Consider the following 1,144,791-nt stretch of genomic DNA (forward strand, 5'->3'; position numbering starts at 1 on the left):
GGGGGTGAGATGTCTCTCCCACGACGCTAGTAGCACCCCCGTTGGAAACACCGCTTTGGTGTGGGTGGATTGTTTTGAGAAACTTAAAGACATTCTGAGTTTTGCACCCAGGTTGATGTTGGGCAAAAAACAGAGCACGGGAGCCAGAGGACAAAAGAACAGCTGACACCTGGGTCCCACCTGTCCTTAAGACTTTGATTATATTGTAGCCACATCACTTAATAAGTCTTTTTATATCTTCCTTCATTACCACCCTAGGCTTATTTCCTCATGTGTCATGTGCTTCATAATAAGCTGTCCTTTTAACTTTCTACATTTTACATTTCTTCTTTATTAGTTCTAATCTGCATATAAAACAGAGGTATTTTGCACTCGGTTTGTATTCACTTGTCCACAGACCAGGACTCATCTTCTTTTTTGTCAGCACTATATTTTTGGATCTATTTGTCATCTTTTATTATTCTCCCCATTTTCACTTGCCATTAAAAAAAGTAATTATTGTTCAGGGGGCTGTCCCCGTGGCCGAGTGGTTAAGTCCATGCACTCTACTTCGGCAGCTTGGGGTTCACTGGTTTGGATCCTGGGCAGGGACCTACACACCACTCATCAAGCCAGGCTGTGGTGGCATCCCACATAGAAGAAGTAGAATGACCCACAACTAGGATATACAACTATGTACTGGGGCTTTCTGGAGGAAGAAAAAAAAAAGGAGGAAGATTGGCAATAGATGTTAATTCAGGGCCAATCTTCCTCACCAAAAAGCATATTTAAAAAAAAAAAGTAACTATTTTTCAGTAACACACTGGATTTCCTAAATTTAGATGTCATTTGAGAAATAATTTAGATAGAAATAATTATTACACACACTGTTCAGAACTAAGGTTTTGCCACTTCACAGACTTTTTTCTATTAATAATACATATGCCCTGATTTATCACTTCATAATTTCTTCCAAAGTTTGCCACACAACAGAAATCCATTTCAGCTAACAGTGAAGGAGGGAGGTTGGGCTTGAGCTGGAGGGTCTCTAATTTGAAGGCTCATTGGGCTCACTGAAGCTGGGAGACGTGGGTATGTCTTGGGGTTGGATGGGGAGTGGTCTCACATACTGTGAGCCTCAGACACTTCCTCTCTTTTAAGGACGCCATCAACAGATGATGGGCCAGGTGTCAATGTCAGTTGGTTGCCCTGTGGTTGATTTGGATTAGGGACAACTGAGTTTTCATAGTCCTACCAGAAAGGAGATGTGATGGCTCCTTATTAGTTTCCTTAAAGGACAGACCCTTACTATAATATTCTGGTATTGTATTGTTGAATGACAAACCACCCCAAAATGCAATGACTTAACACAGTAACTTCTTATTATCTCTCACAGTTCTGCAGATTGACTGGGCCTAGCCTGGTGGTTGTCATTTGGGGTCTTTCATGGGGTTGCAGTCTTGCAGTCAGAGAGGTGCTGGGGCTGGAGTCTTTGCAAGTTTTAACTGGGCTCAACCGTCCAAGATGGCCTCTTCACTCACATGGCTGGGGCCTCAGCTGGGCTAGCTGTGATGGAAGCTGGTCAGGCAACACTCCCTTTCCTCACATGGTCTTTCCATGTGGCTGGCTAGAACTTCCTCACAGCATAGCATTCTCAGGCAATCGGAGTTCTTACATGGTGACTGGCTTGCCACACAGGGAATATTCCCAAAAACCCAGGCAAGAACTGTAAAGATTTTTAAGATCTAACTTTGGAATGCTCCCTTCCATTCCATTTTGTTGGTCAGAAGTGAATTCACAGGGCCAGCCCAGATTCAAGTGCAGAGGACTACACAAGGCTATGGATAATAACAGACATGATTCAGAGGGGGCCCATCTTTGTTGACTAGCTACCACATATGGCCGTGTATACCAGTCAGGATAGGCCAGGTTATGCTGCAGCAACAAACTACCCCCAAATCCTAGTGCCTCAAAACAAAAAAGTTTATTTATTCCTCTTTCTGCCGGTGTGGTGTGGGTCAGGGCAGGGTTCTGTCCCACAAAGTCACTTCATCTCATGATGCCACCATTTCAACATGATGTCTTGGGGTTCTCTATGGCAGGAGAGAACAGAATCGGAGGGACTTGCACAGGCAAGGAAATGCTCTGGCCCAGAAGCAATATGGGTCACTTCCACCCAGTTGGTATCACCCTGCCCAGTTGCAAGGAATAGGGAAGTGCAACTCTCCTTTGAATTTGGAACAGAGAAGGGGCAGATATGGGAGAGCATTAGAGGTTGCTCCCCCATCATGTAATGCAATGACTTAATTACTCATGGATAATGCCTCTTGTTTATTTCTGGTGGATGTCACAACTAAGTAAGTCTTCAGGGAAAATTTCTCCATAAGCATATTAATGTGTTTGTAAACAGCCATTTATTCCAGATGAGGAGGTCTCTCAGTAAGAGACATTTGAGTTGGGTCTTCAGGATAAGTACGAATTTGAAAGGAAGGGAAAGAACTGAGGAAAAGGACATTCCAAATGGTGTAACCACATACGCATAGGCTCAGAGACATGAAAGAGCCTGCTGTTTTCCAGAAGCCATGAGGTGGGCCTGTAGAGGGAGAGGAGATGGAAAGGTGGGCTGGAGCTATGATAGTAATTAATAATTAATAACTTAAATTTATTGAAAATCTTTTTAATGTGCCAGACACAGTTCTAAACACTTCACATGCTTTCCCACAGTAGTGGTACTCTGCTGGATCTCTTCCATTTGTACCCCTGGCATCACATTCCCCCTTCTCTAGCCAGCCCTGTACCCAGGAGGTTGGCCTCTATGAACTGCATCACCAGGCTCCCTTGCTCTCTGGCTTCCAGTTGGATTTGTCCAATGGGGAGCCCCAGTAGGAGACAGAGGGAGGGAAGAAAGTGGGGTCAGGGTATTTATTCCACTGGCTTCCCCCTGCAGGATGACCTTGGCTGGCTGCTTCCCTCAGCTACTCTTACACCATTCTGCCTTATCACATTTTGGTAACCATTCCTTTTCTTGCCCCGTCAGGCCTAGGGGTACTAATAGTCTTCTTACTAGACCTGGTGTACTGTCTTGTCCTTTGTAGGGTTTCTTTACACTCTACCTTTTTAAAATAGCCCCCTTGTCAATTCTTCAAATTCTGACTAGAGTTTCCTGATAGAACTTGACTGATACAGGTAGTACCTGACCAGGTAGGTACTAGCATTGTTCCAATTTAATGGATGAAGAAACCGAGGTACAGGGAGTTTAAGTGACTTACTCAACGCCATACAGCTACGTAAGAGGCAGAGTAAAGACTCAATCCAGAGAGTGTGGTTACAGAATTTCAAAGGCCTTCAAAAGCCTTGAATGCCAAGTTAAAGAGAGTAAGTCCCTATCACCTATAGAGGGTGCCAGATGCTCACTCTTTCTTCCTTCTTTCATTAAATCCATATTGAGTGATACTGTTACTTCTATGCCTGTTGAGAAACCAACATGTTTCCTCATCTGCAAAAGGGGGTAATTCTCCAGGCTCTGATAGCCTTGTAGAGCTGTGGGGGAGCTCTGAGAGATGCTGGGCATTGCAAGAATGATTCTTGAGCTTGGAGTGGAGCATGTGACCAAGGTCCAGCCAATCAGAGCATCACATTCCCTCTGGTTACGGTGATTGGTTCAGGAGTGATCCAATCAAAGCCAATGGGCTTACTTTCCTGGACTATTTGTAGAAAAGGCATGCTCTCTTCTCTACCAGGGAGAAGATAAAGCCTGGATATGCCAGGGGCAACCATGTGGATAAAAGACCCCCAATCAAGAAAACAGAACCCAAAAATGGAGAGAAACTGAGTTCTGTGATATCATCTCAGACCCTGAATCCAGCCATGTCTGAAATCCATGAAACCCTTTGGAGGATTCTCTTACACGAGACACTATAGTTTCTTTTTTCATTATGATAGCTAGAGTCCTAACTCTAGAGTCCCAACCTTATCACTTGCAATGGAAAGAGTCTTGTCACAGTAGAGTGGGAAGAGGAGTGGGGGTTCTGCAGAGGTCAGACGAACTTCTATTCATCCATCTAGACTCAACTGAAATGTTACCATCTTTGTTCAGCCTTCCAACTACCTCCCCTCCACAGCTAGTTGCTCCCTCTTCACTTCCTTCTGTGTTGAGAAGATTTGTACACTCCTCTATTACAGCATCTCTCACACTGTGCTATAGTTGTTTGGGTGACTGTTTCTGCCATGAGGTGGTGAACAATTTGCCTGACTCTTATTCATTTTGGAATTCTTAGTTTTTAGCAAAAGGCTGGTATAAAGTTGATACTAATTCACTGAATGTTTGTTGAACGAATAACTAAATGAACGAGACCAAGACAGTAGCAAGAGGAATGGGTAGGAGAAGATGGATGGGGCCATTCCTACAGTGCCAACAAAAAGTAATAGCAGCCTTAAATCTTTTTTTGGACTAGACAGGCTTGAGATTAATATTAATAACAAAATGTTATTTAGTTGACTTGGACGAAAATCCCTGGAGTAAAATTAATAATAGCTGTGATTTATTGCATGCTTTATGTGCCAGGTGTTTCATGTACATTAAATTTAATCTTCATTTCAGCCTGGCAATGGAAGTATGGTAGATATGCGGTGACTCCACCACATCCACTTTATTCTAGGAATTGAAATCAGCTCCAGGGTAGGATTCTCTAAGCCAGTCACAGCAATTCCATCCTCCTCCACAATGGCAAGTTTAGAGATGGGCAGGCCTAGGTCAATCAGGACCAGTAGGATAAAGCTTATTGCCCTGAGATAGGATGTGAGAAAAGGTGTTCTTTTTTTTTTTTTTTTATTTTAAAGATTGGCACCTGAGCTAACAACTGTTGCCAATCTTTTTTTTTTTTTTTTTTTCCTGCTTTATCTTCCCAAACCACCCGTACATAGTTGTGTATCTTAGTTGCAGGTCCTTCTAGTTGTGGGATGTGGGACGCTGCCTCAACGTGGCCTGATGAGCGGTGCCATGTCTGCGCCCAGGATCTGAACCCTGGGCCACTGCAGCGGACTGTGCGAACTTAACCACTCGGCCAGGGAGCCGGCCCCAAAGGTGCTCTCTCTTGCTCAATGTGAACAGGGAAGTTTGCTGCTCTGGCTGTTCCCGGCAGCCATCTTGAGGACCTGGAGGAGAGCAGGGCCAAGATAATCTGGAGGAATAGATCCAGGGCTCCTCTCACTCCCAGTCTGAAGCTGACCTATCTCTGAGTGTCCAGTTATGGGAGTTATACGAGCCAAAGGCATACCTTTAGTGGCATGTGAGTAGAGTTTCTGTTATTTCATTGTTACACAGTGAGGAAACCAAGACTTCAACAGTCACTTGCTCAACACACCTCAGCTAGTGGTAAGAGCTGGGACCCTGCTCCAAATCTGTCTCATCCCCAAGCCTTTGCTCATCCCACTGAACTGAAACAAGAAGGGACAAGTCACTTGGCCTCAGTCCTGATTCATCTGTTTGGCTTCTGAGATGGCTTCTCTTGTACATGCAGCTCCTACTGCCTGGAATATTCTATGCCTCCTCTCTTTGCCTAGCAAACTACAATATGTCTTTCAGGCCACAACTTAAATACGTGTTACTTCCTGACCTCTTCCCCATCCTGATCCTAATCCCTTGGCTATTATCTCTCATGATGGTCTGTATTTTTCTTTCATGCTCTTATCACCATTATAACCAATTACTTATGGTACAATACTTTTAAAATAATTTATCTATTTCATAAGGGCACAAGTGTGTCTGTTTTGCTCAGCACTGACTCCTTGGAACAGTGGTTGTCACTGAGTGGGCAACAATAAATATTTGATGAAAGAATAAATGAAAACTGTTGCTTCCTGTGGTCATGAGTTGTATCAGCGGTTCTCCAAGTGTGGTCCCTAGACCAGCGGTATTAGCATCACATGAAACTTGTTAGAAATGTAAATTATTAGACCCCACCCTAGATTTACTGAATTAGCAACTCTAGGAGTGTTTTGCAAACCGTGTTTTAACAAGCCCTCCAGGTGATTCTGGTTCACGTTAGAGTTTGAAAGCCACTAGGTTACACAGATTTGCTCCAGTCTATGCAGTAGGCACGCCCTAGAAGCACCTCTGCTGCTTGGGATTGTTTCCTGCTTCTATTTCTTAAAATTAGCATTTTCACAAGTAAAGAGGGTTCAACCCCGCATCAGTCCTAGCAAATACACCAGCGACTGGGCCACAGCAGGGCTAAAATGTGCGCGGACCGAACGAATGTAAGCTCCAGGAGGGCAAGGGCTGCGTGCCGCTGACTTCTAGGCCCGGGCTTGGCGCGTAGACCGCGCTCCCGAAACATCCGCGGAATGAATGAGCGAACGAAGCGAAAGAGAAACCCCGCCTTTACTAAGATGGCGGGCCAGGCGCCCTTTACCAACATGGCCGCCGGCCCTCGTGGACGGGCGGCGGGCGCGGGGCGGGGCCAGGCGTCGCCGTCAGGTGCGGCCCCGCCCCGCGCCCCCTCCCCCGCCCGCTCGATTCCGGATTGGTCCGGATCCAGCGCCGCAGCCCGGCGGCCGCGCCGTGGGGCCGCGCCGGGCGCTCGCCACTTCCGGCGCGTTGGGGCTGTTGGTCGGGGGGTGGCCGCGCGGCGCGAGCGAGTGGCGGCTCCGGGGCGGGCTCGCGCAGGGATGCTCTGGGGGGCGGCGGCCGTGCGGGCCGAGGCGGCGACGACAGCGCGGGTGCCCGGGCCTCTCGCCTGAGCCCGCCGCCCGGGCTGCGCCGCCGGGGCCCCGTCAGCCTCCGCCCCTTCAGCCTCGGGGCCAGGCCCGCCGCCGCTTCTGAGCGCGGAGGCCGGGGAGCCCCTGCCTGGGCCCGGAGCCTCCCCTCGGGGGTCGGGCCCGGGCGGGGGGCCCCGAGCCGCTGCCCGCCTCGCCGGCCTCCGAGCCCCATTTCCTGCTTCTGCAGTTTCCTTGGGGAGGGGCGGGTGGGTCTGGATGAATTGTGCCGGGGGTCCCCGATGAGGCCGGCCGGGGGGCCGCGCTCCTTTTAGAGGGACCCCGCGGGCCCGGGTGGGGAAGTGGTCGTCTTTGCATGGGCGGGGAACTTCCCGAGCCTGCCGGGACCATGACCTGAACTGTGCGAACGGGACGTGTCCGAAGCCCGAGAGCCAGCTCACCTGAGCCGCCCCCGCCCCGGCCAGCATGGTAAGTGGGGTCCGAGCCCCTTCCCTCCGGGTGCCGGGCCCGAGGGCTGGGAGCGGGCCCGGGACTGCTGAGCCATCGCTTCTCCCGGGGCGGGGAGAGGCGCGTGCCGAGCCGGCAGTGACACATGCGTGCAGGGCTTGCAGCCCCGGCGCTGAGCTCCCATCCCCCCAGGGACGGCGCAGGGCTGGGAGGGACCTGGAAGCGCCGCAGGCACGACCCTTGGGTCTGGTGTTTGCCTCGCCCACGTTGCAGCTCGGCGTGACAGTAGCAATCGTTTATTTATTGAGGGCTGACTGTGTGCCTGGCCCGTGTTAAGTGACTGACATGTATTATTTGATTAGCACGCCAGCCTTCTGGTCTGAAGTGGGGAAGCTGAGGCACAAAGCGAGTGAGTACTCAGCTCAAGGTGACTCTTAAGTGACAGCGGCAAGATTTGAACCCAGACAGTCTCACTTCAGAGCTCCTATTAGATGTAACGCACCGAGCGCGACGGGGGTCTTGCTGTAGATTTATATATGGGGGAACAGAGAGGGTTTGTGATTCGCAGAGCTCGCTTAGCTCAGTAACAGCAAAATCGGGATCAGTCGTGTTCTTTTGACACCTGGTCAGCTTCTCTCTCTGCCACATCCTCTGGCCTTTGCCCTGGTAGTGCCTGGAAGACTTCATCCTTCCACATCTGGCTCAGAAGCTGCGTCTTCTGAGGATACTTCCCACATTTTCCAGGCCCATAGACGCTCTCAGTATTCCTGTAGGTTTGTGTACTCACATCTCTTTGTTAAGCATTTGTCCTTTTGTTGTTGTAATTGTTTCTGAGCCTTAGCTGTCTACCGCGGTAGACCGAGTTCCCTCGAAGATGAAATCGTCTGAACCTTTGTGTGCCCCAGCTCTTGGCACCTAGTAAGCCCGCAGGGAGTGGTCGATTGCCCAGCCTGTGTTCTTAAGGCTGCCCGTTTTACCCCTGCCGAGTTAGGGGTTTAGTAGAGAGAGGGATGCAGTGACATCTTCAGTTATATGGATGTTTGGGCCGGTGGCATTTTCAAAACTTTCAGGAGGCCTGTGGGTGGTGCGTTAGGTTCTGGGCCTAGAAAGAAGACTTAAGCATAACCTTGGATTTCATGGGGCTTACCAGCAGTCGGATAGAACACACTAGCAATGCCTAGCAGCACTGGATAGTAGATACTATATGTAGAATAGTCGCAGACCAGTTAAGCTCTCTGAGTCCCAATTTCCTCGTCTGTAAGACGTGGAGATAGGAATTCTCTAATGAATAATGCAAAGGTATGAGATATAACATCATTTAGTGAGTGATGGAAATAGTACTCCTTCCTTCATACTTTTTTTTTTTTAAGAAGAAGACTGGCCCTGAGCTAACATTGATGCCCATCTTCTTCTACTGTATATGTGGGACACCTACTACAGCATGGCTTGCCAAGCGGTGCCCCGTCCGCACCTGGGATCTGAGCCAGTGAACCCTGGGCCGTCGAAGTGGAACGTGCGCACTTAACTGCTGCGCCACTGGGCGGGCCCCTTCATTTATTCTTTTCATGAAATTTTTTTCATTTTATTTATTTATTTATTTATTTTTGAGGAAGATTAGCCCTGAGCTAACTACTGCCAATCCTCCTCTTTTTGCTGAGGGAGACTGGCCCTGAGCTAACATCCATGCCCACCTTCCTCTACTTTATATGTGGGACGCCTACCACAGCATGGCTTTTGCCAAGCGGTGCCATGTCCGCACCCAGGATCCCAACTGGCGAACCCCGGGCTGCCGAGAAGCAGAACGTGCGAACTGAACCGCTGCGTCGTGGGGCTGGCCCCTCATTTTATTTTTAAATCCTGGTAAAATATACATAACATTAAATTTACCATTTTAACCATTTTTAAGCGTGCAGTTCAGTAGCCTTAAGTAACCTTCACACTGTTGTGCATCCATCCCCAGAACTTTTTTTTATCTGCAAAACTGAAACTACCCATTAAACAATAACACTATACCCTTCTCCCCCTATCTCTCGACAACCGCTGTTCTGCTTGTCTGTCTCTGAATTTGCCTACTCTAGGTACCTCATATAAATGGGATCATACACTATTTTTCTTTTTGTGACTGGCTTATTTCACTTAGCATAATGTCCTTGAGGTTTACCTGTGTTGCAGCTTGTGTCAGAATTTTCTTTTTTTAAGACTGAATAATATTCCATCGTGTGCCTATACCTGTTGGTGGACACCTGGGTTACTTCTGTGTATTGGCTGCTGTGAGTAATGCTGCTGTGAACATGGGTGTGCAAATCTTTCAATGAATTTTGAGTAGCCACCATATGCCAGGCTCTAGGGAATGTCAGATGAACAAGCCAGACGTGTACCTCCCCTCAGGGAGCTTACGACGTTGCTTTAGAACCGCTGGACAGAATTTTATTGGTTATTGACTAAGCCAGGCACCCTGTATTCAGGTTTCATTTTAATTGGCAATCAGGAGAGCATTATGAAAGTGACCACCTTTGAGCAATTAATTATAGAGTGGGTTGACTTCATGTACACCATGTGCATTTTTTTCTGAGAAGTTTTGAGTCAAGGTCTCTGTAACCTAGACCTCGCTTGTTTGAGCATATAGAGGTGGCCACAGTGGATGTGAGGTGAATAGGTGAATCATATCCTTTCTGCATTATGACACCAGGAATTCATCTGTAGGTGTTCCAGGGTCATGGGTGTGGGCGGTGCAGGCATTGTCCCCAAAATGCAAGGAAGCCATTGCCTCGTTTGTGTCTTTCAGGAGGAGGGTCTTTTCTGGGGATCACAGTTCTTTTTTTATTCCAGGAACTTTTTCCTCTCCATTTCTTACTGATGTGACATTTTTACTTTGAAGAGTATTAGTTGGCATATAACTTTGGGCCTTTTTAATATCTTCTTTTTAACACTTCAACTCTCATAAGATGAAACTGGTGTAATATGATAAAAAGTACCATTTATTAAGTATCTGCTATAAGCTACCTCTTTTTCATTTATTCATTTTTCTTTCAGTTGTTCAGTATCAGGTAAGCACACCAACCCTGCTAGATTACGTTATTGCCATTACTCCCAGAGGGGGAGGTCAGTGGACCTGCTGTAGGATGCCTGTTGAATAAGCTGTGGAGCCGGCGTTTGGACCCAAGGTGCTCTGCTCCAAAGCCTGTGGTCTTTGCAGTACATGTGCCACCTCACGTGGAAGATGATCGGGAATGTCATCTGACTGTATTTTGTTTGGTTCTGAGATGCATAGTGATGGGGGCTGGGGAGTATGGGAATTTCTTTTAAACTGTCTCTCTAGGAAGGGGGATCTTGACCTGCAGATTTAGAACTAGTTAAAAAAGTTTTGTAGTTGCAGTACAGAATTACTAGAATAGCTGTGCTGAAACTGCATTTGGTTAAATCATTTTGTGTTTAATTCCCAGGAGTTCTTAAGTGATGTAGCATCTTAGAGGTTCCCACTATTTCTGTGAAAAGTTGTTACTTGATATTGAACAAACTGTTGCTTATTGTGGAAATTTTGTGCAAAATTGAGTCCTTGCTTAAATCAGTGTTTTTTTAGTTGCTTAGGTTACAAACTTCTCGCTTTTGAATGTCACCTTCCCTGACTGGTTCCTGTAATAGAGGCAAAATCAGACCTGAGTTTGGCCCCTCAGATAGTGTGTCGTTCACTTGTTGGTCAACAGTGTTGCATCGTGCACCATGTGGTGGGGGTATGCAGAAGCCGTGGTGGTGTGGGGAGACGGCAGGGAAAGGTTCAGCAGGACTCAGAAGTCCTGTATGTCAGTCACGTAAGTTAGAGGTAGTCTGGGAGACAGGTTAAATATTGAGAAATGACTGAAAAACAGCTTTTGGAAAAATTAGTACATGGCATGGTCAAATGAAATTACCTGGTAAACAAAAACAAAAACTCTATTAATGTGGCATAGAGAAGTAATTCTCTACAGTAGGCCAGAGTTTTTTAGTGCCTCAGTTTGTTCATTTGTGAAATAATTTACTGACTTCCTGCATCAAGTTTAAACTCCTAGGTACTGTGATTACAATATAATAATAGAATAGTTAATATTTATAGGACTTAGCATATGCTAGGCACGTTACATATATTAACTCATTTACTCTTCCAAACAGTGCCAGGAGGCAGAGGCTATTTTTATTGCCCCCCCCCTTCTTTTTTTGGTGAGGAAGATTAGCCCTGAGCTAAGACCTGTGCCATTCTTACTCTATTTTTTGTATGTAGGATGCCTCCACAACATGGGCCTGCCCCCTATTTCCTGTTTTAAGGGATGAGAACATTCAAGGCCCAGAATGGTTAGGCAACTTCCCAAGGTCAAACTGCAACCAAGTGGTGGAACAGGGATTTTAACCCAGGCAGTCTGGCTCAAGAGTCAGGGTTCTTAACTATTATATTTTCACCCTAAGAGGGGTAATATTGCCCCTGCCCTCTAGGAGTCAGTTTAGTGGGGAAGAAGGGACATATATTCTGATAATTACAAGAGACTGTGATAAGGGCGTTAGGACAAGCATGCACTGGTACAAAGGTAGCGTATCTGAGGGAGATTAACTGAGGAGGGAAGCCAGGGAAGGTTTCCCAGGAGGAATAGTTGTCATGAATGATTAGGAAGAGTTGGACAGTTGGACAAGGCAAAAAAGGGCCTTCCAAGTAAAAGTTGTTTGCAAATAGTTAGGAAGATCAGGTATATATCAGTAAAGATAATAGAAAATAATTGGTGTCAAGGGAGAGTGAAGGAAGGAATTAACATTTGAGTGGGTAGGACTTTTTAGAGCTTCGTGTGCATACATGCATGCGGCTCAAACGTGTTATTTTTTCTTGTGGTAAATACCTTTACTCCTACTTTCCTGGCCAGCTGCTGCCCCATTTCTTTGTTCCCCTTGGCGAAACTCCAGGTAAGAGTGTTCTCTGGTTCGTTACCTTCCATTCTTTCTTAAGCTCACTTGTCAAGACCCCTCCCCACATCGTTCTTAAATGGAATGGTTAGTTCTTTTTTTTTATTTTTAAAAGATTGGCACCTGAGCTAACAGCTGTTGCGAATCTTCTTTTTTTATATTTCTTCTCCCCAAAGGCCCCCAGTACATAGTCGTATATTCTAGTTGTGAGTGCCTCTGGTTGTGCTGTGTGGGACCCCATGAGCAGTGCCATGTCTGCACCCAGGATCCGAACCGGCCAGACTCTGGGCCGCCAAAGCGCAGCACACGAACTTAACCACTCGGCCATGGGGTGGCCCTGGAATGGTTAGTTCTCAGTTTTTGCCTTACTTGATCTATCAGTAGCATTGGACAAGTTGAAGACTCCCTCTTGTGTTAAGTCTTTCTTCACTTGGCCTCCAGGACGCTAAGATGTGCTTTCAGTTTTCCCCCTATCTCACTGGTTTCTTCCTCGTCTCACTGATCTTTGAGGAGTTGGCGTGCCCTAGGCCTCAGAGCTAGTGAGCTCCCGTTCCAGACCTCTTTCCTCAGCTGCAGTTCTCATGTATCTAACTGCCTCCTTGACCTGCAGGCTTATTTGTCAGGCATGTCAAGTGTAGCATCTAAAACTCAACTTCTGAGCTTCCCCTCTAAGTCTTCTCCATCTCATTTGAGGGCAGCTCCATCCTTCCAGTTGCTTGTGCCCGAAACTTGGGAGCCATCCTTGACCTTTCTTTCTCTCATTCCCCCATCTGGTCCTTATCATGAAAGCTGATTGTTTTCTACCTTTGAAATGTAGCCAGGATTTTATCACTTCTTATTCCCTCTACTGCTCCCACTCTAGTTCAGGCCTTCGTCATCTCTTGCCTGGATTACTGCAGTCACCTCCTAACCTTCTCCTAGTTTCTGACCATGCCCCTTTATAGACTCTTTTTAACACCCTAGCCTTGGTGATCCTTGGAAAAATCTAAAGCAGGTCATGTCTTTGCTCTGTTCCTGTGGCTCCTCATCTCACCTACACTGACGCTAATAGCGGCCCACACGCTCCTCCATGACCCACTGTACCCTCCGTGTTCTGGCCCATGGTTACACTCTGAACCCGTCTCCTCTTACTCTCCCCTTGGCTCATGCTGCTGAGCTACCCTGGCCTCCTTGCTGTTCTTCAGACTCTCCAGGTGCGTTCCTGCCCCATGGCTTTGGCCTGGCTGCTGCCTCTGCTGGGCGTGCACTTGCCCCTAGATAGTTGCATGACTAATGACCTTCTTGAAGCCTGCTCAAGAATCATCTTCCCAATGAGGCCTGTCCTTACCATCCTATTTAAAATTGTAATCCCTTAGCTCCACAACTCCCGGTCCTTTATATCCTGCTTTATTTCTTTTTGTAGCGTTTACAATTTTGAAACATTTTATATACTTAACATTATTTATGAGGTCTACTTTTTGTTACCTTCTGCTAAAATATTAACTCTCTAGAGCTAGAGATTTTGCTTTGTTCACTGATGTATCCCAATTCCTGGCATAGTAGATGGTTAAATTGTGGTAGGAATGCAGTAGAGGTCTTGGGTGTTCAAAGGTGGCTTTAAAGAGAGGGAGTAAGTTATGTTCCCTACCATGAGTAAAACTTGCGGAGAGAGGCTATTTCAGAAGAGAAGGGTGTAACTAAATGTGTAATGTTAAGAAAAGCATCAAATAAGAGGAAGAGGGGCACAGATGTTAGCTCAGGGCCAGTCTTCCTCAGCAAAAAGAGGAGGATTGGCAGCAGATGTTAGCTCAGGGCTAATCTTCCTCAAAAAAAAAAAAAAAAGAAAAGCATCAAATAGACTGGTTTTGCCCATGGTGGAGGTTTTTTGTGAAGTAGTAGTTGGAGAGAAAGCTGTAAAGGTAGTTTTTGATTAGATTACAGAGGGCCTCCATTACCACTCTAGGGAGTTTGGCTTTGTTTTTTGGCTGTTTGTTTTCCTTAAAGGAACATTAATCTACTTGCTGTGTGTAGGTTAGATTGGTATGGGAAAGCAGATATGACACTGTGCCTGTATGGATGTGACAGAGATCTGTTCTTGGATATGGAATTAGGAGTGGAGAGGAAAACTTGAGCTAGAAGTTGTCACTTAAAACTCTGACTTACTCCAGATTCAAGGAAGGAAAAAAAAGGAAAAGCTCAAGTTGATTTTGGAGGCCTAGGGGCAGTCCCACCTGGTGATTGGGAACAGTGGGAAATTTTAATGGTGATTTGGATTTGGTGGGAATGGAAGAGATGACAGGAGATGGGCCACAGGCTGATAAAAGAAGGGATTCAGCTGTGTCTGTAGGTAGGTGGGCAGTTGCTGCTGTCTTGAGATGAAGATAATTGGCACTGGGCAGGACAAGGATGTTGACAGTTTCAAGTCGTTGGATTGTTGACATACATGTCTAAATCAAGGAAGATGTGACAGCACAGGTGGCTGGAGTGAAGAGGAAGGGAATTGCTGACTCTGTAGCTGCTACCCTCTGCCTCTATTTTTTCACATACTCCTCCCCCCAATCGCAGACTGACTTTTTGTCTTCACTCTTTAAGATCACCTCTAACTTTTTGGTGCTGAATCCAATATAAATAGCCTCTTTTCAGTCCTTACGCCTTTCTTTCTTGGCTCCCTTGGCTTCTATGATATTACTTTCTTGGTGCAGCCTCCCTTAGTCTTCTTTCTCCTGGCTTCAGCTGTGACCTGTATACCACTGAGAACTCAGCTCTCCTCTCCACCTTGGACATCCACCTGAGTGTTCTGTAGATATCAAGTTAAGCATGTCTAAACAAATCCATCGTCCCCATGCCCTAGTTCTGTTAATGACCTTATTCACTTGATACTCAGATGATAAACCTGAGTCATCTTTCACTTCCTCTTTGCCTTGTAGGCCTGGTGATGCTGCTGCTAACTTATTTGTGTCCTGACTTTGGCCTTCCTCTCCATTCCCTCCACGTAGGTCAGGCTGTCCTTCCTTGTCCCTTGCTTTCACTGTTGGTGTCTTGACAGCTTCTAGGTTTTTCCTCCAACAGTCTGTCTTCTGTATTCTGCCACAGCTACCTCATGGAACTCAGATGTGATCATGTCACTTGACCCCAAATCAGAGTCCCATTGTTATCAGACTAAGTTTTTATCATGGCAGAGGAGTGGAAAGCACATAGGCCCTGGATTTTCACAATTTCACTTACTTTTAGTCCTCTGATGGTGAAGACGATTTATTAAATGCTTAAAGTGACTTATTTGGAATATCTTTTAAAGAATTCTCAAATTATACCTTGTTCTTTGGCCACAAGAAACTGCTTGTCATTGCTAGAACACTGAGTAGGCTTTCGAACGTCTCTGCCTTTGCTCAGTGCTGTTCCCTCTGCTTAAATGTCCTTTTCTTCATTTTTGCAGGTGAGACATTACCTCCCATTTCAAGGGCACTGTAAACATAACCTCTTTGGGGCTTTCCAGCCTCTAGTTTAACATTTATCATCTTTGATTATAGTTAGCGTTTTTTTGGCTTTTAAAATTTTGATTTGTTTTTATTATATAAGAATTACAAGTCTACACTCTTGTGGTAAGTGTCAAACAATTTAGAAGTTTAAAGAGCAAAATGTGAACCTCTTCCATTCTTTCCCTTGCTCCTTCCCCCTTACTCCCTCTCCAAGCCTAGGGGTGGGGAGGATTAATTCTTGCTTTGTGAGTCCATATCAGGATAAGTCTTACTCCTCTTTGCATTTCAAGCGTCCACCAAGCATTCAACAGATGTTTAGGTAATTGAAATAGTCAGGTGTCGAAATCTAAGGTGAAGGTGGGCCCTTGAGATTAGTAAATGATGATAGCAGTGTTTGGAGAGTGTGGTAAGGTAAGATTGAAATAGAGTATAAATATAGTAAACACCCTGTTTCCAAACCCATGCAGCCAGCAAGCTCAGGTAACAGTATCTTTCCCCTGGACAGGTGGTGGTGGCGAGCAGGTGAGCAAAGGTGGTTGTTAGAACAAATACTGTGTAGAACTTCCTGGGAGGTTCCACAAGGTAATTGCTACTGGGAGAGCTGCTGGGGAACACTTGGGAGTAGGGGTGGGGTGAAGTGAGGGAGTTCTAGATACTAACTAGGGAAACCCACGAAGCAGAAAGAAGTGAGGGACGTGAAAGAGGCCGATGGGAAGGGAAGGAAGCTGGAGTTTAGGGGGAGAAGAAAGGGCTGTGCGTGTTTCATAATTTCCTTCAGTGCTAGCCATTCTTTTGGGGACTTCGTGTATGCTGTATACAGTAGCTCATTTAATCTCTTGCAGCCACCCTGCAAGGTAAGTATTATTATCTCTTCCTATTTTACAGTTGAGGAAGAGGAGGACACTGAGGTTCTGGGAGGGTAATGTAAGTAGCTTGTCCAAAATTACATAGCAAGTTGATAATGAGATTCAGACCCAAGGTTCCAACTCCACAGACCATGTTTCTTCTATGTCACTAGGTTTCTTCTTAAGCCGGTGCACATTGGCATAGGCGTATTTACTTGAAATGTAGCCCAAGTGGGTATATTGTCCCAGGAAAAACAGTACATCTAGTCATCTAACCTTAAAACTTGCAGAATTTGCCTCGTAATAGAAAGGGCAAGATGGTAAAAGTTTGCTGAGAAAAGAGAAAATAGACATCGCTGCATATCCTCTAATGTGGTAGACTAGAAAAAGTATGTCTATTGAGGGCACAGTGGTAGCTGGACAACATTACAGCACCCCAGCAGAAAGGAAAGTTGCTTGGTTTCTTGATGCCTTTCACTTCAGTGAAGCCCATTAGGCTTAGCAGATGCAGTAGTTCATTTACATTAGAGCAGCCTGCTGCTGTTTTTTGTGAAGGTTCTAATGAAAATAGTCTCTGGTCTTAGACTCCCTGAAAAGGTGAAGGTATTTTATGAGCTAAATGCAGTTAGGAAAAAAAGCCCCAGCATTTGTTTCTAAATTGGCTAATAATCAGACCAGGGAAGATTGTCTTTTTAAGAGTAACGCCTGGATAGTTTTTATAAAAATGACGTGCTCATTAAAAATCAGGCAGTATCAAATGCTACAAAGAACATGACAAAATCACCTCGAGTTCCACTACCCTCAACTATGATTAACATTATATAAACATTTCATTTATTTTTGTATCTGTCTCTCTGTCTACCTATCTATCTATCTGAATAAGGGAGATGGATACCTAAAATAAGTACTTTTATTAAAAAAGTGATCGTGCTGATTTTTTGGATCATACTAGTTTTAAAATAAAAGAAAATCAATTTACTATTCTTCCATGTTTTAAAAAACTATACTTTTTGAAATAATTATATACTGACAAGGAAGTTGCAAAACAAGTACAGAGTCCCATGTACCCTTCACCCAGATTCCCCCAATGGTGACATCTTATGTAGCTGTGTGATATCAAACCAGAAATTGACATTGGTACATGCCAGTTATTGACTAGACTACAGTTATTGACTAGACTACAGACCTTACTCAGTTTTCACCACTTTTTAATCTGCATTTATTTGTGTGTGTATAGTTCTGTGCAGTTTATTCTGTGTATTGATTCATGTAACGACCACCACAGTCAAGGCACAGAGCTGTCCCATCACCACAAAAGGACACCCTTATGCTCTTTGTATTTGTAGCCCCCCTCCCTGTCTCCTGGCAACCACTAATCCATTCTCCATCTATGTACTTTTGTCATTTTGAGATTGGTATGTGAATGTAATTTGCAATATGTAACCTTTTGAGACTGACTTTTTTCATTAAGCATATTGCCTTTGACGTCTATCCATCTCACTTGAATTTAACAGCAGAAAAAGAAACAAGGGAAACTGAAAAGGGAATTGTCAAATTTTAAATAAATCTTTGCTTCAATAATTATTAGCTCTTTTTAAAAAAATTTTATCTTTTTTTTTTTTCGAGGAAGACTGGCCCTGAGCTAACATCGTGCCCATCTTCCTCTACTTTATCTGTGGGACGCCTACCACAGCATGGCCTGACAAGTGGTGCTAGGTCTGCACCTGAGATCCAGACTGGCGAACCCCAGGCCACCGAAGTGGAACATGGGAACCTAACCACTGCACCACTGGGCTGGCCCTGATAATCATTAGCTCTTGATAAATCCCTGTAGGTTAAAGAAAAAGATTATGAGAAACATTAGGAAGTTGGCATTTTTTAATAAATGTATATATTCCATATTTTAGTTCTAGGCAGAATCAGTGAACTTTATAATAAGAAAAATAAAATTTGCACTCCTTCCACTTCCCTCTCCTCACTCTTAATTGTTATTTTACTTTCTCAGTGTGTTTAGAGCATTTATAGGCTGTTATATAACCATAATTCCCTCAGTATTTAGTCTTAGTTTTTATATTTAAAGGATTCGGTGCTTTTCATGTGTTCTTTCAATTAGGGTCTTTCCATATCTGAATTCTTTGATTCATCTCCCTCTTAGCTTGGTTTTATTGTCATTTTATAAAAAGGTTGCCTTATTTGGTGAATTAAGAATGTCTGTTTGCGGGGCTGACCCAGTGGCTCAGCAGTTAAGTTTGCACATTCTGCTTCTCGGTGGCCTGGGGTTCGCCTGTTCAGATCCTGGGTGAGGACATGGCACTGCTTGGCAAAAGCCATGCTGTGGTAGGCGTCCCACATATAAAGTAGAGGAAGGTGGGCACGGATGTTAGCTCAGGGCCAGGCTTCCTCAGCAAAAAGAGGAGGACTGGCAGTAGTTAGCTCAGGGCTAATCGTCCTCAAAGAAAAAAAAAGTTTTCTTTTATATTTGAAGGACATCTTGGCTAGGTATAAAATTCTTGGGTTGCACTCTTTCCCTCAGATCTTGTAGACATTGTTCCACCATCTGGGATTGAGTGTTTTCTTAACACTTTTAGTGCATTTAATATTGATTAGCTGATAGTTTTTTTCCAAAAGAATTCATGGTTTCTATATTCCTTGAATTATTTCATGTTTGAAAATGTCTGTCTGCTGTCCTTATCTGTAAATGGCAACCTCTTTGAGTGTAATGCTCATGGATTATACATTCTTTTCCTACGAATTCTCTAGACGTTTCTCCGTTGTATGATGTTGTGTGGAAAAGCCAGGTTAGCCTAATTCATCCAATGCTCTCCCTTTACCTCTGTTAGAGATAACTTGTCTTTTTTGCATGGTTGCTGGAAGAAATCTATATTGCTGAAGTTCAGTAACTCAATTGGGATATCTATTAGTGTGGATTATTCTTTTATTGTTTTGCCCTGGAACATGGTCTGCCTGCCTGTATGTATTTACCTAGTTTCCTAATGTTGGTTATTTTAGATTTCCAGTGTTTGCTGCTAATACATCAGTACTACAATAAACACATTGAATCTATCTTTGCCCACTTCGTGAGATGTAGGATAAATTTCTAGAAGTGGAATTGTGGGGCAAAGAATGCATTTAAAAATTCTAGTAGATAGTGCTATTCCTACAAATAGATTGTATCAGTCTATACTCTCACTGATGGGATAGTTCTGTTTCCCCACCTTCTGGCTAACGCCATTTAAACTTTTTAATGTGAAGAGTGAAAATGGCCCCTTAGGAATTACATGTGCAGTCCCCTAAAATTATGAGTGAAGTGGAACATCTTTTGATATTTTATTGTCATATGTGTTTCCTATGCCAGCTGACCATTCCTGGTCTCCTGATCTTCCTACATTTTTTTCATTGGGTCAGCCAGCAATTAAAAAAAAAAGGTAATTTCTTTGAATAATTTTAGAATGTTGATAAAATTAGTCAGGTTTGGAATAGCTTGCATATTTGGTTGATTTTAGTCAGAATAAGAACACTAACATTTCATATGTACTAATATTGAGAACTTGAATGAAATGATTGCCTGAGTGATGGGACCATAATCTGATAGTTTTCCAAACCATCATACATTTACCCTTGTCTGTGATCCATGTAGTTAAGACATATATTCCTCCCCACTTGGCTTCATATTTGTTTGTCATAACATAATGTAAGAACAGGTTTAATTGTAGGAAAGCAATGCCATTGCCTGAAAGTTGCAGAGCTCACCTTGGTGAAGTGATTTTTCTGGTAATCATTTGTTGGTGGTTCTGTTAATTGGGTTTATGAAGCAGAAGATAAGTTTAGGATGTTAAAGATATATGAAGTAGCTTCAGAGGAGAGTTTACCGATTACGCTTAGGGTTTCTCTGATTTTCTGAAATTCCCCTGGTGGCAGAGAGTCTACAGCTGGTTAAAGGAAGTCACCTGTCCTGGGACTGTAGGTCATAGCACCTCTCTGTACACCTGAAATTTCTTGAAAACCTGACATTTATTGTTTGAAAATCAGTATATATTCTTCCTTCCTCCCCTCCATCCTCTCTTATCTCTTCTTTCACAAGCAGATTAAAGATCCAGGCACATACCTTATCTTTAAGGAGCACCATGTGGCCTTCATCTCATTTTACTGTGGGGGTGACTGGTCTGTGTCTCCAGAGCTCTGAGGACAGGCATACCTTACTGAGAAGGGCTGAAAAGTCACATCCTGCTGTTTCTGTAAAGGAGACTTCTTATGAAGAGAAAAAACTGGAAGGCTTTTGAAAAGACCTCAAAGAAATAAAACATTTTGAGAAAAAGAATCTGCTTTTACATCTTAATAGTGAACAGTCTGAAAGAGCTTTGAGTTGACAGTTATTTTATTTTTTTAAATTTTTCCTTTTTCTCCCCAAAGCCCCCTGGTACATAGTTGTGTATTTTTAGTTGTGGGTCCTTCTAGTTGTGGCGTGTGGGACACCGCCTCAGTATGGCCTGATGAGTGGCACCATGTCCGCGCCCAGGATCCGAACCTGCGAAACCCTGGGCGGCTGAAGCAGAGCTTGCGAGCTTAACCACTCAGCCGCAGGGCTGGCCCTGAGATGACAGTTTTTATTGGCATACTCAGTAGAGTCTTGATATTTAACACTTGTGTTTTTGATTATTTGTCAGTAACCTTCCAAGCCTTTGATAAATCATGTGCTGTTTTAAAAAGGTATGACTTGCAATGCCTTCAGGTGTCACTTAGCTGGCTAGTGAGTGGGCCCACCTCATCGCTCAGTGCAGCCTGGGGTTCTTTACTCTTCAGGATTATGACTTGGGTGTTATAAAAGTCTTCATTACTTTATGGAAGATAATCCCCCAAAGAAATTCGACTAATAGAACTGGTGATGCAAATGAAAAGATACGAGGAAGTTAAAGTTCTTAGTTGGCAAATAGAAGTTATAGATAAAGAGTAGAATGTTAAAATTTGGTGTCACCATACTCTAGGTGTAGAAAGAAAGCAATTCCTAATACTGGGCGAATCTTGGGCCTTTGCAAACATTGCCGATTTAGAGAAAGTTGGAAAGATACTTAACTAGTGGTGTGAGTCCATGCCCTGAAATGTGTGTAATTTGTAGTTCTTTACTGAAATGGAAAGTCAGGAGCTGGAGGAAGCCTTGTTGGTGAATTTGGGGCCTTGCTTGCAACTGAGTTGTAAAATAATTGGAAATTAATCTGGTCTACAGCTATTGATTGTAAGCATGGGAAGGGGTGAATAGAATTTCCAGAAGTTTATAACCCTGGATGAGGAGGTGTGCATGTCATCAAGTGATTGTAGTGCTGGAGGTGCTGGAGGATACGTACAGAAATAGAACCTTGTAAGAGGTACAACTGTACTTAAAGAAAAGCCTGGCCAAATTAGGGATGGGAGGGTTGTATCAGGGGAGGCTTTCCAAAGGAGGTGACAACTGAGCTAGGTTTCAGAGTAGAAGGAGGAAGTCACCAGGCAAAGAATTTGGGGAATGAGTCATGGTGGGGAAGCAGAAGGGCCATTTTGGGCAGATGGAGCCACAGATATACATAGAATGAAAAAGCTCAGTGTGTTTAGGTCAGATCTTGAAGATGAAAGCTTTGAAATGTTGAAGAACAAGGCGTCTACTAAGCAGCCCAGGTGATTTCTGTGAAGGCAACTACTACAGGAAAGACTTATTTGATTCATGAGGAAAGGAGCCACGTGCTTTATTATTGCCCAGGAAATTATTCATCTGCATTCTGCATTCTGTTTTTAGAGAAAGACAAATTAAGTGATCTATCAAGGATTTATTTGTATAATTTAAACATCTTATTTTGAGATAATTTTAGACTTGCAGAAGAGTTGCAAAAATAGTACGGGGAGTTCCTGTATACTCTTCTCCCATAGGGATTTATTAAACAAACAAACAAACACCCTCGTCTGCAAACTGCGGTATCCACGCCTTCCAAGATTTGTGGCCAGTAATTTAGCTCAATTTCTGCACCTTCTGGGTTCTAGTACTGTTTGGCAATTAAAGTAGGTGCTGATGCTATCGTAAAGTCTTCTCAGCCACCTCTTGATTTTGCTTAATTATTGTTTTCCTGACTGTAAAAAGTATTGTGAACTCTGTAGAATATCGATAAGTAAAAAAAAGGCAAGAAATCACCACTGTCTGATTCATCCTCTGATAACATTTTAATTTGTTTCCTTCTAGTCTTTTTTTTCTATTTACTTTTTAAATATGGTTGAGGTCACACTGTAAATGCACTTTCTTCTTCTGCCTTTTCCTCTTAACGTTATGTAAATGGTTTTCCAAATGATTAAATACTCTATAAATATTTACAATGGCTGTATAATACTGCATTGCGTGGATTCTTGGGTAGTAAGATTGTTCCATTTTTTTGCCATTGTAAATAATATGTGATTAATGTTTTTGCAAAAAGCTTTTTCTGTATTTTGGAAGTTTGCCTCAGGCTAGGTTCCCAGAAGGGCCCAAGGGTATGAAGTTTTTTGTTTTTTTTTTAATAAAGCTTTTATTTTAGAATAGTTCCAGATTCAGTATGAACATTTTTAAGGTTCATCATCAGGTGTTTTCCAGACAGGTTATACCAGTTTATTCTTAGTACCAGCTGTAGATAAATACACTCATCAACATTAGGTTGTCTTAAGAAAATTGTAGCAAATTTAATAGGTTAAAAATATGGCTTTTCATTGTTACTTGGTATATTTTATTTTGGTAGGAAAAGTTATCACCAAGTTAGATTTTATTTTTATCTGTTTATAGGAGACAGATCCCTTATGCTTACTTTACTTAAGTATCCTTTATACTTTAATGTATTGGAAATGGTGCCTTAACATATTTTTTTTCACAGTCTTAAGTTGGTTACTTTTTTTATTGCAGTAAAATACACATCATATAAAATTTACTATTTTAAAGTGTACAATTCAGTGACATTAAAGTACATTCACTATGTTGTGCAACCATTTCTGCTCTAGTTCCAGAGCTTTTCATCATTGCAAAAGAAACTCTATACACTGTATCAGCAGTCACTCCCCATTTCCCTCTCCCCTTAGGCCCTGGAAACCACAAATCTACTTTCTGTCTCTATGGATCTACTTATTCTGGATATTTCATATAAATGGAATCATACAATATATGGCCTCTCAATATCTTTTAAAGCAGAAAAAAAAAGATGAATTAGATGAAGTAAAGTTTGAATCTGTGTATTATAGTTTGAAAATGACGATCCATCTATGGCAACAATCTTGAATTCAGCATATTTAGTTGGTCAAGATGCTCTGTTCCTGGTTTACAGTTGTTGTCAGTGGACAGAGGGCAACAGGCCTTGGGATGGGATGGAAACTAAAATAAAGATAGCATGGTGTTGGAGAGTGAAAGCAAATGAAATGACAGCACAGTCCATGGCTGAGAATATACAGGAAATTTCGAGAAGTTAACCTTTACAGCAGCGTGATTTGGAGAACTTTTAGGTAAGGTTCTTCCCTTTATGTCATCAAAAAATGGCAGCAACAGCAAAAACAACAACAAAGTAGCTTAAAAACTAATGAATAAATTTGTGAGAGTATCTAATACCTAATACCTCAGGAGATGTATGAATTTTTGTTTAACAGTAAAAGTAGTGTTGAGGACAACCAGGACAAACAGAGGGTTCAGGGGCGTCTATTTGTCAGTGTTTGACATCTCCACTGGAGTCCTGGGAAAGTAGGAAAGTGTTATGTTTCTAGGTGAGTGGTTTTAATTTTTCAGGTAGAATTCCAAATGCGAATTCCCATTATTCCAAAATGGCAATGAGGCCTTCAGAGTTTGATCAGGCATCCACAGAGGTGGAATGCTAGGTGTAGATGGAGGATTGATTTATTGAACCAAAAATATCTTCCATGGTAAATTCATAAGTGGGCAACTCATGTCTTGTTTTGATTGGTCTGTTAATCATTTCCCCAGAGCCTGATCCTTTTGTGGGTGGGCTGGAGTGGGGTGGAGGTAAATCAGCAAAGCCAAGATCAGAGCTTGGATCAAGGATCCGTCAGTCCCCAAGTAGGCGGTGGCCTAACTTTTATTTCAGCATTATTTATGGTTAAGCAGTTAAGGACAGGAGATTTTTGCAGCAAGTATTTAGGAAGGAGTACACTTTAGTGTTGAGTGATTTCACTATTTTCCTAGGTATCTGAACAACGCTGTAACCCCATGTTTTAAGAGTATGGGTTTGGGGCCTGGGTTTGAATCCTGACTGTGCCACTTACATGAGTGTTATGACCTGGGACAAGTTACTTACTCTCTCCCGGCCTCAATTTCCTCATCTATGCAATGGGATTGCTTTGAGGATTAGAGGAGTTGATGATGTCAAGTCCTTAGGGCAGTGCCTTGTATGTACTAAGTAAATGTTAGCTTTTTAAGTTATCGCCATTGAGTAATTAGTTTACAGCCTCACTTAATATAAGACAGAGTTAAAATAATTTCTACAACAAATGTTTATTAAGTGCTTACTGTGTGCTAGACTCTGGGAGCATAGAGCTGAATAGGAAGTAGTCTCTGCCCCTGTACTCCTAGGCTGCTGGAAAGACCTGTACGTTAGTAGGTAATTTCTTTTTTCTTTAATTGTTTTTTTTTTAAACAAATGAACATTGTACAAAACTTAAATGATAACAAGAGAGTGTATGGAGAAAAGTAAGCCTCTTTCCTTTCCCCTGGCCCCGGAACCCTATTCCCTTCTCTGGAGGCAACCACCATTACCAGTTAAAAAAAAAAGTGTGTGTACATGTATATATATTTTTTCATATTCCCCACTCTGCCGTCACTCATGAGTAGCGTATTATACACACTGTTACACCGTTGTGTGCCTTTTAAAAAAATTTAATGTATATTGGACATAGTTATCTTATTTAACCAATCTTGCTTTGATGGAAATTTAGGTTCCCAATCTTTTATTTGACAAGGCATGTGGACTTGAAGATCCTTTTACACAGAAACTTTTGGAGGAAAAAATCGCTAAAAGTGTACTTGCTGGGTGAAGTTGTCTATGCATTTAAAATTTTATAGATACTGCTAAATCGTCTTCCATTGAGGTGCCACTAGTTCATGCACTTGCCAGCATTGTGTGAGAGTGAAAGAGGTAGTTTCAGTTCACTGTATTCACTTTAGTGTTGGGAAGCCCTGAAAGAATGACCGGCACTGTTAAGGGGAACTGCAGTACGCTTCACAGAGGTGGTGACATTTTCAAGGAAGCTCAACGCATTGGTAGGAGTTTTCTAGGTGGAGGAAAATGGCATATGTGAAGACATGGAATTGTTACGTGGAGTGAAAATGAGAAGTTGGGTCTGACAGGCACAGGATGCATAAGGAGACTGAGTGAGGGGGTACGGGCACAGTGAAGCTCAAGGGGCAGGTTAGGGCTAGCTGATGCAGTGATCACCCTTACTGGTCAGGTGGCGAAGACCCTGGGTGATGGTGAGGGGTTTGCAGTTGGAAGATACTTGAGAGAGAATTTACAAACCAGTCTTTTAGCAGCCATTCATTACTTGAAGAAGACCTTGTAGACTTGGTGGAACCTGAATTATTAAGCTGGAAGGGGTTTAATGCAGAGGAATTTTAGTGTGGGATTTCCTGTGCTCTGTAGGCCCATAGGGATTCTTGGAGGCGTCTGAAGTGCTGGATTTGGGAGTATATAGTTGTTTGGGTTCCTCTCCCCCACCCCCATGAATTAAGCAGTCTCTGATTGAGTCTGTGTTTTATATTGGGATTCTGTGCAATATTTCTTTCTTAAAAAAAACAGAGGCCGGCCCCGTGGCCGAGTGGTTAAGTTTGTGTGCTCCGCTTCAGCGGCCTGGGGTTCTCTGGTCCAGATCCTGGGCATGGACCTAGCACCCCTCATCAAGCCGTGCTGAGGCGGCGTCCCACACAGCAGAACTAGAAGGACCTACGACTAGAATATACAACAATGTACTGGGGCTTTTGGCGGGGGAGGGGAGAGGAGAGGAAGATTGGCAACAGATGTTAGCTCGGGGCCAATCTTAAAAAAAAAAAAGAAAAAAAAAGATACTAGGGAGCCTGCTCTTAAATAAAATAAAATTAAACTAAAAAAAACCTACCCCCACAACTTTTGCTGCGAGAATCATGGATCTAATCCCAAACCCATGTTGTCCCAAATACAAGTAGAAGCCTGGAGGACATGTGGTGCCATTCTTATATTCCTTGTTTGCAGCACTGGTAGGTGATCTGTATAAAAATGAAAGTGAAGGCAGTTGGCATACTTGGGATTTTTTGGGAGCATTTAGTTGTTATGTGGGATTTTTGTTTATTTGGTTTCTTCCTATTTTTAAAGCTTGTTGACTCACTAGTGAAATATATAGTGAAATAATTTGGCTCATTTATGGTTAAGGGTGCCAAGGGATTTACGTACATTATGTCATCTACTTCTCACAACTCTGGTGAGGAGTATTGTTGTAAGTCCGTTTTGCGAGTGAAGAGCCTGAGGCTCAGAGAGGTTAAGTCATTTGCTCAAGATCATACATGAAGTGGCGAAGTTAGAAATCATATGCAGATGTGGGGCTGACTCCAGAGCCCGTGCCCTTCACAGGTGTGGAGGGAACAGTGAACAAACAGTGAATTTTATGTCATTCCCAGGATAGGGAGTACCCAGCCACCTGTGTACAGGGAAGGGCACAGGTGGAATGGTGTGGAATTTCTAGCCCTTGGCTTTGCACTGTCGCCCGTAGTGAATGAGCGGAGCTGGGGTGGGAGTGAGTCAAAAGCAGCACTTTATCTTTACCTCCCTTCGCTCCTTGTCCCAGTCTTGTAGCAGGGTCGGTTGAGAACTGTGGGAAAGGTGATACATGCTCCCCTCCAGCTAATTGTGCTTGTTGTGTGGGGATTGGACACTGCTGGAGAACTGCATGTAGAGTCGCCTCTTCACTATCCAGGGATGTGAGCCAGGCCAAGTTTCCTGGCAGGGTTGGGTAATTGGACAGGAGCTAAGGACCCATTTCCTTTCTCCTGTGCACCTCCCACCCCCTGATCACCCCCCACCCCCAAAACCTGCCGCCATTTTGCCTCTCTAACGCAGTATATCTCCAATGGAGTGGAGGAGGGAATCATGTATTATTCCACTATTAGGGTATAATTTTCCATATTGTAAAATTTATGGCTTTTTAAAATGATAATTCTGATTACCAAGCATACTACTGAAAGTAAAACTTAACAAAACTGCATCGACTAGTAGTGCTGTGCAGACCAGGAGAGTCCCTGGCTGGGGAGAGCTGCTCTCACCAGAGCCTGTGGTGTCTTCTCCCTGTGTGGCTAGTGGTCATCTATGGTAAGGGGAGGAGCAGTTAGAACCCCCCATGCAGGAAGAGTCACTTCCTACTGAACACAGATCTCTGCTTTTGCAGCACCATCACACTTCCTGCGTAATGTGACACTGCCAGAGGTCCCCCAGCTGCAGCTCTCTTGGGCATCGTTGTTTCTATTGAGTGGGATTCATAAGCACCCTTTGGCAATTGATAATGATACTTGGAGAGCCTTCCAGTGATGTGACTGACCGTGAACTAAGAATTAAGGTATTAAGGTGATGCTGGATATCATGAGAGGGACAAGCTGGTGATAACTTAGGGGACTTTGCCTTTATAAAAGCAAATTCCAACATGGAGTTTGTGTAAGAGAAAGTTGTAGTGAGGGAGGGATGACTATATTAGCCAACATTTGCCTAGTGCTTTGTAACCAATATGCAGTGTACACACCTGTTTGCATTTAATACCAGGGACGCTCCAAGAGCTTGCAGGATTTGCCCGAAGTTACACAGGCTGTATTCTGGAGCTGGGACTAGCCCTAACCTGGTATTTTCTCTTCCTGCCATGCTGTGATTCCCATGAAACCTGTTGGTTCTCTAATTACTCTTGTAGAAGGCACCTTTTCTGTGTCCCCTTATTCCTATCTTGGTGCCCATTCAGGGGGTTGTCGTCTGTACCTCAGGCGGGAGCTGTATTGGAGCACATTCTTCTGGGCTCTGTCTCCCTCCTTTCATTTCTTCCTTCCCATGGGAGTGATTTCTCTCCTGACTTTTTATGATGGGTATACTAGGGAGAGCCTAACACCATTGGCCCGTATCTACCAGGTGTGAGGTCACTGCATTGGAACACTTCCAGTTTTGCCTTTTACTCTCTCACCTGCTTACCTTCATGAGAAGCCTGTCTTCCCCTGTGTCCTGCCTTCGTGGTGTGGCTGGGCTTGGGTGGGAAAGGTCAATTCAGGATGGGAAGGGGGAGGTATTGCAGCTTGCCTAGCCGTGAAGAGGACATTAGATTTTGATCTGCGCTTGGTTTCTTGATACTCTGTAGCAACTTGGTAGAACCTGGAGGGGCGAAAGGAAGTGGTTATACCCCCAAATCCCAACAGTGTGTAATACAATCTGGAGCTTTTTGCCAAAATTTCAAACAAATGTTATTTTAACTGTTATTTGAAATTTCAGTTCTTTCTGGGAATAATTTAGGATGAAGGTGGAATGGGTTTTACAAGAGACTTGCTCTTAAACTGTGCCGAAATGAAATTATTTACATATGATCTGTAGTGTTAATTGTGCTTTCACATTTGCAGCATATTTTTATAGTGGTCCAGCAACTTCACACACTTTCATTACCTGGTTTCATCTGATGCAATGTAATGCTAGCTTTTCATCATCCTTAACAGCACTCAGAGCAGAACTCCTCCATGCTTCCTTAAGGGGTAGAGGAGCTGTCGCTGGGAAAGGGCTTTGGTGGCCCTCCTCCGTGACTTGACTGATAACTGACCGACTTTGGGCAAGATGCTCTCTCTGAGCTTTGTTTTCCTCATCTGTAAGACGAGATTGGACTTGCTGTTCACTAGGGTTTGTTTATTTTTCTCTTAAGAGTCTGTGATCCTGTTTTAGGATTTCTTGGTAGCATGCCTTTTGTTAATGTGCTCAGTCAGTCTCTTTTGAGCTTAATTGACTAGGCATACAGGCATAAACATTCATCCTCCTGGGATGTGTACCTGGGAAAGAGAAACAGATGGGATTGTGAAGAGAGAGCCTATTCTTGGCTATATTACTCATTTATTTTAGGCTGTTTCTTGCAGAATAACTATTTTTATCATTTGCTTTTTTGGCTGTCTAATTAAAGCCTTCTGACTGGAATCAAAATAAATAAGTATATAAAAATCTGTATTTTAGTTCCTAGTGGGATATGGTTGTTGCCCACCCAGCAGATGCACAATTTTAATGTCTAGGTTATGTAATACCTTTTTTCAGAAACTGTGTGTGATGATAAACCTGGTGTCTGAGAGAATAAGGTGCTTTCCTCCTTCCTGTTGTGCCCCTTTCTCACTTTCTCTTCCCTCTGCCCAGCTAGCTTAGAGCAGTGAGCAGCAAGGTAGAGGGGACCAATCCAACAGATGAGATTTTAAAAAACTTTTGATTTGGAAATAATTTCAAACTGACAGAAAGATTGCCAGGAAAGAGTAGTACAAAGAACACTCATATACCCTTTACCCACACTCACCTGTTGTTAACATTTTGCCCTGCTTGCTTTATTATTTGCACTTTATGTATATATATGCACATACATACATATATATACACACATCCCCACACAGCATTTTTTCTGAACTGTTTGAGGATAAGTTGCCTACATCATGGCCCATTTCCACCATATAGTGTATTTCCTAATAGGGGTGTTCTCTTATGTAACCACAGTGCAGTTGGCAACTTAATTAATTTAACATTGATTTGGCACTTTTATCTGATCTACTATCTATATTCCATTTTTGTCATTTGGCCCAATTATGCCCTTTATACCATTTTTCCCTCCAGTAAAAGATCTAGTTTAGCATCAGGTGTAGCATTGACGTGTCTTGACTCTTTAGTCTTCTTTAGATTTGTTGTTGTAAATTTTTGAAACCAGTATACCTGTTCACTGGTGGCTAATTGGTGCCTCTTGTTTTTATGCATTGTCCAGTAGTACAGCAATAGTTTCCCAGAATAAAACGTACTGTCCTCTGTGTACTAGATATTTCCTCTAATTGGGCCCCATGGGGACAGAATATGCCACCTCGACCGTATCACTACCACAGTGGGACTGGTTGGGCTTTCTGACCCAGACAACCTGGCAGTCGTCCTGCTCCTAACTCATGATCCTCAACAGTACACAGATCCCTTTTGTTCATGGAGGACACAGAAAATCTGGGCTCTTTGTGCAAACCTAAGAAATACTAGGGGGAGTGTCTTGCCATTGGTCAACTTTGTGGTGGTTTTAGATTATAGCAGAAAAGTGCCTTTTAATGACTAGAGTTATGTTTAGATGCAGCCAAAGTGTATGTTTTAATCAAATACTGAGTATCTGCATGGTCATATTGTACAAAGTTATATCTGTAGTTTTTCCTGAAGGGCGCACCGGAACGTGGTGTGCTCTTTGTTTCTTCCTTTCAGTAGAAGACATTTTTTTCCTGCAACTTTTGTACATAATTTTCTGAGTTAATTGCTTTAATGTATATCTGTACCCCTAGAATCCCCTCCGTTTAGCCTTGCCTCTGTCTCTCTATCGCAAACAGGTGAAGGGAAACCACCTCCACATGAGTGAGGATGGCACTGAGAGCCAGGAGACCTGGCTTGCCACTCACTAGCTGTGCACCTTTGAGCAGGGCGTTAGGTGCCCCAGGGCTTCCCCTCCTGCACTTCTGAGTCCTAGACTTTGGAGGTTCAACTGGTTTCACCAATTGGTTTTTAGAGAAATAAAGTGAGATTTCTATTTCATCACGTTGTGTTTAGTTTGTTTTCTTAAAAGAACAGTATCTGCAGGTTGAGGCACAAAAGAGCAGTGACAGGAAAGATGGGAAGAAGACTTATTCTGAATACCGTTCTCCTGATTTCTAGTGTTTTGAGCTGACTTTGGGAGGGGATAGAGAGATGTCACATTGATTCCTCTCAGGTGGTATTTTAAGCCCAGTGTTTCATCTCATTCTTGTATGCAGGCCTGAAGGCCAAAGAGATTTTTTTCCTCATCTGTTTTCTTTGCGGTGATGAAGAGTATAGGGAAGGAGAGTGTTTCTCTGTTTTTTTTTAGTTGTGGGTCCTTCTAGTTGTGGCATGTGGGACGCCGCCTCAGCATGGCTTGATGAGTGCTGCCATGTCCGCACCCAGGATTCGAACCTGCGAAACCCTGGGCCACCGAAGCAGAGCGCGCGAACTTAATCACTCAGCCATGGGGCCAGCCCCAGGAGAGTGTTTTTTTGAGAGTTTAGACATCTCTGGTAATCCTGTTAGCTTCTGGAGAAAGTTTATATGAGATTGGATTTCTTTCCTATGGCATCTATTGTAACATATCAGGTATGTTTTGCATACTTTCTAACCTTGGTCAGCAGCTAGTATAGAATCTCTTTTCTCAGAAACCTTCTTTATATGCAAGCAAATAGAGTAATAACGTTGCTCTAGGTATGCCACAGGAATGTTTGAGTGGAACTCTGGGATGCTAGCCCTCATTTAGGTTTGGTATCAAGGAGACCATGAACCTGAATATAGGAGGCCTATGTGATTCACCTCCTTGTAGAATACACAAAATGTGCCTCCTGGAAAAGGTGGCAAAAAGCTTGATAAAAGTTTCCTTAAAAAAGAGTCATTTTTTTCCTAATACCAATTTTGTAAAAAGGTTATCCTTTAGAGGGGGGTGTTTTCGAGGCAGTTAGGTAAAACATAACAGATTTAGTCAGGGTTTGAGAAAAGTGTCATATAGGTGCCTTATCTTAAGGGACAGAGCACTGTATTATCCACTTTCAGTCTGAGTGTTTTTACGATAAATTATTAGCAGTCTCCTGTTTTTCAAAACATATTCATTGAGTGCTTGTGAGCAAAGGTCATTATGATCAGAGCCCTTAAAGGGGGAATTTAAATAGAGTCATATATATCTTGAATTTGGAGGAATTACCAGTATTCCTGAGAAATTAAAGGTGAAATTAACAGTGTACTTGTTCCTTTTGCTCTCCTGAATTTGATCTGTATAATATTTGAGCACCAAACCGTGCTTCACGTGATAGAAAATACAAACGTATTAGGCAGTCTCTTTCCAGACTGTTTATGTTCTGGTTAGGGAGAGAGGCCTAGTATCTGTGAAGTATCGACAGTTTCAGATAGGATTTCCAGGCCCTACCTTGTTCCTGGCATTATGTTTACTATGTGCTTTACACAGATTATTTTTTTTAATCCTTAGAACAATCCTCTGTGTTAGGTTCTCTTATCATCCCCAGTTGTGCACAAGAGGACAAAGAATGACAGATTAAATAACTAGGCCAGGGTTGAGTTGTGTTCTGATCTGAACCCAAGGAACCCAACACCAGGGTCTGTGCTCTTTAATTTTGCCATTCTGAAATGACCGGAGAACAGTGCCATGGGCAGAACTCTATGGTGCTGATTACAAGACAAAGATAAAAGACGAAAACAACGAAGGGATCTTGTACTGTCAACTTTGTAAGAAATTTCATGAAGGTTGAACTATGAATCGCAGACCCAGGAATATTGGTTGACTCAGTAGTCCCTTAATAAAGGAGGCAGCAGTCTAGGTCTCTGGACCCCTGAACCATAAGCAGTGCGATAAAAGGAGCGGATCAAGTCAAGGCAGGCACGGTTGAAAGCTCCTCCACTTTGCAGATTTTTGCTCTTTCTGGAACAGAAAACTTTGGCTTATTTTAGATATAGACGTAGCTCTCGAAGGGTATATATTCTGAGCCCAGTTTAATTCATCCTGCCTAAGGATTTTAATATGCTAATAAGGTAAACTGAGTCACTCTTGGGGAAGCATAGGCTCATGGGATTATAATACTTTCTGTTGCCGCCTGGGCAGCTCTGAAGACAAATAGGTGATGGTTCCCAGGGATCAGGAGTCTCATGCTCAGACTTCACCTGTGGGCCAGCTACTAGCCCTCAAATTGCTCTTAATAGTTGTGATAATAGAGGAAAAACATAATTTCTAAATTCAGAGTCTGAAAATACCAAGCTGAATTTTAAAAACAAGTATAACATTAAGATTTTAAAATTGAGTATGTATAATTACAGAAAAGTGAACAAATCATAATGCAAAGAGGCCATCCTTGTGTAACTAGCACTCAGATCAACAAAACAGAATATTACCAGCATCCCAGAATCCCTCCTTTGCAAAAGTAACCACTATTCTGGTGATAACACCATAGATTTGTTTTGCTTGTTTTTAAAGACTAACGTAGAAGGAATAATGAAGGATGTGCTTTGGCTTCTTTCAGTTAGCATTGTGTTTGTGAAATTCATCCATGTTGTTGCATGTAGCAGTATTCGTTCATTCTTGTTGTCTTATTATAGTCTTCTGATGAATAAACCACAGTTTATTCCATTCCACTGATTTTGGACATTTGGGTTCTTTCGACATTTTTGGATATTATGAATAATGGTACTGTGAACATTTTTTTGGTATACATTTACAAATTTCTGTTGGATATATTATCAAAGAATAGAACTGCAGGGTCATAAAGTATGCATATGTTCAGCTGCCAAATGATTTTCCAAAGTGGTTATGTCAGTATACACTCCCATCAGCAGCAGTATATGCATGTTCTAGTTGCTCAGCATCCTCACTAACACTTGTTACTGTCTTTTTAACTGTAGCCATTCTGGTGGATTTGTAGCAGCATCTTGTTTTTAATTTGCCTTATTTACCCTGATTACTAATGAGGTTGCACACTTATTTTATGTATAGACTTTTTGAATACCCTCTTTTATTACTAACTGTTTGCCTGTCAAAAAAATTAAGTCATTTGTCTTTTCTTTATTGATTTGTAGAGGTTATTTTATACTCTAATATGAGTTCTCTGTTATCTATATTGGAAATAGCTTCTCTAATTTTGTAGCTTTCTTTTACACTCTTCATTGTGCCGTCTGATGAACATTTCGGTTTGTCAGTTTTTTCTTTATGTTTAGTCCTTTTATGTGACCTGTTCAAGAAATTTTTCCTTTCCCCAAGGTCTTGAAGGTGTTCTTAGTATTTTCTAGAAGGTTTATTGTTTTAACTCTCACATTTTATAGCTACAATCCAATTAGAATTTTTTTGTGTTAATAGATCTCACTTGGTTTTAAGCTAATATCTTTCGTTAGTTCTTCGAGATTTGGGTCCTAAATCCCAACCAAGCACAAGATGGGAAGCAGTCAGCTGTACCTGAATACTAAGTGCTCTCCGTCCATCAGTCGGTGCAGTGCTTGAATAGCCTTTGGGAATTGAAGCTTTCTCTCCATACTGCACCGTGGCACTTGTTTTTTCGTTAAGGTTCTTTGTCCCTTTATTACTTGAAAGTGTAGTCTGCACGGAATTTTACCATGTCCTTAGTTGCCATTAATTCCTTAACCCACTACAATCTGGATTCTGACTTCTCCACCTGTTTGAAATAGCTTCCACTGGTTCCAGTGCCTTCTTGCCAAATGGGAATTCTCCAGTATCCTTCAACCATTTGCAGGTCTTGGACTTATCCTTTATGTCTTTACAACTCTGTTCTGATTGTATGACTTTGGCAGAGTGTCAGCCTCCTCTCCCTCTCCTGCACACTTACATAGTTTCATTTTGCAATCCAGTTGGAAAAGCCCCACTAGACATGTTTGAGACAAAGCCCTTAAGTCTGAGGGCATGAATCTCCAGTTTCAAAGTAGGCCTGTCCACTTTTATTGTTTTGCTTTGGTATTTAAGACCAATTAAAAAAGATAGCAGCCAGGACTACGATTAGGTAATTCCTTAGAGTTTACATAGCAGCTTTACCTGGATCACTTTATTTGACCCTCAGAACACCCTGTGAGGGAAGTATTAGTATTGCAGTTATGGAAGTGATTGAAAATGCAGACAGCACGTTATTTGTTATTGTTGAGAAATACCTGGTGATACCACCAGATTAGGTTTTGGAGTTTGCTTTTTCGTGTAACCATCATTTAGTGAGAACGTCCATCCCGTGGTTTTTGTGGATGCTTGCGTCTTTCCACTTTCTGTGGACATGTTAGCTTCTTGGGTTGGAGCTGGAGGGTGGGGTGGATGGGACTGGGAGTGGAGAGTTGGATTCTTTGGGGAGATTGTCAGGAACTTGCCCCAGCAGCCTTTAATGCATGGCTGATAATTGTCAAGTTCACAAACCTTTGCCTCAGGAACCAGTATGAAATAAACGTTGGTGGTTGATTTCCTGAATGTGATGAGCTCAGGTTTTTTCCCAGGATCTACTCTAACGTGACTACTACAAGAAAAAGTTGTGGAGTAGGTATCACTTGAAGGTGTGTCCTTCATTTTCAGGAACCCATTTTGGCTCCAGAAGAACTACTGATTTATCTTAACTAAATAGGTAACTTTAATTCAACAAATATCTCTTGATTTCTGTTTATTTTTACTTTTTCCCAGTAAGTTACTTTAACATGAGATTTTCCTTTGATTCTTTTAAATCTTCCCACAAGTCTTTTTTTTTTTTAAACAGCACATCCTCTTTTCAGATGAAATGGTATACCAAGTCAGTTTATGAAACAGACCAAGGCATTCTTTTATTGATATAAATTCATTTTAGAAATTTTAATGTATAGCAGTTAGAAATTCTGTCAGAACGGTGAGGCTGTTTTGCAACACAAGAACTTGCAACAGGTTAAAAAAGATTGCAGTCTTATTTTAGTCTCATATTCCAGTTATTTCTGCATTTGAAAAAATTGTTGTTTTTAATAACAGCTTAACTTGCAATCCAAGGATATTTTTCTCTTGAACTGGTATATTGGTTTGAAAAAGGAGTAGAGGGCTAGCCTTTGTCATAAATATAAAATTCAGGAAAGAAAGAACCTCAAACTCATAATTGCTAAAACTCTCGTACAATAATTCATCATTCAACATATCAGAGTTCACTTGTCGCTCAGCCGTCATACCATGACTGCAGTGTGGGAGGGACAGCCATGCCTGGCACTCCTTCAGTGTGGCCCCTGTGTGCTGTGTAGTGTGCTTGCATTTGCTAGTTCTGTAGATGGGCTGATTCAGCCTCTATAATTAGTACTAGCCCTAAGAAGTGCTGGTTTATCTATAGAGGTGGCCCAAGTTCCTCAGGCTCCTCAAAAGTTAGTTACCAAATGGAGGCCTCTGGTAATATTACAGTTTGATACATAACACTCTTGAGTGTGGATTTGTTTTAAAATGCAGTTTTTAATAGTTGGCTCTCACTCTGGGGGCATTGGAGAGGATATGGGAAATGGAAGGAGGGAAGGTGGGTGGGAAGAAAGGAATTGAGAGATAATTAAGAAATCAGAACTGCTGTTGAGTTTCGGTTATCTTTGGGTAGATTAATGCCAGTGAGGATTCAGAAATGGTCTGAGAATGCTCACCTTTTTGCAGACGGGTTGTGTGAAGGAGTGTTTACTCAAACTCATTGGCTACAGCTGATGTCCCTTACTTCAGTGAGAGAAGAGGAAGTAGGTTTGGGGCTCCATATGGAAGAGGGAGAGGATGAGCACTGGGGGCCTTGGGCCCCTCTCCTCTCATTCTCCCTGAGCTCTTCTGCTGAGAGTCTGCTTCTCTGTGGGTCTGTGGTTGGAGGTGCTGTCTGCTTTTGAGTCCCTGCTCAGCTTGGCTCTTAGGTGGGCCTTGATCTTTGTTGGCTGCTCATGCGAGGTTGAGAGTGTGACACCTGAAGCGCCTTCAAGATACCCCAAGAATTCATCCAGCACTTTGACTACAGTTGCTCTGAATCAAAATATGGATAATTATTCAGACATGGGGTAAATGTATTGTTGATGGATAGTCTAGAGGGAACCCTAACTTTCTTCCTGAATCTCTTCACTCTACCTATTCAGTTAGGGCCAGGGGCTGTTAATTTGCTCTCAGTGTTTCCGGAATTAAATTTTGGATTATTTGCTCCTTTTTCCTTAGCATAAATAATTGAAAATCGATTGCACAGTAGCGTGAATTTATAGAGTATGCTAAAGCTTTTGAGTTTTAAGTCACCTTGGACATTCTCTTCAGTTTTTCTTGCTTATACTGTGTATTTGAAGAATGTTGAACCAGGGTGTTTTGAGGAAGTAAGTGACGATTGCTGTTGAATGTGACCTGGAAGGAACTGAGGAACAATAGAACTGGAGGTACAGTGTATTGATTTTTTTTCAAATTCCTTTGATAGGCATCTGAAGAGGCCTCCCTCAGGGCATTGGAAAGTCTGATGACAGAGTTTTTCCATGACTGTACAACCAATGAAAGGAAACGTGAGATCGGTAAGTGAAGTGTTGAGTGTTAAGAGTCGTTTGTAATAAAAAGCCCCAGTGGGGAGGAAGGAGTTGGTAGCCTGGGCTGGTCAAGCCTGCAGGGTTGCTCTGGTTCTGCTGGTTGGTGGCTGGTGAGGTCTGCAAATCCAACTGCGAGGGCTGTAGTCCATGGAGCCCGCTATAATCCATAGTGATGGATTGTCTTTCCTTTGGCCAAGTGTAGAAAACCCCTCCCTCTGCTTTGTTCTTAATTTTAGCAATATTGAACTTTCTAAGAAGTCTGTGACTATTAATTTAAAAAAAGTTTTGATGAATAAAGCCTTCAAACAACAGAGAGACATAGGTCTAATCACTTCCTGTCTTCTAGGAATCTCAGCATCTTCTAGAATGTCTTTTTGAATTTTATATTCATTGATATGAACAATATTCATTAAAGCATACTATAAACTAGGAATTGTATTCAAGGGTTAGATCTCTGCTTCGGGGACATGCTGCAGTGTGGTCCTTGAGTAATCTTTTTTTCCTCTGAGTCCTCATTTAACCCTTGGACTTGAACATGAAAAATGTTTTTCTCTATCCAAACCTAAAGGTTTTTCTCTTGGATGTCTGTACTGATCTTACATTTGTTGCTTTCACCTCCTTGGAGGCCTTTTTCAGTGTCTTTGGGGCTCTGAAGGCCCATTTCCCTGCCCCATTTGGCTTCTCTAAGTGTTGGCCAGTTAAGTGTTGTGGCCAATTTCCACCTTTGGCCCAAAACTCAATTGGGGTTAGGATTTCCAGGTGGCCGGTAGACCTTTTTGGCTGCAGCCCATTTTCCCTTGCATCCTCTGAACATCACCTCAGCTTCTTGTAGGTGCTAACTTCTTATTTCCTTTAATTTTAAATTTGGTGGTCTCTTTTGGGGCTGCCCTGAACATGCCTTTCTTTTCCAAGGGAGTGCTCTGTAGAGGACCAGAGCATTTATAAACAAAGGTTTGCTGACAGAAGCTGGACTCAGTAGATGATCAGGCAGCTGGCTTAGAGAATCCGCTCTGCTTGCTTCCCCACGTTCTCTCTTACTGCTCAGTTGGGCTGACCCTCCTCCTGCCCCCAGAGTGATCCCCTTGTTAGTTTTATGCTACCAAAGTACCTTATAGTGAAAGTATCACTGGTGATTCTTACCAAAGGAGGTGAAAAACCTTTCCCTTACATCAATCTGCTATATTCCAACACTCATTTCCCTGAGTCCTTTTTGTAGCTTATGATTGAAATGCTTTTGGTTTTTCTCTTAATTTTTGGTTTGCAAAGCAAATATTGCTCACCTTCAACATTCATAAATTAAAAATGGAACCTTCTGAACATGCTTTATTCTAATCTGATTTTAAAATAGCTTTAAATAACCAGATGCTACAAATGTCTAATTTAAATGCAGGCTAAGGGGAATCTGGGTGTTTGGTTCTGGACAGTGGGCATGTCTTAGTTCAGTTCGCTTTGTACCTAGTCTTCATAGCTTTATTCGAGTGTGTGGGCTGCAACCACTTTTTGCTTCTTTTTTGACGTCTTAGGATAAACTAAAGACTTTCCTAGCTAGGTGGCGGAGAGGAGGGAGGCCTTTTATTGTAGTGGCTCCACCCACCCTCCACCAAAGGTGTATTATTCGTGCTCTAGAGATAGAGCTGTTAGCAGGGAATCTCAAGAGACAGTCTGGTCATTTTAATGGTGGAGGAAGCTGAAGCATCAGAGAGGAGCAAAGATTCGCTCGGGATCAGACTCAGTGAATTAGTGGCAAACTCTAGAACAGACCCCAAAATTCCTCATTTCCAGCCAGAGCTCGTTCTCTCTGGTTTGACTTCACCTCTAGGATTCATAGAAACTTGCACTTAGTTCTCAGAACAGGCCATCAGCTTCATTTTAGGGAATTTTTAATGAAAGTGCCCTGGTGCATTTAGCCTAAGTTGTAGGGCGCTCGCAGAGCAGTGACGTTAGGATTAGAATGGGCTGCTGGGATTCCTCCTTTTCCAAGGTCTTCCTAGAATCCATCAGGGTTGTTGCCTTTGTATTTTTGCCCGTTTTGTGTCAGGTTTCATGAGCAGTGCAACAGGTCAAGCAAAGTGACTAAGGGACATCATGTCCAGAACCATGGTGACAGACTCTTAGTGCTTGCTGTCTGTGGTTCTGGCTGTTGCTACCAGCAGCCTGAGGAGGAAGAAAAGCATTTCTGGCTGATTTGATATGGACAGGGCTGCTCCTGGCAACTCGCATGATTGCTACTCTTACTTACGGACTTTTTTGGGTGGTATTTTGAAATGAAACCAACCCAAATGAAGAGAATTAGCCATCTCAAATCCTCTGGCATTTTTCCTATCCTGTATTTATAAGGTTAGTCTTAATCTTTTCTTTTCCTACTTCTCTAGCCATCATTTTGTGTGTGTGTGTGTGAACAATGTGAGTGAGTGCTGAGGAGGTCTATAAAGCTGGTACCCAGAGGAAACAAATTAACAATTAGCCATCATTTATAAGGGGAAATGATACTTTTATCGCTGTCTGTCCACACATTAGGTTAGGTAAGAACTTCAGCAGTGAAAGTTTCTCTGCCTCAAAGAGCGTCCACACTGGCTTTTAGATGACTGAATACACTGCCAGTGTTCACGGCCACCTCAGAGTCAGAAAAATGTTGTGTGGTCTGTCCTGTCTATCTTGAAAAATCAGCTGGATTTTCTAGTTGTTTTTGACGTCATTTACATTACATGGAGAGAGGCATGTTTAAAAAATAATGACAGCTCAGCCTTGTATTGATTTCATGTATTTTCATAGCCACCTTTTGTCACTATTTAACTTTTCCAGAGGAACTTCTTAATAACTTTGCCCAGCAAATAGGAGCCTGGAGATTCTGCCTGTATTTTCTCTCCAGCACTAGGAATGACTATGTAATGATGTACAGTTTAACGGTTTTTGAGGTAAGTTGTCAGGTAATTTTATACTGTTTTGAAGAGTATTTTGTAGTTACATTACCATGTCGTTGGTGCGAGACTGTAGCTTTGATGTATGGATGCTTGGAAGTGGTGGTAACTCAGCTCAGGGACTTCGGCCCACATACTGCCTTTACCAGGATGTCTGAGGTTCTGGGGCACCTCTCCATCTTCCAACACCAGAAAGGTAAGATGGGGTTAGGTAGATAGGTCAGTCGTTTGTGATAACATGTAACTTTTCCTTCCATGTTACTTTTAAAACAGAAAGATGATTAAAGAAAAATAGTTTGGGAGGAGGGATGATACTCATAATACCATCATCCCAACCACAAAATTTTCATTTATATCAGCCCTCTTCCAATCTTTGCCTTCCTATGCACACTTTTTTTTAACCTAGTTATAATCACATTGCTTATGCCCTTTTGTATTCTGCTTTTTTCCCCATTTGCCTTTCTGTTATATTCCCGTGAGTGGTTTTACCACTTTTGACCAAGCCATTCTACTATTTTTGAACATTAAAGTTGTTTGTCGTTATTTTTTGATGGCCATTAGACAATGTTTTTGCACATAAAGCTTTTTGTTTCTCTTAAATTATTTAGCAGATCTTCCTAAGAATGAGATTGTTGTATCAAAGGATTTGAATATTTTTACAATTCTTATTGCCAAATTGCCCCAAACCTTTGTTTAAAAGCATGGTTTCTTGTTTATTGAGGTGATGTTGCTAAGCATTGGATGAAAACTAGTGATTTTTGTGTATAGATTGTTAACCTAAAAGATGTGTATTTGTTTTTCAGAATCTGATCAATAAAATGTGGCTTGGGGTCCCATCTCAGGATAAGATGGAAATCCGTAGCTGCCTGCCCAAACTCCTTTTGGCTCACCACAAAACCTTACCTTACTTTATCCGGAACAAGCTTTGCAAAGTTATTGTTGATATTGGCCGTCAAGATTGGCCCATGTTCTACCATGACTTTTTTACTAACATTTTACAGGTAAGGATATACTTAAGGAAACTTTATCTTGTAAATAGTTTGTTTGTAGAAGTGATTATTTTCTTGTCTTAAAGAGGAGTTGTAAGATTAGCGTTTTGGAACTGTAGTAGTGAGGTCAGTGTAGGATAGATGATCTCATTCACTTAACTTTGTGTTCTTGAGACATGTACCTTTGTGCAATGGAGAAACAGGGGGAAACCCAATCGCTTTTTGACCTCTAGTGAAATTTTGTTCAGCAAATATTTGAAAGCCTGTCAGATACTGCGCCAGGTGTTGGGGTGCAAGGATGAGGCCTTCAATAGTTATAATTTAGTGGCGAGATAGCTATGTAAGCAGTCGTTCTCTGACAATGTAGTAGTTATAGTAGTGGAAGTGTGTGCAGAGTGCAGTGGTGACAGAGCAGTTAGACTCAAGGAGCTGAGGTGTTTTCAGTGTTGATGGTGATGAGACGTGAGGTAGTGGAGTGATGGAGTAAGAGGCTAGATTGTTGAGCAGAGGCCAGACCAGGAGGGGCCTTGCTCTTGCAGCAGGGCTTCAGTGTTGAGTTTATAGTCCTTCCTCAGGAGCTAATGGAAAGTTTGGAGAAGAGAGAAAACATGGCTACATTTTTATGTTGGAATGACAACTCTAGCAACAGTGGAGTCTGGATTGCACAGGGGTCAGGCCAGGGTGAAGAAGGCCAGCAAGGCTGCTGTTGGAGAAGTCTGAGCAAGATGAGGAGGACCTGAGCCCAGCAGAGGCCTGCCTGGTGGGTGGAGGCTAGGCACTTAGGAGGCAGAGTCAAGAGGCTTTGGTCACTGACTGGGTGGAAAGGCTGAGGGAAGGGAGGAATCAGGCCAGGAATGAAAGGAGAGGGAATGAATTTGGGTAGAAGGTGGTGAATTCAGTTTGGCAGAAAGTGCATTTAAGATTATATGTTCCTTCTGTGTGTCTCCAGTGAGACATTAGTAAATGTGGATCTCCGGTTCCAGGATTTTGGGTTTGGCATCAGGGAATAGGTGGGACCTGAAAGCCAAGGGGGAGATGCTGTTGTTCCTTGGAATCCTGTGATAAAGTTGGAAACGTTTTCATGTTGTTGAGCTAGTCTTGGGTATGCAGGAGATAAGTATTATGTATAGTTTAGAGAAGTAAAATTCTTTGAAAATTGGTTATCATCTCAGTGACTATAGGTTCAGGATTTTCCAGAACAATACCATTTTCTAACGTTCTGCCTGCTCTCCCTATAAACCTTTTGAATGATGCAATAATTAAAAACAATTCAGTACCCATATTACTTCTCTCAGATTGCCTCTCAAAGTGGCACAGAAATTCTCCATTCAGTTTTGTTTTGTATAGTGATTCATTTATCTAGAGATTTATTGGATTGATGTTGTAAAGGAGATTCATGCATTTATTCAGTAAACTGTTTGTTGAATACCAGCTGTATGCTAATGAGCATGAACAATACAACATCCCTGCCTTCACAGAGCTTGTATACTCAAGGGGAGGCATCAGTCAATAATAAGCAAATAAATACTTTCAGGTAGTTAGAAGTTTTATGAAGAAAACTAAATCTAGGGTAAGGAGGAGAAGACTCTGTCAAGGGGTATTATTTAGATGGGATGATCATGGAAGGCTTCTTTGAGGAGCAGCCATTTGGCAGAAACCTGAGCAGAAGTGACAGAATGAGGCAGGTGGGTATCTAGGGTAACAGTGTTTTAGGCAGAGGGAATAGCAAGTGCAAGAACCTGAGGAATGAGGAGGAGGCCAGTGAGCCTGGAGTTGTAGGAAATGAGGTAAGAGGTTTTCCTGGCTCTCTCTGATATGCTTGCCTTCACTCGAAGTTGAGGACAGTTGTGGTTACTACCCATGGCTCTCTAAGAGGGAGAAAGGAAGTCCATTGGAGATGGAAAAGACCAAGAAGTTTGGAGGTCTAAGTGAATTCGTTCCTGGGTTGGTTAGTGGCATGTGCTGTGGGAGGAAGCAGAGGAATGTGAGCCAGAGAGCCACAGTCCTGCCGGTAGCAGGTGAGGAGGAGCCATGTTTTCACCCAGCTGGGATCAGTTCCTGTGATGAAGATGACATTTCCTGTCTACCCTTGAAGTATAATTAATGATAACAAATGAGAATATAGAAGAGCGTTTTTAGGAGAAATGCTCATGGGGATTTAAAAAGGCTAGTTGTCTTCCTCTGTTCTCTACTACTTCCCTCTTTCCACTCCTTTAAAAATGACTCCTTTATCCTCGTGCAGTCTTCGTGACTTTGAAACACCCCATAGTGGAAAGAGCACTGGACAGGGAGGCAGTGGGTTTGGAGTCTGCATCCATTTTTCTCACAGATCATCTTTGATTTTAGCAACTGCTGTCTCTTGTCTGAGCCTCCATTTCCTTCTTTGTAAAACGAGAGGACTGGGCTAAGAGATCTTTAAGATCCTTTCCAATTGTATTATTCTCTGCTGCTTATTTATCTATGAGAACCAGTCACTGGCATGAAAGCCATGTCAAGAATGATTGGTGCTCAATTGTTGACATTTCTGATAATGATAAAGTAATAATCCTTTTCTTTAGGTATTGGGAAGCAAGACCAGACCGATTCTAGAATCAACTTCACCATCATATAAGCCTTTGATTAAATGATCTAAAAGGGTTTTTTTGGCTCCCTTCCATCATGGTCTGCTTGCAGTCTGAAGAGCATAGTTTTTTTGTTTTTTTTAAAAATTTTCTGACAGTTGGCTGGGGCGTTTATGCAGTTTATACCATAATTGTGGCAACTACCATACCAGGCAGAGAGGATTTGATTCAGGGGTTATGTGTGTTGCTTATACCCTTACTGGGCAACTAGAGAAGGAAGTAGTTGAAGTCGAGAATGACCCCTCTTCTCCCTGCCTCCTCCTGCACATGCACTAGCACACACATCACACCTTTCTGGAGTCCGTTCTTCAGATTCCTGATACCTGCCGAGCTGGACCTGTGGTCAGATTGTGCCTGGGGCCAGATAGTTAAGGGGCAAGCAGCGTAGGAAAGAATTGCTGTTTCTTCTCTGATTGGGTGGTGTAAGAACCTGAACTTGATCTTCAACCTAAAGGTGCTTATGCTGTTAAAATAAATTGCAGAGATTACCTAGATTATGAGCTTAGATTATATATGTGAAGATGGCTAAGAGAAACACTTTTAATAAAAAAGCTTTCTGGACACAAAGCTAGTGAGAAGAAAAATTATACATGTTATCAGGCTGTCCTTTCAAGTAAAGAATTGATTTTCACTTGGCTTCTGGCCCAACCTTCTCCCCTTCCTCCAAATGATGAGAGAAAGAAGGGGTTTAAGATATGTTTTCTGTGTTGTAGGAATTTTTATTTCCGGGGAGCACAGAAGCATTTCATATCTACAGGAAAGTGTATTGCCAAATGGAATATTTGGTAATATGAGTCCTTCCTAGCTGAGAGAGTAAGAATGAAGGCTTTGGGGGGAAATAGCGACAAAAGAGGTAGAAGAGAAAGACGTGAAGGGGGATTAGTGGATAATGTAAAAATACAGATTGATAACCCAAAGGTCTCCAAGTGGAAAGAGATGCTTATGAAGGGTCAGTTCTACTGTATTATGTAAAGAAAAATTGTTAGAGGAGGGGTTTCCTGTTTTTCCCCTACTGGATTATCAGAATTTAAGTTGTTCTTAGAAATAGTCCATACTTATCGAAAATGAAGAGAAAAGTTTGTGGAGGATGTACTTGAAGTTTTAGCATTCAAGAGAACTGATTTAGTAGCATTTTTAACACGCCGTTAATGACTACTGGTTTTCCATATGCTGCTTCTGAGGGCGGGGGAATTTATTTTAAGTCTCCATGATCGAGTACTCTTCTCCTCTTTGGGGATGAGCCTTTCCTTGGTCTGCAATGGGAAAGTGCCCTGTACTTCTTGAAGTAGAGAATACATATTCTATGTGGGTGCGTTTCCTGGTGTCCTCCTCTTCCTGAAGGCTTATATTGTATAGATTGCGCAAATAAAAAGCTTATTTGTATCAGGGAATGAACTGCGTTTAAAGTTAATAATGATTAAAGAAAATGGTCAAGTGTTCCTTAAATTGCTTGCTCTTTTATAGATTGTAGCATATAACTCAAGAGGGAATTTTAGTGATAACTCGCTTACTTTTAACCATTTCTGGAAACTAAAAAATAAGTGTAATGGTAATGCTTCGAATTTTGAGAAATTGATTAGAAAGATATAAGTAGTGTTATGCTGTTGAAAGTGTACCTTTTTTTCTGTCTCTTGTTTAAGGAAACTTTCCTGTGGTATAGTGGATATTGTAGGTGATAGAAAAGTGACTTAATTTGCTACATAGGTATTTGCAAAATCATAACTCTGGTCATAGTTTGATGATGTGTATGCATGTTTCTGCTCTGCCACATGTTTACTCTTGGATTTTTATGAAGCATGCAAAGCTTAGAACTGTAAAGGTGATTTAACACCTGAGTGTTGAAAAGATACCACAAATTAGTTTACACGTATCTTAATCACTAGTATAGTAACCTGGGCAGAGTAGCCAGAGCTCTGTTGGGAATCTGGACATGTATAAAAATTGTCATGTTAGGTGTCAAAGAGCATTGTTTTCTTCTTGTTTTTAAGTTCATGGTATTAGAGTTTGTCTTTAAAATAAGATGAGGGCCAGCCACAGTGGCCTGGTGGTTAAGTGCAGTGTGCTCTGCTTCGGCATCCTGGGTTCGGTTCCTGGACGCGGACCTACACCACTCATCTTTCAGTGGCCATGCTGTGGTGGCAGCTCAAATACAAAAGAAGAAGATTGGGGGCTGGCCTGGTGGCCTACTGGTGAAGTCTGCACACTCCGCTTCAGCAGCCGGGGGTTCGTGGGTTTGGATCCTGGGTGCGGACCTACACACCACTCACTAAACCATGTTGTGGTGGTGACCCACATACAAAATAGAGGAAGATCAGCACAGATGTTAGTTCAATGGCAATCTTCCTCAAGTAGAAAGAAGACGACTGGCAACAGATGGTTGCTCAGGGCTAATCTTCCTCTCCTAAAAAAACAAAGGAAGATTGGCAACAGACATTAGCTCAGAGCAAATCTTCCTCAGCAAAAAGAAGAGATGAGAACGTTTTGAATTGTTAAAAAAGGTACATAAATGTACTGTCATTTTTCTAAAGCATTGTTTTATGTAGCCTGTTCATGTAAGATTAAACACCAGAGGTATTTTGCAGTCCCTTTGTACCTTAATTAGCCAGACACTCTGCTCAGAACTTACTTTTTTCTGGCAGTTGATCCAGTCGCCTGTGACAACCCCCCTCGGGCTGATCATGTTGAAGACAACTTCAGAAGAACTGGCTTGTCCCCGAGAGGACCTCAGTGTGGCTCGGAAGGAGGAGCTGCGGAAGCTGCTGCTGGACCAGGTGCAGACAGTGCTTGGGCTGCTGACAGGTGAGCAGTTTGGTGGTGCCGAAAGACAGAGGCTGCCTGCCGACGCCAGGGCTCGGGCCCTGCATTCAGGAGTTTTGAGCAGTTGTTGTAGCTATTACTGAGACTGAGCATAACAACAGAAGAATGTGTGCTGTATTCCCAGCACCTAACCCATTGTCTAGCACATGATTCCACTTCAAAAAATATTTGTAACTTATTTTCCTTATCGTATTTCATTAATTGGTCCTGACTGCAACTGTGATTATAATGAGGTATAGACCAGATCATAGGAATGTGATTGAAATGCTGATTACTGCACTCTAAGTAAGATGGGTGGTAATTAGTTAAAATAATTTGAATTTAAGATCAGGAGGAGTTGGAGGAGTAGGAAGATGTGAAAATTTCAAATTCTGTGCAGGGAAGTGAGACAAGGTGTGGGATCAACGCCCTATGCACTAGGTTGTAGTTTATATGTAGCATTTTCTTCGTCATCTTGTCTGTTTTATTAGAGCCTCATGACAAGGTAAAGAGTAAGAATAAGCAGAAAGCGAGCAGCAGAACAGGACAGGAAAGTAGGAAGAGAGTGGAGCACCATGAGTCCTGAGGGCCATGACGGCTGCTGCGCGGGAGCCTGCTTGTTACAAGGCGCAGGTGCAGCGCCTGGCCACAAGGCCCTGGAGGACTGGGAGCTTGGGCCTGCTGCTTGAAGGAATGTTGTAGTGGAAAGAAGTGTTTTTATCTCTAGCTCCTCTACTCAGGTTTCTTCTTGGATGTCTAGGAACTTTTTTTCTTTTGTAAGTGTTACAGAAGTGTTTGGCACATAAAATTGGTTGTAAGAAAGCTTCATCAAAAGTAAGCTTGTCATTTGCCTCCCACCCTTCTCCACATTCCCAGGGGGAAACTCAAACCTCGGAGTATTTATTCATTCAAAGCATATTTATTGACACTCCCAACTAGATGTTAAATTTCTAGAGTTAGGGGTTGTGTCTGATACCTCTATGTCGTACTGTGTGGACATTAAAATTTTTTAAATTGATATGTAATTCATGTATTATAAGATCCACCGTTTTAAAGTGTAACAACTCAGTCATTTTTAATGTGTCACAAGGTTGTGCAACTGTCACACTATCTAATTCCAGAACATATTCATGAACCCCTGGCAACCACTAGAGTATTTTTTGTCTCCGTGGATTTTCCTCTTTGTACTCTTCATAAAAATGGAATGCTATTTTCCGGGTTTATCCATGTTGTAATATTAAAGATTTTGAGAACAAAATATTTTCAGAAGCTTTTACGATCATCTTATATACTAGTTTCTGTAAGGAGATACAAAGGAATAAAATACAGTCCCTGTTCTCTAGTAATGTATACTCTAGTAGGGGAGAGAGACAAACAGACACTTAAAAGGCAGAGTGTTAAGAGTTACAGTAGAGGTATGTTTTATGTGCAGGCAAAACTGAGCAGGCAAGAAGACTTCCTGGAGGAGGCGATAGCTGAGTGAAATTCTGAGGGACGGACAGGTAGCAGTTAGTCTGGTGGAAAGGTCGAGTTGGGATTGAGGGGAGGAGAGCACATCAGAGGTTGAGAAAGAAAAGGACATGTGGAAGGACCTGCAAACAGTTCAGCGTGGTGAAGCCTTGTGTGTGGGGTGGGGATGAGGCCAGATGGGGAGAGCAGAGGCCAGATGCTGAGATTCTGTGGGATGGTGCTGTTTCCTGGGTGGGGAATAAGAGGATCAGTGGCAGGAAAGGACAAGTTGAGTTTGGAATATTCCAGTGGTGTTGTCCAGGAAGCAGTTGGACATATAGTTGAGAGAGGGATGTTTAAATAGTGATGTTTGATCACAGATATCAATAAATCATTTTTCTAAATCTGATTTTCATATATTGGACTTTATTTCTCTATTAAACTCAGTTTCTCCTTTCTCGATAGGTATCTTGGAGACTGTCTGGGACAAGCACAGTGTTACTGCTGCCACCCCACCACCATCCCCAACCTCAGGAGAAAGTGGTATGGTCTGCCCACCACATATGGTGTTCCTCTTTTTAAATGCAGTTTTGGGGGTCTCTGCAGGGTAGCAATTGCTTATCTGTGCCAGACACAGATACTGATTCTTCCTTAATCTATTTTTGGCCTCTCTGGGTTACTAGCTTTCTTACTTAGTTCCTCGTAAGTACTTGCACTTTCTAATATAATATTTTGAACAGTGTATTTTGTTTCTTTCTTGCCCATCAGGAAGATGGCACCTTTGATCTTCTGTCATCTACTTCCATCCCCTTCAGCTTATAACTGCTGTCCCTCCTGGTTTGTTTTCCCCTTTTTCTCAAATTTCGTGGCTATATTGCTCATGCTGAGATTGGTATGAGCCTGTGGGCTTGACAGGTCTGCTCTGCAGTTATGCAGGGGTTGGGGTTGCAGGGTTGCAGGAGGTGGGTGGCAGCCTGAAGGAGGGGACATGGGAATGTAGAGTGCTTTCTTCTCCACTGGGCTCAGGGAAAGGTCATGTTGGCCTGGACAGATCGGGGATCAGTGTGCCGTTGACTTACATCAGTTCAGAATAATTTGATAAAACATGGGCATATTTATAGTGGTTATTAAATGGTTTACTGGTGGCTAGTTATTGTCCATAGTTATATTAATATTAACAGGTATTAATATTATCTGTTTCAAAAGTGCAGACATCTAAAAATGGCGTCTTTCAAGGATGAATGGAAAGAGGAAATTGTGTCTGAGCAGGAACTTTTAGTTTCTAAATGCTTCTGTTTACACTAAATGATCACAAATGCTTTTCAAGTAGAGTGCATCCTGTGAATTGGCACGTATTTCTTACCCTCTGTAAAGGTTGATAGGGCTGGTGAGAGCTATTTCCACATCTTCTCCTTACGCAAGGAAATGAGCTGTTGAAATCAGACGTCGCTAAGCCCTAGCTATTTCATGCAGCCTGTCAATATGTGGAAGTTGAAATTCTTGCAGAGTTACTGTAGAAGTGAAAATATATCATGAAGTTTTGAGGACTGCTCATAGTATACTAATTTATTCCAAATTCCGTTTATCATACTTGGATTAAAAACCGTTAGAGAGTCATTTGTCATACTTCTTAGATTAAAACTATTACAGAATTCTAGAGTATATTAAAAGCACACAGGAAATTGAGCTTGATTTGTGCTTGGTGGCAAACTGTCATTTTCCAGGTGGCTATTTGAGGTGACTTAGCAAATTTGCATTTTGCAATATTTGAAAGAAGAAAGAAGAAATTACAAAGGATGCAGAGATTTGATTTTACGAGTGTATACCTTGGAATCTCCTGCAGTTTCACAGATCTTAAAGTTTGTCATTTTATTTAAATAATAGTTTGCAAAGATTAGTTCTTTTGAATTAGTTTTGTTTTTAGATAGTTGGATACTAGCTTGCATCCAGTTTAGGTTAGCAGCAGCCGTTTACTCCAGTAAAACTTGTTTTTCTGAGATCATTTTCCAGTACCAAAAGTTGTGTGTTTTAGTTGGCTTTGCTCAGGTACATGTTCTGAGCTAACTCAATTTGTGCTTTAATAGACTTATTTTTCTGGAGGCCCGGTTGTGGAATATCAGATAATACAGATCAAAAATATATGCTTGCCTCTTTCCTGTGTTGCTTAGGTTTTGTTTATGAGGTTAGGTGAAATAAAATATGAATTAACTTGACATTTCCATATAAACAAAACCTAAAAATATGGTGTGTACTTCTTGAGAATTACATCTTAGACACTATTAAAAATTTTCAGTCTTGAATTTTACTATTTGAGAAAAAGCAAAATAAATTGAGACTGTGGGGTCCTTGGGAGTTAAGTAAGCTTTTAAGCTGTTATACTTCCCCTTAAAAGAAAAACAGAATTGCGTGTTCATTTGTTACGCTTTTTTTCCTTATGACGATTGCAGGTGAAGTCATCAGATCTTGCTCCATTAGTCGGTCAGCGCCAATGATTCAATCAACATCTATTTTGATGCTTTTGCTCAACTGCCTCTGTGCACTTAAGATACCAAGTTAAGCAGTAAAACTTCTAAAAAGTTGTTTAGCTTTCTTGACCATAAGCTCAGTTTTGTGTAGGAAATTCATTCTGAGAAACCTTAGGGCCTAGCGAGTAAACCTCCTAATTCCTGAACACAGCCCATCAATAGTCCCACCAGGCTTGCCCTGCCCTGCGCAGGTCCCTGTGCAGCTCCCTGTTGGACATAGCCCCGTGGGCTTTTGGTCTCTTTTCTCACACTCTTTCTTGTAACCTCATGTTCTGTCTGATCACTTTCAAATAGCAAAGCCCAGGGCCTAGTCCCTGCAACAACGGCTCTTAACAGTCTGGGTAGAGAAGGAGGTTTGAAGGGTGTATGTGGTTTATTTCTCAGAATACTTCCCCAGATTGTTGCCTTAGCTCCTAAACTCACCTCACTAGACCAGAATCCTGTGAAGTACGTGATAGTTTTCTCTCTCGTTTACAAACAAGGAAATAGGTTCATGGGGACTTGCCAGAGGTCACACTGTCAGTTAGTGGTGGAACAGGGATGTGAACCCATCATTGCCAAGTCCAAGTGCCCTGTCTTTGTCCTAAGTTTGCTTTCTTGGTCACTCTCACCACTTCTGCCTGCCTCGTCCTTCCCTTGGTTTAGAGTTCTGGCTCTGCCATGTGCTCTATTCCTTCTCCTCTTGTCCTTGGCTGTAAAAGGAGAATAGCTGTCCTCTGAGGATCGAATGAGGGAAGATGTGGATGTGCCCTCCGCCGCCTGTGGCTGTTGCTTCCTTCTGCACTTGTGCAGCCTCAGCCCTCTTCCTGAGTTAGTATCCTCTTATCCTCAGTTTTTGCATGGACAAATGGGAACAGAAAGTGAACAAAATTGAATTATGTAAATATTGCAATTCTGAGTTAGCTTTGATTGTTCTGCAGCAAAAATTAAGGGGCTGTATTGTCCACGTGGTATGTAGTTTCAAATATAGATCTCTGCATTTACTGGTGATGGAAAGCTTTTCAGAGTGAAGATATATTAGAGAACTCAAATGATTGAGACCAATTTATACCTTCCTATTTTCCAGACTTTGCAAATTGCATTATCTTTGTGCACTTGAAAATCTTTTCATGTATTCCCTTATAAGCTACTTACAGAAAGGTTGGACTTGGAAGGGTCACTCACAGCTGCTGTGATCTTGTTAAAGCCTCCTTGAATAGAGTTTCTCCCTGTTTTACTGGACTAAGGCTACGGTTAGATCAGTGGTTCTCAATTGGGGCAGTTTTGCCCGCAGGGGACATTTGACAATATGAAGAAATCTTTTGGTTAACATAACTGGAGGAGAAGTTAATACTGGCATCCAGTGAGTAGAAGTCAGGGATGCTGCGGAATGTCCTACAATGCACAGAACAACAGAGAATTTTCCAGCCCAAAGTGTCAGTAGTGTTGAGGTTGAGAAACTGAGGTAGTACCTGTAGAACTCAGTACAAAACATGAAATGTCAGTAATTAAAGAAATAAAAAACTCAAGGGAATCTTTGCTGAAAGCCTATTGAAGTCATCTGGCCAAGTCTGGAGTGCTTTCGAGTCAGTGGATGTCCCAGAGTCTTCACACACCTCTTGGGGTGTGGGTGCATACTGCTACCAGGGCCTGGCCCAGCTCCAGGAAGATGGAGTTGCCCACAGGCCTTCTAATCAAGGTGCCCTCTCACATAGGTCGCTTGTTACAGCTCTCTCAAGTTCGCGTTGGAAATGCAGCACCGAACAGTCTGTTCTGCGGTGATTCCTTCCACTTTGATTAAAATACAATTTTTGAAAAAACTTCTGTAATCTACTAAAATAACTCAAAACATTTAAAGTTGAGTAAAATCATTTTTATTGAGAAAGAACATTCAGAGATTCTTGTTTTGAGGGAAGAAAAATTATGGATCACCCTATCCACCTAAACAGTTTTTACCTTTGTCTAATCCTGTTCGGCCTTTGTCCTTGTGCTTGTGTCTTTCTATAGTTGTGGTCATGGTGTACACATGCTGTTTTTCAGAGGACTTTACATCATGCATACTCTTCTATATTTGAATATTAGCTTTCTTGAAAGCTGATCATTTTTTCTGCTGCGTAATCTTTCCAGTTGGCCTGCCTTCTGGGAAGGAGCATAGGCCTTGGGGCCAGACCTGGGTTTCTGTTTCAGCTCTCTCTCTTACTAGCTGAGGAGCATGGGGAAATGCCTAATCTATCTGTGTCTTAGTTATTCTAATAGTCTGTAAATGTGGATAATAATAATACCTACCTTAGAACTGTGCGCGTTAAATGAGAATATGTATGTAAAGTGCTTAGTGCCGTGCCGAGCAAATAATAGCACATCAAATGGTAGCTGTTCTTAACATCACTATTATCATTGAGGATTTGCTTTTTTCCCCCCCTTAACAATCTCGTTCTGGAAAAATTCTTCTGAGCTAAAGAATAGGGACAACTTTTTAAATTTTGTTTTGCTTTTGTTTTTAAAGCCATAATTTATTTCTATTTAAAAATGTTCAAGCGGGAGCTGGCCCACGGCCAGTATAAGACAGCAGTTCTCAATAGGTCTGAGGACCCCTGGAAGTCTCCCAAACTCTTTCAGGGGTCCCAGAGGTCAAATATATGATCATAAAAATACTAAGACATTATTTGTCATTTTAATTCTCATTCTCTCATGAGTATACCGAATAAAAAACCTCATTCAGATTCCTCATTGCAGTTAACCTTTAAGAAATCAGTGTTTGTCAAATTTTAATATTGAATTAAAGAATAGCTACAGTTATCTGAAAATACCACTAAAACTTCTTTTTAATTGCATATGCATGTGAAGCTGAGTTTTCTTCATACACTTCAATGAAAACCTACTGCAACAGATTGAATGCAGAAGCAGATGAAAGAATCTAGCTATTTTCTTTTAAGGCAGACATTAAAAAGATTTCCAAAAATGTAAAAACAGTACTGCTCTTTTCTCTAATGTTTGGGGGGCAAAATATAGTTTTTTAATTAAAAAAATGTTATTTATGCCAACATGTAATTGGTTTATTATTATTATTATTTTTTTTTTAAGATTGGCACCTGAGCTAACAACTGTTGCCAGTCTTTTTTCTTCTTCTTCTTCTCTCCAAAGCCCCCCATTACATAGTTGTACATTCTAGTTGTAGGTCCTTCTAGTTGTGGCATGTGGGACGCCACCTCAGCGTGGCCTGATGATCGGGGCCATGTCTGCACCCAGGATCCGAACCCGCAAACCCCAGGCTGCCAAAGTGGAGCATGCAGAACTTTAACCACTCGGCCAGGTGGCCGGCCCCTATTATTATTTTTAATTCAATTAAATATTTGAAAACTTCTCAGTATTAATTTTTTTTTTTTTTAAAGATTTTATTTTTTTCCTTTTTCTCCCCAAAGCCCCCTGGTACATAGTTGTGTATTCTTTGTTGTGGGTTCTTCTAGTTGTGGCATGTGGGACGCTGCCTCAGCGTGGTCTTATGAGCAGTGCCATGTCCGCACCCAGGATTCGAACTAACGAAACACTGGGCCGCCTGCAGCGGAGCGTGCGAACTTAACCACTCGGCCACGGGGCCAGCCCTTCAGTATTAATTTTTAATATGACAAATATCTATAGAAATAAATTGCATAAACAAAAGCTCTTTGGCACCCTCAATACAGGCATACCTTGTTTTATTGTGCTTCATTTTATTACGTGTCACAGATATGGGGTTTTTTACAAGACCCTCCACCAGCAAAAAGAGGTTGACTTGCTAAAGGCTCAGATGATGGTTAGCATTTTTAGCAATAAAGTATTTTTTAATTAAGGTATGTACATTGTTTTTTAGACATAATCCTGTTGCACACTCAGTAGACTACAGTATAATGTAAACATAACTCTTATATGCACTGGGAAACCAAAAGATTTGTGTGACTCACTTTATGGTAGTGGTCTGGGACTGAGTTCGCAGTATCTCTGAGGTATTCCTGTAAAAGGGTTGAGTCCAAAACTTTTGAGAACTGCTGCTATAGGGTACAAAATAAAATGTAAAGTTGACCCAGTACTCCACTACAGAAATAGCATCCTTCCAGACATCTCTTCATACATAAAGATAAGATAGATTTAACTGAGTAAAAAGACAAAATGGCATTGTATGGTGTATATATATATATATTTTGTGTGTGTGAGGAAGGTTAGCCCTGAGCTAATATCTGTTTCCAATCTTCATCTTTTTTGCTTGAGGAATATTGTCACTGAGCTAACATCTGTGCCAATTTTCCCCTATTTTGTGTGGGATGCTGCCACAACGTGGCTTGACGACTGGTGCCAGGTCTGTACCCAGGATCTGAACCCACGAACCCCAGGCTGCTGAAGCAGAGTGTGCAAACTTAACCACTATGCTACTGGGGTGGCCCCTGTATATTTTTATTTTTAATAAAACAGTTAAATTTATTTTTACTTGAATTTAACAGAAGGTGTTAAATGGAAGGAATTGCTGACTTTGAGATGCTTTTTCTACAAGGAATATTAGTTTGTAAAAGATACCTCTAAGCTTAAGAAAAAGAGATTATGGGGGGCTGGCCCCGTGGCCAAGTGGTTAAAGTTCTGCATGCTCCACTTCGGCAGCCTGGGGTTCGCGGGTTTGGATCCTGGGTGTGGACCTATGCTCCTCACCAGCCTTGCTGTGGAGGCATCCCACATACAAAGTAGAGGAAGATGGGCACAGATGTTAGCTCAGGGCCACTCTTCCTCAAGCAAAAAAAGAGGAGGATTGGCAACAGATGTTAGCTCAGGGGGAATCTTCCTCACACATACACACACACATACACACACACACAAATTTTAAAAAAAAAGATTATGAAAACCAATTTCTTACTACGTTTTAATTTTAGACCATGTATTTTGAGACTTCTTGCTTGTGAAAGATGAGAAAGTTGGCTAGCACATCGTTCTATAATTCCTACATTTGTTTAGTCTTGATTCTATATTTAATTCAATACTCACATTAGTCCCTTTGCCACTGCTTCTCCATTCCTTAATTCTTCATTTTTATTTATCACTTTATTTGAGTGGTTTCATTTATTTTGTATCCTCTTTTAAGAAGATTTTGTGGGCAGTATATTATCTGAATTTTTCCATGTTTGAGAAAATGTCGCAATCTTTTATACTCAGAGGAGAGCTTTGGGTTAAGTTATTCTTTGCCCCAAAACTTGTAGCCACTGCACCACTGTTTTCTGGCTTTGAATGTTACTGTGGAGAAGTCCGAATTTGATGTCTTCTCGTTTGTGTATGTGCTTTTTCTGCCTACATTCCTTCCTTATTCCCAAAGTTTTTACTGTTGATTACTCTTTATCATTTTTTCTTGGAGCAGAATAAGCCCTTTTATTTTGTATAGTCACATCTTTATTTCAGGAAAGTTTTCTTCTTGCTAAGTTTTGAATATTTTTCTTCTTTTGTCTCTCCAAAATCATAGCCCCCCCATTTCATTTTGTGTGATTTTTTTTAGTCCATTGCTTCTCAAAAATTAAGCAAGCATAAGAATCACTTGGAGAGCTTATAAAAACAGATTCCTGGGCCGCACCCCTCCAGCTTCTACTTCAGTCAGTGTCGGTGGGGCCTGATAATTTGTATTTCTGATAAGCTACCAGATTATGCTGATGGTGCAGTCCACAGACCTCTCCTTGACTAGCCCAGCAGTTATCAAATTTTTGCTCTCTGGACCCCTTTACTCTTTCTTTTTAAGTTGAGATACAATTGACATATAACACTGTATTCGTTTTAGGTGTACGACATAATGATTTCACCTATATATATATTGCAAAATGATCACCACAATAAGTTTAGTTAACATCCATCACCACACAGTTGCAACTTTTTTTCTTGTGATGAGAACTTTTAAGATTTACTCTCAGCAATGTTAAAATATGTAACACGATATTGTTAACTTTTGTCACCATGCTGTATGTTACACCCTCAGGACTTACTTTTCTTGTAACTGGAAGTTTGTAACTTTTGACCACCTTCACACATTTCATCCCCCCCACCTTAAAAATTATTGAGGTCCTCAAAGAGGTTTGTGGGTAATATCAATATTAAAACTGAGAAAATGTACAAATATTTATTCGTTTAAAAATAACATGACTTCATTACATATAAATAAGATGTGTTAATGAAAAACAAGTATATTTCCCAAAGCAAGCAAAATTTACTGAAGAGTGGCATTATTTTACATTTTTCAAATCTCTTTAATATGTAGCTTAATGGAAGATAGCTTTGGCTTTCTCTCTGTTGCATATTATATGTAATGTAGCCTCTAGAAAGCTCTGTTGTACATTTGTGAAATAATGAAAGTGAGAAAAGAAAATAACATCTTAGTATTCTTTTAAAAATAGTTTTGAATTTGTGAATCCCTGAAAGGGTCTTGAGGACCAAACTTTGAGAACTGTTGCTTTATAGTAATGCTTGGAATTTTTTATTTTATTTTTCTTAAGGAGAATGACTTAAGTTGCTTTGTAAGAGATTTTACTGTACATCTTAAAAGCCCTATATATTTTCAGGTGACTTACTGAGTAACCTGTTGCAGAGTCCTAGTTCAGCCAAACTGTTGAATCAGCCAATCCCCATTCTTGATGCGGAGAGTGAGTATATCTGTTCCCTGGCCTTGGAGTGTCTGGCCCATCTCTTCAGTTGGATTCCTCTGTCTGCCAGCATCACCCCGTCCCTCCTTACCACCATCTTCCACTTTGCACGCTTTGGCTGTGACATCCGGGCCAGAAAGATGGCATCAGTTAACGGCAGCAGCCAGAACTGTGTGTTGGGTCAGGAGCGCGGCCGGCTTGGGGTCCTGGCCATGTCCTGCATCAATGAACTCATGTCCAAGAACTGTGTGCCTATGGAATTTGAGGAGTATTTACTGCGTATGTTCCAGCAGACTTTCTACCTCCTGCAGAAAATTACCAAGGATAACAATGCCCACACGGTGAAGAGCAGGCTAGAAGAACTCGATGAGAGGTAATGAAAACAGGTGTGGAGTCGGCTGTGCCCTGAGAAAGGGTCTTAACTATTGATGACATTGTGCTGCATAGTGTCTGTAATCCTCTTTGGTTTCAGAATTTGGGGCTCCTGGTGAGGAATGGAAAGGTAGGTGTGTACTAGTAAGTCAGCTTAGCTGGAAGGGCTAGGGTGGTTAAGGGAAATGAGTTGAACTTGAAAAGTGATTGTGAATTGTGTAGGTTTGTTGTCTTTTTCCCCATCCATCTCCTGTCCTCCCTTCTGCCCCTTTCCCCGCCTCTTCCTTACTATTTGCCTGCAGGTCTGAGGTGGTGCAGGAACTGACACTGCTGCTCATGCGTAGCCAAGAACAGGAGAGGAGGTCCGTGGAGGTACAGGAGTTATAATCACCCTTTCTCACTCCATGTTGCTTGTCAGTTTTTACTATTTGACTTTTCCCCAGTGAACGTCATGCAGTTTATAGGAATGTTGTTGTTCTTTTGAGTTTTACGTAGATGGCAAATTTTCATCAAAAGAAAGGGAGATGTTAATGTGGCAACACATCTGTGTTTCTTTGTTATTGTCCTCTTAAAGGGAGCCTAAAATTACCTAGCTGTTCTTTCTTAAGTACCCTAAAAGATGGCTCCATCACAGTACTCTGAGGCTTGGTCTCATTATTTATTTCTCTTGCAGAGGATGTCATTTATCTGTCTTACAACTTTCATTAGTATAATGCTACTGCTGTGTAAAAACAAGAGGGAAAGTCGAAAACTTCTATTAAGAACATCATGTTGACTGTTCATCATCATGAAGCTTCTGGGCAGATAAATTGTATTAAACTAGTAAATATTTATAAATTGCCTGGCAGCAAAAGTTGTTAATATTTTAATCAGTTTTCCTTGGCTTGTGTTTTGTTATTAAGCTGTATAGGATTAAGCCATTTCCTTTCCGTTAGAGTAAGTAGCAGAATATAAAGTCAAGTGCCTAAAGTTAAGACAGTTTTATGCTTTTAAAAATTTAGCAATTTTAACAGGTTTTTCTAAAGTTAAAAAAAATTTGTATGTAAGATTATTTTGGTTTATTGTAAACAAACTTTGTGTGAAATTTTCTATGTATAATCACAGAAGAACTCATAATCTGGTATGGTAATATGTTCTGTTTTTCGTTATTTGGTAATAGCTTTCTATGTGAATTCGAAGGCATCAGTATTCAAACACAGCTTTATATTCTTTCTAGCTTTGGTTAAGAAAGACTTGTGTTTTCATATGTTAAAAAAATATAGCTGCTTGTATTGACTATCAAATACCAGTTGTTTTGACTTGTAGCATAATGTTTGTTATGGCTTACCTTTGGATGGTATAGAAATGTCATCGTAGATTACCTGTGTACTGATTTTGTTACTTGTAACTTTTGTGCTTTTGGTTTTATATTTTAATCCTATGCTTCCTATTGCCCTGTGAAAGCTGAGAGGTGCCTGGAAGCAGAAAGGTGACATCAACAATACTGTGTGCTTGCTTCCTGGCTCTTGGGTCCCTTAGCACTAATTCTAAACAGCTAAGTCCATTCTCAGTTGTTTAGGAGCTACTTAACCAGGTCCTTTGCCTCTCTTCTCCTCTACTGCCCCTTTTCTAACTTTCTACTGCTCATTAGCACCTGTACCAGAAGGTGAGCAAGGGACAGAAAATGAGGTGAAATAAAATCTGTAGTTAGTGACTGAGCAGCCTTGTTTGGGTTCTTTAAAAAATTGGGATGAGGATTAAAGTAAAATTTGAGATTGTGTGATATTTTACCCATGAGTTCTCCTTTTTTTATGTGTGGTAGGGAATCGAGTGCATCTTCCTAAAGAGCAGTGAACTGTTGATGGCTTTGAACATCCTTATAAAAATATAATGTAATAAGCTGAGTGTGGAATGAGGAATTCCTGTTCTTGAGTATTAGTGATTGAAGGTGTCAGAGAGAAGTCTCTTTGTACTTTCCCATCTCTAAAAACAGTTGACTTTCGTGCCTTACTGTTTTTCGAGTATTTGGCCCCATGATCCTTATCCAACACAAATTAATATATATATATTTGTTTAACATATATATGTTTTTTTAAAGCTGCAAATAAGTTTGCCCATGTGTGGAGGTCAGACAGACAGGCTGGCCGCTCTCAGGGTGACAGGTCCCAGGAACAAGATGGGACGTTTTCTTTATAGGCCAATTTTACTCTTCTGAGTAGTAGTCGTCTTCTCCCCCTTTATTATTTCACATATCTTTGCTTTAAAAAATAGCCTTTTGCAGTTTTGAGTTTCAGAATTGCTTTGAGCCATTTAATTTTTGGCTAAGGCCTAGTATGTCTTTTTTTTTATCAGTCTCTGAAATGTGACTTATGGAGATATGTCCGTCTCATTTTCTAATCACCTTTTGGTATCGAGGGGCTTAAAATGACAGTTTCTGAAATGTGAGAGTGATGATGTGCTGTGTATTTAATAACAAAAATCTCTTATCCTTGCAGCTGTGACCCACACTCTTCTGTGAAATGATTTTGTGAATACAAATGAATTGGGGATTCACTGTGATGTGAAAAGAAAGAGCACGGGATTGGGAGTGGATGGTAGTCCCATTCTGCTAGGAGCTGGCTGAGTGACCTTGGGCCAGTCACTTTCTCTCTCTGGGCCTCATCTGTAAAATGAAGCATCAGACTAAGTTGTCCCTGAGGCTTGTCCAGCTCTAAGAGCCTTTCTCCCTTATGTTTGAATCACTTTTAGCATGGATTGGGATGGGCTATGTTTAATTAGCACCAGGAGCCAGAGGGCGGGGTGGGGGGAGGAATGAATACTAGGTTGCAAGCCAGAATCTCTCTCTCACCTGGATGCCATGCCTTTTGTATAGCCTTGTTTTGTTTTTGTGTTTTTAGCATGTTCATCTTAATATTTTGGCCTCCCAGCAAAGAAAACCAGTCTTCTAGACTTGCCACGTTAAAATGACACACTTGATCTGCCCGTTGACTTTTTAGTACCGTTTCCTTTCTCTTTAATTGGGTCATAACACTAATGAATTAGAAAATATGAGAGCACTAGCTTATAAGATGCCTTGGGAGGTAGTGTCTGAGGATTAAAGTTGCTTTTCTGCTATGTTTCAGGTGGTAATGGAATGAAGGGTTGCCTGACCTGTAGGTAATTGTTGCAGGCCTTTATATTTTTAACTGAAAATATATTATAAATCTGTCTAGTTTTGTCCTGAAAGAAATTTGGATTGCATTTGAGTTCTCTTCTAAGGAGGTGGCCGGGTTTCTTATTGTCACCTCTTGTCTTCTTGTCGTCTTTAGCTACATCGAGAAGTTTACTGACTTTCTGCGGCTTTTTGTGAGTGTTCACCTAAGAAGAATCGAGTCCTACTCCCAGTTCCCTGTGGTGGAGTTTCTGACACTTCTGTTCAAGTACACATTTCATCAGGTAAAGTCCCAGAACTGCCCCATCCCTTTCCCCCCAGGAAGTCTACTTTGTTATTTTTAGGAGAAAGAACTTTATTTTATTTCCCAAATGTTTATATAGTGCTTATTAGTATGTGAAGATTAAAACGTTTATCCTTCATAACAACCCTATGAGGTAGATATTCTTCTTATCATCATCTCCGTTTAATAGATAAAGAAACTGAGGCACAAAGTAACTTGCTCAGGGTCATACAGTTGGTGAGCAGTGGAGCCAGGATTTGAACCCATAGAGTCTATGCTCTTAACCACTATTATGTTGGAGAAGCAAAATACATAAAAAGTCTGAAATTAGGGCCTTTACTTTAGTTCTCTTCTATAAATCTCACCAGAACTTCCCACAAGGAGATTATAAAGAATGACACTCTCAAGAGTAAAGTTTTGGTGGATCCAATTTTTTCCCCCATTCAACAAATATTTTTTGAGCTCCTGTTGTATTTCAGGACTTAGGCATGTAACCCTCACAAGCGAAGTCCTTCCCTTGATTGAGTTTACATTCTAGTGACCCAATACCTTTTATTTATATATGTATTTTAACAGCTTTATTGAGTTAAAATTTGCATGTTATGAGATTCACCCATTGTAATTGTACAGTTCAGTGATGTTCAGTAAATTTATAGGCTTGTGCAGCCATCATCACAGTCCAGTTTTAAACTGGATTTGTTTCATACCCTATCCCTTGTTCCCATTTGTGTGTGTTTTTAAGATAAGCTTTTTATTGAAGAATCACACACATAAAGAAAAGTGCATAAATCATACATGCACAGCTTGGTGAGTTTCCCCAAATGAGCAACCATGTAACCACCAGGTAAGTCAAGAAGCAGAACGTTACCAGCAGCCCCCAGATCCCCTTGTATCCCTTCCCGACCACTTCCCTTCCCTTCTCACCAGAAGTGACCCCAGTCTTGACTTTAACATCCTAGATTGATTTTACCTGTTTTAGAACTTCTCTAAATGGAGGCATACATTGTGTATTTGTTTTTCTGGCTTTTTTCATTCACCATTGTTTGTGAGATTCATCTATGTTGTATGTGGCAGTAGTTTGTTCTTTTTCATTGCTTTATAGTAAATCATTATCTGAAAATCATTCCATTGCTGACTGGGGCTGCTTCCAGTTCTTGGTAATCGTGAATCATGTTGCAGTGAACATTCTTTTTTGGTGTACATGTGTAGCTCTTCCTGTTGGAATATATGAGGGATGAAACTGCTGGGTCAGTGAGGGCATCTGATTTTCTAAGTTGACTTTTTTGGTTGTTTAAACCACTAATATTGTAGCTTAATGAGGCTAGTGGAGAGGCAAGGGTCTAGGCTGGGAGGAGTGTGTGTGGGGGATAGGGTATTTGGTGTGAGAGCCAGCCTTTCTCAAAGAGGTACTTGGCACATAAAAGTGGGAGTACCCAGTGGTAAGGGTGAACCATTCCTGGGAGCAGGAGGGAGGGTGCAGGTGGAGGAGGAGGACTAAAAGGTTGAAGAAGTGTCAAGACGTCTGATAGAGGGGCCAGTGAGTGCAGAGTAAGAAGGAAAACACGCTGAGCTCACCAGGCCTAAGATGGAATAGAAGAGGTGAGGAGATGTGGGAGGGTGAGGATATAGGCGAGAAGCACCAGAGGTGGGGGAGTTTTGAGATGGATCCAGAGATGTCTTAAAGGGGACCAGAAAAAAAGAAGGATTTGATAGATACCTTGGAATAAATGTAGCAGAAACTAAGGAGAGAAAAGGAGCTGGTGCTGAGGTCAGAAAGAAGGGGTTTATTTGGGAAATGGAATGAAAATGTCTTGCAACTTTGCTCCTTATGTAAAATGGGATCTTTTAGTGTACGTGGTATAGAAGAAAGCTAAAAAAAGGTTTTAAAGTATGCATGTCCTATGCCTACTTCTGTGGACTTAGACCCAAAAGTTCTTTGTTTGAGCTCTGGTTATTTCTATTAGGTCTGTGTCCTTGGACAAGTCTTTTAAGTTTCTTTAGATTTCAGTAAGGAGATAGACTGCAGTGGGCATCTTCAGGGTCCTTCCCAGTGTTCATGTTCTGTGATTTCTTTCAGTAGCATCTTATGTTGTAGTTTTCCGTTAAACTGAAAGTGGTGGTTTTATATATTTTCTATTTATATGCTGGGAAAATAAATGGATATGGTCATGAAGCAAACAACAAGCTTCTTTCTTCCTCTTCTACCTGCAGGTCTCTGTCAGCTGAGCTCCCTTGTGCTCTCTTGGCCTCCAGTTTGAGGACCTTCCTTTCTGGGCGCAGGCTCTCGAACTGTGGGAGGTGGTGTCCTTGAGGTCCAGCAGGAGCAGGTTCTGAGCATTGAGCAGAGGGGCAGGGACCTGGAAGGTGCTCCTTGCAGTTTACTGTAGGATAGACGGTCCTTTGCTGGAGAGGCAGAGCAGAAAAAAGATGGCAAGGCACACTCTAGGATCAGGAGCTGGTAATAGAGGAGTTCTTTGGATAAGATTTAAGAACAAGAAATTAAATGCCCTCAAGAGAGAGCTTTAAGTTCTCATATACTCATCAACAGTGTGATCTTACTTTATCATAGTTTAATTATCTGTAAAGTGGGAAGATGTGTCTTTCCTCTTGTCTAGAGAGTTACTATGAGTGTACTCCATATTTTTGCCTTTTATTTCTAAAATTCATACAAATTTTAGTACTGGTCAACATACTTTGAAGAAATAGTAATAGGACAAAGATGGTGTTAGTATCTTTCTTTAACCATTTCCTCTCTTCTGTTTGCTTTTTCTACATTTTTTCTTTCACCCAAGTGTTCTGCTGCAGTCCCTCCAGCCGCTAGTGCTCACCAGGTGTTTGCCTCTGCCGTTACTTTCCTGGCTTGCTGAGCCCCGGAGGTGTCTGTATAAGCCTATGATTTGTGTCTGCCTGCTCCTTTTAGTGTATCGTCATCAGTTCCTTCTTGGTCTTGCAGTTTCCATTTTGCCCCTTCTTCCTAGAACAGTGCCTGAGGCAGGGTATCAAAGGGGAAAGGGCTCTAGACCTGGCTTCTTAAGATCCCCATTCTAGTTCTACTTCTGTTCCTTATCTTGTCACCTTGGGCAGGTAACTTTACTTCTGAGCCTTGGTTTCTTTATCTGTAAATTGAGAGGAAGAAAGATATCTGTCCTCTTTCAGGGCCATCTTGAAGATCAGATAGACCAATGCGAATGAAAACTAACCACTGTAAATCTCTTGGAGATAAGAGTGGTATCATTAGTTTCTTAGAGAAACTTGTCAGGATTTTCAGTGATTAATCAGCCCTGGAATCTGAAAAGTGAATCTGAGTACAGGTACATTTCAAAAATGCCTCTGTGAGGGTTCTGAAAAGTTGGATGACTCCAAAAGTACAGTCAGCCTATCATCTTATGACCTTCACAATCTGTGCCCATGGCAGTTGTCAAAGGCCGGGGCCGGGTCATGGGCAGCCTGTGGGCAGCACACACGGCCTCACAGTGGGGCCTGCAGAAATGGATGTTCATGGTGATGTTTCAGGTCCTACAGAGGGTGTATTTGCTCACCTTTTTTTCTTGCCTGGAACCACATAGAAAATCCTTAGTTCAAAGGCACGGGGAAGACATAAAGTACTTTGACATAGTCATAAATACTGGATTTTTGTGGTGGCTTTTCTCTAAAGCACTTCCACATGCATCTGATCAGTTGTGTTCTTTGGAGGGGGCTGGTGGGTATTTTCAAACCAAGAAAGGACAACTGGTGACTGAATTAAGGGAAGCTCAGCAAGCTGAAGCCAGGACAAGGCCACATCTCCTGGCTGTGCACGTCGAGCGCCTGTCCACCAGCTACCTGTATTATTTCCACATGGCTTGTTGATTGTTTTTCCTGCTTACTCTTCTGGTTCATTTCACTTCATGGACACCCTGAGTTTTGTGAAGTATGAAGTGGGGACAGGGAGTGGTCATTTGGTTTGCCGAGGACAGCCCTGGCAGTGGTCCTGACTGGGCTGGAGCAGTCTAGTTCCAGGGCCACCCTGTGGGTTGTGAGGTTGGAGTCTGTCCTCTTTTTTAAGTTACAGTTTTTCTTTCTTGGACTCACCATGGGTGTAGAACTCCCGCTGCAGGCTCCCACCCAGTGTTCATTGTTCCTTGGGCAAATTCCATATATGTCCTTGTAAACTGGACTTCCTGTGGGTCAGAAATGGAAGGAAACTGATCCAAGAAGATGATAGTAGTATTTCTCTCCTTATGTGATCTTGCCACCAGTTATGTGGTTCAGTGAAGCAATCACAAATAAAAGCAAAGAGCTCTTATAGGTAGCAAGAATTCGAGTGGATATATGAGGGCCAGAAGTTGAAGCTGAATGTGTATCAGGAGGACTATATGTTGGAGAGTGCACGAGGCACTGAGGGAGAATCTCAAGGCTCTTGAGAAAGTTAGTCAGTGCAGTGGTCCAGGCACTAAGACCCACAAAGACTTGCCCCTTCTCTCCTCGCTTTGTCCTTATCAACACCTGGTTAGAGGTTGTTGTTATCCTGTTTGACACACCTGCTTCTGCAGACGAGATAATGCCCAAGGGTCAGACTTAACAAGCTTATTTTCAATTTGTTATTTAAGAAGTCTGCAAATGTTATTTTCCTAATGTTCAAATGTGTAACCGTGTCACCTTTGGAGCCACGGAAACTTACTTTTGGTTTTGTAATGATATGTAGTGGCTGAGGGTCAAGGGACCTGCTCCTGCCGTTGACCTTAAACAGATCATATATCTATCTGGATCTCAATTTCTTTCTAAAACAGGTTTGAATTGGGTGATCTGTAAGAGCCCTCCCCACCACAGTCTCAGATTTTAAGATAAGTGTTCACTTGGTTTATTTTGTAACTCAGTTTGTCCTGCATAGTAAGTATCTCCCTGATGATGTGTTCATGGTACTCTTGTCTTGTTAGGTTCTAGAGGGCCCAATTGTGAAGACTAACTAAAAGACATCACTTATGGTTACCAGGAAGCTGAGGGAATCTAGGCTTGTGATTGTACCATTTTGGCAGAAGTAAACACTGGTGGGTGTACTTCTAAAGAGTAGTTGCATTAAGTAATTTTATTGTCTGGATTTCTTTTGTACCATAGCCTACTCATGAAGGTTACTTCTCTTGTTTGGATATCTGGACGCTCTTTTTGGACTATCTGACAAGTAAAATTAAAAGTCGTCTGGGAGACAAGGAAGCAGTTCTCAACAGGTAAACCCCAGAAACATTGATAACTGGAAATAGACATTTTTGCCAGTTTTTCTTGTGGTCTAAGGGGGCAACTGTGCACCCACAGCTCTTCAGTGAAACTGAGTCATTTAAGCTGTTTAGGTAGTAATGCCATTGAGCATTTTCTTTTCTTCCCCTTCAATATCCTGTTTTCTTAAAACATTTTTTTCTGATTAAAAAAGTAATATGTATTGTTAATTTTTTAGGTGTGATAGTGCTTTTGTGGTCTGTGTCTGTTTTTTTAATTTTTATTTTTTTAAAATTATTTTATTTAATTTTTTTGAGGAAGATAGCCCTGAGCTAACATCTGCTGCCAATCCTCCTCTTTTTGCTGAGGAAGACTGGCCCTGAGCTAACATCCATACCCATCTTCCTCTACGTTATATGTGGGATTCCTACCACAGCATGGCTTGACAAGCAGTGCCATGTCCACACCCGGGATCCGAATGGGTGAACCCTGGGCCGCCGAAGTGGCACGTGTGCACTTAACCACTGTGCCACCAGGCCGGCCTCTATTTTTAAATTTTTTTTAAAGATTTTTACTTTTCCTTTTTCTCCCCAAAGCCCCCCAGTACATACTTGTGTATTCTTAGTTGTGGGTCCTTCCAGTTGTGGCACATGGGACGCAGCCTCAGCACAATTATTTTTGTGATGGCAAAAGAGCTTCCAAGTTGCTATGGTGTCAGGTCACATGTGGTTATGGGTAGTATATTCATGTATCAGAAACCTTATTACACAACAGTAGATCCTGTTTTTGGTAAATTTGCAAACTTAACTGTTTTTGAATGAGATTCTTCAAAAAAAAGGTACTTCCACCAAATTCTTTTTCTTATATGCCAAACCCTCTCATCCTTTGGTTCTAGGACTGTGCCTGATTTTGCTATATTTCATGGTGGCTATTTCTTCACACCTCTCAGGCTATTTGGAAGAATACGCTGACGAAATGATTAATATGAAAATGCTTTTTTTTTTTTTACTTAAAGATTGGCACCTGAGCTAACAACTGTTGCCAATCTTCTTCTTCTTTTTCTTTTTCTGCTTTTTCTCCCCAAATGCCCCCAGTACATAGTTGTATAGTTTTTAGTTGTGGGTCCTTCTAGTTGTGCCATGTGGGATGCCACCTCACAATGGCCTAGTGAGTGGTGCCATGTCCGCGCCTAGGATCCGAACCGGCGAAACCCTGGCCTGCCAAAGCGGAGTGTGCGAACTTAACCACTCGTCCACGGGGCTGGCCTCGAAAGTGCTTTTTAAAGCACAGTACAAATGTGCTTTAGGTGTGGAGAATATGGTTCCACTGAGAAAATATACACTAGCCGATTATTAAGTATTAAATATACACTTGTGCTGATTATTGTACCAATAAAAGGAATAGTGGTGTAGAGAGTTTAAATTCCTTTTCTGCTTTGTCGTAGCAGTGTTTCTTTTGGTCAAGTTACATGTTGATCACATTTCCTCTTGCAAAATGAGCATACTAATAACCTTTCTTATAGGATGGTTAGAATTCAAGGAAATCATGTATATGAAATACCTGACACAGCATCTAGCGTGTATTATTAGGCACTCAATAAATGGTCACAGTGAGAACAACAGTGACAATAAGTAATAGAAGATGTTCCTGTCATTTGACTGTGGGGGTGACCATGGAGTCGGGTGATAGGGCCCCTGGACAGCCTAAAGGTCTTTAGCCCACCTGCCAACGTTGGCCTGCCTGATCGGTTGTCTTGATATCACAGTTGTCAGTGTGGCTGACCACCTCAAACAGTGGGATTTTTCTCCTTGGTCATTTGATTATCATCCTAAATGAAGCTTTCTAATTTTTCATGACTTTAAAAAAAAAAAATACACAATAACACTTTTAGGCCTTTAAAAAACAAAACCCCCAAACCTTCAAAGCCAGTCTGTGGTATATGCCATTAAATAGTAACTGTCATCTGGGGGAACCCCTTGTCTATCAGCCACCCCCTGGTGGTCTAGAATGGTAGACTGCACAGAGGGGTGTATAAGGTAGTCCCCTGAGGGGAGCAAAGAAAAGAGTTGAACTTTCATGTGTCTATTTTTCATGTCATCTCTTATACTATACGTTTATACAAGTGTGTGCTCAAAAGTTTTTAAATGAAAGTTTTGAAAGTTTGGCAACCACTGCCTTAGGTTATGAGAGACCCCAATATATCAGAGATGTACTGTTTTGAGGAAGCAGCTGATAAAAGAGCACTGGCTACTGGTAGTTACCACATTCATCCTGACCAAGAGCATGTAAATGTGATCAGATGTTTTTCAACTGATAAAATATATCTGAAAGAAGTTGGGGTGCTTTTGGAATCAATTTGTGGTTTGAGCCAGAATTTCAGAAGCAACTCATCTTGCAGGAAGTAGTCAAAAATGTTTTCTTGGTGTCTGTAATAGGAAACATAGGTGTGGTTAAGTCACAGAGGCAGCACTCAGTTCCTGTCCGTTGTGGTTTAAGGTTTTGCATCATTTGTTACAGCAAAGTGGTAGGCATTGTAGGCTACAAATTTAGAAGCACAAATGTACGTGGATTTATTTTTGGTCCTAGGAGCTTGGAAATTGGAGCTCTGTTCCTTGCTCAGTAAGGATGCTCGAGTGTCTTTTCTTTTCTTTTCCGTTTTTGAGTTTCTTGATCAGAGCTGGTGGGGACTTTAGAGAACTTGAGTCCTAGTGTTAATAGAATAAATGTTCTGTGACATACCCTGCTGAACGAAATTGCTGAGGAGGTTCTTAGTGGAGATTTTCCATTTTGAAGTGGTGGTGTGGAAAGACCTAAATTTCAGTCGTCTTCTCCTGTTTTGTACTTTGGGGATGGTTGTGCCTACCTTACTAGTTGTTAAGAAAATTAAACGAACCAATGTGTGTAAGCTATGTTGGCTGACAGTAGCTGCTCAATAAATATTGGTTCTCTTCCCTTTTCTCTCACTTCCTTCTCTTTGTGCTTGTCAAAGTGAAGAGAGCCACCTGTGTAGAAACTTATTTTCAGAGGAAGATGAGGAAACCTGAAGTGAGTTAAGCAACCTAAAGTTATTGAGTCATATCCTGTGAAACCCTTTGTCTTGAGAATATGGGCAGTGCTAGTCACAGGCCAGCTAGGGATTCTGGGTGACACTATATTGGACTGTAAACAAATGTGGGTGAGTGTGAGAAAAATTTGCTGCCCTTTTTTTCCGAAAGGGTTATTCTGCTTGATGAAGAGGAAGTGCCATTATGATGCATGACATTTTGATATAATTAATAAAAGATGTTAACTAGGTTTGTATCAGGGTTCCAGTAGCTTTCCAGGTCCTCCTAAGAGAAATTTATGCTGTTGACTGCCCCAGGGAGCAAGCGAATGGGGTCTTAGTTGTTTCATTGAGTTGAAAAAGCTATCTAGAATTATTCTTCAGTTCTTTGTGGTTATCTGACTTGAAATTTTGTCTCTTTATTGCCTGCATGTTTATTCATTTCTTTGTTCATTTGTTCTTTCGTTAATCATATATTTATTGAGCACCTCCCATGGAGTTACCTTAGCATGTATAATTTTATGTAACTCTCAGAACTTTAGGTCTATAGATTTATCTCCATTGTATATATAAGCATTTAGTGCTATAAATTTCCCTCTAAGTACTGCTTAGCTTTACCCATCAAATTTTAGTATGTTGTACTTTCCTTTTCATTCAGTTTAAAATATTTTCTAATTTCTCTTGAGATTTCTTCTTTGTTGTTCAATTTCCAAATATTTGGAGACTTTTCACATATCTTGTTAATGTTTTCTAGTTTTGTTTTGTTTTGGTTTTTTTTTTTGAGGAAGATTAGTCCTAAGCTAACATCTGCTGCCAATCCTCCTCTTTGTTGCTGAGGAAGACTGGCCCTGAGCTAATATACATGCCCATCTTCCTCCACTTTATATGTGGGATGCCTGCCACAGCATGGCCTGACAGGTGGTGTCTATGTCTGCACCCAGGATCCAAACCAGTGAACACCAGGCTGCCGAAGCAGAATGTGCAAACTTAACTGCTGTGCAACCAGGCTGGCCCCAACATTTTCTGGTTTTTTATGATTGGCAAATGTAGTTTGTGTGATTTCACTTCTTCTCAATTTGTTAAGGTTTGTGTTATGGCCTAGTCTTCTTGGTGATTGTTGTGCACTTGAAAAGAGTGTGTATTCTCCTTTTGTTGAGTGGAATGTTCTATAAATGCCAGTTAGGTTAGGCTGGTTGATAGTATCCTACCCATCATCTTTATCCTGCTTATTCTGTCAGTTACCAGGGAAGAGAACTCTTGGTATAACTGTGGATTTGTCTGTGTCTCCTTTCAGTTCTCTCAGTGTTTGCTTCATTTATTTTGAGACTTGCAGACAAATTTACTTTTCCTTTTCAATGTATCTATCTATTGAGTGTTTGGCTATATCTCTTTATATGAGTTTTTTAAGTGGTTGCTCTGAGTATTACAATATATAGAGTTAGATAAAGAAATACCCCTGCTACTGTTCCACTCACACACCCTCTCTCCCTCCCTCTTTCGCACATGCTGTCTCTCTCTCTCTCACACACACATATACACACACACAGTTGCCAACCCATAAACTTTAGTTTGATGCTTCTTGTGTATGGTAATCCAACATGGACACTATTTCCTTCATGGTGCAGGAGGCCTTTTCAAAATCCTAGGCTAAAAGTCTGCTTTCACCTGATGTTGAATTTCTCCCTTCCACATAGGTACGAAGATGCCCTAGTCCTTTTGCTCACGGAGGTGTTGAATCGAATCCAGTTCAGATACAACCAGGCCCAGTTGGAGGAGTTGGATGACGAGACTCTGGATGACGATGTAAGGAGCACACTCTAGTTGACCTTTAGTCATTGTCGTGTTGTGGTATGAGTCAAGATGGAGACTTGGAACCTGTAAACCTTCTGCTCCAGAGACCATCTATTTTTAAGCCAGAGTAGTCTTTCAGTTTGAATTGTGCTTTTGAAATTTATATCCTACTGGTCTCTGGGTTCATGAACTGTAAAAAAAAGTTTTATAGGCATTTTTACCTATATGGGCTAGAGATGTAAGCAGAGAAGCCATATGCACAGTGAAAAGTAGTAAGAACTGTGTATCTTGCCTATTTCCCCTGCCTTGTACTCATACCTCTCCTCCCCACTCTGGGCAACAAATAAAAGCTAGCTGGATGCTGGTGGAAATAGTTAAAGAGATACTTAAATGATAAGGCTGGAATGAAAGGAAATTTCTTTTCGGTTTATTTTGTAAGCTGATATCTCTTAAAATCAGTCTTGAATTTGTTGATGTTGGTGTGCCCAATATTGATAAAGAAAATGTCTTTAAGGACACAACTCCAGTGTTCTTTTTCTTAACCACCATGCACTTTAAAATTTTCAAGTCATTGGCTCTCAAAATAACAGTGACTGTGGCCTGCTCAAGACCCTGAGGGTGGCTGTGTTTGGGCCAGAAAGAGCCCTGTACTTGGAATTAGGTGGCCTGGATTTGAATCACTGCAACCTTGGGACCTTGCTAGAGGTCTGGTCACTGAATTTCTCTGAACCTTAATTTCCTCATCTCCCAAAAAGGGAATGATAAGTCTGGCTGACCTTTGTTGACAGTTACATGAGGGTCACCCATGTGGAAGGCCTAGCTGCGTGCTTGGTGCATAGTAAGTGCTTGGGAAATTTTAGCTTCACTTCTTACCTTTGTGATTTAGGGCAGTGCCTCTCATACTTTAGCATGGATAGGAATTACTGGGACAGCTTGTTAAACAGATTTTGATTCAGGAGGTCTGGGGTCGGGGTGCTTCCACAGAATTTGCCTGTCGAACAAGCCCCCGGGAAATGCTGATGCTTCCTGTCTGTAGACCGTACTTTGAGTGGCACTGATGTAGTCAGTTATGCTTACAGGAACATGGTAATGGACCATCTCAGAAGGCAATGAGTGACCAATTCCTGTAGCTGGGATGACTTAGAGAGGACTTGAGCGTTTCATAAGTGACTTGTTTCTCTCTGTATTCCTAGGACTGAAAAAGTAGGTCATTCTTCATGGATCCATTTGCTTTCTGAGGAAATAGCTTTTTATGAAATTAATTTATTGGAATTAAAAAATATATATTTTAGCTTGGCCTTTTTAAAGGATGAAATGATCTTGTTCCGTCATTTGCCTTTTCTCCAGAAGTTTATATATGAGGGTGGACTTGAGGTTGAGGAAAGATTGGCAGGGAGAATGACAAGACTGCCCGTCTGGGAGAGCTGATCCTTCTGTGTTCCCCCCACAGCAGCAGACAGAGTGGCAGCGGTACTTACGCCAGAGCTTGGAGGTAGTGGCCAAAGTGATGGAGCTCCTGCCCACACATGCCTTCTCAACACTGGTAACTCACCATTTGGAGGGGAGTGAAGAGCCTAATTATTTCCCTGCACATATAGCATGAGTAGTAAGGCTTTTTCGCTCACTGGTATTATAAAATATATATACGTTAAACAGAGATTAATAATTACCATAATGACCAATTTTAACAAATGTTAATATTTTCCCAAAATATGTTAAATCAGCTTTTAGAAGCCCTGTCTTTCTTTCCTAAACTCTTGGATAGAATATGAATTTTACTAATGCCTTTGAGCCTTCATCAGTAGCTCAAAAGTGCCTGGTTCAAGTAGAGAATTTATTTATAAAAATTACATTGCTGAAAAGCTAGCCTTTGTAAAGCTTACCCTTGGTAAATTGCTGGCACTCTCTGTCTATATTTATGTGCTAGAATCTTCAGTCACAAGGACTGACTTCGTTCACTTAGTGGTGCTTCTTATTTGAGGAGATTTCCTAAGTCCAGCTCTTCTTGCAAAGCAAGATAATTTTTTGGGGTCCGCTTTGCATTGTACAACCCAGCTGTATCTTTTCTTCTCTTATGGAAAGTGCCATTTTATTTTGCCATTTGCCTTTCTTAGGAATCTGTAACGTTAAAGTTTTATCTTTATCTTAATGGTATGTTGGCAGCTTTAGAAAAAAAAGATACAGCCTTGGTTTTGAAGGTCCTGTCTGCAAAATGAGTAAGGGAAACTGACTTCCACATAATTTGGCCAGTCTTTTCACTTTAATACAGATGTATCTATATTTTTCTCAAGGGTAAGATGTCCCTTGGAGTTGAAGGGAGATAGGCCCTGTCTCAGAGCTCTAGGAGGTCATTTTGGGGCTTGATGTCCTCTTTGGGGAACATAATAGTCATACCCCAGCATTCATTGCTTTGTTTTGAAAAAAAAAGTATCAAACTGGTGTTGTTTTCTTTCTTATTCCAAATCTTAATTGGTGGTTTCAATTATAGAAATTGTTGGTGGCAGGGGGCACTGAAGGGAGCCAGCGCTTCTTAGCTGCATGTCAAGGTTCCCAGAGAAAAGTTTTTTATCTGGCCCCTCTCCCCACAGGGACTTGTACTGTTTTAATGTTAAAATGCTGTTAAAACTTGCATTTATGGTTTTTGTTTTGTTTTAAATCTTTGTTTCTTTGTTTTCAGTTCCCAGTTCTTCAGGACAATTTAGAAGTTTATCTGGGGTTACAGCAGTTTATAGTTACTTCAGGGTCAGGTAAACTGGTTTTTCTTTTCTAATTTAACCAACTCTTCAAAAAAAAATTGGACTAATACTTAATTACTGCCTTCTTTGCTGTCAGAACACAATTTCTCCACTGCCTTCCTTGTTGCTCCATCTCTCTCTACTTCTAAACATGGAAAACTAAAAAAGGGAAAATCATGATGAAAAGTAGCTATAGGAGTGGTAAAAGGTGAGGCCATGATACGATCCTCCGAAGAGCTGCTTGAGAGAGAAAGAAGATAATTTGGAGCAAAGAAGTAGGGCTTTTAAAAAAAACCCTAGCAATTAGAATATTTCTTGATGTCCTTTAAACCAGCAAGTGCGCTGGAAAAAAAAAATGACCTTGGACTTTCCTGCACTGTGCTCTTGTCTTCTTCTCTGGTGTTTAAAATCAGGAGGGCACAGGAGCAGCTCTGCAGCAGGCAGACTCCTGGCGGAGCACGCTGAGAGCTAACAGTGGTTAGCTCTCCTGTTGCAAATGGCCCCTGGGCGGTGCTGACTACAGCTAGTGAGAAAGGCTTTGGGCTCCCATTTACAGCTTTCACCTGCTTGGGGTTAAGGCTTAGCATTTTTTGGTTATTTTCTTAATAATAATAATAATAGTAACCTCCATTTGTAGAACACTTGTTACATACCAGGCAGTGTATTATTTGCTTATGTTATCTTATTTAATTCTCTCAACTGTTGTGTGAGGTATAAGTACTAACGATTTTACCCTTGTTTTACAGAGGAAATTGATGTTAATTTACCCAAAGTCACATAGGTCTTTAGTGCTAGTCCCAAGATGCTGTAATGGGGAATGATAAAAAGTTGAGTTAACTAAAATCTGACATTCATTTTGCCAGCTGAAAGCACCACAGACTTAATATTGTGCTTGTAAAAACAGCTGTGCAGCACATCTCTTGCCGTCGTTTTGCACTGCTCTTCTTCAGTGTTTTCCTTACAGGAATGATGCCTGGCCCTGGCCTCTAGGCCCTCTGTTGTGTAACTGTGTTTAAGCTGGCGCAGAGCTGCCCAGGGTGCAGCCCATCTCCTGGATGAGCTTATTCTTCATGGCAGAGCCTCCACGGGAGGCTCTTTCTGAGGCTGCCTTTCTTGGTGGCCAGTGATGTCTTGTTTCCATGACTGTATTAGCTTCTAAATAGTCCACTGGGCCCCAGGAGGTTGATGGGACTTGGCATGTCCCAAGTAAAGGCCCTGGTTTTGTAGATAGGTTAAGAATAGCTTATACAGAACTTTAAAGATGACTTTTCAAAGCAAACATGCCTGTAAAATATGTTCTCAACATTAATGAAAATCTTCTGACTGTATACAAATGCTCCAGATGTTTCCAGAATCCATTCTTGGAAAATATTGTGCCCTGGTGGTCTCTCCCTCAGGGCCACTATTCAAATTAGAATGTACTCAGCACCCTAAAGACATTATTCTTTTTTTTTTTTTCAGGAAGATTAGCCCTGAGCTAACATCTGCTATCAATCTTCCTCTTTTTGCTGAGGAAAATTGGCCCCGAGCCGAAATCTGTGCCCATCTTCCTCTACTTTATATGTGGCGTGCCTGCCACATCATGGCTTGATAAGCAGTGCTTAGGTACGCACCTGGGATCTGAACTGGTGAATGCCAGGCCACCAAAGTGGAGCACGTGAACTCAACCGCTGCGCCACTGGGGAGGCCTGTAAAGACGTTATTCTTGACCTTAAAAAAAAAAAATCAGGGGCCAGCCCCATGGCCGAGTGGTTAAGTTCACACGCTCTGCGTCAGTGGCCCAGGGTTTCACCGGTTCGGATCCTGGCTGTGGACCTAGCACCACTCATCAAGCCATGCTGAGGCAGTGTCCCACATGCCACAACTAGAAGGACCCACAACTAAAAATATACAACTGTGTACTGGGGGGCTTTGAGGAGAAGAAGGAAAAATAAAAATAATTTTTAAAAAGCAAAATTAAAAAAAAAAATCGAGCTTGTACTCCTTCCCCAACAAATTGACCCCTAAGTTTCCTTTTCAGTGTTATAGCTGACTTTTTTACATTATGTTGGGTCTATCTTCAGGAAAAAATCTACAGTGGTTCTTAAATCCTTTTTCTGAGGCATAATTGATAACCTAGAGCTTCTCATCCAAGAAGGGTGCTCTGATTTATTTTTCTCTAAATGGAATATCGTCTGTGTGCTCTCACTGAAGCCCGTTTATTGGCAGTTTCGCAGTGTGCTTGGCTCTTTCAGGTCGTTTATAAATCTCATCCCTACTATTCCTTGGTGTGTGCTCCAGTGGCAGACTTCTCAGGCCAGAGAAATACTTATTTCCAGTTTTAAAAAGAGCTCTCTTATCCTTGGCGAAGCATTCTCCCATCCCTTCGTAGCTCAAAAGCCAAGTTTCCAATGCAAAAGCAATTAAAAATTGGAAACTGAGTACATTTTGTTCCCTGGTTCCCATGGGCATTTGCCCCCGCAAGTAACCTCCATGCTACGTTAGTCAGCCTTATTACCCTTAACAGGAAGCATGGTATCTTTTCCCCTGATACGTTATAGCCCACTTCTTTCATTTTCATTTACCTTATGGCCAGCCTTTAATTCTTGGGCCTCTGGAGCGTCAGTGGATGAGAGTCTTACTGTTTACTACTGCTGATCTTCCAGCTTCTACTTCCTCAGTAATATCTAAGGCAAAGCACGTTGTCACCATGGCACATCAGTTGCTGTGTGCCTTTTACCCATGGGAGGCCATCCTTTGTTCTCTCTCTCTGTCTTTCTCACCGTTTGTGGTTTGAGAAACCCTCTCATTGGTTGGCATGCCCCTTGTACTGCATTTGTGTCCTCACATGGCTTAAAGTGTCCATTTTGTGTGTATCTGCCCCTCCTCATTGAGATCTTCCCTCATTGGGGCAGTATTTCTGCTCTGAGTGACCCTATTCACTTTTCTGTTTAGCCATGCACACTTTCCTGCCCAAGAGATTACTTCATCTACAGTATATAAGACTTTGGACTTAACATTTTTCTGCTCAGGTTCATTTATGACTTGTTTGTTCTCTGAGTAGACTACTTCTAATGCTAATATTCACACCTCCACAGTCCCCCCAAAAATAGAAAGTTCAGTTGTATTTAACACTAAGATGTTTTTTCCAGGGCAGTGACTTGCCAGGGAGCTGTTCTTTGGGTGTGGCTTAGAGCACATCTAGCCAGCTTCAATATGACTTGGATTATGGAATATAGGACTTTGGTGTAGCTGTGATGTTTTATTTCTCTAAAACCTATATTGTAGCAGTATTCTCATGTGAAGGTTCCACTTTGCAAATGTTCTGTGCCATTGAGGGGAATTCTGAGCCTTAGGCAAACAGAAGAAAATGTGGGTGAATCTGAACAGCTTTTCACAGTGAGAACTCTAGCCCACCCCCTCCAGTTGAGGCAGTCCCTACCTGTTTGTAGTGGTGGTGATAGGACGTTTCTGGGCTGGGGGGTGGGGACAGAGACTTTGATTTGGAGTATGTACTGCCTGAGTGACTGTCTGCCTTGCAGAAAGCGCAGGGAAGAACCAGCTGCAGTCTTGATTAACATGAACCTTAGATGGCACATATGTATTAAGTTGAATTATATGGAATGGCAGTTTTATTAGGTCAGAAATAGTCAAATATCAGCAATTTCATGTGGTCTAAACTTAATTTAAAATATACAGCAGTTGCAAGCTCTTTCGTTCTAGGTACTGCTCTTTATTAGACAAGTTAGGGCAGGTTTAGAGGGGAGTGATCAGGAAGGCAAGGTTCTCAGAAGGTGGGTGATGTGGTAAATGGAAGGGACCCAGGGAGGGGTGTATTTAAGCCAAGAGGAGATTTGCAGGAACGTTAACTGTCTTCACACCTCCCCAAGACTGTCGTGTGTCAGCAGGCTTAGGTTTGTTTTGTGTTCTACATTCAAGGGAGGGGACCAGGAATCATGAGGAGGAATTATAGAGAGGCAGATTTTTCCTGTGCTTTTGAGCAAGCTCTCCAGAGATGGAAGACTCGCTCAAGAGGCATTGGGTTCCTTGGCATTCATTTGAGGTGTCCAGGAAGAGGCTGAAGAGCAGGGAGAAGGGGCAATGCTGGGGAAAGGGTCATGCATCAGATGCCTTTGTGTAGATGTAGGGGCCAAAGAGGAAGAGGGAAGGCCTGGTCAGGATGACTTTGAAGCTGTCTAGTGGCTACCTATTAGCACCTGTACTCAAGTGGAAACTTGATTTAGGAGGTATTTTTCTTTGGTTTTTAAGAGAAACACAGAATGTTTCCCTTTATGCTTAAAATATTTAAGAACTTAGTTCTTAGGTATACCTAAGGGTACCTAGTTCTAGGTATTAAGTACAACAAATAAGTTGAAAACTAGTGATCAGGGTAGAGCTTGGTGGAAGATGAAGATGGGTTCTTACAGGGAGGGTGAGGGGCTATTGATGCTGATTCAAAACCTATCCATATTGCTCTTTGAAAGAAAAGCTGGCCTCATCTCTTTTGGGGCCTATGGTACAGCCCCATCCAATTTTTAGGGTGTATTTTTCATAAGAATTTCTTTCCCACAGAGCTTTAAGGCTTGTTTATGTGCAAAGGAACAATAGGTCTTAGAAGTTTACCCTGGGAGTCAATTACATAGTTACAACCCTGAAAATCCTTGACATTCAGATGATGTATAATAGTGGCCCTTTTGTTAACTAGGGGATGAGGAGAGAGGCATTGTTCCCTCTAACGTGACCAGGCATGACCAGAAATACTTTCTGGTTCTCTCTGTTCTGTGGGGTCATCTGGCTGGTGGTGTGGAGTGGTCATCCTCTGGCTCTGACTAGAGGAGCTGGCTTATGCCCTCCATTGGCCTCTGCAGGGCTGTCTGCAGGCTGAGAGTCCTGTTTTTTGCACTGAGGCACTGCTCTCTGTGTGGTTTGTAGGAGGGAGGAACCAGGTGATTGGGGGCAGGTCAAAGCTGGCCTTTGTCTCTAGGTCTCCCCTTGTAAGGTCCTTCCTTGATTTGCTCCTTCCTTTTGTTCTCCTGCTTCTTGGGATGTGATCCACTATAACAATGCCCTGGCCAAAGTGACCCCTTTTCCAGGTTCCTGTCCTCCCTTGGGGCCTGTCACAGGCTCTGTTCCAGCCTTGTCACTTGGAAGTCGGTGTAGGATTTGAGGCATCAGATTTGCTACTTTATCCACCACTTTCTTAGATGTTTGGCCTTGCTGTGTTCCTCTCTATGGGTGTTGCTTATCCATATTCACCTTTAAATAATAAAGTGAACATTCCCAAGGGCAGTATGAGGAAATTAAGCACTTGAGACTCCCTCTTCTGCTCTGTTTGGTTTGCTCTCTGTTCTGTTGTTTTGTGGTCACTCATTCTATCCCATGTGCTGTGCGATCCTGGGCATAGCCCCTCACCATGAAGGAGTTCATAGTAGTGAGGAGACAGACTTGTAAATATTAGTTTATCTCCATATGTGCATGAGGTGCCCTGGAGGAATGCAGGAGGGGAGGGAAGCACGTTCCCTCTGTTGGGAGATGGGAGAGGGGAGACCTCCCAGAAGAGATGATGCTTATGTCAGTCTGGTGGTTATGTAAGAGCATGCAAGGCATGGATGGGCTGAGGATGAAATGGGCAGTCCAGGCAGAGACACCAGTTTAGCAGAGGTGCAGAGACACGAAGCGCCAGGGAGTCAATCAGTGGGTCCAGATGATAGTAGAGTGGAAGAGGAGGAGGAGATAAGGTCACAAGAGACCTAGAGTTGATGCTGGGAGTTTGGGCTCTCCTTTAGCTGGAGAGAGCCCCAGGAGGGTTTGGCACTTTGCTTAAGGGGAGCTGTGTGCTTAGATCTGGGTTCTAGGAAGATGCTCGTGGAGTGCTGTGGGAGGGTGCTGGTGATAACCAGTTTGCCGCTTTTGCCTCCAACAGAGAATAAAAACTTGAAGTGCCGGCAGGAGGGAGCAGGTGTGAAAAGTATGTAGGGAGTGGTGAGATTGTAGGTCCCCAATGGGCAGTGATCTCACTGTTTGAGTGAGGAGGGCTTTAGCAGACTTAGAGCGCTCTCTTCTGGCTTGGCAATTCTTACTGTCTTTTGTGGACCTTTGTGGGGAGAAGGGTCCAGAGGGCAAGGAGGTGGCTGAGTTAAGGATGTTTTTGTGCTTCATCTTTGCTTCCTCCTCACTCAGCTTGAAGAATTTATGTTGAAAAGTAAAAGTTTCAGGCCTTAGAAATCACTAGCTCTTTGTTATTCATAATTATTACAAATATTGAAGAGTATTTTATAGTTTACAGAGTTTTCTTATGCATTCTGACTTTGCTCTTAAAATAGTGAATTAGATAGTAGCATTTTTTTCCATTTTAAAGATGGAAACTGAAGTTAGAAGGGTTCACTGGCACAGAACCAGCAAGTGGCAGGGAATCTGTGTGTTCTCAATCCAAGTGCTGTGCCTGGGTTCCAGACTGTGCTACCTACAAACCTCTGGGATGGAATGCGGAGTGCACCGTATTCTTTGAACAGGAGTGAGTCCCACCTGTCAGCCTATGGAGATTTCATTCTGCAGCAGGGCCATGTGCAGAAGGCAAGCAGGTTTGAGTCACGTGGACTTAGCTTAGGAGACCAGCTCTGCCCCTCCTTCTCTAGGACTCATTGGGAAAGTTACCGGGCCCCTCTGGGTGTCTTAGATGTGAAATTGGTGGTATCAGTACTTCACAGCGTCAAGAAGAATCAGCTGAGGTGCTCAGTCCATGTTAGCACATCCCAGGCTCTCTGTCCCTCTTCGTCTGCTCTGTCTGTCATCCCTCTGGCCCTGGAGTGCATGTGGATATGGGTTTAGGTGAAGACTGCCCCATTTCCTGGCTCAGTACTGGGAAGCAGCTTGTGGGTTGCTGTGTTTCAGGAACTGGTTTTGCTAAATGTAGCTTTCCTGGATGAGCTGTTAAGTGTGGTGGTAACTAAAACATGTTCTTCCTGTAAAAAACTGTCTGAGGGGTTATGTTCCAGGACACAGACTGAACATCACAGCAGAGAACGACTGCCGACGACTGCACTGTTCCCTGAGGGACTTGAGCTCCCTGCTGCAGGCTGTGGGCCGGTTAGCCGAGTACTTTATTGGAGACGTGTTTGCTGCGCGCTTCAACGACGCCCTCACGGTCGTGGAGAGGTAGGCCGGCACTTACATTATGGAGCCATTCCAACTCAGAGCTCAGTTGTACTTTCTTGTGTGAGGGGCAGCATCTTGCCGGATAGCTTCTGCTCTGGTGCAGAATCAAGGTCAGTCAAGGCTCTGCCACGTACAAGGTGAATATGGAGCAATTACTTTACCTCTCTGAACTTCAGGTCTCTCATAGGTAAAATGGAGTGGACATAGATCTTAGAGGTTTATTGTGAGAATTAAATGAGATAAGGCACTTGCACAGTGCCTAGCATGTAGTAAATACTCAATAAATATAAGCTGTTCTTTCACTGAAGATCTTGTATATAAAGGCAGGATTAGCCTCACAACAAACCAGGTGAGGTCAGTCTTGATGTCTTTCCTCGTAGGATAGAGAGGCATTAAGAAAGCCCTGCTAAAAGGACAAATAGGTAGGCACTATCCAGGTAGCCAGATGCCAGAGGTGGCCTTTTTCCAGTCCTATTATAGTAGGACTGGTTTTTCCAGTCCTGTTAGGCTCCTAAGGAGTTAAAGCTGGCAGCTTCCAAGCCTGACCTGAGAGGTGGTTCCCAACCTCAGCCACCAAGCTCCTTTTATTACTCCCCTGTCTCGGGTCCCTCATAGGGTTCACATCTACATTTGTTGAGGATCATTTCCTACCAGCCAGTCCTCCCCTCTTCTGAACTCACACACTTAAAAAGTCATATGCTTAAAATGTGCGTGATAGGTTCAGGTCATTTTGTGGTAGCCAGCAAGTTGATCAAATCAGAACTGGGTGGATCTGGGTCCAGCCCGAAGTCAAGATGGCTGAGGCTTTCACTGGCCGAGTAGCTGTATCGTTGGTAACACACCGAGGGGAAATAAGCCCTAAGCTCAATTACTTGCATACCATATTTTTTTTAACTATTACCCTTAGCTTAAAAGCAGAGATAGCTAAGAATTTTAAGTAAGTCTTTATAAGCCAGAGTAATATTAACTGTAAAAGCAGCATACAGTAGTAGGAAATTTTTCAAAGTGGTTTTGTCCATTTTATTTCATTCTATACCTTGAGGGGCAGGTATTGTCATTTTGTCTGTGGATAAACTCTGGCCCAGAGCTGATGAGCAGCTTGCCTTAGGTCACACAGTTCACGAGGGGAACGTGTGGACTTTAACCAGTTTCCTGAGTCCAAGTGCTGTGCTCTTTCCAAACCACAGGGCTTCAACTTCCAGAGTCCTTTTTCCTCTTCTTCTGGCACTAGGCCTATTTCCACTGAGAGCAGCGATAGAACATATCGTTCTGTCTGGAATCCATATTTTTTGAATTTATACTTCAGCAATGTATATATCAGTCATCACAACTTCATAGTGAAATGACCCATATACCCATCTCCTAGATTCTGCAGTGAACATTTTCATATATTTTCTTTATTATATATCTATCCATCTGAAACACTTTTTTCCAATTTTTTTCTGTAGTAAAGTATACAGAACATAAAATTTCCCATCTTAACCATTTTTTATTGTATATATTACATATTATATTCCCTGTGTTGAATACTTATATAGTTTTCAAAATTTTTGATACTGTAAGTAATGCTTTAGTTGGTGTCTTTGTATGTAAATCTTTATGCACATCTCAGATTATATCTGTGGGATAAATTGAAAGCCTGGTTTTGATTCTTTTTTGTATGAAAAGTCCGTCCTCGGGCTCTTTGTTAGTACCTTGTCCATTTTGTCTCTTTTAGTCCGTAAGCTGAATGTTTTTCCTTCCCTCTTCTTTGCCAACAGGTTGGTCAAAGTCACTCTGTATGGATCTCAGATAAAATTGTACAACATTGAAACTGCCGTGCCATCAGTATTGAAACCTGATCTCATTGATGTGTAAGTATAGCGTTAGATGTTTGTGCAGTCTCAGGAAAGACCTTGTCCTCCAGCCCCAAAGACTTATAGGTACAAAGGGACAGTAGTGGCTGCGTGAAGAGGAGAACAACTCCCACCTCCAGACCTAGAAAGAGAGAAGGATTGTTTGATTGTATGTCTGAGAGCAGGGAGGGTTGGAGTAAGTGGAATTCATCAGGCAAATGGGAGCCGGGAGTGGAGGGTATATGGAATAGGCACTTCAGGAGGACAGAACAGTACAAGCTGAGACACAGAAGGATTGCCGAGTCACACAGGGACGGAGGTGGTGAGCAGTTTGTGTGGTGGGAGATGAGGCTGGATGCCATGAATCTTATAGCCCAGTGACTGGAACTGTAGGGTGCAGAAGAATTACTTGGGAAATACATTCTCTTAGAGATCCTGATTACAGCACAATGGCATAAGACTCAGTATTTGCATATTAAATAAGAACCTCAGGTGATTTTGAAGCAGGACATCCAGGAACCACTCTTTGAGAAACTTTATAGACAGTGTGAAGCCATTTGGAAAGTGCCATATGGAAGGCATAGAGAATGGGGACTGGAGATGGGGCCATATCCCAGAGATCATCACACTGCCCAGAAGGCTTGATAGACTATAGCAGGGATTGGCAAACTATGGCCTCTGCCAAATCCAGCCCACTGCCAGCTTTTGTAAACAAAAGTTTTATTGGAACACAGCCATGCTCATTCATTTACATACAGTCTCTGGCTGCTTTTGACTGCAGTAGCAGAGTTGAATAGTTGTGACAGAGAGCATATGGCGTGCAAAGCCTAAAATGTTTACACTCTGGTTTTTGCAGAAAAAGTCTGCTGACCCTGTTCTAGAGCACTCTTAAGCTGCAAATTAGATAAATGATATATCCATCTTATTTACTATGGTGGTTTAAGTTTTTTTTTTTAATTTAGAGAAAGCTGTGAAGCTCCTCCCGAGAAAGATGCCAATTTGCTCATAAATCCATCTTGCACACAATTTCAGGGAGTTTTAGAGCCCCCCCCTTCAGCCTTAAGGAGCTCTATAAATTTGATAGATCCACTGAAATTCTTAGACCCCAGCAGCAGATTCTGATGTCCTTCCTCCTTACTTTTGTTACTCAGAACTTAAAGGCTAGAATGATCCATGGGTTCTAAATATAAAATATGAAATAACTGCTTTGTCGCTATGAATTTCAAACTCCCAACATCTGTATTTTCTTACTTTAAGGTACTTAGTATCTTTTCTTACCTATAGAAAAGGGGAAGGATAGAATGAACACCCTTATACTCTCAAGCTAGAGTCATCAATTATATTTTGCTGTGTTTTTCTTTCTTGTGTTTTCTTTCTTTCTGTGTACACACGCACTTTTTTTTTTGGTAAACTATTTGAAAATAAATTGTGGACAACATGTCACTTCACCTATAAATCCTTTAACATGTATCTCCTAGAGACAAGGTCATTCTCTTATATAACGATAATACCATTATCAACACTCACAAACTTTCATGGATACAGTAATATCATCTGATATTTTAAGAGTACTTGTGTGTGTGTGTGTGTGTATGTATTCGTTCCATATTCAGATTTCTTCAGTGGTCCCAGGAATGTCCTTTAATATCTTTTTTTCTTTTTGGATCCAAGGTCTAACTAATGATGAGCCAGACATTACATTTGTTTCCTGTAATTTAGACCAGTTCCCGAAATTATGTGTTGGGGGAGAGGGAGAATGAGAATAGTGTGAGGGAGGAAGGGAAAGAGAGACTGGCTTTTTGGGGATCCAGACCTTAAAGTTTTTTTCAAAGAAAATTTAAAAATCTGGATTTGTCTAGCTGTTTTTCTACTGTATCAGATTGAGGTTAAACATTTTTTAGCAAGAATAACTACATGGGTGGTTGTACGTCCTTCCTCTTGCATCGTATCTAGAGGCACTTAAGGTCGATTTGCTCTATAATTGTTGATGCTAAGTGTGATTTTAAAGTGGTGTCTGTGTGTATCCTAGCTCTCTCCGCTGAAAGATTCTAGAAGCAGTGACACAAAATAGGTTCTCCACTGAAAGGGACCAGAGCTCCTTGGAGAAATGTTCCAAATCAGGGCAGGGTGATCCTGGAGAATCTTGCTGAGTCAGTAAGGAAGGAAGTGCTCAAATGCACTTCCAGTAAGGCGGTAAATGTTGGGGATATATGAAAAGGACACAGGATCTTGCTTGAATGGGTTTTTCCTGGTCAGACTTGACAGTTTGATCATCAAGAAAAAATAAGGATGATAATGGATTATAACATTAAATATAAAGAATCGGTACATCCATATAATTTAAAAAAAAAAAAGATGAAAGAGGGAAAGCTCTTTTTTACAGAAGAATGCCAGCTAATGAACAGAAAAGTAAAGACAGAATTAAAAAAATCACCAGTTTGTATCACTGATGTAATAGTGATTTCGGCAGGAATCCTCAATGGGTGCCCAAACCATTCGTGTTTATTGAGGAGCAGTATATTTACATAGTCTCAGTATCACCCCACAGGGTACTTCATTCTTACAGAAAAGGGAGAAATTACGTTTAAGTTTATTAGAAGATCTGGTGTTTTTAAGGTCTGAGACACTGCCTCACTTTAAGATTTATTATGTCTTGTCTTTGATGAAGTGTGAGCTCTTATGGTATATATTTTGTTGCATGTATGATGCAGTCCCAAATTGGCAGAAACCAAATACAGTCTTTACCATTTCAGGAGGCATCCTCTAGCCACGTATAATGCATGGTGTGATGGAAGCTTAAATTTGAGAATCTTACATCAAAACTTATTTATAAAGCTGTAATACCTAGTAGCTCTCCACACCTTGGTCTGCAGCTGTGGATATAAAATCTTTACTAGTCTGCAGTCAACACAGTATCACTTAAGTTCTTTGATTCTGTTTTTATTATTTACCATTCTCTCAGGTGAACTCGTGTGTCAGAGAAAGATTGGATAAGGTCCAATAAACATTTACTAACAGCCTTCTGTGTTCCAGGCAGTGGTGGCAATATTTAGGTGATGAGTTTTAATTTTTAGGTCCTACATGAGCAAGTACATGATTTCCATTCTGTCATACATATCCTAGAACAGTAAATGCAGTAGCTGGAATTCTTACCTCCCGTGGAAACAAGTTTATGTGAATATATTTTGACCGTAACCTTTCAAATTGCATCTCCTCTCCTTTTCACAGGCATGCTCAGGCGCTGGCTGCTCTGCAGGCTTACTCTCACTGGTTAGCACAGTACTGCAGCGAAGCTCATCGGCAGAGCACACAGCAGTTTGTTACGCTCATCTCCACTACCATGGATGCAGTCACACCTCTTATCAGCACCAAGGTCTTGGAACAGTGGCGGCTACACCTTTTATCCACTTCTCTGTCTGTCTGTCCATATACCCATTCATTATAAAATCAAAACATTACAAAGCATTAGACGCATAATTCTTACCACTGGGATAGAACTGTCATTTCCTGTTCCTTTTTAGTTGTAGTCTGCATAAATTCAAATATAACTTTATTTTTTTAGTTCTCCAAGTCCCACATGAATACGTGCTCATTGCGAAAGAGTAAAATCTTGTTCAAATTTACAGACTAAAAAGTTATGATACTCTTTAATGCCTTCCTCCCAAACCTTTTCCTTTCCAAGGTAAGCACTGTCAGCAGTTTGTTGTATACCCTTCAGACTTCTTTTTCTCTTTTAGATACGTAAGTAAAAGTTTGTAGATAGCTGGAGATGTATCTTCTTTTACTTAATGATATGCCTTGGAGACCTTTACATGTGTAGAGCAACTTTAGTTTTTCAAAACGCCGAATGCTGTTCTGTAGTGGGGATGTGGTGTTATTTCCCTATTGTTGGAAATTAGATCCTTGTATGTACATGCTTGTTGGATGGATTCTGGGAAGTGGAATTATTGGGTTGAGGTTATATCCATGTGGAATTCGATAGCTTCCAAGTTGTCCTCCAAGAAGACCACCAATTCGTATTACTAGAGCATTTAAGTGCTTGTTTTTCTTTGTCTTTTTTTGTGGTTTTAATCATACGTAACATTCAGTACCACTATTAACAGGAACAATGCATTATTTTCCATAAATTTTTGTTGTGTTAATAATTATAATTTGTAAATGAGTTGTGATATCCCATGAGGGGGTTGTTTCATTATTTACCTAGCCTTTGCTGGACTTCTAAGTTGCCTCCCTTTGAAAAAAAAGTCATTATAGATAATTTTGAAATGCATGTACTCATGAATGTAGCTTTGTCCTTTTAGGTACTTTTCATGGAGTAAGTGGGATTCTAGTGTTAAAGGTAGGGGTATTTTCTAGTTCTAGGAAATTATAGTAATGTTTCTTCCCTAAATAATTCTGTGTGCCCCTAACTCTGTGGTGTGCTGTTTTCACTACAGTCTTTCTGGCATTAAGTCCTGTCTATAAAGAGTTTTCTCTTTTGCTAATTTGAAAAGGACAGAATGCTACTTGAAGAAGGTTTTTGACTGGCATGTTGAGGTGAAGGAAGAGGGAGAGGCTGGCGTAACTGATGGAGTGCATAAAGGCGGGGGTGGAGAGAGATCTTGGCTTGATTGGAGCAAGAGGAGTGAGTGTGAATGATATGCCAGGGAGTTTTCCATGTGATTTAAGAGCTGGTAGGGAGTTGCTATAGATTGTTGAGCTGAGAAGTAACTGAGTTCAAAGATTCCTGTAACTAGGAACAGAAGGAACTGGAGGTGGTGATCCTGGCTCAGGGGTAGGAGCTGTGGACAGGCAAAGAAGAGGATGCTTTGTTGCTGGGCGTCAGCTTAGGAAAACTTCTTTGAGATAGAGCTTAGGTGGTGTAATTTGGCATCCAAGAGCTGTATTTACCTTGTGGCCGCCTCATCAAACTTTTTCTAATACCAGTCTTGCAGGGAATGTAGTGAGCTGACATGTCCTCTTCCCTCTCCAGGTCCAAGACAAGTTGCTGCTATCTGCGTGCCACTTACTGGTCTCACTGGCCACAACTGTGCGGCCTGTCTTTCTGGTCAGCATCCCTGCAGTGCAGAAAGTGTTCAACAGAATCACCGATGCCTCTGCCCAGCGACTTGTCAATAAGGTGAGGCCCCAGGGCTACCCTGGGGTTCCCAGAGCTGTGTGCTCAGACTCGGGGAAGCTGAGGAAGAAGAATCTGGCCTTTGGGTTTGCACTCATAGCTTATAGGCCATGCCAGCAGATGGATTCCTTACTCAGTGGCACTGACACAGCCTCAGTGCTCTCTTGTTGTGCCCTTCCCAATAGAGTCAATGTGCTGATTCAGATATAAAATTTCCTCCCAACAGGCAAAGAGGTGGTGCTGCTTTGAGAGCTGGTAATTTGGTTGGTGTTGTGAGAGTCCTCTTTGCATTCTTTTTGGTTTAAAACAGTCTATTTTTGTTGTTGTATATTTGTTTTCTTAGGGTTGAGATACTCCAGGTCAAGTATATTCTCTTAAAATCTTCCAGGAGGCTCGAGCTAGAAGCTTGAAAACAAACAGAACAGGGATGGTGTCAGAGGGGAGTCAGCAGTTACTTAAGAGCACCTGGGATGTGAATGTGTTGCTTTTGACCTGGCGCCAGGGGCACATTGATTGTATAAGATTCTCTTCCCAGCCCTGTTCTGAGTAGTTCCTCAGGGTGTCAGAAGCCATCAGCCGAGGGACCAGTTAGATTCAGTGTCTGTGATTTCTCCCCCTGTAATGCTTCAAGTACCAGATTGGAGGGGAAGTGACAGCACCAGGAATGATATTGAGACCCTGGGGTGTACTAGACTCACACTTGGTGTTATTGCCTCCATTTCTCTTTGCTCCCTGGGTTGCCTTAGAGTTGGACCGAAGTCCCAGGCCCAGGTTATAAGAAAGCAGCCTAGAGGCCTGAGCTCAGCGTGTGTGGTGGGTGCCAAAGGCTGTGTCAGGCAGAGCCACTCTGCTGTCTGTTGCTCTTAAACCTCTGATGGATGCCTTTGGGGTTTCTTCCAGGCTCAGGTGTTGGTGTGCCGAGCCCTCTCTAACATCCTGCTGCTTCCATGGCCAAACCTCCCAGAGAATGAACAGCAGTGGCCTGTGCGCTCCATAAACCATTCCAGCCTCATCTCTGCGCTCTCTCGAGACTATCGCAACCTGAAACCCAATGCTGTCGGCCCACAGAGAAAGATGCCACTGGATAACAGTAAGTGGCCCCTAGGCAGGGACAGCCCAGGGAACTAGGTAGGGCAGACATTGTTCTTCCTTCGTGGCAGATGAGATTGGCATCTGAGGCTCATGGGGTGAATTCATCTGTCCATAGTCACATAGTTGCTAAGTGGAAGAGTCAGACTTGGGTGGTAGAATCCTGCTTATCTGTGGAATTCATTAGCTAGGTCCACATCAGCTGGACCTATTTCCTGAATGCAGGATGCCCCTTCTCTTATTTAAAATGTCAAAAATGAGAAAAACGTCCATTGAAGGCACTATTGATGGTGCCTTCCATGGATAAAAAATACTGCAGTGATTATTGATCCATTTCGGATACTTGAATATGCAATCAAAGCACTTCACCTCTACACACTGGGAAAAATGCATTTAAAAAGTATCTTTTGGAACTGTTTTTAACCTTTCTCCAAATATAAATTCAGAGGCTTTGAAAGCTTGTTATATTCACAAATGGCCCTTGAAGTTTGATTGTTTATGTTAAAGAGGTAGAAAAAACTGAATCAAGAGAACTCAGTAGTTTAAGTAGAAGGCATTAGATTTCTCTGAAAAATCTTCCTGAAATAACAAATCTATAGAAATATTTTAAAAATGTAATCTATTTTCACAGTAAGAAAATAATGGAACATTATTGGATGATGTCATTTATAGAATGTCAACAGAAATGCTTTGTGAAATGTTAGAAAAAGTAATAAATCCTCCACATTCTAAAAACATTACTTTTATAATCAGGAACATTAACATATGCTCGTTGTATAAAAATATTAGAATAGTATAAAGAAGGACAAAGAAACTCTTAAATCTCACAAGTTTTAGTATTTTAGAAAGTGACCATTTTAACTAGTTTTTATCATCTTTTCCTATTTTTAAATATATTTTATAGTTACATAGTTGCACAAGAATGGCTGACTGTGTGCTAGGTTGTTGACTTGGCAATCTTTATCCATCATCGAATCTCTGGCTATGCCAGTGTTAACCTTCAAAGTCTGGTATAAGTCTGATCCTGGTTCTAAGTGTTTTACATTCAGTAATTCGTTTAATTCTCGCATCAATCTTAGGAGTTATGTACGGTTAATCACCCTGACTTTGTACATGGGGAAACGCAGGTATGGGAGGGTTAAGTAACTTGCCCAAGGGTTACATACAGCTGTTGTGGAATCATGTTTTATGAAGTTTAATAGTCTTCTTTTCTCACTTTATCTTACATGTACTAGTATCCGTCAGCATAGGCTAGGTTGTGTTATGTTTAACAATCTATCTCAAAAACTTAGTGGCTTAATACAGAAAAAAATTTATTTTTTGCTCATACTACCTGTCCAGCTTGGGTCGGGGGGGTTGGGGAGGTCGTCTTTATTCTAGTCACTCAAGGATCCAGGCTGATGAAGGCTTCGTTGAATGTGTGCTTACACTGGAAAGGAACATGGTGAATTTTGCAGTGATTCTTAGAGCTCTTGCCTGGCAGTGACACTTGTCATTTCCACTCATTTCGTCAGCCAAAGTGTATGGTTATATGCCATGGCTTAACTTCAAGGTGGTGGGAGGTGTGACGCCACCATGTGCTGGAAATACTCTCTGAATAGCATTACCGATGTCCACAATGAACATAATTAAACATGTTAACATTACTGTGTGCTGAGAACTTTATAGACATTATTTCATTTAGTCTTCGCTATAGCCCTGTGAGATGTGTCTTCTTATCCTCATTCTATAAGTGATGAAATGAAGGCCTGGAAAGTTTTTCTTATCCCAACTTCATACTTTGAAAAAATTTCAAACCTACACAATAGTTGAAAGGTTAAGAAAATTGAACAACTGTATATCTTTCACAAGGATTCACCAGTTGTTAGTATTTTGCCACACTTGTGTTCTCCCTGACCCTACACACTTTTTAACTAAACCGTTTAAAGTAAGTTGCAGACATTGACATTCTATCCCTGAATACTTAACCTTTGTCTTTGAGAACAAGATATTCTCTTACACAGCCCAAACACCTTTAACACAGCCAAGCTTTGTAACATTGTTATAACAATGTCATTTAATATATAGACAACATTCCAATTTTTCCCAGTTATTACCGAAATGACCTTTTTTGCTTTTTAAAAATCCAGGATACAATCAAGGGTCATGTGTTGTATTTGGTTGTCACATCTCTTTAGTCTCTTTTAATATAGAAAAACATCCCTGTTTTTTGTTTTTCGTGACATTGAGATTTTTAAAGAGTCCAGGCCCATTTTTTGATAGAATGTCCCATAATCTTGTTCTGTCTGATTGTTTCCAGCAGTTTTTGGCAGGAACACCTCCTAGGTAGCTATGTTTACTTACCGTAGCATCACTTCTGTTTGTCCCGTTGTTGGTAATGCTCAGTGTGATGACCTGCCTCGGGCAGTGTCTGCCAGTCTCTCCATTGAAAAGACCCCCTTCCCCCGCAAGGCCTGGCAATTGTAAGTTGCTCAGGGTCATAGAGAAAGTGGAGAGTGGCAGGAGTCAGACTTGGGTCTGAATGGCTTTAGATCCTGTGCTCTTCACCACATGGCCCCTTACTTTTTGAAAGCATTGTTTTTAATGGTTTTATAACCTTCTGTTCTGTGGAAGTACCACCCTTTACGTATTCATTCTTCTATTATTACGTATATAATGGTGCTTTCAATTTTTCACTTAGACATTTTTGTGAATAAATCTCAGTTCTTGTTTCAATTTCCCTACATGTCAGATGTCAGATTTTGGTTTCTTGACTCTCGGCTTTTCCCCCAAACTGTTTTCCCTGAGCCTTGTTTTGGGGAACTGTGTGCCCCTGGTATAGTTTGCTGGCTCAGTAAAGTCCTTGTGCTTGTAGTGGTTGTGAGTGAGTGGCTCCTTCAGTAGTGTGGGTGTGCCTTTCGTTCACTTTCCAGTGCCCCTGTGACCAGCCTTTAGTGGACCAGTCCTGTTGTGAGCCATTGTGTTCTTTCATCCTCAGTCCTGTGAGTGAAGTGGTGTTATCTGTCCACATCTTCAGATGAGGAAACTGAGGCTCAGAATCTAGCAGAGTCAGGAGTCAAACCTGATTCCCTCCACCTCCAGAGCATGGATTCTTTCTGCTCTACCCTTCCCCAGCAGCTGCTTCAGGCCCCACAGAGGCTGGTGAGCTTGAGGGGTCAGGGCGATCCAGAGAGTGCTGCCAGGTGGAGGCCGGCTCTCAGCCTTGCTCCAGTTCTGCCTCTGGAGCTCTGCCAGGATTGAGTCTGCCAAAGGCTGGCTGAGCTGTGGGGGGCTTCTTGGGGCAGCTGGTGGGAAGCTCCGTGTCAAAGGGGAAGAGCAGCACCACTGGTGCTGGGGAATGATGGTGTTCCCTGTGCTGGACCTTCTGATATGCCAGGCACTTTGCTAGTCGTTCTGAACCTTGTCTCTAATCTTCACAGCAGCCCTGCAGAGGTGGGGCTGTTGGCTGTCCCCTGGTTACTGACAAGGCTCCTGGCCCAGGTGTATAGCCATCTAGTGGCCATCTGTGGTTCGTATCCAGTCTCCTCTAATCCAAGGATATTCTGTGTCCTCTGAACTCCTGCCTGTTTGCTGGCCACTGCCTCCATTTTCCCTCTGTGCTGTATGTAGTCATCAAGTGAGCTGTTACATCAGGGTCTTGTTAGATGTATATATTGTCAATAACTACAATATGTTACAGTATAATAACAGTAATTATATATATCATTGGGCCACAGGTCCGCTGGGCCAAGCACTGATAAGGCGGTATATCCCTGCACATAGCAGCAGTGGATGTGCACGGAGGTACGCGTGTGAGTGACCAGGCTGAGGTCCTGTCTGGAGGGAAGGAGAGTGTTTGAGCTGCATGTATCCATTCTTGCTGGTGGTAACTACCATGTGACACTTTCTCACCAGTCTGTTCACCATCTTAGTCTTGATTAGATCCAAGATACCTCACCTGAGGGTACATTTCATCTTTTCTTCTCTGTGGACTTGTTTCTGGTAGACAGGCAGAAGACTGAGTAGGCGGGCAGGCAACTGGAGTCCTGACAGTGAAAAGGGAAAAAAGAAGAAAGAAGAGGATGTAGAAAGAGATAAGAGAGAGAATGACAACTTAGTCAAAAGACAGTTTGTATTCCTTTAGCAGGACTTATGTATGATTGTCCTCTGAACACTTGCAAATTTCTTCCCCTTCACTAGTGTTCCCGCTTACTCTGCTTTATCCTCAGACAAGGGATAATATGCACCTTAATCTTGATTTGCAGCCAAAGTGATTATCCACCAGACACTTAGTGTCTTAGAAGATATCGTGGAGAACATCTCTGGGGAATCCACCAAGTCCCGGCAGATCTGCTACCAGTCGCTGCAGGAATCCGTTCAGGTCTCCTTGGCCCTCTTTCCAGCTTTTATCCATCAGTCAGGTAGGAGCTGGCCGCAGGCCTCACTGGTGGATGGTGCTGACAAGGACTAGAGTAACTGCTTAGCTCTGTAGAGGACACCGAGCCGACAGTGCAGGCCTTGACATTGAAGGCAGAAGGCAGTGATTGTTGATTTAGGAGTCTGGGGCCGAGGCTCCACGGAGCCCTTGTAGGGGCCTTGCATCTGGGTCGTGTGGCACTGAGTCGCTTGGGGCCTGCTGCCTAGTTTTTGCTTTTAAGGCTTTGCTTTCTCCCAATCTGGAACATGAGTGGCTAGGAGTCAGAGGGGCATGATACAGGAGAGGGAAGAGAGCTTTTCCTGGTAAGTGCTCCTTTCTTCTTGGCAAGGTGGGTTTTGCTGAGATGGTTCCCCTCACCCCACTCTGTCACTGTCACTGTTAGAGGCTCTCTAGCTCTCTGGATGTACTTGCCTGGTTCTCACGAGAGCATTTACAGTAGCCTTGTCAGCTTTATGAGAGAAAGGTCAGAGGCTTCTCAGGCAGCAAATATTCACTGATTGCCTCTTATAAGCAGAGTATGTGTGGTTAGAGCCAAAACACGATCATATAAGGTGATTGTTTAGATCTAAAAGTGGAACCACACTAAATGTAACCAGTATTTTCTGCAATTAATCCATTTAATGGACCAGGACCATGCAATCTGAGTACACCTTCATTATCCACTTTTAGCCACTTAACCCCTGACCCAACTGCAGGGATTACGTCATAGAGGGAAATGGCTAAAGCACTCAGGTGGTGACCCAGTTGAATAGTTCCATCAATGTGAGCACAAAATGATCTGTCCATAGTGAGAACTTGAACTCTGCTGGATGCTGGGCAGTGAGGGAGGCTTCAAGATGACCTTCATTTCCTATAGGGACCCCATCAGGCAGAGGTTCACTGTACCGGAGCAGTTTTCTCAGCATGTCTTTAATGATTTTCCGCTTGCCATCGTTGGCTCTGATGGTGGTGGGGGAATTTCTTCCAGCAGGAAACCTTAGAGAAGGATGATAGTGCAGATTGCAAAAGGACGTCCATCAAGCCAAGGGCTTCGGTTTACCCCTATGTGCATGCCTCTGATCGCTTGCTTTGTCCCTTTATTTAGATGTGACTGATGAGATGCTGAGCTTCTTCCTCACTCTATTTCGAGGCCTTAGAGTACAGATGGGCGTGCCTTTCACTGAACAGATCATACAGACTTTCCTCAATATGTTTACCAGGTAACCACAGACCTGCTGTCCATGGTTTTCAAGCTCCAAATGAGAAGTAGTGGGACCTCGCTACAAAGTATGGGCGTTTCTGCTCCTTTCCTTCACTTGCCACAAGCATTGGTTTTCATGCTGTCCCCAGAGAAACATTTCCTTGGCTACTACGCGCTTTCTCTTCTCTGCAGAGAACAGCTGGCTGAGAGCATCCTCCATGAAGGCAGCACTGGCTGCCGGGTGGTCGAGAAGTTCCTAAAGATCCTGCAGGTGGTGGTTCAGGAGCCTGGCCAGGCGTTCAAGCCCTTCCTCCCCAGTATCATCGCCCTGTGTATGGAGCAGGTGTATCCCATCATCGCTGAGGTGCGAGGGTCTGGGGTGGTCGCCTGTGCTGTATTCTGTCCGCGATTGGGGAGGGAATGAAATGAGGAAAATGCATTGTGTTTTAAAGCTAATTTGTTAGTTATTTCACTTTTCTGGTAAAATAATCTTTCCAAGACAGAATGACTTTAGCTTGGTACAGTCTTTTTATATTGGTTGAGTTAATTAGAACTAGTCTAGTGTAAGCATAGCAGGTTAGTTGTCACAAGGTTGGTTAGTAAGTAGGATCAGTTTCCCATGGCAAAATTTATAACTTTCGGTGCATATATAGTTTTCTCCAGCAAACATTATAACACATGTACTTTTCTATTAAGAACATTCATGATCTCACGGATACAAGGCAAGATCTCAGAACCATTCAAAACTTTGATGTTAAAGGAAAGCTCTTTGTCCTTAGAAAACAGACAGACACTCAGCATGACAAGATCCAGACTCTAAGTATATAGCTTTAACTAAATTTTGTCTAATAGTTACACAAATAAAAGCTAACCTTTTTAACTGCCCAAACTGAGACTTAAGTAAGTCCTCTTGCTTTGCGTCATTAAACACACTTGGGCCCTGTAGGGATTCCTGCCATGGAAGCTTGTGCTCTCTGGGCTCGATTTAATTTTAATTAAGGCTGAATTAAGTATTTCTGGGCCTTATAATTTTGAATTCTACAGAGACGTCTGGAATAATGTGACCTGTCATGCTCCCCAGTGACTTGGAGATTTTTGGTTAAATTAGAAAATATTGCTGAGCCTGCCTCCCTCTCCTCCCAGAATCCCAGCTGCCAGTGAAGGAGACAGGCCCAGAGAGCAGTTAGCGCTGCACGCTGCCTCCACCCGGACGGCCTCTAATGCTTCTGTGGCTCCCAAGTGCTCTTTCAATTCCTTTTCTACAGAGGACAGAACCGCTTTTAAGCCTTCTTCTTTGTCTTTATGCTCAGAGGTTGCCTAAGATCAACAGGTTAGCTGGCGTTTTTATGCTAGGAAGAGGAACAACACAACCAAGGAGATGTGACAGATCATATCACCTGCTTTCTAAACAGGAAATCCATAGTCCTAATTGTTTTTCCATTTAGTAGCTTTTTTCCTAGCTTAAAAAGCTAAGTGCTTCCATCAGAAAAAGGGCCCCTTGGCGCTGACCCAGGCATTCTGTCTCAGATGTGGCCCTCTTTCTACTGAAGTACTCCTGGTGTCAACTGCTGGCCCAAGGAGGGCTTGATGGGACAAGAGTGTGGATGGGAAGCTGATGCTCTGCTTGTGTTACCAGGCATCTCTTAGGCCTCTTAGTTACTCTGGGCCCAGGCTGGGAGTGGCTCCCTGAGCCTCAGGAAGGGAAGGTTTGAGGGTCTGTGTGTGTCCCTACAGCGCCCCTCCCCTGATGTGAAGGCTGAGCTGTTTGAGCTCCTTTTCCGGACACTCCATCACAACTGGAGGTACTTCTTCAAGTCCACTGTCCTGGCCAGTGTCCAGAGGGGGATTGCCGAGGAGCAGATGGAGAATGAGCCTCAGTTCAGTGCCATCATGCAGGTAACATAGAAGAGCCGGTGAGGCTGCCATGTGATCCAAGAACAGACAGGCCTCATTCTGGACACCACCTGTGTCCATTGGCTGTCTGTTCCTTAGTTTGCTTCTCTGGCACATGGCCCAACTTCCTCTCACTTAGGACAAGTACCATCTTTGAAGCTGGACGGTTTTGGGTCTGAAGCTCAGCTCTACCTCTTAGTACCCATGAAATTAACTTCTTGGAGCCTCAGTCTCCTCATCTATAAAGGGGGGGATAGTACTGCCTATTTCAGGGGTTTGTTGTCGGGTTGAATGGGCTAGTATACACAAAGTACCTGGCATATGTAGATGCTGGATGAATGGCAGTTCCCTTTGCATTATAGTGGTGTCCTCAAGTGTAAGGAGACTGCCTGCATCACAGTCACTGGGGCCTCCTTAAGCGGAGGCTAACTGAACGGAGTCCTTGCAGAGGGGCTCAGTGAGCTGCATTTTTTAAAGATAGTTCTCGTACCATATTGAGAGAAGAACTGCCCTGTGAGTCGGTGCTCCCTTTCAAATCTGGTGTGACTGTTACACCCTGGAGAGCAAGCTGTCGGGGGTGCTGACCACTCTCTGCTGTGGAAGCCTGGGGCGGCTCCCCTTGCCAGGATGGGCCGGGCTGGTCAGTGGCTGCTTTCAGGCGCTCTCCTTGTTCTGCACTCAGTTGTATAACGGTTTGATTCTAAGCCAAGGTCAAAGTAGAGGGCTCTTTTTTTGTTTTTCCAGTGCAAGTTTTTCCTTATAGGGAAGCCAGAGGGATTCTTCCCCACCCTCCCTTCAGCTCCTTGCCCCCATTCACACACACGTGTACACACACAAGCACACGCACTCCCTGTGTGGAGACTCCTCTCTGGAAAAGCGCATGCCCTGCCCCCTCTTTCTGCAGTCACTTCACTGCGTTCTGTCTCCAGTACCCCTCGTGGACTGGGGTCTGGAGTGTTCAGGTGTTTGCTCCCCTCCTACCTCCCTCTCAAACTCTGTTGTTTCTTTTAAGACTTCTTGGGGAGACTGATGTGTCGTCCTCCACTCAGGACTGGTGAAAGCCACTTTGGAAAAACAGTTTCACAGTTTGGCAGTTTCTTGTAAAGTTAAACATGGTTATACATGACCTGGCAATCTCACTTCTAAGAATTTTACCTAAGATAAATGAAAACATATATTCACACAACCCATACACAGATGTTTATAGTGGCTTTTTTCATAATTGCCAAAAACTGGAAACAATCCAGATATGCATCAGCTGGTGAGTGGATAAACAAACCATGATACATGTATGTAATGACTTCTACTTAACAATAAAAAGGAACATAGTCTTATACAGACAGCAACATGGATGACTTCCAGATACATTATGCTAGGTGAAAGAAGCCAGATCCAAAAGACTACATACTGTATGATTCCATTCCATTATATGACATTCTGGAAAAGGCACAACTAGAGGATCAGAATGAGCAGTGGTTGCCTAGGGGTTGTGACGGGGGTGGGGGTGGGGGGCACTGACTTCAAAGGGAGCATGAGGGAACTTTCTGGGGAGGTGGAAGTGTTCTGTGTCTCAATTATCTTGGTGGTTAGATGATTCTATGTGTTGATCTGAATTACAGAATGGCAAACCTCCAAAGGGTGAATTTTACTCTGTTATACTTCAATAAACCTGACTTTGAAAAATAAATAAAACTATTGAGCATCATGGAGCAGGGATTACAAGACCCCTTTCTCTTAGCTTAGGAGCCTGGGGACAGAATGACAAAGCAGTCCCCAGCTTACTCTAGGGAAGTGTTCCGCACACCTCTGGTTTGCGTTTCATTGGCCCACCACACTCCTCCCACAGCCATGTTCTACGGGAGCAGGACTCTCTGTGTTTGGGCGGGGGGAGTGTTTCTTATTGCCCTTGAACTAGTAACTTTGATAGCCCAGAAATTGCAAAGCAGTTTAAAAATGTGCTGTTGCTTAAGGCAGAGGCAGCCAGTTGTGAAGGAGCCTCTAAGGATTTCCGGTTTATAAGACCTGAGGTGCCAAGGAGAGAGCAGCTTACGGAGTGCTAGTGGGTGGCGTGAGGGGAGGCAGGCAGCTTTCACTGTCTGCTCAGCTTGCTGAGGTATTTGACTGGAGTTGTTAGCTCCTTGCTTCAAAGATAGATCCCGTGAAGGAGTCTAGAGGTGTTTTACAAAAGGGGTAAGGTGAGACCAAAATAAGAAGTGAGGCCCAGTAGGGAGGACTTAGGAGCTGAGACTACACAGGAGCATTCCAAAAATCTGATGACAGGCCAGAAAAATCAAGGGAGTGGATACCCATACGCTCACCTGCCATTGGCTTAAGGAGCCACTCGTGGAGTGTCGGTTCTTTTGTTATGGGATAGGTGCCCTAGAAGGGCTGCGTCTGAGGGTGTTTAAATGCTGCTTGTAAAATGATGATCTTATTTCCTAGGCTTTTGGACAGTCCTTTCTCCAGCCTGACATCCACCTATTTAAACAAAATCTCTTCTACTTGGAGACTCTCAACACCAAGCAGAAGCTATACCACAAGGTAAGTGCCCTACCTCTCGGAAAGATTCCTTCATCAGAGGTGTCATGGGTCTGGGCTGATGACAGGAAGTAGGCTGGTACCTGGACAGGCCCCAGGGGGCTTGAGTGAGCCCACACAGCGATCACTCATCCTGGTCTCTCTCTGTCTGCAGAAGATCTTCCGGACCACCATGCTGTTTCAATTTGTGAATGTGCTGCTCCAGGTCCTGGTTCACAAGTCCCACGACCTTCTGCAAGAGGAGATTGGCATCGCCATTTACAACATGGCCTCTGTGGACTTTGATGGCTTCTTTGTAGCCTTCCTCCCAGAGTTTCTGACCAGCTGTGATGGCATGGATGCCAACCAGAAAAATGTGCTGGGGCGGAATTTCAAGATGGATCGGGTGAGGAGAGAGAGAGCCCAGGCTAAAGGGAGGGCAAGTGTGGGCTCTCAAGCCTGGCACCTGTTCAGTGAGGAGGGAGGGGGCAGGTTGCCTCCGTGCGTGGTTTGTACCCCCTAGTGGCTCCCCAGGAGCTCATGCAATTCCTACATGACTGGGTGCTGTAGCTGGATTGAGGGGCACACGCTTTCCCCTAGTTTTGGCTTCTGCAGCACATATGGTGTTTGTCTCAGCCATTGGGCCCCAGTTCCAGCCCCAGCAGTCCATCTGATTGTTTTGGCTTGTTTGTGCTTACTGCACCCCATCGAGCACATCTCTGACTGGGGCTCAGCAGTCATTTCCTCATGGGTCATGAGCCACTACAGCCCAAACTTGCGGACTTCCACATAGGCCGAGAAGATTGGTGCTCGGGAGCTGCATCTCTGGGTCTCCAGGGTTAGAGGTGACTCCCTGGGCTCTTCCCAGACCATATGGGCTGACCTGCTGCCAGGTCCTGGAGGAGCCCTGCCCATACTCATGCTCTTGCCCCCACTGCTGTCTGCCTGGGGGAGGTCACATAGGCTGTCCGCAGGTCCTTGGGTGGGAGCTGGGGTGGTGACGGCCCTGGATGCACATGAAGCGTTGGTGTTGGTGTGTCTGGGTCCTCCATTCCAGGCACTCACCTTCCCTCCTTCCTGTTTTAGCTGTTGTGTCTCTACTGCTTGCCCAGTAGGTCTTCCTGGAGCTTTTCCTATGGAATAAGTAATTTTCGTCTTTCTCCACCTCACACTTGATAAAGTGACATCTTTCCTTTCTCCCACGTCCTTATGGTGTTCCTGCCTTGGCTCCTGCACTTGTGCAGCGTGTCCCCGGTTCCCCCTCAGTGTTCAGACCTACATAGTGCTCCTACTGGAGCACACTCGTCTTACTCCCTGCTAGTCTCATCTGTGATATGTGTCAGGATAGTTTCTTCTAGACTCGGCTCCTGTTTTCCTTTGTCTTAGAACCTTTCTTTCCCTGGGATCTATCTTGTTTTCTCCTAAGCTTCTTCAAGTTCACTTCAGCCACGTGGGTATTTTTTCTTCTTTTCCTAAAGGCCAAATCCTAATATTTAACGATCAGTTTCTAATGGTGTCATTATCAGTCAACTTCTTGATTTAAAGCAGTGGTTTCCAAATCTAGTTATGCATCAAAGCACCTGGGATGCTTTCTGAGAATAGGGAAACTTACTCCTATGTTCTCCCCAGGAAATTCGAATTTGGCATTTGGGAGTCACAGATTTAAAAGACATCCCTTGGTTTGTTTTCTTGAGGATGAAGTAAATAAAGAAGTCAGCACCTTCATTCAGTCCTTCACTGTGTATTTGGAGCTCCTGCCTCTCAGGCCCTGTTCCAGGTGTTGAGGCACCAGTCCCTCCTTGCCTTCAGGGAGTCTTGCTGGGAAGACAAGCAACAGCGCCCTCTCTTGCAGCACACTGGGCCAAGCACTTTATGTGCTTCGCTGTTTCATGCCTTCCAGCAACCTTCTGGAGTCTAGGTCCTGTTAACCCCATTTCACAGATGAACCCGGGCTCAGAAAGGTCAGCAATTAGTTGGCAGTCACAGAACTTGGGAATAGTAGAGCCAAGGAAGCAGGCTTCAGAGCTGGGTGTTCTGACTCCAGAGCCCTCATGCAGTGTCCACAAGCAGTGGGAGCCCACGGTACTTTGAGAGCTTGGAGCAGACCTAGCCTGCTGGGGCCAGGAAATAGAGGCAGGCTTTGAGCTGAAGTTTGAAGAGGAGTAGAGGTTAGTAAAGTGTTGGTGGAGTGGAGAAGAGCTGGAAGTGCCTTCAGCTGTTTTCTGAGCCTCACCTGTCAGCCAAGGTTTCAGAAGGGATCGCCTTGGCACCACCAGCCAGGCAGGGGGCTGACTGCTCTGTGATGGGCACCATTGAGGTTACTCCCCATTTGGACCTACAGTCCAGCATTCACTAATCCCGATCTAAAGATGAGGAAGTGAACCTCAGGCAGTCTTGGAGTGGCATATGGTAGAGTATGGGGTTCCAGCTGCGAGCGGCCTTCTCCATGCATAGTCCGTGGCCTAGCGGGCTAGGTGTCAGGTGGCCTGTGGGCTACTGTTGGTGTGTCACTCTTGACTGGTAGGGCCTGCCTGGAGCCCTGGGTGGAGGAGGATTCTGCGTACGTGGCTCAGCTGGCCGCGGTGAGGGAGAGTTGTGCATTGGTAGCCATACCAGTGTTCATGAGCAATTCCAACCTGGACCCCCTTCCCTTCCTATCTGTGTAATCTGAGGCGAGTTTTTTAATCTCTCTGTGCTTCGTTTTCTTCGTCCTTAAAATGGTGGCACTAAGAGAACCTGGGTTGCAGGCGTGTGGTGAGGATTGAGTGAGTGTGTGTCTGAATTTCTTGGGACAGGGCCTGGCATTTGGTGAGCACTAGGGAAGTCTTAGATGTGGTCCTTTTTCTCCTGCAGTCCCTTTGCTGACACACAGTGCAAGAAAGAGTGGGAGTTTTGAGTTCTGTAAAATGTTCCTGTAGTTCCGAGGCACACTGGGATGGAAGTGGCTGGTAGGGTGGCTGGGTGATTTGGGGTGCTCGGGGGTTGGGCTGCAGCTGTGCCCCTGCCTTCCAGGACCTGCCCTCGTTCACCCAGAATGTGCACAGGCTGGTCAACGACCTGCGTTACTACAGACTCTGCAACGACAGCCTGCCCCCTGGCACTGTGAAGCTCTAGGCATGGCCTGCTTACCGCCCGAGGGACACAGACGCCTGCCGTTGCCACCTGCACCACCTCCACCTCCCACCCCAGATACCTCCCAGACGAGTCTCGGCCACTCCTCGGATTCTCGCACCCTGAGCAGCGTTGCTGGCCCCCTGCCCTCTCCACACTCCTCTCCTGCTGCCCACCCAGCAGAACTGGCTTCAGGGTGTTATCTCAGCACTGGTTGGAGTGCCCAGGGCATTTGGAGCAGGCAGAGGGTTGTGTGCCCAGCTACCATGGAGGCACTGGGAAATCCTGTGGGATGGGCCGTGCAGATCATGCATTTATCAGTCATGAGGCAGAAACACCAAGGACAGCTTATGACAGTGCCACCTTCTCACCATTCCACCTCCCCCGCTCCCCGGCCCAGCCGGCTAAGGAGAGACCTGATGTTGGAACTATGTTGGCACTTCTGTCAAGCCTCTCCTTCCCGCCCCCACAATTGCCTTGAAGTCTCTGCTCTTTGTCAGAGATTTGCAGACTCATGGTTTTTTTGTTCTTGTTTTCTCATCATTCCATTGTGATACTAAGAAACTAAGAAGCTTAATGAAAAAATAAAATGCTTATGTTGTTGTTATATAAATGCTGGGTAGGGAGCTTCTCTCCACTCAGAACCTCCTCAGGACCAGCATCCCAGTGAAGGGGCCATCCTGGTGGGGAGCAGGGCAGTGAGGGATGAGGCAGGTTTGTGCTCTTGGAGAGCACGTCAGAGGGAGACTAACTTGTGTAGGGCCTGGCTGCATCCCACCATCTTCTAGATAACATCTCCTTAAGCTGTGTGAAGATCCAGGGTCCCGCGGTCTTGTATTCGAAGATAGCAGGGGACTTGGTCTCACTGACAACCTGGTGTGGAGCCGCCACCACCCCTTCAAGTGTGGGCTCCCACTCCTCCACCTCCCAGAGACTGGATCCCATCCCAAGGCACCCGGCCGGGAATTGTCCCTTAGTGAACTGAAGTCTCACTTGAGGACAGCAGGGACGTGGAAGCCTCTTGATGGATCGTCTCAGAACAGTGGGAGGGGAGGAGAGAGGGTATAGCTGTGTGTGAGGGGTGGAGAGTTGGTGGGACTCAGGGCTTGTGGGTGTGTCTGAGAGCTGAGGCCTTGTCCAGCCATTCATGTGTGGGAATGGCACTTGTCCTCGAAGTTTCTGGGATAACGGATCAGCAACTCCTGCTTTAGGTGTCACAATGACTGGACAGACAGGACTAGGGTAGGTTTTAATGTGGAATACCACAGCTGGCGGGAAGAGGTTGCTCACCTGAAAGTGAGGGTGGTGGTGGTCCATGAAGGGGGAGGGTGGCCGTTGGCTTGTTGATAGAACTGGGGAAGAAGAGAATTGAGGGCTGATGGCTTCTGAGGCCTTTATAAAGATCACTGAGGCCAGGGGGAGCTGGTTTTGATGGGGGCTGTGTGTGTGTGTGTGAGAGTCAGCTCCTCATTCCCTGTCAGTCACAGATTCCCAGCTGCAGCTAGCTCCACTTCAGAATTCGGAGAGGAGGGAACTGAAACGCCAATCGCTCTTCTGCAGAAAGGAATTAACATCCAATTATTCCTGGGCTATAAATACCGCCTCACCTGCCTGCTAGGGAAGGCCTGGAGCGCTGTCTATGCCTGAGATTATGAAAGAGCTTTTTGAATGCCTAGAGATGGAGAGGGTGAGGGGATGGTTTTGTCTCCTGGGAGCCTCACCCTTGGACAGAACCCAAGGCAGGACTTGGGATAGCAGAGGAAAGGGTGTGGGGAGTAGGGTAGGCTGGGAGGGATTTTGTTACAAGACTGATGGGCATGGCACCAACTGTGTGGGTTCTGGTGAGCTCTCAGTCCTTGGAGGTGTGCAAGTAGAGGCTAGGAGGGAGGTCGGTCAGATTTCTGACCTGATTCCTCTTGTCCACAGTGCCCCACATAAGGCTCGGCACAGAGTGGGCCTTGAGTGTGGGTGGAATTGGATGAATTTACAGGCCCTTGATAAATCCAGAAATTGTCTTTGCGTTCTGAGGAAGGGGAGTGGGAAAGGTTAGAGATGGATGGTAGGGAGCCTTTAGGTCAGTCTCAGCCGGGCACAGATGATGGCAGGGGGTTTTCAGTGAGGTGGGCTGCTTCCCCTGGTGCCTTAGCATGTCAGGAGGCTGTCCTGGCTCCATTCTGGGGCCCATGTCCTGCTTTCCCTCTGTTTTGTGTCATTTCTGTTTGCTAAAGGTACAGCACTGGCTTTGGGAAGGGGTCTGATAAAACATTTATCTTCACAATTTCTGGCATTTTCCTACTGCCTACCATTGGCCTTGCACAATGGGGGGGTCAACTTTTTTTTAACAGCCTATTTTTTCTCCTGACTATAAAATGTTGTAGAAGAATATGTGAAAAATGCAAAAAACTAAAAAAGTGATCTAATCGCACTGCCCAGAGAAGACCACTGTTAATATTTTGGTGAATTTTCTCTACACATTTCCCTACATGTGTATAAATATGTGTGTTTTTGCTTTTCCTTTTGTTTTTTTTTTTTGTAAAATTGAGCTTCTGTTGTTTTGTAGTCTCCTTTTTATTTACCTAACATCTTATGACCATTTTCTCAGGCTATTAAATATTTTAAGACTTTTTTTTTTTTTTTTTGGTGAGGAGGATTAGCCTTGAGCTAACATCTGTGCCAGTCTCCCTCTATTTAGTATGTGGGACGCTGCCACAGGATGCCTTGACGAGTGGTGTGTAGGTCCACGCCCAGGATCTGAACCCACAAATCCCAGGCCACCAAAGTGGAGCAGGCGAACTTAACCGCTACACCACTGGGCCAGCCCCTAATACATGATTTTTAATGGCAGATGCTATTCCATCATGTGGATGTACCATGATTTGTTTATAGTTTTTCTTGTTACAAGTGGTGCTGCAAGTGCACATCATTGTACGTAAATCTTGGTGCTTGTCTGATTGTTTCCGTAGGTTCAGTTCCTACACATGAAATTGCTGGGTCGATTCTTTTGTCTTGTGATAGATATTGCTGGGGCCTAATTTCTATTCTGAAGAAGGATAAGTGTTACAGACTTCAGAGTTGCAAAATGTCTGAGCTATAAGGCTCCGCTGAGGTCATTTGACCAAATCAGCCCCTGGTTTTGTGGATCTTGGGGACTGGGGCCCAGGGCCCCCTGGCTGGTTAGTGGTGAGACCTAACCAGGCCTGCTGCCCACTTCTGAGCAACAACATTGTCCTAGAGTGACATCTGTGCAGGGCAGCTGGGACCAGGGAGAGGAAAGAGCTGATAGTTCCAGCTGATTCCTTGAGCCTTGACAGGAACCATGATCGATGGTGGTTCATTAATTTAACAAACATTATTTATCGAATGCCTCGATAAGCCAAGTGTTGGCTGCAAGTGAAGAACTTAGAGATTAATAAGACACAGCCCATGCCTGCAAGGAATTCCCAGACCAGTGAGGAGACAGACAGGCAAACGGATGTTGCAGAATGGTGTGCTAAGTACTGTGATGGGGGTTGGGAGTCCAGAAAATGGACGGAGGGTTGTAGAGGGAACTGGAGGAGGGCTGAGGACCAGGGGAGGCTTCGTTGCAGGTGACGATCATCTGAGCAGGCTCCTGGAGAGTGTGAAGAAACTCACCAGTGGGCAGGTGAGTGGAAAAAGGGTCATGGCACAGGTGTGATGGTGTCGAGGCCGGCAAGCAGGCTGGGGCCAATGGGAGACATTTGGAGATTGCCATGAAGCTTTGATGGGGAAATGGATTTTTTTTTTTTTCCAAACCAGGACGTGTTGAGTAAAAAGAGACATTATCAGCCATAATTTTGGGACAAGTATAAACTGGGACTTCTGGTCTCTCTAGTCTTGGAGGAGAAAGTCTCTGCCTCTGTGAGGCTTGTCGTGTCATCCAAGATGGGAGAAGACGAAGTCCCACCAGCATTCTTCCTTTAACTTCGGCTGCAGCAACCAGGTTCATCAGGAGGGATCAACTCTGACCTGGGCCCAAGCACCAAGACAAACAGATGCAGAGCAGTGTTGCATTCTAGGCAGCGAGCATTTTGGTGAATGTGGTATGCCCGCTGGGTCACCTCCAGGACCAGCTCTTGGGGAAAGCTGGGGTCTTCCCCTGATCCTCTCAGACTAAGTTGGCTGCCCCCCGCCCCCCGGCTTCCTCCTCCTCCTCAGCTCTCCTGAACTCCCTTGACAGGGGCTTCCTCACTGTCCCCACGGCACCTGTGTCCCCAGCGCTCAGCTTGGTGTCTGCTTGAACACCTGGCCTTACCTTTCAGGGCTCCTTAGGGAAAATCACTGGCGTGAACGGCTCTTCTGTGAAGGATTTCTTTAGCTCAAGGACTCCGTTTTCCACTCTTGCCTGTCTGCATCCTTTGGAAATTTCTTTAAAGAGCCATGTTAATTAATTGGCTCAGACTGTTGGAGTTGGTGGGGTGGTGGGTTTCATAGCAGACAAACAGCCTCCCAGCCTTGGGTAGTGCCGACCAGAAGCTGGCTCTGGGCCCCCAGGGACCCGGAAGGGCTTAGGTGCCAGCCAGGGTGGGGCTGGGGGATGGAAAATTAATTACTTAAATGAAACATCCAGCAGCTCCACAGCTCTGACATGTAGGTGGGCATTTTGGCAACAGGTATATTTTATTTATAAAAATAAGCTTAGTTTTAGTTTTTTTCCTCCTTCTCTTTATTGTAGAAATAATACATGTTCCTTGCAGATAAACAAAAAGAAGAAAATAAAAATCCAAGTCATTTAAAAACTTCTCCATGAGTGGCCTTCCAGACCCCCCGCCCTTGCATTTATGTATGTGTACCCATCCACACACCTCTTTCTCTGAGCGGGAATGACATGCTACATGCATGGCAGGGTTCTGTGCACTTGGGCTTCTCTGTGCATGCACGTTTGTTGATGGGTCACACGAGCCCTAGAGGCCCCAGCTGTCTATGGCTGTTTTCACCTAAGCCATGACTTGGGCCAGGGAGGTGGACAAAGCCTCTAGAACATTGTGGGAAGTAATCTCTGGGACCGCATCCCTCATACCCACGTTGGTGTCTGGAGCTGGCTTAGGGGGCTGAGGCCAGGGACACGTCCAGAGGTGTGGCTCCTCCCTGAAAAGCCAAGACGGATACCGCTGTCTTTCTTGGAGCCCCATGGAAGGCATAGTCCCTGTTTTGCAGAGGGGGAGCCTGTGGCCCAGAGGCTGCAACCTGCCCCTGCCCGCCTCTCCCCTGCCAAGTCCCCATGGCCACCTTGAAGTCGATGATTCCTGAGCTCCCTGGGAGTCAGCGACCTTGCTTCCAGCCTCTGAAGGGCACTCGAGTAGAAGTGACTCGGACACTGGAGGAGGATGTGCACAGCATCTCAATCTTCCCCTCATTGAGCCTGCCCGGGGAGGGGCCCAGAGCCACAGAAAGCTCTGGGGGCTTTTACTACGCGAATGACCTGTATCATGGCATTTCTGAAATTGGTTCCTGCTTCCCCCACTGCAGGAGGAGGCAGCCTGGCGCTGCCTCCCAGATGCAGCCCGGGTTTGCCTTCTGCAGGCACCCACCCCACCCCCTTAGGATTCCTGTGCTTTCAGAGCAAATGCTCTCAGATGAGATTGAGGCTCAGAGAGGGAAAGTGACTTGCCCAAGGCCACAAAGCAAGTCGCTGGCAAAACTGAGTTCTAATTTTATGTCTACATGGCTCCAGAGTCTGTCTTCTTTCTGCTGTGCGAGTGCACATGGAGGAGTCAGCCTCCTCTGAGCCAAACTGGAGAAACCTCAGCACCCTAAGGACCTGGGAAGTCCCTTCTGTGCTCATGTCAGTCATTTCGAAGCTCATGTTCTGATTGGTCAAGGAGACAGGACATTTATCTCTGTTTCCAGTTGAACTGGAAGGACGTTGAGGCCCAGAGGGGTTACATGGCTTGCCCAAGGTCACACAGCTGGAAAGTGGCAGAGTGAGAATTCAAATCAGGTGCGTAGACTTCCAAATTCTTTTCGGTTCCCTGCTGGAGGCGCTGTGGCTGCTGTGCTCCCTGTTCTGCTTCCTGACAGGCCTGAGTGGAGGTGCTTTGAGAGTGGAGCTGCCGGAGGAGTCCCGGAGCCTGAGCTGGCTGTGGGGCGGGCGGGAAGCCGAGAGCTAGGCATCTGAGTCCCTGTGGGCCCGGATCCCCCATGTCTGCTGGGTCCCATCCCTTTCCCTCTCTGGGCCCTCTCTCTTCTCACGGCCTGGCAGGGACCCCAGCCAGTGCATGTGAGGAGCGGGCCTGCTTCCTGGCACACAGTAGGGCTTCGTACCTAGTTGGTCCACTGGTGGCTTGAGAGCTGTGTGCAGAACCTAGTGGGGCTGCACTTCTGGGAGGCCCCGGGCACTCTGGCCTGTCCCTGAGTGCAAGGCTTCTTGGGGTTCTCTATGGACAGGGTTGTGGAATTCAAGGCCAGCTGTAGGTTTCCCTTAGTATGACGATGCATGTCTGACCCACCCTCAGCTCAAAGACACACGTCATTTATGCATCACTCACCTAGTCAGTCTGTCCGTCACCAGACACTTGCCGAGGGTCTGCTCTGTGACAGGTACTGGATCGAGGACAGGAAGCACGGATAACACGTGGGTCCTGTCCTCAAGGGAGGGGAGGATCCTGCCATGTGCTTTTCATGATAATAGTTACATGTGTGCGTATGTGTGCACGTGTGCATGCCCATGTGTAGGGCGGTGGACAAAACGTACTCTGTAGTCTTACCTGACTCAGATGTGCGCAAAATGTACCTGTTGCTATAACTGATCTCCTTTTATTCTGGAAAACTATATTTTTAAAAAATGTACTCATTAGAAATAATTCCAGATTTAAAACAGACTTTTCTGGATAAAATATTCAGTAAAAGTTCAAACTTTAGACAGGCTTTGTGAGAATTTCAGAAGGCACCTCTTCCTCCAAGCAGGTGCAGCTCTGCACCAGGAAAATGGAGGGTGGGCAAGATTTCAATAAGCACTCACTTCCTCAGCCAGGCCTTCTTGGACAGTGAACAACCTGCACAGCTGTCCATGGTGAATTGGTCAAATTCCCCATCAAAACTTGTCTCAAGAAGTCTCCTTTTCTCCTCATCCCTCCTCTTTCTAAGATGGCTTCAGGAGAGGCAGCTTATGTCTTTGTGGGGTTGGAGAAGGGACATCTGGCCCTTGTTTTGGATTTTGGGTTATGAGAACAAAAGACCACTATTAGATGGGCATGGTCCCCTCAGGACTGAATACCCAAAATGGACTCAGTCCTGTATCGGAGGCTAAGTGCGTCTGCAGGCCACACCTCCAGCGTGTACATCTGGCCTTTGCCAGTCCCCATGAAGGGTGTAGTAGTCATTAAAATTGTCATTGGCGTCTGAAGCCTCCACCTTCCTGTGAGCAGAGCAGAAAATCAGAGCGAGTGGACGTGAGGTCTCGGTGCTGTTCGCTGCCACAGCAGATGAGTGGGTGCTAGAGCAGCCCCTGCCTCCCAGCCGCCAGCCTGGGGGTGGCTGCTGCAGTCACTCCCCTCCCTCCATGTGGCCTATTGCCCTGGGCAGCCTGGGGTCCTCTGCTCTTGAGCCTCAGTCTCCCCCTACACGGGAACCGGGCTTTTCCTCCTTCCCTGGCTTAGGTAACTCTCGGCGGCCTCCTTCCAGGCCACCAGGCCCTTCTACCCTCAGCCACCCCCAGGGCTCCAGCTCCACTGCTCTTCCAGATAACTCTGGAGAGGCCATGGCCATTGAAAGGGGAGTTGGTAATGAGAAGTGACATCAGAGGGGGCAGAGCCAGAGCTCGGACACAGATGGGCATCAGTCCTGTTGGTCAGTCCTTGGGCAACATTCAGGCTGCTGCCCCTGGGAAGGCCTCAGTGGACACCAACAAGAAGCTTGGCCGGTGTGGCTCCCGGGGGGTCTGGTGATCACTGGCCAGTCTTTGATCCAGCAGCTTGGACATGGTGACAGGTGACAGTCCTCTTCTTGCTCCTCATGCTCTGTCTTCCCTCTACACCTTGTGCCCCTCCCACCCACCAACTCCCTCCAGCCCCCCAGGGGCAGAGTTTTGGGGTTAGTCCTGGACTTGCATCCTCAAGGGGACAGGAGCCTTGTGCCGGCTGCCTGAATCAGGGAGAATCAGGAATCCACTTCCCCAGGGAGGGGGCGCTTCTTTACTGGACCCAAATAGTCTCTCACCTTTCAGTGCTGACCCACGGGCCTCGGTAGAACAGTAGGCTGCTCAGGGAATCCCTGATCGGGTTCGAAGCTCTCCCTTAAGGAGCTAAACCCCAACCATTGGTCAGTCTTACCACCTGCCTCTAAAATTTACATGTCCTCCACCACACTCTGCCTCCCGCTCCAGGAAGCAGCTTGACTCTCTCCCAAGTTGGAATCCTATGTGGGCGCTTCTGATGGTGAAAGGGAGGCTGAGACATGAGTATTGCCTTCTGCACTGGGGAGAGCGACTCAAAATGCGAGAATTTCCCCCAGACACCAAGGCTAGTTAAAAGATGGTGGGCAGCTGCATGTGTGACCTACACCCACTAGATGGCCACACAAGGATTTCTGGATCCCTAGGTCTCCTACAACTGGACCCACCCCAGAGACCGTCCCCTCTGGTTAGGGTGGGCAACAGTGTGAGAGGGCTGGCCTGGGCCTTCCTGGGGATCCCACCCTCTGTCTTCTCTCTCCCAGTCCCAGGTCCCTCCCGAGGTGCTGAGGCAGCCAGAGAGGTGGGTGTCTGGGAGCTTAGAGGAAGTCAGAGTGCATCTGACCTTGCCCAGAAGGCCTGGGTCTCGGGAGTCAGACTGGCACAGATCTGGGTTCAAGTTCACACGCTACTGCTTACTAATAGCAGGGCCAGACGCTAAACACTGGAAAAAGTGTAGCGCCAACACCTTCCCCCCAAAGTAATTTAAAATAAAAACAATACTAAGTCCATTACACCTCAATAAAACTAGAAAACAACCCGAAACTAAGCCATAGATTCACTATTTCAAAGTGCTGCTACACTCGTATGTAGGCTGGTTTCTCTCTCTCGTGCTTCTAAGCCTAGGCCAGTCAGCCTAGCCATGTGACCTTGGGTAAGTCACTTAGCCTCTCTGGTCCTCAGTCCTCATCTAGAACATGGAGTTAGTGTGAGTGCTCCCAGGGTTGTTGGAGGAGCACGTGAGATGATGGATGCAGAGTATTCATCTTCAAGCCGGAGTCACGTAAACAGTGGTCCTTCAGGTGGTTATTGACACGGGCCTCCTCTGAGCTGTCGGGGTGTGCGGACCACAGCACTGGAGGCCTGGTTTCCACTGGTCAGCAGCAGTCAGGGGTGAATGGGGGTTCAGCTGATACTTGATCTGGAAAGGATAGAGAAAGCCCGAGCAAAGACTACACACGGGCCAGGTGTAGACATGAGGCAGGTGTGAGGAGAGGGGGAGGCTGTCCCAGGCTGGGCCTCCAGTGCCTGTCTCTTGGCAGCTTTAAGTCCCTCATGCACTCCTCAGACACTGGGCCCCAGGAGAGGGGGATAGTTACCCCGCTTTCAGGGGCAGAAACTCAGAGATGCTCAGAGAGGACCTGAGACTTGTCCAGCATCACAGCAAAGCAGGAACTTGAACCCAGGTCTGGTGGTGGCCTGCTGGCCAGTGCTCTCCTGCTGCATCTGACACAGACGGGGCTCTTCCTGAGCACCCCTGCCTCGCAGTGCTGGCCTTGGGGTCTTGAGGTGGTCTGGGCAGGTCTAGGAGGGCTGGTAGACAGTGAGGCTTCCTGGGCTGTCCCTCCTGCCGCCAGATCTTCTGCCCTACTCTACACGGCTGCCACCCTCGGGACACAGTCTGTGACTTTGACACCTGCACACTCATATACACACATGCATACACGCACATGTGCACATGCACACAGACACACACCTGTCTGGGAGAGCAGGAACTGTTTGAGGAGGTAGACAATGCATGACCTCCCCAGGAGGTATTGACACAGCCTCTCTGATCACAGCCAAGTCCAATGCCTTTGTGTTACAGCTCGGGAGGCTGAGGCCGGGGTTGGGGACCGGTCAGATGTGAGAGCCAGGGTCAGAGCAGCGTTAGAACCCAGTGTCCCAGCTCGCAGCTCAGCCCTCTCCGCTGTGCCTCTGCACACACCTGGGAGAGGTCACCATGGCAATGGGGCGGCCCTGGTGGCCCAGGTGAGTGGGAAGAAAAGGCCAGAGAGCTAACATTTCTTGAGCACCTGCTAAGTGACTGGTTTACTGGGGCATTTAACTCACTGGAGTCTAAACATGAGATGGTTTCGTTTCTCAAAAAAAGGAGAGAGCATAGCTATAGACTCAGAGTTCCGACAGCCTGGGATCAAATCCTGGCTCCCCGCCTCATGCTTTGTGACCTGGGGCTAGTTTCTGAACCTCTCTGCCTTGGTTTCTCGTCTTTAAAATGGAGATAATATAATAATTAATAATAATGATACTATAGCGTTGTCATGAAGATGAAAAGAATGACAATCGAAAGCACCAGAGCTGTGCCTGGCACACAGGAAGCAGTGTCTTTGTTAGCTGCTGTCATTGTTACTATTTTATTTTTATTAGTCACCTAATTTCCTTCAACCTCACTCCATCCCTCATTGCCAGGTTGGCCAGATTCCACAGCTTCTGGTCCTTTCTTTTGTTGGAATGGTCTCATTTCAGTAGTAGGCTCAGGCCCACTTGCTTTCAAACCTCTGTCTTCAATTCAATTTGGAATGCCTCTCCTCCGCTCGTCCTCGCTGCTCCAGTGTGCACAGCTGTGGGGGTAGCAACAGGCTCCTCATAAGCCTGTATCAGGCTCTTCCACACCTTCCTTCTCCTTCTCCCACTTACTGGCTCCTTTGGGGTTGGAGGTATGGAAGTCCCTGCAGAGGGGGTCCCATATCAGTCCTGGAGCAGAGGCCAGCCTCGTCCTGGATCCCTGTGGCACTGAGCTGGCCCCCAGCGTGGTTCAGTCCTCAGTACTTTCTCCAGGTTGGGAGTCTGCACCATCTTTCACTTCTGTGGTTCCCAGAGCAGTCCTGTGACCCCCTCTCCTCCTCTAACTTCTGGGGACAAAGGGAGTCCTTATCTACTCTTCTGAGGACCACAGAGAAGAAATGTGACTTTCCCTAGGTCTCCCCAGGTGCATGCCACCACAGGCCCTCCAAATCAAGATCAGCTGTGGGCCTGGGTCCCTGCAATGGACCCCCACTTTCAGAAGTCTCTGGGCCAGAAATGCCACTGGTGGCCAGGTTCCCAGGTGTACCCCCAGCCTCCAGGGGCCAAGCAGCAGGCAGTAGAGCACTCTCGGCCCTGGTTCTTCCACCCCCCGTGCTGGCCCTTTACTGGCGCCTTGCAGCTCCTTTCACTAAGGAGCAGAAGGTTACTTCCAACCCCTTGACTTTGGGTTTGGCCACGTGACTTTGGCTAGTGGGTTCAGGTAAAAGTGACAGCGTGTCAGCTCTAGGCCTAGACCGACAGAGGCCTCATGCTTGTCTCCTTGCACCTCTGCCATTGTCTTGAAAAGAGTCGGCCTGGACTGCCCCCCTGGGCCCAGGAGGAGGAGGAGGGACACGTGGAAAGGAGCCGAGGCAGCCTAGATCAGCCAGCACTAGCCAGCTGCAGACCCGAGCCAGCCGGCCGAGCCAGCCTACGCCCCCAGACAGGCGAGCAGGCCGAGCCGAGACCAGCAGACCCCAGCCAACCCTCTGACAGGAGGGTGAGCCCAGCTGACCCCAGCCACCCCCTGGACATGTGCGTGGGCCCAGTGGGCTCAGCAGAGCTGTCCTGGCCAGCTTGTCCTAGACCATCCAAACCCAGCAGGCTGCAGATTCCTGAGCTAAATAAATGTGTGTGTTGTATGCCGTGGAGATTTGGTGGCTCTTTGTCACGCGGTCTTCTCAGGGCCCTAGTTAACTGGCACACACCCCCATCTTCTACCCCACAATAGGGGGAGGGACTGAGAATAAAAATGCCTTACTCACCTCCGCAGCCTCCCAGGAAGCCGTCTGCCCATACTTGTCTCTTGCAGGGGCACCAGTGAGGGTCTGTGGTGTCTCTGGCTCAGCCAACATCCAGCTGGCAAACAAGGTGCCAGCTTCTTCTTCTTGCAGGCACCCCAGTCTGTCTGTACAGCTCTCACAGAAGCTCCCTCTCTTTCGGATGTGGGATACTTGACAGCTTTTGTCCTCAGCTTTGACCTGAGCTGCCAAGTGGGGACAAAACAGGAGAAGAACTCCCAGTGGGTGGCCTGTTATCTGAATATTGTCTTAATTCACCGCCACTGCATCAGTGGGACTACCTCCATTTTATAGGAGGAGACTGAGGGTCAGTGATGGTAAATGACCTGCCCAAGGTCATAAGGATGGATCCAGGATCCAAACAGAGATGTGTCTGACATCAGAGCCCAGGCCTTGGTCCCCATGTTCTGCCGCATCCTGAGGAAAAGAATTCCTACCAGCTGGGCCGGGGGAGCGAGAGCCTTCTGGCCACCTCATGGAGAGCGGGCTGAGCTGGGCCTGGGCTTCTGGAGGGAGCTCCTCAGGGCTCCTCTCCTGCCTGCCTCCCCTGGGCCCCAGAAGAGCAGCTGCTATACTTGGGTCAGGTTCGTGGGTGAGGATGGGGCTCCTTCTGCCAGAGGCAGGGGAAGAAAAAGATGAGCAAGGGTCGCTGTGGCTGCCTGTCTGTCCCTCCCTTCCTTCCCGCCCTTCCTTCTCCATTTCTCTCTGTGATAAACGTTCAGTGAGAGGCTACGGCATCCCAGGCTGTGCTCTAGGCACACTGGACTCCACAGTGAGGAGAACGGGCCTGGTCCTGCCCTCGTGCAGCTGGCACTCTAGAGGAGGTGACAGAACAGATAGGACGTGAACAACTGAATGACCAAACATGGCCACTTTGCATCGTGCTTAAGTGCTGGCAACCATGTTGGTGATGGGACACATACATAGTCACAGGAGTGAGCACTTTTGGGTGAATGGTCTGGGGAGCCGGGGGCCTCTCTGAGGAGGTGACCTGAAGCTGAGACTGGATGAGACAACAGGAGAGCTCTTCAGGCAGGAGGAACAGCAGTGCAAAGGCCCCGAGGCAGGAATCAGCTGAACGTGTTAGAGAACAAGAGGAAGGCCAGTGTGGCTAGAATTTAGAGGGTGAAGGAAGAGTATTGTGAGATATTATTTGATTATTTAAATATGTATGTGTGCTATTTGATATGAATTTTAAACAACTGAAAATTGACAATAGTACAAAGCATACTCCCCAACCCCCAACATTGCCCAGGTTGGGCTGATGTCCTGCCCCAGCTGCCTTATTTGGAAGGGGTCTCAGCCCTTCCCTTCAGCAGCCCTTGCTGAGGCCTCTGTGCCCCACACCCCAACTCGGGCAGCCTGAAGACTCTCCAGCCCCCTGGCCTCACGCAGGGAATAGCAGACAAGGAGGCAGCTCAGGGCCTGCCGACGCTGGCCCGCCCTGGCTCGGACCGCACACGACGGCTTTACTGATTGCCCACTGGAGGTCCAGCTGCAAAGACTGTTTTCTGCGATGACTTACCTCCTTGAAAGTTGAAGCAGGACAACCCGCCGGCCCGGCCCAAGTGCCTCTGGAGCCGCCTGCCACGGGAGGAGGTGCCTTTGTTCTGCAGTCCGGGTGAGGCTTGGTTCTGTTAACATAACGTCCTGCCTTTCCTTCTGTCTTCAGAAAGCCCCTGCAGAAGCACTGTGAGGAACGGCGGGGCTCGGCCTGGAAGCAATTGTGAGGTCGCAGCTCTGCCCATACACGACCTCGAAAAAGTGGCCTCAGTTTACTTATCAAAGTAATGGGGACAGAGCTCCAAGGTCGGGCCGCGTGGGTGTTCACTGAGCGTGCTGCATCAGGCACAAGTACAAAGGAGAACTGCAGAAGGAGGAGGGAGGCAGTGGTCCTCCTGATGACGTGGTGGAGGCCCCTTAGCTGATGGCACCTGAGATCATCACTCCTCTCTCCCCGGCCCGCACACTCCCCTGCAGCCACACAGTCTCCTTGCTGCTCCTCCCACGCCCGCAGTCCTCTTCTCAGGGCCTCTGCACCTGCTGTCCCCTCTGCGGCATCCGTGCCACTCACCACCTCACTGCCCATGCGTCTTGCTCAAAGGTTTGGAAACAGCCTTCTTGCCACTCTCCGGCCCCTCACCTGCCGTAGTTTTCTTCACAACTCTTATCAACACCTCACCTGTTATGGTTTTTAAAAATTATGAGTGAGGGAGTTGTCATTAGTCTCCCTTCAAAAGAATGGAAGCTTCTAGAAGGCATGAAGCCACTTGTAGTGGGTTGAATGGTGACCCCCCACCCCAAAAGATATGTCCACGTCCCAGAACCTGGGGCCTTATTTGGAAAATATGCAACCTTATTTGGAAAAAGATAAAATTTTTTGTTTGCAGATATAATTAAATTAAGGATTTTGAGATGAGATTATTCTGGATTATCTGGTGGGTCCTAAATCCAATGACAAGCGTCCTTATGAGAAACTTGCAGAGAAGACAGGAGCAGAGATTGGAGCAATGCAGCTGCAGGAATGCTGCCAGCCGCCAGAAGCTGGAAGAGACAAGGCAGCACCCTTCCCTGGAGCCTCTGGAGGAGCCACCCTGCCCTCGCCTCCCTGCAGACATGCAGACATGCGGCCTCCAGCACTGTGAGCGTGCCTTCTGTGGTTTTAAGCCCCTGGTCTTTGGTGATTCGGTACAGCAGCCCTGGGAAGCTGAAGCACCTGTGTGTGGCCCGAACCCAGACCAGGGCCCGGAACACAGCAGAGCAGGGCCAGCGGGCTTCTCTGGAAAGGGCCAGGTAGCAAACATTTGAGGCTCTGTTGCAACAACCCAGCTCTGCCTCGGGACCCACAGACAATATGTAAATGAATGGGTGTGGCTGTGTTCCAATAAAGCTTTATTTATGATCACCGAAATTTCAATTTCATGTGTCACAAAATATGATTCTTATTTTGAGTTTTCCCCAACTGTTTAAATGTATAAAAGTCATTCTTAGCTCATGGGTTGAACACCTAAGGTAGAGGGCTGGATCTGGCCCAGGGGCCGAAGTTTGCTGCTTCCTATAGTAGATGCTCAATGAGTATTTGTTGAAGGATTGAAGGAATGTTAGAAGTGGCAGCTGGGACTAGTCCTGTTGGCATAGTGGTTGAGTTTGGTGCACTCTGCTTCAGCAGCCGGGGTTCAGTTCCTGGGTACAGACCTACACCACTCGTCTGTCACTGGCCATGCTGTTGCAACAGCTCACATACCAAAAAAGAGGAAGATTAGCTCGTGGTGAATCTTCCTCAGCAAAAAAAAAAAAAAAAAGAAAAGAAAAGAAAAAAGTGGCAGCTGGATGCTCCATTCAAGTAGCCTAGAGACCAAGATGAAGCCATTTGCAAACTAAACTCCCTGAGAATTAAAATAGATTTGGATTCTGGGCCCCTGCAAACTGCTTAAGGCAGATGTCCCACCCTAGGGCCATCAGCCACAGAGAAGAGTGAGTACATCTTGGGGCTGAGAGGTAGTTCAGGTGCCTGGCTGGGGAGGTTGTTCCTAGGTCCTCAGTGCTAGTCAGTGCCGTGGTGGCTAAGGCAATGAAGGAGACGGAGGCTATGACCGCTCCCTACATGGAATCGGATGTTAGGCTGTGAGGGTGGATCCTAGGATAAAGATCTGAGTGAAGCTCTGACGACAGTGGAGCTGAAACGGTAACCCAGTGGTGGCAAAGTCCAAAGCCTGCTGGGATTAGGCCAGGAATATAAATGAAAAAGTAGATCTGATGTAAGACAACTGGGAGTGGTGGGGACTGTGGCAAAGCAGTGAGACAATCTCCTATCTTAAAGAAATTACTCAGCTCCAGCCAATCTGCCAGCTGGGAATGCAGGCCCAGTGCTGGCAGATTTTTAGATTGTTCCTGAGGGGCTGGAGAGTTTACTTGTATGAAATCTCCTGATTTAAAATCTTGGCTTGGAGAAAATATTTGCACATCATATATCTGACAAGGGGTTAATCTCCATAATGTATAAGGAACTCACACAACTGAACAATAAGAAAGCAAACAACTCAATCAAAAAGTGGGCAGAGGATGTAAACAGACATTTTTCCAAAGAAGATATACAGATGACCAATAAGCACATGAAAAGATGTTCAACATCACTAATCATCAGGGAAATGCAAATCAAAACTACACTAAGATATCACCTTACACCTGTTAAAATGGCTATAATCACTAAGACTAAAAATAACAAATGTTGGAGAGGGTGTGGAGAAAAGGGAACCCTCATACACTGCTGGTGGGAATGCAAACTGCTGCAGCCACTATGGAAAACAGTATGGAGATTCCTCAAAAAACTAAAAATAGACCCACCATATGACCCAGCTATCCCACTACTGGGTATCTACCCAAACAACTTGAAATCAACAATCCAAAGTAACATAACGTACCCCTGCGTTCACTGCATCACTATTCACAATAGCCAAGACATGGAGGCAACCCAAGTGCCCATCGACCAATGATGGGATATGATGTGGTATATCTATAGAATGGAATACTACTCAGCCAGAAAAAAGACAAATTCATCCCATTTGCAACAACATGGAAGGATCTAGAGGGAATTATGCTAAGTGAAATAAGCCAGACTGAGAAAGACAAACACTAGATGATTTCACTCATATGTGGAATATAAACAAGTACTGGGACAAAGAAAACAGTTCAGTGGTTACCAGGGGAAGGGGGTGGGAGCAGGCACTGGGGGTGAAGGGGAGCATCTATGTGGTGACAGTCAAGAAATAATGTACAACTGAGATCTCACATTGATGTAAACTATTATGAACTCAATAAAAAATAAATAATTGAAAAAAAATCTTGGCTCAAATTTAAAAAACTCATGCCAAGATTTTCCACAGATTAAGCAGTTATTGTTGCACCTGTCTTACAGATGCTTTAGAGGGCTAAGTTGCTTGACCAAGAGCACACAGCTGTGAGATGGCCAATCTAGGTGTGGGTGATCTCACAGTCTTCAAGTGGGGGCCTGTGTGGCCCATTCACTGGGTGGAGGGGGAGGGGCTCAGAGGGTCTCTCTCCAGCTGGGAGGGCTGGGTGTCTGTCACCTTAGGTCAGAGAGGGCAGGAGGGTGATACTCAGGTTCCTGGGGGGACAAAACCACATGTGACCTTCCTCCATGGTTGATGGAGAGGCGGCTGGGCACACGTCCCTGTGTCTGATGGAAGCAGTCCCACTCATGTTTGCGAAGGAGGCAGCCCTTCTGCAAAGAAACTTTGGGGAAACGCGTGCGGCTGCTGTGCCTGTGTTCTTAGGGGCCTGGGAAAGCACTTTGCGTGTGTTTAGAGGACTAAACCGCTCCTTCTGCAAATCCTGCTCCTTTCTTCACCCCCTTCTTTCGCGGTCCCACAAAGACTGGCGACTGTGCTGGTGGAGAAGGATTTGCTCCTAATGAGTCTGCCCAGAATTGCCTTGTTTCCTTGGCATTGACAAACTATATACCTTAATAAAAGTTTCATGCCTCAATTTAGTGAGGGAGACATGTAATCCCAGCCCCTCCTGCCCTGACCTCAAAGATTATCTCCGAGTGTTGGTCTCAGGAACAATCCTGGGTTCGACACAAGCGCTGTCTTCAGGGGCATCACCCGCCAAGATGGCCAGGGCCCCTGTGGCAGAGGGATAAGCCACTCTGGGAAGTTCTCCCTGCCGTTACCTTCTTCTACCCTCTTGTGGTGGTCACTGGTCCTTTAGGCTGTCCAGAGTCTGTTCTCTGCCCTAATCACTTGTGCCAAATTGTGCAGACCTACCAGCCCTTTGCAATATGCCCCTCCCATCCAGAGGGAGGGTCTGTTTCCCCTCCCCCTAGGTCTGGGCTGCAGTGTTTTGACCCACAGATTGCACGGAAGTGACTCCCATTGCATGGGAGTGTCCAGAACAGAGCTTGAGAGGCCTTGCAGCTTCCAGCTTTGCCTCCTCAGGCCTGAGACTGCAGTGCAGGCAGAAGCACCGTTTAGCTGCCGGGAGGGGAGGGTTTGCGTGGAGGAGAACTGAGGCACCCCAGCCAGCACTGCACCAACTTCCAGATGTGCGAGTGAGGTCACCACTGACCTCCACGCCCAGTTGGGCCATCAGAAGACTGCAGCCCCTGAATGATGCCAGGAGAGAGGAACATAGCTGCCCATATTCCAACCCTTGGCATCATGAGAAATAATAATTGCCGCTTTGAGCTACTGAGTTTTGCAAGTTTGTTACGAAGCAAAACACAACTGCTGTAGACACCTCTCTTCGTCTCAGCCATGGTGATGGGGGGAACTGCCCCCGACACAGTTCAGGGGTGGGTCCTGACTGGCTCAAGCCGGTCAGAGCATCCCATTCTCCCTGTCCACAGTGAGACGTCAGGAACCGTTGGCTGTGGCTTCCCCAAAAGAGAAACTTCCCCCTGCCTGAGAAAGAGCTGGTGTGGCATGAGAATGTGGGATCAGGAATCCAGGTAGCCATTTGTTGCCTGAGGAGAGCCTGGAGCTTCGGGGGACTTCCAGGTAGAGCCCGAGGGCAGAATGATGAAGCTAATGCCACAGAAGGTGAACTGCAGAAGGCTCAAGAGGACCCAAGTCTTTTACATCATTGAGCTACTGGATCAAGCCACACCTAAAGCCAGACCTCCCCTGGGCTTTTCAATTATACAAGTCAATGATGCCCTGTGAATGGGTTATGCCAGCCCTAAATGACACACTTGCCTCCAAGCTATGGCACAAGTTCACCCAGGGGATGTATTTATAGATTTATTTTAAGAAGTTGGGGCCTGTGTCGACAAACGAGTATGTTAACAGATGTACATTAGAGCATTGTTTGTATTGAAAAACCGGAAATAACCTGACAACAGGAGCTTCCTTCAGTGAATTGTGGGGCATCCGTCCAGTGAAAGAGTGCAGCCGTTAGGGTACAGTGGAGGCCACCAGATCCGAATGGAAGCCTTCGCTGTGTCATTCATTTCCTGTGCGACCTGAGGAGAGTTATATAACTTCTCTGAGCCTCAGTTTCTTCTGTAAAATCGGTGTGGTAATAGTCTACCCATAGGATTTTTGTGAAAATTAAGTGAAATATCTGAAGAGCTCAGTACAGTGCCTGGAACATTCCTAAATGCTTAAGTGATTATTATTATTATTAACATCTAATGGCATCGAGTAGTGATCATGATATGATTTCAAGTGTAAAAAGCAGATTCAAAACTGAACACGCAGTGTAATTAAAATTTTATAAAATGTACATCAAAATCTTGTAGTAACATACTGAATTATCCATCAAAATGAATATCAGATAATTGTGGAATTACAGGCAGCTTTAAAATTCTTTATTCTTTTTTGTATTCTTTAAATTTTCTATTTTTATAATCAGAACACATTTTTATAATCAGAAGAAAAAGCTATTAAAAAAGGAAGGAAGGAAGGAAATAGGGAAGGAAAGAAGAGATGGCTCTCTGGTGGTAAAGCAATTCCAAGATAAAGCGGTATGTCTTCTAGGGCCTGGTGGTGGACAGTGGGGCAGGTGGCAGGCAGCCTCTAGGTGGCCCCTGACAGTCCCAGCCAGCCTTCTATTCTTCACGTCTCTGAGTAGTCCTCTCCCATACTGGACAGTCCTGACCTGTGTAGCCCATTGAATATTATGGAGATGACAATGTGTGACATCAAGGGCTAGATCGTGAAAGACATCACAGCTTTCCCCTTGCCTTCTCTAAGATCACTCACCCTGGAGGAAGGCAGCTGCCATGTTGTGAGGTTGCTCAAGAGCCCTAGGGAGCAGTCGGCATGGCAGGGATCTGATCCCTTCTGCAGGAGCTTGCTGGCCAGCCGTCTTGGCAGTGGGTCCTTCAGCCCCAGTCCAGGTTTCAGAGGCCGCATCCCTGGCCGGCATCTTGACTGCAACCTCAGAGAGACCCTGAGCCAGAACTGCCCAGCTAAGCCAATCCTAAATTCCTGACTCAGAGAAACTCAGTGAGATAGTAAGTTTCTTGCTGTTTTAAGCTACTATGTTTGGAGAAATTTGTCACACAGCAGTAGATGACTAGTACAGCAAGAGAGAGGAGCCTGTATTTATCGAACATGTGCGTTGCCCCAGGAGTCCCCATACCTTTTCTCATGTCATCATCTCAGCATGAGCCCCTCGACAAACAGTCATATCACACTTACGGTGAGTCACGTATGGTTTCATGTGTTTCATATATTCAAGCATTTCATATATTACTCATCTAATTCTTACAATGACTCTATGAGATAGAGGCGATTATAATCCTCATTTTGCAGATGAAGAAACTGAGCATAGAAAGATTAAATGGCCAAGGTTACATAGCAATGGGTGGGTGAACCAGGATTTGAGCTCAGATGGTCTGGCTCCAGGGTCTACACTCCTGCCCATCGTGCTATTTCCTGAGAAGACCCAAGGCCCATCCTTATGAATTCCCTTTCTGTCTTCCTCCTTCCGCATTGCAAAGGAATGTTTTTATAAGGATGTATTTGTTAACATCTAGGACGTAGGTTGGCCGTTTCTGCCCTCGACACCCTTTTTCATTCTCTCCATCCTACATACTTTATTTTCAGAGAAGCTTTGCAGGTTCCTGTGGGGAGATGCCTCCAGCTCACCTCTTTCCATCTTCCTGGTAACCTGGCCTTGCTGAAGTGACGCCTGGGGCTACCAGTAATTCCTATGTGGTTCTTTCCTCTTTGAGGACATGCCATTCACAGGTCAGCAGGGAGAGGACTTGGGGCTGGAGATGTGAAAGAAATACCTAGAACACAAATGTCCACTGCATCAGTTAGCTTTTCCTCCAGAAATGCTACATAACAAATGACCCCCAAGTCAGTGCCTTGAAGCAACATTCATTTCTTCACACAGATCGTGAACTCACATTCACATTGAGTGATATAGGCTGGACTTGGCAAGGGAGCCCTGCTGGTCTTGGCTGGGCTTGGTCACATGTCTGGGAGTCAGTTGGAGCTGTCAGTCAAGGTCCTCCTACTGGGGCCAGCAGCTTAGCTCAGGTGTGTTCTCTATCACGGTGACGAAAAAAGTGCAAGTGGGAACAGGCAAGGTCTCTTGAGACCTAGACTGTGAACTGACCCGTCAACATCTCTGCCTTATTCTATTGGCACAGCAAGTCACATGGCAAAGTCCAAAGGCGAGAGGCAGGGAAGTAGGCCCTGCTCACGGTGGAAGGGCACTCCAAAGTTACATGATAAAGAGTGTGGCGCAGATACAGAAATAAACACCAGAGCCAGAACCAGCAGTCCGGGCAGAAAGGCCACGATAGCATCCAAATCCCACTGTCCTTCTCCAAACCTACCAAGAGGACTGGCCCCACCTTAGCCCAGGGTCGAGGTACCCCCACCCCATGGCCAAGCTACCAGGTGGACAGGAGCAGCCACATTGAGTCACAACCACCTCTCGTCCCCCTGCCCCATTGGTTATGACCACTTTGCAGTGAGATACAACAGACCCACAGCTCCGACATCCCTGAGCATGAAAACGTACTATAATCCCTTTCATTTGCAGCCCAAATCCACCACCTGTGGGCCCTTCCTCGGTTCACTGCGTGATCCCCTCGAGGGGGCTGCGCGGGCAGTAGATTTTCTCTTAACAATGTCCTTAACCCAAGGAAGGCCCCATTGCTTCCGCTGGGTTGACCCGGAGCTTGCCTTGCCTCACTCTCTGGGAGGCAGGAGCGGAATCTCACTCCTCCTGGTCCTGTTTCTCTGCGCTTCACCCACTTCACCTATTGTAATGAAATCCTCTTTTAATTCCACATATTTCTCTTCTGGTAAAAAACTCCCAGCACATAGAATGGTGCTGACCACTCAGTTCAAAGGGTTCCTGGGGAGGCCCATTCCAGAGGAAGGCTGCCGAGCCAAGTCATCCTGGCCATGCAACTGGAGTGCCACGCCCGGGCCGAGCCCCAGCCACGCCGCCTGCCTCGGGCAGGGCACTTCTCTTTCAGCCTCAGTTTTCTCATCTGTAAAACTGGCAATATGAGGGCACCTGCCTTATAGGGCTGTTGCAGGGAATAAAGGAGGCCATGTGTGTCGAGCTCTGGGCACTCCATATGGCACTTAGTGGGTGTTCTTTCTCTTTGCTTTACTTGGGAGACGGAGCCAAGAAAGGAAGGTCAGGCAGGTGTGGGATGGATGTGTGTGAACACCTACACTCGCTAACAGACTGTGCGGTCAAGGTAAGGGCTCCAGAAGATGTGCCTTGGTCATAAACCTGAGGAAGGGAGATGAGGAGAGCTCAGCACAGGAAAGATTCACGCTTTTCCGCTGAGCTCTGGGCCCCTCACCTTGCAGCGGAGCTTGTGTCAGCCTTGCAGCCTCTGCCCAAACCACGGGCCTGGGCTCAAGTCTGCTGGAAGCTTGCGTGTCTCCCGGGGGGTGGAGGAAGCTCTGGCTGAGTCCCCATGTTCTCACCCTGGGGATCCCTCCTTTGCCAGTGTCATCTGTCACAGTCACAACAGCAATGTTCTAAGAATGCTCTCCAGTTGACCTCTCCCGTTCTCCCACCTCTGTGCCTCAATTTCCTCATCTCCAAAGAGGACTAGAATCGTACCTGCCTCCTAGGGTTGTCTGTGGGCGGAAGGAGTTAATACATGTGAGCCTGCTTACACGGCTCCTGACAGAAGCAATATTTTCTCTTATTGTATTTGTTATTTATGCTATCACTACTTCAAACAAGACTTACGTAGAAGACACTTTGTTATGAGATGTGCGTGACCCTGATGTGACTAAAATAGCTGCTGAGCCTGAAGGTGAGTCTCATGTTTTTCTTTTGTGAAAAAGACAAGTGCACATTCAATGACCTCTTCTGAGGTGACATGTGACTGTCAGCTGTTTGTCCCCCTAAAATAAAGCACCTAATCTGCTCCTTCATGAGGAAGGTGACTTGTAAACAATGTGTGAGCCTGAGATTGCTTTTTGAGAGAAACCTGCTCGTTGGGAAGAAGTTTTTAAAAGTAGATGTTTGAAAATGTTTCCATTGTTATGAGCTTTCACTGGAAAAAAGCAATGAAAGTATGTTTCCCTTAAGAACTCTCCAAGTCTGCACACTTTAAGAACTTGAAAATAGAAAATTCCAACCAATTTCAAAATCTTCCAAAAGTAAACTTTTAGGGGGTTTTGGATCCATTTTTAAAAAATACACAAAGAGGGGCCGGCCCTGTGGCTGAGTGGTTAAGTTTGCGCGCTCTGCTTCGGCGGCCCAGGGTTTCACTGGTTTGGCTCCTGGGTGCGGACATGGCACCGCTCATCAAGCCATGCTGAGGTGGCGTCCCACATGCCACAACCCGAAGGACCCACAACTAAAAATATACAACTATGTACTGGGGAGCTTTGGGGAGAAAAAGGAAAAATAAAATCTAAAAAAAAAAAAATACACAGGGGCTGCCCAATGGTGCAGCGGTTAAGTGCGCACATTCTGCTTCAGTGGCCTGGGGTTCACTGGTTCAGATCCCGGGTGCGGACATGGCACCACTTGGCAAGCCATGCTTTGGTAGGCATCCCACATATAAAGTAGAGGAGGATGGGCACGGATGTTAGCTCAGGGCCAGTCTTCCTCAGCAAAAAGACAAGGATTGGTGGCAGATGTTAGCTCAGGGCTAATCTTCCTCAAAAAAAACCCTCCCAAAACACAAATACCAATCTTCTGATTTGTTTGCTAGACTAAGTGATGGACATCAAGGAAGATGGACGATATTAGTCAAATTTCACCAAAAACGGTTTCCTATTTTCTGAATGGAACTAAAATATGAGTACTGCTATTTAGAAAGAACAGCCCATGAGGCTCTTCTTCCATTTGGGTTTATAGATCTTTGTACAAATCCAGATTTTAGTGTTGTTTTCAGCCCTCACAGCAATCAAGTATGGAAATAAGCCTAGACAGAACCAGGCTCTCGAGTCGCCACAGCACAGAGCATTATCCATACTTTTCAACAAACAGAGAAAGAGCATGTGCCGTTGCATTGCTAGCAGCAAAAAAATATCATTAAGAATGTTTAGATGAAAGCCAAAAGGTCTGTTATACTATTAGTAAACAAAATGAAAGCATTTAAAGTAGTGTTTATTTAATCTTTATGTCCTCCTCTAAAAATCTCCAGTTTTTGTGTATGCTTTATACTGTTCTTAAGGTATTTGTGCATCACTATGGAATTTATAAATATTATTCCCCAGTTGGAGACTCTGCTCTTAATCACTCAATGGAGACCCGGGTCCCTCTGCCCTAGGGCCCTCTCTTCCGGGTCCCTCTCCCCCGGGTCTCTCTCCTGGCAGGTTTAGCTTCTGGGCGGCAGGTGGGTGGGGTGACCGGCCTTCTCCCAGGGGCCCGGAAGCAAGGCCGGCCTCTCGCTCTCGGCCCCTAGAGGGCAGCAGAGGCAAGCAGACCACAGCTTGGAATGCTCCACTCAGAAAAACAGGCCCAGAAGGGCTGTTTCAGGAGACACCTTAAAATGTTTGTTTGCTCTCCAACTTTCCTGTCCACCCTCCTCAGGACTGGAGCAAAAGAAACCAGCTACAGGCCCTGGGGACTGAGAAGCCCCCCTGAGTGTGGGGAACCAGGAGGGGAATCATTCTGAGCTGTCGGCTTTCACCTGGATGCTTGAATCGTCGGAAGGAAGATGGCAGAGCCAGCCTGGACTCTGACCCCGGCCCGACTGCTTCTTGAGCCTCCATTTCCCCAGGTGATCTAGTAAGAATTCATACAGGTTTTCTTTCCTTTATGGAAAGAAATTATACCCCTTTGGCCAAAGTACCTGACACGCAGTTGCTGCCAAATCCACGTTCACGGCTCAGACTCGAGCAGTGGGTCTTCTCGTCCTGATCCCTCAGTGCTCCCCCTCCCACTGAGATCTCCCCTGGCCTGTCGCCCGAGGACGCTGCAGCTGATGGGGGCCAGCACGAGGCCCGAGGGCCACGGGAAGCCTCTTGTCCTCCCACTTCTCTCTGGCCGGCTCCTTGCCCTTCTGCCCTGCTGTCAGGCCTGAGGCTGATTTGCTGGTTTCTGAGAACTCTTTTGAGCGGGGGTCCTAGAGTGCTTGCGTGCAGGGGGCCTTGTTCTCGGTGAACTCAGTGGGGTGACAAGTTCGAGGCTCCTTCCCATCGCTCAGAGAGGCTTCGTGCTTGGCATGGACCACGGCACAAGCCTCCCGCCACAGCTCCAAGCCGCCTCACCTCCCGCCCACCCTGCTGGGCCCCTGGGCAGCCTTCCAGAAACACAGCCCTGGGGGTGTCACGCTCATGCTCCACAGTCATCGCTGGCTCCCCCTTGCTGACCCAGTGAGATCAAAGCTCCTGGGCCCGCGTTTGAGGCTGCAGGATAGGAGGTCTCCCTACTCCCCAGCACTCCCAGCCGCTTCTCTCTACGTGCCCTCTGCTCCACCACACTTGGTGCTGGGCTGTTGATGGAACCTCTCCCAGAAGCCTCAGTTTCCTCGCCTGTAAGATGGAGGCCACTAACCGCTTGAGGGTTGAGAGTGACAGGGCATGGAGGACGATGTGTGGAAAACTCCTCCCGTGGTGAGGACGCTCAGCATGCGTTGATGTCCCCCCCACCCCATATTTACAGATGAGAACACTGAGGCTCTGAGTGACGGGTGTGGCCCAGAGGTGGCAGAGCCAGAATTCAACTTCAGACCTTCTACCATCCAACCAGAGCAACTTCTGATACTTCCCAGCTCAAATATCCGTCCTGTGCAAGGGCCCTGTTGCCTGCTCTCGCATCCTGTCTCCTTTCCTTCACTGCATATCCCACCGTCTGCAGTTATCCAAAGTCTTAGCCATCTCCTTGTTCATTGTTGTCTCTTCCTCCAGAACAGGAGCCCCCGGGAGGCCTGGACCTGGTTTGTCTGGCTAACAGAATGGCTGGCACAGAGCGGGGTCCACTGAATGCTTCTTGAATAGTGGGAAGAGCTACGGCAATGTCAAGAACATCGACGAGGAGCTCCAGCTGATCACTTCCCGAGGAAGTGGGCTCCTTTCTCCTCCCGAGAACTCACCCCCTGGGACTCCTTTGATTGCACAGAGCTGCGGGGTCCTTTTCTCCCCTGGGAACACTGACCCTGGGCAGCAAGCAGCTTTGTAAACTGACCAGCACTGCGAGGCCGGCTTGCACGGGAGCCCTGGAGTGGTGTCTTAACCAGGGGGCTGAAGTGGGTACCAGCCTCGGACACATGGGGAGTCAGTGTTTAAAAACCTCACTGATAACTGGAACTTGGCTAATTCCCAGCTATAATTAGGAGGGCCCGGAGGCCGAGGATGCTTTGGTTTCCTAAGTTCTATTTTGACGGTTTAGGAAACAGGAAGTGACTTAGGAGGCCCAGGAGCTAACGAATGTCTTTGTAGCAGCTGATTCCAGGGAAAAGTCAAAGGTGAAGTGCATTTGGGTCATGTCCCTTCAAAGCATGTTCCTATTTCCTGAAAAGTATGAATCTCACTATCAATAGCAACAATTTTTCTGGTAAATTTGGTTGAATATAAAAAGGTGCATGATTGCCAACTGCACAGCTTGATGAGCTTTCACAAACTGAACATGCCCATGTGACCAGCCCCCAGACCTCCCCCGGGGCCCCTCCCAGCCACCTCTCCACCTCCCAAATATCACCATAATCCTGACTTAACACCGCAGATGGGTTTTATCAAAAATGTCTTGGGCCTTGATTCCAGATTCTCAAATCTGAATGCCCCCAGGACCCCCCACAAGCATCCCTAACAGCTGAAGGGCCCAGCAGGACCGTGGCCCCTGGTGCCGCTGTGCAGGGACATTTGCCAGTGCTGGCCAGGCAAAATCGCAGGCCCAGGGTTGGCAAGTAATTTGATTTCGCAAGAGAAGCTGGAAGTCTAGATTTTTATGTGAAATCTCATGATTATTGAATGTTGGCGACTCATGAAAATTTAGCACGCTGTGGAGGCCAACTTGGTCCAGGCCAAAGAAAACAAGCTTCTGGGCCAACTTGGCCTGCGGGCTGCCAGTGGGGGTGACCTGGCAGGGCCCCCAGGGAGGAGACAGGTGTGAACACAGATGTCACGGCTCAGGAGGGGTGGCAGACGCCTGGGTGTGGGGGCGGGGCAGGGCAGGACCACCGACCGAGGAGTGGTGTTTAAACAGCGCTTTGAAGGACGCAAGGACAAGCAGAGCAAACTCCTCAGGCAGAGGGAGGGTGGCCGGCCGGGCCTGGAGACCCCTCTGAGCCCGGGGTGGTCAGGAAATGCAAAGCGATTGGTGTGGCTGTGGCACTGGGAGGGGCGGGCACAGGGGCTGGAGATGTGGGCAGCAGCCCCTCTCGAAGGACCTGGAATGGCCTCTGGACTTTGTCCTGGGGCAACGGGGAGCGCTTTAGGTTAGGCAGAGGCGGCCTCTGTGCAGCGAGGGCAGGGAGGGGAGCTGGGGGCTGGGCCGGGGCAGCAGGGAGCCAGGACGCCTTGGTCCACGGCAGCGGCTAAAGAGAAGGGAACCAGGGGCTTGGGCCACATTTCTGGCCTCCTGAACAAAATCTCCGCTCCCCCCAACCCCCCATACAGAGACTCTCCTTGACCAAACCTGGGTCAGGGGTCTGAGCCCTCTCCTCAACCCACCCTGCCCTTGGGCTTAGGCCAGCTTAGCTAGGCTCAGATTCCTCATTCCTCACTCTCCATGACGGCTTATCCCCCTGGGCTGCCGAAGGCAAGAGTCCTTCCTGTCAAGGCGGTGCAGCCTGAGTCCTGAGCCCTGATGTCTCCTCTGAGTCATTTTCCATCTGTGACCCCCGGCCCGCTCCTCGGCTGGGAATCCCACTTGTCCTCGTTGTATCTGGAGTTGAGCCCCTCTCTCTCCCCCACGGCAGAGGCCCCACTGCAGCAGCCCCCTGGGTAAGGCCCCCCTTGCCGTCTCTAACAAGCATCCGGAATAATTTTTCTGTAATACCTGTCCACACCGAAGGGAATTCCAACTGTATCACGGTTTGAAGATAAAATACCCATCGTAACCAAGGGGCTGGCTAATGACCTGCTTTCATTTCAGGAAGGCTGTGGGGACAGAAGGCGTGGCTCCCTCCAGTGGCATCATCTCCGCTCCTTGTCCTTACCTTCAGTGTGAGTACAAGGCCCAGTGTGAAATCCGTCAGAATTTCTGATCTTCCCTGTATCCCCAAGATATGCTCCTCCCAAGGCCTTCCATCTCAGCAAATGGCAGCTCCGTCCTTGCCAGACATCTCAAAGCCGTCTTTCACATCCCACATTCGATCCTTGAGCAAATCCTGCTGGGTCTGCCTTTAAAATCAACCCAGAACACCACTGCCATTGCCACCACCCTGGTTTGAGCCGCTAGCATTACTTGCCTGGGTTTACTCACTAGCCCCTAGCTGGTCCCTATGTTTCTTAACCCAGCAGCCTATTATAGTCAGATCCTGACTCTCCTCTGTTCAAAACCTCCCGAGGCTTCCACCCCACTCAGAGTAAATGTCAGAGTTCCTGTAATGGCCTACACAGACCATGATCTGTCCCCTCCCCTATCATGTCTCCTACCTTGTTTTCTTCTACGCTTCCCCTGCCCACTCAGCTCCAGCTGCACTACTCTCTCATTATCCCCCTACCCCAGGGCCTTTGCACTGGCTGCTCCCTTGTCTTGGAACCTCCTTTCCTAGGATATCTCCATGGTTTGCTCCCACTCTCCTTCAAGTCTTTGCTCCAATGTCCCCTTCGCAGGAAGGTCTTCTTGCAGACCTGATTTAATCTCACATCTGCTACCCTCACTTCTACCCACTCCCTGCTCTATCCTTCTCCCTGGCTCTTAACACCCGTGCACCCTACAATGCACTTAGTAATGTTGTTTGTGCTGTCTCTTCTCCCCAGTGCCGAGTGTCCAGTCGGTGTTCAACGAGTGGAAAAATGTCTTAGATGGAAATTTCAAAACCCTCTGTGCTTCCTCTGTGTATTTCTTAAGATAGTATGGTCCCTGAGACACATTTCCCTTGGGCTGTCCTGGCTTTGAACTCCTGGGACACGGCAGCCAGCCTGCAGGTCACCTAGTCCTGCCCACGCACACACCAACCGCTGTCTCGAGCCCACACCTGAGGGACTGGTTTCCAAACAGATGCGTGTGCAGATACTCATATGATGCCTATTGCGTGCCCGTTTAAAAGCCATACTGAACTCCTTTTGGCTGTCTGCTGTGATATATTTTCTCTGTCAGCCAACACCCTCAACACCACCTTTATTGCATGGAGCTCCTCCTTCTCATGATAGTTGGGAACGCCTTGCCTAGGGCCAGAAAAGGGATCTAATAAACAACTCTGGAGACCCTTGGCCATCCTTCATATGGGTTTCTGCCAGGGACACTGCCTGCAATTACTCTCCCCTACCCCCAGGCAGAGTAGCAGCAGCTGACAGTGAACACAGGCTTGCCCACCAGAGTAAGGCAATTCATAATCCGTTAACCTTGAATTCTGCAAGCCCTGCCATTCCACAAGCTGTTGGAGCAGTTCTCAGTTTGGGCAGAATTCAAATGAGCTCTTGCAATCAGAGTGCAATTAATTGTTGCACACCCTGGGCATCTGGGCACCATGTGCTGTGCAGGGTGAAGGCAGTTCAGGGAACATGGTCATCTTAGAGCAGAGGCGGGGATGGGGATGCTCACAGGTGGGCAATCCCACTTTGCACAAGAGAGCCCAGAAAGGTTTGTGAGAATTTGGTCAGCTGCTCTTGGTTCAGACGTTAATAATAATGGCTAGCATTTATTGAGCAACTACTGTGTGCCAAATACTTTTTACAGGCACGACCTCCTTACAACAGCAAAACGTTCCTCCCCTTTTTATAAACGTGGAACTGAGGTTCAGAGAGGTTAAATGCCTTGTCCAAGGCCCTCAGCTGGTCAAGCCTCAGATTTGCCTGACCTCAAACTCAGTTTTCTTGACCATTCTGCTCCCACCCCAACCTTAAAGATTCTGGGTTGGCAGCCTCTGTGGGGCACCCCTGCCTGCTAACTACAACTTTGTGTCCGATATGGGACCTTCTTGGTCATGCTGTGCAGAATCTCATCGGGGATGGCCTGAGTGGGGAAGCCCCATTGGTCATATCCAATGCTGGCATCCTGTGTGGGGCACTTTGCCATCCTTCCTTCTGTCCCATACCATGATAGGGAGCCCAGGGGACTGCAGCCTCATCTTGCCAGGGGAGCTCTTCCTGTTGGTTCATACAGCCCAAGTCCCCCTGGGCGACGCCCCCGGGGAAGCACAAGCCCTCAGACTCTGCACCCCGCATTCCTGATGGGGCACCCCTCCTGACTGGTCCTGCAACTCCACGTTCAGCATGAGACATCCCTTCCAGCGGGTCCTGCAGCTCCTGGGCTGTGGGAAGCCCAGCAAACTCTGCAGCCCAGGCTAGCCCCTTTGGGGCTCCCTCTTGGGGCTCCCTCCTGGAGGGGGGTCCCCTGCTGGTCCATGTCCCTCATGGGGAGCCCCAGCAGGCTCTGCCCTCGTCTCCCGGGGGCAGGGTCTCTCTGGATCTTGAGTGGGATGCCCCCTCCCGGCCGGTTTTCTCGCCCCACGTGCTCGGTGGGAAGGCTCTTTCTCCGAGAGCGCCTTTCCGGCGCTCTCCTTGCTTCTCAGACCCTCCACGCGGGTGCCGCTCTCTTTCGGGGGCGTCCTTTCTCTCCGGGTCTCCCGCCCGCGCCCGGCGTGGGGCGCCCCCTCTCCCGGCGAGGGCGGGCGCCGGAGCACTGTCGCCGGCGGCCTGCAGGTGTCTCCCCACGGAGGGGCGCGCATCTCTGTGCCGTGGCCGCCGCCAAGCGCCAGCGGCTCCTCGCCGAGGTGCACTCGCGCTCCGGGCTCCGGGCGCGCCGGAGCCGCTCCGCCGCCTGCCCCCCGCGGCCCCGCGCCCCCGCGCCGCGCCCCCAGCCCGGGGCGGGCCATGGGTCCGCGCCGCCGCCGATCGCAGGCGCCCGAGGCCCGGGGCGCGGCGGGCAGCGGCCGCTGACGCGGGGCGCCGGCCGCCAACTTCGCGCGCGGAGCTCCCCGGCGGCGCGGTCCCGGCGGCGCGGGCGGCATGAAGACGAGCCGCCGCGGCCGAGCGCTCCTGGCCGTGGCCCTGAACCTGCTGGCGCTGCTCTTCGCCACCACCGCCTTCCTCACCACGCACTGGTGCCAGGGCACGCAGCGGGTGCCCAAGCCCGGCTGCGGCCAGGGCGGGCGCGCCAACTGCCCCAACTCGGGCGCCAACGCCACGGCCAACGGCACCGCCGCCGCCGCCGCCGCCGCCGCCGCCGCCGCCGCCGCCGCGGGGAACGGCCCCCCTGGCGGCGCGCTCTACAGCTGGGAGACGGGCGACGACCGCTTCCTCCTCAGGAATTTCCACACCGGCATCTGGTACTCGTGCGAGGAGGAGCTCGGCGGGCTCGGTGAGTGCGCGGCGGCGCCGGCGGGCTCGGCTCCCGGCTCCCCGGGGCTGCGCGGCCGCGGCGGCCCGGGCCCCAGACCCGCGCGCCCCCCGCGGGCCGGCCGGCGTTCGCGGGCGGGGAGGGCGCGCCGGGCCAGTCCGGGGGCAGCGCTGGGTGCGCGGGACGCCCCCCGAGCGCCAGGCGCCTTCGGGGACCTCGCCGCGCCCTGGGGGCTGCGTCTGCGGGGCGCCCACCCCAGCTGCCGGGCGGAGGGCGCGCGTCCCTCTCCGCGCCGGGACTCGTCTCCGTGCTCGCCCCCACCCCCTCTGTCCTCCGCGCGGCGCCGGGTGCCTCCCGCCCACCCCGTCCCGGTCGGGGGCGGGGGCGGGGGCTGGTGCTGCGGGCCGCCCCTCGCCCCGCGGACCCCCAGGACCTGCAGCCGCGGGGGCCTTCTCCCCCATCCCTCACCCGCGCTCGACCGCTCCCGGCCGGGGCTGGGGCAGCGCGGAAGTGGGAGTGGGGGCATCCGGCGGGGAGCCCCTCGTCTCCTGGCCCCCGCCCCGGAGAGGACGCTGCGGGAGGGAAAGGAGGCAGGCGGGAACGCGGGACCGCGCGGCGAGGCTCCCATCCGAATTGGGGGTGACTTTTCTAAGGCGGATCAAACTGCCCCCCCGCCTGTCCTCCGTGTGCCCGCCAGGGGCAGCCGGGGCTGGGCGAGCGCCCGCGGGCGCAGCGAGGCTACAGCGGGGCCGAGGACAGCGGCCTCACAGCGCGTGTGCCACATGCCCGGGGTGCTGGTCCACGCCGCCCGGTCCCTCCGAGTCCGTGTTGCTCCAAGTCCAGGTGTGGGGACCCTCCTGAGTGAACTGACCTCTTTCCCCAAGGTTAAACCTCCTCCCTCTTTGATGTCAACCTGTGTACTCAGTGTCGGGGCAGTGGGCAGACCCCTGGTTTGCCCTGAATGAGCCATTGGCCTAACCGGTTTGAAGGACAGAGGGAACAAGGTGTAAAATAAACCCAAGGAGGCTGCTCCCCCCGCCTGGAATTCCCCTCCCCACGTCTTCCCTGGCTGGCTCCTCCTCGGCTCCAGGTGGGGCTTCCTGACCCGCCTTCTGCGGCCGGGCCCCCTGGAGAGAGCCATCCCCCTTGGGAGGCAGGGTCTCCATGGCTTCCTATCTCATGATTGCCTTTATCTCCCTCATCACACTTGGTGCAAGCTGAGATTTTCTGGGACCTACCTTTGGTCACTAGCTTGTTGTCTTCTGTCCCCACAGGATGTCACTGTGAGGGCAGGGCTGGAGCCCTCTTGCTCATTGCCATCCTAGCCTCTGGGCAGTGTCTGGAGCACAGTAGGTGTTTGGCACATATTTGCAGGATAAATGTTGGATGGGCTTTAGGACAACAAACCAGAGGTTTCCTGGGGTGCTGCCTGCTCTGTCTTGTCTCTGGAGGTGCCCGACTGAACTTTTCTGTGACCATTTGCACGATGCTGGCTGTTTGCTCTGACACTCGGTGTCTGAACAGGGACCCGCCCCGGACCAGTTTCACCCCATTAGACTCACTTCTGGTGTGCACTCAGGAGTCGAATTTTTACTCTGGGATGTAATAAAAAATTAACCTCAAAAGGCATCTTGGGCTAAAATTCCCTGCTTTCCACTCAACCCAAGCCTAGCCTCTCCCCAGGAGGCCTCGTCACGCCATGCCCTCTGGTAGAGGGCCCCACGTCAGCCTCGCCTCTCACCACGTTTCCTTTTTGTGCAGAACCGCAGCCTCCTGGTGCCTCCCTTTGAGCACACACTCGAGAATTCGAGGCTGCGCTCTGGTGGGTGACCCTGTCCCTGCCTTCATGGCCCGGCCCTGCTGACCAGCTCAGCCTCTTAATTGTTTGTGGCCCCTCTTGCCTCTCCCTGAAGGTCATGGCCCCGATTCTTGCAATAGCTCGTCTAAGGGGTTGACACAGGATGTTTAAGCCTAAGCACTTTTAAAAATTATTAATTGGAAAACATTTAAAAACAGTGTTAGCTTACATTTACTGAGCCCTTAATGTGCGCCAGGCGCTGTTAAAACCACTTGCCTGCAGGGTCATTGAGTCCTTGCCAACACCCTTGAGGCAGCGACTTCTGGGGTGCCTAATTCTCAGGTGAGGCTCAGAATTTGAGGCTCAGAGAGGTTTCCGTCTGGGCTCCACAGCTGGTGAGGGGCCTGAATTGTCTTCTGGAGCAGAAAGGAATCTGGTGAAGTGATAAGGGGAGAGAGCTGTGCAGCTGGGCGTCGCAGGAGGGGGCGCTTTGGGGGGCTCAGCACAAGCCCCTCACCCCCAGTCCTCTGTTAGTAAAAACCTGGACGGTTAGTTGGGTCAATAAAACAAAGCCGCAGTTTTCTCCTTTCTCTTGACCACTGTTGGCTGGGGGTGGCCCTTCCCTGAGAACCACAGTTTCCTCCCTGGGAGCTGGGAAGATAGCGGCCAGCCTGTCCGTACTGGTGAGAAGCTGGGGAGGTCTGAGCCAGCTTGGACGGTTCCCGGGCTGATCCCAGTGTCCAAATCCTGCCCCTCCACCGCCGGGGCTCTGAAAGGGTGTCAGGAGGCACCTGGACGCAAACTTTTGTTGCTGTGACTACCTTTCTTCTGGATACTGTGACCATTTTAAAATTTATTTTGTAGTTGAAGAGGAAAAAAACACCCCAACAAGCCCCCAGTAAAACCCTGCCCTCCTGTCTGCCCACCCCCGAGCCCGTCCAGGAAACTACAGGGAAGGCTGCCTCTCTCTGCGTTTTGTGTTCCTCCCGGTGGAGACACCAGCCAGGAAAGCTGAAGCTCGCCTTGAGAAGCAGCTGCTGAATGTCCCTGCCTCTCGAACGCCTGTTCCGTCACTCTGTCTGTGCTCCGAAAAAGCTCTCCCCACTCTGGGCAGCCACAGGGAAATCGAATAAGCCCTTTTCCCCACACTAAAAATCTACAGCGTTCAAAAGGAAAACTGCAGCCTGTCCTAAACAGACACAATTTCGCCAGACCCAGCACAAAGGAACCTTTTCTCCTCCTCCAAGAAGGAGCATCAGCCTCCTTCAGCAAACAGAAAGGCAAGCACGGCCTGACACAGTCACCCTGAGCCCTTCGCGCAAATTGGATCTCTCGACTGGATTGGAGGCTCCAAGGGGCGGGTGGGTGCGGACGCAGGCATTCCAGGGGGCGAAGGGCAACAGAGGAAAGGCCTGGAGGAGGCACGGGTGAAGGTGTGGAGGTGGGGGAGACGGGCGCCAGGGGCATGGCTGTCTGACTGGGAACACAGGTGGTGTCGGACTTCATCCTGTGTGTATCTGAGCCTGAGGCGGTGGGCGGGCGGGCGGCTGGGGAAGACCAACAGGGCTGCAGGATGTGGCAGGGCTCTCGAGGATTGCTGGAGGGGGTGGGCCTGGGGTGCTGGAGAGAAGGGAGGACAAGCCACGGGGAGCAGGAGCAGGATCTTTGGTGCTCCTGTAACGGAGGGCACAGTGCCCATTCTCTCTCGTGGAGGATGGAGGCTTCTGGAGGCTAACTCTGGGCACTGCCTCTTTTTTAGCCGTGTGGTTTGGGCAAGAGCCTCAGTTTGCTGCCCTGTAGAATGGTGATCAGAGCGGCCAGCACCTATCCGAGGTGCAAGGATTCATGAAATAGTGCAGGAAAAGTGCAGGGTCACCTGCTGGCTGTGTGACAGCACCCACCACCTCCGTGCTGCTTCCCTCTCTGCGCCACCCACATCTCTCCTGTGGACTTCCCGCAGTGGCCTCCCTGCTTCCGCCATTGCCCCCCTCAGTCCACTCTCCACCCAGCATCAGATAATCATCAGATCCTGGCCCTCCTTTGTGCAGCCCCCTCCGAGGGCCACCCTCAGAGTCAAAGCCACATCCTTCCCAGGTCTAAGGTGGCCCTCAGGCCTCCCTCTCTACACCCCCTCTCTGAGCTCCTCTCCTCTCCTCCCCTGTGGTCACCAACTCCTGCCACACTGGCCCCCAACACCAGCTCATTCTGCCTTAGGGCCTTTGCACTGGCCCTTCCCTCTGCCTGGAATGTTTTTCCCCAGATCACCACGAGACGATTTCTGGAAACCTTTTTTTAAAAAATTGAGGTCATTAATGGCTTATAACATTGTGAAATTTCAGGTGTACATTATCATTCATCAGTTTCTATGTAGATTGTATTGTGCTCACCGTGCTCATTGTGCTAATTTTTATCCATCAACATGTAAATGTGCCTGTTTACCCCTTTTGCCCTCTCCGAACCCCCTTCCCCTCTGGTAACCGTCTTTATCCGTGTGTTCATTTATCTTCCACATATGAGTGAAATCATGCAGTGTTTGTCTTTCTCTGTCTGGCTTATTTCGCTTAACATCATGCCCTCAAGGTCCATCCATGTTGTTGCAAATGGGGACAATTTTGTCTTTTCTTATGGCTGAGTAGCATTCCATTGTATGTATATCTATATATACCACATCTTCTTTATCCAGTCATCATTCGATGGGCACTTGGGTTGCTTCCACATCTTGGCTACTGTGAATAATGCTGCAGCAAACATAGGGGTGCATGAGTCTCTTTGAATTGTTGATTCCAAGTTCTTTGGATAAATACCCAGTGGTGGAGTAGCTGGGTCGTATGGTATTTCTATTTTTATTTTTTGAGGAATCTCCATACTGTTTTCTATAGTGGCTGCACCAGTTTGCATTCCTACCAGCAGTGTATGAGGGTTCCCTTTTCTCCACACCCTCTCAAACATTTGTTATATTTTGTCTTGTTAATTATAGCCATTCTAACAGGTGTGAGGTGATCTCTCATTGTAGTTTTGATTTGCATTTCCCTGATGATTAGTGATGTTGAGCATCTTTTCATGTGCCTGTTGGCCATCTGTATATCTTCTTTGGAGAAATGTCTGTTCATAGTCTCTGCCCATTTTTTGATCAAGTTGGTTTTTGTTATATCAGTTCTTTATATATCCTGGAGGTTAAGCCCTTGTGGATATATGATTTGCAGATATTTTCTCCCCCTTGGTGGGTTGTCTTTTCGTTTTGTTGATGGTTTCCTTTGCCTTGCAGAGCTCTTTAGTTTGATATAGTCCCATTTGTTAATTTTTCTTTTGTTTCCCTTGCCTGAGTAGACATGGTATCCGAAAAGAAGCTGCTACGACCGATGTCAAAGAGTGTACTGCCTATGTTTTCTTCTAGGAGTTTTATGGTTTCAAGTCTTACAGTCAAGTCTTTAATCTATCTTGAGTTAATAGTTGTGTGTGGAGTAAGATAACGGTCTACTTTGATTCTTTGGCGTGTGGCTTTCCAGTTTTCCCAGCACCAGATGTCTTCTCTGGAAACTTCTTTAAGTTGGTGCTGAGCTCTCTCTGAGCACCTGATTCAAAATTGACCCTCCCCACGTTTCCTGCCTGAGTTTTCTTCTGGCACTCGCCACCATTGACGGTCCCTTGGTGTCACTTGTTGGCTTGAGTCTTGTCCACGAGCCGTGTGAAGGTGGGGTTGGTTTGTGTGCAGAGCTCATGACTGGCTCCTGGTGCTCAGGACCTGGTGCGTGGTGGGTGCTCAGCCAGCATCTGCGGGATGAATGTTGTATTCTTACGACTGTGTTTGTATCCAGCTCTCTCCTGGGCTCTGAGGGTCTTCTTACAAAGCAGTGAGGGGGACAGCCGACTGGGGACCCCTGCCCTTCCACGGAGGCACCCACTCCACACTGCCCTGCTTCACACGCTCCCGTGGATGTGGGGCAGCCGCTCCTGCTCAGGAGTGGGAACTCCAGCTGCCCCCATGCCTTTCTTGCTTCCCCTTCTTTTCTACAGAAACTCCTAGCTCTTCTGCTCCTTAAATCAGGAGGCTACATTTTCATGAGTATGAGGACACACGGTGTCCTCAACGAGGAGGCTCCCAGTGCATGGGAGTGTATCGGTGTAATATTAAATGGGCTTCGTCTCAGGAGCATCTGAGGGGCAAAGATTCGGATTATGACAGACGTGGCTCTCACCCTGGACCAGTGTTCCTTCCTTTCATTCGTGTAAAAGCCCTATGAGGTGGGTGTCATGGTTATGCCCATTTTCCAGATGAGGAAACTGAGGCACAGAGAGGTGAAATGACATCCTCAAGGTCACACAGCTTCCAAGTTGCAGAGTTGGGATGTGCACCCAAGCAGAAGGCTCCAGAGCCCAGCTCTTGCCTGCTGTGTGGCGCCCTCCACCCCCAACCCACATCATCCAGGCTCCCTGGGCCCCTCCAGCAGGACTTGGTGGAAGGAGCACTGCACCAGGAGTCACGAGCCCTGGCTCTAAGTCCAGCCTCCAGTGCCAACTTGCTAAGTGACTTTGGGTAACTCACACTCCCTCTGTCTGGCCTTTTCTGTCCTCACGTGTAAAATGAGGGTTTCGTTTTTTATCTGGATGGTGGAGGTGGCAGAGCACACCACGGCCACAGGCTTCAGGCTCAGACAGTCCAGACTCCTGCCCCCAGGCCGCCACTCACCTACTGTGTGGCCTCTGGCAGGGGCTTGCCCTCTCTGGGCCTCTGTTTCCTTGGCTGGGACATGAGGATGATGATATCTGCCTCACGAGAGCATCCTTGGGGTCGAAGCAGAGAACGTGGTGCTTGGCTGGCGCCCGGCAAGTGCTCGATAAACGGCGCTTGCTGAGCTCTGACCCTGTGTCGGAGGCTGCAGACCCAGGGCCCGCGCGCTCGATCCAAAGTGTCCATCTGTTAAGTTTGGCCCTGCAGTGTTTACAGTGTCTTTGAATAAGTTGCCAACATTTGAAAATTGAGACACTTCGCAGAAACATCTGGATTTATGGCTTTTCTCAAAAACCTGGCAGATCTGTGAGCACTGGGCCCAGGTTCTGATGGGAGTGGCCCCTGCCCCTTCAGGGAGTTCACAGCCCCAATCCATCCTGCCTCCTCACCAGTGACGTGACTTGCCACCTTCCAGATGCCAGGCCCCAGGACTCGCAGTCCTCCTCATGCCTCCTGCTCTCACACGCCACAGCTCACCCATTGGCGAATCCTGCCGGCTCTTCATTTGGAGTCCAGCCCCAGCTGACCACGTCCTCGCAGCTCTGCCATAGCCTGTGCCCCGCACCTCTCCCCTGGACTAGGGCAGTAGCCCCTCACTGGGCTCCCTGCTCTTGCCTTGGGCCCCCATGGTCTGTTTTCCACCCAGCTGCCAGGGGGATCTTCTTAAATCTGAGTCAGATCCCTTCCCTCCCCTGCTCAGGACACTCTGGTGCCTTCCATCTCACTCAGTCACAGCCAAACATCTTCCAAAGCCTGTGGTCCATTGTGATTTGCCCGCATTGCCTCTCTGACCTCCTCTCCCCACCAGTCACTCTGCCCTAGCCACCCCAGCCTCCTCATTGGTCCTTGAACAGGCCAAAACCCTCCTGCCTCAGGGCCTTTGCACTTGCTATTTCTTCTATCTGGAAACCCTTCTCCCAGATATCTGCAAGCCTCCCACCCTTCTCAGGCAGGTCTCGGCTCAAAGGTGCTCTTCTCAGTGAGGAGCGTGCTGTCAAAATGAGCGGCCTCTCCACCCCCAGCACTTCCCTTCCACCTTATTGCCCCATCGCTCTAATTGTTGTCTTACCCACTATATGCCACACTCATTTATATTCTTTATTCTCTCTTCCCCTGCTCAGATGCTGGCTCCATGGGGGCAGGCCTTGGTCTGTTTCACAGAATGCCACATGCCCAAACTCAGACGAGTAGGCGCTCAGTGAGGGTTCAGTGAGTGTGTGCTGAATGCATTTAGAGTTCCAAGAACTGCTCAGGCCTCCTGTGCGGCAAGAGGCCCGGGCTCTGTGCTCTGTGGCCATCATTCCCCTGGGCTTGCCAGACGTTCTTACTTCCCTCCTCCTGCTCCTGAGCAGAGGTGTTCAGTGGGACTCTGTGAGGAGCTGAAGGGGTCCCCTGTGGTTGTCCCCCCATTTAAATTATGGAGTGTCGGACCCAGAACCATCTTTCAGGGATGCCGTGACCTTGGGCCTCTGTGCTGCCTGCAAGACTGTGGTGGTTAAGCTCCTCTGGTCCCAAAGGACAGAAGCAGTCTTGAGCCCAAATAAGAATAAAGGGGAGTTTATCAGAAGGATGCTGCTGCCACAGAGTCCAGGCCTTGCAGGTCGGGCCTGGGGCCACCTGGAGGCCGGAATTGTTGGGACCTCACTCAGGTCCAGGGCCACCCATGACAGTCCTCCAGGGGCCAGCCCAGGACCCTCAGAGAGTGCCCTAAAGAGGGGTGGTGGGGAGCCGGCAGCCTTGCCTCCTCTGAAGGAGCTGCTCCTCAGGCCCAGACCACCGTGTTCAGGTCAGGGCAGGAGCTCATGTGGGGCCATGCTGTTCATTTTGTCAAAACTCTAGGTTTTTGTATGAAATCTCTTGATGGTTGAAATTTGGCAACTAATTCAATTAAAAATAAGCCTGCTCTGCAGACCAAAAGCAAACACGAGGGTGAGCAGACGCTTCTCCTGCCTGTTTGCAACCTCTAGGTCAGAGGTCTGCTGGTCCCGCGATTGGATTGCCACCCCTTAGTCTCCATGTCTGTGCTTCATGGTCCTGAGGGAGAGTCTGGTTGGCTGGCGTGGTGCAGGTGGCCATGGGGGGGCCCAGTCTGCTCTCTTCTGGCAGTGGGGTGTGGGGTTATACAACCCACCCTGTGCGTACAGGGAGCGGAGCTTCAAGCCAGGGGAATGGATTGGGGCTTGGGCAGACATCCCAAAAGGAGTCAGCCCTGTTCTCCAGGACTCCAGGACTCAATGCAAGTGAGAGAAACTCACTCGAAATGGGCTTGAGTGAAAAAGGGACGTTATGGTCTCTCCTGATAGAAAGTCCTGGAGGAGAAGTCCAAGGTCGTGGTGTGGCCGGATCAAGCAGTGCTGCGGGAATCTGTCTCTTTCCAGCGTGTGGCTCTGCCTTCATGGGTGAGCCGCATCCTCAGATGGACTCTCCCGCTGTGATCATCTCTCAAAGCTCTGAGCTTACCTACTGTCCTTCCAGTAATCGCAGTGGACAAGAGAGATCCTCCTCAACATTTGAGCAGAAGTCCCAGAACCGGGTCTCATTGGACCACCTTGGACTGTCCCCACGCCTGAACCAATAGTGTGGCCAAAGGGGATGGATCTTGTTGAGTGGCCAGCATTGGTCACAAGGCCACCCCGGGACAGGAGATGAGGACAGCTTCCCTAAACCATGTGGCCTGAGAGTGGAAGAGGGGTGTGTCAGTCAGCTCTTGCCACAGTGATGCTTCATAACAACCCCCCCAAAACCTCAGTGGCATGCAATGCAAAAATCTACTCAGCTCAAGAGTCTGTGGGGTTAACGGTTTGGGTTGGGCTGAGCTGGGCTCGCTCACATGTGTGGTGTCCCTGGCTTTGGCTGGAGTGATGGAGGCAGCCGGGCTATACGCCTCTTATCCTCAACAGGCTAGCCCAGGAGTGTTCTCTTGAAATGTCAAAGATTGAAAGCCAGAGCAAGCCAAATTGTGCAAGCACTTTTCAAGCTTCTGCGTACATCACATTTGCTCAGAGCCCATTGGCCAAAGCAAGTCATGTGGCTGAACCCAGAGTCAGTGTTGGGGGGCGCTGCAGATTTATAATGGCCAAGGGCATGGGTACGGGGAGGGCTAAAGAACTGGGGCCATTAAAGCAGTCAGTGTCACAGGTGGCTCCTCAAAGTCGGGGGCTGGTCCCCGTAGGAGGGGCCATAGGTGCTGGTCAGGTAAGACCAACAGATGCCCCTACTTACACAACAGAGACATCTGGGAACTGAAGGGGTTTGTGGCCGTGCCCTCCATCCCTGGCCTAGTTCCTTTGAGCCAAGATGCTGCAGCTGTGCATGAGTTCAGAGGTTCTTAACTGTTCGATGCTCTGGGGCTCTGTGGTGCTCGGGTGACGCCACAGGCCTCCATCCCAGAGAAATGCGTCCCCTGAAACATACAATTTGTTCTATAGTTTCCTGAGGCCCATCCTTGGAGGCTACACCAGGTGGAGAATCTGATCCATCTGCTGTTTCCCAAACTTGACTGAGTCCCAGAATCATCTAGAGACCTTGTTCAAATGCAGATTCCCAGGGCCTTGCTCTTGGACCTTCTGCGTAGTGTGCGTAGGGTGAGAACCAGGAGTCTGTATCTCTGTCCAGCTCCCCAGGGGTTTCTGAAGCACAGCAGGCCTGGGCACCAGTGCTCTGACCCAGCCCTCTCATTTTGCATCTGGGAGTGAGGCAGTGGGCAGGGCTGGCGCTGGCTGCTGCAGAGTGTGGGGCAGAGTGGCCCCCGGCCAGGGCCTCTGACTGCCAGCCCGTCTCTGCCTCCTGCTCCCACCTCTCCCGGGACCACCTCCCACGCTGCTCTGCCTCACTGGCTGCCCTGCAGTCCCAGCCACACCAAGCTGTTTTCCCACCTCGGTGCATTTGATCTTGAGGGTCCCTCGCCGGGAATTTCCTTCCTCTAAATATAAAGAACTGACCTTTTAGGTCTCAGCTCAGCTGTCACGTCTGCAGACCCTCCTCAACCCTCCCCCCCTCACCCCCACCCTTGCTGTTCTCTCCTCCCAGGGTTTCTTTTTCTTTTTTTCCTTCCTGAGGAAGATTAGCCCTGAGCTAACAGCCTTTGCCAATCCTCCTCTTTTTTCGCTTGAGGAAGATTAGCCCTGAGCTAACATCTGTGCCAATCTTCCTCTACTTTTTGTATGTGGGATGCCTCCACAGCATGGCTGATGAGTGGAGTAGGTCCACACCTCGGATCTGAACCCGCGAACCTCGGGTCACTGAAGCAGAGCATGTGAACTTTAACTATTTGGCCATGGGGCCGGCTCCCACCAGGGTTTCTTTTCTTTACTGCATGGACCGCTTGCTGAAATGACCTTGTTTATTTATTTCCATGCTTGTTTATGATTTGTGTCTGTCATTCTAAAGTGAGCACCTCAGAGCAGACCAGAGTCTGTGTTCAACTTGTCACCAGAGTGTCCCAGGACCAGAAGGCAGTGGTTCTTAGTGGCAGAATCCCTTTGGATTGGAGAGCTGATAGCCAGGGTCTCACTGTCCTGGGATGTCTGGTCATTCCATGGAATGTGCTTGGAAATGCTCAAAACAAAATTAACCATTGAGGACTGCCAGGAGGGCCGGATTGTGTGGGAGGTAGAAAGTGACCTGGTCGGTGGGGAGCGCCCTGTGGCTCCCAAGCCTGTTCCAGAGGGTGGAGCCCGGGCCCCACAGCTCCCCAGGTCCTGGCCAGCGGGGAGGGCCCTGAGCAAGTGAATGCAGGCCCGAGCGTGCTCTCACGGATCCCGGGGAAGATGGGGGCTGGGTGAGGACACTGGTGGAGACTGGTTTAGAACAGAGCAAGCAGGAGTTTTTCCTCTTCTGAGTTTTCAGAGGAAACATGGTTCTCAGTTTCCTCATCTGAAAAGTGGGGTAGTAGCAGCACCGAGCTCTTGGAATGGCTCCTTCCTGGGACCCCTGGTTGCTTTATGTCCATGCCGCCGGGGAGGCCGGGGTCTCTGTCCACAAGTGAATATGGCAGGATTGAACTCCGTCCTTGGATTCTAGCTGGGTGGTGCTGTCGGCCACATGGAAGGGGGCCTGGCTCCAAGCCGCAGGAGCTGTGGCTGCCTCCTCCTTGCTTTTGGAGAGCTTGGCTGTAGGGTACAGGGTCCTCTCCCAGGGGCTGCCCCTTCCCTTCCAGGAGAGACCAGAGGTGGGTGTCTGTGCTCCAGCTTCCGGAAGCTGAAGCCTCGGGGAGAGGCAGTGGCTGTGGGGCCTTAACCTGTGTCCTAGCCTCTCAGAGATGGCAGAGATAAACCCAGGACCTGAGGGGGACCTGGGGAAAGGCTGAGATCACAAAGGAGCCAGGAAGGCAGGCAGTGAGAGGGGGGAGAGAGACAGAGATAAAGGGAGACACTACAGAGGGGAAGAGAGACGGAGAGAGACACAGAGATATGGAGAGAGACAAAGGGACACAGAGGGGAAGAGACCCAAACACAGGGACACACACACAGGTAGACATGCACAGAGAGAAACCCGGGGACAGAAGCCGAGAGAAACAGAGAAATTGAAAAGGAGAGATACAGAGGGAGAGACAGAGAGAAACAGACTCGTGAGCGCGTGTACATGAGTACGTGTCCACACAGACACGCACACACACACAGACGTGCAGGGAGAGAGCAGGCCTGAGGAGCTGGAGGGGAGAGGCAAGTGAGGGAGCCTGAAATAGCCGGGGAGGCGCTCAGGAGCACATATGGCCCTTTCTCACTGCTCTTTTCTGGGAGGGACTGAGTCCACGGCAAGAGGAGGGCTCTGCCAGGGGCGGGCTCTCCGGGGCCTCGGCCCTTGGTGAGGGGCGGGTGGGAAGGCAGGGTGGCCAGGCCAGAGCCCCCTGCTCTCTGCCCCTCCTCGCCTCCTCTCTCTGCTGTTGGGGACAGTGGGGCGGGCTTGGTGTGTTGACTCTGGGGAGCTTCAGCCCATCACGGTCCACTAGCCCCTCTCCAAACTGTCCCACGTCAATAAAAATAATAATAATAATGATGTCTCATGTGAAGTATGAAGAGAATAATAAAAACGTCTCAGGAAAACTGTGCTATTTTTATTACTCATTCACAACCTAAGTAAACTCAGAATGTGGGAGGCAGCTTCTCGCCCAGCCAACTGGCTCTGAGCCTGTCCCTCTGGGGCACACTTGCGGAGCTCCGCTCCCCTCTCTGTGTCCATTTGTCCTCCCTTTCCTCTGGGCCTCTCTCCACCTTGCTTGCTCTATCTGGGGGTCCTGTTCTGGAGGAGGGGAGAGACAGGCTTCAATCTCCGCTCCTGTCTGTCCCCCACACTCTTGGCTGCCCCACGGTGCCTGAACCCGCCTTGGGAGAGATCCTCCAGGGGGCCCTGGGCACGTTGGGCGGGGTGGACAGAAGTCTCAGGGTCTCCACTTGGTTGATAGGTCCACCGGGAGGTCTACGTGGCACCTCAGATGAACAGATTTCCAGCTGACCACCTGCTCTCTGCCCTCACCTGCCAGGATAGGCCGGAGCATGCTGCAAATCCGGGAGGGTTCAGACAACCCTGGGGCTTTGTCCCATGCTGTCGTCATTAGGGACCCATCTCCAAGGGTTCATCTCCAGGCTTCCATGGCGTTGGGGCAGGAACGGGGGATGAGTTTCTGTCTAGAAGTGGCACATGCCATTTGGCTTCCATTTCATGGGCCAAAGCAAATCCCATGGTCACAGCTCATCTCCTCGGGGCTGGAGAGGTGCAGTCCTGCCGCGTGTCTAGAGTGCAGAGCTGGGAAGATTGGCGACAGCACGAAGGACCGCCACACCCTCACCCTGCCCCTCTCAGCCCCGTTTCCACCACCACAAAGGACAACACTGTCTTTCCAATTTCTCAGGCAAACCTTGGAATCATCTTTAACTCCTCTCTCTCTCTTTCACACGCAAACACACACACACAGACACACACATCCAACATTCAACCCGTCAGCGAATCCTTTTGGCTCTTTAAAATACCTCCAGAGTCCAACCATTTCTCACCTTCTCCTCTGCCACCCTGGGCTGAGCTAGCACCATCTCTTGCCCGGATCACCTCAACACCCTCCTCACTGGTCTTCTTGCCTCCATTTGTCCCCCATAGTCTGCTGAAGGATCCTACTGCACATCGGATGGCGTCCCTCTGCTCAAATCCTCCAGTGGTTCTCATCTCAGTTGGGTAAAGCCAAAGTCTTTCCAGTGCCTGCAGACCCTACATAACTTGTTCCTGTTGCCCCTCTGCCTCATCTCCCACTACACTCTTCCTTGCTCCCTCTACTCTAGCTCCACTATCCTCTTGGCTTTTGCACAAACACCCCCAGACATGTTCCTGCCTCAGGGCCTTTGCACATACGGTTCCCTCAGCCTGGACACTCTTCCCCCAGGTTTCCATTCTCTCACTTGAATAAAATGCCCCCTTTTGTGTGAGGTCTTCCCTCATCACTCTATTTAAAATTGTGGCCCCCACCTCAGCACACCCTCTTCCACCACTCAGCTGAATTTTTTTTTCATAACACTTCTCCCCTGGGACATTCTGTCAGTCACTGGATCTACCTCAATGCTCTGGTGAGATGCAGCTGCCCTTTGAGAATCGCTATCCGCGTTAACTCTTTGTCTTATGGACAAGGACACTCAAGTGTCTGCAGGTGAAAGGACCTCCTCAAAACTAGGTCCTGGTCCCTTGTAAATGCAGCCTGGAGCCTGGGCTGCCCACTGAGCCTTGGCTTCTTGTTGCTGGTCCTTGATTATCCCTGAATGATGCACAAACCTTCACCTTTAGTTTTATGACCTATGCTCTATTTGTCAGAAGAACTGTTATTTTAAAAATGCCCCTCCCTGCCCCCAAAAAAGTCACCTTTCCTGGGACTGGTAGGAAGTTGAACAGTTGGAATTACCATGAAGGGAAAGCTTCAAATTCTCACTAATTCTTCCCTTCATTTTCGTGAACACCTCCTATGTGCCAGGTTTTGTCTCCGTGCAGGGATTCTGGCAGGAAACAAGGCGGATGAAGTTTCAGTCTCCTGGAGCTTGCGTTCTGGAGCAGGAGACAGCCAGCCAGAGGGGGGTTATTCACTTGTGCATTTACTCGGCTTGTTGAACTCCTACGAAGGCCGCCATGGATTCAGTGGGGGTCAAAACCCACAAAGGCCTTGTCTCCCTGGAGCTTACGTTCTAGAGGGGACAGGCAATGAGAGTGGGTTTCTTGCTCATTGTGGCTCATGTGGTGCCAGATTCCGGCCACCATGACCCTGGGACTCAGGGGTCAGAGAAACAGTCGGGTCCCCTGCGGGGTGAGGGTTAACAGGCCATGCACTGCTTCCACATGTGTTCTTGAGTGCGTAAGCCAGTCACGTCTCTGCGGCTCTGCAAGCCTGCACCGCGTTCTCCCTCTGATGGTGACGGAGTAGAATTTTGAGACTCATGGTCCTCTTTCTGTATGTGAACTCTCACCTGCCGGCCAACTTGTTCTGGCCCTTATTTTCCAGCACAGTTATTTCCATCTTGAAAGATTTCTCCTCCTTTGCAATAAGAGGTTATTTGGAAGGATTTTCTGGAAGCTGTCTTCTTGTCTTCCTTGGTTTTCGTTCGTTCATTCATTCCACACATTTATCAAACACCCGCTCTGTGCCAGACCCTCTCCTGCCACCAGGAACGCTCGATGCACTTGGGGACTAAGGTCCCTGCTTGCAAGGAGCTGGCATTCCCGTGAAGAATAAGAAAGTAAGTTAAACAGTAGGTAACTCAATGATTTCATGCGCTGTGAGTGCTGGGACGAGGGTCATGAGGCAGCACTCGGGGCTGGGGCTTTTGATAGAGTGTCAGGGGAACTTCCTTGAAGGGGGGACATCTGAACTGAGACCTGAGTGCCCAGGAGGAGACAGCCACGTAGAGTTCTGGGGGAGTCGGGGAGCATCCTAGGGGGAACAAGTTCGTCCTTGGTGATTGGTCACTTCAGTTTTCTGCTTCTCGAGACATTTTTTAGTGAGTTGTGTTTTCTCCCAAGGTAAGTTATTCATCAAGAGTTTCAAACGTATTTGCATAAAATTTAACAAAGTATTTTCTTGATTAAAATATTATAGAAAATAAGATATTTTCTTGATTAAAATGATTAAAATAACAAGTTTCTCTTTGATCAGTTTCCTTTTTGCACTCCTAATCTTAGGTGTTGGTGTTTTTCTCTCTTCCTCTTGATTTATCTTGCTGCTCAAGTCTACTGAGGGTGCTATGGGCCCTGGTGAAAACTGCTCTCCAGACCCTCCAGGGAGAGCAGACCGGCGTGGAATCTTTCCATGGGCTCTGTACTAAGATGTTGCATCCTCAGGTTGACGGCCCTTGTAATTTGTTCTAGCTCTCCCCCCTTTTTTTTGGTCCAGGTCTTGCCAGCTTGGCTGTTTCATTGCTCCTCTTCCCCCCTTTCTTTCTTTCTTTCTTTTTCTTTTTATTTTAAAGATCAGTACTCTTGTATTTATCAATGCGTCATTTTTCTAATGCGTTATTTTCTTTCAGCTTACTTTTCTGAGGTTTCTTTTGTTGGCATTTTCAGGTATTTGAGTTGAAACTTTGTTTCCATAGTTCAGAAAATAAAAAGAATGCATCTAATGCTATGAGTTTGCCTCTGAGCACCACTTTGGTCGTATCTTGTGACTTTTAAAATGCAGTGCTTTCTTCAAAATGATATTCTAAAAATTCTGAAATTATAATTTTGTTTCGAACAGTTCTGACCTTTCAATCTGTTTCTTCATTGACTCAAAAATAACTTACTAGAGCATTAAAAAGTTTCCTAGTGCTTTGCCTTCTTTACTTAAATTTTTGTCATTAATTTCTAGTTTTACTGAATGCTACAGGAGGTGGCCTGTGAAATTTCTGCTTTGTCCTTTTTTTGGTAAATGTTTTATTTGAAAAAGCAGCTATATTCCCTGTGTGTAGGGTAAAACAGCTTTATGGATAGTATTATTCAAAGACCATCTTGTTTTTATTTCTCTTTGCTTTCTTGATCTGCCAAAAGCTGGAGGAGGTAGGTCAAAGTTTTCCTCTTCAATAGAATTCTTTCCATTTTCACTTGTGTTTCTGATAGTTTTTGTTGTTATAAAGTTTGATTCTATGTTATTCATCGCAAAAAGATTCGTGACAGTTATATTTTCATTGTGGGACTGTGGATTTTATCTTTTGTCAAGCTAAAATGACTATTTTTCCCTAGTGAATGCTTTTGGCTTTGAATTCTGTTTTTTCATATTTAATAATGCTATCCCAGCTTTCTTTTGTTTGTGTCCCCTTGATGTATCTCTTTCTAGCCTTTTTCTTTGAACTTTTTCCTGTCTTTCTGTTAGGTGCACATCTGGTAAGAACAGTCTGGTTAGAGTCTGTCTTTTGGTGCGTCCTGAGGGTCTTAGCCAAGAAACATTTATTTCTATAATGAATACATTTGATCTCATGTCTCTCTTTTTGTTGAATGCTTTCAATTCTTTATTTCTTTTTTCTTTAGACATTTTCTTTGTTTTTATCTTTTACCATATGGATTAGGTTTTATTTCTTTTTTCTTAACTACTGATTTAAAAAGTATACACACTGCTGATAATTCTGTTTTTCGTACTTGGACTTCTGTTTCTCTAATGACAGTGAAGAGCGATGCGGTGTCCAGTGCATCTTCCCTGGTAGGAGGAGGAGATTAGCTGCAGGTGAATTCTGTTTTTAACGCATATTTGTAACAATAATTGCTGCTCGATCCCTTGCTTAGTTGGTTTCGGTACTAATTGCAAGTCCCTTTAGTCCACTTTCCCCCCATTTTTATCCATATCTTGGCTGGCTTTGAACACGGGAAACAGTGGCATATGTGCTGGCCACTAGCTGTGCGTCAGATCTCGTGCAAGATGCTGGCATGCAGTGTAAAGAGGGTGACTAGGCAGGCTCCTGCTCTTGTGGAACTTCTGGTTGTGTGTATGTTTGTGCACAATGTGTGAACTCCTGTGTGAGTGTGTGTGTGAACCAAACACAAGGAAGCTAACCCATCCCCCTTTGAGGAGGGACATCTGAGGGGACTTGAAGAGTGAGAGGAACCAGGCAACGGGCAGGCAGAGGAAACGGCACATGCAAAGGCTCTGCATAGGGACAGAGCTTGGCGAGTGGAAGGATTGAAGAGAAGGTGCATGTGGCTGGCGTGTAGTGAGCCAGGGAGAGAGGTGTGGGGTGACGAGGGAGAGAGAGCAGAGACAAGATCAGGGCTTTGTAGAAGCGGAGGTCGCCTTTATCCTCAGTGCACACGCTCTACTTCTTAGCTCTTGTTTACCTAACAGTAGCTTTCCGTGGCCTTTGGATACTAATGACAGTGTGGCTGGTACAGAATCTGCAGGTTTCGGCCTTCCTTCTCAACATCCTGCGGGCATCACTCCATGTTTTCTGGCATCTGGTATTGAGGAAGAAATGTTTGAAGTCATCCCGATTTTTTATTTGTGGGCAACTTTTTTCCCCCCTGAATTCTGGTATGATTTTTCCCCCATTCATTCTCAAAGTAGAGAATTTCATCACAAAATATATAAATGCTGGTTTTTAATTGGCTGGGTACTGTTTTGTTCAGCTTAGGGAGACTTGATTGTATTATGTTTTCAGTTATTTCTACCATTCCGTTTGTCCCAGGCTCTTCTTCAGGAACACCACTTATTTGTAGGATTGCTTTCTCTTCTCTGACCTCTATGTCTATTGTTTTCTCTCTCATAATCTTAATGCTCTTTTTGTCTCATTCTTTTGGAATTTATCCTGCTTGGTGTTCTCTGAGCTTCCTGGATCTGTGGTTTGGTGTCTGGTGTTACTTTAGGAAATTCTCAGTCATTATTGTTTCAACTATTTCTTCTGTTCCCTTCTCTCTTTCTTCTCCTTCTGGTATTCCCATTACACACATGTTACACCTTTTGTAGTTGTCCCACAGTCCTTGGATATTCTGTTCTGGGTTTTTTTTTTTTGTCTTTTTTTCTCCTTGCTTTTCAGTTTTGGAGGTTTCTATTGAGATATCTCAAGGTCAGAGATTCTCTCCTTAGCCGTGTCTGGTCTCCCAACCAGCCCATCAAAGGCATCCTTCCTGTCCGTTGCAGTGTTTTTGATTTTTCGCATTTCTTTTCAGTTCTCTCTTAGCATTTCCCTCTCTCTGCTTACATTGCCCATCTGTTCTTGCACGCTGTCTGCTTTATCCATTAGGGCCCTTAGCATATGGATCATAGTTATTTTCAATTCCTGGTCTGAGAATTCCAACATCCCTGCCATTTCTGAGTCTGGTTCTGATGCTTGTTTGTCTCTTCAGACTGTTTTTGCCTTTTAGTGTGCCTTGTAATTTTTTCTTGATAGCCAGACACGATGTACTGGGTAGAGGCGGCTGCTGTGAAAGCCTTTGTAACGTGGTGGTGTGGTGTGGGGAGGGCCTGTGATGGGTCTCAGTCTTTGCGGGACCTGCGCCCCTGGGCCGTGGATGGCCCGCGTGCTTCTCAGTGCCCTCCCTGTCAGGTGGCACAGGATGACTGGAGGGGCTGGGGTTGGGCATTGTCTTTCCCCCAGGTCAGTTAGGCTCTGATAAAACCACAGCAGGTTAGGCTGTGATTAACTGGCTTCTCCTGAGGGCAGGCTTGGTTAAGAAGAAGAGAATGCTCTAGCGAATTTCAAAATGGTTCCTTTTCCCCTCTCTGTCCTGAAACATGAGAGGCTTTTTCTCTGATATTCACTGTGAGGACCTGGGAGAGTTTCTGGAGGTCAAATTCGTGGTAAAAGTGTGGGGACCCTGATGATTGGATCCCCCTGGATTTTTCATCTCTTGGACTTGTCCGCTCTGAGCCTCCAGCAACTTGGCAGTTTCAGCCCGGGGCTCCTTGACCTGGCGCTGGCTCACGTGGTGCCATCTGCTCCATGTCTGTGCTCAGGGAAACTGTGATTCTTTGTGTCCCTCGTTTCCCCAGTTTTGGAGGCAGCAGTTTGCCCTGTGACCTCACTTCTCTTAGGGATCTAAGACGAGTTGTTGACTTTTCAGTTTGCTCAGCTTTTTACGTGTTGTTAGCACGGGCTGGTGACTTCCAAGCTTCTTACATGCCAGGCTGAAAACCAGGAGGCCTGTCTCATTCTTTTGCATTCTAAAATAGTTTAGAAAGTTTGTTCTCCAGCTTTTGGTATCTCTGAACATTCAAGAGAGAGACCTCCAAGCCCCAAATCCTTTTTTTTTTCTTGAGGAAGATTAGCCCTGAGCTAACATCTTTGCCAATCTTCCTCTATTTTGTATGCGGGATGCCTCCACAGCATGGCTGACAGGTGGTGTAAGTCCATACCCGGGATCCAAACCTGTGAACCTGGACCACCAAAGCAGAGCACGTGGAACTTCAACCACTCGGCCATGGGGACGACCCCCCATCCTTTTCTACTCTAGTGGGAGAGGCAAGACTATGCTAGACCAGCTCTGAGGGCGCCTTGGCCTAGCCTGGGAGGTCTCCTTGCTCGCTCCCCTGCGCCCCTCCCTGTTCTGTTTGGCCTCTAAGGGGGGAAATGTGGTGGTCCCACTAAAGCAAGAGGAGGCGCGAAGCCCGAGTGTCAGTTCCAGCTCAGAGGAACAGAGACACAAGAGAGAGCAAAACCCTCTCTGCCCCTTGAGCCCTGCTTTGCCGCTTCCCTGACTGGCATCAAAGTGCGTCCTCTTGGCGGTGGTTTCAGTTTCTGGAGCTGAGTGTCACTCACACTCTGCATTGCGTTGTTGATCCAGTTTCCTGTGGTGTCGAGTCTGCTCTTTGCTGCTTCAGGTGTGTATTGGGCGCTGCTTTTGCATTTTATGTTCCTTGATGGGCCTTTCTCTCCTTCCTTGGCTCCCGTTTCACCTGGACGAGCTTTCTGGCAGCCCCCCTTGATGAAATCCGTGGTCTTCTCCTCCAATGGCCGAGGCTTTGTTACAGAGTTTGTATTTCCTTAGGGACACAAACAAATGCTTTCATGAATTATCTTGGGCTTCCTGTAATAAGTACATTTCAAAGACACGCTTCTGTTCTCTACCTGGAGTGTGTCACTCGTCTGCTTAGGCTGTAACGTTGTCCCCAGTGCCTTATTTGTGACTACTTCTCTGTGTTTCCTCATCCTTGGCTGTGGAAGGTCTCTCCGGGCCTACTTCTCACGCGTAAATGGGGGGGCGGGGCCGAGTTCTCTCGAACTCTTCTCGCTTTTCACCTGGCTGCTCTTAGATTCCTGCTCACGCATCTTAAGTGGTCCTGATGGTTGGCATTTCTATCACTAAGCCGATTTCTATTTTTTTCAGGATTTATTTACATTTTGTGACTTTGCTAGCTGGAGGTGGGATCTCCTTTGATCACCTGCTGGCAGTTTGAGTATGGAAAAGAGGATTTACCTCCCTGTTATATGAAGTACTCTCTAGTTCCTTTCTTAGCAGAGATGGTTAATGTGAACTCCAGTTCTCACGGCGCACCATGCCTGCTTGCTGCTTGTCTTTGCCCAGTTTTACTTCAACTCAAGATGCAACGCACTGTTGCCCATCCGCTTAGGCTGTCATCCGTGTGCCCTCGCTGGCATTGCGGAGGCTGGATGGATGGCAGCCAGGGGGTGAACAGTCCTGGTCTCCACAGAAAGTGGCTCATGTGTTACAGAGGGTGGGCGCCATCTCCACCAGACCCAGTGATGCTGCTGACCTAGGGTGGTAGAACCCCTTGGGTCTTCTTCTTGGTGCAAAGATAAGTTGATTGGGGGGCCAGGCCCGTGGCCCAGTGGTTAAGTTCGTGCACTCTGCTTCGGCGGCCCAGGGTTTAGCTGATTCGGATCCCGGGTGTGGACATGGCACCGCTCATCAGGCCATGCTGAGGTGGCGTCCCACATAGCACACTCAGAGGCACCTGCAACTGGAATATACAACTATGTACTGGGGGGAGTTTTGGGGAGAAGAAGAAGAAGAAGGGAAAAGATAAGTTGATTAGGAAATTCCTTTCGGTCCGGCAGAAATCATTGACAATGGCCCAGTTTCTAGTCCCCTTGTAACATTTCACCGCTTTGTGTGTCTCCTTGACATTTCAATTGAAAGATGGATAAGGGGAACAAATCGCACATCCCTGGTCCGCCACCAGTCTTAACCCAGAGGCCCCCATCCTCTGTTGAGCGTGGGTTTTGATATAGAGGAGGGAAAGTGTGTAGACATTAGACATTGCCACTGGATTTAGAATCAAGAAGATATGAGTTGGAATTTTGGCCCATTTACTGATTTGTTTACTCACTCATTCACTCATTCATTCCAGGACCATTTATTAAGCTCTGAATATACACTAATATCAGATGCTTTGTCCTGATAGGTAGGTACTGGAGATAAAAGAGAGATAGCATTGAGTCTCTGTCCTGCGAGGAATTCTTCCACTGTGGCGTCTCGTATTACCCATCAATACAATGAGGATGAAAATACAAAGGTCTAAAGGGCTGTTGTGAGGTGGGAGGCTGCCACACAGGCAGGGGCACCGCAGCCCCTGGCGCCGGGTGCATGTGCTCGCTTGTTGCTTTCAGGTCCCAATCAGGCACTTGGAATTCAGAGGGAGGGTCTGGGATGGGGACACAGTTGGGAAAAGAGAGATTGGTTAGATCTTCACTGGTTCCAAGAAACACCCAGGCAGCACCGCCCTGCTGGTGTGTGGTGGGGGGCCGGGGGCTGCCTGTGGGTCCCCGCTCCTGCCTGTGCAGGGGGCCGGCGCTCAGCGGAGGGAAGGCTCCTTCTGGCACTGTGCGACTGCCTGTGTCTCTTCTTAGGTTGCTGGAAAGCCATCTGTTATTGAAATGTTATTCATTCCTTTGTTAGAAACTTTTTTGAGTGCATACGGTATGCATTTTGGTAGTGATGAAAATGACAGGGTCTCTACTCTTACGAACTTTCAATTCTTTTTTGGAGGGGAGTGGTGAGGCAGCAAACAAACAAATAAATAAGATGGTTTTAGAGAGTGAGAATTACAGTGAAAGAAGGAAAACATCGTGTTGGGATGGAGGCGAGCGCGAGGCTGCATTGGTTTGGGTGGTCAGGGCAGGGAGGCCTCTCTGGGGAGGCCTGAATGTCGAAAGGGAGCCTCCCAGTGAGGATCTGCAGAAAGAGTATCGGGAAGAAGGAGCAGCAGTGCAAAGGCCCTGAGGTGGAGCAGGGAATTGAAAAGAGGGAGGTATGACTGGGGGTCAAGTTAGGAGGCAATTGTAGTGGTCCACACAAGATGGTAGATTAGCTGGGGGGGTGGGCAAGGAGGAGGGGGTGGGCATGGAGGAGGGGGTGGGCATGGAGGAAGTGGGCATGGGGGGCGTGTGTGGAGGAGGGGGTGGGTGTGGAGGAGGGGGGCGTGTGTGGAGGAGGGGGTGGGCGTGGAGGAGGGGGGCGTGTGTGGAGGAGGGGGTGGGCGTGGAGGAGGGGGGCGTGTGTGGAGGAGGGGGTGGGCGTGGACTAGGGGGGCGTGTGTGGAGGAGGGGGTGGGCGTGGAGGAGGGGGGCGTGTGTGGAGGAGGGGGTGGGCGTGGACTAGGGGTGTGTGTGTGGAGGAGGGGGTGGGCGTGGAGGAGGGGGGCGTGTGTGGAGGAGGGGGTGGGCATGGACTAGGGGGGTGTGTGTGGAGGAGGGGGTGGGCGTGGAGGAGGGGGGCGTGTGTGGAGGAGGGGGGGCGTGTGTGGAGGAGGGGGTGGGCGTGGAGGAGGGGGGCGTGTGTGGAGGAGGGGGTGGGCATGGACTAGGGGGGCGTGTGTGGAGGAGGGGGTGGGTGTGGAGGAGGGGGGCGTGTGTGGAGGAGAGGGTGGGCATGGACTAGGGGGGCGTGTGTGGAGGAGGGGGTGGGCATGGACTAGGGGGGTGTGTGTGGAGGAGAGGGTGGGTGTGGAGGAGGGGGGCGTGTGTGGAGGAGGGGGTGGGTGTGGAGGAGGGGGGCGTGTGTGGAGGAGGGGGTGGGCGTGGACTAGGGGGGTGTGTGTGGAGGAGAGGGTGGGTGTGGAGGAGGGGGGCGTGTGTGGAGGAGAGGGTGGGTGTGGAGGAGGGGGTGTGTTTGGCGGAGGGGTGGGCGTGGACTAGGGGGGTGTGTGTGGAGGAGGGGGTGGGCGTGGACTAGGGGGGTGTGTGTGGAGGAGGGGGTGGGCATGGACTAGGGGGGTGTGTGTGGAGGAGGGGGTGTGTGTGGAGGAGGGGGTGGGCGTGGAGGAGGGGGGCGTGTGTGGAGGAGGGGGGGCATGTGTGGAGGAGGGGGTGGGCGTGGAGGAGGGGGGCGTGTGTGGAGGAGGGGGGGCGTGTGTGGAGGAGGGGGTGGGCGTGGAGGAGGGGGGGTGTGTGTGGAGGAGGGGGTGGGCGTGGAGGAGGGGGGCGTGTGTGGAGGAGGGGGTGGGCGTGGAGGAGGGGGGCGTGTGTGGAGGAGGGGGTGGGCGTGGACTAGGGGGGTGTGTGTGGAGGAGGGGGTGGGCGTGGACTAGGGGGGTGTGTGTGGAGGAGGGGGTGGGCGTGGACTAGGGGGGCGTGTGTGGAGGAGGGGGTGGGCGTGGACTAGGGGGGTGTGTGTGGAGGAGAGGGTGGGTGTGGAGGAGGGGGGCGTGTGTGGAGGAGAGGGTGGGTGTGGAGGAGGGGGGTGTGTGTGGAGGAGGGGGTGGGCATGGACTAGGGGGGCGTGTGTGGAGGAGGGGGTGGGTGTGGAGGAGGGGGGCGTGTGTGGAGGAGGGGGTGGGCGTGGACTAGGGGGGTGTGTGTGGAGGAGAGGGTGGGTGTGGAGGAGGGGGGCGTGTGTAGAGGAGGGGGTGGGCGTGGAGGAGGGGGGCGTGTGTGGAGGAGGGGGTGGGTGTGGAGGAGGGGGGCGTGTGTGGAGGAGGGGGTGGGTGTGGAGGAGGGGGTGTGTTTGGCGGAGGGGTGGGCGTGGGCAGTGTTTTGCAGGAAGGCCGGGCAGGACTTGGTGAGGCCAGCAAAGGAAGGAGAGGAGTCAGAGGTGATCCCTGGGATTTGGCCTGAGAAACTGGTGGGAGATGAGCAACAACATGAAGGAACAGGTTCACGGAGAAAAGCCAGATTTTGGTTTGGGGTATATTAAGGGATAGATCCTCATCTTTGCTTCTGAACTGCTGAGGACCGAGATCGGCAGTCCCCGCTGTTGCGTGTGTGAGAATGTGTGTGTGGGCGTGTCCTGCTGAGGGTTTCTCAAGCTTGGCGCTGTGGACATTTTGGATGGGGTCGGTCTTTGTTGTGGGGGGCCTTCCTGTGCGCTGAGGTGTTTAGAAGCCTCTGTGGCCTCTACCAATTAGATGCCAGTAGCACTCACCCTTTGGGTGACAAAATGACAATCAGAATGTCTCTGGGCATTGCCAAATGTCTCCCGGGGGACAAAATCGCTCCTGGTTGAGAACCAACATGAAGTCTTCCCATGGACATTTACTGTTGTCATAGGAAGAAGTGGAAAACACATAGCACACGTGCCAGCACCCCCACAACAATGGCCGACATCCGTAGTTGGTCACATTACTTTTTCCCACAAATCTCAAATACCGCCTCAGAATCCTTCTTAACACAGCTAACCAGTAGCCATTATCAATGACTGGGATTGATAATGAGATGAAACCCACTTATTCTCCCTGTTCTAGGGTTAAAAGAAAAAGAACCTAGAATGCTCTCTGTGGCCCACACATTGATTTGCAGTAAAATCCTAGACAGCAGTCTTTATCCATCTGTGCCTCAGTGTCCCTGCATGTCAGATGAAAGCAATTCTAACTGCTTTCTATGGACCCGACTGAGCCTTAAGTGGGAGGATCAATGAGATCATCTTGGTAACTCAATTTGAGTTTTGGAGGCGGGTAGAATATTACAGAAATGCGCAGCGGGATCATTATCTCATGGGGTTTTGTGAAGGTGAACCTGTAAATAATTAGAAAACATTTAGCTGTTATAAAGTGCCAGGTTTAATAATGGAATAATGAAAAAGGAAGGCTCTCAGAAGCGGGCGGGCAGGTTGGAGGCCTGGCAGCCGGCCTCTCAGGCTATCACCGGGAGGATGGAGTGGTGGTGCTCAAGGCCACGGGGATCTGTGCATAATGTTTTGTTCAGGTTTCGTGTAACCATGGAGACAGACTTTTCCCGGACTTCTTTCCGTGGCGTTGATTCCACACTCCTGCACATATGTGACACCGCACGCACGTCCCCTCTTCCCTCTACCCAGTTCCTTCCGACTTGGACAGAAGCGAGGAGTCAGAGGAGACCCTAGAGAGGGACAGCATCGTGGAACCTGTCTGCCGGGGTTGTGGGTTCAGGTCCTGCCTCTGCCCCCTTCTGAGTGTTTGATGGCGAGTGGCTCGGCCTCTCGGAGCCTCCATGTTCTCATCTGTAAGTTGAAGACAAAGTACTTATCGCTTGCAAGGTTCTCGGGGGTCCACCTCCGTTTGCAGTGGGGGAGAGCTCTGAACTCTCAAGAACTCAGAGAATGTGGCCTCACTTGCTACATTGTTATGTGGACCTCAGGAAGCCAGAATTACAGTAATCAGAATGCTGGATTAGAAACAAACAAAACAACGCAACTAAACAAAACCCTTTTGGGGTCCGTGCTGTCCTCTCCCAGTAGGTCTATGCATGGCCTCCCTGTGTGTTACACATGTATTTAGTAAGAGCCCTTGAGAGCTGGACCACCCAAGAACCAGAGCCTGGCTCTGGCAGCCTGCAGCTTGGAGCGCCTGCCTGGGCACGCGCCTCAGCTCTAGCCCTCCCGGGTGTGGAACCCCACGACACTGAACTTCTCTGCGCCTCAGCTCCTGTCTGTAAAGTGGGATCATAGTAGTTCCTACCACAGGGTTGTTGTTATGAAGATTAAATGGATTGATATTTGAAGCTTTTAGTTAGGACCGTGTCTGGCTGTGTAAGTGTTTATTAGTCAATTAGTCAGTGATATCCAGTTTCTGGAAAGGTTGTTACAAAGCCGTGGGCAGGATGGGGAGAAGGGGCCCTAATGTGGGTGCGGGTGGCTGGGCACAAGGGGCGGGGCTGGAGGTGGTGGGAGGAGCTGTCCTTGGTGCTGACGCGGACACATTTAATCCATGACTTGCAAGAGGGAGTCGGGGCACTTTGATCAAAACATGTAGCTATCAGGCGGCCGGGGGAGGGCTCGGGGTGCAGTGAGGTGGGGAGAAGTTGGCAGTGGCTGCATCTCACTAAGGGAAATGTTAGATGGAAAAACGTAATGTGTGGCACTCAGCTCCAAAGAGTAAAGTCCAGCAACATGTCACAGACTTGGCAAGGCTTTGGTTAAATGTGAATTTGATATGAGAACAGAGCCTGGCACATAAAGAGTTTTTATATTATTATTGTTATTGTTGCTGCCGCTGCTGTTGTTGCTACTGTTATTTTTTTCCAACAGTAAAAAATGGCTTCCCAAAACCAGAATGTGACCTTGGGTTACATCAATAGAAACATTATCTATAACGTGAGGGAGGTGTGGTCCCTCTGTTCTTTGCCACAGCAGAGGCACACCTGAAGCATTTGGGTTCAGTTCTGGGTGGCCTGAATGGGGGACTTGAATGAACTGTCGTGGATCTTCTGGGGAGGAACCAGGTGGGTAACTTATTCATAGGGAAATGTGGCTGTATCTTATTCATCCATTAATGGCTTGCAATTTTAAGAGTTAAGAAATGTACAAAGAGAAATTCTGCTCTCGTGGAGTGCACAGTCTTCTAGGGAGTGTAAGCCAGGCGTGTGACTCTCATAGACAGTGGGAAATGCATCTCACAGTGTGTGTGGGACTCAGCTGTGGGGAGAAGCATTTCAAGCCCAGGAAAGAGAAGAATAGGAGGGGGAGTGGTCTTGGGGCATCTGGGAGCTGTCTTGAAATGTTTTAAGGGCTTCTTTGGGGGGAAAAGTGTCCTGGCTTGTCCCTAGAGACCCCAGAGCCACTGTCAGAGGGAGACAGTGCTGGTGAGACCTAGTAGAGGGAAGCCCAGCTCCAACCAGCCTGGGCTGCCGGGTTCCTGCCTTAGTGGGTCTCCCAGAAGCTGACTTGAAATGAGGATTCGCGTGCCGGCAGCTTAATTGGGAGGGGATGCCAGAAGTCCCGGTGAAGAAGGGGCGCCGTGAGACAGCACAGGCAGGGCGACTGGTGCAGTGTGTGTTCCCGAGCAGGTCAGCTGTGGGCAACGTGGAGCCCCACGGAGGACTCTGGGAGATGCCCCTGAGACTTGAGGGAGTCGGGCATTTACCCGCCAACCGCCGCTGGCCATCATCTGAGAGCGGCGCTCACTTCCTTCCCGCTTGTTCTGGGTGCTGGCTGAGCCCGCACTGGGGCTGGAGGACGCGCTGGGGAGTGGCGAGTGCCAGGAGCACGTGGGTGGCGTTGGCAGCTGGCAGTGAGTTTCCAGAATGGGGTTAGGTAGGTAGTGTGGGAGCTGGGCGGTCTGCCCTGGGCGATGCGGGGTCTTCAGGGCATTTTGAAGGTGTTGCCCACTTGAGAGGTGCTGTAATCTCAGACTTTGCAACCCTGTGGCTGATCGGGGGAGTGTGGAGGTGGGTGGACTTGGAGGAAGGATAACTTTTCAAGTGGTTTTTGTTTTTTCTAAACCACCCACTCCAGCCTCACTCTCAGGCTAATTCCACACATGGGGGCCCACTCAGATGCTGTTGGTCAAAAGTGCCCGGTTTGCCGACCCAAACGAATCCTCCAGTGATTGACAGTGTTTTCCCAAGAGGGTGTGGCCTCTTGGTGAGGAAGTGGCCCAGTGAACCAGGAGAGCCCAGCTCTTGTCCCAGCTTTCTCCTTTGTGGGCTGGGAGACTCCAGACAGGTCACTTTCGCTGGGGCGGAGGGAGCGCAGATTCCCCGTCTGTAAAATGAGGGGTTGCCTCGAGCTCTAATTCTAGAGCTGACATTTTCAGTCTCTGGAAAAGCTTGAATAAGACCTTAAAGTAATTTATTATTTGAGCTGCCTTTAAACTACAAAGACCCTGTGTGGAAATCGGGGCTGTTATCGTGGCGTGCCAAGCGCTCCCTGATACGTTATGAATGAGTTGTGGCCCCATTAAAGCCCCTTGTGAGGGAGCACGCGTGAGCTGTAACCACCGGGATGCGGGAGGGGGTGAGCCGATGAGAATAACGACTGTCACTGGGATGTGCCACTGAAGAGCTAGCAACTGGCATTCCCATGAGAGCAGGATCCTCACCTGCTTTATTTTACTTTAAAAGGCACCATAAAAAACCATTTAATATACATACTCTTTAAAAAAATACAGCTGTAATTAGCATGTATGGAGGAGGGGGAGAGAATGTATCTATGTGCTGGGCACTCTCCCCTTTTGCAGCTGGGGAAACTGGCCATCAGAGAAGGTCGGTCATTTGCCTAGGACAGGGATTCTCAGCTGGGGTGAGTCTGCCCCCAGGGGACATTTGGCAATGTCTGGAGATGTTTTTGGTTGTCACGCCTGGGGGTGGCAACCAGTGGGTAGGGGTCAGGGACACTGCTAAACACCTGATGGTGCACGGATCGTCCAGACAGAGTGACCCAGCCCCAAAGGTCACGAGTGCCAAGGCTGAGAAACCTGGAGTCACCTGCCGGCATCCCCCGAGTCCTCACCCTGGCCTCTCGGCTGCCTTTGACACCACCCAGTCCTGCCTGGGCCCCTGTGGGCTCCGTCTCTGATCTCGAAGGTGGGCTGATGCTTCGAGCTGAGCTATTACTGACGACTTTTTGTTTTAGATCCCCTGAGAAGGTGATAAAGGCTGTGGGCCTTCTCTCTTCAACAATTCCCACTTTCCACTGCACTATTTTCTCTTCTTAATATACTCTTTTATAGTCTGCTTTTCCATTAATTATTGTCATAAACATTTCTCCACATTTCTGCACTCTTAATAATGATCATTATTAAAGGTTTCATACTACTTCGTCCTATTCACAAAGCGCTGTTTCCTGAGTTGCTGGACATTTATTTTATTTCTTTGGTTCCTAACAGTTTAATACCACAATGATTATTTTCTTGAAGAGGAATTATTTCCTTAAGACAATTGTCCCGGGGTTATTTGTCTTTCTCTTTCTCCTTCTCCCTCCCTCAGTTTTCCATCTCTCTCTGTCTCTCTCCCTCCTTCTCCCTCCCTTTCTCTCTCTCCCTCTTTCTCTCTCTCCTCCCTTCCTCCCTCCATTCATTCCTTCCTTACTTTATTTGATTTAATTAAAAATTTTGGGGATAATAATATATGCACATGATTTAAAATCCAAAGGTATAAAACAATGCACAGTGAAAGGTCCCCCTGTTCCCAGCCACCCACTTCCTCTCCCAGGGGCAACTACTGGCAGCATTTTTCAAGTATTTGTCTATACTCGTTTTTATAAATGATGTCACACTCTGCCCCCTGTTTTGCCTGTGGGTGCACGTGGGAGCAGACTTCCTTTAGATGGGGGTGGTAGTGGAGAAGGCCTCTTTGAGGAGGTGACATTTGAGTGGAAACCTAGAGGATGGTAAGAGTGGAAGGAAGAGTGGTACAGGATGAAGACAAACAAGTGCAAAGGCCCTGGGGTGGGAATCAATTGGCAGATTTGAAGAACCCTAAGGAGGTCAATGGGGCAGTTGCAGAATGAGAGGTCAAATTGCTTGGGAAGGACCTGGACATGCAGAGCCTTATTGGCTGTGGCATAAAATTTGGACTTTATCCTAAATATGCTGGAATGCTTTTGAGGGCTTTTAAGCAGGGAGGTGAAAGGATATGATTTGCATTTAACAAAAGAGCCTTCTGACGGATGAGTGGAGAATATTGGATAGAAGCAGAAACAGGAGGGTTAACAGACGATGGTCCAGGTGAGAGAGGCTGGTGGCTTGGCCTCAGGGGAGATGGAGACAGCTGCACAGATCCCAGGTGGAGCGTGAAGGTGGAGCCGATAGGATCTGCTGGCAGCTTGGATGTGGTGTGAGGGAAAAGAGGCTGAAGGCAGCTCCTAGATTTTTATGCTGAACAAATGATTGTGTCCGTTGCTGAGATGGGGAAGATTGAAGTGGAAACAGATTTTGTTTTTGTTTACTTATTGTTTAGTGGAAGGGGAGGGATCTTGAGTTCAGACCTGGCCGTGTTCATTTGTTATGTCTGTGCAACAGCCCAGAGGCGATGTCAACTGGATTGGGTGGAGGAGAGGGGGGAGGAAGGTGGGAGGGATAACAAAGTGTGTCCCAGGGGTCAGAGGAGTGAGCCAGGCTGGAGGTACATGCAGAGGCCGCCGGCCCCAGGACGGGCTGCGGTTACCTGGGGAGCTCTTAGTGTGAACATCAGGACAGGAATCTGTTAGTCTCACCCTAACTGCACCAGCTCTGCACATTATCATTTATTTTTGTTATTTATTTTGTAACTTTCTAATTTTCAAAGCAAACATGGCCTGCAGTGAATTTAAAGGCCTTGTGTGGCTGCCTGTGGGATCTGGGTTCTAGGAGCTTCCTTTCTTGTTTGAGTGGCCCTGCCTAATTTGGGGTGGGAATCCAAGTCTGCCCGATGCCTGAATTAAGGAAAAAAGCCTTTCTGGTTTTCCCGTCACATCCAGTGTGAGCGGCCGTTTCTCCTGCGAGTCAGGGTGCTCACTGGAGGGGAAGTTTCGGGAAAGAGGCAGTGCCGCCTCTCCTCTTCCAGGTGCCTCCTGAGCCTGAGTGCCCAAGAGACGCAGCTCCCCCGATCCTGCCACAGTGAGTTCCAGGTGCTTTTTCATTATACATCGTCATTTTTTCTACTTCCAGCTTATTTTCCCTTCCAGTGGGGTTATAATTCTTGTCAAAGCTCAAGAAGCCCCAGGACCCCAGGACCCATTTGTTCCACTCTGATTTCGGGCGTGGAGTGGAGAATTGCATGCTCTCCTGGAGTGGCTGCTTTTTGGAGATCGGCACGGAGTTCTGTGGGGAACGGCGCTCTGCACATCCAGAAAGCGTGTCTCGTTCTTGCATTAGCATTTACATGAGGTGGCGCTAACTATTCATGGCTCACTGTCTGCCTGCTGGGCCAGAACCGGGCTTGTCTCTCAGGCCGCGTCAGCTGGCTCCAGAGAATCTGGAATCTTCAGGTAGGTGAGAAGTTACGGTCACCTCTCTGGTCAAGCCTCTCATTAATGGACACGTGGACACATCCATTTATAACCTAGAGGGGCCCCTTCCCTGTGTCCTGAGTTCCTGGTATGGGCACTGGGACACAAACGTGAATAAAGCAACTTGTTTGGTTGCAAGTGACAGAATCCAACTCAAACTGGCTTAAGCAAAAAGACGAATTTTTATTGTGAGTGAAGAGGTAGGATGGCTTCAGGTTCAGTTAGATCCAGGCGCTCATATGATGTCGACAGGATTCAGTGTCTCTCTCTGTTTCTCTGTACCTCCTTTTGTCTCTCCTTGTGTTTCTGGTTTTATTTTTTTCCTCTCTATCTCCCAGAGTTCTCCTTCCTTAGTTGGCTTCACTCCAGGCAGCCCTCTTCATGTGGTAGCCCCCAACAGCTCCATGTTTTTATCCCCCCACTTTAGCACCAGTAAACCTCCCAGCGAGGGCTCATTAGCCAGGTTTGGGTCACTTGCCACCTCTAAGCCTGCCATCGTGAGGGATGTGGCTCCGCCAGGCTGGGCATGGGTCATCCACTCATCTCTGGAGCTGGGGGTGGGGTCAGCCTCAACAGAACCTCATGGACCTCATGAACCTTTTGTGGTCCCCAAAGGAAAGTCAAGATGCTGCTACCGGAGCGGGGAGTGTGGATGCTGGCAGGCAGAACCACAGACGAACACCTCACTACCCTCCTCTAAGAGCTTCTTCATGCCTCTGTGCCTTTTACACACAGTTCCCTTCTGAAATGGCCCCCACCTGGTCCTCCTGGAAAATTCCTTCTTCCTCTTCCTTCAGGGCCGTGAGGCTCCCTCCAGCTGTGACCTGGTGTACCTGACCATGCCCTGCTCTGTCTCCGCAGCTCACAGACAGTGTGAAGTCCTCTGTCCACTCATACTTGGTCGTAACCGCCTGCTTCCCAGTGGATGTGCAGTATGCAAGAGGGCAGTAAGGCCTCGGTATTGTGTGCTAGGCAGGCCACCTGGAGACTTCTAGGGGTCTCCTACATGTCCTTCAAGCCTTACCTCAAGGTCAATAATGCCTCCTTGATAAAGCTTCCTTGTCCCTCACAGAGGTGGTTAGCCACTCCTCCTGTGTGCTCCTTTTAGTACGGTGAGAGAAAGGGGCTGTAAATTAGACTACGCCAGGCTACTCCCTGTTGATGGAGAAATTCGTACCCTGTCCCCACCTCCGGTGCAAGGAGGCCTGGAGAGTCTTACGGTGAGGCGGACAAACTCTGAGAGCAACCCATCGTAAGTAAGCTTTCTGGAGGATGGGCCACTCCAGGTACCTGAAAATTCCAGTGACAGGCTTAGCTGGAGCCCTCTGGTTCCCAACCCTTCTTAAAATCCATCTGAGATAAATCAGAGCCCCTTAGGGCCGTAATGTGCTGAATGGCACAATGGATGCATTCTTGGGATCTTTGACCTTGACCGGCCTCACCAGCAGCCTCCTGAATGCAAGCCTTCCTTGCATGGGTCTGGGAGTGTAGCTGGTATAGGAGATTGAGGAGAATGCCGACTTGCAGGGGGCGTACCCCAGAAGTTGTTTGCAAAGTACATTTTTAGTTGAACTTTTTTTCACAGCTCACATTCTCTGCCAAATTCTCCTTCAGGACAGCACAACCAATCACACAACACACACACACACACACACACAATCTCATCCCTGTCGTTTGAGAGTTTGGAGTATTTGGGATCCAGTACTAGAGTCAGATTCTGACCTAGTCAAGAGTTGCATCTTAAACTTCATTTGGCTTTCACCTCCCAGCCATTCTCCATCCGTTTATTCATCCATTACACATCCATCACCCATCAATCCATCACTCACTCATCCGTCATCCATCCATTTATCCATCTGTCTTTTATCCATCCACTGTACACCCATCACCCGTTAATCTTTCCTCTTTCATCCCTCCATCTCTCCATCACCACCCATCCATTCATCCGTCCACAGTCCATGTCCATCATCCATCCATCCATCCATCCATGCACCCATCTATGCACCCATCCAGCAATCCACTTACCTATCATCTATAAAACATCCGTGTAACAGATGTTCACTGATGCCTCTGCTGTGCCAGGCACGGCTTTAGGCAGTGGCCTCCTCAGGTGGATAAGAAGATTGCTGCCCTGGAAGAGCAGAATATAGGGAGAGAGACAGATACCAAAACAAAGATAATTCAGAAAGATACGGGTGGCCCCATCTCCCCCTGGTGTCGGCCATTTACTTTGTGCTGACGATTCCCACTCACACAGAATACACTTATGTGCAAACAGTGAAAATGGCAGCAGTTCACATTTGTTTGGTCCTTCATACACTGCTTTCTCAAGACTCTTTTGCATCTGAGGACAATTCTTTGGAGGTAGGTATTTTTATCTCTCTTTCTCAGATGAGGAGCCTGAGGCCCAGAAAGGACAGGGCCCGCCGAAGGCCCCTGGGTGGGGCGTGTTGCAGAGGGAGCTCAGATGGGGCTTTGGCTCCTGACCCCATGCTGCGAGGCAAGGCGCTCTCTGCAGCTCCCCTCCCGGGATCGAGAGTGTGTCCCTCAGCTGATGCAGGCTGTGTGACAGCTGGTGGTGTCACAGAAGGCTGCTGGCCCCCGGGTGCCTGCCGTCCATCACCCTCTGAAACTTACCTGGGCCTGCATGAGAGCCTGGCTCACTGTTGGTCGCCTCTGTAAGCTCCCTGAAGCTGAGGCCTCCCCTCTCTAACCACTGACTTTTTGGCCATAGGGAGCCATAGCAGCTGTATGGAGAGGGAATTCCTGCATATGCCTGGGGCATATAGCACAGAGGTTAAACAGAGGGCCTATTAAATCTCCTCCAGGTAGTATGGACTGCTCTGAGCCTGAGGCTGCTCTCTCCTTGAGCAAGTGCCAGAGAGGCACTGAAGACCCAGCAGTGCTGAGCAGAGACTTCCTCCTTGGTGCTGATAGAAGGACAGGAGGAGCATTAAAAAGGGGACAGTTTGTTGTCTCTGAGAGTTAAAAGCTTAGGCTCTGAAACAAAACTGTCCAGGATTTAAATTCTTGGGCACGAATGGGTGCTAACTCTTATTAATATGACTCTTATCACGACCATGGACAGGTTGAAAAGCCACCAACAGAATAATGTGGTGAAGAGTTCACACTCTGGAATCATAGAGGCCCATGTTCCAGTCCCGGCTTTGTCCCCTGTGACCTCTGCACTTTGAAAGTGACTTACCCTCTGCGCGCCTCAGTTTACCCACCTGCAAGATCAGGATGAAAAGAATAAAAATGTACTCAATGCTAGGGAGCCTTTGCCATATGACTGGCACTGTCGTAGGCAGTCGCCATTAATAACTCACTCGGCCTTCACAGCCCCGTGAGCTGGGGCCTGCGGTCACCCCGCGGGGCAGATAAGGAGACTGGGACAGCACGAGGGGCAGGGTTCTGCCCAGAGCCCCACAGCCAGTGACTAGCAAAGGTGGGATTCGAACCCAGGCTGCCTGGCTCCCGAGCTGCTCACAGACTTATTTGGAAAGATGCATGAGATGAGACATGTACTTAGCTGAATGCCTGGACTTAGTGGCACAAAATAAACAGAGCTGATACTGCCGCTGATGGCATTAGTTGAGGCTCCTTCTGCTTCTAATGGTGGAAACCCTACTAGCTTAAGTCAAGCAATGGATTTGCTCTTATAAATGACAAAGTCTAGGTGGCATCAGGTTCAACTGGACATAGGGGCCCAAAAATGTCACAGAAGGCTCTTTCTTATCCTGGATTGACTCTCTCTGTATTACATCCAATACGTTACCCACCAGCTATACAGAGCTATTAGATTACAAGTAGAAATGAGTGAAAATAAGGTTTAAATTAAACCAAAAATAAAATTTAAATTTCAGTTCCTCATTTGCACCAGCCACATTTCACATACGTGTTAGTGGCCACTGTCCTGGGCAGTGCAGAACGCTTCCATCATTGCTACTGTATGGGACTGTGCTGTTCCCTGGGAAGGCTGGTGTGGCCACTTGTAAGTCCTGTGCTCACACCCCACCTGCTTTGCAACCCTGGAGGGCAGAGCGTGTCTTTCTACAGAAAAGCTCTGGTAGAAAAGTCTCAGAGAAGGCTCTCATTGGCCTGTTTGTGTCACATGTCCATTCCTGAGCCAATCGCCATGGCCTGGGGGAGTAGAGTACTCTAACTGGCTGGCGTAAATCATGTGCCTACCCTGTGGTGGGGTGGGCAGGCCTGCTTAAACCACGTGGAATGTGTTCTGGAATGGAGGAGAGGGGAGGCTTGGGAGTGAAAAATAATGTACTGTGATGGATGGTATTATTTATCCACAATTATTCATTTCCTCCCACCCCTGCCACGTGTCTCTGGATGCTGTGTGTACTTCCCCACCCCCAGGGACTTTGGATTTGGTCACGCTGCTGGCGGTGACCATTGAAATGTGAGCGGATGGGACGTCTGCCATATCTAAGCTTGGTAAACCTCTGCTCTCCTTTAGCTTCTGCCCTCTGCCATGAGAACACAATGCCCCCGATAGTGCCTGCTTCTTCTGCCTGGTCCCAGAGGGAGAAGACACGGGGAGTCCAGTGCGGCCAAGCCCCACTGAGCCCTGGTGAGCTGAGCCGCCCTGCTGCCCTCACGTAACAAGAACAAGAAATAAACGTTTGGTCCTGAAAGCCACTGAGATGCCAGGACTCTGTCGCTGTGGCAAAGGCAGCCTCGTACAGACCCTGGTCCTCTTCCCCCGGCCTCGTCCTGCTTCCTGCTCTGCCCAGCTCTTCGGGCTTCTGCCGAGTAGCATGTGGCAGATCCACACACCAGTGAAGAGCCACCTTGGGCCAGAGTCGAAGAGCTCCTCTCCTGATTTCTCTCAAGCTCCCTGCCGTTCATTCAGTAGAAATGGTTTCTGAGCTCCTGCGATGTGCTGGGGCGGAACTGCAATATCTCAGGAGACCCGGTCCGTGCCCTTGCCGTGCTCACGGCCGGAGGGGGAGCGACTGGCGAGTAGGGCAGGACAGCCGTGGGATGGGGCTCTGGCAGACTCAGGCCCAGGACGGCCTGGGAGCTCAGTCGGTGGAGCCCGGGCTGGCCTGGGGCCCAGGGCACTGTGCTGTCTGATGAGTTCCTTTAGAAAGGACCCCAGATAGAAGTGAGTTCTCCAGTGCAGGTCATCCAGTGAGACTGAAGGACTCGAGAGAGTCTCCTTTCTGTAGCAAGGAGCTTTCTTCCCTGAGCTCATTATCCTCCAGGCACTGCCTGTCATGGCATTCCTCTGCCGGGGCTGTGGGTCACATTCTACTGCTGATGCAGTCCCTGGGGCCATGAGAATGGTGGGTGCGTCACACCCAACTGTCAGCCCTCTCCTGTCCTAACACACTGTTCTCTGACTTCAGACCTTGGTGGTCCTAATTATAAAAGGATGACTGGGGATGCGGGTCCCGGCTCTTTCGTAGGGTCCTGGGCAGAGGCCCAGCTCTCTCTCTCACTCATTTATTCATTAATTTATCAGACAAATAGAAAGCCAGTTGTGTCCAGTTTTGGGGATGGGGCTCCAGGGATGGTTAAGATACAGTCAGCCCTTCCAGCCTGGACTGGGTGTGGGCCCAGGGGAACCAGGGAGGGTTTTCTCCAGCAGGTGGCACTTGAGCTGGGCCTGGGAGGATGGGTGACAAAGCAGACAAAGCAGAGAGGACGCACAAGCAGAGACGTGGAGGTTGTCAGGGGACTGCCTGTGGAGGGGGCTGCTGTCCATGCCTGCCCCTCTTTGGGGTAAACACGGCAAACATGGACCGTCAAGAGTTCCTGTACGGGGGGTGTCAGGCTCTCCCACCACCCTGAGCCCTGCTGTGCTCTGGCGGGCACTCCAGCCCCTCACCTCCTTTCTCCTGATGCACTTACCATGCCACAGGCACAAGGCAGCTCCGAGCAGGCACAGGACAGGTGACTCCTGGTTCCCTTGCTCTTGCGGGAGCCCTAGCCTTCCCCATGCGGACTGCCGTGGGACCATGACTCTTTCTGCTCAGTCCTGCAAGGTTTGTTTTCAGGCCCCTCGTGTGGGGCTTTCTCTTGATTCTGGAGAGGAGCACTTGTCACAGCCACAGTCATAACGGCCTGAGCCCCCAGGGGGAAGCCAGGCTGCTGTGATCACAACACTCTGGTTTCTCAAACACCTACTATGTGCCGGTCCCTTTCAAGGTCATGCCTTTGGTAAATTTGAGAACCCCCGACTCTGGGCATAGAGGGTGGGTTCGACTGCAGCCCACTCACAGCCTCAGGTAAGGGTCCTTGCTTATGCACAACCTGAACTTCTGTGCTTGGCGGCCCTGAGCCCTGTCCAGTCGATATCTCATTTAATCCTCATAACAGTGGTAGGAGGTAGGTATGTTCCTTTTTCACTCCTGTTTTACAGTCAAGGAAACTGAGTCTTTGAGAGCTTCAGGAACTTGTTAAGGTCATCTAGCCAGCAGGTGTAGGAGCCACTTCACACCAGGCATCTCTGACTTCAGATCCTGCCCACTTTTTGCCACATGTCACCACCTCCTGCCGCCAGCCACTCAGGCCTCCCTTCTGATGGGCTCTTAGCTGATTTTCCAGTAATTCTCCCCTGCTGTTCTGGGGCCTGTTATCATTCATTATTGCGTTTTGTAGCTTCATAGATTGTTTTATTTTTCACTCCCAGTGGGTTGTTGCTGGGGAGCAGCTGAGAACCCGGCGTGCCCTGCTCTAAATGCATCGTGTCAGATGCAAGTTTATCTAATTTGCTGTCAGAGTCAGCGGCAGCACCTTGTCGATTCCATTTCAAGCTCCTTTCCTCCCTGATGATTTCCATACAGATGGTGGTCTGCCTGCCAGCCCCGGGGCCAGGCTCCACATGCGTCTCGCCTGGTTGTGACCCCGGGGGCATCAAGTTGCCTTCACCCCTTGCATGGGGAGTGTCTGTGGCAAATCTCAGGAGCACCTGTTCTTTAAGGAGCAAAGACCCCATTGTGGGCAAGAGCTTGAGTCTGGAGGCAAAAGATCTGAATTCAGGTCCTCTTGCTGCTACTTCCTTGCTGTGTGGTCTCAGGCAAACCGCTTAAGCTCTCTGAGCCTTTGTTTCTTCATCTGTGAAATGGACAGTAAGGGGGCACTGGCTTCCTTCCCTGAAATGGCCCCAAAATTGAACACTTTGATGATGTCATGAGTCGGTAAGGATGTAAGAACATGGAGATCTTCACATAATGCTGGTGGGACAGGAGCGGCACAACCACAAGGGACAACATCTTGGCGACGTTTGTTAAAACCACAGACATTCATGCTCTTTGCCGCAGGAGTTCCAGCTGCTGGGGACATGCCTGCAGAGATGCACATGCACGCACCGATGTTCGTTCTTGTTCAGAGAGAGAAGTTAGAAGCAGTGGAAGTGTCCAGCACTCAAGAGAAGGCCAAGAGCCTGTGGACTCTTCCCTCGGCCAGATATCCTGCTGCTGGTGAAAGAATGGGGGACATCTACGGGTGACCAGGGGCAATGTTTAGAAAGATAGAATGATAAATTTGATACAACACAAAAATAGAGAGCTCTTTGCTTAAACAAAGCCTTTGAAAATTCTGAATTACACTTGCAAGAATGTCACAAAATGAAATACCCTGCTTAGCGCCCCATCACAGAGCTGACTTCACGCAGCCAGCTCTGAGGTCAGAATAGGGCGTTGCCCCCCGCCCCCCGCCGGAAGCTCCCCTCCTGCCTCTGCAGTGACCCCTCACCTTTCCCCTGAGAGAGGCTATCCTGGCGTTTACGGGGTCGCTGCCTTGACAAGTATGCCCCTAGGCCTACAACCCTGAACACTGGAGTATGATTTTGCCTGTGTTTTGTCTTTCCGTTGAAGGAGTTGCACAACGTATTCTGTTGTGACTGGTGTCCTGCTCAACATTATTTTGTGAGACTTAACTCTGTAGTTGCTCTCATATGTGGTTTTTTGGGGGACATAAATGTGAATGAAATGACTACCAAAAACGTCTGGAAAGGTACCCACCAAACTGCCGTTGTCGGTTTGGGAGAGAGGCCTGGACCCGGGGAGGGAGAGCTCTAAGGAGGTTTAGAGATCTCACCTACTACTGGGAGTTTCCTAAGGGAGAAATGTGTTCATGCATTACTTGGCTAATTACATTTTAATAGAAGAATAAACCGGACAGAATAATACGTGTTTGCCGAGTTGCTGGACGAGTGAAATGAGTTACCGTAGGTGAGGTCTGGCGTAAAGGGGGATGGATACAGGTAAACACTAACTGACTCTCTTGCGGAAGCGGCCAGAGCAGGGAGCATAGTGGAGTGGTCAGAGGCACGGGCTCCGGAGCAGATGGGCTGGGTTCAAATCCTCGCTCCGCTACTTGCCAGTTGTGTGACACTGGATGAATTATTTAACTCTGTCCCCCTCTGTGAGTTTTACCATCCGTGTTAGTTATCTGTTGCTGCCTAACAAATCACCCCAAAGCTTAGTGGCTTAAAACAGCAGTAATTGATTATGTCTCACGGTTTCTGTGGGTCAGGAATTTGCGAGTAGTCTGGGTGGAATTTGGGAGTGGTCAAGTGCTTCTGGGATGGAGTCTCTCATGAGGCTGCAGAGGCGGGGCTGGGGCTGCCGTCCTCTGAAGGCTCACCTGGGGCTGGAGAGCTGGCCTCCACGGTGGCTCCCTCACATGGCCGCCGAGTTGGGACTGGCCAGTGCCTTCCTCTCCACGTGCACGTCGCCATGGGGCTGCTTGGGAGTCCTCACAGCGTGGCGCCTGGCTTCCCCCAAGCGAGCAGTCCCAAAGACCCAGCCTGAAGTTGCGATGCCCTTTGTGAGCTGGCCTTGGAAGGCACGCTGCCTCCTCTGCAGTATTCTACTGGTTACACAGGTCGTCCCTGATTCAATGTGGGGAGGTGGCAGGAGGTGAGGCTCACATGTAGGGGCTGACTACCCCATCGCATCTGACCCAGGGATACTCAGCTCCTAGGGCTTTTGTGGAGATTAAGTGAATTAGTCTGTGTAAAAGCACTTAGAAGAGTGGCTGGCTTCATATGAGCACTAGTTATTATTATTTCAGAAATGCTACCAAATGAGTCACCTTCATGCATCCTCCTGGCTTTTATTTTACTGCCTAATTTTGTCATCGTCGCTCAGTTCTCAGGTTTCCTGGAATGACACACCGTGTGACAATCATGAATATCCAGGCTTTAGAGTAACCGCCAGAGCAGTGTTTGAGCCACTGCAGAAAGATGGCACCCCACATAGCATTTTGCCTGTCAGCTTCCTGTGTGGACCCAGTCACCAGTGCCCAGCCAGCCAGCGGGGCTGGTTTTCATCTCTTTGGGAACAGGCATTGAGTCTTTGACTTCAGTCGCTCCCCTCAATGCCCCAGAGTGAACGGAGGCATTGATGTGAGAGTAGACTTGTTATTTTCACCAGAGAACAAGAAAGTTGACCATCTTCAGTGCTTTAGTTCAAGGATCCAGAACTCAAGTGCCTACAGGGCCAGGAGGGAAAGCCAAATTTGGGAATTGGCCAAGGGTAAGAACAGCCATGAGAGTGTGAGGGTAAACAGCAGCCCACCCTTGGCCTCAGCATTGGGGGAACAGGTGGGGACCGTGGCAAACAGGACAGCACATGCCCTGTCTCCAGGGCCACTGTCTTTTAAGTGCCGGGCAGTCATTGTCTGCAGGACTGTAGCCGGCACTGCCTGGCTTTCTGCTCCTTCCTGTTGGAGCTTTGCTGCTGTGGCCTGCCACCCAAGCAAACCTTTGGGCCCTTGATGCTCCAGTTTTCCAGTTGGTTTGCAGCCAGTGTGTAAAGTGCCTAGTGCCTCCTCCACTAGCTTCTCCCTTGGCTGTGGGCCGCTAGCGTTGGGGTCCCATCGTACACTAGAGCTCAGCCTGGCCAGATCATGTTAGCAGCGGGGATTTGCTGACTTCCTTCATCAGATAGTGTCCATTGACTGACAGAGTGAGGGTTATCACTCTGCCAGGTCATGAATTGGGGGCTGGAGGGCAAAGGCAATTTAGAGCACCCTCAAACATCTCGTGGAGGAGACAGATCCATCTCAGCAGCGTGTTTTGGGGCTGGGAGGTATGGACTCCAGTTTCCACATGAAGTGGGACCTGGGTTATTTGACAGATCTGAGGGCACCAATGGTGGGACAGACAGACTTAATTTGCCTAGAGATGGAGGTGGGTTAGGATAAACATTGTGGTTTCTTGCCCTCTCTTTCCTTGTCATCCTTCCTTGTCCATCTCACAAGGAGGCTGAAAAGGGCAGATACTTTCCCAGCCTCCCTTGTGGCTAGCAGTGTTAAATGACCCAGTTCTGGCCAGTGAGATGTAAGTGAGACTCTGCTGGGGACTTTTTAGGAAATATTTTCCCCTTGATGAAAGGATATGGGCATATGAGTAAAGTTTTTCTCATCATCCTGGAGGATTCTCTACTTCCTATATTTAGAAGTGGTTGGGTGAAGATGTGCTGTCTGGAGCTCCAGCAGCCATGTTGTGCCTCTAGGAGAATGTCAGAGAAGTGCATCACTGAGCCATTGGATCAACCCTTAATCAGCTACTTTCAGCCCTTCTTGTTATGAGAGATAATTGAATGCCCTTATTATTTAAGTCACTGCTAGTCGAGTTTTTTCTCGCACCCAAAAGCTTCATTCCTAACGTTATAGGGAGTGTTTGAGCATGTTATCTGAGGGTATGGAGAATTGAGTGCCCCTTAAACACTCATGGGGGCTTGAATTTGCTCTATCCTGCCCCTAGGCCATTTTCTATTTTTTAGTCTATAAATTTAAAAAATTAAAATGTGAAGTATATCACCTATGGAAAAAAGAAGAGTTTTTAAAACACATGTGTATAGTCTAAAGAATAATAGCAAAATACCCATGTACTCAACACCTAAATTAATGACTGGAACATTACCAAGCTGTAGAAACCCCTGTGTGCCCCTTCCCAAAGCTAACTACTATCCCTAAGTTTGTACTAATCATTTTCTGCTTTTCTTTTTAGTTTTACCACTCACGTATCCCCAAACAATAGGATGTTTATTTTTGCCTGTCCTTGAATTGTGTATAAATGGAAGCATGCTGTACACATTGTTTTGTACACATTGTACATTATGGTTTTGAGTTTTGTGCATGGCGATGCGTGCAGTAGTGGTTCTGTCCTTTTCACTGCTGGGTAGTTTTTCATTGTAAGATTGGCTTGCAGGTTATGTATTTATTCTATGGGTGACAGGCATTTGGGGTGGTTGCCATTGTCAGCAAGGCTGCTGTGGATGTTCTTGTCCACGTCTCAGGGTTTGAGTGGAGCTGGGTCATAGGATTGCACGCGTTACCTCCATTAGGTAATGCCAAACTGTTTTCTAAAGTGGTTGCACTAATTTGTACTCCCACAGCAGTGGCCCAATGCTTGTGTTGGTTGCATCCTCACCAACGTTTGGTCCTGGGCATGTTGTGTTCTGAATGGCCTTGAGGCCAAGCCAAGTTGACTTCTGACCTTTGAAGATGCCCTGCCCCATCTGCCTTTAAATATCAGCATCCATACTTCTTTACATGGTCACCCCAAAGTGATGTTGGGGTCCTAAAGTGAGGCCATTGCCTCACCCATGGCCTTATCTCTGGGTTTTACTAGTTGTGGAGTTCCCACTAAGGGAAAACCCTATTTGAATAGAATTTCTAACATTCCTGTCCTCTGAATTCAGAAGGAGAGGAGAAAGAGGGTCGCTCTGAAAGAGCGCTCCGGGCAACAATGGCTGGAAACTTCCTAGATTTGCCAAAAGACCTAAACCCTCAGATACAGGAACCTGAGAGAACCCCAAACAGGAGAAACTAAATGATCCAGAGTAAGACATATCCTATTTAAGATTCTGGACATTAAAGACAAAGTCTTGAAAGCAGCCAGACGAGGGAAAAAAACACCTTCCGAGAAGATGAAAAATAATTTGAATGACAGAGAATTTCTCCTCAGTAATCTTTGGAGAGCAGAAGGAGATGGCGCGATATTTTCAAGTGCAGAGTGTAAAGAACAGTCAACCCCCTGTCGTATACCAGAGAAAGTGAAAGTATCCTTCAGAAATTAAGGGGAAATACGTTCTCAGATGAACAAAAACTCAGAGAATTTGTTGCTAGCAGACCTATCCTAAAAGAATGACTACAGAAAGTTCTCTCAACAGCAAAGAAATGATAAAAGAAATAACCCTGGAACATCAAGAAAGCAGAAAAAACATAGCGAGTAAAAATATGGGTAAATGCACTATGCTTTCTTTCCACTCTTGAGTTTTCTGAACCATGTTTGGTGGCTGAAGCAACGTTTCAGTATTCCCTGATGTACTTCTAAATGCACGTGGAGAAATTATTAAAGAAAATTAAGTTATAAATTGGGGAGGGTAAAAAGCTGTAAAGGGAGGTCAGATTTGTGTACTTCACTCAAAATGGTGAAATGACAACAATAGTGGGCTAGGTAAGTCACGTGTAATACACATCATACGTATGTTCTAGTATATGCACGCTCTAATCCCAAAAGCAACCTCTTGAATAATCTATACAAAAATATATACTCAGAAATACTGAGATAAAGCCAAATGGCATTCTAAAACATGTTTAAATAGCCCCTGGGAAGCAGAAAAAAGCAAACAGAGAAGGAAAACAAAATGAACAGGAGACACTAAAATGGCAGATGAGTGTTAACATATCGATCACTGTATTAAAGGAAGATAGTCTAAAAGATAGAGGGAAAAAAACGATTTGACGTTCTCAGTCATCAGAACTGCACCTGCGGGCTGGCCCGGGGCCGAGTGGTTAAGTTCGTGCGCTCTGCTTCCGCGGCCCAGGGTCTCACCGGTTCGGATCCTGGGCGCAGACATGGCACCGCTCATCAGGCCACGCTGAGGCAGCATCCCACATGCCACAACTAGAAGGACCCACAACTAAAAATATACAACTATGTACTGGGGGGCTTTGGGGAGAAAAAGGAAAAATAAAATCTTTAAAAAAAGAAAAAGAAAAAAAAACCCTGCACCTGCTATGATTTGCCCGCGTGTCAGGGGCGCTTTTCTGGAAGGCCGGCGTCGGTGTCCCCCCCCCCCCCCCCCCGCCCCGTTCTCTGCGTATTTGAACAGTCAGCTGAAGGGGGCGTCGGGTTCCGGGGCTCTCAGGTGCCCACTGCAGGGAGGGGAGGGTGCTGGGGCTGGCATGGGGCCAGCAAGAAGATCTGAAAGGAGGGCAGCGGGCCCTCTCCTGGCTCTAGTCACTGCCTAGGACAGGTCCCTAACCTCTCTGAGCCTCAGTGTCCCCTTCTATAAGATTGGGGATGATAATATAGGGTTATTTCTGGGAGGCGGGGTATGTCAGTCATTCAGTGCAGCACTGGCATGCAGTAAGCGCTCTGTAAATGTCGGTATTAGTTCTCTGGGGAGCGGTGGGTGGGGTTCCAGGGGTCCCGCTGTCATGCCTCGTGCGCACGCTATAAAACCTTGTGACCTGTACAATGGTGCACTAAAAGAACAGATGAGAAAAACAGAGTTGGAGTCGATGGCTCAAAACCTTGAGAGGCTTACAATCAGAGCACCCACAAAATCGGTAACAATCCTACTAAGCACTGGAGCCTGCGCCGCTGGAAACCGGAGGCTGGGGCTGCCTTTGCGCACTGGCTTCTAATTGGCACTGGTTTCATCGACATTAAAATTAGGCTCAGGAGTGTAGCCTCATGAATCCGTTGTTTGAGGAGAGGTGGGAGTGACTTTATAGCTTCTTCATCTCAACTTGCCGTGTCCCCAGATTGCTTCATCACGTGACAGCGCAGAGGTCCTTGAACCGAGAATCCAGCTCCTGCTTGTAACAGGGGACGGCGCTTCCACAGACTTCCAGCTGTCTTCTTAAGTCCTTCACATCCTGCTAAGGATATTTTTTAAATTGTTCCTGTTCCTGACTATTTAAAAATATTATCATGCTGGGGAAAATCAGGTCTGGACACAACTTGCCTGTTATTGCAGCATCCTTCCCCTATTTACCAATCACGGATGAGGTAACCTGTGTCAAAGGGTGCTTCCTTGGAGCAGCACAGACGCTGCTGCCCTCTGAGGGTCTTTTCAGCCCCGGTGCTCTGGAGCTGGGCTTTGCAAATCATAACCTGGGGGCCAAATCCAGCCCACTGCCTGTTTTATTTTTTTAATTTAAATTTAAATTTTTAGTTGTAACAAAAGCACATAACATAAATTTTCCCACCTCAACCATTTTTAAGTGGGTTAAGCATATTCACGTTATTGTGCCCACTGCCTGTTTCTGTAAATAAAGTTTTACTGACACACAGCCATACCCGTTTGTTTATGTATTCTCTATGGCTGCTTTTCTGGTGTCACGTCGGAGCTGGGTAATTGTGACAGGAACCGTATGGCCCACTAAAATATTTACTATCTATCTTTAAAGAAGACCCCTGTTCTGGAATTATGAAATTTATCAATTTCCTGTGTCCATGGCCTCTTCCTGTGTGTTCCCGGAGCCCCATCCCTTTCCCAGAGTCCAGTGTCGGTCATGATAAAGTTCCTCTGCTGTGGCAAAGAGGCTCCACAATGCGAGTGGGTACAAGGCAGCCATTGCCAGGTGAGCTGCCTCAGTTTCTCCTCTGTGACTGAGGACAAATCAAATCTGAGTCGTCTCTATCGGAAGCAGCTGTGATTTATCTGGCCACATTTTGTATGGGTGAGCTTCTCTTTCTGAGTTGCCATCCATCCCTGCTGCCCCCTGGAGACAAAGGACACCCCGTGTCAGAGAGGATGTGGCCCAGGCCTTCACTGGTTAGCGTGTCCTGGCCCCGTGAAGTCACATGTCCTTGCTCCTGGCCCAGGCAGAGAGAGCAGACTCCCTGCCTCTGAGACTTTTGTCTCTGGGAGACCCCTGAGCTCAGACCTGACTGATCGGAAGTTGATTCCTGAGCCCCCGCCCCGCAGTGGTCTCTGTGCCTGCAGTGCCCGCGTCCCACACTCTGAGGACTGGCCGGGGCACCGAGGCCTCCCCTCAGAGCTCACGGCCCGGCCGGCAGGGCCATGTCCAGGGCTGTGCCGAGAGTGGCTCCTTTCCTGAGAGAGCAGGACCAGCACATTTCTGATGTGCTTTAGAAATACAGAAAAGCTTTATTGTAACGTAGTAGGTATTCATTGTCGAAAGGTAAAGTAGCCCAGTAGGACAAAAAAGTGAAAACTGAGAAAATCCCTCCTCTTCCCTTGTGCTTTGGCCCCACCGCTCCCGTTGTTTTCTTTCTCTATACACCCGCGTTCTCATGTAAAGCAGCGGAAGCGTGGATGTCGACTGCACTTTGCACTCTTCCCATGACCATTGAACTCAGGCATTTTCCCGTGTCTGTAATATGGATCTGTCTCATTCTCTTTTAATCCTCTGGTGGGTACACCTTTATTTATTCAGAATATAGACTTCTTTCAGCCTAGTGCAAATGCCGTCTTCCTCCAGGAAGTCTTCCTTGATTCCTGGAGCACAGAGTGGACACTTCCTGCTCCAAACTCCTAGGTCCCTGTCCCTTTCTCAGATGCTGTATTAGTCAGGGTAAGGCTATGTTGCTGTAAGAAAGAGACCCCACAGTACAGAGGCTCAAAGAACAGAGAAGCTATTTCTCTCTTAGGTAGTGGTCCTGCTTGGTGGGGTGCCTCTGCTCCTGCCACTCCTTTCAGGACATTGGTTCCTTCCAAGTCATTGCTCTGCCATCCCCTCAGGTACCCTGTTATCTGCATGGTTGAAACTGGGCTGCTCAGGAAGCTGGGAGAGAGTGTGGAGGAGGCCTCCCTGATGTTTGCAGCCCTCACCTGGGGTGTCCACTCCCACGCCATTGGCAAGAGCTTTGCATGATCATGCCTACTGCCCAGGAGGCCTGGGAGCTTCACTGTCATGGAAGAAGGGAAACAGGGTGTGGTGGACAAGCCTTGACACCTTACCCTCGTGTTTGGGGCCCACATGCTGGGGTTTCCTGGCTTTGGCAGTGGAAAGTCTGAGAGAGCAGGATCTAGGACTGGTCCATCTTTGCATCTTCCTTCAGTCCTGCGCAGCACCTAGTGTCTGGTCCATGCTTGGCAAGTGCCTGGCCGGCATGTGGTGATGGCTTTAGTCATTCAGAGGGCGGTGGACTCTGCACAGAGTCACTCACTCATTTGGCAGGTATCTATTAATGTTTACGACGTGCCAGGCACTGATCTGGGCCCTGGAGACCCAAAGACACGGTTGCTTTGCCTTCAAACATCGTTATCATTATCCTATCAGGTTCCTGGAAAACGAAATTCTCTTCCGGCCTCAGGGCCTTTGTATATGCTGTTTCTTCTTCCTGAAATCCCCCTCCCTACAGCTCTCCCAGCCATGTGTCACCTCCTCAAGGAAACTTGCTCTGATCCCTCTCCCAGACGAGGTTGGATCTCCCTATTATCCACACATTATTCTTTTCCATTGTAAATTTTATCACAATGGCATCAAAGTGACCTTTTTTGTATAAGATTTTATTTCAAACCAATTGTTCCCATAGGTTTGTAAGCTCCACGATGACAGGCACAGTTATGTATGCTCAGCACCTAGCAGGACAGCTGGCACAATAGGCGTTCTGTCTATACTTGTTAAATGTTTAATCAGTATTATCACCAGTTTACGGATGAGGAAATTGAGGCCCAGAGAGGTTGAATAACTGGGCTGAGATCACAGAGCTAGTGAGTCTGGGCACTGAGATTCAGTCTGTCTGCCTCCAGAGCCCTTGCTTTCACAGCTTAATGCAATTAGAATACCACATGATGTGTGCTATAATAGGGTATTAATGGGGTATGTTTAAGGGGTGGTAGGAGGGCAGAGGAGGGCGTGACTGACTCAGCCTGGGGGAGTGGATGGCTGCCTGGAGGAGGCGTTGACCTTGAAGACTGAAACCGTGGGTGGTTTGGAGTAGCTATAGCGACTGCGTGGGAGCGTGAAAGATGGGACCAGATGCTGGGCTGGTGACGAAGGCCGTAGCCAGCTTTGGGCTGTCAGGGGTTTGGACTCGGCTGAGCTGCTGGGAACTCTCAGAGGTTTGTAAGCAGGGGTGCAACACCATCCAGTAGGTCATCGCCTTAGGTCAGGGCTGCAAATTGGCGGTTGCTGGCTATAGACTTGGCTGGGCTCAATGAGTGTCCTACAGTGGGATTTGTGGCTGATGGTAGTAGTCAGGATTCTAAGTCCACTCGCTGAGCCGAACACCTCAAAACAACAGCAACTTCAGCAATATAGAAGGTTTTCTCTCACATAAAAGTCTCGACTAGTCAGGCATCTCAACTCCACATTGGGGAACCAGGATTCTTCTAGATAGTTGCTCTGCCATCTGGAAGGCACTATCCTTGTCCATATGGTCCAAAATGGACCACAGCCATGGCCATATTCCAGCCACCAAAAGAGGGGAGGTGGATACGGGCCAAAGAGCAGTCTCGCTCACTTCACACTGGAAAGATGAGATTTCACGTAACAGTCAGGGCTCAGTTCCCTGGACAATGGGAAGAATCTGGCAGTACGGGTCACACATGGCCACAGCAGACTCGGGGTGAGTAGCATCTGCCCCTTTTGGATGGGGCAGTTCTCCACGGTCCCCATCACTCCCTTTTGTACCGCTGAGCACCTTGGCATCAGTCATCTTACACCAGCGCCTCCACTCATCTGTGTCACCCTCCTGGCCCCTGATACCTGTGAGTTCACAGCCCCGCCTCCCGCGAGGTCCCACAGGCCACTGAGCCAAAGGCCCAGTTCAGGCGGGGCAGCTGGCAGGCAGCTGCAGTGGCTTTGGACAGACCCCCTCCAAGCTTTGTGCTGACAAACTGCACTTCCCTCCTCCGTGCTGGTGGATGCCGGTCCAGCTGGTCCCTCTGCATTCAGAACCCTTAGCTTGTCAGGAAACCTCCTTGGCAATCAGGCTGGGGGGCTTTTCCACACGGCCCCTTTGGCCTTTGGGCGGGGCTGCCATTCGTTGTCCTGGGAGCCCCTCGAACCAACCGGGAGTCCGCCTCAGCTCCCACCTCAGCCCTGCCTGCAGAGGGTCCCGGACTGGCTTTGCCATCCCAGAAAGAGCTGAGCCTGGCCCAGCGGGAGCCATTGGAACCGGGATGCTCTTCAGACTTCCCGTCAGAGGCAATCGTGGGTCGTTAGGCTGCGTATGGATTTTGCAGTCAAGGCCCCGTGGAAGCTCAAGATTGCATTCTTGCCACTCCTGCTGGGGACCAGTTGCCGAGGAATGATTTCCTGGGTGGGGGTGCTTGCCGCCATCCTTATCCATCATTCCTGACACCAGACCTCTGTGGCTGAGACTCTGTCAGGCAGGTGGGGCATGGATGGCTCTCCCTTCAGGGACAAAGATTGATGAATATGCTGGAGCTGGAGAACAGAGCAGCTTGCTTCCCAGTTGGGGCGGGGCTCCTGGAGGCTGAAGGCCCCTGTGGGCAGGAAACGCGTCACATCGGGATGGCAGCACCTTTAGGTCACGTAGCACTTTACCCTGTGCAAAGGGCTCTCTGTCCAAGTGCGAGTCTGGCCTAGTTTGTTCTTCCTGAGCGTCAGCTAGCGGCTGCGGCCTCTGTACCCCTTGAGAACCAGGTGCATTTGGCACACTTTCTCACAGAGCAAGTGGTCTCTGGGCTCCAAGCCCTCGCTACTATTTCCAAGTTCCCTAGAGGCCCCTTTGCATTCGGGGTCAGGGTTTCTCACAGCGAACCCCCCTCCTGAACGGGGTTAGCTCCCAGGTGAGATGCTATCCCTTCTTTGGTTTCCATAGTGACAAGGGACATTTAGCTGGCTTTACTGGAAATCCATGGGACCCTACATGGCACCATGTGGAGCTTGTGGCATCTGTCCGGCCCTTCTCCTTCCACCTGAGTTTCCCAAGAAGTGCCCACTGCCTGTCCCTGTGTCGAGCAGAACCCTTCCCTCTCGCCCGAGGCCTTCCCTGTTCGAGCCCCAACCTGCAGCCTCATGTGCGCAGGTGTGACGGGGCGCTCACCTTTTACTCAAATGCTCGTCAAGACTTTTTTCTCTACACAGTCATTTCTGTCCCCCAGAGGAATTCGGGTGCTGGCCGCTGGGATAAGACAGTGCCTTCACCTGGTCATGCTGCTCACAGCTGTGAAGGGGCTGAAGTGGGTCATCACCCCCATTTTACAGATGAGGACACTAAGACTCAGAGAGGTTCAGTGACTCGCTCAGGGTCACCCAGCTGGATGAGCTGTCCCCTGGGACTCAATCCTAGGCCTGCTGACTCCAAATCCACTGCCCTTTCTGCGGGACTTCTGCCTTTTCAAAGCCTCTGTTGGAGCGCGCTGCTGAGTTTGCTTCCATCATGCGCCTTCCTGGTGTGACCAGAGACGAAGGGTACCAGCAGAGCATTTGTCTACTGATTCAGCTACGTAATGAGGCTGTGCTCTGTGCCGGGCACTGTACTGGGGCATCAGTGGTGAATAAGGCAGAGGGAGACCCTGCCCTCATGGAGCTGGGAGTCTAGTGGAGACAGACGAGGAACACGCACACAGATGCATCTGCTCCCACAGTCAGGAGTGCTGCCGTCGCACGTAGGGCAGGGGCAGGGGCGGGCCCGGGGCGGGTGCTGTCTTACAGTGTGCGTCAGGAAGGCCTCTCTGAGGGTGCGAGCCCTGCGGATATCTAGGGACAGGGGCAGGCCAGTGCAAAGGTCTGAGCCCGGCCAGTGCTTGGGGGTGTGGGGAGCAGCAGAAGCCCCCTGGGTGTGGGGGGAGGGATGGGGCGGGGAGAGAAGGGGAAGGGGTGCCTCCTCTGGGGCCCCTGTGCTCCATCCAGGCTGCACATTGGAACCACCTGGGGATGAAACGCACTGACACCCAGGTGCACCTCCTGGGCATCCAGCTGACTCAAATGTGCAGCAAAGGTTGAAAGCCACTGGTCTGAAGCCCTGCGGGCCACCGTGAGCACTTGGGTTTTACTCTGAGTGTGACGAGCAGTCCTTGGAGGGCAGGCAGGGAAGAACACGATCTAAAAGATCTTCCTGATGGCCAGATTGGAACAGATGGAAGGGGTTGAGAGAGGAGATAGGGAGGCCATGAGGAGGCTGAAGCGGTGGTCCAGGCAAGGGCAGGGATGGCTGGTAATGAACATCAGTCTTCGCCAGGGTCCTCAAATGACCACAAGCTTAGTGGCTTCAAACAACACAGATGTCTCCTCTTACAGTTCTGGAGGTCAGAAGTGTAAAATCAAGGTGTCTGCAGGGCTGCGCTCCTTCTGGAGTTTTCAGGGGAGGATCTCTTTCCTTGCCTCTTCCAGCTTCTAGAGGCTGTCTGCATTCCTTGGCTCCTGGCCCTTGCTCCCTCTTCAAAGCCAGCGCTGGTGGGTTGAGTCCTTTTCATGCCTTATCTCTCTGATCCTTCTTCTGTTGTTGCATCGGCCTCTCTGACCACAACAGGGAAAGGGTTTTCTGCTTTTAAGGACTCACGTGATTAGACTGGATCCATTTGGAAATCCTGGATAATTTCCCCCTCTCAAGATCTGCAACCTTAATTACCTCTGTGAAGTCCCTTTTGTCATGGAAAGTAACATATTTACAAGTACCGGGGCTTAAGGTGTCGACATCTTTGGGGGCCGTTATTCTGCCTACCACGCCAACTAATGATAATAAAGATTGTAACGTAACTCACACTTATTAGGCATTTACTGTGTGCCAGGCTTCATGTTAGTAACTCACGGGGTCCTCAGAATGGTCCTCTGAGGAAGGTACTATTATCATGCCCATTTTATAAATGAGGAAACTGAGGCACAGAGAGGATAAGAAATGTTATGGCTGAATTGTGACCCTCAGAATTCATATGTTGACATCCTAACCCTTGGTACCTGAATGTGACCTTATTTGGACATAGCGCCGTTACAGAGGTAATCAAGGTAAAATGAGATCAGGAGGGTGGCCCTAATCCAGTATGACTGGTGTCCTTATAAAATGGGGAGGTTTAGACATACACAGGCACACAGGAAGAATGCCACATGAACACAAAGGTGGTCATCTATGAGCCCAGGAGAGAGGCCTGGAACAGAGTCTGCGCTCAGCCCTCAGACGGACCGTCCCTGCCAACACCTTGATCTTGGACTTCTAGCCTCCAGAACATGGGACTTGTCATTAGTTGTTTCGTCTGGATTCAAAGCTGGGCAGTTCTCTCTTGGGCTCTCCAACTGTTTCTCTCCGTGCTTCTGTCTCCATCTCTCTCTCTTTTCGTCTCTTTATCTCTGCCTTACTCCGTCCTGACTTTTCTCTTTTCCTCTTTTTCTTGCTCAGTTTCTGCCTGTCCTCCCGTTGCCCTTCGCTCCCCCTTAACAGTCTCTGTCTCCCTCCTTCTCTTCTTCCCTCCTCCTGACCCTGCAGACTGAGAGAGGACCCTTCCCCTGCTCCTGCCTCCCAGCTCCCGCTTCAGCCCTCGTTCTCCCAGAGCACTGCTGTAACTGTGCCGCGGATGGATGGGGCCCAGACACACCCGAGGCCCAGGGTGCCGGCACTGACTCCTCCTGGGACCTCGGCAGCTGCAGGGCTGAGCTAACATTTGGCTGGCACTGAGGGGGATGGGTGCAGAGGCTTCCCTGTCTGGGGGAGGAGGCCCCCAAGCTGTAAGAGGAGCCGAGCTGAGGCCCCCACCTCATCCTCACTGTGCCCCATGGGCTGTCTCCTTCCCTCTCGCCCTGCTGTGCGTGCAGGAGCCTCTGGCTAAGTGGTCGTCAGCCCGGCTGCCCCACCAGACCTGGCTGGCATTGACACCGGCCATGGGTACCAGCAGCTGCTCTGGCGATCAACCTGACTCGGCCACATTGCCTCTTGGTCGTCTGCCCCAGGTTCTTGGTTTCAGGGTCTTTAGAGCAGTTTTCCTGCCTGCCAGACCCCAGCCTCAGTCTTTAGGATTTGAACGGTCTGCCCTGTTGCTCCTGCTTTTACGGTCCCTGTTGCTCTGAGTGGGAAGTTCCCCACTTCCTAAGCTCCAGGGAACTCTGGGGGTCTGGCCAGCCCATTTTCTCCTGCAGAGTTGGGGATGGGGACTGAGATGGAGACAGGAATGTAGGAAGTCACGAAGCCTTGTTGTTGTCAGTGCCATTGAGTTGATTCCAGCTCCTCTGGCCCCTGTGCACAGCAGAGGGAACCCTGTCCGTCCTTCTGCGCCATCCTCTCCCCTTCCCCTGCTTTATCAGACAATGCTCCTCTGCTATTCATAGGGTTTTCATGGCCAATTTTTTTGGAAGTGGGTGGCCAGGTCCTTGTTCCTAGTCTGGCTTAGTCTGGAAGCTCTGCTGAAATCCACTGGTATTTGAAATACCAGTGGCAGAGCTTTCAGCATCACAGCTACACACAGCGCCATAGTATGACAACCGACGGATGGGTGGTGTGGTTCCCTGACTGGGAAACAAACCCAGGCCGCAGGGGTGAGAGCGCTGAATCTTAACCACTAGACACCACTAGACCCCCTCTGGCCTGCTGAGAGGGAATTCTGGGGAACAGTGACAGTGGCACTTGGGGGTGTCTGCCTAGTCCAGTCCTCCTTCTCTGGGAGGTTCCCCACCTATGGTCGGGGCCACCAGCAGCAGCCATCTTCTTCTGGGTGGACTTGCCCTTCCCTGGCCATGCTGCCTGGTCCTTAGGGCTGACGCTTGGCCTGCGCCGGGCCAGTCAGCTTCTCTCTGGGGAATTTGGAGGACATGGAAAGACAGGTCAGGCTTTGTACGGCTGAATACAGGGCAAGGGCTGAAGTACTTGAGTTGGGCCTGGGTTCAGAGGAGCAATGAGGGGCTGAGAAGAGAGGCCTCAGAGCAGAGACAACCGGAGAGAGGCTGCCCTGGCTCCGATGGCCACCTGGTGCCTGCAGTCCCTGCATCTGGGTTTAGCGAGACGCTCTTGGTCTCTTTCTGTTAACAAGCTTCCGTGCTCAAGCTAGTGAGTGGGTTGTGCCTTTTGCAATCACACAGCCTCTAGACAGAGCTTTTAAAAATGCAAGTCAGATCACAGCACTCTTCTGCTTGGACCCTCCCGTGACTTCCCAGAGTACTGGCACAGCTCCTTCTGCCTGCCGGGACGGAGGCCGGCAGGGCCCTGCCCTGCCCTCTCCTTCAGCACCACCTCCTGCTGTTCACCCCGGACCCACTCGCCCCAGCCCTCTGGCTTCTTGCTGCTCCGCCAGTGCTCTGAGCGCATTCCTGCCCCAGAGCCTTTGCACTTGCTGTGCTTGTCCCTGGGGTACTCTCCCTCCGGATCCTTGCATAGCTGGCTCGTCCTCACCAGGCTGCAGCTGGAATGCTCTCTTATCAGAGAGAAGGCACTGGGCACCCTGCCCCCGAAGCCTCGCCCCCCCCTCCCCAGTCACTCCCTGCAAGCACCCTGTTATGTTTTATTCAGAGTGCACATCACCATCTCTCGTTTACTTATTTGTTTACTTGTGTACAGTCTGTCTCCTCTGCTGGAACCTCTTCTCTTATTCACCACTGAATTTTCAGTGCTTTGAACAGTGCCTGACATGTAGTAGGTGTTGAATGAAGATCTGTTAATTGACTCCAAAAAATGGTGAAAGGACCACGAGTTGGCTCTCCTGGAGCTTGGCTGGGTTTGCTTGGAGAGTTAAAGGACCCATCTCATCCCTCACAGGACCCTCCTCTTGCCCATCAGCTGCTCTGACCCAGTAGGTGACAGTTCTAAAGGTTCCCAAGCGGCGGGTGGAGACCAGGCTCCCGGCTGCATGGAGGTGGGGAGTGCTGCGGCGGAGGGGGCTCAGCTCCTCCTGGATGCACCCTGGGGTCCCTTCTGGGCTGATGTGCACTCTGTCCACTGGACTGGTGTCTGTTTTCTCTTGTGGGCCCTGGGGATGATCTCCCCAGCAGGGTCCCCTATTTTTTCTACAGTCCCTCAGTAAGGGACCATGGTTTACATTCTCCAGACTAGGGGCTTTGGCCTGGGGAAGGGCCTTGTGTCTGAAAACAAGCCCCTTTTCCAGTCAGCTGTTGAAGGAGACCATTTGATGTGAGGGTGAGTTGCCTTCTGTCTGTCTCCCTCTGCTTCATTTTCTAGAATTCACTGTATTTATTAGACATGCCATCACACAGGGATCTCTGGACATATTTCATGCTGTACAGAGACAGCCTCTGCCATCAAGCTACACGCCGTAGCTGACAACGTTGGCGCCTCATGCACACACTCACTGCTCCCACAGGCACGTACCCTGTTGTCAAGCGTGCAGATGCCACGGGCTGGTGGGAGCAGCCCTGAGGCTGGAAGAGCCAGGCTGGTGCTGGCGTGGCTCCCCTCTCCTTTCTGGAACAGTGATTGTAAACTCTGAATTATCTGTGTGAGTGGGGAGGAGGCAGCAGGAGCAGATGAGGCTGGAGTCCCAGCTGCCTCCCCGCCAAATGGAAATGGCTGACCGGCAGCTGGTCTTGACAGGTGGGAGTTTAGTGAACTTTCTTTTCCTTTCTCGCCTGCTGATGGAGGTGCTCATGAGTGATGCCAGGCCCACAGGGGTGTGGGGGGTGGGGAGCAAGAAGCCCGAATAATCCGCTCCCCGGATAATTGAGAATTGACTAGTAATGGCAGATGTCTCAGCCCAGAGATGCTGACGCTGGAAGACAAGGAACAGGTGGCTAAGAATGATGGGGTGTGGAGGGAGGGCTCAGGAGCTGGCATTGATGGGAGGCAAAGCAGCTCAGGGGGTTGGGGAAATTTTTTTATTACAATTTTAAACTACAAGGGCAAAGGGCGAACACGGTGGGGGAAGGTTGCAGGGAGGAGGAGAGGAGAAACATATACAGGAAGGAGCAATATTTCTTTCCAGACAGTAAACAACTGCCAAATAGACCCCAGAAATGACACTCTGAGAGCGTCTGTGGGAAGCTTAGAGAGCTGCTCGTCGTGAAAGAGTTATTGGTTTTGTTCAAGCTTCATCTGATGCTCGCTTAAAAAATAGATTTTGTTTCCCCTCTTGCAATAGTCTGGAGGGGAAATCAAGCACATAACCTCTGCCTCGTGTCATCACTTAGACGCTTACGGATAAACTGACAGTAGCAGGGTGAGTGAATAGATGGTAGAACTCGACCTGGCTAGCTTCCGGTTATCTCATTGTGGGTTATCCTCTGTGGGGGTGGTCCAGAGGAAATGTCCCATCCCAGGGCGGGGTCCTCCCTGCCACTCAGCAAGGTCCAAGGCGAAGGCTGAGTGTGCAAATGTGAGCAAGCAGTGGGTAAGGGTGTGGTCTGTGCAGGCAGACAATTCAATGTGTCTCCTACACGCGCTAGCTGCAAGATCTTGGGCGATGTCTCTGTTCCTATGAACCTCCACTTCTTCAACTGTAAGATGAGGAAGATAATAATTGTGGTAGGGACCACTATGCTTGTCAGTATCCCTGTGCTCCTCCGCATCTCCCAGCCTCCTTTGCAGTTGGATTGGTCATGTGACTAGCGTGGCCAATAGGGTATGAGTGGAAGTGATGTCGTCCCTTCTGGACTGGGGTGTGTAAGTAGACAGCGTGACCTCCCCATACTTGCTCTCCCTTGTCAGTGGCGCAGCTACACCATGGGAGGAGCCTGGGTCCCTGAGTCACCACATGGGTAGGGTCATGCAGGAGAGGCAGCTGAGAAATGAGCCTGTTTGTGAGAAATAAGGGGTTTGTAACAGTAGCTAGTATTAGCCACCTGAACGAGTAGTCCTCCTTTGAGTTACTATGAACAGTTAACAGAGGGAGGCAGAGCTTATAAAGAGCAAAGTGCCTGGCATACAGAAAATGCTCAGTAAATGTTAGGTATGCGTATTGATTTATTTACTCAGCAAATATTTATTGAGTTCCTATCACATGCCAGGCGTGTGGAATAATAGCAACAGCAACAGATACGTAAAATCATATTTTGGATTACAAATTATATAGTGTACTCCACAGTGAAATAGAAGACATTCAACCATTCATTCCTTCACTGTTTGCTGACCCTGCTGTGTGCCAGACATCGTGCTGAATGGTGGGGATGTGTGGGTGAATGGCAGCTTACAGGCTGCTGAGAGATGCACGTGAAGGCAAAGAATTCAAATGCCAAGTGACAAGTGTTATAAGAGGGGTTTTTTCCTAGTGGTAACAGTGTCCTTAATTCTGCTTGGGGGAACCAGGGAGGGCTTCACAGAGGAGGGGACTTTGGAGTTCATCCTTAAAGGTTTGTGTAGGAATTGGGCATGCAAGGAAGAGCATCTCAGGCAGAGGGATGGGGACAGAGTCGTGAGGTCTTGTGTTTGATGAGATGTGATGAGTGCTCGTGGCTGGATTCCAAGGTGTCCTCCCCAAGATGTCCACGTCATAGTCCCCAGAACCTGTGAATATACTCCCGTAAGTTGTGAAAGGGACTTTTTCAGATGTGATTAAATCGAAGATTTTGAGTTGGAGAGATTATCTTAGATTTTCCGGCTGGGCCCAGCCTAATGACGTGAGTCCTTAAGGGTAGAGATCCTTTCCCAGTTGTGGTTGGAGAGGGCTGTGTCTGTGGAGGGAGAGAGGTTCAACAGGGCTGACTTTGAAGATGGAGGAAGGGACAGGAACGTGGCAGCCACGAGAGGCTAGAAAAGGCAAGGAAGCGGAATCTTTTCCAGATCCTCCGCAAAGGAAAGCAGCCCTGACAACGCCTTGACTTTCGCCCAGGGGGACCCTGTTGGAATTGTGACCTGTTGTTAGAAGATGAAAAGTGCGTGTTGTGTAAGCCGTTGAGTTTGTGATAGTTTGTTACAGCAGCAATTGGAACCTAACACAGTGTCTGACGGAGAATGTCAGGAGACCACCCTGGGCGGGGGAGGCGGCAGTGGAGTTGTTCAGATTTATTCTGTACGAGCAGTGGGTCTCAAACTGCCGTGGGGTACGTACTTTATGTAATATTGATAGTCTGTATTCGATATTAATTAATATTAATATTCTGTGTTAATATTCTGATAGAGAGAGCTGCCTTGTTTGTTTTAATGGCTGGGAGTTTCCCATAAATTGAAAGTCCTTTGCTGTTAAAATAATGCTACAATGACTTAGCTTGACCTCGTGTTATTGTGCACACATGTAAGTATGTCTGTAAGGTGAATTCTAAGAAATGAAGTTATCGGGTCACAGAGAATATACATCTTTAGGAGTCTGAATTTTTAATAAATGTCTGAGGGTCTAATGACTTTGAAGTTAGGTGGAGGTTCCTGAGCAGAATTCAAACCTGGGCTCTACAGACATCCCTGTGGCTGACAGTGCGGAGATGAGGAGGCCAGGAGAGAGCCTGGGGCAATGGATCTTGAGAGGGATGAGAGAGAGAGAGAGAAAATGTGTGTGTGTGTGTGTGTGTGTGTGTGCGTCTGCGCACACGCACGCACGAAACACAGCGAGCGAGCGAGCGAGTGAGAGATGTGTTCAGCACTGGCCTGGCATGGGTGAGTGTAAATTGATGTTTTTATCAGCTTGGGAAATTCCTAGGATGTGAGAGGCCCTTTCTCAATGGCCCTGGGTGAGAGAGCCATGTTGGCACTTGGGTCCCTGAGGACAAGTGAGGCCCATGTGTTCGCATGTCAGGCCTGAATCCTAATCTCTCTTCTTTTCTGCTGGTCATTTTGACCCCGGGTGGATAATGACCTTTGTGATTTGGGGGGAGGGGAAGAGAAGCACATCCCTGCAGCCTTTAGACGAGGTGTTCCAGCATCTGAATCCTTCCGGGGAAGACAGAGGACTAGAGCTCACAGCGCCTCTCACCTCTGGGTTTTTGATGTTTGCGTGAGTTTTGTAATGTCAGAGTGTTGCAACCACCTCTCCAATTGTTTTGTGTTGGGTATGTGTTTACATGGATTCCGTACTCCCCTTGTTTTTTTTTACTATGAATTCTCCATTCTTGAGTTTATTTTGGTTCTTCCCAGGGTGAACTGGATGTCAGTGTCAGCTAGTTTTTTCAAGAACAGCCAGTGGATGCCATCTTCTCCACGTGCTTTCATGTCTAAGAACGTCTGCCTGCTGCCTTAACAGCTGAATGCACAGCTCCCTTGCCATTTCCTTTCCTGCAGCCTCCCCCGAGAAGAACGCTAGGCCTGTGCCTCTTCCATTTTTCCTCCTGAGGATGGGGTGCATGCCAGCTCTGCTTGGGCAGCCGGATGTGGCCCCCTGATCATGGGGACACTGTGTGAGGATCAGAGACTGCCAGAAGTTGGAGTGAGGAATGTTGGCTGCCAGCTTCAGGGCAGCTGAATAGAAGATTATCCCTCTTCCCTCCCATGTTTGGGATATTTGTTACTCTAAAAATACCCATGGCTGCTGTGTATAGCCATGCAGGCTGTGCACTACACGACTCCTGGGAATGTTGTTAGGCTAAGCCACGTTGTGCACGGGGCCCCCCATGTCGCACAGGGTGGCGGCCTGCGGCTCTGGCCTGGAGGGGCCCTAGAAGTGTAGGCTTCTTTAGCCCAGGGTTTGCCAGACTTTAGTCATTCTCATGTCACCTTGATGCATTTGTTCTTAGCCAGATGCCCCTATTCTACTACAATTTTTTTCTCTATATTGGCTCGTATTTTCCTTCCATAAATGAATTTAAAAGGGAAGCTTTATATTGCAACTGGAAATAGGAAAGCAGCACAGCTTGCCAAAAATAGAAGAAATATATGTGTGTGTGCTCCTAAAACAAAACAATGCTATGAATTCTATTCTTTCTAAAATAGAAGATTAGCAAGTCTTAGAGCAGTTTTAAGGATAAGCTAGCACAAAACTGAAAATTTTTCCTGGAAGTATCTGAAGGGTAGGAAGGGAACCGCTGCGATTCAGCGTAATTTACACCGTGTCCCCCCATTGGGAACTGCCCGGGGGCCACGCAAGGAGACGCTGGCCCCGTCTGATACTCCACTCGCTGCAGGCTGCTTCACTCCCTTGGCAACATCCCCACGTGGTGGTCCAAGCCCTTCTTATATTCTTTCACCAGTGGGAAGTTTAATGCCACCTTGAGGGGCCTTTTCTATGGCTAGACTCTTCTTTGGTTGTATCGGACAGAGTCCTGCTCCCTGGGCCCAGTGGGTTTTGTTCTGCTCCTGGAGTCAAGCAGAAAAGATCAAATCCTTCCTCTAAGTTCCATCCCTCCAAACGTGATTAAAAGTGGGGCCTCTGGAGTTCAAGCCTCCTGGGTGGAATTCTGGATCCACCACTTACTGTCTCTGTGCCTTTGGGTAAAGTACTTAACTTCACTGGGCCTTAGTTTCTTCATCTGATAAGTGGGGACAATAATAGTACCTCCTTCATATGATTGTTACGAGAACTAGACAAGTTAGTGGATATGGAGATTTAGAACAGTGCCTGGTATGCAGTAAGTGCTCAATAAGTGTTGGCTATTGTTGTTTTCTGTAATCAGGGACTGTGGGGCCCTTGTCCTTCCATACCTCCCTCTCAACTGGAAGGCAGAGGACTCGGGTTCCAGCTTCATCTCAGTATCTGACTGATGGCGAGAGCTTGAGCAACTCACGAACCTCCCTGGACCTTGGTTCCTATCTGGACGCTGAGGGTGGTGGGCTCCATGGCCCCTCCTGCCATCGCGAGCTGACATGGATAATTCTGTACTGAGTGGGTAGAGAGGGAGCCTGGACACAGATGATTGTGGGCCATAGTGTGCCACAGAAAATGACCTGGACTCCCTCTCTCGTCTCTAATTTCTCTTTCAGCACATGATTCTGGGGAGTGAGACAGGACAACTCATGAAAGATTCCTGATAGTATCAAAAAAGGGGCAGAAATAAGACTGCGGTGTTGGGGAAACAGACGTGCCTCACTTTAACCAAAGCCGACATGTGGGGATGACATAAAAAAAGTCACGATATCCTTCATTTATTAAGCTTCCTTGAAAGATCATGATAATAGTAATGTCAACACTTAGTGAGTCCTTGTCAAGCACCAGCTGTCTCGTATGTATGGTCTCATTTGATCCCCCACTAGCCTGCGTACAAGGCAACACCATCTGCTGTAGCCAATAAACCTGGCATGTCAGGGGATTAGCACAGCAGCAGTGTACTTGCTGCGCATGTGACACTTTGGTACAGGTGATGCTGGTGGGTGGCAGCCCTCCTCCACACAGTGATTTGGGGACCAGGCAACTTCCATATGGGGTCTCCACCACTTCCTGGGGCCCGTGAGCCCTCTGCGTCGAGGCGGAAGTAGAAAGAGAAGGCACACTCACTTCATAAAAGCCCTTGCCAGCCAGTGCCACACATCACTCACACTCACATTTTATAGGCAAGAACCAGTCACGTGAGCCCACCAGGATGCAGGGAATGCTGGGAAACATTCTACCTGGCTGGGCAGCCACTTCCCGGCAATGACTCTATTGCAGAAGGAGTGGCACTTTTTTTGTTGGATAGCGAGCTGTTTCCTTCACGCCTTATGTGGTCGCGATGTTAATTATATCCCAGTTTACCGATGAGGAAACTAAGACCCAGAGAGTCTGGCCCTGGTCACAGAGCTTGTAAGTGGCGGAGCTTGGAGTTGAACTCAAGACTCTGTGAGTTCAAAGCTCTTACATTTAAACACTATGGTGTTAATTTTAAATAAGCGTTGAGGTTCTTCCAGCTGTAAAATTCTTCTGAACAAATTCTTCCCTCCAGTTTACCCACAATGCCAGAAACGCCTGAGTGAGGTACGTGTCGGGGCTGCGGTGACCAGTTGTGATGGCAGGCAGGGTTTCAGCCTTTAGTGTTTCGTCCACTTGGAGAAACGATTATCCCGGGAAAGTTGACCCACATTTTGGACTCCTGCCAAAAATCAAGGCATGGCCATCTGTACGAGGCAAATAAATCAAAACACCAGCAGCAGCTAAGTGTGTGCCATCTGCTGCCCTGTCAGTTGAACTGGCGGAGGCCTCCGGAGGGTTCCAGGGAAGCGCTTGCCCGGGCTCCGCCGCCAGCCTGGATAGTGAGAGGAGAAGCTTCACGCAAGATCTGCTGGCATTTTTCTTCACTCCCTGTTCCCGGTGCTGAATTCCTTGAATCCAGCCAGCGAAGGTGTGCAAACTTTTGCCCTTGCCAAGCAGTGAAATTGTTTCTCATCAGCCACCTTTGTTGGGGGCCAGGACTGGTTCTTCTCTGCCTCCCAGCAAGTCGAAAGCGCCTACGATAGAGAAAACTGGTCCTGCGCCTGCCAAGAGGTTGGGCTCCGTGGAATCTGGGTCTCAGAACGAGAGTCAGACTCAGAACAAGCTGTATCTGGGTCCCATTGGCTGGGCATCTTGAAATGCAGCCACCTCCTGATGGCTGCTGATTTCTCCTGCCACATGCAGAATCTCTTTGGAGGGCATCCGGCACTTCCCTTAGAAAGAATGGATTTTCCTAGAACCTGCGTACTCTACTAAGAGGCAGTACAGTGTAGTGGCCAAATGCAAAAGTTCTGTGCTGGGCTGTCTCAGTTTGAATCCTGGCTCCACCACTGGCTGTGCGACCTTAGATAAGTTACTCAGTCTCCCCATGCCTCAGTTTCTTCATCTGTAAAAGGGGGTGGTAGTTTGTAAGGCCCTTTGGGCTTGGCACCAAGTACGTGCACTGTACATGCTAGCAAACGTTATTTGCTGGCTGGCTTTGTGATACCAGTGCTGCTGCCTCTCTCTGTTGCCCCATCTTTCCCTGGCTCCTCACCGTGGGGCCCCTAATGCCCTCTCCCCACCCCACACTCCACAGAAACCTCAACTACACCAGCTGGTGGGTTAGGGAATTAAGTCACGATCCTCAGACCCAGGATCTGGGGACCCAGCCAAGGCTGCTGGGCTCGCCAGTGCCCCTCCCTCTTGCTGCTCAGCTTCCTGCTGCCAACCAGACCTGGGCTCCTGCGTGTTCATGCCAAGGGCACCTTGGCCGACCCTCAACGTCCACACACCTTTTGCCAGCCTTGGGCATCTGCCTGGCTCCCTCTCTGGCTTCTGCCTGTGGTCCTGCCAGGTTCCCTGCACCTGTGCAGGCTGAGGTTGCACAGTCACAGCCTCCTGCTTCTGGCTTGGAAAGACTTTATTTTCTCCTTAGGAGGAGTGCAATGTGTCTCTAACCTAGGATCCAGGGAAGGAATCAAAAATAGCTGTTATTCACAGAACCAAGCAGGAGACAGGCATTTCCACATACTCTCTTCTGTTTCATCCTTTTTACAAGCCTGGGAGGCAGGTACTCGATGACTGCCATTTGACAGGTGAGGCAAAGGCTCAGGGAGGTGAAGGCACTTTCTGGGGTCATGTAGCTGGGAGGAGGCAGAGGAAGAATTTGAACTCATGTCCTGTGGCTTCTGAGCCCAGACACCTCCGTTTGCCTTAAGCTCCCCCATTTCAGGGAGGGAGCCTGAGAGCTGTGATGAATGACTGGGGGTGTGGGTGTCAGCACGTCAAGCTGATCCCTTGCAGATGCTGCAGATTTAAATCCTGACTGAAGACATCTTGTTTTATACCCATCACCTCATTTAGCCCTCAGGCAACCCCACGAGGCTGGAATGATCATCCTTTACTGGCCAAAAAAACCAACCCAACAAATAGAAACCATTGTTCCCCTACAGTCCCACCGCTGGCAGATGGCAGAGCTGGGATTTGAATTCAGGTGTGGGTGAAGCCAGAGCCCAGGCTTTCTGCCAGGGAGACACCCTGCCTGGCCTCCACTGACTCTGGGGCGTCCGCCTCCCCTTGCCACCTGCACACACGAGCTTCCTTCTCAAGTAGGTGGGACCTGGAGGAGGGACCTTGGGGTAAGATTCCTGGAATCAGGTGCCAGTGGTGAGCTAGAGCGATGGCAGCTGCAACCTGCTGCCAGATACATGGTTGTATCTGGGGTGGATTCCTGGAAGCCTTGTTTCTGCACAGGGCCTGTGCCAGGTGCCCCACTTTGTGGCCAGATCACTGTGCCCACGGACAAGCTCAAGCCTCTGCCTTGAGGGCAATTTCTGAGGTCCCCTTTCCCCCTCGCCCTTAGCTCAGCTGGGCCCCCACAGACAGTGGTTTAGAAGGGGTCGGTGGAGTGGGCAGGTCAGGGCCTCTTGGGTTGTGTGTTTTATTCCTACGCTGCAAAAAGCCAACAGCCCCATAAGGTGACACCGCAGGGTCTAGGAAGAAATGATCTTCCATTCGTCTTTTCTGGGCAAGGGAGCAAACCCTTCCAAAAGGCATTTAGATACAATTTCTGGGATTTGTCTCGATATAACCCCATGGTGAGGGGGTAGCGGGTGTAGACAAGACTGGCTGTAGGGTGACAGTTATGGAAGCTGGGGGTGGGGACATGGGGCTCTTTAGACTAGTCTCTCTGCTTTTGCAAAAGAAGGAAATTTCCCATAATAAAATGTTTAAAAAAGATATTTCAGAGACACTATTGATTTACCTGAGTCCAAACAAGCTGATCTGGCTGTGGCATATCCTGGGTCTCTGCCCCAATTCTGGAGAAGTCAGTCCGTTGTATGATGGAAAGGGCTTTGGAAAGACAGAGCCCTGGGTCCAGATCCTGATTCTGCCACTCTCTGGCTGTGGAAGCTTTCCCTGTGTGAGCCTCAGTTTCGTCATCTGTATTGTGTGGATGGACAGTGACCTATACGATTGTGATGTGTGCAAAGTTCTTAGCATGGTGCTTGCCCTGGTCTCTCCTTGGGTCGTTGGATCCTAGATCCTAGGCACCATGACAAGCTCTAGCTTGCACCTGCTGGTGGGGAGATCTGTCATTTACAGCCTCACAGGTGCTAAGCCAGAGGGACCAAGCTACGCCCAAGGTAGAATGTGACAATACAGAAAGGTGTGTCAATAAAGCACTAGAAATTCAGAGTGAAGAGACCTCCCTTCAGGGTGGGGCAGGTGGCTGGTGAACAAGGCAGCTTCATGGCCGGGGAGTGGCGTGGGCATTTGAACTGGACCTCGAAGGCTGGGCACCGTTCAGACAGGGAAAAATGCAGGGAGGGAAGATGTTGAGATTGAGGGTGGGGAAGTGAAGGGGTGTAAACCTGAGCCAGTGGGCGTGAAGTGGCAGAAAAGGAGGGCTAGGTGTGGAGGGCCACGTCCAGGATGTCTTGTCCAGGGTGGTCTCCAGGTCTCAAGGCCTCTGCACGGTGGCAGGCATGAGGCTGGGTACCGCTGCCCTTGGGGTCACTTCCTCTTCCCTGGGTGGTGAGGCTCGCCCTTTCTGTTTGCCTCTTCCTCTTAAATGGGCCCCAGGATACTCTAAGCTCAACTTCCAGCCTACTTTTGCTTCCAGGTGTGGTGGCCACACCTTTAGGATTCTGCAGAATAGCCCCCCTTTGGTGTAATTCTTGATAAAGGCACTTTATGAAATGCTCTTCATTTATTCATTCTGCAATCATGCCTGGAGCTTTGTCCCTGGCTTTGAGGAGACAGCAGCGAAGGAGACATGGTCACAGAGTTTCCATTTGTTGCAGAGATGCTGTCTGGGTGCTATTCGGAAGAGCCAGGGAACACTGTCCTCTGGTGCAAAGATTCCGAGCGGCTGATACATACACTTTAACATTAGAACAGAAGCTCCGTGAGGGCAGGGACTTGTCCCCGGTTCACTCTGTATCCCTAGCACCTAGGACAGCGCCTGGCAGGTAGTAGGTGCTCAACAGATGCTGGTGGAATACAGTTGCATGAATACAAAGCACCAATATTGGGAACCTAAGAGAAGCATATTTTAGGGATCAAAATGAATTCAAACACACCCCAAAATCACTACTTGATGTTGTAATGTGGATTCCTAAGACAAAGAGAGAGAGAGAGAGAGAGAGAAAATTCTGCATTGTTGCATTATTTCAGGGCATGCATCCTCCAGCCTGGTCCAGAATGTGGTCAAGCTCATTGTCCACACATATCTGCATGTAAACAGAAACCACACAGAGGAAAAGTCCATTACACATTCCACAGAGGACACAGCGAGTAAACAAGTAAACAAATGCATACACAAGATCATTCCAGACAGCAATCGTGGTAAATACTATGAGAGAGACAAGAATGTGGGTGAGGGGATGAGATCAGTGGGTGATGAGGGGTGAGAGCCACCTTGGGTAGGGCCATGTGCTGGTTGTTCCCTGTTTACACCTCCATGTCTGTCCTCTGATCGTCTCTGTGGAGGACTGTGGGAGACTGCCCTGCGCACGTGGAATGGCTTGGACTCCTGCACTCGCATTGGTTCTGGCCAGTGGGAGGCACCAGCAGGAAATCGAAGGGCAGAGAGAGAGGTCGAGGTATTTCCTTCCTCCCCTGCCTTATTCTCTCCCTATTGAGGTTTTGACTGTGACTGCATTCCTCTAAGGCGTGGTTCTCAAAGTGTGGTCCCCAGACCAGCAGCATCAGCAGCATCAGCAGCCCCTGGGAACTTGTTAGAAAAGCAGATTCTTCGGCCACACTGCAGAATTTCTGGTTCTGATGCTTGCTTCACCATGACTAAGCTTTGGGCAGCAGCTCCTCCTCTGCGGCTTCACCTCTCTTAAGCTCCTTTCTCTCCCCTTCCCCTTTGGGTTGAAGGAGGTGAGGGCTCCCTGCTGTCGCCGACCCCTCACCCCATCCACACTTCTATAAATGGTCCCTTCACTCAGCAGGCTTCAGTGAGCCCCTTCCAGGGTGCCATCTGTTTCCTGCCAGGACCTTGACTGGTCCAGATGGCCAGGATGTCAACTGATCTTCCTTTAGACAGGGCACACCCTCTCAGGTTACCCCCTCCCCTCAGGCTTGCCTGTCATCGTCGGCCATTGAGCTCTCATGAGTTGGCCACCCTTGCACTGGGGCTGGGTGCCAAGTCCCATCTGTTGGCCACTGGCTTCAGGGTGATGTGCGGTGATGAGGACCCATGTGCATGTTTCCCTTCGACGCTGTGGTGTGGATAAATATGCCTCTTACTTCTGACGGGCAGGAATGCCCCATTATATTAGTCCTCTAGTCTCGTGGGCCTGAGCTTCCACTCTCCAGGGTGGTGAGAAATTCAGGGTAGTAAGAATTTGAGGTGCCCTCCCAGCCCCTGGGCTGTGTGAATTTTTCAGAACTTTTGGGAGAGCCCTCTGGTCTTCTCCTGCCCCTCTTCTTCCCACCGCTGATGGTTTCCCCCTGGGGTGCAGAATGTTTGCTCAGCCTGTGACCTCTGACCCCAAAGTCCAGCTTTCTCATCCCATTTTCCTGGAAGGTCTTGACATCTCCTTATGGGGCGGTGGAGGTCCTGCAGCTCATGGATCCCCAAAACACATCTCCCCTGGGGTTCTGCTGGCGCCTCCCTCCTCCACAAATTCTGTCCTCTGTCTCCTCAATGAAATGGGGCAGCATTACCTTGCTGTGGGCCTCTGTGAACACAGTGGCTCTTTAGGGAGCTCTCCTTCCTGGGGAGGAGACGCTCTCATTTGCCTTCTGGGTCTTAGAGGCTCACCGTGGGTCAAAGGGAACGAGAGCAGGAGGGAGTGATGGGAGAAAGGGCATCTTCCAGGGGCAAAAGCAAGGCAGTTACAAGGCAGCGTCCATGGGTTTGGGGGAGATGATGGAAGGCGCAGGACCACGCCCCAGGCATGGGCCCATAGGGGAACATCCCTGCAGCTGCCACTTGGCAGTCTGGACTCCTGCCCACTGAGCTGTCCTAGCTGTACCACCTGGTGGCTGACACCAACCCCTCCTGATCCACCCTGTAATCAGCACCCTAGAAACACTAGCGTTGGTGATTTTCACTTTTTATAGGTAGGGAAAGTGAGGCACCATAAGGTGAATGTTGATGTCACACATCTAGTAAGTGATGGGGCCAGGCTGAGCCCAGGCAGGTCTGGCTCTTGGAGCCCCTGCTCTGAACCCTGCACGACACCATCACCCCCATATGGTGGTCTGTGAGTCAGTCTTGTCTCTCCTCCATCGGACTGCAGAGGACTGTGTCCCGTGCTTCCTCTGACCCGTGTGTGGGAGATGATGATGGTGATGATGATGGAATCACCACGTCCTATGCACCTACTCTGTTCCAGGCATCGTGTCTAAGCTCTTTGCTCATGTTGAGTTTTTACAACACCCCTACAGGCGCCGTGCCCATTTTACAGTCAAGGAAATCAAGGCACAGAAAGACTGGGGACTCACATGGCAGGAAGCGACAGAGCCGGATTTGAAGCCAGATTCCAGGTAGCTTAGGCCCTTGGCGACTCTGCTGTCCTGCCCCACAAACACTGTTGCTTGAAGGAGTGCCCAGTGCAATAGCATGAGCCGTCACTAAAATGACTTACTATTGCTTTTCTAATGTTGAAAATAGATTTTTTAAAAAAAATATTGGCACCTAAGATAACATCTGTTGCCAGTCTTCTTTTTTTTTTCTTTCCTCTCTCCAAAGCCCCCCAGTACATAGTTGTATATTCTAGCTGTAGGCCCTTCTGGTTGTGGTATGTGGGATGCCATCTGAGTGTGGCCCGATGAGCGGTGCTGTGTCTGTGCCCAGGATCCGAACTGGCAAAGCCCTGGGCCGCCAAAGCAGAGTGTGTGAACTTAACCACTCGGCAAGGGGCTGGCCTCGAAAATAGATTCTTTTACAAGTCGGATTGGAGTGAATTTCACCCTAGCTGCACGTTGGGATCACCTGGGGAGCTTTTAAAATCCCACTGAGGTTTAGGCCTCACACTGACCAATTAAATCAGGGTCTCTAGGGTGGGGCCTGGGTTTTCAAGGGCTGAGAACCACTTAAATTAGATGACCTTTAGGATCCTTCCCAGCTTTTGAGTTCACGGTTCATGGAAGGTATGCTGCCATCAGGTGGCGGTAACACGCCACAGCTCCATGATCTCACCAACAAGCCTCCGTCTCAAGAGAGAAGTGCACTTCCCTTCAGTTTTATACCCAAACGAAATCCCTTAGTTAAACAAGAAAGCTTGATAAAATAATTGACAAAGATGTTGATGTTTTAAGGGCCACTTCTAAAAGTCATAAGCCAACATGGTACAGTTTGATATCTTATGCACAAATGGTTAGCTAATCTTTATCATGAGACTAAAGGTTTGGAGACAAGAATCGCGTCTGTGTTCGGATTTCAGCTATTAGACATGTTGACCATTGAAGTACGCAGTCTTCCTTAGGTCATCACTATGATTTTTCCTTAAACCTCAGCTTTGCCCTGCATAGGCAGCATGGGCTAAGTTTGACCATCTCTGCTCAAACATCTTCTGTTCAGTCTTGTCCACGTAGCAGAAATAGAAGCCTGAGAGCCATTTTACTTGGCCCCGGTGGGTTTTCACTCTCTGCATGGAGGTATACTCTCAGGAGATTCCTTTCAGGACCCAGCAGCTCTACACAGTGGAAATGGCTGGCTGCAGTAGGAAATTCCAACATGGCAAATGGGAATAGATATCTGGAAAAAGTTTAGGGCATAGAGGGTGGAGTCTGTGGACTTGGGTTGAGTCCTGCTCCATCACTTACTGGCTGTGTGGTCTTGGGCAAGTCACTGAAAGCTCAGAGCCTCAGATTGAGTCTCTAAAATGGGAATTCTGAGAGCTATATTGTAGGTTATCATGGGGTTAAGGAGAGCAAACACACTTTTACAATAAAACTGCTCAACAAACTAGGAATAGAAGGGAACTTCCTCAACCTGATACAGAGCATCTGTGAAAAGCCCACAGTTGACATCATCCTTAGTGGTACAAGAACGAGTGCTTTCCCCCTAGGATCAGGAACAAGACAAGGATGTCTATTCTTGCCACTTCTAGTCAACATTATACTGGAGGTTTTAGCCAGTGCAATTAGACAAGAAAGAGGAATAAAAGACATTGAGGTTGGAAAGGAAAGAGTAAAACTATCTCTATTTGTAGAAGACATGATCTTGTATATAGTAAGTCCTAAGAATCCACTAAAAACTTTAGAGCTAATGAAAGGATTCAGCAAGATTGCAGGGAACAAGGTGGATATACAAAAATTAGTCATATTTCTATACACTGGCCATGAACAATCTGAAAATGAAATTAAGAAAATTCCATTTACAATAGCATGAAAAAGACTAAAATACTTAGGAATAAATCTAACAAAAGAAGTGCAAAACTTACATTCTCCAAACTACAAAACATTATTGAAAGAAATTAAGGAAGATCTAACAAAATGGAAAGACACCCCATATTTATGGATTGGAAAATTTAATATTGTTAAGATGGCAGTACTCCCCAAATTGATCTGCAGATTCAATGCAACCACTATCAAAATTCCAACTGGATTTTCTGCAGAAATTGACAAGTTGATCCTAAAATTCCTGTGGAAATGCAAGGGACCCAGAAAAGCCAAAACCATCTTAAAAATGAAAAGCAAAGCTTGAGAACTCACACTTCCCAATTTTAAAACTTACTATAAAGCTACAGTAATCAAAATGATGTGGTACTGATGTAAGGATGGATATACAGATCAATGGAATAGAGTAGAGAGTCCAGAAATAAACTCTCACATTTACAGTTAATTAATTTTTGACAAGGGTGCCAAGACAATTCAATGGGGAAAGAGTAGTCTTTCAAGAAATGGAGCTGGGACAACTGGATATGCTCATGCAGAAGAATGAAGACAGACCCCTTTTATACACCATACACAGAAATCACCTCTAACTGGATAAAATAGACCTAAAAGTAAGAGTTAAACTCATGAAACTCTTAGAAGAAAGAATAAGAGTAAATCTTCATGATCTTGGGTTAGGCAAAGCTTTCTTAGATACAACACAAAAACACAAGCAACAAAAGAGATGTGAGATAAAGTGGACATCATTAAAATTTAAAACTCTCGCACTTCAAAGGACACCATCAAGAAAGTGGAAAGCCTATCCACAGAAAATATTTGCAAATCAGGTATCTGATAAGATACTTGTATGCAGAATATATAAAGAACCCTTACAACTCAATAATCAAAAGACAAACAATCCAACTGAAAATGGGCAAAGGATCTGAACAGACATTTCTCCAAAGATGATATGCAAATGGCCAATAAGCACATGAAAACATGTTCAGCATCATTAGTCGTTAGGGAAATGCAAATCAAAACCACAATGAGATACTACTTCCCACCTGCAAGGATGCCTATAATAAAAAACAGACAGACAGTAACAAGTGTTGACAAAGATGTGGAGAAATTGGAACCCTCAAACATTGCTGGTAGGAATGTAAAATGGTGCAGCTCCTTCGGAAATCAGTCTAGCTGTTCCCAAAAGGTTAAACATAGTGTTATCATACAACCCAGCGTTTCCACTGCTAGATATATACCCAAGAGAAATGAAAACTTGTTTACACAAAAACTTGTACATGAATGTTCGTAAATAGTCAAAGTGGAAACAAACCCAAATGTCCATCAACTGCTGAATGGATAAATAAAATGTGGCATATCCATACAATGGAATATTCTTCTGCAATAAAAAGAAACGAAGTGCCGATCAAGCTACAACATAGATGAACCCTGAAAACATTATGCTAAGTGAAAGAAGCTGCTCACAAAGGACCACACGTTCTGTGACTCCATTTATAAGAAATGTCCAGAATAGGCAAATCTGTAGAGAAGGAAAATAGACGAGTGGTTGCCCAGTGCTGGGAGGATTGGGGGAAATGGGGATTGACTGCTAATAGGTATGGGGTTTCTTTTTGGGGTGATGAAAATGTTCTAAAATTGATTGTGGTGATGGTCACACAACCTTGAGAATATGCTAAGAATATACTAAAAACCTTTGAATTGTACGCTTTGAATGGATGAATTGTATGGTATGTGAATTATGTCTCAATAAAACTGTTAACGAAAAGGCAAATGCCTAGCACACAGATCTTAAGTGTTCTTGAGGAGCCCAGTTGGTGGTGGGAGGACACTGACGGGAGAGCCAGGAGACCTGGCGCTGCTGAGCTGACTCTCAGGCCCAGGGGGCACAGAGCCCAGCACCCACCGTGCTTTCACGGGCCCACAAAAGTGTTTTAATTCCTTTTAAAATCAGAAGAAAAAAAATAAACATTTAGGTAAAGAAAAATTTTAATATATAATAATATATTTTATCTTTTACTAATGCAGTTGTAAAATAGAACTTTTAACTTTTTTATTTAGGAAGGTATCCAAAAGGCAAAAGTGCCTACGGCCCACCAAAGTCTTAGTGTGGCCCTGGGTGCTGGTCTGAATTTGGCCATTAAAATTTTCCCTCTCCAGCTTTGAGAAAACAATACAACACTGAAGAAAGTTTAAAATAATTCATTCAAAATCCATCCATTTTAGCACACCACCTGTTCTCATTCTTTTAAATTCTCCCTTTTAGTGCTTGGCTGTCAACAAATATCTCTTTCAGCAGGTTATAATCTCAGTACCGTTACCTTGCTGTGTGGCTCTGGCTGGTCACTCAACAGTGCTGAGCCTTATTTTCTTCATCTGTAAAGGGAGGCAAGGGTCCTGCATCTCAGTGTGGAGGCTGGGGAGGAAGCAAGCATGATGGAACCACAGGAGTAGCATCCGTCCACCCCTGGCCTTGTGATTCTTTGGACGGGCTGGCGTTAATAAGAGAGGAGTCCACTCCTTTTTTTGCGGGGGAGAGGGGAATTTAAAAGAATTTATTTGTTTAATTTATTTTTTTATTGCGGTAACATTGGTTTAGAACATTCTATAAATTTCAGGTGTACATCATTATATTTCTATTTCTGTGCACAGTAAGGAGTCTGCTCCTTAGCTTAGCACTCAAGACCCTTCGGGATCCCGCCCTCGCCTTCCTTCTCAGCCTCATCTCCCACCACACCCCATGTCTGCCTGTGCGTTTACAGGGGGCCAGAGGGAAGTTCAGGAGCCCAAAGGGGCTTCAAGCGACCTTCTTAGAGAAGAAATTAGGAAGCTCCAAGAAGACACAAGAGTTGACAATGCTGGAAGCTTCCAGATCTTTTTCACTCCCCAGCCCACATTGGTTCCATTTTAACCCAAAATCTGTCTCCTTGCTGGGATCAGCAGTAAAATCCTTAAATGAAGGATTGCAAGCTCACCCTAAATGTCATCGAGTCTAGTGTCTCGGGGACCAGCTGGGTGGTTTAAGTGAGGCTAGGAGTAAAGCAGCGGGCAGTGGTGGAGGCTGTGGTAAACTAGAGATCAATGTCCCATCTGAAGGGGGCAGCGCCTCCCTGGCCCCATCTGATTGTTGCTGTTTGAGGTTGTGGGCCCAGCCTGGCCAGATCTTCTGATTCTTCAGGAGAAAGCCAGAGTCTGGATTTGTCGGCAATATTTTCCCTATTTTTAGGATCCCATGTGGGCCAAACATAACGTGTTTGTGAGCGGGGGTCCAGTGTGTGCTCCCTTCATGAGAAACGCCTGGATGCTGGGCCGGGTCTTGATCATCACTGCGTCTTGGGTGGCCGGCACAGTGCCCAGTATCAGGGAGACCCAGAGGAAAGACTGAAGAGCTCAAGTTTCTTATAGGCATAAGGATTGGGTGAAAGGCATTCGTTTGTTCATTCATCCATATACTCCTTCAAAAAATATTTATCGAGCACTTGGTATGTACCAGGCACTGTCCTAGGTGCTAGGGGTCCAGTGGGAAGAGAGATGGGGAGTGTTGGGGGGCGTTTTAAATATTAAATAGATTAGTTAGGAAAGGTTCCCTGAGACGTTAACATTTGAGGAAAATGATCAAGGAGAGGAAGGGTAACCTGTTCAGCTATCTGAGGGAAGAATTCTCTAGGCGTAAGAAGTAGCATGTGCAAAGGCCCTGAAGCAGGAGTGTGTCCGGCATATTTAAGGATCAGCAAGGAGGCCAACGTGGCTGGAGTGGAGTGGGAGAGGGGGAAGCTAGTAGGAGATGAGGTCAGCGAGGTGATAGGGGGCAGATCACACAGGGCCTTGTAGGCCACAGTGAGGGCTTAGGTGCTCACTCTTGGTGAATTGGGAACCATGGGAGGTTCTGAGCAGAGAAGGGGCATAATCTGCCTTAGGTTATAAGAGGATCTTTCTGGCCACTGTGGAGACAGGGGCAGAAACAGGGAGACCCAAGCAGAGGCTACTGCAGCAATCCAGGTGGGAGATGGTGGTGGCTGGGACCGCTGGAGGCGGTCAGATTCTAGACAGGCTGCGAAGCTGGAGCCACAGACCAGACGTGGAGGTGTGAGAGAAAGAAATCAAGGATGGCGACAGATTTTGGAGCTGCCATTTACTAAGCTGCAGATGCATTGAGGACGTGCCCCTGCCCTCATGGGGCTCACAGCTTGTGGGCCATCTATCCAAGAATCACACACACAAAGGCAGAGTTATAAGGTGACTGGGCACCTCATAGGAGGAGGCCAAGGGGCCACGAAAGCTTATAATAGGGGGAAGTGTGTTCCCGGAAGGGGAACAGCACGTGTGAAGTCCTTGTGGTGAGAAGGAACACGAGGAGTACAGGAGGGAAAGGGGGAGAAGGTGAGAGGAGGTGGAAGGTGAGAGGAGGGGGGAAGTCGGTGCAGGCAGGGGGTGTGCGTGGAGAGGCCGGCGGAGGCCAGTCCTGGGTTCACGTGAAGGGATTTGGACGTTATCCTTTGGGAGGGCATCAGAGGGATTTGAGCAGGAGTGCGCGTACTTGTGCGCGCGCGCGTTTGACGTGACAGAGCTGTGTTTTCCAAGTGTCCCTCCGGCTGCAGTGTGGAGCATGGGTTGGACAGAGGCCCGAGTGGAGGCCCGCGAGCCCGGGAGGGCTGTTGCCCTGGTCCTGGCCTGGTCCTGGCCTGGGCCGGGTGGAGGCCCTGCGGAGCCTCAGGACCGGGCGGGTCGGACCGGGCGGTGAGAGCGGAGGCGGCCCCCGGGCTGCTGTTGAGTCGCATCCGCAGGCTCGCCCTGCGCGCTCCTGGGGACGCTGCTGTCCGGGGAGGGTGGAGCGACGCCGCTGGGGTTAGAGACGCCGGGTCGCGCCACGGGCCTCAAGGGAGGGGCAGAGGCGAAAGGCTAGGGCTCTCATTTCCTCTCACATTCTGAAACCCTTCTTTTCTTTTCAAAGGTGAAACATGTCGCAGCTTCATTGACCTGGCCCCGGCATCAGAGAAAGGTCAGTGTGGTCCCCGCTCGCCCTCTCCAGAGACACTTCCCCGCCCAGGTGGCATCCCGCGGCCCTGAGAGCGTCTGCTGCAGCGCCCTGGGAGCAGGCAGCCGGCAGCCTGGGCGCAGCTCCGAGTTTCCCCGCGTCCGCGAAGCGGGAGGGGCGGGTGGAAGAAGATGGGCTCGCCTTCCCCGCCCAGGGGACCGGGCCTGGGAGTCATCACCCTCCCGTTGCTTCCACTGCACGCTGGGACTCTGCTGGAGGGAGGATGCGTGTGTGGGAGTTGGGCTCAGGCAGGACTAGCGTTGGGGGGATTGCCTCCAGCTGTAGGATTTGACCTGGCGGGCGGAAAGCCAGGGGTCACGCCTCTGTCGTCTCACAGGCGTGGGGTGGTCCAGCCTGACTGCACGCTGCTGTGCACATCTCACTGGTATGCAGGGCCCAACGGCAGAGATTCGGAGCCGCCGGTGGTGCTCAGAGCTGGACAAGGCAGGAGCAGGATGATTCAGAGCAGGCCGCAGCTTGTGTAGGGGGCACTGCAGTCAGGATTAGGTTTAGCTGCAAGTAATAGTGACCCCAGATAACTGGCTTCAGCGGAGAAATTTACTTCTCTCCCTTATAAAAGTTTGAAAGTAGGCATCCAGAGTGGCTGTGCTCCATGAAGTCCTCAGGATCCAGGCCCCTGCTGTCCCTTTTCTATCATCCTTCTGACCTTCGTCCTCATGGTTTAAGAGCGCCAGCTGTCACGTCTGCATTCTAGGTAGCAGGATAGATGAAGGGCAAAGAAGAAAGGGGAAAGCTTGTATGTCACTTCTAAGCTTCTCAGAAATTTCCCCACCAACACCTGTTCATATCTCCTTGGCCAGAGCTTGGTCACAGGGCCACACTCGGCTGCAAGGGAGGCTGGCAAAGGTGTCTTTATCCTGGCACCTCTGTGCTCAGCTAAAAGTCAGGGGTTTTATTATCATGGAAGAACAGGAGAATGCCTACTGGAGGACGTGCTGCCATAGGGGCATGGCTGCTCCCCACCCGCCTCCCCGCTGCCACCAAGAACCACTGCCGAGAGAGAGCAGGTGGGCAGGTCTCTTCAGACAGCCTGGAAATGAGAGGAAGGCTATGCTCCTGAGAGTTGGGGTGGGGAAACTGAGGCAGAGGTCCACTCAATCTGTCCCACTATGGGGAGCCTTGGCATGGCTCATGGGAAATTCTTGGTTCCAGGATGTGTAGCCACCCACGCCCCCTGCTGGTGGGGCCAAGTTGTGCAGCATCGGGAAGTTCAGGGACCTCCAGGGCCACCTCTCTGAGCCCTCCCAGGTGTTGGTGAGGGGAGGCGGGGAGCATGGACCATGTGTCATGGAGGCTGGTGATGTTCCTGTCTCGCAGACACCGTCTCCTTGGAGAGCTCCAGCCAAGTGGCAGTTGGTGAGACCGAGGGGCACATGAAAGGAACCCACAGGGCCCAGGCCCAGGCAGAGGCCAGGCCCTTGCTGAGCAAGCTTTCAGGAGTGGGGCTGCCTCCTCTGTTTCCTCAGCGTCCCCATGGCTGGGTCCCTGGGGCCATGTGGCCATCCCTGAAGTCTTGGGCTGAGCAGCTCGGGTCACGGCTTCCAAACTGGGGTCTCAGGAGACACTAGGAATATCCCTGTGGAGAAATGGCTGCCCTGCATTGAGCGGCTGCTGTGTGCCAGGCACTGTGGCAAGCATTGTGCATGTATTAACCGAGAAACTTCCCCACAACCTCGTGAGGGAGGGGCTGTCATTCTCACCTGACTTGGCGGATGAAGAAACTGAGGCTTAGAGACATTAAGCCACTGAAGTCTCACATGTCCTAAGGGGCGGAGCCATGCTCCTCTGTGCCCTGTGTTGTGCTGCATCTTAGAAGCCAGCACCTGGGGCAGCCCTCTGGGATGCACATCCCAGGATCCCCAAGGCCGTGCAGTTCCTGGGTCGACTCTGCTCCAAATCTGGCTTCCAGGAAGCAAGGGCCCATGTGTGTGCATGTGTGTGTGTGTGTGTGAGTCTGGTTGAGGGTGAGTGTGTGCATGCATGAGCAGGCACTCCTGTGAGAGAGTGTGCATGTGTCTCGTGTGTACATGTGTGCATGCTGATGGGCGAGCATGTGTGAGCGTGGAGAAGGGTACACTTGTGCACAAGTGTGTATGCCTGTGTGCCCATGTGAGCAGATGTGTGTGTCCAAGTGTGAGCACACATGGATGTGTGTGTGCAGTGTGCATGTGGACTTGTGTACACGTGTGTGTGTCCGTGTACAGTGCAGGTACGTTGTTCGTCCATCCTTCCAGGGGGCATCAGACCTTTACTCCTGCTGCTTTTCGTGACCGAGGGCCCAGAGAGTTCGCATCTTAGTTTTACTTGCCTCGTGCTCTTACTTTCAGGGCTTGGCGGCCACACCGAGGGCCTTCTGGCAGTGTGTATGAAACTGTTTATGCGGAGGCTGAGTTGGGGCTCTGCCGCCGAGTGGCAGAACGATTTGCCTGGCTTGCTGCCTCTCACATACTTGAGCACTCCCACTGGGCGGTGAAGTTTGGCTGTGGCAGCCCCCGTGGCCTCTCCCCGGACTTCTGGGCCTGGCCCTCCCAGGGTCACCTGCAGGGTGTGGTGCTCACGGATCCATCCATTTGCTCACTGGGGCCTCACACACTGACTGTCTGTTTCACAGATGAGGAGCCCGAGCTGCAGAGAAGAGTGACTTCTTCAGGGCCCCACAGGAGTCTGGGGCCGATGTTAGGGCCAAGGTGCGCTCTCCCCCAAAGAACACGCTTCTCCTTGATTCTCACCTTTGCCTTGGCTCTCTGTGTGACTTCCCTCCTGGTCTGCAAAATATGATAGTAATCATGACACTGACACTAAGTGGCCTTCATGCAGTGCTTACCATGTGCCAGGCGCTGTTCTGAGAACTTTACACACACATTGGCTCATTTAATCCCCACTTTACAGATGAGGAAACTGAGGCACAGAGAGTTAATTGATTTGCCCAAGCTCACACAGTTAGGACACTGGGATTTGAACCTGAGCAGTTTGACTCTTAAATACCTGGTTCTTCTGCTGAAAAGCTAGGTCTCTGAGATGCTGTGTGTGTGTGGGGTTGAGGGTCAGTGTGTGTATGCGTGAGCAAGTGCTGCTGTGAGAGTGTATTCATGTGTGCTTCATGCTTACACGCCGATGGGGCAAGCCCATGTGAGTGTGGGGCGTGTCCACGTGTGCACATGTGAGGGTGTGTGTGCAGGGCCTAGATGTGTGTCTGAGTGTGAGCATGCATGGCTGTGTGTGCAAGTGTGAGCATGCGTGTGGGCTGGGTGATAGCCCTTCCCCCTTTGCCGAGACAGCTGAGCTGAGTTCAGGCTTCCTTAGGCTGGTGCTTCCTTTCATAACCTCCTTCCACCCGGCAAACCGCAGACACGCTTTCAAGGTCCTTCTCAAATGGCACCCCCTCTTTGCCATTTTTTCCAATACCCTCCTGCCCCGTGCTCCCCGACCCTCTCCCTGGAAAAATATTTGTCTGTCATCAGTGTTCTTACCACGGCAGGCATTTTTCTTCATTTGCCTGACCATTCTAGTTCTGTGTTCCACATGGGAAATAGCTCTTCATTTTACGCTAGCCTAAGCCACATCCATTTTTCATCAGGATTCCTGCCACAATCTTTTAACTGGTTACCTCCTTCCATTTTTGTGCCCTGATTCACTTGTAGTCAGAATGATCTTTTTAAAGCAGAAAACATCTCATGTGACTCCCTGTTTAAAACCTGCCCTTGGCTCCCAGTACACTCAGAGTAAAAGTCAGTGTCCTCATTGCGGTCTGCAAGGTCTGTGGGGTCTGGCCCTGCACCTCCAGGATCTCATCTCCTGCAGCCTCCCCTCCCTCGCCACACTCCAGCTCTCCAAATTTTGTACTGTTCCTCGAGTCAGCCAAGCTAGTGTGGGCCCCAGGGCCTTTGCACTTGCTGCTCCCTGCTCCTGGGACACTGTTCTCTCAGCTCTCTGTGCAGCTGGTCGCTTCTCATCTTTCAGGTTTCAGTTCAAGTGTCACATCTTCACAGGGAAGACTTCCCTGAACATCCCCTGTAGCACATCTCTTCCTCCTGCCAAGTCCCTCTCCCCTTTCATTGTTTACTTGTCTTCAGATCACTTATTACCACCTGAAATGTAGTCCGTGCCTTTTTGACTAATAGCGGACTCCCCCAACAGACTGTCGGCTCTATGGGGGCAGGAGTCTGGTCTTGTTTGTGACTCACAGTATGCCTAGTACCCAGAGCAGTGCCTGGCACCGATGGCTGCTCCATGAGACCTGTCGAATGAAGGAAGAATTGCAGTGATTTTTAATAGTGTACATGTTGTTACAAGAAGGGTAATAATGCCTAAATGTATAAATAGAAATGAAAGTCTCTTATAAGCCCACCCTTAGCTATTCACTAGTAATGGTTTGGTTTATCAGTCCTTGAAGATAGATAGATAGATAGATAGATAGATAGACAGACAGATACACACATACATATATACTTATATATATAATCACAGATTGCTTTTCACGTCAGTATGTAGAGCTCACCCTCATCTTTTGAAACAACTGTATAATATTCCATCACAAAGAGACAATTTATTTAGCCAAGCCCTACAGCTGGACATTCCGATTATGCCCCACTGTACTTTGAGCATCCTGAATGATAGTGAATAAAAGTCACCTGTACACATATCTTTCTCCCTCACAAGACTGAGGCCCTCTGAGGGTAGCAGTGCTTTCTTATTTGCCCCTGGGCCTCCAGGGCCCAGACCCGCACTGGAGCACCAGTGGCAGAGCAGAGTAACAAAGGTCTGCACGGCAGGCCGTGGGAGGCAGAGGAGGGGGAATGAATTAAAGATGCCTGAGCAATTTATGGAGATGAAATGTGCAAATGCAGATAAACAGCAATGTCTACATGTTGTGAACTTGACACCGAAAATGCAGAGGAAAAGCTTCTCCTCAAGGCTTTCCTTGTCTCTCAAAATCTCGGTCTCCTATTCACTGGGGCAAAATTTTCCTCCCAAATAATCGTGACCAACTGGAGAATCTTCAAGCCTGCTGTATTGGTCAGCAGTAGCCACCAAATGCTATGTAACCGGCCATCCCAAAACTCAGTGGCGTTCAGTGTTTATTTTTTGCTTGCATCCAAGAGTGGTCTGGTTATTTCTCTATAAGTGACCAAAATATCTGGGTGAGGTAACAAACATTCATTCCCTCGGCAGACGCTGATGGAGCAGCCTGTGTGTGCCAACACTTCCCACGGGCCTGCCAATCCCACAGTCAGCTCCTGAGCGGCAGCTCTGTGCCACGCTCTGGACAGGCCCGGGTGGGGCAGAGAGGAATGAGGCGAAAGGCTCTGCCCCGCAGGAGAGAGAGAGCTCAGTAAACAGCCGTCAGATGTCGTGCAAGGACTCCAGCCAAGAAATAAAGATCCAGCCTCTGCTGGAAAAGGCTGGAGGACATGGTGGCTCCAGCCTAGGTCGCTGCAGAGAGCCTTGAGGATGCTCTGGTGTTCCTCCCTTTGTTATAGTCACAGGACTCCCCAGTAAAGATCTGTCCCGTCGTTTGTCAAGGTGTGACATGGTGAGATGTTCCTAAACCCCAGGTTGTGTTCGTTCTGGGGGCCAGGTTGAGGGGACAGAGACGCAAGACGGCTAACTGCACAAGCACATTTAAAACCTTTGCTTGCATCACTTGCACTAACATTTCATTGGCCAAAGCCAATGGGAGCTGACCCTCCCAGGTAGACGGGTTCTTACTGTGAATGAATGAAGAATGAATGAATGAATGAATGAGTTGAGCCTCTCATGATGCACATTTGCCATCAAGGCTGCACCAGTAACCTCCTAACTGCCCTTCTCAAAGCCCATCCACACACACAGTGGAATACTATACAGCAACGAGAACGGACAGATGCCAGCTGCTCGCAGCAACGTGGATGTTAAGCAAAATAAGCCAGATCCAAAAGGATATGTACCCTATGATTCCATTTATGGAAAACAGGCAGAACGAATCTTTCCTGTTAGAAGCCAGGGCAGTGGCGGCCTTGAAGAACAGGCGTGACTGAGAGGGCGCGTGCCGAGGGCTCTGGCAGCTGGCGATGTTCCGTCTCTTAATCTGGGCTGTTACACGGATGTGTTCCGTTTGTGAAAGTTCATCAGGCCTCACAGTTGTGATCCGTGCACTTCTCTGTATGTATGTGACCCTCCAATAAAAAGTAAAACAAAAACTCCCCACACTGAATTCTAAGTTATCTTTCTAAAATGAAAATCCAGCGAGATCAGGCTCCTGCTTAAAACCCTTTCCTGGCTCCCAAACGTACAGAGGACATTTTGACATGGCGTTCATGGCCCTCAGTGATCTAGTGCTTGTCTGCCTTTTTCATTCTACCTCCTACAGTCCCTGACATGGAACTTGTGCTCCAGCCCTGCCTCCCTCCCTGCATACATTTCCCCCAAACTCACCTTCATCTTTCGTGCCTCTGTGCCTTTGCATATACTGTTCTCTCTGCCTGACTTGCCTTTACCACCTCTTGTTTGCCTTGAAAACTTCTATGCATCCTTCAAAACTCAGCTGGGACATGACCTCTTCTGGAAAGCCACCCCTGAACCCCAGAGGTACCCACAGTGACTGGTCCTCTTAGCACCCATCGCACTGCAGGGAGGTCATCTCCTCCACCAACTGGACAGTCCCCGAGGACAGGAACTGGATCCTGTCCTTCCTGTGGCTCCCGTGCCCCAGATGGGGTTGGCACACCGCAAGAATTTAGTAAAGGTTTGTTGAATGAAGGAAGGAAGGAAGGAACAGGGGCCATGCTATAGACACTGGGTGGCCCGTTTGGGTTTGGAAATCTGGATCCTGACTCCGGAAGCCAAAGTCTCATCTGACCCACCGGGCTGAGCCATGTTTTAAGTCATCCCTGCTCCCTGGCCCCGTTTCCCAGCCAGCTGGATTTCCGGCAGCCGCTAGTGGGCAATTTTTGTGAGACAATCTCCAGAGCTCATAGGTTTCATTTGTTGAATATTTCAGGGATGTGTAGCACTGTGGCAGCTGCACGGCCACAATCCTGAGCCTTTGTGAGTCATGTCTCACTTCAGCTCCTATAATAGTCTCTTGTTGGCTTCCTCAACCTCTCTGTTCTCCGTCTGAAATCGATTGACAATTCTGCTGCTCACTTAATTTATTTAGTGAATTTTATTGATTTATGTCATAGAACTGAAACGTGCATAGATCAGAACAGGCTGAGCGGGGAAGGGAGAGGGGACCCAGCTTCCACAGCTGCCCAAACTCTGACATCGGAGCTGCAAACGGGTCAGCCTGCTGGCTGCGCCCCGAACGTGCAGGGTGGCCGGCGCCTCCTTGTGCCTGCGCGTCAATCCCGGGCGATCTGTTCACCCCTGGCTGCCTAGGGAACTCTCCAGCAACCCTCATGAGCCAACCCGAAGGTCCTGCCTCTGCAAAGTCCTCCCTCAGCCCCAGACTGCCAGTCGCTCCTGCTCCATCCTCCCAAGTCAGCAAGTACACGCCTGCGGTCCAGGGCTGACAAGGTAGAGTCTGATTCTTTCATCCCAGTGCGACAGACACTTCAGGACTGAGAGAGGCAGGAGCCTGGCCACAGTGGTTCATGCGTCCATTGTTCCCCTCACCTGCCATTCCCAGACAACAGCATGATAATTCTTGCAGCCCTCTGGCCGAGCGTGGGAATCATCAATCGTCTGAATGGCCCTGGTCCATCTGCGGAGGCCAGACATGGGGGAAGAGTCAATCTGTGAATCAGGGGCCCAGACTGGGTGGACAGAGGGCTGTGGAGGAATGATGACAGTCTGGTAAGGCTGCGTGGAGGGGGGCCATGTGGGGAGGTTCGTGAAGGATGAGTGGCATTCCTTCTAGTGTTTAATGGGCACCAGGGGAGGTCATTTCTGGTAGAAAGGATGGCATGTGCAAAAGAGTGAGACCAGTGTCCTCAGTGCTGGGCACATGGCAAGTGTGTGGCAGATGTTTGCTGAATGACTGAAGAGTGGAAGGAAGGTAGAGCCCAGAGAGGTGAAGTACCTTGCTCAAAGTCACACAGCAAGTTTAGGTTAGAGTCAGGCTCACTCTCCAGGCTCCTGAGGTCTTTTAAGCAGCACCCTGCCCACCTTGCTATCTCCACTCAACCTTTCTTGTCCCATTCTTCCTTCCCACCCAGCCCTCCAGCCTCATTTTCCCCAGCATCATACACCGTCCTCCACTGCCCTCCTTCTAAAGTGCTGGTTCTGCCGCTTTCTGCTCTGAAATTCTGGATTCCTCTCATTACGAGCTCCTTTTAAAGGTGACTGAATCCCTCCGCCTGGTGGAGGACTGCTCCTGGAGATCACAGCATCTAGTAATTGCTTGAGTTGCTCTAATTCCAATTATTCACGATTATCTTTCCAGGTAATTGGGTGTGGGTAGTCGCCTTCTCTCTCTCTCAGAGAGCGGCATATTGACCCCGAATGGTGGCCAGCTTTCATGTTTCATAATTGGAAACAGTCTCTCCATGGTGAGAAGACTCTGTTAAGTGTGAACAGTGGTAATTTAAATTTCTAAATGACTCTGTGCTCTTATCATACTTTGGTGTGAAAATTACCTCGGATGCTTAAATCTAGCCCTTCGCCCGTCTGAACAGAGGTTTCAGCGGTGTTGGGGAAGTAGGGCTTGCTGAGCTGCATAGGGCCTGAGGAATTTGAAGGATGGCTCCTTTCCACATCTCAGGACAGTCTTTCCATGGGCTGGTTCCTCCTGGACCTCTCCCTGGAGTGGGATTTGCCTTGAAGACCCTTCCATTTGGCCCAGGCCCTGCGTTCACAAAGAGCCTTCCCTTTAGACCTATGATGATTCCTTCAAATGAAGTTAGACATAGAGTTACAAATCAGGGTCACCACGTACAGTTGTGCAGGTTACTCACTGTGCAACTCTGGGGGTCATAATTCATACTGTGGTCTATGTGAATAGCATAGGGTTGGGCAGTACAGATCCGGTACAACTGTATGTGGGGACCAGGGATACATAGACAGGGTTAAAAGAAGACAACATTCATCATACAAGTCTATACCGGCACCTCATTGCTGAACCACACTGCCTGCGATGAGCTGGGAATTCGTAACCCTATTTGTCATGTTTCCTTCTTTTAATCGATATGATTTCATTGGTATAACTTACAAACAGTGAAATGCACAGGTTTTAAATGTCTAGTTCAATGAGTTTTGAGAAATGCATACGTCCATGTAACCCATACCTCTGTCAAGATATAGAAGCAGGGCCAGTTTCCTGGCCATGTGCCCTGCATGGTCACCTAGGGTCCCGTGCATGGAAGGGTCCTACATCTTGTTTAACCCTCTGTCACTGTCTTGAAATTCTTAATACTTTTTTATAAGGGGCCCTGCATTTTTATTTTGCACTGCCTTCCCATCTGGGCTGTGTCCTGCACCCCTCCCCATAACATTATTCACTTACTATTTCTCTTTACATTTGATTCACTTAGAAAGTCTCATTATTTTAGCCTCACCCTGAGCGATGATATGTGTCAATTCGTGGTTTTAGTATGCTGGGTTATTTTATCCAAGATGCTTTAAAACAAGTGATAATAATACTAATACCAAAAACTTACTTCTGTTTTGCCAACATGCCAGACCCAGCCGACCCCCTAACAACCTGATGAGGTTTGTGCCGTTGTTCCACTGTGTCAGAGATGGGGAGACTGAGGCCCAGAGGGGTTAAGTCATCTTGCCCAAGACCACAGGGGTGGTGAGTGGCGGAACTGGTTGGAACGCGGGCAGGTGGGTTGCAGAATCCTTGTGCTTCATCATTCCACTGATTGCCTTGAAACGAGCTGCTGGAATAGCAAAGAGGCCAACAGCACCGCGGCTGGGGACGGGCTGAAATCTAGCGAAGGAGAGGACATAGTGGGCATTAGCCAGGCGGGCTGGGAGGAAGGGCCGTCATCCATGTGGGATGACACTTGTGACTCTCCACGGCCCTCGTGCCTCACGTACCTTCCTCTGCTTCCCTCTTGTTCCACTTCCAGTTCCAAGATCGGAGTCCAACCCTCACGCACAGACCGTCAGGCTGGAAGGGCTCAGAGATAAGAAAACTGCTCCATTTTGCAGATAAGAAAACTGAGGCCCCAAGAAAAATCTCTTGGTGGCTGCCATGGACTGAGTAGAGTGACTGTGCCTACTGCATACCAGTCCCTAAGGAATGGGGTCCCTGCCCTGGGCAGCCTCCCCCAGCCCAGCCCTGGCAGTATTGAGCACCTGCTGCATACTAGTTCCTGCATACTAGGCACCTTATCCCATTGAATCCTCTCAACAGCCCCCAAGGAGGTAGGATCATCATCCCCTTTTCCAAGTCGGGAAGCTGAGGCTCCGGCAGGTTAAGAAACTTGCTGCGGGTCCAGGCTATGGCAGAGCTGGGGTCCCACACAGAACTCTGAGTGCTGTGTTAAGGCAGAGCATGGGCTCTGGATTCCCGTCCCGACTCTGCCTTGCTGGCTGTGGGACCTCAGGCACGCCACTCATCCTCCTCACGACGCACTGTCTTCATCCGTGAAATGGGGACAACAGCATCCACTTCGTGAGATTCTTCTAGCTCCAATGAAGTAACCCGCGTGAGGGGCTGGCACAGGGTCTGGCTCACTCACCACCAGCTTGAATATTCCGTTTGATCCCCCATCCCCTCAGGATGGCCCCGCCAGCGAGAAAGGCAATTTGGAGAGTGACTCACTTTGTATGTGTGTACTCGAGTACATTCAACGAGCCTTCATGGAATAGCGCACAGCATCCCATTCACTGCTGGGCGCTTCCACGCGCCTTTTTCATTTAATTCTTTTGACAGCTCTCTGGAGTAGGTGCTATTATCTCTGGTTTACACCCAAGGAAACAGACTCAGCAGTTGAGCTGCTTGCCTGGGGTCACACAGCAAAATGACATACCCCACCATTCCCGCTCTCTCTGCCCCACCGCGCGGGTCTTTCCCCCCTGCCTGCTGCCTCCTGGCCTCTCCCGCTTCTCAGGCCCGGGGAGCTCTGTGGTCGGTGCTGCTGCGCGTTCTGACCCGGTCAGGCGGCCCCAGCGGCTCCCAGCTGTCGGGGGCTTCCTAGAGCAGAGGGGGCGGCAGCTGAGGGGCCCCAGCCCCTCTGCTCCTCACGGCCCATCTGCTGGCTCCTGCAGCCTCATCCTTTGCAGCCATCTGCCGGGCTCCCTGGCACCGTCTGGGATGTAACACAGAATCCCCAGGCAGGCCGCCTTTAGCCTGTGCGAGGAGCAGAGGGGCTCACGCCCTGAGGCCGCCCGTGCCTCGGAGCCGCCAGGAACTGCGAACTCCAGCGAGGCCCTTTCAGAAGGCACGTTCCCAGGGCGGGAGCCCCGTCCCGTCCCGCGTGCTGCCCAGGAGCGGCCCCGCAGGCCTGGCGCGGGCCCGGGAGCCTGCCCGCCCGCCTCCCCGCCTTCCTTCGCTTCGCTTCGATAACCCCCGAAATTTCCCTTTGAGTCTACGAAGTCCTGCGTTTCTCGGCCCCTGCTGGTCTGCAGAAGCCCCGGCCTCTCGGGCCTCTGACTCCCAGCACGCGTTTGGCTCGCTGCCCAGCGGCCGCCGCGGACCGGCGGGCGGGGGCTAGGGGGGCCGGGGGCCGGGGGGGGGGGGGGGGGGGCGGGGCGCTGCTCTGGGCGGATGGGGGGCAGGGTGGGCCCTGCGGGGGCGCAGCGCCGGTGTGCCTGCCCCGCTCCGGTGGCGAGGGCGGAGGCCGCTGATTTACTAGTTTTTAAATGTTTCGATCTTTTTGGTAACAGCCTTATTGAGATGTAATTACTTAGCATACAATTTGCCCACTTTAGGTGTGCAGTTGTTAGTATATTCACAGAGTTGTGCAACCATCACCACTATCAGTTGTACAACATTTTCGTCGCCCTGAAGAGAAACCCTATTTCCTTTAGCCTTCAACCCTCAATCCTCCATCCCCCACAGACCTAGGCAACCACCAATCTCCTTTCTCTCTCTGTATGTAGATTTACCAATTCTGGACACGTGTAAACGGAATCATGTAATATGAGACTTGTGACTGGCTTCTTTCACTTAGCATAATGTTTGCAAGGTTCATCCACATTGTAGCATTTATCAGTACTTCATTTCTTTTTATTGCCAAATAATATTTCATTGTACGGATATACCACATTGTGTTAATCTACTCATTATTTTTTATCTATTAATTCTTTTTTTGTTTTTAACCCAGGGCAAGCCACTCCATATTCCTTCCTTCCTTTGTAAATTGACACCTGAGCTAACATCTGTTGCCAATCTTCTTTTTTTTTTCCTTTTTCTTCTTCTCCCCAAAGCCCCCCATTACGTAGTTGTATATTCTGATTGTATATTCTTTTTAAAATTGGGAAATGTAGTACAATTCAGAAAAGTACATTAAATATATAGCTTAACAAATTATGGTAAAGCAAAAACTTTATTACCACTGAGATCAAGAAAGAGGTCATTGACAGCCCCCTGTGTGCCCCTTCCTGAGCACTGAGAACTCCAGTCCCCAAAGCAGAGTAATCACTGCCTTGCTCAAGTGGACAGCAGGGGCTGGCAAAACAGGGCCCACCACCTGTCTTTGTGAATAAAGTTTTATTGGAACACGGACACACCCATTCCCTTATGTATGTCCACGGCTGCTTTCATGCTCCAACAGCAGAGTCAGCACTTGTGACAGAGACGGTATGGCCCACAAAATGTAAGATATTTCCTCCCTGGCTCTTTACAGAAAGGGTTAGCTGATTCTGCTTCATAGTTTACCAAGTATGCAAACCTAAATATGATAGATACGGTTGTTTTTGAAGCTTCTCCATAAATGTGATCATTTGGTGTCCTTTTCTGTGTCTGGCTTTGTTCAACATTGTGTTGCACACTGTCTTAGTCTGTTTGGACTGTTCTAACAGAATACCACAGAGTGGGTGGCTTGTAAACAACAGAAATATATTTCTTACAGTTCCAGAAGTCAAGGTGCTGCAGATTTGGTGTCTGGCGAGAGCCCGCTTCCTGGTTTATAGGCAGCCATCTTCCTGCTGTGTCCTCACAGGGCAAAAGGGATGAGGGAGCTCTCTGGGGTCTCCTCTATAAGGGCACTAATCCCACTCATGAGGGCTCCATCTTCATGACCTGATCACCTCCCAAGTGCCCCCCGCCCAATACCTTCATAGTGGGAGTTAGAATTTCAACGTATGAATTTGGGGGTGGGGGGGGAGACACAAACATTCCGTTTATAACAATCCTGTAGCCGTAGTTTGTTTATTTTCATTGCTGTGTAATATCTCGTTGTATGACTATACCACTTTCTATTTGTTCATTCTACTTTAAGTGAATATTTGGGTCATTTTCAGTTTTTATTATGAAAAATTCTGCTGGTTCTTTTTTTTTTTTTAAAGATTTTATTTTTCCTTTTTCCCCCAAAAGCCCCCCAGTACATAGTTGTATATTCTGGTTGTGGCATGTGGGATGCCGCCTCAGTATGGCTTGATGAGTGGTGCCATGTCCGTGCCCAGGATCCGAACCGGCGAAACCCTCTGCTGGTTCTTCAAGTGTGGTCCCCAGACCAGCAGCATCTGCATCACCTGGGAGCTTGTTGGAAATGTGAATTCTCAGGCCCACCCTAGACCTCCTGGACAAGAAACTCTGGGTCTGGGGCCTGCAGTCTGTGGGTGACAGGCCCTCCGGGTGAGCCTCCAGTTTGAGCCACTGCCCTCATGTTCACCTACATGTGGAATTGCTGGGTCACCTTTGTGTATCTTCAGTTTTACCAAGTAAAGCCATCTCATTTTCCCAAGTGGGGTGTCAGTTTACACCCCTACTAATGGGGTATGAGCATTCCCCTTGCTCCAATCTTGACAATACTTAGTGTTATCAGGTTTAAACATTTAGCCAAACTGATGGATGAGAAATGGTATCTCGTGATGGCTTTCAGTCTGCGTTTCCCTGATTACTAATGGGGTTGAGTATTTTCTCATGTTTATGGCTGTTTGGATTTTCTCTTGCATGAAGTGCCTGTTCATGCCCTTTGCCTGTGTTTCTATTAGATTGTCGGTCTTTTTCTTATGGATTTATAAGAGGGTTTTTCGGGAAAATATTAAAGATTGGCACCTGAGCTAACAACTGTTGCCAATGTTCTTTTTTTTTTCCTGCTTTTTTTCTCCCCAAATCCTCCCAATACATAGTTGTATATTTTAGTTGTGGGTCCTTCTAGTGGTGGCGTGTGGGACGCCGCTTCAGTGTGGCCTGATGAGCGGTGCCATGTCCGCACCCAGGATCCGAACCAGCGAAACTCCGGGCTGCCGAAGTGGAGCTCGCGAACTTAACCACTCGGCCACGGGGCCAACCCCTTTTGAAAATATTATAATCCTCTGTTGCTTATAGGTATTGCAAATTCCTTTTCTGACTCTGTGGCTTGCCTTTTCACAGACGTCTTTTGATGAACAGATGTTCTTGATTTTTTAAATTGTGGAAAAATATACATAATGTAAAATTTACCATTTTAACTATTTTTAAGTGTACAGGTCAGTGGCATTAAGTACAGTCACATTATTGTGCAACCATCACCACCATCCATCTCCATAATTTTTCATCTTCCCAAAGTGAACCTCTGTGCCCGTTAAACACTAATTCCGCATTCCCTCTGCCCCTGGCTCCTGGAAGCCACCATTTTTCCTTCTCTATGAATTTGTCTACTCTAGGTACCTCATTTAAGTGAGATCATGCAATATTTGCCCTATGTGTCTGCCTTATTTCACTTAGCTTAATGTCTTCAAGGTTCATCCATGTTGTCGCATGTGTCAGAAACAAAATGTTTTGGTATGGTCTGGTATATATATCACAATTTGTTTATCCATCTGGCGATGGACATTTGGGTTGTTTCTGACTTTTGGCTATCGTGAATAATACTGCTATGAACATTGGTATACAAATATCCATTCAAGTCCTTGCTTTCCTTTCTTTTGGGTATATACCCAGAAATGGAATTGCTGGATCAGGTGGTAATTCTATGTTTAATTTCTTGAGGAACCACCATGCCGTTTTCCATAGCAGGTGCACCGTTTTACATTCACAATGCACAAGGGTTCCAATTTCTCTACACCCCCACCACTTGTTATTTTCTTTTTTGTGGTGAGGAAGATTGGCCCTGAGCTAACATCTGTGCCAATCTTCCTCTATTTTGTATGTGCAACACTGCCACAGCATGGCTTGATGAGTGGTGCATAGGTCTGCACCTGGGATCCAAACCTTTGAAACCTGGGTCACCGAAGTGGAGCACACAAACTCAAGCACTATACCACTGGGCCGGCCCCAACACTTGTTATTTTCTGTTTTGATAATAGCCATCCTAATGGGTGTGAGGTGGTATCTCACTTTGGTTTTGATTTGTATTTCCCTAATGACTGGTGATGTTGAGCATCTTCCTGTGCTTTTAGGCCATTTGTATATCTTCTCTGGAGAAATATCTATTCAAATCCTTTGCCCATTTTTGAATTGGGTTGTTTGTGTTTTGTTGTTGAGTTATAGGAGTTCTTTATATATTCTGGATATCATACTTTATCAGATATATGATATGCAAACTATCAGATATACGATATGCAAACATTTTCTCCCATTTCGTGGTGGGCTTTTCTCTCTGTTGATAGTATCCTTTAATGCACAAAAACTTTCAGGTGAAGTCCAATTTATTTGTCTTTTCTTTTGTTGTCTGTGCTTTTGGTGTCATATCTAAGAGATCACTGCCAAATCCAGTGTTGTGAAGTTTCCCCTTATGCTTTCTTCTAAGAGCGTGAGCACACCCAGAACTTACTCACCTGTCCATCCATCCATCCATCCATCCATCCACCCACCCATCTAATCAACACTTGTTGAGCTCCTATTATGTGTCAGACACTGGGGATACGTGTGTTGATCTGTGCAGGTGCTACTGGGTCCTTCTTGATGTGACCTCAAAGCCTCATGAGCTCTGCTGACTCTCCAGCAGTAACCACACCACTTTTGCCCTCATGAAAAACACTCCAGGGCTGTTCCAGGCCCATTTCTCTGGAAACCCCTTGCCAACATTCATTTGTTCCTGCACTGTGCTGAGTGGAGGACAACCTTGGAGTCTCATTACTCTCCTTGTCTCTCCTTAAGATCGGATGATTGTCTCTGCTTCAAGATTTCTGAAAGTCTGTTATTCTCTCCATTACAGGACGGCTCATGGGGAGGTGGGGGAGGGAGAGGGTGCAGGGGCCCGCTTCAGTGATCCACTCAGCATCTCTGCTTTCTTTACTTCCCCCACGTTAGTAAGACTAGCTGCTGAAACAAAGACCCTTGTAAATCTTAGTCACTTTCCATGAGGAAACTTGGTTTTCTGCCACATGAAGTCCAGAGCAGGTGTCCCTGCAGCACGCCCCCTTCCACATGTTCATCCAGAGATCCAACTCCTTCCCTTGCCAGGCTCTGGAGTCTTCTCCATGTCGCCGGGTCGGGAAGGAGAGAGAGTAGAGGATGATGTGGGAGGTCCTAGGGGCCGGGCTTGGAAGCAGCTCACTTCATTTCCACCCACAGTCCTTTGGCTGGACCTGTCACTCGGCTGCATTCAACTACAAGGGAAATGTAGTTTAACCGTGTGCCCGCAAGGAAAAAGAAATGGGCCTTAAAGACACCTGAAAGTCTCTCTCATAGGCTCTGACTTCCCTTTCCCCCGTCCCCCAGCCCGGGGAGCTTTATGACGCCCGGAGTGCGGGGGAGAGGAGAGGTAGCCAGGGGGTCCTCTCTTTTAAATATATTATTTACAGTAAAAACTGTGGCTTTTGAACTTAAAAGTCCAGACCTTTGCAACTCAAAGCCTGTTCTCGCGGCCTGAGAGTAGCCGCTCTTTGCACCGCACCACCCCTCCCCTGCGGCAACGAAAGAGGGTGGGCAGGGCGGGGAAGGGCAGGGGTTCCGGAAGGCTGCAGGAAGCTCAGCTTACCTCTCCCAATACTAACCCCCACCGTTAGCCCAAGAATCCGCCGGTGCCTGCGCCCTTCTTCACAGTTTCCGGTTTCTTGCTCTTTTTGAAACCGGATCGCCCCGACCTGCTTTCAGGTGCTGGCTCCTCCCTGGTCCCCAGGGTTCCCCGGTGCTCACCAACAAAGGGCGCGCCGGCCCACGTGGAGGGCCCGGCTCGCTGTGGCCGTTCCCCGGGAGGGAGCGGGTTCAGAAAGGCAGAGCCTCGCCTCCATTTGGACAGGGGGTCTGCCTCGCCGTGCGCACGCTGCCCTTTTCGCTTTAAAGGATCCTCTTTCTTGCCACAGAAGTCGGAATCACAGCAGAATTTGGGGGGTTCTTCTCACTCCCTGTCACGCTTTTGACATCGCACCGCTGGCTCCGAGCAGCCCACTGGTCCCTGCGTTGTTAATCTTGTTTGAATAGAACTTGGGGGCCCTGGTGGCGGCGCTCTCCCATCCCGACACGACCCTGAGCCGTTGCCGCTCACGACGCCCATCCTGAGTCCAGCCTGCACAGCCGCGGAGGTCTCCTTCTCCACTCGGACGTCTGCCTGGTCCCTGCCAAGACTCCAGCAGGTGCTGAAGCACGCTGGCCTCAGGGAGGCCTTTGGGGAGCTTAGCATTTTGGACTCCTGGGAAGTCAATGGTCATCCTGTGTGAGCCTCTGCCCTCTCGTGAGACCATCTTCCTTGTTGACCGGAGGTCTGCAAAAGGGCACTGGTTCACCCCTACATCCTTCCCCTAGTGAGGCAGACCAGGCATGGACTAGGAGAGCGCTGCCTAAGGCCTTGGCACCATGGCTGGACTGGGGACTGGTGGGGATTTTTAGAGAAGAAGAAAGATGGACTACAAGGGCCAGAAGTCCGCTCAGGCTAGCTTGGGGGGACAGCCCCACTGGGCCAGGTGAGAAGTATCGGAAGACCAGAACTTAGAAAGGAGAAGGGGACTGACCAGGAGTCTTACCTCTATTCCTCTGCACATCTGCTTCTTCTTTGCTTGTGGTGATCCCTACAGTGACCGTAGCTCCGTTGTAGTCTACCCACCCTCCCGCTAAATCTCTAGGTCCCACTCGCAAAACCCCGACGAGAGAGAATCTGATTGGTTCAGCTTGGAGCTGGAAACAAGTCAGGTCCAATGAGCTGGGGCAGGGGGCGGGATCACACAGTACAGCCCCAGCGCTGTGGTCTCTTTAGAAGGGGGTGGGGTAAGGGAGGCAATGATTGGCAGAGCTACTGTGGCTGGGGGATGGGAAGTGAACCATTGTTTCTTAAGAGAAAGGAGGACTTTGAGCCAGAGGAACCCATAATCTGGGTTTAAATCCTGGCTCTGATTTGCAAGCCAGGTGACCTTACTGGCTCTGAGCCTCAGTTCTCTCGTTTATAAAGTGGGCCAGATCATCCCTCAGGAAGGGTTCCGTGAAATTAGCACCTCCTCTTCCTTCGAGGGGGTGGGGTTGATCCCCTGGGTCCTGGAATCGAGAGGTCTTAGATTACAATGCAGTGTGGCTCTCAGAGCCAGACCTAACCGTGCATGGGGTAGGGGTCAGGTTATCAAGCAGGGGTCATGAACAGTATCATCTCAATGCATCTTGCAGGCTGAGTGATCAAGGTAGGGAAAGACATTCCAAGTGGAAGGAACAGCATGTACAAATTTGAGGAGAATGGATACCCGTGGCCTGTTCTGTCTGCAGCAGCTAATGGCTCTAGCTGAGCTGGGAGGAGCCAGGCTGGAGGAGTCAGCAAGGCTAGGTCGCAACAAGCCTCAAATGTAAAGTCAAAAACCTTGGTCTGTATCCTGGATGGACACGGGGATAAGCCACAGGATGGGCGGTGGTATGGTCTGATCTGAACTCTGAAAACTGGTTAATGGCTACCTCCAAGCAGAGGAGTGGCAGCGGTTGGAAGCAGCAGCCACCAGAACCCTGGGAGAGCTTGCAGACGGCCCTAGAGGCAGGACTGCTTCATATCTGTCTCCCGGGTGCGGCTGAGAGCCTGGCACTGAGTTAGTGCTCAGCTGAGATTTTGACCACGTGTCCTACAAACTCAGAGTGGGAAGAGCCTGAAGACAGAACCCGTATTGTAGACTCCAGTTGGCACTGGAAATAAAAAGCCAGTAGAGCCCCCGATGCTGACTCTGAGGGTGTCCTCTCCCCCATCAGTGTGTGATGAGCTGGGGTGGGTGGGACCAGGCTGCTTTCAGGGCCTGGGGACCTGTGGGCAGGACCTTTCCCAGCAGCCTTCAGGCTGCCCCTCCCAGGCCAGGGGGGTGTTGTTTGCTGATGGGAATGGGGTGTCTTCCTGTGCTCTGTTTGCATCAACGCTTCCCAGAATGGGCGTCTTCCCAGCTTCAGATCTCACCTCGATGTCCTCTTCTCAGAGAAGCCTTCCCCTGCCATCCTGTCTAAAACAGACTCCCCTCTCTGATCACGTTGCGCTGCCACTTGTGCAAACCCCTGAAATGATCTCGTTGTGTGCATTTACTTGTTTTCTGTCTTGTTTTCCTAAGACCCTGAGCTCCACACGGGCACCGCCTTGCCTGCCTCATTTGGTGCCAAGTCTTAGCACAAGGCTGGCTCCGGCTGGTGCTCAGCAGACATCTGGGCTCCAATACGGAGCCTCTGCCTGAGCCGGGCGCTGTGCGTAGACCATCTCACTGAATTCTCTCAACAGCCCCAGGATGTAGGGACTCTTTTTGTCCCCATTATACACGCGGAAAACTGAGGCTCAGAGAGGCTAGGCACATTACTCACACTCCCACACCAATGAAATAACAGCATTGGGCTTCAACCCAGTGCTGGCTGGACTCCAGACCAGGGCTCTCTGGTGGTGCTGGTGCCATTTGCTCTGGGTTTTCTCCACTTCTGGTTTTCTTCCACTTCCTAGTTTCCTTGGAAATGAAATTCATGGCTCACTTCTTAACCCTTCCTTCCCTTTCTGCAGGGCTTTTCTCCCCGGGACGTTTATTTAGAACTACATGAGCTGGAGGGTAGCGAGAGGTGGAGTGGCTCTTGAAAATGTAACAGTGATCTGGAAGCTTGTCCTGCCTCCTGGGCTGGGAGCTCCTTCTGCTCTGCTGTCTCCTTATTCCCCGTGGAGGTCTCATCCAAGTCCCTTTAGGCCTGAAGTTGACAAGTAATCAGGCTGAGATGGTGAGGAAGATTTAATTCCCTTCATCCCACCCTTCCTCCTCCCTGCGCTTAGCCCAGTGGAAGTAGTCCGGGGCCAGGGTCAAGACGGGCTTCGCCTCCTGCGATCGGGCCAGTGGCCAGCACCGAGGGCACCTTGGACCTGTTTATGAAGCTCCTGAGACCTGTGAGTTCAGGGTGGCAAAGACCCCGCCCAGGCACTTGAGTTTTGCATTCCAACAAAGTAGTGTGAAATTTCCTGCCAGAAGGGAGGTTCTAGGGGTCCCAGGGTCAAAGAGGTCTTCAGAATTTTGATCTTAGTCCTTGGTTCAACTAGTATTTATTGAGTACCAACTGTGGCCCTCCCCAGGACTATTCTAGGTCCTTGCCTTCATGGGCTTATTTTTGGTGAAGCAGAAACTTAGAGGAAGAGAGTGAGCTGATCTTACTGCTCAGATCGAGGCAGTGACCATCAGTTGTCCATGCAGGTCTCCGACTGATTGATTAATTAATTTCTCTTTATCCCCCACTCCCCTCTCTCCTTTACTGGCAACCCTCAATTCTGTTTAAAGTATTTACATTTATACATGTTCTTACAAATTTGTCACTTTTTGCATACTTCAAATGTGTATAAATACACTGACTGTGTATCAGTCAGCTATTTCTGCAGTAGGCTATATGACAACACCCCCAAACTCGGTGGCTTACAAAAACAAGCCTTATTTTTCTTGCTTGTGAGTGTGCGGATTGGGTGGGGTGATTGCTGTGGGCTGTGGGCTGACTGGGCTTGGTTCTGGGCTGTGGGTTGGGTTCAGGTCTGCCCTGTGTGTGTCCTGTCATTCTGGGGCCAGTGTCTACCCAGGGCACGTTTTCGTGGCAACGGCAGAAATGCAAGCGGGGTGGGAGAAATCTGTGATGCCTCTTAAGCCTCAGTGGGGGGAATGGTACACAGTCGTTTCAGCCCATATTCCAGTGGACAAAGCAAGTGGCAGCCAGGCCCAGAGTGAGTAGGGTGGGGAAGTGTTTTTGCTGCAAGAGACAGGGGTGTGAATGTCTGCTGAGCGGCGACCCAGGCAATCGCGGTGTGTGTCACAGATCTCACCCTGAGTTTCCATTAAGCACTACAAGTTTAAGATCCATCCATGTGGCTGGGTGCTCACCTCATCCAACACCTGCCTGAGGCTCTGTGCTGAGTGTCCCCCCATATGGTACTTATTCTCCTGGAGATGGATACCCAGATTGCTCCCCACTCCCTGTCACCCCAAACGATGCTATAAAGAACGTCCTCAGGCTTGTCCTCCTGAGTACCTGGGTGAGAATATCCTTGGGCTGTACACCCTGGAGCAGAATTGAGGGGTCATAGGGAAGGATGTCCTAATTTCCCAAGTTAACACTAGCCCCACAGGAGGGTCCCACAGCCCGCCTCCGGACAGCACTGGGCGTCACCCAGCTCCCTAGTGTTTGCCTGTCTAATCAATAGAAAGCAGAAAGTCTTGTCTCATTGCTGTAATTTGCATTTCTCTGATTAGGAGTGTGTCTGAGTGTCTCTTCGAGTGCTCCTCAGGTTTGGGTTTCTGCTTCTGGAAACTGCCTCTTGACATCCTTCCTGCTGTGTGCTTTTTACCCAGAGAGAGGTCAGGGGGGCTGAGGGCTGGGGGCTGGGCTGGGGCCAGTGGAGTGGAGCCTGTTCGTTTGACCATGTGGGGCTGAGGTCAGAGCAGAGTGTCCATGTGGCTGAGTCCTAGTGGGCACAGGCAGGAGGTTGCAGCCACCAAGAAGTCCAGGCTCATCCGCTTGGTCCTGCCGTTCATTATTTAACCTTCATTAGCAGCTCCCAGATGGGGAACTTGCTGTCTCTTGATTGGCCCCACAAAGAACCCGAATGAGGAAGCAGATGTCAAATTATTTGCTGTATTATAAGTGACCTGGGAGCCGGCTGACAAGGCACCCCAAGCTCTTCTTTCTCAGGTTATTCTGGAAATCAAGAACACAGCATTTCTGAACCACGTCAATGGAGGACCTACTATGTACAAGGGGCCTCCTATACATCAGATTTTCAAGGATAATGATACCACCTTAGGGCTGATAATAGGAGATACCTCCCGGGGTGCTTGTGAGGACTGAATCCATTCACTCAGTTAACAAACACTGATTGAGCACCTACTGTGTGCTGGGGAAACAGCAGTGAATACAAGGGAAGCAGTCCTCGCTCCTGGCGCTCACATTTGAATGCGAGGACTCAGACAAAAGTGAATATGGAAGCCTGCAGAGCCCTTAGATGGTGTGAAGAGCCGAGAGCAGGGGAGGGCAGCGGAGGGAGGCTTCCCTGGGAAGGCGTCATTTGAGTAAGGACCACAGAGGGGAAGGGGGCCAGCCATGTGGGGTCAGTGGGACGTTACAGAAAAGCAATTCGAGCAGCTCCTGACAACTAGTAGACACTCTGTGAAGCTGTAATAGTTTATACGTGAGGAAGTGGAGGTGTGGAGGGGTCATGTGACCTGCTCAAAGTCACAGGTGCAGGCTGGGACTGAGGTTTAAGGACACCCTCCCTCTCAGAAGTACGCCAGTCCCGGCCCTGGCTGAGAGGCAGAGCTGGGTCCCAAAGCCAGGCCTGACTCTGGCCCACACAGAGTGAGGCCCCAGGAAGTGCCACATACACATGGATGGCCAGCTCTGCAGTGGCTTGGCTACTGCTTCCAGGCGCAGGCTCTTTTCTGGGAGTACTCTGGGCTGCAGGAGACCCAGAAGAACAGGAAAGAAGAAGGTATAGTGGAGGAGGGCAGAGAGCTGGGACTCTGCCCGCTCATTCCGCATTCTCTCACTTTGTGCCGGGTGCCCTGGGATGTGCGGAATGGAATCTGGCCCATAGCCTCGCCCCACCAAGCTCACCAGGGAGCAGACATACCAATAGCAACTGTAGCAGTCAGGCTTTTTAAAACCACACATAACAGAAGCACAACTCAGAGAGGCTGAAAGGAAAAAGGGAACTGAAAACTTCAGGTATGGCTGGATCTAGGGCTCAAAGTACATCACTGGAATCTCTCTCTTTTCAGCTGTTAGCTTTGCAGTTCCTCTCTTATGGCATCATTCTCAGGCTGAATCTTTCCAGGAGGTGGCAAAATGACTGCTGGAGGGACCATACATAGCAACCCTAGAGAGAAGAGAACTTTTCTTCCTCAGCAGCAGCCACATTAGCCCCAGAGCCGATGGGCTCCATGCCTTTCCTGAACCAATCGCTGCCATTAGGGAGATGCAAAACTCTGATTGGCCAGGCCTAGTCATGTGACTAATCCTGAGCTAAGAGTCAGACCGTCTTAAACCACAGGATGAGGATCGGGGAGGGATGGCTCCCTAAGGAAAGCTAGGCAGCTGCTACCAGGACAAGGGAGGAGGGACTGGGCGATTCCCCCCCACACACTATGTCACCCTCCATCCCCTCTGAGGAGCCATTCACGCTCCAGTGTGGTGATTCTCCAGTCCGACTGCACATTAGAACCATCTGGGGAGATCCAAGGACTTATGGGTACCTGGGTCCCACCTTGTTAGATTCAGATGCAATAGGTCTGAGGTGGGACCCCGGCACCACTATTTTTTAAATGCTCCTCTGGCAGCCAGGGCTGAGAACCACAGCTCTCCAGGGTCTCCACCCTTTCCTTCACTGTGTGTGTGTTATTCTGTGATTAAGAAAGATTTTTCAGGGGCCGGCCCGGTGGCCGAGTGGTTAAGTTCGTGCGCTTCGCTTCCGTGGCCCAGGGTTTCGCTGGTTCGGATCCTGGGCGCGGACATGGCAGCGCTCATCTGGTCACAGTGAGGTGGTGTCCCACATGCCACAACTAGAAGGACCCACAACTAAAATATACAACTATGTACTGGGGAGATCTGGGGAGTAAAAAAGCAGGGAAAAAAAAAAAGATTGGCAACAGTTGCTAGCTCAGGTGCCAATCTTAAAGAAAAAAAAAAAAAGAAAGATTTTTCAGTCTCCTAGTTCATAAGGAGAAAAATGAAGAGGGACAGAAATCCAAAACCAGACTCTAAACTTCTTAGCTGTCTCCGGCTTGTGTTAAACTGAGCTCTGGGCTGGTGTCAGGGTCTCCTGGGATGGAGGTCAGAATGGCGTTCAGCAGAGTGTGGCTTCTGAGGCCAATCAAAGCCACTGAGGCTAAACTCTGCTGCCCGGACCGTGGGCCACTTGGAGGACCTGTCTGACCCAGCCCTTTGCTGCACCCTCGGCCACCAGCCAGCTGTCAGCAGGAAGCTCGAGGTCAGCTGGGCGGGATCCAATTAGAGGCCTCTCTTTGGGGCGAGGGGACCCGACACCTGGATCCCGGGCCTTTGTCTTGTTCTCTCTCCACTCACAAGGATTTTGTTTTCCTTAGAACTGGGCTGTGGGACCAAGAGACTGGAAAGGACCAAGTCAAACACGTGATGAGTCTCCGTGAGGTGTGGCATCTTCACAGGTGTTATTTTTTACCGTATCTTGAAGGAATGGGCAGAATTGGATAGAAAGTTCTGGAGTCAGATGGACAGGGACTGGAATCTATCCTCTGGGACTTGCTTCTCTTTGAGATCTTGATTCTGGCTTCCTGAGCCTCAGTTTCCCCACCTGTCAAATGAGACTAACAGGAATTCCTATTAGGGTTTTTGTGAGAATGGAACAGGACGGAGTGCGTGAAGTCCACTGGCCTGGCACACGCTGGCTGTTCCAGTCATCCTCCTCTGCTGGGTACGTGTTTACTGAGTGCCTCCTTTCTCAGGAATGGAGAGGTGCTGGGGGACTCTGCCCTCATGGAGCCTATAGTCTAGTGGAGGAGACAAACGTGAACGAAGTTATGATGCAGGCTTTGAGAAAATTACGATAAAGCACTGCTTTTCCACTGTGGCTGCATCTGGGGAACATTTAAGAAATATGGGTGCCCAGGTCACCACTCCTTCCCACTCCCCCACCCTCCCACTTAGAGACTCTGATGCACCGGACCTGGGCTGGGGTCTGGGCATCAGTGTTCTTTAAACTTTCCCCAGGTGATTTCAGTGTGCGACCAGAATTAAGAATCACTGGTCTAATGAAAGGATAATCGATAAACTGTGTACAACAGAGGAAATTTCCCTAAACTGGGCCGTCAAGTCAGGTGTCCTGGAGGAGGTACCAGTTGGGCCAAGAACTGAGGGATGGATATGAGCCAACTAAGGTAGGGGCTTTTGGAGGCAAAGGTAGGGAAGAGTGTTCTAGGCAAGGAATAGCATGTACAAAGGTCCTGTGGTATGAAGGAGGATGTCAGTGGGGAGGTGGTCTGAGAAAAAGCCAGTGTGACTGGAGCACAGAGAGGAGGTGCCAGGTCACACAGGGCCTTGAAGTCCATGATGTGGAGTCTTTCTTCCATCTGAACAGTAAGGGAAACTGTTGAGGCATTCCCATGGGAGGTGACAAAGCACATCCGCTTTTTCAAAAGATCCCTGCCGCTGTGTGGAGGGTAGATTGAAGGAGGATCCGAGTGGGCTTGGGGGACCCATTAGGAGGCTATGGCAGTCATCTGGGTGAGCACAGGTGGAGGGCTGGATGAAGGGGTGGCTCAGCTAGGGGTCAAGGACTTGGGCTTGGTGTCAGTCTCGGAACAAGTTTTCTGAGCCTCAGTTTCCTCATCTGACAAGTGAAGGTGGTTGTCATAGCCACCTCACAGGGCTGTGTGATGATTAAGTGGGAGATAATTAACTGCTCACATCCCAGGAGGCACTTCACTGATGTCAGCCTCCCGTGCTACTTCCACTTAGGCAGCTCCTTCTTCCTCTGCAGTCCCCACCCCAGATGTCACACCTTCCAGCTGGGTGCTTCTCTGCTGAGATTCCTTGTCAAAGCCTTTTATCAGCCACACTGTGCTCATCTGCATCACTGTGGACTGACCGTGAGCTCTGCGAGGGCAGGACCATAACTGCTTTGATCATGGTTCTTTCTGGCCCAGTGCCTAGCACATGGCAGGTACTTAATAAATGTGGATAAATGAATGAATGCATGAAGGAATAAATATGTGGGTAACTCGTCCCACCTTTTGTAGAGCCAGGCCTGGGTCCAGACTGACTTGTGGTCAGGAGGCTGTGGAGCACTTCAGTGATGGTGTCCCACACTTACAGTCTGATGTCCAGTGCCTTTCCTTGGAGAAGATGGGACAATAACGGTAGATAAGGCTTTGTCACTCCTTTTCTCTGTCTCGTATTTGTGAAGGCTGTTTTACTGAAATCCAGTTGGAAGCCCCACTTCAATTAATGGACAAAAACTTTCACAGAGCGTGCCTCCCAAACTTTAACAATGCACCTCAGTTCATTCAGCTAGTTTTCCCCTTCCTCGCTGACGTCGGCATAAGTGCATTTTGTTTGGACATCCTGAGCTGCTCTCTTCTGTCCCCGTTGGAGGTGTTGGCACCTTGCCTGGAAATCCAGGACTCTGTGCAGGCCGCAGGTGGGCCATTCTCCTCATAGATCCTTTGTCTTTGCTTCTTCACTGGCTTGGTTAATGATGCCATCACTTATCTTGTCACCCCACCCCTCGGTCCCTGTCCTAACAGGAAAGCACCGCTGGTCCTGTGGTCCATCTCCCTGGCTGGGTGGACTCTCTCGCCTCCTTCCCAGGAGCACTGCCATGGGGCGAGGCTGAGGCACCACCCTTGGACGGTCGTGGCCTGTTCCTAAGTGGTCTCCCTTCACCCACTTCTCCCATGCTGTGCATCCTGTATCCGCACCCAGGGCTTTTTTCCCAAAGCTCAGCTCTTCTGAGTCTCATTTGTTCTCTCAATTCTTCAGTAGCTTCCCATGGCTTCAAAGTTCTGAGTTCAGTCTCCTTCAATCAACATTTAAGCATTTCCCCTAATTCGACCTCAATCTAGACTCACCTTCCACCCCTCACTTCCACCATCCGACACCTTAACTTCGCAGGGATCCCCATTCTTCCTGGAAAATGCTCCGCAATTGACTGCCTCTCTGACTCCACTCATGCAGGAACTTCATCCTGAAATACTGTCTGCTCCCCTGTTGACATTTACACATGCTGTGAAGCCCAGATCAAATGCCACCTCCTTTAAGAATTTGAATCCCTTTACTCAGACTTAATCGCTCCTTCAAATTGGATGTGAGTGAAATGTCCAGACAAGGAACAAGACAGACACTGTTAGCTGTGTCCTTAATATCTGTCCACCCTACTCTCCTTCGAAAAGAAATTTGTTTTGTTCAGCTATCCACACATCTCCACTCTTGGGGAGTGTCCCCTACACCCCCAGCCTGGGATGAATCCTGACTGGTCTAAATCAACAAGGTTATCCTGTCCCCTTGACAGTGGTTGGCTTAGAAGTAGGTGTGTGACCCAGTTCTGCTGGGATACTGTGGAAAGCTTTTCTCACTCTTAAGAAGAGATGTAACAGTCAATCTGTTCTTCCACTTCAGCCTGGATTGCTGCAGGCATATTATGACCCTAAGGGTCAAAATCAGGGCAATCCATCATCCATCACATGCAGGATGGCAGAGCACAAATATGGAAAGGACTTTGTGATGATATTGAGCTGCTAAGTTAATCAGCCTCAGAGATGCTTTCTTCCCAAGGTTTCTTTGATGTGAGAGAAGACAGCTCCTCTCTGTTTACGGTGGCTGAGTGAGGGCTTCTTCTCGCTTGCAGCCTAGCGCACCCTGGCAGATACAAGGACAAACAGCCAAGTCGATTCAGGTCTGTCTGCTCACTGGGATATTATACAGCCATTAAGAAAAGATCTCTAAGGTTGTGTAGTCACATGATACAGTGTTTATGACATTATTTATGCAAAAAAATCAAGACACAGGGGCTGACCTGGTGGCGCAGTGGTTAAGTTTGCATGTTCTGCTTCTCAGTGGTGCAGGGTGCGGACACGGCACCGCTTGGCATGCCATACTGTGGCAGGCGTCCCACGGAAAAAGTAGAGGGAGATGGGCATGGATGTTAGCTCAGGGCCCATTTTCCACAGCGAAAAGAGAAGGGTTGGCAGTAGTTAGCTTAGGGCTAATCTTCCTAAAAAAAAAAAAATCAAGACACAAAACTGTTGGTCCAGCATAATGTAAAAATGTATGCAAGTGAAAAGCAATCAGAAGGCAATAGCTTTTTAAATGATGATAGGTGTGTTAGGGTAGTAAATTTGGTCATTTCTCCCCCTACTTCTTGTAAACTTTAATCCTGTGTGTACATACACAAACGTACACACTTACATACAGATACGTTATGCTAAATATAGTCTGTAAAGTATAGTGTACTATAATCATATGTAATATTTACTGCATGGCTCACTTAGCATATGTAGTGTACACTAAACATATAATACTACATAATGACGCATATGTATACAGTATTATGTGCACATTGTATACATTTATAAATACATTCATGTGTATTTGTGTACATGTAATTTTGCCCTTACTGATTTAAGAACTTTAAAAATATAAACACTACCTTTATAAATTTTAAATATTAAGCACTTTATGCATGTTAAGCTGAATTAATCCTCATAAACCTTCTGAGGAAGGTACTATTATTATTTCTATTTTACTTGGAGGAGACTGAAGCTCAGAGAGGTTATGTAACTTGCACAAGGTCACAAAGCAAGTACATGAGAGAGCCAAGGTTTGAACACAGGCAGCTAGGCTCCAGGGTTTGTACTCTTAGTCATCATGGTGCACTCCCTCTGAATGTCCCTGAAAAAATGGCTCCCACAATACTATTTGTAACGGGTCTTTAGGCACTTTCTGTAGCGCACATACACCATGGATTTCTGGCGAAGTCTCCCCCTTTGCCATAGAGCAGAGCATTGACACAGTGTGTTAGGGATGTGGGAGTGGGAGGTGGTCCTCATCCTGGGGGGAGGGCTTCTAGAGCCTCTTGGGAGCACAGGGACAGATGCAAGAGCTCAGCAACAGTTGCCCAGATGGCTGTGCTGTGCTGAGTGCCACGCAGAGGCCGGACCCTGGCCAGGGGCAGCAGAACAAAGCTTGATGATCATGTCAAGCCCATCCCCCCAGTACCAGGCTTTACCTAGCCAGTAAATACTGGCTCAATTTGTCAAATCTGTATATGCAAATAGTATGTTTAAATGATGGTATGTTGAAGCCGTTGTGAAGGATGAGGGGGGAAAAGAAGGTTCATGAGCATCAGCGTGGGTTGCCCCTACCTATCTGTGTTTAGGGAGAGGGCTGCTGTGTAGGACTGAGCGCCATCCACCTTTAGACTGGAATCCTGGGGCAAATGGTGCTGGGGAGCTGTCCAGCGAGCAGTGCTGAAGGCTTGGGTTAGGAGAGAAAGCAGAGGGCAGAACGAAGAAAAGGAAAGGAGCCGGAGAGGGAGTCACAGGGATGGGGAATCCAGGTCAGCATCTGCATCAGAATGTCCCGCTTTCCCGCAGAGGTGATTGGTGATATAGACTGGGAGCCAGTCTATTGTAATCGAGTAGGGAAATTTATTAGGTTAAGTCATAAGTATACAGGATGCATTTGGTTATAGGTATGTGAAGGGAAAAGTACAATTATATAGCCATACATGTTGGGAAATATTTTGTAGTTACGTTTTTCTGGGAGAAATAGAATATATTGGATCAATGGAATTAGATAAATATCTTGGCGCAGCAAAGACACCTGGAGACACAGGCTTGATAAAGAGGGGAAAACTGCAGTTTTGACATTCTTGTGGCCACAAGAGAGATGGTGGAACTGGAGTAGTGCTGAGGAGAGAGAGATCAGTCATTTTCAGGGCGGGAGGGATGGGTGATGGATATGGGAGATGCGCATGGTCACAACAAGGGTAAATAAATGAAGTGTTGATGAATTTGTTTATTAAGTTCTTCTCATTATCACAGCTGATTAGAGGACATGGTAGACTGGGGGGAAGGCAGAAGATACTGTCCTGGTGGTCTTTGTGGTGTTGGCTTGAGTTATTAGACATTGTGACATCCTGATGCCTCGCTCTCCCTCCCTGTCTCTCGCTGCTGCCAAAAAGGGTGGGTGACAGGTATGATTAAGGCAGTCTTCATCCTAGGAGGGGGCTACAGTCGAAGACATATTACAAAAACAGGAACTTGGAAAAGAAACCAAGACACAGATTTGGTTAAACACAGGGCCGTATCCCAGCTATCAAGCCAGTGTTTCGACTGGGCGGGAAGCCCACTTGTATGAACTGGGGCACAATTGCAAAGGTGTTTGAAGGATGAGTAGGAGTTTTGGTGGACAGATGAGGGAGAGGGAGGTCCAGGTAGAGAGAATACGCCTCATATGTCTTGTTTGAGGAAGGTGGGGAATTCATGTAGTTGGAGTTCATAGTGGTTGTATTGTGGGAGATGAGGCTGGAAAAGTTAGTAGGGGCAGGAATTAAAAAGGATATACCAGAGGAAAGGTCATGGATTTTAAACAGTGGTGAGAGTGATGTTCAACATCTTGAACAACCCCCAGGCACCAACACACAGCCGCGGGCCATGGTGCTAGAGTAAATCTTGGAAGGGAAACCTAAGGCTCTTGTAGAGAGGTGGGAGCAAGCAGTGTGTGGTGGGGACACCTGGGTAGGGGGAGGTGGTGCTCAAGACAGCAACTATTTACCGACATGACCAGATGTGAAAGTATTTCAATATTTGAACCATAAGAATGGCTGTACTGGGGCATATCAGTTGACCATTAGGCCTGCGTTGGGAGCAGGAGAGTGATACAATGGACTTATGCCTTAAAAAGTGGCTCTGGTCACAGCAAATGTTTGTTCACAGGTGGACTGATGGGTAATAGAATTTTAGACTGTGTAGGAACCTGGGCTGCTTTCTTTCCATCTGACAGAAGGTGAAAGTTTCCAGTCCTTCCGAGCCTGGGCCTGCCAGAATCACCTGCTTCCATCTGGCCCTCATTCCCTCTGACTAAACATATCCCCAGCTCCCCTCGTTGTCTGCTCTTGGCCACTGCAGCCCAAGCCGCCTCTGTCCCTGGCTGGCTGTCTCTGCTCAGCCCTGTCTGGACACACCTGCTGTGCCTTGCTCTTTTCCTCCCTCAGCAGCAGGAGAATTGGCAATCTTCTGGGATTTAATTACAGGTTCCCTGAGGGCCTTTCAGCCCATCACAGAACCCCTGCGGGCTGCCGCTGGGAGGGTGACAGGAGCATGCGGTGATAAACAGCGGCTCCTGGCATGGCGGCTGTACCCACTGGCCGGCCCACGCTCCTCGGGCTGCCGGCATTTTCCCGAGCAAAACCTGTCTCATTCCTATTTTGCAAGATCAGATAGCATACGGGGAAAACACTTGCAGCAGGAGCGATGATAAAAGAGAGAGGGCCGTGCAGCCGGGGGCGGGGCGGGGGGGGGGAGGGCAGAAAGCACAACAGTTTCCCTGGAGGGGGTGCCGGAGTCCAGTGACTCTTGGAAACTCTTTAAATCCGTTAAATAATGACTTAGTAATTCTGTTCACTTTAATTAAGTCAACCTAGTGTGCTGACAGCTGAGGTCCAGGTGGGGATCTTTTTGGCCTCAGGCAGCCACGCTAGAGTCCAAGAAAGTCTGTAGACTAGGGTCAGAAAATCCACACCAGGCACGCTGCTGTTCCCCACTTCTCCGCCCATGGCAGAGCATGCTTACTGATCATGGCACCACTAAGCCTGAATGTTGCAGGAGCCCGGATGTGTGTGTTGGCTGTTCAGGGCTTGGGGGTAGCTGAATGAGACAATGAGAGATCTTTTTTCTGTCTTCTTGAAGTATGACAGCAATGCAGGGCCTCAAATATGCCTCAAAGGAGGAGATTTGATCCCACCTAAGAGGTCTCTTCCCCATCTCAGCATTCTCCAATGTTTCCCCAGTTCAACTCCTGCTGGCATGGGGAAGGAGGGACCCTCATCGGGAGAGATAGGATAAATCCACTCACCTCTGCACCCTTTGTCCTTGGTCCTGGGAAAATAAGCACCCAAACCTCCTATCTCTCATGTTTCTCCTCTCAGGTGGAAACCAAATAATATTGACTGTACATTATCACTTTAAGGCATCCTGTGCTCTAACTTAACTGAACTTTTAAATTACCCGCGACAGTCTGCTTCTTCCCCACCTCTGTGCATTTGTCCATTCTGTCTCCTCTACCTGCCCCCCCCCTTCCTGTCATTATTTAAGGTCTGGCAGCCCCTCACTGAACTCCCCTAGCTTCCACCACCCCTCTCTGTCAGCACTTTCTAGATTACAGAGTGCTGGTGCAGAGTACTGAGGCTCACTGCCACTTCTGGATTTGAGCCCCTTGAGGTCAGGTCCATCATCAAGTTGTTCAAAACACTTGTTACACCTCCTTGCCCAAAACAGGCCACTAGCAAATGCCAACAAATCCATTCTCAACCCATCAGCCAGAGTGATCTGCCAATGTAAATCAAATTAATTTATACCCTGACTTAAAATTATCTGAGGTCCCAATCATACTGGACTTTCTGTTACAGGAACAAAGCACAAAGCAAGATTGCTCCTACCTGAGGGCCTTTGCACTTGCTGTGCATAGATCTCTCTCGATCTAGCCCTTCACTTAGCTGACTCCTTCCTCTCACTCAGAATTTAGCTCGGATGTCACCTCCTCGTAGACACCTTCCTTGGACACTCGTAACAAATGTAGCCCCTTAGACACTTTTCTTGTATTAAACAATTTTATTTTTTCATTACTAATTATGAATGCTTAAATAGCAGTTATAATGTGCTGTTCAAAGCATATATAGAAATATATTGACCTTATAGTGATAATCATTTTGCAATATATACATATATCAAATCATCATGTTGTACACCTTAAACATACACAATGTTATATGTCAATTACATCTCAATAAAGCTAGAGGAAAAAAGAAATATACTAACTCATTTAACAATCCCATGAAAGAGGTTCCTAAAATGCCTCCATTTTACTGATGGAGAATGAGTGTCTTAAGCTGGGTTCCCTGGAAACAGGGCCTAAGATGGGTTTCTGGGGCCCATGATTTGGGGGAGGTGCTTTCAGGAGAAGGCAAGTGCAGGAAGCAGGAGGCAGGGATGTGGTCTTTGCCAGACACTGGCTTCAGCCGGATCCCACGGGACCTCTGGAGCGTGAATCCACCACAGAGCTGGTTCCGCCTTCAGCCAAAGGGGGCGGGCCTTTTCTCCTCATTGGCTGCCTCAAGGGTTAGGGGGAGTGAACATAATCTTCCAGGTGAGGTGGCTCCAATTGGGCCAAGGGCAATTTTATGCAGAAGGGGACAGTGTAAACCTGTAGAGAAGCCAGGGATGTTGCACCCACTGCAAGGGAGATCTGGGCAGGGCACCAGGAGCATTCACTACTAAGAAGTTGAACGACTTGCCCAGGACGTGGCTGAGCCAGGGTTTGACCCCAGGCTGGCTGACTCCAGAGTCTATGCCTTCAACCACTCTGCTATGACTGTCACTATCTGAAAGGATCTCATTTACTTCTTAAAGTTTCTTTATTTCCAATCTCCCTGGGAGCAGACTCCTTGTTTCATTCACAGCTGTGCCCCCAGCACCTGCAGTAGTGCCTGGCACATAGTAGGTCTTCAGTAAATGTGGAGGGAATGAGGACTGGTCAGGCCCACGAGCTCAGGAAGCCAGGTCGACTCTCCTCTGTGGCTGGTTTGCTTGCTAGCCTGCCCCATGTGCCCCGTCTTTATTTACGGCTCCATAAGGCCTTCCACTGTTCATGGATTTCTTTGCGTTCAAATATTTCTTTCATAACTGAAAGTCTGGCAAACTCCCCCTAAATCACCAGACTTCCTTGGCAGCGTGCCACATGTCCGGACTCCACCTCCCCCTGCTTCTTATTTTTGAAACCAACTTTGTGTGTGTGCATGCGTGTGTGTGCAGGCATACGTACATCCTCTCGGGGAGGGATGCTCCTCCGTCCCCACCAGTAGTTGCCCTGTCACTCAGCCTGGGCTTGCGTCAGTTCCCATCACTGCCTGCCTGGTATCGGCTTAGTTATGTCTGCAGTCAGGAGCCATTCGCTTTCCTGGTTGCAAGGGGGTTCTCATCAGAGCCCACGGGAGATCACAGCCCTTTGATGATCACACAAATGACGTGGGAACAGTAATCACAGGGCTGCAAAGTGGAGCTGAAAGAGCGCTGCCTGCCACTTCGCCGGGGCCCCTTCCCGACACTGTCATCTTCACTCAGGTGTGGGTGTAGCCAGGGGCGAGTTCAAAATATTTACCAGCTGGTAGGATGCGGGCCTGACCTATCAGCCTGCTTGTATCCTTTTTTTCCCATTTATATATTATTATTTTTTAATAATAATACTCTAGGATAGAGGGTACAACCGACAGCCAGGCTCATTCGTGCTAGATGCTTTAAAAGCATCATCTCCTTAAATCCTCCTAAAACAATGCTGCTGGGCGTTATCCCCACTTTGCAGATGAGAAAACTGAGGCTCGGAATGAGCCATTTTTCCCTTCTTCATGATCATCACACTTAAGAGTTACAGAATATTCCACCCAACAGTGTCCCAAGTTCATCTAATGACTCTCGCACTGCCAGGGTGCTCATATTGTTTCCATTCTTTGTGCCGGTGTAAATAATGCACCTGTGACAGTTTCTATGTCATTAAATATTCCTTGAAGAATTCATTTTGGACGACTATATAATATTTCATATTGTCAACAAAAATGTGTGTACAATGATACTAATTGCATCATTACTTGTAATAGCAAAAAACGAATGTAATTAAGCCACACACAAAAAAATGCTCCTGAGAGAATATTAAGTGAAAGCAGCAGGGCACAAAATTGCATAATCAGTGTGCTCCTGGTTATAGAGGGGGGAAAATGTACAGACGCATCAAAAAAAGGAAGGAAATGGCTCCAAATTTTACCAATGGTTATTGCTAGGTGGTGACCTTATATGGAAAATCGTTATTTTTTCATGTTCCTATATTTTTTCAAATTCTTCACCATGAGCATGTATTACTTTCAAATTAAAAAAAATAAGTCCAGGAACTTTTAAGTAATTAAGTTTAGTCTGTGAGTTTGGCTCATGGCTCTAGCCTAGGGTTCCGCAAACTTTTAAAAAAATGGGCAGATAGCGGGGCTGGCCCCGTGGCCGAGTGGTTAAGTTCGCGCGCTCTGCTGCAGGCGGCCCAGTGTTTCGTTGGTTCGAATCCTGGGCGCGGACCTGGCACTGCTCATCAAGCCACGCTGAGGCAGCGTCCCACATGCCACAACTAGAAGGGCCCACAACGAAGAATATACAACTATGTACTGGGGGGCTTTGGGGAGAAAAAGGAAAAAATAAAATCTTTTAAAAAAAAAAAAGGGCAGATAGCAAATATCTGGGTAGTAAATATCGGCTTTGCGGGTCGTAGGCTCTCTGCTGCAGCCACTCAGTTCTGCCACTGTAGTAGGAAAGCAGCCACAAACAGTTCATAAACAAATGGACGCGGCTGTGTTCCAGTAAAATGTTATTTACAAAAACAAGACATGGGCCAGATTGGGAACTGACCAAGCTTCACCACCCCCCCAGTCAGTAGTCAGTGGTCTTATAGCTTGAATTCAAAGATGAGAAGCTAACCACTTATTTATTTGACAAATATTGAATGCCTACTCTGTACTAGGCATGGGTCAAGATGCTGGGGTGTGGTGGCGTAGAACAGAGACAAGCATCCTTGCCTCTGTGGAGCTTACACTCTTGAAGAAAGAAACACTCAGAACAATAAGCCGTCAACCACGGGTGTTATTAGATGGTGGTAAGTGTGGAGGCCTCATCGAGAAGGTGACATTGGAGCAAAGATCTGAAGGAGATGGAGGAACGTGCCATGAGGCTCTATGGGGAAGGAATGTTCTGAGCAGCAGGAACTGCAGGTGTAAAGGCTCTGAGGCAGGAGAATGTCCCGGATGGTCTAAGAGCAGCCAAAGAGACCAGCGTGCCTGGAGTAAAGAGACAACGGGGGAGAGTAAGAGGAGATGAGGCTAGAGAGGAAAGGCGGCCAGGTTGTGCTGGCCTACACAAATGGCAGATTGATGCTGGCTGCCAGGAAACTCTGAGAGAGTCAGATCAGGCTGGTGGGGATGGCAGGGTCTGGCAGCTGCTAGGCGGGAAGTGGACAATAGCAGAAGAGAGTGTCTGGGCCCCAGCCCTTGCCTGGGGCTCCAGGCAGGGAGCTGGAGTGTCTGGGGAGACAGAGGCAGGCTCCCACTGTGTAAAGCAGGTTGACAAGTTGTGTATACTGTATGTGTGTTGGGGCGTCTCTGCTGGGAAGACTGGGCACCATTCAGTACGTAATTCATGGTCTAGGGCAGCAACAGCACTGCCAGAACTCACAGGAATGAGTGGAATGAGCCTGGAGAAGGGGCTGGGGCAGCCAGGCTGAGAACAGGGCTGAAGTGGTGCAGGGGTGCTGTCTCAACCCCTTGGATCCCGTCCTCCGCAGGGGCCCTTCAGCCTCAGGGCCTAGAAAGCTCTGTGGCACCGGGAAGCCTATTCAAATCCTGGCTCTGACTGTTACTAGCTGTGTGACCTTGAGCAAGTCAATGAACCATCTGTGCCTCAGTTTCCTTGACTGTAAAATGGGGATAATCAAAGTACTTGACCCATAGAAGTTTTTGTAAAGATTAAATCAATTTAAATAGGTCAATTGATTAGAACAGCACCAGTAATATAGTAAATGCTTTATAATATTAGCTGTTATTATTATTATTTCCCTAGAGGAGAAATAATTCTCTTAGATATCACAACATTTGTCTTTGTCCCAAATATGGACCAGACCGGGAGGGGCACGGAAGGATGAACATCACTTAACTGCTCTGTGACCATGGGCAAGTTACATTGCTTTTCTGAACCTTGGTTCTCTTGGCGATGAAATGGCACTGTTAACACCCTCTTCAGAGGATCAACAGTGGCGGCTTATCCAGAGCTGGATGCAGCGTGGGGCATGGTGGGCTTTGGGCCAGTTGCTTTACCTTCTCCATCATTCCATTAGAATTGCCCTCTGTGCTGGGCCACAGGCAGACAGAGGTGTGGGTCCTGACCTCTAGGGCCAAGGTCTCCTGGAGGAGGCAGGTAATTGCACTATCATGTGATAAGAACCATGGCAACAAGAATAACCCCTAGATGTATGGTGCACTTACCGTGTACCAGACACCGCTCCATCCCTCCCACAGATTGTCTGTGGGGCAGGTGCTATTATCATTGTCCCAGTTTTCAGGTGAGGAAACTGACGTTTAGAAAGGTGAAATGATGGGCCCAAAGCCCCCAGGTGGTGAGCATCAAGACTTGCCCTCACTCTCTGACTCCAGCCTGCTTTCGCAGAATCGGGTTGCAAGGGCACAGAGAAATGAGCTGTCGACTACAGGGGTGGGGTGGGAGGAGGATGTTACTGGAGGCCTCCATTGGGTGAGACACTTGAGCTGAGTCTTGAAGGATGTGTAGGAGTTGACTAGGCAGACCAGAGTGGGGCTGGGGGGTGGTGGGGCGGGGGCTGCCCGGCCGATGCAAGAGCCCTTGCAAAGGCTCGGGGTATCTGGGGGAGTTGGAAGACGTGTCGGTTAGCTCTGCCACGGTAATGCTGCCTGTGAACCTCAGCCCTCTGAGGTACACAGGTTCAAGCGTGGACTACTCAAGCTCCTGGGAGGTTGGCTAGGTGTTCTGCTGGCCGCCACCAGCTTGCTCACATGTCTAGGTGTAGGGAGTGTCACTGACCTAGGCTGGCCTCAGCTGGGGTGATTAGGACTCAGCCCTGCTCTTTGGGTCCCCCATCCTGCAGCAGGCTAGCCAGACAGGTCCTTTTGGCCATAACTGAGGTGCAAGGAGAGGGTACACCCAGTTGTGCAGTGTCCTTGTGTCACATCCACTAACATCCACTGGCCACAGCAAGTCACATGGCTGAGCCCAAAGTCAGAGCAGGGAGTTAGTGCAGAGGGCACAGACACAAGGAGGGGTGGAGAACTGGGGCCACGTCTGCAATGTACCACACAAGGAGTGTGGGGGGCTGAAGGGCTGGGGTACGGGCAAGCTGCAGAGGAGGTAGCAGAGGTCACTGGGGACGAGTTCCGGGAGAATGGACTGGAGGGGCCAATGGGAAGTGGGAGGAGCTAGGAGGCTGCTGCCACCACAAGAAAGGACACAGGCCTGCACCGAGGCAGCAGCAGTGGGGATGGAAGAGATTGATTATGCCACATTTGTCCTATAAAACCAAGGCAGTCAGGCTGAGGCACTCGGTCTGTTACACAGATGTCACAGACGGCTCCTGGGATATAATTGGCCTTGGCCTCTGCAGAAAGGTTAATTGCTCAGATCACACAGTCTGAAGCTTCTAGGACTGACAGACCAGATCCCAATTAAGGACCCGGAGCTGCTGAGCTTCCTGTCTCCTCTGGTCACTCAGCCAAGGCTGTGGAGGGCAGGGGAGCGGCAGAGAGGCAGGAGGCCTTACCTGGGGCCTCGGGAGCTCGTAGCCCAAGAGGGACACTAACCAATGAGGAAACATTCCGGGCGCTGTGACAGGCAACTTTACAGCGACAGTGAAGGCTAAAGGCGGTTTGGGCTGCAAGAGACAGAAAACTCATTGCAACAGGCTGGAGCCACAGGAGGATTTTGCTGGCTCAGGTCACCCAGTCGTTCCGGGGTGATCTCAGTCGTGCACAGCTGGGCCCACGGTGCTCTGGGGAGGCAGCTTCTCTCAGCTTGATGTTCTTGTGCCGGCTTCGTTCTTGGTGGGCTATGGGGCGGCAGAGAGGCCCGGCAGCTCCAGGTTTCCCTCCCCGCCATTTAGCAACCCCCAGTGGAAAGGGAACAGTGCTTTCCCAGACTGTTCAGCCAAGTCCCGGGCTCTCTCTGATTGGCCTAGCTTGAGTCACATGCCCATCCCTGAACCAATCACTGTGGCCTGGGTCGGGGCCCGGCTGGAACTGGGAGGGGCCGTGTGTCCCTCCACACTCAGGGCTGAGAGCAGGGCAGCAGTGGTCCCTAGAAGGAAAAGCAGCATCTGTTCCCAAAAAGGATGCTGGGCTGGTCCAGGGCACAGGAGTGGGAGTGATGGCGGAGATGTGTTGTTGGGACCTGGGAGTCACGTCGGAGAGGAAGCACCTTTAGGAACTGTTGCCTCTGACTGTCCATATCACAGATGAGGGCTCTGAGCCAAGGATATGATCATTTCAAAATGGTAAAGCTACTAGGAAGACAGTTAAGTAAGATGTCAGAGTGGGGAGGGTCTGGGAAGAGGAAAGTTGGATTGGTGGATAGATTGGGACCTTTTTGGATCTTTTCTGAGGAGTTGACATGTGAGCTGAGACCTGAATGGAGAAAAGGAGATAGCTATGTGAAGAAGAAAGAACATTCCAGAAAGAACAGCCAGGTGCAGAGGGCCGGAAGCTGAAGCAAACTTGGTCTCACAGGGACCCAGGCTGATGGCCACACCCGCATCTCAACACGTGGCCTCTTAGACTCCCCATAAGTGAGGCTGGAGCTGGAGAGGTCACCGCCAGCTTTGCTATGCATTTTCCCAAAAGTGACACATATTTCTGCTCAGAGCCTGGTGGCCAGGACTCGTCACGCAGCCTTCCTATCTGCAAGGGGGCCTGGGAAATATGGGGATCACAGGACTACTGAGTGAGGAGCAAATGTTCCCGCACGGGAAACCCACTTTCCCTTCATCGTCTCCTGCCAGAACCTCTTATTTGAAAAATCTTTGCTCAGACTGCTGGCTAGAAGTGCTCTCTCATGGATGTTTTAATTTAAATTTTATTACTAGTGAGGTTGAATCTATCTTTCCGTATCATTTTAAGTCCATTCATTTCTTCTTTTGTGAATTATCTGGAAACCTAACATTTTTGGCCTTCTTTAAAAACCTTTTATTTTGAAACCTGAAACAGGAGGCATTTGGAAGCTCTGATCTCAAAGGCGCTGTCCAGCTTGCATATTCTCTTGGATTCTCTGATCTTTAAAAATACCAACGGAAATGCCATTTATATAGGCAAAAGCTTTGTGGGTGCCTCCCAGATGAGAGGATAAACCCCTGAAGTTGGTGAGTCTAGATATTTTTAGAATCTTCTGCTAGAGTGCTAAAACCAGAATCCTTTTGGCCAAGGTAGTGGGGGGCAGGGGAAACAAGAGAAAAGATGCTCTTGGTTCCAGGGTAATAAAATAGAGATTCTGAGAGCACGGGAGACTCAGGCAGAATTATGCATTACGTCCCCTTGCCAAGATGAACGTCCTACTCCGATAGAAGTCCACCCTTTGTGCCAGAATAGCCCTCCATGCACCCTTGCAGATAAACTCGAAAAGATTTCTGCCCACAGACGTTTGTTCCTTGCTCTGTCCGTGCCTTAGAGATGCTGACATGAACTTGAATAGCATTTTCCAGGTAGAGTCTAGCCCAGTGCATAGTCGGGTTAAAGAAACGTCAGTTGTTAAGAATCAGAAGTCCTGGGCTGGAGTCCAGTGTGCTGCTAGAAGCTGTGGGGCCTTGCTCAGTTCTTGTTCCCTCTCTAGGGGGATTTTACCGTCTGAAAAATGCCGTAGAGTGGACTCTGTTTGATTGGGTTTCTGAGTTCTGTGGAGGGTTATACACTGGCGTCCTAGGGCCCCACCGCTGCTAGGCTGTGTTTAATTGACTCACATGGTATTTGAAAACATTAGAATTCATTGCTGATGTTTCATAATGGAGAGATTTCACATAAACATCAGGATTTCTGGCTTCTTTTGAAAAGCTGGAAGATCTGGCAAGCTTGGGTGCGTGCTCCCACCAGTCAGCTGGAGCCGAGCTGCAGCCTCTCCCTTTACCCTGGACATGGGCCTCCAGGTGGCCATAGTTGCGACACGTCTTCCTGACATGGAGCAGAGTGTCAGTTCCCATTTGTTATTGTACTTGTGCCTTTACTTAAGGAGGAAAGTAAGACATTTCTTGTGCCTATGTTTCCTACAAAGGTGGGGAAAACATATGCAACGGCCCTGTGGTAGGAATGGTTTTTGTGAATGGAAGATAGGCTCAGGGAGGAAGGGAGGTAAAGTTGGACAAGTGGATGGGGCCAGATCACTTAGGGTCCTGGAAGGAATATGAATTTTATTCTGAGTGTGATACGAAACCATTGGAACATTGGAGGGCTTAAAGGAGGGAGATTTGATTTACATTCTGGAGCGATCTTCTTGGCTGCTGAGTGGTGATAAATGCTAGGGAAAAAAATAAAAAGGGGAGGGGAATAAGGAGTACTGGGGAGCGGTGTTGGCAATTTTAAATAGTGAGATCAGGGGAGACATCTGTAAGAAATGACATTTGGGCAAAATTTAGAGGAGAGGAGGGAGATGAAGGGAATGAACATTTCAGACAGAGGGAATGGCAAGTGCAAAGGCCCTGAGGCAAGTGTGTGCCTGGTGCATTTAAAGAACACCAAGGAGGCCAGTGTGACTAGAAGGAAGAGGGCAAGGGGGAGGAGGGTAGAAGATGAGGTCAGGAGGTGTGGTGAGTTAAAGACCATTGTACAGGTGGTTGCTGACTCTGACAGGGGAGTGAATGCTGAGCCAGCTGGAATGCACACTCAAAGTGGCTTCATGGAAGACCTCAGGGAGTCTCGGTCTTGGCTGAGACCCTCCTGGGGTCAGGACTTCCAAATATGGAAGCCTGGGAAAGAAAGTGGGTGCTGCAGTCTGTCCTCTGAGCCTGGGACTCCTGGCTGCTCTGCAAGAGTTGATCCCCTGGTGGATCCTTGTAGTTTTGTGGCTGCTCTGCCTCCACAGCGTCAGCAGCCGGAGTCCCCTTGCCCCGTGCACTGGAACAGTCCCCTCCGTGTCCATCAGCAGCCGGAGTCCCCTTGCCCCATGCGCTGGAACAGTCCCTTCCGTGTCCATCAGCAGCCGGAGTCCCCTCACCCCGTGCGCTGGAACAGTCCCCTCCGTGTCCATCAGCAGCTGGAGTCCCCTCGCCCCGTGCGCTGGAACAGGCCCCTCCGTGTCCATCAGCGTGATGGAGTGGTGGGAATAAGGGGTGACAGAGTCGGGAGGGAGTTTGGGGCCACCCTCGGTACTTGTCATCGAAGGACATGCATCAAACTAATGGGAACCGGAGTCCTCAGGAGGTGAGCTCTCTACAGCTGCCTCAGCCGCAGTTTCTGCCACTGTCTTCAGGGCTCCCCATGGAGGTCTCCCCCCAGGTCAGCGTTGACTCCAGGCTCGCTCCTCGCTCCTCTCTCTGCCCGGCAGCCAGCATGAACTTTTGGACACCCAGCTCTGCCCACTCCCGTGGCAGGAGGCCCCCACGGCTCCTCATGGCCCTTGAGATAAGTGGCCTCCTCTGCCCAGCTCCCTCCCCCATTTGGCCTCTGTGCTCCAGCCATGCCAGCGTCTAACGCCTGCTCTCCGGCTCTGGTTTTCTTTTCCTGGACCCCTCTTGTCCTTCAAGACCCGTCGGAGGCCACACCTCCTCTAGGAACTCCAGGGACTCCCCAGCCCACTGGCTCCTGCTTGCTGGGCTCGTGGACGGGCCATCACTGCTTCGCTGGTCTGTCTCCTCGTCTCCCTGGCGCACGTGGAGAGCCGCCTTTCCCACGGCATCCCGGCTCCAGCACAGCTCCGGCACAGAGCAGCGATCAGGAAAGAAAGGATTACACCTGCTGGGTGCTCACTGGGTACTGGGCCTGTTTCCACACAGGTCACTGAACCCTCACCACGACCGCTCATGTGGGCATTGTTGGTACTCCATTTTACAGATGAGGAAACCGAGGCTCAGCAAGATTTCAATAACTTGCCCCAAATCACACAGCTGTAGGTGGAGGAGGTGGGATTGGAACCCACTCGGCCTGGCTCCAGAGCCCTGCTCTTATCCCCTCTTGTCTCTCCCCTCTGAAATTGAATTGAGTGAGTCATCAGGCGAATCCAGATGACCACACTCCTAAACCGACTGCCTCCCCTCTTGCTCCCTCTGTGCCGAAGTTTGAGCAGCCCTCCCTGGCTTGTGTTTGCATCATCAGTCCCTGCCGGGCCTACACAGCCCACCACCCACCCCTTCCCCACCCAGCCCCTGAGGTCACACCCACCCCTTCCCCACCCAGCCCCTGAGGTCACACCCACCCCTTCCCCACCCAGCCCCTGAGGTCACATCTACCCCTTCCCTACCCAGCCCCTGAGGTCACAGTCCCCTTGGCATCGGCCTCTCTGAAGGATCTGCCTCCCCCACCCCAGATGTCACTGGAATCTCCAAAGCGCATGGCCTTTTCCCATCTCTCCATCCTCCTTCTCCTTGACCTTTGGGTGGCATTCACAATGGTGGCTCCTCCTGCTCGAAGCAGTTGCTTCCTCTGGCTTCCTCGCTGCTGAGGGAGTCTAGCTGTCTCCTCCTTTTCTTCTTGGCTTGTGTCATTTCTTCATTCATTCATTTAACAAATATTTACTGAGCGCCTCCCATGCCAGTGCCAGACACTGTTCCAGGAGACAGCACTGAACAAGCCAGACAAAATCCTTGTCCACATGGAACTCTCGTTAAGGACGGGCAGCAGACCACACATACATAGACCAAGAGATATCACCATTTCAAATAATGAAATATAAAATAGGGTGAAGAATAGACAGTGACTGTGTGTCTTGGGGGGGTGGCTACTTTAGATGGAGTGGTCAGTGACATCTGAGCTGGGAAGCAATCAGCCAAGCAGCATTGGGGCAAGAGCATTCTGGACAGAGGGCACAGCAAGTGCAAAGGCCCTGAGGTGCCTGGAGTGTGGTGGGTGAGTGGGATGTCAAACGGTAGGCAGTGGCTTGACGACCTGGAAGCCAGCTGGGGAGCTAGGGTTTATTCCTGGAAATTCCCAAGAGGTCAGTGGACACAAGTCAGAGAATCTAAGAACTTGAGTGGCAAAATATTCTATTTTGACTCTCACTAGCCTCTAACTGGCAGTTAGCATTTCCCTCTGTGATAAGTGGAGTCCTCTCCCCACCTGGGAATTTCTCGCCAATCAGAATGACAGAATCCTCATATCACGTTACAGGGTTTGCTGAGATCTTGAAATATCACTTTGTTCTTTGCTACTTCGAACTTAATGGAAGTTTTAGATTTGCACTAAATCTTGTTATTCCATGCATTAATAAAGAAGCATGTCGGTTAATATTATACATCTGATTTTTTAAAAATGTCTTGATAATGCCATTTCAATTGCTTTCCTTTGCAATTCTGTGCATGTTTGTTAAATGCATTTAAAAACATTATTCTGAGAAAAAGTCCTTAGGCTTCATCAAATGCCACAGGGGTCCACGGTCCAGAGAAGCTGCAGAAGCCCTGCAGAGAGCAGGAGGGGGCACAGACAGAGCGCGATGCCACTGCTGACTCCTCTTGCCTGTGCTGTGGGACCTTGGGCAAATCACTATCCTCCTCTGCGCCTCAGCATCCTCTCCTGTGAGATGGAACCTGTACAGCTCTCCTGAAGGCCACCCAGGGGGCGTCAAGAGGAGCCCTTTCTCCCTCTGGCACAGAGGGTCTTGAGGCCAGCCGGGCTTGTCGTGCAGGCGGAGCTGAGCTGGCCCGGCCGTGAGTCTCAGTTCTGCCACCTACTAGCTGAGATCCTGGGCCGGGAACTTCACCTCTCTGTGCCTCAGTTTCCCCTCATCTATAACTCGGAGATCACACCAGCACCCAAGTCAGAGGCTGGTTGTGGAGATGAGAGGAGTTTCTCTTTGCAAGGGCCCAGCATGGTGCTCGGCACTCTCTGGGGCGTGCGAGGCCTGGTGGTCGTGCCCGGGGGTGTGTCTCATCCTCAGGTTACATCTGCGGCTCCCAGAGGGCTAGATCCACACCCTGCTCCCCTCCACAGCCCCCGGAGTCTTGGCGTGGGACCTTTGGTGCAGTGACTGCTATTTTTCAGGCTCAAGGGAGGAGGGACACTCACTCCAGAGGTCAGGATTGGGGAGGGCAGGTCAGAACGCCATCAGGGCCACAGGGGACCCCAGATTCAGCAAGGGGCCATAGAGAGGCAAAGGGCGGAGGGCTGGAGCTTGCCTGATCTCGGGACTCTGGGCGGGTGTTGAGTCCAGACCACCAGGCGGACAGTGTCCCTACCACCTCCTCAGCCTGGCTCTCTCAGCCTTGAGACAGGTGAGATTATTTTTCTTTTTCTTCTTTCCAAGCCTCAGTGTTCTCACCTGTTAAGTGGGGAGAGCTAGCATGTATTGAGGCCTGTCATGAGCTAAGCCTGGCTTATGCCTCTTTAAGTGTCCCATTTAATTCTCACAACCACCCTCTGAGGTGGATGAGGAAGGTGAGGCTCAGAGAGGTGAAGGAAGCTGCCCAAGGCCACACAGCAAGTCAGTAGCAAAGCTGGGGTTTGCCTGCGGTGGTCTGACTCCCCAGGCTGTGCCCTTACCCTCTGGGCACACTCCCACCTCTCAGCAGGTAAACATGCTCCTCCTTTCTCCCCTCTGCAGTGGCCAGCCTCACTCTATTTCACAGATGCGTCTTCAGGGGACCACTCTTCCCGCCAGGCAGCAGGGAGCAGCTGGAGTAAGAAAGAGGCCCTTCTGCTGCAGCGCCTTTCCTGGGGTCCTGGGCCCGCCTCCTCCAGGAGCCCTGCCCGGTGCAGTGCCTGGCTTCGTCTCCCCACAGTGCCCGGCTTCGTCTCCCCTCGCACCGATTTCTTCCAGCTCTCACTGTGAAGGCCCCGCCGCACTCTGGGTGACTCCCTGGGCCACAGACCTCGGCCTCCACAACAGGAAACTATAGGGCTGGGTGGTTACTGTGGCAGACTGGGGGGCACCTGCCCCTCCTGCAGGGAGCGGCTGCCACTCAGCTCCAGCCATTGTCTTCATGTGGGAATGTGGCCCTGGTCTGCCAGATTTTCTAAAAAAATCTAGATTTTCAAGTGATTTTCCCAGTTTTAAATGTTGGCATCTAATTCAAAATTTAAAAAATACCATGTATACCGAGAGAGAAAGAGAGACAGAAACACAGAGAAGGAGAGACACACGCAGAGACAGAGACAGAGACACAGAGAGACTCATACAGAGGCAGACAGACAGGGAAAGAGAGGGAACAAAAAAGCCCAGAAAACAGAAAAAAAATCTCAAAACCTTGTCTTCGGGGCCAGCCTGGTTGTTAGGTGCGCACGTTCCGCTTCTCGGCAGCCTGGGGTTCGCCGGTTCGGATCCCGGGTACGGACATGGCACCGTTTGGCACGCTATGCTGTGATAGGCATCCACATATAAAGTAGAGGAAGATGGGCACGGATGTTAGCTCAGGGCCAGTCTTCCTCAGCAAAAAGAGGAGGATTGGCAGCAGTTAGCTCAGGGCTAATCTTCCTCAAAAAACGAAACAAAAAACCTTGTCTTCAGGCCAGTTTGCAACTTTTGACCTAGCTCATCCTATCTCCTTTGCCTGCACAGCTAGTCCATGTTAGTGATGGCGGAAGGGGGAGGCCCAGAGAGGTGGAAGGATGTGCCCAGGAAGATGGGGGGCCGGGGTGGGGCTGGGGGCCAGAACTCAACCTTGCACTTTGGGTTCTTCCCACCACACTCCCCTGACCAGCAACTCCCCAGGCCCCAGCCTGTGTGGGCTGGAGCTTATTTTCAAGGCCAGCTTCTGGGTCCTAAAGAGAAAGAAAAATCACTGGGTCTGATGCTGAAGACCAAGGTCACCACAACACACCTCACATGCTCAGTGACTGTCCCCAGATTCCAACAGAGCCGTATCTAAAGGGCACGTCTGCCAGACTCATCTCTCGATTGACAGAGACTGGAGCCTGGCGCAGCTGGGGGGCAAAGGGCGTTTTCCCAGTCCGCTCCAAAGATGAACCGGCTCAGCCAATTGTGAGCTCAGAGGAGAAGTGCTCGCTCCTCGGGGCCCAGCCTGTCAGCGTGATACCCCAGCATTTACTGAGGACCCATACTGTGCCAGGAGCTAGGCTGGGGGGTTGCAGCCATGATCTCATTTAGCTTGCCCAGAAAAATGTGAGATTGGTAGTGTTTATATAGCCATTTTACAGCCAGACTGAGGCTCAGATCTAACCTCTCTGAGGGTCCAGGGTCAAGTCCAGACCTGCTTGACCCCAAGTCTAGGCTCCCTCCACCTCAGCAAGGCACCTACCTAGAAGTAGTAGAGAAACTTCCTTCTTTGCTCAGGTCTGTCTGGGGACCTCAGTGGGGGCTGGGGTGATCAGGAGAGGCTTCTTGGAGGAGGTGATCTTGAACCAAGAAAGGTGTATTAGTTTCTTATTGCTGCTATAACAAATTAGCACAAACACAGTGGCTTAAAACAACATGGATTTATTGTCTTACAGTTCCTGGAATCAGAATTCCAAAATGCCTCAAATGGGACTAAAATCAAAGTGTTGGGAGGGGTGTGCTCCTTCTGGAAGAACCAGGGAAAAATCTGTTTCCTTGCCTTTTCCAGCTTCTAGAGGCCGCCGTCATTCCTTGGCACATGGCCTCGTGTCACTCCAACCTCTGCTTCTGCTGTCACATCTCCTATTCCTGACTCTGACCCTCTTGCCTTCCTCTTATGAGGTCCTTTATGATTACATTAGGCCCATCTGAATAATCCAGGATAATGTCCCCATCTCAAGGTCATAATCACGTCTGCAAAGTCCCTTCCACCATGTAAGGTAACATAGTCACAGGTTCTGGAGATGAGAATGTGGATATCTTTGCAGACCGTCATTCAGCGGACCCCAGAAGAGCACAGCACTCCAAAGGCTAGGACCATGCTGGGCACAGGAGGACAGGAAATGGCCAGCAAGGAGCCGGTGCCAAGAGTGGAGGTGGGCAGGGCTGCTTGGGCCTGCTTGTCAAGGGCACTGAATGCCACACCAAGACATTTGAACCTCGTCCTCAGAGCAGTGCTCCTCACACTGGAACGTGTATCCAGATCAGCTGGGGATCTGGTTAAAATGCAGATCTCGAGTGAGTAGGTCTGGGCGGGGCCTGAGATTCTGCATTTCCCACAGGCTCCTGGGGGCTGCTGCTGCTGGTCTGTGGACCCCGCTTTCAGTAGCAAGTCTCTAGAAAAGGATGGCTCTCGAAAAGATGGTGACACGGAAAACCGCCCCTCCCAGGCCGTTCCCAGAGCAGCTGTTTGGCGTTTGAGCAACATCCTGTCCCCACTCGCTCTGTTACACGTCTCAGAGAGCCGCCACTGCGGGTCTCCACCGTGACCTCCAGTCAAAGCCTAAGGGTTCTATCTGACTCATTAAAGGAGGATTCCAGTGTCGTGACCTTGGGCAAGGCACCCGCCCTCTCAGGCCTTCGTGGGAAGGAGGTGGGGCTGCAGTGGATAAGACGACCCTTGGGAGTGGCTCTCAGATCTATGCTCTTGGCTCAGTTAAATCCATCTGGCCATATTTTTAGAGCTGAATGCCTTTCCTTTTAATCTAACTCTTTGAAACCTTTTGGCGCCCTCGTGTGTGGGGTGGCGTGTTTTTGCTAGAACCCCCATTCCCTGAAGAAGCTAGATAACTAAGACTTTGCTGGCTATTTCACCCCTACATGTAAATATCAGGGGGGACCATAAAGGGTCTTAAAATGTATCACTGCAGCCTGTGAGGGGTAGAAATGACTTTAGACATCATTGTATGGAGAGCTGTAAACTCAAATGTTTACGAGAGCTAGGCAGGGTCCCTGAAGGCGAGGGCCAGGTGAGGTGTGTGTGACCCGGAAGCACACCCCAATCTAAGGAGGGCAGCCTCAGCTCGGCCCGCAGTCGCCATAGTGTGGCGTGTGGGTCGGATATTGCTGTAGCTAACCATTTTGCAAACGAATCCAGAAATCTGGATTTTTATGTGAAGTCTCCTATTTTTAAATGTTGATAATGAATTCAGATATTTTTAAAATACTGTGTGGGCCAAACAAGACATTTTTGAGGGCTGGATTCGGCCTGTTGGCAGCTTGTTTGAGAGTCCCCTTGTTCTACCAGGAGGGAAACTGAGACCCGCAGAGGCACAGGGGCCTTCCCGAGGTCCCACAGCGTCAGGCTCAAACTCAGGCTGCTGACATGCAGTGCAGCCACCGTCCGTTGGTCTCACTGCAGCTTCCTCTTCGAGGCAGCCCCTTTCCCCCAGACCTCCATCCCTGTGCTTCTGATGGAGGCAGCCCACCCCCCAGTCAGGCCACATCAAGGAGCCCAGGCCGTGGAAGACCCGCCACTACACTAACCTGCCCCCAGCCAGTTTTGTGATGTGAGCATGTCCTAACCCCTCTCTGGGCTCATTTCTCATCTGTAGACAGAGGGCTGGGGGCCCAGCGGCCCCCAAAGTCCCTCCCTATGGTTCTCCGAAGCCTCTGGCCTTCTCCCAGCCCCGGTGTATCCCTGCCCCTGAGCTTCCAGCATCGACATTTTGCAAACAGCTGCTGTCACGGAGCTCAGCCTCAGAGGTCCCAGCCCGCGTCATTTACATGATTTAACCTGCTAGGCTTCAGGGGGCATGTCACTGAGCCCACAGCCAGCGGTCACTGCGCCATGACTTATTGATTTGACATATTAAACTGATGGATTTTGGGGGAAAAAATGTTTTCTCTGGAAATGCTGTTGTGTCTTGGGATTTCGTGTGATTTTGCAACAATTCCCCTTTTATTTGTCTGGTGGCTGAAACGCACTTGTTCCAGGCTGCCTACCCCTTGGCCACATCCCGTGGGAATAACAATGACAACAATAGTAACAGCTAATGCTTATGTAACACTTACTACTTGCCAGATGCTGCCCTGAGCTCTTTACTCATCGATTCACTCGCTTTGTCCTCAAAATAATCCACGAAGTGGGTCCTATATCTATCCCGAGTTTACAAAGAGAAAACAGGTCCAAGAGGAGTGTGTCACTTGCCTAGTCTCCCAGCTAGTACCTGGCAGAGCGAGGTGTCCACCGAGGTGGTCTGGCCCAGGTCCCTGCTCTTCACCCCTATGCCTCACCACCTCTTATAATTATTATAACTGCTAATAGTTATACTTATTAGGAAGTAATACTGAACTTTCTTAAGTACTTTCCAAGTGTCAGGCTTGTGTAATTTATAGATATTGTCTCATTTGATGCTCACGACAAGTCTGTTATGCCCTTTTTTCACATGAGGAAACTGAGGGCCATAGTGGTAAGACCACAGCCAAAGTCACACATCCAGGACTTGGGTCCCGCCCATGATTTTCCACTCAGCCAGGGAGCCGGCCCTGGAAAGGAGCTTAGCGAGAGAGGGATCCAGGGCGAAAGGGAAATCGTTCTTGCAGACCCGTCAATTCCATCAATGGAAGGTCAGAGTTGGCCTCACGAAGCTGTTTTGTAAAAAGGCAAAAAGTGCAGCTAACAGGATTAGCTGTCACCCCACAGGCCCCGCACCTGATGAGAAATCATTTCATTTCTTTGGCCCTGGGAGGTCACCAGTTCTCGGCTGCAAATTGAGCCACTAGTGGCAAGTTTCAGAGACTTGAAGCAGTCATCTCTGTGATTACTGAGCCTTTCCCAGAGTCAGCAAGGCAAGGCCGGCCACCGAGCCCGAGCCCGGAGCTGCCAGCCCTCTGCCTCTGCAACTTCCTTGATTAACACACGCGTGCATTCTGTGACACTCATAATAATAGCGAGCGCTCATTGTGGGACAGGCACTACGCAACGATTACCACTTGTTTCATTATTCCCGTTCCGCCTTCTCTCTATTTGCCAGATGCCAACACCTACCCTCTAGCATTAACTCAGTTTTTCCTGAAGGTGACTCATTTTTTCATGTGTACATTTAGAGGGGAACTTGGGATCAGTGGTGCTCATATTGGAGTGTGCATCAGCATCATCTGTTAAAACACAGGTGGGTCCCGCTCTCAGAGTTCCTGACTCAGTAAGTCTGGGGTGAGGCCCGAGAATTTGCATCACAAGTTCTCAAGGGTGGCTGCTGCTGCTGCTGCTGCTGGGGCCCACCCTGAGACCGCTGGCTTAGATCACGCCTCTAATTACATCCCTTGCCATAATAATGATGTGCCAGGGAGGGTCCCTACAGGAAACAGAATCCCCCAAGTGGTCCAAATGAGGCACTTTAATGAAAGAACTTAGGCATGGGAAGGACTAAGAGAATCTGAGGCCCCCAAGGGCTGGCAACAGAGGGGAGCTGTTACCAGCCTTGGGCGGGAAGGAGAAAGGGTGGAAGAGCGTTCTGGAGCCTGTAAGAGCTGCAGCTGGGAGACGAGCCTCGGGAGCTGTAGCCATGGGCAAGAGGATGCAGCCACTGCCAGAGAAGTGGCTCGAGGCAGAGAGGGAGCGGGGCAGAAACACCTGACCTCTCTCCTCCCACCCTCAGTTTCCATCTGGTTCCCCCACTGCTGACCAGAGGCCAGGGAGCCTGGTCATGCAGTTCTGGGGAGCCCATCCCCCGGGGCATGGAGCAGGGCAGAAGGCTGGAGAGCAATGGGCTGGGGTGAGGGGGCAGGATTGGGGCCATAGAGAATCGCCGGCACCTGTCAGAATGTTCTTCCAGTCGGCCTAGGAAGTGCTGAAGATTCTGAGCCTTCACTTGTTTTAAATAATTAACAAATGTTAGAAAGGTGTTAAGGACACATCAGCACCAAACAGAGACTCTTTTGATTAAAGTGATAAGAATTTAAAAAATGGTGGAAAAGTGAATAGCTGTTCACACTTTGAATCAGACAATTTGGTGCTGGGGTCTAACACCACCTACCCCAGTGGGAAGCACAGATGCGAAGATGGCACCCCCAGTGTTACCCACCGGCTCACATCAGGCATTGGTTGAGGGCTGCTGCTGGGGTGGAGGCCAGGGTGGTGTCAACTGCCAACAGTCCAGCTGCCCCAAAGGAAGGTGAAGGGTGGGGACAGGCTCTGGTGACCAGGCAAGCCCTTGGGCAGAGAGCTGCAGGAGCTGGCAGGGGGCAGAGTGCACCATGGTGCTGAGGGCAGGGGTGGGCGGGGCCCCATGGCGTCACTGCGCTTTCACAGCTGCTCCCCCGCCCCTCCCTGAGTTTTGATCTTCCCCTGGGTTCCACCTCCCTCTCTTGGCTCTTTTGCTCCGCCTGCTTTCACAGGCATCTCACCCACTCCCATGCCTCAGCTGCCATCTCTGACAATCACAGCCGATGTTTAGTGAGTGCCTACGGCTTGCCAATGCTGCCATCTCTGTCTGAGCTCCAGCGGCCTCCTGGACAGCCCCACTGGAGGTCCCGCAGCTGGTGTAGACTCTGCATGTGCAGGAGAGGCCTTGTCGCCTCCCTGCCTTAGCATTGTCCCATTCGCAGTGAAGAACGTCATGTCTGCTCAGTTGCCCAAGCTGGAAACGTGGCTGCACTCTGGACTCCTCCCTCTCCTTTGCCACCGCATTCACGGGTCAGCAGTCTACCGAGCCCGCCCCTCCGGAGTTATCAAGTTCCCCGCTTGTTCTCATCCCGCCGTCGCAACGGCTCAGGCCGCCATCGTCTTGCATGGAGTACAGCAGGCCCCACTGCACATCCGTCCCCAGCGGGCCTCCGGGCACTCCTTCCCCTTGCTGAGACTGTCAGGACCGCGCCTGCCCCTGCCTGGCTTCCAGTGTCCTCAAGACCCAGCTGCCTTTCGCTGTGGCCTCCTTCCCCACCACACCTGGTGGCCAGCTGGGCTCGACATTGCTGAGAACCATGGCTCCCTTATCCTGCTCAGAGGCCATCCTCTTGCAGGAATCCTGGTTCAGGAATTGTTTGGGATGCTGGAGAGCACGTAGATGAGAGCCGTTACGCCCCACACCCAGACGGTCCCCGGTGACCAGCCTAAGAGTGGAGAATGATATACTTCAAAGTGGCCACTCCATTCTGCCAGCTTACAGCCTCCTTACCCGTGGTGGTTCCTGGAGTCAGAGAGGCTTGGATCTGAACCCAGACCATACCACTGTCTAACGGCATAGACCAGTCGCTTAATCCCTCTGAACGGAAATTTGCTCATCTGTAGAATGGGTCCTACATCGCTATCTTGCAAAGGTGTTCGGAGGACTGGGGGAGATAATGCACGTGACTAGTGTCTGAGGTCTAGGTCCCTAGAAGCAGACCCTGCCGTGAGGATCCATGTGCCAGTCCTTTAGACAGGAAATGCCCCAGGGAGAGTGGTTAGGGAACTGGGGACGCAGGACAGGCGAGGGAGGAAGGCAAGCCGGGGACGATGTCAGGCCAGGCCCGGGGAGGGCAGCTTCAGTCTGGGCCCTGCTGGGGCTTTGCAGCACGGTCACACCCTGGGCTTGTCTCAGCCAGAGCTGTAGGGCAGGGCCAGTGGACAGCCACCGGCTGACGACAGTGCAGAGGGAAATGTGAGTTTCCAGGCACTTTCTGAAAGAAGATGGGCAAAATGGACTCCAATTGCCCAAGAACAATCCTTCAAAGGCAGAAACGCTCAAAAGAGGCATCGGAGATTGGGTGGGGCGCCAACGTTGTCCAGTATGACTTGGCATGTGGTAAGTGCCTGATGACCGTTGGGTCTTGTTGTGACTATTTTTGCTACTATTAGCATGACAACAACAACAATTCTTTTTCTGATTACTGTTATTCATTTCCTTGGCTTGGGTCGGCTAAAAATTTGAGATAGATGCTCTGAGCCTGGAGGGAAGGTAGGAAAATAAATCTGGTGGGAATAACAACCATAAATAACCCAGCCAGGCGTCTGAGATCCCCCTGCCTGTTTCTTTATGGTTAACTTCCTTCAGAGCATCCCAACCCCCCACGCCCACCCATCTCCCATCCCCTCTGAAAGAGCAGAGCTGGGCCCTGCTGTGAGGGGAGGTGGGATGGGGGGGCACACCCGGGGCCCACGTGGGCAGGAGGAGAGCACCCCCGGGGGAGTGGCCGAGTCGGCTGAGTCAGTGAGCCACACCATGGTGAGGGGCGGCCTCTGCCCACCAGGAGGGCAACAGCAGCTGGAGGTGAAGGCTGCTTGGAGGGAGAGTAGGCTCCCCGGGGGACGGCCGCCCTCCTGGCATGGCCCAGCTCACCCTGCATCTCCTGCCTTCCTCCCACTGCCTGGTGGGCCTCGGCTGGCCCAGGGCCTCGGAGGCTGCGAGTGCATGGTGCCAGAGGGTGTTTCAACAACATCTAAGCTGCCAGGAGCACATGATTCTCTTACAGAAATCCAGGGGATTGCCCAGGAGATGCGATATTTTTGTAGCAAAAGAAAAAAAAGGAAAAAAAGAAAAGTTCTCCAAAGCTCTAAAGCCCCGTTGTGCTGGGAATGATAGTGGGTGTTTGAGAATCTGGATTCTTTGTCAGGGAACAGATCAGGACTCAGAAACCGCTGTCTGTTTGCTTCGTTTACTAAACAATATATGTTGTCTGCCCCTTGGACATTCCAGGTGGAAGGGACAACTGTGCAAAGGCAGGGAGGCAGGAAGGACATGTTCAACAGCTTCAGAGAACAGAAAGGCTGAAGATGGGGATTCTTGGTTGTAAATGATAGAAATTCTACCTCAAATGGCTTAGGCAAAGACAAGGAATTAATTGGTTCAAGTGACTGAAAGAACAAACAACTGGCAGCTTCAGGCATGGCTGGATCTAGAGGCTCAAACAATGCCATAGGACACAATCTTCTTCCATCTCTTGGCTCTGTCTTCCTTAGCATTGGCTCTGCTCTCAAGAAGGCCTTTGCCGCTTGTGACTCAGTCAGTTTCATCCTTACATCTTCCCAGTCTCAAACCCAGTGGAAAGAAAAGAACTTTCTTTCTCAGTAGTTCCAGCAAAAGTCCTATGGCTAACTTGGGGTTGAACTGACTTGGGTCATGTCCATCTTTGTCTGGCCTAGCCTGGTCCATGGTCCCTTCTGTAAAGTGTGGGCCTTGCTCAAACTGTATGGTAGTGAGGCTTGGAAGGTAAGTCTGGTGGATGTGTTCCATCCTCTACCCTTTTTCTCAGAAATCTTATCTGCTCCCACAATGTCATTTCTCCTTCTAGCCTTAACCTCACTGAAGAGCCCTGGGCTCCATTTCCAGTCCCCAGACTGTTCCTCCTGTACAACAATTGTAATAATACCCATGAATTGAGCTCACATGTATGCTAGGCACAAACTCTTTACATTGTTGTGTAACTGAATCTGCGCAGCACAATACAATGAGATAGGTGTTATTGTTATCCTCACTTTATAGGTGAAGAAACTGAGGCATTGAGAGGTTCCGTCCTGAACCAACGACTAGAGTCAGGGTGGACATGGAGCTCTGACTGGCCAGATATGAGTCATGTGCCCAAATGTGAAGCCAGGATGTGAGTCAACTGCAATTGACCTGCAGAGACTGAGAGAAGGAAGGGGCTCTCCAAATAAAAAGCATGTAGGGAGAAGAGCGGATAATGTGGAATGGGAGGAACAGAAGATGCCTCCTAAACTAGGTGGCAAATGATGGTAACCCAATTTGGACCAATTTAGGGGAAAAGAGAACTGTAGTTTTTTAGGGAATACAAAGAAGGTTTAAACAGCCAAACCACTGAGAGGGCAGGGGAGCAGCTGGCCTTCAGGAATGGCTGGAACCAGGCACTCACACTGTAGGAATGCCCAGAGTCTCATCTGAGCCTCTCTTCCCTCCTACTTCAGTGGTTCCAAGCTCAGATTACTAGAGAAGGGCTTTGATTGGCCAATTCTAGATCACATGATCATAATGGACCAATCAGCTATGCCCTGGAAGGCAGGACCACATCAGAACATGGCAGCTCCTGGGAGAACCACCAGGTTGAAGCTGTGGGAGTAGTACTGGTGGTTTCTAGAAAAAGTGGGGTAGGGTACAGTACAGATAAAAGGTGTCCCTTGAGAGCAAGCATGATGTGTGTGAGTTATACTTACAGCTGCAGGTAACAGAGAGCATCACTCTGACAGGCTGAACCACAGGGACGCCCTCGGGGCTGGTTACTGGGCCCATGATGTGGTCTTTCCGTTGCTCTGCTCTGCAGCAGCAGCTTCATCCCAGGGCAGGGGCCCTCCTGGCCGTAGATGGCTTCCAACAGCGGTCATCCAACAGATGAGAAGAGGAAGACAGCCTCTCGTCTGTCTACCCGCAGGATGCAAGTTCTCCCCTCTACTTGAGTGGGCCCACTTGTCGGCTGCAGGCCATCCTGGGCCAGTACCCGTCAACCGAGGGTGCCAGGTTCCGACTGACTGAGGCTCAGGTTGCACAGCGGGTCCTGCTGAGGTGGATGGGCGGCCGTGATCATCTTCCCAGTCAGGACCCACCCTAGAACTGAGGTCTTATATAAAACGACGAGGTGACCCCGGCCAAAGGGCAGGGTGGGGTGCATGCAGGGAGAGCCACTCCCTGCCCCTGCCCCCGCCCACGCCGTGCGTCCTTCCTCTCACTCTCACGGCCTCTCTGCCTCTCTCCTGCAGGGGTCCTGTGGCTGTCGGTAGTCTCCGAGGTGCTCTATATCCTCCTGCTGGTGGTTGGCTTCAGCCTCATGTGTCTGGAGCTCTTTCAGTCCAGCAATGTCATCGACGGGCTCAAGCTCAATGCCTTCGCGGCCGTCTTCACGGTGCTCTCAGGTAAGCGGGGGCCCAGGCCCAGCCAGAACACTCCATACGCACCCTGCTTAGAGCAGAAGGAAGGCCGCCGGAGCTGCCCTGGGGCCTGGCTGTTCCAACTGGGCCATCGCTTCTCCTCTCTGAGCCTCAGTTGTACAGTCTGTAAAATGGAATTCGTCTGCTCACTTCATCATTCAGCGCGTGTTTATTGAGTGTCTGTCACATGCCAGGCATGGTGCTGAGGACTGGGATTATAGAAATGACCAGAAACAGACAGCTGCAGTGCTCGTGGGCCCTAGCACATGTGGAAGAGAGATGGGTTAGCTGGAGATGTGTTCAGGAGGTGAGCGCCATGTGGCCAGTGATGGATTGAATTTGTGGCACAAGGGAGTGGGAGGTGGCTGTGAGCATGGGCGGGTGGGTGTGTCTTTCACAGGGGTGTCAAAGGGGGGCCTGATGGGCGAGGGCCCTCACCTGCTTTAGCTCATTTGCCTTTGAGATGCCCAGGAGGAAGCCAGATGAACAAACACATCTGGAAGCCCAGGGGAGCAGAGATTGTGGGCAAAGGCCACAGAGCCAAGGATTTCGAGGGTTTTAGGAAGAATGGGGTGGTCAGCAGCATCCTGTGACTCAGGGAGGTGGAGAGGGGGGACTCCAGGAAAAGGCCGCTGGATCAGGGGGCCAGGTGCCCAGAGCAGTTTCAACGGATCCAGTGGTAAGGGGTTAAGCAGGGAGTGCGCCAGAGGGAGTAAAGGAGCTGTAGACAGCAGCGTCAGGCGGCCTGACAGACAGTGCTGGCTTGGCTGCGGAAGACATCTGTTCCTAAAGAGCCACATGTGAATTAAATTTCTATAAATCGAATCCTATTCTTCACGCATTGGAAGAACTCTCTATTTAAGGAAACGGAAATGATAAACCTTTTGGTAAGGGAAATAATCACCCCCCAGTTAGGATATGTACATAACAGAGGGATCCCTCACAGAGTAGAGGGCTGAATTCAAGAAATTACGGCACGCTCCATACATCAAAACATGCGGAACTTGTCATTTGCAGGCATAATGGTAAAGAAAAGAAAAGAAAACAGTGATCCTCATAGCGAAGGGTCAGTTTTGGCTCCTGCTCACCCCATTCCCAGCTACTCAGGACTGAGAGCCTGTTTATTCTTTTTTTTTCATCTTTTATTCATTTACTCAACCAACGCTCATTGAAGGCCTCTGGGCACCAGGCACTGTACTAGGGTTGGGGGCGTCAAAGGTTTGCAGTGCTGGGAGAGAAAGACTCGTCACACGACTATAACATGGTGGGTTGAGCTCTGTGTACCGGGCGTGGGCGTGGGGCAGTGGGGCAGAAGGGGCACCACATTTGCCCAGGGGGTGGGCATGGGTGGGGTGGGGCATGGGCAAGGCACCATGTGAGCCGAGACTTGGAAAAAATATAAACATTTGCTTGATGGACAACCTGGGGAGGGCGTTCAGGTGGAGGGAACAGCATGGGCAAAGGCCTGGTGGGGTGGTATACTCTGGAAACTTCAAGTAGTTCACAATGGTAGGAAGGCAGACAGTGGGGAGGGTGGGAGTTTTGAGAAGTGTGGCTGGTGAGCTGGGTGAGCGTCTTGGTGCCGTGCGGTTGTCTTTAGAGTTTACCACATAGGCAATAGGGAGCCACTGAGAATTCAGAGCAAAGGGCGATATGGGCAGGTTTGCATTTCTGGATGAGGGTTTAACGTGCAGCTGGATGGCGTGGAGCAAGAGTAGAGGTCAGGAGGCCAGTCAGGAGGTGAGAAAGGATGAGGCCCCAACCCGGTGCAGTGGCCATGGAAATGGGGGATGCAGACACGCACACCCTCCAGCCAGGAGGTGAAGTCAGCAGGACCTGTGGACTGATCAGGAGAGGTGGGTGGGGTCGGGGCGGGGGTATGGAAAACAGAGAATCTAGGTCAGGGGTTCCTAGTTGGGAGTCCACAGAATTCAAGGGGTCCCTGAGCCTGGTAGGGGAAAGCTGCATCTCTGTTTCTCCTAGCTTGTACCTGACATTGAGCATGTCCCTCAAGTATGGATGGAGGCCACATTCACGCACAGTAATCCACGTTTCATATATGCTACGGTGATGGCAGATACCGTGGAGTGCTCTCCCTTGGAAGTGCAGTACTGGGGCTGGCCCGGTGGTGCAGTGGTTAAGTTCACGTGCTCCACTTCGGCAGCCCGGGCTTCTGTAGTTTGGGTCCTGGGCGCGGACCTACGCACTGCTTATCAAGCCACGCTGTGGTAGGCGTCCCACGTATAAAGTAGAGGAAGATGGGCATGGATGTTAGCTCAGGACCAGTATTCTTCTTCTTCAAAAAAAGTGCAATACTTATTAGAACTTCTGCTGGACCTTATTATCAAATATGCTAATGAAGAAGCACATAGATTCCTGTGCACACCTTTGTTTGACTATTTTGCTAAGTGTATTTCAGTATCACTGGTTTCCTCTGTAATCTTCTGTGTTTTATTTTATGCAGCTGAAAACATTATTCTGAGGAGGGGCTCAGAGGTCCAGATGGCCAGAGCTCCTGATCTGGCTGTCCCCTAGCTGGCGTTTGGCCTGGGATGGGATGAGTGGTGGTACCCCAAGATGGGGAAGGTGGGAAGAGAACAGGAGGAGGGAGATGATAAACAGGTGGGCTGTGACGTGCTGAGGGGTGTTCATGCTCCTTCCCCTCCTCGGCTTGTCTCTCCTTTCCTTTCCTTCCACCCAGCATCTGGCCCTCCCCCTTCATCTGCGCACTCCAGTCACAAACAAAAGCTGGCGGGGTCAGCCCCAGGCACCATCTCCAGCTCTCCGAGCAGGCCTCCCGTGGGGTGGGGGTGGGGCCTCTTCCCCTGCCTCAAAGTGCTCATCAGAGTTTCCTTCCAGCAGGGAGTCCCACTGCTAAAGAAAATGAGATTGTCTCTGTAAGTTCAGGCAGGTAAACAATGCAGGGCTCAGGGAGGTTAATTGACTTCCGTAGGGTCACACAGCTGGTCAGTTGTGGAGCTGGGATTAAACCTGGCTCCTGCTGGCCTCAAAGTGTGTGCCCTTTTTCCCAGCATTGAGCTACAGGAGTGACCAGGATCGGGGGAGAAGACTTTTAAGTCCTCGAAAAACGGTAACTGAGAGGTCTGTAGCAACCAGATGATGTAATAAGACCAAGCAGCAAGTGGTAGAGAAAAGGCAGTTTGTGTTCATGCCTCAGAGAAGACAGACCAGAGAAACCCAATACCAAGAGAGAACCAAGCCTCTGACCTGCCTGGCCCGGGGGGACCGGGCAGCTGGCCTCTGGGAGCCCCTTGAGCACAGGAGAAGGGGTGGTGAGGGGCTTGGAGGAGGTGGTGTGGGCTTCTGGTTTGCTCCTAAAGGAGGGGAAGGAGTGGGTGAGCAGGGTAGGGGAGAGCCCATCGACTGAGTCCCTGTGGGCAGAGCGTTGGGCTCTGATGCTGCCAGACCACCTCACACCAAGGGGTCCTCAGCACAAGGTCAACACCTTCTAGGGTAGAGGAGAAAGTAGAGTTGGGCAGCCCCTACTCGAACCAATTATTGTAATTAATTATTATAATGAACCAGTTGATTATGATTAATCGTAATAGCCAGCATTGACTGAGATGCCACCATGCACTGGCACCAGGCTAAGTCTGCCATGTGGGTTAATATCTTTACTCCTCCTGGTGTCCTTGTGAGGGAGCCCCTAACATTATGTCCATTCTGTAGATGAGAAAACTGACTTGCCCACAAAAAGCGTACTGGACAGGGCTCAGCACCCAGGATTCAGGATGTCATCGTTGTTACTGTTATTCCTAGCTGTCCTTAAGAAACTGAGGGGCAGAGCATGGCCTCAGGGACCAGCCCTGTCACAAGGAGGCTGTGGCCAAGGGGTTCTGACTCTTCAGTGAAGGGAGAAGGGGTGCAGGGCTGGACCAGCAGGGCTGTCTTCCCAAGCCTGTGTTCCTGAGAGAATGGTGGTTGTACAGCGCGGGGCGGCCCGAGGGCTGGGCGCCGGGCTGTGATCGTGGCCCACTGGCCCTGGGCCTGGAGCTCACAGTGCTTCTAGGGACCCACATGATGCTTTAATTTTGACTGCTTTTAAAATCGGAAGGAAAAAAATGAATATAGTAATAATAAAGATATATGAATGAATCTGGACTGGATTATATTTGTCTTTATACCATTGCAGCCATAAATGTAATTTTTAATATTTCTTTTATGGAGGAATGGGCCCATGAAAGTCATAATGTGGCCCTGCACTGGGCCACGGCTTTTCTGCTTCTCGCAGGACTGAGCAAGACCAATTCCAGACTGGCTGCGGCTCCAGCTGCCAGCGTCCCCCACCCCCACCCCGCCCCCAGTCTGGTCCTGTGACTTCAGCCGAGGTGTGCTGGAGAAGACGGAGCTCCTTGGGCCATGGTCCCTTCCCGCAGTGGCCAGGGTCCTATATTCCAGAAGGGATGTGAGAGCAGGCTGGCAGATGTCTGTTCTTCCCCAGTTCCTCTGAAAAATGAGGCCGATCTACTTAGGAAAAAAATATAAGTCATTTGGAGAATTCCCGCATGGCCCAGCTAACTGTGGGCTTTTAGTAAAAACCGCACTGACATGAGGAGAAACATGACCATTTCTGGGAAATAATCAGACCTGTGGAGAAGTCAGCAAGAGTATTTTGTTAAGTAACGAGAAAAGGAAATTTTGAGATAAAACAAAAAACGACCACAGGCGAGATGACTCTTTGGAACTGGTTCGGGAGCTGTTTTCAGAGTGAGTTGTAAGTTGAGAGCAAGCTGCTGGACGGCTGGCGAGGTGGACGCCGCCAGTGTTTTGGACAGAGTTTGGGGACCTGGAGGCCTGGCGCCCGAGGGACAAAGCGTGCAAATCCCACTGCTCTGCAGACACCAGTGGGGCCGCCAAAATCCTCAGGACCCGAGTTTCGAGGCCTGCAAAGTGCAGCTCCCTGGGCCGCGGCCAGCGCCGGGCAGGAAGTGCGCAAGTCCCAGGAAGGCACGTTGGCAGAGCCGTTGGCCTCGCACCTGGTGGGACTCGAAGGCGAGCTGGGGAACCCTGCCTGCCAGCCTTTGCATTGGCCGCTGGCAAGCTGGCATCTAAGTTTTGTGTTCAGTCACCGCAGCTTCCTCCAAGTGAGGTTTCCTGTGGTCTTGAATTCCTCCCCAGTCCACCCTTCACTTGCTTCCTTAGCTTTTTCTTGGTGCTTACTCTTAGTGTGGTGATTTGGAACTTCTTGCTGTAAACTGTCACGTAATATTAGAGGATGAGTTTTCTGAGACCCTAATTCCACCAGCCCCCTCTGCCGCCCTGGGCCTGTGCTGAAAGAATCCCACGCCCATAAGTCCCTCTGTTCAGTCCCCCTGTCCTGGCCAAACTGGGTCTCTTGCTCATACCTTAGAGAGCAAGTACTTTTCTGTTTTGTTTTGTTTTTTGGTGAGGAAGATTGGCCCTGAGCTAACATCTGTGCCAATCTTCCTCTGTTTTGTATTTGGGATGCCATCACAGCATGGCTTGATGTATGTAGGTCCGTGCCTGGGATCCAAACCTGTGAACCCCGGGCTGCCGAAGTGGAGTATGTGAACTTAACCACTATACCACTGGGCTGTCCCCACTTTCCTGTATCTTTGTGTCTAAAAATGCAGAGGGTCTAAGTCAGAGAAATGAGTATTTCCATTTTATTAAGGATTCTTTTGATTGCAAGTGACAAGAACCCAATCAAATCAGCTGAAGGAAGAAAGGGGGTAGTGGTGGAAATCTATTGGTTCATGTAATTGAAAAGTACAGGGGGTTAGGCTTCAGGTATGACTGCATCCAAGTGATCATGTATTCAGGAAGCTGTATCTTCAAACTCAGCCTTCTTGTGTTAGCATGATTCTCAGTCAGGCCCTCTCCACTTGGTCACAAGCGGCTCCAGGCTTTCGTAAGATTCCAGAAGTAGAGAGAACTCCTTTCCAGCTCCTGCAAAATTCCAAGGAGGCCTATGATTGGACCAAGTAGATTCATAGACTCATTTCTGAACAATCAGCATGCCAGATGATGAAATACTCTGATTAGCCAGGCCTGGCTCCCGAGGCACACCATGGTGTGGGCTTAGCCATGGACCACACACAATTATTATGCAATGGTGGACAAGTGGTTGGCCAAAGGAACTGGCTGACTGCGAGTGCTAACAGCTTGTTAAGTTGGGAGATTATCAGGAGGTCAGCAGTGGAGCTAAAGGACTCAGAGCCCCAGGAACGGCAGAGGTCTGCACTGGGTTCCTCCACAGTAGACCTGAAGATGGGGATTTGGGTGCAGGTAGTTTATTTGGGAGGTGAGTCTGGGAAGTACGATGGGAGAGAGGAGAAGTCAGACAGGAAGGGAGGAGAGCCAACAAAGGGAGTGTTGCTTAGCAGGTGACCACTGTGGGCAACTGGGCTTCTGTCCTGCCGGGGGCCCACTGAGAGACTGGGTAGGACAGCCCTGAGAACTGTCCCCCGGGGGTGAGAAAGCTGCAGATTTCTTCACCAGCTCCCGTGTGTCACTGGTTAGGATCACCCCTGAGGCAGTAACTCTCCAGCATTTCTTGCCTTCTCCACCTAAGAAAGCAAGTGTTTGAGGAAAGAAGCCACCAAGGCTAGAGGTGACCTCTGGTGTGGGCCAAGGGGATGTGGGTGGGGGACTGACAGCGTCGGCCACAGAAGGTCAAATCGAGGCTAAGAGGGGGTGTTCTGACACCAGCTGGTGCCATACAACCCCTGCTATCCACCCAGGGCTGGCGTCAGATGCCACGGGCCCCAGCAAGACTGCCCCACTGCGGATGCCAGCCACAAGGTCAGGGGTCCCCCAGGCCACCCTCACTTCTGACCAGCTGACTCCAAAGTCAGGGTTCCCCCAGCTCCCTCAGGTTCGAAAGCTGACTAGAACTGCTCACAGAACACAGGAAAGCGCTGTCGTCAGTGTTACAGGATTATTATAAAGGATGCAGATCAGGGCCAGTCAAAGGAAAGACACAGAGAGCGAGGCCTGAGAGGTCTGGACGCACCTGATTCCATGGAATCTGGGAGCGTCACCCTCCTGGCACTTCAGAGGTTTCCTTAACCAGGGAGCTCACCGAGCCTGGCGTCCAGGGTTTTTACTGGAGTCTCGTTACGTAGGCATGTCTGATCGAATCATCGCCCACCTGCTTGAACTCAGTCTCCAGCCCCAGCCCTCCCAGAGGGGTCTGGCTCACAGCCTTCACCCTCTAATCCCATGGCTGGTCTTTCTGGTGACCGCCGCCATCCTGAGTCATCTCATTCATTAGCATAAACTCAGGTGTGATCTGGGGTCCAGTGAACAACAAAGACACTCCTATTACTCAGGAAATTCCAAGCATTTAGAGTCTCCCTCCCAGGAACCAGGGGAAGAGGCCAGCCAAGTTCTTTACTATATAAAAGGCAGACAGGAGCTGTACCTGCCTGCAGCTGCGTTTGTTTGGGCAGACTGGAGCCATGGATAACATTTGAGGGAGGGAGGGGCCAGGACAGCCTCCTCTGATTTGGGACAAATGCCTTACTCATTTGCAAGAGGGCTGGGCCCACTTGGCCCTGGTGAGAAACCCTTGGTGGCTTTGCCCCTCTCCAACTCCCTGTTCCAACCACTCCTGTGCCCATGAGCAGTGGCCTAAGCAGTGGGCCCGCACCCAGTCCTCTAAAGCTACCCTGGCCCATGCAATGCTCATCCCCTGCACCCGGGGGTTTAAGGAGGAACTTGAGTCTAATTCGACGCTCCCATCCTCCTGGGCTGGTGGAAGATTCATCTTCAGAATTTTTCAGGGCTTTTCTCCCTGCTGCCTTTGCCTGAGGCTGTGCTGCAACTGTGTGGTCTTATGCAATGTCAGACGAGAGGGGATGGGGTTAGTCTGTGTCATCATCATCCTCATCACACATCTTCAGGTTTGGGGAGCTAACATAAAACATAGACCATCCCTTACATCAACCCCCAGCAGGGGCCGGGGCGGCACCTGTAAGCAAACACATTCATATTTCTGCAGTACAACACATGAATATTCATGCTGGGGGATAAATAAAGACAGTCAAAGCCTCACATCCATTCAGGTCATGCTTTGCTGCTAAATGAGTTCAGGCCAAGTCAGGTTTGTGGCCAAGTGAGTTATGGAGAAGCTTTCGGAGTCCAGAACTCCTGGGGATTTGAAATTGCAGACGGGAATTATGGACTCATGGCTCCCCCTTACCCAGCACCCACCACGTGCTAGGCATCGTTCCAAACACATCACCTCTGTCGAGCCCTGTGCAGGCAGGTGCTACCATTATCCCCTATTTTACAGTTGAGAAAACAGAGGCACAGGGCTGGGGAGTGGCCGTCCAGGTGCCCTTCTACCACGCGGGTCCATGCATGTTGCCGTGAGCCTCGGTGCCCTGTCCACGGGGTCCCTCTGGTCCCCAGGGCTCTGTGCTGCCAGGGTCAGACGTGAGATGGGAGAACAAGGCTGGGAACTCCAGGACCTGTGGTCTCGTCACTCCAGCTCAGAGGTCTCGAGTGCACTGCCCACAGGGACCGTGTGGGTGACATAAGTGGGTAAAGCTGCCAGATGGAGTACAACAGGGAACATGAGGACCGTGGCAAACTTGGCAGAGCGTGCCCAGCAGCAGCCTGTTGTTGCCACGGAGAAACATGCATGGCATTCAGGGAAGGCCAAAATCTGGGTTCTTACGGGAAAATCTCCTGAGTTTTAATTCAAAATGTTTAAAAATTTTTTTAAATTACTTTTTATTTTATTGAGGTCATAATAGTTTATGACATTGTGAAATTTTAGTTTTACATTATTATTTTGCCCATCACCGTATATATGTGCCCCGTCACCCCTCGTGCCCACCTGTCAACCTCCTTCCCCTCTAGTAGCCACGAATCTGTTCTCCTTGTTCATGTATTTGTTTATCTTCCACATATGAGTGAAATCATACGGTATTTTTCTTTCTCTGTCTGGCTTATTTCGCTTAACATAACACCCTCAAGGTCCATCCATGTTGTTGCGAATGGGATGATTTTGTCTTTATTTTATGGCTGAGTAGTATTCCATTGTATATATATACCACATCTTCTCTATCCATTCATCAGGCAATGGGCACTTGGGTTGTTTCCACGTCTTGGCTATTGTGAATAATGCTGCTGTGAACATAGGGGTGCATAAGTCTCTTTGAATTGCTGATTTCAAGTTCTTTGGATAAATACCCAGCAGTGGGACAGCTGGATTGTAGAATATCTCTATTTTTAATTTTTTGAGAAATCTCCATACTGTTTTCCATAGTGGCTGCACCAGTTTGCATTCCCACCAGCAGTGTATGAGGGTTCCCTTTTCTCCACACCCTCTCCAACATTTGTTATTTTTTGTCTTGGTGATTATAGCCATTTTAACAGGGGTGAGGTGATATTTTAGTGTAGTTTTGATTTGCATTTCCCTTACGATTAGTGATGTTGAACATCTTTTCATGTGTTTATTGGCCATCTGTATATCTTCTTTGGAAAAATGTCTGTTCATCTCCTCTGCCCACTTTTTGATTGGGTTGTTAGTTTTTTTCTTGTTGAGCTGTGTGAGTTCCTTATATATTATGGAGATTAACCCCTTGTCGGATTTATGATTTGCAAATATTTTTCCCCAGTTGGTGTGTTCATTTTGTTTTGATCCTTGTTTCCTTTGCCTTGCAGAAGCTCTTTAGTCTGATGAAGTCCCATTTATTTATTTTTTCTTTTGTTTCCCTTGTCCAAGTGGACGTGGTATTCAAAAAAATCCTTCTAAGACTGATGTCAAAGAGTGTACTGCCTATATTTTCTTCTAGGAGTTTTAAAGTTTCAGGTCTTAGCTTCAAGTCTTTGATCCATTTTGAGTTGATTTTTGTGTATGGTGAAAGATAATGGTCTACTTTCATTCTTTTACATGTGGCTGTCCAATTTTCCCAACACCATTTATTGAAGAGACTTTCCTTTCTCTGTTGTATGTTCTCAGCTCCTTTGTTGAAGATTAGCTGTCCATTGATGTGTGGTTTTATTTCTGGGCTTTCAGTTCTGTTCCATTGATCTGTGTGCCTCTTTTTGTGCCAGTACCATGCTGTTTTGATTACTGTAGCTTTGTAGTATGTTTTGAAGTCAGGGATTGTGATGCCTCCACCTTTGTTCTTTTTTCTCAGGATTGCTTTAGCAATTCGGGGTCTTTTGTTGCCCCATATGAATTTTAGGATTCTTTGTTCTATTTCCATGAAGAATGTCATTGGGAGTGCACTGAATTTGTAGATTATGTTAGGTAGTATGGGATATTTATTGGGATATAATTTACATATCATAAAGTTCACCCATTTAGAGCATACAATCTGAAGTATAAAGATGCACACCTAAATTTATATAATGCTATAAACCGATGTGACCTCAATAAAAAAAATGTACAATCTATGGTTTTTATCTATCAGCATAATCTAATTTTAAAACGTTTTCATCACTCCCAAAAGAAATCCTCTGTCTACTAGCAGTCACTATTTTCCACCAATGCCCAACCTCAACCCCTAGTCTACTTAGCAACCACTAATCTACTTTCTATCTCCATAGATTCACCTATTCTAGACATTTTGTATAAATGGAATCATACAATATATGGTCTCTTATGACTGGCTTCTTTCACTTAGCAAGATGTTTTCAAGGTTCATCCATGCCCTAACATGTATTGGCACCCCTTCCTTTTCATTGCTGAGTAATATTCCATGGAACAGATAAATCACATTTTGTTTCTCCATGTATCAGCTGATGGACATGTGTGTTGTTTCCACTTTTTGGCTCAAATGAATAATGCTGCTGTGGACATCCACGTACATGTATTTGTGTGGACATGTTTTCCTAGGAGAGGAATTGTTGGGGCGCGTGGTAACACCATGTTTAACTTCTTCATTCAAAATGTTTTAAACGATCATGTTTAACTTCTTAATTCAAAATGTTTTAAATGATCATGTCAGCCAACAAAACATGACCGCAGACCCTCAGCTCCCTTTCCTGCCCCAGCCCAGGAAAATCCAAGCCTTTTTTGTCCTGAGGGCTAGAAGACAGCTCACTCTTTCTCTGCCCCTTGGAGGGCCCTGTCCTCATCTCAGTGAAGCCAGGCTTCTGAAGAGGAAAGCCAGAGGGAAGGCTTTGCAGGTGGGTTTTACTTCCCCCATTCCTGCAGAACCTCCGCCGAGGAAGTCCAGAGCCTCTCGCCCACTGGACGCAGGCAAAGGAGAGGGGGAAATAAAGCGGAAGCAATGTGAATTAGCATCTTAAACGTTATCCAGCCACACCCGAGCGCCTGTGGATCAATTTGCGTGCTCACAGCTGACCTGAAGTCGATATTCACCAAATGCACGGCTCTCTGTGTGAGAAAGCTCCGGCTCCTTTACAGATTCAAACTATGTGGAAGTCACTTCTCATTTAGCCTAATTTGATCATTTTAAGGTGTTTTTCAAGTCTGTTTCTGCCATTTCTAGTTGGTGTTTATCAAATGTTGCATTTATAGAATAAAATCCAGACTCCTTTCCACGACTATGAAGTTCGGCCTTTCCCGCCCCGCTGACTCCGTCTCCTCCAGCAGCCCCTGCTCTCTGCTCCTCACCCTCCCTGAGCGCTTCCCGGCCAGGCCCTGGGCAGACCCTGCGCCTCCGTCCTCACACTCCCTCACTCAGGCCCCCTGCTCAGCCCTCAGCTCCGACGCCTGCCCCTCACCAGCCGCTTTCCACTCCCTCGTGCGTGTTTCTTACTGCTTTCCGAATCGCGCCTGAACCGTGGTAGTCACTCGGTGAGTGCTCGCAGAGTGGAGGAAAGAGTTTATACATTAACCTGTTTCCTTCTCTGCCGCCCCTCTCTCCCCTCCAGGCCAGGTTTCCTCACCCTTGGCACAGTATTTTGTGCTGGATCATTCTTTGTTGCAGAGGGAGAGGGGCTGTCCTGGGTATTATCCTGGGGATGTTCAGCAGCGTCCTTGGCCTCCACTCACGATGTGCCAGTATCACCCCCTCCCAAGTCATGACCCCCAAAAATGTCTCCAGATGTTGCCAAATGTCCCTCGGGAGGCAAAGCCACGCCTGGCTGAGAAACACTGTCCTGGACAGGTGGCTCTGTGAGAGCAGGGGCCTCATCTTTCTTCTTTCCTGCTGTTCCCCAAGGCCTGTGCAGGGCCTGGCCCTCAGCAAAGCCTCGTGGACACGTGCATGCACTGCAGAGAGACGCTCAGGGCTGGACAACTTGCCCTAGAGCAAGCGTGGACTTTGGACCCAGACAGACCCGATCAAATGCCAGCTGGGCCACATTTAGATTGTGTGGCCTCGGCCAGTTACTTATATTCTCTGACTCCCTGTGTCCCCACCTGAAAAAGGAGCTCAAGACGGGTGTGAGCAGTGAAGTGGACCCACCCAAGTGAAGAGCTGGTGGAGGGCGTGTCCTTAGAACTTGCTCGTTAGACAGCACCCGGCTCTCACGCAAGAACAGTGACATGGCTGCGGGGACCGGGGAAAGGGCTCTGCACATAAGGGTGCGTGACCGCGGTCGAGGTTGCCCAGGACAGTGGCCTCGTCACTCCCGACAGTGCCCTCCTGTGCTCGGAAGCGTCCTGCTTTGCAGGTGGAGCCTCTGCTGGCCCTGCCTGTGGGACACTTTGCACGGTATTATCCCATGGCCGCGTCCTTAAAAGAGTTCAAAGCTTCCCGCCTCTTTCCTAAGATGGAAGTCACCCGCCCAATGCCAGCCTGTCCGCCTGCCACTCCTTTGAGTTGACCTCTTCTCCTAGTCCAGTGCTCGCTTCAGGTCCCCTGGGCCTCTCTCCGCTCACCGGAACCACGCGTCTTTTTAAAAATTTTTTTTTCGACTCCTTGTTGCCGACTGGGCTTGGTTCTCCTTGTGACTGTCGCCGGGTGGGCAGCAGGGAGCAGAGGCCAGCTGGTGGGACTGTTGGGAGCTGGGGCAGTGGGCTCCGATGGCCAGCTTCTCCCCACGCCCCAACTAAGGGTTACCTCCACCCCGGGGCTGACAGAAACTTGGGGAAAGACTCAGCATCAGTTAAGCCTTAAAGGATGGTGGCAGAGTGGGAAAACGTTTGCCGTGGAGGGTGCAGGAGGACAAAGCAGAGAGGCTCCAGGGACGGCACAGCGCAGCATCCATTCTTCACTCGTTTCTCCCTCCCTTCCTTCCTCCCACAAATAATCCTTGAGCATTTCCTCTGGACCCAGTGCCGGGGAGACAAGCAGACAGGCTCTCTGCCCTCCGGGACTTGTGTCTAGTGGGGGAGGCAGTGAATTAATGAGTGGCTGGGCCTGTGATATGGAGAGAGTCTCAAGGCTGCACCCCCTGGGTGTGACAGCCCTGGGGGACCCCGCCCAGCTCGGGGTCAGAGGCCTTCCCAGAGGCCTAAAGGATGGCAGGAGTGAGCTGGGTGAGGAGGCAGTGGGGGTGGAGGGGGTGAGAGAGAGTGCTCCAGGCAAGGGCATAGCAGGGCGAAGGCCCCAGTCGGTGTTGGTGGATGATCTGTGCCAGGGTGGCCGTGGAGGAGCCTGGAGAGCAGGGGGAGGACAGAGATGAGATGCAGAGGCAGAAGGTACAGGGCTTGAGTTGTCTCCACGGACGACGGGGAGGAAGCCAGTCATTAAGGGTTTCAGCAGGAAGGTGACTCACCTGGAGTGGTGCTGGGTGGGGGTGGGGAAGTGGAAAATTGGGTGGGATTGTGGCCCGGGTTGCATGCCAGGCTAGGAAACTCGAGCCTCGCCGGGGGTGGGAGTGCAATGGGGAACCACTGAGGGATTTAGGCAAACACGTGACAAGGTCAAGGGTGAGTTCTAGAAGGATGGTTCTCGGGTGGAGGAAGGGGCCACCACAGATACCAGGAGCCCACCTGTGAGGCTAGGTGGGTGTCGGTCACAGTGGGAACAGAGGACTGTGGATGGGTTTGAGAGAAGCGGAATTGACAGGACCTGATGATCCATAAGCTAGGGGACAAGGTTGGGAGTTGTTGAGGCGCCCAGGTTGTGACTGTGATGGGAAAATGGGGGAGTTGTCCCCTGAGATCAGGAGGACAGTGGGCTATATTCTGGGTGTGTCAGATTTGAGACAGGACCTCCAGTGGAAAGTATTTCCTCATCATATCTCAGTCTGCCCAGGGCTAGGAGAGTGGAAGATCCCTGTAAGAAAAGAGATGGGGAGGCAGAGGAAGATGAACAGACCCACTAGGATGGAGGGAGACACACACATAGGGAGAAAGAGACAGAGACAGAGAGGTGGGGGAGGGAGGAGGCACAGAGAAAACAGTAGTAAAGACACCATCATTCACTGAGCCCCTACTGTACACCAGACCCATTATCAAAGTTAATTCTATGTTCACCTCTCTCTCCGGCTCCTCGACCCTTGGGGACCCTCCACTGTTGAATAAAGTCTGGAATACAGCTGTGGGTGTTTATGTGTGTGTTCTTAATGAATTACAATGGTAGGATTCTGAGAATACCAGTAGCTATCGCTGGTTCATTCATTCATTCAACCAATATTTATGGAGCTCCTAGGCATGAGACATTGTTCTAGAATAGGAGTCAGCAAACTTTTTCTGTAAAAGAGCCATGTGGTAAAGTATGTTAGGCTTTGCAGATCGTAAGGCCTCTGTCACAATTGCCCAACTCTGCTGTTGAAAGCAGCCGTAGACAATATATAAGATGGGCACAGTCACGTTCCAGTAAAACTTTGTTTAAGTATGGTAGTTCCTCAAAAAGTTAAAAATAGAACTACCATATGATTCAGCAATTCCACTTCTGGGTATTTCTCTGAAGGAAGGGAAATCACTGTCTCGAAGAAATATATGCACCCCTATGTTCATTGCAGCATTATTTTTATATATATATTTTTAAAGATTTTATTTTTTCATTTTTCTCCCCAAAGCCCCCTGGTACATAGTTGTATAATCTTTGTTGTGGGTCCTTCTAGTTGTGGCATGTGGGACGCTGCCTCAGCGTGGTTTGATGAGCAGTGCCATGTCCGCACCCAGGATTCGAACCAATGAAACACTGGGCCGCCTGCAGCGGAGCACGTGAACTTAACCACTCGGCCACGGGGCCAGCCCCCTCATTGCAGCATTATTTTTAATAGCCAAGACATGGAAACAACCTAAGTAAGGCTCCATCGACAGGTAAATGGATGAAGGAAATGTGGTACATATATACAATGGAACACTATTCAGCCATAAAAAAGGAAATTCTGCCATTTGTGACAACAAGGTAGACCTTGAGGGCATTCTGCTACGTGAAACAAGTCTTACATGTGGAATCTAAAAAAACCGAACTCATAGATGCAGAGAAGAGATTGGTGGTTGCCAGAGGCGGGGGTTGGGGGGTAGGCAAGATGGGTGAAGGTGGTCAAAAGGTACAACCTTCCAGTTATAAGATAAATAAGCCCTGGGGATGTGATGTACAGCATGGTCCCTAAAGTTAACAATCATGTTGTATGTTTGAAAGTTGCTAAGAGAGTGGGTCTTCAAAGTTCTCATCACAAGAAAAAAAAGATTGTAGCTATGTGAGGTGATGGATGTTAACTCAGCTTATTGTGGTGAGCATTTCACAATATATGCAGATATCAAGCCATCAATCACCTAAAACCAATACAATGTTATATGTCAATTATATCTGAAGAAAACTGGAAAAAAACAACTATGTTTACAAAAACTGGCTACAGGCCACATTTGGCCCGTGGGCCATAGTTTGCCAACCTCTGTTCTAGATCATGATCAAAACCTACAACATCCCTGTCTCGTGGAGTATACAATCTAGCGAGGGGAGGGGGAAAAATAATTGGATAAGCAAAGAGATAATATGATGAAATAATGTCGGGTGGTGATAAATGCTTTGACAAAAAATAAAGTAAGGGGCTAGAGAATGATGGAAGGAGGGGCTATTTTAGACAGGGTAGTCAGGCAAGGCCTCTCAGCAGAGGTGATATTTCAGTAGCGACTTGATGGAAGTGAGGAGGCCATGGGACTATCTGGGGAAGATCATTCCAGAGATGGGGAACAGTAAGTGCAAAGGCCCTGGGGCAGGAGTATGTCTGTTGTGTCTTTAAGAATGGAAGCCATGTGCCTGAGGTGAGATGAGCAAGGCAGAGAGAGGTGAAAGTTCAGGAGAGACTGGTAGGAGGAGAGAGGTAGATTGTGGAGGCTGTGTCAGCCGTGGTGAGGACTTTGGCTTTGACCCCGTGAGGTGAAATGCCAAGGGTTCTGATCAGAGAAGAATGATCTGACCTATTCTCAAAGGGCATCACGGTGGCTGCCATGTTGAGAAGGGCGGGAGCAGGGAGGCCAGTGAGGAAGCTATGACGACAGTCCAGGTGAGAGATGCAGGTGGTTTAGACCAGGGTGGCAGTGGTGGAGGTGTGAGAGGTGGTTGGCTTCTGGGTATGTTTCAAAGGTAGAACCAGCAGGATGCACTGATGCAGGAGAGACGGAGCTGGAGAGGGAGCTGGAGAGAGGAGTCACAGCCGACTCCAGGATTTGTGGCTTGAGCCGTGGCAGGCTGCAGCTTCTTTCTCTCAGGTGGGGCCGACTGGGTGGGCGGAGCGGCCGGGAGGTTCAGGAGTCCCGAGCTGGGGCGTGCTGACTTGAGGTGGACCCTGTGCCGCAGGCGAGTGAGACGAGGCCCCTGTCTCCAGGGGACTCAGAGTCTAGTTGGAAAAACCATCTGGGATGCAGCAGCTTAGTGATAATAAGATATGTAAGAGGCTGCCACAGAAGCATGAATGCAACACTGCAGGCACCTGGAGCACCTGGAAAGGCAAAGGACCCTTCAGAGAGGTGAGGAGGCGACCGTTCTTTGAACAAAGATGGGGTAAAGGATAGGGCAAAGGCATTTCAGGTGGAAGGAACGGCGGGTGCAAAGGCAAGGAGACATGGCAGGGCTTGTCAAGCACAGGTGACTCCGTCGTTTCCTGCAGCTGTGACAGGAGCTGTGGCGTGGGGGCTGTGGGGCTGGACAGTGCCGACTTCTCTCTAGAGGCAGTGGGAGCCAGTGATGGTTCTAGATCAGGGGAGCAAGATGGTCAGAATGCATTTTCAGAAGGTCCCGCTCTGCCCCATTGCCGGTCAGGTGGCCTCCTCCCTCTGACTCACAGGTGGAGGGCCCAGGACACTTCCAGGACAGTGTTTCTCAACCTTTTTTTCATTATTGCTCCCCTAAAGAGCCTTTTTAGCCTTTTTTTTCCTAAGTGGCCCCCCTCCATGAAATTTTAACTCCACAGATACACTGTATGTGTATCTGTTTATGTGCTATATGCACATCTGTGCTTTCAACATAAAAAGAGCTGGATTTCGGGGGGCGGGAGGATGCGTGTGCTAGGGGGATGGTGGCCTTTCAGGCTGAGCATTTTCACATACAGCCTGCCTCTGGGTGCGTTAAGCCATGCCCTGGAAACCCGGGGGCCGGCATCTGCCACCCTGTCTGTCTGACTTGCTGCCTGTGAGTCTTTGCTGACTTGCTTAGCCGTTCTGTGCAATTTAATGTGTCCTCACGGAGCACCCCTAGGCACCACGCCTGTGCCGGGCCCAGGGCTGCAGATCTGAGCAAGGCCTGGGCCCTGCTTTCTACGAGCTTATGGTCTGGGGGTGGGGGAGCAGGGAGAGAGGTGAAAATGATGAGGATGGGGGTGTCAAAATCCTGGGGTTGTTCAGAAATGTTGAGATTGCTGAAAGGTTGGTCCCAAGGAGAACTCTAGTTTTTTGCTTTTAAATACAATTCCAGTTATCCAGAAAGTTATCAGCCATGTATTGCTGGCAGGAATGTAAAATGATTCAACCACTCTGGAAAATTGTTTGGCAGTTATTTTCCAAAGTAAAAATGGGTTTACCAAAGAATTACCATAAGACCTAGCAATTGCATTCTTGGGCATTTATCTCAGATAAAGAAAGACTTGTTTTCACACAGGAACTTGTCCATGCATGTTCATAGCAGCTGTATTTGTAATAGCCCCAAACTGGAAACTAACCAAATGTCCTTCAATGGGTGAATGAATAAACAAACTGCGATATGTCCGTGCCGTGGAATACTACTCAGCGAAAAAAGAGACAACAGTTGGTCCACACAGTAACTTGGATGGACTCAAGGAAATGATGCTGAGTGAAAAAAGCCAACCTCAAAAGGATGCATATTGCAGGATTCCATTTATGGAGCATTGTGCAATAGCATGTCTGTGGAGATGGAGGGCAGATCAGCGGTTGCCAGAGGTTAGGGATGGCGGGCAGATGGCTCTAGAAGGGGCAACATGAGGGGTCTTGGGATGGCGCAGTTGAGTGTCTTGATTGTGGGGGTGGTTATACACAGCTATACATGTGACAAAATTGCACAGAACTACACACACACTGTCTCACACACACTCATGCTTACGTGTATAACTGGAGAAATCTGAGTCAACTCTGCTTGTGCCAAGGTCAATTTCCTGCCTTTGATGCTAGGACCCCATGAGTTGTGTAAGTGTTAACATTGGGTGAAGAGGGCATGACACTTTCTTTGCAACTTCCTGTGACTCTATAATTATTTCAGAATGATAAGTTGTTTTAAAAATTCCAGCTATCAGAGGTAGAAGGTGCCTTAGAGATCATCTAGTTGGAAACCTCTCATTTTTAGGTCACCTACACCTCATGGCCTGCGCTCACCTGTAGCCTTGTCCCCACATGTCCAAGGCAGGTCCCAGGAGATCAGAAGCAGCACTGGGACAGTCCTGAGTCAGGAACCTGGTCAGAGCAGGTGATGCCAAACTCAGTAGGACTAGGAGGGCCAGAACCCAGCTCCCCGCTGCTGGCTGCTTCACTCCCCCTGCCTTTGCTGGGCTGTTCACGCTGCCTGCACTGCCTCCCTCCTTCTTCCCTACCTCCCGCTTCCCGTCGGGGAACACATGCTGACCTCGTGTCTCCCTCAGCTCCCTTTCAGGGGTTGAAAAGGTAAATGCCTTCAGTGGCCTGGAAGGAAATGTGAATGAGTGAGTGAGCGGGAACACTGCAGGAGTGGCAAAGGGCAGCGGCCAGGGAGACGATGGGCACGGTGGGGCCTGCGAGGCCCAGAGACCACAGGCCCTGACTATTAGGCACAGCTCCAACTGCTCTGGCTGAGAGTCACCAAGGGGAAATGTGGACCTGGTGTTGCCAGAGGCTCTGATTTTTACGAGAGAAGCCCAAACGCCCATATTTTAATGGAGATCCTCCAGATTTTTAAATGTTGGCCAAAAAATTCATCACTTTTTACAGCTCTAGCCAACATCTGCAGGTTGGATTCAGCTCACGGGCTGCCAATTTTGGATCACGGCTGCATATATTTCTATTTTAGTGTTTGCAGTAATTGATTTTACTTCACTATTTGTGTCGTCCTCCTCGTTAGCCTTGGGGGAATGGCTATGCCATATTCACAGCTGTAGCCCCAGTGGCTGGTCCAATACTTTGCATATAGCCGATGCTTAAGAAATATTAGTTAAATGAATGAGTTGGAATGTTAGAAGCGAGTCAGGGCCTGCAGAGGGGTCAGAAGATTCTAGAAGGGAACCAGGACCTTTCAGCTGGGGAGTAGTCAGTGTGTCTTCAGAAGGTGGGGCCAAGGGGCAGGCTACATTGTGTCCTTGGCCTCGCTGAGGCTGGGCATGGTGATTGAAATTCTGCCACATCCTTTGCGTGCTCTTGGAAGCAAGGATTGGGAGAATATGCGGGCCAGTGGGCCTTTACCACAAATGAGCCTGGCCCCAGGCACAGGGCCAGGCAGAAACTGGGCTTTGGGGGCATAGGAGGAAGCAAGAATTTTAATAAGTTTAGTAAAAATTAAAAGTAAAACCCGCGGTCCTGGAACTGCTTGAATCTAGTGATTTAAACCGACTTAGTGCAGTGGGAACGGCAAGGGATGCCAGGGGCTCAGGGGCCTGGGCTCTGGGGAAATGTGAGGGCCCAGGCACTGGTCCAGTGGAAAACGGGACTCTGAGGGGCATGGCCAGGAAGGGGCAGGGTCTGGGGGCGTGGCCTTGGCTGAAGCCAAGCTGGTGGGCGAGGCCGCTGGAGATCCTCACAAGGGGCCAGCTGTCCTGTCATCTTCCTGGTGGCCAGCTCTCCAGCCAATTGGGGCTTTTCAGGCATAGGACGCAACTCTGGGGGAGTGGGTTGGGTAGGCAAGGTAGGCAGGAAGACAGAGGGCCAGGCGCTGAGTGGCCTGGAGCACAGCGGTCTGGAGGGAAGCAGGGGACAGGGCTCCCAGGAGGTCCCTGGGATGGGGGCCGAGTGTGGCCAGGAGCCCAGCATGTGGGGTGGGCTGGGCCGGTCCACAGAAGAGTGTCTGGGGCTGGTGCCATCTTGGTCTCCAGGGGAGACCCGTGCTGTTCCTCCTGCCTAAAATACTGTCCCTCTTTTCCCCCACCTCTCCCTCAAGGCCCAGGTTGGGTGTGTCTCCTTTGTGAACTCTTCCTCAGCTGCTGTTGCCAGCTTCTTGTCTGTCCTTCCGGAATTGTTCCAGGCATCTTTACAACACCTGCTGGCATGGTGCACTCACTCTCTGCCTTGCTTTTCTCACTCACTGTTTCTTGGAGGTGATTTTTGCTCAGTATATTTTAATCTACCAAATTCTTTTCACTCGCTGATTATTAACTTGGTCAGTATTTCCTGAGCCCCGGCTCTGAGCCAGGCACTGTTCTAGGCACCGGAGACACAGCAATGACCAAAGCGGACACAACTCCTCCTCCTGGGAGTGGATGTGCTAGGAGGGGGATAGTTAAGAACTAAATAAAGGCATGACCTGTCTGGTGGTGATGGTGCTCTGAAGACGGCATGGCCTCTTACACTGTGCTGAGGGAAGGCCATCATGGTGAAGGGTCATGTGCGCAGAAACCTGAAGGAAGTCGAATTAGTCGGTTAATGCTGTGAAACAAATCACCCCAAAACTTAGCCGCTTAAAACAACAGACATATATTATCTCACAGCTTCTGCGGGTTAGGGGTCCGGGCACAGCTTCCTTTGACCCTGGCTCCAAGTCTCTCACGAGGCGGCCATTGAACTGTGGGCCAGGGCTGCGGTCCCCTCTGCACGTGACCGAGGCTGCAGGGTCTGCCTCCAGGCTGCCTGTCGTGGCTGTGGCAGCTTCAGTCCCTCACGGGCCATCGGGCTGAGAGCCTCAGTGCCCAGCCGTGTGGGCCTCTCCCAAGGGCTGCTCGCAACATGGCAGCTGGCTTCCTGCAGCACAGGAGATCCAAAAAAGAGAGGGAGAGAGAACGCATGCTAAGAGAAGAGCGAGAGCCCGAGATGGAAGCCACAGTCTTTTACAAACCTAATGTGGGAAGTGACATTCCACCACGTCTGCTATATTCTGTTAGTCAGTCAGTCCAGCCCACACTCGAAGGAGAGGATTCCACAAAGGTGTGAACACCAAGAGGCAGCGAACATTCAAGGTCACCTTGGAAGCCACCTACCAAGAAGTGAAGCAACCAGACGTGTGGAGATCTGAAAGAAGGGTGACTCAGGTAGACGGACAGCAAGTGCAAAGGCCCTAAGGTAGGAACAGGCCTGGCACAGTGAAGGGACAACAAGGAGTCGAGAGAGGCTGGAGAAGAGTGAGAGAGGGGAAGGGGGCGGGAGATAAGCTCAGGAACGGAGACAGAGATTTCTGTTGCTGTCACTTAATCCATTAGTCCCCTATCAGTGGCCTTTTAGGGTGTTTTCAATCCTCTGCTGCAGGGAGAACCCTTGTCCGTATGTCTCTGCCCACATGTGTGCTATGTCTGAGAGCAACATCCCAGAGGCGAGATTGCGGGGTCAAAAGGAAGGCGCATTGTCAGTTTTGACAGCCATTGCCAAAGTCCCTTCTGAAGAGCTGACCCTCCCGCCGGCCCCTTGGAGGGCCCTCCGTGGCCCCTGCCTGGGCCTGGCGTCCCACCTTGCCTGTTCCGCACTGAAGGGCCGTGCTGTCTCCCCAGCTCCCGTCTCTCCTCCTCTCTCCTCCTCGGATGCTGATCTGCCGCTGCAGATGGCTGGCTGGGGAGTCGAAGGGCCCCGGGAGGGCGCTCCCCCTGGATGGAAGTTCTCCACGCTGAGAACTCTTCTCACAAACAGCGTCTTCTGTGTGCTTCTCCTGGGAGTCGGGAACTCCCTGGTGACTATTTTGAGACGACGAGTGTGTGCTTGCCGGCCATTTGTCTCTGGGAAGGTGGCTGGCTGGCAGGATCTGCCGAAGGAGAGAGCCCAGAGTAGACCCGGCCCGGAAGACAGGCTGCTGCACCCCTACCGCCTGCTCCCCCGGGCTCCCCCAAGGGGAAAGCCGGACCCCACGCCGCCCCCACGGCGTTGCAAGGCCTGGCGAGGCTCGGGGCTCTGAGACCACTGGGATGGAGACCACACAAGAGGGAACCCGCATTGATCAAGCGCTTACTGTGTGCTCTGTGTTTTTATGTAGAATCCGACCGTACATGGGGAAGGTGTCACCCCCTGCTTAAAACCTTCCAACGGCTTCCTGCTGTGTTGAAATCCCAACCCCTCCCCAACTCACCCTTCCCCACTGCCCTGCGCCCCCTCGCCCCTTGCTCCCCAGGCTCCAACCACACTGACCCCTCCTCCCCAGCCAGGGCCTGGCCATCGCTGTCCCCTCTGCTGGGACTCTTCCTTACCCTTCAGGTTCCAGCCTGAAGCTCCCTCCCAGAGGCCTTCCCTGTGATCCAGTCTAAAGCGGCTTCCCCAGTCACTCTGGCTCCTGTTTCTTCCCTGAAAGTGCATGTTTGTCGTCTGTCTCCCAACTTGAACATCATCTCCATGAGGACAGGGACTCTGTCTTGCTCTCCACTGTGTCCCCAAGACTTAGAAAAATATCTGGCACACAAGAGGTGCTCGAGGAGTATTGGCTGTATGGGTGGATTATCCCCACTTTCCAGATGAGGAAACAGGGCCTCAGAGATGTTAAGTGACTTGTCCATGGACACACAGCTGGGAAGTTGCAGAATTGAGATTCAAACCCAGATGTGTCTGACTCTAACCCAGTGGTCTCTTCCCTGCTGGATGGCCAGACAGACATTGCTGGCTGTCCAGGTGTGATGGGCAGGTGTCAGGCCAGTGGTGTCTGGGACTCCGGGAGCAGGCTGGAGTGAGGAGCTGCTGCGTCCTCATTCTTCTCTGTCTGGGTGGAGACACACTGCCCATGTGATATTACAAGTCCTGGCAAGGCCTGGGGGCTCTGAGACCCCCTGGGGTAGAGACCAGGTAAGAGTCAACCAGTGACAAGACAGGCAAGAGCTGGGTCACCCCCAGTGCCACGCTGTGCCCCACCTTTGCCCAGAGCCTCTGACTCCAGGTCTCCTGAGGTTCCATCCCCTGCAGCCTGAGGTGCCTCTGGTGGCTCTCAGTACCACCCCCCACCCTGGTCAGATTGCTGTTTTTCTTGTCATCACGCTTGGTCATACCTCTTCTCCTGAGGTTCAGGCTGCGAGGGATGACAGTGATGGCGTCATTTACCTGGAGAATCCAGCCCTTTAAGAGGCAGCAGAGAAATGTCCAAGGGCCCACTTGGAGCTAGCCCCCGTGGCCCTCCGCATACATCCTCAGCTTTTCTGAGCCTCAGTCTCCTTATCTGTTAAAGAGAGATGACAGCAGCTCCTCCCTCATGAAGTTCCCATGCAGAATCAGGGAGAGGCTGCGTGCAGAATTCCTGCTGGTGCACACAGGCAGGCCTCGTAATGGCAGCTTCACATCGGCCGCCATGTGGCCCAAGTGCCACCCTGCGAGGCCGTCTTCCTTACCCCAAGTCTGCCTGGGGTGCCCCACTCGGCATCCTCTCAGAGTTCCCTCTGCATCATCTCTCAGGTGGCTCCCCACACTTCCACATTACCCCCTCCCTCTCCGTGAGGACACACACCTCATTCCAGAATCTGCCTGGCTGGGACAAGTCATGGCCAAGCAGTGACCTTGGTAAGTGTATTGTAAGTTGACCTGGGACACAGAGGGGCCTCTGTTTCTTGGTCTGATGGAGGAGTAAGCTGAGAGTGGTAGGTGGGGTTGGGGGGTGTTGGGGGAACCAACAGGAGTGGGATAGCATGGTCCAGCGGGAAGGGAAGAACTCAGACTCTGTCCAGGATGTGTCGGCATCGGAGGAGGTCTGAGCTGGCAGGCGGATTGCTGCAACAGGAACCTAGGGGTCAGGCGGGGGTGGGGCATGGACAGCAACCACCACAGCACCAGCACATGTAGGGCAGTGACTATGCCCCAGCCACTGTTCTGTATACTCATGGCTCATTCCTGTACTAGATGGGAAAATTGAGGCACAGAGCTTTAACAGAATTGCCCAGGTCACATGGCCAGTAAGAGCTGGAGGCAGGATTTAGATCCAGGCAGTCTGACTCTGGAATCCACAACTCCACCTCCCATGACAGCATCTGAGTGCTCTGCTGGTTAAGGGAAGAGGCCCAGCCAGCAAATGAGGATGGGCGAGGTGGTCTAGTCCAGGATGCAGAAGTGGGGCAATGGGGAGGGTGTATTCCCGGGGGCCCTAGAGGACAGTCCGCTGTTGGGAGGGGAACTTGGCATTCTGGTTAGGATGCCTCTGTCATCTTAGGGAGCAGGGTGGGGTGTGCAGGGCCACTCTTCTATAGGCCTAGGGAAGGGGAACTCACGCAGACCTCAACTCTGGGAGGCCTGGCTCAGGAGCAGTGCTAGCCTGTGCCAGGAGTCTCTGGCTGCATGGGTGAGCCTCGCTGGGGCAGGCAGGGGCTGACTGGGGGGAGCCCCAGCCTCAGGCTGCCCCCGGGGTCTACCGAGAGCCTCCCCTCACTTGCCTCTGCCTCTCAGTAGCTCACAAACCCAGCTAAGCCTTGATTCCTCGTGGTCTGAAGGCCTCCCGGCCCGAGGCCCTGCTGAATTCCTCAGGAGAGGGCAGGGATGCCCGCGCCTGCCAGGAAAGCACAGATGGTGACAGCTGAGGGTCTTGGGCAGGGATGCCAAGGCCAACAGGAGCAAAGCCAGCAATGTCCAGGCCCGGCAGGGATGCACAGCAGATGGCCTGGGCTCCTGGGGGCCAATCCCGCATCCTCCATAAGCACCCTTCACCCCTCGTTTTGCTCAGACCTGGGCAATCTGAGCTGTTGGCCCCTAGTGAGCTCACCGTGCTGGCCAGGGTGTGACTGGGGGACAGTGCCCCGACACCCAACTCCAAGCTTCGCTGCACCGCCTTCCTCCAGCTCTGTCCTCCCATCAGTCTGCCCAGGTGCGGCCTGGGTCCCAGTCTTCAAGGCTTCCATCTTGGCCCCTGTCCCAGGACAGAGGTGGGCCAGGTGGAGCCTGCAGTCCATTGGCATCTGGGCCCCTCTGTGACACCCCGCCCCCAGCCAGAGGTCAGGAAAGGACCAGGGCCTGCAGAGAGCCTGGCAGAGCCTGCATGTGCCTCTGCAGGAGACCAGGCTGCCAGTGCCCCTGCCCTCCTCCGCAGGACCCTGCAGAGGCCGCGCCTGGCCACCCCCACCCCCTGCATATGTTGGGCCTCCACCTCTTCCTCTCTGACCCGCAAACTCGCGGCCGCCTTCCCCGCTCATGGCTCGGGGTCCACCGTCTCTCCCCGGGGCCTCTCTTCCCTCAGAGCTTCACAGTTTTGGCCTCAGCTTAAATTTGTCACTGTTGCAGAGAGTCCTGCCCCAGCTTCCTTGGCCGAACTAACTACCCTAAACCCTCTTTTCCTCATCCCCCGTTTTCCTTCATAGCATTTATTAAACTCTGAATTTTAAACGTGTGTGTTTATTTTCTCTCTTCCTTCATAAGAATATCAGCATCGTAAGGGCAGACCCCTTGTTTGTCTTATATGCACCTTTATTTCCTGAACCACAAGGAGGGCCTGGCATACAGTAAGCACTTAATAATACTTGCTAAATGAATGGATGGAAGAGGCTGTGATGGAGTGCTGAGACATCCGGACTTGGAGTCGGTGGACCTGGACACAAACATGCAGTGTTACCCTGGGTGGGTTGCTTTACCTCTCTGAGCTTCACTCTCTCCTCTGTTAGGTAGTGTGCAACCAAGCCTAGCCTCCTTCGTGGGAAAAGGCAAGGATTACATGAGACATGGGATAGTCAAGTGCTTTACACACTGGAAAGTGCCCAGGGAAGGGAAGGGCTGTCTGGAGGCTGTGCAGCAAGGGGGCCAGCCGTTCCTCTTCTTTTCCTAGTGTGCAGGCTGCGTCTCGGGCGGTGGAACTGACTGGAAGGTGTCATAGCGTCGCTGCAGGGACGTGTGGAAGCTCAGAGCACTTAAAACCTAACCGGCCACGAGAGTAGGATTGTGTTTCAGCTGATGCGCGGGAGGTGGCAGGGTCACAGGGAGGAATGTCCTCAAGGTTGCTTATGAAGGGCTCAGCTCTGTGCCGCGGCAGGAGGAGCCAGCTGGGGGGTGCGGGGCGGCGAGACCAGCCCCAAGCCCATCGCGGGTTTCTCTGTGCTGGTCAGGGGCCCTCGTGGACCTGATGGGAGTAGAGGGGAGGCCCACTGCGTGAGCCCCGAATACAGTGAATATTCCTGCTTGTCACTTGGGCACATGTAACTGTATATTCCTGGGAGAACAAGAGAGAGAGAGAGAACCAGGCAGGGAGTGAGAGTCAAAGGCAGAAACAGAAGGAGACAGAAAGAGAGAGACACAGATGGAGGTAGAAAGAGAAAAAGCCAAAGGGAGGGGGTCTGCCGAGGGCCCCTATGAGCACGTGCCCCAGAAGGACGTGAGGGGGGACTGCCAGTATGCTGCCCCCACCCCAGTGATTTCAGAGCCCCCAGGGCCTTTCGTCATGTGCACATCTTGCCTCAAAGAGTGCACTGCTAGTACTGAAAGATTCCTATCTTTCCTGCCGGCCCCAAAAGTTCGATGAATTCCGTTCTCTGGTTGCCCAACCCAAGAGAGACAATCCATTGCCAGGCTGGAGGAAGGCTGACCTTGGACTTCAGAGGGAAAGGTGCACTCTGCAAGATGGCGCCCCCGAAAGACTCCTGAACGTGTCACACTGTTAGAGCCTCCTTGGGCCCCTCACACCCTACTCCGCCCTGACTCAGCTTTCCTCACGCTCAGGCATGCGCGTTCTCCCTCCACTGCCATGGCCACATCCATGTGCCCTCGTTTACTTAGGATTGTTCTCTAAATCGCTCTTTGTTTGAAACTTACATTTATTCAGAAAGGAAGCTTCAGATCACTACTGGAAATGAAAAGCCAGTGACACTTGCAATAAATAGAAGGAACCTGTAAAACTGTAAAAATAAAAACATTGCATTGTAAAACTGTTTATGTAGCATCTAAAACAGTGGTCTCACCCGGGGACAATTTTGCCCTCTCAGCCCCGCTCCCCCACCCCGGGGACATTGGGGTAATGTCCAGAGACATTTTTGGATGTCACGACTTGGGGAAGGAGGAGGTGAATATTCTGGCATCTAATGGGTAGAGGCCAGGGATGTTGTTAAATGTCCTGCAATGCACAGGACAGCCCCCAGAACAAAGGGTTTTCTGGGCCCTGATGTCAGTAGTGCGGAGGTTTGGAACGCTTGGTTTAAAAGAAGCTTGAGCACCCCAGGGAGGTGTGCCCTCTACCTGGGCAGCTCTGACCTGGTTCGTTCTCCTCATCCTTCAGGCTCAGCTGAAACACCCCTCACCAGGGACGCTTTCCCTGACCGCAGGACAGAGGACTCCAGATGTCCACTGCTGTGGCCCATGCCCTTCCCATCTCCTAACTCTCCGACCCTTGGCGGTTGTTTTCTGCTTGTGTCCATCTCCCCTCTGGAGCTTCAAGCAGGCAGGGCACCGTCTGTCCCATTTATCTCTTTCTCCAGCCCTTAGCACAGGGCCTGGCTCTGGCAGACGCTCAGTAGTTGTAGATGGATTGAATGAAGGAAGGTTGGGCAAAAAAGACATGATTCTCCTCCTGGATTCCCGACTGTCCTTCGGCACTTGACCTTTCCTCAGTTTCTCACCTGTGAAATGGACACGCTAATAGGATGGTTGTGCGCATCACAGAGAGAGCGGCTGCAATGTCCCTGGCAGAAGGAAAGCTCTAGGTAAAGGTTAGGTGCCATCCACAGGGGTCCCTTGAGAGATTGGGGGCTCATTCCCTCATTCATTTATTCTATCATCAGTATCACATACCCGTACTCCTGTTGTCCCAGGGTAATTCTTAATTGCACCCCCTTTCATCTCAGAAGTGTTCTGGTTTGGGCAATAAATGATATTCAGGGCCGCCCTGCTCCTGTCTACATAGTTGAATTCATTCTGTCCTGGAACCTACTGTCCTTGCCTCCTCCTCCACCTCCTCCCACTCCCCGCAGGCAGGTAACTTTACCTGGTTTCCAGGAGAAGGGAAGAGAAACTGGCTTTGCTTGATCGCATGTCCTTCCAAACCTTTTCCTCAACCATCTGCATGGAGGCTTTTGAAATCCCCAAAGCCAGGACCTTGACTCTTGTTTTCTGTCTTCCGCCGACAGCTGCGCCCCAAGGCCATGGAGGTCTTATAACTAGTTACCCAAAGGAAGGAGGGTAACAGGGAAGCTGGGGGACAGGGGGACATCTCCATTAATATCAAAAATCATTCCCACCACCAAATTGCCCTGGGCTACCCCAAGACTCACCAGAAACTGGGGTCATGGCTTCCAGACTCATTCTAGACCCCCATCCTGGGGGGAGGGTCTGAGCCCCTTCATTGCCTCTGGGCTATATGGAGGTGGCTGGGGTGGACAAGGCTGGTGGGGGTTCAGTAACCTATTACCTGAAATGGAAAGGTCCCCTATTAAATGTCACCTTTGATTTGAGCCACTTTGCTTTAAAAGGCAAATAGAGAAACAGGCAAAATCCACACAAGAGAGATGCTAATGACTCAAGTGGCCCAAAAGGAGACCTTTGGAGAAAGGGCGGGGTCAATGGAACCACCTAGTTCTGAGAAGACAAGGTTGAGGGGTGACTTGGTAACTGCCAAGCTCCCAGAAGGTTCCTCTCAAGAAGATGCCAAGCCACTCACCCGCCACATCCTCAGAGGGCAGAGCAAGAAATTAACTGAAATTGGAGCTGGAAAGATTTAGGTTATGTGTGAGAAGGAACTTTAGAAACCCTGAAATATGCTACCAAGAGAGGCTGTGAGTTCTCCGGAGAGTGTCTAAAAATAGCTTGTTCTCTAAAAATAGATCTGGGCACGTTTTAAACATAGCATCAGTTCAGCTTCTTGGGGACAGTGTTAAGTGCAGGCGGACCCGCCGGGTGCAGCCCTCCCCAGGCCCAGGGCAGGCGGGAGAGTCAGCCTTTGGTCTCAGGGAAGACAAATGTCTGGAGGTTTAGATACGTGGAGATAAGGGATTTATTTTTCTGTCTGACCCCAGCTGGTTGGTGTCATGAAATACCAGCCTTTAGGATCTCAGTTTTCTTCCTGTGGGAGGATGTTCCAGGGCTGATGTTAATTGGCTCAGTCCCACCAATTCCCCCAGTCCCTCCCCATTCCGGAGTCAGGCTCTCCAGTGCCTGCGGGTCTGCTGAAATTCACCCATCTCAGTGGTGCCAGGCTCCCTGTGGCTCACCTGCGACCTGCCAGCCCCTCCTGCTGTCAGCCCCATTGGACCCACCGTCCTCTCTGCAGCTCTGTTGCCCCCCCCCCCCCCCCCCCCCCGCCTCCTGTCTTCTCATTCTCCACACAGCTGCCAGGGAGATCTTTAAAGAGCAGGTCTGATTCTGGCTCTGTGGCTTACGTTATATTGGGCAATTTCTGCCTATTGCCCTCAGGATGGAGCCCAGACTCCCTACGATGCTTCAGAACTTTCTGGGCAGTGTCTTGCTTATCCCTGCAGTGGTGGCTCTCACCACCCACGTGCCCTACCTAACAGCCGTTACAGCCCCACCAAGCCACTCTGCCTGCAGGCACTGCCGGAGCTCAAGCCACTGCCTGGCCACCCTCCTTCTCCCTCTGAACCTTCACCTCTCAGCTGGGATGTCACCTTCTCTGGAAGACTTTCCTGACCTCCCCACCCAAGCCTGGCCTGGAGCCCCGCTAGGGTTCCCATGACCTTCCCCTGTTGGCTGCCCTGACACACGGTAGTCCCCATTTGTCTGTCTCTCCCATCTCCTGAGAGCAGCGGGAGGCCAGGTTGCTTCTCCCAGTGTATTTCTCCCAACCAGAAGAAAGCCTCGTGCACAGCAGGTGCTCAGTTTGTGCTCAGTGACTAATTAACTGAATGTCAGGCTGTCCCAGCAGGGTTTCCCTTTGCTACCATCCTGCCCTCTCATCTGGTTTCAGCTTCCTCCAGGTCCCCACCAGCCCTGCTGTCTTATGTCCCTGACGTGACTTGCGTGGGATGTTGGTAAACGAGATGGGTGCCTGCCCACACAAGAATATTTATTTAGACCTGCATGCTCCCTGCACGTTCTGAGTAATGTTAGGCGGCATCTTTAATAATATTATAAATTAATTGATCAGCTACCTCCCTGATATCTCAGTTAAATGGATCGTGCCATCAGCATAATACGTCCAAAGTCTGTAAAATAGAGGCGGCCAGAAGCAAGAGGAGTCCTGGAATTCAGCTGGGCATCATTGCTCCATGTCCTTTCTCAGGTGGCGTCTCCAGACTGCAGAGTCTTTCTTCAGAAGAGGCGTGCTGAGGAACCAGCCACCCCTGCCCCCGGGGAGGCGTCGTGGATTGGCACTCCTGCATGTTCTCCAGACTCAGGAGGCACTCTCCCTCCCCTCTCTCCCCACCTGAACCCCACAGGCATGCCGCCTGGGCCACACCGCCTGGTCTCACTTTAAATTTGTGGGCACAGACCTCACGCGCACAGGGCACTGCCCCGAGGGCCACATGCGCTTGCACCATCAGTGCTTTCCCACTCTGCGAAAGGACTTCACGCCTGCGCTCCCTCCTCAAACCTCCCCTCCCACATCCCCATCGCTGTCTCCCTCGCTCCGCTCCGTGGAGGGGGAGAAGCCAAGCTGCCCCAGGACTGTGGTCTGTGCTCACACTCCCTCCCTGCTCCATCGTTGGGCCAGGCTTCCCAGCTCCCATCAGAAGCCAACACTGTCTTCTAGAACCTCCCCCACCCTTCCCACCTCCTCTCCTGTTTCTACAATTGCCCCCTGGCTCCTCTGCACGTCAGTCTCTCCCTGTCTTCCTGATCACTGAGGAAGCACAGGAACGGTGCATATCTCGCCCCTTCAAGACCCCTCCTGGCACCCCAGGCCCTCTCCAGCCATCACCCCATTTTTCTGCTTCTCCATGCAGCAGCAAGTTTTGAGGCCTTCTCTATCATTACTTGGCTATTTTCTCTCCTCTTCTCAACCTATTGCAGTTGAACATCTGTCCCCAAAGGCGCGCATGTTGGCAAATCCAGCGCTCTCTCCTCTGCCTTCATCTTTGACCTAACGGGCTGCTCCCCACTCCTTGACCTGTGTCCTACCTCACCTTGGCGATGCCACACTCTGGTTTTCGCCCTGCTGCCCCGGCCTCTCCTCCTCGGCCTCCTTTGTTGGCCCCTCCTACTCTGCTCTGCACTGGACATTGGTCCATCCGGGCCCTTCTCTTCTCTCCCTGCATCTCTCCTGGGTGGTCTTTCCAGGCCCATGTCTGTGTGCCAGACTCACGCATTCAAACCTCCAGCTCTAACTGTTCCCTGAACCTCAGACTTGTGCACTCAACTGCTGGCTTGCTATCTCTGCTTGGGCATAAAATAGGCGCTTCAAACAAATGTGGCCCAAATGGGGTTCCACTCACCCCAAACGTCTTCCTCCCTTCATCTTCTTCACCTTAGTAAATGGCTCCCTCATCCGCCCAGTTGCTCAAACCAAAACCTTGAGGTGACCTAGACCCCTACGTCCAGCCCATCAGCAGGTTTGTCGACTCCACCTTCAAAACCTGCCCGGGAGCTGCCGACAGCTCAGTCCACACAGCTCAGCCTGGAACGGGCTCTCAGTTGCCCGGCCCACGGCTGCCTGCACACAGTAACCAGAATGAGCTTAAAACGTCAACTAGTCCCCCGCGTAAACCCTCTCCCGGCTTCCCATTGCCCTTAGAGTCAGAGCCACGCTCCTCACCACGACCTCCAGCTCCTGGATGGCCTGACCCCTGCCCGCCTTCCTGACCTGTCTCCAAACACCCCTCCCCTTTTTCACTCTGCCGGGAACCTTCTCTCCCCTCCCCAGACAGGTCAGGCTTGGTCCTGCCTGCAAGGCTTTGCCCTGGCCGTGCCCTCTGTCTGGAATGCCCTTCCCCAGCCCTCCGTGTGGTGGCCTCCAGCTCCCCATTCAAGCCTCTGCTGAAGAGTCACCTCCTCAGAGAGCCCCTCCCAACCACCCATTCTGAGGGGGCCCCTCGGTGCTCTGTCCCTCATCTCTAGTTTGCTTTCAGCATGGCACTTTCCACTCCCTGACAATTCTTTTTTTTTTCCTCCCAAAACCCCAGGACATAGTTGTATATCCTAGTTGTAGGTCATTCTAGTTCTTCTATGTGGGACGCCGCCCCAGCATGCCCTGATGAGTGGTGCCATGTCCGCATCCAGGATCTGAACCAGTGAAACCCTGGGCCGCTGAAGCAGAGCACACGAACTTAACCACTCGGCCACGGGGCCGGCCCCCTCCCTGACAATTCTTGTTAACTTGTGTGCTCATTGTCTGGATCTCTCCACCAGAACCTGAGACCCTTGAGAGCAGGGCATCTGTGGTCTGTTCCAGTCTCCCCCACGGCCTCGGGATCAACGTCTGGCATCTGAAAATCATTCGATAAATATTCCTTGACCGATTGAATTGATGAATGATAAATAAATGGATGATGACTCTGACATTTGCTCACGTAGACAATTTACTCTCCAAAGGGTTCAGATCTGGCCCTGTCCTCGCTCATTCCCGTATCCCAGACCCGAGACCTTTACGCCGGGCAGCCTAACACCCCAAGCACCTGCAATCAGCGGCCGTCTGTTCTTTCAACAAACACATAGGGAATCTGTAGTGTGTGCCAGGCCCTGGGCGAGGTGCTGGCGATTCAGTGGAGAGCAAAACAGCCCTAGCCCTTGACTAGTGTACTGTCCAGCGGGCCTCTACAGGAGTCTCGTGCATTCGTGCCTTCACTCACTCAAGATACGCTTACACAGGGCTTACTGTGTGCCTGTAAAGCACTGTTCTAAGTATTTTACGAGAATAAGCCACTTGACCCTCATACCCATGTATAAGGTAGGTACTGTTGTTATCCCCATGTTACAGTTGAGGACACTGAGGCACAGAAAGGTGAGGTTACCTCCCCGAGGTCACACAGCTGGTAAGTGACAGAGCTGGAAACTGGACCCTCTGTCTCACTTTGCTTCTACCCTTCTTTACTCTGGGATCCCCTTCTGACCCTCCCGACATTGTCTCTTAATTCTGGCCACACACCAGCCCCTCTGGACTTGACAACAGAATCTGGCTTCCTTAGGGGGAGCAGCAGAGGGCAGGAATGGGGGTCACTGCTGCCCTTCCTGCTCCGGGTTCTGGTTGGCACCACACCCAGGAGGCTCTGAGCCCTCGGCCGACATCCCCCAGCCCCATGCTCCCCAAGGTCCCCCAGGGGCAGGAGAAGCCACGGCTGCCTCACCACGCGGACTGGGAATTCCATTTATGGTGTCAGGAGTCAGGAGATTCCAGAAACCAACAAGACATCCACAGCTGTGAGTTAAAGCCTCGTTCGTTTATTTGCTGCTAATCTAGGAGGTGAGCAGCTCAGCTGAAAGTCACTTCTTAACTCAGATGGTTGGAAACGGTTCCTTCTGCCGAGGGCTTGTGTGGCAGGTGCTGCCGGCGACCTTGCTGTACAGAACCTTGTGTTTCCAGAATCACGGGCCAGGGGCAGATGTTTGAAGCAGAATCTTTAAAATGGGATCAGAGGGGCCGGCCCCGTGGCGAGTGGTTAAGTTCTCACGTTCCATCTCGGCGGCCCAGGGTTTTGCTGGTTCGGATCCTGGGCGCAGGCATGGCACCGCTCATCAGGCCATGCTGAGGCAGCGTCCCACATGCCACCACTAGAAGGACCCACAACTAGAATATACAACTATGTAATGGGGGGCTTTGGGGAGAAAAGGGGAAAAAGAAGATTGGCAGCAGTTGTTAGCTTAGGTGCCAATCTTTAAAAAAAAATATAAACACAGAGAATCTCACCAACCTACCTTTACGTGAATTGTAATTTTCACTTACTGAATTTTCTTAAAGGCCTTCATGTTTGAGAATAAGTGGAATTCAATTGAGAAAGCAATGGTCTTCTAAACTACAATTCAGAAAATTAATATTCTGCCAACAGGCTGGATCCGGCTTCTGGATCTAGCTGGAGAGTTTTGTATTAAAATGCTAAGTCCCCACTGTCCTAATGTAAGGAGGGGTCATTCTCATGAATGTTTTCCTTCTTGGTGGACGTTCATTGTAATTGCCTGTGTCTACTAGCATCTGCATTTTATAGATGAGAAAACCAAGGCCCCGAGAGATCAGATAGCTCAGAGAGCACCTAGACTGACACCACCAGGAAGAAACTGAAGAAGGCGCAACCGCCGAGGGTTTGGAGAGCAAGGACTGGCAGGGGCTGAGGGAGGGCCAGGCTCCAGGGTCGGGCAGCAATTCCAGAGGGCGTGAGCACCGGGCAGTAGGAGGGGCGACTCGCCCCTCCATCTAACAGACTCTGCTGTAAGTTATAGTGCCTGAAACAGGGTGGCATTGGCACAGAGACAGAACAGTGGGACAGAATGACATTAGGAAATAGACTCGTGTGTATGTGGGGCTTGGATTGTGGTACAAAAGTGCCATTTAAAATCGGGGGGAAGGATGGACCAGTCCATAAGAGCTCAAAGCACTTAGCTACTCACTTAAAAAAATTAAGTTAGGTCCTTACGGCACCCTATTCACCAAGATAAATTCCAGATGAATTAACATGAACGTCTATAGGTGTGTTAGAAAAATACAGAGACTGTGTTTATGGTGTTGCTCTTCTTAAAGTAGACACAGGAAGCAAAAACTAAAAAGGAAAAGACTGTTAAATTTGGCTATATCAAATATCAAAATATTTAACAAAAGCAGCTTCAGTCATAATTGCCGAAATTTGGAAGCAACCAAGATGTCCTTCAATAGGTGAATGGACCACAGATGAATGACCTGTGGTCCATCTAGACCATGAAATATTATTCAGCGCTAAAAAGAGTGAGCTGTCAAGCCTTGAAAAGACAAGGAGGAACCTCGAGTGCCTATGGCTTAGTGAGAGAAGCCAGTGTGAAAAGGCTACAGACTATATGCTTCCAACTCTGACATTCTGGAAAAGGCAAAACTATGGAGACAGTAAAAGGATCAGTGGTTGCCAGGGGATCGGGCATGGGGGGGTGGGGGGGAGGGAGTGATGAATGGGGGAACACGGGATTTTTAGGGCCATGAAACTATTCGACACATGAATGGTGGATACTTGTCTCTATACATTTGTCAAAACCCATAGAATATGCAACACAAAGAGTAAGCCCTAATGTAAGGTATGGATTGAGATAATAATAATGTCTCAGGATTGGTTTATCAGTTGTAACAAATGCACCACACCAATTAGAGAGCTTAATCATAGGAGAAGCGGTGGGGGTGGAGACAGGGGCATATGGGAACTCTTGGTAATTTCCACTTAATTTTTCTGTAAACTTGAAACTGCTCTAAAAAATAGTCTATTAATTAGACTAATTTTTTTAAAAAAGATGTTTTGTACATGGGAAAAAAATAGTAAACTATTTGTAGTCTATGCAACAGGCAGGATTAGTATCCAGAACGCATAAAATGATTCCTACCAACTGATAAAGAAAAAGATCAGAAAAAAAATTGACAAAGGACACAGACAGGCCTATTCGTAGAAGAAGAAACAGAAGTGGTTAATAGACACATGAAAAATGCCCAAGCTCACTAGAAATAAGGGAAATATAAAACCTAAAACTACGTTGAGGTGTCATTTTTCAGCATGCAATGGGCAAAATTTTTAATGTCTTATAATATCAAGTATTGGTGAGGCTTTGGGTGGGTAGCACTCAGACAGCTGGCAGAAGTACAAAATGGTACTGTCACTTAAGAGAACGATCCACCGACACTGACTCAGGTTTAAAATGCACGTGCTTTATGACCCGGTAATTCCTGTTCGTCGCGCTGGAGAAATACTTGCTTGTCTGTACCGAGAGTCTTGTAGAAGAGTGTTCATTGCAGGGTTGCTTACAGGGCAAAAATTTGGAAATAAATACCACCAGTTGATTGGATAAATCGTTATCAAGGAGCCCTTTACGTCAGTTCCAAAGAATAAGGTATATCCGCTATGTACCTCTTGGCAGGTTCACCGAGAATTGTGCCAAGGAAAGAAAAATAAGATACCCGTATGGCTCGGCCCTCGTCCCCTCCTTCCAGCAGACTGAGCCGAGGCAGAGAGGACCAGAGGCTCTGGCACCACCTGCCAGGGCGCAGCTGAGGGTGGGTCTGGGCTCTACTCAGGCCTGGCAGAGACAGCCTGGGGCAGGTGGCGTCTTTAGGGGCTCCTGAGGCCCTCAGCGTCTGTCAGGGCACCCTCTCCCTGGATTTCCTGGCTTAAGTGCTCCCACCAGCCCTGGAAAGTAGCCTTCGTCTGAGGTCAGAGAGCAGTGAGCAGTGTCCACGAGACGCCGACCCTGGCCCAGATGCGCAGGCTATCACCCCCAAGTTCTCCGTCTCAGTGGGGCCACAGATCAAGTGACCAGAAGGAGACGAAGGGGTGCTGGAGCCTGCTGGCTCAGCTCAGGGGCACCACCACGCACAGCTCTTCTCTGCTCTGCTGTCAGTCATGTCACGTTGGCAGCTTGAAACTGGCCCTGGTGGGAGTATGTACACCATGGAAACTGGCAGGTGCTTCAGATCAGGGCTTGCGTTTCTCAGAGAGCCAGCTGTGGACCATTTACATTGTGGGAACACAGAGTGTCCCTTCCATCCCCACCCTCCAAGGCTGGGTCCCGGGAGGCGGGGCCTCGCTCCCTCTTGCCTTTGGTCTTCTCTCATCTCCACCCCTCCTCTCCTTACCTCTGACTTTCCTCTTGTCTCTTCCTCAAGAATAGGGTAAGGGTGACTGGGGCAACAAGGAGGGGACAGGCGCAGTCTCGGCAGCATGGGAAGAGCTTTTGGATCTGAGCCCCAGTCACAACTAAGCCGTCTGCTCCCTGTGTGACTTGGGATGGACGTGGCCACCACAAGCTTCTATTTTCTCACCTGTGAAATGAGAATAATCATGGTCAGGGCTCCCATATTCAGCCTTGCAGGTGTGGTTCTGCTTCAACTCCAGCGAGTGGCAAGTACATAGACTATGATGTGAATGGAGCCCTATGGAGATGTGCAGTGGGCAACCTGAACGACGGTACACGGCCCTGATGATCGTACTTACTTCAGAGAGTTGTGACAATTAAAAGAGATATTCACGGAGGGGAAGTCGTCTGACAGAGTGCTGGGCACACCGTAGATGCACAGGCATTATTGGTTTCCTTTCTTGTCGTCGTCTACCCTTTCCCTCCTCATCAACGCTGCATCATTCCATCTTAAAAGTCAGGTCCATGTCAGTGAGCCGCACTGTGCACCCACAAGGGCTCCAGATGCCACAGTCCACACAGAGAAGTGCCCCCAGGTTTATAATAACCCTGGTGGCTATAATGATTGCACTGAGTCATCTTTGCCTCGTTTCATTCACCCTCCATCTTACCTGGCATAATCCTTATCTTAGGCTTGAAAGATTTGAGGCTCAGCGAGTGAAGTGCCTGCCCCGGGGTACGTGGTGAAAATGTGGTGAGAGGATTCCCGCTCGGATCCCTCGGAATCAAAGCTCTCCCAGCCAGTTGGCTCCAAGATTTTTCACCGTGAGCCACAGAAAAACGTTTCATATTAGAATCACTATAAACACACACACGTACAGAAAACTGAAAAGTTTTACAGAACAATATTGACTTCTGCTACGTTTGGTGGTATCAGATATTTATCTTCCATTCTTGTTTTTTCTTTAATGCTGGCTGCAATCTGTGAAGTTGATTTCATGACCCACTAGTCTAGGGAAGAACTCTCTAGGTACTTCTCCCAAATGACCTCCTAACACAGGTACCACAAACTGGCCCCTGGGCTGGATCCCACCCAACGCTCGCGTTTGTGAATAAAGTTTTATTGGCACACAGCCACGCTCATCCATTTACGTATCGCCTGTGGCTTCTCTGCACCACGGTAGAGTCGAGTAGTTGCAACAGAACCCAATGGCCCACAAAACCTAAAATATTTACTTATCCGGTCTTCAACAGAAAATGTTTGCCCATCCGTACACAGCTCTCACTCTGTCTCCCTTGCTTAAATTTTTCTGAGTCTGCCCTTTGCCCTCTGGCTCCAATTCCAGCTTCTTGGCTGGCTTTGCAAACCCCCACCCTCTGGCCTCCTGTGCTCTGGTCCTGCTGACCTCCCTTGCCCGGGGGTCCGTGCACTGACAGGCCGGCAGGTGGCTGAGAGGCCGGTGGCGGGTGGACAAAGCCCCCCTTGCTTCCTGACACCTTGCTCTGCTCCCCTCACAGGCCTCCTGGGAATGGTAGCCCACATGATGTACACACAGGTGTTCCAGGTCACCGTGAGCCTCGGCCCTGAAGACTGGAGACCGCATTCCTGGGACTACGGGTGGTCCTTCTGGTAAGTGGCTTTTGACTTTCAGGCGTCAGAGCCCAGAGGCGTGCTGGGACTTCAGCAGCTCGGCCCAGTTGGGGGACAGAGAAGGTGGGAGTAGCCTGGAGTCCACAGGTGTTCGAGACCTGAGAGCTGGGGTTGGCAAACTGTGGCTCATGGGCCAAATTTGGTCCACCACCTGTTTTTATGTAGCCCTCAAGCTAAGGATGGTTTTTACATTTTTAAATGCTTGAAAATAAATCAAAAGAAGAATATTTTGTGATGTGAAAATTACGTGAAATTCTAGTTCCAGGGTCCGTGAATAAAGTTTCATCGGGACGCAGCCACGCTCATCATTTACGTATTGTCTACCGCTGCTTTCACGCAGCAACAGCAGAGCTGAGCGCTGCGGCAGACGGAACGGCCCACAGAGCCGGAAATGTGTACCGTCTGGCCCTTTACGAGAGTTTGCCTACCCCTGCCTTAGAGGCTGCCGGGAAGGTGGAGACGGGAGCTGGGAGACCTGAAGCCAGGCGAGCCCTGGAGGGCTCTGGGTGGTCTGATGGGTTCGGAGGGGCCCTGGCTACGGGAGCCAGGGGTCAGCATCTCAGAGCATGGTGTGCAAAAGAGAGGCAGAATGAGTCCGACTCTTGTGCTTGTGAGTGATAGAATCCCCAGCTTAGGTAAACAAGGGGTGTGCATTAGTTCAGGTAACTGAGAAGTGCAGGTTGATTAGCTAGGGTGCCTTGGGTTGTAACAGAAAGATACACCCATATCAGTCCAAGCAATACGGAAATATGTTGTTCCTGTAAATGGAAAGTGCAGCTGTGGCATGGACTTCAGGATACGTTTGGTCCAGAGTTGCTGACGTCATCAGGGCTGAGTTCTCTTCCTCTGTGATCATCTGAGCATTGCCCACTCCACACATTCACCCTGTCCCTAGGCAGGCATCCCTCCCAGTGGTGAGAGAGTCCCTCCTGAGACTGGTGCTTCTTTCATCACATATAGAAGGAGAAAGGGCCTCTCTTCCCCCAGCGTTGACTAAAGTCCCAAGCCTCTCTCTGATGGACCCAATTTAGGTCATTTTCTCTCTCCTGAATCATCATCACAGCTGGGGGAATGTCATGAACTCATTGGCTCAGCTTGACCAGGCCTACCTCTGGGGTGAAGAATGAGCCAAAAACTCTCAAATGGTGAGTGGATGGAATGGATGCTGGGTGAGCTACCACAATATCTGCTTCAGGCACAGCTGGATCCAGGTGATTAGGTGGTTCATCAGGAACTCATTCTCTCCCCTTTTCCTGTCTCTGTTCCCTTTGTGTTGGCCTCATTCACAAGCAGTTTTCCTCCAAGTGAGAGCAAAAATGGTCACCGTGCCCAGCTCTCAGCTTACAAATGTAAGCTCTCATCCGACAAATGTAGCAATACCAGCAGAGCTGGGGCTTCTTTCTAATATTTCCAGCCAAAATCCTGGTTATGACTTTCACTGGATTAGATTAAGTCACGTGACCATCCCTCCACCAGTGACTTAGACCCTGAAGACTGGACTGCTCTATTCAGTCTGGCCTGAGTCACGTGGTCCAGAGGGCAGGGTTGGCCCCACCCAAACCATTGGTCACAGAGATGAGGAGGAGAGGTCCCCGAGAGGAAAACTGGGGATGGATGGGGTGGAGTGGGCTGTTACCAGAAGGACTGGGTGTTGGAAAGACAACAACCATGGTTGTCCGTTACGCAGGGTTTGCAGGTCCAGTTCCGCTGGTGGGGACCATTTATCCACTGGGTCATTCAACACCTAATTCCCAAGCTCTTGCTCAGGGACAGCCATTCTCCTAGGTGCTAGGGGCACAGCAGAGGCCAAGACAGTGTTGTCACGGGACTGAGACAAGGGAACAAGAGATCCTCTGAACTGTGCTGTGATGGGGGGAGGGCACAGACAGCTGCGGGAGCGCAGAGCGGAGGCAGGAATAAGACTGTCTGCTGGGCAGGAGGAACTGCACGTGCAAAGGCTTGGCAGGGATCGTGCGTCTCGGGGAAGGTGTCAGAGCAGGAAGGGCTCTGACTGAGAAGACCCCATTTCAGACCAAGGAGTCTCCTGCTGCGTTTCTGCCCCTCCCTACCTCTGCTTGGCTCAAAAGCATGTGCCTTAAAGGGACCTTGACCTGGCAACACCGTCCCTGATCCCTTTAAGTAGAACCCTCCCAGGGAAATCAGCTGAGGCTCTGACCCCCTTTGACCCAACGCTTCCCCCAGCCCAGCAGTTCCTGCCTGAGATCTTGACCTTGGGAGGTGGTCACTCTGAGCTAGAGAAGGATGGGAATGAACATCTGTGAGTGTTGACCATGTGTGTAATAATCTCTCCGTATGTATTGAGCCCTGGTGTGTCATTATCACAACAGTGCTATGAGGCGGGCACTTCGTGGAGACGAAACCGAGGCACAGAGAGCTTAAGTAACCAGTCCAAGGTAATCCAGCCTGTGAGTGGCAGAGCTGGGATTTGAACCCAGGCAGTCTGGCTGCAAGCTCATGCTCCCACCTTTGTATTCTGCCTCCGTGAGATGATGGGGTAACGCTGTGTGACACGCGGAAGTGCTCGGTGATCACTGGCTCTTCTACTGTTACCGTTACTGATGTGAAATCGAACAAGTACGTTAACCCCGTGTTGCGTATGTGGAAACAGGCTCAGAGAGTTTGGGTCACTCGCCCTCTCCTCCCACAGACCTCTCTGTCCAGAAGCCCCCGGCTCTCTACCTTGGCACTCAGCGTCTAGAGCTGGTGTGGGCCGCGGGAATCTTTTTTCCCTGGAAGCCACGCCTGCTCCCTGGCTCCTCTGCTCCCCTGCCCGCTCAGGGCCGGCCTCCCCGGGGCACCAAGCTCCCATTTGACTTATTTAAGGCCAGGGCCCAGTGTACGGCCCTCTTAGGGCTGATGCATTTCTCCTTGTCACTGAGGCCTACAACATCAATCACCCCATTTTTCATCCTCTGCATTTGGGGCCTCGCCAGGGCTGGGCAGTGTCATCTCTTTTGTTTAATATCTGTGAGGCCATTTGTCAAAATTCTGGCCCCAGAGCCGCCCCTGACGCACCCAGGCCCTGGAGAGGAGACCAGCTCCGCGGCCAGACAGTGCCAGCTCTGTCTTGGGCCCAGCAGAGAAGAACAGGCTGCCGGTGCATGGGGGTCAGGGCTTCTGAGGAGCTTGACCGATGCTGGCCCGGCCTCCAGGAGGGCACCTGCACCGGGAAGGGGACGGTTCCACCGTTAGGAGGCTGACAGCCCAGCTCAAACCTCCCCGACGTGCACTTCTGGGCTGCTGTGGGCAGTGTGGAGGGGTGGCTGAGGGGCCCTGGAATCAGACAGCTGGGGAGCACGTCCTGACGCTGCCCCTCACCAGCGGTGGACTCGGCCAAGTGACCTCCCCTGCCTGTGCCTCGGTCTCCTCAGCTGTCGAGGGGGGAGCCTGACTGCTACCCCACCGGCTCTCGTGAGTGATCTTCCAGTCCTCCGTTGACATATAACACATCACCCCAAAATTTAGTGCCTTAAAGTAAAAACATGATTATCTCTCATGTTCAGTAGGTTGACTGCGCTCAGCTGGGTGGTCCCGTCTTAGGGCCTCCCAGGACGCTTCAGTCGGATGTCGGCTGGGGCTGGAGTCACCTTGGTCATGGCCAGCTGGGCATCCGAGATGGCCTCGCACAGCACTGGCAGTCGGCGCTGGCTAGTGGCCGGGCACTTAGCTAGGGCTGTCAGCAGGAGCGGCTGCGTGAGCCCGGTGGCTGGGTCCCTGTGGGGAGCACGCGTTCCAAGAGATCAAAGCGGACACCACAAGTTTAGTTTACGACCCTGCCTCAGAAGTCACAGAGTGTCACTTCTGCTACATTCAGTTGGTCAAGAGCAGGGATGGGGCTGGATTCAAGGGGAAGGGGCTGTAAAAAGCATGGACCCCAGGAGGTGTGGCTTGTGGAGGGGCCATCTCTGGAGACGAGCCATGTGAAATAATGCACGTGAAGTGCTTAGCACAGAGAACGCACTCGACGAATGTTTCCATTGAAGGCAAGCAAACCAAGCTCTCCGCTTCCTTTCCAGATTAGGGATGATAGTAATGCCTGCTTCATAGGCTTGTTGTAAGGCCCAGGTGGGACCAGCTCGTAGAGTGCTTGGTGCACAGCCCGTGCTCTTTACGTGGTGGTGGTGGTAAAAGGTGACAATGACATTGAACCTTGGTAATGCTGCTCTCTCTTGTTGGGATGCACGTCCCCGAGAGTCTGAGAGGATGATGTTGGGTGGTACCCAAGCAGCTCTTGCTTTCTGTCCTCCCTGGTCTCCACCCCACTGGGCTTCCCAGGACGTCAGTGTGTTTTGGGATTCAGCCTGGCCGTGCTGTCCTCTCACTCCTGACTCTCAGCCTTGGGCCCTCTAGGTGCGGAAGCCCTTGCCTGCCCTGAGCCCTGGCCCCAGCCTCCCACTGCACCTCCTTTCAGCTCTCCCCAGGTCTGCCTGCTGTGACAACGCCAGAGCAAGCCCCGGGGCTGGGACGGGACTGTGCCAGGCACCGTGGAGGTGCTTCATAAGCCCTGAGCTGTCTCATCCCACGGAGGGGTTACTGTGCCCGACTCAGGGACCAGGACGCGGCCTCAGAAAGGGCAAAGGCCCGAGTCCCATAGTCTGCCTCGGTGGAGGTTGCAAACCGCGTGCAGCCCTGGGCAGAACCCCAGCCTGCGGATAATTTTTTTGGACGGCCACAGTGTTATTTAAAAGTTCATATTTTTTTTAAACATCTAAAAAGGTAAAAATTTTACTTAAAAATGCAGGTTTCTGGCCTCTCTTGACGGTGAGGAGATGTGTCCGTGCCTAACTCGCATTGCCACATGGCAGCAGGCAGCGAAAGCTGAGGAGAAGCTGCCCCTTTACATGGGGCGTATGCTCTCCAGGTCACCCCAGCCCACCCCACTCACTATTATTGCCTTACGCTTACCCACACTCTCCTCACTTAGTCATCCACCTGACCCTGCAGGAATGTGAGTTTGTGAGCCCTGCTCGGAATGTCAACATGTCAGTTTTCCTGGTGATGGTGGGAGAGTGGAAAGCTAGTCACTTTGTACTTCTATTTTGCATTTGATCAAAATGGAGAGAGATGGAAAAGGGCCCTTCCTACTGCAACCCCAATTCTGAGCATTCACTCTGTAGACTGAGGTACTAGAATCTTGTAGAGTTGTTGCTTATAAGAACTGGAAGCCCAGAGAGATTAAGCAATTTGGCCCCGGTCACACAGCAAGACAGTAGCATGTTGGGCCAAGTCCCTGGGGGATGGTGCCTCTCTGTTTGCTTCTGAGGCCCCATCTATGTGGAGTGTGGTGGCCTCATTGCTACTCTCCTCTCTCTTCCCCTACTCCCCTTTCCAGTCTCCACGACCCTGTGGAAACAACAGGCTAGCCTCTTGCCTCTCTAGGGCCCCAAGGCCGCCTTGCCTTCTCTGCAGGGCTTAGCTAGCATTTCAGCAGATTGATCCCTTCACAGGGTGGTGGCGGCAGGGGTTCTGCTGCTGTGATCTTAGAGGAGTCTTGGCCCCAAACAGCCACTGGAGAGGGTGGGTTTGCTGGTGTCACCACTGAGAAGCTGTGTGGTCAGCAGAAAGCTTTCACTCTTTCTCATCTCCCCCGAGGTGGATGGCTTTGGCCTCCTTTTCTTTAAGAACAGGGAGGGGAAGGAGAGATGTGGCTGCCCAAGGGTGTCCTCCTGGCCGTAGAGAGACAAGCTGGGGCCCCAGAGCCTACCGTCATCACCGAGTCCCATCAGCTCTTGGACACTGAGGGTGGCTGGGACTGAGCATTTGTGCCATGCCCAGCACAGTGACTCCGTGCCTGCTTGGCCTGCAGGTTGACTAGGATCGTGACACTCAGTGACCAGCTGCAGTCTTTCCAGGGCCTTGGGTAGATTTCAAGGTGGCATCCATGTGTCTCTGAATCTGCCCCCCACCCCAGCATCCCCCTGCCCCACCCTGCAGCTCTCAGAGGACAGAAAGTGGTTGACAGGCACTCCCTCACCCCTGTCACCTTCCCTTTTCCTCCCCACAGTGTCCACTCTGCTCTTGGCACCAAAACCAGGCCAAGCACCCACAGTCCTCACTGCACCAGCTCAGAAGTGTAAGCTGCAAACCCCAGGAGGGGTTCCATCCCCCAGGTTTTCAGACTGCCCTGTGTGGGGGCTCGGGGGGCCTGGGGGTGAGGGGAGCAGGGAGGATGAAGACTCAGGGATGCAGCCCTGAGGCCCTCGCCCACACCAAAACCAGAACAGGGTTTTCATATCTGTTGTTTTCAGTATGTTCTTATTTTATCTGTATTTATTGATTCTACAAATATTTGTTGAGTACCTAGTGTGTGTCAGGCACTGTTCTAGATGCTAAGATACAGCAGTGAGCAAAGCAAAGCTCCTGCTTTCGTGAAGCTGACATTTGGGTGTGTGCAGGAAGACAATCCAGAAGCAAGTAAGGACCACTTCTGGGAAGAAGGGGTAGACACACCTCTCCCTCTTCCTCCTGCTACGTACAACTAAGTCCCTGGACATCATGCATCAAACAAACAAAAGGAGATGCTGGAAGACAGAGAGAGAACCGTGGGTTGGCTAGGGACTGAGGGACAACACGGTGGCGAGTACGTTTTGTCTCATGTATCCCACATTTGGAGATGAAGAAGTCAGCAACTCAGAAATGCCAAAGGCACGGACAAAAAAGAAAGCCCCATCCAAAGTCGGCTTTCTCTAGTCAACAGACCAGGAAAGGGACAGCCTACCAAGACAGACAACTCTTAGCAATAAGTACTCTATACAGCCATGCATTGCACACACACACACACACACAAATGCCCCGTGGCTTGACACCCCCCATACCAAGCTTAGATTTCACCTCATCAGGCTGTAATGAGACACCCAACCACAACCCCGCCTGCTGGGGTGGGCAAGAGCAGGGAGCTGGCACTTTCAACCACCCTGCTGGACAGAAATGAGCCCCACACACTCCTCAGTGTCAGTGGAGATCATGCTCCTGGACCCCCACCACCAGCAGGCAGTAACAAGGTGCCCCTCCCCTCTGTGCTGGGCTCGTGTCAGAGGACAAGTAGGGAGTCAGGATTTTCACTGCTGCCCAGTGGTAAGGAGGGCATCTCCCTCTCCATGGTGTCAGTGGAAGCAACCCAGGGAGGAGCAATGAGCCACTTCTACCCCGCCAGTCAGGGTGGCATCTGCAGAAGCCTAAGGGAGCAGTACTCCCACCCCTGCCCCACAGTAACCAGGGAGCGTTCCACCCCAAATGTTAGTGGTGGCCCAGGAGGAAACCTGGACTTCAACTCGTACTTGGAAGTAACAAGGTGACACTCCCTCTTCTCTTGCCAGAATGGTGTCAAAGAAAACCAGCTAAAGCCAAAGGTTTAAACAAGATCCAAAGTCTCAGAAAAATACCAAAAATGTCAAGTTTGCAGCCTAAAATCACTCACCATGCCAAGAACCAAGGAGATCTCAACTTCAATGAAAAAGACAATCAATAGACCCCAGTATTGAGATGACAGAGATGTTAGAATTATCTGATAGATTCTAAAGCAATCATCCTGAAAATGCTTCAACAAGCAATTACAAATACCCTTAAAACAAATGAAAAAATAGAACATCTCAGGAAAGAAATAGACAGACTCAGGAAAGAATTGGAAAGTATAAAGAAAGAATAAGTGAAAATTTGAAAACTGGAAAAATACAATAACTAAAACTTAAAAACTTGGTGGGTGGGCTCAACAGCAGAAAGCAGGACACAGAGGAAAGAACTGGTGAACTTGAAGACGGAACAGTAGAAATTACCCAATCTGAACAACAGAGAGCAAATAGACTTTTAAAAAAATGAGCAGAGACTCAAGAACCTCTAGGACTATAGCAAAAGATCTAACATTGGAGTCCCAGAAGGAGAGGAGAGAGAGGGTGGGCCTGAAAATGTACTTGGAGAAATAATGGCTGAAAATTTCCCACATTTTGTAAAAGATATAAACTACAGAGTTAGGAAGCCAGATGAATTCCAAATAGGATAAACTCAAAGAAATCCACACCATGACATACCATAGTCAAACTTTTACAAACCAGAGTCAAAGAAAAAATATTGAAAACAGAAAGAAACTGTACCTTAAGTATAGGGAAAATCTATTTAATGACAGTGGGTTTTGCATCAGAAACCATGGAGGCTAGAAGGAAGTGGCACAACATGCCTCAGGTGCTGAAAGAAAAGGACTGTCTATCCAGAATTCTATTTCTAGCAAAAACACCCTTCAGGAAAGGAAGGGATGTCAATACCTCTTCAGATGAAGAAAAACTAAGAAAACTTGTTTCCAGTAGACATACCCAAAAAGGGTGGCTAAAGGAAGTTCTCAAAACAGAAAAAACAATTTAAAAAGAAAGAATCTTGGAACATCAGGAAGGAAGAAAGACAATTTTACTTTTCCTCTTGAGTTTTCTAAATTGCGCTTGATGATTGAAGCAAAAATTATAACATGGTCTGATGCAGTTCTAAATGAACACAGAGGAAATATTTAAGGCAATTCTATTATTAATGGAAGAAGATAAAGAGACATAAAGGGAAAATCACATGATCATATCAATCAATGCAGAAAAAATATTTGACAAAATTCAATATTCATTCATGATTTAAAAAACCAAACTCTCAGAAAAGTCAGAATAAAGGGGAGCTTCCTCAACTTGATAAAGAGCGTCTACAAAACACCTTCAGCCAGCATTATACTTGATGGTAAAGATTGCACGCTTTCTCCCTAAGACCAGGAGCACCAATCCTGCTCAACACAGCACTGGAAGTTCTTGCTAGCTCAATAAGGCACGAAGAGTAAATAAAAGGCATGCAGACTGGAAAGGAAGAAATAAGCTATGCCTATTTGCAGATAACATGATTACCTATGTAGAAAAATCCAACAAATCTGTCTCAAAGATGCCTAGACCTAACAAATTAGTTCAGTACCATCTCAGGATACAAGATAAAAACACAAAAATTATTTATATTTCTATTAACTAGCAATGAACGCTTGAACAACAAAATTAAAAATACAATACCATTTACCCTCAAAAAAGTGAAATACTTAGGCATAAATCTAACAAAACACTTATAAGACTTTTATCCTGAAAACCACAAAATGCCAATGAAAGAAATCAAAGAAGATCTAAATAAGTGGAGAGAGATATTGTGTTCACGGTAAAGATGTCAATTCTCCTCCAGTTGGTCTATAGGTTTAATGCAATTGCTATCAAAATGTCAGCCAGATTTCTTGTATATGTGGGCAAGATTATTCTAAAATTTATAAGGAAAGGCAAAAGAATTAGAATAGCTTAAAAAATTTTCAAAAAGAAGACTAAAGTGGGAGGAATCTGTCTACCCAATTTCAAGACTTATTATGTAGCCACAGTAACCAAGACTGTGTTTTTGGTGGTGAGATAGACACACAGATCAGTGGAACAGAATAAAGAACCCAGACATAGGCCCACACAAACAGGCCCAGCTGACGTTTGACAAAGATGCAAATCCATTCCTTGGAGGGGAGAGTAGCCTTTTCGACAAGTGGTGCTGGTGCTACTGGGCATTCATAGGCAAACAAATCCGTCTTGATCTAAACTCCATACCTTATACAAAAATGAACTCAAAATGGATCGTGGGCTGGGGCTGGCCCCGTGGCCGATCGGTTAAGTTCGCGCGCTCCGCGGCAGGCGGCCCAGTGTTTCGTTGGTTCGAATCCTGGGCGCGGACATGACACTGCTCATCAAACCACGCTGAGGCAGCGTCCCACATGCCACAACTAGAAGGACCCACAACGAAGAATATACAACTATGTGCCGGGGGGCTTTGGGGAGAAAAAGGAAAAAATAAAATCTTAAAAAAAAAAAAAAAAAAGGATCGTGGGCTTAAATGTAAAATGTAAAACGATAAAATTTTTAAGAAAAAAATAGGAGAAAAATCTTTGGGATCTAGACCTAGGCAAAGAGTTCTTAGACTTGACGTCCAAAGCATCAAAAGCATAAAAGAAAAACTTGGTAAATTGGATTTCGTCAAAATTAAACACTTTCATTTTGTAAGCTACGGACTGAGAGAAAATACTTGTAAACCACGTGTCTGACAAAGGTTAGTATCTAGGATATATAAAAGCGCTCAAAACTCAACAGTAAGCAACAGCAACAGCAAAACAGTCCAATTAGCAAGGGGGCAAAAAACATGGATAGACGTTTTGCCAAAGTGGATACACAGGCGGCAGTATGCACGTGACAAGACGTCAGCACCATTAGCCATTAGGGAAATGCAAATGAAGCCACAATGAGATATTCCTATACATCTATCAGAATAGCAAAAATAAAAAACTAGTGAGAGCACCAAATGCTGGTGAGGATGTGGAGAAACTCAGACGTTGCTGTGGGAATCCTATTCAGCAACACAAAGGATAGACGGTTGATACGCCCAGCAGTGTGGATGCTGAGTGAAAAAAAGCCAGTCCCAAACATACATACTATGTGATTCTATTCATATGACATTCTTGAAATGACAAAATTATAGAAATGATGAACAGGTTAGTGGTTGCCAGAGGTTGGGAGGGAAGTGGGTGTGGCTATAAAGTGGCAAAACGAGGGGTCATTGTGGTGATGGATGGAGATGCTCTGTATCTTGACTGCAGCAAGGTCAATATCCCAGTTGCTCTCTATAGCTGCAAGATGTCACCTTTGGGGGAGACTAGGTAAAGTGTACACGGATCTCTCTTTGTTTTCTTATAGCTACATGTGAGTCTATCATTATCTCAAAATTAAAAGTTTAATTTAAAAACAAAGAAAAAGAATAGGAAAAAAGTTGCAAGAGAATTACAAGGTGTGATGGGGCTGTGATACAATTAGATCCCTGGTTGGAAAGACTAGAAATTCTCTTTAAAACTAACTTATGCAAAAGAAAGGAATTTATGAAAAGTAGTTGTATGAGAACTTTGGCTGCCAGTGACAGAAACCCAGTTCAAACTGACTTAAGGAAAAAGAAAACCCAAAAAAGGACTTTGGGTCCCATAACTTGAAAAGTCTAGGGATAAAGGCGTCAGCTCAGGGGCCTAGCTCCTTTTTGTGGCTCTCCTTTCGAGTCAGCTTCGCTCTCAGGTTGCATGGTGGCAAGACAGTCCCCAACAGCTCCTGGCTCAAATCCCACCAGCTTGGTACCCCGGAAGAAAGACGAGCCCTGCCTCCCAGTAGCTCCAGCAAAAGTCCTGGGATTGAGTCTCATTAGCCTGACTCGAGCGTCACAGGCCCACCCCTGAATCGGTTACTGTGGCCAGAGGGAAACAACACTCTCGTTGGCCAGGCCTGGGTCATGTGCTCACACCTAAGGGTTGGGGGTGAGGCCAGCCCCACACAAACCACTGTGCCCGAGAGGGAAGGAGTGGTCCATTGACAGAATGGATACTGGTCAGGCAAAACTAACAAATGTATACTCATGAAATCCCAGAAAAATCCCGCTTCTTCATTCTCCATCCTCAGGTTCTGAATTTCCATCACTCTAGTTCAAACAGATATCCCAGATTCATTGCTCAGACGAGAGTATCTGATTGGACCAGCTTTGGTCAGATGTTCAGCCCTCATCCAATCATCTATGAACAGGGGGGTGGGGTCACCTACTGGAGCCTGCGGTGGACAGGGCAGTTCTTAGAGGAGCCAGGCCGATGCCTCACACCTGTCGATTGTGGATATGCAGAGCTTCTGGAAGATCTAAATTAGCTCCTTATCATGAAAGAATCGGGGAATCCATTAATGGGTTGGGCGATAAGGAGTAGATGATTGGGGATCCTGGGAGAAAGGCTCAATCCTCAGATTTCCCCTCTCTTTCCTTCTGGGTACTCTGAGGCTGACAATGAGAAGAGCAGTGGGTGTGGGAGGTGGGCTGCACTGACCCCGAGGGATGCAGGGGCGGGGATGTTGAGACCCGACGGGTGGCTGGCAGAAGGGGGAGCCTGAGGCTCTGAGAGAGTGCAGGGTCTGCAACAACAAAACTGAGCCCTTGATTTGGAGGAAACCAGTCATCGAGGCACAGACTGGGGAACAGGGACCTGGAAACCAGATCAGGTGTAACTGGAGCACAGCGAGTACCCCACTCCTGCTTCTAAATGTTACTGCCCAGTCTTGGTCGGAGGAATCAGGCAGAAGGCCACTTCTAGAATGGGCAGGGGGTCAGAGAAGACCAGCAGCCTGGTCAGCAGAGCCTCATGGCCCCACGCGACCCTTCCCTTCTTTCCAGAAGTGGACAGGACAGATTCCCCAGCTCTGGGCTGGCTCAGCACACACGTCAGGCGAGCGCAGCCAGGAGCCCCGAGCTGTCCACGGGGTGAGCGTGGAGCAGAGAGCGGTGCAGGTCATTGTAACGTAACCTCTCAGAGGGAGCGCTTGGAAAGCACGTCAGCCGGACGTGTGTAGTAAGAATGTTAATAATGGTGATGATAGGAATGACAGCAGACCTTTCTGGAGTGCCTACTATGTGCCGGGAACTGTTCCAAGATGCTTTCAATGGATCATTTCCTTTCATCCTTGCGACACCCCTGGGAGGCGGTGCTATTGTTCTGTCCATGAAGATGGACATGAGGAATACGAGGCAGAGAGGTGAAGCACCCTGCCCAAGGTCGCACATGAGCAAAGGTCATTTAACTCTCTTGGACACCAGCTTTTAGGGTGTCTGGGCCCCATCAATTCTCCATCACCAGCTTCAACGAATCTCCTCATGCATCCTCCCTCCAGCGTTCCGAGCCTCCTGCAGTTTGTGGAACGCTCCCTGCTGCCTCCTGCCTCCTTGCCTTTGCACATGCCCTTCCCTCTTCCTGGCACGCCCTTTCCCCTGGCAAACTCTCACCCCTCCTCCAAGACCCACTGCAAGCTAGCTGTATTCTGGCAACCTGCCCTGACGCCGGCCCCCGTGCATGGGATGACTAGCTCTCTTCTTGCCTCCAAATCAGGACCTCTGTCATGTCTGCAACACAGTGCTCTCTCCCAGACCACACTGGGTCGGGCAGGGATCAAGTCTTATTCTTCTCTACAGAGCGCCTGCTCAGGTCGGGCCCAGAGGAGGCAGCCGTGCAGGTGAATGAACGTCTGGGGGGGGGGGTTCCTGTCCCCTGCTCACCCTCACCGTGGCACCTCTCTCCTGATCTCTTGGCAGCCTGGCGTGGGGCTCCTTTACCTGCTGCATGGCGGCCTCTGTCACCACGCTCAACTCCTATACCAAGACGGTCATTGAGTTCCGGCACAAGCGCAAGGTCTTTGAGCAGGGCTACCGTGAAGAGCCGACCTTCATAGACCCCGAGGCCATCAAGTACTTCCGGGAGAGGTCAGTGCACGTGGGTCACCACTGGGTGTCTGAAGCCTAGGGCCTGGCCTCAGTGGCCACAGGTCTCCACTCACAAACTGGAGTGAGTGGTCTGACAGAAGTGTTCTGGGGGGTTGTAGGGTAGAAGGAGTCGGCTGAGTGAGGCAGAGTTTAGACCCCGCTATGCTGGATTTTCTGGGGCATTTTAATGTTTTATGGGGCATAAGGTTGCCTTGGGCTTACATAATCAGAGCCTGAGAAACCAAGTTTGAGTGTTTGCCATTTGCCCTCATGCTTCTTAGAACCAAGGTATGGGCATACAGAGACTGAACCAAGATTTCCTTCTTGGGCTCTGCCACAGAACTGAGTGAAAAGAGGACCCAGCAGTGAGATTGGTGATGGCTGCTAGAGGAGGAGGGCTCCTCAAGATCAGGGACCACATCTGATCAGGTGGGTCCTCAAAGTCCAGCTAGGAATGGAGAAGGTTATAATAAATGGTGGGTGTATACATATATGGATAGATGGATGGATGGATGGACGGATGGATGGATGGATGGATGAATGAATGAATGGGTGAATGGATGGTTGGATGGATACATGGGTGGATGTATGGTTGGATGGATGGATAGCATATTTCCTGAAAATAATTCCTAAATAAACTACCTGAACCCAAATCCTTATCATAGAATCTGCTTCTGGGGGAGTTGATTGGACATGCAGTAATGCCTTTCAGTGGCAGGGAACCGAAAGGGTCTCAGGACCAAGGACAGAATTGGAGGAGGGAAACAGGGAAGTTGTTGTAGAGCCGGACAGTGTTGAGGAGTTGGACTCTCTGTGGGGCATGTGGAAGGGTTTCAAGGTGAGGAGGTCCATGTTGGGAGCCACGCAGGGACCTCTAACTGTTACAGGCCCCATCATCTCTCCTCTGCCATATGGGCCTCCTTTCTGTCCCTTGAATACTGCAAGTTCATCCCTACCTCAGGGCCTTTGCACATGCTGTGGAATATTCACTTGGTTGTTCAATCAGGTCTCAACTCACCTTTCACCTGCTCATTGAAGCCTTCCTTAGCCACTTGGTCTAAATTTGCACACCCCACACATTGCTACTTTTTCATAGCACCTGACACAACCCATTTTTTCATAACACCTGACACAACCCATTTTTTCATAGCACCTAACACAACCTGACGTTATTCTATTTGTTTACCTGTTTGATAGTTTGTAGACTGTGAGCTTCATGATAGAAGGAGCTGTCTTTTTCCTGATGCTATGCTGAGCACCCAGAACTGGGCCAGGCACCCAGCAGGTGCTCATGAAATGTTTTGTGGGTTTTTTTGGTGACCAACTGAATTCTTCTCTTTGGAGACCTCCGTCCTGACCACCTCATGCCCTTTCAGCTCAAGCCCCACCATCCTTGGGCAGATTCAGCAGCCCAGTGCCCCCACACCGAACCCCAGGTCAGGTGTCCAGTCCTGGGCCAGTCAGCTGTGGCCAGAGAGGGCAGGCTAATCTGTGGACAGAGCATGGTCACTAGGAAGGTGGCAATGATTGGCATAGCCCAGGGTCCATAGTGGATCCTCAGCAAATGTTTATAGCTGCTGTATAAACAGCCTGATTCTGATACCGCCCCATTCACGGTGCGCCATTGTCCCCTGGGCTGTGGGCAGCCGCCTGCTGGGGCAGCCGTGGGTAGCCTTGTTTTGCTGAGGCAGGAGACAGGCCCTCCTCGTCTCTCAGGAGCAGGAAGCTGCTGTGTGCTGGTGCCCCAGTGGCAAGGGGCCCTAACAGCTCAGGCCCCGACGACGTGGGAGACGATGAGTGCTTCCCAGCATATGTGCAGAATATCACTTTACACGCTTATGACTTGAACATTATGCAGAGGTTCATCAAATTTTATTTCCCTTCCTCTCCGAGGAGAGCATTCAGCTTAGCTGGCTGCTCTAATTTTTTTGTGTTCGTGTGCCCTCCCTACAAAGAGCTTGGAGCACGGGGGCAGATCTCTGCACAGGTTTGCAGGTGGCCCAGCAGCAGAACTGAAATCCTGCAGTGGCCAATGTTCCCGAAACCTCAGCCAGAGACCCGAGGGAAGGGATCCGTGGCCTTGCCTGTCCATGGCTCCAATCCTCGGGGGACGGGGGCGCTGTGGAAAGAGCAGGGGTCTGGAGGCCCCCGACCTGACTGAGTTTTCCAGTTCTGTCCCTTGGCAGCTGTGTGACTTGAGGCAAGGCACTGAGCCCTTCTGGGCTGGTTTGCTCTGACCACAGGGGGAGTGCCCTGGGAGGCCTCAATTTGATAACCCAGGTGACACGCCGGCACAGTGCCTGGCACGTGGAGGGTGTTTTGTATGTGTGACTTCCCGTCCCTTCTCCTACTAATGCAAAGTATAGGCTTTGTGACAATTAGCTTAGGATGGAGATGGAGACGGAGATGAGAAATTAGGAGGCATTAGATTCCTATTAAGTCATATTAATAAGCAAAGCAAACGCCTGCAGGGTGCTTGCCCTGCACCAGGTACTCCTCTGAGTACTCTGGAAGTGACTCAGTTAATTCCACAGCACCTTTGTGAGGTAGTAGGTATTATTGTATCCCCATTTTATGGATGCAAACGTGAGGCACAGAGAGGTGAAGTGACTTGTCCAAAGTCACACAGCTAGTAAGTGCCAGAGCTGGGATTTGAACCAGGTCATAGTCAGTCACTGTGCTGTGTGGCCGCTCAGGATCGGTAGTCTCTGCCCGGCCCTGAGGCAGGACCTGGGCATGCAGGGGTGAATGAGGGGAACCGCCGAGGCCCACCTGAGGCGGGGAGGTGTGAGAGAGGCCCTGTGTGCAGAAGGAGAGTGTGGGAGGACACACGCCCTGGGAGAGGGGGCAGGGTCTCCTGCCGCCCCCTGAGAGTCATTCGTGGATCCAGCTCCATCCGGGCCTCTCCTGCTGTCCTGACTGAGAACAGGACGGTGCCCTGTGGGGGCAGAGGGAGCAGGCCTGGCCTGAGCTGCCGCCCCAGCCGGCCCGCCCAGTCCTGTTGCACGGTTCTCTACAGGAGCCTAATGCAGGTCTGAGTCGCAGCTGGGCAGAGTCTGAACGGTTTCCGGGGGTTTTGAGATGTGGGAGGTGTGTGCGCATGTCGGGTTTGGTTGGGGGAAGCCTACACCCCCTGACTCTGAGCAGCCTCGCCTGTCCCAGCGTCACCCGGCCTGTCCTCCCCCTGGAGGGCGTCTTAATGGGGTCTCCAGAGGGGAGGGTCTGAGGCTGCTGAGTGAAAGGTAGATATTGGCAGGTCGGGGCTTTCTTGAGCGCTTAATGTTCAGATCTGGCTTAACCACGGAGGGGGGAAGGAGCCCCGGGAGGAGAGGGGGGTTCAGCCACACACAACAAGCCTCCACCTCCCGCGGGAAAGCTGCAGCGGGGGCGGGGAGCTGGGGTGGCTCCTGCTCCTTCCTTGGCCCCCCTCTGAGCGGCCACTTCCCCTTGCTCTGCGGGCCCCTCGCACTCCCGACTTACTCGTTCCTTCGTGACTTGCTCGTCGTGTCTGCCTCCTTCCCGCGTGCACCGTGCGAGAGAGCAGGGAGCTCATCTTTCTTGGTTTCCACTTGGTCTCGGCACTAGAAGCACAGGAGCTCCATAAGTGATATTATTAACTCTCCATAATAATTATACTGTTAATCGTGGTCAAAAGTTGGGCAAGGCTTCCTGTTGCAGGCACGGTTCGAGGGCCGTGTCTGTCCGCGCTCACTCACCCTGTGGAAGACGTGAAGAAATGGACCGGGCTTGAAATTAACTCGCCGTTGACTAGCTGGGAGTCCCAAGGTGAGTCACGGCGCCTCTCTGAGCCTCGGTTTTCCTGGCTGGAAAATGGGCCCACACCTTCCTCGCAGTTTCGTTTAGAGAATTACATGAGATGGTGCAGCTAAGTCTCTGGCACAAAGCTGAGGAGGCCCCCCTCTCCCTACTCCCTCCTTACAGGGCAAGTAAGACGCAGGCCAGTGGTCGCCTTTCTAAGTAATAATTTATAACCCATGCCGCTCTGAAAGTAGTCTCAGGGTGTTAATAACTGGAGGTGTCTTTTTAACCCAGTTTCGGGGAAACGGGAGACAAAACCACGAAAAATCTCTGTGTGCACAAAGATCTGGGGAGGTGTTGACACTGTTGACAGCCTTACCCTCTGTATCTTCCAAAGGTTTTGTATCATGATGATACTACCCATAAGATGGGAAAAGAAAAAAAAAGCAAATCATTTTAAAAACCCGTTTATTTCCCCCTATCTTGGAATAGCACTTCTGATGTGATGTTACGGAATCTTAATTTCCTACTTGTGATCGTTTATTTGCCAAAGTTCCTTATACTTCCATTCTTTACTCCACTGCAAATGGGTCATTTAAAACTCACTGTGTCCTTTGTCCTCTGCGACCGTTCCCTAGAGATGTGACCTCTTTGTTGGGTGCTTTGAAATCGCTGTTTAATCTCGAGTGAGCGTGGCACCCAGAAATTAGAGATGGCACGGAGGGGACTGCAGGGCCTCACCGGCTCCCAGGATTGGATCACGGACCGACACCGTGTGAAAGGAAAGCAAAAAGCACGGACAGGTCCTTGAACTGGAAAACCATGAGGTGGAAGTGGGGTGAACATCTGGGAGCATGGTGCTCCCTGAACTCCCCCATTTTCTCGTAGCCAGCCGGAGGGGAAATGAGAGGCAAATCTGGCAGAGAGGGCTCCGTTTGTGCAAGGAAATCAGCTCTTTCTAGAATGGCAACAAAGCCCTAGAAAGACAGGCCACCCGGGCGTGGATCCCAGCTCCCTCTCTGAGAAGCGGGCAGTCGTGGGGCTTCAAGATGCAGCCCCCACGCAAGTGGCTCTCCACTGTGCTGCGTGTCCCCATCCCGGGGAACTTAACCGCCCCCGCCCCGGGACTTCTGTGGGCCTCCACGGTGGGAACCACTGGCTAGACAAGTTCACACGCTCTCTCCAGCAAGCCATGTTGGGTCCGCATGTGCTGCAAAGAAGTCGCTAAACACGCCCGTTCGTTTGGTACTGTCTGTGGCTGCTTGCAAACCAAAAGGGCAGTTGAGTAGCTGTGACAGACCACCTGGGCCCCAAAGCCTCACACGTTTACCATCTAGATCTTTACAGAAAAAGTTTGCCCACCGCTGGACTGGACAACCCTTACTCAACCTTCTTAACGTCCTTCTAGCTTAAAACTTGGCCCCTTAAGTTGAGGTGATTTCTTTCGGTGTACATCAGGCCTGGGCCTCTTGGGGCAAGGGCCTCTCGGAGCCGTCCCGGTGGCCCCGAGCGCAGCAGGGGGCCTGGCCCACGGGAGATGCTCGCAGCTGGTGGCTGTTGTTGGATGAGTTAACTGGTGAACTTTGGGCTTCTCAGCAGCAAGGTTTGGGTGACTGGGGAGGGGAGGGACCATGCCAGGGGGCTGGTTCTCTCCTTAAACATCAGCTCTTTTGCTCCCTGGCCCCTCTCCACAGGGCCGAAGCTCCCTGCAGAGACCAAGGAGGTGCCCAGCATGAGGCCTGGAGGAAGAGGATCCCAGGAGGAGAAGCCATGAGAACTGGGGGCCTGGGTTGGATCTGGGAATCAGCTCGAGGTGAAGACTGTGGAATTCAGGAGAGCGTGGGAGGCCCCCACGTGGCAGGGCTGGTACCCATTCACCCAGAGGCGCTGGACACGGCCAGGTGGTGTTCCAGGATGAGGATGGGCTCCGGGACTGGTCTAGCCTCCCATCCAGTGTTTGAATCTGGTTGCGGCTTCACGACTGGCGATAGTCCAGCCTCGAGCCCCTCTGGGGATGGGGGAATACAACCCCTTGCTGGGTATACGTGCAGCGTGACTTGGAAGAGCGAAAAAACTGGAAAACACCTAAATGTCTAGCAATGGGGTTTTGAATGTTAATTTTTCTCTCACATACAACTGTGAGGGAAAAGGATGAGTGAGATTTGTGTGTACTGATGTAGAAAGACATTGGAAATTTATGGGTAAGTGAAAAAGATCAGGTGACAAAAAAGTATGTTTAATTTGAGACTATGTAAAAAAAAAGTTAATTCTGAAAAGATAAATGGTAAACTACTAACAGTGGTGATCCCGCCACGTGGAGGGGGATTGTAGGGGGATTTTTGCTCTCTATGGAGTTGGAATTTTTTTTGGAACAAGCTTGTGCTATCAGGAAAATAACAAAAATGTTTCCAATAAATGAAAAAAAAAAGAAAGAAAAAAGGCCACCTTTCCTTATAGTGGACCCCCCACAGCATCAGCTGCTTTCCTGCAGCATCAACACTCAGGTCTCTGTGCAGCTGTCTGGGCCCCCAGGCCACAGACGACATCTGTAAACAAGAACTGTGTCCAGAGTTTGTACCCTGGGAGCACAGGCCTAGCCCCTTGGCACAGGTGGCATGAGCATCCTCAGTGGCATTATTCAACGTCTGTCGCTTTCTGACTCCCATGCAAGCTTGTCTTCCTCGTAGATGGGGAGCTTTCCGAGGGCAGAGACGTGAAGGAGACGTTTCTGTCCCGCTCACAGCGTCTGGTGAAACTACACAGAGCTGGTCCCCGGGGGCCTCCTGTTGAATGAATCAATGAACAATCTTAGGGGACCAAAAATGGTCAGTGCATGCCCGGGAGAAAAAGAGGACAGCAGTTGACAGAACAGGAGCGGGGAGAGAAGGGAAGACGCCGTGCTGAGGGCACTGGAGAGAGTGTGGGAGAGGCCCTGAATGTGAGGCAGGAGGCGAGAGGTTCCAGGCCAGCTTCGAGGCAAGGAAAAGGCAAGGAGAAGAATGGAGGAGAGACGTCAAGATGTAGGGCTGCAGATAGGGAGCTGGAGGGCCTTCCAGTGTCTTTAGGCGACACAGGGACGAGTGGAGTTGTCTCCACTTCAGGGGACTCGTGTTTCTCTAAAGTGATGCGCACTTGGCCTGGACCATGTGGAGCTCGAGCTTACCTAGGCTGCAAATGGACGCGTGCCATGTGGGAACGTGGCCCCCCCACTCTGGCCCGGTCATCGGCGGGTGGGAGTGAGGAGCCACATGAGAGAAGCTGCGGCTGCCTCCACTTGACCCTGGTCAGCCTCTGTTGTGTGCTTGTCGCCCCCGCCCGAGCCAGGAGAGGAGGTTCCCCCCGCCCGAGCCGCCTTGCTCTTGAGATGCCAGAGAAGGAAGCCACGCAGGAGAGGCGCTCACTGTCTGGGAGGGCCGAGCGCTGTGCCGGAGGCCAGAGGACCAGGGCTTTGTTTCTATGTAGAAACGTCTTTGGGAAACGTTTCAATTTAGTTAAGAAAAGTGACAGAGTTAATCAAAGTCTGTTGCCCCCAAATCTCAAAATAGAGGTAAATTCACAAGACAGTTCCAGACTTAGCCCCCTGTAGTCTCATTATCTAGCACTAATCACCATTGGCCTGTGGTATATACTGTGCCAAATAAGTTTTTGTGCCCATCAGTGTGTAATTTTTTTTTTTTTGAGGAAGATTAGCCCTGAGCTAACTGCTGCCAATCCTCCTCTTTTTGCTGAGGAAGACTGGCCCTGAGCTAACATCGTGCCAATCTTCCTCTGCTTTATATGTGGGACACCTAACACAGCATAGCTTGCCAAGTGGTGCCATGTCCGCACCCGGGATCCGAACCCACAAACCCCCGGCCGCCGAAGCAGAACGTGCACACTTAACAGCTGCGCCACCAGGCTGGCCCCTGTGTGTACTTTTTTAGACAAATCAAACTATACACATTCTTTGTAATATACCATTTGCATATAATTGGATGACTTTGTGAGAACACGTGGGTGTGCATCCCTCTTCCGCCTCTGGTTTATTAGCTGTGTGGCTCCTGACTGGTCATATCACCTCCCAACGCCTCCCTCAGATTCTCCATCAGTAAGTGGAAATACTGCCGCCCATCTCGCCGGGCTGTGGTCCGGGTCCCAGGGGGCGGTGGTGCCCAGCCGCTTTGCAGAAGGTTCTCCAGAGGGTCCCGGCTCTCTGGCAGGTCAGCCTGCTCTCTCTCACACAGGCTTTTGGGTTCTTTTCTTTCCAGGATCGAGAAGGGGGATGGGACCGAGGAGGAGGACCTGCGCTTAGCTTGCCGCCACGAGAGATGCCCCGCCCGTAAGTGGCTTTATCTGCAGGAGCCGTTGCCCCAGCGTCGTGGGCCATCCAAGGAGAAACAACCCTGGACGTAGACGTGAGCCGGGCCAGCCTCTCCCTGCGCCCCTGCGCTCTCCCACAGACACACACTTCAGATGGGGAAACTGAGGCTGGCGTCTTAGCGCACCAAGTCCTCTGCACGCAGCGACCCCAGCCCTCCCAGTGGGGTTGGGATGCTAAGAAAGCAGGAGGGACTCGGGCGTGCTTGCAGGCGGGCCGGCGAGCTCTGGCTCCAGGCCAGGCCGCGCTTAGCCACTGGCCTGAAGGAGAACAGCTTCAGGGCTGAACTAGCCAAGCCAGGGAGGGGGCAGTGGACAAGACTGTCTGAGCCTTGGATGCTCCTGGCAGCATTGACTTCACATGCCCCACTATGAGGGACGCCATCGCCGGAATCCAGGGTACCCATTAGGAAAACAAATGTCTGGACCAGAAAGCAAAGGGGAGGTAAAAGGAGAGAAAGGGCCCTGCTCCAGACAGGAAAGGGAAAAGCCGATGTGAGGTTACAGTTAAAGTGGCAGAATCTCGGCTGTTCCTGCTGAATGCCCCCCACACGCTCCCTGCCCACCCCACCCCAGGCTTCACGTGCCTGATCACGTATTCTCGCTGACTCCCAACTCCTACAACCAGGATTACTATCCATATTTTGCAGATGAGGAAGTTAAGGCTCAGAGAGGTGGAGCAACTGGCTCAAGGTCACACAGCTTAGCTAGTCAGTGGCAGAGCAGTTAGAGCGGACACTGTCAGTGCCCTGCCCCCATCTCTCAGACCTTTCAGGAAGCTCCAGTGCCTTCCAACTGCCAGTGTCCACATCTCTGTGCCTGGGGGCTTCGGCTGCCTGCACTCGCAGAAGGCGAGCCGTGCAGGGGCTCCCCCCGAGGCGTGTGTTTTCACAGCCCTCGTGGGACTGGTTCACAGCTGGCTCTGGGTTGGCTGCCTCCCTTTCCTGGTGCCACTTTCCCTGTCTCAGCCGGGTTTCCCAGACGTCCTTCATCTCTCCCCTACACCCTGATTCCTGCCCCAGGGCCTGCTTCTGCGGACACCCGGACTGAGGCAGAGGGGGTTCACCTCAGGCCCGTCTGACTCCCAGTCCCGCGGTCCTGGTCACTGAGGGAGCGATGGCTCTGTGTGGAGGGAGGAGCTGAGGTGGGTGAGGAGCCTGGAGGAGGCCTGGCTGAAGAGGGGGAGAGGGGCTGCTCTTTACCCCTGGGGGAGAGGCTCCCATAGGAGGCACTAGCCCAGGAAGATGGCCCAAACCCTAACGACCTTCCCCAGGAACGAGGCTTGTGCTGGAGTGGACACTGGGTTCACAAGCCAGGGCTCACACGCCGCCGTGGTTTCATTCCGGTATCTGCGCTAGGGTGGTGGGCATCCTGGAGGAAGGGGTCAGGAACTAGGACATGGAGCCATGGGGAGCGCCTGCCTCAGGGATAACAGAGGGGATTGGAAATCCACCCAAGGGCTGAGGAAGCACATGGCGGGGATAAGGGCTAGGGCCCTGGCATGTTCCCAGCACCGCCGGCTCCCCTGCCTGGGCCTGAGCTTCCCGGCTCCCCACAGAGTGGGCAGGAAACCCTGGATGGAAAGAGACCGTGGGGCTCGCCTTGGGGGCAGCTGGGGAGCTGGTGGGAGGAAAAGCCGAATCCCAGGGCCCAAGGAAGAGTCGGGGGGCTTCCGCAGAGCCGCCGCAGCTGAGACCTACGGATGACAGGAGTCAGCAAATAAAGAGACTTCCGGGCAGAGGGGCCGGCAAGTCCAAGTGCCCGAAGCAGGAACAGGGAGGCAGTGTGGCTGGAGCGGGGAGAGCGATGGGGAGAGTGGGAGGAGAGGGGTGGGGGGCACAGAAGGCAGGACCATGGGAAGGCCTTGGCTACGCAGTGGGGAGCCCGGGGGCACTTTGAGCAGGGAGAGACACACCCACATTATCTGTGTCTTTATCTATACCTGTATCTTTATCTATACATTCACCTGCTTATTTATCTACCTCCGTATCCATCCATCCGTCTGCAATGTGGGCAAAGGGTTGGGGGAGGAGGATGAGATGCCAGCAGACCAGTTCAGATGTGCTGCCGGCATTCCCGGGACAGACGATGTGGCCTGACCTGTGGAGATAAAAGCGGGTGGACTCAAGAGCCCTGTGCTGAAGAATTGTCAGAGTGCCTTAGTCTGGGTTCCTCCGGAAGCAGATCCCGAGATAAGGATTCAGCAGCAAGTCCCTTATTTGGGTGATCCCAGGAAACACAAGTGGGAGTGGGGGAGAAGAGTGAGCACGGAAGGCACATTGTCAGGGTGGCCACCACCAGGGGCCCCTTGGGGGGCCAGGCAGCTGGCGCAGAGCACACATGGCTGAGTCGTCCCCGCGGTGCTTGTTTGATGGCTGCTGGGTGGGGTGGGGCGGAGAAAGCCCTGGTGCCCTCGGAGGTCAACAGCGTGCTCCATACTGGGGGCCCAGGGCCTCAGCTGGTCTGATTCGAGTGAGGAGCCTGGGCTATGCACAGTGATTTGCTCCAGCAGTCGAGGGCTGGCGTCACCAACTGATGGATGTGGAAAGGACAAGTTTGTGAGGCATGAGGATGCTCTGTCTGTGTTGAGTTCAAGGGGCGTGTAGGGATGGGAACGGAGCTAGTTGAAGCCAGGGGACTGCTGAGATCAACTGGGAGAATGTGTGGGGAAGGGAGAGAGAGTTCCCAGAAGCAGCCCTGGAAAGTGGTGGGGAAGGGGCTGCCGAAAGCTGTCAGTGGCCCCCCAAGGTTTTCCAAATCCTGGCTTCCTGGGGGCGAAAGGAGCCTCTGATCCCACAGCCCCTCTGCCAGGTGTGCCTTTCCAGGCAGCCCAGCTGGCGGGGACAGCCTTTCCCCGGGGTCAGCGGAGGCACTGGGGGCTCAGAGTTAAACAATGGCTTAGGAAAAGATCTCTCTGCTGTCAGAGGCAAAGGGGGAGTCAGCGCCGCCCCGTGTGGGGTGGAAAGTCAGCGGGAAATCTTCGGTCGCTTTAATGAACCTAAAGTGCGCTCTTCTGTGGCCACAGGAAAGTCCTTTAATCATTCATTTATTCCACAAATCTTTACTAAAGATGCTTCTCTGGGCTGGGCCCCATGCTGGGCTCTGGAACACGGAGATGAATAAGGCCTGTTCCTGGCCTGGGGAGCTCCCGAGCCACCGCCGTAGCGTGCAGGTGCAGCTTTACTGGGGTCAGTGCGGGCACTGTCATGGCAGAGGTGTGGGCCCCCCAACCCTGGCTCAGGGGGAGGGGGAAGGTGGGGCACGGGGGAGGGACAGCCGGGAGGGACTTAGCCAGCGGTGGTCTGCCTGGTAGAATTCTACAGCCATAGTGATGACACCTGGACCTGGTTATGAAAATAGCCAACAAGAACTCAGTCCCACCAGGTCTGATGATAATACCTCACCCTCGTGTATGTTCTGAGGATTTTACTTTATCATTCATTTAATCCTAGATACAGCCCCATTTTACAGATGGAGAAAGTGAGCCCAGGGAGGTTGTGGCTATGCCAGGAAGGGGGGAGATGGGATTTGCACCCATTCCGTCTGGCTCCAGAGCCCAAACCCTGAGCCACTAGGGTGACCTGCCGTGTGTGCCTCCAGGGCTGGGCACACCCCGTCTGCCACACCCTGGGCAGGGTACCGGGATGCGGGGCCCAGCCACACGTGGACTCCGTCCTTGCAGAGCCCATGGGCTGGAAAAGCAGCCCGGTCAGACCGTCTTGGGAAATGATGCCACCTCCAGAACACAGCCTCTTAGCTGCTAGTGGGTTCTGGGCCAAGAAAATATTTTGGAAATGCCTGGATGAGTTTTGCAATATTTCTGCACTGAACAGCTGCTCAGATCTGTGGTGGGCTGACTTGCCGGCAGGAGGAACAGAGGAGGAGGAATGTCAGAGAGCCCGCGTTATTAAACGCTTGCTGTGTGCAGGTCTGCGCTGAGCATTTACAGCCATCTCATCTGATGCTGGCACAGCCCCGGGAAGGACGGATGATTATCCTTATGTGTAGACGGAGAGACCAAGGCAGACTGACTTCGCTGAGGGCTCTGGGCCCCTGGGGGTACAACTCAGCTTGGTGTATAGAACTGCCGCCCTACCCCGGGAATGAGGCCGTCCTGCTCTGGCCTCACCTCCTCCCTCCCTCCCCCGCCTCGTTCTGCTCCAGCCACCCTGGCCCGTGTCCTCCCTGAACATGCACATGCTTTCCCTTCACAGAGTCCTTGCACTTCCTGTTCTCTCTGCCTGGAATGCTCTCCCTCTGAATCTCTGCATGGCTGGCATTGTCTCACCTTTAAGTCTGAGCTGGAAGGCCACTTCCCCAGTCACCCTCCTACCACCGTGTTTTCTTTTCCTCATAGCCTCGGTTCCTCTCTGAAATTATCTTTTTATTTTTATGTCCTTGGTTTTGCTTTGCTGCCTCTCTCCACTGGGTTCCATGAGAAAGGCACCTGTCTTGTTTTGTCCACGTCTGCATCCGAGAGCCTGGGACAGTGGCACGCAGTCAGTGCTCCATTGCTGTGTCTGAATCGCCAGGCTTCTCCTGCTGTTTCCCTCCTGAGCAGCCGCTTGCACATAAGCAGTTACGGGAACTTTTGCTTATCCTGACTGCTCCAAAGGTTGCTATTTTTTTTCTTGTGACATGGATTCTGCCACCATTTTTTTTCCTGAGGAAAGAGTTTGCGCTTGAAACCTGCCTTTGGGCTCTGCAGTGCCACCAGCTAGCACGGCAGCCCATCAGAGGTGACACTTGGCGGTGATGCCGCTGTGCGGTCCTGGTGTCGGCGTCTTCCTTTCAGGGGCACCTGGGGATTGCAGTTGGTCGCACCTGTCAAGTTCAGCGCCCAAGACAGGCTTCTGATTTTGCCAGGTGTGTCTGTAAGGCTGGGCCGGGCAAGAGGCTGTCACTTACCGGGTACAGAGGTGGCTTCTGGGAACTCCGTCTACATGGGTCTCTGCTGCTGCTGCCCTCGAAATAGCAGAGGGAATTTCAAGACAGACTTTTCTTGGCCCAGAGCAACTTGGCATTTTTATCAGATAAAAGTCAAATCCAATCTGGTACTGCTCCAGTCGGCTTCCTTTATTCAAATGGAAACAGACAATATTTCTGAAATAAATATCAAGGCCAGCTCGTGGGGCACCCAGACGGGCATGCAGCTGGGAGATATCTGAGACCCCGGTCCTGGCGGATGAGAGATCCAAGCCAGCATCAGCATCAGAATCCCTGGGAGGGCTCCTCAGCACGTGGATTGCAGGGGCCCACCCCTGAGTGTCTGGCGTGGGAGGTCGGGGAGGGGCCTGGGAGTCTGCATCCCGGCCACGCCCAGTGGTGCTGCTTCCGCTGGTCCACAGACCCAGTTCTGAGCAGCACTCAGCTCTGGGCCACGTCCTCCTGAAGCTGCCGCCAGGAGCAGCTCTGCACTTTGTCACTTGCTGGGGCTGTTCAGCAGCTTCTGGGTGGAAACTACTGCTTCTAGGCCCAGGGGCCCTCCAGTCCATCCTCCTGAGTCACAAAGCTGATCTTGTCTCCCCTGCCCCACACCCAGCTCCAGAGCCTCCTGCGAGGATCCCTGGTGGGGGCACTGCGCCAGCCCATCGCACATTCTCACAGACGTTCTGTCAGTCACTCTTCACTTTTGGAATCCTTCTTTGCTAACTCTCTCCCTACCAGAATGGAAATGTCCTGGGGACAGGGACCTTGTCACCGCGTTCACGTGGTGACCCCGGTGCCTAGCGCTGGCCGGCTGTCAGCACGTGCTGGGAATGATTGAGCTCACTGAGTCCTCACGCGGTGGGTGGTTACCTGGAGGAGTGTTTCCAGTTCCCAGGTGATGAGGTTTGGGTTCTGAGAAGCAAGGTCATTGTTCCTGGGTCACAGGGCTGTGTGGCACCAAGCTAAAGCTGTGCCCTTCTTCTCCGCCCGTTTTTGCCCAAAGCACTGCTCCTCCCGTCACACCTGATCCTAAGAAACACTTGGGGGCAGTTGTTAAAATCCGACTTTCCCTGGAGATTCCAGTCGCTCAGTTTGGGGCAGGGCCCAGGAGTGGCCATCAGGCGAGTCTGGTGACAAGGCAGAAACCCCAGGGACGGGCGAGCCCTGTGCCCCCGAGGGACCCGCAGGCTTCTTACACCTGGTACGCGGCACCGTTTGCAACCATGAGCCTCTGCTCCTCACCCGGTTGGCCCCGTGTATCCTGCTTTGCAGCCACACAGACCTTCTTGCTCCCCTCCGGCCGCCCACATTGCCGGGCTTTTCACACCTCCTGCAAACCTCATTTACCTGCCAACAACCTACTTCACACCCTGTTCCTTCTGCCTGACGTGATCTGCTCCCTTCCTCCATTTGGCAAGAAACGAACCCCACCAGTGGAATTGTGAGCTTCACGGTGCTTTCAAAGTCTAGCTCAGTCTCTGGGGATGGCAGCCCACCACCCCCATTCTGCGGCTGAGGCAGTCACGTTCAGCTCTGCATTTTCCTGTCTTGGCACGCGTGTCTTTGAGGCAGAATTTTACGGTGGTTATGAGCCAGCCTTTGGAGTGAGGCTGCCTGGGTTCAAACCCCAGCAGTGAGACCTTGGACAGATGACAACCACTCTGGGCCTCAGTTTCCTCATCTGTAAGACGGGCATAGTAATGGCACCTAACTCATATTTCTGAGGATCCAGTGAGCCAGTGGACGTGAGGCACAGCGAGTGGCGACAGCAAGAGCTGTTGGCATGTTCGCTCTTATCGCCTCTCCTATGTGTGTCTGTCCCCTCAGACTGTGAGCACCCAGAGGGCCTCTCTGCATCTCGCTCTTGTCTGTAGACCTAGCATCCAGCATGGAGGCTGACACACAGTAGGTGCTCAACAAATGTTTCGTAAGAGAGGGAAGGAATCAGTAGTCTGGGGGCAGGTAGCAGGTTAGGTGGACTCAGCCTGATCCCAAGTGTGGAGAAGAGATGGAGAGACTGTTATGGCCCAGAAACAAGAGGTTCTAGAAGATGGACTCCAGTGAAGAGAAGGGTGGGGCCGCCATTCGATCTCTCGGACAGCCTGCCCCCAAGATAGACCAGAGACCCAACCTTCCCCGCCACGTGGATCCCACACATCCCACACACACCTGCTCTTCTTCCTGAATCCTCCATTGTTTATCCATTCAACAGATCTACTCTCGACACTGTACCTGGAATTGTGCTAGGTACTGGGGACAAAGCGATTAATAAAAGCAGAGCTAGTCTGTGTCCTGATGTCACATACAGCCCTAGTAGGGGAAACTGGGAGGAAACAAGTAAAGGGCTGTTACCAAATAAGATGAAGCCCCTTACGGTGCAGACTTACAGAGGAGGGTCAGCTTAGAGAGGCAGTTGGGGTGCCCTCACTGAGGTTGTGGCAGCAGAAGAGGGATGACGATGTCTCTAGCTAAAGGGTCCCCAAAGCCAGACAGTGCAGTGCCAACTTTGATTCGTTTCTCTGGGACTCCCCACATCCCATCTTTTTCTAGAGGTGAGAGTTCAAGGTTAGGCAGCCAGAAAGGAGGCTCTAGAGAGAGGCCTTCAGCACCTCAGACAGAGGGAGGGCGGGTAGCCTGAGGATACTGCCTTGTAAAGGGGTCCGGCTCTTCCCGTGCAGGGCTGGGCTTCTGTGGGGTCAGAAGCAGCCATACCAGCCACCTGCCCACCGCTGGGGCCTGCCCACCCTCACTAATTCCTCTACCAGCTTCAGAGCACCTTGGGCAAGTCACTTCCCCTGTCAGGGCTCCGGTTCCCCCACCTGCACACATGTGGTGGCATTGGCATTCTTGGTCTTGAAGGGCCCTTCCAACCCAGTGAGTCCATTTTGGAACAGTGGGTGTCATTTCACTCAGTTCAGCAGAGCTAAGAGCTGATTCCCCGGGACCTTGGTGCCTTGGAGAGGGTTTAAGACCGTGATTTCCTAGAGAAGGATTGGAAAGTGAGGACTGGAGGAGACTGGATGTTAAACTTGTTCATGTTTTGCTATTTGGAATAAAAAGAGAAGAGAAATCACATCTTCTGAGGAGCTCCTATGGGCTGAATACTCTGCTAAGCCCGGGAGGTTCCCAGGGAATTTAAACACAGTGCTTGCTACCAACTCTCTGAGTGGGACCTTGGATAAATCTCTTTCCACCAGCGGACTTGGGCTTCCCCATCTGTGAAGAGAGGTGGTTGAACCCCCCACCCCCAGTACTGGCATTTTGTTATTTTCGAATCTCTATGAGGTGGGGTAATGAAGGACTTCTAGCAGGGGTCCTGCTGGGCCTGCTGACTCCTTTGTGACTCACGTCCATTTGCAGGCTCTGAGGTGAAGTTACTTGTCAGAAGCTACACAGCTTAAAAAAAGTTCACACAGCTTGTCAGCAGTAGAGTGTGGACTTGAACCTTTGACTGTCAGACTCCAAGTACAGTTTTTCTCCCTCTGAGCCTGTGCCCAAAGGAGGAGAGGCTGAGCAAAGAGCCTCTTGTAACGTACAGAATCTCAGACGAGGAAGGGAGGGTGGAGCTCGTCCCTCCAACTTAGGAGTCACTCCTTCCTCCTGCATGGTTTCTTCGTTTGTTATAAAACTTGTCATAAAAAGTCAGCTCAGGACTTGCTCTGTGTGCAGCCAGGTGCTGGGGGCTGAGGGCCCGGGATGAAGCAGATCCAGGCCCTACTGCATGGAGTCCTGAGGTTAGGTGGGGAGACCCCAACCACACAACGCTGTCGTCTCAGCCAGCGCAGGGGGAGAGGATGGGCACAGAGGAGGGAGCAAGGCCTCCGCCTGTGAGGTCACAGAGTGCCTCCCAGAGCGGGCAGCATTTAAAAGAGGAGTGGGAGACGCAACAGCCAGAGAACAGCAGGGAAGGGCAGCTGGCCAAAGGACCAGAATGTGCAAAGCCACAGAACAGAGCCATGAAACAAAGGCCTGGAAACAGTCAGAGATCAGAACTGGCTTCCTGTGGGCTGAGTCCAGCCTGAGAGATGCTTCTTGGCCTGAAGGTGATTTAAAAGGTTTTAAAAGCCTTAGTTGTCATCATTTAAGAACAAGGAGATTTTATTTCGAAATCCTGATTTTCAGTTTCTGTGAACTTTTTGGAAGATCCACGCTCACAGTCCATGGCAACAGTTGGGCAGAGCTGAGGAATGTCTGCTCCTGGCCACTTCACCCGCTGATGTCCTTTGCTTGGGCAGTGGACTTTCTGAGGTGGGATTCCCCAACCTACGGCAGATGGCTTTTTTCTTTTTTCTTGCTGGTGACTGGTCTAAAAGTAAAGGCACTGGGTGCGGGAAAGTGAGCTGGGAGTCTGGTGGGCTGGGGGTGCTCCCCCAGCCTGGGGGGACAGAGCCTTCCTCCTCACTGGAAATGGCTTTGGGCCCCAAGCCCCTCCAGGGAGGCTGGAGAGGGGAGGAGGGCCCCGGTCCTCAGTGCCTTGACCTCCTGACCCAGGGGACAAGGAGCTGGTTTTAACTCACGGAAGGACAGAGGCCATGGCCTTCCTTTCTCCTTAAAAATACGTGATCATTTTCTCTCCGTTCCAATGAACTCGCGAAGGTTCTGCCTGTTGGCAACAGCAAGAGCAGCTACAATCACTTCTAAATACTCATTTAGAAAAACAATCAAACCTTCCTGTGCACCAAATATTTATTCTAGATCAAGAAGGAATTCAAACACCTCTATCTTGGCAGCAAGCACTTCCAGAGAACACCACTGTTTCAGTGACTGGGGCCAAAACAAATGTTTCTCCTGAGGCCAAACGATTCCAGAATGTTTGCCAAATGTTGCCCACTTTTTACTTTTTAAAATATAGTAAAATTAGCAAAGCACCAACATTAAAGAGTATTACAAACAGAAAAAAAGCCAAAGCAAAACAAAAACTATGTCCCCCCCGCTGTTGGCATGAGTGTCTGTGCTTCGCCTGCTGCCGTCCAGCTTTGTTATCAGGAAGAATCTCCCCACAGTCGGAGCCACTCTGGGGGTGAAGGAAGAGTAATGAGCGGCCTGTCCGCGGAGGTGTGCAAGTGGGAGCGTGACTTCAGCAGGAATTCCCACTGAGGGGGCTTGCTATAAACAGCTGTCTGACCCTAAAGAATGACAAAAATGTCTGCGCATCCATTAGAGCTCCGAGTAGGAAAACAAAGCAACGTGGAACAAATTTCCTGTACTGCAGAAGTTGGCATCAGGAAGAAACTGATTTAATGCAGCTCCACCGTAGCTGTGGATCCTGAGGTGGCCACTTATCCTTGCTGAGTCTCAGTCCCCCCATCTGTAAAATGAGTGGCAGCTACCTCACAGGCTTGCGGGACTAGAATCGAGTGGGGCTTGTCAGTTTTCTTCCTGGCCCTCCAGCCTGCCCTCCACCCCGGCTCTCCTCCCTCTGTTTTCCTCTCTCTGGCTCCACCTCCGTCGATCCACCACAGAGCATTCTTCATGGGTCGAGCTATCGCTCTCCTGGGTTCATGGTCTAAGGCGGGCAAAGCTGGGCAGTGCCACTCAGGGTGGGTCCTCCAAGATGAGGAGACCCTCAAGGGCTGGGGGAGGCTGTGGGGCGGCTTCCTGCAGGAGGGGAGGCTTGAGCTGGGCCTGGAAGGTTCGAGTGACTGTAGGTACAAGGATTTTAGGCAGGGCACTGGGTGGAGACGGAGAGGGTTCTGGTGTGTTAGAAAGATGTTAAGGAAGCATTTGCTCTAAGGCAGGGAGTAAGCGTCCGAGAATCAAGGAAAACACAAGACTGAGGATGCTGGATCAGGACGAGCCTCCTAGCCCTTCCGCTTGGCCGGACTGTCAAGAGCAGGGGGCAGTGGTGGGGAGGAGGCAGGGTCTCTGCCCACTGCCCTGGCCCACAGAGCTGCTCACAGCTTTGGCCACACCCATGCACTTGCCCACTGTCCTGGGGTCGAGTAAGGACCGAGGCTGGGAGCTGTCCACACTGGTCCTTCCAGCCCTCCCACCGTGCACTGAGCCCGTGGAGGCACACAGAGGAGCTCAGGGAAGGCTGACGGGGCAGGTGCATGGCCTGATGTGGGGGGTGAGTGTGTGGGCAGTGGCTGCTCAGGATCAGTGGGTGCAGTGGGGATTGTTGGGTGGGTAGTCAGGGGAAAGGAGGATGGAGGGTTTGGTGGGGGGCCCATGGGGGTTAGAGATGGTGGATGTGCCAGCAGGTTGGAAAGTAGCCGCGGCGGGTGAGTTGGACGGTGGCTGGGTCGATGGATATGTGGATGTTTTGGGTTATAGGTGATGTGTATGTAGGACTGGACTGGTGGGTGTGTTAATGGGGAGGGTAGAAGAATGGGTGGCGCAATGATAGGTGCGTGGACTGGTGGAGGTGTATGAATGGGTTTTAGAGCTGTGGGTGGGTTGTGGGTAGAAAGAGTGTGTGAGTGGGGTGGCGGGTAAATGGGTGGGTTGGTAGGTGGATGACAGCAGATACTGGCAAAGGCATGACCAGCTTAGAGATGTGTTGGTAGACTGGTGGGTGATGGGTGGATGGTGAGGGCATGGGACGGGGTGGAGAGCTGTGTGTACAGGTGGGTGGATGGTGAGCTGGAGAGTGGCACCGCGGGTTGATAGATGGGTGGGTAGGAGTGTTAGAGGGTAGGTGGAAGGCCTGGCAAGTAGCAGGGTCGGGGGGAGTGGATGTGCAGGTGGGTGGATGGCAAGCTGACAGGTTGGTGGGCAGATGGGGTGGGGGTGGAGGAAGGCAGCTCTCAGCGCTGACCACCTTGTCTCTTGGCAGGACACCAGCCACACATGGGAGATTCCTGGACCCGGAGCTCTGCACAGGAGATGCCAGAGCTGAACCGCCAGTGCTGGGTCCTGGGGCACTGGGTGTAACCGAGACCCAGCCTGGCCTCCAGACCTCAGGCCATCATTAGGCACCAGCCCCCTGACACAAGACCGCGGTCTGGTACCTCTGGAAAGCTGGCCCGTGTGCTGTGAACTCAGCCAGCCTGCGTGGGAGACACCAGGCCTGCCCAGTGCTGCCTGGGTCCCCCGGCCCTGCAAATGGGGCCGGGGCGGCTGGAGGGAATGCACAGGGCTGCAGAAAGCGAGTTTGGGACACCCACTCCTAACTCTTGCCACCATCACATGCAGAGCCCTGCAGGGTGCAGCTGGGACACCAGGAAAGATACGGACATTGGCCACTGAAAGCCTGGGGACCCACGAGCCAGCCAGGAGGTTCAGGAGGGGCCCATCGGTGCAGAGGCCTGCAGGAGCAGGCAGTGGTGGCGCTTCTGGAAGGAAGGGCAGTGGTGCTGGCACCGCAGGGGGTCACTCAGCAGGCACAGAGCAGGGGCTCAATAAATGCTTGTGGAACCTGTTTTCTTGCTGTGCTTGGAGGCCAGTTGCTCTCTGGGCTGTGGCTGCCCCCTCATGGTACCACTCCATCTGGTCCCCAAGGAGCCGGAAGGTGAGACAGCCCTGAGTGTGCTGGGGTCAGGGCCAGACATGGAGATATGGGAGGGAGGGAACCTGGAGCTGAGGCTGGGCCTGGAGGTGGGGTCAAAATGGAGCCAGGTGGCCAGGTTGGGTTCCAGAGGGGGACAGGGCAGGGGCCAGGCAGGCGGGACATGTGAAGTGGGCAAGAGACAAGCCCTCAAACCCAGGCCCTAAGCCACCCTGACTACCCCGGGGACCCCTACCCTGGGTCTAGAGCCACCTTTACATCAAATCCTAGAGCTCAGATCCCTATTATACAGACGAGGGAACTTAGGGTCACAGCGGTGAAGTAACTTGTCCAAGATCACAGAGTTGGGGTTTGAACCAGGACTCCTGACTCCAAGAGGCCTCATCCCTTCCCAGAGGATTTCTAGACCTTTCCCCCAAGTAGAGAATGTTCTTCACTCTTCCGTAAATCCATCTTCCATCATCCATCCATCCTTCCATCACCTGTGCTCCATCATCCATCCATCCATCCCCTCCCTTCCTCCCTCCCTCCCTCCATCCATCCTCCTATCATGCATCACCCATCCTCATGATCAACCCCATATCTGTCTTCATTTCTCCAATGATATAATTCATTGTGCCCCTACTATGTGCCAAGCACTGTGGTAGGTACTTGAGATAGGAGACTGAACCATCCAGAGAAGGTGTCTGTCCTCACAGAGCTCACAGATGGGCAGCACAGATAACTGGACAGACGATTACAGTGCGTGTGTGTATATATAGTGCAGTGTGTGGTAGACTGTGGGAAGTGCTGTGGTGCCCGGTCCTGGGCCAGGCAGCCTGGGTTCAGATTCCAGCTCCTCCACTTGACACCTTCGGCTAGTTGCCTGACCTCTCTGTGCCTCGTCCCCATGGGCTCGTGGGGATAATCATTCTACCTACCTCTTACAGCTCGTCTGAGGGTTAAATGAGTAATGTATGCGAAACACTTAGAACAGAGCCTGGCATATAGTCCGTGCTCGTTAGTGTTTGCTGTTCGTCCATGAGGGGAAGTCAGGGGCTGCGGGAGCCCAAAAGCAGCACCGCCTCGTGTGGGTAATGGCGGTCAGGGAAGGCTTCTTTGGGAAAATGACATTTAAGCCAAGACATGAAGGTTGTCTAGATGTCAGGCAGGCAAGAGTGTAGAGGGGAAGAAATTTGGGGACATTATAGGGACTTTGAAGTAGTCTAGATGGCAGGTTGGAGAGAAGGGAGGGCGGGGGGTGGTGGGAAACCAGGCTGCGGAGGGCGGGGAGCCAGGGCAGAGGGGCTCGAAGCCTACTCAGCAAGCCTGGACTTTATCCTGGGGCCGTGGCTGACGGGGCCCCCAGCTGTGCCTTCTAGGAAGGTCACCGCAGCGGTGGGCAGAGACCAGAGTGGGCAGCACGGCTCCCTTCCTCATCTTTCCCACACTCGAAGGGGGAGAAGAGGGTGGTTTGGTCCAGCCCAGGGGCCCTGGGGTGGGACAGTGGGAGCAGTCGCAGGAGCTCATCAGGAGAGAAAGTCAGCAGGCTCAGGGTGGATGGATGTCGGGGAGGGGAAATCAGCCATGATTCTCAGGTTGTGGGCTTGGGTGGGGGTGGTTCCCATGTCTCGAGTCTCAGGTGCCTGGGGGACACGCCAGTGGAGGTGCGTGCTCATTCATTCATTCACGCATTGATCCATCAAGTGAGCGATTCATTAATCCATTTTCCATTCATTCAGTAAATATTGTGTGGGGCGGGGGATGGGTCGGGAGAGAGACTGGGGCCCAGTTACAAAGGCCTTGAATGTCAGGACAAGGAGTCTGGGCTTTGGCCTCTGGGCGGGAAGAAACCCCACAGATATGGGGTCAGGCAGGGTGTCTGACAGGAATCCAGCCGGGGCGCCAGGCATCTCTGTTCTCACCCGTGTTCTCCTGAAGTTGGCAAGCAGACCACAGAGGTCTTGGAGATGATTTTAGTTGACACACAGGCAAAATTTTAATCTATTTTAATTGTTGCGTTCATGTAAATGTGTATTAGGAAAAAAATGTAAACGGGCACATGAGTGCCGTGATTTCATGGACATTATTGCTTAGGATGAAACCAAAGTAGGCATTTAAGTAGAAAGAAAGAGTTGGCTTAAAGAAAAATATTAAATAAATAATCGTACAAATGGTATGTGATTATGGTACTTGGACGGCTCAAGCAAGGGCCATTCTCACCTGCTGCACAGGCCAGGGAGGGAAAGGAAGGAGGTAGGAGGCCTCCTGTCTCCTCTTGGGCACCTCCTGGGCAGGGGCTGAAAGCTAGCTGTCTTTCAATCTCACGGAACCTGCAGCAAGAAGGCTGCTGGTCAGATAAAAGGAAGCACTTCCAGGCAGGCAGGTTGAGTGATCCAGATTGGTCACTACTGAGAACTCCTGGGAGGGTCGTCTGCATGCAGGGAGCAAATGCCACTGTCTGCCCCGGTCTGGGAGCAGGAAGGACTGCCTGCTGGGAAGGTGGGGGTGCCTGGGCGAGCACAGAGAGGCCTAGATGGGGCTGCACAGGCCCCTCCTCCTGCGCTTGCAGACTCCTCTCCCGGCTCCCAGCTCCCCTGCACTGAGCAGCCTGTTCTGACCCCTGCGGGGATGGGTGTTGGCTGTGGGTGCGGCCTTTCCATCTTCACCGGGCAGGTTGGCCGGACCCCAGCCCAGAGGAGTTCCCGCAGCCTCGCTCTGCCCTGGGCCCCCGCCCCTGGCAGCCCTGTGTCCCCACGCCCGTGTGCGCCCGCCAACCTGGACCGTGTACAGCCGAGTTAGCGCTCTGCGTGTGCATGCGTCCTAAGCGTGTGCACTCGGCACTGAGCTGCGCGGTGGGCTGTCGCTGGCTCTGCACCCACTCACGATGCACGTGCCGGCCCTGGGCCTCGCCAGCCCTGCGCCCGTGTCCGTGCCTGCTCGGCGCCCTGACGCCAGGCTCGCCGTCTTGTTCGGCCACGTCTCGCCCTCCCCAGGTGCAGAGCCCCTAGGGGCTGACGGGCCGGCCCGGGCCTCAGGGAGTCGCTGGGCCGACTCCTCTCTCGGGCTGGGGGCTGTGAGGAGCGTCGGCCCCACTGCCCCCAGAGCCAGCCTCCCGCTGCAGCCTCGTCTCTCTGGTAATGGAAACGTCCCCCTGATTCATGGCGTTTGTCCGCGCAGCCAGGCCTGAGGACAGGGCGAGCGGGGGAGGCTCAAGCCCAGGAAGAGCTGTGGCAGCCAGGGGGCCGACCCCTTGTTTGGAAGGAAGTGAGGACAGAGGATGGCCCGGGGGCTGCGGGGTTGATTTAGATCCTGAGACCACGGCGGACCTGCGCTGGGCCGCACTCACCCAAGAACGATTGACTGGGGGCTTCTGTGCACCTGGCTCTGAGCTGCACCCTGGAACTGCCACAGTGGATCAGAGACACCGTCTTCCCCCCTAGCGGTGTGTATTCCAGGGAGATTGCTCAAATAATTCCAACAATAAAAGTATCGCTTCAGACTGTGAGAAGTGCTATGTAGGTGAACCAAGGCAAAACCTGAATCACCCTGGAGGGATGAGGGCCACTGCAGCAGGGACTGAAGGATGAGGAGGGAGGCCACAGGCAGAAGTCACAGCATGTGCAAAGGGCCTGGGGTTGAGAGGAACAGTGTGGTTGTGTACAGCCCCATAACAGGACAGAGTGCTTGGAGCTCAGGGTGAGGGCACAAAGTCTGCTGCTGAGCAGTCAATGGGGGTCAGAGTGTGTGGGGCCTTGTGAGTTACAACAAGGAGTTTGGGCTTTCTGCTGGGCCCCACAATACTGTCACCCCATCCCCCGTTCCTCCACATCCATTACCTGCCTCCGTCTCAGGGGTGCAAACTCAGATGCCTGTGGGACTGGGACTGTAATGCAAGTGTGAGACAGAGGGGCTGTGGGGACTGGAGATCTGGGGAGCGCCCGCCCAGGCTCCAGAGCCATCGAGTAACGTGGGACCAGAGTAGCCCCATCTTCCAGTTTTTCCGGAGAAGGAGGGAATTGTCCAGACCAGCACACCCAGCCAAACTTGAGTAGGCTGAGCTACCAGATTGTGACCTTCAGTGTCCCTCAGGCCGGGTGGGGCCTGGAGCCTCAGAACGGGATCGTCCTGGCTCCAGGTGGGGTGGGAGGTGAGGCCTGGGGAGGGACCATCTGGGTTCTTCTGAGGTCAGAATGCCAGTGCTGGAACTGTCTGGAGCCAAACAAACCAACAACCTTGAACAAACAGAAGCAGGGCCCTCCCACTGCAGGAGAGGAGGGCAGGTCCCCACAGGGACAGAGGCCGGAGAGGGAGATTCCTCCGGGAGCCCGCGCCTGCTCTTCCTTAAGCCTCTTGTTGCTGTAGCCGAGATGCATTCCCAGTAACCCAGGTCTGGGTGCCCACAAGCCCCTGGGCGCCTGACAGCTGCAGCTTCGGGCTAATTTACACCCCGGTGCCTATGGGGTGGGGTGGGATGCGAGGAATGGGAAGCAGGATGGGGAGGGACAGGAAGGCCTCTGTTTCCCCCCATGGAGAGTGGGGGCTGCCACCTCCAGCAGGCAAAGGTCACCCAGCTGACCCCTGCCTTTCTGCCCATGGGGGCTGCGGGGTGGGGGCCAAGGGTCCAGGAAGGGTCCCCTCCCACCTCTTTCCTCCCAGGAGAGGCAAAGGGGGCCAGGAGGAAGCAGCCCTGGGACATGCGTGAAGCCAGGGGATGGGGATGCAGCCTCGCGGGGGGCGGGGGACTGGTGTCATGCTGAGGGGTGGGAGCCCGGGTGGGGGGTCGGCTCTGCAGACTCATAACTGGCTGGAGCCCGCCTGCACGGGCTTGAGTTGGCTCACTCAGTGTTTGTTTGCTGAAGTTGAAACAATATTTAAAAGTTGGATTTCATGTTAAAAATAAAACACCTGGATTTGGGGCTTCTTTTTTTTTTTCAAAGATTGGCACCTGGGCTAACAACTGTTGCCAATCTTTATTTTTAATGATTGGCACCTGGGCTAACAACTGTTGCCAATCTTTTTTTTTAAGGATTGGCACGTGGGCTAACAACTGATGCCAATCTTTTTTCTTTTTATTTCTGCTTTATCTCCCCAAACCACCCCTGTACACAGCTGTATATCTTAGTTGCAGGTCCTTCTAGTTGTGGGATGTGGGACACCACCTCAACGTAGCCTGACGAGCGGTGCTATGTCCACGCCCAGGATCCGAACCCCGGGCCGCCACAGCAGAGCGCGCGAACTTAACCACTCGGCCACGGAGCCAGCCCCTGGGGCTTCTTTTGAAAATCTCGAAGATCTGGCATTGCTGGACCCTCGGTGCTGAGCTGCAGCTCCCCCGTGAAGGGCCTGTGCTGCCCTGTTGACCAGGTCCTCGCAGGCCAGCTCTGCTCCCTGATGTCACTGGCCTGGCCCCTGAATAAGAGGCTAAGAAGTTGTGATGCCCCACCCAGCTTCCCCCCCACAGATGGACTGCTGAAGGGCCTGCCTGCGCTTGAGTGTTTCCAGGCGGCCCAGAGATGACCCCGGCGACCCCAGGGAGGCTGGGCGGAGCAGGGCGCCCCGCATTCATAGGAACTCAGGGGGGCAGGGGCAGGCCCTGCCACTCTCCCTCCACAGCGGCTGGACAGAAGGACTCTCCTCATACAGTGAGGGAGTTTTCCAACGGGGCCTCTGACCCAGCGCCACGGCCATCACCGGTGCTGAGCTGTGTGCCGTTCAGATCCCCTTCAACTGAAGCCCCTTCTCACTCAAGGGCTCCTTTATCCAGACGCCAAGAGCCGCCAGCGCTCACCCTGGAAGGCAGCAGGGCGGTGGGGAAACGCAGGAAGCTCCCAGTGTCTGCAGGAAGCAGGCGTCTGGGTGTGAGCGTCCAGGATGCACGCATGCTGGGGGAAGCCCTGGGCCGAAGAGCCAGGGGCTCACCCCGCCGCAGCTCTCAGGGTTGCATACTGACTAATGGCTTCCAAAGCTGTGCCTCAGTTCCCCTCTCTGTAAATGAGGAACGGGGGTCGTGCCTTCCCCTGAGGGTGCCATGTGGATTAATGAGTCAGGGCCAGGCTTGGAATAACCTCTACGTATGGAAGGGCTTCCATGGTCTGTGCTACACACCGTGCGGGGACCATCGCGCCATGTGCCAGTGGGGAAAGGGAAGCTCAGAGAGGGGACTTCTCCCACGTCACTCGGCCAGCCTCCAGTGGACTCTGACTCAGCTCTTGGAGGCAGCACGTGCTCCTTCTGTCTCACCCCAAATCTAGCGCATGACACTATATTCTTAATAACATCTTTCATTGATTTTGCAAGAGAAGAAAATAGGAATTTATTTTAGAGTTAATGCCTACACGGCCTTTCTTCCCTCCTAAATTGCACGGTGCATACAGTAATGACAAACATCCATGGAGATTCTGGGAGCCGTGTTCGCACAATCTCCTGACAAACCTGACCTGCGCCCGAGCCTGGGTGGGAAGGGAGAGCGGTGCTCCCTTGGAAGCAGTGGCACCGGTTTTGGTCCCTAAGAGCTGGTCTGATCAGCCCCCAGCTCCCCCAGGAGTCAGCTCTCTTGGGAGTCAAAGGCCCTGAGGCGCTCGCCACACGTGGGAGGTGGGCAGAGAAGCAGGGGGCTTGGAAGCTACAGAAATGATGGATCTTCTCCGGGAGAAACAGTTCTTATCTTCACGTTGACCCAGCGCTCCAAATGAAAAGTGCATTTGCATAGCTGCTCGAGCTGAAGCTGCAAAGCTCGTAAAGTATTTGCTGGGGCTCTCGGTTGCATAGGAACGTACGTCGAGTACAGTACCGCGGCGGGCCGGGCTGGGCGCCAGGAAAACAACGGATTAATATTGGGAAGGAGAAATTACCCACCACTGGGAAACCAATTAGGTCCCTGATCCGAGCTTGTTACATTGATGGAAATAGATGCGCTCTGGTCTTCACTCAGCTGGGGTGCGAGGCACATTTCCAACTCGCTGGGAAGCTGCTGGAAGAGGGCGGAGGGGCGGGGTCCTGACAACAAGAACCCCTTCGCCTGACTCCAAGGGCACAGGCGTGAACAGGAAGGAAGAAGCGAGCAAGAAAAGCCTGGATCAGATCATAAAAGAGCGGCCCCGCCCTCCAGACAAAGCTCAAGGGCAAGGGAGGTGGCCTTTAGGCTGGAGGGTGGTCTGTGGCACTGGTCCTCGGCCCCCCTGCCCTGCATCCAGAGGGCATCTGGAGGGGCCCCACTGCCCTGTGGGCTCTGAGCTGCCCGCCTGCCCATCCTGTTGGGCCCCATCCTGAGGGCCCAGCTCTGGATGGCGGGGGTACAGCTCCCCTCCTTCCCTCAGCAGGACCCATGCCATCAGCCAACCCCTTCTTAGGCCTGAGAAGAGGACAGAGGCCCCTGCAGGGCCAGATCCCCCGAGGCATCCCTCCTTCTCAACTGGGCCTGGGTGGGACCCGGGATGAGTGAGGGCCTTATAGCAGTCCTGGCTAGACGTTTCCAGGGTCCACAGAACAATCCCACTCTCTCAGCCACTCCGCCAGCCCCCAAATGAGGCAGGGGTGTGTGTGTGGGGGGGGAGTTGTTGGCGCCTCGGCTTTGGTCTCTGAAGGCAGAGCCTCCTGGCACATCCCATGCACGTCGGTGTTGGAGGCCTGGTCCCCTCTGTCCTGCTCAGCCATACTCAGGGCCCTGACAAGGCTGGAAAGGAGGCCTCCCCAGTTCCCTTCACTGTCCTGGCCCCAGTCAGGCCCAGCCCAGGCGTCCCACGACAGGCCTGAGTGGACATGGGCCCCGCTCTGCTGGATCTTACAGGAGAGGCACCAAGCCAGGTGTCCCCGGGGTCGCTGTAGGGGAGGCGAAGGCCACACACACTCTGCAGCAGCAGCTCCTTCCTCCTCCTGTTGTAACTGCTGCCTTTTCCAGGGCCGTCCACTCCTCGAGTCCCTTTTCCCCAGTGGGCCCCCGTCCTGGCGGCAGCTCTCTTCCAGCCCCTGGGGTTCTAGCTGGCCGACACTGAGGATGCAGCGGGGGACACGGGTACTGAGTGGGGGCCAGTGACAGGTTCCCCTGCTGGCTGAGAGGACCAGCTCTCCCGCCTCAGCCCATCAGCACCGCCACCGTCTTGCCGTCTCCTTCTCGCTTATGCAGGTTTTGGGGCGTAAGGCTGTTGACGGAGAGCACAGAGGGATCAACATTAGCCAGCCTCAATCCGAGGGCTGCCCTAGGCCTCTAGGTGGAATCCAAACTGCCTGGGTTGCCATCCAAGGGCCCTAGAGACCTGGCCACCGCCGGCAGCTCCCAGCAGCCTCTGAGCTCAGCACTCCTGGCACACTGACCCATCCCTCCGCCTGGGGCAGGCTCTGCCACACCACTCCTCCAGGCCTCTGCCCATGCTGTCTCCTCTACTGGCCAGCTATGCGCATCTTATAGGATCCAGCCCAAAGACCACCTCCTCTGGGAAGCCGTCGCCTTGCACATCCTCTACTGGTTTCCCACGGCACAGGGCAACCCCTTTGATATAGCACTTCTGCCCTTAATGGCCTTTTCCTTCTACACCTGCAAGGCCTGGCTTCCTGGCAGCCGCATTGCACTCCGTGGTGCCTGCGGGAAGAAGGCGGCATGTTGCCCCTGGGTTCTGCCCCCTCAGCCCCCAGGCAGGCTCCAGGGCGGAGACGAGGGGGCTGAGGGCAGACAGGGGCGAGGGGGGCAGTGGGACTGAAGTTTGGTCTGAACAGAGAAGGGGCTGGCCGCAGGGCATGCTCTGGGCAGAGCGGAAACTGACCTGGGTCCACCGCACTCTGCTTCCTTTTTGAGTTGGTAACGACTTGGTTTTCATTCATCATCTGGACATCCTGGTCCTCCACGTGATGACTGCGAGGAGGAGAAGACGGAAGATTAGATCAGGCTGCAGGCCCGTGTCCCTGCCATCCTCCTTGTTAGGGCTGGCAGGGGAGGCTGTGAGCGGGCTCGAGGCGCACCTGGTGGTGGTGTGTTTCTCTTGGTGACAGATGTCCGCGTCCTCGGTGAAGAGGATAGTGTGGTAGGGCACTGTGGGCTCACACGTGGGCAGGATGCCCCCGACCAGGTGGCCCACCATGGCTAGGATCCCGTTGTACACGAGCAAGTCGTCCACCAGCAGCTGGACAGACACAGAGGAGGGGCTGCACCAGGTGGCCTGCAGGTCCCCCTCATGTGACCTCGGGCAAAACGCGTTACTGCTCAGAGCCTGGCCTACTAGGAGCCGGGCCGCGTTATGATTCCAACCCTCCCACCATGGGGACAGGCGATGCCATTGGCCCTATGGCTGCAGATGAGGACACTGAGACTCAAAGCGCTTAAGTACCTCCAGTCCATGGGGCAGAGCTGGGCGGCAAACTCGGGTCTCCGGCCCCCACGGTCCCTGCTCTCCTCACCCCAGAGTTGCCTCCTGGCATGATGAACTCCCTAACCCAGTATGATTTGCCAAGAAAAGATGAAAGGAAAGCCCCTTTCTGTTTTCTCGGGTGATGATTCCAATCACTCAGGGGGGGTTTGGAATTCATGGCTGGATGGCAAGTTTCCCTGCGTCTGAGGACCAGGCATTTGTGTCTGAGGTTGCAACAGAGAGAAGTAAATCAAACTGCGACAAATGATAATTGCTGGCGGCCTAATTACCAACGAGCATAATTATCTTAGAAAACCCAGCTAATAAGTACTTACGCCAAACTCCTTCACCCCTCGATGGGGTGTTTTCGCATAATTCCACAGTTTGATCATTGACACGGTGGTAGGCAGATCAAAAATCACATAAACCCGGTTCACCTGTCAGAGAGAACTAATTAAAACAGGCATGTTTGGAAACAGAGGCGCTAGGCTGGGCGGGGGTGCCGGGCGCGGGCAGGGGGCGAGCCCGGTGGGCGCCCGAGGCAGCGCCTGCCACGTTGGCCGGCCAGGGCTGCTCAGGGCCACGGAGTGTGGCGCTCCCGCGGCCTTTCAGCTCCTGGAAGCCCATCTTGAGTCAGGTCACATGCGGCTGTGTTTGCAACAAACCGCTGAGCTGGCTCTTGGAGGGCCTGGCGTGGCCCTCCTTTAAATACCCGTGGAGACTTGGTGCATCCTTTCCTTTCCCCCCCGGTGAGGCCAGAAACAGTCTGGGGCTCCGTGGGCCAAAGGGAGAGGCCCCAGCTCCAGAGTTGAGGAGCAGTGCGCCCGGCCCCAGCACAGCCCTGAGCCCTGTCTGTCCTTCCTCGGCCAGGACTGAGAAGCCCAGGAGCCAGGCGCTGCTGGGTAACCTTCCGCGGGCGTCTGTGACCCTCTGCTGCAGCAGGGGCCGCCAGACAGAAGGAGCTAGTAAAGCGGGACGCAGCAGCCCCCGCCAGCTCCCCCTCGCCCAACAAGATGAACTATGAGGGGGCCCCTCCCAAGACAGAAGAAAGCACTAAGCATTCAGCGTTGGCCACAGGCTGCAGGCTTAGCTGAGGCCCAGGCCCTGGGTCTCAGCCTGTGGCCAGCCTCACCGTGCCCCAAGGAGGGGAGGGGAGTTGTGGGGAGGCGGGGTGCTGCTGGCAGGGGGTCAGCCTTCTGACTGTACCATGGAAATAATAAAGGTCTAGATGTCAGTCCTCAAACTCACGGGGCACAAGCAGATACAAATGTTTGAGTTCCGCTGGGAGAGTGACAGCTGGAGAAACTGCCCTCCACGAAAAGGCCTTCGAGTGAAAGACGATGGACGCTTGCTGGCCAAGCTCAAGATGGCAGCGGCTGGACTGGCTAGGGGCCCACGGGTTTGCGGCCTCGGGTCTCAGTGCTGATAGATCTATGCGTTTCCCCTGTGCAGTCATGGGGAGGGGCTAAGGGGTGGGCCTCGTCTCAAGGGAAGCTGATGGACACACAATGGGGGGGGGGCAATTTGGGAGGTATGGGAAACTTCCGTCACAGAACCACCGACGATGCCCTTGCCTGTGTTTCCAGAGGAAAACGGACCCCCTCATCCTCCTGCCCAATCACATGGAGTGGACAAGGGGACACGCCTGTGGTCACTCAGATGTCCCAGACCCTGCTGCACAGCTCTCCCCAGGCGTCTGAGGCTGGTGGCTGCTAAACCCACCTGTCCCATCTGGCCTGTCTCCTCCCTCTCTACCACACTGACCAGGCCCAGGTGGGTGCAGGACGCCCCAGGCTTGCCATCAGGCTGTGGAGCAAAAAGACAAGCAGGACCAATTGCAGGGTGCAAGATCTGGGAAACTGAGTCAGTTGGCTAGAAGGGCTGACCAGGCAGATTTGGCCAGAGAGAGGGCAGGGTTGGAGTCAAGTGCCTGTGACATAAGGAGCAGAAAGGTGACTGTGGAGAGGATGGGGCTGGGAGGAAGGGGGCAGAGTGGGCTACAGAGAGAAGCAGAGGCCGGAGAACAGAGGGCGATGCCCGTAGGCACCGATGGATGCCCGAGTCCCCCAGGCCTGCTGTGCTGGGGCTCCTGGCTTCAGAGTCCCATGTGGCCCTTTATCTCCCAAGTGTCTCCATATAAGAATCACCCCCGAGCAAAGAGAAAGAACTGCTGGCCTGGAAGAGCCGACCCCGTCAGACGTGTTAGCAAAGACAGCCTTCCTGACAGCCCCCAGGAATTTTGGCTCATTCAAAGTTAACTTGGCCAGGAAGGAAGATGTGTCACTGAGACCAGGGAGAGAAAGTCCCCCTGCCCACCCCAGGGCTGGGAGCCTCCGGAACCCACCAGGCCCGGCAGGATGGGAGCCAGCCACATGTGCCTGCCGTCACTGGTGTCGTTCACTTGGTCGATGAGCTTGTCAGGAGTCCGGATGTCCCCGCACACACCCTCCAGGGAGTTCACACTGTCGGGGAAGGCGGCGATATCTGAGGAGGCCTCTAAGCTGCCATAACCCAAAGCAGTGTGCTCGGCACCATGGGCCACTCACAGCCACCAGCTCCATCATGTTGATGGAGATGCTTGGGGCTGGCGGGCCGGCAGAGTGGCTGTCTGCTGCTCTGGGCTGCCAGAGAAGTGACAGCCGAATTAGACAAGTTTTGGGGAAAATGAGAGCATGGAGGTTGGTGGGGGGCGGGGGGTGGAGGCGTGGCCAGTTTCATGGAAAGGGAGGAAACCACGCAGAGAGCTGGCTGAAAAAGAGGCGTTTCCTGGAAGTGTTGGAGGCAGGAACCAGAATGTGGCTGCTGCTCTGGAGAAGGGCAGGCACACTCTGCACAGACTTGTCTCTTTTGCAAGGGGCCGGGTCCTGGCTGGGCTGTTTTGGCACATGAGGACTGCACCAAGGCTGGAAGCAGGGGAGCCTGACCCAGCTCCCTACTGATTGGCATTAGTGTGGATCCGGAGAGCCCGGTTCCAGCCCTGGCTCTGCCATTCCAACCTGCAAGACCTTGGGCAGTTCACAGGGCCTCCCTGGGCCGGCTCCCTCATCTGTGAAATGAGCATAAACATCTGCATGCCCCAGAATTGACAAGACCTCAGAGGACACCGGATGTGAGTGCTCTCGTAAAACCAATGGGGCCTTATACATCCCAGGAATCCCTAAGAACGATCAAAAACACCGAGAATCCTTTATCCCAGCTGAGGAGGATGGTGTCACCAGGGGAAGGCAGAAAGGGTCCAACAGGAACCCAAGGACCCCAAATCGATGCCAGGCAGGCTCTGGGGTTTGACCTGCTCCGACAGCTCCCTAAGTGTGGTGAGTTGGGGATCACAGACCAAGAGCCCTGAAGGGTCAGGCAGGTTAATAACAGAGGCAGGACAGCTCAGTGGTCAAGAGCATGGTCTCTGGAGCCAGACTCCCAGCTCCACTACTCACTGGCTGTGTGACCTGGGTAAGTTACCCAACCTCTCTGTGTCTCAGTTCTTCATCTGCAAAGTGGGGATAACAGCACTCCCTTCAGGAGTGAGGGCAAGTGAGGTGCCCTGCGACAAGCCCCGGCACAGAGGGAGCCCTCAGTAAATATTACCAACATGTTTCGGGGGCGTGGTAGATAACAATGAGGAGCGAGGACCGAGATCAACTAGAAGGGTGTGCTCGCGGAAAGGGCCAGTGGATACTCGGGTCCAGCCATCGTCACTCTGCTTGACTGTGGCCTTGCATTGCCAATTTCTCAAAAGAAGCTGAAGATCGGGGTTTTCGTGTGAAACCTTCTGATTTTTGAAAAATATTAGTAACTAATTAAAAATATTTAAGAACTCACTGGGCTAACAGTTTGCAAATTCTGGTGTGGGCATTCCATGAGCAAAGGGTTCTGTGGTCAACAAATTCAGGACATGGTGAGTTAACACAGTGCACAGCTTGCTCCCTGCAGGCCTTGTCAGAACCTTTAGGACTCCAAAGTGCCCATGGTTCTCCAGGAGGGGACTGCAGCTGTAGCCTCTCCCAATTCCCTGGACCCCAGGACTCTTGCTTTTGTGGAATTCCCATTACGGACGCCCTGGCAGGGGCGGCTGGGAGCTGCTCACGGCTTTGCCCACCGCAGTCCCGGGGTCTGGTTCCCACAGACATTTCCCTCCATGCTCAGGGCTCCTGCTCCTCCCTGAACCTCCTGCGCCCCCTGTGGCCGGAGTGGAGCCCTCCGCTGAGAAAGGATACTGTTTTCCGACAGGGGGATCTTCTCTCCGTGCTCGTCGTACAGCTCCAGGCCGGTGAGACCGATGTAATAGGGGTCACCCCAGCTGGTCAGGAGCTGAAACTGGAAAATGACTGCAACACGTGATTAAGGGAAAACAGAGAACAAAGTAAAACAACGACAAAGACAGCATGCTTTGCCCTCTCCTTGCATTCCAGCCTGGCCCGCGAGGGCCCGGGAGTGCAGGCAGGGTGGGAGAAGGATACAGCCACACGGCATCAGCGGTGCCTCGTAGTCCATGCTCGCCCGCTCCAGGCTTTTTGTGTCGAGCCTGAGAAAACACAAGACAGTACCAGGAAGCAGAAAATCGCAACAGCCCAGACTCGCTGGTCAGCGATTCCCCAGGCGCCAGACTTTGAAGACATGTGGCAGTTTCATGCTCCCTGGGAGGCAGTGGGGCAGACCCCCCCCCGCCCCGAGGCCTCTGCTGGCAGGGAGTGCCCATTCTGTGGGCGGGAGCTCAGTCATCACCAATGCTAGCACAGGGTGTTCTCGGGCTCATGGATGTGGACTCTTCTGTGCCTCTATCAACCCTGGCAGGTGGGTACTCACATCCCTGGGCTGTGCGTGAGGAAACTGGAGCACAGAGACGTGAAGCCACTTGCCCAAGGTGGCAGAACTGAGCTGTGACCTGAAGCTGAGCAGTTGCAGAGTCCACTCTGTTAAGCACCCCACTCTTCTGCCCTTCATGAATAAGGTAGGTCCACATGAGCTGAGAGCTGAGCAAGACTCATGATGGGGTGATGGGGTGGAGTGTTGGGTGGGGGCAGGCTACTTAGTGGGGTGGTTGGGGGGCGATGTCTGAGCTGAGGAGGAGGCAGCCATGGGAAGAGTCAGAGCTGGGTGTTCCAAGCACAGGTGCAGTCAGAGCAAAGGCCCTGAGGTGGGAAGGGGCTGGGCGGTCGGTGTTTGCCCCAGAAGGCAGCCAGGGACTGGTGTGTAGGGCAGGATGGGAGGAGGGCGGGGAGAGAAGGCTGGAAGGTGGGGAGCACGCTGAGGGCTTTGGCCTTGTGATCCTGAGCAAGTGGCTTCACTAGCTGGAGCCTCAGTTCCCACATCTGTAAAATGGGCATACTAATCCCTCCTTCCAAGGGTGGGTGGCAGGATTCCCTGAAGGGTAAATACAAAGCATGTGGCACAGAGCAGGCACTGGGAGGGAGAGCTCTCCTCCACGCTCCTCCCTGTGGGGCTGCTCTCCTTGGTCCCCAGCCGCTGTCCTCTAGCTCTGGCCTAGTTCCCTTCGACTTCAAGGGCAATGTTATAATTAAGTGACTGTTCCCACGACTGGCCCAAGAAGTGATCCCAGCTACAGTGGAGGGAAACTCATGTTCTTTCCAGAGCTCGGCCTCCAGCATTTGGACATCAGGGAGTTTAAAGGAGTAAACTTAACGTGGCATTTACAAATTGTTAGGAACTTAATGCAGCTGAGATGGGGCCGAGAAATCCCAGTGAATCCATGAAATGTTAGTCTCTATTTATCTCCTGGACTCTTTCTAAATCAGCAGCACGGAAACGAGGGAAGGAAGGCCTTTCCTGGAATCGGCTGGTGGGCACTTCTGGAATCAAGGCAGGCCGGAGCCTCTTTTCTCAGCAGGAAGTGCAATGAAGCATTTAAAATCTCCAGCACTCCAGACTGTGAGAACCCAAACATCCCAGACAAGGTGGGCGCATCCCCCAGGCTTCTGGAGAGGCTTGGCTGAGATTGAAAACGGCCAAGTTGAAAAGCGATGCGTTTGATCATCATTTCAAAACCTTTCCGTGTACACTTCAGAGCACGGGGCACAGCGGGCGCCCGGGGGCTGGGAGGGGATGTTCCTGGCGCGCCCCTCACCTCCGGGCCGGCTGGGGAGGCAGTCGAGCCTGGAGGTAGTCCACAAAGAGGATTTCTTGAGCAAAATCAAAGTGGCAGTTGCCCGGCCCCTTCCGGATGAGGAAGCCCTCGGGAGGGGAGACGCACAAGCTGTCCAGGGAGACGTGGACGATTTTGGCCTAGCAAACAAAAGAAAAAATATGCCTGAGGAAAAGGAGCCAGCAGGGAGGAGAGCTGTGCGTGCTGACACGGCTGGTGCTGCTGGCAGCTGGCATTTATGACGGAGAGCCTTCAGAGCCCTCAGGCTTGAGAAATAGCTGGGTCTGGCCTTTCTCCTAGACCAGAACCACCTGGGCAGGGCCCACTTTCCAGAATTATCCCCCCTCCATGCCAGGCGCTGTGCTAGGCACCAGGCAGACAGCAGGTGACAAGGCAGGTGAGGCCCCTGCCACACACAGTGGACACACACAGACATTCTCCCGTCCACTCAGCTGCAGCAGCCTGAGGTGGTACAACATGGTGGTCAAGGGCATGGACTCTGAAGTCCACCATTTGTAGTTGTGCAAGTTACTTAACTTCCCTATGCCTCAATTTCCTCATCTGTTAAATGGGCTCAGTGATGGGGTAACTTATATAAAGTATCCAGAACAGAACAGCGCCTGGCACAAAATACACACTCGGTAAGTGTTAGCCTGTCCTGATGCTTCTTCAAACCCTGGCTCACACGTCACCACCTCGCCTAGCACTTTCCCCTGGGACAGAATGAGCCCCTTCCTGATCTTCCTTCTCAGAGCCCTTAGCCTGTCCTTTTAGGGTATGGACTCCCTTGCAGTGTTCTCAGTGGTTTCTGGGTCTCCCTTGATGGCAGAGACCCCAGCTGGACCATCTCTGAATTGGCCTCAGGGCTGGCACACAGCAGATGCTTACCAAGAGCGTGCTGAATCGGCTGGATTTGGGCCAACACGTCCCCCTGTTGTAGGCCAGATTTCACCAGCCAGATGGCCAGGATCTACCAGCAAATCTCAAAGCCTTGATGGCAGGTCTGAAGCACTCAGCTGTTTCCCCTGGGCAGCAGTGGGGGGCAGAGAGGGGCTCTGACAAGCCAGCACCCTCTCTCCGACTACACACTTTGGAATCAGGGCTCCTTGGCACCTTACCCCATCTTCATGGTGAGCCCCCGGGCCCAAGTGCTGACCAAGCTGGTGGGATTTCACCTCTGGGAGAGGAGAGGGACTCCTCCACGCAGAAAGAAAGGGGCCCTGTCCTGGGTCTCATGGATAAGTAATGCGGCTCTGGGGCCCTTCATTCCTTCAGCATTTAGGGAGCCCCCCTCCTACCATGTCAGCCAGTTGGTTAGTCATGGGCTACATAAACCTAAAAAGTGTAGGGTGACTGGCTTCAGGCATGGCTGGATACGGGGACCCAAAGCCTGTCCCTACCTCTCCACTGTGCTTCTCCTAGGGCTAATTCCTACCCCTGCCCCAGGGCTGGACCTGTGACCCAGGGCTGGCCAAAGTGACAATTGTAACCCACTGGCCATGTGACTGGCTCAGGGTCGTGGAACTTGACTAGAAGAATCCCTGGGCTTCTGCCGGCTTGCCTTGCGAGAGGAGTTCTCTCTTCCGCTGGACTTGGGGCACGCAGGATGTAAGCCTGCCGCTGCCAGGGTTTGCTCTGTGGAAAAAGCCATCTGAAGGGAAGCTGGCAACAGACAAAAGCACAGGCCCAGGAAGTCCCTGTCCCTCTTCAAGGCCACCACCTCCTCCAGGAAGCATCCCTGACTTCCCCGGGACTCTCTTCATTCCCATGGAGGGGACTTTTATTATCACTCGCATCTTGTAGCTAAGGAAACTAGAGTTCCAAGAAGCTACACAATTTGCCCAAGGACACACTGGAGGATCTGAAGCCCCATCTCCTGGAGTGCAAGGCCTGGCTTTCACCACGTGCCAGGTGCCCCAGGTGCCCAGTAGGGCCTTGGAGAGTAGGCATCCGATGCATCTTCCTGGAAAGGGGCCACAGTTTCCATCACACTGCGCCCTGGGATCTGCCCTCTCAGATGGAGCCCATCTCCCCATGTCCCTCATCCCACGGTGGCCAGCATCTCTGGCACCGAGGCTGGTGGGGCCAGACCTGGGAGGCAGGGGCTCTGAGCCCAACGTATCCAGGCAGTGAAGTTGGGTCGCGGAAGCTCCAGTGGAAAGACTAACCGGCTCAAGGGGACGTAAAGGCCCAGAGGCATGAGCTGAGGCAGAAGAATGCTTTTTTAAGGCCAGTATATCTGACTTCTTAAACCTGCTGAACCTGAGAGGGCTTATAAAGACACCAGGGCGGCCTGGGGAGGATTTCTAAACCAGACTCAGAGAAGCCAGTGCTCCAGAGGGACAGTGCCTGGGGGGCGCGGCCTGCGACTCTGCCGTGGTACCCACCACGGTTCTGACGGCCCCGCAGAAAGACTCTGGCATGTCCATGGGGGTGCCCAGACGGGGGTCACAGGGCCCAAGGCCGAGTCTGGCTTTGTCAGCTCGTGTGTGGCAGAGGGTGAGACAACCCCCCTGAGGCAGGTCTCCTCCTCCTCCTCATTTTACAGATGAGGAAACTGAGGCCCAGGGAAGGCAGCCCCCTGCCCAGGTCACACAGCTGGTTAGGGTCAGAGCTGAGATTCAGACGTAGGGCCCTGGGACTCGGGGCCCTAACTGCACTGCTGCGCTTCAGGTGACCTTACCTGACCCCTCTTACCATTACCCCTCCACGTAGTGGGAAGGGACAGATGTTTCACAGTCACACAGACAGGAAAGGCCACATCAAGGGGCACCTGCGATGCTCTTTTCCACATTCCAGCAGAGGCCCCTGCCTTATCACACCCAACAGACATGGATAGGGGCTCTAGCTGTGTGGCTATGGACAGGCGACTAGCCCATTCTGAACCTCAGCTTCTAATACTCTGAGAGATGGGGTGATAACAGCTGCCCCCAGAGGCTGGGATGAGGGTCCAACAAAATGACAAATGTGTGTGGAGCCCTCAGCCCAGGGCCGGGCCCCCAAAGTGCTCAACGAGCAAGGCTGCAAGAACCACTATGAGTTGGGGGCTGGGCTTGCTCAGCCCCCTTGAACCCCCGGAATGAACAAGGTGCAGTGGTTTCCCGAGTCTGCCCTGGGCTCCAGCCTGCATTTGCTGTTTGCAGAAGGGAAGAGCAGCACACTCTCTCCCTGGCCGTAACCCCCCAGCTCCATTTGGAAAGTTCTGGAGGATTTATGCCCCTCTCTGGCAGCCACGCCAGCCATCCATCAAGGCGCCCTCTCCCTGACAGTGGACGGAGGGCAGCCGCTGTTCCCCGCCTTACCCCTCGATAGGTGTCCTCAGGAGATTTATTGTAGTTCCAGAAGCGCAGGCCCGCGATGCTCTCGGCTTTGTTGAAGTGGATCGTGACCACGTGGTCCAGCCCCGGAGAGAAGGGGATCAGCCACATATGCTCATCCTCCATCGTGATGTTGGCTCCATCGATTAACCTGCACACAGGGGGGAAGGAGCGGTGAGACGGGGGTGGCCCAGGCCTTCAGGAGAAATTCCAGCATAGGAGGTGCCCCCACCCATCACCCTGCACGAGCGGCTGGAGCAGGAGCGCTCAGGGAGGTGAGGCCAGTGAGAGCCGCAGTGAGGGCCATCTCTCATCTGTGAAATTGGACAAAATAAGAGAACGGAAAAAATAATGGTCTATGCTGTTAAAGGTGCAGTGAAGCAATCATCGAGGTTTAAAAAAAAGGGGAAATGTGTCATTTTTCAGGATCCTTTAACCCAGTGATCCCATTTCTGGAATGTTTCCCCCCTATGGAAAATGTATTCAACATGTTGGGAAAGCCATCTGCACAAAGACATTCATTATTTACATTAGGAAAAAAAAGGAGAGAGAGATAACCTAAAATGTTTCAAAATAGGGAAAGGGTTGGGTAATGTGTACAGTTGTGAAAACGACAATCCTGAGGACAACACAGCGACAAGGAAAAGGCTACGGGACAGCAGGGCCACTGATGTTAATGCTGTCAGATGAGGACAAGGACCAGGAGAGATTATGCAAAAGGAAAAACATACTGTGTCAGAGGGGATGGGAGTGACTGTTTTTCTCTATTGTCCAAACTTTCTGTAAAATGCCGCATTGACTCTATGGTGCCTAAGTTTTGAATTTAAAGTTTTGAAAGAATTCTAGCCCTTCCTTCTCATGCTAGGGGAGAGAGAGCAGCACCCGGGTGAACTTGGCAGCTTCCGGCATGGGACAAGAACAGGGAAGGTGCCTGCGTGGGGAGCTGGCCTGGCCTGTAAGCACAGAATGTGGGTGTCCCAGTGCAGCCCCCAGCCATGGGGAGGGAGCCCCTGGCCCCCTTGTGCTCTTCTCAGCCACTCTTCTGAGCAACCCTGTCACCTTGCCCATGCTGCTCTGCCACCCTGAAGGCCCAGTTTCTGGCTCTCCTGCTCGGGACAGCCTGCCTCACTCCCCTCAACTCTGCCTGTGTTTGTCCCAGACTGTCCTGCCACTGGCTGCCCTGACTGCCCAGCATGCCTCAGCCATACCCAGACCCATATCCTCGTGCATCTCTGGCCCGTGTGTCTGGCACTGCCACTTAGAGGCCTGGCCCTGGGGACAGGGGCCCAACTCTCAGCCATTTGGGCAACCTCCTCCCCTTTCATTCCTATTTCCCCAGTGACTTTGAAGCTGCTGCACTGGGAGAAATTCAAGCTACTGCCACATTTCCTAGATTTTAAAATAAACTTTATTTTTTCCTTTTACATTTTAAAGTTTTGAATTTGGAATAAATCTTACAACCTAAGTGTTCATCCAAGGAGGTAATCTTTCTTTTTTCCTCTAAAAGGAAACTTGATGGATGGTGTGTCTTACAATTGCTGGCACCTTTAACTGAGGAAATTCAGCAATTTAACACTAGGGTGTTTGTGGGATTAAGCTGACTGAGGATTACCACTAGAGAACGTTCCACAGCCTTCCAAAGGAGTTACTTCTCTGTCCTGGGACTGGGGCCACCTCCACAGAAAAACTGTTGCCCAATTCTGAGAGTGGAGAGAACTGGTGAAGCTTTTACAGCTGATGGTGAAGGGAGGTTCCTGCAGACCCCCTCAAGAATATCAAAGGGACATTCCCTAGCTCTGTCCACAGAAAAGCCTAGAAATGATGACTGACCCAGCAGCTATGAGCATCCCTAGTGGCTGTATTATGGTCTCTAAAGACCATTTAACAACAGAAAGAACCAGGGTTTCTTGGACAAATGGCTGATTCCACGTCTGGGACAAGAAATATACAGGATGAGCTTGGACTATCTTGTCACATCGGAAAGCAGGAAAGCTGCCAGAGGCTACTATTTAAAAAAGGATTCGGAAGCTGCCAGTGTCTGAGAGGGGACAATTTGGGCATCAATAGGATAAAAACCACAAGAGGTTGAAACCCTCCAAACAGAGTCACAGTACATTTCAATCCATGAGTTTATGATAGTCAAAAATAAACGTTTTTAAGGGATGCTAGAGAAACAATTTATTTTGAAAACTGAAAAATAAAGGAAAAGAATTAAGCATTTAGACTGCCTTTCCTGTTTGAACTGTGCCTTAGAATAACCAAATAATTGAGGGAAATTTTCTCTTTACTGATGAAATAAAGAATGATAGGATCAGCGTATCATCATTTTGCAACCCCTAATAAATCAGTGGATTTAGCCACTGAGCATCACTGGCCACCAACATCACCAAAAACCTGACAACCTGTTATTTGATGTGTCCTGAAGAGAACTGACAGTGACATCCACACCCCAGCGGTCATGTCCTGTCCTAAGGTCACACCTCCGTCTGATCAGGCCTCCAGACCTAGTGAACAGTTTACAAGAAATACAGGGGCCTGAAGAACGGCTTAAATAATTCCATAGAGATGCAACTAGTAAGATCCAGACTCTACAGGGCAAAAACCTAGTTTCTTCTACAGATAATTTACAAGGAAAAAAACACAAAACGATGGAAGGGAACCTAGATTACAAGAGGCGTAAGAGACATGTCAACCAATCACAATGTATGGGCCTTACGTGGATCTCAGTTCAAGGGAAAAACTGTTGAGAAAGGGGTGAGGGGCTGTCAGGGAAACAGGATCACGCTGGGCCTCTAGTCCTTAAAGTCATCAGCGTTAATTTCTTTGGTTGTAATAGTGGTACTGAGATTATGTTTTCTCTTTAGAGTCCTCATTGTTTAGAGAGACATAGTGAAACACGCAGAGATGAAATGCTACCAAGCTTGGGATTTGCTGTGACGTAACCCGGCAGAGGGGCAGTAAGTGGTGGGTGTGGATGAACATGCCAGGCAGCACGAGCTGGGTACTTTCACAGCCAGGAGCTGGGTCCCAGGCCCCAAGTCTGAGTATGCAGGAGTGGGACTGGCCAAGATGCAGAGTGCAGAGTGGCTGGGGAGCAGGCAATCACTGCAGGGCCTGAGGGCTGCGGGTGAGGGGCGCCTTCCAGGAAAGCAGGGAAGAGCTGAGCATTGACCCTGAAAGCACTCTGGGCCAGGCAGGGGGGCAAACTGTGATATAACAGTCCCCTTCCTGCCCCCTAGCCACGCTCTCTGGCACTGACGTGGCCTGGTTAACTAGTGATACAGAGACCGAGGCAGGGGCAAACAGTCTAACTTAGCAGTTAAGTGCATGGATGCTGGTCTCCTGTGGGTCTGCATTCCAATCATGGCTCTGCCACTCAACTAGTCTGGGTGACCTCTGGCCAGTTTCTAACCTTTCTGTACCTGTTCCCTCATTTGTAAAGGGGGGCCTCTTAGGCTGTTTAATGTTTCAATGGATGAGTATCTGTGACCTGTACAACACAGCCCAGCATCTGGCATTTAATAAGTACTCAAAAAATGGCAGCTCTAATTTCAGCTATTTTTATTATTACTATTATTATTGGAGGGGTTAAGAAACACACTTACTAGCTGGCAAGGGGCAGAGCCAGGATTTGAACTCTCATCCCTCTGACTCCCCTAGACTGCTCTTGTTCAAACTGCCAGGCAGAGCCCAGGCCCATCAGCTGTCTGAGTAGGGGGGCCGAGGGCCTGTCTGCAGGTTATGAGATCAATGCTGTATCTCAGGCTTGTCCTCTTACTCACTTGACCCCAGCTGGGCTTATGAAATCCGACAAACGCAGAGCGCAGTGCAGCCCCAGCCACCTGCGGAGACTTCTCAACAATCACCTAGTCTCAAGGAGGAGCAAGCTTTCAGCCCCGAGAGATGGGGTCAGTCATCCGTAAAGGCAGAGCCTTACCGAGCAGCTGCTGCGTTCAAGGCCCTACGCGAAGCATGGTGGAGAAAACAAAGCACAATCATGTCTGGAAGCAGGAGAACCTGGCTTCGCATGTCGTCTACCACCTCCAGCTGTGTCGCCCTGGGAGGTCACTAAAATGAGAAGACTACAGACCTCACGGTGTGGCTGGGAGAAGGCAGAATGGAGGACGCTATGTGCTGTTCGCGTCTGAAGTCTAAGACACAGAACAGGTCCCGAGCCCTGCTGTTCTGAAGAAGCTGTCTACACACACTTACTTGTCCAGGGTCCGGGAATCATCGGTGTACTCGGGGAGGTCATTTAAGTCTCTGGGAGAGGCGGAGATCTGGTGCAGGCTGATGGGCAGGGCCTGGCCGTCCTTGCCCACCACCTCCAGGCCTGTGAGCCCCAGGTAGTGCAGGTCCCCCCAGGAGGCAGTGAAGTTCAGCTGAAGGCCTGCAACAGGAAGACAAGTGGCCCGTGAACACCAGAGGTTCTGGAGGAGGTACCCAAGATGGAGACGGGAAGAGGAACGACCTTTACCCTCTGCACTCTACCACCTTGAAAACCCAGACTCAAATGAAAGTGCCCTCAGGGTGGGCTCTGCACCTTTCCTCCTGGTGGCCCTCGGGTCTGGACACTGCTGATGTTTGAGAAATGTCTGCAGGATGAATGGACCAGTGTTGTTTAAACCTGTACATGGCCCTGGCTCCTTTCTCCACTTATCCATTATGTCACTTCACCCCATGCTTAACACCCTTGCAAGGCTTTCCATGCTGCCTGGCCAACAGGCTTCTACCTATTTCTCTAACCTCATCTTGCATCAGGGATCTCCAGCTCCACCCAGATTATCTTTAGGTCACTCATATTTACATTCCTCTCTCCCATCATAGGGCCTTTTCACATGCTGTTCTCACTCTCTGGCACTGACATGGCCTGGTTAACTTGTGCTCATCCTTCATATCCCAGCTTACTTCCCCAGGGAAGCCCTCTTGACTTCTTTGACCACGTCAGACCTCCATTCATAGCCTACCATGTCACTGTGAACTTCTTCCATGCCCTGGCCACCATGTGATCATTTGGTAAATAACTGTCTGCCCCACCAAACAGTTAACACCCTGAGGGCAGAAACCTCATCTGTTTTGTTAGACCATCGTGTCTCCAAAGCCTGGCATAGTGCCTGGCACATAGTAGGAGATCAGTACAGATGGAATGATGAAACAAGTAGCTAATGGAGGCAGTTACATCAATAAGCCACAATATCGGAAATGGACATTTTATGCAAGTTGGCCACTATCATGAGGATTCATGTGGATTCAGGGTAGAGGAAGTGTGACCTATGGTGGACCTACCTCCATCCTTTAGCTCCTGCCCCACCCCTGCTCCATCAGAGACCGTTTAGAAGTGACCTTCTGTGGTCCTGGGGCAAAACAGCCCAGGTGAGTCATCCCTTTGCCCAGAAACTGAGTGAAGATGCTGCTCCAACCCCGTCAGACGTTTGGCTGGAACTTCTCTCTCCTTTATGGTCTCCTGTTCGAGCAGGACCAAGCCCAGCGAACTCTTCTACCCTTGCAGAATTTGGAGCCAATTTTGCACCCTTTTGGGTGGCTGTGTTGAAAAGATTCACAATCTTTGCAACTTTCACAGACTGTCAACACTGGGGCACTGAAAGGAGGAAGCCTGGATGTCGTGCAGTCCCACCCATTTCAGCTCAGACGAGGAGGCAGAAGCCCAAGGAGGTCTCAGGACGTCTCTGTGGATACGAAGTGAGGCCAAGCCACGCAACCTCCCTGGAGCTCTGCTTCCTCTCCTACACCCGTCATCTCCCAGCGTGTGGGTGAAGACATCCTAGGTCATTCAGCTGCCGGCCCATCTGTCAGCTGACCAGATACATGAGCACACTCAGGAGAGGCCAGCCAGGCCAGCTCAGCTGAGAACTGCACAGGAAGCCACTGAATTATGAGCTGATCATGAATAAATGGTGGTTATGCTAAGCCACTAAATTTTGGGATGATTTGTTCAGCAGCAAAAGCTAACTGATACACTCCTTCTCATCAAGGGTCTGTACTCAGAGAGGCCTTCCCTAACCAACCAAGCTCAAATAGCACCCTCACCACTCTCTAAACACTTCCCTTGCTTTATTTCTTGTCATAACACTTATCACCACCTGTAACATATTCTACACTCATTGCTTATTTGTTTTCATCATCTTCCCCACTAAAGTGGAAGCTCCCTGATGGCAGGGACACTGTGGGCTGGGTTCACTGCTGTATTCCCAGAGCCTAGAACAGTGCCTGAAAAACAGATGGTCAATAGAATAGAATAGAAAAACAATAGAAGTTGTTTTTTTAAGAAAACAAATAATTGGTTGAAGAGTAGGTGATCAGTAGATATCTGCAGGTAAATGAACTAGAATGAAACCACTGAGTTTCACCAAATTCCTAGTCAATGGCAGACAAATATTAATGGCTCATCCACCTGTTCTTGGTACTGGAGATACAGGGGTCTCACATAGCAGAACCTCTGGACTCTAAGAGCCTCTACTGTAGTGAATACAGACAATGAACACGTAACAAACAAATACGATGGTTCCACCGTGATGCAGACCATGAAAAAAATAAAAGAGAAGGGACACGAAGGACTGAACAGAGGGAGGGGTGGCCAGGGGGGGTTCTCTCTGAGGAGGTGACATTTGAGCTGAGACCTGGGTGCCGAGAAAAAGGCCACGATTCTTCAGCATTTCTGGAAGAAGAACATTCTAGGCTGACAGGACAGTAAGGGAAAGGCCCTGGGATGGGAACAAATTTGACCTGTGGTTTGAACCAAGTGACGGAGAGAGAAGGCAGAGGAAAGTGAGATCAGAGGGTTAGGCAGGGGCTGGGTCACGTCATGAAGTCTGGATTTTCTTCTCTGCCATGGGGAGCCACGGGGGGCTGGATTTTGAAGCAGGCAGTGACTGGATCCGCTGGGTGTCTCGGAAAGCACACCCAGCTGGACTCCACAGGGACACCTGGGAGGAGGCTGCGGTGGTGCAGATGGCCTGGACAAGGGCGGCAGTGGTAGAAGTGGGGGAGAAGTGGACAGACTCAGCATGTGCTCTGGAGACAGCTTTGCCAGGATCCTCAATGGCCTGTATGGAATGAGGGAAAGAGAAGACATTTTTGACCCCAGTGGCAGAGTGGCTGTGGGTGTGGTTCCTGAGCTAAAGAAGGCTGGGAGGCAGAGGAGGGAGAGCATCTGGATGAGAGGGATCACTGGGAGGGAGAAACGCCACTCCCCCTGGGAACCAGAGACAGCACCCAGCCTCCTCCAAGCTGGTGCCAGCCTTTGTCTGCCTGGAAAGATGCACTGTGATGCCGTCTAATTTGGGGCTGCTCCGAAAGCCATTACTCTCTTTGTTATCCACATTCCATATTCATTTTCCTCTGGTGTATCAATTAGTATTTATATAAATGGTAATTAATTTTGTTATTTCTCTCCCATGTTTCAACTCTCTCAGTTCCTTTCCTATTCATCACTGCTAATATTTGCAAAACTTCCAAAATTAGTGTCATCTGCAAATTAGCAAGTCATATATCGCCTTTCAGAACCTTAATAGGATTGGCCATATTTACCAACCCTGCTGCCTCCCCTGGGTCACTTTCTCCAAGCTCTCTCCATTTGCACAGGCTGGTAAAGTGGGTTTAGGATCTTGGATTCAGTAAGGGCAAGGCCAAGGATTCAGGGAAGAGAGATCCAGGAACCAAAGGCTGCAGGACGTGTAGAATGGCCTCCATCAGGAGGATCTTCTGCCTTCCTACTGAGCAGAGAAGCGGAGAACTTACACTCTCCTTGCAGCAAAAAGGTCTCTGAGCTCTCCTCCAGGGAAAAACTCCCAATGGCACTGAAATAACATTTCTGAGAAAGGTCAGAACCAGTTTAGTGGGAAAGACATTTAGAAATAGCATCTTTGGGGAAACCATCAGACAAAGGGGACAGTGGCTTCTTCTGGCCTTTCTTCCTTCCTTCTTCTGGTTATGGCACTCTGACCTCCGCCGGAACACTGTTTGAGTGGCTGACCCCTCCCCCTTGGCTCCAGGGGTGCCAAGGCCTCCGACCCAGGCCTGGCTACTCCGTGTTGTCCATCTCGCACCCCTCTCCCCTCCTCCCCATGGTGAGCCGCAGTGACTGGTTTAAGGACGGGCGTGTGACTGAAGCCAGGCTGAAGAGATTTAATTCTGGGACAATTGCTGGACTTACTGGGAAACAAAAGTTCTCTTTTCTTTGAGATGGCCGGGCAGAAGGTGGATGTAAAGCCAGAGCTTCCAGGAATTCTCCTGTGGACAGAGTCCGAAGGGGAGAAGGGCAAGAGAGAGCGCAACGGGGCAGAAAGAGGGAGGGAGGCCAAGGCTTGATGACATCATTTGCACACCTGGATCCAGCCTTCTGGGAAACTAGCAACTCCTGACCTTTTTAGTTGCATAAGCCAATAAATTCCCTTTTTTGCTTAACTCAGTTTGAACTGAATTTCCATTGTTCACCAAAAAAAACCACATGGACAAAAGAAATCATTGCTGTCTTCTAGGGCCTCACAGCTCCACTTCACACACACCTCTCAGCGAGAGCCCTAAGGCAGTGTGGTCATGGGCTTTGAATTAGACATGCGTGGTTCCATTCTTGGCTTCCATACTAGCTGTGTGACCTTGGGCAGGTTACTCAATATCTCTGAGCCTCAGTTTCCTAATTTAATCTGGAAAATGGAGAGAATAAGAGTGGTGAGTGTTCAGTGAGATAAGGCAGGGCGAGTCCCAGCACAGTGCCTGAATGGGAGCCAAGACCAAGCCTCAAACCAGGCGCTTGCCTACATTAGGCTGGTTTTTAAAGTTCTCCTGTTGCACTAAAGCGACTGAGAGAGTGTTCTGGAACATAAGGGGCTGTGAGGATTCAAAGTCAGGCATCTTCCTCTTTTCTAAGAGATAACTTGTCTCCATGGAGCGAGGGAGAGAGAGATGAATTCTCACTGGGCACAACATGGAGGACTTCCTGGGGAGGAGGATGCTACGGGGCGCGGCCCAGGTCCCACCTCCCACCCCCAGGACTGAAAGACTCATTCCTCCAGCGCCTGGGAGTACTGACAGCTCACGGCTGAGGCGCCCACTTGTGACTGCCCTTGGCACTGCTCCTCCCCAGGAGCAGCCCATACCCAGTGACACGTTGATACGGGTGTATAAAGGCCCGGCCCCCTCGCTGAACTCAGGACAACTCCACGGGGCCGCGGCAGCTCCAGCGTTCCCTGCGGGGCTGGCGGAGGCCTTGATTTGACTGCAGGAGGCCCAGCTTCTCCCTCCTCCAGTCCTGCTTCCTGCCCCTGCCCCCGCAGAGCATGCCCCAGCAAACTCCATCTAAGAGTCTGCTTCAGGGAACGCCATCGGTGACACCCCATCCTTCATGGGCAGGGACGGAGGGAGCGCAGGCCCGGCTGAGGCACGGCTCACACGGAAGCCCGCGGGTGGCTCAGGAGACGGTGTGGGGAGGAATGCAGCAAGGGCGAGGCTGAACAGGGACGTTCTGGCTTCCATCTGGAGACGGCGGTGGGGAGGCGGGGAGAGGGACGTGACGTGGCGAGGCATATCTCTTGTTGTCAGAAGATAACTAGAAGCAGATGACATGCACGGGGGCACGAAAGAGCAGGAGGTGAGACTGCAAGGAGCCAGCAAGCGAGAGAGCGACAGCCTTGTTAACAGGGAACGGGAGGGGGAGATCACAGTCAGCGTGACCTCGGGCCTGGAGATTCCCCAGGACGCAGACACAGGTGCTGGCGGGCACGTGCACAGAGTGGGAGAGGAACTGGCTGGAAGGGAAAACAGGAAAAGAAAGAGAAGAACAGACACAGTGACACCCAGATGGGATCACTCAGAGGCCACAAACCAGCAGCTGGCTGGCCGAACATACAACACGTGTTTTGTCTTGACTCTTGGCGTTTTGAAATGTTATAAAATTAGTCATCAAAATCTGGAGATTTCACATAAAAACCCGAGTTTCTGACTTCTCAGAAGACCTGGCACCCACCCCGGCCGGCGCAACTCCAGCCGCCCCACCTGGAACAGGGAGGACGCAGGTTTCCTTGCTCATGGCCTCTTCTGCGGTCCAGTTTGAAGGGAGGCTCAGACCACTGGACTGACAGATGCCTCAGGCTGCTTCTGGCTCTTACCTCTTCTCGTTCTACGCTTTCTGGGCTCCAACTGCAGCCTCCTGGGTCAGGGCCATGGCTAACACATGAGGTGTCTGCATGCAAACGTGCCCCTCTGGGAGGGCAAACTGCAAAGAGGGGCCCCTGCTCGAAAGTAACACAGCCCTGCCAGGGCTGGCAGGCTGAGCACTGGCTGGTTTCAGCTGCCACTCACCCCACGACCTGGTGTCTCTGTGAAGTGTACAACCTGCCCAACTGTCCAAGGAAACCCTATCCTAAGTGGCCGTGACTTCTCCCAACCCTTAAAAGTCCTCCTTCTACCTGGCACTGCCCCAGAAGAGGGTACTCACAGATCCCATGGTAGATGCCCGGCTCCGGAGTAGTGACTTCAGGAACGGGGGTACTGGGTGGCAGCTCTAGCTCCAGGACCTACACATGAATTGGGGGAGAAGCAGAGGGAAAACGGGTGATTTTAGCAATGCCCACAGCACTGGCTGGCCGTGTTTCCAGCTCTGGCTGCCAACCTGTGCCCAGGTAAGCCCTGTGTCTTTCTCATTGTTTCCTGTCCTTCTGAAAGCTCTGGGACTGGTAATATGGGCAGGCCCAGAAACCTGTGTGGGTCTGAGTCCTTGACAGGAGCTCCTATTGGTAGGGCAGGAGTTTGACACTACCAGCTAAGGTGATTCAATTTTTTCTGGAACAGGGAAGGACCCAATAATTGTTTATTTAGTGAGCTAGAGGAGGAGAGGAAGGAAGGAAGGAAGAAAGGAGAGAAAAAGGGAAGGTGGGAGAGAAAAAAGAGGGAGGGAGAGGGAGCTCAAACCATAGAGAGTGGTTCTCAACCCTGGGGCCTAGGCATCTGCATTTTAAAGCTGCGCAGGGGATTTCCATGGGTAGCCAGGATAAAGAACATTTGTTCTATAGACGGTCAGAGTGGGCTGCCACCCCCTCCTTCTTGGGTCTCATCTATAAACTTTGCTCATTAGATGTCTGCACCAGAAGTTGGGTCCAAGTGCCTTGACTACTTGACAGACAGGAAAGCTGAGATACAGAAAGGAGTGAAGTCGCTTGTCCAGATCTTAGAGTTTTGGTGGGGATGGTGTTTCAGTCCCAATGACAACCTGCTGAACCCCATGGCCCAGCCACTAGGGACAGCCTCTCCAGGCCCCTGCCCAGCTATGGGGAAGAGGGTGGGGAGGGCAGCCTGCCAGAACAGCCCAGCTGCTGGGCAGCCTCGGGCCACCAGGGAATGGGGTGCTGCGCTGGCACCCGAGTGCCTTCCCTTGCCCTCCCTGAGCCTCCGAGGGCTCCCCTGGTGGACGCACTGACCTGGACACCCAGATAGGTGGCTGCAGCTTCAGCCCGCCACTTGCTAGGGGTGTGGCCCTGACATGACCCTGGCTTCCCTGAGCTTGGGTTCCTCGTCTCCAAGACGAAGAGAACAGTCCCTCTCTGCCCCTCACAGGGCTGCATCTGACCAGAGGCCCTTAGAAGGGACTTCACCATTTAGAAAATGCTGGGCAAATGAAAGGGTCAAGGTCAACTCCCAGCTGGAGGCCATGGATCAAACCCAGACTACAGACCTATTTTGTGGCCCAAAGAAGGCTTGAAAATGTTTTGAATTAGTTGCCAACATTTTTCAATTGAGAGACTTTACATAAAAATCCAGGTTTCTGGCTTGATTGAAAAAAATCAGGACAACTGTCACCATGGGCTAGCCACTCTTGTCTGGGTGGAGTGGCAGCTTCTCTCCTTAGAAGCGAGAGGGGCACCCTCGCCAGTTGACCGGGCCTCACCTCTCCCATCCTGCATGATGCTCTGCCCAGCCCTGCAGGTTGCAACCCCAGTGAACACGGTGGGATGGACAGGCCGTGTGGCTGCACCGCCTCAATCAGGACCTTGCCACAGCTGAACCTTCCATCCTTTGGCTTCTAGTGGTTCCCGCCCTCCCCTACCCTCTTTAGCCATCTCCTCTTTCTCCTTATGGCCTCAAGAACATACCTGGAGACCCTGGGGGCTCTTCACCTTGATTATTGCTCTTTAAACTTGGACTGACCCTTGCCCTGAAGGTCATCTTTCATCTTTAAAAAATCTATCAATTAAAAGCACAGACTCTGGAGTCCTGCTTTCAAGTTCCAGCCTTGTTACTCTCCCACTGCGTGCCCTTGAGCGAGTCCCTGAGCTTTGGTTTCCTGGATGGGGTATTAATGGTCTCTATTCCCAGGGTGTCAGGAGGGTTAAACACGATCACACGGTCACACAGTGCTTCACAACTGGATCACGACGTGGAAACAAGAAGCGATGGCCTGGCTTGTCATTACTCTACTTCTAAATCTGCCTATTAAAAGCATTTCTAGTCCCTCCATCAAAAACAACAACGAGTGATCAAAACGCAACTCAAAGCAAAAATTCCCCTGAGACTGCCAACTTCTAAACTACGGAGATGACACAGACTGATTTCTCCCAGCTTTGATTAAAATTTGAATACTTTCCTCGCTTTGGTTAAAAAAAATAAAAATAAAAAATAATTAGAGAATGAAATATGACGTACAGAACCAAAAATGAAGTAGAAAAATGGGACTGTCAAACAGCAGCACGAGCAGCTTGAAGGACATCCACCTTCTTTCTTCCCGCCCGCTCCCCTGCTCTGAGCGGGGAGAAGCCTCTGCAGGGGCGCCCCCGCCCCCGCCCTCCAGTCCTACCCGGTCAGCAGCCCCCGAGCCAGCCTGGGTGTAGGGCCTCTCCTCCCCGTGGCCGTCGGCCGTGCTGGGCCTCCTCAGCGCCTCCTCGCACTGCGGGCCGCAGAGGCCCTCCACGTCCACGTCAAAGGTCTCATCAGAACAGAAGATGGCCTCAAGAATGTCTTCATCAGTCGTGAACAAGATCGTGTCTCCAAAGTGCTCTGGGGCTGAAAGGGTTACCAGGAAGAGGGAAGAGTCAGCTCCCCCCAAATCCCAATGATCTGTACCCCAGGAACCTAACCTCACCAGCCTTTGTGCTACCAAATCCGAAACCACTATCAGTCCTGGGTTTGCATAAGCGAGCCTCCTCATTCTTCACGTCTGCCAGTGGAACGCACGGACAGTAAGAACCACACAGACCCAGTGATGGCGCCCAGCCTGACGGGAGTCACTGTGCTCTGTCAGGAAGGAAGCAAGGCTTCTCAGGCATCGGGAGGGGCCCCACCCAGGTCCCTGCTGATCCTTTTGACAGGGGGCCTTGCCTGAAAGGGCGGGGGAGCTACGCCCCCAACCTGGGGAGCCTGCAGGGTGCCACGCCCTGCTGCTGGTTAGCTCCGGCTCCCCTCTGGATGGGGCTGGGCTTCCCGGGAAACAGGTCCTTGCCCAGCTTCTCCCCGTCCATGTCCTGCCCCGCTCCCTGCCCTCCAGCTCTCCTGAGAGCACTCCTCAATCAGTCCCCCGCAGGAGAATCCCTTCCCAGGCTTGGGCCCCCGGGAAACTGAGTGAGCCCAGGACCCAGTGGAGGAGTTTCACTGGGGCCAGCTCTTGCACACCCATGCTGTAAAAGGTGAGGGGGGCCAGGGCTCTGAAAGAGGAGAGACCTATCTGTCACTGGCTCACCAGTGGGTTTAGTTTTTCCTCAGAGTCTCAGCAAGGAGCAGGCAGGGGCTTCAAGAACATTCTTACAGACATACTGTACCTCCTGTCAGGGTTCCCGAGGCCTTGGCAATTTCTCCTTTAAAGATGCACTGCACGTCTAACAGCATCGTGATGTCCTTCACGCCGCGGAAGGAATGTATCCGTGATTTATTGTAATTCCAAATCCTGATCAGGGCAACTTGGCAAGGGTGCGTGAAGTCGATGGAGATGGAGTGGGACTTCCCCGGCGTGAAGGGGGCCAGCCAGACGTGCATGTCGTCCTGGGTCCTGTTCACCCCGTCTATGAGGTTGGTGATCACACGGGGGTCTTTCCCGTAGGCTGGTAAAATATTGATGTCAGGGGGGTCTGCCTGAATGTTTGCAATTCGCACTGGCTCTCCCTTGGAACTGAATATTTCTATTCCGTTAAGGCCAACATAGTGCCTGTCCCCCCACGTAGACTTGATGTCAATGACCAAGCGCTGTCCATAAGGCAAGACAGGGATTTTAAAGTCGCTTGCGTCATCAATCTCTAGGAAGCAGCTGTCCTGCCCTTTCATGGGCTCCAGCTTCTCCTTCCAGGGGAGCGGCTGGTCACTGTGCCGGCTGCTCTTCTGCTGCTGCAGGAACTCATCCAGGATGTCCCCCTGGAACTCCATGTTGGAGATGCGTCCCCGGTGGGAGCGGTCAAAGGCATTGAGAGAGTCCCATGACTCATGCAGTGTGTGCTCCTGCTCACTGCACCACGGGGTCCGGGGTGGCATCCTGGTGGACCAGGCATCTTCTGGAAGAAAGGACACAGGAGGTGTGAAGCCCCATTAGTGGCTCGTGTAGAAGTGGGGACCCTTAGAGACTGTCTCATCCAGTGGCTCTCAGCTGGGTGGGCTCACCCTCAGGGGGACATTCTAGAAACTGGTGGGGTTGCCCTTAGCTGTCTCAATGCCCGTTGGCCCTACTGGCACCTGATGGGTGGGGCCGGGGGTGTTAATATCCTGCACTCATGGGACAGTCCAGGCACACAGCATGGTCTCCTTGTCTCACACAGCATTCAGGTTGGAAAAAAATTGTTTATGGTTACCTAGTCTGGAACTCAGCTGTTTTACAAAAAGCAGTATTTTCTGACGTGCTCTGAATTTTCTAAGAATGCAACCCACCATGCAAATGAAGGGAAGACTATTTTGCTGCCTTAGAACCTTAGCCAGAGGTCAGTCTCCACTTCGGAAACTCACAGGGACCGGGTGATGCTGCTGCCCGCGGCGTCCAAGTCAGCAGCCCCAGGGGCTGCTCCAGAGGCTGTCACAGTCACGTGACTCTAACGGTGTTTTCAAAGACTGCCTGATGGCAGGTGGGAGGCTTGTAAAGGCATGCTCCATGGAAAACAGCCAGATAAGCCATTTTATTTTAATTATTTTTTTTAAAAATTGGCACCTGAGCTAACATCTGTTGCCAATCTTTTTTTTTTCCTTCTTCTCCCCAACCACCCTAGTACAGAGTTGTATATTCTAGTTGTGAGTGCCTCTGGTTGTGCTATGTGGGATGCCACCCCAGCGTGGCCTGATGAGCGGTGCCATGTCCACGTCCAGGATCCGAACCAGTGAAACCCTGGGCCCCCGAAGTGAAGCACGCAAACTTCACCACTCGGCCACGGGGCCGGCCCCAGATAAGCCATTTGAGATGCGGCATATCCTAATATGGGTGGCATGCGCCAACACGTTAATATGATCGTTTGTGGGTGGTGCGTAGGAAGGATTTTTATTTTCTTCTTTGTCACTTTATTTTCTAAGTTCCCTACACGCATTATCTTTATAATCAGGGAAAATGCTATTAAAAAAACCAAACAACCCAGGTATGTTACAGGGCAAGGAATTTACTTCTACATGGGGCTCAGTGGGCTCCAAGAGCTGACGCTACATCCCGAGCACGTGCAGAGCAGGGGTCTGGCTCTCGGATGGGGTCTCAAGGCCCCGCTACCCTCCCTGCAGAACACAAAAGCCCCGTGTGCTCATCAGGCAGCGGCCTGTCCTCACAACCATGCCATGGCTAACTGCCACCTAAGAGTGTCATTCTGGAAAAACAGCAGCTGATGACACTGACACTGTTTTTTCTCCTTTCATATCACACTGTGCCCTGAGCTCCATTTTCTGCCTGGCTCCTAGGGGGCCTGGCTCCATCAATTATCTTCTCTCTCCAGAATCTTCAATCACTCCTTCCCCACTGGCACCTTCCCCTCTCTCTGCCTGCAGACACGCATAAATCTCTCCTACCTGGAAGAAAAAGGAAGCCGACCTGATCTTCTGGCTCCCTGCAACCGCCTCTCGCTGCAGACACTCTGCATCCTCCATGCCACTGCCCACCCTCAACCCCCTGCCACCTGGCTCCTCTTGGTAGTTACTGTTTTGCCCACCCAAACTGTACTTCCCCTTCTCCTAGGAACAACACCCTGATATTTCTTTGGGGATCCCCCACCTTCAGGCCATCCAGATGAGGTGAATGCTGACAGCATCTTTCCAAGCTGGGCTCATGAAAGGAACTATGGGGAGAGAAGGGCTCTCTTTAAACTGGCGCTGCTAAGCTGGCAGGAGTAGGTGTGGAGATGCTGGTGGCCATTTTGCTACACTGTTGGGGGAGCCTCCCTGAGAATGAAGCCAACATGGGGAACGTCAGTGGAGGGATGGGGAGACAGTCTTGATGACATCACTTGAGCTGCAGGACCCAGCTGTGCTTGCAGTCAAATCCCTGGTGGCTTTCTGTGCCTTGCATCCATAAGAGTCCTACAATTCCCATAATGAAACGACTGAAGTTTCCAGTTAGAGAAACAGCTTTCTCCAAGTACACAATGACCCCAAGTTTCTTCTCAGTCCTCATGCTGTACATCCCAGGCAAAGCTCTTCCACTTGACATTCCCTCCTCCACCGGCTTAGGAGACATTCTGCCTTCTTGGTTCTCCACTTCCCCCACCGCTGACAGCTCCTCCCTTTGTATCACACTAGCCTCCGCTCCTCCCCATACCCCAAGCCTGGGAGCATCCCAAGGCCTCAGCTCCATCCAGTCCTCTCCCAACACTGCCATCCTTCTTCGCTCTCATCCAGCTCCTGGCTCCTATGCAAGTACTGCCCAATTTTATACGCCAAGTTCTGGCATCTCTCCCCAGGCACCACTGAACCCTTGGAAGGTCCAGACATGTCCACTCTGTCACTTCAAACTCTGTGTGGCTAAAATGGAGGTTGTCATAGACCCCTGTAATAGGCATTGTCTCTACTACGCTGAGAACGAAGAAAATCGAACTCCTGGCCATGCCCACAGGGCCCTGAGTGTGGCCCCACCGAGTTCTCCAACCTCACCTCACACCCTTCTGCCCATGATCACCCCGCTCGAGCCACAGCCGGCTTTTCTGTCCCATGGACACACTAGGTTTCTTCCTGCCTCAGAGCCTTTGTCCTTGCTGTGCTTTCTGCCAGGAATGCTCTTCCCCAGATCCCCATGGAGCCGGCCCTCCTTGTCACTCTCCTTCTTGGAGAGGCCTTCTCTGCCCTCTTCCCTGCTGTGTCCCAGTGCCTGGCACAGAACCTGGTGCACCTGGTGCATGGACATGCTCACTAAATGTTCTCCAGTAAAGAGATGGCTGGCTGGCCCCACCATTACATACGTCTGTGTTCAGGCCCGGAGGCTGAGGGACACCCCCTCCATGTCAGTTCTCTGGCACCTCTTCTCTCCCCTCCTCTCCTCTTCTGCCAATAAAAGAGGCACTAAGACCTTCTTCCATCCTTTCGTCCAGGCGTGGGGCTTAGCAGCTGGCCAAAGGAACTCCCCATATCGATCACTGTGACTTCAGTGTATTGTGATTTGTTTCCACTGACTGAAATGAATGGCCTGGGTTGGTCTGCAAGTGCACCGGGAAGACAGCATCCAATATCACGTATCAGGGACTCACCTCGTGCTCCTCTGCCTGGCTGTGCAAGGAAGACAGGACCCTGCTTTCATTCTGCATCTGCTTTCTCATCTATTCTCCCTGAGATGTACACTCTGGGTTTTAAAGGCAGAGAGGTGTGGACTTTCTCCTGGACCTCTGAGCCATGGCAGCAGGTTGGGGGGCCCACGTTTCCCTCTGTCTGCAGGAGAACACACTACTCAGTAGTCCTTGGAGTTGAGGAGCTGCTGAGGTGCTTTGTCCTATCTTTGTCAACATTCCTACCCACAAATCTGCTTGGACAATAGGAAGCCGCTGCTTCAATCTCTAGTCAACACAGTCTAGGAGGGACCACCGATTTGAGATGATGGGCTCAAAGATGCAAAACCACTCCTCGGTGGAGACTAATGTGAACTATGAAGTTCTAAACCTGAGTTTATAAAAATCAAAGGCAGCACCATGAGGTGTGCGTTAATTGCTACTAAAACAGGAAATGAAAAAGTACACAGTGAGAGATGACAGAGGTGGGTTCCTTCCCAGGGAAGGGCCTTCGGCCATAGCTGATTAGACCAGCAGTGGATACCAGCGCCAAGTTGGTCAATCAGCTTCTCCCTTGAGACTCTGGAACTGGCCGCTGGAGCTAGAGCTGAGACACTGCCATGTTAGGGCTGTGAGGCCATTTCCTGCTGTGTGCACAGTGCAGAGACAGCTGACCTTGTGGGGCAGAGTGAAGGAGAGTGGACCTGCAAAGAGGCAGAGGCAGGGCCCAGCAGCCCTGGAGAGGCGGGGAGCAGCTTCTGTGGTCCTGCTGGCTCTCTGGCTCCTCCTTGCAATCCCCTGTGATGAGCAGCTACTTCCCTGCTCTGGGGGTCCAGGAGCATCTCAAGCATTCCCCAAATAGCACCCCTTTTACTGCTCAAGCTGGGCTGACGAGGTTTCATTCACCTGTAGCCAACTGACCCCTGAGGAAGACACTTCCAAAATGCAGACGTCATTGCAATGAGAGGCTCTGTTGGACAAAAGGCTTTCCAGGTTCTGTCTTACAGTGATCACACGGTTCCAGCCCCAGGAGGACCTTGGCATCACGCATTCCACTGCATCGTCAGAGGGCTCGGCCTGCCCCTTTCCTGAAGGGCAAGGCTATGGCATTTGCTTCTATGTAATGGGTAATTTAAAATTTTTAAGCAACTTTCCTTTTTAGCATGACTGGCTTAACAAGCATTAAATCTCAAGGGCTTGGTTCCTAATGTGTCATGGAGCCAAGCAGTAAAATGCCCGGAAAGAAATTAAAATGAGACAAAGTCTCTGAACGTGGACAAGTTAGAATGATGCCCGTCACCTGGGGACTTCCAGAGGCTCTGTGGGTCTGTTTACCAGGAAAGGTCAGAATTGCCAGGCCCTCCCAGGGCAGGTGGGTGATGACAGCAGGGGAAATGGCACCATAGGTTAGCAGTTCCAATCATGGATGCTGCAGTGGGACCGCCTGGGTTCAAATCCTGCTCTAACCTCACTGGCTGTATGACCTGAGGAAAGCTACTTAAACCTCACACAGCTTCTCTATCTGTAAAATGAGGCTGGTGTGAGGACTAATTATATGAGCCCATTTGAGTAACCCGCCTGGACGAGAGCCTGGCTCATTGCAAACATGCCCTGCCCAGCCACTGTAGTCCCTTCTTACCGCCATTCCTCCCACACTGCAGAGGACCCACCAGGAGCTGGGCACCCGGGTCCTGGGGATCCCAACACAGACAGGACACAGTCCCTGTCCTCAAAGAGCTTCCCGGTTCTTCTCTTCTACTCTGCTCTCCTCCCTGATACCCAGTCTCAGGGTGAAGGCTTGGCAGGAGTGGGTGGTAGAAGTCTGTAAGGCTGGGGAGCCAGCAGGGGCAGCTCTGCCTGGGAGAACGGAGCCTGTCCCTTACCCACAGGAAGGCACTCAGGGTCTGAGGGACTTGCTCTGATGTCCTAAGTGACATAACAGGGATCTGAAAGAGGCCACGAACTCTCCACACTTCTAAGTATAGACTTGGGCGGAAGGCAAACCTTCAGGGTCTGTCTACCAGACAGTAATAGAGTAGGAGCCGATTTGATTCACTAAAAAATACATCCATTGACTTCATACAGATACAAAACCAAGAGGCAGAGGCACAGAGTGCGGGTAGTAATGATGATGACAATGAGAACGACAATAATAATAAATAGCAACAGCGAACATCTGGTGGGGGCTCCTGCGTGCCAGGCACTGTGCCGAATGCTGCACATGTACGCCCTCATTTGACCCTGCCAGCACCCCATGATATGGGTATTACCAGCATCATTTTACAGACGAGGAAACCGAGGCTCAGAGGGGTCTCAGAACTTTCCCACATGCAGGTTGGCGGTGGGGAACGAGGGTCCATGCCCAGGCAGTTTGACTCCAGGACTCGTGCTCCTGGATGCTGCAGGTTGGGGTTAAATTCAGAGGATCTAGGGGTGAGCCCTGCCTTGGTAGGTCCATATGGACGATAAAAGACATACAAGCTACTGTCCAAATAATGCCTGCCACTCGTGAAGCAGTTTCCACATGCCAGGCTCTGGTTACCATTTTGAAGCCATCGTCTCACTCCTTCTTTGCAACACTGAGAAGTGGGGGGTTCACTTCTGTTTTACAGATGAAGACACTGAGGTCCAGAAAGTAGAGGCACCTGGCTAGAGGTCTCAGATCCAGAAGGAGCACAGTTTGGATTCAAATGGTTTGACTCCTAGTTGCTATGCTGCACTCCTTCCCAGGACATTATCTGAGTGTAAATATTCAGAAACCCAGCTTTTGGTATCCTCCTTTCAGAGCCCTTATAGATAATCCACTGCAAAGTTCACAAAGCATGCGAGTTTTGCCAGCAGATGTGTATTTTTTTTTCTGACCCACACAGTGGTTTAAAAATAATCTCAATCAGGTGCCAATGTTAAAAAATAAAATTATTCTACATTTCTGATTTCTCTTGATAAAAGGAAAAGGGAGATCTGGGACATAGGCCTTGCATTCCTGAATGCCAAAAAGCAGCTTGAGTGGAGCGGCTGCCCCTTTAGATGGGCTTGTACTTCCAGTTTGCCACAGTCCTCACCACTCCCTACAGTACTTCCAACACCTAGGCAAGGGTCAATTGCTATTTATCATCCCACTTGTGCTATTTTTCTATTGGTACAGTTAAGAATAAAGTGAAGTAACTAGAGATCAAAGTCTCTATCAGAGGTGGAATAACACAGTTGAGACTGGAAAAGCCATGTACTGCAAGAAAGACGGGCAAAGGGACCTATCCTGGTGATAATGACAAATATATCTGCAAGTTTAACATGCAAAGTGTGTCTTGCCCATTTCAATTACTGATGTCACCAGTGTGGCCCCCGAGACAGTGAATTTGTGACCCCTGGTTGAGAAGAACCCCCTTATTTTGCAGATGAGGAAACTGAGGCCTAGGGAGCAAAATGGCTTCATGCCACTCAGCGGCCCTTGAGCAGGGACGACAGCGCCCGAGGCAGACTGCTTCTCGCGCTTACCTCTGCTGACTGGCAGGCCGTCACCAGGGCTGCTGCTGAGGGCGCCCTTCCTCAGGCCCCTCCTCCCACTAGCAGGGCGCTCCCTGTTGGAGGGCTGGCTGAAGATGTCGAAGTCATCATCGCAGACTTTGCGGGTCACTCTCTGGGCTCTCGTGTCAGCGAGGACATTCCAGCTGCTCGCTCTCCTTGGCTCACGCCTGGGGCCTTTATCCCCAGCCTCCATCTCCCCAGGACCCTCACCAATGAAGTCGTCTGAGGAAAGCCTGCCTCTCCAGTCCAGCGGCTTCTCGGGACTCAGCCAGAGGGGTTTGGGCTTCCTGCCTCTCTCTGTGGGAGAAGGATGTAACCAGGGCGGGGTTTTCCCTGGCGGCTCAGAGACTTTTCTGCCCCTGAGGTTTTCCAGCTGTTGGATCAGCAAGAGCTCCTGGTCCAGAGGAGGGCATTCCTCAGGTGGGGAGGGGGGAGGGGCACCGGGCATGCTGCCCATCGAGGCTGGGGCTGCTAAGAAGCTGAAATGTTCCTTTGACTTGGACAAACTGTTGTTCATGCAATCGGGAGAGTTCATCCTTTCACCAAGTAGAGTTCCTTGTGAGGAAACTTTCGCATCCACTACTGCTCCAGCTGGTAGTGAGTGACCAACACTAAGCTCCTTGTCCTCGTCCATGCCAGCCATCTTGTGGGCATCTTTGCTTTCTTCTGAGTGGGCATCAACGGTCTTCTCTATTCTTTCATTCTTCTCATTCTTCAGGCCAACCAGGATGCTCTGGTCAGCCGGGCCCTCTCCACCTCCTTTGTCTAATTTGCCATCAAAGACGAGATTTTTGTTGACATAAAGCTTCATGTTCTTGGCACCAATGTCAAGATCCTGAAAACACAAAATTTAAAAAAATGAAGATGCATGGCATCAGACTGATGTACCAAATTTTGAAAGCAGAAGATAAAAAAGAGATACGTGGGCCGCTAGAAACACATGCTTAATAAAACTACAGCACTGGCGATGTTAAACAAGGCTCAGCCTCATTTCTGTGCTAAGCGTTACACACTCTGCCAATCAAAGGACTTTCACAAAGAGGCGGCCTCAGTGGCTGCCTTCGTCATCACCACCTCCTGCTGGGACAGTGGTAGCAGCCCGCTAATTGGCCTCCTTGCCTCCTGTCCCTGGCTACTTCAACCTCTCTTCACATTGCCCCAGAGTTAATTCTCTACAGGAGCAAATAGGGCCCAGCCACCGCCCCTTGTGAATCCCTCATGTTGTTTCACTGCCTATAGCCGTGTTCTTTAAAGTCTGCTTCCTGGGCCTTCTGCACCAGAAAAACTTGGCATGCACACACAACACAGACTCCCTGCCTTCCGTGGGTGTCATATTTTGGGTGCCCTGAAAGCAGAGCTTGAGACAAGGACTTGAGCTTATTGATAGGTACTCCCAAGAGGGAGTGAGGAGAGTCAGATAGGGCAGGAGAAAGCCCAAAAAGGTTTTTCAGCTGGTCATTGTGGGCAGCTGGGGCTCCACGCCGCTGGGGCGCTTTGAGGAACCTGCAGAATGCACCCAGAAGTGTCCCTCTGAAGGTGGGAGGCTGGGGCGTTTGTCCCCTGACTCCACCCCCTGTGTCGAACGGTGCTCCTGGGGGCATGGGCTCCCCACCATGCGCACAAGCTGAGGCTCTGAGGGCTTCAGGCAGAGAGCCTGGAAGCCTGAGAAGCGGCGCCCTGTCAGCACGCCTGGGCTGTCCCGCCACAGTGGCAGCAGCCATCGGAGGGAGCCAGAGGGGTGTGGTGTGGGCACTTGGTTCTCCAGACCATTCTCTGCACCCAGAAGGTGGAGAAGCTCAGGCCGACGGGATGAATGCGAGCCCCGCAGCATGACACCAGGAACCTTCACAAAAGGGCCCCTGGCTAGCCTCCTTCGCCTCCTCCCCCCAACACACGTGCCCTCTGTCATGCAGGTATTCAGCGCTCCTTCAGTCAGGCCTCAAATCAAATCAAATCAAATCAAAGCCGCGCCTCCTCCCGCTACTGCCCCAGTTCCCCTTCACAGCAAACTTAAGACCGCTTTCCTCAAACCTCGTACAGTCAACTGTACACATTCAAAGTGCACGACTTGAGTTTTAACACATGTATACACCCATGAAATCACCTCCACAATCAAGATAATGACCCATCACCCCCAAAGTTTCCTTGTACCCCTTTGACACTCCTCCCTCCCCTCCTTCCCCCATCCCCAGGCAACCACCCATCAGCTTTCTGTCACTGCAGACAAGTTTGCATTTTCTAGAATTTTTTTTTTATTCTTCTCTCCAAAGCCCCCCAGTACACAGTTGTATATTCCAGTTGTGAGTGTCTCAGGTTGTGGCATGTGGGATGCCGCCTCAGCATGGCCTGATGAGCAGTGTCACGTCCATGCCTAGGATCCGAACCAGTGAAACCCTGGGCCACTAAAGTGGAGCGCGCGAACCCCACCACTCAGCCACGGGGCTGGCCCCTAGAATTTTTATATAAAAGGAATCACATGCTATGAACTCTCAGTGGCTGGCTTCTTTCACTCAGCATGATTGCTTAGAGACTCACCCACGTCGTGTGAATTAACAGCTTCATTCTCTTCAATTGCTGTGGGCCGCCCCACCTGTAGAGCAGACTGCAAGTGTCACCACCACGGCTGCTCTCCTTGCCTCCCTCTTGGTCGTCCCCCTTCCATAGGGCCTTTGTCCCCACCTCAAGACAGAACCCACCCTGCCAAGGACGCCACTAACGGGGGTGACGGAACTCCCTTGTTTGTCTGGGATGACTGATTACTCCTAGCATCCTCATTCACAGAGCCCTCTTTCCACTCTCAAGGGTCCTAGTTTGGACAATGAATTTCAGGCTGTAGCAGGCAGCCAGACGCAGACGGAACTTCTGTTCGAGGGCTGGGCAGCGGCGGTGTCTGTGCAGTCAGCCACTCCTCCTTGTCAGCAGATTTCCTGCCCTCTCAGCTCTGCGTGTGCTGGCTTCCCCCCCGCCCCCCTCCCCCCGCCTCCCTGCTCTCCCAGGCTCCTCTGCTGCTCCTCCCCTTCACCTGGGCCTTTCACGGCTGGGCTGCCCAGGGCTGGGTCCTGGGCCTTCTGATTTTCCTGCGTTCTCTCATTGGGTGGTCTTATCCAGGCCCAAGGCCTTAAATATTACTCTTGTGCTAATGACTCTCGATTATTTTAATCTCCAACCCTGACCTCTCTGCCAAGCCCCAAGTGACCTCTCTTCTTGGATATCTAACAGGCATCTCAACCTTAACATACCCCAACAGAATTCTTCATTCACTTTTCCCAGACCTAGTCTTCTCTCATCTTAAGAATGGTTCTACCATTCAATCAGTGGCCAAAAACCTAGGAGTCCTCCTTGATTCCTCTTGCTCTCCCGCTCACATATCCAATCAATCAGAAGTCCCACAGCGCTCCCTCCGAAACCCACCCCAAATCTATCTCCTCTCCCTGAAGGCACTGCTGCCTCCTGGCCCAGGCCCCCATCACCTCTCCCCAAAACAACCACCGCAGCCTCCTAAGTGGGCTCTGCTTCCCCTCTGCACTGTCACTGCAGCCTGCCCACATGTATACACGGCATCTTCTACACAGCAGCCAGGCTTTCTTTCAAAACAATTTAGATAACGGCAGCTCCCTGCTTACAACTGCCCAGTGATTTCCTATTGCACTGAGAATAAATTCCAGCTCCCTGGAGTGGCCAATGAGGCCTACGGGATCTGGTCTCTGCTGACCTCCCTGACCTCGCTCCTATCACAGGCCCCTCCTCCCTCCACGCTGCTCCGTGGTCCCGCCAAGCTCATTCCCACCTTGGGACCTGTGCCTTTGCCTGGAACGTTCTGCCCCAGATAGCTGCAAGCTTGGCTCCTTGTCTTCAGAGAGGTCTTCCTGGCCGCTCTTTCTAGAGCAGACGCCCCTCATCCGGTCCCCACTCTCTCCCATCACCCTGCTGTATTTCCTCCCAGTCTCTGAAATGGCCTTGTTTATCAGCTTTTTAACTCAGGTGTTGGCTCCCCACTCAAAGGTAAGCTCCAGGACAGCAGAGGCTCCACCAATGTTGTCCAAGGGCCCACGAGGTAGCTGGCACACAGCTGATACTGAGCCACAACTTTGGAATGGTAAGGGAATGAACACAGGCATTTTTCTCCCAGGATAGCACTGATCTCTAACAATGTTCTGAGAAAAATCTCATCTGAAGAATGGGAGCCTGTCAGTTTCCCCCCAGGCCATTTTCCATCTCGCTTTGGCTTCTGATCTGCTCTTGGGATACAGGATCTGAGACACCAGAGGTGTCTATCTAGACTGAGCCTTCCTGAAGCTGAGCGAGTAAGCTCTAACTACATTTCTAGTTCGCCAAGTTATTGCTATGGAGGTTTCCACAGCAATTTAGAACGAGAACCATCAAGCCTGTGTTACACCACAGGAACTCAGCTTCAATCATCCAATTGCAGCATGGCAGGCTACTATTTGCCGACTGTCAGAAAAGTCGATTCTCAAAGCACTCTTTTACATGTTTATATGGATGTGTTCTCTGTTTAGCAGAGGCACAGAGCAAGTGCGTGCTGTGAATTAATCAGGCAATAGCTATTCGAGAAGGACAGCATGGGCAGCTTTCAATGACTAGTTCCACAAAATTACCACCATGGAAACATCTGGGCGACAGAAACACTCTCCTTTAAGGAGGTGGTGGGGTGGTGGGGAGGCCTTCCAATCCAGCACAGTCATGGTGGGCACCCTGGCTTTCATAAGGAGACGTCTGGCTTCTGAAATGTGTTCGTCTACCTTCCGTGAACGGTCTGGAGCACCACCTGACCTTTGGCTGTCTGCTGCCTGGCTCTCTCTAAGACATGTGGCTGAGAGGGTCAGAGTGAGGGAAGCAGGCTGAGGCAGGGTGCACCCTCCAATGCCCACAGGGGCCAGACAGGTAGGAGAGAGAAGCGAGCTAGGTTGGAAACTACAAAGAGCAGGGGGCCCTGAGGAGCTTGGGAGGCTCAGGCCCTGCCCGACAGTGCTTAAATCGGAAAAGTTTCCAACACTCTGCTGGCCAAACAAGCCATATCTGTGGGCAGATCTGGCCTGAGGATCACCAGAGTGGGATCCCTGGCGGGCAACAGGTAGTGGCCACTTCTCTGCGATTCTAAGTGGGACACATAAAAGGCTGCCTTATCCCATGCAGTCCTGGGAACAACTCCACAACATAGGCATTAGGGCCCATCTTACAGGTGAAGAAACTGACGGTTAGCCTTCCCCGAGGTCACGCAGCTGGAGCACGGGGAGCTACTCTGGCTGGCATGCCCGAGGTCTTACTGCCATCTCCCTTTGGGTCAAGCTAGACCTGGAGAAAGCCTCAGTCTTGGCCCATGCTGGACTGGCCACTGGCAGAATCACTCACACCAGGTGGAACTGAGCCCCACTTCTATTTTTTAACAAGTCCCTGTGGACCAGCTCTCTGCTACCCTCACCCTGGCTCCCTCCTCAGTCCCCAGAACCAATCACCCTGGGCACTGGTGGGCAGTGGGTGCACACGTATCCTTCCAGACTTTTCCTACGTACACACCTGCATATTGATGTAATGATCATCACACCTCAAGGGTGCATTAGAGGCCACGTGAGACGCACATCTGCACTGTGGGGAAAACAGGGTTGAAGATTTCGGAGGGCCATATTCCTCGGTGTGCCCTCAGTAAAGCTCTGTATAAGGGATGTTTTTGGGAACAGACCCAGGGGAAAAATTCTCTTGCTCCTAAAGAACCAGCCTGCTTCCTCCTTCCCTATCAACAAGGCTTCAGTCCCGACTGCTGCCTCCTTCACCCTGGCGTCCAAGAAACCCAGGGAGAAAGTCCACCCTGCCGACTCCTTAATGTTTAAACTGTGTTTGTGTGCGTGTGTGTCCTTGTGGGTTCCTTGGTGCTAATGCTTTCTTCCTTGTTTAACTAGAGTTACTATTACGCCTTTAGTTGTCACTGCCTCAGACCCCTTTTGCAATGGATTTTCAAAAGGACACTGAAGCTCTGTGGCTGGCCCGTGGTTACTGGGAACACCTGTCCTAGTCCATGTTCTGACTTTAGCCTTCTTTACAGTTGGCAAGAACCAACCACATTGAGACTGTAATGCTTTTTTAATACAACAACATTAATATTAGTTCTTTCTAAGTAATTTAATTGACTTGGCAAGGCCACCTTCCTCCCTGGCCCCGGTGTCGAATTACATATCTCTTCCAATGAATGCGTGAACTACTCAGCAAAGACTGACGGTGGCGGTTCCATGATGACAACAACCCAAGCAGAGGTGCGGGCTTTCACACTCACAAGGCACTTTTCCCCAAGATGAACACCTGCCTTAAGCACAGCTGACAAATCCAGAAGAAAACATTCAGAGCAAAGCACTGGCTAGGCCCTAGAGCTGAATGCCGGGGAGCGTCCATGAAAGCAAACCCTTCCTCAGCGGGGGGCCACAGCTGGAGGTGGACCAGATGTGCACTGGCTGGACCTCATCCAGGCACAGCCCGTGAAGCCAGGCTGCAGGTGTCCCACACTCTGGCTGCTCTGTCACTGACAGGGAGCACACCTGGCCCCGCCACACAGAGAGAACGTGAGCCACTGTCCTTCCTCCCTCTCTTTGCCGTGAAGTGCTGGCTCCAGAACAGGAGGGACTTGGGGGTTGTGGGCTGATTGCGAGGGGCCTCACCCTGACTGTAGGTTTGTCAGGGCCTGGGGGACCTGGAGGAGTGAGCTGCTGCTGTCCAACAAGCTAGCATGTGGGCTTTGGGACCTGGCTCAGGAGCTGACTCCTCCAGGAAGCCTCTGGCCCTCCCCGTCTGCCCTGGTCCCCTCCTCAGGTTGAGGTGAGGGTCCTCCTCTGGGTTCTCAGAGCTGGGCTTGCAACTGGATCCCTGTACCTACTACCCAGTGAGGGCCCACATGTGCACAGCTGTCCTCACCCACATGGACCTTCAAGGACGGGGGACGGGCCTATTCCTACCCATCCTGAGGCCTAGCCCTGGGGCCTAAGATTGCTCCTTCCCTGCAGCACCTGAACTTGAACATCGTATTGGAGGGGAGACCTCAGTGGCCTTTGACATGTCCGCTGGGAGGAAGACCAAGGAAGACCATTCTTTGTGATGCAGAACCTCAAAGAAGATGGTGGGACATCGTAACATTTAAAAAGCTACATTTAACCTGCTACATGCTGGGCTGTGAGCCAATCACTTACACCCCCCCATCACCTCAGACTCAGGACGACAGACATGGATGGGACCCGACAGACTGGGTCACTAGCTGGAGGCCCTACAGCTGAATCTGTGCTGGTTTGGCCCACAGAACACTTACAATTTTCAGAATTAGCTGATAATATCTAAGACTTGGGAGCTTTCACATGACAATGTGCATTTCTGGCCCCTCTTGAAAGTTTAGGCCATCCGGCATGATGGGGCCAGTGCCGAAGTTCGAGCAATGGCAGCTCCAGGCAGGACTCAGACCTGCAGTGACCACAGTTTTCTCCACTGAAGGCCAGGACCAGGGGGTGGGAACCAGACTGACTGGGAGTCATGTGACCACCTGAAAGGTGCTCTGCTTTTCTGGCCTCAGTTTCCCCATCTGTAGGATGGAGCTGATTGTTGCAGTACCCATCTCATAGGACTGCTGTGTGGCATAAACAAGCTGGTACATGTAAAGTCCTTTGAATACTGCCTGGCACATAATACGTGCTCAAGAACCAGGAGCTACCATCATTGTCTTGTACCCAAGCCACTGCCTGGACGGATGTACCTGCCAAGGCTGGCTGCACAGGACTAGAATGGCTTGGAGACTCCCTGTTCCCTTACGGCCAGTGCAGCGATCGCCTGCTCCTGGCAGAGGCTGGCAGCAGGCACAGGAGGAATGCCATCCACTCTAGGGTGGGGCCTAGAATTACTCTCGCTGACTTAGGTCAAGACTCCCCTAGATCTGGGCTAAGGTCCCAGCACGCGATTCTTGCAATTTTCTGCAATCCAACACATACTACATGGGGCCTTGCAGGGTCCTGGCCTGTGTGGGACGCAAAGGAAGAAAGCAAGGCTCCTTTCCTTGTGGAGCTCACAAAAGCCCATATATTAAGGGGTCACCAGCTCAAATGCTTGTGGCATCACAGCCGTGTGAGGTGTAGGGACTGTGGTGAGCTGGAGGACATATGCCCGCAAGTCCAGAGGGCAGGGGCCACTCAGCTCCAGCTGGCAGACACCGCATAGGGAATGTTGCCATCTCATCAAAAGCAAACTTTCACATGTGGTCAGGTGTATCCCAAGCTGCACAACACTCTGAGGGCCAAACAGCACATCTGCAGGATGGAGTTTGCCAGGGGTACTGGTTTGGGACATTGGAGGCTCAGCAAAGCTCAGAACACTCTAGGGAAGCATGTGACTTGGTGCCCAGAAGAGTGAAGCTGGAGGCCACCAGAAGGGGCCTGGGGCAGGCTAGGGGTGTGCAGGAGACGTGTGCGTGAAGAGAGACCTAAGCAGAACCTTGACATTTCAAACGGCAGGGTTTAACAAGACGAGCTGGGCATTCCAAGTGCTGGGAATGGCAGGAGCAAAGGCACAGAGGAGAGAAGAGATTCATGAGCAGCAGAGAGAGAGAAAAGTTGCATACGGATGGAAGAGCCAGAGAGCCAGTTTTGGGTCCAGGAGTGGAGGAGGTCACCAACGCACATGCATGCAGGGTCCAGGTGAGCAGAGCAAATGCGAGAGGTGATGTGGCATAAGGACAATGTGCCACTGTGTTGGGGAGACGAGTGGGAGTGGTGGGGACTGTGGCACTGTGATTTGGCTCCACCAAATCTCCCAGGAGTGGATGTGGCCTGGTGTTGCCAGATCTTCCACTTTCTCAATAAAAGTCAAAAATCCCTATTTTCAAATCTCCCAAAATCCATATTTAAAACCTCTCAATTTTTAAATGTTGGCATTAATTCAAAGGATTTTGAAAACCTGGGAGCCAGTTGAAATCTGTCTGTGAGCTGCCTTCAGTCACAGACAGGCACAGCCTCTGTGTCATGGCCTTCTTCCCAGGATGCCCCAGGAAGCACGTGACGGCAGTGGACTGTGGCCACTCCCCCGAACTGTTCTGCAGCCTCGAGGCTCTTGGCTCATCCCCCACCACCACACTGGCCCCACTGAACTGTGGTTTGCTGTTGATCCCCCGGGCCCTCCTGCCAGGGCGTGAGCTCGCAGGGGCAGACGGTGTGTCTGATTCCCTGCCCAGCACAACGGCTGAGTGTGGGGCGATGGATAAGCTTCTGCTGATGAGGTGGAGGGACTGAGCAGATGAGTGAGTGGAGTAGGGAGATAGGAGGAGGTTGGCACTGGCAGGGATGAGTCCTACACGAGTGGCAAGCAGAAGCGGAAGGAGGAGCTGGGTTTGGAAGGAGACAGGTTTTGGCCATAGAAATGGTAGATTTAGAGATGACTGGCAGTGAGGGGCAAAGGGAGGAGAGAGGATTCAAAGGTGGGAGTCAGGTGCTGCTGTGAACAGCAAAACGAAGTGGAGGTGCTGGCCTGGTGGTATAGTGGTTGGGTTCACGGGGTTCATTTCAGTGACTCAGGGTTCATGGGTTTGAATCCCAGGTGCAGACCTACATTCTGCTCATTAAGCCATGCTGTGGTGGCGTCCTATACACAAAATAGAGGAAGATTGGCTCAGGGCCAATCTTCTTCACCAAAAAAAAAAAAAAAAGGAAGTGGAGGTCTGGAGTGGGTGAGGCGGATGGGTCTGGGTTTGGTTATGCCGAGTTGGAGGGTTAGTGCATTGCCAGGTGGAAACGCCAAAGAAGAGCATCTGGCGGCCAGGACTGAAGCTTGGTTCAGAAGTTAAGCCTTAGGGAAGATTGAGATTTGGGAGCTGATGAATAAATTCAACAGCACGTGACTTCTGTGTTCTTAGAGAAAAAGAAAAAGGACCTAGTTCGAGTATCGTTTTCTACTTTCCCTGGTCATTTTCCCCTCTTTTGGAAACAGGACCTCAATTTTCCATTGGGATCCACCCTTCCATTAACTTCATTTCATGGGCATAATGTAGGTCCTACCCCAGGTTGTAACCCAAGCCTGGCCTGTGGGTCCTAGACCTGGGGCTTTCATGAGGACAGTCTGCTTCTGCAAGGACTGCTGAAATAAAGTGAGTCTGACATCATCAAGGACCACCACTCGGAACCTGAGGATGAAGCCAACACAGACAAAAGCAGAGATACGTGATGGAGGGAGGCAGATTCCTGATGACATCATGTGAACTCCTGGATCCTGCCATGCCTGAAGCTAGCTACCCCCTACTCTCCAGTTACACAAGCCAAAGAACTCCCTTTCATGCTTAAGTCAGTTTTAACTGGGTTTTCTGTCCTTAGCTACCAAGAGAAGCCCAGATGATACACTAGCCCTGGAACTGAGAACTTCAATCCATAGACTCAGCTACTGAATCAGTCCTGGCCAAGGTGGGTAGGAAGCAGAAGAGGAGAAGCCCCAGCTCCTAGGGGGTCTGGGATTTATCTTGCTGCCCTAGGTTGGCACCTGCACATGGGTGAGCAGCCGTCCCTGCTCAGACATCTGCCCAGCCCCAGCTGTACCCTGTCCCCTGGTCTGCACAGCACAGGACACGGGCCTCAGTTTCCATCCTGGTTCTGCATCTGTGCTCTACTCCTGCTTGGAGTAGAACCTGGCTCTGAATCTCAACCTTCTGGTTGGGGCCTGAACACCTAGTTGGGTCCTCTCTCCGAAGGCTGAAATCTCTGCTCACCTCTCCTTCTGGCCAGAGGCCTGCTTCAAACCTGAGCCTCTTGGGACCCTCGAGGCTCCCAGGCCTGTCTTCCCGAGCGTGGACTCTGCCCACAGAGCTCAGCTGTGGCAGCCCACCCAACAGAGAGCACCCTCTGGCGACTGACAATGGCCTAGACCAGCCTGAGGTCAAGACCTCTCATGCACCTGGGTCAGTCCTGTCCCCACCAGCCACCCTGCTAAGATGCCATCATGCCTCTCAGGACTGAGGGCAGCCCAGACCCTGCCACGCGTCAGAACTGTCAGACCACGTGGATCAGCTGGCCAAATGAAGCTTACACCTTTGACTTCAAACCACTGCCATGTTTGGTCTTGGTTTGTATCCTGACCCAAACAACCAACTATAAAAAAACAGTTTTGAGACAATTAGGGGTATTTGAATGTGGACTGAGTATTAGAGCATAATAATTATTGTCAGGTATGATAGTGGCATTGGGGTTACATAAAACCAAACTCTTTATCTGTTAGAGAGGCACACTGAAGAGTTTATGAGTAAAATGGTATGATAGCTACAATTTATTTTCATATATTCTGGGGAAAGATGAAAGGAGAATGGCAAAGTGTTAATAATTGTTGAAGCTGGTGAGGGATACATGGGTCGTTATTGAACTAATCTCTTCACTTTTGCATTTGTCTAAAACTTTCCCCCCAAATTTGCTTTTCAGCAAGCAAAAGTGGCCTTGCTGAAAATGCAAATAATGTCCTGGGATGAAGTGATCTACCCGTGGTGCACCCCACAAGCATCATGACCCTCATCCACTGTCACCCTTGGCTATGCTAGGAGCCTCCTCTCGGGGTCCCCCTTTCCTCTGATCCATTCTCCAAACAGCAGCCAAAATGATCTTTTAAGTTCCTCAATCAGATTATATCGCCCTCTGCTCAAAACCCTCCAACAACTGAAACGGTAAACAGTTAGCCATTGATGATTAGGTAGCTAGTAACTAAAGTTTTTTTTCTTTTTTGCAATTACTGATTATCGCTTTTAGTTGTTCCCCTGTCCATTGTTAACGATGCTGCTTAGGCAATGTGCTGTCTGACTCCCACTAGGCTCCTACAGATAACACCTCCCTGGAGCCTGGGTCACCATGGTAATGGGTGTGTGAACTGTTTTTCAGGAATTAGGACCCCTTGTCCAGTTCAGGCCGGTTGAGACCACCAACCCATCAACTGGGCCAGCACAGATGTCTGATAAGCAACCTTTTGACGTCAAGAGGCTAAAAACTCAGATCATGCTCACGCTGTCATTTTGCGAACATGCGTCCTCTGAAGAGGCATGGAGACTGACTACACTTGCGCAGACTGTCAATTACCTCACCGCTCCTCACCTCCAGCCATCGATCCCCACATTTCAGACCACCTTGCTCCCTACCCCACAAACATCCCTGAGCCCCTATTTTTGAGGAAGTGGATTTGAGACTCATTTTCTTGTGTCCTCCCTTGGCTGCCCTGTGATTAAACCCTTTCTCTGTGCAATCCCATTGTCTCGGTGTTTGGCTTTCTGGGCAACAGGCAAAAATGAACCCAGTTTAGTAACACAATGACACTAACAGCTTTATATAGAGTTCACAACGGCCAGAAGAATAATTACCCCATTTTACAGATGAGGAAACTGAGGCAGAGAGATGTGGAGAAACATGCCCAAGGTCACACAGCTAGGAAGAGAAGGAGCCAGGTGGGCTAGTTTTGACTACCCCCATTCAGTCTCTCAGAATAAGATCCAAACCCACGAGGCCTACGTGCCCTGGTTCCCGCCTGTCTCTGGGAGCTCCCCTAACACTCTCCTTTGTTCCCCAGGCCCAGCCACTGCCTGAACTACTGCCTGGAAGCACATGTTCCTACCCCGGTGCCTTTGCTTTTGCTGTGCCCCCTGCTGGGAATGCTCTTCCCACAGATAGCCCCGGGGCTGCTCCTTCTCAGTATTCATGTCAGGGAAGGCCTCTGACCACCCTGCTCAAAGCAGCCCTGCCTCCTTCCCCCATTACCCTATTCTGTCATCTTCAGGACACTTGGCATTACCTGAAATTACGTGACTCCTCTGTGGCCTGGTTTACTGTCCCCTCCCCATGAGAAGGGACAGGGCTGTGTGGACAGAGCCTTGTCTATTTGTTCACCACAGGACCCTGAGCACCAAGACCTGTGTGGTCCAGTACCTAGGCACCAGCCCCATGTGGCTAGTTAGGTTAAAATTAAAGTGAAATAAAATTTAAAATGCAGTTTCTCACAAGAAACAATCAGTGTTGGCGAGGATGTGGAGGAAAGGGAGCCCTTGTGCACCGTTGGTGGGAACGTGAACTGGTGCAGCCACCAGGGAAAACGGTATGGAGGTTCCTCAAAAAATTAAAAACAGAACTACCATATGATCCAGCGATCCCACTTCTGGGCATTTATCAGAAGGAAATGAAACCACTATCTTGAAAAGATCTCGGCACCCCCATGTCTACTGCAGCACTCTTCACGACACCCAAGACATGGAGGCGACCTAAGGGCCCATCGGCTGAAGACTGGGTAAAGAACATACGGTGGATTTACAATGGAGTGTCATTCAGCCATGAAAGGAAGGAAATCCTGCCATTTGTGACAATGCAGATGAACCTTGAGGGCATTACACTAAGTGAGATAAGTCAGACAGTGAAAGACAAACACTGTATGATCTCACCTACACGCGGAATCTAAAAACTCCAGTTCATGGATACAGAGCACAGACTGGTGGTTGCCAGAGGTGGGAAGTGGGTCAAAAGTACAAACCTCCAGTTATAAGATAAATAAGCCCTATGGATGTGATGTACAGCTTGGTGACCAAAGTTGGCAACACTGTACCGCATATTTGAAAGTTGCTAAGAGAGTAAATCTTAAGAATTCTCATCCTAAGAAAAAAAATTTGCAACTGTGTGATGATGAATGTTTACCAAACTCATTGCGGTGATCATCTCACAGCATATATATATATCAAACCATTATGTTTTAAGCCTAAAACTGATACAATGTTATATGGCAATTATATCTCAATTAAAAATAAATAAAATAAAGTGGAGTTTCTCAGCTGTGCTAGCCACCTGTGGCTAGTGGCCACTCTCCTGGACTGGGCAGATAAAGCACATTCATATCATCACAGAAAGTTCTACTGGGCAGCGCTGGCCAAGGCCACCACGGCATGTCAGAGAAATATACAATGGGGGAAATCTAACATTCATTCATTCAAAAACTACTTCATGAGCACCATTTCCATGTATAAAATATACCCCTGGATGCCCTCCTGCCTCACTCGTTGTTGTGATCAGGCTGGGGTGGCATCTGCCTGGTGATGCTGTGGGCAAGACTGAAGGGCGGTACTGTGTAGCAGATAACTAATACGCATCTTACACAGAGGGACCTGGGCAGCTGCTGGAAGTCTGCTTTCTGAATGGGTTATTACACACTATAAAAGGGAGACTATTGGTTTCTTCCTCTCCAGAGATGTCGCTCTGCAGGGGAAGAAGTGCTGAGAAAAACCAACAGACCTCACGTTCCTTACCCAGCTCTATCCCTTACAGCTTGCTAGCTGGGCAAGTCATTTAATCTGGGGAACATCGAAAAATGTGACAAACATATTATCACGTCCTCCTCCTGTGCCCAAGGCAGACACCACTGATCAGTCACACACCCTTTCCTTGATGAACGAGAAGGAAGGTTCCAGATCCTTCTAAGACAGCACTCCAGGCAGCCACTTCCAAGCAGAGTTGGCAAACGAGACACAGTCTCTCTGCCCCATAGGCTCTCCCTATTCTAAGCCCCAGCTTCTTCATCTACAAGGTAGGGACTGATACCACCCACCTTGCAGGCCTGCCGGAGGGTTAACTGAGATGATTCATTTGTTCGGTCATATTTCCTGGGTGCCCCCACCACCCTGATACACGCAGTACTGGGTAAATGGTGGCTGTGACAGGGACAGACCCTTGCGCGCTGCCTTCGTATGCCTGCGTGGAGAGATTCCAGCCTCGGTGTCCTCCCAGCCGACCCTCGCCTCTGGGCCGGCTCACACTCGCCGCGTCACCTAACGCGGGGGAAGGAGCCCTGAGAGTTAGACTGAGGATTTAACAGGCAGCATATTTTCCAATAAAAGAGACTCCCCTCTTTCTAGCACCTTCTTTTCTTCTGTTCTAAATAAGCTGTGGTTGGATTAGCTCCCACGTTTAACTTTTCTTCCTCAGATTCCCATACACAAAACACTGTGAAAACAAGCCATGTCTACCAGGCCGAGCCATATTTCCTATAAACTCTCCTTTTATCTCCTCTAAAACACACAGTAATAGGATTCCCTGAAGACTCTTAAATCACACCAACCTGCAGCTGCATTTGCGTGTGCTTTCTGCCCCCGGTAAATTCTGGCAACAGATGGGTGTGCGTTACATAAGCGTGCTCCCGTCAGGGACCGCAGTCCTCCGCCCTACGTCTGTGCAGAAACACCTCGAGCCTCTCATCCCCGCAGCCAGCAGCTCCCACAGCACCCGCCACGACACCCTCACGTCCTGCTCCTTTTATTCTCAGCACACAGGCAAGGCTGGGTGCAGGTTAAAGAAGAAAGGCAGGCCTCGGCCAAAAGGGATGAAGCTTATCTTCTTCGTAATCCAGCACACAAAATCCGCTTTTCCTGGCTTGAGATGTATTCAGTGACAGGGCCGAGCTACAGGGCACAGGCTCAGGCAGCCAGCACTGTTTCATTACCCATTCCAGAAGATGCTGATGACCAGCTGCCAGGAAGTGCCCAGCAGACTCGGCAATGGGAGGATGTGGCCCTGCATGCTGGGAGTATGCATTCCGGGCCCAGAGGACCAACCTGAGCACACGGGGGCCAGGGCCAGCAATGGGGAAGGGGAGGCTGACATGCCCACAGAAACTTCCTCACTTACTCCAGTGGTTTGGACTTTTTCTCAAATTTAAACTTTAGGTATTTGTTTAAAAAACCTCAAAAAACAGAAATCAGAGAAAGTTTCTGCTACTTCTCTGAGGCAGCATTGTGCATGAGCAGAGCGTGCCAGGCCTGTGTCTGCCACATGAGCCTCCAGACCCTGGAACTGCCAGATGTTTCTTAGGCGGCCGGGCGGGAGCAGGAGCAGGAGGAAGCACAGGAAGGGAGTACGAGGAGAGCGAGCACAGACTCTCCCAGCAGATCTCCGTCTGCCTTTAACCTGCCACGTGACCTGTAAGCACCCTAACCTCTCTTCTTCTCAGTCTCTTGGCTGGATAGCAATGAGACAACTGCTTCTGGGTTCTTGCAGAATGAACTCATTCATTCATTTGACAACCATGTCTTTCTGCGTCTAGGGCAGTGGTGGAGATGGCCCAGGCTCTGCTCCCAAGATGCCCCCGGTGCTGTGGGGGAGGCAGGTGTCATTCCTGGTATAGGGGTGATGGAACATACTCAGAGGTCCAGAAGCAGCACAAGGGTCAGGGGGCTCAGGGCTTGCTTCCTGGAGAAAGTGATGTCTGGGTTTTCCAGGAGTTTGAGGCCGAGGCCAACATTTTGACTTGAGCGAGATGGGAGGGGCCATGGAGGGGAGCAGAGAGCCAAAAGCAGCTGGCACACTGGAGGGTGGCGTGCGCAAGGGGCAGGTGCCGGCGGGAGAGAGGCAGGGCCTGGGGTGCAGGGACGGAGGGGCTCTGATGTCCCGCTTAGGGCTTTGACCTGGATTCTCTACATCAAGAGGAGCCTCTGAGGGTCTGAAGCAGCAGAGGATCATGACCAGATCCCCTAGTGGCTGTTGGCGACAGACTGGAAGCCTGGGCCTAGGGTCAGGGAGAGCATTAAGAGGCTGTGCTCTTCCACACCTCTGTGCCTTTGCACATGCAGTTCCTTCCACCTGGGACACCCTTCCTCCTTTTCTACCTTGGCTCAGTGCTACTGTCTCTTTCCACTACAGCTCAGGTGTATGCTCTTTCAAGTACCCTCCCTGACCTCTCCTGGCCTGATACAGGCTCCCTCCTCCATGCTCCTGGGGTTGCAGTCTGGGGAAGGCTGGCTCCAGCCCAAAGATGAGTTCGGTTTGAACTGTATGGTGGTTTCAAAAGAATGTATATTAGCCATCAACACGTACAAACCAGAAAGGCACACAGCAAAATCCAGACTCCCAGCTCCCTGGGCGCATTCAGAAGATCTAGCAACACCGGTGAGCATTCCTACACAGCAACCATTAGTTGAAGCGGAAAAGTGGCCTTCCCTTTACCTGGGGAATGCGCTTGCCATTCTGCCACAGTCCTCACCAGGCCCTAGTGTCTCTCTAATAATCCTGAGGCTGAGGATCAGTCCTCATCTATCCTCTCACTTGTACTACCTCTTCCCTTAGAGCAGATTCGAAAGGAAATAGAACAATTCTCACCCCCATGTCTTTCATAAGAAGGGAAACAAGATGGGTTGAGGAGGTCCTGTCCTTCCTCATCCACTGAGCTCCCTGCTGAGTCCCCGGGGCTTCTGTTTGAAACGCTCGGCACTCTGGGCTCACCTTTATCAAGGCCTCCATCATACTGCATTATATTTCTATGTTTACTTGCCTGCCAGCTCTTAGACGGGGGTACCTCCAGGATATGAACTGTGTCTCTTACAGCAGCACCCTCAGAACTGATCATGAAGCCTGATGGCACCTAGTGTGTGCTCAATAAGAAGTGGTGAATGAGGGAATAAATGCAAATGAACACATGAAAAGCAGTCCAGAGAAGGTAGAAAGGATGCGGTCCTGGGTGTAGGAAGTGGTGTGAGGGGAGGAAGGAGGTGACAGTTTCTGAAACCAGAGGGACAGACCAGAGCACAGGTCAAGAGCCGGGCTGTTCAAAGTGGGCTCCACACACCAGGTCCACTGTCACATGTGGCAGCTGGTTAGATAGGCAGAATCTTGGGCCCTGCCCTAGACCTGCTGTATTAGAATCTTCATTTCAGCAAGATCTCAGGTATGTCAGTGAGGATTAAAGTTTGAGACGTGCTGGGTAAGTGAAGGGGCCTGGAGTCCGACTGCAGGGGTTCAAATTCTCACTCTGATGCTTACTGGCTGTGTGACTTGGGCTCATTACATAACCTCTCTGTGTGTCTATTTCCTCATCTGTTAAAATTGAATCTCAGTTCATATTTTTCCAGTTCCCCCAAAGAGTGGCCTGATTTCACTTCCCAACCTTTCCAGCGGAGGCTCTGCTCCTGGTGGCTCTGACAATGCAGTGTGAAATCCCCTCAACAGGCACGTACTATACCAGGAGGAAGGGCATCAGGGCCTTCCTGTACCCTTTTTGCAACTTCAGGAATCAGGCTATCAGATAGCGCTAAGTGCTTCCACCAACCAAATGCCCGGTGAGGAATCAGAGCCTGTTACTTACGCCATCAGCCGTCCAGTAATTCCAAACCTTGATCTTGGCTAGACCAAAGTCATGCAGCTGTCTCGTGTTGCGGATAACAAAGAAGAGCTGGAGTGGTGGGTGGAAGGGGCACGTCCACAAGGAGGGGTCTCTCTTGCTCTGAAAGGCCAGCAAGAGAGGGGCGGTATTAGCACAGGTAGTGACCAGGACACCAGGACAGGGCTGAGGGCAGGAAGCCAGGCTGCCTTCTCAACACGCTCAGGCTGGGCTCCGAGACCTCCCCGCTGGGGCTGCACTTTGCGGCAGGCACTGACCCTGGCCCTGGCACAAAGCGGCCACTGGGGCCCCTCTGCTCTGCCATCCAGACTGCTTTAAAATGCAGCGGGTTTTATTTTGATCTACTTAATCGGCTTTGAGGAGAGCCCTGGGGTGGGAGAGAGACTAGAGGGAAGGACGGGACAAGAGCCACCACTTGCTCTATTTGATTAACCTGGCAAACAGACGCTTTGATTTTCTTTTGTAAAACCCCGTAGAATTTAAAAAATTTAAAAATAGAAAGAAAGAAAGTGGCTCAGGCGCTTATTGGGATGGGGGCATGGCATGGAGCCTTGGGGTTTATCCTGCTCCCTTTCAGGGTCTCCAAGCCTCAGGACCCCACGTGGGCTTCCGCCCGCTGGCGAGGCTGCCAAGGCCGCTCTCAAGGCCAGAGGGGCAGAAGAGCAGCGAGCGAAGCCTCACTGTCGTTTTCATTTGCACCAGCAAAATTGCATGCCGTGAGCGCTTTGGATGCCAACGGAGGAACCCAGATCAGGGACTGTTCTCAGCTCCAGCCGCCTCCTCTCTTGTCGCTTCGGTTACCTCTTCTACTCTCCATCTGAACAAAGCTCCAGGTGCTCCCAAACATCTCCATGCTGGCTGGGCCTCCGGGCCTTTGCATGAGCTGGGCCTCTGCATGCAGGACTCTTCCTGCCCTTCTCACCCTGGGAAATCCAGTCCAAAAGTGCTGTCGCCCCCACTGTGACCCCTTCCCTTGACACAGTCACTCTCTCCTCCAGGCACCCACGGTTCCCTGCAATGCCTTAGGTTAGCATTTACTCAGTGTCCCACAGTTACCTGTTTTCATGTGCATGTCACCCCCCGACTCAGCTGTAGCTGTTTAAGGGAAGTGGCCGTGTCTAATTCATTCCAGAACCCTTAGCATTCAGCACAGCTCCTGGGAACATGGTAAATGCCAAAGAACCTTTGTTGAACGACTTAATGATAGGATAGACGAAATTTACCTCCTAACATCTGTCCTCTCATTGAAACTTTTGGGGAGAGACTGTAAACTGATCTGGCCTGCAGAGCTATTTCGTTCAGCTTAAGAAGCATTGTTTAAAAAAAAAAAAAAAGCAAGTTTGTTGCCAACACTTAAAGATGGGGAGACTCCCCCTCCCCCTCCAGAGCTAGATTTCTGGCTTGTCTATAGACTTGGTAGACATGGCGACACGGGGTCCCTGGCAGCTGTTGGCTGGAGCTGAGTGTGCCACTGCTGTGGCCAGAGCCGGTGCTCTCCAGTGCCCCAGTCCCTACCACTCCCTACTGTTTTATACCCACTTCATTTCCCTGTTATGCCTCTGCCTGTCCCCTGCAGGCATTTGAGTTTAAGGTCCCTGCTTAGGGCTGAACAGTTGCAGCAAGTTCCATCTGCCAGTTAGCAACCACTGCACCTGACACTGGCTGAAGCTGTCCCTTTTATCTAAGAGGAGCATCGCTCTGTATTTGAGGATGTCTCAACAGACTCCGGTCACCAGGACCGTGCCTGCCACTGGACACAGCCAGGGAAGGAGGAGACTGGTTGACTCTGGGGTTTTGCCAGCCCCCAGGAGATGCGAGGCCCAGGCTCCAGCTGCAGGGGAGGACAACGGTGGCTTGTTCCAGTGACAATAGTGCCTTTCAGGAGGGAGGAGGTGGCTTTTGTTAAGGGGGAGAGATGAGTTCAAGGGGTTCTGACTTATTCTGGCAAGTTTCTCAAGCTCTGCAAGAACTTTCAGTGCTCTGGTCAGCTGCCAGGGGTCAAGATCCCACATCTCAAAATCCAGCGGGGGAGTCTCAGTCCTTCCCCAAGTTGGGGCCTAAAATAGGTCACTGTGGCTGCTTGACACAGGAAGAGACCGAAGGCTGAGCCTCGGACGCGGGCGAGGAGGCTGCAATTGATTTCCCATTACATTTCTGTCAGCAGGAGGGATAACAGGAGGGCTAAGCAGGAATCGTGGTGTTCAAAGTCAAAGCAGAGTAACCTGCAGAGAACTCAGGGCCTCATTAGCAACTGGGCCTCTGATGTTTCCTTCACACAGACAGAGTCTCCGAGAGAAAGGCTGAGGGGAAGCCGCCCAGGGCTGACCCAAGGCATGCTGGGCAAACCCCCAGGTGCCAGGGCAGTGGGCAGAGCGTCTGCTGCGCCTGCCCAGTGCAGGTGGTAATAAAGATGGCAGAGCAAGAATCAGAACACCTCCGTGCTGCACTTGGTTCTCACAAAGCTCTGGGAGCTGAGGACTGCTGTAACACCCATGTCACCCAAGGAAGACCAGAGCTTAGCAAGGGATGTGGGTTGCCCAGTGGTAGAGTGAGAATTTAAACTTAGGTTTTCAATTCATTGATTCATTCTGTCTTAGTTTGGATTCCCCCAGAAGCAGACCCCCAGGCAAGGACTCCAGCGTAGGGAGTTTATCTACACAGGGAAGGAAACGTGGGGAAGTGCGGCGGGGTGGGGGAAGGCATTCTAAAGCGTGTTTTACCAAGCTTGACACTCCTCTGGGTATCTAGAGCGAAATGCCAGCAGGGGGTTTACGAGCTAGTGTAGAACCCGCCTCAGAGTGACTCCACACAAGGGTTAGGGAGTTAGGGCATTCTGACCCAGTCCCAGCAGCATGGACCCCAGGGCTGCTCCTGGGGGCTGAGCTCCCCACCAATTAGGGCCTGCCACAAGGGAGGCAAAGTGGGCCCTGGAGGCCAGAAAAAAATCCTGCATCGGAGAAATACCAAATATTGGTGCTGGCAGTGGGAAGAGCAGCTAGCATGCACCGAGGTGGGGAAGGGCAAGGGGCTGGGGGAGGCAGCGACAGCATCTCCTACCCACCTGCCCAACAAATAGTGAGCCCCTCCCATGGGTCAGGCATCAAGCTAGAAGCAGGGGTGGGCAGCGGAGCCTGGCCCACCAGGTCCCAGCTCTGTGCTAGGAGGGAAGGCAAGCAAACAAAATCACCAAGGAAAAAAATCAAGCAGAGATAAATTCAATGAAGAAAATAAAAGAGAATTATTAATGGCCAATGGAAGGACAATTTTAGAATGGACGGTCAGGGAGGGCCTCTCTCAGGAGGGAACTTTCTACCTCCTGGCAAAGGTGCTTTTCTCTTCCAGCATTAACTTAACACTGATCCCCTCACCCTCAGCGAGATGCTGGACTGACCTCAGAAGTAGCCCCAATTTAATAAATTATCACATTAAAAAGGAAAAAAACTATTGACATACACATTTTAGATGGATGTCAAAGGCATTATACTGAGCGAAAAAGTCAATCTCAAAAAGGTTACAAACAGTATGATTCCACTTATATAGCATTCTTGAAATGACAAAAAGTATAGAGAACAGATCAGTGGTTGCCAATCTTAGGGACCAGTGGAGAGGTGTGACTATAAAGGGTTGCACGAGGAATTCCTTTGTAGTGATAAAATTGTTCTATATCTTGATTTCGTGGTGGTTACTCAAATCTACACACATGATAAAATTGCACAGAATTTACATACACACACACAAATGAGTGTACAAAGATCTGCACGTTATACTAATGTCCATTTCCCGGTTTTGATAGCGTACTACGGTTACATAGGATGTTACCATTGGGGGAAGCTGGGCAAGGGCACACGGCACCTCTCTGTACTTTAAAAAATTTTTTTTAGAGACCAAGATGGTGGAGTGAGTGGTCTTCTTTGTCTCTCCCCCGTCGAATCTACAACTAATTGGACATTCACTGATTAACAAAGGATATCCAGATAGCATCTCAAGACGCCTAAGAGTCTCGTGCTACTATACATCGGAAGGCGGACGGACTTCCCCCCGGGGGGAGGTGGAGATAGATGAAAACTCTCCGACCCCCGACCCCCGGACAGCCTAGTTCCTGCAGGAGGCTCTCTTCCAGTGGACTCCCCCATAGCATCGCCACACACCAAGGGCAGGAGTGTGCACTCACCAGCGGAGCGACGGTGGAAACAGGTGACAACAGCCCTACCCAAGCCCCCCGCCATTACACCTAAGCCCAGGGGGAATCCCCAGGGTCCTGCACCCACCGGCAGGGAAGGCCTCCGCTCACCATTAGCAGGGAGGCCCCGCCCAGAATCCAGAACAAAGGGAAGCTCCTGGTGGGCGGATTCCCCGGCACAGCACCAGATCGCAAGCTGCTGCTGGGCCCAGTCTCCGGCACCCGGCTCGGTGCAGGGGGCGCCTGGACTTCCCGTGGACGTGCTTGGGGACAGGGTTGGAGCTCCAGCGCCCGGCTCTGCGGCCTGGGGGGGGCTCTGGGGTCCTGCACCACTCCCCCCCCAGCAGAGAAAGCCTCCGCTCGCCATTAGCTGGGAGGCCCTTCCCAGAATCCAGAACAAAGGGAAGCTCCTGGTGGGTGGATTCCCCGGCATGGCACCAGACCGCAAGCTGCTGCTGGGCCCACGGTCTCCAGCACACGGGTCGGTGCAGGGGGCGCCTGGACTTCCCGTAGACGTATTTGGGGACATGGTTGGAGCTCCAGCGCCCAGCTCTGCGGCTCGGGGGAAGGCTCCGGGGTCCTGCACCCCCCCGGCAGGGAAGGCCTCTGCTCACCATTAGGTGGGAGGCCCTTCCCAGAATCCAGAACAAAGGGAAGCTCCCGGCCGGTGGATTCCCCAGCACTGCACCAGACCGCCAGCTGCTGCTGGGCCCACAGTTTCCAGCGCACAGGTCGGTGCAGGGGGTGCCCGGACTTCCCGTGGACGTGCTTGGGGACTGGGTGGAGCTCCAACACCTGGCTCTGCGGCCCAGGGGGACGCTCCGGGGTCTCGCACCCCCCCAGCAGGGAGGGCCTCTGCTTGCCATTGGCAGGGAGGCCCTTCCCAGCATTCGGAACACCAGGAAGCTCCCTAGAGCAGAATTCCCCACAAGGCAGCAGCTTACAAGCCACCGCCAGGCCCACGGACTCTGGCCGTGTCCCAGATGAGGCAAGGGACTCCCAGAGATCCCGTGAGAGTGGAGTGGGACAGAGTGGAGCTCCGGTGAAACGGCTACGTAGCCCAGGGGGGAACTCCAGGTTCCAATTGCAGCCTCAGCGAAAGCCTCTGCACAGCACTCATGGAGAGGTCCCAACTGGCAATCGCAAGGCGGGAAGGCCCTGGGGCAAAAGTAGTATAGCTAGGTGAGCTAACGACAGACTGCAGAAGATACCCATAGCTCTGCTGGGACCTATAGTGGACAAGTGTGATCTTGTGGGCTGTGTTAGGGACAAAGCGGCGATTATAGATGATCCTGCTCCTGGCTGCTGAGAAAGCCCACAACACTGCTGCAGACCACAAGGAGGGAGCGCGTCTAAGTGGGCTGCAACAGTAGGCACCAGCAGCCTGAGGCCCCCTTGTGATTGCCCCCACAACCGACGAGGGACCCTATAGGACCACTGTGACTACAAGGAGGGGTCCAGGTCCAGTCAGTAACCCAGCTGACAGGGTTCCTAGTTGGTGCAGTCTAAACAGCTGCCCCTTCACACACACCAGTCACAACAAGTGGAAGCAGAGACTAAACTCTATCTCTATGCGGATGCACAAATCCACGCCATAAAGCAGTATGAAAAAATATATTAAATCTCCAGAACAGAAGGAAAATGATAAGCACCCAGAAAACAAATCCCAAAGACAATGAAATCTATAACCTAAATGACGATGATTTCAAAACTGCCATTATTAAAAAACTCAACAAGTTAAAAGAGAATTCAGATAGACAACTCAATGAGTTCAGGAGCTATGTCACAAAAGAGCTTGACACTATAAAGAAGAACCAATTAGAAATACTGCAGATGCAGAACACAATGGAGGAGTAAGAAAAATCTGGACTCTCTGAACAGTAGGGTTGATAATACGGAGGACAGAATTAGCAATTTGGAGGACAGGAATATAGAAATGCTGCAGACAGAGGAGGAGAGAGAACTAAGACTAAAAAGAAATGAAGAAAGTCTCCGAGAATTATCTGACTCAATTAGGAGATGCAACATAAGGATTATAGGTATACCAGAGGGAGAAGAGAAGGAGAAGTGGGCAGAAGGCCTGTTCAAAGAAATAATAGATGAGAACTTTCCGAACTTGGGAAGAGAGATGGAACTTCACGTGACAGGAGCCAATAGATCACCAAACTTTATTAACGCAAGAAGACCAACCCCAAGGCATATAGTAGTGAAACTAGCAAAAGTCAATGACAAAGAGAAAATACTAAAGACAGCCAGGCAGAAGAAAATAACTTACAAAGGAAACCCCATAAGGCTATCAGCAGATTTCTCAAGAGAGACCTTATAGGCTAGAAGAGATTGGAATGAAATATTCAAAACTCTGAAGGACAAAAACCTGCAGCCAAGAATACTCTACCCAGCGAAAATATCCTTCAAATACAATGGAGAAATAAAAACTTTCCCAGATAAACAAAAGTTAAGGGAGTTTATTGCCACAAAACCTCCTCTTCAAGAAATGCTCAGGAAGAACCTCATTCCTGAAAAATCAAAAAAAGGAAAGAGGTTACACAATCCAGAACAAAGGAGATAAGCGGAAGGACAATAACACAAAGTAACAGATCTCCATCAGGAGAAAATGCAAAAGAACCGGAAAACAAGTGATAAAATGGCAATAGAGGGCCCCCATGTTTCCATAATCACTCTAAACGTGAATGGATTGAACTCTCCCATCAAAAGGCACAGAGTGGCAGGATGGATCAAAGAACAAGATCCAACAATATGCTGCCTCCAGGAAACACACCTCAGCCCCAAAGACAAACACAGACTCAAAGTGAAGGGATGGAAGACAATACTCCAAGCTAACAATGAACAAAAGAAAGCAGGTGTTGCCATACTCATATCAGACAAAGTAGCATCCAAAGCAAAACAGATAAAGAAAGACAAAGAGGGGCAGTATATAATGATAAAAGGGAAGCTCCACCAAGATGACATAACACTTATAAATATATACGCACCTAACACAGGAGCACCAAAATTCGTAAAGAAACTATTAACAAAACTAAAAGGAGACATCAACAACAATACAATAATAGTAGAGGACCTCAACACCCCATTAACACCAATGGACAGATCATCCAGACAGAAAATCAACAAGGAAATTACAGAATTAAATGAAAAATTAGATCAGATGGACCTAATAGATATATATAGGACACTTCATCCAAAAACAGCAGGTTACACACTCTTCTCAAGCGTGCATGGAACATTCTCAAGGATAGACCATATTTTGGGAAACAAAGCAAGCATCAATAAGTTCAAGAGGGTTGAAATAATATCAAGCATCTTTTCTGATCATAATGCTATGAAACTAGAAATCAACTACAAGAATAAAGCTGGGAAAGGGCCAAAAATGTGGAGACTAAACAACATGCTACTGAACAAACAATGGATTATTGAAGAAATTAAAGAAGAAATCAAATATTATCTGGAGACAAATGAAAATGAAAACACACCATACCAAATTATCTGAGATGCAGCAAAGGCAGTCCTTAGAGGGAAATTCATTGCAATACAGGCTCACCTCAATAAGCAAGAAAAATCTTACATAAACAACCTCAAGCAATACCTAACGGAATTAGAAAAAGAAGAACAAACAAAGCCCAAAGTCAGTAGAAGGAGGGAAATAATAAAAATTAGAGCAGAAATAAATGACATTGAAATAAAAAAGAGAGTAGAAAGGATCAATGAAACAAAGAGTTGGTTCTTCAAAAAAATTAACAAAATCGACAAACCCTTAGCCAGACTCACTAAAAAAAAAACAAAACAGAGAGAAGTCTCAAATAAATAAAATTAGAAACGAGAGAGGAGAAATCACAGCAGATACCAAAGAAATACAAAGGATCATAAGAGAATGCTATGAAAAACTATATGCCAACAAATTGAACAATCTAGAAGAAATGGATAAATTCCTAGACTCATACAACCTCCCCAAACTGAATCAGGAAGAAATAGAGAATCTGAATAGACCAATCACAAGTAAATAAATAGAAACAGTAATCAAAAACCTCCCCAAAAATAAGAGTCCAGACCAGACGGCTTCTCTGGAGAATTCTGCCAAACATTCAAAGAACATTTAATACCCATCCTTCTCACACTATTCCAGAAAATAGAGGAAGATGGAGCACTCCCTAATACATTCTATGAAGCCAACATCACCCTGATCCCCAAACCTGACAAGGACAACACAAAGAAGGAAAACTACAGGCCAATATCACTGATGAACTTAGATGCAAAAATCCTCAACAAAAGTTTGGCAAACTGAATACAGCAATACGTGAAAAAGATTATACACCATGATCAAGTGGGATTTATACCAGGGACACAGGGATGGTTCAACATCTGCAAGTCAATCAACGTGATTCACTACATTAACAAAATGAGAAACAAAAACCACATGATCATCTCAATAGACGCAGAGAAAGCATTCGACAAGATCCAACACCCATTTATGATAAAAACCCTCAATAAAATGGGTATAGAAGGAAAGTATCTCAACATAATAAAGGCCATATATGACAAACCCACAGCCAACATCATACTCAACGGACAAAAACTGAAACCCATCCCTCTCAGAACAGGAACAAGACAAAGGTGCCCACTTTCACCACTCTTATTCAACATAGTACTGGAGGTTTTGGCCAGAGCTATTCGGCAGGAAAAAGAAATAAAAGGAATCCAAATAGGCAACAAAGAAGTAAAACTCTCGCTGTTTGCAGACGACATGATCTTATATATAGAAAACCCCAAAGAATCCATAGAAAAACTATTAGAAACAATCAACAGCTACAGCAAAGTTGCAGGGTATAAAATCAACATACATAAATCAGTAGCATTTCTATATGCTAACAATGAACTAACAGAAAAAGATCTCAAGAACTCAATCCCATTCATGATCGCAACAAAAAGAATAAAATACCTTGGGATAAATTTAACCAAGGAAGTGAAAGATCTATACAACGAAAATTACAAGACCTTCTTGAAAGAAATTGACGACGACATAAGGAGATGGAAAGACATTCCATGCACATGGATTGGAAGAATAAACATAGTTAAAATGTCCATGCTACCTAAAGCAATCTACAGATTCAACGCTATCCCAATCAGAATTCCAATGTCATTCTTTACAGAAATTGAACAAAGAATCCTAAAATTCATATGGGGCAACCAAAGACCCCGAATTGCTAAAGCAATCCTGAGGAAGAAGAACAAAGCTGGAGGCATCACAATCCCTGACTTCAAAACATACTACAAAGCTACAGTAATCAAAACAGCATGGTATTGGTACCAAAACAGATGTACAGATCAATGGAACAGAATTGAAAGCCCAGAAATAAAACCACACATCTATGGACAGCTAATCTTTGACAAAGGAGCTGAGAGCCTACAATGGAGGAAAGAAAGTCTATTCCACAAATGGTGCTGGGAAAACTGGACAGCCACACGTAAAAGAATGAAAATCAACCATTCTTTTTCACCATTTACTAAAATAAACTCAAAATGGATCAAAGACCTAAAGATTAGGCCTGAAACAATAAGTCTTCAAGAAGAGAATATCGGCAGTACACTCTTTGACATCAGCTTCAAAAGAATCTTTTCGGACACCATAACCCCTCACATGAGGGAAACAATAGAAAGAATAAACAAATGGGACTTCATCAGACTAAAGAGCTTCTTCAAGGCAAGGGAAAACAGGATTGAAACAAAAAAACAGCCCACTAATTGGGAAAAAATATTCACAAGTTATTTATCCCACAAAGGGTTGATCTCCATAATATACAAAGAACTCACAGAACTCAACAATAAATAATCAAACAACCCAATTACAAAATGTGCAGGGGACATGAACAGACATTTCTCCAAAGAAGATATACGGATGGCCAATAGACACATGAAAAGATGCTCATCATCACTAATCATCAGGGAAATGCAAATCAAAACTACACTAAGATATCACCTTACATCTGTTAGAATGGCAAAAATATCCAAAACCAAGAGTGACAAATGTTGGAGAGGCTGTGGAGAAAAAGGAACCCTCATACACTGTTGGTGGGAATGCAAACTGGTGCAGCCACTATGGAAAACAGTATGGAGATTCCTCAAAAAGTTAAGAATAGAAATACCTTATGACCCAGCCATCCCACAACTGGGTATCTATCCTAAGAACCTGAAATCAGCAATTCCAAAAGTTCCATGCACCCCTATGTTCATCACAGCATTATTCACAATAGCCAAGTCATGGAAACAACTGAAGTGCCCAGCAACTGACGATTGGATAAGGAAGATGTGGTATATGTATACAATGGAATACTACTCAGCCATAAAAAAGGACAAAGTCGTCCCATTCACAACAACATGGATAGACCTTGAGGGTATTATGTTGAGTGAAATAAGCCAGACAGAGAAAGACGAACTCTGTATGACTCCACTCATAGGTGGTAGTTAACATATGGACAAAGAGAACTGATCAGTGGTTGCGAGGGGAAAGGGGGGTGGGGGGAGGGCACTAGGGGTGAAGTGCTGTACCTACAACATGACTAATAATGATGTACAACTGTAATTTCACAAGGATGTTAACTTTCATAACCTTAATAAAAAATTTTTTTTAATTTATTTTTAATTTTTTAAATTTATTTTTCTTTTTGAGGAAGATTAGCCCTGAGCTAACATCTGCTGCCAATCCTCCTCTTTTTGCTAAAGAAGACTGGCCCTGAGCTCACATTCATGCCCATCTTCCTCTACTTTAGATGTGGGACTCCTAACACAGCATGGCTTGCCAAGCAGTGCCATGTCTGCACACGGGATCTGAACTGGCGAACCCCAGGCCACTGAAGCAGAATGTGTGCACTTAACCACTGCGCCACCAGGCTGGCCCTGTACATTTTTTTAAAGTGAGATACAATTCACATATATAAAATCATCATTTTCTAGTGTACAATTCATGTTTTTTAGTATATTTACAAGGTTGTGCAATCATCACCATTATCTTTTTCCAGCATATTTTTATCACCCCCAAAAGAAACCCTGTACCCTTTAGCAGTCATTCCCCATTCCTGCCTTCCCCCAGCCCCCGGCAACCACTAATCTACTTTCTGACTCTATGGATTTGCCTATTCTGGACATTTCATATAAATGGAATCATACAATATGTGGCCTTCTCTGTCTGTCTTCTTTCACTTAGCATAATGTTTTCAAAGTTCATCCACGTTGTAGCATGTGTCAGTACTTTGTTTCTTTTTATGGCTGAATAAATAGTCCATTGTATGGATATATATACCTCATTTTCTTTACCCATTCATCAGTTGATGGACATTTGGGTTGTTTCTACCTTTTGGCTATTATGCATGATACTGCTGTGAATATTCCTGTACAAGTTTTTATGCGAACATGTTTTCAGTTCTCCTGAGTATACACCTAGGAGTGGAATCGCCGGGTCATATGGTAACCCTACATTTAACTTTTTGAGGAACTGCCAAACTATTTTCTACAATTGCTACACCATTTTACTTTTACATTCCCAGCAGCAAGGTCTGAGAGTTCCAGTTTTTCCACATGCTCACCAATACTTATTTTCCATTTTCTTTTCTTTTTTAAAAAAATTATAACATCCTAGTAGGTGTGAAGTGATGTCTTTGTGGTTTTGATTTGCATTTCCCTAATAACTAATGATGTTGAGCATCTTTTCATCTGCTTGTTGACCATTTGTGTATCTTCTCTGGAGAAATGTCTATTCAAAGTACTGTGGCCCTGTTTTCACTGGGTTGGTTGTCTTTTTGTTGTTGAATTTAAGAGTTCTTTTCTTTATATATTCTGGATACTAGATTCTTATCACATATATGATTTGCAAATATTTTCTCCCATTTTGTAGGTTGTCTTTTCACTTTCTTGATAATGTCCTTTGAAGCAAAAATGTTTTTAACTTTAAGTGTAATTCATCTATTTTTTCTTTTGTTGCTTGTGCTTTGGGTGTCAAAACTATGACTCCTTTGGAAAATTCAAGGCTAGAAAGATTTACACCTATGCGTTCTTCTAAGCATTTTATAGCATTCAAACCATATAAGTTTTAACGTCTTTGATCCCGAGTTAGCTTTTGTATATGATATGAGGTACAAGTCCAACTTCATCCTTTTGCATGTGGAAATCTAGTTGTCCCAGAAACAATTGTTGAAAAAACTATCCTTTCCCCCATTGAATGGTATTGGCATCCTTGTTGAAGATCAATTGACTACAGATGTATGGGTCTACTTCTGGACTCTCAATTCTATCCCATTGGTCTCTATGTCTATCCTTATGCCAGTCCCACACTGTCTTGATTACTGTAGCTTGGTAGTAACCTTTGAAATCGGGAAGAGTGAGTCCTCCAACTTTGTTCTTCTTTTCCAATGATGTTTTAGCTATTCTGGGTCCCTTGAACTTCCATATCCATTTTAGAATCAGCTTGGCCATTTTCACAAAAAAGGCAGCTGGAATTTTGATAGGACTGCAATGAATCTGTAGATAATTTGGGGAGCAATGCCATATTAACAGTATTCAGTCTTCCGATCCGTGAACGCAGAGATCTTCTCATTTATTTAGGTCTCCTCAGTTTCTGTCAACAATACTTTGTACTCTTCAGTGTATAAGACTGTCACTTCTTTGGTGGAACTTATTCTTAAGTATTTTATTCTTTTTGATGCTATTATAAATACCATATAATTTATGTAAATATAAATATGAGAAACTATTTAATTTCCTTTTTGGAGTTTATTGTTAGTGTATAGTAATACAACTAATTAGTGTATAGGAATACAAGGAATTTGTCCTGTAAACTTGCTGAACTTGATTTTAACTTTACCCGTAATTTTTGTGGATTCCTTAGGATTTCCTATATATAAGATCCTATCACCTGCAAATAGTTTTACTTATTCCTTTCCAACATCTCGTTTCATCTTCTTGCTTACCTGCCCTAGGTAGAATCCCCAGGACAGTGTTGAATAGAAGGGGGGCAGGCAGGCATCCTTGTGGTGTTCCTGATCTCAGGGGGAAGTTTTCAGTCTTTTATTGTTAAGTATGATGTCAGCTTTGGGTTTTCACAGATGCCCTTTATCAGGTTGAGGATGCTTCCTTCTATTCTTGGTTTTTCCATTGTTTTTATCATGAAAGGATCTTGAATTTTGTCAAATGCTTTTTCTGTGTCTATTAAGATGTCATATTATATTGATTGGTTTTCATATGTTGAACAAACCTTGCATTCCTGAGATAATCTCCACTGGTCTTGATGTATAAACCTTTTTATAACTGTTAGATTCAATTCGCTAATGTTTTGTTGAGGATTCTTACATCTACATTCATCAGGGATACTGGTCTGTAGTTTTCTTTTCTTGTGATGTCTTTAGTTTTGGTATCACTGGCCTTACAGAACGAGTTGGGAAGTGTTTCCTCTTCTACATTTTAGAAGAGTTTGGAAGGATTGGTGTTAGTTCTTCAAATGTTTGGTAGGATTCACCAGTGAGGCCATCTGCTCCTGGGCTTTTCTTTCTGGGAAGTCTCTTTGATTACTAATTTAATCTCGTTACTTGCTATAGGTCTATTCAGATTTTCTGTTTCTTCTTGAGTTGGTTTTGGTAACTTGTGTCTTTCTAAGAATTTGTCCATTCCATCTAAGTTATCTAATTGGTTGACATAAAATTGTTCATAATATTCCCCTGTAATCCTTTTTATTTCTGGAAAGTTGGTAGTAATGTTCCCTCTTTGATTCTTGATTTCAGTAATCTGAATATTTTCCCCTTTTTTTCTTACTTAGTCTAGCTAAATTTTGTCAATTTTGTTGATCCTTTCAAAAAAACAAATTTTGGCTTCACTGACTTTTCTCAATTGTTATTCTTTGCAGAATTTTTTCACAACTTCTGTGAGTCTATACTTATTTCCAAATAAAAAGTTCAAAAAAATGTATTGTGTACTTTTATGTGCTGGGGACATACTGTGAAAAGGAGAGACAAGAACTTATAGATTAATATGGGGAGACAGATAATAAACAAGTGAACAAGATCATTTTTTATCGTGAGAAGTGGTCTGAAGAAAATGAAAAAGGATGACGTGATAGAGACTGGGGTGGGGAGGGGACAGGACTCCCCCAGTCTGTAGAGTCAGGGAAGGTCTTGCTGAGAGAGTGATATTTGGGCTGAAATCTGAGTAAGGAGAAAGAGGTAGCCACATGAAAACCTGGAGGAGGGAGTTCTGGGCAGAGTGGGCAGGAAGGGCAGAAGCCAGAGGTGGGAATGAGCTTGGCAGGTCGGAGGAGCAGAAGGCAGCCCTGTGGCCGCTGGAGCCCTGTGTGTGAGGCAGGGGATGTAAGAAGCGGGTAGAGAGGGAGCCGGAAGCCTCTTCACAGACAGCCTCCCAGGACATGGTGAGGCATCTGATCTTATTTCCAAGTATAATGGGAAATCATAGCAGGGGTTTTAAGTCGGGGAGGGGTACATATTTGCAAAAGATCACTTTGGATACAGAGTGGAAACAGAGTGGATGGGACAAGAATGAAGGAAGGAAATGAGATAGGAGGCCATTTTAATAGTGTCCGTGAGAGGGGACTGCTAATCAGACTTGGGAGGTACCAGTGGAAATGGAGAGAAGGTGCCAGATCCCAGACTCCACCTTCAGGCACCTTCTGTGCAGCTTTCAGCGAGCCCCACTACTCCACGGAGTGCGGCCTGGGGCAAGTCACCTATCCTCCCTGAGACTTGGTTTTCTTGTTTATTAAATGTGGAGAGTAATTCCAAGGTCCACGTGAGGATTACATAGGGGATGTCTGAGCCCTGGACGGCACACCGTGGGTCTTGAATAAATCCCAGTGAAACTGGACGGTTCTGAGAGGCAGTGTGTTCTGGGAGCGCCAGACATGGCACACAGAACAACCAACAGGGAGACCCCACGCCAAGGAAGCAGGGGGAATCCAGCCCACCCCCAGCTAGGCCCAGAGATTCAGCAGCCCAGGGTGAGACAGCTGCCTTAAGTCCCAGCCTCAGGGCCAAAAGATAAAAAACCCCAAACCCACCAAAACCCAAAGTCCTCATGCTACCACATGGCAAAGCTCATCAGCCTCTGCTAAACAGACAGAAAGGGAGAGTAATCAGCAGAATTGATCCCCATCAAATCCAATGATGCTTTTAATTGCCCTGGTATGTTCTCTTCTATACAGCAGGCTTCCCAAATGCTGCTGCTGTGTGTACAACGGGGATGCGAGGGCGGTGGCAAGGGCTGGTCCAGGCCCCAGCAGCACACATGGGAGCCTAGAGATTCGAAGCAGGAAGCAGAGCACTGAATGCAAGACCAGAGCATCCAAGCGGCTGTGAACTATGGGACCCGTTTCTTTCAGGATCACAGAGCTGCTGATCTTCACAAGGGCTCAGACACCACCCAGTCCAACCCTGCAGACACACGGTCTTTCTCAGCTATCTAGCATCTATTCTGCCTTTCTTTCAACAACCCTGAATTTCTTCAGGGAGAATTCCCTCCCTGTCCCACTGGGGCATCTTGGTGGGACTGGCATCAAGGTGCCCAGGCCCGCTAGCTAGGTTGGTCCATCAGCCTTCCTCTCCCAGGACAGGACATCTCCAGCAGAGCGAGAGGATAACAAACTAACAAACGCAACAATCAACAGCAAACACTGTCTGCCCCTCACTGCCCCAAAAAAGACCAAATCTTTGGTGCTCACGCATCCAGGATGCTACCTAGAGCCCCAACCTCGGGGCCTGTCCTTTTCTGGCCTGGGTGACAGGAATACACCAGCTACTCATAAGACTTGCAAAAAAGAAAGAAATTTCTTTGTAAAAAATTGGCTAAAGTGAGCCAGACTTAGTTTCTTTTGCTGGCAAAATAAGAATTACATGGATTATCCACTCCCATTTCACAGGAGGCAGCAAAACCGCCTCTCAGAGAAGGCAGGTAAGCTGCCTAAGGCTATGGAGTCAAGACCAGAACCTGGGTTTCTAGAAGTGGGGATTTCAAAGGCCCCCTTCGTTGTTCCTCTTCTTTAAATGGGAATAATATCTACTTCTTAGTGGTATTAATACTTTTAATAATAATAACAATGAAAACAATAATAGCTGACGTTTCAGAGCCTTAGGAAGAGCCAGGTGTGGTGCTAAGCTCTTTATGTTTACATTTGATCCTTACAACATCCTATCAAGGTAAGGACTATTATTAGCTCCATTTTATGGATAAGGAAAAAAGAAGAGGGTAGGTGAGTTGCCCTTGGTTGTGAAGCTTTTTCTGGTGGTAAGCTTTTTTTTGGTGAGGAAGATTGGCCCTGGGCTAACACCTGTGCCAATCTTCCTCTGTTTTGTATGTGGGATGCCACCACAGCACAGCTTGATGAGTGGTGCTAGGTCCGCACCCAGGATCCGAACCTGCGAACTCTGGGCTGCCGGAGAGGAGTGCACAAACTTAAACCACTACGCCAGTGGGCTGGCCCCTGTCAGTGGTAAGCTTTGAACCCAGGCTTTTCTGCTTCTCGAGCCTGTGCACTGTTAGGGATGAACATGAGTATATGGATGAAGCACCGAGCACCACGCACAAGGCAGGAATGAACATGTGGTTTTCATTTTCAATACTTTTTAAGAAGTTAACAATTTGTTCTTTGGAATACATAATACATGTAATGGCAGGAAATTTAAAAGGTGCAAAAGAGCACCCGAGGGGAAGTCTTCCTATTGCCCCATCTCTTGCTCACCCAGAGGCCACCTGTGTTCCCAGTTTCCCAGGCCCAAAGGCCCAGCAGAGTAAAGATGATGTTGCTGGGCAGTCTGTCCCAGTTTAGCTCAGAGTCTCTTGTGTCCAACTGACCAGAGGCAGGAAAAGAAAATGCCAGTGCTTATGTTTTTTAACTGCTGGAAACTTTCCATGTTTGTTGGGTGCATACTCCATGCCCGAGGAAGGCAGGACGCTGAGGGAGTATGGGCATGGGCCCTTGGCCAGGCTGCAGGATGGGAACTTGGCCCCCACCACCTTCCAGCTGTGTGACCTTAGCCAAGTCAACGCCCTTCTCCAAACCTTAGTTGCTTCATCTACAAAACGAGGGCACTGACCTCAATGACTCCTGAGGTCCCATGTTTGGTGGTGAATGTGGTAACTGCAAGGTGGATAAAAGGGGGTGAATTTGCTCCTCCTTATCCCCTCACAAAGAAAAACTCACAGAGCAGGGTTCTGGGAGACAGCTCGGGGAGGGGTGGGGGGACAACAGTGTGAAGCCTCTATCTGCACCTTTCCCTCAGGCTCCCCCCAACTTTGCCCAAATGAATGACTGTGGATGATTACATTACTCTTTCCCTCCCTACTCCCACACCCTTATCATGGACTTAACGTGGGAAGAGAAAATGCATCAAAATACGAGGTCAAGACTCACTCCAGTGCCGTCTCCACTTACAGCTAAGTTCCTATTGACCAGGTGGCCCAGGTCCCCGGGTGCGTCCGTGTTCCGGATATCCACGTCATGAGGTGACACATAAAGCTTTGTGTGGCTCAGGTCAAAGAACTCGACTTCTGTGAGACCCACCCAGGACGCATTGCCCCAGTTGGACAGGATTTCCATGGTCACATAGATGGCATCTTTGATCTCTTCTACTTTCATTTTCAATTTGTCCTTAATGAAGACAAAAATAATGCCAAAGGATTAAAACATGACAGGCTGAATTCAGCTCTACCACTAAACAAGCTATTTAACTGCTCAGCGCCTCAGTTGCCCCATCTGTACAATGAGCATAAGAATAGCACCCATTGTATATGGTTATTACGAAGATTAAATGAGCTCATATTTATAAAGTATTTAAAACACAGTTGCTGTGAGCCCTGGCACTTAGCATTTTCTGCAAGAGTTTGCAAATAACAAAAATGTTTAAAAGGCATCAGACTCTGCCTGAACATGTACTTTTCTCCCCCACTACCAAGTGTTCATGTCCTATATGCATGTTACACCTCCTGCTGAATTAAGCAGGTGTTATGAGTTGAACTGTGTCCTCCCAAAATTCATATGCTGAAGCCCAAATGCCAGCACCTCAGAATGTGGCTGCATTTGGAGATATGGTCTTTAAAGAGGAGATTAAGTTACAATGAGGCCCTTAGGGTGGTCCCTAATCCAATCTGACCACTGTCCTTATAAGAAGAGGGCATTTGGATACCTAGAGAGACATCAGGGCTGCGCATGCACAAAGAAAAGGCCGTGTGAGGACACAGTGAGAGGACAGCCATCTGCAAGCCAAGGAGAGAGGCCCCAGGAGAAACCAAACCTGCCAAAACCTTGATCTTGGACTTCAGCCTCCAGGATGGTGAGAAAATAAATCTCTGTTGTTCAACACCCAGCCTGTGGTATTTTATGATGATGGCAGCTCCAGCAAACTAATACAGTAGGTCACACGGGACCTTCGATAAGTCACTGGACATCCCTCAGCCTACTTGGGGAATATGAGATGACACCATCTATCTGACAATCCTGTCACAGAGATGAAGCGAGATATCAACGTTGGAGAAGAGCCTGTCCCAAGTCCTGGCCTTGTGTGCACTCTGTACGTGTCCATTTCCTCCCATTTCTCTCCTTCACTGATTTTAATGCCTGCCTCCTTCGTGGGTAGGCTGTCTGGTCTGCAAGTCTGCGTGAATGCCATCAACAAATGGCCACACTGTGGAATGGCTTCCTGAGGCCCCTTCAGGCCCCAATTGCAGTGCTGGTCGCCATGGATCAGTCACTCATAAAATGGCACATTCCTTGCATGCACATGCCCTCTGTTAATTAGCACTCATAATCTGCAATGGTTCTGTGAGCAGGGAGCTGAGCAAATGAACAGCAACTGTTCCCTACTTATTTTTTTAATTAATAGCCAGCGAGACGTGCTCTAGCTCTCAGCATGTGTTTGGACCAGCCTTGATTGTCACGCAATGAGGATGGGGATGGGGATGGGGAGGGAGGGAGGTCAGTTTATAGCTCCCAGAAGGAACCCAGGGCCTGTTTTTATTAGCTTTGCCCACAGACCTCACAGCTTCCTCCTCCTCTGCCGTATGGGGCCGTGGCCAGGCCCTCAGCTGCCCTGGGCCTGAGTCCCAGGCTGGCAGGATGGTGACAAACCTAAACTGGCCTGGCTCACGCTAGGGGACTGGGAGGTTAATGAGCTTGGGCTTGCGAGGAGCGTTCCACTGCCCAGGGAGTCGGGTGGGAGGGTGAAGAAGTGGCACTGTTCACCTTGGCTGTCAGCAGTAGGGAGGAGGGCCAGATGGGAGCGAGCTGCCTTGCAGAGGGGCTGCTGGTTCTCACACCCAGTGCAATCTAAAACGTGCAAATTCCTGCAGGGGCCTTTCCAAATCAAGAAGCTGAAGTCTGTTAACAAGGAAGCGTCACAGCTTGTCAGTGCTGTACCTTGATGGCTACTCCTGCTTCTGAATTGCTTAATCCAGGATCCTTCACAAAGGTCTGAGGCACACGCCGGGTGGGCAGCTCCTGGTCCCTGTCCCTCTTTCACTGAGACCACCTCATTTTCATTTGGGGAAGTCACCCTTCTCTTTTCTCAGCCATGAGGTATGGGGGGATGGATCCTTTCCCATCCCACGGAGGAGCCTGACTGGTCCAAGGAACCAGTGTACCCTGTGCCCTGGGCCACAGGGAGGGAGCAGCAAGGTGTTGGGCACATGACCCCATCTCAGATCTGTGTGTGGAGGAACCGCTCTTCTCTCCTGACTGTGGGGTCTGAGGAGATGAGGGCGAGAGGTGGGAACCAATCCAGCTATTGAGGGATCACAAGGAAAGAGCAGAGCTGGGCCCGCACACTGAGGTAAGGATGGAGCTCACACTGTGGAGAAACTGTGAGCTGCTGGATCAAGCCCCACTTGGTCCCAATTGTGGCATTTATTACAAGAATCTGTCATTTTTCTTCTCTTTGTTATGTAAGTCAGTTTCCCCTGGGTTTTCTGTCTCCTATAATATAAAAAGACTTGATCAACTCAGGCTCTTTTTAATTGGCTGAAGTTTCACCACACTTAGGATCTTCACAGCTAAGAAAGCAACTATTCCATGCAGGGTGGAACAAAGCTGTGACTTTTCTAGATTTTTCTAGATGGCTGACTTTCAACTGATATTTACTGGTTCCTCCTTGCCGCGTGCCAGGCACTGAGCTGCCCACCCTCACAGGCCTTTCCCGTTCCAGCCTCACAATGGGCCGGGGGCTGTGGATTATTCACCCAGTTTGACAGCCACATACTCCCAGGACCAGACAGCTGGACAGGCTTGTCTGAGGTCACAGGACCTCTAGATGATGGCTCCAGACTCAAAGCCAGAACTCTAGTCTAACCTGGCCAGGGCTCCTTCTGCTGTCCTGTGAGTTTCACATGCGGCTTTGGGAGGACTTCATGTTAAGCCCTCATTGGCCAATCAAAACACCACACTTGGGTAAAGGAAGGGCTGAGAAGGATATCCTGGCCACATACCTTTTGACACAAAAGAAAAAAGAACCACCTGGCATCCTAGCCCCTTGGTGCCCCCTCTTCCTTTTGTATTCTCTGCCCTGGCTCCATCAGCATGCTCACACAGTTGCTGCAATCATACTGGACTCTAGGAAGACCACCACCTTTCACAGTCAACTTTATATCCCTAACATTGTCCATCTGCATAATCTCCACAACTATCCTTTCCATCCTCTTATACTACTGATACAGCACCCTGTCCTGATTAACTCTATTGTTATGAGACATTCATGTTATTTCTGGTTGTTCCTTTTTTTCTCTTCTCCCAACAGTTCTACAACAGATATCTTTGTGCTTATAGCTTTTTATTTCTGTTGAGTGATTCCCTTAGGGTAAGGAAGTGGGAGTGTTGGGCTGGAAGATATAAGTATTTTTAAAGTTCCTCCTAAGTCTGGCCTTTCTGCTTTTCAAGAGCGTTCCACCCATTTATATTGCTGCCAGCAGGGTAAGACTGCCAGTTTTACTGAAACCTTGCAAAAACCTTGCCAAGTTATCATGAAAAAATAATTTGTTAACTCAGATATCAAATGGACAGTAAGGTTGCTCTAATTTGCATTTCTTGATTATCAGTGATGTTGGACATCTCCCTACGGGCTTACATGCTATTTATGTTTTCTCTTGTGTAGACGGGCTTCTCCCTGCTGAAACTTCTTGCTCCATCGCATGCATGTATGTCTATGAGCTGGGGAGGAGGGAGCTAGAGACTCAGGCAGAAAGATGCTAAGTTTACCACTGTCAGAGCAATCCCCACTGAATAGAAATGATTGTACCGGGGGGCCCTTGCAGCCTCAGCTTTCAGGTGAGACATTGAACGCGTCTGGAAATCCTCATAAGTCGAGGTTCTTACCTCCGGGTCCAGCACTGGCTTCTCAGTTGGTGAAACAACCTGGCCGAGATGGGCAGAGTCACTTTCGACGGCCTGGAGGCCTTTCAGAAGCTTCTGCTGTTGTCTGAAACGTGATTCGGATTTTAGCAAACAGGCAGTAACAAATGATCCTCAAAAGAGACCATCCCCCTTGATGGTAGCACAATTATTTTTCTATTTCAGAGAGAAGTAACAATGTAAGAAAAAGTATGCAGTTCAAAGGCACACCCAGGCTGTTTTTCTCCTTTTAGAAATATCTCTACAATTAGTGATGAAAGCAGAGGTAAGTGAAAGGAAGTTCTTGGGGCAAGATGGCCAGCTGGCCTCCGAAAGCTGACTGATAACTTCTAAGAGGCTAGAGCAGGCATCTGCAAAGCACAGCCCGCAGCTCAAACGCAGCTCAGCGTCTGTTTCTGCACGGCCTGCGAGCTAAGAATGGTTTCTACGTATTTTCAAAGAGTTTTAAAATAAACAAGCCAACAGAAAACGCAAAATCTAAAGTATTCACTATCTGGCCCCTTACTGAAAAAAACTGTTGACTCTTGGTCTAGAGACCTGCTCTGCATCTCGTTTCTGAGGACACAGGCATTCCAAACCCAGCAGAGTGTCATTTGCAAATGCACCTCACCTGTGCGTTTAAGGCGAGTACCCCAAGACCCTGAAGCACAAAGGACCTTGACAATGAAGAAAGCAGCATTTGGGGATGTGTGTGCTGCCTATAACTAAAACTCTATCAGATGTGAAATATCCTCACGGCCCAGCCCTTTTGCACGCAGAGGAAACCGTGAGTTCTTATTTATGGCCACGATGGTACAGAGCCATGGTTTCCAATCTGGGGGCTGCAGACTCATGGAGGAATGGCTTGCACTGCCGTCAGCATATTCGGAGTTTTTCTACAAAGTATAAAAAGGAAGCTCCGTCTGGGTGGACACAGACCTAGACAGTGTAGAGCTTGGCTAGGAAATTCCTCCTTCGTGCAGAGAAGAAGACCCCATCCCCTTTCTGGGCTGGCAAGATCCCAGGCCAGGACCTCAGCTTAATGACCAGCACGTGGGCTGGATTTGAGCCCCCTCTTGCTCCTCAGCCAGGCATGAGTACTTTACACGGTCCATAATACATACAGCTCCCCATGGCAGCCCAGGGAGTATGGCTGTGTGCCAGGGCATGCTTCAAACTATAGGCTTGACCTGGCACATCTTTCTGAAGATCAATTTTGCCTGAAGACTAGAGAAAAGCCTTTATTTTGATAATAAAACTTGACAGTTCTAATAACAGATGCTGCATGTTAATGGAATAGAATGCTGCATTTGAACAAACTTTTAATAGAGAAAAAAAGGTTCAAAGGACACTGCTTGGGCCCCCCCACAAGCCCCCCGCCTCCCCACCTGTGAGGCCAGCTGGGAACAAGTTCACCATCGTGTGCTGTGTGGGGAACTTCGGTGGAAACCTTGAGGAGGCTGCTGTTTTACACATCTTGGACCAAACTGAACAAGCAAAGGAGTGTTTGCCTGAAAGAAATCAAGTCCACTTTGTGCTTTAGGGCTGGGGGGAGGGGAAGGTACAATCTAAGGGAGCAGTTTTAAATGGTCTGGAATAACAAAGGAAAAGCAAAGAAAACCCTCAGTTAATAAGATCCTCATGGCTGCATTGCTATGGGTTTCCTGTTTTCGTTCTGAGCCCTCTTGCTAAGTACCTGCTTCCCAAAAGGCAGATTCTGTCCATGGCTTCACTGACGGCTCTGGCTCCCCCTGCTGCCCTGGACGGCTCCTGCGTGCTGGTTGCCACGGTAATGGGAAGCAGCTGAGGATGGAAAAGCTTATTAAACAGATGTCTGAGGTGACATGCCTGGCCCAAGCCACAGCAGAGCCACGGTCAAAGGGACACACTTCACAGGCTATCAGTCCTGTTGCAGGAAGCAGGGAACAGGGATGAAAGTGACAGTGTCTCCCTAGGGCTGATTAGATCTAGAATCTCCTCATTCGATCTTTGCAAAAAGACAGAAATCTGTTTTTTATGATCTGGAAGCTCCCAGGAAACAATCTGCTTCAATGAGCCATTGAAAAATTTCTCTCATCAAAACCTTTCCCCATCTCCCATCCAAGCACTACCCAGGCCCGACCCTGCTTAACTTCTGAGATGAGATGAGCTCAGACACATTTCAGGTGGTACGGCTGCAGACCACCTCTCTGCATCTCAGCTGAACCCCTGTTCTGTATGCTACAAAGTAAGTGGACTCCATGGAGAATTCTAGTAACACCATTAGGGCTTTTCACTTTTAATCCTCCAAACCTTTTCCCCTTGTTTTTCGTTTATCAGCTAAACTAGAAATGTGCTCTGCTCTCTATCTGCAATTGATTTCAGTCATCAGAAGCTCTGTGGGTCAGGGGTCAGGTCATCCAGAAATCCCAGACCATGGGGTGAGCAGGACTGCAGCCCTGTCAGAAATATGGGCTGGCAACAGTTTAAAATGACTAAGAAATAACAGAACAAGTAGGAGGGATACAAAAAGAAAACCAGTACAGTGTTCTGGGATGCTGTCCTGCCCACCACTCTATCTCATGGGCACTCTTTCCTCTCCCCACCTCCTCGTCCTTCCCCACCGTCCTCCCCTCCCCTTTCCCTTATCTCTTCCCCATCAGGAGTCAGGTTTCTTTCTGTGCCTGGATGAAGCCAGGCTCATTCCTCAGTTCTTCCACATGGAATGCTGTTCCCTATTACTGGCTGGCTCCTACTTAACAGGCAGGCCTCAGCTCAAATGGGATGCCCTCGGAGGGGCCTCTTGGACCACCTGTTGAAGGTAGCCACCATCCCATACCTCATCACTGTCTTGCCCATTAGCAGCTTTTATTGTTATCTCTCTCTGAAGTCATCTTGTTTATTCATGGCTTTATTTGCTTGTTGTCTGCAAGCTCCGTGATGCCAGGAGCTAATCTCATCTGACTTAGCCACCTCTGTATTATGAGCACACGAATTAGACCTACGCACAGTCTAACAAAGACATTCCTGGGTGTTTCATTAATTCAGGTCCATATTTGCTGAGCCCTCTTTGCTGAGATAGGCCTAATTGACCTGGGTAAATGTAGATACCATTTATTTACTCAGAATACTAAGATCTGTGTTTGTGCTGTTTTGTCAGGAAATAGAAACGTAACCAGGAATTGGAGTCAGCAGGCCTGAGTGAGCTCTGGCTTCCACTTATAACCTGAACAAGTCACTCAGCCCGAGTCTCCCCATCTGGAAAATGAACAGAACAACCCTGTGCTGGGGGAGCACAGCGAGGACCTGCTGGGACCGGGTGAGGACAGTCCTCTGGGTGCCGCTGGGCACTGTGGGCACGGGACTTTGTTGTTCCTCTCAGGCCTCCACTGACCTCAGGGGTCTCCTCCTTCTCCTTCAGCAGACTGGTCCATGATTTTGCTGGTGGTGCCTCCGTGTCCTGAAATGAGGTAATCACATGACCTGAGGTCAGAACAAAGCCATCTGCTGCAGACTCTTCCTGACAGACAAGAGCAGAGAAGCGCAGGGACCGTCTCAAGATCTATAGACACAAATGTCAGGGGCAAAGGACTGAGCTCCAGGCAAACAGAACAGGTGCTGCTTGACAAATGCCCCAAAGAGCAGCCCCACAATCAAGGCTGGGGAGCAACTAGCGATGCGGATGGGGCCTGAGCTTGCAGGCAGGCTGACCTTGGCCACTGCCAGAGACATGACCTGAGGGCTTCTCTGGTGCCATCAGCCATGTTGACAAAACGGGGTGATGAAACCAGCCCTGCCTGTTTCAGGGTTACTGTGGCATCAAGTGCAACAAGCTAAGATGAAAGGTTTCAACAGGTGAGTCAGAGAGCATGCTTCTGAGAAAGGACATGTACACTGAGGGATGTCCAAGTCCTCTGGCCCCCCAAGGGCTCCTGCTACACCCCACCACTTATCTTCCTACTTGTTGCTCAAAGCCAAAGGCAGTGGCGTGAACTCAAACACCTGTCGGGCCAGGAAGGTTCCCCGGATAGGTGAAGTGGGCCAGAGGCAGGACAATAGGGAGTGGTGAGGACTGTGAAGGATCGAAGGGCTCATGTTTTGGGGAATGAGATCTTTCCGGAGAAGCCAGAGCTTGTTGTTTACTCCATGCTTTCTATGACCCACCAGTTTGCAACCCTGACCTAAGGCATCCAAGGTTTGCAGAGAAATCGGCAAGAATTGGGGGGCATATTAACCTCCAACTTAGGCGTTCTAAAGTAAACAGAAAACCAGAAAGAAGGCGGAGGAAACAGGACCTGTGGCAGGTTGGCGAGCAACTGTGCATCGAGCAGTGGACGTGCAGATCGGCCTGAGGTCGGGAATGCCTGCAAGTCTCCCTCCTCACCATGTGCTCCTTGCAAGCGCTGCTCAGACACTGCCCGGTCCCCGTGAAGCCTGAGTCCTCCTGGGTCCTTCCCCCACCCATGAACGCACCTGCACTGGCGGTGGGCTGGCAGGGGGCTCGGCCTTTCTCCTGAGGATTGCCCTCTGCAGGGCTTCATTCTCCACCTGGATGGCTCGGAGCACGGCTGAGGCATCTTCCTCTCGGTCCTCAGCCTCGTGCACGGGTTTTCGGGTGGCTGACAGGGGTCTCTCTTGTCGGCTTCCGGATCCTGGGGGCAGAAAACAGGGGGTGCTCCTTCAGATCACATTCTCGGAGTGCAGCTCAGAATATGTTAGACCCAAACTGTGGAACAGTCCGTAAAGCAACTGGCCTGGACTCTCCCAAAATGTCAAGGTCATGAAGGACAAAGAAACCCTGGAGAGCTCTTCCAGATTAAAGGAGATTGGACAGGCTTGGCAAGCGAACACAGCGGTGATCCCGGGACTGGATCCTGGGTGAGAAAGCATTGCTGTGAAGAACAGCATTGTAGCAAGTGGAGAAATCCATAGTCTGTGGCTTAGAGAACAGTACTGTGTTAACGCTAAATATCATGAATTTCCTAACATAAGTGCACTGTGGTAATCTCAAATGAACGCCTTTGTTCTCAGGAGAGACACACTGCAGTGGTCAGGGGTAAAGGAGAGTGATGTCTGCAACTTAATCTCAAAGGATTGAAAACACACATACACATACAGAGCAAATATAAAGCAACCTGGGCAAAATGTTAACAGCTGGTGACCCTGGGTGAAGGGTAAACGGGAGTATCATCTATACTATCTTTGCAACTTTCCTTTAAGTGTGAAATTGTATCGAAATAAAAAGTTATTAGAAAATTAACCCTCTAACAAAGTACCTATAAGAATAATATAAATATCATGGAGAAGGATGGGTGTTTTGGAATATTTTTGCTTTGTTTTGTTTTTACATGGTTAACAAGAATTACAAAGAAATTACTCCTCAATTTAAGAAAAAAGTATTGCAAAGCTGCAGTCGATTCTGGAAGTTCCAATACGTGGGAAATTTGTTTTATAAAGTAGAAAGTGATATGCAAAAGCACTCAGTAAGACTGGTTGAATAAAATAAATTATGGTATATCCCCCCAGTGGAGTACTATGCAGCTGTAAAAAGAAAAGTATACAAAAATATCTACAGATAAAATGATATGAGGACTTGAATTTGCTTCATAATCACCTGGGGAGTGAGCAGGGGTGTAGATGAAATGAAGTTGGCCATCGAGTGGCCATTGCCAAGGCCAGGTAATGGACACAAGGGGGCCATTACAAGTTCCTCTCAATTACTTATGTTTGGATTCTTTCTATGTTAAAAAAAAATCTCCATTTAAAAATAGAACTGCTCAAAATGTTTGTACAGGGATGTTTAAAGAGGCTTTTTACCGACCTAATTTCATCCCCTCGGCAAATATTTATTGAGTGCCACCCTGCCAGGTTCTGTTCTTGGCAGTAGAGACACCACAGTGACCAGACAGATCAAGACCCCCACACTGGAGACAGAAAATAGTGAGAAATAACAAATAGTAGAGGGTGGTGGCAGAAAATGATATGGACAAACAAGAAAAGCAGAGCAGGGTAGGGGAGATGGGGAGTGTGGCTGGCAGGGTGGGCCTCACGGAGCACCAGGGAAGCACGGTCCAGGCACCAGTGTAAAGTGAGAGGCCTGGGGTGTGTCCTGGAGCAGCCAGGTGCCTGGGGCCGGGGCAGAGGGAGCAGGGGGAACAGGTTGAGAAGAGCTGAGAGGGGGTGGGTGATGCAGGGCCTTGGAGGACACTGTAAGGCCATTATTCTGAGTGAAATGGGGAGCCACTGAAGGATTCAGAGCAGGGGATGACTTGATCTGACTGAGGTGCAGAGTGGAGAACAGACTGAAGGGAGGTGAGGGTGAAAGAAGAGAGAGAGGGGGCTACTGCAGTGCCCAGGTGAGAGGCGCGGCAGCAGTGGAGGAGGATACAGACTGCGTCAGCTTCTGCACTCACACTGAAGACAGAGCCAACAGGACTTCCTGACAGAGTAGATGCAGCTGGGAGAGAAAGACAGGAGCTAAGGATGACTCCAAGGTTTTGGCCCCAGGAAGTGGACGATGGAGTCGCTTTCAGTTGAGCTGGGGAGGGCTGTGGGGGGAGCACGTTTGGAAGCAAAGAGCAGGGGCTCAGGTTTGGACAGGTTGGGTCCAAGATGTGATTTTGGCATCAGAGTGGCGCTGTCAAGTTGGTACATACACACAAGACTGTAGTTTAGGAGAGAGGTCTGGGCTGGAGATGTGAATTCAACATAGGCAACTGGATTGCATCATTTCACAATAATATCAAAGACTGACTTTAATGTCGGCCTATAATGAACTAGCTGGGAATGTACAGGTGTGACCTCTCGGGGCTTATATATACATCTGGCCTAGTGCAAGGCTTGTTGACAAACAGCATCCTTCCATCCTCACGACTTCAGTAAACCATCACTGCTGATTATTAGAGATTCCTGTTGGAACACCTGATCCTCCTGCATGTTCTGTTAGAACTGCTGCATCTGAATGAGAGTTCAAGTAGCAACATCAAGAATGGCATTGGCAGGAGAGGGTAGGAAACACACAGCAGCTCTATGGGCTGGCTTCCAGTGCAGCTGGGCACTGGGTTGTTGGGAACTATGGGTTTCTATGGAAAAGCTAAGCTAAAATGAGGGGACACCAATTTCTACCAGGCACCCAGGAGAGGGGCTGTGACTGCAAACACCCAGGGGCCGGCACAGAGTGCCTCAGAGGTGAGTAGGACTGAACGTGGGGGGTTTGAGCCACTGCCTAGCTCCAGCCAAGGCCTGCCATACAGGGCTGTGCTACTAGTATTGCCAATTTCTTTTTTCAAGAACAGCTAGAATCTGAAATTTATGTGAAATTCCCTGAGTTTTATTTGTTCATGATGTATTCTAGATTTTCAGAAACCTGAAGGCCAACAGAACCCAAGGGCTGGTCTAATACAGGCCACGGCAAGTCCAAGCTTGACCCCAGGAGGGTCAAGGGCACCCAAAGGAACCCTCGTGTGCCCATGGATGGCTGGCCTGGATGACAAACAGCAGTGGGTCATTTTCTGACTCTGATGAGTTCTTGTCATAGCCCCAGAGCTGCACCTGGGACAGAAAAAGCAGGAGCTGCTGGCAATGTGACCCGGGAATCCTGCTCACCCATCAAGGCTGCTTTAGCCTTCCTTCTTTGCCCTTTTTAGCAGGCACTCGGCTCGCTCTGCAGCTGGAGGGAGGAGAAGGTAAAGCAAACACCAGGCAGGGAAGGTGAGAGGTGGAAGGAGCCTGTTTAACAAGCTGTGGGGGTGGGGTCCTCATTGTTCTAGAAATGCCGTGGGCAAAGGGTGGTGAGGGCCACCCTGGGATCTTCCTCACTTGGAGCAAAAAGGGATCAGGTCCATGAAGCAGCTGAGAGGACAGAAAAAAGGAGTAAAAAGAAGCTAAGGACATGGTCTTGAGCCACACTGGAGCTGCAACTGAAAAATCCTGATGTGCAAACACACGCTCGCCCCAAGGGAACTGAAGCATTAACAACACGGGCTCTCGACCTCCCCACACGGTGGAATGGGATGCTGCTCTGGGTGAGGAGGTGCAGGGATGGGTTGAACAGGCACCCTCTCGTCCTACAGACACCACAGTCATAGGGCAGAGACAGACACGGATCAGGCGGGTAGACATGGGACGTACGGGCAGGTGGTGATGAGTGCCAGGAAGAAAAACAAGGCAGGGTAAAGGCTAGAGATGGTGGGAGGGGAAAGACACTATCTGAGACACGGTCAGGGAAGGTGACACCTGAGTGGAGACCTGAAGGCAGTGAGCCTTGAGAATACCCGTATGGGAGGCTGTTCCAGGCCAAGGGTACAGCAGGTGGGCGGGCTTGGCACACTGATATCAGCAAGGGAGGCTGGAATAGGGGAGCGAGAGGAAGCGTGGTGGGTAGCAAGGGTAAAGAGGTCTCAGATTCAGTTCTCGTGGGGACCAGAGGCCACGTAAAGCCTAGAGGCCTTGTGCTCCTTCAGGAGGCCAGGCCTAACTCTTTTACAATTATATGCCTGGTATCTGGCATTATGGTTTTTGTCAAATGAATGGATGGAAGGTGATTTCAACCCCAAACCTTGTCAATCTCAGTATTTGTGAGTATCACTAAAGGGTACTGTTTCCTCCATCACCTGCCATAAAGCAGAGCTGAAAAATTCAAGCCCCCTTCAGATTCTAGAGATGATTCTACAAATAAGGGACTAAGATGGTGCATGAAACTAAACAAACGCACCAGCACTGACATTGAGGGTGTAAACCCCAGTGTTGGTGGAAGGCTTGGGCAGCACAGGACAAGCCCAACCTGAAATTCATGAGCTCCTTCTCCATTTCCTGCATAGAGCATTTATTAAAGTCAGGCTAAAAAAGAGCTGTATGATGACCCCTGCCTTTTTACTGCCAATCCGTGGGCAAGAGGCCCATCTGCTCGTGCCTCAGTGCTCTGGGTTGGGGGGAACAGAGTGCCTGAGATAATTATCTGTCCTGGGCCACTGCAACCCTATGCTTGCCTCTTCTTGGAAAAAGATATCGAGGAAGGCATTTTCCTCCAGCAGGGTCCAGTTTTGTCTGCACGAACCCTTCTGCCCCAAGCATCTTTCATTGGGAGGGAATGCTCCACCAGCAACATGGTCACCAGGTGCTGCCTCTGCCCTTTGAGTCATATTATGCTAAGAAGATTTTTTTTTTTTGAGGAAGATTAGCCCTGAGCTAACATCTGCTGCCAATCCTCCTCTTTTTGCTGAAGAAGACTGGCCCTGAGCTAACATCCATGCCCGTCTTCCTCTACCTTATATGTGAGATGCCTACCACAGCATGGCGTGCCAAGTGGTGCCATGTCCACACCCAGGATCCAAACTGGCGAACTGCGGGCCACCAAAGCAGAACGTGTGCACTTACCTGCCACGCCACTGTGCTGGCCCCAGATGTTTTTAAAAATTAAATCACCCTTGGGCCTGGCCTGGCGGCGCACTGGTTAAGTTCTCGGGCTCTGCTTCAGTGGCCTGGAGTTCCTGGGTTCGGATCCCAGGCACAGACCTCCATACCACTCCTCTGGCCATGCTGTGGCGGTGTTCCACATACAGAATAGAGGAAGATTGGCACAGATGTTAGCTCAGGGACAATCTTCCTCACCAAAAAAAATAATAATAATAAAAACAAATAAGTCACCCTTTCTTCATCTGAAGGTCAACTCCGCAGCTCCACTGCCAGAGCTTGCCCAGAAACGTCTGTCCGTGGTGCCCAGGCCCCCAGGAATCACATTCTGCTGGCTGGCCCGTGTTTACTGTGCGTTTCTTCACAGCAAACGAGGTGCCCCCCTTTTCACTCTCTCTGACGTGCTCATTGTTCACTGGGGTGGGCTGCTTTTGCACTGGCCTGAACGCCAGATTGAGGGGGGATTTATTCTCATCATTGATCTAGAGAATAGTGGATTTATTCATGCAATAAATTTGTGCCACCAGCAAAAGCCAAATTGCACACTTGAATTTATCCCAAACTGCTCTTTTCTGGTTGAAAATAATCCCTCTTCTGTTTACTTTACTTTCTCTTCACTTCATTAGAACTTGGCTTTTATCTCTCTTACAGAGAAACAAAGAGCGTATCAACTCTAGTGATTTACCACGAATGCAACACGTGTCACAGAGAAGACATGAGGACGTGCGGCTGCTGGTCGGCTCACCAGCCAGGTGACTTGCTCTCACCCACCAGCTGTGACTTGAAAAGCTCAAATTGAGAGTCTCAGCAAAGTTACCCCTTACCACATGCAAGGGGCCTTTGAGGTTTCCTGGGAATCCACTGAAATGGCAAATATGAAACCTGAGAATGACAAGGATAGAGATCATAAACAGCAGCCCATAGGCCAAAACCAGCCTGCAGATTGTACTGTATGCCTTTGAATTTTTTTTAAATTGGAAATAGAACCAAGCTTAAAAAAGAGGAAATCCACCTGAAAATTGGGATTCCTGGCGTCTCTTGAAAAATCATACGATCTGGCAACCCTTGACCAGCATTCCCATGAGGCAATCACAGGCTGGAGCTGGGTAGCAGCACCCACTTTAGACAGGGCACAAGCCCTCTAGTTTCCACAGTGCACCCCCGCCCCGGCTGTCACCCAGCCCAGAAACTCCACGATGCTGTGTGGCCAAAGGTCCAGGGAAACAGCTGACTTAGCCCTGTTTTGTCTTGAGACACCCATGCACGCCTCTAACAGCCAGCTGGGACAACGGTCTATAGCTGAGTCCTCCAGCACCTCCACGCACCTCAAGATGGCTCAGCCTCACAGCCACAGGCTTCCCACGGTGTAAGAGACCACAACAAAGGGCCACAAATTCCCCCGCCATCCTTCCCCCACAAGCTGTGCCACAAGCATCGCCTCCCATCAAGAGGAGTTATCCATTTCTCCAGCTGGGCTTGGCCTGGTGACTTTCTTTGACTGGCAGGTCGTTGGCAATTACAACCAAGCAGAGTCTTAAAGAAGCACTTACACATCAGGGCGTGTCTTCTCTTGCTGCCCCGAGACCACCACATGCTGGATAACAAGACCACATGGAACAGAGACATGTTGTCCCAGCTGAGGTCCTAGGGCCAACTGGCCTGCCAGACACGTAAGTGAAGCGGTCTGAGACCATCCAGCCCACTAGATCACTTCAGATTGGCCGAGCCTAACCACAGACTCCTGAGCAATAATAAGAGGGATGTTGTTTTAAGCCACTACATTTTTGGGCAGATTGTTAGGCAGCTATAAATAGTGGATACACATGGCTTGTCAAGGCCTGTGTTCTTCTCATCTCTAAAGCTTCTCTTTGGGTCTCTGGATGGGCAGCTGCAGGTGTCTCTAATTCTTAACACTCATCTTTCTGCTGCTGTCTCTTCCTCAGCCCAGGAAGGCACATGATTTTCAAGGAAGGCAATCAGGGCTCCCCCTGCCACCCTGACTACATGACTTCTACTCTTTCCTCTTGGGTATTACAGTCCTTTGCTCCATACCCTGCCTCTGAGGAATTTATAACAAAACGTCCCGTGTGGTTAATTTTTATATGAGATGAATGGATGTTGCTTTCATCTTCCCAGCAACAGTGACCTTGCACAGCACCTATGTCATTTAGGGAATCACCCTTTCCCCCTTCTTCTCAGTCTACATGGCTGGGATGGATCTGACCCCACTCCTGGGCCAGCTTGGGCCAATGAGAGAACTGCTCTCCCTAAGCACGGAGACTGGAGACGGGTTCAGGGGAGAGCTGGACTCTGCTGGAACTATTAGGAAAGAAGCAGTCTCTTTCCCCTGGGGTTGCTAAGCCAGTAAAAAGGAGCCTGGAGCCATCGGGGCCATCTCTGGGCTATGTCTGAGCTATAGATGTGGTTCTCAAAGTGTGGTGCCTGGACCAGTAACATCAGTGTCACCTGGGAACTTGTTAGGAATTAAAATACTTAGGCTCCACCCCAGATGCAGTGAATTAGAAACTGGGGCTGGGGCCCAAATAATCTATGTTTTAATTTGCTTTGCAAATAATTCTGATGTACTTCAAGTTTGAGACCCACCAGATTAGAGGAAAGTAGAGCTAAACGATGAAGAAACAGCTTCCTGGTGATATCATCTGAGCACCTGGATCCAAACATGCCTGAGGCCAAATCTATAGTCCTGGACTTTCTAGGCCTGTGAGCAATACATTTTCCTTTGTTGCTTCAGTCAGTTTGGATTTCTGTTACCTGCTATTGATAATGAACGCTGGCTAACATGTTATGAGACTCTGGACTTTGGCAGAATGGTCTTTTTGCTGTAGGTTTTTCTGACAGAAAGGCTAACTGCAGGGCTGTCAGGGTCCTCTAATTCACTCATGCTGAGGAGTGTTACTTTATTTTTATGGTTGGCAGCTTGTCTGGGAAAAATGGTTCAGATATATCACTGCCTTAGACCACTCTGACAACTCGGACAGTAAACTTTCTGCAATAAAGACCAATGTTCTTTCACCCTCAAGAAGACAACAGGTCTCTGGAAGTATCTTGGAAGGCTTATGGATAGAGACTGAAGCATTAGAGTGCATGAGGCTCCTTCATTAGAACCAGGGGCAGTTACAGTGATAGAAAGGAATTAAGCTCTCACGGAGTTGCATCACATGCACATTTAGTTGACTCAAATTCAATTTTATGGACTTGGCCAAAGAAAAAGGGACAAGGGGAGAAAAACCTCTTTAAAGAGTGCAGGCCATAGATTACACTTCTGGTAATGACAGACTAGCTAACCAAGACCAACCCTTCCATGGAGTACAACTAGACAAAGTGACCGAATATTATAAAAGTCTGCTTGAAGGCATGGAGAGAGAACAGGGCTGTGAAGAAATACAGGGCCAAGAGCAGGCAGGAGAAGGAAACCCAGAGAGGCAAACTGGCACCTGGGAAGTGTTTCCCCTCAAGGTGCTGCCGACTGTGGTAAGAGCCACTGCAAGGCTGGGAAGCTGAGCAGAGGTGGCGACAGACTCAGGGCTACAGCCTGAGAGTCAGAGGGACCTGGAAATAGCCAGGAGTGAAGGGCACAGAAAGGTTAACAATGTGGGCAAATCCAAATTACTACTGGCTGTTTAATAATAATAATGAGGAGGAGGATGTCTAGTGAGGTATAAAATCTAGAGAGAATTAAAATGCATGACAATAACAGCATTTAAGTTGGGAGGGGAGTAAACGGAGCTATGGAGTTGTAAGGTCCTCACTGAATAAGAAGTGGTAAACTTGCTAATTTAAAGTAGACTCTAATAAGTCAAGAACGCATGTTGCAATCTCTGGTAATGACTAAGAGAATAATAAAAGAACATATAACTAACAAGCTAATAGAGGGGATTAAAGAGGAATAATATAAAGTAATCAGTTCAAAAGAGAGCAAGAAAGGAGAGAAAGAGGACATAAAACAGGCGGAACAAATAAAAAGCAAACAATAAGATAGTAGATTTAAACTCAAATAGATCAGCAACTACATTAAACGTAAATGGACTAAATGTGCCCATTAAAACACATAGATTGTTAGAGGATAAAAATAAAAACCAATTACATGCTGCTTACAAGAGACAAACCTCAACATAAGGATGCAGAAAGTTTGAAAGCAGGATAAAAAAAGATACCCTATGTAAACACTAACCAAAAGAGAGCTGGTAGACTTTGAGGCAGAAAGTATTCCTAGAACAAAAGAGAGACAACACATGGTGGTAAAAGGTTCAATTCACTAGGAAGATATAAGAAGGCTGAGTTTTGTATGTCCTCCAAAAGATAGCCCTCCGGAAGAAGGTGAGCTGGTTGGTGATTCTGCTGTCCTCGCAGGAAGTCTCAGGCTCCTTGTGCCTCTGGAGGTGGGAACCTCTCACTACCCTCAGCATAATGACAGTGCTTAAAACCCCACATTTTCCCTACAACCCAGACCCTAAACAAAGCCAACTGCTTCATCTGGGGCTGAGCCATGAAGCTCTGAGTGTCCTATTCTGGAGGAGAGACAATTCTCTTGGGTTTCCTGAGGGATACCATGTCTGTATGGGCTTGTCTAGACAGAGCCATGTGTGCTGCACTTAATCCTCAGCATGAGGGATTTCCAGGGGTAGCACTGGCCACCTGCACTTTTTGTGACCTTTAAAACGTAATCCCAGTGTAACATATGGCACCACTGTAATCCCATTTCAGTGTGAGGGTGGTGACAATGCCATGGTTTCTAATTTTCCTTTCTCCCAGTTTGGCTTACAAAGCAGCCAGGTACATTTAACAGAGAAAGGCTGAGCTCCAAACCTGTTCAAAATAAAGATTCCACTACCTCAAACAGTGGCCTCTTTAAGGGAACCGATGGGACAAATTGCTCTATGAACCGACATTTAGTAATCTGATTTTCATCAGATGGATCCAGTGACCCACATTTTCACACCAATGCGTGCTTCTCTGCCATGCTGGCTGGGAGCTCAGAGTCACAGCTGTGACCCCCTCAGGCCTTCCTTTGTCTGCCCCCTGGTGTCATCTTATCTTTCCCACTCTCGTTTTTTCTTTACCCTCATTTCCTCACGTTTGTTAGTCTTGCACTACGTAATTTGTTAGAATGTGTCACTTGTCAGAGGAAGGCAGATAATTAATTAATTAATTAAGCTCTACTTCTCACAATGCTGTACACGAAGGTGTGTGATATTATGGGTTGAATTGTGTCCCCTAAAAGATGCTGAAGTCCTAACCCCTAGCACTGGTGAATGTGCCCTTATTTGGAAATAGGGTCTTTGCAGATCGAGTTAAGATGAGGTCATTGGGGTGGCCTCAATCCACTATGACTGGTGTCCTTATGAAAAGGGAAACTTGGCCGCAGAGACAGACGCGCACACAGGAGCACACCCTGTGAAGGACGGAGTTACACTGCCACAAGCCAGGGAACTACCAGAAGGTAGGAGAAAGGCCTGGAACAGATTCTTCCCCAGTGCCTTCGGAAGAACGTGGCCCTGCTGACACCTTCATCTGGGGCTTTTAGCCTCCAGAACTCTGAGACAATACATTTTTGTTATTTAAGTCAATCAGATTGTGGCCCTTTGTTAGAGCAGCCCCGGAACACAAATACAGTATTCAACATGATTTTAGTTGATACCTGGTTTAACTTTAAAAATATTAACAGTTATATATTTATATTAATGAGCATTAGAAAAAACATAACAAGTGATTCAAACTTGTGATCTTTAGGTATATTAGAGCTCAGGCCTAGGCTGACGTGGGTGGGTAGTAAGCAAATAACATTTTAGTCGGCAGATGAGGGGCCGTGCGTGGAATCATTAAGAGCAGAGACTCTGCAGCCAGGTTTGTTTTTTTTTTCTCCTAAGGATTGGCACCTGAGCTAACAACTGTTGCCAATCTTTTTTTTTCTTTCTGCCTTTCCTCCCCAAATCCCCCCAGTATATAGTTGTATACATTTTAGTTGTGGGTCCTTCTAGTTGTAGTACGTGGAACACTGCCTCAACGTGGCCTGATGAGCGGCGCCATGTCCGCGCCCAGGATCCAAACCAGCGAAACCCTGGGCAGCTGCAGCAGAGTGCGGGAACTTAACCACTCGGCCATAGGGTCAGCCCTGCAGCCAGGTTTTCAAACACTAGCTTTACCACTTACTGGCTGTGTGACCTTAGACAGATTCTTTAACCTCTCTGCGCCTTGGTTTCCTCTGTACAATGGTGCTGATAACAGCAGTACCTGCTGCATGGGGTGGTTTGGATGATCAAATGCAAGGTTACATGTGTGACACAAAACACAGCCTGGCAGCTGGTTCAGTGCTTCTAAGTGCTGACTCCTCACATTATTAATCGGATATGGAAAACCTGGTGATTGGGGCTTGCACACGAAGGAGGGAAGTCCCAGTGAGTCCAATATGATGGCTGGGAAGGGTGCTTGACACCCGCTGCACTGCTCCCCCTCTACCAGGGGCTCTGGAAGTTTCCTGCACAGTGCACACTACCCTGGGTTTCATTTCTTTTAACAATTTGTTTTGGAGGAACTTCCTGAGAAGCCCTTTTTAATTTTCATACAGAGTGAACACCAGCAGTGCAGACTGCAGGCTCATAACCCCGAGCAGCGGTCAGTGGAGCCAGCCCAGGTGCAGGTGAGACGACGGCACATGGGATCGCCCCCACACTCTCCACGTGGTCCACACTCTCCACAGGAGCTCTGAGAGCTGAGCCAAGCCTTCATCCTGTCCTGGGCCCCTTCTCCTCTCTCTCCTTCCAAGCTTCCCAGCTCGTCACCTGACCAAAACTAAAATTCACCAGACTTTTCTAATACCTTACGTGTTCTCTCACCCCATAGATCATTTCTCCATTATCTGTTTACAAATGTGACACCTCTCTAACCTCATCAGCTGCTGTGACCTTGACATGCCCTTGTCAACGTGTCACTTAGACAATGAGTCCTTTCCCACCTCTACCTTCCTTGGGCCCCACACACGCCTCTTTCTAGGCTCTGGCTTTTGCCAAGATGGCCCCAGGGATCAGCTTAGTCTTAACTTTGCCTGTTGGATTCTGGCTCTCATGGTGCTGGGATGTGGACAAGTGCCCGCCTGCAGGCTCTGTCTGCCTGCAGTTCCCAGCCGCTCCCAGCTGAGGCAGGACACAGATCAGAGGCCCCAGCCCTCCGGCAGGGGCTTAGCGCTGCCCAGCTTGTCCAGACAAGATCCCAGCTCCAGGGACCTGAGTTGCTTGAGTCTCCTTTGCTAGTGGCACAGACTCAGAACCCACCCCACCCAAGTGAAAAGCCAGAGGCCCCCCATCACTGCCAAGCCCTCGACTTTCCTGCCCCATCATGGCAGGCTCCCCATGGCCCAGGTTCTCGCCCCAGGCTGTTTAGGATAAAAAGTCACAACTAGTTTTATGCCTACAACTGACCTCAGCAAGCCCATCTACTGTCTGGAATCCAACCACTGGTCACACTCAGAGACTAAGCCACCACACTCTCTATCCTGCAATGGCCTCTTCCCCGGCTCTCAACAGGCCACACTCCACATGGCGGCCAGAGGAATCTTGCTAAAATGTAAACCAGGTCATGACAGCCCCTGCTGCAGAGCCGCAGAGGTCTCCCTGGCACCGAGTCCCTCTCCTGGTCTTGCTATCTTGCTGTGTGCTCTGCCCCTGCCACCTCTGTGACCTCATCTCAGCTGGCGCCCCTCACTCTCTATGCTCCAGCCTCCAGCCTTCTTTCCGATTCTGGAGCCAACTGAGCTGTTCTTTCCTACCTCAGGCTTTCTGCTCTGCAGAGGGCTAGTCCTCGACATCATCTGGGTCTCAGCTCAGTCTCCCCTCCTCAGGGGGCCTCCTCTAACCACGCTGCCCAGCCGTCACCCAGCTGCTGTCTTGGTAGTTGCTGTCACCACCCCGTCTTCATGTTTGTCATCTACCCCTGCCCACTAAAATATAAACACCATGAGAGCAGGACAGTGTGTTGCTCATTGGATCACCAGGGCCTGGACCAGAGCTGGCATGCAGTGGGTGCTCGATACACAGGTTTCTGGAGAGGTCAAAGATGACGATGACTTGTCGCCTTGCCAGGAACCCCACGCACGACTGGACTGGACTGGACTGGATTGGAGCACGCCCTGACCCGCAGCCCCAGGCCCGGGCCCTGTGGCCCAGCCTCGCATGCTAGCCCTTCCCACGGACCAGCGCACACCCCCAGGATGCACTGCCGGCCCCTCGAGAGCCATCTCCATTCCCCCACCCAGGACTCCGTGTCTGGACTGAAAACCTGTGGCTGTTACATTGCCTGAGTCACAATGAAGCTGGCCAGGACCTATACCCAGGTGCCTCCAGAGCAACCTCTGAGGCCAGCCTGCCCCAGGGGGAGCAGCCTGGCAGGGCAATTCAGAGCATGGGCCTTGGAGCCTGGGTGTGAATCCCGGCTCTCCTGTCCTATGTGTTAGTCTAGGCAAGTAACCTTCAGGCTCTCAGCCTCGGTTTCCTCATCTGTGAAATGGGAGAAGGACATAACAGTATCCACAAGGCAGTTCTTGGAGTTTGCTGCCTGGTACCCCTCTCTCTGCCTCTGGTGACAGCACAGGGTCTCCTTCCCAGACCTACCCCTAACCTACACCGGGCAACGAGGAGCAGCTCTGAGGCTTTGCTGGGCAGTTGTGGGAACAGCATCAGTTGATCCTGACTGAACGCTTGCTCCAAGTCTGGTGCTGCTCTATGCAGCCTATCTATCCAACCCTTTAATCCTCACAGCAACCATGGAGGAGGGTATTATTCTTCTCCCTGTTTGGCAGATGGGAGAATGAGGCCCAGAGAGGTTAAGTAACCTGCCCGAGGTCACAGAGCTACTAGGTGGAAGGGCAGGATTTGCACCAGGTGGTCAGGCTGCAGACTCTGCCATGCTGTTTTCTGCCAGGGTTGCTGGGCTGGTGGGCCGTAAGCCCAGAGCTGCTGGTGGCCACCTCACCACCCCTAAGAGCCTGTCTGAGAATGAAGGGCACAAAGAAGAATGCTGAGCCGAGAGGGGGAGAGAGGCAGACTGCTGATGCATTTTAATCCCCCAGATCCAGCTGTGCCCAAAGATCACAGCACTTTGGACTTTTCAGTTACATGGGTTAATGTAGACTCTTTCCCTTAAAGCCACTCTTTTTATCACTGGCCACCTAAAATGCCTGTCCAGTGTTAGTACACTTTTTCCCCCAGTCGGGTTTTGGGTTGTGGTGAAGGGTAAACAGCGATGGCCTGGGTGCTGCCCTGCCCACAGTCCTCAGACGGACTCCACCGCAGCCCTGCCTCAGGCAGAGCCTAGGAGCCAGAGGGCTGGAGGGCACTCGCCCCGAGCAGCTTGCAGGCCAGGGCTGAAGGGAGGACTGCGTGAGAGCCCAGCTCTCTCGCCCGCCCCGCTGGGGAGCAGTTGAATGTGGAGGCCTGTGCTCAGCACGGCCCCCCAGAACCCCCCAGCCAGCCGGAGCTCCACTTGCACAGCCAACTTGCTTGGTGATGAAGCCAGTTTTGGCTCCTTCCCTTTCCTGTCCCCTACCTGGGACACCTTCCAATGAAATTACTTGTTCTTAAATCCTTATCTCAGAGTTGGCTCCCCAGGGGAATCCAAATGAAGACAATATTTACATAGCATGTAATATTTACATACATATTCAACCCTCTGGGCTCGGAGTGCACTGGTCCAGATCTCCAGACATGACTGTGGGGAGGGGCTGGTTGTCACCACCAGGTCCCTTGGCCTGGCCCTGCAGGAAACAGGCCCTCCAGCTCCCCAGCAAACACGGATGGAATGCCACGGCCACAGAATCAGGGCGCCTGGCTCAGGCGAACTGCTTGTCTAACAAGGCTGGCTGGGGCTGGATTTTGCCTAGGGCACCCCAGGGTCCCAAATTCTTGGGATACCGGGATGCCTTGAGCTCTTTGAGATCCTTTGGATCACAGAAATCGGAAGCAAGTGACCCCGCAGAGTCTCTCCAGCCACTGGACTGGACCCAGGGCATCAGGCGGAGATGATTCGTCTCCAGACCCAGTGTGTGCAGTATGCGGGCTGAGGACACAGCAGCAGTCACTGCAGCAGGGTGAGGCCCGCAGCTGCCGCGCTGCGTGAGCACCTGCTCTGCGCCTCAGCTCCTCCTCGGAAATGGGACAAGCGTAGAACCCACCTCAAAGGCCAGTTATAAGATTATAACTTACATATATAAATTACATACAGAATTAATATGTATGTAAATTGTAATAAGTAAAAGCTTACAGTGGTGGCTGGCTCATAGTAAGAACTCAATCAACATAACCTCTCATTTCATTAGAAGAGCAGCAGCCTGACTGTCACCATAAACCCTTTAGTACGTTTAGCATTTAGTACCATTGGCATGTATTATTACCCATACAAAGTAAGCAAATTTAAAAGTAAAAACAAAAATAAAATAAATTTTCAATTATAACCACATCTTGGTTGTAGAACCAGAAAGCAGCTATGACGGTTAATTTTATGTGTCCACTTGACTGGGCCACAGGGAGCCTAGATATTTGGTCAAACATTATTCTGATGTTTCTGAGAGGGTGTTTTTGGATGAGATTCATATTTTAATGGGTAGAGTAAAGCAGATTGCTCCCATAATGTGGGTGGGCCTCACCCAATCAGTTGAAGGCCTGAATAGACCTTCAAAACCAAAAACAAACAAAAAGACTGACCCCCCCTTGTGTAAGGGAATTCTCCAGCAGACTGCCTTCGGACTTCACCTGCAGCACTGGCCCTTCCTGCCTGATGGCCTTCAAACTGGAACACTGGCTTTTCCTAGGTCTCTGGCCTGTCAATTCATCCTGCAGATTGGCCTTGCCAGCCTCCATAACTGCATGTGCCAATTCCTTATCATAAATTTCTTCCTCTCTTTCTCTCTATATACATACATCCTATTAGTTCTGTTTCTCCAGAGACCGTGACTAATAACACATTTGCTAAGAAAAGGTCAGCTCAGGCCTCGGGGAGGAGGATAGTGAAACAAGGGCTCCTCCCTCAGGGGACCCCACTGAGAGTGCCCCCGGCCCCGTCCCAGCCCTGCTCAGGCCCCAGAACTCTTACTTGAGCACGCCCTCTCCTGGCCTGGGTACACGCTGGGGGGCTGGGGATTCACGACTGGCTCAGGTTTGCTGGGAACGAAGACCTCAGCATTGTCCTTCCGCTTAGCAGACAAATTCCTTTCCTTTTTATTACCTGTAGGAAAACAAGTGTTTATATGTCACACACTGAGTGCAAGCAGAGTTGGGACATTCTGCTCAGGCACCTGTTTATTTGTTTGTTCACTTATTTATCCAACAAATGTTTATTGAACCTCTCCTCTGTGCCAGGCACCATGCTAGTTTGGGATGAGAGATGTGAACAACGCAGACAACAAAACAAGTTTGCTGACAGCCACTGTGTGCCAAATACCATATTTTGGCAAACAAATGAAATAGTCTAGGACACATCTAGGTTTTCAAATTTAAACATTCCTGACTAAAGACAAGTCTTACAATCGATGGGGTGTTGGGTTTAATTGATAACATGGTACATAAAATAATGGTGCAACAACCAGGGACATCTTGGAGTGGGAAGAGTACGGTAAAACACATTTGCTGCCTTCAAGGTACTTTTTCCTAGCCGAGGAAAAGGCTGGTTGCATGGATAAGAGAGCAGGGCTGGGGCAGAGGAAAGGTCCTGGTACCAGATCATGGAGGAGCACTCAGGCTGCGGGGTGTGCAGCAGACAGTGAAGAGGGCCCTTACGGATGACTAGGATGTTACCAGGGGCACCAACACAGGGAACAGCAGGTGCAAAGGCTTGACAGCTGGAAGGCTGTGGCAGGCGAGTGGCTGGGGCCCGGGCTGGTGAGTGGAGGGAGACAGCGAAGGCCTGTAGGCTTTAGAGTCCACGTTTCCCAAAGTGGGGCACGTGGACCGCTGGTGGAGCAGGAGATGACTCCAGATGCTTTCTAAGCAATTACGTATCTTTAACGTGTACGGGAAAATATGTAACCAGCATCTCAAACTCTTGATTTCATGAATATTATTGCTTGGAACAATCCTAGAAAGAAAGAGAAAGCAAAGGAGGGAGTGGGGAGAGAGAGAGAAAAAAAAGGAAAGGAGGAAAGAAAGAAAGGTGTGGTTTACATAACAGCTACAAAATAGCATGAGTAGTTGTGGAGATGGCAAAAAATTGCGAAGGTTTGCAAATGGCTGAAGTTTAGGGAAATGGCTCCAGGGCCTCAGAGACAGCAAAGGTTTCAGGGCACGAGAAGGACATGTTCAGGACCACCAGGCAGAAAAGCAGCCTGTGGGCAGCGAGGCAGGTGGCTACTAATGGAACAAAGAGAACAAGCAGGGAGAACAGTCAGGTCCCTGTATGGGACCTCCCGGCCCAGGAAGGCAGAAAACCTGGAAGTGCCTGCTGAAGCACAGTGTGACCTGAGTCCAGGCAGAGGAAATCCTGGGCCCGTGGTGACCCAGGGAGAGGGTGCCCCAGAATCAAGGGTCCCATGGGATTCCTGGCAGCACAGGTAGATGTTGAGGACTTGCGTGGGGTCTGTACCACTTCTAACCTCCACCACCCCTCTTGACTTTGTAAAGGACACACGTTTCTCTGTACTTTCTGACAAAGCTGCTCCCTGGATGGCCTGACATCCGGGGCCCAAGAGCAGGACCCACTGTGTCCAACGGGACAGGACAAGAACAGAGAGGGGCAAACTGGCTTGCCAAGGGCTGAAAACACATGGATGCTGGTCAGAATGACCACCAGCACTCATTTGGTTTGGCCTCCCAAGTGCCAGGCACACCTGTCTCATTTACTTCCCCAGCCATCCTAGGGGCAGATGGTGGGCAGAATGAGGCCCCCCCACAGATGGCCATACCCTAGTCCCTGGAACCTGTGAATATGTTAGGTTACAAGGCAAAGGGGAACTAACTGTGCTCGTCAGCTGACCTTAAAATAGGGGGAGAATTTTGGATTATTCCTGTGGCCCCAATGTAATTACCAGGGTCCCTAAAAGTGGAAGAGGGACAGAGTTTCAGTTCGGGATAACGAAAAACTTTTGGGACAGAGAGTGGTGATGGTTACACAGTAATGTGAGTGAAGTTAAAAATAACACAAATTGGGCTCTTAAAAACGGTGAAAATGCTAAATTCTATGTAACGTATATTTTACTACAATAAAACACACACACACGGGAAGAGAGTGGCAGAAGAGGAGGGTCACAGGGAGAAGCGACTACGGAAGGAAGGCACAGAGATGCAACGCGGCTGGCTTTGAAGATGGAAGAAGGGCCATGAGCCAAGGGATGTGGCAGCCTCTGGAAGCAGGAAAAGGCACGGAAACAGATTTTCCTCTAGAGCTTCCAGAAGGAACGCAGCCCTGTGGACAGCGTGGTTTTAGCCAGTGAGACTCACGTCAGACTTCTGACCTACGGAGTTATAAGATGGTAAAAACGTGCTGTTGTTTGTGGTCATTCGTTACAGCAGCAATAGGAAACGCATACATACTACTACAGAGCAGGGCTCTGAGCTTCAGGTCGTTTGCCCTAGACCACAGAGCTAGGAAGTGATGGACTTGGATTTGACCAGGGCTGCCTGGCTCAGAGCCCTGCCCTTAACCACTTGATTCCCGTCTGCTTGCCCCCTCTTCTCCAGGAGATGGCCCTCCAGAAACCATGGCCAGAAGGTCTGCCTGGGCCATCAAAAGTCTACGCAAGGATATTTTCTAGGGCACCAAAGGAATCAGACTCTTGGTGCAACCCTAGAACCCTGGGGTCTTCATGGAAAGTGGGCTGGGATCACCACCAGCCTCATCTGGTACCATGCTCCCCCTTGGTCACTCGGCTGCAGTCACACTGGACCTCTCTCTGTCCTTGGGTGCATCAAGCTCCTTCCCTCTTCAAGCCCTTTGTGCTTGCTGTTCCCTGCACCGGGAATGCTGTTCTCACAGCTGATTCCACCTCCTCATTCCTGTTCAGCTTAAACATCACCTCCTCTGAGAAGGCTTCCCCGACCATTCCAGCTGCAGTGGGCCTGACCCGCAAACCCAACCAGTGTCCTCTTTCATAATCTTCACAAGTTTTTTTTTGCTTGAGGAAGATTGTCCCTGAGCTAACATCTGTGCCAATCTTCCTCTATTTTGTATGTGGGTTGCTGAGTGGTGTAGGTCCATGCCTGGGAACTGACCACGGGCTGCTGAAGCAGAGCGTGCCAAACATAACCACTAGGCCATGGGGCTGGCCCCATCTTCACAATTTTTAAAGCCATGAGGGGTATCATTCTCTCCTCCTCCCTGAATTCCTAATCTAACCCATGACCTGGACTTCCCCTTTTCCAGTTATTGGGAAAATAACTTCTGCCTTTCTCTATGCCTCTTACTCACGGGAGGACAAACAGGATAGGAGAGGGTGGAAGCAGGAAGCCATCAGGGCTCAACCCAGCCTCTCCTCCTCCCTACTCCAGCGGGCTTGCCCTCAGGGCACACAGTTCCTTCCACCATGCTGAGGCCAACATCTGGGGTAGGGGGTCTACCTACTTCAGAAGGACAGTACTGAATAGTCTCCAATCCAGCTCTTATCAGTTGGAAAGGTGATAATTTGCTCTCCTATCAGAATCCCATAACCATCTCTTGTTTGTTTTACAAGTTAGGGAAAACAGAGGAGGGTGGGGATACTTATTGGCATCTCAAAGCCCAACTATTGCTTTTTAACTTTATCTGGTTTATTTATTTAGCCTGGGGATTAAGAGCTCAGGCTCTGGGCTCAGACTGCTAGATATTCGATCCCACTCTGTTCCTTCCTAGCTGTGTGACCTTGGGCAAGTTATCTGACCTCTCTGTGCTTCAGTTTCCCCATCTGTAAAACAAGTACAATGACAGGACTCCCTTGAGGTTGTGGTGAGGATTAAATGAGGGACTATATGGAAAGCCCTTGGAATAGTGCTTAGCACTTGTTAATAAAAACTCAACAGGGGCTGGCCTGGTGACGTAGTGGTTAAGTTCACATGCTTCACTTTGGTGGCCTGGGGTATGCAGGTTCAGATCCCAGGCACAGACCTAGCACCACTTGTTAAGCCGTGCTGTGGTGGTGTCCCACATGAAATAGAGGAAGACTGGCAGAGATGTTAGCTCAGGGCCACACACACACAAAAACTTAATAAATGTTGGCCATTGTTGTTATCTAAGTGTTTATGTGCCTACTGTCTGTTTTCCCTGCCAGGATTAAGTGGAGGAGAAGGGCCAGGCCCATCTTGTCCCAGCACAGTGGCTGGGGCATGATATGTGCCCCGTGAGTGAATGAATGCACAGCCCAGAACCAAGCACATCTCTTCCGTCACTGCCGACTGGTCTTGAGTGAATGCTCAGGGTCGGTTCAGAACTCCAACGCCCACTGGGTCTGAGGAGACCTTTCAACTGGCCCCCGGCCCCGCCTCCTCTGCTCGGTGGGAGTCTGTCTCCTGCTGGGGCGAAAGCAGCCGGCCAGAGGCACAGATGAAAGGGGCCAATGAGAGGGGCAGTCGGAGGCACGCCTGCCACCGCTCTGTGCGCTTGCTAGGGAGCGGGCAGCCCTGCCAGCGGCACGAACCACCATGGTCAATGCAGCGCCTGCCAAGCAATCTAACTGGTAAAAATTGTAAAATGTCAAGCAAGTGAAGTTCTCTCTTTTCGCTTTGTACCCCAGTATCACTCTCAACTGTGCCTGGGGTCCAACTGCCCTCCTCCTGTGGCCCTGGGCCTTCACACCTAGAAGTGACTGTCATGCCCCCCCATCGCCACTGTTTCCAGGGCAGGGGCTCTTCCATCAACCTCCTCGCAGCCCCCCACTCCCTCCCCACCTCTTGGAGAAAACACAATCCACTGCACCCCTGCAGACACATATTAACATTGCCCTGACCACCAGACACTTTAGCAGGTGGCATAGCTCCTTCATTTATTTGACAAAGATACCCTGAGCAGCTCGAACGTGCCAGGGGAGTGCTGCATGCTAGGGAGGCAGCGGAGGGTAACAGCTGGCCAGTGCCCTGGCAGAGAACACAGGCCACATGGGGAGAAAGACAAGTGGGGTCATTGAGACCAGCACCATGACGACACTATAGGAGCAGACGAGACACTAACCTCCCTGGCTGTGCTGGGAATACAGAGAAGGCTTCTCGGAGGAAGCAGCCGCGGAGCTGAGTCTTGGGGGAAAGCAGGGAGGCAGCTTTGAGGGTTCAGAGTGGAGAGGAAAGGAAGTGTGGTGATCTAGGCAGAGGAAACAGGCCAAGCCAGGGGTTGGAGGTGAGAGAGAACATGGTGAGAGCAGGTTTCAGGGACAAAGGTTCTCTTCTCTGGAGACATCAACCATTGGGTGTGGATTCTCCAGGGCTGCCTGTTATATGTCCCCCCAAAACTCATGTGTTCAAGTCCAAACCCCAGCACCTCAGAACATGACTGTATTTGGAGATAGGGTCTTTAAAGAGGTAGGTAAGGGAAAATGAGGCCCTTAGGGTGGGTCCTAATCCAGTTAGACTGGAGTCCTTATAAGAGCAAAGGAGGACACACAGAGGGAAGACCACGTGAGGACACAGGGACAAGACGCCCATGGGCAAGCCAAGGAGAGAGGCCTCAGAGCAGACCACCTGCAGACACCCTGATTGGCCTTCCAGCCCCCAGAACTCTGAGACAGCAAATTTCTGTTGTTTTTAAGCCACCCCTGGTCTGTGGCATTTTGTCACAGCAGCCCAAGCAGACGGATACACTGCCTGCCTTCAGGCATTCCCTCATTTCTCTCTCCTTAGGTTCACTCATGCTTCCCAGCTGGCTGGTCTTGATATTTGGTTCAGAAAATATGGCACACCCAACTCTGAGAAGAATGCGCTTAGAATGGAGGGAGGCGCAAGTAGAGGCCAAGCCAGCCTGAGGCGAAGCTCGGGATCAGGGGACAAGGCCTGTAGCAGGTAGGGGCTCCCCTGCCCCCTACAAACTGTTTTGTTTACTCTACTTTCCAGGGTCTTTTCTGAAAAAACCTCCTTTAGAGGACAGCTGCTGCTTCTGCCTACCCAGTACGCTTTCCTCCTTCTTCAGATTCACCTTGATTTTCCTTTGGAAACCACGATCAGTCTGTGTGGTTTGGGTGACAATATCCACATGTATAGTCCTATTGGTTGGACCTGGCCAGTCAGAGACACAGTGACTAGTCCAGAGATGTGGCCTAATATGGGTTCAAGAGCTAGGCCTGGTACTCACGCTGGAGCTTTTAGGAAGAGAAAGCCACTTTCTGATGGGATTGCAAAGCTGATATCTCAATTCTGTGTCTGTATGTGGAGAGCCTATCCGAGACAGGTACCAAGACAAAGGAAGGCAGAGATGAGAGGGAGGACAGGAAGGAGAAGGTAAAGGAAGGGAAGAAGAGAGGAGAGAAATGAGTCTTGCTACAGCCCTGGCCTCCTTGGTTATCCAAGCCAATAGATAGTCCCTTTTGCTCAAGCCAGTTTGCACTGGCCAGTTGGCATGCAGACACTACTAAACATCCTACAATGCACAGGATAGTGCCCAACAACTGTCTGCCAGGCATTTCCCATCTGGAACTCCAGGGTCATTTGTAGGCCTTTGGGAGCTTGCCTCTTGTAGAGACCTGACTGATATACCTCCCTGGCCTGTGAGACAGTCCACCCAAAGCTGAATTCAAAGTACTGTTGGAAATTTAAGTCTTACTATTAATTCCAGAGATATCAAAGGCAAAGAAATGCCACATAAGACAGCTCACTTTTGGAAGCTGGGTTAAATTCCAGTACCACAAGGGCATCTAGGCCCTGGGGAGGGCATCCTTCTGTCTCCTGGTTCTTAGGAACATCCTTCTGCGCTGAGTTGCCACTGGAAACAGAGGGGTCATCTCCGGGATGGTCCTCGGGTTCGGGCTCAGAGAGTACGTCTTCTTCGATAGAATCATATTCATCACTGCAACAGTCCTTTTGTTTCCTTTGTACATTTACACTAAGTTCCAGGCTTTTTCTTAGCTCCTGCCAAAAGTCAAGAAGAGAAGTGAAAAACGAAATATGTCACTTTGAGAAAAACCTCATGTGAAAATAGATCACTAGAATCAAAGAGCTATTCCCACAAAACTAACATTTACAAAATCATCTCAACCCATGTGTTGTCACCACTTTGAAGATGTGAAAACAAAGGGCAGGGACAAACGAGTAACTCTCCAGACAGAGCAGTATTTATAGTATTAACGGTGGTGTTCACATGCCTGGGGTGCCATGAAGAATGTGTGTATGTGTGTGTGTGTAACAGAGGTTTTGATCTGGGGGCTTGTTAAAATGGATTGTGGGGGTCCCATTCCTAGAGTTTCTGATTCATGGGTCCTGGATGGGACCCAAGAATTAAAGGTGATGCTGATGCTGCTGCTCCAGGGACCACACTTTGAACATGAAATTCCAAATGACTCTGAAATTCCGGATGATGAAATGGCTGGCAGATACTTATGGGGGGCTGTGCTGTGTACTGAAGGATGTTTAGAAGCACCTAAATGTCATAACATTTAGCACTTCACTATAACTGCTTGATAATTTTTTGATATGTGTTTTGTCTCCACGAGATTGTAGATCTACCATTTTAAGGCCAAGCATTACGATCTATACTTATAGTGACTAGGAAGTTTATCACTGAAGCCAGGATTCTTTTGAAAGCGGAACAGGGCACTGCTACATTTACACTAGGACAAAAGCATAAACTGGACCATCTGGGTGAACCAGTCTGTTTGGTCAGCATGGCTGTACTACCCCTATAGCCCTCAAAGGATCTAATGTGGTCTGAGAAAATGAGAAGCGGTCAATAAAGGTCTGGTGGTTGGCCAACAAACTGAACAGTTGTGGTAGGCTGAATGATGACTCCCCAAAGATGCCCAAGTCCTAACCCCTGGACCCTGTGAATCAGTGAGGCTTCACGAAGAAGCGAGAAGCACTGTGTAGAAAACTTTGACCATCTCAGAGAAATCACCCTTAAAAAAGGACGATAGAAATACGGACATTAAAGGTGCTGCTGGTGAGGGCTCAGGAAGCAAGGAACGTGTTATTGGAAACTGGAGGAGAGGGAATCCTGGTACGCAGCGGCAGAATCTTCACTGAACTGTGTCCTACAGTGATGCGGTAAGTGGAACGTGTGGACGATGCACTAGGATATTCAGCCGAAGAGATTTCCAAGTCAAATGTTGAAGACGCAGTCTGGTTTCTTCTTGCTGCTTAGAGTAAAATGTGAGAGGAAAGAGACAGACTGAGGGCGGAACTGTTGAGTAGAAAGGAATTGCGATTTGATGATTTGGGAAACTCTCAGCCTATCCAGACTGCAAAAGACGCTAAAATTAGGAGATTCGCTGTCCGAAAGCATGCTCTGGAGAAAAAACCAAGGGTGTGGCTGGACGACCTTTTGCTAGTACCTCAGAAGGACCCAAAGTTTAGAGTATTCAGTCACGCTGAGGGCTGTTTGAAGAGGTTAGACATGTGACTCATGGATCCCCTTAGACGTCTCAGCAGAAGCGGAATAGAGATGGCATTATCCAGAAGAGATTTGCGGGCAAGCCTCTTGTCTAATGGAGTGAATCCTAAAGACAATCCACATAGTTTCTGAGAATCTCAGACCAGCAGAAACGCTGTCCGCTCAGACTGAATGGGAGAGAGAAAGGACAAAATAAAAGAAGGTTGTCTAACTCCCAGAATTCTATAGGCAGGAAACAGGTGGATAAGACTAATTAGCTGTAAATACATGCTACCCTTCATGAAAGAAGGACGACTCCGAGGGTGGAGCCACGGGCCCAGAGGGTCGAGCCCTGAGCCACAGAATTACTCCCACGCCTTGAAACCTTATGGAGTTTGCCCAGTTGAATTTCACAATTGCTTGGGTTTGGTGACTTCTTTTTTTCCCTTCATTTTCTCCCTATTGTAAGGGGAATGTCTATAGCTGTTATCCTGTGCCTGACCCACCACTGTATTTGGGAGCAAATAACTTGTTTTCTAGTTCCACAAATCCACGGATGGAGAGGAATTTTGCCCTAAGATGGGTTATACCCAGAGTCTCACCCATACCTAATTTAGATGATATGGATGATGAGATTTGGGAGTTTTGAGCAGATGAGACTTAGATCGTATTTTGGACTTGAGTTGATACACTTATGAAACCTTGGGATGGGATGGATGTATTTTCCATGCTGGATGGACGTGAATCTTTGGGGACCAGAGGGCAGACTGTCGTAGGCTGAATAAATGGCCCCCAAAGGTATCCACATTCTAATTCCTGGGACCTGTGAATATGTTATCTTACATGGCAAAGGGACTTTATAGATGTAATTAAGTTAAGGATCTTGAGATGGGGAGATTAGCCTGGATTATCCAGGTGGGCCTAATGTAATCACAAGGGTCCTGGTAAGAGGGAGGCAGGAAGATCAGAGATAGAAAGAGAAGATACAAGGATTGGAAGCAGAGGTCAGGGAGGAGAGAAAATGCTACACTGCTGGCTTGGAAGAAGGAGGAAAGGGCCACAAGCCCAGAATGCAGGCGGCCCCCAGCAACTGGAATAGGCAAGAAAATGGATTCTCTTCTAGAGCCTCCAGAAGGAACACAGGTCACTGACGTCTTGATTTTAGACCAGTGAAACTGAATTTGGATTTCTGACTTCCAGAACTGTAAAATAAAGCACTAAGTTTGTGGTACGTTGTTATGGCAGCAATAGGACACTAATATAGCTGTTTATCTTTTACATTCTCTCTGTCCCTCTCTGTTCACTACCAAGTATCGAGATATTTATTGAGCAGCTAGAACACTGCCTGGAACACAGTAGGTGCTTGACAATATTTGCTAAATAAGTAAATTATGTCAGTGGCTGGGTAGTGGCTGTAAGCAGGAGTGGAGAGCACCCACATGCCTTGGAGGTGACCTTAGGGATGTGACCCTTAGCAAGTTACCTAACTCCTCTGATCTGCATTTTGACATCCATAAAAATGGATTAACAAATCCCTGCCTCAAAGATTGTTTTCTTAAAATAGTGGCCTGAACTGGGGAGGATTTTGCCCCCAGGGGTATCTGGCAATAACTGGAGATGTTTTTGGTCATAATTGGGGGAAGAGAGTGTTAGTGGCATCTTGTAGGTAGAGGCCAGGTATGCTGCTAAACATCCTAGAATGCACAGGACAGCTCCCCACAAGAAAGAATCATCTGATCCAAATGTCAAGATGGGTGAGGTTGAGAAACCCTGCATTAGAGTGAGCACCGATTCACCAACGGCATTTTCACAGATAACAAGGTCTTCTAATTGAGTGTATTGAGACAGTCCATACAACCTTCATGGAAGCCAGACTGAGGTCCTGGCTCATATCTTCAAAATCAGCCTGTGGTGGGCAGTTGAGGGTCGACAGATTTACTGCTCCTCCCCAGGGAAACAGGAGTTCCTGGGTGGCCTGCTGTTGAACAGCAATTTCAGTGACTGTACAAGCAGTAACCCTTTACAGTGGAATATTACTCTATATTTTATAAAACATTTTCAACTCCTCTCATTTGATCCTCACAATAACCCTGCAAGATAGATAGATGGAGTAAAACCCTGTGATAACATGAACTTCATTAAAACAGGATAGGCTATCGGCTCCTGTTCTCGGTCCAAGCCCCACTCTCAAATGGGGTCATGTTCCTATGTTCTGCAGAGGTGGAGGGCAGGGCTAGGCGAGAAGACAGTGGGAAAATCCCTCTCTCTGCATCCCCAGTATCCTTGCCCATTGATTGAGGATCAAATGATAAAATGGCTGTCTGTTAGCTGAGAGATTTCTAGCGTCAGTTCCAGAGCCCAGAATCATCCCTACTGATGTCTAAGGCAGAGTGGAGCCACTGACCACAGCCGTCCCAGGAAGGATTTGGATGGGGCATTAGGATTCTTGAACCCATGGTCAGCTAAGTGGGCTCCCTCCAGCCTCTTCATTACCTTCACAATGTTGCAACCCTACATTTTAAGTGACTGAATTTTGGGAGTCCCCAAAATTGGAGAACTGAGGCCAAGAGCATTTAAGCTGGTCCAACTTGTCATAGTGATTAAGTGGTAGAGCTGTGATTTGCTGCCCTCAACCCCCGCTCCCTGCTCCTTCTAGATATTCAAGTGCAAAACAGACTCTCTTGTATTCTGTCATGGTCTAGCCAATGGGGAGGATGATGTGGCAACCACCATAATTAATTTATTCATACATGCAGGCGTGCTAAGGGCGCTGTGCTAAGAGCTGAGGTAAGGGTGGGGAGTAGATGACAAGGCCTCAGACAATTGGTGCACAAAGAAAAATAGGGCATTTCAGATGTGGCCAGGACTGTGAAGGCAAGAGCCTGCCTGGCTGAGGGGACACGGTGACACTCCAGTGAGTGGCTGAAGGAGCCCCCAATGAAAACTGGTCAGGGAAGGCTGGGTGATGAAGAACCGCCAGTGAGTCTCTGGGGCACAGTGTGTCAGGCAAGAGCAGCAGGGAGGCAAAGGCCAGGAGGCAGCAATGGCTGGAGGGCAGTGCACACCAGACGAGGGGCCACACGGGGCGGGGCTCTGTAGGCCAGTGGCAGAGTCTGGTTTTGTTTTATGCACGACAGGCCACTGAAGGGTGCAGAGATATAACAGATACAACACCGTCTGATCTCTGTCTTTAAAGATCGCTATGGCTCTCGAATACCAAGTGGCTTTTGAGAGGCGGAGCCCGAGAGGAAACAGGGCAAATAGCTGCAGCTGCAGCAGGTGAAAGATGAAGGTGGCAGTAGAGGTGGGGACAGGAGATGCATTCTGAGATGTATTTTGGAGGCAGAGATGACAGAAATGGTTGACTAGAAATTAACAATGTGCACACCCTCCAACCCAGCCTTCTAGGAATTTATCTTCCAGTCTTAAGTAGACAAAGATCATTGAGGCATCGTTTATAACACAGAATGATCCAAATGTTCACCAATAGGAGATGGGTTAAATTACTAAAAACAGGCGTCGACGGAGCCTCAGGCAGCCCTTTTAGAGAATGAAGTAGATTGTGTGCACTTATTCAGAAAGATAGCAAGTATATGTTTAAGCAAAAAAGAAGCACATCGAAAAATGTACATACAGTATAAACCCAATTTTAAAAACAATGATTAATTTCTATGGATGTGTGTATGCACATATACATTCAAATACATATAAAAAGTCTGGAAAAATAAACACCAAACTATTAACAATGTTCTCTCTGGGAGTAGCATTATGGTGACCTTCTTTTCTGCTTTGCTTTATTTATTTATTTAATTTCCCCCCACCCCCCGTTTCTCCCCAAGAGCCCCAGTACATAGTTATATATTTTTAGTTGTGGGTCCTTCTAGCTGTGGCATGCGGGATGCCACCTCAGCATGGCCTGATGAGCAGTGCCATGTCTGTGCCCGGGATCCGAACCAGTGAAACCTTGGGCTGCTGAAGCGGAGCGCATGAACTTAACCACTCGGCCACGGGGCCAGCCCCTATTTTTTTCTTATAAGCATGTTTCCAACTTTGTAATTAGCAAAAAGTGATACATTTACATTTATGTTTAAATCCTGTCCCCCACTCCTTCAAATAAATTCCCCACAGGAGTGGAACGGACAGTGGTGTGGAGGACTCTTTCAGACAAGCAGTTGTTTGGAAATCCCTGATCTCTAGCCTGGAACACAGCTCATCCCCAGAAGAGTGACTGAGAAAGCAGCGAACAGCAGCTGGAGGCCGGGAGGTGATGGAGCAGCGTCTGTCAAACCTAGTGTATCCAGTCAAGTGGTCTAGATTTAAAAACAGCAGGCCACCAATCTCAACAGCAAGAAACTCAGGGAATAGAGCACCCACAAGCCCTTCTCAGAAAAAACCTCTCAGATGACAAAGTCCAAACAATGAAGGGTGAAATCCAAATAAAGAACACAGACCTGGAGAAGCCGTGCTGAAAGGTCTAATGCGGAACACTGAAGCCATTTAGAGACCGAATAAGTACCAGACAATTGTGTACATTCCAGTTATGGGCCAGAATGAAACCAGAAGAGGGCAGGCAATGTGGGTGCACCCCTGGCCTCATTTTCCATAGCAGATAGTCTATTCAAATGTATCTTAAATGGAAACAGTTTTTAAAAATGGCAACTCCAACCTTTTAATATTTTTTTGTAATTTATTAAACTGATAAGATACTTAAGAAATATCTTTTGTGATAAAGAAATTTGAATTTCAGTAATTCCTCCTGTTTCAGTTTGGTTTTTCTTCTGTTAAATTAATGCAAATTTAAATGCCACAATTATATTTACAAAATATATAAAAAAAGGAAGCCTAGATTCTGCCTGGCTAGTATCTTCTTCACAAAGGGAAATAATACATTTGCTCACATTGGGTGAGCAAACTTTAGGAACCCAGGCCCTTGTAATGCCCACGTGATCTAAGACCATCTGTTCTAGGGGCGAAGAGAGGTGAGACTAAGCAGCAACACTCCCTTAAGAAAGCCGTTCAAAATCTTTCCATCTGGAAAGATGAGGGCCTTGGGTTGGTTGCTTTGAAAGCCAACCTGCCGACACCTCAAAGGGAAGCCATGCTGGGCTGGGTCTACTGGTTGCTTTGAAGCTGTCATCCAGAAATTTCTCTGTGAAAACTTACTTTATAGCTTTGCTTTAAAACCATGTTATATGCAATTTCAACGTTCAGTGTTTAAAATGTTAAGTCCAAGCCCTTTCAACAGAAAGCCCTGTGCTTGGAGGCCAGGCTGCAAACACTGCAGATGGAGAAAAGACAATGGGACTGCACACAAATTGGCTGCCTTGTTGAAGAGCCGGGGAGGAGGTGGAAGGAGGGATGGATGCTGGACCACGGACTAAGGTGCAGCAGGGGGTTGAGAGGCAGTGGGTTAGTGCCTTACATGCCTGATCTGCCTCCTTCTGCTGGCCTAGGAAAAAGAGTGAAACCAGAGACCATAAAAGGTGAAATGTTTGCGCTAATAGGAACAATAACTATAACATCAACAGTAGCAGCAGCAGCTACCAATTACGAAGCTTTTGCTATTATTGGGCACCAAGCCAACCTCTCTATGCACCTTATCTCATTGCAGCCTCTCACCACCCCGGTGGGTATCCTTATCTTATAGGCTCAGGGCACCTAAGGACCAGCCCAAGGTCACAGGGGTAGCAACGGCAGGGCCAGTTTGGAAGAAGGGCTGTTGATTCCAAAGACCAGGCTCTTCGCCATGTGCCCACGTTTACTCCCTGCGTGGCACCAGTGCTTTGGAAGCAAGTGGTCTCTAGGGGGGACGAAAGTCAGCTGCTCCGCGATTGTCCATGCGCTTGCACGGAATTGATGAAAGCTATCCGAAAGAGCTTTCAACGCAAAGCTGCCTTGAGGCCACTAAAGATGTTAAAGTGTGTGCTAAGTGTTAGTGGATGAAGCATTAACCTCTAACCACACTTAGACAGGGGAACAGCCTGGTCTAAGCTCTGGGCCTGGGTTCTGGGCCTGACTCCAGCTGCCCTGTGTCCCCGAGCAAGTCTCTGAGCCACAAGCCTACCTCTAATGGGAAACTGTGCCCTGACAACCTGACAAGTTGTTGAACAGATGCAATGAGATAATCGCCAGGAATTAGTGTTTTGTGATTGCTTTAACAGAGGTCTCATTTTTATAGAAAATTTAAAATTCAGATGACAGCATATTCTTCTTTATTTCTCAGACCCTATTGATTTTGTCTACGAGAAGATCAGACGTTCAGACCACGAAGCCACAATGGATACTTTAAGATGGTCCTCAAGAGGAAGCAGCAATCTCTAGGGCAGAGGTCACTGATGTGCAGCCAACCCCCCTGCTCCCTGCCAGCCCCCAATAATGCCTGCCATTTGGTTAGCAGTTCTGTAAGACTGGGATTTGAATGCCTTTTGTCTGGCACGCACTATTAGCTGCAATAATTTCCACTAACTCCTATTGCCTTATATGAGCCATTTTACACATTTATATTAACTTGCCTGGCCCAGACAGGATTTTTACTGTGCAGTGAGGGGCTAATTGACTAATGTGTTCTTCTTTTGATTCATTCATTTATTCAACAAATATTTATTGTTGAATATATTTGTCCCCAGAAGCAAGTCTGATTGCTAAGTGCTAGGGATAGAGTGATGAAGAAGACAGAGTCCCTGTTCTCCCGGAGTTTATAATCTGACAGCAAAGACAGCCATTCCCTAAGAAATTACAAGTGTAATGAGTGTCAAAAACCCAAACCCAAGGCTTACCAGCCCATGCCTGGTGGCTCCTAGATCACAAACTTCCCAGAATAAAGTGACTTGAGCCCTAACTTGAAGGTCCATGCTGTGTATTTTTTTTTTATTTTATTTATTTTTTTAAAGATTTTTTAAACTTATTTTTTTCCTTTTTCTCCCCAAAGCCCCCCGGTACATAGTTGTATATTCTTCGTTGTGGGTCCTTCTAGTTGTGGCATGTGGGATGCTGCCTCAGCGTGGTTTGATAAGCGGTGCCATGTCCGCGCCCAGGATTCAAACCAACAAAACACTGGGCCGCCTGCAGCGGAGCACGCGAACTTAACCACTAGGCCACGGGGCCAGCCCCCCTCCATGCTGTGTATTTTTAAAATGGCATTCCCCTACATCAATTCTGATGAAACTATGGCTAAGAAAATTTGAGTTATGCCTGAGCTTCAAATATCTATGTAATATTTTCAGTTTTCTGATACTTCCTTACTGCCCCCATTCAACCTTGGATTTTCTTTTATTAATTTTCACTCAAAGCTAAATTTACTTATGAAGTACCTTGGAACTCAGTCTTTAATGTCCATTATTATGAAGAAAAAAGCCATCCGTGTCTTAGGGATATAAGAGAAAGATGTAAGAGATGGAGCCCAGACTCAGGGAGCAGAAGCTCACTGAAGCCCGCCAACCATTTCCTGTCTGTGAGGCCCTGGGTAAAGCCCTTGGCATCAGCGTGCCATGCCTGCCTCACCTGAGCCTGCCCAGAGCAGGGGCTGGCGGAAGGACCAATAGAAGGAAACTGGACAGGGACGGGGGATAGAGACCAAACAACAAAGAATGCTGCCAGATGACTAGAAATTTGGGGAGTTCCTAAAAGACAGAGAGCAGAGATCACATCAATGAAGAAGTAAAAGCAGGGGCCAGCCCCGTGGCCGAGTGGTTAAGTTCACGTGCTCCGCCTCGACGGCTTCCAAGAGCATTCTGTGCCCCAACCCCATAATCACCAGGGTCAGGTCACATCAAATAGAAGAGGCAGAGGAAGTGGGATTCTCAAATATAGAGATGAGCAGACAACCAAGAATGACCAAATGTTTGTGGAAAATCAACTCGGAAAGAGGGGCACCAAATTTAATTAACAAAAGAACTAATATCCAATGAAAAAGAGTTAATAGAGAAAATAGAGGAAGACTTTAGAATACTGAAAATTATATCTCTGGAGAAATTTAAGGGGACATTTCATCTGTGAAAATGAAACAACTAGAAATCTTAAAAGTTTTAATTTTATCATTAACATTTTTAAAAAAGATAAACTAAATAGCAGAAAGAACTAAAAGGTGATTAAGTGTGCTAGAAATTCAAGCCAAAATTTTACAAGAATACAGTATAAAAAGACAAATAGAAAAATATGAAAGAAAAATTAGAGGAGACTTGAAGGATAGATCTTGGCCAACATTTGTCCAACAGAAGCTCCAGAGGATAGAACAGAAACAATGGAAAATAATAATAACAATAATAAATGAACATTTTCCAGTGCTAAAAGAAGACATAAGCCTTTAGATCGAAAAGATCCAACCAGTGCTTTAAGTGGGACAAAGATATATCATATATCCATATGATATATTCATACGGATAAAAGGTACAATATATCAGAAAATGTCTTGACTCTATATGCACACAATGACAGAGATTTGAAACATGAAGCAAAACCAGAGAAATATAAGGGAAAATCGACAAATTCACAGAAATCAACCAGGTGAATAGGCAAAAGTTAAGTAGGGATCTATTGAAGTGGTTTGCTAATGAGCATAAGAATTTCCTGGGAGCCTTATTAAAAATGCAGATTCCACCCCCTCCAAACCCAGGTCTGTCCCTTTTAGTGGGTGTGAGAACTTACATTTTAATAAGAAGCCCAGGTGATTTTGATATAGGTAGTCTGGAACCATATTGGGACACACATAATCACCAGATTAAATAATACAATTAATAGCTTGATTTAATAGATATATTGAGAACTTTATACCCAAAAGAGAATGATTATTCTTTTGAAATACCAAGGAGCATTCATAAACATGATCTGGTAAGCCAGAAACAAACAAAACCTCAAAAGCTTCCAAAAAACAGAAACCAAACAGGCCAGTCTCTAATCATAATGTAGTAAAATTAAAAATTAACACAGAGAGAGAGAAAAAAAAAAAAACCCAAAATAGAGAAAAAAACTTCTTTACTTAGAACATTTGTAGAAATTCTTCTAAATAAATAAAGAGGAGGAAAAAAATCCCTAAAATCACAAACCAATAGAAATAAATGAAAATGAAAACACAACATACAAAGCAAAATTTGTGAGATAAGGACAAAGCGGTATTCAGAGGCAAATTTATAGCCTTAAAATTGCTACATCAGAAAACAAGACTGAAAATAAATGAATTAAACATTTAACTTAAGAAGCCAGGGTTGAGCTGCAGCTGTTTGTCTGTTCGACACAGTCTTGGGCCCAATGGGGGAGACAGAGCGCAGGACTGTTGAAGCCTGGAAGTCTCCTCTCCTGCCCCCACCTTTGCTGCTTTGTGGCATCCCCCTCCCTCCACCCTTTCCCACTCTGATAATCTAGCCATGACTAGCAGAAGCACAGCCAGGCCCAATAGGCAGCCCCAGGCCAGCAAAATATTCCAGTTCAAATTGGTTCTGCTGGGTGAATTGGCAGTGGAGAAGTCTAGCTTGGTATTACGATTTGTCAAAAGGCAGTTCCATGAGGACCAAGAGAGCACCATTGGAGGAAACCTTTGCTCGAGCAAAGACATGGGTAAAGGAACTACAGCGACAGGCTAGTCTTAGCATCATTATTGCCCTGGCAGGGAACAAAGCTGACCTGGCCAACAAGCGCATGGTGGAGTATGAAGAGGCCCAGGTGTATGCAGATGACAACAGCTTATTGTTTATGGAGACCTCAGCCAAGACAGCTATGAACGTGAATGACCTCTTCCTGGCAATAGCTAAGAAGTTGCCAAAGAGTGAACCCCAGAATCCAGGGGGTGCAGCAGGCCGAAGCCAGGGTGTGGATCTCCATGAGCACTCCCAGCAGAACAAGAGCCAGTGTTGTAGCAACTGAGGGGGTGGCTGGCAGCAACCAAGTATGGAGCTAGCACAAGAGCTAAGAAATAACCTTGATCTCCACCCCTCAGCACACAGCCCCTACGGTAACAGCACACTGAGCCCTGGCTCCCAAGCGCTGCCTCCTGATAGCTCTGTCATGGCAGTTTTTAACACTTCAGCAACCAACACCACGTAGCTGCTGCCACTGGCCTCCTACCTCTACTCTGGGACTTGGGGGTCAGATCCCCCAGAACTTACCTTCCAAAACAAACTTTCTTCACTTTGTGTTATAGGTGCAAGACAGTGACCTACTTATCTTTCCTCCTCCTCCCCATTTTTTCAGAAAACATTTTTGTCTCCTGCCCCTTCCCCTTCTGCTTTTGGTCAATCCCTCTTCTTGATCCCCTTTTCCTCCTCTCCCCAGGATAGAGAAGGTGGTGAAGCCAGGAACTCAGGAAGGAGGTTTCCAGTTCAGTCACATTAAGGGCCCTGGGGGAGAGTAAGGCTCAGAGCAAGATGGAGTAAGGAAACATTTCCCTTTTGTTTTTATTTGGTTGGAGTTTCCCATATTTGAAAACATTGCAGTATCCATGAGTTGGCCCGTTGGATGTTTCTGGGTAGAGGTCAGAATGGGAAGGCAAGCTCTTGGACACCAGCTGGGAGTAGTGTTGTTAGCTAACTGGGCGGAGGTGGAGATGCAGTGTCATCTGTGACTCCAGAACTCTTCCAAGGCCTAGTTTCCCCACACCCAGCCTCTTAGGTAGCTTCTCCCCCATAGTGGGGGAGACTCTGGACCCCAGAGTCCTCCAAAGCATCTTCACTGGTTGCCTGCCTCTTTGGCTCTGCTGTGATCTAATCGGAGGAGGGACCAGTTTCTGTCATCCATCCTCTGATTTATACATACGCATTTTTTTTCTCTCTGTCCTTTAGATGGCCTCAGCCCCAGCCACCATATTGCCTGCAGTTTGCACTTTAATTGATGGTGGTTCGGCTGGGATACTTGTTTTATGGGGGTTTTGATTGATTAACCTGCCCTCTCACCTCTTCAAATAAATGGAATCCGAGGTATACATGAGGTTTGGGAGGGGCTGTAGAGAACAGGACCAGTGGCAGCTACTCAAGCCCAATCTCCACTGCTAGCTTCCTCCAACGCTGATTCTTAACCTATACTCTTGCCAACCTAGCTCTTGGGTGTAGGTTTGCCCTTCCTGGGGAATTAACTGAGCAACTGGAGAGCGGTCTCAGGATAGCACAGGCCAAGGGAGGGCAACAAGAGGAGCCAGGCCAGGGGGAGGAGTTTTCCATCCTTTCCCAGGTTCACATTCAGTTTGATCCACCCATTACCATGTCTTTTCTACTTCCCTGTAAATAGGTATGATCTTTATTCCCACCGTACAGTCTGTTCTGTCCCCCGCCTCCCATCACGCCCTATTTCTTTTCTCCTTTGTTAGTATCGTCGGTTTAGTCCCTCTATGCTTATCCCCATCCCCACCCCCATGTAACCAGTAGTTTAAGCCATGTACCACTAGGGGCTCTACCACAGTGGATATAGCATGTCCCTTCCTTTTAAGGGGATGATCCAGAAGTTACATACACGGCCATACCCAGCTGCAAGGAAACCTGGAAATGCAGTCTTTGGCTGGGCAGTCGTGCTCCACTAACACTGATGGGTTCTACTTCTCAAGGAAGAAAAATACGACAGATATGGGGACACACCTCTCTACCACAGAGGCCATTGGTCACCTTTGCACGTAGTTTCATCTGGTGGGCTGTAGGGAGTTTGTAGGGAGAGGATGGACTGACCGCAGAGGAGGAAGTACACAGGTCTACTTGTGGCCCCCTACAAGGAACATGTTCCACAGGGAACATCTGGCACTGAAGGTCCCTCCAGCTGTCTCACATCACAGAGGACATTGCTCCTTCCTAAATCTCTAGCCGCCCTTCACATCCCTCATTAGGTATTTTAGGATGTCTTGGGGAAGCCATCAAGGCAAGAGAGAACTCTAAATTCCTTCTTGTTCCAGCCCAGAGTTTTGGGGAAATTGGGGGAAGTAAGACAGGAAAGGCCCCAGTGACCTAGGATTGGAATCTTTCTGCCCTTTTGGCTTGCGTACCGCCTTCTGTCCCAGAGCAGCTGAGAAATCCATGAAGCTGAGATTCTGAAGGACACTGCGTGGGTTCTTCCACTTAGGCCTCAATTCCCTTCCTTTTCCAGGGGCAGCCTTAGTTCCTGTGGCCCTGAAACGCACACACATTTTCCCCCTCCTTTCCCGGCACCCACTAGCCCCTACAAGTACCCAAGGCATTCTTATCAGCAGAATAACTAGGATCACTGCTCTCTTAAGTCTCTTAGAAATGGAGCTCTTTCTCTGTGCAGCCTGCCCCGTGGAGCAGGAGTGAAGATGTTTCGTTGCCTTGGGGCTGGGAAACCACTTCTCCGGCTTCTTCTTGCCTCCCCACCCCCCATAGGAACAGGCTTGGCCTTAGCTTCTGGGCCTATCTGCTGCCTTCCTTCTACTTCCTACCAGCTCGTCTGCTTTCCTTTGAGCTCCACTGGGCTTGGGGATCTCAGTTTTTATTTCCCAGCTCTTCATTTTTTTCTTCAGATCATTTTTTTAAAGAGGGGGGTGTCTTTTTTTTGTTTTTGCTTTTAAGAAAGCATTTGCCTTTTTTGCCCTTTCTTCCTCTCCCAACATAACAATTGTGGTAACAGAATGCGACTGCTGATTTAGCTATGTATGTAATGTAAGTAAAAAAGGAAAAACAAAAGAAAAGTGGAAAAAAAAAAAAGATGCCAGGTTATGCGGTACGGGGGTAGAGAACCAAAGCAATAAATTAAACCAAAAAGTTTAGGGAAGGAATCAAGATAAAAGAAATGAACAGAAATAGAAAACAATGAAAAAATGAATGAATGACACAATAAAGTACACATGCTCAACTAAAAATTGGGCATGCTTTGGCTGGGTGGTAGAGAGCTTTTCATATTTTACTCAGTTTACTTCCTGTGTGTGTGTGTGTGTGTGTGTGTGTGTGTGTGAGGAAGACTGGCCCTGAGCCAACATCTGTTGTCAATCTCCCTCTTTTTCTTCCTCCACAAAGCCCCAGCACACAGCTGTATCTCCTAGCTGTAAGTCTCTCTAGCTCTTCTATGTGGGATGCCACCACAGCCTGGCTTGATGAGCGGGCTGTAGGTCCACACCCAGGATGCGAACCAATGAACTGCGGGCTGCCAAAGTGGAGCACATGAACTTAACCACTCGGCCAGGGGGCTAGCCCCTCAGTTTACTTCTTAATTGTTCGAAACTCTTCTAATGAGAAAGCACTCATGTATTTGATGTTCTATAAAATGATACAAAAAATGTGAAAATACCTAAGAAATTCTACATAGGCTATAAATGCAAGAAATAAAAAAGATTATTTATTCCAATATTGATTCCGAGGCCATTCTTTATTTTCATTGAAATTGAAAAAGATACTTCAGGAAGGTAGATACCATCCAGTATCTTCACTTACAGAAGTGCTCCATTGGGTGGAAGGATCACTACATCTCTCACTTCTGGACCTGCATTTCATGAGCATTTAGTGCTTGTTCAGCATCACTCCACATGAATCATTCATGCTTGCCACTGAATTATTCCTGCTCAGCCGGCCTTGTGCTGTCTGACCCACCTGCCTAGGGCCCTGCCTAACGCCATCAGCCAGGCAGCCCTTTGGTCTGAGCTGTCCAACTAGGCATCTCTCGGTGCATTCAGGACACCATGCCCCTGATGGTTCTGGGTACCAAAGGGACTAATTCAAGCGCCACTGGGAAGGAGAAAGACTTCTTCCTCTTCTTGTCAGGAACTGACAAAGCTTTCATTGTCTACACCAGAAGTTGCAAGCTCGTGGTCTAAAGACCAAATCTGGCCAGCAGGCATATTTTGTTTCGTCCATAGAAAATTGTGAATTAGTTACCAATATAAAAAAACTGGGAGAAATCAAACATAAACCCAGATACTTGGCTTCTCTTAAAACCAGAATGCCTGGCACTGCCGGGTCCCTATTTCCACACAATGACAGTCAGCCGAGCTGTGTACAGACTGTTCCCTACACCCTGACCAGTCCCTGCCATGCCCTGACAGCCGAGCCAAGAGCTGTCCTTGTCACCCACCTGCCTTGCTCATGTCAATTGAAACATTCATTTTAATTAACACCATGTGCCAGAAATCCCAATATTTCAGAATCCAAACTACATCTCCCAAATTGACTGTTCCACCTCAAGCAGCACAAAAATTGTCAGACTATATGTCGCCATTCATAGTTTGGAAAATGCTGTCACCATAATTATAACTTAGTGATGTGATGACTGAACTCAGTTATGTGGGTGGGCCAGGGTGCTTGTCAACACCTATACCACTGCCTCCTTCAATGATTCAATTAATTATTCAATTCAATTCAATTATTCTTAACAAAAATATATCTGCAGACTAACTCTATGGTAGGCCCTCTTTGAGGGACCAGAGACACAGCAGGCAATGAGATGGTGCACATCTCCGCTATTACAAAGTTCAGACCTGGGGTGGACAAAAGGTGTTTCATGCCCTAAACGTGTAACTTGCAAAGGACCTACAGAACTAGTCCTTGGATGAGTAGTGGCTCCATGAACAATTATGTATCCTCTACTCCTGTGGATTTTGCAATATAGGCATACTTTGTTCTATTGTACTTTACAGATAATTGCATTTTTTACAAATTGAAGGTTTGTGGCAACCCTGCGTTGAGCAAGTCTATCGGCGTCATTTTTCTAAGAGCATTTGCTCACTTCATGTCTCTGTCACATTTGGGTAATTCTCACAATATTTCAAACTTTTTCATTATTATTATATTTGTTTTGGTGATCTGTGATCAGTGATCTTTGATGTTACTACTGTAATTGTTCTGGGGCGCCATGAACCATGTCCATATAAGACAGCGAATTTAATCTATAAATGTTGTGTGTGTTCTGAGTGCTCCACTGATCAGCCGTTCCCCCATCTCTCTCCCTCTCCTCAGGCCTCCCTATTCCCTGACACACAACAATACTGAAATTAGGCTAATTAATAACCTTGGAATGGCCTCTAAATGTTCAAGTCGCACATCCCTCACTTTAACCCAAAAGCTAGAAATGATTAACTTAGTGAGGAAGGCATGTCGAAGGCTGAGACAGGCTGGAAGCTGGGCCTCTTGTGCCAAACAGTTAGCCAAGCTGGGAATGGAATGAAAGGAAAAGTTCTTGAAGGAAATTAAAAGTGCTACTCCAGTGAACACACAAATGATAAAGAAAGTGAAACAGCCTTATTGCTGACATGGGGAAAGTTTTAGTGGTCCCGATGGAAGATCAAACCAGCCACAACATTCCCTTAAGCCAAAGCCTAATCCAGAGCAAGGCCCTAACTCTCTTCAGTTCTATGAAGGCTGCGAGAGCTGAGGAAGCTGCAGAAGAAAAGTCTGAAGCTAGCAGAGGTTGTTTCATGAGGTTTAAGGAGAGAAGCGGTCTCCATAACATAAAAGCACAAGGTGAAGTGGCAAGGGCTGATGTAGAAGCTGCAGCAAGTTATCTAGAAGATCTAGCTGAGATAATTAATGACAGATTAAACAACAGATTCTCAATGTAGATGAAATAGCCTTCTACTGGAAGAAGATGCCACCTAGGACTTTCATAGCTAGAGAGGAGAAGTCAACGCCTGGTTTCAAAGCTTCAAAGGACAGGCTGACACTCTTGTTAGGGGTAATGCAGCTGGTGACGAAGTTGAAGCCAATGCTCATTTATCATTCTGAAAATCCTAGGGCCCTTAAGAATTGTGCTAAATCGACTCTGCCTGTGCTCTATAAGTGGAACAACAAAGCCTGAACGGCAACTCATCTGTTTACCACATGGTTCACTGAATATTTTAAGCCTGCTGTTGAGACCTACTGCTCAGAAAAGGATTTCTTTCAAAATCTTACTGCTCGTTAACAATACACCTGGTCACCCAAGAGCTCTGATGGAGATGTAAAATGAGATTAACGTTGCTTTCATGCCTGCTAATGCAACATCCATTCTGCAGTCCATGGACCAAGGAGTAATTTTGACTTTTGAGTCTTATTATTTAAGAAATACATTTCATAAGGCTATAGCTGCCATAGATAGTAATTCCTCTCATGAATCTGGGCAAAGTAAGTCAAAAACTTTTTCTAAAGGATTCACCATTCTAGATGCCATTAAGAACTTTTGTGATTCATGGGAAGAGGTCAAAACACCAACATTAACAGGAGTTTGGAAGAAGTGATCCCAACCCTTATGGATGACATTGAGGGTTTCAAGACTTCAGTGGAGGAAGTAACTGGAGATGTGGCAGAAACAGCAAGAGAACTAGAATTAGAAGTGGAGCCTAGAGAGGTGACTGAATGGCTGCACTCTCATGATAAAACTAACAGATGAGGAGTTGCTTCTTATGGATGAGCAAAGAAAGTGGTTTCTTGAGATGGAATCTACTCCTGGTGAAGATGCTGTGAAGATTGTAGAAATGACAATAAAGGACTTAGAATATGACATAAACTTAGTTGATAAAGCAGCAGCAGGGTTTGAGAGGACTGACCCCAATTTTGAAAGAAGTTCTGCTGTGGGTAAAATGCTATCAAACAGCATCACACGCTACAGAGAAATCATTCGTGAAAGGAAGAGTCAATCAACGTGGCAAACTTCATTGCCTTATTTTTAAAAATTGCCACAGCCACCCCAACCTTCAGTAACAACCACCCTCAGCAGTCAGCAGCCATCAACACTGAGGCAAGACCCTCCACCAGCAGAAAGATTACGACTCACTGCAGGCCCAGATGAAGATTAGCATTTTTTAGCAATGTACATACATTGCTTTTTACATTGTCTTTTTAGACACAACGCTATGCAAACTTAACAGACTACAGTATAGTGAAACATAATTTTTATAAGCACTGGGGAACCAAAATATTTGTGTTACTTGCTTTATTACCATTTTAGTTTTATTGCGGTGATCTGGAACCAAACCTGCAGTCTCTCCGAGGTATACCTGTATGGCAAGACCTATAATCTCCACCTCGGATTTATGATTTCAGAGCTGATAGGCACAAGAAATACCGAATCTACCCCTTCTTGTCATAGGGAAGGAAATGGGGGCTCCAAAAGAGTGACTTAGCCAAGGTCCCACAGAGTTTACGAAAAAGCCCAAACTATCCTCTCCAGGCTTGCTGAGGCTGTCACTTGCTTTTTCTACTCCCTAAAACAGAAGTCACAAACTCCAGCATCTTCAGAAGATGTAATGTAGAGTCAAATGGCAATGTGAGTTTCTGTCACACCATAGGGAGTGGTGGAGACCAGGGTCAGCTGGAGGGGGCACACTCAGGATAAGTCTTCTAATTCAAAACAGAACAGCAACAACGATGACCACAGCACAACATCAGGCCAGCCAACAAAACACATCTGTGAGCTGAAGTTGGCCCTTGCTGTCATGGGTCCAGACCCTTCCCTTTGGCTACCTTCTCTTCCCTTCTTCACTATGTTCCTAGCCTTATCTTGAATTTGAGCATAATTTTTTCAAGTCATAACTAACTCTCCTACATGCTCCTATTTTCTCTGGATTGTTTTTTCTCAAGTTTGAGACATATTTTGAATGTAACCAAAGTGAGAAAAACCATATATGAAGGGTGTATATTCATTTTCTTAATATAATAATACAAAATTAATTTTCTATTCATCTAAAATTCATCTCTTTAAATAGTCAAAAACCTAAATAAAATAATTTTATATGAAAATATTTCTAGGGGCTGGCCTGGTGGCACAGTGGTTAAGTGCGCACATGTCACTTCAGCGGCCTGGGGTTCACCAGTTTGGATCCCGGGTGCGGACATGGCACTGCTTGGCAAGCCATACCGTGGTAGGTATCCCACGTATAAAGTAGAGGAAGACGGTCATGGATGTTAGCTCAGGGCCAGTCTTCCTCAGCAAAAAGAGGAGGATTGGCAGCAGTTAGCTCAGGGCTAATCTTCCTCAAAAAAAAAAAAGTTTCTAAAATATATTGACTACCTTATCTTCCCAAAAAAGTATGCAGGATATAATTTAGCCTTTTCTTGATACTAATGGTCAATATTCTGGATAGAAATCAATCTGTAATACAGAAGATATTGTCAGGAGCTATTGCGCTTTTGTATCTTTCATTTACTATTTTAAGTGACATCCTCTTCCACCCGAGTTTCCAGAAGTGTAGGGTACGGTTTTGAAGACAAGGGCAGAGCCCCCTTCCATCCCTTTCTGGCTTTTGTGAATCTCTGGGGATTTTTGTTTTATTTATTTATTTATTTTTGAGGAAGATTAGCCCTGAGTTAACATCCACCACCAATCCTCTTCTTTCTGCTGAGGAAGACTGGCCCTGAGCTAACATCCATGCTCATCTTCCTCTACTTTATATGTGGGACGCCTGCCACAGCATGGCTTGATGAGAGGTGCCATGTCTGCACCCGGGATCCAAACGTGCAAACTCAGGGCGGCCGAAATGGAACTTGGGAACTTAACCACTACACCACCAGGCTGGTCCCTGTTTTTTTTATTTTTTTACTGTTATCTTAATTTTGTATAACGTAGAAGAGATTTTAACTTTGAATTTTTAAATTTCTTTCTTTTATAGTCCCCAAATCCAAGCCACAAAGTCCAAATTATCTCCAAAACCTTCCTTCCATTTGAGATAGACTCTAATCTTCATGCTTTCTGATTCAGAATGACTGGAAATTCTTCTGTGAACAACTCCTCCCACACCTCCTATATAGAAACTCTGTTTGCTTTTGCTTAAAAATTAGACCTAAAATATGCATTTTAAATAAATATCCTTAGTGATTCTTGTGCATATCAAACTTTGAGATCCACAGCTCTATCTTTTCCTTATAACTGTGGTTCTCAAACATTGCTGCAAATTATACTCAAGTGGGGCACTTAAAAAAAGAACCATGCCTGAACCCAAACCCAGGATCAGAATCAGAACCTCTGGGTGGCAGCACCTGGACATTTGTGTTTATTTATTAGTTTTTTACTTTTTATTTTGAGCTAATTGTAGATTTCAAATGCCACTTGTAAGAAACAATACAGGGAGATCCCAGGTACCCCGCATCCAGTTTCTCCCGATGGTAACATCTTGCACGACCATAGCACAACAGCACCATCAGGAAACTCACATCAGTACAATCCCACTAAGCTTTTTAAACTAGGTCCCCTTTTTTACTTCTCTCTCTTTCTTCCTTTGCTGATGTTTAGCTCTGTTGAAGCAGCTTATCTTTTTCTTAATGTGCCAGCTTTTAAAAATGTTTTATTTTGAAAAAAACGTACAACTCATAGAAAACTTATCAGAATAGTATAACAGAAGGGTATAACGAATGCCCAAACACCCTTTACCTACATTCACCAATTCTTCTATCAGTTCTCAGAAAACCTGAGAACAAGGACCTTCTCTTATATAACCATAATATAATTATTGAATTCAGGAAATTTAACATTAACATCAATATATTATTATCTAGTATAGGTAATTTTCAAATTTTGCTAATTTCCCAAAACCTTCCTCAAATTTATAGCAATCTCGTCAGCTCCCCAAGGACCTCACATCGCATTACTGCGGGATCTCGTTAGCCTCCTATAATCTGGAATAGCCTTTCTCTGTCTCTCATACCACTGACATTTTTGAAGACCGCAAGCCAGTTCTTTTGTAGACTGTCCCTCAGTTTGGCTTTATCTGGTTGTTTCCTCACTGGATTTCATTTTTGAAAAATATTTTTCGCCAACCTTCCCAGCTACGGGGTCACTGGGGAGATATCTGGCAGAGGAGAGCTCTTCTCGATCATTGTTTAAAACACTTAAGCACAGCTGATGGATAAGCATCTCTGAATACCTTGCTCCCAGGCACAACATCAATAACATTCACAACAGACTGCGCCCCTACAGAGAGATGGGCGCTTTCGGAAGCAAAATCAGGTCAGCACAGTTCTGAGGCTGTGACTGCTAATTTCGAGGAACAAGGAGTCATGGGGTCTGGGTTTCCAGTCTGGGCTTCTGTGAGGCCTGGGTGAGCAACATCATTTCTCTATTCCTCAGTTTCCTCAAACTATAAAATGGGAATGAAAATACCTAGCACCTAACTCACAGGGTTAATGTAGAGATGGATGTTATACACTCCATATGGTACTCAGCACTTAGTAAGTGCTAATTTAACATGAGCTTTTACTATCACTAAATGAAAATAATGTAATTAAGTCAAATCTCTCATGTGTTGTTTTAAACATTCTCGTGGGTGGGCAGCAGCATTTTGTTAAAGCCAAATCCTGTTGTTATCTGTGTCATTTTCCCAGGAGTAAATGAAGAACGCCTTGTGGTGTCTAGCCTATGGCCCGGCTGCTTGGCTATGGAAAAGACCCAGTCGCTGTTGGGATGCTAAAAATTGATCTTACCATTACGTCCTGAATAGTTAAGAGGATCCTTTCTTTGTCCGTCCTGCTTGCAGGGTCAGGGTGTCCATGTGCATTCAGAAGGGAGAAATTAAAATCACGGGGCGTGGTGCTGCTGGGAGATTTGGTCTCCTAGGGACAAGCAGAGAGAACTGGGCGTGGTAAAAGCTACTTCTGTCCCTGAAGATGCGCTGGGTCCTCGTTCTCTCCACTGGTCTCCAAGCCCCTCATCTCTCTCCTCATTGAGTCAGTCTCTGCTCTCGCTCCCAAAGCTAATCTGCTCAAACTCATCCCTGCTTTGCCAACACCGCTGCAGGAACACAGCCATAAGTGGACCAGGACTCAAACTCAGGCCGCCAACAACCTAAACAGTGCTCTGAGCCACTGAGTGCAGATGGTCGAGTGAATACGGGTGTGGAGATGGCCACGGGACGTTGTTGAGTAAAAAAGGTGGGGGGTTATCAAGTAGCCCGGATGGTATCATCCCATTTACGTGAAAATAACAATAGAAAATAAAGAAAAAAAGGTACTCACTCAAAGGTTCTTTCTATGGTAATTCAAAACAGCAGAAGTACCCAAGCAATGGAACTGCTCTAAAAACAATCCCTCATTTTTTAAGTCTTATCACTGAAATTAGTGAAGGACAAACAAAGGGATCTGCTGGGGAGCCCTGCAGGGGACAGGGTGGGGCGGGCTGTTCCACTCGGGGATGCTTGGCCAGTGACGGCACAACCGCCTAACTACACAGTACCGACACACGGGCAAGCTGTCACACAGCTTGTGGCAGACCTGCTGGTGGCACACAGGGTGTGATAGGTCTTTAGTTGTTTAAACGTGTCAGCCAGTAACAATGACTTTAAAACACTGAATTGTCATTGTGGGCAAATATCCAGTTCACCGCATTGTAGGATCCATACAATGGAAAGAAAAACTCAGAAGGCATTCTAGAAGATGTGGGGTGGTCAAGTCTTCCCATCACCTGTCATGCTCTCGGGGACTAATGAGATAACTAAACTTGGGAAATCTCACTCACTGGGAACAGGGCAGGACCGGAACACTCCAGATCAACTATCTCCTCTTGGATATAATTAATACATGCATATAATGAATAGAATCAATATATGCAATTTTTAGTCTGGATGGTTATATACCCACCTATTCTCAGTGGTGATCTCTGGGGAGTGGGATTATGAAAGGACTTTTGTTTTCTGTTTATCATTTGAATTTTTTATACTGATGGAGCATTATGAGGGAAAAGGGCTATCTTAACGAAGAGAAAACATGGACACTTTGTTTCATTCCTGATACTTAAAATGGAATGGATAGCATTTAAATGGAGCCTCATCATCCATTACAACACAGAGCCCAAGGAAAGCCAACAGGACTAAGGCCTGGCACTTTGGCAGAACTCTCTGGACAGAGGCGCCCTCCTTTCCCTGGAGTTGCTGAGCTGCTCAAAATCCTACGATGGCTTCCCTTCCGACTCAGAGCAGAATCCCTCCTCTTACCATAGCCTCAAAGCCCTCCACTGTCTCAGCCAGGACTAGCTCTCCGGCCTCACCTCCTCTCCCTTTCCCCCTTGCTCACTCAGCTCCTGCCACACCAGCCTCCTGCTGTCCTCATGTCTCAGGGCCTCTGCGCCTGCTGCACCCTGCGCCTGGAATGCTCTTCTCCACAGGGCTCCTCCCTCTCCTCCTTCAGGCCCCTCCTCACAGCACCTTATCAAGGGAAGCTCCCACCCTCCCACCTAACACCGCAGGCCCTGCCCGTGTCTCTCCAGCCTCTCACTCTGCTGTAGTTCTCTTATAAGCCCCATCGCCTGCTGGCATATTATATACTTATTTATTGTTTATTCTATCTTCAGTGTCTAGAACAGTGGGACTCATGGTGGGGACCGTGGCACACTGGAGCGCACACACTTGTCTAAGGGTATGGCTGTTCCTCAGCTCCAGTCGTTGCTGTCATATAAGAATGTGGTTCCCAAATCTTCTGATTTTTCAAAGGAAGCCCCAAATTCAGATTTTGACATGGAGTCTCCCGATTCTTAAACGTCAGCTAGTAATTCACACCTTTTAAAAGCACTGTGCAAGTGAGCAGGGTGGAGGCCAACAGAACACGTCTGCAGCATACGGTTGCGTGAACTCAGAGCTGCCAAGAAATTGAAGTTCACTAAGGATGTGACTGAAGGTGAGAAGGCTGGTGTGTTTCCACAGCAAAGGTCAGATGAAAAGCACACGTGCAGACGCGCACTTCCTTTTGCTCCATTTCAAGCTGCTCTTACAAACAGTTTGAGGTGGCTGAGTATATTTAGCCACGGGCTTTTTTTCTTTCCCGGTTCAGATTGTATCTCTTAAGGCTTCTGCCTCTGCCGAAAACTGGCGTTGTTATTTTACTCTTTCACTTAGCAGGAAAATAACTCCAAGGGGAAATTGACTGTGAAGCCTTACGGAGTGCCCCCTCAAGATGGGGAGAAAAGGGAAAGAAAGAAATACAATCAAGTACTCATAGTGGAGAAAATTAAGCGCTGGTGGAGCGGGCGATGCTGATGTGGAGCACACGCACACAGGAATGCTAATGGAGCTTAATAGCTGTGAGGAACAGGCTGCCTCGTGTTGCAGGGAGCTTGGGAGCTTGCAAGCTTGCAAAGGAAGGAATAGATGTTCTTTTAACAGGAGGTGCCAAATGCTTGGCCAAAGGGGAAGAAGGAACTACCATGCCTCTTGCTTGAAGGGTAGCATGGGGAGCACGCAGTCTAGGACATGGGGCAGGGCTGGGACTATAACAGACTGAATTTGGCTAAAAGACAGCCTCCCAAACCAAGAGAAACTCATGACTGTTTGCCCTGACTGATCCTGAGCAGGGGGTGGTGTGGTTCATTCAAAGCTCTGTGTGTGTGTGTGTTGCGTTGGAGGTAGGTGTTAGAGGCAATCAAGTCCACAATTTTGCTTGCTGTAAAATCCCATTTCCCTAGACTATTTAGGGAGACAAGGACATTGGGTCATTCCATACAAAAGGACTTTTTTTTTTCCCAGGAAGACAAACACTTCCAATTAAGTTTCAGACCTTCTGCAGACGGGATGTGAAATAAAGTGATCCCTTGCTCCTTAACTGCCCTTCCTTTATGAGCAAAGACGGAACCAGCAGCACGCAACACTGATCAGAGGAATGTTTCCTGGACAACATTCTCAGTGCCTTTATGCGTCATTTTCATTTCCTGAGAGCACATTTTGGTACAGAAGCGACATGCGGAAGCAAGTTCTGTCCTTCTGGTGAGGCTACTGAATCTTCAGCCCGGGCCCACAGCCGAACGAAGGCATTCCGGCAAACGGGGCAGGGACTGGCTTGGCAACTGACTTTGACCTGCCACCTCTCGATAATTTTGCTCCAGCTTAACCATGGAGATGATCTAACTCACTCATTCTACTTATAAAAGTGATGCCCTTGGAATAAGATCTATCTACCCACCTCACCCCAGCCTGCACCCCCACCAGCGCCCAGGTCACTGTGCACTGCCTGATCTGCCCCCACCTCTCCAACCTCACTTCACCTTACACTCCCCCTTGCTCACTCTGTGACTGCATCATGCCCCTTGAACAAGCCCAGCCTCACGTCATCTGTGCTTGCTGTTCCCTCTGCCTGGAAGGCTGTTCCCACTGCTTGTTGATAAGCAGGCTCCTTCTTATCCATGAGGTTTCAGCTGAACTGTCAAACCTGAGAGAAGCGTTCCTTCCCTCTCTACCCTAATGTTGCCCTCTCTCCCACACCACCCACTGTCCCATCTCCCGCTTCTGTTTTCTTCATAGAACATATATCAAGGCCTGAAATTATCTCATCATTTATTTCTTGGTTTTATTCTTTCTTTTTCCTTTTCTTCTCTATCATCCCTCTCCCCCTGGAGTGTCAGTGGCTGAGGAATAGGCCCTCGTCAGTTCTGTTCAGTTCTGTGTCTCTGGCGCCTGGGACGGAGCCTGATGCTGGAAGGCAGGTGCCTGGCAAATGCTCGTGGAACAGAAGGCTGGGATGTACTGCTGAGGTTCCAAGGATTTCAGAAAAGAAGTGACAGTTTGAGGAAGAGGAGTGAAACACCCTGCTCATCACCTCGCCGGCTGCGGGACGGCCGCGCCCTTCGAGCCACAGCTGCACAGGGCCTCTGGGTGTTTCTGTGTGTGGCTTCTGCTGCCCCAGGGGGCGATATTCAAAATATTTAACAACAGGTGCATGCATACAGGTGCAGACAGGCTGAGCATCAGCTCTGCCTACTTACCCTCACCGCCTTGCCCCTCACACTCCTTCTTAGCTTTTAGGACCCAGGCAAATGTCACTGTCTCCAGGAAGCCTTCCTGGATACTCTCCTTCCTGGTCCCCCCACGCCTTGCCCCATCTCTCAGCTCCCTCTGGAGGTAGAGGGATTGTATGCTGTTGCGTCTTTCAGGTCAGATACCAGCCTTACTGACCTCTGGACACCGGGTGCCTAGCAGAGCATCTAGCACATGGTTTGTGTGCTCCTTGAAGTGTGGGAAATGAATGCAAGAGAGAAGGAGAGCAGGGGCATGGGTGATGGAAGAAATACACAACTGTTAGAAAGCGCCCCCCAGAGCCGCTGTGGCACTGGGCTGAGGCCCATCCTACCTGTGGATGATCCCCAGAAGCATCTTTTGCCTTGAGAGTCACGTCCTCACACGGCTCAAAATCTTCAGAATAGTCTAGAGGAGGTTCGATGTGGAGCCGCGGGCCCGCTTCTGTTCTGATCTGCACGGATTTCTGTACACAAAGATTCAGACCGTTTCAGACAGGGTTCTTCTGAGGAGCGAGCATGTTAGGGGTTGACTGCAAGGTGGTACCTCTGTCAATGACAGCAGCTGTGTCCTGATACACGCTGGCGCCCCCCATCCTCTCGTGCAGGCCAGCCCTATGGGTCATGCCACCTCTGTTCAAAAGTTTTTACTGGTTCCTACTCTCCAGGATGTGCTCAGTAGAATTTTTTAGTAACTTTTTGGTTTGAAATAACTTAATATGCCCCTCCACTGCCGCCCCCCTCCGCCCACCTTTGGGGCCATGGAAAGGGTATGTGGTCATGGGGCCTCTCTTCCTCCTAGCATTCCTCGGATCATTCTTCGGGAAACCCACTCCTTGGTCTGGTGTGCAGGCTGTCCCCCAGTATCCACTTCCCTTCCTCTCTTGTATCACGTTTCCAGATGTGCACCTGGCACTCCCAGCTTCCCCTGCAGCTGGGAGGGACCATATGAACATGTTCTGGCCAGTGAGGAATGGGTGGGCGGGAGGGGAGTGTCCACCTTTGAGCTGTGCCTGTAAAGGGAAAGGGAGAGCCCCCCCTCGCCCAACTGGAATGTGGAGGTGGTGAGCTGCTGAGGTCTGTGGGGAGGAGGCAACATCTGGAGGATGGTAGAGCAACAAAATAGTGCCTGGGTTCCTCCATGACCTCCCAGAGCAGGACAACTGTCCACCACTAGAAGTGTTGTGTCACAGAGACATCTACTTTCATGCTGTTCAAGACACTGTTTTTTGGGTCTCCCTGCTTTAGCAGCCAAACCTGTACCCTAAACGATACACCTGGCGTGTGAAGTTCTCTATCTGGCCCCAACTATCTTGTCTACATTGATTCCTGTGCATCCAGTCACACACCCAACAACTGGGCCAAGCAGAACTGCTTCCTGTACCCTGAGTATTTGTCCTGCAGCCTGAGATTTGTCAGTCCAGCATCCATTCCTGGGCCTTCAGGAGACACCTCCCTCATTTTCCTCTGGGGCCCATTTCCTCCCCCCACTCTCAGTCTACCTGTGACACAAGGTGGACATGTGACTCAGGTCTGCACAATCAGCCCATTCCATCCCTCACAACACACCCAGGCTCGCCAGTTCTGGGATGGGAATGAGACATCAATTCTCACTGAGAGTAGCCCTAGGACTCCTGCTAGAGCTGTGGGGAGGAGGTGCTCTCTTCCTGCAGGGGGGCTAAGCAAAAGGGAGGTATGCCAGGAGCTGCTGGGGACCACCCTGCCCCTAACACAGAGATAAAGAGAGCTGAGAGACTGAAGCAGAGTCCTGATGGATTTGTTCAGAACCCCTGGATCCAGCCATGCCTAAAGCAAGATAGCACTGAAACTTTCTCTTTTTCACTTAAGCCAATGTGAGTAGGATTTATTATTTGTGACAGAGTCCTGACCCTCACCTGTGCCCTAAACTCTCCCACCTCTGTGCCTTTGCTCATGACGTTCTCCCAAACTAACTGCCATTCTCCCAAATCTTCGCTATGTATCCAAATCCTGCCTACGTTTTAGAGACACTCTGCCTACCCAGTAGCTATCCACTGCCCTCTCCACCTTTACTAAGGGAATCCTGATTCTATCAAGGTGGCAATGTGCCCCTTTCAGATGGTCACATCACTAGAGGCCCTTGCAGCTAGGGATGGCCGTGTGAGCCAGGTGTGAGTGGCTGGAAGTCTGCAGGTAGAGCTGCTGAGGAAGCCCGTTTTCCTGCTAACCAGGACTCACGCAGTGACATAGGATTTTTGCCCTTTATCCTTCTAGCCTTCTTCCTGACGGAATGTGGATGTGATGTTTGGAAGCAGAGCAGCCATCTCATGAGAATAAGGAAGAAAGCTACATGCTTAGGACAGCCCATTGGAAAAACAGAAGGAGCCTGGGTCCCTGGGGGCATCAGCCACCAGTCCCTCCTGGCTACCTGGCTGTCTCCAAAAGCCTTGTTCATGTGAGAGAAAAACAAGAAGAGTCTTTAAGCTCCAGTGGTCCAGGGTCCATTACCTACAGCTGAATCCTAGTTGCTAATCCTCCTTCGGGCACTTGCCTTTTTTTTTTTCCCCCGAGGAAGATTAGCCCTGAGCTAAAATCTCTGCCAATCTTCCTCCACTTTACACATGGGTCGCTGCCACAGCATGGCTGACAAGTGGTGTAGGTCCACAACCAGGATCCAAACCCATGAACCCGGGCTGCCAAAGTGGAGCATGCCAAACTCAACTACTATGCCACAGGGCCAGCCCCTTGCCATTTTTCATAGTTGCCTTAGAGTTGTTCACGTGTGGCGAAGACCCTGGGTTCTAAACTCAGGCAGACTGGTTCGATTCCTAGAACTCTGATGCTCATTCCCTGTGCAACCCTGGGCAAGTCACATGACCTCCCTGAGCACCACTTTCTACATCTGTTAAAGTGGCATCTGTTAAATGACACCTCTGTTGCAGAACTGCTGTGAGGATGACCCGCAGTGACACAGGCTGAGCCCTTGGCCTGGGGCTGTGACACAGAGTGCAGTGGGGCTGCACTATTCACCTTACGTGGCATCAACTCTACACAGGGGGCCAGGCTCCCCCAAGTATACGTTTTGTCCACCATGGCCTCTAGAAGCATGCCCAGTGTGTCATGTGGTCAAGCGAAGAAACTGCCACCTGTTCCAATGCTGGAGTCAGAGCTGGCAGTGCGGGACTTGGTGGTCAGGGCCAGGCCCAGGGTGGTGCGAGTGAACCACACAGGGAACCACGTTTAAGGAGGCCCTCCCTCTCAGTGCCCTGCACAGGTGCGAACCTGAGAGGGAGGGCCTCCTTCAATTTCTCATTCTGGGACTCCCCTGGGGCCCAAAACTAAGAGCCGGAAGAGGCCCACCTCCCATGTGTGTGAATCTACGATGCAGCCGAGGCATGCCGATTCAGTCCATGCAAACCTTCACCGGGTAAAGCTTGGGGGAGGGAGCTATTATCCTGATGGCGAACACGATGCGGAGCCTACTGCCCTGCGGGACTCTCAGAGGTCAGGAGAGAACTCCTTTCTCCTCCACATCCACACCGCCCCACCCCATCAGCGCTTTCACACCAGGCACCATGTCACTTAACGCAGACCGAGCACCACTCCAAGTGTTTCAGGTGCATTTGCTCATTCAGTCCTCATGGGAACCCCAGGGGGAAACCGAGGCACAGGGCTGTAAGTCACTTGCCCAGGATCACACAGCTAGGAAGCCGCAGAGCCAAGATCCGAACCCTAGCAGGGTGGCTCCAGAGGCCTTCCTCCAAACCAGGGAGGGGCCAATATCTCCTGTAAAAAGTAAACGGTTCAGGCTCTGTGAGTCATATGGTCTGTGTCACAATATTCAACTGTCCCATGGTAGCTCGAAAGTAGTCCTCGATAATGCCTAAATAAACAGACATGGCTATGTCCCCAAAACACTTTATTTACAAAAACAGGCTGTGGCCAGATTTGGCCCAAAGGCTGTGGTTTGCTGACTGACCCCAGTCCTTAACCACCATGCTATATTGCCCCCAACAAGCCCATGAAGATAAATGAGTCCAGCCTGGGTTACGGTGGCCTTTGGGGAGAACAGAGGGAAATTAAAGAATTTCCTGACATCATCTAACACTCAAGAAAGGAGTCAGGGGCTGGGCTACAGATCCTTCAAGGAAAAGATCTTGGAGAGTGTGAGGGGTGGAAACAGCCTGCTAGGGCACCCTCCTGTCGGACAGCAGGGAGGCGGAGGAGGTGCAGGAGGAAGGTGCTGCGGGACATTTTCCTCCTGGAGGGGACCTCATCACTTGGCGATGCACCCCAGACTTGGAGTGCACCTTGCTGTTTCTGGAAAAGCACGTTCTGCTCTGCCTTCCTCTTGACCATCAGCCTTGCTGCCCTGGGCTGCGGCTCCAAGTGTGGCCTCGTTGCCTCCCAGGCTTTGTCAATTTGTGCTCAGAGCGTTTCTTAGTGTCAGTAGCAGGGCCTGCGGAGGGCAAGCACTACACGGAATGCACAAAACCTGGGCTTCCAGGCCAGGAGGCTCCTGGGGGCTCCCCTGCCTTGGGCCAGGATGAAGCTGTAAAGGCCTTGACGATCATCATTCATGGCAGAAATGGGTTTTCCAAGATGCCTCTGGGGAGAATATCCTCTCCCTCCTCCCCAGGAACCACGCAATGAAGCCCAAATGCTGAAACAGTGCAAGAGAAGTGGGGTAGAGAGGAGGGGCATGGAGCGAGACCCACTGGGCATGCGGCCCAGGCCTGGGGTGCAGCCTGGTCCCTCCTGGGATTCTGCTCCTTCATCTAGCAAGGGAGGGCTTGGACTGGGGCCATGGACTCCATGTGTGCTCCATGGGCCAGCAGAATAGGCTTCTCCTGGGAATTTGTGAGAAATGCAGAAGTTCAAGCCCCACCTCAGACCGAGGAATCCGAGCCTGCATTTTCACAAGACCCCAGGTGATTTATATGCACATTCAAGGTTGAGTAGCAGGAGCTCAGGAGATCTGTGAGGTTTTGTTGTGGGCACTGTTATTTCTGCCTGTCGAGTAAGCATGCATTCCCCTGTCTTCTGGTAAAAGCACCCTGGTTTTCTTTTAGAAAATTTTCCCCCCTTCCCACCCCTAATTCAAGTGTTCATGTAGAACTGAGTCCAGGGGTGGATGCAGCACATGACCCGGGCCTGGCCAACCTGAGCATTAGATCCCACTGGTCCACAGTGACAGGGTGATTGGTTCAGGGGAGCCAAAGAGATGCAATAGCACAGTGACAGAATGGAAGTTGGAAGTTGCTGGTGGCCTTCTTGGTACTACATAGAGTAACATGGAGAAAAGCAGAGTCCAGAGATGGAGAATGAGCCCTGTTTCATTGTCTGAGCACCTGGATCCAGCCATGCTTGAATTAGGAATTTCTTACTGGCAAGTAAGAGAGTTGGGATTACTACAGCTCTCCTGGCCTCTAATTCGAATCATCAACATGAGAAAGAGCTGCAGCATTCGGGGAGGAGAGCCCACGTGTGTCTCTTTCTTCTGCTCTTTCCCATCTTCCCTTTCCCCAGAAGCACCCCTCTCCCTTCCTAGGAGCTTAGCACAACCGCTCGCCTCACCAAGATGTCAGAAGACAGTTTGCAGTAGGCATCAAGGCACTTAATCAGCAAGTCCTTAGCGAGTACTGACTGCATACAAGGCTCTGGAAAAATGTCAAGATATAAAACATTTCAAAACCAATGCTCTGGCCTCAAGGAGTTCACACACCACACATAACGGAAGAATGTGTTTATGAAGCAACATGAGACAAAATTAATGTGGTCGAGAAGGAGTTTCCAAATGCTGAGTGGGTGCCGGAGAGGGGAATAAATAGTCAGTCCCTCCATCTGGCCTGCTCCCTCGCCCCAGCCCTGGGGAGGCGCCTCTGTCACTACTGGCATCCCCGCCCATACAAGCAGGCCCACTTCCCCCTGAGAAGCGCAAGGCTGGCAGGTTCCCACCCAGCCCCCAGGCACGCCTGCTCCCTGCCTCCCACCTTCACGCCCTTGCAAGGAGGATGCCCGAGCTCCTGGCTGCCTCCCCGCTTGGCACGCTGCTTTGCCCAGAGTGGGCTTTTCTAAGTGGCTGCTCTCTCCCGCCTACTCACAGCACCCAGACCTGGGTAGACCCTTGTAGAATCAACCACACACCAGGACAGGATTCAAAAGCCCCGACACCCAAACACCTGTGTTCCAGTTTGCCAGGCCTAGGCCGGCTTATTTTGTACTCAGCCACACTCAGCCCAGTGTCATGCCCAGAGTTATTTGTATGTATCTGCCAGCCCTCTGAGCAAGCGTTCTGAGAGGTGTGCATTCAAGCTTAATGTCATTTAGAAAAAAAGCGAGGCTGGGGGCTGCCCTGGATGGTTGCACAGGTTGTGTGGTATGTAAGTGGATCCCTCTGGAGGTAGGAGAGCTCTGAAAACCCTGACAGGCAGGTTTGGGGTGGGAAGTAAATCTACCTTATTTGATATGTTCTTCCCGGATTTGTCTGACCTCATACAAATAACAGCGCTTGACACACTGACAGTCTGTGTCGTACAAGGTCACTGTAAAGGCTGATGCTTTATGGGTTGTTTCATTTACTGTCCTCACTGCAGGGGTTTTCGAAACTCAGAAGAGGAGAACAAAGGAGGGAGCCCCACTCCTTCCCATTTTCACTGTGAGCTTTCCTGGAGGTGCTGAAGCTGCCTCGCCCTCAACAGGAAACCGGATACAGCCACTGAGCGAGAACAAGGCCTTTGCTTTAATAATTGCAATGCGCCTGCTTCCAGGCCTTTAAGGAAAGCCCACCCCACAGTAAACTGCTGGAAGGCCAATCCCTTCACTAGCAATTTAATGCTAAGAGCTGATGACGTTCATCAAATCTGACAGCATTTTGGTAAACGACGGCTCTGCTGATTAGGCCGCTGTCCACCCAAGTATTACAAGGCTGAGGAAGCCATAAATCTTAATCCACTGAGAGCAGCAGAAAGATCTAAGGCTGAGAAGTCGGGGGAGAAAGGACAGTACCAACCAGAGCCCGTTTATCAGCACCAGCCCACTCCACAGTGCAGGCGGCAGCTCGGAAGCCCAACCCAGCCATTGCCATCCACATCCCTGGTCCCCCCAGAACTGGAGCAGCCTCGGAGGGGTTTACAGGTGGAGCAGGTCAGCCTCCAATTTGGATGACTCTGTGACCTTCTGGCCCAGGAATCCTTGGGCCTGTGGGCCTCAGGCAGCCCCTTCCATTGGGCACAGCTCTACCCAAAAGTGCTTCCTAGGTGCTGGGCTGGACCCCATGAAGGGAAATCTATTCTGCTGGACAAGGCAAAGGTATTGGGCTTGGTCAGGGGAAAGCGAGGTGTGGCTTGGGAGAGTTTAGGGGAACGCTGAGGAAAACTAGCAGGACAACACGTCAGAGGGTGCAGGGAGGGACAGGGAAGAAGGGGTGCTCGTGGGGAGTAGGCTGCGACCACTGCATCCCCTGCTGACCTGGCCATGGCCAGTGAGAATGCACCAGGTGACTGTGTGACCCGCCTGTCCCTCCTGCTGGGCATGGCCATATGGGAGAAACCCCAGGACTGGGACAAGGCTGTGGTCCCTGATGGGGTGGCTTTTGAGAATTGGCCACCACTAGCCACTGAGGACTCTGCTGCCTTGACCACTCTGCCAACCCCTAGCTGCCTCCAAGGACAGTGGGGCCCATCCAAAAGCATAAGGATAGAGAGACTTCTTCCTCTCTATACTGTAGACCCCAAAATCTGTCCCCACCTACTTTCTACCATGGAGGAACTTTCTACTCAACTCCACTTCTTGAGGTCAAAGGAAACCAGTCCAGCCCATCTTCCTCCTGGCAATAACAATAGTGTAGACGGTACATTGAGTCTACTTACTGTCCTGCCTCCAGCCTCCTTGACAGAAGCTAGGGGACCTAGTCCCTGCTCAGGGTGCAGCTCTGGGGAGGCAGCTTTGAATCAGCTGACTGGGCCCCCACCTGCAGTCACAGCCCACGAGAGCAGCAGAGGGCATCTCGTCCAGGCTGACCAGCAGTACAGGCCTTGACCCGAGTAACAAAGACAAGCTGAGAGAGTCAGATGGTCTCTCTCTTGGAAAATTTCAACAAATGAATATGGAGGACATGAAATACTGTGACATGGAGAAGGCTGGGGGAAGCCGCATGACAAGGCTACAGGCTACGAGGTGGCGGAGCCCAGGGTGAGTGGAAGCTGGGGGAGAGAAGGGAGGCACGGAGGGGGCTGGGGACAGCTGGCAGAGAGAAGAACGCTGAGCAGGCTCCCCGGAAGCCCTGCAATAGCCCCACTTCCAAGCCTCTGGGAGCCACTGGGCCCTCGGCTGCACACAGCAGCTGGGGAAGTTTTCCACAACAGGAACCCAGACATGTAACTCTCTTGCTGAAAACCCTCCAGAAGATTCCTCACACTTAAAATGAAATGCAAACTCCTTCCTGGGGTCTTCCAGGCCCTGTGCAATCTGGCTCCCCAACAGGTGACCCCCGGCCCCCACGCCTGCCCTCTCCACCAGCATGCACAGCCACCCCAGCCTCCTTTCTGCCTGATCCCCTTTCCTGTTGCCCTCGCGGTGCCCCACACTGGGAGACGCTCCCGCCGGATCTTCCTGGGGCTGGCTCCCACTCATCTTCAGGTGTCAGCTCAGAGGTGGCCCTGCGGGAGCCTTTGCTGCCCACCTTCTCTAGACCAGTCTTCCCCAGACACTGTCCACGTCCTTCCACTCTTTCCTCTCCCTCAGAGCGCTTGTTTATTTACTTGCTTGCTTGCTTGCTTCTGGTCCTTTGCCTCCCCACCCACGCCCCGTAAACGTGAGCTCCAGGAGAGCAGGGCCTGGCTTGCCTCACGCACTGCTCTGACCCCAGCACCTGGATGTGTCCAGAACTCTGCAGACACTCAGTCAACGGTCATGGAGTGAACAAAGGATGGAATGAGTGAAGGAGCACACTAGAGGAAGAGCCCTGAGGCCTCCAGGAGAGCCACCCTCAGCATCTGCCCCTCCCTCCCCTGACTGCAGTGGCTGTGGTCGTGGCCGTTTACAGACTGCTTCCTCTGTGCCAGACACTGCATGAAACGCTCTACTGACACTGGCTCACTCAGTCCTCACTCACTACCCTACCAGGCAGGTACCATTATCAATCCCACTTTACAGGTGAGAAAACAGGCACTGAGAGGGTTAGCAACTTATCCAAGACCGTACAGCTGGTAAGTGGTGGAGCTGAGCCTTTGAACCCAGGCTGCTGTGCTCTTAGCCATTTCTCGGGACTTCTCTGTCACCTGCTGCCAGGTGCTCCAACCTGAAGAAGCAGACAACCCCTGCCGATGGACACCTGTGACACACATCATGCACACATCCCTACCCAGCAGCCCTAGGTTTCACTGCTGATGAACCCAAAGCTCTGAGAGGTCACATTGCCAGTTCCAGGGCACACAGCTCGGAAGTCGTTTGTCTGACTCCAGAGTTCATTCTCTTCCACTCTCCAGGGGCCACAGGTTCAAACGCCCCGGTGAGTCTGATGAGAAATGGAAAGGTGGGGAGCCATCTGAGTGTAAGAGAAACAGTAGCCCAAGCATGGTAACAAACTGCAACTGCCACTCGGCCTCAGCTTCGGGCTCTGAAGGGAGTAGTGGTGCCTGTGGCGAACAGGAAGCCCTGTGCCCTGTCTAAAGGGGGCAACTGCTCCTCAGCAACTGCTAGTGGCCGCCTTACGGGAGGGCAGCCAGCGTGGGGGCCAGATCTTTCCATTTTTCCAGAGAGGTAGGAATCTAGAACTTTTAAAAAAAAATCTATAAAATCTTTTGAATTTAAATGTTAACAAGTGACTAAGGCTTTAACCAGTGAGTCCAAAAAACATTATTTGGGGTACAAGTTTGGCCCACAGGCTTCAAGTTGTTAACTTTTGGACTCCACCAGGCTGGTCCTCCTAATGTTTGAGAACAGCTGTTGCATGCTCCTCCCAGGTTACGCAGCTCCCATGTCATCACAGGATCTTCCAGGGCAGGAACTCAGCCTTATTTGATTTTTTTTGTTTTTAACCCCAGCCTTGAACAGTGCCTTGCCCATGGTAATAAATGTGTGTTAAATTAATGGATGATTTCTCTCATGACATGGCTTCTAGTCCACTCACCACTTCTGAATGCTCCCCAAAGGAGCGCATGTGGGTGGAGCAGAGTTGATGTGGCAGTGGGGGGGGGGGGGAGAGTGAGTTGACCCCCAGCACCCATTCCACTCTCCTCCTAGGGTGCCTTTCTGTAGAGGCTGGAAAGCCAGACACTGTTTTTCCCAGACTCCCCCTCAGCTGGGTTCTAGATGCGACTTAGGTGCTGCCCATCAGATGGCCTCATGGACAGAGAAAGCAGAAGCGAGGGGGGGTGGGGACTCATGTTGGCTGTTTCTGTGCTGAGCACAGTGGGTTTTTCAACAATGTCCCACCCTGACTGGACGGGCTATGGGCAGGGTCCTTCTTCACAGAGTTGGCCCTAGCAGGCACAGCGTCACTCTGAAGCCAACCATTGTCCAGTAGCTTCCTGAACCTGGACTGCAGCTAAGGTGATGAATTCCTGAGGCTCATCCTCCACCTTCCCCACTGTGTGTAGCAGCTCTCCCCGCGGGCCCATGCTAGGATGCTGGGTGCCATTCCTGGAGGCCCAGCTCAGAGCCCATCCTCTCAGCAGCCCAAGGATTTGATAAGCCCCTGATGCCCTGAATTACTTCCTTTCTGATTAAAATAGCCTGAGAGGTCTCTGTTGTTAGGTACCAACTGACCCCTGACTGATACAGTGCAGAAGGACAGTTACAGCCTTCATGGCCTCAGGAAGCCAGGAAATTAGCCGTGATTAGGCCTTGTGAAGTGTGGGACCACAGGGAGAGACTGGGGGAGGGATGCTAATTAATTTTAGGCCAAGTCTTTTAAATTGCACAGACTCTGGGGCCAGCTGTTAAGTCACAGTCTAAGATACAAATATGGCTCCTGATAATAGAAGGCACTCAAAACAACTAGAAGGACTGTCTGAAGTGAGAAAGCGGAGCAAAGCCTCATTAATGAGAAATTAACATTCATTGCTGGGGACAAAAGGAGGCCCCTAGGCTGTGTGCCCTGCAGGTCTGGCTCCTCAGCACTGAGAGAAGGCTTTGGGAGTTAGCTGGTGGGAAGACCCTCCCCATTTAATCTGCAAATGCCCCTGCGGAGAAGCAGAAGACCACTGGGTTTGGAGTCACAGGTCCAGGGTTCAAATCTCAGCCTACACTCCTTCCTCAGTAGCTAGATGACTCTGAGCAAGTCACCCTAACTTTCTGGGCCCCAATTTCCTCAGCGGTATAGTGAGGATACTTATGGACCTACAGGGTTATTGGAAAGACAGGCTGAAAAAGCATAGGAAAGCATTTACTGTAGACCCAGACATCTGGTACAGTGCAAAATGCTCAAAGGCACTACTTCCAAGCTTGGGGAACACAGCATTAGAAAGTATATATACACCACTGCTTAACCTCACCTTAGACCAAGCAAGTCACATTCCTTGGGGGCAGGGCCTGAGCGCTGGTATTTTAAGCCTCTCCAGGCAATCTGAACGTGCAGTGGGGCTGAGTCCCACTGTCCCAGGCAAGGGACGAGTGACTGCAAGGTAAGGCATAAGGACCATACCGGCGAGAACACTAAGCTTGGAGCGAAAGATCTGGGTTTGCGTCTTGATTCGGCCACTTCTTAGCTGTTGACCTTGAAAAGCTCCCTTAACTTTTCTAAGCATCCATCTCCTCAGCACCCTTAAAAGTGGGAGGACACTGGAACTTACCCTATGGGTTTGCTGTGAGGGCAAAGGAGAGGAGTCACGTGGGAGCTCAGCCCATGCCTGGTGCCTGGTGCGTGGTCAAAAATGCAAGTTGCTGGCATCAGCAGTAACCCAAAGTGGCATCTCAGGTCCGTGGGGCAGGGGCTTTATCTTATTCATCCACTGCATCCCTGGCATCTAAGCCCGTGCCTGGCATATAGTAGGTCCTTAATAAAAACCAGCAGGATGAATGAGTCATCACAACCAGCCTATGAGTCTGCCCTTGGACTCTCCTGAGTGGGGCTGGGCCAGCCCTATCAAGAAGGGAGGACCATGCTGCAGGGAGAGGGGTGGAGGCTCCCAAGGGCTCCTCCACTGTCCAGAGGCCTGTGCCATACAGAGAGGGCACCACTGCAGTGCCCAGCCAGACCCAGCCCCTGCCCATGGGGATTCCCACAGTACTGCTCCTGATTCTAAAGCACGAGCTGGGCCATCATCTTGACTCTGCCCAGGGTTTCCAGACCTGGTGCCATCCTCGGCGCTGGACTTTGCTGGGAGCTGTCCGTGAACTGCGTCTTAAAGCTTCTTCAGCTTCTTGAAACAGGGTTCTTCGTCCACCATCTGCACCAGAGATGAGAGAGGAGACATGGTGAGGCGCCGATAACAAGCTCACACTCAGGGTAGTTTCATACCTTACATCTAAAATGCATGTCGATGTGCCCAAAGTCGTCCACAAGAAGCTACTCAGTATGATGCCATTTGTGGCAGCCAGGCATTAGAAAACAAGCCAGGGGCTGGCCCCATGGCTGAGTGGTTGAGTTTGTGCGCTCCGCTTCAGCGGCCCAGGGTTTTGCTGGTTCGGACCTTGGGTGCGGACATGGCACCGCTCATAAGGCCACATTGAGGCGGCACCCCACATGCCACAACTAGAAAGACCCACAACTAAAATATACAACTATGTACTGGGGGGATTTGGAGAGAAAAAGAAAAAAAAAGGAAGATTGGCAACAGTTGTTAGCTGAGGTGCCAATCTTTAAAAAAAAAAAGAAAACAAGCTCAATGCCCAACAAAAGGGGCATGGGGAGTAAGGCTCAGCACCTCCATGCTATGGAATAAGAGGTGTAATAACGTACAGCTGAGCCGGGCAGGTCTATGTACAAAAGGAACAGCCACTGAGATACAGAAGCAGGGAACAGGACAGTGTGCACAATAGGCCAGCATTTGTGTAAAAGACAGGAGAGCAGAGGGATACTTGCTGACTGAGTAACATACTGCTGGTGGCCCAAGTACAGAGACTCCTGTTATTTGCCCCCTCCGAAACCGGGACCAGCAAAGGCCTGCTTCTCCTAACCAGCAGCAGGTTGGCCGACTCCTCCTCCATGAAAGCTACGGACAGTCATTCGATTTCCCTCTTTGCCCTGGGGGCTAGGAAACTCAAGCTACATTCTAAGCTGAACTGCTGTGGCTCTCCTAGAGGAAGGTTTTGGGACATCATTTTGTCTCTTTATCCCTCTGTTGTTGTTTTGCCTTTTACTGTCTATTAATCGCCTAGGAGCTTACCATGCCTGTGAAGCAATGAATTAGAACAACACAAATCAAGATTATTGTGCAACAGATGCTTTACATTTCTTATGTCATTTAATCTTCCTGGAAAGCTGGCAAGGTAGCCATAATTATTCCCATTTTACAGAAGAGGAAACTGAGGGTCAGAGAGGACCCAACTGCCAGAGCTCTCAAAGCTAGAAAGTGAGAGAACAAGGCTGGAACCCAGCTCTGCCTCGTTCCAAACCTCTTGTAACCTGGTAGCACACTGGCCTCTCAGACACAGTGGCCTGCCTTGAAGGTCACTCTGGCATCCTGGGACAGGCACCCTCATTAGTCCCATTTTAAAGAGGAGGAAACGGAGCATAGAGGGACAAAATGCCTTCCCCAAAGTAACATGACCAAATGGGGACCTGACTCCACGAGCTCTGCCATTTCATTCATTCAACCACTTATTGGCCCTATATCAGGCCGGCCACTGGGCTGGGTGCTTTCTATTACACTGCACAGACTTTTGGTGCTTTTATTACAGGATACACGAAATCCGCCTAAACAATGAAGAGTGTGGATTAACTGAATCCAGAAATGAACAGTGGAATCAAGTATTACACAGGGTTAGGGACTGAAGTTAAGACGTGAGGTCTAATCAAAATTATCCTAGACATGTCCCTAAATTACTGGCACTTGAGACCTAGAAGACACAAAAGTCAGGAATTCACTGCCCCAGCCAGCTTTGCCCTGGGGTAGTGGAGGCCAAAACTAGTTTAAAAAGGAATAAAAAAGGATTTCTCTCTCTCTTTCTCACTCTCATGCTCTCTTTCTGGCCAAGTGGGTATAGTTAACTTGGATAGGTTAACTAGTTACTTGCCGGTAAGTTTACGTGCACAGGATGTGGCCCCACATCATCGTAATTAATGAACAGAGCTGCTGCTTGGCCTGGAAAGGCCTGCGCTCACCGTGTGTGCCCTCAGCGTGGGAGGCACTTCTGGAGAAGTCGGCATGGATGGCTTTCCGCGGCGTCGTCTTCAGTTCAGAATTGGCCCCGTTGACGTAGACAGAGAACCCCTGCTCCAAGTGCTCCAGTCTCAGCTGCATGGGGTCCTTGGTTCTCAAATGCTTTAATATCCTGGGAGAGAAATGGTGGCTTTCTCCTCATCATGTGAGCCCGGGCCACGGCCCACCCCACCTGACCCGGGAGACACAACTGCAGCTCTGATGGGGAAGCATCTCTAATCAGAGGCTGGGGCGGATGCCCTGCTGTTCTCTACAAACATCCTCCAAGGGGCCCATTATGCACACGGAGAAGCAGCGAGGGAGACTGCTGCGGGCCCTGAGGGGTCTTTCTGCTTTCATTCTGAGGCTCAAATGCACATTTGTACAACGCAGGCACCAGTCCTTGCCGCGTCGTGGCCGGGACAGAAAGCAGGCATGTGTGTGCACTGCTGCCACACGGCCTGGACTTCTGGGGACAAGCCTGATTTCGTGCTTTTCTACTTTGTGGGCATAGCGGCTCTGGTCAATGTGTAACAAAGTGTGGTTTAGGGTCTCAGTCTTTGTGAGAGAGATCTCATATAACACACCTGTAAATCAGAAAGCATCCTTCGTCGGAGCAGTACGCTGACTTTTTGCTTTGGTAAATAAACGTGTCCTCAGACACTCACCCCTGACATCTCAAATGCTGTCATTTTATCCTCTGATGCAGTTAAAAACATACCAATGCAAGATTTGTTAAGATTAATGATACGATTATCACATCCTTTGGCTGAACAGATGTTGGCCTGAGCATGGCGGGTCTCTAGTTCAGCTTTCTCTAAAGCCCACCTCACACAGGGCCTGGTCCTCTCCCTACTCCTGAAACCGCATCACCACAGACAGCTCGCAGTGTCTTCTCTGGCCCCTGCAGTGCTGCTCCCATCTGACACGAGCCCTTTGGTTCTCTACCAACACCCTTCCGCACCCCTGCATTGGCTAGATTTATCCCCACACAGGAAGAAAGACAGACAACCAACCACCATGGCAACAAGTGTGCATCCTCTTCAGTGATTAAATAAGTCCCTACCAAATTACCAAAGTGGAAATTTTAAAAATAATAGTGATAGTAATCACATAAGGGTGTATACAGTGTACCAAACTCTGTTCTAAATGCTTTACAGGGGGCCGGCCCTGTGGCCGAGAGGTTAAGTTCACGCGCTCCACTGTGGCAGCGCAGGGTTTCGCTGGTTCGGATCCTGGGTGTGGACATGGCACTGCTCATTGGGCCATGCTGAGGCGGCGTCCGACATGCCACAACCAGAAGGACCCATAACTAAGAATATACAACTATGTACCAAGGGGCTTTAGGGAGAAAAAGGAAAAACAACAAATCTTTAAAAATCAATGAATAAATAAATAAATAAATAAATGCTTTACATATAATCAAGTCTCGTTATTCGCGGTAGTTATGTGCTACAAAGTTGCCGCAAACACTGAACTAGTGAACACTGAGCCATGGGTCCTAGGGAGAAATACAGGAGTTGGTTCCTTTGAGCCCCTGGTCACGACACTTTCATCACCTGATCAATACAGAGCCTTGCTTCATGTGTGCTTCTGTTTAAAGGCACCTGACTGAATACATAGCTGGTACATTAACAGACTCACGGCCAGCAGCGTCGGCACTCACGCCTGAGTGAAGCTCATCCAACACACGTATTTTCTCTGTAAGGGACACCTCAGCCCTCTTGTGCTTAGGAACACTAGACAGCACTTCAGCACTATGCTGGGGGGCCATGTTAAACAGCAAAATCACTAACAAAAAGCACAAGAAGATACACACGGCACTAAGTAGACCACAAAGAGGACACTTGTTTGCGGTATGAGAGCTGAAACAAGAAGGCAGAGTCTTCTCCGGTTCTACCTCAGCTGGGAATTGCGTGTCAGGCAACTCAAATTGTCTGCCACTCTGCACACATGTTTGAAGGCTCACCAGAGCACTGCAAGTATTGATTCTGGAGTTACAAATAAATTTTAGTGAGTAGGTGAATTTGCAAATGTGGAATCTATGAATAATAAGCCTTGACTGTATTAAGATGTTAATCTTTACAACAACCTTATAGGGCAATTACTTGTATTATCCCCATTTAATAGATAAGGAAACTGAGGCACAGAGGGGTTAAGTAACTTGCCCAAGGTCACAGAGCTATAACAGTGGCAGGGCTAGGATGCAAACTTAAGCAATTGGGCTCCAGAGTCTTCACCACAACAAAGACAACTTCTAAAGCTAGAAAGATGATGTTGAAATCAGCAAACTCAGACATTGCTGGTAATGCACAGAACCTTCTCAGAAGAAATATAAAAATATATGAAATGCCATATGCTTGGTCTTTGCGCAGTAAGCACACTCCAGCAAGTTGTTCCTGATTAGGAACAACGGTCAGCGTTTGGTTATTACAGATCCTGAAAGCAATCCAAATGTCCACCACTGGGGAAGTGGAACCTGGGATCTCCCACAGCCATTATAACTATGAAGAGTCTGCTGAAACACTGGGGATTGTTTGTGATCTGTTCAGTGGGGGATGAAAAAGGCAGAATAGAAATGGTACATGTGTGGTAAATGCAAAGTTGGAAAAAGTGTGTTTGTGGACACGGAGTGGAAGATGAATGTGAACACTAAATCAAGTGTTGAGGTAGGGTGCTGCTGTTACGAGTGATCTCTTTGTTTGCTTTTTAAATGTTTCTTTAGCTAATGATACATCCATCTTTTCAAAACTCATGACAGGAACATTTATTACAGACTACTTATCTCTTGCCAGGCTCGGAAGCCCCAGAGACGCCTGATTGTTGGGCAACAGCACAAAACAGAAGGAAAACACAAGTAACTAAGAGACAATTTCCAAACACAGTCATAGCTGCACTCGCTGGAGCAAACAATCAGGGTGGCGCAGTGGGCCCAGCAGTCTCCAGGGAGAGAGCAGGGAGCCCAGAGCCCTGGAGGCCCCGAGGCAGGCGGCGGGTGGAAAATCTAACCACCCAGGCAGAGAGCGCCTGCCTCAGCCTCCCTCCAGAGACTGCCCTGTCTCCTGACGCTACGTGGCAGCCCGCCACCCAGGATCCGGGGCTGGCACTCCACGTGCGCCGCTCTTTAAGCCCAATGATCTACGAAAATGTGGATTTATGAAATTGATAAACAAGGAGATAATTATTTAGACTGTGAAAGGAATCGCTAAAGGAACTCCCCTACTGCAGCTGAGCGCATCAGTAAATTCACGTGCCATCAAAGTGGGTTTTTTTTAATTGATAGCCTACTTTGCATAAAAAGCTGCCCTAGGCGTAGGGGATTCAGAAAACTTGGATTCATCCCTGCCTGGGAGGAAAAGGAGCCCCGCCCACCTGCAGCCCTGTCATACTCTGTTGTTTTCTGTTTTGCAGCACGTGTCTCACTGCCTCACACTACAGTTTAGTATCTGTTATCTGTTTACTCTCCCTCCCTCCCCACTAGAATCTGAGCCCCTGGGCATGGGGTCTACGCTGAGTGCAAGGACCAGCGAGGAACGCTCTGCATACCTACTTCTGGAACAAGTGGCCCCAAGGAACTCGAGGTCTAGCAGGGGAAGGAAGACACGGATGTGCATCCTAATGCAGCCATCACATACCTAATGCACATTGCAGGCATCACTTCTGTTCTATCCCATATTGGCCTTTGGGGTCACTTGCACAGAGAGCTCTTTTGCACAGAAGAGGAAGTGGAGGCACTAAATTAGAGCACAGGGTATCATGAGGGAGTGTGACAGGGGATATGACATACTTGAGGGCTGGGTGGTGGGGGCACAAGCAGGGACCCACATGGTGGTAGGACAAAGCCGAGCTCACAGTGGGCGGCGCGTTGCTCATGGGCCTAACAGTGACTGGGTTTACGACTCAACTATCTCAGTGTCTGAGCACTATGGTTGCTGTGTGACTGGGCTAGCCACATGGCTCCTCCAGACATCAGTCACCCCAAGGGTCAACTGAGGGGCTCTCTAAGGGTCAGGCATTCAAGGATAATCCGGATGTCAGCTCAGGAGGAAGGCATGATTAACACTAAAATAATGGCAATGATGATGGTGAAGAAAGCGGACTTGGGCGGTGGGCTTACTGCGGACCTTCAAATACTTGGTCTTGCTTAATCTCTTCACTGGGCCTAGGATTTAGGTCCTACCATTGGCCTGTTCTATCAATGAACTTGCCCAAGGTCAGAGAGCCAAGGAAGCAGCCAGGATTTAAATTCTGGTCCTCAAGGCTCTAGAGCCTGTCTCCCAGCTGCTCCATTCTGCTGTTTTCTGTTTCCTTGCCAAGCAACATACCACAAGGGCTCTGAGCAAGGAGAGTTCAGAGGAGGTGGTGGCATTTGAGTCCCGCCTTGAAGGACAGAGAGGCAGAGGGCAGTGGCACAAAAAGCCTTGCCATTCTTCCTGGTACCTGGCGGCCCATGGGCTCTGGCATTTGTCCTCTAGGATGTCACCACCCCCATCTGTACAGGTGGAGGGTGCAGTGTGGAGGACAAAGCTCCACACTGGAGGCTCTGCCCTTTTCCCAGCTTGTACAACCTTGGGCAAGTCCCTAAACCTCCCACAGCCTAGTTCCTCTTCCGTGAAATGAGACCAAGAATGCCCAGCCCTCCGTGGGTTGTCACGAGGACGGAATGGGATACAGGTTGAAGCTGCAGCTCAGAGGGTGGCCTGGGTGAGGCCCCCAGGGGATGCTGGTTCTCCCCTTCCTTCTTTCTGCCTAAATCTCCTCCAGGGGCAGCGGGTTCACCTCTCTTATGGACATATTTTTAAGTCTCCCTTAAATGACCTTTTTCAAAAAACAAATATTACCATTGCTGGATTCTTTGATCTAGCCCACCCTCCACAATCTGGAGGTTGGTACCACAGCCGCTCTTGGCCGACAGCTCTTCAGACGCAGGGCCCTAATCTTTGTAGTCAATCCTCACACCTCAGCCCCTTGATCACTCCAGTTGCTCCTGCATGAGTCCTGTCGGGCATGATTACATCTTTCACGAAGCTGAGTGAGCAGAATCACTGAGCATCCTCTGGGAGGGTTTGTATAGGGTGAACTGGGGCTGCCACGCCCCCAGAGCCTCCCCCTACCCTTTCCAGGTCCTCGCTTAGAGCACATGATCACTTTCTGCTTCTTCTGGCATAAAGTCATAGGTGGCCCTGTGCTCACCTGCCACTGTCGGGGAGTTCCTTGAGGGCAAGGGCGGTATGGTGGACTCCTGTTCTTTTTGCCTACCCAGCAACTCTCCCCCATGTCCAAACAGGGCCCCTCAGATTCCCTCTGGGCACTGCTCTACTCCTTCTCTTACTCACGTGTTTGGGTAAGACTAACGCCACTGCCTAGCTAAATGAGGTGGCCGAGGAGCAGCCAGCCAGCCCATGTCACCTCACTGGGCACAGCGGGTGACTGGCTCAGGGATTGGAACGGGGCCCAGACAGGCCACCGGGAGCCCTCCTCAACACTTTTGCTAGAACTATTAGGAAAGAAGTGCTGTCCTCCCTCAGAGTAGGATGTAACTGTGGGGTTTCTAGTGGCTGCCTTGGCCACTGTGAGGGAAGTCCTTGCCTGAGATGAATCCAACATGGGAAAACAGCTTGGAGAAGAATGACTGATTTCAGTGACGTAATTTGAGCACCAGGATCCAGCTATACCTGAAGCCAGAGTATCATCCAGGATTTCAGTAATTTTCCTTGTTGCTTAAAATCCATTTACCTTGGGTTTCTGTCCCTTTCAACCAAAGGAACACTAACTAACAGTTTGTGCCTTCCTCATCACAATGTTCTCCTTCACACTAGTGGTAATGCTACGCACTGAGAAGGTACTCAATGAAATCCTGCTGAATGAATAAAAGGATAACATCACCCAGCATCTTGTGGGCAGTTGCGTTCTAGGCAGATCTCCCCTAAGAACTCGCCCCGATGATTGAACACCCCCTTCTCGAGTCACAAGGAAACTCAGATAAGCAGCCTGGTTTTCATCTCCCTCCTTTTCATCTGCTCAGTGTACAGCTCAGGGCTGGTTTTCAGCCTGGTCATATAATTCACAGAGATCTCCAAGTAAACTGCAATTTATTCCCATAAAACCCCTCCTTCATGAACTTTAGAGCCACTGGCAACCCTGGCAGGTTTCTCTCCTCTTGTTTACTTATGACATGTCAATCAAAACACAAATAAGAAAGGACAGGCCAGCTCCACCACTTCCTGAATGCATGGCCTTGGGCAACTGCTCCCTGCTCTGGGACTCTGCTTCCCTGTCTGTAAAATGGGTGCAGAAACTGTCCCGCCTCTTCAGGTAGTGTGCAGATAAAATGAAACAATGGAGCCAGATGCCTGGCACGTGGCTGGCACGCCAAAACAAGTGCCCTTCAGGCTTAACCTGACGATAGCTCGGGGGCACCCCCATTCTTCATCTGTCTCCATTTGGAGGTGTTGCTTTCTAGCTCTACCTTCTAATTTCCTGTCACCAAGCCAGCTCCCTCTCGGTGAGAACATGGGCCCCCAATTTTATGGCAACTCAGTTTTGATATATTTTTTAATTGCCTTTGTGCTGCAACCTTGTCTCTGGATATTCTCATATATGCTATCAGCTGGTACCTCTTTGATCACATACTTATCGATCCCTTGATTAATGAGAAGCAATTTGCTCATAAGGAACTCTGACACTCTCCTCCCAGACAAGTCGCATATATATGATTAAATGATCACCCAGGTGTTTGGTGGCACCATCCAGCCTGCCAGAAACTGAATGAAAACATCTTTCTCTGTGGCATTAATGATGATAAAAACCCATGTTGGTCTAATCAGCACAGGCCTTCTACTATTCTAGTTTGAGGTCACCCCTGTGATGGAGGGAGAAGAGCACAGAGCAGCTGGGCAGAGAGGACACTACCTGGTATTTCTGGCTGGTCCTGGAGAGTTAATCTATTCAGAGGTTCTCCACTAGGGGTGGGACTGCCTCACTAGGGGGCATCTGGAACGTGGGCAGGAGTTGTTGTCATAGATACTGGGGGTCTCAGTGGAATTCAGTAAATGGGCCAGGAGGCAGGGATGCTAAACTCCTACACGTGGGACAATCCCGCACCATAAAAACCTGCCCCATGCAACATGCCACCAGGGCCCCAGCTGACAAGCAGTGGGAGCCTAGCCAGTCAAACAAGGGCTGAATCCACATGCAGGACAACGGCCCCAAGCTCATTTCCATAACATAGAGGTCCAAATTATTGCCCCTACTCCCCTCCTGCAGGTCTGTTTTAGGGGCCTGCAGCATTCTTCCATTTGTTTTGTGCTTTAATTTGAATTAATTACCAACATTTTAAAACTCAGGAGATTTCACACCACAGATCCAGATTTCTAGTTTCTCCGGCAACCGTGGAGAATATGGACCCCTGGGCCCGTGTTGCCACAAACAAGAACTGGCCTGAGTTAAGCAGCTTGGGCATGAGAATTCCAGCTTCCTGAGAGGTTCTGGGCCTGCAGACAAACCACAGTGAGCTGAAAGTGACCTTCACAACCCTGCAAAGGCACAGAGGACATGATGCCTCTTTCAAACCAGACCACATTGCTTTGACCTTGGTCACTAAATATTGCATCTACTGCAGGCTTTCTCAAGAACCAGCACTCCAGAGTCAAAATCAGTACTAACAACCTTAAATGACATATTGACCAATCTCAAACGCAAATGTAAAAGGACTCCACCTTTACATAATAAGGCATGATTACAGGCTCAGATTTCAAGGGACCAGTGAAGTCTGTAAAATCAGACTGGGCTATTCAGGTGACTCATGCACAAACCCTGCCAAATTCTAGCTTTTCATGACAAACCCACCTTCTCCCAGAAGAGACGCAGGGAGGCGAGAGGTGGTACTTAGACGTCGAACAGTTTGCTACAGCTCAATCAAAAGATGCAATTAAATCAGTGAATGGAGAAATAGGAGCTGGGATTGCAGATAATATCCCAAGCGTCTGAGTGGAGGCTCACTGCACCCCATCCCTATGTGAAACAGAGCCTGCATGCTGTTAATAAATCTAAATAGGATTTTTATTTGGCTAATATTAAGGGCTGCCGTCGAGCGGCTTCATCTTACCGGTTCCTCTGCTGAAGTAATATTAAATACTCATCATGTTTCTCATCAAAGTCTGTCACCATGTCCTTAGTGTAACCCTGAAATGAAGAAACAGAGCAGTGTGATATCAGAATGCAGGGAAGCACTTACTGAGGCCAGGGCACGGCACACAGTGCGCAGGAGGCCAAGAGGTGGAGGCTGACCTTGATGAAGGCCCAGCTCCCTGGGCGCGTCACTCTGGTGACCCAGAGCCCCAGAGATTGTCTGATGGCCCAGTGGGTCTTGATCATATACAACTAACAATCTATGAAAAGGAGAAGGTCAATTCCCCAGTTGTGCCACTGTTTGCTCCTCCCATGCCCTATAAAATCAAGGGCTCCAACCAGATTTGGGCTTACTGTTTTCTCCACACTCATTATTTAGTTATCTCAATTGTCATAACCAGATGCAACTCAAATCAGTTGTTTAGGAGGAGATCTCATTTTTCTCTTGCCATTGCAAGAGAAATGCACGCTTTTTAAAACAATTCAGTCATTACAAAAATATATGACTCAGAGACTGAAGGCCCCTTTAGAGCAGATACTTGTGGCTTTGCACCTCCTCTTCTGGGAAGAGGGCTCTGGATTTACTTTGGGGAACCATTCAGCCCCTTCTTTCAGGTCTCTGGCTTCCTTAGATGCCCATGAAAGGTCCTTTGTTCTCCTCTTGGGTCACATGACCTTAGCCTTGGCCTTGCCAATCAATTTCCCTAGGCACAAAGATTCACTGGTCCAGGGATGAGCCATGACTCAAGCCAGGCCATTGAAAGTCAGTCCTGGGACTTTCCTGATACTCTTGGGAAAAAAGCTGCTCTCTTTCCACTGGGGGGCTAAGCTGCTGAGATGTAGGCCTGGAACTGCCCGAGAACGAAGGCAATAAAAAAGGCAGCAGATCCGAGAGGTGGAGACAGAGACTCCTAATGACATAATTTGAGCCCCTGGATCCGCTCACTCCTGAAGAAGTATATGAACAATTTAGTTATTGCTTTAGAGGTTGCAGCTGAGTTTCTGTCATTTGCAGCCAAAAGAATTATGTGTCATATACCATAATCCAACCATTAGAGATAACCCCTAATAAAATTTTTTACAGCTTTATGTATAATAAACTACCTATATTTAAGTGATGTAAGTATATACCAGTAAAACTCCCATTATAGTTTGATATATATTCCTCTAAATGTTTGTCTTTGTTTATAATATACACTTATACATATTTATAAATATACACACACATTCTTTTAAACAAAAATAGGATCATAGTATAAACAATACTTTGCCGTTTTCTATGTTTCTTAAATAAGTTTTTGCCAAGGAATGGATTAAAGAGATAATATCAACTTGGTTCTAGTCACAACTTACAGGGATTAAGTTTTAAATGGCAAGTAAGACATTTGTAATAGAAATGCAGTTTGTGTGAAAATCCTAACAATTATCATGCGGAGAAGAGAAAAAAAAGAATCTCCATCTTCTCTTCTTAATTTCTCAAAATCTGGCTTTAATCCCAGTGTTCTGCCAGAATCCTAGCAAGGGTGACTCATAACCTCCTTAACCAAATACGCTAGCTCTTCCTGTCTTCATCTTTTTCAATTGCTCCAGGCCATGGGGAACTGCTGACCACCCACCCCTCCCCAAATTCTCCTCCACCATCTTCTGCAGTTCTGAATGAGCCTCCCTTCCCTCACAGCTTTCTGCCTGTGCCTTCTCTGGCTACCCTTGCTCCTTTGGCCTCAGATGTGGACGGTCATTGTCTCTCTCCCTCTGTCTTCACTTCCCATCACAAGGAAGTGGCCCCCTGGACGGGGAACCCAGAGAGTCACTCCCGGCCCAGGGCTGACAGCCCACTTCCCCTTCCCTCTTCCTGTAGGACTCCAGGTTGTTGCCATCTGCTTACCTCTTTCCCTGTCACCCCCACTTTTCCTCCCATCTTCCTCTCTTTCTAGGCCCGCTTGGGGCCAGGATGCAGTACTCCCATCTTCTCTCCCGCCTCTTACAGGCTTTTCCTGCTGGCTAATCTGGCCAAAGAACCAGGAAGTGGGGAATAATAAGGGCGATATTATGAAATAAGAAATTTAAACAAACTAACCACAGCTGTCCCTATTCTCTTATTTTCCTGGCTTCCTAAGATGCCCAGAGAGGTCACTGTCCTCCCTGGGATGGAGCACCCCCTCACCCTGAATGCGAGAAAGGCAGGTGCAGCTTTAGCTGTCCATAGTACTGGTTGCAGGACACTGGGTCTGGGGAGGATTTTCAGCTCCTTCCAGAATAACAAAACATGTATCATGCAGACAGTTTACACAGCGTTTCCCTATACATGATCCTCCTTTGATCTTCACAGCAGCCCTAGAAGTGGTTATTATCACCCCATTTAAGATACAAGGAAACCCATCCCATGCATCTCCCGGGAACACAGATCCTGCTCCACGGCAATTTATACAACCATTCTGAAAGATTAAAATGACCAGTTATATATTACGGTGTGGAATGAAACAGTCAATGACATTTTTAGATGAAATATGAGACTTCAAAGAGGTCTCAGCTTGTGGTGGGCTGCCCCGGGCTTTCACGTCACATCCTCTGGGAACGCATTCCTTCGCTCTGCCGGGAGGGAGATGTCATCAGGAACCCTTGAAGAGCACAGGCATATGTTCAGCCATACTGCTCACCAGCCCGGGGCTTCTCAAACGCTAATGTGCACACGAATCACCTGATATTGTGTTGAAATGCAGGTTCTGATTCAGGTGGATTGGGGAGGGCCCCTGAGCCTGCATTTCTAACAAGTTCCCCGGTGATGCCTGTGGGCCACACCTTGAGTAGCGAGGCCCCAAACTAGCCGGCTTTATTCGCCACCACTCACAGCACGCCCACCTCTAACCAGATGGCCTCTGAACTTGAGCTAGGAAGGACCTGAGCACAACACTGCCCTGAGTTTCCTTATCTGTAAAAGGGAGGTAGTCACAGTGCTGTTGGGGTTGGATTCTTTCCCTTGGAGGGTGAGATGTGGATTGGATATCACAGTGGAGAGAACTTAGCAGAGGACCTGGCACTTACCAAGTTCTCAATGAACATTAGTTCCCTTTGCGTTCCTAGCACTCCATTATTTAAATACTGGCACTAGCCTAGCCCCTCGCCACCCCCACCATGCTCACTCCTACCCTGATGCCTTCATCATTCTATTTCCTTTTCCCAAAAGCCGCTCCATCCTCCTCCAGCCTCCACCAAATCCTCTCCAAGACCCAGCTCAGTTTCCAATGTCTCCAGGAAGCCTTCCTTGCCATTCTCGCCCCCCCACCGCTCACTTCAGCTCATTCTGAAACCCTGCAATTAGTATTAAATTATATACAATACAGTGTGAAACAGTATATAATTAAGCGCTAAGTTGCTAGCATTTAACTAGATATATTGCTTACTAATTACCTGGGGATTTGGAGACTTGGGGGTGAGCCCTGAACTCTGTTACTTACCTTCTCTGAGCCTCAGTTTCCTTGTCTGCAAAAGGGAATACCAATAAGGTCTACCTCACAGGGTTGCTCTGAGGATGAACTAGGAGAAAAGTGGAAGTAATTTAGGATCCTTTTCCTTCCTGTTCTTACTGATTCTCCAGCTGGGTTATAAATTCCTGGAGGGCAGAACTGCAAGGAAGCAGGGGGAACATCGCATGGGAGCCTGGAGTCCTGGGCTCCAGTCTTAGCCTTACCCCTGTCCAGCTCTATGACGAGCATTGCTCAGGCTGACTGAGCACTAACTTGGTTAACCCTTGCTACAACCCTGGTCAGACCCCAGGCACTGCCTCTCCCACACTTCACTCTGCTGAGGCCTTCTTTTCCTGTTCATAAAGTGGAGGCATTAACACTGAAGGCCCCCACAAAGGTGTGAGATCCTTTGTAAGGTGCCAAGTTTATCATCACTGTTTTCCAGCCAACATTTACCAAGCACTTACTGTGTGGCTGTTACAGATGCAATGAGAGCTGAACAAAAGGTCTGACTCAGTGTATATTCAGAAACAAACTTGCCTGTAGGCTGTACTCAACGACTCTGGCCCCCGGTTCATGTTGCATTCAGTCAAGCAAACACACATTAGCAGGGGTCCCTAACATGAGGGATAGCCTGCAGGGGGCTCTGGGAACACCCATTCAACTGAATGCACACGGGTATTTTTCTGAGAAGAGAGTCCATAACTGTCATCAGATTACCAAAGGCATATCTGAGACCAAAAAAAGGAGACAAATGATTATAAGAGAACGTATAAAATGCAATGCCAAGGATCTGAATGAGGGAACTGGGAAGGTCTCCACAAGCAAGGCCAGGCCCCAGTGCTTGGGGGTCGTCTTCAAAGCCTTGCCCCCTCTCCTGCTCCACATCCAATCCATCAGCTCCACGGGAAAACTACCGTGTATCCAAGATCTGACCATTTCCCCCACCCTCCCCACCACCCTGGTCCAGGCCTCTCACTGGCTCCTGTTCCTGCCCTCCCCCCTGCAGTCTGTTCTCCCTGCCTCAGCCAGGGGGTCTGGAGGAAAGGTAAGTCCAATCATGTCGACTGGGCTCCTGTCCCAGTCAGGGTCAAGGACAAAATCCTCAGAGGTCACCAGGCCCTGCACACTGGGCCTCCACTCAATGTCTCTGACCCACCCCCCACCTCCCCTCCTCGTCCTCACTCTAGTACCCTCCACTCCCAGCACACTCCACCTCAGGGTCTGTGACTCACCATTCTTTCTGCCCAGAGTTCTCTTCCTCCAGGTAAATGCCTAGATTCCTCACCTCCTTCAAGGCTTGCCTCAGATCTTACCTTCTCAGTGACGTCCTCCCTGGCCACCCTATTTATAATTGCAAGCTGTGCACATGCATCCCCACTCCCAATCCCTGCTAACATAACATCTACTTTATCTTTTTTTTTTTTTGAGGAAGATTAGCCCTGAGCTAACTACTGCGAGTCCTCCTCTTTTTGCTGAGGAAGACTGGCCCTGAGCTAACATCCATGCCAATCTTCCTCTACTTTATACGTGGGATGCCTACCACAGCATGGCAGGCCAAGCGGTGCCATGTCCACACCCGGGATCTGAACCGGTGAGCCCCAGGCCACTGAGAAGCAGAACGTGCGAACTTAACCGCTGCGCCACCGGGCCGGCCCCTGTACTTTATCTTATTTATTATGCCTCTTATTTATTGGCTGTCCCCTGCACTGGAATGGAAATTCTATGAAGGCAGGGGTCGTGTCTGTTTTGATTACTTGTGTGTTCCAAGCCCCTAGGACAGTGCCTGGCACACGCAGGGCCTCACTAAATACCCGGTGAGTGAATGAATAAATAAGGAGACATTTGGGCCAGGATTTGAAAGTTGAAAGGTTTGCTGGGCCACAAGAAAAGAGAAGGCATTCCAGGCAGCAGGATCAGCATGGGCAAAGGCTTGGGGGCCTGAGGAAGTTTGAAACGCTCACAGACTGAGCAGACGTAAGGTTTGCCTCAGGTGACGGACGCTGAGGAGGTGCGAGTTAAGCACAGCACAGGGTCTAAGGAATTTGGATGTGACACGAAAGCAAAGTCACATTGCCATTACCGTTGTCCTTCTCATCTTTATCCTAATGCTGGCCCCAGAGACGTGTAGAATTTTACCAATGGCCATGTTATTAATTCTCTCTGGGGGAAAAAATGGAATGGGCAAGAAACACCAAGAATCAGTTATGCTTAAAGGAACTCAACAGAGTGTGTATTTCAGGGATCACGTGCTCCTCTGAGGCCAGAATACTGGAATTCTCCTAACAGGGCTGATTTAGCGGCTGGAGCCTGAGCTGCATCAGCAAGCAGCTGAGAGCCACAGGGATGGATGCTTTCCAGGGCTTGAGAATGCTGGGCGCCTAACCTTGCACGTGTCAGGTCCCAGCAGAGAAGAACAGGAACTTTGAACAGTTTAGTAACGAGACTGAGAAAACACTGTGTCGGGGGCACTGCAGAGTTCCCAGAGCACCTGCACACACCTGAGCTACTCCACCTCCCCCTAAGCTCCACATCTTAACTGAGGCACAAGGTATGAGTGACAAGCGAAATGCTCCAGGCTACTGGGGCCTAGCTTTTTGGGGCCACTGATTATGCTCTCTGTGGGCACTTATTCAATTCCTGCAATAATACTATGCTCTAGGATCATCATCTCCATTTTACAGAGGAGAAAACTGAGGCTTTGAAAGCTGAAGCAAATTGCCTGAAGGCCACATTTGTTGTTTTTGTCGGCTCAGCATCTATTTTCTTCTGGTGACATCACCTTGATTTTCCTTCGGGAAACCACCTGTCCTCCACTCTCAACCCATGTGATGTGGGTGGAAATAAATGCCCAGCACTACAGGCGGGGTACAAGACCTAGGCCTGGCCAATCAGGGTATTTGCTCCCTGACCATGTGATTGGTTCAAGCTTAGTCATGCCCCCCAAGCGAGGCCTAGAGATGCAACTCAGGGATCGGTTGAAACTGCTGGAAAAGTTCCTATACCTCTTCCCCTGGAATTATTAGCTGATATGAGCTAAGAGCACAAGGAAGAAGTCATTTTTTATCAAATGATGAGGTTCACCATTGTGGGCATGCTTATATGTTCCATGGAGACATCAGTCCAAGAGTGACACCATCATAAAAGCAGCAGAATTGAGAAGAGAGAGACAGAACACATAGAAATGAGATCCTCTTAACCCTGCTTATCCTCGTACCCAGCCAAGCCTGAAGCCAGCACTATCTTGGACTTTTTACTCACAAGAGCTAATGCAGTCTTTTCTTTACTAAGCCAGTTTGAATTGTGCATCTGTGTACGTGTGTGTGATTCCCACCTGAGTGAGTTCCAGGCGGTACAGTAGTAGAGCTAACACTTAGGGGTGTCTGAATCTGAAGACTGCGCCATGTCCTAGGGCTCAGAGAAGCATTTAGTTGAGGATTAAAATGATACCTTAACGAAGGTTCTCAATGATGGTCCGAAACTCACATTAAGAGACTATCCAAATGTATCTTATAGTACAAAACTCCTACTCTCCCTTCAAAACTCACCCCAAGTGCCAAGTCCTCTGTGCTCCCAACAATTCTGCCTTCGTGTCCCAGCGCTGTGTATTAAGTCCTACGCATATTAGTTGAATGAAAAAGTATAGTTCTGAGTTTGCTTTTTACCACATTTGCTGACATACCAGATGTACTCCCACCCTCAAAACAGGAACGACAAATACTCTGCATTCAGTGTCTACACTGCAAACAAAAGCCAAGCAACACAGACCTAAAGCAATGGCTAATACTACCCCCTAGAGGTGGCACGAAACAACGCAAAACAAACAATGCCGCAGAAATCTGAATTTCTCCGGCCCCGGGGTAGACGTGGAAACAAAATCACATAGCTATGCACACACCAGATGGAAGATCAAAGGAAGAGTTTGGGTTATTTTTCAAATATCTTAGACTTATGTTTATTACTACCCAACCCTGCTATGTAGCATCAATTTACTGCTACCAATATGTACCTTGAGATTTTATACTTAAGTCTCAGGGTTTGTAGAATATTGATGCAGAGCCAAAATCTAAGATTACGGCCTGGACTCCGGGATATAATATGCTGTATCTTTATGAAAATCCTTTTCTTACATAGCTATCTAAAAAATAATTTTTAATATATATCTGATAAAAATAATTAGCATTTCTTTTTATTCTCAGAAAAGTTTTCTTGTAAGATTGAGATGTGTATTGTATCTTTTAGGCTGGCAAATACAGATTTTCTCCCTTTTTAATCTTGAATGAGTTTACTTTAAAAAGGAAATTGTATATTAATGCCATAAATGGAAAGTCATTTTCGCCTGCCATAAGAGAAACAGTAAATGTTCCCGTGTCCCCTACAGCACCATGGAAGTATGCAGACCACACGCCGGGGAATGTGGTGCCGGGACTTCCATGTACACATGACCCTGCGAGTGGACGCCGCTGACCTCGGTTTACAAATTCATTTGTTCACGCGATATTTATTGAACACCTCCTCTGGAGACACAGTGAGCACATCAAAGTCTCCGCCATCAAGGAACTCACATCCTAGTGAGAGCAGACAGGCGATAAAAACATCAGTAACTAGGAAGTCTGTCAGATGGTGCCGAGTGCTCCGGAGACGAGAAGGTGGAGAAGTGCAGAGGGCGTGGGGGAGGGGCTGTGTTTCAGCCAGGGCGTCAGAGGACTGTGACGGACAGTTAAGCAGAGGCAGAAGGAAGTGAAGGAGGCCCCGGAGGGAATCTGGACCAACGGGGTTTCCAGGTGGCGGGGAGGGCAGTGCAGAGGCTGTGAGGTGGAGCGGGCCAGGCATGTCTGAGGAGAGCAGAGACAGCAAGGTGGGCAAGCAGAGAAACAGGGCGGCCGAGGCCATGGGGTGGACTCTGGTCTGACTCCGAGGCGGCCAGGAAGCTGTGGGAGGGTTCTGAGCAGAGCTGACATCATCTCCCCCAGGTTTTAAGTGAGTCAAGATGAGCTGAGGCTGCTCCCACCCTGCTCGCCTGGCGCCCCTACTCCCTGAGGAGAGCTGGGAGGGCACGGAGGCCTGCGAGGCCCTGGCAGCAGGTCTGCAGCTTAAGCAGCCTTTGACTCTCAAGGAGGAAGAGAGGAAGGCCCGTGTTCACGCTCCCAGGCTGGTGCTAAACTGATGAGGCGGCTCTTCCCTGTCTGAGCCTCCCAGCCCTGCAGGACCAGCCAGGGCAGGCGAGGCGGACTTTCCAACACTCATATCGGTCTCCACCACCTGATTTGCATCCAAGAACTTCTCCTTCTAAGGAAATGAACCTCCCACAGAGCACATCTGTCACCTGGATGCCACCTGCCCAGTGGGGCTGCCTGAACAGATACTCACCCCTCAGGGGCTGACCCAGGCCCCCTGAAGAGGGGACTGCAGTCAGAGGCCTCTTCCTATTTATTCAATAAATATTCCTTGAGCTTTTCCCATGGGTTGGGCACTGCATTAAGGGCCAAAGACAGACACAGATGAACATAAAATTTGGCTCCACCATCACCCTCCCTGACCTCATTCCCACCTTCGCCCACATCCCTCAGCCCAATAGTCCCTTAGCCCTTCTGGCTGTTTCTCAGGGAAGCCAGATCCCTTCCTCCTCAGGGCCTGGGCTCTTGCTGTTTCCCCTCCTAGAAGGTTTCCTCCTTGCTTGGGGCATGTGCCACCCTTCCAGGGACCTCTCCGGACTAGCCGAGGCCTTCTAGGCCTCCTCAGAGTGGCAGGACTTCTCACTCTCTGAAAATCTCTTTCTTCCTTGTGGTTCCCCGACTGGGATGCCAGACCCATGAGGGCAGGGCCAGTGCCCACTCATTCGCTGCTGTATCTCCCAGCCCCAGACCAGTGCCTGGCAAACACAAGGAGCTTACAAAGTATTTGCGGAAAGGCAGGAATAAGGAGGAAAAGACGGAAAGGAAGGCAGGAAGACAAGATCCCCGTCCTTGAGGAACTTAGCAAGGCAGCCACTGAAAGACAATTGCTCCAATGCCATGAGGTAGATGCTATCCAGAGGAAGCACCCATGCCAGAGGCAGTGGGTAGAGAGGATGGGTGCCTGGCATTGCTCAGGGGCTCAGCAGGCTCCACAGGGGAGAGGACATGGCGCTGAACCATAAAGGGGCTCACCAAATAGAGTGGGGTCAGCAGGGGAGGGATGGGGAGGGCATCCAGGCAGGGAACAGTGTGTGCAAAAAGACAATGCAAGGAGACCCTGGGAGCCTGTCTTGGGCTGGGACGGAGAGTGGTCAGAGCACAGTGGCTGATCCTAGGGGACAGCCAGAATGACCTGGCTTCTGACATTCCAGGCCTGCTTTAACCCTGATGAGGGGCAAAGCCTTTTTGTGCCAATGACAGTGCTGAGAGGCAGGAAAACCCCAGGTAGGAAGTGAAACCTCACGCTTAAGTCTAGGGCCATGTCGTGAGGTTCAGGGGTCCCAAACTGGATGCTCTCTCATACACTACAGTCAAAATTTTTGCCATACGAGGTCACACAAATCTAGGAATATAAAGGAGACAGTTCATGTTAGTTCCCTCTCGCTGCGCCCCCTTGTCCATGTGGGGCTGAGATACTTTCCTCCTTCCCTCTGCCCCCTCCTTCCTGCCTTCTCTCAGGCTCACAGAGCACCTCCTGTTCCACACCAGGACAAGCTCCCTTGCCTCATGGAGCTGACAGTCTAGTGAGGGAGGCCAATTTTCAACAAATGACTCCACCACCAAACACACATCATCAATCATCTCAAGCGCTCTGGAGGCGGGCATGTGGGGCCTTGAGCAGCTAAGGGAAACGCGACAATGGCAGAGTGGTCAGGTGAAGCTTTGCGAAGGGTGACAACAAACCGAAACCTGAGGGATGAAGAAGTGAATTCAAGGGTGGAGAGGGGAGAGCACTGTATGCACAGTGGATGCACATGGGAAGGCCACATCGCCAGAGCAAGCAGAGAGTAGGAGGGACAGGGAATGACAGAAAGCCTGGAGCCAGGGGGCAAGGAAAGCAAAGGATGGCAGGGCACAGAGCAGGCCAGACCACCAAAGCCACAGCAGGGAGATTCACCCTCAACCCTAGAGCAATGGGAAGCCACACTGGGTTAGTGGAGTAGAGGGTAGACATTGGAATAAGAGGCTGGAGGTGGCCAAGAGTGGGTGCTTGGGAACAGGTACTGCGGGTGTTCAGACAAGAGGTGTCAGGAACATGGAGGAGGCAGGGAGAAGATATTTTCAAGGTGATGGCATAGGATTTGGTGATGGGCTGGGAAAAGGAGGAACTGAGGATGACTCCACAGTTTCTGGCCTGTGTAACAGCAGGGACGGTGGTGCCATTCTCAGAGAGGTGCAGGCTGGAGGAGGAGCTGGGCTGAGTTTGGTTTGGGGAAGTTGTGCTCAGGAGTCTTTGAGGCACCCAAGAGGAGCAGTTCCTGGATATACAGGTGTGGGGTTCAAGACTTCATGGCACAGGTAGGATGCCCCTTCCTCCCTGCTCACCCCCATCCCAGGCTGGGTTACACCCTCCCTCAGCTGTGTTCCTGAAGCATTCTCACAGATGGCTCTCTCGGAGCATGCATCAAAGCATCCATGGACATGGGCCGAGGTGTGTGGAGCAGATGCTGTGCTGCAGGCCCAGATCACTCGCTCACACCCCAGCTGCCTGTGGCAGTGATGGCTGGCAGCTCATAGCTGTGTCCCTTGCCAGGAAGAAGCCTGTTCTTGCCCCAGGTTACGCCCACTCTGATACTGGTTGATGCCAAGGGTACAAAGACTCAGGCTCCTTGCCGCAACTGGATTATCTCCGAAGGGCCACCCATGCCCAGAGCTCCCTGAGGGATCACCAAGGCCTGAAACACAGTTCATCTCCTCCCTCTGCCCAATCCTGCTCCCCTCACCTGTAACCAGTGTTGTTCCTGAGAGCTCTCCCCATCAACCTCCTGCATGCACATCTCCATCTGAGAGTCTGCTTCTTGGGGACCTAAGCCAGCATGTCTTTCCTCCTGGACCATGAGCTTCCAGGGCAGGGCTGGGTCCTGTTACACTAAAGGTCATTGGTAAGTGCATTTTGAACTGAATGGACAACTCTGTTTCAGCCACGACTTCCAACAATGACCCTGAATTCAAACAAGACAGACTCAACTCCCAGAAGTATGATGAATTCCTCACACCACAGGGCCCGATTTTTAATTCTGAAATATGGTTGCCATGGAGGTATGTGGCATAGACTCTCAATTCCTGCGTCTTCATTTGACAGCTGAGCTGCCGAGGAGGCTGGTCAGGACTCGGCTCTAAAGCCAGATGCCTGGGTAGGAATCCTGTCCTGCTTGTATGAGTGGGAAATGGCACCAGTGCTGAGCTTCCTCAGCTGTCAAACTGGGAGGATGTCCTAGCAGCACTGTTCATAACAGCCAAAAAGTGGAGGCAACCCACCTGCCTGTCCACAGATGAACAGATAAACAGGTGTGGCATAGGCACGCGATGGAATATCGTTTGGTCGTGGGCAGGCATGAAGCACTGACCAAGCCACATGGATGACCCTTGAAAACATTATGCTAAGTGAAAGAAGCCAGACACAAAAGGCTACATGTTGTATGATTCCATTCACGTGAAATGTTCAGAAGAGGTAAGCCCACAGAGACAGAAAGTAGATTAGTGGTTGCCAGGGAATGGGGAAAGAGAAGAACTGGGAGTGACTGCCAACAGATACAGGGTTTCTATTTGGGGTGCTATGCTATAAATGTTTTGAAATTAGACCGTGGTGATGGTTGCAGAGCATTGTGAATATACTAAATACCACTTAATTGTACATTTTAAAAAATTTTGTGTTACAGGAATTATATTTAATTAAAAAATGAAAAAAAAATTGAGATGATGATTAAAAGTATCCACATAGTGGCTGGCCCTGTGGCCGAGTGGTTAAGTTTGTTCACTCTGCTGCGGTGGCCCAGGGTTTCACCGGTTCGAATCCTGGAGACGGACATGGCACCGCTCATCAGGCCATGCTGAGGCGGTGTCCCACATAGCACAAGCAGAGGGACCCACAACTAAAACTACACAACTATGTACCAGGGGGCTTTGGAGAGAAAAAGGAAAAAAAATAAAATCTTTAAAAGTATCCACCATAGCAGTGATGTCAGCATCACAGTGGAGTGAGCTTGCCCAGGACTCTCTCCCCTCCAATGTACAACAAAAAAGAGCAACCATATTCCAACAGAAAATATCCTAATAGCACAGGAATCCTTGGAGAGTCATGGCAGCCAAACAACAGAGGGTGGAGATGCTGGAGCACCCCTTGGAGGAGCTGGAACAGGGTTAAGAGAGAACTTTGCTCCCTCCCCTAAAGATGGGGATCACTGCTGTGGGAGGCTCCGTGAGGGAAGGAGTGGGGCATGGGTCGTGCGTCCACGGGATCACCCAGGACTCCCTAGGGCCCTTGCAGCCCAGAGGAAAGCACTCTAATGGGGCAAAAGCTTTCACACAGGGTGACCTCATCAAGCCAAGACCCCAGGAGACCAGATAGTGAGATCGGGAAACCAGGGACTGCACGCAGGAGAAAGCGTCCCTCCTCCAACCCACACCGCACCTGGCCGCGCCATCTTGGATGAAGGCGGAGGGCTCAGAATATGCAGCTCTCAACCCCTATCCAGTGGCAAAAGGCTGTAACTGCAACCGAATAATATCACAATGGGAAAACCCTGTTCTTCCAGCATCAATCAGTTCATCAAAAGTCCAGACCAGAGAGAAAACGATAAATACCCAGAATTCTGTCCTGAGGACTCAGAAATAAGTAAACTAAATGACAATGAATTCAAAACAGCTATTGTCAAAAAACTCAATGAGGTAAAAGAGAATATAGAGAAACAATTCAACGAGTTCAGGAGCTACTTCACAAAAGAAATTGAAACTATAAAAAAGAATCAATCAGAAATACTAGAGATGAAAGACACAATGGAAGAGATAAAATACGGATTGCCTGAATGCTCATGTGGACACCATAGAGGAGCGAATCAGCATAATCGAAGACAGACATGTTGAAATGCTCCAGACAGAGGCGGAGAAAGAACTGAGACTAAAAAGAAATGAAGAAAGTCTCCAAGAAATATCCAGTTCAATGAGGAAATGCAACATAAGAATTATAGGTATCCAAGAAGGTGAAGAGGAGAATGGAGCAGAAAGCGTGCTCAAAGAAATAATAGCAGACAACTTCCCAAATCTAGGGAATGAAAGGGAAATGTGTGCGGAGGAAGCTTTCAGATCTTCTAGATTTGTCAATGTAAAAAGACCTACTGCAAAGCATATAGTAGTAAAACTGGCAAAAATGAATGACAAAGAAAGAATACTCAGGGTAGCAAGGCAGAAGAAAATAACCTACAAAGGAACCCCTATCAGACTTTCAGCAGATTTCTCTGCAGAAACCTTACAAGCTAGGAGAGAATGGAATGACATATTCAAAACTTTAAAAGATAAAAATCTTCAGCCAAGAATACTCTATCCAGCAAAAATATCCTTCAGATATGAGGGAGAAATTAAATCTCTCCCAGACAAACAAAAGCTAAGAGACTTTGTAGCCACAAGACTCCCCCTACAAGAAATCCTCAAGAAGGCCCTCATCTCATATCTGAAAAAAGAAAAAAAGGGAGAAAGGAGTCACAAAACACACAGTAAGGAGACAAACAGATAGACAAAATCAGAATAGGATAGCAAATGTTCAACTATAGCATTAAGCTAAAGGGAAGGAAAATACCAAAACAAAGACAATCTTGTCACTTTAACCTCAAACTCACAACACAAGTTGGAATAAGATATGAGAATAATAACTTAGATGGGGAAGAGGAAAGGGACTGAATCAGTTTAGACTAAGGAAATAAGAGGCCATCAGAAAATGGACTATGTTATGCATGAGATTATGAATATAAACTTCAGGGTAGCCACTAAACTAAAAAGCAGAACAGAGACACAAAAAATAAATAAGGAAAAAACTAAGAAATACAGCATAAAAAACTGCAGAATTCAATGGGTAGACCAAAACACACAGGACGAGAAACAAAGGAAATTCAGGAAAACCAGAAAACGAGTGATATAATGACAGCATTAAGCCCTCATATATCAATAATCACCCTCAATGTAAACGGATTGAACTCTCCAATAAAAAGACACAGAGTAGCAAGATGGATTAAAGAACAGGATCCAACAATTTGTTGCCTCCAGGAAACACATCTCAGCTCTAATGACAAATACAGGCTCAGAGTGAAGGGGTGGAAGAGATATTCCAAGCTAATGTCAAACAAAAGAAAGCAGGTGTCGCAATACTTATATCAGACAAAGTAGACTTTAAGATAAGGCAGGCAAAGAGAGACAAAGAGGGGCAATATATAATGGTCAAACGGACACTATCAAGAAGAAATAATGCTTATAAATATCTATGCACCCAACACAGGAGCACCAAAATTCATAAAGCAACTATTAACAAACCTAAAATAAGATATCAAAAATAACACAATAATAGTAGGGGACCTCAACACCCCACTCACATCATTGGACAGATCATCCAGACAGAAAGTCAACAAGGAAACAGTGGAATTAAATGAAAAGCTAAAATAGTTGGACTTAATAGACATATACAGAACACTCCACCCAAAAACAGCAGAATACACATTCTTCTCAAGTGCACATGGAACATTCTCAAGGATAGACCATATGTTGGGAAACAAGGCAAGCCTCTACAAATTTAAAAAAGTTGAAATATTAACAAGCATCTTCTCCAATCATAATGCTATAAGGCTAGAAATTAATTACAAGAAAAAAGCTGAGAAAGGGACAAAGATGTGGAAACTAAACAATATACTATTGAACAAGCAATGGATCGTTGAAGAAATTAAAGAATTAGTCAAAAAATATCTGGAGACAAATGAAAATGATAACATGCCATACCAACTCACATGGGATACAGCAAAAGCTGTATTAAGAGCGAAATTCATCGCAATACAGGCACACCTTAACAAACAATAAAAATCCCAAATAAGCAATCTCAAATTACACCTAACTGAATTAGAAAAAGAACAAACAAAGCCCAAAGTCAGCAGGAGAGAAATAATAAACATATGAGCAGAAATAAATCTATTGAAACAAAAAAGGCAGTAGAAAGGATCAATGAAACAAAGAACTGGTTTTTGAGAAGATAAATAAAATTGACAAATCCCTAGCCAGACCTACAAAGATAAAAGAGAGAAAGCTCAAATAAACAAAATCAGAAATGAAAGAGGAGAAATAACAACAGACTCCACAGAAATACAACGGATTATAAGAGAATACTACAAAAAACTATATGCCAGGGGCTGGCCCCGTGCCCGAGAGGTTAAGTTCGCGCACTCCGCTGCAGGCAGACCAGTGTTTCGTTGGTTCGAATCCTGGGCGCGGACATGGCACTGCTCATCAGACCACGTTGAGGCAGCGTCCCACATGCCACAACTAGAAGGACCCACAATGAAGAATATACAACTATGTACCGGGGGGCTTTGGGGAGAAAAAGGAAAAAAATAAAATCTTAAAAAATAAATAAATAAATAAAAGCAGATGGAGATTTGCATTATTTAAAAAAAAAAAAAACAACTATATGCCAACAAAATGGATAACCTGGAGGAAACGGATAAATTCTTAGACTCTTACAACCTCCCAAAGCTGAGTCAAGAAGAAACAGACAACCTGAACAGACCAATCACAAGGAAAGAGATTGAAACAACAATCAAAATCATCCCAAAGAATAAAACCTCAGGACCAGACAGCTTTCCTGGGGAATTCTACCAAACTTTCAGAGAGGATTTAATACCTATCCTTTTCAAGCTCTTCCAAAAAATTAGGCAGGATGGAACACTTCCTAACACATCCTACAAGGCCAACATCACGCTGATACCAAAGCCTGACAAGGACAGCATGAAAAAGGAGAACTACAGGCCAATATCACTGATGAACATAAATGCAAAAATTCTCAGCAAAATATTGGCAACCCAAATTCAGCAACACATCAAAAGGATCATACATCATGGTCAAGTGGGATTCACACCAGGGACACAGGGATGGTTCAACATCTGCAAATCAATCAACATGATACACCACATCAACAAACTGAGGAATAAAAACCACATGATCATCTCAATAGATGCAGAGAAAGCATTTGACAAGATCCAACAGCCATTGATGATAAAAACTCTTAACAAAATGGGGATAGAAGGAAATTACCTCAACATAATAAAGGCCATATATGACAAACCCACGGCCAGCATCATACTCAATGGGCAAAAACTGAGTGCCATTCCCCTGAGAACAGGAACAAGACAAGGATGCCCTCTATCACCACTCTTATTCAACATAGTACTGGAGATTTTGGCCAGAGCAATTAGGCAAGAGAAAGGAATAAAAGGAATCCAAATAAGGAGAGAAGAAGTGAAACTCTCACTGTTTGCAGATGACATGATCTTACATATAGAAAACCCCAAAGAATCCATTGGAAAACTATTAGAAATAATCAACAACTACAGCAAAGTTGCAGGGTATAAAATCAACCTATATAAATCAGTAGCATTTCTATACTCTAATAACAAACTAACAGAAAAAGAACTCAAAAACGCAACAAAAAGAATGAAATACCTTGGGGTAAATTTAACCAAGGAAGTAAAAGACCTATACAATGAAAACTACAAGACTTTCCTGATAGAAAATTGATGATGACATCAAAAGATGGAAGGACATTCCATGCACATGGGTTGGCAGAATAAACATAGTTAAAATGTCCATACTACCTAAAATAATCTAGATTGAACACAATCCCAATCAGAATCCCAATGACATTCTTTACAGAAATAGAACAAAGAATCCTAAAATTCATATGGGGCAACAAAAGACCCCAAATTTCTAAAGCAATCCTGAGAAAAAAGAACCAAGATGGAGGCATCACAATCCCTGACTTCAAAACATACTACAAAGCTACAGTTATCAAAACAGCATGGTACTGGTACAAAAACAGGTGCACAGATCAATGGAACAGAATTGAAAGCCCAGAAATAAAACCACACATCTATGGACAGCTAATCTTCAACAAAGGAGCTGAGGGCCTACAATGGAGGAAAGAAAGTCTCTTCAACAAATGGTGCTGGGAAAACTGGACAGCCACATGTAAAAGAATGAAAATTGACCATTCTTTTACACCATTTACAAAAATAAACTCAAAATGCATCAAAGAACTAAAGGTAAGACCTGAAACCATAAGGCTTCTAGAAGAAAATATAGGCAGTACACTCTTTGACATCAGTATCAAAAAGATCTTTTCGGACACCGTGTCTTCTCAGACAAGCGAAATAATAGAAAGAATAAACAAATGGGACTTCATCAGACTAAAGAGCTTCTTCAAGGCAAGGGAAAACAGGATTGAAATAAAAAAACAACCCACCAATTAGGAAAAAATATTTGCAAGTCATATATCCGACAAAGGGTTAATCTCCATACTATATAAAGAACTCACACAACTCAACAACAAAAAATCAAACAACCCAATCAAAAAATGGGCAGGAGACATGAACAGACATTTCTCCAAAGAAGATATACGGATGGCCAATAGGCACATGAAAAGATGCTCATCATCACTGATCATCGGGGAAATGCAAATCAAAACTACACTAAGATATCACCTTACATCTGTTAGAATGGCAAAAATAACCCAAACAAAAAGCCGCAAATGTTGGAGAGGTTGTGGAGAAAAAGGAATCTTCATACACTGCTGGTGGGAATTCAAACTGGTGCAGCCACTATGGAAAACAGTATGGAGATCTCTCAAAAAATTAAAAATAGAAATACCATATGACCGAGCCATCCCACTACTGGGTATCCATCCAAAGAACTTGAAATCAGCAATTCCAGAAGTCCCATACACACCTATGTTCACTGCAGCATTATTTACAATAGCCAAGAGGTGGAAGCAACCTAAGTGCCCAGCAACTGATGATTGGATAAAGAAGATTTGGTGTATATACACAGTGGAATACTACTCAGCCACAAAAACGGATAAAATCATCCCATTCACAACAACACAGATGGACCTTGAGGGTATCATGTTGAGTGAAACAGGCCAGATAGAGAAAGACACTCATGTGGAAGTTAAACATGTAGACAAAGAAAACAGATTAGTGGTTACCAGGGGAAAGGGAGGGTGGGGGGTGGGCACAAAGGGTGAAGTGGTGCACCTACAACACGACTGACAAACAATAATGTACAACTGAAATTTCACAAGGTTGTAAACTATCATAATCTCATTAAAAAGTTAAAAAAGAAAGTATCCACCATATCAACATAAAATGCTCAGAATACTGCCTGGCGTATAATGCATGCTCAATAAATGTGAGTAACTAGGATGCCATTGATTAGAAACATTTAGAAGTTTCTAATTATGATGACACAAAATCTGAACTCATAGTTGATCCTAGACCCAGCTCCCTGAGTTAATCTTGAAGGCATTTTATACCATAAAGTTAACACGACCTGAAATTCACGCAAAGAAGACCTGACATAACTTTTTTGAGACTGCCACTTTCCTTTCTCCGTGTAGGCAGCAGCTCAGCTGAACTGTTTCTGGGAGAGCAGCTGGGTGTAGGATTTGGTCTGCCTCCAGAGAGGGGCTGCTATCGCACCCCCAGAAAAGGCGCCAGGCTAGTGACAATCACAATCTCGGTTGTGCACCAACCCTTGAACGCGCTGTCGCAGGTGGCAGGCAAAGAATGCTATCAGGCTGGTGGCAGAATAAGGGCACAATGACAGAGGAGTTAGTTTGCTCTAAAAAAATAGCATTTTCATAATGTCTCAACAGGTGTTCGTCAAAAGGGGATGACTTCAAGCTGGTGAGGAGGCCTAGGAACAGAAGCTGGTTGACAGGGAAGAAGCCAGGCGTGCAGGCTGTGGAGAGACGGCATCCGTTTGTGCTGCTCTATTTTCAGGAGGAAGGGAAGGGATTGGGAGGGTCTCTTCTGGCCCTTAAAGAAGCCTGTGTCCTCTCTGAAGGTAAGTTCAGAAGAGCAGAACAGCAACCTCCAAACCCCATGGTCTCTTCCAACCCACAGCCCACCACTGTGCTTTGCTCCACAGACACAGATCTCCCAGCTTGCCTCATTAAAAACCTGCAACAGATGGTGAGCAAGGTGACAGAGGCATTTTGGGGAGCAATGTGGCAGTATCCACTAAAACAAGGTAAAACAAGACCCCACATAACTTCAATCTACTCACACCCAGCCATTTCACTCCTTGGAATCTCCCAGAAAGACTCACACAGGTGCCCGAGGAGGAATGTACAAAATGCTAATGGCCTCCAGCTGGAAAACAGCTAAATAACTGGCAGAGTCCATACCATATTGTAACAAGTTTTTTAAATAGAGAACTAGGTTTATTTGTAACACCAAGGATGGATCTCCAAGATATTATAGTTCAAGCAGGATAGGCAAGTTACAAGTTACAAAAGCAAGCTGCAGAACGACATATCCATTAGGACACCATTTACCTGAAAATACATAAAGACAAAAAAACACCACATATGTTTTATGGGTACAGCCTGGTATATAAATGCAGAGAAAGGTCTGGAAGGATGCATGCCCAGCTCACGACAACAGTCACTCCAGGAGGGGAAGACTGGGGTTAGGGAGAGGTAGGAATTGGCAAAAAAGATTTTAGCCTTGTCTAGAAAGTTAAAAAGAATTTTCTTAAGGAAGCTATTTTCATGTATTACTTATATAACTAATGACCTCTACCCACCCTACTTCCCTTCTCAAAAAAGGCAAAGAATCAATGGTTCCACATTCCAGACAGACGCAGCTTGACGGCTTTCCCCTTAAATACTAGGTTCCCATATCCAGGTGCCTGCTCATGGTCTTAACAGGTTTTAAGGTGAATTCCTGATCTTCCCCCTAAAACCTACTCCCACCCTCTTTGTCACCTCAGGAGATGACCAATCTCTCTTTCTGGTTGCTCAAACCAAAACTTAGAGTCCTTCTTGATTCCTCTCTTCTCTCCTGCCCATATCCAATCCAATGACAAATCCAGTTGGCTCTCCCTTCATGATGCTCAGAATCCGGCGCCGTCTCTGTACTTCTACTGCCACCCCACAATCCAAGCCACCATCATCGCGGGGACTGCGCGATAGCCCCAACTGGTCTCCTGCTTCTGCCCTTGCCCACAGTCTGTTCTCTAGACACTGCCCGACAGCATGTCCTGCCCTCTCCTGCTCGAAACGCTCCTGTAGCTCCTGCAGCTCCTGCCTCACTCAGACAAAAGCCCAAGTCCTCAGAAATGGCCACAAGGCCCTACGCGGCTTGGCCATCACCCCTCTGTCCTCACCTCCCACCACACTGCCCCTCATTCCCCCTAATTCAGCCACACAGGCTCCACCCTTGGGATTTCTGCCCTTGCTGGCCCTCCTCGGAAGTGCTCTCTTCCTTCTCACTTCCTTCAGCCTCTGCTCCTTCTCGGCAAGGCCTTCCCAAGGAACCTGTGTAAGAGAACTCCCACCCCCTCTTTGCTTTATTTTTCTCTCTGACACCCTTTATATTTGACTTATTTATTTGCTTAGTGTCTGCCTCTAACCACTAGGACATAAGTTCCATGAGAGTGTGGATTTGTGTGGATTTGTTCTGTTCACTGTGGAATCTAGAGGACCAGGACAGTGCCTGGCACACAGCAGGTACTTGCTAAATATTTGCCAAGTGAATGCATGAATGAGCAAACAAAGTTTTCCCATGAGGGCCCAGTTTGCATTACCAGCAACCCCCATCTGCTCCTAATACATATTCTTTGCTTCTATCACAATGAACTACCCATGGTCTCTCAAATTCCTATATATGCCCCTGTTCTTCTCTGCCTTGCCCTTACTCTAACCCTCTTATCCATTATTCAAGCTTCAATGTCATTTCCTCCTTGAAAGCCTAGCCAATTCACCTCCCACTTTCTATCCTAGGGCAAGAAAAAGCCTTTCTCCTCTGGATTCCTGCAGTTTCCCCATTGTTCCAGAGTTAATAAACTGCTACCACTTATAGAATCAATCCTCTATGCTGGCCACATGTGGTTTACATGTTTATCTCATTGAATCATCACAATAACTGATAAAGTGGTTGTTATTATTATCTCCATTTCATGGTTATGGGAACTAAGGCACAGAGAGTCGCCAGTGAAAAAATGACAGAGCTAGAATTTGAACCTAGCTTTACTAGGTTTTACTTTACTCTGAAGTCTGTGTTTATACTCTCCTGTATCAGGTCCCTCCATGAAGTTGTGAGTTCTGTGATGGCCAGGGCTCAGGCATATGCTGAGTCACCAAAGAAAAAAGCCAACCAATCAACCAAGGATCTCAGAGCCCTGGTCTGGGACAGGACCATGGTGACAGCACAAGGTGGGTCCTTGAGCTCTCAGGCCTAAGACACTGGCCAGCCCTCACTGACAGGACCACTGAAGCCACTCGGGCACAGTGTGGTCCAGCATAAGGAGCAGAGCATCAACACCATAAGCTGCAGCATCAGACAAGATCAGGAATAAGTCCTGGTTCCTCTACTTACTAACTGTGTGACTTTGGGCCTCCTTTTCATTTGTAAAACACATAGGTGGATTCTGAACATCACCCTGCCCCGTGGCCACAAGGTTACAGCATGAGACTCCATGAGAAGGCCATGTCCAGACAGTGTGACCCCACTGCTGGCCACAGGTGGCTGGACTTGGAGCAGGCACCTGACCCAAGCAGGGCCAATAATCCTCGGTAACCTGCACTAAAACATTCAGGGGACATCTGGCTACTTTCTTGAAAAAGGGAAAGTGAACTCAGGAGTTGCTGGTGGTACTATTTTCTGCCAGGTGAACTGAGAAACAGAGAAAGCTGGTTTGCAGCAAGTGAGAAGAATGACACACATGCACACAGATGTAAAGATAAGAGCCAGAGAGAGAGGATTTTCTGGGACCCTAGAGGGGCGCAGGCACTGGTTCATCATTCTTGACACCATTCTTGACATCTTGACACCCAGATGCACCTTGCCCTTGACTTCTGTGAAGTACCTATTCTTTAGAGGCTTGAAATGAAGTAATATAGTCCCCCGTCTGCTAAAGTTAGATTGAGTTTATTCTTTTAAGTCCTAAGTAGCAAAACATTTACCTTGCAGACTTGTTATAAGAAACAAAGGTACTATTATGAAAAATGCTTACCTCAGTGCCTTGCCCATGGTAAATAAAACCCAAGACATGGTTGCTGATATTATTACTATAATCAAGCTACAAGGACATACTACTACAGGAACTGGACAAATTAATCATCTTGCCCAGTCATCTAAATTACTCTTCCTCTGAAGGGTGGCGTGCCACGGGGTTCTGTCCTTGGTCCTATCCTAGGCCATAATTATATCAATGGCTGCATCTCGTTGTTGAAGGCTGTTTATTAAGTCTGTGGATGACATTCACATGAAAGGCACACAGAACAAACTGGATGACGGAATCTGGGTTCAGATCAATTTCTATAGGCTAGGGATGGATCAAGAACAGCTTGATAAAATGCATCGTGGTCGAGGTAAAGGCCCTCTACAAGGAGAGGCACTGGGAGGAAAGTCTGGCTTGAGAAAAGTTCATGAGACAAAGACAGCCCTTTTAGCTAATGTGCTCAGTATGAGCTAAGAGTGTGGTGTGGCTGCCAAAAACTACCACCACCACAGCACACACAATGAGTATGTTAGAAATTCTGTCAGAATCAGAGAGAAGAAGGGAACTAACACGTTTTAGCATCTACTGTGTGTCAGGCCCCATGTTAACTTCACACACTGTTTCAGCTGACACTCTCATTAACCTATGAGGTAGGCCTTATCATCGTTATTCCCATTGGACAGGTGAGGAAGCTGAGGCTTAGGGAAGTGAAGGGACTTGACCAAAGTAGCGGAGAGCAGAGTTATTTGAGCCAAGTTCTTTAAGAAGTACCCTCCATCCCTATATTCTACACTGAGCAGTTCAGAGTTGGAATATTCAGTGTGGTTCTGAGACAGTATACTTTTAGAGAAAGACGATCTTGTCTAGACGAAGGTGATCAGGAAGGTGAAAACTCTAACAAGAAGACACATTGGACTGAATCAAGTTGGGAAGACCAAGAACAAGTACACACATCAGCCACCCCTACCCGAGTCCACAGAAATGACACCATGTAAAATCTATCATAGCATGGGAGAATAGGGAGGGGTGCCACTGGCAGGTTACAAATGTTGAGAAATGGACACCAGACAGAACTGGATTGATGAAAAGAAACACAGGCCAAATCAGAAGCTGGGAAGGACAGCTGTGAAAGGTGAAGGTGGTCTCGGGCTGCTCCAAACCTAGAGGCAACACATTCTCCAGGGAGAGCAGAGGACCTGAGGTCAAAGTTCCAAGAGACTGATTGAGAACTGTGGGGATACTGGGAGGTGACCCTTGGATCCATCTGGATTGCAGGAGCTGTGACTGCGGGTGTCTGGGACAGAAAGGCAGGACATATCCAAAAGGAAAAGAAGGACCCCGTGTTCAGAAAACAACTATTAGCACCAGACTTGTGGTAGCAAGTTCTGCCCTTCTGCCCACAATTACTGGCAGCAAACCAGAGTAAAAAGAAACAGCAGCCACAGAGAAGAAAACAGGAGATCACAGCACAGAGAAGAGCACATATTCACAAATCAGCCAACATTCCAGGAAAGCCACCACCATGAAAGACAGGAGCCAACTTAACAAACAGAAGAACCAACAATCAAAGAAATAGAGACATAACACTGCAAGCAGAGACATTTAAAATACAGTTACTGTTCTCAGAGGATAAGAGAGGACATTGACTCCAACAAACAAGAAGAGCCTCTTATGAGAAAGAGTTAAGTAGAAATCACAAATGAAGGACTTAATCGTCAAAACAGAAATATCAAGACATTGAAGAGCAGAATACATACAGATAGACAGAAAATTGGTGAGTTGGAAGATCAAGCAAAGACGCTTATCCAAAACACAAGAATAAGGACAAAGAGTATGGCAAAAATACAAAAAACTTAATATTCACTATTGGCAAGGTTTTAGAGAGTCAGGCATTCTCAAACATTTTTGGTGGAAGTGTAAAATCTTGGGTTTTTCTTAGAAGGCTATTTCCAGATCTCTTGCCATGTGAGCCAAACAAATCCCTATTGTGAAGCCAAGGGTCAGCAAATTACAGCCCATAGACCTAATCTGGCCTGCTGCCTATTTTTGCAAATAAAGTTTTATTGAAACACAGTGATAATCATTTATTTACATATTGATTATGGCTGCTTTCATGCTACAAAACAAAGCTGAGTAGTTGTGAGAGAGACAGTGTGCCCCCCAAAGACTAAAATATGTATTATCTGGTCCTCTATAGAAAAAGCTTGCTGACCCCTGGTTTAAGCCACTGTTAGCTGGGTTTTCTGTTATTTGCAACCAAATGCACACTCCCACTTGAAACAATGAATACAATTATACGAACAGAAAAAGTCTAGAAACATGAACGTCCAACTGATGACTGGTTATTTCTAGGGAGGGGAATGAGATTGGGGTAAATTTGAGGGGGAAATTTTTATTCAATGCATAAACTTGGCAATTTTAAAATAATGACAATGAATTCAAATTATTTCATAATTTAATTTTTCTAATAAAAGAATAAGTGAAGCTCTATACCTCAGTGACAAAGAATGAACTACTGATACACTTAAAAACGCAGAGGAATCTCACAGATGTGTTTTAAAAACAAAAAGACACAGAAAGTACTTACTCTGTGATTCCATTTATACGAAGTTCCAACACAGGGAAAACGAATCCGCGCTGTTAGAGTCAAGATAGCGTTTACCCTGGGAGAGGGTGTTAACTGGGAGGGGCATGAAGAAGCCTCCTGGGGTGCTGGGAATGTCCTCTTTTGATGTGGATAGTGCTAATACAGGCGTATTCACATACAAAAATTTGTAAAACTGCACAATTAAGATTGTCCACTTTATTCTATGTAAGTTAGACCTCAATAAATAAAAAACTAAAAAAAGAATAATGGAAGGTAGGCATTTTCAATTGTCCCTTAGTGTGATCCTAATTCTGAAATATATGTAGTTCCACAGAAAAAAGTGAGGGAAACATAAAAACAAGTAATACTGAATACCTAGATGGTAGGATGATGACCAATTTTTGTACTTTGGTGTATTTTCTCATTTCTCTACAATCAGCATGCATTCGTGCTGGAATCAGAAGAGATTAAAAATGTCTACGGACATCTAAATGGCTGTGAACTACACCAGCCCTGCCTCCCCAGCTACCCTGGCTGATGGGACATAGAATGGACAGGGCCCAGTGGTGGGACTTGGTGAGTAATAGCAGCATATACTGAAACAGCACTTACAGGTATGGTTTTAAGTGCTTCATATATATCATTCTTTAATTCACTCAACAACTCCATGAGCAGGTACTATATATTCAGCTCCATTCTGCAGATGAGGAAACTGAGGCACAGAAAGGTTATGTAATTTGCCAAAGGCCACACAGCTAGTAAGTGGCAGAGCCAGGATGCAAACGCAGGCAGTCCAACCCAGACCCCTGCCCTTGACCACTCTGCCATCCCATCTCTCAGGGGCCAAGCCATCTCCCAGGTCATCAACAAAGCATGAGCAGCCCAAAGAATTTTTTTTTTGAAACAGTTTAGTTTTCTATATTTTTAAAAAAGAGGAGGGTGCTTCAAAGTAGTCATCCTGGAAAAGCAATACACTTATTTCACACTTTTTGTTTTGAATCACAAGGTGGGAGGCGGGGAGGGGCACATCATCTCTTCAGTGGCCTCTAAAGAAATCCAGCCATCATTAACTGTGCTTAGCTGGGGGAGGGGAGTATCTTGGCTTGTTAGATAAGGAAACTGAGGCTTCCACTGATCTGGCAGTCATTGCCCCTGCCTTCCTATTCACCTGCCCAGCCCTGTGGTCCCAGGAGGATGGGGTCCTCCTGTCTAGCTCAGAACTCGCAGCAGGGTCCGTGGGGAGCAGAGGAAAAGTGGCCTGTATGAGAGCTACCGGTGTCCCAAGTGGAGCTGGGCTTGACCTGCTTATCTCCTTCAGCCTCACTGAGTCCTCAGACACCTGGGGAGGAAGGACTGATAATATCGCCATAACATGCGCATTTTACACATGAAGAAACTGAGCCTTGGAATGGTTAGGAACTTGCCTAAGCTCCCCCAGCCTCCTCCCAAAGTGATCCATGCTCTTGCCATGTTGCTGCGGTACACAGAAGATGGAGGATCCGCTGGGCCCTGCACTTGCTGTGTTGACTGGGGCAGTCGCCTCACTGTGCTCTGCTGAGCTTCCCTCATGTGCAAGACAAGGATAATCTTGCTCACCTCCCAGGGTATTGTGAGGATGGACGTGAAAGCAAGGTTTAACAATTGCACTGTCAGTTTTTCCACTCCCACTACAAAATGGCCTGGTGGTGGACAGCTGTTGTTTTTTGCCTGCCCACTATCCTTTCCCACTTCTTCTGGTAACAGGATCCTGATGTTCCTTTGGGAAAACACCCCTTCCTTACCATGTGCTTAATGCGGCGTCCACCCCACCCCAGCCTCATCTCCAGGGTGGGTGCACAACCCTGGGCTGGCCGTGAGTCTCAATCTGGATCGTCTGCTGAACTGTGGTAGCAGAGCTGCTCAATTTTGCTGGAGTGGCTGGGAGAATCATCACAATGACAGGGAGAAGGAGAAGAGAAAGCAGCAGCACCTGTCACTAATTCAGCTCACTATGTGTCAGAGCACCCCCGACGACCTGACCCGATGAGAGAGATGCTGCTAAATTGAGGCTCAGAGGCAGGTAAGAACTTGTGTAAGTGAGGAGGCAGGATTCAGCCCCAGGCTGTCTGGCTCCAGAGCATGTGCTTTCCGCCCACACACTATCCAGCTTCTATGCAGCAAGCCTGGGGCTGCTGGCGGCCAGCTTGCACCGAGAAGGAACAGTAGCCCCTTTGTGGAAGAAGGCAGAGTTGAGAGAAACTGAGTCAGAGCACCTGGACCTAGCGATGCCTGGTGTGGACCACCCCTGAACTTTTCAGCTGGGTGAGGCAACAAATTTCCTTTTTGCTGAGGCTGGTTTGAGGGGAGCTTCTGTCACTTGAACAGACTGAGAGGCATGGTCTGTGGACCCTAATGAAGTTGAAGCCACAGTACCACTGGCTCTTGTCAGACCTGGGGCACCACAGAGGAAACAGAGGCCCAGAGAGGGGAGAGTGAGTGTGAGGCCTCCAGTCAGCTGTGGTGACCCAGGACTGGAGCCCACATGGCCTGGCACTCTCATGGCCCTTGCCCTGCTCCTCCAGTTGTGTCCCCAGACTGAGGGACAGTGCTCCTGGGCCTGTTCTCCCTCAAGAGACACATGTTTCCTGAGGAACTTGCAGGAACCTCCTTCTCTTAGAGAGTATCATTCTCTTCTCTAACCGTATTCTGTATTCTCTAAAGTGATTTGGGGGGCGGGGACGTAAAGGGAGACACTTTCAAGGCAATTTCATGCCTAAGATGGGAGGATATAGAAAACTTTGATGATGCTCTGTTGAAGGGCACATTGCTTATCCAAAACAGACTTGGGAAGGGGAAGCTGTCAACATTATCTCTTTCTGGTCACAAATTGCAGCTCTCTGATGGGTTTTTCCTAGAGTTTAATCTTGTGCTGGAAGCTAAGCTGATACCAGGAAGGTTTTAGACATGTCAATCTCTTTCCTGGCATTTCATCAGAAATTGATTCTCTCTGCTTTTCAAGGTGCGAGTCTTGACTGCAGGGGTCACAGAATAGGCTGGTGATTCAGGTGCAAGGTAATTCTAACGGGAGGGATCAGGTGCTGTTCCATTGAACCGAAAGGGTGAGGAACACTGGCCCAATTCACTGTCCTGCTTTTCCTTGGCAAGACTTTTCATCTGCCTCTGACTCTGAAGGGATTAGCTTTTTAAATAGGCTATTTTGCCGCTGCCAGTCCTAAATGATAATACTCAACATTTACTGAGCTCCTAGTATATGCCAGGCACCATTCTAAGCACATTATGTGTAGTAACTCACTAAATGCTTACCACAGCCCTATGATGCAGGTTCAATATTATCCCTACTCTCTAGAAGAGGCAGTCAAGTCACAGCCGGGATATACGGTAACTTGCCTGAGTGACGGCGCTGGCCTAGGAATCCAGGCTGTTTGGTTCCAGGGTTCACAGGCTCAACTACTTTGCTAGGCTGCTTCTAATCCTGCCATGTGACTTATTTGCCCTGCAGAAATCAGAAGTTGTCAATGTCACCAGGGGCCCACTCTCCAAGTTCTCAAAGTGACAGAGACCAAGACCTCAAGGAGCAGCAGGACTGACGAGGAAAACTTCACAACTGGGAATGCATTTGGCAGTTGGATGTAAAATGGATTCAGTGCTTCTCTGCCCAGAAATGTGAACTAAAAGGCTTCATTCCGGGAAAAGTGTAGATTTGGAATGTCAGCTGTCACATAAGCAGGCTCTTGTAATGTGGCACCATCAGCTTGTGTTGTCCTTTTTTTCGATCTTCTCTTTTTTGTTATCTTTTAAATTTTTAAACAAAGCAGTTGAGATCTGTAAATATGGAAGGGGCATCTCTGGGTTGCCCAGAAGGCTGAAGTTGCAAAACACTGAGAACTGAAATGAGGAAAGGGAAGGGTCTGCTGTTTGCATGCTGGTGGAGTCTGAAATCATGGTATGAATGACCCACTGGCCTCCTGCAATTAGCCAAGACAGGTGCTCAGAGCTAAGGGCCCATGAGAGAGAGCTTTCAGAAACTGAGATGCTAGACACGTCCTCAAGTCCTTCTCAGGAAAACCGCCCTGCTCCCACTCCCTGCTGAGAAAAGTGGACTAGGGAACTACAGGAGTGGCCGCTGAGTGGCTCTGGTGTGGGTACACACTTGAATCTGGCCAGCATCCTACAAGGTGGCCTGGAACAGAAAGCTCTGTCCCTCTCATGTACTGTTAAGAGACAAATTGGAAACATCAATTTTAAAAAAGCACATACCTTTAGATCTACTAATTCTACTTTTAAGAATTTAACCCTTGGCAAATTCCTACACAGGTGCACAAAGACATCTGCTCTAGGATCTTCTTTAAAGAACTCTTACAGCAGCAAAAGACCCTGAATAGCCTAGATAGTCATCAACTGGGAGCTGGTATATTTATGGACAGGTCCACAATCCTTTAGATGCAGTTATTTACTAGCAAAACCAGATTGGAACTGACATGAAATTTACAGTGTTTATTTATCTGACTTAGTATGAATATTCATATTTTTCTGCAGATATATATTAATGTATTTGATTACAGGATGCTGTCCTAGGCCATACTGGGATGGTATTTCTTTCTAAATTCTAAAAACATGAAACACATTTGGCCCCAAATGTTTCAAATAAAGGATTGTGCTCCTGTACATTCACAATGCAGTATTATGCAGCCATAAAAAAGAATGAATGAGGTCTGTGCACATTTCCTGCTATGGAATGGTTTCCAAGACATGTTATTAAACGAAAAAAAAAAAAACCCAGGAACACAACAACGTATATTTCATGCTATCATTGTATGGGGCGGGGTGGGGGGGGGGGTAGTGGAGAGAGGGGCAGAGAAGGATAGATACGCTCTGCATAGGATATTTCTGGAAGGACACACAAGAAATTGATTACAGCAGTTGCCTCTTGGGAGGGCAACTGGGGGGGCTGATGTCAGGGGCACTACATCAGCTAAAAGCCCTTCAGTATTGATTAGCCAGGTTTATCAGACTCTCTTGCTGGCCTCTGAACTGGGAGAAGGAACAGCTGGTAGAGAGGAGCATGAAGACAACGACAAGGTGCAGAGACCAGAGGGGAGCAGACATGGGTCTGTGGTGGCATACAGAGAGGGTTGTACAGATATCCCTGACCCAGTAGGCACCTGGATCCTGGACTCCCTTCTTTGCTGGGTTCCCCTGAGACCCTAGTCTCCTCCTTTGCTTGGCAAAATGGAAGGAGTCTCTAGTCCTTGCACCAAAAGTCTCTGCTTACTAGCAGACAGTGTTTGCACATGTGTGCATGTGCACGCTTATGTGTGCATGCAAAAGGAAGGCTCAACATTTTCTAGGTGGTTGAGTTAAAGGACTTTTGCAGTCCTTCACAAAGCAAGCTCAGCAGATGAGTGTGCTGTCATGAGCATTTTTCAGAATCTCCAATCAGCTGCAAAGGAAGGCAGTCCATTACCACAGGAGGCCTCAGAGTGGTTTACACTGGGGGCCCCTTGCCTGGGGCACACAGCCAGGACCCTGGAAGGCTGGAGTCAGCCTCAAGTCCAGCTGGAGCAAGGGAGACCTCTTGAGTAAGAAGTGCAATAGTGCCATCTTCTCCATCCAAGGGCATGAATATCTCTCTGTTAAATACTAGACACTAAGGAATTATGTAACAACTAACATTTATGGAATGCTTACTAAAGGCCAGGCACTATGCTAGGTAATACATTATTGCCTTTACTCCATATACCAAGACTCCAAAGTGGGTATTATCAAACGAGGTGAGAGGGGTCAAGAGACTCATCCAAGGTCACACGACTGGGATTTGAGGCAGAAGCACACTGCGGATACTAATTCACAGAGTTGCCTGGGGCCTCGGTGTCTCTGTGCTATAGGAGGACATGTCCCCAGCATCTTGCTTGGGAGCCCCACAGACCCGTGGGCACCAGTGTGAATGCTGGGGGCGGGGTTGATGACTAAAGATTTCTTCCTCCTCTGTGGTTGCCCTTTTTTTTTTTTTAACACTGTATAATAAATTCACTTCCTAATGATTTTTGAGTAAACTACAATGACCACAATTTCAAAATTATTAATAATTCATGACCAAGGGCCACAAACACTACATAATCTCCACAGGCAGGAACCATGAATACTTGTTAGAGATGAGGCTGAGAATGTTTTTTACCAGCTAAACCAAAAGCATCTACCGACTTAAAGTCAACCATCCAAGACACATTTTTTAGAAGTGCTAATAACCCTTCCAAAGCCTTGCTTCGAGCAGCGTCTTCCAGGAGGTCTTCTCTCCCTCGTCTGGCATGCCCTAGTCTGTATCTGGGTCTCCTCTATGAAGCCTGTCATTCTCTCCTTTGATTTGTACCTGTTTGTGTCTGTGAGAGGGCTTGAGAACAGAGGTGTCCTGGGGGCTGGGCAGGCATGTGGTGCACTGGGAAACACGGGGGTGGAGGGCCAGGGGTTACTTAACACCTGTAAAGAACTGGTTCTCTTCTGTGGCTGCACATCGGAACCCCTTGGGGGGGATTAAAAAATTCTGATGCCTGGGTCACATCCCCAAAAATTCTGATTTAACTCATTGGGAAAGAGGTCTGGTCCTAGGGGTATTTAAAAGCCCCCAGGTAAATTCTAATGTACAGCAATGTCTGTGACCCACTGACATAAAGCACTGAGCACAGGGCCCAGCACTGCCCAGTGGCTGACACTTGTTTGCTGCCGAGCGGTGCGGCAGGCAGGGATGGAAGACTGGAGGGCCCCACTGGAAGGGGACAGCCATCCTCAACAACAGCCAGTGCCCATTGCTGCCTTATAGAAATGAGGACTTGGTGTTGTCACTGTCCATTTTTTTCAACAAAGCTAGAAGTCTGCATTTTTATGTGGAATCTCCCAGTTTATAATGTGGACACCTAATTTAAAAAAATTGTAATAGGGTATGGGCCAAATAAAACACAGCTTTGGGCTGAATTTGGCCTGGCAAGCTCATTGAGAACAGCCTCCCCTCTCCCTTTGCCCTGTGGGCCCACGACCACGCACAGAAGTACCCAATCCTGACCTGGGATGGAAACTGCATGTTCACCTGGCAAGGTGTGAGCTGGCCCCCATAACCATGAACATGACGCATGCCCCCATCTGTTCTAACCAGCTTGTCTTTTATGGGGACATAGCTTGATCTACACCTGGCATCCTTTGTAAGGCACAGGGTGTCATGAAGTGCAGATTTCACAGACAAGGTGGGGAGTGATACAGAAAGAGGAAGTACACAGAAGAGGCACGTTATAACGTATCAAGATGAGCATCCTGGCAGCTTGCTATTAGTTTCTTGCTCTTGTTTTCTAACCAAACAAAAGCCCTGTTAAGAGAGTCAGCACCTCTGTTTCAAAGGGCCTGAAACCATCTTAAATATCTTTCAGGGTTAACCTTGGATATTGTGATAAACAAGCCCACTCTCTGTTTTCTCTCACTTCAAGCACTTTTCAGAAGAGGAGTGATCTGAAATGCTCTTGGGCAACTGGCATGAGGGCAGTAGGCAGAAAAGCAGCTGTTATGGGAGCTGGGTTGCCAAGGAGAGAGAAAAAGAAGGAAAGAGTATCTCAACTAGTTACCCAGCATGCTGCTCTGTAGAACCCCCAGACAACTTCTTAGTGTGGATAAATGGGATGCTGTTATTCCGTGACCGAAGGTCTCAGTAAGGTTTAAACAACTCATTCCTGGCTTAGTGGGGCTGGTCCCCATGCTTGGTCGCTTGACCGAGGGAGGCCAGGTGCCTGCAGGCATGTGCTCACTCCCATTCCGGCTCCTCCACCCCAGGTCTCAGGAATGACTCCGTGGGGAAACAAGCACACCTGCTCCTGCCTCCAGAAAAATGTACCTGCCAGAAAGGAATGGGAAATCCACCCTCGTTCAGCTTCTAGATTGCCCACTGGGGCTGACATTTAGATCTTTCCAGCAGCATCAAAATTCCTAAGCTATCTCCAGCCCTCATCCCAGGTAGGTCGATTAAATAAGAAGAAAACCCAAGTGGCTTTTCTGGGATCAGCTGAGAAAAGAGACAACAAGAGAGAGGACAAAAGCCACAGCAAAGCACACAAGGCCCTTTGCAGTCCAACCCTGGCCTAACTCCTCAGAGCTGGCTGAGGGAGGGGCCGACACAGAAGAAGCAGAGCCGAGATGGAAAGAGAAAGACTAAGTCTTGTAACCATTTTTGAGCCACTGGACCCAGCTAATTTCCTTTCCTCGTTGGAGTTATGTCACTTTATAATCAAGAGCGTTAGTATAGAAGTGTTGATGAACTTCAGGATTGGTTGATATTTATGATGAACTACATACCTTCACACCCCTGTGCCCATCTGTCACTAAATAAAACTCAGATTTAAACTCCCATGAGCTTGAGACCTCCCTGGGGTAACCTACGGGTCCTTGCTACCGCTTCCCACCTCAGGCTCGATGATCTTGCAGCTTTTCTTATTCATATCTCTCTGCCTTTGACTATGCTGTTTCCTTGGCCTGGAAAACTCCTATTCAACCTTCAGGATGCAGCCTGCACAACAGCTTTTCTGCAAAGCCTTTCTCCTCTGGCAGAGTCAGGTGACCCCTTTTCTGTATTGAAATTCTACTTTCTTTGTCCTTCTCTCACTATATTAGCATTTCTCACACTGTAGTATAATCATATTATTGCACACCCCTTCCAACTATACCGTGCACACCCTGAGATAAAGGACTGTTTCTCACCTGTCCCTTAGTTCTGGCCCTGGTGCCTGGCACAGAGCAGATGGGTTCAGTGTGGTACATTTCAAGAATGGCCACAATATTTTGCAGATTTTTCATCAAGAGGTGAGGCCTATTTCCCCACCCCTTGAATCTGGGATGACTTTGTGACTTGCTTTGAAGGATAGAAAGTGGCAGAAATGACACCGTGCCAGTTCTGAGCCTAGGGCTCAAGAGGTCCTGCAGCTTCCACCCTCATACTCTTGGACGCCTGAACCTTCACGGGAACAAGCCTGGCTGGCCTGCTGGAGGATGAGAGAACAATGGAGGACTATAGCACCCTAAGTACAGGCCAGCTGAGATCAGCAGAGCCTGGCCCATCAGCAGAACTGCCCAGGGAAGCCTAGACTGAACTGCTGACCCAAAGTATGGTGAACTAAATGCATGGTTGTTACTTTAAGTTACTAAAATTTGGGGTGATTTGTTACACAAACATAGCTAACTGATACACAGTAAGCGATTATTACTACAAGCGACACTGGGTTGATAACTCTAGTTGCCAACTACCGTTTGGTCAGGAATTCAAGCTTGGGACTCAGCAAAAAAGAGTAGGAGATCCAGGAAGACTGATGCACCAAGCTGCTCCCTCGAGTCCCTTCAAATAGCGTTGCCTCCCCACAGCCGTCACCAGTGACACATTTACCTCCTTTTTGTCCCGTGAGCAAGATCGGCTTCTCTCAGCCTTTCGCAGAGTCTGACCTGTAGCAGTTCAAAAGCAGAACCAGAAATTAAGGCTGTTTTAAAACAGCTAGTTTATCACTGCAAAAGCTTTTTATCTGCAAACCAAATAGACAGTCTCATCATAATCAAATGATTTTAAGAAAATGTAGCCTATTATAGTGGGAAAATGGCACACTCTTGAAATAGACCAATGGCAAGAAAATGGCAATTCACACACTCATGTTATTAGACTATAATGAACCAAGCCTCAGCTCTTTAATCTGGAACATTATCTGCACTCTGCAAGGGCCAACAGATTGTAGTTTTCCCAGTCGAATTACATTTTTATTAAATTGTTTGGAATTATATAAAATGCCTTCCACAACAATGACTTCCACTGTGCACATACACATAACCTTTGATGAGTGCATAACAATGTGCTGCACCGAACCCCAAATTCACCACGTAGGTGATGGTACAGATGTGAATTAGTGGTATTCACTTGCATTTCACATAATGGGCAATTTCAGAGAGAACTGTTGCTTTTCTCGGAAAACTAGAAGACTAACATTTGAAGGTATGCATAAGTTCAACAGATTAACATCATAATGTTTAAATATGCTGTTCCAAACGCAGTTTTCACAACTTTAATGGAAGTGTCCATTATAAAAGGATTCCTCGATGGAAAATTAATGGATTGACTTTGTTTTAAAACATAAAATGGGAGTCACTGCACATTGTCAATGTGTCTCTCAAGCTGTCCAACTTCACTCTCAGATGGCTACTGTGAGAATGCCACCACCACATGTCCCACTAGCTGAGAGCACTCTGAAAGCAGGAGCAACAAGGCTTAGTGATGACTTCTTGAAAGGCAGGAGACAGGGCCCGAGTCTCAGAGGAAAGACGTTTGTCTCTGGATGTGGTTGCTTCCAGTGGGCCTATACATGAGTGGGGTGTAGGGGGGCTCATAGTTGGTGATAAAACTTAAGTCAAGGGATGATGCTCTTTGCAAGAGAGTGAGAATAAGGGGAAGAGCAAAGGTCCAAAGGTAAACCTGTGGCAATGGCCAAACATTGGGGCCAATATGTATGGATTTAGAAAAGAGGCGGCTGGAGAATTTGTAGGAGACCCTGGATTATACAGTACCATGGTGTGGTAGACATCTTTTGGGTTATCTGCTCAGCTCATAATGATGCCCTAAACTGCACCCTTCTCTTTTTCTTTCCTCTCCATCCCCAGGGTGGGGTCCCCTGGCAGCCATGACTGGACATGACCCCATACCCCGAACCTCCGCATGCTGCACTGGGCATGGGCCCCTGACCCAACCGCAGCCCGCCAGCATCCCAGCCCCAGGAATTTGGAATTGACTCTGAGAGACAGAGAGGACAGAGGTGCAGAGCAGGGCACCTGTGTCAGCTTTGATGCTATGAGTAGCCACCAGTACCTGTCTTGGGGACAGACTAACAGATAAGATCAAGACAGAATGAACTGATCTGAAACCAACTACAAGCCTACCTTTGTGTTCCATAGACAGCCATATAGACTATTGTGTGTTCTCTCTTTTTTTTTTTTGCCTTAAGACAAAGAACCTAGAAATTAGTGTGGTACAGGATGTGAACAGTGGGGGTTGTATATGTCTGGTGACAGGGGATATATGAGAACTCTCTGTACTTTTCACTCGATTTTGCTATAAACCTAAAATTGCCCTAAAAATAGTTTATTAATTTAAAACAAAAAAGAAGAACCCAGGGTCTGGCCCAGTGACCTAGTGGTTAAGTTCAGCATGCTCTGCTTTACTGGCCTGGGTTCAGTTCCCAGGTGTGGACCTACACCACTTGTCAGTGGCCACGCTGTGGTGGTGACCCACATACAAAATAAAGGAAGACTGGCAACAGATGTTAGCTCAGGGCAAATCTTTCTCAACAACAAAAAAAGAACCCAGGATTTAGGGATCAAGCAATGTGGATTGTTGTGCCAATTTTACCCTGACCTCCTGACCCCTGATGCTCTTGGGCAGGAGCTAGGGTGGACAGCTCCCACAAACCCTTGTCCACACCTGCTATGCCTGTCAGTCAAGGGACTAAAAGTAGGCCCTAAGGCTGGCCAGAGAGGATGATGTGCCAGGTGGTAGGCCATGCAATGCAGAGCCAGGAGCTAGGAGATGGGCCTGGAGCAGGAAGGGGACAGAGCAGGTTGGAGGCCAGGGTTTCTGACAGACCAGGCTGTTCCAGCAGCAGAAGCAGCACTGAGGCAAGTAAGATCCAGCAGGGCCAAGTAGGGTTCAGAGAAAGGGTGGGAGCAGGAGGGAAGCAGAGCTAGTCAGGGGCCAACATGGCAGACCCAAGTCTGGCTGAGGCCCTTCCTGTGCTGGTCAGACAAACTCCTGGGGATTCAGTCCAATGGACAGCTGACCAGCTGTGAGACCTTGGATAAGTCATAGAATCCAACAGGATCTCTCTGGGCCACATTTTCATCCCTTTTTTTCTTTCTTTTTTTTTTTTGAGGAAGACTAGCCCTGAGCTAACATCTGCTGCCAATCCTCTTTTTGCTGAGGAAAACTGGCCGTGAACTAACATCTGTGCCCATCTTCCTCTACTTTATATGTGGGACACCTGCCACAGCATGGCTTGACAAGCGGTGCCATGTCTGCACCCGGGATCCGAACCAGCGAACCCCAGGCTGCCGCGAAGCAGAATGTGAGAACTTAACTGCTGAGCCACCGGGCTGGCCCCCCTTTTTTTTTTTAATGAGAGGCTGAATCACTTCTGGGTTTGCTTTTCATCTCTAATATTCCGTTATACTAATAAAGAACAATTAAAAAAACACATTAAGGTGGGCCATAAAACCAAACTATTAATACAAAGAACACAGAGCTTAACTACTAAAATTTGAAAGCAAATTTCCCTACTGGAGTTAATTAGAAGCATCTTATTCATTAAATTGGAAAATAATTTGCGTATTTTCCAATGACGATAATTCGCTCTAACTATGCGCTTTGTTATCTAACGCCCCTTCCTCACACCACTGAGCCCCTCTCTCCTCCAGGTAGCTCCATGTGGAGACAGCTCCTTCTGGCCAAGGACAGAAGGAACCAGATTACACTGCGCCTGTCTACTGTACTTAGCTTCTCCTAGTATCTTCCCGCCTATACCTCATTTTATTCTCACAACAACTCAGGGAGGTGGAAGATGGCGACATTAATATCAATATATGCTGATTGCAAAATTAAGGGGGTGTTCCTCTGCATTTTGCAAGGTGACCTGCCAGATTCAGCCATGAAACAATAAATAAGGCCAAATGTAAATGATTCATGTGCACTTCACTTTATAACACAGATATGTTCCTGGAGAAAAGAAAAAAAAAAAAAAAGGAAGTGAATGCGTTGACTTTTTGTAAATATAATACTGTTCTCCCACTTACGATTTCAGAGAGATTTTATCTGCACTTAGGATTTATTTTCAATGGTTAGAAGATTCTGACACTTCAGTTTTACTTTGCTCTAGATGCAGATAATATTCATCACTAGCATTTAGTGGGGAGTTGCATCTTCCTTGGATGTTAGCTTCTGAAGTCATCAGGCAAGGGGAAACCAGGGTTAAAATCACCCTTGAAAAAGAGGCTTAACCTCCTGAAAGTACAGTCTACAGGATGCACCTTTTTATATCCATTGCTGTAAATTAATATGCACGTGTAATATTTGGCACATACGGAAATGTATGATACATGATAAAAATACATGTGCAAAACATAATTTTATGGTATTTCTAATTAAACTATTCATTTTGTAATTACTTTACTTTTTCTCCGGGGGTAGGAGGAGAGTGGTGAGGGTGGGGCAAGAGCCAGGCACCAAGTCCATGAGAGTTAAATGCTTGGTTGATATAGCCCTACTGTCCTGGACACCTATTATGCACCAGGTTCTATGCACAGGCTTCAAGTACTGTATCCTCACAACGACTCCTTTAGCTCAGGAGGGGTCAGGAAACTTCTTCTGTAAAAGGGTAAATATAAAAATAGTAAATATTTTTTACTTTATAGTCCATAAGACCATAAGGTCTCTAGTCAAACTACTCAACTCTGCCATTGTAGTGTGAAAGCAGCCACAGACAATATGTAAATAAATGGATGTGGCTGTGTTCCAGTTAAACTTTATTCACAAAAACAGGCAGCAGGCCCGATTTGGCCCACAGGCTGTAGTTTGCTGACTCATGCTTTAGATGGACGGTACTATTCCCATTGGTACAAACCAATGAAGCAGTGAGAAACAAACTGAGGGTGAGAGATTGAGCTGTTTGCTCAAGGTCACAAAATGTAATTTGTAAGTGGTAGGGCTCACCTATCACTATCATCACCATCATCATCATCACTAGCATCAGTATCACTATCATCACCACCACCATCATCATCACCAGCATCAGCATCACCCTCGTCACCACCACCGTCATTATCATCATCACCATCTCCAGCAACACCATTGCCTTCATCACTACCACCATCATTATCATCATCACCATCACCAGCATAAGCATCGCTGTCATCACCACGACCACCATCGTTATCATCATCACCGTTAGTGTGAGAGCTCACCCTAGTCAGGGTTTACCGAGTGCCAGGCACTGAGCTCCAGGCCAAGGACATAAATCCACTCATTTAGTCACAGCTACCCTATGAAACAGGTACTGTTATTATCCCACTCGTCAGAGAAGGGCACTGAGACCCAAAGGGGTTAGAAGACTTGCCCAACATCACACAGCTAGTGAGTAGAAGAGCCTTGATTTGAATCTGGGTAGTTTGGCTCCATAGCCTGCACTCCTAACCACTAGGCTACACTGCCCCTCAGTCAGGTCATTAACGACAAGTACAAGAGGCCAGAATGTGCTGCGGAGGGAGTTTGATTTAAGGAATTCTTTCTATGATGCAGCTTTTTAATTTACTTTGGACTCCTAGAGCAATTAATAAGGGAATCAGAAGAAAATGATCCTCAAGGGTCAAGGAAAACAGAGCTCCCTACTAGCTAGATAAATGTCATAAAATGCCAAATGTGGAAAGGCAGGCTCGGCATTAGACACTTACTGCCATCTACTCAGGCGAAATGCTCAGAATTGGCAGTCAGGGTTGGACTTTAGAGAACAAAGGTGACTCAGTGGAAATCCTGGAGGCAAAGAGGGCCTGCAGGGACCTCCCCATCACAAAGGAGTTTTGAACAAAGAACTTTCTCCTCACTGGTTGTGATGGTGCTTCTACTAGGTTACTAAAATGAGCTTATTTCTTCTGTTGTCCAAATATGAGGGCTCACATTGCTTTCATTTTATTTATCTATGTAACCTAATTTAAATGACAAATATCCCACTGAGATACCACTTAATCTCACCTATCGGTTTGGCAAAAGCCCAGAGGTCTGACAATGTACTGTTGGCAAGAGCTGGGAAGCAGGCACTTTTGAGCATTGCTGGGAGGAGTAAAAAATGACACAGCCCCTTTGGAGGGTGTTTTGGCAATACCCTCGAAGGTACAGATGCATTTTCCCTTTGGGCTAGCAGTATCACTTCTAGGAATCTACCGCAAAGAAACACCTCCACAAACAGGAAACAAACGCATGCAGAACATATTCACTGTATCATAATTTGCAATAGCTAATATTATAAATAACCCATAAGTCTATCAGTGGAGACTGGCTGAATAAATACAGTGAATCCACACAATGGAATGGGATACTATGAAGACTGAAGAAAGAATGGGCAAGCTCCTTACATATCCTTGTAAGACGGCCATGTCTTAAGTGAAGAAATTAGGGGCAGAAAGTATATATAGTATGCAATCTTTTCTCTAAGAGAAAAAAAATAGGAATATATAGTCATATTGGTTCCATATTCCATATGCTCATATTGGGTTCTAACCACCCAGGGGCACATGCACAAGAGTAATTTCTGAATTTATACTTTTTACATCATTTTTATTTTTGAATGATTTCTTTGGATCTATTTCCTATTCAAGAAACTAAAATAAACTTAAAATATTAAATGTCCAAAAGACTGATTCAAATTTTCAAAAATATAATGAGAAATGCTGTAGATTTTCCTATCCAAGCTCCAGGAGCGGGTGGTCTGTCGGAGGGAGACGGAGCAGCCTCAGTGAACCTCGGGAGCCCGAAGCTTGCCCAAAAGAGAATACAATATCCAGAGGACAAACTGCCTTCTTTTAAGAGCTCAAGCTGTAATGTGTGAGAGATAAGAGTGAAATGGTGACAAATATGGTTTCTGGAAATCGAAACAATAGTTTCTTAGCTTAGGTAATTGGCTACTGGTGACCTGCTCATTTATCTGGGGGCAAAATTTTTACGAAATAGTTAGACAAGATGAGAAAGGAAAAAAAGAAATGAAAGGTAAGTTGAGACCTGTCCAGATGGGTTTTCTGGAAATTGTTGTTTCCTAGTGCCTACTGAGCACCTAGCACTGTCAGGTTCTTCCCCAGGCGAGAGCTCTTGGGATTCCTTACTCTGGGCAACAACGAAGACACGTGGCTCAGAGAAGCAAAGTAACTTGCCCAAGCAAGGAAGGGGAAGAACTGGGTTAGTAACTAGCCAGTCTGGCTGCTAATCCAGAGTTCACTATGCCCTGCTGCCTGCCTGCCTGCACGCCCTTCTTCAAGTCCAGGAATGGGAGCACCTCGGCCCCACTGTCATTACTACCCCCACCCCTGCATGCCTTCAGCCCCATCCCCGCTTCCTGAATCTTGATGCCGGCTTCCACCTATGGCCTGTGCAAAGAGACATGTGGCAGAGTAAGGTGGTAGGGTGGGGACAGGGCAGCCTGGAGAGCACCTGCCAGCCTAACGAGGCATCATTATTTGGCTTTAGCTGCCGGTTTCCATGCAGGAATGTGGGCTCAGTTTTGTGGGATTAGATTTTTCCAGAGAAGTCCAGTGTTATGAGAAGCTTCTAATTTTTAAATGTTGATAAGTAATTAAGAATTTTTTTAAAGCTCTGTACAGGCCCACAAAACAAGCCTCTAGTTTCCAACCTAATAGGTAACTAGGCAGAAGACTGGAAAATCTCCCGCCCCTTCCATTCTTTATCTTGATGCCACGGACCCTTTGCGGGGTGGAGGTACAACCTCTTTACGGAAATCTCATCATAATAACAGAACTCTATTAGACAAAGAGCCGACTGTTTGGAAGCCAGGTTGGCCCTGGGTCACACCCTCCTCTTCCGACTTCCCACGTGCGCCTCCAGGCTGGCTCTGGGCCTTTCAGTCACATCCATCTTCTGAAAGCCGGAAACAATATCCCTGTCACTCTTGCTTTGCATTTTCTATGTAACCCAAATTCCCGCAGCCCAGTTTACTGACAAATTACCTGAGATAAACAAGTCATGCTAAGATCCTCTTTTCCTTTCCAAACCTAAACAGCAGCTGGCAGGTAGAAATAGTTATTTATACCCTGCACACTGTTATGCACATTTGCTTGGTTTAGAAATGCTTAGCTACGCACTCTTTGGCCAGCTTCATAATTAGATGAGAGCCTGGGGACAACGCTGTGCAGTGGCTACGAGGGTAGGCTCTGGGTCAGCCTGTCTGGCTCAGCCACTCATTAGCTGTTTGGGAATCCTAACAGTCCCAATGCCATTTCAGTCAACTGTCGGAGTTAAGCTAGTACATGGAAGACACTTAGAACAGTGCCCTGCACATAGTAGGTACTTAGCAGTTAGTAGGTCCCTCCCCCAGAAACTATCTATTCATGGATCTCAGTGAGTTCCGTTGGACTCTGGCGCCCAAACATATCCTGAACCTGTCCCGTCCTCTCTGTCGTCCCTCTGCAGGCCCCGTCATCTTTTCAATAGCCACCTAGTAGGTATCCTCCCTCTACTACTGCTGAGCTTTTCCCACTGCAGCCATCTAAAAATAAGACATATCACTTGCCTGCTTCACCTTCCAGTGTGTTTCCCTCTCCCCTTGCTAACACTCACAACCCTGCAGCCCCGGAGTCCTTCTTCCGTCTTAGGACTCACATTCCTTCCTGCCACAGGACCTTTGCCTCATTCCCTTGGTCTCCTCATGCACGTTCCTTCTTATCAATCAGATCTCAGCTTAAAGGGACCCACCTCCTCAGAGTGGACTAGCCCCCAGTCCTCCTTACTTTAATGTCCTACAGAGCACTTATCTGATCTTTTTCTTGCGATTTGTTTGGGGTCTGCCTCCCCAACTAAACATAAGCTGCATGAGACCAGAGGCTGCTGTATGACTTTTTTTTTTTTTAAAGATTTTATTTTTTTCCTTTTTCTCCCCAAAGCCCCCCAACACATAGTTGTATATTCTTCGTTGTGGGTTCTTCTAGTTGTGGCATGTGGGACGCTGCCTCAGCGTGGTCTGATGAGCAGTGCCATGTCCGCGCCCAGGATTCGAACCAACGAAACACTGGGCCGCCTGCAGCGGAGCGCGCGAACTTAACCACTCGGCCACGGGGCCAGCCCCTGTATGACTTTTTTATCACTGAATTTTCCACACCTGGAGCAGTATCTGGAATGGAGGAGGCATCAGTAAACGTTTCTGGAATTGATGAATGAGTGAGTGACCAAATTTCTGTGTGGCCAATGCTGGAAGGGACAGGCAGCATGATTGCAAACTGCTGCAAAGACTTCATCTTCTCTCACAATGTCCTTTCTTGATCCCTTCCCCCTGCTCTTTCTGGGATGGTGAAACGAAATATGACAAAGTAAGTTTAATACACCATTGGAGATAATTGGAAAATATTGATTTTTTTTCATTTGAAATAGTGAATATAAGTAAACGCCACATTTCTCTAATCTAATCAGTGGCTTAGGTGATAACATGCTTCCCAGGCTAAAACGTACTTTGGTTTACCTCTGTATCCATCACACAAGCTCCAGACCCATTCCATCCACACCCCAACCCATCCCCATCCTCCCACCCCAGCTCCCCACAGAATACAACTGAGGACACTGCATTTGTGAAAATGCATGTGTATGCAAATTAAAGTGTCTTTTTGAGTATTTGCATCCCCCTCAAAAAACGATCTGCCAAACTACCATGGAAAACATGGGAAATGGTACATGCGATCCCCTGGAATCCTAAGGACAAAATGTGTTCCTGCCTCTGATAGCTAATTTTACTGAGAACCTATCACATGCTGGGCACCATTCTGAGGGCTTTAGAGGAGTAATTCATCTGATTCTCACAGCAGCCCTATGGGAAGGTCCTACTACTCATCTCCACTTTACAATGTAAGAGTCTAGGCACTGAGATGAAGTAACTAGCTTCCCCGAGGTCACACGGCTGGTAGGAGTCATCAGAATTGGAACCCCCTCCATCCTCCTCCACAAGCTCTGCTCCTTCTACTCCTCTCTAGAATGAGGAAAGCTCTGGATAGCACCAACACAAAGAGAGGGAGCAAAAAAGAGTCTAAGCCTTTGTCCTGGTCTTTCAGGGTTCCCATCTGCAGGCTTAAAATGAAATCTCCATCTCAAAGGAGGCAAGAGGCAGGACTTCTCAGTGTGCGGGTTCACTGGGGGGAGTTTTGCCGTGGCAGGGGGGTGCTGGACTGAAACAGATCTGGGCCTTCTCCCACACCTGGGCTGCCCATCAGGGGCACTTAACTCCCCATGCCTTGGCCTCCACGTCTAATAAAGGACAGTGATCAGACTAGATCCAAAGTCACTCACTGGCTCAATCTAGCCCACAGACGTTTGTCTGCTCTCCAGAATGTTAAAAAAAATTTTTTTTCAGCCAACGTTGAAAGCTTGGGAGAGCTCACATTTGAAAATTCTGAGTTCTGGATTCTTTTAAGAAACTGAAAGATCTGGCAACACAGCACCTGCATTCCTGCCTGGCAACAGCTGTCAGGAGCTGAGGGCAATGGCGTGCCAGATGGCATGGTGCCTTCTGGTTCCCTGTCCCCAGCTGTCTCCCTGCCACTGAGGTCAAGTCCAAGTTGCCATTTATCAGCAGCTCTGAGAGGTCTTTCGCTAGCAAAGATGAAAGTAAAGGTTCACGTGTCCACATCTCCAGCAAAAGGGAGAATCAGCAGCAGCAGCAGCATAAGTGCTTACATGTGTAAGCCCTGATTAAGGGCTTTGCATGTATTAATGCACTTAATTCTCACAACCACCCTAGGAGGTGAATACATTTATTATCACTACTTTAGAGATGATGGAGAGATAGAGAAGGCCATATGCTTCAAGAAGTTAATAGGCAACCTCAGGTATGCAAAGTGTATTTAGGTGTTGAGAAAACCCGACACAAAGCAGCATAATGAAACCAACCCTGGCCACTGCAGCCATTTATATAACCTGCCTGGTTCCTGCAGGCTTCTAAACTTGTGAACCCTGCACAGGATCCTCTGAGTTCTGAGATATATCACGATCCTCAAAATGGGATCCTGGACAAGATCTGTCAAGTCCCTTCCAGTTCTAACCTTCTGTGATTTTAGGTGGGTTCATAAAATGTATCTAATTTGCCTGGGACTCCTTAGAGAGGAAATACATAAGCACAAGGCATTCCGAGTTCACTCAGAACTTAGAAAAGTGTCGTGCTCCCCAGAGGGGTCCTAGGATCGGTGACCAGACATCTGTGGTGCTCCAACTCCCTGCCAGGTGCTGCATTCACCTGTAACTTTCCCATCCCTGAAGGACACATTAAGTCAGAAGCTGTCTCCAGAGAATCCACCAGCCAAGGGTGGTCAAGGTAGTATCAGGCTCCAAAACAAGGCAGGAGGTGGGAGTGACAGTGACTTCACTGGGACAGGAAGTTAAGGGAGGATGGGAATGCTAACTGAAAGTAGAGGGAGAACAGAAGAAAAAACAGAGGCTGTGGGGGTACAGTAAAGGTAGCTAGGAGAGGGCATATCATTGGGACTGGGTTGAACTACTCCAAAGGACAGCATCTGGGGGAAGCATCCTTGTCCACTAGAGAAAGAGGAACCAGCCAAGGTCTCTGGAAGGTTGGCCTGGAGGCTTGGCTACCAGGGCCTTTTCTTTGTCTGTTCTATGGAGACGGGTCAGCAATTCACTAAGACACAAAATCAGTTCTTCTCTTTCCTGGTTACAATGTCAACCCAGCAAACACGCACGAGCATCTCCCCATGTCAGTCCTTGGGCTAAGCGCTGGGCATACAAAGGAACAGGAGTGGGTCTCTACCCGCAAAGAAGGAGAAAGGCATGGAGCCCAATACCTGTGATATACCGTGCATGAGGGGCTATGGAATCCCACCACGCAGGAGTTAACTCTGCGGGTAACGGTAGTCACTGTACTCTAAAGTGTGGAGGTGACTTGAAAGAAGGGCACAGCTGGCAGGGCACACAGCAAGGGCAAGCCACAGAGGTGGGAAAGAATATAGTGTGCTCAAGAGATGGCCAGCTTTCCGTGGTGGCTTGGGCAGGGGTTGAAATCTCAGAGGCCTGCAGGGTCAGGCCAATATTCTCAATGCAAAAAGTGAGCACTTGATGACTGGCACCACCAGCCAGGTGATTTGGTCAAATTGTCATCACATGTCCAAAGTCAAGGAGGTGGCCACTGTTCAGTGCTGGAGGACCGGGGTTGTGTAGGAAGGCAGGCGCGGTTGGGCTAAAGCACCCTTTCATCAAGAGACTCAAAAGTCCAGGTTTGTATGGGAAATCACTATTTTTAAATACAGAAAAACATATCTATGAATCCCATTTAACCCAGTATCAAACCTCTGGGCATGACAGTGGGTGGGTGAGTGTCTACAGATCAGGCTGGACACCAGCAGATTCACCAAGGGATGGGGCAGGGGAGGGAAGCTGCTTCCCCAGGGAAATTCTGATTAAAGTTGCTACATCCACAGGGCAATTGTTAAGTCCACAAGCGGCAGGCTGTTCAAAATCCCCCGGGGCATCAGTAGTCAGTCCAGTGGCACTGAGGACCTCTGACGCTTTCTCATTCTTATATAAAGTGCTCTGTAAATAGCTCTGAGCTCCTTCCACGCAACCATATTGCTCTGTGTAAGCCCTCTCCTCCATGGAAACAGGAGCAGCCACAGGGTGAGATCCTGAGGGAGCTGAGAAAACAGTCAAGGGCAGTGTCTTTTAAACTGTGTTTCTTCTTCCACCAGTGTAATGCACAGGCCTCACCTGCAGCCTCCCTCCCCAGGTGGGAGAACCTGGCCCTGTGGCAGGGACAGGTTTGAGAGAAGTCTTTGATGACATGCTAGAGTGTAGACTTGATTCGGCTGAGTCCTGTTCCTGCTACCTACTAGCTGTGTGGTGTACAATGGGCACAATTACAGTAGTCATCATTCTGAGCCGTGTGAAGAACCAAATTGGATCCTCTATGGTAGGAGTCATCAAACTTTTCCTGTGAAGGGCCAGATAGTAAACATTTTTGGCTTTGTGGACCATATGGACTCTGTCACAACTAGTCAACTCTGCCAGTGAAGCATGAAAACAGGCATAGATTGTTTGCATGCATTCATATGCAAATAGGCATAGCTGTGTTCCAATAAAACTTTATTTACAAAAGCAGGCAGCAGGCAGAAAGGGAAGGGGAAGACCTTCACAAATGTTATTTCCTGGGGACTCCCATGTTGGATTGTAGATCTGGCTTTCTCACCAGACTATGAAGTTCTTAAGGCCAGAGAATATATTCTCTCTTTTTTTTTTTCAGATTAAAACTAAAAGAGTAAGTATAGCACAGTACGGTGCATAATGAAGTCCACAGGGATTTTCAAAATTGTCCAAGTTAATACTAGAGCAGGACTGTAACTTCGAATGCCGATGGGGCCCAGGCAGGTACCAGACGCGGCGAGGGAAGCCCATCAGGGAGGTGCTGTGGTGAACTGGAAAGCGCACCTCCCTCCCAAAGTGGGCATCTCCACCTAGCACCAGCTGTGAGGAAACCGTTGCCAGGCAGAATTGTAATTCGATGTTAAAAGACTTTATTGATATTTTTAAGAAAATACCGTAATCAGACATTTATGAGAAATCTTCCAATTTTTCAATGTTGACAACTAATTCAAAAATTTTAAAAAACAAAACATCATGGGCCAAATAGACATGCATGTGGGCTGACTCAGCCACGGGCTCCCAATTTGTAACATCTGATATAAAGAACTCATTTTCAGGGGCTGGATCCCAGGCACAGACTCACATACCACTCATTAAGCCATGTTGTGGCAGCATCCCACATAAAATAGAGGAAGATTGGCACAGATGTTAGCTCAGGGTGAATCCTCCCTAGCAAAAAAAAAAAAAATCAACTTTACAGAAAAGTTTTGAGAATAGTATAATGAACTCCCATCTACCCTTCACCTGGATTCAATCAAATTCATCTTTTTTTTTTTTTGAGGAAGATTAGCCCTGAGCTAACATCTGCCGCCAATCCTCTTTTTGCTGAGGAAGACTGGCCCTGAGCTAACATCTGTGCCTATCTTCCTCTACTGTATATGTGGGATGCCTACCACAGCATGGCTTGTCAAGTGGTGCCATGTCCACAGCTGGGATCCGAACCCCAGTGAACCCTGGGCCGCCGAAGTGGAATATGCGAACTTAACTGCTGCGCCACCAGGCTGGCCCCTCAAATTCATCTTGATATTTCTGGATTCCGGTGCACAGAAGGCACTGAAATGTTGTAGAGTCACTGAATGAATGCCCTAAGGAAAAATAAGCAAAACATAATGTGCCAAATTCCTGTACGCTAAAATGACAGGGTGGCGTGAATGCTGAAAAATAACGAGAAAAGGAATGAATCCAAGAGAAGGATGGGAGCAAAGAGGACGGAAAACAGAACTAACACAGAGGCTACATGGACCACACCTCTATTTTACCTGCTGAATGCTTGCTTTATTTTATCTTATTGTTATTTTTTGCTTGGCTTACTTCAAGTAGTAAGAGACAAATCACCAGGAGCCCAGGTAAATAGCACACAAGAACAAACGAGACCAGACACGCCGACAGTGTACTTTCAGCAAAACCTTACTAAATCAACTGTCACCTATTTTGCAGTTTGGGATTATTTAGACAAGCTAGGCTAAATTTCACCTTGGCATTATTAATTCTTTGAGAAAGTTTGCTAAGCAAATGAACAGTATAAACAGGGGAAATGTTGACTATTTGCTCTGGGAGGAGCAAAAGCAAACGATCAGCTTTAAACTCCTTTCTAATTATATTGATGTGCTGACCTTTTGTCTAATTATTATGTTCCTCGAAAACCGAGTAGAAATATATTTTTTTTCTAAACCATCTCATATTTTAAAAGCACTGGAGGAAATTCGGCTTTAACATAAAGGTGAACATTTTCACAAGCACAAGACGCACACACCACCAAAATGTCAAATGCGGGGTTTCCTTTTAAACAAAGAGTGAGCTAATTACAAAGATTATTATTTGGTAGAGAGCTGCATCAGATTCCCTCCTCCCTCTTTGGGAGCAGTGTGGAGGAAGTCAACCCTTTTGCAGATAGTTAGCTATCATATAGGAGTGCTTTTTATAGGCTAGGCTTGGTGTTAAGTGTTCATGCATAGTCTCACTGAATACACAATGATAGAGTCACCAATGGATTACCAAACAAAACAAGGTAAGCTTCATCATTATTTCCATTTTATTGACAGGAAAACTGAGGCTCAGAGAGGTCAGAGTACACAGCTGAGATTCAAATCCAGGGCTATATGGCCCCCAAAACAAATAAGCATTACACTACACTGCAGCGCAGAGCCAGAGAGAACCCGCCCAAAGTCAAAACCAATGGGCCAGGAAATATGTTGTGAAAAGCTATGGTGATTCGGACATGCAGAATAAACCAAACTACAATCCAGTATGGGGATGTTTGCTAGATATTTAAGCCTTTGTGGGTTTAGGAAGTAAACATCTTTCAAATAAGGCCAGCCTTGGCTTATCTAGCTGGCTAGAATCACAATTCATCAAAGCATGCTTCACTTTACCCAATAGATACGTGCCCATAAAATTGTGTATAAATCAAAGTTTTAAAAATTGCAATGGAAAAAGGGATCCTTTGAATGCTAAATCGAATCTTAGGGCAAATACTTTCTTAAAGAGCACAAATTTTTCCTCCATTGGGCCATAATAATGCTCTAGGAGTGCTGAGATGACAACAATCAGAAGTGACCAAGCAGGTTTCTTGAAAATGGTCTACAGCAATGCTTCTCAAAGTGTGTTCCGCAGATCCTGGGAGGAAAAGGAGTTCCCAAGGACAAAACTATTTTCATCATAATTCGAAGACTTTTTCACTGTGTTGACATTTGCACTGACAATGCAAAAGCAACAGTAGGCAAAACAGTTTGTGGCCTGAGTGGCTACAAGGCAGTGGCATCAAACTGTCTTAGTGGTCACTATATTCTTTACTGCCATGTAGTCACAATAAAACAAACAAAGAAAAAATCATTTTCACTTAAGAACGTCCTGATGAAACAGTAAAAATTAATTTTATTAGATCTCAGCCCATGAGTATGTCTTCTTAATATTCTGTGTGAAAAAATGGGAAGTCTACTTAAAGCATTTCTGCTACAAGCCGGAGTACAATGGTTGACCCCAGAAAACACCTATGCGATTTTTTGAGTTGCCAGCTGAACTAGCCACATATTGTGCAGAATGTCACTTTTACTTGAATGAACAGCTATTAGACAAACTATAGTTATTCAGACTTGGGTATCTGGCAGACATTTTCTCAAATATGAAAGAAGTAAACCTGTCACTTCAAGGAAGCAACTGACAGTATTTGTTGCCAATGGTAAAACTCAAGCTTCCAAGTTCTCTACTTGTTTTCACTACCTTGAGTTTAATAGCTTCCTAATACTTAAGCTCTTTTTAAAAAATGAGATAGGCGGTGGTATTAATGAATACGATTTTGTTGATATTGTGTAATGATATGCCATTTGATACTGTGTAATGAAATTTTCAATGTCAACATTTGGAAGATTTGCATAACTCAGTGAATTAACATTTTCCAAATGACCAATGCCTAATGTTACAAAATCCTACATGGGTAAAATATCCAATCAAAGGGCGAGATAAACCAATGGATTTTAATGTAACAGAGTTCAAAAGTTCACTGATATGGTTTCAGATGCCACATTGTGACTAACCTTCAAGAAACTACACTTCTTAAGTTTTGGTACAGTATCAAAGAAGAATGTCTACAGGCATCTGAAAAGGCAATTAAAATACTCCCTGTTTCAACAACATATCTGTGTGAGGCCCAATTTTCTTCATAAATCAGTGAAAATAACAACACAACAGTTTGGTTACTGAAGCAGAAATAACAGTAGCTATTTTCTACTAAACCAGACATTGAAGAGATTTGAGAAAACGTAAAACAATGCCATTCTTCCTACTAATTTTTTTTTCGGGGGGGGGGAGAATAGCTGTTTTTCATTAAAAGTATTATTTTTATGTTCAGAAATGATGTGTTTATTTTTATTTTTAAATGAATTGATAAATGAATGTTTTAAGATTTTCTCAGCTTTAATTTCTGACATGGTAAATAGCATAGACATAATAGACATAAACAAAGCTCTTCTGACGTAAGAGCATAAAAGTGTCCTGAGACCAAAAAGATTCGAGAACTGCTGCTCTATAGCACCATTACGTTGACCTTTCCACAGGGCAAACTGGCAAATGACATTTTATGGTACCTCTGAAGTACAAAGGGCAAAGACGTTAAAAGCTTAAAAGCACATAACAGATTGTTCAGTTAAAACAATTTTTTTCCACATAGTATTCCAGAAGTGAGGGACAGTGGTGAAATGAGAAAAATGATCTGGATTCTGGCACAGACCCTACCAGTCTCTCTAGACATTAGTCTTCCCATCTACAAAATGAGATATCAGAGTAGCCTATCTTTACATTGCTTCCAATTGTCAATTCCATGATTCTAATCCAGGACCCCTAAATGGTGGCCCACAGGCTGCACCTGGCCTTCAGACTGATTGGCTGTCATGGTGTTTTGACAAGTGCCCCAGGAAAATAATTGGTTGGAGCTGAGTGAGAAGCTTCCCTTTCTGAAGGGTAATTGATCTTCAGTCACAGCCCAATCTAGCCCACTAGGCTGGCCCCTGGAGAGATCTGCATTTGCAGCCTCCGGAATGAAGGGCCTTAAAACCCCTTCCAAACTTCAAACTCCACAATTCAGCTCCAGAAACAGAGTATCAGGGTTCCTTACTCTGCCACTTGCTTGCTGTTTGACTTTGAGCAAGTTACTTAACTTCTCTGAGCCTCAGTTTCCTCATTTGTAAAATGAGATAACAACACTGACCTCAAAGGGCTGTTACAAAGCTTAGCCAGGCGTTGCTTGACAACACTTAGAGTTCCTGCGACCACCCGCCTTACCAAGTCCCATTTCTCAGTAGCCAATGACTGCACTCCCCATGATGACGCTTACCCCCATCCCAAATTCCATATTCCACAGTGCCACATCCCAGGACACACAAAGACCCTCCTCAGATGTCTACTTCTCCTTGGCCACTCTAAACCCCTTCACTGAGCCCCCGGTCAGTACCGGGTTCCTACACGACGGCAGCTCAGCACAGAGACCAAACCACTGACCACTCCCCCCAGCCTCTTCTCCCCATCCCGGACCGCTAACGCTCCCTTTCCCTTAGACCAGAGACCACCTTAGGTCAGGTAGTGGTGGTCCAGGCGTCTGTGGCCTAGGATTCTGCCCGGAGGGGCCTCAAGAGGGATGGGAGAATAACTGCTGGACCTCCCGGAGGGGCCCATGGACACTCACCGTCCATCCCTAGAGGCGGCGGTTCCGGGTGCCCGAACCGGAAGCAGCCCCTACACTGTTTGCAGTTCCCCTGGTTACTGCAGGCTTCCGGACCAATGGCGGTGAAGCCTCACTGACTGAGCCCGCCCCACAGGGAGTGACGTCACGCCGGCGCGCTGGAACTCTTCCTGCGATCTTCGGGTTCGACCCGCCTCCCTGAGCTGCCCATCGTTGTGCGCAGGCGCGCCGGACAGAGGCACTGGGTGGCCTGGCGCGCAGGCGCCCCGGGCGCTGCCAACTGAAGCGGTAATGGACGCGCTGGAGTCGTTGTTGGACGAGGTGGCTCTGGAGGGGCTTGATGGCCTGTGTCTGCCCGCGCTGTGGAGCCGTCTGGAGACGCGAGTGCCGCCCTTCCCGCTGCCTTTGGAGCCCCACACTCAGGAGTTTCTGTGGCGGGCCCTTGCCACGCATCCGGGCATCAGCTTCTATGAGGAACCTCGGGAGCGACCCGACCTCCAGCTCCAGGACCGGTCAGGGGCCTGGCCCTGCGGGCGGGCGGGCGGGCGCAGAACCCGGGGTCTGATGGAGCTGGAGGAGGGGACCAGGTTGTGACGGCAGGGGGCGGGAAAAGGAGTGGAGCCGAGGCAGGACAGGGAGTCCGATGGGCGGCGCGGTCGGAGGCCGATTTGGGGTCCCTCTGGCCTGGCCAGGGCCCAGGCGTCTAATGGAGTTGAGGGTCATCTGATGGTGTCCCATTATGTCCTTGTGTGTGTTTGGGGTCGTGGTGAGCAGGACTGGGGGGTTATTCCTGGCGCTGTAGAGGATATCATTGGAGCAGGAAGGCAGTTCAGATCAAGACTGGAGACAGCTGAGTTTTTCAGACCTTTATGCAGCATCCTTTCAGTGACAAACTATTGAGCCTGAGGCAACTGGAGATCTACATAACAGCAAATGTAGCAATAGCTAGCATTTACTGAGTGCTTATTATTGGCCTGGTACTCTTCTAAAATCCTGTTCTGAGAGCTTCAGGAGATTGAACTCAGTGGATCTTCACAGTGACCCTATGAAGTGGGCGCTGTTATCTTCCCCGTTTTGCAGAGGGGGAAACTGAGTCACGGAGATTAAGTAATCTGTCCAAAGTTATGGAGATTATAAGTGACTGTTGATTTGAACACAGGCCATCTGTCTCCAGCATCTGGAGCCATACCTTGAGAAAGAGGAGAGGTTTCCAGAGGTAATTCTGTCCAAAACAAGACTTAAAGGTTGGATGTAGATGGCCACTTGGCAGAGTATTCTGGACAAAGAGCAGCAAATGTGAATGCTTGAAGGAAGAGAAATAAGTTAAGTTTGGTTGAAGTGTAGAGTTGCAGGTAGAGAATGAGAAATAATGGTTGACACTTGTATATATGCTTATTGTGAACTGAGACTGTTCTAAGATTCTGACATATAGTAAGTTATTTAATGTTTACAACAACCTTAGGAGATGGGTATTATTATCCCCATTTTCCTGAAGAGAAAATGAAAACTGTAGAGGTTGACTTCTTCAAGATATTGACTAGCAAGGGCAGAACCCAGAATTTGAATCCAGGAAGTCTAGATATAGAATCCACTCTGCCCTTAACCAAATTGGACTGGTGAGGTAACAGTGGTCCTTTAATCCATTTAGTGTTTATCCTTTCTCAAAAGAACAGTTGGAAGCCACTGAAGGGAGGGTCAGACTTTGCAAATAGCAAAGGTGAGAGATTTGTAGTAATTCAGTCAGAAACAACCGGTCATGATTTGACTTACCATAGTGGGGGTGAGAATGAAGAGGAGGAGTGAATGGAATTAAGATATATGAGGCAGAAGAATCAAGAGGCTTTGGTGACTGATTGGATATGGGATATAAGGAAAGGCAGGATTCAGGGATGGTGCCCTTCCTTTCCTCGTTCCTCCTGTTTGGGGACCTGAGTGAATATTGATGCCCTTCACTGTGGTAGGGAACACAGAAGGGCAGCACGGTGGTTGAGTCTGAGGGGAGGTGGGGAAGGTGCTGAATGTACTTCAAGACTCATTTGGTTCAAGGTTCCTAGGAGTTATGCAAGTGGAGGTTCTGTTTAGTAAACAACTGGCTTCATGGAAGAGAATGCAGGCCAGAGGGAGGGACTGAGCTAGACCTATGGAGTTAGCCCATATGCTTGGTAATTAAAGCTGTCGGCTAGGATCACCCCTGAGAGTGCAGTGTGATTGGCAGCCTTAAGACATGGCGCTGAGGTATACCTGCATTTAAAGGCTGGATGGAGAACCAGGAGCCTTCAAAAGAAGACTGGGAAGGTGTGACTGGAGAGGTAGAGGACGGAAGTCCAGAGTGGTGTCCTAGAAGCTGGGGAAAGATGTGATTTGAGAATGGAGGGTTAAGTAGTACAGAGGTCACAGAAAAGGCAAGGAAGAAAAGGGTCGAGAAGTGTATATGGGATTTAACCTAAGCTAGACTAGAACAGGATGTGAGTAAGATTTGTAAGGAAACTTGACAAACTTGGCTGACTGGGTAAAAGAAGAAACAAGTCAAAGATGTCTCCATGGAGTTGATCCGAGGCAACTGGGGGAATATGATAGCAAGGAAAAGGAGGGACTTTACTGGAGGTGGGGAGAGGCAATCAGACTTTGGTTTTGAGCTCATTGAATTTGAGGTGTTCGGTAGACAATTGAAGACATAGGATTGGCGTGTGGTAGAAGGACAGGACTGAGGATTCAAAGATGAGAATTGCTAATAAGCGGCACCAGGTTTGGAGAGAAACCACAAGGCCATGACTCGGGCCAGTAAGGTGGTTCTAGTTCCAGCATGCAGCTTCTGGGGTGGATTTGGGGGATCCTGGAAAGGCCTGTGGTCTCTGGGATAGCGAGGTGGGAACCCTGTTTGTCAAAATGAGCTGCACTTGTAAGGCGGGATGAGTGGTATCACTCCTTTTCTCTGATCTCTGCCAGAGGCTGTCAGAAGAACAGGCCAAGCATGTGTGATTTCTGAAGCTGAGTTGTGGTTTGATAGTTGTGTTTTCTCCCTTAGGTATGAAGAAATTGATTTGGAAACTGGAATTTTGGAGTCCAAGAGGGACCCGGTCCCTTTGGAGGATGTCTACCCTATTCATATGATCTTAGAGAATAAGGATGGCATCCAGGGTTCATGCCGGTACTTTAAGGAGAGGAAAAACATCACCAGTGACATCAGGACCAAGTCTTTGCAGTCCCGTTGTACGATGGTGGAGGCCTTTGGCAGGTAACTGGTTTGCACCATCAGAAACTTGTGGGAATCTTCCTGCTTTGAAGTCAGGGGTGCAATCAGAGTGCCAGGACTGGTCTGCGGCCTAAGTGTCTGTCAGACTGCATCAGCCCTGAACCACGCCAGTCCTCTACTTTCTTCCCTCTGCCCCTTTGGGGCTAATTTTGCTCGGTGTGTGTGTGTGGGGGGGTGCCTGCCTTTCTCTTCCCTTTGTGTCCGCTGTCCTAACACAGTTGGGCAGAGCAGGCAGCCATCGTTTAGATTGATGCCTTTTGTTACCTTGTCCGGGCTGGACCCTGTGCTGCCCAGTGGTCCTTTTGTGAGTCTTCAGTGAGGGTCCCAGTTTCTCAGGGTGTCTCAAGCCCCTACCCCCATTCCCACCTCCCTTCCTACTTTACCAGAACAGGAGAAGCTACCAGTGTGAAACCTCCTGACTTCCACCTTTCTCCTCAACGTGCAGACTTTTCCACATTTCTTTCCCCCTCCCTTGTCTCAGAGAAGACAAGAAACAGTGGCCCTGTCCAGGGCTGTGATCTGGATGCTTCTCTTCCCTTTTTCCCCTCCTCCCCAGCCCAGCTCCCACACTTCATGCTCTTTCCTACCTCTGTCAGTTAGCTGGTCTTTCGCCTTTGTTTTCGACTTCTGCCTGTCTGCTGGTGCTTTCTCCTCAGCACATTAATTTGACTCACCCGTCTTACAACAGGTCTTCCAACACCCGACGTTCTCTTGACCTTGGATCCCCTGTAACTGTAGCTTTCTCTGTGTCTCTGCGGCCGTGCTTCTTGGAAGAAATAACTGCACTCACTCTTTCTCCCTCTCCAGCTCCCCACCGCTCCTCTGCCCGCTGCAGTCCTGGTTTCTGACTTTATTGCTTCACCACAGTCTCCTGTTAACAAGCCGGTGGGCACTGTTAGGCCCTTCCTTTCCTTGACCCTTCTGTGCCATCAGGGATTCTGGAAGCTTTTGTCCCTGTGGCTTCCCCCTCTGTTTTTCTGTTTTCCTAGTTGACCCTCACCAGCTCGTTTGTGGACTCCCCGACTTCCTTCCACCCCTTAAATGTTGGCTGTTCCCAAGGGCTCTGTCTAGTCCCCACACACCCCGCCAGGGCCATGTGCGATATTTAAATAACCGACTCCTCTTCCTCAGTGTGCCCAGAATTTAGAGCATCACTCTCCTTCACCCCAAACCTGCCTTCTCTTCCCTTTCTTTCCTTCTTTTGTTTATTCTGGTAAGAGGTGTTCTCATGCACCTGGCTGTGAAAGCCATCAACTTGGGACTCTACTTGGGCCCCTTCTCTCCCTGACTTCTGCATTCAATTGGCCACCAATTCCTATGACTAGACCTTCTAACTTTTTCTCAAACCCCCTTTGGCCACAAATTAATGCAGTAGTCTCCTGGCTATCTGTCTTCTTGCTGTCTCTCCTATTTCTGACTTTCTACACTGCATGGAGGGTTTTTTCTAAGATGGAATTGTGATGGAGGGTACCCTGGTCCCCAAGTGCAGAGGTGTCAAACTTGCCACATCTGCCCCACAGACCGCTTTGTTTAACCAGCATGGGTTTTTTTTGTTTTTAATTTTATTCATTGCTAGTATTTAAAAGTCTGGATTTCTAGGGGCTGGCCCGGTGGCATAGAGGTTAAGTTCGTGCGCTCCGCTTTGGTGGCCCAGGGTTCATGGCTTCCTACACACAGCTCGTCAAGCCATGCTCCAGCAGCCTTCCATATACAGAGTAGAGGAGGATTGGCACAGATGTTAGCTCAGGGCCAATCTTCCTCACCAAAAAAAGAAGAGAGAGAGCGAGAGGGGAAGAAAATCTGGATTTCTGGCTTCTCTTGAAACATCATGAGGTCTAGCTGTGCTGGGACTGAATGTTTACTTAGCAACGTAGGCTGGAGCCATGGGCCGTGTCCCGCCCAGTTCACTACACCTGCCAGCTGCCTGCCCTGCTGACCATGGCCCCTCAGGCTCTTTAGGACCTGGCCTCTGCCCACCCAGCTCTCTGGCCTTGGCCCCCTCAACTTGCCTGACTCTTCACTGTGCTTCTGCCTGAACACCTTGGGCTTATTTCTGCCTCAGGTCAATGTCACATGCTGTTCCTTCTGCTTATAATGTTCCGCCTCAGCTCTTCACAGCTCTACCTCCTTCTCTTTATTCAGCCTTCAACTCAGCTCCTCAGAAACTGTCCCTGTTGCCCAGGCACCATCGTATTACTCTTTTTGTTACCAAAAATGACCTTAAGTGTTTATGTCACTTTCCTCACCAGACTATAAACTCCTTGAGGGCAGAAACTCTGTCTGTTTTGTTCATAACTGTATCTCTAGGATCTAGAATGCGCCTGGCACAAAGTCTGCTCCTAAAATTGCATGTTGACTGATTGACTGTCCTATTGGGTTCGAAGTTGTGACCCCTGACCTATGTCATGGATTCCAAACTCCCCAGTGTGATACCACAGAAGTGTTCAGCATGTGGGCTCCCGCTGACCCCTTGAGCTTTTCTTCCTTCTGCTTTCTAGCTTGCTGCCACATGTTAGACTTCCTGGCCATGCCACACCTCTCACCTCCCAGAGCACGCATGCTCCTCATGCCTCTGGAGCCTTGCAGCTTCTGCCTTCCTGCCCTTCTCCCCATCTCCCACCCAGCTTACTGTTAACTCAAGAATCATCTCCTTTGAGAGCTTTCTCTAATTACTATGCACACTATTCATACACATAAGCTTGAATTGGGGCTCCTCATATATGTCATTTCATCGCCTCGACCACCAGAGCTGTTCTCTGTCAGGGCAGTTAGTGAACCATAGTATAATTGTTTATCTTCTTGTGTTTCTCTTTCAGTAGACGATGAGTTTCTTGATACCGTTTTTATTTATCTTGGTATCTCTGATACTTTGCATAGTCCTTAAGTGGTATTTGATAACCTATGTGGGGACCACAGTCAACAAATTAGGCCTAGCAGGAGTCATTGAGTCCACTAGTTGGAAACTTTGGAATTATGATAGTACAAGGTAGTAAACAAATCTGAGTAAATTTAAACAGCAGTAAACCAGTTCCTCTATTTTCAAACTTTTTTTTCCTAACTGACATCTTCCAATTTAACTTAGTCAGCCTGTTTTGAGATGGGAGAACAAGATCCTAAGTTTGTGACATGCAGACACAGCAAGTGGACTGAATCTCTTTCACGTGTATTCATAACCTAACATTCTTTTTGAAGACGGACTACACAGACTTCCGTGACTCTGCAGAAGACTAATTATAGGTCACAAACTATGTGAAGAAAGCCATAGTTAAGTTAAATGAAGACCTCTTCTTTTTTCTTTCTGCCTTCTTGGTGGGAGAAGCCAAGTCATCTGAGTGGGGCAGGAGGAAGGAGAACAGTCAGACTGAATGGTGTGACTGAAGACAGACCCTGTGGCCAGGTGTCTGGAAATAACAGGCTAGGAAGCGGAGATGCTGGCTCAGGGTGGGAGGGGTTGCACCCTCGGTCACTCGTTTATCTGGGAAAGGGTGCTCTTCTAAGTGGGTATATCTCGATGCCAAGGAGTGAGTGAGTGATGGGTTCTCTGCCAGCACACCCTTGTGGGATCTCTGCTGCAGGACCTGGACCCCGAGGGGGTGTAAATGGAGTGGGCTGATCTGCCCAAGCTGTCCACTTAATTAGCAGGTAAGGCACTGCCCTAGAGCCCCAGTCTTAAGTGGTGCCGACTGTTAGGCTTCAGCAGAAGAATCAGTATTCTCAGTGAGGGGTGTGTTGAAGTGCCTTGCTGGAAAGTGTTTTTGCCCTTATTTTTCACACACCCAAGTCAGTAGGAGGAACTAATGATTTGTCCAAGGCCTGGTCTTCAACAGACTTCAGGTCTGCCAATTGCACAGTTCAGTATTTTTGACTCTGAAGTTTATCTGTCCAGTTCAGTAGGCTAGTTCATTCACTTAATGAATATTTACAGAGCCCTTACTGTGCACCAAATCATTCTAGGCCTGAGGATGTCCTGGTGAACAAGTCGACAGTGTGTCCCCTCTTGCAGTGCTAATATTTGAAGAAGGGAGATAGACGAGAATGTCTGCAAAAAAAAATGACCATTTCAGAGAGTGCTAGGTGCTGTGAGGAATGTGGAAATGGTCGGAGGTGGGGAATGGACTCTGGTTAGCATTTTGGGGAAGGTCTGAGGAGTAGACGTCAGAGCAGTGACCTGAAGGATGACAGGGAATCAGTCACCTGAAGCCCTGGGGGAAGAGTAGCCTGGCAGAGGGAATAGCTTGTTTCAGGACAGGTGGGCCCACTGTGGGTGACGGCAGAGCAGCGGAAGGTGCTGGGCATTCCATGCCCTGGCGGGGCGTTTGGGTTTTGGTCTGAGTGCCCAGCAAGGCCTGGGAGGGCTTTAAGCAAGGAAATAACCAGATTGGCTCTGTTCACCCTGAACACTGCAGTTCTAAGACCGAAACCTCCTTAACTGGGAGACTGTGAACCTCTCAGAAGTAGTAGAAAACGGTGATTCTCCAAGGTTCTGCTTTTTCATATTTCGATTTTCTTAAAATCAAAGTTATTTCTTCGTGTGGTTGTTTCTGATTTGCAGATGGGGGAAGAAACTGATCATCGTTGCCTCCCAGGACATGCGGTACAGGGCCTTGATAGGCTTGGAGGGTGACCCCGACCTGAAGCTCCCCGACTTCTCCTACTGCATTTTGGAGCGATTAGGCCGGTCCCGGTGGCAAGGGGAGCTCCAACGAGACCTCCACAGCACTGCTTTCAAGTAAGGGAATGACTTGCTTCTCTGCTTTAAATGGTAGGGCTCCCTGATCGTGCTCTGCCCGCAAACGGGCCTGCTGACGTGGCCTTCCCATTCCTCTCATCCCTGTCGCCAAGGAGACCATAATCCATGGTGATTGGGAGCGCAATGCTTTCTTTTTGAGCAGACCCTGGGGTGACCCTGTCATTTATTGTCCAAACCAAACATTTTGAGAGTGGAAAGTAGAGCTGACCAGGTGGGATGCTGAGGCAATGGGCATTATTGGGGACCATCCGGCAAACCAGGATGTATGGTCACCCTGGTTTTTGACCACAACGGGATTAGAGATCCATATTTGATCGTCTCCTCATTAACCCCTGTAGTCTCCCACCCCAGCAATCCCTTCCCACTCCACTCCCCTTGCCTCTCCTGGAGGTCTGGGGCAGGCTCTTAGGCTGAGGCATGGCTACTCTTTCCAAGGCTGTTGTCTCACAGCGACTGCTTTCTTAGATTGGCTGGGTAGGAGGTGTGTGTGTGTCTCAGTTATTTATGTCCAGGTGACAGCTCCTACATTGTGGAGTGAAAGCAACCAGCAAAGCAAAATGACAGCCCACACTCTTCCTCTCCTGCAGAGTCGATGCTGGGAAGCTCCACTATCACAGGAAAATTTTGAACAAAAACGGGCTGATTACAATGCAGTCACATGTGATCCGATTACCCACTGGAGCCCAGCAGCACTCAATCCTCCTCCTCTTGAACCGGTTTCACGCGGACAGGTACAGTGTGTAGAAACCAAAACACTTTGTTATGTCTATATTTCAGCCATGTGGCCATGTTTTATGCCTTTAAAAATCATACAGGCCAAATCAGAGTATGACTATAGGTTTTCTAAAAGGATACGTACTATCTGTTTCTGATTGTGAAAATAAGTCATGTTTATTTAGAAAATCTTGAAATTATACAGAAAAGAAGGAAAAGTACCTATAACCCCACAGCCCAGCAATAGGGACTGTTAACATTTTGGTGAAATTTTTTGGGAGTGTAAAAATAAAAGTAAATAAGTCAAATTTGATTTGATATGGTGACAGTTGAGATTGAATTGTATCCATTTAAAATTGGCGTGTTTTTTCAACACACAGCCATCATAATCACCATATATAGATGAGATGGTAAAGTTCTGCCAAATGATTACTATGCATGATGTTGCTATTTAGCTGTGTATCATAGTCCAGATAATATAGCAAGGTAGTAAAATAAGCACATTCCCTTCTGAGGACCAGTGAGTCTCTGGGAGTGACTGTCTGGGAGTCTCTGACTGTCACCCTCCCTGTGGGAGTGACTAATCACCTGGCATAAAAAAAATGTTCCACCACCCTGCAGAGAGGCCTCAGCCTGCGCTTCACCACCCCAAGTCGTCCTCTGTGGGAAGGCAGAGACCAGGCGGGGAAGGGTCAAGCTGGTGCAGAGCCTAGGATAAGTGACCCTTGGTAAGCTGGGAGCACCCCAGTGCCTGGCCAGCAGTGCTCCGTGGAGGAGGTGGGAGAGTTGGGAGGCAGAGTGCAGACCCCTTCCACGGACCACAGGGAGCAACTCTGCAGTTCTCCTCTGGCCAAATGGCAGAGACCTTGCCCTTTACCCAGTGGCCAGGCCCTCCCTCTAAAAGAGAGGTGGGATGAACACTCAGGATTAAGTGTAAGTTTTAAAGTTTGTAGTGCCCGCTACATGGCACGGGGCTTGGTCCAAAGAAAGTGCTTGATATACGTGTGTAGACTGACTGTTGACTAAGGATTTCCAGGAGTGAAATGTCTTTGTACTCCTGTTAAAACTCTGAATTTGTCTTCAACCTATGTTTTGGAAATACTACATTAGAATCATGCTTCGAGAATTTGCATGTTAATTATTTGGTCATACTATCTGTTGATTAAATACCTTTATAACCAAACTCATAATTAGTGTTTAGCCTATGATCTGCAAAGAACATAGGGTGGCAGCTATGGGTAGGAGAGAGAACAATGGACTAAGTCAAGATCTATACTTAAATCATTGCCCCTTACTTGGACAAAGTCACTTGACCTCTCTGAACCACTGTCTCTTCTTCTGTAAAATAGGCATGACACAGTGCTTGGTACTAGTTCATACACAGTAAATATCCATGTCATCATTCATTCTTTCATTCATTGAAAGGCAATGAAAATGGAGAAGTGGCTGCAGTCTCTGGATCCCATACATATGCCCTTCCTGACGCTAGGCCTGTGGGCAGTTAAAGCCTGGTTCACTTTCCCCAGCCGTACTGGCCGCAGGGCTCCTCCCTGCATCCCCCCGCAGCCTCCCCCAGGCACACACAGTCAAGAGGCCTTTTGCTCTCTTTCATGGTTTCTTAGGTGGCTATTAGCTTGGAAGCATTTATGATGATATCCGCTTCACAATAAAAATAAGGATGGAAGGTGGCATCAATCTTACCAGTGAAGTCAGAGTAGAAAGCAAGGCTTCAGAAGCAGAGGGAACATGATGAAGTGAAGAGAGCACTGGATTCAGAAGGAGACCTAGGTTCATGTCTTGGGCCAGGATTTTAGAGAAGCCTGTTAACTTCTTTATGAAATAAGGAAGTCCTTCCTCACCAGTGATTTATAAGGAAATATGTAAGGTGCTTCTTAAACTTTAAAGTATTACAAAAATGTAAGGCCTTTTAAAGAATCATTAAAGTGTTAGCCACAGAGTCTAGTCTGTACACAGCTGCTCATTAGGTGCCCTTGGCTGTGTGACGGAACACTCAGAGCCACTGTCTGTCCAGCTGTAAGGTGCAGGAGTTGGGCTGGATGATCTCTGAGACCTAAGACCAACATTCTGTAGCTTGATATATTGTCATTTATGTCTTACCTTGTCATCTTTGAAAAACAGGCAGTCTTTAGCAATAGGTTTGAAAAAATGAACTGCTGTGTGTTTCTCACAGGAGGAGCAAGTACGACATCCTCATGGAGAAGCTTTCCTTGGTGCTGAGTGCCCGGAGTAACCAGATTGAGACGCTGGGAAAGCTGAGGGAGGAGCTGGTGAGCTGCCGGGGCTTCCTGTGTGTGGGGCTGAACTGATCTGTAGCACGGCGTGGAGATTCTTGATCACGGATAGATTAGATGAATTGCAATTGAAAGCCCTTTATGGACTTGACTATCCCTAACCATGAAATAAGGGGGATTTTCCTTTGTTTTACAGAATGAAAAAGTGCTCGGTCCCTAATTTAAATCCTTCTTGCTCTTGACTGACTTCTGCTGTCCCCTGGAGTTTGCTCTAGAACCTGCTATAGAAGTTCACATGGAATACTTTTGTAATCAAGCTTGTAATTTTATTCCCACTGGTTTTATACTGAAATAACAGTAACTGTACTGAGAAGGAGGCGAGACAACATGGGGAAAAAAAACAATTATTGATCTGCTTTGTTTTCGGGCCCAGGAATAGAGACAGTGATGCAGTGAGAGTGACAGGAAGGAGATGTGGAGGTGACGTTGCTTCCAGTCTCGTCTCAACAGTCCTCGGTCAAAGTTAGGAGAGAGCCCACATTGGATCTGGGGAAGAAATAAAATTGCCCTGTAGCTTGAAGAGCAGGACTTAAAACTTAAAATTTAAGATTAAATGCTTTGGGTAATAGTAATTAGTCCCTAAAGAGACGTGGCTTGGAGTCTGATTGTAGACACCAGGACAGTCCTTGTTGCTCCTCACCTTTGCTGTGTTGGTGAGGCGCCAGTCTCTGATTTCATTGTATGGAGGGGAAGGAGCCTCTTCCCTATTGCTAGATTGAGCGCATGCCCAACTCTCCTTAAAGCAGAGGTTACAAACCAAGGCTTGTGGGTCTGATTTAGCCTGTACATTGTTAAAAATAAATTTGACGTAGCATTTTTTTAAAAATTGGGATTTCACATAAAAATCTAGGTTTCCAGCTTCCCTTGAAATATCAGAAGCTCTGGCAAGCCTGGGCCTGCAATCTCTCAAGACAACAGTTAGCTAGAGCTAGCTATGCACTAGCCAGCTTCCCCCAGAGCCCACACTTCTGTCATCTCTCAGACACTGAGGCAGAGGGTCAGTGCCATTTGTCCTTACATGGGCACTGCTGTTTGTGGTAGGAGAGAAATATTTCTCTATCTGGGTCTTTATCAAAAGTGGAAAATAAAAGGTAGACTGATAAGGCCTCTTCTTTAGAGACCCTCATGGAAATGAAAATTCCTACATGCTTAATGAATGGATATCTGCCCACTTTGTTCTTTATATAACCTGTCCAGCCCATGCAGGCATTGGAGATTGAAATCCTCTGTCCTACTCAGTCAGTCGGGGCTGGGAAAACCAGGCTAGTCTGGTCACAGGTCAGCACTGTGGACTAGCTAAGCAAGAAGATTTGACTGTTACAGGACATTGTTTCATTTATTCATTCAACAAACACTTTAGTGAGTGTCTACTTTGAGTCAGAACTGTGTTCCACAATGCAATGACAAAAATTAATGAGGGCGACAAATGTCACACTGTCGTGGAGAAGTCTAATTGGAGGGGCAGACGTGTGAACACACTTAGGCTAGAGTGCTCCTTAGACAATGTGTCTGAGCTCCATGAAAGGAGATATGTGCTTTCTTCAGAAGCTGGGGAAAGCTTTAAAGAACGAGTCACTGTGGAGCTGGGCTTTGAAGATTAAGTGTTCCCAAAGTGGACAGAGGAGAAAAGGCATTTCAGGCAAAGGAGAATGGCTTGAGCGAAGGCATGGAGTTGTGGGAGTCCATGGGATGCTTTGGAGGTCGACAGTACTCCTGTGGGCAGTGTGCATGGGTGCAAGCAGTAAGAGTTGTGGCTGGGAAGAAAGTGGGGCCAGATAAGAAAAGTCTCAAGTGCCAGGCTGAGTTGGGACTTTAGTCTTTAGCTAGAGTTAGAAGAAGAGAAGAATGTTTAGGAAATGAACTCATGGGTGGAAGAGAGAGAGATTGGAGGTGGGCAGCCAGGTGGATGCTCTTGCCTCAGGCCGGGTAGGTGACCCCCAGCACTTGAATTGTTTGAGGTATTTTGGAGGTGACACTGGCAGGACTTGGTGAGTTACTGAAGCCAGGCTGTGGAGGTGAATGAAGGAGAAGGGGTCTTGTCTCGCTTGAGCTATTCTCCTTGCTGAAATGGACTGAGCTTGAGAGCAGGCTCATGAGAGCAGGCGCTGAATCTGTCTGTTCACTGCTGAACCCCCCCAGCCCATGAGGACAGTGCCTGGCCCACGGTGGACTCTCAGTAAATATTTGTGAATGAATATATGACTAAAGGAGAGAGCACAGAAGGAGGAACAAGTATGGGTGAGGACGGCATGTGACAAATTTGATTTTAGGATTTATTGAGTATGAAGATCTTCTGGGATGTTCGCTTGGCAGCTGAAAATAGAAGCAGAGAGACTGAGCAGGATTTAGTGAATAATTAGCCTATTGATGAGGTTGATGCCGTGAATACAGATGCTGTCTTTTTTTTTCGTGGTGGGCTCCTATTACTTCCTTCTCTTATCACTGGGCAGGTTGTGAGAGTCTTTGATTGTGTGAGTCCCAGAAAGCAGGACTACATCATCCTCCCTTGTTTAGGATGTTCCAGGGCTTAGGACCATATGTTGAAGGCTGGGGTTTGATGGATGAGTTTCCAGAGATTCTTTCCATGATTCTGGGGGCATGGCTAGATTAACGATAGATGCCATTTACAAGCCAGTGGGCTTGAGTGCACCACGTGTGAGTCATCTGTATTTCCTTGATAGCAATATGTTCTGCTGCCCAACGGCTAGAGAGCTGGCTGGTCTGAGAGCTGATCACACGTATGTGGCAGTGGCAGCCCACCAACATTTGCTCCCTCTCCCTCCCCCAGAGTCTAAGAGGAAACCCATAAGACTCAACTAATAACTGGAAGTCGTGAGAGCCTCCTGTTCAGGCCATAACTTACGGCAGTGGTAACTTGCCTCACTATTCCAGGGGTTGCAGAACCAACAGCCAGCAGTGGCCAGGAGAGCGATATAAAAGAGTGAAATGGGCCAAGTGTAAAAAAATGTTTTGATAATCAGTATGGATTCAAGAAATATCTAACTTTCCTCTTAACTGCAGTAGGAGAAAAGCGGCACAAAAATGGTAATAAATTGGAACTGACCTTCAGCCTCAGTGTGCAAGGGTCTCGTGGGAGCGTGAAGGCCGGGCCTCTGGAGACGGGTGTGCTGTCTGGTTGGAGTCGGCTCCCACCGACTGCTGCTGGGAGGACCTGCGGTCCTAGGATTTGTTGCTAGATCTTGTTATTCAAGGGAAGCAAAAATGTGGATTTTTGTATGAAATCTCTCACTTCTCAATGTTGGCAAATAGATTACTTTTGTAAAAACACACATAGATGAAAAACATGGCCCACTCTGTAGTCTGCTCGTTGGTGGCTCCTGCAGTTAGGATGCACTTAGGATCATTTTGGTTGTATGACCTTGCAGAAATATGAGTGGTAGGGTGGATGTACTCATTGTCATTTTGTTGAAACTTCACAGATAGGCTAAATTAAAAAAAAAAATTTTAATTTAATTTTTTTCCCATCTCTGCCACTGCCTGTGGGAGAAGTGTGTGTGTGTGTATATATATTGATAATTAATATGCTTACTTGGTAAAAAAAAAAAAAAAAAAACCAGAACGATATGAAAAAATGTACAGTGCAATCTCCTTCTGTCTCTACCCCCATCTGCCTCATTCTCACCCTTACATACCTTTTCAGGATCTCTTTAGGCAAATCTCTTTCCCCCTCTCATAATCAAAAGGTAGAATCCTTTATATATTGCCCTAGACCTTGTTTTGTTCCCATGACAACATAGCTTAGCAGTGTTTCCTCGTCAGTACTTTCAGTGTTTCCTCATTCGAGATAGTCAGTGAACTCGGGTCCTGAACTTGTGTTCGTCTGCGTGGCTAACTTTGGTAATTTCAGATGCCCTGCTTGTACCTAATAGGAACTTTTACATTTTGTTTGGCAGGGGCTGTGCGAGAGGACGTTTAAGCGTCTGTACCAGTACATGCTGAATGCTGGCCTGGCAAAGGTGGTGTCTCTGCCCCTACAAGAGATTCACCCTGAGCGCGGACCTTGTAAGACAAAGAAAGGTGAGGGCGCCCTCAGCCTGTGTCCCCTGGGCTACATGGACAGCTCTCACTTCTCCCTCTAAGCTCCAGCCTGCCTTTCTTCTCACATTCTGCCTTGCCGTGGGATGGTTTCACATATTTTGTCAACTCTTTATTCCTTACTGCCTGGCTCAGGACCTGCTGTGTCAACAGTGCTCAGGAAATGTTTGCTGGATGAAAGCAGTTCTAACTCCCAGCAGACATCTCTCTGTGGATGTCCTTCCAACACCTCAAATTCATGGCTTCCAAAAACAAGTTCCTGTTCCTCTTACACCAAGCCAGTATTCATTCTTCAGCCAGCATGTGTTAAGTACCTAAACTGTGTTGCATGATCTCATTATCTAGCCCTGCAAGGTAGGTGGTAGTGTCACCATTTTATGTGTAAGAATATTAAAGTTAAGAGATGCTAAGTAACTTGCACAGGTTAAGCAATCAGTAAGCAGCAGAGGTAGGATTTGAACCTGCTAAAGAAGTTAAACTAGGGACAATAGACTATGGAACTTTAAAAACCTTCCTTAGTCCTTTGTTTTTCTCTATTCTTGATTTCTATCACATGCTGTTTACCCCCTTGTGATTAACCAAAGTCATTTGAAAAGCTGAGGGTCAGAGCTTTCAGTAAAAGATGATAGATGGAATGTATGCATTTATCTGCACTCTTCCAGAACTCCTCCCTAGTGATGATAAGGGATATAAAAGGAATAAATCCACAAGTACAAAGAGAATAGGACAGGAAATGACAGCAGAGAGAGTTGTCAACAGCATTTTGGTGCTCAAACGCAGATGGACAAATGGTAACTGAGCAGATGGGGAAAGCTAAATGCCTGTGAAGAGCAATAGCCAAGAATTGACACCTCAAAACCTGAAATAAACTAGAAATGTCAGAGGTTCCAGGTACCTTTGAAAGCACAAATGTGGATGGGGCTGGTGACAAGAGGATTGGTTGATGGTGTGTGTGAAAAGCCCTTGCACCCTCATCCCCGCCCCTACTTTGCACAGTCAGGGAAGAAGCCCTTTTCCACAAAGACGGAAGTCTGGGTTTATCTCAAGAAAGGGTGCACTGGAGGGTTTCTAGGCTCAGGCCTGAGATCCAGCTGGGGACAGGGTACTGTGCTGAAAACAGGAGTTATGTGTCAATCTCCATACAGTAAAAGGTGAGCATCCCCTCACTGCATTTTCAGTTTGACTCCTAGAACGCTGGCAGCCAGACATACAGTACCCTAGGCCAGAGGCTGGAGGTTACTTTTCTGCAGAAACCGACCAGTCTGAGAGAAGAGTCCTCTAGATACTGAAACTTGGGGATTTCCCATCAGAATAGCTGGCCCCTGCCTGCTCACCCTTAATGGAAGCCCACACAGTGGCAGCCTCTCCCTTCTCCTCCACACCCTGCAAAACAGCCAAAACACAGGGCTTTGGGGCAGCATTTTGATGCTTCACTGAACATTTGAGAATTCATATTAGAGTATATTACATTATGTATATGTATATGTATATACATATGTATATGTAAGAGAAACAAACAAATTTAGGAGATAGAAACAAAGTGAGAAGCAGAAGTAAATGTAAGAGAATCCTCAGTGAGAGAAGAGGAGATATTGCATCCCTGAAACCAGAGCAAGAGGCTATAATGGAGAGACATGCAAAAAGTAAAAAAAGAGCTCTTAGAAATAAAAGAAATATGACTATTGCAATAAAAGACTTAGTGGAAGGGAAGATAATAGGATAAAGTTGAGAAAATCTCCCAGAAAGAGCAGAAACTCAAAAGAGATGAGAAGTAGGAGAGCTAGGTTGAAAGGAAGAGGCTGAGGCTAAAAGGTCCAACATCCACACAGTAGGGTTCCCAGGAGGGAGAGAGGGAGTGTGTGCAGAGGAATAGAGACGAGGAGAGGAGGAAAAACGACACGAGGAATTTTCCCAGATCTGAAGGACATAAGTTCTAGATCAAAAGACCTATCAGGTGCCTAGCATGATGAATGTAAAGAAACCCACACCGAGATCCAAGATCCTGAGACTTCAGAAATCTGGGGCTAAAGAGCCTCCAGAGAGGAGACCTCAGACTTCGCTATCTTACCTGATGCTGGAGGACCCTGGAGCGATGCCATGAACGTTCTGAAAGGAATGGACTTTCAGTCTGGAATTCTTTGTTCAGCCTTACCAGGTGTGAGAGTAAGGACATTTTCCTATGTGCAAATCTGAAACCGTTCGTCTCCTGTCTCCCCCCTTTTAGGAAGGAACAAGAGGATGGACACCACCAAATGACAGACTAAGGCAAGAGGCAGGAAAACAGGGGTCCAGGAAGCAGCAGGGACAAGGAAAACCCTGGGCAAGTGGTGCAGGGAGATCACGATGATAGGCTCCAAGAGCAATCTGTCCAGATGGGAACAGGGAAGAGGGCTCCAGAGGGATGGAAGTCTGTGCAAAGGATCGGCTGCCTAGAGCATGTGAATGTGTTCAAGGAAAGTTGTACTTTGGCAGAGAGTCAAAGAGTTTGGGTGTGAACTAGTGATAGATAGGTACACAGAAAACTAAGCAAATGGAAAAAAACGAAGTTATAAACTACAAGGAAAACCAAAAGGTGTAGAAGAAAAAACTGTGGGCATAGCAAGTAACCTGTGAGATGGCTTCATCACCACAGCTCAGGAGAACATGTGCTGAATGAGGAGAGACCACAGCATCCTAGACACTTAGCTCGGAGCTTGCAGGAGGTTGGCAGTCGTATTTGTTGAGAGACTGTGAACTGTCAGTCTGAAGGACTTTATTTCCCCACTTAGGTGATGGCATCACTGCCCACCCTGTCTAGCTGCCCTGTGTCTGGGTAAAGTCTTGTGGAGGAGATGGTAACACACAGATGTTAGCATACACAGGTGTATAAATGGGGGAAGGAGCACCTGGGAGGTAGGGACGCCCCCCTAGAGTGACCTCCTCTTTGAGTCCCTTCAGCGCTGGGTAAGTGTGTGACTGGAATGACTGGAATTCCTCAGGGGAAAGAGTGGATGGCATCAGCCTTAAAGTAGACAGGAAACCAGTAAACTTGATTTGCTTGCTTAACCAAGTGAAGTAAACCTCTGTCTACTTAAAGGCTGCTGGGTGCTGCTGCAAGGGGAAAAGGTTCTAGGAACTGAGAGGTGTCCTGGGGTCTTAACTGTTAGAGGCTCCCCAGCATTTGACTTGGAAGTAGGATTATCTGAATGCTTAAAACAGTACTGACCTGGGGCTATATTAGTCATTTTTATTTCCTGGTTTATTGGAAGAAAGGCATTAAAAATAAATGGGCTGGAGTAATTTATTTTTAAAGTAAAGAGAAACTGAGAAGGAAATACCCTTAAAGAACCTTTCTTGCTGGGCAGGCAGCCATGGAGCAAAGCTTCTCCCAGGCTTGAGGCCACTTGAAACTAACAGATACCTGAATGGACTTGGATGTAAGAGAGCCCTGGGTTAGAATTCTTGTTGTGTCACTTCCTGTTGGGGTGACCTTCAGCACGTTCTGACCTCTACACCTCAGTTTTTTCATCAGGGTTATCCGGGGATAATAATACAACTTTCCACAGTGTTGTGGGGCTTCAGGAAACAGTGTACACAGAACAGGGGCTGCAAACAGTGGTGGCCACATCCAGCAGTGTATTTTGTTTGACTCACAGGGTTTGTTTTCATTGAGTTAGTTACCGATATTTAAAATTAAGAAATTTCACCTAAAAAGTGAGCCTTTCAACTTCTCTGTAAAAATAAACTTAGGCAACATTGAACTGCATTTCTTTAGTAGCAATTGGCTGGGCAGAGAGGTGCTGCCCTCTTTCTGTGGGGCCCACCTTCCCCATTCACCAAGGACAGCGCACTTCTTCTTCCCGCTGTGTAACCCACAGCTGGCTTCACTCTGGTATGTCATCTGCCTGACCTTGAAGGTGTGTCCATGTCATACAGTAGGTGGTCGTAGTTTTTTGGAGGTCTGTACTGGGAAGAGACACTCTTGAGAAGGGTCAGTGTGACTCAGAGCACAGACTGGGTGCTAAGGATAGTCTGGCTTGGGCTCCTTGTTCGGGATTAAGAGGGCAGGCACCCAGGACGATGACAATCAGAATATTTAGATTGTCTCTCACATATGTGCGCGCGCACACACACAGACACACACACACAGACACACACACACACGCACACACACACAGAGTGAGCCCATTCTGACTGTTCAGGATGCTCGTCTCATTCCCACCTCTGCTGCTCAGGCCCATCACCAGGCCTCTCCTAATGTCCCATGTCACACTGCGTCTCTGTTATATGTCTGTATGACTTTTTTCCATCTAGATCATGAGCTCCCTGAGGGTGGTGTCAGCACCCCTCATACTTTCTATCCTTAACGGCTGTGCACTATCTGCTTGGAAGAGAGTAGGTGCTAATAAACGTTTAGCATATTTAATTTAATTAGGTGCCACTTCAGTTACTCTCCTTGTGCAGGAGACAAGGGATGAATGCACAGTTTGTCTTTTTTTGCCTTGAGCTTTGTTGTCCCAGTTTGCAAAATTAACATGAAACCTTTTCCTCTAAGGCACTGTGGAGTAGATGAGACTTAAATAAAGATGATGTATTACTTCATGTAAATTTACAGGTGTGCCTGGATATATGAGTTGTTCCTAACAGCCCAAAAAGAATTTGGATCTAGGCATATTTCACATGGATTGTAGAAAGTGGCAGCGATCTCTTTTGTAAAAAGCAAAAAAAACCCTTGGTAATGAAAACAGTCATCCTGAACTGATCTGTTTTGCAAATTTGGATTATTTTTTTCAAGTGTTTACCAGTCATTCTGTGCTAACTAAGTTGAGCTGAGAACAGAAGGGAAGAGAAATAAAAGTTCACTTTGCAACCCCTCAGCAGTGGGAGCAGTTGACGGAGGTCGTGCTCCTTGAGACTAATGACCAAGGTGGTCATTTGAGCAGGTTTTCCAGGTTCAGTGACAAGGTGCATCCAGCAGTGAAGAGGATGGGCGGGTTCTAGCATCAGTACCTCCTGTTTATGATGTGAACTTTTCCCACAGCTGTTGCCCTCTGACTCTTTTTGTTGTTATTGTTGTTGAGGAAGATTCGCCCTGAGCCAACATCTGTGCCAGTCTTCTCTATTTTGTATGTGGGTCACTGCCACAGCATGGCTGACGAGTGGTGTAGGTCCATGCCCAGGATCTGAACCTGTGAACCCAAGCTGCTGAAGCAGAGTGCACAGAACGTAACCACTACACCACGGGGCTGGCCCCTGCCCCATGACTCTTAAAAATAAAAAACAAGTTCAACAAGGTTGCAGGACACAAGATCAATATGCAAAAATCAATTGTATTTCTATATTCTTGTAATGAGCAATCTGAAAGTGAAAATTAAGAAAACAGCTCTGTTCACAATAGCATTGAAAAGAATATAATGTTTATAAATAAATTTAACAAAGTACAAAACATATACTCTGAATACTACAAAACATTCTTGACAGAAATTTAAGATCTGAGTAAATGGGCAAACACCCCCTGCTCATGGATCAGAAAACTGGACATTGTAAAGATGGCTATACTCCCCAAGCTGATCTTCAGAGTCAACACAACCCCTATCAGCGGAATCTCAGCTGACTTCTTTGTAGAAATTGACAAACTGATTCTAAAATTCATATGGAATTGCAAGGTACCCAGAAAGCTATAACAATCCTGAAAAGGAAGAATCAAGTAGGAAGGCTCACACTTCCCAAGTTCAAAACTTACTACAAAGCAACAGTAATCAAGACAGGGTGGTATTGGCACAAGGATAGACTCAGAGACCAATAATGGAATAGAACTGAGTCCAGAAATAAACGCATGTCTGTGGTCAGCTGACTTCCCACTAGGGTGCCAAGACCATTCAGGAGAGAAAGAAGCCAATCACAACAGGCCATTACTCCAGGACACCATTTATAGGGAAGTCCGGACTAGGGAATCTAGAAATACACCGGGGAGCGCTTAGGCTGGGAGGTGGGCAAAGAGGGCTGATGGGTAAAGGGTTTGAGGGGCTGAAGAAGTTCTAAAATTACCTGGTGATGGGTGCACCCATACCTGGGGATATACAAAAAAACCTTGGACGTATACACTTTAAATGGGTGAATTGGATGGTATGTGAATTATATCTCAATAAAGCTGTAAAAAATTAAAATGAAAAACAAAACCAAGGAATGCATAACAGAGTACAACAAACTAAATTAAGGTCATTAAAATGGCAAAAGGGGACATTTAAAAAGTTATAGTAGGATTAAAGTGTACAAGCTAAGAAAAAAGAGAAATAAGCCATAATAAGGATTAAAATGCATTAAAATAAAGGTTTAAAAGAGCTTTGAAAGCAGAAACCTGGAATTAAAAAGAATGAAAATCAGAGGCTGGCCCAGTGGCACAGTGGTTAAGTGCACATGTTCTGCTTTGGCGGCCTGGGGTTCGCCGGTTCAGATCCTGGGTGCAGACATGGCACCGCTTGGCAAGCCATGCTGTGGTAGGCATCCCGCATATAAAGTAGAGGAAGATGGGCATAGATGTTAGCTCAGGGCCAGTCTTCCTCAGCAAAAAGAGGAGGATTGGCAGTAGTTAGCTCAGGGCTAATCTTCCTCAAAAATGAAAATCAGAAACATAGAAAGATGAAGGGTGAGCATAAACATAAGAATGGAAGAAGATTGTCAGAAAAGTTTAAAACCTAGAAAATTAATGATGCTAAGGAGAAAACAGTTAAAAATAGCAAGATTTCTTTAAGTTGAAAGTGACAGAGGGTAAAGGACATTAGCTAAAAACTGAAAAGTAATTACTATCATATATATAAATAAATAAAAGAAACAGACATTTTAATATTTAGGCAAAAACTATTAAAGGCAAGAACCTGAAAAGTTAGAGAAAGGAGTCGGATCTGCAATGGCGTAGATTCCTGCCCTGCGTGACTTCATGCGGGGCAGAGGCAGCTCCCTGAGGGGAGAGGGGCTCAGGCACCTGGGGAGAGCACCCCTGGTGGGGAGCAGTCCTTTCCTTCCCTCTAGGCTGTCCCTTGGGAGGGAACAGGGCTTGTCCTAGAGTACATAAAAAGAGGAAGGAACTGCAGGAGATTCCACCATTTTGTTATCTCGTTTTACGGTCAGTCTTGGGCCGGGCGGGGAGAGAGGTGGAAGAACCAGGAGATAATATCCCAGGCACTGTGCCAAGTGTTAGTTCTTTTATTCTGATCCTTTATCCACTCCATCATGTCAGTACTACTCTTTTTCTTCATTTCACTGATAAGAAAACCAAAGCAGAAATCACTTGCCTCAGGTCACAGAGCTAGGAAGTGCTGGCATAGGGGTTTGAGCACAGAAAGTGCGGTGGCCGCTCTGCTGCCTCCCCGAGAGACTGGGCTGAACTAATAGGAAATGGAAGCAGGGTAGGCGAGGACCTGGGGTCTGAGGGAGGGGCAGGGACTGCGGGTGAGGCCAGCCTAGGACAGTCCTGGGGCAGGAGAGTTGGAAGATTTGGATCTTCCTTCAGGCCTTCTTCCACATCCAGCACAGAAATAACAAGAGTCATGCCTACAGAATAAAGGCAAACGTGCCTACAAAATAAAAAAGGAAATATTCTTTGCTTGACGTGTCAACCTTCTGCAATCTACCTTCCTCTTCGCCACCCCCACACTTCCTCACACGGGCCTGTCCTTTCCCACCTCTGTGCCCTTGCTGGTGCCCTTCCTTCTGCCTGGAATGCTTGGCCTTTTCTGCCCGGACAATTTTTACGTATCCTTTAGTATCCCACCCAAAGGTCACCTCCTCTCCCTACCTTCGCCTGCCCAGCCCCATCCTGTCTCTTTCTCTTTTACAGCTCTGTGCACGCTGGAAGTAGTAGCTTGTTTCTCAGGAGGCATCGAGCTAGATGGCGTGCACTGAGCACTCGGTGTGTTTCAAGTGTCACACGGAGCCGAATGCCTACTTTCACCGTTTAGTCCACACCCCAGGTCAGGCTGGATGCTGTTTGAATTATCCTCGGTGTATAGACGAGGAGCCTGAGGCTCGGAGAGGTTAGCAGTTACCCAGGGTAGAGCTGGAGCTCAAACCCAGGCTCGTGTGAAGCCTAAGCACACTGTCCTGTACTCCCTGGCCTCTCTCAGACACAACCCTTTGCAGGGGCAGGAGCCTTGTCCTAGTCATCTTTGTGTGTTCTGGACCCAACACAAAATGAATGCGAAACTGAATTGAAGGCCCCAAGCAATCTCCCAACATGTTCATCAGGGGTGACTAGGTATGACGCTTGATCCTCAAGAGCTGTGTTTTTCCAAGGCTGTGGTAATGATAATAGTGATGATACAGGCGGTGGCGAACACTACTTACTGAGCACTACTTGTATGCCAGGCACTGTCCTGAGCTCACTATGAGGAAGATACTGTTCTAGTCCCCGTTTTACAGTGGGGCAACCTAAGGCACAGAGAGGTCACGTCACCTAGCCATGGTTATACAGCTGGTAAGTGGCAGAGGTGGGTTCATAGCAGACAAACTCACTCCATCCCCCTGGGGTGTGGGCTGCAGTACCTTCCATCGTTCTGGGTACTGCCCTGAATCCTGTGCTTCCGGCCTCTGTGCAGGCCTCCCTGCAGGGACCAAGGCAGTCATCTCCTCAGATTGTCCCGTTGGCCAGCTTATCATTTAAGAGTCCCAGACTATCTGAATGACTCCCTAGCAGTGACCAGCCCAGCTCCTCTGTGTGTGTATGTGTGTGTGTGTGTGTGTGTGTGTGTGTGTGTGTGTTGGTGGGGGTGAGGAGAGTAACATTCTGAATTTGTGTAATGTCTGCCTGGCTCACCAGTAGGACTTTTCCTGCGTTTGTGACTCTTCAAGAGGAAGTCTGTCCTGGTGCTCATTTATTCCCATCTTACTTTTGTTCTTAGGTTGCTCACAGTTGAGAGTACTGTTCTGCTAGGAGGCCAGTTGATGAGGCCAGATGAGATTTTTCACTGGGAGTGTGAGAAACACAGGCTGTTGGTTCCACTTCACAGCCACTCTGGGTTTTCCTTTACGGTGAACAGTGCTCTTTCTGAAAGAAATTTGAAACTCTGGCCTGGCCAGGTGGCCTAGTATGGAGGAAAGGCCACTTGCTAGGTCCAAGACATTGGTTAGATCACTCGACCCTTCTGAGGCTCAGCTTCCTTTTTCTTAAAATGGCAATAATAATTTGCAGAATCCATGCAACGATTATGTAAAATAGCATCTGAAAATCCCGAACACAGTGCCTGGCTCATCCTAGATGCTCAGTAAGGATTCATTCCTTCCCTTCTTTTCTGGGTCTTCAGAATGTCTAAATTAAGCCATTTTTTCTTCATAGTAAGGTGGAGCCCATCCTGGATATTTGACACAGGAGAACTGCATGGTTCCTTTGTGTTGAACTGCTGACGTTAGCACGGCCTTATCTTTAAAATGCCTAAAATTCCATGCGCTTGAGAGCCTGTGCAGTGATCTGGCTGGTCTATGTCTCCTGCGTTTTGTCCCTGGAAAGAAAGCCCTGCACCCCGGGTCAGTGGTTGCCATAACAGGCCCGTTATTCCCCCAGGGGTCTGGGTGACTGAGGAGGCAGCTCGGATGGAGTGATAGGCAGTGCTCAACTGCATGCATGTGTGCAGGGCTCCCTCTGGCCCCTTCTGCGTTGGCTTTAGCTGACTCGCGGTCTGAAACAGGCTCCTTTAAAGAGGCAGGTATGAGCTGAAGGGATTTTAATAATAAAAATTGAAATTCTAAGTCTGGTAAAACTCTAGAACTATGGGAAAGGAAACTCTTGGGATGATGAAACGTAGGCTACAGCGTGTTCCATCCTTTACCTGCCTTATCTCTTAAAATTCTCCCCACAACCCCAGGAGGCTAGACATTGTCATTAGCCTTAGTTTACAGACAAGACAGTTGAGACTGAGGGAGGCCAACCAGCTTGCCCAGGTTCCCACACCGGCTGTGGTGGGAGAGTCCAGATTCTTAACCACTGTGCACACTGCGTTTCTAACACAACGTTTTCCAAGGTGAAGATGCGTATGGTATGACGTGGGGAAAGGGAAATGTTTCCATGGTTGGTATTTGAGAAGACCAGACACAGACAGAGTTTGAGTAAAGGATCAGTTTCCTTGTCTGATGGAGACAGAAGAAAGTCAGTGCAGTTGGGCTTCACAGAGAAATCAGCTATGCTCTGTGGGACTGGCCGAGCTGCAGACCCCATGGCCCGAAACCCCAGCGGCAGCCATCTGACTAGTCGTACTGGGCCTTCTGAAGCACAAAAGCCTCACTCCAGGCCCAGCCTCGGATGCTTGAGACCATTCTCTGCTCGCTCAAGATGTGCTAGAAACTCACCTCCCCTGGGCCGCGCGCTCCTTGTCAGTCCTGGGGCTCGCAGTGCCCAGTGTGATCACAGGGAGCAGCTCAGTCCTCATGCATCATCCCCAGGCTACCCCGGCCAACAACCTGCCTGTCCAGGAGTCTTCCTGACCCCCTGCTCAGAGCCGGGGCAGGGGTGAGTTCTCACACATCTCCAGGAGCCGGGCTGCCATGACCTTAGGCTGTGTGTGGGCTTTCCTGCCTGGCAAGAGGGACCAACCATCTTTAATTCAACTGAAGTCTGTCAGGCCTCTACACCATGCTAGGTGCTGGCAGTACTATTGAGAATAACTGCTGTACTGGTTGAGAGCTTCAGACAGCCTGGGCTCAAGTCCTAGCTCTGCCACTTCATAGCTCTGTTACTTTGAGCAAGTTGCTTAACGTCTCTGCGCCTCAGCCTCTGCGTCTGTGCAATGGGGCCTACAGGGGCCTGCCAGCCTTGGATTGTGAGATTTGATGGGTTTATTCTTGTAACGCCCATGGCACAATGCCTGGCCCACAACAAGTGCTGGGTGTTAGTGCTGAGTGATTGCTCTGTGCCAGCCTCTGTTCAGACATTGCCTTGGGTCATCTGAACACCGACCTCTGAGGTAGAGAACATTGTCATCTCATTTTACTGAGTGGAAAACAGAGCTACACTGTCATTTCCCCAAAGTCACAGAAATAGGAAGTTGTGGAGCTCACACTAACCCATGTCTCCCTGATCCCAGAGCCCGTTTGTGCCCACACTCCCTCTGGATGTCTGGCTGTCAGCAGAGGAGGCAGGTGTGCCATTTGGAGAAGGCTCTGACGGGGGGCCGGGGGTAGGCATCAAGTACTGCAGAGGTGAGAACAGTCATCTCCGTGGTGTGAGGAGCAGACGCTGCCAAGGCTGAGAGGGTCTCTCCTTGGTTGCCCTTTGAGTCCAGGAGTGTACTAGTAACGTTTCTCCTTTTCCACTTATGCCTATTTTGAGGGCTGTCTGTGTATCTTTTCTTGGCTAAGTAGCCTCTTAAGGAAGTTAAAAAGGAATGGAAGAGATAATGTCAGGCTATTGCTGAGGGTGTGTGGGTCCGCCTCCCCTAAGTGCTGCATTGTGCCACTGGTTATGCAAAGCCAGCATCCCTGGCTCCATGTCACCCACTGTTCTCGATCACATGACATCTTTCAGTTAGGGGCCATATGTCATCAAAGATTTAGGGCCTGGGCTCTGAAGCCAGACTGCCCAGTAATTCCAGCTCCTCACTTGCTAAGGGGTGGAGGTTTGGGCAAATTCCTTAGCCGCTCATGTTCTCAAATATGAAACGGGTGGTAGCACCCACCTCCGAAGGCTGTGGTGAGGACTAGCTCGCATGACACACGTGGAGAGCTTAGATCAGGCCAGGACATGCCTGGGTTTGGGGAATGGCAGCACTTTTGTTATTAGGAGCAGTGGGTTACTCTGTGAGCACCATCTTAGGGATGAGATGGGAGTCGAGGGGGTCGAGGGGCTCAAGTAGAGGACAGAGAGGAGGACCCAGTGGAGAACAGGCTTCGTGGTCAGTGTTCTGCCATGTGCTGGTGTGCTGGGCACCAGGTGCCTCCGGCCATGGCCACTAGAAGGAAATCCCAACAGAGAACCCAGTCCTGGTCACTCGAGCCTTGAAATAGTTCTCCTGCCTACAGATGGGCCCAAGAGTCCCTTTGTCCCCACGTCTCCCCTCCTGGTTGCTTCAGGCCCCCATCCTGGGAGGGGAGCAAAGGGCGAAGCTGCAGGGCAGCAGCAGATGCTGGGACCCAGCAGGTGCAGTGGGAGCAAAGGCTGAGGAGGCCTGCACTGTGACTCGGGCTCCTGTTTCTTCTGTTGGAGGTCGTGAACTGGGGGATTTTCTGTCTCTGTGGGGAGTGGAGGGGATTCAGTACCAGAGTGGTGCCCGAGAACTGCCGAGGCTGCCTGCGTTTCTGCTGATTGTTACCCTATGCCTGCCCTCCCAGAGGGCTCTGGTGGGTCAGCCTTGACCAGACCTTAACTCTGAGGGTAAGTCTCTGATATCAGAGTTCAGGGCCCCAAGATGCTTTATTGTTTGTGAACTTCACCTGCAAGCCACATGCTGCGTCCCCACGAGAATCTGGGCCTGACCTTGCTCAGACATCGGTCTGTGGTGCTCTGGTGTGGGCATTTCTCACCCCTCCGTGGCCACAGCTCCTGCACAGGCGATGCTGGGTTGCAGAGACCAGCTTTACTGCCACCCCTCTCTGCAGTGGTACCTAGCGTTCTGACATCCATGTACTGATAAGAGCTGGGGGGAAACTGTCTGTATCCCTGCTCTAACAACTACTACAAACTTAGTGATTTAAAACAACACGAATTTATTATTTTACAATTTTGGGGTCAGAAGTCTGAAGTGGGTCTCACTGGGCTGAAATCAGCTGTTGGCCAGGCTGTGTTCCTTCTGGAGGCTCTAGGAGAGAATCCATTCCCTAGTCTTTTCCAGTTTCTAGAAGCCACTCCTTGGCTCATGGTCCCTTCCTCTGTCTTCACAGCAGGGAGTAGCATCTTCCAGTGGCTCGCTCTGATCCTCCTGCCTCCCTCCCTCCCTCTTAGAAGAACTCTGTTATTACATTGGGCCCACCCAGATAATCCAGATAATCTCAAAATCCTTCACCATCACCACCACAAAAAGTGTTAACTTAATCACCCCCACAAGTCCCTTTTGCCATGGAAGGTAACATATTTGTAGGTTTTAGGGAGTAGGGCGTGGACATCCTGCTCCACACTGTCATATGTGATAGGACTTCTTATTGCAGAATTGTATCTTCCATGTTGGAGACTGTGACCCTGCTTGAGGAGCTCTGCCGGTCACTCACGAGCTCTTGGGAGCCTGAGCACATTATTGAACCCCTCTGTATCTCTGTTTCTTCATCTGTAAAATGCCTCCCAGGGTCATCAGGATCAAATGAGTTAGCACATGACTTGGCGAGGTGTTGCTCTTTCTTGTGCCTTTCTCTGGTTCCAGCCGTAGGCCCAGCTTGTCCTTTTTCCCACACCGCGCTTTCATAGGTTGAGCGTCGGCGCATGTGATTGTCTGAAGGAGGTGCTAGTCCAGAGTGTGGTGGCTTGTTGCTGTACCACCACTTCATTCCTGTCGTCGTCGTTTTATATTATTCACAAAAGCTAGTGCCGTCAGGAGTGCTGTGTGGACCTGTTAGACTGGCAGCTTTAGCCTCTTTTTGAGCTGTTTTCTTGGAATACATTCCGACAGATGGAATCAGTAGGTTAGAGGCCTCCTGAAAGGCTCTGGGAGGGTTGTTGGACTTCTGCACACTGCTGCCACCTTATTGGCACTGAGTATCAGGACTCACTTAAAAGGACAAAGATGTTTTTCATTCTCTTGGCAATACTGCTTACGTGCCTACTGTGTGCTGGCACTGTTCTGGGTGCTGGGGGTGACGCTGTGAAAAGACAGGCACACTTCCTGTTGTCCTAGAGCTTGGCTCAAGTGGAAGGCTGCTGTTTATTTAATAAGACTAACAGGACACCTTATTATTCCTTCATTTGCATTTCTTTGTTCACTCATTATATTAAAAACAAAAAGCAGTTTTTGGAGTAAGTTTTCAGGTCTTGTGCCCCAAGATGTGCAGTTTTAAACATCCCAAACTCGACCCTGTGTGTGGTCTTTCTCCATGTCTCTGTCTCTGCTGCAGTCGGCCGTGTCATTTCAGGACCCTCACCCTCTCCCACACAACACTGCTTTACTCACTGCTGGAGAGCGTATGCTTGTGCCCTAGGGACCGATGTCATGGTGCGCTGCCTCAAGCTGCTGAAGGAGTTCAGACGGAAGGTTGAGGACGACCACGACCAGGACGATGATGAGGACGAGGAGGTCATCTCCAAGACAGTGCCTCCAGTGGACGTTGTGTACGAGCGGGATATGCTCACACAGACCTATGAACTCAGTAAGTCCCGTTCTCATGCCCACTTGCCTCTGGTTCCTGAGCATTTGAGCCAAGGAGTGTTTTGCCCACATGTTGGAAGAGTCTCAGCTGTTGAGAATGTAGCGCAGCAGGAAGCACTGAGCTTCCCATGAGGGGTTAGGCTCAGGTCAGATGTGAGTTGGAATCCCAGCCCTGCCCCTTGGCTGCTGGCTGTGTGACTTTAGCAAGGTCTCTGAGCCTCACTTCCCTTATCTGCAAGATGGAAATGGTAACCACCCTTGCCTGTAATGAGGGCTAATTGAGGAATAGGGTTAAAATATCTGGGGTAGTGCCTGGTACATAGAAAGCACTCACAAAAATTAGCTATTAATATTATTACTCAAAGATTTGAGAGTCCCCTCCTATCTTCTAAAATTGGTCTGGAGTCACTGCAGGCTGGGAATTCTAGTGATGAAGAGGGGAAAAACTGTCTCTCTCCCTTCCTCACCACTCCCCTAGTTCCCCTAAGATCTAAGTAAGACATGCGTGACCCGGTGCTGTAGATGGTGTGGCCGCAGGTCCCTGTGGGAAGGAAGACAGAGTAGAAGGTGAGGTGGCTGCAGGAGATCTGATCAAGCCAACAGGTGCGAAGCCATGCTGGTGGATCGGCCCAGCCTTTTTGGAGGGCTGTGTGGCAGTTCTTAACAACTGAATATCTCTCAGAATGGGCTCCTCAGAACTCAGTTCTGAGAAGTTGCCCTTAACCCTTTCATCCTCACTTTTAGCATGTTACTAGTTCAATATGAGAACACATCCTAGTCACCTCCTTTCGTTCGGCTGTTTCTTTTTCTACATGTCCAATGCAGCAAAACCTCCTTTATCTACATCGGTTTTACCTGGCAGCCTCAAGTGTGTGCTGCATCAGGAAAGAAAGAGGAAAATATTTCTGAACCGTCAAAGGGTTTTGCCACAAAGCTTGCCACACAGTCTACCCTGTATTTCTTGTACTTTCCTGGAGGGACTCCCTGCAACCTCCACCCCTACCCGACCCGCCTTCTTCCCGGAGTCCCAGTCCCAGAGTGGTCAAAGAACTTTAACAGGGCTCCTTAGAGGCAGATAGACTAATAGCGGGGCAGGAGCCCCCAAACTAGAGAGAACAGGTAATGGAGTCCAGTTGTCCACCGGTCGTTGAATACAGGGCCAAACAGCATTATTTCCTGCCAGAGCCCCTGCTGGCTGACAGCTGTTACAGGACAGTGCAATAGTCAGTGTCCATAATGCCCTTGAGTCCACCGAGAAAGGAAGATGAAAAAGTTCTTTTTTTTTTTTTGAGGAAGATTAGCCCTGAGCTAACTGCTGCCAGTCCTCCTCTTTTTGCTGAGGAAGACTGGCCCTGAGCTAACATCCGTGCCCATCTTCCTCTACTTTATATGTGGGATGCCTACCACAGCATGGCATGCCAAGCAGTGCCATGTTCGCACCCAGGATCTGAACTGGTGAACCCTGGGCCACTGAAGCAGAACGTGCACACTTAACCACTGCGCCACCAGGCCAGTCCCGAAAAAGTTCTTAATTTAAAATTATATTGATGCTTTTTAAAAGAGCCAGTTTCATTTATCTGAAAAAGTCCTTTCTTGTGAAAAAGCTAACTTCCCACTGCTGAGTAAAAACGGTGTTAGTAGATCAGCAATTGATCACTTGACATTTATTGTTTTAACTTGAAGGAGTCAGATAGTGAGTACTTAAAAATTAGCTACCAGTAGCAATGTTCAGAGATTCTTGGGAGGGAAGGGAGAGAGGAGGCACATATTTTATTCTGTTGGTCTCACTGCATTGAAATGTCTGTGCCTGAGAAAGATGGGTGGGGATTGACTTGACCTGTGCAGAGCAGCTCCTTTGCAGAGGTTGGGGTTCAAGTACGTTGTTTCACACAGTCGAGCGCAGAGGCACCAAAGGAATTTCTCAAGCTGAAATCCGAGTGGCCATGAATGTGGGGAAACTGGAAGCAAGAATGCTGTGTCGCCTTCTTCAAAGATTCAAAGTTGTCAAGGTAACATCGTGAGTCATCTGCACAATTGTCTTTGGACGTGCACGCAGTGTGATTATGGAGGAATGTCTCAGATAGACTCCCATCGCTGTCAGGGAGGCAGACGGCTGCCCAGGGCCTGAGAGCAGCCCATGGGCATGGCAGGTCTCCCCTCACTGTGGTTTTTGTTGGTTTTCACTTTTTACAAATTGAACAAGTTGTCGTATTGAAAAGTCAGCAGGAGATGTGGCAGTGTGGGGAGCACTCTGCCATGTGGGGACAGTCAGCTGAAGCTGGCTAAAATCCCACCACCCCTGAGATGAAGTGGGAGCTCTCCAGGGCTCCACGGTCCCCACTTGGCCCTCCCTCTCATTGTGTACTTGCCTGGCTCCTGGGGACATCGAGTCAGCTAAGTATGCATATCTGGCACTCAGACCTGCTGTCTCAGCCCTTTAGGCGTCATTCTCTTCTTGTCAGCTATTTGGCCATTTTGCTAGAAGACAGTATTATAGTTGGGCTAATGATTGCAGAGCCCTTAGCACTGTCCTTGGCAAGTGGTTGTTGTATAGAAAATGTTACTCTTTCGGCCATTAAGGCCCTCGAAGAGCCCCTTTCCGATGTCCTAGAAGAGAGAGTGGGCATGGACTGGTGATGACCTTGTCATCAGTTCCCATGGCAGGGCCTGAATGGAGCTGGTGACCTCCAGGCCCGGACTCACCAGTCTGTGACAACATTTATGAACCATCGAACTCTGCATAGCAAACGCTCAGTGCTTACTGACCGCTTCTTCTGGGCATAGTCCTGTGCTAGGCACTGGGGACATGGGGAAGACCAAGTGAGGGCCCTGCCCTAGAGGAGCTCACGGTCTTGTCGAGCAGACACGCAGTCAGGATTGCAATTTAGAAAACCACCTCCTACAAGCCTGTGAAAGCAGGACCTGAGGGGGCGACGAGACAGGAAGACCCGTGAGAGAACATGGATGGGGCCTGACATGGGGCCCAGGCAGTGGAGGGACGAGACACAGGCAAACGCAGGAATGATAAGGAGGTAGACTCTGCAGACCCACAGCGCACCTGAATGCCTGTGTGTTTTAGCGCCCTCTTTTGAGTGTGATTAAACGTATCTTATCCCTCTAGGGGTTCATGGAAGATGAAGGGCGGCAGCGGACCACCAAGTACATCTCCTGCGTGTTTGCAGAAGAGAGCGATCTAAGTCGGCAGTATGAAAGGGAGAAAGCCCGGAGCGAGCTCTTGACCACTGTGAGCTTGGCCTCCGTGCAAGAGGAGTCCCTCCTGCCCGAAGGGGAGGACACTTTCCTGTCCGAGTCAGACAGTGAGGAGGAGGGCAGCAGCCGCAGCAGCAAGAGGAGAGGCAGAGGACCACAGGGGGACATGAAATCCTTGAGCCTCTGTCCTGGGACTCAACCTCGTCACTCCACCCCAGCCAAGGGTAAGGGTGCTCTCGGGGCAGGGTTGGGGAGAGCGGGCAGGGGGCGCGCATGCTCAATCTAAGCTGCTGCCGATGCCACCTTGCCCGGGATCTTCAGAAAGTGCCCGTTCAGTTCAGCAGGCAGCTCAGGATCTCTTTGGTGTGTCCTAATTTGGGACCTGTTGGTGTCACTAGCATCACGTGATCATAAGTTTGAGGAGACAGTCATGTAGTCTGGCTCCTGGCTGCTTGCAAGTCAGTTCTTGGCAAATGTTTTGTTTGTTTTATTGTGTTTTTACTATTAAAGGGATGGAATTCCATAAACTTCTTCTAGTTGCTGCCCTCCAACAATCTATTTAAGAACTCTGCAAGGTTTTAGTTTAGTTGTAGGAGACTTTTTAAAAACGCTTGAAGGGTGGTACCAAAGACAGATTTGCAAATCTGGAATCCAGCTAAGAGGGGGTACCATGCTGCTTGCTTGACCTACCACCCTAGTCTTTAAAATGACCAGATGGAATCCTTCAGCCAGCATGGGTCTGATTTGGTTGCTGAGCATAAATGCCCCTGTTGCTTTCCCCCTTGACATGGCCACGGTTCATTCATTCTGCTGCTGTCCACTGTAGGTGGGTGGAAAGTCGTAAACCTGCACCCACTGAAGAAGCAGCCGGCCTCCTCCCCAGCAGCCGCCGAGGAGAAAGCCTGCCGGAGCTCTGGCGGCAGGAACAGCCTCCCGGAGGCCAGCAGCTCCACAGACCCCAGCGTGAGCTATGGCTCCCACTGCATGAAGAGTAACAGTGGCGACATAGCTGTAATCGAAGAGGTCAGGCTTGAAAACCCAAAGGTGAGTGCTCAGAGTGGGAATAAGAAGGAGCCTGTGGCGAGTGGACGTCAGCCTTATCAGTTCTGTGCTTAAGAATCACAGCAACAACAAAATCAATGATAGTCAAAGCGACACACGCTGAGTGCTCACTCTGTACCAAGCAGTGGGCTGTGTGCTCATGGGAAGTAATACAGTGCTCGTTTGTCTACCGCTTTCACACAGGAATCACGCCCTACCAGAAATCACCTACACCATTATTATACAGTGTTGTAGTTTCCAACAACTTACTCTTTTTATGGAAACTTACTTTGGAGTGAACATTTGTATGGCTAGTTTTGATTAGTGATTCTCACTCTAGGCCAGTTTTGCCCCCCAGGGAACCTTTAGCAGTGTCTGGAGACTTTATTTTATTTTTTTTTTTGCTGAGGAAGATTGCCCTGAGCTAACATCTGTTGCCAATCCTCCTCTTTTTGTTTGAGGAAGATTGTTGCTGAGCTAATGTCTGCACTAATCTTCCTCCACTTTGTATGTGGGATGCCACCACAGAATGGCTTGATGAGTGGTGTGCAGGTCCATGCTGGAGACATTTTTGGTTGTCATAACTGTGGGGGAGAGGGTGCAACTGTCATCTAGTAGGTAGAGGCCAGGAATGCTGTTAAACTTCCTAAAAATGGGCAGAACAACCCACAACAGAGAATTATCCAACCCAAAATGTCAACAGTGCCAAGATTGAGGAACCATGCTTTAAATGAAAGGCCAATATCATTTGCCATAAAAAGAAGGTAATCATAAAATAGATACAATAAGACATTCTGTCCAGATTCTGTTGTGTGTCACAGGGTTACATACACAGTAGAATCAAAGCAGCACTCTTTCATCAATGTAATTAGAGGAATTCACAGGAGCACCTTTCTCATTCTGTGATTCAGTTCACCGAATGCTCTCCTTTGTCTCCTGAAAGTGCCTCTGATACTGCCGGGGGCGCCTCCTGCACTTCAGAAACACTCAGAGGACAAGGCACCCAGCACAGGGTAGGCTTGTGATCAGGAGTGGCTTTTGATGCTGTCACTGCTGGTTTATTCAGGCTTCATAACAGCCCTACAAGATAAACGTGAGCTCTGGTCTGGGTGGAGGAAAGTGCAGCCCCTAGCACTTGAGTGACTTGCCTGCTCAGTTAACGACAAATCCAGGATTAGAACCCACGTGTGTGGAGGTCCCACCCTGCCTTGCTTCTCCCTTTCTGGTGTGGAGGCCTGTGCTTTGGTACTATCCCTGCAGCAGAAGTGGTGGGGCATGGGGTGGGGAAGGTTTGCTGTGGATTTTTCTAGAACCTTTTAGCCCTTTTCTATTCTTTGGATGCTGTAACTTGTACCATATCAAGTCATGATTGGTATTGTCTCTAACTGAAGAACCTGGGCCTGCCGGCAGGTGGGTCCCAGCAGGTTCCCAAGGGTTTGACTTGCCTTTCTGGCCCACCACCCGCTTTGCACCTTCTCTTCAGGTCCGCATAGCTCCAGCAGTCCGCTCCCTCCAGTTGCTTCCTAGGTCAGCTCTTTTCCTCTTGGAAACCTCTTCCAAAAGTAATGGCAGAAGCTGGCCCTTCTTTTCAAATACTTGCTGAGAAGAGTGGCATGAACTACTGCCTGGAGGTTCTTTGGCACAGCACATTTGCACTTTGCTTTCCAACAGCCCCATGGAAAGTGGCCACATTTACTCACATGGATCTCCTCCAAAATGTGTGCTTTGAAATGCAAGAGAAAACAAAGGTCTTTCTCCCACTTTGGGGCCCCTTCTCAAATCTTTGCATCTTTCACCCCTCAAACCCTTCCCCCTTCAGGAAAGAATTGTGCCTCCCTGGAGCCCCATCCGTCAGCAGGGAGGTGATCTGGAGTCTGGCTGTTCCGACACTGGCACCAAGTCACCTCCTTCTCCTGACAGTGCAGCCCAAAGTGAGAAGGGCGTCCAGCAAAGCAGGCCCCAGACTGCTGCATGGCGCTGATTTGTGCCAAGCGATTTACAAGGAATAGGTTAAAGTTAGGGTTTCCTTTCCCTTCGGGGTGCACATTTGGGCTTTAACATACCTGATCTGAGAGCAGATGGATAAGTTCATTTTAAGCTCCTGGAAGATGGGAAGGAGCCATGAAGAGAGAAGTGGGCATTTTGGTGGGAGTAAGAGAGAGAGCACGGAGCTCTCTTCCCTTCTGGTTGTCTCTCTCACCACTCATCCTCATTTACTTAGAGACAACCTCTTCTGCACTCACAAGCCTGCCTCTGCTGCTGTCTTACATTCCCAGAAAACCTTCCAGGGGCTTCCTCAGTTTGGAGTCAGAAACCTGTGAGGCAGCAGCCCGTGCTGGCACACAGTCACACTCTGTGACCCGGATGGCTACTTAGCCTCTTCTTCCTCACCTGCAAGAGCCCGGTTTCCTCTGCTGTAAAACCGGAACTATCGTAATGATGGTTGAGAGATTTTGATGAAAAAAGCCTAATAGAGTGAATGGCATGGAGTTGGCTCTCACTATGTCGGTTTCTTCCCTCCCATTGTGGAAGAACCAAGAGAAAGCTCAGTGAGTGCTTTCTGCTTCTTCAGGAAGTGCTGTAGTAGATGCCTGTAATTTCTGTTCTGAAACCAGCTGATCTTCATAAAGTTCTAGGATCCTCTGCTGGCCGATGTCTTTGCTGTTTCAAAGCACTGAAATTGTGAGGTGGTGGAATCCAGTAGCGGAAACAGTCCTCTTGACTTTCCTTCTTGAAACATGGGTGCAGAAATGCCATAAAGAGGGAAAGTGCACCTGCAGGAATGGTGTCTGGCCCCTAGCCTTGCTGAACCCATTGTGTTCTTGTGCTCTTGTCCCTATTCTAGGAGAGTGGCAGTTCCCAGAAGACTGGGAAGCATGGCCCAGGCCAAGACAAACCCCATGAAACTTACCGACTGCTGAAACGCAGGAATCTGATCATAGAAGCTGTCACCAACCTCCGCTTAATCGAGAGCTTATTCACGTAAGGAGGGGTCTGTCTCTGTCTTGAACTAACAATAAATCTCATGCCGGTTCGTCATCCCAAGCGGCAGAAGTGCCCAAGTTGCATTTGAATCTCTCTTCTGCTGTATAGATTCCCATAGTGTCCATTTGTGGTAGAAAGGATTGTGATTCATGTGATTTGGCAAGTGTAGACATTGAGGAATATCAATTCATTAGACAGGGAGAAAATGAGCAAGAAATGAAAGTCATGGGAAAGTGCATTTGCCTCTCTCCTTCTTTGGAAACTTGGTGCTAAAGAAGGGGTGAGAAGAAACTTAGGTAGATAATAGTATCAGCTGATAAGCTTTGTTTTTAGTTCTTTATGGAGCTTTTTGTTCAAACAGTATCTTATATGCAAACCAAAACACAAGAGACACAAGTAGAACTCCTGTGTTTGGGGTGGAGCACGGGCCTTGAACTCTGGTTTGGTCCTTCTAACCCACTGTTACCACCACTTCCTCGGCTGCATCTTTAGGGCGTCTTAGACACCCAGTGTAAAAGCCATTCAATTAGAAGGAGCTTACACCCTGGAGTCAGGGATGTGAGTTCTCTTAACTAGGGGATGGGAGACCATCTGCAGATACTGCTGCCTAGATCTTCTCTGGGCAGTGAGGGATTTGGCCAGGTGTTCCTAATGTCTCTTCTGGCCCTGCCATTCCATGATTGGTGATCTAGAAACATCACCACAGGGACTCAGTATGATCTGGAGAGTAAGATGTATCAAGAGAAGAATCAAAAAGAGCTTCAGATCTGTAGGTGTCGACAGTAGTGAACTGGAACATTCTTTAGCTAGATGTTAAATTAAAATTAGCATGGGGACTTCGTGAAGACAGATTGCCATCATGGCGCTCACTTTCCCTGCCATTATTGTCACAAATCTTGTAATCTCTTTAGTTCATGGTGAAAGGCTCAGAACATGAAGCTGCTGTGAATGGGTGACTTGTCTTTAGCTAACTCATTTATCGTAAAGAGAGATGATCTTTAATATCCCAAGAAGTCAGGCTTTCAGTGGTGAAACCCACTTTAATTCTTCCCTACTTTCTACTGGATACCATTAGGCACATCTCAGTTGCCTAGGTTGAGAAAGACCTTCTCTGGAGATTTGGGAATATTAACTGCTTATTTTGTGATTCCCCAGGATTCAGAAAATGATCATGGATCAGGAGAAGCAAGAAGGCGTGTCCACCAAGTGCTGTAAGAAGTCCATTGTCCGCTTGGTGCGGAACCTGTCGGAGGAAGGTCTTTTGAGACTGTATCGGACTACAGTTATTCAAGATGGCATCAAAAAGAAGGTAACCCTTGGCTTTCGTGACACCACAAAGCCGCATGCCGCTGGAAGTTTTGTTGTCTAGCTTCCCTTGTCCTTGTTGTATTTCGGTTGTTCCTTTGTTGCCAAGAACTCGCAATTTCCCATTATGCTTCTTAATTTGGGGACCAGAGATCATCCCAACTTTCTGTAGAAGCTGGAAACAGAAAAGAGGAGTAACTTGCTTGGATCTTAGAGCAGCAGGTGAGCTCAAGGCAGGTGTCCAGCACTGCAGCCAGCCTTGAAAAGAGAGGAGGGAAAGTGGAGGCATGCTGAAGTTCAGCAGTAAAGTAGCGTTGGGAGAAGTCAAGCGACGTGTACAAGGTAGAAATTGTAGATGAAGCAGCAAGAATGTTTTCCATGGAGAGCTGAGGAAGCATGTCCAAGAGGGAATGATGGCAGCGACTCAAGCAGGGTACACTGCTGGGTTATCTGATGGGGAACAGTACATCTCTTCTGTCTCAATTTATCCGTTTCTGTAAGATTTAAAGTTTGGGCCTATTCCCATAGCAATTGTAGCTCAGCAGCTTTGCACATTTTCTAAGGCATAAATTTTTCAGGGTTGGAATGATTTGAGAGAGCCCGACCAGCACCGGGACCAAAGGGAACGGTGCTGAGGGGACAGTCACTTGTTCCCTGACCTTTTTTTTCTGACTCTATTTTAAATCTCTACCTTAAGAAAGCTCTGCTTTGATGTTTTGTTTTCTTAGTAAGCTGTCAAGATCATTTTTGGTTTTTTTACTTTTATCTTATTTTTTGAGACATTTAAAATTTGAAAAACACAGAGCAGTACAAAAAATGAGAAGAAACCATTTCGGGGCCAGCCTGGTGGCATAGTGGTTAAGTTCAATGTGCTCTGTTTTGGTGGTCCAAGTTCACAGGTTCGGATCCGTGGCATGGGCCTATACCACTTAGCAGCCATGCTGTGGTGGTGTCCCATATACAAAAGAGAGGAAGATTGGCATGGGTGTTAGCTCAGGCCACTCTTCCTCACCAAAAAAGAAACAATTTCTACTATTTTGAGTTGGCAGCTCTCTTCAGGTTTTTTTTTTTTTTTTTTTTGAGGAAGATTAGCCCTGCGATAACTACTGCCAATCCTCCTCTTTTTGCGAGGAAGACTGGCCCTGAGCTAACATCCATGCCCATCTTCCTCTACTTTATACATGGGACGCCTGCCACAGCATGGCTTTTGCCAAGCGGTGCCATGTCCACACCTGGGATCCAAACCAGCGAACCCTGGGCCACCGAGAAGCAGAACGTGCGAACTTAACTGCTGCACCACTGGGCTGGCTCCCAGTCTCTTCAGTTTTCACATGTGCTGTGAGTGCCCTTGACCTTGCCCCTCTCCTGTCCACGTGAGCAGTGGCATGAGGTGCTTGTGCTGACCTCTCTCACTGAAGGACAAAACCTCCACCCATCAGCAGCAACACCTCTGGTTTCTATTGATCTTCACAGAGCTGGTCTTTCTGGCGTGCAGCCTCCTCAGGGCAGTCATTGAGGACAAGAAAATCTCCGCTAGTCTAGGAGTGGAGAGGGGCAGTCTGGCATAGGTCTCTGCTGTGTCCCCGGCTCCTGTTTGGCCCCGTGTCCACCACCCTGTACCCGAGGGAGCAGGCAAGGGGTGGAGGTGGGAGCGAGTGCCGCAGGTAAACACTGAGCATTACACGGCCTCAGAAATGAAAGTGCCCAGGCCTGGGGGCCTTGTGCCACAGGGACCACCATAGCAGCACCACTAAACGATAGCCTGTTTTCCTGGCTGGCGAGGGCTGCAGTATGGTACGTCTGCCTCCAGAACAAGCTGAAGTTTCTCGGCAGCATTGTCCCTGGCTCCCGGGGCACATGCTGCCAACAGGCAGCCTTCTGATCTGCTGCAGCCACTGTGGCTAGAGCTGCCATGTCTGGCATCAGCCCTTGCCTCTGCGCCTGCGTCTGGCCCCGTCCCTCGGGCCTTTGGGAAGTTGGCTGGGCTGTTTGGCTGTAGAAAGTGAGGAAACAGGAATGCTTTGTCTTTGCATCATGCTTTTAAGTTCTCTGAGGTGTTCCTAACTGGATCTCATTTGAGCCTCACAAAGCCACAAAAAAGTTGGCAGGGAGGGAAGAGGGCTCCCCATTTGACAAATGAGGAACAGAAGAGACTGAGCCAAGTGAGGCCTTCTGGAGCCCCTATCTAGGCATTGCTTGCTGCCTGTTCCTGGGACCAACCCTTTCTCAGGCCATTTTTGGCACTGAGAAGCCTGCTGACCAGAGTTACACATTTAGAAAAGCTTACCTTGCTCTCTCCTGCTAATGACAGGGACCAAAAAGAAGGCTGGCTCTCCAGGGGCCCAGGGCCAGCGTGCCTTGCCTTCTGCTGCACAGCTGTCACACTCACACCCGTTCTGCTCAGCTCCACCAAGTTATTTCCATTTGTCATCCTAGATGTCTCTCCTGGAATGGTAGCCACCCTAACTGTTCAGCTTCAGTACCTTGGAAAAGATGAAACAACAAAAGCAACTCTAAATCCTCTGCCCATTTGTTGAGAGGCACGCCTGGCAGGTTTCCCACGACAGCACGGAGCAAGGGGAGATTAATGAAAGCTTCTTACCTTTTCCAGATGGAAGCCCTCGGGATTCACGAGCGACTGTGGGAAATTCTCCGCAGGAGTGGGACATCGGGAATGGCCCACAGGGAGCTGCAGAGGCCAGTGGGCCGTGATGGCCCAGCAAGGGGACTGCAGGGCACACTGCTCTGTGTCCAGGCCAGAGTGGCTCACCTGAAAAGCAGCACGTGGCTGATGGCAGAGCTTTCATACTCGGGCACTTGAGAGATTTACATGCCAGTAACTAATGGCAAACTATTTAGCAACACATTTTACATTAGTTTCATAACTGTCCTTTGGAAATGTTAATGAAAACAGATGTAACCAGTGTTCCACCAAGGAACCGAGTTGTGAAACTAAGTCTCCCTCAGCTCCTCCCCTGCCCTTTGGGACACTCTAACCTCTCTCTGCAGGTGGATCTGGTAGTGCACCCATCCATGGACCAGAATGACCCTCTCGTGAGAAGTGCCATCGAGCAGGTTCGTTTCCGGATCTCCAATTCAAGCACAGCCAACAGGCAAGTGGCAGCACCCCATAAGAATCCACAGTGAAGTGCCTGGGTCTGCATGTTTACTCCTGAAGCAGTTTTCACAAAAGCCCTTTTTTTGTACTGTGTGAGATCAGTGAATTCACTGGTTTTGGGTTGTGGTTTACCATCCTCTACTCTGTACAAGGATCAGTTTCTGAATTCTTTAGGAAAAAATCCTAACATTCTTAATTCTATTAAGAATTCAGGGTGCTGGCCTGGTGGCACAGCAGTTAAGTTTGCCCGTTCCGCTTCTCGGCGGCCCGATGTTTGCCAGTTTGGATCCCGGGTGCGGACATGGCACCGCTTGGCAAAAAGCCATGCTGTGGTAGGTGTCCCACATATAAAATAGAGGAAGATGGGCATGGATGTTAGCTCAGGGCCAGTCTTCCTCAGCAAAAAGAAGGAGCATTGGCAGTAGTTATCTCAGGGCTAATCTTCCTCAAAAAAGAAAAAAAGAATTCAGACTGTTCCAGATCCTAGGCCCTGTGATGTATGAAACTTACTCAGTCTCATAATAGCTCAAAATGATTCTAGTTGCCTTTCTGAGGTCTTCTCTAATTTTATTCATAAATCATCTCATGGACTGATAGAAAAGTCAGGGCTGGGAGCAAATTCTTAGCTGGGTTTAAACCAGAGGTGGCCCACGGGCAGGCAGAGGGCTGGATCTGGCTTGCAGATGTTGGTTTGTGTGGCCTGCCATGCATTGGCCACGTACTTTGCAGCAGTTTCCGGTTAGCTTCACATCAAATTCATGATTTCTGGCATTTATGAGAGTGTCCAAAGCCCTAGTCTGTTGGGCTCTCTTTCTCACAAGGGAGCAGGTGCCCCGTCGGTGGCAGTGCACTCCAGTTCAGCACAGTCCCCACCATCCCCAAATGTCTGGTGACCCGACAGATGTCATTTGGTTACGTCATCTTCCTGGCCCCTGTGGGCAGTTGAGTTTGCAACCCCGGGGCCAAAAGGCTTCATCTGGTTCCTGAGGACAGACCCTGTCCTTGCTCCCAGCCCTTGGGTTTCCCAACACAGTGTTGCTCTCGTGTTTGGCAGGGTTAAAGTGCCCCAGCCTCCAGCGCCTCAAGGGGAGGCCGAAGAAGAAAGCCAAGGAAAAGAGGGCCCGAGCGGATCAGGGGACTCTCCGTCAGACGCTTCCTCTAAACCAGAAAGTGGACGGATGAAAAAAGCTGATAAGAAAATGGGCGTAACCCAGCTTAAAAATTATAAGCCTGTTGTAGGTAAAAAGCAGCTTCTTGTGAATGTCTCATTGTTGTCTTCTGTTGTTTGTATGATGATGTTTGAGTCACTTGTTCTATATTTGAGCACTGGGCTGCAGTCAGAGGAGCGGGTCTGAATCATTGGCTGGGTCGTGCGGGGCTGGTCACGTGACTTCTGCCAGCATCAATTTCCCTATCTGCAAAATGGGGGATGATTCAAGGCTTCATTGACGAGTTTGAGTGTTCATAGAATTTTCCCAGAGTTAGGTCTCTAACAGGGCTGCCCTGCCCCATCCCCAAGTGCAGATGGCAGGGTAGGCAAGTGCAGATGGCAGGGCTTTCCACTCAAGGCGCATCAGTCCTCTCCTGGCCACAGATGTGCCAGTTGGTGGAGGAGGGCAAAGGTCACTTGCCAGGGCCTGGACCTCTGTCAAGGAGAAAATGTCCTGGTATAGGACACAGCAGCCCTGGGGCTTCCAAGCAGGAGATGTCCTCTGTGTGACTTCCCTTTCTGAGGGCTCCAGTCACGCATGTGGCCTTTACTCTCAAGGCTTCACTGTTGGAAAGTACAGACTGAAGGAGAAACACAAGCAGGAGTATGTGCAGCTGAACGGCACGTGCACTTGAGTAGACGAAAGGCAGTGAGCATGGTCCTCAAATGGGTGAGACGTTGGGGTGGAGGAGGGGTCTTCTGGCACCGTCCTTGCTGCCCTGTTCCTATGTCTCCCTTGTCTCTCCCCTGTCCTCTCTCACTGGGAAAGCCAAGGAACACTTTATTTATATCAACAAGGAAATGAGCTACTTTAAAAGAACCTAGATTTGGGGATGTTTTTCACAGTCCCCATCAAGCTGGGAGTCCTTGCACGGTCGTCCTTCAGACCCTTCAGGGGAGCTCCCTTAGCCGTTACACTCTGGTTCGTCTCCTGTGCTCCCCTCCTTGCTTGCTGCACCCCATCACTCCAGCCTCCTGGCCCCTCCTCAGATGTACCAGGCACACGCTCATCTCAGGCCCCTTGCCTTTGCCCCAGGATGCACGTCCCCGGGTATCTGGATGGCTTGCTCCCTCACCAACTCGAGGGCTTCACTCAAGGCCTCTCCCCAGTGAGGCCTTTCCTGGCCTCTGTGTGAAATTGCAGCCCTCCTCCCCACTTCCTTTCTTTATTTGCTGTACTAGCTCTTTCCATATGAGGTATTATTTTAGGTATTTTGTTATTGTCTGCCCTTTCCCACTAGAAGGTAAATTCCATGAGAGTAAGAACATTTGCTGTCTCCTTGGCACCTGGGACATAGTGGCACTCAATAGTGTTTTAATGAATTGAATCTGGGGTTTTTCAAGCACTGTCCTTCCCCTTTCTTGCCTCAGTCCCTGGACTTGGGCGTTCTCTAGGGTTTCTGCCCAAAATGCCTCGCCTGCGGATGGTCCACAGGTTTCTATGGTACCTGATCTATGGGCACCCTGCTAGCAAAACGGTGGAAAAACTGGGCCTCAGCAGTGAAAGAAGAACGGGAAAGCAGGAGCCGAGCAGGGTGGGAGCCCAGTCCTCCTCTAGAAGTGATTTGGAGACCTCCTCTGAAGCCCCACCCAAGGACAACCAAGATGGAGCCAGCCGGGAGGCTGAAGTGGAGCTTGCCACGGAGACAGGTAAGATGCCCCAGGGCAGGCAAGCCACAGTGGGATCCAGAGGAGAATCACAATAATTCCTTGTCCTTATCATTTGGACTGGCTGAATCCCCACACTGCCTTGATCAAAATAAAGACATAATCCAAACTTCCTGAACCTCTGGGCTTCCTGCCTACCAAGTAGGATTACCCTAGTTTGTGGTGAGAGGGAATAAAGACCTACTGGGAGATGATATCACTATCATGACTTGGACCCTGTCTCTGATTTTCTCCTAGTGTACGTGGATGAAGCCTCATGGACGCGCTACATCCCTCCTATCCCAGTCCACAGGGACTTTGGCTTCGGCTGGGCTCTCGTTAGTGACATTCTCCTCTGCCTGCCCCTCTCCATCTTTGTCCAGATTGTGCAAGTCAGCTACAAGGTACTGGCAACTTCCTGGCTGTTACGAGGGCTGGTCCCTCAGCTCCAGGCTGGAGGAGAGCCTTTACACTGAACCTGGTCAAGGGAAAATACTTCAAGACTTCCAGTTGCCCGCATGGATGGATGGATACATGTATAGATGTATAAGATGGATGGCTGGATGGATGGCTGGCTAGCTGCATGGATGGATAGATAGGGCAAATGGATGGATAGGATGGATGGATGGTCAGTTAAGGGAAATACTTCAAAGACTTGTTCTTCTAGGTAGATGGATGGATGGATAGATTGTTGATTGGTTGTTGGGTCAAGGGAAATACTTCAAAGACTTGTTCTTCTGGATGGATGAATAGATAGATAAACAGATAGATAAATAATAGATTGGATGGATGGGTGGTTGGTGGGTCAAGGAAAATATTTCAAAGACTTGTTCTTCCAGATACAGTCAATAAGCAGACAGATATACAAAAGACAACTATTACATAACAGTAAAATATGTTTTTAGAAATTTGGTAAATATAGAAAAAAGGAGAAAACAGAAATTATCGTAGAAATTACCCATAACTTCATCACTCAGAGAGATATCACTGCTAGTGGTTTTGGTACATTTTCTTCTAGTCCTTTTTTCCTATACTGTGTTTGTGTGTACATACGTGTGTGTGTGTATGTGAAAGCTCCCTTTTTTAAAATTGAATTGAGGCTATACTCTATTTGCTCTTTTTATCTGTCCTTTCACTGAATGATATATTGTATTTTCCACATCAAATTTTAAATTGATATTAAGTAAATTCGTAGTATTTCTTCTTATGCACATACCCTAATTTATTTAACCAGTACTCTATAAAGTTCCAGTTTCTTGTGTTATAAATGGCATGTTGATGAATACCTTTTGGGAGACATGTTTGAGGGAAGCTCCAAACTTTTTCCTTTAGAGTAAGGATAGAAGTGCAATCACTGGCTTCGAAGGAGATGAGCGTTCTTCTTCTTTCTTTTTAATATAAATATATTCCCATATTGTCCCCCAGAAATGTTTTAGCAATTTGTATTTCCACCAACAGTATATGAGGGCACCTGTTTATTGCACCAGCAGTGTGGCAGATGGGCTGGAAGGGAGGGGTGATGAGACTGAAAGCAGAGATGTTGGAGGTTTTGGAGGCAGGAAGGAGGGGGCCTGTCACCATGGGGCCGATGGGCGGATTCAAAGAGACGGCAGCCCAGAAAGTGGTGGTGACTGCTTTTTCATGATTCTTGCAATTCACCCTGGCCTTGAGGGTGAGCTGAACCTGAAAATCACCTCTTAGGTAGACAACCTTGAGGAGTTTCTGAATGACCCTCTGAGGAAGCACACGCTGATCCGCTTTCTCCCCAGGCCCGTCCGGCAGCAGCTTCTGTACAAGAGGTGAGGTCCCTGAAATTGGCGCAGAGTGACCGAGGGTCCCAGCAAGCCCCTTGAAGTTAGGGTTCTGAATACCGGGAAGAGGGAAGGTTTCTGCCTTCCAAGTTGTAAAGACTCGATTTTCATTAATGCAGCCACCTATGAGCCTTCTGGATCAAGCACAGGGCCAAATGCAGTGTGGGCTGGTACACTTCAGTACTGGATTTCAAGGTTCTTTTAAAGTAAAATCTGCCAATAAAGACTGCAGTTTTGGAGTGTTTTTTTCCTTTTGTTTCTTTTACTTTCTAAACCAAACCCCTGGTGTAGGATCGCTGCTCTATTGCCTTCACTGGGTTCTGGGAGGGGTGATTCTGGGGCTCAGTGCAGGGCGGGTCTGAGCCAGTCCTCCAGGGCCCCCCAGGTGGAAAAGGGGAGAATAGGCGAGTTGCATCCCTCGCCCCAGATGCAGACCCCCTGATGATGCTGAGTGTGCTGTGACTGCAACCTGCCACTCCCCCGTTTTGCAGACGTTACATCTTTTCGGTGGTGGAGAACTTTCAGAAGCTGTGCTACATGGGGCTACTGCAGTTTGGTCCCACAGAAAAGTTTCAGGATAAAGATCAGGTAACATCTTTCAAGCCCACATGAAGGTAGTCCTGCTGTTAACCACTGTTTCCCGCCAGCTGACCCGATGCTGATTCTGAGGTCCTCTCCTCGCTCCATCCAATGTCTCTCTTGCAGGTCTTTATTTTCTTGAAGAAGAATGCTGTCATTGTTGACACCACCATCTGTGACCCACATTACAACCTCGCCCACAGCAGCCGGCCCTTTGAAAAGCGTCTTTATGTCCTGAACTCAATGCAGGATGTGGAAAACTATTGGTTTGATCTGCAGTGCGTCTGCCTCAATACCCCGCTAGGTATCGTCTGTCTTTGCTGGACCTCAGTGTCTTCCCTCTGTGCTGTGTGATAACTGGAAGATAGAGCTAGAGGAGACTAGAACTCGCCCAGCCTTGTAGTTTTCAGAGTGCTCCCCGAGGCCTAGAGTGTCCTCGGGGCTCCCTTAGAAAGGAGCGGGGTAGGCCTTGAATGGGGAGGACTCCTAACCCTCACCCCCCGCTGGGCCCGAGCAGTTCCACTTTTGTCTTTCTTCATTTGTTCCTTCAGTAAGTATTTACTGAACTCCTTGTGTGACATTTTTGATGCCTGACCATGCATGCAGCACTGAGACTGCCGTGCTTGTGGAGAAGACACACAGCACAGAGAGAGATCCAGAATGTGATAGGTGCTGTGGAGGAAATACACTGGGTGATGAGTTGAGCATATTTTAATGGGGTGGTCAGGAGCAGCCTTTCTGAGGAGGTGTTTGAGCTGCATTCTAAGGGATGAGGTCCAGCCAGCCATGCCCAGAGCTGGGGAGGAGCATTCCAGCAGGGAGAACAGCAAGTGCATAGGCGCCGAGTGGTGTTGGAGAAACAAGAGGCCAGCACAGGTGGCAGGGAGAGTGGCAACCGAGAGCCAAACTCTGGGGGCCTTGAAGGACCTGGTGGAGTTTGGTTTTGTTCTAAGAGCAAGGAGCAACAAGGTCACTTAGGTCTTTCAAAGCTCTCCCTGGCTGCTCTGTGGAGAACGGACTGCGGGGCACGAGAGTAGAAGCAGGGAGGCTGTGACTGTGTCCAAAAGAGGTGACAGTAAAGGATGGGAGCAGGTTGGAAGATTTTTGGAGGAAGAACTGGCCAGACCTGCCAGTGGGCTGGATGATTTGGGCTTTTGGGTAAGGCCTTTGCTTGTGTTGTTTTCCTCTCTCTGGGGTGTCCCCTGACCCACGTTCCCTTTGCAGATAACCACTGCTACTTTAACCATCTCCTCTTTGAGAAAACCTTGCCAGCACCTTTACAGTTGTCTGATTTCATTCTGTGAATTCCTTGGGCGCAGGACATTCAGCTTCCATCCCAGGGTGTCTCAAAGTACCTGGTACACAATTGATGTCCCGTAAACGTTTATCAAATGAATGGAGGGTTTGTGGAAGGCTGTAGGCCCTCCAGTTCAGTGTTCTTCCCTCTAGGCCAGTTTCCAACTGGTCTTTTCTTGCTACTTCCACCGGAAGAAAAAGGATGCTGCGTTTAATTTGCACCTGGGAGAAGAATCTTAATTTTCTTCCTCCTGTCACAGAGGTGAAAGATCAGAATCACACTTTGATTTTTGCAAAGCACAAATCACATATGTATTTATAATTGCTTAATGCCAGCAGGGTAATGAGCAGTTGTATAGAACCTTTAATGGGTCCAGACAGATATTAGAAGAGTGTTTCATAGAATCCCCTGGCATTCAGTAGTAAGCTGGGCTTTTACCGTTTTAGATTTTTAAAGTGCCCCAATCCCCTGCATCTTGTACCTAGATAAAAATTTGCAAACCAATGTGTTATTTGCACCAGAGTTTTTCAGGCTTGGCAACTGGTGAATTTCCATCTCTTGTAGTGTTCCTGAGCAGAAATGTAGAAGGCTTATTGAGTCTGTTAATCAGGCAGTGATTGTCCCTTCAGTCAACAAACATTTGAGGGGTTCTGCCCCAAGGACTGAGGGAAAAGCATCCTATAATTCCACGTGAGCATCCTTTAAAGCAGGGGCTCCCAGAACGTGAATGTGCACAGCGTCAGCTGGGAGCCTGTTGAAATAAATGTGGATTCCTGGGCCCAGCCAGAGATTTGAGTTCAGCAGACCTGGGGGTAGCCCACATCTGCGTTTCTAGCAAGCAGCTCGTTGGTCCACATGAAAAGCATTGCCTTAAGTTCTCTTAGGTTCAACTGTCCATTCAAACGGATGACCTTGGGCAAGATCTTTGTAACCTCTGAGCCTCACTTTCTTCATTTTTAAACTGGGAACACCACCGTCTTATGGGGCTGAGGCAAAGACGTCTGTGGAAAGCTCCAGCTGAGGGCCCAGAGCATGACCTCCCCACTGCCCCTCGGCCCCCCCCACCCCAGGCCTAAGCTCCAGCTGAGGGCCCAGAGCATGACCTCCCCACTGCCCCTCGTCCCCCCCTCCCAGGCCTAAGCTCCAGCTGAGTGTGTTCTAAGGGGGTCTCTGATAGTCTGCAAATCATAACCTTCCTTTGCTTTACTCAAGCAATGGTTTTAGTAGTAGTTTATGTTTTCTTGCAAGAAATGTGATTTTCTTTATTGTGGAACAACTAAAAGTAATTTCTCAACTAAATTAAAGTACTTCTTGGGCACTCAGGAAACATCTGGCTGCTCTTGGAGCCCAGTGAGTCTAGGGAACCTGTGACACTGTGTCGAACTATCTGCCCAGATCCCTGCCAGCCCTGACCCCTCCACCAGCACCAAGTGCAGTCGCTTTCACTTTTCGCTCCTCTGTGCTGGCACATGGGGACTCCACAGGCTTACCCCAGGGAGGAAGGCACAGTGTTCTTTTCTTGTGATTCCTCAAGCCTGTTGGCCTCTCTGCTTGCCTTCTCTCCTTGATAGAGTTCAGCCTGCGGCAGACTCTTTTCTTGGGTTCGCCCACCAGGGTTTTAACTCTCTTCCTTCTGCTCCCGCTGACACCCTGTTAAAAGGCGTTTTGTACAAAGAGGTTCTGCCAGTTTCAGACCCTCTCCTCTAGTTGGCGGAGCCTAGTCACAGAACGGAGTCCACTCTTCTCTTGCCACCCAGCAGCACACTGTGGCCTACCAGAACCGCAGCAGGAAGACATCACCAGTGGAGCTTGTGTATGGTTTTCTAGGTGTGGTGCGCTACCCACGTGTCAGGAAGAGCAGTCCAGATCAGGGCAGTGATGAGGAGGGCAGTCTGCAGAAGGAGCAGGAGAGCGCCATCGACAAGCACACTCTGGAGCGCAAGGGTGCCATGATGGAGTACACCACGTGCGTCCCCGTCCCTCACCGCGCCCCCGTCCCTCAGCGTGCTGGCCCCACTGCAGGGCGGTGGGGGTCCTCGTCCCAGACTCCAGCTCCTCCATGTCATGCGTTGGATGTCAGACCTGGAGGGCCCAAGTCTCTGGTGCAGAGGCTGCAAGTTAGTGGCCATGGGCCATATCTGGCTCCAGCCATACTTTAGTTAGCCCAACATATTATTAGAAAACAATGAATTAGTTGCCAAAATTCAAAAATTGGGATTTTTACATAAAAATCTGGGTTTTTCACAAGTTCTTCACTTCTACCTGTCAGGTGTTTTTCTAGGAAGGTATAATTTAGTTATTAAAAATGTCCCCACCCACTCCATGGGCGCTCCTTTCAGTTCCCGAGGAAGGCTCTTTTTCTGTTTATTTCCCATTTCTCAGGGGCAGCCGTGAGGTCGTGGATGAAGGCTTGATCCCCGGAGATGGTCTGGGTGCTGCTGGGCTCGATTCCAGTTTCTATGGACACCTAAAGCGCAACTGGATCTGGACCAGCTATATCATCAACAATGCCAAAAGGGTGGGCACCCACACCTGGACCACCACGTTGGGGGCTGCCATCACTCCTTCTCCTCTCTCCTGGCTCACAGTTTCTGAATTGATCAAACCAAAATTTACCAGAGGCACAAATATTTACTTCCATGTGTATTGCAGGTGTGTCAGGCCCTTTCAATATCTGCCTGGCCTTTTTATTTTTCAGTGGATTCTAACTTACTCTGTGATGTGGACAGATATTCCTTTTTAAAGAAGGAACGGAAAGTCTACGAGACAGAGGTCATAGAGGAAGGAGTACATGTGCAGTGAGAAAGTGGCTGGGCAGGAGAACCCCACCTCTGAGGCACGCTGGGCCGGCTTCCTGGCGGTCACTGCACAGCCATCCTCAGCTTCTTCCTCAGAGACTTGCACACCTCAGCACACTGGTCGCCCTGGGCTCCTGGGGCTTCCTGGGAGCTTCATTCCAGTGATGTCCTTGTCTTTTAGGAGAACAGCACTTCAGAGAATGGGCTCACAGTGAGGCTCCAGACGTTTCTGTCCAAACGCCCATTGCCCCTTGGTGCTGGAGGTACGTTTGCTGGGGGTTCGCCCCAGAAATAGACCTGGTCCCAGCTTGGGGCTAACACGACCACTCCATGTTTAATCTGGCTTCTGGCCTTTACAGAGCTCATCTTGAAACAGTTATCTCCTGTGCTTATTTCTAGGCAATGGCAGGTTGAATTTCTGGGGAGAAGCCAGAGCAGGATTTGAGCTCTGTGCTGACAGGGCAGAGCAGTTTGTGGTTGACCGAGAGCCCACGCTGGACAGGAACCGAAGAGTGAGGGGTGGGAGAAGCCAGAAGCGGAAGCGGCTGAAGAAGGACCCTGGAAAGAAGAACAAGAAAAAGAAAAAAGGTTCCGTGGTGATCGTGTGCATGTACTAGGCCTCCGTGGTGATCGTGTGCGTGTACTAGGCCTCCGTGGTGATCGTGTGCGTGTACTAGGCCTCCGTGGTGATCGTGTGCGTGTACTAGGCCTCCGTGGTGATCGTGTGCGTGTACTAGGCCTCCGTGGTGATCGTGTGCGTGTACTAGGCCTCCGTGGTGATCGTGTGCGTGTACTAGGCCTCCGTGGTGATCGTGTGCGTGTACTAGGCCTCCGTGGTGATCGTGTGCGTGTACTAGGCCTCCGTGGTGATCGTGTGCGTGTACTAGGCCTCCGTGGTGATCGTGTGCGTGTACTAGGCCTCCGTGGTGATCGTGTGCGTGTACTAGGCCTCCGTGGTGATCGTGTGCGTGTACTAGGCCTCTGTGGTGATCGTGTGCCTTTGCTGGGCTTTGTCTGCACGTCCAGCTCGGAGATGCAGTCTCACTGCCCCAGACCTGAGCTGTGCCCTCATTCTTGGGGCTCCATTTCCCTCCATTTGTGGTGCTAACTCTGTGTTACTGCTGTTTTATTCTCCCAGTCCAGCTAGCAGACTGAGAGATCCTTGGACTTCTTATATGCTTCCCCTGCCTTCTCTGTCTTTGTATTCTATAGAGCCTTTTGACTTAGTAACTCCCTCCTTAGTTCAAATTTCTAATTTCATCTCAACTGAAAAATCCTTAGTAAATTCCTCATCTCAACGAGCCAAAATCCTGTTTTTTTTTGGTTTATCTTTTGATATATGCATTTATGCTAATCAGGCCAAAGTTCAAAGTTATGTTTATTTTTAAATTAGAGGAAAGACGGGAGTCGTTTAAGCCTACAGACTCTTCAGATCTAATGAGCCCCTTGTGTGTGGTGCCTGTTAGATTGCCACTTTGGCTTCTTCCTCTGGGCAGTATTTATAGAGAAGGAGGGCAGCGAGGGGACCAGTGTCTATTTTTTAAACCACTTTTGTATCCTCTAAGTGGTCTGTGTGTTTTAACCACGATCTGATAGCTACAGCTTTTTCAGATGAAGACAGTGTTTCAACAGGAAGCTGTTTTCAGTGGTTCGCTTGGCTGGTGTTCACAAAAAATAGCCTTGCGTCTATTGAGACGGCCCCTCAGTTAGCCCATCCACATATGTGTGCTATCAGTTTGCCTCACAAAGACCTGAATTCATTACAAGGTAAAATGTGGTGCTGCTCTACTCTAATCCCAGTGTTCTTCCTCTACTCTTCTTAGTGAGTGGGAGAAACTCACTAAGCAGTCTTTTGGAATTGGCAGTAGCATATGGTGCCTACCTCATGAAACTGCCATCAGTGTCTCCCCTGAGGGGAGCAGAGCTTGGAAAACCTAGTGGTTAAGAACTCAGGTTCGACTCCTGAGTCTGCTACTTTATAGGCTGCGTGACTTTGGGCAAGCTACTCTATCTTGCTATGTTTCAGATTCCTTAACTACAAAGTGGGGATAATAACTTTATCCTTCTCGTAGGGTTGCTGCAAAGTATTTTTTAATTTTGAGGCAGTATAGGTAAAAAGCTGAAACCAGTTACTTGGCACATATTCCATAAATATTCCATAATGTTAGCAACTGTTACTATTTATTTAGCAGCTACTTTGTACCAGGCGCTGCACGAGGTGTTTTATACCAGTCTCATTCAATCCTCAAAGCAGCCCTGTAGGGGGCCTTGTTGTCCCCACAGCGCCCCAGAGTTTACACAGTATCTCTAAGGTCACAGGGCAGAGGAATGAAGGGGGTGTGCTCATTTGTAGACATGCCCTGAGCACGGTCCATAGCTTCTGTGCAAGGTGCCTTCAAAGGGCTGAGCGCCACTGTAAGAAAGATTGGAGATTGGCGGGTAACTAACAAGACGCTGCGTTCAGGCTGCCCAGGCTGTCACTGTGAAATTTGACCAAAGAGAAATGATGAAAGGGGTAAAAAAAATCCATCAGGAAGGGCTGAGTCTTTTGTGCTTCGTTCACATGGCTTCCGACACAGTGAGATTCTGATAACTGATCCCCTTGGTCACATCTAACCAGCTGGGCAGGGACCCTTCCCCTCTTCAGAGTCCAACTCCCAGCCAGTAGTTAGAGGCTCCCTCTGTTCTCCCCCTGGTGTTCTTAGAAGAGCTCCCAGAAGAAAAAAGCAAAAAGCTGCGTTACCACGACGAGGCTGACCAGAGCGCCCTGCAGAGGATGACCCGGCTGCGTGTCACCTGGTCCATGCAGGAGGACGGGCTGCTCATTCTCTGCCGGATTGCCAGCAACATCCTCAACACCAAGGTACTGGCAGCCCCCACCCTCCACCCCACCCCCGCTCCTTGCCAGCCTCCAGCCTGCTGATTGGCTTGTCCCTCTTAGGGGAGCTCGTTCCTGTCTGACCTGCACAGGGAGGCTCATCTCATCTCCTCCACTTGCCCACTGGGAAAAGCATTTCCCAGGATCCTGCACATTAATACCAGTCCTGTTTTTGTACATTTCTTTCCAGCCTTCGGCTGATACATATCAAGCTTTGCCTAGCTGCGGGCAAAAGAGCTCAGAGCCGTTCTCTCTCCCCACCAGGAATCTAACCCTTTCCTACTCCCCCGCCCCTCATCTGCCTGAAATCTCCCATTTATCTTTCCGTAACTGCTTATTATCTCTGGAAGGGCTTCATTGATCCTGCCAAGTGGAAGGAATTACTGTGTTCTCTCTCTGTCCCTTGGACATAGACTTTTCACGCTGCTTCTGTTGCTCTGGCACCTCTCAGCTCACTGGAGTGGCTGCTTCTCAAGGCAAAAAACTCTTATTTGTTTTCATAGTTGCAGCCCTTAGCATGGTGCCTACCACACAGTGATCACTTGGTCGGTGTTTACTGAATCAGTGAGGAATGGTGACGTGGCCTTGGCCTGGCTCCCCAGCTTTCTCATGGTTCACTCCCCTGCCTTCTGTGCCACAGGTGCCCACACTCGTGTGTCCTCCCAGCCTGTGTCCCTGAAACACCAGCAGGCAGGGAGGGACTTGCTCCCCATCTAGCAGACTCTTCCTCTTTCCTCTGATGTCACAGCCTCCAAGAAGGTTCCACAGCCCAAGTCAGAGTTCATCTTCTCACCACATTTCCAAAGCAGTGTTACTGACTCCTAGTCTGTCTATTCTTACCCTTTGTGCTGTTCTGATCTTCTCAGTTTGCAGCAAGGCATGGGGAGAGCAATACAGGTGGGCAGTTGTCCAGTCAAGCCTGGTTCACAGAAGCCCCCAGGAGAATGAGCTCTGCCATCATCCAGTCTAGGGCCCCTGCCAGGTAGTGATACCCAAGTAGAGTAGATGAGGCAGCTTCCAAAGAGCCCCACTGGGTTTCCGGTTCTCAACCATACCAGCCAAGAGAAACCCACTTACAGGTCCTGAGCCTGGGATGTTCTTTGCCTGCAGGCTCATTGGATCTCTTTTCTTGACCGTTTTCCCAGATTTTCTCACTCCTAAGCCCTTTTCCTAAATTCCAACCCCGTCCCTTCTCCAGAGAAGAGCCTGAAGGTGATGAGTTGCCATCCCCAGTTCCCATTTCCTGCCTCTACAGTGACTTTTTCATCACAACACGATGGGAGGGGTGTACCTCCCTCCACGCATCCTTGGTGCAGCTGGAGAAGCCAGGAGAGTCCTGCATGGTTCAGGGTCAACGGACCCTCCCCTCCTCACTTGAACCTACACTGTATTCTTGGGCCACCTTGCTTTGGGGGCTATTAGAAAATAACCTTGTCATCAAGCGTCTTCCTTATCTTGCCTCTGCCTTCCTGCGTGTGTTGACTGCAACATTCTCTTAAGTCTGCTAATTTAGTGCATTCTGTTTCCACTAGTATAACATACAGGCATGGTACACAGAATATTTCTGAGCATACGTAATGTATAATGAAGCCTGTAAAACCTAACTAAACACATTTTATATTCTCGTATTCTACCCTAACATATTGCCCTTTCAGTCAGTAGTACCTGACACTCTCTGAGCACCTCTGTTACTTGTCAAAAGACACTCTTCCCATGGAACTTTGAGGATTTATCTTATTCTTCTCTGCCCAGCGCCTCACTCAGCGCCAGGCCTGTAGCCGGTGCCCAGTAAAGGTGACCGAGTGACCGTGTGAGGGGCAGTTTTGAATATCGTTGAGGAAAGGGGCTCCACAGGATGTATTTTTCCAACTGCTTTATCTTAGGGACCCATAACATGGGCTCTGAGGATACTGATTTTCCATCTTGGCTCTGTGTTTGATCCAGGTGAAGGGCCCATTTGTCCCCTGGCAGGTCGTGCGGGACATTTTGCATGCAACCTTTGAAGAGTCTTTGGACAAGACATCACATTCAGTCGGACGGAGATCTCGCTACATAGTCAAAAACCCACAAGGCTATCTGAACTATAAGTAAGCTTTATTTGAAGTTTCATGACCCCAGAACAAGGTGATTCCATTGCTCAGGTTCATTCTTTTCTCTTCTTTCATCCGTTTTTTATTTTTTTACACATCTTTTTTTTTTTTTAGTTTTTTTTTTTCCCTTTTCTCCCCAAAGCCCCCCAGTACATAGTTGTATATTCTTCGTTGTGGATCCCTCTAGTTGTGGCATGTAGGACACTGCCTCAGCGTGGTTTGATGAGCAGTGCTGTGTCTGCACCCAGGATTCAAATCAACGAAACACTGGGCCGCCCGCAGCGGAGCGCACGAACTTAACCACTCGGCCACGGGGCCAGCCCCTTTACTTAGAAGTCTGGTGTAAAATCCAGATAGGGCACTCTGAGCTGTCCAGTTGCACACTGATAGTCTGTCCGAGCGTTAGAGTTGGTTAGTCAGATTGTCCTTGATTTTTGGAGGGCTGGGCGTGATTCTGGGCATTTTCACATGCAGGGTGTTGTTTAGACTTTAGAACAGTCGTGTGAAGTAGATGCTATTATCCTTTGTTACAGATAAAGAAATGGAGGCTAAATGGGCTAGGTGACTTCCTGGGCTATCACATCTGTAGCATGTGGTGAAGGCAGAGGCATCTGCTGCTTGTCACTACTGTGTTTAGCACTCCAGAGCAGCTCTTGATATCTCCATGTTAGTGGCCCATCACATAGCTCACTCCGGGAAGAAGCTAGACAGGACCACGGTCAGTGGACCAAATGCACTCAGCTGTGTCCTCAGTAGAGCTGGGTGTTCCCTGAGTGTTTCCTGACCATGACCTGGTTTGTGTGGGATGGCAGCTGGCTGGGAGTCACAAAGCATGGCCCTTGTGGTTTGTCTGTTGCCAGCGAGGCTGCTCCACTAATCTCCTTCTCACAGGGCTAGGACATAAAGCCATCGCCAGCCTCGTCAGACTCCTCCTACAACTCCTCTACAGGCTTGGGTGTGAGTGGGGAGGACCAGAGAGCATCCAAGTGGTGTAGGGAGGTGCCCAAGCAGAGCAGCCAACATAAGAGTGGGACTAGGAGGGGACACATGGCAGGGTTGGGAAGAACCACCTCCATCAACTGATCATTCAGGCCATGGGTCAGTAGGAGAGCGTGGCTCCAGGTTGATTCTGAGCCATGGGCTTCTGCTGTTAGCCACATTGTAGAGAGGAATCAGCCCAGCCTTGGATGGTGTAGGAAACTCAACTCTAGCTAGAGTTTCTCAACCTTAGCACCATGAACATCTGGGGCCAGAGGATTCTTTCTGGTGGGGGCTGTCCTGTGCTCTGTAGGATGTTTAGCAGCATCCCTGTCTCTACCCATTGGATACCAGTAGCATACTCCGCCCTCATTGTGACAACCAAAAATGTCTTCATCAGTCCCTTGGGGGTGCCCAGTCACCCCACTTGAGAACCACTGGGTTACACATACCAGGTGGTCTTCCTATGTGAAGCCACTTTCCCTTGTGCATAGAACTTTTCTGTCTGAAAGGGCTGTGATTACCTAGTCCCAACTCCTCTTTTTTCAGAGTGGAAACAGGCCCAGAAAGAGGATATGAGTTGGCTAGGGTGACAGTGAGTTGGCAGTGAAGTGAAGTCTGGACCTTGGGCTTCCTGGGCCCCATGTGATGCTCCTCCTCTTGTCCTGCAGCAGCTAGCGGGGAGCACAAGGGGGCTGCAGGGTCAGCAGGCCGGGGACTCCATCTTCACTGCACTTTGGAGCTGTGGAAACTGGGACGGGGTGTCTGTCACTCAGAAGCTGTTTCCTCACCTGTGAACAGGATGATAATACCAATAATAACCATACCCGCTCCAGCCATTGGCTCATGTGTGGCCTCGAGGACCCCTTCACCTTACCAAGCTATCAAATGGACTGCCAGTCTCTACCTTGCAAGCTCGTTATGCAGGGTGAAGTGCCCAGCTCCTAGGAGCCCAGCATATGCTGTTGTCTTTCCCTCCAGTTCCTTTTGGGCAGGTCAGGCTCTCCTTATATCATAGAGATAGGAAGATTCATGGAGTGGACAAATAGTGCCTTGGAGGAGACTAGAGCTCTTAATAAACACCAGTGCCTGTATAATATTTTTAAATTTACAGTATATTTTCACATAGATTGTCTCATTTGGTCCTAATCAACTTCCTGTGAGGGGCAGGTGGGAGTTACTGTTCTCAGTTTACACATGAAGGACAGAACTCAGAGAAGGCAAGGTATGAAATGAGAGCAGTAACAGACATGGCTTGGATCAGGTTTGGCTGAGCCCAAATCCTTCCTTTCTAAAAGCTGTACCCAACAGGTATATAAGTAAATCATACTTCATGGTTAGGCAAAGCCATAAGTGTTAGAATAGAAATCTTCTGATGGTTCTGAATGGAGACAGCACTACAATCCCCAGACTTCATTTGGTCGTCTCTTTCTGCAGGGTTTGCCTAGCCGAGGTGTACCAAGACAAGGCACTTGTTGGAGAGTTCATGAATCGAAAATGTGACTATGAAGATCCAAAGGTAAGCCCCATGTGGTTGTTGGGTTCAGCCTGCTCTAAAGGCAGGGGTTTCTAAGTTCTTGTCTGGTCCTCTTAGTCCCATGGTACCTCTGCCATCCTTACAAACATGGATTTCTTTTTTTTTTTTTTAAAGATTGGCACCTGAGCTAACAACTGTTGCCATCTTTTTTTTTTTCCTGCTTTATCTCCCAAACCCCTCCGTACATAGTTGTATATCTTAGTTGTGGGTCCTTGTAGTTGTGGCATGTGGGATGCCGCCTCAACGTGACCTGACAAGCAGTGCCATGTCCGCGCCCAGGATCCAAACCCTGAGCCACCGCAGCAGAGCACGCGAACTTAACCACTCGGCCGTGGGGCCAGCCCCCAAACATGGATTTCTTTTCTGCTCGTTTGGGAAATTGACTTGTCAATTCTTTGGCTCATTTGATCTGGCTCCAACATCAGTTTTCAAAGACAATTAGAATTTGTCATGCTGATGTGCCTTGGGCCTATTTTGTTAAGAAAATAGGGCAGCTCTTCAGAAATTACAAACGGCTAGACTTCCTGGAAAGCTTACAGATAGGGTATGTGTTTTCTCTCTGAGTTTTCTGTCCTGGTGGGGCTGGGACAGTAACCAACAAGGAAGGAAGCTGTCTTTCAGACCCAGACTTCTCTTCCCTTTGGCTCAGAGTCCACTCGTCCCTCGCTTTTTGAGCTAACACTGGTCTGCGCTGTGTGTGTGTCAGGACTTGCACCAGCCAAAGCCAATCAAAATGGAGATCCAGGCCTTCCCTCAGGGAGCCATGGCCGTGGGGCAGGCAGAGAAGTAAATGGGCACCGCAGAGCAGTACGGCCACCCTGAGAGAGGAAGGCATAGGCCATAGAGGTCACGGACGGAATATCAAGAGTGCGTTTGATGCAGGTAACAGAAAAACAACTTAACGGGCTTACAGCTGCATTATCCCATGTGCCAAACAGCCTGGAGGTAGGCAGTCCCAGGCCATTGTAGCAAAGTGGAGATGTCATCAAGGACCCAGGTTCATATTGTCACTTCACTCGCAGTCCCTGGTGGTCAGCTGTCCATCCTCGTGCCAGTCACCTCATGGTTGCCAGTTGACTGCTGGAGCTCAGGTCTTCACAGCGGAATCCCAGGGCAGGAAGAAGTAGGGAGAGGGGCTGCGCTGGGCCCATCGAGCCCTTGTATCATAGAGGGCACAGCCTTTCCTAGGAGCCCCTGAGCTTGCCATCATCCACTTAGACTTGTTCTGACTCATCCTGGGGTGCTCGGCATGCTTCCCCCAAACCAAGTAGGGGCTGGTTCTGCTACTAAGAAGGAACAGGACGAAGAACGTGGGCGACCAACAGCATCTACTCCAGAGGGGTTTTCAAAGGTGTCGGCACTGAACCCAGATTCAAAGATGGGGGACCAGCTGAGGCCAAGGCAGTGAAAGAAGGGGAGTGAGGTGGCCTGTGGGCACGGTGTGGGGCGGCCACAGTGAGGTGCAGCAGACAAGGAGTGTGAATTCTGTGTTGGACACCAGATGACGTAGTCAGTTTGCTGGCTGCACCATGGAGGACGAACTGGAAGTATGAGACTGGAGGCAGCGGGGAAGTGAGGAGCTATGCTGTGATCTGGGTCTGGACCGGGAGGGTCGCAGTGCAGGGGTAGATGAGGTGACCAGTTTGGGGTCCACAGTTGAGTGTGGGGTTGGAGAAGAGGGAGGAGGGGGACTCACACAGGGTGAGCCAGGGAGGAACAGACCTGGGAGGAGGGCAGTGACAGGAGCGCAGGCCTGCTGACCGGAGGCGTGCCAGGGGTGTTCTGGGGACTGGGTGGGACATGTTTGGGTCTCCCCACCTGGGGCTCGGGAGAGAGAGCTGGCGGGGCAGGTGTCAGGCTGTTGGCGCCCTGGTGCCTTATGGGCACCAGGTGCTCCAAATCCCTGTGCATGGCCGTGAGCAAGTGTCTCCTTCCTGGGTGGACTCGGGGGGCTGTGGAGGCAGGATGGCTGAGGAGGCGGCCCTTCTCAGTCGGGGTTCCTGGGAGCACGCTGCCCCGGGAGTTGGTTACGAGATTTTCCTTAATGTCTCTTAGCGAAACCTCCCTTCAGGGCGAGAAAGAGCTTAACATTTCACTCTCATGTTAAAAGGTTTGTGCCAGCGAGTTTAAAGAATTCGTGGAGAAGCTGAAAGAGAAGTTCAGTTCAGCCCTGAGGAATCCCAATCTTGAAATCCCAGACACGCTCCAGGAGCTGTTTGCCAGGTAAGCTTTTCCTGGGGAGGTTTTGTGTGATCCTTGAGGGACAGAAGGAAAAGTCACTGGCTGGGACCACCACAGGGGTCTCCTCTGGCCTTGGAGCTAACCCTACTGTCCCTCCTGACTCTGGACCACCTCATCTTCTCTCATGGCGACTGGAAAATGGGAGGCCACCACTGTCCCCACACGCCGCCAGGCGCTCCCGTCCCCTCTTTGCCTGAGGCCCTCCTGCTGACTCAGTTCAGGCCTTCTCAGGTGGCTGGTGTGCTTTTGCCAAAATGGCTCACTGGACATATGAGGAAACTCCAAGCTGGAGGTAACTTACCCAAGGTCACGGTGCCTGTGAACAGTAGGCCAGGGTTTGACCTTCGGTGGCTTTGACTCCAGAGCCCCGGCTCTTCCCAGCTTAGCCACTTGATGTCTTGAAGAACATGCTTGGGTTTGAGCACATAAACTGTGAAATTTTAAAATCCTGAGTCCTGTAAACCAGGCTGTTTCCTCTGCTTAATCCACACGTGGAACTCTTCTCTTCACCATCCTCATCAAAAAGTCCCTCTAGCCACTCTATTCCTGAATTCTTCCTATGAAGAGATGACATTCATCATCAGTTTCTATCTGTGAGCTGTGCACTACCTTTGCTGTTAGCCCTCTGTGTTTTAGTTGATCTCATTCTTTCATTCATCCAACAAATAATTTATGTAGTGCCTGCTGTTCCAGGCCTAAGGAGCCATTTGAAGTCATTTTCAGAGCTGACACCCTTTAGCTATTTTTGGGGTTTGGGTTTTGGTTTTGCAATAAACTATTGCCCAGAATTCCCAAATGGCATGGTTTACATTCAGTCTTAAAAATGTTTCAAAAGTCCTATTTACCTGTCTGTAATTTGTATCCTCACATATTTTTGATTTAGTTTTGAAAGAAGACAGTGGAAAGATTTTTAAAGGAGACTTCGTGAACCATTTAGAAGAAAGAAAATAATTGCAGTTTTAACAATTTAACACCAAATTTGATCTTGAGCATTCTGGCAAGAAAGGCAAAAAAGAAGAGAGTTCCAAATATTTCCTTGTTTGACTAAAAATAGTTCACTTGTTTTTCTGAAAAGGTGCTTTTTCTTGCTACTAAATTTTAGGAAGAATTTACTACTGCAAAGATGAATTTTGAATTTAGTTTTATAGAAACCAGTGTCTTACAAATAAATGGCCATGCTTTTTAAAAAGTCACTTCTACGATTTATTCTTGTATTTATTTGCTTGATATGAACACAATGAAACAGCATTACATGAAGCTCAAAAATAAAGATGGGGAAATAATCTGTGATCCCAACACCTAACACAGGTACTCCCTGTGGGGGTTCCTTCCAGTCTTCTTTCTTGTGCTTGTTTTTAGTCATAATAAGCCCATAATTTTATATCCTCCTCCCTTGACAATTAACAGTAGTTCCTGCCAGTTAGCCTTTTTCCATGTTGCTTCATAATTGTCAGTAAAGGAACATTCCTCATTTTCTCAACACTCATTTTCTTTAACATACTCATTTGATGGGCAGAACATGGCATTTTCCTATTTTAATTTACATGAACATGTTTGAATTTTAGTGAGTTTAACATTTTTTTCAACATTTTAGCTGGTAAGTGGCATCCTGAGCAAGCAGCAGCTTGGTTAGTGACAGTCTGCCATGTTGCATTGACATGCTCTTCTTCTGTTTCTTATATAGATACCGAGTTTTGGCGATTGGAGATGAAAAGGATCAACTCAGTAAAGAGGATGAACTTAATAGGCAAGTACTGACATACTGGGTGCATTTTCCTCAGCGGCTTAATTGAGTTGCCTACAGCCTAGCACAGACAGGCGTCATCTAGAGCCAAATCCAGCCTGCCACCTGATTTTGTAAATAAAGTTTTATTGGAACACAGCCATACCCATCCTATGCATCCGCTATGCTCCTTTCTTGCTGTAACCTCAGAGCTGAGTGGTTGCAACAGAGACCACATAGCTCATGAAGACTAAAATTATTTATTATCTGGACCTTTACAGGAAAAATTTGCCAACCCCTAACCTTGCATACCACTGGCCTAGCCTTAAGATGGGTTGTGGAGGGCCGGCCCTGTGGCCGAGTGGTTAAGTTTGCGCGCTCTGCTTCAGTGGCCTAGGGTTTCGCCAGTTCGAATCCTGGGCACGGACATGGCACTGCTCATCAAGCCACGCTGAGGTGGCGTCCCACATGCCACAACTAGAAGGACCCACAACTGAAAATAGACAACTGTGTACTGGGGGGCTTTGGAGAGAGAAAAGAAAAATAAAATCTTTAAAAAAAAAAAGATGGGTTGTATAAAGGGTTTGAACTCCCAGCCCATGAGCTTTCTAAGCAAAACTCTGATTAGAAAGCTCAGCTTTTTTTTTTCCATCTTGGATAATCACATACTCAGTTTGATTTTAGCTCTGTATTTCACTGAGAATCCTATTCTCTTTGAAGAAAGACTTATTTAAAATTGGATGAAGAGAAAATATAAGCACCAACCACATTTGTTAGTTGTTATGCAGACTCATCTCCAGGTTCCAACACCCTTGCCCACTGGACTGTAACTGTTTTGCTGCCAAAACTGACCAGTTAGTAAGGCTGGAAAAGCATCATTTATTTTGTCTTGGTTTAGGAATAGTTTTGGCATTCATGTCACTTTTGTGAGTTTGAAAACTTTTTTTAAATGAGAACTGTATCTACCTAAGATGAGTGATGTCCTGTGGCTCATGGCCTCGTGTTGCTCTGCCTCCCACCCTCTCTTTTCCAGCGTGGATGACATCCACTTCCTGGTGCTCCAGAACCTGATCCAGAGCACACTGGCCCTCTCGGACAGTCAGATGAAGTCCTGCCAGTCATTTCAGGTGGGTATCGGAGACCTAGCATCAGCTTGGCAGTAGCCCTCTGGGACTTGGGGCCCTTCAGAGGCCAAAGCCGTGTGAAGTTTTTGCTTGTTCTCCTCTCAGCTGTGGGGTTTCAGGGGGCCTGAGTTCCCCTGAGACTCTGGCCCTCACTTTCATCTTTGAAGTGTGGGTACAGGATCAGGGATCTCCAAAATCCCTCCCAGTGCCAAGGTTCTGAGGCTTATGTTTAAGGCAGAAAATTAGGCAGAAGAGGAAATGAGACATGACAAAAGAACTGAGAATGTAATTGAGCTATACAGCAGATCTTTTTAAGGTGCAACTTAAAAACACCAGCATATTTTGATTGTTAGAGATCACTGCATGAGAAGCTGGCTTCTGTGGGCCGTGAGTCTTATGCATCTCCTGAGAATTTATTAGAATAGTAATGTTGGGGCCGGCCTGGTGGCACAGCGGTTAAGTTCGCACGTTCTGCTTCTTGGCGGCCCGGGGTTCGCTGGTTCAGAGCCTGGGTACAGACATGGCACCGCTTGGTACGCCATGCTGTGGTAGGCATCCCACGTATAAAGTAAAGGAAGATGGGCACGGATGTTAGCTCAGGGCCAAGCTTCCTCAGCAAAACAGAAGAGGACTGGCAGTAGTTAACCTCAGGGCTAATCTGCCTCAAAAAAAAAAAAGAACTGTAATGCTGCTCTCTTGTGGCTGAATGAGAATGAAAGAGGAAGGCAAATCTCATTTAACCCTATACTGAGCCTGGGCAGGTGGTGGTATTAATACTCTTTTACAAATATGGAAACTTGAGGTTCAGAGAAATTAAAAAACGTGTGCCCAAGATTACACAGCTCGTTCATCAAACCTGAGCCCGCGTGGCTCCACAGCCCCACAAGGGAAGTCCTAAGAGGGACGTGCTCCCCAAGCCAGTGCTCCCTCGTTTTTAATAATCACCAAAGTGTATTCCAAGTAGAACCTATCTACTTTTGTGTTTAATCTCTAAACCTAAAATTCAGCACCTGTGGCTTACATTGCCAAATCAACCCAGTTTGGAACGTGAGAAAAAAATAAGAAAACAAAGGGCTGGTGTCATTTCTAATCCCACTGGTCTGTTTACATGGAACGCCTGAGAATCCACTGGAGAGATGTTTAGCATGTGGACGCCAGGCCCCACCCTAGAGACTGCAGTCAAGAATAGAGGGCGTGGGACCCTGACAAGGGCCTGCTGCCCGTCCCAGGGTTCTGATGAAGGTCTGGGCCGCCTCGGGAAAACACTGGTGTAGACTCAGCTTGGGCAGGGCAGACGTTTCCTAGTCGGGTGCTTGTTACTTTTGGCCACAAGGGAGGTGAGGAGGGCTGGGGGGAAATGGAGCTGTTTAAGAAAAACAATTGGCCAGGTTTAAATACAGTGCTTCAGCCATCACCTTGGCCCAAGTCGTTTTATAGCAATGGCCAGGCCTCTGCAAACCCGAGACCGAGAGTTAATTCCCTCTCTTTTCTTTTTAATTTTTTGTATTGAGGTCACATTGGTTTATAACATAAAAATTTCAGGTGTACATCATTATGTTTTGGCTTCTGTATAGACTGCATTGTGTTCACTACCAAAAGTCTAGTTGCCATCTGTCACCATACACATGTGCCCCTTACCCTGTTTGCCTCCCCTGACCCCCTTTCCCTCTGGTAACCACCAGTCTGTTCTCTGTATCCATGTGTTTGTTTTTTTATCTTCCACCTATAACTGAAATCATACAATAATTGTCTTTCTCCATCTGACTTATTTTGCTTAGCATAACACCCTCAAGGTCCATCCACGCTGTTGCAAATGGCAAGATTCCGTCCTTTTTTATGTCTGGGTAGTACTCCATTGTGTATACGTACCACATCTTCTTTATCCATTTGTCCACTGGCAGACACTTAGGTTGCTTCCACGTCTTGGCTATTGTGAATATGCTGCAATGAACTAGAGGTATGAAATCAACATACAAAAATCAGTTGTGTTTCTATATACCAACAACGAACTATCAGAAAGAGAAATCAGGGGCCAGCCCCGTGGCGTAGCAGTTAAGTCCTGCATGCTCCATATCGGCATCCCAGGTTCGTGAGTTCAGATCCCAGGTGTGAACCTACACCCTTTGTCAAACCATGCTGTGGTGGTGACCCATGTACAAAATAGAGGAAGACTGGCACTGGTGTTAGCCCAGAGCTAATCTTCCTAAGCAAAGAAAAAAAAAAAGAGGAAGATTGGCAACAAATGTTAGAGCAAGTCTTCCTCACCAAAAAAAAAGAAAGAGAAATAAGAATACAATCTCATTTACAATCGCAACAAAAAGAATAAAATACCTATGAATAAATTTAAACAAGGAGGTGAAAGACCTGTACACTGAAAACTTTAAGACATTATTGAAAGAAATTTAAAAAGACACAAAGAAATGGAGAGATGTTCTATGCTAATGGAGTGGAAGAATTAACGTAGTTAAAATGTCCATATTACCTAAAACAATCTACAGATTCAGTGCAATCCCAATCAGAATCCCAGCAACATTTTTCACAGAAATAGAACACGAGTCCTAGAATTTATACGGAACAACAAAAGACCCCAAATAGCCAAAGCAATCCTGAGAAAAAAGAACAGGTCTGGAGGTATCATATCCCCTGATTTCAAAATATACTCCAAAGCTACAGTAATCAAAACAGCATGGTACTGGCACAAAAACAGACACACAGGTCAATGGAACAGAATTGAGAGCCCAGAAATAAAACCACACGTCTATGGACAACGAATCTTTGACAAGGGAGCCAAGAACATAAATGTTGTACAATAAATGGCGTTGGGAAGACTGGACAGTGACATGCAAAAGAATGAAAGTAGACCGTCTTTCTTGTTTTACTTCATCACCATGAGGGGCATTGTGTTGGAGAGTGCCCAGTCATCCATTCTTGATACATTTGTTGCCATGTAGCACTTTAACCGCTTGCTGGCATAGGGTGTGTGCATTTTAGAGAGGGAGTCTGGTCATGGTGCCGTGCCCACTCTGCCACCCCAGCAGTTTACAGATGAAGAGTAAAGCCTGTCTGAGCCTGAGCATGCACAGAACAAGGATTCCCAAAAGCCAGCCCTCATTCTGACCCCTGGCTGTTTTGGACCCACGCTTGTTTAAAAAGAAAAAAAATATTTAATTTACTCCCAACATTGCGTGTAAAAATCCAAATTTTCCACTTGGCCTTGTGGCTGTGGAGTAGACTTTTCAGCTCTCCTGCCCAGCAGGGGTTAGAGCTGGACGGGACCTCAGGTGTCAGTGCAACCAGCCGTCACACAAGGAAGCCCAGGCCCAAAGTTAAAGACCAAAGCCGGGTCCCTGGGTCCCAGCCAGGGCCTTGTCCCCTGCATCATGCCACTGCTTTTCCTTCAGTTCCATTTCCATGTGGCGTCTGGGCTCTAGTGGATGGTGCCAAAGGGCTAGTCACTCTCCCTGCCCGCAAGGTGTGGCAGTTACGTGCGACAGAGCTTCTGGCCCACAGCAGGAGACAGGGAGCTTCTTCAGTGACTCCCTTCGGTCTGCAGTGAGGACTGGAAGGCCATTAGGGCTCCCCTGCAGCCCGAAGGTTCTGGGAAGCGCAGGGAAAGTGCAGGGAAGCGGGGGTGGCGGGGATGGAAGTCGTCCCAGGTGGCTGTGGTTCACTGTGTCTGAAAGCCCAGACGTGCAGAAATCTGATGAGCTGGATCGCGTTCCCCCACTCACTGTGCATGGTCTAAGTGCTCACCTCTTCCATGCCAGTGGTTGTCTGGAGTTATGCCCATCCTGTCATTGCCTTCACGTGGAAGAAAGAGCAGGTCACAGAAGGCGTTTCACCAGAAGCTGGATCTCAGCTTCTGCTTCCACTTCGGGGGAAGCAATGATGACATGCAACCAATCCCCACTTCTTTCTCTCTGTCCCATGAGTGTTTCCCCCATCAGGCCTGATAGTCTGTGTACCCAGGACTGACATGGAAGTGCTGTCCAGAGAAATCAAGGGTGCAGGCCTCGGAGTGACGAGACCCAGTCTGCACCCAGACCCCCTCTCCAGCTCGGTGAGAACATTCCTGTGCTGCCCCAGGACCTTGACTGACCCCCGCTTTGGCTCCCAGTCCCTTCTGTCCCTCTGCAGTGGCACAGTGGTGTGGTGACTGGACTTGAGGATGAGGCCTTGTTCTCTCCTTGGTCCCATGCATGACCAGCTGTGAGGCCTCTGAAGATCCCTGCAAATCTGTGAGCCTCCGTCTCCTCTGTCGCTCAGAGGTCCTGGGAGCAGTGCAGCAGAAAACCTTCCAAGCCTAAAATTGTTAGCCCATGACTGCAGTTGTTCTTGGCTGGTACTTTTGAGGAGATAGTCCAGCAGAGACTTTCTTGGAGCCTGGAGTATTCTGGACATTCACTAACTGTTGGTTGGTTGAGCCAACTCTTTTCAGAAAACTGGAGTAACAGAGACCCTTCTGGTCCTGCAGTCCTTTGGACTGCTCTTCCTCTGGGCAAGGTCTAGATCTGTGGGCCATGGACCCATGATGGCGTGGCCAGCAGGAGGGGCCTCTGTGATGGGGACTCAGGCATCACCTTTCACATTTGCTCCAGGCTGGGTACCAGGCTGTGCACCAGGCTGTGCTTACTGTGGCCGCAGTAAGAGAGTCAAGTCTGTGTTCCCATGGGACTTCCATTTCTGTGGGAGAGACAGACAGTGAGTAAACAAACGAGATCATTTCAGGTAGAGACAGTTGCTACGGAGAAAATAAAACCGGATAATGTGTCCAGTTGACTGCAGAGGAGCAGGATGGGAAGGATTTGGTTTTTGAGGGGAAATATTTGAGCTGATTGCTGAATGTTAAGAAGGAGTCAACCCTGCAAAGATTTGGAGGAGGTGCTTTCCAAGAAATGGGAGTGACAAGTGCGCAGGTCCCAAGGTGGAAAGGAAGGCCTTGGCCTTTTCAGGACAAGTGAGAAGGCCAGTGAGGCTGGAGGGCAGTGAGCCAGGGGTGGACTTGTAGGGGGCGAGGCCAGGGTGGTAGGCAAGGTCCTGCTCACAGGGGTCCTTGTCAGGCATAGTAAGGGCTGGATGTTCTCCCTGCAGAGGGCTGCCATCGGGTTTTGAGATGGGGAAGGAACGTGTGGTCTGATTTAGGCATGAAAGGTTTGCTTTGGCTGCTGTGGCAAATGGTCAGGGGTTGGGGACAGGTGGCACGTGTGGAAGCAGGGAGAGCAGTTTGCTGTAGGCTACGGTGAAAAACGATGGTGGTGTGGACTAGATGGTGGCAGTGCATGGCTGGCAGATGGCTGGCATGAACCAGATGCATTTGGGAACTTATTTTGGGGATGAACCAACCAGACATAGTGATGGATCGGGCAAGGGATAAGAGAGAGAGTGGTACCAGAGGTGATTCTGCATTGACTCCCATTGTCTACACCCAAAGAACTAGGCGTGGGGCAGAGCCTTTCTTCTCTCCAGCTGCCTGTCCTTCCCTGTGGTCTCAGGTGTGACACGATGATAGAGGTGAAGGTTGACGGGATTCCTGGCTTCCTCCAGGCTCTCCCCGACCACACCTCTAGGTGTCCACTCCAGGCTCCCCGCCCCTTGTCCCTGTATCAGTTAACGTCCTCCATAGATGATCAGCTGTAGCTTCTGTGCATCCACACATTCTGGCTGTTTCCCCCAGCTGGCCAGAGAATCTTGCTCACCCGCAACTTGCTGTGTTGCAGACTTTCCGCCTGTACCAGGAGTATAAGGACCAGATTCTCGTGAAAGCCTTCATGGAGTACCAGAAAAGGAGCTTGGTCAACCGGCGCCGGGTCAACCACATGCTGGGCCCAAAGAAAAACCGGGCTGTGCCCTTCGTGCCAATGTCCTACCAGTTGTCCCAGACCTACTACAGGTGAGCACCCATTCAGGAGGCCTAGGCTAGGCAAAGGTGGAAACCCTAGGTGAGGGGCTGAGCCAGGCCCACTCTGCAAAGAGTAGCACATGTGGGTGGAATGAACCCAACAGCCATCATCAGAGAATGCAGGGCTGGGCCTCCTGTGGCCTCGAGTGTGAGTTGCAGCCTCTGAGAACATGTTTTCTCATCAACACCTCTGTTTCCTCCTGTGGGAATAAGGTTAACACTTGAGGTATTTTGCGTTGGGGCATTTACCATTTTTCCAAGTAGTTTGGGTAAAATAGATTTCTAATTTAAAGATTTGAGCCAGTTAAAAATGCCCCTCCCCGATGGGCACAGCCTCAGTCTCTGATCCTCTCAGCTCGAAGCTACACCAAGCACCTGTCGTGCAGGCTCACACACGTCCTTGTGAAGCTGTCACAGACTTTTCAGACTCAGTTTGCAGCACGTCATGACGAATCTGAGTGTGGTTTGCAATGTTGAGAATCACCTTCCTGGGGCCCCTCCAAAAAGGAGCACCCCTCACAGCGTGGCCTCACGCCAGCAGCAAGCGAGGCTGGTCTTTGTTGCACGTCTGGCATTTTGCACCACCAGCCTCCTTAAGCACATGGAGAAAATCCATTACAGCACTCCCAGGAGTTTCTCCTTGACAGCCCCTCACCTTGGCTGATTTCCCCTTCTCCATGCTGATCTCTTTACCAGCCTCAGGTTGGCATGGAGGCTTCATTCAGAAATGGAAAGACAACAAAATGAGTATTTTTTTTGTTTCTTTTATCCATCTTTTTGCCTGTGACTCCGGATACTTGCTCCTTTCCTAAAGACCCATCCCGAATGACCTTCAGTCTCTTTTGCCTTCCTGGGAAGCGGGTGGTATAGTAGAAGGAGCCATGGCCTGGGAAGTGGAAGACATGGGTCCAAATCCAACAAGGCCGTTTGACCTCAAGCCACTTCTCTGATGGTAGCATCCTTGCCTGTGAGCTAAGGGGTGGTGGTCAGCAGATGAGGACCTCTTAGGTCTCTCTGTCTCTGTTGTTATGGGGTCTTGGAAAGGTACACTTTTGGACAGAGGCAAGGGCTTGGCTCTCTGCAGTCGCCTTATGAAGACAATGAGACTGAGCACACACTGTCCTCTCCTCTCTCTGTGGGTTCAGGGCTTGCCTTGTGTAAAGATTATTATTACAAAAAGAACATTGATCTTCCCCAGTTCGGCACCTGTTTATAGTGAGTGCCTGCGAGGTGTAGAGTTAGATCCCAAGGCTTGACTCTGCCTTGAAGGTGCTCAGGTGAGGGGAAGACACATACAGAGAAGTTGAAATGTAGTGCTGGCATCTAGGATGGAGATAGACGCTGGTGTGTTCAGTTTTGACCATAGTGATTTGAAGAGCCCGTGGCCCATTCAGATGAAGGCTCCCAACATCCTGTCCTGAGGAAGGCCTTTACCTTCTCTTTGTCTCTGTAGGATTTTTACATGGCGGTTTCCAAGCACCGTCTGCACAGAATCGTTCCAGTTCTTCAACAAGATCCGGGCTGCTGGCAAGTTGGACCAGCCTGATAATTTTTCCTTCAAAGATCAGGATAATAATGACTCCACAAGTGACCTGGTGGCATTTTCTTTGGATGGCCCTGGAGGACACTGTGTGGCTGCCCTGACCCTCTTCTCTTTGGGCCTTGTCTCCGTGGATGTCAGGATCCCTGAGCAGATCGTAGTGGTGGACAGTTCACTGGTGGAGAATGAGGTCATTAAGAGGTGAGAGCCAAGCCATCAGCAGCCGCTCCGATGCCAGGCACCCACCGCACACGCTGCTCTGAGTGCAGCTGGGGGCTTCAGGCATCATTGTTTCCTCACATGGCTGTGGTGTCTGCAATTTTATTTACTCAGTTATCTGGTCTTTATTCATTCAACAAACATGTGCTGAGTTTCTCTGTGTTGTGTCTGGCACTGTGTGGGCATTTGCTGTACAAAGACAGCAGGGCGTAAGCAGAGCCTTCAGGAAGTTCCCAGGATGGGGCCTCCCAGATCTGTGAGTGAGGGATTCCGGTACTGTATCCAGTACAGTACCTTCTTCTGGTGCCTCCCGACGCTGGGGTCAGGGGAGGGAGTGACTTGGCTGTGCCAAAGAAAAGGACACAGTACATTGTGGCAAGGAGTGGTGAACAGAGAAGGTCAGAGTGGCAAAGTTCCTTGAGAGCCTAGTAATTGAACTGGGATTTATGGAGAAGTGGGCGTTTTTTGGACAGAGTCTAGGAAGGGTTTCCAGGCAAAAGGAACAGCTCTTGCAAAGACACAGGTCTGTGAACAGGGGTGAGAGTGGTGTGTGGGAAGGTGGATGAAGGAGATGAATCTGGAGCAGCAGTCCATGCTGACCTTCACAGCCAGATGCCGGGGGAGTTTCCATAGCGACGGCGAGCCATTGCTCAGGCCACATCACAGAGGGTGCTCTCTGAGCGAGATGATGCGTGCTGGAAGGGATGGCTGGAGCGGCAGACGAGCTCGGCCTGTGCTGGGTCATCTCAGTCAGTTTTCCTCTCCTAGCTTGGGGAAGGACGGGGCCTTGGAAGAGGACGAGGATGAAGAGGAAGACTTGGACGAAGGCTCAGGGGGCAAGCGCCGGAGCATCGAGGTGAAAGCCCGCCAGGCCTCCCACACCAACTACCTGCTGATGAGGGGCTACTGCGCCCCCGGCATCGTCAGCACCCGCAACCTCAACCCCAACGACAGCATCGTGGTGAACTCCTGCCAGGTGAAGTTCAGGCTCCGCCACAGCCCCGCGCACACCTGCCTTGGGCCCACTGGTGAGTGCTGCCCCACCCCAGCCACCCTGGGACCCCAACCCATGATGCTCACCTCCAGCTTTGAAGGCCAAGCGTGGAAGCCACAGCTGACTGGGGCTACAACAGAAACAAGGACAAACACCTCCCCTTCTTGGCAGCAACTGGAGGAGCGCAGGGCCCCAGATGTCCTCCCGAGGGCCACTTGCCTGGGGAGCCCCGTGCTGTGCTCACACTCTGCATTCGAGCTCACCATGGGGTCTGTTTCCTGTTGATCAGGCACCCTGCAGTGTTAGCAGTCAGGCGGAGGGGCCTGTGAGGAAGAGCAACTGGCGCCTCACCACCCCACGCTCTGGCTTGCTCTCCAGGGGCAGCCTTGACATTCTGGTCCCTCTGTGACTCTGATTTATGCACTTTATGAGATTTTTAAGTATTATCTTTTGACTTCTTGCTATGAAAGATGAGTATTCAGCTTATATTCATTATCTCTCACCTCTTTTACTTCCAATTTTTACACTTTTTTTGGTTCTTGTATCGATCACCTTTGAAACTATAACTTCCTTAACCCTCTATTTCTCGCACCTTCAGTTTTTTTTTTTTCCTTCTTCTCCCCAAAGTCCCCCAGTACATAGTTGTATATTCTGGTTGTGAGTGCCTCTGGTTGTGGCATGTGGGGCGCCACCTCAGCATGGCCTAATAAGTGGTGCCATGTCCATGCCCAGGATCTGACCTGGCCAAATCTTAGGCCGCTGAAGCAGAGTGCACTAACTTAACCACTCAGCCCCAGGGCCAGACCCCCGACACCGTCAATTTTAGGTACTCTCTCCTCCCTCTGCATACAGTGAGAACAGTAGGGCCCCTTCCCGTCCCTGCACTCCTCTTCCTCCGTCTCACCTCTGTCTGACTCACCTCTGTCTTTACAAGTTGGGGGATGGCATTTCCTCTCGGCTTCGTAACCACAGTTAGTGTTCTGTCCTCTGGAGCTTGACCAGGCAGACTGCAGTGTTGACCTGAGACTGTGGTCTGAGCAGAGGCACCTTTGCAGGAACCGCAGAAGCTGGCCCTGGGGAGTTTGAGGAAGGGTCCCAGGTACCTCACAGGGTCCGAGGGGCTGTGAACAAGAGCTTTGGGAAGCAGGGAGCCCAGGGCAGGCCGGGGTGAGGACCTTCCAGAACTCTGGGCTTATGGTTTTTGGACCCCAGCCCCGCCTCTGAGCTTTTCCCTTTGAGTCTTGAGCAGGGGGCTTGTACTGGCCCTGGGGAGTCCAGCCCTGTCGGCTGCAGTCAGGGACCCAGGGACACGCCTCTGGAACCTGCCTGCCAGGGGCCCAACCATGTCCACCCAGAAGGGAACTACTTGCTGTTTGGGGAGCAGTGAGTTGGCGCTGGAGCATGTCCCGCCTCGGTGTCACTAGTACCCCGTCTGGGGACGGGCTTCTGTCAGGGCTGACTCTAGGCCTCCTGTCCTCGCAGCCACTTCTCTAGAGGAGCTGACGGTGGGGACCTCCTGCCTCCCCGACACCTTCACCAGGCTCTTCAGCAGCCCAGGGGACGCCAGCAGCTGGGAGGAGTTTGCCCACCAGATGGCGCTGTCTGGGTACAGCCCTGGAGACATGGCCGCTGCCTTGGAGGTCCAGGGCGCCATTGCAGCAGCAGGGTGCTTCGGGGTGGACAGGGTGGCACTGAGCAGACGGTTCTCCGCCTTTGAGAGGACGGATGGTGCGCGCAGCAGGACCTTCTCAGACTATGTCCAGGTGAGCTGCACTCGCAGGTAGCCTGGGGTGGCTGAAGCAGAAGTGGCAGTTCACAGGTGCACGCTGCAAACAGGCCTGGTTTGGGACATAGAATATAATTTTTTTAAAGAATGAATTAGTTGTCAACATTTAAAAATAGGAGATTTTGCCTAAAACCCAGTTTCTCCTGAACGTGAGAAGTCTGGCCACACTAGGCCCTGTTCCTTCCGCGCAATGGGCTGGAGCCGAGTAGGGCTGCCCCGCCCCTTCACTCACTGCTTCACCTGCCTGGGCATCTGTTTCGGTGACCCTGGAACCTGAAGAATGTAACAACAGACCTTTAAATTGAGCTCCTTGGGAGCTGGCCTGCCCTCCTGCGTGTCAGTTGTTGGAGGCGGTAGGATGCGTATCAGTTGTCGGTGATGTCGTGGAGACGCTGTCTTGCAGTATTGGTGGGGGAGGAGGAGAATGGAAGCCAGTGTTTGTCATTGTCAGACGAGTTCTTACAAGGGCAGGAATTCACTGGGGGTGATGACTATCATTCACACGGTGTTTGATGGTTCATAAAACTCTTGGTGCAACTGGAGCCCTGGGAGGCGAGCTGAGCCTCAGAGGGATGGGAATATTCCCCAGGCCGTGGTGGTCGAGCCCAGGCCGCAGAGCCCACTGACAGTCAAGAGGTGATGGGTCCAGCAGCTCCCTCTGTTCTCAGGTGCTCCGCCCAGAGCCCCAGAAGGCGAGTGCCCACAGCAAACCCTCCCCAGACCCACACGATCTGGCTGTGAGTCCTGGTTGCAGGCTATTTCCTTGAACCCTGACTTGTGGGTTTTATTTATTTATTTATTTTTTAATTTTATTTATTTATTTATTTATTTTTTCCAAGGAAGATTAGCCCTGAGCTAACATCTGCCAATCCTCCTCTTTTTGTTGAGGAAGGCTGGCCCTGAGCTAACGTCTGTGCCCATCTTCCTCTACTTTATACATGGGATGCCTACCACAGCATGGTGTGCCACGCAGTGCCATGTCCACACCCGGGATCTGAACCAGTGAACTCCGGGCCACCGAAGTGGAACATGCACACTTAACCACTGCACCACTGGGCCAGCCCCATATTTTTTTTTTTTTTTAAGGAAGATTAGCCCTGAGCTAACATCTGCTGCCAATTCCCCTCTTTTTGCTGAGGAAGACTGGCCCTGAGCTAACATCCGTGCCCATCTTCCTCTACTTTATATGTGAGACGCCTACCACAGCATGGCTTGCCAAGCAGTGCCATGTCTGCACCCGGGATCCAAACCGGTGAACCCCGGGCCGTCGAAGTGGAACTTGCGCACTTAACCGTAGCACCACTGGGCCGGCACCAATTTGTGGACTTTTTAGTGTAAAAATAGAAAAATAATGGTGAACCCCTGTGCCACCAGAGTTGGTGCAGTTCCTGGATAAGAACACGGACACGGGAAGCAGGGTGTGGTAGGAATCTGAGAGGAGTTATTGTACCTCGTGTGGGAATAACGATGGCTTTTGCGGAAGGACTTGATAGCACTGGGGTATTGAGTGCTGTGGGAGGACGCTTACTGGGCAGGAGATTGATGAAGTCACGTCAGCTTTGAGGGCACAGCTGTGGTTGCAAGGAGTTTACACATCTGACATGTTTTACATGGAGGCAAACTGAGCCCAGAGGGGGACAGGACTGCCCCAGGCCACGTGGCTAGCAGGTGACCCACTCAGGGCTGGAAGCCAGGCCTCATCCTCGAGTTTTCCATCCTGACAGAGCTGGGGTTGCCACTTGCTCAGGACGCTTAAATGCATCAGGCGGGGGAAGCAAACCCCGATGCTCCTGGGGTCCCACGCAGACCCAGTGTGTCTCCTGCTTTTTCTAGGACCTCTTGGAGCAAAACCAGGTGCTGGAAGTCGGCAGCAACACTGTTCGCCTGGTGACCATGGCCTCTGCCCAGCCCTGGCTCCTGCACTCAGTGCAGCTAAAACGCAGAGAGGACGATGCCCGCACCCACCAGGCTAGACCCTTGGAGGGGCCTTCCAGCAAGGACAGCCCCTCTGAGAGGCAGGCACCACCTCTTCAGGGACCCCGGAGCACCAAGAGGCGTGCCAGCACTGATGCGGCTAGGCAGAGTGTGGGGGCCAACTCGGAGGGTACCCAGAAGCCCCCCGCAAAGAGGCCCACACTCCAGGATGTGCGCTTGGCCCCCAGTCCTGAGCCCAGAGCAGCAGAGGGGGCAGAAACCCACGCACCTGCTCTGCCCATAGCTCCTGAAGACACAGGTGCAAGGGAGCCTTCCCCAGGAGCATCGGAGGCTGGGCAGGAGGACCAAGAGGGCCTCGGAGTCCCCAGCTCCCCAGGCCGAGAGCAGCTGAGCTGTCAGGCCCAGCTTCCAGAGGGCTCTGAAGACCCCAGAGGTACAGAATCTTGTCCCCCACTCTGCCCACTCTCTGTCCTTGGGCCTGATTGGCCCCACACCTTCTTCTGAGACTGGGAACCTGCCACTGGCCACGGAAGGGGCCATCAACCATCTTGGTAGCCTCAACCTTGAAGGGTAGATCTGGCCGGTTTACATTTAGTATCTCCACTGGAGGGCAGAAGGCATCAGACACAGCTGAGCAGATCTGCGGTTGCAAGTGCAGATGCTAGCGGTGCTCTTGGAGACCATTGGCTGGCATACCGGGGGAAAGGAAGCAGTGGCAGGAATGGGAGGGGTCGCGCCTGTGTCAGGACTGGCAGACGAGCTCTGTTCTCAGGGCTTCTGGGTGGAAGATGAGCTGCTCACTCCCCTGCTCTGGGGGTTCCTTGGGGCCCTGGAACAAGCGCCCCACACTTGCGTGCTGCAGTCCGTCCCGACTTTGTTCTGGGTGTGCTGGCTTTGGCCTCCATGGCCCCGCCACTCGAGGATGGAAGCTCCACGAGGAATGGGATTGCTGTCCTTCTGTCCACTCCTTTATGCTCAGAGCCCAGAAGTACTTGTCGAATGAGTGGGAGAGGAAGAGGTGGGCTCCCCCTGTTTAAAGTCTCTTACATCCTTTCCCTCTTCTGTTAGGTTCTGCAGAGAAGTCTGTGGCCGGCAGCCTCTCCCAAGCAGCACAGGAAAGGTGAGTGTGGGGTTCGCATTCAGGAGGCCTGGGGGCTGCTGAGCATGGGGAGCTTGTCCTCAGGCTTTCCAGAAGGGACCCAGGGTTAATTATGTTATGAATATGTGAAGATCTTTCACAGGAGAGGCTAGTCTTGGATGGTTTGCCCAGCACAGTGTTCTCAGCCAGGGGCACTTGGAAGTGTGTGGGAGTGTTTGGTTGTGCCACTCACTGAGGGGACCAGGCAGGTGCTCCTTGCATGTAGAGAACGGGGGCCAGAAGCACCAGACTCTGCAGTGCCCAGGTCTGTCTGGAACGGTGGGTTTCACAGAGGCCTTTCTGTTGAGAGGGCGCCTCCTGTGTGCACCCACTGCCTGCAGCTTGGTGGGCCTGTGTGCTTCCAGCTCAGATGTATCACTCCCAGGGCCCAGTCATGGCCATCAGAGCCAGGGCCCAGCTAGTCCAGGGCCTGTGCCACGCCTGGGCCCTTTGTGGTCACTGGTGTAGTTTTTAGCAGAAACCTTTGTTCTGAGGAAAGTGTGTTTGAAACACCTACATATGACAGAAGAGGAGAGCTTCTGCAGAGACCTCTGGGGGTTTGGCCCATGGCTGGGGGCAACCACTGGGCCAGGGTCCCTGATAGAGCTGGTAAATCCAGAAGTTACGGCCTTCTCCCTCCCTTGCCAGTGTGGGGTGATGTAGGGGCCACTGGCTCCTCACAGCCTTGGTCATGCTGAGTCTGAGCAGGTCCCCGCGTCACAGCTTTCTTCAGCCAGGGCTCCTGAGCCCCAGGGTTGGGACCCCTCCATCCATGTGGGAGGGGAAGGGGAGGTCGAAGAGCAGAAGGTAGATGGTCCCCAGCCCTGTGACCTTGGCCAGGCACACCGGGCCTCCCCGAGCCTCCATGTCCTGTCTGTGGAGCGGAGGCCACATGTGAGCCAGCTGTCTCCCCGTTCCACTGTCTGCCCGCCCCTGCAGGGACTGCGAGAGCATCTGCTTCATTGGCCGCCCGTGGCGCATCGTGGACGGCCACCTGAACACGCCGGTGTGCAAGGGCATGATGGAGGCCGTGCTGTACCACATCATGACCAGGCCCGGCGTGCCCGAGAGCTGCCTGCTGCAGCACTATCAGGGTGTCCTGCAGCCCATCGCCGTGCTCGAGCTGCTCCAGGTGCGACTGGGCTGGGCTCGCGGAGGGCTCCGCACCGCCTCCCTGTCTCCCCACGGCACTCCCTCTTCCTAGGCTTGAGTCTCAGAGGGCTGGGGGTGCTGGGCGCACCAGTGAGTTCTAGGGGATGGCCGCTGCACGCAGGCTCCACCCACTGGGGTGCAGCAGGCGCAGAGGTTAGCTCACCGGCCTCCTCATAGAGAGCCAGGCTCCTCAGAAGAGCCAGGTGTCCCTCCATATTACTTACGTCACCTCCCTTCCCAGCCCTGCAGAGAGAGGTCTGCCCCACTGCCGTCTGGGGCAGCTACACCCAGCCAAGGAGTCCTACGCCTGTTTTCCATCCTCCCGCATCTGGCCTCTCTGCTCTTTAGCACGGTTGGCCCCCAGCCCTGGTTCTCCACGCTGTTCTGCCTCAGCTTCCTGCAGCCCCCGACCCCTGCCCTGGGTTCCTGCCCCAGGCCATCCCTCCCAGGGTCTTGTCTCTGACACTTTTTTCCAGACCAGGGGTCACAAGCCCACAGGGCCAGGCCAGCAAATGAGCGAGCGTCCTCATAGGTGACGAGGAGAGCTGGAGACGTGCCCACAGCCTCCCAGCTCGGCCTGACTGCCGCCCTGCACTCCCACTGCCCAGTGTGCCCGGGGGCTCCAGCGCCCGACAGAGGCTGGAAACTTGAAGTTCAGTGTGGAATTTCCAGAACTTTAAAGCATGTATGGGCCAAACAGAACCCCATCTGGAAACCGGCTTTGGCCCAGGGGGAGCCCATTTGCGACCCCTGCTTGACACTGTACGGCTGTGCAAATGCTGGCCGTGCTGTTCTCTCTCCTGCCCTGGGCTTTTGCCTAAACCTTCCCAGTAAGTTCCTGCTTGTCTCCCAAGGCCAAGTTTGGGTGTCCCTTGTCCTGGGAAGCAGCTCCCAGCACAGAGGGCATGGTCCATAAACGACCTGTTGAGCTGTGCATCTCTGGTGTCCGCAGGGCCTGGAGTTCCTCGGCTGCATTAGAAAGCGCGTGCTGAGAAAGCCGGCGGCTGTCTCGCTCTTCTCCAAGCCCGCGGCCGAAGAGGCAGAGGCGCCCTCCAGCCCGAGCGAGAGCACCACGGTGTTCTATGAGCCCACGCTGGACTGCACCCTGCGGCTGGGCCGCGTCTTCCCCCACGAGGTCAACTGGAACAAGTGGGTCCACTTATGAGGCCCATGTGTGTGGTCAGCACGACCCTCCCTTTCCTGCCACTGGCTCCTCCGGAGGGAGCGAGCTGGAGGCGGGGCTCACCCACACATGTGCTGCAGCCGAGAGGCCACGACTCAGGGCCCTGCAGCCCACCCGCTGCCCAGGGACAGGACTGTGTCAACCCCCCGGCCCGACTGTGGTTTCCCTGCCTGGAACTCTGGGAAGAGAGCCACCAGCCCGCCTGCTCCCAGGCTCTTCCCAGCTGTCCCTGAGGACCCTGCTTCGTCGCACTGGGAGCCGTGGGGAGCAGCTGCAGGGAGACGGGTCCCCAGCCACTCTCTTCCTCTCTTGCCAGGGCCTCTCGGCCATTGCTGCAGGCGCTTTGCCAGCTCTCAGGGGCTACTAGCCCTTCTCTCTGGAACTTGGGTTCGGGTGAGTTTGAGAGGCCCTAGTGAGCTTGCCCAAGATGTAGGTTCTTGGTGTGGATGCCATGTGGGGACAGAGCTGCCCGCCCAGCACTGTCATCTGTTGGCCAGTGAGGGGTCCAGCTCTGGGGTTTGCACGATCTGTGCACACCTCACATTCCAGGTTCCAGCCACCACAGCAGCGTCTCCTGGCTCCCCAGAAAGCCCAAGTGCGCCTGAGTGCAGGGCCTGGTGGGGGACATGTCGCAGGATGGAGGCTGCGTGCCCCCACAGCCAGAGGCCTCAGCAGAGACTCATTCCTCTCCAGGCGGGACGTCTGACCCCTGAGGCTGGGACTCAGCCCCCAGAAAGGAGCCTGCAGGCCCCCTTTTGAGCCTGGCAGGCCTCCAGCTGGCTAGAATCCAGGAGTCCTATAGATGGGGGGTTGGTTGGTTTTGTTCTTTCAGCCTCTTTTCTCATTAAAAAAAAAAAAAATCCCCTGGCATGTATTTATTTATTTTTTAATTAAAGTGAAATAAAATGCATTTCGTTTTGTGTGTTTCCTAAAGAATCTTTGATCCACAAGGAGATTCCTTGTTTTTAGCTGCAGGACAGCCAGCGATGGTCCCCAGTAAAACCGAAGGAGGAGGGAGGTGCCGTGGCTGAGCCTGCCACCAGGTGTGGCCCCACCGCCCACTCTGCCTTGACAGCCCCTCCTCCTCAGCTGGCCCTGCTGGCCCTTGACGGGGAGCTCGTGCGGGGCTGTCACGCAGCGCCCAGCCCAGCGCCAGGCCTCCGGCCGGTCAGCAGGACCCCTGCCATGCCAGCAGGTTGCAGCAGTCACAGGCCTGTAGCATGCATGTGGTCCTTGGAAGTTCTCATTAATGCACAACGTTTCCTTTTTTTTTTAATTAGTTGCCAACATTTTTTAAAAACTGGAGGTTTCATATTTTTTTTTAAATTTGAATTTCTACTCTTGAAAAATGGGGAGATCTGACGACACTGCCTGTGTCTTAAGCATGGAACAAGGCCCCCCCGGTCACCACTGCCCCACCCCATGCCCTTGTCACCACGTTCCCACCGCAGAGGGTTGCTGTGAGGATTGTTGGAGGCCAGCTGCATCAGCCCCCTGACACAGTGCCTGGCAGATCAAGTGGAGTCCCCAGAGAGCAAGGTGGGAGGGCGCCGCCCTCAGCTGCTGCCTCAGCCACGGGCCAGTGCTCACCAGCAGGTGGCGCCAACATCTCTTTCCTGCTGGTTCATCTCCGTCTCCAGGGGTCTTTAGCTCATTGTCCATCCTCGTGTAAGGCTGAGATCAGTAAAAGCTTACTGGGTTGGGGGGGCCTTGTCCACAAAAATGATGAAAGAGTAATAACATTTTCTGAGTGCCTGCAACGTGCCAGACGCTGTTCTTGGTTCTTCCCACAAATGAACTCCTGGTCTCACAGCAGCTCTCGGAGGTGTGTCTGACCAGTACACCCATTTCATCTATGAGGGGACTGAGGCACAGGAGGTCAAATGGTGTCCGCAGGTTGGAAGCTAGTAAGTGGATCTGTTGGCGTTCCACCTTAGACTGCGCAGCCTCAGAGCCCTCCCCTCGACAGGGCTTTGCAGGCATGGGGTTTGCTTCGGGGTAGGAAGCCAGCATTATGCGGGGAGATCCTCTGAATCGCAGAATGCAAAGGTTTCTTCTCTGGGCCCATCGGTTTTTAAAAGTAAAGCCCTCCAGTGTGTTGCCAGCAGGGGTGGGGAAGACTGCCAGCTGCCCTGTGGTGTGAGCAGTCGGGGAGGGTCTCCTGCTCCATTCACAGACTTCCGGGGAGACCCCTGGCTGCATCTTCATGTCCCCTTCTGTGGCATTTCCAGGCCTGGGGGCCGACAGTTCCCTCCTGGGCTCCGTCCCCTCCCTCCTCTCTGCTTGCTGCTGTGTCAGTCACGACTCTGCCATCGATCGATTACTTCATTCATGCACCGATGACTGATTGACTCATTTATATTGTTGGGCAGCTGCTGTGGGCCGGGTGCTGTTCTAGGCTCTGAGACGTCACAGCGAGTAAAGCAGACAAAATCCCCCCGCTAGTGGGATAGACAGCGAATATGGTAAACGAGGAGGAGGCGTGCGCTAGAGCGTAGTAAATGTGGACAGATCAGACTAGGGGAGTGGGGTGCAGTTTCGAGCAAGGGGCCCGGGCAGGTCCTGCCAAGAAGGTGACATCTGAGCAAGACTTGACCCTCGTTTTCCCTTCGTGTGTGGACGTTTCTTTGCTGCAGCTGAGCCCTCTCCCAGTTCCCTCCCCGGTGCGAGTTTGGACTCCTCCCTCCTCCACTCTCGGTGGAACAGCCCCTCTAGAGGGGCAGTGCGCGTGCTACCCTCCCCTTCCCTGGGGAGGCCGCTCCTGCGTCTCGTCTCAGAAGGTGCCTCTGGGGCGGCTGCACCCCGGGTGGGCTGTGAGGGGCTGTGCTGCCCATGGTGCCCGCGGCCAGCCCAGGCAAACTGTCCCCTGATGGGAGCGGAGAAGAGGCTCCCCTCCAGCAGGAGGCCAAAAGGAGCCCAGGAGGCAGAGCGGGGTGCACAGACTCTGGGTGACTCTGGGCAAGTCACTCCCCTCCAGTCCTCCGTTTCCCAGGGGTAAGTGAAGGGCTGGGTCCGATCTGCACCCTCCCCCTCCCCCCAAAGGAGATCGTCGGCGACACCCAGACAGCACCCAGGCGGAGGCCTCGTGGTGACTGATGGGGAATGGCCGGGATGCTGGAGTTCTCGGGTTCTTTAAATCCTGGCAGAGGATGACGTGAGCTTCAGGGCATCCTGCATGGAAGCACTCGGAACTCTGGGGAGGAGACTGGGGAAGGGCTGGGACCTCACTGACCCGGAGGCCGGTCAAGGTGCAGACAGAAGCAGCAGCAAACGCACATCTGATGTTCCTGTCCTCGTCCTCTCTTTTCATTCCTGGAGTGAACCCAGAGGCTGATCCTGCCCCCGCTTTACAAAAGAGGAAACTGGGGCTCAGCGAGAGGGAGCCGCTTGCCCGGGGTCATTCATGAGAAGTGGTGGAGCCTCGTGCTCTGGTCGCTTAGGATGTGGTCCTTCCTTAGGATGGGAGGAGAGTCCTCAATGCAGGGATGAGATGAGAATATGCCAGGGCGCTTTCTACTGCAAGTGACAGAAACCCATCTCAAACCCCCTTAAGCAAAAAGGGGAAGCTTACCGCTCATTGATTCAATCGGGCCAGGCGGGGTTATGCTGTGGTAACACTCGCTCCCTAATCTCAGCGGGTTAGAACAGGATTTATTTCTTGCTCACAATACTTGTCCCTCACAGGTGAACTGCAAGCTCTGCTCCACATCTCCCACATGACTGGTCACCATGGCAGAGAGGAGCAATGCTCTAGAGCATCACAACTGTCAGTCAGACGCTCTACTCCAGAAGTGAGACTACCACTTCTGCTCACAACTCTTTAGCCAGTCCAGGTCATGTGGCCCCATCTGACCACAAAGGGGTCAGTGAGTGCAATCCTGCCGGAAGGCCTTCTTACCAGAAGGCCAAGAGTTGCAAATATTTGATGAACAGCATAATGACTTCCATACTTACGTACCTCAAAAGTCCAAAAGGAATGTAGTTTCAGGCATGGCTGGATCCAGGAGCTCAAGAGATATGGCCAGGAATATGTCTCCATCTCCCAGCTCTGCTTTCCTGTGTGTTGGCCTCATTGCAAGCAAGCTGTTCCCTCCTGGTGCCCCCAGCAGCTGCTGGCCTAGTCCATCCCTACAGCTGAGCAATCTCTGCAGGAAGTGCACATGGACCAGCTTGGGTCACGTGTCTGTCCAGGAACCAGTACTGTGGCAGAGGGATGGAATGCTCTGGTGGCCAGGCCTGCGTCACGTAGCCCCTCCTAGAGCTGGTGTCAGCCACTCCCACAAGGATGCTACATGGGCAGAAGCAAAAGACACCCACAGGTGTTTGCTAAGAGTTTCTTACCTCTTGACCTTCCAGCAAAGCAAGGTGAGGAAGGGCTGGACTTGGGATCAGGAGACCAGAGTTCAAGTTCTAACTGATCTTTAACCCACTGTATGACTTCAGGAAAGTCACCGGCCCCTTCTGCACCTTCACTTCATTTATCAAATGGACATCCCGGCCCCTCTAGAGCCTGCAGATGGAAAATGGCTGGGCCAGGAGCAGAATGTGGCAATCAGAGACGCGGGTTGCTGTCAATCCTCCTGCCTCTGAAGAGAGGGTCCTTAGCAATTCTGGCCTGGACTTTGGGTGACAAGGAACCACCTTCCCCACCTCCGGGGGCTCAGGGCTTGGTCACACCTCCAGGTCTTTGCTCAGGCTCTTCCTTCTGCCTGAATGGCTGGTGCACCTAACAACTCCTATTCCTCTTTCAAAGTCCGATAAACACCGCCTCCTCCCTGGAGCCTGCTCCCCTCCCCTCCTGCTCCCGTCAGTGGTTTGCTACGGCTGGCTCCTACCAGCTAGGAGAGTCAGTTGTGTGCATCTCTTCCCAATTCCATGTTTAGAGTCAAGTTGATGGCTTGGAATTGGCCGTGGTGGAGGTATTCACACCATGGAAATAAGCGGACGCTACGGTCAGGCTTTCCTGAGTGCCTGCTCCGTGCCAGACTAGGGACAAAGCAGTGACCAAAATGCAGTCTCTGCCTCCGTGGAGCTCATGCTTGATCTGTCACCTTTGTCTCCAGCTTCTGCTTATCTCCATCCATCCAACTGTTCTTCCTTCAGACCTGTCACTTATCCATCCATCCCCCCACCGATGGACCCACTGGCCACCCATCACCCATCCTCCCGCCTCCTACTCATCCATGCTCCCTGATGGGTCAGTTCTTGTCCCCATCTTGTGCCCACGCTTATGAACTGAGCCCCTTCAGAGACAGAGCCAGTGAAGAGCCGTGCCTGGCCCAGGCCGGAGCCCCCAGCCAGCCCCCCGGCCTGGTGTCAGTCTCCCGGGTGTCCCCTCCCCCACCCCAGCACAGAGCTCTGTGTGCAGGAGAGCTCAGCTGCTTCCCCGGGAGCCCGGGGTCCAGGTGGCGGCTGGAACCTGGAAACTGTTGCCCCCAAGAGGGTGTGAAAACCACAGCACACCTTGGCCCAAGTGTCTCCAGGGTGATGGTGGGGGCGGGTGGGGCAGCTCACAGGTGCAGGAGCTGTGGTTTCACACTCATGCTCCCATCCCCGCCTCACACACCCTGATCCCAGCTCACAGTCCCGCTATGAAAACCATTCTGCACCGAGGTCTCGTGTGTTCTCTCAGCCACCCCGCCCAGCCACCCCATTTTACAGAGAGCCACAGAGAAGCTTTCAGCGGGACTGACTTCTGTCCAGGAGAAGAGACAAGCCAGAGCCTGGCCGCTGGGCAGGACGGCAGGGCCCAGGGCTCCCAGGCCGCCTGGGGACGCCCGCGGCTCTGAGCAGACTCTGCCACCTTAACCCTGCTTGGTGGTCTTGGGAAAGCCGCCTCTAAGGGTGAATATGCTTGGGGGAAACCATCTATTTTCTCAAGAAAAAAAAAGTATGAGTCATAGGTGATATGTAGCATTTATATCTAGCTCCTGTCCAAAACTGCTGTTCAGAAAGGTGCTTTCAAAACGTCACCAAGAAGTATTTTCTCAGCTTCTTAGTTCACATTTCAGCAGGTCTGAGAAATCATCAACGAGAACCTGACTTCCTCCTAATTTCCCAGGACGAGTAAACAAGAGGCCAGGGGAACGGGCGGGCTGTGTCATTACTGCCCACTCCTGTCTGCCCCGCCTCCCATGGCTGCCAAGGGCAGGCTCGCGCGGGCGTCGAGCTCCCCTCTGTGTCCGTAGCACCGGCACAGTGCCCAGCACGTACTTGTGCTCATAAATATTTCTTAGGGACATAAAGGGAATTAAAACATGTGCAGCAGGAGCCAGAAAAAGAAATCTTGGTTGGTGGGGGCCATCTCTAAGAGGTAAGGCTGACTGATTTTAAGCCCGGAAACCCCCCAAGTGTCCCTCTAGGGCGGGATGGCCCACGGGCGCCCACGCTGTGGCTGGTTTCTCGCCCCCACCCACCTCCAGCACAAGTCTCTGGCCTGGTCACAGAAGGAAGGAAGCTGATGTTTATTGAGGGTCTGCTCTGGGCTGCACGCTGTGCGTGGGTGACCTCGCCGATTTCTCCCCCGAGGTAGGTCACGCCATCCCCATTGTCCAGACAGGAAATCCCAGCCCAGAGTGGGGAAGCGACTTGCCCACAGGGGCACAGCCAGGAGGTGTCACAGTCAAGATTCAGACCTAGGTCCGTGGGCCCCCCCAAATCTTTCCACACCCAGGGTCACCACGGGCTCACTTCGTCCCTTTCTCCTGCCCCTGAAAGGTGATAAGGAACAGTATGGGCTTCTTGCAGCTCCTGGAGCCACAGGACCTGGAGGGCTGGGCTTGGTGTCTGTCACGGGCAGTCCCCTGGGCCCAGCAGGCCCTGTGGGCAGCACGTGACCTGGGGTCATCCCATGTGCCTGGAAGGGAGGGAGGGTGTCGTTGTGTGAACACAGGGGTGCGTGCCGCTCACATCTGTGTACATGGGAGTTCACACAGGCACAGACCCACATGTGGCCTTGGGCACGTGGCATAACCACGGGCATGCTCCATGTCCATAGGCAGTGCGCTGCTCACACACGCAGACATGCCAGCGTGTGCCTGAGTCCCACATGCACACTGTCAACACGGGGCTCAGGGGCCCCATCCGGAGACCAAAGCCTGCAGGTCCCTGCACAGCACAGCCCAGGGGCACGACCGGCTCGGGACAGCCAGTCAGCCTCACTAGCTGGCCTGGGGTCCGGGTCCTTCAGGAGAGGGGGCCGTGACCACCCACTGGCGGAGGTAGCTGCGGGGGGGCCCCTCATCCCTGGGGCTGGTGAAGTCACAGTCCACAGGGCTGCCGCAGTCTGAGCCCGCGAAGCCGCTGTCGAACGTGTCCATGTCCAGGCCGGCCGGGGGCGAGCCCGCCTCGCTGTCGGACACCTCTCGCCGCCCGCCACCCCAGGGCGACCCTGGGACCCAACCTGCCTCATCTTCAAGGGGCAGCTTTAGCCTGTCAAGGAGGCTGCCCCCCAGCCCGGCAGGACCACCGGCCGAGACACAGCCGCAGGACAGGACTGTGGCCCCCGTGCTCAAGAGCGGGTCCTCGGTGCCTGGGCCAGCCTCCAGGCTGGTGTCCAGGTTCAGGGCTGGGTAGCCATCGTCCCCACAGGTGCAGGGCCAGGCACACGTCCCCTCTGTGTCCACCACGGTCACCGTGTCGATGGATACCAGGCCGTATGGTCGGTCCCTCTCCTGGCTGTAAGTTGAACTGCCCAAGCTGCTGGCCATGGAGGGGGCTGGGCCCCAGGAGCCTGGCTCCTGCACTCCGTCGGCTTCTACCAGGTCTGCCAGCTCCGGCAGTGACGTGGGCTCCCGCCCCTTGGGCACACTCTGTGGTGGGCAGCAGCTGTACACCTCCAGGGACGAGGGTGTCCCCGCAGCCCAGAGTCCCAGCTCCAGGCTGGAGGGGGTGATGGGCGTGCCCACCCATTTCTGTGAGAGTGAAAAGGGAGAGAGTCACAGATTAGACACAGGGCTGGGCGGGGTATAAACAGACACAGAGATAGAGGCACAAGACAAAGAGACTGCAAGCGAGAAAGACACCAGAAGATAAAGAGAGATGGGGGACCAGCGACGGTCCCCACCACTGTCCCTGCCTCTCTGGGCCTCAGTTTCCCCACCTGTAGCAAGGAGCCACTGCCCTCAGTAGCCTGCCAGCTCAGATAGTCGGTGGCTCCATGGCCTGGGGTCTGTGTTGTGGGTGCAGGGAAGAAGACTGCTGAGTTGTGGGGACATTGGGGGCGGGGGGTGGGGGGGCCTGAGGTCTGAGTGACCAATCCCCACCTGGTCCCCTGTTTTATGTCCTCCAGGATGTTTCTTGAAACCCAGCATTCTCCTGTTCGTGTGACACTAGAGGAGACACTCGGCCAGGGCAAAAGGCCCAATTCTGATCACACCTGGATCCCAGGAAACCCCACAGTGCCTGGCACGCAGGAGGTGCCCTGTCAGTGTTGATTAGCGAAATGAATAGGAAGCCACCTGGAAAAACCTCTGCGTGCCTGGGACACGGGCTGATGACAGACTGACGCAGCGGCCCCCAAGCCTTGAGGATCTCGTGCGCTCAGCTGCCAGGGGTCCTGCAGGTCTCCATCCAACGGGCAGAGAAACTCCCTGAGGACAAGACTCTCCTGGTTTTGAGCCTATCTTCCTTGGCACGCTCGTCTCAGAACCCTGACGTGGCCACCACCACAGATTTGAAGTCACATCTCAGCCGTGTGGCCTTAAGCCAGTTACTTACCCTCTCTATGCCTCAGTTTCCTTATCTGTAAAATAGGCCTGCTAATAGTACCCACTCCACGGGGTACTTAAACTAAATGAGTTAATATCTGGGAAGCTCCTGGCAGAGTGTCTGGTATACAGCAAATGCCACGTGAGCATTGGTAAAATGAACCAAAATAGACATGGTATTTGAGCTTCAGGGAAGGTGCAGAGGAAAAAGGAAAGGGTCCTTCCCATGTGCCCTGGAGTCCAGGCTCCTCCTCTGCCCCACTAAAGCCACTTCCCTGCTCTGAGCCTCGTCTCCTCATGGGTACCCTGGGGCAATGAGCGCCCAGCCCACAGGGGCCGCTGGGAGGACGAAAGGGGCAGAGGGGCAGAGGGCGCTCAGCTCGGCGCCAGGCAGGCAGCAGGAGCTCCATCAGCGCTCTAGTCCACGTTTCCTGACTTCCAGGCTCTGCTGGAGCAGGTGGGCTGGCCTTCCTGGCCGTCGCCACACCCTCTCTGCGGCGGCCCCTCCTGCCGCTGGGTGGGTGTCGGGCACAGAGAACCCCGTGGTGACAGCAGGCGGTGGCCCTGGCTGGACTCGGCAGGGAGTCGGCGTATTTTGCAGATGGGGCCGCGCCCTTCCCAGAACCCACTCCGTCTCTGCCCCCATCTCAGGGCTTCTAAGGAGGCCAGTCTGGCTCAAGGGGCCGCCTGGCTCTCCCCTCCCTGAGTCCAGCTTCTCGGGTTGAGAAGTGCTGCGTGATCTTGTCTGATTCTCATGCCATCCTGCCCCATGGGAATTATTTCCTGGGCAGAGACTGAGGGCTGGTCCCGGCCTGGCTGGGACCTGGGGGCTCTGGGCTGCAGGGAGGGGCTGGGGCCCTGATGTGAGGGTGGAGCGAGGCTCCCGGAGAGGCTAAGAGGCTCGGAGGGGCTCGTCACCGGGTGGGGGCACTCACCTTGAAGTCTCCGCTGTGGCCCACGTACAGGGGCTGGAAGAACCGCTCTGGGCTGGGCACCTGTACCCAGACCTTCTTCCACAGCCTGCGAGGGCAGAAAGGAGGTGAGCCGCCACACCTCCCAGAGGGCAGCCTGCTCTCCCCTGGGAGGCTCCCCAACTTTGTCCTGCAGAAGACTCAGCACCTCCCAAGATCCAGGCGATACCTCCCTTCCACCCCACTCCCCACTCTGGGCCTCAGTTTCCACGTCTGTAAGATGGGAGCCGCCAGGCTCTCCCGCAGGTTCCTGAAGGGTCATGGGGTCTAAGGGCTTGGCAGCCTGTTCTGTGCTGGGCAAATGCTGCCCCTTCTGAGCCTCGACTTCCTCCTCTACAACCGGGGATGGGCAGAGAGCCAGCCCCAAAGGGCTGTGGGCAGGTCAGTGTGAGAACCGGCGCCCGGCGCCAGGGCACTCCACGTATCCTTGTGTCAGCACCGTCCTCTCCCCTCACGCTTCTCTGCCTCCGTCCTTGTCTGTCTCTGGATGAAGAACAAGATGGCTCGGGGATGCAGAGCCCCTGCCCAGCGTCTGCCACCTAGGGGGCTCAGCACATGGCAGCTGCCATTCCAGCCTCAGCCAGCGGCACTCACAAAGGCCAGCGGAGGCCACATTGTGTTTTCAATCAGCAGCACCCTTTCTCTCAGTGGCAATGTTCAGAAGAACAGCATATAGACAGATAGAGGCAAAACCTCCGGCTGAATAAGAGGGGATGGGGAGGTATCCCACCAACCCCGCACCCCCACCTGGTGGCCCCTCGTGCCCCTCGGGACTCAAAGCTTAAAGCTCTCTGGACTCCATCACAGCCGGTCATTGTTAAGAGCACAGGCTTCAAAGTCCACCTCCTTCATCTCACAGCTGAGTGACTTTGGGTGAGTTCCTTGATGGCTCTGTGCCTCAGTTTCCCCATTTGTTAAATGGAGGTAATGGCTGTGCATCAAGCTCCTAGGGCTGCTGTGAGGGTGAAGTGAGAGCTCTGCATGGTGCCCAGCAGGCAGTAAGCGGGAGCTGTTATCATCACTGTCACCGTCACTGTCACTGTCATGATGACGGCTGTGTCCCCCAGCCCTGGGCGGGTCACACAGGGGCTGTGGCTCAGGCGGACCCCCTCCCTGCCTCCCTGAATCCCTGTCCTCACCTCCAAGGCAGGTGGATCTTCAGGCCTAAGAAGACAAGGATGGGGGGCACGAGGACCAGGAGGAGGTACAGCAGGTCAGAGTGCCAGCCTCCCTTGCTCCCTGGGAAGGAAGCAAACACCAGGTCACGCGGAACCGGCCTCCACGAGGAGCTACAGGGAGCGAGGGCGGCGGGCGTGGGCCTGGGGGTGCCCGGGAGGGAGAAGGCTGTAGGCGCCTTGAAGTGAGATGGACCTGGGTTCAAATCCTGCTCCCACCCTGCCCCAGGAAAGTGACTTCATCTCTCTGAGCCTCCATTTTTTCACCTGCAGAATGGGGTAATGATTCCCACTTGACAGAGTTATTAGGAGGATCGGATGCCTTGCCAGGAGAAGAAGCTGGCACCCAATGCAGGGCCTGGCCAGCAGGGGCTCCAGAAATGGCATGGGCTGGCTACAACTGCGGACGCAGACTGAGCAGAAACCTTCCAGCCCTACCAGAAATCTCAGGGCTCAGGGCCGCTGGACCAGGACAAGACTTGGTACAAGCAGTGGGGAGTCCACGCAGGTTCACCCCTACCTTCTGGCTGGGTCTGAAAGATGACTGGCTCACTCCACTCGCTCCACGTCCCCTCAAAGGAGGAGCCAGGCTGGGGCCCTGCCCGCACCTGCAGCTCGTAGCTCGAGTCTCCGCGGAACTCCAAGGGAACGAGGGAGACGCTTCTCGAGTCCACCGAGATCAGCCTTTTCTGTGGTCTCTGCCAGCACAGGGGACAATGCGTAGCGTCAGGATCAACCAGGCCAGCTTCTGCCTCCAGTAGAACCCCCCCTTCACCAGCCCCTAGGAACGGGACTGAGTTTCTCCTGCAGTCTCTGCTCCCTCCACCAGAATCCGGCCCAGGCCTGAGTCCTGGCCAGCCCAGAGTGGGCAGCACAGAGCCACGGGCACTGCCTCGGCCTCGCCTGCAATGCAGGGCCTTGTTCTGTTTCTCTCTCATCCCAAATCACACACTCACAGTCCTGGCAGGGGCCCCCTGCTGGGCCTGGGAGGGTCAAAGGAGCAGCAATGGACTCTCCACAGGATCTTTAACTGGCGGCATTCCAGACAGTGGACACGTCTGCAATTCTCCACCAGGGGGCATTCTCAATAGAGGGGCATTTCTGGAAGCCTTCAACCACAGGCCATAGCAACAGATGCCTCTGAAGTCTTCCACTGGGGCAGTCTACACAACGGCACTTAGGAAAATCTTCATCTGTGACCATTCTAAAGGATGGATACTTCTAGAACAGTTGAGACTGTTCTAAATAGTCAGCCATTCTGGAACTCTCCAACACTCTAAACAAAGGACACCTCCAGAAGCCTTCATGTTTGAAACAATGGTCCCTTTAACACCAGGCTTCCTTAGCTATGGACAATTCTGGAACTCTTCAACTATGGCCATTCTAAACAAAGCGGGAAGGTTCCAGATTGCTTGTTTCTGAAACTTTGTCTACTGTGACTGTACTAGACTCAAGGTGGCACCTTGGGGAGGCGCCAATCCCTTCCTCGCTGGCATGCTGACGGGAGGAAACAGGGACAGGAAGGAAAGCATGCTAAGGGATCTCCCACCCATGGAGAAAGGAGGAGTGGGCAGCACCCAGTGAGCTGGCCTGGGAGCGCTTCCGTCTTGGAGCGTCCTTGGTTTGCACTCTGGGCTGTGAATGACAAACTGACCTCTCTCAGAGCTCTCCCGCTCCCGGATGCTGGCCACTGTCCACCCCCCTGCTGCCCACGCGCCTCACCAGAGCCCAGGGATCTCCCCGCATCTTGTACTGCAGCTCGTACTGAAGCTTGCCCTGCAGCCCGTAGGAATCGTAACTGGAGCTCCAGGAGATGTTGTAATGTCCCGAGAAGGTCACGGTCACGTTGAAAGGGGGAGATGGCTTGACTTAAAAGAAAAAGCCAGAAAGACGAAACGAGGTGAGATTCGGCAGCAGCTGAGAAGGAGGTGGTGACGGGAAGACATTCCCCGTTGCCTGACCGGCCGTGGCCGAGCCCAGGACTAGCAACCCCAGTGACTTTGGGCAAAGCAGCCCGTGTCTCTGTGCCTCAGTTTACTCATCTGAGAAATGAGAGATCTGGACTAGACTGGGGCTGTGCCTCAGGGGCCGGCAGGTGATAGAAGGGGGTGAAGCCGGCCCGGGGACTGAGGAAACAAGAGCCCTCCCAGTCTGAAGGGGACGCCGCGAGTCAGGCCGGGTGGGAACGCAGAGCAGGGCGGCCAGGGAAAACCCCACAACCTGGAAATCCAGATTATTGCGGGAAATCGCTCAAACATTAAAGTTAGCCACTAATCCAGGCACTTTCTAAGCAACCTGTGGCCAGACCCTCTTGTTTTCTGCTTCTGTTCTAAGTGATGGCATCACGTTCTTTTAACTCCAGCTTCTCAGAGAAGTCAAAAGACTCTAATTAGTGTTAAGGCTGACGAATTATCATTCATTAATGTGAAAGGTACCACTACTGAGTGCCCACGGGGCTGCCCTGCACTGAGCAGTTTGACCCTGCGGTGGCCTGCGAGTTTCGTGTGACTGTTCTCCCATCACAGACATCTTCTGGAAAGAGCAAGAGCCAGATCTGGGCCACGCCACCACGCCCTCGGGGTGCCCCCCAGGCTAAGGTCAAAACTGCTTGTTCTGCTCCATCCCACATGTGTTTATGAACTTGAGCGGGACACAACACGTAATGTGCTTTCATTCCCTCTCCTGTAGGGTGAAAATTCCCAAGGACCAAACTGAGTAGCAGAAGGAGGTAACGTCAGGGAACCAAGCGACAGCACTGGGTTAGCACAGCAGAAGAGGGAGCCGCCCCCCCCCCCCCCCCCCCCCGCCGCCACCTCGCTGCCACCTTCTCCCAGCTCTGCGCGCCTCCATCGAACAAACGTTCTGTTCTCCACTTCTCCCTCTGTGATCCTCTCTACCACCCGCCCCCTCTCCGGATGTTTTGTTCTCCCAGGTCAATGACGTGCCTGCAGCTCCTAGGACAGAGCTGGCACACAGTAGGCCCTCAGGAAATATTTGTTAAATCAACAAATGAACTTTTCAGGGGTTCCAAAAAGGAACTCTGCAGCTGCTCCTGAGCCTGCACCGCAGCCTGAGGGGGGAGAAGGTGCCCGTTGGCGGAGGCCGAGGTGAGTGCCTTATTGCTGTTGCTGTTTCAGAGATGGTCCTTTTGTTCTGGATAGTTCCTAAGCCCGCTCCTCTCTTCCCCAGGCCAGTGAGGCTGGGTTCTCCGCTCCCCAGTGAGGCCTGCGCTGGTGGTGAGGACCAGCTGAGGAGGAGCTCAGGAGATGTTTGTGGAGCCCGGGTCAAGGATGGGGGCTGCTCAGCCCAGGGAGGCCCAGGGCCAGGAGGAGGAAGGGCCCAGTTTGGGCTGGGGCAGGACAGAATACGGCTCCCTGCCACATCTGGCCTCAGACCCTGGCCGGGAGGGCGAGTGGGAGGGGGCCAGAGAGAAATGTGGCTCGGAGCCTCAGGGCGGAGAGGCAAGGAGCACCCCTCTGCCCAGCGCTCTCCTCTGTAGGGTGGGGCCGGGCGCTCCCTGCCTGGTGAACTCGCCACGCTGGGATCCAAAGGGCTGTGAGCCTGCGTGCATGTGTGTGCATGCGTGTGCATGCGTGTGCGAGCACGTGTGGGTGTGTGAGAGAATGTGGGTGTCTGTGTCCGTGCTGTCTAGGCCTGGGGGTGGTAGGACCTGTGCATCTGAAGATGTATTTATGAGCGTGTGTGAGAGAGAGTCTGAGTGTGTCTAGGAGTGTGTGTGAAGCTTCGCTCACACCCTCTGTGGTGCAATACGCACTCAGCAAAGTCGTACAAACCTGCACGCCCAGAGTGTGAATGACAGACTCATATCTCCTTACCCCACGGCTGGGAATCAGGGACAGAAACGCCCAAGCCTCCAGGGCTGGGCCTTCCCAGGGGCAGGACCCTCTTTGCAGTCTGTGTTTGCATGCCTCTGGGCACATGACTCTCACCCCCTCCCTGGACACCCCACTGTGGGTACACACACACACACACACTTAAAGCTGCCTCCTGGGCCCCTCCCTGCCCTGCCCTGGTTCTGGACCACAGAGACAACTGCTTCCACCAGCCAGGCCCCTCCTGCCCCTTGGACTCCCCCAACCTCTAGAGAGAAATTCCAGGCCTCACTGGAGCTCAGGAAAGGCAGCAAACTCAGGGAGGTTTTCCTCTTGTGACTCTCATTGTCCCCACTTGCCTCAAAATGGGAACAGAATCCTAGAGGGTCAGGGTTAAAAGGGCCCTCACTCTACAAATAGGGAACCAGTCAAGGTCACAGACAGGCAGAGGCTGAACCAGCAGGGCGGCCCGAGGTCCTGGGCCCCAGGCCAGCTCCTCCTCATCCCCCTGCTGCCTCTCTGGTTAAGGCCACACCTAGTTACCAACCGCCACCTTCCCAGGCAGCGGTGCCTCTAAAGAGCGGAACTCTAGGAGCCATGAGGGCGGGGACAGGGCAGCGCTGCTGGGGGTCAGGCGGCCCAGGGGCAGGGGGCCCAGCCCCCACCTGGGTTCTCCTCAGCTCTGGGGGCCCAGGGGTACTCACTGCTCTTCGCTAGGACAAAGCTGCCGCACTCCTGGGAGTGGTTGCCAGACTGGTCTGTCATGTTGACAGTGAAGATGTCGTCGGCCACGAAGGGGAACACGTCCATGTGACACGTGTACTCTGTGTGCGTGGCATTGTGGGTGGAGCGGCCGAGGCTGCAGGAGGTGACCTCATCCTCCAGTTCTCCGTACGGGTCTTGCCTTCAAGGACAGAACAGCGGGTCATGGCTGCAGGCCGGCAGGACTCGGTGCACAGGGGCAGGGCAGAAGCCCACAGTCTTGGGGCTGGAAGGGATCTCAGGCGGGGTGGGGGTCATCTGGCCAATCCTTTCTCAGGGAAGGTACCCCGCCCCCCAGAGCATCCCTGATGGACTGTGTCCAGGCTCGGCTTGCACACCTCCACGGGACCAGGAACTCACTATCTCATTTAGGGCAGCAACTGTCAACTTTGGAAATTTGGGCCATTGCGTGAACCGAGCCTAAGTCTGTCCCTGTCAGTTTCATCAACTGGATCCCTGCAAGAGGAAGGCTGCGAAGCATTTCAGGTCTCCTTCTGACCCTCCTTCCACCCAACACCCGCTCAATACCCAAGAAGTGCCTGTGTTGAGGGCCAAGACAAGAGCCAAATGAACCTCATTTTCTGCTCTAGGTGAACTTCCAGCGAGGCTTTTGGCGTGGAGCTGGGGGAAATGCTCTGGCTTTGTAACTCCCACTGGGCAGAAATGATGGGTTTTGAAGTATGTATTGGAGTTCGCCAGATATTTATTTCCCTACCTACATCCTCAGGCTCTGAACACGACCACCCTCCAGGGCCAATTGGATGTGTGGGCTCAGTTCTTTGCTAAAGATTTGCTGGAAGAGAAACGTATGCTGGGACCACTGTAATGGCTATCTGGTGGGGTCCCTGCCTTGCCCGTCCACCTTGCAATCTATCCCTCTTGCACAACAGCCAGGGGGACCCTTAAAAACTCCCTGCCACCTTCCAGTGGCGTCACACCATACCATCTGGCCCCTGCCCGCCTCTTGCCTCCCTTACTTGTTATTCTCCCCCATGCTGACTCATTCTGCTGGCCACGCGGACCTCCTCGCTATTCCTCAAGCTCACCACCTCTTCCCCCTCAGGGCCTTTGCACATGCACTGCCCTCGCCTAGAACACCCTTTCTCCAGCTCACTGGTGCCGCCTTCTTATGCAAAGAGGTCTGCCCTGGCCATCCTGGCTAAGATAGACCCTCACCCGTGTCACTCGCTCTCTGCCCCGCCTCCAGGATGCACTGCTTTGTAGCACTCATGGGTCTCAGAAAGCATCCTGTCGGTTGTTTATATATTTATCGTCTGTCTCCCAGCCACTCCCACTGCCGTACGTCAGCTCCAGGACATCTGGGACCTTGTCAGTCTTAGGCTCTGCTGAGCCCCCAGTGATTACAAGTGTCTGGCAGGAGCTTAATAAATGTGTTCTGAATGAATGAATGAATGAATTGATGACGACAGAATGAAAGCCAGTTTCTCTGTATCCTGAGCAGCGTATTGACCAAGAGTCTCTCCTTGACCAAACTCCACCCAGGCTCCTCTGACTCTCTTCTCACCCCGGCCCCGGCTTTGGGCTTCCGTGCTGGCTCTGCCTTGTCTAATTTTAGCAGGACTCCTGCTGAGTCAGTTTAGCCAGAATCCCCATCCTCGACCTCTGATCGGGCTCCTCATGCCCCACCGTCCCCCAGCTGATGTCTGATCACCTGGCAGCCTTCAGCAAGAATCTCGTTAGGTCGGCTTAGCTAGAGCCCTCACCCACCCTTGACGTTGCCTCTTAGTAATTTCCTGTCCACTGACCCCCCCACCCTGTTCCTTGGCTACAAATTTCCTTATTATATTCAGAGCCCAATCTCTCCCCTCACTGCAGAACCCCACGCAGCGGCCCCAACACCTATTGTGATGGCCCTCAGTAAAGTCTGCCTCAGCATTCTTTAACAAGTGTCATGAATAATATTTTCTTTAACAATAGGGACTAACAGGGAGCCATGGATTTGGAGCCAGGCTGCCTGTGTTTGAATCCCAGGTCTGCAATTCACTGGCTATGTGACCTTGGGCAAGTTGCATAACCTCTCTGAACTGCAGTGACTTCTTTTGTAAAATGACAGTAGTAATTGTGAGGATTGGAAGGGACATAGCAGGCTGCCGGCATGTACTAAGTACTCAGAAAAATCACTTGGGATTCTGGCTGTCTCGGGTCTCAAAACCAGTCAGGCCGGTGTGGGCGAGAGAGTACGGCCTTTGGAGCTGGACAGAGCTGCCCTGTGGCCTCTCAACGGCGTGCTCTGGACAAGTCCTGTGAGCCCCACCTGGTCGTCTGTAAGAGGGCACGGTCGTTCCCCGCTCACGGTCTTTCTCCAGGTGAAGCCAAATGCTGTTGGTGAAATCGCTGAGCCCCCAGGAAGTGGCAGCTATGATTTTTATTGCTAAACTACCTGCCTGGCACACAGTAGGTCCAACATGGTCTGTGGTCTCCTATGGTCCTGTCCCACCCCTCCAGGGGCTACGCTGAGCAGCAGCCCAGGGCTGGTGAGGCCCCGCCACTCACCAGGCGAGGACGAGCGTGCCAGGGTGGAGGGTCCATGTCTCCAGGATACAGGTGACCGTCTGGAGGTAATCGGTGTAGCAGACAAGGTCTGAGCAGCCCCAGGCTGGAGGGTCAGGGAGACAGAGGTTTCGGTGTGGGGCTGGCTGGGGGCTACAGGGCTCCCCACTCCCTCACCCTCTCAAGGGCTGGAAGATGAGTAGAAGCAGAGGTCCCAGGGCCAGGATGAACATGGGGACCCAGGGACCACCAAGATGTGCGCCTGGGGCAAAGGGGTGCTTGCCACCTGAGAATTCCTTGTTTGAGCCCCCAGTTTCCCGGGTGGCTATGGGGACAAGACACTCGTAATGTGAAGCGTAAGAGGCGAAGCGACTCCTCCGCAGCACCCCCCTCCCCTGCCATGTCCAGCCTCCTGGACATCGTCCCTGCAGCCCGCGCGTCTCAGGAGCTGCGTCCTGAGCTCCCCACAGGCGGGGGCACGGCTTCGTACATGCGGGAGGGCAGCCGGAGACCCCTGGGGGCCGCGGCCGCAGCTCCTCCGAGCCGGGAGCCGCCGGAGCCCCCCAGGCGGAACCCCCAAGGCGGCTAGGGCCGCGCAGCTGGACGGGAGACGTGGGCGCCTGAGGCTGCCCCGCCCCAGCACCGATTGCGTCACTCTTGTTCTAAAAATACAACGGTCGGTCACAATCTAAATTTCAAGCGTCTGAGAAAGTAAAGCTTTAGTTTAGTTTTGTAAGATGAAGTGCGAACTCTGCTATTTTCCCCCACCATTTACCAGAAATTTGTTCCTCTTTTTAAGTGGAGTCATTGTTAGTGGCTTTTCCTTATGTTTCCTTGACTAATGAAGATGCAGGGGCAGTGTGCTCCCTGCCTGAGCCTCACGCTAGGTCCGAGGCGGGATTCGGTGCCAAGATCACTGTCATCGGAAACACCCTCCAGTCCAGTCTCGCTGCGCGTGTAGGATGCGAACTCCGAGGCACCCACACGGACCCCATCTCTCGTCTCTCTCTCAGCCCGGGCTGCTGCACACTCGCCCGGGAAGGGCAGAATGTCAGCTGTGCTCCTTCTTCACATCCGCAGACGTGGCAGACACTGCTAATCGATCATCACTCTCTCTCCATTGGGTATGACCCCAGAATCCTTCTCAACACAGTTCTCCCGGCAGCCACTACGGAGGGATCTGAGTTGTGGAAGCGAGTCCTGCGCTAGGAGGAGGCTTCCGTCAGGGAGGAACACGGGGCCTGTCAGCGGGCACACAGGGGCTAGTTCAGACACTTTGTGGAGGAAAGGGGACTGGTTTGGGCAGGACCTAAACCCAGGCTGCAGGAGCCGCCGTGTGGCTGTGTGTTTTCAGAGTTCATATCCTGGTTGTTCTCTCCAGCGTTCCAGAAGTCAGAGAGGAGCTGCCATTCATAGCTAGGCTCAAGGCCACCAAGGACAGTACTTGTCCCAAACTTGGAATGAAACATTGGGGAGGAGACAGCAGCCCCTGAACCAGCATGGAGGTAGCACTGGGGACAAGAGGCAGTAAAAACCCAGTCACCTGGTCAGTACCAGATCCCTGGGCAGAGAGCCCCAGGGCTGTCCCTCGCCCAGGGCTGTCAGAGCATGCAGGAGGCGGAGAGAGGCATGAAGAGTGGCCACGACCCACGGATGCTCCCAGGCCGTGGTGGGTGATCCGAGGGCCGTTAGAGCCAGGACGGGCTGCTGTCACTCAGAAAGGGAGAATGAGGAGCCGACATCTGTTTCCTGAGGAGCTGTTTGAGGCTCCAGGTCTTTTGGTAAAAGCCAGAGAGAAATGCCGATGAGGCAGCAGTGTGGCACCTGAGGCCTCCGCCCCAGTCCGGCCTGCGCTCCAGCCTGTGCTGTGGGAAGGTTTCCAGGGTCTCTCGACCCTGGCTGCACCCCACGTTTAACTCCTGGCCTTTCCCAGCTCGCTTTCTAACGTCTCCCTCCGACCACAGCATCTTCTGGGCCTCCAGGGCCCTCCTTCCAAGGCTTTGGCTGCTTTGTCTCCCCCTTCTCTCTCCCCCTGCTGGGGAACATCAGTGCCTGCTGAGCACCCAGTGATTGTTGAAAAATGTCTAGGAGAGTCATTACAGGAGGAGAAACTGAGGTTAGACCACAGGCGGGACTTCCGCACTCTGAGGGTTGGGCACCAGCCAAGGCTGGAACAGAAGGATGAAGCCTCTCGTCCCCCTGGTGAAATGTGAAGACCCAAGCTGGTGGGCTGGGCCGCTTGGGACTCACGAGCCACTCTGGCTCGTGGAGCTCTCTGGTTGGAGGGGTTCTGGTTAATGGAGAGCTGGCCGCTTGACCTGTGTAGGCTTCCAGTGGACAGATGCCGTAGACGCCGACCCTGTGGCCTCTATCTGTGCTCTGGAGCCGCAGGCCAGCCCAGCCCCTCCCCACCTGCAGACCATGAGGCAGCTACTCACCACCCTGGAGCATCAGCAGGAGCCAAGGGATAGCCCAGCCACGCAGCATGCTGCCTCCCGGGAACCTGGAAGAGATGCACAGCGAGAAGGTGGGCCCGGGCCTGGGGACCAGGGGACCCTCAACAGCATCCCTCTGGTCCCCAGCCCTTCTTTGGAAGACTTGCCTTAGGTTCTTGGATTTGTCTCAGAAAAACAGGAATTCAAGGAGGCTGGATGCTACCAAGGATTCCTGCCCTTTAGACATGGCTGATTCACCCCTTGGGGCCCACCCACTTCTCCTACCTTCCTCCAGTGCCCCTTAACAGTCACAAATCAGAGGCGAATTTAAAGAGGGGGGAGCTCAATGCTCCTCAGCCCTGCTAGGCCTGTTGACGCAGGATGGTGCGTGGAGTTAAATGGGGGCATTTATCCATCCAAAAAAGAAAAGAGGGAGGAGGAGGAGGGCACGAGGGGAAACTGGTTTGGAAAGTGGCATCTGATGAGGAGCAACCTTGAGTCCTCCTTCCCAAGAAACACCCAGGTTGACGTTAGCCCAGTAGATTGGCTTCCTACTGAATAACAAATTCAAGATCAGCCCACAAAGGAGACGCCTACTGGAAACTAAGATAAGGTTAGCCCAATAATGAGGCTTCTTGCACAATCCAGAGCCCAGGTTAGCTCACTAGAGAGCACACTGGGGACCAGGGCCCGACCAAACGAAGGCATCCTGGACTCACTGATTCTGGGTGAGATGGAGAAGAGACCTCTTTGGAGAACAGAAAGAGCCTATCTGGGGAGAGCGACCTTTGGTGCCTCCAGCAGAGGAGCAACGCACAAGGGGGCAACGCCAGGCTCTAGCTGGTTCTATGCCCGTTGCACCCCCAGCTCTGTGTCTGCTTGGGGAGGTGCCGGTCACAGGCCCGTGCATCCACCTGCCCGGCTCAGGGCATGGACAGGGTGGAGCTGGAACTAGGGCCAAGAGGGATGACCCATCCAGGGACCAAGTCACAGCCATGGCTTCCTCCGGATGCCATCTCTGGGCCCACGTGGGAAGAGCCCCCACCTGGATTCCCCCCGATCCTACTCTGGCCCCATTGAGAGCTCCCTAACAAGTCACCAAGCGGGCAGTGGTGAAGGGCACAGAGAGGTCCAGATTACCAGCTGTGTGGCTCCGGGCCTGTCACTTCCCCTCTCTGAGCCTTGAAAAGTAGAGACAGTAAAGCCTACGTCCAGGATTCTTGTGAGAATTCAAGGAAGCACTTTGCAGAAAACCCTGGGCATGACCCCTGACACGTACACACTCAAGAAACAGCCGTGATTGACATGCATTTAGAGCATCAGAAGTGAGGGGTCCCCAGAATGCTCTAGACAAGGAGTCCACAATTTCTCACCCTCTAAATGTTGGCCATGTTTGTAGATCATGCATACTGTTATTTATTTAATACGTTTTCTAGAAATGAATTCACTTAAAATTTAACTCCAACCCCTTCCTAAGCAATAATATCCATTATTGTGTGTTTTTCCCCCAACACACTTTAAAATGAATAACAGCACTATTAAAATAAAATAATGGGGCAAATACCATTTAAATCTGCTGTAAGGAACACTGATCTCACCCGGCCCCAAGCCTGCAGGAGCCTTCTGTTATCACACTTTGAGGCTTCCGCCTCAGTCCCAGGTGGTGGAGCCTGTCTCCACCCCTCACTAGTGTGTCCACCCTGTGACCCCAGCCCCAGCACAAGGCCTGGCATAGCACTGTCCATGTCCCTCCCCAGCGGCTCCATCTCAACCACAGGATAAATAAGGCACCAAACCCTTTGCCCAGATCCAAGGCTCTTCATCCCTCCAAATTCCTCAGCTCTGCACAAACCACATGCAGGCCCCAGGGGCTGGAGAGGATGCATCTGCTTCTGTCTGCTTGGCATCTCTTCACCTTATATGAAGAGCTTCCCAGACTGGAGCTGCCTCTCTGTGGTCTGAGTGGAGCTGACTTGAACCCCTGCTCCACAGGGTGGACACCAGACCCAGGCCTGTTTGGTAAAGCACCCCACCTGCCTAGACCCAGTGAATGGGTCAGAGTTGGACGCCAATTCAGGCAAGCCCAATGAGAGCAGCCAGGGAAGTTTTTCTAGAACTCTAGTAAAGAGATAATTTTGGGGGTGCCTGCTGGAGGCTAGTAGCCATCTTTGTCACCTCTTAGAGAGACCCTGCCTGAAAATGATGCTAATACTGAGAAATGCAGACCCAGAGTTCCCAGGGCATCATTTGAGGACCTGGATCCAGCCATATCTGATGTCCATACCTGGACTTTTCATTTACATAAGCCAAAAAACATCTATTTCGCTCAAGCATATTGAACTATGTTTCTGTTGCTTGCCACCAAAGATATCTGATACAGTGAAATAGAGCAAAGTGGCCAGAATTTGAAGCCACAGCATCTTGGAGCAAATAATGGCTCTTCTCTGGACTTCTCTCTGACCTCAGTTATCATCTCTAAAATGGGGACAATAATGCCCACTATAGCTGGCAGTTAAGAAGAGTCAGTGGGCAAGCAGAGGTGACAGTGCTCTGTGAACTGTAAAATGCTATATGAAGATGCTGGGTTCTTGCCATTACTGGCCTGCTGCTCTGAATGACTCCCCATCCCCCCAGCACCCCAGGCCCTGTCATGCCTCTCGTGCCTTTGCATGAGGCAAATTCTCATGCTAAGTCTTCTCCTTGGACACCTCTCCCCCTCCCATCACTCTCAGCTCAGCCTTCATGGTCCACCTACACTATCCTTGCATCCATGAAGCCATGTTGGAATGTTCCAGAACTCCCACCACTAACTGCCTTCAAGGTTTTCACCAGTGCTGTTATCTACTTGCTATTTATTTTTAACTGACCTCCCAGTTTTTGCTCCAATAAACCTCTCAAAAGAAAATGTAATATCACAGTGATGGTATCACTACCATCAACAGGTAACTAGTATGAAATAGAGGGGAGGTGGGCGCCACAGTGGTTAAAATAGACTCAGGGCCACCTGTCCTGGTTCAAATCCTGGCACTGCCATTTACAGGCTGTGTGACCTCAGGAAGTTCACTTAACCTTTCTGGGCCTGAGTAATCTAAAGTGGAGATGATAATAACAGGATCTACCTCAGAGGGTCCCAGGGAAAATTAAATTTGTCAGTATTTGTAAAGCGTTTGGAAGAGTGCCTGGCATTTAGTAGATGTTTTATAAGTGTTTCTTAAACAAAACAATCAACTTACCATAAAACTAAATACAATGAAATGTGAAAACTCAATATAAGGAAAACAAAAGGCAGTAGATGCCTTTTAGGGAGATAGAATGCCTTGACTCTCAGGAATTGGAGATCTGGTTTGCCTTTGTTTAAAAAGGAGGATCAAAGAGTGTCAGAGAGGCATTTAAGACATCCGGCACCAAGCTAAGATTCTCACCCCTCCTGGTCAGAGGATTGAAAGAAGGTTGAAAAGGGTCTAACTCTCTCACTAGGGGGCCTGGGGACATTTCACATCATCTAAAATAAGCCACTTGGTTCTGGGGAGCATCGTCCTTGAACAACAAATTCTTCCAGTGCTCCTGCACACCGGCTGGGGAGCCCTCCCCGTCCCAGCGTCCTCGCTGCCCGGAATCCATCCCTTTATGGGTTTCCCCACTCTGGCTGACTCCCGAGGGCAACAGACACTTCCTCCCCAGATGGCCAGCAGACCAGCAGGTGTGCTTCCTGAACCAAGGACAGAGGTGCCCTAGGGCCTTCCTGCCGTGGGAGGCCCTGTAGCAGCACCTGCCTCTGCAGTCTCCTGCAGAGGAGACAAGAGCACCTGGTGTGGAGTCCGTCAGGCCCCAGCTGTGTGTCCTTGAGTAAGTTCATGAGTCTCTGTTTTCTCATCTGTAAAATGGGGGTCACGACTCTTTGCTGCGGGTTTGCTGTAAGCACTAAGTCATCAGTGCTTGTGAAGCATCCCGCACAGTGCTGGATGGGCCGGAGCCCTGCAGGGGTGTGCATCCACCAGGCTCCAGCGCCGGGACATGACCTCTAGGGTTGTGGTAATTCAGTAAAAAGGTGGCCAGATTTCAGGAGATTCTGGGGAAGAGGAGAAGGTTGGGGGTAGGAAGTAAGACTGAAGTAGGTGCTGTGGAGACTATGACGTGCTTAACTTCGCAGTCAACAGGGAAAGGCAAATAAAAAGCACGATGACATACCATTTTAATTTTATCAGATTGGCAGAACGTAAGCGTCCGACAGCATCACATGTTGCCGAGGACGTGGTGTAATGGGGACCCTCACTCACAGCTAGTGGGGTGTAAATTAATACTGTTGGTCTGGAAAAGAGTTTGGCATGGTCTCATGAACCTGAGCAGATGCCTGCCCCGAGACCCAGTGATTTCACTACCATGCTTCACGAACAAGAAGCATAGGCAGAAATGTTTATAAGAGCATTGACTTTAATAGTGAAAAACTGGAAACAACCTAAATACCTGAATAGATAAATTGTGGTGTAATCACTCAATGTGAAAATGAATCATACCTTCACACAACAAAGAAAATGACTCTTACACACAAAATGTGGAGTGAAAAAAATGAGAGAAGAACATATGCATAACAGCACCATCTATGTCACACTGAACCGTGTAAAACAGCTCTCTCTCTCTATTGTTAGGTGAGGACACGTGTCCTGAAAGTGTAGAGAAATTCAAGGGGGTGATAAACATCAAGTTTTGGATAGTGTAGAAAAGGAGGAGATGTATGGGGGGGGCGTGGTTTCAGGGGCCTCAATAGTTTGGTAAAACTGAGTGAAGTTACCATAGGTGTTGATTATATTATTCTTTGTACCTTTTTGTATGTAGAGACTATTTCATAACATTTTAAATGTAAGTGAATGTTAGGTTGGTAAAATAAAATGCGGAGAGGGACTTCCACTTCTGGCTATGATGGAGGAGCTGGTATCAGACTAATCCTAGTACTGAGAACAACTACTCTGCAAGAAAACACCGTTAACAGGCATGAGAAAGCAACCAAGTTAGATGGTACTTAAGAGGCCAGGGTGCCAGAGAGAAGGAAAACGCATTGAAATTCTGCATGCAATTTCACCTTAAAGAATTTGTCAAGTCATTATGAATGAGTTGCATACCAAGAAAACTGGCAGAAAGCATCTGGTGATAGGCTAAAAACCTAAGAAGAGATTTTGGCAGTTTCACAATGCTGAGGGAAGAATTGGAGTTCAAGGCCTGGCAAGATAGATAGGCCCTGGTAAATACGCAGTTATTTGGGAAATGCCTTGGGAAAATGCTTATGCCTCATGCCCTGGGAATAAGGAAAAATCAGAAATAGTTCAGCCTTGACTGCATTAAAGTGATCTGACTATTTGCTGTATGTCTGCTAGATATTTATGCTAGAAAATTAAAATATATCTGGAAAAAGTTAGCTTTATCCAAAGCTTCTATATTTCTCATTCACAATGTCCAGCATTCAATTAAATTGACAAGGCAAACCAGAAAACAGTAGCAAATGACCAAAAATCAAGCAGAAAAAAGACAATAGAAACAGACACATAGGTGATTCAGAAAATGGTATTATCAGACATAATTTTAAATAACTGTGATTAATATGTTCAAGGATTCCACCAGAAATATGGAATATATTTAAAAGTAGAAATCCTAGAACTGAAAAATACAATAATTGAAATTTGTAAGACCTGAGTAGAAGGATTTAGCAACAGATTAGAAACAGCAGGAGAGGACTGGTGAACTGGAAGATTGGCCTGTGGAAGAAATACTCAGACTGAAGCGCACAGAGAAACAAATGTTTAAAAAATACAGAAAAGAGCAGAAGAGACATCTGAGACATCATGAAAAGGTCTAACATACATGTATTTGGAGTTCAGAAAGAGGAGAGAGAACAACTCAGAAGCAATAATAGAGATACTAGTTAAGACTTTTTCAAAACTATCAAAAGACAGTAAATCATAGATTCAAGAAGTTCTACAAACCCCCCAAAAGGACAAATACAAAGAAAATCACATCTAGGCACATCCTAGAAAAACTATTTTAAAAATTAAAGATGAAGATATACTTGAAAAACAACTTAGAATTTTATATCCAGCAAAAATATCCTTCAAAAAAGAAGGTAAACGCAATACTACAAAAGGGTCTACTGAAGACTCCACAGTTAACATCATACTTAATGATGAAAAACTGAAAGTTTCCCCTCTAAGATCATAAACAAGACAAGGATGTCCACTCTCATGACTTCTGTTAAACATTGTACTGGAGGTTCTAGCCAAGAAAATTAGTCAAGAAAAGGAAATAAAAGGCATCCAGATTGGAGAGGAAGAAATGAAGTGTTTCTGTTTGCAGATAATATGATCTTGATTATACAACATCCTAAGGAAACCACTCGAAAAACAAAATGAAAGAAAACAAATGAACAAGCAAACTAACTATTAGGACTACTAAGTGAGTAGAGCAAGATTGCAGGATACAAGATCCATATACAAAATCAACTGTATTCTTGTATACTAGGAATGGACAATCTGAAAATGAAATTAAGAAAGTATTTTCATTTACAATGACACCAAAAAAATAAAATAGGAAGTTTATTTTTGAATGAAATGCAAGACTTGTAAAGTGACTACTACAAAACCTTGTTGAAAGAAAGCTAGAAGATGTAAATAAATACACATATATCCCGTGTTCATGGATTGGGAGACAATATTATTAAAATGACTCCCAAAATGACCTATAGATTCAAAGTAATCCCTGTCAAAATCCCAGCTGACTCTTTGGCAGAAATTGACATGCTGATCCTAAAATTCATCTGGGAAAGTAAAGGACCAGAGAAGACAAAAAAATCTTGAAAAAGAAGAACACAGTTGGAGAACTTAGACTTCTCAACTTCAAAGCTTACTGAAAAGTCACATTAATCAATACAGTGTGGTACTGTGTTACACATAGACATACAGATCAATGGAATCAAACTGAGAGTCCGGGAAGAAGCTCATACGTTTGTGTTCAATTGATGTCTGACAAGGAGGCCAACACAATTTAATTAGGGGAAAGAATAGTCTTTAAAACAGATGGTGTTGGAACAACAGGAGATCCACAAGCAATAGGATAAAATTGGACTCCTGTCTCACACCAGATACAAAGATTAATTTAAAATGGACCATAAGAGGTAAGAAGGCAGTTCTACCCAGCTGTAAGAGGTAAGGTGTAAATCTCTATGACCTTATATCAGACAATAGTTTCTTAGATATGACACCAAAAGTGCATGCAACCAAAGAAAAAATAGACATATTGGACTATTTCAAATTTTAAAAATTTTCTCCTTCAAAAGACACTACCAAGAAAGTGAAAAGGTAATATACAGAATGGGAAAAAAATACTTACAGATCATATACTTGTTAGGGGTCTAGTACTCAGAATATCGTAAAGAACCCTTACAACTCAAGATCTACAAAACAACCTAATTTTAAAATGTGCAGAAGATTTGACTAGACCTTTCTCTAAAGAAGATATACTGATAACCAATAAACACGTGAAAAGAGGCTCATCCTCACTAGTCACTACCGAAATGCAAATAAAGATCACAATGTGGTACCACTTCACACCCACTAGATGGCTATTTTAAGAAAAGGCAAACAGTATGGGTGAGGGTGTGGAGAAGTTGGAACCCTTATACTGATATGTTGCTGATGGGAATGTAAAATGGTGCAGCTGCTGTGGAAAAGTTTTGTGGTTCCTCAAAAAGTTAATGTAGTGTTACGACATGACCAAGCAATTTGACTATGATTCTATTTTGTATGAAATGTCCAGACGAGGCAAATCCATAGAGACAAAATGTAAATCAGTGGTTCCAGGGGCTGGAGCTTTGCAGGGAGGGGGAATGAGCAGTGACTGGTAATGGGTCTGGGGTTTTTTGGAGTGATGAAAATGTCCTGCAGTTAAAGAGTGGTGATGGTTGCACAACTCTGTGAATATACTAAAGCCCACTTAATTGTACGCTTTAAAAGAGTGAATTTTATGGTATGTGAATTAGACCTTAATTACAAATTTTTTTAAGTGAAAGCAAAATACAGATATTTTTCAGACCAAAAAAAGAAAAAAAGAAGCTGAGAGAACTTGTCACTGGTAGACCTGCATCAAAAGATATACTAAAGAGAGTTTTTTGGGCAAAAAGAAAATAATCCCAGATGGGAAGCAAAGTACTGTAGAAAGGAAGGAAGAGCAATAGAGAGTATTATAAATATAAATGAGTATTAATTGCTTAAAATAATGATACTGTCTTACTAAATTTAGACTATATGAAGAATTAAAATACATCACCATGCTCCTCCAAAAGTAAGAAGGGGTGAATAAAGTTGAAGGTCAGTGTATAGTCTGGGAAGTAATGAAAGTACTGATACAAGGTAGATGCCATATAATCAAGTATGCATGTTGTCATCTCTAAGAAAGCACTAGAGGAATTATAAGAGAAGGAATAATAACAAACTAATATACAGGAAACATAATAAGGTATAAAACTTTGTTCTAAAAAATGGGACAAAGAAGAAGAAAAAAATGAACAAAGAATAAATGGTATGAAAGGGAAACAAATAGCATGATGGCAGACTCGACCCCAGACACACGAGCACTTGCATTAAATGTAAATGAACTGAACACTGGAATTCAAGACTTAACCTTGATATCAAAGTTTGACCTTTAAATAAAGTAAAATTGTAGGTCAATCTCTCTCATAAATATACATACAAAAATTCTAAACAAAATCTCAACAAATCAAGTATAATGATATACACAAAAGTAGATACACGTCATTATCACAGAAAGTTTATTTCAGAAATGCAAGGTTAGTTTGACATTTGAAAATCAGTAATGTATTTCACCACATTAACAATAAAAAAAGGAGATTTATATGGTAATTTAATAGGTTCGGAAAACACATTTAATAAGTTGCAACACCCATTCATGATTTTTTTAACACTCCCAGAAAACCAGGAATAGAAGGAATCTTCTTTAACCTGATAAGGAGCACAAATACACACACACAGACACACACACACATGCATACTATGTATATGCAGGTAGCATTATCCCTAATGGCCAAATTTGAAACACTCTATCCTTGAAGGCAAGAAAAAGACAAGAACGTCTTGTGCTGGACGGCCTAGTCAATGCAATAAGGCAAGAAAAATAAATAAATTTAAGAAGATTAGAAAGCTATGAGGATTGGAATGACATGAGGATGTGAAGATTGAGCACTTGACAGATAAACTGTTAGAATAATAATTGCTAAACAAGGGCACTGAATATGAGATCAATACAAAAAATCTATTGTCTTTCTAAAGATCAAAAAAATTGGCAAACCTTTAGCTAGACTAAGAAAAAAGAGAGAAGACTCAAATAACTCAGAAAAGAAAGAGAAGACAGTGCAACTGTTGTCACAGAAATATAAAGAATTATAAGAGACTATTGTGAATCATTATACACCAACCAGCTTGATAATGTAGAAGAAATGGATAAATTCCTAAAAATATAACCTACCGAGACTGAATTATGAAGAAATATAAAATTTGAACAGATCTATAACTAGTAAGGAGATTGAATCAGTAATAAAATACCTCCCAACCAGATAACAGCACTGGAGAATTCTACCAAACATTTAAAGAAAAATTAATGCCAATTCTTCTCAAACCCTTCTAAAAATTGAACAGAGGTAAACATTTCCAGACTCATTTCATGAGGCCAGCATTACCCTGATACCAAAGCCAGACAAAGAAAACACCAGACCAATATCTCTGATGAATATTGACACAAAAATCCTCAACAAGGGCCAGCCCCAGTGTCCTAGTGGTGAGGTTTGGTGTGCTTGGCTTCTGTGGCCCGGGTTTAGTTCCCAGGCACAGACCTACACCACTCCTCTGTCAGTGGCCATGCTGTGGCAGTGGCTCACATGTAAAAAGAGGAAGATTGGCAGTGAATGTTAGCTCAGGGCAAATCTTCCTCAGCACACACACAAAAAAACAACCTCAACAAAATACTAGCAAACTGAATTCAACAACACATCATAAAGGATTATACACCATGACTAAGTGGGATTTAACCTTGCTGGGGGGGGGCAAGGATAGTTCAACATATAAAAATACACCACATTAACAGAACAAAGAACGAAAATCACATATCATTTCAATTGATGTAGAAAATCACTTGACAAAATTCAACACCTTTTCATGATAAAGACATTCAGCAAACCAGGAATGGAAGGAAATTATCTTGACGTAATAAAGGACATAGATGAAAGCCCAGAGCTAAATGATAAAAAACCGAAATCTTTTCCTCTACGATCAGGAGCATAGCAAGAATGAACACTCTTGCCACTTCTATTTAACAGAATACTGGAAGTCCTAGCCAAAGCAATCAGGCAAGATAAAGAAATAAGACGCAGTCAAATTGGAAAGGAAAAAGTAAAATTCTCTCTTTCGCAGATGACATGAACTTATATACAGAAAACTTTAAAGATTCTACACACAAACTGTTGACTAATAAACTCAGCGAGGCAGCAGGGTATAAAATTCACACTCAAAAATTTGCATTTCTATATACTAAAAATGAAGAAGTCAAAAGGGAAATGAAGAAAACAATACCAACTACAATAGCATCAGAAAAAGTAAGATACCTAGGAATACATTTAACCAAGAAGGCAAAAAATCTTGTATACTGAAAACTACAAAACATTGCTGAACGAAATTAAAGAAAACACAAACAAATGGAAAGACATTTCATGTTCACAGATTGGAACACTTAGTGCTGTTAAAATGTCCAAAGTGATCGACAGATTCAATGCCATCTCTGTCAAAATCCCAATGGCATTTTTTGCAGAAATAAAAACAAACCGTCCTAAAATTCATGTGGAATCTCAAAGGATCCCAAATAACCAAAACAATCTTGAGAAAGCACAAAGCTGGAAGCCTCACATTTACTGATTTCAAACATATTACCAAGCTACAGTAGTCAAAGTAGGTATTGGCATTGGCATGAAGACAGACAAAGTAGGTATTGATGTAAAAACAGGCATAGAGGCCAACAGAACAGAGCAGAGAGCCTAGAAATAAACCTTGTGTACATAGTCCGTGATCTACAACAAGGGTGCCAAGACGACCCAAAGGGGAGAGGATAGTCTCTTCAACAAATGGTTTTGGGAAAACTGAATATCCACAAGAAAAAAATATCAAGGTGGACTCATATTAAATCATATACAAAAACTAATTCAAAATTAATTAGAGACCTACCTGTAAGATCTGAAACTATAAAACTCCTAGAAGAAAACATAGGGGAAACTTCATGACATTGGGCTTGGAGGTTATTCCTTGGTTATGACACCTAAAGCACAAGCAAAAAGCAAATGTAGACAAATAGAACTGCTTCAAACTTAAAAATTTCTGTGCAGCAGAGGAAATAACCAACAGAGTGAAAGGGTAACCTACAGAATGACAGAAAATATTTGCAAACCGTATACTGGATATATTCAGAATATATGAAGAACTTCTACAACTCGGGAACAAAACAAAACAAATAGCATGATTGAAAAATGGGCAAAGGACTTTGAATAGCTATTTCTCCAAAGAAGATAAACGAATGGCCAATAGGTATATGAAAACATGCTCAGTATCACTAATCATCAGGGAAATGCATATCAGAAGCACAAGGAGTTATCATTTCACACCTGATAGGGTGGCTACTATATTGGTAAGGATATGGAAAAATTGCATCTCTTGCCTAGTGTTGGTGGGATTGTAAAATGGTGCAGACGCTATGGAAAGCAGTATGGAAGTCCCTCAAAAAATTAAAAATGGAATGACCATGTAATCCAGCATCTCACTCTGGGAACATATACAAAGGAATTGAAAATAGGATCTCAAAGAGATGTTTGCACACCCACGTTTATTGCAGCGTTATTTACAATTGTCAAGATGTAGAAGGAACCTAAATTCCTCGACTGAAGAAGGGACGAAGAAAATGTCATAGATACATACAATGGAATATTATTTAGCCTTGAAAAAGGAAATCGTGTCATATGCTACAACATGAATGAACTTTGAGGACGTTATGCTGAGTGAAACAAGCCAATCACTAAAAGACATATGCTGCATGATTCCACCTCTGTGATGTGTCTAAAGTATCCAATTCACAGAAGCAGAAAGTGTAAGGATGGTTGCTGGGGGCTGGGGAGAAGGGGTCATGGGGAGTTGCTGTGCAGTGTGGATAGAACAGGCGAAATGAAAACGCTTTCGAGATCTGTTGTGTAAAACTGTGCATGTAGTTAACAGTACTGTACTGTTGTGGACTATACACTTAAAAATTGTTAAAAAGGTGGGGCTGGCCCCATGGCCGAGTGGTTAAGTTCGCGCGCTCCGCTGCAGGCGGCTCAGTGTTTCGTTGGTTCGAGTCCTGGGCGTGGACGTGGCACTGCTCATCGGACCACGCTGGGGCGGCGTCCCACATGCCACAACTAGAAGAACCCACAATGAAGAATACACAGCTATGTACCGGGGGGCTTTGGGAAGAAAAAGGAAAAAATAAAATCTTAAAAAAAAAAAAATTGTTAAAAAGGTAAAAAATATCTCCTGGTTTGTGAAGTCTGAGGCTGGGATGTTCTCCTTTGGGCCACAACACCCTTTCTCATGGGACTAGCAGAGGAAGAGGTCTTCAGACATTCCAGAAACAAAGGTGGGAAGTCTCCAGCTGGTGGTCAGTTGGAGTGGGCTGGGTTTGGACACTATTTCTCCCTCCATCTGGAACTCCAGCTTAAAAAAGTGTGTCAACAAAGTTAACAAAATGTGAGAAAAAAATCTGTCATATTTCTATACACTAAGAGCAAACATGACATTTAAAAAATTATACAATTTATGTTAGCATAAAAAGTCAAATACCCAAGAATAACTCTAATGAAAGATGCACAAGCCCTCTACACAGAAACCTGCAAGACATTAGATAAATTAAACAAAATCTAAATAAATGGAGGGGCATACTATGCTCGTGGGTTGGAAAATTTAATATTTTAAAGATGTCCATCCTCCCCAAATTGAACTAAAGTTTTGATGAAATCCTAAGGTTCAAAAAAGCAAATGCCCTTGGGGCCGGCCCGGTGGTGCAGCAGTTAAGTGCGCACGTTCCACTTCAGCCGCCCGGGGTTTGCCGGTTCGGATCCCGGGTGTGGACATGGCACTGTTTGGCAAGCCATGCTGTGGCAGGCGTCCCACATCTAAAGTAGAGGAAGATGGGCATGGATGTTAGCTCAGGGCCAGTCTTCCTCAGCAAAAAGAGGAGGATTGGAGGCAGACGTTAGCTCAGGGCTAATCCTCCTCCTCCAAAAAAAATAATATTAATAAATTTTTTAAAAAATCCACTGGGGATTTTTTTTTGGTGGAAAATGACAAGCTGATTCTAAAAGTTATATAGAAATGCAAAGGGCAGAGAAAAGTTTAGGCAATCTTGAAGAATAATGTGGCATTGTTGCAAGGAAAAGCAAACTGGCCAATGGAAAAGAACAGAGAACCCAGAAACAGACTCACATATATAGCCACTTGATTTTCAACAAAGGCACCACAGCAAAGCTCTGGGGAAATTGTGGTTAAAAAAAAATGATGGTAGATTAATTGGATATTCATATGGAAAAAAACAAACCTTGACCCTCGGCCTCACATCATACATAAAAATGAATTCTGGGTAGATCATAGAACTAAATGTGAGAGGAAAACAATAAAGCATCTAGAAAATAACATAGGATCATATTTTCATGGCCTGAGGGCAGCCAACACTTCTTAAGCAGCACACAGAAAGCTCTAGCCAAAAAGAAAAAGATTTGACAAATTGGACCTCGCTAAAGTAAAGAATTTTTGTCCGTGAAAATATTCCATTAAAGGGCTGGCCTGTGGCTGAGTGGTTAAAGTTCTGCATGCTCTACTTTGGTGGCCCGGGTTCACAGGTTCAGAGCCAGGGCACGTTCCTACTCCACTCATCAGCCATGCTGTGGAGGCGTCCAACACACGAAGTAGAGGAAGATTGGCACGGATATTAGCTCAGGGCTAATCTTCCTAAAGCAAAAAAAAAAAGAGAGAGAGAGAAAGCTTGACAATGGATGTTAGCTTAGGTCAAATCTTCCTCAGCAAAAAAAAAAAAAAATTCTATTAAGAGAATGGAAAAGAAAATGACGTGGGAGGAGATTATATCTATTTATATCTGTATCTATCTGTATATAGTTTCTTTTATATAATTATATATAATTTATACATTTTTGTTTTATAAATAGTATATAATATATTATGTATATATATCTGTATCCAGAATATATAACTTCTAAAAAATGATAATAAATAACAGCACTCAATTTTTTAAAAATGCTTAAACAAAAAGCTTAAACAGATACTTCACAGAAGAAGACATCCAAATGGCCAATAAGCATACTCAAAGGTGCTCCAAACCACTACTCACAAGGAATTGCAAATGTACCCCCCACAACTCCACACAGCGATTGTGTGGTCACATGAACCAGAATGGCTAAAATGAAAAAAGAAGTCCGAACTCTGGAAAGGACACGGCGCGACCAAACCTCTCGAGCTCTGCTCAGTTTTCAGGCACACGTGTAAATAGTCCAACCACTTTAGAAAGCTTCTGCTGCACGGGAGAGCCAGCAATTGCATCTCTAGATCGTGCATCAAGGAGAGGTGCCTACGAACGCGCACGCGGACATGTGCCAGTGTGCTCGGAGCAGCGCTGTTCACAACCCCCCAACTGGAAAGAACCTGAGTGCTTGGTTTCCCTGTGCCTCCTTTCCCTCACTGCGGATTCGGGAATGAGACCCGTCTAGTTCCTCGAGTTGGTCATCATGGCAAGTGACCCAGGTGGAGAGGGGTTGAAAGTGAAAGGTGAGGTCGCAGTGAAAGTAAAATGGCCCGTTTCCCGTGGGGACCAAGAAAAACTGAGGAGGGTGGAGAGGGACTCCCCAGTAGTGCCAGAAACAAGCGCCAACAAGTCACCAGAAGGGGAAGTGTCGAGACTGAGGGACTTCCCGAGAAGGAACACGGAAGAAAGGGCTCCCAGGTTATCCCTGGTCCTCAAGGACTCTGTCCACTTGCCCTCCTGCTGGCCTCCTGCCAGACCTCCGTCCTCCTGCTGTGGCCCGTCCACCCCTGTCCTCGCTCCCCCGACGTCCCCCCGTGACTCCCCATTGCCCTTCAGAAGATCCCAAATTCCTCAGCCCAGCGTTCAAGAGCTTTCCTGATCTGCCCCACAGAGTTCATCCTGGACGACAGGTCCCCAGATTCCCGCAGCTCCACCAACATCCCCATTCATCAGGCTTCCACACCTTCGCACGTGCTCTTGCAGCCGCCGGAACTCGCCCCCCTCCCCAGCAGACTGTCAGCCTCCTACTCAGGCCTCAAAATCCGGTCCAGTGTCAGCTCCTCTGTAGATCTTTGACCTCTCCAAGGGATGTGAGTCAGTCTTTCCTCTGGGGTCCATCCCTCCACCAGAGCACACTTCTCATGGGGTTTTAGCAACATTCTGAGCATATCTAGGCAGGAACCGTGTGTTTCTTGGTCACTGCTGGATGGCCAGTGGCTAACCAGTGCCTGACGCACAGCAGGTACTCAAAACATTGGTTACATGAGCGGCTAAATGAAAGAGAGCGCTTTCTATCATAATGGATTTTGAAGCTCACTCTCAGCATTAAGACCTATCTAGACTGTACACTCCAGCGTTAAACCTTAGTTCTTAACTCCCCTTTCTTAAATTCAGTGCATTGAGGATCCTTATCAACTTGATAAGGATAAAAGCTGCAATGCTCCAACTTCTTCCCCGACCTCAGAGCCTTTGCACATGTCATTCCCTCTGCCTGCGACACTTTTCCTCCTGCTTCTTTGCTTCCTTGTCCTCAGGCTGCAGCCTCAATGTTGCCTCCTCAAAGAAGCAACCCACTGTCTGGAACCTTCTCCCCTGTAGCCCTCTGCAGCCCTTTGTTTGTCTCCTGCCCAGCAAATGTAACGTTAGGGTTAGTTTAGTGAATGTGCCTGTTTTGGGGTTTGTGACCTGTCGCTGTCCTGGAGCATAAGCCCCCAGAGATTAGAAAAGCTGTCTATTCGTTCACCACAGTATCCCCAGAGCATAGAACGGGGTGTGTACGCAGTAGGCGCTCAGCAAGTGGCAGAGGAAGAATGGGGAGTGGATGAATGGGGCTCAGAATCACCGCATCCAGTCATACAGGAGCGGGTCCTGACGCAGTCCTGAGAGGTCTCGGTTTCCCTTTCTGCCCCTTCGCTGTCCCCAGGAACTTCCCCCCACCCCGGGCCATACCCTCAGCTCCCAGGCTCTGAGTGATCATGACTGCTGTCATCAGAGTAGTAACAAGGAACTTTCAGAGAGGGATAGCGGGCTGCCCGGGGTCACGCAGCGAATTCTTACTGAAGCAGAGCTCTCAGGCTGGGGAGGAACCAGCCCGGTGGCCCCGGATCTGAAAGGAGGCTCTGCCACTTGCTCATGGCAGGACCCTGGGCTCATCTCTCCCTTTCTCTGAGCCTCAGTTTCCCTCATCTGTGGGACAGGCGTGGTGCCTCCGTGGCTGAGGGAGTATGAGGCAGGTGCTGGACACACTGTAGGTGTGTGGGTGGTGGTAGTTGCTCTATGAGTGTGTATATATATTTTTTTCTTTTCTTTTTGCCAGTGGTGAGGGATGGGTCGTGGGTGTCTGAGGACAGCTGTGCTAGGACCGTGGGGCTATAACTTAGTCAGTAGGAGCTGAACCTGAGGGGAAGGGTCTGTCCCTTCACAGCCTGTGCAACCTCTGAGCCTGTGGAAGCTCTCCGTCTTCCTCCCTCCCAGCTGAGCCATGAGCCCGGTCCATGCAGCCTCTCCTAGCCTGAACAGCCTTTCTCTACCGGAACGTCTTCGAGCTGTGCAACCTCTCCTACCTGAGGAGCATGTCTCACCCCCAGCAACCTCTCCCTGCCTGTGCAGTACCTATCTGCCCTGCAGTCTCCACTGTGCTGGGCAACCTCGCCCAGACTGTGCAACCTCTCTCAGCTCCTGTAGTCACACCTCGCTTTAGCTCCATTTCCCCCAGACCAGGGCGGGCTGGTTGTAAGGTGGAGAAAGAAAAGATGCTTTAAACCACCACTGCTTGACGCCAGGAGGTGGGGGTTGGGGCAGGGCTGGCAACCCGTCCTTTATCCCCTCTTTTCCCAGCAAGCCCCCACCAGCCTGCCCTGGCTCTGGCCAAAAGTAGACTGACCGTGACTGATTTGAACTGGAGAAAGTTTGCAGGCCCTGTCCCAGTCTACATCATCAAGCCCTCTTGGCAGATGAGGAAAGAGAGGCCCAGAGAGGCCCAGAGCCGTGCCCTTGGTCACACAGCAAGGAGTGTCCAGGGCCTGAGCAGGGAGCTAGGCTGGTGCACTTGCTCCACCTCCCTGGGGACAGTTATTTGGGTGGCCAGATTCTCCCTGGGGGCTGTGGTTCCAGCAGGCTAGGTCCCTGCTGCAGGTGTCCTGGCCATTCGGGGGCCCTCCATGGGGCCCCTGCCCACACCCTGGGGAATATTCTCAGGTCGTTTCAGAAGTTCCAAGTTTACTCAGAGCTCTCATTTGAGCTGTCGTAAAAAGTCCCTTTGGCCAGGAGCCAGGGCGAGGAGTGGGGGCGGTGGCACCTGTGAGCAGTGGGTGGGGGTAGTGCTCCTCCCGTTCCCCCTCCCCGACCCCTCAGGTCTGGGGGTCACTGGAGGGCGGGCAAGGGAGAAGCGTGTGAGGAAGGGGCTAGGGGCAGAGACCCTCCTCCTAGAGGAAGTGTTCTTCCCTCTCCTCAGGGCGTCCTTCCCTCTGCTCGCAGACGACTCCCTGGGTGACCCCAGAAAGCCCCCACCACTCTCCGAGCCTCGGTTTCCCCCTCTGTGAAAGGGAAAGTAGAATTCTCATGAGAGCTATCATTTACTGAGGGCTTAGTATAACAAGATGATTGTTGTAATCATCTCAGTAATATTTAAAGTAAAACATAACAGCTCCTATTTCTCGTGAGCCCCTGCTAGTCTCTCTTCCCCTCCTCATCCCACTGGCTCTGTCTGTCTGGGCACCACTGAATCCCCAGGACCTCGGACAGTGCCTGACGAAATAAATAGATGCTGAATAAAACCTCACAACAGATCTGAGATAGGCATCCTTATTTCCACACTACAGATGAAGAAACTGAAGTTCAGAGAGGTTAAGTGGCTTCCTCAACGCCACTCAGTACTAACTGGTGGAGCTGGGACTTGAACCTAGGTCTGGTTGATTCCAAAGCCCCCAATTACAGGTGATAGTGTGGGTAAGCTGGCTCCCGCGTCCCCCAGCTGACCACGGAGACTGTCCAGCAGTGTGGAGAGGGGCCAGGGCTGTCACTCCTGCCTGCGGGGCTCTGAAGGCGCTGGCTCCCTCCCTGGCTGTGGAAGGATGCCTTCGTGCCTTTCTTCCATTCATTTATCAGGCGTCAGGGAGGTCCTGATGCTGCAGTGAACCTGGTGCCCGCCATAGCTTCTGGTGGCCTGCCCTCCTCTTTCCATCTTCTCTTGAACGGGCTTCCTCCTCCAGCATGCCCCCGCCCGCTGCCCACCAGCCCCTCACAGGCTCCAGCCCTTTCACTTCCTCGCCAGGCGGGTGGGAGCCTGCAGCGTCTAGGGCTCAGCCTTGTCTTTTTTACCCCACCCCTCCAGGCCCTGGATCCCAACCACCTCCTAACAGACCTGCTCTTCGTTTGCTCCACTGTGGGACTGTGAGGATTCAGACACCCGGTCAGGTGTGGGATGGGCAGGGCCAGGGCTTCTGCTGAAGCCACCACAGGGAGCAGGTGATCAGGGCCACCCCTCTGGGTGATCCCATGCCCCTCCTAGAAGGTGCTCCAGGGCTAGGAGTCTTGCTTTTATACTATCCTGTCCAGCAGGTTGTAGCCTTGCCATCGAACAGACTGGGGGTCCAACCCCAGCTCAGCATCCTCCCGTCGCAGTTGACCTGGGACAAGCTCCTCCCCACTGAGCATCAGTCTCCTCGTCTGTGCAAGGGGCTGAATGGGGCCACCAGCCTCATCTGGTGTCAGAGGATCATGAGAGACCCGTGAGCGCCGGCAGCATGCTGAGGGCTGGCACCAGGAGGACCAGAACCCAGGGGCCTGAGGGGAGCAGGGCTGCCGGTGCCCCAGTGTGTCCCTGCACCTTCTAGAGCTCTTGGAGACTGGCCCTGCTCCTCCACAGGCTCCAGGCTCCTCACGACGCAAACTCCCTTCCAGGGCAGGCCTCCGGCCAGCAGCTTTCATATGTTTATACCCTTGAATTCTCACGGCCGGCTGGCCCCACGGAGGATGGAGCTGTCCTCTTCCCCATTTTACAGATGAGAGACCAAGGCTCCACGAGGCGAGAAGCACAGAGGCTTGCCCCAGCTCACCCAGCTAAGAGGTCTCGTGGCTGAGTGTTGAACTCATCAGGTTTTCCCCCACTCTGCCATGTGCTTCTAAAAGCCCCGAGCTTCCCCTCAGGGGAACGCAGATGTCTGCCCGGGAGCAGCCCCTGACTTGTAATGCCCGCCTGCCCTGGGTCCTCTGTTCCCGCTAAGCATCAACTTGCCGTTCCTTCCGCAAGTTCCCACTCCCGGCATTCACTCACCTCGCTCCCCTGCCAGGAATGTGTCTGCCTGTTCCTTCCTATGCCCTCTTTTTCACACATCGAAATTCAACCCATCCTTCAAGTCTCAGCCTCCTCCAACCTCACATACACCCTCTCCTCCGCAAGCACACAGGACTGGCTTGCCTCTCGCCATCGGTCCACCCCCTGTGCTTTCATGAGAAAGACGAGGAGACAGCCTGTGGAGGGCAGGACCAGCTTCTGAGTCACTTGCTCAGCCTGCCATGTACTGGTTGAGTCACCTTGGGAAAAATCACTCTACCTCTGGGAGCCTCAGTTCCTTATCTGTGAAATGGGCACACCAGCCCCTGTTTTGAAGGATTAGATGAAATAAAGGAGATAAAACATAGAACCTAGCACAAAGTTGATGTCCCCCCCCCCCCAAACGGGCCCCCAAGAAGCATCACCTGGTCACATCCATGCCCATCTCTGCCCGGCACGGCTGCCCAGATCCCCGGTGACTATCGCATCATTTTCTGTCTGGAATCAATTTGCCCTCCCAGCCCCCTCCCTTTTGGAGGCTGGTTTCCACAGCCAGCGCATGGGGTCATCTCAGTCATGCCCCTGCCTTTGCACCCCCGGGGCTGCTGCAGACCTGAGGAAAAGCACACCAGTCGTCACGAGCTGGGCTGACCCAGAGACTCCAGCCCCAGCTCTGCTGGCCCCGCTGCCTCGGCTGTGACGAGGCAAGGACCCCTCCACGCCCTCCCACCTGGGGCAGAGGAGGAGCCCCGGCCCCCGTGGATGACGGTGCCTGGAGTCAAGCTACCTGCTGTTCCAGCTGCTCCCTCAGAAATCCATTCCATGTGCGCGGGGCAGTCTCTCGGACTCCAAGGCTGCGGCTGGGCTCAGCGTCGGGTGGGAGATGTGGCGGGACGGGGACAGGCAGAGGTCTGGGCTGGGAAGCTACAACCTGCCCCGAGTCACCCACCAGACAAGCCTATGACCTGTCACCCTGACAGTCAGCAGCCGGGCTCCAGGCAGGCGGTCCTCACAGACAGAGCCAGGAGGACGCACAGGCAACGGTCAGTCACGTCCCAGAGAGGTCACACACGGACAGAAGACGGAGATTGAGGGGCAGGGACTGATCAGCTGTACCAGGGATGGACAGACAGCAGACAAGGGCTGGTCAGGCAGGCGGGCAGACACGAGAAGTCAAGCAGACAGGCAGGTGGCCAGCCAGGCAGACACGCTGAGAGACAGACAGACCAGCAGACAGAAAGACAGAAAGACAGGCAGGCAGGCAGACAGAGAGCTGCGTGGCTGTCAGTCCCACTCAGGGAGAAGCAGGCAGACAGTCGGACCCCAAGCCCATCGCTCACTTGGCAGAGACGCCAGTAGGTCTGGGAGAGGTGGCGGCTGCCATCCCGGCCCCAGCCGCGTGTACAGGGTAGGGAGGAAGAGGAGGATGTGGTGAGCAGCTCCCGCAGCCCCGCCCACAGGGCAGAGCGCTCCTCCCCGGAGCGAGCGAGAAAGAGGTGGGAGGGTGCCGGCCCCCTGGCGGGGCCCACTGCTGCCAAAGGTCACCTGCGAGGGAGACATTTGGGGCCACCAGGGTGACGTCTGCCTCTTGAGGACGGGTGACATCATCCCCGCAGGCCTCACGGTCATAACCTGTGTAGGGCGGCCGTGAACCAACGCTTCTCACAGATGTGGACACTGAGGCTCAGAGGGGGGCAGAGGTGGCATAAGTGGACCCAGGAGGCCGCCGGGGGCTGAACCTGGCTCTCAGCTCCCAGAGAAGACTGAGGGCCCAGGGCCAGAGACTTGCCCCCAGCCCCTGGAGAGCTAGTGGCAGTGAGCCCACCACAGGAAACTGGCCTGCTCCACTCATTCACACGGCCTGCCTGGCCCAGGAGGGGGTCTCAGTTTGGGACCCCCTTCCAGACTCCTCTGCCCCCGTTTCCTTTGGATTCAGCTTCCTGCTGCCGTGCTGCAGGGAGCAAGACCCTGTCTCCAGGTGTCCTGGAGAAGAGAGTTCCTCAGGCATGTGGCATCACCTCTCTGAGTGCCTCACTTTGCCCATCTGTCAAATGGGGACACCCGGCCACGAGGGAGAGGGCAGCCATGAACACATGGGAACTCAGAAAGAAAATAGAGAAAAGAAATTCTCAAGAGAATTTTCATCTTGCTGACAAGCCGGGGGCCCAGGAAAGGGTCAGATGTCTCTGGCAGATGCTTAAGAAGCCAGGAGACAAAATCCAGCAAAGTCACCCCCAGCAGCGTCAAGAGAAGAGCAAGAAAACTATCTCAGTTGCTGCAGTTACGGGCTGTCCTTCATTTTTGGGGACCTACAGGATTTCATTTGATTCCACAGACTCGGGGAGGCAGATAAGACTATTTCCATTTACAGTCGGAGGAACCAAGGCCCCGCGGAGGTAGAAGTGACATGGCTGAGATTTGAACCTGGGCAGGTCTGATTCCTAAGCTGCCCCAGGCTGTGGAAATGGGCCCAGACTGGGATAAAAAGTTACCCTCGCTTGGGGCTATTTGGGGCTGTCTGGATGACACAGGTCGGCTCAAACACAGGCCCTTTCTCCCCGGCTGACTCACTTTTGGGAAACAATTTGCAGCTAACCCACATGACCGCTCCAGAGAAAAAGAGAAAGCGTCTGTTATTGATTTTTTTTTCTGTTTTTTTTCTTCTGGCTGTTTTTGAGGAACTTGGTTCAAATTCCCCTGTGACTGATTTGAAGGATGTTTGCTATGTAGAAAGGCTCTCTTCCCCAACGTCGAAACACCTCGCGTTCTCTGGAGAGCGCATCTGGGCAGGAAGGCAGCTTTTCTCTTTCTTTCTCTTATCTTCAAGGTGAGCTTCCTGACGCTATGTATCAGAAATTTGCTGTGGTTGAAACATCAAGAGAAAAAAGAGCTAAAAAAGAGCAACTATTTGCTGAGAGCTTCCTCTGTGCCAGGGTGTTAACGAGTTTAAAGGTGCATCATCTCATTTAAACCTCAAAATAACCCGAGAAGATAGTTACCATTATTATCATCATCATTTCTATGTTATACATAGGGAAACTGAGGCTCAGAGAGGTTAAGCAACTTGTCCAAGGTCACACAGCTGGTGAGTGGCAGAGTTGGGATTAGGACTCAATTATTTGGGCTCCTGAGCTTAGATGCTCGATGACTTGCTTCACTGCTTCTGGATGTATGTTAACACAGGGTATTCAACCCCTCCTCCCTCCCTCCCGTCTACCTCCTCCCCCTTCTTCCCTCCACCCACCCACTCACCCATCTACCGCTCACGCGTTCTCCTGTTTGCCCGCCCGCCCACCCATCCATTCTCTCCTTCCGGCCTCTTCCCACCAGCGCTGAGCAGGCCTTTGGCTAGGCAGCGGGATTCCAGCAGAAACGTGCGCAGTGACAGACCGCATGGAGCCTGCGTTCTGGTGGGGAGAGACAGACGAAAAGACAAAAAGACGTAACGGACAAAAGAAATGCAAATTGTACTGTCACAGAAAACTGATGAGAGGTCAAGGTGGCGACATTTAGGGGCACACTGGACGAGAAGGACCCAGCCACAGGGGACACATTTCAGGCAGAAGGAACTGCAAGTGCAAAGGCCCTGAGGTGGGAAGGAACGTGACTCCCTGCAGGAACTTGTGTCGGAATAGAGTGAGCGAGCAAGGGAACACCAGGAGGGGGACGTCACATGCGGCACACACCATGTGGGACCTTGCAGGACGGCACGAGGAGGGTAGACTTGGTTCCAAGGGAAATTGGAAGTCATTTGAGGTTTCCGTCAAAGGAGTGGCTTAATCCAATTTACATTTTCAAAAGGTGCTCAGGCCAGGTCTTCAGAAGTGGTGGGACACAGACGGGCCACTTAACCCCTTGTGTAAAAAGTAGACGCTTTTGGAGGTGGAAATGAACAGCTGCCACATCCCTTGGCATGAACGTGAGTCCCTCCGAAGCGGATCTGTGCGGACGGAAGGATCCGGGGAGCTTTAGGTCTGTGCGCAGCTCTGGAGGGTGGCCCCCGAGGTCTGGGAGGAAGGGTGGAACAGAATCTCTCAGCACCCTCTCAACAACCCTCAGTATTCGGAGCTGGTCAATGGGCAGGAAGTGGTTAAATTTGCATTTCAGCCAAGGGGCCTACTGGGAAAAAAATCATTAAGACAACCCCTCCTTCCACTCATTTCCTCTTTTTTATTTTAACAGTTTTATTGAGGTATAATTTACATAGCATAAAATTTAGCCATTGTGAGTACACAAGTCAATGATTTTGAGTAAGTTTACTGACTTATGCAACCATCACCACGATCTAATTCTGGGACATGTCCGAACATCCCTCAGACCTGCGTGATGCTGATCCGCCCTGCTCCCAGCCCGACTCATCTCCTTACTGTCTCTGCTGACTCTTCTTTTTCTGGGCATTTCGTAGGAACTGAATCCTACAACACGTGGTCTTGGTGTCTGTCTCTTTTACCCAGCAGAATGTGTCTGTGCGTCACCCAGGTGCAGTATGCATTTCACTCATTTTTGTTGTCGAATTTCCGTTGCACGGACACGCAGCATTTGGTCTGTGCATTCCTCAGCTGGTGGACCTTTGGATTGCGTTCACCCCGTCTTTATTACAAATAAGGCTGCTATGAACATTTCCAGGCACATCTTTGTGCAGACGGGCATTTTCAAATCTTTTGGGTACACACCCAGGAGTGGATCGCTGGGTCATGTGGAAATTCTATGTTTAACTTATTGAAGAGCTGAGGAACTGTTTTCCGCAGCAGCTATACCATTTTACATTACCACCAGCAACGTATAGAAATTCCAATTTCCGCACATCCTCGCCAGCACCTTATATTTTCCTTTTTTTTTTTTTTTTTTAAAGATTGGCACCTGAGCTAACAACTGCTGCCAATCTTCTTCTTCTTCTTTTTTTCCCCTGCTTTTTCTCCCCAAATCCCCCCAGTACATAGCTGCGTATTTCAGTTGTGGTTCCTTCTAGTTGTGGCATGTGGGACGCCCCCTCAGCATGGTCTGATGAGCGGTGCCATGTCCACGCCCAGGATTCAAACTGGTGAAACCCTGGGCCGCTGAAGCAGAGCGCGCGAACTTAACCACTCGGCCACTGGGCAGGCCCCCCTTTTTTCTTTTACTCTATCCATCCCAGTGGGTGTAAAGTGGTACCTCAGTGTGGTTTTGCTTTGCATTCCCCTAATGGCTAATGACGTTGCACATCTTTTCATGTGCCTGGTAGTTGTTTGTATATCTTCTTTGGAGAAATGTCTATTCAACTCCTCTGCTCATTTTTAAATTGGGTTGTGCCATAGACTATAGCAATAGAATGTTTGTGGTTTGTGTTCCCCGCAAATCGTATGTTGAAATCCTAACCCCCACTGTGATGGCATTAGGAGGTGGGGCCTCTAAGAGGTCATGAGGGCAGAGGTTTCATGAAAAGGATTCGTGCCCTTTTAAAAGAGACCTCAGAGAGATAACTTGCCCCTTCCACCATGTGAGGAGACGGCGGTCTATGAACCAATAAGTGGGCTCTCACCAGACATCCAATCTGCCAGCGCTTTGATCTTGGACTTCCAGCCTCCAGAACTGTGAGCAATAGTTTCTGTTGTTTATAAGCCACCTAGTCTACTGCATTTTGTTATAGCACTCTGAACGGACTAATACAGGTTATTTGTCACTTTGTTGTTGAATTGTAAGAGTTCTTTATATATTTTGGATACTAGACCCTTATCAGATATAGGATTTGCAAATATTTTCTCTCATTCTGTGAGTCATCTTTTCACTTTCTTGATAGTGTCCTTTGATGAACAGAAGCTTTTAATTTTTATGAAGTACAATTTATCTCTTTTTCCTGTTGTTGCTCATGCTTTTGGTGTCATATCTAAGAATCCACGGTCAAATCTAAAGTCATGAAGATTTACCCGATGTCTTGTTCTAAGAGTTTTCTTGTGTTAGCTCTTATAGTTAGGTCTCTGATCCATTTTATATTGATTTCTGTATATGATGTAAGATAAGGGTCCAACTCCATCCTTTGGAATGTAGATATCCAGTTGTCTCAGCACCATTTGTTAAAGAGACTATTCTTTCCCCGTCGAGTTGTCTTGGCGGCCTTGTCGAAAATCATTGACCATGCGTGCGTGGGTTTGTTTACGGACTTTCAATTTGATTCTGTTGATCTCTGTGTCTATCCTTGTGCTGGAATCACACTATTTTGACTACTGTAGATTTGCAGTAAGTTTTGAAATTGAGAGTTTGAATTGTCCAACTCTGTTGTTCTTTTTAAAGATTCTTTTGGCCATTGTGAGTCACTTACATTTCCTTATGAATTTTAAGATCAATGTTTCTATTTCTTAAAAGACAAAAGGCTGTTGGGATTCTGATGGGGATGGCGTTGAATCTGTAGGTTGCTTTGAGGAGTATGCCATCTTAACAGTGTTAATTGTTCCATTACACGAGCAGGGGGTGTTTTTTCGTTTATTTAGATCTTTATCTCCTTTCAGCAATGTTTTGTGGTTCCCAGTGTATAAGTCTTTCCCCTCCTTGGTTAAATCTATTCCTAAGTATCTTATTCTTTTTGATGCTATTGCATAAGGAATTGCTTTCTTAATTTCCTTTTTGTATTGTTCATTGCTAATGAACAACATTGCTAAATACGACTCACTTTTGCATGTTGATCTTGTATCCTGCCCTTTTGTTCAACTTGCTTATTAGCTCTAATAATTTCTTTGTGGATTCTTAAAGATTTTCTAGATAAAGTATTATATCATCTATAAACAGAGGTAGTTTTACTTCTTTCTTTGCCATTTCTTTTATTTCTTTTTCTTGCTGAATTTCTCTGGCTAGAACTTTCAGCACCATGTTGAACAGCAGTGGCGAAAGCAGGCATCCTCTTTCCTGATCTCAGGGGCAGGCTTTCAGTCTGTCATCCGTTGCGTGTGCTGTTAGCGACGAGTTCTTCACACACGGCCTTTCCCACGCTGAGGGATTTCCTTTCCATTCCTAGTTTGCTAAGTGTTTTTATCCTGAAAGAGTGTTGAAATTTGTCAAATGCTTTTTCTGCCTCAGTTGAGATGACCTGTGTTTTTTCCCTTCATTTTATTAGTATGGTGCACCACATGGATTAATCTTCTCATGCTGAACCACCCTTGCACTCCTGGGATAAATCCTAGCTGGTGATGGTGTACAATCCTTTTAAGATGTGACAGGATTCAGTTTGCTGATATTTTGTTGAGGGTTTTGCATCTATATCCATAAAGGATATCGGCCCACAGTTTTCCTTCCTTCTGGTGTCTTTATCTGGCTTTGATATCATAGAATTATGTAGGAAGTGTTCCCTCATCTTCTATTTTGTGGAAGAGTTTGAGAAGGATTGATGTTAATTCTTCTTTAACTGCTTGGTAGAATTCACCAGTGAAGCCACCTGACTCTGGATTGTTCTTTGTTGGGAAGTTTTTTGATTACCAATTCAACTCTTTACTTCTCATATGTCTGTTTAGATTTTCTATTTCTTTTTGAGTCAGTTTTGGTAATTTGTGTCTTTCTAGGAATTTGTCCATTTCATCTAGGTTATCTAGTTTGTTGGCATACAATTGTTTATAGTATTCTCTTGTAATTCTTTTTATTTCTGTGAAGTTGGTTATTAGTGTGCTCATTTCCATTTCTGACTTTAGTTACTTGCATTTTTCCCTCTCTTTTGCTCAGTTCAGGTAAAGGTTTGTCAATTTTGCCAGTCTTTTCAAAGAAACAGCTCTTGGTTTGGTTGACCCTCTCTATTATTTTTCTGTTGTTAATTGCATTTCTCTTCCCTCTAATCTTTATTATTTCCTTGTTTCTGCTGGCGTTGGGTTTAATTTGCTCTTCTTTTTTGAGTTCCTTAAGAGGCACAGTTAGGATACTGATTTGTGATATTTCTTATCTTTTAATGAAGGCGTTTACGACCATGAATTTCCCTCTTAACTCTGCTTTCACTGCATCCCATAGGTTTCAGTATTCTGTGTTTTCATTTTCATTTGTCCCTAAGTATTCTCTAATTTCTCTTGTTATTTCTTCTTTTCCTCATTGGTTGTTTAAGAGTGTGTGTTTAATCTCCACATATTTGTGAATGTCCCACTTTTCCTTCTGTTATTGATATTAAGCTTCATTCCATTGTGGTCAGAAAAGATACTTAGTATAAATTTGATCTTTTAAAATTTATTGAGCCTTGTTTGGTGGCCTCACATCTGGTCCATCATGGAGAATGTTTCATACTTGGAGGTCTCTGCTGTTGGGTGGCGTGTTCTCTGTATGTCTATTACCTTTAGTTGGCTCACAGCGTTGTCCAAATCCTCTATTTGCTCTCAGTCTTCTATCTAGATGTTCTATCCAGTACTGAAAGTGGAGTATTGAAGTCTCCAGCTATTATCGCAAAACTATTTCTCCATTTGGTTCTGTCAATATTTGCTTCACTTATTTGGGGGCTCTGTTGTTTAGTGCATATATGTTTATAATTATTATATTTTCTTGATGATTCGGCACTTTTATCAACATAAAATGTTCTTCTTTGTCTTTTGTAACAATTTTGATTTAAAATCTATTCTGCTGATATTATTATATCCACTCCAGCTCTCCTCCAGTTACTATTTGCATGGAATATCGTTTTCCATATTTTCACTTTCAACCTATTTGTGTCTTTGAACACAAAGTGAATCTCTCGTAGACAGCATACAGATGGATCATGTTTTTTATTCATTCTGCTGTTCTTTATGTTTTAACCATTGAGTTTAATCTATTTACATTTAAAGTGATTACTGAGAGGGACGGACTTATTTCTGCTGTTTTGCTATTTGTCTTATATATGTCATATCTCTTTTTATTATTCAGTTCTTCCATGACTGCCTTCTTTTGTGTTTAATTGACTTTTTTTCTGTTGTTAATTGCATTTCTCTCCCCTCTAATCTTTATTATTTCCTTGTTTCTGCTGGCTTTGGGTTTAATTTGCTCTTCTTTTTTGAGTCCATCCTCATTCCCTTTTCTGTATATTTTTAGCTATTTTCTTAGTGGTTACCCTGAGGATTACAATTAAAATATTAAATTTATAATAATCTAGTTTGAACTGATACCAACTTAGCTTCCACAGCATGCAAAACTCTGCTCCTATACAGCTCTACCCCTCATCCCTTATCAGCTCACATCCCCTTTATGTGGCTATTGTCACAAATTACACCTTTATATATTATGTGCTCATTAACATTTATTTGTAATTATTGTCAGTGCATTCATCTTTTAAATCTTTTAATGTTTTTTAGAAGATTGGCACCTGAGCTAACATCTGCTGCCCATCTTCTTCTTTTCTTCTTCTTCTCCCTAAAGCCCACCCAGTACATAGTTGTATATTCTGGTTGTAAGTGCCTCTGGTTGTGGCATGTGGGATGCCACCTCAGTGGCTTGATGAGCGGTGCCATGTCCACACCCAGGATCTGAACTGGCAACACTCTGGGCTGCCGAAATGGAGCGCGTGAATTTAACCACTCAGCCACAGGGCCGGCCCCTATCTTTTAAATCTTGTGGGAAAAAAAGACGAGTGATAAACCAAAAATATAATAATAGCGGCTTTTACATTTACCTGTGTATTTACCTTTACTGGTTTTCTTCATTTATTCATATAACTATGAGTTACTGTCTAGTGTCCTTTCACTTCAGCCTGAAACACTGCCTTCAGCGTTTCTTGTAGGGCAGGCCTACGAGTGATGGACTCCCTCAACTCTTGCTTATCTTGGAATGGTATTTTTCTTGTTTTTTTTTTTTTAAGATTTTATTTTTTTCCTTTTTCTCCCCAAAGCCCCCTGGTACATAGTTGTATATTTTAGTTGCGGGTCCTTCTAGTTGTGGCATGTGGGACGCCGCCTCAGCATGGCTCGATGAGCAGTGCCGTGTCCGCGCCCACTGGGCCACCTGCAGCAGAGTGCACGAACTTAACCACTCGGCCACAGGGCCAGTTGCTTATCTTGGAGTGTTTTGATTTCCCCTTCATTTTCCCCTTCATTTTGGAAAGATGGTTTTGCCAGATAGAGAATTCTCAGTTGACAGCTTCTCTTTCAGCACTTTAATGACGTGATTCCACTGCTCTGTGGCCTCTGTGGCTTCTGATGGGAACTAGGCTGTTAATCTTACTGAGGATCCTTGTATGTGACAAGTCACTTCCCACTTCTGCTTTCAAAATTCTCTCTTTGTTTTGCCACAGTTTGAATATAATCTGTCTTGATGTAGATTTCTTTGCATTTATCCTAGTTCAAGTTTGCTGATGTATAGATTGCATGCGTTCTATCAAATTTGGGATTTTTTTAGCCATTATTCTTCAAATATTCCTTCTAGCCCTTTCTCTCCTCTCCTTTTGGGACTCTCATAATGCATATGTTGATATACTTAGTGGTGTCCCACAGTCCCTTAGACTCTGTTCATTTTTCTTCACTATTTCTTCTTTATGCACCTCAAACTGGATAATTGCAATTTGCCTATCTTCAAGTCACTGATTCTTTCTTCTGCCTGCTTTAAATATGATGTTGAACCCCTCTGGTAAATTTCTCATTTTGGGATTTACTTTTCAGCTCCAGAATTTTGATTCATTTTTTAAAAATAATTTCTCTCTCTTTATTGATATCTATTTGTTCATACATCATTCTGGTTTCCCTTAGTTCTTAATCTGTGGTTTCCTTTAGCTCTTTGAGCATAGTTAAGACAACTAATTTATTTTTTTTGTCTATGAGTCCAATGTCTGGACTTGCTCAGGGACTGTTTCTGTTAATTTCTTTTTTTTCCCCTTGATAATGGGCCATGCTTTCCTATTTCTTTGCACGCCTTATAAGTTTTTGTTAAAAACTGGACAATTTGGAATGTTATAATGTGATAACTCTGGAAATCAGATTCTCCCCCGTCCCTCTGCCCCCACAGGGCTTGCTTTCATTGTGGGTGGCAGCCATTCATTTGTTTAGTGATTTTTCTGATCTATTTTTGCAGATACTGTATTCCTCATCATGTATGTTCACTGAAGTCTCTGTTCCGTTATCTCAGCAGTCAGCCAGTCATCTGAGACAGATTTCCTTAAATGCCTACAACCAAAATGAAGAAAACAAAAGAAAACAAAAAATATTTTCTCAGTCTTCATAGATCGACTCTGAGCTGGAACACGTCTTCAGTGCTTAACCAGGCTGACTACAACTCTGTCTTAGCTTTCACCTTAGCTTTTTGCTTGCTCATGAAGGGCCCAAAGATCAGCCAGTGGTGCAAGGGTCCTCTCAGCTCTTTTCTGTGCGTGTGCTCAGCCCTGCGCATGTGCGTTGCACCCCAGATTCCCTGTTATCTGGAAGCCCTTCAAAGCCCTTGTATCTTCCTCCTCAGCCTCCTCCTGTCCAGGCTTTCTGATCCTTCTGCTGCTTGCTCTGTCCATCATCCTTTGCCCTAGTTGGGGTGTATATGTTTTTAAATGATTTCAACAGAAACTGCCTAGGAAGCAGTTCCAGTCCTGAGAGAGTTTCAAGAGGGGCAAAACAAAGGGAAATGCCTGAACCCATCCCTCAGGGAGCCGCCAGGCAGATCAAAAGGCACCACCAGAGTTCTTTGAGAACAAGGTCTGTATTACCCTTTCTGCTACAGCAAGTCATGCCAAGAATGCAGTTTACTGTTCCCACAGCCCCCTGAGCTGGGGAGGGGTGGACGGAGGGTAGACAAGCAAAACGCCACAGCATTTCCTTACCGAGGACTGGTAGTCTCTTTCCTAACGAAGCACTCTCCTGGTTGCTGCACAGTTTTGATTAGATTTCAGATCCAAAAAAGTGGATTTTGACAGCTTTTGCCAGCTAAATGGTTGCTCCAGTGGAAAGACCAATCCTTGGAGTTTCCTAGATCTTAAATTTTATTGAAGTTCGATTTACCAATTGTTTTCTTTTGTGGATTGTCCTTTTGGTGCCATATCTAAGAACACTGCACCTAACCCAAGGTAGCAAAGATTTCCTTTATGTTTTCTCCTAGAAGTTTTATCGTTTTAGTTCTTATGTTTAGGATTATGATTCACTTTAAGTTAACGTTTGTGTATGCTGTGAGATGATCTAAATTTCTCTTTTTGCCTGTGGATGTGCACTTGTTCCCAGCATAACATGTTGAAAAGGCTGTTCTTTCTCCACTGAATTATCTTGGCACCTATTTCAAAAATTAATTGACTATAGATGTATGGGTTTATTTCTGGACTCTCTATCCTGTTCGATTGCTTTATGTCTGTCCATATGCCAGTCAGCACCACACTGTCTTGATTACGGTAGGTTTGAGTAAGTTTTGAAATTGGGAAGTGAAAGTCATCCAACTTTATTCTGCTTTTTCGGAATATTTTTGGCTATTCTGGGTTCTTCAAATTTATAAATAAATTTTAGGATTAGTTTATTAATTTCTGCAAAAATATCTGCTGGGATTTTGACAAAGGTTGTGTTGAATCTATAGATAAATTAGGAGAGACTTGCCATCTTAAAAATATTGTGTCTTCCGACCCATGCACACAAACTAGCTCCCCATTTGTTTAGATTTTTAAAAATTACTCTCAGACATCTCCTTCCTCATCTCTTCCCTTTTGAGATCCAACACTGTGGGGCTCCTCTGATGGACCGAATGGTCTGCTGAGGACCACAGCCAAGGAAGGGCAGGAGGCAATTCACTAGGAACTCACCACAAAGGAAGGCGATGTCTAGAGGGTCGTGGCAGGAGGGCTGGGTCGTACACACATGTGGCTGAGACTAGGAACCCCTTTTCACTCAGTTACCCTGATACAGTGAGTTTATTTCAAGAGCAATGGCTGAATATAAAGGAAAAACTAATAAATAGCACGCTCAGTCACAAGAAACACAGGAGAGAGGTGATTACCCCGCATTAAAGACACGCCTTGGTCTGTGTCAGGCTCTAGACCGATAAGGATGTCATTCAAGCAGATGATAAGAAAGTCTGAGAATTTTGTAAATCCCTTCCCCAAATCAGAACCCTCAGCTGCTGGTCACATCGACTGCTGTCTGAGGCATGAGGGGTGTCTTTGTTGGTCTCCCCCAGAAGCAATTTCTAAGACAACGATTCAAGTGCAAGTCATGGATTTTGGAGATGATCCCAGGAAACACTTGGGGAGACAGGAAGGGAGTCAGGGCAGGGAAGGGAGCCAGCAGGGTGCTTCAGGAGCAGGTCACTGCTATGGGCCACTGGGGCTTAATCCCACTGAGGACCTCCGGGAGACAGTGCAGAAGGTTCCTCCAAATCGTCGCCGATGAAGAACAAGGGAGCTGCGGTATTTCCTCATTGAGACCACGTCTGTCCAGGGCATAACTCTCAGCCGCTTCCAACTGGCCCTCTGTGTGCACCTGCAGCCAAAAACAAGCCCGCAGGCAGAGAGTTGAGGGTGCTGGCAGTAAGAAGGCCTCGGTGTGCAGAGCTGAGAGGATACAGGTGGGGCTCCAACATCTGCTCCAGGCAAATGACAGCGACCCCTGGTTCCGTCCCAGCTTCCATCCTGCCCTCCTTCCTCATATCAGAGCCACGGGGTAATTCTGGGCAGTGGCATGCCCAGCCAGCAGACCACTTCCCAGCCTCCCTTGCAGCTAGCGATGGGAATATTCAGATGGAGCTTCTGAGAGCATCCTCTGGTCCATCTACTCTCCCCCTTCCTCCTTTCTCCTGCCTAAAGTGTTTGTGATGGCTGGAGCTCAAGCAGCCATTTGGAACCAAAGGGATAGACAGAAAGAATCACAGAGAACTTGGTCCTGATATCACAGGCCATGAACCAATGCCAGCAGCTACTTGCCTCCAGGCTTCACATTACACAGGAGAACAAACCCTTATGTATTTCAGCCACTGTGGTTGGTCTCTGTCATAGCATCTGAATGCAACCTCTAATGACATAAGGGGCTTGAATGACTATTAAAAAAGGGGAAGGGGCTTATTTTTATACCCAAACTGGTAAAGCAAATTTTGCCAGGTACGTGAACCATGAAGCAGGAGTTGAACAAAACATCCATAAAATTGAATACTCTGTGGATGTTAATAAGGAATAATTAATTTGCATATAAACATAAGTGCTATAGAAATTTATATCCTATATTATTTAAAATCAAAAGGTGTAATACATCAAGTGAGAAGGTCAGGTTATGTGAGCAGAAGTACCACGTGCAAAATCAGGGTCGTTCCTCTATACGGAGGTGCTTTACGCTTTAAATATAAAGTAAATAAATAGAAATAAGTGATAAAATACTTTGACTACTTGGTCATTTTTTTTCAAGTTTTTAAAATAATGGAAGACTGGCACGCTTCTGCTGGGAGTCCTGAGCTGTGTGCAGCAAGTCTGAGGGCTACGGTGGCCACGTTGTGGGGGAGCCGAGCCCCACAGCCACGTGTAGGGTCTCTGGTCGACTGTCCTCGTCCTCGAGTTCCCCCAGGGGCCAGACCTGCGCGTGAAGGAGGCTTCAGATGATTCCAGTCCTGGCTGTTAAGTGCCCCCAGCCTCCAGGTCTCCCCAGCTGAGTCCCCGACACCATGGAGCCGAGACAAGCCAGCCCTGCTGTGTCCTGTCAAATTCCTGACCCACAGAATCCATGATCGTGAGCAAATGGTTGTTTAAAGCCACTAAAGAATAATAATAATAAAATAAAATAAATAAAGGGAGAGAGTGTAACCTCCCTTTCTCCCTCTTCCTTTCTCCTGCTGCTAGGACCATGGGCACAGTGGCGGTCATCTCGGACGGTGCAGACAAGGGGCAACAGACTAGGCATGGCAGAGCAGCGAGACAGGAGGAGCCTGGCCCCTGGGTGACGCCATGGAGCACCACTCAGCCCTGGATGCCTCCCTCCACACGGGGACGTGGGAGAGAAAGCTCTCTCACTTCAGCCACTGTCAACGTGGGTTTCTGTTATGTGCAACTGAACTAAGACTCACAGACACAGATTCGGACACGCATATGGATGTAGACATCGAGGGAAACGCAGATGCAGATACAATCCTGACTGACGGATCAATGGCTATCGGCGCCCGTGGCTGAGGGAGAAGGAGGAAACGCACTAAATTGGCAACTCACAATCTCCGTCATCTCTCGGAAAATAAAGTAAAACAAATTTTATTACTCAGGGCCCATTAGTAACACGATTGTTTCAGTCGCAGTTGTAGAAAACCAAACCAAGCAAGCTTCTCAAAATTGGGAATTTATGGCATCGGGTAGCCAAAGCTCAGACAGGGTGGAGCTGCTCGGGGCCACCGTTGCTCAGAGGACCCCATGTCCATCTCTACCTGCCTCTGGTCTCCAGGTCTCGGTGCAGCACCGCATCCTCTCCTCCTGCAGTCGGACTTCCTCCGGAAAACCTGAACTCCCGTCTCACCAGCTCTACAGTCAGAGAGGAAAGGAACTGCGCCCGTGGGCTTCAGTCAGAAAAACCCCACAGAATTATTCGCTAGGGCTGAATCACAGGCCGACCTGTACGCCAGTCAGGGGTCACCAATGGCTCAGCCTGAGTCACCTGCGATCCCTGCAGCAGCCACTGCAGCCAGAGGGAGGGAGGTCTATGACTGGGTGACCGCCAGCCGCCCCTGCGGTTATCACAAAAAGAGCGGTGGGGCAGGTACAGGGTGTGCTGCACAAAGGCAAAAGCTGCTATTTTATACCAGTGACGCTGCTGTCGACGGAACTGTCCTGCACCCCCGCCCCAAACCCATATGTCGGAGCCCGGACCCTCAGTGTGGCTGTACCCGGACATGAGGCCTTTAGGAGGCAACTAAAGGTAAACGAGGTCATAGGGTGGGGCCTTATAAGAAGAGGAAGAGACACCAGAGCCCACTCGCTCTGCCGTGTGAGCACATGGCAAGAAGGCAGCCATCTGCCAGCCAGGGAGAGAGCCCTCGCCAGACCCCGGCCACGCCGGCACCCTGACCTCAGACTTCCGGCCTCCAGAGCTGTGAGAAAATGAGCTTCTGTCATTTAAGCCCCCAGTCTGTGATATTTTGTTATGCCAGCCTGAGCAGGCTGAGATGTATTTATCTGTATTAGTCAAGTTCTCCAGGGAAGCAGAACCCTGACTGATACGATTATTAATAACAAAAGCAACATTGTTTACATTTTTAGGGAACTTGCCATCTAGCAGGCCCTGCACCATCCTGTCACCACCACCTTTTATTATCCCATTTGAGATAGAAGGAAACAGCAGTGCAGGAGACAGAGCACCTGTCTCGCCCACAGAGCAGGTAAGTGGTGCAGGCAGGATCTGAACCTGGGCAGTCTAGTTCCAAGTATTTTTTTGTTTGTATTTTTAATTTTTTGAAATTTTCTGTATTGATTTTTTTAAGTGATATATTCCTTCCAGAATCTGAGAAAAATAATAAAGCTATTTCCATTTTGGAAATTAAAACGTCACAAGGCACCTGCATGCTAGGGAAAGGGCACAGCAAGAAGGGCAGGCATTAAAAGTCTATGGAGACGTGAATGGTAGTCCTTCCAAGGACACAGACCAAGGATGAGTGCAAAGTCCTTTGCTTCAGGTCAAACAGTCAATTTCACATGTATGAGGATTAGAACCACTGAGGCAACATGTGCTTAGGGATTTTTCCCAAAGTTAAGAGTGTGTCGCAGCCAAGAGAAACTTGAAGCTTCCTGAGGCTGCATTAATAGAGGGATAGTGTCCAGAACAACGGAGGTTAGCCTCACTACAGTGGCCTCACCTGCCATCTATGTCTAGTTCTGGGCCTTCATTTTAAGAACATTGACAAACTTGAGTATTTAGAAAAAGCCACTAAGAAGGTGGGAGGAGGGGGTGTGGACAGGGTCTGAAAATTGTGAGATGGCAGAACTATTGAGCATGAAGAAGAGAAGATTCAGAGTGGGGGATGTGGGAGCCGATCTTTAGGTCTAGACCGGTGCAGTCGGAGTTGCCAAATTGGAGCAGGTGAACTTCCTGTCCCTGGTGGTATGCAAACCAAGGCTTGGCCACCTGTCGATGTGGGTGTATGGTCGGGTTGATTGAGTGTGTGGTTGGACCACAGCGCCAAGAAGGCTGCTTTCATGCTGAGCGTCTGTGTGGCTCTGATTTTTGGAAAGGTGTAGGAGGGCGTACCCGGGAAGGAGAGCACCATGGGCTGAGTGTTCGTGTCCCCCCCCAGGTTCGTATGTCGATGCCCTCACCCGGGGTGGCTGTCTGTGGAGATGGGCCTCCGAGGACGTCATTCAGGATGGACTCAGTGTCCCGGTAAGAAGAGACACCAGGGAGCCTGCTCTCTCCCCACATGCAGCGAGGACGCAGCAAGGAAGTGGGTTCTCACCTGGCAAGGAGCGGGCGGCCACCTTGGTCCTGGACCCGCAGCCTCCGGGGCTGTGAGGAGTGAACGGCTGATGTCTGAGCCGCCCGTCTGTGAGATTCTGTCACAGCAGCCGAGCTGACTGAGGTGGAGAGTTACGGCCACAGCTGCCCGGAGCAGGCGCCTGGGCCAGCTTCCCCGCGGAGACCCCGGGCCCGCAGGTGCCAACCTCCCTGCGCAGGGAGCAGCCAACTTGGGTTGAGGAGGAACAGCCAGCTCCTCCCTCCCCTGCTGCCTCCGGTTTTTCTGTTGGCAGAGCAGAACTCCTCTTCGCTATCGAAGGTCTCAAGCCCAGTGGGGTGGGGATACACAGGACCCAGCAAGTGTGAGGCTGAGAGTGACTTACAACTGTTGTTATGAACAGTAGTAATGTTGCCTTGTTGCTTTTTTTTGGCTTTCCAGCACTGATTTTCTCTTCTCCTGCAAACTGCATCCTGATTCTTGTGGGGATGTCACCCCTGCTCCACTCTCAATCTCCCTCCCCAGGGGAGCACATGACCCTGTCCTAAGCCAGTCCACTGGATTCCCCAGGCCATATGAAGTGACCCAGGTGGGTATGTGCCCCAGTCAGAACCAATGAGAACCCATGACACTTTTCGATGGGACACGGGGCAGAGGCTCCCGAGTTGGAGCAGAGAGGATGTGCTGTCTGCAGCCACAGCAGCTATCTCGTGGCCACAATGGGAGAACTTGTCTCAGAACGGAATCAACATCCAGGAAATGACCTCAGAGATGAATTGAGTCATAAAGAATCAGGACCCCTTGATCCAGCTGCACCTGAAAGCTAGCCATTTTAGTGAAATGAGACAGTAAGTTCCCTTTTGGTTTCAGCCAAAAGGATTAGTCTTCCTTCAGTTGAAACTGAGAGAGTCTTGACAGATTCATTCCTGTGTGCCCTGAAAGTGCCACGGTGCTGGTCTGTATAAAGTGCCTGGGAACAGAAACGAAGCAGTGATGATTCTGCACCTGGAGGCTGTTCAGGGAGTGTTCAGGGAAGGCTTCACAGAGGAGGGGCTGCCTGAACTGGGCTTGGAAGGATGAAGAGCAAGTTCAGCATGTCGGGAAGATAGGACAGGCCATTCCTAAACTTTGCAAATAACGCGGGTGGGGAAACCAAGAAAGACACTCCTACATCACCTGGGGGACAATGAGAAAATCACAATGGAAAAATTAGACAAAATTTTGAACTGAATCTATGCAAAGTACATATCAAAACTTGTGGGTTGCAGCTAAAACAATTCATAGAGGGAAACTTGTAGCCTTAAAAATTCATAAATAAGAAGAAAAGCTAAAAGTGAATGTTCTCATGAAGTTAGAAAAAGATAAACACAGAAGAAAGTAAAAGAAGGGAAATAATCCCAATAAGAACAGAGTGAAAGAGGAAGGAAGCATCCGCAGGAGAGGGTCAGCATGGCCGCAAGTTGGTGGTTGGTAAGGCGGGGACACGGGGGCACGGCTGCACGGCCTGTTCGGGGAATGAGGGCCCTGGTGTGGGCGGACTGGACCGAGGAGGCTATGAGAACAAGAGGGAAGTGGGGAGGCCACAGCCCAGAGGGGAGGCGGTGCCCAGAGCCGGGAGGAGCTTCCCTGCAGACGAGTGGGAGCAGGACCCCACTCCACGGGCGGTGGGAGCCGTGGAAGGTTCTCAGTACAGTAGTGGGCTGGGGACAGGTCTGGCCCCTGGAGATCATCTGCAGATGAGGGGCCGTGGCCCAGAGGCCTGGGCTGATTGAAAAGGAGAAGAAAAGCCACAAGGATGCCAAGTTCAGTTTTCCAGGAACCAGCCTCTGTCGTGGGGAAGACTGCCAGCACAGCTGTCTGCTGCCCACGGCCACCTTGGCACAGGCTCACTTCCCTTTCAGGAATAGGCTACCAAGCCCTTCGGTGGTCTCTGAGAAGGCCTTAGAAGGCTGGGGGCAGGCTGTGGAGCCAGCGTCTCCAGGCTTCATTAGAGCTGTGGGCCAGGTTTCTCAGCCTCGGCGCTATTGACATTTGGGCTGGACCATTCTTTCTGTGCGCCTGTCCTCTGCACAGCGGCACGTTGAGCAGCATCCTGGGCCTGGGCTGGACCATTCTTTCTGTGGGCCTTCCTCTACCCAGTGGCATGTTGAGCAGCATCCCAGGCCTCTGCCCACTGGATGCCAGCAGCATCTCTTCCCAGAGGTGACAGCCGAGAAAATCCCCAGGCGTTGCCAACTGATTTAGTGTTGCGGTGGGAAGAGTGCTGGACCCACAGTCCTACTGATGACGTCTCTGTGCAAACCCTGCCCCTTAGGGCTGCGTGACACCCCCCCGCCCCCCCGCTGACTGGGGCAGGGGAGAGCCACGGCATGGGCTAACAGCGAGGATGCAGTGAGCTGGTTGTGCCTGCAGAGGAGGGGCTCCACAGATGGGAGAGGATACACAACACTCCTCAGTGATAACTACTCCACCTGCCCTGGGACCAGGCCCGAGGGGGTGGACTGCATGTGTCCCCAGCATGGCCACAGCATAGGGTCCTCCTTGCCTCCTGGCTTCCTCTCACCACCCTAAACCCACCCGTCAGGAAGTCCTGCCGGTTCTACCTGAAAAATGCACCCAAAGTCAACAGCCATGGCCCGACCCTGCCCTGAGGCCCCGGCATCCCTCCGCGGACACTTACAGCAGAGACTTGCTGGGTTTCCAACTTGCGCCTTCGGGCTCCTCTGCCAGAAACGTCCAGCTCTCCCCACGGCAGCCAGGAAGGTCCTCCTCAAAGAAATCAGGCCGCGTCCCTTCCGTGTCCTGAGCCCTCCAGGGCCTCCCCGTCATTGGTAGCATGAACCCAAAGTCCTTCCTATGGCCAGCAAGTCCCTCCATGCTGGTCCCCCACTCAGAATCCGTCTCCTTCTTGCCCCTTGCTCCCCGCCCCAGGCATGCTGGCCTCCCTGGGGCTCCTCTGTCACACCACCCCCTCCTCAGGGCCTTTGCACTGGCTGTGCCCTCCACCTGGGGCGCTCCCCTTTCCCCGCCCCTCCAGATACCCGCATGGCTCCTTTGCCTTCTTCACTCAAGCCAAGTTCCAAATGTCCCTTCCTCAGGAGGCCTGGCCTGCCCTCCTCCTGCAGCTGCCGCCTGCCATCGCCGCCCCACCCGGCCCGTTCTGCACAGCATTCCAGGCCCCACGTTACACTGGGCTGCGTGCACGTCTCCGGATGGATGGACGGACGGATGGACATCAGCTTCACTGGGCGGGAGGGTGTCTGTCCGCTCACCGCCCAGCCCCAGCCCTGCAGCTGTGCTGGTGCTGGTGAGCCCCGCTGTTGTTGGCCAATCTGATAGCCAGTCCAAGTCTCTCCTCTCCACAGGCAGCCCCACTCAGGACACACAGTCACCCCTGTCAGCCCCGAGTCCTCCGGCCTACACACGACAAGGCCCTTTCCGTCTCAGACGCCACGTGTGGCTCACAGGCCTCTGCTTTTGCCTCCAGCTTTTCCTCTCCCCCAACTCCCCTCGTGTTACACGCTCCAGCCAGGTTGGGCTGTTTCCTCCAGACCTTTGCACGTGCTGTGCCCTCTACCTGGTACGCTCTTTCCTCTGTCATCTCCTGGAACACTAGTGCTGGCCCTTCAGACTTCAACGGAGATGTCACCTCCCACAGGAAGCTCTCCCTGATGCCCCAAATCTGGGTGAGTTGGGTCTCCTCTGGGCACATACTTCCCTCTTCACGTCACAACTGTACTGCATTCCTGGGGCTTGTGTACCTGGCCTCAAGCTCCGTGGGCAGGGGCTGGGCTGGCAGCCCCCAGGGCCAACAACAGTGCTGGGACTCAAAAAATGTGCTTTGAGTGAAGCTGTGGGTGAGTGAATGCTCTGAATTAGCCTCCGTGGTCACTTCCTGTCTGTCCTCCAGCCCCTCCCAGGGCCCAGGGAAGAGTGGCGGGAGGCTCTCGTCCTTCTCAGTCACTCCGGTGGGAGCCAGTCCCCTCTGATGCCCTCCGAGACACAACGTTTCCTTCTTGAGCATCACAGCTCTTTTCAGACGCCTCAAAGGCACCTGGCTCTTTCTGTTTCATGGGCTACGGTGGAAGAATCTGGCCTAACGGGCCTCTGATGGGCGCACCCAGAGCCACCCCCAGATGGACTCACTGTGGGCACATCCTGGAAGTGAGCCCCTCACTCACCAAACGAAAAGGCTCACTGTGTGCCAGGTGCTAGTACCTTATTTAGTCCCCAGAACAGCTCCAGGAGGCAGGTGCTATGAAATCCCACCCCACAGACGGAGAACTGAGGCACAAAGAGTCGAAGTCACTTGTCCACGGTCAGTCGCACAGATGGGAGGAAATGAAAGCAGAATCTGAACCTGGATAGTTTGCTCCGGAGCCTGAGCCGCAGCCCACTACACAGGAATCTTCCCCACAAACGTCCACCAAGCCCCCGAGTGCACGTGAACACATCTCCCTACACACTTGTGCACATGAAACCACGCCCTTGCTCATGCATGCATGCGCACATGCAACAAGCACGTGGACATGGGCTCCCCGGTAGATGAGATTCATCACGCGTGGTCATGTGGACTCCCCCGCTCACTCCCACACGTTCTTCATGCTCAGCCCCGCCCAGGCATGCGTGTCCCTGTTCACACGTTTGCGTAGAGAGCATGCGACGTCCTCATTCACCCCAGTTCACACATCATGGAAGCACAGGCATGCATGTGTGTACACATGCACATTTGCATAGGAGCAAGTCTTTATTGAGCATCAATGTGTGCCAGGCACTGTGGTGGGGATACAGCAGAGAAGAAAACAAGAGCTCCTACTGTCCCAGCGCGTGTCATCTAGCGGGACACATGCATGCAGAGACGTGCACAGACAACGGTCCCATCAGACAAGTCCTGGTTATCGAGCATCGCTGTCAGACGCAGAGCTCAGTCTGCCCGTGCATTGAGTCCCGCCAGCACCGTGCCCCGTGTGTACAGGCACACACCTCCCAGCCTGCAGGAGCCTCAGGGCAGAGCCTGGGTCTTGGCCGGGGAGGTTGGGGTGCAGCCAACAGAGCTCAGCATTATTTTCAGCACCCGCTGTGGTCTGAGGATCCCTGAGCCTCCGCCAACCTCCTGAGACCAGACTGTGATCCAAGCGAGAAATGCCACGTGCATCTTCAGACATATGAACATCTTCTGTGTGCTCATGTGTGTACACAAGTGTGTGCAAGCTTCCAGAGTTCCCCCAAGCCTCCCAAGGCCTCCCACCCCATCAAGAGCCCCTGCCCTGTAGTCCCCAACTGCCTCCTCTTCCCCCTATCTTGCTTCTGAGGGAGCTGTGACCCAGAGACATCTGGGTCTTCCAAGAGGCTGCACACACAGGGAGGAAGGGCTGCAATGACTCGGCTTCCAGGCAGCTGTGGTGAGTTTCTGCAAAGACTCCCTTCCTCACAGAGGCTCCTCTTTACTGAAAGTTCAGGCTGCCGTGGTTTCCCTGCATTCACGTGGGGGAAAGGTCAAACTCACAAAAATATTTACCGAGAACTGTCCGTCAGTCAATCAACAAGCATTTACTGACAGCTGCAGCTTGCAAACTGGGCTGGGTGTGGTGGGGGAAAGACGGGGAGGAATAAGCACAAACCTTGTCCTACAAAAGGTCCCAGGCCACGAGGCAGCTGTGGTTAACCGTGGGGTAGGGTGCAGGGGAGCGTGGTCCAGACAGAGAGAGCTGCTTGCACAAAACCAGCAATGAGAAACCCCCCTGGGTCAGCCCCACACAAGCATTCTTATGGCCCCGCCCCCCCCCGCCCCCCCCAAATCACAACTGGTGGTGGGCTGGTAAGCCAACAATCAAAAAGCAAAAAGCAAAAACCTTATATGTGGTGTTAATACTCCCACTATGGCCAATTTCAAGCTCCCAACACACGTCATGGTGCACAGAGCTGAGGAGAGATGCGCCCATCGGCCCGGCCTCGGCGCCCCGCTGATCCACGACCTTCTCTTCCCAGGGACACACAGAGGAGGCATCCAGAGCCCTGGTGCCCACGGCAGGGCAAGAGGCCCATAGAAGGGCCAGGGATGAGAGCAAAACCACTTGTTCATCCTTTGATGTATGTTCTGATGGTCCCTTGATTAACGTAGCACCCCCCTAAGCTGGACAGTGGGCGCCTCGAGGTGCCTCAGACCATCCTCACCTGTGCTGATGGGGAAGCACAAGTACTGAGGAGCCCAGAGGAGAGGCAGCTAACCAAGGCCCTCGGAGCCAGGGGACTTCCTGGAGGAGGTGGCATCTAAGCTGAAAGGTAATGCAGCGAGGGAATGAATAAGCGGTAGAAAAGAGCCATTGTCAAGCAGAGGTAATAGAATGTGTGATGGCTTAGCGATCTCATGCCCTTCTTGGTTAGCCCAGCAAAAGCTTAGACGGACTTCTTCAACACGTTTGAGTGAGCCAGGATTGTGGATGTGCTGTGCAAGTCTTTCCACTGAATCCTCGGGAGACCCTCGCTATAAAAACTCCATTGCACGGGGCTGGCCCCGTGGCCGAGTGGTTAAGTTCGCGCGCTCCGCTGCAGGCGGCCCAGTGTTTCGTTGGTTCGAATCCTGGGCGCGGACATGGCACTGCTCGTCAGACCACGCTGAGGCAGCGTCCCACATGCCACAACTAGAAGAACCCACAACGAAGAATACACAACTATGTACCGGGGGGCTTTGGGGAGAAAAAGGAAAAAATAAAATCTTTAAAAAAAAAAAAAAAAAAAAACTCCATTGCACAGATGGGACAACTGAGACTGGGAGAAGTTAAGTCAACGTGCCCATGACGGCTGGTTTGCTCTGCCTCCCCGTTATGCCACCTCTAAGCATCTGAAGTGGGTGCAGCTCGGGGAAATTTTAGGGGGTACCCAGACACGGCAACCAACTGTAAGTTTAGTTTGGGGTTTAATGAAATGTCAGAGTGTCAGAAGTGTTCCGTTCAGCTCATACGTACTCCCCCACGCCTCTTCACACACAAGCAGGGCAACAGTGTCGTCCTGGTGGAAATGTTTATCAAGGATGTCTATCAGCCAGTCAACAAACATTCACTGGTATCTTCATGTCTCAGCCGGGCCTGGGGCTCGGATGTTTGGAGTGAGCCCTTGTTGACTTTTTGTTTTGTTTCACCGACCACTTCATCTGAGCCAGGCCCTGGACTGGGGGCTGGGAGACACAAGAAGAAATCAATTATCGGCCCTGCCCTCAAGCAATCCATTAGGGGAGGCACAAGAGTGGGGATTTTCTGTGTGTTTGAAATATTCCATTGTTAGAAACAAAGAAGAAAGTTGACAATTACAATAAGTGATAATAAAGGGATGTGCACAAAAGAGAGAACAATTCTGCTCTGTGTTTAGAGAAAGGTTCACAGAGAAATGCCCACTGTAACTGGGTCTGAAAAGATGATGTTTCATAAGTGGTTGCCAGGGAATGGGGTTGGGGGGGAAGGTTAGGAGTGAGTGGTAAATGGGTCAGTGATTTTTGTGTAGAAAGAAATTAATGATGGAATTAGATAGGGGTGATAGGTGTACAACATTGTGAAGATACTAAAACCCACTAAATTGTACATTTTGAATTAAAATGGAGAATTTTATGTTACATGAATTCTATCTCAATAAAAAAAAATAATAAGCTGTTTCAACCAGGAGGCTTGTGGTTGCGAATGACAAAGCTTCTTAAAGCGAGTTTACTGGCTCACACAAAAAAATTTTTTTAGTTCAAGAATATAGTCCAGGCATGGATGGATCAAGGTGCTCAAAAGAAGTCTTCAGATTGGAAGGCTCTACCTTTGGGATCTGCTTTCTTATGTGTTGGTTTCATTCTCAAACAGGCTGAGTGAGACTCAATGATAGCCAGAAAAAAAAAAAAGTCTTTGAGAAGACCAGGCTTATAAGCTACCAGCTTAGGAAGCACAAAGGAAAGAACAGAACTTTTTTCTAATGGTACCAATGATCATACTGGGAAAGGCTCTGTAGGGGGTCAGAATTGGGCACCCCAAATGTCTCTTTGGCATGAGAATTATTTTTGCCTGGTTACTTTTTTAAAGAATAAAAAAAGCTCTGAAAACTCCAGGTACCCTTTGTAAGAGACATTTACCTCTGTAGGGAAATCTCCATCTGTGAAGGTGTCTCCCTCTCTGCACCAGGAAGAGGGGGATGAGCTTATCTCTAGAAACTCTTATTAATGGGAAGGCAGGACTTAAATCTGCATGATAACCTTACTCTTGTTTACTGTGCTTTTCCGGTAAGCTCTCATAACTGACCTCCACCCCCACCCCCAACGCCCTCCTTTGCCTTTAGCTGAGTGTGGTATTTAAGATGAGAACCTCTGCCATTCTGGCGAGTTGCTCAGTTGTCCTGGGTCTCTCCCATGCATACACGTTATAAAGCGTTGCTTGATTTTCTCCTCTTATTCTGTCTCATGTGAATTTGATTTGTAGCCTGGTCAGAAGGCCCCAGAGGGTAGAGGATTTGTCTTCCTCCCCGACACTCTCATTGGTCAGGTTTGACCACACAGGTGCCTCTGAACCAACCACTCTATAGATGGGGGAAGGAATGCTCTGATTGGCCAAGTCTGAGTCATGTGCCCTCCTGGAAAGCTGGGAGTGAGGTCAGATCCAAGGAAAGGAAAGAACGAAGTCCAGAGAGAGACTGTCCCCAGGGAAGCCCGGATGCTGTGCTCAGGAGGAGAGTGTGCCGGGCAGACAGAGCCAGAGGCCCCTCTGCACGAGGGTGCAGGCGGCTGGGGAGTGATGGGGAGGACACGCTTGGTAGAGGGGAGGGTGTTGGTAAAGACTTGGGGGGTTGAAAATCCAGTGGGGTTGGGGTACAGTGGACAGGTCACGGTGTTGAGGGGTGACAGGTTATGGTGTTGGGGGTGCCCAGGTCATGGTGACTGGAAGTGGCTAGATATGATTCTGACACCAATTTTGAAGTGTGTGGTGGTTGGTTTTTTCCACAACCCCAGGCAATGAACTCAGTTCTGATGCTCTCTACCTGGAGATGGCGTCGGCTGCCACAGGGTGAGGGCTCAGTCCCACCCATTGCCCTCCTCCCCAACCTCAGACGCCACTTGCAAGTCCAAGTTGTCACCTGAGCTTCTAACCAACTGGCTACAGATCTTGGGTTCCCACGCCCCCCTCCTTGGGTTCAATTAATTTGCTAGAGCGGTTCACAGAACTCAGAGGAACATCTTACTTACCAGATTACCAGTTTATTAGACAAAGATATAACTCGGGAACAGCCAGATGGAAGAGCCACACAGGGCAGGGGGTGGGGCAGGGGCATGGAGTTTCTGTGCCCTCTCCAGGCGTGCCAGTCTCCCAGCACCTCCAAATGTCCACCAGCCTGAAAGGCCCCCGCATCCCGTCCTTTGGGTTTCCAGAGAGGCTTCATTACCTAGTCACAATTAATTAAATCATCCACCATCAGTGACAAATCAACCTCACCGTCCCTGCCCAGGAGGTTGAGTGGTAGGACTGGCAGTTCCCGCCTTCTAATCACATGGTTGGTTCCCCTGGCAACTGGCCCCCATCCTGAGGTGACTTAGGGGTTTCCCAAAGGTCACCTCATTAACATAACTAAAGATGCTTGTTGCTCTCCTCAAGTAGGAAATTCCAAGGGTTTTAGTTGCTCCGTGTGAGTAACAAGGATGGAGACCCAACACACATTTCTTATTATAAATCACAGTGCCACACCAGGTCATGGGTTCTAGGGGTGCCCAGGTCATGACGTCTAGGGGTGACAGGTCAAGGTGTCTAGGGAGTAGTAGGGGCTGAAGAGACAAGCGGGGAGGGAGCCAGGAGCCAGGTTACAGAGTTTGGACTCTGGCCTGTAGAGCAGCTTCTCCCAACCTTCCATCTGCGTGCACACTGCCATAAACCATGTCTTCTATATTTACATTCTTTCTCCATCATTATTTACTTAAACTTTCCCTTTATATGGACTTACTTGTTTTATTTAAGTAACTTTATTTTAAAAGGAAACATTGTCACCATCAGGAACGAAAAACCAGCCTCGTTTGTTATGAATAGAAGGGAACTGTAAACACAGAAACAGTGAAACCAAAACCATGCTCCTGGAGCCCAGCCAGAGGCTGTGGCCTGTGGAGCCCGGCAGGAGAGGAAGAGAAGAGAAACAGGAATTGCCTCTCCGCCTCATGTCCTTTCACACCACACCCCTGTGCCACCTCAGACCATCTTAAGGCCCCCAAGGGGTTTGTGTCCCCCTCCTGGGTGACCCCGGGGGTTTGTGGCCTACATTTTCGGTTAATGGGAGCCAGGAGGTACCGTGAGCAGAAGAGGGGCACTGCGAGCGAGCTCTGGGCATGGTGGGAAGAGTGTCTGAGAAGAGAGACAGTATTTGCATAATTCCAGGCAATAAGAACGAGGAGGCTGACTTGGCCCAACAGAGTTGCCGGAGAGAAGGGGTTGTGGGGACAGACTGCCCGCGCCTGACTCTGCCAGGAGGGGGAGGGGCAGCCTGGAGTGACCCCCACTCTCCAGCGTTGGCGCTGGGACCGAGACCCAGAAGGAGGTGTGGGAGGGTGAGCTCAGTTTGCATACGCTGAGTCTGAGATGTGGGGACATCCACGTGGAGAGCCATTCACTTGTTCAGAAAGTATTTATTGAGCACCTTCTGTGTACCACACTCTGTTGTAGGGTCCTGGGAGACAGCAGTGAACCAACCAACCAAAAATCTCTGTCCCCGTGGAGCCTACCTTCTAGAGGGGCAGATGTGGGAGACCTGACAAGAAAGAAAGCAGTTAATATATACAATATATCAAAATATATGTCCCATTAGGTAGTGAAAGGCACCGGATAAGACACGTGAAGTGTCTGGGTGGACACGTGGAGAGGGAGATGGATCCACGGGTCTGGAGTGCAGGCGAGAGATCTGGGCTGGAGAGACCATTCATTCATTCAACAAATATTCACTGAGCACAGAGTCCCTGACTCATAAAACTCCAGTCTAGATTTAGCAAAGATTGTACTTAACTGTGGAAAAGGATGCGATTGCGCATGGAGTGTGTGTGGGGGGTGCACTGAGGCCGGGCGCTGAGGACCCCCAGTGTTCAAGGGAGGGCAGAGAAGACCCTGGGGAAGGAGCCTGAGCAGGAGCAAGCAGCCAGTAGCAGGAGAACCAAGAGGGGCAGAGATTCCAGAATGAGGGAGAGGCTGGAGCTGCAGAAGGAGTGGTTGGAGGCAAAGCTGGCCTCTGCGGCTGGTGGCTGTGAGAGTCCCAGGGCAGAAGTGCAGGCAGCTTCTGCACCGAGAGGGTGCGGGGCAGCGGTGCAGGCAGGAAGTCCTGACAGCTTTCAAGAACCGGGGCTGGGGTGGGAAAGAATGAGAGAGGGAGCAGTAGGAGGCTGGAGGAGGGAACCTTTGGTTGTTTGCAGATGGAATGTTCTTGAACAGACGCACACACTGATGGGAGGAAGCTTGCAGAGGGAGGAAGCTGAAAACACAGGAGAGTGGTGCTGTTTGGGATCCAGAGGAAGTGATGGGCTCAACCTCGGCCAGAAGGAACGACCCCAAGTCAGGAACGACTACATAATTTGAGGGGCTTGGTGCAAAATGAAAACGCAGGCCTTCTTGTTCAAAAAGTACCAAGAATTCAAGGTGGTGACTTGGTGGTCAGATGGGGATTGGGCAAGACGCTCGGTTTACAGACTCAGCTGAGTTGTGGCCTCTGGCCACCGGCAGTCAGGTCTTGGGGTGGGAGGGCTGCTGCCACACTCTAGCCCGAGACCTGTGAGGTGAGCAGCCGACCTTGACCCTCCCCTGTGTCTGTGCCCAGGCACCTCCAAGGGCGGAAGCCTGCAAAGGTGCCGGGTGGGGTGGGGAGGGGCAGGCTGAGTGGGGTCCACAGTGCCAGGGGTGGAGGAGCAGCGGCCGAGACCCCGTGCCAGGGAGGAAGAGGCGGGACCATGTGCAAGAGGGCGCTCCCAGCCCTGGTGCGTGTGCCAGCGTCCCCCCTGGACTTCCCTTACAAAACACAGATCCCAAGATAAAATTAAGAATTTCGAGATGGGGACCTCAGAAGTTTGCAGAGGGAGAAAACATATGTGTAACGTATATGGTATGTGGTGAGAAGTGCATGATCGAAAGCTCTGCCAACCTTCAAACACTGCGTCCTCATGTGGACCGCGTCTCCAAGTGATGTGGAGACACACAAACACGAGATGGTGGCGTCGTGCTTATTGGGACCATGTTTGTCTTGGATTCCCATTGTTCCAATCTGTCCTTTTTGCAACAAAGTAACAGTAAATTTGGAACGTCATGCTTTCCTTTAATTACGTTTTACATCCTCACCTCCCAACACCCGCAGACTCATTCGGTGCGAGATGAAGGCCAGCAAACGCTCGGACAGATTAACCATGCGCAGGCACCGCACGTGTAGGCCTGACATGTGCTGACACGTTTAATTTTAACAACAGCCCCACCAATCCGGGTCTGTCATTATTCCCATTCTACAGACAAGGAAGCAAGAGCAGAGGAGTTATGTGACTGGCCCCGAGCAACACAGCTGGTCCTTGGAGCACCGAGTCCTGGTGTACGTCAGGCATTTTGCCAGGCACTGGAGGGGATGTGGGGGAAACGCCAGGGAGAAAGACAGGTGGGTCAGGTGGGTGGGGATATCCCACGCCCTGGGCCTGGACCAGACCTGCAGACCCTGGGACGGAGGCAGGCGCTGGGGCCAGAGTGGGCCCCTAGGGGGCAGCAGGGACCAAGGAGCTGGGGTCCAGCCAATCTGATGCAGCCAGCCCCTCGCTGGCCAGGTGCCCCCAGCTTGTCAATAAACATCGTGGGGAAGGGCGGGATTTCCAGGAAAACTGTGCCGTGCTGCTGCTGTCAGGTATCTCAGGCGAGCCACGAGAGCAGCTGGGCACGGCCTGGCCTTCACCCACATGACATCTGCTCCTCACCCCGCCACGTGGGCTGCAGGGTACTTCTCTTGTCCGTCTGTCAAGGGGGAGGAAACTGAGGCCCAGAGGGGTCAAGTACCTCGCCCACAGTCACACAGCTCCAAATTGACAAAGGCTGGTTCAAACCGAGGCAGGAGGAGTGCAGAGCCCTTGCTTCTCTGAGTCTCTTTCTCTCTCTGTAAGAGGTGTGCCAGGTGTGGTCAGGAGTCAGGGTGCACCATGGGCAAGTTCCCGCAGGGCTGCTGTGGGGTCCAGCGTGTTCATGCCTCCATTGCAGGGTGCGCTCAAAAACTTCTTGGGTTGTTTTTTTTAAAATTAATAACTTTTGTGGGAAAACAGTGTCAGAAAGGTTATTCGACAGGATGTTAACCGAGATATATCTTCAAAAACAAACATTCATTTTGGGACTGCCCACATGGTGCCAGGTGCTGGGGCGGGGACGGGATTTCCGGTGGCTTTCACTTTCCTCTTTATAACTTTAGGTTTTCTCTGAATCCAAGAAGGCCGGCACGTGTCAATTGGTAATCAGAAAAAAGCAATAAGCAAAAAAACAACTAAAACAGAGGCAACCATCTCCCTGCCTCTTGGGGAAAATCTTTGTAAAACTGAGGCTGGGGGTGTGCGGGATTGGGGTGGGTGGCCCCAAAATCAACGCCTTTGTAGGTCTCTGGGGTCTGCCATGTCCAGCCCCCTCTGGCATGGCTACCTTGGGCGGCCTCCTGCTCTTGGCTCTTTGGTCCAGCCCCCCGGGGGGTCCTGGGAAACTCCTGTGCCAGCATCTCGCTCCACCCACACCAGCTGCCCACCTCGAGCTGGCGGTGGGCGCAGGCGGGCCTGAGTTGGGCCCACCTGATCCAGCAGACCCCCGCCCCTCTGTGGCTCTTGGGGCAAACATTTGGTGCAGTGTGTTTGTCTTCTCTCTTCCTTCATCTTTCGGGGTCTTTTCCTCTCCCTCTACACTGAGGCAATCGAGAAACGTACGTTGGACTAAAAGAATCTCCCAGCTGTGCGCTGTTCAATACTGTAACTACCAGTCACATGTGGCTATTTAAATTTAAATGTTAATTGAGTCAATACAATTTAAAAGTCAATTCCTCAGTCACCTTAGCCACACAGTGGGCCTTTCCATCACAGCAGGTAGTGGAGTTGGATGGCGCTGTTCTAGACACTCATTTGTCGTGCTATAAAATTCCTTCCTGAAACTGTTCTTTGAACCAACATTCTCTCCGTCTTTTTCTGATTCTCTTCCTGTAAGTCTAAAATTAAACTTTGGTCCAGGCTTTGAGAACGTGGCAGAAGGCAGAGAGCACGGGGGAGCTGAGGGAGGCACAGGCGCGGGGCTCCCTACCACGGTTGGGCGGCGGTGGCAGCAGCAGCCCGCAGAGCCTTCCTGGGGAGGTTCGGAGGAAGCCCAGAGCAGCGGCTGTGGCTGCAAATTCTAAATGTCTAAGCTCTTTGTACGTTTTCACTTTTGTCACCTGTGACCCAGCCAGTTTGGAAGAAACCCAAGAGATGATGAAGACGATGGTAACAGCCACTATCTTCAGGACGGCCCTAGGATGCAGATTTTATTATCCTTCCTGGTTTGCAAGTGAGATAAGGCACAGGCAGGATAAAGGGGACAGCAGATAAGGGGCCTGGGACTTCATGCCCCAAAGAGCCTTGGGGCTTCTGGCCTAATTCGGCGACTAGTGGGAGGCCAAGGACCAGATTTTAAGGGGATTTTTAAAAGTCCTTTGTCAAGGAGATTCCGAGAGGCCCTGGCAGCCAGCCATTCTGTTGTGTGAATCCCTGTGGCAGCCTTCACTCCTGAGAGAATATCAGCACCGAGGACCTCAGCACCCCAGTGGCTCCTGTCAGGAGGGACCTTAGTCCTCCGCGTGCGCACCGTGGGAGTCCCACGGGAGGAGCACTGCCAGTGGCTCCACTCCCCCGCCTTGCCTCCTGCTTGTGGATGGTTTAGGTCTGGGGAGTGGGGAGACTGAAGACACACTGGTTTCTGTCAGACCATGTTTCTCAGTGGGTGGGACTAATGTGCATTTAGGCCAGAATGTAAATTCCTCGCGCCAGCCTGCATCCCGCCTGACCTGGTCACCCACCGCTGTCCCTGGCTCACGGATGTTTCTGAACTGTGAAGGTGCCAAACTCCTCATGCCTCAGGGCCTTTGCAAATGCTCCATGCTCTGCCCAGAATGTTCTTTCTCCAGTCCACCATGGCCTCTTCCAGTCACTGAGGGCTCAGCCGTCACCTCCGCAAAGACCTCCCTGTTAGCACCCCCACCTCAGACCCCTGTTGTCTTCATAGCACCCTTCGGTGTTGGCAGCTTTTCCTTTTGTCTGGTTGCTGTCTGTCTCCCCCGCTGGACTGAGCTCCAGGAGGGCAGGGCCCTATCTCCCTCAGGGTCCTCACACCCACACAGTGCCTGGCACACACAGCCGGTGCTCCGTGCTCGGTGAATATTGGTGGCTGTGCTCTCTCGGCTTTTCGGCCTCTCTGCTTCCTCCTTCCCTGTGTTAAGGTGGAGAAGGGGTTTGGGGAAGCAGGAACAATGGCTTTTCTCCGGCATCCCTGAACCCGGGAGCGTGGGTTTAAATCCAGGGAGGGGCTGGGAGGTGTCCCTCTGTACTGCTCCATTCTGGCTTCCCGAAGCCCAGCCAGTTCTGTCACGTGAGCCTCAGCTGACAACTAGGGTCTCTGTCTCCTAAGGTCCTGGGGCAAGAAGGAGGCCGGCCTCAATTCTGTGTTGGACTTCCAACCCAACCACCTCTCCACCGCGCTCACAAACGTATTTTCTCTGCTGAATTTTAAAATTTGATTTTCTGAGACGATGCTCCGGCAAAGTGGGTTAGAGCTGACTTTCAGGTAGGTGCTGTGCTGCACATGAGATGGCATATCATGCTGGCTGGGAGACCTGGGTTCAAATCCTGGCTCCAGGACTCCCTAGCTGTGTGGTCCTAAGCTAAATGTCAACCTCTCTGGGCTTGCTTCCTCGTCCGTAAAATTGGGAATAATAATTGAAGCTGACTGCCAGGGCTGTGACATGAGGGATTTATAGTACTTAGCATATTGCTTGGCCCTAAACAGTCATTTTTATTTCAAATTATGTTTTACTATAAAGAGCTCTTGAAGGCAAAAGTCCAGAGGGCTAGCTCAGACCCTGCCATTCGCTGTGGGACCTTGGGCAAGGCCCTGTTCCTCTCTAGCACTAAGTTTCCCCATCTGAAAATCGTGTGGAGGGGGTGCCTCCAGGAGCTAATGGGATAGATTTGGGCTCAACACAAAGGAGGCACTTCTAAGAAAGATCAGGCTGCATGTGAGGTAGTGAGCTCCCCATCACTTCTAGTGCATTGTGCAGAATGCTAGAGAAGGAAGAAACCTCCAACGACCATGCCCCTCATTTTCCAAGTGTGGCAGTCAGGGAAGCTACTCAGAGACCAGGGGGATCACAGATATAGGGCCTTCAGGCCCCCTGCCTGCCCGTCTCAGGCCCGCTGTGTCCGGCCATCTGCCACGATACCATGCACGGCTCACCTGCAGAGAGCCTGGGCAATGGACACCTCCTGAGTTCAGCTGCAGGCCTGCCACAAACTAGCTGTGTGACCTTGGCAAAGTGTAGCAGCTGCTGCCGGTGCCGTCTGCATCTCATCGATGTGCCGAAGGCTGCTCAAACATCGACTCCTAGCCTGAGGACTTATTTCCCGGAGCAGCTGGAAGTGCTGGGGAATTAACGCCCTGGAAGCAGCCCACCACCAGACAGACAGGTGCTGGGGGCCAAGCACCCTCGCGCCGCCCCCATCCTGTGCAGGGGCACCTCCAGGCATGCGCTGTGCATGGTTCCTGAGGCTCCCAGTGGGGTGAGGCGTCGCTGCGCACATTCTTTATTGCCTCCCGCCCTCCCGTCCTCACTTCCCCTCTTCCCAAGCCTGGTTTCCTGGGATCACCTGCCGAATCATCTAACTGCACTTGAATCCGTCTTGGGGGGACCCAAATAGAGACAGAAAGTCCCTTAACCTCGTGGGCCCAGGCTCCCTGGGCGGGAGGATCCATGAGTTAACAGAGATGAGGTGTTCACAACACTGCCCGGCAGCGTGTTTATTTAATAAATGGGGGGAAAAAGGAGAGAATCTTTATTCATACAAGACTCCAGACCCCCCCATTCCACCGTCCTCAGCAAACACAAATACCAGGAGATAAAATAATCTTTGAGATACACACAAACAAGCGTTACTCGACCCAAGGTCTGAGCCACGTGCAGGCAAAACGTGCTGGGTCATGGGCCGTGACCCACTCCCTCTGGTCTCTATGGCTGCCAGCAACGGTCTCCATGGGGGCACAAACTGGCCCCAGGGTAGCTGGGCAGGTCCACTCTGGGGATCCCATGCCTAAGAGGAGGCCCAGGCCTACAGTTGTGGGGGGACCTGACAGCAAACTGTCACTACCGGCTAATCACAATTTCTCATGTCCTTCTCTGTGACCCCGACTTGGCTAAGCACCCACCACAGGTGCAATCCTGCCTCTGGTGCCAGCCAGATGAAGCTCTGTTGAAGGAACGGGCCTCTCTAGGCAAATCCTACCCTCCTGGACCCCGACTTCCCGTCAATTTCCTGGGGCCTCCTAAGTCATTCCCCCATGAGCTTGATCAGTTTCTAGGCTCAGCATCCAATCCAGTGAGATGGCGGCAGCTAACCCAGGACTGGGTCAGACTCGGGTAACAGAGAGATTAGGTGGACAAAACAAGCCTTGGGCAGGCGTGACAGGGACAGCATGCTGGAGAAGCTGTGCACCAACGAAGCGGCCAACGGCTCGTTCACAAGCTGAGCTGCCCAGGGACCTCCCGATGCCCGCAGGTGTCTGCCGTGGGCATGGCTGCCCTGCAGGCTCCAATCCCGGATGGGGGGAGCTCGGGCCACGGCTGGGAGCAAGGGGGTCCAGTCTCTGTAGCCCCAGGTTGGACAACCTCACAGCTTCCTACCAGGGTTCTCTGAGTCTTTCAGAAGTCTGCCAGCCTGGCTGCCCCAAAATGTGGGGGGAGGCATTTCGAAGACCCGGTCCTCACCTGTGGACCACAGCAACCAGAGGGCACGCCCCTAGGAAGCGCTCGTGCATGTGGGCCCTGTGGAGAGCATGGCCACCGTGAGAGGGGTCTGGCTCGAGCTCTGAGCATTGCCGGGAGCAGGCTGGAAGAAGAGGGAGGGTTTGCGCTCCTCAGAGAGCCCCAAGGATCCCAGGGAGGCAAGAGAGAGGCCCGCCTCCAGGGGAACCCCACCTGGCGGGGGGTCCAGGGCCCTCACGGGGCTCACTGGGGGCGAGGACCTGTCCCCACAACAGCAGCCACAGCAGGGGCTGGCCACAGTGTGGGCCTCGCCATGCTCCTCCTGGCCGTGACACTGCTTCAGGTGGCCACAAAGGTGGCAGGTGAGGGCCGAGTAGACAATGCCGCTGCCCAGGTCGTCCCTGAGGGAGTCTGTGGCCTGCTGTGCGGAAAGCAGGGGCTTCCGTGGGTCCTCTCCCTTCACCGTCGGCTCTGGGCCAGGGCGCTCTGGGGAGCCGCCTGGCAGGAGGGAGTTCTGAGGGCTGTGAGGTGGCTCCACATCCAGTCCAAAGGTGAACAGGGGGACGGGGACCGGGGCAGGGGCCCCAGGGTCGGGGCTCTCATAGGGCCTGTAGCCCCCCTCCCCGCTGCTGGCCTCAACCCCAGATTGCCCTGGGCAGATGGCACTGCCAGCGAGCAGGCTGGAGAAGGCCTTGTACCCAGCCTCTCCAGAAGGGCCGGAGCCCGCCGCCCCGCCACCCTGCTTCACCGCCTGCACAAACTCCCGGTAGCCGCCAGTGGGGGCCGAGGCGGGGGCTGCGACTGCCCCCTGCTGGAGGACACTCTGGCGGAGCATCTGCTCCCAGGTTTCTGGTTCAGGCTGGAGTGCAGTGGGTGGTTCAGAGGGCTGGGGGGCGGAGTGGATGCTGGGGTCCACTTGGCCCAGGTGTTCGGCCAGCTGTGGGTCTGAGTCAAGCTCTCCAGGACCTCGGGGCTGGCTCAGGGAGTTGCTGAAGCTGCGGTAGGCGGGGTTGTCTGCAACCACAGCAGGCGCCTCTGTGAAAGCCAGGCTGCCTGGGCTCTGGGTCAGAGTGGCCAGAGGATTTGACTCTGGATTGAGAGGCTGCTCCTCACCCTGGGACGCTGCCTCCTGGGGCCCTGCACTTGAGATCCTGGCCCAGGGCATCTGAGCACTTCCTAAAGGGGGAAGAAGGCATGACTCCCCCAAGCCCCCATTCTCAGCCCCGAGGAGGCCCAGGAACAGGCTCTCTGTCAGCCGGGCCGCGACGCCCTCCCTGCCTTCCTGGAAGCCGCTCCCGCTGCTCTCAGGCGACGGGCAGAAGCTCCCTCTATCTTCCTCCACTTCCTCCTCCTCGCTCTCCACCTGGGCCTCACACAGCTCCACACACGGCACCACGCTGATGATCTCTGGCCGGAGGATCGGGTGGTTGACCTCCACAGTGTGCCATGCTGATTTTCCAGGACTCTGGAAAGGCCCATTTCTGACAATCTTGGAGGAATCCTCCTCCTTTTGCAGGCCATGCTCCAGTAAACAGGGCAGGAGCTTGGTAAGACAAGTCTTCCAGCGTCTGCAAAAGCAAGGAAAAGTTTGGTCAGGGTTCAGCTTCCCCACTTAAACAACTCCTATTCGTCCTTCAAAGCCCAGCTTGGAATCACCCTGGACTGATGTCTATCTATTGCAGACGTGCCTCCTGACTTTACAGCCAACAATCTATCAGTCTATCTTTACTACTACATTGGGAACTCCCAAGGGGGTTCAGCTTATGCCTGACCCCCGAGTGAAATGCAGGGGGCTCAGCCAGCAGCCCATCTACCCAGACCACCCGTCCTCTGGCCACCCGTCAAAGCCCAGTGTCACAGGACAAGTGCAGAACATCAAGAACGAGAAGGCAGCCATGGAGGTGGGTGAGTGACTCCACTCTCAGGATGGGGCCCGCGGCTCCAGCTCCATCACCTCCCAAACCCACGTAGGCTATGACCTAAGTTCATGTACGTACGGGCACTTGGCTGGCTCCTGGCCTCGGGACTGCTTCCCCCACAGTGACACCTAAAACACAGAGACAGCCAATGTAACAGTGGAACGGCCTTCCAGCGCAGCCTGGCGTACAGCAACACTCGGGAAGTGTTTGCTACAGAAAGACTGCAAGCCTTGACATTACCAGGTCTGAGGTCCAATCGGGCCACTTCAGCTCTCTGGGCCTCGGTGTCGCGGAAACAAATGAGACTGCCCAAGTACTAGCTTGCTGTGGCCAACGGCAGAAATGACCACAGTACTCTGACGCTCCTGCCACCCCTTCAGTCTGGCCTGGCTGTGTGACTTGCTTTGACCAACAGAACGTGGTGGAAGTGACACTGTGCCAACTGGGCCAGCCAGCTGGAGGATGACAGACATCTCCACCGCCCCAGGTGAGAGTCAGCTAACTGCCAGACCTGTGAGTGAGGCCCCTGGGGACAGGCCCAGCCAAGGTCTGCCCGGCCCAGGCCAGGACCCCTCCACCCGCCACTGCACTGAGCCCAGTCTACCGACCTGCAAAGCAAGAGCTAAATAAACAGTCACTGTCTTAACTCTCTAAATTTCAGGGTGATTTGTCACACAGCAAAGCTAACTGATGCATACACAGTGTCTGCTACGAGCAGGACCCTGTGACATACACCTCACGCGTGCTGTCTCAATGAATCCCAGCGTCAGCCCTGCTGGGTAAACACTCCTCTAACCCACACGGGAAACTGAGGCTGAGAGAAGCGAAGCAAATGTTCCAGACCACACTGGAGGCAAGTGGCAGACCCAGGGTTCAAAGCCAGCATCACCAGACTCCAGCCTGCCACAGGGTCCCTGGAGAATGGAGGACACTCGGCCCGTCTGTTCCGGACAGGGCCTGTTTCCCCTTCCCTCGTTCCTAGAGAGCTCTGGTCCTACTCTGGCAAACCCCGCACGGCCAGCCCTAGCTCAGGGGTGGCCACTTGGCTGTTCTCAAGGTATTGCCACGCCCTCCAGGTCAGATAAGGCATGTGACGCAATTGAGGCCAACGAGAGTGAGGCGAGGTTGGCTGGTGCTTCGGGGCAGTTTCCTGCTCTCAAGAAGAAGACACAGGAAGTCTGGCCCTCTCCCTCTCCTGTTGGCCTCCCGTCCTGGTCCAGGCACCCCTCTACGAGATGAGACGGAGATGACCTGAGGGGTCAACTCCCCCCAAGGGAGGGAAAAAACCAAGACGCCAGCCCCAGAGGAGCCCCAGGCTGAGAGAATAGCCACGGAAGTGGAAGAGGGGGAGGGGAGGCCTCCAGGCATTAAGCTGCTGAGTCAACCGCCCTGAAACCCTCCTGACCCCTCAGGTGCGCTTTCAAATGCCAGAAACGTCCTGAACCTCCTAGACGTTCTGAATCGTGTTTCCTGAAACGTGCATTCCCAAGCACCCTAACCAAGCTGCTCTCCTACCTGAGAATCCTGGAGGACGATAGCCACGAGGGGGCTGTGCGCTGGGTTGGGAATCTGGTCCCACCATTCTTTCTTAATCCTGAAAAAGAAAAGGAAAAGGGGTTGGTCTCCAATCATTGGCCAGTTGATGCTCCTCCCATAAAAATGATCATGGTCGCCAACACTTATTAGGGGTCAGGGACTATGTCGATTGGTCTCTGGATGTCTCATTCTCACCCCATCCTACAGATGAGGGGACTGAGGCTCAGAGAGGGCAGGTGACGGCCGGCAGGCAGAAGACTCAGGGTTGCAATCCAGCTGCCCAGAAAGGAGCCCCTACCATGGCCACCTCTGTCCTCAGTGGGAACAAGGCCCAGGGAATCAGGAGAGGCTCAAGCTGCAGAGAGAATACTGCGTTTCCCCATCAACAACCCCCTCTCTGGGGCAGCCGAGGGGACAGTGCCAGGGAGGGGCCCAGGATGGACTGAGAGGCTGATGGAACCCAGGAGGAAACCGCTTCCGTCTCTCTGCCTGGCTCTGCCTGGAGCCACAGAGTGTCAGCACTGGGAGAGAAGGCTCTCGGGTCACCCCTGGAGGGGCCTCCACCCACTCCACTCAGTCAGCACGCATCTACTGAGCACCTACGATGGACCATTCACTGTGCCAGGCCTCGGGGACACAACAGTGAAGAGACAGACAAAAACCCCTGCCCTCGCAGACCTGACCTTCTAGGAGAGAGAGACGGACAGCAGATACAGAAACGGTTATATGACGTCACTCGTTCACGGCAATAAGAGTCATGAGCAAAAATAAAGAAGGTTAGGGAAAAGAGAGGAATGGAGAATGTGATCCAGGAAGGCCTCTTGGAGAAGGTGACTTCTGAATGGCAACTGAAGGTGGAGGAGGAGCCACGCAATGCCTGGGGAAAGGGCTTTTCAGGCAGGGGCACAGCAAGAGCAAAGGCTTGGAGAGAAGAACCTGCTTGGCGCATTCAAGGAACAGCAAGGATGGACAGGCGAGGGGGAAACCGAGGCTCAGAGAAGGGTCGCTCAGAGGCATCGGTGACAAGATGCAAGAGGGCAACTCGCATTCCCCCACACCTACTGTGTGCCCTGCCAAGGCGGGAGCCTCACCCACGTCAGTCCTCAGCCATTGCTAATCCTCACATGCAGAGCTAGTCCCATTGCAGTCAGGAGGTCTGAGGCTCTGAGGTCCCATGATCCAAGAGCTCGAACTCACTGGAAACAAGGCTCCTTCTACCCCCACCCACTGTGATCCAGGACTCTCAGGACTGACGAAATATGTTCTCCCTGTTACTCTCAGCCTGCAAAGGAGGGTGCCGAGGCTGACAGAGGCCCAGCAGCTTGTCAGTCACACAGCTGCTGAGCTCCAAGGCCAGGATCCGAACCCAGGACTCCTGACTCCATCAGGGCAGGAGTCTAGAATTCCTCTGTCTATAGCCACATGCCCCCAAGTGTCTGGACCGTACCCTGCACACCCAAGGTGATCCATCTCCCTTCCACTAAAGGAAGGTCCTTTCCCAGTCCTTCCCCTGGACAGCTCATCCTCTTAGGGAGGTCACAGCTCAAATATCACCTCCTCAGAGGGGCCTGCCTGGACTCTCGATCCAAATTAGCCCCCCGGAACACAGCTCCCCTTTGCCCTGGTATATCTCCTTGAGCGCCCGGATCAGCATGGAAAACAGTCATGTTATTTGTTGACCTGGCATCTCTGTCTCCCCGTGAGGAGCACGGGGTCCAGGTCAGTCTTGTTCTCAGCTGTTGCCTCAGTGCCTTGTGTGCAGCAGCTGCTCAATACATATTTCTTGCTGAACAAAAGGACCGCAAGCTGACAGAGCAGAGGGAGATCCCCCGCCCACTCCGCACGCAAGAAGGGCTAGCTCGGGGGGCATCCCGTGCCGAACCAAGGACTCACTTGATGATGCTGAAATAGCAGGACAGGCAGATGGCCAGGATGACAACGCAGGAGATGCTGACACCAAGCGGGAGGCGCTGCTCCAAGGGCTGCTCGTAGTCTGCAAGTGGAGGGAGCCGTGAGCCTGCGCTGCGCTGGGTACAGCCTGGGCTCCAATTCCCAGAGCTGGGGACCGAGGCCTCAGGGGAGTGCCTTCCGAGACCCTGCATGGTCTTGCCTCACCCCCTCTTACTCTGCTTCTTGCACACGGAGCCCTCGCCACACTGGCCTTGTTGTCCCCTGTTCTCCCAAAGTTGGTGCCACCTCAGGATCTGGAACTTGCTTCTCCCTCTTTCCTGAAGCATAGAGGTCAAGCGCAGTGACCTTGGAGCTGGACTATCTGAGTTCAAAGCCTGACTGTCATATCCTTGCTAGTGACCCAGGACGAGTCCCTCACCCTCTCTGTACAGCAGGGTTATCTCCTAGGGTTGCTGTGAGGATGACGTGATCTAATAGATACTGCACCCAGAACAGTGCCTGTGCATCTGCAAGCATCTGCTGTTCTCACCTTCGCACAGCTGGCTCCTTCTCCTCATTCGCCTCCCTGTCACCTGCTCCAAGAAGTGTTCCCCAAGCCCCCTCTCCTGCTGCCCCTCCCATCACTCCACCCCCTGACCCTGCTTCATTTCCTCTCCACACTTACTGTCAGCTGGATCTCGAACTCGCTGATTTTTTCGTTTACTTGTTTTACTTTCTGTCTCCTGCCCTGGAAGGTTGGAGGAGGGGTTTTCGTCTGGGTCACTGCTGATTCCCCAGTGTCTGGCCCAGGCCCAGGCACAGAGTAGGAGATCAGTAAATACTTGGAAACGAGTGCATGTCTAGCACACCATATCTGTTCCATGCAGGCTATTTCCCTTCCTTTCCCTGGGTCAAAGGTTGAACCACATCAGTTGGACAAAACTCTCCCCAGCACTCGCTGTGCGGTGCACCGGGCCCTGTGCTGGGCACTGGAGACACAGACACAGCGTAGATCCCACCTGTGGGCTCCCAGCCCAGACGGGAGACAGACGGGTCAAGAGATATCCACGGGACAAAAGAGCAATGTTGAGAGGCACGTGTGGCGGGTCATCGTCACTGCCAACCACCACCATGCCCAGCACTCAGAAGAGTCCTTCTCCCACTGACTGCTCACAACAGCCCCACCTCCTCCCCACTGTTCAGATGACAACTGGGCAGCCGCCCCACCCAGCCATTGCCTCTTCTTCTTGGCAGGCAGCAAGATGCCCACGCCGAGGTTTGGGACACACAGGATTATCCTATTCCCCTCTCCAGACATTCGAGTTCCCAGCTTCCCTTGCAGTTGGGAAGAGGCCATGGGACAGTCCTGGCCAATGAGATGCAAGGGGAAGTCTGCTAGGGAAACTTCCAGAAAGATTTTTACTTCCTGATAAAAGAGAAAGATGCAAGAGGTGCACCCCCTTGTGGGAGTCTTTCATTTCCTTTAGGCCCTAGGGCAAGAGGGTGTGTGCAGCAGCCAACGTGGGACCAGGAGGTGACAAGTCTAAGCATAAAATGCCACCATGCTAAAGGTGACAGAGGCAAAAAGACAAGCCTCTGGGTGACATCACTCAGCTGCTACATAAACCTGGGAAGGTCCGCTTGTAAGACTTCATTTTATGTGACATAACAATATTTTTATTGCAAAAGCCATGTGTGATAGATCTGTAAAGAGTTACTGGGGGGGGGGGTGCAGCTACCAAGTGAGGGACTACATTTCCCAGAATCCCTTGCAGCTACATGTAGCCACGTGACCAATTTCACCAACAGAACCTGAGAGGAAGTGACATGCGTCACTTCTGGGCTGAGGCTTTTAAGAAGCAGGTTTGGTCTCCCTGCTCTCCTTCCCCCTTCTGCTGCCTGGATGCAGATGATGGCAGTGCCCAGAGCAGAAATCTTAACTCGGGGTCCACAGACTTCCAGCAAGGCTGCAGATAGAGTTCAGGGGGCTGGGAAATTGGACGGGAAAGAAATAACATCTTTATTTTCACTAACCTCTGACACCCAGCATTTTCTCCCATTAGGAATGAAGGGAGTAATAGCATCAGTCCCTCAGCCCCCAACAGAAATCACAGCTGTCCTCATATCACATTACAGCTGCAGTATCACGAGAGAGCGAGTGTGCGCATCTACTTTAAAATGACAGCATTTATGACAGCTACCACCAGATCTTGTTTGTAGTGTTAAGAAATAAGAAATATATTTAAAAACATTTTTATAACCACATTTCAATAAAATTAGTTTCCCTTGTAATCCTATGTATTTTATTCTATGTGTTTAAGAATATTATTTTGAGATAGGGGTCCACAGGCTTCACCAGACTGCCAAAGAGGGTCCACGATACAAAAAAATGGAGCCACATGATGGACTGAGCCCCAGCGCCCAAGACTGCAGACAGAGGAAACCACTCAAACCACCAACATTCACGCTGGACCATCATGTGAGCAAGAAATACACTCCCACAGCACTAAGCCAGGGAACTTGTGGGCTTATTTGTTCCTGCAGCCTAGCCTACCTTCCCTGACCACTACATCACGTCAGCTGGTAATTCTGCTACTTGCAGTCAGAGGCATCCTATGAGATGGAAAGCCAGATGCTCAGCCTGGGGAAGTGTCTGGCCAGAGTAAAAATGGGGAGGAGAGTGTCGAACCGACAGATACTCACAGTTATGCCACGTGGCGCTGGGGCTCCACTCACTCCAGGTGCTGTTGTAGTTCTGAGCCCTGGCCTTCACCCGTGCGCTATACGTAGCCCTGGACTTCAGGGTGCTGGCTGCGACGCGGAGGGTGGGGTCCATGTAGGTCACGTTGTAGATTTTGAACTGGGAGAGGAAAGGGAGGCATCAGTGCACCAGCTCTGAAGGAGGCAGTACCAGCTCCTGCCCTGGCTGCTATCCTGAGCTGACCCCGCAGTGTTTAAGAGCCACCAGCCTGGGTACGTGGGTATTCCTTCAGCTCAGGCCTACGGTGCCACCCCCACAACTGTGACCAGTCGAGCAAGATGGGTCAGGGGATCAGACTTCACCCTGGCTCCCCCACTGATTAGCCATGTGACATGACTTGAGCAAGCTGCTCGACCTTCCTGGATTTTGTTTCTCTCACTTGTAAAATGAAGTAAGAGTCCCGACTGTCGCTTTCTGGCTGTGTGACCTTAGGTAAGTGACACAACCTTTTTGCACCTCGATGTCCTCTTCTACAAAATGGCAATAAGAAGAGTGTCTACCTCCCAGAGTGCTCGTGAGGATTAAATGGGCTGATATAGGTAAGCACTTAGGGGGCCTGGCATGCAGGGAGCACGAGCGTCCTTTCTGAAGCACAAATAGGGTCACCACGTCCCTCTCTATCCTTCCTGGTTCTCTGCAGCCTCCACAGTCAAGCCCGAACTCAGTGGCCTAGAGTCTCGGCCCCACCAGCCTAGCCCTGACGGGAGGGGGCTCCCAGGGCCTGCTGTGAGGTGGAGAAGGCAGGAAGAAGATTAGTATGTGTTGTCTGCTGCCTTTTATTTTAAAAAATAAGAGAGAGAGAAGGCATAGACATGGTGGCAGACAGACTCTGAGATGGCCCCCGTGACCCCACCTTCTTTGACCCCCTCTTCTTGAGTGTGGGCGGGCCCTGCAACTTGTTCCTAACCGATGGAATATGGCAAAGGGGACGGGTGCGTAGGGACTACGTGCATGTGATGACATCAGGTAAGACTGTAATTCCAACTTGCTGGGAGACTCTCCCACCCTTGCTGGCCTTGAGGAGGAAGGAACTGAGGGCGGCCTCCTGCCAACGGCCAGCGAGGACCTGAGGCTCTCAGTCCAACAGTCCACAGGAAACTGAATGCTCACAGGAGCTTGACTGTGACCCTTCCCCAACCGAGCCTCACATGAGACTGCAGCCCTGGCCGACTCCTGGATGGCAGCCTTGTGAGACTCTAAGTAGAGGGCCCACCTAAACCGTGCCCAGACTCCTGACCCCCAGAAACTGTGGGACAGTAAACGCGTGCCTCTTAAAGCAGCCACGTTTGTGGTAATATTATTATGCGGCAATAGAAAGGTAACGCAGCGACGCATCAACACAGACGCGTTTGCTTGTAAAGGCATGAACTCTCTGGAAGGAAACGCATGCCTCCAAGCCCTCCACCTGCTCCAGCCTGGCCTTCCTTTCCCTCCCGGCAAGAGACGGGAGCAGTGGTCAACATCTGGGAAGAGAGACTGGATGTTGCGGGTGAGGGAGAAACATATTTCCATTCTAAGTCCTTTCGTAACATTTGAATTTTCACTTCATGTAAGTATTACTTTTATTTTAAAAAAAACTTTAAAAAATAAGAAATGAAGTAAAATCTGCTTAAGATCGATTCTGACAGCAAGTGACTGGCCCGAATCCTCTGCCTGGGCTCCTGTCCCTGCAGAGCCGGTTCCTTTGCAGCCCTCTCTCCTCCTCGGACCCCTGCAGACCCTTCCCAGCTCCTGTCAGCTCTGCTTCTGCTGTGGGTCAGATGCTTGTTTGGGGAAACGGTCTGGTGTCAAGTGAGCGGAGGGGAAGTTTTGTACAATGAGGAAGCGAAGTCCCAACAGGTTGCTGGAGAAGCTGGGGGGCAGCTGGAGCTTCCCACGGGGCTGAGGCTGGGGTGGGCACTGCGGGAGGGCACGCTCGCCCTTCCTGTCTTCCTTTCTTTCCAGATGTGAGTAAGCAGGAAGCAACGGCTGGATCTGGGTCGCCAACGAGTCATACATCCTGGAGTGGAGTAGGGGATTGGGAAATGTTTTACTAAGAAAAAGCAGAGTCAGAGTTTGCCAGGAACTACTTGCGGTTTGTTTGTTTTTTAACAGAAAGGCCAGGTGTCCGGGGGGGGGAAACAGCACAGGCTCTGGAGTTCAGATCCTGTGTTCAGATCCCAGCTCTGGCATTTCCAGCTTTGGGACCCTGGGCGAGCCATTCCTCCCCTCCAACCCTCAGCTTCCTCATCACCAAAATGGAGAGATGAACACCTTTCCACCCGCAGGGCTTTCACAACCACTGGTGATAACACATGCTGTGCCTGGTACACAGGAGGCACACCAGAAATGGTAACTGTTATAACCATGAGCACAGCATTCATGACCCTGAACTTCTCGCCTGATGGTCTCATTTTCTGCTTTGTTACTGCACACACTCCCACATCCCCATAATCCTCAGATATGCCAGGAATTTTCATACCCCCAAGGCTTTGCTTATCTAGTTCCCTCTGCCTGGCCTACCCTTCCCTCTCTAGAAAACTCCTATACATCCTTCAATGCCCAGGCCAAAACTCCACCTCCATTACAGAACCTTGTCTGAAAATCATCCAGGACAATGAGTAGCTCCATCCCCTAGATCCCACAGCAAGTTTCTAATACCTTTTTTTGGAATTGATCTCACCCAGTCTGAGCCACAGCTGATGTCTGCAACACTAGAGCAAACACGGCCAGACACCGCCCAGCACCTGCGCCACTGGGGTCAGGTACTCAAAGCTCAGGGCAGGTAAGCCTCTGTCTCCAGCTCCAGGATTAATCCTCCTTGGTCTAAACCAATCATGGCCACCCCATTCCTTAGCCTGTGATTGGTCAGACAGGAGCACGTGACCAGCTCTGGCCAATGACTAACGAGGGCAATTTAGGCCCAGCTCCGTCTTTGAGAAGGGAGAGATGAGGGAGGGGGTCTCAGTGGCCTCTGCCTCACCAACAAGAGAAGCTGGGCCTGGAATTCTGAGGCCTGGGCCAGGCCTGAGCACCCACACAACCACTGAGCCCTAGCCAGGGCACACCGACCAATTCTCTCCGCTGGCTGGAGTCCAGAGCCAGGTCCTAAACCCAGCTGCGCTCCGGCCAGCCGTCTGTTTCCTCTTCCCCAGAGGCCCCTTTGGGGACCCCCCCCACCAACACATTCTCAGCCCGTCTGGTTTGGGTTGGAGCTGATCCCACCTGCTGCTCTGGAGGTGCCAATCAGAGCACTGTGCCAGGACCCTCTCTGCTGCCCACAGCCTGCGACAGGTTCAGAGATGGGCTCCTGATCCAAGCCAGGCAACTGAGCATCGGCCCCAGGGCTCCTACTGGGAATACCCGGAAAGAAAACGTTTCCCTCCGTGGCTTTGGGATGGAGGCCTGGAGCGGCCAGTGGGCATATCGGCCACTACATGAGGGAATAGCCTGCCTCAAAATGAAGCCGACAGAGAATAAAGCAGGGCCAAGAGATGGAGAGATCCCTGCAACCTGGATCCAGCCATGACAAGCAAACACTCGCCACTTTTCTGGCCCCTACAGGTCGTGCCCTTCTCTTCCCTGCAGCCGAGCCCCTGAACGCGGCCTTGCACAGCCGTGCGCGAGGGAGATTCACTGACAGAGTGGAACCTGCCTCTCTTCCTGGGCATCTGAGCAACCCCGCTCGCCCCACCGCCCCAAGGTGCCGCTGTGCCAGCCTGGCCGCCCCATTCCCACCCCGAACCCCACGTCCCAGCCCAGGGCCCAGGGAACCACCCCCGAGAGATATAAATCAACACCCACCAGCTCCCTGGGAAGCCAAGAGGGGCGCAGGCAGCAGCAGAGGCTGACACGTCTGGGCCTGCTCCCCGGCGGTCGAGGCCAGGCAGCCTGGCACCAGCACCCAGCACAGCTCAGAGCAGGCCCTCAACAATTCTGAGGAGCGAGTGAGCTACAGCCCAGGGCACCAGGGCGAGGCAGACAGGGTTTCCAAGGCTTGTGGCCTTCAGGAGAAAGGACATTCACGACGTCCTCTGTGCCAGGCAGTGGAGCGTGTCGGTGTCACACATTGTGTGCCCTCAATAGCCCTGTGGGGTAGCTACTCATTATCCCCGTGTTACAGCAGAGGAAAGTGAGGCACAGGGAGGTTAAGTGACATGCTCAAGGCCACACAGCGGGTAAGTGGCAGGGCAGATACTGGAACCCAGCTCTGTGGGACACGGGAACCATGGTTTTCTGAGGTCCCCCCAATGGGAAAGTCTGAGGGGAGAACATGGGTGGCAGGAAATGACCTCCATCCCCATCTGTGACTAAAACAGAGGGGACCAAGCCACCCACAGTAGACGGCCCTGCTACGGGGTACATGAGAGCTTGCTGTCAATCAGCGCTCCCTTTTAATACATTGATATGTTCATTTAACAAGGAGCCCACTGCACTGACTGGAAATCAGCGTCAATGATTGGAAAGCAAGTAGTAGGGGCCTCGAGCATCACATGAAAGTAAATACACTGAGAGGACTGGCCCCACGGCCTAGTGGTTAAAGTTTCGTGCGTTCCGTGTCGGCGGCCTCGGTTTGCAGGTTCAGATCCCAGGCACGGACCTACATTACTCAGCCATGCTGTGGTGGTGTCCCACATAGAAAATAGAGGAAGACTGGCACAGACGTTAGCTCAGGGACAATCTGCCTCAGCAGGGAAAAAAAAAGTAAATGCAACGAGAACCAAGAACCAAGCAAGGACATTACATTATGGTTGAATTTGTTTCCTGGGGCAGGCTCTGAGCCTGCAGCCCCTTCTCTCTGTTAAAAATCACTCAGGGTTAGTAAACTCACCAGCTCAGCTGAGACACCTCTCCTGGCCAGGCAGGGTGGGGGGGAGCCCACCTGGAGGGACTGTCTCACTCTGGGACTTGGCAACTTAAGGGGGTGATCAAGGTACCACCTCAAGTCTCAGGGAAACACAGAGGGGTCCAGCCTTCCTTTCAGATGAGGGGCAGGGCCCGGAAATAGCTTCCCTTCTCTGCACACTGGGACTCAGGGCGGAGGGTGGGGAGGCAGTGGCCCCGCACAGAGCCGGGATAGGGGCTCTAGGACCCTAGGTTTGCTGTCTGGCCCAGGGCTGAACCTCTGCTCAGCCGAGTCCCAGGCAAGGCTGGGGAAACCCCATGCAGCGCCCACTCACGTCCGTGGGGTCGTCCTCCTTGGAGATGTTGACCAGGTAGGTAAGCTCAGACCACAGGTGATTCTTCAAAGGGTACGGGTTGCTCCACGTCAGCAGCCACGTGTGGGAGATGGCATGAACCGTGAGGTTTTGCGGGGCCCTGGGTTTCACTGCAGAGAAGTGGTGCCTGGTGAGGGGCTCGTCCGGGCTGCTGGAGGAGGCCCACCAGGCCCGCAGACCCCAGGCCCCTGAGACAGTCAACAAGAGCTCCGTAGTACATTTATGGGTGCCACAGAGATTCAGAGCAGAACAAGAGAGTTACAATCACCATACTGATTCTAATGAATCTAAATAAAGAAAAGCCCCTAGTAAATAACGACATAGCACAGAGATAGGGCCTCAAGTGTGAGGCCAAAGGAGAAGCAGCCAGAGTTCGGGTTCCTTTGGCTTCTGTATTTTGCGTTCCCTGGAGGAAGGTGGTGAGTAACCGCTAAAGTGCCAAGTTGAATTCCAGCAACTTTGTCTCTTTTTAGGCAATCATATCCATAGGACACAGGGATATAATGCACATTAAGTCAACATACACATGTAGAAATTATTTTAATTCACAGGTTCATTCATGGGTTGCTTTAGATAACCCACTGACCACCAGCGGGATGAGCAGGCCCTTCAGGAACTGCTGATGGAGTGGCAAAGACTGTGAGCTCTGTGAGAACACTGCATCTGCTGCTTAGGAGCTGTGTGACCTTAGGTGGGTTACTTGCGTTCTCTGTACTACACTTTATTCACTTGCAAAATGAGAATAGTAACTCTTCTGGAAACTGAGGCTCAGAGAAGTACTGTGACTTGTTCAAGGTCACACAGCAATAAACAGTGTTTTAAACTCTTGTCACTCAACTTCAGCAAGTTCATGGGGAATTCCTGTGGGGCTCTGGGTACCAGGATAAGGTCAGCCTTCCATGGTCCAGACTGTCTGAAGATGCAGCAGCTGACCAGTTGACAGAGGGCAGAAGAGAGTTCCCAGCTCAGTTTTGGATCTGCAGCAGCATGCCTTCCATCGAACACGCTCATCTCGACATCCCAGGCTGGGCACTTAAATTCAGGGGGCTGAAATATCTGAACTGAAGGGGGCCTGATACACTGCTGAGCACGGACCCATTTCAAAGACAGGTGGACTGAGCCCCAGAAGGGAGCAAGAACCCCATCAGGTTTGGGAAAAGGCAGAAGGCTGCTTGGAGCCCCCGACCCTGAATGGAGCCCGCCCCCCGTCCCAGAGCCAGCTGGCTGTGGGCACACAGGCCCTGCCCGCCCTGCTCACCGTGCCGGCTGGGCTTGAAGGAGCTGTTCCACAGCAGCTGGTTCCCAGCCCACAGGTCCAGCTCATAGACGTCCTCACTGACGATGTTGTCCATCAGCATACGGCACATGCACACTTCATCTTCTCTGTTCTCGGGGACACACGTGAGGTTGCTGTAGACACGGGTGCTGCGTTAGGCCGGTCAGGTGACCCACGGGTGTCCCTGGGACCCACCTCAAGGAACCACATGCTCTTCCATCTTCCAGGTCACTCTGCCTTAGAGGATCAGATCTGGAGGCTTGGGAGCAGTGTCCAGGGTGTGCTGGGGACAGCGGACTAGGACTTCCCTGCTGGCCACAGCCCCTTCCACACCCACCATGGCCTTGGACACGCCCCTGGCTGCAGCCACGGTCCCAGGACTTGGCTGGTCCCCGAAAGCCAGTGAAAGGGAAGAAGCTGACGCATTCAAGAGTTGGTGACGATGTACGTGTGTGTCCCAGCATGCCTCTGGGTAGCACAGCCTATCCCAGTGGACAGCAAACTGTGGCACGACCTGCCTGCTGCCTATAGGCACACGCCCTGTGCAGCACAGCATCATCCTAATGCGCCACCAGAAACAGTCAACCCCACGTCTCATGCGCTAGGCCAGGGCTGGCAAACGTCTTCTGTGAAGGGACAGATAGTACATGTTTTGGGTTTTGAGGGCTATACTACATAACTACATAACTCTTCTGATGTAGCACGAAAGCAGCCAACCATAGACAATACATAAACGAATGGGCACGGCTGTGTGCCAATAAAACTTTATTTACAAAAGCAGGCAGTGGGCCGAATGTGGTCCAAGGGCCACAGTTTGTGGATCTCTGGTCTGGGCCAACGTAGCACACACAGAAGCACAGGCCATCCACCCTACTGCATCCCGGAATACCACCTGTGTCAGTGCACCCTATGCTCTGGTGTGCTGTGCACCCCAGGATGCCCCTGTGACTGTGTTCCCTTGTGTCCCTGGATTTGTGCCCAGGATCACCACCTGTAACAGTACCTTGCGTATCACGGATTATCCCAGGGAACCACCTGGAACAAAGTAACCCATGTTCCATGGTCCACCGACCATCACAGTGAGCTCCACTGCTAAGCCTGTACCCCCAAACAATGGTCTAGTCTGACAGCTCTCAATGTGTGGTCTAGGGGGCCACCAGGTCAAACTATTTTCATAATACTAAGACATTACTTAAAATTTCTGTTTTAATTTCTAAGAGGGTAAATATTGATAGAAGCTACCCAGACAAAAGCTTTTGGGGTCCACACTAACTTTAAGTATGCCAAAGAGTCCTGAGACCAAAAAGTCTGAGAACTGCCGGTCTAGTACAGAATTCTACCTACCCACATGCCACACGCCTTGGGGACAGTGTGCTCGGAGCAGTGTGACATGCTCGCTGTCTCTCACACATGCAGCGCCCTCGGGCACCTCGCCCCCGACACGGAGCCCAGGGAGCTGCAGTGACTGCTGCAGCATCATGCCCTCCGGGGCCGCCCAGCCAGGCGAACTCCAGGGCCAAGCCTCGGGGCAGCTTCCCCAGATGCCCAGCTCTGCACAGGCTTACTCAGAGAACTCGTCGTTCAGCTGGTAGGACAGACGGAGCTGGGCACTGCAGTTGGTGGGACGGTCCATCTTCCACTCACAGGTGGAGGCGCTGATGTAGTCGGAGAAGCAGGCGGTGAGATGCAGGACCTTAACGCTCCCTGGGGAGACACAGGAACACTCTGAGCAGCCGGAACCCGACAAGCAAGAGGGCCATGTGCCCCCAGGGCAAGTCGGAGACCAGCTCAGACAGGACCAAGGGGCCCACCGCAAAACCAGGAAACCACAGTCCCAGGCCCAGGCGTGTGCCAGCCCTCATAGAGCTGCAGCAACGACTGTGGCTCCTGGAGCTTCCCAGCCAGCAATAGAGTGATTCCCGAAGCTGAAGAAGTAGCCTGGGGTGCAGGGTCCATCAGCAGGGACGGACTAAAGGCACGTTCATCAGAGGCAAACTCATTTTAACCTGCCCGTGGCCAAATGGAAGGGAAAATGTGTGGCAGTCTAAGGCATGCTCCCCCCAGCCCCCGGGGTCCGCCCCGCGAGGTGCGGTGGGCAAGGCATGCTCTTCACTTGCCCGCTCCTATTCCCCATCCTGCTCTGCGCTCAGGAGGCTCATCCCCATGGTCTTGTCACCCAGGTGCCCCTGTCCTCGGGCTTCCTGTGGGGGCAGCACTGAAGGGCTGGATGAGAGGCTGGGGTCCTTCTTCCAGCTGTTGTGGCAGAGCCGGGACTGGAACCCGCCAGGGTGGACACTGGGTTTGCCAAATTGTCTGAGAGCCACGTTAGCTCTGGACCACCCGGGCCCTCAGCACGGCCGGTCACCATCACCGCCGACATCCATTTGCATCTGTTCCTGGATAAAGGGCCCACTATACCAAGAAGAGTCTTAGATATTTAATAAATATCTTAAACTCACCTCATGTCCACAACTAACTCCTGATTCCCTGGCCCCCAAAACACAGGCTCCTTTGCGTCTCAGAAATGACGCCGCATCCTTGCCGGTGGCTCAGGTCAGAAATCTCGGAGTCCCCCTCGACATCTCTCTCCCACCTCAGTTCCAGTGTTTTCAAGTCTACCTTTCAGATGGATCCGGAAGCCAGTCCTCTCATCTCTGCCTCTCCAAGCCACCTGGCTCACGGTGGCACCTCAGCCCTGGTCTCCCAGCTTCCACCCTTGCGCTTACCACCAGGCGGATCCTCTGCTCAAACCCGCAAGGACCACCACCAAGGTAACGTGGCCGCCCTGTTGCTTCGCTGACTTTGTCTCCCTCCTCCTCCTGCTCCCTGCCTCCACGCCGGGCCCCCGCCATCCCCCCATGCTCCAGGCAGCCTCTTGCCCAGGGCCCCCACTGAGGGCCTCCTCCCCCAGAGAGCTGTGCGGCTCCCCACTTCCTCGAGCCTTTGCTCAACTGTCACTCAATGAGGACTTCCCCGAGAGCGTGTTCGAAACTGCAGTCCTCCCACTCCACCGAGCCTCCCCACCCTCCCTACTCTGTCCTATGGTGTCCTCTCCCATCGCCTTCTAACAGTCTCTAGAATTTACCCATAATTAGGACCATTTGCCACTGGCTATCCCCTCCCACTACAGTGTCATCTCCTCAAGGCCAGGGACTTCCATTTTGTTCACTGACTATCCCAGGAGCCCAGGGCAGAAACGATCAATAAGCGTTTGCTGAATGACTGCAGGAATGAGAGGGGTGACTTACCAGAGCCTGCCGCCCACACCAGGATCAGGCAGCTCACAGGGAGCGTGAGCCCGGGGCAAAGGCACCCCATTGGGAGACCCTACGGCACCTGAGGAGAGAAAGTGAGCCGGTGAGTGGACTCGGGGTGCCTACCACGCCCAGCACCCTGCAGCCTTCAGGGCCCACCTCCTCCAGACACAGCTCCTCCCCGGCCAGAGGCGCGCCCTCCACGCTCCCCAGAGCTGTTTATAACCACGAAACACAGCCTGAATGCATAAAGCCAAGAGCAGAGCCATAGAACACCTGTCCCATGGCCTGCTAAGTCTGAGCACCCCTCAGACTTCTGGAAGTTCATAAGGCACATTTGTGTGTAAAGGTTCTGGTAAGTCCTGCAGTAAAGAAATTTATTTTCTTCATTTAACCCAACGCTTACCAAATTTCTTTCCATACCCAACTTTCATTTTTGTGTGTGTATTTTAAACCCCAATTAATCCCACAAAGGATTTACAATTCCTTGAATTTACAATGGTTTGGAAATGCTAATCTAACTGTCCAGCCTTCAAGAGCCAGTTAAATAAATGGTGGTATACTCATGCAATGAAGTAGCAGGCAGCCACTGAAAATGACGCTGTGGAATGTGTTAGACCTACCACGTGAATGGACCCGATTCTTCACTCCTCTGATAACCATGTAACCGTGCAGTGACCCCCCCCACCACTCTGGGCAGGGCATACTCTCTGCTCCCCCCTTCGTCTCTGGGCTCAACCACATGACTAGCTTCGATCAGCAGAACATCAGCAAAACTGATGCATGCAGAGGCCACCTCTGCATGACCACTGCCTGGAGAACACGCTCGGGCCCACCTGCTGGAGGACGGTGACATGCAACAGTCCCAGCAGTCTCATTCGGCACCAGGCAGCTGCCCGCCACCCCACCCTGTCACGTGAGTGAGCTTCTGCAAGATCAGCAGGCCCAAGATGTGTAGCCCACCTGAGGCTGCCCTCAGATGCATGAGCAAGCCCAACAGGACCAGCCAAGCCCAGGTACACTGGCCCCCAGGCTCGAGCTGAGTAAGTGCCTCCTGCTGTGTGCCCCTGAGGTTCTGTGCTTGCTTGTCACATGGCATTATGTCCCCTGGGTCACGACTCCGCCACCCTGACTTCTAATCCCATAGAGCACCGGTGCCATTCTGCAGTTTATGCAAAGGGAACGTGCGCCGCCTCTACTGCGTGCATGGCGGCCCGTGACTCAGGGCCGAGGGACGAAATCAGGAGGTGCAGCCAGCCAGGAAGAACGACAGTTCACATCCCCCAGATCTCAAGGCCACTCACACATTGGTGTCTATTCTTCCAGGTTTGTTTCCATGAAAATAAGGAGATAGAAGAATTTTATTTACCAAAGCAGCACCCTCTCCATACTAAAACTTAAACTTTAAACTTATTATACAATTAATATCATTCCATGCCACTGAATTTAGATCCAAAGCATCAAATGAGTCGCCCTCCATTGTGTGCCGGCCGTTGGATTTTAGCCGTGATTTATCACTTTCATTACTTTGTTCTCATACACAGCGTGGTCTCCATGCCTGTCCTTGGAGAATCATCCTATACATTTCTCTGATTGTTCCCTTAACTTTAATCACCTGCTCTGTCATTTACTCCTTGTGAATGCTGAGCAAGCTGCTTAACCCTCTGTGCCTCAGTTTCCCAATGTGTAAAGCAGGGCTAACAGCCCCATCTCAGTGGGGCGTCATGAGGATTGAATGAGCTAACACATGTGGAGTCCTCAAACAGCGACCTGAACACAGGGACAGCTCAAGGAAGGCCACCAGTTGTTATCCTGAAGGAAGATGCTCAGAAGCAGGATCCCCCAGGGGCGGGGGGTGTGCACTTCCTCCAACACTCCCGGCGCATGAGGCCCATGGCCTCTAGAAAGCAGTGTCCCGAGGCACACTCCCGGCAAGGCTGAGCGGCGCCCCAGTCCTGCCTGGGTGTCTGCTTTGGGGTCACGTTTGGAAAAGTGGCATCAGCCTCCTCCTGCTACTGAGCATCCGTGTGCTGTCAAGACAGCTCCTCTCCCTTCCAGACTCTGGTTCCTTTGCCTGCAATGCGGAAATGACCCCACGATGGACCCACCAGGTGTGCCGCAGAGGGCGAGAGGCGTGTACCTAAACGCACCTGCCCCGGGTGTGCGGCACGGTAAGGGCCACGCTGGAAGGCTGCGGCCCTGCTGGAAGCTCTCCAGTGACTTCGCCCCACGTGAAGGCCCCACCCAGCCGGGCTCATCTCCCTCTCCACCTGGCCCCGCACCTGTGCATGGAGGCGCCACCACCTGGCCGTCTTCACTTCCTGCAGCTCTCCAAACACCCCGAACTCACTCCCACCTCCACACTGTCCTCTCGCTGTCCTTTTCATTCACATTCCCTCTCTCTCAGTCTGTCTGTCTCTCTCTAATTTATTCATAACGAATAAGTTTCCCCTCAACACGCCAGTGTATGTTTCAGAAAAACAAGAACATTCTCCTCCATAACCATAATACGACCATCAAAATCAGGAAACTAACAGTGATGCACCACGGCCTTGGAACCCACAGACCCTCCTTTCATCTTGCCGATGGCCTCAACGATGCCCTTATAAGTCCAGGATCCAGTCCAGGGCCGTGCGCTGCATCTGATTATCACGCGGACCCGGCGCCCAGGTCTTGGCTTCTAAATACTCTGCACCGAAAGGAGCCAGGGCTCTTGGGGGAAGTGACTCACTCCAGGAGCAGGGAACAAGCCTGAATTCTTCTTGTGCCAGAAAGTAGGCGAGTGATTCAAGAAGGAGGGGCACAGGTCAAAAAAAGCCACAGGAGCCAGGCTGAACAGGTGCCCACTGGCCAAAACAGGCACCGCTGGAGCATCACAATAAATCTTATAGTAACCGATTGTAACCCTCGCACTTAAAACAGGGGTCCAGGTGTCTGCAGTGAAAAAGATCTATAAGCGGGGGGGGAGGGAGCTCTATTCCGCCACAGCAGCCTGTGTCCCCACAAAACTCGTACTAATTATTTAATTAATGAGTCAAAATATTTTCTAATTAACTTTATAATACAGAAACCTGGCAGACACCCCCTTTAAGCAAGTGGTCAAAGTTAACATCGCCAGGAATGGGACAAAACAAGGTCACGAACTTTCTAGAAACAGTGCCCTGAGACCACATCACTTCTCTGTGTTCCTGCCCCAGAGGCACAAATCACCTACGAATGTCAGGCAAACCTAAACTGAGGGGCGGTCTCTAAAGGCACCGGCCTGTCCTCTTCAAGGAGCGCCACGGGGAGAGGGCCGGGGCAGGGCCGTCAGCTGCCTGTCGGGCCGAGAGCCAGGTGCATCCTGTTCAGGGCCAAGTTCCGCGTACCTGCGACGAGGCCTGGCACATCGCATGGGCTCAGTGCGTCTGTCGCATACGGTCATTTTGGACATGATGTGGGCCCCTAACGGGCTCAGCATGGGCTGGAAAGCCCTCCCTAGGAGGAGACTCAGCATCCACTTGAAGCCCCAGGTCACCTTCCTGGCTGAGAGTCCAATGAAGATCAAGGAAGGACAGGTGGGAGTGGGGTTGTGGGTCCACGACGCCGGTTTCTTCGGCAAAGCCCCAGTAACTTTCCCTCTTGCCAGATCACACATGTCTGCAGCATCCTGGGCTCAGAGACTGCAAAGGTGTCACTTTAGCCCCAATTTTGAAGAAAGAGAAACAGAGACGCCAAGATGCGTGTCCAAGGTCACACAGCAGACAGGCTATCGTGGTAAATCCCTCGAAAGGGAGGTAGGGGAGTCAAGCAACCCCTCGGGGTCGACTAAAACATCTCATCTGTGGCAGTCAGGGATGTTGTCTTTGATCTCTTTCGGAGGGCACATCGACATGCGCATGTGCACACGCACACCCACTAGCTGGCTTCACAGGGCTGTGCCCGTGCTGCCTCTCAGAGGGATCTGCTGCACAGATGCACCGGGAATGGAGGACAAGGCATGGATGAGCAGAGGAAGGAAAGAGAGCTACTACCAGGCGGCCGGGGTCAGGCAGATGGCGAGAGGACGTAATTTCCAGTTTGCACCCTCAGTCAGGGGGTTCCTGACGTGCTGGAGTTGGGAAGGGCTCAGGTGCCGCCTGCCCAGCTCAGCTGCCAATGGGACAGGGACGCCCCACAGGTCTGACATGCGGCTGTCCAGTTTCTGCTTGTACCCCTCCACAGACGGGGCTCTCACCCCGAGGTCATGGTTGAGCAGAACCTGACTATTGAAAACAGCTTCCTTATTTCGAGCCAAGGGTTTATGTAACACATCCTGCTTGTCAAGCACTCACGTTGGGCTCGAGACTTTGCTAAGTGCATGAGGAGCCATTACCTTACTGAATCGGCCTGAGACTTGCAAGCGGGAGTCCTCCTACTGCGGGCAGAGACCAAATCACCTGCCCAGCGAGAGGGCAGAGCTGGAGGAGAATCCAGGTCTGTCGGCTTCGGAGCCCAAGGTACATTCCAAAAGATCAATTCCTTCAACTTCTCCTCCTGGACCCACAAACTGGACCCAACAAGATGAAATGAAACGAGCCAGGAAGAGCTGGCCATCCTGCTTGTCAATTTCAAACATCAGTTGTCCAAGCACAGGACCGGAAAGCCTGACTGAGCAGCAGAAAAAGCCTGGGGCTTTTTTTATTGTTTACAAACTCCCCATGAGCCAGAGGTGAAGAGCAGCTTAAAAAAAAGTCAGCTAAAGTCATATTAACAAAGATACAAGAGCTACGAAAAGGGAGGTGACAGTGCGCAACCACACCTGTGCATCACTTTGGAAGAAATACTGCTGATTTGAAGCTTGTCAAGAAGATGATAACTGACACAGAGAGGACCCCAAAATCCCAGAAAGCCTAGAAGATCTTTGCCTAACAGGCTCTGCCCTCCTAGATCCTGCAGCCTCACCATTCACTTAACAAACATACAATATTGACCACATGCCAAGTTTCCTCTAAACAGTTTACATATTAATTCGTTCAATACTCAAAACAGCCCTACAAAGAAGGTACTATTACTTTCCCTATTTTCAGATGAGGAAACCAAGACACAGAAAAGTCAAGTCACTTGCCTGAAGGCTGCAGAGTGGTGACAGTCCCGGGATGAGAACGGGGGCGGGTGGGCTCCAGGGCCTCGACTCTGAACCACTCTGTGTGTCTAGAAGCCAGACCCCTTCCTATTTTGGAGGTCCCTGACCCGTCTGAACACGTGATGCAAATTCCAAACGCTCTTTCTGGAAAAGTGCACACATTTAATTCTGCATTCCGTTTTAGGGTTCACAGATCCCCCGAAGCCCAAGGAAGGACTCCAGGTCAAAGGCCCCTTCTCCAGGCAACAAGCAGTTTTTGAAGGTCTCTGAACAGAGCTGTGGCAGGATTTTCAAAAGCCCCGTCTGGGGCTGAGAGAAGGACAGGACGAGGGGGCCCGGGGGCCGGCGACAGCCGCTCTTCTTCCTCCTACGTCACCTGAACATGAGAACGCCGCCCTCGAACTGCCTACTCGCGCTTCACTGGCCTCTGGCTCCTGAAGGGCATCTTCATGGCGGGGCCAGAGAGGCCTGGGGTTCACGGCCCACCCAGGAGGAGCATCTCTGACTCAGAAAGAAATCTAAGCCCCCGAATAAAACAGCCGACCCCAGAGGGCACGCGCTGCTGTGTGACTTGTGACTTGAGTTATGCAATGAGGGGGGGAGGGGGGGAGGGGGGTGCAGGGGGCGGGAAGGGAGGGAGGGAGGGAAGAGTGCCTATAAAAGGCCAACACCAGGATCCCTGTGAGGACAGACTGTGGTGGGGGAGACACAGCCTGTGCACGTGATAAAACTGCACAGACCTGAAAATGTGCAGACGCACACCCACGCACCCAACTCACCCCCCGCACAAACGAGTCCAAGTGCCACAGAGGCAGTGTGAACAGGGTCAGCGGACTGTATCAACGTCAATGTCCTGGTTGTGAAATGTACTATAGTTTCATAGGAAGTTACCCTTGTGGGAAACTGAGGGTACAGGGATCTTTCTGTATTACTTCTTACAACTGCATGTCAGTCTACAATTATCTTAAAAGTTTAAGAAAATGCAAAAAAAAAAAAACCCCAAAACACAAGCCCCCTGATGATCTGGCCTCTGCCACTTGTCCAGCGCTGCCCCCCGACGAGCCTTGGGTCCCAGTGGCCTCTGAGTGCTGGCTCCCCCGGCCCCTTTCCCCCTCGCAGCGTTCACACCCAGAAACACCAGCTAGTGAGGGCTCCCTGCGCATTCTTATCACAGCACCTGTTTATTTCTGTCATGTGCTTATCACCATGTCTAATCGTGTCACTGAGGTTACATGTATGAATGTTTACATTATTTCAGGATGTAGATGGCAAAGATAGAAAGAATTGACTGCAAAAATGTTTTCAACTTCCCCAGATCAAATCATGCCATAAAAAAATAGAAAGCAAGCAAAAGACTAGAAAAAGGTAGCAATCTACATCACAGTGGGTTAATGGCTTTCATATACAAAGAGGGCTTACAAATCAATAAGACAAACTCTCTTTAAGAAAAATAGGCAAAGGACATAAATGGTTCACCAAAGAAGTGTTCTGTGTTGGCAAGACATGAAATAGCCACTGTCACTCTGCAGCTAGTTCATGAAGCCTGGGTGTGAAAGAGAACCTGGAACAGCTAAACTGTTTCTTTGTCTATATATGTATTGTTTGTCTTTTCCTCCCCCCTATAAGGATGCCACGAGGGCAGAGCTTCATGCCCCTGGTGCCGAAACAGCGCCAGACACACACACAGCATGCGCTTGATGAATGTCTGTCAAATGAGTGACTGGCTAAAATTCAACAATGACGGATCCAATCATCTATTTTCAAATGGGGAGTGTGTACCAAGCCTTTGCCCATAATCACTGCTATACCTATGTAGAGCTGATCACGTGCCTGGCCCTGTTCTAAGTGCTCTCAATACGGAATCAACTCTGTCCTCACAGCAACTCTACGAGGTGGGTGCCGTTCAAACCCCACTTCACAGATGGGGAGACGGAGGCATAGAGGGGTCAGAGCACTCGCTCGTGGTCGCAGAGCTGGGGTCTGGGCCCCGGCAGTGTCACTCCAGAATCCACGTGCAGAACCACTGTGTGTTGCTGGCTCTTGAAACGCAGGCCCTGCCGCCCCGGGACGGGGTGTTATTGGCCAAAGAGGAAAATTAAGGTCTAGAGAGGGCAAGTCCAAGGTCGCAGAGTTAGGAAGCGGCGGAGTCGGTGAGAGAGGAGAAGCCCCGGGAGTGGGAAGTGCACCCGGGAAGTGGGAACTCACTCTTTCAGTTTGAGGGGAGGAGCGGGGCACGTCCTGAAGCATCAGAAGCCAGCGGTGGGTGGTCTGGAAGGGAGGAAGCAGGGCTCTCCCGAGCCGGCGGGTGGGCAGGGCATAGGCCCGTGCTCCTCTGCCCTCTCTCAGCTGCAAACCGCCCTGAAGGGTGGGGGACTGGACGGCAGACAGGATGCAGCCAGTCCTGGACAAGGGGTGAGTGGAGAGGAAGCCGCCACAGCAGAGGCTGCGGTGGCCTCGCTTGGGAGCAGCTGACCCCTGAAACTCCACAATCTTACGGCCTGGAGCTTCCTCCAGACAGCCGGGCCGGTCTGGCAGGGGACCAGGGACACTTCCCCCTTGGCCAGCAGCTTCCCAGAACTGCCGACTGGCCGGGGTTCCCAGAACCGGCAGCCACGTCAGCAGCCCCACCCAGAATGGCGAGGCGGGCCAGGCCAGAGCCCCAAAATGGCCTGGGCGCTGCCTGCCTGCCCCAGCCCGGCCCGGCCCAGCGAGGGGAGTGGGGTGGCGGCAGGCTGGGTTTGCTACCACCAGGAGCAAGACCCAGCCACCTTAGCCAACGGGGCCCGCCAGGCTCCCTGTGTGCCTACTGTGCGCTCAGCCCTCCTTCATGCCCTCCTGTGTTCTTGGTATGGCTGTTTTCTGAGTACCTACTATGCGCCAGCTACTACAGATGCAAAAAAGGCCAGTCACTCATTCCTTTCTTCCTTCTTTCCTTTAACAAATATTTGAGCGAGAAGGGAAGTTGCTGGAGGGCTTAGGGCTCAGAAGCGACATAATGAGACTTCTCCAAGGATCCCCATGGGCTGTGGGGCCAAGGTCAGAGCAGGGACAGGTGAGGAGGCTCCAGGACGGTCGGGGCAACGGGTGTGGGCTCGGCAGGGCCACGGAGAAGGAGCGTAGCAACCGGCTGGGTTCCAGCTCTGACAATGGACTCTGGGAGGCAGTGAGAGAAAAAGAGGACTAGTCGGGGGCCAAGAAGGCCTCTGGGCTTCGGCCTGAGCTACTGAGAGGATGGAGCTGCCATTTACCAAGAGGGAGGGGGCCGCGGAGGAAGCAGCCTGGAGGGGCGGCAGCCAGAGAGGAGGGGCGGGAAGGAGCACACACAGAGCCCTGACTGTAGGCCCCTGGAGGAACAAGAACCCTCCAGGCGGGGAGGGGTGTGGGGAGGGCGGGCGCGTCCCACAGAAGGCAGGGCACCTGGGTCCTGTGCCCAGAGCCCGCAGCTCTCAGGGTCTTCTCCGCTCACACCCACTCAGCACCATGCGCTGCTCTAGATGCTTCAGGTCCGCCCGCGGGGCGAGCGCAGCTGTGAGCCCACTTCACAGACGGGGAAGGCTCTCAGAGGGGTGCAGGCACCAGATGAGCAGAGAGGGTGAGGCATGCCCTCCCTTCCCCTCCCCACGAGCCCATGGTGAGCGCTCCAACCGACCCTACGGTCCCCAGGGCGGCTGGGAGTCACCGAGGGCTAGCACACAGGGGAGGAGCCACTTTCCGGACAGCCCCCTGGGCCGGGTGCGGGAGGTGGTGGGCTTGGGAGGCAAGTGGAGTGTGGTGGGCAGCAGAGGGCACGGCTGGAGCTGGAGAAGGGGGCAGGCCTGTTTGCAGGCGGACGGGGCAGAACCTGGTGGGGAGCTGGCCGAGCGGGAGAGGTGGCCTTGGGCTGGGGCGGTGGGGCACAGAGGCAGAGAACTGGCCCGCTGGGGACGAGCCAAGGACACAGACCAGTGAGTGGAGCAGGGGGCCAGCCTCTAGGAGGCAGGATGTCATAGCGGTCTGGAGCTCAGAAGGGACTTCAGGCTACAGACAGACTGGAGGGTCACCAGCTGTGGGTGAAGCTCAGGGGGGTCGTGCAGAGTAAGACAAGGCCTCATCCGAGAGGCACAGGAGAGGACTGGAGTCCTTCACGGGACACAGCTGGGCCCCCTGGAAGGGGATAGGCTGGCATCTTGTGCCAATGACCACTCTATGGCAAAGTAGACACACTGAGTCCAAGTGGCCAATGGGGTCCCTGGGGAGGCACCCGGATGACCTGCCCATTGACAGAAGGTACTGGAAGCCCAGGGAGGAGGCTGAGCCTGAGGGACGTGCATCCAGATGCTACCTGCTCAGGAGCCTTCGTCACTCTGCAAGCCCTTCTCGTCTTTATTTCTCTGCACAGCACCTACTCCTCACAGCACATTCCACACGCACGGGTCCTGTTCATTGTCCAAATGCCCCACCTGAATGCCAGCCCCATGAGGCCGGAGGCTGTGTCCATCCTGCTCACGGCTGTGGCCCCAGAGCCTACCACAGTGCCTGGCACACAGTGGGTGGGCCCTGGATGCTCGCTGAACGGAAGAATGAACATCCCCGTGGCTGTGTGCAGGGAGGCCTGGTCAGCCACCCCTGACGGAGGCAGGGGTAGAACCGGGAATTTTCCACCTCTCTCTGTCAGATAAACACTGACCAATTCTGGCTCAGCGTCCCCGTAAATAACCTAATGTGGGCAGTGAACTGGGTCACCCTGGGGGAGCTGAGCCCCGGAGAGCGGGTAATTGGGGCATTACCATGATCATTACTCTCTGCCCAGAGCAGCAGATGCACGACGTCTGGCCCAGGATGCTGATTAGATTTCGGCTGTCTTAGTGACAGGCACTGGCTCCCTGAGGGCCTCCTTCCTGAGGTCACCATGATTGCCCCTGCATGTCCCCAGTTCCTCCAGCCTTGAGAGACCATGCTCTGGACCCTTTTGCCCATGGGTTCCACTCTCCCCCAAAATGGACTAGCCTCAGTCTCAAATGTACCAGACTCTGCTTTGTACTTGACCCTCACCACCTCATTTAACCCCGACAGCAACCTAAGGAACATGGAAAGTGCAGTTATTATCATCCCCATTGGCAACATGGGAAAACTGAGGCTTAGAGAGGTTCAGGAACCTGCCTAAGGATGCACAGCTAGTAAGCGGTAGAACCAGGATTTGAAGCTGGACTTTCTGGCTCTGGAATCTGCAATACAGCCTGACATGGAGGAAGCTGCCAGAAACCTGCTCCTTTTATATATCTCTGTTTGTTCCTCCTGGCAAGCCCTGTGTGGAAAATGTGGTCAAACACGCCCCCTGCACAGAGGGGGAAACTGAGGCTTAGAGGGGTCCAGAAATCACCCACGGTGACGAGGCAGTAAGTGACTGAGCCAGAACTTGGCGTCCATCGCTGTCTCCCCAGCCTGGGCAGTGAACTTGTCTCCACAGTGACCAGGACTTTGCCCTCAGGGTGAACCCGAAGCCCACAACATGTCAGCACAGATAAGAGCTCCCTGTTCACCTTCCGTCTGCACACAGGCGTCGGGGAGGTGCTCTCCCTCCAGTTCTTCCTGTTGCCTCATCCCACATCATTTCTGACACAGTCAGCGACACAGAGACGTGTGGGGTCACTCAGGTGGGCAGGGAGCCCAGAGCATCTAAGACGGGGAAGCATAACTCTGGGCCTGACTGCACAGGCCCCACCCTGACTGGCGGGGAGACCCTGGCAAGCTGGGGTCCTCTCAGGGCCTCAGTCTCCTCATCTGTGACATCAGGGCAGGGCCACTTGCCTCAGGGGTGGCTGCGAGGGGGCAGAGACCACAGCTGGGTGGAAGAGACTGGCCAGCGTTGACAGAGCAGGTGGGAAAAGCTCCTCTCGAGCTCTGACGCCTGAGTCCATGAAGGCTGCCAGGGCAGCACTGACCGGTCCCGCAGGACAAGCTGAGCCAACGAGCTGGGCCAGAAGGGCAGTACCGATCCCATTTCTACAAAGTTCAAAGGAGACCCGCGGTCCCGGGGTTAGAAGTCAGCACAGCGCGCTGTGGGGGCACAGGGAACCTTCTGCGGCCGCCACGCCCGTTTCTCGACCAGGTCCCGCAGGCCTGTGTTCCCTCTGTGAACACGTGGAGCTGTGCACTCCTCAGCGGACGTTGCAATAAACAGGAAAAGAAGAAAAAGACAGATGAGAGGGCAGGAGGAGGGCGGCGCACAGTCTGCACCCGGGGTGTCAGCAAAGATCTCAGAACCAGCAACCCGCAGGGCTGGGAGGACCCCAAGACCCTTCGCCCACTAGGAGGACACTTCAGGTCCCCTGGACCTTTACGGGGCCACCCACCCTCTGCCTGCCTGCCTCCAGCAACAGGACACTCCCTGCCTCTGGGGCAGCTCAGGCCCCGCCACCTCCCCGAGGAAGCACCAGGACCCAGGAGCGCTCAGGCGCCTGCCCGCCCTCAACCAGAGCCTACAAGTGGGAGCACCGCCCGGCCCTGCGGCCGCCACTCTGCCTCGGTCACGTTTTGCCACATGAAAATGAAGGCCTAGGCGTTGCTAGGTCTTTTGATTTTTCAAAAGCAGCTAGAAATCCAGATTTTTAGGCCTGCTACCCTGATTTTTAAATGTTGGAAGATAGTTCAGCTTTTAAAAGCTGCACCCTACATTTGTGGTCCTTCTTTGGCTGGTGTCCCCGTGGGTGGGTGGGTGACCTGAGACGCGACGAGACACCCAGAAGAGGAAGGGAGCTACGGGCGAGGCCCGCCCCTCCCCAAGCAGCGGCGCCCCAAGGGGAAAGGCTGCGGGCTCCAGCGCTCCCTCCTCCCGGGATGGGGCGCGGTTGTCATGGTGATGAGAAGGCGCGGGGCTGGAGGCACCCCGTGGCCCGCTCCCGTGCGGCCGAGCAGCATCACGTGTCAGCGGGCATCCCAAACCTCCCACGAGCCCCTCCGCCTCCCCCCTCACGGGGAGGGCGGGGCCAAGAGCAGTCCTGCAAACCTGCGCTCCCCCAGCCCCGCCCACCTGACGCGGAACGCGCACACCGCCCCCTCCCGAACTGGGCTCGGGCTGTCTGCGCCGACTCTCGCTGCCCCCTCAGGAGATTCCCGTTGAACCCTGCTCCTTGCCCAGCCCACCTCACAGCCCCGCCTGTCCCCCTGTCCCTACAGCCTTTCCGTTCTCGGGGCCCAGTGGGCCGCGCCTGTCCTTTCTCTCCTTTTCCATCCTGGAAGTTCCTCCAGGCCAGGGACTCTGTCTCACTCACGTCCCACTGTGAACAGAAGAGGCAACCCAACTCCAGTCATCCGCTGCCTCATCATGGGTGCTTTCCCAACCCTGGGCCTTTGCATATGCCACTCTCGCTGCCTGCAATGCCAGCCAGTATTTACACCCAATGACTAATATACGTACAGGGATGTTTGCAATGCCTTCCACATTCACTATCGTTGTTATTTTCGCACATACACAAAAAAAAAACAGAAAAGGGGAAAGCGAGTCATGTACCCATTTTATGGATGGGAAAATCGAGGCCCAAAATGAACGCTCAAGATTACCAAGCAAGTGGCCTGCAGAGCTGAGACTGACATGCAAGTTTTGTGGTTCCTTTTTAACTCATCTGGCTACCAGACTGGGTCAAAGAAAACTCCTACCAAGTATAGGTTGAAGAAAAGAAAGAATTGGAAAATTAGCCAAGAAAAATTAAAAGAAAACTAATAGGTATATTAATATAACAATATTAATACCAAATAAGACAGAATTCAAGACATGAAAGTATTAAGAGAGAGAAAGGTGGCTGTTTTGTAGGGATAAAAGGGGCAGCTCACCAAGAAGGTATAAAAATCATGAACCCTTCTGTTCCTCTGTCCTGTCCACACGCACCCAACAGCACAGCCTCAGAGACAAAGCAAGGAATGAAGAGAAGGCCCAGGAGAGATGAGCGGATCCTCGATCACAGCAGGAGATAAACCAGGCAGAGAAAACACACAGAACACAGAGAATAGGAGGAGATAACTAGCAAGCTTGACCTAATAGATATATTTCTAGAACTTTACACCCAACAGAAAATATACATCCTTTCAACTACAAGAGGAACATACAGATTAATTGACCAGAAAAGCCTACCAAGATCTCAACAAATTCTCCATTGCTGATAGCATAGAAGCCACAAATATTGACCATATGCAATCAACTTAGAAATTGATAATAAAAAGATCACTCTAAAAACTATATCCATCTTAAAAAATTTTTAAAGCATATAACACTTTTAATCAAAAGGGAAATCATAAACTATTTTAGCAGTGAATGACATTGTGTAACAAGATCTGTGAAATAAAGCCAAAGCAGTACTCGAAGAAAAAAGTATAACTTGAAGTGGATTTATTAGAACACAAGACAGACTGAGAACAATTGTTAGACTCAAACTAGGAATCTCCGAATGGAAGAAACTCTGACTGACAGCAGCTCATGCAGAAGAGGAAGCTGGAGGTTTTAACTGACGAGTCCGATATGAGCCCTAAGTGGTGGCCACTACAAAGTACAACTGCAGGTTGCATCAATAGAGATATTGGCTCTGAACCCAAGGAGGTGACAGTCTCCCTCCTCTCTGACTGGGCAGGTTTTGGAGGAGGCAATGGGTTTTATGTGGGACTCTGACCAACTGGATCATGTCCAAAGCCAGACTGAAGTCTTTACAATTCCCTGAGGCAGGACCAACGACTGAAAGAACTATGGTTTATAGTCTGAGTAAGAGAACTATTGGGGTGGGGTTGGAGGGAGATGGTTACTACCTCCAAGGGGCAGAACCAGTGCCAGACAGGGAAAGCTCCTGGAAAGCTCCTTTGGCTAAGTCTCAGGGGAGACTTTCTCCGGGTTAGAGCTGTCCAGCTCTAGGAACCCGGCTTCTAGAAGGACTGCGCTCGGCCGCTCGAGGAAAACTGTCAGGAGGCTGCGGCTCCGCGGGCTGAGCGGGCTGCCGGCCCAGAGAGCTGGCGTCGCCCCTCCGGAGGAGTTCCGTTTCCTCCTCGGAAAAGGCAGAATCTTCTGTGCCTGTTTCTCCCTCCGTCCAACACCGGCCGGCAGTTCCCGTCCCGCGGGGTCATGGTGCAGTCGCCTGGAGCAGTGCGGGCCTCGGGCTCCCGTGCCCCGCTGACCTCCGCTCCTGCCCCTGCTCAGCTCCTCCCAATCCCGTCCTTTCGGGAGGGGCTCAGGGCCTGCCCTCCGGGAACCCGCAGGCCTTCTTCCTGCAGCGTTCACTCCGCCACCTCCCCGGAGGCACTTCCCCGCAGACCACCAGCTCCACGACGCCCACCGCCCTGCCGTTCACCCCGCGCCCCCGGCCCCGGGCACGCTCGCTGAGGACGAGCCGGGCGCTCGGCGCGGGCACTCGAGACGTGCTGCTCCGCGGGGGGCGGCTCGGCGCTGCACCTGCCCGCGGGAGCCCCGTCCCACCACCCGGCCCGGCACCTCGCCCTCACCAGGGCCCCCTGCACCCTCTCCCCTGCAGGGGGAAGGAGGGCTCAGCTGGGTCCCAGCACCAAGTCACAGCACCCAGGCCCGCTGGGGTGCAGACCCCGGATTCTGGAACCCCTTGGAGGAGGTGCAGAGCCCCTGGGTCCCGAGTGAGAATGAGTCAGTCGGAGCCGGGGCTGAAACCTGCGAGGCAGCGTGGCTTCTTGGAAGGCGAAGATCGCGTTTAGACACAACGGTGCCGCAGAGCAGGGTGGGCAGGGCGGTGGGGTGGGCCAGGCCCGCTGCGTGCACCCTGCGCCTCCCTCCAGCCGGCCCACCCTGCCAGCCTGCGCCCCTCTCTTTGCAAAGGCCCCCCAGAGAGGCTCCCCGACTCCACCCTCACCCTCCACCCTTCCCCCGGCTCCATCACCCCTGACAGGACACTGCAGCTCCCGTCCCCTGGGTGACATCCTGGGCCAGGCCGGCTTCAGGGCTCAGATATGGAAAGGTCGTCTTGGAGAAGACGCCCCGACAGAACCAGCCCCCCCCCCCCGGGGCCAGAGCGGCAGGCACGGAGCACCCATGCCCACAGGACAGAGACCCCAAAGAGCCTGCCGCTGGCTCCTGGCCCCTCTGGCTTCCCAGGGACTCAAGACACTTCCGGTCTCCAGAGCTTGTGGATTTCAGAACTAGAAATAGGGGTGCGGCTCTGTGTCTATCTGTCTGCTTGTGTCTGCCTGTCTTCTCGACCAGAGTTTAAAGTCCAGGAGAGCGAGGCCTCTGCTCCTGCTCCATGCTGGCACTTGGCACACAGGTACTAAATAAATATCTGAGGGAGAAATGAATGAGGAAGCCAGGGGCTGGATGTGGGGAAGTGACCGTCCTCAACGGGGAGAGAAAGAGCAATCACTGAGGTGCAGGCAAGGAGCCCGGTGAGAACTACCTCATGCACATCTCCCCCTGCCAAATACCCATTTTACCGACAAGCAACCTGAGGCTCAGAGAGTTAAGCAATTTCCTACAGATCACACAGATAGGAAGCAACAAGCTCAGATTTGAACCTGGGGCCCCCGTCTCCAAGCCTGTGCCCTTCTCTCCTCCTCAGGCTCAGAGAGGGAGAATGACTTGCTGGAAGTCACACAGCAGAGCATGGCGAATACAGCCCATCTGAGGATGCGCAGAGATCCGGCCCATCTGATGCTGGCTCCCCGGCCCTGCAGGGCCCTCCAGCCTCCGCTGGCATTCTCCGATCCACACTCTTGCAAGGGCAAGTTTGTACAACGTCCAGGCAAGCTGCAGGCCTCTCTTTTAGCCTAGCCAAGTGAAGTCTGGCCAAACGTGACCAGGCCTGTCTCCACAGTGCCTGCCATGAGCAGTGCTTGGAAAGATGTCCCTGCTGGTCACCGAGCAGACTGGCACAGTGGGAAGAACAAAGGCTGGGAAGGAAAGCAGCAGCAACCCCCTCCCTCTGTCACACCTACATGTGGGACCTTAGGCAAGACCACTGCACCCGTCTCTGGGTCTCAGTTTCCACGCCTGCAAAACGGGGAGACTAAATCCCATCCAATGGGGCTCATTTACGTATGTAGCAAACACAGTGCTCACCCTACAGGCACTGTGCTGTGTGCCTGACCTCCACCCATTCGTCCCACCAGCACTACAATGGTATATGGCAGTCGCTGCAGTTTCGCCGAGGGAGACGAGGTGGGGAGAAGTCAGTCACACGGAAAGCAGCAAAGCCAGCCTCTGAGCCTGGCCGCCCGGCTCCAGAGTCCACGCTCTGAGCCTCTAGTCTACTTCTCGACGGGTAACAGCAGGCACGAGCATTTAACGTGGACAGACATGGCGTGGAATTATGTTAGGTATCTTATAAAACGTGATGTCACTGACCCTCAAGACAGCCCAGTTTTACAAACGTGAGGAAGCAAAGCCCCGGGGGGCTCCTGTCCCTGCCCCCTCCTAGGCGCCACCAAGGGCCGCTGAGGGCAGTGGGCCATGAGATCCCAACTCTCTCCTCCATCCTGAGGGCGGGGGATAGGAGGGTGGGGTCCAGGAAAGGTTCTTTCTTCTCACTTCTCTGACACGTCATGCCAGCTCCTTTTCTAAATCTGAGCATCAGGAAACCGAATGCCTTGAGGGCAGCCCCCCACCGTGCCTGGGCTTTCTGCAATCATTGCCACGTACAAAACCCACCAACTGCTGAGTCACTGCCTGGAATCTGGAACTTCTCAGGTCATCCCAGACCTGCTGGTAACTGGGTGTGTTGTAATCAAGCCAACTCACCAGTGTTTTGCCTCCCTGCTCCAGAGGTCCAGGGTGGGGCCCAGGAATCTGCACTGTGATTCTTACAGCTCACGAAATGGTAAAATACACTGGCCCATGCGCCTCAGCATGGCATTCAAGGCCTTCCACAGTGCAGCCAGGCCCACCTTTCCACCCATCTCCAGCTTCTCCCTGCTCCCTAAGTGCCACAAGCAGTGCCCTTTCACACCTCCCAGTCTTTAGCCATGCTGTTCTGGGTGCTCAGCATGCCTTTCCCTCCCATTCTCCACCTGCTGAGCTCCTCTACTCCCCTTCCAAGGCTGGCTCAGAGGTGCCCCCTCCATGAAGGCTGTCCTGCTGCCCCATGGAGAGCTGATCACGCCCACTTGTGGTTCTTCCCCACTCAGAGCTCCCTGCAGAGGGAGAGCCCCTTGAGGGCAACACCAGCGCCCGGAACCGCACCCAAGGGCTCGTGAGTGCACAAATGGCCGGGGCCAGTCATCTCCCATTCCACACCTCAGCATCCTCATCTGAAGTCACGGGTCGCGTAACTGAATTCAAACGGCCTTTGCAAAACTCTGAAATCCCCTGACTGCGGGACACCCTGGCCAAATATACACCTGAGCCTCAGTTTCCCCACTGCACTTTAGGATTTTAATAAAGACACTGATGTCCCAGCAAACAGCCCGGCTCCTGAAAGGCCACCAGAGGGGAGGAGCTGCAGGGAAACACAGCTCGCTGAGGGCTGGGGAAGGGCAGAGACCAGGACTCAAGCAGGATTAGAGCTGGCCTGGGCCAATGTGTGAATCCTGGCAGGGGACACCGAGTTTGCTGGTCCCCAGTGTCTCCTGATTATAAGAAATATAGATTTTGGCTTAAAAAAAAAAAAACCACAAGAGTTTAGATTCCTGGGTTTATTACATCTAAACCTCACGAAGGGGGCCTGAGAATCTGCATTTTAATTCAATTCCCTGGAGAATTCGTTTATTGGGGTAGTTTGACAAATCCTGTGGACAGGCGGAGGGCAGGGGGCTCTGGCGTCAGACCGCCTGGGTTCAAATCCTGCTCCGCACTTTCCAGTTACTTAAGCCGCCTTTGCCTCAGCGTCCCCATCTGCAAAATGGCCACGATATAGACACAGCACCGACCAGAAAGGTTTTTCTGAGATTTAACTCAGAATACTTTCAATGTTTTCCAGGACAGAGCCTACCTAAAATAAGTCCCAGTAAATGATCGGGTCCACCCAACATTCAGACGAAGACACCACAGGGAGAAAGGGCCTTGTTTCCCCGGATCACTTGACTTAGTATCCAACTTGTCAGTTTTCAGAACTTTCCCCACCCTTCCTCTCCCCGAAAGCCTCACCATCTTCCTATGCGCGGGGTACGGGGACAGCCCCGAGAGCCGGCTGCGCGGCCCGAGACGGCCTCACCCACGCTCACGACGTCCCTGAGCCCCCACAGGCCGTCCCCGCTGACCTCTCTGGAACAGCCCGAGTGTCGGGGGCGCGCCGGGGGTCTGAGCGCCGGGAGCCAGCTTTCCCAGCTCCTCGCCCCGGCTGCCCCCGGGCGAAAGGGACCGAGCCGGCCGCCGCTCCGCGCGCGGGGAAGCCCAGGCTCCGGGCTCCAGGCTCTGGGCCTCGAGCGGGCGGGCGTTCCCCGCGCGGGTCGGGGCGGTCCCGAGGTCCCCCTGGCGGCCCGGCCCTTCCCGGACGCCCGCCGCGTGCCCGGGGCGATCCACCCCCCGCCTCCGATCCGCGCGCCCCGGGTCCTACCTGCGCGCCCCTGGCCCATTCGCCGTCCAGCGCCCGAGCGGGAAGTGCGGGATCCAGGGCGGCCAGGCTCGGCAGCGCCGCGCGGGGGTTTTCCTGGGCGCGGGACCCAGCCTGCCCCGGCTTCCTGCGCCCCGCCCCGCCCCTCCCCGGCAACGGCCCGCCCCGCCCCGGCGCCGCGGATTTGCATGCACCGCCCCCGCGCGCGCCCCGCCGCCCCCGAGCGGGCCCTTCCCCCCCGTGCACGCCCCCTGGCCACTGAGCGCACCTTGCCTCCCCCCGCGTGCGCCCCCTGGCTCCGGCGCGCAACTCCACTCCCCTGCACGCGCCCTCTGGCCCCCGCGCGGCCCCCGCCCCCACTGCGCGCACCCCAAGACCCCGCGCGCACCCCGCTTGCCCCCGACCCCCCGCTGGAACCCCGCCTCCTCCCCTCCGTGCGCCCCCCGTCCCCACCTCGCGCGCCCCCGCCTCCCCCTCGCGCGCCCCCCCCCCCCGCCGTGCGTGCACCTGCCGCCCCCGCGCGCACCCCGGGCCCCCCTCCCCACCGCCAGCGCAACCCGCTCACCCCGAGGGGCCCGATTCCGCGTGCCGGTCCCTGGCCCCGCTGCCGCCTGCAGTGCGGGCCACCGTCCTCTCCCGGGGAGCACCCGGGCACCCTGCCTCGCCGTCTCCCCGAAGCCGCCCCAGGTCCCGCCCCCGCTGCGAAGGCCGCAGTTCCCCCTGGCTCTGAGTACAGTCCCAGCTCCCGGCCCTGGCCTCGCTCCGTCCGCAGCGCGGGTGGGTTTGGGGCTGCCGGGTTGTCCACTTGAGTCCTTCTCCCCTTCCCACCAGCCCAACTGCTGGTAAGTGCCCGTGTGTCGGGAGCCTCCACAGATGTTTCCTGAGCGCCTACTACCTGCTAGGCTCCAGGAGATGTCGACGGTAAAGCAACCCTTCGTCGACAGCTGGGACAATCTGACAGGCCCTGTTCCAGAGCGCTGCATCTATTGACTCAATTAATCCTCACAACTTCCCTATGAGGGAACTATGTTACTATCGCTCATTTTATAGACTGGGAAACTGAGGCACAGAAGCTTACTCAGAATCATGCAGCAGATGTGGCATTAGACCTCTAACCAGTGGACACCATGAAAGCCCTTGATGCAGCCGGAAGGTAGGGAAAAACACTGAATGAATAAAGTATTTCAGGTAACCAGAGGTCCCAAGAGGAGAGTAAAACAGAGAGGGACGTATCAGGCCAGTGGGGCTGGTGGTTGGAAGGTGTCCCTGAGGAAGAGACGTTTGAGCTGAGAACCTACAGAGGATATGCAGGAGGACTAGATTAGGGACCAAGAACGGCAAGTGCAAAGGCCCTGGGGTGGGAACCAACTTAGCATGTTTGAGGCATTGCCTGACCGCCGGGTTGGCTGGAGAGCCTAGAAGAGGAGAGAGCAGAAGGATGGACATGCAACAGGAGGTGTGCAGACACAGGCTGAGCAGTGCTGGGGATTCAGAGAGTAGTTTGACCCCGTCTTCCCCTGGAGGAGCCTCAGTGGGGAGGCGAACTCCTAGGAGCCATGACAGCCCAGTAGGGTTGCTGTGGAGGAGGGCAAGCTGGCTGCTGCAAAGCCGTGAGGCCTGGCTTCCTAGGGGAGGGCCACCCGCTGTGCTTGCTTCTCTTCCCTTAGCCTTCCCTCGCTCACGCCTCCTTGGCCCTCCTGTACCCTGACCCTTCGAGGCGTCCTGAGGCCGCAGAGCCGAAGATGAAACAGACACAGGCCTGCCCTCTGAGACCTTACAGCCAAGTAGGCAAGACAGCTACCCACCCTCAGCTCCGTGACAGTACAGTGGACTCTGGCCCCAGGCGTTAAGGAAGGCTTCCTGGAGGAGGTGGCCTCTGACCGTGCCTCCAAGGGTCAGTGGGGAAAAGTGAGGGATGAGGGGCTAGGCACTGGAGGAGACAACATGAGCAAACACTTGGAGGTGAGTGTGGCATGGGGGGTGGAAAAACTAGGGTATTCGGCGTCTGTTTATTGACCTGCCCTGCGCTGGGTCCTGACTTGGGCCGGGGACAGTTGAGGACTAGGCCCTGCCCTGCTCCCCGAGCCTGGGTGTCGGGTGGCACCTGACAGTCAGCGGCCGGAGCAGTTGCATCCCGGCCTCCAGACCCGGCCGCCGCGGAAAGGGTGTGGGGAGGCCGAGGCCTGGGCCTCCGGAGGGTGGCGGCGACATGGGCACCGCGGCTGCGCGGGCAGGTTCCCTAAGAAAGGTTTCTTCCTGCCCGGAGCAGCTCGCGCACTTGCACGCTCACCCATCTCCATGTGCATGTCCTCCCCTGCCCAGACACACGGACGCTCATCTGCTTGCACACTCACACACGCTTGCACTCAAACTCATAGACGTGCACACGCACCACTCCCTTCCACACTCATAGTTGGCATTTGAACCAGGACAGTTTTGAATTAACGCCACAAGCTTCCCCTCGTCACGGCGAAACCTCCTTTCGCCGTGCCTCGGTGTCTCTGAGTTTTGCCCCGGTCTCATCTGGAGCCCACAGCAGGTCTCACTTTGCCGACGTGTGGCCTGGGCTGCCTGCCCTCCTGGCCTCCCAAACTGGGCTGCCACCCTGTTTTTAAGTCATTCTTGGCTCTTTCCTCACTTGTCACCAGACCTCCTGCGTCTGCAGACCAGCCCCGCCGCTTACTGACTGTGGGACGCTGGGCAGAGTGGCTCAGTCCCTGTGCCTCAGCTTCCCATCTGCGCGGTGCGGATGCTGATGGAGCCCTCGGGGGGGCCTGTGAGGAAGGACGAGGAAACACGCAAAGCACTTGGAACAACGCATGGCCCAGCTCAGCACGTGGGAACTGTTGTTCTCACCAGAACCAAGAAGAGAAAGGAGCCCAGTCAGAGCCTGTGCCCTCGGCCTCTTTGCCTGGTTGTAAAATGGGGTTGAAAATAGCACTGAAGACAGGAAAGGATAGAGCAGATGTGGTCGGGTGTGAGGACATTTGGGAAATCTGGAGGAAGGAAATACGGGAATTCTTTGAACTTGTCTTGCAACTTTTCTGGAAGTCTGAAATTACGTCAAAATGAGAGTTAGAGAAAACAGGGCATTGTGAGGCCCCAGAGAGGTGACACATGTGGAGTTTGTCATCTCACATACACCCTACTATTCAAGCTCGTGCCCTAGTTGTGCAAACTCTGCCCGTGGCTGCCCTGCGCCAGGCCTGGGAGAGGGACCTGGAGTCCCCAGAGGAAAACTCAGGCCCTCAACCCGGGGGGCTCCCAAGTCTTGCCTCCATACAAGCTTGGCTCACATGACCTTACAACACACTTACGTGTTTTCAAGCCTGTCTTTCAGGTTTTAGAAAATTAATTAAAAATTTTTAGAAGAGTTGTGTATTTACAGAAAAATTGATAGTACAGAGCTCCCATATACCGTCCCACCCGCATGTAACTTCCCCTATTATTAACATCTTGCACCAATGTGGTACGTTTCTTGCAATTAGTGAACTGATAATTAATACGTTATTGTTAACTAAAGTCTAGAGTTTACGTTAAGGTTCCCCCTTTCTTTTCATTGGAATCAGACAGTATAGAGCCTCTTACGACTGACTTCTTTCAGTTAGTGACATGCTTTAAGCTTACTCCACATCTTTTTGTGGTTTGACGGCTTATTTCTTTCTATCACTGAAGACTATTCCACTGTCTCGATGTCCCACGCCATATTTATCCACTCGCCTACTCAAGGACTCCCTGGTTGCTTGCAGTTTGGGCAATTACGAATGAAGCTGCTATAAACACTCGTGTGCAGGTTTTTCTGTGGACATAAGTTTTCAGCTCCTTTGGGTAAATATGGAGGAGTACAGTTGCTAGATCATATGGTGCGATTACATTTAGTTTTGTAAGAAGCTGCCAAACTCTCTTCCGAAGAGGCTGGACCGTTTTGCGTTCCCACCAGCAGCGGACGCAAGTTCCTGCTGCTCCGAATTCTTGCCGGCGTTTGGTGGTGTCAGTGTTCTGGATCTTAGCCAGTCTAGGAGATGTGTAACGGTATCTCATCGTTTCAGTGTGCAATTTCCTTAAAGACATATTATGTTGAGCATCTTTTCGTATGCTAATTTGCCATCTGTATATCTTCTTTTTTGTCTGTTGAAATTGTGCCCACTTTTAAATTGGGTGTTTTGTTTTCTTATTGTTGAGTTTTTAAAATCTTTATATATTTGAATACAAGTCCTTTATTGGATATGTGTTTTGCAAAGATTTTCTCCAAGTCTGTGGCTTATCTTTTCATTCTCAATAGCGTTTTCTGCAAAGCAGAAGTATTTGATTTTAATAAAGTGCAAGTTATCAAATTTTTTCTTTGACAGATCATGCTTTTGGTTGTATTTAAAAACTTGTTGCCAAACCTAGACCCTAGAATTTCTCCTATAGTATCTTCTAGAAGTTTTATAGTTTTGCATTGTACATTTAAGTCCGTGATCCATTTTGACTTATTTTTTGTGAAAGGTAGAAGGTCTGTGTCTAGATTCTTCTTTCCTTTCTTTTTTTTTTGCGAATGGATATCCAGTTGTTCTAGCACCATTTGTTGAAAAGACTGTCGTTTCTCCATTGAAGGATAGTGTTTCTCCTTTCCTCCTTTGTCAAAGACCAGTTGACTATATTTGTGTCTTTTTCTGAGCTCTTTATTCTGTTCTGTTGATGTGTTTGTCTGTTCTTTCGCCAAGGCCACGCTGTCTTGATTACTGTAGCTTTATAATGTCTTGAAGTTGGAGAGTGCTAGTTCTCAGCTCTGTTCTTCTTCAGCGTTGTGTTGGCTGTTTTGGGTCTTTTGTCTTTCCCTAGAAACTTTAGATCAGTTTGTCGATATTCACAAAATAACTTACTGAGATTTTGATCGGGATTGTGTTGACTCTACAGATCAAGTTGGGAAAAATTGGCATCTTAACAACATTGAGTGTATCTATTCATAAACAGAATATCTATCCATTTATTTAGATCTTTGATTTCTTTCATCAGAGTGTAATCGTTTTCTTCATCCAAATCCTGTATATATTTTGTTAGATGTATACTTAAGTCTTGTGGGTTTTTTGGTGCTAATGTAGATAGTGTTGTATTTTTAATTTCAAATTCCAGTTGTTCATTGCTGGTACTTAAGAAAGCAACCGACTCTTGTATATTAACCTTCTATCCTGAAACCTTGTTACAAACGCTGAGTGCCAGATTTTTGTTGTTGCAGTTGATTCCCTGGAAATTTCTACATAGACAGTAATGTCATCTACAAACAAAAACAATTTTGTTTCTTCCTTCTCAATCTGTGTATCATTTATTTTCTTTTCCTTGTCTTATTGCATTATCCAGGACTTCCAGTTCGATGTTGAGTGGGAGTGGTAAGAGGGGGCGTCACTGCCTTGTTCCTCATCTTTAGGGAGAAAGCATCTCATTTCTCACCATGAGTATTGTGTTAGCTGTAGGTTTTTTGTAAAAGTTCTTTATCAATTTGAGGAAGTTCCTCTATTCCTAGTTTGCTGAGAGTTTTCATCATGAATAGGTGTTGGATTCTGTCAGATGCTTTTCCTGCATCTATCAATATGATCATGTGCTCTTTCTTCTTTAGCTTCCTGATGTAATGGATTACATTAAATTGACTTTTGAATGTTGAACCAGCCTTACATAGCTGGAATAAATTCTGCTTGGTTGTAGGGTATAATTCTTTTTATACATTATTGGATTGCATTTGCTAATATCTTGTTGAGAATTTTTGCACCTATGTTCATGAGAGATTGGTCTGTAGTTTTCTCTTTCTTAGGTTTTGGTATTAGGGTAATACTGGCCTTATAGAATGAGTTAAGAAGTATTCCTCCTCCTACTACTTTCTGGAAGAGATTGTAGAAAATTGGTATAATTGCTTCCTTCACCCTTGGAACCATCTGGACCTGGTGCTCTCTTTTTTTTGTTAATTATTGATTCAATTTCTTTAATAGATATAAGCATATTCAGATTATCTATTTCTCCTTTGTTAGTGTTGGTAGTTTGTGTCTTTCAAGGAATTGGTCTATTTCATCTAAGTTATCAAATTTGCGGGTATAGAGTTGTTCATAATATTCCTTTATTATCCTTTTTCTATCCCTGGAATCAATAGTAATAACCCTTGCTTCGTTTCTGATGGTATTAATTTGTGTCTCCTCTATGTTTTTCTTGTTTTCTCTTGTTAGCCTATGTAGAGGTTTATCAATTTCATTGATCTTTTCAAAGAACTAACTTTTGGTTTTGTTAATTTTCTACTTTCAATTTCATTGATTTCTGCTCTAATTTTATAATTTTTTTTATTCTCTTCTGCTTCTCTTAGGTTTATATTGCTTTTCTTTTTCTAATCTCCTAGAGGAAAACTTAGGTGATTGATTTTAGAGCTTTCTTCCTTTCTAAGTTTCTGCATTCGATGTTACAAATTTCCCTCTAAGCACTTCTTTCGCTACACCTCACACCTTTTGATAGATAATGTTTTTATTTTCATTTAGTTAAATGGTTGTAATAGAGTTTGCAGTATATACTAACAACCTAATCTAAATCCACTTTCAAATAATACTGTATTGTGTCATGGGTAGTGCAAGTGCCCCATAGAAGGGTATTTATTCCCAATTCCTCCCTCCCACCCCCTGTAACACTGCTGCCACTCATTTCACTTCCCCACATTATAATCACCCAAAGCTACTATTGCTTTGAATGAATAGTTATCTATTAGGCCAGTTGAGAATTTTTTAAAATTTAATTTTTATTTCACCTTAGTTTATTCCTTCTTTTCTTATGTACATCTGAGTTTCTGACATTATTTTCCTCCTCTCTGAAGAATTTCTTTTAACATTTCTTGGAAGGCAAGTCTATGAGCGACAAATTCCCTTAGTTTTTGTTTGTCTGAGAAAGTCTTTATTTCTCCTTCACTTTTGAAGGATAATTTCACTGGGTACAGAATTCTAGGTTGGTGATTTTGTTTTCAACACTTTAAATATTTTTGTTCACTCTTGTCTTGCTCACATGGTTTTTTGACAAGAAATCTGTTTCTCTGTAGGTAAGGTGGTTTTTTCCCACTCTGGCTCCTTTCAAGATTTTCTTTGTCTTTGGTTTTCTGCAGTTTGCTATATGGTGTGGTATGCCTAGGTATACATTTTTTTGGCATTTATGCTGCTTGGTGTTCTGTGAAATTCTTGGATCTGTTATTTGGTGTTTGTTGTTAATTTGGAAAATTCTCACCCATTATTACTTCAAATATTTCTTCTGTTCCTTTCTCATTTTTTCTCCTTTTGGTTTTTCCCATTAGGCATGTATAACACCTTTTGTAATTGTCCCCCAGTTCTTGGATATTTTGTCCCCCCCTCCTTTTTTTTCATTCTTTTCGTCTTCGCATTTCAGTCTGGGACATTTATACTGACATGTCTTCAATCACTTGGCTGCATCCAGTCGACTGATGTGTCCGTCAAAGGCGTTCTTCCTCTCTGTTATGGTGTGTTTTTTTCCTAGCATTTTCTTTTGATTTTTTTCCTTAGAGTTTCAGTTTGTCTGCTTGCATGTTGTCTGCTTTTTCCATTAGGTCCCTTAAAGTAATAATTGTAGTAATTTTTCGTTCGCTGATAATCCCACATCCGTGTCATATCCCAGTCTGTTTCTGATGGTCACTTTGTCTTATTTTCTCTTGTTGTGAGTATGGTAGTGATGACTTCCAAGCTCTTTACATGTTGGAGCTGAAACTGGAACCCTGTCTTCCAAGTTTTAACCCTAGTTGCCTTCATGTGGTTTCCCCCAGAAGCGGACTCTGAGACTTGGATTCTAATGCAAGCAGCTTGTTTGGTCGCTGATCCCTGGAAGCCCAGGAGAGGTACAGAGAAGTGAGACTGGGACGGGAAGAGGTAATGCAATTTGCATCCTCAAGCAGGGAACCACTGTAGTCCCCTGGGACTCAGCTCTGCTGGGGGCTGTGCGGCACAGTGCAGAACGAGCTCCTGAAGGGAATCGCACCAGGGGGGAGAGGGCTGAGCTGTTTATACACCTGCTGCTCTCAGTCGTTGGCTCGGTGGTTATTTTCCCAGCACTTCCAGACAGGCCACGTGGGACAGGGACTGGAGGGGGAGCAGAGCAGTCTCCAGCGACCCCAGGAGACAAGCCCTCAGGCCAAGAGCTGCTGCTGCGGGGGTTGGAAGCCAGGCATTTGCGTGGAGATGGCAAGGCTGGTGGCACAGGGGCAGGGAACTAACTGCAATGGGGTCGTTCTGCCTCTAAAAGGAGGAATTACTTCCTTTTCTGAGCAAAACCAGATTCTTCTGAGATCAGAGATATAAGTTTCAGGATCTGAAGAGAGAGAGAGTTCAAAGAATTTCTCACCCATCCACCTCATTCTCCACCCAAACAATGCTCCACAGTCCGTTGTACCTGCAGCTGTCTGTCATGGTAGGTAGATGTGGCAGACACACTTAACTGTTAAAACACGTCCACTTCTTTAACACTCCTCCCACAAAAAGGTGGAGTCTGATTCTCTTCTCCTGCGCTGTGGCCTGGCCTCAGTGGGTATCTTCTAATAAATAGAATGTGGGAGAAAGGAGGCAGTGGCTTGTAAGGCTAGAGTTAAAAAGGACATAGAGCTTCCACCTGGAATCCTCTCTCTTTCCTTTCACCTCTTGGGATCCCCGAGCCAAGATGTGAGCAGTCCAGCTAGCCTGAATCCACCATGCAGGAGAGAGCACATGGAGGGAGCGCGCAGAGACAGAGAGAAGCCCGAGGAGGCCCAGCTGTGTGAGACTTCCCAGCCCAGGCCCAGATGTGAGCGATGAGTCTGCAGATGGTTCCAGCCCCCAGCTCCGGAGTCATCCCAGCTGACATCAAAGGGAACAGAGATGAGTGGAGCCCACTGAACTCTGACCAAATTGCAAAATCAGGAGCAAACAAATGTTGCCGTTGATGCCAAGCAAAGCAGAGACAAGCTGTCCCCACTGAGCCCTGCCAGAGTGCAGATTCATGAGCAACATAAATGCCACTGAGTTTGGAGAGCGTGTGTCTTGCAGCCACAGTACCTTGAATTGCTGCAGGCCCACAGTACTCACCTCCTGCCTTCTTCCTTGCTGACAGAACCCACACTTCATCTGGGGCAGCAGTGCGCCCTACCTGAGGCAACGGATCAGGATTTGTTTCAGCCGATCATGACAGTCCTATCCCAGCCTTCTCCGCCTCCCTTGTTCTAGGGGGTGGCTGAGTGACCCAGTTCTGCCAAAGAAACACAAATGGAAGTCTGTTTGTGGAGGTGCTTCTGGGGAAGTAGTAGCATTCCTCATAGACGGGGTCTTCCTGCTGTGAATGCGAACCATCTTGCCACTACGAGGGAAGGCCAAGACAACTGCCGTGTGGGAGCCCTGACATCTGTGGACTCCGAGCCAAGTCTAGTGACAGCCAATGTCTGCAGTTCTTGTCAGGTGAGAACTTTCCAGACGTGGGAGCCCTGACGTCTTTGAGCACCTGAACCACATCAGCTGTGGCCAGCCTCCAGACTCCAGGGAATAGGAGAAATTTTGACTTCCGTTGCCTGGCTTTCTGTTGTTGTGCAGTTTAACAGAACAGACCCAGTGGGCTTATTTCAAGAGTTGGAGTCATCTATGGCCTCCAAACTGGCATGGCACTCTTGGTTTTGGCAGGTAAAGAAAGACAAAGGGATTGCCAAGAACTCTGAGCCAAGCTCTGTGGACATAGCCAGGAGACTGTGTCAAACTGGTTGAGGGTCGATCCCTTTTGCTACTATCCTTGGGACAGAATGACATCCAATCATACCTCAGGTAAGGCAGTTTCAATAAACAGTATTTCTCTAAAAGGAAATGATCATGACGATGATGATACGATGGTGTTGGTGATGACGTTGATAATATGATGGTCCTAGGGATGATGATGTTGATGAGGATGATGTGGTGATGGTGATGGTGGTGGTAGGTATGGTTGTGATGATGATGTTGGTGGTGATAGTGGTCGGTATGATGATGGGGATGTTGATGGTGGTGGTGGTGGTGGTGACAGGATGATGTTAAGATCTATCACTTGCATAGCGATGTGGCACAATGTGTCAGACCCTGCTGTAGGTTCTTGTTATGCATTAATTAAGCCTTAGAAAAACTCCAGGAAGTGGGTACTGTTACTAGGTCCATTTTACAGATGAGGAAACAGGCACAGAGCGGGTAAGTAACTTGGTCACGATCCTGTCACTGCTGAGTGCTGAGTGAGCACGCGTTCTCAGGAGAGAGAATCATCACCCAGGAACCTAACAGACGTGTGCTCAGTTTGCTTGTTGCAATATGTATGATTTGGCATCTGGGAGGAATGGACACGGGGCTTACTGTTTCTTGCTGAAGATCAAAAGACTCTTGCCTGTTTACGTCACTGACTTCCTGGAAGAAAGGAAAAAAAGTTCTGAATTGCGCTGTCCTCCAGGGCTGTCTTCCTCCAGACCACCACTGACTCAGCTTTCAGAGTTCACAGAGTTGACTTTCTTGCTTAAAGGTTAAACCAGAGTTTCTCAACCTCAGCGCTACTGCCGTTTTGAGCTGGGTGATTCTTTGTCACGAGAGGCTGTCTTATGCACTGCAGGATGTTTAGCAGCATCTTTGGCCTCTGTCCACTGGATTCCAGGAGCGTCTCCCCAGTGTGACAACCAAAATGTCTCCAGACTTTGTCAGATGCCCCCTCGGGGGGAATGGCCTCCAGGTTAGAACTACTGGGTCAAAGGAAACAGGCTTCTGACCTATAAAAGATAATTTGACCACAGGGAAGACTCTCTCACCAGCCGGTGGTCTCTGCAATGGCGGTGACCCAGCCTTACTCATCTCATTTCTCTTCCCCCAAGGGAAGGTCACCCAAGATCACCCCAGGGTGATCTGTAGCTCATAGCAATGAGGGCACAAGAAATGGTTGTCAAATTGAACACAACCAGACTGTGACTGGGGACAAAACTATACAAACAGGAAGTATGGGGATTACCAAGGAGGGAGGCCTCTGAAATGGGTCCTGAGGGCATCTGCGAAGAGGAGAGAGCTGCAGTTGAGGGGGAGCAGCATGCTGACCGGGTGGAGGGGAACATGGGCATCCGAGGCAGAAGGAGCAGCAGGAGCAAGGTTGGAGGTGTACAGGTCTATCTGGGGGAGTGCTGGGTGAGGGGGTGAGCCATGCAGCTCAGGGCTGTATTACAAAAGGTCTTGAACACCAGCCTCCGGGGATGTGGAGCAGGGCAGGATTCCAAACAAAGGCACGAGAGGCTCAGCATTTAGAACAATCCCCCTGGCAGCTGCTTGGACGGTGAACTTGAAGGAGACACAGCTGCTGACCAGCTGGAGGGGTGTCACAATAACCCGAGTGACAGCTGAGGCCTAGCATAGGGGACGGCAATAGGCAGAAGGATTCTAGGCACGCCAATAGGCGTGTCCTCCTATTTCGTTGTGGATAAATTCAATCCTTTCCAAGAGCGTAGAGGCAAACAGAACATTTCTGCTGCACAGTAAACGATTAATAACATGAGCTTCCCTCCTCCAGCGCTGTGCCGCTTTGCACGCTGTTCCCTGGGCTGGCTGTGCCCTTCCCCCTTTCCTCAGCCTGCAAAACCACCCTCTTCTTTGAAGGCTTGCTGCTGCCTTAGTGGAGAATTCTTAAGCTTCCCAGGCCGGCCCCCTCCTCTGTATCCAAGGTCCCTTGATGAGTGCGACGGGCGCGTTGTGATTTTGTGCTTGTTTTCTCCCTTAGACAGTGAGCTCTCTGCAGGCTGTGACTTTGTTTGTCTCATTCATTTCTTCCCCCAACCAGTATTTATTGAGTACCTACTATGTACCGGGTACTGTGCCAGGTACTGGATACTATCAAAAGCAACGGCCTCGTACCCCCAGCACCCGCAGAGGGCCTGGTGAGTAGATGGATGAATGCATGCAGTGGGGTGGCTGAGACCTAGAGAGCCCGGTGAGTCACCCACAGCTGCCCAGCACGAAGTGGCTGAGGGGGAGCTGAAGTGCAGATGGTTAAGGAACATGGAAGCCAGCTCTTGGCACACTGGGGGTCCCCGTTGGCTGCTTTCCCGTGGGGTTCTCTGGGTTCCCAGGGCAGCCTCACCAGTCAGCAGGATATCACCGGTCGGCTGGCCTGGCTCCACCTCTTCAGCTGTTTGGCTGAAGCCATAGGAACTGTGGATGGGTTTATAGTCGACGTGGGTGGTTTGACACGCACACACACTTGTCCCCTTGTTGCCAGGCAACAGCCCAGCTTTGCCTCTGGGGACCTACCCACCCGACACATCCCTCCATCCACATATCTGCGTGGGACCCCACGCCCAGCCAGGAATGGAGCGTGTGGCCCAGGCCTAAGTTAGTCAGTGCTGCCAGTTCTGCTGTCCACATGGCCACAAGGCCACAGAGCTTGGTCAGGGGCAACCATGTGACCTAAGTGCCCTCAGCTAGTCCAGTTAGGGTGAACCTCAATACTTTCTGTGGGACTGCTGGGACAAAAGCACTGACACCCTTTGGTACTGGATTTGAGTGTGGAAGGTGTGGGATTTTAACTGCATTACTGTTGGGTGCCATCTTCTAACCACAAGGAGAGGGCCTTTCTGTAAATGGAAACCCACAGAATGGAGTCAAGAGATGGAGAAAGAGAGAGTGAAATTAGGTCCTAGTGTCACTGTCTGAGCTCCTGGATCCAGCCAGGCCTGAAGCCAGCAGGATCTTACCCTGGACATTTTGGTTATTTCCTCAAGCCAGTTTGTTGGATTTTTTTTTTTTTTTGGAAGATTAGTCCTGAGCTGACATCTGCCACCAATCCTCCTCTTTTTGCTGAGGAAGACTGGCCCTGAGCTAACATCCGTGCCCATCTTCCTCTACTTTATATGTGGGATGCCCGCCACAGCATGGCTTGCCAAGCACTGCCATGTCCGCACCCAGGATCCGAACCCACAAACCCCGGGCGGCCAAAGCAGAGCATGCGGACTTAACTGCTGCACCACTGGCCAGCTCCATGTTGGGTTTTTAACCTTAACTCTTGCAGTGCTGAACTGCGTGCTCAACCTGTGGTAAGGAAGTATTTTTACTGGTTAGTCTCCTCCAGGGAAGGGAGTAGGAATGCACCATGGCAACACCGTCAACAGGGCGGTACCCCAATCCTGCCCTCTGGCTGTCCTGCAAGGAGACTGCAGTGCAGCACCGGGTTGTCTGAGCACGGGGCACGGCGACAGGCACCCGCACTCACAGGGTCCATTTCCTAGAGGAGCACCTCTTATTTCCAGATCTGCTCCTGGGTCCTCTGGCCGCCTCTGGCACAGTCAGCGCTGCTGCTCCTCGGTGACATCTTTTGCTAGTCCTTTAGGACCATCCATGTCTTTCTTCTTTAATTCAGCTGACCCCTGGCTGGGTCTTCCCTCTTCTCCTTGTCTCAGGACATTGGGACATCCCTCCTGAGAAATGTCATTCCTCCAGACTGGACTTGGCCCTGTAGCTCTCAATTCTTGGAAACTTAGCACGTCCCCAGTGCCATATAATCAATGGTCTCATTTAATCTTCAAACAACCTTGTATATTCCCATTTTATAGATGAGGAAATTGAGGCTCAGAGAGATTAAGTAACTTGCCTAAGGTCTCACAGCTAACAAGTGGTAAAAGGGGACTGCACCCCATGTCTCCCCAACTCCACAGTCGTGCTCCTCTCCACTCTGCTACACTTCTTCTCTGGGATCTCTGGAGGCTGCACCTATGGGCGTCCTCTCTGGGATCTCTGTCTGGAGGCTGCACCTACGGGCGTCCTTGCCTCGAGGGCAGGACCTAGACCCAAATGAACCCATGTCCTGGCAGTTGGTTAGCGTTGGGACCTGGCCACAGGGGCCTCTTAACCTGTGCAGACGGAGACAGACGTGCCAGACAGTTCCTGCCCACAGGAGCAGCCCTCAGCCAGTGCTGACCAGAGTTGGCGGAGAAATACCCTAGTCTCCTCACCTCTCAGGGGATGTGGGAGGACAGCTCTGAGGCATGTCCTTCCATCTCCCAGAGGTCCCAGAGAGACCGAGCCCCAGGCCCCAGTTAACCTGCTCGGGGAAGCTTCCTTCCTTCCTCCTTTCACTTCCTCACTCTCTCACGGCACCTTCTGGGATCACCTCCCATGGAAACCACTTGTCTCGGGGACTTCTGGGACTAGCTAATGTGAGTCAGCCCTCTGTAGCATGCTTGATATTCCTCTGGTGAACCATTCCACCTGAGCTCCAGAAGTGGGCAGGTGACTCAGAGGTGGCCAATCAGAACATCCGGTCCCTGGGCCTTAGTGATTCAGTCAGAGATGGGCATGTGACCCGTCGGAGCCAATGAGACTCTGAGATTTTTGCTGGGGCTGCTGAGACGGAGAGTCACCTGCCCTTCCCACAGGCGTCTCTCACCTGTACCACCTGCCCCAGCCACATGCCAACCAAGAGGGAAGAGGGGTAGGGCCGGAGCTCTGGCAGCCAGCTTGCTTGAAACCAGCTTTACTGCTCTTTCTGAATATGAAGATAGGACATTGCAATGATGGAGATTTTGTGGGAGATCGCAGTGATGGCCCTGATTCTTTACCTCTCCCTGTCTCCACACTCCTTGCCATGGAACTTGTAAGTGTCCGTCTCTTGGACTCTGAGCTCAGCCATGTGACTTGTTTTGGACGATGGGATATTAGCAGATGTGATGGGACAGAAGCTTGAAATGAGCTTCCATAATTGGACTTATGGCTGCTTTTGCCATCAACCTTAAGGACGTCTGCGGGCTGGGCTCACCCATAGGATGAGAGAGAATGTGGAGCAGAGACACCTCACCTGCCCCGGCGACACCAGTCTAGATCAGTCAACAGCCGGCCAATGTCCAGACATGAAGGGCCCAGCCAGGATCGGCAGAACTACCTGGCTTACACCGAGTGTAAGCATGAACTCTGACTGTCGTAGCCGCTGAGGGCCTGTGGCAGCATTACCGTAGCAGTAGGTGATTGACGCATTCTTCATTAGAAAGTTGAAGCCATACAGAAAAGTATGAAAAGTTAAGTGGAAATCATCTGAAATCTCAGAGGTAGCCACTGGTGACATTTTGCTGGTGAACATCTCTCCATGTGCATGCACACGCACACCATACACACGTCCTCCCATATTCAGAGTCACAGAATTAGGGTCATTTTGGCAAGATCGGGGCGGGGTTTGCGGCAAAGGCCACAGAGATGAGGGTTTGACGTCAGCCTCCTAATGACAGTGGTTTGCCTCAGCCTGTCTGGGAGGAAGTAACAATGATGAAAGGACTAGTATTGGGTGTGGAGAGAGGAAAATGAAAGGCTAAGGTGTCGGGGCAGTTGAAGGAGGTTAAGAAAGATGTTGGTTAAGAAATCAGCCTCATTTGGGACAATAAAATGAGCAGGAATGGAGCCTTGGGAAAGAATCAGGCTGGTTTATTTAAAACCCTGTCACCCAGAACCCAGGGGTTCATTCAGTGAATATTTATGGATGCCTATTGTGTGTCATCGTATCCTAGGAGCTAGAGACTGCAAAGGTGAACAAGACGCCTGTCCCCAAGGGGCTTGTGGTCAGCTGGAGGAGAGAGGAGTGATCAAATAATTAGGGTACAACATGATACCAGTTCTGAGAGGGAAGCATGGGAACAGAGAAGGTGTTCTAGAGGGAGGGCCAACCAGGCGAGGATCTGATGGGTGAGTAGGAGTTCTCCAGTTTGAGAGAGTGGGATGAGGTGGGGAGAGTGACCCCAGGGTAGGAACAGAATTTGCAAAGGGATGATGGTGAGAACAATCACTGTTAATTGAAATGAGATCAGGGAGCTGAAGGGGCAGGGAGGGTGACAAAACAGGTTAAAAAGAAAGATGGGGTGCTGATCCAGGAGAACAGTAGCTTTTAATTGGTTTTTATTACAACCTACAGTAAGAAAAGCATTTTCTATTTTGGCCCGCTACAATCACACACACACACACACACACACACACACACCTGTATGTGTACTTCTGAAACAAAGATCAACAAAGCAATATTTCACCCTGCCATATACCATTCATTCTGATATTTTCTACTCTGTTTTATTTTGTTTTTAAAATGTTGGTCAGGGGCAAAATTAGCTGATCACAAAATAGTACATATATGATTTCATTTATATGAAATCCTGTAACAGGCAAAACTCATCTATAGTGGTAAAAGTGAGATCAGTGGCTGCCTGGGGTGTGGACCGGGTGGGGCAAGATTAACTGCACAGAAGTGAAAGAGAACTTTCTTAGGAGATGGAAATGTTCCACATCCTGGTTGGGGTGGTGGTGGTTACATGGGCACATGCATTTGTCAAAAATAAATACATAAAAATAAATGTATGAGAGGGAACTTTCTGGGGTGGTGGTGTTCTATATCTTGACAAAGGATTTGCATTGCACAGGTGAATGCATTTGTCAAAACTCGTCAAATAGTATACTTAAGATTTGTGCATTTCATTGTGTGTAAATTTTACATCAAAAGGAATATAATTTTGGCCAAATATTGAACTGTACGTGATGATATGCATACTGATGTGTTAGGAGGCAATATTCTGGTGTCTGCACCTCACTTTTTGTAATGCAACAAAAAATAAGATAGATTGGTGGATGCATAGAGGAATGGAAAGATTGACAGATATGTAATAAAGCAAATATAATAAAATGTTGATGCATGTCAAGACAATTCAATGAGGAAAGACTAGCCTTTTCCATAAATGATGCTAGGATAATTGGATGTCCACACGCAAAAGAATGAAGTTGGATCCTTACTTCACCTTATATACAAAAATTAACTCAAAATGGGCCAAGGACCTAAATGTAAGAGCTAAACTATAAAACTCTTAGAAGGAAACATGGGTGTAAATCTTCCTGCCTTTGACCAGGCAACGGTTTCTTAGCTATGACAAAAAAGCACAAACAATAAAAGAAAAAAGATAGATAAACTTGACATCATCACATTTAAAAGGGACACTATCAAGGAAGTGAAAAGACAATCCACAGAATGGAAGAAAATTTATGCAGATCAGATATCTGATAAAAGACTTGTATCTAGAATATGTGAACAAAGATTGCAACTCAGTTATAACAGTACAAACGATCCAATTTAAAAATGGGCAGAGGATCTGAATAGACATTTTTCTCCAAAGAAGATATAGGAGTGGCCATCAAGCACATGAAAAGATGCTCAACATTATCAGGGACATGCAAATCAAGACCACAATGAGATAGCACTTCACACCCACTAGTGTGACTACTACCAGAAAGATAGGCCAAAATGTACTCAACATCATCAGGGAAATGCAAATCAGTGAGATACCACTTCACATGCACTGGATGTGCATATTACCAAAAAGACAGACAGCAGCAAGTGTTGGTGAAGATGTTGAGAAATTAGAACCCTCATACATTGCAGGCGGGGATGTAAAATGGGGCAGCCACTTTGGAAAACAGTCTGGTAGTTCCTCAAATGGTCAAACATAGTTACCATATGATCTAGCAACTCTGTTCCTGGGTATATACAGCGATGCGCTGCATAATGATGTTTCTGTCAATGACGGACCGCAGATACAATGGTGGTCCCATCAGATTGGTACCATGTAGCCTAGGTGTGTAGTAGGCTGTACCATCTAGGTTTGTATAAGTGCGCTCTATGATGTTTGCACAATGACAAAATCGCCTAATAACACATTTCTCAGAATGTATCCCCATCATTAAATGACTCATGACTGTAACCAAGAGAAATGAAAATGTGTCCATATAAAAACTTGTACAATGTTCATAGCAGCATTATTCGTAACAGCCAAAAGGTGGAAACGACCCAAACGTCCATCAACTGATTGTGGAAAAATAAAATGTGGTATATCCATACAAGGGGATATTATTTGCGAATAAAAAGAAATGAAGTACTGATACGTGCTGCAACATGGATGAACCTTGAAAACATCCTGCTGAGTGAAAGCAGCCAGTCACAAAGGACCACATGTTGTGTGGTTCTGTTTATATGCAATGTCCACAATAGGCAAATCTATAGAGACAGGAAGTAGATTAGTGTTGCCCAGGGCTGAAAATGGGAATGGGAGAGGAGACTGATGGTCAAGGCCTACCGGGTTTCTTCCCAGGGTGAGGAAAATGTTCTAAGATTTATTGTGGTGAAGGTTGCACAAGTCTAAATGTACTAAAGCCATTGAGTTGTAGACTTTAAATGGGTGAATTTTTTTTTTTTAAGGAAGATTAGCCCTGAGCTAACATCTGCCACCCATCCTCTTTTTTTTTTGCTGAGGAAGACTGGCCCTGAGCTAACATCCATGCCCATCTTCCTCTATGTTTTTATATGTGGGATGCCTGCCACAGTATGGCTTGACAAGCAGTGCATAGGTCTGTACCCGGGATGCGAACTGGCGAACACTGGGCTGCTGAAGTGGTGTATGTGACCTTAACTGTTGCACCGCTGGGCTGACCCCTTTAAATGAGTCAATTTTGTGGTTTATGAGTTATATCTCAAGAGAGATGTTTTAAAATGGTAATATAGATATGTGAAAAAGTTGGTAAGTTGTTCTTCCCCCAAATTAAACATTTCTGCTCTTTAAAAGACACTATTAAGGAAATAAAAAGACAAGTCACAGACTGTAAAGAAATATTTGCAAATTAAATATCTAAGAAAGGACTTGTACCCAGGATATATCAAGAACTCTCAAAACTCAAAAATAAGAAAACAACTCAGGGGCCAGCCTGGTGGTGTAGTGGCTGGGTTCATGCGCTTCACTTTACTGGCCCAGGGTTCGCTGGTTTGGATCCCAGTGTGGTCTACACACTGCTCATCAAGCCATGCTGTGGTGGCGTCCCACATACAAAATAGAGGAAGATTGGCACAGATGTTAGCTCAGTGACAATCTTTCTCAAGCAAAAAGAGGAGGATTAGCAACATATGTTATCTCAGGACCAATCTTCCTCACCAAAAACCAAAAAATAACAAAAGAAAAGAACTCAATTTTTAAAAATTGGCAAAAGATTTGAACAGACATTTCACCAATATATATAGACATATAGCAAATAAGCACATGAAAAGATGCTCAACATCATTAGGCATTAGAGAAATGCAAATCAAAACCACATTGAGATAACTCAACACACATATGAGAATGGCCAAAATTTTAAAAATATACCAACACCACCAAGTGATGGTGAGGATGGAAACAACTGAATTCTCATAGATTGCTGGTGGGAATGCAAAATGATACAGCCATGTGGGAAACATTTTGGCAGTTTCTTACAAACATAAAACATATGTTTTATCATACTACACACTTTTCTACTCCTAGGCTTTACCCTAGAGAGATGAAAACTTAGGTTCCTGCAGAAACCTGTCTGCAAATGTTTACAGTGACTTTATTTGTAATTGCCAAAAATGGAAACAACCAGAGTTCTCTCCACAGGATGGAATACTATTCAGCAATAAAAATAAACAGTCTTCTGATACACACAGCATCGTGGAAGCACACTGTGCATTATGAAAGAAGCCAGACTCAGAATGCTACATGCTGCGTGACTCTGTTTGCATGACCAATTATGGGGAGAGAAAATAGGGGTTGCCAGGAGCCAGGGTTGGCACCAGGGCTGGGGCGGGGGCCTGGGGTGAGCACTTTGGATGGAAGGAACTGTTCTGTGTCGTGGCTGTGGTGGTGGCTACTCGACTGTGTTTGTCAAAACTCGTAGAACCGTGCACTAAAAAGGGTGACTCTTACTGTATCTAAATTGTACCTTAATCTAAAAAATTAAAAAATATATGTTAATGGTAGAATCTAGATGGTGGGAATCTAGATATTTAACATACAATTCTTTCAACCTTTTCGTATGTTTGAACATATTCATAATCAGATGTTTGGCACAAAATATCAAAAATATGTTAGGTGGTTGATCAAAGTAAATAAATATGTGCATGACCAAAACAAGCAAACAAACAAATAATTAAATTAAAGACAGTCATTTCACCCTTCAAATCTTAAGTAATAATAAATCATAAATATAATAATTAAAGCGTTACAGGTCATGACATAGTAAATCGATTGTATAAGCAATTGATGGGCCATGACTCTCACTTTGAAAAATATGGCTTTAGACCTTGTTAGGCACTTGAACTTGAACCTGAGAGAGCCTGGGGAGATCGGGCCTCCAGAATTGCGCTGAGCTGGGCCGGTTTCCCACTCTGGGACCAGGGCTACTGGAGGGTTGAGGACTAGCTGGGGCTGTACCCAGCCCAGAGAGAAATGGCTGCCTGGTGTCCCCAGGGAAGCGCGACCAGGGGGAGAGTCCTGTGTCCAGCCTCGTGGAGTCAGCTTGAGGTGACAGCAGAGGACAGTCGACATTCTGGAAGTCGTCTGTGCAGGTGGAAACTGCAGGCGCTCTCCAGCCCTCTGGACGGGTCATAGCTGGTTTCACTGGGTCTGGATGAGTGCTCCCCGTTACAGCAGCCTGTCACTGGTGAGTCAGGCTTAGTTTAATTTACTAGTAAAATCATGTTTCCTGCGTCCCATTGTGTTTGGGGAGAAATTTATCCCTATTATATCTGACATATATCAGAGTTACCACTAATTTCAACTTATAAAGGGGTTCACGAATAAGAAAATGGTCTGCTATTTAAAAGTGCAAGTTTGGAAGCTTCTCATTCAGGCTCATTTCTGCAGTTTCAAGTCTGCAGTTCATACTTATTTCTGCTTGTGTGTCTTACCTACCCATGGTCTTGTAGCTCAAGATAAAGCCCAGCGTCCCCTTTGCCAGGCTCACCTCCTGACCTCTGTGCCATTTACCCAATGCTCAGAATACTCACAGTTCTGAGGGGGAGCAATGTCTTTCACGCCTCTCTGCCTTTGCATAGACCTTTTTCTTCTCTTGGCCCCCTGGTGAACTCCTATTCATCCTTCAGTACCCTGCTTAAGCTGCACCTCATCTGTAGAGACTTCCCTGGATTCCTTCTCCTTATGACAGAGCAGTGATTCCTTTATCTGCATCTCCACCTATCTGTGCATGCAGCTGGAAAGTCAGGCTGGCTTTCTCTCTGGATGTATGAAATGCCATAGGAATTTGTTGTTTCAAATAAAATTAAGTCTGATGCCAAATCCGCAAGCCCCAGAGTATAATAAATTACTCTCAGTGATTGCTGGAGTCTCTCCCTGCTTCCAGGGTGAAGCAGAGCGTGGAAGGATCATGTGCAGTGCAGACACTTACGGGGAGCCTCTGGGCTCTGATCTGCAAAAGGCACCACAGAGCAGTGGCTGGACGCAGGCAGCCTCCCCTCATAGCATCACGCAGTCATTCCCACTGGGTCTTGTCACCTCCCTGGGCACCCTGAGGCATCACGGCATCATCCCACAACCCCAAAATGCCCCCCTTCCCAGTTTGGGGAGCTCTCCTGCTTCTGAGGCCCCTGTGTCTGCCCTGTCTCCCTGAACCCTTCTCTTTGGTCCCTTCCTCCCTGGGAGGTTTCGCTGGAAACACAGTGTCGGTCTCTCTTGCCTAGAGGAGAGGCCAAGGGATGCAGACGCCCGCCAGTTTCTGACTAACTCACACTCCGCTCCCCATCAGTTAGCACTTACCTCACTGTGTGGCAGTGATTTATTTCCCCGCCTGGGCCTTCCTCTGAACTGTCTTAGTGACCTTGGCCTCTAAAAGGCGAAGAGTGGGTTTTCTAATTGTGTGCAAGTTTTTAAACCTCTCTGAGCCTCAGTTTCCTGGTCTGTAAATTGGGGACAGCGATAACCACACTTGTAGCAGTGTGGTTTGGATGAACCAAGGTGATGCATGTTATCCCTTAGAACGGTATCTGACATGTACCAATGGCTCAATAAATATTGGCCGCTATTACCACTTTTTATTCTCATTATTGTTACTTGCAGTGGATGTTTGGCTGCCTACCCGATAGTCATTCTCAGTTCCTTTTGTTGCACTATAGAGACTGAAAATGCAAAGTACTTACCTTCCCAGCCTTGCTGGGCATGGGCATGTGACCTAATCTTGGGCAGTAGGACTTGACTGGAAGTGTTAGAAGAGGCTTCTGGAAAAGATTTTCTTCTCTGCTAAAAAGACAGAGAGAGAATTTGGTCATGGAGAGAGGTGATACTTGGAGCTGTGGCAGCCATCTTGTGATCATGAAGGCAAGGCTAAGGATGAAAGTCAACATGGTGAAGATGTCAGAGCATAAAGATGGAAGGGTCAGGGGCCTTTATGACCCTGTTGAGTTGCTGCCCCAACCCTGGAACCTCCTACCTTGGAATGCTGTTAAATGAGATCTGAAACGTCCTTATTATGAAGGCCACTTTTAGTTGGGTATTCTGGTATTAGCTGTGAGTATTCCATTGAATACATTATTACAAAGATTTATAGTCAGTAGCTGTTGAAAGAAAGTGGCAGTGCCAGGATGGAAATTCTGGACTCCTAAGGCCCAGGAAGTGGGCTTTTGATGACTGCCCCTACTGTCTAGCGCCCACACTCCCCCACCCAGACTCACATTAGCAGAAGAGCTGGCTGCCAACTGAGGTCATAGATGGGTAATGCTTCTTGGCCCGCTAGTGTGTGTTGGCTTCATGGGCAGTCCTGCAGTGTGTCCATAGGAAAGCAGGTGAACACATGGCCAAAGAAAGTGCTGGAAGGGAAAGAGGAACACTCACAAGTGCATAATCCAAAGTCCACAGGCTCTGTTTTTGCTCCATCTTATCACACAGCCTTGTTCATTTAATCAGGGGCATCCCGGAATCTAAGCTGTAACATGGCGTTCAGTGTGCTGTTGGCTGGCAGACAGCCATTACATATGGCATCTGACCTTGTTTCCCCGGTGCTTCTAACCCCGTTCTGCTACGTTATTCGTTATTCTCTTGTGTCGGAGGCTCTGTCTCTCTGTTGCTGAGAAAAGGGGGGCAGGGGTTAGGCTTCTCTTGATTCTAGTGAATTTTGTGGCTAGAAAAAATTTCGTGGGAAAGACAAATGCACAACATATTTTTACCACAACAACTACCGGTCCCATGGTGGTGCAGGATGTCACAGGAATAACTGTGTGTACCTTGCACAGGTTTGTGTAACATGTGTACACTTCTCGTTTGCTGCTCCTACGGCGGGTCAGAAACAAGCTGAAAAGCGAGGAGCGGTGGGATAATTCATTTTAAGAATATGATTGGTCTCCTGGAACCAAGAAATGTCATTTCTCTGGCCCAATGCTTTTGCAGGCTGCCGTGTTCTCGTCTCCTGTCACCACATCTCTGTGTGTATGAGCATATTTCATCAACACATTAACCACACTTCCTAGGATCAACATGACAGCTTCAGAAACACACGCCTTTGCTTTTCAAGTTCTCATCCAGTCCTCTCCACCTCCGCAGCAGCACATTCTTGGTGAAATGTTCTCGTGCGTTGACTTACAAGATTCAGCACTGAGTCTCTGATCACCTTTTCTCTTACTTTTCATCCTCCTCTAAGTGGAATCATTCACCTCGTCCTTCTCCTTCTTGCTCAGCTCATTTATGAACATTCCTTTCTCATAGTGGATATATGTCCATCAGGAAAGCTTCAGCAATGTGTAAGTATATAAAGTCACGGCACAGTTTCCCCTGGATCTACGCCCATTCTGTCCAGACCCTCTTCCCACAGGAACCTCTGTGAGGAGCTGGGGATGCACATTCCCCTGGGCCTCGTACAAGCAGAGATGTAAGCTGACAGCGTGGTTCTGACGGCAGCTCTCTGTTGATAATCCCCAGTCTCCACATCTGGCCCTGCCCGTCCTCCCATGTCCTAGTGTCTCACGACCCACACCTTGTGGCCGTTTCCCCCTAGCTTTCTCTCAGACCCCTCAGACTCCAAATGCCCAAGACCGAAGTCGTTATCTTTCTCCAACCTTACTTCCCCTTCTCTGTTCTCAGCCTCAGTTAATAATGTCATCATCCAATTAAGCAAGCTGGAAATGATGTCGTCATCCTTGGCTTCCCTCTCTGTCTCTCCTCTTTTCTCCCTCTGTCTCGTAAAAGACAGCCACAAGCCGCCATGGTCTGTCCGCTCCACTTCTGTACTCATTTTCACATATGGCCTATTTCCCTCTTCTGCTGCTTCTGCCCTGGGCTAGGCCCTAACTCTCTCTCATCTGAATGAAAGTAACATCCTTCTCTGCTTTTTGTTGCTGGCGGCAGCCTCTGTGATAGCCCACCCAGGACCACGGTACCCCTTCTTCCCTCCCACGTCGTTCAGGCTGCAGTGGCCCACGCCAAGAGAAAGAAAGATGGTTGGCTGAAGACAGCAATCCCGTCCCGTTGAACAGATCCTCACTTTCCCAGGCTGCTTTGCAGGAGGGGTGGTGATGTGGTTCAGTTCTGGCCAGTAAGACATCTGGGGGAAATCTGGAGGGAGGCCCATGAAGCCAAAGACCTCTGCCCACACCCCGTGCGCACCACCATCGTTTTCCTTTATGTTTTAGAAGTTTAAACTCTTTAGGCTGTACAGCCTAGCCCCCAACTTCTCTTTCCTCTGACAATGCCCACTGCCCACTCCACACCGCGCGCTGGAGCTTGTGGGGAGGAAGCCCAAGTACACGTCCGCCCTCCATGGTAGCTGAACTCCAAAGACGGCCCCAGTTAACCCAGGAGTCACCATCTTGCACAGCCCCCTCCCACTCTGAATTGGCACTGGTCCTGTGAGTCTAGGAGTCTAGTTCTAGGAGTTTCACTCCTAGAATAGAAAGGACCTGATGCTGTGCCAGTCTGGGCGCAGTCTGGGCCAAGACGACCCAGCAGACACTGGTTCTGCCCCCTCGGGAGCCCTAAGCCACCAGAGAAGCAGTCCAACTGCGCTGAGACCCCTGTGCCGTGAGGAAGTGTAAGCTAACCACAGGGGAGGAGAACTGAGAACCTCAGCCGACACGGCGGACCAGGGCTCCAAACTCCTGATGGAGGCTGAGCCATTCCAACCAGCCCCTCCCCGGTGTCCCCGGAGCTGACACCATGTGGAACAAAGACGGGCCGGGTGAGCTTTGGGGGTGAAAAAGTAACTGAAATCACTTCTTCTAGTCGAACTCAACTAGTCTTCTCCTCCTTGCAGTGACTGCTGCTCTTCTGCATCCCCACTTGCTTATACTGCCCTTTCAGTTTAGCTTAGCTTTCCTTCTCTTCAAATTCATCCCACCCTTCAAGGCTCATCTTGACAGCCACCTCTTCCATAAACCTTCTCGATTCTGTCAACTCTGAATACTTGGGTTTCCTGGCCAGGTCTGGAGCAGGTCTGTGTCCTTGCCCACCTGCGTTCCCTCCCTTTCTGTTCTAATAGCACAGCAATTCTGTTTGGATGGGTGATCCCTCCCCCTTTTGGTGGAACTGTCAATCACGTTGTCCACTTACCTCTGACCTGGGCGGGGACCTGAAACCTGACTGGACCAGTCAGCTGTTCTCTCCCTCAGGTGCAAATGTGGAGATGGGTGACAGGGCTGCAGATGGTGGACAGCTGACTGGATCTCCATCAGCTCCTGCTGGCCGGCTCTCCCAAGCTGCTCTGATCCCTGTTCAGAGCACGAGCTGATTCTTCAGCTTTTCCTTGGAGTCTCTGAAGCCCCCGGTAGCCGAGACAGTAAACTCACTCATTATTCCATTTGTCCCCTTACGTCTCCCAGCCCCCTGCAGTTAGGGCAGACCGTGTGACTAGTTCTGACTGATGACATTAGAAATGACACATGTCACTTTCAGGCTGAGGCAGTAAAAAGCCCCTTGCGAACCTCCAGTCTCTAGAGACCCCTGCCTGGTCACCAAGGAGACTGTGTTTCAGGTGACATGAACCCTCTGTCAGTCTGAGGCCCTGAGTGAGCGCAGAGCAGAGCCTCTGCTGACCCACATGGGATTTGTCGCATGTCCCAGAAATAACGATTTGGAGGATGTTTGTTACAGCACCATAACCTAGGCTGTCCTGAATAATATATACCTGATATCCTACCAAGAAACTTTTTTTTGCTTCAACTACCCAGAGTCAGTTTCTTGCATGTAAAATAGCTTAACTGACAAACTCTAACAGAACTTAGCAGTTTCTTCTTTGATTTTACTCACTAACATCCATCTATCTTATTTTTTTATCAGCCGAGAGCACCCTGTCTCTAGGGACTATTAAGATTCATCTTCGCATCCTACCACACTGCCTCGCACCTATAAGGCTCTGGATAATTATTTGTTAGGATGAATGCAAAAATGGAATGAAAATGAAAAATTTGATGAGTCACCTGGATACTTTCTGTTTAACCTTGGTTTCCAAATCCGTTTTCAAGTGAGTTTTAATTAGAAGATATTTAAAAATATGATTGCACCTCTATTTTTATGGTGATGACAGCATATATATGTATATATCCACATATATATCTATTTTCAATCCTATTATAGGTTGTCATAACTTCAAAAAACTTTGTGAAATGCAAAAGAATAAAATACTTTTGAAACATCAGAACGACAACAATATTCACTGAGCTCTTAATTCATGACAGACACTAAATGTAGGGCTTTTGATTTTTCATCTTCCCACCCCACTACACTGCCAGTGCTGCTGTTTACATTGTATTGTAGACAAAGGGAGACCTCAGACTCATCTTGTTAGTGGTCCGTCAGGCTCCCAGGTGATGTCAGTGCTGCTGGTACATGGCCCACCCTGGGAAGAGAGAGTGGAGGATGTCCTCGTGTGGTAAGACTAGCCCCCGTCACTCAAGAGCTCTTCAAAGGCCAACTTGGGCCCAAGGAGAATGCTGGGTTTGATCAAGCTGCCCTGAGTTCAGGCTTTGATCACTGTTCTTTGAGTCGGTTAGGAAATCACCACAACCTTGTCTCTTATCTGGAAATCACTTTTCTGGTAACTTCACTGTCTCTGTAGAAAATAGTTGTGAACACAGAAGCGGGCAACACAGAGGCCTGAGAAGCGAAAATAGGTGTAACAAATTCTACACACTAAAAAGTGTATACTTTACTGATTTTTAGCTTTGTTTTTTGCCACTTTTCCAACAAGACTGCTCACTTGTTTGCTCAGGCAGGAGACATTAGACGAATGCAATTATAAGAAGGGAATAGGACTGCTGGTAGCTTGACAGAGGGAAGAATGGAAATACTATGAAAAGCTGATGCTACAGTTAAAAACTTGTGCAAAGGCAAAAAGCCCTAGATGTAATACTTGTCCTCAAAGACATCCCTGTACTCATCAAGAAAAGTCAGTGTTTGCTTAAGACAGCAGATAAATATATATTTTAGAATTATTCAGAAAATAGAAAAATGTTTTAAAATGTTGGTGCTTAAAGGGATAATCTGGTTATATGGAAAATTTGCTTATGTATAACAATTCTCTAATAACGGATATATGTGGCTGTAACTATAACCCAATTTTATATAGTATCAATTTCATTATACGTAAAATCTTTATGATCACATACATATAGACTCAATTTATTTTGAAAAATAATATTCCTTATGATTATATAATAAGACATGCTTTTGGATAAAAAGTGGAAAATATAAGAAAATGGCAAGAAAAAAATTTACCTATAATCCCCCCAATCAGGGATATCTGCCAATAATATTTTGGTATATATTCTTCTAGTTTTCTCTGTCTCTTAAGATATTCTGCATTCTGTTTTTTTTCTGACCTCAGTGTTCTTTGAAAACATGACTTTTAGGCAACATAATATTCTGCAGAATTTTTACTTGTTCTGACCATTCTCCTTTTTAACAATTTGGAGACATTTAAGTTGTTGTCATTTTTCGTTGATAGAATTAAGGCTGTGACGCACTTCTCTGTACATTAACCTTTGTGTGCATCTCTGATCATTTCCTCGGGTAGATTCCCAGATGTGGAATTACAAGGTCAAAGAACATGATACGTCTAGGCTCTTGAGCACAGCGAAACTGCCCTTTAGAAAGACTGAACAGCCGAATGTCTCTGGAAGTGTGCGTGTTTCTCAGTCTGGCGCCTGAGCCTTCCCAGGACTGTAAACAGGAATTGTTTTTAAAGTTGACCTTTGGGCCCTGTGAGATGAGGGCTGAAGTGGAGGGAATCACTTTCGCTTTCTGCTCCACCAGCTCACACGCATCACCTCCACTGGATCAAACTTAAAATGTAATGAATCCAAAACGTGGGTGAGTGTGGAGAGCCACAGAGGACTGTGATGAAAAGATGGAAAGGGCTTGACCTGGGCTGTGGGGAACCTGATCTCGAAGCTCCTCCTTTGCACTCTCTTCTTCGTTTATTGCCACGTGCTTTTAAAGAAATGAAAAATATGCTTTTCATTCTTTTTCATATTTTCACCCTTCCTATTAAATATTTTTAAAAATTCAGAAAAGAGAAAAAGATGACAGTCATCCATTTTCTCACCATCCAACATTAATCACTGTTAACATTTTGGCATATTTGCCTCTATCCCTTTTTTAAAGTTAATTTTCAAAAAGTGACACACTCTATGAATATATAGTTTTACTATTTCCATTTAAAATTAGGACATTCCAGATAAACCCCAAGGCTTCTTTACCTGGTACTCCCATTCCAACCCCTCTGCCGCCTTCTAGAGGTCCTCAGGTTTGAGTTTTGTGACAATATTTTCAGTCTTCAAAAAGAAAATACTTTTATGTGCATATATTTATCTACTGGAAATACAAAATATTGGTATTTCACATTTCACCAGTTTTGTGTAAATGGTAAGCCTGCTGCATGATCTTTGTGTCTTGCTTTTTTCACTCCATTCCACGCTTTTAAGATTCATCCATGTAGATGTTTGGGAGTTAATTTATCCTTTCTAATGTTATATGATTGTCTGTTGTAAATGAACATTTTGCTTTTTCATTTCCTTATTAATGGTTGTTTAGGATGTTTTATTTTTTTTCCCTGTATTGCCAACACTGTTGCAGCAAACCTCCTCAAGAGCACAAGGTAGGTTTTCTCCAGTTAAATTCCTAGAAGTGAATTGCTAGATGAGCTTTTTCAATTTTGATAACACCAAATTGCTCTCCAGAATGGCTATAATATTTACAACTCCACCATATACATATAGGAATACAGGTCTCCCCTCACCCTCGGTAACATTTTGTCTTTTTTTTTTTTTTGAGGAAGATTAGCCCTGAGGTAACATCTGCTGCCAATCCTCCTCTTTTTGCTGAGGAAGACTGGCCCTGAGCTCACATCCGTGCCCATCTTCCTCTACTTTATATGTGGGACGCCTGCCACAGCATGGCTTGCCAAGTGGTGGCATGTCCCCGCACCTGGGATCCGAACCGGTGAACACTGGGCTGCCGGAGCAGAACATGCGCACTTAACCACTGTGCCACCAGGCCGGCCCATTTTGTCATTCTTATGGGGGAAGATTGGTATCTGTTTTTATTTCCAACTAATAGTAAGGTTGAACAGCTTTCCACACGTTTTTCAGCCATATGAGTGTCCTCGTCTGGAAGATACAGTCTTTTGATCCACTGAGAGACTCAATTTTTGCACCCATGTTTGTAATATAGTTGGACTTGACATTTTCTCTAATTCTGCTGTACTTGTTTTGGTATCAAGATTAGACTAGCTTCATAGAATGTGTTGGATAGACTTCTCTGTCTTGTTGATATTCCCATACAGTTCGCATAATATAGTTTTGTGGTTTTTTTGGGTTTTGTGTTTTTTGTGTGTATCACTCCAGTAAAACTGTCTTGGCCTAGGCATTTGGGGAGATGGAGCAGATCTTTTATAGCCTTTTCAGTTTTATTGGTGATTATTGGTATACATCTCTTCTTCTTGGGTCAAGTTTTATAATTTGTCTTTTTGTCAAAAATTACCCCTTTTTCCTAGGTTTTCAAATGTATTGGCATAAAGTTGTCCGTAGTATACTCTTATGCTTTCTAACGTTTTTACCCTATCTGGTATGTTTCATTTGCCATTTATAATATTGTTTGTGTCATTTTCTTGATCAGTCTTATAAGAAGTTTGTCTATTTTATTAGTCTGTAATAGAACACCAGCTTTAGGTTTCCATAATCAACTGCATTTTCTTTTGTTTTTCATTTCATTCATCTTTGCTTTTTGCTTTATTACTGTTTCCTTCCTCTGTTTTCTCTGGGTTTATTTAGTTATTTTTCTACATGTTAAATTGTACACAAATTTCGTTTTCTTTCTTTGTAGTAAGTACACATCAGGCTATAAATTCCCCTCTAATTATTGTTTTAGTCGGATCCCACCAAGTTTTGTTATGTCAGGCTTTTATTGTCAAACATTTCTAAATGTTTTGTAATTTATACGTTGGTTTCTTCTTAATCTGTACCTATTTTTCAGTTCCAAAAATGTAGTTCTTTCTGTTTTAAAAATGTATTATAAAATCTTTCAACATACAAAAATGTATAAAAATGAAAATAATGAACACCCAGCTTAAGAAATAAAACTCAAATGTATGCTTATAATTTTAAATTTTATTTTTCATAAGCAATAGATGTACATGATAAAACACAAATCCTCCTGTCTTCCTGGCCCCCTCCTTAGAAGCAACTGCAGTTACTAATTTAAGGTGTATTCTGTGAGTTGTCTGGCTTTCTTTTTGTTGCCGATTTTTAATTTCACTTCACTGTGGCTCATGAATGCGGTCTGTAGCTTCTTTGGAATTCCCTGAGGCTCCCTTTGTGGCCGGTGCGTAGTCAGTTTCTGTAAGTGTTTCGAGTGTGTCTGAAAAGAACGTATGTGCTGATGTTCTTTTCCTCAAGGACAAACCTGATCTCATCACTTCCTCTCTGATAGCATCTCTGGTCTTCAGACCCCCTTAACCTCTGATTTGGCCCCAAGCTTCCTCCTAGCCAAGGCCTCCGCCACCTCCCTTACGTACAACAAATTTATGTCCACATAGCTCTCGTACCTTTTAGGGTCAACTTTCAGAAGAACGTTTGAACTGTCAGCGTTGTCTTGTCACAGACAGTCCAATAATCTGGCACATCAAAGGTCCTAATGGATACTCACTGAGCCAACTAGAGAATGGGCTGTCTTCTGAGGGTAGAGCCATGAACTCCAGTCTTTACTCACTACTTGCTCCTTCTGAGCCCGAGCCCCCTCCCTGAGACCTCTGGTTGCTGTGCCCCTCCAGGCTAATTTTGCAGCACTGTCCCTACTTCCTTTCCCTGTCTGCCCATACCACGGTGGATCACTTCAAAGACTCCACCAACACTCTCCAGGTGCCTTGCCTTCTAGAATCAGCTGCATATGTCCAACCAAGACACACCCCAGGATGAATCCCCACTGAGCTTCTGCTCTGAGGCCCCTGGCGTGGGGATGGGAGATTGTAGGGGGATCAGGTAAGCGACTGTCCTCTCTACACATTGATGGTTTCAACCTTAGCTGGAACCTCACTTTCGCATTCCCTTCGGCATCTCTTCCAAACCTTTTGATGCCCTTCAAATCTCCTGGCATCTCCCCAGCCCCTTTATTCAGCAGAATGATAGTTTGCTACGTTATGAAGAAAATAGAAAACATCAGGGGCGAGCCTTTATCTAGCCATTTCACCTCCCTTTCTCCTGTTTCAGCAGTGGCTTTCTTCCTGTCTAGGATAAGAGTAACCTTGTCTTCATATATCCGGACCCCATTCTCTTCTGTCTCCCATTTTTATTCTATTGATTACTCCCTCTGCTCCGAAGTCTTCATGTCTCGCCTTTCCAGACCATTCTTCCTAAAAGTAGTCAGCACTCCCTCTCTACTTGCTCAGCTTCCATGCGTTCGCTCCTCTTGGAGGCCGATCTAGCTTCCTCCTGTCTCTCTGGGCTTTTACTGGCCATCAAATTCTAAATCAGCGGCACGTGTTTCTTGACCGCTCCAGAGCACTGACACCTCAGACCGTACTCTGCTTCTCAATACTCCCTCCCACCTGTTTGCTTCTCATACCACTCAATCTTGAGTCCCTTTCTTCTCTTTCTACCTCCTTTCTTGGCCCTTTAATCCTGAAATGTTGGCGTTCTTAGCATTTTCTGTTTGTGTTCCTCAGTTTTTATTTCTCTACACACCAGGAAAGCACATTTCGTTACAAAGGGGCATAGTCTCTACCAAGCTCTGAACAAGTGCTACTGTGGGAGAATGCTGGCCCATTGTCGCCAGATTGCCTTGTTTTTCAAGAGCTGTCAGATACCCTAGGGTTTTATGTGAAATGCCTCAACTCTAAATATTGATAATGAATTCAAAATTTTACAAAATTGTGCAGAGCAAACAAAACATGGAGGGTCCTCCTTAGGGCTGTTCTGCTCTTATTTGCCTTAAAATGCCCCTAAGGCATTTTATAAAGTATTTTATTAGAATGGTAACTCACACTTATTGACAGTTATTGGCATGATGTGCCAGACACTCTTCTAAGTGGTTTGCATGAATTAACTCGTTTAATCCTCTCAACAGTCCTATCGACAATGTGCTATTATTATCCCTGGTATATAGATGAGCAGGCTCAGGCAGAGTTTCAGTACTTTGTCCTGGGTCTCAGAAATACGGGGTTTAAGAAACAGGATTCAAATCCAGACGGTCCAACTCCCGAGCTCAAGCCTTTAACCCCTGCACTCCACTGCTGTCCCCATCAGCAGAGGAGGAAGCTGAGGTCTAGAGAGGTGAAGTGTCCAGGCTCCCAGGAGCAGTAACTGGCCAAGCAGGGATCTGAAGGCATCGTCACAGAAATAGATACCTGCACTTTCAAGAGTCCTGAAATTAGTTACCTATTTCCACTGCTAGACTGCATACCTATACCATACTCTCAGACTAGGGACTGGAGTACAAACGTGTGTAAAATGAGTGCCCTGGAGACTCCAAACAGTCCATTCACTTCTAGTAATAACTTCGTTTACTTTTCACAACGATCCCTAGGTAAGATGGTAGCCAGCACTTAATCAGCACTTCCACGCGCGTCATCTCTGAAACCTCACCAACACTATTTCATAGAACTATGATTACCCCCGTTTAACAGAAGAAACTGAGGCTCAGCGCAGCTCAGGACTTGCCCAAGACCGGGCAACCAGCAGTGGCAGGGCCAGGATTCTAGCTCAGGCTGAGTGACAACAGACCTTCATTCTTGACCTTGAGGCTACGCTGTCGGTTCTACAGATGGGGAAACTGAGGCACTAGCTTGTGCTCACCGAATTGCGGCCAGGGGTTGAGGGGCACGCTGCACTCCTGCTCCTCCTCCTCGCGGGGCGCGGGCGGGGCGCGGGGCGGGAGCTGGAGGGCGACAAGCAGACGCCCTTCGCAGTGAGGCGCGCGGCCCGGGAAGCGCCTAGCTGTGGACCTAACGGACAGACCCCGCAGCGCCAAGACAGCGGCGCCGGCGGGCGAACAGGAAGTGCGTCACCCGGTGGGCTGGACGAGGCCGCGACGGCCACCAATGGGAGCGCCGCGTCCGCCCTCGCCCCGCCCCGAAGGAGGAGCCGAGGCCGCCTTTCTGCCGTCTCCTCGGACAGTGTGGGCTGCGCTTGGGCGCCTCGGTGGGTAACGCGGGGCACGGGGGCGAGAGGCTCTCGGGGAAGCAAGAGGGCCGTCCAGGAAGGCGAGGGGAGGGCGGAGGTAGGGCTCAGGCGCCGGGTCGGCCCGCGTGCTGGGCCGGGGCCCGGGGCCTCCGGGCTTTGCATTTCCTGGTGGGGAAACTGAGGCCCGGAGACCGACAGCAGAGGCAGGTGGACTGGCACCTAGTCGCTCACACCCACACAGACATCTTCGAATCGTACTCTTAGGTGAAAAAGTACTTTTAATCATAATATTAGCTGAAAAAGCGAAACACAACATTTTAACTCAACTGCGTACGTGAACTACGGCCTCCGCCGACCACCCTCTCAGTTGCTCCCGCCCGCCCTCTCGGCTTCCCCTCTGTTTTGTGTACAGAGCTGCTTATTTTGTGCAAGTCCACAGCCCTTCATTGTACAGCCCTGAGGCTAGATGTGCAGAATCCCCAGTTTCTGGAATTTTCGGAAGGCAGTATGGTGCATGTATTCTGCGTTGTGTCAGACCTCCAGCGGGGTCTGGGGCAGCGTCCTGTCATCGAATGCATTCATGTTCCCCCAGCTGCCTACATGCACGATTACTCGAAAGGGGATAAGAGCAGCCGTAAACAGCCTCGCCTTAGGTCAGATGAGTTTTTCAATCTTAAAAGACTTGGTCCTCGGACCTTTTTAGATTTGAGAGTTGTGGATAAAGGACCTGGATCATACTTTTACTGTTCACTCATATTTCTCGCTTCTTTGGACTGGATGGAGGAGCCCCGGTTGCTGAACTCTGCACCCGCTGTCTCCATCACTGTGTGTCACCTTATGCCCTCTCGGCCTCAGTTGCCTCGTCTGTAAAATGGGGTCGGGAATGCTTTCCTCTTAGGGTTCGGATGAGGATTAAATGAAACTGCATGTGAAGCACTAACACTGTATCTATGTAGCACGTGGCTCAAAAGGTTATGATTGAGATTTGCTTATTGCGCGAACATTTCTATTTTACAATTATTTGAGTGGACAAGACATGTCCATGGTTAACCTCCGCTACCTGCCTTCTCTTCATAGAGACAGCTGACTTCTATGCATTAAGAAGCCTATGTGTATCTCTTTCACCCCATTTTCCTCCCCTTGTCCCCAGGTTATAGCGTTCTATACCTTGTTCTTATTAACATTTATTTTGGCAGTTAACATTTATATAATTTTCTTCTTTTTTAAATCAAGATACGTAACATGCGTATAAAAATGTGTGAAAATGTAAATTTGAAGAATTAAAATAAAATGAACACCCATATCCCCACCAAGTTAAGAAATAGAACATTAGGATATCCTCAAAGCCCCACTGAAACCTTTCTCCCCTCGCCAAAGGATAAGCACTGCCCTGGATGTTGAGTTACTCATTCCCTTGTTTTTCTTTGTAGTTTTTACTCTCTATCTCCGATGGATGGAATGTACAGTTTTGTTAGGTTTTGAATTTTATATAAGTGGGATCCTAATAGATATTTTGTGTGACTTGATTTTGGGGCATAAAATTACATCTGTGAGGTGCACCCGTGTTGATTTGAGTAGCTCTGCATCTTCATTGCTGCTTTGAATTCCATGGTATGACTATAAATCTTTATGTAGGCGTTCTTCAACTGACGGTCATTTGTATTGCTGCCAGATTTTTGCTGTAACATGGTGCTTTTATAAAGATACTTGTTGGGGAAAATGTGGAAAAGTTTCTCGAAGTTATATACCTAGTAGTGGATTTCTGGGGATCTCCAAATTTGCTTGTAATATCAAATTGTTGTCTGAAGTGATTTCGAAGAGTTCGTACTCTACCAGCAGTGGATGAAAGTTTCAGCCTCAGCCATTCTTAAGAATTTTTGCCTATCTGGTGATGGGTAAAGACATTAATCACTGTGGTTTGAATACTCATTTGCCTGATGACATTGAGAAGGAGCGTCTTTTTATGTATTTATTAATCGTTTGTGCATCCTCTTTGTAAAATTTCTGCTGCTCGTTTTCTCCATGATTGTCTTCCCTTACTGATTTGTAGGAGTTGTTTATATGTTCTGAAGGTGAATCTTTTGTGGTTTAAATGTGTTTCAGATACCTTCTAGTTTGTAGCTTGTCTTCTTTCTCTTTCTCCTACTCTCTGGTGTTTTTGGTGAACAAAGGTTCCTAATTTTAACAAAGTGGAATTTATCAGTATATTCCTTTATGGTTTGTACTTTTTGTATCTTTTAAAGAAATCCTTCCTTACCTTTGGATCATAGAGTTATTCTATATTGTTGTCCAAAAATTTTATAGTGTTTTCTTTCTTATGACCTTAGTCCTCAAGAATAGACTTGTGTGCACAGTGTGAGGAAAGGGTCTAGATTTATTTTTTTTCCACATGTAAATAATCTGTCGTTCTGGCACCTTTTATTGAATAGTTTGCTTTGATCTGAGTTCCATTTCACCAGCGCGTTGAGTACTTATATGTGCGTCTGTCTCTGCGAGTTCTCTGTTCCGTTCTGTTGGACTTCTTTGTCCGTTTCTACACCATTATCAAACTTCGTTCCTTGCTCTAGCTTGAGAAGAAGTTGGTACCTGGTAGGGCAAGTCCTCTGCCTTTATCTTCTCCAAGAATGTCTTTGCTCTGTTGCCTTTACATTTTCCATGTAAATTGTAAAATCATCTTGTCAGATCACACACAGACACTCAGAGCCTGTTGGGATTTTGATAGGAATTGCATTGATTCAATTCCATTGGATCAATTTGAATTTTAAAGTGATCGCTTTCAGCATTTCATCCTTAAGTATGTTTGCTCTAGGTTTTTGTAGGTAGAGGAAGTTTCCTTCTATTCCAAGTTTGTTAAGTTTTTAGCATGAATAAATGTTGGATTTTCTCAGCTGTATTTTCTGCATCTATTAAGATGATTGTATGCTTTTACTTCTTTATTCTGCTAATGTGGCGACTCACATTGATTGACTTTTATCTCCCCCAGCTTTATTGAGATATTATCGACATAAAACATTTGATTGGTTTTCAGATGATAACCTGTTGCTGGGATAAACCCAATTTGGTCACAATATATCATCATTTTTACATGGCTAGCTTTGATTTGTTAACATTTTGCTTAAGACTGTTGTATCTGTTTGTGAAAAGTCCTGCTCTTTTATTTTCCTTTCTTCTGAAGTCTTTGTTAGGTTTTAGTGCCCAACTTATGTCAACCTTATCAGATGATTTGCGGAGGGTTTGCTCTTTTTCTGGCTCTGGGATAGTTTGTGTAACATTTGAAATTATTTGTTTCCAGAATGTTTGGTAGAACTTCCTAAAAAATTGGTCGGGACCTGAAACTTTCTTTGTGGGAAGGTGGATTTCCCGTAAAATTTCCTCAGTGGTTAAAACTTTTTAGGTTTTCCAATAATTCTTTAGTGAGTTTCCTATCACTTTGAACATATTTAAAACTTCAGATTGTTGTAAGTTGTTTATCATACCTTTTTTAAATGCTTGTATCTGCAGTTGGTTTTCCTTTTAAATTCCAAAGAGTTGATGTGTAAGTTTTCTCTCTCTCGGAAAATTTTATCAGAGATTTGTCATGTTTATTTTCAAAGAATAATATTGGTTTTGTTAATCTCCTCCAGTATATGTTTATTTTCTGTTTCATCAATTTCTGCTCTTCATTATTACTTTCTTTAACTTTTTTTGGACTTAATTTGCTGTTCCTTTTATAGCTTCTTTAGGTGGCTGCTTAACTCATTAATTTTCACGCCTCCTTTTTTTAAAAAAATATGAACATTTAAGGCTATTAATTTCCTTCAACTGCTTTAATTGCCTCCCACCAGTTTTTATGTATGATATTTTGTTATTTTCAGTTCAAAATATTTTCTAATTCCCAATAGTACCTCTTTCATAGTGGATTATTTAGATGTGTGTTTCTTAAATTCTAAGTTTTTCCAGTTTCTTTTTGTTTCGGGTCTCCAGCTGTATTGCATTGTAGTCAGAACATGATCTGTGTGACACCAGTCCTTTAAATTTTGCTAAGACTTGCTTTCTAGCCTCGTATGTGGCAATTTGCATAATTGTTCTGGGTATGCTTGAAGATTCTGTATTCTGTAGCTGTTGGATGCAGTGTTTTATGCATGTTCATTGGATTAAGCTTTTTGCTGTGTTGTACAAGTGTTTTTCTAACCTTACTGATTTTTTTGTTCATTTTGTCAGTTATTGAAAGGGATATGTTAAAATCTCCTACTGTGGTTATGGATTTGTATGTTTGTTTTTGTAGTTCTGATCATTTCTGCTTTAACTGTTTTGAGGCTCTGCTATTAGGTGCCTAAACATTTAGAATTGTTTTATCTTCTTGGGAATTGAACCTTTTTATCATTTTGTGGTGACCATCTTTGTCTCTAGTAATGCTTTCTGCCTTAGAGTCTATTTTGTGTCATATTAGTATAGCCACACCAGCTCTGTTTTGGTTAGTCCACAGAGTATATATTTTTCTACCCTTTTAATTTTAATTTTTTGGTGCTTTTGTGTTTTAGAAGTAGCTCTTATAATTGTATAGCTAGATTTTATTTATTATTCAGTGTGACAGGCTTTTTATCTGCTCTAACAAACTGGCTGCATCATCTGCTTAAAGACCCTTAGTCTGGAGAGCCTTAGTCTCCGGTGTTTCCAGGTAAAAGTCGAGATTCCTTAGCCCTACACGTTCTATCCTTGTGCCCAGAACAACCACGGGCAAATAAGTGGTACTCAGGACATAAAAGTGAAGTAGATGAACGAACGTACCCGCTCCTAGTGATGGGAAATACACTTGACGGGACTTGATGACTGGCTGGATCTGAGGTTGAAGGAGAGGAGGATCAGAGTTTGACACTCAGGTCTGGGGTGTTTCTATGGCTTCATGGACTGTACCACCCAGACCAGATGATTTGAGAAGAGGACTCGGGGATGAAAAGGGTGAGGATGGGGAGAGGAGAAGATGAGTCCAGTTCAGGATTTGTTGAGGTTGAGATGTTGGTGTGGTATTTTTGAGACTATCTAGCAGGTCAGGAGATAGTGCATCTTGCCAGCTCTGAGGTCCAGTTGATAGTGCTGTTTAAAAAGAACAGTAGCTAGCATTTTTCTCCTATGTGCCAGGTTTCTTCAGCATTGTTCTCGCATGTGTATCTCCTATGTGCCAGATTCTTGGGAAACCGTTGGTCGTCATATCTCATTTAAACTTCGTCGTATGCCTTTAAGATAGTTCTTATTATCCCCATTTTATAGACGAAAAAGCTAAAGCTTAGGGAGATTAAGCTTGTTAGCTAAAAATGTTTCTGTGCTATATTTGCCTAAGGTAACAGTGAATTTCTTGTGAGATCATGGCATCACTTGAAGCGAATGTAAAACCTCAGAATTCCAGGCTCCTCTGTAGTCAGACCCTCCAGGAAAGAGGCCTGGGAATCTGTGTTTTCGTGCGCGGGTTAGGTGATTCTTAATATCAGGCAGGTGTGGCAAGCACTCGTCTAGTTCTAAACTGCCGCTCTCAGCCCCCGCGCCGCACAGCCTCTCGTGGCAGGAGCAGGCTTTTTGATCGGGGCTTGTGTAATACTTTTATCAGCTCTGATCTTTGTGGTTTGTGGAAAGATAGGGTTTTAGTAGAGAGCAGGAGATTTCAAAAATACCCTGCAGGCCTATCATGACAGTTGTTTTATTAGCGGTTTGGGAGATGAGAAGGAAGCTAGCGTTTACTAAGTGTTCACTAGTGGTTCTCTAACCAGTGAACGTTATTCTAATTTTATAGTTAGAAAATGGGGCTTCAGCTAAATTTATCCAGGCCGTAGATCTGGTAAGTGGCTGAGCCAAGTTTCAGACCCTGAATTGTCTGATAGTAAAAATGGCCAACACTTATTTAGTGCTTGGTGTGTTACCAGGCTATATATGTATTGACTCACTTAATCCTCATAGTAATTCTATGCAGGATGTTTCAGTCATGACTCTCATTTTACAAATCAGAATCTGAAGCATGTGGAGGTTAAGTGTCCTAATTTCATACCCCTAAGTGGTGGGGCAAGCTATGAATTCAGGCGTTCTGGCTCGCTCCAGAATTTACACTTCTCACCACTGCCCAGTACTAGCTTGCCTGGCCCTGACTTGTTTCCTTTTCATTTTTGTACTATTCAGCATGATGAACTTGATTTTAAAAACCATAACAAATTTATATGTGTTACCAGGCTTTATATGTAGTGACTCACTTAATCCTCATAGTAATTCTATGCAGGACGTTAATGTAAATAAAACATGGCTTTTGGTGTGCTTGGAGGTGACTAGGTTTCATGTACTTCTTTTTTAGTTCCTTCGTACATGCAGGGCAGTACAAGAAGAGTGGGCATCATGACTGATGTCCACCGGCGATTCCTCCAGTTGCTGATGACTCATGGAGTGTTGGAGGAATGGGATGTTAAGCGCTTGCAGAAGCACTGCTACAAGGTCCATGACTGTAAGTATTGTTTCCCTGTTCCCAGGATGCTCTGGTACTCTGTTCCCAGGATGCTCTGGTACTCTGTTCTCAGGATGTTCTGGTACTCTGTGATCAGGGACTGGTGACATTGGTATAATAGCATGTAACCAGTCAACCAAGACTCCTGACCTAGGCATTCAAGTCTCTCACAATCTCACGCCAGCCCATTTTTCTAATCTCATCCTTGACTTTTGTTTTTTTTTTTTGAGGAAGATTCGCCCTGAGCTAACATCTGCCACCAATCCTCCTCTTTTTGCTGAGGAAGACTGGCCTGAGCTGACATCTGTGCCTATCTTCCTCTACTTTATATGTGGGACACCTGCCACAGCATGGCATGACATGACAAGTTGTGCATAGGTCTGCACCCGGGATCCGAACTGGTGAACCCTGGGCCACTGAAGTGCAACGTGCGAACTTAACCGCTGCGTGACCGGGCTGGCCCCATCTTTGACTTTTTTTTAAGTAAATCTGACATTTAGCCCAGTGGCCTCTGAGGCTGTATAGTTGTGGTTCACACCAAGGCTCCAGCCTGAATTTCTTATCTCTAAAATGAGGATAATTAATCGTGCCTGACACACTGAGTCGGAGGATTAAGAGACATAATACATACAGATCCCCTGGCACAGGGAAGCTGCTCGGTTGACTGTTGATAGTAAGAGGGAAGCTTGCACAGTAGTTAAGAGCGCAGCCTTGCACTCTGCCAAAGCTAGAGAAAGTGTCATCCCTGCTCTGTGCCGCTGTGGGCATTTGGAACATCTTCTCAGTGTCTTGTTGGGAGGGGTAGATAAGATAATACACGCAAAGCACTTAGAGACAGGATCTGGTGCATACTAAGTGCTCAGAAACTGGAGGTAGCAGGAGAAGCAATAGGATCAACGTTGATAGATTGGTACAATCAATATGGTAGATCTTGTGGAGTTGAATGTCGGGATGGGTAGATATTGTTAAGTGAGAAAGAAAACTGGTAAGTTACACTTATTGTATGATGTCATTGTGTTAAGTTTTTTGTAAAGTACAAAGTGATTTTCATTGTTCATGAATACCTACATCTACATGTAAAAGGGAATGGAAGGATATGCAGCACACTCGTGAAGTGCTTGCCTTTGGGGAGAAGAGGGGTGGGATTGGTTTCTCACTAAAAATCAGAAGACACTTTATCTTTATCCTCTTTTGTTCTTTTATTAAAAAAAACGACTTAAAGCAAACATGGCATTATTAGTATAGTCTAATGGTTGTCACTTCTGATTAATGAGAATATAGGTTTTTATTCTATGTTTTTGTCTTTCTCTCTATATATTTAATTTTCAAAAGAAAAGTGGAAAAAACATTGAGGTGAGCCAAGCCCAGAGGGCTGAGGAAAGATCTGGGAGGGGCGTGAAGTACACAGGAGAGGGAGCACCATGGAAGGTGCCACCTGTAGACAGCTTCAGTCTGCAGCATAAGAGAGGCTGGCTCCAGCTCCTGGAGAGTGGAGGGGTGACTGGCAGTGAGAAGGGGGAGACAGTGAGTACAGAAACAAATGTTCTTTTGTGATGTGCAGAAGGAGGATGAAAGAGAGGGGTCATATGTTAGAGACGAGGCAGGGTTTGAAGTGTCTGGTCCATTGAGGTATTCCATGGGCAACTCTGGGAGCTTGATGGTGCACGTTAACAAGTTAGAGGCCTGGGGCTGGCCCCGAGGCCGAGTGGTTAAGTTCGTGCACTCTGCTTCGGTGGTCCAGGGTTTCGCCAGTTTGGATCCTGGGGCGCAGACATGGCACCGCTCATTAGGCCATGCTGAGGCGGCGTCCCACATGCCACAACTAGAAGGACCCACCACTAAAATATACAACTATCTACTGGAGGGATTTAAGGAGAAAAGGCAGAAAAAAAAAAAAAAAAAGATTGGCAACAGTTGTCAGTTCAGGTGCCAATCTTAAAAAGAAAAAACAAAAAACAAGTAAGTTAAAGGCCTGGAGGGGTCCTACTGTAAGGAAACCTGTTTAACTTTGTTTAAACCTGGGTTTCCAACCTTAGTTGACTTATGAATAACATGCCTTGGGAAAGGTATGAATATATCCTAGACAAGAATATATGATGTGTGGGAAGAAAATAGGTTGTTTTGGTGTATAGGTTTACAGATCATGAAGAACCCATGGTGTGTTCACCATAGTGGTGGGTGGTGGTTGTTTTTGTTTTTACTTAATTCCGTAGACCGTGTGGACCTCTAGAAAGATCTGAAACAGGAAGTGACGTAGTTAGTGCTGTGTTTGAGAACTCTCCTGGTGAAAACATTTGCTCTGATTGCCTGGACTGTGGTGGACAGGGGTCTTTGGTGAAAGCCTCCTTTATGGAAAGGGAGTATTATACCTGTTAAGCTAACTTCTCTTGCTCTTTAAAAAGCATAACAGGACTGTAAACCTACCCTTCACCATCTTCCAGTGCTGGGCACACGAATTCTTTTCTTAATCTTTTATCTACGTGACAGTTTGTTCCTTCTCCGTTTTAGTTTCTCGCATGTAAGCCCTGAGTGTGGTATTTAATGTCAAGGGGGAAGTTTCATAGCTCACTGCAAGGAGCCATATGATGCTTTAGTACTAAGAATGAAAGTGTTTTTGCCTTTATTTGACCTTTAAAGTTGTTATGATCTAATTTAGGAAAGTCCTGTAGAATGTGTCTAGGAATTGATTTATTCTTCACACTTTATGCGCCATTTCTGTGCATCAGGATATGATATGGCTAGGGTAATCAGGATAGAACTATAGTTTGTTTTCTCCTACCCTTCTTCAAGAGAGAGAGCAAGAAAAAGCTTGTTTCCAAGCATTATTGTTATTTGAGAGATTTTAAAACAAGGAATGATGGAAAGAAATTATCTCAAATTAAGTAAATACTTACAAGACCCAATTTTATTAATCTCTTATCTTTTGAGGAGATGCCCAGGAAAGTCCCCTTTTACCAAGTGGAAAAATACTTAGCTTCTAAGAGAATTGTGAAACAAAAGAGTATTTGAAACTGCCAGTTACTCTAATTGCAGTTTCCCATGGTGTTTGTCCAGTTTGTTAAAGAACTTCCTATTCTAGGCTTTGGTTTGGGCTCTCTTCTGACTGTCATCAGGGGGAAAGAAAACAAATTCCCCAATTCTCCTGGCTAGTGAAGAGTTTTGATTTTGTTCTAATGTCCTGGTGTAAAGCCATGGGTCTGGCTTTTCTCAATGGCACTAGGACCTCTGTTCTTAGAATACCTTAGATTTTGAGGCAGAGCTTGCATCCGTGCACATGGTCATCCAGCACAACTTCCTGACATCTCTTGTGGGCTAGTCCTCTGTGTTAGGGACGGGTGACACAGACAAAGCTTTTGCCTCACCTTGGGTCTCATGAGTCATACAGATGCAAAATCAGATGATTCCAATATAAGCCCCCTTGATGGAAGTCGGTACAGGAGGCCTAGGGAGTGGTGGTTAAGAAGACTTGGATTTGAAGATTTCCACTTTTGACCAAGATAGAGTACCAGGGACCAATTACCTTCTTATATGAAACAATTGAAAAATGGACAAAAAATAGGAAACACTGGACATCAGTCAATGAAGGACACTGATCGCTTGAGAGACAGGCAATGAGGGTTTTTTCCCTCCTGAAACCAAATATGTATTGTCTTTTCCAACATCACCTCTCCAATTCACCAGACACCAACTGGGTGTCCAATAACCCAAGTCAATTCTGACACTATCTACCTGGAGTTGGCATCAGATCCCACAAGTTAAAGGGGCTTAATCCCACAAGACTGCCCTCATTTAGATACCAGTCACAAGTCCTGGGCCACCCTTATCTCTGACCAACTGCTGTGAATCAGGGGTTCTTATGACCCTGTCCTCATATTCAATAATTTGCTAGAATGGCTCACAGAACTCAGGAAAACACTTTACTTCCATTTGCTGGCTTATTAGAAAGGATACAACTCAGGAACAGCCAAATGGAAGAGATGCATAGGGCAGGGTATGGGGGCACTGGTGGCGTGGAGCTTCCATGCCCTCTCTGGGCGCTTCACCCTCCCAGCACCTTAATGTATTCACCGTCCTGGAAGCTCTCCAGATCCTATCATTTAAAGGTTTTTATGGAGGTTCTATTAAATATGTGTGATTGATTAAATCATTGGCTACTTAATCTCCAGTCCCTTTCCCCTCCCCAGAATTGGGGTATGGGGCTGAGAGTTCTAAGCTTCAAATCAAGGCTTGGTCTTTCTGGCAACCAGCCCCCTCCTGAAGTTATTTAGGGACCTGCCAAGAGTTGCCTCATTAGAACAAAAGACACTGCTATCACCCTTATCACTCAGGAAATTACAAGGGTTTTAGGAGCTCTGTGCCAGGAACTGGGGACAAAGACCAAGTATCTTTCTTTTACCACAGGCAAAAGTGGGATGAGCACTACAACTGCCCCAGCTCATTGCCTTGAGAGAGTTTTCAGGCCACGGCACAGGGGAAACCCAGGCAGAGCTAGACAGACTGTCTGAGTTGAGGAGATGGAGATGAAAGTTCAAGGAGACGAAAGCAGCCAGAGTTTGCAGGATAGAGTAGTGGAGAAGAGAGATGCACAGAGAGAAAACTAGAGATTTGTAGGGAACCCTCTCCTCCGTGCTCCATCAAGGATCCGGTGAGAGCTGATCACCAAGGCAACTACCTGAGGCTAAGGAAAAACCAGTTGAAAGGATTGGAGAGAAACAATGCTGGATGTTCACACAGGGCTGGGAATAGTGCCTGCTCCAGGCCCAAATGGCTTCACTGGTGAATTCTACTAGACATTTAAGGAAAAAGTAATACCACTTCCACCCAAACTCTTCCAGAAAATTGAAGAGAAGGGAACACCTCCCAACTCATTCTGTGAGGCCTGCATTGTCCTGATACCAAAACCAGACAAAGACATTGCAAAGAGAAAACAAAAGACCACGATCCTTCGTGAATATAGATGCTAAAATTCTAAACACAATTTTAGCAAATCTAATCCAGCAACATATAAAAAGGATGATACGATGTGACCAAGTGGGGTTTATCCCAAGAATGCGGGGTTGGTTTAGTATTTGAAAATCATTCAGTGTAATTCATCATATTAACAACCTAAAAAAGAAAAACCATATGATCATCTTGGTAGGTGCAGAAAAATCATTTGACAAAATTCATATCTATCCTAGGCATGATGTGGCAAAAGTTACTTAAAGAAACCTGAAGAGATCCTAAGAAGCAGAGTATAAGCAGGGAAAACAAGACCTTGGGGCTTAGAACAGGGGAGAGAAATCAACTGTCTGCACAGAATTAAAAATCTAGATCTGTTCCTGATAAAAACCCTCAGCAAAGCAGGAAAAGCAGAGAACTTCCTTAACCTGGTATAGAGGATCCAGGTAAAACGGCTAACATCATATTTAGCTGTGAAAGACTGAATACTTTTCCCCTGATATCAGGAGCAAGACAAGAATGGCCATTCTAGTCATTTCTGTTCTAGCCAGTGCACTCAGGCAAGAAAAAAACAAACGGCATCCAGTTTGGACAGGAAGAGGTAAAACTATCTATTCACAGACATGATCATTTATGTAGAAGATCTGATGGGATCTTCAAAAAAGCTACTAGAGATAGGAAGTGGGCTTAGTAAAGTTGCAGGATACAAAACCAGTATCCAAAAATCAGTTGTATTTCTCTATGCTAGTGGTGAATCAAGAGAAATTGAAATTTTAAAAAAGCACCATTTATGATAGCATCAAAAATATGAAAACGTTAAGAATAAATCTGACAAAAAATTTGTAAGACCTGGACGCTGAAAACTAAAGAATATTGCTGAGAGAAATCAAGGAAGATCTAAATAAATGGAGAGACAAATCATGTTCACAGGCTGGAAAACTCAGTATTGTTAAGATTTTGGTTCTTCCCAAATTGATCTATAGATTCAACTCAATCTCAATTAAATCCCACAGGGCTTTTTGTAGAAATTGACAAGATGATTCCGAAATTCACATGGAAATGTAAGAACCAAGAAGAACCAAAGCTACTTTGAAAAAGACAAATTTGGAGGATTAACACTGAGTAACTTTCTGTTAATTAAGATTAACTACCTGATTTTAAGACTTATGTTATGGCTACCATATCAAGGTAGTGTGGTACTGGCATAAAGATAAGCATCAATGGAATAGATTAGAGTCTAGAGATAGAGAGCCACACATAAATGAACAGCTGATTTTTGACAAACACAAAGGCAATTCAGTGGAGATAGTCTCTTCAAAAAAAGATGCTGGAATAATTGAATATCCATATTCAAAAAAATGAACCATATACAAAAATTAACTCGAAATGAATCATAGACCTAAATGTAAAACCTAAAACTATGAAACTTCTAAAAGAAAATATAGGAGAAAACTTTTGTGACCTTGGGTTAGGCAAAGATTTCTTAGATACTATACCAAAAATATTATCCATAAAAGAAAAAAATTGATAAATTGGACTTCAAAATTAAAAACTTCTGATCTTTATGCTATTTAGAGAATGAAAAGACAAGCCAAATACTGGGAGAAAATATTTGCAAATCATTTATCTGGTAAAGGACTTGTATCCAGAATGTATAGAGAACTCTCAAAACTCGGCAATTAGAAAACATACAAGCAAATTTTAAAAAATGGGCAAAAGACTTGAACAGACACTTCACCAAAGAAGTTATATGAATGGCAAATGAACACATGAAAAGATGCTCAACATCATTAGGCAATAGGAAATGCAGACTGAAACCACAATGAGATATCACTACACATCTATTAGAATGGCTAAAATTAAAAAGACTGTATATATATTGGCGAGAAAATGGAAGAACTAAACTCTCATCTACTATTGTTGGGAATGAAAAATGGTATAGACATTTTGAGAAAGAGCATGACAGTTTCATGACACAGCCGTTCCTCTGTCATGTGTTTGTTTTTAGGCTCAAGAGAAATAATGATGTATGTCCACACAAAGGCTTGTACATAAATATTGAGAGTAGGTTCACTTGTAATGGCCCCCAACTGGAAACACTTTGGTTGTCCATCAACAGGTGAACCAATGAATGGACTACGGTTATTATCCATATAATGGAGTACTATGTAGCAATAAAAAGGAATGAACCATTGCTGCATGCTGCAGTGTGGATGAATCTCAACATGATCATGCTGAGTGGGAGAAGCCAGGCAAAAGAGAGGGTATATTGCATGACTCCATTTATATACAATTCTAGACAACACACACTTGGCTGTAATGACAGATAAAGGAGTTCAGTAGTTGTCTGGGGATGGCAAAAGGGAGAGTTTCGAGGGGTTAGAGAGAAGGATTACAAAGAGGCATGACGAAATTTTTTTGGGGGGTGATGGATATGTTTATCATCTTGATTGTAGTGATGGTCTCAGAGGTTATGCGTATGTCCAAACTTATTAAATTGTGCACTTTAGATATGTACAGTTAATTGTATGTCAATTGTATTTCAACAAGCCCTGTTTAAAAAAAGATCTGAATTTAAACCCGGTTTGCTTGGTAGCTGTCCTGTTAGTAGTGCTGTGGAGTCAGTTCCGACTCCTAGTGACCCTGTGTACAGCAGAGCTGAACCACGCCTGGTCATCTTCAGCTGGTATTTGACATACTCGTGGCAGAGCTTTCAGCATCACAGCAACGCACAGCGCCACAGTATGACAGCCGACGGACAGGTAGTGTGGTTCCCTGCCCGGCAAACAAACCAGGCCTTGGCTTTGAGAGCGCCGAATCTTAACCACTAGACAGCAGCGCTGGCTGGTGGCTGTCTGACCTTGGCCAAGTCACTGAACCTCAGAGTTTCAGTTTTCCCAGCTGTACACTGGAGCTGGAGATATCTGCCACTCAAGATTATTTGTACAGATTACTAATGTAATTGTGTGGACTGTGCTTCAACCCTGTGGGTGCCCAATCAGTGGTGAAAAGTAGGGGGGATAATCAGCTTTACAAAATATAGCTCATTCTCTTGGCCTGGTACGGCCCTGTGTCATCTTGCGGGACTCTGAGAAAATAGATGCAGCATCCACGAAAGGATCCTTTCCATCCTATATCCAGGGCTTACCTGGAGAGGCTCCTGCTTTGAAGTCTGCCTCACAAGAGAGTTGATACGTAGTTATGGAAAATTTCTGTAGTTCACTTTCCTAAAAACAAAACAAACATGGAGGCCCGAATTCACAAGCCTTCGCAAGAGGCCCAAGGCTTAAGCCTTGGGGAGTAGGTGCTTAAGCCTGCTGATTTTGTGGAATGATGTTGCCCGGCTGGGGGTTTGAGGGTACCCCAAACCTGAGCCTGATTGTTAGTTGGAACCTCTGTTTCATTTATCATGTGGCTTTACTGAGCAGTGGCAGAAAGTTTCCACAGTCCACAGATACATGGCAATGATTCCCTCACAATTATTTGCCTTGTTAAAATGTTCTGGGGTGGGTCTTTCTGGTTTTTAGGAGGAACAGGTTTGGTTTTTGGGGGATCTTGGATTCAGCCTTCTCATCTTAGAAACTAGGAAGCAGAGGCCCCTCGTTGCTGGTGCACTGTCCGGTCTCCTCACTCTGGCTCCGGGCCCCGCCACTGCCGAATGCTGCCTTCCACATCAGTGCCAGATCCACTGAGTGGCTACCTTGCCTGAAGTTCTTATGGTTTCTTTTTAAATTACTTTTTATTTTGAAATAATTCCAAACTCAAAGGAAAGTTGTAAGAATAGTACACAGAACTTTTTTCCCCCTTGAATCGTTTGAGAGTAAATTACCAATTTGAGGTTCCATCACCAGTAAATTTTTTAGGAATCATTTTCTTCCAGCAAGGACATTCTCCTAAATAACCACAGGATAGCCATTAAAATCAGGAGATTAACATTGATACATCACTACCATCTAGTCCATAGACCCCATTGGCATTTTTCCAATTGTCACACTATTGTCTTATTAAGCAGAGGATCCACCTCAGGGTCATGTATTGCATTAGTTATTACATACGTCTCTTAAGGCTCCTTCAGTCGAGAATAAGTCCTTCGTCTCTCTTTGAGTTTTATGGCCCTGGCATTTTTTGAAGATTATTGACTAATTATTTTGTAGAGCAGTGCTGTCTGATAGAAATATAATGGGGGCCACATATATCATTAAAGTTTTATGGTACCTACATTAAAAATGGTAGGAACAGGTAGAAATATCCAAAATAATATCATTTGAACGTATAATCATTATAAAAAGTTGTTAATGGGATATTTTACATTTTTTTATATTACATCTGTGAAATCCAGTGTGTGTCTTACCCCTGCAGCATATCTTATTTGGCCTAGCCACATTGTGAGCGCTCAGTCACCACGTGTGCTCATGGCTGCTGTGTGGGCCGCACAGCGTGGAATGTCCCTCAGTTTAGGTTTGTCTCATGCTCCTCCCGATTAGATTCAGGTTATACTTTGTACTTTTGCAGAAATAATATAGAAGTGGTGTTGTGTTCTCTCTGCATCCTGTCTGGGGGCATACGGTGTTAAGTTGGTGTCTGCCAGGTTTCTCCACTACAACTTACTCTTTTTCCCCTGTGATTAATAAGTATTTTATAGAGAAATACTTTGAGACAAGGTCAGTATCCCACTTTTACCCACAATTTTGCATCCATTGGTCTTTCGTCCCTAAATTCATTCATTCTTTAATGGTTGACAAATTGCTGTGAGGTTCCATTCTGTACTTTCTAGCACTAACATTTTGTAATTAATTATGCTATATTACTATGTGTTATGTTAATTTTTAGTGGGTTTTAAAATTATCTATTGTCCTAAGGACAAATTAGGCAAAATATCTAAAAATTTAAATTAAAACATTAAGATTTAACATTCTTTCAGTGAACAAAATAAATAATATGGTATTCAGGCAAAAAACCAGTTAAATGCGGGTATCAAAAATAGAGTAGTGAACACAGTATCAGAGGAACATTGGGGTATGATAGATATTTTCCATTTTTGTCAACCCTTCTGTCTGCCTTCCTCCTAGGTTTGTTTTTCTCGTGCTGATTTACATGACTATATTTGCTTTGTTGTCCGGTGCATATTTCAGGGCTCATGCATGTCATTAGGCGGCGCGCATTAATGGCGAGTCAGTTACGGTGTTGACATTTTGGTTTAGTATTCCGTCTCAGATGTGCAGTCATGTTTGTAAGCACCTTCTCTTTCCAAGGGAGACTCGGTGATTTTTAGAAGCTGACTCCAAATACGTTTTCCTCTTACTTTAGTGATTTCGTCATGCATGTCTCCCCTTTGGCTGTGGAGAACACTTAATAAGCTTACCCCTGTCAGAGGCTGCTTGCCTTTCCTGTTGATCAAGGGGGATTAAGTCTATGGTCAGAACTGAAAAGTGGCATAAAATTAGCATGAAAAGTAACATCTGAAATGCGACTTGATGAACTTTTCAGCATAGGAATTCCACAACAGGCAGTTGTTCTGTGCCTAGACAGGAACCTTCGGGCTCAGGAAACTCTGTAACCAGGAGGAAACGAGTGTTGTTGCCTGTCTGGCGCTTGAAGGACGAGATGTGTCCAGATCCCCGCCCGCTCTCGAGGACTTTGTGCCATGCAGGCACCCAGGGTGGGATGGGCCCCAGCAGTCCTCTCAGGCCAGCACAGACTTAGCGAGCCTGTTCTCCTGCGTGCTTCACGCTCCCCCAGGTGTGGACATCACTTGTTCTGGAGTGTATTTTGTACTGGATTGCAAATACCAGGGAGGTTATCTGAGGGTCATGGGAGGACTGGGACTGAATTCAGGAGGATTGCCACAAATACCACTGGTAGGAGCGCTGAAGCCAGTTTTTGAAGACAGGTTCAGATGAGGGACTTGGGAAAGTTCTCTTACTTTCTGAGCCTCATCTTTCTGTTTTATTAAGGAAATCTTATCTACCTCGTGGAAAAGTTGTGAGGATTAAACAAAGCAACTTATTAAGTGCCTGGCACGGAGTTCTTCTGGCACATGTTCAGTATGTGCTGCTCGCTGGCCCTTCCTTCCTTTTGCATCCTCTCCGTGTCATGTAATCCCAGGTCCTGGGCAGGAGCTTGGGGGCAGTGACTATCAGAAGATCCATAATGTTGGTCAGTAGCATGACAGGAATGCCGGTATAGAGCGTAGGGCTGAATTTCTGATGCTGGAGTCTTCTCAGGAAATCCGGAAGGCGTGGTCACCATTTCCTAGTGGAAGGAAGTCCTGAGTGCAGGGGCTGAGGTGGGGAGGGGCTTTGCGTGTCTGAGCAACAGAGAAGGCCAGTGTGATGGGAGTGTAGAGCAGGGAGCCTGTGGGAGTGTGGCTGAGGGTGATGGGAGCCGCCAGTGGCTTGTGGGGGGGTGCGTGCCAGGATCTGGCTCCGCTCTTGCTGCATATGGAAGAGGTGTAGGGGGCTAGAATGGATGCCAGGAGACCGTAGGAGGGTGTTCTTTGCTCCGGGAACGAGGTGGAGGGGGCTCAGAGGAGGGCTAAAGTGAACTGGAGAAAAGCGGCTGGAGTCATCTTCCTGACAGCACCATAGGCCCGCACACGCCTTTCGGCTGCCTCCCTAACTGCTGCTGGGAATGGGGCCCTGAGCTAAGTCCTGCACTTAGGAAGTGTGCAAATGAGCGAAGACCACCCAGTGAGAACAGGTGAAGGCTCTTTATTCAGAGCTTGCTCTAGCAAGGGAGTCAGCACCTTCACTGGTGTCTTGGCAGACTCAATGGCAGGCAGAGGAGTGAGAAAAAATGGGAAGCTTCTGGTGTGCCCTCACTGGAGGCTGTCAGCATGGGGAAGCTGGGGGCTGGCTAACTAGAAGCAGAATGTCCTGTGATTGGTCAGGGGAACACATTTAGCCTTCTCTGGTTTGTCCTAAGTTCGCAGCAGGGACAAAAATTAGGAAGCTGTCAGTTATTAATCAAGTCCTTGTCATTTTGAGCCGATTATTACAAGGGTTATTGTTTGGCTTCCTGGACCGTTTGCTGGAGATAGTGTCTGACTTCCTACAAGTCTGACTTAGGGGAGCAGGCTGGCTTCCTGGGCTGGTTACTGTAGATGATGGTCTGGTTCCCTGGGCTGGTTGCTGCAGATTGGGGTCAGAGCTCTCTTTCTATACGTGGTCTGTCCCTTTTCCATTTGTATGTTCAGTCTCTCAGAAGAACAGGGTGACACAGTCTGTTCTTTGAGTTGTTCACAGCCCAGCCTGTGTGAGAAACCACCACCACTTACCTGGTGGGTCAGGGAACAGAGTGGCCTCATTAGTCACTGTGTCCTGTTACAGCAGGGTTCTGGCCCATGTCAGCATATGAAAACTGGTGGAATGTCAGTGGGATCTAGCTTACAGGCATGGCTTGTTTGCCCTACAGTGTTTTTAATTTTTAAAAATTAATTACCATGTTTAAAAAAAAAAACCAGGAGATTTCTCATAAAATTCCGAAGATGAGGCAGATGGCTGGAACAGAGTGGCCCTGCCTCTCTCGATGGGACGAGTGTCCTCCACTTCATCTGCTGTTGTCTGCATCCCTGCTTCCCGCCTGGTCTCTCTAGGCAGCGGATTTGTTGGTCTCAATACGTTGTGCTCAGATGAAACCTAAGGAGGAGAAGCTTACACAACAGGATAAAGCAGAGCTGCTCTGTTTCAGAGAGTGTGGGCGGCCGTCCCCTGCAGAGCCCCTTCATCAGCTCCTTGAGTTTCCCTGGGGTGAGTAGGAGTGGGGGGGCCGCCACTCCATGATAGACGGACCACCTGTTTTCAAAGGGTGAGTTGAAATGCACATTCATGGTATCAGCATTGCAGTTCTGCTGAAAGCGGTCTCGTCTTCTGTGATGACTCACGCTGTAATTCAGGATTCCGCTCTGCCTCAGTACCCTCGTGATGAAGGGTCAGCCTGCTCTGTTGCCAGCTAGAGTCCTGACCCATAGACCTCTGGCGAGGGGAATGGCTGGTAAGTGGGTTTATTGCACATGTGGGGACAGTAGGCATATGTCTCTGTCACTACTCCAGCAGTGTTATCATGTGTTTTAATGCATGTGGCTGAAATGCAGGAACTATGCCAAGTACTATAAAATAAGTTTTATACTCTGTCATTTGAAGGAAAGCCAAAGAGTATACTTCCTAACTGAAATAATCTATTTAGAAAAAAATGATCTTTGTATACGTGGAAACAGATCTCTAAACAATAGAGACAAACAATTTAGTGACAGTCTGTTACTAAAAGCCCAGTGACCCCGTTCCATCAGTGCCCTGAGCTAATCCACCTTGTCACAGGACACTGTCATTTTTCTCTTTTTTGATTCAGACTCCTAAGGGTTAAGGAGGCAAGTTATATTGTTGTTGAGCATTGAAATATTTTTTTAACTTTTTATTATGGAAAAGTCAGAATAATACAATGAAGCTTCATGTGTCCATCGCCCAATTAAAATGATGATAACTCAGGACTAATCTTGTTTTATCTATGCTCCTACCTACTTACCCCCATATCATTTTGAAGTAATTCTCAGACATCATTGCATATCTAAGTAAGAATTTTTTTTTTTTTAACGAATGCTTAAGTCTTCTTGTCAGTGCACCAAACTAAAGGCCAGACGTCTGATTTCTGGTCGGGACTTTGTTACTTCCTGGCCCTGTGATCTTGGGTAAGTCCTTAACCCTGACCCTTGGTGTCCTCTTTTGAAAAACAGACTGTACTGCATCCTGGCCCCCCTCAAGGGTGGTTTGTGAAGGTCTGGGGAGGTTATGAGGTGAACTGATGTACAGATGTAGAGAATCACTTGTCTAATGTATTTGCCACATAAAACACAACTTTCCTTGCGTTTCTGCTCTTGTCAGCACTGTTCACCAGCCATAGTCTGGAAGTGCCATGGACAGCTCCCGTCTTTTCATTCACACATCTGAATGTCGAGAGAATCATTTTCCCCAGGCAACTGATGGAGAAGCTGCAGGCTGGAGAAGTGACCCCACACACACACTTCCCTGGCCCAGTGTCCCCTCTGGCCAGCCTTTCCCATCCTAGGGGGCTGCCCTCTCAGGCCTGATGTGCCCCAGCACCTGTGTCCAATCCAGGGCCTGGGCAGCCCCATCCTCACTGTGCTCAGGAGGACCTCCCAGTGGCCCCATCAGATGAGAGGGCTGTCGCAGGGCAGGTTGGCCCACAAGTGGTTTGGTCCCCGGGAGTCTTATTTTTTGCTGTTATTTCCTCTGCCCAAAAATATCATTTCCTATCTTGATGCCTAGTTTGGAACAAAACTATTTGTTGCTCAGAAGCTAGGGCAGCAGACTTCCTGATTGCCTGCTGCCCAAGTATGCAGTGAGTCCTAGGTTCTAGCAGCCTGCTGAGAAGCAGGGACCCTGATTAGCAAGAAGAGGTTTCTTGGTTAAATTAAAATTTAATTTGAAAAGAAAAGGAGATAATATGTACAGAGGTGATCAGAAAAAACAATCTCTCAAAACGTATTGAACCAACCCCTGCTCCTCAGAGGAGAAATGTCCCGTTTTGTTTGGTGCTGCCCTAGCCTCTCAACTGCCCTGAGTCCTCTTTTTAAATTGCCCCAGTGGAAAGGCATTTCCTGCTAAAGAAAGAGCTGTTCCGTCCTCTCCTGGGTCTTTGGCCTTTAGTTCAGCTCCTCTTGCGGTCGTGTGTGCTGACCCCTGTGACCTCGCCCAGTGGTCAGGGCTGGACCTCTGTTCTTTGCTGATGGATGTTGGCTGGGCCCAGCTTCCGGTACACGTCCTCTGAGAGCAGCCTTCTGTATTCAGCACCGCCTCTGGCATCTTTACTAGGTGCTGCCCACTTTCCATCTTTCCACATTGGCTGAGTCCGTCTTTGTGACCTTGAAGACACAGTGCCAGGTTCAGGAGGGATGTAGATGTGACCCTGGCAGGGTCCGGTATAGGGAATGTTCTCCAAGAACACTTGCTCTGTTCTGCAGAGGCTGTGCGGCTTAGCGCCCAGGAGCTTGGGATCTGGAGTCAGGCAGGCCTGGGCTCCATTTCCAAGCTGTAGGAACTCTGGGCAAGGTATTTCACCTCTACAAGGCCTCTTGTGTATAGAGATATCAATAACTCACCTATGAAGTTATTGTTCTTGGAAGTGTGAGATGAGTCAAGCTAATGAATACCACACATACTAAGGTGAATTAGAGCCACGTGTTTACAGGCCCACTGTTTTCAGCCTGACAATAGCAACTTCACTGCAGCCCACCAGAAATGTCCAGGTACACCCTGCTTACGAGCAGAGAGAACACAGGTGGCACGAAGATCTGTAGACCCTTGCCTGGTTCAGACATGGTGCTAAGCGTCCTGGTTAGGGTGTCTCTGCTCTCTGAGAAGAGGCAGCTGTGGTTGGTCCAGCGCCTTGTTCCTCACTTCTTGTAGCCAGCCATCCTATGTTGCTGACTGCAGGTCAATAGTGTCGAGAGACCCAACCTCCGATCCAGCTCTACCTGTAAAAAACCTGACATTTTGCTACTTAGGTCAAGTCTGCCTTTTTATCTCAATTGGTTTGGGTTTCTGAAGGGAGGAGTGATGTTATTAATCCCTTCTCTTATGTCCTTCAAAGTGGTAGAACCAAGACTGGAAATAGTTGTCCCGGAATCGTGTGATGCAGTCTTTATCTCACGTACTTTATCCTGAGCATGGACTCAGGATCTTGGGGCCAAATGGATTCTCAGATACTCTTTTAGTGCAGTGTGTCCCTACAGATTTGCAAACTGTGGCTTCTTCACCATGCGCTTCAGGAACAGGGGAGGGAGTGGGGCAGAGCCGTGAAAATTTGCCTATCTGAAGACCTGATATTGGGAGGCACCAATCTGGTGTAACCTTGACACTTAATGGGCATGTCAGGGATCTTGGGAGCAAGAAAGAGACCCCTGTTCTGGCCAACTTAGAAAGGAATGTGTGGCGAGGCTCTTGGGAAAGGGCCACACAGGGCTGACTGACAGCTAGGGCCCAGGCTGGGGAATGGGCAGGAACCAAGGGGCACAGGAAGTGTAGCAGCACCTCATGGCTAAAGCCACCTTCCCTGTGTTGCTGAACCAATGAGACGTTTATTCTCAGGTGATGATTAAAATGGAGAAAGTCAGCACAGAGTGTCTGTGAGGGACATGCATGGTGTTGGCAATGGAGAGGGTCGTGGACGTGTCCTGACATAGGAAGCCTGTGTGGTAGGAGAGGGTGAGACCCGAGAGAATGTGAACAACGGAGCAGACGGCTGGTTTCTGCAGTGAGGAGGACAGCGGTAGGAAGTGGGTTTGGTTTGTTTTCTTGAATGAAAATCTAGTGAAAACCTTCATGTTTCTGACCAATGAGACTGGACAACAAACCAGAGGTGGTAGGCAGAGGGAAAAGCGCAGAGTGGCTATTAGCTCATCCCCCTGTGGACGAGCTGTCTGGAAAGTCCGAGGTGTTAGAATGCTTTTGATCTGCCCACAGAGCACAGTCTTCTGAATGGCACCCCGGAGAGGCCTTTGCAGCGGAAATTATGAATTATCACTTTCAGAGGGAGGTGGGACTTGCCACTGTGTCATATTGGGTGGACAGGGGTGGTTCCTGCCCACGAAGAATCCTGTCACTCAGTCAGTGAGCGAGAGATGGTTCTTGAGGCCTGACTGCCGTGCGCCCGAGTTTCCCAGTGTTCCACCCTGCGGCAGAAAGGGTTTCCGGCGGCCGAGGGCATGGCGTGTACGGAACGGGCAGGCCCACGCGCCGCCTCGAGGAGGTGTTTTGCATGGTGTGGAAGAGGAAGAAAGCACTAAAGCACTTTGCGCTGGGGGCAGCAGAGAACATTTTGTGGAAAAAAGTGCCATTTGAGCTGGCTTTTGTAACTACTGGCAGAAACAGGAGTGAGGGGGAGGGAGGGCTGTTCAGGAGGGAAGGCGGCGAGAGCAGAGGCACAGAGGCGGGAGGCAGGGTCGTCTCTCCCTCTTCTCATCACACGGTTTCAGCAGCTGTGGCCAAATTTCATTGTCATGCTACCATCACGATTTTTGCCACGTCCGTGTACCATCTGTTTATGATTACTCATTTTTTATTTAAATTGCATTTTTTTTTAAACTTGAACAACTTTACTTAAAAAGGAAAATTAGACCCCTGCTACAATTTGCATATTAGCGTTACTGTCATGGTCTTTGTCATTAGCTTTTCTGGGCCCCTCAGTACTGAGAAGCCCCTTGAAGTGCTTCTGCACCTGTCAGAACCGTTGCCTTCACATGGCCTACACGGCCATGTCTTCACTGCCACCACCGTGATCATTTCTTCTCTAAACTTTAATCATCTTTAGGTGTACAGGGAGCTTAGAAATGCCTTTCCCTGTAAGAAGTCACACACAGATAAAGCTGAAGTGCCCTGGGATGACCCCCTCATCTTGGTCCCCTTCCTGGCGATGGTCTTGGTCATCAGCTTTGGAGGCAACTTTCCAGGCCTTTTTCTTGCAGTGTTCTTTTGTTATTGTTTTTAACATAAATGGTATCATATTGTCTGTTTTTCTACTGTTTTGTTCCTCAGAGTGATTTTCTAAGGCACAAATCTTTTGAAATGATTTATTTTAATAAGTATAAACAGTAATACATAGTCTCGATTTAAAACAGTATCACAGTACGGAGGTTAATTCCAAGACAAAGCTGACCATGGCCTCCTCTGCTTCCGACTCTGAAAGGTTCCCCACTGCCCATAGGAGAAAGGTCACCATTCCCCTGCCTGACAGGGCTCTGTGCCATCTGGTTCCTGCCTCCTACTGTAGCCTCACTGGCCCTGCTGGCCCTGCTTCCCTCCCAGGCTAGTTGCCTGTCCATTCACCCTGGCCCCCTGCAGTACTGGGTCGGGCGGCCCCTCCCTGGGCTCGGTACATACCCCCTCCTTTGATGGACTGATGGCCCCGGACTGTGGTAGCTGGCTTCCTTGTGTGTCTCTGGGCTGTGTGTCTCCTGTTATCAGGGGCAGCAGGAGGCGGGCTAGCGTGCAGGTCAGAGCACAGGGCCTGCAGCTGTGCTGTGGGGGCTCACTGCTGCTCACTGTGCCTGGTGGTGTAATAGTGGGGGAGTCAGACCCCTCTCTGCCTCCTGGCCTCTTCCTCTGAACCAGGGGGAGGATGCTGGTGCCTGCCTGGGACGCCATTGGCAGGATCGCTGACTGCTGAGTGACTGTGAGTGAAAAGCGCTCACACAGGGCCTCTCCAGGGTTGAGTGCTCAGTGTGAACCGCTGCTCTCCCCTGGTTGTGGTTATTCTGCACTGTGGCCCCCTGGGGCCCAGCGCACAGGGCCTGGCCGGTGAGTGTTCAGTACACGTTTGGCTGTCAATCAAGGGAGACAGGAATAGAGACAGACCTGACTCATGTGTGAGGACCTGCAGGGACAGAGGCTTGGCAGGGGGAAGCTGGGACGAGGTGGAGGCATTAGGCTGGGATGGTGCATGCAGTGGGAGCTCGAGGCAGGTTCTGAGCACACCAGCAGTGTGCCGAAGGTGCTGAGTGGGGAACGGTGACTGGGCGGCAGGAGCGTGAAGGGGGAAACAGGTGGGGGCTGCGAGCGGAGACAGGAAGACCACAGCGGGCGCAGAGACCATCTCCCGGGCCCTTCTGCCTCACAGCACCCTGTGTGTCTGAATACTCCAGGAAGAAAGAAACCACACAGCGCTGGCATTCACCCAAGAGGGCCGGGGCCTTCGCCCGAGTCTGGGTTTGCTGTCATGTGTTCAGGTTGATGGAGGATTGAAACAAGCTACACTTTTTTGATGAAGATCCCCTCTTTTCTCTGCCTGTTTATTTCTAGGCAATGCTACTGTAGAGAAGTTGGAGGACTTCATCAACAACATTAACAGTGTCTTGGAGTCCTTGTATATTGAGATAAAGAAAGGAGTCACAGAAGATGACGGGAGACCTATTTATGCACTGGTAAGTGCAAGACAGAGCCCTCCAGTGGCATTTGTGAGGAACTGGGACTGACACAATCTGCCCAGTGCCCTCCTTTATGGAGAGAGAAGGTGCACCCTGCCTCAGCGAGGGCTCTAAGACAGGGAGAAAGACCCTGGGCCTGGCCCACCTCCCTGAGCCGGCCCCTTTCCACGCGGGCTGGCTCAGGGTCTCCAGAACCTGCGCCCAGGCTCTCCACCTCAGTGCTTGCTTCACCGCCCCATATGAAGCCCCTGCCCAAGACGCGGCAGCGTGCCTTTGGCTCTATTTTGTTTGTTGACAGTTCTCTACAAGAAGTCACCCCAAATGGATGGAATATTAGGATTAAAGGGAGAAAATGCTTTTTCATTTGGAACAAGACATAGAAGCTATGAAAAGAAAAGTATGTGGGGGCACTAAGGACTGAGACCTATTTGGGGCCTCCTGTTGTTTTCCGACTTCCCTCCTAGCTAGGCAACAAGAGAAATATAGGTGGGGAGAAGCTGGCCGGCTCCCCACCCTTGGCTAGGGATCCGCCTTAGTCCATCAGAGGAGGTCAGGCTCTGCCTAGCCAGGCCCACACAGAGAGGGCCCTAGCCCAGGGTTTCCCAAACTCTCTTCCTGCGAAGAAAGGGATATGGAGTCAAATCACTGTGGAAACGCTGGGTTAAACAGGTAGATCAGATGTCTTTACTGCCAGACTTCTCAGTGCCTTTTGCATTTGAAGCTCCATTAGCATGCAGACAAGTCTCCCAAATTCATCTCAGTTTGGAAAATACTGCACAGCCTTTGGAATTCTGAAGTCTCTGAGAGTCAGACAAGTTGAGTGAGCTAAAGATTTCAGTCTATAGTATAAGACTGGTTACAGATCCATCCCCATGGCCACAGTGCTGGAGCACAGGTGCTGAGTGAGCGCTGAGGGGAGGGAGGGAGAGCTGACAAGTGAATGAACCGACAAGCCACGGGCCCGCCTGACTGTCCTGCTGACTTATTTTTCAGGTGAATCTTGCAACGACTTCAGTTTCCAAAATGGCCTCAGATTTTGCAGAGAATGAATTGGATCTGTTTAGAAAAGCTGTAAGTACAGCACCTCCCATTGGCCAGGCTTCTATGGAAACTTCTTTCTTCATCATTAGAAATGGAAACTGCAGTCTTAGAGTGTCACCACTGCTGCCCGAGAAAGCCCTTTGCAGAGGATGTCACTGAGTGCCTCACCCAGGTTCACAGCCGCCCGGTGATTGCTGGGGAAGTTGCCATGGCTACCTGGGAAAGGAGGGCTGATCCCAGTTTGAACCCTAACTGGTTGAGCAGCAGGAGACCTCATGCGTGTGCAGTGTAGGTGTTTTACAAGTATTACTCTGAGGTGTGGTGCAGACCGGCAACAGCAGCAGTGTTGCATGAGAGCTTTCTAGAAGGGCCGAATCCCAGGCCCCATTCAGACTGTTGGATCTGAGTCTGCAGTTTAACAGGTGCCCACTAAACCTCTGCATGGGCTACCTGGTTTCCAGAGCTGTTTGCTCAGCTCTCTTGTCACTCTCCTGGCTGAGCACCTGGCTAAGACAGTCGCTCTCAGCCTTGGATGTACGGTACAATAACCAGGGAGGTAAAAATAATTCAGACGTTCCAGCCTCACTCCAGGGCTGTCGAATTCTAGTCTCTGAGGACGAAGTCCTAGGGTCATTCCCTTCTAAGTCTCCTCTGGGGCTGATTAGCAGCCAAGGTTGAGAGCCAGGCTCTGAGACGCCAGCCACGCACCTTTGTGTGCAGGAAGCCTGTCTTCCCAGGGGCTCTGCCTCGCTGTGGGCAGACGTGTTGGGAGAGGTCACCTGGCAGCCTTTCCTGGCCCTCCTCCACAGTGCCTCTGTGGCTCCTGAGCTTGCTTTCCTCCTGGCCTGCCCTGGCTCTGCTTTTCTGCCCTTCCAGGCTCCAGCCTGCCACGCAGGCCAGCCGTCATTGCTTGCCCACCTTTGAGTAGGAGAGTGCTGCCTCATTTATTCATTCATTATTTCGCAGCTTCTCCATCTTCAGGGAGGTGGGGGCACAAGAGGTGAGGTGACTTCTTAATTTGGGGGCATTAAGATCATTCATTTGGGATGATGTTACAGGAGTGACTTTTGAGTCAAAACTGAACCTGTTTATGGCTTTTGATGCAAATTATGAAATTGTTTTCCTGAAGGATTGTACCCAGTGTGCAGTTCTGCCTGTGATAGGAGTTTTACTGCACCCCTACCAGAATTGGTATTAGTGCTTAAAAGTTGTTTTTGCCAATTTGATAGATGAACGTGGTACCTGCTGTTTCTTCCAGTTGGAACTGATTATTGACTCAGAAACTGGCTTCGCATCTTCCACAAATATTTTGAACCTGGTCGATCAACTTAAAGGCAAGAAGATGAGGAAGAAGGAGGCTGAGCAAGTGCTGCAGAAGTTTGTGCAGCACAAATGGCTGGTTGAGGTACTTGTCCTAGGATTTCTCCTGCTTGGCTCACTTATTAGAATGAATAACAGTTTTTCCTCCAAAACCATATTGTATCCAACTGATGTCTGTTGAGCGAGTCCCTTATCTACTTTGATGCCACAGTGGCACTGTGAGGGCCTGGGACCCTTCTGTTCACTCACTCCCTTGATCTGTCCAGGGAGCCATAGCCGGAAGTGGAGAACCAGTAGTCGCACCCAGGTTTGTGGGCTGCAGGATTCAAGCCTGTGGTCCACAGACCACAAGGCAGTGTAGTACAGTGATTAAGAGCGCAGCCCTGGGGGGCCGGCCCGTGCCCGAGTGGTTAAGTTCGTGCGCTCCACTGCGGCGACCCAGGGTTTCACTGGTTCGGATCCTGGGTACGGACATGGCACCACTCGTCAGGCCACGCTGAGGCGGTGTCCCACTTGCCACAACTAGAAGGATCCACAACTAAAATATACAACTATGTACTCGGGGGATTTGGGCAGCAAAAGCAGAAAGAAAAAAAAGAGCGCAGCCTGACTCCCAGTGCAGGTGGCCTCACGGTCCTCCTCTGTAAGAGGGAAGTAAAGTATCCACCTCACGGGGTACAGCTGTGAGAGTGGGGGCGAGGCGGTGTCTGTGAGGTGCCGAGTGCTGGGTGCCCAGAGGAATTGCTGTCCTTCTCGTGGTGCTTATTGTCAGCATCCGTATCATGCAGCTCCTCTCCTGTAGATGGCGGCCCTGGAGGAGCAGAGAGGAAGCGTAGAGCAGCGTTTGGAGAGGAGCTGTGGGAATCTGTGCAAGGCCCGGATTGCAGGCTCGGGTGTCTAGTTCTACTGATTAGAGCAGAACAGATGTTGCAGTTCTTTTTCTACGAAAGGCACCACTGTTTCCCAGAACCCTGAGCCAAGCGGGCTCAGCTCGTCCCAGTTTACCACAGCTCTGCCCCTCCGGGTTCCTGTGTTCGTGCAGGACGTGCTCAGATCTACCCTCCACTTCCTCACCTCGTGGTCAGATGCATGGCCAGAGGCTGCTACTTGTGGCTGACGTGGTGCTTCACTTCCTTTTTAGGGAGCACTTGCCTCTGGGAGTCAGAGTTACTGATCTCTATGGGAGTGGGCTGTCTCTGGGAGTCAGACCGGAAATATCCACTTCCTGAGGTCATTTCCTGATGGAGGGAAATGGCTGGAAAGGTCATGGGGTGCGGGCAGCCGGGGTGGGGAGGAGAGGGTGGGGGGTGGGGCAGGATGCTCCTAGTGAGCACCAGGATCTCTGGGCACATTCGTGCCCATCATGTCCACGGGTCCTCCCAGCCAACGGAGAGCCCCTTAGCTCTGCGTTTGAGCTGAACAGACTGCAGCACCGTGGGCTGGGTGATGTCCCATACCCGGCACATGGCAGAGCCGCACGCAGGCCCCAGTTCGGGTGAGTGCAGCTCCCCATCAGTTGCTCTGTCACAGTTGTTCTTCCTCTGGGGCGGATTTGGCAACATGGAACGTTCACGGGCAGCTCAGGTTATAACTGACCACACTCTTTCCTCAAGCCAAGCTTTTTAAGGGCAGAGGCTCCAACTTCTTCATCGTCGTACCTTGTCCCACCTGGAGGCACTCGATAGATGCTTGCCGAACGGATGACTGGGCAGATAGATGAAGTTCCAGAGGAACAGAATTTATTTAAAGCTTACCAAAAAATGATAGAGGAAGTACTTGCTCCTCATAGGAAGGGTAGAAAGCACCCATATTCATAAAGAAACATGTTGAAGCCAGCTGTTAGCCACCCCCTAGAGCTGACTGCTCTGCCACTCCAGGACACTGTTGCCCCGCAATTTGGGACCTGAGGGTTATCGTCCGTGTCTAGCGCTTACTGGCGTTGTCACGTGATGGCTGCAGGGTTGTGCACCGACTTTATCATTAGACTTTCCTTTGCCCCAGAGAAGCTGGGCCGCTGAGAGGAAGGAACACGCCTCTGGAGACTGTTGGGCTGAGCTTTGGGGCCAGGCTCCTGTCCTCTCTGCTTTTTCCTCAGTAAAATGGAGATGCTGGTGCCGCCTACTTCAGGGGCAGCTCTGAGCTCTAGCGAGACAGGCTCTGTGGGCTGCCAAGTGAGCGAGCACTGCAGAAATGAGCATGCCAGTCTCCCAAAGCTCTGGCACCCTTGCGGCCCTTGTGGGAGTCCTCTTATTGACTGACCCTTTCAGGCCTCACGGGGACAAAGGACCAAAGCTGGTGGGGAGTGAGACACCTCCATGCTCCTTCTCTGGCCTGGCCGCTGCCACAACCCCCGGTGTGTGGCTGCTTGTCTCTGTGTTCCCATGTGAAGAATGAGGATATTGAGTGCCCTCAGGTGTTTTGTCTTGAGTCCAATGCTTTCTGAACGGGTCAGCCTGGTGAGCTTGCTGGGAGTTCTGTGGCACTTTGGAGGAAGAGCTGAGGGCCTTGGGGTGAGTGCTGGCTGGCCCCCTGACCAGCCTTCTTAGGGGCAGCACCTTGATCAGAAGGACCATGTCTGAGTCTGCTCCTTGGCCTCTCAGAAATGGGATTTTCCACAGAGACCATGCCATGTGGACATATCGCCCCAACGGCACTTTATTCATTAGGATGATGGGAGACTCTCTCACTGCCTGGAGAGCCCTGCTGCTGTGTCCTCTGCAAGACTCCATCCTGGCATGGAGGGCTGAGAGGTCTGCAGGATCTGCCAGAAGGCCCTGGAGTGGAGGGCAGCCAGGGTCAGTGGGGGAAGGCCCCAAGGTGGAGGAGGCCTCAGAGAAAGTGTGATCCTCAGAGCTTGGGCACTGGGCACAGTTTTAGGCCTATAGTAGATGCTTAGTTAATGCAGCTTGAGCCTCACTCTGAACTTGAACTTGTTCACTGGGGCCTGGGGATCCATGCGAGGTCTACTTAATCTTCCCTCAGATGTTTCCAGGCTTTCCAAGTGCTGGGCCCACATCATGTACTGGGGACACAAGAGTGAGGAAAACAGACCTGGTCGTTGTTCTCATGGGCTCATGGTCTGGTGACGGAGCCAGAGATGAGTCAAACATCCCACTGAAGTAGAATTACAGGCAGAAAGGAAATGTGATTCTGTAACAACTGAAACAAGGGAACCTGCCCTCAACTGAGGAGGCGACATTCAAGCTGAAGGCTGTGTAGGAGGCAACTGGAATTGAGTGGGGAAGATTATCCAAGGGAGAGGGAGAAGCCTGTGCAAAGGCCCTGTGCCCAGAGGGACATGATGTGCTTGAGGAGCTAAGGCCAGGGCGCTCTGAGCACAAGGAGAGTGGACAGGTGAGCCTGGGAGGCAGGTGCATGAGGGACTCGGTCCTCAGCCTGTGAATGGTGGGAAGCCCTGAGAGGGCAGGCAGGGTGATGGGGCCAAGCCTTGCAGAGGCCAGGTTGCTGCAGGCTGCAGAGGGGCAAGCGTGGGCCAGAGTGCAGCTGGGAGGGCTGAGTTGGGGTGGGTGGTGGCTGTGGAGATGGAGCATCATTATGGATTTGGGAGCTGGGAGAAGGTAACAGCCACAGGACCAAGGACAGCCGGGGCGCCTCGTGCAGCAGCCTCTACCCACTTCTAGACTCCAAGGGCTGCCTCCCGCCTGCCTCCCCTGCTCCCTGCAGTCAGCTCTCCTGGCTCTGACTCAGCTCTCCCTAGGGGTGGTCAGTGGCCACCAGCCCTGCCATTGGTGGTCCAGAATGAGTGCACTTTCCTGGCTTGGTGACACGAACATTGTCCTCTCAACACTCCCTGTGGGGCTGGAGGCAGGAACAAGGTGGGAGGGGCTGTGTAACTGTCAGAAATGAGAGACAGCTGTGGCTTGTAAGAATTCGATGGAAGATAACAGAAAAGTGAAGGAGCACATGGGGAGACTCGGCAGGCTGCAGTCTTCAGGGGCGCTGTCTCCTAGCAGGACCCCTTCCCCCTCCTGGCATGGTGATGGTAACAGAGATGCTAATGGGCTCACATCCTAATTAGGCAGTTGACTGCGATGAATCACAGTGAATGCCCGTGACGCTGCCCTTCCGTGACGCTGCCCTTCCGTGCTGGGTCTCCCTCGCCCTGCCTCTTTCCCGTAACTTGGCAATACGCTCAGTGCCTGCATCCGAGCTGTTTATGCACTTCCTGGCTTTCCCAGGGTTTTCAGGTCCCACGTAGACAGTGTGGACTGTGCTCAGACGTGGGAACCAGGAGGCCCCACTACCCACGCCACCATGGTGTTTTTTGGGGCCTGTCCCTGCCTTCTCTGGCTTGTCTCCAGCTGGAAAGCGATTTCACCGGAAGTGATCTTGGGTGGTCCTTGAGGGGGCTCCAGGCAGGAGTGCTGGAGGCCCTTGATATGCTGCTTTCTGGGCTGGGTGGGGCGGGCTAGGGGAGGGAGTGAAGGAGCGGGCGCCTCGGTAGGGATTGTCTTGGGTTCACCCCGTGGAGAGACTGCCTCCCTTCCCCGGCCTCAGCTGTACGAGGGCTGGGACAGTGCCTCGTGCATGGGGCTGCTGTGCAGATTCACGATCCACATGTGTGAAGGCACAACTAAGGTGCTGAGAAAATGCAGGGGGCCGGGGAGCCTCGATTTCCTCTTAGGTCTTTGCCTAAGTTTTCCCTGCCTGAGGCTCTGCCAAGGGGCCAGCATGGACACCTGTTGGCTGGGGTTGGTGAAGCCTGCAGCACGAGGGGCATCCAGACCTGGGCCGTTCCCTGCAGAGGGAATGGAGGTATGAGCAGGAAAGGGCCTCGCCTGGCAGTGGCTTCAGAGCTTGCCGCCTGTGATTCTGTCCTGCAGAAGGAAGGGGAGTTCACCCTGCACTGCCGGGCCATCCTGGAGATGGAGCAGTACATCCGGGAGACGTACCCCGACGCCGTGAAGGTCTGCAACATCTGCCACAGCCTCCTCATCCAGGTACCAAGTGGGGCGCCCACTCCCCAGGGCTCTCTGCAGGCACTTTTCAGAACTCTTCCTCTGGGCCCAGGCCTCCGCCACACCATTACCTCCTCAAAAGTGTCCGAGACAACCACACGAATGCCCGCCTCTTCTCCTCCCTGGTCCCTCGGGTTTTAGTCCAAGGGCTCTTTTTATTTATTTTTCTCCAGAAAGGCTCTCTGAAGTCTTGTGTAGCTGGCGTCATCTCGGCAGTGACGTGGCGAACATGTCCGTCGACCGTTGATCTCTCACGGCATCTGTTTACACCGTGTACTTGGGGGCTTTCAGCGGGCAGGCTGGCGCTGGACTTTTATTTCCCTTCTGTTTAACTCGTATCTTTCTGCACTTGTCAGCTCCACTGGGATGAGCCTCTTTGCACAGACATCCCTTGGGCAACCTGGTGATTGTTTTCTTGGGTTGAATTCCTGGAAGTGGAATTTCTGGGACAGTCTGCATGTTTTTTTAAAGGTTTCGATCCACATTTCCTAATCGCCCTCTGAAAAGTTGTAGCTGTCTGTGTGCAGCCCGCAGGAGGCGAGCAGGGCTCTGAGGGCCATGCGTGCAGGGGGCCAGGGCCTGGCCTGCCGCCGCCACGCTCTGGCCTCCAGAGTCTTGAGCTGCTTCCAGCTCCGTTCATTTGTCAGAATTCTTTAATAAAACCCACTGCACTAAGGACTTGGGATCATTATCATTATTAATCTGGGGCCCAGAAGACAAAAATATATAGCTTGCTGGACATATTCCTTCCAGTTTCCTGAAGGTTTGTGAACACGGAGGTGTGTACAAGACTCCACAGCTGTCGCCTTTCTTGTTTCAGGGTCAAAGCTGCGAGACCTGTGGGATCAAGATGCACTTACCTTGCGTTGCCAAGTATTTCCAGTCGAATTCTGAGCCACGCTGCCCCCACTGTAATGACTACTGGCCCCATGAGATACCAGGTTCGTGTCCCTGAGGCGCTCGCGGGTTCTCCAGGTTTCTGGGAAGGGTTGGGCTGGCAAGACTGAGTGCATGAACCTGAGTGTGGGGGCCTGGCAATGAGGGAGTACTTGGGGACAGGGAGCACTCAGACAATGGCTCCACGCATGTGCAGGTCTGCACTAGCAGGACCTGAACCCCACAAGTTGATGCAGCTTCTACAGAAAGTGAAGGCCAACCTCATTGCACAGTTCCAAAGGCTCTCTAGAACCCAGCAGAAATTCCAAAGTATGTGGGGGTCTGGTCAAGACAAGCCTGTCTCCCTGGCACCCATGTCAGGAGGGGGAGTAACAGCAGCATCCACGGCCCCGTCGGTCTGTTCATCTGTCACCTGGGGCTGGTTCTGCCTTCTTCACGGGGCAGAGGAGGGTTCCGGTGCAGGGTGTTAGGCCCTGCAGAGTCCTGGGTGCAGAGGGAGCTGTTGTTATGGGTGCAGCCACCTGCGTTCACAGCATCTTCCTGGCCTTTTCTGTGCACAGAAGTCTTCGACCCCGAGAAGGAGAGGGAAGCTGGCATCTCCAAATCAAACAAGAAGCCCCTGCGGTCCCGGCAGCACTAGCTGGCCCGTGCTGCGCAGGGCCGCTGCCTTCGGGGACGACTGCTGCAGCCCTGTTGGGAAGAGTGGCGTCTGTGCTCCGTGGGTCACGTGAGCACCCCTGGATGCTTTGTGGCCACTTACTGACAGGTTTAGAATAAAGCTTGCTAAGGAGTGGCTGAGCCTCAGTCTGTGTCGTGTGCCCCTCTGTAGGCGGTTCGCGTCTTGTCCCTTCCTTCTTTCCTGGAGCTCACTGGTGACTAGGAGCCCCTTGGTTTGGGTTCCAGCAGGTGACATTGGCAGAGCTCCTCCTGCACAGCACTGGCTCAGGGCAGCCTTGCCTTCAGTGCTCAGCCTGGGTCACTTGTCCCATTGATGCTGGCCAGCCCAACCTGGACTTGTGAGAGCCTTGGCCTTGGCCTCCCCAACGCCCCACAGTCCTGAACCTGCTCTGGCCCCAGATGCAGTTGGCCTGTGGGCACAAGGCTGGCAGGCTGGACTGGAGCTGTGCTCTCCTCACTGGCCCTCTGCCCCTGCTTGGTGACTGGCAGCCCCGCCCATCAGCTGCCCCTGCCAGAGCCAGGGAGTCAGCCTGATGTCTCCTCCTCCCTGGCCCTCCTGCATCACACCAGTGTCCAGATCCCGTGCAGTCCACCTGCCAGATGGCCCTCAGTCGCTGCCCTAGGCCATGTCTCCCCTCCACCTCTGCAGCAGCTCCCACTGCTCCTGGCTCCAGCCTGCCTGCCTGCTCCAGTCTTTTCCACCACAGTCATCTTCCCACCATGCCAGTCAGCACGGCGCGCCCCCGCTGAAGACCTTGGTGGCCACCACTGCACACAGGCTCAGGTCTCGACACGCAGGGTTCACAAGGCCAGATGGTGAGGCCCCTGCGCATCTCACTGCCTCTCCCCTTTCGCCTCCTCAGGCTACAGTGTTTCTTTCAGTCCTGGAACGAGATATCCTGTTCTCACCTCTAGGCCTTTGCACACATTGTTCCCTCTGCCTGCATGCTCTCCCCTCTTGCCTCCTGCCTCTGCCAGCTAACACCTGTCCACCCTTTAGATCTTGGCTAGGCTATCACCACTTCCAGCTCCTGGTCCCCCACCTCCCTGTACTTCCTTGATGGTCACACTTGCCCTGCTATTTTAATTTCTTGTCTCCCTGTCTCTCTTCCAGCCCAGTGTCAGGCAGGACCCTTTTGGTCATGGCAGAAAATCCAACTCCAACTGGCTTAAACAAGGAAGGACTTGGCCAGAGGGGGTCCTTCAGGAGAGGCTTGACCTAGTGGTTCCAGTGATGTCACCAGCATCCATACTTCTGTCTCTGCTCTGTTGCCATTGAGCTGGCCTCATGCTTGGGGCCTATGAGATGGTCTCCCAAAAAATCTAAGCCACTTTCTTTGTGGTAGCAAAATGGCTGCTGTACTTGCAGGCCTCACACACCCTGCCCACGGGCGTCAGGAGAGGGGCAAGTCTCATTCAGTGGCCCCTGCCCTGGCAACATGCTCAGGGCTTACAGCTCCAACCTGGGTACGTATGGAGGTGGCGATGGGAATAGTCCACTTGACATTGGCTCCTCAGGGCTCACCTCTGAGCAGGGCTAGGGAGCCCCTCCAAAGCCGTGTGGCTGAGGGTGAGGGGTTCCCCTAAGCAAACTGAAGGTGCTATTCCCAGGCAGAGGGGAATGAGCTGTGGGCACCAATGGGCAGGGTGGCCTCCACCCATGCAGGCAGGGCCACTCTGCCTGGTTTACTCCATAACCTAGCACGGAGCAGGCGCCTAGGACGTAGTGAATGCACGACCCTTGCTGGGGGGCGCTGACCCTCCAGCCGCAGGCCTGTTCCGAGCCCTCTGCCCACCTCCCAGGCTTTCACTGAAGCCTCTGGAGCCAGCCCCTGAAGGCAGACACAAGCCCACTGATGAAGGGCTGTGGGTGTCCCTAACTGGGTGGCAAGGGCTGTAGTGTGTCAGGCAAGCACAGGAAACCATCCCCAGCCAGCTTCACCAGAGAATGGGCTTCTTAGAAGGGTGTGAGGAAGCTTGTCGACATGACAAAGGCAGGAGAAGCAGCCTAGAAAAGACGGACCTTGGACTTGGGGGTTCTGGCAGAAAGACCTGTTCCCCAGTCACAGTGTGCGCTGCTGCCCCCATAGATCAACTCCAGCAGTTTCCTTCATCCTTCCACTGCGCACCCGCCAAGGCTGCAGCCCCAGGGGAAGGGATTCTCCAAAATGCTGTTCTGGAAGAAGAGAGAAGGGATGCTAAGGGGCCGGAAGCAAACCAGCACCCCGCAATCAGGAGGGCAGCCAGCTTCTTGCCTGTCTGGGGAGTGGTTTGCGGTCACGGAGGTAGGGTCAAACCGTGCAGGTGCAGGCAAGTCCCAGCTGGGCCCCAGGAAGCTCTGAGCACCTTGCCGCTGGGGACACTGGCCCTCTTGCTACCAGTCTCCCCTGTGTTGGTACCACTGAGAACTTCCTGAGGACTCCTTGGCACAGCCCAACCAAAACCCTTACACAAAATTCTGAAGTCCCTGTCTGGCACTCAGGGCCTTTGTGCCCCTCCTCCCTGCACAGTCGGTCATCCTCTGCTCCCCAGTGATGCCCCTGTCACTCCAGAATTACTCACTGAACCAGTGACACTCACTGTCTTCTGGTTTCCCATCTTCCCCCGTCCAGGCCCTTCCCACACAGCAGCATGGTCAGACCTCGCCTCTCCAGGCCCTGCCGACACCCCCTCCCCCTTCTCCCAGCTCCCTCTGCTCCAGCCGCACTGGCCCCTTCCTCTCTCCTGAGGCAAGGCTCTCCTGCCTCGGGGCTGTTGCGCCTGCTCTTGGGCCCACCTTCCTCAATCTCATGGCCAAATCTGGACTCCTGGTCATTCAGGCTTCTCTTCAAATGTTAACTATCAAAAAGTCATGTCCCCACCAACCCATCCCCTGTTGACATGTTCTGACCTGTTACCCTGCTCTGTTGCCTTCATAGCACTCATCATTATGTGCACATCTCTCCACCCCCGCCAAGAGAGCATGACACACCATGACGACAGCAGGGCCCTCAACAGGCTCAGCGCCGTGCCGTGTCTAGCAGAGGACCTGGCATTGAACAGACCTCTCCATGGCTCTGATGGGGCCTCGTGCTCGCACCTCTCCTTGGCTGTGTGGACAGCTGGGTGGCACTTGCACTCCAAGCTGCCTTCAGTCCGCGTTCCTCAGAGCTAAAGCCATCCCTCCAGCTGGGATTCCCAGCAGCACTGGAGCCTTGGCAGAGGGCATAGAAAGATTGCATCTGACACCGTCCTCCCTTCACACAAGGGGCATTTGCCTGCAGTCAGGCCTCCAGATCATGTTTGAACATTTCCTCTATCCCTAACTTCAGAATCACTGCATAACACGTGAATGGCTTTTCTTTAGCAGCGGCCCAGAGCGGGAGTGGGACCCGCCAGCTGGATAGATGGGCTCGTAAAGGCTGGGCCACTGGCGGCAGCTGGAGCCACGGCTGTCCCTCGGGGAAGGCTGGGGAAGGGCTGTGAGTTATGCACGCGGGCCCCCGTGTTATGGCTCCTCTGCAGCCAGGCAGCCGCTGTTCCATAAATGGCGAACGTTCTAGGCTTGGTGGCGTTCCTATTTTATGCTTCACTACCTTAAGCGGCGTTGATGTCTGGTGTAAATTCTCCACATGAAAAATTAGGTAAATAACCATTAACAATGCCAGATAGGGGAATAAACAGTCTCCTCACAAGCAGGTGCTCACAGAGCCCTCCTTTCCACCTTCTAAGCACCTCTCACATTTGTCCCTGTGCTCCGCGCCCACTGCCCACCCCCAGCTCACTCGCTGGGGAAGTCCCACAGCCTCCCTGCAAGTGTCATGGTCAGCCTGTTCTCTTCCCTGCCAACAGTCAGCTTCCTCAATTCATATTCTGAGGGTCTGCTCAAAACTGAAGCCTAAGACCTACATGTTCAAGTTCAAATTCCTTGGCCTGGTTACAGAGGACATGAGTAGCGGGTTTCAGTTGCCCATCAATGCTTTCCCATCCCCCTTCTAGTTACCCAGGGGGGTGGCCCTGTGAGCCAGGCCAAACCAATCAGATCAGGCCCCCCTCCCCACCATGGGTTGCCCCTTGGGCATGGGTCCCAGAAGATTCCCTGGGGTTTCTGAGTGTGTGGGTCCTGGTGCTGGGAGGATATAGAGTTGACCAGCTGGGGCCATCTTCTCCCCTGGGGGGAAAGGCTACCTGCAAGAGGGAAAAGAAGGAACCAAGGCCAGCCCAGCAGAGCCCAGGTAGCCAGGGAGGGACAGAAGCCTGCAGGGTGGAAGCCTGACCTGGGCTTCCTTGCACAGCTCTTCCTGCACATCTGTGAGCCCCGCCTCCCCCGCCACCCGGCCAGGGAGCTGATGGCTGTTTTGTTGTTTTTGCTTAAACTGGTATGAGCTTCGTTCCTATCACAACTGAGTCCCAGCCCACGTGGGGGTCAGGGCCTGCAGGATCTAGACACTTGCCACACCTTCCATCTCATCCTGTACCACTTCCCTCATCCTGGCCTCCTGCAGTCCCGCTCAGCTGTTCCCCTCTGCTTCCAGGCCCACTCTCCCTGTCTCCTCAGCAATTCCTGGGTGGCCTTCCAGATCCAGCTCTGGCCTCTACTTCCCTTGTCCCATCCTTCCACCATGTGATCATCTCGCATGGCTTCCACCACCTGCAGCATTCCCCATGGCCAGTACACTGATCGCTGCTGACGTGTCGCGCTCTCCTCTGAGACTGCCCACTCCCCGAGGACTGGGGGCGTTCTGTTATCTCTCTGGTGCCCGGTAAGCTGCCTGTCCCAGAACAGTCTTGTAGGACGGAACCCTTAACCTGTGGGATGTGCCACTGTCTAGGGAGAAGGTGTCAGAATTGAGTTCAATTGTGAGACACCCAGCTGGTGTCACAGAATTGCTTGTTGTGGGGAAGGCCCCCTCACACACACACACACACACACATTTGGTGACCAGAAGTGCTAGCAGTATTCAGAGCACCGTGTGTAGTGTAAAGAAAAACCAGAGTGTTTTCCCATACACTCGCTATTACAAATGATGTCATGATGGTCATCTGTGTACAGACATCCGTGCTCATCTTCCTGATATTCCATTAGGGGGGACTTCCAGAAGTGGGATCACCAGACCCAAAGGTGTGTGTGTTTAAGGTTGTTGATTTCTGTTCAAATTCTGCCAAGCCTAACTCCCGCCGTCAGGACATCCCACCCTCCTCGACGCCGAGCATGAGAGTTTTAAACGTCTTTGCTAATTTAGGGCATATCTTTGTTTTAACCTGCATTTTTTTGAGTATTAGATTGTACTTTTTTTTTTTACCTCATGGTCACTTAGTGTGATGAATGTTGTCAAAACTCAGACAACAGCAAAAACAATGTCCGCCAATTTGTGATTCTTGCAGCCAGTGGGGGACGGGGGCTCCTCCGAGCAGCTGTTGGAGTTAGCCTGCCGTCTCCAGTCCAGGGCTGGGGAAAGTCGTCTTGGTCAAACACAAACAAAACAAACACGCTCATGGAGAGCCGGACGCCTGGGTCTCTTCGGGCCTGAAACCCTCTTCTGGAGAGTGCTGACCCTTGCGGGGTGCAGACACTGAGGGGCAGGAGCAGGCCTTCTCGGGGCCGGTGGGGGTTCTGTTTCCGCACTCGGGCACAGGTCACAGGGAGGGGTACGGCGGCAAATTCCTCAGGCTAGAAGATCCACGGATCTCTCTGCAGGCAGGCTACACTTCAGTGAGGACAACGGCAGAAGTCCCCCCAAGACTCCCACTGCCCAGCAGAGGTCTGAGCTGAGCAAGCAGAGAAGGACCCTCCCCTGTGACCGCAGCCACGTCCACCTCTCTCCAGAGTCTGTAGGTTGTGGCGGTCCTGACAGGCCCAGTCATGACAGAAAAGTATGTAACCATCACCCTAGTTACTCAGCTCAGTGACAGCAGCTGGCACTGTGGAGCGCTCTGCCGACGCACCGCCTCGCGAACCCTCTGTGGTGAGGCCCTGCCGCTGCTCTGTTTGCCCGCTGGAGAGACACACGGTGACATTTCTTGCCCCAAACCACACAGCAATTAAGTGACGGGGCCAGGTGTGAATCCAGGCAGCCAACCTCAGAGTCCACGAGTCTCCACGTGGGTTGTGGGCCTGAATGTCCTTCTGGAGTCTTGCCCGCCTGCCTCTGCCACACACCTGGGCTGGAGCAGGCCCCTGCCTGGGTGCTCCTCGCCCTGTGTCTGCCTAGAGCCCGAGCTCAGGCCCCACAGAGGGCTTCCTCAGGGCACAGGCTCAATCAGTGGTCTCGATTCCAGGCCCAGCGCAGCAAATGTGTGACTCCACAATGCTGCACACACATCAGCCCTTCCCTCTTCCAGCCTGGCTACGACCACCAAAAGCTGACTGAGAAGCTCAAATCCAGGGCCCGCACATAATGCCAGTATTTCACAGGGATAAACAGGACCTCTCCAGGAGAAAGGATGCAGGACAGGAATGGGGCCTCGGCAAACTGGGGGAACTTCTCCAAGTCGGGATGCTCCACGTCAACCTGAGGAAAACACAAGTCACCTACCTGGTCTCCAGAGACAGGATGGGGTGGGGGAGAATCTGCCATGTCACACTGGGTCCCCCGCACGCCCACCTGGCTTGTGTTATGAAGAAGGTACGTATCATGAGGATATAAGGCCTCTGACTCCTGTGGGGAATACAGCCGGATGTATTTCCTCCCAATCACCTGGGGAGAGAGTGACCCCATCAGTCAACTGATGCCCTCGTCTCCCCCCGCTGCCCCGCACTGCCTGCAGGTGCCTGAACCCAACATCCTCCCTCGCCTCTCTGTGCCTTTCCACATGCTGTTCCCTACACCTGGTCTGCTCCATCCCCACCACACACCTGCTTAGAGTGCCAAGCTTATTTTTCCTCCAAATATATTAGGAATCAGTAACTTCGTTTCTGTAGTTAATAGTTAAGCACCTGGCCGTGGCAACGACTGTTTAAGTGCTCTATGTATATTAACTCTGATCCTCAAACTGCCCTGAGGTGCTTTGTCGTCAGCCCCATTTGACAGATGAGGAAACTGAGGTACAGAGAGGTTAAGCGAGTCGCCCATGTTCACAAAGCTTAGAGATGACAGAGCTGGTGTTCACACCAGGCAGTCTGGCTCCCGAGCCTCAGCTCTCAGCCTCTCTACTGCCTCTGTGGACTGGTCTGCTCGGCTGGGAGCATGTTCTCATTTGGTGACCTCTCTGCCTACGAAAAATAAGGTGAATTTACAACAGATGCCCTCCCCATGCAGCAAACCCCCAGGCTCCTCTGTCTGGGTCTCATCAGACGGCTGAGAAGCCTCTCTGCACTTGGAGAGAGGGTCTGGCAGGCAGAAGCTGGCCTGGCTGAGGAATGGCACACAGGGGGAGGGCAGAGGAGAGGCAGCCCTAAGGGCGCTCACTCCATCCCAAGACGGTGCCCTGGCCCTGTTCTGCCCGAGGGAGGCGGCTGGGATCCCAGAGGATCCAGAAACCACTTCTGGAATCAGCCCCACTAGGGAGATGGCCCCAGCCCGAGGCCTGGGACCATTTCTATCCACATCCCTGTCGGTGATTCATTTGCCTGGTGTTTCAATGTAGATAATGTGGCCAGGCCACAGGCTGGACCAGGAGGCGGGGAAGCCGATGTTCGGCAGCAACTCCGACCTGGACTAGGAGGTTTTGCTGGGGGTCCTGATGCAGTGGGGAGACCGTGCCCTGGGGACCAAACCAGGCGTTAATGGTGATCTCGTCTTCCTCCCCGTCGCCCAGGCAGCAGTAATCAGGGATGCTGATGTCTTGCTTCAGCTCCGGGATCTGTGAGTGTCAGAGCAGACATGGAAGGTTGAGACCAGGGTTGTGGGACACACCAGCCTAGAAGTCAACTGACCGTCTGACAGAAGGGCCAAATACACGGTCTTGTGTAATAATATGACTGTATCCACATTTTATTGTATAGAAGTCTAAAAATCAATTAAAAAATAAATATATAGTTACTAGGGAAGAATTATAATTTTATTTTCAGATTTATTTCCATGTCATATGCATTTTATATTTGTTCCCATTTTTAAAACCTGATACCACTATTTCGTACTTAAAAGTAAACCAGATTATGATTTTCTAAAGAGTTAAATATTTTAGAAAATCAAATTAAAGAAAAACAAGAAGAAGATGGATTGAGTGTTCATCACGTCTCTGGAGGGGAAGAATTTTCAAAAGTTACTAACGGTAAAGAAATCACAATTGTACATTTTAAATAAGTTAATTAAGACTAATAAAGTAGGAAACTTATTTGAACTAACTGTGGTAAATGAGGGTTAATGTACGAAGTTCATACAAAATAATAAGGAAGACACTAAGATCTCAAAACATAAGTTACACGACTAATTAAAGGACAAAAACCAGAGAAGACCTAAAAATGAATTAGATATAAGGGTTTCAGTCCCATTAGCAAAGACATCTGAATTCATGTCATCATTTCCCGATAATCCAATTAGCAAACTGAAAAAACAGTAATGCCCAGTGGTGGTGAGGCTGCCGTGAAAGGAGCAGAGTCACGCAGGGCTGCTGGTGGCATCAACAGGTAAAACTATGTAGATGGCAACGTGGCACCATGTAGAAGGCTTCAAAAGCGCTCAGCCTTGGACGCTGTTGGAAGTGAGCTTGTGCTCTGCTCCTCTGTCGGAGCACCCGGCCCTGTCCTGGCCTCCCGCCAAGCGCTGCCCTCCCTGGGCATTCCTGCTGAGCTCCCCGTGGGTGTCCCTGGCCTGGCCGAAACCACCCCAGTGAAGTCCCCCTGGATGCACCAGCTCATCCAACGAGACGTTTGGGTCCCAAATCTAAAAGTCTTCTTTGACGGCTCCCTTTCCCTCAACCTCCACATATCTACCTGTGTCAGGAGCCAGCAGTTCACACATCTCCTAAACCTCTGCACTTGCACGGACCTCAGCTCTCCCTGGACCTCCTAATGGTCTCCCTGCCTCCACATCTTCCCACCTCCAGTCCATCTCCAGAAAGTGGCCACCCGCGTCCTGGAAACACAGCCCTCCACCGTTTCCCACCACGTTAGGAAACCCATCCTTTCTCACCTAGCCCCGACCTCCCTCCTGGCCCCATCTGCCCTCCCCTTATGCACCCCGTGCTGAACTCATCCGCCCCTTGAAGGTGAAAGTTCACTCCTGTTGCTCTCCTGGCTGGCACGCCCCTGCTCTCGTCTCCTCGCATGGCTAGCCACTGCCATATGTTGCCTCCCGGAGAGACCTTCCCTAACCACTGAGCTAAACAGCTGGCTCTCCTACCCCAGCCAGCGACTTTTATTTTCTTTCAGGCACTCATCACCATCTGATGTGTCTGGTTTTCAGCTCCACTGGGCAGAGGAGCGAGGAGGTCTTCTCTGTCCCTGTACCAGGGCTGAGCCCTGGGCTTGGTGCAGAGGGGCCTACAAAGAAGGCCGCGTCGGGCAGGGTCCCCACCGCGCACGGTCATGGTGGTCACAACCCAGCCACACGCCAAGCACGGAGCAGGGTGGGACGAGGGGAGGGGCGGAGAGAAAGCCGGATAGTTGCATTGCTCCTCCAGCACCAGCCCTCTTCCTAACAAGACAGCGTGAAAATGCAGAACGCCATCTGATTCCTGCCACACTTCACTTTGTTCTCATTTTGTTTGCATTTAACAATAGCCTATTTTTTCTCCTTATACATACTCGTTATAGATGATCTGGAAACTGCAGAAAAAAGAAGGGAAATAACCCCTCCTCGCCGCTCCCCCCACCCCCGACAATCACTGCTAATTTTTTGTGCCATTTCCTCCTGTCCATTTTCAACACAGCCAAGACCATCCTGTCAATCAGCACGCATCCTGATTTTCTCAGTTCCCACAAGCCAGGCCGTCCTGAGCGACCACGAGCCCATGAGCTCCGTGTTGGACGGGTGGAGCCTGGGCCCTGGGTGACAGGCGATTCTGATGCAGTGGCTCTGGGTGGGGCCTGGGATCGCGCCTGCACTTCTAAAATCTCCCAGGGACGCCAGTGCTGGTCCAGGGCGCTGCTCTGATGGTGTCTACTCAGGGGCTGATTTGTGCAAGACAAAGAGCCAGAGTAGCACTTCTGCTCGCTGCAGCTTCCTCTCCCTTCCTGCCCCCGGGCACTCTCCCTGCAAGCATCCTGGCACTCATGCTGGGCTCTTCCAAGAAAACCACCTGCCCCAAACCTCCCAGGGCTCCTTGCTGTCTTCCAGACAAATCTGAGTTCTTGGCCTGGCCTTCATGAACCTCCCCAGTTGGCCGCAGCCTCCCCGTTCTCCTCTTTGCTCTGCTCTTCTGAACAAACCCTCAAGGCTGTACATGGGGCTCGTTCTACTCTGCCCTCTGCGCCTCACTGGGAGTGTGTCCCCCTGCCTCCGGCCTCGTGGAGCCCCCTATTCCTCTCAGCTCCAGCCTGAGTCCCCCTCCTCTTTTGGTCTTCAACCCGTCTGTCCTGAGGGTCTTCCATCTGGCCAGCCAGGGCTGGGTACCCAGAGAAATCGAAACTGGCCCCTGCCAGAAGTGCACAGGCCCAGGCATGGGGAGCCAGCCTCACGAGCGGACAACTGAGATGTGGTAAGAACAGAACCAGGACCTGCCCAGAGAACTGCCTCAGGGAAGCCAGTGACTCCCTCTTTCCACCACCCTCCCCTGGATCCCCAGAACTCATTCCTCAGTTCTGACCACATCTGGACCTCTGACTCCATCCCTTGGGGCCACCCTGATGCTTGTGGCCTCCTCATCCCCCTGCCCCAGTCCTGGGGCCCTGGACTTACCACACCAAGCCTCTTAGGCCTAGTGGCCTCGCCACCTCTCCTACTGCCCACTGGCGAGGAAGGAACAGGACAATGCCGAGGGCCCCTCCCAGCTCACTGCAGGGAGCAGCCCCAGCGGGAAGGACACGAGGCTGCCAGGCCCTTTCCTGCCCTCGGCGGTCAGAGCCCAGGAAGGATGGCAAGGGAAGGCGAGAGGGTGAAGGACAGTGGAGCGTGGGCTCAGACTCACCTGGTCAAAGAGCTGGTGCTGAGCAAGGTACCCCACGTCCCTCGGCTAATGCACAGGAGAAGACCAGAGCAACAACACAGAAAGGCTGGTGAGTCATGGTGGATACCCTCCACAGGCTGCTATTGTTTAGTTGGCCCTCAGGACCCGGTGTGCCCCACCCCAGCCCTGGGCTGCCACCCGGGAGGGCCCCCCAGTCCGTCCTGTGGGGTCCCCCTCCTCTGACCCAGGCGCTAACGCGATCAGCACCCTCTCGAGGACTGGGCTGATGGGGAGATTCAGGATCCAGTGCTGCTTATGCCACTGAGGGGCCCCGACTGGGTCACCTGTGCCCCAGGGCTGTTTCCTCACATGAGAAATGAAGGGGCTGCACACACAGGAGGATTTACCAAAAATGGAATCATACTATACGTATTACTTTGAATCTGCTTTTTTCACTTAATGATACATCATGCATGTCTCTTCAGGCCAGTATGTACATACTGACCATTCTTCTGCCAGAGACTGGTTTTATAGACAGGATCCATCATGAGGAATTCAACCACCCCCTGCTGGCAGACATTCAGGCTGTTTTGCCAGTGTTTCAATAAACAGCCTAATAATCTCGTCCTTAGATTTATGTGCTTCTAAAAGTAGAACTGAGTCAAGGAGTACGTGCACTTTTGATAGCATCTGCCAGGTTATTTTCCCAAAAGTTAAGCCATTTATACTCTTAGCAGCAATTAACGTGAGTGCTGATTTTCCTACATCTTTGCACTGGAGGTTAGCATTCTGTGAAAATTTTTGCCAATAAGATGGGTGAAAAGATCCATGCTTTACAAACTGGGCTCCACAGTGCCTGAGGGGCTCTTTGAAGACGGCTGAGGGCCACTGTAAGGGTCAGACTGGGGCGGAGTGGGCGGGACGCGGGCCCCCACTCCCCCAGCTCTGCCAGAGCCCAGTCGGCTTTGGTCTAGGGGCTTTATCTGAGGCTAAAGCAGTGTTGAAGCAGATGATGGTTCCTCTCTAGGATTCCTTGAGGATGTCTCCATCTGTCCATCCCTCTCCTTCATTTCCTCTTCTGACAAACATTCTGAGTTTACAAAATGCCAGACCCTGTGCTATGCCCTGGGCACGGCCGGATCTGATGTGATCTCTGCCCTCACAGATGTTCTGGCCCGGAGGACACTGAGCACTTACCTTAACTCAGCACTGACCACGCTGTGCTATAGAGTTCGAGGTGTTTTACTCTCACCAAGACAGTACGAAATAGGTGTTAGTGACCTCTAACTAATCCCAACTAACCTTAGCCAACCAAAAGTCAGGGCACTGAGGATCCAAGAGGCTAGGTAACCAGCCCAGGCCACACAGCCAGCAAGGGGCAGTGCTGGAGCCAATTCTGTTCAGCCTGAATCCAAAGCCCACCTTCCTGCCCACTCTGAAAACAGCCCTTGGTTACTCCCCTCTGCTCTGGGAACCAGGCTTCTTCCAGCAGGCAGAGGGAGACAGCACGAGACCTCTCCAGCCAGGTTTATTCCCACAGGCAAAGGTGAACGTGGCAACGTGGTGCATCTCTAGTCCATGGCTCCCTTCTCCAGGCCTCCGGGGGACAGACAGAGAACTGATTGGAAGCGAGGGGAGGGGAGGAGTGCAGGAGAAGCAGGAATGGAATGGCGTCTGTGAGCACTGATGGAGGAGGCCACTGACGGAGGAGGCCATGGCTAGTGGAGCTACACTGAGTGCCTGTGGAGGAGGCTGGAAATTCGGGAGGGAAAGAGATGGGGGGCACTCTGGGTGGTCCCTCAGGAGTCCACAGTCACAACACAGGAGAAACAGTCAGCCAGCATGGTCACCGACCTGGACCCTTGGTCGCAGCAGCCCCATGACTGAATCTGATCAGAACTTTAGGGTGGCGGGGCCTGGGGCTGCCGTGGGGTGTGGGTTGTTGGGGAGTATGGAGAAGAGTTGCAAACCACAGATGCTAAATTCTCACACCTTGTGAAGGATTCGGCTCTTGGGGCCAGGAAAGGTGGCTGGGACCATAGACGCTGGGTGGTCATCCTCTCCCGCTAAGGGTCTGTGCACCCACTTACAGGCTTCCATTGTTCCCAACCTATAGGAATGGTGAGGCACAATCTACATTCTCTGCCACCCTCGTCTCAGGAAGAGGAAGCCACCCACTGCCCTTGCTGTTAAGAATGTGAAATGAGGGGGCCGGCTCCGTGGCCGAGTGGTTAAGTTCGCGCGCTCCGCTGCAGCGGCCCAGGGTTCGGATCCTGGGCGCAGACATGGCACCGCTCATCAGGCTACGTTGAGGCGGCGTCCCGCATCCCGCAACTAGAAGGACCTGCAACTAAGATACACAACTATGTACAGGGGGGTTTGGGGAGATAAAGCAGGAAAAAAAAAAAAAGATTGGCAACAGTTGTTAGCCCGGGTGCCAATCTTTAAAATAAAAATGAATGTGAAACGATAAAATGGTGCAGCTACTTTGGAAAGCAGTCTGGCAGTCCCCCAAAAGCTTAAACCCAGAGTTACCATCTGACCCAGCAGTTGCATTCCTAGGATATACCTAAGAGAAATGAAAACATGTGTCCACACAAACACTCAGACCTGAATGTTCACACCAGTCAAAAAGTGGATACGACCCAGATGGCTATCAACTGATGGATTAAAAAATGTGGTATATCCATACAATGGAATATTATTCAGCCATAATAAGGCACAAAGTACAGAACTGATAAATGCTACAACATGGATGAACCTTTAAAACATTATGCTAAATGAAAGAATCCAGACACAGAAGGTCACATATTGTATGATTCCATTTATATGGAACGTCCAGAATTGGCAAATCCATAGAAACAGAAAGCAAATTAGTGGCTGCCTGGAGATAGGGGGAAGCGGGAATGGGAAGTGACTACCAATGAGTACGGGGTTTCTTTGGAAGTGATGAAAATGTTCTGGAATTAGATACTGCTGATGGTTTCACAAGCTTATGAATACACTAAAAAAACGCTGAACTGTACCAAAAAAAAGACCTGAAATGAGTCCCTCATGTCCTGCCCACCCACCGGCCTGCCTTGCTCACTCTGGTCAGCCTACTGACCACAAGCCCACAAAGAATGACTCCTCCTAAACCTCCCAGTGCACCGCATCGAGATTACTTGCCCAAATGTCATGTGTTCTCTCCCTCGTAAGTCAGAAAGGAATCAAATGACACACCTCGTCAACAATGTATTTGCTGATGAACTCATTGACCGTCATGAGTGTCTGGGACCACTCTTCGTCCGTGTACCTGGAACCGACTTCCACTGGGACAGTCCGGCAGCCAGCCACTTCTTGGATATACTCCAAACTATCAGAAAAACAGGTATTGTCACTTTCATCATTTTTGGTAAGCCTTCTTGGGCGCTCTGCTAAATGTGCTTTACGCTGGTTTCCTCCCATCGTCACAACCTCACGAGGCGGTCTGCTGTCTTCCCCCACTGCCTTGACGAGGAAACTGAGGCACAGAGAGGTGAGGTTACTTACCCTCCTGATGCCCTTCAGCTTTGCAGATAGATCCAGAAAATCTGGTTTGTTACAGTTCTTGCTGGGCAGCTCTAGTTCCCTGCTTGCCAACTTCTCTCTTTGCTCACCTTGTCACTAACCTCAAAAACCTTCTTGGAGCAAATGGTGGACAGTACAGTGGGTGATGAAGTGCCTGTATTCTGAACTCTGGTGGTCCAGGCCCTGCATGCTACAGACCAGGGGACCTTTAGCAAGTTACTTAACCTCTCTGCGCCCTTGTTTGCCATTTGTGAAATGGGGGTGATGACAGTGCCTGACCCATGGGAATCAGGGAGGATAAAGAGAAAGAAAACGCGTCAAGGGCCTTTCTTGGCACCTGGTATGTAGTAAAAATGTAACATGCCTGGTACGTAGCAAAACACACAATGAATGTTTGCTGGGGTGATGGTGCCTACAATGGGAATTCCTCCTCACACAAGTGTCAGCGGGAACCACTCCCTGCACAGAACCACCACCTTCCCGAGATACGCCTTCTCATGTCCAGAACTACGCACAGCTGTGGCATTACGGCCACTGGCCAGCTGCCTGATCTGATGGCCCCACCACGAATCTGAGGAAGGACGAGAAGCAGATGTGAGGAGGGAGCAAACACAAGAGCCCATGGAGCCCCACGGAGAGGGGAGGCAGCTGTCCCTTGGGTTCGTATTTCAGGGCCCCTGAGAAAGTCCACAGAATTCCTAAGATCCTGCGAAACTGCATCATAGGCCTAACATGACACTGCCACTTAAGCACTCATTAAGCACTTAAGCACTAAGTGCTTAGGGCAAGCAAACTGTAGAGGGGAGGAATCTGATAACCTTTGGCCTAAATTCAGAGCAGAGTACTTCCAATTCTTGTTTACCCCCTGGCAATCCATCCTAGAGGCTGGCAGTGCAGTGCCCGTGAGGCTGCACTGACTGGGGAAGACGGGGAGGAATCCAGGGAGACTTCGAGAATGCTCAAGTGGGAAGAGGAGCCCCACCGCCCTCAGCAGCTGCTCACCTCCACTTCTTCATGCACGGCCAGTGGTCGGCCACGCCTTCCAGGATCACGGGCCTCTCCGGAACCAAGAAATGCTTCCTGAAATACTGCAGCGACGGACAGTGGAGCCGAGGCACTGTTCTCTCCGACTTCATATCTGGAATTGAAACATGCTCATTCCTTGCTTTCTGTTTAAAATCAAAACAAAACAAAATGGTAACAACCAGAGAAAGTCAAAATTTGAGGCATTCTACTAGGAATTTGCATCACTGCTAGGATTGCTTAGTATCATTAATAATAATAATAGTAAATTTTTTCAATCATTATTACTCCTGCTACCACTACTATTTACTCCTCATGATATCAAGGTGTTTTTTTCCTTACTAGTTCATTTAAAATATTCTTCAATTATAAAAGTAATACACGGCTTTCACAGAAATTCTGCAATGGAAGAGAACTTACTATTCCCAACTCCACCATCTAACATAAAAGTATTCTCTCTCTACCATGTTTCTTTCCCATCTTTTACACATCCATATCTCTGATCCACTGGTAGTAATGTACATGATGAATACGCAAGTCTGCCTCTTTCATCCAGTAACTTACCTAAAGCAGTTTCCACGTTCCTCGCAATGTCTTGTGAGTGGTTGCATCATAATTTACTTAACCATCTCCCCACTGAGTGACCTGCACAAGTTACTATCTCTGAGCCTCAGTTTCCTCATCTGTTAAACTAGGGAGACAAGATCTCGGGTGTGAAGGACCAGGACTCCCGCCCAGCCCATATCAGCCCCCTCTGCTCCCCACTGCTGGACCCCGACCAGTCCTTGACCTTTGCGCAGCGGCGGCGAACACGCTTTCCTGCAGGCGATGCACCAGGCCTCACCCTGGCCTTTTCTTTGCACTGTCACAGCCTCTACGGTGGGCCTTTACTTCCACATACTCCCTCCCCAAGAGGCCTGCCCCGACCACCCTATGTGAAGCTTTCCTGCCTTTCCCACCACCTCACTGGAATGTAGATCCAGGAGGACAAGGTCCAGGCCCTTCTGTACATCTGGGCCACAGCTGGCGCCCAATAAAGCTGCTGAGCAAAGCCCACCCTACAGGCAGGGGGAACGGAAGGGCCAAGACCCTTACTCAACTCAGGCAGTGCATGTCAGTGCGGGAACGTGAACCCAGGCAGGCTGATTCCAAAGCCTGAGCTCTCGCCCCCAGCTACACACACTACTTAACACCACCCACACCAGGAGCCCAGCGTGGGCATGAAGTCACCATTTCCCCTTGGGACAGATTTTGCTGGGAAAGGGCAGTGCAACCCCTGGGTCAAAAGGGACAGGTATCTGTCCCTTGATCTGCATGTCTGCCCTGCCCTCTAAAAGGTCAACCGACACACCATGCCCTTGGCCCCCGGCACCCTTGGCAACAATGGGTATTGTACAAAGCCTTGTTTGATAACTTCATAGCCAAAAATGGCTGCTTCACTGTTTTTGCATCATTTTTTGACCAGAGTGAGGTTGAACATCTTCCCACACGTTTAATAGATCCACTTCCTCCTTGTGAACAGACTTTCCCAGAGGAGCGTAGTGAGGGCTGCGTGTCAGCTCTGGGCTTTGAAGCCTTCGCAGTGTCGGCCTCAGTGTCTGTTGGGTTTTATGGGCACGTGCACTTAGGTACCAGTAAGGACACATGTGGGTATCTCAAGGGCAGACCGATCAGCCCCGTGAACAGAAGAAAGCTAGTTCTAGCATCTCACTCCAACTCAGTAGCACAGAGACAGGCAGCCAGAAAAGCGGGTGACACCTCGACCAGCTGACCAAGGGAAAGCTCAAAGAGCTGGGCTACAGCGGGCTGCAGCTCTCGCCCACACGATCCCTTTGACTGTTTCTCAGAAGCCACAAAGCTTCCACCCTCCCTCTCTCCCAAAAGGGTACTACTTTTGCAGAAACTGGAAAAAAAAAAAAAAAACTGAGAAAAGAAACTGAGCTGTTCCATTTCCAAATCAATGGAGATGCTACTTTCAGCCAGAGGTTGGCAGGCCACAAGGCCTCACCCCAGGGGAGAGATGACTCGTTAATTCCAAAAACATCAGGCGTGTTGGATTATGTTAGGTGTGGTCAGTAACCATCCCACCCAGATACCTTTGTGCTGGGCTGCTCCTGGGTTGGGCCTTGGGCAGGCCTTTTTCTCGAGAGAAGGTGAGTCTGGAGGATGGCAGCGACTTTAATGAGGATGTCCCCAAGGATGGCCGCCCCCATCAGCAGGCCCATGTCACAGATTTTCAGGGCTGCAGCCACAGTGGTAGCATCCTCAGATGCCTCGCACAGACATGCAGCTTTCAGAAGGCAGCCAAAGGCATAAACCCGACGCCAGTCTTTGTCCACGTCTTGCCAAGGCCCTGTGTTGAGTTTCTCCCAGGAATAGTCGAGGACTGCCTCACTGGTCTGCAGACACTCACTCCTTCGGCCCCCATAGAAGAGCTCAGTGGCTTCCTGTAGCAGCATCACTACGCTCCTCTCCACCTTCTCACTGAGGTCCAACTTCAGTTCTTCTTTAGTGCGAGGCAGGAGTGCCAGGAGGGCCTCCCACAGAGCACCCGTTCCTGCCAGGGGGTCTCGGTTGATATCTTCTGCCATCGGCTCAGTCTGATGAGTACTGGTGGAGGAAGAAATAAAAGTTACAGCAAAATACCATGTTGTACACCTAAATACGTATAATTGTAGATTTTTATAAAATAAAACTCAGGGGAGGGGAGAAGCTAGATCTGTGATGATATCCAGTGGCTCAAATGACAACCACTCAGATTTAAAACATATATAAAGTACTTTCCTAAAAAAAAAAAACCAAGGGGCCAGCCCCAAGGCCAAGTGGTTAAGTTTGCGCGCTCTGCTTCGGCGGCCCAGGGTTTCACCCGTTGGGAACCTGGGCTTCGTCAGGCCATGCTGAGGAGGCATCCCACATGCCACAACTAGAAGGACCCACAACTAAAATATACAACTACGTACTGGGGGGCTTTGGGGAGAAGAAGGAAAAAAAATAATAAAAAAAATAACAAAATCTAAAAAAAAAGAAAAGAGAGTGAGACCACGCACAGAGACTTGGGCCTAAGTTCCCACAGCTCCCTATACTTGTCCTCTGTAACGCACATCTCATCCATAATGATTCTTCAACAAAGGTCTTCTCTACTGGGCATAACCTCTGCAGGGGCCCCCGTGTGAGGTCGCCACTGTATCTTCAGGGCCTGGCCCAAGAAGACTATTGCCTCCTTGGTTGTGACGCCCTGATGAAGCAAGCAGCCAACGTGGCCCATATGGCAAAGAATGGAGGATGGCTTAAGACAACAGTAAGCTAAGAACTCAAGCCCTCAGTCCAACAGCCCTCCAGGAACTGAATTCTGCCAACAACCACCGGAGTTCAGACCCTTGTCCTGTTGAGCCTTCAGATGAGAACTTGGTCCTGACTGACACCATAACTGGAGCCGTGTGAAAGATCCTGATGCATAGGACCCAGCTAAGCCACACCGAGACTCTTGACCCACAGAAACTGAGATGATAAATGTGTGTTGTTTTAAGCCACTAAGTTTATGGTGATTTGTTATGCAGCAATAGATAACTAATAAACACCCTATCCAGATTTCCTGGACACCCTGGGACTCAACTATAATTTACACTAAAGACCAGGAGGAGAAAGCATGGCTTCCTTTAGCTCTAATGTGTATGAAGAAGTCAGCAGTAGATAGGAAAGCAAAGATATATTAAGAACACTAGAAATATGTTTTTGAAAGTAGGCTGGATAATCTCATCCCTATCTCTGGGCTCCATTTTATTTTATTTATTTTTTTTTTAGGAAGATGAGCCCTGAGCTAACATTTGCTGCCAATCCTCCTCTTTTTGCTGAGGAAGATTGGCCCTGAGCTAACATCCGTGCCCATCTTCCTCTACTTTATATGTGGGACACCTGCCACAGCATGGCTTGACAAGTGGTGCCATGTCCACACCCAGGATCCGAACCGGCAAACCCTGGGTCGCCAAATGTGCGAACTTAACCTCTGTGCCACCAGACTGGCCCCCAGGCTCCATTTTAGCTCATTTTCCCCCTAGCTCAGGAATGACAATAACAGCAGTCAGAATACTGAAAACATTACATGGATTACCTCATTTAATCCTCACAATGACCCTATGAAGCTGAGACCATGCTTAAAAAGCGTTTACTGTAAGCCAGGAATGCTCTAAACACTTTATGCATCATGCTTTTAATTCTTACAGAAACTCCCAAGTTATTATCATCCCCATTTTACAGATAAGGAAAGCAAAGTAGAGAAGTTAAATGATTTGCCCAAAGCAATTCAGCTAGTAAGAGGTGGAGCAGAGATTTAAAACTCCGGCAGTCTGGAGGCAGGCCTGATGGCCTAGTGTTTACAGGTTGGCGTGCTCTCTTCGGCAGCCCAGGTTTGGTTCTGGGGCATGGAACCACACCACTGTCTGTCAGCAGCCATGCTGTGGTGGCGGCTCACACAGAAGAACTAGAATACACAACCATGTCCTGGGGCTTTAGGAGGGGAAAAAAAAAGAGAGAGAGGGGAAGATTGGCAACAGATGTTAGCTCAGAGTGAATCTTTCCCAGCAATCAAACAAAAACTCAGGCAGTCTGGCCCTCAAATCCATGATCTTATAGACGAAGGAACTGAGCCACAAGATCTCAAGACAGCACAAGACGAAGCTGGACACACGGGCTGCTTTATTCTCAAGAAAACTCTGAGGAAGGAGTTACTATTCCCATTCTACAAGAGAAAACCCTATCACTTCACATAAGGAAAGGACATGGCTTTTTCAGTTGTTACTTTTTTGAAGTACCTCTTCCAAGGCCTGTCCTAAAGTGAAAGCAATAATTTAGAGTTGTTCTCTGTTCTACAGTCTACAGCATGATTTCCCAACCATTCCCCTTCCTTTAATTTTACTTGTTCCTCACAATATTGTGAAGTAGATAGAGATGTATGTGGTCATTTTCCCCACAACCCCCGCCCCCCCCATTTTGCTGATGAAGAAGCTAGTTGGACTGTTGTATCCTAGCTTAGTCCCTGGTTCCCAGTTGGCTCAGTGAATGATGGGACTCAGAGGGCCCGAGTGGCCTGGCCTAGCCTGCCAGGATGATTTCTATCTCGAGCTCCCTAAGGTCTTGTGTTGGCTTCATTAACAGCCTTCTTAGAGAGCTTCACGGTCCAACCTTTCAGCGTGGTCTCATCCACTAGCCATGCACACAACAGCACGTGCACCCATCCACTGGCCTCCCAGGGTGGCTTCACGGCTCCTCCTCTCAGAGTGACTCACACGTCTCATAAAGCAACATTGAGAAGTCTCATCTCAAGCGTCCAAAAGACCTCAGAGGCCTTATATCCTGGCTTCTCACGAGGGCCTAGGAAAAGGCCTCCCAGAAGACCACTTATTCGCCTTACTATAAAAATGACTTCCACTGGGGCCTTATGTGCCAGCTTTGTAAATTGGTCTCTTAGTGGCCTTAGAAACAGGCTCCCAGAGGGTTTTAAATGGGCTATAAACTATAAAGGTTCCCAGGGATGCAGATTATGGACTTTGTAAACTGGCCTCTCAGGGTGACCCTACAAACCAGACCCACACAGAGCTCACAAAGGCCTTGCAAAGCCCACCTGGAAAGGCGGCCTCGTGTGCTGCTTCACAAAATGGCCTCCCAGGGTGGTCTCATGTTTGGTCTTCACAAACCAGCCTCCTAAGGTTGCCTATGTGCTGCTTTGCAAACTGGCCTTGGAGATGGCCTCATGCAGATGGCCACGTGAAATAGCCTTCTGGGAGAGACGGCCTCAAGTTGGCTGTACAAGGAACATTTTTAATCCAGTTCCCCAGTGAATGGCCTTATAAAAAGGCCTTCACAGATGCTCAGTTGACACTGCACGACAGTCTTCCAGACGTGGGAGCTTCAGGAGAGCTGTGAGTTCCTGGTTTCAAAATGGTTTTTCAGATTGCCTCTGTATTGGCCACTTAAAATGGCCTCTCAAAGGGCCTCACGATTGGATCTTAAGACACTAGCCTCCCAGAGGGCCTCATGTTGGCAGTATGAAGCATTACAGGCTGAGGTGGCATGCTGGCCATGACCCATCGGAGTAATCTCACGGCCTGGTTCCACAGGCTTCCAAGAACCTTTCGTGATTTGGCCTTTTAAATAGTCGCCCTATAACAGCCTTCGGGGGAGGAGCCACATCCCACCATACCAAACAGTCTCCCCAAGTGGCCTCAGGACCTGTTTCAAAAACAGGCTCCCTTACAATATTGGGCCCTTGTCTGAGGCCAAGGTGAACCTCAGACCTCGTCTTACATTTGCAAACTAATCTTCCATGGTGTCTTTATAGCGCCAGGAAAGACGTGTTTGTTTCATCCATCAACCCTCCCGGAAGCAGCTCCACGCCAGTCCCTGTCAGCCAGGAGAACTGGCCTTGGGGGAGACAGGGCCTTCTCTGGGCAGGGTGGAACACCTTCCTGTCGGCTGTACGAAGCTGTCTTCCAGGGAAGCTGGCCTCACGTGGGCTGTAAGCAGCGGCCTTCACACAACCGACGACGTCATACGGCCTTCCAGTGAAGGCCAGGGATGGGCAGGCAACATGGAACTGCCTTTCTAGAAGGCCTCACGGCCTGGCTTCCTGCATTCCCTGTGCATCGGCCCGACGAAAAGTCTTCCTGATAACTGTCTCAAGTGATTTCCAGAGGCAGGCATGAGCCCGCGCAGCCTTGTGGCCTGGCTTTATTGATTGGTTTCCCAGAGTTCCTCACTGAATTGCCTGTTATAAAAGGTTGTAGTGAACAAACAGCCTTCCGGAGGAAGGAGTCGAGGTATAAACTGTGTGGAACAGCCTCTCAGAGCGGTACTGTTGCCTGGTCTTGAACCTGGCCTGACAGAGCCCCATCAAAGGGCACAAGCAGGCTGTGTAAGCAGCCTTCTGGAGCTCAGGTATAGGTGAGCTAACTAGAGAACTGATCATACAAACCAGGATGCTATATATAGGCCTTTTTTTTTTTCCGTGGTGAAGTATAACTTTTTCAAGTTTTTTATTCTCATCATTTTCTCCAATGTCTGTTCTTCACTGTTTGGAACTTTCATTCCTGCACAACTTGAATACTGGGAGTGCTGTGAGTGGCTTTCAGGGCTTACATATACATATAAAATATTTAATAACAGAATATTTATTATGACTGGACAAGTCATAAACTGGGGTTATTCCATGCCAATTGAGACCTATGGTCCCCCTAATTATAAGCCACATGAAAAAGCCTGAGTGGCCTTGTAGCCTCACTCTTAAAGTCAGCCTCCTAGAGCTCGACCAGGTATTGGCCTTAAACGACCTCTTGTTGGTCACAGGCTTTTTCTGAAGGGAGTGAGGGTGGAGGTGTCAGGTAGAGACACAGCCTGAGCGGTCTTGCGTCCTGGCTTTGTAAACTGACCTTCTGGAACACCATATGTACTGGCCTCACGACACGGCACAGCTTCCAGGGAAGGTCAACATGAAACAGCCTTTCCCAGAGGCCTGTCTTGGCTGCTTACATCTAGTCCCGTTTCTTGGTATATGAAATGATCTTCCTGGAAAGGGGGTCAGACAAAGGTGGCGTGAGCCAACCTCTCCGCATTGCCTCTGTCTTGGCTTTCTACATCAGTCCACGTGAACTTCACAAAGGCTTCCTGTCGGTCATGTTACACACAGAGGAGCCAAGTACAGGCGGTTGTGCAACACACAGAGCAGAACAGACAGGTCCTGACTCAGCTCATCCTCCGGAAGCTGGCCCGCCCGCGGCTAGCTGTTGGGAGACAGCACAAGTGGGCTCCTGCTGGTGTAAGGATAAAGCCATCCTGGAAGCCACCACAGTCATCCCAGAAGTCTCTTCCATTATCTTAAAAACCAAGTGCACCTCCTGGAGTAGCCATTCAATGGGCTGGGCAAAACGGCTCTCCTGAGGGTCTCATGCCGATTCCCGGAGGGTCTCAGGGTGGCTGCCCTCTGGAGACAGCCATCCTGGGAGCCCCACGCTGCGCACGAGGGCCTTCCACAGGTGGCTTCAAGGATGTATCCGCCTCTATCTGACAACTCTGTATTCTTCAATTTTATGTTATTGTAGCAGGATTCCACAAAAACTGGGCAAAACGAGAGGCTCATCCAACTTTCCAGAAAGGCGTGGGAAGCCCCGGGAGCCCACCTCGCGGGCGCCAGCGCAGTATGGGACCCGGCACCGCCTGGCCCGGGGCTTGCTGTCGTCCCGCTGAGCAGGACTTTCCTCGCCGGCGGCGCCGGGGCTCGGAGGGAACTCCATCGAGTCAGCCCTCCCTTCCTCCAGGCCACCCAGCACAGGCCGCACGGGGCCCCTCGGGAGCGGCGGGCTCCTCCGACCGCACACCAACCCTCCAGGCCAAGGCCTCACACCCCGTCCCTCCCCGCCGCCTGCCCCGGGGCTTCATTTCTCGCGGCTCATATTCGGGACCTGATGGCTTAAGCGTTTCCAGTCGGCCTAGCTCCAGGACAATGACAAAAGCCGGCTGGCCGCGGAGAGACAGGGAGCAGCCACCAACCCATACACTCACAGCGGAAACAAACAGCTACGCAAGCGCGCTAGAATTGTAGTAAGGCGACACAAGAACTGCACACGCGCACAACAGCCAGGCCTCACGCATGCGCAACACAAATTACTGGGTGAGAGGAGCACTACGCACGCGTCAGACCTACCTTCTGTCCCCGGCCGCGCACTAGAGTTGTGAGCAGCTAAAGGGCAATCTCAGAGCGCATGCGCCGGCTCTATTCTCCCTCCCCAGGCCCCCGCGGTGTTGCTGCTTTGAAGAGCCGCCGCGGGGCTTTCCAAAGCGCACGCGCGAGGCCGTCCTTTCGTCCTTCTCGCCGTAAGAGAACTTAGTGCCGTGCCTCCCCCCGCTTCTAAGGAGCCAGAGGGCCTGCCCCCTCCGGTTGCTCTGGCTGACCTGTCTCGCGTGTGGGCGGTGTCGAGTCGGCCGGGGACGGCCACGATTTGTTCCTTTCCGTTCGAACCCTCCTGCGTTCTGCTGCTCGGTGACAGAGGCTTGCACGAGGAGTATCGATCACTCCCGGCTCTTCTGATCTCGAGGCAGGGCCGAGAGGAGCGCCGAGTGATCGATGCCGCGGCCCCGCCCCGCCGCGTCCTGAAGGCGGGAGGGCGGAGGCGCGGGCTTTTCCTTCGGGCTCTCCGCGCGGGTGCCGGTTCCTGCTGCGGCGGCCTCGTGTGCTGCGCAGCTTCGGGCCCGCCGGTTCATCTAGTCCCCGCAGCTCACATGATCAGTCTGCCTGATGTAGAGGGGCCCCTTAGGGAAGTCAGGTGGCCCAGAGCCCGACCCTGGGGACAGCCACAGGTGCTGAGCCTGCGCGGCTGCGGGCGGCACGCCGCTGGGCTCCGGGCGCCCGTGGGTCCGGGGCGCACCCTCGGGAGCGCGGGGCGGGCCATTCTGCGCTCGCTGGGCTTGGAGTCTGGGTGGAAGAGGTGGGCGAGTTCGTTTGCTGGTATTACAGAAAAATTATTCCGGACGCTTGTTAGAGACAGCGAGTGGCCTTATCCAGGGGGCTGGTGCAGTCGGGGCTCTGCTGTAGGGGAGAGAGAGGGCCTCACCTCGGAGTACAACGAGGACAAGTGGGATTCCGAGCCGAGGAGCGGGCCGGGGGTCACGGATGGACGCGTGTCAAGGGGAAAGGCTGGGCTGAGCGGAGTCCCGCTCCCCTGACCCACAGGACGTTTGCTGTGGGTGAGCCAGGGGGATAAGACGTCAAGGGTGGAGGGTAGGGAGTTGATCACTGTCAAGGGGGGATCTTGGCCAGACGCACCCAGCAGGATTCTTGCTAAAATTCGTCTAGGCTGGCCAAGGGCGAGGCCCCGTCAGCAAGGGACTCGAAAAGCCTAGGCAGTTAGGTCGGGGAGAGTCGCCAGCCATGTGTCAGCCGTGGTCTGGGCTGCTTGCACCCCTCTGTCCTATTTAATTCTCTCAACAGCCCTATGAGGTGGAGATTGTGATGTCTTATTTACAGACAAGGAGACTGTCAAGGTGCTAAGCCAGCGCCAAACGAAACGCCCTAAATAAACTCAGCCTTCCGCTCAAGGATCTCACAGGTAAATGGGATGCACGAATGTGCTGAGCATTTACCACACGCCTGGCACTTTCCAAGCACTTGAAAAGTATTAAAATTGTAGATAACTTATCGTGATTATCATCCCCAGTTGAGTGGTGACAATGAGTTTTAAGTGAGCCCTGTGCTCCTGGAAAACGGTGAAGGTTAACCGAAGTCCCCTCACCCTTCTGTGTTCTAGAAATCAGGTTCCTGCAAAGAACCGCCCTTCCCGGCGTGACTTAGATGAGACTCATGGAGGGCCCCCTTGTTACCTATGACAAGGCCGTCACAGACCCTCCAAGTTCCCATTCTTTGCCTCGTATATAATTAGCTGAATTGCTTGTCCCCACTGATCAATTGGAACAAAATTAACCAAAGTTTGGTTAAATTCTCCCCTTTCTCCAGGCATCTGAACTTGGCCCACCCTCAGCCTGAGCCAGCAGACAGCCCCTCCTGAGAATACGCTGGCCTCAGGGTAAGACATTCTCTGACCTACTGGCCCAGGGTGCCACCCTTTCGTCCTGCCACCCAGTTCTTTCTGGCCTTGTTTTCTCCTCACTATAGAAGAAAGAATCTTTTTGCCTGACCTTTAAGACGCTTGCAGACCTTATGGTCACAGGATTCTCTCAGTGGCGATAGTCCTCTTCTCCCCTTGCAATCTTCCTTTCAAACAGAAGTCTCCCCTGACAAACCCTTAAGGCCGGTTTTGCTTTTTATTCGACAGTGGGCAGACAGAGACTACAGTAGGTGGGCGCTTGGCGTCTAGGAGCCCAGACAGGCCCCACAGCAAGGGCCAAAGGAGATTCGAACCCAGGAGCCCCTGATTCTCTTCCACAATGGCCAGGAATAGGGCTCTGGCCCTTCACAGTGAGTAGGGAGCGCTGCCAGCCAGGCAGAGACAAACACCCCTTTTGCCAGCTTGTTTGTGTTTTCAGAACGGGCTTGTTGAGATGAATTACAGGTGCAGGTGAAATGTTTTCATAAAAGAGAACCGCAGCCTTTCGCCGTGGGGTTTCTCTTCCTGGAGGCTCGTTGCCAGTTCCTCCACCTCCCCTCCTTGCCGGCAGCCTTGGAATTGGCCACTGAGCTGGCAGACCCGTTTGAGTGCTGCAGAAGGCGCCGGACAAACCAAGAAAAGGTGTCGTTTATGTCCACATTCATGATTTTTTTCCATTTGACCAGGAGCCTATCATTTAAATATATCCAAGTGTGCTGGGAACATTTGTGGCTTAATTATCACATTTATTTAAAATACACACATACAAACAAAACTCCCAACTGGAAAACAACATTTAGCTTGGCCGCAGAAGAGAGGTTTAATTGACTCCAATTGCTTAAAGGTGGTGTGAAAACGTCCCACATACTGGCTCTTCCAGCAATTCACTGGGTGACCTAGGGCTGGTCACTTACCTGTTCTGTGCCTTCATTCCACTTCGGCATGTGACTTTCACCAGCTCAGCAAGGAACTAGTGAGCCTAAAATGACCTTAAAAGACTAGGAAGAAAAAACAAAGTATTTTGTTGAGTAGATTCCACTGGCATGGAAACCAAAAGTCCCTGACGTGAAGTCAGGCAGCCTGGGACACTTCCTGCCTCTCTGAGCCTCACATCTCCTCCGTGAAATGGGTATGAGAACCTACGCCCCAAGGTGGTGGTGAGGATTAATGAGACAGCTGCACATCTCAAGCTGTACCCCGTATTCTCTTGTCTCTCCCAGAATCCGTATGTTCCAGCCTACTGGCAGAGGTCTGCCTTCCAGAGGACCCTGTCCAAGGGTCCCCTGGGCTAGTGTGGAACTTCTTGGAATAAGAGGTTCTTGGCCGCCACCCCTGGAGAGTTTGATTCAGTAATTCTGGAGGCAAGTGCAGGATTCTGCATTTTCACTAGCTTTCCAGAAGGTAACTACATTTTGAGAAAGGCAGCCCTGGGGCTTACAGATGTCTGGGGAGGCTGGTGGGGCAGGTGGTAGAGAGTTCTGGAAGCCGCATAAAGCTGACCCAGAGCCTCACGGCTGGGCTGGGTCCCGTCTCCTGCTACTGCACAGGCCCCTCTCCAGCAGTATTTCTTTGCGTTCTCACACAGAGCCACTGCCCAGCCCAAAGATCCTGGTCAGGACAGGCTCAAGCCTTGCTCCCTTATAGACAAAACACTACTAGCCTCCTTCCCTCAGGAGATTTTCTCTTTTAAGCCCTTGAAAGACAAACGATCTTGTTTGATTGCTTTGCCCCAATAATACGACCTGTCAGCCTCCACTCATTCATTCAACGATATATGTCAAGCACTGTGCCCGGTATTGGTGTAATAATGACCCACAAGACAACCGTTTCCCTTTTTTCATTCACTGATTCATTTGTACTGCAAATATTTTCTTTTCTTTTTTCCTTCTTCTTCTCCCCAAACCCCCCTATCCAATACGTAGTTGTATATTCTGGTTGTAGGTCCTTCTAGCTGTGGCATGTGGGATGCCACCTCAGCATGGCCTGATGAGCAGTGCCATGTCCGCGCCCGGGATCGAACCGGCAAAACCCTGGACTGCTGAAGTGGAGCACAGGAACTTAACCACTCGGCCACGGGGCTGGCCCCTGTTATGCAAATATGTGTTGAGCATATATTCCATCCAGGCATTAGGCTAAATGCTTGTATCAGTTATCTGTTACCACAAACAATGCTGCATAACCAACCGGCCTCAAACTCAATAGCTTAAAACAATAGGACTACAGAACAGCTGGGCGGATTGCTCATCTGCGTCGGACTCGGTTGATCTTCTTGGCGCTTGCTCATGTGAAGATGGCCTGGCTCATGTGTCTGGTGGTTAGCTGGTAGTTGGCCGGGGTAGTGGAGACAGCTGGTCTGGTAGTCACTCATCACCCAGCAGGCTAGCCTGGGCTTGGTCACATGACCCTGGCAGGATTCCAAGAGAGGGCACAGGAGCGGCCGGGCTCTTGAGGCTGAGGCTCCTAAGTGGCACAGATTGCTTCTATTGGCTAAATCGAGTCACATTCTGTTGGCCCAGGAACTATGGTGCCAGATGTGTGTGGGGTGTTTTACACAGTGATAAGCTGACATCTTAGCAGGGACCTGAAGGAAGTGAGAGATTAAGTCCTGTGGTCACCTGCAGGAAGAGAGTTCCGAGGCAGAAGGAATAGCACAGAGGCCAGAGTGGCTGGAGCTGGAGAGCAAAGAGGGGGAAGGAACAGCCAAGTCAGAGAAAAAAGTGGGGGCCAAAGTGTGGAGGGCCTTGCCAGCTGTCATGAGGACGTAGGCTTTTACTGGGAGTGAAAGAGGAGCCCTGGGAGGGTTTTGGACAGAGGAGTGACATGATTCGAGTGTTATGATCTGGCTGAGGTTTTATTTGCTCACAGTCTGAAGGAGAAGCCAGACAATTAAAGGAGTGATGAATAGCAATAACTGTGAGGAGAGTCGTGGTAGGAGAAATACAGGGAACCACGAGCACATGGCGCAGGTTCAGGTCAAAGATGAGGAGGAGTGTGCCAGGTTTTTAAAAGTGGCCACAGACCCTTGCACTCCTCCCATTGAGAGTGTGTGCCCCTCTTCTCGTTTCTGGCAGGCTTGTGACTGCTTTGACAGATGGAATATAGCAGGAGTGACACTATGGGACTCCTGGGGCTGGGCCTTAGAAAGTGGTGCAGCTTCTGCTTTGTTCACTGGAACTCTCAGGAGCCTGGAGCTGCCATGTCAGAAGTCTGACCATCCTGAGGCCTGGTCTTTGAGTCATCCAAACCCAGGCCCTGGGCACTTGAGTGAATGAACCTTCAGAAGATTCTGGCCCCAGCCAAATGAGTCTTCTCAGCTGATCCCTGGACATGATGGAGCAGACAAGCTGTCTCCACCATGCCATTTCCCACCCCACAGAATCTGCAAGCATGATATCATGATTATTGTATGCTACTAAGCTTTAGGGTAGCTCAGCATCCAATAACTGGAAAAAGAGTAAGTCAGATACCTTGCCGTGGGGAGGAGGGTGATGTAGGCAGAGAAAACAGCCTTCTGCAGGGGGACGGGGCAGGAGACACCATGGGGGTGATTTAGAGCAAAGTTCCCAAAGTGTGGGTGCTCCCACCAGTGGTATGAGGGGTACCTCGGGAGGCATTTTCTTTCATGCTGGGCAAACGTTGGGGTGTTGCTGTTGGAATCACTCCATCAGGAATAGCCACCCAGTTTGCACATGTGTAGGCAGTGACATCTTTGTTACAGCTGCCACCTGGTCTACGGTGATTACAGGATGACATTGTCTACAAGATACATCCTGACTTCAGATGTTAAGTGTGAAAGGATATGCCTCTTAGAATAAAGAGGGGTAAGAAAACAATACTGATATCAGGGGTTTGCAGAATATGGCAACAGCTACCCAGGGCTTTGCAAATGGGAGATGCTTGGGAAGAACTCACAGATGCACGGCTTGGGAGGGCACGCGGCAAGAGGCCAGGGAGACGCCGCATGGGGAGGCTTGGTGGCCGTCCTTGCAAACTGCCCCACAGCCGGTAAGCGTCAGAACCAGGTCTCACTGCTTCCACCCCTGGCTCGTGCTTTTCACATCTCCAGGGCCCACCAGGCTCTTTCCGACGACCTGAGCAGACCTGGGATCTTGGAGCCTCCGCCGCTCTGTCTTCCTCCAGGAATTTCAGTCCAGACTGAAAGCAGGGAGGGAAGGAAGCTTGAGACTCTCAGCTGTCTTGAGAGGGAACAGCCTGGGCTTGGCTCCTCACAGAGTGTTCTAGTCCCTGCCGCAAAGACAGCTCAGCCTGGCTGCCTCTGTTCTGCTGTCCCCCAGCTGCAGGAGGTTTCTGGGAGCCGAGCCCAGTCTGGTGTGTTAATGCCTCTGAGGATGCAGCAGAAGGAAGAGTGGAACAGTATGTCCTGTTTTTGCCCTGTGTCCACCAGGAGAGGCCGTCATCAGTGAGGGGGTGAATATAGACAAAGAGCTTGGCAGATTTTCTGCGGGGGCTGGCAGGGGTGTTTAACATCATCATCATTAGGATTATGATTACCATTGTTTTCAACAATGGAAATAGTCTCCATTTCTTGAGTGTTTACCACGAACTACGTGCTGTATATATATTGTCACATTTTATCTTTGCTTGTGGTCCTAGAGACATTGATAGTGAAACTCTGTTTTAAAGATGAGACGATGGAAGCTCAAGTAACCTGCCCAAGGTCACACAATTGGTAAGATACGGGAAAAGATATGGTCCTGCATAAGTTTGATTTGAAAGCCCACACTCTTAAACTATTGCACTGTCCCTGCCCCAACCCTCTAGTCCTGGTTGGTCGAAGAAACTGTGGGAAGCCAGTTTAAATGCTCAGAGCCTCATGTTTCCTAGGAATCAGACCAAAGCTTAGGGACCTCAGGCCTGAGGGCTTACGTCTAATGAAGGAGCCAGAGAAGTTTGGGGTGAAAGTGATCAGTGGTGCCCATCAATGCAATTCCACAAATATTTTCCTGAGCCCTCCTATATGCCAGGCACTGTTAGATGCTGGGGGGGTGGGGGTAAAGCTACAAAGATGAAAAAGGCACATTTTCTGTCCTTGGGGAACTCAACATTAATAGGGAGAATAAAAATAAGGACACAAACCCTAGCACATGTCATCATCGTCATTGGGTTGGATTATACATCTTTCGCTTATAAAGTACAGAAATCTAACTCAAATTATCACATTTATTGAATCATATGACAGAGAATCCCAGGAATTGACTTGACTTCAGGCGAGGCTGGACCCAGGTGCTCAGATGATGTTCCGTCGTTTCTTGGCCTCTCTTTTCCTTTGAACTGGCTTTATTTCCAGGCAGACTGTCTTCTTGTGATGGTCCCTGGCAGTTCCAAGTTTATGTCCTAGGCTTAGCAGCCCCAGGGGGAATAGAGTGCTTCTTTCCTAAGACTTCTAGCAGACATCCCTGGGAAGATTCCCACTGTCCTGGCCTGAGACCCCATGAGTGTGCCTGAGCTGATCACTGTGGAAGGTGGATGTGATACTGTGATTGGCCGAGACAGGGTGTGTGTCCCCCTTAACTGAGAGTGGAGGTTGGGCAGTCCTGCTCACAAAAATTGGGGTATTGTTACTGGAAGAAGGGAAACATGCTGGGCCGGCAAAACCCATGCACAACACAGGCCTCAGAGGCAGAAGGGACCTTGGTGTGCATCTTAGCTAATACCCTCATTTTATAGATGGAAACTGAGAGAACCTTCCAGTCCAATCTCTGCCACTTGGCAGGCCCTGACTCATATGACAGAGAATCCCAGGAATCGACCTGACCTCTTCACTGCTCTGTGCCTCAGTTTCCTCATCTCTAAAATGGTTATGACAGTGACATCATAGGGTTAAATGAAAGGGTAAATTCATATGAATGTTGTAACGCCTTTAGAACCGTGTGACGTATCAGGTGCTCAGTGAATCCTTGTTCTTTCTCCTCTTTTCTCACATCCCCAGGTTCCCCCACGGTCATTCGCCCTCTTCTCTGTGTCTCTAAAATACCTCATCCATCCCTTTGTTTGAAGCCAGCGTTGTCATCATTTGTTCTGACTCTCACGGGGCTCACTTTCTTCCACTGGAATGAGAGGTCTTCAAGAGCAGAGACCAAGTCTCGTGAACCTCTGTTTCCACTGCCCAGCATCATAGCAGAGGTCAACACACATGCGTGGAAGAAATCAATCAATCAATCAATCACCAAAGTCGGTTTTGCTGACCGTTGTTCCATTTTTCTAATGCTGCGTAACAAACCACCACAGTATTTAGTGACTTAAGATAACACCATTTACTTTGTGCATGAATCTACAGTTTGAGCAGGGCTTGGTGGGGACAGTCTGGCTATGTGCCCCTTGGTGTCACCTGGGGCTGCTAGAAGGCCAGGGGCTGGAGACGGCTAAAAGGCCCCTCACACGCGTGTATGGCCCTGGGTTCGGAAGACTCTGGCAGCTGTGGGCTGAACAGCTGGGGCTCCTTGGGCATCTCTGTCTCTGTGTGGTCTCTTTACATGGTCTCTTCAACAGGATCGTGCCGGGGACCTGGACTTCTCCACGTCAGCACAGGGTGCCTGAGGTTATGCCCCGAGAGAGAGAGTACCAGGAGGAAGCTGTACTGCTTTAAAAATAATAATAAAACTTAAGTTTAGAATAGTTTTAGCTTTACAGAAAAATTGCCAAAATAATGTAGAGAGTTCTCATGTACCCCACACACAGCTTTCCTTATCATCTTAGGTTAGTGTGCTACATTTGTCACAATTAATGAACCAGTGTTGGTACATTTTTGTAAGTAGAGCCCATGCTTTATCCAGATTTCCTTAGCTTTTACCTAACGTCCTTTTCCTGTCCTGGGACTCCATCCAGGACACCACGTTACACTGAGTCATCGTGTCTCCGTAGTGCCCCTAGCTGGGACAGATTCTCACACTTTCCTTGTTTTTAATGACCTTGCTAATTTGGAGGAGTACTGGTGAGGCATTCTGTAGAATGCCCCTCCGTTGGGATCTTTCCGATGTTTGTCATGATTAGGCTGGTGATGGGTTTGGGGGAGGAAGCCCACAGAGGCCAAGTGCTCTCCTCACGTGGTGCCGAGGGTACGTACCATCAACATGACTGAGCACTGCTGGTGTCGGCCTTGATCGCTTGGCTGAGGTGGTGTTCGCTAGGTTTCTCTCCTGTAGAATTACTCATCCCCTCCTTTTTCATACTGTATTTTTTGAAAAGAAGTCACTGACTATGCGCAGCCCACACTTTAGGAGTGGGGAGCGATGCTCCAGCAACTTGAGGATGGAGCAGTTACATAAATTACTTGGAATTCTTCTGCGTGGGAGATTTGTCTGTTCTCCTCCGTTTACTTCTTTATGCAATCGTTGGTTTAGATCAGTATTGACTCATGGTTATTTATTTTGTACTTTGGATAATAATCCAGTCGTGTCTTATTTATGATGTTGCTTGAGTTGTTCCAGCTTTGGCCACTGGGGGCTCTTTCAGGTTGGCTCTGTGTCCCTTTTGTCACGGGCTCTTAATTAATACCAGGCCTGATGTTGGTTCCCCTCCATTGAATCCAGCATATATGGGGTTAAAACCAAAAGCGCTCATCCCCATTCCTGGGTCTTTAGTTACACTCAAATGTAAACGTTTGTTTCTTTAACCTCTGACTCCCTGAGCTTTACAACCAAATAGAAGTTACAAATTGTTAGCATCAGGGTGGCCTCAGCTCACACGAAAGTTTTGGCCAATCACAGGTCCTTGAAGTTTATTACAAGGAAACTGATATCCAGAGAATATCAAGAAACTAAAGCTTCCAAGGCCCAACTTCCAAGGTCCTCGGCTTCCTGGTGCCAGAGTCCACCACAGAGGCAGCCAGCCGAGGCCATGTACCTGCAGAATCCCTTATCTCTCCCATCTCTGCAGGCAGCTGAAGGCTGGTGGGAAAACACTGGCCAGCAAGGTCACTGGCTTCCCCCTCCCCGCATTCCTCATAAACCTTTAAACCCTTCAGCATTTCTTAACGGAGAGAGCTAGCAATTCTTAAGGCACTAGCCATTGCTTTGCTCCCTCTGCCTGACAAAGTAAAGCTGTTTTTCCTTTTCACCCAAGACTCTGGTCTTGTAATTTGCATTGGTACTGGGTCCAGGGACTGAACTTTCGGTTACACTTTCACTCCCCCATCACTATGTGTGTGTGTGTGTGTTTGGTCACTTCTTTACCACATGGCACTATAAGATGCTTCGGGCTCATCATGTTTATTTCCTGCCCCAGTCTGGAATCAGCCATTTCTCTGAGGAGCCCTGGTTCCTTTTCTTGGAGAATCATATTAGAAACCAAGATCTGGGTGCTAGGTGTGCTCATTGCTCCTGGGGCGTGTCAGCTTTTTAAACATAGTCTCAGGATTCATGGAGTTCACTTCTGCTGTAATCACAGGCCCACTCAGAACCAAAGGGAGAGGACATCGGCTCCTCCACCTCTTGATGGAGATCTGTCGTTGTCCCATTGTAAGAGCTTATGAGATGGGATATATTGGTGTCATCATCTTGGGACAACACTGTCTGTCACATCAGTGATGCTGTTGCACGCCCAAGGATTTTTAATTTACTTAAAACATCTTTCATCCCTGTTGGTTTCTCTTTTGCCTCAAGGAAACTCTGTCCATGGCTTGCTTTTCTTGAAGATGGTTTCAGCTGATACAGGGACACACTTTAAGTAACACTGAATCACCCTGTGAGACAATCATTTCCTTCTCAGTTCTCTCCTAATCCTTTTGATGGAGTCAAGGAGAAAGTCTCAGCTTGGTGCTATAAATGTCTTCAACACATTTATAGTACTTGCTAATTTCTTTCTTTTTTTAACTTTCTGGCTCAAAGCATTCTTCCAGCACAGGCTTCTAGGTAGAATTTATTCATACTGTTTTATTTCTTTGGCAGTTACCCTCTGCAGCGAGGACATTTACTGTTTGCCAGTGTGCGTGGGCTAACCCCCCTTTCCAGTCCCCCTGCAGTTGGGCAGAGCCATGTGACTATCCTTGGCCAATGGGCTGTGTGTGGAAGATTTAAAAGCCCTTGAAAGACCCTCCAGCTCTCTCATCTCCTGTTCTAAGATGGCCTGGCCTCTCTCTGCCTGAGTCTCTCACTGGCTGAATGAGGCGGGCCCTCTGCCAACCCGCAACAGAGATGCAACATTTTTGTGTTAAACCTTTGAACTCTTGGGATCAACTGTTATTGCTGCCTTGCCTGGCCTTTCCTGACTAATATGCCTTTTAAATATGGCAAATGATACTGAATTTGCAGTTACACAGTAATATAAAATTTATTTCTTAAGAAAGTGAGTTCAAAGAAAAATACTAGGTGAATAATTTGCTAGGTGATACTCAGCCATGGTAAAAATCCTCAGGGCAAGGATTCAAATGACTACCACTCAGGGAAATACTGCCATTGTGTCCCCATCTTGCTCTCTGCATGGGCACTCTTGCCTTTATTGGAATTGGCCAAAAAAATCAATCTCTGTTAATTCCAATTTGTTCCCTGGATCTCTTGTGGCTTAAACAACAATCACAAAAATCTCTTCATTAAAGCTGATTACTCAGAGATTACAGGAAGAGATCTGAATTTGCTATTTGATTTTAGAGCCAAATAGCTTGCTTTTGCCTATAGTGTTCCCCAGACACAAACCAAGGACATAACCCTGAGTGGGAGTTTTTCAAGTCTTTCTGCTCATGGGGTGCTGTTTAAAGGCAGAAGCAAATGATAACCGACTCAGAATGAGAGACACCAAGCCCTGCAGCCAAGAGGATGGAGTGTCGTTCCAGCCCAGTGCACAAAGGCCGGGCGTGTGCCGAGTAGTGACTAACTGGGTCTTGGCATGGTGATTTGCATGTTGGAAACTGCTAAAGTATTCATGTACTTGACTATGTCTCTTCCAATTAGATGTAATAAATGCAGATTTGGGTGGCCATATGCTTTATTTTGATGTAATGGTTTTAACCTTTACGGAGTGCGTGTGTGTGCACGTGCATGTGTGTGCACATGGCTCTCCAGTTCTCTGGGGCTGGCCTGATTTGCGGTAAGCTGGTACTTTAAGATACGGTGCAATTAGCTTCTTATTAGAGACTTCTTGGAATTAAAAGAACAGGCATTATTAGCTTTCTAGTTTGAATCTTACTGCTTTCATTTTTTCCTTCCTCCCTCCTTCCTTCCTTCCTTCCCTCCTTTTTCCCTACCTTGAACAAGTTGATTCATCTCTCTAAGCCTCAGTTTCTTCATCTGTAAAAGAAGGATAATAACAATACCTATCTCATGAGAGTTTTTATGAGGACTAGAGAAGATACTGCGTATGAGGCATTTGGCACAGTGTTTGGCACACGGTAAGTGTTCAATAAGTGATAGCTCTTATTATTATCAGCTGTGTGTCTTTTAGCAGGTTATTTAACCTCTCTGAACCTCAGTTTCTCCGTCTGAAAAATGGGCTCATGGAATTTCGCATACCAGATTGTTGTGATGTCTGAAGGAGATCATTAGATATTATTATTTTTATTATGTGCTCAGTGAATGAATGAATGAATGATTTCTGGGACCCATTGTGTATTAATCAGGGTAGGATGCCTACAGTAACAAACTACCCCAAAATTTTGGCCTGAGACAGTAAGTTTATTTCTCCCTCCCATCGTATCCCAGTGTCGCTGGAGGGGAGGCTCTGCTCCATGCAGTCATTTAGGGACCCGCACTCCTTCCCGTTTAGGCTGCACCCTATGCAGGGCCCTCAAAGTCCTCTTCCTTCAGCCCATGCATGGGAAAGATGGTGGCAGATCTTGTATGGGAGATTTTTGTGGTCCAGGCCTGACAATGGTCATTTCTGTTCTTGTTCCAGTGGCCTCTCAAACCTGACTGCAAGGAAGGTTGGGAGATGGTTTAGCTGTGTGCCCAGGACAGCCACGAGGATGACTCTTCACCCTGGATTTAGGTTCCCAGAAACCGCAAAGTGAGGTTCACCAGCTGCCTCTGAGACTCACAAAATAATGACAGAAGAGTCTGACTTGATGTTCTAGCAGGTTGAAGAGGCAGGGGAAGGTTGGTAGAAAAGCATGTACAGAACAGCAATGGAGGCTGCATCTCCTCTGTGGCTCTGGGTCCTGGACGCTGGGGCCACAGCGGGGGTCCATAGCGCCTCTTCCCTCCCTCCGTCCTTGGCCATTTGCCCTTTGGAATCTATTAGTGAGCTCTGCCATTGTTTTTCTGATTTCATTAAAAATGCCACCAAGACACATGCTCTGCAGCATGCCACTTCAGTCCTAAGTGGGGCATTTTTGCTAGATGAATCGATTTCTTAAATGACAGCATCTGTTTGCTTGTACACATTTATTTATAATTCTTCCCTTGGCAATTAGAGCTGGGGAATCAGTGAGCGGCAACCAGCTGTTTGAATTAGCGGGGAAGGGGGGCAGAGATTTGATCTGTGAAGGAGAACCAAAGCCCTGGCCGGAAGCGATAAAAACAGAACAGATGTCCCCAGATACACAGTCGTGGGGAGGAACTTGTAAATCACATTCACTGCCGGCCCCAGAGAGATGGCAGCTGAGCTGGAGGAGCCAGAAAATCCATGACGGTGGGTGGCTGTGTCTGACTCCCCCTGGGACTCAAGGAGATTGATGGATTCGGGGGCGGGGGGCAGTGGAGTAGCTGAAGGGAGTGGAATTTGGTGAGTTGGACCCTCTGGTGAATCCCCATTGCACTCAGGGGAAACCCAAAGTCCTTACCACGGTCCACAAGGGCCTGTGGATACGGGCGCTGTTACTCCTCTGCCCTCACTCCCTTCTGCTCTCTGCCTGCCTCACTCAGTCTGCTTCAGCCACCACGGCTCCTCACTGCTCCTAGAACGTGCCGGCTGCTCCCCCTCCTCAGGGCCTCTGAGGTGCCGGCGTCCCCTGTCTGGAGCTCTCCTTCTCCATCTCCTCTCCACGGGGCTCGCTCTCACTCCTCTTTCAAATCCGAGCTCCAACGTCACTTCTCAGAACCTGCTAGTTAACACTGCGCCTCGAGCATCCTCTTCTCTCTTCCCGAGTTTAATTTTCTCCCGGGCACTCACAACCTTTCTAACTCAACGTACATCTTTTACAAGTTTATTTTCTGTCTGCTTCATGGAAGCTTCATGATGGCAGGGACCTCATCTATCTTGCTCACTGCTGAACTGTGCTTGGCACACAGTAGGTGCTCTGTAAATATCGGCTGATTCAATGGAAGGATTTTTCATATGGGGGAACACATCGCCCCTTTTTACTCCCCCCTCTGCAACTTGGGGATGGGTCACAGCTCAGGTCACTGAGGGTAGCTCCCTGAGGACACCGACTCTGTATTCTTGATCTCCGTAGCTCCCCAGGGCCCAGCCCAGAGTCTGGCACACAGTAGGTGTGTAATCAATAGTTGTTGAATAAAGAGATGACTAAATGACCCAGGCTGACGCTCAACAATGCTCAAGGCAAAAATGAGGCCTCATCCAGATGCCCTCTTTTATTCCCTTGCCGGCAGCAACGAGTCTGACCAGCAGCGCCTGTAAAGTATGCCTTGCATGCGAGCACGTCTGCAGTTCCCCGCTTAGTACCCTGGCCTGAGCCGCTTCACCTCCTCCCAGACAGGTGCAACAGCTCCTAACCGGTCCCCGTTGCCACTCTCGCGCCCCCTACAGTCTGTTCTTCGCACAGCGGCAAGAGTGAGTTCATAGAACTGTCAATCAGATCGCGCCAACTGCTGCTCACCGCCCTCCAAAAGAGGCTTGTTCCACACCCAGACTCCGCCCTGCGCCGCCTGGTCGTGCGCGCGTGCCTGGCTCCTCGGCCCTCCCTCTCCGCGCTGGGCCACACTGGTCTCCTCTGAACGTCGCTTGGAGCCTCTGTGCTTGCTCTTCCTCTTCCTGGAAAGCCTTCTCCCTAGTTGGTTCCACGCCGGCTCCTTTATCCTTCAGGTGTCAGCTCAAATCTCCCCTCCTCGGAGGGACCTTGCCTGGCCACCCCATCTAAACCAGGAACACAGGCCACCCCCCGCCCCCAACCCCTTTCTGAGAAGGAAAGACCTGAAGCCCAGCTGGGTCCCGGAGACCTAACTCGGCTCTGTTCCGCCCCTCCCCTGCCTCCTCCCAGCTGCTTCTGTACACAAAGCGGCATCATATTTTGATATATTACTCTATCTCTTTTGTGGTTCCTCCTTCCTCCGGTTCCCCCTTTTCCTTCTCATCAAAGAAGGCAGCTGTTGCCTCAGGGGAGGGATAGAGCAGAAGGGGAGGAAGAGATAGCCCATAAGTCTTTCTGGCTTTTCTTTTCTTTTAGCAGAACTTAGAGCTTCTTGGAAGAACTAAGAGGCGGCAGGGGATTCAAGGCACCACTGAACGTCTTGGAGCAACAGTGGGGAGAAGGGACCCCTCCCAGACTGCGGAGAAACTTCCCTTGGCTGGGGCAGGGGAGGGGGGAGTCTGCGGGGCAGGGGAGAGAGGGGGTGTGCTGGGCAGGGGAGGGGAGAGAGGAGGTGTGCTGGGCAGGGGAGGGGAGAGAGGGGGTGTGCTGGGCAGGGGAGGGGAGAGAGGGGGTGTGCTGGGCAGGGGAGGGGAGAGAGGAGGTGTGCTGGGCAGGGAGGGGAGAGAGGGGGTGTACTGGGGCAGGGGAGGGGAGAGAGGGGGTGTGCTGGGGCAGGGGAGGGGAGAGAGGGGATGTGCTGGGGCAGGGGAGAGGAGGGAGGAGTATGTTGGAGGCTGAGCTGTAGGCCCTGAGCTCTCTTTCCAGCACCCCTTGGGGAGGCAGCAAGGCCCAAGAAGAGGCTGCCTCTAAGGCTAGAGACCCCAACTCAGCCCCCTTGGGCCTATGCTTGGTTTGCCCTATGCAGTGTTTTAATTTTTTTTAATTAGTTTTTTTTAATTAGTTGCGGACATTTAAGAGATTGGATATTACAGATTTCTCTTGACAATTTGGATCCAGTTGTGCAGTCTGTCTTGAAACAGAGATCTGGCAGCGCTGGGCCTGCCCTCCCATGAGGCTGCAGCCGTGGGCCTGGCACGCACTTGCTCCGGCCCCACGGCCCCCACTTCTTGCTGCTGGGTCACAGCCAGTCCACTTGGTTCCTTCCCTGACTGGTCCGGCCCCTGTGGGCATCTGAGTTCTTGAGCTGTGGCTGATGGTGGCAGAGGCAGCTTCAGGGAATTCTCTGGGTCCCAAGCCTGTTCCGAAAGCAACAGTGTGGACCGATGACTCACACCTGCTGAAACTGACTGTCACCTCCGGGCACTGTGTAAAACCCACGAACGGAGGCCCAACCCCAGAAAGGAGAGGGAACGCCAAGAAGGATGGGAGTTTACTTTTATGCTGGCACAGCAAAGTGGAGGGCAAGAGTCGGAGATTCGGTGGGTTACAGAGAATTTTTAAAAACTGGTATATTTCTTGAGCAACCTAATCTGTGGATGAAATGGGAGGCTGCGCCACACAGATTCACTGGGTACAGTTCACCCCCCAAAGACGCAAATCCCGTGCTTAGGAGGGCTTTATCGCATGACAGGTACAGTGGTGAGCCCTTTCTGTTCTCACACTTGAGTGTGCATCAGTCACCTGGCAGGCCTGTTAAAACAGATTGCTGGGCGCACCCGAGTGTCTGAGTCAGTGGATCTAGAGTGGAGCCCCAGAATTGTTGCCTTTCTAACAAGCTCCCAGGTGATGCTGCTGCTGCTGACACTGGGGACGACTCTTCAAGAACCACTCATTTAGAGACTCATCTTCAGCAGTTCTCACCATCTTAGTAGGTAGGGTCTATCATCTCCTTTTTAAAGAAGACAAGGTTAATTGGCTCAGGGCCACAAGAGTTTGGGCCCGGGTCTGTCTGCCTGAGCTCCTAACCACCGTCTGCTTGTGTTGCCTTTCCTGTGAAGCTAAGCCGGCCACAAACACTCACATCCCTCACCTTGCGGAGGTGCTGGGTCTGAGGGAAAGGCTGGGTGGGGTGGAGGTGGGAGGGCCTACGCCTGACTCCTCGCTGAGGTGGAGAGAGTAATAGCAATAGCTTACACGTCATGGTGTTCACCAGGTGCCGCGCGCCCTTCTAAACTTTCCGTGCTTCACTCCTCCAGGCATCCCGCTGCAGTAGGCACCTGATCCCGTCACCTCCCTTTTACAGAGGAGGAAGCCAGCTCCACTCCACCCGACTGGCAGGCTGGGAGGGGCTGAGCTCCCCGCGAGGCTCTCTGGGCGCCGTCTGGAAGTGAGGACACCTCTTCTCCCTTTCACTGGCCAGAGCTCAGTCACGTGGTCACACCTTACTGCGAGGGAGGCTGGGAGATAGTCCGTCTCTGCACCCAGGGGAAACTGGAAATGGGATTTGCTGATTTCAAGGCAGGCTCTGCTTAGGCTCTGTCGTGCATAATGCCATTTACACCTCAGAAGGAGATGTTATTAACATGGTCGCACAGCGGCTGGACTGGAGTTCCATCCGGGCCTCCTGGCTCCTAAGCACAATGCTAGCTGGCCTCCCGTGGAAGGAGCCGGGAAACAGGACAGAGAAGTCTAGGAACAGGGAGGTGATATTGTCAACCAGGCCCCCATCATCTAGGAAAGGGACGCTACATCAGAGGCGGGGCCTGGAGCCTGACCTTTGGTGTCATTCTGAGCTGTGTGGCACTGGGGAAGTCACTTCTCTCTGAGCCTTGGTTCTTTGTAATACCAAGATGATGACACCTATCTAGCCAGGTTACTTGTGAGGGTAAAATAAGATAACACAGCCGACCGGGGCAGGCACTCAATACGTGTTAATTCAATCTGAATTAAAATCTGCATCCGGGCTTCTCACTCCTGACTGCACGTTTGAATCCCCTGGAGAGTTTTTAAAAATGCCGCACGCCAGATGCCTACCCTCCGAGGTTCTGCTTTGTTCGTATGGGGTGAGGTCGGGGCAGAGGTGTCTTCTAAAATGTCTCCCTGGGTGTTTTACTATGCAGGCAGCCTCGAGAAGCACCTTCTGTGACACTGAGTTTCAATCAGAATGGACCAACTCATACGTCCTCCCTACTTAAGAAGTGAAGGGGTCCAGGGTCTCTAATTGCGACAAGGCCTTTAGGGTTGGGCTGGGGTTGACCTTGAGATCCGATGGGAAGCCACCGCGTCCACCAAGCGGGCAGGCGAGTCTGGAGCAGGAAAGGCCTGATGCATTTCATCCACATCTCGGCCGAGGAAGAGCACGAAAAGGTGCCATGAACAGAGGCCGGCTCTTCATCAGCCTGCCCCTGGCCCCGGATTCTTCTCTCCACCATCTGCTCTGCAAGACTGGCAGGTCCCAAAACTTACAAACAGCCCCGTCCTGTACTTCCATGTAAAACAGTGGAGCACCCTAATTCCCGGGCTATTACCAGGTAAAACAGCTTTCTGCCAGCTCAGGTGACACGTGGCAGTTGGCATTTGAACAGGTCACTTTGCAGGACCAGCAAGAGACAGTAAGTCCCACCTTGGGGCTATTACTCCGAGAGAGAGAGGAATGGCTACAAGCTTGCGACTTTGGTGATTTGTCTGGTGTTTCCCTCGAGAGGAGGGGAGAGGGCAGGGCCTGCAGTGGCAGGTCATTTGTTTATTTAACAGGGCATTTGCCATGTGCCAGGCACATCGGACTTCACTAAGTGCTTTGCAAATGTTAATTCCGTTGAATCCCCACCACAACCCCATGAGGTTGGTACTGTTATTATTTTCATTTTACAGATGGGGAAACTGAGGCACAAAGCACTAAGTAAATGGCTCAAGGCTCTACGGCTGGTGAGTGGCAGATCTGGGATTCAGTGGATGCACGTGGCCTGCAAGGCGTCGTGATGGAGAGTGGAAAGGACAACATGGCCCCTGCATTCTTGGAGCTGACATACCCCTGGGGGGGGGGGTGAATGACAGTAAGCAATTAGACAGATATACTAGATGCTTTCAGATTGTGACAGTGCTTTGAAGGCATCCCCGAGCAGGTGGCATTTGAAGTAAAAAGATGTGGATATCCAGAGGAAGAATGATTCAGCCAGAGGGGACAGCAAGTGCAAAGGCCCTGAGGTAGGAACTGGCTTGGCTTGCTGAAGGAACAGCAAGAGCTTGAGGAGTAAAGGGAGTGTGGGGGGAGATGAACAGGAGAGGCAGCTATGACAAAGCATCTGGATGGTATTAAGAACAACGGGCAGCCGCTGGAGGATGTTGAGCAGGAAAGTAACTGGGTTTGAGCTGCATTTTGCTGTAACGGCTCTGGCTGCTGGGTGGAGAAAGGACGGTGAGGGGTTGGAGGGGATCAGGGAAGCCGGTCAGGAGGACATTGCTTGTGCTTGTGCAGGCAGAAGTGAAGATGTGCGGGCCAGGAGGGGAGCAGTGGAATTGGTGTGAAGTGCATGGATCTGGGAAATGAGTTAGGCATAGAGTGATGGAATTTGCCCTGGCTAAGAGGTGGGGTGGGGGTCAAGGACAGGCCCCCCTACTGTTGGCCAGCCTGGGGCAGGAGCACAAAAGGAGGCTGCATACCCTGGTGTAATCTTCAGAAGTCAGACCACTAGTAAATGAAATATATGCTGCCCACTGTCCCAGAAGTGTCTCTTTGTAGGGACCTGGGAGGCCAGGCTCACGTTGGGACTCCTGCGTCTCCTCGGGTTTTCCTGGAACGTGGTAGCCAAGGGAGGCTGGGGCAGTGTCCTCTGAGGTATGGGGCCCTCTGGCCTGGCTGTAGGAGCTGCACTGGGCTGGGGAAAGGGAGGGATAAGATAAGCCTAGGTTTTCGGCTTGAGTAAGTTTTAGCCCAAGCTCACCCGCCATTGTGAATTAAAAGTGTTTTTTTAAGGCTTCCCTCCTCCGAGGCTGAGATCCTTGCCATTCCTCTTCTCCCTCAAGCCTCTGCTTGTGGAGGTTTAATGCAGGTGGACCTTTGCCACCGACTCTGTGACCTCAGCTGGTTTCTAGGCCTCTTCTAGCCTTTGGATACTCAGCTGTGTATTGGACCACTGATACCTTCTTTCTACCTGCCAGCCACTTAGTGAGAGAGACAATGCCCGAAAAATGCACGAGGCAGAGACAGCTGTACAGTCGCCAGAATCCCTTCCCTTTTCCCTCTGGGCACATGGCCTGCGTTTCCCGTCCCCCATGCTGTTGAATGTGGCCATGTGAGTGAGTTGTGGCCGGTGGAGTGTCGGCATAGGTGATGTCGTCTCTTGCAAACCAGGCCTACTAGAACCTTCCCCGTGAGACCTTTCCTGCTCTGGCCCTGCCCCTGTCTGCTGGCTGCATGTGAGGCTCCAGCAGAAGGCTCCGGTACCTTAGAATAGGGCTTGGCAAACTCTGGCCCGCGAGCTGGATGCCGCCTGCTGCCTGCTTTTGTAAGTGAACTTTTACTGGAACACAGCCCCATCCATTCATTTGTACATCGTCTTTTGCTACACATTTGTGCTGCAATGGCAGAGTTACGTAATCGTGAGAGACTCTAGGACCCACAAAGCCAGAAATGTTCTCCATGTGGCCCTTCATAGACAAGTTTGCTGAGCCTTGTCCTAGAAGATGGCAGAGCCGCCGGATGGGAGGAGCTTGGCTCCCTGAGTGACCACAGGGAAGGCCACGTGCCCACCGGGCATCTCCATGCTGGACTCTCCATGAGCGAGAAATAGCAGTTTAAGTGTGAACGTCCAGTCTCACATGGTTGTTTGTTACGGGAGCTGGTATCACTAACCCTAACTGATACAGTGCCTGGTACATAGTGAGCCAAGAGCAAACGCTCGCTTCCTCCTGGTCCCCATCATTTCACACTCTCCATAAACTCTCGTATTTGAAAAAGCTCAGAAGAATGGGAGAGCTTTGTTTAGGCTTCCTTTCCCCTCCGAGCCTTTGCACAACTGTCCCCAACCCTTCTGCCAAGAACATTCTTTGCCGTTCCTCCCCCCACCCCCCACTGTCTCCCACTGAGCTTCCCGGCTCCCAGGTAGCCACCACTGCTGCCAGGCAGCCTTTCCCTCCCCCTGCGTCCGCAAGACGAGGTAGGGTGCCTCTGCCATGTGCTCCTAAATAGCCGTGGAGGCCAGTGTGGTGGCGTGGGCTCAGGCCGCTGGGCTTCAAGTCCTGGCCTGCCACTTATAAGTCGTGAGACTTTGGGCAAGCGGCTTAACCTGTCTGTGTCGCAATTTCCTCAGCGGTAAAATGGCAATAATATCATCTGTCTCATGGTGTTGTGGGAATTAAGTGAATCGAAGCGCTTGGAAAAATGTCTGCTACTTGGCAAGGGCTGAAGGAATGTTAGCTGGATTCTTCCTGTCATTCTTTTTTTTTTTTTGAAGATTGGCACCTGAGCTAACCTCTATTGCCAATCTTTTTTTCTTCTCCTTCCTCTTCTCTCCAAAGCACCCCCGCCCCGCCCCCGTACGTAGTTGTAGATTCTAGTTGTAGTTCCCTCTGCTTGTGCTATACGGGACGCCGCCTCAGCACGGCTTGATGAGCGGTGCCATGTCCACGTCCAGGATCTGAACCAGCGAAATCCTGGGCTGCTGAAGTGGAGCGTGCAAACGTAACCACTCGGCCACAGGGCGCCCTGTCTTCCTGCCATTCTTATTGCTGTGCCTGTCCCGGCGCGGCTCCCACGCCCCCACGAGAGCGCTTCCCTTGGCCTGTGAGATGCTGCCGTGTGGCAGGCTCTGGCACACTGTGCGTGGGGAGTGAGTCCTCTGGGCTTGGGATGCAGGCTCTGCAGACATGTTGCCGGGCAGCGTCTGGGAGAAGTTTGGGGACTAAGGTGAAGCCGTGGAGCCTGAGCAGTGTCTGCTGGGAGGAGACAGGCTGTAAGCCTTGGAACCCACTTGTATCAGTCAAGGCTCTTTGTTGCAAACCACAGAGGCCACTCCGGCAATCTGAGTTAGAAGGGGAATAAAAAGTGATTCCATAGATCACAGACCTTCCAGAGGGCTCCCCCCAGACATGGAAGCTGGACGGGCAGGAGGAAAGCTTAAACTAGACCATCCGACGGTCCCGGTGGAGACTCTCTCCCTGCCATCCCCAGCCGGAGGCACCCATTACACGGGGTTCCCACCGTAAACTCTGCAGCAGCTGCTCTGTAGGCAGGATGCCTCTCCTGTCCTGTTGGGTGTCCCCTGGACAGATGGCACAGGCGAGCATGCGGAGTCTGGGAAAAGGAGCCTCTTGATGCCAACCCCACCCATCCCTGCCTCATGGAATCCTGGGGACCAGATCCTTTATTTCAGCCCCTTCTGCTAACAGCACTGGTGGATAATAATACTGATAACTGACATTTCTGAATCCCCACAGGGCACCAAGCACTGAGCCCTGTGTTTTACAGCGAGGTCTCCCATTATCTTCACAAAAATCCTAGGAAATAGGTGCTATTATCTGCTTCATTTTACATATGATGGGACCAAGGCTTAGAGAGGTCAAGTAACTTATCCAGGGTCACATAGCACAACAGAGAATTCAAATCCAAGTGAACTCCAGAGCCCAGATTCTTGACTGCCACCTCATACTGCCGTCTTTACTCTCCTGGGAAGCTGCTCGGTGGTTCAGACAATGGAAAGAAGGAGGGCCTCTGTGCATTCATGAAACCTGGTCTGGGCCAATCTTCTCCTCAGGAAGGGTATTCCACAGGGAGATGTCAAAATTGTGCATTCCAGCTGAAGCAGTGGTGGGGGGGGATCCCTAGCCTGGGGGACAATGAGCTCCTGTCAACAAGGCTGATGACATCAGTGCTCCAGGATTCTTCTTCCCGCCCCCCCACTTCATCCTCCTTTGTCTTCCCTCACTTTCCATTGTCACAACCTCCGTCAGCGCCACCATCCCTATTCATCACGCTCTGTCATTATCAGCACCGGCCCACTGTCCTTGTTCTATTATGACCACAATGATGACCATCGCCTGTGGCACTACCGCTGTCACCATACACTACTGTCACCAAGCCACTGCCGCCATCACCAAACCATCAATGCTACCATGTCTGCCATCGTTATGACACCATCACCAGCACTACTGTCACCACCATCAATTCCACCAACACTGTCCTCATCCCCACCCCTGTTCTGTGAGCCTGTTCACCATTATCATTCACCAGGATCCACCACGGTCACCACTACTTGACTATCCTTGTCACCCCGCCCCCCGCACTGCCTTTATTGCCCCCATCACTGATATTTTCATCACCACCAATATGTCAGTATGTCACAGATATTTTGAGTCTCTCCTGTATGTTAAGCTTTTGTTAAATGCCAAGATGTCAAGATGTGAACATGATTAACAAAGGACTAGGATTCGCGTTCACCATCATTACCATTATCAGTTACTAGTGGAAACTCGTTACTGCCATATTAATTGCCATCACTGCCTAAATAGTTGCTTTGCAAAGAACAGCATCTTTTAGAATCTGTGAGCTCATCTAATACTACAACATGCCCTGGAACCCGGCTCTGACTTTCCGTCCCATCTCCCTCCCCGTCCCAGGGGTCCCACTCACGGATTTCTTGTTGGCTTTGCCCAGGGGTCACCACTCTCCCATCCTTTTCCAGGCCTCTTCTGCCTGTCTGGCCAACTGGATGCTGGACTCTCATGCTTCCCAGCTCCAAAGCGGTGATATAATTATTATCATGTGTTAAGTGGCCTTAGGTAAATGTTACTTGGCTGAAAGCAGAAGATGGGAGAAATGCACTTCCCATCGCCAAGGTTCTGTGGGGCTCTGGAAGCCTTTGTCTTCTGGGGACTGGGTGGGGATTCTGAGGAAAGTGATCTTTCCTCAGAACCAGGCCACAGAGAGGGAAGGGGCACCGAGCAGGGCCTCAGCTTAGCCCCCAATGGCCTGTCAGAAGGAGGTGGGTTTCAGTCGGTCGTGAGAGCCTCTGGTGGGCGGATGGGCTCTGCTCGGTGGGCTGTGCTCCCCAGCCGCTGTGGCTCCGTCTGCATTGTACTCTGATGTGCTCCACTACTTCCTAACTGTGCGGTCATGGGCAGCTTACTGGACTTTTTTGTGCCTCAGTTTCCCCAACTGTAAAACAGAGATAATCACATCTCTGCTGCTTGTGCTTCTGCTTGTGCCGAGGGGGGCGTGAGAGCTCCCACCTAAAGCCAGAGCAGAGTAATCGCCCATAGTCAAGCTCATGGTAGGAGCAACAGCACAACCACTGACACTCATGCTACAAATTAAGACAATGACTAGCGGCTTTAGGGGCCCGGGGTTCAATAGCACCACGGCCATTCTAACTCACCTCGAGTGAGTTAAAAACAGTCATTTCCACTGTTCCTGTGGCTCTCACAGCCACGCGGCTGCCCTCCTTCAGTGGGGCTTGACAGAGGCAGTGCAGAGATTTGGGTCCAAATCCTGATTCTGCCAGTTACTAGCTGATTGACCTTCAGCAAGTCCCTTAACCTCTCTGTGCCTCAGAAGTTATACAATGGGGATAATCGTAGTGATGACCTCACAGAGCTGTGGTGCTGCTTAAATACTTACGTGCTTGGCACAAGGTCAGCGTGAGGCAAGTGCTTCCTGTTATCATTATTAATTAGTCAGTCAACCAAACAAATGTGTCAGGCATTCCAGTGGATTCTAAGTGGATTCAAATATGTTGAAATGTGCCAGGAACACCGGTGGAGGTGAGCCTCCCCTCCGTGTTTGCTTGAGGCCTGAGAGGTGTCCGGAAAGCACATCCCTCAGGAGCAGGGCCCGGGCTGGGGTGAGGCCAGGAGGCCCCCAGGACCCCAACTGAAGGAGGCCCTCTCGCTCCACAAGCAGGAGACTGAGTACCTCCTTAAACTGTGTGTCCTGAGCACTTGCTTGTCTTGACCCAGGCAGGAAGCCAGACTTGCCCGCGGCTCCAGTGGTCCAGTGGTCGGGACCAGGGTGCTGAGCACAGATTTGCATCAGAAGGCCTTGCAGCAGCCAGCAAGGGGTGTAGAAAGAAAGGCGTCACTACAGTGCTGCGACCGATGTTGGTCACGCTCTGAGATCCCTTCGAACCCCTTGGGCAGTTGTCCTGCCTCCCAAGGTAGAAGCCAGGAGGGCGGAGTGGCAGGCTCCCGCCGCTGGGGCACAGACCAAGCTCTCAGGACAGTGGGAGGAAGGTCCTGGCCGGAGCGCCCGTGGCCCGGCCCTGGCGGCGTGGACGGCAGTGGTCTTCTGTGTGTATTCTTGCAGGGTAATCTGCACACTGTTCCTGGCTTTGTGGGCTGAGCTTGACTCTGGCCCTTCTGGAGACTCCGTGAATGTCGCCTGATGGCTGCCTGTGTCAGCTAACCTTGCTAGAGTGGGGCCTGTTGCAGGCACCCAAGAGCCCTGGCTGGCACAGACGAGATGAGGCCTCGCGGAAGCCAGGGCAGCACAGGCCCGATGCTGGGAGCCGGAGGGCAGCGGCCCGCTCCTTCTTTCCCCTCTCATCTCTGTGTCTCTGTCCATGCACACGGGTGTGGTTTCTCAGATTTTCTGCTCACGTGGGGGCCGTGGTTACCTGGGCCAGCCCTCACAGAAATAGACCCCGTGTCTCCTGGCCCCGGCACCAAATTCTTGTGAGAAATACATCTGAATGGCCCACTGCAGGCCAGCTGCCCATGCCTGGTCCCGTCGCTGTGTCCAGGGAGCGGAGATACACGGTATGCACACTCTTGCTGGGTCCCCTCCCTTTGGCAGTTCTCAGGAAGGAGAGTTCCCTGCGAGCAGGCAGGTATCCCTCAGGATCCACCAGAGGCAAGAAAATTTCTATGGCTGAAGCCAAGGAGGCCGTTCAGATCTTTCTGGTGGCCCCCGCCCTGTGGGGCTGGTCTCAGTGCAGGGTTGGACATGGCTGTAAGTCAAACCGGAGAGAGCTGTTTCATTCTGGAACACGCTGGGCCCAAGCAGCTCTGACATGAGGCTGCTATAACAGTGAATTAAAAAAAAAAATGGACTTTTCTTACCCTGCTTCTCCCTCCCTGCCACAGAGCACACAGCAGCGACATCTGGAGGTCCGGGTGGTGGGTACACGGGGGCCTGGCGAGGGAGCGGTCACTCCCAGTGGGTGCAGTCTCTTTGGGAGGACATGGGGATACTCTTTGGTGATCCTATAAATACCACTGATGGGAGAATAGGACTCTTGGGGCACGGGTCCTTGGAAAAGCAGGTAGATGCGAGTCACTGCTGCTAACGGGCAAGTGGCCCGGGGACCGCAGGTGACGACGTCCTTCCTCAGTGCCTGCCGTGCTGGCTGGGGAGGCGCCCACCCTCCAGGCCCCAGGATCCCAGGCAGTGGGCTATTCTCTTTATCCACAGGAGCACACTCAGCTCTAAATGCATGCAGAAGTCCAAGTGGGAAGAACAAGAAAGCCTTTGGGTTGGTTTTACAGAATCAAAGTAAAATGTAATGTTTCATAGACTCTAGACTTTTCTGAGGGAGAGAATCCCCTGCTCTTATAAATAAGAGACTTAGTTCATGGGTACTCACAACACCCCGGGGACGGCCCTTCCATCTGTGAAGTCCGTGCACGTGGGAGGGGAAGCGGACCCCCTGGCCCTTCCTGTCGGGGGCCTGCCTGCTGCCAACCGGAGAGTCTGGAGACACCCCCGGCCTTGTTGTGCGTCCTGGTCTCTGCCCCCGCCGCCCCTCTTCCGTCTGAGTCTCCAAAGGCAGTGGATGCCTTCTCCTGCCTCTGAGCGTTTAGGCATGCTGAACTTCTTGCCTTTTCTGCGCTCTTGTCCACTTGGATTGCTCCGACCATTCTTCCAGAGCCCTCCTCAAGCGTCCCCTCTGCAGACACTCGAGCTCACCTGCCCAGGGTCTACTCCCTATTCTGAGGACAGAACTCTAATGTGTGTAAGTCTGGGGGTGTCGACAGGATGCTCTCCCTTGCAGGGAGGGAGGCCCTGTGACGTGGGCATTGCCCTCCTCGCCAGTGCTCCGGAGTGAGTGTGATCACGGCCACAGTGACCTCCCAGCAGACTCGTAGGTGACCTGAGACGGCATTTTGCCAGCCTCTGGGGCTCCGGCACACACGCCCTGTTCCTCAACCAGCAGATGGAATCAGATGACCTGCATTCAAAAGTGGCTTCTGCCCAACTTCCTCATTGTGTGACCTCAGGCTGAGCCTGTTTCCTCATCCTGAAATAGGAGCAGTGATAACCCTGGCTTCTCAGGCTGTAGGAAGGACCAGACTGGAGTGCAAACTCCATGAAGATGGTATGCCCATGCTACATATGGGCGCACAGTAGGTGCCTCACAGATTTGTATTGAGTGGATGAGTGGGCAGGTCTCAGCAGAGTGACCAGTTCAAGAAATCTTAGCCACAAAGCTAAATGAGCCCCAAGCAGGATGCAGGCCACAGTCCCTGTGGGAGACATGGTGGGGGGAGAAAGGATTAACTGGGGGGTCCCCCCACCTCTCCCCATCACAGCAGATTGCTTTCATCAGATTTATGCAAGGGTTTCGTTCCTGAAGTTATGCATTATTCAAGATGAAATTTCCCAGAGGGATGAATGTAAAGGAAGAGATGCATTATTTCAAAATCTGAGCATATGGCAAGTCTCTATTAAAATTCTTAAATCGTCCGATTTCCAAGTCACATAATGCAAATTCTCATAAAATGCGATGCATTGTTTCAGGGTTCTGGACAAGATTTGGCGGGCAGAAAGTTTGCTGAGGATGGAAAGTTCCTGCCCTGCTACTGGCCTCCCAAACTGTGGAGGGGCTGTGGTCAGAGGCGAGGTTGGGTCACGATCATTTGATACTAAAGTGCCAATGTCGAGGAACGATTTACTTTCACAAAATTAGAGCTGATTCAGTTATTCCTAGGGAGCAGTGTGATTCAGTGAAAAAATTGATTGATGTCTTTTTCCCTTTTTTCTTATGGCTTTAGGCTCATTAGAAAGGAATGAAGGAAACCTTTCCTCCCATTTCCCCGGAAGCTTGTTGTGAAGGCGGAGGCCCCCCTGCCCCCAGGGCAGAAGTGCAAATGCAAGTGCTGCTGGAAACCCTGAGCCTCGGCCGGCCCCGCACCTGGGGCCAGGGACTCTGCATTGTCACAGGGGCTGGTGGTAGGAATGCAGGGCCGTGAGGTTCCCCGAGGGGAATTTTGCCAGCTCCCGTGGGAGGCAGGGGGGAAGGGGCTGGTGCATGGAGGGGAGGAGAGAGTTTTGTCTCCGGGCCTGGGTGAGGGGATGCGGCTGCAGGTTCTGGAGCTGGGGGTGTTGTGGGTGCGCCTCCTTGCAGAGGCCCTCCAAGATGGTGGTGGCTCTATGAGGACTGTGAAAACTGGACTCCCAGGCCCGCAGCCTTGGGAATGTTGTCCATGGTGCCTCAAACAGGTCTGCTTGAGTGGAGAGGACCCTCGAGGGTATCTGTCACCCATCCCAAAGGGCAGTTGTTGGTGGGACATTGTGCACGATGGTGACGATGTCAGTAGCAACAGTTATCAGTTGCCCACTAGTGCCAGGCACTGGTCTCACTATATTAAATACACTAAGTCACAGATCTTGTTATTATCCCCATTTTACAGATGAGGACACTGAGGCACAGAGAGGTTTAGCAACTTGTCCAAGGTCACACAGCCAGTGAAAGACAGAGATGGTATTGAAATTTAGACAGTAAGCTTAGAGTCTATTCTGGGTCCTGGTGCTCTGCAACTGTGAGGATGGTGACCACATGAAATGGAGACTGAGTCCTTTCTAATTATTTTGGACCAAACCCTGGGATGCTTATAAGACCCAAGGAAGACAGACTCCCGAAACTGACTACTATTGAAGTTATCATCTCCGTTAACCAATGGGGGTATGACTTGATTTAGACATGTATGAAAATGGGACATATGGGGCCGGCCCCGTGGCCGAGTGGTTAAGTTCACGTGCTCTGCTTCAGTGGCCCGGGGTTTCGCCGGTTCGGATCCTGGGCGCAGACATGGCACTGCTCGTCAGGCCATGTTGAGGCGGCGTCCCACATGCCACAACTAGAAGGACCCACAACTAAAATATACAACTATGTACAGGGTGGATTTGGGGAGAAAAAGCAAAAAAAAAAAAAAAAATACGGGATGTCTCTTGCACCTCAGGAGTTGCAGAGCAATTCCTACCTGTGGCCCCAACAAGAAGGTCAGAGTCACTTGCTTGCCTTTTAGATATGCTTTCTTTCTTAATTGAATGTTTTGAATAGATGCTGTATTGTATTTAACACTTCCCAAATCAAAGTAATATAAGAAGATATTTACAAAAACGCATCGCTCCTTTTACGTGCATTGCATTCTCTCCCCCCTTAGATGGCCATGTTTATTACTTTTTTGTGTTTCCTTCCAGCAGGTCTTTATGGGAATACAAGCAATCACGCGTGTGTATCCCTCCCCCTCCATTACCCAAAGGGAGCAAACTATCCACCCTGCTCTCTATCTTGCTTTATTCCGTTTTCTAGGATATTCTGGAGCTCTTTCCATATCAGCACAGAGAGCGCTTGCTCGTTGTTAATATTTTTTACAGCTGCTGGTGGGGTGCTGGAAGCAGCTTGTAGCGGCTCTGAACTGTTAAACTGTGGGAAATTGCGGGAGTCGATGGACGTCACGTTGGTCGACTGAAACTGGCCATGGTGGAAGTATCTGCACAACGGCAACGGGCACCTGTAAGTCAGGGCGTCCCCTCTCAGAGAGCTGCGTGGTAAACGCCTACGCTATTCCACCCGCTGACGGTTGCTCTAAGGTTTGGTTAACCAGTATCCTATACATGGACGGTTCTGTTGTTTCAAGTATTCCTTTTTTTTTTTTCTTAATGTTGCTTCAATGAATTCCTGCTATCTGCACTGAGAGAGAGAGAGGGAATTGTGACAGCCACGAGGATGCACACTGCACACCAGCCCCTATGCTTACCACTCAGTGTGGTCTTGGACGGGCTGCCTCAGCACGTCCAGGCGCTTGTTAGAAATGCAGACGCTCAGGCCCCACCCCAGAATGATGGAGGCACGGTCTGCATTTCAACAAGATGCCCAGAGGGCTCCCTCCATAGACTCCTCTATGCCACAGCCTCAGGTGGGGGCCGGGGCACCTGGGGGTCTCATCCACCCCAGTCTCCAGGCACAAAGCATTTGCTGCTCTTTGTTTAAGACCTTATCACTCAGGTGAGGAAAGACCCCCTTAGGGCACAGTAGTGGACAAGAAGCATTTGCCCCAGGGCTGTTGGAGAATTGGTCTGTATGACCCACCAGGCCTTCCAGGGTGCGAGTCCTTAAAAAGCAGGGGGAGACCCCAGGTTACCTCTTACCATGCCAGCCCTGGGACCAGGACTTTCAAGAGTGAGAACTGAGAGAGGATGGAGAGGCAGGAGTGTGTGTGTGTGTGTGGTGTGTGTTCTTGGCCAGATAGTTGATGGGAGGGGAAAGGGGAGCATTGAGCGCCCCCTGGTGGCCGACTTGGGTAGTGACTGGAACGGGGTACACCGGCTGGGTGGTGACAATGGAAAAAAAGAGTAAACACCTGCAGCATTGCAGGTGGGCTACGGATTTGTAGGGAAGGGACCACATACGTGTGCATGTGTGCACGTGCACACATGCACACCCTGCTCTAACTGACCGATTTCTTTAGCTGAGGCTGCACGGGGTGGCTCCCCAGAGCAGGAGCCCCTTCTGTTTGTCATGCCCTCTCCTGCTCCCTCCATGGGGACCAGCTGCCTGCACCCCTCTCCATGCAGCTACTGTCCTTTGAGAGCCGAGAGGACAGCAGTGTTTTTGGTGTGACACAGACCTTCCATGGCATGGAGCCAGGAGGAAATGCCCCAGGCACCTGGCACTCGGGCAAGGGCAGTCTATGCCTTCAGCCTCTAACAGGTTTGGAACCAGCCTTGCTGGCAGTGAGGCCGCATCCTCACCCAGGGAGAGAACGCAGAGCCAGGACCCAGGTTCTCCTGAACAGTGTCTCTGCCCGCCCTGGCCAGTGTGCAGGGCACTGCCCTCTTTGCAGGAAGAATAGACATTTGCTGAGAGCTCCCTACGTGCCAGGAGCTGCCGTCGCTGTATCTGCTTCAGTGCTCACCACGTCCCTCTGTCGGACGCGTATTAAGCATTCAGTAAATACTGATCAATGAATGACTCGGCCCTTTGAATGGAACCCTCCCACTCCCCTGTGAACTCTGACTTCATCTCCTACACTCTCCTGCTGACTCTGCTCCAGGCACACCGTCCTCCTTGCTGCCTCCAGATCCCTCCAGGCACACTCCTGCCTGGGCCTTTGCATTTCTCTTCCCTCTGCCTGGACTCTCTTCCCCCAGTATCCGTGGTGCTGGCTCGCTGCCCTCCTTCAGGCCTTCACTCCAATGGGCATTTCTCAGTGCGGCCTTCCCCAAACCTCTTACTTAAAGTTACAATACTTCATCCCACCTTCCCCTACTTTCTTTTCCCCAAACTAGAATTCTCTTCTCCTGTTCTATACACACAGCTTCCTGATTATGTTCATTGTCTGTCTCGCCCACTAGGATGTATGTCCCTTCAGGTAGGGATTTCTGTCTGACTGGCTCACTGCTGTCTCCCAGGTACCTGGGAAGGGCCTGGGGCTCCGACTAGGTGCCCAGTAACGATCTATTGACTATATGAAAGAATGAATGAGTTCCCTTTTTATGGAGGGAGGAAATTGAGGCTCCAAGAAATGAGCAGATCACACGGCAAATAAATGGTAGAGGTGAGACTGGCGTTTAGGCTCGAACCTGGGAAGTGCTGGACTGGTCTTTCTAGGTGGCTCACAAGGTGAGTTGCCTTCGAGGTGCAGGAGAAGAAAAAAATTCTTTTTCCCTCTACTTGTCTCAGATTCGTTGGCTGGGGCTCTATGAATAGACCAAGAAAAACCGGATTAACAAGAGAAAAACAAACAGAAGTTTATTGACATGTACATCAAGCACACACGTGGGACCACCCAGTGCTGAGTACCTCAAAGCGGGGTTAGAATGCGGGCTTACATAGCATCTCGGCAAAAGACGAATACATTGCTTGAGAAGTGACCTGACAAAGGAAAAGGACTTTTGTTTCTAGGCTGGCAAGTTGTGGGAAGGTAACTACGTGGGGAAACTAATGGAAGATGAGGGCTAGTTCGTCAGGTTTGTTCTGGAGATAATTCTGGTGCCTCTCTCTTCTCATAAGGATGTGGAGTTGTGTCTGGTGACTAACCTCTGTTCCTCCTGGAAGAGTGGAGGGGGAAACCCTGACAAATTTCTGTCCTGGGTTTCGGCAAATGGGGGAGAGCAGAGAGCTTTTCTCATGCCTGTTCTTTCTTTAGCTCAAAATAATCCTTATGCCAAAGTGGCATATTTTTGGGTGGTCTATTCAGCTACCCTTCAGAGGGAGGCTTTCAGTGGCTAACTTTTGCAACCTGCATACAGGCAAGTGCACATTAGCTCCGGCCGCTGCTGGGTGGCTCCAGGTGGCTGCAGGTAACGGGAAGATGGGGGCTGGCTGTGGACATCATCTTCATTGTTATTTTGCTACAAGGAACAGGGACCCTTTTCTGAGCCTGTTTGTGGGGACATCTGCATAGACAAGCCCCTGTCCAATAGCCCCTTCCCACGTGGAGCCTGTGAGCTGAACAGGAGAGCGCCGGGATGAGCTCGGGGCTTTGTCCACACCAGGGCAATTATGTGGTCAATTGTGCCAGTGTGCCCATTAGCTTACATAATCAGGGAGTGAATTAACTTCTGCTTTTCTGGCTGCATTTTAGAGACATTTTTTAAATGCTGTTTTTCTGAGCCTATGCACTCTTCAGAAATTAAATTTAGACTGTGATTTTATTACCCTTTTTATTTAATTTATCCTAACGGTTGCATTCAAGCTGTGAAGCAGCTGTTGACTTTGAAAAAACATTGTTCAATTTGAAGGGAGCATTTTGAAACTTAATGTAATGGCTGTAAGCAATCACTACCGCAATTACGCTCCCCGCGCTGCGCGTCACAAGGGGCACGGTGGGGATTCGGAAGAATGCTCAGGTGGGCAGAGGGATGGCTTGGGCAAGAGGCAGGCATGCAGATTTGGGAGCGGGGGCCACAGAGGCCTGGGGACCACACAGTGTGTGTCTCCTCCCCTGGCTAGCCGGACGGTGGGGAGGAGCGTTTGCAGAGGGCCGGTTCAGCCGAGCACATGGACCTGCTGAACTTGGACATCCCTTTCCGTTAGTCCCTTTCTGCCTTTGTGTTCATTCATTTATTCGTTGACTCAATCGCTGTGGTAGATGACAACAAAATCGGGCACCATCTTCTATCCCTGTATGCGATATGCTTCTCCTATTGAGAAGGGAGTTCTAGTTCTCTGAATCTTGGGTTTGAGCTTTGCTATGTGATGGCCTTTGGCCAATGGGACGTTAGCAAACACGATGCCAGCAGCATCAGCACTGACGTTAGTCCCCTCTTGGTGGATTTCTGACCTGACAGTCTGTATATCAGCTTTAGTGTCGTGGGTGCTTCAGAGTGGAGCTCAGGGTGGGGAACAAATATTATTCATCTTCATATTCTCAGGACCTAGCAAGGAGCCTTAGTCCCCAAACGTCCTGGAGGAAAGAGCACAGGGTCTGTGGTCAGAGACCTGGAGTTCCAGCCCACAGCTGTATGGTTGGTAATCACCAGGGCTGTTTGCCGCATGTTCTGGATCTCCCAATTTAGGGGAACTAAGTAGGATGGTGGGTAGGATCATGTGACTCGCTCCGACCAATGGATTGTGAGCAGAAGTGAGACCCTTCAGAGACCTCTTTCCTTCTGCCATCATGGCCAACAAATGTTCCAGGTGGTGCTGCCCCGTCAACCTGGACCCCAGAGCGAAGGCTGGGCTTCCTGGGAAGCGGCCTCTGAGATGGAAATAAACCTGCGTGGAGCTTCCTAGGTGCTCTAGGAGCTGCCCTCATGGGGGAAGGGAAGGAAGGAGGATTGAGCAGACGGAGAAGTTGGGCTACACAGAGAGCTCTGCAGCTGGGTGGTTCTTCAGAGATGTCACAAGTTGGGGCAGTGGTCTGAGCTTTTACACCCCTGTGTCAACTGCTCACTGGATGTGAGTTACCCCGGGAAGGGGATGCGGTCTTGGGCGAGAAGGAGCTCTTCAGCTGAGAGCAATTCCTGGAGAAGGATGACAGCTGAGGGCAGCCCTCCTGGCAGCTGCGGAGCGGCTGCGGTGCTGGAGCTGGGTTCTATCCGCCCCCGGGAGCCGATTATTAAATGCTCAGAATGTTGTGAGCCAGTTATTAAACACAGTCATCATTAAAAATTAAATTATGTAAACTTATACTTAAGTACATTTTATTAAAAACAAAGGTAATAAATACCCCACACTCATCACTTCCTAATGGTTTTACTACATTTCACCATCACCTGAGTTCTTGAGCTCATTTGTGTCTCTTGTACCTGTATGGCGGGAATGCTAGGTAATGGTGCCACACGTCTCCAGCTCCACATTCGGTGACCTTCATTAGGTTGAAATCGGCCACAGCGGAAGTATTTATACCACAGAAATTGACAAACACTACAAATCAGGGCTTTGTTCATTGTTTCGTTGATTGTCTAGACTTGAGAATGTGGTAGAGAAAAGGCAGATTAAACTAAAAAGTGTCCTATTGGTGGCTGCTATTATAAATAGCAACATAAATTGTCAAGTCATAGTTGCATTGTAACTATAGGGGGCTACAAATGTAAGAGTTCAGTAAAAGTCAGCGAAAGCATCCTGTGAGGATCATTTGGCTGTATGGAACTTCCTGTAAAGAGTACTAGACATTTTATTATTATATATAAACTCTACACTACACATCCTTTATATCAGCAAAATTTATAGTAAATACAAGTATCTTTATCTCTCTCTCTCTGTCTATGTGTCTATATACACATACATTTTCCCCCAGGGAACCGTTATTAAACATTTACCTGCACGTCATTGGGGAGTAGGTCCTTCATCCTTTATGGCCTATCTTTATGACAGAGCAGAGTGTCCATGAAAGAAGGTGACACACACCAGAGTCACTGCCAGCCCTCCGTGGACACGGAGCTTGAGCGAGAGCTGAACTTCCGCTCCTGTTGTTTTCCACCACTGAGATATTTGGGATTGGTTATTACCACAGATTTTGGGATTGTTTATTACCTATACCTGACTGATAAACTGGGGCAAGGGCACTTGATTCCTGGGCTGTAGTTTCTTCACAATAATGACTCCTTGTAGGGTTTCCAAGGGAACCAGAGATGAGGTTGTTACTGAGCACAGGCTCGCTACCCAATGCGCATAGAAGCCAATTCTGTGGACCGGCTTTTGAGAAAAGAAAGAGCTTTACTGTGAGGTCAACCGGCAAGGAGGCGGGAGGCGAGGCTCTCAAACCTGTCTCCTGGAGCCAGGGTTTGGGGTAAAGTTTACAATCTCTATTGTTACCTTTCGCATCCAGTAGGTATTCAACAATAGCAACTCTTTTCATTGATAGCAGTGTCTTCATAAATGATTTATTTATTTATCTGATTGAAAATGCTCTTGAGCCAATTCATGCCGGTCGTCTTTGTACAGTGCGGGATGAGGGCACAGCTCTCGTCCCTGCCTCTCTCCGTATCTGTCTCCATCCTCTCTACCCCTCATGGTGTGCTTTTCTGCGTTTGTACCCAGCTCCAAATCCTAACTGAGGGGACTGGACCAAAGGCCGCCAGACCCAGCTGGGAAGGGCAGCCTGCCAGGCGTCCTATAGGGTTAACTGCTCGGTTATGGTCGCTGCCACTGAGGCTGCTACGTCTCCAGGTCTCCTGGGTGGAGTCAAATGCCACCCTGAGAAACAGTGGCAGAGGAGAGCCATAAAGGTTTATGTCCCGAGAAATAGCCTGGAGACAGTGGCAGCGGGCAGTAACAGCAACTTTAATACAAAATAAAAACGGATTGACTGATCACCACAAAGCCCGGCCAGGCCTTTCAGACTCCAGCAGCTGAGGCCAGAGCGGGGAGCAGGGAGAGTTAGGTACCAGGACCAGAACCCCTGAGGGGCAGTCTGGCTCCTGGGGAATTCTACGGTGTGGCTAGGATAAGGATTTATAATTCTGACACCAATTCCAACGTGTGGGTTCTTTCTCCCACATGAAGCAGTTCTGCGACTTCAGCTGGGTGTCCTGCAACTCAACTCAATTCTGACGGTGTACCCAGAGACAGCATCAGATTCCACAGGTTGAGGGCTCAGCCCCACAAGACTGCCCCTACTTCTGACACCAACAGCAAGTCCAGGTTGTCACCTGTGCTTTTGATCCACTGGCTGTAAGTGAGGGGTTCCCACCACGCCCTCCTTGGGTTCCACTAATTTGCTAGAGTGGCTCACAGAACTTAGAGAAACTAGTTCTCATTTACTGACTAGATTGTTGGTTTGTCATAAAAGGATCTAACTCAGGCCCAGCCAGATGGAAGAGAAGCACCAACCTGGAAGCTCTCTGAACCCGGTCCTTTGGAGTTTTGATGGAGGCTTCATTACATGGGCATGATTGATCCACTCATTGGCCATTGGTGACTGATTCGACCTCCAGTCCCTCCCCTCTCAGGAGGTTGGGGCTGATACTGACAGTTCCAACCCTCTAGTCACGTGATTGGTTCCTTGGCAACCGGCCCTCATCCTTAGGCCACCTAAGGGCTTTCCAAAAGTCGCCTCATCAAGGTAAACTCAGGTGTGGTCGAAAGGGGTTTGTTACGCACATCAAGACACCTTTAGCAACCTTATCAAGAGGATGAAGACCAAAGGTCTATTTCTTGCAAATCACAACATCACAGGACTCCTATTCAGACGTGGCCTTTGAATTGCATTGAATTGTTCAACAGGCATAACCCATGTGTCTCATGAGGTGGTTGTGAGGATTAAATGGACACATTGAATAGCTTATTAAAGGCCATCAGAAGGGGACCCATTAAATAAATTATGATTGTCCATAGCTGTTTAAAATTATGAGACAGATGTACACATATTGTTATGGCATATTCTCCAATGAATTATTAAGTGAAAAAAGCAAGATGGTGAAAGTCTTTATGATGCATCTCCACTTGAAGTGGGGAGAAGTCGGGAGGTAGCCTCATGTCTGCTTGTTTATACATGACTCTCTCCAGAAGGGTTACCCCGACATTGCTACAGTGTCGCCTGTGGGGATTGAAAATGGGGAGAGGGTGACTGGGTTAGGTGGGAAAATTACCTTTTGACTCTATGCCCTCTGACTGCTTCAGTTTATGACCATTTATCTCTCTGACATATACCTTTCTTGTTAATAACAGGAAAAAATTATCCCCAGGTGGCTTGGATGACCCACCGGGTTTTGGAACCACCACCGTCATCCATGACACCAGCCCAGTCAAGAGCAATGTCAGCCTTGAGTTTGTGAAGACCCCAGGTTACCCAGAAGTTATTTGTGAGGTAACGGGGCAGGGTCCTATGGGCAGGGACAATGTGGGGAAATAGCAGAGGGGGAGTCTTTCCAAGAGCTTGGTTACACACCAGGACGAAAGGCACCTGACGATGACAGTCGAGGATTGTTGACCCTCCTGCATGGAGAGAGCATCAGGGAGTGCTTTCCACACAGAGCAGATTTGAAAGTTTTCCTGCTGGGGTTCTGTCTTGTTTCTTCCAATTCTGTTAACTATTAGGCCTCTCTGTGGTTATTCTCGGGCCCCTGAAACCCTCACTTGTCAAAACTCCCCCTCACAGACCTGCAGCTGCCTGGACGCCATCCCTAGTGGGTTCCTTGGTGTCCGGAGGGGCCTGGTATCCGGGTGCACTGCTCTTCAGGCCTGCTGGAGGGGGGTGCTGAGTTGGGGTTGCTTGAGGTCCCAGGGCTTAAGGACAGTTATGTGTCTGTCTGTGACCCCTTTTGGGCCAGGCCTGCTCTCCCTGAGTCCATTGTCTCGACTTTGGGCATCAGTCTTTCCCTCTCCCCCTCCTAATCCCACCCAAGGCTCCATTCTTTCAGAAAGGCCCTCTCCCCTTCTTCAAGGAACCGCATCTGAGAACTTCCAGGCTGCCCCTTTCTTTCTGGCCACTGGTTCTGGGTCCAGGGCCTTTGAGTGTGCAATCCAAGGTCTTGTTGCCTCATGAAAACCTTGTAAGAATTCAGAGTTGCATACAGAAAGCCCTGGAAAGGAGTCAACAGTCTCATGGGCCTCTGGGAGAAACGGCGCAGAGGATGAGCAGTCAGGTTTCAGGACACTGGGCCAAGGCCACCCCCAATCATTAAGGAAGTACTCTGGGGGAGAGAGAAGCTGTCGGCCTCGTCTTGTTATGTCGGCAGCTGGCCACAGGGTGGGGCATTGTGGCCTGTGTTGGGGAGTTTGCATTTCTTGTCCAATGCATCTGGTAGAGCGGGTGTCCTCAAGGCGCGGCTGACCCCATTTCCTCATCTGGAAAATCTGAGTAATGTCATGACCTACAGGACTGTAGGTAAAAATGCACAACTGAGTGTGTGGCCTGCTGTGGGTAAGTGTTAGCTGCATCTGGATATGGTGGGTCCCAGTAGGAGAGAGCATGTGTCTGAGGCACAGATCCCACTGAGACTTCCATCTAGGCACACACAGTCCTTTCTTTCTCCAGACAACCCGATGGGGGGGCGAGTGTTTGTGCAGAGGTGGGCACTGCTGGGCTCGGGAGAAACAACAAGGAGAGCGGCCCTCGCTGAGGAGTGTCTGCAGCAGGGTGGGCACTGGGCGCCCGGACACGTTCTCGGATAATCGAAACCTTGGTGGGCCCATTGTGGCAGCAAATGCCTAGACAGCAGCCAGGTGGATCTCTGGAGGCTCGAAAGACAGAGACGATGGGCAACCCTTTGAATCCTGGAGGTCACTATATGCAACTCAGTGTGGCCCCCCATCTTCTTTTGCCCCTTTCTTCTGGCCACTGGTTCTGGGCCCAGGGCCTTTGAGTGTGCAATCCAAGGTCTTGTTGCCTCATGAAAACCTTGTAAGAATTCAGGGTTGCATACAGAAAGCCCTGGAAAGGAGTCAATGTAACTTTGAGCTCTCTTGGCCTTCTCCTGGACTCAGTGGTCACAGAGCTGATTTTCGCCCTTCTGGTTCCTTCAAGCTCCATGACCTTCAGGCCTCTTCAGGGATCACGGGTGTGAATAAATTCCCACATAGGGAAAGTAGTATCCAAACTTAGCCTAATTGTGTAGACCTGCCCTAGAAGGATGAGTCTAGAAGAGCTCAGGCTGAACCACGTTTGAGATGGACCCTGTAGTTTTATTTCTTCTGAAGTTGCTGGACTAGGAGATGAGTTGAGTAACTGGTCCCCAGTTGTCTCCTCCAGCAGCTGCCGAGAGAGTGACACCTCACCCAGCAGGAACCACTTCATTTGCATGCATTGGAAACAATTTTTGTGAATTTAATTAATCACAGTTTACATGCTAATAACCCTTGAAATATTTTTATGGGTAAATAATAGATATTCCCTGCTGTGGGGGGAATCCGGCGGTTCCAGGGTTCACTTATAATTTAGTCCCCATTGAGTGATTAGAGAGTGCGAGTGATTCCTACTGTCATGATAGGAGGAGAGAGGTATGATTTTCATTTCATGGATGAGGCCTACAGAAGGCAGGGTCTTCCCCAGAAGGTGCCTGGTGTCAAGATGGGGCAGCTGAAGAGGCCAATCCCCAGTGTGGCCACTTTGACTTCTCGGCCTCCTGGTGATAACATGATTACAATTCTACTACATTAATCATCATCATCACTACCAACATTACCGCCACTATCACCATTACCATTATCACTACTTAAACCAGTTTTATCACCATCACACCTCCACCACTGCCAACATTACCTCCACCACTCCACTTCCATCACCTCCGTCATCACTATTATCACCGCCACCAACTCCCTCGTCACCACTTCCGTCATGTCTATCATCACCATCACTGTTATCACTACCGTTATTACTACTTTAGCCAGTTTTATCACCGCCACCTCTGACATTATCATTTCCACCATCACCATTATCACCACCACCACCACTACCCCCATCATCCCGCAGCCTTCAATACCATTATCACTATCACCATCATCACTGCCACGACTAGACCATCTCAACCTTTATTACCTTTCTGTACCTCGGGGATGTTACTCCCTCCCATCCAGAAACCCAGCATCATCCTTGGGTCTTCCTTTTCCATCTTTCCTTCTCCACACATCCTCGCCCTTACCCATCTAATCAATCACTGAATCCTATTGGTTCTACCTCCCGCATAGCTCTTCAAGCTATGTCCTCATCTTCCCTTATCTAAAGCTCCTCTGTTTAGGTCCTCATAATTTCTCAGTTGCTCTACTGCAGACTGGCCTCTCTATTTCTATCTAGTGTAGTGCTGGAGTATCTTTCTAATACTGAAATCTGACTTCTGTGATTAAAACTTTTCTCACTGCCTCACCGTCATCAGTAATACTCCAACCTGAGTACTGCATAAACTGTTTCTATGGAAAACATTCGATGGACCCCATATTGACTTACACATTTTTTTGTTTTAATGTTTTTTAGTTATTTACAAACAAAACTAGTATCAACGCATTCTGCATATCCTATGTTTAACTGAATCTAAAGTGCCATCCGTTGTAAGGTGCATTATTATTTTGTACAGCAGGAAGAGGGAAAAAGTGCTGTCAATTTTAATTGTATGAGGCTATAGATTTTAAGATGCATCCCAACTTGAGTCAAAATATGACAAAATTATGTTTTAGAATCAATGTCGAAAGAAGTTCATAAACAACTATAAGACTAAAGCAAATTAGAAACTAAGTACGAGTAAAAGTGATAAAATTCAAATTATGTTATTTACTTAATCTGATTGATGATGTTATTTTGCTGAAACTAAACTGCCACTTAGTAAAAATAGGCTGCTGTCTGGCACAGCTTCTTCTGAGGTCAACTGCCTTCATTACGGACGGTGTGGAGACTCGACTTTCCCACCCTTTCTTCTCTTTATTGGTCATAGCAAGCCATCAACTGGCCTCTATCTGGCGCGAACACATCATTTACGTATCTAGTGCACCCCTTTTCTTTGCCCCTTGTTCTGGGACAGTTAACACCTTATTACTAGACCCCAAAGTGATCACAGACAAAACCATCACAGGGCCACTGACACTCGTGCTGGTTGTCAGGGAGATGATCCCACATGTGCTAGCATTTGGGGAATACACCAAAATTTTACAAGTTCTTACCGAGCACTCATAAATCCCTAGGTGTAAATCAGCAAACTCTCAGGGATCCTTTAATGACAGTTCTAAACTCTGGTCTTTAAGATCAAATCTCATTTGTAGCGTGATCTAACCCTGCCTTGTTCCCGGCCCCGTCCCGTTCTTCCGTGCAGCCTTCACAGCTCCTCGCCGTTCCCAGACTCCATGCACTCTCTCATATTCCTGGGTCTTTGCGTATGCTGATCCCTTTGTCTGGAATGCCTTTCCTCCCCTTGTCCGCATGGAAAGTTGTCCCACCCTCTTGACACCCCACCTGCAGCTCAGTGAAGGCTTACCTGGCGTCTTGGGTGGAATCTGGTTCCTCCTCATCAGAGCATTGATCGCGCATCGATCCATTTACAATTGTTCACACACACGCTTGAGAGTAAGGGCCTTATTTTTGCAATGCTTAATACAGAGACGGGTACAGAGTAGGGAATGACTATATTTAACAAAGAACTGCAGTTTCTCCTTCATTACAAAAGTTATGTATGTTTATACCCAACTCCGCTTTCCGCTCCTCCTCTGCCACCTCCTGTCCCACTCCCTGTTTCTCCCACTGGCTTTCTCTCCATTCCTCCTTGTCTTTTGTCTCTGTCTTCTCTCCTCTGCCTGCATGTACTCCTCTCCTTCCCCACTCACTGTCAGTTCTCTCAGTCTCTGTCTGTCTCTCTCTTTACCTCGGAATCCCCCGAATCACAATTTTATCCCCGACATCTCTCCCCTTGGATGGACCCAGGCGGCAGAGGATCCTGGCGTGTGCGTAGATGAGATTTCCAGGAAGCGAAGGGCAGCCCAGTGCAGTCCCGGGGACGGGGCGGGGTGAGACTCTGCCAGCCTTGTTGAGCAGGGAGCTCTCTTCCTGGAGAGCTTCTGGTTTCTTCTCACACTGAATCCCTGCAGAGGCTCAAACTGGTAACGTAACGCAGGGAATGGCACCTCGCCTCTTTGAGCCTCCATTTTCCGTAATAAAATGGGTTAATAATAACACAGCGACCTCATAGGCCTGTGGGGAAAGATGAAAGGGCTGACACTGTAAAGGTGCTGAGGACGGCGCCAGCCCATGATGGGTGCCTGATAAACAGGAGGTTCTTATGTCCGTCTGCCCACTGCCTTCGCAAATGAAAAGCCTTTTGTTAGTGAAAATGCTAGAGGAGAAAGCAAGAAATCTGGGTTCTAGTCCTTGCTCCAGCATGGGATGACTTTGGGCAGATCACCTCATTTCTCTGAACCTCCATCTTCTCATCTGTCCTGTGAGGATGAATAATAATGAGACCATCAACCTCACGGAATTTCCGAAAGGATGGAGTGAAAGGGGGCAGCATGTGGTAAAGATGATCGTGGTACTGGGCAAGCAACGACAATGGTAGCATTTACACTGTGCCGGGAAGGGAACTTGCTCTCGTCCCTTGTTTACTCCTCATGAATCAGCAAGAGCCCTCCACCACCTTGGGCGTGAGTGAGGCAGAGAGCTTCCATTTTCCACCCAACAGCCTCAGCACTCACCTCTCACCTGCCTTGCTAGTAGGAGATTCATCACCTTTCTCCTATGGTGCTTTCCTGCCCCCCATCCCTTGAATGATCTCTGAACCCCAAAGGATTTCTTAGTTTCAAAGGGAATCTGTCCACCTCCAATGCAGACATGGCAAGAACCGGAGTCTGGCTGGTGCTGCCACAGCTGCTTCTTGTTGCCAAAGTGGCTGCCGTGGAAGCCAGGCCCTACACAGCCTCGTGGGTGCTGCTCCGTGGCTGTGCTGGGGCCAGATTCTGCATGTCTTTGGAGAGAGGATGATCTGACTCCTTCACAGGTGTAAGAGTTCCACATATTTGGCCCCAAGGTTAAGTCTCTATGGCCAACTCTGTCAGTTCACAGTCACAGTCACTCCTCGGGTATAAGCGGGACCCAGGAGCACTTTAAATATCACTATTACCTCCTGCCTCCCTGGGACCTGATTATTAGGCAGTTAGCAATTCTCCAACTCATTCCAACCTTGATGCTCGTGTTACATCCATCTTGAAGGAAATCCACTTGAAGGGCCACTTGCTTTTGCCTGTCCTGACACTGCCGGCTACTCTCAGTGATTACGCACGGTCCTCTCTTCCTGGTCATGCTATGCTGTGATGGACAGTTTCTTCAGGCAGAGTTGAGGGAATCCACCAGTTTGACATTTTACAGGACAGTCCTACTGCACCCCCGACAGTGGAGCACTGACTGCCGCGCCATGCTCCCAAGTCGGAAAAGTTGGTCTAGAGATCATGTAAGAGTTAGCTATCAGAAACAGACAGAAATTGTTCGTTTCTGTGGTGGACATCAGTTGTGTTTGCCTGCCCATTGCTCCTTAGCTCTCACAGAACCTCAGTTTTCTTTTGGGGAACCACCCCTCCCCTACTCTCAGTCCATGTGATTTGGGCAAGACTGGTCTTACCTCTGTTCTCAAGGGTGGGACTCTGACTCAGGCCTGGCCAGTCAGAGGACTGAAACTCCCTGGCTACAGTGATTGGTTCCAGGATCAGCACGTGACCCAGGTAGGGCCAATGACAGCCCGACCTGAGATTTTTGTAGAACTATGGGAAGAGAAGTACTCTCTTTCTGTTGGGAGTGCTGAGCTGGTAAGATGTAAGCTCAAAGCTGCGGGGAGTCTATCTTAAACTACCAGGTGGAGAAAACCTGAGAATGAAGCCAACTCTGCAGACAGAGAGCCAGGAGATAGAAACAGAGAAATTCTTGAAGATTTTGAGCACCTAGATCCAACTGTGCCTGAAGCTAACAGTACTGATGGTCTTTCATGAGCCAGAACATACCCGTTTTCTCTTTAAGTCAGTTTGAATTGGGTTGGATTTTGACCGCCCATCATAATATAGTATGCTAATTCCTTCCCTGAAAACCAGTTTGAGAGGGTTCTCACTAGAGAAAGACATTAAACTTAAAGGTGGACAGGTGAACAGGCAGACAGGTGATCTCTGACTATTAGGAACTCCTTTCCAGCTCTTTGCAGGGCAGAGCCGTCTCATCCCTCCCTGCCGGTTGCTTTGCTCACATCCGAAGCAGCCAGGGCAGGGCGCCAGTGCCAGGCAGGCTGCAAATATCACAAAACGTCTGGGGAAAACAGCATTGTTCCCAATTTATGTTTTTGCTTCCCCTCCTGTCTCCTGCATTTTCACTTTTATTTAAGGCCTTGTTCAGTGTTGTAATTACTTTTTTAATCGGTAATGTCTGTGTCTGGGCGTGTGGCTTCCCACCGTGGCTGGGCCTGGCACGGTAAACAAATGCCGGCACTTTGGCTGGGAGGCTCCCACTGAAATATTGCCCTAGATAAATAAAAGGCAAATTAGATATTGGAAAACAACTTTAAATTACATTTGAATTCTTGGGGAATCACATCTTACAACTGCGTTCAGGACAGATGAGTTCAGCGTGAATAACACGTCTGGAGCGAGCGCCGAGGGAGGATGGCACTGCTGGGCACTGGCGGGGGGAGGCAGGAGCAGGTCTTCCCGAGGACACTGAGGTGTAAAGCAGATGCGGCTTCTGGAGGGACAGCCGTGGACGTGGGTGTGCGTGCGTGCAAATCCTGAGAAAGCTTGGCCCTGCCTGCCAGACCTGCCGGGGAGAAGGGGTCTCCTCGGAAGGAAATTAACTAGGCTGTTTTGTAGGCTAATTAACTCGGTTAGTTTTCCTGTGGATGCAAGAGCATGCTGACATTATCATGTCCCTACTAGGTATAGGTGCCTAACAAACATGGAGTCAGTGTGGTCACCAGCTTTGGTGACAGGGACCTGGGTACAGATGTTGGTCTTGCATCACTATGGTTGACCATCAGCCATCAGATGCTCGCTGTCAGGGGACTGACCTCCTGATTTGGTTACTGGAGAACTTCAGGCCAGGGAGGGCTTTGGCCTCAGTCTGACTTGGGCTCAAATCTCTGTTCTGCTGCTTTTTAGTATGTGCCTTTTGGCGAGCCACTTACCTCGCCGGGCCTCAGTTTCCTCGTCTGTAAAATGGGGATCATAAGAGTAGTGGCTTGTCTCCGAGAGCTGTGGGAAGGATTACATGTGGTCATGGATGTTCCTGGCTTAGGGTAACTTCACTCATGGAATGGAAATGAATCTGATTCAATCTTGTTATCTGCACAACAGTCTCGTGTAACAGGATGTTACAGTTGACGTTTCCATTAGGCACTAAGATAAGACAGATGTGCAGTTTCAAAGAGAGGTGCCAATTCACTGTGTGCAGACTTTCAGGTGAAATAGTTAGAAACATACCGCAGCTCTCAATCCTCTTTTACCGACTTCAGAATTAGAAAAGAATTGAGAACGAAGAGGATGGCACAGGATTTGTGAGGAAGCTGTCCTGAGAGCCTTATCCTCTCCCTATCTTAGGGAGTCAAGGATGCCTGCCCTCTTCATCTTAAATGTGAGACGGGTGTGCAGAGAACAGATGTAAGACTAGCACGTGGGGCCTATTAGTCAGGATGGGACAGGCTTTGCTGCAGTAACAAATAGGCCCAGAAATCTCAGTGGCTTAACCCCACAAAGCTCTATTTCCTGCTCAGGTCGAAGACTGGCGCCGTTCAGGCTATCCTCTTCTGTCTTACAGTGGTGCTGTCTGGAACACATGGCCTTCGAGGCAGGAAAGAGAGATGGTGGAAGCATCTGGCTCTTAAATGCCTCAGTCCAGAAGGGACACATGGCAGTTCTGTTCACTTCCTTGGCCAGAACTTATCACACGGCTTCAATCCAACTGCAAGGGAGTCTGGGAAACACGGGAGCACACAGATATTTGGTGAGCACTGCTCGCTCCTGGAGAGCTTGAAATGTGTTTACTGCATGCAGTTGGGAGACATGGAACACCAGTGCCTGACTCAGTTTACCCCCAAGAAAGCTAAAGCAGCCATTGGGACTAGGAAAGCCCCATTGGGTTCAGCCTGCACTCCCAGAGTTTGTCAGGACAAGAGGTGTGTGGCTATTTCCTGTGGACTAGCCACGGGAGAGAGACCTGACACAGGATCATCATGGGTCCCATCCGGCAGGGCCTCCTGGAATAGGGAGGTGAATGCACAGGGCTGAGGAAGAGCTCTCATGGGAGAGATGCATCCACGCAGGTGCAGGGAGATGTTAGCTGGAGAGGCCCCAGCAGGGAACTGCAGAGCCCTGGCAAGTCCCCTGAGGAAGCACCAGTATTGAACATCTGCCGGGTGTGGAGCAAGCAAGGCCAGCTGGCACAGCAGGAGTTCCAGTTCAAGGAGTTCAAGGAAATACCTTTCCTCCCGCCTTGCCCCCTCCCTCTCTGTGCACTGGCCCCAGAAGGGGGAAATCTCGGTGCTCCAGGAGGGGCAGGCAGAGTGGAGGCAGGAGAAGCCAGTCGTTGTCCCATCCCAGGGCTAACCTCCTGTCAGACAGAGGCCTAGCCTGGGAGAACCTCAAGATTTGATGGAAAATCAAGTTCGCAGTCTGATGAATACTTTGGTCTGGGTCTGGACATTCTGTTTATTGATGTGAGACTCCATTTTATTCTTTCAACAAATATTTAGGTGCTGGGTTACAGCAGCGACCGGGACTCATGTGCCTGGTCATATGGGGCCACCATGCTAGTCTTGGCGCCTTGGGGAGGGACAGTCCTGTGCAGAAGAGCCTTGGGACCTGGGGGAGGGGAGCACGCCTCCCACTGCATGAAGTTGAAAGGAGGGAAGACACCAACTGCCCTTGTCAGGAGGGTGTTAGTCTCCCAGGATTACAGATGAGAGAACTGAGACTGCCAGAGGTCATACAGCTGCAAAGTGGCAGAGCCAGAATTTTCAGGTCTGTCTGCTCCCAAAACCCCTACTCTTCCCATGGTATCACTTAATTGCCTACGGGAGCCTTCTTCCCTTTTCCAGGGGTCTCCCTCACCATTCCAGAAAAGCTGATGGGGAGATCCCAGGACTCCCACTCCGCCATCCGGCAGCCCGTGAAGATGGGTGCAGAGGAAGGAAGAGGCAAAGTCTGCAAGACCTAAGACGGCTGCTGCCTTGGCAGCTCAAAGACCCAGCACCACCTTTCCCATCCCCATCAAAGACACCTGAGGACAGAGGACAGAGGACAAGTGAGCCAGCTGAGCACAGAGAGGTGCCTGGGTGAGTGCCCTGGGAGACCCTGCTCCTCTCTGTCCCAAGCTGGGCCAGGGGAGCCCAGAGCTGGTGGGGGCTGTGAGAGCTGCAGAGTGGCTGCGGTGAGGGCAGGATACTCGCAGCTCTCCGCTCTCCTTACTTTGTAGATTGAGTCTCAAACTCCCATCATGCATTCAAGTTTCACCTTCATGAGTCTCACCATTTCTTGGCGCCACCTGCACTTTGATTTCTTTACCATCTGTATCAGCCAGGATAGGCCGAGTTATGCCGTAGTAACAAATGATCCCCAGATCGCGGTGCCTCACAAGAAAAAGGCTACGTTTCTTCCCTCTGCCGTGCGGGCAGTGTGGGCTGCCTGTGGCCCTGCCTCAGGTCCTCTTCACTCCAGGACCCAGGCGGAAGGAGCAGCCTCTATTGGGAACACTGCCGGAAGAGGAAGACAGAATATGGTAAACTTTGTGCCTGGTCCTACAACTTCTGCTCACACTTCGCCGGCTAGATTGGCTGCTGCAAGTCAGGGGGCCAAGCTTGACGTCAACGGGCAGAGATGTACTCTCCTCGCCAGGGAAGAGAAGCAAATGTTTTCAGCAATGATAATGTCTGTCACACTACTTTTTTTTTTTTTTAAAGATTTTATTTTTTTCGTTTTTCTCCCCAAAGCCCCCCGGTACATAGTTGCATATTCTTTGTTGTGGGTCCTTCTAGTTGCGGCATGTGGGACGCTGCCTCAGCGTGGTTTGATGAGCAGTGCCACATCTGCGCCCAGGATTCGAACCAACAAAACACTGGGCCGCCTGCAGCGAAGTGCGCGAACTTAACCACTCGGCCAAGGGGCCAGCCCTTGTCACACTACTTTTTAAAAAAATGGACTTAATCTTTTACTTAAATAAATTTGAATAAATGGAAAGCCTATATTCCCTTGCCACGAACAGAAGGTGACCACGAAAATAATGCATAATATTATTAAGCCAGACTGTTCACATATGACTTAAAATCATCACGCGTCCTGTCAGGGGTGACACGTTGGGAAACGGGTCGAGAACGTCAGTGTTCGAAGGGCATGATGGTTAAAGTCACAGGCCCTGGGGTCAAATAGCCCCTCTAAGAATGCAGTTCCTCCTCTTCTTGCTCGTGTGACCTTGGGTAAGTCATTTAGCATTTCCGAGCTGTTTCCTCCTCTTTAAATAGTAATAACAGAACCCCCCCCCACCCCCAGGCTTTTGTGATGTTAAGAGAGAGAACGTACACGCAGCCCTTAATAGAAGGTAAGGTGCCTGGTAATGCTGGTAATGCCTCCCATCTGTAGAGGCGTCTACATGCCAGTTACAGTTTTAAGGACTTCACGAATATTCAATCATTGGATCCTCAGAACAACCCGATGAGGTGGTTCCTATTTCCATGTATTGCTGATTTACAGACGAGGAGCTGAAGCAGAGAGAGGGGAAGTTACTGGCCCAAGGCCACACAGCGACGGAGGGCAGAGCTGGGAGTCTAAGCAGGCAGTCTGCAGCTCCTGACTGCTCTGCCATCCCGCCCTTCTCTGCCTCTGTAATGGGAGCTGTCAGGTCCAGTCCAAGCCTCTCCTTTTTCTGATTTGGAAATGGAGGGCCCAACAGGGGTGACGACTTGCCCCAAATCACACAGTCCTCCAGTGTCCTGGCACCCGGTGGGGTCTCTTCCCTGGCACCTAGTGGGGATCAGGTCAACCTCAGGACTCTGGGGAGGAAGGCCAGTTGGTGGAGTTATGGCTGAAAAGCTGCTGTTGACCCTCTACCAAGAAGCACATCGAGACAAACACCTCCCAAGCCGTGGGGAGGAAGCTTCAGTTGGCTGGGCCTGGGGCTGCTTGGCTGGAGAGCGCACACACCACATCTGACAGAGCATCCGGTGTGCGTGTGCAAGCAGGAGACGCAACATATGCAGAAAGCACAGGCTTTCTGGGAAGGCTGTGGGCTGGCTCAGAGTGTCGGAGGGACTGCTGAACAGGGCCAGGGAGGCAGGGCCTGGCAGCACCCTCCTCTCAGCTGCACTGTGAGGATGAATTTGCTGGAACCACCTTCCATCCTTGAGTCACTTCTTTCAAGATTCAAGTTCTTTGGGGAGAGATTCTTCTTGCATCATTTTAGGTCCCATGCTTATCCTTGAGCCAATCACTGAGTCCAAGGGGGTGGAGAACTCTGATTGGCCAGGCTTGGGTCATGTGTTTACCCCTGGACCAGGGAGGTCAGCCCCCCAGAATCTCATGGACCGAGAGGTGGGAGGGTTGGTGTTCCGTAGCTCTGTCGGGGCAGGACTGAGTCAGCTGCAGGAGCCCCCCCCCCCCGGCCCCCACAGGAGCTGCGGGAGTCAGAAGGAGGAGCTGCCGGGGAGGAACAGCCCTTGGGCTCCAGGATTGGTGAGCAGAGCCTGGGCAGATTCAGCCGCTCTCCTTCCAGCGGATGCTTTGTGTGGGAACCTGCTGCCTGCCTGCGCACAGTGGCCCTGCTCGGCGTTCACACGGAATCCCGTCAGAATACTGCCCGCCGTTTGGACTCCTGACACATGTTCGTTAACTTCATGAGTGCACAGCTGGGCTCTGCTGACCAGTCCGTCTTCATCTCTGTCCGTTCCCGGCTCTGCATTTCTCTAGGCCAGCGGCTCTCAGCCAGCTGCGCAGCAGCATCACCCAGGGACCTTGTACAATCCGGATGCCCAGGCCACCCTCCTGAACAATTAAGCAGACTCTCCTGCAGTGGAGCCTAGACATCGGCATTTTTTCTTTTTTCTTTTCTTTTTTCCTTCCTCCCTCTCTCTTTTTTTTTTTTTACAGTTCAGTGTCTTTTAGTATATTCACAGAGTCGTTCATTCATCACCATTATCGATTAAGAAGCATTTTCATTACCCTAAGGAGATATGCACCCCCTTAGCTGTCACTCCCCAATGCCCCCTTCTTGCCCCATCCTCCACCCCTAGGCGTAGGCAACCAGTAATCTACTTTCTGTCTCTATAGAATTGCCCATTCTGGACGTTTCATATAAATGGGGTCATATAACATATGGTCCTTTGTGACTGGCTTCTTTCACTGAGTGTAATGTTTTCAAGGCTCATCCATATCGTAGGATGCATCAGTACTTAATTTCTTTTTATTGCTGAGTAATAGTCCATTATTTGGTTATACCACAATTTATTTATCCATTCATCAGCTGATGGTAATTTGGGTTGTTTCCTAGGCGGAGGCATGCAAACCCATGCAGCTTCTGCCGTGCTCTCTAGAACCCTTGTGCTTGGAGCCCTGAGCCACCATGTAAGAAATCCCACTAGCTGTGACTGCTGGAGAGCCCACGTGTATGGGCCCTGGTTGATGGTCTCAGCTGACCTGTTCTTCACCTGTCCCAGCCTAGGCTCCAGAGCTGAGAGTGAAGAAGCCAACTTGGAAGTGGATCCTCTGTCCCCAGCTGTTCGAGTCACCCCAGATGAAGCCTCGACATCAGGCAGCAGGGAAGATCCATCCTGGCTGCGTCTTTTCCAAATGCCTGACCCACAGAATCCATAGGCGTAATGGTGGTTGCCACACACCTCTAAGTTTTGGGGTGGTATATTACGCAGCAGTAGAAAACCAGAACAATTGGCATGTGCATCCGTCTCCTCCCACTAGATAGTGGACTCTTTAATGCTGAGATGGAGCCAATTTCATCTTTCTATCCCTAGGTCCAAGCACAAGGCCTGGCCCAGAATAAGTGCTTGTAAATGTTTGTTGAGTAAACTAATGAAATTATATATGGTCGAAATTGCCCTGAGTTGGGGCTCTGCTGAAAATCTGTCTCACTAATATGGCAGCCATGTGCCAAACTGGGCTACAAGAGTTAGAGGTGCACATCCCTGCCCAGAATTTTCATTTCTAGGGATTTGTCCTTTAGGTCCCCATGTGCGTGCCGAACGGAGTATACACAGCGTTTTTCATTGCAGTGTTGTTTGTAAGAGCAAACAAATGTCTAAATGTCTTCCATAGGGGAGTGGCCAAATGAATTGTGGGAGATATGCAGCAACAAGAAGAATGTAAGGGTCCTGCATGATTTCCAAGATATATTTATTGTCTAAGTGAAAAAGACAAGAGAGAACGGTGGGAATGCTATCTGTGCTGCTGTGGTACAGGATTCCAGTGGGCATCCATATGCGGTTCCCCTCTTCTTCTGGGGAACCTGGGAGGATTTCCGCTTCCGCATCTCTTTCTCAGTTAGAGTCGCAGGAGCACGCGGCCAGCGGGCTGGGAGTGGGTGTGTTGTGAGCCACTGGCTTGATGGCGCAGGAGTTGCCAGTGCTCTCTTCCCCGCCATGCCCACCAGAGGGGTCTTGTGTTGCAGACGATGTGGCTGCAGGACGGCGGGGCCTCCGTCCGCCTGGATCACTGGGTCACCGCATGGAGGGCAGTCGCCCTAGAGAGCCCTGAACTCACAGCTAGCTTTGTGTGAGCAAATACATGAGTTAAGCCTTTGGGATCTTCTTGTCTCTGCAGCGTGGCGTATCCTGTCCTGACTTATACAGTTGCTGCTTGTGGAGAGGGCATGGGTATGGGGTAGGGAATATGTCTATGTATTTGCTTGCATGTCCCTCAGATATCTTTGGGAAGATTCCTAACAATTATTAACACTAGTTACCTCCAGAAAGGGGAACTGTGTGGCGGGGGAATGGAGTTGAGAGGGATAATGTTCACTATAGATATTGAATACTTTTTGAATTTGGAAGTATGTATTACCTCTTCTAAAGGAAATCTTAATGTTTGTGCCACACAGTTTGACCTGGAACAGAATTTCCCAAACTTCAATCATTCACACTCCATGTTCAACAGTTTGTGGCATTTTCATGTACCACCTGTCCTCTTTTTATCTTAATATTCTTCTTTAAATAGCTTCAATTTGAAAAAAATAGACTCATTGAAATGGAAACTTTACTTTGCCGTCCTGAAAGGAAAATTGGTATCCTTTGCCATATAGCATTGATAGTCATGAAAATGAATATGATGGGAAAAATGTAACTTTGAAAACTTAGGATAACTTTTCTTCTCTTTCAGCCTTTGAATCTGAGGCCAGCCCCTTATTTATTGAGAAAGGGGATTAGCAGGGCCAGAGAGGTGTTAAAGACACAAGACCAAACTGAGACTTTCTCATCATTACAAGGCTTTTGAGATAGTTGAAGAGGGAGCTATTTTTTCATTATGAAATTCAGTGTTACTTAATTTTCTGTCCATTCGCACCAAAAATTACCTTGTGTAGCATCTAAAATGATCTCGTGTCCCTTTGTGGGTCTGTCTACAACAGGGACGATCAGGGCTCTCCGATATCCGTGTACTTCTCGAAATTTCTCAGTAGTCTGTGCAGATGCTTGGGATCATGTGACCAGTTGTGGCCAATGGCCTGTGAGTGGTAGTGTCGTCAGTCAGTTTTGGGCTGTGGCAGTTAAGTGCTGGCGTACTTCCTCCATCCACCTTCTGCTTGGAGGTCGAAGCCACCAGGTCATGCAGATTTCGCCTGAGTGGGAAAGACACTTGTTGTGTGAAGGCGCTGTGATTTCAGTGTTCATTTGTTACTGCAGCATAGCTTAGGCCCTTCGGACTGTGCGGACACGTGGCCCGCACTGGGGACACACTGTCTTTGAATAACTCTTTGTCAATATTGGACCTCCAGAATCATGTCACCTTCCCAGCTGGGCCCTTATTTTCTTCTTCTCCTTCTCCTCCTTCCTCTGCCCCTCGATGCCTCTTCCTCACTTCCCCTGCGTTCAGCTAAGGTCCTGACTCTGATTTGTGGCTGTCAGTCTGGGCTTTACCTATAGACTCATAGTCCATAAAGCTTCAAAGATGTCTCCGTTATTTTAGTCAGGCCAACTCCCCAGGTAGGAGTTACCTCTCCACACTTCTGATAGTATCTCCTTACATACCTGTGGGGACAGGAAGCTCACTTCCCCTCAAAGTGGTCCCTTCCATCACTGGGCAACGCTGTCTATAAGGAGTTTCTTCTTGTGATTAATCAGATGACGCGTCCACCTCTGGCCATTTCTGCTCTTCCCTACCCGGAGTCCCACAGAATTGCTGTCCCTAATGTGGGGCAGCCCTCCAGAGGCCCAGGACCTCTCTTCTCCAGTTGGGCTCTTTCAAGGTGCCAGGAAGGCACACATCCTACAGAGGCTTCTGGCAGCATGCCGTGTGGTGGGAATGAGCCCAAGTCCAGGACATGGGTGTGCAAGAAAGGCTACTCTCTTCTTTCACTTTGTCGTAACTTGTAATTTGAGCCACATTCCTTTGGGTGGTGGAAAAAAGTCTCAATCAGTTTAGAGTTTCTTCTTTTCCTTGGAGCTGCCTTTAGCTTCTGTAGGGGGTCAGGCGGTTGGTGAAGGAAACTCATTGTCCGCTGAGATTCTCCGCAAGGCCTTGAAGGTCAGGCCACCTGCGCCGCTCCCCTCTGAGTCTGCGGAGTGCTTCTTGCTACCCCTGGGTGCCGTCTCCTCAGTGTGTTGGGGTCAGCTGGCCGCCCCATTCCAAGTTCAAAGAGAAGCCACTGGGAAGTCAGGGAGCCCCTCTAAGGCCTTCCCAGGCCCTTCGCCACACCCACGTTGCCCTGGGTGCCTGGGCCTCGTCCTGCTGCTCCACTCTGTGCCTTCCTCAGCTGCCAAGGCCTAGATGCCCAGCCCGCTGTGCTCAGACTCTGCCCAGGGGTGGAGGCACCGACCTTGGGCTCAGCCCGGGCTCCTCTCTTGGAGACTCATCAGCATCACGTCCCTTTGCTTCCCTTCCATTTAATTCTTCGTCCTCCCGTCGTGGTGTGGGGGCAGGCGGGGCTGGACGCCTGGTGTGCAGCTCTCATTCTCCCTCGCAGTGAGCTGGGCGGCCGGGTGCATTTCCTTTCAGTGGATGATGCACTGAGGTCCAGAGAAGTGCAGGGTGTAACCCAGCCAGGGTTTAAGCCCAGAGCGGCCTGACCCCTGAGGTTAGCCCTTTCGTCAGTAGCCAGCTACTTCTCGGGAAACACATCTGAGAACGTTACTGAGCTGAAGAGTTCTGGGGCCCTGAGCGGACTTGTGGAGGTTTGAGGCCACAAAGCCGTGATGCTGTCGTGCAAGATGCCCAAGCGCGCCCCTGCCCCCCAGGGCCCAGGGGGAGTGTCCTCCGTCTCTCTAAGTGGATGTCCAGCTCCTGTAGTAATTCCGCAAATATTTGCTGAGTCCCTCCGATGTTCCAGGTGTGGCACGAGGTGCTGGGGCTGCAGCAGTGAACAAAAAGCTGCCCGTGTGGAACGGACACTTTTATAGGTGGAAATAGAGCAAAACCCAAGCCAACAAACAAATGAGGGGCCTACCCTTGGGCTGGTACAAGTCCTGCGAAGGAAGTGGATTAGGGTGCATAATGTTGTGATATAAGAAGAAATAGATATATTCGGTCTTTGTCCCCAGTTCCTGGCACAGAGCTCTTGAAACCCTCGTAATTTTCCAAGTGAGGGGGTCAATTGGAACATCTTTTGCTAGAATATTTGGTCTTGGTCTCTGGTTCCTGATGCAGGAGCTTCTAAGACCCTTGGAATCTCCAGAGTGTTGAGTATGTTCTGTAGCGAACGGGCGACTGGAGGGGGCACCCAGATGGCTTCAGGATGGGGACTGGTCGCTGGAAAGATCTAGGCAAGATTAGAGGGTTGGAAATTTCAGCCCCACCCCATGACCTACAGAGAGGGAAGATGGCTGCAGATGGAGCGCCATCGCCAACAGCCAGTGATTCGATCAACTGTGCCTGTGGAAAGAAGCCTCCAGAAAACCTGAACCCTGTGGCTTACAGAGCCTCAAGGTTGGCGAGCACATCTGGGTGCCTGGGAGGGCGTGGAAGCTCCGTGCCCCCACACCCGCCCGAGGCGTCTTTTCCATTGGGGTCATTGTAGCCATTGTAATGAACCCAGAGTGTTAGTAAAGTGCTTTCCTGAGTTCTGTGTCATTCTAGCAAATTATGCAACCTGAGGAGGATGTCGTGGGGCCCCTGATTTATAGCCGGTCTGTCAGAAGTGCTAGAGGCCTGGGCCTTGCGACTGGTGTCAGAAGTGGGTGCGGTCTCCTGGGACGAGGGCCTTAGCCTGAGGGGTCTGTGCCAGCCTTGGGGTTCGTGTCGGAATTGAATTGAATTGTAGGACACCCTGTTGGTGTCTGGAGAGTTGATCGGGTTGTCGGTGTGGGAAAAACCCCACATATCTTGATGTCTAAACTGTTTGGAGTGAAAACCCGTTTGGAGCGTGTGTGACAGGTAGTGAGGGGAAGCCTCTCTGAAGAGTGATGTTTGAGCCCGGACCAGCAGTGTAAAGACCTGGAACAGTGCTGTAGGCTGGATGGAACAGCAAGGGCCATGGCACTGAGAAGGCCACAAGCTAGGTACGTTGAGGGGCAGAAAGGACCAGGTTTGGCCGGAGTATAGTGAAGAGAGAAGAGGGTGGAGCGCCAGGCAGGGGCTGGGTCGCAAGGGTCTAGTGTCCGTCACTGTCCAGGCAGGAAACGATGCCACACTCAGGGGGAACTGAGGACAGGGTAATGGAAGGACTGTTTCTGGAGGGGTGTGTGGGGTTGAGGGGGACTGAGAAGGAGTGACAAAACACTGCAGCAGTGGGGCCCTTGTCGCCACCCCTCATCCTGATGGGGCCGGGGGGCAGCCGGAGGGGAACCCAGGAAGAGTGGTGACTGGAGGAGACCACCTGCAGCTTTCATCAGAGGGAGCCGGCCACTGCCAGCCCAGGCCAAGCCGGGAGGAAGCTGGGGGAGTAATACCTGCCCCCAGCCCCCATAATCTCCACTGGCACCACCTAGTGGCCAAACCCACCAGAAGCCAGAGGGCAAAGGTTGATGTGTTCCCCTCGGATCAGCCTCTGGGGCACTAAGCAGGGTGGAGAAGGATGGAAGATGAGCTGGAGGACAAAGGGAGTACCCAGCGCAGTGGTGGCAGCGGTGGCAGCAGTGTGCATTTTACTCTGAGTTCAGTGAGAAGCCCCTGGAGGGTGTAAGCTGGGGACTGGTCTGAGCCCGAGTTGCGTGGACCCCTCTGGCCGCTGTCTGGAGAGTGGATTGGGTGGGAGGGGCGGGCCGGGGAGAGCAGTCTTCAGGCTGTTCGGTGGTCCAGGAGGGCGATGACAGTGGGTAGAGGGAGCAATGAGGGTGGAGAGAAGAGTGGGCTCAGGGTTATATTTTGTGGCGAAACTGACAGCAACTGCTGTTGGATTGGACGTTGGGAGAGGAAAGGCCACCTGAGAAAGGAGCGTGAGGAGGAGAGTAATGGCCAACTCAATCTCAGCCTCACTCAGGAGGCTCACGGCTACATGTGTTGGAATGTGTGCGTCACCTTCTGCACTTGTCCGCTCTGCCCACCCTTGCTGCTTCACAGGAAAAGGGGATTTGGATGACAACCTTAAGACAACCCTATGTGGCAGGTGTCTTCTTACCAAATGAAGAATTCAGACATCAGAGAGGTTAAGGCATCTGCCCAAGATCACACAGCAGGCAGGTGCAGATAGGCATTTGGACCCGGGTCTGTCTGATTTACGAATACCCTGTGCAGAGGGACTTGGATGGGATCTCTTGCCTTACACTGCAGCCACGGGCCGGAGCTTGTGCAGCTCAATGAGCTCTGCCCTGGAGACAGGCTGCAAGCAGTCACCACCGTGTACACAGTTTTTGGGACTGCCTGAGGGCAATACATGGCCATCCGTGGCCTGGAGGAATCTGGGCAGACCAGCAGCCCCTGCAGAAGGTTTTTAGTTTTTTTTTTCATTATTATAGAATTGCGGAACAAGGAAGAGGACTAAATTTACAAGGTTCATTCATTCGTTCACTCATTCTTTAATTCAGAAGCCCGTTCCTGAATCCCAGACTTCTTGCTGGGCGAGTTACTTGCATTATCCCATTTAATCCCTGAAACGAGCAATCGGCCAAGGTAGGCACCCTGCTTCAACCGAGTTTCCCAGCTCTGAGGAGACGGAGGCTCAGAGGAGGGCAGCAACTTGTTCAAGGTCACCCCCTCTCCCCGCCTCTTCCCTAAAGTGTTTCCCACTGAGTGTGAGGCCAGCTGGGTGGAGGCTGGGGTGCGGGGAGTGGAAGCATGGTGCCGAGCCCAGGCTGTCTCCATTCAGACCTGGGCTGTCTTTCAGTAGAGGCATGATCTCGGCTTCTGTGTCTGTACAGTGGGGTTAGTAATAGTATCTGCCTGAAAGGCTGTTGCCAGGATTGGTGGAGGCGAGGCACCAATGACCTTTGACCGTCCCTGTGATCCCTCTTCTCAATGCCTTTTGGGAGACTCCCCAGCCATCTCTGGGCTCCTTTACTCAGCGAGTACCGCTCTCTCCCTGAGAGGCTGCTCGGCACTAGGGACGGGGCTGCAGGGAGGGGAGGACGGGCTCTGCCTTCCAGTTGTCACACCTGGTGAGGGAGACAGGTGCAGACACAGACCCGCACAGCAGAAAGCGACAGGTGCAATTGTCAAGGTGGGTCAAATAAGAGCGATGACAGCAGTGGCTCCCGGCCAGCCCTTTCAGCGCAGCACCTTGTTCCATTTGTCCCTCAGCACTCATTAGTAACAAAAACCATCTTGTGCATTCATTGGTTGAATTTGTTGCCTGTCTTTGTCGCTAAGTACCCTGTTCAGCAACGTCCCCTCGCTGTCCCACACAGTGCCTGCCATCAGTAGACAGTAAGTACTGGTTGAATGTTTGAATGAGGTGTTGGGGGAGATGAAGCCCCATGGGTCAGCGCTGTGCCTCTGCACACTGAGGAGGAAGGTAGGAGACAGGTGGGGAGAGACTGTGTGGGCTCAGCCCCTCAGCCCCCAGCCCCACTGCACTCAACCTGTGTCGTCAGGGATGCTGGCAGGGCTGTCAGCCTCGGGGGCTCTGGAGGCTGGCTCCCAGCCCTCCCTCTGCCCCCCACCAGCTCTGGCGGCTGTTCGAGGTCAGCTCCTGGAGTTCAACGGGGAATTTCAGGCGTCACAGAGGGCTGGAGTGTCTGGGCAGCAGCTTGTAGACAAGCGGCCTTGAGTAAGCCTCTGGAGGACTCAGTCTTTATTTGTAGGGTGGGAATGGTCACAGCACCCACTTTTAGCAGTGTGGCGGAGCCTGTTAGCCTGTGACGCCCGGATCGGCCTTCATGACGTAAAACCCGGGCACTGCTATTCACTGGTCTGTGTCCTTCACTCCTCTGGGCCTCAGTTTACCCTCTGCGAAGCATGGATGATATTACCAACCTCTTGTTTTCCGGTGGTACCAACCTCTTGTTTTCCGGTGGATGAAATGAGCCCACATACGAAAGCGCCTGGCAAAGAGGAAGCCCTCAGTCAACGTTAGCCATGCCTTTTCAAGGACCCTAGACCGGGCCTCTCTACCGGCCTCCACCACGGCCAAGCCTGGGAGCTGTTGCCCGCGGGGACCCTCTCTACGCAGCGCCTCCGCCTCGCCTCGCCTCGCCTCGCCAAGGTCTGGCAGTGGCCGCTGGGCTGCAGCAGAGAGCTGCTCTCAGTGCTTCAAACATGACTCTTAAAAACGGAAAAACCTTTCCTGGATTGTTGCCTGCGGCAGCCACAGTTTAAATTAACTTAAACCATTTCCTTCTCCACCCCGTCTCGTTACCCTTTTCCGCAGAGTAAAGGAGAAAACCTTTGCAGGAAAAAGCTACGGAGACGCTTCTCTCGCTTCCCTCTGGCGGATGCCAGACCTGGAGATGCTAAAGTTTGCAGCCGGCGCGCCGCCGCGGGAGCCAGGGACGTGGCATTTGGGGCTGGTTGCTAGGGAACGCGCGGGCGGCGCGCAGGGCCGGTCCCCGGGGAGGGTGGCCGCGCAGGGTCCGGTCGCCGCCCGGGGCTGCAGTGCCGCGCGCCGCCGCTAGGGTGCAGCAAGGCCCCGCGGATGCCCTGCCGCCCGCTCCGCGTCCTGCATGCCGACCACGTGCCGGCAGAAGCGGCCGACTGAGCGCGGCTCCTGGCTCCAGCGACTGAGAGCCGCCTCCCCCGACCCTCCGCTCTGGCTGCCCCGGCTACCCTACGACCAGAGCTCGCCCTGGGCCGCAGGTCACCGCCTCTGCCTCCCCTTTCATCTCTCCTGTAATTCATTAATTCACCCATCCTTTTTTCCTTCATTCCAACAACTCCCACACCTGCTTTCCTCCCTCTCTCCCTTCCCTGCCTTCTTTTCTTCCTTTTCTCCCTTCTTCCTTCCACTCTTCCTTCCTCCCTCCCTCCCTTCTTCCATGCATGCATGCATCATCCATCCATTTCCTTTTCTTTCCTTCTGTCCAGCCAGCCATCCCTCGCTCTCTTCCTTCGGGATTCTGGAGTCAGACTAACTTCAAATTCCGCTGACAGCAAACGTCTCTGGGCAAGTTGTGAACTTTTTGCATCGCCCTTTCCTCATCGGGCAGTGAGGACACCAGTACCAGCCTCACAGGGCTGCTGTGAGAATGGAGGGATGATCCGTAGTCCATAGAGAGGAAGCTGGCACAAGGCTTGGCACCTAGTGAGCGCTGGATGGATGGAGCTGCACCTCCCAGCCCTTGGTTCTCCACTCCTGCTGTGCATTAGAATCATCTGGGGGAGCTTTCAAAACAATACCGGTGACTTGGGGCTCTCCAGAGACTCTGGTGGGGCCCAGACACTGTAATTATTGGAAGCTCTGTAGGTAATTCTGATGGGCAGCCCGGATAAGGACTTGCCACTGGGAAGACTATGTTTGACTGATGCCACCTCGTGCCAGGTTCTGTGCCAGAGGAACCCTGGGGAGTAGGGACTTAACTTGCCCTCCTCCCACTCCCCTAGTGTCCCCGAGACTCCAGCGTCCCTGCAGTGCTCATCTTTCCCTCAAGGGACCGAGCACATTCCCACCTCCGGGCCTTTGCACACGCAATCCCTCCTGCCTGGTGCCTGGAGAACACCTTAGCACCTGGGTCGGCGCCCCTTCCCTGGGCCAGCACCCATTCCCTGGGCCGGTGCCCCTTCCCTGGGCCAGCGCCCATTCCCTGGGCCGGCGCCCATTCCCTGGCTGGCGCCCCTCCCCTGGCCACACTCGCCAGCCATGCAGCATCCCCTTCTCTGTGTCCACATCCACTATTGCAGTGGCCTGTCCTCCTGGCTGTCTTCTCCTGTGTGTGAGACCTTCCCGAGGGCAAGGCCTGGATCTGATTCTTCTGAGTGTCCCAAGCCTGGCCTGGAGCAGGCAGTGATACAGGTTTATTCACTGATGTCTCTGCCATCAGCACTTGGTTTTCCTCAAACCAGCTGACACGGTCACCAGCCAATCTCCCTTCTCCCCGACCAGTCCTCCCGCTGTCCAGCGGCCTCCCTGGGTGAGACTGCTTCTGTGTGGCACCTGCTCTCCTGAGGGGGAAGTAGTCAGGGCTGTGGGCCAGGGACGTTTATTCAAAGGGAGAAGGTCTGCTTTCTAGCTTCTCACAGACCCGGGGTGTACCCAGAGCTTGTGGACTTGCCAAAGCCCCCCAATGACACATTTTGTTTGGCGTGCATAGAGTTAATTTTTTTCCTAAGACATAGTTGTCAACATTAAGAAACTGGCAGATTTCACACCAAAATGGGGGTTTTCACCTTTTCTTGACAAATGGAGGGCTCTGGCAACATGAGTCCCCTAGTGCCTGGCACCAGTGGGCTAAAGCAAGGGGTGACCTTCTGTTAGGCAGGGTGTGACCCCCCTGCAGTTCTCAGACTCCTGGCCCAGTTCCCTCACTCATGTCACCTCTGGCCTTGGGCACATTTGAGGTGCAGCTCTGCTGGGACTCTATTTTATGGATAAGGAAGCTTAAGTCCAGAGAGGCCTATGCACTTAGCAAGGGTCACACAGCACGTGTTTGGCTGTTTGACTCAGGGCTGTCAGATAAGAGAGAAACAGAGAAGGAGTGATTAGTTCTTATGAGAGTCTCTTCTAGGGAGAGACCTGAATGGGGAGGGGGTCTGAAAATCACAAGGAGGAGCTGGGGGGCTGAGACTGTTTCACCTGAGAGAAGAGATGCTTGGGTGAGTGAAGTGGACAAGAATGGTTGTTTCCAGGTGGGAAGGGTGCTTTGTGTGACTTCAGCAGGTTGTGGGATGTCACGGCCAGTATTCACTGAGCCCTTACCGTGTGCCAGGCACAATGCAAAGTGTGTCCCCTGGATTGTCTGTCACACAGCCCAGAGAAATGGGCACCTCCACCACCCTCCTTTGGACAAGAAACGAGGGCGCAGGGAGATTTAGCAAAGTGCCTGCGTCACTGTCTCTTTACCATCGTCGTGACTACGGTTGGTCTTTTCTCCTGCCCGAGTCCGCAGGAAGGACACTTCCAAGCCCTCGCCATTTGGCAGGGCCAGACGATGGTTCTGGCCAGTGAGATGTGGATAGAAAATGACAACATTTCCGGGCTGAAGCAGGGAAAAGCGCTTCGTCTTTATGGAGTCTCTGTCCTGCCCCCCCGCCCAGGGGGCTTTGTTGAGGTTGCGGCACCACAGTTCTGCTCAGTTAGCATGGGAAGCCCTGACCTCGAGTAAACTCATGAGGACAAGCTTTTCTCGTGTTCGGCCACTGAGATTTTGGGGTTGTTTCTTGCAGCAGCAGATCCCGGCCCACCTTGATTTCCACACCACACCGCTGGGAAGTGGAGTGGCTGCGATTTGAACCCACCGCTTGCTTTCATTTTTTTTGAGGAAGATTAGCCCTGAGCTAACTACTGCCAGTCCTCCTCTTTTTGCTGAGGAAGACTGGCTCTGAGCTAACATCCATGCCCATCTTCCTCTACTTTATACGTGGGACGCCTGCCACAGCATGGTGTGCCAAGCAGTGCCATGTCCGCACCTGGGATCCGAACTGGCAAACCCTGGGCCGCCGAGAAGCAGAATGTGCAAACTTAACCGCTGCGCCCCCAGGCCGGCCCCGTACCCACAGCTTTCTGACCAAAGCCTCTTATCTATTATGTCAGAAGCAGAATCAGGGAAGGTGGGTGCAGATCCCGTTGGTGGAAAGACACACATTTCCCCCCATCCACACGCACAGTGTAACATTTCTGAAATCGGGTTTCGTCTTCTAATCAGTGGCATCTCACAATCCTTGTTGGCCTGGTAGCGGTGTGACACGGTCGTCATTGCCTGAAACCTTTTGTCAAGATTAAAACAAAGCACCAGCATCAAAATTGAAGAGTGAGTCTCTACTTGAAATAAAATCTCAGGGACAATGGTGGAGCTCCTTCTCAGGAAAGTTGCATTACCTAAACCCTTGACGTCCCAGAAGATGATATTGTGTGAGAAACACAGACATCAATGACTCTGAGTTGAAAAGAGATTCACAAGAGTTGAAATCTGAATGTAAAGATATTTTAGTATAACTTGACAAATTTATTTTGCTGATATTTTCCATTTTTTATGCGTGCAATAGTGATATAGGATAAAAATCTATGTTTAAATAAGTCTGAGAGCCCTTTCAATACATATAAAATAAAGATTCCAAGTGGTAATAAAGCATCGTGTCTTGGTTTAATTGGCAGTGTTTTTTCTTTCTTAGTGGTACATAAAGATGTGCCTTACAATCGATGGCATCTTAGATTTGGTCCCTGTGGATCCCAGGAGGCAGAATTTGCCCCATTGTTAGTTGCCTCAGGGGGCCTGGACCCCCTGCAGAGCCGTTGGTGTGGAGGAGCTGACAGCATCCTGGGGCTTCATTCTCAGAGGCCCCTTCTGCGTCCCAGGAACCCGCCTTTGGCTTTCTTCTCTGCAGATTCTCTTTCTGACAGCTCCTGGTTTACGGTTGCTCAGTGGAGCTGATAGAATTCAGGATAAACGCAGGCTCCACGGAGGGGATGAGGAATCCTCAATGTAATAAAGAGAAAGAGAGAGAGCTCCCCCGGCCCCTTCTAGGGAAAATCAAGTGGAATTCTTGGGATGAAGATGAAGACAGCTGGCATTCTTTCTGGTCTTTCTTAGTGTCAGGGGCCTGAATGGTGGCTGTGGCTTAGATAGCAACTCTGTCTGTGGGGTCAGACTAGGGGGGAACAGTATCTACTAATCCCACTCCTTCCCTTTCCCCATCCCTGCTCAGTGTCGTGTCCCCATCTCTCTCCCTGACTGTATCGGTGTGTACAGGCTGTGTAATGCTGTGGTAACAAACGTCCCCGCCATCTCAGTCTCAGTGACTTGTAACCACAAAGGTTCCATCCGCCCTCATGCTTCGTGTCCCTCATAGGTTCTTCCTCAGTCAGGGACCCTGGTGGGTAGAGTCTCCACCATCTGGGGCATCCCAAGTTGCCCGCTTGGAAGTGACGTCTATCTCCTGCTCACACATCATGGCTAATGCAATTCATGTGGCTGCAGCTAACATAAACTGAGATGTAGTCCTACCACGTGACTGGAAAGTGGAGAAACTGACTGTGTCTGAACAACCCCAATGACTTTCACCTTGACCACATTCCCATCCCTGACCACACCCCGGTTCTAGCCATAGCCTTGTCTGTAAACATCCTCATCACTGGCCAAACTCGGTCCCGCAAAGTCTCCACATCCCTGATCATGTCCGCATGGGTGAGGCTGTATTTGTGCAACTGTGAGTCCTGGCATTTGCATCTGGAAATGTAGACCTGTATCTGTTCTTCTCCTCTGGCACCTACCGCATCATACAGCACTGCTCATTTCCATGGCTGATTGCCCTGCTGGGCTGTGAGCAGTATTCTGCAGGACGGTAGTCATTCATTCGGGGTCCCCTACTCTCAGCACAAAGCCTGGCACAGAGGAGGGGTGCATTTGGAAGAAAAATAGGTAATTGAATGGTAGAATGAGCCTGTGCCAGAACCAAGTGCTCTTCACCCTGGGGAGTCTAGACAGCCTGAGCTGGGATCCCAGTCTCTGCCCAGTGACTGGCCCTGTCAGAAATGCCCAGGGGTCTTGGGAGAATGTGTGCATATGTGTGTGTGTATATGGGGTGTGTGGAGACCCTGGTACTTCAGATGCACCCTTAGAGGCTGGGCTGTGGCCTGAGTGAAGAGGCAGGTTTGGGTTGGTGGGCCTCAAAGAGTCACTTCATTCCGAGAGAGGGTGTCATCAGATCAACACAGCTGGTCAGTCTAGACCAGTGGTTCGCAACTTCCTGCCCCTCACCATGATCCATGTGGCTCCACATGAGGTCCATGATCCACATGAGTATCTTATTATAGACATTCAGCCTTTCTCAGGGATGGCTGGCCTGGGGCCAGTGGCTGTTGCCACGCAGAGCCAAGCCACCAGCAATTTCCACCCTCGGAGCCCTTGAGGTCTTGGAGACGCATTTCCTGTAAACCTCAATAGGGCCAAAAGCACAGCAATGTGCCACTAATATATTGAGCAAACTATGTAATTGGGCTATTGGCAACAGTTTCAGAGTAGTCAGATTGAATAACAATAGAGTGTGTCTAACTATCAAGAAAAAATTATAATGTGTCGGCATGTAGGCACTGTGAGAGGACTGCCAAGTCTATTATCAACGCAGTCTACTCAATCACTTTCTTTAGGTGGGGACCTTGTTTCACTTTTCTGAAAGAAATGCTGCTTTTAAATTATGTTCACTTTTAGAGCACCATGAAATAAATGAGAGACCCAAACACACTAATATTTCTCCCCTTAAACTGCCACCTACAGAATCGACTGCTCGGCCATTTGCGAGGGAGGCTTAGTCTTGCTTGGAAGAGTAGTGAGGGGACCATGTTGCCCCTCTGGACCCTCCCTCACAGCAGACTTAAGGGACCAAAGTGTGCCCCTCGTGGCGCTGGTTAGCTCAGCCCCCAGAAAGGTCACCTGCATAAGCTTTGGCTCTCTAGCACACCCTACTTGGAGCCACTCACCCCCCATATCTGGTTAAATACCAAGTCCTGTTGATTTTCCCTCTCTTTGTGGCAGACACCCTCAGCCCGCCTGATTCAGCACCGCCGTGGTGGACAGTTCTCTGCTGCCACCAGCACCCCACATTGTAAGCGCACTGAGGTCTCTGCTTTGCTATCTCCAGAGCTGTGCTGTGCAATACGGCAGCCACTACCACAAATGACTATATAAACTTAGGATCATTAAAATTAAATAAAATTAAAAATTCAGTTCCTCTGTCACACTGCCCTGCTACTCTTCAAGTGCTGAGTAGCCGTATGTGGCTAGTGGCTACCATATTGGACGGTACAGATAAGGAACATTTCCATCATTGCAGAAAGTTATGTTAGACAGCACTGCTCCAAATCGGCCAAAGGTCACTCAGCTGTGTGTGCACGTTACCCAGATGTGCAGGGGAGCTAACACCCCTGGGGGCTACCTCCAACCTATGGGGGAGGGGAGTTCCTCAGGCTCCCTGTCCTCCCGTGGGCCAATGCTGTCTCCAGTGGTCAGTTCTATTTGATTCCTCAGATGGTCCCCAGTGGGACTGAGCTCCAGGTGCCCCCAGGGGTAATTTGCTCCTTGAGATACCCTTTATTGGTTCATCTCCCTTTCCTGTCTCACTTTCCCCACTTCCTCGCGATGTTTCCTTAGGTTACCTCCCAAGTAAACTACCTGCATCCAAGTCCATATCTTGTTGTCTGGTTTTAGGGGAGCCCTGACTAAGACACCCTTGGATTTGTAAATTTCTCTCTACTTCTAGTGCTTCTGTCTCTACTGCAGACCCCTGTCTTCTTTTATCTGGGTGACGGTGACAGCCTCCTCGCCTCCCCTCTTACCTTCCCTCAGTTTTCCCATTGAAGCCAGAGGACAACCCAAACAACACAATATGAACCACCTCGCCAACCCCATGCTTCACTCTTTTAATAACTTCTTGTTATGGGTTGAATTCCATCCCTTCCCAAAGGCATATATTGAAGTCCTAACCCCCAGTACCTCAGAATGTGATTGTACTTGGAGATAGGTCTTTGAAGAGGTAATTAGGTTAAAATGAGGTCATTGGGGGTGAGTCCTAACCCAGTCTGACTGGTGTCCTTCTAAGAGGAGATTAGGACACAGACACACACAAGGAGAAGACCGTGTGAGGACACAGGGAGAAGATGGCCATCTAAAAGCCGAGGAGAGAGACCGCAGGAGAAACCAACTCTGCTGACACCTTGTTCTGGGACTTCTAGCCTCTGGAATGGTGAGAAAATAGATTTCTATTGTTTGAGCTGCCCAGTCTGTGATACTCTGTTATGACAGCTTGAGGTGTCTGACATACTCCCCATTGCCCCGAGGACAGTGCCCAGATTCCTTAAAATGGCTTTTGAAGCCTGTTTTATCCAGTCCTAACTTACATCTCCAGGCCCTTCCCTCCTACCCCTGGGCAACTGGAGTGTAGGTCAGTTCATCCAAAGCCAGGTCGTCAAAAACAATTCCCCGAAAATCGGTCATCCTTCTAATGGTCAACTTGCCAAAATCCTGAGGGAAGGATCTTAAACTGAGTCTAGGACAGTTCCTGCCAGGACCAGAACTAGGGTGAGGTAGAGGAGTTTAGAGTTTTTTATATGTGATTTTTAAAATTTAAATTAACCTTTTATTTTGAGATAATTGTAGATTCACCGGGAGCTGTAAGAAACAATACAGAGAGATCACACAGATACCCTTTACCCAGGTTCCACCAACGGTGATACCTTTCTTAACTATAGTGCAAATCACAACCAGAGTGTTGACATTGATATGGTCCGGATGCAGAACACTTCCATCACCACAAGGATCTCTTGTATTGCCCTTTTGCCGGATACCACTGATCTGTTCTCTGTTTCTATAATTTTATATTTCAAGAATGTTATATAAATGGAATCATACAGTATGAAGCATTTTGAGATTTTTTTCACGCAACATAATTCTCTGGAGATCCACCCAAGTTGTTACATGTATCAGCGGCTCATTCCTTTTCGTTGCTGAGCAGTATTCCGTGGTGCGGATGCACCACAGTCCAACCATTCACCCCTTGAAGGACATCAAGGCTCTTTGGCTGTTATGAATTGAGCTACTGTGAACATTTGTGTAGAGGTTTCTGTGGGAACGTAAGTTTTCATTTCTCTAGGATAAATGTCCAGGAGTACAATTCCTATGTTATCTGGTAGTTGCATGTTCGTTTTTTGTAAGAAACTGTCAAAGTGTTTCCCAGGGTGGCTGAGCCATCTTACATTCCCGCCAGCAATATATGAGTGATCCAGTTTCTCCACATCCTCGCCAGCATTTGGTTTTGTTACTAATTTTTATTTTAGCCATTCAGATGGGTATGTAGTCTCATGGTTTTGGTTTGCATTTCCCTAATGGCTATTGATGCTGAGCGTCTTATCGTGTGCTTATTTCCCATCCATAGATTCTCTTTGGTGGAGTATCTGTTCAGGTCTTTTGCCTATTTTCTAATTGGGTTGTTTGTTTTTTTTATTATTGGATTTGATAATCCTTTATATATTCTGGACACTAGTCCTTGGTTGCATATGTGGTTTGCAAATATTTTTTCCCAATCTGTAGCTTGTCTTTTCTCCTTTAACAGAGAAAAAGATTTTAATTTTTATGAAGTCACATTTATCAAAGTTTCCTTTTTATGGGTTGTGCTTTTTTTTTTTTTTTAAAGATTTTATTTTTTCCTTTTTATCCCCAAAGACCCCCGGTACATAGTTGTGTATTCTTCGTTGTGGGTTCTTCTAGTTGTGGCATGTGGGACGCTGCCTCAGCGTGGTTTGATGAGCAGTGCCATGTCCGCGCCCAGGATTCGAACTAACGAAACACTGGGCCGCCTGCAGCGGAGCGCGCAAACTTAACCACTTGGCCACGGGGCCAGCCCCTATGGGTTGTGCTTTTGATATCAAGTCTAAGAACTCTTTGCCTAGTCCTAGATCCTAAAGATTTTCTCCTATATTTTCCTTTAAAATTTTTATAGTTATATATTTTGCATTTAAGTCTGTGAAGCACTTTGAGTTAATCATTGTAGAAGGTGTGAGGTTTATGTCAAAGTTGTCATTCTGCCTAGGAATGTCTAACAGCTCTAGCACTGCTTGGTGAAAGGCTATCTTCCCCCATCGCTACCACGCGGTCTTGATTACTGTGGCTGGATAAGGCAGCTTGAAATTCAGGTAGATTCTTCCTCCCACCTTCTTCTTCTTTTTCTAAATTGTTTTAACTATCCTAGTTCCTTTGCCTTTCCGCATAAGTTTTAGAATAATCTTGCCTGTATCTACAAAAATCTTTCTGGGATTTTGATAAGAACTGTGTTAAACCTGTCTGTCAAATTGGGAAGAACTGATAGCATTTCTACATTGAGTTCTTTCAATCTATGAAAATCGTATTTCTCTCCATTTATTTAGATCTTCTTTGATTCATGAGCATTTTGTAGTTTTTAGCATAGAAGTCCTGTATGTATTTTGTTAGATTTACATGAAGTATTTCATTTTGGGGGGAAGGGAAGGGCAATAGTAAACAGTATCATATTTTTAATTTCAGTGTCCATGTGTTCATTGTTAGTATACAGAAATGCAATAGATTTTTGTATGTTTATCTTGTGGCCTGAAAGCTACCTAAACTTACTTATTAGGTCTAGGAGGGTTTTTTTTTTTCTTGTAGATTCCTTGGGATTTTCTATGTAGACAGTCATGTCATCTGCAAATAGTGACAGTGTCATTTTTTCCTTTCTGATCTGTATGCCTTTTATTTCCTTTTCTTGCCTAGTTGCTCTTGCTAGAAATTTCAGCCCTATGTTGAATAACACTGGGGAGAGTGGACATCCTTGACTTTTTCCAGATCTTAAGGAGAAAGTGTTAGGTCTTGTACCATTAAGAATAATGGTATTTAGAGGTTTTTTGTAGATGCTGTTTATCAGGTTGAGGAAGTTCCCTCCTATTTCTAGTTTTCTGAGAATATTTTAAAAAATCATGAATGAGAGTTAGATTTTGTCAAATTCTTTTTCTCTGTCATTTGATATGATCATGTGACTTTTCTTTGCTAGCCTGTTAATATGGTGAATTACATTGATTGGTTTTCAATGTTGAATCAGCCTTGCATCCTGGAATAAACTATACTTGGTCAAGGTGTATCCTTTTTTATATATTTCTTAATTCTATTTGCTAATATTTTATTAAGGTTTTTTCATCTATATTTATAAGGGAGATTGATCTGTAGTTTTCTTTTTGTTGTGCTGTCTTTGTCTGATATTGGTGTCAGTGAAACACTAGCTTCATAAAATGAATTTGAAATGACTTCTTCTTCTATTTTCTGCAAGAGATTGTCTAAAATCATCATTAATTTTTCCTTAAATATTTGATAGACTTCTCTAGTGAAACCATCTGGGCCTGGAGACTTCTTCTTTAGGGAGTTTTAGTATTATAAATCACTTTTCTGAATAGTTACAAGGCTATTCAAATTACCTATTCCCTATTGGGAGAGTTGTGATAGTTTGTGCTTTTTAAGGAATTGGTTCATTTCATTTATTTTATCAAATTGGTGTGTGTGGGTTGTGTGTGTGTTTTGTAGTATCCTTTGTTATTATCCTTTTCATGTTTGCAAGGTTTGCAGTGATATCTCTGTTTCATTCCTGATTTTGGCAATTTGTGTCTTCTCTCTTTTTATTTTTCTCAATCTTCCTAGAAGTTTGTCAATTTTATAGATTTTTTCAAAGAACCAGCTTTTTCTTTCTTTTCTTCTTTTTTTTTTAAGGATTGGCACCTGGGCTAACAACTGTTGCCAATCTTTTTTTTTTTTTTTTCCTGCTTTATCTCCCCAAACCCCCCCCGGGCACAGTTGTATATCTTAGTTGCCGGTCCTTCTAGTAGTGGGATGTGGGACGCCACCTCAACGTGGCCTGACGAGCAGTGCCATGTCCGCGTCCAGGATCTGAACCCTGGGCCGCCGCAGCCCAGCACGCGAACTTAACCACTTGACCGCAGAGCCGGCCCCGAACCAGCTTTTTCTTTCATTGATTTTCTCTATTGTTTTTCTGTTTTCAATTTTGTTGATTTCTCTTTTTATCTTTCTTTGGGTTTATTTTGCTCTTTTCTTTTTTAGGTTCTTGAGATGATAGCTGAGATTACTGTTTGAGAGTTTTACTCTGTTTTTCATGTAAGCATTTAGTGCTATAAATTCTCTCTCAACATTTCTTTATCTGTGTCCATAAATTTTGGTATGTGTTTTCATTTTCATTCAGTTCCATATATATTTTTAAATTTCCCTTGAGGTATCTCCTTTGACTCATGGATTATTTTAGAAGTGTGTTTTTTAGTTTCTAAATGTTTGGAGGTTTTAGTGTGTTCTTTCTGTTATTGATTTCCAGTTTATTCCATTACAGTCAGAGAACACATTCTGTATGATTTAAGTTCTTTTAAATTTACTGAGGTTTGTTTTAAAGCCTAGGATGTGGTCAATTTGGGTCTATGTTTTGCGGGCGCTTCAAAAGAATGTGTATTATGCTGCTGTTGGGTGGAGTATCCTGTGAATGTCAACTGATTCCTGCTCGTTGATAGTATTGCTGAGTTCTTCTACGTCTTTGCTGATTTTCTGACTCGTTGTTTTATCAGCTGTTGAGAGGAAGGGTTGATGTCTCTCACTGTGATTGTGTATTTGTCTATTTCTCCTTTTAGTTTTGTCAGTTTTTGCTGCACGTATCTCATAGCTCTGTTGTTTGGTGCATACACATTTAGGATTGCTATGTCTTCTTGGTAGATGGACTTTGTAATTGCTCTTCAATGCAATTTCTTGTAATTATTTTATTTTATTGAGGTCACTGATTTATAACACTGTTAATTTCAGGTGTACATCATTATATTTCAGCTTCTGTACATCCTGCATCGTGTTCACCACCAAAAGTCCAGTTTCCATCGGTCACCATATATATGTACCCCTTTACCTTTTTTGCCCTCCCCTCGCCCCATTTCCCTCTGGTAATCACCAATCTGCTCTCCATATCTGTGTATATGTCTTTTTATCTTCCACATAAGAGTGAAATGATATGGTCTGACTGTGTCTGACTTATTTCGCTTAGCATTATACCCTCAAGGTCCATCCATATTGTTGCAAATGGTGTGATTTCATCTTTTTTTATGGCTGAGTAACATTCCAATGTATATATATATATACCACATCTTCTTTACCCATTCAAGCGTTTTTTTATCCAAGTGTTTTATCCAAGTGTTGATGGATACTTAGGTTGCTTCCAAGCCTTGTCTTTTGTGGATAATGCTGCAATGAACATAGGGGCGCATATTTTTTTGAATTAGTGTTTTCATATCCTTTGGATAAATACTCAGAAGTGGAATAACTAGGTGATATGGTATTCCTATTTTTAATTTTTTGAGGAATCTCCATACTGTTTTCCATAGTGGCTGCACCAGTTTGCACTCCCACCAGCAGTGTAGGAGAGTTCCCTTCTCTCCACATCCTCTCCAACACTTCTTGTTTCTTATCTTGTTAATTATAACCATTCTGACAGAAGTAAGGTGACATCTCATTGTATTTTTGATTTTCATTTCCCTAATAATTAGTGGTGTAGAACATCTTTTCAGGTGCCTGTCGGCCATCTGTATATCTTCTTTGGAAAAATGTCTGTTCATATCCTCTGCCCATTTTTTGCTTGAGTTGTTTGTTTTTTTGTTGTTGTTGAGTTCTTTATAGAATTTGGAAATTAAGCCCTTATTGGATATATGATTTGCAAATATTTTTTACCAGTGGTGTATTTTGCAACTCCCGGCCTTTTCATCTTGTTGATGGTTTCCTTTGCTGTGCTGATGCTTTTTACTTTGATGTAATCCCATTTGTTTATTTTTTCTTTTGTTTCCCTTGCCTGAGGAGACATGATATTCAAAAAGGTACTGCTAAGACTGATGTCAAAGAGTGTACTGGGTATGTTTTCTTCTAGGAGCTTTTTGGTTTCAGGTCTTACATTTAAGTCTTTAATCCATTTTGAGTTAATTTTTGTGTGTGGTGTAAGATAATGGTCTACTCTCATTTTTCTGCACACGGCTGTCCAGTTTTCTCAAAACCATTTATTAAAGGGACCTTCCTTTCTCCATTGTATATTCTTGGCTCCTTTGTCGAAGATTAGCTGTCCGTAGATATGTGGTTTTATTTCTGGGCTCTCAATTCTGTTCCATTGATCTGTGTATCTGTTTTTCTGCCAATACCACACTGTTTTGATTAGTATAGCTTTGTAGTATATTTTGAAATCAGGGAGTGTGATACCTCCAGCTTTGTTCTTTTTTCTCAGGATTGTTTTAGCTATTTGTGGTCTTTTGTTGTTCTATATAAATTTTAGGATTCTTTGTTCTATTTCCATGAAAAATGTATTGGGATTCTGATTGGGATTGTGTTGAACCTGTAGATTGCTTTAGGTAATATGGACATTTTAACTGTGTTTAACTATTCTTCCAACCCATAAGCACAGAATATCTTTTCATTTCTTTATGTCTCCTTCAATTTCTTTCAATAATGTCTTATAGTTTTTAGTGTAGAGGTCTTTCAACTCCTTGGTTAAATTTATTCCTAGGTGTTTTATTCTTTTCCTTGCAATTGTAAATGGGATTATATTCTTTTTTGGTGTGTGTGAGGAAGATTGGCCCTGAGCTAACATCTGTGCCAATATTCCTCTACTTTGTATGTGGGATGCCACCACAGCATGGCTTGATGAGTGGTGTGTAAGTTCACACCTGGGATCCGAATTGGTGAACCCTGAGCCACCAAAGCGGAGCACGTGAACTTAACCACTCTACCACTGGGCCAGCCCCGGGATTATATTCTTGATTTCTCTTTCTGCTAGTTCATTGTTAGTGCATAGAAATGCAACTGATTTTTGTATGTTGATTTTGTACCCTGCAACTTTGCCATATTTGTTAATTATTTCTAATAATTTTTCGGCGGGTTCTTTAGGGTTTTCTGTATATAGCATCATGTCATCCACAAATACTGACAGTTGACTTCTTCCTTTCCAATTTGGATCCCTTTTATTTCTTTTTCTTGCCTAATTGCTCTGGCTAGGACTTCCAATACCATGTTGAATAAGAGTGGAAAGAGTGGGCACCCTTGTCTTGTTCCTGTTTTTAGAGGAATAGCTTTAAGTTTTTCACCATTGAATGTGACATTGGCTGTGGGTTTGTCATGTATGGCTTTTATTATGTTGTGGTACTTTCTTTCTATACTCATTTTGTTGAGTGTTTTTATCATAAATGGATGCTGAATCTTTTTAATGCAGTCTCTAGGTCTATTGAGATGATCATGTGATTTTTAGTCTTCATTTTGTTAATGTGTTGTATCACATTGATTGATTTGTGGATGTTGAACCATCCCTGCATCCCTGGAGTAAATCCCACTTGATTGTGGTGTATGACCCTTTTAATGTGTTGTTGTATTTGATTTACTAATATTTTGTTGATAATTTTTGCATCTAGGTTCATCGGTGATATTGGCCTGTAATTTTCCTTCTTTGCATGTCCCTGTATGCTTTTGTGTCAGGGTAATACTGGCCTCTTAAAATAAGTTGGGAAGTGTCCTGTTCTCTTCAAGTTTTGGAAGAGTTTGAGAAGGATTGGTTTTAAATCTTCTTTGAATGTTTGGTAGAATTCACAAGAGAAGTTGTCTTGTCCTGGACTTTCTTTTTCTGGGGAGGTTTTTGATTGCTGTTTCAATCTCTTTAATTGTGATTGGTCTATTCAGATTCTCTATTTCTTATTGATTCAGTTTTGGGATGTTGTATGAATGTAAGGATTTATCCATTTCTTTTCTAGCTTGTCCAACTTGCTGTCATATAGCTTTTCATAGTATTTTCTTATAATCCCTTGTATTTCTGTGGTATCAATTGTAATTGCTCCTCTTTCATTTCTGATTTTATTTATTTGAGTCTTCTCTCTTTTTTTTTCTTAGTGCGTCTGGCTAAGGATTTGTCAATTTTGTTTATCTTTTCAAAGAACCAGCTCTTAGTTTTATTGATCCTTTCTATTGTCTTTTTAGTCTCTATTTCATTTTTTTCTGCTATGATTTTTATTTCTTTCCTTCTGCTGAATCTGGGCTCTGTTTGTTTTTCTTTTTCTAATTCTCTTAGGCATGGCGTTAGATTGTTTATTTGAGATTGTTCTTGTTTTTTTGAGGTGCATCTCTATTACTATGTGCTTTCGTCTTAGTACTGCTTTTGCTGCATCCCATAAGTTTTGGTATGTTGTGTTGTCATTTTTATTTGTCTCCAGGTATTTTAAAATTTCTCTTTTGATCCAATAGTTGTTTAGTAGCACATTGTTTAGTCTCCATGTATTTTTGACTTTTCTTGTATTTGATTTCTAGTTTCATACCATTGTGATTGGAAAAGATGCTTGATATTATTTCTGTCTTCTTAAATTTATTGAGGCATGTTTTGTTTCCCCACATCTGGTCCATCTTTGAGAATGTTCCATGTACACTTGAGAAGAAGGTGTATTGTGCTATTTTTGGATGGAATGTTCTGTATATTTCCATTAAGTCCATCTGATCAAGTGTTTCATTTAAATCCACTGTTTCCTTGTTGACTTTCTGTCTGGATGATCTATCCATTGATATATATGGGATATTATTGTATTGCTGTTAGTTTCTCCCTTTAGGTCTGTAAATAGTTGCTTTATATACTTTGGTGCTCTTGTGTTAGGTGCATGTATATTAGTAAGTGTTATGTCTTCTTGGGGGGATATCCCTTTTATCATGATATAATGTCCATCTTCATCTCTTGTTATCTTTTTTTGGCTTAATATAACTATGATATAACTATGGCTACATCTGCAGTCCTTTGGTTACCATTTGCTTGTAGTATCATCTTCCACCCCTTCATTTGGAGCCTATGTTTGTCTTTAGAGCTGAGGTGGGTCTCCTGGAAGTAGCATATTGTTGGGTCTTGTTTTTTAATCCATCCAGCCACTCTGTGTCTTTTGATTGGTGAATTCAATCCATTTACATTTAGAGTGATTATTGATATATGAGGGTCTCTTTTTCCCCCACTGGCTCTCCACAGGCTTGGGTGCTGCTGCCTCACACACCACTTGTGCTGGTGCTCCTGGGTTACCTGGGGGTGCTGGCTGCACTGCTGCCAGGAGCATTGGCTTCACAGATGTCACTGTTTTTGCCAGGGGCCTGGTTTCTTGTATGTGGCCCTTGTTACTGGTAGAGCTGGTGTCAGAGTTGCACTACTGGGGGCTGGGTCATGGGTTCTGCTGTGTCTCTTGAAGCCTCAGGTCTCAGGTACCATCTGCCACTGCTGGAGGAGAGGCAGGGGATAAGCTGAAAGTTCTGTTGCTGCTTGCTCATGCAGCTTCTGGTTGGTGGTGTGCAATGGTGCACTTTTTGAAACCTCAGGTCAGGGCACCACCACCCCTGCCGGGGATATCTGGATTTTGGATGCTGTCCTCATTGCTGGAAATACTGATGCCACTGCTGGGGGAAAAGGAGCGGGCTGGGTTGCCTGCACCGCTGTGTTTCCTGAAGCCTGAGTTCATGTGCACCACCCGCCATCTCTGGGTGGGGCAGGGGCTGAGCCATGAGTGCTGTGTCTGCTCCTGTAGCCTCTGGCTGCCAGGCACACCGGAGTGCTCCTTGAAACCTCAGGTCAGGGCACCCCCACCCTTGCTGTGAGCATCCACGTTTTGGATCGCCACCACTGGGGGGAAGGGGAAAGGGCTGCTCCCCTAATTCCATTGCCTTCCAGAGGTCCAGCCTACCTACCTTCAGATGTACAGACGCGTGGATCTCTCCGGTGTTCTGGTGTGCTTTGCAAGGTGTCCTTTGTTGGTCAGCGGATGTCCCACTGGTTGTAACTTAGAAGGGAGAGGCAAAGGGAATGGACTCCGCCATGATGCTGACGTCATTGGATGCATTTTCATGACTGCTGCTCTAAAATCTTTGTCAGATAATTATGATGACTCTGTAATATCAGTGTTAGCACCTATTGATTGTCTTTTTTTCATTCAAGTTGAGATCTTCCTGGCTTCCTGAGTGATTTTTGATTGAAAACTGGACATTTTTATATTATGTTATGAATCTTATTAAACCTGAATCTTGTTTAAACCTTCTGTTTTAGCTGGCTTCCTCTGACACTTCTCCAGCAGGGGATGGGAGGGTCCCAACCTCACTATTGCCAGGTGGGGATAGACCTGCAGGCTCCCCACTTGACCTCTGTTGACATCCAAGGGGGCGGCTCCTTGTTACTTCTGGGTAGAGGTGGGAGTCCACCTCCTCTCTAGGCCTCCACTGAAATCTCCCTGGGTGGGACGGAGAAGAGGGCCTCATTTTTGGTGCACACTTAGCCTCCACTGGCACCGTGGGCATGGTGTCCTCATTTTCATTGGATGGTGGTGAAATTTCTGACTTGGGGACAGTGAGAGGTGCCTCCTTATTGTCTGATGGAAGTGCAAGGTCTTCACATGGTCTCCACTGATATGACCATCTTGACCACCCCATGGGGGTGTAGTTCCCTGTTCGCCCCTGGGAGCGGTTGGGTGCTTGGTTCAAGCCTGGGGAGGGTGGTCATCTGTCTCCCCACTCGGCCTTGCTGGCATGGGCGGGGCAGCGCCTGCTGCTCCTCTGTGGTCTTTGGCTGGAGTGGAGTGGCTGTTGTCCACACATTTTCTGCCATGTTAGAGCGCCCTTTACTCTTCTTTGCCCAGAAAGCAGCAGCTTTGGTTGGGTTTTATGTCTGTGCTAATGACATTTCTGGATTGCCAGCTTCTTCAGCTCCAAGTCTTGGTTATATGAGGCCAAAAGGAAACACAGGGAACTCACTGTCATATTGTGCCTTGAGTCCCAATGTCCTCAGCCAGCCTGCCTCCTTCTCTCCACCTTTCAGAGTTCCAAGATGGTTTTGTATATAATGGCCAGGTTTTCAGTTGTAGTAAGTAGGAAGAATAGGAAAAAGAACCCCTCTGTCATCTTCCTGGAAGCATACACCCATGAATGATATTTCAACACGATATTTTTAAAAATCGAAATTAATGCAAAAAGTAGCCAGGATGAACAAAATTCAAACATTTTCAATAAAGACACGATCAGTGTTACTGACTTTTCCTTTCACCTTAAGCTCCACCACAGGGCTTGCCACAGCATTGTTACTGGCCCTGTCTTTACCTACAGTGTTTTTCTTTTGTTCATCTTGGATGTTTGCACTAATTTTGACTTTTAGAAATACTGCATTAAAATGTTTATCTTGATTTTTGAGGGTTTTTTGAGCCCTCTAAGCAACATACATGCGGCCAACGCCTTGCTTGCCTCACTCTCGTCCTGGCCCTGTGCACACAGCCATTTCAACTAGCCAGCCTGCCGTGGCACTGGCCCTCCACCTGGGGGCATTGTTTGCTGTGAGTCTGGTGGCCCGAGTGCCGGTCAGGAGGCTGTCCCCTTCCCGCGCCCGCCCCAGGGCCGAGGCCACAGCAGCCGTGTGAGAACAGGCCCTGGAGTGGAGCACATTGCCCGCTGTTCTGGGGCGGAGGCATATGGGGCTGGCGCAGGGACATCCCCTCCCTCTGCCACAGTAGGACTTCAAAACCTCCGCAAAGGCTGCCCAAACCATTTTGTGGCACAAATTGCTGAAGCTTCATAAGTAGCATAGAAACAAGCATTTGGTGAATCAGTTACCTGGTAAATTGATCATTCGGCAAATTGATTTTCTGTGCATTCGTGAGAGTCCCTTGAGAGGTCATCGTTGCCATGAACCTGAGGTCGTCTCCAGGGACCCCCCCTGCCCTCCAGACAGCACCCTTCCTGGGCCTCCATCGTTTCGCCTGCACCTGGGCTGGCAGGCAGGAGGTAATTTCAGAATGTCCAGTGGGTTCGAGGGAAATGAAGGGAGCAAAGTCACAGTAACCGAGAGGCAGGCGGTGGCTGTTACGTATAAGGCGGTCAGGGAAGGCCCCTTCCAGGAGGTGACAATTGAGCTGGGGAAGGAGCAGGCCACGAGAAGAGCATTCCCAACAGAGGGAACAGCAGGTGCAAGTGCAGGCAGCGCAGTGGAGGAGGCCAAGCTGGTTTGAACTCTCCCTCTGCCCCTCTGAGCTGTGTGCCCTTGGCCCAGTTAGGTGGCCTTTGGGGTCCTCAGTTTTCTCATCTGTAAAATAAGGATGAGGACACCCACCTCTAAGGGCTGATGTGAAAGAGATTAGGGTGCTAGGGACTGACTTGTGTCCCCCGCCGGATTCGTGTATTGCAGCTCTAACCCCCAGTGTGACTGTATTTGGAGATAGGGCTTCTGGGAGGTAACTACAGTTAAATGAGGTCGTAAGGGTGGGGTCTTAATTCCATAGGATTGGTTGCCTTATAAGAAGAGGAAGAGAAGTCTCTCTCCATGCGCTCCCACCAAGGAAAGGCCACGGGAGCACACAGCAAGAAGGCGGCCATCTGCAAGCCAGGGAGAGAGGCCTCGCCAGACCCCGGCCATGCTGGCACCATAATCTTGGACTTCCAGCCTCCACCACTGTAAGAAAATAAACTTCTGTTTGAGCCCCTAGTCTATAGGATTTTGTTATGGCAGCCTGAGCTGCCTAAGACGAGAGCCAAGCATGACCTGTTATTCATTCCTTAATTCACGTAATCAGCAAATATTGAGTTCTCTGACTAAGCATGGGGGAGCATTCTAGTCACTGAACAAAACAGACAAAAATCTCTGCCCTTGCGGAGTTAGTGGGAAACACAACAATGGATAAAATAAGTAGGGCTGATGTAGATGTCAGACGTCAAGTCATGAATAATTGGGGAAAAGTGAATCTGGGTTAAGGGATGGGAGAGCTGGTGAGAGGCTGTAATTTAAAATAGAGCAGTTAGGGAGGGCCTCCTTGAGAAGGTGATATTTGAGTGGAGAGCTAAAGGAGGTGTGAGTGTAAAAAGAATTCCAGGCTGGAGGAATAGAAAGTGCAAAGGCCCTGGGGCAGGAGGGTGCCTGGTGAGTTTGAAGGAGGCAAATGTGACAGAGTGCAATGAGTGAGTAGGAAGGAAGTGGAAATGAGCTCAGAAAGGCTATGGTATGGACTTTTTCTCAGAGTGAGGTGGGAGCCAAAGTAGGATTTTGAGCAGAGGAGGGACACAATTGACAAATTTTAACATCTTAGTCAGGCTGCTGTGCTGAGAAGACGTTGTAGAGAAGCTGGAGAGGAGTGGAAGCAGACGCTGCTGCCATGTGTCAGCTGCTGGTGGCCTGGGCCAGGTGGGCAGAGGAAGCTGAGGGAAAGGGAAGCCTGGCTGTGCTTGGAACATAGAGCCAAGAGGGTTCCTAATGAATCGGACATGCAGTGTGAGAGACCTTGCAGGAGTGAACTTGTTCAGCCCTTGGGAGATGGCTCCTGCCCCTGGAAGCCCCTGAGTGGGTTTTTGTGCCCCCGGCGGTGATGATGACATCTGTCCCCATGCTCAGGAGATCAGCCACTGAGCAGTAATTGTGGTGACAAGTGGCTCTAATTGCTTTGCGTGTTTGCATCAAAGGAAAGCCTAGTTCTTTTTATACAAAATCCATGAGAAGGAGCTGCTGCGTGGGGACCGCGGGCAGAGCTGGGAAGCAAGGAGCATGCCGCGGTGTCCGTGGCCGCTGAAGCAGGTGCGGGAAGGGAGCTGGGAGTGCCTGAGCCCTGTGGTCACAGTCCGCAGCCTTCCTCGGCGCCGGAACTGGACACAAACCGGAGACAGGGCAGGGCTTCAGCTCATCGTGTCTTCTGGGCAGATGCCCTCAGCTGCTGAGACTACAAAGCTTCTGACGTTCCTGGCTGCACTGCTCACGAGGCACTGGCATGGCCTCGCCCAAGCACACGCCCCTCCCGGAGGCAGCCACGGCCACTAACTAGCTCGTGTGGGGGTGCAAAGGCCTGGTCCCTTTGCCTCAGTTCAGGGCAACTCTGGGGAGCCGTGTGACTCCAGAGCTCAGCGCGGGGCTGGCAGCAGCCTTGCTTGCAGCCACGATACAGGCCAGCTCCTTTCCCTGCCAAACCCTGCCCTCCTCACTTCCTTACAGGGCATCTCCCCAGGGCACTGCCCATATACCTCACATGGCCCCAGCTTCAGAATCCGTTTCCAGGGGCTCCAGTCTAGGAGAGTGGGGTGCCATGATTTCTGACCTCTCCATTTGGTGGTCCCCTGGCGATTCATATTTGATCTGTCCAGGACCATTCTCCCTGCCTGCCCCGAACCTGCCTCTCCTGTGACCTTTCTCATCCAGGGAATGGCATTGCCACCTACCCAGTCATCCAAGCCAGAAATCTGGGAGTTACCCCTGATATAGCTTCCTCGCTCACCTTCTCATTGTCGAATCCTCCTCAGGTCCTGTTGGCTGCCTTCAGAGCTGTCTGTTTCTCCCTCTGTGCTCTCAGCAGTCCAGCTGCCACCATCTCTGGCTTGGACACTGGATGAGCCTTTTCACAGGCCTCACTGGTCTTTCTCCAATCCGTTCTTCAGAGACTGAATAAGTTCCTAAAACACAGTTCAGATTTGTTCTCCCTCTCATATATGTATAAATAAAGATACACATTATGTATATAAAATATATGCATGCATTTTATATCTATCCCAGGCTGATCTCTGTTTCAGACAAAGGTGACTGTGTCGTTGTGGGTGGTTATGTAATTGATTCTATATTTCTGTGTGTTATGGCAATAAGCTTTTTTCTTTATTTTTATTGAGGAATTACTTACATAGAGTAGAGGGCACAAATCTGAAGTGTTTGGCCTGATGATTTTTTTGTCTAACCACCAGCAAGTAAGAGATATAGAGCATTTACAACACTCTGGGCGTCTGCCCTGCGCCTGACCCAGGTGACACTCCCCAAAGAGAGCCCGGATTATGCTGTCTCAGCGCTGATGAGGTTTTGGTAAGTGGAGTCACACAGCATGCGCTCTTTCATGTATGGCTTCCTGTGCAAACGTTATCCCTGTGAGATTCATCTGTGTTGTCTGCGGCAGTTGTTGATTCTTTTTTCACTGCTGTGCAATATTCCATTTTATGAAGGTGCCACAATTTATCCATTTTACTGTTGATGGATATTTGTTTTGTTTTGTTTTGTTTTTCCAGTTTGGAGGTACGAATATCTCCCAGCTGCAGCTATGATCATTTTCGTATACTCATTTTGGTGGACATAGCAATCATTTCTCTGGGGTGTAGTATACCCAGGAGTGGAATTGCAGGGTCAAAGGGTAGGGCTATACTTAGCTTTGGCAGGGGCTGCCAACCAATTTCCCAAAGTGGACGTGCCATTTCACAGTCGCCCTGCAGCGTGTGAAAGTTCCCATTGCTACATAGCCTTGCACCATTTGGTATTGCCAGGGCTTTAATGCCAGCCATGTTGGTGGAAGTGTAGCGGATTCTCAGCGTGGTTTTGAGTTGCAATCCCCTGACGACACAGGCGCCAGCCGCTGTATTCATACCAAGCCACATCCTCTCCCCGCTGGCTACATCTGATTGGCTCGGCGTGTATACTTGACAGTAAGCAGGGCCAATCAGAATTTGGAATGGACACCAGAGCTGCTGATCAGGTTGTCGAGCCTTGAAAAGTGACTTCAAAACCGGGTAGCCATGAGGTATCCATCTCCCTCCATAGAAAAATGGAGACAGCCAGTTTGCAGAGGGAGGAGAGGGGACCAGACGCAGGAAGGGACAGGAAAGCGAGGCGTTGGAATTCGGAGAAGCAGCAGGCCCGGAGAGGGAAGCAGTCCTGGCCCTGGTGGGTGTTGGGGCAGGATCGCTGGCCTGTGTCCCGTGTCCTGTGTCCTGTGAGAGATCGCTGTGTCCTCAGGAAGCTGCTTCTTTGTCGCCATCGCCCTCCTTTTGCTTCAGCTTTTTTGAGTGGATTTTTTCCCTTGCAACTAAAAAGCCTTGAAAAAGAAATTGTATTTTTTCTGTTTCCTTTCTGTCCTTCCCCCCCTTTTTTTTTAAGCAAGTCTTTGAAAATGTCAGCCTCTCGCTCAGCCTATGGGAGGGAGAGGGCCGCTGGCATTGGTTGGTCTCTCACTGTGTGCCCAGCTTATGAGGGACATTCTCTCAGACGTGTGGCACACCACGCTGGAAGGGAGGGGCTGGTGTTACCCCATTTCACGGACATGGCAAAGTGAGGCGCAGAGAGGATAAGGGACTGGCTCCGAGGTGGTACGGCGGGGTCGCCTTCCCAGGCTGGTCTGACTGAAGCTGGGTCCTCCGTTCTGCCAGGTTCCAGCACGGCCGCCATGCCCTTTGTTGGTGACTGAGTCTGCGTGTTTAAGATGGCACACAGACGCCTCTGTCACTGCTTAAGGAGATGGTCTCCTGCCTCTCCTCCCACCTCCACTGGCAAGACCTTAGGCGGCCTGGCTTGTGTGATAAAGGCCATCAGCCCCTCAGAGGGGCTCCAGAGATGGCTTCGTTCCCTGCCCACCTCCGGAATCTCATCTCATTCATATCTCCCTTCCAGCAATGGCCTGTTCCCATTGTTTTCTGAGAGTGACATAATTTGCTTCCAGAAAGTTCTTCCTTGTATGTAACTAAAATCCCAGTGGCAGCATTATGTCAAGGTGGACAATGCCCCGGCCACTGAGTCATATAGACCTGGGTCTAAATCCTGTTCTCCTCGTGGATGAGCTGTGGAACCATGGGCAAAGATTGGGCCTCTCTGAGCCTCAGTTTCCTCATCTATAAAACAGGAATGAAAAATCATACCTCGCAGAGTTTGGTAAGAATTAAATAAGTACAGGGAAAGTGTTTAGCCTCGCTTGGCACATAAGAGACTGATACGTTGTTATCTGTTTCGGCTAGGGTTACAGTTTCTGTTGTCCTGGGAGTTCCTGGTAACGCGGACACCTTTAAGCGCCTGCCTCCACGTGGGTTTAATGGTCTCAGTCTGGCGGCTGCTGCAGCTGGCACACCCTGACCCCTCTGAAATGCCTCATCAGCAAGTCAAGTGTCGCCCTGGGAATTTCAGGGCAGGCTCACTGGCTACGAGGCCTTGGCTTGTTGCTAGATGCAGAGAAAACAAATATTGTTTTAGAAACATTAATAATTGAGAGGTTTTCAGCAGAGAATCAGCCAGCATTAGGGGAATTGAAAATTAAGACTAAGACACTACCTCAAGCAGGTTTCCTGATGCATAATTCATGGGGCCAATGCCGGCGAAGACCTAGAAGAGAAAATACCTTCTTCTGTGTCTGTCGTCCCCACCACCGCCACCATCACCTCGATTTTTTCCCTGACTCCTCAGTAGGGGAAGGGGCATCTGGGGAAGTAAATAAAAGCCAAGAACACAATAGAGTTCTGATTTGAATGTTCATCACAGTTTTGCCCGCAGGTTGCTGGGTGAACATTGATAAATTCTGTCCGTCTCTGAGTAACAGTCCTGCCATCTTTGAAGTGACTCTGATTCTTTGAGGTCCAAGTGATGGAAGGGCCTTTGAGCGCCCGCTGAGGCCTCCGTTCCCAGGGAGATCTGTACCCCAAAGTGTTCGTGAGATGGAGTCTACTCCATTTTCAGGCCTCCCTCCTTCCTTCCTTTAGCACACATTCACTGAGTACCTACTCTGCGCATTGGAGAGAAAACTGTCCTGAAAGTGGACGATTACAATCCAGAGTGACTTGGACAAAGATGGAGCGAAGCAGAAGGTAGCAAGGGTGCAGAGAACGGACACCCAAACCAGCCCAAGGTGTGATCAGGGAGGGCTTCCTGGTGGAGGGGACACCTGAATTGAGTCCTACGGAGAGAGTTGAGTAGGAAAAGAAGGGAAGGAGGGCATTCCAGGTAGAGAGAAAATTTGTAAAAAAGCCCAGAAGTGAGAGAAGGCAAGGCCCTTTAGTGGGGACCGCATGGGGACACGGGGCCCGGAGGGGCTGGACATGAGGCTGGATGCCGGCAGGCATTAAGGTCAAGCTGAGGCCCCCTGAGGGCAGCGTGTAACAGGATGCTGGAAGCATGATTGGATTTGTTTTGGAGAGATCCTGGCAGACTTGGTAGTTGAGGTTTTCTGGTGTAAACCCTCAGGGTGTTGGTTTAAACCCTGTCGCCCTGGTCAGACGGATTGCCTGTCAGCCTTTTCGAAAAAATCATTCTTTGCGTTTCTAAAGTTCACCCAGTCTCAAGCTGCCTTCCTGTTTCACGTCGTGCGTGACATCCATTCTCTGTGGGGAGCAGGAGGGAGTTTGTGTGGGTTGCTCAAGAAGGACACCCCACTCTCTTGCTGAGTTGTCAGCTCAAACCTGATCCTGCCAGGTTCAGGGTAGGAAGGCAGCCCATCTCCCAGGAGAGCCGGCCTCCTAGGCCTGACTTACGAGAGTGGAAGTCTCAAACTGGTGGCTTCTGGGATACATCTGGACTTATGGATATGTTTTGTTGAAACAATGTTTTGTTTGGAAAAAATTGGAAATAATCAATATGTAAAAATCAGGAGATTTCACATACAAAGGTCTGGGTTTCTGATTTTCTGGAACTAACAGACATGGCAACACTGGTACCACCTTCCTGCAAGGCAGCCATTGACTGGTGCTAAGTGGCAGCTGCCTGCATGCTCCAGTTCACTACAATCCCCACTGTGCCCTATTGCCTTCCCGTCCAGAGGCTGACGGTAGCTGCTGTGTGTCAGGATCCTGGCACTACCATTTTCTTCTACCAAGCAAGGAAGAAAGTGAACTATTTCTTGACATCTACATCTTTATTAAAAACAGCAGAATGATAGACCAAGAGGGCCATATATTTTGAGACAAATGGGAGAGCACATATTTCATGATGGAAATAAAAAATAATTGTTTGGTATGTAACTGAAATGTGTGTGGGTTGAAAGAATATAGCCTCAGATGCTTTGCCAAGTCAGCTGGGCTCACATGCTGGGCCTGGCACTCGCGGGCTTGCAGTCCCTGGGGTTGAGCCTCAGAGGACTGAGGAGATTGGTTTCAGAATCCTGAGGGCCAGGACCATCTTTTGTACTGTCCTTCGCAGACCCCTGTGGCCTGGGCTCTAAGACGGGGACAGTGTGGGGCCTGGGGGTCTGACTAGCTCGGGCCCTGCGCACTGCCCAGCCTTCTCCCAGCCAGCTCTGCTTCCTTCTGCATCTGTGGCTGCTTTCATTTGGGGGTGGGGAATGGTTTTAAGTGCTTGAAAAAAAATGCTTAAAAGCACTTGACCTTCTAGAGCCCCTCATGTAGCTCTGGGGTAAACTGAGGGGACTGACTTACCCGTTGTCACCGCATGGTCCCATGTGGGAGAGAGCCTGTCCTCTCCCTTCCCTGCCACCCCGTCTGTGCGCCCAGGCCGAGTGAGCCCCACCCCTGCACTGTGTACCTATCTCCCTCCGCCTCCCGCTCCGGGCCAGGGTGGCCAACTCAGAGGCCTACGGGCCAAACAGACGGGAAGTTTGGAGGCGAGGAGCTCAGCCCCAGCCGCTTGTGGCTGGGCAGGAATGGGCCCAGGGTTGCCACATCTCAGGCAGCTGGCAATCTGGATCTTTAAATGAAAGCTTTACGGGCTGTTGCTTTTCGACTTCTGGCCCAGGCTGCGAGCCGCTTGGAGGCAGAAACGTGTCTTATTCTGACTTGGTTTTCTGCCATCCGGTGCAGGGCTTAGCACCCGGCGAGCGCTGAATGAGTGAATGAGTTGAATCCTTTCATTCCTTTTCAAGTTCTCATTTCTTCATTCAACAAAGACTCATCACCATCCTCTTCATGCCAGCCCTGAGGAGCTGGGCTGGGGCTGCTGGGGGTCATGGGCAGAAGGACACGTGAACCAGTGATGACAGCCTGAGCCGTGAGCTGCCCCCAGGGGAGTCATGCCAGCTCTAATGTCCATTGCAACAATAGCTGCCATTTATTGAGGGCCTACTGTGCACCCCGAGCCAAATGTGCTTTACACAAATGACTCCGTTTACTCCTCGCAACTACCCTAGATTTCCCAGCTCCTTTCATAATGGCAACACTGTGGAGTAGAAAGGCTAAGGCTTACGATCCGAGGCTGGTGTGTGGCGGGGCTGACACTCGTGCCCAGGGATTCTGAACCCAGAGCCTGTCTGTGAATTCTAGGGTTAGGATGAGGTCATCCTGTGCTCACCTGGTTAATGTCATATCTAAGGGAAGGATTTTCATCAGAGAGGAAGGGGTTCTAGGCAAGTTTTCACAAGTCACAGCTGACGAGCCATTGAGGAGGCAGCTGGCCCGAGGGACTCCTATGAGCCCGAGAGGTAGGTGTGTCAACAGTCACTTTGATGATCTTGCCACACTTGGTGAGTGTGTGTGCGTGCGTGTGCGACGCTTTCAACCTTTGCAGGCCCTCGTTTTATCACCTTCCAGATTTCAAGAGCTAACACAGTTGAGATTTGCCTAGTTTCCATGGATGGCCTTTGCGATGCTCAGGTTCGACTCATTCCCTTAAAAGCATGTATTGAGCACCTACTGTATGCATGGCATGCATCTAGATGCTGGGGACACCATCACGCACCGACTGTGACAGGGCACTGCTCTAGGCTCTGGGGACACAGCGACGAGTAAAATAGACCCCATCTCTGCCCTTGGAGGTGAAGACTCACGGCCGAGGCAGATTTTAATCAGTCACACAAAGAAGGGTGAAGTTACGTGGCCCTCGGTGCTGGGAGAGGGGGGCGTGGCGCTGAGAGTCCAGACGGACGGGGGGTTGGATGTGGTCAGGGCCCAGGGGAGTGACACGGGAGCTGTGCTCTGAGGAAGAGTGGTAGGCGCCAGGCAAAGGGGCCGAGTGCGTTCCAGGCTGGGGAACTGCTGCTGCCAAGGCTCTGGGTGTGCGGGTCGAGGACCCGAAGGCGCCCCAGAGAGGCATGCGGTTGGTGACGAGGCCAGAATGGTCAGCAAAGGCCTGCCCTTGGTGCTCATGGTGAGCACTTTGTTCTTCATGCTGAGAGCAAGGGAAGGTCGTCAGAGCATCGGCAGTCAGCTTTGGCTGCGTGACAAAATAGCCTCAAAGCTAACGGCTTAAACAGGCCCCTCTTCCTCAGCGCGGGAGCCTGTGGGTCAGCAGGGCGGGCTCTTCTGGTCTGGGCCAGGCCTGGCGGACCTTTGCTGGGCTTGGTATCTGTGGCCAGCTGCTGGGTCCTCTGGGGCTGGCTGGGTTTTGATGGTCTTGACAGGGGTGGCTGCGGGCTGGGGCTGTCTCATCACATGACAGGCTGGCCCACGCTTGTTCACGGGACGCCTGCGGAGTGTGGAGGGTATGGGAGCAGGAGCTGCGGGGCCCTGAATGCCGGGGCCCGGCACTGCACAGCATCGCTTCCGCCACTTTCTGTTGGTCAAAGCAAATCACAAGGCCAGCCCAGGCTCAAGGGACGGAGAAATAGACCCCTCCTCCTAGTGGGGGGAGTTGCTAAGTATTTGGCCATTTTTGCCAACTACTACAAAAGTTTTGAGTAAATGAATGATTTTATTTGAGGGTTAAAAGGTCCCTTTAGCTTCTGAGGGGACAGTGGATTGGGGGCAGTATTTAGCTCAGTATCTGTTCCTTCCTCCATTATTGGTAACAGAATGCCAGTTTTTATCCCTACATGTTGCTTCCTAGAATAAAGACTGAATCTCCCTACCTCCCTGATAGCTATATGTAGCCATGTTGTGTGGGACTTTCAGGGAGTCTCCTCAAAAAGGAAGAGTTAAGCCTTTCTTCTCTCCTTCCTCCTTCTGCTCTCCTTGATGTGTTGGGTGGAGCTTGGGCAGCCATCCTGGGCCATGAGGTTGAGCGTCTCATCCTAAGCATGGTGGAATGGAGATTTGGAAGGACCTGATCACTCTGTGGAGCTCCCATACCAACCTGGACTACCTGCCGGTGTTGCCACTGCTGACTGACAGCTGTCCGTTCTCTGGAGAATCGCTCCAGTGTGGATGGGAGTTATTCCACCCAGGAGGTCATGCTCCGCCTACCCAGGGCATGGGGGCATGAAAATCTCACCCCCTTGGCTGATGGTGGGGCCAGCTCTGAGTTGCAGTTGGTAAGGCAGAGCTCCCCCTGGGTCAGCCTGAGGCCCATCTCCAGCCCCTTCCCTTCCCATCCTGCCTCCGTCCTGCCCTCCTCCTTGGAGCACTCCTCACTAACTCTCACAAGAGCCCCCATCTCAGGCCCTGCTTCTAGGGGCCCCAAGCGCAGACACCTACACCCCCTCCCCGCCTGTGAGGAGCCACGGACTGAGAGTCCAGCTCTTTCTCGCCCAGCAAGCTCCTGGCTCCGAAAGAACCGTAATTGCCAGACTCAATCCGTTTCGCCCGCTGGTTTTAGAGTGAGGGGGAGAGGAGAGGCCAGGAGCTTGAATCCAGCAGAACAGGCACACGGGGTGAAGACAGCATGAAGGATGACCTCCTTCCGGCTGGGCTGGAGGCCTGGGGAGCGCTCGGGAGGAGAGGCCATGGGCTCAGTCAGCGTGTGGGGCCCGCCAGCCGTTCCCGCCTGCCCGCTCCAGGCCTGGTTGAAGTGTGCGGGCACAGTAGTCTGCTGGGCGGGCGGCATTTGTAAGCAGCTCTCTCCCAGCCCAGTTAATAATTCAGGAGCCCGCGCCTGCAGCCAGCCCATCGCTCCAGCCCCGCCTCCCCCCTGAGCGCCAGGCTGGTGGACAGGAAAGGAAAAATCACCTCGTCCGATGGAAAAATGGTCCTCGCTTCAAACGCTTGCTGCATCCTAGCACGGGTGGGAGAGAGCTGGGCCAGACATAGCTGCTGGGCAGACGGTGAGAGAAGGATGGAGCCATCCTGGGGCTCAGGCCTGCACCCTGAGTGGGAGTGAACTTTTGGATCCTGAGCCACATTCGTTTTTGGACAGTGGGCTGTAGTTGCTGGAATGCAGGCTTGAGCACCCAGCTCTCTTCCTCTGATCCAGCCCTTCCTCCTGCACGCACTCATTCATTCATTCGTTCATTCATGTGGCAGTCGTCGATGCCACTGACATGGCAGTGGCCATCGGGGACACAGAGGGGCTGGGGCGTGGCACCCACCCTGGGGGGCCAGAGACCTGTAGCGGGAGACGCTGCACTCAGGGGCCTGAGACAGGAAACAGCTTGCGGGGGATTCTGCGTGCGAGTGCCGCCTGCTGCCTGAGTGTGCTGGGGCCCTGAGTGTCCAAAGCAGAGATGGGAGGATGGGGAGGTGAATGATTAAGATCACGGACTCTGGGCCAGGCTGCCTGGGTTCAAAGCCCAGCCCCGCCCCTAACCTACAGAGAATCAGCCTCTCTCTGCCTCAGTTTCCCCCAGTGTGAAATGGAGTTAACAATGGGAGACTGACACAAACTGCCTCATATCGTGAAGATAGTGAATCAGTAGTTAAAATGAAAAACCAAAACGGTGGCAAATACCAAGTGCTGGCCACTGTCAAGCACAGCTACTCCCAGAAGAGGATGTGGCAGTTTCTTATAAAGTTGAACACACTTACCGTCCCGCCCAGCTGTCCCACTCCTAGTGTTTACCCAAGTGAAACGGGAAACTTCTGTTTGCACGAAAACCTCTACGTAAATGTCTACTAGTGTCTTCATAGTCTCCCCAGACTGGAAACAACCCGAGCGCCTTTCTGCCAGAGAGCTGATGACCGTGGGGCAGGCACTGCTCAGCAGTAAACCCGATCACCGTGCACGGGTCACGGTGCCTCACGTGCAGAGGGAGCAGCGGGCTCAAGAGGCTGCACGTGGCGTGATTCCATGCATGTGACGCTCTGGAAAATGGTGGGGACAGAAAACTGCTCAGTGATTGTGAGGGTGGGAGGAGGGACTGACCACAAAGAGGCACGAGGGGATTTTTGAGGGGTGTTGGAACTACTTGGAATTCTGGGTGTGGTGGTAGATACACAACTGTGTGTGTGTGTTTGTCAAAAATCATGGAACTGTACATTGAAAAGGGTGAATTATACTACATGTGAATGATGCCAGGCAGAGGATACAGCATGTGCAAAGGCCCAGAGGCTTGAAATCAGGTTTGAGATGGTGTGTAGAGGTTGAGGAGGAAGTAGAAGGAGTTGAGGGAGGGAAAACATAGTTAGTCAGTTTGTGGAGAGCCTTGAATGCCATGTCCAATCCTTTGGACAGTGGGAAAGTTTGAAGGTTTTTAAGCAGTCAGGGAATACAAGCAGATTTTTGTTTCAGAAAGCTTGCTCTGTTCTCCGTTTAGGAGCAGAAGCCGTTAGGTGTGTGGGCCTGGTCCTGCCTTCAGAAATGTTTTCATTTGCCCTCTCACCCCACGCCTTTTAAAGAACTTGAATTTGTGACCAACATTTAAAAATCAGGAGATTTTACACAGAATTCTGGATTTTGGCTTCTCTTTAGATGGGATGTATGCTCTCCAGTTTGGGAAAGCCCCTCCCTCCCTTACCTTCTTGGTCCTGGCAGGTGTGTCCGTTTTTGAGCCCAGGGGTTAAAAGTAGATTCGAGAAGAAAGAGATGACGGGCAGCTACTCCCCCAGTCCTGGCTGAACATTACCATCACCTGGGAACTTTAAACACTACTGATGCATGGGCTCAAGCACTGTGGGCGGCCTGGGCATCTGTATTTTTAAATGTCCCCCAGGTGATCTGAATGCAAAGTCTGTGGCCTCCAGACTGAGGGCTCCAGCTTGCAGGGGTCCGATGACGCTGTGCCTACCCCTCTGCTCTGTGTGTCCACCCTTCTCTGAGCTAGGGCAGCAGGGCGCCATCCAAGGAGAGGGCCAGGCAGCTTCCCCAGGACCTGCCTGCAGACAGGGCTCACTGGTCTCTCGTCTGCCTGGGTCGTGGGTGCGCAGGCCCTGCTGAACGACTTGCCTGGAGGAAAGTGGGGGAGAATGTGCTCAAAAGTGACCTTGTGCTTGAAAACGAGGAACCCACCAATCCAGATACATGTTGTCCTCAAACCCAGACCCACTCACTCTCTCCTCAAACCTGCAAAACTGCCTGTGGAACCATCCTGACTCCTAAGCAGAGGCTGCGACTCCATCTTTGTCAAGAACCATTGTCTCCATGTTAGCAGTCACGACCCTTTCTGGGCCTGTGAGTGGGGCGAGGCAGAGCCCACTGTGCCCATTTTACAGAGAGAGGGAGGGAAACAGACATGAGTACCTATTCCTTGCCGTGTACTTCATATCCATTTTCACATAATCCAATTAACCATTCTCTCTATGTATGGATTAGAGGTTATTGTCCCCATTTTCCAGATGAGGAAACTGAGGCTTGGGGGGTTTAAGGATTTTGTAGCGGAGCTGGTATCTGAGCCCTATTCTCTCCACGGTTCTGTAGTGTGTTTGTGGCCCCACTGTCACTGTAACCTTGGCCGGGAATGTGCACACAGATGCAGACACTCGTAGCCTCTCCTGACACCTTTTATTGTCTTTGGTGCCCCCTCAGCTTTCCTTCTGGTTCCCCATGGTGTCTTCATGGCTGTTCTGGCTCTGCCCCTCAGCGGACACACTCACTCCCCCAGGTCTGTGTGGTCAGCCAGGGAGGACTGTATTGTCCTGAGAAGGGGTGGGGCAGAGACTTCAGCCCTCCCACCCACCTAGGGGACATTCACTAAATGGCCCAGAGCTCTCCCACTGCAGCCATTCTCGGCTGGGTTGGTCTCTGTCACCATTAGGCATTCATCATGACACTGTCCTGTGCCAACCATCTCAGCCAAGGATGGTTCCCAGCCTTTCTTGTCTCTCTGCCTCCTCTGAGATCCACATAGAGACTTGAACAGGACGTCATGGAGCAAGGGTGCTCCCCTGATGATGGGGCTCCCTCGACACAGTTGTCATGAGCGTCCTTTCTATATGCTGCTGACCCTTGCGGGCAGCGTGTGTTACAGAGCGTGGTTGGGACAGAGCTCCCCAGGGACATGGCTTCCCACGGATGGTGCTCACTTCAGCTGGCCCTCGCCCTGGACAGTCCCCGCCATGGTTGGTGGTCATTTCTTCTGAGCTCCTCATGGGGTGGTCTTGGTTGTAGATGGTGTTCATCATTTAGGATGGTTTCACCATGGAAGGTCCTAACTTTAGGTGGTTCTTAATAGAGGAGGCACTGGCCGCTGATAACACTTGTCCCCACTGATGGGTTTTGGCACGGGTGATCCCACCACGATGGTTCTCAATACAGATGGTTCCACCATTGATGGACCCCGTCGGGGATGGCAGGACTGGTGCTATTGCCACTGAGCATCTTGACAGAGGGGAACCCAGCATCAATGGATCTTGATCTGGTTCTTCCCAACAATGGTTCTCAGCATAGATGGTCTCATCACTGAGTGCCTATTCTCAGGATACGGGGCCCATTGTCAATAGTTCTTGCTACATGTGACCCTCCTGTTGACAGTTGTTGCTACAGATGTAGCTATCCATTGACAAATTGTGACACGGTCAGAGTGTACTTTTTAAAGGCCTTCCTTACTTGTTTGGGCAAAAACCACTCTGGGTGAAGTCTGGGTTTGCTGGGCCCTCGTGTCTGTGTTTTTCGAGGACCTGGCGGCTGGTGAGTCTCATAAAGGCACGCGTATCTGGGCAGGCGGCTCACCCTTGGCCACCTGGTCGCTGGCTTTCATGTCTCCCCCCGTCTCGTTCTCCTGAAGGCTGGTATTGCTCTTCAGCCCACTTTGCACATTGCCGTCTACCTGGAGGCTCTGGCAGCTGCTGGCCTGGCTGGAGGGCAGGCTGCCCAGGGAGCTGAGCAGCCCACTGCTCACCTGGTGGGTCAGAGCGCTGCTGCCCAGGCTGATGAAACTGATGCCCGTCAGGCTGCTGGCGCTGCTGTCCACACTGCTGCTGGGCAGCCTGCTCTCACTTTTGCCCTCCAGTCTGCGTGGTGCTGTTGGCCTGGCTGGCCAGCCGGCTCTGTAACTGGCTGCGAGAGAAGGTGGCGCACGGCTGGCTGATCTGGGCACCGGCCGCCTGGGTGTTCAGCCTTCTCTTCAGCCGCACGATCCGACGGCTGCCCCTCAAGCTGACCTTGCTGTTCTCTTCGTCCCCCGCGTACCCGCTGCTCAGCCGGCTGACGTTACTGCATTTCTCCAGGCTGCAGCTCGTCACGCTGCTCTCTTTGCTGCGGACACTTCCCAGGTTACCCCTGGAAGCTCTCGGGGGGTCCTGCGTTGCTCTCGCGTCCTGGCACAGTCCCACTGGTGGCTGGGGCTCTAAGCCAGGTGACTGTAGGCTTGGATCTTGGCTCTGGGCATCCCAGGTGAAAGCATCCCCTTTTCTATCCTGGAGGAGAGTAGGGGGCACCTGAATTGGTTTCTCCAGGAGGAGGGGGCCCTGGGAGGCTTCTGAATGTTGGATGTGGCTTGTCTGGGGAGAGAGGCTCAATTTATAGGGCTCTCCTTTAAAGCAGGGTGTTCTGATTGGCTGGCCCGGTTCCCATGGTGATGGGTTCTGTGAGGTGGGCGGGGGTGGGAGGGAGAACAATGCTGTCCTGGCACCAGTTACATCAGTGGCTGGGGCTGGAGTTGGGCAGAAAAGGGGCCCATGGCCATAAGGGGGTTAGACCTGCTTTCTGAGGGGCCTATGGCCTCTGCTTTGCCACCTCCGGAGACCTGGCTGTGCATCCTGGCTGAGCTGCATTTCGTTAGGGCGTCACCTCCTCTTCTGAGCCTCTTGCTCCTTGCTGAGGTGGTCGTAAGGACTGCAGAGAATGTCACACTCAGGAGCTTAACCTAAATTCCTTGCCTGATCGCCACGGCCCCGCCTGGTCAGGCTCCTGTCTCTCTCTTGACCTGGTCCCGGGTCACAGTCTGCCCCTTCCTCACCTTGATGCCCAGCCACGCTGGCCGCTTTCTATTTCTGAGCTCTTACCTGCTGTGGGGCCTTTGCAGTGGCTCTTCCTGCCACCTGGAATCCTCTTCCCTTGGCCCCTGGACCTTCGGGCTTCAGCTCAAGTGTCCCTCAGGAAGCCTTCCCTGGCTTCCCCAAGAAGGTCCCTCTGTTCTCTCCGTCACGTCCTAATTTATGGGCCTGTGGTCTTAATGACAATTTGCAGTTATTTTTATGGATTGGTCCCTTATTGCCGATTCCCTTGCTAGAACGTCAGGGCAGAGGGTTGGATTTCTTGTTCTCTGCTGCTCCCAGCGCCCAGCTGAGTGCCCGGCAGTGGGGGTGCCCGTTAGACACTTACTGAACGGATGGATGCGTGACCGCTCCGGGGTGTGCGTCACAACCATCCAGGGATCTTTTTAAAAGACATGTTTGGGTTTTCTGGGACAGTGGCCCTCTCCCTTGGCTACACATCAGAATCACCTGGGGACACCTGGCCCCACTCCCAGAGATTCTGAGTTAAATGCTCAGGGCGAGGCTTTGGCATCAGAATTTGAAAAAGCTCTCCAGGTGTTTCAGTGCGCACCTGCATTGAGAACCGCCATGCTAGGAGGCTCGGCTCGGCTTCCTGTGCGTCTCTGTAGGTGATTCTGAGTGCAACCCGGATGAAGCAGTATTGCCGAGGAGGACTCCCAGCGTGGCATTTATCAGTTGCTACTTAATAGATGTTCATTGAATGACTGAATGAATTAAGAAGTTCATTGACCCCTAAAGGGTTCATAGGTGGATTTTAAGGACTTTGAGAATCCATTGAAATTGTATGCAGAATTTTCAATTAGCTACATATACGCGTTTTCCCCTAAGGAAAGAGTCATAGCTTTCATCAAATTCTCAAGGGTGTCCATGATCCAAGAAGCATAGAGATTCAGTGCAACTCTTGCCTTCAGGAGATGGCCGGCCCAGTGCGTAGCCTGTCTGTGACTGGCTGGAGAGGGCTGGCTGGCTCTGCTCAGGATGCAGGGTGCGGGGAGAAGGCAAGGCTCCTTGGAGATGAGTCGCTCAGCCCCTTGGCAGTCGTCAGCACTGTCAGTGCTGATTGTCACTGTCATCTTTATTAGGAATTTTCCCCCATGGCCTGGGGCCATTCGATGTCCCTCTGCTGTACTCAGGGGCATTGCTTTTGCTGCGGAAATTCTGAAGTGTCTGGGTAGGGAGGCGCATCTCATAGCCATCTGCCTCCCTGAGCCCACAGCCCTACATTCCCCCCTAGAGAAGGGACAGAGAAGGGACAGACATGGTGGCCTAGTGGTGATGCCAGATGAGGGGGTGTGACGGGACCCGATTGTTGTGGGAAGCAGGGACAAGGTCCATCCCTAGGACGCTAGGAGGGGAGAGGCAGGGTTGGGCATCAGGCAGGTAGGCTGGGGCTCAGGACTGGCTCTGCCCTGCACGAGTACAAAACAGGGCAGGTGCCCCAGTGCTGGGCATGAACGGTGAGCCCCCTGGGACTCACCTCACTGCCCTCCGCATCCCAGGCACATTGCTCCCTGGGCCCGAGGACTGGAGCGAACATGCGGGTGCTCGTCCAGAACAAATGGCAGAGACCATGCAGGACCAGAGCGCCCTTCCTCTCTAGCACATGTAACCCTGTGGATACAGTGAGGCCACGTGAACGGCCGTGGCTCGGCGCAGCATGCTTCTTCTGGAAGTCTCTCCTGGTCACTCCGGGAGTCTGGGTCAGGAGTCGCATGTGAGCTCCTGTTCTTTGGGTCCAGCCTTCTCGTTCCTGCCTGCACCTGAGAAGCCACTGAGGGTGGTGCCCTTATCTTGTCCTTGCCCAGGCTGGGTGTCAGACCAGAGCGGCCCTGCCCAGATGCTGTTTCCTGGCACCCTCAAGAGATGCAGGTGCGCAAGGGTGAGCAGAGCAGCACCTTCGGAGCTTGCGAGCCCAGAGCCACGGCAGGCCTGGGGAGAGGTGGGAGGAGGTGGTCTCTCTGCCGGGCTCCTTTCTCATCCTGGCGACCACGCACTAGGCTGCCTTTCTGGTTTCCGGTGTCTGTTGCTGTTTTCCCCCCGAACACTTCTCTCACCCAAACCCACATTCTGGTCTCTTTCTCCTGATTCCCTCTCCCTCATGTATTTTGGTTGCTTCATACAGATAACTGGTGGCCCCAGGACCTCAGCCTGACTGCACGTCCCAGTCAAGGCTCGGGCAGGAAACCTGGTTACAAACACATCATCTGTGTGTCCTGGAGATTGGGGTCTACCCTTCCCTGGGGTGACAGAGACAAAGCCATGTGTTCATGGAACCATCTCATTTCTCTCCTGGGCCTGCAGGAAAAGTACATTCCCAGCCCCCTTGCATCTAGGTGGGGCCAAGAGAACGTGGGCAGAAGGGATGTTCAGCAGTCTAGGCCTGGGGTGTAAACACCTTCAGTGCATGGTTCTCTTTCTTCCCTTTCTGCAGGGAACTTGGAAGCCAGGCCCCGAAGATGGCAGAGTCTGGGTCCCTGAGTGACTGTGTGGAGAAGTGCCTCACCTGCCACCAAATGTGTCTGTAATGTCAGCGAGCAGTGAGCTGTTTCTGTACTGAGCCACCAAGAGTCGGGGTTTGTCTGCGGCCACAGCAGAGTCTACTCCACACCAACTAATGTGCCACGTGCCTGGACATTCCAACGTGTTTCCCTGGCTGAGCTTTATCTCCGAAGGTTTCTGCACTGCATTCTGGGGCTGCCTTTCTGCCCCACATCTACCCTAGGAATTCAGCATCAAAGTCCCCTGGTGGGGAGGCTGTGCTTTCTCACATGATGAGAATGGGAAGCAATGTGACCCAAGAGAGATTCACAGCCCGGAACACGGCCCAGCAGCCTTGGGCCTCAACCCGAACGCTGATCCCTAACATTCCAGGAGAAAACCCTGCGTAAGTGAGGCATCAGTCCTCGGAGCGTGACACCTCATAACCACTCCTAACTCACTGAGGGGTTTTTCTTCTTTTCATACACTCATCCAAGAAATGTTTCCTTAGCTCGGGTTCCTTCTTTCCTTCCACAAATGCTGAGTACCCGCTCTATGTCAGGCAGCATGTCAGCCCTGCCCTCATAGATGGAGAGAAAGTGTAGAGTATCTGTTGTGTGATAATAAATATAGGAGGAAAAGAAAGCAGGGACAAAGGGTGTGTGGGTGCACGTGTCTGTACGTGTGTAGGAACGCATTGGCCACTGTCCCTCAGTTGGAGTGAGCTCACACAAGGAGAAGAGGCCACAGAGGGAGCCCCTGGTAAGGGCTTTGATTTTACTGCACGTGAGCTGGGAGCCGTTGGAGAGTTTTCAGCAGAGGAGGGGAGTTTGAACAGGCTGCTGTGCGGGGAGCAGTCTGAGGCGGCAAGTGTGGAGCAGGGCCTCGCTGGGGCTGGAGCAGTCATCTGGGGGATGGGTGGGGGCGGCCTGGACCGGGAGCTGCAGCGGAGGTAGACAGCAGGGGTTGGATTCTGGGTGTATTTTGAACGCGGGGCTGAAGGTTTGCGGGTCAGTTGGATGTGGGGGTGAGAGGAAGGGAGGGGTCAGGGCCAGCTGTGGGGTTCAGGAATCTCACAGTCAGAGGCTGGGTGGCCTTTTAGGACCAGCACAGCCTCCTCCTGAGTGGTGGGGTGGTGCCTCCCTGGTAATGGGTGAGACAAGGGGCAGAGCCCAGTGGCTAAGGAGTCAGATGGACGTGGGTTCGAGCCTCGGCTTCCCTGCTTTGGAATCGCGCTTAACCAAACCACAAATCAGTAGTGGGGATGAAATGCTCCATGGACGTTCACTGAGAATAAATAACCGCCAGGGTCCTGTCAGAGCCCAGAGAGACAGCCGTGAGGAAGGCCAATGAGTCCCTCCTTCGCACACCTCACAGTCGAGAACAGGGACACACGGACCATGGACAAACTTCAGACAGTGAGAAGTGCTGGGGGAACAGAGCGGGAAGATGGACACCGCAGCGCTCCACAGTGTCATTGCTCCTCTCCATCTGGGGGCTCCGGCCAGAGGAAGGGCTTCAGACTCTGGTGTGCCGTGGTTCAAATGCTGTGTCCACTATCCGAGTGACACTGTGACCAACTTAACCTCTGAACCTCACTCCCCGACCTGAGAAATGGAGCAATAACGTCGGTAACACCGCTCCCTGGGAGATGCCCTGAGGATCGACAGGAGACAGCCAGGGCAGGTCTGTCTGAGTACACACGTGAGTGTGTATGTTTATATACGTGGGTACACGCATAGACGTGTGTATAAATATGACTACATACATAAGACCATGTGTATATACATATGTGAGTGTATATGTGTATTTATGAATGCGTATATAAGTATATATGAACACACACGAGAACTCATATGCATGCACATGAGAACACCTAAGCATATCTGCAGGAATACACAAGGATACATATATGCACATACACTTGTTTTAAAACCACAGAACCCCCTGGCCCTCAGCCTCACCCCTGGGGCTCTGCTCTCCCCCGAGCTCTCCACTCAGAGTGCTCTTACCTGGGGCCCTCCCCCGCGACCCTCTGAGGGAAGCCTTTCTCTCTTCCAGAGGCCCCATCATCTGGCCCCATCCTGGTGAGGGCCTGTGTTTGTTCCCTGTAGAGCATTCCTGAGCGCCTACCGTGTGCTCGCTGGGTGGTGTGGCGAGTGCTCTGCTACGGGACGGATCCCTGTGCGTGTCACAGACCTCCCTGCCCTGGAGTGGGAGCGGGAGCTGGTGGGGGAGGTGGGGGGTGGGAGGGGGGCCGTACATGGAGGGCCAGCTGCGTGGCGGGCACGGTGCTGGATGCTGGCATGCGTATCTCATTTAATCTCGTTTCATCCTCTGTCTGCCCCAAAGCCCAGGCTTCTGAATACCTGACTGAGCTGCCAGGCGGGGCTTGCCATGGGGGTGGCAAGAAGCTTTCTCGTGGGCCAAGAGCAGTGCGTACCTCCCTACTCAGGTGCACTTGGCATTGGAGCGTGAACAGGTGGACTCTCGGGGTGGACCTGGGTCCTTGGAAGCAGGACCTGGGACTCTGTACCTTCTCTAGGGATCAAGGCAAAGGGAACCAGCTCAGCCATGGCCTAGAGGGGCGATCTGTCCAGGGAGAAAGGTCCTTCTTCTGCTGGTAGTCACATGATGGATTTTCCACCACTTTAAAAAAAAAAAAGGGAACAATAGATTAAACATCCATCATGTGCTCATCACTCAAGAAATGAGACATTACTGATATACCCCAAACCCATTTACCCCTCCCCATGGCGGTCCTCCCCATGGCGGTCCTGAGTCGGATGCTCATCATGAATCAGACGTGTATCTTTATACTTGGAGTATGAAAGGATGCAACCCTAACCACTGTGGAACTGTTTTGCACACTATTGATCTTGATGTAAATGGCATTCTTTCTATGTCCTTCTACAACTTGCTCGTGTTCAACACTACACTTGTGAGATTCATCTGAGCGGCTATGTGTGGCTCAAGTTCATTTTCACGACTGTCGAGATTCGTATGGAGGAACATCCTAATTTGTCCATTCTACTGATGAACATTTAGGCTATTTGTCTCTATTCCCCTGCAATCAACATTCCTTTAAGTGTCTCTTTCGCATGACATTTCCCCTGAGGGTTTCTGAGATGGCTCCTCCCAAACAGAAGATGAAAACTTCAACATGGTTTAATTGCGCATAACGTAGGCAGCAGATACTGCTCCCCAGCCCTTGGGCCTCATCTTCCATCCGAATGTTTCCACGAGGGCCAGCTTAGGCATGAGATGAACCACAGGGCTATCTGTTGCCAGCATTATTTCATCACAGAACATTCCAGAATGCTCAGCTTTAAGTGTAGATGAGGTCACAAAGTGACCCACCTGAGTGGGGTGAGGGATGGGGGCGCAGGAACTGGGAGGAGGCTAGGGGGGCTGGAAGGGGGTGAGCCTCTCTGAGGGCTGAGGGCCACCAAGGAGGCACCCGCTCCTGCTCAGGGCTCATCACGCAGCTTCCTGTGACTATGGCAAAATAATTCTCTCGTGTTCTTCACTGTGGACTCCATGGGTGAAGGATGGGGACGGGGAGGAAGGAAGGAGCAGAAAGCTGCCTGAGGAGTGGTGGCGATGAGAATTCCTAGATCAAGCACAAGAACTGTGGAGCAAAGTAACTAAGCACTGGGTATAAGAAGTCAGATGTGTGAGTTCAAATCCAGGGTCTGCCACTTATCAGCTGTGTGCTCTTGGGCAAGTTACCTAACTCTCTGTCTCAGTTTGGGTTTCCCCAAAAGCAGCTTTAAGGCATGGACTTGGGTTCTGGGAGCTTGTCTGGGAGGCGGTCCCAAGAAGCCCAGTGAAGGGATGGGCAGCAAGACAGAGAGGGAAGAAGGGCCACCAAAGGGGGGTTATGGGGGATGTGGCAGGTCGGCTCCAGGCTCAGTGCTGCTGGGGCCTCTCAGAGGCTGTGTGGAACACACCTCAGGGGCTTGGATGCTTTGCTACTGGCTCCTGTCCCCCTCCAGGGCATCTACTGCACTTTGAGTTTCTCCTGAACTCAGCTGAGCAAGTTTCTGTGGCGCCAGAGAAAGCCCGGAGGCGGAGGGGCGAAGGGGAGGCCCCTGCAGTGCTTGGGTGAGAAGCCATCGGTGCTCCACACCTGAGGCCCGCCTGGAGGGACCGTCAGGAGGACATGGCGGGGCATCAGTGTGGTTGGCTCGAGTTGCCTGTCTGCAGATGGGGAGAGTGATTGTTCTGGTTTGTAGTGAGGATTCCCTGAGGCCGGGCCAGGCATACAGTAAGTACTCAATAAGCGCTAAGTGTCAGGGTCGGCCTTGTGCTCCCCCAGGGTTGTGGTAGGACCTGCTGGAAGAAATGGAAGCTCTGAGAGAGGACGTAAATAGACCCCGGACACGAAACTAGGTGTCTGGGCCATGATTTGGACCGGAAGGCCCTCTCGGAGAGCGCTCCTGGGGCCTCAAGCTGCAGGGCCGAGAGCCGGTAAACCCTCCGGAGGGCCGCGGGGGGCCGTTTGCCTCGGCCTTCCAAGGGTCGGTCCATGTGAGGCAAGCTGGACTCATTCCTTTCGGGAGTGGCTCAAATGAGAGCGTAGAGTTATATCTCACCAAGGTGCCGAGTCTCGAGGCTGGAAGGATGTTAAATGGCTGTTGGACGGGATTCTGGTGGTGGGGTAGGGTGCCAGGGCACTGGAACCTTTGGAGAACAGCCCTTGCTTATTAAGTCCCAAGTTACGGAGGGGAAACCTGAGGCTCCGGGAGCAGAAAGAGCTCTCCTAAGGCTGTGCGTAAGCAGCAGAGCTGGGATTTGACCCCTGTCTTCTGACGCGGGTCCCGTCTGGCTCTGAGGGGCACCGGGAATGACAGGTTTGCAGATGGGGACAGTGGTTCTCAGCGGGGAGGCACCGCCTGGACCGTGAAGCGAGTGGGTGGCAGAGCTTGAGAAGAGGCCACTTGTGTCCTGGAAGGGCGTGGGTGTGGAGGGTGTAGGAGCTGGATGCTCAGAGAGATGGGAATGGGAGCTCGGTGGAAGCAGGACCCAGAGGGCCCCAGTGGACTTCACACCCAAACACACAGGACGTGTGGCTCCAAGCGCCCTAGATGCCGGAGCCTCAGTTTTACCTTTTGTAAAGGGAGGCAACACTGTCAACTCAGCTTCCTCCCTGGGCTTTTTGGGTGCCGGTGGGGAGCTCCCCGCAACTCACGGGGGAGAAAACATCGCCAGGGGGCGGTTAACCATCATGCGGTCCTCAGACCGGCCCTGGTTGCCTGCCCTGAAGCTCCCGGGCGCTTCTCAATTAGTGCAAACCCCAGCGGTGCTGCCCCGTGAGCCTGGGCTGGTTGGCACAGCAGGGGCTGGAGAGGGGCCACTGCTGAAGGGCGAGCGGCCTTTTCAGCAAATTATCCCTCCACATTCGCAGAGAAGAGGAATTATTGGCAGAAAATGAGGATATAAACCCCCGCCGGAGCTGAGCACCTTTTTGGGGCACTGTGCATTGAGCACTTGGAACCGTCCAGCAGACTAGTTCATTTCAATGATCTGGGACTATAGTTCATCTGTTTAATTCAAACGAGGTGACATAATATCTTTCATTTGGACTTATTACTGCATGGCGGTGATTCGGCTCCCAGCATTCTCCGGGCAGGACATGCTGTCATTACTGCACATTTTCTCTCTCTGGCCGAATTGAAAGTCCATGGCAAGGGCTGCAGCCTCGGAAAGGAGGGAGCAACAGAGAATAGGTCACATCGGGTATTAAGGAATGAAAATGAATTCATTCTGTCCTCGTTGAGTAAGCAGCTGTACTTGGGTCTCCGTGATCCATGAAATAGGCTGTCAGGAAAATAGGAAATGGGCTGCGTTTGAACTTCCCCTGTTGATTCTGCCCCTTGCCTTGGGGACTGGTGTTGCCGCCGCCGGCCCAGGGCAGGGGCAGGGGGAGTGGGGCGCTCACATTTACTGGGCGCCCACTGCATGCCGGAAGCCTGGCTTCGTCAGTCCTGTGGGGAGCCACGTTATTATCCCCATTCTGCAGAGGAGGACAGCGAGGCTCAGAAAGATCCAGAGACTTGCTGAAGATGACTCAGATGCAGAACCCTGCTTCCGTTTGAGGTGCCGAACGTTGTGCCTGGGAACTCGGCCTGAGGAAGCTCGGAGCCTCACTCTGCTGTGGCCAAGCTGCTCAACGTGCAGTGTCAGCTTCCCGCGTGACAGAAGCCCTGCTGTCACCGCACTTCCATGAGGGCTCAGTGAGGGGGTGAACACGGGGCTCCGTGCGCAGTGACCGCTCACGGTGTTGTCGTTGTTACTGTGAACTTCTGCCTTTCCACTCCTCATATGACAGCGCGCGAGAATGGAGCCTGGAGACCTGGTGACTTGCCTTAGGACGTAGTGAGGTGGCGCTGGGGCTGGGATCCGTCCCTTAGACTCACTCGGGAGTCCCTGTTCTTTCTGCTCCACTGGGCAGTAGAAAGTCTGGGCTAGGGACAGGGTTTTGATGTTTACCGTGGAATTACCCCCTCCTCTGCGAACCCCTCCTCTCCATAACGCCCTTCACCAGCCCTAAAGATTTTCTTCGGTTACCTGGTTCAATGTTTGTTGCCCACACGCCCGAGCATTCCCGTGAGAGAGGGCTTGGGTCGGGTAACTGCTGCATCCCCAGTGCCCTGAATCAGGCTGGGACTGCAGGAGGCGGACGAGGCAGGGCCCGCAAGTGCAGGCTTAGATCCTGTCTGTGGTTAAAATTTTGATATTTTGTCCATCATGGATATTTTTGCATTGATTTTTGTTTTGAATAGTACTGTATTAAAATATCGATGATGGTGATTCCCGAGTTTTGGGCACTCTCTTAAATTTTGCCCTGAGACGAGTGCCACCCTCGCCTCACCCTTGTCCCAGCTCTGTTGGGAACGGTGCCTGCCACGTAGTTACAGTCGGTGAAGATCTGTGGAATGAACGATGCCCTCCTCTGTATCAAGACTCATTTCCTAAGTGCCCAGAGAAGAGACAGTCTTCCAGTGGGTATTCAGGGCTCTGTGTGTGAAGGACGTGGAACCCCAGACTGAGTCTCTTGTGCTTGGCTCCATGATTAGGGGACAGCCGTGAGCTAAAGAAGAAGGGTGTATCCCTTCTGGGATCTGATCACGGAGCCACTCAGAACTCAGGTCTCTGAGCGTAATGGGAGAAGTGAAGGCGAGAAGTCTGCCAGTCTCTGAAAACCTATGCAGAGTTTCATGGCAATTAAACGCCACACCGAGTTGGACTGACAATCGTTAGCGTAATGAGGTCTGGCTGGGCGCCGCTCCCCCTGCTCCCACATGGCGCTCAACAGGGCTGAGCTGGTTAGCGTTCTGCCGGGATGCTTCTGATGCTCCATTGCAGTGAAATATCAGATCTTGTCTCTACCTGTGGCTTTATTTCCCTCCAAAGCTGAGATTTCATGGAGATGCACTCTTATAATTAAGGTGGGGCTGAGAAATAATGTCCTATATAATTTAAAATGGTAAAATTACCCATACCTCTTCCAGCCTCAGCTTTAAATCTTAGCCACCAATGACTCCCCTATTAATGGGCCTAATTAAATCCATTTTTCAGGACGTCTTTGGCAAATTCCATTTTAGCAAAACTGTAGGAAGTTCAATTTAATTTGTCTCTGCTCCCCAGGGCTGTCCTGTAAAAATGAGGACAGGGTGGATGCTCGTCTCTAGTGTCTTATGTTTATTAATTCCCTCAACAAATATTTATTGAGCACCTACTATGTGCATTGGCATTGAACTAGGGGAAGAAGAGGGAGCAGTGAAAAAATAATAAGGTTGCTATTCTTATGGCCAGAGGGGGAGAGGGGTCATTCATTCATTCAGCAAACATGTACTGAGTCATCTAATGAGGGAGCCACTGTGGAAGGCTCTGGTGTTGTAGTGATGAAAGATGTCCTAGGAAGGTCACTACCTGTTAAGAGATGGCGGTACAGATAGTTAATATTCAGTGTGATAAATGCTCTGATGCGATGAAGCAGAGGAAACTCAGAGGAAAACTCCGGACTCAGACTGGGAAGTTTTAAGTGATAAGTAGACGTCATGCACGTGAAGCAAGGAGAGAGGAAGGTGTTGCAGGAGTGGGATGACCGGCACAGGGGCCACGGGGGAACACGGGAGCTGTGCAGAACTCTAAGCCATTGCTTCTTAGCTCTGGCTGCATGTTAGAATCGCTTGGGGGCTTTGAAAAAATACCAGTGCCTGTGCCTCACCCCTGACCGTGTAAATCATAATTTCTGGGGATGGGATCAAGGCACTGATATTTTCTTAAAGCTTTCCAGGTGATGCTAATAATTCAGCCAGGGTGGAGAGCTGCTCGGCTAAAGCATGCAAAGGGGTGGGAGGTGAGGCTCGACAGGTGGACAGGGACTGGATCGAGAAGGATCCTGGAGGCCTGTTAAGAGATCTGAACCTTACCTGAGGTCGTGAGATCGTGGAAGGGTTGCCAGCAGAGTGAGGAGGGACTCATATTTGCACTTGGGAAGGAACTGCTCTGCCAACAGTGCAGAGGAGGGGCTGGACTGGGGTCTCTGGAGCCAGAGGAACAGGTGAAGAGACTGATGCAGCCATCTGAGTACAAGAGGATGGTGGCCCGAGCCCAGGGTCATGACCTGGGGAAGGAGAGGAGAGATCTGTAGGAGGCTGGGTGGACAAGATTGAGTGGTGAACTGCGCATCCTGCACGAAGAAGGGAAGCAGTTTGAGATGACTCCAAGTGGCCCAGGTGACTGGAGGATGGTCGTGACATTAATCAGAGAGGAGCAAGAAAAGAATGGTTTGGGTTTAGGACATGTTGGAGAGATTTGATTGGCAGCTGGAGTGGAGATCTGCCACTTGGGACTGTGCTCTGTGGGCACAGAGCAATTGGGAAGTCAACTGTGACTCCTACTTGGAAGGAACCATCCAAGGAGAGTGTGCAACCTCAGAGTAAGAGGAGAAGGAGGCCAGGGGTGGTGGAGCCTTAGGAATCTCAACATTTAAAGAGCACTTGGAGTTTTGAGGAGCTGAGAAAGAACTTGAGGAGGAATGGCAGAGAGGTAGGAGGGAAAGCAGAGAGAGAGTGACGTCATGAAGCCAAGGAAGGAGAGAGTTCTGAGAAAAGAGTGGCAACGTGTTGAAAGCTGTGCAGAAGCTGCCTAAAATGGAAGACCATCCTATATGTTTAGGAAAAAACAACTTTGATGAGACATTGGGGGTAGAAAGCAGACTGCAGTGGGTTGCAGAGCAAATGGAACAGAGATGGGTATAGGTAAACTGCTGGTCCAAGGAAGGGAAGCAAGAGGTTGCACAGTACCCAGAGGAGATGTTGGATTGAGAAGACATGAGCCAGGACTGAGTGCAAGTAGTTTATTTTGGAGGTGATCCCAGGAAACACCAGTAGGGGAGTGAAGAAGTGAGACACAAAAGGTAAGGAAATCAATACAGGGTGCGCCAGCAGGCAAGTAATCACTGTGGGAAAATGGGGCTTAATCTCCCTGGGTAACTCTGGAAGACAGTATGGAACATGCACCTCGGTTACTCCCTATGAACGGCAAGGGAGCTGGGGTATTTATCCACCAGTTCCAACCAGTCATTGGTTTAGGGCTTTCCTGGTGGGTTGGGGAAGCATCAATTCCCAGGCTCCTAAAGCCCCATCCCCCTGGGCAGGAGGTTATGGCCTGCAGGCCAAACCCGGCCCATTATCCATTTCTCTAAATAGACTTTTATTGGAATGAAGCAAGGCCCATTCATCTACCTATTGTCTACGGCCACTTTTGTGCTAAATGGCAGAGTGGAGTAGTTGTGGTAGACACTGCATGGCCTGGAAAGCCTTAAATATTTATTATCTGATCCTTTAGTGATAAAGTTAAACCTTCTGGAACTTAAGAGGAAATATACTCAATTCTTTCTTGCTTTGGAGGGAGGGGAAGTGCGGGTCTGCGGGATTGCCTGTGGGCAAAGGAGGTGTAAGGACATGCAAATCCACGCTGCGCTCTGATTTCCAGCGTCCTGCTCCTCTGCCCCCGTGGCCCTGAGCGGACCAGACAGCAGCCTGCTCCAGGAAACAGCCATACCTCTGATAGCTTAGTCTGCTCGGGCTGCTGTTACAAAATACCAGGCGGCTCACACAACAGACATTTGTTTCTAGTAGTTTTGGAAGCTGGGAAGTCTAAGATCAGGGTGCCAGCGTGTGGGTTCCTCGTGAGGGCCTGCTTCCTGGCTTGCAGATGGCCAGCTTCTCAGAGTGGCCTCATCATGGGAGAGAGAGAGAGAGAGCACGTGTGCATGCTCTGGTCTCTTCCTCTTCTTATAAGGACACTAATCCCATCACAGGGCTCCATCTTCATGACCTCATCTGACGCTAATCACCTCCCAAAGGTCCATGTCTTGATGCCGTCACATTAGGGGTTAGGGCTTTCCCATGTGAATTTGGGGGGACACACGTTCCATCCATAACACCTAACATCTGTCACCTTTCCACCTGTGCCCTCTCTCACGGCTCACGGCGGGCAGCAGGGCAGGGTGGGGTGGTCAAGAGCGCAGTCTGTGGAGTTAGGCGCACCTGAGTTCAAGTTCCCCGTAATCTGTGGGAAATCTCAGAATATCAGCGTCCTCAGTGAGAGAGCTGAGGGTAACTCCCACCTCCGTGGGTGGCTGGGAGGCCTCACGGGGAGTCACGTGTACAGTGCTTAGCAGCGGTTCGCACTCCAATAGTGAGCTCTCCGTTTAAGATGGTTACTACAAAATGAATGTGAGGAAACCACCTTTCTCTCCTTTGTAGGAAACCCACAAAACCCTCTTGCAAAGAGAGCGGATGGAATCAGCAAGTCCATATCCAGATCCCCCATCTCAATAATTTCTGCACTCTGGGCAGGTTACTTAATTTCAGAAAAGCAAAAAAAAAAAAAAGAAAAAAACAAAGAACGAAAAAAGAAAAATCAGTACCTCCAAGCTTGCAGCCAATAAAACGTCAGTTTCATCGTAACCGTGTCCACAGCATCACTAACAGTGTACTCGGCACGAGGCTGGGGAGGAGTTGGGGTAAGGGAGGCTCATAAAAATGGCTGATGCAGATATTAATGATTTAATCTGCTAACGCGGCGTGGCTGCCTCTGAGAATCCTATTCGTCAGCGTCCAGGAGCCCATGAGGAGGAGGCGCGGGGAGAAGCATCGCGGATAGCGCCGGGATGTGGTGCGAATGAAGATGAATCGTGGAGCACAGTATTGATCTGCCTTGCCTGGAACGGCCACTTTCTGTTTGGAAATATGGAAAGCAAATTAATGAATAAATGAGCTGGCTCAGTGAGCTGCGCCCCGCTGGGAGGCCTGGTGTTTAAGCCACATATGCCAACAGGCTCTGAGCAAATACAGGGAGGGAGGGGGGCTTTGCTGAGAGGGAAGATGTGGCTCTGCGTGGTGGTCTAGAACCCGCGCCCAGAGCGGCTCTGGAAAGCAGAGGCAGGTCTCCCGGGGTCAGGCTCCTGATGGCATTTGGCTCTGCCTCCTGCTGGCTGTGGGACCTTGAAAATTCGTGTAATCTCTCTGAACCTGAGTTTCTTCATCACGGAAAGTGGGCGGGAAAGGATCAATGGGAGGATTCAACTAGGCCACCTGTGTCCTATACTGGCTCCACCTCTTACATGCTGTGAAATACTGGAGAAGTCTTCTGACTTCTCTGTGCTTCGAATTTCCCTTCTGTCGTACAATAACACCTATCCGTGGGACACCGTGGTGAAAAGTGGTAACTTTCATAACTACTCAACATTCAACAAATACTAACCACTTATTATGTGCCAATTACAGTTCTAGATGTCTGGGGTAGGTCTGTGAACAAAAGGGTAACATTCTTTCTCTCATAGGATTTATTTTTTTCCTGTGACTGTGCAAATGTCCCAGCACCTCTGTTAGAAGGACTCGCCCTCTTCCACTGAGTTGTCTCTGCCCCCTGTCAATAATCAGACGGCCGCACTTGTGTGTGGCTAACCTGGGTTTTCTATTCTGCCCTGTCGGTCCATGTGTCTGTCCCTCTGCTGACAGCACACTGTCTCGATGACCGCAGCACTACAGGAAGTCTCCAAAGTGGGTGGAATGAGTCCTCCCACTTTACTCTTCTTTTCCAAATTCTACTTTCTTTGCCTTTCCATATAAATCTTAGAACAAGCTTGCTTATATCTATGAAAAAAATCTTACTGGGATTTTGATAGGAATTGTGTTAACCCTGTATTTCAACTTGGGGGGAACTGACATCTTTATTATGCTGAGTCTTCCAATCCATGAACATGGTACATTTCTCCATTCAGTTAGATCTTTGATTTCTATCAGCAGCATTTGTAGTCTTCAGCATACAATCCCTGTCATATTTTGCTGGATTTATTCCTAAATATTTCATTTTTCTGAGCAATGGTAAATAGCATTTAATGTCAGTTTCTACTTGTTCGTTGCTGGTACATAGAAATACAAGGATCTTTGTGTGTTGATCTTGTATCCTGTGACCTTGCTGAACTTGCTTAGTTCTAGGAATGTGTGTGTGTGTGTGTGTGTGTGTGTGTGTAGATTCCTTGGAATTTTCTACATAGATGAAATCATGTTATCGGCAACAGTTTTCTTTCTTCCTTTCCAGTCTGTGTGTTGGAATCTATTATTATTACATCAGAAGTCCTACACCTGGCGGAGACTGGCCAATGGGAGCCCATGCTGCTCAAGGGGGGCTGCTCCTACCTGGCTGTGATCTTTAGAGATTCTGATGCGAGATTTTCTGATATTTAAATGTTGGTAAGTTTTTCAAATATTTAAACATCTTTCAGGGCAAAACCAACACACCTGTAGGCTGGACTGAGTTTGCAGCAGTTGGCAGCCTGGAATGAAACAGGTGTTCTGTAAACAGAAGCCTCTGCTCCTGCTGTCTGCTGTCTCCGGGGGTGGGGGTGGGGGGTGGGGGGGGGGCTTGGCGGATGTGTGGGAAGCACGTGCTATTGATTTGCCCCGATTTCCAGGACCAACAGGAAGGCTTGTGGGGACAACGGGTCACTGCCTCTGGAAGGTTGTCTCTGGGATTCTTGTGCTCAGAACCATTGGGCCGGATGCTTCGCTTTCTCCTTAGCAGCAGTCCTGATGTGCCTCTGGGAGGTAAGCTGGGCTGTGTGGCTGCAGAGTAGTCGGTGACAAGGGCTGATGATGAAGGGGGTGGAGTCAGGACCGGACAGGACAAAACCTGGGAAAACTACAGCGAGTGGATGGTTCGTTTGGGTGCAAAATAGTAGATATGAGGGAAGTGAGTGAGTAAGTATTGAGCATCTGTGATATGATGCATATTATGCTGGTGCTTCCCTTCCTCCCTCCTCCTGTCCTTCCTTCCTTCCTTGCAACATATCTTCATCCAGGGCCTACTCTGTGCCAGGCCCTGTGCTAGGCACTCACCTCTCACTTACTCCTTACATCTTCCTGTAAGATAAGCATCATTCGCTCCATTTCACAAGCAAAAGGACTAAGTTTCAGAGAGGTTAAGTGACTTGCCTGCAGTCCCGATCTGTCCAACTTCAGAGACTGCTCTTTGAGCCACACGCACCTTGATATGTCTCAAAGGGCATGGCAAACGCCACTGGCGTATTCTGACAGTCTTTGCTTTCCCCAAGAGATCCAACCACGTGGGAGGAATGCAGCAGCAGGAACAGGTGACCGTTGCATCCATGAGTCAGGCAGATCATGACCCGAGTTGTCTATAAAATGGCTTGAGGCTTCAGCAGGAGGATGACCGGGGACCAGCATCCTGCTACAGTCCGTCTACAAAGAGACAAGGAGGAATCAGGCAGTGCCCTCGTGTCCTGACGGCATTCTCATTGTGCTGTGATCGGTAGTGAAGGGAACCTGGGCGTAGGGCTAAGGGAGGCTTTGTCCCTGGACCTGGATGGGAGAGTTAACTCCAAGACCCACCAGCTGGGCTGGGCAGAGCTGCCGGCTCATGTCACACCTCAGTCAGACTTGACTGGGAGGTAGCTGGTTGCATCTGGGACCTGGCATTGGGGCTCTCTGGGGAGTGACGCCTTCTTCAGGCTCCTCCTCCTCCTCCTCCTTCTGATTTCAATTTGCTTCCTCATGGGTGACTAAGCAAACAGTAGGACCTGAAGGGAGGAGAATGACTTGTGGGAGAGTCTATTAATCAGGACTCTCTGGATTACAAGTGACAGAAACTCCAATGTGTAACTTAAGCAAAAAAAGAGTACTGATTGCTTTGCAAAGCCAAATGCTCCAGGGGATAGAGTCTGCCTTCAGGCATAGCTGGATCTAGAAGCTCAGACAATGTCTTCAGAATATGTCTCCATCTGTCATCTCTACTTCCCTCTGCGTGGGTGTCTTCCTCAGGCTCTATTATGACTTTCAGCAGCTTTGGGGTCACATCAGCTCTAATTTCAGTGGTCCTGTGGAAAGAGATAGTCTCTGTCCCGGAGGTGCCAACAAAGATGCGAGAAATCAAGTCTTATTGGCCTGGCTTTGTTCATGTGCCTGTCTCAGAACCCATCACTGGCCAGGAGAGGTCTGGAATGAGCTGATTGGCCAGGCTTGGGTCACATGCTCCCCATCGGATTTGGTGGGGGGAGTAGGGTCAGTCTCAATTGAACCACGTGAACCAGGATAGGAGGAAGTGGTCCCCCAGAGGGAAATGGGGATACTGCTCCCTGAAGAAAACACATGCCAGACACAATCTGTTCTCTCCTGGAGGGAACAGGAATGTCGTCAAGGTCTGGCCTCGCAAGGACTGGGAAGTTGAAAATGTTCAGTGGTCTGGGGAGAACTTGGCAGCTTGTCCCTTTCCTCTGCGCATTCTGTTTTATTTTGCACGCTCTCTGAAGACAGGCTTTCTCTGTCTCCCTGCACATCACAGTCTTACAGATTCCTATCCCATATCTCCATCCGTGGGACAAGCCCACATTGGCAAGTGTGGGTCCCAAGCCCCGAGAGGTTTGCAGAATGTCTATGGGCATCCATCTGTCCTCTTCTGGCAGGAGTGCCTTGATTTTCGTTTGGAGAAGGCCTCCGTCCGCTCCTGCCACCAAGTCCACGCAGCTGAGTCAGGACCCTTCCCCTCCCCCGTACCCCAGCTCCAGGAATGAACCTGTGATCCAGGCAGGTGGACCAGCACATTCTGGCCCCTGGCCACTGACGTTTTTCGAGGATGCTCACATGAGCTGAGAAAGGTCCTCATCCGGGGCTTCTGAGGGAGACAGACTCTCTTTGTGCTGAGTTGCAAAGGGCAGGATGCAAGCCTGGAACTGTGAGAGGTCACGGCACCACTGAAGACTAAAGATGACACCGGCGGGGCAGAGTCCAGACGGAGTCCCCACAACATCTGTCTGAGCCCCTGGATCCAGCACAGCCTGGGCCTCCTCCCTCCTGGGATTTTCGATTACGTGAGCTCATATTTTCCCGTTCTGCTCAGGCCAGTTTGAGGAGGAGGTTTATCTTTGGCATTCCAGACCCTGTGAGTGTGCAGAGAGAGTCTGACTGACCCACTTTAATTGGCTTGTGGGTGTGCATGTCAGGGTCACGGGGTACAACGTGGCGGGTGGAGGGGCAGTTTCCAGGGTGGAGGTTTGTTGCCTGGGCCAGGCTTGCTGGTTTTGGGGACCATGAGCGGTTCAGGGCGTAGCTATGTCGAGAAGGTCAGGGAATGGCTGGGGACGCGGCAGGAGGCAGGCTGGGCAGCTGCTCAGAGAGAAGCACGGCTGGGAGGACCAGGCAAGGCTTTGGAGAGGCGAAGGCCCTGTGGGCGTGAGTGTCGAGGCCTCCTCCACACACACCTGATGCTCAGCGAGACTCATCCTAGCTCCGCCACTGGGGAGATGACGCCACACTGCCAGTGTGGTCAGGCCTGGCTCAGGGCCTTGATCGGAAATGCACCTGCAGCTCGAAGACCTGAGACTTGAGGACATGCCCCAGGCCTAGGATCGGACACGTCCCCGAGGATGCAGTGAGAAGTGCAGAGAATACCTGGCAGATAAGCCTGAATCCCACCACACCACAGCAGACACGCCCATGCATGTGAGAGGCCCCGGGGTTTCCCCGGCCCGAGCCGTGTGTCGGTGGAGCCCAGTCTGGTGTCCAGTGCAGTGATGGGACAGCTTTGAGTCCACCCTCACTCAGGACACCCCATTGCTGGCAAAGAAGTACAATTAATAGCCTTTTCATTCTGTCCCTTTCTCCTTCTGCCTGGGTGTCTGTATGGACAATTAGGAAAAGACAATTTAATGCTGAAGAAATTAATTGCATTTGCCAAATGGGCTTGACACACTCTACAGGCTGTTTCTCTGTCAACGTAACAAATGACAGTACTCGGAAAAGGAACGTTGCGGACTGTTGACACAATCATCTCCGGCTTTGGATCAATGGTGATTTTTTGGAGAGGACAGGGGTGGGGCGCAGGGCATGGAGTTGACAAACATGGCCATCCTGGAAAGAGACCTTTGCCTCCTTGGCGCATCCTCCCTGAGGGTCACCGTCCACTAGCTCTGTCTTCAGTGGCGCCAGCCGCTCACTGTTGGGAGCTCACTAGGTGCCAGGTGTGTGGTACACATTATCCTTAATCTTCACCATGTTTGCACAAGGAAAGTGTCAGCATCCTCGGGTCACAGATGAGGAACCTGAGGTGCAGATGTGAAGGAATTTGCCTAAACTCACCCACCTGAAACCCGTGCCACTCCTGGCTTCTCACTCTAGAGTGTGTTGACTCTGGGTCGTTAGAAGTAAATACTCTGTCCCCAAATTGTGCATTAGGTTCAGGGAGGCCAGAGAGTGCCACTGGTTAGGATCCCAGACTCTGGAGCTGGCCTTTCGGGGTTCAGATCCAGGTTCTGATACTATACTTGGGTCATCTTGGATAAACTGGGTCACTTCTCTGAACCTCACTTTCCTCATCTATAAAATGGAGAAAAGCACGTGTACTTCCTTCTGGAGTTGTTGTGGCGATTAAAGGAGATACATAGGCAAAGCCCCTCATAGCCAGGACCCACCGCTTCACAGGTGTGAACTTATATTGCCCCTGGGAGGGGAGGATGGGTTGGCTCAGGGAGGGGCTGTCTGGGGCAGGGGAGCAGGGAGGGGGAGAGAGCAGCTCAGCACGCGGAGCGTCCAGGGGCTGTGGGGCGCTAGTTTGTCGTTCAGGAAATAGTCCCACCCCGGCCCTTGAGGTCAGGCTGGGTCATGGACTGCTTTCAGCCAGTCAAATGTAAGCTGCAGGGCCAGTGTGGGACTCTGAGCCCAGGCCTTAAGAGGCAGCCTGTATTTCTGCTTGCCACTCTGGGAGCCTCTAACGTATGCCCTGAGAAAGCTCTCCCTGGACAGTCACTGTCCCTTGAGTTCCAGCCTCAGCACGAGACTCGCGGAGCAGGACTGCTCTGGCCAGCTTGCAGCCCCAAAAGTGAGAGAAGTGGGTGTTGTTTCAAGCCCCTGATGTAGGTGAGGCTTGTTACGCAGCCTTTTAATGGCAGTAGCTAACCGATACACACAGAGAAGACAAGGTGAGTGGGTATGTGATCTTGTGTGCTCAGCATTTTCTTTTTTTAAGATTGGCCCCGAGCCAACATCTGTTGCCAATATTTTTTTCTTCTCCCCAAAGCCCCCCATGACATAGTTGTACATTCTAGTTGAAGGTCCTTCTAGTTGTGGCATGTGGGATGCCGCCTCAGCATGGCTTGATGAGCAGTGCCCTGTCTGCGCCCAGTATCTGAACCAGTGGAACCCTGGGCCGTTGAAGCAGAGTGCAAGAACTTAACCACTAGGCCACAGGGCCGGCCCCTGCTCAGCATCTTTTGGGTGGATACCCCTCTCCCATTCTTGGTTCATGTGACCCCTGCCGTAGTCTTCTAACGAGTCTCCCTGGTCCCATCTCTGCCCCCGGCAGTCTATTTATCACCCAGCATAGAGAGAGAGCCTTTAAAACACACCTCAGATCAGGACACGGCCTTGCGCATACCTCCCCCACGGCTTCCCATGGTGTTCAGAATAAAATCCAGATTCCTCACCACGGTCTACAGGACCCTGCAGGGTTTGGTCCTGGGCTGACTCCAAGACCTCATTTTCTTCTACTGTTTCCCAGTACTACTGCTTAAAAATAGTGGCTGACCTGAGGAGGAGGTGGCCTCGGGAGGGGCGGGTCACAGTGGGATTTCTCTGAGTGGGATCAGCTGGTCACTGATTGAGTTTAAGACCGTCAGCTTATGAGCAGCTCCTCTTTCATCCCTGGGCTCGTTTCTTTTTTTTTTTTTGAGGAAGATTAGCCCTGAGCTAACATCTGCTGTAAATCCTCCTCTTTTTTTTTTGCTGAGGAAGACTGGCCCTGAGCTAACATCCGTGCCCATCTTCCTCTAGTTTATATGTGGGATGCCTACTACAGCATGGCATGCCAAACAGTGCCATGTCTGAACCCGGGATCCGAACTGGAGAACCCCGGGCTGCCAAAGTGGAACGTGCCCACTTAACGGCTGTACCACTGGGCCGGCCCCCTGGGCTGGTTTCTTCACACCCTGCTGGGGAAGGGGTGTACTGAGGCACCCCCGCGCCCTTTATTTCAGTACTCCGGCAACTCAAGCCCTGCCTCAAACTTCCCCGGCTGGTGTTCTCCGGGAGGAGTGGCTGGGGCAGGAGTCCCACTGGGTCCCCTGTCCTGGGCGTGATGGGCAGTAAGGATTCAGGGTGGCATAATGGTGTCCCACTGTGCCCATCATCACAGGAAAATGAGCAGGGCCCAGAGAGGTGCCCTGCCTTGCCCCTGGGCAGCTCTTGGGGGGTGGTGTCTCATCCAGGAGGCAGAGTGCTGCACGGGGCCCGGGATCACTTGCTGAGTGATCTTGGGCCAGGCACAGTCTCTTTGGGGATCAATTTCTTCTATAAAATGGGTGTGAGGAGGTGTAAACTATACTAGATTGGTGTGTGACCCTTTTTCGAGCAATGAGCTCCTAAGAGAATCTGATACAAGGTACGGACAATTGCCCCAGAGGTCGGCCTATGTGCACATGTGCTTCGGTGGGTCACTGCGATTTTATATATAACTTTAGCAGGTTGTGAACTTCCTAAAAGCTTTTTAGGGACTGTGGGTTAAGAACTTCTGGACTTCACGAGGAGCAGCGTTGTGACTCCAAGCAAGGTATTTGGAGCCAATCTGCTTAAGATTGAATTTCTCTCCACCACTTCCTAGCTGTGTGACCTTGGCCAAGTTACCTAATGTCTCTGTGCCTCCACTTCTTCCTCTGTAAAAGGGCAGTGATAAAAATAATCCGTACCCGACAGAGCTGCTGAGAGGAATGGAGATTTTGTATATTTGGTACACAGCACACGCCTAGCACATGGTAAGTGTGTGCTCACAATTCACACGATCATTCAGATGTGACCAGCTGGGACTCAGGAAGCTTCTCTCTTTTTGCCTCTGGATAGCACCCTTTCAGCTTCTCTCTTCCTGTCTCAGGCCCTGCTGGGGACCTGTTTGTCTTTCCCCCGTCCCTTCCTGGCTCTAGGATGGGGTCTCACAGGAAGATGCCCTCCCTGACGCTGCCTCCAGGCAGGCACCCATGCGTGCTGCTTTGCAAATGCTGGGCCAGCAGATCTGAGACAAGGGGAGCTGGTCCCAAGCCTCGGTCCCTCGGCTTCTCTTCCTGTTTCACTCTCGTCGCTCCCTGTCTGCCCGTGGTCTCTGTCTCTAGATCTGGTCTCAGCCGCTCCCTCCGTCTCTGCCTGTGTCCCCCATGTCCGTGTAATTGTGATGGCAGCTGACAGGTGGAGGCCCCTGGGGCCGGGCCTGGTGCTGTGCTCTCTGATCGTTTATTCTTTAAATCCTCGTAACAGCTTTATGGAGTAGGCGCTGTTTTCTATTCATTTATGGATTTCTATCCATAAATCTTTATCAGGCACCTGGTATGATGCTGGGCCCTCGTCGGTGCTGAGGGTACCGTGGTGAGCACAACAGACAACACGCAGAGCCTGTGGGGCCGGTGTTGCAGCCTCCGGGTGAGGAAGCCGAGGGTTAGAGAAGTTAAGGGACAGTCACTAGGAAGAGGGACGTCAAGCCTTTAGGCAAATGTCTCTAAAACTGGACTCGGGGCGAGAGCTCAGCCTCCGCGTGGGACGGCCCGGTCAGGAACGGAGGTCATTGGCACGGCAGGGGCAGCGGGATGAAGGCTCCGGGGCGGAGCGGTGCGTGGACGAGCGGCCCCGAGGCGTCACGTTCCAGTCCCGGGAACCTGCGAGCGTGCGCCCGTCCGTGGCGGGGAGGCCGGTGTGACTCAGCTGAGGATCCGGAGATGGGAGGTAGATTCTCCTGGGGTGTCGGGGTGGACCCAGTGTGATCTCAGGGTCCTTACAGGAGGGCCAGGGGTGGGGGAGGGGGAGAGGTGAGGACGGAAGCGGGTCAGAGAGATGCTGGAAGCTGCCACGTGGCGGCCCTCGAAGCTGCAGGAACCAATGAGGGCAGGGGCCTCTAGGAACCGGAAAAGGCAAGGAACTGGAGGATGCAGATTCTCCGCGGGGGTCTCTGGAAGAAAGTGGCCTGCGCATGCGTCCAGTGAGACCCGCGTCAGGCGTCTGAGCTCCCGAATGAACGTGATACGTTTGTGTTGTTTGAAGCCACTAAGTTTGTGGTGAGCTGTTACGCCGCAGGAGGACCCTCACAGGACTGGCCGGGCCACATGAAGGAGGCAGGCAGGGGCCTCGGCATTTTCCTAGGAGCAGCAAGAGGAAGCCGGGAGACGCCTTCCAACACCTCGCTCACCACCCGGTCTGTGGGCACACTCCTACTTTCCATGTGACGAAGGTGAGAGTGTGGCCGAGCTGCCTGTCACCAAGAAACAAGAACCCCTTCTCAGTGACCTGCCCCTCCCCCTCAGCGTCCTCACTGTCTGGACGTCAGGAACAGTCCGTCCAAGGCGCTTTAGTCTTTCTTCCACACACTCCGTAACATCCGTCCAGGCTGTGTCTTGCCTCATTCCCAGGCCTCTGCCACGTCTTTAATATTTGTGACAGCAGTGCCCCGCTTCCAGGTGCCAGAGTCCGCATCGGGTCTTAATTGCTGTGTGACGAATTACCCCCAAATGTGTAGGCTTAAAACAAGAAACATTGTCTTCGTCTGTAGTCAGGGCTCAGGGGGTGGCTGAGCTGGGTCCTCCAGCTGAGGGGCTCTCTGAGGCTGCATCTCAGGGGTCCTCTTCGGAGCCCACTGTCGTGGTGGCTGGTGGCCTCACGTCTTTGCTGGCTGTCGGCTGGAGGCCTCGGTTTGGTGCCACGTGGACCTCTCCTTAGGACAACCCACGATATGGCGACTCTGTCCCCCCAAAGCTGGAGCTCTGTCTCAGAAGTGACATCCCACCAGTTTTGCTGTGTCCTGTTTGTTAGAAACCGGTCACTAGGCCTGGCCCACAGTCAGGGTGTCACCTGAGGGCATGAACAGCGGGTGGCGGGGTCACTAGGAGCCATCTCAGGGGCTTCTTATCACCAAAGGCATGCCAAGGTACTAGAGACCACACGTGAGGGGCTGAGTGGGTGCTGGGTCCATCTGCCCCTTGTTACGGGTGGAGAAACTGAGGCACAGCAGAAAGGCTAAGTAACGTGCCCAAGGTCACTCAGCTCCTGGCAAGTGGCAGAACGAGGCTTGGGACGAGGTTCCTGAGCCCCCCTCAGCCCCAGGCTCTCCTCCCTCTGCCTGGCTGGGGGGCTGGGGGACCCCCACCTGCTGGCCCGGTTTGGTTTCATTCTGCTTCCTCTCTTCCTCCCCCTCCTCCTCCTTTGAAATGTTCTGCCGGTTTCTGCCTTCCAGCTTCTCTTTCCCGCCGTGCTGTCTGCCTGCCTGTGATGCTGGCCTCTGGCCTGTCACCCTGTCCTCTGTGTCTGTCTCTCCCGGTCACTCTGTTGCGCCTCCATCACCAGTTCTCCCTCCGTCTCTCTGCCTTGGTCTTGCTCTTGATGTCCCATCTGTTCCTTGTTTCCTCGTCTGCCTGTGTCTCCGGATCTGTCGGCGTGTCTGTGGGTCTCTCTATCTCCTTATTCCCACCACTGTCGTCACATGTCTCTGTCTCCCTGTCTCTTTTTGAGCCAATTGCTTCATTTTTTCCCTCTGCCTACCTGCCTCTCTGTCTGTCCCTCTGTGTGTAACCGTGTTTTTCTATTTTATTCTGGACTCTGTCCATTTCCCTCCCTCTCCGGCCACAATGAGCTGCTTCTGGTTTTATCCAGTCTGGGAGGCAGTTTTGATTATTTATGATGCTATCACTTGTTAATCGTTACCTTTATAATAACATAAAAACAACAGGCTGTGAGCCCCTACCCCCAGCGGGCGGTGGCCCGCCAGCCCCGTCCTCTTGCCGTGCAGACCGATGGAACCTCCCGCTTCTATTCATCAGCTTCGACACTCATCTCCTTTGGAGACTGTCGGCTCCAATGTTACAATCACAGCAATATTAGAATAACAACTTAAAACCAATCATTTTTATGGGGACACACACAGTATAAAAAGACCTGCCTATCTGAGGACACATATAACATCAGCAGCTATTGCCCCATAAAGCTGTCAGTTAGAGAAACATCTCGGGAAGTCCTTGAACACCATCGCCCAAGTTTAACCAGGGAGTGAGGGCACTTTGCAAATCATTTTTCATGGAGGTCCGGAAAAGAAGCGTGAGCGATCGATTCCATAGGGAGACAATGGATTGAGTTAAATGGCTCAGGCCTGGCCCCAGTGGCACTTGGCATATGTCTCCTGAAATTACGGAGGATGCTTGGGAAGGGGCGTGGGCGAGGGGATACCCATGTGCGAGGCCTGGCAACTTCCTTTGGTTCCCATTCTAGGTTCAATTTCCCCGAATCACACTCGTAGATGAAGTTTTGTTGTTCAGATTTTTATTTGTAAGCATTCCCAGGGAAAATCAATAGGAAAGGGAAGAAGTGAGATGGAAGGGAAGGAGGCCAGGCAAGGGAGTGGCAGGCAGGGTCAAACGCTCCCGTGAACTTGGGCGCAGGTCCACAGGGCAGCCCTGGAGTCAGTGTGGGTGGCACCTACTCATTGCACCAGGCCTGGGGACTGCGGCTGGAGTGTTTACTCCCCCACAGCCATTGGTTGGCTAAGGGCTTCCACGGGCCGGGGGAATATAAACCTGCAGCCCCTCCGGGCTCTTTCTGCACACAAGCAGAGGTAGTTCCAGCAGCCTGGAGGTGGTCCTCCAGCAAAGAGCGGCAGGTGCTGGCTGTGGGGACGTAAGGACCCTGGGAGCTCGTGGCATGAAAATGGTAAAGGGGACTGAAGGGGTGCATGCGGGGTGCTGACCGCTCGGCACGGTGCCCAGGCAGTGCGTGCATCCAGAGTCCCTTCGGTCCTGCCGCTCCAGCTCTCCCGGGGTTGGGGCGGAGGCAGAGAGGGATGGGGTTCTCAGGTCCGGGCACCCTTGGCTCTAGTCTTGGGGATGGTCTCTTACCTCCAAAGATCCTACTGTTCCTGCTCCTCCCTGAAGTTCCTGGGTGAGAGATGAGCATCTTAGGACGCAACCTCTCAACCAGTCGACCAAACCAAACCTTGACTTGTAAGATGGGGTGGGAATGCAGTAGCTTTTCCAGGGCAAAGGTTATTCTATACGATGCCTTTTGTGTAAGTTCGAGCAGGGGCCCCCTGCAGGGTGGATGCAGCACTGCTGGCACGTGGCATGGTGAGTCAAAGGAAACCTTCTTAGAGAAAAGCTGTCGTTTTGGACAGATTCAGCTAAGTGCCAGAGCATGGGGTGTGATGAGGGGAGGGATGGGTGGATTTCAGCCCTCGTTCATCTCATCTCATCTGTTGGGTACCAGTGTGCAGCGTGCACACTGTGCAACTGTCCAGGACAGCCCTGAGCTTTTAGCTGTGTGCTCGGCTCTACTGGGAAGGAAATGCGTACTGTGCACTGCATGAAGGCAGAGATTAGGTCAGAATTATTCACCTCTGTGTCCCCTGGCCCTAAATATAGTGTTTGGTACAAAGTAAGCATTCAAAAAATACTTGTTGGAGAAATGACAATGAATTTTAAATGCCTTATAGATTACTTGGCATATCACAGTCAAGAAATGTTTGCCAAGTGAATGAAGGACTACTCCTGTCAAAAGTCTCCTGTGAAGGGCCAGCCTGGTGGCATGGTGGCTAAGTTCCTGCGTTCTGCTTTGGGAGCCCAGGGTTTGTGGGTTCAGACCCTGGGTGCGGACCTACACACTGCTTTTCAAGCCATGCTGTGGCATCCCACATACAAAATAGAGGAAGATTGGCACAGATGTTAGCTCAGCAACAATCTTCCTCAAGCCAAAAAAAAGGAAGATTGGCAACAGATATTAGCTCAGGGCCAATCTTCCTCACCAAAAAAAAAAAAAAAAAAAAGTCTCGTGTGAACTTCCACAGCACCATAGAAGGGGAGGCAGTGTAGCATACAAGCTTGAGCAAGTCTGCCTGGATTCAAATCCCAGTCTTCCACTGATTGGCCGTGTGATCTTGGGCAAGTTACTTCTATTCTCTGTGCCTCTCTTTCATCTACTGTAAAATAGAGATGAGAAGAGGACCTACTTTCGTAGGGCTGTTGGAGGCTTAAAAGCGTTCTAGGTGAAATGCTTAGCACAGAGCTTGGCAGATAGTAACTCCTCAATGAATGTTAGCTATTTTTATCATCATCATCCCTGCTGACACCCCCTGGGGCTCCGTGCTGGTCCGACCTCGCTGGAGAACTGTGTGGCCTTCTGGGTGTCATGTTCTGAAAGAGGTTGTGACAGCCGCCTTGCCCGTGAGAGCCCTGCAGGAACTTCTCAACAAATGACTGTTGAATGAATAAAGTGGTGTCCCACAAAAGTTGTTCAGAGAGGGTGCTGTAGTGCAGATAGGAAGCTCGGTGTCTGTTCTCTTTCCAGTCTATTCATTGTGGCGTAGGCCTTATGTCTTGAGGACTTCACTCATTAGGGAAGCACCTCAGTGGGGGGAGAGGGGAGACCTGCCCCCCACCCCCCCCACCCCCCATGAGCTCTTATTGGATTTACCCGGTTGGCCCGACCCCATCCTCCAGCAAAGGTTCAGAGATGCGCCTGTGATCCATTTTGGGCCAGTGAGATGAGCGAGGAGGTTGGCTGGAGGTTTCTGGGAGGAGCCACCTGGCCACACGGGCCCCTCCTCCCTGCGTGAGGAAGCCTCTGGAAGGTGGGGCAGTCCTCTTGTCTGCAAGGGGTCCACCCCTGGTCCGGAGCAGCGTCTGTGGGAGGCAGGGAGGATGGCGGGGCCGTCCCGGGTGCCTTGTCGAGCCCCTGGGTCTCTGCCTCCGAGTCGCGCTCCTGAAGGCCCGTCTTGTGGAGAGCTGGGAAAGGTGCTCTGAGGGAGGAGCAGAGCCCCTGAACTGGAGTCAAGGCGGCCAGTGTGACGGCACAGCCAGTGAGAGGGAGGGCATGTCCCACTGGGCCTCTAAGGCTGCGCCGAGGACTGCGGGCTCTCCGAGGGCACTGGGAAGCCACTGGAGGGTTCAGAGCAGGACAGTCACGTGATCTACGTTATATATGTATATATTTTTTTTTCTGAGGAAGACTGGCCCTGAGCTAACATCCACGCCCATCTTCTTCTACTTTGTATGTGGGACGCCTACCACAGCATGGCTTGCCAAGCGGCGCGTAGGTCTGCCCCTGGATCCAAACCAGTGAACCCCAGGCCACCGAAGTGGAACTTGCGACCTTAACCGCTACGCCACTAGGCTGGCCCCTACTTCATAGTTTTAAACGACCACTCGGGCTCCTGGTGGAGAATGCATTCTCTGCACCTGCACCCACTCTTCGCCCTTTCCTCCTCTCACCGTAGAACAGGTGTCCTGTGACCCATCCCAGGCCCTCTGCTCGGGCTCTGGCTCATCACCCCCGCCTCGCCAGGACTCTGCTCCTGGGCGGTCACTTCTGGAGCATGTCTCTCCTCTCATTAGTCATCAGAGTGTGCATGTGTGTGTGCATTTGCCTTGTGCTATCTTGTTCATTTCTTTTCTGTGTATTTGTCGACAGAGAATATGTCCCGGGGAGCCTTTGGTGGGTTTAAGTGTTGGCCCCAGTTCTTCACTCCTATCTTCATCCTCTGCCTGGCGCCTTTGAAGCTCCATGCGTGGGGATGGGGCATGCGCCTCTGTCCTTTGGCTTTGGGACTTGCTTCGGCCCGAGTGACAGCGTGCCAGTTCCCAGCACAGTCTCGAGAGGACCTGCCTGTCTGCCTGTTCTTTTTGCTTGTCGGCCGTCACCACACCCCAGAGAGCAAGGAGACAGAGATCTGAGGAGCAGACCCTGCTGACCACCCAGATCTAGCCTGTGGCCTGCAGCCTAGCCAGTGGAGGCCAGCCCGGGCCCCTGTGGCCCTTGGCTTTACAGCCATAGTTGATTGATGCAGTGACATAATCAGCAGGTTGCGAAGTGTGAGTCTCTCTCTTACTGCGTCACTACAACCCACTTTCCCTTCCACCAGACTACCAACATTGCTGGCTCCTGTGTACGGCTCCAGAGAATCTTATGCACGCGAGCAATCCCATATGTTTGTGATCACACCATGCACTGTTGGGTACCTTCGTTTTCTTCACCTTGTATATCTTGGAGAGCATTTCGTATCAGCACACAAAGATCTTCCTCCGCCCTCCTGTGGCTATATGGCATTGCATTGGGTGGATTTCCCATAGTTGATGTAAATAGCCCCATACCGATGCACGTTTGGGCTGTCCAGTATTTTAAAATTTCAAAGGAGGCTGCCGTGCATGTACGTAATTCCTACACATGCAGGTGTATCTGTGGCTTAGATTTCCGGAATCAGAATTGCTTGGTCACTGGGCACGTGCACTTCTAGTGTTTCTGGATACAGCCACACTGGTCTTCATAGAGGTTGTCCAGTCGACGCTCAGGCGTGCTCAAGTCTCTCCCATCTTGAAAAAAACCCACAAAGAATCAAACAACAATAACAAGAGACCTCAAACAACTATCCCGTCATCACTTCCTTTAAATTTGCCCTGTCACTTACACTTCTGGAAAACGTGTCTACACTCCCTCTGTTTCATTCCCCCTCCAGTCCGTTGTCTTCACGCCTCTGCCAGCCTGTTTCTCTTTCAAAGACCATCGGTGACTCTCTGTTGAAAAGTCCAGTGGGCACAGTTCAGCACTGATTGGACCTTTGTTTCGTGTCACTGAGAGCCGCTCCCTCCTTGAATGTGCGTTCTCTCTCTCTCTTGCTGGAGAATATCGGGAAATCCTTTGGTGCCCTCGATAGAAAACTCCGAAATGTTCCAAGAGAGGGTTTGCAGAGGCCATGAGTGGCCTTGATTGTTGAAAACACTTTATTCACAATTCAACCAAGTTGCTTGAATGGTGTATTGGGAATAAAAGACCCTGGGTGTGTGAGGGTGGGTGTCCCCCTACCCCGGCGCCCACCCAACTGGGTGTCCTACAATTTAGTTCAATTCTAACACTGTCTCTCCCGGGACAGCATCAATCCCGCAGGTCAAGACTAAGTCCTGCATGACTGCCCCCTCCCACCCCCACCCCCTTCCCGTCACTTCAGAGGCCACTCACAAGTCCAGGTTGTCACCTGTGCTTCTGACCAGCTGGCTGTGAGTCAGAGGTTCCCAGAACTCCATCCTTGGGTTCGATGAATTTGCTAGAGTGGCTCACAGAACTCAGGAAACCCATTTGCTCAGCAGATTACTGGTTTATTGTAAAAGGATACAACTTAGGAGCAGCCAGACGGAAGAGATGCACAGGGCAGGGCATGGGGAAAGGGCACCGAGCTTCCGTGCTCTTTGTGCTGCCCTCTCCCCACCTCCACGTGTCCACCAGCCTGGAAGCTCTCTGCACCCGGCCCTTTTGTGTTTCTATGAAGGCTTCATTGCATGGGCGTGATTGGCCATCCCTGCCACCTCCAGCCCCTGTCTCCTCCGGGGAGGTTGGGGGGTACTGACAGGTCTAACCCTCTAATCACATGGTTGGTTCCCCTGGCAGCTGGACCTCATCCTTGGGTGACCTAGGGGCTTCCCAAAGGTTACCTCATTAACATAACAAGAGACACATTGCTCTCATCACTGAGGAAATTCCGAAGGTTTTAGGAGCTCAATACCAGAATCGGGGTTGGAGAAAACATATACATTTTTTGTCCTAAATCAGAATATCCCAGGGAAATACTTTGAATATTCAAGTGTAATGAGGTTAATGGATAATAAGATGGGGTTTCTCTTTGGATGGTGCCAAAGCCTCTGGGCGGAGCCTGAGGTCTGTAATGTGGCCTAGGCCAGCGCTTCTCAAACTGACACACAGACTGTCACCTGGGGATCTTGTTTAAAATGCAGATTCGGCTTGAGTGGGTCTACGGCGGGCCTGAGACTCTGCATTTCCAACAAGATCCCGGGACCATACTGTGCGTGAGGGTCAGTGTGGATGGGATGGGCTGGAGAAAGCAGTGTTGGAAATCAGTCGAGGTCACTGTCTCTTGACCATGACTTTGGTCTCGGGATCAGTAGCTTAGCACCTTGGAGCCTCCCCAGGGAGCTAAGTACAGCAACCGAAGGACCTTCCCCTCGGCCCTGACCACAGCCAGCCATGACCTTAAACAGACTGCAAGGACTGGATTTGGGTTCCCATCTCCCCTGAGGCTGTCTGTGTCCAGGCCAGATCAAGGTCAACCCCACATCTCGGGGATCCTGGGACTTCTTGAGAGTTTCTGGAGCTGAGCAAACAGGCGAGGAAAATTCCTATTAGCCTGCCTTCCTTCCCCTCCTCGACCTGTCTTGCATAGACAGGGATCCAGGACCTGGAAGGTGAAAGCCCTCTGAATGCAGCCGTGTCCATGGCTGTCTGGCTTGGTGCCTGAGCACGTGGGCTGTGCCGCACAGGCCCTGCCAGCTGTGTGACCCTGGGCAAGTCACTCAGCCACATCCCACCTCAGTTTTCTTGTCTGCATATTGGCACAACAATGATACCTCACAGGCTTGCTGCGAGTAAATTACCTGACTAAAGGAATTAACACAGAACAGCACCCCAAACATGCTAAGCATTATCTATCTGCTAATGATAGTAAAATAATGACAATTCAAACTCCCCCTCTCCCTTTTCACTGCATACGTGTTCCCCTGCATATGCAATCAATGCTCACATTCCATCAAGTCTACCTACTAAATTTTAATAAATCATTCCGTGTATTTCCAATTCTTCAAATACCACCCTCGTTCAGATCACTGGGGAATGCACTTTTTGTTCCCTATTTTGTTCTCTGAGCCCAGTACAGACTTTGGCACATAGTAGGTGCTCAGGAAGTACTAGAAGAATGAACAAATGAATGAATGAAACAAAGATCTGCTTTCCAATCCTGCACCTGCTTCCTGCTAGCTGTGTGGCCTCTGGCAAGTGAACAAACCTCTCTGATCCTTCACAACAGAGTTGTGAAGATTAGATGAGATAAGAAATGTGAAAGCTTTGTCCTAGTTGATGTTTACGTAATGGTGACAACAAGGTGTGTGCGTCCACAGGCTCTGTCCTGGTCGAGTCTGGTTGCTCCAAACACGAGCATTTATCGAGCACCCTTTGTGTTTCTAGACACTGTGCAAGGCACTGGGGACACAGCAAATACCATCCTGTGTCCTTGGCTCTAACTGAAGTCGTAGTGACCAGCCTCTAACAACTGCTCATGGGCTCTTTTTCCGGAGATGGCAGAGGGACGCTTCTGCTTCCCTGGACCATGGCCGTTGTGACAGCCTCTCTCTGAAACGCCTCTGGCCTTACCTGTTTCCCCTTCCTAGCTTGCTGCCTTTGTTTTTATTTTCTGAACCGACCAAGCAGTCTGCCCTTTACTTGTTTCTCCTGCTGGAGCCCCGCTGGTACCAGAGACCGGCCTTCGACGGGGAGGCAGGCGGGCTGGAGGCAGCTCGCTTCGTTTCCCAGCTCAGCCAGGAGCTTTGCGGGCACGTCCTCAGGAGGGCAGGATGGAGCCTCCCTGGGAAGCTGGGGTGCAGGCCTGAGTTGGAAAGGGATTTTTTAAAGGGAAAAACCAGTCAGGACAGGAACGAAGTTTGCAGGTGGGAGATGCCTGTCCAGGGAGGGTGCAGTGGGTGCCCTGGGGAACGTCCAGGAGGAGGAGGGGCAGGTGACAGCAAGGGACAGCTGGCGCTGGGGCCTCAGTGTGGGGCAGATCTGTGCGTGGTGCGCGTCTGGGCGCGGTTGGCGTGTCGTTCCCTGTCTGTAGCGTGTGCTGGGTGGGCACAGCTCTGAGTTCACGTGTGGTGTGATTCCTGTGGTGTGAGCCCAGGTGAAGCTCCTGGGCGCTCCGTGTGGCTCTGATGGCAGGGTTTCTCCTGAATGTCTTCACTCAGTCATGTGGGCAGCCAGCAATCTCAGAGTGCCACCTGCCGCACCAGGAGCTGCGATATAGGGGCGGAGGGAGGAGGGAGAAAGAGAGAGACACGTGTCTGCTGCCCTCCCAGAGCCAGGGTTGAGTTGGGGGACAGACATGGACCAAGAAGTGACAGGAATAAATGTGAAATTGCACTCAGGTCCGGTGCGGTGAAGCAGAGCCGGTCGGCCCTGCAGGGCATGTGAGGGGAGGTCTGTGTGAGCCGGCAGTCATGCACTGAGATGGGAAGGGCGAGTGGGAGTTATTTAGGTGAGAGAAGACGGATTTGAGTTATCCTTGTTTTTTATTTTTATTTTTGGACCTGAGTTGCACAGAGGTGAATTAACCGCACGCCTCAGTGTGTGGCAGGCTGACATCAGTGGTCCAGGCAATTGACTTAGCATCTATATTTTCCCTTTATTGCCCATCTCTCCTCCCATTTCATTGCTCCCCAGGGGCAGCCACTCTAATATATTTTAAATGTGTTCTTAAATAAGTATCGGAGAAATATATAATGTTTATTTTCGAGCATGTGTGTTTTCTTTTTTAATTACAAAAACAGCACCATGCTATATTTTCCCTCAACACTATGTATCAGAAACCTTTCCAGGCTGCTTTTTGCTCACTCGTTTTACTGCATCTGACTCCTTCTTCGGGTCGGTTCCCCTAGCGCTGGGCACCTAGCTTTGCTCCACCCCTGTTACCGTGAGCAAGGCTGTGATGAACGTTCTCACATGTGTCTCTGCACTCATCTGCGTGACAGTCTGGCTTAATTTGGACTCTGAAAGCAGAACCTGAGACAAAGATTTGGGCAGTTACTTCCCTTAGGAGGTGATTCCAGGAAGCACAAAGGAGGGAGTAGGGCAGTGAGAGAGGGGATGGAAGCATGTCAGTGAGTGCTTTGACGAGCTGTGCCACCCACGGCTTACTATGTGGGGACCTTGGAACCACTGGAGGTTGTCCAGAGTGTGCCCAGTGGGGATAGAAAGGCCTCGGTGGACAGCAGGTCCCGGTCCTGGCTCTTGGCTTCTGTCCCTGCTCCTCTCGTCCCTCCCTTCCTCTTTCTTTCTTCCTTCCTTCCACCAGGCCCTGTTCTGCACTCGAGGAGACAACAGCAAACACGCACGTGAGGCCTGCTCTCCTGGGGGTCCCTTTCTGCTGGGGAGATACAGAACACTGACAAGTGAATTAAGGTGATTTCAGACTGTAAATGTGCTATGAAGACAATAAGATGTTGTGATGGACTGGAGAGTGCAAGGCACGGGGGTCCGGGTGGGCAATTCAGATCTGGCATTCAAGGCCAACCTCGCCTTTCTGAGGAGGTGACCTGTGGGCTGAGGGGAGAAGGAGCCAGCCATGGAAGGGTCTGGAGCCTTTCGGGCAGAGGGAACAGTAGGGCAGAGGCCCGAGCTGGGAACACACTGGTTCTGTTTAAAGAGTGAACAGGTGAAGAGGGGCGTGGGAGGGAGGGAGGCGAGGCGAGCTGACAGAGGTGAGTAGCAGCCAGATCATACAGGACCTTGCGGTCCACACAAGGAGTTCCCAGACAGGACTCACCTGCCTGGAGAGGCCAGTGATCACCGGGCTGACGTAGCCTTCTGGGAAATCCCGGCATTCTTCCTGACTACGTCCCAAACAGTCCTAAAACCTCACCCAGAAGGTCATGGAAGGTTATCCCTAAGAACAAGAAAATACCTTAGGAGAATCTGTTGTCCAGCCTCTGGTTAACGCCAGAATCCTGCTGTGGCATCCTTCAGAGGCTGTTCCACCTCTGCTCCCACACCGACAGTGAGAGAGGAGCTCATGCAACATCCATTTCTGTCATTTAGGACTCTTTTGGTTGTGAGGGGCAAGAAATAGACCAAAGGTTGCTCAAATGTAAAGGGAGTTTGTGGGCTCACTTAACAGAAGAGACAAGGAGCAGCTTCAGGCATGACTTGATCCAGATCCTAGGTGATGTTCAGATTCAGTCTCTCTCCGTCACTGAGCTCTGCTTTCTCTGTATGGGTTCCATCCTCAGACTGCCTTTCTTTCCTTGGAGCAGCATAACACAGCTCTCGTCCCACACTTGAATGAAAGTCTTGGGCCCCCGTGCGCATCCCTGCCTCAGTCACCTTGGCCACCTGATCGGCTGGGAGCCCCTGGCATCGTCCGCTCTCTGACACCTGCTGTCTAGTAACGGATTTCTTTTCTCAGTCTCCAGGCAGACGTGCCTTGCTTGTATTGTAGCAATTTTAATTTAGGCCCAAAGGTTATGCTTGAAGAGTGTGCCTGATTTTTAGCAAGAATGTATAGAGAATCATAGGCTACTGCGGCTGGAGGTGCCGCGTAGGAGGGCTCTGTTTTGATTTCTCTGATGCTGCCCCAGGGTGGGGCGTGGGGTGCCTGGAGCAGCCTCGCGAGCATGAAGATACAGACTCTCCCCCCGCCTTTGCTGGTGTGGTGGTGGCCACAGTTGTTTCTTCTGTAGTGTCTGCCTGCAGTGGCGTGCTTACTGTCCTGTCCACATGCTTTCCATCCTGCTCGGCTGCCCTTCCCTTGTCCTCTGGCTGCAGACATCAGGCTTTCCTTCGTGCGCGTTTTTGTGAGACTGTTGGCTTTTCCAAGCTTCTGCTTTCTCCGGCTCCGAGTCTGAGACGGACGAGGCAAAAGAAACCCAAGCAACGCACCCTTGTGAATTTCCTTGGGTCCCACATGCCCTGCCTGGCCTGCCTTCTTCTCCTCTTTCCTCGTCTTCTTAGGTTTGTTTTACTTACCTTTTTTAAAAAAAGAAAAATTTTGTTGAAGGGAGGAACCATTTTATTTCTTAACACAGCGTTAGAAACACAGTTTTTGTTCAAAGAACTATTTTTCGATTGGATATTAACATGATTGTGAAAAATATTATACTCACAAGAATGAGACAATAATATTAAAGGGAATAGAATTTTGCTGGAGAGTTTTCTGTGCTTTACTTTTTCATTTATGTATATTAATAGCATTTATAAAATTGAGGTATAATTGACATATAACGTTATGTTAGTTTCAGGTGTATAACATCATGATTCAGTATTCGTTATGTTGTGAACGATCACCACAATAAGCCTAGTTAATGTCAGTCACCCACACATTGTTACACATTTTTTTTCTTGTGATGAGAACTTTTAAGATCTACTCTCTTAGCAGCTTTCAAATACGCAGTACGGTATTGTTAACTGTAGTCACCATGCCGTATATCACATCCTATGACTTATTTCTTTTCTAACCAGAAGTTTGTACCTTTTGACCCCTTTCACCTGTTTCGCCCAGCCCCCCACTCCCTCCCCTCTGGCAACCACAAATCTGTTCTCTGAATCTATGAGCTTGGTTTTTCTCTGTGTGTTTTGTTTTGATTTGTTTGTTTGTTGTTTTATTTAGATTCTGCATATAAGTGAAATCCTATGGCATTTGGTTTTCTCTGTCTGACTTATTTTACTTAGCATAATGTCCTCAAGGTCCAGCCAAGTTGTCCTGAATGGCAAAATTTTAGGTTTGTTTTATGTATAATTTCCAGGGTTTTTGTTTGTACTCAGTGGGAGGGAAAGGGGAAACCACGCCTGCTACATCTTCCCGGAAGAAGAAATGTGGTTACCACATCTTTTGAATATTTGTCTCTTTCTTCCATTGGCCCCAGTCTGGCTGTTGGAGTGATCCCAAACCAATTCAACCATCTTCTCCATGTTAGCTCTTCAAATACCGGGAGACTGTGGCCACACCCCATCCCCTCTTCAGGCCAGAGACTCCAAGAATTGGATAATGGCTCAAGGCTCGTCAGTGTTCCAAGGCCGGCCAAGCCTGTGTTATGTAGGTCGCCTGATGTCTGTCTATGAGTGTGGAGAGGAAGAACACAGGTACTGGCTCTGTCTCTTTTTGATTTTTTCATGTAATTTTTTATGTGTTGTCTGCCCCTGTCTCCCTTCTGACCTCATCTCCTCCACCTCTTGAACCAGACCCAATCCATTCCAGCAACACTGACCTTGAACATCCCAGGCATATTTCTACCTCAGGACCTTTGCACATGCTGTTGCTTCTGGATGGAAAACACTTTCTGCAGATATTTTCCTGATCTCTCCCATTGATCTTATTAATAGAGAATGTCTCTGACCACGCTATACAAAATACCCTCCTCCCCCGACAGTCTCTTTCCCTTCCCCTGCTATATTGTTCTCCAAACACTTAACACCATTTGTTATGAACTAAATGTTTATGTCCCCCCAAATTTGTATGTTGAAATTCAACCTCCAATGTGATAGTATTAAAAGGTGAGGCCTTTGGGAGGTAATTGGGTCATGAGGGTGGGGCCCTCATGATGGGGTGGGATTAGTAGCCTTCTAAAAAGAGAAGGAGGCTCGAGCTGGCTCACTCTGCTCTCTGCCAGGTGAAGAGACAACAAGAAGATCTGCAAACCAGGCGGAGGGCTCTCGCCAGACACCAGATCTGCCGGCACCTTCATCTTGGACTTCCCAGCCCCCAGAACAGCCTCCAGAATGTTTGTGGTTTAAGCCTCTCAGTCTGTGATTGTATCAAAATAACAAATTATAGCAGCCCAAAGAATGAAGAGAGCCTCAGACAGACCAGCACCTACTGGTTTGCTTATTTCCTGTCTGCCTGCCCTCCTGGAATCAAGAGGGCAGCGCCTTCGTGTGGAGCACCTGGAACAGTGCCTGGCACATGGGGCACACCCAATCGACGTGGACGAAGGGATAAATCCTTCATACTCGGCACCATGCTGGATGCTGGGGATGTGAGCAAGCGAGGTACGGTCCCTGCAGTTGGGAACCCGCAGGGCTGGCGTGGAAGCTGCATGAGGCGGGTAAGCACGTGAGTAAATAATTGCAGTGAAATGCCACGAAGGAAAAACAGAGGGTGCTATAAGAGCATCAAATAAGGGGCATCCAACTGATTTTTGGGTTTCAGTATAGGCCGCCCTGGAAGCATTAAGAATAGGAATTAGGCTGGTGTATTGATAAGATTATTGATACAACTTATTTACACAAATTATATATATTTGATTATAAATACAAATGTATACAAATTCTTCATCTGGCATTTATTGAGCACCTACTGTATGCCAGGCATTGCCTTAAGCACTCTATCTTCATTATCTCATTTACCCCACAGAGCCACCCTGTCCCGGAAACCGCCAGCCTGAAATCGGGCCTCAACTTTGCCGTTTCTGACCGCAGAGGCGTCATTGAACTTCTCTGTGCCTTGTTTTCTCCACTTAAAAAATGATGATAAACAATAGTACTTACCTCCTAATTGAAGGAGTTATTGTTTTTTTCATTTTCTATATGGGGAGATTGAGGCTCAGAGGGAGTAAACAATTTGCTGAGATCCCAGGCGCAGCATGCGACCCGTTGTCCGCCTGACTCGTGAATTCTCATTCTCCCAGTCAGTGCATTATTCTACAGAAACACCTCGCCCTAATCTATTGCTCTAATATTTATAACAACGCAGCTACAATTCATTTTTCTGCCGCTTCAATGAATCACCTCCTGATACTTTTGATTTCTAAGAGCAAAATGCCACCTCGCTTTCCATTATTTGCCTGAGCCCGAGGAGCCATCCCCAGGTCTTCTCTTCGCCTGGCTGTTTTTTTTTTTTCTCGCATGCCTTATGGCCCATGCGGCCTGATATACAGCAAAATGGGTTTGTGATTTAGCGGCAGAAAAGGTTAACTCTAAATAATGGTCAGAAAGTTAAAATATAGAGCCAGAATGTTGCTTTAGTTTTTATAGGTTTTAAATAATTTCGCCTCCTTCCCTGAAGGATTTAGCATAATTCAATGAGAAAATTGCATTCAGATCCTGTGGGCTGCTCTGACGTGACTGAATTGCAATGAGCAGAAGAGATGCAAAGTGTCTTTCTGGCAGTGAACCTGACTGAGCCATGAGCTCAGGGAGCTGTGACCCTGGGGAGCGTCCTGGCTCCCCCAGACTCCCGGGCCTGGTCCTGGGGGTGGCCAGCTGGCACGGCAGCGGCAGGTGTTCTTCCTGGAGGAGTGCGAAGATGGCACACCTGTAGAAGAATGCGCAGGACCAGTGCAGCCCAGAGAAAAGTCTGGTCTTCTCACATCTTCTGTGCTTTCAGCTCTGCACCGCCACCTTTGCAGGAGTGGTTAGATCTCATCCTTGCCATTTACAGATGATATGAATTAGGCTCGTGTCTGGCTGCGATGAACAGAAAACCTCACTAACATGGCTTAAAGAAATTGGGATTTATGTATTTATTTATTTTTGTAACAAAAAAATGTATAGGCACTCCTGGACTAGTGCACAGCCCAAAGATGCCATCAGGGACCAGGCTCTGCTTTCTGCTTGTAGGCATTATTGTCATGCAGTTTGTGAGTCATGGGGTTGGTGTGAGGATTAAATTGGGTTAATATACATGAACTCCTTGGTATAGTTCTTGGTATGTAGCAAATGCTATATAAGTGCTTTTTTAATCAAGGAGCTTATTTCAATCTGATTTTCCACTAAATGGATCAGGAACATTTTTCCTATCAATAAACAGAGATCTGCATCATTGTTTGTAATGCGTGCATTATGCTATGGGCTTCACATTTTTGTTTAACGGATCCCCTATGGTTGGATAGCCAGGTTATTTCCAGTTTTCCTTATTCATAAATCTTTGTACACCAATCCAATGATTTCCTGGGGAGAAATTCCCAAATGTGTAACTGCTACGATAGTGCCACTGTGTGTGTGTGCCCCTGCGCACTCATGTGTGTGTGGTCAGAAGAGGCTGGGGCAGGTACACAAGTTACTGATGGTGTGCTCTCCTGTTTGAGCTCTTGGCCTAAAATTTAGCTTGGGGTTCTGAAGGGTGTTGTCCCTGCCCTGAGCTCACACCGAGGCTGGCGTGATTCACTGCGGTCAGGAGCCCATCCCCGCTGCTAGGTGTCTAGACTTCTTGGAATAGGGTGTGGCCAGCCCCATCTGCTCTCTCCTTGGATTTTCTCACTCCAGGACCTCAAAAATGAGGGTCCCAGTGCCCCCAAAAGTTGTGTCCTTTAACGGATTTGCATCCAACGTGTTCCGAAGCCAGGTGATGTAAATTAGTAGATGTGACTTTTTCATAGGTGAACCCTTGACAATAGTAACAGCTAATATTTACTGAATGAGTGCCGTGTGCCGGGTACTGTACTAAGCACTTCACAGGCATTGGATAAACACAGCGATCTCAGGAAGTAGGAGGTAATATCGTTAGGACGGTTTTTCAGATGAGGAATCTGAAGTGCAGCATGGCTAAGTACTTGTTCAAAGTCACGGAGTGAACCCCAGAGCTTGGCTTCTTGACCCCTGTGTCCTCCTGCTGCTGCTCTAGATGACCACGCAAAGCCTGGCCAGACCGCAGCCCTCAGTCTCCAGCGCCTTACACGTCGGGGAATCCCGGGAGACACCTGCACCGTGTGATGCCTGCATGTGGACACGCTCCTGCTGCATCCCCCTAGTCCAGTCCTTGTAACTTACACACTCAAAATGCTACTTTTTACTGGACATTCTAAGGAGGATGCTGTGTTTGGGGAGTTTTAATCTTTTTTGAAAGGGATATTTTGGCATTCACCTATGTCAAATGAAGTCTCTGCGTGCTGTGTGAAACATCAACCCCCTGTGACCCAGCGTCACTGCAAGAGTCCTTCCCTGTGGGCGTGCCTCAGGATCCCATCACGCAGAACCCCAGGGCCCCACCCAACCGGAACCGGGCAGTGCCCTGATTAGCCGCAAGCCACATGTTTTTGGCGAACACAATGATCATAACTGGGGAACTGGAAGGTGGATGTTAATACACGGAGATTCTGCACAACGTAAATCAATTTAAGAAGTGATTTACTTGTGGTTAGTGACTAATGATAAAATGATAAGATTATGCTGTAGCAGAGATGGCCAGTTCCCTTTCAGACATTGTGCATCCCTTTGCAATAGCGTGAGCTTGTCTCTGGGAAGCAGCTGGTTCTTTTCCTGGTCTCCCTTGCTCCCAGGTGTGGTCATGTGACTAGAATCACCAGTAGAATGTGAGTGGGCCTGATAGCTGTCACTTTTGGCCTAAGATCTTTAAGAAGTAGGTTGAACTCTCTATTTTACCTTTCTCCGTGTCTAGTGGGATGTGGAGGACTCCAAGGACCTAGGAGCTGGTGGAGTCACAAGATGGAAGGAGCCACAAGGTGGAGGGAGCCCGGGTTGCTGATTTCCTGAATGCAGTGTCACCAGTGGCCAGGAACACCTACGTCAGGCTGTTACATGTGGGAGGAAAAACGGTCTGTTACATTGAGCTGTTGAAGTTTTGGGGTTGGTTAGTTCCATCAGCTAGTATTATTCTAACAAATTCATAAGCTTACCAGAAAAATTTCTATAATTGGGTGAGGATGTTTCAAGAGGCAAATGGAGAAAGATAAAAGTAATGACTTGTGGGGCCGGCCCCATGGCCGAGTGGTTACGTTCGGGCATTCTGCTTTGGCGGCCCGGGGTTTTGCCGGTTCGGATCCCGGGTGCGGACATGGTACCGCTCGTCAGGCCATGCTGAGGCGGTGTCCCACATGCCACAGCTAGAAGGACCCACAACTAAAATATACAACTACGTACTAGGGGGATTTGGGGAGAAAAAGCAGAAAAAGAAAAAAAAGGAAGAAGATTGGCAATAGTTGTTAGCTCAGGTGCCAAAAAAAAATGTAACGCCTTGGAGCTGGCTCTATGGAGGCTATTTCCTGGGGCCTCGGAACACTCTGAACTGATTCTGGTTCTCAGGGGCCAATCTCCTTTGGGGATGGTGAGAGGCGTGTTCTGTCTGATAGACGTAGGGTCTCTGTGTGTGTTTGGGAGAAATGATTTCCCAAGTGGTCAGGAAGTGGCAGTGGTGTGAGCTCAGGCCACCATTTAGAGAGTGGCGAGGTCAAACATCCTCAAGTCTGGGGAAGCAGCATGAGTGTGAAGCGGAGGACAAAGGCAAGAAGGACTTCAGAGAAGTCTAATCCCAGGGCTGAGCAGGTGAAGGCAGGGCATCCAAGACTAACAGGGACGGGGTGACAAGTGTTGAATCAGTTTATTCTGCCGCCACCTGTGTGGGGGGCGATGGGGGACCTGTCTTCAAGGCACAGAATGGGAGGACGATGAGCATCTCTTCCCCATGTGGGTGGGAAATGGGGGAGAGGCTTGATCCCCCGGTCAGGACCTGGAGTTATATGGAGCTGGAGAATGAAATGGAAGCAGATAGCGGTGGGGCTGAGACAGGGCCAAGCCAACCCTCCAGTCTGCAATCTGGGGTGTGGTACCCCTCTGCCCTCTTTGCCTGCCCAGCAGCCCTTTCTCTATCTTCCGAAACAGTCCCCTGATTTTCCTTTGAGAAATCACCTTTTTCATTCTAAATCTCATTGGTTCAGGCGGGGCTAATGCTACCTTCTGGTCCTAAGAGTTGGTGAGTGGCCCATACTTGACCAATTAGCACATGCCACCCATCCTGGCAGCAGTGACTGGTTCAGGGATGAGCCTGTGACCTGAGGCAGGCCAGTGAAAGCCAGCGCTGGGACTTTTGCTGGACCTATTGGAAAAGAGGTTCTCTTTCACTGGGGCTGCTGAGCCAGTAGGAAGAAAGCACGGAGATGCTGCCAGCCACATTTAGAGGGGAGGAGCTGACTGAGTGTGACAGCAACACAGAGATACAGGTTCCTGACACCATCCTTTGGTATCTGGATACAGCCATGCTTGAAGCCAGACTTCAAAGTTATATGAGCCAATAAATTCCTTAATTGATTCAACCATTTTAAGTTGGTTTCTTTCAAGTACAACTGAAAGACTCCTGACTGACTTCTGGGTTTCTGCCTCTGCCCTCTGCCCTCTCTTGGTTCTTACTTCAACCTCACTCTCTCAAAAAAATGGATCTTTGTGGGAAAGGTCTCCCTCCGCCCATTTTCAGGCTGAGCACGTTTCCTTCAGTATGCCCAAAGTTCCCCTCCTCTCCTTATTCCTTCTTATTCTCTCCTTGGTGAAGATGGTCACCTTTGTGCCTTTGAGAACCATTTAATTCCTGCTTTTGACGTCACGTATTAGTGACTGTGTACCGACTTTGAGGCAGGTTCCATGCTGCACGTTCCACGTGCCACGTCGCATTTAACTCTCACAGCAATCCTGGGAGGGAGGTTTTCTTATGCTCTTTTACGGATGAGAGGAAGACACCTGCCCAAGATCCCAGAGAGAGGAGGAGGCCGTGGGTCCTAGGTCTCAGGGCAGAGCGCACAGACAGAGGGGTGGGAGCTGAACAGGGGCCGTGATTTTGGGCAGTTACTTGCAAACAGTGAGCAGGAGAGAGAGAAGAGAAATTCCCTCAGCAGACAGTTTTGCTCCTGGAACCCCAGGGCTGGGCCCGGGGAAGGGAGTCAGGAGGTCACTCCCAGCTCTGAGCGCCAGGCTGGCTGCAAACAGGGAGCTCCCACTGTGCGGAGGAGAGCCAAGGGCAGGCACGCCTGATTCACTGCCCGTCTCCCAGGCTCTCGGATCGTCCTCTTTAAAAGAAGCCAATTTATTTTTTATTCAAAATCCATACGAAACAATTGAACAATAAAACTGTCAGCTTCACTGTCTCTTTCAGTGGAGAAACATGATCACCTCTGAGATCAAGCCTCCTCCCTCCCTCCCTCCTCCCTCCCTCCCTCCTCCCTCCCTCCCTTCTGTAAGTATTTTTCTGAGCACCTACTATACGCCAGGACTTGTGCTAAGTTCAGATTTCCCTTTCACATATAATTCCCTCCTGAGATTTATTTTAAGGCACTTTCTGATTTCCAAACTTGGCTCTCGTAAAGATGCTTAGAAAAAGGCATGGAGGGCAGACTTGGTTTTGAGATCGGCTCTGCGATTCGTCAACTGTGTTACCTTGGACAGGGACGCCCTGCCTCTGCTTCTAAATGTCTGCTTCTGAAAATGGTCATGAAGGTCCTTGTGCCATGTACCCTCTCTCTGGAATGTTCTCAGTGGCATTGTTGGTGAATGAGTGAATGCATGAATGAATGAATGAATAAAGATGGGTCTGGGTTAGGACTCACGTTCTGGAAGGCTAGGGACCCCAATCCTAGCCCTCTGGAGTCCCTGGCTCCATCCCAGAGGCCGAAGCCTCTATCAGCAGAGTTTTAAATCACTGGGAGATGCAGGACTCAGGATGGGAAACTGACATGAGGCTGAGTTGGGCTTGGCGGAGCTTCGGTGGGAGGGGGCTATGGGGGGGATGCTGCTTATGTGTCACTGTGGCCCTCCCAGCCCCGTCAGCTGGGGTGAGGGCTCTCTCTGGAGATAAAGGTAACCTTTGCAGGTCACATTTTTATGCTAGCCCAAGGCGAGGCAGGAACTGCCTTCCTCCTAGCTGGGAAACATAAAACCCCCAAGCACCATTCATGAGCCTCTGCCAGCAGCGTTTACAGACACGCTTTATCTCGCAGACGTCATCCATTATTGACGCTGCCTCCCCCACCCTGGACCGCTGCTGAAGGGCAAAGCAGGCTCTGTGGGAGGGGCTGGAGCTCCTCAGACCTGCCAGACCCTGGCGCTTGTCTCGATGCTCGCAACCCGCTCGGTGGCAGGGGGCTGTGGTGGTAACAGCCCAGATTTTAAAATCCCGTTGTTCAGTTTTGCCTTTATTGCTTATTTTGCCCCTCTGGTCCTCTATTATCTCATCTTTACAAAGGAGGGAATCCCAGCATCCAAGATCAGGGGAGGATCAGGTGAGACAATGTATGTGAAGAACCGAGCCCACAGCCCGGCACGTGACGAGCCCTCAAGAAATGGAAGCTGAGTTGTGACAAAAGAGGCTTCAGGAAAATATGTGCTGTAGGCAGGTGAGGGCTGACACCTGGGTGAGGGTCCAGCTCCAGGTCAGAGTGGTTAAGACTCTGGGCCTGGGTTCAATTCCCAGCCCCACCACTTACTAGCTGGGTTGAGCAAGTTGCATGGCTCCTTTGTGTCTCAGTTTCCTCATCTGTAAAATGGTATAGCAATAGTTCCTACTTGACAGAGTTTCGATAGTTCAGTGAGTTAACTGTAGAGAGAGCTTAGAGCAGTGCCTTGCATATTGCATGCTCCCGGTAGGGGCCTGAGGTGACAGTTAAGGCTCTCCCCAGCCCCCACATCGATCCTTCTGACCCTCTCTTTGGGATGGATACTTTTTCTCAAATTTACCCCCAGGTCTTACCTCCCCTCTGTAACGGGGATTGGGCTGATGGATGTCCAAAGTAATTGTGGTAGACGGAACAATGGTCCTCCAAGGACGTGTGTATCCTACTCCTGGGAACCTGTGAAGATGTGACCTTATGTGGCAAAAGGGACTTTGTGGGTGAGGTTAAGTTAGGGATCTTGAGATGGGAGATGATCCTGGATTATCTGGTGGGCCTGCTGTAATCACAAGGGTCCTTAGAAGAGAAAGACAGGAGGGTGGGAGTCAGGGAAGGCCATGTAACAACAAAAGGAGAGGTGAGAGAGAGAGACAGACGTAGATTTGGAGCTGTTACTGCCGTCCTTGAAGATGGAGGAAGAGGCCACGAGCCAAGGAAGGCAGGCAGCCTGTAGGAGCCGGAAAAGGCAGAGGAACGGACATTCTCCTAGAAGCTCCTGTAGAAACACAGACGTCTTCATTTTAGGACCTCTGACCTCCAGAACTATAAAATTATGTTGTTTAATCCACTAAGTCTGGGGTAACCGCTAAAGCAGACAGAGGAAATGAACGCAGTTAGGGAGCAGGAAGGGCGGTCTGCCCCCTCACTCCAGCACCAGTGTGATGGAGCTCTGGGCACCAGGTGGGTGGGAGTCCCTCCCCTCATTTGCTATGTGTGAATTGGATGAATTAAGGCTTTTCTGAGCTTGCTTTTCTTACCTGTACAATGGAGATTATAATTGTTATGGGGATGAAAACCCAAGATACGGAAGGTGCAGAGCTCTCAACCAGAGCCCAGCACACGGCAGGGGTTCAGGAGACAGCAGCTCCCCCCCCCCCCCCCCCCCCGTCCCCCGCCTCCTTCCAGGCCAGCATGGATGGAGCTCATCTCTTCCCTCCACTCTTTGGTGACCTCCAATACCGGGACATGTGGGCAGAAGCGTACCTGGGCCCACCTGAGGAGGAAGTGTGTGGGGAGGGCCGGGAGCCCAGGGCCTGGGCTATTCTCTGGTGAGAAGTGAGGACCGGTGAAGTTTATTCTATTTGACTACGTTCTCATGGTCTGGCCACTTAGAGTCCCATCCTTGTTAGACGGACCCACTCTTGCCTTCATACTGATTGCTCTAAGGTCTTTGCACCAGTCTTAAGTTGTGTCAACACAGTAACTTAAAACTTGTTGGAAAAGTGGCTCTTTTGGAGAATGTGAATTTACAGAATAACCATTCCTCCTTTTCCCCAGAAATGTCGCTGATGCTGGGACGTCAGCATTCATTCGTTCAATCAACACATATTTACTGAGTACCTCCTCTGTGCCAGCCACCAGGTGCTCAGGATGTAGCATTTGTTTTTTTTTTTTGAGCTTAAATTCTGATGGACAGAGATAGACAATAAATATGCAAAGAGATAAGTAAATAGAGAAAATTTAGATTTCAGTAAGTGTTACGCAGAAAACAAAGCAGGCTGATAAGCACAGCTTGGGGAGAAAGAGCCCTCGGGGAGGACCTTTGAGCTAGGTCTCCGAAGGAAGCTGGGGGAGCAAATGGAGAGCTTCTGAGTGGGAGCTGTCTCAGCCCGAATTAGTTCTTGCCAGCGCTGGGGTCAGGGGCCCGGCCTGGGGTGAACAGTAATGCTCAGTCTTGGCTCAGCGCCGGTGGATCCACTGGAAGCAGAGTAGCCAGGAGCTATTAGGAGGATGCGGCCTGAAACTTCCCTCCCCCGGAGCAGCTTGGGATCCACTCCCCTCCAGGGTAGGCCCTGGGCGGTGCTCAGCCTGGGAGGGGAGGTAGGCGTTTCGGGGTCTGCTGCTGCCGTCTGCTGCTGAGGGAGATGCCAAAATGACGCAGCCGCTCTGTGGGGGACTATCCTTGACCTGCAGGGCCTATATCTTGTTGTTGGTGGCGGGGGCAGATTGGGAGGTCCGTGTGGCCCGGACCTCACCATCCCAAAAGACTTAGAGATGCTCCAGTCCTGGGGGTTACAGACACATGCTCTGTGGCCAGATGCCCTGAGCTCAAATCCCAGCCTTGCCATCCAGTGGCCATGTGACCTTGGGTGAATCCTTCAGCCCTTTCCTGCCTCGGTTTCCTCATCTGGAAAATGGGAGTGAGGACAGTGCCTATTCCTCAGGTTGTTATGAGATTTAAATGCATTGCTGCTTACAAAGCTCTATTGTGTGCTCTACACATAATAATAGTAATGATGATTAATTAAATAATTGTGGTGAAATATTATGGCACATAATAAAAGCTGGCATATATGTGTGCAGACACACATATGTATGCACGTATATTCTTGTGAAAGAAATACAGTTTTAATTTCTGGCATCACGTCTAAATAAGATTTATATACCGTTATTTTCAGAGATCCACCAACACGTTTGAAAGTAGTCATTTATCTCAAACGTTAAATGTATGTCTGTACCTGGACCTCACTGCTCATAGGGAACATGGAACGGATAATGTTTTAGAACTCCCATAATTATCATACAAAAAGTATAATTACATTGGTTTGCCTTTTTTTCCTGAGGGTATTAAAATGTTAATATGTTCACCTGGGATGTGCCATGACTCTGAGAGATTGTTTGGGCATTCTGGTATTTTTTCATATGTTAAGAGCCTCACAGAATGGCAGAGGCTCAGGCCCCTTCAAGCCTTAGAAGGGAAGCCGGGAGAGGAGGAGGGGACGGAGCTGACGCGCCCGCGTCCCAGCTTCAGTGGGCCGGCCACCGCTTCTCTGTGTCTCCCACGGGGGAAGTAATTACTTCAGCACACTGCCGCTCCCTCCACTGTGCTTTTCAATCTGAAACAATTTCCCGACTTGTCATGCCACCTGCAGCCGTGTTAGTCGTGTCGCAGCCGGGAACACAGTGTGGCAGAAGCAATTACTGTTGACATTGTCACATTGTCATGGCATTTGTAACCCCACCTGTCACTGGTGGCCAATACCCCCCATATGGCCACCTGCTGTTTCTCACCTGCCCTCATCCGCCCCCGCTCCCCACCACCTGGTCTCAGGAGCTTGAAGAAGTGGACAACCAGCCTTCAGCTGCCAGGACGGACACCAGGGGCATCGGCCCCACCTCCTGGGCCCTGCCCGGCTGCCCAAATGAGGATCCTCCAGTTGCCTGCCAGGCCGCCGGCACTCTGGCCTGGACTAGCCCCAGTCTGGGAGGATCTTAGGATTTGATGGGGCAACTGGGGTTTAAGAGTCAGACAGACTTGGAGTTCCATCTTGGCTCCTCCCCCTGGCCTTGAACAAGCTGCTCTTTATCCTGTGTACCCAACTTCCCGTATCTGTAAGGTGGGCTGTGTTTTACAGCACTTCGGCAGGAACCGGCTGAGATGTGGCTGAGTTATGAGTGAATGCAGAACAGCCAGCACAGCGTCTGGCACTTAGTCGGTGCTTGGTAAACTGTCGTCATCCTGAGGGCAGGCTGGCACGCCACATGCAGTGCTGACGTTGGATCTCAGGGTCTGGGGAGCTCTGGCTGCCTTCCTGTAAACTCTCCGCATCCCTGGACGCTCTCTCGGTTTTTCTGGCAGTGTTCCTAATTCTGGCTTCACCTCAGCCTCCCAAATCCAGCTCTCTGACTCCCAGGGCTAGTCCCCATCAGATCATCAGGCTACACAGGGGAGCCTCGCTGGAGACTTGGTGGGGCACTGGGTGGGGGTCAGTGGGCATGCCCTTTGGGGTCCAGGCACACTGCAGGGCTGCTCCACCAACCCGAGGGCACACTCCCTTAGCCAGCTCCTCCGGGTTATAAGAAGGGTGAGCGTTATCAGCACAGCAGCCGGGAGGCACAGGGTAGCTGTCAAGCGTCTCTGACTGTTCCCTGGTAACCACAGCTGCAACCACCCACCACAGCTTCAGAGTGACAAGGGCCCCGTGCATTGGAACGCCCTCCCCCCGCCACTGTGCTGAGACCTTTCCCTTTGCCATCTCTCTGAAGGCTCAGATTTTGGAGACGAGGACCAGGCAGTCAGGCCACCTGAGGTTGTGCAGGCAGTTATGGGTAAGGCGTTAGACCTGGGTGAGAGTTGCAATATTCATAACTGGCGCAAACACCCCTGCCCTCGCAGGACAAAGATGGCGTAAGACCTGGGCATGGTCTGGAGCCCTGTTGGACTGGGGGAGACCTAGGGGTCTGGTGGGGACGACAAGCTGGCTGGGGGGCTCTCTGGGGACTTGAGGCAGTTGTTTCCCAGCTATGAGGCAAGGTTGTCGATGTTTTAACAGCCTGCACAGCCAGTCCTGGTGGAACTCAAACTCAGGGCTCCTCTTCCTTTTCTTCTGGAGCCTTCTCCTCTTCTCTCTCTTCCATTGCTCTCATCTCCTCTTTCTCTGCCTCTTCCCTCACTTCCTTCCTCGTCCTCTTCTTTTCTTCTCCTCCTCCAGGAGCCCTCCCAGTCAGGAGGATTCCTAGGGAGCTGTATCAGTTGGCTCAGGCTGCCACAACAAAATACCAGACCGGGTGATGGAAACAACAGGGATTTATTTTCCCACAGTTCTGGAGGCTGGAAGTCCAAGACCAAAGTTTTGGCAAGTTTGGCTTCTGGTGAGGCCTCTCTCCTTGGCTTGCAGATGGCTGCCCTCTGGCTGTGTCCTCACCTGGCCTGTTGTCTGTGTGTGCAGGTCCCTGATGTCCCTCCCTCTGTCCCCTTCTCCTCTTCTTGTAGAGACAGCAGGCAGATCGTGTCAGGCTCCACCCTAACCACCCCCGTTTAAGTGAACTGCCTCTTCAAAGGCTCTAGCTCCAAAACCAGTCCCCGTGGGTGAGGGCCTACCCATATGACCTCGCTAATTTCAGTGACCTCTTTAAAGGCCCTGTTTCCAAATAAGGTTACATGCTGCGGTGCTACGGCTTGCGACTCCAGCATATATATTTGGAGGGGAGAGGAGGGGCCTTAACTTAGCCCATAACAAGGGTCCGTCCTTGGCCGTCTCCTGTCCCCAACCCTGGTCCCTGGCATGGCCTCCAGAATGCACGTTAGGAAAAGCTGCAGTGAAATCCACAGGTGGGAAATGGGGGACACACCGGTTAAATCCTAAAAAAGAACGGTCTAGGCCTTGGCAGCACCTTCCTGGTGCGGCTTTGCAGGCTACTCCCGGCATGGGGGTGTGGGTGTGCGGCGCTCCTCATTGGGCGCGTCACAGCAGCAAGAGAACTCCGGGGTGGGAGGACCTGAGATGTAGTTAGCACAGGGCTGCTGCCTTGAGTGACCCCTGGGGACATGGGACAAGAGGGCAGCCCTGGAACGCCAGCCTTGTCATGTATTTATTTTTAAGCTTTTACAGAGGAGTTGCAAGGATGGTGGAGAGAGCTCCTGAGCACTGTTCACTGAGCTGCTTCTCATGTTCATCTCTTGGCTGACCATGGTGCGTTATCAAGACTGAGGAGTCATCAGGACAGTACCATTAGCTGAACTCCAGACTTTACTTTGATTTCACCTGTTTCCCCACTAATATTCTTTTTTCTGTTCCAGAATCCTCTTGGGATTTATCCTTTTACTTGCTGGATTTCGAAACTGAGAAGCAGAGGGGGAAGGGCCTGGCTTAGGTTCCTGTGCAAAGGTGGCCCCAGGACCCTGTCTCTCTGTTTTCCTCTTAGGGCTGCACATTAGAATCCCCTGGGAGCTCTTGCAATGCCAAGTTCCTCCACGGAAGCCGCTGCCGCCAGTGGGAAGCCATCATCTCCCTGGATGCCGGCTACCATGTGACGCCTGCACAGATGCCACGATGTGGTTCCACCTCCGTATGAGCAGGGACTGGTCAGGAGGGCTTTGGTTTCCTCACTTCCGGAATGTGGACGATGATAACTAACTCCAACATTCTGTCCCTTGGCCACTCTGCCTCAGTTTCCTCCTAGATTAAACGGGAGGAAATTCACATCCATCTTCAAATATGGTTGGAGGGCTTGATGAGTTGTCTGTGCAAATCAGCTGGTGTGAAACTCTGCTTCCTAAGCTGTTCCCCACTGCCCTCTGGGACAGCTTGGGGACTTAGACTCTGGTGCTCCGGAAGACTCCCCACTTCTGGAGATTCCCATTCTATTGGTCGGGGCTGCGGCCTGGGTATAGGAAGATACAAAGCCCCCTGGGTGATTCTAATGTGCAGCCAGAGTCAAGAATCACTGTTTCAATAAATATTTCCTCCCAGCCCACCCGCCAGGCCCACCTGTCAACAGCTTCAGTGAAGAATCAAGAATAAGAATTACAAGGATCCAGTGGGAGGGGAGACTGGGTGAGGGCTGAAGCCTCAATATTCCTCTAAAAATAACACCACCCACAGCCACGCCGACTGTGGCTGCCACTGTGAGAACGTCTAGCTTCACGGCAAAGTGCTTTCTATGCGTTATTCTCACAAGGCCCCACTGACTCAGGTCCTATTATTATTGCCATTATGCTGATGAGGAAACTGAGGCTCAGAGAGTTGAATTACTTGCCTAAGGTTGCACAGCTATTTATGATCAGGGCTGGGCTGTAACCCAGGCTGGTTTGATGCTCGAGCCTGTGTTCGCAACCGCAGTGCTGTCCAACTTAGAACAGAGAGACGGCCTCAGGATGTAAACCCATGCCTCAGTGGCTTTAAGTATCATCAGTAACAACAGACACTGTTCGTGATCTTCCTACCACGTGCCAGGGCAAGTCCTATTCCTCCCCACAGCCTTGAGGAGTAGGTACCTTTCACTTCTATCTCCCAGGAGAGAAACAGGCCCCCAGTGATGAAGTGGCTCACCTAAGGCCGTGCAGCCGGAAGGTGGCTGAGCTGGGAACTGAGCTCTCAGCTGCCTGGCTCCTGGACTCTGAGGGGACCCTGCCTACGGGGAGGGGAGAGCGCCCGCCTTAGCGGGAAGCGTGAGGACCCACAGCAAGAAGCAGTAAGAGAACCTGTTAAGTGAATTTTGAACAGATCTAACCGTTTCTCCAATTTCTTCTACGTGAAGAAAGTGCTTGTCAAATTGGTTCCATTTTTAAACACACTATTTAACAATACCTGGGAACCGTTTATCTTAAATGGCCTACAGCTCGGGCGGCCTGGAAGCTATAGAAATACAGCGTCTGGTGTGGGCTTCCTGGTGGCAGGTTGCTGAGCTCATCAGCGTGGGGTCGGTGGGGGTCTTACCCTTGGTGCTCTCCTTTCTGTTCCTCATCAGAGCGACCCTGTGTCAGGAGAATGGACTGTCCGGGTCAGCCATCATCTCCTTGTCAATCCCAGCTAAGTCTTTTAACTCTCCCAGCCTCTGGCCTTAGCCCTTTCCCCAGCTGAACCAATATTGCTGGGAAAGGGGAGAGAAAAGGGAATACAGTAATAATTATGGCAGAGGCAGACAGCAGACCAGCAAGGAATTGGGTTCCCCTCCCCCAGAGCAGAACAGTTGCAGAAAAGAGGCTGCCCAGCCACAGGCTCAATTTCCCAGCCTCCTTTGCATCTAAGGGAGACCATGCGACGGGTCCTGGCCAGCGGAATGTGAGCGAAGTGATGCATGTCACTTCTGGGTCAAAGTATGTGCCTTCTCCACTCTTGCCCTGTCATCCATAGTGTGGAGAGGGCTCTAGAAGAGAGCACACCGGAAGGAGCCCGGGTCCCAGAATGACCCTGTGGAAGCCTGCCTGACAGGAACACCACACTGGATGGTCCATGAGTGAGTGTGGAACTTTCCTTGTGCTAGCGCACTGAGATTTCCAGTGTATCTGTTACAGCATCTAGTCTGACTTAACCATCACCATGGCACTGTAGAACACCTACCGTGAGCCGGTCATTCTGCTGGGAGCTCTACGTGTATCATCTAATCCTTGCAACATTCCTATGCGATTGACATTTACAAATGAGGGAGCAGGCTCAGAGAGGTTAAGTGACTTGTCCAAGCCCACAGAGCAAGTAAACATTGGAGCCAGAATGTGAACCCACAGCTCTAAGACTCTCACAGTATCTAGGACCTGTCATGTCCAGCGATGGTTGCTTGGAACTTGTCCCTTCCTCTGTCCTTCCACTCTCCTTAGTGGGTCCATCCCAAGGTTTGGGCTTCTGCTTTGGTTTCCAAGCTTGGGGTCCTGTCCTCTCCTTGCTATCCAAGCCTTTGTGCCTTGCTGCACACTCATGCCTGGTACCTGAGGCCCTGCCACCCATAGGCAGTGCTTGGTGGAGGTGACCTCTTACTTGTCCTGACCTCAGACTTTGGTGACACCTTCACAGTGGGGTGGAGGCAGTGGTTCCACCCAGGTCCCAAGGCCAGGTCCCTGTTTCAAGTGGGTAGAGCCAGGATGGGAACCCAGACAATGGCAGGGCAGCAGCAAAAGTTGGGGACTAGCAGAGGTTGGCCCATGAAGCCGAAGCACAGTTGAGATGTGGACAGAACAGAGCATGGCAACCAACACCCTGGTGGGCTCCAAGGGGCATGTGTGAGCATTGGGGGGCTGGGGAGGGGAATTTATAGTTGGCATAGTTGGCACATATCAGCCAGGACACAAGGAGCAGGACTCCTGAGCAGTTCTGCTGACCTCTCCAAATTCATCTCTGGGTATTAGGGACAGCAGTGGTTTTTATTTCTCCAGAACTTTCCTTTGAGAGACTGCTCCCCACCCCCACATCAATTATGTGACTCTAATGGGTTGCCGCTTAGAACATCCTGCCCCATCACCACCGGGGCAGTCAGCTGACCCTGGCTCAACCAATTGTAATCCCCCAGTCTTCTGGTTATAGTGACTCTTTCAGGAATTGGCATATGACCCAGGAAAACCAATTGCAGCCCTTCTTTGGAATTTTTCATTTGTTTTTTGGAGCAAGAGGAGGAGGTGGTACCTTGCCTTTTGGGTTTTGGAGTTGAGAGGATGTGGTAACTCTCTGTTCCACCTGACATAGTAGGAGATAATGTCCAGAATAAGTCAAGACCAGACATAAAGAGATGGGGATGGTGGTGGTGTGGAAGAGAGAGAGAGAACAATTTCATTTGAAGCCCTGGATCCAGCTATGCCTGAAGACAGTGCTATGTTGAACTTCCCAGTTGCGTGAGCCAAAAAGTTTTCCTTTTCAATTTAAACTAGTTTGAGTACAGTTGTCGTCACTTGAATCCAAGAGTCTGGAATGACCATTTGCCACCTCACTCTGCAGCTCGACTGACCTTCATTTTCCCAAATAGACCAGACTGTCTCACTCCCAGTGTCAGCCATGTCTTCCCTCTGCCTGGAACCCTTCCTTCTTTCTCTTTTCCCAGTGACTCTAATTCATCCTTCAGCTCCCACCCAGCAGTCACTTCCCCCAGGAAGTCTCTCCTGACTCCGTGGAGTTGCCCTCCTCTGTAGCCCCTGGTTCCTTGGTTTCTCACTGGTCTCACTTATGGACAAGATGCTCTCTGAGGCCAGTGTGGTGCCAGGTAGGTGGCGTGGCTCGGTAAATGTTTGTTGGAGGAATGTCTTCTTCCGCGTCATCCTGAATTCTGTGCACAGGTGATAGAGGTACAGCCCAGGATCATTCAGAGTTCCGGCTGGAAACATGTGGCACACTGCAAGGACACTTGAGGGCAGTTCATTGAAGGGATCAAGGGCAGTGGCCAGGACAAGGCTAAGGGCAGTCAGCAAGAGATGGTGAAGTTCTCTGGGACTGGCAATTATGGGGAGCCATCACCCACCCCAGGCCTGAAAGGTTTCCCAGGATCCAGAAGGAGCTGTAGGGAGGGACTCGCCCAACAGGACGGGTTTTCAGTGGAAGTGCAGCCACTGCAATCGTGACCTAACAGGGAGAACAAATGCTCTGACCTCCCTCTCCTGCCCTCTGGTCCCCTGTTGCACCTCCCATCAGCCAGATCCAACCTGGAGTAGGAAGCAAGGAGCTAATTGATGCAGACCACAGAGCTTAGCCTCTGGGGCATGGGGAAGGCAGAAGAGGGTGGAGGGAACCTGGAGGGACCAGCAGAGCACTGGGCACAAACCCTGTGACGGTGACCTGCTATGCCCAAGGGGTCTTGTGCTCTGGGTGCTGCCATGAGCGCAGCCCTTGAAGATGTCTCCTCAGGTTGGTCCAGATGGGAAGGGGTGTCTGCAGCTTGAGATGCTGGAGCTCGAGAAGCACCACCATCAGGGATACAGGCAGACACTGCCGACCCCTCCTCAAACGCCCGGGTCCCAGGGGCCTGACCCCAGCCAGCCCCCCTCCCAGGACGTGAACAGTCATCAGGCATACTCTATAACTTGTCACTAGTCTAAGCTCCCTGATACCAACTGCCCAGGGACAAGGGAGCAGCATTTATAACACAGCGGATCATTATTCTTCAAATGAATCAGGCTATCGGGGAGCCAGGCTGAATGAATCAGAGCAGATGGGGCAGATTTCAGAGAACCAAGCGGCCACGGCTGCCCTTCATGATAGATTCATGTAAGACGTCTCTTTGTCACCACCCAACATTTGTAAGCAATGCCTCCCCTCCGTGTCTTCCAGCCATTTCACATGCCAAATGAAGACAAATGTCGGATGAGCAAGCAGCCTTCAAATTGCTATTGAAAATATTTTGAAAGAGCCATGAAATGCCAGGCCTTTCTTCCATCCACAGAGGTTCTATTTATCTCCTGAGAAATGTTTTTCCCCCGGAAGCTAAATACTGCTCAGCAAGGAGGGCAGTTAGCGCCCTGCTGGTGAGACCCACTCCAGCTGAGTGGATTTCCATCCCATTAATGTAAGCTGGCCGGGCTTGCAAGAAGATGACGTCATTCAATGTTTATTGAACACCTACTGTGTGCCAGCCATTGTGTTCAGCACTGGGAGCGAGGCAGCAGACCGAGTCGACAATGTTCTTGTTCTCATGGAGCTGACATTTAGTATGGAGTGTGTGGAGAGGCAGAGCACAAAGAACAGATGTTTTGGCAGATGGTGATAAGGGCTATGAAAGTACCACTTAGCCAGGGGGATGGCAAAATGGCAAAGGATAGAGGTTGGAGGGCTACTTTAGACAGGACAGTCAGCGAAGGCCCCCTTGTAACATTTAGGCAAAGATAGAAAGGGAGTGAGGGAATGAGCCAAGCAGATACTTGAGGAAGAGGGTCACAGGCAGAGGGAACAGGACGTGCAAAGGCCCTGAGCACAGGTGGGCCTGGGGCGATTGAATGGCAGCAAGAGAGCCAGTGTGGCTGTAGCAGAGTGAGCGAATGGGGCAATGATACGAGATGGGGTGAGAGAGGGAGCCGGGGCCTGTGATGCAGGAGTGTTAGGCTGTGGTGGGCCTTGTGATTTTGATTTGAGTGTGATTGGGCGACATCAGAGAGTTTCGAGCAGAGGAGTTACCAGGTCTTATTTCTGTTGTATAGTAGTATTATTCCGGCTGCAGTGCTGTCATGGGGGACAAGGTGGAGGCAGGAAGATGGCCCCATTTCAGTGAAAGATGATGGTGGCTCAGGCCACAGTGTAACGGTGGAGGGAGTCATGGTTGGGTCCTGGCTACTGGCTGAAGGGAGCACTGATGTGATTTGCTCGTGGAGGGGAGGCAGGGCATCAGGGAGCGAGAGGACCTGAGGATGACTTCAAGATTTTTGTTTTGAGAAACTGGTGGGGTGAAGCAAGTGGGATGGGAAGACAATTAGGGTGGGAGGAAGAAGTCAAATTTGAAGAAGGAAATAAAGAGTTTAGTTTGGAACATGTTTGGTTTGAGACGCCTCCTGAGCAGCCCATGGTGATGCTGATCAGGCAGCTGAGGACCGGGGTCTGAGTTCCGTGGAAATGTTGGGGGTGTCAGGGGTACAGACAGTTTAGAAAGCTGCTGGACTGGCTGGGATAATCTAGGGAGTCAGAAGAGTCATTCAGCCAATTTTATGGAGACTCACTCTACGCCCAGCCTGGTTCCCTGTGCTGGGACCCAGCTCATGTCTAGTGTGAAAGATGGACAAGTAACTGGACAATTTGAAGGCAGTGTGATGCGTATTGCTGTGGAGGAGGCAGGGGAGCGGGGAGCACATGGGAGAAGCACCAACTTGGTCTTGGCACTCAGGCAGGACTTCCTGGGGGAAATGAAATTTATGCTGTTACCTAAATGACACAAGTAGGTAGTATTTGTCTCATGCTTTCTGAGTGCCAGGGCCTGCTAGCACTGTGCATTAGTGGTTCTCAAACTTTGCTGCATATTGGTATCACCTGGAGAGAATTAAAAAGACCCCACATCAACCAGATCAGCATCTCTGGGCGTGGGACTCAGGCATCGGTCTTTATAAACAGCTTCCCAACGTTTCCAACATGCAGCCAAATGTGAGGACCAGGGCTCTCCCCGTGTTCATTCATGGAATTCTCTGAACCACAACCCTATGGGGAAGGTGCTACTACTGGTATTACCCCCACTTTACAATGGGGAAACTAAGGCACAGTGAAGTCATATACACGCTCAAGGTCACAGACATAGGAAGTGACAGACTGGGTAAGAAGTCTGGATCCAGAGTCCACATTCTTAACTGCTCTTCCAAGAAGCTCCCGTGAGGGGCTTGGGTTGGCATTAACCAGGAGAAGGGCGGCGTAGGAAGGAGCAGGCTCTGAGGTTTGGAGTTAGTTGGAGTTTGGTGGAATGGAAGGTAGATTAGTGCAGAGTGTACAGAAGGCATATCAATTAATTAATTATTTAATCAAGCAAGTATTTGTTAAGCACCTGCCATGTGCCACACACTCGGTTTGATACAGAGGAGGATGTCAGTGAGCAAAAGCTCATAAAGTTTGCAATCCAGTGAGGGGGAGGCAGAGGTTGAATAAATAATTACATACAGAGATGTAAACTGTAGTTGTTTTGGGAAAGAAGTATCTGGTGCCGTGAGACTCTGTGTGTCATAGACGGAGAAGTCAAGGAGGAGATACCAGGACCTGGCTGTGATCCTCCTATACTGACGAGGAAGCTGAGGCTCGGGAGATTAAGCCGCGTGCCCAGCATCTCACAGCAGATAATTAGACCAAGCCGGAATTTGAACCCAGGCGAGGGGTCGAATTCCAGTGTGTTTCTTCTACAGCAGTAATTCTCAAACGTTTGCAGCCCTGAGAATCTCCTGAAAAGCTTGTTAAAACAAAGATCACCAGGCCCCACCCCGAGACCCCGAGAGCTTCTGATTTAGGAGATCTGGGGTGGGGCCTGAGAATCTGCATTCTTATCAAGTGCCCTGATGCTGCTGTCTGGGGACCACACTTGGGAGTCCCTTTCTACAGCCACTTACAGAGGAGGTAACACTTTCCCTCCAGTCCACAGCACTGCTGTGACAGCCTGCGTCGCTCCTCCATTCGTCTTGCCAGCTAGCAGTGCATCAGCCCGCTGGAGCAGCACGCTCTTGCTGGCCCCAAGTCTCAGCTAGGTTAAAGAAGCAGCCCTGGACAGTGCCCTGATTTTAGCCTGAGAAAAGGGAATCGTGTTCCCTCTTGGGGTCAGCAAGAAAACATTTTCTGACCCCAAATGGGTGTCCTGGGACCTGTCACATTTATTTATTCAACAAATATTTGTTGATGGCAATGGTCAAGACCAGAATATTCCTGGCTTCATAGAACCTCCATTTGGGGTCAGAGTTCAGGAGACTGAAATGAACAAGATCACTTTCGATAGTGATTGGTACTTTGAAGACACTGACACAGAGTGCCCTCAGGCTGCATGTGTGGGTGCTACTGTGCACAGTGCGATCAGGAAGGGCCTCTCTGAGGAGGTGGCCTTTCAGCTGGAACCAATGTAATGAGGAGTGAGCCAGGAGAGACCTGTGGGCAGAGTATTCCAGGCAAAATGAACAGCAAGTGCAAAGGCCCAGAGGCACAGCCTTCTTTGGCCTGTGCTTCAGTTATCTATTGCTGTGTAACAGACCACCCCAAAACTTAGTGGGTTAGAACAATAATAATTTGTTACTTCTCATGATTCTGTGGGTCATTACTTTGGGTAGGACTCAGCTGGGCTGTTCATTTCCCTCAAGTGGTGTTGTCTGAGGCCTTCAAAGAGCTGCAGTCACCTGGGAGCTTGGACAGGGCTGGGACATCCGAGAAGGCTTTGTTCACATGTATGGAGGTTGATGCTGGCTGTTGGTATCAATTCTCTTACCCATATCCTCTCTTGCTCCGGAAGTTTATATGGGCTTCTTAATAACATGGTAAATAGGTTCCAAGAGAGAACGTTCCATGAAGTCAAGCCCAGTGTGCAAGTGGTTCTTGAACTTTAGATTTGCTGAAATCCCGTTGTCCCACTGGCCAAAGCAAGTCACCTGGCTGAGCTCAGAATCAATGTGAGGATGGGACCGCTAAAGGGCTTGGATACCAAGAGATGTGGTTCATGGGGAGCCACCAATGTAACAGTGTATCACAGCTCGTTCAAGCAGCAAAGATCAACGTTGCTAGAGCTTGGAGAGCTCGTAGAAACAGGGGACAAGGTGAAGACGTAACGGTGGCTGGGACCAGCTCATGTGTGGTTTTGTAGTCTCTAGTAAGAGACAGAAATTTTATTCTAAGTGCGATTGAATTCAGTGGGGTATTTTCAATAGGGGAGTGACATGATCTGAGTAAGACCATTTTGGGTGCTGTGCGGAGAGTTGATTGTAGGAGGATAAGTAAGAAAGAAGGCCAGGAGACCAATTAGGCGAGCACTGCCATTCTATGGGGAGGGAGGACAATGGCTTGAATCAGGATGGTGGCAGCAGACGGGGAGCAAAGCGGACAGCTTCAGGATATGCTTGGAGGGAGACTCAAGACGGTTTACTGATGGACTGTGAGGAAAAGAGAGGGATAAGACTCCTCTAAGGGTTTTGGACTGATCATCTTGGTGGAAGATGGTTGCCGTTACTGTTATGTCATAGGAGTCGTTTTGGCAGAAGTTGTGAATGAGAACTTCATTTTGGACGTGTATTATAGATGCCTCTGAGAAATCCAAAAAATTCAAACCAGCAATTGGATGTTCAAATCTAGAGCTGGGAGATGGACATGCTAACTACAGCTACGGAGCTGACGGTGATGTCCCCTGTTCTCAGTTCGCCCTGCAGACATTTGACTCCCACTTCAGGAAGGTATTGCTCCAATCTGGCTCATTCTCTTGTGTCATCAGAAGCAAGGTCAAGCATACCTAATAGTATGAATATTTGACCCTTCCCTTAAATTTTAAGGTCTATCCACCTGATTTTATAGATGGGGAAACTGAGGCTCAGGGAACAAGGCACTTGCTCAAGATCACACAGCATGTTAGTGCAGAACTCTCACTTCCTTTCTCTGCGCTGAGATGATTTCATAGGTCCCTTTGGCTGTGGGAGAAGGCACCAGGTCCTGCGCGCAGAGGTGGCTCTATCCGAGGGAGCTTGCCACTTAAATACAGGCCCTTAATTTGCCGTTTCTTTGCTTCCATGTCTTTACCCTTCACCCCACTGGGGAGTTTCATAAGCTCCTAGATTTTCAGAAGTGGGGCCCCTTGGAGGTTATCTCGACAAGGGCTGCATAACATGGCACCTGTTCCACCACTGCCCACAGCAGACATTACCAGTGGATTTCAGAACTCCTCCTCACTGAGTCTTAAAATCACCGTCCACCTAACATTCCAGCTAGATGACGTTCCAGAGTTGGCAGGTGAGTGAAACCTGGACAGTTGCTTTCTATGTGGAGATTAGGTTCTCAAGCCAGAATGTAGGGAGAAAATAGTGGAGAGTCAAAATTTTGGAAAAGTATAACAATTTGCTTATGAAGTACAATGCCTGCTATTTTGTGTACTTTGTGCTTTTCTTCAATAAGTACAACACAGCCAACTTTTCCCCTGACTTTGGTACAGATAACAATTTCTTTGTTCAATACTGGATGGAAGAAATGACCCACAATTAGGAGCTGTCCTGTGATATTTACCTTGAATCACACAAGTTAAATGCACAGGGATGGTCCTCCACTGTGCTTGCCGTCTCTCTTCCAGAGCAATCTTCCTCTCTACCGCCTTCTGTTCTCAATGACATTAGCTAATGTTAGTAATGCTAGTAGTGTTAGTAATGCTTGCTATGCCTGACATTCTTCTAAATGCTTTGCATGTATTGATTGATTTAATCCTCGCAACAATCATATGAAGTGAGTACTATGATTAACCCCACTTTTCAGAAGAGGAAACTGAAAATCAGAGAGGTTAAGTAATTTCTCCAGTGTCACTCTGCTAGTAAGAGATAGAACCAGGTTTTGAACCTAGAAGTTGGGTTCCAGAGCCTGAACTCTTTATTCTGTCTGGAGAGCAGCTCATTGTACGGCGCATTAGTGCTGCCCTCAGACCGGAACCCAGGCCTTGCTTCTCCCCGAGCGGGGTTCTCCACACCCCTCAGATCTTCCCGCTTGGCCTGGCTTCCCTGCCCTCGCGCCCGGGGCTGCCCCGTTGGCTGACTGCGGCACTCATCACCTCTTATCCATCGTGGTCTCCGGTGCTTTGGCTAAGCATGAACTCTGAGGCTCAAAGCTCATTTCTCCAATCCATTCAGAGCTTTATTGATCTTGCCTGACATTTGCTGCTCTCAGATTCTCAGCCCCATGAAGCTGGACAAATGGCCTCTGCACCTTTGAGTCTCCCAGGAGCCGCAGCTGTTTAACCGACTCAGGGCTCTGGGTTAATGGAGAAGGCACGCGGTTGGGGAGAGAATTGCCACGGTGAATGGGAAAGAGGCACTGACCTCCTGGAGATCCCAGAATACTCTCCCCAGGGACTCCTAAGAGGCATTGATCTCAGCAGTTTATATTTTTAGGGCAGCTCTCTCTGCGGTCCCAGAAGACCCGTGAAGTGAATCTGTAATTGAAGGGCTGCAGCAGAAGGCATCAAGATTGGACTTTGTGGGGCTGGCCTGGTGGTGCAGTGGTTAAGTTTGCACGTTCCGCTTCTCAGCGGCCCAGGGTTCACTGGTTCGGATCCTAGGTGTGGACATGGCACCGCTTGGCACGCCATGCTGTGGTAGGCGTCCCACATATAAAGTAGAGGAAGATGGACATGGATATTAGCTGAGGGCCAGGCTTCCTCGGCAAAAAAGAGGAGGATTGGCAGTAGTTAGCTCAGGGCTAATCTTCCTCAAAAAAAAAAAAAAAAAAGATTGGACTTTGTAGGGAGGAAGAGAGGGAATAGATCCTGGGGACCAGTGAGACCAAGGTATTTGTCTAGACTGCACAGAAGCTGGTATTTCTGGGCTGGCATTTCGATGTTTTTTCATGCACTCTCTCATGACTTTATCCTTGGCTTCTCAAAGCAGAGGATGTGGCAGAAGTCGAAGCCACTGGTGGCCCTGGATGAATGAATGGCACCTCACTACCAAACAGGGAAAAAATGACTATTCTCATTTAGATTTTCTGAAGTCTGATCTTTGATCAGGCTTCCTGATTGCTGGGATTCAGGAAACAGATTTAGTTCCAGAGAAGTAACAGTAGGTGATGTGCTGGCATAAAACAACTACTCAGTGATGATAGTAGGAAACATGTCCGCAAAATGCTTTAGGAGCCAGCACAGTTCTAAACACTGAACTCACATTTAGCATGAACTCACCTAATACTCACAGCTTCATGAAGTCAGCAGCATTATTTCCTCCATTTTACGAATGAGGAAATGGAAGAACGGAACGTAACTTGCCTCAGTTGGGATTCACACTTAAGCATCTGCTTCCCGAATTTGTGGTCTTGCCCAAACCTACCCACAATGCTCTTCTGCCTGTCACTGTCTATTCCTGTGGCTACCACAGTTGCTAACCTGTCACTCATATCTACCTGATTTGATGGATTTCTTTTGTTTCGTTAGAACCCCTGAGACGGCCTAGCTGTGCCAAGGGAGTAAAGACGTCCTAGGAGCAGCTTGTTGGGGTCAGTGGCGCTGTGTCTGGTGCTGGGGACACATTCGGCCAGCTCAAGCACAAGCTTCCAGAGGAGAAAAGACAGATTACGGATTCCATATGCTGCTCATTTGTTCCTTTCTTCATTTATTTACTACTTTTTCCGGGAGTGAAATTTTTCCCATAAGTATTTGTTGAGCATCTCCCATGTGCCGGGCCGACATGTCTACGAGCTTAGGCACTCAAAAACATTTGTGCACTCAAGGAGAGAACAGGGTGGGAAGACAGGAGCTCCATGGAACGGGTGGCCGCTCCAGCTGAGGCCCCGGTCTCTTGGTCTGACACAGCCTTTAATTTGTCCAAAGCGGAGACTCCTTTCCATGGTCTTTGGCATATTTCTCTGATCAAAGTCCTTGTCCAAATCATGTTATTTCTCAAGCCTCTGAAAGCTTTGACTTGTACTCAAGGGTTGGAAAGCTTGAGGGTAAATAGGACATCTCCTTGTCGTGGGGTAAGGATACCCCAGGTTCCTGTTACACAGGCATTTGGGAGACCATTGGCATCCCTGTCGTGTGTGGCTGCAGATGCTGGTAGAGCTGGTTGTCCAAACAAAACAAAACAAACATAACAAGACCTCACCAGGAGCTGATCCTAGTGTGACGGTTAAGGGTAGGAGCTGTGGGCCAGGCTGTTGGGGTTGGTCGCAGCTCTGCCACTTACTGGGTGTTTGACTTTAAACAAGCTAATTTGCCTGTGTCAGGCTGTGGCATGAGGAAGAAACAGACGTTTGGTTGTGTTAGCCTCCTGACTTTCTGTCGTGACTCTCCTTGCAGTGGCCTCTCATTCCTCAGATTTCAAGCTTCTTGCATGCTAGGGGACCTCAGCTCTCTGATGGGTTCAAGAAAAATTACAACTTTGTAGAATATTTGGAGTTTTCTTAGAACTCTGCAAAGTTAATATGGACTTCTCCAATTTTTAGAAGTTGGAGACTAATGAAAAAGATTTTAAAACATTGCAGGCTGAATAAAGCATGCCCGTTGGCCAAATCTGACCTATCTCTTTGCTTGTGATTAATGAGTTTCCATCTCTCCGAGTAGGTGGAAGCCCCTGGAAGGTGGAGAGTTTACCTCATTTTTCCGGGGGCCGCTGTGCCTGGCAGGGAGCTGGGAGAGAGGAAGTGCTTTGATTAATTGTCGCCTTTGGGCAAATCGTGACCCCAGGACACCCACTCAACACAACTGTTTCCTCTAAGGGGAGAAGGAGGTCAGAGATACAGTGAGGAGGGGTGCCTAGTTGTTTTGTGGTGGGGGAGGAGCAATGGGGAAAATAAAGAGCCAAGTGAAGGGTCTAGAAGAGAAATCCATCAAAGTTATCAGGGCAGGGAAAGCACAGCAGAATTGGTTTATTTATTGATTTTTCTGGGAAAGATTGGCCCTGAGCTAACATCTGTTGCCAGTCTTCCACTCTTTCTTTTCCTCCCCAAGCCCCAGTACATAGTTGTATATTCTAATTGTAGGTCCTTCTGGTTCTTCTACGTGAGCTGCCGCCACTGCATGGCTACTGACAGATGAGTGGTGTGGTTCCATGACCTGGAACTGAACCTGGGCTGCCAAAGTGGAGCACAGTGAACTTTAGCCACTAGGCCGTCAGGGTTGGCTCAGGAGTTGGGTTTTGGATTTGTAAACCTTGTACTGCCAGTGACTACTGGAGACCACTGTGAGTCCCAGAAATGTGGTGGGAAACCCACATTCCAATGGTTGGAAGAGAAATTAGCAGCTGGGGTCCATGACTTGACCTGCATATGTCCCCACAGGCTCCATGGACACTGTTTGTTGCTGGCTGGGCTAAGCTGAGCAGAGGTTGCTGAGAAGGAGAGACACATGGTTTTGATGTGAACAGACCCAGAGGGGCCCCTGAGCCTGCATCCCCTTTCCCAAGTCTGTACCCTCTTGTCGTACAATTCCTCATCCCGAGCCACAGAGACCCCCAAAAGCAGGTCTCTTCCTGCAGAGAGCGGCAGAGGAATTCACAGTCCTTCTGTGGAAAAATAAAACACTGCCTTCTGCTCAGGCTTCTCATCCTGCCAGGCTCCTCCCCTTCATTCCCCCTGAGATGGGATTGTGAGTGATGAGGGACGGATGGAGGATGAATGGGGGTGGGGCAGGGATCCAGAGGAATAGCGACATTCAAAGGGTGCAGAGATGGAGATGGGACTGATGAAGGCCACACAGTGGAGAACCACAGAGAGAAGGACAGAGAGACAGATTTGGGAGAGCTAAGAGCTAGAGAGAGACAGGCAGAGACAAAGATAAAGTGTGAGAGACAGACAGAAAGCCGGTGACAGACAGACAAAGGCAGATGGAGGGAGTGGGGACAGAAGGAGAGAGAGACAGAGAGATGGATAGAGAGACAGAGACAGAGAGAGACAGAGAAGAAGACAGACAGATCGACAAAGAGACCACTTTCTAGAAACCAAAAGGGAGAGGCAACCTGAGAAGACAAGGAGGTGACATGAAAATGAAAGAGTAATCCAGAGAGACAAGCGGAATGTGGTTCGGGCCAGAGAGGGGCAACAGAGAGGCACAGAGATGGAAACAGCGGGACAGAACAGAGACCCAGTTGGGCTGCAGGAATCTGGGGAGGATGCCTACTGAAAGGGAGTAGAGATGACAGTTGGTATTTGTTGAGAGTGTCCTGTGTCAAGGTGGTTTATATATACTTATTTGCTGATTACAAGTATTTATTTTCTTCTTTGACCCTTGTGACAACCTGATGGGCTAAAGACATTGTCGTCTTTACTTTAAAGATGGGGAAACTGAGGTGTCACAAGGATAAGAAGTCGCTGAGCTGGGGCACCCTGACCCTACCGGGCTCCAAAGCTTCTGTTCCTTCCAGGCCTCAGAAGGAGAGGGGCAGGCGGCAGTGACTGACACGGGCCAGGTCACACCCTGCCCAGGGGCCTTGGGTTTCTGGCCCCTCTTGGAACCTTCTGGCCCTGCAGTTGCAGACTGGGGCTGGAGGAGAGGGGAGACACTGGAGATGGTTCTGGTAGGGCTTGGAGAGCCACATTCCTTGAGGAGGAAAGATCTGGAAGGATCTCTTCTTGAAAAGGTGAAGAGGATGGTATGACACCTTCGAAGACTCCTGAGCATCCTCAGAAAAAATGTCCAAACTTCTCGCTCTGGAGGTTACAGCCTCCACCAGACTGAATCCTACCTACTGCTACGGGTAAGTCCTTTCTCAAATGACCAGCCTGTCAGGATCAAATGCTGGGTTCATGTGGAACCCTTCTTGTCTGCTTGGGTCTCCGACTTCTTGCTTGATAGCACTTCTTGCTTGCTGACGGCACAAAGCTCTGTCTCTCTGGGAGCTTCTCTTCAACCCTCACCGAGGCCAAGGCCATCAAAGGGACGGTGCATCCCTTTGATGTTTTGTTGTTTGAGTTACCTCACAAGTCCAGGGTCTCTGCAAAGGTGTCCTTTGACCAAGGTTCAGATGAGACATCTTGACAGTCCTGTTAATCAAATACATAAAAAGGAAATTTCTATTTCTTCTGAGGCCTGATTTCTCAGGGAACACTAGAGACAGAGGTCCCAGGGATACCCTGGGAATATTAATTCTTCACCATTGTGAAGGTGGCCTTCCATCTGCTGGTTCCCAGGCACCAGTCTGTGCTGCCCCATATGGTCCCAGGGCTGGGATGGATGGGCTGGAATATTTTTCAGAGCAGATAACAGGTAAAGAAGACAGCAAAGCATTGGGGAATAAGACCAGAAGTCAGGTTTGAGGGGTAAGATGACGCCATAACTGGACACGTTTTCCTGAGGACAGAATTTGGGCAGGTACCAACAAAAATTATGGAGTCACTTTCTAAGGTCGGAACAGGTGGTGAGTGGTGTGGAGTTTCAGATGGACCTGGGCAAATAGTTCCAGATGACAGGTCCATGGCATGGGACAGGACTGATGGGTTAAGAATGCAGCACTATCCTCCCATCCACTGGATTTATGTTCTGGGACATTCCCTGGATGGGACTCCCCTCATTCTTGGAATGACAGCCTGGACTTGCTACTCAGTCTTTGCTTTCTCTTTGGGCCACCATTAGTAGCCAGAGTTCTTCCAGCTTCCCTCTTTCTGCTCCCCCTTAGGGCACTGCTCGGAGAGCTGACCTGCTTCGACGAGTGGAGGGGCAGTCACATTTGGGTTGGGATGATGATATGGGGGTAGTGCAGAGGTAGGACTTCCCCAGCAGGGCATTTCCAGCTCTTTGGAAAGCTTCTCTTTGGCCCCAGTTCTGAGCCCCCTACGAGGAGGCTTGAGAGGGAGGACCACCGGTTGTCTGCCCTGAAGGGAGCTCACCCCAAGGAGTTTCCATGAGAAGAGAGGAAGTTACTCATCCAAGTTACCCGTATTCACCCTTGGGTCAATACGGATGTTCATGGAAAGTGCATCAGAGCATCTTTATTTCTCTGGGAGCAAAGAGGTTGAGACAACCCAGCTGTTACCACGTGGAAAACCCCAGATTGTCGGCTGGGCTCCAGCTGTTCGTGGAGTCCACAGCAGCGGCAGCTGGCTTTGCCCCTCCTTTATGAAATTTGATGGCAAGTCCCTCCTTGGCTGGAGGAGGAATAGGCCTCAATAGGAATAGGGGTTAAGGAGTGGGCTCTGAAGGAGGGAAGACTGAGGGCAGCCCTCAGGTCAGAAACGAAATCAAGACTCTGCGATTTGAGGCTAAGAGAACCAGGGTCAATGTTTCCGCTTCCTTCCTGGGGCCCAGGACTGGGACCACTATGAAGGCTGCGCTGAAGTGAATGCTTCTAACTTGAAAGAGTCGTTTTGTCTCCCCTTTTGATGGGTCCTTGGGTGAGCGCCTGTTCAAGGGGCCGCTGGAATATGGCTTTCCCACACTGGGAGCCTGCACCAGTGGGGATCAGCGCTAGGGCCAAAGAGAAGGTCTTCAAAACACTGTCTACCCTCCTGGCTTTTGGTAAGAGAGATAAATGGGTATATTCGACGGGATAGGCTGATTGTGGTAACAAACAATCCCCAAACGTCAGTGGCTTTAATGCATCCAAAAGATTTCTTACTCACATCAGAGTCCAACAGTGCTGGCACAGCGGCTTTGCTCCATGTCGTCTTTCAGGGACCCCTGTTCTGCCTACTTTATGGCTCTGTACTCCTGCAGGTCCTCAGCTCAGATGGGCAAAACAAGTGAGAGTATTGAGTGGGAGGAAGTGGCACATGGCGGGGAGCTCACATTCTTTGGGCAGCCGGTTTCATCATAGAAAGACTTGGCCTGCTTGTTGGGGAAGGTAGGCTCTCCTCAGGAACTCAGACCTCGAGACCATCGGTCAGAACCGGGCTGTGTTGGTGCCCTTATGAGCAAAGGAGCCAGCGAGACGTTTTAGCTGAGCACATTGCTACCCTGGACAAACTCTGGGCTTGGGAGGTGTGTGTGTATATGTGTGTGTGTGTGTATGTGTGTGAGTCTGTCGCTGTGTGTGGATATGAAGTAGGCACCCAGCTGTGCTCACCACAGCCGCCCCAGCCAGGAGGGGGCGGAGGTCATGGGCATTGAGTCTTAAGCCAGACCGTCTTGGCTTCGAGTCTTGGCTGTACACCAACCAGGGCTCTCTACACTTCTTGATTTGGGAGTTCAAGAGTAGAGAGGCTCCAGGGTGTGGCCGGTCAGAGAGGGGTGACTTGGGTGGTCTGGTCCAACTGCTCCCGTTGCAGAAGTCTGAGTAGTGGTCCTTTCTGCTCGCAGGTCCCTCCCTGTGACCCTTTGCTAGCATCTCCGCCTGTGGCATTTGTGCAGTATTTGGATATAATCCTTGGGGTGGCCCAATGCGGGGCTGGTCAGAGTATGTCAGAGTTGCAAACTTAAATATCTATGGGGCCCAGGCTGACCTTTAAATAGACAGTGTGGTGCAGTGGGTGGCTATGACAAACTGGAGAGGACTGTCCACTCGGGCCCCACTGGAGGTGGCGCTGGGGGACACTTGGTGTTGCCACATTTTCAGAAATGTCAGAGAAGCTGCATGTCCAAGCTTTTATCTGCCCTCTTTTTTAATGCTGTCAAGGAATCACCTAAAACCTAAAACTTGCTCGACGACCCTGTGGCCTGACCCAAACATGTCTGCAGTGGGCTGTTTCTCTGGGGCTGAGCCCTCTCTCCTGCCAAGAAGCCAAGGCTGGTGGCTGCTGGGGTCTGGGTCCCTCACTGCACACAGGAGAGGCTGGGCGGCACGATGACACCCTGCTGGGACTGCAGGAAAACACAGCTGAATGTTAAACAAATACCCGCTAATTACCCTGAGAATATTTATCGAGGTTTTCCCACATTGTAATAAGAAATTATTGAAACATATATCACCTACCAAGCTGTTAATCATTGGTAAATATATTTTAAATACAGCAGTCCATTAGTATTTTAATTTAGCTTGTCTCCTGGAGAATATGTGCTGTGTCTGACAAATGTCCCAAGCTTCAGAGCCAAGGGAAAAATTTCCTCACCTAGTTAATCTTTATGTTCTCCTCTCAGGGAGGAGATTCCTTCTGCACCAGCAAGAGAAATGTTCCCCTGAGTCTAGTATTGATGGTGAGTGTCCTTGAGGAGCTGGGGGGCGAGGCAGGGAGGCCGCAGCTCTGGAGAGGAGGGAGGGTGGGTGAGGGCCCAGGTCAGGGCCGGAAGTCAGGGTTGCTGACTGCTTGGTGATTCCCCTGCCAGTTCACGGAAATGCAAAACTGTACAGCTGAAAAAAAATATGGCTCAGGTACTGAACCTCATCGATTGTAAGAGACTTCAGCTTGGGTGCTTTGCATGGGATTGCCTACTGCCCTTCCTGCAGCCTTCCCCCTTGGCCAGGCGCTTGGCTCAGACTTTCCGCTTCACGTAAGTCTTTCTCTCACGTCTGGCCAGCTGAAGGGGACAGACACAGCGATGGTGAACTGAGGAGTGCTGACTAACCCCTGCCTTGGAGACTACCAGATGAGCCTGTGGGACCCTCTCCTTATGAGATACCTGTCCCTTCAACAGACACTTATTGAGCACCCACTGTTTACCAGGTGCTGTTCTCGGCACTGGATGCAGGAGTAAACCAGGAAGAGAAGGTCCTACTTCCTGGAGCTTATGTCCCAGGTGTGGAAGGCAGACAACAAACGCATCAACAGTCAGTGAGCAAGCACGTTTCAGGGAGTAATCAGTGCTATGAGAAAACAGAGTGGGTGCTGGGCGAGGGTGACTGTCAGAGTGAGGGTGGCCAGGGCAAAACCTGGTTCTGATTCAGAATCTATGTTTTGATCTGATAAGTGAGGGAGAGGGAGAAATGGATGATATCTATGAAGTTTCGGAAATAGAGCAGATGGTGGGCCATTCCCTGAGCTTAGGAATTTGAGGGAAAGAGCAGGACTGGGAGAAGGGGATGATGACACAACTTGGAACACATTGAATAAGAAGTGTGCGTGGGGCAGCCAGTCACTCAGGAGAAAGGCCTGTGCTGAAAATGCTCCCCCTCTCCCCAAGTTGTACAACACTGTGATGCACTGAGCCACATCCCCTCGGCACCTCTGATTTCAGCACTCAGGGGCGGACAGTTCCGTGCCCTCGGCCTGCGTTCCGTCAAGTTTGCGCCGCTGTACCTCTTTGCTGCCTTGCGGGGAGGCCCCTCAACTCAGGGCAGGTGTAACCAGGAAGTGGTTGAGGGGAGTTAACATCGCTGGGGAGACTCTCAAGCAAAGGGGGACAAGAGGTGGTGGGTAAATGCCTCAGCCTCCCCACCCTCTGGTGGGGCAGTTCCACGGGGCATTCCACAGGGCTCCTCAGAGGATCCTCAGTGGCACTGAGTCCCACTTGCCCACAGCAGCCACCTGCTCTCCACTGTACACTTCACGTGGCTTTCCTCCTCACTCTCCCACTCCCTCACTCTTGCTTTCTCAGAGAAACCCCTCAAACTCCCTGTGTTTGAGTCCTTGTCTCAGGCTCTGCCTTTGGGGGCACCCAGATCAGGATAGACTCATACCAGCTCCAAAGGGAACACATATGAGAATGTTCATCAGCAACAGATTTCCTAGGGAGAATGGGAATCATGAGAACAGAGGAGGGCACGCTGATGCTTAAAGGTCAGGCAGAAGAAGAAGAGAGTTTTCCTAAAAACACACAAAAGGACAAATCACTAAGAGCAAACACCAATGACCAAATATTTAGGGAAAATCTCATCAGCATTCCTTTCTTCTTTCTGGCCCCTTGCCCTCTATGGGCTGTGAGATCATAAGCAGTTTTCAGAGGAAACTTCACACCCCCAGGATAGCCTTATCTGGGATATTTCCAACTCAGACTCTCTTGGTTTGCAACCCAGTAAGATTGCTGTGAGCGTGGCAGGTGTGGTGTGAAATCCACCTGCAATGCACCCCTGATCAGGAAGTATCCCTGATTAATTTCCACTCAAGGTCATCTCTTCTTCCTGTCCTGTCAGTTTCTATCTTAATCAGCTCTCACTACAATAATGCTGCATAACAAACAGTCCCAAAACTCAGTCGCATGTAAAAATAAGCATTTGTTTCCCGCCCATGTATCTGCAGGTTGGTGGGGCAGCTCTCTTCCACATGTTTCAGGCTGAAAGGGAAATGGCTGGCTGAAATATTCCCTTCTCTGGAAAGAGATTGGATGCCCCCAGAGGGTGAGCAGAAATGAGCAATGTTTCTTCAGTCCTTGATTCTGAATTCACAACTGTCACTTCCATTCACATCTTATTGCACAAAGCAAGTCACACATATCCAAGCCCTGGTATCAGCGTGCGAGGAAGCACATTCTTTTTATGAGGAATATGCGTATATGTGTGTGAATGAATATTTGCTGAACATTAATCTAACGAGCCACAAGTCCCATAGCCGTAATCTATGCTTTCTCTGTGGCGTTTACGACTTTCTACCCTCTATCCTGTGCATGTCAATTACATGCATGTTCTAGCTCCCAACCACACTGTGAATTTCTTCAGGACAGAATCCGTGTCCAACCACTCTCAGTATCTCCCCACCAATCAACTTAGAAACGGGATATTGCACATAGTAATATGTGTTCAGATTCTGGGTATATTTTGAAGGTAGAGCAAAAGGGATTTGCTGATGGATTGGATATGTGCTATGTAAGAGGAGAGGGAGATGATGATGTTGTTTCTGATCTGAGCAATTGAGAAAATTGAGTTGCCCTATATAGATGGGGGGAAATTGTGGGAGGAATTGATGCTCAGAAAATTGAAGGTCATTAATGTCTATTTCATTGTTTCTAGAAGCGTGGGATCCTCAATATTTATAGGTGGTGGAGGAGATAATACACAGACCCAAGAACGGTTAACACTGAATCAGAGTCAGAAAGCTATTTATCTTTCCATTCTTTATTGACTCTTTTAATTAGTTAAAAAACAATCTCAGTTTGGTGCTGGTATGTCTTTAAACATTTGCAGATCTCCATTTTCAGAAAAGAGAGATTATGCCACAGTCTTAGAGACCTGGGCTGTTTATAATATCTAGCTAGATTTAATATCAGCATTTTCTTTTTGTTGTATTTCTTTTTCTGGATGCCCTCTCCGTATGACTGTTGATGCTAGTTCATTTACAGTCCAGATAAACATTTCCTTTAAAAAAGAATCTACTTATGTTAAAAAGGGAATTGATTTACCAAGAAATGTTTAAGTGAGTTTATTCATCCATTTATTTAGAAAATATTTATTGATTGTTGCCTGTCTACCAGATGCTGTTTTGGGTGCTGGGGATACAGCAGTGACCAAAAGTAGACAGATGCAGAGGCCTTCACAGAGCTTGAGTCTAGTAGGGAAGGCAGAAAACAGACAAAGTAAATAGACAAGATAGAAGCTTCTAGAAGTGATGGTAAATCCTATGGAATAAGTGAAGCAGGAAAGGGGGGTTGGAAAGGGCGTGAGGGCACACTTTGAATAGGGTGGACAAGGAATGCCTCACGGAGAAGGTGGCATTTGGGGGAATATCTAAGGGAGCTAGCTACGCTGTTCCTGACAGAGGGAACAGCAAGGACAAAAGCTCTGAGGCTGGAGCATGCCTGGCATGATCAGAGAAGAGCACAAGTTCCGGGGTCTTTGGGTTGGAGAGAGTGAGGGGAGCGCAGTAGAAGATGAGATCAGAGAGCTAAGGAGGGATAGGATCATGCAGGGTCCTGGGAGACACTGCTAGGAATTCAGCTTTAACTCTGAGTGAGATGTGGAGCCACTGAAGGGCTGTGGGCAGAGGAGTGACATGATCTGGCTTAGAGTTTAAAAGCATCCCCGTGGTCATTGTTCTGGGAACAGACTTAAGGGAGGCGTGAGGGGAGGCTGTTGCAGAAATCCCAGGAGGGATGACACAACTTAGGCCTGAGTGACAGCAAGATGTGGTCAGACTCTGGGGATATTTTGGGGAGAGAGCAAGCAGAATTTGCTGACAGATTCGACATGTGTGATACAAGAGAACGAGGGAGATGATGACGTTGTTTTTACCAGAACAGCTGAGAAAATTGAGTTGCCCTATATGGAGATGGGAGGAACGAGGTGGGGGACGTCAGTTCCGCTTGGTTGTTTTGACTTTGAGACACCTGTTAGACATCTGCATGGAGGTGTTCGGTAGACTCTCAGCCATTTGGGGCAGAATTCGTGGGAGGGATCCTAACCGGGGCATTATCCCAGAGCCATCACATAGAGATGGTGCTGACGGGCGGATGCCAGTGTGGGCATAAAGCTGGCGTCTCCTCTTCTAGCCTGCCTGCGGCTCCCCTGTGTTTGCAGCTGTTTGCTCTGCTGGAGTCTGGGCCCCAGATACGATAGGCACAGATGGCACAAGGCTATTTTCCTAGTAACTCTGGGAAAACACCCCAGTTTCCTGTGGCCCCAGAAGGGCAGAGAAAATTTCCTTTGAAAACCTGTCATTTCAGCATAATCACTCTGCATACCAAGCTCTACATGTTAAGCTTTTCAAATTGATCTGTCCTGTCATTTCGACTTCTTAAACTTTGCCTTTTCTTTACGCAGTTCATATTTCCACTGGGAAGCGCTTGTCTGAAGCCGGAACTATATGTGTCAAAACATCCTGTTAGAGTTTCCTCAGGTTTCTGATGTTGGACAATTCAGGGCATTTGGTTTCCACATCAGAGGAGGGAAATTGTCTTCCTGTCATTATGTTATCACTGCAGACCAGGTCTTTACTGCTTCAGGTCGTGGGGCCAAAACCAGCCACCTCAGATGCGTAATGGGTGCTACAGGACGTGAAACTGGCTCAGCCTGAAAATTGTGAGGACAATTTAAGATAAAAATGACAACTCTCATCAAATGGACACTTACATTGCCAGGCTTTGTTTTGTGGTGGCTGGCCTTGGTGCCTTGCTGAGAGCACCGCCAGCTGCTGCGGGTGGTGACTGCTGACAGCTCACAGATGACACTGCAGCTGAATGGGGGCCACCTCCCCTGGCTGAATGGGGGCCACCTGCCCTGGCTGAATGGGGGCCACCTCACCTGCCTGAATGGGGGCCGCCTCACCTGGCTGAATGGGGGCCACCTCTCCTGACTGAATGGGGGCCACCTGCCCTGGCTCAATGCGGGCCACCTCACCTGCCTGAATGGGGGCCGCCTCACCTGGCTGAATGGGGGCCACCTCTCCTGGCTGAATGGGGGCCACCTCTCCTGGCTGAATGGGGGCCACCTCCCCTGGCTGAATGGGGGCCACCTCACCTGCCCCTGCCAGCAGCCAATGACTGACTGACCTGGGCTGACCTGTTGCCTCAATTTGGGACCAGTCTGTGGTTCAATTTGTGCTCCAGAGCTCCCTAGGGGACCAGGCTGAAGGCAGTCTTGGGTGGAGAGCACATTCCCACTTTTCTTTCTTCCCTCGTCCTGTTCTGCTTCCCTCGCGCTCCTCTCAGGAGAGCTCTCCCCATCTCAGAAGCCCGTCTCAGGCTCTGGTCCTGGGGAACTCAGCCTAAGACAAGTGTCTGACATATTTTATATCATCTAATCCTCTCAACAACCCTCTTATGTAGTATTATTTCTTCTTTACAGATGTGGGTGTGAAGGCTCAGAAGGGTAGTAGCTAGCCCAGAGTCACGTAGCTAGACAGGTGTGAGAGCTGGAAGTGAGACGCAGCACCCTCAGAGCTCCCGCTCCTGACAATTATGGTATGTCGCCTTTCTGTGGCATTCATCTCAGATGTTTTGAACCTCAAATATTTGTTTTCTTCTTTTCTTTTCTTTGGGGGTCAAATGTGGATTTCTTTAAGCAGTGTTGACTGGAGGGCCAGGAACCAGCTGTCTGTGTGACAGTGTACAAAGGGATAATAGATAGCTGGGCCCTTAGTGAGGCAAAGAAAGGTGATTGGTCAATGAATCAGCTACGTTGTTCTTATTCTGGTCAGAATACGAAGGTGTTCTTGGACTATCCAAGAGCCACCTCCATTGGGTTTTGGAGCGTAGTCAGAGATTCCAAGGTGCTTATAAGCCGCTCACACTCTCACGACTGCCTCTCCTAGATGCGGCCTCAGCTGCCCTCTGCACAGAGCTGCACCGTAGTAAAAAAACATCAGCCTAGTGTCAGGAGCCCTAAATATTTATCTAGGCTCTGCCACTCATTAGCCGAGTAGCTTTTTGCTAGTGTTCTAACAATGCTAAGTGAAACAATTTTCTCCTCTGTAAAATGCGGAAAAGGAATTCTCCCTGATCTTTATAAAATCATTGTAAGTGCTTGAAAAACTGCAAGTTTCTCACTGAAAGAGAGGAATTATGACTGTTTCTGGGTGAGGAGAGTGTCCAGGTTCCCTGGTATAATTCGCAGTGTCCACTGAGGGCTTCCGCCTCCTGGTGGACCAGCCCGTGTTTCAAAATGGAATGTGGCACTAAGACTGTCAAGATGAGGTCTGACTAGTATAAACGGAGGGGCCGACATTTAGGTTCGAAGCATTCGTGGATCACACACCTAGTGGATGTGAGAGGGTTGGCGAAAGAGCAATTCATGCTTAAAAAGGATTTAAGAGTTTTCGATTGAGCACGAGGTCAATATCAGCCAATAATGACGATGTCATTGTGCTTGTAAGAACATAAATATGATTCTCACACACCTTAGGAGAAGAGAACACACGGTGTCTTTCCACTCCAGACTGGCGAGATTACAGTCGGAGAATAAAATAAGAATGATGTGAGCTTATATATATTTTTTATTGAGCTATAATTGAGATACAGCATCATATTTGTTTCAGGTGTGTATAACATAATGACTGGATCTTTGCATGTATTGTGATGTCTAGTTAACGTCCGTTACCACACATAGTTACAGACCTTTTTTTTCTTGTGGTGAGAACTTTTAAGATCTACTCTCTTAGCAACTTTCAAACATACGATACAGTATGAACTATGTCACCATGCTGTGCCTCACATCCCCATGACTTATTTATTTTACAAGTGGAAGTTTGTACCTTTTGGCTCCCTTCACCCATTTTGCCCACCCTCCACTCCCAGCTTCTGGCAACCACTGATCTGTTCTCTGTATCTATGAGTTTATTGGTCTTTTTTTGTTTCACACATAAGTGAGATCATATGGTATTTGTCTTTCTCTGTCTGACTTATTTCACTTAGCATACTACCCCCAAGGTCCATCTATGTTGTCACAAATGACAAGAGTTCATTTTTTTTAATGGCCAAGTAATATTCCAGGGGGTGTGTGTGTGTGTGTGTGTGATGTTTTCTTTATCCATTCAACCATTGCCGGACATCTAGGTTATTTCGGTTATCTTAGCTATTGTAAATAATGCTACAATGGGCATGGGGGTGCATCTATCTTTTCAAGTTAGTGATTTCATTTTCTTTGGATAAATGTCCAGCAGTGGAATTGGTGGATTATATGGCAGTGCTATTTTAAATTTTTTGAGAAACTTCCACACTGCTTTCCATAGTGGCTGCACCAATTTCCATTACTGGACACGTAATCTAGTTGACCACGTGACTTTCCCTTTATATTTGCCAGGAATTCATCCTCAACTTTCTAAGAGCCTTTGCCTTGGAGGGCTGTGTTATCGGACCTGATATATGTAGGACCCTGTTCAGTTCTTCCTGGGTCAATTTCTGTGGTGAGAAATGGGAGAACCTCTCTCACTGTGGGGGAAGCCGATCTCCTAGGACTTGCTGATAATCTTTGTCTTTCTACAACGTAAACTCTAACCAAGTGGTGCTCTTGGACTATATTTTACCTTCAGAGTTTGACAGAATGTGAGGACCACATGGGCGGGGACCTTGTCTTTGTGTACTCGATGCCTGGCACATCGAAGGACCTCAATAAATATTTGTTGAATGAGGAGGTTTCAGTATCTCCTCTTTCATTCTAGCCAAGTGCCTTTTGGCAAATTGTTAACCTCTCTGAGCCTCACTTTCCTCATCTGTCAGACGGAGCTGTCAGGATCTATTCTCCAGGCTTGTGGGAGGGGGCGGATGTGATGGCAGACCCCCCAGGGCCGATGCGCACAGGTGAGGACCCGCCTTTTCAGATCTTTCGCCCTCGGAGGCTCCCTGCAGCTTCCAATGAAGCCGGCACTACCAGAAGTTTTCCAACTCTGTGCCACTTTCTTTTAAAAAATCTATCTTTATTTTTTAACCAGAAAATAAATATTCTAAATACAAAATAATCTAATAATTCATTAAAGCAAGACATTAGTGAATATCGCAATCCTGCATGCTAGAGGGGGATTGACGCTCAATATTTTGGTTCATGGAATGTCGGGCATTGTTGTATGAGTACTCTTTGCACAGTACTTACTTTAAAAGTGTGCATTTTCTCTGCTCCGTAATATGCTGTTTTCATTGAACATTTCTCATGTAAGAACAAATGTACTTTATTCTTTTTTAACATCTGGATAGCATTCCATTATAGCCCATGTTCTTAATTTGATGACCCAATTGTCCTCTTGATGGTCATTTGGGTTATTTCTAAGTATTTTGCTACCAATGAATATCTTTTTCTACTTAGGGTATCTATGCTTTGAATTTCCCATGCAATATAAGTTTTTATCTCCTGAAAAATATTTGGAGTTTGGAAACAGCTAAGAGTGATTTATCACGATTTTTACAAGAAATATTTATTCCGCACCAAATGTTCTGGACCCCATGCTGGGTTCTGTGGCTACAGAGGGGCTCGGGTTCATAATGCACCATTGTAGTGAGGCTCCATGTGATGGCAACCACAGAGAGGGGTGAAAACCCTGCTCTGGACACTGATCTGAGCTTTAAGTAATTAGAAGGTGTCCAGGTGAAAAAGAAAGAGAAGGAAAGTTCCAATATACGGAATAAAGCTCACAAAACTAAAGAGATGAGAAAGCAGGCCCTGTTCCAGAACTGGCGAATCGTAGCTTGGGCCTGAAATGGAGGAGGAGTTTCTGTGGGTGGCGGAGGGAGGACCTAGGCAGGGAGCTGCCAAGGGCAGCCAGGACCAGACTGCAGACTCACGGAGAGCAGTCTGAACCCGGAGGGAAGGAGAAGAGGGAAGTGTTAATTGAGGTCACCGGCTTTGGAGTCAAGCTGCGCTCTGATCTCTCCCCACCACTGCAACACCTTCACAGTAGTGCCCTTGGTCCTGGCGAAGAGGGTCACAGAGGGCCCCCTCTGGCCCTCCTCTGGCTGTGCCCTCTGCATGGGGTGAGGAGTCAGTGGGGTGGAGGGGACATGCCTGCCCAGAACTCACGCCTCCTTCTAGACCGTGCACCCTGTGATTCCCATCCAAACATCCCCTAACCTACTTCGAGGGCCTGCACACACCCCTCTGGGAGTCTACCCCATGAGGGTGCGCCAGGCTACTGGTGTGCACACTCCCGCTTCTGAGCGGTGCCCAAGGCGTGGCTGTTTTCACGGGACGTGGAAGAAGCTTTGCTGCGCAGGCTGAGGTGTCTACCCATGTGCTTGGTGAAGCCCCTCGAAGTGTGGGACAGAGGCAGAATGGAAAGAGAAGGGATGTGGGTTTTGGGTTCAAGGCTTCCTCTTGCCAGGGACCTCATAAATGTCAAGGGAAGGCATGTCACTTAAACTGCCTGCTTCTTAGTTTCCTCTTCTGTAAGGTGGGACTAAAAGTAGACTAATGTCGTAGGGATTTTGTGGAGATTAAATTGGATATCAGAAGTCAAACGCTCTATATAATGCCTGCCTAGCATTCAGTAGGTGCTTAATAAAGATTTGCTGTAGGCAACAGAGTTCTCAAGGAGGCTTTGCAGCTGGGAAGGCATGTTATGTGGGGAGTGGACCGGGGGTGGGAGCTAAAGACAGGGAGACCAGTTAGGAGCCTAAATGGTGGCGATGCAGAGAGTTGATGAGGATCTGGACGTGGTCTTGGCAGTGGGGCTGAGGAGAGTGAATGGATGTCCTCAGGCCATCAGCAGTCACTGGAGTTGGGGATGTACGATGCCTTTCCGAAGGAACATTACAGTCACCATTTCTTCCATCTGACCCACTGACTGCCAGCACCAGAGTGACCTGTGTGGTTTTGCTGAAATGCAGATTCCCAGGTGCCAGCTCCGACGTAAACGAGCCAGAATCTCTGGGGATGGGCCCCAGGAGTGCTTATAAGCACAGTAAGTTTGTGAACCACTGAGACAGGGCGATATAAAGACCGGTTGGTGACTAATGATTGCGGGTCAAAAATCTGGAATGACATTGAAGAAAAGGAGATATTACCTAGTTGGAAGGAAGAAACGATTACTTTCTTTGTACCGATTGTTTGGGGAGAAAATGTCTTTGCAAACATGAGTCTGAAGGAGAAAAAGAATGAGAAGCTTTTGGTGACAAAGAGGTCGGAAGCCACTGCTTTCAGGAGGCTGTGTGTGTATCTAAGAGACTGCAAATCGATATCCCATTTCCCTTGGAGCTTACGCAGCTGCCCACAGGGCGATTCCTGACTCAAGGATAAACAGGACCATAGCGCGCGGCTGCAGAGCAATGAATTTGCCAGATGGGCCACCCATCCTCGTGATGGGCCTTTCAGGAAACAGCATTTGGAGATCAGCTTGTTCTTCTCTTCAGAGAAGTGCACTATCATGTTCATGTCCCCTGCGGCCAGGTCCCCACGGATGCATGTCACATGGGTGAACGCTTTTGTGCGGGGACAGTGAGGGGACTGAGAGAGCTTGTCTGAGACGGACTGGGCTTACTGCTGTCTGTGTACTGATTCTTCTATCCGCTGGACTGTGACTGCCTGGAGGGCAGGGCCATCTTGGATTTCTCTCATCACACCCCCTGTGTCCATCAGGATGGGCCAGGTTGTGCTGCGGTCACAAGCCCCCTGGGGCCCTCAGTGGCTTCCAATGATAAAGGCTGATTTGGTGTCCATCAGGGCCAAGCTGGGGCTGGGCTCCGTGTCCTTCCCACTCTGGCACCCAGGCTGACGGATGGAGCCCTCAACGCCACGGCTGTTGCCAGTCACTCGGGAAGCGGGGAAGAAAATGTGGCAACTTTCACACTGGATCTTAAAGTCTTCCACCTGGAAGTCACAAGTCACTTCTGCTCACAGTTCACTGGACAAGGGAAGTCACATGGCCCCATTTAAGTGGAAGATGTTGGGAAGTTCAATGTACTTAGTCCTTTGGAGGAGAAAACCAGAAACAGTGGTTAACAGCATGAGTAACTGACACTCCACTGTGACAGACTACTAAGGCTTGGCATTGTGTAGGCAAGTAAATGAAATGGGCTCGCCGTGGATCCAGAGCTAATAAGAATGAGGAGCATAAGGAGGGTGCATGGGCCTGGGGTGGGGGGTCCAGAGCAAATCCTATAGATGTCTGGGTATCAGGTTCCATATTTGAAATGTAGGACACATCGGCCCTTAACTTTGAATTTTATCTTCATCTGTAATCCAGCCAGGCATCCACTGATTGAGCTGGCATTTCCAGCTCCCTGATTTGAATTCTCAATGCTCTTCAGGGTCTTCCAGGGAAGTGCCTGGTACCGCAAGCCAAGCACTTGGGGCTGGCTGTCCAAAAACACGCCAATGGAGTTGATAATGGAAATCCCAGGTGTGCACAGCTGGAAAACCTGAGCAGGAAAGTGGATCAGCCCTCATGCCTCAGTCTTTCCACCACCATGCGAAAGCCAGACTAGCAGAGCCATAAAGGGTACAAGCTCTGGGGTCCGATGGCCTGGGTTCAAACCTCACCTTCGGCACTTGCTGCATGGCCCCGGGTGAGTGACTTATCCTCTTTGTCCTTGGTTTCCTTTCCTGAGGGTTTCAGTGAGGATTAGCTGAGCTCACATGTGTAAAGCCTGCAGCTTTCCGCCTGACACACAGCAGACGCTTGGTGATGGCTGCGAGCTGCGATCCTGAGCGTTCTCACTTGTTCCTCCACGCTCAGACTCCTGGTGCTCATAGCCTCAGGTTTTCCATCTATGAAACCAAAATACTGTTAAGGCCTCAGAGGAGGGTTGTGAGACTTTAATTGGGACTTAAAGACGGAGGACACGTTTTACACAATGCTGATTGTGATCAGTAACCAACAACCAGGCGTTTCTTCTGGTCCCTCAATGCTCCCACCGTGCGAGCTCAGGCAAGTTGCTATAACGAGTCTGTGCCTCAGTTTCCCCATCTGTAAAGCAGGCATCAGTGGGGATTCTGAACCTCTGCTTTTAAGCGTGCCCTAGCCCTTTCTCCAGTGTTTCCGACCACAGAAGAGGAATTACAAGGGGATATTTTCTCAAGATTCAAAGCCACCAGAACCCTAGAAATACCGCTAAGGCCTGAAAGCTAATCAGCGGCTTCAGCTCTGCATGACTTGACCTTCTCCCCTCTGCCTACGAGCCCGTCCAGCGAGATGCCCGGCCTCCCAGCCTCAGCCTCCCTGCCTCCGTCCTCTTCACACCACACACGAGTGATCTCTCTAAGATGTACACCTGACCAGCTCACTGCCCGGCACGGGCCCTCCGGCAGCAGCCCAGTCCTCAGGGTCAGCACTCAGCCGTGCAGCCTGGTGCCGAAGCCCCTCACAACCCGGCGCCTGCAGGGGCTCCAGACTCGCCACAGGGAGCTCTGCTCTGCCGGGCTGCGCTTTGTCATTCTGGTCAGACTCTGCCTTCGTCAGGCTTCTCCAGAGAAGCAGGACCAATAGGAGATTATGCGCATATATTTTATCCTGAGAACTTGGTCCATGTGCTCATGGAGGCGAAGGGGTCCCACGATCTGCTGTCCGCAAGCCAGAGACCCAGCACAGCCGGTGGTGTGGTCCAGCCCGGGGCAGGAGGCCCGGGAACCAGGGGACCCGATGGTGCACATCCCAGTCCGAGGGCAGAGGACATGAGCTGAGACGTCCTGGCTCAACAGCGACGCAGAAACAAAGGGCTCAATTGCCTGTTCCTGCGCCTTTTGTTCGATTCAAGCCTCGATGGACTGGACGTTGCCCACCCACACTGGGAGGGCGAGCTACCTACTGACTTGACTGACTCAATGCTCATCTCATCCAGAAACACTCTCACAGACACACCTAGAAACAGTGCTTCATCCGGGGACCCTGTCGCCAGTCAAGTCGACACACGACATTAACCCTCATAGGCTCCCATGCCCCTTCTTGCCTCTGTGCTTTTGCATGGCTGTTCCTCCTGCCAGGAATGCACTTCCTAGCTCCATTCTCCTGACTAGTTACTCTTCACTTTTAAGGATTTGGCTTGGGTGTCACTTCCATAGGGATTCCTTCCGAGATCTGCCATCCTCCCTCCCGGGCTGGGTTGGGTTTCCCTTCTCAGATTCCCAGAGCCTTCTTGACTGTATTCTTGCTCTTCCTCACTTGACTGGGAGCTTCTAAAGGGCAAGATGATGAAAACACAAGTGCCCATAGGCGTGCCAGGCTCTGTTCTAATGATGTATTTATTGCTTATAACCACTTCCTGATATAGTTACTATTTTTAGCCCCATGTTGCATAGGAGGTAATTAAGCAGAGAGAGGTTAAGTAACTTGCCCACAGTCACACAGCTAGTTAGTAGCTAGGCAGCCATCTGACAAGGCTGTCATGGAGTAGAAATTGGTGAGTATTTGTTGAAATGTGGTGACTGAGTTAAAGAAGAAAACATCAGCCTTGAAGAAGGGAACAGCACCCAATTCCAGGGCAGAACAAGACTCTTAAGAAATATAACTGAGAGCACTCTGGTGCTTATGTCCTCATAGGTAGTTGGGAGGATGGAAGGGGAGTGAGGCATGAGGAAAGTCGGACAATCAGTGGAAGCATCTCCTCTTTGTTGTCCATCTACCCCTGGCAGACTTGTGGCTGGTGGAGTAGGAGCTAGGAGGGACCTTGTTGGTTTGGGAGAGAAAGCCATGGAACGTGGATATGTGACGCATATGCTATATGGATGTTGGTTGAATCAGTAGGGCAGCAAAGAGAAGAGCATACTGATGACCTTCTGTCATGGAAGTTTCTTCCATGGTCCCATTGGGGTTGTACACTTCATTGTTTGGAGACGGGTAACATCCTGGTGCCTGCAGTGCTCCCCATGGGTACCACTGGGTTTGAGGTGGAGATTGCGGGGTATCATGATGTAGAGATGGGATGGGGTATCTTTCTCCCTCCTGGCCTTTTGAAATGTCGATGAGGTCCCACAAGACGGGCAGAGGAAGACAGGGAAAGAGCTGTGTTCCTGTGTAACCTTGTGAAGCTGTGGGCCCAAGCAGGGCTTCTTGGGCACGTAGGTGACCAAGCGCAAGAGGTAGGAAGAGGGTCATTCTCTGTCCACTGTCCCTGCAGGGTAGCTTTGCTGCCCCGGGGGCTCAGAGTGGCCACCAGTGGGCATTGTGGTGTCAGAAGAGAGCCTGGCAGAATAGTATTCTTATAGAAAAGGCTGTCATTGGCCAGGGGCCTCCCTTGAGGGCAGCTGGGTAGGTGACTGCCTTCCAGAAAGCTGGAGAACATGACAGGCTTGAACCTGGTGCCACAACCATGCTGATAGCTCGTTAAATAACAGGAGCAAGCTTGTGGAAAGGTCTGCTTGTTCTTGGAGCACTGGTTGGCTTGTGGCCATCTTTACCCAGATGTTGCTGCCAGTTATGGCCTCTTCTTGGGGAAAATGACGCCATGTGTGTGTGAAGTGAAAGAATTGCTCCTTTAGGAGCTGACTTTTATGCTCTATTTGTGTAGGACCACCCCCACCCCCGACTATATTTGATGGTAGAAAGTGGTCTTTCCTCAATTTGTACGTTGGATGGATTTATGTAAGATGCACAAAAGTCAGACATTCCGGGGAGCTTAGCTGGAACCCTCCATTGGTGAAGTGGCTGCTGGGGCTGCGACGGTGAGGTCTGGGTAGTGGCATCACTGGCACGTGATGGCAGGTTTCCTTCTCCACCCGATGGCAGGCGCAGGAGCTCTTGAGCCATCAGGGCCAGCGAGAGCCCCTTAGGCTGTCGGAAGTTGCAGAATCTGGGTTCCAGGACTTACCCGATTCCCGCTTCATCAGCAGCTAGAGAGTGGGAGCAGGATTGACGTGTGGGCAAGCGCAGAATCTTTGGTAATTCTCAAGGACATCTGGGAGGGAGAAATCAGGGGGAAGACCAAACTCACTGGTAGACCGGCAGGTACGGGCTCAGAGCACGAGAAGTTAGGGGAACTTAGGTTCTCCAGGTGGCACAACTGATGCATCTGGGCGGCTGAAGGGAGAGGCAGAGTGAGAGGGCTCTCATCCTCGAGCTGCACCATTCTCTTGGATCCCAGGCGTTGTTACAGTGAGCTGCATGATGGACTTCATCCAGGACAGGCAAAGGAGGTCTGTGCCGCTTGAGGGGACAGTTTGAATTCTAGTGACTTGTTTCCTCTTTGCTCCTTCAGCATTAACCTGTTCAGAAGAGAGGATTTGATTGGCTCAGGATGCCACCATCTGTCACAAAATGCCCTCCTAGACAGAACTTGTCCCAAGCCCCGTGCCCAGCCCATGTATGACGGCCGTTGCCTCGTGCATGAGTCCTTGGTCCAGCCTGGGGGAGCCATGACGGCTGGGTTCACTTGAAAGCAGATGATCCCAAGAGGCTTGTGTAAGAGCAAACTTCCTGGGACGCGATGATAGAAAGGTGGCTAGGTCAATGACAGGAGACATCTCTGCCTACTCCACCTTAGTCAATTTAAACGATGCACATGAATCTTATCCGTGGCTTCATGGTGGATTTATTTCTGAAATGTGAATTGACCTGATTTCATCATGTTCTTGCTCCTGAAACTGATGAATGGCATGACGTAAAGGCAACACTAAAACCACGTGGCCTGTGGAATACCGTTATTAGTTGAATCTATTGATGATAAACACAGGGGAGGACGCAAGGGAAACCTTTGGTCCCAGGACATTTCGATCACCTGGAGACAGCCGGAAACTTTACAGCATAGCACAAAACACGAAGATTCTACGAGGGGGTGGTGAGATTTCTGGACGTGAGCAGGGAGGATGGCACCTCTGAACTGAGGAGTGAAGCTCACCATGGCAGGTTTGATCCTTCCGTCTCCCCGGATAACTTGTTCAGTCCCATGTGCCCGAAGTCTCATGAACGTATTTCCTTTTCTTTCTCCTGGTCTCGAGATCCCAGCAGCTCCATAACATGGGGCCCGTTAGGCTGACATGAAAGGCTGGAAGTGGTAGGTGATTATAAAATGTTGCAATGGAGGGGCTGACGCTGTGGTGTAGTGGTTAAGTTCCTGTACTCCACTTTGGTGGCCTGGGGTTTGTGGGTTCAGATCCTGGGCATGCTGATGAGCCCCGCTTATCAAGCCTTGCTGTGGAGGCGTCGCACATACAAAAAAACAGCGGAAGATTGGCACAGTTGTTAGCTCAGGGACAATCTTCCTCACCAGAAAAAAAAAGACAGTTACAATGGAAACACGTTTTATTTTTATTTTTTTAAAGATTTTATTTTTTTCCTTTTTCTCCCCGAAGCCCCCTGGTACATAGTTATATATTCTTCATTGTGGGTCCTTCTAGCTGTGGCATGTGGGACGCTGCCTCAGCGTGGTCTGATGAGCAGTGCCATGTCCGCGCCCAGGATTCGAACCGACGAAACACTGGGCTGCCTGCAGCAGAGCGCACGAACTTAACCACTCGGCCACGGGACCAGCCCCCCTTTTATTTTATTTTACGTTTTTAGCTAGCCTTGAGACATTCTCTGTCTTGGTCCCATAAAGCCAGAAGTTGACATGAGGTCTCTATATTTACCTCAGGCTGCTCCATCTTGTGCTGGGACAACATGTGGTCACAGCTACCGAAGGGAGATCTTGGTAGTGGTGACAACTTGATGACATGGGATGTGTCACGGCCTGCACATTCAAATGTTTACAGGGTCCAGACAGTGAAATTGAGGAACTGGACCAGGCAGGACCTAAGGCATACTCAAGGATACTTGCCCTTGGCCATCTAGGGGGGTAGTACTCCTCAGTTCCCACCTGCTGGGGCCACGTGGCGATGCGAGTGCGATCTAGCCAGATCTGTTATTTCAAGGAAAGCCAGATTTCGTATGTGAAATGTACCAATGTTTATTTTCCAAAAACATTGGACATACCAAACAGAACGCACTTGTGAGCCAAATGTGACCCGCAATCACCGGATTTTGGTATTGGGCATCTTCGAAGGTGCCCAGCTCAACGCCCGGCGTGCAGGACGCCTTCAGCACCCTTCAGCTCTCTGCCTCTCTTCCCATCCGGGGAGCCTTCATATTGTCGGAGGGAAAACAAGATTAAGCTCATGCTGGGCGGAGGTTGTCTGTTTGTTTTCTTAATGGGTTAAGACTCATCATTAAATTTTCCTGAGCTGATGCCTTTCTGTGGAAGAAATACCAGCCAAGCCGGAACACCCTGAAAGCTCTATTAATCTTTCTGTAACCCCATTAACACTCACTGCATATTTCCTGTGGAAAAGGATTGGAGATGACCAGAGTCCACAGCATGGAAGCATCTGTCATGCACTCGGCCGCCCGGGAGGGGCCGTGCAGGCACGATGGGAAGACTGTTGGAATGTGCCCCCTTTGGAATCGTTTAAGAAAGGAGGGGCCGCCGAGAGGGAGAGAGTATCACTTGACCCTGGGAATCTTATCACTTGACAATCATTACAATAAAGTCACCTGTACTTTGCCATCTAGAAATATCTATTACCTTGAACCTGGGGTTAGAGGCCTGCTCCGGGGGGATCTCTGGGAACAGAGATTTATTCGTGCAGCAATAATTGAGGAGTTCATTTGATTCCAGCGTGGATCTTTCAGCCATAATCAATTTCACACCCCATCATAAATAATGCGGGCGGCCCAGGCAGCCAGGGCGGGTGTGGGATCTGGCGGGTGCTGTTGACAGCGTTCCAACAGTATCAGCAGAGAGAGGGGCGGAGCCCCTGTGACACCCTGTTGGGGATGGCTTGAATGCAGGGTGTTTTTCTTTCTTTCTCTTTTTAACAGGACCTCCCCCCTCCCTCCCTAGCCTCGGCCTCGCCGGGAGGGTGTGTGGAAACAACCAACCTCCACTTCCGTGCCCGTGGGCGCCGTTCTCGGTTCTTCGGGAAGCCCTGTCCCGCACAGGAATTAATAAGCGGGCTGCTGTAATTGGCAGAGTTTCAGGGATGCTCCGGATTAGGTGCCCTGAGGCAGTGTGGGAAATAGCTGTTTGAAGTCTGAATTGTATGAGAATAGGGAAGAAAGGGTGAAAAAAAATCAGTCTTGGCTGCTTTACAGAGATGTTCCATTTCTAATGACATGAGATGTAGAAATTTTTAAACTTCACATCTGGAAGATACTGACTTAAATATCCCTCCCGACCTGGTGATCTTCCCCTGGCTCCCTGGGCTCCTCAGTCTTCATCATCTCTCTCCAGCCTCAGGGCCTTTGCATGTGCTACTTCCTTTGCCTCACTCCTCTGCTCTCTTCACCTGACTAAGTTTCACTTGACCTCATAGTTCCAGCTTAAATACAATTTCCTCAAGGAGATCTTCCGGAACAAGTGGTATGGTCTCATAGCAACCTAGTCCATTCTTTTTGAGTGCTGGTCACAGTTGAAATTAAACAGTCATTTGCATAATTGTTTGGTAAATATCCACCTGCCTTTCTGACCTGACACCTTCTTGGGAAGCAGGGAAGGTGTTATTGTCTTTCAGTGTTGTGTTCCAGGCCTTGGCACAGCCATTGGCACACAGGAGGCACTCAGGCCTCGCTGTTGAGTGGATGAATGTGTGCCAAGAGAAACCGGAGGACGTTCCATCGCATCTGCAGCTGCAGTGGGCTCCTGTGTAATCTTGCAGTCTGCTGGCTCGGCTGGTCCGGAGGAAACAGTAGGACTTAGCGGGGCTTCTTTAGGACAAATGAATCTGCTTTTGACTGGCTTCCAGGGTCGTCACCACTCAACAACCAATATCCAAAAGTCAGCTGGGCTAGACACTGGGGTAGATCCAGGAAGTGATGGCCAAGTCAGCTGAGCAGCAGCATCATTCCGGGTGATTGGTGATTCTGCGCAGACATGGGAGATCAGATTGAGCCACCGTGAGGTGAGTGGGGCAAGGAGGTGAGCTGAAACTCCCAGTTTGATTCCAGAGCAGGATTTGAACACTGCCGATATCTGGATGAGGGTGTATCAGTCCATCTGCAAAGCTTAAGATTCTGGGAGCTCATGGGTGTGTGTGGGTCGTCTGCCTCCTGGGGGATGCATCTGGAGCAGCAAGGTTGACTCCAGAACTGCTGGTGGAGAGGGGAGTTCTGCCACCCAAGTCCCGGTCAGGCGGAGCTCAGGAACCAGAGTGAGGGTGTGGAGACTTGGAGGTCTACACGGCAGCCTCTTCCTCCACCAACAGATTCTGATTTCTCTTTGAGGAGCCGCCCCTCATCCTCTTCCCAGGCGGCGTGGTGGCTCCGCACCCAGGACTTGGGGAGAACCGCATGACCCAGGCCTACACTATTGGATGTCCCTGGCCTCAGTGATTGGTTCAAGGATGGACAGCAGAGCCAAGGAGCCAATGAGAGCCAACAAGAGCTGCTGGGGTGCGGGTCCCACTCTCGCGCTGACCTGAACAAGGGACGGCCCGCAGCTCAGCCTGGGCTGCCATCTTGCCCCAACAAAGACGAAACCTACCTAAGAATTTGTCACATCCGGAAGTAAGCTAAGAGGTGGAGAGATCATGCCATTTGAGACCTTGCTTTAAGTTCTACCTCAAATCAGCCCGGAAGCCTTGGGCTTTCAAGTTATAGGAATTAATAACTCTCCTTTTGGCTAAAGATCCTGTTTGAAAGAGATAAGCATGGCTATTTTCCCTATTTATCCCTTCCCCTCCCACCTGACTCACACGAGCTAATAAAAATCTATTTTGAACCCCTGCTAATGGCTCTATCAACCAAATACAAATTCATGGAATCACAGGGTCCCTGAGCTGTTTACTATCTCATCTGCTTTCCTAGATTAACAAATGAGGCTATTGAGGCGCACATAAAGATGTCATTTGTTTTACTCATTTATTCCTTCATCAAACATTTACCAAGAGTGAATTTGGTGCTGCGCCCTGTAGTGGACACGAAGAGTGCGAGAATGGAGGGAAGATTATTTCTGCACTCGTGACACTTCGAGTCGAGCAGTGGAGATGGCTGAGTCAACAGCTGCAGTGGACTCTGGTATATGATCTGACAACGGTGTTCCTGTCGTAGGAACATAAGGGGCACCTCTCATTCCTCCTGGGTCATCGGTTGGTCTCATGCCCGAGCTGATCTCTGGAAGATGGTAGGAATCCTCAGGGTGGCCTCAGGGAGGGCATTCCAGGCAGAGGAAGGAGCAGACACATGGTGTGGACGTGGGAGAGAGCAGGACAAGGACCTCTGGGGAATACACCATCCAGCCCCATCTCCTTTTGCTTTCCTCTTGCTCACTCCTTTCCAGCCCCACCAGAGGGCCTGCTGTTCTTCAAACACGCCGGAAACTTTCCCGCCTCAGGCATTGCCCTCGCTGTTCCCTCTGCCTGGAATGCTCCCCCTTCACATGGCCACATGGCTTGCTTCTGTCCAACTTTCAGGTCTTTAGCAAATATCATCTTTGCAGGAAGCCTTCCCTGATCACCCTTTCCAAAATTGGAAATCCCCCCTCAGCGTGACCTTGAACGGGTCACTTCTTCACTGGTCCTCTGCTTCTGTGGCATGATCTAGTCTTGACCTGAGTGCTTCCTGAATGGAGCAGCATCCTTGGCAAAGCATCCTCCCTTAGCAAAGAAGCAAGGAGGGTCCCTCTTCTCCATGAGCACTGAGAGTAAGCCAAAGCCAGGATGGGTCCCACATACACTCCTTCCCAGCTGGGATCTTCCTAATGAATTCCCATCCTGGGAACTGAGAAGGACATTGAGAGAGCAAGTTGGGCTCAGAAGAGTATAAACTCATCTTGAGCCAGATGGAAGCAACACAATATCCCTGACCCCTTGTCTCTCTTCTCCTGTAGCTGTTTCCACTGGACTCCCCTGGTGGAGCCAAAGCACGCACCCTGCCCCCTCCCCCAACATCCCCTGGTGGCCCCAGCCTTTGGGCAGGAGCATCTTGAGGAGTGGGCTTGGTAGAGTCCATCACAAGACATCAATTTCTCTAGTGACCAAGTTACCCTAACGACTAATTGACTGAAAACAACAGCTTCTGGAATGTTTGCATCTGCCCATGTCTAGTTTTTGTTCATCATTTTTCAACATGTTATGCATATTTTAGACCAGTAGATCTGAGTGCATCTCTTGTCTGCTGAGTATCAGTTTTTCTACATTTTTATAAAGGGTATTTATTTATTTATTTATTTATTTATTTATTTTTATTTTATTATTTTATTTTAATTATTTAATTATTTAATTTAATTTATTTATTTTGAATCATTGTGGCTGTCTTTCCTCCCTTTTATTTTGTCTGCGTTTGAATACCTTTATTTGTATTTTTAGAATACCTGAATGGATGCAAAACACTCTAAGAGGGCTAGCTTTTTAAAATTGTGGTTGAGTATATATATAACATAAAAGTTACCATTTTAACTATTTTTAAGTGTGCAGTTCTGTGGCATTAATTACATTCACATTGTTGTGCAACTCTCACTGCCATCCCTTTCCAGAACTTTTCCATCTTCCCCAACTGAAACTCCATATCCATAGACATTAACATCCCCTTCTCTTCTTCCTCTAGCCCCTGGAAACCACCATTTTACTTTCTGTCTCTGTGAATTTGATTATTTTAGGAATCTCATAAAAGAGGAAATATGCGCTCTTTGTCCTTTTGTGACTGCCTTATTTCACTCAGCATGATGTCTTCAGAATTCATCCATGTTGTAGCATGTGTCAGAATTTCCTTCCTTTTAGGGCTGAATAATACTCCATTGTTTGTATGTATTATGTTTTGTTTATCCATTCATCTGTCGATGGATGCTCTTGTTGCTTCCACCTTTTGGCTACTGTGAATAATGTTACCATGAACATGGGTGTACAAATATCTGTTCAAATTCTCGTTTTCAGTTCTCTCAGGTACATACTCAGAAGCAGAATTACTGGATCATACAGTAATTCTGTGTTTAATTTTTTGAGGATTCACCATACTGTTTTCCACAGTGGTGGCACCATTTTACTTTCCCACCAGCAATACACAAGGGTTTCACTTTCTCCACATCCTTGCCAATGCTCGCTATTTTCTGGGTTTTTTGATAGTAGCCAGGCTAACAGGTGTAAGGTGGTATTTTGGTTTTGATTTACATTTTCCTAATGATTAGTGATAATGAGCACCTTTTCATGTGCTTATTGACAATTTGTATATCTTCTTTGGAGAATGACTATTTAAGCTTTTTGCCCATTTAAAAATTGGGTTCTTTGTTGTTGTTGAGTTGTGGTTGTTCATTATTTATTCTGGAAATCAATCCCTTATAACATATATAATATGCATATATTTTCTGCCATTCCATGGGTTATCTTTTCACTCTCTTGATAGTGTCATTTGATGCACAAAAGTTTCAAATTTTGATAAAGTTTAACTTGCCTATTTTTTCTTGTTGCTTGTGCTTTTGGTGTCATGTCCAAGAAATCATTGCCAAATCTAATGTTATGAAGCTTTCCCCTTATGCTTTCTTCTAAGAGTTTTATAGTTTCAACTCTTACATTTAAGTCTTTGATCCATTTTGGGTTAATTTTTGCATATGGTGTAAATAAGGGGCCAATTTCTTTTCTTTTCTTTTCTTTTTTACTTGCTTATGGATATACAGTTTTCCCTATGCCATTTGTTGAAAAGACTGTTCTTTACCCCCTTTAATGGTCTTGGAAATCTTGTGGAAAAATCATTTGACCATATGTGTAAGGGTGTATTTCTGGGCTCTCTATTCTAATCTATTGGCCTATTTCTCTGTCTTTATGCCAGTACTACACTGTTTTGATTACTGTGGCCTAGTAATAAGTTTGAAACAGGAAGTGTGAGACTTCCAACTTTGTTCTTGTTTTTTGAGACTGTTTTGGCTATTTAGGATCTCTTGAGATTTTGTATAAACTTTAGGACGGGTTTTTCTATATCTGCAAAAAATGTTTGGATTTTGATAAGGATTGCTTTGAATCTGTAGATTACTTTGGCTATTATTGACATCTTAACCATATTAAGTCTTCTAATCCATGAACATGGGATGTTTTTCCATTTATTTGTGTTTCTTTAATTTCTTTCAGCAATGTTTTGTAGTTTTCAGTGAGCCAGTTTTTTACCTCCTTGGTTAGGTTTATTCCTAACTATTTTATTCTTTTTGATGTTATTATAAATAAAATTGTTTTCTCAATTTCCTTTTCAGATTGTTCATTGTTACTGTATAATATTCAACTAATTTTTGCGTGTTGGTTTTGTATTCTACAACTTCACTGAATTCATTTCTTAGTTCTAACAGGTTTCTTTTGTGTGTGTGTGTGTGTGTGTGTGTACTCTTTAGAGCTTTCTATATATAAGATCATGGTGTCAGTAAGTAGAGAGAATTTTACTTCTTTCTTTCCAGTTTGGATGTATTTTATTTCTTTTTCTTACCTAATTGCTTTGGCTAGGACTTCTAGTACTACCTTGAGTAGAAATGGTGAAAATGAGTTTCCTTGTCTTTTCCCTGATCTCAGAAGAAAAGCTTTCAGTCTTTCACCATTGAGTATGTTGTTGGCTGTGGGTTTTTCATATATGGCCTTTATGATGTTGAGTAGTTTCCTTCTATTCCTAGTTTGTTGAATGATTTTGTCATGAAAATGTATTGAATTTTGTCAAATACTTTTCTGTATCAATTGAGATGATCATGTTGTTTCCCCCATATATGTTAATGTGGTGTATTACATTGATTTTCAAATGTTGAGCCATTGATTTTCATTGTTGTTCAAATGTTCAAATGTTGAGCCATCCTTGCATTCAAGGAATAATGTATGAGCATTATGTATATCATGGTATATGAGCATATTTAAGAAAGTTTTTATCTAGTAAGTCTGAAGCATGTGTCTCTTCAGAGACTGTTTCTGGAGATTTATTTTTTTCTTTGAATGGGCCATGTTTTCATGTTTCATATTTCATGTAAGCTATGTGGTCTTTTGTTGAAATTCGGGCATTTGAAAAAAGTTACCTCCCCCAGTCTGTGCACACTGGCGTGATTGTGACTAATTAGTGGTTCCCTGAGCCTTGAGATCAGCCTGTGGTGATGGCTTAAGTTGTTCTCAGGTCTTTTGTGGGCATGTGTTCTATCCGGATTTGTGTGTGTTCTTTTTTCCCCTTGCTGGTTTTAAAGCTTTAATTTCTCAAAATGTTTCACCCCAGCTTATCCTCAGGCCCTTAGATATTCTATTATATTCTTCTGTCCACACTTTCTTGCCCACATGCATCCATGTGTCTGCAGTCCCCCTGCAGTTTTCGTGTGCTGTGGCACCTACTACTGCCTTCTGCAGCTTCTAACCTGAGATCCAACTATGGCACCATTCCTCTCTGAGCTCTGAGTCAGGTGAGACAGAAGCCAGTCCTTGGTCATCCCACAGACAGGCCAGAATGTTGCAAACAGTTTCTACTGTGTTCTTCCTGGCTTGAGTGTGGGAAACTGGAATTGAGCATGTTCCTCCAGACTGTGCTGTGCTGCACTGGAGAGGGTATGGGCCAAAAGTGAGTAAAAATTCCATGAAGTTTCCTATGATCTTGGATGTGGCTTTTTCTTGATTGGGCATTCACTTGGTTGCTATAGATCTTTGACTAGTCCGGAGCTCCTATAAAGTTTTTAAAATCAGTCTGTAGTTGTTTATTTGGTATCCTCATGGGGAAGGGAGGCCTGCAGCTTCCCAGTCTGCCATCTTGTTGACGTCTACCTCCAAGGGCTAGTTTTTGAATGGACGAATCTTAGGCAAATAAATGAGTTTAGGATTGGGTCACCTATTCCCATCTTCTCTAGTTCTGTCCCTGCAGAGCCCTCGACACCTTTCAGGGAGTCCCTAGGAATGCTGGGAGGAAGACAGGCGAAGTGAGTGTTGGGGGTGGGGTGTGGGAAAGACTAGAATTAAACACATTTTTCCTAAGTCAAGGGTTTTACCTCCATGACAATGGCTCTCTGTATGGCATATCAAACCACGAGAAGATGTTTTCCTGATCCTGCCACTGACTATCTATGACCTTGTCTAAGGCATTTAATCTCTTTGAGCTCCAGTTTCCTCATCTGTAAAATGGGAATAATAATAAATGGTTGTGAGAATGACGGTGGGGAAAGATGTACGGAAATTATTTATAAGTGATGAAGATCTATGTAAAATGTTAATGAAGAAGACAATGTTGTTTGTCTTCTGCCATTCATTTCCCTCTTCTTCATTCCCTAAAACCCAAAAATTGTCCACCAGAGGAAGCTGACCTGATTTGCAGCTCCAGTTGGAGATGTGGAGGATGTTGATTGGTCTTTACCAAGGCCATCAAAGAGGACTTTCTGAGATGATGGATATGTCCCATGCTCTCCAATATGGTAGCCAGTAGTCACATTTGGCTATTGAGTACTTGAAATGTAGCTAGTCCCATTGAGGAACTGAATTTTAAATTTTATTTAATTTTAATTAACATAAATTTAAAATTACACAGTTGCATGTTGGCTATAATAAAAAAGATGGATAAGTATTGGCAAGGATATGGAAAAATTGAAACCTCATACATTGATAGTAGCAATATAAAATGGTGTAGCTACTTTGGAAAACAATTTAGCAGTTCCTCCAAGAGATAAACGTAAAGGTACCATCTGATCCAGCAGTTCCACTTCTAGGTATTTACCCAAGAGATTTGAAAACGTACATTCGTGACCCGTATGTGAATTCTCACAGTAGCATTATTCATAATGGCAAAAAAATGGAAACAACCCAAACAGCTATCAACTGATAAATGTGGTACATTGAAAATGGGGTGTATCTATACAATGGAATATTAATCAGCCATAAAAAGAATTGAGGTACTTATACATGCTACAGTGTGGATGGACCTTGAAAACATTATGCTAAGTGAAAGGAGCCAGACAGAAAAGACCATATATTATATGATTCCATTTATATGAAATGTCGAGAATAGGCAAACCCATAGAGATGGAAAGGAGATTAGCATTTGCCAGAAGCTGAGGGGAGGAGGGAGTGGGGATAGAGTTTCTTCTTGGGATGATGAAAATGTTCTGAAATTAGGTAGGGGTGATAGTTGCACAACCTTGTGAATATAGGAACCCACTGAATTAAGGGTAAATTTTATGGTGTGTGAATTATATTTCAATTTAATAAATAGTCACATGTGGCTGGGGGCTACTGTGTTGGACAGCGCAGGTCTCCATCAATCTTGGGAATCCCCTCCCCTCACCAGTAAGCAAGGATCCAGTTCAGGCCGATGACACATATAGGGGAGGGTCTGGGAGTGCCTCCTGGGAAAGTCTTCTCCACTCTTAAGAAGGGAAGCCAGGAAGAGAGGCCCCTTTTTCTTTTTCCTACACTGTTTCCTATATTTCCTCCATTTTTTTCCCCTACAATGTACTGGAACTCTGACACCATCTTGAGTCCATGAAGGGGGCAGGCAGCGCAAAGCTCACCCACATTGAAGACAGCGGGATGGGAAGACGGAAAACACGTGGGTTTTGATGGTTTTGTTAAGTCCAGGGTCATATTACACCTGGAGCCCACCTTCTTCCTCCACTAGACACACAGTCTCATGAGATTATAAACCGCCTTAGTGTTAAAATCTTTTTGAGTCGATTTACTTGCGGCTGAAAACATCTTAACTGATGCAGTTATATTCCCTCACCCCCTACTCTTCATTACCATCCTTCTCCTCATCATCATTCTATTTTTTCCAGAAATTTCTCTGAGTGTTACTTTATGTTGGGTGGATACTTCAGAACAGGTACAGGGGTTTTTAAGACTGTGTTTGGCTGCTGGGTGGGGAGGAGTTCTCCTTAATAAGCTTCTCTCTCCTCCTTAAGTAACTGTCACAAGGAACAGACAGCTATTAATAAACAGCGTTTTCACAGTGCTTGACTCCCTTCAAAGGTCTTGCTCACCCTTCATCTCATTTGATCTTCGCTACAACCTAGTAAGAGGGTCTGAGCTGGGACCTGGACCCCATTTCAAGCACAAAGAAGGTGAGGTTTGGATAGAAGTGACTTGCCCAGGTCGTCCAGGGGGTCAGGCAGAGGCAGACCTTCAAACTCAGGTCTTCAGACTTCTGCTTCGGTACCCCGAAGCACAAGGCCCTCTTTGGAGCAGACACCGGGTGGTGGTGCTAGATTCTCATTCATTTCTCTGTTCCTTTCCAGTGGGCAGGGACACCACAGAATCTGCCGTGGCGAATTAGAAGTACTGGCTTCCCCACATTGCTTCCTTCCTACACTTGAACAGTTCCATGACCAGTAGAGCCTGCTTTAGGGCTCAGCCAGAGAGAGCACACCTGGATGCTGACATGCTAGGAGGCAGACTTAGGGACCTGAATGTTCATCTTCTTGAACTGTAGAAACCTTGCCTCCTGGCTTCTAGACTCGAGACAGTGGGGCGGCTGGGGCATCGCTGGGTGGATTTCAGCACCACCGTGAACATTTGCAGCACTTGAAAGGCAGAGGGCTGGGTGTCATTAGGCTGGCCCAGGGTATCTTGTTAACCCACACCAACAGCAGAGGGGGGAACAGCCCAAGGGAGTGATAATTGCAGTCTGGTTCCCTCAGTCATTCTGGCTCTCAGATGAAACCGCAAAAGGGACCTGCTGCCCGCTCAGCTCCCGACACTCTCCCAACTCAATGTCTTCAAGGCCCGTCCACGCCCCTGATGCTCCCGCTAACCAAAGATGACCTTACGGTCTTGTATTACAAAGAAAATGCAAAACGCCAGATGCCAGGCATCTTCTCAGCTCCAGCCCTTCCTCTGAGAATGTGGTACAAGGTGTCTGGAGGACATCAACTTCAATGTTGTCATCACCAACATCAGCACCATCTCCAGCTGCACCATCAACAGTAAATAGAATATCGAGCCCTGACGTTTACCCAGCGTCCCATGAGCTCTGTGCCCTGCTCGGCACTTTACACACTTTATCTCATCAGCTTCTCACAACAGCCCCGTGAAATAGGCTCTGACGTTATCCCCAACTTACAGAGGAGGAGGCTGAGCACAGGACACTAAGTGGCCTGCCTGGAGTCACACACCCATTCATGCGGAAACCAGGCATGGGGGCCCGGGCTCCTCTGACCCTGAGCCTGAAGTTTATGCTGCCTCTCCAGATGGAAACGGAGGTAGTCACCAACTGATCAATTGATCAGTCAATCAATAGAATCAAATTCCAGCCCCTTCAACTCTGCCTCCCATCCCCAATGCTCATGATCAGGAATGGAAATGTGAAAGAAGAGTAGGCTCTATCTGCAGGACAGCACTGAAATCAGGGAGTCGTCGTGCCAGCTGGGAAGGAGTGTCCTGAGGGTTAAATGAGATAACAGAGAATTGTCCGAAATGAATGCTGGACAAGCAGTGAACGAGGATCAGGGCTCCCCTCTCCCCGAGGGAGGGGCTGGGGTCACGCTCAGTTTCTCATGGAATATGGGGCTTCCTCCTCAGCGTAGCAGCTGTGCCCGTTCCCGACTTTCCATGGGCCTTTCCTAGAGAACTCTAGAACTCCTGATGCCAGTCTGCATGTCCACTCTGTCAAGGCTGCTCTCACCCTCACCCCACGAGAAAGGAGAGAAATAGCGGGGTGGGTATCTCCCCAGAATACACTCCCACAGAAGGTCCAGCTGAGCACCCTGGCTGTCTGGGGATGCCAAGGGGGCTGGGGAATCTTGTCCCCTCTTGCTGACCCTGGTGTCTTAGTCTCCAATAAAGCCATTCTGTGTGACATTGTGGAACTCCTCATAAGCCATGGCATCTGACAGATGGCACCACAAAAGGACCTGCCTTACTGACAATGATGTGGCTATGCACCCAGCACACAGTGAGCCCTCAGTTGTCAAAGCACGCCAATTGTCGAGGTGTCATCATGACCGTGGTTGTCACCTCCACCATCTGTTGTGCACGTGGCCATCACCTTCTGTCTCAGGTAAGCATTGCACCTGTCTTGCCTCCACCCGGCCGCCTCGGGGATCCCTGCAGCCCAGAAAGGGACAGGGGCTCTTTAAGAAACTGGCCTCAGGCTTCAGTGCTGCATTAAAGAAATGTCAGAGGCTGAGTCTGCTCCCGAATATAATGTGTCCTGTCAATCAGCTCTCAGACCGCAGGCCTGCAGGCCCATTGACAGAGGCCCGAGAAGATTTATTTTGTCTCACTTAATTGCCCTTTTTGCTTTGTAAACATAAAGGTTGCAGCTTATGGTCTGACAGTTAGAGTAGCCTTTTTCTTATCAGAGAAAAATGACATTTTGGCTGCTAGAAAATGTTTACCTCAGTCCTCTCTAATAGCCCATCCCCTCCCCCTCTTACCACGTACAAGGACACAGAAGTTTCTTAAGTGCTGGTGTCAGATGGATCTTGGTGACGTCTGGAAAGTGGCTGTTCCTCTGTGTCCTTAGTTTCTTCTTCTATGAAATGGGGATGGTAAGATTTACCTCAAAAGGGGGTAGGGAGGGGCAGGCCCGGGGGTATAGTGGTTAAGTTCATGTGCTCTGCTTCTGTGGCCCGGGGTTCATGGGTTCATATCCCTTGGTGCAGACCTACACACCACTCATCAAGCCTGTGGTGGCGTCCCACATACAAAATAGAGGAAGATTGGCACAGATTTTAGCTCAGGGACAATCTTCCTCAAACAAAAAGAGGAGGATTGGCAACAGATGTTAGCTCAGGACCAATCTTCCTCACCAAAAAAAACAAAGGGACGTTGGGAAAATTCTCTGGGGCAGTGCAGTGGAGTGACTGAGAGCCAAGCTAGCACCCAGAGCTCTTGGTTTCAAATCTCAGCTCTGCCACTTGCTAACGATGTGACTTAACTCCCTTATGCCTCAGTTTCCTGCTCTGTCAAAAGTGGATGCCAATAATAGTGCCTATTGCATGAAGTTATTAGGAGGATTGACTGAGCTGACATCAGAAGAGAGCTGGCCCACGGTGAAGGCTGTACCATGGGAGGTATTCAAGTTACAAGTGCTTTGTGCTTAGCTCATGCCTGGCACAGAGTAGGGAGCTGTTACTGTTTCCTTCCAGGTCAGAGGGTACAAAGAGACTCCTCCAAGAGTACTTTGTTTGTTAGCATTTAGTCATTTGGGGATTTCCTATAAAATTCAGATTTCTGGCTTCTCTTGAGAAGCTGGAGGGTCTCTGACATCACCAGAACAATGACAGTTGCTGGGCTGAGTAGTGGCTGCTGCCATTACAATAGACTCAGTGGGCATTTGGGTCTCCCAGCTTCCAGCCACAGACCCCAAGGAGAGGTTCATACTCTCAGAAGCTGCAGCCACAGAAGCCCTTCTTTTCTCCCAAGATGCGCCTCCAGTGTCGAGCTCCGGAAATCCACTGCCTTGCCATGGAGTGATTTTTCAGCCTTGACTGAGAGAGGGCCATGCCGTGACTGCACTTTCCTGAGCAACCCACACCTGTGGGCCACACAGGGCCCGCCGGTTTCTCCGGAGGACTCAAAATCAGTTTTCAGGATGAAAGGTTATGAAGAATTCCCATGTTGCTGCTTTTCAAATGTGCCCAAACGTTAGCCATTTTGCTACAGTTTAATCACTAGATGAGCTAAGTCCTTAGAATGTCTACACATTGACATGAGCTTTAGCTGTATGCTTTTCATTTTGAATGCGGGAAAATTGTGAGCCATAAATACATAGGTGTATATATGCATGTTTCCCACATAAATTTTTCCTCTCTGCACCCTGAAAGGTTACTCCCGACTTCTCTGCTTTCCTGGTGTGTATTACCTGTCTTGTTGGAAGTGTTGGCCTCACCATAGATCAGTCCACAAGCAAATGCTCAACAACGTGAACCTACAGAAATCATTTCTCAGATTCACCTCCTTCCTGGAAAAACAAAGAGAAATTTCCTCAAGCAGAAAAGACTGAAAAGGTTGGGCAGGTGCTGGATCAGTAATATAAATAAGTTACGAGAGCAGGGGGTATGGTAATAGAGAGTGGTGAGGAGTGTGGCACACGGAGGCACTCACGTACCATTTAGAAGAGGCAGCTGAAACTGCTCCAGCCAATAGTTACCAAGCAGGAATGGGAGCTCAGGGTCAGCAGATAATTCTATTTTTAAAGAAAGAGTGGAACTCTTGATTTTTATAAGTAACCTTCCAATTTTAAAATATTGGCAACTAATGAAAAACTAAGCGAAACACTCTGTGGGTCAAAGAAAACACATATCTGGGATCTATTTGGTCTGAAATGTGCAATCGTGGCAGTGCAGAATATTAGAATGGGCTTGGGATGTGGACTTAGAAGGCCCAGGGCTTGGCTCCTAATTTTGTCACCTACTAGCTGATTGGCCCCGACCGCTAGTGTCATTTCAACTTTCTGAACTCCAGGTTCTTTATCAGTGAAGTGGAGACATGGCTATCTGTCTGAAAGAGTTGTTATTAAGGATTAAGTGAGAAAATTCTTGTGCAAAGCTTGGTGTACTGCTGGCAAATCGTAAATGCCCAGAAAATAAATGGTGGCTGCTGGCAGGTCCCTATGTGAGAGGCACATGCTTTTCCCGGCGATGGTCAGCAGGCTTTTGCCATGGCCATGGGACTGGCTTATGGCCAATCAAAACACGGACATGATTTGGTCTCGGTCATGTCCAGGTTCTTTTCCGGTACCACCTCCTTTTTCCCTTCCTAAAATTGTTTTCTCAAGAGCTAAGTACACCGACCCCACGGGGTGTAGCTCCAGCTTCTCTTTTCCTACCACCCACTCAGCAGAGAAACGCAAATATTGCTGTTTGCTGGGCAATCAGCTTGGCTGCACATTTATTCAGGGAAAACCAAATGGGGGGCAGTGTGGCATTGCATACTGAGTCAAAGAGGCCCTGGGCAGGGCTGCTGGTTGCCAAGTCCTTCCTTGGCGTGAAATGAGCAGTCAGCAGAAGGTGTTTTATACACTGCCCCAAATCCCTGTGAATTAGCCTGCCATTAGCATGAAAAATATTAAGCAATAAACAGTCGCGATATTTAACACTCTCTACAGAGGCTTGTTGCCACCGGCGTAAGCGATGCAGACTGTGTTAATGAGTGACGGGGAACCGTGCAGCAGCAAGGGTTGGGGCTGGCTCTGGCAGAAGGCAGGCTTTGGGCACCTCGCAAACAAAATGTGCCAGGTTGAAGATGTGCACGCCACGTGTGGAGTGAACAGACATGCCTCCACATGGGCACATGCACACACAAACATGTTCATCCATAACACATTCATGGGCAATCACACACATACTAACATTTATGCACAAGCACACACATACATTCAAAAGTGCAACACACCCAGGCAAATGCACACACATGCAAAGTCACACACGTGTGCACTCAGACACCCCAAACCCATTCTTGGACTCACACACAGACCCAAGTGCACAGCCACATGCATACATAAATGCACACACAGAAGCACAAGCCCATCTCCAACGCTGAGTATCGTAGTTTGGTCTGATCTGATAGTAGAAGCTATTTCCTGTGCATTTGGAGTAGAGTTGGCCAAATGATGACTTAGTGATGGCCAGCCTTGGTAACGGCCTCACGTGATGGACTTGTAAGAATGCAAGATTTGGTGTCATCAGAACAGTACCTGCGCAGAACTAGAGTGACAGATATTTACGTTAAAAATATGAGCAAACAGTGGAGTTTTCAAGAGGTCATTTATATGATGGGAGACTGGTACAGACTCTGGGCTTCCCCGGGCTCCTGACCAGCGGTGGAGCTCAGAAACTTTCCATGGCTCCCTCTTGCCTTAAGATCCAGTCCAGACTCATGAAGTTTGTATTTACATTCCCTCACCATTGGTTCCCACCCATCTCAGCTACTCTTTATTACGCATCTGAGTCTCCAAATATTCTGTGCATTTTTCTCTTTCTTTAAAACACCGCATTCTTTCATCTTCCCCCAAAGAGTATGCCCTTGCACATACTCTGACATCTGCCCGGCAAACTCTTTTCCTTCTATCTCATTTTTCAAAGCCCAGCAGAAATGTCCCTTAGGAAAGCACTTCTACTTGACTCACCAGGCAAAAATCCATGCATTTCTTAGGAGCCTACTGTGTGCTAGGACTGTGCTAGGGATTTAAAGATGGACGTGACACAGCTCGGGCTCGTGCAGAGTCCCCGGAACCAGCTGCTCGGGCTAATTCTGTGTTCCTAAAGCACCCTGCCCACAGTGCCCTGGGATGCTTACCAGGCAGGTCTGTCTGCTTCCCTAAACAACGAGCTTCCTGAAGTCCAGAGCCAGGCCTCTCCCCGTCATTCCTCCAGGGCCTCGCACAGTGCCTGGGTGATGTAGAGAGTCGATAGGTTCTCCTCAGGAAAAGGGGGAATCGGTTATAATAAAATACAGATGACCGTAAGCTGCAAGGGACCGTAAGCAGACTCGTTGGTGTGAAGCCTTGTAAGGAGGCAGGGAGGAGGTCGTCTCATGGCCACGATCTTGTGGACCTTTTCAGTGCCACGTTGCCATTGCTCTGGTCAGCGAGGTAAGAAAGAGCAGCCTGCAGAATATTTGCATTCCTACAACCATCAGGCTTCCATCAGCCAGGAACATGTTTGGGGCCAGCCTGGGGGGCAGTGGAAGCTGGGATGGAGAAACGCAGGCTAAAGCTGACCGTGGTCAGGACAAGGGGGCCTGTTGGGTAGAGTTAGAGAGAGCAGAGAGCAGGATGGGTTTGGGTCTGTGCTTGGATCATTGAACGTGCAGAGGTTCCCTCCCTGAGATGGGGAGATGGGGGAACAGGTTTGGGAAACAGAGGCTGCTTCTGAGAGAAGGATTCATGAAGTGTTTTATTAGGAAGTGATCCCAGGAAAAATTGGTAGGGAAGTGCGAAAGCAGGAAGGAGACCAAGCAGTGGTGGGATAAGGAGCAAAATCCGGGCAACTGTGGCTCAGATCTGAGGGGAGCCCTGGAGACAGTGTAGGTCTCCCCTAAGGGTAGTCCCCATCGTGGGTGCAAGACCCAGGGTCTTTATGATCCGGCACCTATCACTCATTGTTAAAGAATGCCCCCAGTGGGGACATAAATCCCTAGGCACTTCTGTGACCCTGTGCCCATACAGGAAAAGCACCCTCCGTAGCCCTCCAACAAAGGAAAGCAGATGCTGGCTGTTGGGAGTGGAAGCCACAGGAGGATGGCGTCAAAGCCAGTAAAAGGGACCTAGGGGCTGTGGGCAGAGCATTAAGGGGGTGAGTTGGAGAGTTGAGTTTAGGACATCTTAAATTTGCATTACATGTGGGATGCATCATCTAAGTGGAGATTCTTCTTAATAAGTCAATGATTTATCAGTTCCTTCATTCAATCACAATTATAGAGTGTGGACCGTGTGCTTAGTTCTGTTGTGGGTAACAAGGCTGCTGACAGATAGTCTTTGTCTCATGGAACTCCCACTCTAGCGGCATCTCTACATAATCAACAAGCGAATTATAACACAATGTCAGGGAGTAGTCTTCATCGCTGTAGGAAGAGTTCATTGTTCTTCCTCTGTGCTCCCATAATGCCGTGCTGTGCTCCACAACTTGGAGCCTCTAATGATGTAATGCGGCTACTTATTTCTGTGCCTGTCTCCTCCATCTACTTGTGAGCCCCGGAGGGCAGTGACTCTGAGATTTATCTTTGTAGCTCCAGTGCCTGAAGTAGTTGTGGTGCATAGTAGGCACTTAATAAATGTTTCTTGCATTAAAAGGATTCAGTCAAGCTGCAATTTATCTAAGCTGTGCCAGTGTCCCCAGTCGCACATCATTTCCCTGTGTCCTAGAGGACGCTGGGAAGATCAATGCAACAATATCACAAAGGCCTGCGAGAAGAGAGCAGTCAGTGAATACAAGGTTTTGTTATTAGTGGTGTATTGCTGATTAAGAGACCCCGGCACATTGCATCTGCCAGGGGTTGGGCGAGAGAACTGGAAAGTCGTGATCAGAGTGCCAAAGTGGAGAAAAGTTCGGTTAGCAAATATCACAGACATCAGCTCAAAAGCCCATAATTTACATTGGATTAGCAGGCGAAAGATTATGTGACCACCACAACAATCCCTTCTTGGCGCAGGAACATCTCATTTATAAAAATATTGATTCCACTTCTTTGGACATAATTGATTAATTATATTTGGGGAGAGAAAAATCGTTTCCAGGTCTCCGCAGGGTTTCTTTGCCTCATCTCACGGCGTCCCGCTCCCAGACTGCAGATAGCCTTATTTTTCAAGACGGCAACTTCTCTCTCTCTGGAAGTGGGGGACGCAGAGTCTGCAAGAAAAGGGGGAGAATCTGTCTCTGAGAACTTCTTCAGTGGGTTGTAAAAAGAAATAGCCTAAGCATAGAATAGCAGAGGCGTAGTCTTAGGAACGGAACACACTTCAGAAATTATCTAACTCAGGGGTCCTTGACTTTCAAATCTCACAACCCATCAATCACCACGTTTTAGGGGAATGGGCCAGGAAAGCAGGAAATCCAGAACTCCTTAACATTCCACCTCCCCTGTCATTAAAAGCCTGGTACATGTTTTCTATGGAAAATTAGAGCAATACAGAACAAAGAAGAAAATAAAAATGATCTTCCATTATCCCGTCACATTAAGAAAATAACCGTTAATATTTTAAAGTATGTATTTTCAGTAATTTTTCTACCATATTAGAATTATTCTCTGCATATTACTTTGTAGCCTTCTCTTTCCCTTATTATGAAACATTATGGTGATTTCTCCTTGCTATTGCCTTTTACAAGATGATTTTTAATGGATGAATAGTATTTTTTCATGTATTAATATACTAATGGCTTTATTTCCCCATTGTTGGATATTTAGGGTGTCTCTAGCTTGCTCGTTTTGCTATTAAAAATAACAATGCAATTAGCATGGTGATATATAAAGCTTTGCATGTATCTCCAGATCCTTCCTCAGGCTGTATTTCCTAGAGGAGGATTGCTAGAGTAAAGGCTGTTCATATTTTCAGGATTTTGATATAAGTTTAAAACTGTCTTCCAGAAAATATGCATCAATTTTCACTTCAACTAGTACCTATTTTCTGCACCCTTGTCAAGGCATGGTATTAGCATCATTTTGTAAAAAAACGGAAAACCGAAAAACAAGAAAACTGTTGTCAACTTGATAGCCAAAGGAAAATGTCCCATTTTTCTTTGCTTCTTTTTATAAATAGCTTTATTGAGATATAATTCACATACCATATAATTCACCCATTTAACACGTACCATTCAATGTTTTTAGTATATTGACAAAGCTGTGTAACCATCGCTGTAATTTAATTTTAGAATATTTTCCTCCCTACAAAAAGAAACGCCGCATCTGTTAGAGTCACTCCTCAGCTTCTCCCTTCCTCACAAGACAAACATTAATCCATTTTTTGTATTTCTATATTTGCCTATTCTGAACATTTCATATAAATTCCATTTCATATATGTTCTGGAATCATACAATAGATGGTCTTTGGTGACTTTTTTTCACTACCATTTCAAGGTTTCATCCATGTTGGAGCACATATCAGTACTTCATTCCTTTTTTATGACTGAGTAATATTCCATCACTTTCATATACTACATTTTGTTTATCCATTCATTAATTGATGGACATTTGGGTTGTTTCCACTTTTTGGCTATTCCGAATAACACTGTCATGAATTTTCATATACAGATTCTTACATGGTTATATGTTTTCATTTCCTTAGGTATATACCTAGGAGCAGAATTGCTGGGTCATATGGTAATTCTATAGCTTTAACTTTTCGAAGAACTATTAGACTGTTTTCCAAAGCAATTGCACTATTTTGCATTCCTGTCAACAGTGAATGAGGGTTCTTATTTCTCCAAACCCTCACCAACACTTATTGTATGCCCTTTGGTTCAGCCATTCTAGTGAATATGGAGAGGCATCCCATTATGGTTTTGATCTGTATTTACCTGATGACTGACAACACTGAGCATAATTCTGCGTGTTTCTTGGCCATTTGTATGTCTTCTTTGGAGAATCCTTTTAGATCTTTTGCCCATTTTTAAATTGGGTCATTTGTCTTTTTATTTTTGAGTTGTAAGTGTTCATTCTGTTTTGGATACAAATTCCTTATCACATACATGATAAGTACAAATGCAAGTACTTTCCTTCAAATTGTGAATTGTCTTTTCACTTTCTTGATGATACCCTTTGCAGCACAAAGTTTTAGATTTTTACGATGTCCAATTTCTCTCTCTCTTTTTTTGGTTTCGTGTGCTTTTGGTGTCATAGCTAAGAAATTGTTACCTAGCTCAAAGGCAGGAAGATTTACTCTTATGTTTTCTTCCAGGAGTTTGACAGATTTAGATCTTACATTTGTCTATTACATTTAAAAAAATTAGTACTGAGGTTGCCCATTCATATTTTTTCTTTTGTGAGTTTTCTGCCTGTTTTGTTTATTTTCCCATTAGGCTGGTTTTTACATTATTGATTTTTATGAGTAATTTATATATTGAATGTTAGCACTTTGTCTTATTTGTTGCAATTTTATGTTCTGGTTTGTATTTTGTCTATTAATTTTGCTTGTTGTGTAAAGTTAGCCTTCTTAAAATTTATTTTTTAACCAGTTAATGAGTAAGGAGACTAGATTCCTTGGTATAAGGATTAAGAAAGAAAAGAATTTCCTCCTTGGGTCACATCTGTGATTAGAGTTGGGACGGCATTACAGAATTGTGGCCCTTCCACAGTTTCCTGGTAAATGGGTAAAGAATGGGTCATCTTGGATTAGAAGCAACTCATGAAAGATGGAAATCTGGAGTTGTGGTTAGAAACACAGACTTTAGCTCAAGGCATACTTTGGTTCAAATCTTGGTTCTGATGTTTACCAACTGCATGACCTTGGGTAAGGTATTGACCTCTTTGGGATGATAACCTCTGATCATCAGTTTATTGTAAAGAGTCACTGAGGGAGTACTTGTACTGACAATGTGGCTGTTTAGAAACCTAAAAACACTCCCTCTTGAAATATCTAGAAAAATACCGAGAATATTTAGTTACAATATTAAATGGATAAATGAGTTTGCAAAGAAGAAAGGGCGTCCTTAATGGACTGAAAACTAGAAGAATAAGCATGCAGGTGGGCGATGCGCCCAACGTTGGTAGTGTGTCAATCTGAGCTACATGGGGAAGTGGATTTTAATATCCACTGAGGAGAAGAGACAAGATTTTTAGCCACACGATGTGCGGTATTGGAACTGAGACTCCACCCACAAAAAAATAGAACCTTTGAAAAGGTTGCGTCCTCTGAGAAAGAGGGAATAGGAAAACATCCACCGGCCAGTAAAAGGATAAGACAGGAAATCTGTCTGTTTCTGCCTGATCTTTGGGTAGAAAACATCCCTGTGTGTCTTCATGACCACAAGCCTGCTGTTCCTCGCAGATCTTTGAGATTCACATTTATACTGAGTATACTCAAGCAGAGAAAATAAAACACCAGTCTCAGATTTTTCTTCTCTGGAAATTTTTATTGGCTATGGAAGAAGAGGGAATATTCCCTACTCAGTTTATGAGATAAAACATTGGTGTTACCGAACCTGAAGTGAGTTCGCTCACCCGTTGCGCAGCAAGCCAATCTCTGACACCGGGTGTGGTGGAAGAAAGTAGGAATTTTATTTTTGCACAGCGCTGAGCAAGGAGAGAGGGCAGCTAACACTGAAATCCCAAACTCCCTGAAAAGCTAAAAGGAAGGGTTTTTATTTGGGGTTTTAGGTAGGGGAGGGGGAGCATATGGCCTTGCTGGTCGGAGCTTTCCTACCAGCCTGTATTTGGCCTTGAGACACTTGCAGAGAGGAGGGAGCTCATGACCTTGCTGGTCAGCAGCTTTCCCACCAGCCCGTATCTCTTTGCAGGAGGAGATAGTCCAGGTGCTTGTCCTTGACGGTCTCTGTCTCCATGGAGGATAGTGGATTCTGGAGCCAGGAAGCCAGAGAGTAAGCAGGGAATGAGTGTTTTGGTTTCAACCCCATATATGCTGGGTTTAATGTGGGGAAACTGATATCAGGGTCGGTATCATTGGTACCAAAAGCTCAAAATGACAGTATAAGAAAGGAAGGTTTCAGGCTAATCTCATTTATGAACATAGATGGAAAAAGCCCAAACAAAGTTTTACCAAAAAAGAACCCAGGAATACATTAAACAGATAACACCTAAGGTCCAGTTTGGGTTTGTTCTAGGGGTGGGCGTTTGGATCACATTAGAAAGTCAATTAGAGGCTGGCCCCCGTGGCCGAGTGGCTAAGTTCTCGGTCTCCGCTGCGGCGGCCCGGGGTTTCGCCGGTTCGAATCCTGGGTGCGGACATGGCACCACTCATCAGGCCAAGCTGAGGCGGCATCCCACATGCCACAAGTGGAAGGACCTGCAACTAAGATATACAACTATGTACCGGGGGAATTTGGGTAGATAAAACAGAAAAAAAAAAAAGAAAAAAAAAGAAAGTGGATTAATGTAATTCATCCCATTAACAGATTAAAGGAGAAATAGCTTGTAATCATTTCAACATAAGTAGAAAAAGCTGACAAAATTTCATAGCAAAAGAAGAATAGAAGAGGATTTCCTTTAGACTGATGCAAAAATCCTCTAACAAACATTGCATTTGATAGAAAATTGAAGAAAGCGTTCCTTTTAAGATCAGGAACAGGAAAGTGGTATCTATTTTTACTACTTCTCTTTAACATTGTACCGGAAGTGCTAGCCAGCACAGTAACGTGAGAAAAGAAAGAAAAGCCCTACAGCTAGAGATGAAGAGAAAGACTTCATAGTCCCAGATGATAGAATTATTTCTATAGAAAACACAAAAGAACCTATAGATAAATTATTAGAATTAATACGAGAATTTAGCACAACTCTTGCACAAAAATTTGATATCCAAAAAATAAATTGCATTTGTAGTCACCAGCCATCAGTAGGTAGAAAGTGTAATAAAATTTATACCATTTATAATAGTACATATAAAGCCATCTAAATCTAAAGATTTGTAAGAAACCTTTAAGCAGAAAATTATAAAATGTTATTGAGAGAAGTTAAAGGAAACATAAAAGGATATTTTATTTTCCTGGATAAGAAGACTCCATTTCATAAAGCCGTCAGTTCTTCCTGAGCTGATCTAAAGAGTCAATGCTATTCTCATTAAGATTCCAAAAGGATTTTTTTCTTTGTGGAACTTGATGCTAATACTAAATTTTATGAAAGAGTAAAGGGCTAAGAACAAGATTCCCATAAAGAAGAAAAATAAGAGGAAACTTGCCTTACCTCCTATTAAGGGCTCATAGAAAGCTATATTAGTGACAATCATGATGAAGCTCTCCCAATTAAGACCTGTGACATAGAGATGGCCAGGTAGTTGTTTCTCTGCCTCGCCCTGTACACAAAAGTCAGGTCCAGGAGGATTAAAGATTTACGTAAAAGACAAACATAAAATCTTTTATAAGACAATATTGGAGTATATATTTATGACTGTGCACCAGGGAACAATATTTTAAAAACAATACACAGGAAGTACAAATCATAAAGGGATAGGTGAATAAATTTGACTGCATAAAAAAATTCCTGTCAAAAATACACAACAACAAAAAGGGAGTTGAAATACAAGCCACTACGTGGGAGAAGATATTTGCAACAACAAAACTGGTAAAAGATTAGTATCCAGCAAAATAGAGAACTTCTAGACATCAATAAGACAAACAATGACATTGAATAATGGACAAGCAATTTGTAAAGGCTGTCGCAGATGTGGAAATATAAATGCTACTAAACATATGAAAAGATGGTCAACTTCATTAATATTAAATAAAAATTAAAACAACCATGGGATTTCATATCATATCACCTACTTGGCCAAAAAAGGGGACAATATCAAATTTTGGTGAGGCTATGGCATGACGGCAAATCTGGTACATTTCTGGTGGGAGGATAAATTTGTAACCACTTTGGAAAGCAACTTGGCTGTCTCTGGTAAAGGTGAAGATAATCATACCTATGGCCAGTCAATTCCTTGACACTCTGGGTATATAACCTGGAGAAATGCTTGTCTATATATAGGAAGGTACATAGTAACATTTTTTAATAATAGAAGGACTGGAAATACTTATCAGCTTTGGCATGGAAAAATGCATTTGGGTACCTATGATTGGATTTTAAACAGCAGTGAAAATGAACTATAGCTGTGCGCCACCACAAGGATGACTCTCAGAAACATAATAAACTGAATGAGAAAAGCAAATTGTCAATGAATAATACACTATGATTCCATTTATTTAGATTTCAAAACCCATGGAAAATTAAACATTATGCTGTTTATGGATACAAACATGGTAGAATTATAAAGAAAAACAGTGTAATGATAAGCACAAATGAGAAGCAGGAGGGGGCTCAATCTGAGGCAGAAGGACCCAGTTCAACTCAGGACCTACGGATAACTTCAAAGATGCCAGTGATGTTCTGTTTCTTAAACTGGGTGTTGGGTACACAGCGGTCCACGGCATTGCTTCCTGTCTCACCCATGTGTTATAAACATTCATTTGGGTCTATTGGGCATATTGTATCTTAGCGGTCAAGAAACTTTTTCTGTAAAGAGCCACGTAATACATAGTTTAGGGATTTGCCAGCCACAAAGTCTCTGTTGCAACTACTCAGCTCTGCTGTTGTAGCCTGAAGTAGCCATAGACAATATGTACATGAATGAGTGTGTCCGTGTTCCAATAAAACTTTATTTATAAAAGCACATAGTAGCGAGATTTGGCCCTCAGTCTGTAGTTTGCTGACCCCTATTTTGTAATATCAATTAAAAAATATATACTAATCAAAAGAAATCTTGCATCTTTATATTAATATAGATGAATTTTTAAAAAAGAAAATCATTATTAATGATAAAAAGAGTTGATACAGAATGAGGCTAAGAGTGATTTATCAGGAAGAAATAACACTTCTGGACTTGTATAGCTTAGGTAGATTCAAAACATGTAAAGTAGGTATTGACAAAATTGCAAAAGTAAGCATACAAATCTGCAGTCAGAATGGGGGAGTTTCACACACCTCTCTAAGTAATTGATAAGTGAAACAGACAAAATATTATGATGCTATGAAAATTCAAATAACAAAACTAGCAAGTGTTGAGCTAATGGGCATATATAGAATTTTGCAGGTTATAGTTAGAAAATATAAAAGTTCTTTTCCAAAACTCGTGGAACGTTTACAAAAACTAACTATGGTCCAACCATATAACAAATCTAAATAAATACCAATAAACACTACATCCTTGACCCACAATACCATAGAATTAGAAATCCAGAAAAAATTATGTAGTTTAGAAGTCAACAATATCTGTGTAGATAATTCACATATCAAAAAATAATCACAGTGGAAACTAGAAAATATGTTTAGTTGAATGACAAATGAAATCTTTCATATCAAAACTCATGAGACGCAGCCAAGCAGGGATAAAATTATGCCTTAAATTTGTCTCTTAGAAAAGAAGATCCCAAAACCTAAGTGTGTTTTATCAAACATTTAAGGAAGAATTTCTATTTAACGCAGAAAAGAAAAAAAGGGCAGTTCTCCAATGTAGTAGGAGGTTCTATTAGAAATGAGAATCATACAAGGATGGTAGAGTGAAATGTGAGGTACAGTAAAGGTAAGTAACATTCAAATTATACTTATGAACAGAAATGTTAAACGAAATGTCAGCAAACAAAATCCAGCAACTTGTCTTAAAAATCCATCACGGCCAAGTAGGGATTTTTCCAGCAACGTAAAAAGTTTACCAATTGAAAATCTAATTAACGTAGTTCACTGTATTAAGAGATTAAAGACAGAAAACCATATGATCCTCCTAATAAATTCAGCAAAATGTATTTAATAAAATTCCAGAAATATTCGTGATTAAAAAAAACTTTTAGCAAGTGAGAACAGAAGAAAGTTCCTGAACTTGACGAATACGTGCTGTTACTTCAATGAGAAGAGCCTCTCAAATCCTTGGGCTGGATGAGGAGATCCGTAGTCATGGCCTTTCTTGTTCTACGGTTCTGTGCACGGAGAAGGGAATTCCAAGGCCCTTCTGTTGCATCACATGGAAACTTCCTAAGATTTGCAAGCGCAGCAAACTGTTAAGCAAGAACACTTGCCAGGAGCTGGAGACATTGCAGGGGTACAGGTTATATGTCACAGGCGTGGCAGCGATGTCTGATGACTGGGTGACCTAAGACTCCTCTGTGTGACTATTGCCACGTATGGCTTCATCGTAACAGGAAACAGAAGGGAGTTATTCATGCACATGTTGTCCTCCACACTCGCTAGGAGAGTGAGACTGAGGCATTTGTTACTATTCTCACCATCTCCCTTTGGAAGCAGCCTTATGATACGGGAGTACTGTCTGGTGTTTTTCTGCACCCCTTTGGGGCATGAAGAAACATTTCCTTCTTCTTCCTGAAATTTCTTTCAGTAGCGCTTAAAACGGTTTTCAGTTTCAAGGTTAAGCACAGGAAATCCCTAGTTTGCACCGAAAGGCTAAAATATCCAATAGGAAAAAATGGGGAGCAGAAAGAATTTTATCGAGAAGAGCGTGACCTATCCCTTACCTCTCAAAGTTTCCTCCTGCCCTCTTTATTGTTATGATTTTGTGGTAAGAATACTTAACAAAGGTCTACCCCCTTAGCAAATTTTAGGTATACAATACAGTATTGGTAGCTGGGTCGTGATGGTTTCACGGATGTGTACTTACCCGCAAACTCACTGAGCCGCGTACATTAACTATAGACAGCTTCTTATATGTCAATCACACCTCAACAAAGTGGTTTAAAAAAGAAGAGTGTGTGATGTAATGTTTTTCATTCAAAAGCATCATCTATCAAAATCTAAGAGCAAAAATACACAATGGTGAAATTTAAGCAGCATTTTCCTTAGAGTTGACAACAAGTATGCCTCCATTTCTGCTTCTATCCCTTATTTGTGCTACTTTAAGAGACAGCTTTGTTGAAGTATAATTGATATTTAGTAGTTGCGCGTATTTAAAGTGTAAAATTTGATAAGTTTTGACATATGTAAAGAGCCATGTAACCATCACCCCAACTAAGACAAAGGACATGTCCGTTATCCACAAAGCTTCCTTCGTGCTCTTTGTCATTCTCCCTCCTGCCCCTCCTTGCCCGCCGCGGCTCCCATCCGCAGGCAGCCACTCATCTGCTTTCTGTTGCTATAGATTGCTGTTCAATTTTTAGAATTTAATACTAACGAAATAATACAACAGGTATCTTTTGCATCTGCCTTCTTTTACTCAAAATAATTGCTTTAGGATTTATCCAAGTTGTATCCTGTATCAGTAACTCACTCCTTTTTATTGCTGAGAAGCGTTCCATTGTACGAGTGTACCACAGTTTGTTTATCCACTCGTCTGCTGATGGACATTTGGTTGTTTCCAGGTTTTTTTTTTCTTAAAGATTGGCACTTGAGCTAACAACTTTTGCCAATCTTCTTTTTTTTTTTTCTGCTTTTTCTCTCCAAAGTCCGCCAGTATATAGTTGTATATATTTTTTTTAGTTGTGGGTCCTTCTACTTGTAGCATGTGGGACGCCGCCTCAGCGTGCCCTGATGAGTGGTGCCAGGTCTGCGCCCAGGATCTGAAACAGCGAAATCCTGGGCTGCTGAAGCAGAGCGCGAGAACTTAACTTGGCCACGGGGCAAGCCCCTCCAGTTGTTTTTTTTTTTTTTGAGGAAGATTAGCCCTGAGCTAACATCTGCTGCCAATTCTCCTCTTTTTGCTGAATAAGATTGGCCCTGAGCTAAAATCTGTGCCCATCTTCCTCTATTTTATATGTAGGACGCTTGCCACAGTGTGGCTTAATCAGTGGTGCATAGGTCTGTGGCCAGGATCTGAACCAGCGAACCCTAGGCTGCCCAAGTGCACAAACTTAACTGCTGTACCACTGGGCTGGCCCCCTGTTTCCAGTTTTTGACCACATCAAATAAAGCTGCTGCGAATATTGGTAATCAAGTCCTTGTACAGACATGCTTTCATTTCTCTTGCTTAAATACCTGGGAGTGAATGGCAGGGTCGTAAGTTAGGTGTATGTTGAATTCTTTAGGAATTGCCAAACTGTTTTCCGAAGTGCTTGTAGCCATTTCACATTCCCACATCCCCTGCGGCGTATGAGATTTCCTGTTGTGTGACATCCCTGCCAACACTTGGTGTGGTCAGTTTTTAAAATTTCAGACATTCTAATGGGTGTATGCTAGTATCTCATTGGGGTTTCATTTTGCATCTCCCTAATGACTAATGATGTTGAGCATCTTTTCTTGTGTTTATTTGCATCCATATATCTTCTTTGGTAAGGTGTCTGTTCAAATCTTTTGTCTAATATTGCTTTTTAAAAATTTTTCTCATTATATGTTCTGGATGGAAGTCTTTTCAAAAAAATCAGGTATGTGATTTGCAGATATTTTCTCTGTATCTTGTTTTTTCTTTCTTTTAACAGTCTCTTCTTTTAACAGCTTTATTGAGGTATGATTTATATATCATAAAATTCATCCATTCTGAGTAAAGAATTATTTTTAGTACGTTTACAGAGTTGCGTAATAATCACCACAATCCAATTTTTGAATATTTCATCACCAATAAAGACTTCTGTGCCTATTTGTAGGAACTTCCTGTTCCCACCTCTAGCCCCAGGCAACCACGAATCTGCTTGCTGACTCTGTGGATTTGTCTCTCCTGGAAATTTCATATAAATGAAGTCACACGTGTGTGGTGTTTGGGTCTGGACTCCTTCAGGTAGCAGAATGTTTTTGAGGTTTGTCAATGTCGCTGTGTGCATCATCAGTACATTTCCTTTAACTTCTGAATGGTATCCATTCATCAGTTGATGGGTTTTTGAGATGTTTCAATTCTTTGGCCATTATGAGTAATGCTGCCATGAACATTTGTGTACAAGTCTTGAGCCAGATAAATTCTGTTATTTCTCTTGGGTAGATGCCTAGGAGTAGAACTTAGGTTACGATATGTTATCTTATGTTAAATTCATGTTTAAATTTTTGAGGATCTGCCTAACTTTCTTTGAAAGCGGCTGCATCATTTTGCATTCCCACCAGCAATGTTCGAGGGTTCCAATTTCTTCATATCTTTGCCAATACTTGTGATTATCTGTGGTTTTTTTATTATTTCTATTACGGCAAGTGTGGAATAGTATCTCATGGTGGTTTGAATTTGATTTCCTTAATTGCTAAGGATGTTTAATGTCTTTTTATGTGTTTATTGGCTATCTGTATATCTTCTTTGGCAAAATTTCTATTCACATATTTTGTGCTATTTAAGTTTTAGCCATTATTTCCTCAAAAATTTTTTGTTCTCTGTTCTTCCTCTTCAGGTACTCCAATTTCGTGTATATCAGGGAACTTAAAATTGTCCTACAGTTCACTGATTCTCTGTTAATAGTTTTGAATCTTTGTGTCTCATTTTGGGTCGTTTCTATCGCTATGTCTTCAATTTTACTAACCTTTTCTTCTTCAGTGTCTTATCTGTTTTTAACCCATTCCATCAAGTATATTTTATCTCAGACATTTTTTTTTAAAGATTTTATTTTTTTCCCCAAAGCCCCCCAGTACATAGTTGTACATTCTTCATTGTGCATCCTTCTAGCTGTGGCATGTGGGACGCCGCCCCAGCGTGGCCCGACGAGCAGTGCCATGTCCTTGCCCAGGACTCAAACCAACGAAACACTGGAGTGCAGTGGAGCGCAGGAACTTAACCACTCGGCCATGGGGCCAGCCCCTTTATCTCAGACATTTTAGTTTTCATCTCTAATTTCGTCTTTTTTTATGGCTGAGTAGTATTCCATTGTGTATATATACCACATCTTCTTTATCCAATCATCAGTTTCTGGGCATGTAGGCTGGTTCCACGTCTTGGCTATTGTAAATAATGCTGCGATGAACATAGGGGTGCAACAGACTCTTGAGATATCTGATATCAGGTTCTTAGGATAGATACCCAGTAATGGGATGGCTGGGTCATAGGGTATTTCTATTTTTAACTTTTTGAGAAATCTCCATACTGTTTTCCATAGTGGCTGTACCAGTTTGCATTCCCACCAACAGTGTATGAGGGTTCCTCTTTCTCCACAACCTCTCCAACATTTGTCGTTCTTGGTTTTGGATGTTTTTGCCAATCTAACGGGGGTAAGGTGATATCTTAGTGTAGTTTTGATTTGCATTTCCCTGATGATTAGCGATGATGAACATCTTTTCATGTGTCTATTGGCCATATTCATATCTTCTTTTGAGAAATGTCTGTTCATGTCCTCTGCCCATTTTTTGATCGGGTTGTTTGTTTTTTTGTTGTTAAGCAGTGTGAGTTCTTTGTATATTATGGAGATTAACCCTTTGTCGGATAAGTGGCTTGTAAATATTTTTTCCCAATTAGTGAGCTGTTTTTTTGTTTCAATTCTGTTTTCCCTTGCCTTGAAGAAGCTCTTTAGTCTGATGAAGTCCCATTTGTTTATTCTTTCTATTGTTTCCCTCAACTGAGGAGTTACAGTGTCCGAAAAGATTCTTTTGAAACTGATGTCAAAGAGTGTACTGCCTATATTCTCTTCCAAAAGACTTATTGTCTCAGGCCTAATCTTTAGGTCTTTGATCCATTTTGAGTTTATTTTGGTGTGTGGTGAAAAAGAATGGTCAATTTTCAATCTTTTGCATGTGGCTGTCCAGTTTTCCCAGCACCATTTGTTGAAGAGACTTTCTTTTCTCCATTGTAGGCCCTCTGCTCCTTTGTCGAAGATTAGCTGTCCATAGATGTGTGGTTTTATCTCTGGGCTTTCAATTCTGTTCCATTGATCTGTGGACCTGTTTTTGTACCAGTACCATGCTGTTTTGATCACTGTAGCTTTGTAGTATGTTTTGAAATCGGGGATTGTGATTCCGCCGGCTTTGTTTTTCTTGCTCAGGATTGCTTTAGCAATTCGTGGTCTTTTGTTCCCCCATATGAATTTTAGGATTGTTTGTTCAATTTCTGTGAAGAATGTTCTTGGGATTCTGATTGGGATAGCATTGAATCTGTATATTGCTTTAGGTAGTATGGACATTTTAACTATGTTTATTCTTCCAATCCATGTGCAAGGAATGTTTTTCCATCTCTTTATGTCATCGCCTATTTCTTTCAAGAAAGTCTTGTAGTTTTCATTGTATAGATCCTTCACTTCCTTGGTTAAGTTTATCCCAAGGTATTTTATTCTTTTCGTTGCGTTTGTGAATGGGATAGAGTTCTTGAGTTCTTTTTCTGTTAGTTTATTGTTAGTGTATAGAAATGCTACTGATTTATGCACGTTAATTTTATACCCTGCTACTTTGCTGTAGTTGTTGATTATTTCTAATAGTTTTTCTGTGGATTCTTTGGGGTTTTCTATGTATAAGATCATGTCGTCTGCAAACAACGCGAGTTTTACTTCTTCGTTACCTATTTGGATTCCTTTTATTTTTTTTTCCTGCCGAATTGCTCTGGCCAGCACCTCCAGTACTATGTTGAATAGGAGTGGTGAAAGTGGGCACCCTTGTCTTGTTCCTGTCCTCAGAGGGATGGCTTTCAGCTTTTGTCCATTGAGTATGATGTTGGCTGTGGGTCTATCATATATGGCCTTTATTATGTTGAGGTACTTTCCTTCTATACCCATTTTACTGAGGGTTTTTATCATAAATGGGTGTTGGATCTTGTCGAATGCTTTCTCTGCGTCTATTGAGATGATCATGTGGTTTTTGTTTTTCATTTTGTTGATGTAGTGTATCACGTTGATTGACTTGCGGATGTTGAACCATCCCTGTTTTAGTTTTCATCTCTAGAAGTGGATTTGGTGTTTTTTATTTGTTTCATGTGTCGAATTAACATCTTTAATTTTTTCTCTAGCTTCTCCTTACTAATTCTATCAACAGTGTTTATTCTTTCTCACTTTTGATTAATTGATTGTTTTCCTCATTACGTGTTGTATTTTCTTGTGTATTCATATGCCTGGTAATTTTTTACTGGATGACAATTTTGATTTTGAATTTTGTCTTGTTTTGTGTTACATACTTCTATTCCTAGGGCTACTCTTGAGCTTTGTTCTTATGTGTAATCAGGTTACTTGAAACCTGGTTGATCCTTTTGGGTCCAACGTGTAAGCTTTGCTAGGTGGGACCAGGGCAGCAGTCAGTCTAATGCTAATTTCACCCCACTGCTGAGGCGAAGCCCTTCTAGAACTCAACCCAGTGCTCTGGGAATTATGAAGTTTTCTGCTATGACTGGTGGGAACAGGCATTTTTTCCCGGCCTTGTGTGATTCCTGAGTCTTACTCACTTTAATCCTTTCTAGGGGGTCTTCATCTGACTTTGGGGAGTTTTTTCGTGTTCAGGAGTGGATCATACCCAGCTTAGGACTCAGTGGGAACTCTCTGCAGATCGCTGACCATCTCTTTTTCTGAATGGCTTTCTCCTCTCTGGAATTCTGCCCTGCGAACTCTAGCCACCTTGGCATCCTGGACCCTCAGCTCCACGTCCTTACCTGAGGTGGCCCTCACCTGCCGGTGGGTGCCCTCCCTTTGCTGCAGCCTGGGAGCTTCCTCTGGGCAGTTAGCTGGGACGGTCCTGGAGCTTAGCTCGTTTGTCTCCTGTTTGTTGGTTAGGTAAATAAAAGGCTAAAACGGACACAAAGGCAGCGACTACAGGAATTACCTAATTCTGGGACTAAGAGACACAGGAAAGTGGTTGGAATTATTGAAAGTCAATGCTTAGAGGAGGACCTTGCATGACTGAGTCTCAGTCGGGGAATGGTAAACAAATTGTGGTTTATTCACAACAGGATATGATATCACAGTTTAAGTGAATGAATGAGATCCATGTATATCAATATAGAGAAATGAAGAAAAATGTGTTTGAGGGAAGAGCAAGTTTTAACAGGATACTGCATGTAAAATTTTAAAACAAAAAATTTTAATGGATATATACACACATATATGTATATTCCACACACACATATATGTATAATATAGATTATGCATATATACAAAAATTAAATGAACATGAGCATATTTGTGGTTCATTCACACCAATTCAGCATTAAGGTTACCTCCGGGACAGGACAGAAATAGAGAAAAGCGTAAAGGATATCGAGGAGAAGTTTATCAGTGTCTGTAACATTTTGATTCTTTAAAAAGAATTTTAAAGCAATATGGTGAAATGTTAACATCTGTTTAATCTTGGAAAAGAGTACATATGCGTCTGACACATTATTTTCTGTATGTTTATGACGTTACATAACTAGAAAAAGGAAAAGATTATACGAGATAATGGCCCAAAGCCCTAGGGCCACGTTGGGGTACTATCACTGTGGCTATTAAACTGAGTGCCCAAGGTCATGGAGGGACAGTCATGGCCGCTGGATCCAGAGGAAGCTGCGTGTCACATTTGGGGTTGGTCATGTGGCTGAAAGAGATGATAACCTATAGGCTATCTGAAAACCATCACCTCTGGATCCCTCTGCTACCTGTTAGCACCACTAATTTAGGCCAGTGTTGTCATTTTATAGCTGTGGGAACTAAGCTCAGAAGAGACCAGTGACCTGCGCATAGGAGCTTAACCAAACAGTGTTTCTTCTGAAGCTGGGACCCTTTTTCATTTTGATTCTTGATCGTCTTTCTGGCCCTGAGCACAGCATGGATGATGGAGCCCTGCCATTGGAATCAGCCAGATGTGAGTTTGACCCTGAGCTTATGTTGCATAGATCAAACTATTCTCCCTCTCGAAGCCTCAGTTTCTACACCAACAACGATATTGGAGAGAGAAAAGCTGGTCCATGGGGATGCTGTGGGGCCTTGTGGGTTAGCATATCGCACAACTCCTGGCTTACGGAGGTACCCAGCCATTTCTGGGTCTCCACTCTGCCCTCCTCAGTGCAGTAAACTACCCAGTGGATTATCTACTCTCCTTCCTTCACCAGAAGCATCCCAATTGTCTCACTCATTTTCCGTCATCCAGTTGAGGAAACCTCATTCTGGCTCCAAGACTGAGCCTGAGATCCAGAGCTCCAAACTGCACCATGAATCGGCTCTGGAACGTTTGCAGGAGCTATTGGGAAAGAGAAATGCTCTCTCCATTAGAGTTGCTAAACTGGCAGGATATAAATCTGAATCTTTTGTTAGCTACCTTGCCATCCTGAGAGTAGAATCTGCTGGAAAGTGAAGATAATACAGGAGAAAAAGATGCAAGAGACAGAGAGATAGAGTTCTGATGACATTGTTGAATCTCCTGGATCCAGCCACACCTGAAACCTGTAGACCTTTCAGTTACATGAGCTAGGAAGTTCCCCTTGCCTTCTTCCTTCTTTGCTTCTTTTTTCCTATTTTTGTTTTGTTTTTATTTGTTTGTTTGTTTTGGCCTGTTTGAGTTGGGTTTCTACAACTTACAACCAAAAGAATTAAAATTCTTGGTGTTTCAAGGCTTTAGTCATATCCTTGACATTAAAATGATGGAGGGAACACCAGTAATTCTCCAACCTGGTTCCTTTTTTTCTAGGTTAATATCACCACCTGTCCAGCTATTCCCTGTAGAACAGCAATCTTATGTCGTCAAGTTCTGTCTCAAGAAAATGCTACCCGAATAATCTGTTCTGAAGGTCAGCGCCTAACTCTCTGGCTATGACATAAGTCTCCTTTGTGCAAAGTATTTATGCAGACACAGAGCAAATTCTATTCTATAATTCTTTAAGCATGCGAAAGCCAGGTGGTGGTGCAGCCGCATTAACCCCAGATCCCGGCAAGCATCTGCAGAGTTCCCAGCTGCCTAGCTGAGACAGCCCGATGGATAGCGGGACTCCTGGTGCCTGCTGGATGCTTTGGAAGCGGAACACGCCTGTGGAGAATGACTTGCCAGACTTGACTGTGCCCGGATGTGCAGATTCCCGCAGTCCTCAGGGCCAGCTTCCTTCCAGCCCATCACCCTGTCCGGTCAGGAAACAGGCAGCTTTTCTACCGGTGGGACACAGAATCATTTCGCTGTCACAGCCAGGTGACTGTTTCTGAGACGAGCCTTAGGTAACAGCATCTGCAGCTTCTCTGTGGTGTGTGATGGTGAAGGTGTGGGCTTTGGAGTCAGAAAAACCTGGGTCCCAATAATATTCTTTTCACTACATGTGAGCGATGTGATCCCGCCTCTCAGAGCCTCGGTCTCTTTGTCTATGAAATGTGGCCAATGACAGTACCCACCTCCTGGAGGGTAGTGGGGGTTAAATGGACCCACACAGGCTCAGCACTGAGCGCTCGAGCTGGCATGCCCCAGACACTGAAAGTGTGAGTCATCCTTGTAGTGAGGATAAGAACGTCTCACTTTTCTCCACTGTGACTGTGATGCTCCCTGTCTGTCGGTTCCCAAGGATCACAGGGCAGCCCTCACATCAGGGAAAGGGCCCGTGGGCTTGTCGTTGGAGGAGGCAGGAGGGGAGGAGCAGAGCATACAAGTCCCACCTGAGGCCAGGCTCAGAGGGGCCCGGGAGGTGCAGCAAATGTCCCTAGGCGAGTGAGCGCGGGGGCTCCATGGGAGAGGAGGAAGGGAGCCCAGCACCCAGGGTTGGCCCTCGCCCCTCCATCTCTGACGCAGCAGGCCCAGGGGACAGGTGGCACCTCTGCTCTAGAAGGTCCCTCTGCCGGGACCATCCAGGGCTCTGTCCCTTCCCTGGCTGGTCCGACAGAGCCATTTGTTCTTGTGGCCGCCAGACAAATAACTGCAGCAGTGGGGGGCAGTGAGACCTGGGATGCAGCGCTGATTCTCCCAGAAATCCAGTCCCTGCTCAGCCTGAGGACAGCTGGGTACAGCTGGAGAAGTGGAAGCTGGGCTCGGGGGTCCCGGGAACAAGAAGGGAGGCCCCAGTTACGTGGTGGGCACAAACCTCATCTCAAATCTCAGGAATGTAAGAAATAGAGTTTAGAAGATGATGGAACTGGGCTTGACTCAGATGGTAGAAACTGAACGTCCGTCAGATGGCTGTTTTTCCTCCTCTGGGATCTTGTTGAAGTCACGTGTTTGGTCTTAGCGCTGTCATTTGTCTCCGCTGGTTCCCGCTGTTCTATGTGTGGTCCCATCCGGTCTTGTCTTCCGTCCATACAGGTCACTGCTGTGTAGTCCTTCATGCCCAGCACAAGACTCGTTTAGCTCACACCCTTCTCTGGGGCCTGGGACATTCTGTGGGTCTTCCTTCATGCCCAGCTACAAGGCTCTGTCAGCTCACTGTCTCCCCTTCTGGGGGTCCTGGGACACTCTATGGGTCTCATTCTGGGAAGGGCCTCAGGGCCTCCTTCACAGACTGCTCCGGGATTGCTTTTCTACTCCCCCTCCAGCTCAGTGCAGGGAACTCTGGGGTCCCGCTATGCGCTGGGACTTTCTGTCCTGGGATGGGGAGCATAGGTCCTCCCTTCTTTGGAGTCCCCTCAGACATCTTGGAGTTCCTCAATTCTCCCCATTGCTACTCTGCACTTGACCTGGCGGGGAGGGCACTTGGCCCCTTCTCGTTCTCAAAAGTCAAAGTCAAACTCTATTCTCCTCGCCCTCCCAAGCCTGGTCAATGTTTATCTAGTCTGGGGGTCTTTTGATGTCTTGAGATGCTTACATTACTATGCATTCACCCAGGGTCTTTCGACTCTTCTGGTCTCTGTGTTCAGAGCTGTCAGAGCTGTGCCATCCCTCCTCTGAGGCAGGATGCTGGCCACCCTGGATGTTCTGTGAATGGAGGAAGCATCGCAGGGCAACAGGAGTTTCTAGGAATGAGAAAAGGTACACATAGATTAACATATCAAAACGCTGTTCCCCAGAGCCTACAAAAGGCTTTGGCGCAGCACATAAGGGGACACCTTCTGCAGCTCCAGGCAGATGGTTTTCTTTGCAGACCTGTTCCTGGACCACAGCTTGGGTTTCTGCGAAAGGAGGATGAGAAATTTTATCCTAAAATGATGTAATTATAATGTTCCATCCCTATACCCCTAAGACATCTCATACTCTACCTGTATGATGGGTAGCACATTTCTTGAAACATAGTTATGGCTGAAAGTCCACTGATGTGGGAAGTAAGAGCCCCTCATTCAAAGCATGTCGCTAATTAGCTGGGTAACGTGGGTGCATCTCATGGTGTCTCTGGGCTTTACTTTCATCATTATAAGAGAGGGAGAGTTATAACAACCATTCCTTAGGGTTGTGGATTAGGTGAGGCGAGCTGTGAGGACACCCTAAAAACTGTGAAAGCACAGCAAACAGGAACAAAATCTGGGGGAGCAAATGTCAGAGTTGACAGGTAGAAATTACTGCAAGAAAGTACAGCATGGGTCACTCCCAATGATTTTCTTGGATAAGGCAAGGGACCATGCGGCTATGAAGTTAGACTCTGGGTTTGATTGCCAGCCACTGAATCTGTGACTTTGAGCAAATTAGTCACTTCTAATATCTCGTTTTTCCCACTCATAAAATGGCATTGATCATGGGGTCTATTTTCCAGAGTTATTATGAAAATTAAGTGAGATAATGCATGTGGCTTAGACCCGTGCCTGGAACACCATAAGTGCCCAGTGAATGCTAACTCTTACTGACAGGCAGGTGCTGCCTCTTGGTCATGAGCCTTTGGGCCCTGGCAGTGCGGTTTTCCATACTAACAACTTTTACCCTTTGCATAAAGTACCAGATACTTTCTGGCTTTTGATGCTCAGCCTGTCTTTGCTCTTCAGAACCTGGTTTTCCAGCTCCCTGAATATTAGCCTATTTGACTCACCACCGTTCTTGGACCTGGCACATGCAGGCTGCCTCCTCTCGTTTCCCCTCCTCTGAGTACCAGCCCCCCGGGTGTGCTTCTGTGTCCCACTCTGGACCTCAGTATGTCCTCCTCACTTCCCTGAGGCTCTGTTACTTTCCTCATGTGAGATTTCCCCGGGGAAGGGGCTGCAGCCCTGACTTCCTGTGCTTCAGCCTCCGAATTTTCTGCCTTGAAAAGGTCAAACATCTGCTGGGAATCCCCCACCACAGGCAGACAACTCCATCCAAAGTGCTCGTGGCTGCCCTCAGTAGTTTTAAAACACACCCTCCAATCTGGCCCTTTCTGTTTAGTACTTGTGGTGGAGACTGGAAAACTGGGTACCAACTTGTTTCCTCTTCTTCCTGGGAACACCACTGGATTACATTTCTCCACCTCCCTGGCATGTGGCCATGTGACTGAGTTCTGCCCAATGGAAGCTGAGCACAAGTGATGTGAGCCATTTCCAGACCTGCGCCTATAACCCTCTCCTGCCCATCGGTCCAGGCTCTTTCGCCTTTCACCAGCTTGATGCAGACGAGCACAGTGACCTCAGTGACGTTGGAAGGCAAGATTGGAGATGGCAGAGCCACACCATGGAAGGAGCCTGAGTTCCTGAACGCTCGTGAAGAGTTGATGGACAGCCAGGCGCTGCTGCCTTTGACTGGGCAGGGCACACACGTTTGCGGTGCTACGCCATGAAGTTTAAGGGGTTGTTTGTTACACTGGTTATCCTTATTCTAAATAATCCACTTGGACTGCCCAAGATCCAGGGGTAATCCACTTTGTCTCCAGTAGCCTCTCCAGTGGTCTTCCTACCCCTGGATCTCATTCCACATGGCTTCCAAAGCAATGATCCAAATGTTGGTGGCCGACCACAGTCGCTCATGCTTCTGCTTGAAGAACCTTCACTCACGCCTACAGGATAAAGCTCAAGTCTTTAGCCTGGTGTTCCCAGCCTTTCATTATCTGGTCCTCCCCACATCTCCTATTTTATTTCTTATTTGTCTCCCAATTGAACGCTGCAAAGTCTTAAAAAACAATCAAGCACACTAAAATACAATTTTCACGCAACAGAGAACATGGAAATTACTTGTTGCATAAAGAAATGGACATAGGCAATTCCAATGACACAGGCAGGTGAATTGGGATTCATTGAGTTTAAGGAAGAATTATGTTTGTAGAGGCCAGCCCATCCATACACGAAGTCCCCAGCTGCCTTTGTACCCCTTATTTGTAACATTTTCTATTAATGAGTCTTATAAGAATCAGTAATTGGAACGCGTGTACCCACAGTCACACAGAAAGACATCCACATGAGTGACATGGGGTTGGTTAGCCCACTGAGTCATTGCTGCCTTAGAAAAGAATCTTCAGGCATCCTCCTGCTATTTTCTCATTACACGCCCTCTGCTACAGCCTTTCCAAATGTCCTTCGATTTGTCAATGATCCAGTTCTTTCCATGCCAGCGGGTCTCTGCCTGGGATAGTTTCCCTGCCTCATCCTCCAGGAACGCGCTGGTCATCCTTCAGAGCTCACTTAGGGGTTACTCCTTCTAGTTAAGCTTCTCCAACCTCCCAGCCCACTTGCTCCTAAGGCAGGTTGGTCATACAGTCCTCTGATTTCAAGCTCTTTGTGCGAGCTCTCTACTTAGAGCATTGCACCATAGTTATCTGGTTACGTATCTGTTCTCTCACTAGACAATGAGCTCGGAGCAGAAGAGCATTAGTGCTCAGACAGGTGTCTACACGTATAGAATGGCTCAGTAAGTGGGGGGAGGGAGCCCGTATGTCCAGATGCAACTCAGCCAAAGTACTGGCCACCAGGCTGGCGGTGAGGTCACTGGCACGTTCCCCCCTGTCTAGGAAGCCCATGGATGTGGCGTGGAAGAGAAAGAAAATTTCTTCTGGGTGGCTCCAGAGGTCAGAACTAGGACCAGTAGCTGGAATGGTGTGGGGCCTGGTACCAGTTCAGTTAGAGGTGACACTTTCCCTTGTTCACTAAAATACATCTTTAAAAAAAGATGAAGACATTTTGCAAACACCAGAGAAGTGCAGAAAATAAAAGAAGTTATATAATATACCAACCACCAAGATGTGAACATTTTTCCATAGTTGCCTCAGACTTCTTTGTTAAAGAAATAAATGTCACAGACAGAGAGAGAGCACTCCTCCCTTCTCAGGGCCACCGCGGCTCTGAGCCTCTACCTGTCCTGCCCACGCGTGTTTCTATACTTTCTCTACACACGATGTACATTAGTTTAAATGGAATATTTACCTCTATGAAATATACATATGTGTATGTATAGTTTCACATTTATATATCAATATTATGTTTTTTGAGACATCCATTTAGTTGCATGTGGATCTACTGAATTTATTTGAATTGCTGAAAACTGCCACTACTGTACGGATAAACCTGTATGCCATCTGTTTGCCTACTTAGAGACGTTTGTTTTCATTTTTCACTATTATAACCAGTTCCGAAAAGAACATCTTGGTTTATGCTTCGTTGTGTACCCGAAATAACATGTTCTAATCATGGAACTGGCTGCTTCCAGAGGTAAAAGGCTTCCCATCTTTGGCACTGATCATGGAGAGGTCATCGAGGAGTGCCATTAAGGAGTTTCCTTCACCAGTTTTTAAATTGAATTTGACGATGCTAAATTCCCTTCCAACCCGGAAGTGCCAGGTTTTCATGAGTTTGGGAATAAAAGCACTAAATAAGTGCATCATGGGGTTTTCTCTGAATTCTGGGGTCACAGGGCAAGTGCAACAGAAGATAATCATGGGACCAGCGACTAGAAAAGCCTTCAGAGACGATCTCTTGTAGCCCAGCTGTTGGTGGGGGTCTTCACGCCAGAGCCAGGCTTGGAACTGTCATTATACAAAACACTGTTCACTAAGTCATTTAACAAATGTTTATCGAGCGCCTATTATGTGCTAGGCACAGTTTTAAGTGTTAGGCACATGTGGCGAAGAAAACAAGGTCTCTCGGGGAGTTTATGATTGCAAATCAATATGTAATATAATGTCAGAGGCTATTATTGGCTGAATTGGGTCCTCCCCAAATAGACCTGTTGAAGCCCCCACCCCTAGTACCTCAGAATGTGGCTGTATGTGGATCCAGGGCCTTTAAAGAGGTGATGAAGTGAGAATGAGGCGCTTAGGGCGGTCTCTAATCCACTCCGACCACTGTCCTTCTACGAAGAGGACATTTAACACAAGGAGAAGCCAGAGGCACATGAGCACAGAGAAAAGGCCAGGAGGTGGCCATCTGCGAGCCAAGGAGAGAGGCCTCCGGAGAAACCACAGCAGCTGACACGTCGATCTCGGCCTTCCAGCCTCCAGAAGTGTGAGAAGACACGTTTCTGTTGTTGGAGCCCCCAGGTCTGTGGTCTTTTGTCCTGGCCGGGGCAGACTAGTACAGAGCCATGGAGAACAATCAAGTAACGAGATGGAGAATGAGGGGTTGTTATTTTACTAGTCAGGAAAACACTGTTTTCTGAAATATTTCATTAGATCCTATGATAATTATCTCCGTTTTACAGATGAGACCTCTTAAGCTCAGAGAGGTTAAATGACTTCCACAAAGCCACACAGCTGGGAAGCAACAGAGATTCAAACTTATGTCTTTTGATTCCAAATTGCTCTTGTGTTACACAGTGCTGTGCTGTTCCTATCTTTTATTTAAAGGGAAACTAGCATAGAGATGACGCTTTACAGTTTACAAATTATGTTCCTACCCACTCTCACATTTGATCCTCACAGCAAATTATGTGGGGAGATGATCTCCCCCCTCCCCCCCCTCCTCGATTTCCTCCTCTTCCTCCTCCTTCTTATCATCTTTGTTCACTGAGGCTCAAAGAAGTTGAATGATTGGCCCAATCTCACGGCAGCATAGTGAAAGAGCTGGGGCTGAACGGAATTCTACGCCATTGATCTTTCCATTTTGTAGGAGAAAATGTTTCTTCCTCAGAGGGAGACTTGATCAGCTTCCAAAATTTACATAGAGCCACGAGCCTTGTGTTCACTCTCCCGAGAGAAATCCCACCCAGACTCTGCAGTGATCTGCTGGGCCATCGGAGTCAGCACATTAAGCCCGTTTCTCAGAGGGACCAGCTCCTCGGACCCCCATCACCACAACCACCCTCTTCCCAGCTGGGGACAAGACCCTGTACGGCCCATCAAGCCTCGTGCCGCCGGATAAATCAACCTAACTGTGGAGAGTTAATTTGTCTGACTATAAAGTGCATTCAATAAGTGTAAAACAAAACTAATTGGTTCTCTTCCATACAAATTTAATCATACCATAAAATGTGATCAATGTAAATAAAAACCATTGAGTAGGTTAAGTGTCGAGGATCTATAAAGGGGAAAAAATGGCCCATGTGCGTAATCGTAAGAATCGAAATCTGGATCCGACGTCGCTTGCGCATTGATCATCTCGTGTGCCAGAGGCGACAATAGCTGGCTGTGTTGGAGGGATACGGAAAATTTCCTGCCTTTGTGCCAATTGTCTGGAGGAGATAACTTCCTCATTGATTCTGGGGCGCATACATTATCTGCGAATACATTCCGGGTGATAGCCGTTGGATACTGTTCAGTGTGTCTGCAGCCCGCATGCTGCCCATAGGAGCTGCCTAAAGTGTCCGTGTGCCGAGACGGTTCTCACTGTAGGTAAAGAGTCTGGGTTTTGTGGAATGACAGCGGAGGTACCTCCCAAAGGGTTAAAGGATGCAGAGCAGGAGGGTGTGGAGGCCTCTTTTGTGCACCATTTATTTGGGGAAGAACAAGCTGAGTAGAAGCTGGCGACTTCTAAAACCTCGAATCCAGTCTCTGCCTTCCTGTTACTCTGTAGCAGAGGGGCACATGGAGGCGTGACGGCATCCACCTTTGTTCATCTATCGAATGTCCATCTGTCAGTGCCTTTCTACCCCAGCCGGAATCTCTGGAATCACCTGGAAGCTGAGCCCTGTTCACACTCTGAATAGGACGTATCAGGACAGGTCCACGGGGAAGGGCGGCCTGCAGCTAGTCTCACTGCCATACAGCATGTGCCTGGGGAGCCCTCCTCTCAGACTCCTGTCCGGGGAGAAGACTGTGCTTCTGACCAATGCCGTTGCGGAGCTCATGCCACAGCAGACATCCCCTGGAAGCAGGACATCGCTGCCTGTGAACTCTGAGCATCACCGTGGCCTGGAATGGCTGAGGCCACAGGCCGTGCCCCTGGACCTCTTTGGTGGAGACCTTAACTACTATATTATTCTGCTTGTCTGCTGAAGTCAGCTTCCTCTTTCTCTCCCTTACGTCTCCTTCCTGCTTCTCCTCCCCACTCCCCAAGGTGGCATAAACTGTGAATTGTCACTAAAATCCGTTCTCCTCTTCTCCAGTGGCAGAATCACAGATCGACATGGATGCTCAGCTAGGGACTACAATTACAAGCCTTCCCCTGCAGTTTGGTGTGGCCAGGACTAACTTCCTTTCCAAAGGAATACCGATAGATGTGATGTGAGCCCCTTTCAGTATTCGCCCACGAAACCTCCAATGGGCACGCCTCCATGCTTCTTCTCACTTCCTGCAGTAAGAATGACAATGATCAGAGACAGACCATGAGGCGGACTAATATTCTCCCTGGACTCTCTTTCTTCCAGAAGAGTTGAGAAAGGCCACGCATTGAGTATTCAGTGGTCCCCAGAGAGAAGCCCGTCTCACACCTCTCTGGGCTCCTCCAGCCCCTCCCTTGTCCCCAGCTCTTCCTGGCCCCCAGTCTCTGCCTGATTCTCTCTTGCGTTCCTGGAAGCCGCCTCCCCCTGAGATGCTGGGGCTCTGTCTTCTTCCCTGTGATTTATCACCACGACACCTCTTGCCATTCTACTCTTTCATTTGTCTGCTTTCAGTAATTATTTAAGCTTTATTAGGTATTTATCAAGAAAACTGTCAGCTTCTGAAGTTTGCTTATTGTAGCCAGAGGTTTAGAACGGCAATTTGTATGCATCTCAGTGCTCACACGGCAAATCCTCTCTCTGGATTGAAATTATGATACGAACATGATGTTTTATGAGATAATAGAAGGAAGGTTCCAAATTCTGGGGTTGGATATGTTTTTTTTCCCACTGAGCTTTTCTGAGAAAGAAATATGTAAGCAGCTCGGATGGCTGAGTATTGCAAAGGAGGGTGTGGAAATGGACTCACCGTGGGGAGTCGAGAAGGAACAGACGAATGGTCCAGCTCAGACGGCCTTTAAATTCATGAGGTTGAGTGTGAGCCAAGTTAAACACCACTGGGCTCAGTAGCTCCCTGAACTCTGCTGAAATGGAACATTAATCTGGCTTCAGGGCGCTGAAGGGGTGCCACCAGCCAGAGGAGGATGAGGAAGGCAGGAAGCCAGCCCAGACGCAGTTGCAGGGGTGGAGATGAGCAGTAACGCCGTGGACCAGGACAGCGGCGGGGGGACTCAGAGAGCAGAGGCTGTGAAGAGGATCAAAACCACAGGGCTGTACCAGCGTAACAGGAGTGGCACAATCCTTTTTATTTCTGTTTCCGGTTTGATATAACCCTGAAGACTAAACATTTTTAATACCCTAGTTTTCATCTGTAGAAACTGAAGCTCCAAAAAGCCACTGAAGACGACATCTGTGCTCTTTGCTTGTCTGGTCTCCATTCTATCCCTTTTTTGGTGACAGCAGTCAGATTTTCTTTTGGGGACACCACTTGTTCTCCACTCTCAGTTCATGAAGTTGGGAAGGATGGATTATACCTCCAGCTTCAGAGATGGGTGTACGACCCAGGTTCGGCCGGTGGGTATGTTTTAGTCCCCTGACCAGAGTTGCTTTCCATGTGTGGACTCACCTCCTGACCCGGTCCAGGGCACCTCACTCAGCTCTGGGACTTAGTTTAGAAAGATTGGGGAAGCTCTTTCTCTAATGGGGCTTGAAACTTTGGGGGCTGTAACGTGTCTGTCTGGTCCTGTTAGGGGCCTCCAGGAGGGGAGGGTCTGCCCCAAACTGAAGCCAATCGAGAGGAAAAGAGGAGAAGATGAGCGTCTGAGGCCTAATGACGTTATCTAGGCCTGGACCTGACTGTTCCCGAAGAGCCTACATCCGTAACTTTAGTTGCATGAAACAGAAAGAGCCTATATTATTGTCATTACTATTTTCTTACATTATTTTGAGTAGTGTTTTCTATCACTTACAACCAAAAGAGTCTGTTCAATGCAGCCACTCAGCTAGAGTGGTGGGAATGGAGGCAATGGTGACAGTGATGGTTTTGGGCCCTTTGGATCTGAACTTCTGTACTGTTCCCACCATGTCCGTTGTGGTGGAGAAGCATGTAGAGAAAAATACATCAAAGACCACGTTCTGACCACCTGGAAGTCACCTGGAACCTGGGCTCAACACAAGTGACCTGGAACCAAGTTCTGGCTCAGTAGCTCATCTCTGGGTGACCTTGGACAAGCCCTCCACATTCCAGGGCCTCAGAGCCACATCTTTACTTGGGGACATTAATTTGCTGTTCTAATTTTTTGGTGGGAATCAGAAATTTCAACCATGCTTCGTAAATGAAAAGGTCTGTAATGCTGCTGCTCTCACTGTTACTACCTTTATTACGATTCTCCTCTGCTGGGGTATCTTGGAGTGGTGGAAGGCCCACCCATCCCAGGTGTTGAGTTCAAGCAACAGGTAGGTTGCTAGACTAGCTGGTCTTCAGGAACCTCGGTGAAGGGAGTGTCTGTCTCTGAAGTAATGACTCCGAGCCTGGAGCTTGGTGTCTGAATGTGTGTTACCCAACAAGGTCTCACTGCAGCTTTGTGGGGCTGACCTACTGTCTGCTGTTCCTGCTCAGCAGCTGCAGAGTCCTTGTTCAAGACCACCCATGGGGCCGGCGGCCGACCTGGGTCTATCGTCAGTTCTGTTGGACTCCGCAGACCTCGTCTTTCCACGGAGGCGCCCTCCTCAGGATTCAGAAAAGTAGGAGTGGGAGAATCCCAGGAAGTTGATGGAGAGAAGGAAACAGATCTGGAATAAGAGGTTGCCCTAAATCTAGCCTTCGAAGGAAATGGCAAAGCGTCTTGAGGAGCCACCCAAGACACAGCGATGAGATACTCAAGTGGGTGGAAGGCCTGGGTGGGTCAACTGGCTTTACCTCCTAGAGTTTTGACTTTGTAAAAGCCCCTTCACTCATTCATTCATGGAACATTTGTTGAACACCTGCTATGTGCAAGGACTTGAACTAAGCTTGTGAAGGTGAACTAGTCACTGTTTCTCCCCTCAAGGAATTCCATCCACTGGAGGATGTATTCCTGCCGGTAACTCACTCTACTACAGTGTGGTACGCTCTCAATGGGGCTGTAATCAAGATGTACATAAGAGGGACTGCGTAACTAGAAACTAGTCTGAAGTGAGGAAATCTTATAAAGGTTTTATACCAGGGGAGGGCCATCTGACCAGTGTTGTGAAGAATATGCAAGAGTTTATCACGTGTACAAAGTGAGGGAAGTGTGCACCCGGCAGAGGGAATGGCCTGAGAAATTCAGGTAGAGAGGCACGTGTGTTTGGCGTGTTTGGAGAATAAATATCTGGTGGTTCCAGTTGGCGCTGGGGAGGTGGGTGCCTAGGAGCTTGGAGGATCCCGCAGGGCCAAAAGATGAGTAAATGCTTAGGGCTCGGATATTATCCCGGGTGCGATGTGCAGCCTTTGGAGGAATTTAGTCCTGGGAGTGACAAGATCAAATTTGAAATTTGCAAAGCTGGTCCTTGCTGCTACTGGAGGATGGAGTAGAGGGTGCCGGGCCTGAGGCGAGGAGGTCACTGAGGCAGCTGCTGGCCTTATGGACTTGAGCTCATACAGTGTTTGAGAATCTGCAAAATCCAAGATCTGAGGTCCGAGGGGCCTTTCATGGCAGTCCCATCTGCTTGTATGCTTCCCTGTATCTGACGGGAAGACCAAGCCCTCCGTTAGCTTCCCTATAGTCCTGAGTTTCCCAGAGACAACTCTCAAAGGAGTACTCTCCCATCCCCCTCTTATCTATGGACTTCTGGAAGGAAGAGCTAGAGCTCCGACTAAAGGAGGCTGAGAAGACTGGCCAGAGAGCTCCCTCCTGCAAGAAGTCTGTGAAGATGGATGCAGCTTCAGCGGACCCCAATTCAGGGGGCATCAAAGACTTTACTATGTCTTATGTGTGGAGAGGTGGCGAGAAGAGACCAAAGGCCAGACTCCTTCCACATCGGAACCCTCTTTGGAATGCCCAGTGAATCTCTGCTCATCCTTCAGAACAAAACACACAGCCAAGAAACATCCAGGTGGGAAAAGACCTCAGACCATCCAGGCCAAGGGTCAGTAAACTTTGTCTTTTTTCTTTTCTTTTGTTTCCAGTTACTTTACTGAGGCCATATTGGTTTATAACTATGTAATTTCAGGTGTACATTGTTACATATCAGTTTCTGTGTAGACTGCATCGTGCTCACCACCAATAGTCTAGTTTTTATCTGTCACCATGCATGTGTGCCCCTTGACCCCTTTTGCTCTCCTCCACACCTGCTTCCCCTCTGGTAACCACCGATCTGTTCTCTGTATCCGTGTGTTTATCTTCCACATATGAGTGAAATCATGCAGTGTTTGTCTTTCTCTGTCTGGCTTATTTTACTTAACATCATACCCTCAAGGTCCATCCATGCTGTTGCAGATGGTACAATTTTCTTTTTTACAGCTGCATAGTATTCCATTGTGTATCCACACCACATCTTCTTCATCCATTCGTCAGTTGATGGGCACTTGGGTTGCTTCCATGTCTTGGCTAGTGTGAATAATGCTGCTGTGAACATAGGGGTGCATAAATCTCTTTGAACTGTTGATTTTGTGTTCTTTGGATACATACCCAGCAGTGGGACGCTGGATCCTGTGGTATTTCTATTTTTAGTTTTTTGAGAAATCTCCATACTGTTTTCCATAGTGGCTGCACGAGTTTGCACTCCCACCAGAAGTGCATGAGCTTTTTTCCCTTTTCTCCACATCCTCTCCCACACTTATTATTTCTCGCTTTATTAACTAGAGCCATTCTGATGGGTGTCAGGTGATATCTCATTGTAGTTTTGATTTGCATTGCGCTGATGATTAGTGATGTTGACTATCTTTTCATGTGTCTGTTGACCATCCACATACTTCTTTGGAGAAGTGTCTGGTCATATCCTCTGCCCATCTTTTGATCAGGTCCTTTGTTCTTTTGTCTTTTGTTGTTATATGTGTTCTCTATATATTTTGGAAATTAACCCCTTGTTGGCTGTATGATTTGCAGATATTTTCTCCCAGTTAGTGGGTTGTCTTTTCGTTTTGTTCATGGTTTCCTTTGCCTTGCAGAAGCTTTTTAATCTGATGTAGTCACATTTGTTTATTTTTCTTTTGTTTCCCTTGTCTGAATAGATGTGGTATTCGAAAAGATGCTGCTAAGATCTATATCAAAGAGTTTACTACCTACATTTTCTTCTAGGAGTTTTATGGTTTCAGGTATTACATTCCAGTCTTTAATCCGTTTTGTTTTAAATTTTGTGTATGGAGTGAGATAACGGTCTATTTTCATTCTTTTGCACGTGGCCATCCAGTTTTCCCAACACCATTTCTTTATGTCTTCTTCAATTTCTTTCAATAACATCTTATAGTTTTCACTGTATAGGTCTTTCACCTCCTTGGTTAAGTTTATTCCTAGATATTTTATTCTTTTTGCTAGGATTGTAAATTGGATTGTATTTTTGACTTCTCTTTCTGCTAATTCATTATTAGTGTATAGAAATGCAACTGATTTTTTTTTTTTTGGTGAGGAAGAGTGGCCCTGAGCTAATATCTGTGCCAATCTTCCTCTATTTTGCATGTGAGACACTGCCACAGCATGGCTTGATGAGCAGTGTGTAGGTCCATGCCTGGGATCTGAACCTATGAACCCTAGGCCACTGTAGCAGGGTGTGTGAACTTAACCACTATGCCACTGGGCCGGCTTCACAACTGATTTTTCTAAGTTGATTTTTGTGCCCTGCAACTTTGCTGTAGTTATTGTTTACTTCTAATAGCTTTTTGGTGGATTCTTTAGAATTTTCTATATTTAGAATCATGTCTACATTTAGAACTATATCCTTTCCAATTTGGAAACATTCAAAGAAGATTTAATATGTATCCTTCTCAAACTATTCCAAAAAATTGAAGAAGACGGGATGCTTCCTAACTCATTCTATGAGGCCAACATCACCCTGATACTAAAACCAGACAAGGACAACACAAACAAGGAAAGTTATAGGCCTGTATCACTGATGAACAGAGATGTAAAATTCCTCAAGAAAATATTGGCAAATCGAATACAGAAATACATCAGAAAGATCATACACCATGATCAAGTGGGATTTATACCAGGGACACAGGGATGGTTCAACATCCGCAAATCAATCAATATGATATACCACATCAACAAAATGAGGGATAAAAACTACATGATCATCTCAATAGATGCAGAGAAAGCATTTGACAAGATCCAACATCCATTTATGGTAAAAACTGTCAGTAAAATGGGGATAGAAGGAAAGTACCGCAACATAATAAAGGTCATATGTGACAAACCCACAGCCAACATCATACTCAAGGGGAAAAACTAAAAGCCATCCTTGTGAGAACAGCAACAAGACAAGGGTGCCCACTCACACTCCTATTCCACATAGTACTAGAGGTTTGGGCCAGAGCAATGAGGCAAGAAAAAGTAGATTTTTTCTTAAAGGGCCAGATAGTAAATATTTTAGGGTTTGCTGGCCGTAAAGTCTCTGTTGCAACTGCTCGACCCTGCTCTTGTAATGTGAAAGCAGCTGTGGACAACAGGGAAATGAATGAGCTGGCTGTGTTCTAATAACACCGTATTTACAAAAGCACGGGGTGACCCTAAGGCAGTGGTTTGCCTACCTCTGATCCACAGCGTGCCCTTTGAGACACAAAGCAAAAGAAAACGAAATCCTTTAATATCTTACAGTTCCTTGACAGGACATGCTCAATAAATACTTGTTAAATTGAATCCAATCTGGGTATGCCAAGTTCCTTTGTATAACAGAAATTGGTGGGAATGAGTATGTTCCTGGAACTTATATTGCTGGTCTATAAGAGGTTGAATTGTTGACTTCCAAGCTAAAGTAGCAACGGACTTGAGCCCGCATGAAGAAAGGAGGAGATTTCCCGATACCTCTGTCTCTTCCTCCAATCTCCTCGATCTCCTGGGCCACGTGGTCTGCCTTGGTGGGTGGTTTGGGGATTCAGAGCCTGTAGTGGCTTCAGTTGGGATGCAAGAGTAGAGAGGACAGGCCGTATTGAGGCCGAAACTTAGCGGTGATACAACGATAGGGTGAAGTCACTTTAGTTTTGCTTTATCTGCTCCAAACTAGGATGTCACCAATTGAAATGGGACACTTTGGGATAAGATGACCCATAGTCGGAAACCAGAAGCCCCTGGTCTGATGTAGCAGGATTTGGATTCAAACAGATTCCTGGTTCCACTACTTTCCAGCCGTGTAAACTTGAACAAGCGTCTTCAACCCTCTGAGTCCCAGGTTCCTCATTGTAAATGGGGATAATAGTGCTTTCCTCTTGGGAATCTTTTGGGAATTAAATGAAATTATGAATGTTAGGCCCCTTGTATCATGCTGGGTACATAGGGAGTGCTTCATTGTTAGGGATTATTTTTTATTGCATCATGAAAATGACATATCCACAGTGATGGTTGCAGCACACTGACCACCTTGAGGTCATGGAGGTTTTTTTTTTTATATCAGGTCCCTATTCCTATTAACGGGCGTGTACAAGATTGTGGTAAATGTTTCAGTGTAAGGGATCACGTGTGGGAAAGTCTTAGCATAGTGCCTGACACAGAGGAAATGCTCATTCAATTTTTAAAAATCGGAATGAAGGGCCCAGAAGTCTGTGGGAGTGAATTTGCTAGACAGCAGCAAGACAGAGGAGTTTGCTCAGGAATGGCAAAGAGAAGCTTACCCACTGCTGCCCTCCTCTTCCCACACGCAGGGCAGAAGTCAACAGTCTGTCATTGGAATCTTTCTGAGGCCTCGGTGGGGCCACAGCGTGCCACTCCTGGAAAATTCTGGGACTAACGCTCCTTACCTTCTTTTCTTCTTCTCTTCCTTCCTTTCTCCCTCGCTCCCTCCCTTCTGTCTAGGCATCAAAGCCTGCTCTGTACTAGTTGGCCCAAGGATGCCAGGCACTCTTCACCTCATGAAAGAAGCCCACTGAGTATCCTTCCCTGGGGGCAGGAGTGACAGCAGGTACTGCAGCCCTTCCTAGAAGGACACAGGCCTCTGTCCTGCCAGCTCGGCTTCCCCAGCTCCTCGGAGCCAGACTCTTCCAAAGGCTCAGCTGGTCCCAGCTGTGCTTGGAGGCTCCGCCTAGCAATCCTACTGCCTTAGGGCTGCAGTCTCCATCACGTCACAGGCCAACCTCTTTGCCCATGGTTCCCACTCCCATTAACGCCATCCCCAATTTTCCCAGCATGAAGACTTGGTTTCTGTGGCTGGCCTCCGTCCCTGACCAGCGCAGCTCTTCTCCATGGGGCGGAGGGGCTCCTCCCCCGTGTGCTCGGAACCTGGAACCGCAGTGGTGCTCACTGTCCAACTTTGGGCACTGTTATTGCCTGGATCCTTCTGAAGTCCTGCCTCATCTGAGCAGATCCCCTTGACAGCATCACATGCAACTCTACGCGGGACTCTTGTCCCTACTTTCCACATGGCAAGTCAGCGACCCGCACCCTGGTCTCTTCTCCACTGAGTCTTCTCCAAGTCCCCAAGACCAGCGGGCTCCTTAAGGAGCTCTCCCTCCTATTGGAGGCCAGGCTGCCAGACAAGGGGGTGGGCTGGAATTCTGTGGGACTGGTGGGAGGCTGGGGGCAGAGAAAGAGCAGATGGGAGGAGAAATTGGAACTCCTGGTCCAACTGAGACATATAAATTGCCTGGCTGCTGCGAAGCCTTTTAAATGTTTTGACAATCCCCAATCCATCAGAGCCTTTAATTGGGTTTTGACTGAGTTGTTCTATATGTAAATACCAGTTACTGGTGAGGTTGTTTATAGCCAAACTGTCTGTTTATGCAAATTGTGTTCCAAGATCACAGCACTTTCATTGCAGGATAAAAACATTGCTTTTATTTAATGCCAAAATCACTTCCTCCTTGGGCTGGGGTGTATTTTCCTCTTTGGGTTTTAAATACAGGATGGCAATTTGGTGACCCGGAAGAGAGGCGGTTCCCAGCCAGCTGAGGCCACTGGGCCTCCCGAGGAGGGGGCAATGGAGGTGGCTGCTCAGGTTCCGCAGATCATGGAGTGTGCTTTCAGACATCTCGGCCCAGCGGTGCCCCCCAAACGGACGGGGCGCTCATTGCTCCTCAAAGCAGCTAGGCCCCTATTCGGGCAGTTCTTACTATTATAAAGCTGTCCCTTAGAATGACTGAGCATTTGCCTTCTTGAAACTGACCCTCTGCTCTAATTGGAGTCTCCCAGGATTATCTGATTCCTGGATTACCTCTCACTGGGGTGATTTGTAATAGCCTCTCACACCCCCCAGATAGTCTCCTCAAAGCCCAGGGTGGACTTTTGGGAATTCACATCCGACTTTGTCTCTTTCCTGTTTCCCTACCTTTCACCTTCAAGATAAAACCCCCTGTGTCCTGCATGGCCCGTCTGACGCTCTGTGATCAGGACCCATCTTTCATGCCTTGCCAGGTTATCCTTGAACCCTACACCCCAGATTTACTGAATCGCCTCAAGGCCGTTATCCCTGGCCTCTCCAGTGGTACCAAGGAAATAAAATGTCGCAGATTGGCGCCACAACACACTCATTCATCTCAATATTTACCAATTGCACCACATTAAACCCTGGTGGCACAGCAGTGGCCAACACAGAGAAGGGCCCTGCCCTCCTGGAGTTTGTCCTCTGCAGGAGCTTACATACAAACTCCTGGCCTCCAATCTCAGCTGGCGGATGCTTCCTCCTGTGGGTCCACCGCCTTTCTTCCTATCAAGCTCCCCGGCACCATTTTCCTCTCCCTGTTAGCAAACTAACCATCCTTCTGCTTTACAAAGAAAATTAGTCAGCAGGAAAAATTCCCTCCTTTCCTTTTCTTCCCCACCCGAAACCCACACTCTCTTCCTCCTCCCTCCTTCTCATTTCAGAAGAAAAGCTTGCAGGGTGAATCCACCTGTGTCTCCGAGACCAGCTCCTCCTGCCCACTTGCGGGTTTGACGCTGGTGACTGCTGTTTTTTTCTCATACATATTGCTCTCTGCCTCTTTACTGTTTGCATCATTTCATCATGCTCAAGGATCTCTCCACTTTGGAATAACAGTTTTAGAACAACACTGCCTGGATGCCACATACTCCTCCTGCTCAGAGGGTCTCAAAAGCAAACAGCAGGCGACTTTAAAGCCAGTTGCTGGGCCCCATCACAGAGCAATTAACACCATCTATGGTGGTGGTGAGCCCGGGAATCCAGATGGAGAAACTTCCCCAGGTGATCTGTAATCAGCTAGGGTTGAAAATCACTGCTATTGTCTTATCGCTTACCTTCCTGCCACACAAGGTCTGTTTAAAATTAGCCCAAGATACTGTCTCCATTTCCCGTCTCCTGACTGACTCCTCCATCCATTGCCATCCAGCTTCGTTCCATCAATTCACTGAAATTGATTCAAAATTTCACCAGTAACCCTCTCTCTCCAAACCCAGCTGACACTTCTACTCCTCTGGCTTGACTCCTGGGGCATTGATTGCACTGACCAGGTCTTCCTTCTTGCAATGACTTCTCTGACCCCCATGATACTGACCTGTGTTGCTTCTCTGCATTTGTTTCTACTCATTCTCTTCTATGAGCTTCCCTTCTTTCAGCCACTTTTTGTCCATTTTTTTTTTCTTGAGGAAGATTAGCCCTGAGCTAACATCTGCTGCCAATCCTCCTCTTTTTGCTGAGGAAGACAGGCCCTGAGCTAACATCCGTGCCCATCTTCCTCTACTTTATATGTGGGATGCCTGCCACAGCGTGGTTCGCCAAGTTGTGCCACGTCTGCACCCAGGATCCGAACCGGTGAACCCTGGGCCGCTGAGAAGCGGAATGTGTGAATTTAACCGCTGCGCCACTGGGCTGGCCCCAAAGAGCTCTTTTTTGTTTGTTTGTTTGAAGATTAGCCCTGAGCGAACTGCTGCCAATCCTCCTTTTTTTTTGCTGAGGAAGACTGGCCCTGAGCTAACATCCGTGCCCATCTTCCCCTACTTTATATGTGGGACACCTACCACAGCATGGCTTTGCCAAGCAGTGCCATGTCCGAACCTGGGATCCAAACCGGCAAACCCTGGGCTGCAGAAGCAGAACATGCGCACTTAACCGCTGCGCCACCAGGCCAGCCCCATTCAGCCACTTTTTGGATATTGCGTTCCAAGCATTTCATTCTCTCTTATCCCTGGGTGAGTTAATCCATTATTTCCATCTCTATAATAAGGGCTTCCTAACTTCCATTTCAAGCCCAATCCTTTTTGAGCTCCAGATCCTTCTCTTCCACCGCTTGTTGAACATCTCATATGCCTTCTCTCCAAACTAGATTCTTCTCTTTTACTTCTGTTGACACAAATAATCCATAATCAAGCTATAAATCAAAATTAGGATGAGTTTATGATGAGCCAGATCTGAGGACTAGCCCAGGGCCTTCCTCCCTCAAGGAAGGAATGGCACCAAAGCAGTGGGGTGTACAGAGTGGTCATATACCATCTTGGAACAGAGAGCATACATCACATATGACAGGAATGTCCCTTTTACAATTGCCGTGAGATTGGTTTGCCTGCACAGCAATTCAGTGAACACAGAAGGCCTGTGGTCTCGAGGTGAGTGGTCACAAGGTGAGCACAACAGGTCAGCAATCAATCCTTAGTTTAGGGAGAGATGCTTATCCTTAAGACAATGCCAATGTGGGGGAAGCTCCATCCTTATCTTTAAGGGCATTGTTCTTATCTTTGGGACATAGTAAATACTTAAAGCAGATGTACAATGCATGCTCAGGGGCCACAGCAGGCCCTTTTGGAGAAACAAGCTCAGGCTGAGTTAGTTCTTCGCCAAATGGCTTCCTCAGGTACTCCAATATATCCTATTTCTTGTCATTTATTTATCACTCCTCATCTCCTTATGGCACCATCAGGGACCTGATCCTGACACCTAGGAGTCATTAAAATCTATTTCTCTATCTCCCTTCACAAGCAGTTGATCATTGGGTCTGGAAAATTCTACAGCCTAAACACTTATTGAATCACTCTGCTCCTCTCCACCCCCCACACCATCACTGTCTTAGTTCAGGTCTTCATGATTTCTCTCTTGGATTGCTTTCTTACTCGCACCTCTATTCTCACCTTCTTTAAGCCAGTCTCCACACTGTCATCACAGTGATCTCTCTGTAAAATCCGACCATAACTTTTCTCTTTAAAGCCCACCTTTGAAGTACTCTCTGTAGCACAAATGTTAATATCCAAGGTCCTTAAGATGTGCGTGGTTGTTACAATAGGATGACTCACAGAAAAATGCCAATAGATAAAGGTACAGATGAGTGCTCCTTTAGTCTAGGCAAAGACAAGATTTTCTACATGCAGATGGATAACCAGAGCAGGAGGTAGCCTTGCTCTTAGGTAGAGGGGCCAACTTTCCCGACCTTCAAGTCCCGTGACTTGACATCAGCTTCCATGAAGGCACACCACTGCCCCAACAGGTCCTTGAGAAGGTCCCTTTTGCAGTTTTGCTTTATTTTTATTCCCTCCCAAGAGAAGTGGAGATGCTGGTTATGTGCATATCTGCCTGCCAGGGGCCAGTAATGGATAATGACCCCAAGCCGACCTTGGATACTTCCCTCAAGGATGGCTGGATCCAAAGTCAGTTTCCCAGATGTCACCTGCTCCCTCCCTCTGAGCAGGTCCAGGCTCAATGCCTGCTCAAAGTCTGCTCCTAAAGCCTGGCTCCTGCCTCTGCCTCTCTCTCTGTGGCCTCATTCCCTGCTGTCCCCTACCTCACACCCTACATCCTAGCCACACTGAAGAACCCGCAGGTACGTGAATGTGTCGGGATCCCTTTTGTCTCATTGCATTTGCCCATATGGCTCCTCATGCCTGAAGCCTGGGTATTTCCTATTTATCCTTTAAAATTCACTTGGCGTATATCCAGATCGATAACATTAACTTATGTATGACAGAAATGTGGAGTCGTTGCGATAGTTCTTCACTGGTAGCATGAATCTGGCATTGACGTTTTCAGGGAGGGATCATTGGGTGTATTATGTCAATTTCATGGCGGAAAATCTTTTTTTTAATTCTAACCACTGCAAAATTTTCTTATCTGAAGCACAGTAGTTAAGACTACGGACTTTAGAAACCAAACTGTATGGGTTGAAATCCTGTTTCTATCGTTTGCTAGCTATGAACACAGGCAAGTTATTACTATGTCTGTGGATAAAATGGGATGATGATACACCCATCACAGAGTGGCCATGATGATTAAATGAGCTTCTAGAAGTAAACCCTGTAAGGTGGCTGATGATGTGGTTGCTATTATAAGTGAGAGGGGACATCCCCTGGCACAAATTGTCTTTATTAACTCAATCTCTGTGCATTTTCATTAGCCAGGACCAGTTAAGGAAATACAACTTTGAGCCATATTCATCCTTATACAAACAAAAACTCAGGCATTAAAATTTTACAGCAGCACCTCTAGATAAGAGGAGTTCCTCTCTCAGGGGATTTTTGTCTGCAACCCCGCCTTGTCTTCACTAGATGGAACTACTGTTAGTTGAACCAGGTGGCCTTGGAGAGTCAAGAAGTTGAGAAATCTAAGGTTAATTGAATTTCTCCCAGAAAAATAACCTACAGGCAAGTTTGCTTTGTGTAAAATGAAATAAACTCTATACTTAAAACTTTGTTTTTTTAAAAAAAGATTCATTCAGAGTTTAGTTGTCTAACCGGACTGGGAAGTCCCCTGAAGGCAGGACCGTGTCTTCTCCTGGCTGCTTCCTCCTTGCTTAGTGGAGGGCCTGGCAAGTCTTTGGCCTCAATAGGTACTTGTGGAATGAATGATTGAATGAACGAATGAACTCACGGCTAAAGCACTTAGGGCTTCAAACTTTGGTCAAAGCAAAATTAATTCCAAACATTGTACCCGGCAGTGTAGCAGGAACGCCCCGTCTGAAGTGGGCACCCCTGTTTCGATCTCATCACCTTGGTGGAATTTGCTGCTTTCTGACGTTGTCTTGTTTACTTTTGTGTTATTTTCCATCCCCTCCACTAGAAAAAATCTCCACAGGGTCAGAGATCTTGTGTAAAACTATATCCCTAAGATCTAGCTCAGTGCCTAACACACTGTTAATGCCAGACATGTGTTTGTTGAATGAATAAATGCCCTCGCTTTGAAAGAGGGTAGCCTGTGGAGGGTCTTGAATGCTGAGCAGATTCTACAAGACAAAGTACAAACAGCGTGGCCAGGGCCGGGTCAGGGCGGGTGAGACACTTAGAGGGGAGAGGCCTTGCAGAAAGAAATGCTGCAGATCCTCATGCGCTCGTTCCTTGTTTGGGAACTTTGGAGGGGAGAGCTAGTAAGCCCATGTAAACAGGCTGGTGTGGGGCCTGGCACCCAGCAGGGGCTCATGACACTTGCACTGCCAGTGAGAGAAGAAAGCAAATAGCACCCATCACAATAAGCCCTTAGTGAGTGCTTACTTGGGTCTAGCTGTTATCCTAAGGGCCTTATTGTACTGAGCCCTGCCTCTTTGTATTGCCCTCTGAGGGGCATCCCATTATTAACTCCATTTTACAGATGAGTAAACAGAGGTACACAAGCATCAAATAGCTTATTTAAGGTCACAGGGATGGAAACGGCAGGAGAGATGACAAACGCCGTGTCCTTCCACCTCCTCCTCTTGGATGCTGGTGTCCCTACCTTTCCCCTCTAGGCTTGTTCTGCTTTCCCTGTTACTTATCCTACTCCAGCCACCTTATCATCCTTTTATGTTGTGAACTCATCAGGCTTATTCTTGCTTCAAGACTTTTAAAATCGATACTACATCTGACTTTAAAATGTGTTATGTCTGAGCCAGCCCTGATGGCCTAGTGGTTTAAGCTTGGTGCGCTCTGCTTTGGTGGCCCAGGTTTGGTTCTTGGGCGTGGAACCACCGCACTTGCTTCTCAGCAGCCTTGCTGTGGTGGCTCGCATAGAAGAGCTAGAAGGACTTACAACTAGAATACACAGCCTTGTACTGGGGCTTTGGGGAGAAAAAAAAAGAAAAAGGAAGATTGGCAACAGCTGTTAGCTCAGGGCCAATCTTTCCCAGCAAAAAAATGTATGTTTGACCTGATGATGCTTTCATTATTAAGAGATTTCATGCTTTTCTCATTAAGAGATTTCACATAGAAATCTGAATACGCAAGTTAACTTCAAAAAAAGTCACAAGATGTGGCAACATAGACCCTACATTCCCCGTATGGCAACAGTTGACTGATGCTGAGTTGTGGCTGGGCCGCTTAAGATGAAACAAGCACTTGCCACTTAACCACAGTCCCCACTCCTCCCTATTGTACCACACCCAGGCTCCTTTCTTAGTTTCTGTTGCTTGCCTGACCTCTGTCAGCATCTGATACTTTGAGACCTACTTTGCCGCCAGAGTGGACTGAAGACATAGAGAACTTTTCCAAAGGTGTCACTCTTACATAAGAGCCTAGGGCATTTTTATGTTCCTTGAGGGGATCAGAGTAAACAAATTACCTCGGAATCCTGTTAAAATTCAGATTGTGATTCACTAAATCTTGGATGAGGCCTGAGATTCTGCATTTCTAACATGCTCCCAGGCGGTGCTAATGCTGCTGGAATGACAAGGATGAAAAGAAATGTGATATTTCTTCTTTTCCAACTCTCTTTTTTGTTTTGTGAGGAAGATTGGCCCTGAGCTAACATCTTTTTGCTTGAGGAAGATTGTCACTGAACTGACATCTGTTCCAATCGTCCTCTATTTTGTATGTGGGATGCCACCACAGCATGGCTTGATGAGTGGTGCCAGGTCTGTGCCCAGGATCCAAATCCGTGAACCCCAGGCTGCTGAAGCGGAGAGTGCGAACTTAACCCGTATGCTGCTGGGCCAGCCCCTTTTAACGCATTTTTAAAGTAAAAAAAAAAAAAATCCTGGCTGCTTAATTCTCCTCTTTTATTGTGAAATATATTTTAACAAATAATGATGATTGCAGATGCTCGTAATTCTCCAGCTGAACGCAGCAAGGGCCTTAGAGATTACCTAGTGCAACGGAGAAGGGCCCAGGGGCCCAGAGAGGGGACATGATATGCTCAAGGCCACACAGAAAACGAATGGCAGACTCAGGCTTCAGACCAGGCTCTTTGATTCTTCTCACAAATCTCTGTACAGCAGACTACAAACTGCAGGTTCAGAGAGAAAGCTGTGAGCAGCGAGTCTGTCCCTGCAGGGGGTACAAAGCCCCTAGGACACCTTCATTAATACTGCACAGCAGTTCTCACGCGCCCACCCTCATTTTCATCAGGAGAGCCATAATTATCTCCAGTGCAGACTTGGGGCAACCTCTCCGTGTAGGCTCGTTAAGAAGTTAGCTTTAAAAGCTGGACTGAAGCTTTGGGTCATTTATAATCTAAGAGGGTATGTCTTAAGGCATCTGAAAATTACAGGGATATTTCATGGTCTCATTCTAGGGCATGTATCTGGTTGGCTAGACATGGTCCTGGCTATGGGTGGATCTGTTTTGCTTGGGAAAAGCCAGGAATAAATACAAGACTAGAAAATGCAATAATTTAAATGTAGAGTGGTGGAGGGCAGTTTTGAGTAGCAAAGTTTTTGATATGCAGCACTGGTGGTCTTGTAGGAACGCAAAGCTGAGGCAGTAGGTGAGGCCAAGGTCAGATCTGAGTGGGGAGACCGTGGAGACAAAAATGATGGGGGAGCCATTACAGGAGGAGCCAGGACAGACCCAGGGTTTACGGGGAGGAGGAATGAAAGGGGTCTGGGTCAAGGGCTGGGAAAAAAGGATTGGCCCCACAAGTGTTGCTCCGTTTTTGTAAATGATTGATTTACGTAATACCTATATTGTAAAAAACAAAAACCAAAAAACAGCTCAGATGCTAAAAGAGGTAATACAGTGAAAATAATCCTCTCCCAGGGTCTGACCTCCAGTCTCTCCTCTACCAGTCCCTGTTTCCAGAGGCGACAGCTGTGTCCAGGTTTTCATGTCTTTCAAGATATATCACACGTGTACATTTATTTTTACACCGTTGGAAGGACAATATAAACTCTGTTCTCCACCTCTTTTTCTGCGTATCAATGTATCATATATCTTGAATATCATTTCATATCAGTGCATAGCAACCCCTTATTATTTTAACAGCCTCATTGCATTTGACTAAAATGTAGCGCTGTCATTTATTTAACCTGCCCTTTATGGAGGGATTGCTATGTAATTTCCAGTCTTTTGCTATCATGAACAATTTTTCAAAGAATATCTTTCTACTACCGTCTCTACATCATGCGTGAGTGTATCTGTAGGATGACTCAGCGGTGAGAGGACTAGGTCAAGTGTGTGTCTGTATGGCTGGTTTTGATAGGTATTGTCAAAATTGCCCTCCAGAGAGATTGCACCACATTTATACTCTCACCAGGAATGTGTGCTCGTGAATTTTCTCACGTCCCGCAAATGATCTATTGCCAAATATTGTGCGGGCTTAAAAAAAATCGATGCATAGTTTACAAACAGCAATATGCACAGACCTTAAGTGTACAGGTCAATGGGTTTTGACAGATGCGTGAATCCATGTAACCCACACTCCACTCGAGATTGAGAACAATTCTATCACTTCAGAAGGTTTTTCCACGCCTTTTTCCAGTCAGTTTTGACCCCTGCTCCAGGAAACAACCACTGCTCTGATTTTTATCACCACAGACTTTGTCCTTGAATTTCATACAAATGGAATCGTAGAGTGTGTCCTCTCTTGTGTCTGCCTTCTCTTGATTGATGTAAGGCCTGTGAGATTCATACATGCTATTATCAGTGTTCATCCATTTTCATTGCTGAATAGTTTTCCATTGTGTGAATATATAAATATTTGCTTATTCTCCTCTTGATAGACATTTGGGTTGTTTTCTTTTTTTGGCTATTTTAAGTAAAGGTGTCAATAACCTTCCTGAGTTTGTTAGGTGGATGCGTGTTTTCATTTCTCTTGGATACACGCTCAGGGACAGAAGTGCTGGACTGTAGGGAAGATGTATGTTTAACTATATAAGAGACAACCAAACTGTTTCACAAAGTGGCTGTGCTATGTCATGCTCCCGACAGCAATGCATGCTCCCAACAGCAATTCTGGTTGCTCCACGTGCTCACTAATATCTGGAGTTGTCAGTCTTTTATATTTTGATTATTTGATTATTGGGTGTGAGGTTTTATCTCATTATTTTAATGGATCTTAGTGTGTATTTCCCTGATGACTAATGACTTCGAGCACCTTTTTATGTGCTTATTGGCCATGCATATGTTTTCTTCTGTAAAATGTCTGTTCAAGTCTTTTGACAACTTGTATTGAATTATCTTTTAGTATTGATTTGTAGGAGCTCTTTATATATTATGGATGCTATCCTTTTGTCAGAGATACATTTTCTCCCAGCCCATGACTTGCCTATTTTTAATGGCATAACCTGATGAGCAAAATTTTAAAATATTGATGAATTCCAATGTATTTTTTTATGGTTGGCACTTTTTCTTCCTAAGAAATTCTTTACCAAAGTTTTGAAATTATTTTATATTTTCTTTTAGAAAACATACAAGCTTTATAGTTTTAGCTTCTAAAGTTATATCCATGATCCATCTTGAATTAATTTTTTGTATATGGTGTGAGGCAGAGGTCAAGGTTCATTTTTTTCCCATATCCTTATTCAATTGTTCCAATAATAAAAAATAAAAAATAAATAAATAAATAAATAAATAATAAATAATAAAATAATAATATTTGTTAAAAGAAGCTTCATTCCCCCATTGAATTGCTTAGACATTTTAGTTAAAAAGAAAAGTCAACTGCCTGTGTAAGTGTGAATCTTTTTCTGGATTCTCTCTTCCACTGCAGGAATCCTTATTCCAACACCATGCTCTCTTGATTGCTGTAGCCTTTTTATAAGTTTTGATGGCAGGTTGTGGAGATTGTCCAAATTTGTTCTTTTTCAAGATTGTTCTGCCTGTACGAGGTCCTTCATTTATACTCAGATTGTCAAATCAGCTTGTCATTTTCTACAAAAAAAGGCTGATGAGATTCTGATCGTTTGCATCAAATCTGTAGGCCACTGTAGAGAAACTTTCCTCCTAACAAATGATGTCTTTCAATCCGCGAGCGTAGTATCTCTCTCCATTTATTTGGGTCTGGTTTAATTTCACTCGGCAATGCTTTGATGTTCTGTGATTTTTTTTTAGCACAGAGTTCTTGTATAGCATTCATTTAATCTATTCCTAAAAATTTTTATATGTTTTGATGCCTTTGCAAATAATATTTTATTTAATTTTCCATTTTGGGGGGTAGTATAGATGTGTAATTGATTTTTTAATAGTCAACTTGTATTTTATGGTTTTGTTAAATTTTCATATTAGTCCAGTAGTTTTTTGGATAGATTCCTTCCAATTTTCTTTGTACACAATCATGGCAACTTCAGCAAAGGGAGCTCTCCTTCTCTTCCAATCTTTGTGCCTTTTATGGGCCTCTGCACGATGCTGAGTGAAAATGGTATAAGGGGACTTTCTTGTTTTGTTCCCGGTGTTGGGGGGACCCACTCAACACCTATTGAGAACATTTTTTGAGCTTTGTCAACCTGAAAAATAGCATCCAATTTAAAGAAATAAATTGAAGAAAATATTAGATGAACGTTAGCATACTTACACTTATTTAAAATCATTTAGACTTCTTCTCCTGTGAACTGCACCCAGGAATTTATTCATATTCCTACTGGACTTTTGGACAGTTTTGTTTAAATCAGTCATCTAGGGTCTCTCTGTCTCTGTGCCCGTGAGTGAGCATTTCACGGTGCACCGTCTTCCTGGAAGTCCTTAGTCAATACTGCAGACGGTTCTGAAGTCACACCCGCCAGTCACTGTCCGTCGCTCCTCCCCTTGAGCTCCCACGTGTCAGCACAGAGGTAAAGGCTTTGCCTGCTTCACTCCTTGGGAGCCAGAGCTGTGCACGGACAACCGGGGCGCCGACACAAGTCTGCCTTCTCCTAGCTGGAGGGCCTCGGGCAAGCTACCGAATTGCCTTTTCCTTCAGTTTCCTCATCTGCAAATTGGAGATGACAATAACAGTGTCTAAGTCATGACATTATTGCGAGAATTAAACAAAGCAATGCCTGTGAAGCACTTAGCACAGGTCCTGATGCGTACTTAGGAAGTGCCGCGTAAGTACTTTCAAAAACACATACCTCTTTTAACTCTCTTTGCAACTCTCTAATAAATGAATTGTAATTATCTTCATTTTGTGGGTAAAAATCCTGAGGACCAGTCAAGTTAAACAGCTTTCCGAAGGACACTCTGCTAGCAAGTAATTCAATCAGAGTTTGAATCCTGAAGTCTTACTCCACAGATCTTACTGGAACCAGTACACTGTACTCCTTGAGAGGCGTTGCTATCTCCATTACAGATACGGCAAACTGAGGCACAGAGGGAACGGAGGGACCCAGGCAGGGTCCACAGGGTCTTCATCAGGATTTTAGCCACTCTTCCTTACATCATAACTGATGCTTTTAACCTTGCTCTGCTCTGCGCTCCTAATGCTAACCTGCTTCTCCAGGGTTAAAACCCGGCTCTGCTCTTTCCAGTTGTGTGTCCTCAGACAAGTCACCTACCTTCTTTGAGCTTCCATTTCACCCGTAAAATAAAAAAAGGGACGAATAAATATTATAGATATAATGTGGAAGTAAATGAAGAGTGCCCAGATAAGAACGGACAGAAGCCTCTTGTTCAGAGCCTGCCATCGCAAGGGAGTCAGCCACCATCCATCACACGCGCGTTTGGCGGAGACGCAAAGGCCGGCCAGGGAGGGAGAGAGCTCCGCAGTGAGGCAGGCTTCAGGAGCGCTCCGTTGGGAGGGGGTCGGCATGGGGAAGCCGGAGGTGGGCTATCTAGAAGCATCTTACGTTATTGGTTTGGGAGGAGCATAGCTGGCTTTCTCTGGTTTGTCCTGAGTTAGAGGCCACCACAAAAAATAAGGAAATTGGCAGTCGTAAACCAAATCCTGACGCTTCTGGGCCTATTGACCCAGAAGTTGTGAGTCAGAGTTCTATTGTCATATACATCTGATCATTGACCATTTGTATATTCAGTCTCTCAATGACAAATACCATCCGTGTCTGTTGAGATGAATTTTAACAGCATAGCGCCTAACGCACAGCACCAGCGTGCAGCAGGTGCTCAGCAAACATCACTTTGTCTGCAGGTGATTTGCCACCTTGGGAAGGACTCTTATAGTAACTGAACAGAGGGAGCGTCACTTCAGACGTGACGGTGCTCCCTGGGATGGGGTGGGTGGAGCCACATCTGACTTCAGCGGTCCTCCCCAGGGAGACTCATGGTGTCTCAGGAAAACCTGGCCCCAGTGAAGCTTTGCCTGAAGCTGTAATTCTCAAACCTAATTGCATATTAGAATCACCTGCAGACTCATAAAAGCTACTGATGCCTGATTCTGAGTCGTTTGCTCTCTGGTGAGACTTGGGCATGTTTTTGAAGTTCTTAATGAGATTTTCCTGCAGACAGGATTGAGAACGACTGGTCTAAAACAATAATTCTCCTATTTTTTTTTTCAACAGTCAGCTATTGCACCTTATTGCATGACCAGGCCCTCGGTAGGCTCAAAGATGAGAGAAGATCATTCTTTCATTATTCGTTCAAGCGTCAGAACACAGCGCGGGTGGCTTAGACCTGTGCTGGGTTTGCTGGGAGCGGCATGAGCAGTGCTCTTCCTCTTGTAGCACACATTGGCTGGCGCTGGCATGCTTCCGGGTCACACAGTTGTGGGTTCCCACACAAATCTGTCCTTTCCTCTTCCGTGCTGTTGGACAAATACTCCTGAATTTCTTGCTACATTGACCCAGGTAAAACCTAAACTTCAAGGAGCCTCGGTTTTCTCATCTATAAAATGGGGACGTATTAGTGGAGGTTTTGTCAAGAAAACAGAAATCACACTAGGTATTTCAGATAGAGAGGATTTAATACAGGGAATTGGTTATGCAGGTTTTAGGGACCGGAAAGAGCAAAAAGGGGAGGTGGAGGTACCTAAATGTTAGCCATGTAGGAGGCAGCGACTCTGTCATAGCGCTGGGGAACAAGGGGAAGGGGTCACGTGACAGAACATGGGTGCACATGGGACGATCTTCCGGAGGTGGCACTTGAGCCTCGGAGGGAAATCCTCCACAGGTGGTTCACATGTCTCAGGAGGTGCTGGCGGCTGGCGTTTACAGCTTTGAAGCACTAAGTGACCGGTGCTGGGAGTGGCTAGAGCCTTGACTGTCCCCTGCTGTCACAGGGACGCTGGCAGAAGCTAGACAGGACTGAGTTCCTTCTCCCCTCCTCCCGCCAGTCGTCCAGCAGTGCCTCTTTCCGGCAGAACCCAACAGGAAGCCAGGCATCAAGGACTTCTGGGAAATGTCGTGTGCAGACAGCCAGCCCCATAATCACAGAGCAGAGCCAAGGCTGGAAAAACGCAGCCCCCAGGCCAATCTGACCTGCTGCCTCTTTTGGTGTGGGCCATGATTTAAGAATGGTTTTACATTTTTAAATGGTTGAAAAAAATCAAAAGAGGAATAATATTTTGTGACGTGAAAATTATATGAAATGGGAATTCCAGGGTCCGTAAATTCCAGCCACGTTCACTGGTTTATGTGTCGTCTATGGTTATTTTTGTGCTACAGCGGCAGGGTCGAGCCTTTGTGAGAGACTGTAAGGCCCACAAAACCCGACCTCTGGCCCTTTGTGGAAAATGTGTGCTGTCCCTGGAGTCTGGTACAGTGTTGCCAGGGCTGAGAGACAATGAATAAGTGATGGCCCCTTGCAGAGCAAAAATGAGGAGTGAAGGAGTTAACGTGTGGAGTGCTTATTTACAGTTTTCTCATGAAGCACGTACGTTAAATCATGACCAGCCTGGATTGTGTGTCAGACGCCAGGCTAGATTTTGGGGTGCCAGAGATGAAGAAGGCATAGCTGGGACTTTAAGGAGATCCCAGCCTGGTGGTGGTGACAGATGGGTCATAAGGAAGGGTGAAGCAATGTGATAATGCATAATTAACATCCTACTGTTTGCTCTAGCTGTGGCAGGCTGCAGGAGAGCGGCCACCAACAAAAGAAAGGCCTGGGGCACTTTCCATGCTGGAACCAAAGCGTGGTCTCACTGTGCCCCTCAATGTACCGCTAGTGTAATTATTTGCCTGGGACTCTGTTTTTCCCCCAAAACTGGGAGGCCATCTCTGTATCTCCAGATTCTAGACTAATACGTAATTGACGGTAGGCATTGATATGTGTCTGTTGGATGAGTGAATGAACAAAATGGGATTAAGCAATGTTACGTCCACAAAGCACCTTCTCATCTAGTCCAGTGTCTTCAAATGGAGAAACTGAGTTTCAAAAAGCCATGCTACTTGTCATCTGGATGGTTGGATTAGAGAAAAACCTGTCCTTCTCAGGACAGATATAGCCCCATGCCGAGACACGTGGTTTGGTGGGCAGACCCCAGGCCAGAATTTCAGCCCTCACTCACCCACCTTCAACTGGGAGCCTTGTTCAGTACACAACTTGTACAACCTTATGGGGCAGCCCCAACTTGCCTGTCTCATCTTTCTCCAGTGTCTGCCCACCTGTACCCATAAGCCTCTATTCTCAATTCTTCTACCTTTTCCAAAACATCCCTTGGGGGATAGTGTGTAGGGGAGATGATGTATTTATGGCTTGGTGTTTGAGAAACACGCAATGTTGAAAGAGATTCTAAATCTTTCTGCAATTGGGCCACAAAATAATCACTTTCTGTTCCTGGGGCTGGCGGCTGGCATTGCTCTAAGTAGCCGGCTGTCACGGCCTTGCATACATATTCCTGTTGTCAGCATTAATAAGGTACAATTGCCTGGGGCCTTCTTACCCTCCAATTAAACTCTGGATTTTATCGTGCAACCTCGAGGATGCTTTATGGTATCAGAAGCGTTTGGCAGTTAAATACGACTAATATTCATTGCTCCCACATGGGCGCTTCACATCCTGCTCCATTCACAGTGTGATTAAGGAATTAATTGATTTGGATGAGATTGGCACACGCTCTCGACAATAAAATGATGACTCCTTTATGAAGCCGTGGATACAGTGGGCTTGTTGCTGCATCCAGGGCTGGCTAGTGGGAGCTCTCCACCAGGCGTTTTCGACTAGACCCAGATCACGGTGACGCTTGGCTCTGGCCAGAGAAGTCTGTAGATCCTCAGAGGCTTCTGAGCCCACCTCTCCTTCCTTCCACTTCTTCCCTCCCTCCCTCCCTCCCTCCCTTCCTTCCTCCCCCTCTCCTTCCCTCCCTCCCTCTCTCCCTTCCTTCCATCCTTCCTTCCATCTTTCCTTCTATCCTTTCTTCCTTCCTTCCTCCCTTCTAATTTATTTCATTTTCTTTTCCAACTTTCTACTTTACACACTATCTCCCTCCCTCCCTAATTTATTCTTCCTCTTTTCCAACTTTCCACCTAACACACTCCCTCCCTCCCTCCCTCCCTTCTTTCCACCTTTCCATCCATCCTTTTTACCTCCCTCTCTTCTTCCCTCCCTCCACCGAAATTTTATTAAAACACTCACACGCCTTCTCTGCCCTGACTTCCAGGAATCTCTATCTCACGTGAGTCTCATCTGCCTTTCTGGTTGGGAGCACTTGGTTTCCCAGGACATAGGCCCACTCAAGCTAGCTCCCACAAGAAGGGTGTTAGTAAGACAAACACACGGAGTTGTAAGGAGACCAGAACCTCTCAGTTCCAGAACAGAGCCTGTAACGGGGTCAGGCCTCATGGACACAGGCCTTGGGTAGGGTGGAAGTTCTGGATTTCAGGTGCCTGCAGTTTGTGGTAAAAATCTTGGATTCCCTTTACTGAGGGTTTCCTGTCACCAGGCACTGCACTATGTGCTTTATCTGTCACTGACTCCAACGAAGGAAATGAAGGCTCAGAGAGGTTGCTCGACTTCCCCAGGGAACTCAGCAAGTAAGTGACAGAGTGAGAATTCAACCTCAGGCAGCCTTTCTTCAGATCCCACCAGGTATTCAATCCATGTTCTAGCGAGTGCGTTGACATTAACATAACCCATATACACCCAACCTATACACGGCTAATTAGGGTACCATTGGCCTGTGGAAACCTCATTACCTTCAGGTCTTCTCTCAGTGTTGGTTGGCCGCATCTTCCACCCTCTCCTGTCTCCACGTGGGGTCATATGACTAGTCCTCCCCAATGGAATGTAAGAAGACGTGATGTGTGTGAATTCTAGACCAAGTGGGCTAAGAAGTGGATGTGTCTTTCCTCTCTTTCTCCTTCTCCCTGGACACAGAGGAACTTCGATTCTCTAGGGGGTTTTAGAGGTACAATATGCAAGAAGTTTGGGTCCCTCCGTCACTACAAGAAGAAGAGCTTCCTAAGAACCAGGATCACGTGTACTGAAATACCACATGAGCAAAAAATTATCTCCCATTTCATTAAGCCATTGAAATGTTTTGATTTATTTGTTGCACTATCTGGAGTTACTGGAACAAATATGTTTGCAAACCCTGCATAGGAAGTTAGTTTCCTAGGCAAGTGGTCTTGAGCAATGCCTCATTCATGACACAGGACCTCTTGCAGATCAGATAACAAGGACATTGCCAATGACCATGACGTAATTCAGTTAGAGGCAGGCCTTCGCATTCTGGTGTTTGTGTACACTACCCTTATCTGAGTGTGACTTGAGACAAAGGACGGAGAGGCAGTCATCATGGAGATGGGACTGCTCTCCTGTGAGAGAAGTTACAGCTAGGTTGCCTTAAGGGAAATGAAGTGATATTTCTTTACTTTCTGAGTTTTTGGACTGAGATTAACACCTGTTACATCAAAAAAAAACAAGCTATGTCGTGTCACTCCTCTGCTTGAAACCCATGGCTTCTCAGCTCACTCCTAGCACAAGCCAAAGTCCTCGCTATGGAGTACGTAATGTTTGCCCTCTGCTCGCATCTCGCATGACTCCTTGCTGTCACCTGTATGTGTTCCTGCCTCAGTGATTCTGCCCCTGTCTCTTCTGTGGAGAGTTCTCCTCCCACAGCCACCCTCCTGGCTTTCTCTTACCTCCTTTATGTCTACCCATGTGTCATCTTCTGCAACCATCCCTCCCAACTCTATTTGAAATTGTCTCTTACTCCATCTTACTAATCACTTGTTTAAAATTTGTTATAAAACGTTATAAAACTTGTTCATTTACTCAATGTCTCTTCACCAGATTGTGAATTTCATAAGGCAAAGATTTTTGATTTTTGTTTACTATTATACACCAGATCCTGGAACAGTGTTTGGAATAGCATAGGCACTTCATAAATATTTGTTGTTTAATTACATTGCATTCAGTATTGAGACAATGTTCAGTGGCATTGCTGTTGACTATGTTAACGAGTAAATAAATTAACTGATAGATTGATGGATGAGTGGAAGGATGGATGGATGGATGGATGAGTGGAAGGGTGGATGGATGGATGGATGGATGAGTGGAAGGATGGATGGATGGATGGATGGATGAGTGGAAGGATGGATGGATGGATGAGTGGAAGGATGGATGGATGGATGAGTGGAGCAGTTTCCCCACTAATCATTCCATAATGAAGTTTTGGGTTTGCATCCGTGTCACCCTTTACACATGACACTCAGTAGACCAAAATGATTGGATGAAATATTGTTGTTTTTGCTTTTAAATTAGGAAATGTTATTTTTAAGAGGAATTTAAGGTTCCTAGCAAAATTGAGCAGAAAGAACAGAGACTTCCCATGTGACCCCTGTCTCATCACACACACAGTCTGCTCCACTATCGACATCACATCCTGCACCACAGTGGTACATTTGTTACAATCAATGAACCTCCACTGACACGTCATTATCACCTTAAGTCCATAGTTTACATGAGGGTTTACTCTTGGTATTGTACATTCTATAGGTTTGGACAAAAGTATGATGAGTTGTATCTACCATTGTAGCATCACATAGAGTAGTTTCACTACCCTAAAATTTCTCTGTGGTCTGCCTATTCACTCCTCCCTCCCCAAATCCTGGCAGCCACTGAGCCTTCTACTGTCTCCCTAGCATTGCCTTTTTCCAGAGCATCACGTAGTCAGAATCGTACAGTATGTCGTCTTTTCAGATTGGCTCCTTTTACACAGTAACATGCATTTAAGTTTCTTCCACGTCTTCATGGCTTGATAGCTCATATCCTTTTAGCACTGAATAACCTTCATTTTCTGGATGTGCCACCATTTATTCATCCATTCACTTACTAAAGGACTTCTTGGTTGTTTCCAAATTTGGGCAATCATGAATAAAGCTGCTACAAACATCTGTGTGCAGGGTTTTTTGTGCACATAAGTTTTCAACTGCTGTGGGTAAACACCAAGTGGCACCACTGTGGATCACGTGGAAAGAGCGTGTTTAGTTTGTAAGAAACTACCAAACAGTCTTACAAAGTGACCCTACCATCTTGCACTCCCACTAGCAGTGATGCAGACTTTCGGCTGTTCCACATTCTCACCAGTGTTTAGTGTTGCCATTGCCGGTGTTCTGAATTTTGGCTGTTGTAATTGGCGTGTAGTGGTGTCTCACTGTTGTTTTAATTTGCAATTCCCTATTGACATATGACGTTGAACATCTTTTCATACGCTCATTTGCTATATGTATATGTTCTTTGGTGAGGTGTCTGTTACTTTGGACTATTTTTTAATTGAGTTGTTTTCTTATCATTGAGTTTTAAGAGTTCTTCATATTTTTGGATAATAGTCTTTTACCAGATATGTCCATTGCAAATATTTTGTCACAGTCTGTGCCTTGTTTTCTCATTCTCTTGAAATTGTCTTTCACAGAGCAGAAGTGTTTGGTTTTGCCAGATAAAAGCACCCTCATGATACATAACAGGTTATAGGTACTGGAATTTTAATGAAAGTGGATGTGCGATTGTTCCAGCACCATTTGTTGAAAAGACTATCTTTGCTCCATTGTGTTGCCTTTGCTCCTTTGTCAAAGATCAGTTGACTATATTTTTTGTGGATCTATTTCTGGGCTCTCTATTGTGTTCCATTGATCTATTTGTCTATGCTTTTACCAATAGCACACTGTCTTGAGTACTCTAGCTTTATAGTAAGTGTTGAAATTGGGTGATATCAGTCTTCCAACTTTGTTCTTTTCCTTCAATATTGTGATGGCTATTCTGGGTCTTTTGCCTCTTGATACAAATTTTAGAATCAATTTGTAGGTATCCAAAAAATAATTTGCTGAGTTTTTGATTGGGATTGCGTTGAAACTATAGATCAAGTTGGGAAGATCTGACATCTTGTTGATATTGAGGCTTCCTGTACGTAAACATGGAATATCCCTCTATTTATTTAGTTCTTTGATATCTTTCATCAGAGTCTTCCACATATAGATCTTGTATATATTTTGTTAGAATTATATCTAAGCATTTCATTTTGGGGGCTGCTAAGGTAAATGGTAATGTGTTTTTTAATTTCAGATTCCACCTGCTCATTGCTAGTAACTAAGAAAGTGACTGACTTTTATATGTTAACCTTGTATCCTGCAACCTTGCATCCTGCAACCTTGCTATAAACGCTCATTAGTTCCAGGAGTCTTTTGTGGATTCTTCCAGAATTCCTACATCATGTCATCTGTGAACAAAGACAGTTTTATTTCTTCTTTCCAAATCTATATATCTTTTATTTCCTTTTCTTGTCTGATTGCTTAGCTAAGACTTCTGTTATGATGTTGAAAAGAGTGGTAAGAGGGGACAAGCATGCCTCGTCCTGATCTTAGTGGGAAAGCTTCAAGTTTCTCAACATTAAGTATGATGCTAGCTCTAAGTTTTTGTTGATTTTTTTTTAATCAGGCTAAGTTCCCTTTATTCCTAGTTTGATGACAGTTTTTGTTAGGAATGGGTGTTGGATTTTCTCAAACGCTTTTTTCTGAAGTTATTGAAATGATTGTGAGATTTTTCTTCTTTAGTGATGTGGTGGATTACACTAATTGATTTTTGAATGTTGAACCAGTCTTGCATACCTGGGATAAATCTCGGTTGGTCATGGTGTATGATTCTTTTTATACCTTGTGGATTTGATGTGCCAATATTTTGCTGAGGATTTTTGCATCTATGTTTATGAGAGACATTGGCCTCTAGTTTTATTTTCTTGTAATGTCTTTGTCCTGTTTGGGTATTAGGGTGGTGCTGGCCTCATAGAATGAGATAGCGTTCCCTTGGCTTCTATCTTCTGCCAGAGATTGTAAAGAATTGGTATAATTTTTTCCTTAAATGTTTGGTAGAATTCACTAGTGAACCCATCAGGGCCTAGTGCTTTCTGTTTTAGAAGATTATTAATTATTGACTCAATTTCTCTAATAGATATAAGCTTATTCAGATTTTCAATTTCTTCTTGCATGATATTCGCAAATTGTATCTTTCAAGGAACTGGTCCATTCCATCTAGCTTATGGAATATGTGGGCATAGAGTTGTTCATAATATTCCTTTATTATCATTTTAGAGTCCATGGGATCTGTAGTAATGTGCCCTCTTTCATTTCTGGTGTTAGTAATTTGTGTCTTCTCTCTTTTTTTCTTAGACTGGCTAAAGGCATATCAATTTTATTGATCTTTTCAAAGAACTGGCCTTTGGGTTTGTTGATATTCTCTATTGATTTTCAATTTCATCCATTTCTGCTCTTATTTTAATTATTTATTTTCTTCTGCTTACTTTGGATTTAATTTGCTCTTCTTTTTCCAGAGTTTCGAGGTAGAAACTTAGATTACTGATTTTAGATCTTTCTTTTTTCTAATATGTTCATTCAGTACTATAAATTTCCCTCTAAGCACTGCTTTCACTACATCCTATAGATTTTAATAAGTTGTATTTTCACTTTCATCTAGTTCAAAATATTTTTAATTTCTCTTGAAGTTCCATCTTGGATCATGTATTATTTAGAAGCATGTCATTTAATCTCCAAGTATTTTGGGATTTCCCAGCTATCTTTCTGTTATTTATTTCTAATTTAATTCTGTTGTGGTCTTAATTCCATTGAGAGCAGACTTCGTATTATTTCTATTCTTTTAAATTTGTTAAGGTGTGTTTTATAGCCCAGAATGTGGTCTAGGTTGGTGACTGTTCCATGTGAGCTTGAGAAAAATGTGTAATCTGCTGTTGTTGGATTAATTAGCCTGTAGATTTCACTTTACTAAGTTCAACTATGTCCTTGGAAGATTTTCTGGCTGCTGGATTTGCCCATTTCCAATAAAGGGGTGTTAAAGTCTCTAACTATAATAGTGGATTTGTCTATTTCTCCTTGCATTTATATCAGTTTTTGCCTCATGTGCTTTGGCACTGTTTTTGGATGCATACATAATAAAGATTGCTATGTCTTCTTGGAGTATTGGCCCCTTTATCTTCATGTAATGTCCTCTTTATCCTTGATAACTTTCCTTGCTCTAAAGTCTTCTCTATCTGAGATTAATATAGCTGCTCCCACTTTCTTTTGATTAGTGTTAGCGTGGTATAGCTTTCCCCATCCTTTTACTTTTAATCTATATGCATCACATCGTTTAAAAAAGGGTTTCTTGTAAATGATTAGAGTTGGATCTTGTTTTTTTGATCCACTTTGACAATCTCCATCTTATAGTTGGTGTATGTAAACTATTGATGTTTAAAGTTGGGTTAATATCTACCATATTTGCTACTTTTTTTCTATTTGTTACCCTGTTCTTTATTCCTAGTTTTGTCTTCCACACTGTTCCTGCCTTTTAATTAAGCATTTTCTATAATTCTGTTTTCTTCTATAATATCAATTGTGCTTCTTCTTTTCCTTCTCCTTCCCCTTCCCCTTCCTCTTCTTCTTCTTCTTCTCCTTCTCCTCCTCATCCTCCTCCCTCTCCTTCTCCTCCTCCCCCCTCTCCCTCTCCTCCCTCTCCCTCTCCTCCTCCTCCCTCTCTTCCTCCTCCCTCTCCTCCTCCTCCCTCTCCCTCTCCTCCTCCTCCCTCTCCCTCTCCTCCTCCTCCCTCTCCCTCTCCTCCTCCTCCCTCTCCCTCTCCTCCTCCTCCTCCCTCTCCCCCTCCCATCTCCCTCTCCCTCTTCTCCTCCTCCTCCCTCTCCTCCTCCTTCCTCTCCCTCTCCTCCTCCTCCCTCTCCTCCTCCTCCTTCTTCTCCTCCTCCCTCTCCTCCTCCTCCCTCTCCCTCTCCTCCTCCTCCCTCTCCCTCTCCTCCTCCTCCCTCTCCTCCTCCTCCCTCTCCTCCTCCTCCCTCTCCCCCTCCTCCCCCTCCCTCTCCTCCTCCTCCCTCTCCTCCTCCTCCCTCTCCCTCTCCTCCTCCTCCCTCTCCCTCTCCTCCTCCTCCCTCTCCTCCTCCTCCCTCTCCTCCTCCTCCCTCTCCCTCTTCTCCTCCTCCTCCCTCTCCCCCTCCCATCTCCCTCTCCCTCTTCTCCTTCCCCTCCCTCTCCTCCTCCTTCTTTTTTTAGTGGTTTCCCTAGAGTTTGCAACATACATTTATGACTAATCCATGTTCACTTTCTAATAACAGTGTACCACTTCACGGATAGTTCAAGTACTTTGTAATAACAATATTCCTAACTCCTCTCTCCTATCCCTTGTATCATTGCTGTCATTCACTTCACTTATACGTAAGTATACATAAGTGTAAATATACGTATGTATGTATATATATATATTTAAATAAAAACATTTTTGCTATTATTATTATTATTGAAAAGCTATTATTTACTTGATCAGCTAAGAATAAGAAAAACGAAAGTTTTTATTTGACCTTCACTTGTTTATTTTATGATGCTCTTCCTTTCTTCATGTAGATCTGAGTTTCTGACCTATATTATTCTCCTTCTCTCTGAAGAACTTCTTTTAACATTTCTTGCAAGATGGGTCTACTGGCAACAAATTCTCTTAATTTTTGTTCATCCGAACAAGTTTTTGTTTCTCCTTCACTTTTGAAAGGTAATTTCACAGAGTACAGAATTCTAGTTTCTTTCTCACAATACTTTAAGTATTTCACTGCACTCTCTTCTTACTTGCATGGTTTCTGAGGAAAAGGCAGTTGTAATTCTTATCTTTGTTCCTCTATAGGTAAAGTATTTTTTCCTACGGCTTATTTTAAGCTTTTTTCCCCCTTTTTTTGCTGAGTAAGTTTCACCCTGAGCTAACGTCTATTAGCAATCTTCCTCTGTTTTGTGTGTGAACCCCCGCCACAGCATGGCTGCGGATGGTGGTGCAGGTCTGCATCTGGGAACCAGACCTGGGCCCCAACGTGGAGTGCACTGAACTTAACGACTTGGCCACTGGGGCTGACCCAAGATTTTTTTCCCGAGGAAGATTAGCCCTGAGCTAACATTTGTGCCAGTCTGCCTCTCCTTTGTATGTGGGTCGTCACCACAGCATGGCTGAGGAGTGGTGTAGGTCCATGCCTTGGATCTGACCCGTGAACCCAGGCCGCTGAAGTGGACATACCAAACTTAACCACCATGCCACAGGGCTGGCCCCGCCAAGAGTGTTTTTATCTTTGATTTTCTAAAGTTTGAATATGATATGCCCATGTGTAATTTTTGTTTGTTTTATTTTTTACATTTATCCTGCTTGGTGTTCTCTGAGCTTCCTGGATCTGTGGTTTCAAGTCTCACTTTAATTTGGGGCAAATTCTCAGTCATTACTGCTTCAAATATTGCTTCTGTTGTTTTCTCTCTTTCCTCTCCTTCTGATATTCCCACTACCCATACGTTATACCTTTTGTAGTTGTCCTCAGTTCTTGGATAATATAGTCTGTTCTATTTTTATTCTTTTTTTTTCAGTCTTTTTTCTCCTTGCTTTTCAGTTTTGGAGTTTTCTATTCTTATGTTCTCAAGCTCAGAGATTCTTTCCTCAGCCTTGTCTAGTCTACTAATGAGACCATGAAGGCATTCCTCATTTCTGTTACAGTGTGTTTTGGTCTTTTTTAGAATTTCCATCTCTCTGCTTATAGTATCTATCCATTCTTGCATATTGTCTATTTTTTCCATTAAAGCTCTTAGCTTATAGTCATAGTTTTCAGACAAAAATTCCCAGTCTGATAATTCTATAAACATTCCTGCCATGTCAGGAATGTTCTGATGTTTATTCAGTTTCTTCCAACTGTGTTTTTTTTTGCCTTTTAGTATGCCTTGTAATTTTTTGTGGAAAGGTAGATATGATGTATGGATAAAGGAAGGGGAGTGAACAGGCCTTTTGTAATGCAGTCCCAGGATGTGGAGGGAGGGGCAGCATTCTCTAGTCCTGTGATTAGGTCTCATCTTTTGGTGAGCCTGTGCCCCTGGGCTGTGAACTTCACCACTGCATCTCAGTGTTTCTATCCCCTTAGAGGGGATAGGACAATTAGAGGGGGCTAGAGTTGGGTATTTCTCTTCCCCCAGGTTGGTGAGACTCTGACAAATCCCCTGCAGGCTAGACTCTGGCAAAAGAGTTTCTCTTGAGGGCAGGACTTGTTACGAAGAACAGAGTGTTGTGGTGTATTTCAAAATCATTCCTTGTCCCTGCCTCCCACCAAAAGTATGAGGGGATATTCCTCTGATATTGTCTTAAAAAAGAAAAAAAGATGAACAGAATCAGTAGCCAGTATTTAAAAATTAAGTGACTCCACCTCAGAAAAATCCTGCAGATTTCTGGCTTCTGCATAACAGTTGGACAGCACCGCCCTTCATTTCTACCTTGTCTGAGTTGAATAGCAGGTGCTTATCTCAGTGGGACATAAATTCTCCAGTTCTGCATGGCTCATTTGGTAAGTTTTCTTGCTTTGGCCCTGGAGTCATTAAGTTTGTGCATCTTACCTTAGATTTTGGTATTCTCTCAGCTCTCCCCTCTCTGACTCTGCCTGGGTTTACTGTTTTGTATTTGGTCTCATAATTGACTCCTAGTTCTCAAACCACATCATGACAGATGTAGCACACCACCTCTGTCTAGTCTGTATCTGGTGTCCTTGTTCTCCCTTGCTCAGCTAAAAACAGCTCAGACTGTGCTTCTCTGGGCTCTTCTCAGTTGGGCTGGGTGACTGGCAGTATTAGAGGGTTCTCACATCAGGGCATCTCTATGTTGCTGGCCCCTTTACCTCTCCCTGCCTCTCTCCTGAGTAGGGGCCTGGTGTGATGCGTGGAGCACCAATGCGCATTAAGTGCCCCTATGACTGTAATGATCTGCTGGCTCCCGGACCACCCCTTTCCCCCACAAACCTCTAACCTGCACAGCTGCAGCCACTTAGCCCCCAGCAGCAGCCTCTGCCCCACTGTGATTCAGATTTTGGAGCAGGCCATGCTCAGAGAGTTGTCAGGAGCTCTTGGCAAAAAGCTCTGGCCCCACATGGATAATCCTGGTGGGACTGCATCATAGCATAGAGACGGCTGGTTACTCTGAAATCAGTACCTTCTCTTAGATGTACTTTTTGGGAATAATCATAGCATCTTGCTGGAGGTTGATGGAAACAAAGGCAAATAAAAACAGGGACTGATATATCAGGTGGGTGGCTCACCTTCTCCAGCTGAAGGAGAGGAGTGGGAGCCCCTGGTGTGCTCAGACAGAAAGGGCTCGAAGGAGCTGGATGGCCTCTCCCTTCTTTTCCCAACACCTGAAGCAGGACTGATAGTTGCTGACTGAATAATGGTGGCTAAACAGAGTAATCCTGTGAAAGGGCTGGGAGGGACTTAATCATTGCCTGCTAGGGCCAGCATTTGAGAATAAAAAGGACGGTCACTAATCCCCACTTCCTCCACCCCATTTCCCTCCTTTTATCAGGAAAACTTTCTTCACAAGTGGCAGAAACTCTAGCCCAAACTAAGAGAATGGTAAGGGTATTTGTTACTGAAGTCCAAAATATGGTCTGGCTTCAGGTAGGGCTTGTTCAGGTATCACAAGATCTCTCCTCCTTCTTGCTTTTTCTGGGTTGGATCCATTTTCAGAGTCTCTACCTACATGATGGCAACATGGCTTCATCTTTACATCCTTCTAAATTCTAGTGCAATGTGAAAAAGAGAGTATCTGCAATACCAGATTGATGCATAGGGTGTTAATCACAGAATGACGATATTTCAACATAACAGAGGGGCTGTTTGGGCTTTATCTTTTACTGCATTTTTATATACACACAATATATTTTATATATGCACAATTTATATATTCACAATAACTTTATATATAGGCACAATATATTTTCTTACTCTCCGCCCTTCATACTGTAACAATCTTTCCTAAATTAAATATGTAACAAATTATAAATAGAGAGAGAGTGTATCTCTTCCTATCACCTAACACAAGGCCAGATTTTACTTTGATTAGCCTGACTTGGGGCACATGCCAACCTCAGAACTAACGCTTGTCGTCAGAGGGATTTGGTTGGGTTGTATGGCTAGTTCTGGGTCACACGCCTCAGCCCTGGAGTCATGGGTGGGGTTCTCCCCAAAAGGGAGGAGGCGGTGAATGTACCCTGATGCTCCCCAAATGTCTACAACACTCCTCATTCCTTGTGATCTTTTACTCCATTTCTCTCCTCCTCGCCAAAAATAGTCCTCTCATTAAAAAGTCAGTTGTTACCTTATTCGGTTTGGGCTGCTATCGCAGAATACCACAGACTGGGCAGCTTACAAACAGCAAAAATTTATTCCCCACGGTTCTGGAGCCTGGGAAGTCCAAGATCAGGGTGCCAGCAGACTGGGGGCCTGGTGAGAGCCTGCTTCCTTGTTCATAGATGCTTGTCTTCTGGCTGCGTCCTCACATGGCAGAAGGGGCAAGAGAGCTCTCCGGAGTCTCCTTTATAAAGACACTAATCCCGTTCACGGGGGCCCCACCCTCATGACCTAATTAATCACCTCCCTAAGGCCCCACTGTCTCTGTAGGGGTTAGGATTCCAACATATGAAATCTGGGGGGACACAAACTTTCAGTCTATGGTGGTGGCTTCCTGCTTGTGAATTTCAGTAAATTATTTGCATGCATTATCTTAATGAAATGTCTTGCAGAATTGGGCGCTGATTATCTTTTGATGTTTTCTCCACATTCCAAGATATTTGTCTCCTTTTATTTTATTTTACTGGCTCCTCTTTTGCCCACCCATTAAAAATCTGTAATTTACTTCCCCCAGGTTAGTTCGTAGCCTTGTTTCAAATAGGAAGACGTTCAGCTGTGGATGACAGATTGCTCGAGTAACAGTGACTTAAACCATAAGGATACTTGTTGCTTCCCAGAGATGATCTTGGAGGTCTTAGGGTTGACTGGTGATGTTATTGAGGACCCAGGCTCTTTCCACACCTTTCCCTCGACATCTTTAGTTGTTAGCTTTTCTTCCTTGCTCTCGTCAATCCTGTAGTAATGAAATGCTGTAGTGATGGGCATCCGATGGTGTTTAAGGCGAGGCAATGATAAGGAGCAACACCACCTCTCTGCAGGCATCTGCCGTTTACCTGTAGAGCAAAAACCTTTCCAAAGCCCTCCTGGGAAACCTTTCCTTTCGTCTTATTAGCCAGAACTGGGTCACATGGCCACCCCTGGCTGCAGAGCAGGCGGGCAAGGAACCAGCCAATTAACAACGTCTGCCACCCCACACGCTCTCCCTGCACAACCCTCCCCAACCCCCACAGCTTTGGTTGCTATCTTTACACTGATGCTCCCAAATTTGTGCTCAGGCCTTTCCTCTGAGACACAGACCTGTGGAGCCAGTGGAGCCCAGACCTTTCTGCTTGAGTGTGTCTTGGGCACTATACACACTCAACATGCTCAGAATGGAGCTCGACATCACCCTCGAGTGTGTTCTCCCTCCCGTGTGCTCACACATTTCCACCGCCTGCACAATCAGAACCTAGAGGCCATCTTTGAGTCTCCCTTCTTCCTCACCCAGCTCTTGCTGTGAGGGATGGCATCGTCTTTGCAATGTTCATACCCTCCCAGTGTTCAACTACATACCCATCCTCTTTGCCACGTGCCTCTGCTGTTCCTCCCAGTGGAGGGAGAGCACATTTCCGCACGCCATCCATTTGGGGCTTGGCCTGGACTGAGGGTGGGGGTGTCAGAGTGCCCGTTCTGGGCCGAGGCTGTAAGACGCTCTGGTGATCCACTGTGAGAAGGGCGTACCCTTCATTCTGGCCCGGAATAAGCACACATGCAGCAAACCTGAGCCAACCCAGAGCCTGGAGCCGGTGCAGCCAGCATGCAGCAGAGCTGCCAGCCAAGCACAGCCCAGGGCAGCTGGACCGCAGTTGCCTTGCAGACCTGTGAGCTTGAGAATAAATACTTCATGCTGTGAGCCACTGACTTTGAGGTGGTTTGTTAAATGGCATCATTGGGGCAATAATTCACTAATACACATGCACAGAGCTACTCCAGAAACATCTTTTATGTTCATGCTTCACCTGACCTCCCCGGTCCCCCACGGATAGCCCTGTCTACCCATCAGGACCTAACCAAACGCTGTCTCCTGTACGAAGCCTTCCCTGCCCTCAGGATGCTTGCTGTCAATCGGGAAAGACAGACAGCGGTAGGCAGCTCTCATTCAATGTGCGAGTGCTTGAAAAAGGGAACTCTCTGGTGTGATGTACCTTGAGCACATCGCAAGGGACTTGCATCTGCTTTGGGTGGGGGTTGCTAGAGGACTTCCTGGAGAAGTGACGTTTAAGCAGAGGTGGGAAGAACAGCAGGATTTGGACAGACAAATGGGGACCAGGGGAGGCCCCTGAGGGCGGGGTGGCTGGAGCTCAGCGGGGAAGAAAGGAGGCTGCTATGAGGCAGGCCGTCAGGCAGGGCCCGGGGATTCAGTCTTTGTCAACACTAAGGGCAGGGGAAGGTCTTAGGCAAGTGGTGACATGATGGAGACTGCGTCATAAAGGCAGGGTAGGTCCCTCCCTGGGCTCCCGTGGTAGCTGTGGCTCTGTTGTCAGACTCAGCTCTGCATTGTGGCTCTGTGTTTAAGTGTGGCCCTTCTTTCTAGACTTTCTAGATCGCCTCCAAGAGAAGGACAGGGGTGGCTAGTGACCTCTATAACCCAAGAGCCCAGGCACGGTGGAAGGAAGAGACAAAAGCAAGCGGTTAACGGTTAATAAACACAAGCTTTGTGCCAGGCGCTTGAGTTGGGTGTTTCATCTGCTTTGGGAGGCAAGAGGGCAGAACTTTGGGGAAGACATAGGGAGGAAGGGAGGGATGAGGGAGGAAATAGGGACCCCCACTCATTTTCACATGTACCCCAAGGACATGATCCAGACTGAAGTCCAAAGGGTTCAGATCAGATTGGAGCAAGGAGCGCTCAGTGGAGCTTCAGGGATGGTAACAGCTTAAGTGCATTTTCGGGGCCGGAAGAGAATTTCCTCCTCTGGCGCCATTAGGAAGGAGCTTAATTCTCTTGGGGACAGAACGGTTAAGGGGAGATGTACCAGAGGCAGGGGTCAGATGAGTGGCATGGAAAGTCCTCTGTGGGCCTTTTCTGGGCATGAATCAGAGCCCCTGGAAATAATTATTTGTCCACAAGTCCGGTGAGCATCACTGGGCTATTTTGAGAAGGAGATCTTGCTGAGTTCAAGGTGAATGATGGGCATTAGGAGCCACCTGAAGCCCAGGGAAACTTGGGGGGAAATGACTTCACCTCATCTGCAGAAAGGGGATAAAGCTCGAGACTTTGTAGGGTCACTTCAGGGAGCTAAATGGAACGTGCCTCATGATCAACAATGGCTGGGGGTCTTTTCTGTGTCCTAGGGCCCGCTGCTGTGAATGAGGGGCAGATCCATACCCTTGAACTCTTGACAGTGTCTCCCTCACATTCCCACTTTCAGAGGAGAGAGAGAGAGAGATCAAGAGCACTCTGAGATAATTTTAATTTTTCTCCTTTCCAGAGGGAGAGAGGGAACAGAGCATCTTTTTTTCCCTTCTATGCCGCTGCGCTGTGATATAGACTTTCAGAGATATTCATGTTGTGATTTATTCAATTCTTTTTCTCCATTGATTTTAATTAAGTTCCTGAGCTGTCTCCAAGCCCGGGGAGCGGGAACAAAACATGAAACACTGAGAACCGAATGCTTTTCTTTTGCAATTGAGTTTTTCCGAGTTCTGAAAGTGCTTCACAGGAGAGCCTGAGAGTGGATCCAGGCTGAGCATCCCCTCTGCTCCGTCAGTCCCCAAATAATAAACAGAAAAATTAAAATCCGGTTACGAAAAATCACCAAAGTCATTACAGCTTGGCAGCTGATGGGGACTTTGATCAAATCTTTTATGCAATTTCACAGTTTCTGGGGGAATTCGCCGAGCCGGCATTGATCATGTTCGTGGCAGGCAGATTGGTTTCTCCCAGCAGAGGCAGCACGGGGAGCACAGGACCTGCCCCCCAAAAACCAATTTCATCTTTGATCTAAGTTGGTATCATGCTTTTTAAGGGAAATGCCGTAGCAGCTTCTGCATCAGTTACTTGCACTCCCACTGGACCCAGCCCCCACTAGACCCCTCACAGACCATCCCAGAGATCTGGAAGGCCAGTGAGGTCCCAGAACCAGTCTCTGACCCCTGGGCCAGAAGATCACTCAGCAACATCTACCAGCCAGATGACTGAACACCGGGCTGCACTGCCCCTTGTAGAAATGGTAGTGTTGAAAAGGCAAATGCCTGTGGGGTAAGCCTATGACCTGACAAGGGAAATGGCCCTGGGTGGGAACTTTGGCAAGATGGTGAACATAAGCCAAGTCTAAAGTGCACAGCCCTGGGCAAGAGTTACCATGCGGGAATTGTGGCATTGGCGATGCCAGATGTTCTGACCTTTCCAGAAGCCAGAAACTAGGATACATTCAGTAATATGAACCACCCCCCCCCCAAAATCCTATATTTAAATATTGGCTACCAATTCAAAGAATTTAGAGCACTTTGTAGGTCTAACAGAATACATCTGCAGGCTGGATTTTAGCATGGGACGCCAGTTTGCAACTTCTCACGTGGTGGTGGAGTGAATGCTCTGGATTAATGAATGTCCAGGCACCACCACCCACCAGCTGCGTGAGCAACTTGTGAGTATCGGTTTTGTAACAATAGTACATATATCATGTGGTGCCCACAATGTAAAGAGCCTGGTGCACGGTGTGCAGCCAATAAATGCTAGAACTGTCCATGTCACTGACCTCGTCATCACCTTCTGTGTCATTGTCATCAGTGTGATATTGCGATTAATAATAAGAAATATAGATTTGGTCTTCGTCCCTGGCTCCTGGCATGGAATTCCTAAAACGCTTGGAATTTCCTGTGATGAGAGGATAAAGGCTTTGTTGTATTAATGAGGCGACTTTTGGACTGCCCCTAAGGATGGAGGCTGGCTGCCAGGGGAGCCCACCACGTGAATAGAGTGTTGGAACCTTCAGTCCCACCCCTGGCCTCTGGGGGGAGGAGAGGAGCTGGAGGTGGAGTGCAATCACCAGTGGCCAACGATGTCATCAATCCCACCCGTGTAATGAAGTCTCCTTAAACCCCAACAGGCAGGGTGGGGGGCATTCGGGGAGGTTCTAGGTTGGTGAACTCGTGGAAGTGCTGGGAGGATGTCCGCCACAGAACAAGCATGGAAGCCCCACGCCCTTTCCCCACGTCCTGCCCTGTGCGTCTCTTCCATCTGGCAGTTCCTGAGTTGTATCCTTTTATTCTTTTACAGTAAACCAGTAACCTGGTAAGTAAACTGTTTCTCTGAGTTCTGTGAGCTGCTCTAGCAAATTAAGCGAACCCAAGTCAGGGGTCATTGGAACCTCTGATATATAGCTGGTGGTCAGAAGCCCAGGTGACAACCTGGACTTGCGATTGGTTTCTGAAGTGGGGGAGGGGCAGTCTTTTAGGACTGAGCCCTTGACTGGCGGAATCGGATGCTGTCTTCAGGTAGATAGTGTCAGAATTGAGTTGCATTTTAGGGTATCCAGGTAGTACTGGAGAATTGCTTGGTGGTGGGGAAAAAGCCCACATTCTGGAATTGGGTGCAGAATCTTCATCGTCATCATTGAAACCTGGTTTTCCCGATTTCCAACGGGCCGCAACAGGTCCCATTTATGTCAGCTGTGAATCTTCTTGTATCCTTCACTTCAGAGGGAGGTGAAGATACCACATCCACCACCCTTACTTTAATTAAGACATTTGTCATCAACTCCTGCGTAGGGGAATCTGGCAACCTGAGCTCAAAACTCCTTAAGGGAAATACAGCGGGCCCTGCCTTTGAGCTGCTCTGGGCTCCCTATAATTGTGCACAGCCTGAGGGGCTGGGCTGGTGAAAGATTCTGAGCAAACACCTGAATGCAGCTCTCCACAAAGTCTATTGGCCTCGCCTCATTCGGTGCGTGAGACACTTCAGCAGCGTGTGGAATACAAACGGCACCATGGAGGCCATCGTATCGCAGAGGGTGGAGCCAGCGCACTCCTGGCAAAGGTCTGACTGTCCTTCAAACAACGGGGCTGCAGCGGGCTGAGGAGGGTTCTCCAGTGGTCGTGCTCCGGGTCCAGAACCTGGAGCCCAGGAGTCTTTACCTGGAGAGGGAGGTGAAGGAGCCTGCCTGGAGTCCAGGAAGTCAGGAAGACTTGCTCCAGAAACCAACCCTCGGGGCATTGTCTTTAGGTTATTATTCCTGACACCTTGAAGGGAAAAAGATGAGAGTAACAAAGTAACGAAAGTGGGGAAGTGATGAAAGTGTTGGAATATTCCTGAGCTCTGAGCCTCGGCCCTCCTCTGTGTTCTCTCACTTCTTCTCTGAGAGGCTCCTGGATGGAGGCACTGCTCAGAGGCACCCTCCCTTGTTCCTGCTCTTTCCCAGTTCAAGGTGACTGTGGCACACTGTGGCCAGGCCCCCCAATCTTTTCTCCCTTCTTCCCTGGAACAAGGCCACCTATCTACTGACTGCATTTCCCAGGCTCCCTTGTAGCAAGGTGACGTGGCCATCCCAGTGCAATATGAGTGGGGGCCATGAGGGCAACTTCCTCCTCATCTGCTTCCAAAGGTATTGCTTGTTCTGGAATTCCTCTCCTCCCTCTTTCCCCAGGGTTTGCAGGTGGTGACCAGGTCTAATATGCAGATGAGGGATGCTGAGACCACAGATGGAAAGAACCCAGATGCTTGCAGGAATTCATCTTCCCACCAACCTGGATTGTTCACTTTGGGATTATCACAGGAATGCAAAATCTCTATCTTCTTTAAGCTTCTTTGGGGTCTCTTTGATACACAGTTTGGGCTCTACCCTAACTCAGTGGTTCTCAGAGTCTGGTCCTCTGCCAGCAGCCTCAGCAGAAGCACCTGGGAATGTGCTAGAAATGCAAGTTCTCATTGATGGTGAATGGATAAAGAGATGTGGTTTATGTATGTAATGGAATGTTATTTGGCCAGAAAAAGAAGAAAATCCTGCCATTTGGGACAACATGGCTGGACCTTGAGGGCGTTATGCTAAGTGAAATAAGTCAGAGAAAGACAAATACTGCGTGATCTCACTTTATGTGTGGAATATGTGTGGAATCTTAAAAAAACCAAACTCATACAAACAGAGAACAGGGCCGACCCAGTGGCGCCGCGGTTAAGTTCACATGCTCCGCTTCTCAGCGGCCTGGGGTTCACCAGTTCGGATCCTGGGTGTGGACATGGCACCGCTTGGCACGCCATGCTGTGGTAGGCATCTCACATATAAAGTAGAGGACGACGGGCACGGATGTTAGCTCAGGGCCAGTCTTCCTGAGCAAAAAGAGGAGGACTGGCAGTAGTTAGCTCAGGGCTAATCTTCCTCAAAAAAAAAAAAAAAAAAAGAAACAGAGAACAGATCAATGGTTGCCAGGGGTGGGGGTGGGGGAAGTGGGAATGATGGTCACAGGGCATGAACTTCCAGTTATAGGATGGATGAGTCCTGGGGGTGTGATGCACAGCATGGTGACTATACTTGAAATACAAAGAGGATAGATCTTAAATGTTCTCACCGTACGCAAAACATGATAGCTATGTGAGGTGAGGGGTGTGTTAACTAACCTCATTGGAGTAATCATTTCACAGTATAAACGTATGTCAAATCAGCACGTTGTACACCTTAAACTTACACAATGTTATGTGTCAATCATATCTTAATACATCTGGAAAAAAAGAAATGTAATTTAAAAAATGCAAGTTCTAGTGCATTAGACCTACTAAATCAGAAACTCTGGGGTGAGGCCCAGTAATCCGTTTCTGTTTCAAGATAATTCTAAATTCACACACAGTTGTAAGGAATAATACAGAGAAATCTTTTGTACGCTTTTCCCAGTTTTCTCCCAGTGATGACATTTGGCAAAACTGTAGAATAGCATCATAGAGAGAACATTGACATTGATACACTCCATCGATTTCGCTTGGACATGCTGTGTTACTTGTACTCGTGTGTGTGTTGTGTGTATTCAGTTCTGTGCAGTCCTATCACGCATGTGGGTTTGTGAATCCATCACTGCAGTCAAGATACTGAGCAGTTCCTGCACCGAAGGATCCCCGTAGTCGCCCTTTAGTCGCCCTTTTGGAAACACACCATGTCCTTCTCCCAGCAATCTATTTTTCCCCAGCTTACCTGAGATACAATTGACACAGAACATCGCGTGAGTTTAAGATGTACAGCGTGTTGATTTGATACATTTATATTGCTAAATGATTACCACCATGGCGTGGCTGACACCTCCATCCCATCACATAGTAACCATTTCTTTTTTGTGGTGAGATCATTTCCAGCAATCTATTTTTAACAAGCGCTCCCATTGATTCTGATGTGCTAGAGTTTGAAATACAGGGATGCCTTGTTCTAAAAAAAATTATTGTGTCTTGGCTATTGTGAATAGTGCTGCAGTGAACATAAGGGTGCATATGTTACTTTGGATTGTTGATTTCACGTTGTTTGCGTAGATACCCAGCAGTGGGATAGCTGGGTCATATGGTAGTTCTATTTTTAGTTTATTGAAGAATCTCCACACTGTTTTCCGTAGTGGCTGCACCAATTTACCTTCCCACCAGCCGTGGATGAGGGTTCCCTTTTCTCCACACCCTCTCCAACATTTGTTATTTTTAGTCTTAGTGATTATAGCCATTTTAATAGGCATAAGGTGGTATCTTAGTGTAGTTTTGATTTGCATTTCCCTGTTGATTAGTGACGTTGAACATCTTTTCATGTGTTTATTGGCCATCTGTATATCTTCTTTGGAAAAATGTTCATATCCTCTGCCCATTTTTTGATCGGGCTGTTTGTTTTTTTTATTGTTCAGTTGTGTGAGTGCCTTATATATTATGGAGATTAATCCCTTGTCAGATATATGATTTGCAAATATTTTCTCCCGAATGGCGGGTTGTCTCTTTGTTTTGATCCTAGTTTCTTTTGCCCCGCAGAAGCTCTTTAGACATGGAAGCAACCCAAGTGCCCATCGACTGATGATTGGATAAAGAAGATGTGGTATATATATACAATGGAATACTACTCAGCCATAAAAAAGAACAAAATCATCCCATTTGCAACAACATGGATGGACCTGGAGGGAATTATGCTAAGCGAAATAAGCCAGACTGAGAAAGCCAGACACCAGATGATCTCATTCATATGTGGACTATAAACAAACACATGGACAAAGAAAACAGTTCAGTGGTTACCAGGGGAAGGGGGGTGGGGGTGGGCACAGGGGGTGAAGGGGAGCATTTATGTGGTGACAGTCAAGAAATAACGTACAACTGAAATTTCACATTGATGTAAACTATTGTGAGCTCAATTAAAAAAAATTATTGTGACCAGGTTTTGGCATCAGCATTGTGCCAGGCACTGAGCTAAAGCACTCTACATGTGTCGTGTAATTTGGTCTTTAGAGCACCCTACGGGGTGGGTACCATTATTGTTATTGCCCTCCTCCACAGGGACTGGGCGCCCCCTACAGGGCAGGAGGTGTAATGGCAAATAAGACACAAACAATAATTGCACAATGAATAGTAGCCAAAGTCATGATTTGAATCCAGGTCAGTCTGACTCCAGGAACTAGGCTGTTACCCACTGGTCTACACTGAATTTCTGGCCCCAGTACAGGAGCATAACTGAGCCCACCAAGGAGTCCCCCCCATAAGTGGGCAGTTTGCCCGCCGGAGGCCTGCCTGGAGTCCGCCCCACAGAGATGCCTCCCTTTGAGCACTTTCTCCTGACTCCGAATCGGATTTTAATCCCCTGAAGGTGCGATCCTTCAGTCCTCCTGATAACTGGCCAGCCACATAGAAGGAACTCAACAAAGACTTCAGCCATAGCGTTTTAGAGCTTAAATGCCATTTTAGAAATTCTTCCAGCTAAGCAGCTTCTTTTACAGACGGGAAAAGGCAGTTCCAGGGAGGGGCATGTGTTTCATCCTCGGGGTGGGACACGGGCCTTCCACTGGTTCAGTGGGCTGCAGCCCGGAGGCCTCAGGCCAGCGGAGGGGGGCAGTAAGTGTAGGACCCTTGGGGGTCTGGTTTTCAGTGAGATGACTCCAGCATCTGGAAGCACAGCGGTCAGCACCTGAATTAATTCTAGGCCGCAACCAGGTGCTGGAATAGAATTATCGAGATACTCCTGGACACGCACAGGTAAAATCTTGGATAGCTTGAGCCTTGAAGAGAAACGCTCTTACATTTAATTTGGGGTGTGTTGGTCAGCTTTGTCTTTTGTTCTGAGGGGAAGGGGCTGAGGGCTTGCCACGAGGACATGGAAGGCCAGTTCTGTTGCAGGATGGGAGAGACTTCCTACGTGGGGCATCCTGTCCTTCACTGACTGAGAACCTTCCATGGACCCGGCATCGAGCTAAGCAGTGGAGACCCGCGGTCTCAGTTCTCCCACTGACCATTACAACAACCGTCCGAGGCAGTAAGACTCCTCATTTCCAGTTCACATTTTGGGGGACATGAAAAGGGAGGCCAAGGTGCCTGAGGCGAGCCCCCAGTTTCTTGGCTTGGGCTCCATGTCCTAACCACTGTGCCATGCTACCCTGAGGAGCCAGCAGAAAGCTGAAGAATATTCTTTGGTCCATTTTAGCAGTCAAGTCATTGAGTTTCCAGATTCCCTGAGTGGGGTCATTTTCTGCAAATAACCCTGTTAATGCATTTGACAGACCTTTGAAATTTACTGGCAACAGAGTCGCCTGCTTTCCCACCCAGCCTGGCCTCTTCTCTGGAAGAAGGCCCTTTTCATGTAGCTTGTTCCGCTGTAACACCCACCTCTGCTCCCATTTAATAGATAAGGTAACTGGGGCCCAGAAAGGGCAGGTGGTGTGCCTGAGCTCACACAGCCAGGGAACACCACAGCCAGGATTTGAACTTGGGTGGGCAAAACTCGAGAGCAGAGCACTCTCCCGCTGCCACACTGCTCCTCTCCTCTTCTTATTAGGAACACAATGTAATTAACTGCTCTGGGCTTGCCATGATTCAAAATACACTTGACACCGCAGTCTCCCCAAGACATCATCCATAATGGAGCAGAGACAGGAAAGTGCCCTCACAGCAGGTGTGAGATCCTGCCAGCCCGACTCCACCATCACCATCATGTGCTCTGTATCTCGATTATCTCCCCCATAAGACATATTTACAGCAATATTAAAAGGGAGATGAAGGGATATATTATCTTCCTTCCGTAGAACATATATTACACGCCCCTGCCCGTCACAGCCCAGACGATGCCAGACAAGGCAGGCCGCGGCACGGTGGTAGGAGGGAAGTCATTCTATCAGCTTCAAACGGGCCAGCTACAGCCCTGCTCATCTGACAGTGCTCCACAGTTTATAAAGCACTTTATCGTACATTTGCGCGTCTGCGTCTTATAACACCTGCTGTGATGGGACAGACAGCACGACCACCACTCACTTCTCACCGATGAAAACACTGAGCCTCAGACGAGTGAAGTGATCTGCCCCAGGTCACTCCCTCTAGGACCAGTGGAGGCAAGACTTGACCCCGGATCCTCCGACTGCATACTTCCTGAGATCCTTATATTACAGATGTCTCTTGATATGCACTCATTCATTGGTTCATTGAACATATACCGAGTGAGCACCCGCCTCAAGCCAGGCACTGGTGAGGAGCCAGGAGGAAATAATGATGGATACCACCTAGTCTCCCGGCTCTCACAGAGACCAGGGCAGGGGTCTCCCCCAGGATGATTTTGCCCCAGGGAACACTGGGCAAAGTCTGGAGACTTTGGGTTGTCATAACTGGGAGCTTGCTACTGGTGTCTAGGGAGTAGAGGCCAGCGATGCTGTTACGCCTCCTACAATGCACAGGACGGCCCCCGTAGCACAGCATTTTGGAATTATCCATCCCCAAAATGTCAACAGTGCTGAAATTGGCCTAGAGTATGTTAAAAAAGACAGAATTAGTCAAATTATCCCACTAATGGGGATATGGTTACAAACAGAGAGACAAGAAATATACAAGCAGTGGCAGCCAATGCTATCATAGCACTCACGTGCCAGGCTCTGCTCCAAGTGCCTTTTACCTCTCTTAACTCATTTAGTCCTTAAAACACCCCTGTGGGATTGGTGTTGTTACCCACTCCCTTCGTAGAGGAAGAAACTGAGGCTCAGAGAAATTAAGTACCTTGCCCAGAGTTACACAGCCAGTAGGGGTGGGACTGGAACTGGAACCCAGGCCGGCTGACACCAGCTCTATGCCTTTGGCCGTGACACAGCACTGCCTTCTTATAAGACAAGGAAACTTGCTGTGGTTTGGGGTTAAGGAAAGCTTTGTGGGGAAAGGGATACATGACATGAGGTTTAAGGAACCCTAGGGCATGGGGGGAAGGGGAGAGCATTCCAGTCAGAGGGAAAAGCGCGTGCAAAAGCCTCATGGCAAGTCGGGAAACCGACTGCAAGTGCCTGTGGTTGGGGAGTAGAGTGCTGGGGTACGGCTGACGCTGGAGGGTCCAGCAGGGCCACGCACTGGATTTGCAGGGATGGCGGGTTCTGAGCAGAGCGGTGGCGGGGTCCGACTTGGACTTTGAAGGCCCACTCTGGCTGCTGTGTGCAGAGACGGCTGAGGGGGGCCTGAGTAGAGGAGGGACCGGGTGGGAGGAAATTGCAGTGCTGAGGGACCAGGCTGGCGGTGGTGGGACACAGAGAAGCAGACAGATGTGAGATCTATCCAGGAGGCAAACCGTCTGGATGTGGTGATGGCTTGGGCATTGGCACAGGGGGACGGGTATGCGTTGCTCATCACGGGGTTCCTGACCTTCTCCTGAATTCACCCAAAGGTTGCCTGTGGTGAACACCCTCCTTAAACCTGGAGGCCATGTCCCTGCTCGTGGTCCCAGCCGCAGAGCACAGGAGCAATCGGACGCTGCCGCTTTGCTCCGCTGACAGCCCTCTGTTTGTGCTCTCAGACGCCTCTAACTCACAGATAATTAATGTCAGCCGGCTGTCACCGCACCCCGGCTAATCACAGTGCGTGGGGGTAGGCACACTGGTCGATGAGCAGCCCAGGGATCTGTCAGACCCAGGAAAGGGCGCGTCACTTGCCCGGTGGCTGGAGAGTGCCGTGAATTTTAGCACACGCCTGTCTGCTTTGGAGGCGCTGACAGTCTCCATCCCGGGGGAGGCAGACGCCCAAGGTCACGTCTGCGGGTCGGGGGACCCAGGCTGCACAGGAGAGGGAAGGAATAGGAGCAGGTTTTGCTCCCGACAGGTGTGGACACAGCCCTTCCCCTTTCCCATGCGCAAGCCACAACTGCTGCAGATCCTATTTCAGACTCAGTGCTGTGCTCAAAATTCAGATAATGCAGTGCGTCCGCACAGGACCCAAGTGCGTTTGGCAGCCACACTGAAACACTTGTCGCTCCCCAAACGTGTCAGTCTTTGCCGTGTCTCCTTGCCTTCGTCTGTGCAGTTCCTTCTGCTCAGGTGCAGTATCCTCCTCCCCAATAACCCACACCCACTGGCACATGATCCACGAGGTGAAACTCAATGTTCAACACCCCTTTCCCAAGGCGCAGGTGCCTGGCCTCTACATTCCAACAGCACCTCGTATAAACCCCTTGGACATTGGCTCATTCATTCATTCACCAGATCAGCGCTGTGCTCCCATCGAGTGCCGGCTCTGGGCAAGGACTGCCGCCATCAACAGGCAGACACGGTCTGTCCCGGAGCACGCAGTCTGCAGGGCAAGGCGGCATGAAGGACAAAGAACGGAGCAGCGTGTCGATTAATTACAGTGTCAGTTCTCCTTTCAGTGTTACGTTTTTGTGGTCTGTTTCCATTTCTATGACCCCGACCCCGTGGGAATCTCTCGGAGGTCAGGGAGTGTCTGATATACATCTTGGTTTTCAGTGCCCAGCGCAGTGCAGTCACAGTGACTATTTAACGGAAGGAAGAGTGCATGGAGTAACGAGAGCTGGATTCACACATTGAGGTGGTTAATACTTCTTCACCCGCAGAACCGTCTGCGCCCCCAGCCACGCAGGGTAAGCTGTGAATTCACCAACCAACACGGTTGCGTTGAAGGAATATTCAGATGCATCAGATCCAGCCTGGGGCAAGGGGAGGGTCCCTCCTTTGGAGGCCTGGTGGCCCAGGCAAACCCCCAGAGACGGCGGGTTAAGCATCTCTCATGATGCGCCTAGCACTGTGCCAGGGCAGGAGGGCTTGGGGCTTCCCTCTGAAGGTGGATGCCAGGCTGAGCCCTGGGGTAGGAGGCAGGGTGCAGGCAGCAGAGACCCTCCACCTGATCTGGGGAGCTCCAGGGAGCATCAGCTTGCCTACAGTGTGGTGAAAGGAAACTAGAGGGGAAGAGGCAGTGAGGGAGTGAGCTCCCCATCTGGGAAGGTATTCAAAGAGATTGTAGGAGATCCCTTGCCTGGGATGCTACATTCCCAGTTGGAACAGGCAACTGAAAGTGCCATTGGGGTGGAATAGGTGTAATAAACAGTAGGCCTCTGTCACAGGTCTCATGTGGAAGGCGACTTGGGGTGTAGTTAGGAACCCTCGGCATAGAATCAGACAGCCCTCTGATTAGGTCCTGGCTTTGCCCTCTTAATATCTGTGCAATCGTGAGAATGTCATGGGACATCTTTGGTCCTTAGCTTTCCCCTTTGTAAAATGGAGGAAATGACACACGTGACAACACCTTCGAAGTACTGGGTATGGGTATGACAAACAGGAGCTACACACATGCTCACTTGGAGTCCCCAGTAGGGGACTGCTGCAGGGCTGAGGTCTGGCTTCTGGGCTCTTCCAGCCCTGGGGTGCTTTGTGTTGCTGGAGTCCTGGTTATGAGCAAGAGTGATTTCTACTTGCCTGTCTGCTTCACTTGTTCCTGCCCCCTCTGGCAGAAGGCTTCTCATTTGTTTGCTCCCTCTTTAAGTCATTCAACAAACCTCTGAGAACTGTCTTCTTGTTGGCTTCTAGTCTAGGGCTGGCACTGCAGAAATGTGATATAGAGCAAACAGGGTCCCTGTCCTCAAGAATGTTCAGCCTGGGGTTGGAGACAGAAATGTTCAGGTGATTGGCACATAGTGTGGCAACTGCCACCGCAAATACAATCACAATACGACAGCTAACACCGCTTCTCATTACACATGAGTTACCTTATTGAATCTTTGCCACACCCCCTGGGGGGCGGAGTTGGATCTCAGAGGGGTTAGTTCACATTTCCAAGGTCACAGAGCCTGCATCAGTCAGGTCTGCCTGAAACCAACGTCCATGCTCTGAGCCACTATGATACTACGTTATGCAGTCTCCTTGTGGCTCCTCATTCACTCATTCTTGTGTTCATTCAACATATATTAGTGAGCGGCTAGCATGTGTTGGGCACCGTGCTGGGGTCTGGGGTCTGGGGTCTGGGGCTGCAAAAGAGAACAAAGCATCCACAGTCTTGCACACAGAGCTCACATTCTGACCAGAGTGCTTCGGAGCACAGAGAAGCTGTTGGGTGATGTACTCACAGAGGACATGACATGTGAATTGGGTTCTAAAGCATGTGCAGGAGTTTTCCTGGCAAAATATGGAAGGATGTGTGTGGGCGTGAGGTCGAGCAAATCATCCAGGAAGTGGGATGAGCAGGAGCAAAGGCCTGGAAATGTGGTCCTGGAATGATGAGAATTCGTCCCTTCCTCCCTCTCTCCCCCTCCCCTCCTCCTCTCCTGCCCTCTCCCCCGCCTGCCTTCCCTATCATTTCCGAATGGGTGATACATTCACATAGTTCGAAAATCTAAGGCAAAAAAAGGTGCTTGGTGAATATCTCCCTCCCTCTGCACCCCATCGCCCAGCCGTCCACGTCCCACCCTCCTCCCTGCCCCCGCAGGCCGCCACTTCTCCTGTCTCCTAGGCACCCTTCTGGACTTGCCGTGTGCAAATTGCAGGCGCATGTGCACGCACTTTCTTCTCTCTCCGCTTGCATTTCAGAGAGTGCATACCACGTCTATTGTTCTGGAGAAAGAGGAGAATTCAGTGCAGCTGAAGCGCAGATTTGGGGCCCCTGGGCAGCAGGGGATAGTGGGTTGAGATTAGGCTGTGAAGGGCCTGGAATGCCACCCCAAAGACCTTTTGAGTGCGGGCATATTTTGGGCCATTTTTCTCCAAGTCATGACACTTTGAAGGAAACTGCAAACCCAGCCAGAGTCATGAGGAGCTGTCTGATTGACTTCACTAAAAACAAAACAGCCACCACAGGCTGCCCCCGTCCCCCACCAAAAATTAAGAAAAATGGAACTTGAGGCGAAGGGAAGCACCAAGAATTTGTATCGTATGGGGAGCTAGCTGCCTCTCTTGTTTTCTCCTTAATTTATTTTCTGGAAAACATTCACTGACTCGCAGAACAGCTCCCCTCCCTTTGTCAGCAACCAGCCCTGGGAACCAAATTACTGGCTAAAAATAATGTATTTTTATTAAAAATCACTTTCAGTTGGTGCACATTTCTAAGACAGATTCACATATGGATAACCATCCAGTATTGCTTGCTATAGATAAGTGATGAATTATTTTAATCAGAAATGGATTTAACAGCACTGCAAAAATAAATCTGGGAGATTTTTCACAATCTGGTTGCCTTTTCTGATTCTTCATATTCATATTTAGTATTCAGCGAAGACTGATAGTGACCATTAGACACTTGATCAAACTTCCCTGAAGCGGATTCCTCCCACCCGTTATAAGGACTGACATCCTCTCCCATCCTTCAGGGGGCTGTCTCCAGCCTCTCGGTGCAGAATTAGATGGGAAAGAATGTACGCGAGACTTTCTTCCCAAACCCCAGTAGGCATCTCTGTCTGTGTGGCAGAGCAGGGCAAGTCCGTATTTGCTTAATCATCATCCAGCAACTGTGGATTTGGTGCCTACTGTGTGCCAGGCCCTGCATCCAGGAGATAGTGCCCACTGAGTCAGAAAGGGCTCCACCCTGCCCTGGCTCCCTGCGGATTTGACTTGAAGCGAGAAGGACCCCAGCAGCCTCTTCCTGTTAACTGCCTGGGAACTGAGCCTCGTGTCACTTCATCCTAGAATGAAGCCCCTCTGTAGCATCTGGAAGCAGAAGTGGCAGGTCCAGGAAGATGGGGAGAGCCGATCATCAAGAAACTGTATATCCATTAGGGGTCTTTGAGTATAAGTAACAGACACAGATTCAGGCTGACTCAAGGCGCAGGTCGTGGTGCAGAGACGCGACAGTAAATGTCACTGAGCAGCTGACGGTGTAATACGGAAGTCTCAGTGGATTCTGGTATGTCGCTAATGCTTCTCCAACTTTTGCTCATCCCTCTAACTAACAGAGAGCGAATTTCAGGCTCACAGCTGTTATCTGGCGATGAGATTCAGCCATAAAAACAATAGTTTTCATCATATTTGTCTCAATGGCCACTTTTTGCTGGTGGCGAGTAATACTAGTTTTTCATTTACAGTAGTGATCTCAAGTGTCTTTAAAAAATATATTTATTTGACATAATGAATGAGTCGAATTAAAGAGAGCATATTAAGTTGATAATAGAGCAGGGAGTAAAAGAATGGCAAAAACCATGAAGATGGTTTTCAATTGAGTAAATAGATCTTATTCACATTGGTTTCTGGGGCAAGGAGGGGATTGAAGGGTTAGGCAAGAAAGGAAACATTCCATAGGAATCTATTTTGTTCTAAGGATTTCAGGTATCTTACATAAATTAATTAAACTCCAGCTTCAGCTTATCAACAAATGAGGTCAATATCCCCTCTTATACTCCTCCAAGTCACTAATGAAAAGGTTGCCTGGGACCGGACCAACGGCAGAGCCCTGGGACACCCCACTACAGACCTCCCAGCTCGATGCCAATCCATCATTAGCACCCTTGGCCACGAGGGTGTGACTTATTATGGCTTCTCCTCATTCTAGGGGGCTCATGGGGAGGTAGGGTCTTCTTTGCAGGGGTCTGGCTGCCTCTGGAATCCAGAGGACTCGACAGGCTTCCACACCATCTTTTGTCAGCTTTTGTTGATCAAGACATCGCTTTGGCTTGATGGGGCTGACATTAGCAGCTGGGATTAATATGGTTTTTTCCCCTTCCATTTATTTGGAGAATCTCATTAAGGCAGGTTTCCTTCAGGAAATTGATGCTTTAATATTCTGCGTTGTCAGCTGAGGGCCTGAATTTTATTTCTTGAATAACATTTAATTAAACGTGCAGGCTCCCTTTCCTCGATGCATCAGTGATCGCAGCGCTGGGCCCACCTCCACCGCTCTTTGGAAAATCAGCAGAAAGCCAAGTTGGGGCCAAAGTCCTGCCCAACAATAAAGTTTATGGTCTGTGCCTGTGCTGGAATTAGTGCCCAGGGTTCTGCTGACACAGGCCATTTCAGGTGCCTTGAGCAAGGCACAACTGCTTTGCAAATGCTGCATCCTGGGCCTTAACCTGCATTTTGTCCAAGGCTCTCCCAGAGGAGGCTCTCCCAGAGCAGGAGTTGACAAACCAGGACCTGCAGGCCAAATCTGGCCCTCGGCCCATTTTTGTGAATAAAGCTTTATTGGAACCTGGCCACGCACACCTGACTGTGTGTTGCCTATGGCTGCGTTGATGACGTAAGAGCAGAATCCCAGACCCTGTGGCAGGGAAGGAAGGGAGGACCGCAGCATCCTCTGGCCAACCCGGGCTTGTCTGAGGCTGAGTGCTCGCTCTGTGTCGAGCCCTCTATACACTCCATCTCCTTTCAAGCCTTCCTTCAAAAAATGGTTATTAAGCACCTCCTATAACATAGTTCTAGATGCCGAGGATGAAATACTGACCAAGATAGGGGCGGCCCCAGCTTTATCTGCCAAAGGAGAAAGAAAGCCAGTAACCAAGTGCCCACATAAATGTATAAGTGAGAGAGTTTCAGATAGCTACATAGATCCTGGAGAAAATAGATCAGTGTGATAAAGCACGATGGTGTGTTTGTGTGAGAGTGTTCGATAAGATGGTCAGGGAGGGCTTCTCTGAGGAGGTGACATTTGAGCTAAGATGGGAATGATGAGTAGGAGCCAGATGGAGAAAGATCCACAGGGAGAGCGGAGAGCGTCCCTGGCAGGGGCACCAGCTAGTGCAAAGTGCTGGTGGGAATGGGGAACGGAAGGAGGGAGCGAGGGAGCCCCGTGGAGAGTGGGGGCGGGGGTCGGGGGCGTGGGGCGGGGCTATGTAGGCTGTGCTGTAGTGCTTGGACTTTATAGGAAGTATGATGGCAAGCCTGTGGATACTGACCTAATTTACTTTTAAAAGTTCACCTTACTTTCCGGGAAGTGAAGGACCTATATAATGAAAATTACAAGGCCTTTCTGAGAGAATTGGATGATGACATAAGGAGATGGAAAGACATTCCATGTACATGGATTGGAAGAATAAACATAGTTAAAATGTCCATTCTACCTAAAGCAATCTACAGATTCAACGCCATCCCAATCAGAATCCCGATGACATTCTTTACAGAATTAGAACAAAGAATCCTAAAATTCATGTGGGGCAACAAAAGACCCCGAATTTCTAAAGCAATCCTGAGAAAAAAGATCACAGCTGGAGGCATCACAATCCCTGACTTCAAAACATACTGCAAAGCTACAGTAATCAAAACAGCATGGTACTGGTACAAAAACAGGTGCACAGATCAATGGAACAGAATTGAAAGTCCAGAAATAAAACCACACATCTATGGACAGCTTATCTTTGACAAAGGAGCTGAGGGCCTACAATGGAGAAAAGAAAGTCTTTTCAACAAATGGTGCTGGGAAAACTGGAAAGCCACATGTAAAAGAATGAAAATTGACCATTCTTTTTCACCATTCACCAAAATAAACTCAAAATGGATTAAAGACCTAAAGGTGAGACCTGAAACCATAAGGCTTCTGGAAGAAAACGTAGGCAGTACACTCTTTGACATCAGTATTAAAAGGATCTTTTCGGACACCATGCCTTCTCAGAGAAGGGAAACAATAGAAAGAATAAACAAATGGGACTTCATCAGATTAAAGAGCTTCTTCAAGGCAAATGAAAACAGGATTGAAACAAAAAAACAACCCACTAACTGGGAAAAAATATTTGCAAGTCATATATCTGACAAAGGCTTAATATCCTTAATATATAAAGAACTCACACAGCTCAACAACAAAAAATCAAACAGCCCAATCAAAAAATGGGCTGGAGACATGAACAGACATTTCTCCAAAGAAGGTATACTGATGGCCAATAGGCACATGAAAAGATGCTCATCATCGCTGATCATCAGGGAAATGCAAATCAAAACTACACTAAGATAAAAAAAAAAAACTACACTAAGATATCACCTTACACCCGTTAGAATGACAAAAATATCTAAAACTAACAGCAACAAATGTTGGAGAGGTTGCGGAGAAAAAGGAACCCTCATACACTGCTGGTGGGAATGCAAACTGGTACAGCCACTATGGAAAACAGTATGGAGATTCCTCAGAAAACTAAAAATAGAACTACCATACGATCCAGCCATCCCACTACTGGGTATTTATCCAAAGAGCCTGAAGTCAGCAATCCCAAAAGTCCTGTGCACCCCAATGTTTATTGCAGCACTGTTTACAATAGCCAAGACGTGGAAGCAACCTAAGTGCCCATCAACAGACGAATGGATAAAGAAGATGTGGTACATATATACAATGGAATACTACTCAGCTGCAAAACAGAACAAAATCATTCCATTTGCAATAACATGGATGGACCTTGAGAAAATTATGTTAAGTGAAATAAGCCAGCGAGAGAAAGATAATCTGTGTATGACTCCACTCATATGAGGAATTTAAAACTATGGACCAAGAACAGTTTAGTGGATACCAGGGGAAAGGTGGGGTGGGGGGTGGGCACAAAGGGTGAAGTGGTGCACCTACAACATGACTGACAAACATTAATGTACAACTGAAATTTCACAAGATTGTAACCTATCAATAACTCAATAAAAAAAAAAAAAAGAGAAAAAGTTCACCTTACTTTCCGCCACAGAATAGTGAGATTGGTATTTTTATTATAATACCCTTTCTATGCTTTTTTTTTTCCAGTTAAAAATGCTCCTTTTGTTTTCCCACACATAAACACGCTCAGAGTGTCAGAAATGCGAGGGCACTTGCCCAGGGTCAGCCAGTTAGCAATGGCAGAGCTGGGGTTTGGGCCCAGCTCTGTCTGACACAAGGGCCCAGCTCTGAGCCCCTCTGGACGGCCCGGGTCTGGCAGGAGAGGATGGGGCATGGGCCCTGCTGGTTTCTGGAGGCTTGTGGACTCACGGATGTCTCACTTGATTCTGAGTCAGGGTGGAGCGAGCCTGTCGGCCCTATTCCTGGGAGGACCCCTCTGAGCAGTCAAGGGGTCTCTGAACCTCAGTTTCTTAAAGCTGTAAAATGGGTGGATAACGGCTCCCACCTGGAAGAGGATGACATGGGGTAATGTACCTAAAGAGTCTGAGGCGTACAGGATTTTAGGAAACCTCCATGTCATCCTTCCTCCCTGCCCTGACGGTGGAAAGAGGAGGAGGAGGAAGCCCAGGACAACAGCGAGTCCCCAAAGTGCCTGCACGCGCTGCGGGGCAGGAGGCCTTTGGCGGGGCTGCCCGGTTTGTTAGGGAAGCACCAGCTCCCCATCCACGGGCAGCGGGTGGAGAGCGCGCTGGGTGGGACTGAGGAAGAGGAGAGGGAGGTCTGTCACCTGCTTCTCAGACAGGAAGACCGGACGCAGGGCCTGTCCTAGCCCAGCACTTGCTCAGGGCTGCGGTCTCCCATCTCAGGCTCTCCCACCAAGCTTCGGTTTTAGGTCTGTGAGAGCAGGACGAGACCTCCCCCAGGGCTCTGGCTCTCCCTTAGGGTGCGTGCACGTGGCAGAGAACGAACTCATCCTCGAAGGCAGTGGTTTCCCCTGTCCTGGCGTACATGCGCCCGTGGGAATCGCCCCGGGGCCCTTAGGCATCCTTGATGAAGCTCGAGGCCCGGGCCTCACCACAGCAGGTGAATCAGAGCCTCTGGGCATGAGGCTCGGGCAATAATATCTTTATAAAGCTCCCCAGGTTCTTCCAACATGCATGGTCAAAGTAGCCGTCTTCACTGCAAAATTGGGACAGGGATGATAAAGATGAGAGGCTCTGTGGGCCAGAAATTTCCATGACTTCTCCCCTTCCTTCTTTCCTTCCTTCCTTCCTGCCTCAACCCTCCTTTCATTCCTTTTTAGTCACTCACAATATTTATTGAGCACATACTATAATGTCCAATACTGTGACAAATGCTGACAATACAGCTGAGAGCAAGACAGGCAAAGCTTCAACCTCATAACTTATAGTTTGGAGGAGAAAGGAAACAGAGACGAATTGCATTGTCACCCTGTAAACATATAGTTAAGAACTGCGGTAGTCAAGAAGTTCTGGGAGCCGTGAGAATGTCCCGCGGGAGACCCGACTAAAGCAGGGGCTGAGGGGGTGGGTTTCCCTGAGGAAATGATGCTGAGGATGAGTCCAAAGGATGCGAAGGTGTCAACGAGGCGCTTTTTGACTCTGTTGCACTGGGGTTTCTACCTGGTGGCTGGGACCTCTGGGCAAGAAAATCTTCAAAGGTAAGTTTCTAATGAATCAGAAACCCCTAGACACCATGACGGAAAGGATATTTTGTAATTTATCTTTCCTTTATTTCTTGTAGTTATAATGCTTAGCTGTCACCCTGCCTCTGTGTGTTTGTGTGTGTGTGTGTGTGTGTGTTAGGATGGGGTCAGCAGGAATGAGGGTGGTTTTGGAAAAAATAATGCAGATGGCTATGCCTGACATTTGTCCCCAGGGGCTGACTTAGGAGCGAGGGTTGTGGGGAGGGGTGCTTCCCCCCACTTTGTTGGGGCGGAGAGTGAGGGACCCCTGTGACTTCCAAGCCCAGCCTTCCTTTTCCGTCTATGGACTGTTGACGGACAGGTTTTCCTTTACTCTATTTATAGAGGCATTTCATATCCTTACGTCAGAAAAGCAAGCAAGTGTAATGCTGAAACTAAGAGGATCTGTCACTAAAAGACCTTCAACCACCGCATAATTCTCCTTCCCCATCACGGATATGCAGTTTTTTTCTCAGTAGAAAATGGAGGTTTTAGGTTTTTTTTATGTAGCTCACAGTCAGAGCTTATTAACCTCATGCACAACATGGGCACTATTATAATGTGGTCTTAAGAGAATTTCGGGCAATATTTTAACGATTTTTTCCCCAAGAGTCTCCCAGGTGAAGGGGAAACAGGATAGAAGAGCATTCTAGGTGATCTGAACAGCACTGCAAAGGCCCTGGGGCAGGAGGAGTCACGGCACATTTACAGAGGAGAAAGGAAGCCAGAATGGTTGGAGCTCTGGGAGCGAAGGTGAGACGGTACAGCCTGAAGTTAGAGAGTGAAGTAGAAGCCAGGCCATATGTGGCCATGGTAAACTATCTGGGTCTTGTCCTTGAGGCTGTTGAGCAGAGGGAGAAGATCACGTCATTTTATGAAGCTCACCTAGGCTGTGGGAGGGAGGGTCCCTTGATGGGGGCCAGAATGAATGGGCGCAGTTGAAGAGACTGCTCATCACAGCTGCACTGACCCACTGTGTGAAGGCGCTTCCCTCCTATTGATGCTGAGCCCCTCTCCCCGCCCCTTCCCACCTTCTCAGGGGTCCCTCACCATCTCCTCCTTTCTCGCTTCTGCATCTTTAGTCTCTCCTGGGCCCCACTTCATTGCCTGTAAACATTGCCAAAGCACTTAGGAGGAAAACGAAGAATGGCTGCACACGTTACGGTACATCCACACCGTGGTTTCCTACGGAGCCTTTACGAAGAGCAAGCGCCATATCAGGTGACTTGGAGGGACTTCCCTGAAGCATTGTTGAGTGTCAAAAGGCAGGAAAGTAGAATGTGATCCCACATTTATAAAAAAACCATGTCCCCCCCAAACCACGTGTATAAACGCATGTGCAGGGAGACACGGAGGCGTATGTGCACACACACACACTCTCTTGCAAGAGCGACTGTCACAAGGTTGAGCAGCCAGCCGGGGTCCTGGGGGAGTGGCTAGGGTGGAGGGCAGGGGGAATCGAGGAGGCTTGAAGAAGCAGCTACTTACCAACAGGCCTGGAGCTCTTTCAACATTCACCGACCAGTACAGCCCTGCGGGGGGCGGCTGCATGTCTGGGTAGGAATGCACGAGCATGAAGGAACTTAGGCACGGATGCACCGGAGGCTGTTGACACGGGCTGTCTGGCATGGGGGCATGACGCAGGGGAGGAAAAAGAGACCATAAATAAAGCATGCATATGACCGCATTGAGGCATTTCTGTGACATAACGTCAAATAGATTTATGTGAAAAGAAAGTAAATCCAAAGACTATACAAAGAAGCACTGGCCCTCCTCCAGCTCCTCCCCTGTTTTGCCTGGACCTTGAAAGAATGGCTGCTCTCACCGTCTCCACATCTCCACCTTCTCACCTCCTCACTCCTCAACCAAGACCCCTGGTCCCACCTTCCAGGAAGACTGCGCTTGCCAAGGTCACCCATGCGCTCCCCTCCAAGTGGCTGAATCCGGCGGGTGCTTTTATGCTCTTGTCCTAGTGGACTGCGAGGTCAGCATTTGACATCGCTGACCCTCCTTGCGTCTCGTTAGCTTCCGAGCTCTGCCCTGGACTGACTGTGCAACCACCAACCAGGACTTTCCTCGCTGGCCCCTGGCTTCCTCGCTGGCAAGATGACTGGGTTGGATGGTGCGTTCTCCCTTGATTTGCAAACCAGGACGCTGTGTGGGTCGCCCCCTCCACCTGATTGTCCCTTCCCAGGGCTTTGCTGGGTCTCCTCAGGGCCAGTCTCCAACAACGGTCTTTCACGTGGTTCTGATCATCAGTTGCTTCTCTCCCTGCTCTGCCTGTTTTTGCTGTGCAGCATTCCGGCTCGAGCTTCTCCTGGTCTCTTCATAGGTCCCTCATATCTTTCTTCAGCCAAGAAAAGTCTCATCACACCTGTTCCTCGAGCATTTCTTCTCATCTGAGTTGCATGGAAATTGCTGCCTTCAACTCATCCACTGTTGAATTCCCCATCTCCCCACCCCACAATGTGCTCCCCCTCCTGTGTCACTCTCTTCCTGACGGCCGCCTCCACCACTCACCCAGGAATAAATGGGTGTCATCGGAGACCCTTGCCTCTGTCAGTGGCTCACTGGGCCCTGAGTTCTAATTCTTCACCTTAGCCCAGGTGCCGCACCAGACTCCTCCCTGGTCTCGCTGCCGCTAGTGTTATTTCCTTCCGATGCACTTTCCTCATTGCTGCTACCGGGAGCTTTTTGAAAAGCAAATCTGACCATGTCCTTCCCCTCTCTAAAACCTTCACTGGCTCCCCATTGCCCTTTTCCTGAAGTCTTTTTATCACCTGATCATGCCTGCCTTTCCAGTGTCTCCTCCTGTTGTTCAGGTGTGAACACGATGCCCTGGCTGCACGAACCGTCAGCAGTTCTCAGAATGGGGACTGCTCTTTCTCCCTGCCACTCCTCTGCTCACATCGTCCTCTATCTCAGCTTGTCTTCCCTGCACACCGTCTGCCACTCAGACACCTGCTCCTTCTTCGAGATTCGGCTAGAGCATTTCCCACTCTAGCGAGCCCTCTCCGACCCCACTAACCTTGTCTTGTGCCTCTGCTGACCTGTATCCCAGCAGCCCCTTTCTTCTACTCCAGCTGGCCAGGAGGGAGTGTGGGAAACCCTGGTTCTGCCTAATAGTCACCTGCTTCTCGGGACACAGGCTCCCTGGGAGCGTGTGAAGATGGGGCCAGAATCAGACAGACACCCTTCCAGACCACAGCACTGCAGCTCTGGGGAGCCCCATTCCAAGACAAACACAGAGAAAGACAGCCCAGGAATCTAGAACACGTGCCACCTCTAAGCGAGGAGGCAGCACCACCACTAGTTTGCTGTGTGGCCTCAGGCCTATTACTTAACTTCTCTGGCCCATCTCTACAGTGAGGGAGGTGGGCAGCGCGTGCTCAGAGGTCCGTTCTGTGTTTCTGACTTTACGCTCTGGGGAGCGACAGCAGGTTAGCATAGTGCTTAGTCACTTGGCCTGTAGGCGAACAGGAGTCAATCAAGCAAACGGCAGCATGGTTAGCTGTTAGCTCCTTCAGGATCTGCCTCAACTTTGGATGGAAGGTCTCGTTTCTGGGGCAGCTCCTAGCCCTGAGTGAGGCAATGGGACCAGGGCCTGGCAGTTTCCACCCAACGTGGGATGCCTCTGCTGGGCAACCTTTGCTCGGGAGCCCCTGCTGGCTGGCAGATCCCTGTGAGGCCCACGCAGCCTCCTGAAGGCTCTGCCCGCCTCCGCCCCTTGCCTTTCACAGGTGTTAGTGCCGATAAACGCTCCCACCCGGATGGGTCTCAGCGTGGCTTCTTGGAGACCCCAGTCGGCCTCACTCTGCTGCTTCTCAGCTTCCTGACCTGCGCCCCCTGGCCTCCGGCTACTCATCTCTAAGGGGGCCAATCACACCTGTCTCACGGGCCCAGTGAGGATTCAGGAAATAATGCTTGTAGACTATCGAGCACAGCCTCTGGCACCAGGACAGCATGACGTGTGTGGTCTTTGTAACAGTCCATGAAACATTTTATTAAAATGACAGCTTAACTGTATCTCGAGAAATCGGAGAAGCCTGTGTTGCAGTCCTGGCTGAGCTGTCTCTCCACCGGGTTTTGCGCAGCCGCCTGCCTCGCCCGAAGTCTTCCTCTGGGTCTGCGGTGCAGGGCAGGGGCCTCCAACCACAGCAGAGCCTGGCAGAGCGCAGGGGCCCCGGGGGGGGGGGGGGGGGGGAAGAGCGACGCGGGGGCGGGGTGGCCGGCTGAGAGCCAGCTCGGGTTGATCTATGAGGCCGTTCCCAGGAGGGATGGCTTCAATTCGGCCCTGAAGTGTGGCCCGAGCCGCACTACCGATCCGTCTCCCGGGCTGTCAAACATTTCACAGGCGCCTGCCTGGGCCGCGCGACACTTTATGAGCTGCGTCTCCGCCTCGCGGGCCTGTCGCTCCGGCATCTGGAGCGGCGTCGTACCGCTCGGGGCCTGCAGTGTGTCTGTCTGGGTCCGCAGGGCTGAGCAAGGAGGAGGAGACAGCGGGGATGAAGACAACTTCGGGAAAAGGGGGTGGGGGAGACACAGAGGGAGCACCGTGCCCCGAGATTTCCAGCCCCCGCCCCGGGCCTGGCTGGCTTCTGGTCACACGTCGGAGGGCAGCCCACCCGTCACCTCGGTAAGGCTGCCCTGGTCCCCCTGTTTCCTCTCCGGCACAGCGTCTGCTCTGTCCTTGAAGGCGGTTGTCGCCCTTGGTAAGAAGACACCCACGACGTCGTCTCCTTACTGCTTCCTGCTGCCTCGACCCCTCCCCTTGAACAGGCGCTGCGTCTGTCTCCTTGAGCAACGCAGCCCCGGGTCTCATGGCGCCGGGCACAGGGCACAGAGTAGGAAGCCGGCGCGTCTTTGTTGAATGATGGGATGGATGGATGGATGGATGGTGATCCAGCGGCCGTCCTGCGTGCATCTCAGAATGAACTTACGCTGCAGCAAGAGCGCGGGCCCCTCCTCCAGCCTCAGCGCAGCCCCCGCCTTGGGGGGGGGGGGCTCACACCGGTTCCACGGTGTGTGTCGTTCTGGGCCCCCCAACTTTTCTGTGGACTTTCCCCTTCTTGTGCCTCCTGTGCCCAGCTTGGCCTGACACAGACCCAGGCACACAGAAGCCTTCTGAAGGACTTGCTCCTTTTATTTCATAAGACCCTCCAGGAATCCATTCACATCGTGGGAGGAGAGCTCCAATAACACTGAGATGAAATTTTCTTCCAGCCTGAGGGGACAAGGGGATTAAAGTCAGATTTAATTTGATTTTAAACAAAGTACTGTGACATTTCTTGCACACCTGAACTGCTGGAGAAGAATTTCGTCCTGTTGTGTAATGTTTGCGGGCTGCCGAGCGGCAGTTGTGCCCGCTGTGTCTTGCACGGGGCGCCCAGCGCAGGGGGGCCCTGCCTCTGCCCAGAGGGAGCGTGAGCTCTGCCAGTTCCCGCACCATCAGCGTCTGTCTGTGCCTGTGGGCTGCGACCTGTAGGGGGCGCTCTTTTCTAATTCAGAAAACGCTGTCGGTTCTGGTCCCTGCCTTGGATGCGCAAAGACTTGGAGGCAGCAGCAAGGATAGAGGATGGATGCGCGCCAGGGGCCTGGGCAGCGCCCAGGGGAGACGGGACTGGGGCTGCGGTTAGATGGGTCTTAGCCTCCAAGATAGTTAGACGGTGAGAACAAAGGGAGCTTTCGCTTTGCTCTTCATGATCCCCTTGGTCCTTTGGCTTCAAAAGCACTAAAATCTTTCTATTTTAGTTTTTCATATTTTAGTTTTTTCAACAAAGCAGATGTACAGCATTGTCCTCAGATCTGCCGAGTGGCCCCCAGGAGGGGACACACCATCCATTTGTTCTTTCCTTCATTTGTTGCTTTAACAAACACTTGCCAAGCACCCACTCTATGCCGGCTGCTGTGGTGGGAGATGGGAGTACAAGCAAAGAAGTCAGACAAAAATGCCTGCTCTCGTGGAGCCAATACTCCAGTGGGGGAGCTAAGCAATAGACATAAAACGTAAGAACATTATATGATGTGATGAAAAGCGATGAGTGCCATGGAAAAAGCAGAGTCGAGTGCAGAGATTTACGAAAGTGGAAAGAAGGGCCAGTTGTAATTTAAGTGAGGTGGTTCTGAGGAGCTTCTTCAAAATGATGCTGGTGAGAGTGAGCCGTGGAGGAATCCGGGGTGAGATGCTTCCAGGCAGAGGGAGCAGCCGGTGCAAGTGTCCTGAGGCAGGAGAGTGTCTGGAACACACAATTTTCACAATACTTGTTACACTCACTATTATTTTCTCTTTTATGTATGATTCTCAAAGTGGGGAACATATTCTCCAGGGGAGAACACAGAAAGTTTCAGGATAAGCCGAGTTCACTCTGCTAGAGGTTCAATTTTATGAAACTTTTTTTAATATTAAGAAGTAGACTGCAAAAGTTACACTAATTTAAAAGTGAAAACGTGGGGCTTGCAACAAATATCATGCTCATGTCCATAGCGGGCTTCAGTTTTCTCTCGAGAACTCCTATCTTAGGGGCGTTAGGTAGATTTTTTTCCTGCCACTTGGACTGCCCCCTGCCTGCTGCAGCCTGGGCTCAGACCTCTCACTCTAAAGGTCTCACGGTCTCAGGTTCATGCAGGTGGCAGGATGGTGAGAAAAGTGGACAAAGTGGGCAAAGTGGGCTGGGGTGTGGCACAACGGGGAATGGTGAGGAGTGCGGCAAACTGGAGCACACATGGCCCGTATAAGAAGAGCAGCTGCCCCTTACCCTATGAAGACATCAGGAACCAAATTCTCCAGGTCTCTTGATGTCAGAAAAATCAGACGTCTGGATTTTCATGTGAAAATTTTTGATTTTTAAATACTGACAACTATGTTAAAAATATCTGTAGGCAAAGTTTTGGGAAATGGGACCTGCAGAAACATCTGCAGAGACTCAGAGCAATGGCAACAGCCCTCCAACAATCCCGAGTGAGTAGTGGACCAAGGCCCAGTGACACGTACTCCACTGAGTCCTTGGGCAGGAGCCAGCCCGAGCAGGTAAGACTCCTTCGCATGGTTGGCCACCTTCAAGAGTGAGTGGCTTCATTCTGGATAGACTTGAGGGGAGGGCAGAGGAGGTGTCAGATGGAAAACCCCACTTCCTACTCAAGGATTGACCCTAGGGGTATATGTTAGAATTATGTCTACACCAGTCTTCACTTGTAGGAGTTAAACATATTTAATCTGAAAAAGGAAACCCACTGGCCCACTAAAATAAAACATTTAAGGGGTTCTCGATTCAGGTATGGCTGGATCCAGGTGCTCAAAAAAGTGCTCAGGAATTTGCCTCTATCCTTTGGCTCCGCTTTTCTGTGTGTTGACTGCCGTATCAAGGAAGATCTCACTGCAGAGTGCTAGGCTGGTTGTCTCAGTGGCAGGCCTATATCCTACCACCTTAGCAACCTCTCTAGAAATAGAATACATATTTTCTTGTAGCTCCAGCACAAGTCCCTGGTTTGGCTCTAATAGAGCTGGCTTGAGTCACATGCTTACATTAAGAGCCTGGCAATGAGTCTCCAGAGTGACAAGAACAGAGAGTGGGAGAGGGGTCCCCAAAGGAAAATGAAGATGGTATTTCCAGAAGATGTGAAGGGATGGATGTTGGGCAGGTAAAAACTACAGGGTTCTCGTTGGACTCAAACACTGGGCAAAAATTCTCAGCTTCTCAGCCAGCATCAACCAGCATCTGACACTCCTTTCTCCCCTTTCTTGTCTCCTCTGGCCATCCATCCTGGCGGCCTTTGGCAAGGAGACACGGGTGCTCCCATCTCGGCGGGAGTATTGATGGCCTGTCAGAGCCCTTCAGAGCCTTGACACTGGCATTTCATTTCACACGGCGTTTTGGAGCCTCCTGGACCGAAGCCTCTATCCCCAGGCTTCTGACCTGGTCCACCCCCTCTGCCTCCTGGAAACCACTCTCCTGTTCTCTTTTTTGCAAGAGATGAGCTGTCTCATGTTTGTTGACTCTCACCTGACTGGAGCATGCTGAGTTTTTATTCTTTCTACCTCTTCTCTGACCTATAATTCCATAATTCTCTTGTGAAGCTCTGAGAAAGGCTACCATTCTGCTTCTTCCCAGATGCTACCCCCTTATACTCCAGATGCCTCCTGCCCTGTCTGTGGGATGGCAGACCTTGCCCAAAGCTTGCAGGATGAGATCTAAGGCTCTCAGGGTTTGCACTTACAGAATGGGACCCCTTGATGCCAAACAGGCTGACTGGTGCAGACAGGGCTGAGCAGAAGGACAGAGGTCACCACCTGGAGGGAGACTCCTGGCCACAGCACAGGGAGGGGAGGCCTGGACAGAGCCCAGAGGACCCTCTGAGTGGGAGAAATGGATTTAGGGGAGGCCAAAGCAATGCTTTGTTCACAGGGCAGAATAATGAAAAAGAGAGCTTCATGGAGAGAGTGAGACAGAGACACAGAGAGAGAGAGGAGGAGGAGAGAGAGAGGGGGAGAGAGAGAGAGAGCGAGCACGAGGTTCGCAGAGGACCCCCTCAAGTCTTCGGCAGAATAATGACCAGCACTTGTAAGTCAGGAACCCACCCGAGATGCAGGAAAGAAGCCCTTGAGAGGATTAGAGGACCATCGCTGGGGCTCCCACAGGCTGGGAACAGCTCCTGCTCCCACCAGCCAGAGTAGGAGTCCCATAGTAATCACGGAGCACGGGATGGAGCGCTCAGAAGGAGCACTCAGTAGTCCTGCCTAAGAAAGTCTAACAGCAAAGCTTCAAAGAGTCAAACTGTTTTCAAGTAACTTTACTGCATCCCAGAACAAAGCTCAAGAATATTTCTAGGAATACAAAAATATCCAGTGCCCAAGAAGGTAACATTCACACAGGTCTGGTATTCAACAAAAAATCACTAGGAATGCAAAGAAGTAGGAAAATATGACCCATAATGAGGAGAAAGACCAATCAATTAAAACGTGCTGAGAAATGACACACATGGTAGAATGAGTAGACAAGACAACAAAGAGTTATTATAACTGTATTCCACATATTGCAGAAGCTAGAAGAAAGATTGCATACGTTAAGTGGAGACATGTAACATATAGAAAGACTCAGGTTACCAGATAAAATGCAAGATGCTCAGTTAAATCAAATTTCAGATAGACAATGATTTTTTTTTTACTGTAAATATGCCCCAAGTATTACGTATAACATGCATATGCTAATAAATTATTCACCATTTATCTGAAATTCAAATGTAACTATGCACCTTGTATTCTTATTTGCTAAATCTGGCAACCCTAAAAAAGACCCAAATTGAACTTCTGGAGGCAAAATTTACAGTGATTGTGATTAAAAAAATATACATTTGTGATTATGTGTATATACGCACTGGATGGAATTAAGAGCAGATTAAACATTGTAGAAGAAAAAATAAATGATCTTGAAGACATAGCAGTAAGAACTATCCAAAATTAAACACAGAGAGAAAAAAGAGTAGAAAAAAATGAAGAACAGTAGCCTAATACATGTTTAATTGGAGTGAGTGCCCAAAGGACAAAAGGAGTGGGATGAAAAAAAATTTGCAAAAATAATGGCCAGAAATTTTCCAAATCTAATGAAAACTGTGAACCTAACAGAGTGATAGAAGATACATATTACCAATATCAAGAATGAAGGAGGTAGAGATATAAATCACTATAGTTTTACAGCTGTCAAAAGGCTAGTAAAGGGATATTATGAGTAATGTTATATTAATACATTTGACAACTTAGATGAAATGGAAAACTTCCTTGAAAAGCACAAGCTACCAAAATTCACTTAAGAAAAAAAAGATAACCAGAATAATCTTATATCTCTTAAAGAAAATTGAATTTGTGTTTAAAACAAAGAAAATTTCAGGCTCAGATGCTTCTTTGGTGAATTCTACCAAACATCTAATGAAGAAATAATACCAATTCTATCCAATATCTTCCAGAAAATAGAAGAGGGTGAAATATTTCCCAGCTCCTTCTATGAGGCCAGGATTACCCTGACACCAAACCAGACAAAGTCACCAAGTGAAGAAAAAAATACGGCATGATATAGCTCATGAACTCTCATGAAAAACTCTTAACAAAAATAGAGCAAACAGAATTTAAAAATATGTAAAAAGAGTATTACATCATGACCTAATGGGGTTTATCTCAGGAATGAAAAATTGGTTTAACATTCAAGATTTTCTCAATGCAATTTACCTGATTAAAAATCTATATGAAAGATCATATGTTCACCTAAATAGATGTAATGAAAGCATTTGATAAAATCCTCCATCCGTTCCTTAGAAAAACTCTGAGGAATAGGAGGGAACTTCCTTATCCTAATAAAGAGCATGAATGAAAAACCCTATAGCTAACATAATACTTATTAGTGAAAGACTGAATGTTTCCCTCTTAAAATAAGGGAAAATGTGAGGATATTCACTCCCACCATTTCTATTCAACCCTGTATTGGGGATTGTAGTCAGTGCAATAAGGCAAGAAAAAGAAATAAAAGACACTAAGTTTTAAAAGGAAGATGTAAAATACTATTCCAGATCACATGAAAGTCTATGTTGAAAATTGTGTGGAATCTACAAGAAAGCTGTGAGAACTAATACATGCTAGGATACAAGATGAATGCACAAAAACTAAATGTGTTTCTATATACTCACAATAAAACAATTGGAAATAGAAATTTAAAAAATACCAGGTAAAAAATAGAGTAAAATATGAAATATGTATGGATAATCTGACAATAGATTTGAAAGACCTATACACTGGAAAGTACAAACATTTACTGAGAGAAATTAGAGATCTAAATAAACGCAGAGTTACACTGCCTTTGAGGATTCAAAGACTCAATATTTCTAAAATGTCAATTCTCCCCAAATTGACTTATAAATTCAATGCAATCAAGTTGGGGGTTTTTGATGGAAATATTCAAATTGATTCTAAAGTTTAAATGGAAATGCAAATGACCTATACTAGCCAAGATAACTTTGAAAAGGAAGAACCAAGTTAGAGAACTCACACTATTTAATTTCAAGGTTTATTATAAAGCTATACTAATCAAGACAGCATGATAGTGACATGAATATGGACAAACAAGTCAATGGAACAGAATAGAGCGTCCAGAAATACCTGAACATATATGTAGTTAATTGAATTTTAAGCAGTAACTCAGTGGAAGAATGTTTATCTTTCTGACAAATGGTGATAGACAATTGAATAGCCACAGTGAAAAATGAATTTCAATACATTACATACACCTTATACAAAAATTAACTCAAAATGGATCATATCCTTAAATGCAAAACTGAAACTATGAAACTTCTTAAAGAAAATGTACAAGGAATTTTGTGATCTTGGGTTAGGCAATATTTCTTCGATATAACACCAAAAGCCCTATCTCTCAAAGAAAATAATCAATAACGGGACTTCATAAAAATTTGAACATCTGCTCTTTGAAAGACGGTTAAGAGAATCAGAAGACAAGTCACATATGTGGAGGAAATATTTGAAAGCACACATCTGAAAGGAACTTGATCTAGAATAAACATGGAATCTCCAAAATTCAGAATAAGAAAAAGAAACAATCCAATAATAATGAGCACACACGTTAGCAAAGAAGACAGACGGCAAATAAGCACGTGAAAAGATGCACATCATTAGTCACTGGGGGAAAATCAAATGCATAAACTTAAGATTTATCATGCCATATATTGGTAAAGAGATAGAGCATTTGGAATGCTCATACACTGCCTGTGGGAATGTTAAATGGTACAACCACTTTGGAAAACAGTTTAGCAATTTCTTCAAAAGTTAAACATACCCTACCACCCAGTCTTTATGTTCTGGCGTATTTTCTAACAAGCATATGCCCATGCAAAGGCTTTTGCACACGCATTCATAGCAGCTTTATTTGTTATAACCATAAGCTGGAGACAACCCAAATGTCCATCATCAGGTGAATGGATAAACAAATTGTGGTATATCCATATAATGGGACGCTCCTCATTGATAGAAAGGAATGAGCTCTCGACACATAAAATAGTGCAGATAAATATAGAAATAATTGTGCTAGTGAAAGAAGGCAGGCAAAAAAAAAGTACATACTACAGGATTCCGTTTTCATAAAATTGTTGAAAATGCATATTAATCTGCAGTGACAGAAAGCAAATCAGTGGTTGTTTAGGGATGGATGTAAGCCTGTTACAAAAGGGCACAAGAAAACTTTGGCAGTATTATGTTCATTATCGTGATTTTGGTCTTTGTTTCACAGGTGTGTACATATGCCAAATTTATCAACTTGTACACTTCAAAGATGTAAAGTTCATTGTATGCTGATTAGATCCCGATAAAAATATTAAACAGTATAAAAAAATGATACTCAGAAGATTCGACCCAGAAATTTCTTAAAAGGACTTGTATGCACAGGTATATGTGCCAGGATATCCACTTTAACGTAGTTTGTGATGTCAAAATAGTGTAAAACTAGCTAAATGTCACAAACATAAATACATCTTAATAGGAAACCTGTTAAAATAATGAACAGCCTATCCATATAACAGACTGTGGTGCATTCAATTAAAAGTTCTTTCTGTGCTGAAGATGATCTCCAAAATCCATGGTTACAATGATGGCAAATGAGATATGAATCTCTACAATCTAATACACATTAGACAAAGAAGATAGAGTATCTATATTGTATATTTGTAGAGTTGTTGAATATATCTAAAACAATATTCAAGAACTCTGTCATTGTGGTTGTTTCTGGGAAGGGGAACTGGAGAACTGGGGTTAGGGATAAAAGGAAGCCCAGTTTTTACTGCATATGGACCTGCAATTCTGATAATTGTACTTTATGAAAGTATTACCAATTTTTTTTAAGTACCAAAAAAAGTCAAAACCATAAAAGTTAAAAAAAAAATAAGGCTCCAAATTAGAATTTCCCTGGGCATGTTCACATTTTCCGCTTATTTCAGCACAGGCGTTGGCATATGAGTTAGTTAGGGTAGGCTAGGCTGTATTGTATTAATAGATAGACCCAAACATGCAATGGATCAACACCTTAGATGTGTATTTTTCAGAGACTCAGACTGTTTCCATCTTGAGGCCCTTCCTCCCTTAGGGTCTTATAACTTGCCTAAGCATCCAGCAGAAGGGGAACAAAAGAATGGAGAAGCAAACATGGGAGGCTGTATAACCAGACCTGAAAGTGGTTCACATCACTTCCGCTTTCTTTCCATTGGCTCCCGCTTATCACGTGGCCACACCAACCGCAAGGGAGTCTGGGAGTTGTAGTACACCTGGTGCATAGGAGGAAAGAAGAATGGATTTTGTGAATAGCCAACAGTCTCTAATAGTCACCGTGTGTAATCAGCACTCAGAAATACACATTGAGTCAAGGGGTTGCAACATCCCGCAGGAAGGGAGCCCAGTGAATAGTCTCAGGTCCTCTCAGCCTTCCTCATGTCCCTTCCCAGCATCTGCTCCCTGAGCCTGGTTTTCTGAGCTCTTGGTGGGCAGCTCGTAAATGGAAGCAGCATCACGAGGCAGAAAGAGAGTGAGGCTGGAAGGCGGGAGACCTGGGTTCTAGTCCCCATTGTAATCATTCAGGTCTTGCTTTTCTGTCTGTAAAATGGGGTAATGGCATTTTCATTCCTTGAAGGATTTGAGCTGTTCCTTCGTAGCTCCGTCTTCAGTGGTAGGTGAAGAGGGGGAGAGCCTAGGAAGGGAGGAAGAAGCTAATGGGAAGAATGAATAGAGGAAGGAAACATGGTTTTTTGAGAACTTATATGTGCCAGAGGTTGAGCTGGTTACTTTACATGCGTTAGATCTTTTAATTCTCAAGACGACGTTGTGAAACGTCACTATTACAAGCTCCATTTACAGATGAGGAAACAGATTCTACAGTGGTGAAGGCGCAGGGTCACTTCACTTCCGGTGTCATGTGACGGAGCTGGGATTAGAACCCAGATATTCACGACCCCAAAGACTGTGCTCGAAGCCAGTGAAACGTAGCCCTGGGACTTTCTGGTAAATCCACTCGCTCTGCCAGTGCTTTGGGTCATAATCTCCTCTCTGGTCACCAACACACCAGCTCAGAGAGGTGGAGGATCCTCCTGCTGTTGATTTAGTATTTCGGAGGAAATAGGTTTATGACCTAAATATATTTCTCCCTGTTAAATGTTACAGCTTCTCTGAGCTTCATGTTTGGCTTCACGTTGCTTTATGATTGTTTCGAGTTTCTGCCTTGGGTTTGGTTGGGGTCCTCCAGAGGCACTGCTGCTCCCTTCTGAACCCCCCTGCCACAATGCACCCTAAGTCTTGTTGGGTCTATATCTGGATTAATTACGCACTGCATTTAAAACACACAACAGAAAGCTTCATCACACTGACCAAACAAAGGACAAATAAGAAGAAGTCACACCATGGCTTATTCAGCAGCTCTATGATATCATCAGTGTCTCAGGCTCTCTCTTCCTTTCCTCTCTACCATTCCTAGCGTATGGTATTTAGCATAATGTTTGTTACCCCATGGCCCCAAGATGGCTGCCACCCTTCCTGGCATAGCACCCAGATTCCAGGCAGCATGAAGGGCAAAGCATGAAGGGAAAATGCAAAAATTGAACCAATCAAATCTGTTCCCTTTCAAAAGCCCAGAAACCTCACCCAGTGTCTTCTTATATTTTTTTGACCATGACTGAATTACATGGTCACCCTTATATGCAAGGAAGATTGGAAAGTGAATATTTTTAAACACACATCCTGCCAACCAAAATATATTTTGGATTTTATTAGTAATAAAGAGAGTGGGTACTGGAGTAGGCAGCTATTGGTATCTGCCACAATCCTCTAAATATCTTTTGGATGTGTCCCTTTCTCTTTGTCTGCACTGACACTCCAGGCCATTATTATTTCCCTCTTGGACTCTGGAATAGCTTCCTGTCTGACATTTCCACATTCCCTCTTGACCCACCCTTCCCCCTGCATAATCCATTTTCTACACTGTGGCCACAGATATCTTCATAGAACATCAATCTGACCACGTCACTCCCCTGCAGGATAATGTATTGTTAGGACTACGTGTTTTATTTTTTGCTGCTGTTAAAGAAAAAAATGTAAACTATCTGCCTCCCTTCTTCTCAAATTGATGTGCGAGCAGGGTCTTAACCGATCTTAGCACCCTGGGGCTTCTTTTGCCCAAGAGAAGAGTTAGGAGTTGCAAGGACGCCTGGTGTGTGGAGACTGTAGGGGCCCGAGTCAGGAGAGGGTCTCCCAAAGGTTGCAGTGAGCACAAGTTTGGGGGTTCTGCTACGTCAGAACCCTGAGCCCTGAGTGCCGTGCCCTTGGGAGGTGGCTGCCTTAGGGGAAGAATGGCCTCATGGTGCTTCGGGGGGCACTGGGCTCAGATGCCAGGGCACCAGCCTTGCTCGGACGTTACCCCCAAAGCTTAGGGAAGCAGCATGGATTCACAGCTTCAAGGGGCCCATAAAGAACTGGAAAAGTCACACATATCAGGCAAGGCCAGCCTTGTGGGCATGTGACCTCTGCATTACACTGAAAAGGGCTTGGTGCTTCGTTTAATGCTTTTCTGTTGCCGTCTTAAAATTCTTTTTTTTTTTTTTTTTAGAGTTCTTTTTTTTTTTTAATTGAGTTAACGATAGGTTACAATCTTGTGAAATTTCAGTTGTATATTACTGTCTGTCAGTCGTGTTGTAGGTGCAACCCTTCACCCTTTGTGTCCACCCCACATCCCTTTCCCCTGGTAGCCACTAATCTGTTCTCTTTGTCCACATGTTTAAATTCCTCATGTGAGTGGAGTCATACAGAGATTGTCCTTCTCTATCTGGCTTATTCACTTAACATAATTCCCTGAAGGTCCATCCATGTTGTTGCAAGTGAGGTCCTAGGTTTTTTTTTTTTTTTTTTATTAATGTTATGATGGATTACAAGCTTGTGAAATTTCAGTTGTACATTTTTGTTAGTCATGTTGTGGGTACACCACTTCCCCCTCCGTACCCTCCCCCCACCCCCCCTTTTCCCTGGTAACCACCGATCAGATCTCCTTCTCAATATACTAATTTCCACCTATGAGTGGAGTCATATAGAGTTCGTCTTTCTCTGACTGACTTATTTCGCTTAACATAATGCCCTCGAGGTCCATCCACATTGTTGTGAATGGGCCAATTTCGTCTTTTTTTATGGCTGAGTAGTATTCCATTGTGTATATATACCACATCTTCTTTATCCAATCATCAGTTTCTGGGCATGTAGGCTGGTGCCACGTCTTGGCTATTGTAAATAATGCTGCGATGAACATAGGGGTGCAACGGACTCTTGAGATATCTGATATCAGGTTCTTAGGATAGATACCCAGTAATGGGATGGCTGGGTCATAGGGTATTTCTATTTTTAACTTTTTGAGAAATCTCCATACTGTTTTCCATAGTGGCTGTACCAGTTTGCATTCCCACCAACAGTGTATGAGGGTTCCTCTTTCTCCACAACCTCTCCAACATTTGTCGTTCTTGGTTTTGGATGTTTTTGCCAATCTAACGGGGGTAAGGTGATATCTTAGTGTAGTTTTGATTTGCATTTCCCTGATGATTAGCGATGATGAACATCTTTTCATGTGTCTATTGGCCATATTCATATCTTCTTTTGAGAAATGTCTGTTCATGTCCTCTGCCCATTTTTTGATCGGGTTGTTTGTTTTTTTGTTGTTAAGCAGTGTGAGTTCTTTGTATATTATGGAGATTAACCCTTTGTCGGATAAGTGGCTTGTAAATATTTTTTCCCAATTAGTGAGCTGTTTTTTTGTTTCAATCCTGTTTTCCCTTGCCTTGAAGAAGCTCTTTAGTCTGATGAAGTCCCATTTGTTTATTCTTTCTATTGTTTCCCTCAACTGAGGAGTTACAGTGTCCGAAAAGATTCTTTTGAAACTGATGTCAAAGAGTGTACTGCCTATATTCTCTTCCAAAAGACTTATTGTCTCAGGCCTAATCTTTAGGTCTTTGATCCATTTTGAGTTTATTTTGGTGTGTGGTGAAAAAGAATGGTCAATTTTCAATCTTTTGCATGTGGCTGTCCAGTTTTCCCAGCACCATTTGTTGAAGAGACTTTCTTTTCTCCATTGTAGGCCCTCTGCTCCTTTGTCGAAGATTAGCTGTCCATAGATGTGTGGTTTTATCTCTGGGCTTTCAATTCTGTTCCATTGATCTGTGGACCTGTTTTTGTACCAGTGCCATGCTGTTTTGATCACTGTAGCTTTGTAGTATGTTTTGAAATCGGGGATTGTGATTCCGCCAGCTTTGTTTTTCTTGCTCAGGATTGCTTTAGCAATTCGTGGTCTTTTGTTCCCCCATATGAATTTTAGGATTGTTTGTTCAATTTCTGTGAAGAATGTTCTTGGGATTCTGATTGGGATAGCATTGAATCTGTATATTGCTTTAGGTAGTATGGACATTTTAACTATGTTTATTCTTCCAATCCATGTGCAAGGAATGTTTTTCCATCTCTTTATGTCATCGCCTATTTCTTTCAAGAAAGTCTTGTAGTTTTCATTGTATAGATCCTTCACTTCCTTGGTTAAGTTTATCCCAAGGTATTTTATTCTTTTCGTTGCGATTGTGAATGGGATAGAGTTCTTGAGTTCTTTTTCTGTTAGTTTATTGTTAGTGTATAGAAATGCTACTGATTTATGCACGTTAATTTTATACCCTGCTACTTTGCTGTAGTTGTTGATTATTTCTAATAGTTTTTCTGTGGATTCTTTGGGGTTTTCTATGTATAAGATCATGTCGTCTGCAAACAACGCGAGTTTTACTTCTTCGTTACCTATTTGGATTCCTTTTATTTTTTTTTCCTGCCGAATTGCTCTGGCCAGCACCTCCAGTACTATGTTGAATAGGAGTGGTGAAAGTGGGCACCCTTGTCTTGTTCCTGTCCTCAGAGGGATGGCTTTCAGCTTTTGTCCATTGAGTATGATGTTGGCTGTGGGTCTATCATATATGGCCTTTATTATGTTGAGGTACTTTCCTTCTATACCCATTTTACTGAGGGTTTTTATCATAAATGGGTGTTGGATCTTGTCGAATGCTTTCTCTGCGTCTATTGAGATGATCATGTGGTTTTTGTTTTTCATTTTGTTGATGTAGTGTATCACGTTGATTGACTTGCGGATGTTGAACCATCCCTGTGTCCCTGGTATAAATCCCACTTGATCCTGGTGTATAATCTTTTTGATGTATTGCTGTAATCGGTTTGCCAAAATTTTGTTGAGGATTTTTGCATCTATGTTCATCAGTGATATCGGCCTGTAGTTCTCCTTCTTTGTGTTGTCCTTGTCAGGTTTGGGGATCAGAGTGATGTTGGCTTCATAGAATGTGTTAGGGAGTTCTCCATCTTTCTCAATTTTCTGGAACAGTTTGAGGAGAATAGGTATTAAGTCTTCTTTGAATGTTTGGTAGAATTCTCCAGAGAAGCCGTCTGGTCCTGGACTCTTGTTTTTGGGGAGGTTTTTGATTACCGTTTGTATTTCCTTACTTGTGATTGGTCTATTCAGATTCTCCATTTCTTCCTGATTCAGTTTGGGGAGATTGTAGGAGTCTAGGAATTTGTCCATTTCTTCCAAGTTGTTCAATTTGTTGGCATATAGTTTTTCATAGTATTCTCTTATGATCTCTTGAATTTCATTGGTATCTGTTGTGATTTCTCCTCTGTCATTCCTGATTTTATTAATTTGCGCTTTCTCTCTTCTTTTCTTGGTGAGTCTGGCTAGGGGTTTGTCAATTTTGTTAATTCTTTCGAAGAACCAACTCTTTGCTTCATTGATCCTTTCTATTGTCTTTTTTGTTTCAATATCGTTTATTTCTGCTCTTATTTTTATTATTTCCCTCCTTCTACTGACTCTGGGCTTTGTTTGTTCTTCTTTGTCTAGTTCCGTTAGGTGTCGTTTGAGGTTGCTTACGTGAGCTTTTTCTTGTTTAGTGAGGTGAGCCTGTATTGCGATGAATTTCCCTCTTAGGACTGCTTTTGCTGCATCCCAAATGATTTGGTATGTCGTGTTCTCATTTTCATTTGTCTCCAGATAATATTTGATTTCTTCTTTAATTTCTTCAATGATCCATTGTTTGTTGAGAAGCGTGTTGTTTAGTCTCCACATTTTTGCACCTTTCTCTGCTTTTTTCTTGTAGTTGATTTCTAGTTTAATAGCGTTATGATCAGAAAAGATGCTTGATATTATTTCAACTCTCTTGTATTTATTGATGTTTGCTTTGGTTCCCAAAATATGGTCAATCCTTGAGAATGTTCCATGTGCACTTGAGAAGAATGTGTAACCTGCTGTTTTTGGATGAAGTGTTCTATATATATCTATTAAGTCCATCTGGTCTAATTTTTCATTTAATTCTATTATTTCCTTGTTGATTTTCTGTCTGGATGTTCTGTCCATTGGTGTTAATGGTGTGTTGAGGTCCCCTACTATTATTGTATTGTTGTTGATGTCTTCTTTTAGTTCTATTAAGAGTTGCTTTACAAATTTTGGTGCTCCTGTGTTGGGTGCGTATATATTTATAAGTGTTATGTCTTCTTGGTGGAGAGTCCCTTTTATCATTATATACTGTCCCTCTTTATCTTTCTTTATCTGTTTTGCTTTGAAATCTACCTTGTCTGATATTAGTATAGCGACACCTGCTTTCTTTTGTTCATTATTAGCTTGGAGTATTGTTCTCCATCCCTTCACTCTGAGTCTGTGTTTGTCTTTGGGGCTGAGGTGTGTTTCCTGGAGGCAGCATATTGTTGGATCTTGTTCTTTGATCCATCCTGCCACTCTGTGTCTTTTGATTGGGGAGTTCAGTCCATTTACATTTAGAGTGATTATTGAGACGTGGGGGCCTACCACTCCCATTTTGTGTCTTGTTTTCCGGTTTTCTTCAGTTTCCTTTGTTTCTCGTCCCATGGTTTAATCTGTTCTGATGTAGAGCTGCTACTCTCTGTTGTTGTCCTTCTACTTATCTCCTCTGCTCTTGGTTTTGTAGCCCCTTTCCTTTTTTGGATTTTTCAGGAATGAGGGTTTTCCTGAGGATTTCCTGAAGAGGAGGTTTTGTGGCAATGAACTCCCTTAATTTTTGTTTATCTGGGAAAGTTTTTATTTCTCCATCGTATTTGAAGGATATTTTCGCTGGGTAGAGAATTCTCGGCTGTAGATTTTTGTCCTTCAGATTTTTGAATATATCATTCCACTCTCTTCTAGCCTGTAAAGTTTCTGCTGAGAAATCTGCTGATAGCCTGATGGGGGTTCCTTTGTAGGTTAGTTTCTTTTGCCTGGCTGTCCTTAATATTTTCTCCTTGTCGTTGACTTTTGCTAGCTTCACTACTATATGCTGTGGAGTTGGTCTTCTTGCATTGATAAAGTTTGGAGATCTATTGGCTTCTGTCACCTGAAGATCCATCTCCCTCACCAGATTTGGGAAGTTCTCAGCCATTATTTCTTTGAATAGGTTTTCTGCCCCTTTCTCCTTCTCTTCTCCCTCTGGTATACCTATAATCCTTACGTTGCATCGCCTAATTGTGTCTGATAATTCTCAGAGAGTTTCTTCATATCTTTTAAGTCTTGCTTCTCTCTCCTCCTCTGCCTGCAACAATTCTATATTGCCATCTTCCAAATTGCTAATTCTTTCCTCCATATTATCGGCCCTACTGTTCAGAGCATCTAGATTTTTCTTAATCTCCTCTATTGTGTTCTTCATTTCCAATATTTCTGTTTGGTTCTTCTTTATCGTATCAAACTCTTTTGTGACATAGCTCCTGAACTCGTTGAGTTGTCGGTCAGAATTCTCTCTTAACTCATTGAGAATCTTAATGATGGCTGTTTTGAAGTCATCGTCATTTAGGTTATATATCTCATTTTCTTTGGGATTGTTTTCTGTGTATTTGTTGCTTTCTTTCTGTTCTGGAGATTTAATGTATTTTTTCATATTGCTTGATGTTGTTGATTTGTGCCTCCGCATGGAGATAGAGTTTAGTTGCTCCTTTCACTTGTTTCAGCTGCTGCAGTGGGGGGAGCAGCTGTTTATACTTCACCAACCAGGAACCCTGTCCGTAGTTGCTAACTGGGCCTGGGCCCCTCTTTGTAGCCACAGTGGCCCTTTGGATTCCCTCCTCTGCCGTGGGGGCCGTCACAGGGGGGCTTCAGGCTGCAGGTGCCTACTGTTGCAGCCCACCTAGATGTGCTCTCTCCTTGGGGTCTGCAACGGTGTTATGGGCTTTTCCAGCGGCCAGGGGTGGGATCACTTATATTTGTCGCTCCGTTGCTGTCGGCACCCACCAAATCTCACTTGTCCTCTATGGGTTGCAGGAGAGCTATTGGCATCTTCTACAGTCTGTGGTTAGTACACCTAGCTATGCTGCTTTTGCCCTGGGGTCTTCCAGCCTTGTGGCTGGCGGCTGGGTGCCTTCTACTGGTGCTGTGCAGAGGCTTTCCCTAAGGCTGCTGTGAGCCTGTAGGGTTTCCCCCTAGGCTACTAAGCTGGGTCTCTGGAACTCTCTCCAGCCCCAGTCCTCTCTGAGATCTCCGGCAATCCCTAGCCCACGGGGTGGGCAACGGCAGCTGGGGGTCGCCCCGCCCTCAGGGCTTCTCTCCGGGCCTCTGCCGGAGCCGTGAATGCTGGGCGTGGCCCCTCTGCTAACGGCAGACAGAGAGTTTTGTCTGCTGCCTGGTGGAGCTCCGGCGCTTCCCCTCCGGGTCGCAGAACCGGCCTTTGAAAGTTCCCCCCGCCCTGGTCCTCTCCGAGATCTCCGGCAATCCCTAGTCCCACGGGGCGGGCAACGGCAGCTGGGGGTCACCCCGCCCTCTGGGATTCTCTCCGGGCCTCTCCCGGAGCCGTGAATGTTCAGCGTGGCCCCTCTGCTAACAGCAGACAGAGAGTTTTGTCTGCTGCCCGGGCGGAGCTCCGGCGCTTCCCCTCTGGGTCGCAGGACCGGCCTTTGAAAGTTCCCCCCGCCCCGGTCCTCTCCGAGATCTCTGGCAATCCCTAGCCCCACGGGGCGGGCAACGGCAGCTGGGGGTCGCCCCGCCCTCTGGGATTCTCTCCGGGCCTCTCCCGGAGCCGTGAATGTTCAGCGTGGCCCCTCTGCTAACAGCAGACAGAGAGTTTTGTCTGCTGCCCGGGCGGAGCTCCGGCGCTTCCCCTCCGGGTCGCAGAACCAGCCTTTGAAAGTTCCCCCCGCCCCGGTCCTCTCCGAGATCTCCGGCAATCCCTAGTCCCACGGGGCGGGCAACGGCAGCTGGGAGATCTCCGTGCCCTCTGTGTCTCTCTCTGGGACCCTCCGGGCGCCCCGAGCACCAGGCTGGGTCTCCCCGCCAATGGCGGGGAGAGACTCTCCCCGCGGGCTCAGGTGTGCAACTCCAAAGTTTCCCTCTGCGTTTAGGAGTAATTGCAGGGGGTTTAGGTAGGGTTCTGGTCACCTGTTTCCACCGTCGCTCCTCTGTTGTGTTCTCGCTCCTGCCCTAGATGTGTGTGGATCCTCTGGGGGTGTCCGTTGGAAGAAAGCCGCTTGCGGGTACTAGGCTGCCCATCGGGGTCGGAGAGTTTTCACCTATTTCCACATCCTCCTGGAGGAAAGTCCATCCGCCTTCCGATGTATAGTCGCGTGGGTGTCTCAGACGTCCTGAGATGCTGTCTGGATATCCTTTGTCAAGCGATAAGTGTCCAAATAATTGTAGACTCGAAGGGCGAGAGACAAAGAGGACTACTCACGGCGCCATCTTGGCTCTTCTTCCTTAAAATTCTTAATAATCTTTGAACAGGGGCCCCACATTTTCACTGTGTACAAATTATGCAGCTAGTCCTGATGCCAAGTGATGACTGTGACCCAGGAGCCTGGAATGTGTAAGCCTCCTTGGACCTTTGCAGGATGCCTCAGAGGGTTGGACAAGAGGCCCCAATAATAACTAGGATTGAGATTCCTGCCAGGTAAGGTTTCAGAGTCAGATTTAGTTTGATTACTGGGGTAAAGGGGACATAAGGTGATATTTCCTGTGCCCGATATTGTGGTGGAGTGACAGTCACACCCGTTACCCCTTCAGAGGTTCTTTGTCCAGTTCAGGACATACTCCACCGTCATTACCTCAGCCCACCAGTCATTTGGTCCTGCCACCTTCTCCAGCATCATCCTTTCTCTCCCCTTTCGTCTTTGTTCTCCACCCATCCTGACAGCCCTTACCTCCTCGCACCTCTCGCTCTCTCGAGATCTTCTCATGTTCCCTTCCTTCTGCTGGAATAATCATCTCCCCACCTCATTCGTTTGTGGGACTTTTCCTCATCCTTAGGGAATCTGCTTAGATGGCACTTTTTTGAACAAGACGTCTATGGCCACCCCTCCCCTCAAATCTGGGTTTTATGCTCACTCAGCATCCAGCAGAATGCTAAAGAGGAGCAGTCTCAGCCCCTCAGCTTGCTAGCTGTTGACCTCAGGCAAGTCACTTCACCTCTCTGTTTCTCAGTGCTCTCGTGTGAAATGGGGATAATAGTCATTTATCTCCGCGTAGTTGTGAAGATTAAATGAATTAATATATGCAAAGTGCTTAGAACCGTGCCTGGCACAGAAGCAGCTTCTGGAAAGCATTAGCCATTTTTGTTATTGTTAACTCTTATTCCCTTCTCTGCTGCCTCATTGGGCACAGTTCGTGAGGTGTAGTCAATGATCAACAAATATTTATTGGACTGAATTACGCAAGCAGTAAGGTGACTCCGAATCCACGTGTGGAGGAGAGTCTGAGCTTTCTCCCAGTCCCCTCAGTTGCAAATGCGCTCAGAGACCAAGATCACGGCTTTTCAAGGAAATTGATTTCCTTTAAACCTTCAAGGTTTGTGTGAGCCTTATGGCTCTTAACTTCATGACTCAGTTCCAATCAGTGGGATCCTGTCTTGTTTCCTGTAAGCAAAATCTACCATGTATCCCCACTGAGAGTTTCGTTTCCCATTTTCCTTCTTTCTGTGTTAATATTTCCCTCTTTGCCCAAGTGGAGGGTTCCCGTGTTCACCTAAGCTGACTTTGAGGGCCATATTTCCGGTCCTAAGAGCTCACCTTGTCTCATTTTTTTAAGCCAGCCCAAGATGCCTACATAGGCACAAATACCTGTTGTGCCCTCATATCGGAGGAGCGTGCATCCCCTGCTCTGGGCCATTACCTCAGACCTCACTGTTGCTCTGCTCCCCTCCAGGCTGCTTTGCAAGAGAGGCACGTGGATCTCAGGAGAAATAGGTCACGGAACGATCCAGCCGATACACGCACTTGCTTCCCATAATGACCGTCTTCCTTACGTTCTGCCCTCATCTCTACTCTGGTGAGCTCAGCTGCGCAAAGGACAAAATTCGTTCCTAGATCCCCAAAGAATAAAATAGATAAAAGCGGAGGTCTTCTGGCAGAAATGTAAGCAGCCCCTGGAGGGAACGCTCCAAGTATCCATGCACTATTATTTTCAAAACCTAACCCAAATTCCCTTTAAATCAACCCCTTCCACCACTCTCAGCCCCTGAACTTCAGGTCTTCCTGGCTCGTGGGTGGGGCATGTGTGCTGGGCCAAAGCCAATCACAGTATCCTTGGTTACAGCGATACGTTCAGAGACGTGCAGGTGACGCAATCAGAGCCAATGAGACCAAAGAAGGCTTTTCCCGGTGCTCTTGTTACGGAGACTCTTCCCCCACTAACTCAGCTCCAGGCACCAAAGCAGGGACTGGAGGAGATACTGTGGCCTCGCTCTCCTCTCACTCTCTGTCCTTCTGCCGCTGCCTTCTATTGGGCAAACCCAACTGGAAACCACCGGGAAAGGGGGGCCTGGGTGAAGCACTTCCCGGAGTCTATACAAAGCAGCGTCTATGCAAAGGTAATGCAAATACAAAGCTACAAAGTTGACGTCTTGTAACTGGGAGAGGAAACTTTGGGCACGGACTGTGCCCAATGAGGCAGCCGAGAAGAGAATAAGAGTTAACAATAACAAAAATGGCTAATGCTTTCCAGAAGCTGCTTCTGTGCCAGGCACGGTTCTAAGCACTTTGCATATATTAATTCATTTAATCTTCACAACAGTGACAGTATGGTCTTCCCAGAAGAAGAAGGGCTGACAGATGAAGGGAGGGAAAATAGGTCCTGGGGACAAAATTTGTACCCCTTTTCCCTATAGGAAGCCCAGTAGGACACAGAAAATGTCCTTAGCCAGGTTGTGAGGGAAAGGCATTCAACTCTCATTCTCTCTGGTTGGGCCATGTGCACATGTCTGAACCAATCCCTGTGGCCAGGGGCATAAGATATGATGCCTGGCTTCTTAAAGCCAGCTCTACCCATGGACATTCTGGTTATGTGGGCCAATCAATCATCTGTTTGCTCACACTGGTTTGTGATGGGTTTTCTGTTTGCAACCAGTAGGATTGCTTCACCTGGAATCCAGGACTTCACCTGGAGTCCCAGTTCTTTCCACTGAACTCCATAAACATGGCAGTCTCTTCCCTGCTACCCGCCAGTTCTGAATAAGATTGACCGAGCAAAGAGGTCAAGGCGAGGACGAGCCTCTATCCTCCCAACCCCCACCCAAGCATCCTGGAGGACAGCGGGGCATGGATTGCTCTCCTCTGAGCTCTTGACAGCTTCTTCCAATGAACGTTATTTCCCCTGCATTTTGTCACTTAATAGGAGATATTTTAAAAGTTTTAAAACATTTAAGTAGGTTAATTATTTTCAAAAAGAACAGCGAAGTTTTTAAAACTGCTTCTGTCCGTACATTTAAAATACAATAAATAATTTAGGGCCCATTTTCTCTCCACAATGAAGAATTAAGAAGCTTCAGTCTCTCAAATATTCTTTTTTAAAAAAGCTACAAAATCTCCCTCTCCTTTCTCTGGCCTCAGAACTGGGCAGGACAGTAACCCACTAAGACTTGAAGTTGGGCTGATTATCATGTGTCAGCAGCTGAAATTCCTTTCCAATAAGAAATATTTCTTTTTACTTACGTTTTTTATTCAGGGATATTCAAATCCTCCAACTTTTTCCTTTGTGAGCAAAAGAGATGAGATTTTATGAGCCTGTCACAGATACAAAAAGTGAGACTCAGCGTGGTTAAGTGACTTTACCAGGCATGGACGATAATCTGAGTAAATTCACTTCTCCTAACGCTCAGATTTCTTTTCTCTCAAGGAGCGGGATCTAGCCTCATTCTAAAGGGTCAGGTCAGTCAGGGTTGAGCAGGAAACATTGTTCATTTTGGGGGAAATGTGGAGAAGGGAATGAAGGGACTTTCAAAGCAGGTGCAAGCAGATTTGGAGGCTGTAAGGGACGTTGAGGCAACCAGGGTCTTGCTACAGTGAGAAGCCCATAGCCCTCTTAGTGCTGAAGGCACAAATGGTGTTACTGGAGCCCAGAAAGATCTGGAGTCAAGGAGGAGCCACTCAGTAGGAGCTGTAGTTGTAGTGCGATGAGTCAGGGAGAAACAGAAGGACACCCCAACCAATACCTCACTCTCCTCCTGCCCTTCAGACCCTGGCAAGTAGCCTCCATTGGCCAAACCCAACTAGAAGGCAGAGGACAAAGGAGCCAGGTGAGGCAGTCCACAGGGGACAGCCTCCTGGGACATGGAGCGGGACAAAGAAGGGTAGCAAATGGATCAGGTTGGGTCAGCTGGTGGGCAAATGACTAGCACAGTCATTATTCTTTCATCCTTGAAAAATGTCACTGTCCTTCAGACCCAACGGAAATATATTGAATTTCCAACTTGTACAAACATAATTTCACTTGTGTCCACATATTCTTAGCAAACGGCTCTTTCTCAAACCAAATCTTAAAAAAAACCCAAAAAAAGTAGAGTCATTCTGGTTGTGTTTCTCCTTTGTTCCATTTTGGAGCCCTCGGGTTCTGCAGGACACCAACCCATTACCTTCTGTGATCCGCAGAACAACCCAGGGTAATAATACCCATTCTACAGATGAGGAAACTGAGGCTAGAGACTTTAAGAGACTTTCTCCACGTTGTACAGATTCTAAATGGCAGAGGAAGGAGTTGAAAGAGGTCTCACGATGAGTAGCAATAATCAGTACCTCTTTGTGGGGCAAGAGGAGAGAACAGAAGGGAAGGAGAAAGAACCAGAGGGAGACAATGTCTGCAGACTATGCTGCTAGTGGGACACGGCAGTGCTTACGTCCCTTCCCATCCAGTGATGTTCCACCTTCTCTGAGGAGCACTCAGGTGCCTTGGGGGACTCCCCCTCTTTACCTGAGTATCTCTGCTCTTATTTAATGTGCACACTGGGATGCTGCGTTAGATCCCTGATAGTTTCTATTGCATAGATCTATTATCTAAAGTTCTTGGGCACATAATATTTTTTTTTCACTTTCATTTTATTTCTTTCCCCAGTTTTATTGAGATCGAATTGACATATAACATTGTATTAGTTTTAGGTGTACAACATAATGTGTGATAGATGCATATATTGTGAAATGATTCCTACCATAAGTTTGGTTAATATCCATCACCTCACACAGTTAGGAATGTTTTTCTTGTGATAAGAACTTTTAAGACCTACTTCCTTAACATCTTTCAAATATGCAAGACAGTATTATTAGCCATAGTTACCGTGCTGTGTATTAGATTCCCAGGGCTTACTGCTGTTATAACTGGAAGCTTCTACCTTTTGACCAACTTCATCCATTTCCCCCACCCCCCGCCTCTGGCAACCACCAATCTGTTGTCTGTATCTATGAGCAGGTTTTTAGATTCCACATATAAGTGATATCATACAGAATTTGTCTTTCTCTGTCTGCCATTTCACTTAGCATAATGCTCTCAACGTCCATCCATGTCGTCTCAAATGGCAGGATTCCCTTCTTTTCTATGGCTGAATAATATTCCATTGTATATACGTACCACATTTTCTTTATCCAATCATCAGCGGATGGACACCTAGGTTGTTTCCATGCCTTGGCTGTTGTGAATAATGCTGCAGTGAACATGGGGTTCAGGCACCTTTTTGAGATACTGGCTTTGTATCCTTTGGATATACGCCCAGAAGTGGAATTCCTGGATCACATGGAGGTTCTATTTTTAATTTCTTAGGAACCTCCATACTGTTTTCATAGTGGCTGCACCAATTTACATTATTGGACCCATACTCTTGATGATTCCGGTGCCTTCTGACTTCTGCTCAGAGTGCATTGTTTGCTTTTCACATTTCACAGTAGTGATTATTGGGTTGAGAACTAATCTTCAGTGGAGCTTTATCTGTGGGAATCCTGTGTGGTCTAGTATGGTGGCACGTCTTCCCAGAACAGGATTGTTCTTACTTCTTTCGGGTTACCCAGGGATAGCAGCAACCTGGGGCTGGTTTTGATATTCATTGATCAGCATGGGAGTCCAGGGTAAGCTCAAACCCCAAGCCTCTGTGAGGGACGAGACATGGAAGTTCCGTGTCATCTCCCTGTGTCAGTGGGGAGTACTGTTGTGGTTCATGTTTTCTCTGGGGTGTAGCCCTTCGAATTCTCCTGTTTCAGGCACACATATAGGGTCCAATTCCCTTCCTTCCTGTGCCCCAAGCCTCATCTCTAGTCACCCCCACAAACATCAAGCCCATCTTGCCTGATTATCGCTCAGGCCATATGTCAGCTCAGTGCGGTCTCCTCTCCTAAAGCTTACTGCCCCTGGGGCACTCCTTGTACTTTCTTGTGAGGTTGGCCATACATATAAAAGGATGTGTATCATATTTATCGCTCATTTTTAGGTGTTTTGTTCCATGAATAATTTTCAAGTTATCATCTCTTAAATTTTGCTGGAAATGGTAGGCCTCTGATTCTGTTTGAAAGAAGTGTTTCAGGCCTAAAACAGTGTTCGACACCCAGTGATCCAGTCCAACACCCTCATTTCACAATGAGAAAATCGCAGTGCTAGAGGCTAGAAACTTATATTATGTTGAACCACATAATATTGCCTATATTTGACCATTTTGCCTACAAAAACCAATTTCACATGGTTCAGCTGAATACAGGATCACACAGTGACTTGAGTCAGAGGATATCCAGATGGAAAGGAAACAGGAATCACTTAGGGAAATAATTCCCCAAATTCTGGTCCATAGCTGGATATTCTAGTCATAGGTCTTCTCTCCCTTCTGAACACCATGGTGCAAAGCCAGAGTCAGGGCCATGGTCAGCGGAGGAAAGAGGGACTGGAGTCTGCGGCACCTGCCTGGCCCAAAAGCAGCAGAAACTGAGCTGATTCTGATGGCCTTGCAGGCATTATAGCGGGGGACAGTAGAGAAGCAGAGGAAATCCTGTAGGCATCAAGAGTGGACAGTCCAGGGCAGCACAAGAAGGGGACTTGAGCAGGCAGATGAGAGAGCGATCAAGTGTTGCTTGTCACTGGAATTGTGTGAGCTGAGTTAGGACAACTCCCTGCCGAGGCCCTAGTGAGTATATCTGCTTTGGGGGCTTCGTGGTTTCAGATCCGAGGTTCTCAAATAGGGCTGTGCACCAGAATCACCCAGGAAGATCAGAGATTTCCAGCTCTGAGGGGGCTTTGGGGACAAGAAGAAAAAAAGTAAAAAGAAATAGGCAAAATTCATTTTTTTTTAAAAAAAGAAGTGAGCGAAGGAGGAGAAGAATGAGGGAGTAATCTGGCCAGAAATACTCAGCGTTATCCTCAGTCACAGAGAGAAAAGTGTTCTGGAAAGAGGGAAGCAGAGGAAGGAAGCAGCACTTATCCATGGCTTAGATCCCACTGTTGGAGATGAACTTTCCTACTCAGGTGAGAGCGGATGTGACAGATGAGAACACGTGGTATACTCCTGAGGGCCCGGGTGTCCTCAGAGCTGGGGGCTGAACACAGTAGCAGACGGGCAAGGCCCTCCGCATCTCATCACCTTACCCTGAGTAACTGGAAACAGAAGGTTCTCCTTCTGATTCGGTGCCGGAAAGGTTAGCATCCATACGTTTCTGGCTCCTGCCTCAGGAACTCCTCCCGTGAGCTGCTGTCTGTACCGCCTGTTTCCAATCCCTGCAAAGGATTTTATTCCAGAACTTTTTATCTATGTGGTGGCGTCAGGGAGCATGGGAATGAGTCCCCACAGCAATGGGGCACCGGGTGGATAGTAGGACTGCGTGCTGGGGCCGGGCGAGATTCCGGGTCGTGGAGAATAAGGCACGATACTTAGTGCCACTTCCCTTCCCACCTGTGGGCGGGGCTGGGATGTAGGTGGTGTAAACAGGGGCAGGACACTCCTACCATCGCTGTGGGCACGTCCTGGGCCTGAAGGAATCTGCCAGACATCTTAGGATTTGGCCTCTGATTACAGCCTCCGCACAAAGGTGACAGAACTGCGCCCTTGCCTTCCCGCCCGCTTTCCTGTTAGCGGCTCGCAGAGCTCCGCTGTACCTGCCGCGGCTTGTGTCGGGGCCTGGTGGGCGCTGCCCCGGCCCCATTACCCTTCAGAAACCATGAGCCTGTGTGGGGGACTGGCATACGTGTATGAGCTGTGTATGGTGTGTCTGTGACATGTGTGTGGTATGTGAGGTGTGTGTGTGACATGTGCGTGAGATGTGTGTTCTGTGAGTGTGTGGTGTGTGTGTGAAATGTGTGTATCTGTCGTGTGTATGGTGTGTGTGTGATGTGTGAGTGTGTGGGGTGTGTGTGAGATGGTGTGTGTGTGAGATGTGTGTTCTGTGAGTGTGTGTGTGAGATGTGTGTGGTATCTGTGGTGTGTGTGTGAGATGTGTGTTCTTTGTGTAGTGTGTGTGTGAGATGTGTGTGGTGTGTCTGTGAGGTGTGTGTGTGGTGTGTGAAATGGTGTGTGTGTGAGATGTGTGTATCTGTGGTGTGTGCACTGTGATGTGTGTGTGTATAGCAGTCTCACAGACTATCTAGTTTGCTGCACTTGTGCTAGGAAAGTGCACAGGGATGTTTGAACTTACACTAAATAGCTCAAAAGTTAGGATTTTTGAAGTCTCCTCTCTGTTCTACACGGATTTTCTTCTCTGCTGTTGGCTACTCACTCTCACTTTCTGCCGCTGCCACCAGGCCTGCCCCAGGAGCCGCACCTCCGAAATCACCCATATTATCCCTGAAGGCAATCAGAAAAGCCAGCTCGTCCGAGTTCTGTGCAGCACCTGAGTCAACAGTCCTTGAGGGAGGCGGACGGACTGGTGACAGGAATTTTGGCTTCCCGGAGCACTTTCCTTGACTCTCTGTGGGTCAGCTGAGTTCAGATGAGTGATGGGTGACAGAAACCAGCTCATAAGAGATGAGCCTTATCCTGCAACAGATGACGTAGGAAAGGAGTCATTGCTCAGCCAGGGTCTCTGGCCCTTTACAGAAAGGACCACTGCAAGTTCTCATGAGCAGAATCTTCTGTAGTTTACAGAGAAACCAGAGGCAGAAATACCTAAAGAGAGTATGTTACATGCAACTGGCTCCCATTCCTCAGAGAGGGAGAGAACAATCCAGAATATTCTTCAGGATGGGTAGAATCAACATTAAAACCTAGGGTTTACTCTTGGGATTCCCAGAAAAATGTGTAATACCCAGTCCCTTGTTTCCAGAGCATCCTCTGCAACCCATAGACTCATTGACCTCAGTCACCCAGTCAGTCTGCTGCCTGAAGGTAGGGTCCTCATGCCTGAAAATCTTCTGCCTGAGGTTGGTTTGGGAGCAGACCCCGAGACAAGGATGTGGGCGCATGAAGTTTGTTTGGGAAGTGGTTCTAGGAAGCAGTGACAGGGAAATGGGGAAAAGAAGTCAGTCAATAAAGCTGTCTTATCAAGGAGGTTACCTCTGTGAGCAACCCTCTCCTGAATCCCAGCAAAGTACTCTGGGAGACAGTGTGGAGTCCATCTCAGTCATCTCAACAGAGGACTAGGGATTTGGAGAAACTGTCCACCATCTCCTACCAGCCGTTAGTGAAAGGCTGCTCCTTGGGGAATTAATGCCCCACGTGCACGCACAGACGTGGTGAGTGGTGTGCCACGTGCAAACACAGAAATGGTGAGTGGTGCGCCATGTGCACGCATGTAAGTGGTGAGAGGTATGAGTGGTGAGGGCATATGGGTGGAGCCCTACAGAATCTGCTATGGTTATTTTTCTTTTAAGTGCCAATTATGAGCAAATTCTCTTGCTTTGATTTTGCACACACCATACCAGTTTCCCTCAATATCTTTTTCCTTAATTCTGAGAAGGTTTGGACTCAGTGAGATCCTTTCCTTCCTTGGTCTTGTATTTCTGAAGTCACTGAAGACTTTCATCTGAGGACCCTCCCTCGCCCCAATTCCCCAAGTGTAACCTAGATGTCAGAATTCTTAGCTCCCAGCAGGTTTTACCTCTGATATTAGTGCTGTCACTATGGAGCTCATAGCCCATGTGCCAGGGGAGCCCCGAGCTCTCATGAGCCCTTGCTACAGAAGTCCCAAACAGGGAGCCTGTGGGTTCATATATAGCCTGCAGACAGTTTTGTGTGGTCTGTAAAGTGTCTTGAAATATGTGAAACCAGTTGCCAACATTTCAAATGTGTGGGATTTTCATACAAACTCTGGATTTCTGGCTTCTCTTGAAAGATCTGGAAATATTGGAATCATATTCCCACTTGGTGACAGTGGGCTGGAGCTGAGTCGCTGCTACCCCCTTAGTCGGGACCTGTGTTTTCCGGGTCACCAGCTCCCCCTGGACCGCCTGACTCCCTGAGGTTGCTTGGTCTCCTCGGGCACTGGAGGTTCTTGTCCTTGCCCAGCCTCCCTTGGTCCCTGCTGCATCGTCTCTGCCTCATTTTCACTGCCTGTGTGTTCACTTGTCTACTGGACCCGGACTGCTACCCTGTCCTTCCATCCCCTTGACTTTCATTCTAAAATTCTCTCTGGATTTTGCCGGCCTCTTCTACCTACAGCGTAGGACTCGGTTTGCTTTTATCTTAGCCATTTACTGAAGTTATGCTATAAATGAACAGAAATTGTGGTCTTCCCATGCACCAAACCTTAAGTACCACCTGCTGTCTTTATCCGCTAATTACTGTGGACAATTTTGGACTTTGATCCCGGCCACACTGGAGCCCAAGACAGTAGGGCACCTTGGATTGTGGATATTAGACCACAGACCTATGTCCCGGAGAAGCACGAGGGTTGTACCTATCTCTGGAACTCCCCTTCCCACCGCTCAGCTGTCTTTACTTCCCATCAGCCCACACCACTGATATCCCAGCATGCTTTGCACCTGGATCCAGTAAGGTTATTAACATTAAATATATCATAATTGTCGCCCTCATTCCAGATGGTTTTGTTGCCATGGAATTCTGGGAAGGTGCAAACCATGCAAGAATTCCTTTTCTTGGTCTGAGCCCAGTTAATTATATCTGCTCTGAATCCAGTGTTAGAAAAGAAGACAGTCCAATCTAGCAAGCAAACGTCACTTTTCTCCAGCTTTTATTATAGATACAGTTTTTTTCTCCTCTGCGCCTTTTTTTAAAGCAGGAAGGGGTATTGGGAGGGAGGTGATTTGGAACTTTGAGTATCATTTGTTTCATTGATTGAGACTTTTGAGGTAGAAAATAATGAAGGCAGAGAAAGTGATTTCTAAAAGCTTTGTTCAGTTGGCATCTCTCCTTGGACCATGTAAACTGCACATGATCAAGTTCTTTGTAGATAGAAAATGACTGATACAAGGACAGAAACAGATGAGTCACTTATTTTGCAAGTTATTAGCTGGACAGAGTTTGTTAGAACTATAGTGTCATACAATCTGAAAATTGACTGTGCCCCAACCCTGCCTTTTGCAGAAGGAAATAAAACACAACAGAAAAACCTAGATTCAGTGAGAGGAATAGAAATTCATTCATTTGTTCTTTAATTAAACCGGTTCAGCATTCGTTGACACCCAGTGTGTAGCATTCCTGGCTGCTGAGGACCCAAGATGGAAATTATAGACCCCATCCCCCAAACCCTGATATTTCAACGTGGCAGGCCGAACGGCAGTGTGGTGTTGTGGTCCATACTCAGGATTTGTGGCCAGACCTGCCGGGTTGGATCTCAGTCCTGCTTCTTTCCTGGCTCCCAACTTTGAGCAACTGATCCAAGCTCTCTCATCTTATTTCCCTCATGTGTAGAATGGACATGAAAATATCTTCCTTTGAGGATATGTCATGAGCATTAAGGATAATTTGGGTAAAATACTTGATATGAAGGAAGCTCAGTAACTGTAGTTATTTCAAAGTAAACAATTTCAGTGAAAAGTGATAAGCGTTGGGAGTATCATGGAGGAGTGCCCCATCTATTTTGGGGAGCCTGGGAAGGCTTTGAGGAGAAGGGGATGTGAAGGCACTCTAAGCAGAGCTGGGAGCATGGTAGTGGAGGACGTGCACATCTGGTGAGGACGAAGAATCTAAGATGTGGAGGAGTAAGGAAGGTGGGTAGAGGTGAGGGAGTTCAGGGCAAAGTGGGCAGAGTCAAGACAGCATAGATGAAAACATGGAAAGGTTTGAGGGAAGAGGACAGCTGCTCCATGATCCAGGTCCTTGGTGGAGGAAGTGCTATCCATGCGACAAAGATTGCAGGGGCAGAAATGATGGAGGGAAGGTGAGGAGGGCACTTGTCAACAGATGCGCTCCGTGGTGTTGGTGGGACTTCCAGGTGGAGATGTCCAGGAGGCAGTGGTGACATCTGAACAGAGATGAAGCCCGAGGATAGGAAGTCAAGAGTCTCACCATGCAGACGGTAGCTGAGGAAAGAGCTGAGGACAGGGCCTCGCTGAAGAAGGGGGGGAGTGGAAAGGGAAAGGATCCTCAATAGGACCCTGAGGAACAAGGCATTTAGAGGCTTGGCTGAGCTGGACAAGCCAAAAGAGGAGAATGAGGAGGTGGTGCTTAGGCCAGAAGATGATTTACTCATCCATGATACTTAAAAGCTGGGCGTTTATCAGGCTATAGGAATGGCTGGAACTAAGATCTCAAATAATATGATCTGATACGATATGATATGATATAATAAATTTTATCTTTCTCTTTTCTCCTCTTCCTCTTCCTCCTCCTTCTCTTTCTCCTGTTTCTCCTTCTCCTCATCCTCTTTACCTTCCTTGTGCTGACCTTATATCTGGGGTAAGTTTTATCCTTGGGGTGGCAAAGATGGCCTCAGTCAGTTCCAGGTTTTCGTCACTCCACCTTCTATCTCAGCAGACAGGAGTAGGATCCATTTACCCCATCAAAAGTCCCGGCTTGAGGGGCTGGCCCGGTGGTGCAGCAGTTAAG

General features: G+C 49.2%; 9 protein-coding genes, 3 long non-coding RNA genes and 1 pseudogene across 55 annotated transcripts; 6 read left to right on the forward strand and 7 right to left on the reverse strand.

Moving 5' to 3' along the window:
- The first annotated feature begins 6,585 nt into the window (after positions 1–6,585).
- Positions 6,586–102,984, forward strand: XPO6 (exportin 6). Of its 2 annotated transcripts, XM_014838016.3 has the most exons (24): positions 6,586–7,164; positions 37,518–37,608; positions 40,423–40,535; positions 41,342–41,539; positions 46,788–46,947; positions 48,859–48,936; positions 57,455–57,908; positions 61,195–61,321; positions 66,415–66,524; positions 71,248–71,356; positions 72,795–72,887; positions 74,022–74,091; positions 81,054–81,213; positions 82,974–83,066; positions 86,277–86,421; positions 88,021–88,167; positions 89,065–89,254; positions 93,498–93,653; positions 94,755–94,869; positions 95,043–95,214; positions 96,585–96,746; positions 99,186–99,284; positions 99,436–99,666; positions 102,273–102,984. In XM_014838016.3, the coding sequence occupies exons 1-24, from the start codon at positions 7,162–7,164 to the stop codon at positions 102,372–102,374; spliced, it is 3,378 nt and encodes a 1,125-aa protein (XP_014693502.2). In that variant the 5' UTR covers positions 6,586–7,161; the 3' UTR covers positions 102,375–102,984. The 2 variants fall into 2 exon arrangements, with proteins under 2 accessions (XP_014693502.2, XP_014693503.2); XM_014838017.3 differs by lacking the exon at positions 96,585–96,746 and having other exon boundaries at positions 7,027–7,164.
- A 30,238-nt stretch (positions 102,985–133,222) lies between these two features.
- Positions 133,223–340,325, forward strand: GSG1L (GSG1 like). 5 transcript variants are annotated; one of them, XR_011494210.1, is made up of 8 exons: positions 133,223–133,745; positions 209,117–209,164; positions 265,530–265,682; positions 304,201–304,312; positions 317,489–317,656; positions 317,938–318,085; positions 325,663–325,733; positions 337,479–337,536. XR_011494210.1 is itself a non-coding variant. In XM_044747295.2 (7 exons), exons 1-7 carry the CDS (start codon positions 133,394–133,396, stop codon positions 337,574–337,576), a joined length of 1,002 nt encoding a protein of 333 aa, XP_044603230.2. In that variant the 5' UTR covers positions 133,232–133,393; the 3' UTR covers positions 337,577–340,325. The 5 variants fall into 5 exon arrangements, 2 of the variants coding, with proteins under 2 accessions (XP_044603230.2, XP_070340753.1); XR_011494211.1 differs by having other exon boundaries at positions 133,224–133,745; positions 317,997–318,085; positions 337,479–337,534; XR_011494212.1 differs by lacking the exons at positions 325,663–325,733; positions 337,479–337,536 and adding an exon at positions 323,110–325,649 and having other exon boundaries at positions 133,224–133,745; positions 317,997–318,085.
- Positions 216,120–220,740, reverse strand: LOC139040190 (uncharacterized). Its single transcript, XR_011494213.1, has 4 exons — positions 219,185–220,740; positions 218,800–219,074; positions 217,780–218,030; positions 216,120–216,973 (listed from the first exon to the last, which is right to left on the reverse strand). It is a non-coding gene; the product is annotated as an uncharacterized lncRNA (long non-coding RNA).
- Positions 340,326–344,402: 4,077 nt separating the features above from the next.
- On the reverse strand, positions 344,403–546,173 carry KATNIP (katanin interacting protein). 10 transcript variants are annotated; one of them, XM_070483963.1, is made up of 29 exons: positions 546,036–546,121; positions 528,308–528,363; positions 493,614–493,690; positions 485,470–485,639; positions 483,495–483,592; positions 471,557–471,688; positions 466,931–467,059; positions 444,919–445,171; positions 438,252–438,383; positions 422,214–422,392; positions 421,135–421,200; positions 419,458–419,564; positions 417,747–417,849; positions 413,820–414,035; positions 396,166–396,303; positions 378,031–378,895; positions 370,651–371,373; positions 369,693–369,898; positions 367,341–367,419; positions 361,100–361,277; positions 356,873–357,038; positions 353,553–353,710; positions 351,928–351,992; positions 351,685–351,795; positions 349,815–349,954; positions 347,806–347,907; positions 347,085–347,245; positions 346,889–346,977; positions 344,403–346,270 (listed from the first exon to the last, which is right to left on the reverse strand). In XM_070483963.1, the coding sequence occupies exons 1-29, from the start codon at positions 546,040–546,042 to the stop codon at positions 346,212–346,214; spliced, it is 4,965 nt and encodes a 1,654-aa protein (XP_070340064.1). In that variant the 5' UTR covers positions 546,043–546,121; the 3' UTR covers positions 344,403–346,211. The 10 variants fall into 10 exon arrangements, with proteins under 10 accessions (XP_070340064.1, XP_014693495.3, XP_070340066.1 ...); XM_014838009.3 differs by lacking the exon at positions 466,931–467,059 and having other exon boundaries at positions 546,036–546,173; XM_070483965.1 differs by lacking the exon at positions 528,308–528,363 and having other exon boundaries at positions 546,036–546,092.
- LOC106829089 (ras-related protein Rab-5B pseudogene) lies at positions 455,987–456,617 on the forward strand (annotated as a pseudogene).
- Positions 546,174–546,249: 76 nt separating the features above from the next.
- On the forward strand, positions 546,250–625,700 carry GTF3C1 (general transcription factor IIIC subunit 1). Of its 2 annotated transcripts, none has more exons than XM_070483960.1 (37): positions 546,250–546,544; positions 549,058–549,267; positions 553,838–554,014; positions 554,623–554,766; positions 556,941–557,037; positions 560,976–561,099; positions 575,206–575,373; positions 577,266–577,381; positions 578,494–578,806; positions 579,409–579,626; positions 582,469–582,605; positions 583,764–583,917; positions 586,923–587,026; positions 588,086–588,270; positions 589,613–589,891; positions 590,147–590,292; positions 591,590–591,687; positions 592,191–592,287; positions 592,405–592,582; positions 595,403–595,541; positions 595,958–596,093; positions 596,555–596,636; positions 596,773–596,961; positions 599,079–599,236; positions 601,196–601,338; positions 603,757–603,838; positions 605,967–606,079; positions 607,782–607,844; positions 608,854–608,947; positions 614,662–614,834; positions 616,297–616,584; positions 617,371–617,630; positions 619,079–619,359; positions 621,216–621,750; positions 622,386–622,437; positions 623,395–623,587; positions 624,560–625,700. In XM_070483960.1, exons 1-37 carry the CDS (start codon positions 546,324–546,326, stop codon positions 624,770–624,772), a joined length of 6,360 nt encoding a protein of 2,119 aa, XP_070340061.1. In that variant the 5' UTR covers positions 546,250–546,323; the 3' UTR covers positions 624,773–625,700. The 2 variants fall into 2 exon arrangements, with proteins under 2 accessions (XP_070340061.1, XP_070340062.1); XM_070483961.1 differs by lacking the exon at positions 624,560–625,700 and adding an exon at positions 624,084–624,270.
- A 5,530-nt stretch (positions 625,701–631,230) lies between these two features.
- Positions 631,231–666,305, reverse strand: IL21R (interleukin 21 receptor). 6 transcript variants are annotated; one of them, XM_044747202.2, is made up of 10 exons: positions 666,183–666,305; positions 665,630–665,952; positions 645,189–645,253; positions 642,754–642,856; positions 640,182–640,381; positions 637,367–637,512; positions 636,165–636,342; positions 635,609–635,708; positions 634,434–634,518; positions 631,231–632,703 (listed from the first exon to the last, which is right to left on the reverse strand). In XM_044747202.2, exons 3-10 carry the CDS (start codon positions 645,235–645,237, stop codon positions 631,951–631,953), a joined length of 1,614 nt encoding a protein of 537 aa, XP_044603137.1. In that variant the 5' UTR covers positions 645,238–645,253; positions 665,630–665,952; positions 666,183–666,305; the 3' UTR covers positions 631,231–631,950. The 6 variants fall into 6 exon arrangements, with proteins under 6 accessions (XP_044603137.1, XP_070340075.1, XP_014693488.2 ...); XM_070483974.1 differs by lacking the exon at positions 665,630–665,952 and adding an exon at positions 656,456–656,481 and having other exon boundaries at positions 666,183–666,242; XM_014838002.3 differs by having other exon boundaries at positions 665,630–666,275.
- Positions 666,306–679,346: 13,041 nt separating this feature from the next.
- Positions 679,347–689,754, forward strand: LOC139040191 (uncharacterized). The gene is made up of 4 exons (XR_011494214.1): positions 679,347–680,591; positions 680,933–681,051; positions 681,964–682,049; positions 682,561–689,754. It is a non-coding gene; the product is annotated as an uncharacterized lncRNA (long non-coding RNA).
- Positions 689,755–699,118: 9,364 nt separating this feature from the next.
- Positions 699,119–737,197, reverse strand: IL4R (interleukin 4 receptor). Of its 7 annotated transcripts, XM_070484654.1 has the most exons (11): positions 736,515–736,627; positions 717,936–718,023; positions 716,253–716,391; positions 714,670–714,821; positions 713,373–713,521; positions 710,029–710,212; positions 708,156–708,312; positions 705,456–705,555; positions 703,542–703,620; positions 702,105–702,154; positions 699,119–701,675 (listed from the first exon to the last, which is right to left on the reverse strand). In XM_070484654.1, exons 6-11 carry the CDS (start codon positions 710,209–710,211, stop codon positions 700,142–700,144), a joined length of 2,103 nt encoding a protein of 700 aa, XP_070340755.1. In that variant the 5' UTR covers position 710,212; positions 713,373–713,521; positions 714,670–714,821; positions 716,253–716,391; positions 717,936–718,023; positions 736,515–736,627; the 3' UTR covers positions 699,119–700,141. The 7 variants fall into 7 exon arrangements, with proteins under 7 accessions (XP_070340755.1, XP_070340754.1, XP_014693484.3 ...); XM_070484653.1 differs by lacking the exons at positions 710,029–710,212; positions 736,515–736,627 and adding an exon at positions 737,077–737,197; XM_014837998.3 differs by lacking the exon at positions 710,029–710,212 and having other exon boundaries at positions 736,515–736,673.
- Positions 737,198–745,519: 8,322 nt separating this feature from the next.
- On the forward strand, positions 745,520–804,324 carry NSMCE1 (NSE1 homolog, SMC5-SMC6 complex component). Of its 4 annotated transcripts, none has more exons than XM_070484661.1 (8): positions 745,520–746,302; positions 776,260–776,406; positions 795,159–795,280; positions 796,277–796,354; positions 797,583–797,729; positions 802,489–802,605; positions 803,444–803,564; positions 804,081–804,324. In XM_070484661.1, the coding sequence occupies exons 1-8, from the start codon at positions 746,281–746,283 to the stop codon at positions 804,158–804,160; spliced, it is 834 nt and encodes a 277-aa protein (XP_070340762.1). In that variant the 5' UTR covers positions 745,520–746,280; the 3' UTR covers positions 804,161–804,324. The 4 variants fall into 4 exon arrangements, with proteins under 4 accessions (XP_070340762.1, XP_014693478.1, XP_044603552.1 ...); XM_014837992.3 differs by lacking the exon at positions 745,520–746,302 and adding an exon at positions 768,452–769,964; XM_044747617.2 differs by lacking the exon at positions 745,520–746,302 and adding an exon at positions 769,807–769,964 and having other exon boundaries at positions 802,492–802,605.
- Positions 746,344–768,300, reverse strand: LOC106829082 (uncharacterized). 3 transcript variants are annotated; one of them, XR_006513682.2, is made up of 4 exons: positions 761,884–768,300; positions 759,018–759,152; positions 758,487–758,586; positions 746,344–756,991 (listed from the first exon to the last, which is right to left on the reverse strand). It is a non-coding gene; the product is annotated as an uncharacterized lncRNA (long non-coding RNA). The 3 variants fall into 3 exon arrangements; XR_006513683.2 differs by having other exon boundaries at positions 758,487–758,583; positions 759,018–768,300; XR_011494215.1 differs by having other exon boundaries at positions 759,018–768,300.
- A 149-nt stretch (positions 804,325–804,473) lies between the features above and the next one.
- Positions 804,474–829,011, reverse strand: KDM8 (lysine demethylase 8). 13 transcript variants are annotated; one of them, XM_070484655.1, is made up of 9 exons: positions 828,679–828,978; positions 821,835–822,348; positions 819,718–819,884; positions 818,389–818,521; positions 815,188–815,232; positions 811,831–811,980; positions 810,783–810,875; positions 809,481–810,689; positions 804,474–806,374 (listed from the first exon to the last, which is right to left on the reverse strand). In XM_070484655.1, exons 2-8 carry the CDS (start codon positions 822,327–822,329, stop codon positions 810,525–810,527), a joined length of 1,248 nt encoding a protein of 415 aa, XP_070340756.1. In that variant the 5' UTR covers positions 822,330–822,348; positions 828,679–828,978; the 3' UTR covers positions 804,474–806,374; positions 809,481–810,524. The 13 variants fall into 13 exon arrangements, with proteins under 13 accessions (XP_070340756.1, XP_044603547.2, XP_070340760.1 ...); XM_070484659.1 differs by lacking the exon at positions 804,474–806,374 and adding an exon at positions 817,159–817,516 and having other exon boundaries at positions 809,405–810,689; positions 828,679–828,988; XM_044747612.2 differs by lacking the exon at positions 809,481–810,689 and having other exon boundaries at positions 810,714–810,875; positions 828,679–828,987.
- Positions 829,012–917,229: 88,218 nt separating this feature from the next.
- Positions 917,230–923,645, reverse strand: C14H16orf82 (chromosome 14 C16orf82 homolog). Its single transcript, XM_070485395.1, has 4 exons — positions 923,586–923,645; positions 921,108–921,610; positions 920,841–920,965; positions 917,230–917,342 (listed from the first exon to the last, which is right to left on the reverse strand). The coding sequence occupies exons 1-4, from the start codon at positions 923,643–923,645 to the stop codon at positions 917,230–917,232; spliced, it is 801 nt and encodes a 266-aa protein (XP_070341496.1).
- Positions 923,646–1,144,791: the final 221,146 nt, after the last annotated feature.

The sequence above is a fragment of the Equus asinus genome, chromosome 14, assembly GCF_041296235.1.
Source record: "Equus asinus isolate D_3611 breed Donkey chromosome 14, EquAss-T2T_v2, whole genome shotgun sequence".
Lineage (NCBI taxonomy): Eukaryota > Metazoa > Chordata > Mammalia > Perissodactyla > Equidae > Equus > Equus asinus.

What these genes read in the sequence shown, in the direction of transcription:
- KDM8 (XM_070484655.1), bottom strand. Translation starts at nt 822,329, where the DNA reads ATGGCAGAAGATATCAACCGAGACCCCCTGGCAGGAACGGGTGCTCTG. An exon ending in CCGTGCATGAAGAAGTGGAG is followed by an intron (nt 818,522 to 819,717) that starts GTGAGCAGCTGC and finishes TTTTTCTGATAG; the next exon opens with TTTGGAGTATATCCAAGAAG. An exon ending in GCAAATACATTGTTGACGAG is followed by an intron (nt 815,233 to 818,388) that starts GTGTGTCATTTG and finishes CCTGTGCATTAG; the next exon opens with CCGAGGGACGTGGGGTACCT.
- GSG1L (XM_044747295.2), top strand. Translation starts at nt 133,394, where the DNA reads ATGAAGACGAGCCGCCGCGGCCGAGCGCTCCTGGCCGTGGCCCTGAAC. An exon ending in GGCCCCGGCATCAGAGAAAG is followed by an intron (nt 209,165 to 265,529) that starts GTCAGTGTGGTC and finishes TCTCTCCTGCAG; the next exon opens with GGGTCCTGTGGCTGTCGGTA. An exon ending in CCACGAGAGATGCCCCGCCC is followed by an intron (nt 325,734 to 337,478) that starts GTAAGTGGCTTT and finishes GTCTCTTGGCAG; the next exon opens with GACACCAGCCACACATGGGA.
- IL4R (XM_070484653.1), bottom strand. Translation starts at nt 718,005, where the DNA reads ATGGGGTGCCTTTGCCCCGGGCTCACGCTCCCTGTGAGCTGCCTGATC. An exon ending in CTGAACGACGAGTTCTCTGA is followed by an intron (nt 714,822 to 716,252) that starts GTAAGCCTGTGC and finishes CCGTGTCTACAG; the next exon opens with CAACCTCACGTGTGTCCCCG. An exon ending in TGCTATTTCAGCATCATCAA is followed by an intron (nt 703,621 to 705,455) that starts GTGAGTCCTTGG and finishes TTTCTTTTTCAG; the next exon opens with GATTAAGAAAGAATGGTGGG.
- C14H16orf82 (XM_070485395.1), bottom strand. Translation starts at nt 923,645, where the DNA reads ATGTTCGCTCCAGTCCTCGGGCCCAGGGAGCAATGTGCCTGGGATGCG. An exon ending in GGGATGCGGAGGGCAGTGAG is followed by an intron (nt 921,611 to 923,585) that starts GTGAGTCCCAGG and finishes CTCTCTCCCCAG; the next exon opens with ACAAGCCACATCCAACATTC. An exon ending in ACGCAGACTGGAGGGCAAAA is followed by an intron (nt 920,966 to 921,107) that starts GTGAGAGCAGGC and finishes CCTGCCCTCCAG; the next exon opens with CCAGGCCAGCAGCTGCCAGA.
- XPO6 (XM_014838016.3), top strand. An exon ending in AAGGAAGCAGTTCTCAACAG is followed by an intron (nt 66,525 to 71,247) that starts GTAAACCCCAGA and finishes CCTTCCACATAG; the next exon opens with GTACGAAGATGCCCTAGTCC. An exon ending in AAAGATGCCACTGGATAACA is followed by an intron (nt 89,255 to 93,497) that starts GTAAGTGGCCCC and finishes CTTGATTTGCAG; the next exon opens with CCAAAGTGATTATCCACCAG.
- KATNIP (XM_070483963.1), bottom strand. An exon ending in GAGGGGTGAAGGAGTTTGGC is followed by an intron (nt 347,246 to 347,805) that starts GTAAGTACTTAT and finishes GTGTCTGTCCAG; the next exon opens with CTGCTGGTGGACGACTTGCT. An exon ending in GAGAAACACACCACCACCAG is followed by an intron (nt 346,978 to 347,084) that starts GTGCGCCTCGAG and finishes TCCTCCTCGCAG; the next exon opens with TCATCACGTGGAGGACCAGG.
- IL21R (XM_070483973.1), bottom strand. Translation starts at nt 666,226, where the DNA reads ATGGCAGCCGCCACCTCTCCCAGACCTACTGGCGTCTCTGCCAA. An exon ending in GGCACGCTCGTCCTCGCCTG is followed by an intron (nt 640,382 to 642,753) that starts GTGAGTGGCGGG and finishes CTGTCCTTGAAG; the next exon opens with GCAAGACCCGTACGGAGAAC. An exon ending in GGGGAGATCCCTGGGCTCTG is followed by an intron (nt 636,343 to 637,366) that starts GTGAGGCGCGTG and finishes CTGTGCTGGCAG; the next exon opens with AGACCACAGAAAAGGCTGAT.
- NSMCE1 (XM_014837992.3), top strand. Translation starts at nt 769,865, where the DNA reads ATGGGAGCGCCGCGTCCGCCCTCGCCCCGCCCCGAAGGAGGAGCCGAG. An exon ending in TGGATCTGTTTAGAAAAGCT is followed by an intron (nt 796,355 to 797,582) that starts GTAAGTACAGCA and finishes TGTTTCTTCCAG; the next exon opens with TTGGAACTGATTATTGACTC. An exon ending in GCCACAGCCTCCTCATCCAG is followed by an intron (nt 802,606 to 803,443) that starts GTACCAAGTGGG and finishes TTCTTGTTTCAG; the next exon opens with GGTCAAAGCTGCGAGACCTG.
- GTF3C1 (XM_070483960.1), top strand. Translation starts at nt 546,324, where the DNA reads ATGGACGCGCTGGAGTCGTTGTTGGACGAGGTGGCTCTGGAGGGGCTT. An exon ending in AAATTATAAGCCTGTTGTAG is followed by an intron (nt 588,271 to 589,612) that starts GTAAAAAGCAGC and finishes TTCTTGCCTCAG; the next exon opens with TCCCTGGACTTGGGCGTTCT. An exon ending in CCGTGCTCGAGCTGCTCCAG is followed by an intron (nt 623,588 to 624,559) that starts GTGCGACTGGGC and finishes TGGTGTCCGCAG; the next exon opens with GGCCTGGAGTTCCTCGGCTG.